The sequence below is a fragment of the Odocoileus virginianus genome, chromosome 10 (genome assembly GCF_023699985.2).
Source record: "Odocoileus virginianus isolate 20LAN1187 ecotype Illinois chromosome 10, Ovbor_1.2, whole genome shotgun sequence".
NCBI lineage: Eukaryota > Metazoa > Chordata > Mammalia > Artiodactyla > Cervidae > Odocoileus > Odocoileus virginianus.
Window position 1 is genome coordinate 47,050,231 of NC_069683.1, and position 1,143,489 is coordinate 48,193,719.

General features: G+C 47.8%; 19 protein-coding genes, 4 long non-coding RNA genes, 4 other non-coding genes and 5 pseudogenes across 58 annotated transcripts; 18 read left to right on the plus strand and 14 right to left on the minus strand.

Annotated features, from left to right (window-relative positions):
- The first annotated feature begins 6,498 nt into the window (after nt 1-6,498).
- LOC139037167 (endogenous retrovirus group PABLB member 1 Env polyprotein-like) lies at nt 6,499-11,571 on the plus strand (annotated as a pseudogene).
- Nucleotides 11,572-15,125: 3,554 nt separating this feature from the next.
- LOC139037303 (U6 spliceosomal RNA) lies at nt 15,126-15,229 on the minus strand. Its single transcript, XR_011490124.1, has one exon. It is a non-coding gene; the product is annotated as a U6 spliceosomal RNA (small nuclear RNA).
- Nucleotides 15,230-24,611: 9,382 nt separating this feature from the next.
- Nucleotides 24,612-40,174, minus strand: LOC139037168 (uncharacterized). The gene is made up of 2 exons (XR_011490004.1): nt 40,087-40,174; nt 24,612-30,734 (listed from the first exon to the last, which is right to left on the minus strand). It is a non-coding gene; the product is annotated as an uncharacterized lncRNA (long non-coding RNA).
- On the plus strand, nt 28,741-38,765 carry MPZL2 (myelin protein zero like 2). Of its 2 annotated transcripts, XM_070473520.1 has the most exons (7): nt 28,741-28,819; nt 29,776-29,942; nt 30,385-30,595; nt 32,912-33,059; nt 33,648-33,692; nt 35,651-35,726; nt 37,210-38,765. In XM_070473520.1, exons 1-6 carry the CDS (start codon nt 28,762-28,764, stop codon nt 35,712-35,714), a joined length of 693 nt encoding a protein of 230 aa, XP_070329621.1. In that variant the 5' UTR covers nt 28,741-28,761; the 3' UTR covers nt 35,715-35,726; nt 37,210-38,765. The 2 variants fall into 2 exon arrangements, with proteins under 2 accessions (XP_070329621.1, XP_020742372.1); XM_020886713.2 differs by lacking the exon at nt 33,648-33,692.
- MPZL3 (myelin protein zero like 3) lies at nt 40,134-68,156 on the plus strand. Its single transcript, XM_020886711.2, has 6 exons — nt 40,134-40,216; nt 54,586-54,752; nt 58,417-58,627; nt 60,960-61,125; nt 62,905-62,965; nt 65,178-68,156. The coding sequence occupies exons 1-6, from the start codon at nt 40,144-40,146 to the stop codon at nt 65,202-65,204; spliced, it is 705 nt and encodes a 234-aa protein (XP_020742370.2). The 5' UTR covers nt 40,134-40,143; the 3' UTR covers nt 65,205-68,156.
- JAML (junction adhesion molecule like) lies at nt 40,153-99,176 on the plus strand. 4 transcript variants are annotated; one of them, XM_020886706.2, is made up of 11 exons: nt 68,255-69,019; nt 69,130-69,270; nt 73,776-73,838; nt 77,334-77,488; nt 79,278-79,503; nt 85,196-85,308; nt 87,040-87,265; nt 90,522-90,660; nt 93,611-93,671; nt 95,302-95,388; nt 98,678-99,176. In XM_020886706.2, exons 3-11 carry the CDS (start codon nt 73,796-73,798, stop codon nt 98,768-98,770), a joined length of 1,143 nt encoding a protein of 380 aa, XP_020742365.1. In that variant the 5' UTR covers nt 68,255-69,019; nt 69,130-69,270; nt 73,776-73,795; the 3' UTR covers nt 98,771-99,176. The 4 variants fall into 4 exon arrangements, with proteins under 4 accessions (XP_020742366.1, XP_020742365.1, XP_020742364.1 ...); XM_020886707.2 differs by lacking the exons at nt 68,255-69,019; nt 69,130-69,270 and adding an exon at nt 40,153-40,216; XM_020886705.2 differs by having other exon boundaries at nt 68,255-69,270.
- LOC139037169 (uncharacterized) lies at nt 88,716-94,762 on the minus strand. Its single transcript, XR_011490005.1, has 2 exons — nt 94,582-94,762; nt 88,716-93,790 (listed from the first exon to the last, which is right to left on the minus strand). It is a non-coding gene; the product is annotated as an uncharacterized lncRNA (long non-coding RNA).
- Nucleotides 99,177-109,441: 10,265 nt separating the features above from the next.
- On the plus strand, nt 109,442-126,860 carry SCN2B (sodium voltage-gated channel beta subunit 2). The gene is made up of 4 exons (XM_020886759.2): nt 109,442-109,714; nt 118,537-118,703; nt 119,011-119,221; nt 123,075-126,860. Exons 1-4 carry the CDS (start codon nt 109,645-109,647, stop codon nt 123,269-123,271), a joined length of 645 nt encoding a protein of 214 aa, XP_020742418.1. The 5' UTR covers nt 109,442-109,644; the 3' UTR covers nt 123,272-126,860.
- A 10,163-nt stretch (nt 126,861-137,023) lies between these two features.
- SCN4B (sodium voltage-gated channel beta subunit 4) lies at nt 137,024-157,988 on the plus strand. Its single transcript, XM_020886714.2, has 5 exons — nt 137,024-137,492; nt 146,000-146,172; nt 147,620-147,848; nt 149,533-149,662; nt 154,366-157,988. Exons 1-5 carry the CDS (start codon nt 137,432-137,434, stop codon nt 154,457-154,459), a joined length of 687 nt encoding a protein of 228 aa, XP_020742373.2. The 5' UTR covers nt 137,024-137,431; the 3' UTR covers nt 154,460-157,988.
- A 19,739-nt stretch (nt 157,989-177,727) lies between these two features.
- On the minus strand, nt 177,728-197,945 carry TMPRSS4 (transmembrane serine protease 4). The gene is given in 12 exon segments (XM_070473521.1): nt 177,728-178,276; nt 179,201-179,350; nt 180,850-180,992; nt 181,179-181,277; nt 182,399-182,565; nt 183,845-184,004; nt 188,877-188,917; nt 190,208-190,312; nt 193,373-193,502; nt 194,997-195,149; nt 197,832-197,901; nt 197,904-197,945. Coding segments are annotated over 12 exon segments (1,272 nt in total). The 3' UTR covers nt 177,728-178,264.
- Nucleotides 197,946-238,594: 40,649 nt separating this feature from the next.
- Nucleotides 238,595-290,315, plus strand: SMIM35 (small integral membrane protein 35). The gene is made up of 6 exons (XM_070472805.1): nt 238,595-238,670; nt 240,731-240,878; nt 278,994-279,127; nt 280,379-280,412; nt 281,115-281,250; nt 282,105-290,315. The coding sequence occupies exons 1-5, from the start codon at nt 238,595-238,597 to the stop codon at nt 281,212-281,214; spliced, it is 492 nt and encodes a 163-aa protein (XP_070328906.1). The 3' UTR covers nt 281,215-281,250; nt 282,105-290,315.
- On the plus strand, nt 264,395-264,520 carry LOC139037261 (small nucleolar RNA SNORA40). The gene has a single exon (XR_011490091.1). It is a non-coding gene; the product is annotated as a small nucleolar RNA SNORA40 (small nucleolar RNA).
- A 1,919-nt stretch (nt 290,316-292,234) lies between the features above and the next one.
- Nucleotides 292,235-321,211, plus strand: LOC139037170 (uncharacterized). Of its 2 annotated transcripts, none has more exons than XR_011490007.1 (3): nt 292,235-292,361; nt 308,033-308,180; nt 321,103-321,211. It is a non-coding gene; the product is annotated as an uncharacterized lncRNA (long non-coding RNA). The 2 variants fall into 2 exon arrangements; XR_011490006.1 differs by lacking the exon at nt 292,235-292,361 and adding an exon at nt 306,262-306,466.
- IL10RA (interleukin 10 receptor subunit alpha) lies at nt 296,448-309,818 on the minus strand. The gene is made up of 7 exons (XM_020886717.2): nt 309,658-309,818; nt 307,054-307,168; nt 306,261-306,451; nt 305,198-305,367; nt 304,175-304,322; nt 301,994-302,115; nt 296,448-299,174 (listed from the first exon to the last, which is right to left on the minus strand). Exons 1-7 carry the CDS (start codon nt 309,722-309,724, stop codon nt 298,245-298,247), a joined length of 1,743 nt encoding a protein of 580 aa, XP_020742376.2. The 5' UTR covers nt 309,725-309,818; the 3' UTR covers nt 296,448-298,244.
- A 31,772-nt stretch (nt 321,212-352,983) lies between the features above and the next one.
- On the plus strand, nt 352,984-361,496 carry LOC139037026 (uncharacterized). The gene is made up of 3 exons (XR_011489807.1): nt 352,984-353,176; nt 355,756-355,786; nt 359,946-361,496. It is a non-coding gene; the product is annotated as an uncharacterized lncRNA (long non-coding RNA).
- A 154-nt stretch (nt 361,497-361,650) lies between these two features.
- Nucleotides 361,651-397,989, plus strand: TMPRSS13 (transmembrane serine protease 13). The gene is made up of 14 exons (XM_070473522.1): nt 361,651-362,865; nt 364,864-364,947; nt 376,605-376,839; nt 377,912-378,016; nt 380,798-380,920; nt 381,848-381,977; nt 383,738-383,830; nt 384,782-384,825; nt 386,067-386,229; nt 387,415-387,587; nt 392,983-393,081; nt 395,378-395,520; nt 395,673-395,825; nt 396,493-397,989. The coding sequence occupies exons 2-14, from the start codon at nt 364,927-364,929 to the stop codon at nt 396,517-396,519; spliced, it is 1,509 nt and encodes a 502-aa protein (XP_070329623.1). The 5' UTR covers nt 361,651-362,865; nt 364,864-364,926; the 3' UTR covers nt 396,520-397,989.
- A 6,436-nt stretch (nt 397,990-404,425) lies between these two features.
- Nucleotides 404,426-421,280, minus strand: LOC139036961 (bolA-like protein 3 pseudogene; annotated as a pseudogene).
- Nucleotides 421,281-426,292: 5,012 nt separating this feature from the next.
- FXYD6 (FXYD domain containing ion transport regulator 6) lies at nt 426,293-460,989 on the plus strand. 4 transcript variants are annotated; one of them, XM_020886724.2, is made up of 8 exons: nt 426,293-426,378; nt 455,041-455,103; nt 455,728-455,766; nt 455,889-455,963; nt 456,535-456,571; nt 457,286-457,335; nt 457,894-457,944; nt 459,806-460,989. In XM_020886724.2, the coding sequence occupies exons 2-7, from the start codon at nt 455,046-455,048 to the stop codon at nt 457,920-457,922; spliced, it is 288 nt and encodes a 95-aa protein (XP_020742383.1). In that variant the 5' UTR covers nt 426,293-426,378; nt 455,041-455,045; the 3' UTR covers nt 457,923-457,944; nt 459,806-460,989. The 4 variants fall into 4 exon arrangements, with proteins under 4 accessions (XP_020742383.1, XP_020742384.1, XP_070329624.1 ...); XM_020886725.2 differs by having other exon boundaries at nt 455,731-455,766; XM_070473523.1 differs by lacking the exon at nt 426,293-426,378 and adding an exon at nt 429,232-429,361.
- Nucleotides 460,990-471,009: 10,020 nt separating this feature from the next.
- FXYD2 (FXYD domain containing ion transport regulator 2) lies at nt 471,010-478,426 on the plus strand. Of its 2 annotated transcripts, none has more exons than XM_020886728.2 (6): nt 471,010-471,115; nt 475,526-475,564; nt 475,743-475,817; nt 477,393-477,429; nt 477,599-477,629; nt 478,243-478,426. In XM_020886728.2, exons 1-5 carry the CDS (start codon nt 471,097-471,099, stop codon nt 477,621-477,623), a joined length of 195 nt encoding a protein of 64 aa, XP_020742387.1. In that variant the 5' UTR covers nt 471,010-471,096; the 3' UTR covers nt 477,624-477,629; nt 478,243-478,426. The 2 variants fall into 2 exon arrangements, with proteins under 2 accessions (XP_020742387.1, XP_020742386.1); XM_020886727.2 differs by lacking the exon at nt 471,010-471,115 and adding an exon at nt 473,552-473,657.
- A 17,784-nt stretch (nt 478,427-496,210) lies between these two features.
- Nucleotides 496,211-853,133, plus strand: DSCAML1 (DS cell adhesion molecule like 1). Of its 2 annotated transcripts, none has more exons than XM_020886749.2 (33): nt 496,211-496,410; nt 513,372-513,689; nt 517,553-517,699; nt 755,854-756,000; nt 762,314-762,592; nt 766,089-766,364; nt 767,568-767,864; nt 769,521-769,793; nt 778,824-779,102; nt 779,512-779,631; nt 780,544-780,720; nt 801,761-801,960; nt 802,534-802,630; nt 803,242-803,370; nt 810,422-810,589; nt 811,814-811,884; nt 816,135-816,375; nt 819,642-819,788; nt 822,551-822,706; nt 830,348-830,487; nt 837,629-837,782; nt 839,956-840,073; nt 840,452-840,615; nt 841,005-841,103; nt 841,803-841,991; nt 842,375-842,662; nt 844,309-844,464; nt 846,496-846,526; nt 846,675-846,793; nt 847,093-847,245; nt 847,826-848,020; nt 849,990-850,301; nt 852,099-853,133. In XM_020886749.2, exons 1-33 carry the CDS (start codon nt 496,365-496,367, stop codon nt 852,572-852,574), a joined length of 6,162 nt encoding a protein of 2,053 aa, XP_020742408.2. In that variant the 5' UTR covers nt 496,211-496,364; the 3' UTR covers nt 852,575-853,133. The 2 variants fall into 2 exon arrangements, with proteins under 2 accessions (XP_020742408.2, XP_070329625.1); XM_070473524.1 differs by lacking the exon at nt 496,211-496,410 and adding an exon at nt 498,437-498,495.
- Nucleotides 527,937-528,010, minus strand: TRNAG-UCC (transfer RNA glycine (anticodon UCC)). Its single transcript has one exon. It is a non-coding gene; the product is annotated as a tRNA-Gly (tRNA).
- LOC110133025 (triosephosphate isomerase pseudogene) lies at nt 577,104-578,376 on the plus strand (annotated as a pseudogene).
- Nucleotides 853,134-870,305: 17,172 nt separating the features above from the next.
- LOC110133047 (large ribosomal subunit protein bL9m pseudogene) lies at nt 870,306-871,509 on the minus strand (annotated as a pseudogene).
- Nucleotides 871,510-877,749: 6,240 nt separating this feature from the next.
- On the minus strand, nt 877,750-952,461 carry CEP164 (centrosomal protein 164). Of its 12 annotated transcripts, XM_070473526.1 has the most exons (35): nt 952,315-952,461; nt 949,126-949,258; nt 940,826-940,928; nt 937,005-937,116; nt 927,833-928,037; nt 923,669-925,324; nt 919,301-919,456; nt 918,780-918,914; nt 918,056-918,133; nt 908,690-909,058; nt 907,699-907,779; nt 905,485-905,568; nt 900,983-901,068; nt 899,854-900,021; nt 899,026-899,163; nt 897,083-897,220; nt 893,526-893,735; nt 889,813-889,944; nt 889,487-889,703; nt 888,454-888,531; nt 888,163-888,294; nt 887,704-887,826; nt 886,207-886,350; nt 885,689-885,772; nt 885,512-885,580; nt 885,012-885,187; nt 884,516-884,642; nt 884,047-884,075; nt 883,383-883,572; nt 882,324-882,431; nt 881,663-881,777; nt 880,920-881,264; nt 880,100-880,166; nt 879,294-879,416; nt 877,750-879,129 (listed from the first exon to the last, which is right to left on the minus strand). In XM_070473526.1, exons 3-35 carry the CDS (start codon nt 940,905-940,907, stop codon nt 879,033-879,035), a joined length of 6,054 nt encoding a protein of 2,017 aa, XP_070329627.1. In that variant the 5' UTR covers nt 940,908-940,928; nt 949,126-949,258; nt 952,315-952,461; the 3' UTR covers nt 877,750-879,032. The 12 variants fall into 12 exon arrangements, 11 of the variants coding, with proteins under 11 accessions (XP_070329627.1, XP_070329630.1, XP_070329626.1 ...); XM_070473529.1 differs by lacking the exons at nt 949,126-949,258; nt 952,315-952,461 and adding an exon at nt 948,958-949,087 and having other exon boundaries at nt 908,690-908,977; XM_070473525.1 differs by lacking the exons at nt 949,126-949,258; nt 952,315-952,461 and adding an exon at nt 948,958-949,087.
- A 3,450-nt stretch (nt 952,462-955,911) lies between these two features.
- On the plus strand, nt 955,912-979,011 carry BACE1 (beta-secretase 1). 3 transcript variants are annotated; one of them, XM_070473540.1, is made up of 9 exons: nt 955,912-956,690; nt 971,038-971,126; nt 972,465-972,702; nt 973,163-973,300; nt 973,998-974,132; nt 975,082-975,183; nt 975,520-975,669; nt 975,932-976,103; nt 976,740-979,011. In XM_070473540.1, the coding sequence occupies exons 1-9, from the start codon at nt 956,430-956,432 to the stop codon at nt 976,979-976,981; spliced, it is 1,527 nt and encodes a 508-aa protein (XP_070329641.1). In that variant the 5' UTR covers nt 955,912-956,429; the 3' UTR covers nt 976,982-979,011. The 3 variants fall into 3 exon arrangements, with proteins under 3 accessions (XP_070329641.1, XP_020742392.1, XP_070329642.1); XM_020886733.2 differs by having other exon boundaries at nt 955,914-956,690; nt 972,486-972,702; XM_070473541.1 differs by lacking the exon at nt 955,912-956,690 and adding an exon at nt 970,711-970,870.
- A 1,945-nt stretch (nt 979,012-980,956) lies between these two features.
- RNF214 (ring finger protein 214) lies at nt 980,957-1,025,808 on the minus strand. Of its 4 annotated transcripts, none has more exons than XM_070473539.1 (15): nt 1,025,719-1,025,808; nt 1,024,027-1,024,142; nt 1,021,648-1,021,693; nt 1,020,445-1,020,504; nt 1,017,200-1,017,340; nt 1,014,030-1,014,169; nt 985,303-985,399; nt 985,025-985,113; nt 984,381-984,471; nt 984,079-984,177; nt 983,517-983,893; nt 983,230-983,362; nt 982,912-983,016; nt 982,538-982,633; nt 980,957-981,621 (listed from the first exon to the last, which is right to left on the minus strand). In XM_070473539.1, exons 2-15 carry the CDS (start codon nt 1,024,137-1,024,139, stop codon nt 981,556-981,558), a joined length of 1,653 nt encoding a protein of 550 aa, XP_070329640.1. In that variant the 5' UTR covers nt 1,024,140-1,024,142; nt 1,025,719-1,025,808; the 3' UTR covers nt 980,957-981,555. The 4 variants fall into 4 exon arrangements, with proteins under 4 accessions (XP_070329640.1, XP_070329637.1, XP_070329638.1 ...); XM_070473536.1 differs by having other exon boundaries at nt 1,021,183-1,021,693; XM_070473537.1 differs by having other exon boundaries at nt 1,021,183-1,021,693; nt 1,025,671-1,025,770.
- Nucleotides 997,384-997,521, plus strand: LOC139037257 (small nucleolar RNA SNORA8). Its single transcript, XR_011490087.1, has one exon. It is a non-coding gene; the product is annotated as a small nucleolar RNA SNORA8 (small nucleolar RNA).
- Nucleotides 1,025,809-1,026,378: 570 nt separating the features above from the next.
- Nucleotides 1,026,379-1,051,613, plus strand: PCSK7 (proprotein convertase subtilisin/kexin type 7). 2 transcript variants are annotated; one of them, XM_020886734.2, is made up of 17 exons: nt 1,026,380-1,026,468; nt 1,028,215-1,028,336; nt 1,028,807-1,029,286; nt 1,030,409-1,030,543; nt 1,031,355-1,031,520; nt 1,032,893-1,032,983; nt 1,033,865-1,033,919; nt 1,034,348-1,034,486; nt 1,036,466-1,036,566; nt 1,039,296-1,039,463; nt 1,039,891-1,039,998; nt 1,040,412-1,040,514; nt 1,047,723-1,047,879; nt 1,048,528-1,048,622; nt 1,049,595-1,049,688; nt 1,049,886-1,050,003; nt 1,050,261-1,051,613. In XM_020886734.2, the coding sequence occupies exons 3-17, from the start codon at nt 1,028,819-1,028,821 to the stop codon at nt 1,050,621-1,050,623; spliced, it is 2,361 nt and encodes a 786-aa protein (XP_020742393.2). In that variant the 5' UTR covers nt 1,026,380-1,026,468; nt 1,028,215-1,028,336; nt 1,028,807-1,028,818; the 3' UTR covers nt 1,050,624-1,051,613. The 2 variants fall into 2 exon arrangements, with proteins under 2 accessions (XP_020742395.1, XP_020742393.2); XM_020886736.2 differs by lacking the exon at nt 1,039,891-1,039,998 and having other exon boundaries at nt 1,026,379-1,026,468.
- Nucleotides 1,051,614-1,051,834: 221 nt separating this feature from the next.
- TAGLN (transgelin) lies at nt 1,051,835-1,057,236 on the minus strand. 2 transcript variants are annotated; one of them, XM_020886737.2, is made up of 5 exons: nt 1,057,129-1,057,236; nt 1,053,434-1,053,636; nt 1,053,144-1,053,321; nt 1,052,766-1,052,868; nt 1,051,835-1,052,419 (listed from the first exon to the last, which is right to left on the minus strand). In XM_020886737.2, the coding sequence occupies exons 2-5, from the start codon at nt 1,053,611-1,053,613 to the stop codon at nt 1,052,275-1,052,277; spliced, it is 606 nt and encodes a 201-aa protein (XP_020742396.1). In that variant the 5' UTR covers nt 1,053,614-1,053,636; nt 1,057,129-1,057,236; the 3' UTR covers nt 1,051,835-1,052,274. The 2 variants fall into 2 exon arrangements, with proteins under 2 accessions (XP_020742396.1, XP_070329643.1); XM_070473542.1 differs by having other exon boundaries at nt 1,053,434-1,053,625; nt 1,057,129-1,057,211.
- Nucleotides 1,057,237-1,059,238: 2,002 nt separating this feature from the next.
- SIDT2 (SID1 transmembrane family member 2) lies at nt 1,059,239-1,075,514 on the minus strand. 2 transcript variants are annotated; one of them, XM_020886740.2, is made up of 26 exons: nt 1,074,754-1,075,512; nt 1,072,855-1,072,976; nt 1,072,398-1,072,562; nt 1,072,260-1,072,305; nt 1,071,739-1,071,840; nt 1,071,552-1,071,635; nt 1,070,723-1,070,822; nt 1,070,463-1,070,528; nt 1,069,461-1,069,554; nt 1,069,054-1,069,106; nt 1,068,260-1,068,331; nt 1,068,050-1,068,130; nt 1,066,916-1,067,022; nt 1,066,535-1,066,608; nt 1,066,381-1,066,447; nt 1,065,770-1,065,843; nt 1,065,499-1,065,622; nt 1,065,169-1,065,286; nt 1,064,244-1,064,380; nt 1,063,923-1,064,031; nt 1,063,617-1,063,693; nt 1,063,391-1,063,437; nt 1,063,011-1,063,116; nt 1,062,101-1,062,211; nt 1,060,763-1,060,876; nt 1,059,239-1,060,689 (listed from the first exon to the last, which is right to left on the minus strand). In XM_020886740.2, exons 1-26 carry the CDS (start codon nt 1,074,934-1,074,936, stop codon nt 1,060,627-1,060,629), a joined length of 2,496 nt encoding a protein of 831 aa, XP_020742399.2. In that variant the 5' UTR covers nt 1,074,937-1,075,512; the 3' UTR covers nt 1,059,239-1,060,626. The 2 variants fall into 2 exon arrangements, 1 of the variants encoding a protein (XP_020742399.2); XR_011490009.1 differs by lacking the exons at nt 1,059,239-1,060,689; nt 1,060,763-1,060,876 and having other exon boundaries at nt 1,064,207-1,064,380; nt 1,074,754-1,075,514.
- Nucleotides 1,075,515-1,087,668: 12,154 nt separating this feature from the next.
- On the minus strand, nt 1,087,669-1,116,250 carry PAFAH1B2 (platelet activating factor acetylhydrolase 1b catalytic subunit 2). 3 transcript variants are annotated; one of them, XM_070473543.1, is made up of 7 exons: nt 1,116,018-1,116,250; nt 1,104,846-1,104,933; nt 1,097,197-1,097,286; nt 1,096,298-1,096,414; nt 1,096,097-1,096,177; nt 1,094,787-1,094,909; nt 1,087,669-1,091,013 (listed from the first exon to the last, which is right to left on the minus strand). In XM_070473543.1, exons 2-7 carry the CDS (start codon nt 1,104,924-1,104,926, stop codon nt 1,090,735-1,090,737), a joined length of 771 nt encoding a protein of 256 aa, XP_070329644.1. In that variant the 5' UTR covers nt 1,104,927-1,104,933; nt 1,116,018-1,116,250; the 3' UTR covers nt 1,087,669-1,090,734. The 3 variants fall into 3 exon arrangements, with proteins under 3 accessions (XP_070329644.1, XP_070329645.1, XP_020742402.1); XM_070473544.1 differs by lacking the exon at nt 1,116,018-1,116,250 and adding an exon at nt 1,115,813-1,115,956; XM_020886743.2 differs by lacking the exons at nt 1,096,097-1,096,177; nt 1,116,018-1,116,250 and adding an exon at nt 1,115,813-1,115,959.
- LOC110133039 (zinc finger protein 37A pseudogene) lies at nt 1,110,042-1,110,644 on the minus strand (annotated as a pseudogene).
- Nucleotides 1,116,251-1,143,489: the final 27,239 nt, after the last annotated feature.

The window sequence follows — 1,143,489 nt, forward strand, 5'->3', positions numbered from 1 at the left end:
TGTAGACTTCTCAGGTGGCATTAGTGGCAAAGAACGCGGCTGTCAATGCAAGAGACATAAGAGATGGGTTCAATCCCTGGGTTGGAAAGATCCCCTGGAAGAGGGCATGGCAACCCAGTCCAGGATTCTTGTATGGAATCCCATGGACAGAGGAGCCTGGCGGGTTACAGTCCATAGGTCGCAAAGAGTTGGACATGACTGAAGCAACTTCAAACACACACACACACACACACACACACATGCACACACACGCACACACACACACTCTGTTGCAGGAACACAAGGGCAAGAATTCCAGGCTGCAGCTATAGCTTGCCAATTACCATGATAGGCAGCTATGGGTTCTACCTGCGTATCTTTTCACTCTCCTCTTTCACCTCATCAAGAGGTTCTTTAGTTCTTCTTCACTTTCTGCCATGGGAGTGGTATCATCTGCATAGCTGAGGTTGTTGATGTTTGTACATGCATGCTAAATTGCTTTGGTCATTTCTGACTCTTTGTGACCCCATGGACTGTAACCCGCCAGTCTCCTCTGTCCATAGGATTTTCCAGGCAAGAACACTGGAGTGGGTTGCTGTGCCTGCCTCCAGGGGATCTTCTTGACCCAGGGATCAAACCCCTGTCTCTCATGTCTCCTGAACTGGCTGGCGGGTTCTTTGCCACCAGTGCTACCTGGGAATGATGTTTGCAATGCATTGAATACGTTTAACGCCATGAGTTTATAATGACCTACAAACAAACACATACACAAAAATCTCTAAATGGTAACCATTGGATGATACTAGTGAACTAGCTCTTGTACTCAAAACTGGTCTTTTTCCTGTACGAATTATCCCAGTGGGTAGTCATTTTGTAGAGGAGGGAAATTCTCTTCCTAGAAGTAGCCAGGCTAGTAAATGAAGCAGAAATGTTAGAATTAGAACTCATTGTTTTGTAACACCTAATGAAGGAGTGGTTCTAGACACTGAGTCTCACAGACTGCTAACATCACCAAAAAAGGACAGGAAGAACACCGTGTCACCTATGAGGTAGAGTCGACTCTGAATCTGACTGAGGCTTGGTCAAGTCTACAGTGTGACTCTTAGGTGCGGTCAGCATCAGCTGACAACCTGTTAGAAATGTGAAATTTCAGGATTTACCTCAGACCAGAAACAGAAACTCTCAAGGTGAGGCCCAGCAATCTGTTTTGACAAACCATTCAGAAGAGACTCTGATGCCCACTAAAGGTTGAGAATCATTGCTCTAAATCCGATAGCAATTTATAGGAAATACAGAGGAATATATTATACAATATCATAGCAATGCAAGCAAAAATTCAGACTGTGGAAAAATCCAGAGACAAGTGACCCAGTTTCTTTAAATGTAACTTGCAAGGAAATAGAAAAAGGGATAAAGAGAAACATATAGATTAAAAGAGACTTAGGAAATATATAGATCAATTGCAAATTTTGCACATTATTTGGATCCTAATTCAAATATGTAAACTGAAGGGACTCCCCTGGTGGTCTAGTGGTTAAGACTCTGCACTTCCATTTGAGGGGCAGATTCGATTTTTGGATGGGGAATTAAGATCCCAGAAGCCATGTGGCACAGCCAAAAAAAAAAAAAAAGATAAGCTGTAAAAGCATTTAAAATATTTATGGTATAATTGGAAATTTTAACACTAGATATATAATACTTAGGAAATGTTCATTCTTTTTATGTGTGACAATGGCATTGAAATTACATTTAGGGGTGAAATGGTATGATTTCTTCAATTTGTTAAAAATAAGATTGGATGGGTGGGTCAAGGTATAAATGCGACAAAGTTGACCGTGGGTTGCTTATAATTGGAGCTGGGTGATAGGTACCTAGGGGTCGTTATACCATTTTGCCTACTGTTGTATGTGTTTGAAATTCTCTATAGTAAAAAGCTAGAAAAGAAATTGCCTTTGAGTCTGTGGGGCTTTGTGAGAAACCCATGGGAAAAGTTTTGGATTTAAATACAGAATTCCCAGACTGGGCCCTGATTCTTCCACATACTTTATAGGGAGACTGAGCTGGACAACTAGGCAAATCACTTCATATCACCATCCTCATTTTCTTCATCTGTTAAAAAGAATATTGAGAATTAAAGGATGCAATGTCTTCAAATGCTTTGCACAGTGCTTTGCAGATGGAAAGTTCTAGTATCAACTATCTGTGAATTTCTTAAAGCTGGCTAAGGCATCTTCTAATGTTTCTTCAGCCCAGTGTGGGACATATATCAGGTGATCCTTAAGCATAGATTCAATTTCTTTAATCAAATCATTATTTATTAAATAAATGAGTGAAATAGTACATTCCAAATTCTGTTTCAGAACTCTAGGTTGAATCATTCACTCAATAATTAAGACCTAGAATGAATGAATAAAAGTAGGAGACATAATCTGACAATTATAATTTATTACATTATACATTTTCAAATAGAATCTACTATATATTATAGACTATAGTTGCTCCCCTCCTTTCATGATAGCTCCTAGGCTGAAAACAGTGTAAGGTGGAAAACTGTTGATCAATGTGTAGTTTTCAGTCATGAAGATGATCTTTGTGTGGGTGTGTGCTCACCTCTATGGGACTCTATGGACTGTAGCCCATCAGGCCCTTCTGTCTAAGAGATTTCCCAGGGAGGAATACCGGAGTGGGTTGCCATTTCCTTCTCCAGGAGATCTTCCCGACCCAGGGATCTTTGTGTGCTAAGTCGCTTCAGTGGTGTCCGACTCTGAGACCCCATGGACTGTAGCCCACCAGGCTCCTCTGTCCATGGGATTCTCCAGGCAAGAATACTGGAGTGGGTTGCTATTTACTTCTCTAGGGGATCTTCCCGATCCAGGGATTGAACCGCATCTCTTGCATCTCCCGCATTGGCAGTCAGATTCCTTATGACTAGCGCCACCTGGGATCTTGACTGAGATACAAAAATAAGCAAAGTTAAAACTGGAACTGTTTCAGGTCTTTACCCTGGAGCTTCTTTGGGTTCCACCAGAGGGCGCTCCATATCGCGTGCCTTTGCTGAGATGTGGAGCCCACAGGAACCTATCCTGTAAATATGCAGTCACCCCTTTAAATGTACATTGAGCTTCTACCATGTGCCTAGAAGTTGTAGGTGCTGAAGATACAGAGGTGAAAAGACCTGGACCTGTCCTCAAGGGACTCAGACTAGAGTGGAGACTGACATGTAAACAAGAAATGATGGCACAGTGCAGCAAGGGCTATAATAAAGGTATTACAAGGTGTAAGGAACTATTAATTCTGGCTCCAGGAGTTAGGGAAGACTTCATAGAATGTGAGATTAAATTTGAAAGGCAAGTAAGAATTCATCAGGTGGACAAAGCAGACAGAATAGCAAGTACAGATACATGTGTGTGTCTATGTGTTAGTCGCTCACTGTGTCCGACTCTTCGCAACCCCATAGACTATCTCTCAGCCGGGGAATAGCCAGGCTCCTCTGTCCATGGGGTTTTCCAAGCAAGAATACTGGAGTGGGTTGCCAATTCCTTCTCCAGGGGGTCTTCTCTACCCAGAGATTGACCTTGTGTCTCTTGCATTGCAGATTCTTTACTGCCTGAGCCACCAGGAAAGCCCACAGATATATGTACATGAAAGTAAGGGCACACATATAGTTAGTTTGCCATGGCCAAGAATAAGTTTCAAGGAACTTGAAAAGTGGGGAGGTGGGGCTGGATGGTTGGTGAGGCCAGATCATAAAAGGCCTTATTCTGTGAAAAGGGAAGTGTCCCTTAACATTTTTTTTTTATTAAATTTTTTGGCCTTGTGCATGTAGCATGTGGGATCCTAAGTGCCCAACCAGGGATCAAACCTGCAGCCCCTCTATTTGAAGGGTGGAGTTCTAACCATTGGACCTCCAGGGAAGTCCTCCCCTTTACGGTCTATGTTCAGCTCAGTAACTATAGGGGCAATGTTAAACTCTAGAAGAGATGATCTCCTCATCATAGTTCTGCACAAAATGGTTCCAGAGTTTTTTGTCTTTGAAAGGATCCTTAGGGAGCACATACACTTCACAAGATCTTCATTCTCCCAATTTTATAATTAGCGGCATTTAGTTGCTCACTTTCTCATGATTTTTGGATTTGATTATGTGTCAGAGGATTAAACTAGCTCTCAAAAGTGTGATGATTTGCCATTATTCAGGATCTAAAAAAAATTGTGGTTCAAGATGCTAAGAATCCTTCTAGAAACATTGGAATAATGTTAGCATCCTTAGAGTAAGAGCATGCACTTGACAGTTTTAAATGGTCATTTTTTGCTATTTTTCTTTGAAAATCCCATTTCCTCTGGTTCCTGCTACTATAACTCAGCAGATGCTGACACTAGTTTAGTTTAGTTTAGTTTAGTTGCTCAGTCGTGTCCGACTCTTTGTGACCCCATGAACTCTAGCCTACCAGGCTCCTCTGTCCATTGGATTTTCCAGGCAAGAGTACTGGAGTGGGTTGCGATTTCCTTCTCCAACTGACACTGAGAGGGTGTAAACACAGGGACATTTGGGAAGAAAAAAACCAGGAACATTGCTGAGACTTTTCTCCAGTCTTCTGGGGGACGCTGGGGCTGGGTAGGGTGGGGTGGGGAATCCCCCAAGGGACTGGTCAGGTGTGCTTTCTCTCTTAGTCTCTTACTCAGCAGGGAAGACTCATATCCTGTTTGCCTGGACAAGCAGCAGGTCTGCCCTTTTTACCCAGAAATGCTTCTGAGCAGACAAGTCCAACCAGCTCGTTCCCTTGCAGGCATTAGACCTCCATGGGAAGTGGAGGGGGCGGGGCAGAGAGGCTGAACTGCCTTCACTAACTCAGCACCCTGGCCACTTCTCAGCATTCAGCAGATCTGTGATGGGAAAGAGTGGTTCTGAGACCTTGTGGCATCTGAGGTTTTCTGAGTAAGACTGAATTTCATGGATGAAGCACTTTAAATCAGAACAGTAGACTCTTCAAAGGTTAAGACTGGAAGGGTCAGGACTTCCCTGGTGGTCTAGTGGCTAAGACTCTAAACTTCCAATGCAGGGGGCTGGGATTCAACCCCTGGTCAGGAAACTAGATCCCGAATGCTGCAACTAAGACCTGAAGCAGCCAAAAAAAGAAAGAGGAGACTGGGAGGGTCCTTAAAAGTCACTTGTTCCAAACCCCTCATTTTATTAAGGTGGAAACTGAGGACATGAGAGTTTAAAACAGGGTAATACCACATTTCAGTGTCCCTGGAAAAGTCCTGGTGTATACCTGTTTTTCCAGTGAAAACATCAACCATGTCAGTTTTACTCTCAAAACTGTTCTGTTTGGACAATAAATTATATGATCACTCACATCCACCCTAAAAGAAAAGAAAGGGTGTGAATAGGTGAGAAGCAGCAGAGAAGAAATGTTAGAGGAAAGAAACAGTTTGAAAAAGGTATAGAGATGAACATAAGAATGAATCTAGTACAGCAGAGTTCTTTTTCAATTATTCTTCTAAATTACATTTTCTTTCATAGAGGTTTTGCTTCTCCAGGTAAAATTGAGAGGAATAAATATTAAAGTCTTGGTCATTTGCAGTTGCTTGTTTTTAGTGAAGAAGGAATTCATAGGGCCTGGACTCCATCTCAGGCTTGTCTGTGCTGATCGTGCTCGGCCACTTCTCCAGTGGACTCTGAACTCTCTGCTTAGTGCCCGTGGGAATGACAATGGAAGGATAAGACCCCCTCCGTACAGGGGAACCTTGGAGATCGTATCCAGGTTACTCATCACCTAAGAGAAAACATACTCTAGTCACCCCTGCCTCCGGACAGTATCTATCGGAATGTAACCACAGGCTTATCAGTTATTAACTGGGTGGAATGTAACCACGGGCTTATTGATTATTAACTGTTTGAACACATAACATGTGAATGATGGGGTTATTGTGATTGTATTTACCCTTCCTTTGTAAGCCTCAAGGGATTTGGGGTGGTGGGTTTGGACACATACACATGGGGTATAAAAGATTTTCACAAATGCTGGTCGGGGTCCTTGGCTAAGAGGAGACTCTGCCTTGGGCCCGCCGGTGTAATAAACTGCACTCCACTATCTGCATTGTCCTTCTGAGTGAGTTTGTTTCCCGGAAAGCGTGGCTAATAACATTTGGTGCAATGGCCGGGATACTCCTCCCTTTGAGGAGACAGGCTCATTTGAGGCCACCCCGAGGCTTTGTAGCTTGAATCTCCTAGAGGGGGGAAGGCGCCTCACCCCTCTGGAAGGATTCTGCTTCTCAACTCCCAGACCTTTCACATTAGCAGGTAGTGGACGGCAGCAGGGGAACTGAGCGCTCAGGTGAGGAGGAACCCACCCAAAAGGGTGGAAGAGGGGGCCTGATCACCCCCCCAGGAGGGACTAGAAGGATCGGGGGCCCACAGGAGCCTGGAATAGGCAGGTGGCGATTGCTTGGTACACAGGCCGACGAGCGTGCTAGGGTTTAGGAAGGAAATTTGTGAAGGTCATTTAGGAGGTGTGTCCACGACGTCTCGGGGAAAATTATTACCAAGCGATCGCCAGGGGATTTTTAGGATAGGAAACTGGTCCTTGTATGCTCGTATTCTGCCCTCCCCCAGGAGGTGTCCCGTCTGCTGTGAAATTCTTGACTCCCTCGGAATTGTCGGGCTAGAAGGAGGAGGATACATAACTGAGTATGAATTGGCTTTTCTGGAGATGGCCTGGGACAGGGGATGTTTAACCCATCTGTGTTTTCATCCGCACCTGATCAAGCCCAACAAGGCAGAATGGACTTTAAGGGAGAAACAGTCTTGGACCATGTGATGTTCTGGTTCAGCTGTGCTGACCGGCAGGTGAAGACATGCCGATCCCCCTTCTCCCTCTGGGATCTGGCAGGTAAGGCTCTTCTCACCCCAATTAGGAAGGAGGCAGAATGGCAATTTAAGTGTCACTGAGTGGAAATATCAGAAGTACATAGGGTATTGAGAACTTCGTAGACAGAACGAAAAGGAAAAGTAGAAGAAGGTCCGAGAAGGTAAGCAAGATGGGGGGAAGTGAATCTAAGGCAACTGTATTGGAGTGCCTGATTAAACATTTAAAGAAGCGATTAGGAGGAGACTATGGGGTGAAGATGAAGCCTAACCACCCCCACATACTCTGTGAGGTCGAATGGCCCCCTATGGGAGTAGGATGGCACCAGAGAACACCATGAACTCAAAAATAGTGGAAGCGTCTATACAGTGGTCACAGGAGAGCCAGGACACCTGGATCAATATCCATCTATTGACTCACGGCTAGGGTTAGCTTGAGACCCTCCTACTTGGACAAGGTTCTGTATCCAGAAGGGAAAGGGGAAAATATTAATGGCACAAAAATTGACTGATGATAAAAAAGGAAGTTCTACAGGATTTGGACGGGGATGACCTGACCCCTCCCGCATGCTGGATAATGACGCGCCTGCCTCCCAGGGCTCCACCAGGCCCGCCACCGCCGTAATGCCCCATCCAGGGCCAGGGGAAGTTCCTGCAGCACCCGCTGCTCCCCCGCCAGCTCTCCCGGAGGTGGTAGAGCCGCCGTTTGGGCAGGCTCCCATCCCGGTGACAGAAGCCTCTGGCCAACACTTCCAGGATCTGGCTCCAACCGAACCGCCCAAGCTATACCCGCCTCTCCCGGTGAGTACTGACAAGGGGAGGGAGACGTTGGAATTAAGCAGAGACTGCGCTCTGCCAGAGAGCCGGAGGGAAGGAAAGAGAACAAACAAGAGACTTACAGCGCTAGCTGCTGCTCTGGGAAAGTCTATCTCGGGCCCTCTGGAAAACCTCATCTGCCCCAGGGACAAGACAGTCCTTCAACCGGTCCCAAGGGAGGCCCCGGTCCCTGTTACAGCCAAACCAGTGTGCCCAGTGCAAGCTTTTGGCCACTGGAAGAATGAATGTCCTAAGGCAAGGAAGGAAGAGGAAGCTCCCGCAGTTGTGGGGCTTGCTGACTTGGAAATTAACTAGGGCTGCCAGGGCTCAGAGATATCACGTCCCCGAGAGCCCATGGTAACCGTAAAAGTGGGGGACCAAAACATTGACTTCATGGTGGATACAGGAGCAGAACTGTCGGTAGTAACAAAACCTGTGGCCCCACTGTCCAAAAAGACTACCGATGTAACTGGGGTATCAGGAGAAAAGATGACTGAATCATTTTGCCAGCCCAGAAAATGTCAGATGGTGGGGCACCAAGTGATTCATGAATTCCTCTACATTCCTGAGTGCCTAGTACCCCTGTTGGGAAGAGACTTGCTCTCCAAACTAGGAGCACAAGTGACTTTCTCCCCTGAGGAGAGGCCCACCTTCTGGATGGACTCTCTGTCAATACCACCCCAAGATGAGTGGAAGTTGCATGAGCCTCTGAAGGCAGAACCAGGTGGGCCGGAAGAGCATGAGAGAGCTAACTCAATTATTCCCTGAGGTCTGGGTGGAAGAAACCCCCCCTCCCCCCACGCTGGCTAAACATAACGCCCCAGTGATAATAGAACTCAAACCAGGCACCATCCCGGTTAGAAAGCGCCAGTACCTGCTACGGATAGAGGCCTGAGCCGGCATATTGCCCCATATCAATAGATTGAAACAAGCAGGCATTCTAGTAGAGTGCCAGTTGGCTTGGAATACGCCAATCCTGCCAGTCAAAAAGGAAGGAGGACAGGACTATAGGCCTGTACAAGATCTCAGCCTAGTCAACCAGGCTACTGTGACTCTACACCCCACTGTTCCAAACCCCTATACCTTACTTAGCCTCCCCTCACCGAGGACTAAAGTTTACACTTGCCTAGATCTCAAGGATGCCTTCTTCTGCATACAACTCGCCCCAGCATCACAGCCCATCTTTGCCTTTGAATGGGAAGATCCAGTAGGGAGCACCGAACAACAGCTCATCTGGACTCCCCGACAAGGGTTTAAGAACTCCCCAGCCATCTTTGGGGAAGTCTTGGCTTCTGATCTGGACTCATTCCATACTGAAGAGTATGGATGTTGGCTCCTACAATATGGGGATGACCTGCTGCTGGCTGCCTGAGGCCAAGGAATAATGCTGGAAAGGGACAAATGCACTGCTCCAGCTGTTGATGGAAGCAGGTTAGCGGGTGTCGAAGATGAAGGCACAGATCTACAAAGAGGAGGTAAGGTATCTGGGGTTTGTTTTAAAGAAGGGCTCAAGGTTCCAGACCCTAACTGGGTCCTATATACTGATGGCACTAGCCTGATAAAACAAGGACAACGGCTGTCAGGTTAGCCAAAGCGGAAGGGGCCATCAAGACTGAAAAGGGATGGTGGGAATTGCCAAGTGGCAAATTATTGGTACTGGAGGAGCTGGCACACACTCTGGTAAGCCAAACACACCAAGCGACCCACCTAGGCCATGCTGCCTGCTCACAGGTTAATGCTGCCTCTCGGGTATTCAGACAAAAACCTGCCCCTTGAATACCTGGGAGTGGACTTCACTGAAATGAAACCTCACCGACACTACCGTTACCTGCTGGTCATGGTATGTACGTTCTCGAGATGGGTAAAAGCTTTTCCTACCTGGACTGATGGTGCCTACTTAGGGAAATAGTTCCCAGATTTGGATTTCCTACCAGCATTGGATCAGGCAAGGGCCCGGCTTTTGTAGCTGATTTAGTACAACAAGTAAGCAAAACTTTAAACATCAAATGGAAATTGCACACTGCATATAGGCCCAGAGTTCTGAGATGGTGGAATGAACCAACCGGACACTTAAAGAGATTCTCCAAGTGGATCAGAGAGACTGACTTCTCCTGAGTGGACATGCTTCCGATGGCTCTGCTCAGACTCAGGATGACTCCACAGTCCCAAGGCTATTCTCCATACGAAATTGCGTATGGGAGGCCTCCTCCCATAATAAAACAGGTGTCAACAAATTTGCCTCAGGTAAAGGGGGATAGGATTTCACAGCAGACGGAACTGGGTAAGGTAATAAATTAGGTAACTAAGTTTGTACAAGAAAGGGTGCCGTTCCCCCTTGGGGAACAGATTCATGAGTTTACGATTGGTGACCAAGTATGGGTCAAAGATTGGAAACATGATTTGCTAGCCCTTTGGTGAAAGGGCCCTTATGTTATTCTAACTACCCCTACTGCAGTTAAAGTTGCAGGTATTGTCCCTTGATCCATCACACCAGAGTGAAGAAGGCATACCACGCTGACCCTGAGGACGCCGAATGGACCACCCAGAAGGACCCCACCGACCCACGGGAAACCAAGATCATTCTGAGGAGGAAGAAGAAAACGAGGTCCCGGATGAGCCCTCTACAAATGGAGCTGGGTAAAAGACTCCTGCTGCTCGGCCTCACCAATGCAATTCTGGACCTGACCACTGCTTCTGCACAGGACAACGTCTTCATCTCATGGGCACATTCTTACGCAAAATTCCACAACTCCTCCAACTGTTGGGTATGTGGGGCTATGCCCCTGTCAGTAATGGACAGACTCCCCTGGTGGGTATCGCCACTCCGTTCTTCTCTCTCACCAACCATAACCTTTCTTTGCTCTCCTGGTGTAAGAAGAAGCCATCAATGGGCCAGGGACATAGGGTTACATTTAATATGAACACTAGCCTTACGGAGATAACAAAGGCTTATACCTCATATATGAAAATTAAAGAGGAAAAGGGCTCCCTTACAAAAGGGGGACAGGCCTCCCAGTACCTTGAGCAATACTACCAGGTCTGGGATGAATATTTCTGGATGACTCCTGAAAAAGGACAGTTGATTGCCCCTGCTGCTATTTGCTGGGAACAAAAAGAACAGATAGTTGGATTTGGAGACCGTACAAATCTTGGAAGTTACCTATCACCCCAATCAGTCTGCTCAGTGGCCCGGTTCCGGCTGGAAATATAATCCTGGAATCCGCTGGGTAGCCCCCAGTGGGACTCAGTGGCTCTATGGGCTTAACTTATGGCCATGGTTACCAGTTGGCTGGGTGGGGCGTTGCACATTAGGATATGCTTTCGCCCATGGCAGTATTAAGCCTAGCCTACACCAGCCTCCAGTAAACCTGCCTTATCTGCATGCAAGATGGACACGATCCAGTGGTATGACTATCTTGCTGCCTTGTTTGTACCCTCTGTAGGGACAACGGATATCATGGTTAAGGTAGAGGCCTTAACTAATTTCACTAAACAGGCCCTCTTAGACAGTACTAAAGCCATTAAGGCTAAATACCGGCACAAGGCAAGGGAAAGTTGAAAAGAATTTTGAAGAGAGAGTTCAAGAGGGCGTGAAACCGTTAACGAAGAACAGATTCAGTAATTCAAAATAGGACTCACGGCAGCCCAAGGAGGGACTTGCGCCATAATTAAAGTCGAATATATGCAATGGAAATATTCTCTTTTGGACTTCAGTCCTCTCTGGGTGAAGGGAGATGGTGGAAAACCATGGTAACTGTTGCTATAGTAATCTTGGTCATACTGCTTTGCGGGCCCTGCTTCCCACAATGCCTTGTGAATTTTGTGACCCAGAGGTTGATAGCATTCTCTCATGTGGGTGGCAGGAGAGCTAAGGTACAATATATCTCAATAAATGATGCTCATTATGGAAACTAAGAGCATCAAGAGGGGGGAGTGAAGAAGGAATTCATAGGGCCTGGACTCCATCTCAGGCCTGTCCGTGCTGATCGTGCTAGGCCACCTCTCCAGTGGACTCTGAATTCTGTGCTTAGCGCCTGTGGGAACAACAATGGAAGGATAAGACCTCCTCCGGACAGGGGAACCTTGAAGAGAAAACAGACACTAATCACCCCTGCCTCCGGACAGTATCTATCGGAATGTAACCACAGGCTTATCGGTTATTAACTGGTTGTGATGTAACCACGGGCTTATTGATTATTAACTGTTTAAACACATAACACATGAATGATGGGGTTATTGTGATTGTATTTACCCTTCCTTTGTAAGCCTCAAGGGATTTGGGGTGGTGGGTTTGGACACGTACACATGGGGTATAAAAGATTTTCACAAATGCTGGTCGGGGTCCTTGGCTAAGAGGAGACTCTGCCTTGGGCCCACCGGTGTAATAAACTGCACGCCACTATCTGCATTGTCCTTCTGAGTGAGTTTGTTTCCCAGAAAGCATGGCTATAACACTTTTAATTTTTCCAGTTCCTTCTATCTGGCTCCCCTGGTTGGTAATCTTTAAAGTCATCCCTTTGCTACTGATCCTCATGACCTTGGACAAGTCACTTTATGTCTCTGGGTGTCAACACCCAGTGTGTACAACAGAGATCGGGCTTATCAGTGTTTCTTAAACCAGTGATCAGCAAACTCTACTGTGCAATCTATGTGTGATTCTGCTGCACGTGACTAGGACAAGGTGAACACCCTATGCCACTGCCCTGCAACCTGCAACACCCACACTGTTCTGTACCCTATACAACAAGCCCTCTGATCATGGCTTTGGATATTGTGGCCATCAGATTACTTATAATAGCTTTGAACAGTTTGTCTCCGGTTTTTGTTTGTTTGCGTGTTGTTTATCGCCTGGAGGATCTGTGGGAGTTTTAGGGATTCTGCAGATTGCACTTTGAGAAACACTGTCCCCAAGTTATTCAGTGAACAGAGTTCTAGAAAGATTAACAGATGATGTGTAAGAAAACTGGCTTCATGCATTTTAAAAGCCCTGAGAAATATTGTAGTGAAAACAAAAAATAAACAAGTATCTGTTTAGTTTAATTGATAATTTCCCCATGAGTACAGAATCTTCTTATCATTCAGTACCTACTCACATTGTGGGGAGTGGCCAGTTAAGGGGCATGTGGCTCAGTGGCAGAGAATCGACTTGCCAATGAGGGAGACGTGGGAGATGTGGGTTCGATCCCTGGGTTAGGAAGATCCTGTACAGAAGGAAATGGCAACCCACTCCAGCACTTTTGCCTGGAAAACTCCATGAACAGAGAAACCTGGAGGGCTACAGTCCATGGGGTCGCAAAGAGTCAGACACAACAGAGTGACTGCCTGCATGTGTGCAGAGTGTGACAGGTGTCCAGACTTCTTGCAGTTCTTAGAATTTGACCTTTGATCCTGCGTTCTCTTCTTGTCTACCTTTAACCCTAGGATCAGACCACTCCTTCCTATTGTCTCAGTTACAGATTCCAGACTTTTCCTGCTTATGACAGCACCACAAACCTAGTGTGACTGCAGCTCCTCTTTGTCTCTGAGATGGTTGCTGCTAAAAGAGTAAAGAGTAAGAGGTGGTGTTGCAATGTATCAGGGACTCTGGACAGAAACTTGCTAGCACTAAACAATAAGGTCTTACTATATAGCACAGAGAACTATATTCAAAATCCTGTGATAAACCATAATGGCAAAGATATAAAAAAGAATGTGTGTGTGTGTGTGCGTATATATATATGTATATATATATTATATATGTATATATTATATATATATACATATATATATATACATATATGTATAACTGAATCACTTTGCTATACAGCAGAAACTAACACAACACTATTTTTAAAAACAATCAAACTTTTTTTTTCAGTCGCTAAGTTGTATCCGACTCTTTGAGACTCCATGGACTGTAATCCACCAGGCTCCTCTGTCCATGGGATTTCCCAGGCAATAATACTGCAGTAGGTTGCCATTTCCTTCTCCAGGGGATTTTTCTGACGCTGGGATCCAACTTGTGTCTCCTGCATTGGCAGGTGGATTCCTTACCACTGAGCCACCAGGGAAGCCCGTATATCAACTATATTTCAATTAAAAACAAAAACAAAAACCCTGTAGAGGGAAAAACAGTTGTTGATACTGAGACCAGGGAACAGAATTGATGATTTGGATTATAAGTCACTTAAAATCAAAAGTTGCAAGTTTCTTTCGTTAGCATCTACATGCTGTTATTCTGTAAGCTGGCTAATTGCAAGGTCAGCTTCCTCCAAGAAGCTTAGGTCTCTTTCTAAAGTAAGTGCACAGTCTCAGTGATACTTATGGAGAAAAATATATGAAGCTGTTGGAAAAGGTGAAGCTTTTTCCCATCCTGCCTGGCACAGTGCTGCACATGTGGAGACTCCATCTTTTAATGAACAGATTATTTTCTTACTGTTATAATTCACTAAGTGTTTGATGCAACTACTTTATTTTATTTTTTTTCCATTTATTTTTATTAGTTGGAGGCTAATTACTTTACATCATTACAGTAGTTTTTGTCATACATTGAAATGAATTAGCCATGGATTTACATGTATTCCCCATCCCAGTCCCCCCTCCCACCTCCCTCTCCACCCGATCCCTCTGGGTCTTCCCAGTGCACCAGGCCCGAGCACTTGTCTCATGTACCCAACCTGGGCTGGTGATCTGTTTCACCCTAGATAATATACATGTTTCAATGCCGTTCTCTTGAAACATCCCACCCTCGCCTTCTCCCAGAGTCCACAAGTCTGTTCTATACATCTGAGTCTCTTTTTCTGTTTTGCATATAGGGTTCTCATTACCATCTTTCTAAAGTCCATATATGTGTGTTAGTATACTGTAATGGTCTTTATCTTTCTGGCTTACTTCACTCTGTATAATGGGCTCCAGTTTCATCCATCTCATTAGAACTGATTCAAATGAATTCTTTTTAATGGCTGAGTAATATTCCATGGTGTATATGTACCACAGCTTCCTCATCCATTCGTCTGCTGATGGGCATCTGGGTTGCTTCCATGTCCTGGCTATTATAAACAGTGCTGCAATGAACATTGGGGTGCACGTGTCTCTTTCAGATCTGGTTTCCTTGGTGTGTATGCCCAGAAGTGGGATTACTGGGTCATATGGCAGTTCTATCTCCAGCTTTTTAAGAAATCTCCACACTGTTTTCCATAGTGGCTGTACTAATTTGCATTCCCACCAACAGTGTAAGAGGGTTCCCTTTTCTCCACACCCTCTCCAGCATCTATTGCTTGTAGACTTTTGGATAGCAGCCATCCTGACTGGCGTATAATGGTACCTCATTGTGGTTTTGATGATGCAACTACTTTAAAAAAATTAATTTATTATTATTTTTTGCTTCAATTGTTTATTAACAGACCAGATTACAAAAATACTCCTGGTAGATACCTTAGTTCATCCTTCTAATAAGCCTGTTGATCTGGTCTTCCCTGTTGCCAACAAAAATATGGAACGCTTCACGAATTTGCGTGTCGTCCTTGCTCAGGGGCCATGCTAATCTCTGTATCGTTCCAATTTTAGTATATGTGCTGCCGAAGCAAGCACTAATTTATTTTTTAATTGAAGGATAAATGCTTTACAGATTTGTGTTGGTTTCTGCCAAGCATCAACATGAGTCAGCCATAGGTATACATATGTCCCCTCCTTCTTGAACTTCCCTCCCACCTCCCACCCCTCTAGATTGTTACAGAGCCTTGGTTTGAGTTTCCTGAGTCATACAACAAATTTCCATTGGCTATCTACTGTACATAGGGTAATGTAAGTTTCCATCTTACTTTCTCCATGCGTCCCACCCTCTCCTTCCTTCTCCCCACCCCTGGGTCCATAAGACTGTTCTCTGTGTCTGTGTCTCCCTGCAAATATTTCATCAGTACCATCATTCTAGATTCCATATATATGTGTTAGTATATATTTGTTTTTCTCTTTTTGACTTACTTCACTCTGTATAATAGGCTCTAGGTTCATCTGCCTCATTAGAACTGATGCAAATGCATTCCTTTTTATGGCTGAGTAAGAGTCCCTTGGACTGCAAGGAGATCCAACCAGTCCATCCTAAAGGAGATCAGTCCTGGGTGTTCATTGGAAGGACTGATGCTGAAGCTGAAACTCCTGTACTTGGGCCACCTCACGCGAAGAGTTGACTCATTGGAAAAGACCCGGATGCTGGGAGGGATTGGAGGCAGGTGGAGAAGGGGACGACAGAGGATGAGATGGCTGGATGACATCACCGACTCAATGGATATTAGTTTGTGTGGACTCCAGGAGTTGGTGATGAACAGGGAGGCCTGGCGTTCTGCGATTCATGGGGTGGCAAAGAGTTGGACATGACTGAGTAACTGAACTGAACTGAAATGAATATTCCATTGTGTATATGTATCACAACTTCTTTATCCATTCATCTGTTGATGGACATCTAGGTTGCTTCCATGTTCTAGCAATTGTAAATGGTGCTGCAATGAACATTGGGGTACATGTGTCCTTTTTGACTTTGATTTCCTCAGGGTATATGCCTTGTAGTGGGATTCTTGGGTCATATGGTGGTTTTATTCCTAGTTTTTAAAAGAATCTCCATACTGTCTTCCACAGTGGCTCTATCAATTTACATTCCCACCAACAGTGCAAGAGGGTTCCCTTTTCTCTACACTCTTTTGTGGAGATGCCATCTTTTAATTAACTAACAGATTATTCTCCATCCCACTTACTGTTATACTTCATGGAATGCTTGATGCAACTACTTTAAAAAATTATTTATTTATGGCAGTGCTGGGTCTTTGTTGCTGAGCAAGGGCTTTCTCTAGTTGCAGTGGGCAGGTGCTACTTTTCATTGTGGTGTATAGGCTTCTCATGGTGCCTTCTTTTATTGTAGAGCAGAGGCTCTAGGGTGAGCAGGCTTCAGTAGTTGTGACATACGGGCTTAGTTGCCCCACTATATGTGGAATCTTCCGGGACCAAGGATAGAACCTGTGTCCCCTGCATTGACTTCTCCTGCATTGGCAGGCAGATTCTTATCCACTGGACCACCAGCAAAGTCCATTACTTTGGATTATCTATGCTTAAGTCCTTAAATGTGTGTAAAACCCTTTAATGTCTTTACCTTTAGAAAAAAGTAAAACCTGTTTAGCATACTGTCAAGTTGCCATTGCCTTACTCTTTTAAAAGTTTCATTACTCATTAGAATCTCCTATACTTTATTAGAATTTAACTGAAAACCCTTGTAATACAATGCAAATGAAAGAATCTCACCTTCAAATAGCTCCTTTCCTGCTGTTCTCCCTTTTATTTTTCTAAACTTGTTTTATAGAGGGACAATCATAGAGTCCAGAGTTCAAGGCCAGCTGATACTGTTTCCTAGCTACATGATTTTGGGCAAGTTACTAATCTCCCAGCCTCATTTTACTCATCTGTATAATGGGGAGATTAATGAAGTACTTTCTAGGGTTGTTGTGGATGTGAAGATACTAAAACTAAGTTATGTAACAGATGGTGGTTATTATTAGTACTATGAGCAAGCTCCAGCATCCTACTTGGAGAGGACATGCTGGTCCACCCCTAACTCAAGGCCTTGGCCCAGAGTGTCTCCTCTTTTGCCAACTGGTCTTCCTCTTTCAGGATTCCTTATATATTTAACCCTTTCAGAAAAGGTTCCCTAGTGCTCCCAAGCAGAGTTTATGTTATTCTTGTGTTATCACTGGTACCTGGTATGTACTTCTGCATGGCTTGTCAGCCTGTATTGTGACTACCTTTTTTATTGTTATTAGCCTGATCATGCCTTGAGGGCTAGGATCTTATCTTTTTTTTTGTACCCTTGAGTTTCTGAGGACAGTGCCTGACACCTGGTAGTTGCTCAAAACTATTAAAGAAAAAAGGAGAATAAAAAGAAAACACCAAGAACAAACAAATGATTAACAAGATATAGAAGGAACAACATGGTGATATTTTGGCATAATCCAAACTGCATTTTGGACCAAATTTCCAAGTAATTTCCCACCAAATCTTTCCTTTTAGGAGAGATGCCAAGAAGAGGATGACTAATGTTTCTTTCATTTGCTTGTGCTTAGAAAGTCTTCCAGAATGGTGGTGATGGTTGTGATGGGGAGAGGAGAAAGGCACCCCTGTTCAGAGAGTGGCCTGAAGATACAGTAGAGAGCTGACAGTAGACATGCTAGATACATTCTAATGAGGAGGGGAGACTGGTATTGTAGAAAGAGCTTAAATTATCTCTGGAGTTGACTTGAGAGCTGGGCAGGCCTGGCTTTGAATTCTGACCATGTCACCAGTAGGTGACCTTGGAGATGCCACTTGACTTTGGCCAGTTTCTCCTCTCATTCCTGTCATAAACTGATGGAATCCATCTCTCTTTCTGGCTTCTGCTCCTCCCTCTGTAACAGCAGGGAAAAGGGCAGGGCACAATTTTTGAAAGAATGACATTGTTCATCACTTAATGGCAAATAGATGGGGAAACAATGAAAACAGTGAGAGACTTTATTTTCTTGGGCTTCAAAATCACTGCAGATGGTGACTGCAGTCATGAAATTAAAAGACACTTGCTCCTTGAAAGAAAAGCTATGACCAACCTAGACAGTGTATTAAAAAGCAGAGACATTACTTTGCCAACAAAGGTCCATATAGTCAAAGGGGTTTTTCCAGTAGTCATGTATAGATATGAGAGTTGGACCATAAAGAAAGCTGAGTGCTGAAGAATTGCTGCTTTTGAACTGTGGTGTTGGAGAAGACTCTTGAGAGTCCTTTGGACTGCAAGGAGGTCAAACAGTCAGTGTTAAAGGAAATCAGTCCTGACTGTACATTGGAAGGACTGATGCCGAAGCTGAAGCTCCAATACTTTGACCACCTGATGCAAAGAATTGACTCATTAGAAAAGACCCTGATGCTGGGAAAGATTGAGGGCAGGAGAAGGGGATGACAGAGAATGAGATGGTTGAATGGCATCACTTACTCGATGGACATGAGTTTAAGCAAGCTCTGGGAGTTGGTGATGGACAGGGAAGCTTGGGGTGCTGCAGTCCATTGGGTCACAAAGAATCGGACACAACTGAGCGAATGAACTGAACTGAAGGACACAACATAAGCCAGTTAGAACCAAATGGGACCAAGATTGCAGACAAGACCAGACTTTGATCCTCAATCAGCAAGTGAAATGACGGACCCAGAGGTGCCATGACAGTTCCATGCACTGTCAAAAGACCAAGGAGTGGGCGGTGTCCAAAACCCTGGAAATTTCCACACTTTCCCCAAAATAGTTGGAATAATCCTCCCATTCATTAGCATATGAAATTACCCAGCCTATAAAAACTAACCAGGCCACATTTCACGGCTGCCCTTGCCCTCTGCGATGGCCCACACTCTGTGGAGTGTGCTTCTCTCTGAATCTGAATAAATCCATTTCTTACCTACCACCTTGTTTCTCACTGAATTCTTTCTGTGATGAGACATTAAGAACCTGAGCTTTATTAGGCCCTGAAACCAGGTACCATGGGTTTTGGCTGGGTTCGAGTCCCAGCCATGTGGGTTCAAGTCCCAAACTGGGTTTTGACTGGGTTCAAGTCCCAGGCAGGGTTTTGGCTGACTTTGAATCTCAGCTACCAGGTTTGAGTCCCAAACTGGGTTTTGGCTGGGCTTGAGTCCCTATCTGAGATACATGGTTTCACATCTCCCTAGGACTGGGACATTTTTTCCCTAGTACACAAAGGAAGTAGAAACCAGTAGATGAGAACTCTCTCAGGAGGGGAAAAAAATTAAAAAAAACCCCCACACACAGATGAAAACTTCATTTTTGGGGGCCCAACTCTTTCACTTTCAACATTAGCGAAATCTGGACCCATCCTGGGCTTCTCCCTTGTCTAGATTGACCATAAAAATTATCTCCCACATTGTCACAGTGTGAAAAGTGTGAAAGAGGTACTGTTAACCATTACAGTGAGACAGCAGGTATAAACTGGGGCTGTCCTGAGCATTCCAAACATTCTTAACCTCTTGTTAATAATGAGGGAAGTACACTTTCTCCTGTTTACTGGCTCATTTTAACGTGTTGATACTTTACCTTCTTCAAACCAACAAATGAAATGAAGTGAAAATCACTCAGTCATGTCCAACTCCTTGCCAGAATACTGGAGTGGGTGGCCTTTCCCTTCTCCAGGGGATCTTCCTGACCCAGGAATCGAACCCAGGTCTCCTGCATTGCAAGGCAGATGCTTTACCAGCTGAGCCACAAGGGAAGCCCAAGAATACTGGAGTGGGTAGCCTATCCCTTCTCCAGTGGATCTTCCCGACCCAGGAATCCAACCAGGGCCTCCTGCATTGCATGCTAACACTTTACTTTCTTAAAACCAACAAATGAACCCAAAACTAAAAAACTTCTTTCTCTCTTCCAACTATGGGCTTCCCAGGGAAAAGGGAACATGGGTTCAATCACTGGTCAGGGAAGATCCCACATGCCTCAGGACAACTAAGTCCGTGCACAACCATTGAGTGCACATACTGCAGCTAGAGAGTAGCTCCCACTCGCTGCAACTAGGGAAAGCCTGCCCGCAGCAGTGAGCACCCAGCACAGTCAAAAATAAATAATAAATATTTAAAAAGTATTCAATAGATGACAAGACCAAACTTAGAAATGCAACGTTTGAGTCATTATTTTACATCACTCGAGTTTAGACATCATTTCTTAGAATGTTGGTCATATTTTAACAACTAAAAATTACCATTTATCAAGTGCCTACTATGCACCCAGCAATGCAGCAGGACATCAGAGATATTATTTCTGATTATCATAATTTCAAGAGAAGCAGATGTCTCCATCTTATAGTTGAGAAAATTGAGGCACAAAGAGACTCATTCATTCTAATACCTATTGAACCTATTCATTCTAATACCTAGTGGAGAGAAAAAGGGGAAAAGGAGAGTGAATGACCAGGGATGAGACTGAAACTCTAATCAGGGTCCAGACCCTAAAGATCCTTGATAAGGGTTAAAGAGTGTGGACTTTATCTAAAGGGCAATGGGGCAACATTGAAAACTTTTCAGGGGAAAGGGACTTGATCAGATTTGTGTATGTAAAAGAGCACAGGTATTTCCCTGGTGCTCCAGTGGCTGAGATGCCATGCTCTCAATGCAGGGGGCCCAAGTTCAATCCCTGGTTAGGGAATGAGATCCCACAGGCCACAAAGAAGATCCAGCCCAACCAGATAAAGAAAATAAATAAGTACTAAAAAAAATAAATATAAGAGCACACAAATACAATTTGGAGAAAGACAATAGGGTGAAATAAGGCCCGAAGCAAGAAGCTGCTTCTGGGAACAGTAATCCAGAGAGATGATTTGACCGGAACTGAAACAGTGACAGAGGGAATGGAGAGAAGTTAGGATCTGAGGAGCTATGCAGGAGGTAGAATGCAAGAAGACTGGTTTACCCCTGAGCCACCAGAGAAGCTGCTATTAAATACTTAATGCTAAGGAAACTTAGTAAACGAGGAAGCAGATTTTTGCCAACATTTTATTATGAAAATTTTCAAACACGCAGAAAAGTTGGAAGAATTTTATAGTGAACACCTATATTCCCTACCTAGGTTCTTCAGTTAACATTTTACTATGTACATGCTTTATTACATATCTATTCAATCCTTTTTTCATCCTTTTATCCACCTATCCATTAACATGTTATTTATTTAGTTTTTTGATGCATTTTAAAATTTCAGACAAGGGAGGTGGGAGGGAGGTTCAGGTTGCGGGCACACATGTAAACCAGTGGCTGATTCATGTTGACGTATGGCAAAAACCACCACAATATTGTAAAGTAATTAGCTTCCAATTAAAATTAATTAATTAATTAAAAAAATAAAATTGCAGACTGTGGGACACATCTCCCTGTATATTTCAGCATTAGTGAGAGTTCAATATTTGTTTACAATTCTTTTTAAGAATATACTGAAATAAAATTTGAATACAATGTAATACAGAAGACTTAAGCATATACATTCAAATAATTTTGGCAAATTCAAAGCCTGTGTAACCCAAACCTATATCAAGATGCAGAACATAAATATCACTATAGAAATTCCCCTCATGCCTGTCCGTCCAGTCAATCCCTTCCCCCACTTCCCCAAGGGAAACACTGTTAGGATATTTTTCCACCAAACATTAGTTTTGCCTGTTATAGAACTTCATATAAATAGAATCAAAGAGTAAGTATTACTTTATGTCTGGCTAATTTTGTTCAACATAATATATTTGAGATTCATCAATATGGCTGTATATATCAGTAGTTTATTTCTTTTTATTGTTGGAGAAGACTCTTGAGCGTCCCTTGGACTTCAAGGAGATCCAACCAGTCCATCCTAAAGGAAATCAGTCCTGAATATTCATTGGATGGACTGATGCTGAAGCTGAAGCTCCAATACTTTGGCCACCTGATGCAAAGAACTGACTCATTGGAAAAGACCCTGATGTTGGGAAAGATTGAAGGCAGGAAGAGACGGGGAGGACAGAGGATGAGATGGTTAGATGGCATCACCAACTTGATGGACATGAGTTTGAGCAGGCTCTGGGAGTTGGTGATGGACAGGGAAGCCTGGTGTGCTGCAGTCCATGGGGTCGCAAAGAGTTGGATGCTACTGAGCAACTGAACTGAACTGAACTGATTGTTGAGTAGTATCCCAAGGCACGAGTAGTCTACAGAGTATTTATCTGTTGATGGACCCTTGGGCTATTTCCAGTTTGGGGTTAATATGAATAAAGCTTCTTCAAATATTCTTACACAAGCCTTTTTGTGGGTATATAACTTCATCTCTCATGGATAAATACCTAGGAGTGGAATTGCTAAGGGGATTAGCTTTATATGAAGCTTAGCTTTATAAGAAACTGCTAGACCTTTTGAACTTCCCTAGTGGTCCATTGGTTAAGAATCTACCTGCCAATACAGGGGACATGAGTTCAATCCCTGGCCTGGGAAGATCCCACATGCCTTGGGACAACTAAGCCCCAGTGCCACAACTACTGAAGCCCATGCGCCTAGAGTCCCCGCTCTGCAACAAGAGAAGCCACTGCAATGAGAAGCCCGCACATCACAACTAGGAAGTAGCACCCACTTGCCATGGCTAGAGAAAGCATGCCTGCAGCAACAAGGACCCAGCATAGCCAAAAAACAAACAAAAAACTGCTACACCTTTTTTCAACATGGTCATGGGAACAGCTTTCAAAAGCCAACTAAGTATAACCATAAACAACTAAATTTACTGAGTGTAAATTTCTATGGGAACTGAACATAGAGCTTGACTTAAATGTATCATTTTACCTGATTCTTATACCAAGCATATTATTATTCTCATTTTTCAGGTAGGATAACTGAGGCACAGAGAATTAAATATCTGCCCAAGGTCACACAGCTAGTAAGTGGCCAAGGCCGGATCTGGACTCCAGTTCCTCTGCCTCATGTCTAGTATTTAATAGCAAAACAGAAAAAAAGAAGAAGGAAGTGGCTATTTCTTAAGGATAAAAATTGGTCCTGGTAAACAAGAGATACTGAATTCATCAATAAACACTATATAAATGTAAATTCTCCATTACTTAGATGTGGTGCATATGATAAACAGGGAGATAGGCAGATACATCCATTGAGGACTCTTTATCTTCCTGGGAGACTCTTCAAGTTTATCTTAAAGACACCCCATCTATCCAGCTCTGCGCAAATCCATCTAACGTCTCTTTAGAATATGAAGGGTTAAACTTCAGAGTCTCTTCCTTGGGCTGGTTAATTAGATTATGATGCTTCTTCTCTATAATTAAGAATAAAGAGTCTGAGGTTTTACTGGGCAAGTGTTCACATCAGCTGCCAAGAGACGAGAGATAGGAGCACATTCCTGCCCACAGTTTTACTAAGTAGAGCTCATTTTCAGATCCCAACTTGCCCTGGACCATCTGTAGGAAATTTGAGGCAAGGAGGAGGATCCAAGCGAACACATGTCTCCCTTGGGCTGAGAGCCCACCTCTCATCCAGGACTTAAGACATCCTCTCTCATCTTTGAAAGAGTCTGCCTGCAATGCAAGAGATGCGGGTTTGATCTCGGGATTGGGAAGAACCCCTGGAGAAGGAAATGGCAGCTCACTCCAGTATTCTTGCCTGGAGAATTCCAAGGAGAGAAGAGCCTGGCAGGCTACTGTCCATGGAGTTGCAAAAAGTAGGACATGACTGAGTGGCACGCGCACACACACACACACACACTCATCTTTGCAACTAACACAATGTTGCAAATTAACTATACTTGAGTTATTTTAATGGTTTTTAAAAAGTAAGAAGGCAAAGTTTTGAGTCATCAACCAGCACATATTCTACCAACTGTCTCATAGGCCCCTGGCCTAGGAGCCACAATGAAATTTAAACTTTTTACCTGTTTTCTGAAGACTCAGACTCCCAGCCTTCCCTAAACAACAATTCCAATCTACAGCTCCTTTTCCTTTTTTTTTTTAAACTCTTTCTGGTTTAAAAGGTCTTCTGCCTGCAATGCAGGAGTCTGAGTTGCAATCCCTAGGTCAGGAAGATCCCCTGGAGAAGGAATGGCAACCCACTCCAGTATTCTGGCCTGGGAAATCCCATGGACAGAGGAGCCTGGTGGGTTACAGTCCATGGGGTTGCAAAGACACAACTTAGTGACTATACATATACAACAACCCTGTGGATACCACATTCCACCCATTTGCTTCTCCTCTCTATTCATCCTTTTAGGGCTAGGTCAAAAGTCACAAAAATGGTGATTACTTGTTTACATCTACCTTCCACCTCCAAATCCTCTTCAGACTGATTCCTCCCTGCCCCAGCCTCAGGCAGAAATGTCTAATTCTATTTTGTATTTCTAGCCTAGCAACACAATAATAAAAATTTCATAAAGCTTTTCTAGTAAGAAAGACATATGGACCAAAAGTTTTGAGTAAATAAACACTTTATTTAAACCACCCTAAGAGCGAAGAGTTGATGCTTTTGAACTGTGGTGTTGGAAAAGACTCTTGAGAGTCCCTTGGACTGCAAGGAGATCCAACCAGTCCATCCTAAAGGAGATCAGTCCTGGGTGTTCATTGGAAGGACTGATGCTGAAGCTGAAACTCCTGTACTTGGGCCACCTCATGTGAAGAGTTGACTCTTTGGAAAGACCCTGATGCTGGGAGGGATTGGGGGCAGGAGGAGAAGGGCTCGACAGAGGATGAGATGGCTGGATGGCATCACCAATTCAATGGACATGAGTTTGAGTAATCTCCGGGAGTTGGTGATGGACAGGGAGGCCTGGCTTGCTGGATTCATGGGGTCGCAAATAGTCAGACATGACTGAGCGACTGAACTGAATTGAATTGAAGAGCTAAATTATCTGCTTTCTTTGCTTCACAGAGTGTTATTTTCATCTTGTAGTGAAAAAAAAAAAAACTTTTCTGCCTAGGATGCTAAGACAACAATTTTTACATGTATTGATATGGGTCAATTAACCTTTTTGTCTTCTGAGCCCCCAGTGAGCTTCCTACTGACCAAAGCCTAGGTATCCATTAGAAATATTTTTAGAAGGGAATTCCCTAGCAGTCCAGTGGCTGAGTCTGGGCTCCCAATGCAGGGGGCCTCGGTTTGACACCAGTTGGGGAACTAGATTCCACATGTCACAACTAAGACCCAGGTATCAGTTCAGTTCAGTTCAGTCGCTCAGTCGTGTCCAACTCTTTGCGACCCCATGAACCGCAGCATGCCAGGCCTCCCTATCCATCACCAACTCCCAGAGTTCCCCCAAACTCATGTCTATCGAGCCGGTGATGCCATCCAACCATCTCATCCTCTGTTGTCCCCTTCTCCTCCTGCCCTCAATCTTTCCCAGCATCAGGGTCTTTTCCAATGAGTAAGCTCTTTGCATCAGGTGGCCAAAGTATTGGAGTTTCAGCTTCAGCATCAGTCCTTCCAATGAATATTCAGGACTGATTTCCTTTAGGATGGACTGTTTGGATCTCCTTGCAGTCCAAGGGACTCTCAAGAGTCTTCTCCAACACCACAGTTCAAAAGACCCAGGTATAGCCAAATGAATATATAAGTAAGTGAAATTGGGGAAAAAAAATATTTTTAGGGAATGTGTAGGGGAAGGGATAGATGAGGTGGTTTCAAAACTTAGTACACTGTAAAATTTTAATGACAATCAGAATTTTTCTCTGGAAGAGTTTAAAGAGAAAAAGTGATGTCTCTGAGAACTTCACTTTTCTTCCTTTTTAATTTTCTTTTTTTTATTGGTTGCACTGGGTCTTGTTGCTGCACATGGGCTTTCTCTAGCTGTGGTGAGGGGGGGCTTCTTCTTGCAGTGATGCTTCTCTTGTGCGGAGCACAGGCTCTAGAGTGTGGGCTCAGTAGTTGTGGCATGCGGACTCAGTTACTCTGTGGCATGTGGAATCTTCCAGGATCAGGAATTGAACCCGTGTCCCCTGCATTAGCAGGCGGACTCCTATCCACTGTATCACCAGGGGAGTCCATTTCTCTTCCTTTCAATCTCCAGAAGCCCGCTTCTTTTTCTCTCACTTGCCCAGATACAAACTGGAACTAAGGCCTCACCCGGGTGCCTCCATCTCTGATCAGAGTCCTGCTGACCAGCGCCCTGGGGACTCTTAGGGACAAGCCTCCTTTTTCTTCAGTGTTTTCTCTGCTTAGCACGTCCAGCCCTTGGCCTCTCCCCTCCCCACCCAGGGAGGGGAACCGGCTCGCTCTCCTGGTAACTGGAAGGAACTGGGCGTTGTTGGGCACCCCGCCAGGAATTTGAACTCTGCTGAGGAGGAATGGGCTCTGGGCAGCGGCTGACTCCCAGAGCAGTGCTGTCTGCCTGCTCACAGGGCACCTGGCCACCTAGGGTGGCTGGGGAGGAAGAGTCTTCCCTCCTGACAACAATTTGTTCAGCTCTTCCTGCCCTGATTCCTCTCCTGCTGCTGTTTGCTGCATCCCCTGAGCCCTGTGGTAACTCTACCTCTCAGCAAAAATTTGCAGTTTGTGGTAGACTTCAAAACCTTAGGCTTCTCCTCCTCTCCTTCCTTTAGAGAGGCACTGGCCTGCGAGCTGAAAGCCAGCAGAGGCTCAAGTTTCCTCAACTCCTTTTCTTTCTGGCTCCTGGAGCTGAACTCTTTGGACCTGCATGCCAGAAAGGCTCTTTTATCAGATCACCATGCCAGAAAGGCTCTTTTATCAGATCACCATTTAAAATGTTTCCCCAGCATTCTGATTTGAGGTTGACTGCTGACTGCGTGTGTATGATTTCTGACCTAGAGGCTGACAAAGGAGCCAAACATCCTGTGTTCAGGAACACTCTTGTCAGGACACTCACGCTGGGACACCGTGCCTCTTCACGTGTGGAGCCCCTGGTTTCTCAGTCCTGATGGGGGCTATTTTGGTTGTTGTTAAACTTTTTTTATGACACATCTTTCTCCTGCTGCTTTTCTCTCTTTTGCTTTTCTTTTTCTTCTGTAATCTGCCTCTCTCTGTGGAACTTTCTCTTTGCTTCCCTCTTTATGTTGTTTTATTTTTTCTAGTCAGCCTGCCCCTTCCTCTTGGTCCTAGAAACGTCTTTGTTCTGTGGTTTCACTGGGAGATTTTATGAATCACTTGAGTTTCTAGATCGCTAATCCAGGGATAGCAATTTATTTCTCCTGTTCTGGGTTAGATTACTGGTCAAGACTGCTTCTTTTCTTTTTGGCCGTGCCACACGGCTTGTGGGATCTTAGTTCCCCCCTCAGGGATTAAACCCTGGACCCACGGCAGTGAGAGCTTACTTCTTAATTGCATGGGTAAACTTCATCCTCCTTCTACTGAGTTTCCATACAGCTTCACTAATTTTTAACAATTACTTGTCATCCTTCCAGACAAGGAGACACCTTGTCTCACTTCAAATCTTCAGCTCTTCAAATTTCTCAGACAGATGACTGCCCCCAAAAAGGCAAATAAAACCTGAGGTACAAAAAAGTTATTAGGAAAAGCTTTTCATTGAGGATCCTCTGTCTGATTGCTCACATGAACTATGATTTTTGTGGAAAGAGCACTAGACTGAGTTAAAAAAGAGAACTTCCCTGGTGGTCGAGTGGTTAACAGGCATATACTTCCACTGCAGGGGGGATGGGTTAGATTCCCTGGTGAACTAAGATCCCACATGCTGTGTGGCCAAAAAAAAAGAGTCAAAAAAAGTTCCAGTTCTGCTACCTATCGGCTGTGCAAATAAATCACCTCTGGGCTTTTCGTGTCTGTCTTCACTGGTGAAATGGGAACACTTCAGGGCAGTGTCCTGTCAATGAAAGCACTTTGCAAAGTGTCTTGAGATAGCACATGATTCCTCTTTAAATCCTTCAAACATTAAACACTGAGATTTATTTTGGTCAGTCTGTTTTAGATGGGGCGGGGGAGGGGGAAGGGGGTTTTCAGGGGAAATCTACCAGCTAGAAAAAGCACAGGGATCCCTGCGGTAACATTTGGTTAAAATCAAGTATACAAACTCTAGGACTTTTTGAATACAGAGGGTCCTAAGGAATTCTGATTATTTTGGAGGTGGTAATCCTGTTCAGGCTACTGTGACCTGAGGGCGGTGCTTTGATAAGTGAAATCACTGCAGGTATGTTCAACATTCACTTCTTAGGCAAGCCTAAAACCTGTTTTTAAAAAAATGTGTGCGTGTGGGCCAGACCCAAAGCAGCCTGGGACCTTTCAGACAGGCACCACCTCCTCTGGCTGTTTCTGAGGCCATCCAGAGGCCAGGGTCCAGATGAGCTGAAAAGACAGGACGGCAGAGTCTGGGACTTTGTGTAGATGTGTCTGTAGCGCGGGGGGTGGGAGGGAGGCAAGGAAGGAGGGGAGGAAGGCGTTGGGAGCTGAAGCCCCACCTTTCATTCCAGCAAAGTGCACCAGGAGAGCAGGAATGACTCACAGGCGCGGGTGCTCAGGTTCCCACAGGTGAGGCAACAGACTGCTTTCTCCCGGAAAGCGCCCAGGCGCTCTCTCTGCCAGGAGCGGCCTTGGCAGGGTGCTGGCGCGCTCCGTCTGCGCGGTCTGGTCTCTGGGGCCAGGCCTGGGTTTCCCTCATGTATGGCCAGAGCCCTACGCGTGCTGTGCTTTTTCTCCTTGGCGTACAGCTCACAGGTAAGAGCTCGCGGGCTTCTCTGAGCATTTCCTCCACTGCCTACCCTATAAAGTTAGCTCATTGTCGCAGAAGTTGCAAGAGTCTTTTATTGGAGCCTGAGCCACAGTGACATTTCGCTTTAGTGTTGACTTTAATGAAACTGAAGTGGGGGGTTGTTTTGGGGGAACTGCTTTTGGAAAAACAGGTTTCAGTGTGTTCTGGTTGCCAGTGATTGGGGCACAGAGCGGGTTTTCTAATCTCAGGTTACACTCCATTTTTTGGTGGCTGCTCTCCACCCCCCACTACAGGCAGAACCCGGCCCTTGGATTTCTGTGTGTGGGTCTTGTCTGAGACTCTGGGAAACTGGAGATGGTTAAGGAGAGAGACCCACTGTGGCTTGCTAACTGCCCCAACATGCACATACTAAATGTAAATATGCTAAAAAAATATGCTACATGGTATAAAGGTTCCAGGGTACAAGCAAGCTAAACTGTCTGGGGCTGATTAATTCCGTTTTTTGCAGAAGACTAGGAATAGTAGGAAATTCACTTAACAAGGACCCTTTCTGAAAAACTTACTGCTAGGGGCCCATTATACACATAAGGTATTATGATTAATCTGAATAGAGGTCTAATTAGTTTTAATTTTCTTGTTTCTGCCTTCAGTCTTATTTGCCAATGTTTATAGTTTGTTAGAGCAGTTTTGAAGGTACCATGAGGCTAGGGTATCCTGCTTTAGAGAAGGTGTGACTGCTAAGTAAAGTTTATGGTGTGCTATTTTTAGCTGTTAAATGAATGGGAGGGTCAAGGTTACATGTAGGTAGGAATATGTGGTGGGTGAAGCTGAGTTTGAGTGAGAGCTGGGGCATCTCAGATCTGTTTGATGCCCTACTCAGACCTTTATTTTGGTAGTGTCAGCAGAAATTCTCTTAAGACACATCTCCTGTTAACCCTTCATTGCCTTTTTTCCATTGCAGCTCTTTGGCCAGTAGCAGCTGTGGAAATTTACACTCCCCGGGTGCTGGAGGCTGTCAATGGGACAGATGTCCGGTTAAAATGCACTTTCTCCAGCTTTGCCCCAGTGGGTGATGCTCTCACGGTGACCTGGAATTTCCGTCCTCGAGATGGGGGCCCTGAGCAGTTTGTAAGTTTGGGGCCCTTGATTAGAAAAATAAGCCAGTCCATTTCTCCTGGCCCTTTTATATTTTTCTTAGCGATAAGTACAGGGTAAAGCTGGGGAACAATTCTTGGCACAGAGACAGAACTGAGAGGCTGGTGAAGGGGAAAGCCAGAGATTGTTGCAGGAGAAGTGCAGACCGGGCAGTCAGGCTTGCTGTTTCTCTTTTTAAGTTTTTTTTTTTTTTTTTTCACGTGGACCATTTTAAAAGTCTTTATTGGATATGCTCCAATATTGTTTCTGCCTTATTGTTTTGGTATTTTGGCCACAAGGCACGTGGGAACTTAGCTCCCTGACCAGGGATCAAATCCACAGCCTGTGCACTGGAAGGTGTTTCTCTTCTGCTCCTGCTGTCTCAGTCTCCCTGCCCAGGTACCGAATAAATCCTTTGGTCATGACTCCTCTCTAGGTTTTCTACTACCATGTGGATCCCTTCAAACCCATGAGTGGGCGTTTCAAGGACCGAGTGGTCTGGGATGGGAACCCTGAGCGGTATGATGTCTCCATCCTCCTCTGGAAGCTGCAGTTTGATGACAATGGGACATATACCTGTCAGGTGAAGAACCCACCTGATGTTGATGGACTGATCGGGGAGATCCAGCTCAGCGTCGTGCAGACTGGTAGGTGATGCAGAGACAAGTGTTTTTGAAAAGTATGAGAGCTTGTAGAAAACAGAGGGGCAAAGTTTTGTGATGGCTGAAAGAAGACAGGAAGACCAACTCTTTGGATCTGGAAATTGCAGAGGAAGAGTGAAGAGTCCTGGGGTAAAAAGAGAAAGGCTTTGTTTAGCTGTGGAAAGAAACAGAAAATAAGGCAAAGGGACCTAGGGAATCGGTTACAAAAATGGCATTGAGATCGTGAAAGGGAGAGGAAGCAACTCTCTGATAAAAGGCTAACAATAAGTCCATTCATCCACTCATTCAGTCACAAGATACTATTGAGTACCTACTCACTGTCCAAAGTGCTTGACATGTACTATCTCATTTAATTCTCACAATCACTGTTGGAAGTAGATGCCAATAATGGTAGTTATTGTTTATCGAGCCCTTCCCACATGCTAGGAGATTTATGTAACACATCTAATCTTTGTTGTTGTTCAGTGCTAAGTCATGTCCAACTCTTTTCCACCCCATGGACTGCAGCCTGCCAGGCTTCCCTGTCCTTCACTATCTCCTGGAGTTTGCTCAAACTTATGTCCATTGAGTTGGTGGTGCCATCCAACCATCTCATCCTCTGTCTAATCTTTACACATATCAATTTACTGTGCTCTTAGTGCTTCCCTCCCCCCTCGTTACTAATGAGGAAACCAATGCTCATACAGGTTAAGTCACTTGTCCAAAGTCATGGAGCAGATAAATGGAATCACTCAGAACTCAAACCCAAGCATCTCTGTCTCCAAAATTGTGCTCCATCTAATGCACTGTATTGCCTGCAGGCCTAGAAAGGACAACCTGGAAAACTGCCAGATAACAAAAAGAAAAGACCACAAAACTTAAGAGTTGTAAATTTGGGTCTGAGTCACTGCTACAGTTTATCAGCTGTAAATACATTTTTTTCTTCTGTAAAGTGAGAATAATAGAGCTAAGATTATGATGAGGATAAAAATGACATAATAAAAGTAAAAATCCCCAAAGTCTGAATTGTACTGAAAATTAGAATAGCTACCATATACTGAAAGTATTATGTGCAGGCACAGCGTGGAATAATTTAAATAAGCAATTTAATTTTTTATAAGAACTCAAGAAATGAGTATTGTTACCTTTACTTTATACATTGAAGAAACTGAGGCTCAAAAAAAAGTTAACTACCCAAGTCACATAGGAGCTGGTATTTTAACCTAGCTGTCTTTGGTGTATTCTCTTAACCAACACGTTACTATCCAAAACATAAAAGCCTGTAAAATGGTATGAATTCCCCCTTTCAGTCCTAGTATCATCCTTCAAGGTCCTATCAATAGAGAGCTGTGTGACCTTGGAGAAGTCATTTGAATGTTGAAAGAAGTAATGTAGTATCTTTGGATCTGTTTCTTCTTTGCAAAATGAACAGGTAGATAAGAACCCACGGGTCTTAAACATACTAGGATGACTACTCTGAGGACCTAATGAAAGCCATAACCCCTATTTACCACAAACAAGGCACACAATCTGACATGGATTTTGTGGGTTTGTTCTCCTTCACCACACTCCCCCTGCCCCCCCCTTCCTTTACAGACTCGAGGCTGGGGAACCCCTGGGCTAGATATTCGCTAATGTCTTTTCTAGCTCTGTAGGTTTTTTGAAATTTAAATAAGAAATCAACCTCAAAATCAAGAGACCCAGCCTTCACAGTCTCTAACCTTGTTTAGGGACCCTTCCCTCTGGGTTCTCTTACATCATCGATCCACTCGACTACAGTTACTTGTCTCTCCTTCCTGTGGGTATCAGTTCCTTGAAGGTAATGTCTTTTCTGGCTTTGTATTTCCACTAAAGTGCTAGAACATAATAAGCTCTTAATAAACCTGAATAAATGACTGACTGAATGACAGAAGTGAGGATTCAGGGAGAAATAAACACTGAATTTGATTAGGTCAGCAATAACCTTACCCCATTAGCTAGGTTACCTGCCCCAGTGATTCTCAAATTTTTTGCGTGCATCAGAATCACCTGGAGGACAAGTTAAAACAGATTGCTGGGCCCCACCTATAATTGGGTAGATCTGGGGTGGGGCCTGATGGAACTCGCCTTTCGAAGTTAAGTCATTCTGTAGCTGCTCCTCCTAGGACCATAGTTTGAGAACCACTGAAGTGTCTGTATGGCTTTCCTATTGCTACCAGAGTTTACACAGTTAATATGGTAGAAGAAAGGAATATTTCATTTGGTGAAAACACATCCCTATTATATCTTTAGATTTCATCACAGTCCTCTTCAGAATCCCAACTTGATCTTTTCTCCTTACAGTACGCTTCTCTGAGATCCACTTCCTGGCTCTGGCCATCGGCTCCGCCTGTGGACTTATGGTCATAATAGTAATTGTGGTGGTCCTCTTCCAGCATTTCCGGAAAAAGCGACGGGCTGAAAGAGCTCATAAAGTGGTGGAGATAAAATCGTAAGGCTGGGCAGTTCTGGAAAAGTCTTCTAACACTGTTTTATGGCAACTGTTGGTATTTTATAGCGGGGATAAATCATTCTTGAACAAATGTCCTTTCTTTTGGGTAGAATTCAAATCCACAGGATGGATAAATTAGGGTGTGAATCAGTAACTTTAGCCGTTTCTGTATAAAATACAGTTGATTTACACTGTGTTAGTTTCAGGTGTAAAGTGATTCAATTATTTACATATATACATATATTCTTTTTCAGACCCAATTCCCTTATAGGTTATTACAAAATAGTGAGTGTATTTCCCTGTGCTATACAGTAGGTCCTTGTTGGTTCACTATTTTATACATTATAGTGTGTATATGTTAGTCCCAAACTCCTAATTTACCCCTCCCCCACCCTGTCACCCTTGGTAGCTGTAAGTTTGTTTCCTCTGGGGTATTTAGTTTCTTAATTTTAGGAAAGATTTCATCATAGGCTTTCTTTACTATGTAGGATTTGATATACAAAAAGTTGCTTATGTAAAGCTTTTCTAGGATATTCCTTCCTTTAAATGTAAAGCATACATTTCTAAGAACCACTGGGCTGTCCGCAGGGCCTCTGAATCAGTGCCCAGGAAAGACAGCCATGCTGATGTGAGGTACATTATATATATATATATATATTTTTTTTTTAGATAAAATTTACATATAATAAAATTCATTATTTAATGTTCACAAAGTTGTGTAACCATTACCGCTAATTCCAGAATATTTGCATCACTTCCAAAAGGAACGCCATACCTTTGAGCCATCACTCCCCAGCTTCCTCTCCCACCTGCCCCTGACAACTACCAGTCAATCTGCTTTCTGTCTCTATGGATTCGCCTGTTCTGGACAGTTCATGTAAAGGGAATCATATAACATGTGACCTTTTAAAAAAGTTACATTTTTGTAATTTGAAAAAAAATTATTTTATTTTTTATTATTTTAAAAAATATGTGACCTTTTATGTCTGGCTTCTTTGACTTAGTATAAGGCTTTCAAGGTTCAACCATGTTATAGTATGTCATTCCTTTTTGTGGCTTCATTATATTCCATCGTATACATATACCATGTTTAAAAAAAGTATTTATTTTTTAATTTATTTGGCTGTGTCAGGTATTAGTTGTGGCACATAGGAACTTTGCTCACAGCATGAGAGGCTTCTCTAGTTGCAGGCACATAGGCTTAGTTGCCCCAGGGCATGGGGCATCTTAGTTCCCCAACCAGGGGTTGAACCCATGTCCCCTTCATTGGAAGGCAAATTCTTAACCACTGAGCCGCTAGGGAAGTCCCCACAATTTGTTATTTCATTCAATTGATGGACATTTAAAATTTCCCCACTTTTTGACTAGTAGGATTAATGCTACTATGAACATTCATCTACAAGTTTCTGTGTAGGCATATGTTTTCAATTTTCTGGAGTATATAAACAGGAGTGGAATTACTGGGATATATAGTAACTCTATCTTACCTTCTTGAGGAATTGCTGGACTATTTTCCAAAACAGCTGCACCATTTCATATTCCTGCCAGCAATGTATGAGGGTTCCAGTTTTTCTACACCCTCAACAATACTTGTATTGCCTGTCCTTTTGATTATAGCCATCTAGTGTGTGTGAAGTGGTATCTCATTAAGCTTTGAATTGTATTTTTCTAATGACTAATGATGTTGGGCATCTTTCCATGTGTTTACTGGCTATTTTAATATCTAATTTGGAAATATTCAAATATGTTACATATTTGAAGTTTTGAATATTTGAAACCATTTCCAAGTTAGGGTATTTGTCTTTTTATTGCTAAGTTTTTAAGGTCTTTATATTTTTTGGAGTATACAAAAGCACCTTGTTAGATTAAGGGTTTGCAATTATTTTCTCCCATTCTGTGGATTGCCTTTCCATTATCGTGACTGATGTCCTTTGCAGCACAAAAGTTCTTCTAAGAGTTTTACAGTTCTTATATTTAGGTCTTTGATTCTTTTTTTATTATTATTTTTGATTCATTTTTAATTAATGAATTTTTAATTCATTTAATTAATTCTTGTATATGGTGTGAAGTAGGAGCCCAAATTCATTCTCTCACAGTGTAATTTTTTTCAGCTGTCCCAGCATCATTTGTTTCTTTCCCTCAAGAAATATTTACAATAGTAAACAGAACTGATTTTTAAGGAGCTTAATGAACCCAACTCTGAGCTGATTTGAATAGAATACAATTGATAAACATGACTTCTAGGTCAGTCTTTGTTTTTGTTTGTTTTGGTTTTAATTTTATGCTTTTTACTTTTTTGAATCAGAAGTAGAATTAGAATACTAATGCTAAACTAAAGTGTCTGTTTTAAATACCGGGAGTTCCCAAATGATATTCCCCTCTAGAAATATTCTGAAAAGGGTCACGTGGAGGCATGAGTATTATTAGTTAGACAGTACTAGTGGTTTAGTGCTCTGTAAGCGTGATCTACTCCCAGGTGCATATACTTCCCCAAATTTGGGGGAATATATATAACCTGAAAGTTTGTATGATTTGCCTCCCTTGTTCCTTGTCTTGTTCTCCTGACATTGGTTTCTGCTTCTATGTTACAGAAAAGAAGAAGAAAAGCTCAACCAGGAAAAAAAGGCTTCTATTTCTTTAGAATACACAGACTAACATTCTCACATGGTAAGTTTCACAGTTGGTTGCTTTCTTTCCTTAGCTTACTTGCACGTTTAATCTCTACTGTAGATCTCCTAGATGATATGATTGTTAGGTGTTTCCTGTATGAAATGAGAGGAGCTGGGCAGAGAGATAAAAGTCTTTTCTTGTGTTATGGATGGCTTTCCCTTTGAGTGTGTTTTGTGCAAAGGACTAGAAAGCTAGAACCTCCTATCATTAAAGCTGAGAATTCTATGATTATTTGAAGCTTTGGGGTTATATTTACCACCCTTAAGAATAATAAATTAACTTTCAATATGTAAGTAAATTTTTTTTAATGAAAGAATTAATATTTGCTTTTTTCTTTTCTTTTCTTGTAAACTAATCATGGCAGTTAAGAGTGACTCAATAGATATGCTTGACATTTTGACAAGAGAACTTCTATATTCTTTGGAACTGATTTCAACTCCTCTCATTTAGTTATTGGGATTATGAACCCAATTTTAGTGGTGTGTAATTGTGTTTTTTCAGTTTTTAGGTTTATTAGGCTTAAAAGGTAGGTTGATTTAATATGATTATAATTTCTATTCCCTGAAGTTGATCCATTATTATCATTTGCAAAAAGAGCCACAGTTTTACACCCTAAAGCTCCAGTGAAAGTTCACAAGAATTTATACAAAAAGAATATGGAGAAAAATGATTCTATTGTAAACCTAGGGGAAAAAATTGGTATCACAGAGATTTTTACCAAGGGCTATTTTTAAAATTAAGCAGATTTTCTAAGTCAGGGGCATGGAAAATAAAGACAGAGGCTGTTTAAGATTCAAAGAAATTTAAGAGAGTGATACAATCAAGTGTAGTGTATGATCTCTGATTGGATGGATACTAGTCTGAATGAACTAGTTGTAAAAAGAGTTGGGGGTACAACTGGGAAAGTTTTAATATGAAAAATGTCAATATGGATAATATTAGAGAGTTATCATTAATTTTTATTAGGTATAATAAAGATATTGTGCTTACACAGGAAGACATCCGTATTTTAAAAATGCATATTGGAGTACTTATGGGTAAAATGTCAGTAATTTGTTTTAAAAACTCTAGCCCCCCCCCATATATATTATTTATAGCAGGTACAATTTATAGCTATACAATTAAGTGAGAGTGTATTCTACACACTGACTTCTTTGCTTTTCTGTATATTTGATTTTCTTTATTATAAAGGGGTTGGGAGGAGACAGAGAGAGAATGTATGTATGTGAGTAAGCAGATATTGATCATCCAAGGGTCTAGGGAAGGAAGGGACTATGAGTTAAGGACACTGACCCTGAGAACTATGTAATAAAGATCAGGAAATTTTTTAAAAAGTTAAATTAGGAGAGGACAAATATACTTAAGAATATTTTTCTTCACAATGGAAAATAGATCTAGTAATATATATGTAACATGTCAGGTACTCCTATTGCACTGTTGCTAAATGCATTATCCATTTAAATTCTGCTTTGTATTTCAGGAAGCTGAATATTTCCCAGAACAAGAACCCTATGATAAGCTGGAGTTAATGGAAGCTTTGCTTTGGCTTTTCCAGTTGTGACCTGTCTTCCAACCAGCGCTGCAGTATATAACCACCTAGATGAGCAACGTTCCTCTGAAGTCAGCATAGGGCCCTTCTTGAGCAGATGCTACCAGACTCACAAACAGCTCTGTTACTAAGGTTTTATTTAATTTCAGAGTGCAAATATTTTTCAAATGCTCACTAGGTTTTATATACTAAGAAGCTATATTTTTGCCCTTAAACACTCCTTGTGGATTATGATTTATATTCACATATATTGGCCTCAAATGAGATAAAAACCAAACTGTCTGTCACGTTTACTTTGATATATTAATTTTAGAGCAGTGTTCTAGCTACTAAAGTTAACATCTTTATTCTTTCCTTCTCACATGCTTGGTTAAAAGGTGAGCTAATTCTCTCAACAGTTTTGATTAATTAACAGAAAATCCTAAATTCAAACTGTTAAAGAATAGTTTGATTTCTTATGGCTCTCCTTAAGTATGAGACACATGTTATTTTATTGAATTTCTTTCAGTACCCTAGATGGCAGGTTTTTGTTTTTGTTTGTTTTTGGTCAGTTGACCCAAGGTTTACAGTAGCACAAGCCAAAACCACAGAATAACTAGGGAAGGTGACATAAATGCTAATAGATTGACAAATGCCACCTCAGGATGAAATGCTTGTCACCTTTTTTCTGTGCTCTGATAAGTGACCCATAGCTCTAATTTTTCACAAGCAGTGAATGACTGTTTAGCTTACTATATTTCCCACTTCCAATTCAATTATTTATAAGAACAGAGCAAAATCTATGCTCGTTTGTAGACTGGAATCATTAAGCAGTTAAATGGAAGGATTTTGAAGTAGTATATTACAATTTAAGAATTTAGGGCTAGTGAAAAAAAATCAACCCTAAATGGTAATAATTTTCTCTAGTGTTATACAAACTCTGAGAACTGGAAGAGATTAAATTGTTTCTTTTTTTTTTTTTTTGTTTCTTTCTTTTATATATTTTTTGTTCTAATACAGCTTGATACTTTGATTTCACAAACTAGGCTGAAAATGTTATTTCTGTTAACAAACTGGAGTTTCAAAACAGTTTATTTGTATTTAAAGATGATGAACTTTGATTTTTTTCCCCAATACTAAAAGAAACCCACACTGGTATAATTTACTTATGAACTTGAAATGCTTCTCATGCCTGTCTCATTTTGCCTTTTATACGATCTAAAAAAGTAGTTTCAGTACCCAGTTTTGAAACTAAAAATCAAATTTAAAGTCCATATTACCTTTCATTCACATTTTCTTTTTTTTCCCCTCTACATTAAACCTTTGAAAATATAGTAACTGGATATTTCTTCAAACAGATGGCCTGGATAAAATGTAGAGGTAGTTAAAAACTTATGGAAGGTGTTTCCAGCAAAACTTGTAGTTTCTGTGTCTTGGTTAAATGCTCAAGGGTTAATACAGCCCCATTGTTCAGTGTCTTCTACTTAAAGAGAACTTTTGTATTGTAATTTATTTTTTATTGTGCCTTAAACACTATGTAAATAACTCAGTAATAAAGCATTACAATTATACAAAAATCTAAAATTTTTACATAGCAGGTAACAGAAAACTGATGGGAATGTATTTTACCTCTATTGAAAAATTTTCTAAGGGGCAGCCTGGAAGTCAATAATAGAATTAGTTTCTACTGGATAAATAAAACTATATGAATTTCCACAGAATTTTCACATTGCTTTGCAACAGAATTGAGCACAACAAACTACTTAGTTTGGGGACTCTTTTGAAGGAACAGTAAGTATCATCTCTTCCATCTGATACTCTTACATTACCTTCTTAATAGGGAAAACTACCAGCTTTCAAGTCTAGTAAAGAAATGCGAGTTGAAAAATGTAAAGTTATTAACTATCCCAAAAGTTGAAGCATATTTTCGTTCCCTTGCTTTCATTAAACACACGTAGATTCCAGAAGAATAGACTAATAATTAAAGGACAGTACTATCCCATTTCTTTTTCAGAAGAATCAGACATCACCTCTTCATTTAAATTCAAGCACTGTGAAAACACTTTCTCGCTTTTCCAACCAAAAGAAGCATAAGTCTCAGCTCCTTTTTGTGATGATTGCATCATTGCCACTGTCAGCAGTAACTTAAGTGAAAGAAAGTGAAGTCGCTCAGTCGTTTCCGACTCTTTGCGACCCCATGGGCTGTAGCCTACCAGGCTCCACCGTCCATGGGATTTTCCAGGCAAGATTACTGGTGTGGGTTGCCATTTACTTCTCCAGGGGATCTTCCCGACCCAGGGATCGAACCTGAGTCTCCAGTAATTTAACACACACTTAATTTAAATTTAGGTATGTACTCAGATGGATGCTGTTATTAGCCACACACACACACACACACACACACACACAAGAATACAAATCAGTCTTGTACAAACTGCCCACGAAGGCCTAATACAAATTTATCTATTCACCGAATGACCCTGTATGCTCTCCAGGGTTCCTGTGAACTCTTAAATGCATAGAAATCTATTCTGAAAGCATTCAATAAAATAATCTGTAAGGAGTTAAAGGATTTCTGGCTTAGAGTCAGAGGATCAAGACGATAAAGTCCTGCAGAATTCCATCACAACAGTCAATTCTCCAAAGCCTGTCCGACTTCATTTCGAGTAAGAGAGAATACTGAACTCCTACTTGAGAGTTAAGCATCGCTGACTGGAAGTGAGCAAATCCAGGTGTGGCTCTGGAAAGAAGCCACGTTGCTATGGCAACTTGAATCGCCATTTTAGGTCTTCTCGCGGCCTCCCGCCCTCACGTCACTTCCGGTGTTACCTGTGTGGTTATCGGGAGCCGTAAACAAGGTGTGCAAACTTCTGGAGACCTGTCGGGATGCAGCAGAGCGGGGTTCCTGGAAGCCGTGGCTGCGCTCTGTGCCCACTGCTGGGTGTCCTGTTCTTCCAGGGTGAGTGAGCCGGCGGCGGGCTCAACTTACACTTCCGGCCGGGGGCTCAGGGAAGATGGTCGCTTTTCCGGTTCCGGTGGGGGGTCTTAGGAAAGCCCCCACTGAGCTTCTGGGAAGGAAGGAAGGAAGCGGGAGGCATTGGGGAGGATGTTCTCGTAATTACCACCCACTGAGCGGAGTTGGTGGCTTCTCGGTGTTTTCTCGAGCCCCTGAGAGCTCGACCACCTTGCGTGACTCTTGTATTGGGCGATGGCGCGACTTGATGGAAACACCGAGGGCCCTGACTTTGGGGGCACCTGGCATTATCTCGTGATGAGTTATCAACGATTGACTCGGCTGTGGTTTTGTGGGCCTTATCTCCTGCTTAGGAGAGAACAGTTCTAGTCTTCAGTAGTTTGTCCCAGTAATCTTGAGAAAGTAGATTCATGATTGTTGGCAATTTTATTTTTTCTAAGAGACAGTCAGGGCCTAGGAAGTAAAACATTTGTTAGCCGCAGAAAGAATGTTCTTTGATCGCGTGATAGTGATGCATTTGTTGAGGAAAAGCAACTGCTTTATTATTTTGATAACAGTTTCTTTTTTTTTTAATAGAAGGCAGGGAATGTCAATTCTGTAAAAATTGTAATCAGTTAAATAATATCAGTTAATATTCACTCTGACATAATCTTAAAATTTGGATAAGTTTTGCTTTCATGCAGTTTTCAAGTTTCATAAATTTCAGTCAACCTAATTACCTTCATCTAGGGTGCAATTATTTCCTGGATTTTTGTGTATGTATGTGTTTGTCTTCCCCAGGAAATCATATGTTAGTAGAGCTAGCATTAGAGTGAATTGTTAACTTTGTAAAAAATTTCCCTGTGGGAATTTCTGAAGAGGACCTTTGACATAAAAGCTTCAGGTGTTGTAAGTCTCAGCAGGTAGGGCTAGGGAGTTCTTATTTATTTGATGATGACTAGTGTTTATGCCGCCAGGACACTCCCTGATCCCTCCCAGCTTTTCAGCTAAATTATTTTGCAATATACTATTTAGTCTGAACTGCCGTCACTCTAAATAATCCTGGTTTCCTGTCTCCCTCTTTTTCTTTCTCACTCTCACACAAATGTTCAAATATTACCCTATTGAAAAAAAAAATCTAGAAATAATGGGTGATTTCACAAACTTGAAGTCATTTCACATTAAAAAACATCCATCAATTCAGCAGGCCAAAAAATCCAAGCTTTGAAAGTTGAGTTTATGATCTGTATATACTTGTTGATTTATCTTTTGCCTTAAGAAAAAAAAAACAAAACACCAAAACAGATTTATTGAGATATAGTTCATATGCCAAATGATTTACCTATTTAAAGCATACCATTCAGGGAATTTGGGGATGGTCCAGTGATTAGGATTCCTTGCTTCCACTGCAGGTGGCAGGGGTTTGGTGCCTGGTGGTGGTTCAGTGCTAAAGAATCTACCTCCAGTGCAGGAGGCGCAAGGCTCAAGTTCTGTCCCTTGGTTGGGAAGATCCCTTGGGGGAGGAAATGGCACCCCACTCCAGTATTCTTGTCTGGAAAATCCCATGGACAGAGGAGCCTGGTGGGCTAAAGTCCGTAGGATCACAAAGAGTCGGACATGACTGAGCATGAGCACAATAGGGAACTAAGATTCTGCATGCTATGCAGTGCAGCCAAAAAAAGAAAAATAAAGTGTACCATTTACAATTGTGCAATTATTACAACAATTTTAGAACATTTTCATCATCTCAAAGAGAAACTCTATAGTCATTAATAGTCATGTCTTATTCTTCGCACTCCTCTGGTCCTGGCAAACACCAGTTTACTTTCTACTGCTGTGTTTGCCTATTCTGGATATTTCGTAGAATTGGACTTGTACAGTATGTGTTCCTTTGTGACTAGTTTTCTTTTTTCACTTAGTGTTTTCAAGGTTCATCCATTTTTGGGAGGTCTTTTGTTTTGAGTCTATTGGGTAATAGACTTTGGTTTCATTCCAATTTATTTGCCTTGCCTTCTCATATTTTTGTTGCTGTTGATGTTTAGTCGCTCAGTTGTATTCGACTGTTTACGGCCCCATGGACTGTAATGGCTCCTCTGTCTATGGGATTCTCCAGGCAAGAGTACTGAAGTGGGTTGCCATTCCCTTCTCCAGGGGATCTTCTGGACCCAGAGACTGAACCGAAGTCTCCTGCTTAGCAGGCGGATTCTTTACTGTCTGAGCCACCAGGGAAGCCCAAATATGTAGAACCAGTAGATTAAGACTCCTAGTGCTTACGCTTTTCTGTTTTCCATCTAAGTGTACAATTTTATGAATCAAAGCTTGAGAGATTTTTGTTTTGGAAAATTGGGTGTATAAAATTGGGAATTTTATAATTTTCCCCCATTTCTTTCATGTATAAAATTCAGTTCAGTTCAGTTGCTCAGTTGTGTCCGACTCTTTGTGACCCCTTGAACCGCAGCACGCCAGGCCTCCCAATCCATCACCAACTCCCGGAGTCTACCCAAACCCATGTCCATCGAGTGGGTGATGCCATCCAACCATCTCATCCTCTGTCGTCCCCTTCTCCTCCTGCCCTCAATCTTTCCCAGCATCAGGGTCCTTTCAAATGAGTCAGCTCTTCACATCAGGTGGCCAAAGGATTGGAGTTTCAGCTTCAACATCAGTCCTTCCAATGAACACCCAGGACTGATCTTTAGGATGGACTGGTTGGGTCTCCTTGCAGTCCAAGGGACTCTCAAGAGTCTTCACCAATACCACAGTTCAAAAGCATCAATTCTTCGGCAGTTAGCTTTCTTTATAGTCCAACTCTCACATCCATACATGACCACTGGAAAAACCATAGCCTTGACTAGACGGACCTTTGTTGGCAAAGTTACGTCTCTGCTTTTTAATATGCTGTCTAGGTTGGTCATAACTTTTCTTCCAAGGAGTAAGGGTCTTTTAATTTCATGGCTGCAGTCACCATCTGCAGTGATTTTAGAACCCAGAAAAATAAAGTCAGCCATTGTTTCCACTGTTTCCCCATTTATTTGCCATGAAGTGATAGGAACAGATACCATGATCTTAGTTTTCTGAATGTTGAGCTTTAAGCCAACTTTTTCACTCTCCTCTTTCGCTTTCATCAAGAGGCTCTTTAGTTCTTCTTCACTTTCTGCCATAAGGGTGTCATCTGCATATCTGAGGTTATTGATATTTCTCCCAGCAATCTTGATTACAGCTTGTGCTTCCTCCAGCCCAGTGTTTCTCATGATGTACTCTGCATATAAGTTAAATAAGCAGGGTGACAATATACAGCCTTGATGTACTCCTTTTCCTATTTGGAACCAGTCTGTTGTTCCATGTATGATTTTCTTGTTTTCTTTCCAGATTAGAAATTTTTAAAAATTTATATATTACTTCTATTGTTGGCTAGTTTTACCTGGCAAAATGATTTTTCCCTCTACATATGTGCTAAGTCACTTCAGTTGTGTCTGAGTCTTTGGAATCCTATGGACTGTAGCATGCCGGGCTCCTCTCCATGGGATTCTCCAGGTAAAAATACTGGAGTTGATGGCTGTGCCTTCCTCCAGGGGATCTTCCCAACCTAGGGATTGAATCAGCATCTCATGTCTCCTGCACTGGCAGGCAATTTCTTTACCACTAGTACCACCTGGAAAACCCTTTTCTCTTTGAGACAAGATAAATATCCATTAACACATTAGGCCTAGGGTGAAAGTTTCTGAATGAATGTAACTTTGGATTGATGTTTTTCTCTCATTTTTTTTTGACTGGAAGAGACAAATTATTTTCTATCCAGTGATTTTAGAATACTTTTAATTTCAGTAAAACATATAGAGGAAAGTGCCCATATCATAAGTGTATAGCTTAGTGAATTTTGAGAAACTGAGCACATCTGAGTGACTAACCAGAGCCAAAATCAGGATGTAGGTTGTTACTGACTTTCCAGAAACTTTCCTCATGCCTCCTTTCAGGCCTTCTCCCTTCTCCTCCAGGGGAATGAATGTTAGTGTAGATTTGTTTAGTTCACCATGGATATTATGGTTACTTTTCTGTAACTATACATTGAAGACCTGCTTATCTAGTGTTTAAAGTTCAGTAAAGTGACTTTACATATTGATCGCTTTGTGGCAAAATTATGTTCATGAATATTGAATTTATATAAAGAAGAAAGACGTTTCTAGTAGGTAGTTTTATTGAAGGTGTGGTTACTATAATTTAGTAATCAAAATTTGCTCAGAATTTGTCATTTTTATGCTTACTTTATAGCAATTTTCATTTTGTAAAAGGAAACCCTTGGTTTTGTTCCATTGAATAAATATTACTGAGCATCCATAATATGCTAGGTTCCATTTGGATGAGTTCAGGGTCTATTGAAGAAGACAGACAAGTCAACATATTATTTTAGAATCTAGTACTAAGAGCAAAATGCACTAGAAACCATGACATCACAGAGGAGGTGCCCTTAATTTGTAAGAGGCTACTGGGAAGACTTCCTGGAGGTGTCTCTAAAATTAAATCTTGAAAGACGAATAAGAGTTAGATCTTGGAGAATAGAAAATGGAGCTTCCCTGGTGGCTCAAATGGTGAAGAATCTGCCTGCAATGCAGGAGACCCAGGTTCGCTCCCTGAGTTGGGAGATCCCCTGGAGAAAGGACTGGCTGCCCCATGGACAGAGGAGCCTGGTGAGCTACAGTCCATGGGATCACAAAGAGTCGGGCAGGACTGAGCTACTAACACAACAACAGAGAAAGGGAGTAAGGAAAATTCCAGACATAGAAACATAAACAAGGGATGGTGGTATTAAGTAATTTTCAAAACAAATTTGATTAGATTAACCTAAATCCTGTGTTAACCCCAGATATATCTCTATGGTCAGGAGGATGGTGTGCTGGATCTAGTTCCTATTGGCTTTCAAGAGTTGATCATGCACGTGTCTTCCTAACTCAGCATTCAGAGACTTTGCATTTGTAGCTTGAAAATGGCCATGGTGGGAGTATCTGTACCACAGGAATTGTCAAACCCTACACACTTGGGTTTTCTATTTTTAGTTTTTCACCAGCACACCTCTGGATGTAATGATTGGTTTAGGCCAGTCTGAGGCACCATCCAGAGCTGGGAGTAGGGTCTATTTATTCTTAATTTGCTCCTCTCTCACCAAATCCATTCACTTTTCTTCTCCGTTTTTCCTACTCCCCGGAAAGCTAACCTATAAACTGCATCATCCAGGCTCCCGTCCTCTGGCTTCCAATTAGGTTTGGTCAATGGGCGGCATTGGCAGGAGATTGGAAGGCAGGAGGAGAAAGACATTTTTATTCCCTGCTCCCTCCCTGTCATGGTGCCATGGTTGATAGTGGCTGTGTTCTACTGTGGCTACAGCTTCTGTCAAGTGGCCCACACATCCACCTCTTACCAGGCTGCAGTAACACCATTTCCTCCCTTCACCCCTCAGGACTGGAGTGGTAAAGACTTTGTGCCTTTGTTGGCTTCCCTGACCCTGAGAAAAGTCCCTCTGAGAAGTGGCCCATACACTTTTCAAAGTCTTAGCTGACTCTGCCTTCTGTTTCCTGCCCGGACCCTGACAGAAGCCTCCAGGCTCTTGGGCTATGTGGGAAAGGTGGATACCCCAAGAAAATCTGGGTATCGTGAGGAAAGGAGATGAGGGAAATGGGTATTGAGCTGGTAACAAATAAGAGTTCACTGCCTTCAGGTTAGAGTCCTGTGGTGGTGATAGTCAAGTGGGTATATCCTGTAATATTTGGACACTCAGAGGCAGGTCATGGCAAGCAACATACTTTGGGGAATCATTAGCCCATTGGTGGTTGTGAAATCTGTAAAAGTGGATAGGATTGTCTAAAGAGAACATGTTGAAAGAAGGACCATGGGCTCAGGGTGAACTCTGAGCAACACCAATATTTAAGGGATGGGGTAGGAAAAAAGGAACCTTAGAAAGAAATTTGATAGAAACTCTCAGAGAAGTGGAGTATGTACATGTGTATGTATATGTAACACAGTCAGTGTGGAGAGTTGGTTGGAGGGAGACTAGTGAGATTCTGATTTTATAGCTCTAATCCATACTTCTTCTTTGCTATAAACCAGGATTGGCAAACTTTTGTAAAGGGCCAGATAGTATTTTAGGCTTTATAGGCTACATAATCTCTGTTGCAGCTATTCAGTTTTGTTGGAGTAGCACAAAGGGATCCCTACACAATACATAAATAAATGGAGCTGGCTGTGTTTGAGTAAAACTTTCTCTATAAAAAGATGCTATGATACACACTACTATATATAAAATAGATAACTAATAAGGACCTCCTGGGTAGCACAGGGAACTCTTACTAAATACTCTGTAATGACCTATATGGGAAAAGAATCTAAAAAAGTAGATACCTGTATATGTATAACTGACTCACTTTACAGTACAGCAGAAACTAGCACAACATTGTAAACCAACAGTGAAAGTTTTTAAAAAAGAGTGTAGAGAATAGTATAGAATATAACCATTTTGTAATCCTAATAAATAAAGCAAATTGATGATTAAAAAAAGGATGATGTGGGCTAGATTTGGCCCATGGTCCATAGTTTGCTGACCCCTGTCCTAAATCAACTGCCTCACCCCCCCACCCACACCCCCGATATTATCCCTTGGATATCTCAGAGTCACCTTAAACTTATCCAAAATCAAACTCATTTTCTTTCCTGCCGAGCCTGGTACTTTTCTAGTCTTCCCTGAGTCAGTGAATGGTATCACCAAGATAGAAACTTGGGAGTTACCCTTGATATTCTCTTCCCCAAACATTCCACATATGACCTGTCACCAGCTCTTGCTGGTTTTACGTTGTAAGTACTGTTGTCTTCTGAGTTCTCTCCACCTCCACTGCTACCAAGTTAGTTCAAGTTTTCCTTATTTCCCCCTTTGACTATGAAGTAGCTTCTTAGATTATTTCTTTATATATACTCTTGGCTTACTCTACATGTCTTCCCTAGAGTGATGTTTTAAAAATGCAAACTTCGTCATGCCCCTTCTCACTCCGTCCCATACTTAAGTATTTTCCACTTACTTTGAAAGTGTGACTTCCTATTACTCTAAGAATAAGGACCCAAATCTCTAAAGTCCTGCCTAATCTGGTTTCTACTTACCTCCTAGTCACGTCTCATTCTTCTTTCTCGTGCTTTTGTGTTGCTGCCATTCTGCTTTTCTTTCTGTTCCCTTACTGACTATCCTCTTTCTGGCACAGGACCTTTGCATATGCAGGATTCTCTGCCCGAAATGCTCCCGGTCTCCTCACCTTGTTACCCTTCCTTCAGAACTCAACTCAAAAGTAACCTTTTCAGGGGAACTTTCATTAACCACTCCCTGCTCCCCTATCATAACTGATATAGTTCTCATAGCACTCTCTTTGTCTTTTCCATGTAGTGCTTATCAGTGTTTATAACTATACATTTGTCTTTATGATTGTTTGATTAGTATATTGAATTTCTGCTACATTTAAAAAAATATTTGTTTATTTGGCTATACTTGGTCTTAGTTGCGGCATGTGAGATCTTTAGTTGTAGCTCGTGGGATCTAGTTCCCTTATCAGGGATCAAACCCCTACCCTGAGAGTGTGGAGTTGTAGCCACTGGACCACCAGGGAAGTCCCCTTCTGCTGCATTTTAAGCTCCAAAGCAGGGAGTATATGTATTTTGCTCACATTTAGTCTCGAACTCAGAGGGTGGCACAAAACAGATGCTCAATAAATCTATGTTTGAAGAATGAGTGAATGAATGAGAGTATCACCCTGGAAACTTTGAGACAGAGACGGTCATGGAGCAAATGGTCCATGAAGAAGGTCATGGAGCAAGCTCCCTCCTTGCAGAGGGAGTCAGTAAAGTCAGGAGAGAAAAGTCAGTTTTGATCCCTTGGATTTTTCGGGTTTAAGACAATATTACCTTTTATTAGAAGTGGTAGTGGAGTCCAGATTGTGCTGTAGGGTTCCAGGAGTGGATAGGCAGGAAAGAGGGAGATGTTAGATGTAGACAACTCTTGCACTAACTTGGCTTAGGAAAGAGAGGGCAGTGGTTGGTAATGAGTAGTATGACAGGGTTAAGCAAAATTTGTTTTTGTTTTAATAACAAATTTTCCTTAACCTTGTCATACTGTAACTGTAATACTGTAACAATAGTTATATATTTGTTTTTATAGATGGAAGAGACTCCTGTGTTTTTAGAGGCTGAGGGAAGAGACAGCCCCTCTTGAAAAGGGTAAGCTGAAGATAATTGAGAGAGTTTTTGTTTTTGTTTGTTTTTTCTGGAGCAGGGCTTGGAAGGGCGGGATCCAGGGAGAGAAGAAGGGCTTGACCTTGCATAGAAAAAGGGACACCACACCTTTTCAGATTGGAGGTAAGCATGAGCACAGACACAGGAAGGTGTGTGACTAAGCAGTTTATATTGCTTCAAGTTTCTTGAAGAAGAGAAATGTTTTCTTTTGAGAATGAGGTGTTTATAGGTTGTACAGGGGGTAAAAGAGAATGGCAAAGTTTGAGGAGTCAGAAGAGCTGACCAAGGCTGGTTAAAGAGTCATCATAACTTGGAACTTCCCTGGTGGTCTAGTGGTTAAGACTCTGAGCAGGGAGTGTGTGTTTGATCCTTGGTCAAGGAACTAAGATCCCACATGCTCTGCAATGTGGAGGAAAAAAAAATCTAGATAATTTTAAAAAAATGTCATCTTGCCTCGTTAAAGGCTTAGCTGTGATGGAATTCATGAGTTTCTTATGGTAACTATTTGTGCAACGGTGTGATTTTTCTCCTTCAGTGGACACCAGCCATAGTCTAGCAGTGGTCATTTAGGCTGAGTTTTTCCTGAATCAGTGCAAAGGAAAGATAGGTGTCTAGGAGGCTTAAAAATGTTGAAAATACTATAAAAATGGGAAAGGAGGAAAGTGAGGGACTAATAAGCACACTTTGTTCCTATATGAGAACTTTGGTGACCTGTCCACCTCTTTCTCTCAGTCTCTCTTTGCCTGCTTCTCTTCCTCTGAATTTTGCTCTTAAGTTACTTCTATTTAATGGAGGAAATCATCTTTACAAATTGAGTACAAACAGTGGTATATGTGCTTGAGTAGCATTATATGCTAAATATTATGTGAAAATTGAAAAAAAATAATAAACTGCATCAGAGAATTTGGTAGGGCATTGTAGCTGATATTTGAGCTGAGTTTTGAAGGGTGTGAGTACTGGGGATGTGGTGTTGTGGGAACAACCCAGGCAGGTTTGGTAAGGATGGGGAGAGCATTCTAGACAAAGATATATTCAACGAAAGTCACAGTGGCATGTAGGATATAGTAAATTTGGGAAATGGTAGTACATTTTGGGAACTGAAGGGGATGGGATGGGTAGTGGGTAGAGTAGCAGAAGTTGGAGGCCAGATTGGCACTATTTAGATTTTATGTTATAGCCCAATAGAAAATTGCTGAAGGTTTTTGATTTTGTGGTGTTCATTTTAATGATAATAGCTAGCATTTATCAAAAGTTTCAATTTCAGGTTCTATGCTATACATTTTATGTGTTACCTTCTTTAATCTTATTAGATCCTCCCAGTGACTCAGTGAAGTAGGTCCTTTTTATTATTCCCCCTTCAAGTGAGGAAGTTGAGTCTGGAACAGGTTAGGTAACTATTATCAAGATTTCATAGGCAGAAAGTAGCTGGGCTAGAACTCAAGTTCAAGTCTGTCTAATTCTAAATCCAAACTTTAAAATCTCTCTGGTATTCTTATGTTTTAAGATAAAGATAGTGGGCTGATCAAAAAGTTGGTTTGGAAAAACTTCGAATAGCTAAAGTAATCTTGAGAAAGAAGAATGGAACTGGAGGAATCAACCTGCCTGACTTCAGACTATACTACAAAGCCACAGTCATCAAGACAGTATGGTACTGGCACAAAGACAGAAATATAGATCAATGGAACAGAATAGAAAGCCCAGAGATAAATCCCCGAACCTATGGACACCTTGTCTTTGACAAAGGAGGCAAGAATATACAATGGAAAAAAGACAACCTCTTTAACAAGTGGTGCTGGGAAAACTGGTCAACCACTTGTAAAAGAATGAAACTAGAATACTTTCTAACACCATACACAAAAATAAACTCAAAATGGGTTAAAGATCTAAATGTAAGACCAGAAACTATAAAACTCCTAGAGGAGAACATAGGCAAAACACTCTCTGACATAAATCACAGCAGGATCCTCTATGACCCACCTCCCAGAATATTGGAAATAAAAGCAAATAAACAAATGGGACCTAATTAAACTTAAAAGCTTTTGCACAACAAAGGAAACTATAAGCAAGGTGAAAAGACAGCCCTCAGATTGGGAGAAAATAATAGCAAACGAAGCAACAAAGGATTAATCTCAAAAATATACAAGCAACTCCTGCAGCTCAACTCCAGAAAAATAAATGACCCAATCAAAAAATGGACCAAAGACCTAAACAGACATTTCTCCAAAGAAGACATACAGATGGCTAACAAACATATGAAAAGATGCTCAACATCACTCATTATCAGAGAAATGCAAATCAAAACCACAATGAGGTACCATTACACACCAGTCAGGATGGCTGCTATCCAAAAGTCTACAAGCAATAAATGCTGGAGAGGGTGTGGAGAAAAGGGAACCCTCTTACACTGTTGGTGGGAATGCAGACTATTACAGCCACTATGAAGAACAGTGTGGAGATTTCTTAAAAAACTGGAAATAGAACTGCCATATGACCCAGCAATCCCACTTCTGGGCATACACACCCTGGAAACCAGATCTGAAAGAGACACATGCACCCCAGTGTTCATCACAGCACTGTTTATGATAGCCAGGACATGGAAGCAACCTAGATGCCCATCAGCAGACGAATGGATAAGGAAGCTGTGGTACATATACACCATGGAATATTACTCAGCCATTAAAAAGAATTCATTTGAATCAGTTCTAACGAGATGGATGAAACTGGAGCCCATTATACAGAGTGAAGTAAGCCAGAAAGATAAAGACCAATACAGTATACTAATGCATATATATGGAATTTAGAAAGATGGTAATGATAACCCTATATGCAAAACAGAAAAAGAGACACAGATGTACAGAACAGACTTTTGGACTCTGTGGGAGAAGGCGAGGGTGGGATGTTTCGAGAGAATAGCATCGAAACATGTATATTATCATGAGTGAAACAGATCACCAGCCCAGGTTGGATGCATGAGACAAGTGCTCGGGCCTGGTGCACTGGGAAGACCCAGAGGGATCGGGTGGAGAGGGAGGTGGCAGGGGGGGATCGGGATGGGGAATACATGTAAATCCATGGCTGATTCATGTCAATGTATGGCAAAAACCACTACAATACTGTAAAGTAATTAGCCTCCAACTAATAAATGGGGGGGAAAGAAAAGAAAAGTTGGTTTGGGTTTTTCCGTAAATTCTTATGTAAAACCTGAGTGACCTTTTTGGCCAATCCAAATATATAAAGGATATGAGGAAAGTGTAGATTATCCATTTATTATTTATTTCTGCTTTCCAGTTTTTAGAGCTGTATCTTTAGTACAGAGACCCTGTATCTTGGGTCAGGAGTGAGGGCTTAGGAGCAACTAGATTTTGAAGGATGAAGTCTTTCCAGGCAGAGGAGCAGCATATGCAAAGGCATGGGAGGAATGACAAGTTTAGCATGACAAAGTCAGGATGTTTTTGATGAACCAGAAATAGTCCTCATTTTGGGGATGGGCTTAGTCTTGGTCTTGTGAGCTTAGTCTTGGTCTCCTCCTTTTAAGAGGAATGTGAACAGACTGGATTATCCAGAAAGGAATGAGAATCACGATTAAAAGCAGCAGAGGTAAAGGCAGTGGAATGGATGACTCATAAGTATGTCTGTGATAAGAAAGGTTGAGAGTGTAAGTTCAGTTCAGTTCAGTTGCTAAGTTGTGTCTGATTCTTTGCAACCCCATGGACTGCAGCATGCCAAACTTCCCTGTCCTTCACCATCTCCTGGGGTTTGCTCAAACTCATGTCCATTGAGTTGTTGATGCCATCCAACCATCTCATTCTGTCACCCCCTTCTCCTCCTGCCCTCAGTCTTTCCCAGCACCAGGGTCTCATGCAATGAGTCAGCTCCTTGCATCAGGTGGCCAAAGTATTGGAGCTTCAGCATCAGTCCATCCAATGAATATTCAGGGTTGATTTCCTTTAGGATTGACTGGTTTGATATCCTTTACTGTCCAAGGGACTCTCAAGAGTCTTCTACAGAACCACAGTTCAAAAGCATCAACTCTTCGGTGCCCAGTCTTCTTTTTTTTTCTCTAGGCCTTCTTTTTGGTCCAACTCTCACATCCCTTCATGACTACTAGATAAACCATAGCGTTGACTCTATGGATTTTTGTTGCAAAGGGATGTTTCTGCTTTTTAGTACGCTCTCTGGGTTTGTCATAGCTTTTCTTCCAAGGAGCAGGTGTCTTTTAATTTCATGGCTGAAGTCACTGTCCTCAATGATTTTGGAACCCAAGAAAATAAAATCTGTCACTGTTTCCATTTTCCCCCCCATCTGTTTGCCATGAAGTGATGGGACCAAATGCCATGGTCTTAGTTTTTTGAATAGTTTTAAGTCATCCTTTTCACTCTTCTCTTTCAGCCTCATCAAGAGGCTCTTTAGTTCCTCTTCACTTTCTGGCATTAGGGTGGTATCTGCATTTCTGAGGTGGTTAAGGACAGAACTAAAGATGTGGCAGTAAGGATGGTGAAGCTAGCTAATGAGCATTGATCACTTACTCTGGGTTAGGTAGGCTTCTTGGTGTGGCACCTGTTTTAATCCAAATATTTCTCACAGTTAAGTACTAAGGTAAGTGTTATTATTCTCATTCCTACCAGAACGAGAAGCTGAAGAGATCAAGTACGAAGACCACAGAGTCAGCAATTGATAGGGCTGGGATTTGCGTACTGTCTCAACCAGAGGGACTGCTGGTTTTCAGGATGGTGTGTGGGTTTGCTCTCTTTTGAAACCTTGCTGCTCTTTTTGCCTTTGGCCTGCCAGACGAATCATAGCTCATTGTGGTGGAGAAGGTGGCAGGAAAAATGAACTGCTAGTGGCTTACTTTAAAAAAAAAGGCTCCCTAGTGGGAGAGAAATTTCTACTACTGTTCTCTGAAAATGGAATTGCCTAAAGAAAGTGCCAACTCCTTTAGGGGAGACAGGGTTTCAGAGTTGGATCTATGGGGGTGGATTTGGACAGAGGAAGTCTCTAGAGACTTTTAAAGTCATATCTTATTTTTACATTTTAAAATGCATTAAATTGCCTAGAGGCTGTCATGCAGAGTGAAGTAAGTCAGAAAGAGAAAAAAATATCATATATTAACATATATATATTTGGAATCTAGAAAAATGGTACTGATGAACAGATTTGCAGGGCAGAAATAGGGACGCAGAGAATGGACTTGTGGACACAGCCGGGGAAGGAGAGGGTGGGACAAACTGACAAGAGTGACACTGACATATATACGCTACCATGCGTAAAGTAAAGAGCTAGTGGGGAGCAGCTGTAAGCACAGAATACTAAGCTCTGTAATAACCTAGAGAGAGGAGATGGGGGATAGGGGATGGGGGTGGGAAGAGGCACAAGAGGGAGGGGATACCTGTATACTTACAGCTGCATCACTTGTTGTGCAGCAGAAATGAACACAACGTTGTAAAGCAATTATCCTCCAATTAAAAAAAAAATAAAAAGAACCTTACCAAGCAAAAAAAAAATGCATTAAATTGCAAAGTTAATAAACTTTTTCCTGCCTCTGATTTACTTTTAATGGATATGTGATTCATTAACTGGCTTTAAGAAAGGGAAAAACAAAACCAAACCAGATAGAACCTTGAGGTAGATATATAAAATTCTTTGAAAAAAATTCCAATTCTTATTTCTGCTGGTGGTTGGGGCAGTGATAGCTTCAGGTGAACAGCCGAGCTGTATTTGGGGTAAATCCCTCCGACACAATAGTTGTCACACTCCTGCAGTGTAAGTGTGTCAAGGGAGTGGGTGGCATTGCCTTTTAGCCTTCCGTGGGCTGACATGCTTCATTATAGTTAACTTCGCCACAAGTCTATTGGAAAAATGCTGGTATGACTATCTTTAAAATTTCTACCCAGACTTTCATTCTGTGACTTCATTTCATAAAATGACGAACCACCACCCCACTGTTAATTAATGTAGATATCCACTCCTTATCCTTTTGGGCCTGCCTGAGAAGATATTTATTCCCATGACTTTTTGATGAGCGACCTAAAAATGATACCTAGTGCTTCTGTGTTGTTCACTCACATCTATGTATTCCATCCAATGCACACATTTTAAAAGTTTGGGCTTGCTTTGATTAGGTGTTTATGTCGTCTTTACCCTGGAGATTAAAGTGGATGCCCATGTCCGGGGTTATGTTGGAGAAAATATCAAGTTGAGATGCACCTTCAAGTCATCCTCTTCTATCACAGACAAACTCACCATAGACTGGACATACCGGCCTCCGAGCAGCAGCCGCACGGAATCGGTAAGTGTGTACTTTAATTTCTACAACATTTATTTATCTGGCTGTGTTGACTCACATGGGCTCTTTAGTTCTGACACATGGTCTTAGTTGCCCCACAGCATGTGGGGTCTTAGTTTCCCAACCAGGGATAGAACCCATGTCCCCTGCGTTGCAAGGTTGATTCTTAACCACTAGACCACCAGGGAAATCCCAGTAAGTGTATACTTTTAAGGCTCTTTCCTTGAGCTTTCTGTGGTCAACAACTCTGGAACCCTTTTATTCTAAGTCACAGGCATACTTTAGGCCATCTCATTTTCAGATAGAAGATGAGCTTCTATTAAATAGAAGGAGATGAGCTTCTACTCTGTATGACAGCCATTTTTGGTCATGGAGGGCTTTTTCTTCTATGTAAGAATCTTGCAAATATGCTATAGGAAAAAACCAGTCAGAAACTCAGAGGAAATGTGGTTTAATTTTGTTTCCCCTTTGTTGTTTCATTTTGCTTGGCTTCATAGCTTGAGTTTCAGATTTGTTGTACTAAAAAGGGTACCTCCAGGCTGTTGGATAGAAAAATTCTATAGGTCCCAGTCTTAGACATCCTTTCGCTGAATACTTCTCATTTCCTATCATGTGAGGTCATCTCTGTGGGTGTATCTGTTTGCATATCAGTACTGTGTAGATTTATCTTGGCATCTTCTCCAGTGTATAAACATCTGCATTGATTTACACAGCTCCCTTTGAAGGAAGTGGTGGCACCTTATGTTGATGACAGACGCCGTTGGTGACAGATGGTCTTGAAATCTTAGAAGCAATATATTTTAATCACACATATAAAGCACATTTATGGCTCAGATCCATTGTGGATGTCTAATTGAAGATTGCAGTGCTATTAAAAAAATACTTTCTCCGTATGCTTCCAGCAACATCCTAGGTCAGGATACATTTTATCAAGAATGTGAATGTCATAGCAGCGTGTAAGATTGTGTCTTTGAAAGTATCCTTCATTTGTTATCCTGTTTTCTTCACTGGGAGTACTTTCTCTTTGATTTTAATGTGTAAGCTTTGGATTTTGTTTTAGGAGCCATTATTGAATGCCATGTAGCATCTCCCAGTAGCTACAGTAGGTGTTCCAGTAAGTTGTTCTAGTGGAGGTGGCTCCAGTGAGGGAAGCAAGGCTGTATTTGCAGTCCCTTTTTCTTTAGACTTAAAATAGGTCACTTTATTTTGAGTGGCCAGGAAACTATGGCTGGCTTTATATGACTCTTCTTCCTTGGTCGAAAGTAGGACAGAATAAACAATGGGGATTTTCTAGGGGTAGAAACCTGAAAGGCAAACTGCAGTTCTCATATGGTGCTGCTATTTGTGAGGCTAGTCAGGAAATCAGCAAACGCACCCAAGCTGGAATTATTGGATCCTTTAAGTTTGCATTATGCTATGTTGCAGTTATGTGGTCAGTCAGGATTCTATCAAACTAATCAGATAACAGGATTTGAGTATCACTAGTTTAACTTAGCAGCAGCAGCAGCAGTTTAACTTGAAATTTACAGGTTAGATCAATCCTGAAGATTCACAGCAGGCTTTGTTTTGTCAATCAGTTCAGTTCAGTCACTCAGTCGTGTCCAACGCTTTGCGACCCCATGGACTGCAGCACGTCAGGCCTTCCTGTACATCACCAACTCCTAGAGTTCACCCAAACTCATGTCCATTGAGTCGGTGATGCCATCCAACCATCTCATCCTCTGTTGTCTCCTTCTTCTCTTGCCTTCAATCTTTCCCAGCATCAGGGTCTTTTCAAATGAGTCAGCTCTTCACATCAGGTGGCCAAAGGATTGGAGTTTCAGCTTCAGCATTGGTCCTTCTAATGAACACCCAGGACTGATCTCCTTTAGGATGGACTGGTTGGATCTCCTTGCAGTCCAAGGGACTCTCAAGAGTCTTCTCCAACACCACAGTTCAAAAGCATCAATTCTTCAGTGCTCAGCTTTCTTTATAGTCCAACTTTCACATCCATACATGACTACTGGAAAAAACATAGCCTTGACTAGATGGATCTTTGTTGGCAAAGTAGTGTCTCTGCTTTTTAATACACTCTCTAGGTTTGTCATAACTTTTCTTCCAAGGATTAAGTGTCTTTTTATTTCATGGCTGCAGTCACCATCTGCAGTGATTTTGGAACCCCCCAAAATAATGCCTGCCACTGTTTTCACTGTTTCTCTATCTATTTGCCATGAAGTGATGGGACTGGATGCCATGATCTTTGTTTTCTGAACAAAAATTGTTTTGTCAATAAGAAATTTTAAACCCTTTTATGCTGATGCTGATAATCTGTGATAGGTATTCTTTACCTCCCTCTTTGGAACACTCAAAGAGTGTTCCAGCTGTGTAAATCAATTAGTAAACAGATATTGGTTACTAATATCTGTATTTCCCACTAACTGGTAAATTCCTGCCTGAATCCTACTGTATCATTTTGCTAAACCCAGTGACTAAGGGCATGTAGTAGGTGTGCAACAAGTATTCATTGAATGAATGCCTGAACCAGGAAGTGATTTAGTGTCTTCTCTGGGAAATTGCTTTTCAAAATTGGGCAATGCAGTGTTTGTAAAAGCCTGGGTTCCTAAGTGGGGAGGATACCAAGTAAGAAAAGAACGAGGAAAGGCTTGAGTCTTGCATAAGAGAGAAAGATGATATTGTATTGTAGTGCCTGCCCAACCTACCACCAGGTGTAATGAAGTGTTTTTTGGTGATTAGGTATCTGATCACCAATCTGAAGCAGCATTGTTTTAATTCAGTGTATATTCATTGAGTACCAATCACACATCTGACTTGGGGTTTTATTAATTTCCAAGATAGATGACTTGAGAGAGGCTTATGTTATAGCCTCTTGATGATTTTGAGGATAAATGAAAAATCTCCCCTTTCCCACTTATTCATTGGGTGCTTTTGAGTAACTCACTTAATTTTTTGTTTTTGGCCTTGTTTCCCTGTCTGCCCCATGGATAGTTCAGTGTTGTTGTGATGGTCAGATAAGTGAATGTGTAGAGGTTGATTGCACCCTATAAAGTACCATGTGATAGTAGATGCTGCTTTAGAATAGGATTTATTGACTTTGGCACTATTGGCATTTTGATCCAGATAATTCTTTGTTGTGGGGGGCTAGCCTATGCACTGTAGGATTTTCAGCAATATCCCCTGGCCTTTACCCTCCAGATACTAGTAATACAACAAAAAACATCTCCAGATGGTGCCAAATGTCTTGAGGGCAAAATTGCCTCTAGTTGAGACCTGCTACTTTAGTACATTGGGGAAAAGAGATTTGAGAATCAGAATCCTTGGATTCTTTTGTTAGGACTGTTTTGGGGACAAGTTTCATAAACCTATCTTTTTAACCTATAGTGCAGAAGTGAACAAAGCGTAAGAAAAAATTGTCCAACTGAGAAAACCCATTATACATTTGTATTTTATTTGTGACTTACTTAGCTTTATGTTGGAGAAGGAAATGGCAACCCACTCCAGTGTTCTTGCCTGGAGAATCTCAGGGACGGGGAGCCTGGTGGGCTGCCGTCTATGGGGTCGCACAGAGTCAGACACGACTGAAGTGACTTAGCAGCAGCAGCAGCAGCTTTACGTTTCATTGCATTTTCCATATTAACTCTTTTATTTTCTCATGGTGTTGCTTTCCTAGATTTTTCATTATCAGTCTTTCCAGTACCCAACCACAGCTGGCACTTTTCGGGATCGGATCTCCTGGGTTGGAGATGTATACAAAGGGGATGCATCCATAAGCATAAGCAATCCTACCATGAAGGACAATGGGACATTCAGCTGTGCTGTGAAAAACCCCCCGGACGTGCACCATAATATTCCGGCGACAGAGCTGACAGTCACAGAAAGGGGTAAGCTAACTGCCACCAACCTGTGCTGCAGTGAGTGCTCTGGGACTAATGTGGTGGTTTGTGGAGAGATCAGTGATAAGCAGAACTTAACTCATCTTTATCAGAACATTCTACCATCTTGAATTGTCTTTGAGGATGAGTTCTTTATTTTGGAAACTGAAGTTTTTTTTTTCCAAATATTGTCATAGTTTTGCCATGATTCTTCTTTAAATTTTCATTTCAGGTGACCAGAGTCTTGTGGAATGTAATGCAAACCCCTGAGTAAATAGAGGGTTGCTATCTGTGTGAAACAGATGTCATTCTGGTTTCCCTAATGTGTTCATACCCTCAGTTATGAGACTGTGTTTTTTCCTGAGTCTCGAAAGGGTACCTCCTTTAAATATAGAGGCTGCACATTTCTTTTCTGTTGCAAAGAGCAGCATTCGGTATGAAACATGAGTGGGATAAGGACTGACCTTTTTTCTCCCACCCTTCCCTGGTGACTGTTGAGTGGTCATTCTAGTCCTTATTTGGATTTGAACCAAAGATTTAAATATAGAGACCTGCATTATGGTTCATTATAGCTACCTTGTCATTTCTCAAATCTTTCTGTATGTCTCTCTGTCTCTTTCTCCCTTGCCTTTCTCTTTCTTTATTTTTTTAGGACGACTTATAGATTTCAAAGACATGGGCATATTCATACTGCTGGTGGGAGTAGAAACTGGTATAGTTTTTCTGGCAGACTGTTTGATAGTATAAATCAGATACCTTAAAATTGTATATCCTTTGATTCAGCAATTCCATTTTAAAATGTTTTAAAAAATAGAGCTAAGTATGAATGTTTATATGCAAGGATGATCATCATTACATAATTCATAGATTCAAAGAATTGGAAACAACTTTAATATCCAGCATTAGCAGATTGATGCAATAAATTATTCAATATGCAGAATACTATGCAGCCCTTAAAAAAAGTCACACCTGGACTGATGAACCTATTTGCAGAGCAGGAAAAGAGACAGACTTATTATTATTTTTTTCATATATTTTTATTAGTTGGAGGCTAACTACTTTACAATATTGTAGTGGTTTTTGCCATACATTGACATGAATCAGCCATGGATTTACATGTGTTCCCCATCCTGATCCCCCCTCCTACCTCCTTCCCCATCCCATCCCTCTGGGTCTTCCCAGTGCACCAGCCCTGAGCACTTGTCTTATGCAGCCAACCTGGACTGGCAATCTGTCTCACACTTGATAATATACATGTTTCAATGCTATTCTCTCAGCTCATCCCACCCTCGCCTTCTCCCACAGAGTCCAAAAGTCTGTTCTATACATCTGAGGAGACACAGACTTAGAGAACGGACTTGTGGACACAGCGGGAGAAGGAGAGGGTGGGGTGAATTGGAACAGTAGCATTGACATACATGCACACCACGGGTAAAATAGCTAGCTAGTGGGAAACTGCTGTAGAGTCCAGGGAGCTCAGCTTGGTGCTCTGTGATGACTTAGAGGCGTGGGAGGGAGGCTCAGGAGGAAAGGGATATATGAATACACATAGCTGATTCGAATTGTTGTATAGCGGAGACTAACACAACACTGTAAGGCAATTGTGTGTGTTAGTCACTCTTTGTGACCCCGTGGACTGCAGCCCGCCAGGCTCCTCTGTCCATGGGATTCTCCAGGCAAGAATACTCGAGTAGGTTGCCATTTCCTTCTCCAGGGGATCTTCCCGACCCAGGGATCGAACCCGAGTCTCCTGCATTGCAGGTGGACTCTTTACCACCTGAACCACCAAGGAAGCCACCAATTATACTCCAATTAAAAAAATAAATAAAATGGAAAAAAAAATCACACATGATGGAATATTTATGGAAAATATTTATATAGTAAATAAAAAAGAGGTTAGAAAAAGTCTGTAAAGTATGGTCTGCACTTCTGAACATATAGTCTCCTCCCTACATTCCCACTCATGCCCACATACTCCTGGGGACTTCCCTGGTGGTCCAGTGGTTAAGACTTCATCTTCTAACACTGGGGGTGTGTTTTCCATCCCTGTCAGGGGAGCTAAGATCCCACCTGCCTCGTGGCCAAAACCCCAAAACATAAAACAGAGACACAGACTCCTAGAAAGAAGAGTGAACAGGTAGATACTGACATGTTGATCCTAGGTATCCAGATTATGGGTTTTAATTTTAATTCTTTGTGTTTTTGTGTGTTTTCCGGTGTTTCTACCATGAATTTATTCCTTTTGTAATCAGAAGAAAACTGGAGCAAAAGTAAGACTATCTCATGTCATAGGAAGCACTTTGCACATCCCTCTCTTTTACCTTCTCTTTTCCTCCTTCAGGTTTTGGCACGATGCTGTCCTCTGTGGCCCTTCTTTCCATTCTTGTCTTCATTCCCTCAACTGTAGTGGTTATTCTGCTACTGATGAGAATGGGGAGGAAGTCTGCGGGGCTGAAGAAGAGGAGCAAGTCTGGCTATAAGAAGTCGTCTATTGAGGTTTCAGATGAGTAAGTCCAGCTGCAGTCCTGAGCCGTCCGCCTTCTTCCGAGCCATGCTTTGTGGACAGCACCAGACCTCGGCATCTGTGCCTTCCTTTCTTCCAGGCTGACCTCATTCTGCTGAAAGGGAAACTCCGTGGATATTAATTTGGAGAGAAAGAGACAGAGGAGTTAATAGCATGGTCCTAGTCTCTTTTTTTTGGAAATAAGTGTACAGTGCTGTGGTTCAGAGTGTAAATTCTGAAATGAATCTCTCATTCCTTCCAAATGAAGAGGAAATCCCCAAGTCAATTATTTTTTCCTTTTCCTTATTTTGGCCCCAAGCTGACAGAAATGCCTGAGCAGTGAGAGAGGCTTTAGAACAGCCATGGAGGGCAACATAATTTAAATAAGCAAGAACTATTCTTGGTCAGCAAGTGCTCCAAAGGGGTTAACTGGATTGTGATTATCAAAAGCAAGTGAGCAGGTGTGATCCAGTATCTTCCCTAAGAACAAATCCACTAAAAAAAAAAAAGGTAACAAAAGTCTACATAAAACTCTGTTGATTCTCCATTTTGTCTATTTCAGAGGCTTGGAACCTTGGAAGAGAAATCTTACTTTGAGAGAGTCTAAAATCTTTCTCTGTGTGTGTATGTGTGTGTATGCATGTACACATTTATCTAATGGGGGTAAGAGTCCCCTTTAAAGGAATCTGTGGCCTCCCACAAGGCAAAGAACTCTTGGTAAAAAATACTAAAATGTCTATTTCTAAGCATGGTCTAATAAGACCTCCTTATAATCTAAGCCTGAATTGCATTGTTTCTTGCTATTTCTTCTCATTGGTTCCAGTGAGCTGTTTCCTTCTCCAAACTGACTATACTCATTTAGATCTTAAAAAAAAAAATTATTTATTTGGTTGCTCTGGGTCTTTGTTGCTGTGTACAGGCTTTCTCTAGTTGCAGCCAGCGGGGGCTCCTCTCTAGTTATGGTGCATGGGCTTCTCACTGTGGTGGCTTCCGTTGTTGCAAAGCATAGGCTCTAGAGCGTAGGCTCAGTAGTTGTAGCACATGGGCCTAGTTGCCTCACAGCATGTGGGATCTTCCCAGACCAGGGACTGAACTGGTGTCCCTTGCATTTCAAGACAGATTCTTAATCACTAGATCACCAAGGAAGCCCTATTTAGATATTAAAAATTTTTTTTTCAATGTGCTTCCCTCTCACCTGGATTCCCCTCCCTCCTTCCCTTGTTTGCCTGGAAAACTCTTCTTTATCTTCCAAGACCCTGCTGCAGCTTCTCCTTCTCTTGAAGTTCCCTGACTCTTTCAGGGTAAACTAATCTCTCTCTCCCCTTTGCTGCCGCAGCAGTTTGACTTTAACTCTGAAAACATTTATCACATTGTATTGTGACATACTTGTTATGTTCTAATGGGTCTCTCACCTCAGGAAATCATGAGCTCAAGGGACAGTGCCCAGACATGGTTGATGCCGAGTATATTTCTAAATGAGCAGTTGCCATTAGCTCTTATTTATTGATCACTTACTATGTGCCAAGCACTGTGGTCCATGATTTTACGTGTGCTTATTTTGCACATACGCCTCACCACTATTCTTTCAGTGTAGATGGTAATACCTGCATTTTGTAGATGACGAAACAGGCTCCTGGAGCTCAAATAATTTGCCCAGTCACCCTGTTAGTAAGTGGCAGAACTGGAATTTAAAGCCACACCCGTCTGACCTCAGCACTTGTCCTCTTAAGGATTGCTACCGAGGATGATGACTGCCCGTGTTTGGTTTGTCCTCTTTCTACAGCACTGACCAGGAGGGGGGTGACTGCATGGCGAAGCTTTGTGTTCGTTGTGCTGAGTGTGTGGTAAGTCCGTGCCGCTTCACTGTTCACTCTTCATGCTTTATTTTCCTGCTTAATTAAGGTAAGCCCTTGTCCTCAGAGAAGCAAGGGGCATGCAGGTAGGTCTACAGCAAAGTATGAACCAAGGCCTTGGCCCAAAGCATTTTAGTCTCAGGGGACCCTGTCCAGTTCTAACCATCATTTTATTTTCTGTCTTGTGGGCACCGAGTGGTGTCCTTAGGTTAGGGAAGGGGGGACTGTGTAGGCAGCCTCTGCTGGCTGACCGGGCGCATCCTGAAAGAGGAGCGTCCTGTGTTGCTAAAGTCATACTGGGAGAGCTGGCTGAACTGGCTGAACCCAAAGCTGGTAGAACTGAGCTTTTCTGCTGAGCCTCAGTTTTTCCTAGGAAATAAGAGTGATATCACCGTTTAGGTGACTCAATTGTTTTGTCCATAAGAAATACCCATGTTGGAAGGCTTGAGTTTTGATTGAAATTGCGGAAAGCACTTGCTGTGACTGGTAGGCTTACGTGGCTGCCTCAGGATCCTACGAGGACAGGCTTTCTGATGTGGTACTGTTGAAAACAGGTCAAAAGCAACTCATGATCTAATGTGAAGCATACCTGTCATTTCAGGGTTTAAGCTTGAGCCTTCTTTGTACTTACTGCTGAGCTCAGCACTTGGCCAGATGACGGCAGCCCAGTTACTCATCACAGTGTTCTTTGTCTCTCTTTCTTTCTCTCATGTACTTGAGTATTCTAAGTGTCTTCTCTGATGAGAGAAAGGTGGATAGTGCCAGTGGATAGAATCTAATTAAAATCCTTTGGGATTTGAATATTTTGATAACACAAAATAAGCTAATGTCCTGAAACTAACACAATATTGTTAATTATATTCCAAGATAAAATAAAAACTAAAAAAAAAAAGAGGAAAAGAATAATTTTTCTGAAACTAATACAGCATTGTTAATCAACTATATTCCAATGTAAGATAAAAATTAAAAAGAAAAAATCACTTTGCTGTACACCTGAAACAACACAACATTGTTAGTTATGTCTCATCCTTCAGGACACAGTTGAAATGTTACCTTCTCTTAAGTTAGGGTACAAATAATAACTAACTATATCTTTTTAAAATTAGTAAGATATAGTGTTTCAGATAGTGCTTCATGCTATAGAGAAAAAATAAAATAGAAAAGGAGATGGAATGGCTAGATAAGGGGGTGTGATACTAAATAGGATGGTTGGGGGAATTCCCTAGCGGTCCAGTGGTTAGGATTAGATGCTTTCACTGTCGTGGACCAGGTTCAATCCCTGGTTGGAGAACTAAGATCCCATAACCCACATGGTGTGGCCATAAAAAAAAAATAGGATGGTTGGGGGGACCCTCATTGAGATGATATTTAAACAGACACCTAAAACAAGAAGCAAGAGGCATGGCTACCATGGAGGAGCATTATTCTAGACAGAGGAAGTGGTTGGTGCAAAGACCCTGGGGAGGGGCCATGATTGGCATGTTCTAGGAACAGCATGGAGGCCAATGTGGCAGGAATGAAGAGAGCAAGGCGAAGAATAGCATTTCTTCAGAGAGATGATGTCATATTTTATAGAACATTGCATGACTGTAATGACCTAAACTTTCAATCCTACTGAAACAGAATCCGCTGGAGGTTTTTGCAAAGAGAACACTGAACTGATTTAAGTGGTAAAAATGTCATTCTGGCTTCTGTGTTGAAAACAGGTGGTGAGGGACCGTGACAGAAACACAGTCCATTTAGGAGACTTTAGCAGTAATGGAGGTGAGGGAAAAGGGTGTTGATCTGGACCAAGATGGTGATAGTGGGGATGGTGAGAAGTGGTTGTTCTCTGGTTATAGTTTGTAGGTAAAGCCAGAAGGACTTCTTGATGAGTTGTATGTGTCTGTGAACAAATGAGAGGAGTTAAGGATAAATCCAAAGTTCTTGACCTGAGCAAATGGTAGAATAGAGTTGCCGTTTTCTAATATGTACAAGCCTGTGAGTGGAACATGTTTTAGGCAGAAGATCAGGAGCTGAGTCTGGATATATTAAATTTGAAATACTTAGTAAATTTAGGTGGATTGAGCTCATTCCATTTTACTGTTAATGAAGCCTCTAGCTGAGTTCCATCTGGGGGGCCCTACTGTGTGGTCTTTACCTGAATTCTGACTGTGGCATGTACTTCATATACACACTGCAACTACTATTCTTTCCTTTCCAGGATTCAGACTATGAAGAGACATATTGATGAAAGTTTGCATGATAGAAGAAGAGTCACCTGATAACAAGATGTTCTGTTCCACTGGCAGCTAAAGCCTCCCAGAGAAGTGGAGCTGGCTTGGACAATAATGGTGGAGAATCCTGGAAGTCATCAGTAAAGACTTTAGGAGTGACTTATTTATTGAAGAAATATTCTTTTTGTATTTATAAACTGTTAAGAAACTCTAAGAAGAGACTCATAACTACCCCTGTTAATAACTTATACTCTAATTGAATGAAGGAATTCTTTTCCTAAATAGAAAGATAACTTTTTGTTTAGTCTTTGCTCTTGAATGTATTACATGTTTTCTTCCAGTTTTTATGAGGGAGAATCCTAGATGTTGGCCACACTGCTGATGCATATATATATATGTATATGTATTTAATGAAATGGATCTTAGAGCTTCCTGATATGCTCCTGGACAAAATGTTTTTTGGGGATAGTTATTCTTTGTTTTTTGCTCCATGAATATTTTCAGCTGTCAGTTAGCATACAGCATATACTCATTGGTTTAATTATCTCATCATCAGTTGTGTTTGGGAGGCTTGGAGTGCATAACCCCGGTTTTTTAGAGTTGGTAGGATCAGGAGTCAGTGGTTTATTTGACTGTGCTTTTAAAGTATTAAACTGTCAACAATTTACAATTAAGAAATGCTGAGATAGAGGGGTTCCCTTCTTTTTCTCACTAGGTGCAATTTTTTATTTTACTTTCTTAACAGCTGAGTGATTTATGGTTTCCTTCTTGACTTTTCAAATCAGAGGCAAGAAAAACTCTTCATAGGGTTTTTAGTGGGGATAAATAGAATAACTTTACCTGTTATTTGCAATGAAAATAATCTTTTTTTTTCCATTTATTTTTATTAGTTGGAGGCTAATTACTTTACAATATTGTAGTGGTTTTTGCCATACATTGACATGAATCAGCCATGGATTTACATTTGTTCCCCATCCCGATCCCCCCGCCCATGAAATGATCTTTTAACCTATGCTGTTCTTCAAGATTTTCTTCTAAAATGCAGAAAATATGAGTGAAAGAAGGTATTTACAATCCCTTTTTTGCATAATATTTGAGATAAGGAAGTGAGGGTGTACACAACTTATACTTCCTTCTTCTGTCTCTTGATACTTTCTACCAACTTCCTTCATTCTACTGCACCAAATTATTTCAAATATTAATTTACGTGGGATTTTTCTATAAGCCATTAAGAAATATGTATGACATATCAGGAAGGGTTGACTGACTAGTCCTCTGTAATAGAGGGATAGAGTTCACTTCTTAATTATGAGAGACAAAAATGTCTCTCATAATTTGATTTTTTTAACAGGGTAGCCCCTTTCCATGATTCTTTGCTAGGTGACTCAGGAGGTTTCCATATTGTAGCACAAAACATTGTATGCTGTACAAAAATCACTTTTATATTTTTTTGCCAAGATCTATTTTTAAAAATTTAGGTTATTCCATCTCATAGATTTGGCCTGGCCTCTTATGTTAATCTAGTCCATTAATGAGAGAGTCTGATTAGTTAATAGATGTTATAATTTACCTCTGATCATATAAGAAAGAAGAGGCAGAAGCAAGATTGTCAGTCTGCATCTACAGTGGTTAAGTTTCACACTCTTGAGCTACTTGTTAAGTATGTGGTTGTCTGGGGCCAATCTAGTGAGACAGTCTAGTCTGACACCTCAATGCAGAAAGGAAAACAGTTTGAGAAACAGGAGTAGATAATTTGGGCTCTAGGACATTTGAAGATAGAGATCTAGTTGTGAGATAGACTTCTTGTGGGTCCTCATTCTTTGAGAAAGAGATGATGTTACAGGAACCCAGGTAAAGTTATATCCCATTGAATGAAGGACCAGTTTTGACTGAGTTTTCTGGCAATTTCCCTTCAGGCATGTTATAAGGATTCATCCAGTGGGATATGTTTATCACTTTAGGTAAATAGTACTGTGTGAATGCCTGGTCATGTTATTTTGTAGCCTTGATCAGGGTTTGAACCAGTCCCTTCCTTTTTAAGTGACTGAATGATGGAATCCTTCAGGGTAGGAGAGTAAGTTGACCACCTAGTCTGCTCCATGGGTTTGTGGTCACATCACAGTCTTAAGGTCGCTCTGTCTCCTTCTTCAGCCCTTTTATTGGGGTCTGAGTTACAGCCTTTTTTTTTCTTCAAAGAAGCACAAAGCAGTGTTTGGATATACCTGCCTTTTAAGACTTTTAAGGATGAAAGGAAGAAAAAGTGGTTTTTTTTTTTAAACTTACTGTTTTAATATTTTCTAAGGTGCTATTCTCTCTTTATTTTTTTCGTTTTACTTCTCTGTGAGTTCTTATCACACTTTATGGAGACCAGCCTTGTCTAGAAAGAGAATTGAATTCTGAACCTTCAGAGGGGGTTAAAAGCCTTTCAGAACTTTTCTTTGGCTGCTGAAGTCTTTACTTGTGGCTATGTTGCCTTATGAGTTTCATGCATTGAGTTTTTAATTCTGTTACCAAATGTGAACTTATAAAATGTTTTGTGTTTCCTATGTGACCTGGTACCTCAAGCTTCTTAGGGGGCACATTCTCTGCAGTCCTTAAACTGGGCTCTGTGCTTCACGAGGGAATGTTTCATGTCTTTGTTTAGAAAAAATTCTGGGGGCCAAATCCTGAGTCCGCATGTTCTTATGTGTCACTCACTTATGATTCCAAGAGGGGAGTTGTAAGAAGACCAATAGCGTGTGGCACAAGACTCTCATTTAATTGCACAATTTAAAACTTTGCTCCTAGAAGAGGCAACTCCATCCTTTTGACTCTAGTGTTGGACTGTTAATGCTGCATTTCACTTTGTTTCTTGTTTGTCAATTTTTGTAGGAGGATATGCACTATTGGGTCATATGCACAGACATTGTAACTCTTGAGATCTTTACCACATCATAGTTAATAAACTTCTTTGCACTTTCTTGCTACTTTTTGGTGTGTGTGTACATAACAAGACTAGAGTTGTCATGTGAAAGAGAAGGGAGGTGGCTTATGATTTTCAGCACCCAGTAACGATTCATCTCTGAGCCATACCCCAGCAAAAATCTGCATAGGTGTGCTGCAGAGATGTGCTGGAGCCAGCTCACACCTTAAGAGTTGATTGATAAATTTTTAGGAATTTTTAACAACTGTTAAAATGTTGGTAGTCTAAAATAGACCACATTGCTGGTATTTGCTCAATTGCTGGCTCACCAGCATACCCATTCTCAAGAACCATGCGACATAGTTCTGGAGAAGAGCAAGCATTCAACAACTTGTCAAATGATACAGAACAAGTTTCAAAAAACAAGTATGCCCATGTGTAGTCAAACCAGTGCAGGCAAGATTGAAGGTGTACGCACTGAAAACACTTATTTTGAAGTGGTGACTTGAAAGCAAAAGATACCTTGATCCAAAGAAGCTTTGAGTTTTTAATCTAGGATGTCCAAGTCACTTAAGGGATTCTCTGAGGAATAAAATGCTTCTTGTATGCTAGAAATGCTGATGTCATATGGTCAGGGAAGATTGACATGCCTCGGTGGTGAGCTGGAGGACGGGACAAGCATATCTTTGGAAACAGAGATTAGCTATATTGCCCCTGTACTGAGAGGAAAAATAAAGTTGCAAGATTGCTATATTTTAGATACAGAGCAAAATGTTTTGTGTTAATCTTAAATGTATTTTGTTTGCACAAAGCTGATTTCTCAGCTTGTTTACCTGGGACCATTCAACATCCCATCCTAGGAGGTTGTTGCCTACAAGAGGAGATGACACCTGCAGAGGTCTGAAGCATGAGGCTTGTCTCAGTAAGGTGAATTTATTACCTCATTTTAGAATGAAAGTGTAAATAAAAATTGAGTAATAGGCCAGCTGACTGAAACGAGAACCTTAATTTGGAGGTTCCTGTTTGTGTCGCTGCAGCCACCTCAGGATGCACGCATATGGTTTGATCTGAGCCTGACCTTCTGTGCAGGCAGAAGTGTCTTCAGTCGGACTTGGGAACTGCAGTGGTGGGAGAATTGAGTTGCTGGTATTGAGTTCTCCTGGTGTTCATCATCTTGGGTAAGCGCCTGCTTTGTATTTTTTTTTTTTTTTTTTTGCTTTGTATTTCTTAAGCAGTGACTTGAAATTTTCTCACTCGGAAGAAGGCTGGTTCTGAAGGTTTTCATTTAAAGGCCATCCTTTTGGGCTGTGGGGCAATCCCAGAAATGTGAGCCTCTGCAGGAGGACTGCCATAAGGTAGTCTAGTGGGTCCAGTTTTCCTTTCTGCAGTGTAACCTGTGTTAAGATCCTCAGAGAAAAAAACAGTAAGGTTTGCTCTTAATAAAAGAGTAAATTATGATGATGATGGTGATAGGCTTTAGCTTTTAAGTTGCCTGTGGCTTTAAGCACAGCTGTGGCTGGCTGTTCCTTGGACTCATGGCAGAACACTTCCTGAACTGTTTCTTTTCTCCCAATCCTACACAGGCCAATATTTAACCATAAGAAGTCAGGAACCTCAACCTCCCAAGAGAGCTAGGCTGTTGTTCATGCTTGCCTCACCATCTGCATAGCCGGATCTCAGGGACGATAAAGTAGGATGGTTGATAGAAGCTGGTCTAAAGGAGAGAGCAGGAGTAATGACTGCCTGATTGAGGGAAGGTGTGAGGTTGTGGGTGGGCTCAGTGGGCACTTGTCCGTACTAGGGGCAAACACTTGACTGAGAGAGAAAGCTCATCTCCCTTATTTTGTCCTGTAATATAATATTGAGGAGGTCATTTCCACATACTGTGTGATCATCTCTGCCATGAGCCTCTTTTCTGAAGATGTTTTTTTCTGTTAAAATTGTGTCAAAGACAACAATTCCCTTACATTTTTAATAATAGAAAAGGGGGTCCTGATAGTTACAACTCCCCAGGGGTGATAGAAGATACTTGCCAAGAGTTATATTGTGAAAGAACCATGAGCTCAGCTCCAAACATTTGACCAGCACATGAGATAACTTATTATGCAGAATTACCTCAAGAACATGCTGATGAGAAGATAAATTAGCATCTGGGAAGGAAGCTGGCAGAGTTGAAGATTCAGATGGAGTCCATCAAGGTGCTTAAGGTTCATCTGAGTGCTTTTGTTAGATTTTTTTTAGAGACTGAGATTCATATATGAATTCTAAATTATGTATCTGAATAACAAAATTCTGAACTATATATATATATATATATATATATAAAAGATTGTCTGTCTATTATTTATCTATCCATATTACATGGTAGGGATTTCTGAATATCTGCCAACTAACTAGGAAACTTGAAACTTGACTTGAGTCACATTCTTGGCCCATTTAAGTGTTTATTAATTCATCTGATCAGTGGTCCCTGGACTTTCACTCTGGGTCTTACTCTGTGCTGGTGCTGGAGATGCACTGGCCAATAAGCGTGGCTCTTACCCTCATGAAGCTTATAGTCTTGGGGGGTGAGGGTGGAGTACAAGCCTTTACTCAAACAAGCACTTAAGCAAATAGGTAATTAGAAATTGTGACAAATGCCCTAAAAGAAAGAGAAATAATAGTACTATTAAAACATGTGGCTAGGATGTGCCCTGGATAGGGTGTTTCAGGAGAGGTTTCCTTGATGAAATTACATTTGAGATCTGAAAGATGAACAGGAGTTAACTAGGGACAGGGGGTGTGAAGAACATTCAATCAGGGGGGTCAGATTAATCTTGTTTTGTTAAACGAAGTTCAGGGAAGCTTTGTTCTAAAACACTGATTACTTTCACATGCATGGAGGAGACATCCATAGTAGTAAGGACAGTCTCTGATCCAGAAGACCCCGGTTTGAATCCTGGCTCTGCCACTTGCTCTGTGTTGTTAGGCAGAGCATTTCACCAGTTTGTGCCTCAGTTTCCTCATGTGTAAAACATCATAGAGGGTTGTGAGAATTAAATTGGTTAATGTGCAGAGCACTCAGTGTGTGTCACATAGTCTTCTCTAGTTTAATGAGTGTCAGCTACTGACTCCTATGTGGTGCTAGAACTAGAGGGGAAAAGTCTGATCCTTTAATGTGAAGAAGGAGGCCCAGGAGATGGGGTGGTTTCCCAAATATCAAAGAATTAGTTAATGAATGTCTGATCTGGGAAGAGAACTTTTAAAAAACGTAATGCTTTTACTGTTAAGTCATTGCTTCTCTATTCATTCACACAGAGTTCTAAAGGTGTCTTTGAGTACTTAGGACTGAAAATGGGTATCTTCTATTTATCAGATTGTTGGTACATTTCTTAGAATTTGTTTGAAAAAGGTTTGGGTGTGGCTTGGTGAGTCTTGAGTTTGGTGACTAGATTCAGAATCTTTTTGGGGTCGCTTGTTTCCTCTTAGAATGGTGCATTTGCAGGATGTTGACGCTGATTTCAATTTGATGGGTATGTTGGCAGCTATCAGCACATATCCAGTATATGCCAGACACTTCACCAGTGCTATAGCACAGGCATGGGACAATCATAAATGAGATGTGTTTTGGTCCTGCCCTTGAGGGTGTAGGTAGGTCTACACTAATCAATGATTACTCCTTGGTGCAAATAGTGCACTGCTTTGGGGAATATAGGACAACTATTTGCTGGGGAATGAAGGGAGCGCAACCAACTTCCTGGAGAAAACTTTCATCCAGAATACAACAGGGATCTTAGTTGTCCCAGATATGATGAATTAAAGTTATACTATACAGGAAGCCCCTTTTCATGCTCAGCGATGTATGTGTGGGATAAGGTGGTTGTCTCTTACATAGAGCTGGAATAAAGCACGCTGTGGCTATCTTGAGAAATCTATATTTTCATTAGAAATACTTACATTTGGGAAAACTTAATGTGACTTTTGGTAGATCTGAGTCAGTGTAATTGTTATCTTCATTGTTGTAATGGATTCAAGAACCGAAACTTAAGAAGTTTCCAGTTCATTCTGATTCATCATTTGCCATTCTTGTAAAGGTAGATTCTCAGAGTCCAAAATCTCCTCTAAAGCTAATAACTCTATTTCCTATATTACTTTTAGGCTATAAAAAATAGGATCTTATATAGTAATGCTTTCTATTTTTTAAAGCACTGAAATCTACATTCTTACATCTGATTCTTGCGTCATTATCCCCATGTTATAGGTGAGGAAATTGAGGTTCATCAAGGTCAACTGACTTTCTGCATAAGCAAGACCTAGGTAGGGCTGCCTTGAAAAGCTTGACCCTGATTTTCCAGATGGAGAATTTTTTTTAGTGATTTTATTTATTTATGGCTGTGTTGTGTGTTCGTTGCTATGCACGGGCTTTCTCTAACTGTGGTGCGCTGACTTCTCATTGTTGTGGCTTCTCTGATGGAGCACGCACTCTGGGCATGCATGCTTCCGCAGCTGTGGCCCCCAGGTTCTGGAGCACAGAGTTGTGGCGTCTGGACTTAGCTGCCCTGCGGCACGTGGGGTCTTCCCAGATCAGGGATTGAACTCATGTCTCCTGCATTGGCAGGCAGATTCTTTACCACTGAGCCACCAGGGAAGACCCAGATGGAGAATTTTGTTGATTAAAATTCAGATAAGAAACCCTTAGGTAATCATTTTTTTACAAGTTGAAATGGCCACTATATATATGTGCTGGACTTCCAGCAGAGCTGGCTAGGGTAATATGATATTAATACACCAAAAAAACCTTTCCTTTCAGCAAATTCTGAGGTGGAATTACTCCAGGGTGTTAAGGGTTCAGAGATCATGGCTGAGGCCCACCACAGTGGTAGGTCGGAGCCTAAGGCTGGTTGAATTGTGACTCTTTGGAGTTAAGGTATTTGTTTTGTTAAGAAAACTGTGGGGCTTTGTGTAGAACAGTAAATCTATTCCCAGGAAATGGTGGATGCAGTGATATTTATACCACAGAGATAATAGAGATGCTTTTAAAGTACTTTTGCCCATGTACAGCCCAATTCTCCTTCTACTCACGCTATCCTGCCTGAAAAAGTGAAAAAATAAAATCTTGCCATGGACCTTTCAAGTGCCTTCTTTGTGTCATAGAACTTGGTGGATGCCTTAGCTGAGTTTAAAAATCTCCACCTTATTTGTGTATCTCCTTTCTTACATGTTCAGAATGTTTTTTATATATTTAAGGTAGTTGTTTTAATTTAGTTGGAGATATAGGTAAACATTTCAGGCTGAGTATCCTGTAATCTTTCATTTCTATGAAAAACCTCAGACTATAGATTGTTTAAGGTTGTCATCTCAAGGTTATCCTGGAAATATTTGCTTTTATTCTCTCGAAAAGCAACTTTCATATAATCTTCCCTTACAGCCAATCTGAGGCAGCCCCCAAGGGACTCTCCAAACACCACTCTGTTTTATCATAGCGGTTACCAGCATCTGCTGTTTCTTATTCATTCATTTGCTGCTTTTTTCTCTCCATTTCCCTAACACATGCAAACTGCGTGTGACCTAGGACCTTGTCTTCCTTGTTCCATGCTGCATCCTAGTGCTTCAGAGAAAGGCTGGCTCACAGAGGTACTCACTATTGATTGGTTAAATGAATGAACTCCTCCTAACACTATTTTCTGATTTTTTTTGTTTTAAGATTGAAAAATTGACAACAGCATGTTTTACCCACTGAAAGTCGTCCTGATGCCAGTGTTACTGGGTAAGTAGAAGCCAAGGGACCAAGGAGGGTATTTGATTTCTTTCTAGTCTCATGTGTGTTCAGAAGTCAATTTTATGTATTTTCATTTCCCCTTGCTTTGCTGAAAACGGAAACCCCAGCCTGGAACTTTATAGTTTTGTTGAAACAGTTGTTTTAGAAGCCAGGTGGCAGACTCTTTCTTGGAAAGCTGAATATTCCTCTGTTTCTATTAGAAACAGAATGCTTTTTGGTCCTGACTGGGTGTTCTACAACCTTCCTACAGAATATGAAGCAAGTTTCTTACTGGCATTCCTGCACTTTCAACTGTTATCTTTAAAACCACATCTTGTTGCAGATCAGGAAATGAAATCATCAAAGAGAGTCCTTAAGTCCCTGTAATTGTTTTCCTGCATTAGCCATGCCAGCCTTCTTGCAGTTCCTCAAATGCACTGAGCTCTTGCCCAATTTTTGACAGTTTCTTTTGTCTAGTACCTTCTCTCTCCACTTCACCCTAGCAAGACTGCCTAAGCCTTCAGTGTTCTCCGTAAGCTCTACTTCCCCTTTTTTTTTTCCCATTTATTTTTATTAGTTGGAGGCTAATTACTTTACAATATTGTAGTGGTTTTTGTCGTACATTTACATGAATTAGCCATGGATTTACATGTATTCCCCATCCTGATCCCCCCTCCCACCTCCCTCTCTACCCTATCCCTCTGGGTCTTCCCAGTGCACCGGGCACGAGCACTTGTCTCATGCATCCAACCTGGGCTGGTGATCTGTTTCACCCTAGATAATATACATGTTTCGATGCTGTTCTCTTGAAACATCCCACCCTCGCCTTCCTCTACTTCCCTTTAAAAAGCCTGCTCTGGTTGCCTCCTTGAACTGAGTTGGAGTCTCCTGTTCCTACAGTGCTCAAGCCTGCTGCTTCTTGCTCATCCATTGTCTTTTTATCCTTTAGCCCCCTTTCATCCTTTAGCCCCTTGTCTCTCTCTTTATCCCATGGACACGGCTCTGTCAGAAGAATAAATTAATTAGGTGCTTTACTCTCATGACTTTTAAATTGTTTTCTTAAAAAATTTTTTTTTGAATTTTATTTTAAAATTTATTCTATTTATTTGGCTTCATTGGGCCTGAATTGCAGCACTCGGGGTCTTTAGTTGTGGCATGTGGGATCCAGTTCCCTGTTGAGGGATTGAACCCAAGGTCCCTGCATTGGGAGCTCAGAGTCTTAGCCACTGGACCACTAGGGAAGTCCAAAACTTTTTATTTTGTTGAAGTATAGTTGATTTATAATGTTGTGTTAATTTCTGCTGTGTAGCAAAGCAATTCAGTTATACATATATACATACTTTTTCATATTCTTTTCTATTATGGTTTATCACAGGATATTGACTGTTGTTCCCTGTGCTATACAGTAAGACTTTGTTGTTTATCCATTCCATTTTTCTCTTTTTTATTAGCTTTTTGGACTTTGCATGGTGACCTAAAGAATGACTCAGCAAAGTGCACAAAAGAATGGTTTTTGCTTTAATTCCAGGCAACATAGCATTTGCACACACATGCAGTTAGACACATGCACATACAAGAAAATAGTCCATATTAGAGAAATTTTTTCACCATGGAATCAGGGTTATAATCATCTCAGGGGCTTCCCTGATAGCTCAGTTGGTAAAGAATCTGCCTGCAATGCAGGAGACCTGGGTTTGATCCCTGGGTTGGGAAGATCCCCTGGAGAAGGGAATGGCTAGCCCCTCCAGTATTCTGGCCTGGAGAATTCCATGGACTGTTTAGTCCATGGGGTTGTGAGCGACTTTCACTTTCACTTTCTTTTCTTTCCAGAGATGGGTGAAGCAGCCTGCAGCATTTTGCCCTTCCATCAGAGACTTAGCAATCTAACCCCCTGTGGAGTGCCCCTGGGCAGCCAGGATTGTACTTCCTGATGGAGAGGTTTTCCTCCTCTGTAGAAAAGTCTTGATTTCTTCAGCTATTTCTGTACAAAGACTACCTGTCAAGTCTAAGTTTCTCTCTGCTTTGCTTGCTGCTCTTACCATCTAGCAAGCTCATTTAATTCTACAGTCAGCACTCTTCATATCACATTAAATAGCTTCTTATCCCTTTAACCACACTTGAAGCTGCTCAGTTCTTCCTTACAGGAAAATTCCAAATCATTTTTGGAGGTACTTTTGATTTCTTTCAAAATAATTCCCTCCAGTGGGTGGCGAGTTCATGTTTTCTTGCCCCTCTTCCCCACTGTGTGTGCCTGCTGTTGGGCAGGAAGTTAACACTCTTCTCTTGGGACAACAGCTTGGATGGAAAGGCTGGTGCATTTTCTGTTTATACCCAAATCCATTCACTTGGCTCTTCTTTGATGGGAACTGGCCAACATCTGATTGTGTCTTGCTGTGGTTGTCTCTTTGCACAGAGCATGTCTTGTGAAAACAGAAAAAATCCATGTGATGGTTTTCTCTTTAGAAATGGTTTCTTTTTAAGTGAAAAGGGAAATTACTTGAACAAGGGACAGATATTGGAGGGGTATGATGTAGACTAACCCCTAGAGGCTGGAAAGCCAGACTGAGGGTAGAACTAGAGAGGGCAGGTGGGGAGAAAGCAGACAAAGGAAATTCAAGGGAGGAACCGTGCTCTGTATTGACCTAATTACAAAGATCTGCACTACAGCCAGAATCAGCCAGCACATTCAGAGATAAGCTTTTGTAGAGGAAGGAAAAAAGGAGAAAAACTGAGGGAAGCAAAGTTACCTGTGAACTGGCCTTTCAGTTAGGGGGCTGGTAGGAAACCAGGAGCCAGAGATATCACATTACCTGCTTATAGGTGTCTAAATTCATGACCTCAAGGGAGAGATTTCAGGGTTTCTCTTCTTTCTTCTTATTTTTATTTTGTTTTTTTAGCCTTGCTATGTGCCTTGTAGAATCTTAGTTCCCTGACCAGGGATTGAACCTGTGCCCTCAGCAGTGAAAGCACAGAGTCCTATCTACTGAATTGCCAAGGAATTCCCTCTCTTCTTTCTTTAGAAAGGAGATTTCAGGGATGAAGTCTAGAAAAGAGGGAGGGTCTAGCTAGGAGCATAGGACAGTATGTACAAGTCCTCTGACTTGAGCTACATGGGGGTAACCACAGGGTATTTTTCTTACCCTTGGGAATACCACACTGGGTTGAATTAAAGGCCTCTGAATACCTTGTTCACGTTGGGTCATCTGGAGAGGGAAGATGTTAGTCGCTTAGTTATGTCAGACTCTTTGTGACCCCATTGACTATAGCCCACCAGGCTCCTCTGTCCCTGGACTTCTCCAGGCAAGAATACTGGAGTGGGTAACCATTCCCTTCTCCAGGGGATTTTCTTGACTCAGGGATTGAACCCGGGAATCCTGCATTGCAGGCAGATTCTTTACCATCTGAGCCACCAGGAAAGTCTGCATCTACTTAGAGATTAATACTAGTTTTTGTTGTTGAGTGTGTTTGTCTGATGATGTCTCTCTTGCCTTTTGCCTTCTCTAGGTTATTCGTTGGGCCTGAATGACTTGACTATTTCTGCCATGGAGTTAACAGTCCACGTGGGTGACTCGGCCCTTCTGGGATGTGTTTCTCAGAGCACAGGAGAGAAACATGTGACCAAGGTAGACTGGCTGTTTTCATCAGGAGAGCATGTCAAGGTAACAAGGGGGACCGGGATGGGGAATACATGTAAATCCACGGCTAATTCATTTCAATGTATGACAAAAACCACTGCAATGTTGTAAAGTAATTAGCCTCCAACTAATAAAAATAAATGGAAAAAAAAAAAAAAGGTAACAAGGGGGAAACCCTGCTGTGTATTAGAAGCCCCTGGCCAATGCTGTCAGACTGTGGGGAGAGGGAGAATCGGGTCATCCCGTGCCATGAGGTGGGGTTTCAGGACTTGGGTTCTGGAGCTCACCAGAACTAAGCCTCCTTTTAGTTTGGTCTCTTGGCTGTACACAGCTGATTACAGTCAGCTGGGCAAGTTACACAACCTCTCTGAGCTTCATGTCCCCATCTGTGAATAATGGCAATGCTTACTTTTTAGGTCATTGAGAAGCTAATGGGAGACATACACATAAAGTTCTTTTAGTTTCTTTTCTTTCCTCTGTTTCTCCCATTTGTGGAGTAGCATAGGTGGGTGGGAGGGGTGAGAAGAATGAAAACACATTGGTCTAGACAGAAAGAGTTATGGCCCAGGCACAGGAATGATGTCACAGCAATCTTTGAGGAGGGTGAAGATTCTTTCGGCATTCTGCTGATCCATTTAAGTGCTGGGGAATCATCTCTTTCTCCTTCATGGCTGCTTAAACTGTTAGGATTGGCAGGTTCAGCATGGCTGAGTGAGGGAGCTCTTTGGATTAGCAAAAGTGTATGAAGCCTCATCTGAGATTCTGTGGAGATACTTGTGTATCGGGCTCATTTGTGAAATATACTCCAAGTAATGTATGACTAGCAATAAAGTCCTAAGGTTTTCAAATGAAATATTGTTCCAGTAGCTCAGAGCATGTTATTTCCATAATGTTAATGTCACTCAAATTTTTGTTACTATTTACTTTTTTCAAATAATTTTTTTTTTTTCCTGCGGACCATTTTTAAAATCTTTGTTGAATTTGTTACAATATTGCTTCTGTTTTATGTTTTGATTTTTTTGGCCCCAAGACATGTGGGATCTTAATCCCTGACCAGGGATTGAACCCGCCTCACCCTCTGCTTTGGAAGGTGAAGTTTTAACCACCTGACTGTTTATTGTTATAAGAGGGGTATACCCATGGCCTAAGTGAAAATAAGAATTCCCTATGGTTCCTCCCTCCAGTCTGTAAACCATTTCCTTTGGTGATTCCTTCTCATGCCTTACGATGTGCTGCCTGGAGGAGGGTGGAAAGGAGAGGGGTGCCAGCCAACATGGCGTGAATTCTTACAACAGCCAGTCTGTGGGATTGCATTTAGACGCCATCAAATCCAGGGGCCATGGCAGAACACAGGGAGGTACTTTTCAAAAGCTGTGAGTTTGTGGAATTCCCTGGAGGTCCTGTGGTTAGAACTCTGCACTCTCACTGCTTAGAGTCCAGGTGTGATCCCTGGTTGGAAAACTAAGATCCCACATGCTGTGCAGCATGGCCAAACAAACACTACAAGTGGTGAGTTTGAATCCCCGAAGTGATTTCAGAGCAGGTGTTACATTTTACCTTAAACTATAAGAAACAAAAATATATTCACCCTGTTTCTCCAATTGTCTTTGTCTAATAGAAACTACAGAGTCTTGTGTCAGTTAATGTATTGTCTGGCACATTCTTCTTCTTCTTAATTGGATACCAAATACTTTTTTGATCCCAATGGTGGTGATGACTATGCTGCCTCCATGGAGCAGGGGCTTTTGAACCCAGACTTCTGGGTCTGGTGCCATGGGCTTGAGATTTCCTCTGATGTTGTGTTTCCCTCCAGGATGAGTACGTGCTCTACTATTACTCCAACATCAGCGTGCCTTTGGGGCGCTTCCAGAATCGTGTGCACTTGGTGGGGGACATCTTACACCATGATGGTTCCCTCCTGCTCCAAAACGTGGAAGAGACCGACCAAGGAAACTTTACCTGTGAAATCCGCTTCCAGATGGAGAGCCTTGTGTTCAAAAAAGTGATTGTTCTGCATGTACTACCAGAGGAACCCAAAGGTAACATGAATGCTTACTCAGAGAAGGGCAAAGGGCAAGAGATTTGGTGTGCAAAGATGGATGTGAACTGATTTTGTTGAGCAAATGCCAGTCAGTGGGCTAGGTACTTACCACGAAGTGAGTCCTCAATAAATGGTGCTTGCTATTTATTATTAGTTTTTGAAGTAACCCATAGAGGATTAAAAAAATATTATCTATTTATTATTTTTGGCTGTGCTGGGTCTTTGTTGCTGCTCATGGCAGGGGCTACTCTCTACTTGTGGTGTGCAGACTCCTTGTTGAGGTGACTCCTCTTGTTGTGGACCATGAGCTCTAGTGCATGGCCTCAGTAGTTGTGGTGCATGGGCTTAGTTGCCCCATGGCATGTGGGATCTGAATTCCCAGACCAGGGATTGAACCTGTGTCCCCTGCATTGGCAGGCAGATTCTTAACCACTGGACCTCTAGGGAAGTCCCAGTGGTGCTCTTTAAATAAAAATTCTGATGATCATTATTTTATCATTACTTTAAACATATTTCATCCTTATGAAAATTCTGTGAAGGAAGTACTGTGTTCTCCTTTTCCTTTTATAGACGTGTTAACTGAGGCTTAGAGAGGTTAAGTGACTTGCCTGAGGAGATATATTTATTAAATGGCATATTCAATACTTGGACCCTGGTACCTCTGTCAACATAGTTCATGTTCTTTTCACTATACCCTGATACTCCCTATAAATTTTGAAGATTGATGTTGTCTCCATATTTAATAGGTAACTATGACTTCCCTGGTGGCTCAGATGGTAAAGCGTCTGTCTACAATGCAGGAGACATTGGGTTCTCTCCTTGGGTCGCGGAAGATTCCCTGGAGAAGGAAATGGCAACCCACTCCAGTACTCTTGTCTAGAAAATCCCATGGATGGAGGAGCCTGGAGCAGGCTACTGTCCATGGGGTCGCAAAGAGTTGGACATGACTGAGCGACTTCACTTTCACTTTTCTTTCACTTTATGTTAAGTGTTCTGGGGGATATAAAAGAAATGAGCAGGTTTCCCTAACTTCCTAGGACCTCATGTTCCTATTTATAAATAGCGTCAGTAGTTTGTTGGTTTTAAAAAACACGCTCTGTAGAACACTTAGGGTCCAAGGGAGCAGGTGTGCCACACAGGGTGAGAAGAAGGCATTTGCCAGGGCCTCAGGTCTCCACCTCCACTACAGCAGAGTCCTCTTCCTTTTTCCTGTTGTATTCTTGGACTGCCAGGTAAGATTTTGTTTGAAGAAAGAATTCTGCTCCTTTAAAAAGTTTGAAAATCACAGAATTAGGTATACTCTTTAAACGTGTGAAACGGGGACTTGGCTGGTGGTACAGTGGATAAGAATCCACCTCCAGTGCAGGGGACACGGGCTTGACTCCTGGTCCCAGAAGGTTTCACATGCTGCAGGGCAACTAAGTATGTGCGCCACAGCTACTGAGGCCTGTGCACCTTAGAGCCCATGCTCCGCAGCAAGAGAAGCCACAAGTGTGAGAAGCCTGCACAGTGCAAATAGAGGGCGGCTTCCGCTCGCCACAACTAGAATGAGGCTGCACACAGCAATGAAGACCCAGTGCGACCAAAAATAAAAAATTGAAAAAAAGAAAACAACAACAAAAAAGTGCGAAATGGAAGAACAGTCTATGGCCTCAGGAGAGCTTGCTGTCTAGTGCGGGAGCTAGGATTTAGACCCCACTCCCAGCCAGCTTGCTTAGGTCTGTCCTTTCAGTGAGCTCCTTTGAAGCACCCAGCTCTCTCTGGTGATGCACTCCTCACACCTGTTCAGGTGTGTCTCCCCTGTCCACCTGCATCTGTGTTCTTGTCCCATGGACCGCCCCAGGCACAGCACCTGACACAGAACGCAGTCAATAAACATTTGTCAAATGAATGAAATCCTTAAATTAGCATCTCTCACTTGAATCTGATTTCTAAAAAAACGAAGTGGTAGTAGGAATTGTGGAAAGTGGCCTCTGACGTCACTCCTACCTTCATATTAATACTTTTTATCAATTGCATTTTTTTTCTTTTGATTTCAAAGCTAGGGCTCTCCAGGAAGAAGAAATGAACCAGTTACCTGTGTCTCCCAAGGATTATCTTTGAGTTACTCCTTTCTTCTTTGTTCTCTGATGCTGGCCTTGAGAACATGCAAGCATGTCCTACAAAATGGTGCCTTTCCTGCTTAGAAGAGACACAGAGGGGACAAATCCAAAGGAGGAAATTTTAAGAGTTGAGTCCATGGGAGTAGGCTAGAGCAATGTTAGGGGAGGCAGATATTTCCCAGTAGCCAGTGGGGCAACTTGTATTTACTTTTTCCTTCCAGCCAGAGTGGGAATAGCTCTGAGTGTTAGCCATTTGCCTGGTGGCCATCTCCTCCCACGTGGAAACTCATGTACAGCTTCCTCCACGAAGTTTACTCTTCAGTTTGTAATTCTTCTGTCTTTCTACTACTTCAACTCTTTTACTCATAGTTCTTATTTTACAAGCTAGAGACAGTTTTCTTTTTCTTTTCTTTTCTCACTCTCTCTTTTTTTTTTTCAAAGAATTTGCTTCCTTGTATTCTGTGAAAGGATTTTAAGGCATCTGAATGTGTGTGTTCACAGATTATATAATTACACTGTATAGATATATAATAGTTAATGAGATGTATAAAGAGAACAAAAGTAATTGTTACTCAAGCATGTGCATATTATTTCAATCATATGATCTGTATTTTTAAGATTCAAAATGGTTTTCATAGCAGATGAATTGCCTGAACAATGTTTTGAGTTTGCTTTAGCATTTTGGAAAATACGTTGTTCAGGGAGAGAAAATACTCCTATTGAAGAGACTCATGCACGTGGCAGGTGGCACAGTAGGTGAGCTTTAGGTGACTTCTGGATCCTAACTTCATTCAGTTTGGTTCAGTTCAGTTCAGTCGCTCAGTCCTGTTTGACTCTTTGCGACCCCACGGACTGCAGCACACCACACCTCCCTGTCCATCACCAACTCCCGGAGTTTACTCAAACTCATGCCCATTGAGTCGGTGATGCCATCCAACCATCTCATCCTCTGTCATCCCCTTCTCCTCCCACCTTCAATCTTTCCTAGAATCAGGGCCTTTTCAAATGAGTCAGCTCTTCACATCAGGTGGCCAAAGTATTGGAGTTTCGGCTTCAACATCATTACTTCATTACTCTAGTTATTTTTATTCTATTCGGATCTCTTCTCAATGTATGAAGGCCTGTGATACTAGAAAGAGAGAAAGTGAAGGTGAAAGTGAAAGTCGCTCAGTCATGTACGACTCTTTGTGACCCCATGGACTATACAGTGCCTGGAATTGTCCAGGCCAGAATACTGAAGTGGGTAGCCTTTTCCTTCTCCAGGGGATCTTCCCAACCCAGGGATCAAACCCAGGTCTTCCACATTGCAGGTGGATTCTTTACCACCTGAGCCACAAGGGAAGCCCAAGAATACTGGAGTGGGTAGCCTATCCCTTCTCCAGCTGATCTTCCCAACCCAGGAATTGAACTGGGGTCTCCGGCATTGCAGGCAGATTCTTTATCAACTGAGCTATCAGGAAAGCCCCACGATACTAGAAAAAGCCCACAAAGGTCCACCTAGTCAAAGCTATGGTTTTTCCAGTAGTCATGTATGGATGTGAGAGTTGGACCATAAAGAAAGCTGAGTGCTAAAGAATTGATGCTTTTAAACTGTGTTGTTGGAGAAGACTCTTGAGAGTCCCTTGGACTGAAAGGAGATCAAATCTGTCAATCCTAAAGGAAATTAGTCCTGAATATTCATTGGAAGGACTGATGCTGAAGCTGAAACTCCAATACTTTGGCTACCTGATGCGAAGAACTGACTCAATGGAAAAGACCCTGTTGCTGGGAAAGATTGAAGGCAGGAGGAGAAGGGGACGACAGAGGATGAGATGGTTGGATGGCATCACTGACTCGATGGAATTGAATTTGAGCAAGCTCTGGGAGTTGGTGATGGACAGGGAAGCCTGGCATACTGCAGTCCATGGGGTTGCGAAGAGTCGGACACAACTGAGCAACTGAACTGAACTGATGATACTAGAAAGGAGGGAATATAATGAAATAATTAAAAGTCCATGTTTTAGAGTCACATCTGACAGGCTTTAAATTTTAATTTAGAGAAAGTTCCTAATATTTGAAAGACAAATTTCAGTTGTATAGACAGTTTTATTACAAATAAAAATAATGTTAACTTCCTGTACTTTTGCTCTAGAATCAGTCGTCTTTCCACTTCTGTGAGGTGGTAACAGTAAAGGGAGCGAGAACATGTGGGCTTTGTTTTCACTCAGGCCTGGGTGTGAGTTCTGCTCTGCCTTTTACTGGCCATGAAGCGCTGGGCTCATTCAGTTTCTTCCTCTGTGAAATGGGAGGATAATAATGCATATCTCAAAATATTGTAATGACTAGGTGATAACCTCGGCGTCTAGCACATGTCTGGTGTGTTGAAAGAATTCAGAATATTTAGTTCTTATTATTGCATTTAAAACATAGGGTTCAATTCTTGATATACTCATAGATTTAGAGGGCGTTTCCTTCGCTATTGATATTCTTTGGAGTTAATTTTTATTACTTCCAAAATAATTCCCTCCATAGAGCTCCAAGTTCATAATATTTTCTTTTGCTTTCCTCCCATTGTACATCTTTCCTGCTGAGCGGGAAGTTAGTGTTCTCCCAGGGACACAATTTGGATGAAAAAGTTAGCTGATGTACTGTTGCTTTGTGAGCTTTGCTCAATGCTCTTTTGAAGGAACTCTGTCCAAATAAGACCTAGACTTGTGTCTCCCTTAAATGCCATCCTGCCTTTCATTTCTTGACTGACTTTTCGGTTGATTTATATAGAGCACTGTTGAAAAATCCGAAGCATCTTTCTAATCGTTTTCTTTTTCAGAGACTTTTTAAAATAACATAAGCAGTAAACATATGATGAGATCAACTGTTTACACAAATAAGCAGGAGGAAGAGACTATGAGATGGGAAGCCAAGAATGAGGGGAAGGGGGAGCAGGTGTGGAAGGGGGAACAGGTGGGGAAGTGGGGGCAGGGAATAAGATAGAAAAGTCAAAAGGAAAACTGTCTGTTGTTTGCCCTAATTAGCAAGCAGTCCTGTGACCTGTAGTCTAGCCAGAATTGTCCTAAGCAAGTCCTAAGACAACTTGTAAAAGAATTAAGTTGAAGAGAGTCACCCATGATTCAGTTTTTCACCTGGGAAAGCCAGTGGGTTACTTATAAGAATGAGAGTTATTTCTACTTCCTGTTTCTGTGAAGCAGATGTGGGTACCCAAGTTGGTGAACAGAAAGTGGAGGGCTTCATGGTTTTCCATTCTTTGTTACAGGCTTGAAGTGAAGTTGGGGCTTGTGGGAGAAGTTCTAGAAAAGGAGAAGGAGAAAGGAATTAAAGAGAAGCCAGAAAGTGTTTATTGATGTCAGTGGGACCCTTCAGACTTGATGTGTGTTGGCAGCTAGAGGGTACTCTTTTATCCTTGGGGTATTGTGTTGGTTTGATGAGAGGCCTCTGAATATTCTGACCACACAGGGGGAAAGTGTGCAGTATGTGGTGGTGACATTGATGTTACTGCTGAGGATGTTTGGCTAAACATGATCTCCTCCAGAAGTTCTTTGGCTTCTAGAGATTATACTTTGAGTTTGACTTGATTTATCATTTTATCCCCAGAGCTCATGGTTCATGTGGGTGATTCGACTCAGATGGGATGTGTTTTCCATAGCACAGAAGAGAAGCACATGAGCAGGGTAGACTGGATGTTCTCATCAGGAGAGCCTGCCAAGGTAAGGAGGAGAAGCCTTTGTTGTGTAGAAGAAGCCCCTGGCCAATGGTGTCAGGACAGAGTGGGGACAGCAAGAACCTAGGCATCAGGTGCCACATGGTGGTCTCATGAGGGCTTGGACTTTGGAGTTTGTTAAAAAAAAAACTGGGCCTCTTAGCTTGGCTGGACAATTTCAGCTTCCAGTTGGGAAAAATGACTAATGAAGATGATGAAGAAGTAGATGTTGCTACTGCTCAACTTTTTGGGTTGTCAAGATGCATCTAGGACATGGTGATGTAGAACATTGGTTCATGACTTGGCTACTACATCTTGGTTTTATCCTTTCTCGCTCTTTTCCTTTTTATAGAATTCATGGAGTAACAAGAGGGAATGATTTTGGTGACCTAGCCAGGAAAGCAGTGGGTTAGGCATAAGAATGATTGTCTTATTTGGGTTATTTTTGTGAGTTTTCTTTTGCGCCCCTTCACCCCATTTATGTGATGGGATTTTCTTTGTCTTCATGAATGTGTTGAATGTTGGGATTAGTAGTCCTGGAGGCCAAGATGAGGAGGCTTCTTCACAGGAACTCTGAAGCAGTAATCAGCAGGTTAGTTCATTAGACCAGTAGATGTCAACTATGGCATGGTGATGTCCTGATGAGTCAAGCTGTGTCTTGAGAGACATCCCACATAACTTATTTTTAATAAAAGTTAAGGTACAAAGCTTAGAAAAGATTTAGCTTTTACAAATGAAGACATATTCTAGGTCATCCGTACAAAATGTCATTTATACTCAGTTGATTCCTACATGCTGTCTGAGTGGATCAGAAAGGATGGCTTCATGGGGTCTGAGAATTACATGTAGTTTCAGGTTCACCTCTGGGTACTCATTGTATATTTAAATGTCATCCACCAAACTGAGTCACTGCAGAACATAGGATGATAGTTGACATTTGTGAGTTATGAATTTGAATCACAAGAGACAACAGGTTAGGTGCAGGTCTTTTCATTCATATTTGCATCTGTATCCTCATTTCCTGTTCTTAAAAACTTCTAAAAAATAATGGTATTTATATACCTTTATGAAAAATTCTGACACTTTTTTATCTAACAAGTATTTTTAAAGCATCTGTTGTATGGTGAACACTCAAAGCTCCTGCCCTGGTGGGAGACTTAAAATCAAGATGGAGGGAGATACATAGAAAAATAATGAATAAATAGGAATTTCCCTGGTGGTCCAGTGGTTAAGAATTTGTCTTGCAATGCAGGGACACTGGTTTGATCCCTGGTCAGGGAACTAAGATCCCACATGCTGTGGGGCAACTAACACCCAATGCAGCCAAATAATAATAGTAATAATGAAGAAATATATACACCGTATGTCAGGTAACAGTAAGAGCTATGGAGAGCAAGAAAGTAGGCTTTTGTGATTGATATTTTATGTAGGTGGTCAGGGAGGCCTCACCAAAAAGGTAACATTTGAGTAGAGGTCTCGGGGAAGTGAAGGAGGCAACCATGTGTCTGTCTAGGTGGGAAGAGTGTTCCAGGCATAGGGAGCAGCAAGTGCAAAGGCCCTGAGGCCAGCACTCAAGGAGCAGCAAGGAGGTTGGTGTGGACACGTGTGTCCATGACTTTGTGTTTTCTGATACTTTCTGATGATACCTTTACTGCTTCTACACACAGGGCCTGTGAATCCCAAGAGCTCCCTCCAACCCCAGTTCTTTAGTCTCATACATTTTACCTTTCCCGTCTAGGAGGAGATTGTGTTGCGCTATCAACCCAAACTCAGGGCGCCCCAGAACTGGGGCCGCTTCCTGAACCGTGTAAACTTGGTGGGAGACACTTCCCGCAATGATGGCTCCATGATGCTCCACGGAGTGAAGGAGTCAGATGGAGGAAACTACACCTGCAGTATCTACCTGGGGAACCTGACATTCAGGAAAACCACTGTGCTGCAAGTGATCCTGAAAGAGTCCCGAAGTATGTAACATTTGGCCGGGCGGGGAGGAGGGACTGCATAGCTGGTAGGCAGGGCCAGTACTAGGGTGAAGCTGGAGAGGCTTCTGGGATGCAGAATTTAAGGAGGCACCACGCTCAGGTCCTGTACCTGCCTGCCCCTGATGAGCCTCGTACTTACCAAGCACTCTACCCTGTGCTGGCACGACCTTGAGAGTAATCCCTCCTTAAATGTGGTGCCCTGGGCACCTTGCCTGTCTCACCCTAGTGCTTCCCTGATGGTAGGTCAAGGGAAAAAAGGTAATACTGAGTGAACGCCAACCCCTCTGCCAAACCTCACCCATGGTTTCTGTAACATACCAATTTAAAGACACAGGAGCTCAGAGATGGATTGGGGTCGTCTTGACTTGGCTTCAAGGGAGATGCTCTGTGTTCTGTAGTAGAAGGGAAGATGCTCCTGAGCTGGTGAGAGACAACAAGAACAAAGGAAACAGGAGGGGAAAGAACCAAAAAGAGAGGGAGTTTCTGATCCAAGGTTCTTTATTCTGGTAAACAGTGTGTATTAAGGCCATTGGTGAGAGGAGAGTAAAGACTCAATTGTGTTTACAGAGAGGTTGATAAATGAGGGGTTAAAGTTAAACCAGAACCCAGTTAGCTGTCAGGATGTGGCCTGTGGACTTTGCCTTTTGCGAGGGCCCCAGGGGTTGGCTGTGGTTGGTTGGGGGCAGGGATGGGGTGAGGAAACACCTCTACCCTCAATACCTCTGGCCAGAGACTTAAGTCTATGGAGGCTCCTTCTTGTAAATTACGGAGGATCCCAGATGGAGAGGGAGGCAGGACAGATGGCTTTCTTCACTCTCAGAAGTCTTACCTCTGCTTCACAGGAAAGAGAAGCCATTAGTGGGAACTCAGGCAACTTCTGAGCCCTCCACACCCACAAACAGACCTACATCTACTCCATCCTCATCTTTCCCCTGCCATCCTGAGCTCCCTTCCCTTTGGGGGCTTATCTGAGCCCCTGTGCTCAGGTGGTGCCCTCCTCTCCTTCTCAGAACCCTCACAACATGCCTCTTTAAGCTCATACTTTCCATGGGCTTCTACCATTAAGCACATGCGTACCCTCAACTCTTCCCCTTACCTGTGTCCTTCTCTACTTTAGCTCTCACCCTACTCCATACCTTTTCTTTTTTCCCCTCTTTCACTTAAAATTTCTTTATTTATTTTAATTGGACGGTAATTACTTTACAATATTGTGGTGGCTTTTGCTACACATCAACATGAATCGGCCATAGGCATACATGTGTCCCGTCCCTCTTGAACTGCCCCCCACCTCCCTCCTTACACCACCCCTCCAGGAGACACAGACATAAAGAACAGACTTTTGGACTCAGTGGGAGGAGTTGAGAAGGTGGGATGATTGGAGAAAATAGCATTGAAACATATACATTACCATATGTAAAACAGATAGCCAGTGTTTTACCTTTTCTTGAAACAGCTTTATTGAGATACAACTCACATGCCACACAATTCACCCTTTTAAAATGTACAACTCAATGTTTTTAGAGTATTCTGAGTTGCACGACTTTCCTCATGATACATTATTCATTTCTTTCTAGACACAGTCAGATAGCTTGCTGAAGGACTGAACTCGGGGTCTCCTGTCTCATCTTCCATTAACTCAAAGCACTCTGCAAGCAGTCTTCTACTTCTCCCTCTCCCCCAGTGTAGATCACCAGTGGTACTCTAACTGTTCATCCTGGATCTTCCCTACCCCAGTGGTATTGAACACCACATTCTGTATACATTTAACATATTCTGTTACACACAACCTATCTATCTATCCATCCATCCATCTGTCTATCCGTCTGTCTCTGTATATGAACTCCATCCAGATTTTCCACAAATACTCACACACAAATAATCCAAATCCACCACTCACACCTGTCCCCTGCCCATCTCTCCAACCTCAGTTGATGCCACCGCTATCTACACAATTATCCAACTGGATGCCTGGGAGTTGTACTTGATTTTTCCCTTTCCCAGGACCCCCAGTCTAACAAGTCAACAAGTCCTGTCATTTCTACTACTGACTTTGGATCTGTCTTCTTTCTTATCTGGCACCATCCCCTTATTCTGACTGTCTGTCTGTCTTAGACTGTAGTCCTCTCACCAGTCTCTGCTTTCACTCTTAGTCACTACCCCTCATTCTCAGTGCCATCTTTCTCAATCACAAATCTGAACTTCCTACAGTCTTTCGATGTCTTCTCCATCACCTACAGAAAAAACAAAAAACCAAGCAAAACAAAAGATTGAAACAAATTCCTCATCAAGATAATTAAGGTGCTTCATGACTTAGATCCTATTATCTACCCAGCCTCATTCCCCGTCACACCCTCAAATGCAACCTTTGACCCAGAGCCATGGCCCTCTTGCTAGTTTCTCCAAGTACCATCCTGAAGCTAAAGGCCCCAGACCTTGGGTATAATGTCCCTACCTCCCCCACCCCCATCCTTCTCCTATTGTTTGCTAAAATCCTTGATAGTTCCTTTCGGACTCAAACTTTAAAACTTGCTGACAGATTCTCAGGTTCTGCCCCCATAGAATTGGGCACCCGTTTCTCAGTGCTTTGCCCCCATGTGGGCTGCTCTCCTAGCACCCAGAGCAGTCTGTGGTGTTCCGTGCACACTGTCGCCTCCCTGAGGGCACAGACCATGCATTATTGGTATTGGTATTATTACACCAACAATAATTGGTGTTATTTGTATCTTCTGTGCCTAGTACTATCTGGCACTCAGGAGATGTTTGATAAATGTGTTCAGAGTAAATTGAGGAAATGGGTGAAGGGTGCTATATAGATGGATGGAAATTTCGTGCTTGGTATCATGACTGTGGGGCTGTGTTGTAGCTTAGATACCTTTGAAAACAATCACTTCACCATAGAAAGGTCAGCAGCCTCTAAGATGTCTGTTATTTGTGTCATTTGGTGAACCACATTTTAAGATAGAATTGTTAATGTAAATGGAAACTCTACTGTAGGTCAGGTGATATTCTGTTTACCCACCCACCTTCATCTATATTTTAAGGGTAAAATGGGGTGGGCAGAGGCTGGTTCTCAATCTAAAGGGGTCAGCTGGAGTACCAGTGCTTCCATGTGGGGTGAAGTCTGGCCTTCTCCTCCTACTTCCTGACGTGGCTGTTGCTGCTTGGCATAGAACTGGTGAGGCTCCCAGCTCTTCTCTGGAATGTTGAGGCTCTGTCATTGCTCTTCTCCTTTCCCAAGCATTGGTGACCCCGGGAGCCCTCAGACCAGAGATCCTGGGTGGTAACCAGCTGGTGATCATCGTGGGGATTGTCTGCGCCACCATCCTGCTGCTTCCGGTTCTGATACTGATTGTGAAGAGGGCCTTCGGAAATAAGAGGTATGGGGCTGCTCCCATCTCTTGGATGGGGAGGCTGAGGTGCCTCTAGCCTGAAGTGGAAGAGAGTGATAAGACCCTATGTGTACCATTTTCACAGAAGGGTGTGTTTTATTTTATTTATTTTTAGAAAGAGTTGTTTATTTATTGTGGTGGGTCTTCTCTAGTTGCGACAAGTGGGCTTCTCATTGCAGCGGCCCCTCTTGTTGCTGAGCACGGGCTCTCCGCGCTCAGGCGTCAGTTGCTGCAGCGAGTGGGCTCCATAGCTGTGCACGGGCTTAATTGCTCCATGGCATGTGGGATCTTCCTGGACCAGGGAATCGAACCTGTGTCCCCTGCATTGGCCTGAGGATTTTTAACCAGCAAACCACCAGGGAAGCCCAGAAGGGAGTATTTTAAACTAGCCATCATCTGGGGTAATCATGTTAGATGTCATCGTGCAGTGACCCCACCCCCTTTGCTCCCTGTTCAGTCTCTAAGTCGTCTCTGACTCTTTTGCGACCCCATGGACTGTAGCCTGCCAGGCTCTTCTGTCCATGTGATTTCCCAGACAAGAATACTGGAATAGGTTGCCATTTCCTTCTCCAAGGGATCTTCCTGACCCGGGGATCAAACCCATATCTTCTGCACTGGCAGGTGGATTCTTTACCACTGAGCCACCAGCGAAGCCTCCTCTGTTCTTTGTTGTCCTGAAAGGCCTTACACATTCCCACATCACTGTCATTTTATAAGATTACAAAGACTTAAAATGTTTGTCCAAGTAGAACATAATTAAGAGTATAAATCTTATGCAAGAACCATAATGGTGCTATTCAATGCCTGAGAGAAATGATTTTTGGATTACCCATAGCACGTATACACTTTTTAGAGAAGCTCAGATTTTGAGGGTTGTCAGTGACATTATTTGAAGGACCACATTTTAATTATGAGAAGATACTTTTGAATGGACAGCCTCAGGTTCTAAATTATTTTTAGGGAATGTATATTTAAAGGCTTGAAGTTCTGTACATGCATGCTCAGAGTTGTGTCTGACTCTGCGACACCATGGACTATAGCCCTCCAGGCCCCTCTATCCATGGGATTTTCTGGACTGGGGTGCCATTTTCTCTACCAGGGGATCTTCCTGACCCAGGGATTGAACCTGCACCTGTTTGTTTCCTGCACTGAACAGGCAGATTCTTTACCAGCTGCACCACCTGAAGTTCTCCTAGTATCTCAGAAATTCGCAGATCCTCTGGCATGAGCACTAGCGTTTCACTGGTTTTGGCTGGGCCATATCCTTCTGTTTATCCAACTATTGATGAACTATGTTGCTAGGGCAAATTGACTCTCATTTTGAAATAGTGTCAAGGGGCAAGAACCCCCATTTAGAGTGAGTAGAGCTGACTTTTAGGTCTCCTTTCCCCATGGGATGTGGATCATACAGAAACTGCTGGTATCTGCTAGGTTTGCATTTGACTCCTCAGGGGCTTTCTGAGTTGGTTTTGAAATTGAAAGTCTTTGCTCTTGGCAGGTGGGCAACACAGAACGAAGAGTTAGACAATATGGCTTCCCTATCAGCTCACTTCCCTGATCTGGACCTCAGTGTCTCTCAAAATGAAGAACAGAACTCCCATGTCTATGTATCTGTTTATTCTAAGAAATAATCAGATGGATGTGTTGAGATTTGTGCATAAACATGGTTGCTGTAGGAAAGGTTATAATTAAAAACTGAAATCATTGTCAGTGCCTGTCAGAAAGGTAATGATCCAATGAACTGGTATTCCAGTCGATGAAATACTGCTCAACCCTGTATGTAATGATGGGGAAAGATGTCCAAGAAGTAATATACAATGTATAGTAGGATCTTATTTTAATAAAAAAGCAAATTATGTAATTCTCACTTCAGCAGCACATATACTAAATATATTCTATGTGAGTATACTTATGCATTGAAAGAAGTTTGGAAGGATAGTTTTAAAATACTAATAGTGCTATTTGGGAGAAAAGAAAAGGTGGGTCCTATGAGGGTAGGAGGTTTACTGGAACTTGAACTTCAGACTGTCTACATTTCTGTATTATTTGAATTATTTTACAATCAGAGCATACAACTTTATAATCAGGAAATATGATTAAAATATTTACACTTTGAGACAAAAAACCAGATTCCCTTCTAGCTTTAACCCTGGTTGTTGTTTTTAGCTGTACTTGAGGCCGAAGTAGAAAAATGGAAGGCTATGCAGTAGCAAAAGCAGAAGGCAGATGGTCAAGAGATCAAAGGCCAAGGGGCAAGGAAGGGGCCCGAGCTCCCAGCCCTGGGTGTTTGCTGGGTTAATTCTGCTTGTCCTCCCCCCAGGGAGAATCCCAGAGCCTTTAACTCTTGTCTTGCTGAGTTTCTGCTGCCCCCTGCTGGTCAAACTTCTTCTCCCTAGTCCTTGGAAGTGATGAAATCCAATCCCGTGGAGTCCCTCTCTTAATTCACTTACAATTGTTCTGGACAGGAAGTTATTAGGGTGACAGGAGACAGGCGGAGGGCTTCCCTTGTGGCTCAGCTGGTAAAGAATCCTCCTGCAATGCGGGAGACCTGGGTTCGATCTCTGGGTTGGGAAGATACCCTGGAGAAGGGAAAGGCTACCCACTCCAGTATTCTGGCCTAGAGAATTCTATGGATTGTATAGTCCATGCGGTTGCAAAGAGTCGGACACCACTGAGCAACTTTCACTCACAAGAGAGGCTGAAGCTGTCTTCCGCCCAGGCTTTCTCTCGATACTTCTCTGCTCTCCATTAAAAAGACGCATGCCTCAGATTCTAAGCTGAGCTGTTTAGTGCGGGCTGAAGGTGTCTAGAAGTGGGTCCTCCTCTGAGGTCTCTTTTTATAAAAGCTCTGTGTGGTCTTGTGTTGTCATCCTTGACTATACAATGCCAGGTGGTTAATTGCACGTGCTTTTCATGTTTCTCATGCTTTTCTTTGCAGTTCAGTCACTTCCACCACCCTGGTCAAAAGCCTGGAGAACACAGAGAAGCCTCGTGCAGAGGTAAGAGAAGAATTCTGTCATTTTGGGACCTCCCTGGTGGTCCAGTGGTTAAGACTCTGTGCCTCCAACGCAGAGGACATGGGTTCCATTCCTGGTCAGGGAACTAAGATTCCACATGCCTGCAGGACCAAATAAATAAATAAAATGGAAAAAAAAAAAAAAAAAGACAAACCAAAAGCCAGAATTATGCTGCTTTGCAGCTGTGCCCAGTGAGGACAAGGTGGAGACTGCTCCAGCACCCAGGTGGTGTCTTTATCATTCTCCTGGGAACTGTGTCTCATTCACTGTTATGTCTCAGCACCTCCAGTGCCTGGCCCAGAGCAGTGCTTAGGAGATCTCCATCACTCAGTAAGAGCCCAGGAGTAGTGAGGCGCGTGGGGCGGGCGGGGCCAGCCCAGCAGCCCAGCCCAGCCTTGGAGGGTCCGGGGAAAGCGCACTGGACTTGGAATCGGAAGCCAGTTCAAGCCCAGCTCTGCCACTCCCCGAGCCTCTGTTTTCTCATCCCCAAAATGAGGAGAAGGACAAACATATCTGCCCAGCTGTGAGGTTCAAATAGCGTGATGCTATGTGCAAGTGCTCTATAATCTCTGAGGCATTGTATCAATATGAGGGGTGATTATGATCCATTCTGGGGTTAAGTGAAAGAGTTAACAGTTCAGATTAAATATTCAGGAACCTTTAGAAAGAGAGAATCAAGAACTTTTTCTTGATCATATTAGTTTGTGATAGTTTATATAAATAATAAATAATTGCTACTAGGAACTGAGAAATGGATTAATTTCCTTGAACTTCCCCCCACTTTTTGTTCTTTCTTTTCTTCCCTCCTCCCTCCATCCCTCTTTCTTTCTTTCTTCCTGTTTTCCTCCTTCCCTCCTTCCTTTCTTTCTTTTGAAAAACTCTTCTTACATACCTTTTCATCTTTTGAGCTGTTTGTGACCCAAGAGTAGGATTTTCTCACATTATAGGGGACTTCAGAAGTCCAAGAATTTGTCACTGGATGATATCACTTCCCCAGATAGTGACAGGGACAGGAGTCACAAAGTACCCCTGACCTCACAGACATGAAGTTCAGTGAGGGCTGTTCCTGCCATTTAAGCTGTATGGGAGAGATGGTGACAATTAGGTGCTGATGAATTCTGTCCTGCCAAGACTCTAATTGTGAGGAAATAAGCACAAAATTAAAATCATTTGGCAAAATAAGAATTCTCTGCTGCTACCTCAATGCCCATCTAAAGAAAGATGTTGGACTTTTTTTTTTTTTTGGTCACACCATGTTGGGGAATCTTAGTTCCCCAACAAGGGATTGAACCCATGCCCCCTGCATTGGGAGTGTGGAGTCTTAACCACTGGACCACCAGCGAAGTCCCAGATGTTTGACTTTTGAACCAAAGAAGTTCGTTCTGAATGTAGTGCTCTTTGCTGATGAGTTAATTTTCAGGAAGTCTGAGGACTGAATTATTGTGACCTATGATCATTCTGTAGCTCTCAATAACCCTCAGAACTCACTGATTTTGGGGGTTGATGCCCTGTGAACATAGGGGATCATGAGAACATGGAAAAGATAGCCTTTTCTCTGGCATGTAAGATTTGTGGAGTTTTAAGACTATTTATATGATTGTCTCCCCTCTAGAAACACATTTACTCCTCAATAACCACACAAGAGGTGAACGATGAGGAAGAATCAGGTGGAAAATCGGAGGCCACCTACATGACCATGGTGAGGAGTGTTCTGGGTCTCGCTGAGCCCGGTGTCTGGAGGCAGGAAAAGGACTTGGGAAGGATATGGCAGACTCACGGGGGATGGATGTTGCTAAGGTTTCCTGGTGGGAGCAGGGGTGGGGGTGAGGTGGGGTGGTGGTGGGGTGGGGGGACACTCTGCTGAAGGCAGAGATTTTTCTAGGTAGTTGGAAATTGTAAGAAGCTGAAGCTCTGCTGGATAGAACAGTAGTAGCAAACTTGTCCTTATACCCAATTTCGAGTCTTCTGAGCATCTCTAGGGCTGGAGAGGGTTGATCTTAGAGGTAGAAGGAAGTGCTATCATGAGGTTAGACAAAGATCTCTTTCTCATCAGCACAATACTGGTTTAACACAATGTAGAAAAGAGGGACTAGATGATCCTGTACAAAAATCATGTCATGAGGAACTGTTTTCCTCCCTTTCAAAAGGTCCCTTCCAACTCTTAGATTTTTTTTTTTGCAGCATAAGGTCATTATTTGTACTTTATTAACTGAATGCAACACAAATTTGCCATGCCCATTAGATGCTCATATACACATGCCTGCAAGTCCAGCACCAATAACTTCCTAGTGCTGTGTTGTGCTAAGGAATTGCTATTTACAATTTAAGCCCTAGGTCCCTTAATGAATTACATGTCTTTCCCCAAGTCTTTTTATGCTAGTAGCATTCTTTATTTGATGCACCACTATGAGAACTCTACTGTTTATGCTATTTTACCCAGTGCTCCTTTATTCATAGCCTTTACAGTTTTCCTATGGTGTCGGGATATTTTATTGTTGTTTAGTCACTAAGTCATATCTGACTCTTTTGTGACTTCATGGACTGTAGCCCACCAGGCTCCTCTGTCCATGGGATTTCCAGGCAAGAATACTGGAGTAAGTTGCCATTTCCTCCTCTAGGGGATCTTCTTGACTCAGGGATCTAACCTGTGTCTCTTGCATTGGCAGTCAGGTTCTTTGCCACTGAGCCACCTGGAAGCCCACTGTGATATTTTGTATACTTGCTAATTGCTTTATCATGTTATTAAATTTTATTTTTTTACATTTCTGAGTATGACCTCTTCTCTGCACCTATCTTTTAGAATTCCTTAGATTACTAATGGTTCTATTTTTACACTGATTTCTAGTTGGCTCCAATTCTAGGTGGCCAACATATATTGAAATATACACGGTCTAGTATATCCTGGAGTGTTACATGTCTTCAGTGTTAGCTTGTGGGCTTCTCCTTCACTGGTATTTTCCTATAATTTACAACGTTTACTGAACTTACCTGTGTGTGCTCAGTCACATCCGACTCTTTGCGGTCCCAGGAACTGTAGCCCGCCAGACTCCTCTGTCCATGGGATTCTCCAGGCAAGAATACTGGAGTGAGTTGCCACTTCCTGCTCCAGGCAATCTTCCTGACCCAGGGATTGAATCCACATCTCCTGCATTGGCAAGCAGATTCTTTCCACGTTTGTTGTTGTTTAGTTGCTCAGTCATGTCCCCATGGGGACTCTTTATGACCCCTTGGACTGCAGCACATCAAGTTTCCCTGTCCTTCACTATCTCCTGGAGTTTGCTCAAACTCATGTCCATTTAGTCAAAACTCCACCTGGGAAGCTCTAAACTAAATTTACCCACCAGTTGCATTTAAAGTCAATATTTTTCAACTCTTAGATTTTTTAACTCTGTGACTTATTGTACCTTGACATAATCCAACTGCTGGAAGGCTGCATGCTGGATTTCATGTAATAATACAGAGTCTGATTCCTATGTTCTCTTTGTTCAACTCTGCAGGAAAGTCTAGCACCTAGAAAAGACACTGGCTGTGTAGTGAGTAGGCGTAAGGACAAAAGGAATGAGCTGGCGAGGGACATGATGCTATTTGTAGATAAATAATACTTGGTCAAGAATTTGCCTGCAGTGTGGGAGACCTGGGTTCTATCCCTGGGTTGGGAAGATCCCCTGGAGAAGGGAACGGCTATCCACTCCAGTATTCTGGCCTGGAGAATTCTGTGGACTGTGTACTCCATGGGGTCTCAGAGACTCGGACCCAACTGAAGGACTTTCGCAATAGGCACCCCAGCCATTGCAGGGAACAGTGTTCTACTGTGTTCAGGAAGGCTGGCCTCCTCTGTTTATAGGATGATGGCTTGTGTTTTTTTCCTGTTATACCAGCTCCAAGGACACATGACTCCCAGATGATTGCAACAGAGAAAGGTTATGCCAGGGAAGAGTGAGATCAGAATCTGGCGTTGCTCCACCAAGTGAAACACGAGCTCCCCTCTGAAGTTGAATATAGTCACTCCCCTTCCCCGCATCCTTCTCTCATCATTGCCATGTGATGCTACAGTAACTGCCAGAACCTTGTCTTAGAGACCTGCTGATAACGGTGCCTGCTGCTCTGTGTCCATCACCTGGGTGGTACCATTTGCAGACACTCTGTGGGACAGAGATGATGGAGAAGTGAGCCAGCTTCAGTGCCAGCGTCTCATGTTTAGTGCCAGGTGTTTGAGATTTAAACTCTGCAGAAAACAGCACCCATGTCCCCTTGAAACGGATCCAATAAAGGAAGTGTGATGGGAGACCAGGGCCACAAACTCAAAAGGCCTTCAGGGGCTCATCAAGTTATTCTAAAACACTGTCAAATTACACAAGGCTGTGGGTGAATTCTGGCCTGTGTACCATTTGTTTGAGACTTTAGCTAGGGGGCTGTTATCTGATAGAGAGCAGGGGTAACAAAGAAATTTTGCTTAAAAATTAAAAAAAAAAATTTTTGCTCATCATGGATTTTTTTTTACATTGATTTTTATTTTTGACTACACCTGCAGTGTGCAGGATTTTAAATCCCCAACCAGGGATTGAACCCTTCCCCCCGTACCTCCTTGGTGTTCTAACTACTGGACTGCCAGGGGAGTCCCAGAACCTTTGCCTTTTTATTAAGTTTACTTAAATGGAGGGGCACCATACCATGTCCTCTTTCTGAGGCTGTATGGCGCAATGGTTAAGATCCCTAGCTTTGGAGTTGGACACACCAGGGTCTACATCTTTACCCTGACTTAGAAGCTGGAGCATCTTGGGCAGGTAACTTGGCTTCTTGAGCTTCGGTTTCCTCATCCTTAATGGGGAAAATATTAATAAAACCTATCTCTCGGGTTGTGAGGAACAAATGAGATAGTGCATGTGAAATTCAGAACTAGCCCAGACAGATGGAAAGAGTTCAATGAATGGTAACTATTATGATTGAAATGCTTCTTACAAATATGCTTTTTTCCTCTCTCCCCACAGCACCCAGTCTGGCCTTCTCTGAGGTCAGCACCAACTAGCCCACCAGACAAAAGGTCAACTGGGGGAATGGCAAAAACAGAGCAAGCCTTCTGAGAAGAAGGGGTGGTCCTTTCACCCTTGGCTGAGGCAGAGACTCTCTTTGCTGTGTGTCCTGAGTCCATCCATATAGCAGTTGTTTCAGACCCACTGCCCTCCCAGTCCTCATCCTGCCTCACTGCTTGGGCAGAGGGATGATGGAGTTGGAGGGCTCGAAGCCCAGCAGAGACTGGACAGGCCTGGAGGAAGACAGGCTGATAAGGGGGAGCATGGATGTGGTCCCCCTGGAGTGAGACCCTGGTCAGCTGCTGCAGTGGCCTTGAGTGTCCCTTCAGGTCAGACCCTCTGCTTGGACGGTGCTCTCTGTGGAAGGTTCCAGAGAGGGATCACAGAGATAAAAACTACCCCAAATGATTGTTCCTTTGGCCAATGATCCCTAAATAAATGCAGTCTGTGGCAATCATCCTGTGTTTCTACCCTGGCTGAAGGGCATGTGGAGTGCTGGTGAAGAATCTATAGTTGGGAATTCCTGAAACAACTGAAGTGACTGGAAGAAAGCCCTGCTGTGACTCATACATTGGGGGCCAGTTTGAGGCTTGAGGAAGTTTGGGGGGCGTGAATGGGTTGGAAGTGGGGTATGAATACATCTCTTCGATGTAACTCAGTGCTTATTGATGCCGGCTGGATATCAGAGTGGCTGGTGGCTCTTGGCTGGGCCCCCACCAGAGGTCTGGATAGAATATATGGGTGGAGCTGGAGCACTTGTCTATTTCAGAAACGACACTCCTGGGTCACCAAAGTGGACAGCCACTGATTTAACTCTTGGTCTGAAATGTGAGATTCCTTCCTTTTTGGTTCCTTTAATGTTGTAAGATTTAATAAGGCTAGTTTTATTTATTTATTTTTTTAATCCTCTGGTTCTGAACTCCTGTTTCTAGTCTGGTCTCAGCTCAGATCTCTTTGTCTTTACTCCCATACGGCCTGCCTCATGTACTGTGTCCCATTTTCCCCTCTTAGCCATTTAGGGCCTGGATAAAGAGCAGATCTTTTGTGGGTCTCTGATTTCTGATCCAATCTCAAGTTGAGGTAATTTTTAATTTTTTTAAGCTGCACCCCACAGCACATGGGATCTTAGTTCCCTGACCAATGATTGAACCCATGCACCTTCCATTGGAAGTGTGGAGTCTTAACTGCTGGACCACCAGGGAAGTCCCAGAGCTACATTTTTGAGTGATTTCCCTAACTCTCCAGATTTCAAGGACCCTCCACAACACACTCATCATTAACTTTCTCTTTTACCAACTGTCCTCTGGTCTCCACTTGGAGGCTTGAAGCCTCTTTTTGTTCAGCCATGGCTAAGAGTCATGAAATGTTTCTTCCTCATTTTTAGCTCTCAATAAGGAGCATGTCAATAAGTTACAATATGTGGATTGAAGGCAATATCCTGTCCAAGACATACCAGAGAGGCGACACATGTTGACATGATGGGGGGACCTCTTTAATATACTAAGAGTTCAGGGGGAGGAAGTGGTTTCCTTTCTGACTTATTAGGCAACATGCTCTCCTGAGCTGAGGGGCCCTTTTCTACTTCCTCAAATATTGTTTTCATGTGACGACAACCTTCAGGATACCGAGTGAGGTGGATGGATGGTGATTGTACATCTGTTGTTCTGAGTAGAAGGGAATACTTGGGATAAGGGCTGAGTGGGCTGGGCAGCTTCTCCATGTGCTCCTCCCTGCAGAGGACGCTTTGCCCTGGCAAGTGTGCACATACCCCTCCAGGGTTTGACTTGCACACATCAAATTTGAATTCCATTCATTCAAGGTTAAGCTTTCATTCTGAGGAGGAAGAAGAGGAAGTCTTCCTCTCTCTCTCAACTCTGCCTCTCCACAAATCTTCCTCTTACACACAGGCATGGAGTCACTTACACACAGAGCGCAAGTCCACAGCTGTCAAATACAGTTTTGCCCCAAACCAAAATAGCCCTGCAGGGGCCCATGGGAAAGACCTGCCTGCCCCCTATGCCCTTTGCTTAGGGGTGGTTGTCTACTAAATCCAGGACCTTGAAGGCATATAGTGTAGGGAATGGCTTCTAGGTGAAACAAACCTGGTTTAAATCCTGGCTCTGCCTCTTACTCTCTGTTCAATATGACGAAGTTTATGTCAATTCTTTGAGGCTATTTGCCTGATAGAAAATAATCATGGGAACTAAATGAGGTTGGTTAGGGGCTAGAGCCTGGTCTGGATCCTCCATCCCCTTCCAGTATGTTTTCCCCAGTGGATTTGTCATCTGATGATTCAGTCCCCATCTCATTATTTTTTATTTCTATGGGCAGGAAGCCCTGCAACCCTAAATATAATAGCTAAGTCCTTCTTCTCATCCAAAGAAAGAGTTAGGAAGTCAAACTTGGGGAAGGGTTTTGCATAGCTCTGAGGGGTGACATTCTGAAGGGCAAGACGCCTGCTGGAGATGGAGCAAGCTGGATCTTGTAGATCCAAGCAGTTATGTTACTTGAATTTGCAGTATTTTAAGTCTCTAGAACACCAGATGCTCCAATATTCAAAGGCTTCCATAACCAAGCAAACTTTTGCCAACAGAAAGCAGCCTAAGGGTGGAGGGGGTGGGGCCACCCAGGAATAATGGAGAATCTGGCACCATCAGAGTTTGGCTACTGGAACTGAAAACAGTTCAGCCTGTCCCCTGAGGACCTGCAGAAGCTGTGCCTCCTTTAAAAGGCTTCTGCCTTCTGCCAGCGCTTCAGTCTTTGTTTCTCTTTGCCACCTCACTCTTTCTGCTCTTAGCTAGTCTGTGTGCTTACATGTCTACACTGGGAATTTTCTTTAATAAAACACCAGCTCTTTGTACGTGTGTGTGTGTGTGTGTGTGTGTGTGTGTGTGTGTGTGTGTGTGTGTTTGGAAGTGGTCATCCTGCCACTGATTTGGCTCAGTTACTTAGACCTAGAGAACCTTAGGTTGCAAGTTTTGTCCAACCCAGACCAGTTATCTTCTTAGAATAAACAAAGTTTCTCAGAACTCCTGACCTTCTGTCCTGGCCAGTTGGTTTGCAAATGTGGTACATTCTTCCTCAAGGGAGATCAGGTGATCCATTACCACTTCTATAACAACCAACTCTTTTTTTTTTTTTAAAGTCAACTCTTGAAACATCCCTTCTTCACCAAAAAATAAGGGAACTTGGAGTTTTCACAGAAAGCTAAACCCTTCCATATTTCCTAGATGGTGACAGCAACAGTAATTTACTTTGTCCCAGAACTCCCAGAACCCTTGTCTGAACTCCACACTGTATGCTCATGGCTTTCTGACATTGGGCACCATTTTGTCTACCCATCCACACCTCCGATTTTTTCCCCATGCTCCACATACCTTTGTCTTTTGTGCTTCTGAGCCTTCGCTCTTGGTGTTCCCCTGTCTAGAATTCCCTTTTTCTTCTTACCTGCCCAAATAAACATTTCTTCAAGGACCTGCTTGAGTCTCGCTCGGGTGATGGTCCATTTCTACTTGTCTCTACACTTACTGGATTTTATCATTTGATGTTTTCTAATTGTTTCATGGGTGTGGGCTTTATTTTCTCTGAGAGATCTTAAACTCTTTAGAGAATCTGCTTTAGGTCTTTTCTGTGAGCGTTGCAGTATCTGACTCTATGTGGGAAAATCCTTCATTGAATAGAATTCCTAGGGAATGGGGTGGCTGAACCTGGCTTCCAGACCTGGTTCCACCACACTTTGGCTGTGGAAGGTCAGGTTGATGGTGTTTCTGCTCTTTCCCAAGATGTGAAATAGATATTCATTCATGCATTCATTCTCATCTGCTCAGAGACTAATAGTGGCCTAACACAAACTAAGAAGAATAAGACAGAACCCCTGTCTTTAAGGAACAACAGTCTAGTTGGGGAGGTAAGATATATAAACAAAAAATGACAATACTCCCTGACTCAAGCAATCCCAGGGGGTACTGTAGATGAGAGTTGATACATTTACCTCCTTGTCTAGAAGGTAAACTCTCAAAGAGTGAGCTGTATCTCATCCACTTCTATGTCTCTACTTTCTAGCCTTGTGTCCGGCACATAGGGGACATTAGATATTCGAGTTTGTTGTATGAAGGAACTGATAAATGAGTGAGCGGACCCAGGGTCATAGCATCACAGAAAGAAGTATGTAGGTACAACAAGGAAGGGGTTACTTTGTATCATATTTAAAAAAAATATTTATTTTTTATTTGTTTATGGCTGCACTAGGTCTTCATTGCTGGGAGCTGGGTCAACTCTCTAGTCGTAACGCACGGGCTGCTCATTGTGGTGGCTTCTCTTGTTGCTGAGCACAGACTCTAGGGTGCATGGGCTTCAGTAGTTGTGGCATGCAGGCTCTACAGCACGTGTGATTCTGTGGTTGTGGCCCATGGGCTTAATTGCCCCACTGTGTGTGGGATCTTCCTGAACCAGGGGTCAAACCTGTGTCCCTTATATTTTTGGCAGGCAGATTGTTAATCACTGAACCACCAGAGAAGTCATTTAGTAGAGTTTTGAAGAAGGACTAGGAGCTAGCTCAGCAGACAAGGGAGGAAGGGCATTCCTGGAGGAGGAAACTTCAAAGGTCAAGACACCATGATGTGAAGCTCTTACACGGGGTCAGAGAAGCCTCGAACCTTGCCTGGTGCAGAATGGCTTGGGAAGGGTCAGGGCAGAGAAGAAAGGTGAGTGAAATTGTTATTCCTGGGCAGGCCACTTGGTGCTGTACACATTTAATCCTAAGCTTGTTCCTGCTTGCCAGCCCCTTCTTCCCAGCCTCCCATACCTGGCCTCTGCACTGCCTCTTGCTCCTGGGATGCAAACCTTTTAATATTCATTGAAGGCATTACTTCTTAAACTTTCATGTGCTCAAGAAACATCTAAAGATCTTGTTTAACATGCAGATTCTGATTCTTTGGGTCTGAGGTGGGACCTGTGACTCTGCATTTCTAAGAAGCTCCCAGGTGAGGCTGAGGATGCTGGTCCAGTAAGGCAGTGGTACCCAGGGAGGCTCTCTGTAGCCTCAACTAAGAATTCCAAAGGTAAAAGGAAACCATCTTCCTTTGGATTATTTGTAACGTTCTTCCACCAGCAGGATAGAAAATTGAGTGTTGTCTAATCCAGTCTTCAGGGATAAATGGCACTGGGTAGAAATGCTGAAAAGAGGGCCTCATTCCCCAGATAGCCCATCTCCAATAGTGGTGCCTTCATTTTGCAAACTATTGATTACCTCTTTGAGTTTCTGCTTCCCAGGCTTTTATTGGCTCCTGGGGGAAGGCACACCTTTTTGAAGCAGATGGGCATCTGGAAGCCTGACTGAGCTGTGGGAAGGCTCAAGGTCTGCTCTCCTCCCAACTCACCCTGCCAAGGTGCCTCTCCCCTGACCCAGTGCCTTCTGACTCTTGGTCCTGGAGAGCTGAATTGCACAAAGTCTATACTAAGTCAGAGGCTTGGCTGCTCCTAGCCAAATTCTGGATAGAGGCAAGGGAACTTCTGGATCTGTTTCTTAGGTGTCCCCCAAATAGAAGCTTTTGGACCCAGTGTGAGACCAAGGGAGCTGGGTAAGCAAGCAGCTTTCCTGGGCCTCATGGGCATGCTCAACAGCGTTAAGAAAAAGGAGGAGGCCGGCTACATCAAACTAAAACTCTCCGCCTGACATGTGCCTGCGGCAGCATGGTGCTGCAGACTGGTTCAGGGCTGAGGGGCTGGGGGTGGGAAGCTGGGGGCCCCCTGGGGGGAAGCTGGGGCCCCTGGGCCGATGCCGGTGTATCCCTGTGAGCGCGCCTGAGAGCCAGGCCAGGCTGATGGCAGAGGAGGCGTGGGGTCTGAGGGTTGTGGCCACCAGGAGACCCTTTTCTCCTAGGCTACCCCGTCTCTCCTCTGACTTCTCTTCCTTTGGGCTGTGAGCTCTGTGAACGAGCCAGCTAATGCCAGACTCTGGGGAAGTGAGAGAGGCACTTTGGTGACAGAGTCTCTGTAAGATCCAGGCACGGATAAGCTCAGAGGTCTTCTCTACACATCTCTGCCTTCAGCAACTGCCACCCAAATTTGACCCACTTCACTCCTCCTCAACCTAGGACAGCTTCAGTGGCCTGGGCTAGATCTCACTGCCTTCTTGATAATGTGGATGATGTCCCATCCCTCTCCAAATTCACTCATTCATTCATTCAGGGTATCCTGGGCAGCTAGGCAGCACCTGTGTCTGCTCTGAGCTGAGCACTGTGCTGGTCTCTCATTTGATTCCTTTGTGCCCTGTCTCTTTCTGCATTCTGTTACACACACACACACACACACACACACACACACACACACACAAAGAGGCATCTTGCTACATCTATTCTGGTTTTCTCTTCCCTGTGTCTCTAAACAGCCCAAGGGAAGTTCTCATGTCTCCTCCCCTTGGTAACAGGTGATGTGGATTACTGGATACATGTAGTGTTTCACACAGACCGCAGCTTGAGTCTTGACTCTGACCCTGCCCTTAACTATTAATATCATAGGTAACTTGAGTGGGCTCAAGTTGAAGATGGGCTAATAAAGGACAGAAATTGTATGGACCTAACAGAAGCAGAAGATATTAAGAAGAGGTGGCAAGAATACACAGAAGGACTGTACAAAAAAGATCTTCACCACCCAGATAATCACGACGGTGTGATCACTCACCTAGAGCCAGACATCCTGGAATGTGAAGTCAAGTGGGCCTTAAGAAGCATCACTATGAACAAAGCCAGTGGAGGTGATGGAATTCCAGTTGAGCTATTTCAAATCCTGAAAGATGATGCTGTGAAAGTGCTGCACTCAATATGCCAGCAAATTTGGAAAACGCAGCAGTGGCCACAGGACTGGAAAAGGTCAGTTTTCATTCCAAACCAAAGAAAGGCAATCACAAAGAATGCTCAAACTACTGCACAATTGCACTGATCTCACACGCTAGTAAAGTAATGCTCAAAATTCTCCAAGCCAGGCTTCAGCAATACGTGAACCATGAACTTCCAGATGTTCAAGCTGGTTTTAGAAAAGGCAGAGGAACCAGAGATCAAATTGCCAACATACACTGGATCACCGAAAAAGCAAGAGAGTTCCAGAAAAACATCTATTTCTGCTTTATTGACTATGCCAAAGCCTTTGACTGTGTGGATCACAATAAACTGTGGAAAATTCTGAAGGAGATGGGAATACCAGACCACCTGACCTGCCTCTTGAGAAACCTGTATGCAGGTGAGGAAGCAACAGTTAGAACTGGACATGGAACAACAGACTGGTTCCAAATAGGAAAAGGAGTACATCAAGGCTGTATATTGTCACCCTGCTTATTTAACTTATATGCAGAGTACATCATGAAAAATGCTGGGCTGGAAGAAGCTGAAGCTGAAATCAAGATTGCTGGGAGAAATATCAATAACCTCAGATATGCAGATGACATCACCCCTATGGCAGAAAGTGAAGAGGAAATAAAAAAGCTTCTTGATGAAAGTGAAAGAGGAGAGTGAAAAAGTTGGCTGAAAACTCAACCTTTGTAAATCTAAGATCATGGCATCTAGTCCCATCACTTCATGGGAAATAGATGGGGAAACGGTGGAAACAGTGTCAGACTTTAGTTTTTTGGGCTCCAAAATCACTGCAGATGGTGACTGAAGCCATGAAATTAAAAGACGCTTACTCCTTGGAAGGAAAGTTATGTCCAACCTAGACAGCATATCAAAAAGCAGAGACATCACTTTGTCAACAAAGGTCTGTCTAGTCAAGGCTATGGTTTTTCCAGCAGTCATGTATGGATGTGAGAGTTGGACTATAAAGAAAGCTAACTGCCGAAGAATTGATGCTTTTGAACTGTGGTATTGGTGAAGACTCTTGAGAGTCCCTTGGACTGCAAGGAGACCCAACCAGTCCATCCTAAAGATCAGTCCTGGGTGTTCATTGGAAGGACTGATGTTGAAGCTGAAACTCCAATCCTTTGGCCACCTGATGTGCAGAGCTGACTCATTTGAAAAGACCCTGATGCTGGGAAAGATTGAGGGCAGGAGGAGAAGGGGACGACAGAGGATGAGATGGTTGGATGGCCTCACCGACTCAATGGACATGAGTTTGGGTAAACTCCAGCAGTTGGTGATGGACAGAGAGGCCTGGTGTGCTGAGATTCATGGGGCTGCAAAGAGTCGGACATGACTGAGCGATTGAACTGAACTGAACTTGAGTGGGTTAGGCCCTGTCATCCTCTGTTTCCTCATCGCAATTAACAGAAAGAGAAAAGGATGAATTGAGAGAGTAGCATTGACACATATACACTACTTATCTCAGGTGGCCTCGACCTGCAATTGCTTGGAGGGAGGCTTGGGTTCCCAGCCACAGCGTGAGGCCAGGTTGTGGTGGTGATCCTGGCCATTAGACCAGTGGTCAGTGACAAGGGCCCTGGCCCTTTGGCTTTGCAGAAAAGAATTTCCAAAAAGACAGAAAGTAGTGAAGCAAGTATTTACTAAGAGGAAAAAGAGTACAGGACATGTGCATAGACACACGTGCAAACTCAGAGGGAAAGTCCTTGAATTGCGCTCCCGTGGCAGTTAAAATCAATTACATGGGGCATTTCTTCCTGTTTTCCTTTGGCCAATCATTTTTATTTGCCTCATTCACAGTTTATATCTGGTATATCTCAGGATCCATCCATGTGTGTACGGGCATCTCTTAGCCATGATGAATTCTACTGCAAAGGCTTGTGGGTAGAGCATCCCTTGACATCACTCCCCCTTTAACCTCCAAGGAGCCTTTCTGTGCACATGTGGTCGGGGAGTTCTCCTGACTTCAAGAATGAGAAATATGTGGTCTAGGCAGGGCCCAGCCTCCTCCCTTGATTGTCCTGCTCTTATATTAGGGCTTCCCTGGTGGCTCAGATGGTAAAGAATCTGCCTACAATGCAGGAGACCCAGGTTGGATCCCTGGGCTGAGAAGACTCCCTGGAAAAGGGAATGGCTACCCACTCCAGTATTCTTGCTTGGAGAACTCCATGAACTGAGTAATCTGGTGGGCTACAGTATTATATCATTTTTATTATTGTTGTAATTATTGAACAACAGCATGTGATTATAATTCATTCATATAATTATTCATATATACAATGAATATTATATGAATATATAATCATATATATTATTAATAGTTCATATAATTATTGAAAACAACAATTATTGTTGTTGTGTTAGTCACTCAGTCATGTCCAACCCTTTGCACCCCCATGGACTGTTGCCCACTAGACTCTTCTGTCCATGGGATTCTGTAGGTGAGAGTACTGGAGCGGGTAGCCATTCCCTTCTCCAGGGAATCTTCTCAACCCAGGGATCGAATCTGGGTCTCCTGCATTGCAGGCAGATTCTTTACTGTCTGAGCCACCAGGGAATTATATTATTAATATATATGTCTATATCATATTATTCCACAGGGAATGGATCTCCAACTGCGTTACCCTGGGGTGGGGAGCATCTGTCTCCTGTTTCACTACCATGTGTAGACCGGACAGCTAGTGGGAAGCTGCTGTATAACAGGGAGCTGAACTGGTCCTGTGACGACCGGGAGGGGTGGGATGGGAGGAGGGAGGGAGGCTCCGGGGGAGAGGACATTTGTGTGCACTGATTCATGTTGCTGTACGGCTGAAAGCAACACAACATTGTGAAGAAGTTATACTCCAGTTAAAAAATAAACTTAAAAAAGAGAGAAGAAATCACTTCTTCCAGCCTTACAATGAGGCAGAGACTTGCTCAGACTTGGTACAGTCAATGCTCCAAGATGCAAGTGTCTCCTCTTGATTCTTCAGTGGCCCATCACAAGTGCATGCAGTGGCTGCATGAGAATCTGTGTTCTCCTCAAATGTCTCCTTGGAAGACTGGGTACTACACCCCAAATTCTCTTACCATTTTAGCTTTTTTTCTTCTTCTTCCTTTTTCAAAGGAAGTATTTTCCAATATACACAACAAAAGAGTGAACATAAAGTAAACCTTTGCATCCATCACTAGTTTTGACAGTCAACAACTACTATGTCTCCTGTGTCACCGACCTCCACCCATGATTTTTTTTTCTTGGAATATTTTAAAGCAAATTTCGTCTATCCTATCTTTTCAACTATAAACATTCCAGTGCATATAACAGAAGAAATGTTAAAGAACATAACCACAGTTTTTTTTTATTACACCCCCCAAATGAAGTATTCTTCGTTAACGTAATCTAACACCCAGTTCATATTTGTTTTCTCCCCAGTGATTTCAACAATGTCTTTTTACTATTGATTTGATTGAATCAGGATTCCCCAAAAGTTCACATTACTTTTGATTATAAGGTCTCTTAGACATTTTTACACCAATCTGCTGTTCTGTTTTCAGTGGAAATGCTAGAAAAATGAGGAAGTTCTTACTTCCTGAAAATCTCCCAGCCTACTTCCTGAACCCATTCCAAGTAAACAAAAATTATCATCTCCTTTTTTAGGTGTTTTCAAATGACAAAAAAGAATTTACCCCGCAGCAGCTTTGAGATAAATGGGTTCCTCAAACAACTTTCAGACCCCAACAATCATTCCAGTGAAGAAGAAAGGCAGGCCATACTTTAGCGCTGCTGTTGGAGGGACATTTTTCTTCACAGAAAGACTTTTTTATGCCCTCCCACCTGCTTTTCGGAATCCACCAACCACAAAATTTACTCCATCCACTTTTTTCTCTCTCCCTTCCACACTCCCTCTCTCTTTTTAGCAGCAACATACAAGCCGGCCATATTAGAGAGATGGAAATAAAGCTTCCTTAATGTTGTATGTGTCTTTGAAGTACATCCGTGCATTTTTTTTTTAGCATCTAACCATTCCTCCCTCGTAGCCCTCGGCCCCTCAAATCGCCCTCTCCCCTAGCCCACCCGACTAACATCTCAGTCTGAAAATGCACAGAAATGCCTGGCTACCTCGCCCTGCCTTCAGTCTCACGGGGCTCACTCTCTTTTTCTCTTTGGGTAAGTCAGACTGCACATCTGCATGCTCCTGAGGGGTCCAGAAGTGCAGCTGCAGCAGGAGGAGGATGGGGGCCGGGGCAGGAAAGAAGACAGTGCTTGTGCTTCCCTTGGTGTCCTTGGGGAGAGCGGTGCTGGGACCGGGGGACTGCATAATGCTGGGGTGATCTGGTCACAGAAACGCTGGGTCAGGGGATCTGAGTGTCCCCTGGAGGTGTCAAGAAAGGTGATTTTTCTGTGGATTTCCCTGAAACGGACCTATGTGGGGGTGGGGGCAGGGGTTAGGTTGATCTGCAGAGCCTCTTCATGGATTTTTGCTTTCAGCTGCTACAGATGATCTGGGACTTAATGTCTGTGAATCTTCAGAATCTGGTGGATTTAGGGTATTGAAAAGAGTATTCGGTGGTGGAGTAAGGGGCAGAAAGTTGAGTCTGGGTCTGGCTTCCTGGAAATCTGTACCACTGATTTGTTGCTGTGTGTGTGGGTGTAGGTGGGAAGCAGGCTTGAGGAATGATCTCTTCATTGGGATGAGAACTGCTGAAGCAGGCACTGATGAAGAAGCTCTCTGGCTTGGGCCAGATGGAGTGGAGGAGGGGTCAGGTGAAGGGATCAGGAGAAAAAAAAAAGCAACTCATGGACTAAGCGTGGTTGTGGCCCTTTAGATCATGTCTCCAAACTGCCCAGCACTGCCCCCCCCCCCGCAGACTGTCAAGAGATCCAAACGCTAATTTCATACCTGGCCATTCATGGACTTCCTGGTGGGTAGGTGGGCAAGGGAGTTACTTGCAAACCTGCTTTCTAGGTAGTTTCACTCTTGCTTTTAAACTTACTCATTGCTGGCGTAGCAATTGAGGATCCAGTCCAAGGACTGTCAGTGGGAATATTCCCTGTCACAGTCTCTTTCTCACTCCCTCTCTTTAACCCTCTTTCTCTCTCCGTCTCTGGCATGCTGTGCTGGCTATTGGTGGTGCTAGTGGTAAAGAACCCTCCTGCCAATGCAGGAGACATGAGACTCGAGTTCAGTCCCTGGGTGGGGAAGATCCTCTGGAGGAGGGCATGGCAACCCACTCCAGTATTCTTGCCTGGAGAATCCCATGGGCAGAGGAAGCTGGCAGGCTACAGTCCATGGGGTCACGAAGAGTCGGACATGACTGAAGCGACTTAGCATACATGCTGGCTATTGGGCTGGAGTGCTAAACAGAGACAGCACAGGGCCCCTGGCAGCCTGCAGGATGAGGCAAATGAGCTTTGCTGAATTATTGGATGTATTAACAGAGCAGGAGTGTTACAGAAGCTCAGGTGGTAGAAAGAGCATGAGCTTTGGATTCCATCTGGGTTTAAAGCCACCTTTGTCATTTACTTCATACTATTGCCAAGTTACTCACCTCTTTCCTGGGTGAACTGAAGAATATCTACTGCCTGGGGTTTTTTGAGTCTGGCACATAGCAGGTGCTCAATGATAGTTAACCTTTATGAATGCTTTTCACATGCCCATGCACTGCGTATCTTGTTTAGTCCTGAGGCAATTGGTAATCATGTGAGGTAGATATGCTGTGATTCTCATGGTACAGATAAGGAAACAGGCACAGATAAGTAACTTGCCCAATAGGGTCACAGGAATAGTTTAAAGGGAGTTGAGATTTGAACCCTTGGTGGTCTGACTTCAGCCCATTCTTAACCACTGAACTCTACTGCCCCCCAATGTTTGAGAAATGGTACTGCTATGCTAAAAAGGGGCTTCTCTGTTAGCTCAGCTGGTAAAGAACCAGCCTGCAACGCACTAGACCCTGATTTGATCCCCGGGTCAGAGAGATCCTGTGGAGAAGGGATAGGCTATCCACTCCAGTGTTCTCGGGCCACCCTGCTGGTTCAGATGGTAAAGAGTCCGCCTGCAGTGCGGGAGACCTGAGTTCGATCGTGGGTTGGGAAGATCCCCTGGAGGAGGAAACGGCAACCTACTCCAGTATTCTTGTCTAGGAAAGTCCATAGACAGAGAAGCCTGGTGGGCTGCAGTCCATGGGATTGCACAGAGTCAGACACAACTGAGTGACTAAGCACAGCACAGGCTAACAATAATTTGGATTAAAGAATTTTAAGTATGGGCAAAAAGAGGGGAGCTGGGTGAGTGACCAGTGTATAAGGAGATGGGGAAGCAGGACAGGCGATCTCTTCAGGGAATTAGAGAGAGCTTCCGGTGGGCGGGAGAGCCTTCCCTAAGTGAAGAAAGGGAGGGTGTCTGGGGGACCTGAACCAGGGTGTGGCTTGGGGGAAGATAGAGCCTGGGGTGAAGAAGTCAGGGTGTGGGCTGTGAGGTGGTGGTGGGAGGAAGCTACAGCTTCTGCAAACCTGGATGGGGGGAGGATGCCAGAGTGAGGACCTTGAACTTGAACTTGGCTGGTGCTGTGATGAGGCACGCTCTGGCACTCCAAGGCCAAGGAGGCAGGTGGACAAGGAAACTTTGGCGGCTGTAGCAGCAACAGTCCCTGAGATGGGGGGGATGCCACACGTGATAAGGGTGGGGCTATGACAAGGGCTGGGTTTGTGAGGATGACTGTAGAGCTGACAAAGGGGCAGGGGACAGCTGGTCAACCTGCGGTACCCACGGCAGAAGCACGTGAGACTTGTCCTCAATTAGAAGCAATCCAACTTGATCTTTCCTAGAGTTTTCTCTAGACCCTTGGCTCCGTAGTCACTGGACTGGTCACCAAAGTCTGGATTATGTTGTCGTCATTGTTTAGTCACTAAATTGTGTCCAACTCTTCTGTGGACACTGTAGCCCACCAGTCTCCTCTGTCCATGAGATTTTCCCAGGCGAGAATACTGGAGCGGGGTGCCATTTCCTTCTCCAGTGGATGTTCCCGACCCAGGGATCGAACCTGTGCTTGGGAGGTGGATTCTTTAGCACTGAGCCACCTGGGAAGCCGCTGGGTCATGTTAGGCAAGGCCTAGAAAGTGGAGTCTGGTCCTCACTCAAGCCCACTGTACATGGACAAATGGGGGAAAAGGCCTTCCCTTCCCCCTACAGACTTTATTGAGTGTCCACTGTGTGTCATTCACTATTCTAGGACCAGGGATGTCAAGATGGATAAGAATCAGCTCCCCAGAGTCTCCTGAGGGATTCGGGAACATAAACAACAATGCCACATCACACATGCTATGAAACAACAGCAGTGGCGATAATAACAGCAGCTAACCTTTGGTGAGGCTGACCATGTACCAGGCACTGCCATGAGCTTTATGTTTTAGTATTTAATCCTCAAAACAGCCCTAGGAGGTAGGGCCTATTGTTGTCTCCCATTTTACAGATGAGGAAGCTGAGGTATTGGGAGGTGGACCATCTTGGCTAAGAGCAGAGCAGGGTACGAGAGCGCCAGTCTTGGCCATGATACTGCTCTGCCTCCTGGTCTGGAAGGCTGGGGAGAAGGCTCAGGCACTGGGGAAGTGGTGCCTTGTTAGCTGGGGGCTGCAGGATAAGCAGGAGAGCTCAGGTGCAGCAGGGTGAATGAGCATCCCAACCTGGAGCAAAAACTCGTGCAAAGGCATGGAGGAGTGGAAGAAAGTGGTGTTTTCAGAAAAGTAAGAATGCTGGAGAAGGGAATGGCAACCCACTCCAGTATTCTTGCCTGAAGCACCCCATGGACAGAGGAGCCCAGGAAGCTACAGTCCACAGGGTCGCAAGAATTGGATGTAACTTAGCGACTAAATCACCACAAGAACTCTGGAGTCACTGGAGTGGAGGAAGTGTGGAGGGTTGGGAGCTGGAAATGAGGCTGGGATGCTGGTTGGCCCCAGATGGTAAAGGGCTTAGAAGCCCAGGAGCCTGGACGAGATCCTGAAAGTACTGGGGAGCCAGCGGTGGTTGGGGGTGAGGGGTGATGAGGACAAGTGCTCTCATGGCTGCATGGGGGTGGCCTGGCCTGGGAGGGGAGCCCTGAGGTGATGGGTCTAAATGGTAAGGTAGCTCAGGAGATGGACTGCATGTCACACTCACCTGGGAGTCAGGGGCAGCAGGAGACCGTGTGCTCCAGAAGAAAGTGAAGTCGCTCAGTCGTGTCTGACTCTTTGCGACCCCATGGACTGTAGCTCACCAGGCTCCTCCGTCCATGGGATTTTCCAGGCAAGAATACTTGACTGGGTTGCCATTTCCTTCTCCAGGGGAGCTTCCTGCTCCAGAAGGGTGGGAGATAATTTCTCTGCTTAGACAAACCTTTTTTTTTTGTTTTAACCAAGAAAAAAATTAATCTACCTCATAGACTGGAAGGAGGCATGAGGACAATTAACTTCTAGTCTCTGTAGGAAAGTGTTTGACAGGTAATGAGCAAATGTTCATGATCTCTGCAAGATGGGCCATTGTATGACATAGGGCCTATGGTGCCCAGATGCGCCTAGGAGAAAATGAGGGGGCCTGGGCCCTGGTAATGTTTTGGAACTAAGCTCAAAAGCCACATCCTTACTCTACCCCTGTTGATCATGTCCTTTCTGTGAGCTGAAATTCAGGAGACCTAGGCTCCAGACCTGGTACCAAATGGGACAACCAGGAAGACGATGGGCTCCCCTTGTATGTTGCACATGTGCTAAGTTGCTTCAGTCCTATCAGACTCTTTGTGATCCTATAGCCCACCAGGCTCCTCTGTCCATGGGATTCTCCAGGCAAGAATACTGGAGTGGGTAGCCATGCCCTCCTCCAGGGGATCTTCCAAACCCAGGGATCGAACCCGCATCTCTTACATCTCCTGCATTGGCAGGGGGGTTCTTTACCACTAGTACCACCTGGGAAGCCCCCTAGTGAATGGAAGTTCATTTTAAATAAGACCAATCCCCTCTGGCCAGCCTGGGGCTGACAGTTATGGTGCAGGACCTGCCTTGCAGACAGCAGGAGGCCTGGTCTCTGGGACCCCTTGGAACAAAACCCACACCCTCATGCAATCTCCACCCCTCAACCCTCTCTGTCTGGAGCCTGGCAGTCTGGGTTCCAATCTAGCTTTGTCACTTACTAGCTGTGAACTTGGGCTATTCATTTAAGTTCCTTGTGCTCCATTTCTTCACCTGGAAAGTAGGGGGTGGTCATAGGGTGATATCTGTAGGGTGGTAAAACAGAGCCTGGTACATGGTAAGTGCCTTGTTGTTATTATTATGAAGTCCTTTTGTGGCCTGAGCTGTGGATTCTGCTACTTTCCTGAAGCAGCAGAGTTCATCAGGAGCCGGGAAGTTTGTTCAGAGCTCAGCCTGTGTTGCATGATGATTTACTCATCTTTAAAGGAGCGCCTGGATTGGTGAAAGGACGTCAAGACTTTGCCCTGAGCTGGGATCCTGGGAGACCTCAGGTGGAAGTAGGCGCTGGACAGGGAGTCAGGGACCACGACTCTGGCCCCGGCTTTTCCCTATCCGCTGTGTGTCTTTCTCAGGCCTCCCTTTCCTCGTTGGTAAAATGATGGAGCTGGATCTGTTGTGATACAATTCCTGAGTTTCCCTCTGCAGTTGGGAATTGACGGTTGACCTCTCTGACCGCTAGAGGGCACACGTGTCCGCCTGGTGCCTCCTGCCGGACGTGCGGCAGAGATGCAGCAGGGACCCGCATTGCACCTCTCTGGCTGCCTCCCTCCTGCGGGCCAGAAAAGGCCCTTCGCTCCCCAGGGTCCCGACCTCCCCGAAGAGTGCTAGCTTCTTCAAGATGGAGGGGGTTCCTGGTAGGGTTCAAGTTCTGTGTGTGGAGTGATGTAGTGGGCTGGGGCGGGACAGAGGCAGGGATGGGTCACCCAGATTCACCCGACCTACTTTCTAATGTCACTTGGAAGCTCCTTTGGCTCAGGAGCCCTGGGAAAGGGCAGACCCTTCCCAGGGAAGGTGCTAGAGAAGCAGGGTGTTCCCGGGATATGAGGTAAGCTCGGGACAAGGCCCTGCCAGGCTCCTTCCCTGCAGATTACTCCGCCTCTGCAGAGCGGGGGTGGAGATGGCATTTTCCGCACACCTCCTCCTAACCTGGCACCGTGCTCGGTGCTTTCATAACGCTGTGAGTGGGGAGGTAAGAACTGGGCTTTGTTCTTCTGGGCTCAGCCTCCCCAGTTTATATTCCCCTGACGTGCACCTCAGCACACCTAGCAGCCTGTCCTTGCAGGTGGGGCCGCCTGTCTGCCCCTCGCTGTCTACGGTTAGGTCCTGACCTCCAGGGCCAGGGTTTCAGAGCATCCCCTGTTCTTAAGTGCTGCCTACTGGGTCCTGGCCACTCATCCCGAGGGATGAGCTGAGCGGAAGGACTTTGCTATCCCTGCTTCCAGGCTGCAGTGCGGTTTGTGTCTGGGGTGGGGCCTCCGCAGCTTGGCACAAAAAACAGCTTCTGCAGAAGGAGTGCCCTGTGCCAAATCCCAGGCCAAGGGGCTGTCCCGAGGGGCCAGGCTCCAAGGCGCCCCTGCCAGAAGAGTGCTCTGGAAGCCCTTCCTTCTATGGGGCAGAATTTGAGGAGAATTTAAGGCTACCTTTTGCTTTATTTTTTAATTTTTTGGAGCCCATGCTGTGCAGCTTGCGGGATCTTAAGTTCCCCAACCAGGGGCTGAACCCCGAGCCACCTCAGTGAAGTGCGGGTCCTAAGCACTGGGCCGCCAGGGAATTCCTCTCCCCTTTGGTTTGTATGTTTTGTCTTATTTAATTGTTATAATAACCCCAGCAGGTAGGTATCATCGGTGCATTTTACACAGGAGGTGCCTGAGGCTCAGAAGGTGGAAGAACCTGCCCACGTTCTCCCAGCTGATAGAAGGCAGAGCTAGGATTGAATCGTGTCTAATGGGAGCTCCATGTCTCCTAGCTGCTCCCTGGGCACCCTCTAGTGGCTTCCTATCTCAAGAATGGCAGCCTGGTCCCTGCCTAAGTCTGGGACCTCAGCTCTCTCCACCTGCCCCTTTGATCACCTGCTGGGTTGTGCCCCAGACACTTGATGCTCATTCCAACCACTGGAACTTTCCTCTGGATGTTCTCCTGCCCCAGATTCCTTCAAAATTTGAAAACTTCTTACTCCCTCACTCGAGTCGGGGGTCACCTACAGGGCACCCCTTGGGGAAGCCTTCCCTGACTTTTGATGTCAAACAGCACCCTGCACGTTATATTACTTACAGCCCTTTCTATATATCACTAAAGTTACATTATTATCTTTTCCCTGTTAACATCTGTCCCCCTCCCTAGAATACAAACTCAGTTAGGGCATCTCTGCCTGCTTCCATCACAGCAATAACCCTGGGGCCTAGACTGAGTGTCTAGGGGGGCAGAGAAGGTGATTTAGAAATGTTTGGTAAATATTTGGTATATGGGTGAATGGATGATTGATACTTAGTATTACTGTTTCTCCTCTATGTTGTTGTTTAGTCACTCAGTCCTGTCTGACTCTTTGTGACCCCATGAACTGCAGCATGCCAGGCTTCCCTGTCCTTCACTATCTCTCAGAGTTTGCCCAAACTCATATCCATTGAATTGATGATGCCAGCCAACTATCTCATCCTGTCATCCTCTTCTCCTCCTGCCCTCAATCTTTCCCAGCATCAGGGTCTTTTACAATGAGTCAGCTCTTCACACCACGTGGCCAAAGGAATGAAGCTTCAGCCTCAGCATCAGTCCTTCCAATGACTGGTCAGGGTTGATTTCCTTTAGGATTGATTGGTTTGCTCTGCTTGCTGTCCAAGGGACTCTCAAGAATCTTCTCCAGCACCACAGTTCAAAAGCATCTGTTCTTTGGCACTTAGTTTTCTTTATGGTCCAACTCTCACATCCTTACATGACTATGGGAAAACCACAGCCTTAACTATATGGACCTTTGTGAGTAAAATGATGTCTCTGCTTTTTAATATGCTGTCTAGGTTTGTCATAGCTTTTCTTCCAAGGAGCAAGCTTTTTAAAAAAAAATTTCATGGCTGCAATCACTGTCCACAGTAATTCTGGAGCCCAAGAAAATATTATCTACCACTTTTCATTTTTTTCCCCATATTGTTTCCATGAAGTGATGGGATCATATGCCATGATCTGAGTTTTTTGAATGTTGAATTTTAAGCCAGCTTTTTCACTCTCCTCTTTCACCCTCATCAAGAGGCTCTTTAGTTCCTCTTCATTTTCTGCCATAAGTGTGGTGTCACCTGCATATCTGAAGTTGTTAATACTTCTCACAGCAGTCTTGATTCCAGTTTGATTCATCCAGTCCATTCATCCACTGGCATTTCACAGTCCAGGCCTGATGTCTCCAAAAGGGACTCCTGTCCTTGTAGACCCATCGGTTGATCCCTTTGAATTGTGCTTGTTCTTCTGTTGAGCTGCCATCCCCACCGGGACCCTGGGGAAGAGGAGGGAGCTGGGCTCTGCTGAGTGCACAGGCTTTCCTCAGCCCTGGGGTATGCAGGACAAGGCCTCTGCATCTGTCCTCCAGGCTGCCTGCCCCCGGAGACACTGCAGCTGCAGCTGGAAGGGCATGGGCTCTGCTGAGATGGTTGGAAGCGGTGGGAAGAAGGGGAAACCTAGGCCAGCACAATGCAGCGCCTTGTCCAAGGTCTTCAGCCATCAGGTGGCCATGACAATCCTTGGCGTCATGACAGCCAGGTAGAGGGAGGGCTTGAGGCCATTTGTCTGTCCCTGGCTTGACAGATGCTTTGATCTCTCTTCACCCCAGCTTTGTCCTGTCCCCCACTTCTCTCCAAGGGCCACATCAGGCACCCCTTATGAGTTTTGCCTCCCCACTCCACCCCACCCCCTGACAAATTGCAGCCACAAGGAAGCCAGCCAGCTGCCCGAGCTCTGCTCCCCTCCCCGGCAGCATCAGCCAGAATCCTCACAGGGTGTGACTCTGTCCACAGTGCCACCAGGGAGAAGCATGGAAGTCACAGTACCGAACACCCTCAACGTCCTCAACGGCTCTGATGCCCGCCTGCCCTGCACCTTCAACTCCTGCTACACCGTGAACCACAAACAGTTCTCCCTGAACTGGACTTACCAGGAGTGTAACAACTGCTCTGAGGAGATGGTGAGCCCTGGGATGGTGGCAGGGGATGGGGGAGGAGGCAGGAGCCCCACAGCATGAAGCCCCCTTGCCCACCACCTGTCCCTGCCTTGGACCAGGACTGCGGCATACCCTGGTGGGGTATACCCTGCTCCCCAGGGCATCGGCAGAGGTGTGTTGTCACACCTGGGTGGCCCTGGGAGGGTGGCAGAGATCTGGAGGTGACTGCCTCCCTACCAGGTAAGGGGGGGGAGGAGGGGGTCCTGCTGTCCTTGTAGCTCCTCACTCATCCAGCACCCCCCACCCCGTCCTGTCCTTCGCCCCCACTCAGTTCCTCCAGTTCCGCATGAAGATCATTAACCTGAAGCTGGAGCGGTTCCGAGACCGCGTGGAGTTCTCGGGGAACCCCAGCAAGTATGATGTGTCAGTCACCCTGAGAAAAGTGCAGCTGGAGGATGAGGGCACCTACAACTGCTACATCATGAACCCGCCCGACCGCCACCGCGGCCACGGCAAGATCTATCTGCAGGTCCTCATGGAAGGTGAGAGGTTGCTGGGGGTTCCTGCCGGTTCCCAGCCCACTACTCTCCAGCACGGCTAGTGGGCGCCTTGGGAGAGGCTGTGCCCTCCTGAGGGGTGGGAGCCACAGCGTGTGCTGGGTGGAAGGCATCTGTTTTACTCCTTCCAGTTCTTGAGGACTGTGTCTCTGAGAGTCCTGATGATGCTATCCATCATGATCATGACCTTAAGAATCCTTAGAACAGCTTTCATTTATTGGACACTTATTATGTCTCAGTTATAGGCACAGGTACACTCTGTACATGCATTATCTCATTTCATCTTCATACAACCCTTTCTCATCCCCATTTTACAGATGAGAAAACCAAGGCTATGTAAGGTACCTAAGGTCACACAATAAATAGTACAGTGACTTCCCTGGTGGTCCATGGTTAAGACTCTGTGCTCCCAGTCCAGAGGGCTTGGGTTCGGTCCCTAGTCAGGAAACTAGATCACACACGCTATAACTAAGACTTTGCATGCTGCAGCTAAAGATCTCACATGCCACAGCTAAGGATCCTACATGCAGCAATTGAGATTCGGTGCAAATAAATAATTAATTTAAAAAGAACTTTAAAAAATAGTGTGATCAGACATTGCTATATTTAAAATGGATAACCAGTGAGGACCTACTGTAGAGCCTATGGAACTCTGTTCCATGTTATGTGGCAGCCTGGAAGGGAGGGGAGTTTCAGGGAGAACAGATACATGTCCATGTATGGCTGAGTCCCTTCGATGTTCACTTGAAACTGTACAACTGTACAACACTGTTTATCGGCTATGCTCCAATATAGAATAAAAAGTTTATAAAACAAATTGGTAAATTTGTGTTGCCAAAATGTTACTAATTGGTCAAACTGTGAAGAGTATATGGGAGTGCTGCAGCTTTTCTATATTTTACTTTTTAAAAATTAAAATTTTTGTTAAGAGAAGTTTTTAATAAAAGAAATGTTACTCAGTTCAGTTCAATTCAGTTGCTCAGTCATGTCTGACTCTTTGCGACCCCATGAATCGCAGCACGCCAGGCCTCCCTGTCCATCACCAACTCCTGGATTTTACTCAAACTCATGTCCATTGATTTGGTGATGCCATCCAGCCATCTCATTCTCTGTCATTCCCTTCTCCTCCTGCCCCCAATCCCTCCCAGCGTCAGGGTCTTTTCCAATGAGTCAACTCTTCACATAAGGTGGCCAAAGTATTTGGAGTTTCAGCTTCAGCATCAGTCCTTCCAATGAACACCCAGGACTGATCTCCTTTAGGATGGATTGGTAGGATCTCCTTGCAGTCCAAGGGACTCTCAAGAGTCTTCTCCAACACCACAGTTCAAAAGCATCAATTTTTTGGTGCTCAAGTTGCTTCACAGTCCAAATCTCACAGATCCATACATGACCAATGGAAAAACCATAGCCCTGACTAGACAGACCTCTGTTGGCAATGTAATGTCTCTGCTTTTTAATATGCCATCTAGGTTGGTCATAACTTTCCTTCCAAGGAGTAAGCGTCTTTTAATTTCATGGATGCAATCACCATCTGCAGTGATTTTGGAGCCCCCAAAAATAAAAACTGACACTGTTTCCACTGTTTCCCCATCTATATCCTATGAAGTGATGGGACCAGATGCCATGATCTTAGTTTTATGAATGTGGAGCTTTAAGCCAACTTTTCCACTCTCCTCTTTCACTTTCATCAAGAGGCTTTTTAGTTCCTCTTCACTTTCTGCCATAAGGGTGATGTCATCTGCATATCTGAGGTTATTGATATTTCTCCCGGCAATCTTGATTCCAGCTTGTGCTTCTTCCAGCCCAGCGTTTCTCATGATGTACTCTGCACATAAGTTAAACAAGCAGGGTGACAATATACAGCCTTGACATACTCCTTTTCCTATTTGGAACCAGTCTATTGTTCCATGTCCAGTTCTAACTGTTGCTTCCTCACCTGCATACAGGTTTCTCAAGAGGCAGGTCAGGTGGTCTGGTATTCCCATCTCTTTCAGAATTTTCCACAGTTTATTGTGATCCACACAGTCAAAGGCTTTGGCATAGTCAATAAAGCAGAAATAGATGTTTTTCTGGAACTCTCTTGCTTTTTCGGTGATCCAGCAAATGTTGGCAATTTGACCTTTGGTTCCTCTGCCTTTTCTAAAACCAGCTTGAACATCTGGAAGTTCACGGTTCACGTATTGCTGAAGCCTGGCTTGGAGAATTTTGAGCATTACTTTACTAGCATGTGAGATCAGTGCAATTGTGCGGTAGTTTGAGCATTCTTTGGGATTGCCTTTCTTTGGGATTGGAATGAAAACTGACCTTTTCCAGTCCTGTGGCCACTGCTGCGTTTTCCAAATTTGCTGGCATATTGAGTGCAGCACTTTCACAGCATCATCTTTCAGGATTTGAAATAGCTCAACTGGAATTCCATCACCTTCACTGGCTTTGTTCATAGTGATGCTTCTTAAGGCCTACTTGACTTCACATTCCAGGATGTCTGGCTCTAGGTGAGTGATCACACCATTGTGATTATCTGGGTCGTGAAGATCTTTTTTGTACTGTCCTTCTGTGTATTCTTGCCACCTCTTCTTAATATCTTCTGCTTCTGTTAGGTCCATACCATTTCTGTCCTTTATCAAGCCCATCTTTGCATGAAATATTCCCTTGGTATCTCTAATTTTCTTGAAGAGATCTCTAGTCTTTCCCATTCTGTTGTTTTCCTCTAGTTCTTTGCATTGATCGCTGAGGAAGGCTTTCTTATCTCTCCTTGCTATTCTCTGGAACTCTGCATTCAAATGGGAATATCTTTCCTTTTCTCCTTTGCTTTTCGCTTCTCTTCTTTTCACAGCTATTTGTAAGGCCTCCTCAGACAACCATTTTGCCTTTTTGTATTTCTTTTCCATGGGGATGGTCTTGATGCTGTCTCCTGTGCAATGTCACGAACCTCCATCCATGGTTCATCAGGCACTCTGTCTATCAGATCTAGTCCCTTAAATCTATTTCTCACTTCCACTGTATAGTCATAAGGGATTTGATTTAGGTAATACCTGAATGGTCTAGTGGTTTTCCCCACTTTCTTCAATTTAAGTCTGAATTTGGCAATAAGGAGTTCATGATCTGAGCCACAGTCAGCTCCCAGTTTTGTTTTTGCTGACTGTATAGAGCTTCTCCATCTTTGGCTGCAAAGAATATAATCAATCTGATTTCGGTGTTGACCATCTGGTGATATCCATGTGTAGAGTCTTCTCTTGTGTTGTTGGAAGAGGGTGTTTGCTATGACCAGTGTGTTCTCTTGGCAAAACTCTATTAGCCTTTGCCCTGCACATTCTGTACTCCAAGGCCAAATTTGCCTGTTACTCCAGGTGTTTCTTGACTTCCTATTTTTGCATTCCCTGGTGGCTCAGGTGGTGAAGAATCCGCCTGCAGTGCAGGAGACCTGGGTTCGATCCCTGGGTTGGGAAGATCCCCTGGAGAAGGGAAAGGCTACCCACTCCAGTGTTCTAGCCTGGAGATTTCCATGGAGTGGTGTAGTCCATGAGGTCACAAAGAAATGTTACTAAAGAAGTGTTAAAAAAAAAAAAGGGAAAACAGTACAATCGAGACTCAGATTGGGTCCATTGGCCTCAAAGCCCATCCTCTTGGATACAGTATGGGGCCGCCCCCCTCTGGGGATTTCAGGTGCCCTGGGATTATGGGGTGGGAGGGCCGCTGAGAGGCTGGGTTGATTTTCGGCTTTCCCAGAGGAGAGTGAAGTCAGGACCACCCGCGCGCGCTGCAGGGAGCAAGGGCCAGCGGGCGGGGCTCCCTTCTCCAGCCCTAGCGCTCAGCGGGTCTGTCTCCCCTCCTTCTCCAGAGCCCCCCGAGCGCGATTCCACGGTGGCCGTGATCGTGGGCGCCTCCGTCGGAGGCTTTCTGGCTGTGATCATCTTGGTGCTGATGGTGGTGAAGTGCGTGAGGAGGAAAAAAGAGCAGAAGCTGAGCACGGATGACCTGAAGACGGAGGAGGAGGGCAAGACCGACGGGGAGGGCAACGCGGAGGACGCCAAGTAACGGCGGCGGCCCCCGCCCCCGCCCGCGCGCGCGCTCCCGCCCTCCGCCCCGCCCCGCCCGCCCTCTCTCGGTGTGCCTCCCCCGGGCCCGGACCCAGGGCCCGCCGGGGGCCTCCTCCTGAGCCCCTCCTCCCTGTCCCCTGCACCAAGAGCGACCCACCTCTCTGTGACTTGAGAAACCTGCCGGGCGTCTGGGAAGTGTGGGCCCTGGGTGGGGGGGCGGAGGGAAGGAAAAGCGGGGTGAAAACTGCCGGCCCCTGAGAGGAGCGGGAGGGGCGCGGAGAGAGGGCAGGGCGCCCGCTGTGCAGCCTGCCCAGGGCGTGGGCTGATCTGGCGGTGGCTTCAGGGGGCGCCTGAAGGCGGGACAGGGCCCTGGGGCTGTCCCTCCAAGGCGGGGGCGCGAGGCCCCGGGCGGCCTCGTCATGGGGGTGGTGACGGCTTCCTGGAACTTGGGGGCTTGTTGAAGGAAACCTATGCGTTTCCTGGGTGTGGAAGGAAGGGGAGCCGGGGCTGGAGGCAGCCAGAGACAAGCCTTGGCCGGGGGAGCTCTACTCCTCGCCCTTCCCCGCATGTCTGCTTCCACAGACGCCCCGGGTTTCCACTGGCTGCCAAGCGAGAGAGAAGTACCCAAGGGCTGCTGAGCGAGGCCGTGGGGCCGGAGTCGCGTCTGTCTGCTGGTGGCCCCTTTCCACCACAGTTACCCACTAACAGGAGATGAAGTTCAAAGTTAGCGGAGACAGACAAGGGGCTGGGGGCTCTGTTGTAGCGTGGAGTTCCAGGTCAACTGCCTTCTCGCCCAGGGGCCAGGAGCCGCCTCAGGTGTGGAGAGGAGGAGGGAGCGGGTGGGAGCCACGTCGGAGGAGCTGGTGTGCAGGGCGGAGGGCTTCTGCTCAAACATTCCTGTGACCCTCAGCAGGGTTTCATCTGGCTTTTGGCCCCAGGGAAGCCTCTGAGACCCTGTGGCCATGTCACTTCTGGAGCCATGTTACACCCTCCCCCGCCTGGACGACTCTCTTTGTGGAGAGCAGAGTAGCATTTGTGGGGAGCCAACTTTCACTGCCATTTTACTCACACGGAGAGGGAATTGCTTAAACCTCAGGAGAGGCTGAAAGAGAGAAACTGCCTTGGAAGGCCCTCGGAGATCAACTAGCCTAGTCACTCATACTACAGACCGAGAGACTGAGGGTCAGATTCACAGAAACCAGGGGCCCTGCTTCTCCTTGGGTTTCTCAGTTTCCAGTTTGAATCAACAGATCTACAGTTTGTGGAAGAGATGAGGAGAGGGAGTTGGGCTCCTGCAGCCCCGCTCCCCTCTTGGGAGCCCAGCCCTCGGGCTGTGACTGAGGCTGGGATGGGGTGATGGCAGTGGGAGGGCAGAGCTGCCGGAATGCCCCACCCTGCCCCAAGCGGACCTTCTGCAGTGCTTCCCAGTCTTTCTCGGAGCTCAGGCTCTGCTCAGGTTCAGGGAGTCAGTGCCCAGGGCCCCAGAACCCGAGTCTGGGTAAATGGGGAGGAGACAGGACTCCTGCAACCTCTGGGACCATTCTCTGCCTCTGCCCAGCAAAGGGGAGAGAGCAACAGAATATGGACGATTCACTTTAATTCACTTCAACTCATCATCCATTTATTGAGCATCTCCTATGTGCCAGGCACTGGGCCAGGTGCTGGGGATGTACACAAAGCCATAACAGAGCTGGGAACCGCTAGGTCAGCACTGTGGGGAACCAAGATTTTTTTTTTTTTTTTTTTTTTGGTGCATCTAATTCCACCTCTGCAGCTACTGCTTCCAGGGCTGGGGTAGGAGAAGAAGGAAGAGATTCCAGAATCTGGGCCCTGGGAAGGGAAGAAAGGAAGGATACAAGGAAGGAAAAAGGGAGGATACAATAGGGAAGAGGGTGAGAGGCCAGGCAGAGTGTGCACAGAGTGGGGGATGGGCCACAGCCTGAGCGCTCCAAGGTGGGATGGGTCCGGCTCATTTGGAAATTCTAAGTCATCAGTACCTAACTGCCAATCAACACACTGCCAATGGGGGGTGGGCTAAGCCCCCAGGCTGCCTGGGGTGGCTGGACATTGCCCATCCTTGAAGCCAACCAGCCGAGAGGGGAGAGGTGGGTGATGGGCACCTTGATCTCCAGCCGAGATCAAGGGTGGTTGTAATAACATGTCTGCCCCTTGCAGATTTCGCTTTTTTGGGCAACTTCTTAAGTGCTCTCCTCTTCCAGGATGAGGAAGGATCTGTGCAGATACTGGAACTCTTCTTTTTCATAACATTTAGGGGAATTATTTGTAAGATTCCCTAGGTTTATTCTAAGAAATTCTACTCTCTATAAAAGAAGCCTGAGACTTTCAGTTTCCTTCCTTTCTCTGCCCTGACCTGGAGGGTCCTAGGGAGAGCAATGCCTCTCCAGGGGCCTCAGACACCCGAGCCGATGGGGAGGGCCCAGGAACCACCTTTGTCCCAGGTGCCCATCTTCATATGCTCTTTCTTCCCAAGCCTCTTAAGAGTCTCTTCCAGAGGCCTCATGGAGCTACCTCCCGCAAGGCAATGAGGTTGGGAACAAAACGGGGCTTCTGTGAGTAGAGGTGGGAGACCGGTGAGATGTCCCCTTGGCACCCTGCTTTCTAGTGTGTACCTCCTCCTGCACCGTGGGGCTCAAGCCCTACTTCTGGCTGCACATTCCCATCACTGCACTCCGCTGCTTTTCTCAACTGCTCCTGCCTCTCCTGCTCTCTCGGAACCCCCTACCTGTCTCTTTCTCCTAATTAAGGGTCCCTGTAAAGAGAGATGGGCTGGTCAACCCATGGGATTTAGCTTATAAAGAACAGAGCACACTTTTTCAGGACTGAAATGCCTTGAGGTGCCTTGGAACTGGTTTTGGAAATAGCTGTCTGCCCCCTGGCTCCGGGCTAATCACAGTTTATTCTCGATTTATAAAAAGGAGAAGCTGGATCCATATTTCTCCTTGTGAATCTCCTTGGTGAGGCCGGGCTGGTAAGTATTTGCAAGGTCAGGTTAAGCAGATGGACAAATGAAAATACTGGCTAGGTCCAAAAAAGATAGTCCCAGGCCATAGGAATGGCTTGATGCATTTGGAACAGGTGATGAATCAAGAGATTTTTCTTCCTATCTGTGTCTTAAGGATAGACAGCCTGTGTCTTTTGCTGTGCCTCTTGCTGATGTTGTCCTTTATTGAAGCTTGCCGATGCATTTGTACATAGTCTATATATAGGTAGAGATATATTATATATACAAATATAGGACATCTCACTACATCCATCCCAAAAGTTACATTGGGTGGGGGCGGAAAACAATCATTTCTCAATGTTTTGAGTTGATTCACCAAAGGCAAATTATGGAATGTTCTCATGGCTGTTTGTGCACTTGGAGGGGAAAACACAGCTACTCATGCATTTTCTAGGACTGATATGCTATGTGGTGATGGAAGAGGTGGTGGGGAGAGAAACTCAGGTTGTCCTCTGTGACCCAACCTCTGTGAGGTGTCTGCTTTTGGGAGCAGACTGAGTTTCTTCTGCAGTGTGTCTCCTTGCTTGGATGTATTGGCTGCAATAAACAGACGGTCTCCCCTGAACCTCCCTCGAGTGTGACTTTTTTCAGGGGGTGGGGCAAGTTGAAGCAGTGCCAGGACCGTCACAGGGGCCCCTGTTACTCCTTTCCTGGTGACGTCACTGACGCTGCCAGGTCCCCATCAAGGATGAGGTCGTTCCGCTCCCCTTTTGTTGTCAGATGTTTCCTCTTTTCCCCTTGTGGCCTTCCCAGAATCCTGGCAGACTCCATCCACCTTGAAAGCACCCTGGGGACAGGGTGGCTAAACACCCACTTCTTAGAGGGCTCTTGGTTATTTCTGGATGACAACAACACTTCAAGCCCCCAAGGCTGACTGTCATGACGGTGCTGTCTACTCTTTCTGAGGGTGGATGGGCCATCCTTCCTGCTCCCTGTTGCTAAGCTGCATCTGACTAGGCAGACATCTTTCATCTGCTTCAGGCTCAAGGAAAATAAGACAACAGCTGGTGCAGAGTCTGCCCTCATGCAACTTCACGGATGAGGGTGGCTGTGGGGAGGAATCAGGTTGCTCATGTCCCACCTGCGAACTGCTGTATCCTAGTTATGTGTTGATGAGTCAGCCCTCAATTTAGGACCAAAAGCAACCGCCTGGCCCAGGGGTTCTGCTTCCCCTAGACACATACAGTCTTTTTCTCTCTTGCCTCCTGTTATTATGTTTCTCTTTGTATTTTTCTCTGTTACACACACACACACACACACACACACACACACACACACACACCCTTACCCTTGCCTAGGAAGCTCACCAAATAAGAAAAGCCTCAACTTTCTGAATGTCAAGGGAATGCTGAAGTGGTTGGTTCCTGTTTTTTTCTTGGTTTCTTCCTCATTTATGCCTGCTCCCCTGTAATCCAGAGACCTTCACCGGTGGTGAGTGGTCAGATGCATTTTAGAATATTCCAGGAGGAGCCTAACACTCATAGCCCTAATGCTGGCAGCTGCTCCCCAAGAAAGAAGCCAGATAGAAGGTGGCAGCCTTAAGCAGAGGTGTCTGGTATTTGACAGAACTGAAGCTACCTTAGTTTAAAAGGATGTCTGTCCTCGGAGACCCTGAGTCCTTCCAAGGACCTGATGTTAGACAGGATGCTTCTTTACCTAACAGGGAAACTGACGCAGGTGATGTGGACTCAGGAGTAGAAGGTGCTAGGGTTCTGGCTGGTTCCTTCTGGGTGGACACAGCATCTAACTCAGCCCAGGGCTTTTCCACCAGAGTCTTGGAGGACACCTCAGAGCTGGGCCTGGCTTGTGGGAATCTTCCCTTGTAGCTCAGCGGTAAAGAACCCGCCCACCAATGCAGAAGTGTGTTTGATCCCTGGGTCAGGAAGTTCCTCTGGAAGGGGAAATGGCAGCCCACTCCAGTGTTCTTGCCTGGAAAATCCCATGGACAGAGGAGCCTGGTGGGCTACAGTCCATGAGGTCACAAGGAGTTGGACATGACTTAGAGACTAAACAGTAACAACTGACTTCTGGGAGGGCTGGGTTTGGCTCAGGTGTCTGCCCTAAATTGATGTTTTGGGCCCTGTGGGGAGGTTTGTTTCTGATTGCTGAAGGCACTGCCGTGTCAGGGAAAGGCTAGCTCCCACCTGGGTGTTCAGAATTGCTCACCAGCCTCCCGTGGCCCCAAGCGGAGGTGTCTGTACAAGAGCCTCCCCGTCCCCACTGTTCCTTGGCCTCCCACCAGAGCCCCTGTGGGGCTCAGGCCATCAGCCTGCCCACAGCCAATTGCCATGGAACAGGAGTCTATGTGCTGGGCCTGAGTCTCTAGGACCAGTTTTAGAGGCCAGAAGAATGGCAGAGGTGGGGAGGGAGTAGATCTTTACATCAGACGGGTCCTAGGGACTGCTTGACCAAGTCTCCTGATTATCCTGAAGGGGAAACTGAGGACCAGATTGGGGAAGTGACTTGCTTAAGGCCACTTGATGAGTCCAGGACAATCCAGGATCTCCCAGCAGGCTCCAGGCTGCCTGTTCTTCCCACAGCCCACACCTCATCTGGGCCTAGTGCTTGGCACAGCTCAGCACAGCAGCCCACACCAGCCCAGGCGCCTGCCTGCCCCTCCCCAGAGGGCTTGAATTGCACAAGAGGCCCCATGCTTCTTGTCAGTGTGCAGTTTTTAAAGCTGAGTTTCAAAAAGTTTAAGTAATTCTCCCAAAGTCACACAGTAGGCTATTGACAGAGCTTGGCTTTAGTTGCCTTTCTGGGTCCTCTTCTACACCCCAGTAGAGTGACTTTCCTCAGGCTGGTGTGTGTCCAGTCCCTCTTAGACTGTATGTCTTCCTTCCATCTTGCAGGGTAGGGGTGGTATCTAGAAACCTTTCGGTGAGAGGAAGCAGGAGCAGGGCCTGGTGAAATGTGGGCTGGGCAGCCGGATGGAGGAGCATGGGCCCCCACTAGGTCTCCTGCCCTCCTCCTCCTTTGGCATTTCGGGGCCTCGGAAGGTCCATGCTGGCTGGGCTCTGCAGGCATGCTTCTCAGATGCCCTAGTGGCGCTGCCCTGCACAGACCTCACCCTGATGCCCGCCAGTTCCTAGTCACTCCTGCCTGCTACAATGCTGATGTGCAAGGCTCCAACCACCTTTTAGCCCAGGCTCCAGTCACCCAGTGATTGAGTGTTCCACAGGGTGATGGGGAAGGAAGCTCATCTTAGAACTAGATCCTGGCATCTTGACACGGCACATAAACTTGTGCCAAAACAGGTTAGTCTAGCCTTGAACCCCCTCCTCTCCTCTCTTTTCTGTCTAGGAAAGAGAGAAAGACTGTGGGATGGAGGTGGTGGGACTGGGTGAGTTGAGAGCTTCCACTAGGCTAGTAGTGGGAAGCCTCACAAAGCAGCTTCTTTTCTCTGGCCATCATGACCTTGAGGGTCCATGAGGTGCTAGGGAAGGGGGGCAAGTGGACGCTGGATGCTCTGCTTCCGTGGGAGGGACTTTCCCTTTTGCCTCATTGGCAAATCACCTTTGTCCTGACCGTAGCTGCCTCTGCTTCTCAGCCGTGACAAATTCCCTGTGAACAGGTGGCGTGAGGACTAAGAACTGTTTGCCTCAACAGATTGAGAGCCCCCTGTGGGCAAATGGGCAAATGAAGAGGGTGGGTTCCGCTCGCAGGAGAAGTGTACGTCACAGCTGACGGCCAAAAGTGGTCAGGGCTGTGGCCCCAGGGGAGAGGGATTAGCCTTGTCCTGTTCTGTCCCAGGGTGAAACATTAGAGCTGGTGGACAGAGGCGGGTACAGATCTAGCGTAAGTCAGAGTTGTGCAGAGGGTTGAGTTTCTTTGAGGTAATGAGATCGCCACCCCGGAAGGTCTTCAAGCCTAGCTTGGGGGTGTCGTCCAGAAGATGCATATATTAGGGCATACTTTTAGATGCTGTCTAAACTTACTGGCAATGACTCTCTGCCGCTGTCATCTTAGGATTCAAATGACAAATGTGGGATTAACTCTTGCTTGGCTGAAGATGAATAGGACACATGCGAGGGCAAATTCCTGTCTGGCTGCCGTGTTCCTCAATCACAGTCTACCCCAGGCTGCCTCTGCATCCTTCTACCTGCCTGCCCTGGTCATCTTTACTTGACTTAGCAATGGTGGGGAGAGGGCAGGTGGCAAACCCCTATTCACAGTGGGAAATAGGCTGGGAGAGGGTGGAAATTTGGAGCTAGGAACCCTCAGGAGCTTCCTTCCAAAGATCACACCAAGCCTAACTTGCATGCTTGGTCCTCCAGCAGGGGCAGAGCATCCCCTGTCCTTCAAGCAAAACTGCAGAAAATGGTAACAATCCTTTCCACCGCCTCCCTTTGCCCTCCCAACTTTGCTGAAGTCTTCAGCCTCCCCATCCTTGTCTCATAGCATGCTCAAATGCATACCATGTGGGCTCTCACAGGAGCTGATGCTGTTGGGAAGGGCTGTGGGCATGGGTGGGTTCAGGCATGCATGCTTAGTCACTCCAACTCTTTGCGACCCTATGGACTATAGCCCATCAGGCTCCTCTGTCCAGGGGATTCTCCAGGTAGGAATACTGGAGTGGGTTGCCATGACCTCTTCCAAGGGATCTTCCCAACCCAGGGATCAAACCTGCGTGCCTCCTGCATTACAGGCAGATTCTTTACCACTGAGCCACTGGAGAAGCCAGGGTGGGTTCATATCCAGCCTCAGAGGGCTTGGAGGGTGGGGCCAGGGTGGTTGGGGGATGAGTGACAGTTGGCTAGGCTAATGAGGATTATCACTTTGTACTGAGTAGCTACTCTGTGCCTGGCCCTGAGCTCAGCATTCTGTGTGCATCAGCTGACTTTATCCTCAGGACAACTCCCCCAGTATGCATTATTTTCTCACTTTTACAGATAAAAGAGACCAAGGTTCTGTTATACTAAGTATATGTACACTCAAGGTGACACAGCTGGAAAATACTAGCAAAGAATTCAAACCCAGGGTGGAGTGATGCCAAAGCCATCACATCAGACTATGAGAAAGGGCAGTGGACCAGCCTCTTGCAGCCCAGAGGCCTAGAAGTGGGTGGGGGAAGGGTGACTCGGAGCCAATCTCAAAATGACCGTGGATAACAAGAGGTGGGCAAAAGTGTTTGGAAGCAGAGGCAAAACCTTCCCACTGGGCCCCAAACATCCCACCCTGCCTGGCCTGGCCCTTGACCCCACAGCTCTGTGCAAACAGCCCTGGCCTTTGCCGGCCACCCTCTCCTCTCTTGGTTTCTGAAAACCTATAAAAACTCTTCTCCACCTGCTGACCAGTTTCTATCGCTACCCCACCTCCTTGGTCTGTGTCTCACTCCAACTTCCCCAGGTGACCCTTCCTCTCGGCCAAATCCTGACCTTCTGCCCCTGTCATAGCTCCTCTCCTACTCCACGTCCTCCTTCTCCCCTCACTTTACAAGATCCACTGCTCTTGCACTAAGATGTTCATAGCGGATGGGACCAGAACATCCAGGGAGGCTTGCGCTCTGTTCCATTTTATGCTTCTGGTTTGGTCAGTCTGTCCCAGTGCCCAGCTCAGTGGCAGGACCAGGTCTAGGGTTCTGGGAGGACATCTGGCCATTCAGTTGACAAGGCAGTCCCCCTGGGATCAATGACCACCTTCCCGATGCCTCCGACCCCCAGCCCTCCTGAGCCCCCATCCTCCCTTGATGGGAAGGCAGTGAGGAGGCATGGTAACCCATGAAGCAGAGAGGTAAACACAGCTCTGGGGTGCTGGGCAGGATGGCAGAGACCCTGCCGTGGGGCTTCACACCCCACCCCAAAGTGGCCCAGAATAAAGGGATGCCCAGGACTCACCCCATCTCTGAGTTGCAGTGAGGGAAGCAGAGCCTGGTCCTGGAAGGGGGCACACACCCCTGTCCAGCTTAGGACAGTCCGGTGAGCATCTCTCTGGTCAGGATATTTCAGCTTCCTCCTCTCTCTTCCCTCCTCCTCCCAATGAGCTCATCTGTCTGGGGCTCCCCGCCCCCCCCCTTTGCCTGAGAGGATATTTGGAAAGAACCTGGCAGAAAGCAGAAAAAGAGGAAGGGAGGGATGGAGGAGGTGGCTGCCTACCTGCCTGTACCCAGAACCCTTAGAAAGTGGAGATGCCTGAGGAGGGTTCAGGAAGTGTTTATCTCCACCCCAACTCAGATGCCTGGTGGGCTGGGGAGCAGCAGGCAAGGTGACCAGTACTGGTTCCTTGCTGGACTGCTGAGCCGTGTGCCTTCGGGTTGGTTAGGTACACGCTGTCGGGTTAACCCCCTCTGCACCTGCCAAACTTCAGCCTATGCTGAGACTGGCTGGGGCAAGCAGGCACCGAGCTGGGGGTGGGGGCAGGAATGGTGAGTACCGGTGGGCAGCAAATAGACTGAGGTACACTAGAAAGACGTTCCCAAACGTCTGTCCAGGTCACATCCGCACAATCCCAACCCCAGGGGCAGAAGAACTGGGGGGCGTTCAGCTTGAAGTTCATGCAGAGCTTCCTGGCTCCTGCAGTCCTGCGGTCCTGAGGTTGGGGCTCTGTTTATAACTGGGTTATAAGCTCTGGGGTGTTGATGCAAGTGGCCCATGGTTGGTGGGAGAGGCTGTGAGGTGGGGGGCTTGGGGGGCTCCCTGCAGAGCCCCTCTCCTCTGCCTCTAAGAGCCGAGTCAGCAGGGTTGCCCTCCGGCCCCGTTACCTGCAATGCCCGGACAGGAGCCGCGAGGGCTTGTGGGGGAGCGGGGGAGGCGGGCGGCAGGCAAGGGCGAGAGGGGAGCGGGTGGGGGGGGGGGGGCGCGGCTCCCTGCCAGGTTCGCCTTACTTAGAAGGAACTCCTCTTAAAATAGCTCTGGAGACCTCACCAGATCTCTCCCTTCCTCCCCTGCCGGGGTCTTGGCTCCCTTTCTGAGAACTGATAGGGGATGGAATCTTCCATCACCCCCCACAATGACACCCCCCCCAATACCCCCCACCCCCACCCCGCCACACCGTGGAAGGTGGGACTGCGCCCAGGGGTGCACGCCTTCCCGGGTAAGAGCATCTCCCTGGAAGGCTGTGAGCCAGAGCTCTGCCCCCATTCCTGCCTGGGCCACGTCCCCACCACATTCTGACACTCTGACCCTCATCTCATGCTTGCGCCCCTTCCTAGTGCCCATCTTGCTCCCGGAAAGGCCGGGGGTGGAGGCCCAGGGCCGGAACCGAGAGGCTCGCCTGTCTCAGAGAGGACTGTTGGACTAACTGCTTCAAAGAAAGGCTTGAACCCTCCCTCATCCCACCCCCACTCCCTAGGAAAAAAAAAATCCTTTCCCCTTAAATCTAGGCCCTATCTCCTCCCACCCGATAACAGCTCCCCGACAGCTCCTTGGCCCAGCGCCCAACCTCTCTATGCCTCCTTGAAAACTTGCTCTTCAGGGTGTTTCTGAGCCAGACGGCCCAAGACCCGAGTGTGCAGGAGCCCACCCTCAGGTATCCAGCCTGCTGGGTGCAGCTGGGGGCTGTGTCCCAACTGCCATCCCTCCCTCGAGGGACTTCCAACAGGAGGAGGAGGAGGAGGAGGAGGAGGAAGAGCCAAGGTACTGCCCATCCCCCTCCCCAAACCCAGACTGGGGCTCCTGAGTTGGATAAAGGGGGTTTATGTCAGGGAGGGCTCCGCAAAGAAGTAGTTTTCTAAAGGTGGGACAGAGGAGTTCTGACCTTTGTTTGCCCTCTCCCCTGGCATCCCTGGATGGATCAATCGATGGACTAGGGTTTTGAGAATTTTTGAGGAAAGTGCTCTTTAAATGTAGAATTCCTCTAGCCACTAATGCATCTTTCAAACACTTTTTCTGACCAGTTGTGGAGTCCTGCTGATGTTCTTTAGAGGAGAGCTGGGGGTGTGGAGGGAGGGAATCAAATAATGGGGTAGGTTCTAATTCTGACTTGAGGAGTCACTTTCTCTGTGACCTTGGCCCACACATCTTACCTCTCTGAGCCTGTTTTTTCATTTGGGAGGTGTATGGGTTTCCTAAGGACCCTTCTGCTCTAAGAATTGGTGAGCAGAGATGCAGCTAAGAAGGCGGAGGGCATGGAGGAAACTGGCACATTTTCGGGTCACCAGGATCTAGAGCTACCCAGGAAGCTCTGTCCCCTTCCATCCCCCTTCTCTGGGCAGGGGTCACGTTCCTTCCCTTTGGCTCACCTCCTGACTCACCTCAGGCTGCAGCTCCTGAGAAACATGACCCCTGCTGTAAAAATAAATTGAGCAGCGTCAATGCCTGGCCCTGTGGATCTAGTGTCTGGGACCTCCTGGCAAAGGAGGGGGTGAACGTGCAAACTTGGAGACAGAAAGAGGCTTAGACTTTTTAGGGACCCAGACCTCTTTGAGAATAACAAGAGCTAAAATGTACTGGGAGCTGACCCTATGCCGAGAGCTCTATTAGCACTTTTACATGTGTTAGTATCTCATCCAGGGCTTCCCTGGTGGCTCAGTGGTAAAGAATCCACCTGCCAAGCAGGAGATGCAGGTTCAATCCCTGGGTCAGGAAGATCCCTAGACGAGGAAATGGCAACCCACTTCAGTATTCTTGCCTGGGAAACCCTGGACAGAGGAGCCTGGTGGGCTATAGTCCATGGGGTTGCAGAAGAGTCAGTCACAACTTAGAGACTAAAGGATAAACAACAACATCTCATCCAGTCTCCATAGGTCTACATCTGACGTCTGTGATGCTTGGGGTGAGCACACAAATGGAAATTACATATATGTCTAAATATAAGTTACTGATCAAGATAACAAAGTGTGAAAACTTACCTATTATCTTTTGTCTCTGATGGATTTTTCTTAGTCTTAATTTTAAGGCCAGGCCCCAAAGCCATTCCCTGGCCCACTCTTCCCTAGTCCTTGGAGGACAGGGTCTCTGATGCGTGCCTGGATGTCAGGTTCCACCTGCATGTCAAATTCCATCCACTCCCACCCTCTGCAAACAGCTGCCCTTTGCCCTCTCCCCAGGCCTGTGGGTACACATTCTGCAGGGGCAGCTCCTGAGAGGATGGGCCCAGGGAAGTGGCCTGCTCAGAATTGGGTCATTTGAACAGAGAATTCCATGATCCCAGATGTCTGGAGCATGGTCTAGAAGATGAGGTGTATGGATTACTCTCCCCTCCTGTTCCAGGAACCACTTTTCCAGTGAGGAGGAGGGTGTGTGATCAAAGGAGGGCCAGAGTGAGACCCTCCAAACTCAGTAGCCCAGGGCTGAGGCCTCTGTTGCCCAGGTAGAAGGGTGGCATTGCCCTTAACAATTTCATGAGGTAAATATCATCACTTTCATCATATTACAGATGAGGCTTCTGCAGAAGATTGTATAACTTGCTCAAGGTCATCCAACAATAAACGCTGGAGCTGGGACTTGATTCCCCAGCGTCTAACTCCAGAGCCACTGTACCACTATCATAGCTATACCAAATCTTTCTCCCAGGAAAATAAGAAAAGGAAAAAAACACATAGACATCCAGCATTTCCCATACAACCTCAAGGGGTCCATGATCTCTGAATCCCACCAAGAACCCTCAAGTCAAGAAGGTGGGTGGTAGGGGGCTGTAGCAGGGGTCAGGCCATGAAGTGGAAGCAGGTTTCCAAGTGTGAACCAGTGTGCAGACAGGCAAAGGATGGAGGGGCAGGAATGCAGACAGGACCTGCGGTGGAGGGAGGGGGCTGGAATGGTTGGTAGGGGGCCTGAGGAGGAGAGCAGACATGAGTTACTAAACCACCGGGAATAGCACTGGGTGCATGCGTGGGAGAGTGTGCGCTCAGTCACCTCAGGACTCTTTGTGACCCCATGAACTGTAGCCCACCAGGCTCCTCTGTCCGTGGAATTCTCCAGGCAAGAATACTGGAGCGGGTTGTCATTTCCTACTCCAGGGGATCTTCCCGAATCAGGGATTGAACCTGTGTCTCTAGCGTCTCCTGAGTTGGCTGGTGGGTTCTTTACCAACTGAGGCTCGGGAGACAGGCTCCCTTGTAACTCCAGAGGTTCTGGGGAAAAGCCCTCTGACCTGGCTGTGACCACCCACCTCCTACCCCGGGCTAATCCACCCCCACTTCAAAACAGAGGTGAGCCTAGGGGAGTCATCCAGAATTCTGAAGGACACAGGAAACCCTTGGAAGGGGGGGGGGGGAAAGGGAGAGTCGGGGGTGGGAGGGGGTGGCCTAGGTGGAAAAAGGAAGTAGGGATGCCCGGGAGGGTGAATCAGGGCTTGGCCCTAGTGGTAGAGCCTGGCCGGATTCCGTAACCAGGAGCATCAAGATTTCTGAGGAGTCCATGAAGCAATGCGAGAGGTTGGTGTGCGGTGGCGGGGGCAGTTTGCAGTTGGAAGCCGGGTCCGTGGGACCCTTCACAGCTGGGCTTCAAGGCTGCACACACGCGCGTCGGCGGCCGCAGTGTACATACAAGCCCGCACACGCCCACCGGCTGCGGCAGTGCAGGCTGCGGGCGACCGAGCGGTCCCTTCGCGGCCCCGGGAGAGGGAGCCGTTATCCAAACTCGTGTACCCCAAAGCAGACATCGCAGCCTTCCAACACCCGAGAAGCTCCACCTCGACTCCTCCCCAAACTATCCTCCTAATTGGCAGCTCAGCGCACGGGATGCTGCGGGCGGCTGCGGACAGCCCTGCAGTGCCAAGCCGCAGCCGCCCAGCCCGAGACGGAGAGGAAGCAGGGGGGTGTGTGTGGTGGGGGTGGGGGGGAGGCGAGGGGGTTGCTGGGGGTGCGGCCGGCTCCCGGGGCTCCGGGACCTGGAGGCGGGGGCGCCCCGGGCTCCGCGGCGGCCACCGCCCCTCCTGCGGCTGGAGCGCTTCCAGAGCAGAGGCGCAGCGTCGCTCGCCCCGGTGCTAGCTCGGCGGTCCTTCTGGCCCTGCTCGCGTTCCTCCTCCTCGGGCTCCTCCTTCTCGCCGCGCCCCCGGCGGCCGCTCCAGCAGCCGGCTCCTCCTCTCCCTCCCTGCCTCCCCCTCCTCGCGCTCCCCGCGCTAACTTTCCCGAGCCCTGCCCGGCGGCGCAGAGCTCCCCGGCAGCCTCCGGCCCCACTGCAGACCGCGGGCTGCGAGCGCGGGTGTGCCCTGTATCCCGTCCCCGCGCCCCGGGGGCGCTCCGGAGAGAACAGAACGATGCCCGGGGCTCGGGACCAAGGCGCAGCCCGGGAGAGATGGCTGAGCATTGGGCTTTTGGGTAAGGCAGCCCCCGCTTGGTTTCTTCTACCTCTTCTCCCCAACCCTCCCCCCACCCCCCCCCCCCCGCCCCGGGGAGGGGACACTTAGAAGAACAGCACCTTGGACCAGATGGGCTTTGGAGCAGGGCCCCCAGTGAGCGGCTCCCGCTTCTTCCAGGACGCAGTTTGGACTGTTGAGCTGCCGGGGGACCTTGCACCGTCCTCCGCCCCATCCCGCCCGCCAGCCCGGCGATTAGTTCTTTGCTGTCTCTAGTGCTTTCAGCTTCTAGAGCTGGAGCTTGGGGCCGCAGAGGTTTAAGCCGGCTGGGGGAACGTGTCTGGGATCGGGTGTAGGAGATGCCCGGTGGGTTGCACGTGTGGTTGTTGGGATGCTGGTTTCTACCCCAGCCCAGAGCTCCTTGCAACTTGGATGCTTGGTGCCCGGCACTGGCGTGCACCAGTTCAAGGTGGGGGAGCCCCCCTTCCTCCTGTCCCTTTTCTGTTTGGCCTCTCTGCTGTCTACTTCCTCTAGTGCCCATTGCCTTCTCTGCAGACTGGATGGGGTTGGAGGGACTTGGAGGATGGTTCAAGCCCTCCTTTAAAATTTATCTATGTATTTATGGCTCGAGACTTGTGGGAATCTTAGTTCTCCGACTAGGGATTGAATCCATGCACTTGGCAGTGAAAGCACCAAATCTTAACCACTGGACTGCCAAGAAATTCCCCCTTTTAGGAAGGATCCTGTATCTCTTCTTAGGTCAAGAGTCCATGGGGTTGGGCGGTAGGACCTGTTTAACCTGCTCTTGGCTCTTTATTTTTGGGATGAGTATGAAGACTAAGGAGGCGCATCCGGAGAACACAGAAGGAACAGATGATTAGTGTCTATTTTATGCATGATACCTTTGAGCATCAAATTCCTAGAGATTCGGGAATGATATTTAGTAGTCCAGAATGTAGCCTCTCAGAAGTCAAAGCTGGATTTCAGTGTAAGCCGATTCCATCTCTGGCACCTGCACCTCTTCCTGTTTATATTTGTCAGATTTGGCTTTTGGCAGCTCCCCCACATCAGGTTGGGCACACGATGTAAGCATTTGGGCTGAAAACAGGAAGACAGAAGTCTTTAAGGGTGGCCGCTGCTGCTTCTGCCAATGTAAACCGTGTGCTGACCTGTCATGTTAGCACCTGGTGGTGGAGCGGGGATAAAGTATGTCCTTCACTCAGAAGCCACTGCTTTTGTTACATCCCTACAGCTGGTGTTCTCTCTTGGAGCTTGGGCACAGGTGTGCTGATTCCACGGTGACCCTAAGAAGTGGGTCTCTGCGAGTCCTGAGGCTTCTCTTCATGGGCAGGGCACAGAGGCCCTCTGCTCCCCCTCATCCCATCTCTGATCACTGTGGGCATGACAAGGGGAATGGGTCACTGGGGAATTCAAACTCACACCGCCATTAAACTAGCCTGCTTACCAACACCTCTGGCTTCCCTTTCTCCTATTGCCTGGTTGGCTGGTGGAATGCGAGTGCCAGAGTATTCATAGAACCTGTCTTCTGTGGGGAACCCCACCATAGGCCGTGTGTGTGTGTGTGTGTGTGTGTGTTGGGATTTCAGGCACAGATTCTTGGTACTTTTCTCCAGGTGGAAACCCCCACCTCCTCTAAGCACTCTTTGAGCTGAGAGACTAGGGAGGAACAGAGGCCCATTGGAACAGGTTTGGAAGATTCCCTGAGCTACCCTCTGGGTGCCCAGGAGAGAGCAGAGTGATTCGTAGGGGGAGACCAGCAGACCCTAGAACTGGCCCCAGCTGCTCTGCCCCTTGCCCTCTGGTCTGTTGAGGGAATACAACCTGAGTCCCTACCTGGACCTTGCCCAGGCAGCCACAGATAAGACCTCGCAGTGGCATTGCTTTGAGTTTGGCACGAAGACGCCATCCTTGCTCTTGGTCCAGGAGGGGAGATGCAGAGACGACTGGACAGCCAGGTAGAGCACCAGAGCTGGCAGGAGCTTTGGAAGCCACAGCACAGAGCTCCCCTCAGGATGAAGAAACCACGGTCCAGAGAGGGAAGGTGACTTGCTCACTGGTGTGTAGCCAGTTGATGGCCAGGCGGGCCAGAATCCAGGTCTCTGGGGCTTTGTCACACCAACTTGCCTCTCAGTTAACCAAAGTCTGCTGAAGGGGGAAGGTCAGCAGGGGTCGTGCTGATGGACTGAAGAAGCAATGAGCTCGGGAGCCTGGGTGTGGAAGGATAGAGGCTTGGGGGCCCAGAGCTGTTGTTCTCACAACTATGGAAACTGGGTACAGAGTTGTAAGCTCCCAGGAGTCGTCTACCCCTCCAGCTTCCTCTCTCCACATCAAACTCAATCTCCTAGGCCGAGATGAAACTGATTTTTGATCATCTGACCAGACGCTCCTTTCTTAAAGTGAGACACAGTTTTCAAGATGGCAGTATTGCAATTGAGGATAAAAGGGTGTCAGTCCCTTCCTAAGCTTGTAACTGGTAATATATCTGTCCTACCCACTCCTTCCTTATTGCCTGATTTGCTTAATTGCTGTGATCTCTGTGTAATTATCACTTGTGAGGGTGCTCTGTTGCCCAACCCTCTTTCCCTGGGTATGTATTTATTAAGGACTTGTTTAATGAGAAGGCAATTAAACAGAGGGTGCTTAGTCCCACTCAGAGGAAGGAAAAGGAAAAGGAAAGGGTAAGTAAGCAGTTCATGGCAAAGAGGATGGGAAAGCAGGGAAGAGGAGAAAGACCCCAGGTTCGAATCTGGAACTGGGGATTCATTCTTATTTTGGACATGCAGGCTTGTGGGGTCCCAAGTCATTATGGCTGCTGTGGCAGGTGGGACCAACATGCTAGGTAGACCGCAGGCACAGATTCTCCCACCTTGCCCTGCTGCTGAGGGTGTAAGGATCTCTGCAGAAGCCACACCCATTCCATGGCCTGCAAGAGGAGGGGTGGGCACACCACTTGGAATTGTTTGCAAAGCTGGTTTTGTTGAGCATCCAGCGCTGTCTCAGGGGCATGTTTCTATCCCTGCAAAGCTCCTGGGGGTGCGCAGGAAGCAGGCAGGTTGCCTAGGGAGAGGGAGCTGAAATCTTTCCTCTGTCTCTGGGCCCAGGGGCCTTGCCTGGCTCAGCCCTGCCTCCCACAGCCCGCAGGGCCTGCACCCCAGGAGGGGTCTTGTCCTGCTGGCCTCGGCCCACTTTCTCCCTCCGAGCTCTTACTTTGAACCTGACTCCCCTGGGGCCAGAGTGTTTCAGCTTCCCTATTAAAGTCAGCCGAGATTCTGCCTGCCTTGCCAGGCAAGACTGGGGAGCTAAACTTAGAGTGTGCTCCATGCTGGCCCTCTTTCCTCCTCTCGCCCTAAGTTGGGTGCCACTGTACCCGGATATGGGAAAAGGTGGCAGAACATTTCTGCCTTGGCATTTGCCTTGGAATGTCTGATGGTAGCCATGAGATCCCCCTTGGTGTATTTAATGATAAGATTTGCCTTTATAACATTTGCCTTAAAGTTTTTACTTTAAATGGGAGGCCTGAGTCAATCCTTAGACATAATCGCATGAGATGGGAGGGGGCCGATCAAAAAACAGCCAAGAAAATGGCTGTTCTGAGAATGGCTCAGTAGTTAGGGACTTTCAGTGAGCAAAGTTAGGGACTTTCAGTGAGCAAAGACAAGGCTTAGGATTGAATTCCACAGGATCAAGGATCAGAGGACTTGTTCCCACCCATCCCACGAAGCTGGAAAGGGACTCCCAATCTGAAACGCACACAAGATCAATTGAAATTCTAAAGAGTTTAGTTTGGGGCAAAGAAAGTCCTTCTTTATCTGAGGAAGTAACCACATGGAAATAATTACCTCCAGAAAGTAGTACAGGGTGAAAGTATAAAACAGTGCCTGAATGGCTTGGAGATCTTGTTGGCTGACACTGGTCCTTAACTCGAGTGACTTGGTTTCATCTAGACCTAGGCCAGCCCTGTCCCCTTGCCTCCTTTTAAACACTATGCACCTCTACCGGCAGAGAGTCCAGGCCAGAGGGATAAACTCACTGAAGCCCTTCTCATGTTTTATAAGCTCATGTTTTTTTAGCTTTATACCAAGCTTAGAAGGTAGGAAAGACAGGCATCCCTGGTTTGAGGATTTAGCACTTCCGATTTTCTCAAGGTCAGCCGGCCAGGTGGGGTTTGCCATGTGCCTGCTGACATATCATGGTCATCCTGCTGAAGTACCTCTCTGAGTCCTCCAGTGGATCTAGATCTGACCCTGCCCCCTTCTCTGCCCACAGCCCAGGCTCACAGGGAAGAAGGCACAGGAGCCAGGCCTCTGGGTTTCCCGCGCACGAGCCTCCCAGACACGGCTGACAAGACTTCTGCCTGCTGGGAGGGTGTGCAGTGGAGAAGCCAGGCTTGCTCCCCATCTCTGATGCTTTAATTCAGGCAGGACTCTGAACTTCACTGTGGAAACATCTCTGCTTTCCCTCTGTCCCTTCCAGGCTATGGTGGGAATGGTGATGCTTCACTCTGGGAGTCTGGGAGTCCTGAGACATTAGAATTAAGTCATCCACACAGGCGCACACTAATCAGGCGGAAATGCGCACTGTCATGAGTCAGACCTTAGAGAAGTACTTTTCTCCTCTGTCCTGGACTGGTTTTTTGTTTGTTTGTTTGTTTTTGCTTCTATTTAAAGCGATCAAAAAGATTTCACTTCTGATGTTGCTTGGATAGTCTATTCCAGTTGAGGTTGGGGGGGAGGTGTTTGGCTCCTGCTTTGGATCCCCCCATCTCCCCCAGGATCCCGGACACTAGAGGCTGGTGCTCCTCGGAACATGTGCTCAGGCTCCGAGGGAGCACTGTAGGCATCAGGAAGCTCCTTCTGCTGAGTGCTTTCCCATCACCACACTGCACTCTATTCTTTGGTTTGTGGAGGCGGTGGGGGGTGGTGAGAGGCAACGCTGAGGTCTCCCATCAGAAGGTTGTCTTCTTGGGACTTCCCAGGCAGTCCAGAAGCAAGCAAAACTCCTTGCTTCTACTGCGGGGGATGTGGGTTCAATCCCTAGTTAGGGAACCAAGATCCTGCATGCCATGCAGTGTGGCAAAAAAAAAAAAAAAAAGAAAACCAAAATTGAAGGCCATCTTTTAGGCAGGAGGGTGTAATCTCATGCAGACAGCTCCTGTCCATAGATCTCTGGGGCAAGGTGGTGAGGGAGGGGAGAAATGAAAAGAAAACCAGGAACTTTAAGGAGGGCTGGCCCTGACAGCATTGTTCTCTTGGAGAGGCACCGTCTCAGGGTGGTGGAAAGCAGAGCTCGGTCTGTACTCTGCTTATTCCACTCACCAGTTGTGTGGCCTTGAGCAAGTTAATCTCTCTGAGCCTGTTTCTTCATTTTGCATGTTAGGGATAAAAATAATAACTACCTCATTAGGATTATCATGAGGATTAAATGAGACAGTGCCTGTAAAATGCCCATCCTATTTTACAGTCAGTGCTCAATTCCAGATCCACCATTTATTATGTGACCCTGGGCAAGTGACTTAACCTCTCTGAGCCTCAATTGTATCATCTGTATAATGAGAAAAATGATACCCATCTTTTGGCATTCTAATCAGAGTTGAAGTTAATAGGTAGAAATCCTCTAGCACAGTGGGGCCCAAAGTGTCATCTCTGATTGCAGCATTTTCTGGGAACCTCTTAGAAATGCAAATTTTCAGGCTCCACTCTAGGTGCTGGATCTGAAACTGCTGGGGTGGGGCTGGCAGAGTGAGCTGTAATGGCCATCCCGTTGATTCTGACGCTTTGTGAAAGCCACTGCTCTAGAACAACTCCTGGCACAGAGGAGCTGATCAAAGATTGAAGGCTAGTGGAAATGACCCCTCAGCACTAATTGGAACTCTGGTGGGCAAAACCTGCTATTTTAGGATGTAAGGTAGGGCTTTCTTGCTTTGGGATGCTAGAAATGTCTCTTGTTGACCTTTGTGTGTGTGTGTGCTAAGTCGCTTCAGTCGTGTCCGACTTTGTGCCACCCTATGGACTGTGGCCTGCCAGGCTCCTCTGTCCATGGGATTCTCCATACAAGAATACTGGAGTGGGTTGCTTTGCCCTCCTCAAGGGGATCTTCCTGACCCAGGGATTGAACCTGAACCCATGTGTCTTACATCTGCATTGGCAGACGGGTTCTTTACCACTAGCACCATGTGGGAAGCCCCTCTGCTGACCTTAGGCAAGTCACCAAACCTGTCTATGTTCAGTTGCCATGTCTGTAATATGGAGCTATTACGGTACACCACTCAGGGCGTGGGTGTGGGGGTTATATGTAGCCATCATATAGTAAATGCTGAGCATACACCAGCAGTTGTTGACAGTGGCAGGGGATCCTGGACTATGGGCTGTCATTTCTGAGCTTTGTGTTAAGAGCAGTCCACTTTGCCTTCAGAAGTGAAGAGGGACATGAAGAAGCTGAGAGAGTCCTAAGAGCAGAGTTGGGCTTCCAGCTCTCCATGGAGCTCCTCTTACTTATTTATGGCTGCACCACATGGCAGGTGAGATCTTAGTTCCTCAACCAGGGATTGAACCTGAGCCCCCTGCGGTGGAAGTGCAGAGTCTTAACCATTGGACTGCCAGGGAGGTCTCCTCCTTCTAAGTTAAAAAATATTGCCCAAGTGGCGCTAGGCATACTTACCTCATGTATTCAAACCAAGAGGAAACTGGTTTATGATGTATCGATATGATGAGGACATTAAGCTTGATAAAAGAGGTCCTTCCCTGAGAATGAGGATGGGAGCAAGGTTGGCAACTTTAAACCAAAGACTGACCCTACCTGTCTTGGGAACAAGAACAGTTCTGGGAATTGCCTGCAGATTTGGGAGCTGACTGGCCTCAGAGGGGTTCTCAAGTGGCTCAGCCACTGAACCCAGTTAGTTCAGCCAAGTCTCCTCCCATTTTGGGTCTTGGTTGTCCCATCTCCAAAAGCAGGCAGTGGCAACTTAGTGTCTCTAACCTGAAACCACCTGGGTCCTTTAGCTCTGACACTGTGGGAACGCCAGGCTGACGGTCCAAGTAGTTGAGAGAAGCTACAGTCTGGGAAGAGGTGCCAGGGAAACTTTGGCATAGGAGGTGGTGCAGGCAGAGGTCTGCTCTCAACTGCCCACTAGCCCTGGAGTCACACTCCAGTTCACAGTTCAACTACCTCTTTAAGTTCTAGGACTTTGGCCTAGGCACAAGGCACTTTGCTCTTCTGATCCTTATTTTTCCCACCTGTAAAATGTGATTAATAAGACCCTCCTTCCAGGTGAGAGGTGAAGGTGCTATGAGATTGCTCACACGCAGCCTTAGCCAGCATCTCCGCTCAGGAAAAGGTCATTATTCTCAGCATCACTGGGAACCTGAGAAGGACTCTGTGTCCTCACCCAGGGTGACCCTGGTTCATTTAGGGGCAAGGACAGCTAGTCTCTAATTCTGACACCCCACCTCCTCATGACTTTGAGGTACAGCGGGGTTTCCTCAAGGACTCTGTAGGACTGGAGGGCCAGGTTCTCTTACAAGAACTCACGAACTCACAAGGCAGTGCCCAGAGACCGTGAGTGGAAATTCACAGCGATGAATTTCCACTGGCAGCGATGGCAGTGGACTGGAAGGTGTGGGAAAGAAGGGGGGTGGGGTGGGGATGTTCCCAGGATGAGGGGCTGCAGTGGGGCTGCAGGCAGTCGGGGGGCTACTCTGGGTCCAGAGGGGACCATGGGTGCAGTGCCCACTCTTGCCAGCATCCTGTTGCCCTGAGTCAGCCTCCATAAAGTGTCTTCCGCCCTCGCTTTCTCTGCGGTTATTGCTTTATTCCCTCTGATTTCGCGGCTGCTGACTGATGCCAAGACATCCCCGTTCCACCCCACCCTGAGGGATGCCCTCCCGGTCCGCCTTGTCTCTCTTTTCTTCTCGGGGTCCCTGTCGGTGGTGGAGCAAGGTCCAGCGGAGACAGCCCCCTTCCTCTCGGCCCCTTGGGGCAGGTGGGAGCTGCCAGGGTCCGTGATGAGCGGCAGAGGAGCCGGGTTCCTGTGTCTGCCGTTTTCCTTTTAGCCACCTCAGGAGACCCACTCAGTCTCCGAACCCCCCCGCCCCGCCAAATCTGGAAAATATCAAGAGGGGGTGGCGCACAGTCCCTGGGGAGACTCCCAGCGCCAACAGGAGGCGCAGGTTCTGCACTTGGAGGCTGCAGGGACCACATCCGCTGGTTAGGGGGCGCGGGCTCGCGGCACGGAGGCCGGGACCTGGTTTTCCTGGGTTGGGGTGACCCCTGGTGGTCACTTAGAGTGTCACAAGGGCTACTAACGCTCAGAAGTCCGTCCGGCTCAGGCCAAGAGGGAGAATGCATCACGGAGGTGGTCCAGGCAGAGTCGGTTAAAGTAAAGAGAACCATCTTCCTAATGTTGACACGGAGGGCAAAAGAGACTCCCTGCCGGACCATGCCACTCCTTCCAGGCCTGCAGCCTGGAGGTGCCGGTGGGTTGTACTCAGGGAGGTGGTGCCCCTCACGCAGGTCTCTTCCTGCTCCCGGTGTCCCTGTCGTTGGAGGTGTCTGTGGGAAAGGCCACCACCATCTACGCTGTCAACGGCACGGAGATCCTGCTACCCTGCACCTTCTCCAGCTGCTTTGGCTTCGAGAACCTACACTTCTGGTGGTCCTACAACAGCAGTGATACATACAAGATCGTAAGTAGACGGAGAAGGGATGGGACAGCTCAGATCCTCCTCCCGGGTTTGTCCCCTCACCCATGCCGCCCACCCCAGGCTATGGTCCTTTCTGGACTGACCCCTCGATGATGGCCCCCAGGGACCTTTTGATGCACCTTTTGTCACCCTCACCTTTTATTTATTTTAAAAATAAATGAATTTATTTATTTTGGCTGCACTGGGTCTTTGATGTTTTCTTTCGTTGCAGCTAGTGGAGGCTACCTTCTAGTTGTGGTGCACAGTCTTCTCACTGCAGTGGCTTCTCTGGTTGTGGAGCAGGGGCTGTGGGGCACGTGGGTTTAGTAGTTGTGGCGCATGGGGTTAGTTGCCCCATGGCATGTGGGATCTTCCCGGACCAGGGATTGAACCCATGGCCCCTGCATTGGCAGGCAGATTCTTAACCACTGGACAACTAGGGAAGTCTCTCTCCAAGTATTCTTTCCAGAGCCTGTCTAGACGGATCTATGTGGGAAGGATGCTTAGATTTTTGTTGCCAGAATTTGGGGTCTGTTGGAATTCCTGTCTAGAGTCCTCTGTCTGCTCTGATGAAATACCTGAAACTTGGTTAGCTTGTGTAAACATTAATAATTTAATTAAAAAAGGAGAAGAGACAAGACGTTTGGAAGACTTGGAGAGGGGGAATGAGAAGAGTCCAAACAGAAGAATGGCTGGGGAATGGGCCTTGGAAGGATGGAAGGGGATGCTGGAGAAGAGAAGGGTCCAGGGCTTTGACTGGGGGTGGGAATGGAGAGTCAGCAGGTGTTTTTTTTAAATGTTTCTTTATGTATTTGACTGCACCACATCTTAGTTGTGGCAAGCAGGATCTTTAGTTGTGGCATGTGGGATCTAGTTCCCTGACCAGGGATTGAACCCAGGCCACCCTGCATTGGGAGTGTGGAGTCTCAGACACCGGACCACCAAGGAAGTCCCAGCAGGTGTTTTTTGAGTACTCTGCAACCTAGTAGGGGACTGGAAGTCACAAGAGACCAACTCTGGATGTAATTAAACAGTGAACTCAGAGGGTGCCGACGCCCTGCCCTGTGGGATTGATCCACATCTTGATGGAGGGTCAGAATTCAGGCAGATAGGGGATGAAGTGTCAGCAAAAGCTGGAAGGAATGACAGAGGGAAGTGAGTGTGGTATTAACAGGCATTTATGTGGTATTAAAAGGTTTTTATGAAGAAAGCAGTAAAAGTCATGCTACTTCTAGGGAGACCTTAGTAACAGAAATTGGGTTGAGCCTGAAGCAAGTAAAATCCAGGTTAGACAGACAGAGCTATCGATAAGCGTGGGAAGCCAAGGGGAAGGGCTTTTCCTGGCCTGGGCAGGGAGGTGCCCAAGGAGTGGGGTGGAGTGATGTCATGACTCTAGAAAGGACTCAGATTTTTTTCTTGGCCACCTCTTTGCTCCCATCTTCCCACACAGCTCATAGATGGGACTGTGAAGAATGAGAAGTCGGACCCCAAGGTGAAAGCAAAAGATGATGACCGCATCACTCTGCAGGGCTCCACAAAGGAGAAAATGAACAATATTTCCATTTCGCTGAAGAACCTGGAGTTCAGCGACACGGGCAAATACACCTGCCATGTGAAGAACCCCAAGGAGAATGATTTTCAGCACCAGGCCACCATCTTCCTCCAAGTTGTTGATAAATGTATGCAATGGGTCTGGGACAAGGGCAGTGCAATTGGAAGGATGGGGTGGGGGTGGGTACCCAACTCAGGGTAATGGTGAAATGGCCCATGTTGGTGTTTTCTTTCACTTTATGCTTTTAAGGGCAACTGGAGTTACATCTGGAAACTTGAATAACTTAGTGTGAATACTTATTCTCTGTCACTGAATAGCTTATGATATACACTGAGGCCCTCTGAGCCTTGTTTTCCTTGTGTGAAGATCTGCTTTCTCTTCGGGTTGCTGTGAGAGTTCCAGAAGCTAAATGGAAGTGTGTTGTGAAGTTCTCCTTATGTGTTGATTATTACTACTCTTGTGTATTCTGTTTGCAACAGCTGATTGAATGCCATGTAGGACCAAAAAGTGCTATGAATGATACACAGTGTCCTTTCTCAAAGAACTGACAGGTCAGGGTAGGCCAGGAGACAAGTAAACACATAACTGAAAGGGGGCAAAGCATGCAAAGACAAGGCAACAGAGATTAAAAAAATATTTATCTATTTATTTGGCTGAGCCAGGTCTTAGTTGAGGCATGTGGGCTCTTAGTTGCCACATGTGGGATCTAGTTCCGTGACTAGGGATCGAACCAGGGCTCTCTTCATTGGGAGCTTGGAGTCTTAGCCACTAGACCACCAGGGAAGTTCCAGTAGAGATTGATACGAATGGTCTCTCCCCTCTGAAGCTTAAGTCCCGGTTGAGGGGATTCCAATCCAACAATGGTGGAACAATTAGACAATGAGGAAACACATGATGAGGGTGTCCCATGACCCCGACACTGGACGTGTTTAGAGAAGGGGCTGAAGGAGTTAAGACTGGGTGGGCATCATGGAGAGGGGAGCCTGGAAGGCTAGCGAGGCATGGAAGTTGAGAAAAAGGAAAGAAACTTGCTTAGGCATCCTGATTGTGTTGCGTTTCTTGTTTTCCTGGGCTCCACTGCTCTCCTGGATGATGTGGGATTCCTGCAGAGAAGATGCTCATGATTCTGTAATTTTTTGGAGTTAGGGCCATTAGGATTCTCAGGTGGGTTGGATATAGGGGTTTGAGAAAAAGAGAGGAGTCAAGGATGACTCCAGGGATTTTGGCCAGAGCAACTCAAAGGATGGTGTTTTCTCAGCAGAGATGGAGGAGATTGTGGGTGGAGCAGGTTTGGGAAGTGGGGAGTTCAGTTTTCAGATGAGGGAACTGAGGCTAGAAGGGTTAAGTGACCAGCTGTAGGTTACCAGCTAGTTAGTGACTGTGGACATCCTGTTGTTGAAATTCAGGTTACCTGGCTCCTGTGTCTTCTGGCCACATAAGAAATATTGCAGGGAGATTCTCAATTTTTTTTTCTGCATGGGTAAAAGGAAACCTAGAAGGAGGCAATGAAAGTTTCATGCTTGAGGGTCAAATCAAACCTGGATGCTGTGGTCCCCAAGTCTGAGTTATTCCAGGACTTGTGTGGGTGTCTGCGGGAGGGTGTATGTGTGGAGCACAGGGGGAGAGGGACGACTTCCTGTTATGTCTTAGCCTGATGGATACCATAGTCTAGCCTCTCCTGCCTCCTGCTGGGGTGGGCGTGTCCCAGAGGCCCAGGTTGGAGGCTGGGGAGCTGTGGGGCTGCCATGGTGCTCCAGGTGACTCCTGCTCTCCTTCTCCACCCCTCTTCTTTCCCTTCTCTGACCATGAAGTGGAAGAAGTGGACAACACCGTGACCCTCATCATCCTGGGTGTCGTGGGCGGGGTCATTGGGCTCCTCATCTTCATCCTGCTGGTTAAGAAGTTCATTGCCTTCATCATCAAGAAGACTCAGGAGAAGAAGTAAGTTGACTCCTGCCTTCCCACCAGCCCACCACCCATTCTCATCTCATGGGTGTTCCCAGCATCCTCTCATCCACCATCATATAGCCCCATCTGCCTTCATCCTTCCATCTATCTCCTAATCCCTCCTCTCTTCCTAATTCTTCTACTCTCTTTTTTATCCTTGCCCCACTCCTCTCATCTTTCAGCCTGATTCTTCATTTCACTCCTTTCTCCCCATCCGCTCAGGACATGTTTATTGAATACACTGACTTCACTGAGAACATACCTACAACTCATCTGCTCTTCCTCATTCCCCTGTCTTCTTGCCCATCCCGTTATTTGTACCACCTCAATCTAAAGTCCTACCAAAGGCTTTAAAATGTCTTTTTTTTTTTTAGATCAGGGGAAATATGAGATTCTGCATACAGAAACTCTAAAATGGGAAGATCCTTCTAGGGTGATAGGAGTCTTTTATTGTGAAATTCTGAAAATTCAAATGAAGGAGAGAAAAACAGTCTCAAAAGGCTGATATGACTACCCAGGAAGCCCTAGGATAAGTTCAGGTGTAAGGACAGATATCTGTAAGAGGAATGAGAAGAAAGATCGGGAGGTACAAAGGGTGCAGCCTACACTCAGAACTGCCAGAGCTGGCAGGTTCCACAATTGAAAAACCACAGCTGCAAAACCCAGAGCAGAACAAAGGCGTTTGAAAGTTGTGTTCTTGGCAAGAAAGATGAGATGAGGCAGGCCTGCCATTGAAGCAGAGAGGGTGAAAGTAAGTAGGAGAAGCAAGGGAGAAGCAGAAGACGGAAGGAGAAGCTCTGTTGGGCTTGGCTTCGTGCTGTTTTGTTGAGAAGAAATTAGGCTGAAAAGGGCAGAAATGCCACTGGTCAGAAAGGAAGGCAGCTGAAGGCCGGGAGAGAATTTTAGGGATTGGCATAGGGGAGGGAGAGCTGGGAGGACTGGTTGTGATGATGAACTCTTGGGCTATCTAGCATCATGGCTAGAGGCTGGGAGGATTTCAGAGATCTTGAGAGGGGCCTGGAGCATGGATTGGGACCAAATTGTGTTTTTAATCATCAGTCTTACTATTGCTGGTGAGAAAATTTGGAGAACACATTATTCAACATATGGTTTAAAAGCACTTGGGAAAGAAAGCAGTCATCCTTGGGAGCCACCATGAGTTCACTGAAAACAGGGCAGGCTAACATTTTCATGCTAGTGCACAGTTGGATCAGGAGGACGCTACATGTAATAGCACTCCCTGTCATTCACATGCCTCTACCATGTGTTAGATACTCCATCAGGCATTTAAAAAAATAAACCATGTATGATTTTATTTTGAAGTTGAGCAAAGTGAGGCTCAGAGTGGTTAAGTGACTTGCCCAGGGTCACACAGCTAATAAGTGATAGAGCTGGGATTTGAAGTCTGACTTGTTTGCTTCAAAACTTCAACTATTGCTGCTGTGCCCTACTGATTCACAGCGGGGTGGGATCTAGAGTTCAGTAAATCATTCTTTCGTTCGGTGGCTCTTTTTGAGATGCTGTGTGCAAAGTACTGTGCCAGGCACTGCAGGAAATTCTAGAAGGAATGAGATTCTGCCCCTAAGTAAAGAAGACATGTGCAGAAATCAGTGTAACAGGAGGTAGAGGAGTTAGGGCTGGCCTAACCCACTCCAGGATTCTTGCCCGGAGAATCCCATGGACAGAGGAGGCTGGCTGGCTGCAGTCCATAGGGTTGCACAGAGTTGGACATGACTGAAGTGAGCATGCATGCCCACACTCAGAGAGGTGTGAGAGAATGTTGAGGGGGTTCAGGACAGGGTGGAATAATAGTGAAGGATTTCTGGCCAAAGAGACATTTGTGGTCAGCCTTGCAAGATGGATATGAGTGAAGAGAAGGTTGTTCTGGAGGGGGAGCTGCTGAGAGCAAAGACAGACAGCCTGGGAAGCGAGCATGTTGTGGAGAACAGGCATTTGTGGTTGCTGTTGTTGAGAGAGTAGAGGTGGGGTCAGGAGGAAGGGGGGAAACCTACAAAGGAAGGGTGGGTTTTGTAACCCACCTACAGACCCTTGAGGACCCTTGAGGCTGAGATTGGCTTTTCTCTGACCACAGGGGAGCTGGGGAGGGCTTTCAGGGCCTGGTTCCATCAGAGGACCTGGAAGAAAGGGTCTGGCGTTGGTGGGCACAGGGAATGGGTAGGCAGAGGTTAGAGGTGGGAGACAGGCCAGGAGGAAGCCTGAGAGGGTCCTCTGAGCAGCGAGTTAGGCCTGCATAACAGTAAAGAAGAAGAAGAGAGGTGTGGGGCAGCATCTTCTGATCAGTTCTGGGCTTTCACATGTGAGGGTGTTCCCTCTGCCTAAAATGTCTCCTCCCTCTTTTCCTGCTCATCTTTCTTGGTCTCAGCTTGAACAACGCTTCCAAAGGGCCTTCCCTGACCCTATAAGGAGCCCCCCTAGGTTGAGTCCCTCCCTGGTATGCCCCACCCCCATCCTCTCATTTACTGCATTGTACTGCAGTTTCTTGTTTAATAGCACATTCCCTGGAAGACTGCAGGTTTTTGGAGTGCAGGCACCTTGTCAATTGGACACCTTTCTAGCCTGACACAGTGCCTGGTAGCCAGCAGGGTCTTTGGAAAGAAATATGGATGGTTAGGTGGATAGGAATTGGCTAGACTGACTATCCCTTAGGTTTAGAGATAGATAGGTAGATAGATAGATGATAGACTCATCTGAATAGAGGTCTCTAGTGGTATGTCACAGGGCTCTGTTTGTTCGTTGTTATTACTGATTTAAACTACACTAAGAATGACATGGGCTTCTCTGGTGGCTCAGGAGTAAAGAATCCACCTGCCAATGCATGAGACTCAGGTTTGATCCCTGGGTCAGGATGATCCCCTGGAAAAGGACATGGCACCCACTCCAGTATTCTTGTCTGGGAAATCCCATGGACAGAGCAGCCTGGTGGGCTACAGTCCATGGGGTCAAAAAGAGTTGGACATGACAACAACAGGAATGATACACTTATCAAATTTCCAGAAACCTAGCAACTGTGTTGGATGGAGAACAAAATTGGGATCTGGGAGGATCTTTTTTTTTTTTTTTTTAATTGAAGTATAGTTGATTTAGTGTTGTGTTGGTTTCCTGGAATCACAGCAAAGTGATTCAGTTGTACATACCTACATATTTATTCTTTTTCAGATTCTTTTCCATTGTGGCTTATTATAAGATATTGAATATAGTTCCCTGTGCTATACAGTAAGGCATTGTGGTTTATATATTTTATATATAGTAATTTGTATCTGTTAATCCCTAATTTATCCAAATTTATCCCTCCCCCTTTGGCAACTATAAGTTTTTTTCTATCTCTGTGATTTTCTGTTTACGCTTTGTAAAGAAGTTCATTTCAACCATACTTTAGATTCCACATGTAAGTGATATCAGATGGTGCTTGTCTCTCTGATCTACTTCACTTAGTATGATAATCTCTATGTCCATCCATGTTGCTGCAAATGGCATTATTTCATTATTTTTATGACTGAGTAATATTTCATTGTACACATGCACCACATTTTCTTTATTCATTCGTCTATGGATGGACATTTAGATTGTTTCCATGTCTTGGCTGTTGTAAATAGTGCTGCTATGACCTTTGGGGTGCATGTATCTTTTTGAATTAGAGTTTTCTCTGGATATAGGCCCAAGAGTGGGATTGTTGGATCATATGGCAACCTATTTTTAGTTTTAAAAAACTAAACCTTGAAACTGTTTTGCATAGTGGCTGCACCAACTTAACATGCTCACCAACAGTGTAGGAGAGTTCCCTTTTCCAGATTTAGGAGGATAGGCTGGAGGTATAGACTAAATCCTGCAAGATGAAATTGATGAAGATGAAATGTTAAATCTTTCCTGAAGGCCTCAAACTCAGCTACACAAGTCCAGGGTGAGGCTAAGATGTAGTTTAGTGGCAGAAGCCATGAAAAAGACTTGGAAGTTTTCATGAGCTGAAAGGTGGGAGTAATGTAGCAGTCAGGTCTTCTCTGGAGAACCTGTGCGGCCTGGCCACTGCTGTTGGGGGGTGTTGTACTTAAACTGGAACATGCCCAGCACAGGGTGGCTGGGGTGGTGACATTCTGGGGGGTATTCCCATCTAACCATCTCTCCTTCCTTCTGCCCCATCCCCCCACCCTCTGCCCACACCTGGCTGCCCCTTCCATCTCATTTTTCTATACCTAGTCACAGTGAGCTTTAGGAGGAAGGGCCTGCAGGGCCCTGGGTGAGGACCTATTTGCCCTGGGCATACTGCCTGCTGGCCTGGACCCTTCCCCTGGCTTGGCACAGCCTGACATCTACCTTTGTTTGGCCTCCCCTCATTACTGACCCCTGGGAGGAGTGACTGGTACCCTTGCTTTCTGCCATGTTGAGATGACCTGGTGATGCTAGCCTTACTGAGTACTTCCTGTGGCTCAGGCACTGTTCCAAGTGCTCCCTGCCTCCTCCCAGCAATCCCATGAAGAAGGGGCCATTGCAGCCATTTTTTAGATGAAGAAATGGAGGCGGAGAGTGGGCGACCTGGCCTCTGGCTACAGTGGCATACAGAAGGCCAGGGAGAGGCTCCAGGGCTGGAACCGGGGGCCACGGCCCCGCCTCCCACACACTTTTACCCATCCCCTGGCTCTTCCTCTCACCACTGCCTCCCCCCTCTCCTTTCTCTCTCTCAGGAAGGAGTGCCTCGTGAGTTCCTCAGGGAACGATAATACCGAGAATGGGTTGCCCGGCTCCAAGGCGGAAGAGAAAGCACCAACAAAAGTGTGAACCCTGCTTGGGGCCAAGCAGCTGCCGGGAGCCTCACTTTCCTGTGATGAAACCGATGCTTGAGCCGTGTCCGTGACCCCATGTGCCTGAGAACATCTGCTGCTTGGCTCAAACTGTAGTCTTCCCCGGGCGGGGAGAAACTGGGGTCCTGTCCCGCCTGCCTCATCCCCTACCTCCCACCAGGGCTCCCCAGGGACAAGGGCTGGCCGGGGAAAGGAACCTGCAGAAGGTTCTGGAAAGGAAAGGAGGGGCTGGGGCGGTGCGGATGGCCTGTTCCCCGACACCGGGGTAGATGGTCTTCAGCGCACCCCACCCTAGATGAGGAGCACCTTGGTTTTCCTCCTGATGTCTCTTTGTGAGAGACTTGGGGGGGTCGGCGAGGGCTGCCCCAGTAGTTGGACCCTGAGTATGGAGGACTAAGCCTTTTATGGTGGGAGCGGCCGGAGGACTCTCTACAGGCTCTGGGGGTGGGGGCCGCTGGAAGGATCCTGCAGGGACAGGCTTCGATGGACACCTGGTTCCCCGTGTCCCTCCCCCGACTCTGCCCCTGGGTGCCTGCTTGCCTTGGTTCCCCACACCCCCACCCCCATGCTGCTCGGAGGCTCTGAAGATTCCCAGCTAGGGCTGCCTCTTTGTCTGAGGGGGTCCTAGTCCACTTGGCCTGCTTTTCTAATCTCTGGGCTCCAAGGACTCATGAAGGGGTCCCTCAGTCCCAGAGCACTGGGCGCCACTTATTCCTTTCTGTTTGGGGCATCAGGGCTGCAGCGGTGGGCCTCGTGGCGGCAGAACGCCCACCACCGCTGGCTGCCCCTTCTCCTTGGCCTGGCAGGACCGTGGCCACTCGTGGGAACTCCCAACCGGCTCCACCCTGCTGCTCTTCCTCCGAAGCAGCAGGTGGCGCCGTCTTGCTTGAGGAGCTGCTCCCTCCTGTGTTCCTCTCGCTTCTCCCCGCCCAGGGTTGTTCACCTCCATCCCTGGGTCAAGGCTTGCCTTCACCTCAGGGACCCTCTTGCTTTGGATGAGAGGGCGCTTGGGTTTGCTGGCTGCTTCCTGCTCATCTGTCCCCTCCATCCGCAGTCTGGGGTCGGGGAGGGGCAGGTTGAGAGTGCCCACAGTTTTCCTCTGCTTTTCTGTGCACTGGTTTGCACACCCCTTGTGTGTGGGGCTAGACTGTGCCTTAGCTCCTGAGTCCTGGCTCATAGCGTCCTCTGCCCCCTCCTTCAGCCCACGTGGAACAGCCAACTCTGGTGGGGCCCTGGTGAGGGGTCCCCAGCCACCCACACTCAGGGTCAGGCAAGAGACCGGGGAGCTAATGCCCCCGGGCCAGTGGCTGAGTCCTGGAGGCCTCTGCCAAGTGCTCCTAGGGCCCTGCCATGTCATGGTGTTGGCCCTGTGGGTTGATGAAGTGGAGGATGGACGGGGTTGTGATCACGGAGGAATCCACCATCTGCTCCCACCCACCTCGACCTCTCATTAAATTTCTGACACTCCCTCCTTTGGGGCCCAGGGAGGAATGAGAGGGGATAGCCCCTTTTCCAAAGTGTGTGGGGACTGCCTAAGGGCTCTCCCTGCCAACAATCAGCAGTGAACGTCCCAGCAAGGGCCCATGCAGATCTGCCTCCGTCCCTGTGTCTTCCTTCTCCCATCCTAGGCTCAGGTTCAGGCTTTCCTGTCTTTAGGAGCAGACAGGCCAGAGCCACCAGTTATTCGGGAAACTTCTCCAGTTTCCTTCATGCAGAACCACTTTCTTTTCCTTTCCCAGCTTCAGCATTTGGACAGGCAGAGTGTCTTGGGCTCCTCTGACTTCCCTGAGAAGGAACCAAGGCATACAGAGTATGGGAGAGGGAGAGCATCATCCTCTCTACTTCTGGGTCTGCTGCTGACTCATAGGCAGATCATGTACCTTCTCTGGGCTCAACTTTCCCTATCTGTAAAATGGGTGTAATAATACCTACTCCACAGGACTGTAAGACTTGTCAAGTTTTGGTTTAAAAAAAAGTCTTTTTGGCTTGGAAAGGGATCTAGGAGTTCAGGTATCATAATTAGAGGGAGTGTTCCAAGTCCATCCTGTCCTCTGTGTCCTGTCCCTATAGTGCACACACTCACACACACATATACACACATTCTCACTCTCTTTTCTGTCTCTGTCTTCCCACCCCTCCCCCTTAGAATTATTTTAGCCTTTGTAATGTTAGAAACCTTGACTCTGATACTTAAAGCTTCTTGTCCATGGCTTTTGTTTGGTAGTTTTCCATAGAGGTGATTGGAACTCTAGAGAGGGACACTTTTGGTTGCTCCAAGGCCTGAGGGCTCATGGCTACTGGCATTTAATGAGTGTGAGGGCTAAGAATGTTCAACTCAGTCCCCACAACAAAGACTGTCCTGCCCCAAGGCTGATTATACCCATGGAGAAACTGGCATGAATTTGCAGTGGAAGATATGTGGGCAAAGCCATCTTCCCAAGCAGACCCTCAGCACATGCAGGTCTCTGAGAGTGATCTTCAGGGGCTGGTGAGGGTGTTTTCAGGGTGTGTGGGCTAGAGAGAGCATTCACAATGTTTAACTTGGGAGCGCAGGACACATGCAGTTTCGCTGATGCTAAAGTCAGGAGACCACAAGCAAAGTCTTTCTCACTTCCCCTTTCTTGACCCCCAAGTAGGACCTGAGCATTCCAGGCCTTGGGATTCTCCTGGTGTAGGAGCTGTGCAGAAGGCAGCCAGAATGAGCCTGGAGAGGTCTGGGAGGACAGCTGGTAGAGCTCAGACTTTCACATCTGGCTGGCTGCCCACAGCTGGATGCAAAGGGAAGGGTGTAAGAGCGAGCTCCTGAGATGGGAGCAGCTGAGGGTGTGTCTCTGTGGACTGAGCGTGTGGAAAAGCATGGCTGTGGGGTGGGTGGGCCGTTCAGGGGCGTGGGGATGTGTGGAGGTGTGTATAAAGACTGAGTGTGCCTGAGATGGGGGAGATTCTGTACATTTCAGAGCCCTCTTTCCTGGCCTGAACTCTACCTGTTGGGGCACCTGGAGTCTGAGAAAGGAGAAGAGACAGAGGGAGAGACCAGCTGTGCTCCTGGGCCCCATAACACCATGATGCCATCTCACTGTCACAGCTGCCGTCAGAGTGTGGTGGGGAGGGGGTGCTAGGAGAGGGGACTTCTCTGGGGGAAATCCTACAGCTTGCTTGACTACTGTGTCCCAGGGAGTCCCTACCCTCCCACCTCCCACCTGATACGCAGTGCTTTCGACTATCTTATGCATGGTTTATCCCTCTGGCTTGGATAACAACAATACTCATAGTCAATTTCCTGTATAACTATAGATCAAAACAATGCAGCACAAACGGGCCTTGGGGGGGGGGCCTCAGATCTGCGGGTGCCTCTGGGAGGCGCAGATGTGCACACACCAAGCACTTACTTGTGTTCAAGCACAGAATGAATGTGAGCTGACTGTCTTGCCTTGACAACATGTTTTGCTTTGTAGAATTTTATTTAGTTTTGCCTTGGATGAAATAAAAATTATGTTTAATAGAAACAGTTTGGGGTTTCTATTTTTGGCTAATTGGAAGTTGGGGTCCAGTTTCATTACTTGCCAGCTGAGCCTCAGTCTCCTTGTGTCTGAAACGTCCCCTGCCTTGGTGAGATACTAGATGTAAGAAGTCTAAGAATGTCTGGTGTGTTCATAGGCATTCAGGTTGTATTAGTGCTGACAGTGCATCTCCTTCCCCAAAGAAGGTGCAAAGATGGCCCTCTAATGCTGAAATCGTCACCAGGGCCTTCCCTGTACTGATGACCTCGGCAGTGATTCTGGTACCACTCAATGTCATCACATTCCCTTACCCAGGTCCCTCCACCCCAGGTTAACATGTATATCCAGGTGAAATCTGTTTCAATTTACAAGGCCAACCTTAAAGAGGAAAAGCACAGGGCTTCCCTGGTAGCTCAGTGGTAAAGAATCCCCCTGCCAATGCAGGCGACATGGGTTCAACCCCTGATCTGGGAAGATCCCACACGCCGTGAAGCAACTGAGCCTGCGCACCACAACTGCTGCGCCTGGGCTCTAGAGCCCAGGAGCACAACTCCTGAGCCCATGTGCGGAAACGCCTGACGCCCACGTGCGCTAGAACCTGTGCTCTGCAAGGGAAGCCGTTGCAACAAGAAGCCTGCGCACCACGGCTAGAGAAAAGCCAGTGAAGCAACGAAGATGGAGCACAGCCAAAAATAAATAAATGAATAAGAATTTAAAAATAGTCCACATTAAAAAAAAAAAACTAAAAAAGAGAGAAAGCACAAAACGACTCACTGATGTATATGGGCACAATGAGCCATGCTTGGTGGGTCATGCTGTCTAGAGGGATGGGAGAATGGGCATGGGATGGGGGTGGGGGAGGGAGGAAGTTTAGGCTTACATCCCAGGAAGGACTACCCATATGCATTTCATATTGTCCATCTTGAGTTATTTGAACATAGTTTAACCAAGCACTCAAGCCTCCTTTCCAGCTGCTGGGCATAAGGCAGGCTGGGAAGGAATTGGGAATGTGTGTGTGTGCTTGTATTTGTGGATTCTATCATTCCACATGTTTTCCCCATATCCCTCTCTTAAATGGATTCACCTAAGACTGCATCTCAAAGGGTTTCAAACACTAAGTCCTCAAGAGATCTTGTTAAAAGATTCTGCTTCCTCAATCAAGGATCCCAGCAAGGCAGAGGTCTATGAGGTCCTCAGTGTCAGCAGATGTCCTTGACATCTGCTGTTTTCTTCACCCTCAGCAATAGTAACTCCTCTGTGCACCCAGCCTGAATGGACTCATCACCTGGATCCATGTGCTCACCCGTCTTCAGCTCCTGCTTGTTGCCTGGGACCTCCTGCCACCTTCTCATCAGCTAGAGATCTTTTAGATATTGAAGTTTCCTGGTCCACATCTGAGTTTATAACACTCTTGGAATGCTGTGCATTGAACTTGCAGTTCCCCATGTAGGGATCAGTCCCAAGGCCTGGGTAGGTTCCCAACATTGCTGTTTCATCCCTATTTCCTTTCCACACTCAACTGTCATAATGTGTCAAAACCAAATTAGGAACTGGGACTGTCCTGGGTAAACCTGACATAGGATCACCCTGTGAAGGCCATACTGACTCGGCCAGGACAAAAATACACATAAATTGTTGTTTAGTCACTAAGTTGTGTCTGACTCTTTTGCGACTCCACGGACTCTAGTCCTCCAGGCTCCTCCGTCCATGGGATTTCTCAGGCAAGAATACTGGAGTGGTTGCCATTTCCTTCTCCAGGAGATCTTTCCAACCCAGGAATTGAACCCACATCTCCTGTGTTGGCAGGTGGATTCTTTACCACTGAGCCACCAGGGAAGCTCCTCCCCACCACACACATAAATTTAAGGGTTCTTAATTTGAGCTGCTGGCAGGCACACAGACTAGATGGACTATTCTGAACTAGATGCTCTGTTAGAAGCTAGTGTTACTAAAATGGGCTAACTACAAAGCATACTCTCAGGGAGCTTATAGTTTCTTGTGATTCAAACAGAAGACTTCTAACACAATGCAAGTTTGCTTCTCACTTGTGGATCTCCTGTCTAGGCTCTTTCCACATCTTGCTCAGGAGTGTGACATCTTACGTTGTGACTTTGCCCTCCTCTGGGTCCTTGGAGCCTTTCCCATGCAGTTGATGGACGGGGAAGGAGAGAATGAAGATGGTGTGTAGGGATTTTTACGGGCCAGGCTTGGAAAAGAACCACATCACTCTGTTCATGTGCTCCCCCACAGGGAAGCTGGGAGCCCAGGAGAAAGCGAAGTGTGTTCTGGGGATCACAAAGCAGCCCACGAGAGGACAGGGGTTCAGGTAACTGTAGGAGGTTCAACTGCAGCCGAAGCCCCAGTGGTGTGCTGGAGATGGGGAGGGAGGTCTGCAGGCAGCATAGGTGGGGCCCAATCCTGTGGGCTTGTAGGCCATGCCAGAAGGTTCAACCTGTATTTTGTAGGCAATGGAGAACCATTGGAAGACTTGGGAGAGACAGGGGAGAGAGAGGGTTGAATTGGGGAAGGCAAGACAGGAGACAGTGAGTATGGCAGGGCTGATGTGGTTGCCCAGGCAACAGATGAAGGCAGGAAGGGAATGGAGAGCAAGGGTTGAGACAATCAAGGGGATAGAATATACAGAGCTTGATTTGGGGGGGCTAGGAGAAGATGGTGCCAAGGATGGCTTGTAAGATCCCCCTGCAGATGATCAGGTATTTAGAGATAATTTTGCCCTGAAAGGGAGCAGAGGGGAGCTCTGGGCATGGGGAGAATATAAATGCATTTATAAAAATGTTCACTGTGCCTCCAGGATAATAGCAGGTAGTTGTAAAAAAGAGTCTAGAACTTAGGAGTAGTTCAAGTAGTGTGTTCAAATCATGGCAAAGGTGGGCTCATTTAGAGAGTCCTGGGCTCTGACACTCAGGGGCTGCTTGGTGGAGGGGAGGCCTAAGGGCAAGGTCAAGTGGTGTCTCTGAGGTCAAGGTGGCAAGGAGTGCTAAGAACTGAGTGGCCATCACCAAGTTAAGGCTCAATCCTTACCAAGGACATTGGTGATCCCCGTGAGCCCAGCACAGGAGAAGAGGGGGCCAGGTGGGAGAGGCAGAAGGAGCCTGATTCCAGGGTGTGGATGAGTCAGCAGAAGGGAGGAATGCGCTGGCACACAAGGTTATGAATTCAGGGAACTTGGGTTTGAAGGAAAGAAAAGGCATTGGCCCAGATAGGAAGGAGAATGGATGATTTTCTTCTTAAGATGGGAGAAATAAAATAAAATCAGGGTTAAATGTGGGTGGGGAAGAGTTAGTGGAGAGGGGAAGGCTGTCTTGGCTGATAGGCAGGCAAGAGTCCTTCGAGCAGACCTGAGTGGATGGGCCCCAAGGCTGGGAGGGTTTTATCTTGTCTAATTGGCTTTAGACAAGAGGGGAATCATCCCTCTGCTACTGCAACAGGGAAAGGAGGTCAAGTGGAAATTAAGGCTGCTAAGTCTGCAGGGGGTGTGGGGCAATTGACTGAGAGACTGCCTCATGGTCTTGGTTCCTACTAAGATAGCAGGTCACTTGCAGAGCAGACTTAAGACTGAAGCTGGAGACAGCTCAGTACCCCTCTCAATTCAGGACCCCAGGCATCTGGCCAGTTCTTTCCTGGCATTCCACTTGCATGTTGCACGCACTATAACAGGAACACACTAATGGCGGGAAGGAGAGGTGCTCACAGGTCGAGGCTTAGATAAAGTCCCCGAGGTGCTAACAGGTAAGACGAAGGGTCCCCTTCCACTGCCTGAGTCTAAGTATGGAAAAGAACAGTCCTGGATTTAGAATTCAGAGTTCAGGTTCAAGTTTTCACTCTATGATTGACCAGTAATGGCCTTGGGCATCATCTCACGGCTCTCAGTCTTAGTTCTGGTTCTATAACCTGCAAATAGAGATGGTTACACCCACCACTGGTGCTCTTGAGAGGATTAAAGGAGATAATAGTTGTGAAATACTTTAAAAACTACAAAGTGCTAGCCATAAATGTCAGTAGTTTCTAAGCCAGGTAACGGCTTCTGTGAGCATTTCTGTACTTGGAAGGGGCTGGCCGAGGCAGGGCTCTATCAAGGCATCTCCAGTGGGCTGGAAAGCAAGCCCGGGTGTGCCCAGGGCTGAGCACACCCTCGTGCTCCAGGTTAGGAGAGGCCGTCAGTGGAGTGGGGCAGACCTGGGAGGGAGGGATGTGTGTTGAGAAATGACTTCCTGGCAGAGAGGCTTATGTCAACTGTTCAAAACCAAATTCCTGGTCTTGTTTCATTCCAACCTTGCTCCTCCCAGTCTTCCCTGTTCACCCAGTTATTTAGGCTTCAAATAGTAGCGTCTACCATGACTCCTTATGATCTTTCACACGTGGATCAGTAAACCTCACTGGCTCTGCCTTCTGAACTCCGTTACCTCACCACCACCATCCCTGAAGTCGTGGGCCAGGGAACCGCTGGCTGTCCCCTGGATTACTGCAATTGTCCACTGGTCTTTCCACTGTTGCCCTTGCCCTTCCTTAGTCTGGTCTCCAGAGTGATCCTTTTAAGACAAAATTAGATGATGTCATCTCCGCTTCCCAGCCAAGATGGAGTCTTGGAGACCATTTACCCTTGTACTTCAAACAACTAAAAAACTGGGGGAAACACATAACATGGTGGTTTTCATCATAAATCATAAGACAAAGGGGAGTGGAGGATAGATGGTTTCTGAGAGTGAGAAACAAATGAGCCTTCCACTGGCCCAGTTTACTGCCTGGAGAGAATTTCCCGACCACAGAACAGGGAGGGGGACCCAGGCTAAGTCCATGTTGTCCCTGAGTTGACGACAGGCATTGAGACTCCGGGAGGACAAAGTCAATTAGAATTCCTGGGTCTTCCTGAGTCTTCAGCTGAGTATTGCTAGTTGGGTGTGTGAGAAAGCTATGTGAGGCTAAGGGAGAGAACCAGCAGAAAGGATTAGGGGGAATGCTTGCTGGAGCTGACACAAGGCAGCCTTTCATCTAGGGCTGATCTCACCCACTGGGCTTCCCAGGTGGCTCAGTGGTAAAGAATCTGCCTACCAATGGTGGAGACCCAAGAGGCACAGGTTTGATCCCAGGATCAGGAAGATCGCCTGGAGAAGGGAATGGCAACCTACTCCAGTATTCTTGCCTGGGACACCCCATGGACAGAGGAGCCTGGCAGGCTATAGTCCAAAGGATAACAAAGAGTTGGATATGACAGAGCAACTACATGCACTATCTCACTAACTACTGAGGCAACATCCTTTGAATTCTCTTCCTCATCTCCCAAGAATCATGACATTTTCCATTCTAGTTGGTGGTGATGATCCTCCTCCTGGGCCTGTGAGAGCTCTAGGGGTTGTTCTCACCAATCCTTCCTGGTGGTTCTTCCTCAGCCTTAGGTGGCTTCCTCACACACAGGGGTTGTTCAGAAGCCAAAGACCTGACGGGGCCCTTTGCAGCTCTCTGGAACCTTCTCTCTGGGAAGATCTCATCTTCAGGACTTTGCAAGGTGGAGGCCTCCCTGACTCCCACCTTCATCTCCTTGGTCGCCAGGCTCTGCCTGAGTCCCCCTCCCTTCACTCAGCATTTGTAGGGCTCCTTTCACTGGTTTCTTCTCTCTCAGATATCACTGTCCTGTGATGCCTGATGTCCTATGTCTGAAAACCATTTTGTATATTATTTTCCCCTAGGTTTTTAGTTGTTTCAGATAGGAGAGTAAATCCATTTCCTGTTACTCCATCTTTGTCAGAAGAAATTCATGAAAACTTACGATCACATGAAAACCTGTATATAGATGTTTGTAGGGATTTTATTTTGTCATTGTCATCAATAAGAAACAGTCTGACTGTCTTTCAACTGGTGAATGGATGAACAAACTACCACATCCATGTGTAATATCTAGAGTAACTACTAAGTAATACTAAATGAATGTATATATTAAAAACAACCTGGTGTTTTTTTAGTCATAATAGAAATGATAGGATACTGACCATGTGACATCAACAAAAGCCAGAAATCTTGCTCAATTTTAATCTTTGAATTTAGAAAATAAAAAGAATTTTTATATGCCAGTATGGATGAATCTCAAGTGCTTTATGCTAAGGGAAAGAATTCAGACTCAAGAGGGCATCTACTATAAAGTTTCCTCTAAATGACATCCTAGAAGAAGCAAAGGTATCAGGACAGAAAATGGGTCCGTGGTTGCCAATGGCAATAGGTGGGGATGGGAAAGGCTACAAAGGGCAAGGGAGATGATAGGGGGTGATAGAGCCATGATTGCTTGCTTGCACACATTTGTCAGAACTGGCAGAACTCTACACCAAAAATGGTGGTTTATGTAAATGACATCTTAAAAAATTACCAAAAAAAATAGATGATGTCACTCTTTTGTTCAGAACTTTCCAGTTTGTCTTACTCACTCCTCACAATTGCCCGGAAGGCCCTGTTGTTCTCACCGGTGCTGCCTCTTTGATATCTTCTTTTCCTGACACGCTCCTGCTGACTCATCCCTTGCTAGTCTCACTGTTCTCCTCGCTGTTCCCCCAAATATCAGTCTCCTTCTGTCTCAGGACCTTTGCACATGCAGTTCCCCAGATATCCACAGAGGTCATCCTCCTATTGCTTCCTCTTCTTTTTCATTTTGACAGTTCTGGGTCTTCATTGCTACTGGGTCTTTTCTTTATTTGCTGGGAGCAGGGACTGCTCTTGAGTTGTGGTGTGTGGTCTTCTGACATCCATGGCTTCTTTTGCTGAGGAGTTTGAGCTCTCGGTGTGTGGGCTTCAGTAGTTGCGGTTGCTGGGCTCTGGAGCACAGGGCTTCGTTGCTCCGCGAAAGTGGGATCTTCCTGGATCAGGGATTGGACTCACGTCTCCTGCATTGACAGGCAGATTCTTTACCACTGAGCCACCAGGGAAGACCCTCATCTTTCTTTTTACCTTTTTTTTTTTTTGGTGCTGTGTGGTTTGTGGAATCCTAGTTCCCTCAGGAATCACACCTAGGCCCCCACAGTGAGACTGCCAAGTCCTAATCACTGGACCACCAGGGAATTCCCTATTATTCTCCTATTTCAATCAGATCTCTGCTCACATGCCATCTCTCAGAGAAGATTCCCCTGGCTATTTTATCTACAATCACATCTTCCACACTCAGATGCTGTCTACTTATCCTGCTTTATTTTTTTCCAAAGCACTTCTGTCTAGCAGATGTATATTTGTTTACTTGTTTATTGTATATCTTCTCTAATTAGGATGTAAACTCCATGGGAGCAGAGGCTGTGTCTATCCTCTAAGGAGAATCTAGACTTTCCCTGCTTTCTCTGAAGGAATAGGATTCTCAGAGGCTTGGGTGTGCCCAGAGGGAGGGCAGCCCCTTGGGGTTCAGAATGGATTGTGAGGTCAGTTGTCTGGGTCCTTGACCTTGCCAGGCAGAGCGTTTGTCAATGTCTTTCAGTTGGGCCACAGGAAGGACGGGAGTCTAAGGCCCTGACTACTAAGAGTGTGGTCTGCAGACCTGCAGCATGAGTGTTGCCAGAGAGCTTGTTGGAGATGCAGAATTTCAGGCCTCATCCCCAAAGAATAGAATCAGAATTTGCACTGTAACAAGTTTCCCAGGAGATTTCTGTGCAAGTTCTAGTCCCTGACCCAAACTCCATCCTTTTCTTGGGCACGGTCTGCAGGAGGGTGAGAAAAGGCAGGGTTTGTCCTGCCCTTGATCTCCGCTTCTTTTGGGTGTAAGATGGCTTTAACCAGTGAGTGTGAAGACCTGTGGGAGCAAGCAAGGGAGACCCAGGCTCTGTGCAGTTATGACTGAGGCAAGTACTGATCCGGTTCCTGAGTTTCTAGTCCCCTTCCCGTAACATATTCACATCTCATTACAATCCTGAAAGGTAGATAGAATTAATTCCCTTTTACTCATGATAAAACCAAAGAACTGAGGAGGAAAAATAATTTTCCAAAGACATGTAATTATTAGCTGTGTGCCTACTCAGTCGCTCAGTCGTGTCTGACTCTTTGTGACCCCTGTGGACTTGTGGCCCTCTCGGCTTCTGTCCATGGAATTCTTCAGGTAAGAATACTGGAATGGGTTGCCATTCCCTTCCCCAGCGGATCTTCTCGACCCAGGGAATGAACCTGGGTCTCCTGCATTTCTTGCACCGCAGCTGGATTCTTTACAGCTGAGCCACCAGGGAAGCCCCAACCCTATGAAGGAAGAGCCATTACTACTAGTCCCATTTTACAGATGAGGAAATGGAGACACAGGTATGATTACTAACAATTGTATAGAAAGGAGTCTGAAAAGATACACATCCAGCTGAGATCAGTGGTTGTCTCTGATGAGGGGGATTGGGGATTAGGCTGGGAATGGAAGACAAAACTTTTTTTTTTTTTAAAGTAAAGCAACCATTCCCCAATAGAAATTTAAAAATATGCTATAAAATTATATTTTTATTGAAGTATAGTTGATTTGCAATGTTGTGGTACAGCGAAGTGATCCAGTTACATATATATGCACTCTTTTTTTAAAATTTATTTTTTAATTGAAGGGTAATTGCTTTACAGAATTTTGTTGTTTTCTGTCACACATCCACAAGAATCAGTCATCGGTACACCCATGTTCCCTCCCTCGTGAACCTCCCTCCCACCTCCCCTCCCCCATCCCTTTGAATTGTCACAGAGCCCCTGCTTGAGATCCCTGAGTCATACGTCAAATTCCCACTGGCTGTTTATTTTACACATGGTATTGTAAGTTTCCATATTACTCTCTTCATGCATCTCACCCTCTCCCTCCTCCGCTCCCCCCGTGTCCATAGGTCTGTTCTCTATATCTATTTCTCCATTGCTGCCCTGAAAATAAATTAATCAGTACCATTTTTCTAGATTCCATATATATATGTGTTAGGATATGATATTTATATTTCTCTTTCTGATTTACTTCACTCTGTATAATAGGCTCTAGTTTCATCCACCTCATTAGGATTGACTCAAATGCATTCCTTTTTATGGCTAAATAACATTCCATTGTATATATGTACCACAGCTTCTTTATCCGTTCATCTGTCGATGGACATCTAGGTTGCTTCCATGTCTAACTATTGTAAATGGTGCTGCAATGAACATTGGTGTACATGTGTCTTTTTCAATTTTGTTTTCCTCAGGGTATATGCTTAGTTGTGGGGCTGCTGGGTCATATGGTGATTTTATTCCTAGTATTTTAAGGAATCTCCATACCTTCTTCCACAGTGGCTGTATCAGTTTACATTCCCAACAGCAATGCAAGAGGGTTCCCTTTTCTCCACACCCTCTCCAGCATTTATTGTTTGTAGACTTTTTGATGATGGCCATTCTGACTGCTGTGAGGTGGTATCTCATTGTGGTTTTGATTATATATGCACTGTTTTTAATATTCTTTTCTGTGATGGTTTATCACAGGATATTGAATATAGTTGCCTGTGCTATACAGTAGGACTTTGTTGTTTATCTAGTCTATATATAATAGTTTGCATCTGCTAACCCCGACCTCCCACTCCATCCCTCCTCCACTCACCCCCCACCTCGGCAACCACAATTCTATTCCCTATGACTGTGTTTAACTCATTACTTTAAATCTTTGGTGTTGGAATTTTTATAACTATGTAATACATTCATAATAAACACACACATACACACAGAGTTTGGAGTCAGGTGTGCTTGCCCCTAAAATCCAGGTTCTTTTCTCTTCACTGTGGTGTCATCCCATGTCTCTCCTTTCTGCTTCCCATTCTGTCCCCTCTCACACTGTTCTCTACGCACAGGGCTTCTTCCTACCCTTTGCTTTGTCCTTGCTGTTCCCTCTAGCCACGCGCTCCTCCTGCTGTGGGCACAGCCTGTGGTCTCCAGCTCTATTTCAGACATCACTGTCCCATGGCATGTGTACACACTTGTGTTACAGCGTTTCCCACTCCATCCTTAAATTCTCCCCTGAGTCCCCTAGGGGGCTGGGCTGCCTCCTCACCCCCTCCCTCTGCCTTTCTAGTTCCTGACCCATGTTCACGTTCAGGGTTCCATCATGGTCTCTGTAATAGCTTGCTTTTAGGTGGGGACTTTCTAGTGTAGGTGGCCCTGGACAGAAGCTGAAAGCACCACGGAGTCAGGCTCATCTTTCTGGGGTTCAGCTCCCATCCTTCCTACTGGGAAGGGGACAGGTCTTTTCTCCACCAACCCCCTCACCACACCCTCCCTTCCAGAGATGGTGAGGGTCACCTTTGTGAGCCTCAGTGTTAGTCACTTTATAACTTTCTGTTTCTCTCTTGACTCCTCTCCCCTCTTCTAGCGGAATCACTGATAGTCCGAGTGTCAAGTGCAAAGATTGGTCCATCTCCAAACAAATCCAGATCAGTGTGAGCACAAGGACTTTCAGGTTAGCTGCTGAATGTCACTCTAAAACAATCTATGTATATGTGCTTGTGTCTGTATACATCTTTACATATATTCTATATCTTTCATTATCATTCTAAGTAAAGTTTTTCCTTATAATTTCTGCTTTGACCTATGAATTATTTAGAAGTGCTGTTAAACATCACATACATTTTATATTTAAAAATTGCTGCTTGCTGTTGTCATATAACTTAATGGGGTTGCAATCAGAGAGTTTAATTGGCTTGATAGTCAGACCAGGTTTCTTAGAAAACTTAAGCTGTATAAATTAAAGTTAATCTTAACACTTTTTTGTGGGGTTCAATCTCAGGGAAGCAGGATTTAGGGGGAAAGGACAGAGTGGCAGGTAAAGAGAGAAAGGAAACACAAGATGATGTAACCCTGAGCTGACACAGCTCTATCAGCAACATGCCGCTGGTTGCTGAATCACAGGACTGTCTCTGGAGAACTAGGGCTTCTCTGAATAGTTTCATTCTGGGCAAGAAGGTAGAATAATTAATCTTCTGGCTCCTTTCTGTCTCCTGTTTTCCATTAGACATTTATCCCATAGACAATACCTTCCATATTTTACCCAGTCTTTCCAGATAGCCTGGGGAAGCAGAACCTTGTGGGTATAGTCTGCTGGTGCTGAGCGCTGGTGGGTATGATGAAGACCCTTCAAGCCACAGCCCATCCCTGGCTCCAGGCGAGGTGGAGACCAATGTGGTTTTAGGAGAAGAGGTGGTGACAGTTGAAAGGGCTTTAGAACTAAGGGAATGAAAGGAACCAGAGCTGGGGCAGGCAGCCAGGCCAGGGACTTCATCCAAGTGGTGAGAGGATGGGGGATGCAGACAAGGCTGAGTAGAAATTGATGGATGTGGTGGGTGCCCACACTGCCTTTGAAACAGATTGAGACTTACTTTATGAACCAATATGGAATTAATTTTTTTTTTAACAAATGTGCTTGAGAAGGATGTTTACTTTCTAAGCATTGAGTGCAAGGTCCTACACATGTGTATTAATCAAGTATGCTAAGTATATTGTTTACACATCTCTGTGTGTGTGTGTGTGTGTGTGTGTGTGCGCGTGCGCACACACACCCAGTGGTGTCTGACTTTTTGCAACCCCATGGACTGTAGCTTGTCAGGTTCCTTTGTTCATGGGATTTCCCAGGCAAGAATACTGGAGCAGGTTGCCATTTCCTACTTTAGGGATCTTCCCGACCCAGGGATTGAACCCATGTTTCTTGCATCTCCTGCACTGGCAGGCAGATTCTTTACTACTGCGCCACCTGGGAAGCCCCTAAGCATCTATGCTTCACTAAGATTTTACCTGTTTGACCTAATAATCATTGAGAGAAGTATGCTTCAAGTTTCCTTTATGATGGTGGGTTTATCAGTATCTCCTTGAATTTCTTTCAGTTTTGAGATGGTTTTAAAACTATGCTTATATGTTTTTTAAAAAAATCTATTTACTGAGAAAAAATTCAGATATACAGAAAAGTAGGAAGAATAATAAATATCCATCACCTAGATTCCACACTTGTTGACACTTTTCTACCTTGTTTCAACTTTTTTTTAAAATGAATTACAGCTTTGTGTCATTTTATCCCAGACACTTCTGTATGAATCTCTAAAAATTAAAGATATTTTAAAGTAGAATATTATAATGAAATTAACAATTCCTTGTTATCATCCAATATCCAGGAAGTATTCATATTTCCCCAGTTAGCCCTTAGCTCAAATGTCTTTTGGGGTTCTCAGGTGGCTCAGTGGTAAAGAATCCACCTGCCAATGCAGGAGACGCAACGCAGGAGACGTGGGTTTGATCCTGTGTTGGGAAGATCCCCTGGAGGAGGGCATGGAAACCTACTCCAGTATTCTTGCCTGAAGAATCCCATGGACAGAGGAGTCTGGCGGACTGCAGTCCATAGGGTCACAAAGAGCTGGACACGACTGAGAGAGCGAACACACATGCAGGAAGGATCCAGTCAAAGTCCACACCCTATATTTGGTTGTTACTCCAAGTCATTTCTATTTTTTGAATTATTATTATTATTATTTTACTGTTTATATAGGCTGTGCTGGGTCTTCACTATGGTGCATGGGATCAGTAGTTGCAGTCCATGGGCTTAGTTGCAATACGTGGGATCTTAATTCCCTGACCAGGTCTCTTGGTCTTTAGAATGTCCCGCCTTCTGGATTTGTCTGTTAGCTCCCAAGGGTGTCATTTAACTTATTCCTCTAATTCTTATATTTCCTATAAACTGAAAATTAGATGTAAAGGTTTGACTTAAGGATATTTGATAAGTTACCTTTAGGTGACAAAACATGAGGTATACGTTATCTTCATGTTGGGAGGCATATAATATCTGGTTGTTCCACTGTTAGTGAGTATATGATGACAGTCTGATCCTTTGATTATATTTTAACATTTAAATTTGAAATCTTTTTCTGTTCAGAATTTTCTCATTTTTATTTTTTTGTTAATTTATATTTTATTTATTATTTTTTGGCTGTACTGTGTGGCTTGTGGGATCATTGTTCCCTGACCAGGGATTGAACCTGTGCGCCTTGCATTGGGAGCTTGGAGTCTTAACTACTGGACCACCTGGGAAGTCCCCTCTTGATTTTATAACTAGGTTTTCCTCTTGAGGTTAGCAAGGAATCTGTGAGAGTTATACTTGGGCTTTATGCAAATATCCTGTTCTCTGTCAACCTTTCATTTAGTGGTTTTAGCATCTGTTGATGATACTTGCCTGAACCAATTATTTTATTGACAATGTAAAAAATTATTTTCTATCATTCATCTATATCAATTTGCTATATTTTTTCTTTAAAGAAGAGCTTTCCCTCACTACCTTGAGTCATCTTATTAACTGCAAGTAGATTTTTATGGCAAAACAGAACAATGCTCACTTTTTTCTCTCTAAATACAATCTCCTAATAAAGACTTGGTGTGATAGCTAACTCCTGTGGTGACAAAGAGATGGCATTTTTTTCTTCTCTTTGTTTACAATTTTTTCTTTTTATTTTTTATTGAAGCATAATTGCTTTACAGAATTTTGTTGTTTTCAGTCAGACCTCAACATGAACCAGCCATAGGTGTGCATACATCCCCTCCCTTTTGAACCTCCCTCTCATCTCCTACCCCATCCCACCCCTCTAGGTAGACACAGATCCCCTGTTTGAGTTTCCTGAGCCATACAGCAAATTCCCGTGGCCATCTATTTTACACATGGTAATGAAAGTTTCCATGTTACTCTTTCCCTACATCTCACCCTCTCCTGCCCTCTTCCCAGGTCCATAAGTCTGTTCTCTATGTCTATTTCTTCATTGTTGCCCTATAAATAAATTCTTCAGTACCATTTTTCTAGATTCCATATATATACATTAAAATATGATATTTATCTTTCTCTTTCTGACTCACTTAACTATGTATAATAGGTTCTAGGCTCATTCACCTCATCAGAACTGACTCAAATGCATTCCTTTTTATGGCTGAGTAATATTTCATTGTGTATATGTACCATTACTTCTTTATCCATTCATCTGTCAATGAACATCTAGATTGCTTCCATGTTCTAGCTATTGTAAATAGTACTACAATGAAAAATGGGATACATGTGTCTTTTTCAATTTTGGGTTCCTCAGGGTATATGCCTAGGAGTGGGATTGCTGGGTCATATGGTGGTTTTATTCCTAGTTTAAAAAAAAACCTCCATACTGTCTTCCATAGTGGCTGTATCAGTTTACATTCCCATCAATAGTGCAAGAATGTTCCCTTTTCTCCACACCCTTTCCAGCATTTATTGTTTGTAGAATTTTTGATGATGGCCATTCTGACCAGTGTGAGGTGATATCTCATTGTAGTTTCGACTTGCATTTCTCTAATAATGAGCAATATTGAGCATCTTTTCACGTGTTTGTTAGCCATCTGTGTGTCTTCTTTGGAGAAATGTCTGTTTAGGTCTTTTTCCCACTTTTTGATTGGGTTGTTTGTTTTTCTGGCATTGAGTTGTATGAGCTGCTTGTATATTTTGGAAATGAATCCTTTGTCAGTTGTTTCATTTGCTATTATTGTCTCCTATTCTGAGGGTTGTCTTTTCACCTTGCTTATAGTTTCCTTTGCTGTGCCAGAGCTTTTAAGTTTAATCAGGTCCCCCTTGTTTACTTTTGTTTTTATTTCTGTTACTCTAGGAGGTCAGTCACAGAGGATCTTGCTTTGATTTGTGTCATCGAGTATTCTGCCTACTTTATACTTTCTGGTCTTATGTTTAGGTCTTTAATCCATTTTGAGTTCATCTTTGTGTATGGTGTTAGGAAGTGTTCTAATTTCATTCTTTTACATGTAGCTGTCCAGTTTTCCCAGCACCATTTATTGAAGAGGCTGTCTTTGCCCCATTGTATATTCTTGCCTCCTTTGTCAAAAATAAGGTTCCCATAGGTGCATGGGTTTATTTCTGGGCTTTCTATCTTGTTCCATTGGTCTATATTTCTGCTTTTGTGCCAGGACCATACTGTCTTGATGACTGTAGCTTTGTAGTATAGTCTGAGTCAGGAAGCTTGATTCCTCCAGCTCCATTCTTCTTTCTCAAGAATGCTTTGGCTATCCAGGGTCTTTTGTGTTTCCATATGAATTGTGAAATTTTTTATTCTAGTTCTGTGAAAAATGCCCTTGGTAATTTGATAGGGATCGCATTGAATCTGTAGGTTACATTTGGTAGCATAGTCATTTTCACAATATTGATTCTTTCTACCCAGGAACATGGAATATCTCTCCATCTGTTTATGCCACCCTTGATTTCTTTCATTAGTGTCTTATAATTTTCTGTGTACAGTCCTTTTGTCTCCCTAGGTAAGTTTATTCCTAGATATTTAATTCTTTTTGTTGCAATGGTGAATGGGATTGACTCCTTAATTTCTCTTTCTGATTTTTCATTGTTAGTATATAGAATTGCAAGTGATTTCTGTGTATTGATTTTGTATCCTGCAAGTTTGCTAAATTCACTGATTAGCTCTAGTAATTTTCTGATACTATCTTTAGGGTTTTCTATGTGCAGTATCATGTCATCTGCAAACAGGGAGAGCTTTACTTCTTTTTCTCCAATCTGGATTTCTTTTATTTCTTTTTCTTCTCTGATTGCTGTAACTAGGAATTCCAGAACTATGTTGAATAATAGTGGGGAAAGTGGACACACTTGTCTTGTTCCTGATCTTTGGGGGAATGCTTTCAGATTTTGACTATTGAGAATAATGTTTGCTATAGACATCATATATGTCCTTTACTATGTTGAGGTAGGTTCCTTCTATGCCCATTTTTTGAAGAGTTTTAATCATAAATGGGAGCTGAATTTTGTCAAAGGCTTTTTCTGCATCTATTGAGATTATCATATGGTTTTTATCTTTCAATTTGTTAATATGGTGTATCATTGATTGATTTGCATATATTGAAGAATCCTTGTATTCCTGGAATAAACCCAACTTGATCATGGTGTATGAGCTTTTTGATGTGTTGCTGAATTCTGTATGCTAAAATTTTGTTGAGGATTTTTGCATCTATGTTCATCAGTGATATTGGCCTGTAGCTTTCTTTTTTAGTGTTGTCTTTGTCTGGTTTTGGTATCAGGATGATGGTGGCCTTGTAGAATGAGTTTGGAAGTGTTCCTTCCTCTGCAGTTTTTGGAAAAAGTTTTAGAAGGATAGGCATTAGCTCTTCTCTAAATGTTTGCTAGAATTCTCCTGTGAAGCCATCTGGTCCTGGGATTTTGTATTTTGGGGGATTTTTGATCACAGCTTCAATTTCAGTGCTTGTAATTGGGTTGTTCATAATTTCTATTTCTTCCTGGTTCAGTCTTGGAAGATTGAACTTTTCTAAGAATCTGTCCATTTCTTCTGGTTATCCATTTTATTGCCCTATAGTTGTTCATAATACTCTCTTATAATCCTTTGTATTTCTGCATTGTCTTTTGTAACCTCTCCTTTTTCATTTCTAATTTTGTTGATTTGATTCTTCTCTCTCTTTCTTGATGAGTCTGACTAAAGGCTTGTCAATTTTGTTTGTCTTCTCAAAGAACCAGTGTTTAGTTTTATTGATCTTTATTATTGTTTCTTTCATTTCTTTTTCATTTATTCCTGCTTGGACCTTTATGATTTCTTTCCTTCTACTAATTTTGGGGTTTTTTTGTTCTTCCTTTTCCAGTTGTTTTAGGTGTAAAGTTAGGTTGTCTATTTGATGTTTTTCTTGTTTGTTGAGGTAAGATTGTATTGCTATAAACTCCCCTCTTAGAACTGCTTTTGCTGCATCCCATAGGTTTTGAGTTGTCATGTTTTCATTATCATTTGTTTCTAGAAACTTTTTGATTTCCCTTTTGATTTCTTCAGTAACCTGTTGATTATTTAGAAACATGTTGTTTAATCTCCATGTGTTTGTGTTTCTTACAGTTTTTTTCTTGTAATTGATATCTAGTCTCATAACATTGTGGTCAGAGAAGATGCTTGGTATGATTTCAATTTTCCTAAACTTACTGAGGTTTGATTTGTGACCCAAGATGTGATCTATCCTGGAGAATGTTCCATGTGCACTTGAGAAGAAGTGTATTCTTCTGCATCTGGATGCAGTGTCTGCTGATGATTTGGTTTGTATTTTTTTGTTTGTTGTTTAGATGAGGTGTCCTGCACAGGGTGCTACTGGTGTTAGGGTGATGTGGGTCTTGTTTTCAAGTGGTTTCCTTTGTGTGAGTTCTGACTGTTTGATACTCCCTAGGGTTAGTTCTCTGGTAGTCTAGGGTCTTGGAGTCAGTGCTCACGCTCCAAAGGCTCAGGGCTTGCTCTCTCTGCATCCAAGAGAAGACGAGGGAAGGCTGAAGTGAGTTAGAAGCTGTTTTCTGATGGAAGATGAGGAAAACCTGCAGTGACTTGGACATTCCTGGAAGCCCTCTGTGGGGCCATTTGGTTCCGGGACTGGAAGGAAAACAGCAGCCGCCGCTGTTACAAGTTTTAACTTACTGTGTCTTCCTGGTGAATTGAAGCATTTATGATTGTGTAGTGACTCTCTTTATCCCTAAGTATTTTTTCCTTTTTTGTCCTAAATCCCTATTTAAAAAAAAATTTAGCTTCTCCAGCTTGAAGTTTGTTATGTGCTTGCTTTCGGTACTTTGTTTCACCTCCTTGTTTTAACAGTCTGTAACCTAACATTCGGAGAAGGCAATGGCAACCCACTCCAGTGCTTTCGCCTGGAAGATGCCGTGGATGGAGGAGCCTGGTGGGCTGCAGTCCATGGGGTCGCGAAGAGTCGGACACGACTGAAGTGACTTAGCAGCAGCAGCAACTGAACATTCTGGTGTGTCTCTTATAAATAATACGTAGCTTAATTTTACATTTTTATCCATTTTGCCTATCTCTATGTATTAGTTGATGAATTTAACATTTATTGTAATTATTGATATTTTATCCTATCTTTGTGTATTTTATTTACTCCATTTTCTATACTTTTCTTACTTTTAGCTCTCATCCTTCTTTTGAGATTGCTTGATATTTAGTTTGCTTTTCCTTAATCTATTCCTTGTTTTTATTATTGTTTTGAAGTTAAAAACTTTATTACTCAAGCACTTAGAATATGTATGGCCCCTATATTGTGGTAGCTTGTAGCATGAACTCTGGAGTGAGCATGCTTATGTTCAACTTGACAGTATGCAACCTTGGCAAGGTACTTACTCTCATTATGCTTAGTTTTCTTATCTGTAAAATGGGGATAAGAATAGTACCAATTTCATAGGTTTGTGTGAGTATTAAGTGACTCCCTACACGATGAGGCCATTAGAGAGTAGTGTACATCACACAGACATACTCTATCGTATGATTTTATATATTATATATTTATACACACTCTATATCTATATATATAATAAAATATAACAATTATTATAATTATCTATAATTCTAACATCTAAAGTTCTTGAGGTTTTATTTTCTATTTTTGATGATTCCCCCAATTGTGGTTTTTATTTTTTAAACTCTTGGCCAATCTTTGACTGTGAGCTCATATTTGGAGGATCTCTCTCTGGAAATCCTGAGGCTCTAAATCTAATGGAGTCTTTCCTCCTCCATTAGATCTGCCACATGGGATCTACCCCATTCAGTTGTCTCTGTTTTATGTGGGAATCCCAGTTTCAGCTTCCCTGCCTGCAGTCGGTCTGGGGTTAGTTCTGATCTCAGGTTTCATGTGAGTCTTTGTCCAAGGGCAGCCCGAGACTTTAGTAAGCTATTGTTCCCAGATCTCCCCCATAGTTTCAGTTCATGATTCTGACGGCTTTGCTTTATTTTTTTTTTTTTTTTGCCTTTGAGGATTTCTATTATTTACTAAGACCCTAAGAAGACATTAACAAGTATATTTTATCAAGGATTTGACACAACTACAGCAAGAGGGTCCTCAAAACACCTGGGACTCCCTACAGCTGCCAGAAAAGTTCATGGGGCTTACTTCTCTGACCATTTTGAGTGCAGGAACTTATTCATATTACTATCCTCAGATTCCAGCTTGGAGACCATCTCATTCCTGTGCAGGATTGTGCTCAATTGCTCAATCGTGTCTGACTCTGTGGCCCCATGAACTGTAGCCCACCAGGCTCCTCTGCCCATGGGATTTTCCAGGCAAAAATACTGGAGTGGGGTGCCATTTCCTACTCCAGGGGATCTTCCAGACCCAGGGATCGAATCTGCATTTCCTGCATTGGCAGGAGGATTCTTTACCACTAGTGCCACCAGGGAAGCAGGTGATAAATGACTGTTTAAAACTGAATGATAGGGACTTCCCTGGTGGTCCAGTGGTTAAGATTCTGCACTTCTGTGCAGGGGTGTGGGTTTGATCCTGGTGGGGAACTAAGATCCCACATGCCACGTGGCTAAAAAAAAAAAAGAAAAAAAAGAATGGTTAAAAATCACACCTAGAGTTCTTCAGGTAGATGTTAGGACCTAGAGTTGCAATACCTTTTCCCAGCCTCTTGGAGAGCCGTGATTCAAAGTCAGCCTTGAAAGCCCAAATCCTCTTTCTCTGCTTGTGGCTGATATCAGGGCAGAGAGGAAGGGGAGGAAGGCAGTGGGACAAGTCCCCTGTGTAGAAAGCACACTTAATGACCCCTGGCTTCCCTGGTTGGCTGTTCACTGTTGCCCCCTAGGTGGGGTGCCGCCACCCATCAGCTCTGGTACCCATGTCTCCTTTTCTTCTACTTTGAGAATCAATCATTTCCCATAGATCTTTTCCTACCCAGGCCAAGGAACAAAGATCATAGTTTGGTAGTCTTTAGCTCAACCCTTTTCAAGCAGCCCCATCAGCCTATGTCAAAGACTTCACACACCAGGTTAATAAACAGTGGCCACAATAAAAACAACAGTAAGAAATGGTACTTGAGCCAAGAGCTGGACAGCACATTTTCCATTATAAACAGTTTTTTTTCAGGTGGGCTTGGGGATGGCTGGGGAGGCAGAGGGCTGGCTCAGCCCCTTTCCTCCCTCCACTCCAGCCCTTGGTGATCTGGGCTCTTAGAAGAGCATCTGTTTCCATTCAATAGAGTAGAAAGTTCTCAGCTTAGCAATGCCTTCTGAGACCTCAGCCTTGGAGGCTGGCTTGTATCTCTCCCTCCTTGGGATGCTGAGAGCATCATGGGCAGCTGAACTGGAGCTGATGACTTCCTGGGTGCCTGTGAGCTGCGGGATGGCTTACAGGATTGCAGGTCCTTTGCTGCACCTAGAAATGCTGAGAGTGTGGGCAGAGAGGTGTGCCCAAGGGGGGCTCTTGGTCTGTGTCTGACTTCTGGGGGATTCCCATGTGGGCAGGATAGGGGGAAACAGTTTCCAGCACTGCAGGGGGCAGGAGCATCATGGATCAGACTAGAATAAAAGAGACCAACAAATAAACTAGGTAATTTGAAATTGGACAAAATGGTGGCATGCAAAATTAATCTTCCTTTTCTGAAGCTCTTTGCTCCTCTCTCTACTCTCTAGAGGTCAGGAAGTCTCATAAGCCTTTCCATCCTCCTTTTTTTTTTTTAACTGGAGGATAATTGCTTTATAGCATCATGGCGGTCTCTGCTGCACATTAATGTCAATCAGTCGTAATTATATATATCCCCTCCCTCTAAAGCCTCCCTCCCTCCACCCTTTCCACCCCCTAGGTCATCACACAGCACCAGACTGAGCTCCCTGTGTTATATAGCAGCTTCCTGCCAATTATCTATTTTACACATGATAGTATATATATGTCAATGCTACTTTCTCAATTTGTCCTACCCTCTCCTTCTCCAAATGTGTCCACAAGTCTGTTCTCTATGTCTATGTCTCCATTTCTTCTCTGTAAATAGGTTCATCAGTACTATTTTTTTTCTAGATTCCATACATATGCATTAATATCTGATATTTGTTTTTCTCCTTCTGATTGACTTCATTCTGTATAAAAGGCTCTAGGTTCATCCACCTCACTAACTGACTCAAATTCATCCCTTTTTATGACTGAGTAATATTTCCTTCTTATCAGAATCTGGTCTCTGGAAAGTGTCTGATAGCTGCATTTGATCAGAAAACGAGAGAATGGTAAAGCTGGGTGTGTTCCATACTGTAAGGTATTTGCATTTAATGGGAGTCTCTGATTTAAGGAATTTCAGCCCTTAATGGTGGAATTCCAGGTTGTCACTAGCTGGGAATGAAGACTACTGGGGATTTAAAGGGGTATCTCAGAGTCGTTAAGTCACTAAGGGTGGTTTGGAACCCACAGAGGAGAGGAAGGGAGGGTTCAATAGAGAGGGCAAACACGCTTACCTTCCGGACACTGTAGATCCAGTTGAGATAGGCTGTGACCTTGGTGTAAACTCCTGGGGTAGTAGGCCCCCCACAGCCATGGCCCCAGCTCACGATGCCCACCACTTGCCACCGGTCAGAGTGGTACATCAGAGGGCCCCCACTGTCACCCTGTGAGAGGCCAGAGCAGAGGCTGCTGGGGAGGGCGGGCAGGGCTGCGGTGGAGAGGTGGGGTCCCCATCCTCCCCTCGCTGCACTGGCCCATCTGGTCCTGCTCTCCGGCGCCCTCTGCTGTTCCACTTTCACTGCCCCTGCTCATGCCGTTCCTGCAGCCTGGAATGCCCTTCCCTTTGGGGGCGAAAGGGTTCTGTCTGCGGTCGAGCGAGTTGTGGGTGTGCTGTTAGCCCTTTCTTGGAGATCTACAACTCACACTAGAACAGTGAGAGCTCTAAGGGGTCCTGCAGTAAGGAAGCCTGGTTATCTTGGCCTAACCTAGTTAGTGCTAAGTCACTTCAGTCATGTCCGGATCTGTGTCACCGTATGGACTGCAGCCCGCCAGGCTTCTCTGTCCGTGGGATTCTCCAAGCGAGAATACTGGAGTCGGTGGCCATTTCCTTCTCCAGAGGATCTTCCCGATCCAGGCATAGAACCTGTACTTCCTGCATTTCTGGCGGATTCTTTACCAACTGAGCCACCTGGGAAGCTCATCTAACCTAGTAGTTCCCAGGTTTATTGAACCATTACAGGAGGGCTTATTTCATGCCAGTCACTGTTCTAGACAACTGGGATCAATTAATGAAAAGAGAAAAGATCCTTGCCCTAAGGGAGCTTGGAATCAGATGGAGAGAGAGAGAGAGAGAACACGCAAACTACAAAATGACATTTTCTTGTATAAAAATTGTCAGATAGTGAAAAGTACACTTATTTGGGTGTCCTTCTTACCAGCTCTTGTAGCCTCTGGGGCTTCATCTCTCAGAACCCAGTAACTCTATAGCTGAACTGCCTGTGGAGTTATTCACCCCCACCCCCATTACTGTGAACTCCTGGGGGAAGACACTGGCCTCAAAGTTTAGCATCTATCTGGCATCAAGTCATCAAGAGATGACTAAGAGTGTCTCTTGAGTGAAGGAATTTAATGACTGAGAATGGGGGTGGGACAAGGGTTTGGGGTTTTAACGAAAATAGTTCAGAAGATCCTCTGGGGGGGAATGTGAGAATATATTCACGGACTGGCCAGTAGGATGGGGAGAGGGGTCAGTGCACTGGGGCTCATCCAGCATGAGATGGGTTTTCTCTAGTGTAGTTCAGCAGCTTGAGGACAGTTGTAGAGAAAATAGACTTGGGGTTCCTGCCTGCTAGGGGCTCATACTCTTTTAAATGAGTAAACTTTTAAAGTCTCTGGGTTTCTGGGAAGTAAGAGCAGGTGGGGAGGGAAACATCATCTTTGTATATAAAATATACATTTGAAATCTCTCTGCTTCTATCTATCTGTCTATCCATGCATCCATCCATCCTCATATCTTTCTCCCTCTCTCCCTTCCTCCCTTCATCACACAGTGAGTGCCCACAATATGCAAGGCTTCATGTGGGCATTCATCCTCTGAACTTTTTCATCTCTTCAGAGCAGACTTCCTCATCTCTAATTCCCTCACGATCCTTGGAGGCCGCACCTGGCAGGTGTCCACGCCACCCTCCGGGAGGCCTGCACACATCATCGTCTTGGTGACCTCCCCCTGGTACGCATCCTCGGCATTGCACCGCGTGCTGTTGATGACCTGGACGGATCCCTGCTGCAGTATGTCAGACATCTTCCCTGGGGGTTGAAAACACACTCGCATTCCCATTCTTGCCTTCAAACCCCAGCCCAGGACAATTCTCTGGGTTTCCTGGTACCTTGGTGCTTGGGCCTCCAGGATGGGTTTCTCTAAAGGATGGTCCTCCTTCCCATCACTTTTGGGAGCTGCTCACTTAGTCCTGTGATCTTGAGCCTGGCACTTACCTCCGTTCTCTTCTGTAAAGCCCCATCCGATGACCCAGAGTGGGGTGCCTGGAGTGAGCTCCTCGTCAGAGAAGGGCAGGCAGATGGGCCTGATTGTGCCTGCCAGGAGCAGAGAGGAAGAGGGGACCCAAAGTTCAGGAGAGCCCGGCAGCTAAACCCTCTGTAAGGGTTAACACCAGGGTTTCCATAGCACACGTTCCATGGGATGTTAATAGAAGTGGCATGGAAAGAAAAAAGATTCTGTGGTCAAATAAGTTTAGAAAATGTGTTGGATTTCCCTGGTGGTGTAGTGAATGAGAGTTCACCTGCCAATGCAGGAGACATGAGTTTGGTCCCTGGTCCGGGAAGATTCCACATGCCACAGAGCAACTAAGTCCATGAGACGCAACTACTGAGCCCATGTGCTGCAACTACTGAAGCCCGTGTGCCTAGAGCCCTTGCTCTGCAACAGGAGAAGCCACAGCAGTGAGAAGCCCGAGCGCCGCAAGGAAGGAGAGCCCCTGCTCGCCGCAACTGGAGAAAAGCCTATGCAGCAATGAAGACCCAGCACAGCCAAAAGTAAATAAAGACAGAAAATGTGAGCTAAACACAACAAAACAAATTGTTAAAAAAAAAAAAAAAACAAACCTCTCATGTCATTAATATACTAATGTGTTCCAGGAAAAGAGCTATGGTATAAAAATATTTTCCAAACTTATTTGAGAAAGGAACCCTCTTGTACCCAAGGGACCCGTGTTCTATGGAACCAACCATTGGAGATGCTGATCTAAATACGACCCAGTGTAAGCTTGAGTCATTGAACAGAGCTGGTCAAAGATGCTAACGGGCTGTCTTAACAGTAATGAGTTGCTGTCCCTGGAGGAGAGCAAATGGGCCCCATGACCCTTTGGCAGGGAGAGTGTACAGGCTTTTGCATTGGTTGGGGTGGAGGATGGGCCAGGAGATCTTTTAGGTCCCTTGCAACTCCAAGATTGGATGAATCTGTGATTCTCACTGGGGGTGCTCTATGTAGAGAAAACAGATCTCAGAAGAATCTGGCAGGGGTAGGGTGTCAGCGAGAGCTGGAGGAGGCCTCATGGCTTTCGTGACAATAGGCTGATATACTTGCCGGAAACAATGGGCCAACTGAGGTCTTGAGAGGAGTAGTGATGTGCCCAAGGCCACTTAGGGAAAGAGCTAGTGGCAGAATGGGAGTTCTGTCCCCAGGTGTCGGCTCTCACCAGAGTATGTGAGCGGGAGCTGCAGCTTCACGAGGGCAATGTCGTGCTCTCTGGGGTGCGTGGTGTTAGGCTCAAGGATGAAGATCTTGGCCACAGGCAGGGATGGGAAGCTGCCCAGTCTGTCTGAGCCAGCCCTCACCTTCCAGTTGGGCACATCGAGGTGCTTCCTGGGGGCAGAGACAGTGCAGTTCAGGTCTGAGCCAAGCATAAGGAGGCTTTGCCAAAGGCTGGGTCTCCGGGGCCCTGGGGAGTGGGGTGCTGTATGTCCCTGCCTTGGAGGGTGATGATGGTGAGGGCAGGGGTGCTGGAGAAGAGACCATCTGAGGAATCACCTACTGCAGGTCAGATTCTAAAGGGGGATTTGATTCTTTTCCCTGGTGAAACCTGCCAGAAGAAACTTTTAACTGGAGGGCTGGGGAATGGGCTATGCCCAGTGCTTGAGCTCTGGGTCCTGATACTCTGTCCTCTAGTGCATTTTACTGGCCTTGTTACTCGTGTGGTACTTGCATTGTGGTCAGTTCCATTGTATACTAAGTCTCCCACATATGAACCTTCAAGTTGCAGACTTTCCAAGATGGGAATGTGTGTTTGCATGTCTAATCACGTAAATTAGTCAATGTGTCTGGCATTATTTGTAAAAGTTGGGTACCTCAGGCTAACTTAGTTGAAGTTAATGAACAAACTGGACTTACAAGTGTATTCTTGGAATGGAACACATTCCTATGTAGGGGACTTAGTGTATTCGTCTTTTTCTTGATACCAGACACAGCTGAGTGTGCAGGGGAAAGATTTATAGCTTTTATCAGATTCTCCAAAAAGGTTAAAAATCACTGGCTTACATTGTGTGCTCCTCTGAGGCAGTGATGGCATCTACAGCATGAAGGTACCTAGTAGGTACTCATAGATGGTGAATAAATGAACAGATGAATGAATGAAGGTGAAGAGGACCTGGAATGGTCCTTTTCCAGACATATGTCAGGCCTCTCTCTGCAGGCTGGTAACAGAAAACTTTTTTTCTTAACTTCTGGATATAGTGAAAGAGTGGCATGGACCCGGGATTTGGAACCACTTCTTGAAAGACTGGCAGAAAGGGAGAGAGTTCTCAAGACTCCCTTGGAGTCCTCAGAGGCAGATGGGAAGTGCTTTTGTGCAGTGAGTGATGTAAGGGAGAGTGAGGACACTGGGTATTTGATGGCTTCCCCCCGAAAGGGGGGGGACTTCTGACTTCTTAGTCAGGCCTGGTGACCGGCACCCTCGGCTAAGACCCCCAAAGCCTAACAAAGGATGTCACGGCCAGTGTCTCATTGGGTAGCCACATCCTGGTACATGGTCTTTAGGGTGAATGGAGGGAGTGGAGGGCATCAGACAAAAAATTGGAGACAGGGGACCCAGGCGCTCAGGTTCCTCCGTGTCTCTGACCCCAGGGGCTCCCCACATGCACCTTACCAGAAGCAGTGGGCAGCTGTGAGGATCCAGTGTGGGTCTAGGATGCTCCCTCCACAGATGTGTTGTTTGTTGTACTGGATGCTGACCTGCCAAGGCCAAGAATCCACAGAGGCCTCCTTCCCACCCACCACCCGAGGGGCCTTCACGCTCTGTCCGCAGGCTGCACTCAGAGGGAAGGAGGAAGAAAGAAAGAGTTAGGCTCTCGGGGACTGGGGTTGTCCCCCTTAGAGCCCCCAGCCTATCCTGAGCAGGGTCCTTGGACTAGGAACAGGGGTGACGGGTAGATGACCAGGCCAATTTTGAATTAGTCATCAGGAGATGCTGAGTGTCCCAGACTTTCCCCCAATCTCCATCTCCTTTTTTTAGCTTCAGATGGAGTTTATACTGTGAATATAGGTGTGTCCATTCTGCAGGAATTCATGACCTTGAAATTAAATATGGATGCAGAATTATGAAAGTCCTGCCCCGGGGAGTGTCCCCAGCTGCTCCCACTGAGTAACAGTGAACAGACGCCCACAGGCTGTTTTGGGATTGGAGAGTGGGAAGAAAGTTCCAGAAATGGATCTTCCCATCCTGAACTCACCTTTCTCCAAGTCCCTTCCCCCTGCTCAGAGAGTCTCAATTTGACATCCTGTTCCTTCTTTCACATCCCACTCTCCTGGCTCTCACGTCTGACTTGCGAACTCTTGTAAAAACTCTCTGGTTACACCTCTCTGTCCTGTTTCCAGCCTCCCCAATCCTTCTGGCAGTCACTGCCACAGTGACGGTTCTAAGGGGGAAAGGCCACCACCCTCTCTGGGTTTGTGCCTGGAAGGGGCTTGTGAAACACTTTCTAATTCCAAACACTGCTTTCTACACATCCCTCACTCCCCCACTCAAAGCTCCTTAGCATCCCTCTCCGTCTGTAGGGGAAGAGTTTAAACTCCCGCTCCTGGCAGCCTCCTGATGTAAAATTGCTGTCTAGCCAAATCGATCTTCTGGTAGCTCCCTGAAAAGTCTTTCTGTTTTTGCTCCAGGAAGTCCCTGTCCCTGAGATGCCGTCTCCTCTCATGTTTATCTAAATCACTGTTCATTCCGCTGGGAAGAGGGCACTGGCCAAGACAAAGTGACAGACTGGTCCCTGCCCCCCTAGAGCCTACAGTTCCTTCTGAGATGTTTAGCCTGAGCATTTTCTCCAGGTTGCCTGACCCCTGGGGATTTTCCTCTCCTGGCATTTTCGCAGCCTGCCTGGATGTTGGCCAGCTTTCCTTGTTGTCGTAGTTCAGTCTTCTCAACGAGACTGAAGCCTCCTCTAGGGAGGATCTGTGGCTTAAGCCTCTTTCTGACTCCAGTGCTGCTTAGCTCAGCACATCAGGAGCTCAGACCCCATCGGTATCTTGGGATCACATGATAATGGGTAAAAGTCTTAACATCCAACAGGGATGCATCAGTCAGTTCAGTTGCTCAGTCATGTCCGATTTTACCCCGTGGACTGCAGCACGCCAGGCTTCGCTGTCCATCACCAACTCCTGGAGCTTACTCAGACTCATGTCCATTGAGTCGGTGATGCCATCCCACCATCTCATCCTCTGTCGTCCCCTTCTCCTCCTGTCTTTAGTTTTTCCCAGCATCAGGGTCTTTTCCAATGAGTCAGTTCTTCGCATCAGGTGGCTAAAGTACTGGAGTTCCAGCTTCAGCATCAGTCCTTCCAATGAATATTCAGGACTGATTTCATTTAGGATAGACTTGTTGGATCTCCTTGCAGCCCTCAAGACTCTCAAGAGTCTTCTCCAACAACACAGTTCAAAAGCATCAATTCTTTGGCACTCAGCTTTCCAACTCTCAAATCCATACATGACTACTGGAAAAACCATAGCTTTGACTAGATGGACCTTTGTTGGCAAAGTAATTTCTCTGCTTTTACGGACAAAGAATTAATCTCAAAAATATGCAAGCAACTCCTGCAGTTCAATTCCAGAAAAATAGACCCAATCAAAAAGTGGGCCAAAGAACTAAACAGACATTTCTCCAAAGAAGACATACAGATGGCTAACAAACACGTGAAAAAATGCTCAACATCACTCATTATCAGATAAATGCAAATCAAAGCCACAATGAGGTACCATTACATGCCAGTCAGAATGGCTGCTATCCAAAAGGCTACAAGCAATAAATGCTGGAGAGGGTGTGGAGAAAAGGGAACCCTCTTAGACTGTGGGTGGGAATGCAAACTAGTACAGCCACTATGGAGAACAGTGTGGAGATTCCTTAAAAAACTGGAAATAGAAATGCCATATGACCCAGCAATCCCGCTGCTGGGCATGCATACCAAGGAAACCAGAACTGAAGGAGACACGTGTACCCCAATGTTCATCTCAGCACTGTTTATAATAGCCAGGACATGGAAGCAACCTAGATGTCCATCAGCAGACAAATGGATAAGAAAACTGTGGTACATATACACAATGGAATATTACTCAGCCATTAAAAAGAATACATTTGAATCAGTTTTAATGAGGTGGATGAAACTGGAGCCCATTATACAGAGTGAAGTAAGTCAGAAAGAAAAACACCAATAGAGTATACTAATGCATATATATGGAATTTAGAAAGATGGTAACGATGACCCTGTATGCAAGACAGAAAAAGAGACACAGATATATAGAACAATCTTTTGGACTCTGTGGGAGAAGTTGAGGGCTGGATGATATGGGAGAATGGCATTGAAACATGTAAATTATTGTTTCATATGTGAAACGAATCGTCAGTCCAGGTTCAATGCATGATACAGGATGCTTGGGGCTGGTGCACTGGGATGACCCAGAGGGATCGGATGGGGAGGGAGGTGGGAGGGGGGTTCAGGATGGGGAACACAGGTACAGCCATGGCGGATTCAAGTCAATGTATGGCAAAACCAATACAATGTTGTAAACTAAAATTAATTAATTAATTTAAAAAAAGAAAAATAATCAGATTGAAGAGCCAAAAAGAAAAAAAAAGTAATGTCCCTGCTTTTTAATATGCTGTCTAGGTTTGTCATAACTTTTCTTCTAAGGAGCAAGAATCTTCCAATTGCATGGCTGCAGTCACCATCTGGAGTGATTTTGGAACCCAAGAAAATAAAGTCTATCACAGTTTCCATTATTTCCCCATCTATTTGCCATGAAGTGATAGGACTGAATGCATGATTTTGGTTTTTTGAAGGTTGAGTTTTAAGCCAGCTTTTTCACTCTCCTCTTTCACTTTCATCAAGAGGCTCTTTAGTTCTTCTTCACTTTCTGCCATAAGGATGGTGTCATCTGCATATCTGAGGTTATTGATATTTCTCCAGGCAATCTTGATTCCAGCTTGTGCTTCATCCAGCCCAGCATTTCTCATGATGTACACTGCATATAAGTTAAATAAGCAGGGTGACAATATACAGCCTTGACGAACTCCTTTCCCAATTTGGAACCAGTCCATGTTCCATGCATACACACTGCTAAACTGCAAAGACAGCGAGGATGACCTTCCTCCTCTCAGGTGATCCAGTTTCTTTTGCCATCTGTCAGGCTCAATTTGGTTCTCCCATGAGGCTGGTGGGATGAGTGGGACCTCAGCGCTTGTTTTTCCTTCTGAACTCCTCTCAGAACTAGGGAGTGTCCCAGGATCCTGTTGGGCAGTTGGACTAAAGATGAACTTCAGAGAGATCAAGTGAATTACCCAAGGTCACATTGGAAGCCAGTGGGACGGGTGTTGCCCAGGTCTCCTGACGACCCCCCCACCCCCCGCCGCCCCACTTACTCCCCCAGCCCCATGCGGCTCTCTCTGGAGCATGTTAATCGGGACTGCTGCTCAGTGGGGAGGTCGGGACTCCTGCATGTGGCCTTACACCTCTCTCTTTGCTCAGTCATTAGCTCCTAAGACAGAGGCCAATTTTCTTGCTTGTCTGGCATCTTCTACTTCCAGCTAGCATCCGACAGTGATGACGCATCTTAACCGTTTCATGACTCTTTGCTAAACGGAATAAGCAGATAAGATTACGTGGGCCCTGGCCAGGGGTGGGAGCAGGTAGAGGCTTGGTCTTGCCCATTCTGGTTTTCCTACTCTCTCTTGGATCTCTGCCCACAGCAATTGTGGAGATATGGGTGGACAGTGGGAGGGAGTTCTTTATTTTATTTATTTATTTATTTTTTACTATTTGTGTTATTTTTATTTTATTTTTTCATTTATTTTTATTAGTTGGAGGCTAATTACTTTACAATATTATAGTGGTTTTTGCCATACATTGACATGAATCAGCCATGGATTTACATGTGTTCCCCATCCCGCTCCCACCTCCCTTCCCATCCCATCCCTCTGGGTCTTCCCAGTGCACCAGCCCTGAGCACTTGTCTTATGCATCCAACCTGGGCTGGTGGTCTGTTTCACCCTTGATAGTATACTTGTTTCAATGCTGTTCTCTCAGAACATCCCACCCTCGCCTTCTCCCACAGAGTCTAAAAGTCTGTTCTGTACATCTGTGTCTCTTTTTCTGTTTTGCATATAGGGTTATCGTTACCATCTTTCTAAGTTCCATATATATGCGTTAGTATACTGTATTGGTCTTTATCTTTCTGGCTTACTTCACTCTATATAATGGGCTCCAGTTTCATCCATCTCATTAGAACTGATTCAAATGAATTCTTTTAATGGCTGAGTAATATTCCATTGTGTATATGTACCACAGCCTCCTTATCCATTCGTCTGCTGATGGGCATCTAGGTTGCCTCCATCTCCTGGCTATTATAAACAGTGCTGTGATGAACATTGGGGTGCACGTGTCTCTTTCGGATCTAGTTTCCTCGGTGTGTATGCCCAGGAGTGGGATTGCTGGGTCATATGGCAGGGAGGGAGTTCTTAACATCAACTACTTGAAGGAGTGTTCACCTACAAGCCCAAGGTCCAAGTAGTAACGTCTGGACAGAATAGAGTGACACTTGGAGTCTGAGTGATTTAAGAATGAGGATGAAGGTCTTCTTTCCTGCATATTGCTGGCTCAGGACCCAAACCCTCAGAGATGGAGTGTACTCACCATGGCACTGCAGGGAAACCAGGGAGCCTGAGAGACAGGGGCTGGAAAGGAGACATAGGCATCCTGTGGTTTTTGCTTATCTCTTGGCTGGGAGGCAGGGACTCGGGTCTCCTGGCACTGTTGATTCCAGTCCCCTCCCAGCACCCGGGAAATATGAAGCCTTGCCTGGTGGGGGCTGTACAGACACTGTGCTGTGCTGCCCTTGGTTATTCAATCATGTCTGACTCTTTGTGACCCCATGGTCTATAGCCCTCCAGTCTCCTCTGTCCATGGGATTCTCCAGGCAAGAACACTGGGGTGGGTTGCCTTGTCCTCCTCCAGGGGATCTTCCCGACCCAGGGATTGAACACAAGTCTCCTGCATTGCAGGTGGATTCTTTACCGTCTGAGCCACCAGAGAAGCCCAAGGATACTGGAGTGGGGAGCCTATCCCTTCTCCAGGGGATTTTCCTGACCCAGGAATCTCACCAGGGTCTCCTGCATTGCAGGCAGATTCTTCACCAGATGAGCCACCAGGGAAGCCCCATATAGACACCGTACTTCCACCCAACTCCGTGCAATTGAATGCAATTGGATTTCACACCCCTGCTGATAAGCATCTGCTATATGCTGGGCCCTGCCTGAGTCACAGCCCACCCTGGGGCTCTTGGCAGCCTGAGATGAAAGAGAGCAGAGGTTGGACCAGCGTCTGTGGCACCGCGGGCTCAAACAGAAGAGGAATGGGATTTTAGTGAAACTCCAGGCAAACAATCATTCTGCTCCTAGTCCTCTCCTTTTCAAGATTTACTCTTTGATGAAAAAGCAGCTCTCAGCAATCTCCCTGATGCTAAGGAGACATCATTCTCTCCGTGGGGTGACAGTGTTCCTGTAGATGCCGGGCTCTGGCATGGTGGTGGGCATGAGAACAGACGTTGACAGTGGCCATACAGCAGCTCCTCTGGAGAGTTAGAAATGCAGGGGAGGGCCTACTCTGGCCTGGGTGAGTGGCAGAAGGACAAAGTGGCCTTTGGAATCTTGCCTCTGGGGCTCAAAGCGGCATAAGGCCATAGGAAACCAATTTGGTTTTCTTATCTGACTGATGAAAGGCTGCCAGTGTGTGGACAGCACACTTTGTCCAGCTGCCCCTTGTATTAAGCCAAAGAGTCAACACAGAAAACCGCTCAGAAATGTGATGCTCTGGCTTTTGATATTGGACAGTCTGCCTGGCCAGGAGTTCTTCTTGTTGTCTGGCTTATGTTCCCCTTGCTGCATCCATTCAGGGCGGGCTGGCTGCAGCCCTGACAGCAGCAAGCATGGGTGATATTTGTGGGCCAGAGGCGTCCTCTCACTTACCCACTTGAGTTTTGCACCTGAAGCTCCTGCAGGTTCTCTGTGATTTTGACAATGTCCAGATCTTGGGCTGGGCCAACGTCCACAGCCTTGAAGGTGGGTTTGCTGCTCGTGTTGGGAGGGAAAGGGAGAGAGTGAGAGACGTGAGCTGGAGCAGGAGCTCAGACCAAGATGGTGGGAGTAGCCCCCACTCTCAGGAGAGGGGTCAGCCGAGGATGCTGGGTGGGGTGTGGTAGGGGAGTGGAGGTGGCCTTGGTCAGGGAGGGTAGTGCCTGCTTTGCTAGATGACAAGGGATGTTTCTTGACATCCAGGATTCAGCCCTGAGCACAGTGCTGACGTGGACTTGCTTTCTTGGGCAGGGAAGACTGGTTCTGAGCCCAGAGCTCTGAAGAAATGTTATGGATGCCCCTTTGTAACTCCCAGCTCTGTCCTGATTCCAAATGTCCCAGCTGTTTCTCCTGGTTCAAAGTGAGGGGAACAGGGAGGCAAAGAAAACAAGTTAGCACCCATCCCTACCTTAGAAGGAACTAGATGTGGACATTTTGGTTTTCCAAACAAGGCATCTGGTCTGAACTTGGTAGTGGGGTACATTTATGGTCCCTTTGGAGGTAGGACAGGGCAAGATCAGGCTTCACATGCACTCAGACAAACATCTCTCTCATTTGGACTGCTATCCCTCTTTCTCTCCACAAATCCATGTTTGTCTTCTTTCAAACCTTGAGTATAAGTCTTCCCTCCTCCAGGAAGTCTTCCCTGATTAATCTCATCTTTTTGATTGTTACTGTACTGAATGTACCTCTTTTCCATCTCTCCTGTTCCTCCCCATCCTTTATACCAGTCATGCTAGCATCAGCTCTGTATGCAGGTTTGGATCACCCTAAAACACTGGCTGACTGGCACATTCTCACATGTCTACCTAGGAATCTGGCACTGCCTGGATGACCCAGCCATGGCACCTGAAAGGCTGGAGTCTAGCAGTGCTGGGTTTTGTGCTGAGAGCCCTCAAGCCTGAGGCCTTTGTTCTGGCTCTGACACTAGCTTGATGTGTGACCCTTGGCAGGTCGCATTTTCTCTCTGGGTCTCTCTAAGCCTCAGTTTTCCCCTCTATAAATGATGGGTGGACCAGATGATCTCCAGAGTCCTTCCCATCTTGAGCCATCTAGAGTTTTGTGGTCCTGGGACAAGAAGGCCCTCCTAGCCAGGGAAATCTGAGATACAGAAAGAGGGATCATGGTGGAAGTGGACATTTCCAAGAGAACTAGCCTCTGTTCACCAGTTACATCATGATGAATAATTCTGATCAGCTTTGATCTTGCAGAGCCCAAGAGCGACATGGCTTGTTGCCTTAAAGAGCTTAGAAGGACAGAGAATCTAGGAGCCTTTTACCTTAAGAACCCCTGGAGACACCCTGATTTCATAATCAAGCTGCAGCCTGCTCTGCTAGTACAGCTGACACTGCAGTTGGCTGGACTGCAGTTGGAAGGGGGAGGGGCTGCAGCCAGGAGGCCAGGCTGGGGGTGCTGCTGGGGGAGGGTTGATGCAGGGGCAGGGCTTGCCTTCCTAGCCCTCCTTGGAAATGAAGGGTGCAGGGTGTCCTCTCCGGAGGGTCCTGGAAGTTGCACATCGTGGAGGGCAGAGAGCAGGAGTAACCTGACAACCAGAGGGCAGAAGGCGCAAATAGTTCTGATGGATCTGCGATGGCTGTCTAGAGTACTTATTGAAAAATGAGCTTGAGACTGCTCTAGGGTTTCATGGAAGAGGGTTCTGTGATTGACTGATGGACGATGTCTGCCTAGGATGTATTGTTTCCACCTAGTCTCTGGGTCCATTTCTTAGAATCCTAAAATTTGGGGCCTGCCAGGAAGAGATTATTCCCTGTGCAGCTGAATGCATGGGTCCTTTTCTATCTCTCCAGTTAGGCTCTGAGTGATCAACTGTCTCCCCTCCCCTCCCTTTATAGGCGAAACCTCCACAGAACAGAGAATTACCCAACCTAGAAACAGATATGCTTCAGATACCCAGGAATTTTAGGGGGTCTTGGGCACACCTTCCAGCCCTCTTGCTCCCAGCTACTATTTGATCAACTTATTCACCTTCTTTGAACCTACCATAGAACAGATAGAATAATAACTACCTTTGTGGTTTTTGCCAAGATCAAATGAATATAAATATGCAGTGCTAATTACCCTTCTTATAACTGTATGCTTTTTCACCCACTGAAGATTTAAAACTGCTTTTGAAATTTGCGGAGAGAGCTGAGATTGCTGATGAAAACCCAGTGAAATCAGGTTCATTTAAACTAAATTTTAACCAATAGGACTTTGAATAAATAAAGAGGATTTTTTGTATTCTGGGGCAGGGACGGCATCTTGCCAAATCAAGAAGTGAGGGTTGAGAAGTAAAGGAAAGGAGGGGATTATAAAGGAGCCTGAACTGTGTGGGGGGTGGGGATGCGGCTGAAGGTGGGGGAGGAGTGGGGCAGATATTCTCTCTCTGGCCCCTCATAACCATCCTATGAGGTTGGCATTGCTTCTCCCATTAATTCTTTTTAAAAATTAATTAATTAATTTGACTGTAGGCTTCCCAGGTGGCTCAGTGGTAAAAGAATCTGCCTGCCAATGCAGGAGACATGGGTTCAATCCTTGAGTTGGGAATATCCCCTGGAGGAGGAAATGGCAACCCACTCCAGTATTCTTGCCTAGGAAATCCCATGGACAAAGGAGCCTGGTGGGCTATCCATGGGGGTCACAAAAGGGTCGGACATGACTGAGCGACTAAACAACAACAGCCAGCTCTTAGCTGTGGCAAGCAGGACTTTCAGTCTTCATTATGGCATGCAGGACCTAGTTCACCCACCAGAGATCAAACCTGGGCCTCTGCATTGGGAGCGCAGAGTCTTAGCCACTGGACCACCAGGGAAGACCCCCCCCCCACACACACACACAGCTCTCCATTAACTCTTGAACAAACTGAGGCTTACAAGATTTAACTTCATGCTGCTTGTAAGGGAGTGTTTCAAAAGCAGTTGTCTGACTCCAATACCTACAATTTTTAGGAAAGAGAGAGGAAGGAGGAAGGAAAGAGGGAAAGGGGGAAAGAGGAAGGAAGAAAGAGAGGGAGAGAGGTCATGGGGTGAGGTGACAGCCACTGGACCTTGGGCTGGGTACCTGTCATAGCCCATCTGCCGACAGGCGGTCTTGGCCAGAGCTTCTGTGAAGTTGTCAAAACAAGCGGAGGCCCAGTTCTTCGTGGCAGGGTCCAGCACCTGCAAGGTGGATCGGTCCCTGGAGAGGCGGACTGGGAAGGAAGGAACCCGGGTCAGCTCAGGGCAGGGGCTCATCTGGCTCATCTCCCACAGAATGCATCATGTGACCAGCCCAAACCGCTTGTCCAAACCCTACCAGGAACTGGAGAGCCTCACAGAACACCAACAATTTCCACCTCAAGGGGAGTTTTTCCTTTTGACTTTGCCTGATTGAGCCTTGCTCTGACAGGACCTAGGGTGACCAGATGTCCTGGAAATAATCTCCCATTTTGATTTTTGCCCTGGCAAAATTATTAATAGCTCCCCTTTCACTTTTGGGCTTCCCCTGTGGCTCAGCTCAGCTGGTAAAGAATCTGCCTGCAATGTGGGAAACCTGAGTTCAATCCCTGGGTTGGGAAGATCCCCTGGAGAAGGGAAAGGCTACCCACTCCAGTATTCTGGCCTGGAGAATTTCCTGGACTGTATAGTCCATGGGGTTCCAAAGAGTCGAACACAACTGAGTGACTTTCACTTTTTAGATGTATTTGCATATATGTATTTGATGGTTGTATTACAAGGCCTTCCTACCCGTGGTTCACACAAGTTCTCTAGTCTGGGAAAATTTCTCAAAGAGGAACCTTGCTGTTTTTTCCATGTAAGGTCAGAGAGGGGTAGGCGAGTGAGAATTGCTCTTGGCAGTAGGGTGGCAAGGCTCACAGACATTTGATTTCTGATTTAAAAAAAAAGGAGCAAATACACAGGATGTCACTCAGCCTTGCCCTACAAAAGCCCCCATCACCCGTGTCCTGGGCTGTCTTTTCTTTGCAGAGCCCAAGTACTAAGTGGATCAAGCTGGATTAACCCAATCCAAGGAAGAACATGGGTTTTTATGTTCAAACCATCCTTTGAAGGACCTAGCTCAGTCTTGTTCCATAACATGTTACAATAAACACTTCTATAATGAATAGCCACCCCTGGTGGCTCAGACGGTAAATAAACTGTCTGTAATTCAAGAGGCCTGGGTTCGATCGATCCCTGGGTCGGGAAGATTCCCTTGGAGAAGGAAATGGCAACCCACTCCAGTATTCTTGCCCAGAGAATCCCATGGACAGAGGAGCCTGGCGAACCACAGTCCACGGGGTTTGCAAAGAGTCAGACATGATTGAGCAACTAAGCACATACGCAAAATAAATAGAAGAATTAATAGCTGGCTAGTGGCTGTATGGTCTCTTTGTAGTCCCCTTGAAATAATAGGTGTCAGAGAAAAGAGGGAACTCCCCAAGGTCATTCAATTCAGCATCCAGGTGCAGCAGGAATAGGGCAGGCTCAGTTACACCTTCCTGTCCCCTCTGGTCCACAATTGTTCATCAAAATGTACTGAGTGTTTGCTACATGTTGAGTATCAGGGATCCAGTAGATAAGACATGATCCTGTTTTTAAGATTCTTACAATAGGGAAGGAAGCTGACTAGTCAGGTGGCAGGTGCTATGCAGTGGACCAAGAGGAGCTGAGCTGACTTCCTGCTCTGCCCACTCCCCTGGGCTCACCTGACACTGGAGGTCCATTGGGGAGTTTCTTGACGCAGTACTGCTCATCCTCCCCCGAGGCACAGTCCTGGTGGCCGTCACACACCTGCTCCCTTGGGATGAAGAGGAGGGGCTGCCCACAGAGGAAGAAGTAATTGTCCAGAATCACCTTGACTGGAAGGCAAGGGCAGGGAAGGGCAGAGAGGGCTGATGGTCAGGCAGGCAGCCCAGGGGCAGGAGAGGCTGTGTTTCCCTGAAAACCTGCTGGGCCTGGAGACAGGCAGATGTGGGTTCCAGGCCCACTTCTGCCACCTAATTGCTGGTGTCCTCAGTCTTCTCATCAGTAAAATGGAGAGAATAACACCTGTCCCATCCCTAAAGAGGGCTGAGGAGTCTATCAGATCACGTATGAGGAGCAACTCCGAAATAGCCCCCACTCGCTTCTCAACCCCAAGTGCTGGCCCAGGGCCTCTGGGGACAGAGGAGTCAGCACTGGGCCCAGAGTCTAAGATCTGAGCCCTGGCTCTGCCAACTCCTGGGTGACTTTAAACCAATCCCTTGCCCTTTCTGAGCTTCACAGGGTTGTGGAGAATGAACGCTTGGTGGGCTGGTGGTTGTGAAAGTGTCTCATCGCTATCAAGCACAGTTCTAGGACAAGGTATTTTTACCTGGGGTTGAAAGACCATTACGAGGTTGACATTTTGTTTGTTTTGTCTTCTGCCTCCTGCCTTCAGAATCCATTGTTCCTTCTTTGTCTTGGATGATGGGAAGGAGTCTAGTGTTTTCAAGTCCTCAAGACACAGATATTTCCATACTTTTCCAAACTCTCCCAGCTCCTCCTGTCTAACTGAACTCTCCTTTGTCCTGAAGCTCCCCTGGAGAGCCTAGCATTACCCTTGAGTGGCCCTCAGAGTGATGGAAACAAGTGTCATGATGGGCCTGCTTATTGCTGCTAACAGCTTTCCAGGCGTTGTTACCCGGAGTCCTGACAACTTTAGGAGGTAGGTGCTATCATTAACTCACATTACAAACAATGAGATGGAAGTTTAGAGAGTTAGGGTTTATTTCCCAAGCCATATGCACTTAGGTGGTGGAGCCAGGATTTCAATTAGTCTGTCTAGCTCCAAAGCTCTTTGCTACTTCTCGCAGCCTTCCCTCCTGGAGCTTAAAATGTGACTTCTTGGTCCTGATGCTCCTGCTTTGAGAATAAGGGAGAAGGAGCAGGTCAGATATTTCCTCGACTTTCAGGGTTTGGTTCATGGTCAGGAGCCAGGGTGAGAAAGGGTCAGTCCTGCCTCCTGGGGGAAGCCAGGATACAGTGTCACCAGCTGAGCCCCCAGAAACCAAATGTTGATGGAGCCCAGCCCAGGAGAGAAGTTCAGGTTACTGCTTCTAGCTGCAGACCCTGGGGGCCCCGGGCTGGAATCACTCAGGATCGTCTGGGACAAGGAAAGCCCGACTCTAAGTCATGTATTAGTACCTGCCCTGGCTCACTCTGAACCTGGTCCGTCTGCTCTCTCCACTGTGTCGGGGCACCTGGTCAGAGAAGGTAAGCTCATCTTACTGTTAGTTTGAGTCAAATAGACTTAGGACAACAAATCTGCTGATGCCCACCACCACTCTTGGGCCAGCCAAGGTCAAAAGGGTTTAGGTTTATCTGCATTTCATGTCCCAGTGGGGCACTCAGGATGGGTGATGTTTATGTTTTGGATCTGTATTTCCACCGCCACGAGGTGGAAATGGACCTACTCAGTTGGGGGCCTGATTGTCCCGGCCCCTCGACTGCCACATCCCTCTTCTCTCTCAGTGCCCAAGTGGAGACTGAGGGGTTGGACCAGATGAGCTCTGAGTGTCCTCCGATGAGGCGGAGGCTGCCCTAGGCTCCTGGAAAGCCCTCCTGGCCTGGTGAGCAAACACATGGCCTTGGCCTCAGCCCTACACACTGTGTGATGACCTCCACTTTTGCACAGCCTAGTTTTTAATCCAAGTACTTTACACACATTACCTCATTGGTTCTCTGATATTGCTATGATGAAGATAGGATATTTTACAGGCGAGGCAACTGAGGTTAAGAGAGGTTGGGAGACTTACTCAAGGTCACACAGCACCAAGAAGGAGCAGCACTGGGATCCCCATCCCACGTGTCTTGAGTCCTAGTCAGGTCCTCTTGGCCCTACTTCCTGGGTGAAATCTGTGGTCAGTAGCCTGCTTGGCTATGGTGGGGGGTGGAGGTGAGGGCTCAGTCATAGGATGGGGTGTGGGGGAGGTTGAGAGGGACAGGCTCTGGGAAACAGGGCTTGCTCGACTCATTCATCTTTTGCCCCAGAGTGGCCTGCCTGGGTCACACTGGGTCTTAGGCTCCAGCCATGGTGAAGCCAGAGCTCAAGGCGGGGGAAGGCGCTGCCCTCCTGGGCATCTTCCCTAAAGCCTCTTCCTTCTCCCCCTCCTCTCAAGCAGACGTGCTCTGCTCCTCCAGGCCCAGAGCTGCCAGAATTCATTCAGCTCTCAGTCTGCAGACCCGGGAAGGAGGAGGCTGGGGGCACGGCTGCTGTGCAAATTGCCTGAGTGGGTTTGTAACTGGTGCAAAGTGTGCTTTCCCGGCAGAAGGAATCATCTGGGACAGAATCCATCTGGGATAGATGGGGGTGGAGTTCATCTCCCCTCCACTCGGAGAGGAAGGCTTCTTTTAAAGCAGGGGTGGATTCCAACCTATATGCACATCACCTCCCCTTGACTCTGCTGGGGTGGGGTGGGGGGAAGGGTGAGCAGCGCTGGGAGGTGAGGGCAGGGGAGGGGTGGGTGGGAGCTACCCCTTGCTGGGGTGAGGTTGGAGGCTGGGTGGGGGCTGGGACTTACTGAGGATGGCCACCACGATGATGGTTGCCAGGCTCAGCACTGCTGCGATGATTGGGATCCTCATTTTTTTGAAGGTCTCCAGCGGGGTGCGGGATTTGCGCAGGGGGGTGACATCTGCAGAGAGAGGGGAAGAGCAGTCAACCTTCGGAGGCGGCCCCTGCCAAGGCCTACAGCCTCCCCACCCTCTGGCCCCGGGAAAACTTTGGGGACAGTTTTGTTTGGCGCTGGGGTTATTCTCCCAGACTAGGCTCAGCTTCCTCACTGCGTGGACCCCCACCTCCTTTCACTTACCTGGGCTTGTCCATCTCTCCCAGGGCTCCTCCCGCCTGGCGCCTTCCCTTTGTCATGACAGCCTGTCCTAGGATGTTTTACCCTGTCCAGTCTGACCTGCGTCTGCCCCAGGAGAGGCCCATCCCCTTTCCTTTTCCTGTCATGTGACCTCTTTCCTGGGCTTCCCAAGTGGTTCCAGTGGTAAAGAACCTGCCTGTCAATGCAGGAGACGTTAAGAGATGGGGTTCCATCCCTGAGTTGGGAAGATTCCCTGGAGAAGGGCATGGCAACCCACTCCAGTATTCTTGCCTGGAGAATCCCATGGACAGAGGAGCCTGGCGGGTGTCCACAGGGTTGTAGAGTCGGACATGACTGAGCACATGTGCAGGCAGCCTCTTTCCTGAGACTCTAAGCCCCAGGTGTGCGGGGCTGCCAGCACAGCACGCGCTTGTCCAGTCCAGTGCGCTTACTGGCTCAGTCGTGTCCAAGTCTTTGTGACGCTATGGACTGTAGCCTGCCAGGCTCCTCTGTCCGTGGGATTGCTCAGGCAGGAATACTGGAGTAGGTTGCCAAGCCCTCCTCCAGGGGATCTTCTTGACCCAGGGATTGAACTCGCGTCTCATAATGCCTCCTGCATAGGCAGGCGGATTCTTTACCACTAATGCCACCTGGCAACAGAGTAGGTTATTAATAATGTTAGTGGGTATTGTTTATCAAGTTCCAGCAGTGAGTGTTCAAAACTGTCCTCTTTCCTGTGGCCGTGGACATGGAGACATTTTGTTTCTTCATTCATGTGCAATTTCTTCATTGAGCACTTACCTCTGGGGATACAAGGTTGGCTGGTTTTCCCAGAAGTGAATGACTTATTGGGAATTCTTTGATGAGTACCCTTGTCCAGGACCCAGTGTCTCTGCCTCCCTGATGTTCTCATGGGGAACATCATCATGAAGGGAAGGGTTTTCCTGGTTTATTGTCTATAAAGTTTACTATTTATAAAATTAACCAACCCACTGACCTATGAACAGCCTCCCTGCCTGCCTGAGTTCCTTCCTTCAGCCTGTTCGGCCATCTGCTGCTAGACAGAGCTTCCCAATACTTTGCTTTCATCCTATCATGTCCTTCTCCAGAACCCACAAAGGCTCCCCACAACTTCCATAAGTGGACCACACTCTTCTCTGGGCTTTCAAATCCAGTGTAATTTGGCCTCCCTCTCCCAGTTAGTCAGATGGATTCCCATTGCTAGTCCTCGCCAGATCCCATTCCACATAAGCAGGTTCACTCCCTGGTCCTTGCACAACCTGTTATCATTCTTAACCTCGGAATCTTTATTTGGCACTGATTTCTCCCTCCCGGCTCCCTTAATCGTTTTCTGGTTTAGCAGTTCCCAGGCTTACTCAGGTGATGGAGCACTTGTATGTCTGGTGTTCTTTGGGGATACCATGGAATATTGGAATGTTAAATTGCAAAGTAGGAATTAGGCATCATTTTACCTGCTGAAGATTGTATTGTTTGTGATCTTTATTAACCTATGACCCTGAAATAATAAGCTGTCAAAGTAAGTGGGTTTGGTCATTTCCTTATGAACCTGTCATATTAATATTTGTTCTCTGCTCACTTTTTTTTGCTGATCCAGGCTATTAGGCATAGGTATCAATAATTTAAGAAAATGGAACAAGAGGGAAAAAAAAATCCCTCCATATTTGGGAAGACTTCATCTATTAACTCCTATTTTTCTGCTGTAAGTCAGGCAAATACTGCTATTTTCATTTTATGCTATTTTTTGCTTTTATTTTACTTTTTACAATTTAATTAAAAATTTTTTTGGCTGCACTGTATGGCATGCGGGATCTTAGTTCCCAGACCAGGGATCAAACTGGCATCCCCTGCAGTGGAAGTGTGGAGATTTAACCACTGGACCGCCAGGGAAGTCCCTCCCATTTTCTATCTTACTAGTGAAAACACTTTTGTTCAGGTTGCTCCTCGGCAGCATGGTCAGACTGTAAACTTCATGAGGGCAGGGACATTAGCTGTGTATTTACACTGTAGCTCAGTGTCCAGTCCAGGGCCTGGCCCATGCAGGCTCTCACAGTATTGTTGAAGGAATGAGAGAATGAGGAACTGAATGAGTGAATTAGAGAATCAGTGCCACTGGGGTTTTAGGTTTGTTGGTCCTGTTTCCTCAGAGACTGTGCCTCCTACTATGTTAATAGAATGAATCCTGGAGATTGCACTTGCTCAATAAATGTTTGTTGAATGATGGATGGGTGTCTCTCATAGCATTTAGCACTTGGAGGTGGTGGTGAGGGTCCTGCAAGAGGGGTTTAGTATCTACTTGGTAGCTGACTGAGGCTGAGGTAGACAAAGGAAGGCCAGACCTGAGCTTACCGAGGCTGTTCAGGGGTTCATTGATCTCAGGGTCCTGTAATTGAAGGAAAAACAGTGAGTTAAGCGAGGGAGCCTCTTAGTCTGGGGCTATGAGCTGAGGGAAGGGCTTTTAGCTACATTCTCTTTTCCCATTTAAGTCTAAGTTGGAGGGCTCCATGATATCTAAATAATCGGTTCAAAATATAAACATCAGTTATGTATTCAAATGACCTGGTACAGCAGGTTTACTATTTGTAGCAACTAGTTATCAATTATAGAAGCAACTGGCTGCTGGGCTATTGTGTGTTTTACTGAGTTTCTAAGATGATTTTGCTTTCTTCTATGTTTTTGTCAATCATTTGTCTACTTTTATGGATGATATGATTCTATAGAAACTTGAACAAACACTTCACAAAAGGAGATACTTCCATGGCCAATTAAGTGCCAAAAGATGCTTGATATCATCACTCATCAGCCTAATGTAAATTATTATTAATAATAATATAATTATTATTATATTATTAATAATAATCCCCATGCCACACGGCTTGTGGGATCTTAGTCCTCTGACCGGGAGTTGAACCTAGGCCCTTGGCACTGAAAGTGTAGAGTACTAACCACTGGGCAGCCAGGGAATTCCAGGCCAATGTAAACTCAAACCATAACGATCCATGTCTACACAGACACCAGAGTGGCTAAAATTAAAAAGCCTGACAATAACAAATGTTGATGAGAATGTGGAGCAGTTGGAAATCTCACACACTGCTGCCGTGAGTGTAAGTTGGTACAAATATCTTGGGAAAAGGTTTAGTTGAGTTTACTAAAGCTAAACAAATGACTCTTCTATGATTCTATGACCAAGAATTAGGGCCAAGAGAAATGAGTACATCTGTTCAGCAAAATACCTGTATATGTCTTTATACTATACCCAAAAATCAATCTCTGGTGGAATAGATATGTAAATTGTGGTATATTCATATAATGGAATATAATTCAGCAATAGACAAGAATAAATTAGTGCAAAATGCAATGACACATGGAGTAATCTCAAAGACATAATAATAATAAAAAAAGAAACTATAGACACAAAAGAGTATTATTTCATATATATGATTATAAGCTAAAGGTAATCCATGGTGATAGAAATCATAATAGTGATTATAATGAGGGTTATTGGAAGGGGCACAATGGAGCCTTTTGGAACGTTGGAAAACTGGATCTTGATCTAAGCGTTGGTTACATTGGGGTATATTGTTGTTCAGCCACTAAGTTGTGTCCAACTCTTTTGCAACCCCATGGACTGTAGCCTGCCAGGCTCTCTGTCCATGGGATTTCACAGGCAAGAATACTGGAGTTGGGTTGCCAGTTTCTTTTCCAGGGCATCTTTCTGACCCAGAGACTGAACGTGAGTCTCTTGCACAGCAGGTGAATTCTTTACCACTGACCCCTCATGGGTCAAAATTCATTGAATTGTACATTTTAGATTTGAGTAGTTTACTGAACATATATTATACTCAATAGAATAAACAGACAGAAACAAAAAGCAACCAGGACACTATTTTTTCGAGTGTAGTCTTGTCAACACACATATAAAAATACATACACAAAGACTCTCATGCAAAGTACTTGCACCCTTTCCTGTAAGGCAGAGGCTAGGGGAGGGTGCTGCCTAAGTTCATGTGCGTCCTGTGAATTCTCTTTTCTTTCTTCCTTTTCCTTGTCCAGCACATGACCTGGAGTCCCTGGGTGGGGTGAGATCTAGGTCTCCACCTTCAGGCTCACCTGCCCACTGGCTGAGGTCACAGCCATTCCAGAGCAGGTGGGAAAGCTGCAGGTCCCTGGACATTTCCAGCTGGAATTTCCCGAGTCCCACTGGGGATTGAGAGGAACTCTTCTAATGCCTGGGTGGGTGATCTAGATTAGAAATTGTGGGGTCCCTGGGAGCTGCCTGCTCCCACATCAGACACAGTCATTGGGAGAAGGAGCTTATTCCTTTCTTCCTCAACTCTGTGGTCTGCTGTGGGGACTGTGCCTGGCTTTGCCCTGTGGGGGCACTAGGCCATGGGCAGCTGGGGGATGCAGCAGAGATGGTCAAGGCTCTGCAGGGACCAAGTTGGAACAGGGGCCCTGCCTCCTATTAACTCTGAGCCTTTGGGCAGGATACTTAACCTCTCTGAGCTTCAGGCGTCCCCTTGGTAGAGTGGGGAAAATGATACCTGCGTCAAAGTGCTGCTGTGAGACATCCAGTGGGAAGTGCCTGGTTCACAGAGCGGCTTCCTTCCTGGCCCTTCCACCCTGTGCCTCCGGACGCTTGGCTCAGGACTCTACCCTGGGAACTCTCCAGTCGGGTGGTCTCTATTTTTTATCGCCTTTGAGCCCTCAGTGCTTTGCATCTGGCTTGTACCTAGTAGAGGCCCAGTAAATGACTGCTAAATTTCTGGGCTCTGTACTGTAGTTCCTTCTGGGCCATCTCTCCTCCACCATCACCAGGGCTTGCATCAGTAACTACATTCCAGGATGAAGATGAGAACAAATCTGGTGACTCCCTCAGTTTTGGTAGCTACAGAGTCAGGTGATGTTACCAACAGTAATCTACACACAATCAGCAAGTAATGGTCTACAAAATTCCTTTGTCTAATTCAGTCAAATACAAAGGTGAATAGAAACAACACTTGTCTGATAACCAGAGTGGTTCAATACCTAAGTATTAAACAAATATTTGTTGAGGGCCTGTGCACTGCTCTGGGAGCTGCAGATTTAAAGACAAATGAGAAATCATTACAGCAAGGATGGGAGAAGTACCAAACAAGATATGCGGGGCCCTGCTCTTGAGAAGCTTGTATCCTGGGGTGAGGAGGAGGTGGGGGAGTCGGGGGAGAGTAGGGGAGGGGAGGGGAGAGCTGACCATCAACAGATAAACCCAGAGAGAGCCGGGTGCTATGTGGAGAGTAATGTGGGTGATGGGAGACAGTGCCCGGCTGTGTGCTGAGAATGGGAGATCTAGGGAAGTGATCAGCTTAGGGAGGGCCTCTGGTCTGAGGCTTGAATGACCGGAAGTTGCCAGGCAGGCAGGAATAAGCTTGGTGCTGGAGGAGGAGAATGGAGATCAGTGTGGCTACAGCAAGGAGGGATAAATAGATGGTTGGTGAAAGATCCAACTGTGCTTCGAAGATAAAGGCAACGTGTGTGTGTGTTCAGTCGCTCCGTCAAGTCTGACTTTTTGCAACCCCCTGGACTGTAGCCCTGTCAGGTTCCACTGTACCCCAGTGGAAGTATTCAGTATTCAGTATTCCAGGCAGGAATACTGGAGTGGGTTGCAATGTCCTCCTCCAGGGGCTCTTCCTGACCCAGGGATTGATCCCGAGTTGACCTGAGTTTCTTGTGTCTCCTGTGTTGGCAGGCGGATTCTTTACCACTGCGCCACCTGGGAGGCCCCTGAAGGCAATGTGTGTTTGGTCGCTCACTCATGTCTGACTCTTTGAGACCTCATGGCCTGTATCCCACCAGGCTCCTCTGTCCATGGGGATTCTCCAGGCAAGAATATGGAGTGGATTGCCATGCCCTTCTCCAGGGCCTAAGGCAATAGGCCTTACTAATAGATTGCATGCTTTTGGGTTTTTAGTGAACAGGTAAGAGGGTATATGCTGAGACGTGGAAGGCTATGGGAGGGGCAGTTTGGAGGAGTATCAAGAACATCCAGTTAGTGGCCAGTCCCCTGTCAATTCCTTCTTTTTCACGGAGTCTGCCTGCACATAAATGTCGGCGTTGGTTGAAGTAGGTAGGTCGAGTCTCTTTTGTTTATTATTTCAACAAATATTGACTGTTTGCCTTTGGTGGGTCCAGAATTGTGCTAGAAGCTGAGAGAGAGAACGAACAAAAGAGGCTTTCAGTCTGTACTTGCTGGGACCTTGAATTCCTCATCTCTGAACTGAAGTGACCTCAGTACTCCTGGCTAATATGCTTTCTGTCGCTATCAACTGAATAGTGGTCATTATACAAAAAAAGCCATACCTTTTAGAAAACAAAGAAAAATAGGGAGAAAAGTCTGCAAACTAGAATGAGAGAGGCCGTGGTTGTTTTGGTCATGACTGCACCCATGGTGTCTCCTACAATGCCTGACACATTGTGGGTATTTAATAAATCTTTGCTGAATGAAAAAATTAAGGAAAAGATTGCAGTTTCAGGGCTCAGTCCCAAGCTAGCCTTGAAGAAGCTGACTGTTAACTCACACAATAGAATATTATGCTGCCGTCAAAACACACAAACTATAGTGCCACAAAGTAATACCAATGGCTTGAGCCATTTCACATTAAAGGAAAAATTAACTCCCAGAATATTTCATAGAACACAGAATCTTTTCCAAAAAAAGCAAGGAAATTATGAACATGGGATTCAGGTTGATTCTAGCACCCTTTCTGGCCTATCAAAGATGTACAACTAAGATTTGTTGAATTAATAAACAAAAGAGACTTGCTCACCTACCTCAGCAAGGAGATCTCCTGGTTAGATGAGGGTTATTGCTAAATAGCTTTTGTTTTGAGTGGTAGGTTTATGCAGACTTATTATGTTACTGAAACTAGGCTGTGAGCTGTGTACAGTGAGCCCTGCATGGGCCAACAGTAAAAAATACCCTCAATCAAGCATTATGATTTATCCAGGGCTGAGTACCCAAGAAAAATGCAGCCACCTGGCTCTGCTGAGGGGTTTAAGGTGTTAAACTCCCATCCTCCTGATGTTCTGCTCTGATTCCCTTTTTTTTTTTTTAAGATTTTTTTTTTTGATGTGGATCATTTTTAAAGTCTTTATTGAATTTGTTACAATATTGCATCTGTTTTATGTTTTGGTTTTTTGGCCCCAAGGCATGTGGGATCTTAACTCCCTGACTAGGGATCGAACCTGCACCCTCTGCATTGGAAGGTGAAGTCCTAACCACTGGACCGCCTGGGAAGTCCCTGCTACTCTTATGCTGCCAGAGTTCTTCAGTTAGTGGCTCAATCTCTGGTTTTACTTGAAGCCTCTCTGGCAAACATCTCCAGCACAGAGATCAGAGATGATGGATTACTAAACTTCTGGCAAGGGCAACTGCTGAAGGTCAAGGGCGTTGGGGAGAGTGGGTAGGAAGGTAGGTGCATTTTAGGCCTATGAATGGCAGCTGAGGAAAATCAATGCCAACCACTTTCCCGAGCAGGATAAAGATGGGGACTCAGTAGCTGCATTGCCTTTTCGTCCAAAATCAATCCTGAGTGGAGGGAAGCGGGGAGGGGGGAGCTGAGAGATGTGGGGACCAGATTAGATCCTGGGATCTGGCCTGCCCCCAACATTGTGGTGGATCCCCGCATGATCACAGTGTACACGGCTGAAAGGGTCTCTGGACACCATCTCAGGTGACTCCCTTGTTTTCCAAGGAGAAACCCTCCGGGCAGGGGGAGCGCATTGCCTTGGAGTTGACAGAGGGAAGGGGGCTGGGAGGTCACCAAAGCCCAGCTGCGCCTCCTTCCGCTTTGCTGGAGGCGTCTCTGTTTATCCTCAGCTTGAACTCAGCCTCTGGCCACAACTGCCACAACCCAGGCCCAGCCCTGCGCGTGCAAAGGCGTTGGCCTTCCTCTGTTGGTTGCGGCTGCTGGCGGGGTCACCCGCCTTATTGACTTAGTCTGCCAGTAGGCCCTGACTCACGGGGCCAGCCCAGCTGGTGTCTGACCCAGGGCTCATCCTGGAATAAGGCTTCTGCCGTCTGGAGTGAAACAAAAGGGCAAGAATCCCCAGGGCCCCAGAGACCAGAGGGCATGAGCTGGAGGGAGGTGGGGGTGGGTGGAAGTTATTTGACTGGAAAACGTTACGTTACTGCCTACTGCCTGATTCTCTCAGAGAATCTTCTTACCTTGTTTCTCAACTGGTCTCAGAAAGACATTAACCCAAGACCCGAATATGGAGGCAGAACAACTTATTCTGCAGTTGGATATTGTTACATGTTTTTCATAAATGCCACGAGGATTAAATACTCTCACAACAACCCTGAGAAGTTATCCCCACTTTATACAAGAGAAAACCCAGACTCCTGTAGATTGAGTGGTCACTATGGCCCCAGAGCAAGTAACAGATCCAGCCCTTGAGGCCAGCCTCTTGGACTTGGTGGACTGTTGTTTTCATTTCCCCACTGTTTCAGGAACCTGTTTGGTTGTTGTCAACCGGTACTGGATCCTTCTGATTCTCTACTCCCGTGCATTGAGGTCTAGTTGCGTATAATTAGCATGCAATCAACATGTAGAACTTACTCCCAGCATCTCCCCAACCCTTCCTCAGTCTGGAGGCAAACCCACCTCTGCATGGTTCTTGACTCTGCTCAATTATCCATGAACAGGGGTGAGAAAACCTTCCTCCCAGACTGAGTTAAGGAAAGGGCCTACTGCAGTGCTTGGCACCTAGCAGGAGCTTTATTGATTTACTACCCCTTCTTCCCTCTGTTCTTTTAGCTTTGCACCTTTATCACCTGCTCTCCTTCCTTTATTTACCTTTATTTTATTTCCTTTCTTTCCTTTACCTCAGCCACTGCTGTTTTATTATTTTTCTAACTTTTAGTCTTCCGCTGGGGTACAGCCGATAAACAATGTTGTGATAGTTTCAGGCGGACAGCAAAGGGACTCAGTCATTCATATACGTGTATCCATCCTCTCCCATCCAGGCTGCCACATAACATTGAGCAGAGTTTCCTGTGCTAGACGGTAGGTCCTTGTTGGTTATCTGTTTTAAATACAGCAGTGTGTGCATGTCCATCCCAAACTCCCTAATTATCCCTTCTCCTCAAGTCCCTGCTGTTTTAGATCCCAAGAAACTCCTGGTTGTATTTAGCTCAGCTCCAAATCACAGATAACTATCTCAGCTGTTTCCCCTCCAGCACAGACATGATGAATCAAACATAAGGCAGCTCTTGTTTTTAAATGGGGGCGAGGATTAAGTGTACTGTAGGAAAGACAAAGACCCAGTTGGGGGAGTATGAGTTCTCATCTTGCCCTGTCTTCTGACTTGCTGGGTGAGCTTGGGCATTCTCCTCAACCTCTCTGAACCTCAAGATCCCTTCAGTAATTGGGAGCCCTCTTTCAGAGATGATGAAGCAGAGAAGAGGGTACCTAACTGCACAATGAAATGGGCACCACCAGGCTAATAATGAAGCAAAGAGGAAGCAACTGCTCACAGAGGCCAGAAAGCCTGGTCAGCTCCTTGGTGTGCTTTCTCTGCCAAGCAGCCTGCCCTTGGACCTCATTTCTCTCTTCTTTTCTGTAATGCTATCTCTTCATTCCTTATTCCGGAAAGAAGTTGGTAGGGGCAGAGCTGGCTGACTGGGGTGTGGAAGAAGGGAGAAAAGCAGGGGTCTACAGAAAGGAGCTTTCTGGCCCTGATCTGATCTGTGGCAGCTTCAGGCTCCCACGGGGTCTGAAGCCCTGGCTTCCCATGGTCTCCCTGGGAAAACTTAGAGCAGGGATGCCGCTGTTGCTAGGTGATGGGATATACAGGTCCTCTGGGACTCTGGCAGGTGGCAGCTAGGTTGCTAAGGCTGGTGATACAGTAGGGAGGCGGGACCCCCAGGGGAGTTGGGGGGAGGTTCTCTGGGTGAGCCAGGGGACCCAGAGGCTGCTCCCAGTCATCCTGCAGAGTGGGGCTCGGCCATCGGCTGGCTCAGGGGCTGCTCTGAGGGGCCTCACACAGTTCTGACCCATGAACCTGCATCTCACTCCCAACCTGACGGCAAGCAGTTACATACTGTCCATCCGCGGTCTGATGCCTTTGGCAGGCTGAAGCGAGTACCCTCTCTCTTGGGTTCCTCAGCCATGACAGGTAAGGTAAGGAGGGTGGCCGTGAGTGGGGCTGAGGGATCACGAGTCAAGAGACGAGGGTGTGAGTGTCCTGAGACGAGCCTGGCTGGGAAGCGGCAGCCCCGAGTACATGGATGGTTCTCAGAGATGACAGATCGTGCTGGCTTTCAAGTAGCTTCTGAACTGTGAGAGCCCGTGTCCAGGCAGAGCCCCCCAGCCCTGGCCACGCACAGGTGGGTATCCCCTGGCAAGGAGGGGCCTCTGGATAAACCCTTGCTTGCTCTGCCTTGGGCAGAGATGTCCTTATGGCAGCACGCTTTCCTTTGGACCAACCTCAGTCTCAGTTGCTACATTCAAAAGCATTTTGTCTTGTTCTAAGCCACATAGATGCTGCACCTTGGCCCCATCCCAGAGTATAATGGCTCTAGGGATAAGGGAGGTGTCGGGTGACTTGCCATTATCCTGTGGCCAGCCTGCTGCTCACTGCCATCAATTAAGAGTCAGCCTTTGTGTTCAGGCACAGCTCTCAACTCCAGGTAGGGCCAGGGGAGAGGGCAAAGGTGTGACAATTCCTGGCTTACAAGTGAGGAAACTGAGGTACACAGGCACTGTGCTGCTCGCCCCAGGTTACATGGCTGGACATTGTAAAGGGCTGGCGTGAGGTATTAGTGCACGCCTGTTGAGTTGAGTCGAACTGAAGGAAGCTGGGGTTCCCCAATGCAGAGCCCTTGCCTCCAGCCGATGTTGCTGTTACCTGTCGCGCCTACAAATCCCACCTGAGGGCCATCCTTCGGCCTCAGGAGGAGCAGCCCCTTCTCGGCAGCCTCTCTGAGTTCTCTTAGCAATTCTACTTTATTCAGTTTGCTTTCTGATAGTGGCTCCATCCAGCCCACTTTCCCTTCCCTGCAGGGTGTGATGGGAAGGAAGGTGTCCCCACCTTTGCACACCTGAGTGCAATGCCTGCGCAGAGGCTGAAGGGGACAGGAGAGCCGTCAGGAGGCAGGCCACTCAGACTGACAGGGACCCTTAGGGGTTTGCCTTTGGGAAGAGCTGATGGATCTCAAAGCTTGGCAGGGTTCTGTAAACCTTGTAATTTACCTGAACTAAGGAACGGCCATCCGTGATGCAGGCTGAGGTTGATACAAGAACCCCACAAAGTTTATATGGCCTTTGAAAAATCATACTCCCTTTGCTTGTCCTGAATTGTCCTTTAAACTTTAACATGGAGAGAAATGGTAGGGAGGGTCGAGGGACTTTGGTGTTATAAAATCTGACTCTTCTATTTACCTGCGGAGCTCTTTTTTTAGCTACTATTTACCTTAGGTAAATCATTTAACATCTTCTGGACCAAGTTTCTTCCTTTGGAACTCAGGTGTGATAAAACTTACTCTGATAAAACCTGACAGTGAGGAAGTTTCCATCAGGTGCTTTACCTGCCAGTTTCGACACACCTTTTCAAGCTCATAGGAACCCCCATCTGGTCTTCTCACGGTCATACAGACTTGCTCACGGTCCCCCTCACTTGGTGTTTGTGGTCTGAGGAGGGGTGTCTCTGCTCTTGTACCCTCTGAACTCTGAGTCAGGAGCACTGGCCTGAATCTAGTTCTGCCCCTTACCGACCATGTGATCCTGAGCAAGTTACTCAGTCCTTCTGTTTCCTCACCTGTAAAATGGGGAGAATACGATCTATTTCACAGGGTTGTTGGTGAGGATGAACTGAGATGATGTGCACAGTGCTTTGATGTGCAGAGAAACTGTTGTTGTTCAGTCACTCATTCATGTGTGACTCCTTGCAATGCCATGGACTGTAACCCACCAGGCTTCTCTGTCCATGGGATTCTCCAGGCAGGAATACTGGAGTGGGTAGTCCTTCCCTTCTTCAGGGGATCTTCCTGACGTGAAAATTCACCCCTCCAACATACCCTGGAGGCTTGGGGAGCAGGACTCCCCACAGCATTGGAGGAAGGGCTGGAGGTGGCTCTGCACGGGGAAAACCAGCTTCTAGTGGGCCGGTTTGGCTGCTGCAGCAAAGAGCTGCCACCTCCTGGCTGAAGTCTGTAGTGATTCTGGGATCTCTGCCTGAGCTCGCGATCCTGTAAACGGCGCTTCAGCGCTGCTTCCGTTGCTGCTCCGCATCTATTACTTTGCAGTTGTGCAACGTGAAGCTCCTTTCCTGCATTTCCATTGTTATTGTTCACTCAGTGGTGTCTGACTTTCTTGTGGCCCCATGGACTGCAGCCCGCCAGGCTCCTCTGTCCGTGAGATTCCCCAGGCAAGAACCCTGGAGTGGGTTATCATTTCCTTCTCCAGGGGATCTTCCTGACTCAGAGATTGAATCCAAGTCTCCTGCATTAGCAGGCGGATTCTTTACCACTGAACCACCAAGGAAGCCCCCTGCTTTCCTGCCCACTCAGGTGACACTGGGAGCGCTTGGTGAAGTTTCTCCTTTCTGGGCTGCCGTTTTCTAGGGGAGACTGTTTCATACTGGATGGATGGAGCACGGGCCTCAATCAAGTTATTTAACCCCTCGGGGCCTCAAGGATGTGTGTGTGTGTGTGTGTGTGTGTGTGTGAGAGAGAGAGAGAGTGAGAGACAGAGACATAGATAGAGATAGAGATTCGGTGTCTTCCTCTTAATGAGGCCAAAATATGCATAGCATATAGCACATTGTCTATTACACAGTAGGAAAGCAATAAATATTAATAATAACAATAACAATAACAACAACAATAATACTTTGTCCATTCAGTAAGACACTGTTCTGGGACTAGAGATATAGCAATGAACAATAGGCAAAATCCTTGTGCCCATGGAGTATATATCGTATTACTTAAATTAATAATTCACAATATTAATATAGAACCTAGGAAGGGCTTGACATAACAGATACTAAAATATCACTAATTATTAATGAGAAAGCCTAGTAGAGGGTCTAGCATGTGTTTAATAGGAGAGGAGCAAATGGTAGCTATTTTATGGTTTCATCAGGTCAACGGTTCTGACTTCAGGAAAAGAATTGAAGGATGAGGGTGCCCTGGGGATAGAATGACCAGGGCAGTTAGGGGACCTGAAGTGATGTCATGGGACATATGTGATTTTTCCATGAACAAAGATTGGAGGATGCAGGAGCCAGAGAGTGAAGATTTCGGGTAGCACAGATGTGGTCCTTTAAAATATGTAGGGCTGGACTTCCGCAGTGGCTAAGAATCATCCTGCCAATGCAGGGGACACTAATTTGATCCTTGGTCTGGGAAGATTCCACATGCCATAGGGAAACTAAGCCTGTGTTTCTCTATTGAACCTGTGCTCTAGAGCTCAAGAGCTGCAACTATTGAAGCCTGTGTACCCTGAGCCCATGCTCTGCAACAAGAGAAGCCACCGCACTGAGAAGCTCATCTACCACAACTAGAGAGTAGCCCCTGCTCACCACAACTAGAGAAAGCCTGCACAATCAAGACCCAGTGCAGCCAAAAATAAAAAATAAATAAAAGTTTAAAAAATGTGTAGGACCATCTCAAAGTAGAGGCAAAAAGGATGCTGAGGACAAATGGGGAGAGTTATGTAAAGATGGCTTTCTCCTGGCAAAGGGAAGATTGTTATGAACCACAGAAGGACTATGAGTAGAAGCTGAATCATGAAGGAAATTTCCGTTCTAGACAAAGGCAAGGCCAGTGAAGCACTCTGTGGAATCCTGGGGGGATTTGGTGGAGCCCCCAGAGGTTGCTGCAGCAGGAGAGAGGCAGGGGAGGAGCGGATGGGGGTCATAGTTCTTTCAAATACTGCAGCTCTGGTTTTTTCTGTTTTCCACATGGGGTTCTATATTAGATTTCGGAGGGGCCAAGGGCTCTGAGGCTGAACCAAATTTGGAGAAAAAACTTATATGGAAGACCTCTAAAATCCTGTGATTAGGGCCTGTGATTCTGAAGAGTTTGCTGTTAATAAGGAACTTCCGTTACCTCCTTGCCAGATAACACTAGTTCTAGTGCTGATTTATTCATAACATCCTCTCTTTAAGTCAATTTTCTGTCCTTAGTGATCTCATAGTAACTTGCTTTTCTTCTAGGTAGCATCAGGCATGAAACCTGTTCTAGGCCTTCTTGAACGTCTAAGTTAATTATGCCCACTGGTTTCTTGTGTCCATGTGTTTTCTTTCTTCCTTAGTAACCTTTAGTAGCTTAGCAAGGAATGCAGTCTCCTTGCAGAAATGACATTGTCTTTATTCCATTTGATGGTACTAGCTGATGCAGTCTTCCCTAAATGCATACTTTATTATAAAATTTATCAGCTTCTAGATAGGAAACTGGGGCCCTCTGATCTTACAATTTCTAGTTTAAGTTCAGGTCTTATGGGTCCACATCTTTGAGGAGATGGGACGGCAGGAAGGAAAAGCAGGGCACTGGATCCCAAACTCCCAGAGTTTAGAGTCCCAGCCCTGACTCCTAATTGGCTAAGTGATCCTGCTCAAGCTACCTGAGCTCTTTGAGCCTCGGTCTCCTCATCTGTACAAGGAGGATCACTACATTTCAGAGAGCCGGGGTAAGAGGCAGAGAGATTCTTGGGACTTTCCTGGTGATCCAGTGGCTAAGACTCCATTTTGATTCCTGGTCAGGGAACCAGAGCCCACATGCTACAACTGAGAATTCACATGTTGCAACTAAGCCCCAGTGCAGCCAAATAAATACATATTAAAAAAAGGATTCAGGGAGATTCTGGATATGAATGTGCTTCTCAAGCCACAAAATGCTGCTCTTGCTGTGTTCAAGTGGAGATGAGATGCAGCTGCTATTGTTACTATTCTCTTTAGAGCATCAGTGATTCTTGCTCACCAGGGTCGGTCCTCCAGCACCCTGGCAGGACCCTCTTCTCTGGGGATCCGAGGCATGATCATGCATGTAGTCCCCAGTGTCAGGGTGGGAATGGAATGAAGGTAAGGTGGGGTGACCTCAGCTATGTTGTTCCCTTTCTGTTTCACATCCGTGGGTGAACAGATGCCCTGCTCTGCCTGAGATGGGGGGAAGTAGTTTTCCCTGCCTCTAGGAGAAGGAGATGGCAACCCACTCCAGTATTCTTGCCTGGAGAATCCCAGGGACAGAAGAGCCTGGTGGGCTGCCATCTATGGGGTGGCACAGAGTCAGACATGACTGAAGCGACTTAGTAGCAGCAGCATTCCATCCATAGAGAGCATATGGAGCATATGAGCTTAGATTTTGGATATTCTTCTCTGAATCTCCCACCGTGTCTTGCCTTTGCATAGTACATACTGTATGCTCAAGGAAGCACATGCTGAATGCATGCATGCGTGTTATACAGGAAGAAATTGACTGCAGGAAATGCCTAAAGCATCAGCCACACCAGCAGGCAGAGCACCTGGCAGACCAGTGTGCTGTACATTTTGTGACGGAAGATACTGCTGACACCCCTGGACGTGTGCCCACCCCTGAATGGGTGCCATCGCAGCCTCTTGCCCTCTTCCTCAAGTGTTTCTTTCTCCTGCTACCCTGTGAGAGTTTCCAGTTGCATGTGGATTATGCCAGGAAACTGGAAGCTGCTCTGGGAGCGAGAAGTGGAGAGAGGTGTTTCGGTTTTGAGTCTTAAATCTTGTTTACGAATTTCTCTGCTGTGATCGTGACAGAGCTGCAGGCTGTGAGGTGCAGTTATCATGTCGCAGTGGGATTGCCACATCGGCTTTGCTCAAACTCTCTCTTTCTTATCACTGGGATTTCCAGGTGGGCTCAGGCCTCACCCCAGCCCCATCTGGGATGAAAACAGCTGGGGAACACCTCTGGTGGCATCTGGGATCTTTTCTATTCAGACTTGGCTAATCTTGTTTTCAGTGTCAGATAAATCAAACTGCTAGTTACAGGGGTTCCAGTTTTTGGTCATTTATTTGTCCTTCGTTAACAAACATATATCAGGTGCCTATTCTGTGCTAGGTCCTGTGCTAGGTTTGGGGCTAAAAAGATGGAAAAGACACAGACCCAGGCTTCTTTACACTGATAAAGAATCCACTTGCCAATGCAGGAGACAAGGCAGGATTGATCCCTGGCCCAGGAAGACCCCACACGCTGTGGAGCAACTAATCCCATGCACCACAACTATGAAGCCTGTGCTCTGGAGCCTGGGAGTAGCAACGACTGAGCCCACGGGCCGCAGTTACTGAAGCCTGTGAGCCCTAGAGCCTGTGCTCCGCAGTAAGAAAAGCAACGAGAAGCCTGTGCACCACAACTAGAGAGTAGCCCCTGCTTGCTATAACTAGAGAAAAGCCCGTGCAGCAGTGAAGACCCAGCACAGCCAAAAATAAAGAAAAATAATAATAGAGACACAGACCCTCCTCTCAAAGCTCACAGTCTAGTAGTAACTCTGATGTTTGTAAAATAATGTGGCAGATGAATGCATTTCAGGTTTTGGGGAATCACTGCTGGGGTGGATCACTGCTCTGGCATTTGAGGTGCTTTATAGAGGCAGATGTTTTTATCTGAGCAAGAAGGAAGAGTGAGGGGTGGTAAGCTGAGGAATTCTGAGAGGCCTGCCAAGATTTTCAGGCCTGAGAACATCTGTCTCCGGCTATCCTGGGTTAGTTCTGGGCTTCAGAAAAGTTTGTCCAGAATTCTAGAGCCCTGTTTTTGGTTTCTTCCATGTTCCCCCTCTGTCCTGAACTAGTCTCTCCTCACTTCCCACGTTTAGCTTCTCAGAGTTTCTCAGACTTTGTCAAGGGCACAGGCTGGAAGTGAAGGGTGTTTGCTGCAGATGACCGCTGGGGGTCTCAGTGGCACAGAGCGGGGTCAGAGAGGGTGAGGGAGAGGCCGGGGGTACGAACCAGGCCTGGCTTCTAAACCACTTCTCCACATCCTGGTACCCAGGCACAGAGCTCTACCCCCAGGGCTGGAGACAGAAGAGGGCCTGGGGCTATACGTCCACCTTCGAGCCCACTGTTCCCTCCACCTGGCATGGTCGATCTCCCCACATCCCAGCTTCTATGCAGCCCTTGGCCTCCGCTGACCTCTCGCCAGGCCCACGCCCTGGTCTGGCTCTGACAGCTCCCGTGTGTCTCATCACATCCTGTGATACTCAGTTGTCAGTGAAACAGGCGTTGGTGAGATTGTTGATAACCATCACCCCCTTCCTGCCCTGCACGTGCTCTAGATGCTGAGCTCCGTGAGCGCGGGGCCCACCTCTGCTCTGTCACCAGTGAAGCGTGGGCACAGAGAAGGCACGCACCCACTTCTTGGAACGAGGCAGGGCTGTTCCAGGTTCTGGGGGTGGCTCAACCTGAAGCATGAGCCCCCAGCCATTGCTGGGACGTCACCCTGGCCCAGCCCCCCCGAGCTCCAGGGCAGGGTGGGCACCCTGAACCTGATCTCCATGGAGAGCCTGCATGACACCGCGAGGGGCCCAGACCCCAGCTTCGGCCTCTGTGCTCACTGCGCCTGCGCACTTTGCTCAAGCCACCGCCCCGCCCCCTTGCCTCGCACTGCCTCGCTTTCTGCTATTCACATGCACTTCCTCCTGCCTGGAGAAAGCCTGCTTCAAGGTCAAGTGCAAGTATCTCTTCTGGGACGACTCCCGGCCACTCCTAGAGAGAATCTGCTGCCTTCTCTGCTCCACCGGTACCTCGCACCTCCTCTGGTTCTTGGATTGCTCACACTGCCTTAGGATCCTTTGCTTAAGGAGCCGCCCTTCCTCTGGATTCGAGCACCTCCAGGCCAGAACCCAGGCGTTGTACCCTCTTGCCCCACTTCCAGCCGTCTGGAGGCTGGCTGGTAGGAGGGGCTGATTAAATGGCAGTTGAAAGGGTGTAGCTACTTTAGGGGCCACAGCAGGTGGGGGGCCTGGAGAACAGGAGGGCGCCTGGCCCTTCTTTTCCTGTCTTGCTCTCTTGGGTCTTTGCATGGCCCACCTCTTCTGTCTACCAGCCAGGAAGGCACCACGAGGACTGAGTGGGCTCCTGGACTCAGCCTCTCTTTGAAGTGGACTCCACCCATGCTCCCTGACCCCTGCTGCCAGCAGGCTGCCCACTGACTGGCCACTTTCCTGAGTCCCACCAAGCCCAGCAACCTCTGGGCCTGTACCAGTGGCAAGTCAAGGAGGAGAGGCAAGGAAGACCTGCTTTCTCCAGGGCAGCCCGAGGGTTGAACTGACCTCAAGTGTTGAGCCCTCTACTCCTGTGACTTATGGTGTACTGGGGCCTCATGGGCAGTAACCAGTTAAGACCAGGTCAGCTAGTCCCCCATCCCAGGCTTCCCTCCAGCGCTCTGCTGTAGGTATCAGATACCAAGGGATATGCTCCCCTTGAGGGCCGAGGCTCAGACCTCTGCCCTGGGCCCTCTCCCTAGCTCCTGTCTCGCTGGCATACGCACACCTGGTTGAATAGGTTTGAGGGAGCACCATTATGAAGACAAAGCCGCAGTGCAGGACCTGGCCCAGGGAGTGGCCCTGGGGTGTGGGACGAGGAGGGAAGGCTGTCTCATCTCTCCCAGGGCTGGGAGCTATAGCTATCTGGGCCTCATTAGAGGAAATAACAGGTTATGAGGCACGGTGGTTTAATGGTTAGCTCAGGGACTGGAAGCTCTCTGGGTGCCATCCTGGACTATGGCCTCACTGTTGCCTGGCCTTTGGGGCCCCAGGCTTGGCACCTCCTTCCCAGTGTGTTCACCTGCCCCAGCTTGTTCACACAGCAGTGAGCACCCAGCTCCTGCCCAGGGAAGCGGAGGGTCAGTGATGGCCATGCCCCCCAATCTGCCATTCCCTGGAGCAAGTTCTATTTAGTGATAAAGTCCTGACTTCTGCACAGGGGTCCCTGGTTTACTGAGGCTATTCTCATATTCCCCTAGGCTAACCCTGTGTGTATGCCTAGGGGGTAGTGTGGATAATATTTCTGTTTTATAGAAGGAGACAGTGAGCCTCAAAGTCTCGAGACTGATAAGCTCCCAAAGGAGCTGGCCATGTGACCTTTGACCCTACGGGTAGTGCCCCAGCAATCTGCCATCAAAACTGCCTCCTGGGACTTTCCTGGTGGCTCAGTGGTAAAGAATCCACCTGCCAGTGCAGGTTTGATCCCTGGTCTGGGACAATCCCACATGCCGTGAAGCAACTAAGCCTGTGTGCCACAACTGTTGAACTTGTGCTCTAGAGCCTGGGAACCGCAACTTCTGAGCCCATGTGCCCACATTCCACAAGAGAAGCCAATGCATTGAGAAACCCATGCGTGGCAATGAAGAGTAGATCCCGCTCCCCATAAGTAGAAAAAAGCCCAAGCATCAATGAAGACCTGGCGCAGCCAAAGTTAATAAATAAAACTATAAAACAAAAAACTGCCTCCTTCTGTGTAGCTCCAAATGACACCAAGAAGCTGCCGACACTCAGACAGGTTGGTACCGCTCCCTCCTCCATTCTGAGAGCCCCGGCAGGATGGAGCTTCTCTGCATGCAGGCTGGGCGTCTAGGGATGGGACACAGGAGGGTGTGCTTCGATCCTGGCTGAATTACAGAGTAAAGTGGTGAGGTGCTTCAAGCCCTTCCTGGCCCTGGCCACCCCAGCCCTGGGGCCAGAGTGTTGCCAGACAGTCCAGAGGAGTGTCATGGAAAGTGCTCGAGAGTCAGGAGAGCAGCACCTGAGGGGCCCCAGCAGGTCACCCCTTTCTCCCCAGACATAGTGCTCCCCCTTCCCCTCCCCTTCGTTTTCATGCTGGTTGTTGGCAACTGCGGCATCTTGTCCAACAATCGGAGGAGGAAGATTCCCTGGGTTCCACCTCCTCCCCTCCCAGTCCTCAGTTATCCTCCCTGAAAAATGGGATTGATACTCTTCACCCCAAGACCGTGGAGAAGCTCTCAGTGTTCAGAGGAGGAGGAGAGCAGGCAGAGCCAAAAAAAGAGACAAGTAGATCTCCACAGCACCCTAGATTGTTCTAAGGCACCCTACTGTTTTCTTTAACAAGAAATGAGTCAGTTTCCCCAGAGAAGAGGCAGAGGGCCACCCTTGTGTCAAAACAGTCCCTTGCCGTTGGAAAGGTGGTGCCAGTCTCCAGCCAGGAGACCTTGTGTGGGAGAGAGGCAGGATTTAGGAGGGCAGAGCTGAAAGGATAGCCCTGGCTTGGCTGTTGGAGGGAGGGGAGGGCAGGGGGGGACCAGGATGACTTAGGTGGGACCTCTTTTTTCACCTGGAAGGTGTTGCAAAATTGTGAGCTGATGACCTCTTAGGTTGCCTGAAGAGGGGAGACCCTCCCTCCCCCAGTCCTTGGAGCCCCCACACTTACCACCCTGGCTCTTCGATCTTCTGAATTCTCCATGGCTTGGAGCTGAGGTCGCCAGCCCAAGTCAGGATGAGGGTCTCCCAGGACCGGGCCCTGGCTGGCGAGCAGGTCAGTGATCCCCAGGCAACATTGGCTGGAGGAGCCCTAAGTGCAGGGCAGGGCTCGGTGGTTCCCGGCATCCAGCATCTCTATCCCCTGGAGTAGCTGGCGCGAGCCTCCCACTGCTGTCTTCAGGAGTGATTTGGGGAGTGTGGGGCAGGTCGATTAAAGCAATCCTACAGGTGAAGTTGCCAAACTGGAATGATTATGTTTTGTAACCCGACACTCGTCTTAGGGGCTGGAACAACACCTGGAGTCATTCCTGGGCCCTTTAGCCTCAGAACAGGTGACACACCTAGATGTCGTAAAGGCGTTCCTGCCTGAATGGCTTCCACCCGACTGGGTGTTGGCTTTCGGTGATGTTAGAAGGCCCTCTCTCTCCCTCTATCTCTTCTAGATGACTGACTTCTCCCTGCGTGGGTGCTGTGTTTGCGATTGCGGGGAGTGGGATGACAGAGTTTACTGCTCAGTGGAACCAGATTGTTGCCATGAGTGGAGCGACAGGATTGGAAAGTCCACGGAGAAGAGGTTCCCTCCTCTTTCCCTGGACCGTGGGGTGAAGCTGTCCTGGGCAGGCTTATATATGGGGTTCCAGTCAGCAGCCCTTCTAAGCATTTCTTAGCCCCACCAAACCAGTTACTACTTTTGGGTTGGCCAAAAGGGTTTTTTTTTGGTTGTTGTTGTTGTTTGTTTGTTTTTTCTGTAACATCCTGTGGAAAAACCCAAAGGAACATTTCAGCCAACTCAATATCTTGGCTATATCACTCTTGGTGCTCTGGCTTGAACGCAGGTCCCGCTCCTCACAGGGTCCCTGCTGATTCACACCTTGCCGGATTCTCAGGGATGGAGCCACCCCTTGGCCAGCGGGGTGTGCAAAGAGAGACCTTGGGGCCACAGAACCACACAGCTGGAAGGGACTTGCGCAACTGTCATCTCCCATCGCTTTTATGGATCAGGAAACTAAGTTCCAAGTACCCAAGGTCACGCAGTAAATTAGTGTCGATTTCTCAACAAATATAGATCTTCGACCATTTCTCAGCCTTGACCCTTCTCAGAGACCAGCCCAGGTTAGATATGTGTATTGGCCCATCCACTGATAATGTGCATTTATGTATCATCTCTTTAGTTCTCACCACAACCCTGTCAAAACTCCCACTTGACGTTGAGGAAATAGTAGCACATGGAGCCAAGGGACTGGCCCCCAAGTCGTACTGAGCTCTTGGCAGTTTTGAGTCTGGCTCAGGATTGAATGTAGCACAAGTGTCTGGAAGCCCTGGGTAATGGCCTGGGGAGATATGGCCCAAGGAAGACCCTGGTGAGCTCTGAGCAGGAGGAGGAGTATCAGCTAGATTGAATCCTTTACTGGCCTAATTTTGGCTGCTCCATGAGGTATGGCCTTGGACTTGTCTCTGAGCAGCAGAGATCTGAGCTGGTCTGAAGTGTCTCTTGAGCCAACCACCTTCTCCCAGTCGAGGGTGGTGCCTTTAGAACCAGAAGTTTTGGGCAATGTGACAGCCCATGATCTCAGAACAGGAGACATCAAGGGACAGGCTGTGAAGACACAGGCAGGCCCGTCCCTTTCAAGGAGGACCCAGCAGTCAGGCAGTGGGAGGCCAGTGGGTTACCCTGAACCAAGCTTTTCATGGCCTTGCTTCTTCTATGTATTGAGCTAAACATTGGGCCCCAGGCTTGCATCTCCTCGCCGGGTTCTCAGGTGATGAACCAGGAAAGAGGTAGCTGCCTGGGCAAGAATGCTGCTGGGCGAGACTGGCTGGAGGGCTGATTACTCAGGCCTCCTGGCTCCAGCTCTAGGGTCAGCTCCCAGGTGGGTCTGAGAGCCCGAGGAGAGGTCAGGGAAGGAGATACGTGGGCAGGATGAGGCAGGGTCCTTGTAGGGAGGAGGCTGCACAGTGTGCAGGTGGAGGTGTAATGGCCTGGAGAGAGAAGAGGGTCCATCCTTCCAGGTGCCTGGGGCTGGGGTGGGGGACCAGCTGGCTGGATGTTCCCCGCTCCCCCACCTCCGTTCATCCAGAGGCAGCTTCATCTCCCCCTCAATGCCTTCCTGTCTGCTCTTTCTGTTTTCCAACCATCTCTTTATGTGTGTGTGTGTGTATGCGCGCGCTCAGTCATGTGCTACTCTGCTACCCCATGGACTGCAGCCCACCAGGCTCCCTAGTCTATGGGATTTTCCAGGCTAGAATACTGGAGTGGGTTGCCGTTTCCTTTTCCAGGGGATCTACCCAACCCAGGGATCAAACTTGCATCTCTTATGTCTCCTGCATTGGCAGATAGTTTCTTTACCACTGTGCCACCTGGGAAAAGATGTACATATACATATATATCAGTTCAGTTCAGTTGCTCAGTTGTGTCCAGCGACCCCATGCAGCATGCCAGGCTTCCCTGTCCATCACCAACTCCCAGAGCTCACTCAAACTCATGTCCATTGAACCGGTGATGCCATCCAACCATCTCTTCCCCTGTTGTCCCCTTCTCCTCCTGCTTTCAGTCTTTCCTAGCATCAGGGTCTTTTTCAATGAATCAGTTCTTTGAATCATTTGGCCAAAGTATTGGAGTTTCAGCTTCAGCATCAGTCCTTCCAATGAATATTCAGGACTGATTTCCTTTAGGATTGACTGGTTGGATCTCCTTGCAGTCCAAGGGACTCTCAAGAGTCTTCTCCAACACCACAGTTCAAAAGCATCAATTCTTCAGCACTTAGCTTTCTTTATAGTCCAACTCTCACATCCATACATGACTACTGGAAAAACCATAGCTTTGACTAGACAGACCTTTGTGGGCAAAGTAACGTCTCTGCTTTTTTAATAGGCTATCTAGGTTTGCCATAGCTTTTCTTCCAAGGAGCAAGTGTCTTTTAATTTCATGGCTGCAATCACCATCTGCAGTGATTTTGGAACCCTCACTGTTTCCAGTCTTCTCACTGTTTCCATTGTTTCCCCATCTATTTGCCATGAAGTGATGGGACCAGATATATATAGTGTTTATTTATTTTTGACTGTGCTCTTTGTTGCTGTGCAAAGACTTCTTATTGCAGTGGCTTCTTTTGTGCGGCTCTAGAGCATAGGCTCTGTAGTTGTGACACTCCAGTTTCTCCACAGCATGCGGGATCTTCCTGGACCAGGGATCGAACCAGCATCTCCTGCACTGGCATGTGGATTCTTCACCACTGAGAAGCCAGGGAAGTCCTCCAACCATCTATTTATTGTCCCCTCCTTTTCCCGTCTTCCTCCCTTTCCTTTTGTTCTGCTTTTATCGCTTCATCTCTTTTTCTGACATTTTCCTCTCTTCCTTCTTCCTGTTGCTTTTGGTTCCAGTCCGTGGGTCAAGATCAGAGGACGTTTTGCCATGGCACTAGTGTGGTCCAAGCCGCAGAGTCCCTCCCGCATGGCCGCTGTAAGGAGCCCTGTCTCGGTTCTGTGTTCACATGGTCATACTATTCTGTAAATTTTGCAGCAGATTTTTGGGGGTATTCTTTTCCTTAAAGCGAGTCCTTCAAAATATATCAGCTTCAGGCCTTACAAAACCTGGCAATGGGCTCTGGTCCAACTGCTGATTGTGTAGACTATGGGCATTTAATTTAATCCTGCTACGTTTCGCCTTCCTCATCTGTAAAGTGTGGATAATCAGACTGGCTTCGTAAGACTGTTACAGGATTAAATGAGATATCCATGTCTGGTACCTAAAAAGGATTTTGTGAGTGGAGCTATTATCACTATTCATTTCACAAAATGTATATTTACAGAGTTCCTGCTAGAGCCAGGCACTGGGGATTAGGAGATAAAAGATGCAGCCTTGCATGCACACACCTCATAGTTTACGGGAGGGGATGTGACACATCCATAAATCATTCTAAGTTAGTAAGATGTTCCAGTAGAGGCATAAAGAAAACTCTTTGGGGGTTTAGAGAGTTTTTCCTGTTTCACTGCCTTCTTCCCTTTCCCCTCTCCTTCCTTCTCTCTTCCCCTCCCTTCCTTCCTCCCATCCTTCTTCCTTCCTTCTCCCTTCCCCCATTTTCCCCCAGGACTATTTTGCCTAGATATATAATAGGTAAATACATATGTAAATATGTAATAGTATAGTCTATCACTTTGTTTCTTTCTATAGTTCCTTTTGGAGAAGGAAATAGCAACCCACTCCAGTGTTCTTGCCTGGAGAGTCCCATGGACAGAGGGGCCTGGTGGGCTACAGTCTACGGGGTTGCAAGGAGTCAGACATGACTGAGTAACTCACACACACACACATAGTCTATCAATTGCTGGTTTTTTCTGACTGATTTGATTTTCACATCAGCATCCATCCACCCATCCATTCACATGTGCCCACCCAATCATACAACCATCCAACAAATATTTTCTATGGTTACAGGTTATGATATTAGAGGTACTGTGATGTGAGACCATGTGACTGGAGAAAATGAAAAGCTCTTGCCCTGGAGGGCTCAGCCTGACCACAGACTGCACTTCCCCCACTAAAACAGGAGCTTTGAGGGCACCAAGGTGTCTTGGTCGATCTACTGAGTCAAAATCTGCATTGCAAGAATCCTGGGTGGTTTGAATGTTCCCTTAAGTTTGAGAAATGCTGGGCTAGATCTCTTCTCACACTGGAGAGTGGGTTCTTGTGTTGTTTAGTTGCTAAGTCAGGTCTGACTCTTTTGCGACCCTATGGGCTGTCAGTCACCAGGCTCCTCTGTCTATGAGATTTCCCAGGCAAAAATATACTGGAGTAGGTTGCCATTTTCTTCTCCAGGGGATCTTCCTGACTCAGGGATTAAACCTACATCTTTGCATCTCCTGTATTGGCAGGTGGATTCTTTACCACTAGTGCCACCAGGGAAGCACTGGGGAGTGGGTAGAGGCTGTTATTTCTGGAGCAAGCTGAATTCAGAGACTGAGGCTTGACATCCATGAGTCCTTGGGGTTTCTTCCAAGTAGCAGAGTCTATGATTCCCTCCTCTCAGCCCAAGTAATCTGAGATCAGTGTCAGCAGCAGACCCTTTTGTTTGAGCCTTTCCTAGGAAGTTAAGTGAGGAAGGGTGCAGCCCGTGGGCACGTGCTGGCAGCGACTCCTGTCACCGGAGCCCAGTGACTCTGAAATACAGCAAGCGGGGAATGCAGTGCCTGTACCCTGGGGACAGCAATGTGACAGCAAGGGGCAGCCCGGCTCGTTGTGAGGGATGCTTCAAGTGTGGCTCTCTGTTGAATCTCTCTGCAGAGAGGAAATGTCTCTTTTCACTGCTTGCCAACCCTTCTTCCAAGACCTGGGTTAGGCCCCAAGGCTGTAGAATTGAGTCTTAAATATCTGCACCAAAGAAGCACTGGGGAAACCCTGGCTGATCTCTGATGGGTGGGAGCTGACCTTTCTCTTGCCAGGATGATCTTCCCTGGGTGGGGGACTAAGGTTGGGGGCGGGAGTGGGGAAATGACAGGACACATTTGCTCCACAAAAGGGAAAAAAAACAGCACATAAATTGTGCTCTCATGTGCCAGGCTTTTTCACCTGTGCAAAGAAAGGACCTCATCTTAGTTAGTCCCTGTGGCCACCATAAGACGTGGATGCTACTTTTCCTCTATTTTACAAAGAAGGAGATGCAGGCTCAGATCGGGTTGGGATCCAGGTCTGTGTAACCTGGGACACCCAGGTCTTTTCCACTGCATTGTGCATGGGTAGGCCTTCCATGGGTCAGGGAGAGGATCTGCAATGGTCTCTGCTGTCCTCCAGGGACCTCTGGAAAGCCACTTGGGCCCCCAAAGCAAGCTACCAGGTGAGCCTGCCTGGGTCCCAGGGGGCAGTTTCTACATTGCCAGTGTAATTTGAAATCAGTTTCAGAAAAAACATTTTCATTCAGCCCTCTCCCCCCACAGTAGGCAAAGAATAAGTTTCAGATCATTTCAGAGGCAGCCTCTTTCTTTTCATCTGTCTCTAGAGGCTACTCACAGCTTCACCCTGGAGGAGCCAAGTGGTATAAAAGAAGGGGGAGCAGTAGGGCTGGGAGCTGCTGCTTTTCCTCTGAACTGTGTTGTAGATTTGAGACTCTGAACATACAGTACTTTGATAACTTTTTAAAAAAAGGAATCTGGTTAGAAACTAAATAGTATAGATGGAAACTTCATTACAGTTATTTTCTCAGGGTCAAATAATGAACAGCTTCTACATGGAATTAACTCCATGCACACCTTTACTCTCTGTGCCTCACTTTCCTCATCTGTAAAATGGATTGTTACAGAGTCCAAGCTCCCTCTGCTCACAGCATGACAAGCCAATGAATCAGAGACAAGGCGTTGAGACAAGGAATATGACTTTATTTGGAGAGCCAGCTGACTGAGAAGATGGCAGAATAATGTCTTGAAATAACTATCTTATCAGAGTCTGGGTCTTTCATAGAGCAGAGATTGGGGGAGGTGATGCATGTGCATGTACGTGCTTAGTTGTGTCTGACTCTTTGTGACCCGGTGGACTGTAGCTCACCAGGTTCCTCTGTACATGGGATTCTCCAGGCAAGAATACTGGAGTGGGTTGCCATTTCTTACTCCAGGGGATCTTACCAAGCCAGGGATCAAACCCACATCTCTTGTGTATCCTGCATTGGCAGGTGGATTCTTTACCACTGCACCAGCAGGGAAGCCAGGAAACAAAATAAAAAGGCTATTAATCTTGCAAATATCTCTTAGAATGGAAAGTCTCAAGCAGGGGATGTGTTAATTCCTTCCTTCTTGTCATGTGGACCAAGTTCTGAACAAAGGCACTTTAACATTCAGGCAAAGGTGCAGGATAGTCTCAGAGGCAGGCCGTTATGTATGATTATAATAACAAAAGCAATGAAAAGCAAGTCAAAGAAACTGTTCCAACATAGAGTCAGAATTGGCTTTTCCCTGTAACAGGATGACAATAATATCTACCATCTACGGTTGTTGTGGGGATTAGGTGACTTAATATTTGTAAAGTGCTTGCAAAGTTGCCATAAAAATATTGTCAGTGATTATTGTTTTAGCCACAGGTTAAATAAATCATCACCTTTGGAATGTGTGTGTGTGTGTGTGTGTGTGTGTGTGTTTTGACTCCCCCATGGAGTACACGGCATGTCGGATCCTAGTTCTTGAACTGAGGCAGGAGATAGGTGGGACCCAGGCAAGGCATTTACAACTGGCATCCCGTTTATGTTTCTTGGGGCAAGAAAAATATGGGCTTCATGTCAGAACTAGCCTGTTTGCATTTCCTGACACCGGGGATAGGTGGGTTCCAGGTTAGATGTTTATAACCAGCCTCCTTGTGTTTGCTCTCCAAAATGGCAGGAACAACTGAAACAGGGTAAATAGTTGGGATTTGTTTCCCGTGGACACCACAAGATGACAGTCACAGCAGGAACAGAGAGAGGCTAAACCTTGTTTGAGCAAAGGATCAGGAAGTCATGTATTTCCCATCCTTGGGGCAAGGGAGATATTTCACGTGTGCAGAAAGGCTCCTCTGGGGTCAAAAAAGAGGAGACACCACCCCGTAATATATGATGCTAATATGTGATCCCATAGGCCTCTGGGCTGGAATCCATCTTGGAAAAAGTTGTGCACGCATGTTGGGGAGGGTCCCAGGGTAGGTCAGGTGAGGAAAAAACTAGATAATTAGCCAAAGGTAAACAAAGACCTGAACGAACTGTCCTATGTAAATGATTTAACTGCTTTTTGCTGCTCTCTTTCTCACAAGGGGAGATGCCCCCACCCTTTCTTTCTGGGTGTGCATCTCTGCCTTGCTTTCCCACTTGTTGCTGTGCTGTGTGTCTGATAATAACTTCATATGTGTTTTTATAGTTTTTACCCCCTTGAGGAATGCATTTTTCAGTGGGGGCAAGATCCAGGGAAAATTTGCTTCTAGCCTCTAGCCCTTGCTGGTCTGGTAGTTAGGATTCCTGGTTTTCATCCAGGCTATCCAAGTTCAATTCCTGGGCAGGGAATTAAGATCTTGCTTCATGCTCATGGTTGCCTCTTCGAGACCACAACCAGGGATCAAACCCGTGTTCCCTGTAGGGGAAGCACATGGAGTCTTAACCACTGGCCCACCAGGAAAGTCCCAGAATGTGTGTTTTGATTACTGTGTGTTGAGTAGTCTACACCCCATTAGTTTTTTTTACTGCTTCATCAACAATGCATGTTTTTTATTCAGATTCCAGCCCCATCTTTTGCCAGTTGTGGGGGTGAGGGCAGGACACTTACTTCTTGGCCTCAGTTACCTGTGGGGTTAAAATAGCTACACAGTCTGGTATATGATGTTGTGACAGTGGGAGGGGAGGACATTGGTGTAAGGTCTTCACCCGCTGTGCAGGACCTGTCAGTGTAAGGAACCCATTTACTACAGATGTGGTACTTGCGAGAACTTTGAAGGCCCTGGTGAGGTCCATGTACCTGCTCCGGGAAGGGCTGGACCGTTCCGCAGATTGTCATGTGCTTGGCTCATCCTGCATCTCCTTGCCTTGTCTCTTTTCCCAACTCTGAGTTTCACACAGGGATGGAATTGTAAACAGATCGCTGAAGAGTTAGGAAAGCCCAGTGCTGGTTGCAATGAAGAGCCTGGACCAGAGGAGGCAGCTGGTTGGTTAAGGGCTTAATAGGACAATACTGTTTCTTTTACTTTAACCCCTTGCTTCCTGTTGCTTTTGTTCACTAACAGGATATTGTCTAGACATAATTGCCTGCCTGGGGGAACCCTACACCTCTGCTAGAATGTTAATACATCCCTCCCTCAAGGCTGACCATTCTAGGAAATACTTGCAAGATTAATCAGTTCAATTCAGTTTGTGACCTCATGGACTGCAGCACGCCAGGCTTCCCTGTCCATCACCAACTCCTGAAATTTACTCAAACTCATGTCCATCGAGTCGGTGATACATCCAACCATTTCATCCTCTGTCGTCCCCTTCTCCTCCCACCTTTAATCTTTCCCAGCATCATGGTTTTTTCCAATGAGTCAGTTCTTCACATCAGGTGGCCAAAGTATTGGAGTTTCAGCTTCAGCATCAGTCCTTCCAATGAATATTCAGGACTGATTTCCTTTAGGATAGACTTGTTGGATCTCCTTGCAGCCCTCAAGACTCTCAAGAGTCTTCTCCAACACCACAGTTCAAAAGCATCAATTCTTGGTGCTCAGCTTTCTTTATGATCCAACTCTCACATCTGTACATGACTACTGGAAAAATCATAGCTTTGACTAGATGGACCTTTGTTGGCAAAGTAATGTCTCTGCTTTTTAATATGTTCTCTAGGTTTGTTATAACTTTTCTTCCAAGGAGCAAGCATCTTTTAATTTCATGGCTGCAGTCACCATCTGCAGTGATTTTGGAGCCCCCAAAAATAAAGTCTCTCACTGTTTCCCCATCTATTTGCCATGAAGTTATGGGTCCAGATGCCATGATCTTAGTTTTATGAAGGTTGAGTTTTAAGCCAACTTCTTCACTCTCCTCTTTCACTTTCATCAAGAGGCTCTTTAGTTCTTTGCTTTCTTCCATAAGGATGGTGTTATCTGCATATCTGAGGTTATTGATATTTCTTCCAGCAATCTTGATTCCAGCTTGTGCTTCATTCAGCTCAGCATTTCTCATGATGTACTCAGCATAGAACTTAAATAAGCAGTGTGACAATATACAGCCTTGATGTACTCCTTTTTCTATTTGGAAACAGTCTTGTTACATGTTCAGTTCTAACCCTTGCTTCCTAACCTGCCTACAGATTTCTCAAGAGGTAGGTCAGGTGGTCTGGTATTCCTGTCTCTTTAAGAATTTTCCACAGTTTTTTGTGATCCACACAGTCAAATGCTTTGGCATAGTCAATAAAGCAGAAATAGATGTTTCCTGGAATTCTTTGGCTTTTTCGATGATCCAACAGATGTTGGCAATTTGATCTCTGGTTCCTCTGCCTTTTCTAAATTCAGCTTGAACATCTGGAAATTCATAGTTCACATACTGTTGAAGCCTGGCTTGGAGAATTTTCAGCATTACTTTACTAGCGTGTGAGATGAGTACAATTGTGCGATAGTTTGAGCATTCTTGGCATTGCCTTTCTTTGGGATTGGAATGAAAACTGACCTTTTCCAGTCCTGTGGCCACTGCTAAGTTTTCCAAATTGCTGGCATATTGACTGCAGCACTTTCACAGCATCATTTTTTAGGATTTGAAATAGCTCAACTGGAATTCTATCACCTCCACTAGCTTTGTTTGTAGTGATGCTTCCTAAGGCCCACTTGACTTCATATTCCAGGATGTCCGGCTCTTGGTGAGTGATCATACCATTGTGATTATCTGGGTTGTGAAGGTCTTTTTTTGTGTAGTTCTTCTGTGTATTCTTGCCACCTCTTCTTAATATCTTCTGTTTCTCTTAGGTTCATAGCATGTCCTTTATTGAGCCAATCTTTGCATGAAATGTTCCCTTGGTATCTCTAATTTCTTGAAGAGATCTCTAGTCTTTCCCATTCTATTGTTTTCTTCTATTTCTTTGCATTGATCACTGAGGAAGTCTTTCTTATCTTTCTTTGCTATTCTTTGGAACTCTGCATTCAGATGGGTATATCTTTCCTTTTCTCCTTTGCCTTTCACTTCTTTTCACAGCTGTTTGTAAGGCCTCTTCAGACAACCGTTTTGGCCCTTTGGCATTTCTTTTTCTTGCAGATGGTCTTGATCCCTTCCTCCTGTACAGTGTCATGAACCTCAGTCCATAGTTCTTCAGGCACTCTGTCTGTCTGCTCTAACCTCTTGAATCTATTTGTCACCTCCATTGTATAATCAATAGGGATTTGATTTAGGTCATATCTGAATGCTCTAGTGGTTTTCCCTACTTTCTTTAATTTCAGTCTGAATTTGGCAATAAGGAGTTCATGATCTGAGCCATAGTCAGCTCCTGGTCTTGTTTTTGCTGACTGTATAGAGCTTCTCCATCTTTGGCTGTGAAGAATATAATCAATCTGATTTCAGTATTGACCATCTGGTGATGTCCATGTGTAGAGTCGTCTCTTGTGTTGTTGGAAGAGGGTGTTTACATTCTCTTGGCAAAACTGTATTAGCCTTTGCCCTGCTTCTTTCTGTACTCCAAGGCCAAATTTGCCTGTTATTCCAGGTATCTCTTGACTTCCTACTTTTGTATTCCAGTCTCCTATAATGAAAAGGAAATATTTTTTGGGTGTTAATTATAGAAGGTCTTATAGGTCTTCATAGAACTGTTCAACTTCAGCTTCTTCAGCATTACTGGTCAGGGCATAGACTTGGATTACTTTAATATTGAATGGTTTGCCTTGGAAAAGAACAGAGATCATTCTTTCATTTTTGAGATTGCATCCAATCCAATCCAATGAGATTGCATTTTGGAGTCTTTTGTTGACTATGATGGCTTCTCCACTTCTTCTAAGGGATTCTTGCCCACAGTAGTAGATATAATGGTCATCTGAGTTAAATTCACCCATTCCAGTCCATTTTAGTTCACTGATTCCTAAAAATGTCGATGATCACTCTTGCCATCTCCTGTTTGACCACTTTGAATTTGCCCTGATTTATGGACCTAACATTCCAGGTTCCTATGCAATATTGCTCTTTTCAGCATTGGACTTTACTTCCATTACCAGTCACATCCACTGCTGGGTGTTATTTTTGCTTTAGCTCCATCTCTTCATTCTTTCTGAAGTTATTTCTCCAGTGATCTCCAGTAGCATATTGGGCATCTACTGACCTGGGGAGGTCATCTTTCAGTGTCCTATCTTTTCACCTTTTCATACTGTTCATGGGGTTCTCAAGGCAAGAATGCTGAAGTGGTTTGCCATTCCCTTCTCCAGTGGACCACGTTTTGTCAGAACTCTCCACCATGACCCGTCTGTCTTGGGTGGCCCTACACAGCATGGCTCATAATTTCATTGAGTTAGACAAGGCTGTGGTCCATGGGATCAGAATGGTTAGTTTTCTGTGACTGTGGGTTTCATTCTGTCTGCCCTCTGATGGAGAAGGATAAGAGGCTTATGGAAGCTTCCTGTTGGGAGAGACTGAGGGGGAAACTGGGTCTTGTTCTGATGGGCAGGGCCATGCTCAGTAAATCTTTAATCCAATTTTCTGTTGATGGGTGGGGCTGTGTTCCCTCTCTGTTATTTGCCTGGGGCCAAACTATGGTGGAGGTAATGAAGACAATGGTGAGTCCCATGCACCTACTGGTACACTCAGTGCCACTAACCCTGCAGCAGGCCACCGCCAACCCATGCCTCTGCTGGAGTCTCCTGGACACTCGTGGGCAAGTCTGAGTGTCACTGCACCTCTCTTCTGGGTCCTGGTGCACACAGGGTTCTAGGGTTCTGTTTGTGCCCTCCTAGAGTCTGTTTCCCAGTCCTGTGTAAGTTCTGGTGGCTCTATGGTGGGGTTAATGACAACCTCCTCCAAGAGAGCTTTTGCCATACCCAAGTCTGCTGCACCCAGAGCCCCTGCCCCTGTGGCAGTCCACTGCTGACATGTACTCCACAAGAGGCACTCAAACACAGTTTTGTCTTAGTCTGTGCGGGGTCTCCAGGTCCTGGTGCATACAAGGTTTGTTCTAGTCCCCTGAGCATCTCTGGCAGGTATGGGGCTTGATTCTAAATGTGAATTCGCCCCTCCTATCATCTTTCTGGGACTTCTCCTTTGCCCTTGGATGTGGGGTATCTCCTCACAGTCACTCCAGCAAGTGACAAGATTAATGGCCTTTTGCTTTACTTGCTCATCTCCTCCCCCTCTGTGTTCTATAAAAGAAACTGACATCCAGGCCCTGATAAGATGGTTATTTTGGGACATTAGTCTGCCATGTGCAGAAAAGTCTGCAGGATTTTCAAATAAAGTCATGATTCCTTGCCTGTACACTTGACTAATTGGCCTGGCATAGTGAGCTTGGACTCACTAACACAGTTACTAAAGGATGCCCTCCGGAAGTCCCAAATCATAAAATGATCTAGCTTTGACTTTTTTTCAGAGACACCTTAGCAAATGTTTGCTGATAAGATCAGGATAGCTAGCAGTTCATTCAAGAAACCAACTTGTGTTCACAGGCACAGTGGAGTATTCTGGCAGAAGCACTGAATCCAGAAAAGAGGGAGTGAGAATGTTAATGTCTTCTCAGGCATTGTTGAGAGAAAAGGTGCATGAATTGGTGAATAAATATCACATGTGTCTGTGTGGGCTTTACAGAGCAACAAAGCATCTTTTCTTATTTGACCTTCAAAACAATCCTGTGCTGTCAACCAGAGAACTGAGGCTCAGAGAATTTGAGCAGCTTTTCCAGGACTATACCTACTAAGATTTCCACCTGGAACAGACCTGTCCCAAATCCTTTAACATGGTCCTTTCTTCTAACTTTTATTAGCAACTTGGCAGTATATCCTCCTGCTGGATTGTAGATGCTATACTGGGTTGCATAGTATCTCCCTGAGACAGACTGGGGCCTGGGACCCTTCGCTGCAGTGCTTGCATCTGGACAAACATCTGCTAGTGCAAAAGAATACAAAGAAACTATAAGGGACTAAAAATAACTGTACACATGTGCAGATGGGACAAAACAGAAACAAGTAAGATACAAAAAGGCCACAAACCAACAGCCATTTCTAAGTTACCAGGAGTAAAAGCAGGGTACTATGAATCATCCCTGTACACAACACCACCAAGGGGGTGGGCATACCACCTAAGCCACCCCTCCAGCCTAACTCAGTGGGCTGATCTGCCCCTACCCTCCTCCATTTAAGAAACCACCTTGTTTTGGCTCCCTTGAGGTGCAGCAGAAATACCAATTCCAGAATTCCTTGTCTGGCCTCTTATCAATTTAAACTGCTTAAAGAATTTGAGGACCTGAGTTGGTAACACCTCAAGACTTCATGTTCACTCAGATCCTCAGCATGTGACCTTATTTGGAAAGAGGGTCATTGTAGATGTAATCGGTTAAGACTGGGTAGTGCTTGAGAAGGGATGATGGCTAATTGAAGATGGAGGCAGAGATTAGAGTGATGCTGCTATAGGCCAAGGGTCACTTGGGGCCACCAGAAGCCAGAAGAGGCCATGCATAATCCTCCCCTAGAGGTTTCAGAGGGAGCACGGCCCTGCCAACACCCTGATTTCAGACTTCTGGTTGAATGGTGAGACAGTAGTTTCTTGTTTTTGCTGCCTAGTTTATGGTACGTTACTGTTCAGTGATAAGGACAGGGATTGTGTCCTATTCTTCCTTGTGCTTCTGTTTCCTCTAGTCTTGCTGTGTCCTTTTCCCTACTGGATGGTTATACACAAACAGCAGCTAAGTCCTGGCAACTCATGCCCTCCATAGACATGGAGTTTAGATTCCTTGACCTGGATTATATTTAGCACAGCAAATTCACCTGTCTAATCCTATTTGGCTCTGGCTTTTATTCAGCATAACTTCTGCTGTCTCAGCTACTCTGAGAGTGTGCCTGTCTATGTTCGTAGGCGTGATGGTGTCTGGGAGGGGAGGTAGGAGGCGATGTGGCCATCACGCCCTGGGGAACAGGCTTTTGTCTGGCAGACCCTGAGAGTCCATCCGTCTGGGGCTGGAGGTCTCAAGCTGGGGCTGAGGGCTCATGCTGGATCTTGTTCTTGGCCTTCGACTGAGGGCTGGACCAGTGCTGCCCGAGCATCTTATCTTGTTTAGGCTGCCACGTAAAGGAAAATATCGAGAAAGGAGTTGACCACCCAACCCCCATCAAGAGAGGCATTTCCCCCCCTAGAGCCATTGAGCCAGGTTCTTACAGATATTTGAGTCATAATCTTTGCCTGTTTACTGTTTCTGTTACCATGTCTAGACAGTGTCTTTATGCTGGAACTTTCTGCTACTTGTCTTTGTGATGAGTGCTTTCCCGGTGGCTCAGTGGCTCCTGCCTGCAGTGCAGAAATACAGGAGATGCAGGTTTGATCCCTGCATTGGGAAGATCCCCTGGAGAAGGGCATGGCAGCACACTCCTGTATTCTTGCCTGGAGAATCCCATGCACAGAGGAGCCTGGTGGGCTATGGCCTATAGGGTCGCAAAGAGTCAGATGTGACTGAAACGACAGGGCCCACATGCATGCACACATACACATCTTTGTGATGAAAGTGGCTGGGGGAAAGGGAGGAAGGAAGGCAGGTGAGGGTGATGGAGATCAGGGGTAAATCAGAAAGAACATGGGTTCAGTGTCCTTGGGTTCGAGTCCCTGTTTAATGACCTCCTACCTGAAAAAGTCATAAGTATTTATGGAACCCTGTGCTGGGCTCCCTGTGAGAGAGCTCATTTATTTTTATATCTGTAGCACCAGTGCAATGCCTGGCACACAACGTGCTTAAGTGTTGCTTGAGTAAATTTAGTTTAAAATGTACCTCTTGCCACAGAGGAAGGTACTTCAGGCAGCCGGGTAGGACAGCAGTGGGGAGACCAGGTGAGAGGCCGTTGCAATATTTCAGGCAAAAATGGAGAAGGTCTAGAGATGATGAAGAAAAGGAAAGGCTCTTTATTAATTTTCTACTCTGTCTTGTGCCCTATCCTATGTGCTATATCTAAGTTATTTTGTCCTAATAACCTTGCAGACTCACCCTCATAAAATGTTCCCATTTTCTGGCTGAGGGGACTGAAGTCACTGACCCAGCACACTCAGCTCATACTTGGCAGGGGAACGCAGAGCACAAGATCGGCACAGATGCTGGTTTGCCAGGATTTAGAAACATTGCTGACGCAGACTAAAGGACTGGCTGTGGGAGGAATTGGGGATGACTCTGAGGTTTCTCTGTGGGTGATGGAGTTATGGTGGGCCATTAACAATTGGGTTCAATGGGTTGACCCTGTTGGAAGAGGAAATGCTTTTAGCTGGTCTATGTCCAGGCCTTCCCAAATCCCGCAGATGAGCACTTATTGACAATGCTGGTACCAGCCTTTGGCTTGACTGAGTGCTTCTGGCCTCAGAGTGGTACTTGGGGAGAGGCTGCCTGGCTCCTAGAAGCCTCTCTGCCTCCTAGAAGCCTCTCTGCCTCCCTAGGATTGGCCAGTGCTGACAGCGCTGCCAGGTGGTGGAAGCTCGCTCCCTCACCCCAGGGTCCCTGTTTCTTATTTAAGTAGATTCATCTCCCACCTGAAAGGCCATCAGTGAGGGGTCCTCCTGAGGTTCAACATGCAGACACGGTCCTGGACGCCCCTCACACAATTTCCCTTGGCCCTCATCCTCTCCCTGTCCGTTACCCAGAGAACCTGAAAGTCTCTGGCCCAGACTGCCCCTTGACCTCACCCCAGGCTCTGTGGGATTCTCTCACTCATCAGCCATTTACTGAGCAACTGCAGTCTGGGGACGTGGTGAATCAGGCAACTTCCCAGCCTCCCCAGAAGAGGTAACATTTGTGCTGAGCTTATGAGGATGAGCAGGATGTGGTCAGGTGGAAGAGTGGGAGCCAGAGGGGAGGAGAGCATTCACAGCACAGAGGGGAGGCTGTGTGTCTGGAGAAGGAGCTCTTAATTCCACAAATATTTACAGAGCACCTTGTCCATGCCAGCCTTCAACTGGGGCTGGGAAGCTGCATAATATATGGCCCCAGTGAAACTCACAAGATATCTTCTTTTGCAGAACCTGTGCACGAAATGAGGAATTTGGACACAGGCCCATGTACTAGTCTTAGAAGTTCCCAAACAAGGGTTCTTGAACCTGGGGATTATGCAAGAGGATCCACTGGGATAGGAGGAAAAAAATATCGAAACTTTAATATTGAAAAATAATGAAATTGTTATGTGTGTTTTAAAATGAAAATCAAAGAAAGAATTTGAGTTTTTCTAATATTTTCTGTGTGAGTTGACCCTGGTGCCTGCACTTAGCCCCTGTGTCATGAATGTTGTGTGTATCTGAGGGGGTCTGAAGGAAACAGGGGATGGGGAGTTCCATGACAATGGGCAGAAGGGCCCTTCCACCTTCATTCCCTTTTAGCATCTTGCAACACACTTACACATGCTCACAAAGTAGATTTATGGGTGAGTTGACTTCCCTGGTGGCTCAGATGGTAAGGCGTCTGCCTACAATGCAGGAGACCCGGGTTCAATCCCTGGGTCAGGAAGATCTCCTGGAGAAGGAAATGGCAACCCACTCCAGTATTCTTGCCTGGAAAATCCCTTGGACGGAGGAACCTGGTAGGCTACAGTCCATGGGGTTGCAAAGAGTCGGACACGACTTCACTTTCACTTTCATTTAGTTAAAAAAAAAAAAAGTTTCCCTGATGGTTCAGATATTAAAGAATCCGCCTGCAATGTAGGAGACTCAGGTTCGATCCCTGGGTCAGGAAGTTCCCCTGGAGAAGGAAATGGCAACCCACTCCAGTATTCTTGCCTGGGGTATCCCATGGACAGAGGAGTCCTGTGGGCTACAGTCTATGGGATCGCAAAGAGTCAGACATGACTGAGTGACTAACAATTTCATCTAGTTTTAACTAAATTGACCCAGATGCAATGGACAATAGCAAGTTTCCTGAAAAGATGGTGGGGGTTGAAGAGAAAGCCAGTGGTCCAAGCAGATGGCAACCCACTCTTCAAATAGGCTGCTTGTTACTTTTTTGTCTTGAGTTAAAAACTGTAACAATCTAATCATTATTAATGGAGGCTGGTTAGAACTGTTAAAAATCATCAGGATTATTTGAAATATAGACTTAAATCTCTTGGTGTTGGTAATACTCTTTTTCTAAAGGTTGGTTGTCCTTTAGATATTGGCTAATGATGGTAGAACATGGAAATACAATTTTTATGTAAAGAAATATACCTATATTAGAGGTGGGTGCCAAAATTATTTTGGTATTAACAAGCATCAAAGAGGCTTGGAGACCAGCTCTAGGCAGTAAGGAGCCAGTAGAAGTTATTCAAGTAGGGATGAATTTTTCTCTTTGTTTTATTAATTTTGGAAGACTCACCACCCAGCAGCAGCATGGAGTGACACATAAGGGTAGAGACACTTGTAGGGAACTGTTGGCAGAAGTCCAAGTGGGAGGATGGAACCAGAAGAGCAGAGAGAAATTTTACATGTGACCGGAGTTGATGACTAATTAGATTTGGAGAACAAGGCAGGTGGAAGGTGTAAGGAGAGTCTAAATTCTCCGAGCGATTGGGCAAATGGAGGTACCATATACCAAGGGGGCAAACACAAGGGAGGAGTGGATTTAGGGAGGAAGATAAAGAATCTGAACAGGTTAAATCATACCTGCCAGAGAGAAGCCTGGCTGGAGCTATCCCACTTGGTTAGGCTTCTGGAGGTCTTGGGGCCACAGACACCCCTTGCCCAGGCATGGCCCAAGTGAGTGATGATGATGATAGCGCTCGAAGGACACGAAAAGGGTCAGTCAGGCAGTCCACTCTGCTGGGTTTTAGTCTGGCCACTGGGCCCCATGTCCCAGGGATCACACCTAGACCACTCCTCATGTTTCACTTCTGGGAACCACCCAGATTGTAGGTACCCTGGTTTTCCTCCTCCTCTGACTCGTCTTAGGTAGTGACCATGGCTACTACCCATCGAACTTCAGCCAATTATTGAGAAAGTCTGATTAGGTTGGGTGTGTCCTTGCTATCATTTTCGGGTGCTAAGATAAGCAAAATAGAGGGCAGGGATGGAGTTGGGTAAGGCAGGGTAGGGTGTGGATGTCCTGCAGTTGCCCAGGCAGGACTGGTGTGGGACCACTGAGAAGGGACCCACTGGGTTGGGGGGGTGGGTTATGTTTTAAATAGATGTATTTCATTCTGTCCTGGTCTGACCATTCCTGAATTGGTATATCAGGGCTGCCCCAGTTTAATGGGCTTGCGGTCCTCCTGGAGCTCAATGTGGAGGTTAGCAGTTTTATCAGTGATGACTCTGAGGATGGGGCCCGGAACTACCAGCCTGAACTGCTGGCAGAATCTTGGGGTCTGGATGTGTGGGGGTGGGGTGGGTGGTGGGTGTGTTGTCGATGGAAGGTAGGTGAGTATCTCCCACATCAGTATTTTTCTTGGAAGGGAAAAGTAGGGAGATATAGATAACAAAAAGACTGAGTAATTAACAGTGAAGATGAGAGATGAGGGAGGCAGGAGAGACAAAACAGGAAGGAGAGCAGAAAGGTATATAGAAGATTACCATCTGGAAGAAGAGAAAGAAGAGTAGGATTAAGAGAGAGGGAGGGAACGTCCCTGATGATCCATAAGCTAAGACTCCGTGCGTCCAGTGCTCGGAAGGCACACATGCTCCCAGTGCTCTCAGGGTGCCAGGGTTCAATCTAGCTCAGGGAGCTAGATCTCACATGCTGCAACTGAGGGTCTGCATGCTGCAACTAAAGATCCCACATGCCACAAGTAAAGATCTCACATGCCACAACAAAGATCAAAGATCCTGAATGCCACAACTAAGACCCAATGCAGCTAAATAAATAAATATAAATAAAAAATAATAAAAAAAGAAAAAAAGACAGAGGGAAGACAAGAAAGTGAAGGAGACAAACAAGGACACAAATGGAGGTTGATGTGGCAGAAAACTCAAAGACATGGAGGAGACAGGGGTCAAGAGACATGGAGGGCAGGGGTCAGTCATGTGGAAGGAGGGATGGAGAGAGAGAGAGAGTCCTGCTTGGATGAAGCCCTTGCCCTCTGCCTTCCTTTCTTCCCTACCCAGCTGTCTGCTTCTCAATCACAAAGTCAAAAGAGCCAGAGCCCCTGTGAATGGCTGTTTTTACTCCTGACACCCAGCTGCGCTGCAGGGAGAGGTGAGAGGCAGCCTTCACCTTTGCTTCTGCTGGGCTGGGGCCCTCCAGCAGGGTCTGACCCGGGGCTGACCTGGGGAGGAGATGTCCAATTTGATGTTTTAGCTCCGGGTGCTTCCCCAGACTTGCTTTTTCTTTGTGATGGAACAGATTTATACATCCATGTGATGAAACTGTTCAGAGCAGAGACTGAGTTGCAGGAAGCTTGGCTCAGATAGTGCGTAGGGCAGAAGCACTTGGTGACAGACATGCCCTATGCGTGGGGACTGGCATCGCTACTTGTGCGCCATCAGCCAGGCTGTGGGCTGTGAAGGAGGGAAGTCCCTGAGCGGTGAGGGCCGCTTTTATGAAGACAGCTCATAAGGAGAAGAGAAACACCATCTTGGTGGCCCAGGGTACCGAGGTGACTCCTGGGGTACGGAGGGTCCCAGCCAGCCCAGGTCGGGGGACGGGGCCTGGGAGTGAGCGGGCACTAGCAGGTTCTACTTACAGAGGGGAATCCTCTGTGGAGGCTACTGGTGCCTGTGGGGCCTTCCCAGGGCACAGGTGAAAGTCCCCCCCACCCATCCCCCACTCTTCCACTTCCTTTGATTTGATTGTGTTCATCTGATAGTTACTGTTTCTGCTTCCCTGGCACGTTGATGCCAGGAAGAAGATAACCTGAGGGGTGGAGTCTCACCACATAAGTCCCTGAAATCATTTGCTAATTGAAAAAAATATATCTTTCATTGGCATCATAGTAGCAAGAAATGCCTCTTATTGAGCAAGCACTTACCAGGCTCTGCTGAATGCTTTACCTGACTCCTTCACCCTATGCTGCCATTAATGGTGAGAAGTGGGCATCATTGCTTCCATCATATAGATGGGAAAATGGGTCTAGATCTGAGGTTTGCAGCCGCCTCCCAGCGACCAAAGTCTAGTCTCTTGACCTCTCCTTCCTTGGAGGAGCTGGGGAAGCGGGTGATGCTGGCTCAGAGCCCTGGCCCTCTCCAGCCCCTTTGTCACCTGCACTGAGCTGGGAGTGGGGTACAGTGGGCAGGCGAGTCTGTCATTGAGCTGGTGATGCAGGCAGTCCCATCTCTGGACAAGCGAGTATGTGAACGAGTGATTCAGCAGAAGTGGTGGCTCTGGGAGGCTCTGCTGGCCCTGGGGTCTCTGCATTGGAGCCCCCCAAACCTGTAACCAGGACTATTCTGATGGGAGGTCACAGAGCTGGAAGAGCAGCGTGGAGGCACTTTCTCTGTTGCTCCCTCTTGGATCAATAAAGGGAGAATAAATGTAGGCCAGTGTGGATGTCTGCCTGCGAGGCTATGTGTCTATCCTCAGGGCCAAAAAGAGATTTGCAAGCCAGAATGGAGTCACATTCCAGCCCACTTGGAGCTGGCAGGGAACTAGAGGAAGAGAAGGGAGAAGGCGATCACTAGGGGCAAAGAAAAGAGGAACCCCTCTAAGTTCCAACTCTATACAGGGGACTCAAGTCAACCAATGGCAGCTGTTTTCTCCCCACCTGCGACCCAAAGGCTCACAGGACCCGATGCTTGGAAGGAAAAGGAGGTCAAGGATAATCCCTTAGGGAAGCAGGTCAGCCACCTCTGGCTTTCCACCACGAAAGCTTCCCAGGGCTGCCTACGCCCCCGTCCACCCTCCTCTGCCAGCTGGGGACAGCAGATTGGTTATAACATTTGCTGCAGCAAAACAGAGCTGTAACAAAAGTCTGACTCATGTTTTCCAAAGCCAGAAGATCTTATTTTAGGATCTCCCAGCTCTCTCATCAGCACTGAGTTCATCGCAAGAGGGCTGCTGGGGGTGGAGGGTGGTGAGAGGATGTTAACAATCAGAGATGGAGAAGCCTGGAACTCTCGTTGGTGGAGGAAGCCCTCAGCCTTTCTCCACATCCCTGATGCCCAGGGAGGGTGTGAGCTGGGTTGGCTGGGCTCTGGGTGGAAGCTCCAGGCAGGCTTCCCGGGGGCGAGGCGTGAGAGGGAAGGTAAATTGGGAGAGCCCTGGAGCGTGGGAATTGGGTCGGTGGCTCGAGGCCCTGGCTGCCTTCCAATCAAGGTGGGTCTGCAGGTTTGTCTGCCAGGGCAGGGCCGCCTCCACCTCTCCTGACAGGCTCCCAAGCTCAGGGTGAAGAGATAAAATGTTAATGGAACTCTTCTCGACCCTGAAGTTTGCTTTGGCTATCATACTCCAGTAACCTTGCCTGGAATAATCCCATGGACAGAAGAGCCCAGCCGGCTACAGTCCATGGGGTCGTAAACAGTCGGACATGACTGAGCGACTAAATAGCAATAACAATTTGTTTTACAATTTGTAAAGCGACTCTGTGCCCGCAGGTTCTTAGCTTGTCTTGGTTCAGTGAGAATTCTCCTTCCATTGTCCCTGTCACAGAAGGAGTAGGGGGCCGCAAACCCCAGCAGGGCCTCGCTGCTCTGGGTGGAACCACAGTTTTATTCCAGCTTACCCAGCAGAAGCTGAGAACCTGTACCCTGGATCTGGGCACTCCTAATGATCCTCCAAGGCTTCTTCTGGGCCCAGAGTGAGTGTGGGGGAGCCCTGAATGCTGTCGCAGGGGGAGCAGCAAAGGAATGGAGATGCATCCAGAGGGCCAGGAGGGCCAGAGGGCCCCGGTGCACCCCAAAATTTGGCGTCAGTTTGCTCTTCTTGGTAATGGAGCTCGCGTGATGTATTTTTGTATTTTCAACAAAGGCGGCAAACATTCTTTCACACATTTTCTCATTTACATCTTAAGGCAATCCAGGAGATAGGTCCTACAAGGCTGTTCATTGTTTCAAAACAGGGAGGTGACCCCTTAGTAAGTGACTGAGCCGGGACCTGAATGGGTCTGAGGGTACCACTCTGGGGATGTTTCCCTTCCTCCAACACACTTTTTTTTTTTTAAAGAAGGCTTAAAAATTTTTTTTTTTTTTATAAATGCTGGAGAGGGTGTGGAGAAAAGGGAACCCTCTTACACTGTTGGTGGGAATGCAAATTAGTACAGCCACTATGGAAAACAGTGTGGAGATTTCTTAAAAAGCTGGAAATAGAACTGCCATATGACCCAGCAATCCCACTTCTGGGCATACACACCAAGGAAACCAGATCTGAAAGAGACACGTGCACCCCAATGTTCATCGCAGCACTGTTTATAATAGCCAGGACATGGAAGCAACCCAGATGCCCATCAGCAGACGAATGGATGAGGAAGCTGTGGTACATATACACCATGGAAGAATTCATTTGAATCAGTTCTAATGAGATGGATGAAACTGGAGCCCATTATACAGAGTGAAGTAAGCCAGAAAGATAAAGACCATTACAGTATACAGTACACATATATATGGAATATAGAAAGATGGTAACGATAACCCTATATGCAAAACAGAAAAAGAGACTCAGATGTATAGAACAGACTTGTGGACTCTGGGAGAAGGAGAGGGTGGGATGTTTCAAGAGAACAGCATTGAAACATGTATATTATCTAGGGTGAAACAGATCACCAGCCCAGGTTGGGTGCATGAGACAAGTGCTCGGGCCTGGTGCGCTGGGAAGACCCAGAGGGATCGGGTGGAGAGGGAGGTGGGAGGGGGGACCGGGATGGGGAATACATGTAAATCCATGGCTAATTCATTTCAATGTATGACAAAAACTACTGTAATGATGTAAAGTAATTAGCCTCCAACTAAAAAAAAAAATAAAAAAAAAAAGAAATTAAAAAAAAAATTTTTTTTTTTAAAAATTATTTATTTTGGGCTGCACTGGACCTTCATTACTGCCTGTGGGCTTTCTCTAGTTGTGTCAAGCAGAAGCTGCTCTCTAGTTGCGGTACATGGGCTTCTCATTGGGGTGGCTTCTCATGTTGAGGGACGCAGGCTCTAGAGCATGAAGCCTCAGTAGTTATGGCACACAGGCTTGGTTGCCCTGTGGTATGTGGGATCTTCCCTGACCAGGAATTGAACATGTGTCCCCTGCATAGGCAGGTGAATTTTTAACCACTGGACCCCCAGGAAAGCCCCCTCCAGCACATTTGATAGAAAACATCCCTCCCCTCCCCAGACCGAGGCTCACCGTGCTCCTGTCCTGGGCTTCACAGGTGACAGGGCTTCATGTTCATGTCCTCCTCACTCCTCACATGGTCTCCGTGTGATGGGAGACTAACGTTGAAAGAGTCCCGGGGCCCTTTTGGTTTCTCACAACTTTACCGGATGGCCAGGATCTCCCAGAGGTTTCAGTGCCCCAGCCAGTGCCCAGAAACACCGGCTCGGGATGGACACCAGTGTGGTGGAGCCCCAAGGACCCCGCCTCTCCAGATAAGAACCCCACCCCATGAGAGAAGTGGGTAGAGGCCCCGGGCCAGGAGTGAGGCCTCACCCCAGCTATGCTGGGGCTCTGGTGACATTTCTGCTCAACTTGTGACTTGCCCTAACTTGTGATTTGTCCTAACTTGACCTCTCTCCTGGTTCCCTTTAGTTTCCAGCAAAACCTCAGAAGCACAGTGCTCTATTTTAGGGCCAGGAAAAGTGTGTGTGTGTGGGTGCTCGGAACCTGCTGCTGCCTCCTCTGCCTTCCCCCATTGCTTCCCCAGGTCCCCGAAGTTGAGGTCATGGTCAAATTCTGGAGAATCTGGAGGCAGGACACACTCAGTACTCCAGGCTTCGAGTGATGGGTAGCCCCAGTCAAGGGCTCCACTCACTCTTGGTTCCCCAACTTGTTTTAATGCAGAGGTACCCACCCCAGAGTTTCCTCATGTTCTGAATTTTCTTCTGTTTTTACAAGTGGGTTTCTGGTTTGGTCCCTAACTTAGCTCTTGTTCCAGAATTCTGCACTCAGGCTGCCCTGACCCCTGGCACTTGCTTCTCACCTACTTGTTGGGCCTCCATCCCGATGTCCATCATTTCTCTTGGTACCCAGGCCATGGCTGCCTGTCGGACCCCTGCCCACAGCTGTCCCAGTGGCCCACGCCTGTCCCCACCTCTCCTTGGGTCCATTTCCAGCTCCAGTCCCTCCTCCACTAGCCTGACCCTGGTGTGAATCCTTAACCTGAGACTGGGCTTGGAGGAGAGGAAACTCAAAAGAAGGAGGGGTGGACCGAGGAATCAGGGACAGTGGATCACCTGGGGGCTGCAGGAAAGTCCTGAGGGGGACTTAGCCGCCAAAGCGAGTAAGCCCAGGAGAGGTACCCCTCTGCTTCAGAGACACTGCTCTCCTGGCCTCTAGCATGACAGCCCCCTGTATGGAGTGGCCTGTCAATGGTGTGGGTGCCTGAGATATTTTTGTAAAACAATTACAAAATTGTTCTAATTAGGGATGATCAACTTCCAGCTAGGTCACAAGGTCAATAGAGTTTAATCCCCTACCTGTTGTTACTCTGCTTTTGTGGCCAGGTGTCAAATGATAGGCTTAGATCAACTGAAGATGGAAATGTAATGATTTATTTTTAAGCTGTTCACGTTTAATCCCACAAAAATCACACCATGCAGCAGACATTATGGGGGATTACTTGGGAAGAGGAAAAGAGGCATGACGTGGGTCTGCTTTTATTTGACTCATGTTCCACAGGTGGACCCGTCCAATGGGACACTGGTTTCCATGCTTATGGTTTCCACACTGACATTTTCCTACTCTCGTAGGCCTTGCCTTTAAGATGTGGATACCGCAGGTCTCTGCGCTCGGGGGCAAGTACAAGTCAGGTGTGAGCCTTTGTCCTGTGCTTGGCTACAGTGAATGCTCATTACCTTTTCCTATTATCATTAATCGTCTTAATGATAGAACCCCCTCAGACTGCTGGGAGGGAAGGAGGTGGGAGAAGTTGGTGTCAAGCAGATTTAGTATCGTGTGTGTGCTTGTGCATGTGCAATTACATGTGGCATATCCTCCCAAAGCACTTCCTAGTAATACAGCTCCTCTACCCTCCTGGTCTTGGGCTATAAATCTTATTTCCATATGCTTGGACTGTTTGTCAAAACTATGGTACATGATTATTGAACAGATAAGTCAAAGAGGACTTCCTAGAAGAGGCAATTTTTAAGTACATTTTGTAGGTAGACAGGAAATGGTGTGAAAAGGAGGCTGTGAATGAACTGTATAGAGCGGGAGTCTCTAACTTAGATCCTTCAGGACCTAAGAGAAACTGGGAGGAATGATGGCAGATGGTCCCTAACTTACAATGGTTCAACTTAAGATGTTTCAACTTTATGATGGTGCAGAAACAATGCTTATTCAGTAGAAGCTTCGAATTTTGACCTTTTCCTGGCTAGTGATGAGCTGTACCACAATACTCTCTTATGATGTTGTTCAGCAGTGGCAACCACAGCTCCCAGTCAGCCACGTGATCTGGACGTAAACAACTAGTACACTTACAACCACTCTGTACCCAAGTAACCAGTGTATTTTTCCCTTTCGGTATAGTATTTAGTAGGTTATATGATATGTTCAACACTTCATCATATGCTAAGCTTTGTGTTAGATGATTCTGCCTGGTTATAGGCTAATTTAAGCATTGTGAGCATGTTTTAGATAGGTTAGGCTAAGCTGTGACGTTCGGTAGTGAGAAATGGAATATTTCCTGCCATACCAGTAAATAAGGATGCTATAGTCACTAGCAATTGCAGCCACCATGGATGGTGAGCTGGTGAGCTCTGAGGGAACTCAGGAAGGAAAGAATACCTGCCATCTCACAGCCATCAGACTGCAGCCACTCCCTATAGTGAGCCCTGAGGAACTTAGGATGTGAAAACACGGGATATTGGCCCCACACAGCTGAGATACGTATCAAAGGAATGATTTTAATAAGCCCAGACTCTTGCATCTTCCTATGCATAGAAAAGCACTAAAGTCCTTAACGTGAGATATCTGGTTTCTTTAATTAACAAAAATCTTTTGATGTTCCCAACTACCTGCCCTTTATCGCAAAACAAATGTTCTAGCGCCTCCCCTTACCTCCTCAGAGCAGTTTCTCAGAACTATCTGAAATGCTGTCTCCTGGGCCGCATTCCTGTTGGCCCCAAATAAAACTTAGCTCGCAACTCTCATGTTGTCCAAAGAAATGTTTAACAGTAGGCTAGGTGTATTAAATGCATTTTGAAGTAAATGCACTTTTGACTTATGATATTTTCAACTTAAGATGGGCTTATCAGGACATAAGCTCACTGTTGAGGAAGATCTGTACATGTATTTAACAGAGGGCAGGAGACACCAGCAGAAGGCATGTCTCATTGAAAGGCATCACATTCCGCTATGAATACACCAATGCACAGGCTGAGCAAGGCATAGTGGTCCACTGTCCCTGATTCCAGGTGGCAGCACTGCAGTGGTGGCAAGACTGTGTGGTCCAGAGTGAGGAAGCCTGTTGGAATAAAGTAGCTGGCGAGTTTCTTTGGAAGCCAGGAAGCAGGGCCTGACTTTGCTAGGCTGACTCTGTGGGATGGGGTCCCACAGCTCAGCCTGGCTCTAGCACACATTCCAGGTATCTTGGAGGGCCTTGGAAGGGACAGGCAAGAATGTAAGACCAGACACACAGGAAGCAGGATGGCCTTCCTTTCTCTGAGATCTCCTGGACGGGTATGGAGGCCACCATGACTCAAGGGAACTGGGTCCAGGGTGGGGCTTGGGGGACTGCAGGTGAGAGGAGTCCTTATAGCCCCTTATAGACCAAGCAATTACAGAAATTGTAGGACGTGAGCCTCCACGTGAGTAAGACCGTGGTGAACGTATTGCTCTTGAGGGTGGAGGTGAGGTGTGTAAAGCATCTGTGCAGGTCGTCCAAGGATTGGGCTCCACCTGGGCTTCCCGGTGGCTCAGATGTCTCAGATGGAAAAGAATCCACCTGCAATGTGGGAGACCTGGCTTCAATCCCTGGGCTGGGAAGATCCCCTGGAGCAGGGAACAGCTACCCAATCCAGTATTCTGGCCTGGAGAATTCCTTGGACTGTATAGTCCCTGGGTTTGCAGAGAGTCATGGCTGAGCGACTTTTAACTTTGATACTTTCACTTGCTGCCTCTATTCAGCCACCAGGGGGCAAACAGGCTCCAGGAATGATTTTTTCCTGGTTCAGCTTGCCTGGAGGAGAGTGATAAGGTATCAGGAGGGGGTGGCTGGAGCAGGAGAGCAAAGACTGAAGCTGGGTCCCAGCACTGAACTTGACCTTTTAAAATCACTCTGTTATTGTCCCCAGCACTAGCGTTACTCATCGATTCATTTATTCAAGAAACATTTGCCCAGCACTTGGGAGGGGCCAGTTCTGAGCTGGTGGGCTCTGGAGACCCAAATCAGATAGACTTGCTTGGACCCTGGCAGAGAGGCGGACCCTCAAAACTGAAGTCTCCCTGGGATGGATTTGTGCTGTGACAGAGGGACCCGCTGAGGGCAGTGGGGACACCTAGGAGTGCGGGGTGAATTTGCCCGAGACTTGGGAGAAATCTTCCTACTGTTGGTAGTGTTTGCTGTGGGGCACAGTCCACAACAACAGTCCAACAGGCTGAAATGTTAGGGAAAACGTAGTCCTGGCTGGAGAATGCCAAATCGTGGAGGCCTGTTGGAGCTGGCTAGACAGGTGGACATCCAGGGGAGGAGGCCGGCTGGTGGAGTCTACCAGGCTGGGGAATGATGGATACTTGTCTCTGAGGAGAGAAGAGTCCTATTTGGGAGCCAGAGCAGACCCATGCTTTCTGGGGGCCTGAAGTTTCAATGGTTTTGCAGCCTTTCTTAAAGCAAGAATACAGAAATAAATCCAAAATTAGGTAGAGTGGCTTGGAGAGGTCCTTGCAGGTGAGGGACCTGACATTTAAGCTTATTAGCTTTGTGTAAAAACTTGCCAGTAAATTGCTTTTGCTCTCTTTCCTTTCTCTCTTCCTCTGGGGAGCCCTGAACCCCTGAGCAGCTAGTTAAGACTGGATTCAGGAAACCCGAGTCTTTGGTCTCCTCTGGAGACCGAGCTGCTCTGTCAGGGTAAGAGGAGGTCAGTGGGGGGTGACTTTTCATACTGAGTCTATGCAAGTAGTGCCCTGAAATTGTTCCAAGGGGTGGCCTTGAATCTGACCACGATGCCTGTTAATGCTTTAAGTAATGCACAGGTGGGGCTTCCTTGGTGGCTCAGTGGTAAAGAATCTGCCTGGCAGTGCTGGAGACCCGGGTTTGAGCCCTGGGTTGGGAAGATCCCCTGGGGAAGGAAATGGCAACCTGCTTCAGTATTCTTGCCCGGAGAACCCCATGGACAGAGGAGCCTGGTGGGCTACAGTCCCTGGGGTCACAAAAGAGTCGGACACAACTGAGCGACTAAACAATAACAACAACATTGCACAGGTATGGAGGCTTTTCACATTGGCCATAACGCTTTCATCTTTGTGTTGTTCTCACCCCATCCTGGTGAGGCAGGTAAACGGTTCCCTCCACCAAGGCTCACGACTGGGCCTGAAGACACCTGGCTGAACCCCCGGCGAGTTGGGACCTCACACCCTACTTGCCCCTGGTGCTTCTCAGTCACTACTGGTTCAACGATATTTAAACCCAAGCTTGCCCTCTTGGCCCCCTGAACAGAGGACTGATTCACCATCGTAGTGAAACCACAGATGACTCGGCTGGCTTTGGTAGTCCCCCGCCCCTTCCTGCATGGGTTTGGGTGGTAAGGGCAGGCACAGGTGGGGTGGAGCTGACAGCTTTTTTCCTTCACCCTGTCTCTCTGTACTGTGGTGAGAGAGGGTTCTCACTTCACCCCCTTCCTGGGCTGCTGGGAGAGCTCACACCTGGGTAAAACCTTGATCTCAAGGCTCCACCCAGGCCATGGATCTCTGAGACTGAACACTGATTTGCCGAGGGGTCCGAAGCCCGTGTTTAAGTCCCAGCTGGGGCAGGTAGGGGAGAGAGATGCCTGCTAATTCCAGTAGCTTTAATCAAGCTGTGCTGAGCATCCGCTGTGTTGGACACAGTGCTAGCCCCAGAAGGATAGAGCCAAATCAGCCATGCCCTTGTCCCCATGGCTCCCTTCAGCATCTACCTGTGCCAGGTACTGAGCTGGGCGGGGAGACAAGGAGATGAATGAGCAGCTGTGAACCTGGGCATGGGAAGCTCACAGTCCAATTCAGGGTCTCAGCAGAGAACGGTAAAAGGCAGAACATAGTCTGTTCAAAACTGGGAAGGATACTTTCTCTGCTTTTGTACCCCAAGCTGGAGTGGGAGGCAGTGCCTTGACCTCAACTGGTTTTTTCCCTTGGCCCTGGATGTGGCATCGATAAGCCAACTTCCACCTCCTTCAAGCATCTCCTTCAAAATGCGTAGCAGAACCCAAGCTTCTGCTTTCCAAAATGGCAAGAGTCAGAAATGGGAGAATGGAATGAGTCAAAGCATGTTCCTGCTCCCAGGAAAGTGCTTTTGCAGGGATTTAGAGGAAATGGGAATGAACTGGATGAGCCAGTGAAACAATTTCCTCTGAATGGTGCAGGAAGGATTGGGAGGCTCTTGTCTGGGGTTCAGTTCAGTACCCATCAGGGTGACAAGAGGAAAAGAGAGGTGGGAGTCATCCAAGTATTCAGATGTTTCTAGATGCTTCCAGGCCAGATCCAGAGAACTCCCAAAGCCTCTGTACTTGTAACCACACACAGCAGCTCTGGCTTATCCTATTTTCTGCAACCTGCATGAATCCGCTTGTGGTTGTGACCAGGAAGCAGAGGGGGAGAGGGTTTGAGGGGGCTCTGAGGCAGAAGGACACCTGGGTGCTCAGAACGAGTTCCTGCCCCTGTGCGCATGTTAGCTGTCTCCTCTCCTTCCTGCAGAGGTCTGGCAGAGATCAACACAAAGACTCAAAATGTAACAGCAAACTTGACCTTGAAATTTCCCAGCAGCTGCAGGAGCCCGGAGACAACAGGGGTGGCTGATGGTTGGTGTGGGCGGCTGGGTGCTGGGTCACCTGGGCTGTGTGTGACTTCTGGCTCATCTGCAGAGACCTGGTTTTGTTTGGGCAGGGGCCTTGGCACAAGTTCCTCTGGCTGACCTGGTAGCACCCCTTCCTGACAGGCTTTGGAGCTTGGGAACCTCTGGGATACTCCTCGGGAGAAGGAATATGCTCTGTGATTCCCCAAAGCCTCATGTGAGCCTTGCATAGATGGTGTGAGGTGCATACCACTCATGAGTTCTTCATTTCATAGAAGACAAGCTTAAAGTTGAGAGTGGTCACCCAAGATGGCACAGCTGATGTGTACTAGGGTTTGGGGCTGCTCCCTGGAGGGTCTCTCTGAAGGCAAACCCTGCAGTCTTTCCAGGACTCTCAGTTTTACAAAGCCTTTCCCGTTTCTGCTCCTCCCAAGGAGCCTGGGCCCCTGGGAACCCTCCAGGCCCCAGAGATGCTTCTACAGTATAAACTTGTTTGAACTCAGTGGTACCGGTTCCCACACCCCAAACTCCGCAAACCTCCTCCCTCAGCATCTAGTGGAGGAGGTACAGTTTACATAGAGGAAGTGTTGACAGCAATTAACACTTAGTGAGTAAAGTAGGAGTATAAAGTAACCAAACTTTTGGATCCTGCCTCCTCAGTTCATTTCAGTTCAGTCACTCAGTCGTGTCTGACCCTTTGTGACCCCATAGACTGCAGCAGGCCAGGCCTCCCTGTCCATCACCAACTCTCAAAGTTTACTCAAATTCATGTTCATTGAGTCAGTAATGCCATCCAACCATCTCGTCCTCTATCGTCCCCTTCTCCTCCCACCTTCAATCTTTCCCAGCATCAGGGTCTTTTTCAATGAGTCAGTTCTTCGCATCAGGTGGCCAAAGTATTGGAGTTTCAGCTTCAGCATCAGTCCTTCCAATGAACACCCAGGACTGATCTCCTTTAGGATGGACTGGTTGGATCTCCTTGCAGTCCAAGGGACTTTCAAGGGTCTTCTCTTGACACCACAGTTCAAAAGCATCAGTTCTTCGGCGCTCAGCTTTCTTTATGATCCAACTCTCACATCCAAACATGACTACTGGAAAAACCATAGCCTTGACTAGATAGACCTTTGTTGACAAAGTAATGTCTCTGCTTTTTAATATGCTGTCTAGGTTGGTCATAACTCCTGCCTCCTAGCCATAAACAATTGTCAGTGTTTACGAGGGTATTTATGTCTTTACAAATTGTATTTTTACTCATACTCTGGTATATGGTGGTGGTTTAGTCACTAAGTTGTGTCTTGTGTCCCCATGAACTGCAGTCTGCCAGGCTCCTCTGCCCAAGGGATTTCCCAGGGAAAAATACTGGAGTGGGCTGCAGTTTTCTTCTCTAGGGGATATTCTGGACCCAGGGATCGAATCTGGATCGAATCCTGCATTGCAGGTAGATTGTTTACCAACTGAGCCACCAGGGAAGCCCACTCTAGTATATATGAACATTATAAAATATAAATTAAAAATAAGAGAAAAGGAAAAACACATACAAGAATTACAGCTTCCAGATGTAGAGAATGGACTTGTAGACATGAAGTTGGGGGAAAGGGAGGGTGAGACAGATTGGGGGAGTTGCACTGACATATATACACTCCCCTGTGTGAAATAGACAGCTCGTGGGAAGCTGCTGCAGAGCCCAGTGGGCTCAGCTCGGCGTTCTGTGATGACCCAGAGGGGTGGGATGGGGGAGGTGGGAGGGAGGTTGGCAGGAGGGGATATATGTATACTTATAGCTTATTCACTTTGTTGTACAGCAGAAACTAACTCAACAGTATAAAGCAATTATACTCTAATGAAAAATAAATACAAGATTGACGGCGTTGCAGATTCACTGTTTGGACCCCGGCACCCTTGGCCACCTCTTGGCAGAGCTGTTCCCCTCCGCTGGCTCATCATGCCATTGCCCCCTGTTGCTGCTAGAGTCATGGCCGTGGCTGCTCTGCTGAGACTGGTGAAGGGCCCTCCTGCCCGCAGCTGTCTGATGTCCAGGGCCTGTGCTCGGCATGGAAGGGCCATTTCCTGTTGCTGCTACAGCTCATGCTTGCAATGTCGCATGGGAAGTTTAGTGAAATAACGCTTTTTGGAGTTAATAAATGTATTGTTGGTTACCAAAGTGATGCATTATGTCTCTTTCTCTCTGTTGTCAGACACCTGTTGGATCATTTTTCTCTGATCACCATGTTAGGAGTGGGGGCTGAACCTCAGCTGTCCATTTACTTCCAAGGCTCGGTTATTAGAAACGAGGCTGACTTCTACTTTTCTTATTGACTGTATCTTTGAAAAAATTATTAATTAGTTAAGCTGTGGCCTGGTCTTATTGAGGCATGCAGGATCTTTAGTTGTGGTATGGGACCTCTCAGTTATGGTATGTGGGATCTGGTTCAATAAGCAAGGTCGAACCTGGGCCCCCTGCGTTAGGAGCATGGACTCTGCCACTGGACCACCAGGGAAGTCCCTCATTGACTTTATCTTGCTCAGGAAGCACTAAAACTAAGTGTTCTTGGGACTGGCATCTACCAAGAAATCTGAAGTGTTTATTTATCTTAAACTCTTACTCAAAACAATAGATTTCCAAACCCAAATATCTTTGTGTTTAACCTTAAGTATATTCAATATGACTCTCACCTTCCTCCTCTTCAATGTGAGATAACCAGAACTATTTTCTTTGGGAAACTCCCTATACTGACTCTCCTATGATAGACATTGACAGATCCAGTCCCCTGATCTTCAGACCCAAATGGTGGCAGCCTGGCTTCAAGAGAATCCCCTGGGGGAACTTACTGAAAATGACAGATTCCTAGGTTTTGTCTCTGCAGAGGTGGACTGGACAGATCTGGAGTAGCTCCACTCTTTGGAAGATCCTTGGTGGATCCTTAAGCATTTGGGAACACCTGCTCTGCACCTGCCTTGACTTGTCTAAATCATGGGGGAAGCTTGGCTCCATCTCCAGCTGAGGTCCAAGATACACAGGGGCATGTTGAGGCTCAGGGCTGCGTAGGCAGAGAACCACCTGACTTTAGACTGCTCTTCTGCATGGGCGGGAACCAGCACTTAGAATTTCTCGAGGTCACCTCCTGGTTCTTCATACGCTCTACCGTCGGTACAGAAGGTGATGCTTATCTTCCTGTGTGCCTCAACAGATACCACACAGCCATCTAATCTAAAAGTAATATCTGGTCATGTCACATCACTTAAAGAGAAAGGGGCCCAGCACTCAGCTCCATTTGGTATTGATGGAGATGGTGATCTCTCAGGAGACTGTTTCTGCCCACCTTCATTCTTGTGTTAGGGTTCAAAAGTAGACTTTTGAGCAACTTCAGTAAGTGACAATCTGTGTGGATCATGTGGCTTGGTGTCAGTTGATTTCTGTCCTGGGGGTCAGAGGCAGTTGTTAAACAGATGCAAAGCTGCCAACACTCTAATGCTGTCCTAGAAATATCCATCTTCAGAGAATGAAAGTAACATTGAGTGTATACTGTGTCAGAAACTGTACTATTCCCCTCTTTGCACACACATCTCACTTTTTCTTCACAGTAACCATGCAAAGGTAAAATTTTTATCTCCATGTTGACAAAGATGAGGATTGAAACTTGATCTTGTCCAAAGTAAAAAAATTTCACCCTCTAGGTGGCTCGACTCCAAGTCTCATTCCATGATCTCATACCACTAAAGCCGGCAGTCTTGTGGCCAAGAAGAGTTGGGAAGATCTACCTGAAATTCTCTATCTGGTCATTCATGAAATTGGATTGAAAGACAGGGGAAAATCAGGTTAAGATTTGTGAGGGGAGGGCAGTAAGCAAACCAGTCTAGTTTATTTTTAATTGAGAATTTACTTTTAGAGAAGTTTAGGTTTACAGCAAAATTGAAGGGAAGGTACAGAAATTTCCTATATTCCCCCTGACTCCATAATGCATAGCCTCCCTCATTATCAACATCACCCACCAGAAGGGGACACTTCCTGTAACTGATGAACTTACGTTGACTCATCAGCATCATCCAAGGTCTACAATCTACATTAGGGCTCACTTTGGGTGTTGTACATTTTGTGGTTTGATAGATATATCAATGGCATGGATTCAATATTATAGGGTCATACAGCATATTTTCACTGCCCCCAAAATGCTCTGGTTTTTCCAGTAGTCATGTATGGATGTGAGAGTTGGACCATAAAGAAAGCTGAGCGCTGAAGAATTGGTGCTTTTAAACTGTGGTGTTGGAGAAGAACCTTGAGAGTCCCTTGGACTGCAAGGAGATCCAACCAGTCTATCCTAAAGGAAATTAGTCCTGAATATTCATTAGAAGGACTGATGCTGAAGCTGAAACTCCAATACTTTGGCCACCTGTTGTGAAGAACTGACTCATTGGAAAAGACCCTGTTGCTGAGAAACATTGAAGGTGGGAGAAGGGGACGACAGAGAATGAGATGGTTGGATGGCATTACTGACTCAATGGACATAAGTTTGAGTAAGCTCCAGGAGTTGGTGATGGACAGGGAGGCCTGGTGTGCTGCAGTCCATGGAGTCACAAAGAGTCAGACACAACTGAGCGACTGAACTGAACTGAACTGCCTCACTCTCACACAATTTGGAACTTAAAGTTGATTTTAGAACCTCTCCCCCCAAAAACGCTTTAGCTATAAACCCCCTTCCCTTCCACCTCCCACCCTAAAGCAGGCAAAAATCTACTTTCGGTTTCTATATATTTTTTTACTTAAACTTTCAAATGAATGGAATCATATAATATGTGACTGGCTTCTTTCACTTAGCATAAGGTTTTCAAGGTTCATCCAAGCTGTAGCATGTATTAGTACTTCATTCTTTTTTTTGACCAAATAACATTTTCTTTTTTTTTCAAATAACATTTTCTTGTATGGACATACCACATTTCGTTTATCCATTTGTCTATTGACTGATATTGGGGTTTTCCTACTTTTCAGTTAGGATGAGTGATGCTCCTAAAAAACGTTCATATCTGAGTTTTTGTGTGGGTGCACTTTTCATTTCTTTGTGGCGTATACCCAGGAGTGGAATTGCTGGAACATGTGACGACACAATGTTTGAGAAATGGCCAGATATCTTCCAAACTGGCTACACCGTCTTACATTCCCAACAGCTCTCTATGAGGGTTCTGATTTCTCTACATTCTCATCAACACTTACTATCTGACTTTCGGAATCTAGCCATCCTAGTGGATGTGACATGGTATCTCATCGTGGTTTTTGTTTGCATTTCCCTAATGACTAATAATGTTGAGAGTGTCTTTTTGTGTGCTCATTGGCCATGACTTCCTTATGCATGTACACGCGGTCATTTGCCCAGTTGTGTCTGACTATTTATCACCCCATGAACAGTAGCCTGTAAGGCTCCTCTGTCCATGGAATTTTTCAGGCAAGAATACTGGAGTGGGTTGCCGTTTATCCTTCTCTAGGGAATCTTCCCGACCTAGGGATCGAAACTGTCTCTTGTGCATCTCTTGCATTGACAGGCAGATTCTTTACCACTAATACCATCTGGTAAGCTCATAGAAACATCTATTCAGATCCTTTGCTCCTTTTAAAGTTATTTTTTTAAATTATGAAGTCATAAGAGTTATTATCAGATACATAATTTGCAAATATTTTTCCCCATTCTATGTGGGGCATTTTTCACTTTATTCATGCTGTCTTTCGAAGCACCAAAGTTTTGAATTTTCATGAAGTTCAATTTATCTATTTTTCTTTCACTGCTTATGCTTTGGGTGTCTTATCTAAGAATTATTTGCCAAATTCAAGGTAATAAAAATTTTCCTCTATATTTTGTTCTAAAAGTTTTATAGTTTTAGTTGTTACATTTAGGTCTTTGACCCATTTGAGTTAATTTTGGTATATGGTGTGAGTTAAGCTTCATTCTTTCTCATGTGGCCATCCAGTTGTCTCGGAATCATTGTTGAAAAGACCATTCTTTCTTCATTGAATAGCTTTGGCATTTTTGTAAAAAAAAAAAAAAATAATCAACTGATTATATATGCATGAGTTTATTCCTGGATTCTCAATTCTGTTCCACAGATCTATGTGTTTATCCCTGTGTAGGACCACACTGTCTTGATTACCATTGGTTTGTAGTAAGTTTTGAAATTGGGAGGTTTGAATCCCTCTACTTTTCTATTATTTTTCAGGTCTGTTTCAACCATTCCAAGTCCCTTTCAATTCTGTGTAAATTTTAGAGTCAGCTTGTGGATTTCTTTAAGGAGGTCTTTGGGATTCTGTTTGGATGCACTGAATCTGTAGGTCACTTTGAGGGATACTGCCAACTTAATGTTAAGTGTTCTGATTCATGAACAAGGGATGGTTTCCCTTTTATTTAGATCTTTATCTTTTTCCCAACAATGACTTGTAATACTCAGAGTATAAGTTTTACACTTATTTCATTAAATTTGTTTCTAAGCATTTTATTTTTTGATGTTATTGTGAATTAGTATTTTCTTAATTTCATTTTTGAATTTTTCGTTGCAAATGTATGAGATGACAGCAGTCTTGTATATTGATCTTCTATCCTGCAATCTTGTTGAACTTGCTTATTAGTTCTAGTGGGCTTTTTAGTGGATTTCTTAGTTTTTTTATGTATAAGATATAATCTGTGGCTAGAGACAGCTTCATTTCTTCCCTTCCAATGTGGATGCCACTAATTTCTTTTTATTACCTTAATTGCCCTGGCTAGAACCTCCAGTACAATGTTGAATAGAAGTGGCAAGAATGGGCATCTTTGTTTTATTCTTAATCTCAGGAGGAAATTATCCAGTGTTTTTACCATTATATCTAGTATTAGCTGTGGATTTCTGATAAAGGTCTTTTATCAAATTTGGGGAAGTTTCTTCCTAGTTTGTTGAGTGTTTTTATCATGAAAGGGTGTTAGATTTTGTCAGATGCTTTTTATGCATCTATTGAGACATATATTGTCACCTTGATCATTTAACTTAAATGCAGAGTACAGTATACCAAATGCCGGCTGGATGAAGTGCAAGCTGGAATCGAGATTGCCAGGAGAAATATTGATAACTTCAGCTATGCAGGTCACACCACTCTAATGGCAGAAAATAAAGAGGAACTAAAGAGTTTCTTGATGAAGGTGAAAGAGGAGAGTGAAAAAGCTTTCTTAAAACTCAACATTCAAAAAACTAAGATCATGGCATCCAGTTCCATTACTTCATGGCAAACAGATGGGGAAAAATGGAAACAGTGAGAGACTATTTTCTTGGTCTCCAAAATCACTGCAGATGGTGACTGCAGCCATGAAATTAAAGGACAGTTGCTCCTTGGAAGAAAAGCTATGACCAACCTAGACAACGTATTGAAAAGCAGAGACATCACGTTGCCTACAAAGGTTCATCTAGTCAAAGCTTTGGTTTTTCCAGTAGTCATGTGCAGATGTGAGAGTTGGCCCATAAAGAAGGCTGAACATGGAAGAACTGATGCTCTCAAACTGTGGTGCTGGAGAAGACTCTTGAAAATCCCTTGGACAGCAAGGAGATCAAACCAGTCAATCCTAAAGGAAATCAATCCTGAATATTCACTGGAAGGACTGATGCTGAAGTTGAAGTTCCAATACTTTGGGCACCTGATGTGAAGAGCCTACTCACTGGGAAAGACCCTGATGCTGGGAAATGTTGAGGACAGGAGGAAAAGGGGATGACAAAGGATGAAATGGTTGGATGGCATCACTGACTCAATGGACATGAATTTGAGCAAACTCCAGGAAATAGTGAAGGACAGGGAAGCCTGGCATGCTGCAGTCCATGGGGTTGGCAACTGAACAATAACAATCTCTATTGCTCTAGTGATTCAAGTCCTTTAATTTTTTTTTTACCAGTTAAAATATGTTGAACCCTTCTGAAGAATTTTTTATTTCACTTACTGTATTTTTCAACTCCAGAATTTCAATTTGTTTTTTTTTAAAAGCAATTTTCATTGGTTTATTGATATCCTTCCTTTGCTGAGACATTGTTATCATATCTTTCTTTACTTCTTTAACATGTTTTTTCTTTAGTTATCTGAACATTCCTTCTTTTAAAATTTTTATTTATTTATTTATTTATTTTTGGCTGCATCAGGTCTTAGTTTCGGCACATGCGGGATCATTTATTGTGGTACCTGGGCCTTTCCTGTTGCGGAGCTTGGGCTCCAGAGCAAGTGGGCTCTGTAGTTGTGGCACGTGGGCTTAGTCGCCCTACAGCATGTGGGATCTTAGTTCCCTGACCAGGGATTGAATCCATATCCCCTGCATTGGAAGGTGGATTTTTAATTACCTGGTTTTAGTGAAGTGATGCTTTTAGTGAAGTCTATTTTTCTGTATCAGTATTCGGCCTTTGATGCTGTTCCTTGGGGAGATGTAGCTTTGAGTGTGCCCGCAATTCCTTGGATGATGGTATTTGTAGAACTTTCTTGCTTATCTTGACTATACCCAGCTGTTAAATTCCACAAACTGCTGGTTAATAGCTCTAATGTTTTCAGTAGTGCGCTGCAGCGCAAACTGCTATATAAATGAACCCAATCAAACTGTGACTCTTTTGAAGGACTAGTTTTTGAAGTATGTGTTTGAGATTTGTTCTGACCTCAGTGGGTTCCTCTTAGCTGTTTTATTTCCTGATTCTCTCCTACAAACTATCCAGCCTGTATTCTGGGTTATATCCTCATTAAATCCATTAAATCTCTCTATTTTCTTTCCTCTATAACCTCCACTGTCTTGAGAGCAAACATTAGGTTTGAACTTTTCCATGCTCTTTTGCAAAGAGAATCAGTTCTTTTGGGAAGACCTGATGAGCTATCTGTTTTATGATCTGCTTTCCTCTCAGGAAAATCTCTGGAGCTGTGCAGCTGGGGATGGAAACAATGGCAAATCTCTCTCTGAGTGATAATACTCTAGGAACTGAATAATCACTAGATGGGGGCAAGCAGTCTGAGATCCTCTTGGCTTGCCTCTCCTCATGTGAAGCCACTATTTCATGAATTAAATCAAGGGCAGTTAAGGCTCCAATTGTCTCAGCGTGCCATACCCAAGCTAGAGCCTCCATTTCATGGGACGGAAGTCGGTGGAAGAGGGAGACCCACCTCTTCTCAACTGGACTTGCCTGCAACTTAGCCTTAGCAATAGTAGTTGGGGAAGGGATGAGAAATGCCAAAGTCCTGTTCCTCCTAGGAAGAAAGTCCTCTAATTGGTTATCATGGGGAGAGGAAGTCCTGTGTTCATGAAAGCAGTAGCCTGGAGTGGAGTTTCTGTCTTGCTGAGCTGAGTGAAAGGAGGGAGGCCCAGTCCTTGGTTCAGATACCACAACTTCTTGCTTTTCTTACCAAATTTTCATAGATTTCCTTGAATGGATGTTTCTTCACATGCTAAACAGTAATTGAACCCTTAGAACAGCTTACAGAGTTCTTTTTAAAAATTATTATTCTTTTTATTTTTGGCTGCGCTGGGTCTTCATTGCTGTGCATGGCTTTCTCTGCAACAAGTGCACACACTGCTCCTTGTGGTGGGTTTTCTTTTTGCAGATCACAGGCTTTAGAGCTTGGGCTTCAGTAGCTGTGGTCACGGGCTTAGTTGTCCCTCGGCATGTGGGATCTTCCTGGGCCAGGGATCAAACCTGTGTCCCCTACATTGGCAGGTGGATTCTTAACCACTGGACAACCAGGGAAGACCTTAGAGAGTTTTAAATGATTGTTTGTTCAAGATATTTTTCACTAGTTTCAATGGGTGTGGGTCAGTAGATCTTGTGCTAGAATTTTACCTCTCTGGCTCTGTTATTCTTGAGCAAACCTAAAGAGGTTGCCCTGTAGCTCCTGGACTAAGGCAATAAAATCATGCTTTGATCCAACCTAGTTTCTTAACTAACTGATTGTGAGCCTAAGACTATTTCCACCAAAGCTAACTGTTCAGATGTCTGGATGTTTAGATTACTTATTCTATGTGTTGCTAGGCTGAGATAATAATTACCTAAGTTCTCTTGCCACCCAACCGATCAACCTGGTGTCTGTTTTTGCTCTCCTCTAATTTATTCTACACATGGCAGTCAGGGCGAGTGGTTTTTAGCAAGAGCTCATTTTGGCATAATATAATACCACTTAACTGCTTGAGTGATTTTCCATTGTTCTTACAATAAAGTATGAAAGTCCTTAACAGGGTCTCCAAGACCCCATTTTTCTCTTTCACTTCTTCTCATGTCTCATTCAATCTGAGCCCCACTTCCTGTTCCACCTCGCCCCTCTGCCTTTCACCAGCATATTCTCTAGTCTCACACTAGTCTTGTGAATTTTTATTGTGCATTTAACATACTCTCTCCTATTTCAGGCCCATTGCACATGTTCTCTGCCTTACATGCTGTTCTTCTTTCCTGATTCAGATCTTACCTAAATGTCAGCTCCTCTAGGAAACTTTTCCTAACCTCCCAGAATAGTTCAGATATTCCTGTTCTAATGATACCCCGACACCTTCTACTTCTTCACAGAATGTTTTTTTTTTAATGTTTATTTATTTATTTGACTGCAATGGATCTTACTTGTGGCATGTGAGATCTAGTTCCTAGACCCCCTGCAGTGGAAGTGTGGGCTGTTAATCACTGGACTGCCAGGGAAGTCCCCAGAATGTGTGTTTTGGATCAACTGATTAATAGGATGATTATCTGTTTAGAAAACCCCTCGGGATTCCTTGGTGGCTTAGATGGTAAAGAATCTATCTGCAATGCAGAAGAACTGGTTCAATCCCTGGGTTGGGAAGATCCCCTGGAGAAGGGAATGGCTACCCACTCCAGTACTCTTGCCTGGAGAATTCTGTGGACAGAGGGGCCTGGTGGCTACAGTCCATGAGGTTGCAAAGAGTCAGACCTTCAATTTCCCCATAGCATATTAGCTTATGAAGGCAGGGTTTCTATCTGCCTTAACCCAGTGTTTAGCATAGGACCTGAGACAGAGTAGGGACTCCACAAACACTTGTTGAGTGTGGGAACAATGTTCTTTAGAGCATTGAATGCCAGAGTTGTGAGGGTGGTCCCTGGGGGGTCTACATAGAGCTGATATGGAAACAGTGGGAAAGTTGTAAATTTAAAAAGAAAACTCACCACTTAAATTTATATTTATAAAACCTGATCTTAGTAATGAGCAGACTGGTGGACACTTATTCCAAAGGAAGTTTCACTAACATCTCTATCTTTGGGCTAGTGTTGTGATAATGTGGCTGGCCTCTCTTTCTTCTTAAGATTTTTGTGATGATTATCATGGCACATATGAAAAATGGCCTTTTACTCTTGACACTGTGGTCAGAGTCTGTTTTAACCATATATGAGCTCATGATATTGAGAATATAGACTGAGAAAGCAGTTATTTTTTAAAAGTAATCAACAGCCACAACAATACTTACTACTGTTAGTACTGATTAAGTTTTTTTTTGTAGATTATATTTTTCTTTGTTATAGATTATATTATTTCAAAAAAATTCTATAATAATTTCATAGAGTAGATAATTTTATTTCCATTTTCTAGATAAATAAACCGAGTTTTGGAAAGATTAAGTTCCTTGCTCAAGGACACATTGTAAGTAAATGTTAAGCTGAGGCTCAAACTCATGTGTTTTTGGCACCAGCACCCAAACCCTTGATCTCCGTTTTTTAAATTGAAGTACAGACTCACAGGTGTAGAGAACAGACTTGTGGTTGCCAAGGTCGGGCGGGGGAGGGACAGCCTGGGAGTTTGGTGTTAACAGATGTTAACTATTACATGTAGAACAGATTAAACAACAAGTTTCTACCGTATAGCACACGGAACTATATTCAACATTCTCTGATAAACAATAAGGGAAAAGAGTATGAAAAAGAATGGATATATATATTCATATATACTGAAAAAAGTAGTGAAAGTGTTAGTTGCTCAGTTGTATCTGACTCCCTGTGACCCCATGGACAGTATCCTGCCAGGTTTCTCTGTTCATGGGATTCTCCAAGCAAGAATACTGGAATGGATAGTCATGCTCTTCTCCAGGGGATCTCCCCAACCCAGGGAAGGTACTACTTGCTCAGTTGTGGCTGACTCTTTGCAACCCCATGGACTCTATGTAGCCTGCCAGGCTTCTCTGTCCATAGGATTCTCTAAGTAAGACTAGTGGAGTGGGCTACCCCATTCCAGTATATATATAGATATACTGGTGGCTCAGATGGTAAAGCATCTGTCTGTAATAGAGGAGACCCAGATTTGATTCCTGGGTTGGGGAGATCCCCTGGAGAAGGGAATGGCTATATATATATATATATACACGTTCCTTTTCATATTCTTTTCCCTTATGGTTTATTGCAGGATATTGAATATAATTCCCTGTTGTGCAGTAGGATCTTGTTGTCTGTCCATCCTAAATGTAATAGTTTGCATCTGTTAACCCCAAACTCCCAGCCGTCCCTCCCCCGACCCCCTTGTCAACCACAAGTCTGTTCTCTACATCTGTGAGTCTGGTTCTGTTTTGTAGATAGGTTCATTTGTGCATGCTTTAGAGTCTACATATAAGTGCTTTCATATGGCATTTGTCTTTCTCTTCTTAATCTCTGCTCGATATTACAAAGTGATTCTAGAATTCTGCAAGCGATTTCTAGCTGACAGTCTTCTGAAACTTCATGTAAACTTTCCTCTGAGGTGCCTTTTGAAAACTTTCATCTTTAAGTGCCTTGAGAGAGGCAGGCTTCTCACTTCATCTCTTATCAAGAGATCACCAAAAACTAAAGTCTGTTTTAACCATTCCATGTTTGAGTAAATGTGAGTCTTGCTCCAGAGTTTTTTGATTTTACATGGACATTATCAGGAAATCAAAACAGCAGTGATAATAACAATAATGGGAAAAGCCCCTTGACTGTGTTAATAAGACAGCACATGGAGGGATATGGATGAAAACACACAGGAGTTTATCAAATCTAAATCCTATTTAAACTTATTACCACCCAAATCACTGGAGTATGCTTGTCAAGCAAGAGAGTAGATTTTAAAACATATCCCACAGAGTGAGGTTTTGGTGAGTGAAGTAATTGAAGGTATGGATCTAAATTAATAAATGAGAAAATGCTTTTCTTATAGTTCTGAGATAACTGCCTTGAAGTCTATGTGTTCTAGAATCCTTGCTAACTGGATAGCTAAGACATGGAAATAACCTAAATGTCCATTGACAGGTGAGCAGATAAAGAAGATATGGTGGGATATACACAAGGGAATACCATTCAGTCACAAAAAGGAATGAAATAATGCCAATTGTAGCAACATGGATGGACTTAGCAATCATCATACTGATTGAAGTAAGTCAGAACTAGAAAGACAAATACTGTATGACATTACATGCATGAAATCCAAAATAAAACAAAAATGAACTTATTTGTGAAACAGAGATAGACTCACAGATATAGAAAACAAACTCATGTTTACCAGAGGAGAAAGAGGTTGGTGGAGAGACAAATTAGGAGTTTGGGGTTAGCAGGTAGGAACTACTATATATAAAATAGTTAAAGCAAGGTCTTACTTATAGCACAGAAAACTATATTCAATATCCTATAATAAGCCATGATGGAAAAAATATAAAAGAATATGTATATTTGTATAGCTGAATCACTTTACTATACACCAAAAACTAACACAACATTGTAAATAAACTAAACTTCAATAAAAAATAGATGCAATCCTTGCTATTCAGTAACCAAGGACAATTCTTCATACAGATCTTTAAATTAAAAAGCTTAATTAAATAAAACTCTAGGTAAAGACTTTCTCCCACCAAAATTATTCAAAATGGCTTAATTGATGATGCTATCTGATCCTTGTTAACCTTTTACCCTAATTATAAACAGAAAAGAATTTATAATGTGTGTACCTCCAAATGTTTATATAGTATGTATTAAGTTTTGATTTTGTAAGAATATAAAGAAAAACAAAAATGGAACATAATCTCACCTTCCAGAAAACTCCTGTTGTTTTTTTAAAAAAATTAGACTAATACATGTACCTGGTTGTTGTTGTTCAGTTGCTTAGCTGTGTCTGACTGTTTGTGACCCCAAGGGCTGCAACACATCAGGCTTCCCTGTCCTTCACTATCTCCTGGAGTTTGCTCAAACTCATGTCCATTGAGCTGGTGATGGCATCCAACCATCTCATGCTCTGTCTCCCCTTTCTCCTCATGCTTTCAATCTTTCCTAGCATCAGGGACTTTTTCAATGAGTCAGTTCTGGTACCTGGTAATGTACCTGGTACCTGTAGTAAAAATCTAAATCATGCAGGAAGATATAAAATGAAAAATAAAAGCTCCTTCCCGCTACCACCCCCTTCCAGATCATCACAAAATCTTTCCTCTGCATTTTTCAAAAAAATTATATATATACATATAATGAAATACAAATATATATATTTGAAAAGTATACCAAAAGACATTATACTATATCCACTTAAACTTTGCTTTTTCATTTATAAAATGTCTTAGAGATTTGTAAATCAGTAAATAGAGACCAATTGCATATAAAAATTATCAAATTTTATTTTGAAATGATAAATTTACAGAAAAGTTGGAACTATATTTTAAAATAGTAAACCAAAACTTTTTCTCCCTGAATGATTTTAATTGTAAGTTTTGGACCTAATGCCCCATTACACCTGAATACTCTAGAGTCTGTTCCCTACAAAGACATTCCCTGCATAGCCACGATGCGATGATCAAAATCAGAAAATTAAATCAAATATATTACTTCTATCTAATCCAATTCTTTGTGACCCCATGGACTGTAGCCTGCCAGATTCCTCTGTCCACGGAATTTTCCAAGCAGGAATACTGAAGCAGGTTGCCATTTCCTACTCAAAGGGATCTTCCCAACCCAGGGATCAAACCCACATCTCTTGTGTCTCCTTCATTGGCAGGTGGATTCTTTACCACCGCACCACCTGGGAAGAAATATGAGCATCAGATGGCCAAAGTCCCCTTCCCCAGAGGTCTGAGGTTCTCTTCCAAGCTACATATCAATACTTTTGGATTCTTTCTTTTGCTTTCCCAGTCCTAGTGGCAGTAGCTCTTCTTGCAATTGCTACTTCCATGATACCCATCTGCCTTTTCAGTTATCTAGTTAGCAATTCTCTATAATAAATTCTCTCTGTTAAAACACCTAGTAATAGCACTTGTGTTTGTTTTTGTTAAGCTGTGAGCAAAGACTTATAGACAAGTACAAAAATAAACCCTCTTTTGCAACCCAGAACTCATTGTTTAGTATGAGTTTTGATACATGTAAGAAGGAACATGATAGCTAAAACAGATTCAAATCATAAGAGTGTATTGATGAACCTAAAGATTGCTTCCAGGACTATAGTTGTGGTTGTTCAGTCACTAAGTGATGTGTGTCTCTTTTTGACCCCACGGACTGCAGTATGCAAGGCTTCCCTGTCCTTCATCATCTCTCGGAGTTTGCTCAAACTCATGTCCACTGAGTCAGTGATGCCATCCAACCATTTCATCCTCTGTCACGACTGAGCACTAAACTGCATGGTTTTTCCAGTAGTCATGTATGGATGTGAGAGTTGGGCCATAAAGAAGGCTGAGTGCTGCATCTTCTCCTCCTAGTGATGCTTTCAAACTGGGGTGCTGGAGAAGACTCTTAAGAGTCCCTTGGACTGCAAGATCAAACCAGTCAATCCTAAAGGAAATCAGTCCTGAATATTCACTGGAAGGACTGATGCTGAAGCTGAAGCTCTGATACTTTGGTCACATGATGCAAAGAGCTGATTCACTGGAAAAGAGCTCGATACTTTGTTCTAGGCAGAGATCTTTGCCTCTCTTTTGCATACGGTTTTATTTATATACTCATGCTACACTTTGGTTGCTATGCCATTTAGTTATGTGGTTGCTATGCCATTTATATTCTATTTGACATATTGATTGGCTATATTCTTCTGCATTTTGATTCTATTTTCAAAAAGGGAAATTACTATTTTCACCCCAAACTACATGTTCACTAATTAGTTTTTCTTCTCAATTCCCTCCTCTTCCTTCTCTTTCCCCACCGCCTAGTTTTACATTTTTGCACTACTTTGTTCTCAGTCTTCTTTTCCTTTTTCATCATATCCTCTTTTCTTCTTCATTATTCTAAGTAAATTTTATTCCAATTTCTTCGTTACAAACTACAAACCTGAGTCTCCTCAGTTAGTATTTTATATAAGGACAAGCTAAGGGTTCTTTGTAAAATCAGTATGTACAGGTGTTTTTAAAAAGGGGGTACTGATGGAATTAAGATGATATTTTGGTTGTCTCCGGGAATGCTGAAATCCTACAGAAAATCTCTGGGGGAGATTATCTATCTATCCATCCATCTAGATACAGACATACAGAAACAAGAGACAATCCAATGTTTAAAATGAAGTAACATTATAACAGAGATCTTGTGCCTCAAATTCACACACACATGTCTTGCAAACTTGACTGAAGCAAAGACCAAGGCTGAAGACCCTTGGGGCATTTTTTTCTCCTTCTTAGTCCCAATCCAAATGCTGAAACTTACCAGCTCTGGCATGAAAGGGCGGGAAACTGTCATAATGAGAGTACCTGGGCATGAATGAGAAAAGCATGATGGCTAGACTGGATGCCTGCCCCTCCAAATGTCTAGAGGAAGGAAGAGGAATAGAAAGTGTCACAACTATGACTCACTAGTGGGCTACCGAACTTGGGCCAATCAGCACGGCTCAGGGATGCTGGTAAAGCAGGAAGGGAAAGGGGAGGGAAGGGTTGTCTTGAATATATCTCTTCTCCCAGAGCCTGATGGTCCTTTGTGGGACCAGAACTCATGAAGGATCACAATTGTACTGACTCTTATTTTAGCCTTTGACTACATGGCTACTGACTTCTAATTAGATTTGCATCTCAACAGTAACAGTGGAGGTTAAGAGATATGCCCCAGTTCAGTTCAGTTCAGTCGCTCAGTCATGTCTGACTCTTTGCGACCCCATAAATCGCAGCACACCAGGCCTCCCTGTCCATCACCAACTCCCAGAGTTTATCCAAACTCATGTCCACTGAGTTGGTGATGCCATTCAGCCATCTTATCTTCTGTCGTCCCCTTCTCCTCCTGCCCCCAATCCCTTCCAGCATCAGGGTCTTTTCCAATGAGTCAACTCTTCGCATGAGGTGGCCAAAGTATTGGAGTTTCAGCTTCAGCATCAGTCCTTCTAATGTACACCCAGGACTGATCTCCTTTAGGATGGACTGGTTGGATCTCCTTGCAGACCAAGGGACTCTCAAGAGTCTTCTCCAACACCACAGTTCAAAAGCATCAATTCTTCAGTGCTCAGCTTTCTTCACAGTCCAACTCTCACATCCATACATGACCACTGGAAAAACCATAGCCTTGACTAGATGGACCTTTGCTGGCAAAGTAATGTCTCTGCTTTTTAATATGCTATCTAGGTTGGTCATAACTTTCCTTCCAAGGAGTAAACGTCTCCACCCTTGAACAAATAATGACTATGAGGAGTACAAACCAGGACTCCCATTTTGAATAATCTCATTTTAAACAAACATCCTCGTGATCTGAAACTGCTTTTGGATATGAATGCATACCTCCCTGCTGTAGATAATGGAGGTATGAGTCCTCTTGCAAGCTGATGCTAATGGGTGTTTTGAATTAGGGTTAGTTTAAATAATCAGTTAATTCTATAGTAATTAAATCTAACTACTGATATAAAGAAACTTAATATAAACTATTTCAAAGGTGATATAGTTTTGGAGATGTCATCTACATTTATTCAGTTTCGAACTAATAACTTAAACTTAGAAGCAGATCTTTTTTGTATAGTTCTTCTGTGTATTCTTGCCACCTCTTCTTAATATCTTCTGCTTCTGTTAGGTCCATACTGTTTCTGTCCTTTATTGTGCCCATCTTTGCATGAAATGTTCCCGTGGTATCTCTAATTTTCTGGAAGAGATCTCTAATCTTTCCCATTCTATTGTTCTCCTCTGTTTCTTTGCATGGATCCCTAAAGGAGGCTTTCTTTTCTCTTCTTGCTATTCTTTGGAACTCTGCATTCAAATGGGTATATCTTTCCTTTTCTCCTTTGCCTTTAGCTTCTCTTCTTCTCTCAGCTATTTGTAAGGCCTTCTTAGACAACAATTTTACCTTTCTGCATTTTTTTTTCCTTGGGAATGGTCTTCATCACTGCCTCCTGTACAATGTCACAAACCTCTGTTCATGGTTCTTCAGGCACTCTATCAGATATAATCCCTTGAATCTATTTGTCACTTCCACTGTATAATCATCCAGAAAAACATCTATTTCTGCTTTACTGGCTATGCCAAAACCTTGGCTGTGTGGATCACCACAAACTGAGGAAAATTCTTAAAAGGATGGGAATACCAGACCACTTGACCTGTCTCTTGAGAAATCTGTATGCAGGTCAGAAAGCAATAGTTAGAACTGGACATGGAACAACAGACTGGTTCCAAATAGGGCAAGGAGTACGTCAAGGCTGTATATTGTCACCCTGCTTAAGTTCTATGCAGAGTACATCATGAGAAATGCTGGGTTGGATGAAGCCCAAGCTGGAATCAAGATTGCTGGGAGAAATATCAGTAACCTCAGATATGCAGATGACATCATCCTTATGGCAGAAAGTGAAGAAGAACTAAGTGAAGAAGAGTCTCTTGATGAAGGTGAAAGAGGAGAGTGGAAAAGTTGGCTTAAAATTCAGCATTCAGAAAACTAAGATCATGGCATCTTGTCCCATCACTTCATGGCAAATAGATGGGGAAACAGTGAAAACAGTGACAGACTATTTTTGGGGGCTCCAAAATCACTGCAGATCGTGACTGCAGCCTTGAAATTAAAAGACGCTTACTCCTTGGAAGAAAAATTATGACCAACATAGACAGCATTTTAAAAAGCAGAGACATTACTTTGCCAACAAAGGTCTGTCTAGTCAAAGCTATGGTTTTTCCAGGAGTATGTATGGATGTGAGAGTTGGACTATATAGAAAGCTGAGTGCCGAAGAATTGATGCTTTTGAACTGTGGTGTTGGAGAAGACTCTTGAGAGTCTCTTGGACAGCAAGGAGATCCATCCAGTCCATCCTAAAGGAAATGAGTCGTGAATATTCATTAGAAGGACTGATGCTGAAGATGAAACTCCAATACTTTGGCTACCTGATGCGAAGAACTGACTCAATTGAAAAGACCCCGATTCTGGGAAAGATTGAAGGCAGGAGGAGAAGGGGATGGCAGGGGATGAGATGGTAGGATGGCAGCACCAACTCAATGGACATGAGTTTGAGTAAACTCCGGGAGATGGTGATGGACAGGGAGGCCTGGCATGCTGCCATCCATGGAGTCGAAAAGTGTCGGACATGACTGAGTGACTGAACTGAAGTGAATTGTATAATCATAAGGGATTCGATTTAGGTCATACCTGAATGGTCTAGTGGTTTTCCCTGTTTTCTCCAATTTAAGCCTGAGTTTGGCAATAAAGAGTTCATGATCTGAGCCACAGTCAGCTCCCAGTCTTGTTTTTGCTGACTGTATAGAGCTTCTCCATCTTTGGCTGCAAAGAATATAATCAATCTGATTTTGGTATTGACCATCTGGTGATGTCCATGTGTAGAGTCATCTCTTGTGTTGTTGGAAGAGGGTGTTTGCTATGACCAGTGCCTTCTCTTGGCAAAACTCTGTTAGCCTTTGCCCTGCTCCATTTTGTACTCCAAGGCCAAATTTGCCTATTACTCCGGGTATCTCTTCACTTACCTACTTTTGCATTCCAGTCCCCTATAACAAAAAGGATATCTTTGGGGGGTGTTAGTTCTAGAAGGTCTTGTAGGTCTTCATAGAACTGTTCAACTTCAGCTTCTTCAGCATCACTGCTCGGGGCATAGACTTGGATTACTGTGATATTGAATAGTTTGCCTTGGAAATGAAGAGAGATCATTCTGTCATTTTTGAGATTGCATCCGAGTACTGCATTTTGGACTCTTTTGTTGACTATGATGGCTACTCCATTTCTTCTAAGGGACTTTTGCCCACAGTAGTAGATATTATGGTCATTGAATTAAATTCACCCATTCCAGTCCATTTTAGTTGGCTGATTCCTAAAATGTTGATGTTCACTCTTGCCATCTCCTGTTTGACCACTTTGAATTCATGGACCTAATATTCCAGGTCCCTATGCAACATTGCTCTTTATAGCTTTGGACTTTATTTCCATCACCAGTCACATACACAACTGGGTGTTGTTTTTGCTTTAGCTCTGTCTCTTCATTCTTTCTGAAGTTATTTCTCCAGTGATCTCCAGTAGTATATTGGGCATCTACCGACCTGGGGAGTTCATCTTTCAGTGTCCTATCTTTTCACCTTTTCATACTGTTCATGGGGTTCTCAAGGCAAGAATACTGAAGTGGTTTGCCATTCCCTTCTCCAGTGGATCACGTTTTGTCAGAACTCTCCACCATGACCCGTCTGTCTTGGGTGGCCCTACACAGCATGGCTCATAATTTCATTGAGTTAGACAAGGCTGTGGTCCATGGGATCAGAATGGTTAGTTTTCTGTGACTGTGGGTTTCATTCTGTCTGCCCTCTGATGGAGAAGGATAAGAGGCTTATGGAAGCTTCCTGTTGGGAGAGACTGAGGGGGAAACTGGGTCTTGTTCTGATGGGCAGGGCCATGCTCAGCAAATCTTTAATCCAATTTTCTGTTGATGGGTGGGGCTGTGTTCCCTCTCTGTTATTTGCCTGGGGCCAAACTATGGTGGAGGTAATGAAGACAATGGTGACCTCCTTCCAAAGGTCCCATGCACCTACTGGTACACTCAGTGCCCCCAACCCTGCACCAGGCCACCACTGACCCACGCCTCCGCCAGAGACTCCTGGACACTCATGGGCAAGTCTGGGTCATTCTCTTGTGGGGTCACCGCTCCTTTCTCTTGGGTCCTGGTGTGCATAAGCTTTTGTTTGTGCCCTCCAAGGGTCTGTTTCCCAGTCCTGTGTAAGTTCTGGTGGCTCTACGGTGGGGTTAAAGGTGACCTCCTCCAGGAGGTCTTATGCTATACCCAGGTCTACTGCACCCAGAGCCCCTGCTCCTGCAGCAGTCCACTGCTGACCTGTACCTCTGCAGAAGACCCTTAGACACAGCATAGTTTAGGCTTTAGCATAGTTTAGGCTTTCCTTAATATAATGAAAAAGAAAATTGATTATGATATCAACCATGGGTACTATAACTCCTTTTAGGGAAGAAAGTGTATCATTTGAATAAATAATTTGAAGGGCTTTTCAAGCTTGGAAAATTTTTGGTCATATCTCTTCAAATATTTTTTCAGTTCTCCTTTTTGCCTTTGAGGACTCTAATTACACATGCATGAGGTTGCTCAAAGTTGTCCTACATTTCACTGGTGCTGTTTTCATTTTTTTAATTCTTTTTATCCCCTGTGCTTCATTTTGCATAGTTTCTGTTGCTATGTCTTCAAGTGCATTATTTTTTCCTTTCTAATAACTGATCTGCTGTTAATCACATTTCATATTTACATACCAAATATTTTTGGTATTTTTATATCTTGAATGACTCTGCCTATATTTTGAACAAGTGAAATATAATTGTAATGTCTTTGTTTGCCAATTCTAACATCCTTGTCAGTTCTGGGTGGGTTTCAATTGATTACTTACCTTCTTCATTATGAGTCAGATTTCTCTGCTCCTCTGTAAGTCTGGAAATCCTTGATTGGGTTCCAGACATTGTAAATTTTACCCTGCTGAGCGCAGATAGTTTTGTTTTTCTATAAATATTCTGGGAAGCAGTTAAGTTTCTTGGAAAAAGTTTGGTCCCTTCTGGTCTTGCTGTGGTGATGTGTTAGGTGAGTCCAGAACAGTGCTCAGTATGGGGCTAATTATTTCCCATTACTGAGGTAAGACCTTCCTGAGTTCTCTAGTCAATGCCCTGTGAATTATGAGCTTTGCCAGTCTAGGTTATGGGAACAGACACAGCTGTTGATAACAGCCCCATTTGAATTCTGAACACTGTTCCTGCTACTCTTTTTAGATGACTCTCTCTCCAGCTTCAGGTAGTTTGTTCACACACATGATTGATCCATGCCTTAGTGAATACTTTAGGGGGATCCTCTGTGCAGCGCTTACCTTCATCCTGTGAACTCCACTGTCTTGATCTTTCTAGACTGTCTCCTCAATCCACAATTTTTGATATGTTGTGTTTTCACTCCTATTTAGTTCTAAGTATTTTCGGTTTTCTCTTGTGATATCTTCTTTTACCCATGAGATACGTAGATGTGTGTTGTTTAATTTCCAAATATTGAGGAACTTTCCAGGTTTTTTTTAGACTTTCATTTCCACACAATTCTATGGTCAGTGAATATACTCCATATGATTTTAATCTTTTAGAATTTATTAAAATTGTGTATAGTTTAGTACATGATCTATTTTGATGAATGTTTCATGTATACTTGAAAAAAATATATTCTAACAGATTTTGGATGTTGTGTTCTATAAATGTCTACTGGATCAAGTTGGTTGATAGTGTTGTTTGTGTCTTCAATATGCTTACTGATTTCATGTTCCATTAATTACTGAGAGAGGAGAGTTGGATTCTTTAATGACAATTAAGGATTTGTCTAGTTTTTCTTTTAGTTGTCCATTTTTTTTCTCTGTGTTTTAAAGCTGTATAATAAAGATGCATGCGCATTTGGGATTCCATTTTGATGAGTCAGTCTTTGTATTATTATGAAATGTCTTCTTTTATCCTTATTCAGCTTTCTTTTGATTATTTTTTGCATGATATATCTTTATCATTTACTTTTACCTTATATGTGACTGTGATCAGTTATAAGCCTTAGGACACCCAATATAAAATAAATGAAAGTGGTATAGCAAATAAATGACTTGATGGAAAAATTGACAAATAATTAAAAATTATAAAAATAAGTCAAAATTTTGGAGATGAAAAGTACAATAACTGAAATTAGGAACACAAAAGATGGTTTAAGAGCCAGTTAGACACAGCTTAAGAGAGAATTAGTCAAGTACAAAATAGGTGAGAAAAAATATCCAAGACTGAAGCACAGAATAAAAAAATATGAAAAATTCAAAAACAACTTTATCATTGACATTAAACTCTTAAACCAAATTTTCAATAACATTCATGACAGTCTCAGGCATTTTACCTTATACAAAATGAACTTCTAAAAGCTTTACTTTGACTTCATGAATTAGATGGAAATATTGAGCCATTATCGAAATTAATTTAATTTTAATTAACTTAAATTAATTTCTTACAGAATATCAGCCATAATGCTATAACCAACATCTATCAAAATAAACAGTAAAAAGACAAAGACCTCATTCCATATATTTAGAAACTAAAAAGTCACTGCCAAAGAATTCATGGATTAAAGAGAAAAATTCCAGTTGAAATGACAGAACATCTGAATTAGACACAGGTAAAAATGTTACATATCAAATCTGACAGAATGAAGCTAACGTGGTACTTAGAAATAAATTTAGAGCATTAAATGTTGTTGTTGTTCAGTCGCTCAGTCGTGTCCAGCTCTTTGTGACCCCATGGACTGTAGCATGCCAAGTTTCCCTGTCTTTCACAATCTCCCAGAGTTTCCTCAAACTCATGTCCATTGAATTAGTAATACCATCCAACCAGCTCATCCTCTGTCATCTCCTTCTTCTGCCTTCAGTCTTTCTGAGCAGCCAGGTCTTTTCAGTGAGTCGGCTCTTCACTCAGATAGCCAAAGTTGGAGCTTCAGCTTCAGCATCAGTCTTTCCAGTGAATATTCAGGGTTTCATCTCCTTGCAGTCCAAGGGACTCTCAAGAGTCTTCTCCAGCAGCACAGTCCGAAAGCATCAATTCTTGGTGCTCTGTCTTCTTTATGGTCTTTATTATCTCCCTTGGCAGGACCCAAGACTCTCTTTGGGTCACAACCCTCTGTACTGTGAGTTGGAAACCCACCACATGCAATAAGCTCAACAATCATGGATCACACCTCATTTCATTTCCTTCTTTCAGACATCACTGTCTTGTACTACACTACCTTTCTCTGCTATTTTACATATTTATTTGGGTTTCTAGTTATCTAAGATCAGAGAGTAAATCTGGCCTCCTTTATTCCATGGCAGCTGAAAGTAGAAGTAATCTGTCATTTTTATAAAGTTTGAAAACATGCAAAACAATACCACATATATATCCCCCCTTTCTTTATATAAATAAATATGTATTGATATAGACATAGCTTGGGGAAAATGAACTAATAGTATAAAAACCATGCATAGGGAAGCTGAACACCAAATTTGGGAGAAAAGTTACTTAGAGGGAGAGGTAGGAGAAAACTACCCTGAAATTGAGATAATGAGCAAGAATGGCAAATTTTTAGAATTCTTTGAAGATTAGTAGTAGGCACAGGGACATTCACCATGTTTTTCTATATACTTCTTGGGTGCATGAAATATTTTATAATAAAAATTTAAAGGTATGCAAAAGGGAGAATAAGTAAAGAGTATTAGTTAAAGGAGTATTCTAGAAAGATAACGAGGTAAAATAGGATAGTAATTAAATGTGTCTGTAAGCTACTTCTAAGCCAGATGGCACTGTTGGGGGTGGGGACCAAATGGTAGCAAACAGAAATAATACATCTTCTCTCACCAGCCAGGTCTCAGCAGGCTGTGATTTACCTACTGGTGCTTTCCTATGGGTACTTTCTACTCCTGGGCAAAATTCTTTGATCAGTTCAGTTCAGTTGCTCAGTCGCGTCCAACTCTTTGCGACCCCATGGACTGCAGCATGCCAGGCTTCGCTGTCCATCACCAACTCCCAGAGCCTACTCAAACTCACGTTCATCCTGTTGGTGATACCATCCAACCATCTTATTCTCTGTTCTCTCCTTCTCCTCCTGCCTTCAATCTTTCCCAGCATCAGGGTCTTTTCCAATGAGTCAGTTCTTCGCATCAGGTGGCCAAAATATTGGAGTTTCGGCTACAGCATCAGTCCTTCCAATGGTTATTCAGGACTGGTTTTCTTTAGGATAGGCTGGTTGGATCTCCTTGCAGTCCTAGAGACTCTCAAGAGTCTTATCCAACACCACAGTTCAAAAGCATCAATTCTTCAGCGCTCAGCTTTTTTCATAGTCCAACTCTCACATCCATATATGACTACTGGAAAAGCCATAGCTTTGACTTTGTTAGCAAATAATGTCTCTGCTTTTTAATATGCTGTCTAGGTTGCTTATAACTTTTCTTCCAAGGAGCAAGTGTCTTTTAATTTCATGGCTGCAGTCACCATCTGCAGTGATTTTGGAGCCCCCCAAAATAAAGTCTCTCACTGTTTCCATTTTTCCCCATCTATTTGCCATGAAGTGATGGGACTGGATGCCATGATCTTAGTTTTCTGAATGTTGAGTTTTAAGCCAACTTTTCCACTCTCCTCTTTCACTTTCATCAAGAGGCTCTTTAGTTCTTCTTCACTTTCTGCCATAAGGATGGTGTCATCTGCATATCTGAGGTTATTGATATTTCTCTTTGATGGAACCCTTCAAATCCCCAGCTTCCATAAACACCACAATGTTACTACCATGCCTTGTTGAGTTATCTGTCCACCTGCCTCTGGACTTGAGCTCTTGGGTCACTGTCGTGCTCTCTCTTATCCACATAGATGATCTCTCTCTGACTTCGGCCTCTCAGCATCTTGGTGGTGGTGGTGGTGCTGCTGCTGCTAAGTCACTTCAGTCGTGTCCAACTCTATGCGACCCCATAGACGGCAGCCCACCAGGCTCCCCCGTCCCTGGGATTCTCCAGGCAAGAATACTTGAGTGGGTTGCCATTTCCTTCTCCAATGCATGAAAGTGAAAACTAAAAGTGAAGTCACTCAGTCTTGGTGCTACTTCTCTTCAGTGGTCATCTCTTGCTCGGATCTTTCCAATAGCCTCCTGACTTGTCTCTCTTCATCATTATCCCCTGCTGCATCTACCCTTAACATGGTCGCTGATGGAGTGGTCCTCTGAAAACCTCGGATTATGTCACTTCTCTGCTGAAAATACTCTGTCTTGCTCAGAGGAAAAACCAAACTCCCCTATTGCCTTCAAACCACTGCAGTAATCTGGCTCCTTCCACCCCATCTCTTGCTGCTCTCCCCCATCCCTGTCCCTACCAATCACTTGGGACTCCCCGATGTGTCTGGCACCTGCTTACTGTGATCCTGCCTCAATTCCACCTGCTGCTCCCTCTTAGAAAGTTTTTACCTGATTATCTACCTGGCTTGTTCTTTCTCTCACCAAAGGTGTGGTTTTTCTCAATTGTCACATTTTATAGGTCTTTCCGATCCCTTTATTTAAAGCTGCTCTCATTTTCATGATGCATTCCATTTCTTCCTCTGCTTATCTCTTTCTCCCTAGTATATGTGGTCTTCCAATATACTATAAAATTTATTTCTTAATTTTTTTATTGACTGTCTCCCTCCACTGGAATATAATCTTCATGAAGACAGGGATTTTTTTGTTTTATTTATTGCTGTAATACAAACACCTGGAACAAGTGCCTGGCACAGAGAACATGCCATCAGTAGTTTTGAGGAGCTCTGTTTCCTCATTTGCTCAGAGACTTAAGGAGTGAGGGAGAGGGGTATAGCCTGTTGTACCAGCCGTTCACCTGACACCATGTGATGGCAGTCCCTTGCACTGGGCTTTGAGCGTCAGCTAGGCAGGGTGCCACAGAGGTGTTCCTAGGTCCCACATGCTTAATTCCTTCAGGTCTGGAGAGCCCCTCTGTGACTTTCCCGCCTCTTCTCACTCAGTCACGTCTGACTCTTTGCGACCCCATGGACTGTAGCCTACCAGTCTCCTCTGTCCATGGGGTTTTCCAGGCAAGGGTACTGGCGTGGGTTGCCATTTCCTTCTCCAGAGGATCTTCCCAACACAGGGATCGAACCCGGGTCTCCCATATTGCAGGCATACGCTTTACCGTCTGTCACCAGGGAAGAAATCATTTGACTGCTCCCATGCATGAAGGCAAAAGAAGGAGGTGGCAGAGGATGAGATGGTTAGATAGCATCACTGACTCAGTGGACATGAATTTGAGAAAACTCTGAGAGATAATGGAGGACAGAGAAGCCTGGTTGCTGTGGTCCATGGGGTTGCAGAGTCGGACACAATCGAGTGAATGAACAACAGTAACAAAAGCATAAGAGGGCACAGCAGCTCTTCAAGGCTGTCCAAGGCTCCGTCTGCCCAGGAGCTTGCTGGCACTCTCCTTACTGGGCTCTCGCTGTCTTTCTGGGACTCGGCCCAGCTCTCAGATCCCACAACTGTAAGAATTCCGTTGCCTCCCTGGGGCTCCACTTCAGATCAGGGAATAAGGACTTTCTCTATGGAGTCCACCGACATCTTTTCAATGCTCCGCCCCCACCCCACCGCTCCATCTCTCACCTTACTTCACTTTCTCTCTTCCCCTCCCCTAGGCTGGAAATTTTTCATTAGTATAACAAGAATGCTAATCTTGCTTCTGTTCATCTCTCGTCTGTGTTGTGAATCCTTCCCATTTTTCTAAGGGCCTGGGCTTTTGGAATCTAAAAATAGGAGGAGAGACACTATCTATCTGCATTTGGCTGCCAAACTCTCTCAGAGGATAACTTGAATGCTGTAACGGAAGAAGGGTCAGGGGCATGGGAGAGGGAAAGAGAGGGAAAGGCTTGGGTGGGGGGAACTGTGAAATACTTATAGAAGATGTGGTATATATACACAGTGGAATATTACTCAGCCATTAAAAGAATGAAATAAGGCTATTTGCAGCCACATGGATGGACCTGGAGAGTGTCATACTGAGTGAAGTAAGTCAGAGAAGGAGAAATATTATATGACATCCCTTATATGTGGAATCTAAAAAGAAATGAACTTACTTACAAAACAGAGAGAGACTCACAGACTTAGAAAATGAATTCATGGTTGCTGGGTGAGGGGGAAGGGATAGTTAAGGACTTTGGGAAGATCATGTACACACTGCTGTATTTAAAATGGATAACCAACAGACATCTATTGTATAGCACTCTGCTCAATGTTATGTGCCAGCCTCGATGGGAAGGGTGTTTGGGGGAGAACGAATACATTATATGCACCACTGAGTCCCTTCACCCTTCACCTGAAACTATCATGACATTGTTAATCGGCTGTACCCCAATACAAAAGGTTTTGGCGTTAAAAATAAATAAATAAAATTTTAAAAAGGAAGAAAAAACAAAAACAGCCTCATCACTTGGTAGTAATGACAACAACAATAATGATGGTGGCGCTAGTGGTAAAGAATCTGCCTGTCGATGCAGAAGACATAAGAGACATGAGTTCGATCCCTGTGTCAGGAAGATCCCCTGGAGAAGGATTTGGCAACCCACTGCAGTATTCTTGCCTGGAAAATTCCTTGGACAGAGGAGTCTGGTGGGCTACAGTGCAAGGGGCCACAAGGAGTCAGACACGACTGAGCGCACACAACATTCACTGAGCACTGCCTGCACGTCAGGCCTCTCCCAAGCGCTCTGCATGCAGCATCTCCATTAATCACCACCGCAACTCCATGTGGGCTTATGATTATGGTAGTTTTTCATCAGAGCAGATAGCAGTCTAGTGAGGGAGAGGGATTGACTCAGGTCCCACATTTTACAAATGACGGGTGTGGGCTTCGGACACACGCGTGGTGTACACCAAAGGCTGTACCTTCTGGCTTCATAGAGCCTGAGGATACCAGGCCCTGTAGGTGGGGAATTCGTCCATTTTTCCACACTCCCGGCCCCTGCCCAGCAAGAGTGCGCTGTCCTTCCTCTTCCTGCTGTGCCCTGGGAAGGGCTGAATCATCCCCGTTTGCCCCCATGGTCAGCCTCTCCCTGCAAATCTGGCTTCCTATTCTGCTTCTGCTTCAGTAGGTTTCCAATCTCTCTGTCTTCTTCCTTCTCTTTGTGTCTTTCTCTGTGTGGCTTTACAAATAAAATATAAATTTAGCTGAGAGCTCATACCACAAAAAGGGAAGAAGTGATAAGTATAAGCAGCAAACAGAACCCAGGGGGTTAACACCCTGCTACCACACATGAAGGTTTTGTGGGGAGAGGACCGAGGATCTGTGTGTCTCTGCTCTCAGGGGTGTTCAGGCTGCCTTTCCTGCTTCCTGCAGAGATGTCCTGGGCTCCTCCCCAAAGAGCAGTGTCTTTATCAACAGGTAGAAAGCTGCAGCTTCGGGAAGGTGTCCCAGCTCCAAATTATCTCTACTGTCAGAGGACTGCTACTTTGGAACAACAAGCTAACTCTAAAAAAAATAACAAAAAAACCCAAATATCAGCCATTGACATCTTGGTATAGCTGAGCTGAACTGGCTAGCCCAGATCCAGAGTCTTTTTTTTTTAAGATACAAGTACCTCAATGTGCAAAGCAGCACTGTTTTTTTTTCCGTTTTTGATTTTTTGGATGTAGACCATTTTTACTGTCTTTATTGAAATTGTTAGAGTATTACTTCATTTGTTTCTGTTCTTGTTTTCTGGCCATGAGGCATGTGGGAATCTTAGCTCCCTGACCAGGAATTGAACCCGCACCCCTGCATTGGAAGGCAATGTTCTAGCCACTGGACCGCCAGGGAAGTCCCCAAGATCCAGATTCTTAGGGGACAGTCATTTTGATGGCAGTGAGGTGGGAGAAGAGGAAACTTGGAACAGGGTGCAATCAGTTGAGTCCAGGGCTGCGAGAGGGCTCTGGGCAGCTGGGTGAAGGCTGTGTGTCTCTGCAGGTGACGACTCCATCAGCACCTTGGGCCTGATCCTCTGCGTGGGGCTGTCGCTGCTGCTCGTGTCCATCCTGGGCTACAGCCTGGCCAAGTGGTACCAGCGCGGCTACTGCTGGGAGGGTGAGTGAGCGCCGGACCTTGTTGCCCCAGATCAGCCCAGCCCCTCCTCTTCTGTGGCATTTGGCCAGGCCAGATGGGGCAGCAAACTCTTAAGAGTGGTGTCATGCAAAAATATTTCCTGTGGTGGCAGCAGTGGTTGAAGACTTGGGTGGGGTGGCTGAGCCCTTGAGACGGCGGGGGTAGGGTACTGGGGCCTTTATTGAATGGGGGGCTCTTCCCACACCCAGCAAGCAGTCAGCTTCCTCCTCCCTCAGAACTCACAGGAGTCTATCTCCCAGGCCTGTGTGAGCCCCAAGGCCAAGGGCGATGGGCTAGACTGGCCAAGCTCCAGGTGTCTTTTCTACCCCTGGGTCCTTGTCCTCTCCTCCCCTGCCTGTGTGTCTCGGGGCCTTCTCCTAAGCTTGCTGATGCTTCAGCCCACTGGACCTCTCCTGGAATTTGCTGGGGGTGCCCCCAACTCTGATTCACATCTGCACTTCCCATAGGACCCAGGAGAGCTGGGAGGGCATACTAGAGTCCTGGGGGCTTACCAGGTGGTGCTGGTGGTAAAGAACCTGCCTGCCAATGCAGGAGACATAAGAAACATGGGTTCCATCCCTGGGTCAGGAAGATCCCTGGAGGAGGACACAGTGACCATTTCCAGTATTATGGCCTGGAGAATCCTGTAGACAGAGGAGCCTGGTGGGCTACAGTCCATAGGGTCGCAAAGAGTCGGACACAGTTGAAATGACTTAGCATGCACTAGAGTCCCAAGAAGCAGAGAACATTTCCTGAATCTCCAGTTAAATTCAACAGCTTCCACGGATGTTTGTTGAGCACTTACTATGTGCCAATATACTTGTGCCTAATATGATTTAAAAAAAAAATTCTATGTGAAGATGAAATTCTTAGTCTCTGTGTTTTCTTTTAACAGAAGATATGAGGCTAGAGCCACAGAGTTGGAAAGTGGTGGAGTCTGGATTCCAGCCTCCTTCCCAGAGTCATTAGTGCCCTTGATGGAGAGATCCCCAGTGGTAGGATCTATCCTCAAAGAGCTGGTGTTTCTGTCTAGAAAGAAGGGAATGTACCCATGAGTTTGGAGCAGGAAGACGACACTGAAGGAGCCTGGGAACCTTCCATGACATCCTGAGGCCCAGCCTAGCCATCCCACACCTCCCAGACAGGTGTGAGGGAGGAACACATGCTCCCAGGAGAGTGGTGGGTCACTCTCCCTGGAGGTACCAATCCTTTCTTTTCCGATTGTCTTTCTAGGACCTAATTTTGTCTTCAACTTGTACCAAATCCGGTGAGTAGATTCAGGACAGATTGGGGTGGGATGGGGGTGGGAAGCTATGTAGGCTTGAGAAAGAATCAAAGATGGAGCTGCTCAAACTTATTACTTCCCTTCCCTGTCTCCTCCCCATGTCTCTGAGCAAGCAAGAGAAAATGATGGAGCAGGGTCCGTGTAGAAATTTCCATGACAGAAAACTTGAACACAGATAGGACATGGAAGATCCTAATGACAGTGATCTACTTAGCATTCACCCCTGGGCAGGCATCATCCATTCATTTATTCACTCACCCACCATTTATTCAGTAAAGATTCTATTGCAGTAGGTATTGTGGCATTAGTTTCTAAGGGTACAAAGATAACTGGGCATAGTATCTGTCTTTAAGCTGCCCATGGTGGACACCTGCCTGGTTACAGATATAATCTCAGACATAACATGCTGTCCAAAGAGAGGAGCAAATGAAGACAATCGGGGATTAAGGGAGTGTCCTGAGTTATTGCAAGAAGATTCAGAAAGTCTTCCTGTGGTAAGTCATCTCATCTGGTCTCTGCCACACAGCAGGCTCGCTTCTCATCTGGCCCGAGGGTTGGGTAATTCTCATTCTGGAAAATAAGTCAGCGAGTCAGTGAGTCACTGCCAGAAGTTCTTCCCATGCTCTGGTTCCAGAGAGAGGTCTGGTTCTCAGCCCCAGTAACTTGTTGGATGGTCTTTCTTAGGAACCTGAAGGATCTGGAGATGGGTCCTCCCTTCACCATCAGTGGCCACATTAGCAGTTCAGATGGAGGCTACATGAAGTTCTCAGACAGGCTGGTCTGATGAGGGGAGTGTCAACTTTCTGGAGCCCCCAGAGAGGTGAGTGGAACATTGGTGAGTTCCTGATGTCCCAGTGAGTCTGATGTCCTAGTGTGTTCCTCCAGTGGTCCAGGCACCCAAGCCTAGCACCAAAGATGGCTTGGAACCCACAGATGATTTGGTTCATCCTCAGGAGTGAGTGCTGTAGGAGATGATCTTGGGAGCAAAGACCCGGGATCATGCTGTCCCTGCCTCTTGCTCCTTTTACTCTTGTTCACCTGATCCATGCTTTTCTTTCCTTTCTAATCAGATAGAAGTTGTTAGAATGGAGCTTTCTATCTCAACCCCTTGCTCTGAGATGAAGGCTTCAGATGGCCACCCTCTCCAAGAAGCATCACTGTAGAACTTCTGAACTTGCTGAACTTTCTAAGCCTAGGAGCTGTCCCTGCTTCCTGGCTGGTGGACTGCATGATCACACCTTTCCTCGCCTGCCTTCAAGCCCATCCCTCTTCGTATCACAGTTGCTTTCTCCCATCTAAACATTTTCTCCTTCCAGCAGTCCCTCATGGACCCTCAGTTTGGTTTCTCTCTCATCTCCACATAGGACCCCACACTCAGCTTCTCTATATGTTTCTCCCTCTGCCCAGATGTGATGGTTCAGAGCAGCAGTCCCCAATCTATTTGACATTAGGGACCAGTTTAGTGGAAGATGATTTTTCCACAGATGGACATGGGGGACGGTTTCGAGATGATTCAAACATATTACATTTATTGTGCAATTTATCTCTACTATTAGTACATCAGTTTCAACTTAGATCATCAGGCTTTAAATTCTGGAAGTTAGGGAGCCCTGGTTTAGAGGAATCCTTTCCAAGACTCATTTCTTTGTCGTGTTCCCTTATCTTTTTCTGCAGGAGGAGGTTCCTGGCTCAGAATCCGCCCCTCTTGGGCTCCCCTGCCTTCAACCCCTGGATCTTCAAGGCCTGGCCTGGCCCCTCTTGTGAACACTGAGGAGTCTTCTCCTGGGACACCCCAGCCTGCAGCATGAGAGTCGCCGGGAGAGTCAGATTTCTGGGAACAGAGTCTGTGAAGTCACAGCGGCTTTCTCCAAGAAACCAAGAGATGGCCATTTCCTGAGGAGGAGGGGCCGGTTCCTGAGGGGCCCCCGAGTCTGTGCCCACAGGTTCCAGGTGCCCTGGAGGGCATAGCCCTCCCAGCTGGGCGGCGTGGGTGGGGCTCGGAGATCCAGAGGGGAGCTCTCCTTTGGTCATCCCCGGTCACTTCCCCTGGGGGACTGACACCAGGCTCAGAAAACCTGTCATATCCTCCACAGGCAAAATCATGTGGGAGGAAGGGTCATCCCAGACGCTTGTAAGCCTTCCTACCAGAAGCCAGCTTCCCCTGAGAGCTATGCACTGAGCTTAGGCCTTGACTCTGCCCTGCCCCCTCTGCCCTTTGTTCTGGCACTTCCCGCAAGTCCCCCCACCTCACTCCACAATCCCTCATGCCCTCCCACTCATCTGTCCACCACCTGTGTCTGTTTCCCTTGCTACTGACCAGCCTCTGTGCCTCCCAGACAATTTTGAGGGCAGTGCTGAGAACAGTCTAGAAACACATTCTTATTTTTAGGTTCCTGTGATGGGGAGGGCCTGGTGTAGATAGCTGTCTCTCCCATGTACTCCATTTCCTGTGCCAGGTCTGCCTGGTAATGTGGAAAGTGAACCAGAAATGGTGAGAATGGGGGAAGAGGAACCTGGATTAGCCTGAAATAAACCAGATAATGCACATGGAAAATCAACAACCAAGTATAGCTTAGTAGACAGGAGAACAGTTTGTTCATGAGTCATTACTCCTTCCTCCAGTCTATACCCTACTGGACCTGAGGTGGGGCCCAAACTAGGAAGTCAGCTTGCATGCTAAGCTGTTTCAGTTGTGTCTGACTCTGTGCGATCCATGGACTGTAGCCTGCCAGGATCCTGTCCATGGGATTCTCCAGGCAAGAATACTGGAGTGGGTTGCTGTTTCCTTCTCTTCTTTACCACTAGCACCACCTGGGAAGCCCCAGGATGACAATTTAGTAGGTACTTTATGCAGCGTTGTTCAGTCCAGAGGGACTGAATTCCTGGGGCAGCTGTGGATGGAGCAGGGTCTAATGGGGGCCCTGCCACTGCTGAAAACAGCAGTTAGAGCTACCAACCACTGGTCTCCCTGACGATGTCCCAGAACAAGGCTAACAATATACAGAGGCCCAGGACCGTAATAGGTGAGGAGAACAGTCACATTTGTCCTCCTGTCCTCTCTTTTCTGAAGCCTGGTTTCTTTCTTGCTTTGGATTCTAACAGATTGACTTGCCAGGGCCTGGGGGCCATTCTCCCGACAGAGCCAGACTGTGACTTAATAAGCCAAGTCTCTGCCTTTGGAGGTCTTCGGCCGGGCCCCAACTCCTCTATTCCTGGTTAGGTGGAGGTGGGGAGGGGCCCCCTAGACTCTGGATCCCTCCCTTCCTCGAAGGCCCATTGGGAGAGGTGGGGGAGGGGCTACGGGCTGACATGGTGTCCTTTCTCCTTGCACTTCAGTTCTGAGGGCTGAGCCACATTGCTTAACCGACGGGGGTGTCCAGTCTCAACAAACGCTCAGCTGTGCCCTGCTCAGTGTGGATCCTGGGTCTGCAGCCCCAGGAGGGCCTCCCTAGCCCCTGAAAGTGCCCAGAACTCAGCGACCTGGGGAAACCTCAAAGGCTAGGGTCCAGGGCTCAAGTGGTCTTGGCCCCAGGTTTGATGGCTTCAGGTAGGGAGACAGCGACAGCTGCCAAAGGCTGGGAGAATGGAGGGTATTTCCTATCCTGGGGAGCGGAACTGAGACTGGGCCACTTCCTCTTTTTGGGCCATCTGACGTGTTCCCTGTCCTCTCTGCCTCCCCCTCGTTTTCCTGACTTCCGTCGTCTGACTGGCTAGTGCAGCTTTCTTTACCCTGGACTCTACATGTTTCTATTGGGGGCAGATTCTGGCCCATTCAGAAATGGCGAGGGAGCTGATGTCTAGAAATGTGGCTCCAAGTCTGGTTATTTGCTGGGCACCCGACCCATGGCAATGCCAGCACTGCCCCCGCCACCCAGGCCCTCCCCTTCCTCGTAACTATTCTTCACCTCCCTGGCCCCAGGAGCCAGTCATGGAGAACCTGCAGTTCCGTGGACTGGCCGTTCCCAGGCCACTGACCGCCACCCTGTTCCTCTTTGGAGTCTTTGCCAAGGCTGTTCTCCTGCCTAGAATGCCTTCTCCCCCAGACCCCCACCCCCGGCCACATCCAGTCTCCATGGTTGGCTCAAGTCTCATCTTTCCTATAGCTTCCCTTGGACTCTAGACTTGATGCCACCCAAGCAGGCAAGGTTATGTGCCACAGGTTTTTAGTAACTGTTAAAAGTAGAGTCGATAGGAGGTGCTTATAAATGCCAGCTGAGTGGAAGGAAACACCCACTGTGGCCACAGAAGCCTGTCTGGTGCTAGAGAAAGATGCCCAGGCGACATGAGGAAGAGAAGAAACTGCTTATACAGTGTGGAGTCTGCAGAGTGCAGTGCACTTCCACACACGCTACTGTGTCTTGAGCCTGGTGGCAATCTTGTGACATGGAGATGATTATTGGCCCCATTTTACAAACAGAGATTGATGCTCAGAGAGTTGGTATTCTTTGCCTAAGGCTGCACAGCCAGCACCTGACAGAGTCGAGGCATCACGGATACAGCCCGACCTCAGGGCTTGGGGGGAGGAACGCTGTAGAACAGGGTCTGGTGTAGAACCTGTCCTGCCATGCTGTGTGGTCATGGGCTGTCACTTCACCATCCTGGGATTAAATTTCAGCATCTGGCATTTGAGGGACTACTTCTTCAAGACTCCTCTCTTTTACTTGAAGCAGAAAAAGAGTCCTATCTTTCTTCTTCTTTTTTTTTTTTTCCAAATCTCAGGGCTCTCTGAGAACTGGGCCGTAAAGTAGGCAGAATGCCGAAGAATTGATGCCTTTAAACTGTGGTGCTGAAGGAGACTCTTGAGAGTTCCTTGGACAGCAAGGAGATCACACCAGTCAATCTTAAAGGAAACCCTGAATATTCATTGGAAGGACTGATGCTGAAGGTGAAGCTCCAATACTTTGGCCACCTGATGCGAACAGCGACTCATTGGAAAAGACCCTGAGGCTGGGAAAGACTGAGGGCAGGAGGAGAAGGGGGCAACAGAGGATGAGAGGGCTGGATGGCATCACTGATGCAATGGACATGAACTTGGGCAAGCTCTGGGAGATGGTGAGGGACAGGAAAGCCTGGCGTGCTGCAGTCCATGGGGTCATGAAGAGTCAGACGTGACTGGGTGACTGAATGACGACTCTGTGTTTAGTGCCACAGGAGCTGGTACTTAGCAGGCACACCATAATCTGAGCAGCTGCCTGTAGCAGAAAAGAGAAGAGAAAACTCCCTGGGGCTCTCCATTGTCTTCTCTGGGAGTGACAGCGCTGCTTTCCCAGTTTAATCCCAGCTCCTCTGTGATTGGCTGAGGACTGCAGTGAGCATTGCTTATCTATTGGAGCCTTCTGCCAGGAAGAGCCAATTGCGTGTGGCCCTGGTGCCTGGCCACTCCCATCCAAGCTGGATTCTCCAGAGGCGAGCTTTTGCGCTCTCCTTAGTGGGTTCTGACTTCCTGTATCTGACGAGCCTGGGCAGTACTATATCTCATGACCACTGACCGAAAATGCCCTGCAGGCTCATTTCACACGCAGCTTCTCACCAGCAAGAGCTTACTCAGGTGTTCAGGCATCCGGATCCATTGTGAACTTTGAAAAAGGAAAAAGATGGAAAATCATCGGCATTACCATAAACTGTGCTTCCAACTAAATGAATGTGTCCTTTTATAGCATGTGCAGAGTCAAGGAAAATTATATTCCTTCTTCTCTGGTGGCTCAATGGTAGAAGAACCCGAGTCAGGAAGATCCCCTGGAGTAGGAAATGGCAACCCACTCCAGTATTCTTGCCTGGAGAATCCCAAGGACAGAGGAGCCTGGCGAGCTACAGTCCATGGGGTCATAAAGAGTTGAATACGACTTAACAACTAAACCATCACAGTTTAGTGCATTTCACATACAAAGAGGCATGTACAAAGTGTAGTGATGACTCTCTAACTCAGGAGATGGTAGGTGAAAGGTGATGGCTGCAGTTCCCTTTGACCCTGGTAGTTTAGGATCCTAAATATTACTCCGTCTTTCCTTTGACCCTGGCTAAGACCGAAGAGCGCTGAAGACTGGACCATTTCCAACCTATCCCTTCTTGAGCAGGAAGGTGAAACACTAACATGTGCCTCGAATCATTGAAGACAGGGACTTCAATGCACTGTCTCATTTCATCCTCCCTGTCTCTCAAGTGAGGGAACAGAGGCTCAGGGTCGGTGAAATGATTTGCTTAAGACCAAGCAAGACTGTATTTTTTCTGTAACTCTTCCTCACTTTTAGCCTCTGCCCAAGCTAGCAGCTCTCCGAGATCCCTGACCCCCAAGGAAGCAGGCCCCACCTTCTGGTCTCTCATCTCTTTTCCAGCCCCCTGGTGTGCTGAGAAGGGCTTCTCAGAACCCGGGGCTCTCCAGACCCTGTCCTCAGCTCTGAGCTTCTCATCAGCCCATTCCTCAATCTTTCTTTCATTTTTTATACCCCCTCTCACCTCCAAATCATCAAATTCTGCTCACTTTTTTTTAACTTTAAAGCAAGATTTTTAAAAAATATAATTTTATTTATTTATTCTTGGCTCTTTGTTGCTGTGTGGGCGTTTCTCTAGTTTTGGGGAGAGGAGGCTACTCCGTAGTTGCGGTGTGTGGGCTTCTCCGTGGTGGCTGCTGTTATTGTGGAGCACAAGCTCTGGGGCGTGCGGGCTACAGTAATTGCAGCTCATGAATTCTAGAGCACAGGCTTAAAAGTTGTGGCTCACGGGCTTAGCTGCTCCATGCCATGTGGGATCTTCCTGGACCAGGAATGGAACCCACGTCTCCTGCATTGGCAGGCGGAATCTTTACCACTGAGCCACCAGGGAAGCCTAATTCTGCCCATTCTTTATGTCAGCTCAATTTTCACTTCTCCAGAGAAACTCCTTCAAGACCTATGGCTCTCCTTGTCTTTTAGTTCTTAATTCCAGATCCTCTCCTGTAACCTAATTATTGATCATTCCCTTGTATTCATTTATTCTTGCAACTTCTATAACAGGTCAAGAACTGTGCTAGGCACCATGAGGGAATACATTCCCTCTTGAGATTAACCTCACTCTCCCCTATTTGATGGGTATTTCTTGCCAGCAAAATTCAGATCTTATGCCTTTTCTGAGTTCTTTATGGTGTCTTGTACAGCTCTGGCCATAGCCAGTGACTCCTCAGGAAATTATGTTGAAGGAATCTCCAGTCTCCACAGGGAATCTCGGTTGTTGCTTCATCGCTGGTCCAATCCTGGGTGCTCTGAAAAACCAGAACGTTTGCTTTTGTCTTCCCAACCTCAACCCTTTGATCATCCACCGACACAGATCTGGAGAAGGTGTAGATCTTCTATTTGAGTTTTTCTATTTGAGGGTTAAACTAAGGGATGGCCAAACCCATGAAGAAACTGGGCAGGTGAGGAGGGGGCTCTGAACTGCTGTAGCTTCCTTTTCAGTTATAAAGACTTGCTCCATGCTAGTGTCTCTGGTGCCCCTCTCTCTGGCCCAGGGTTCTGAGAACCTTGAAGTAGGAGCAGATGGGTCTCTCATTACTGTATTTTTAAAAGTGCTTAGTGATCAAAAAACCATCTAGAAGCAGTGATATTCAAGCAGTTCTAGTACAAAACAGGAAGCCAGTGGCCTGGTGAATTCTCACACTTAGGGACCAGAAGTGAAAATATTCTGCCTGCCCAGGGCAACAGCAGGTCAACAAAATAACAGGTGTGGTGGCCTTGGAGGCCCTGCCAGACTCCCTGCCTCCTAGGTTGTCCCTGCAGAGCCTTGGGGGCTGCCTCCCCTTCTCCAAAGCCTAGGAGGAGGTTTCTCATACACAGGCAGGGGGCCATGGGGAGGGAGAGGAGTGGAAAATGTAAGAAGCCTCATCTTCGGGTCTGGCCCCAGTAGCTGGTAGGCCCCAGGTGCCTCGTTCGTAATAAGGTTGCCGTTGGACTTGAGGATTCTGAGTTCCCCTCCAGCTGCAAGGCTGTTTCAGAGTGTGGGTGACTTTAGTTGCATGGGCCTGGAGGAGGGGGGCAGGGGAGGAGGTAGGCAGAGACATCTGAATGATTTATATATGTGTGCTTGCGTGTGTGTGCTGCAGAGGTGAGCCAAGGAAGAGAGGGATCCTGTCTTGTTGCCTGCTGCATTCCCAGAAAGCCTGCCCATGACTAGTGCTCAATGAATGTTTGCTGAAGGGGTGAATGGCTGCCTGCTCAATGTTTTCACAGTCCCCTACCTTGCTTCCTGACCACATCCCCTTGCTCTAGGCTTCCTGTTTAGTCTGTAGACCTGAGTACCTTCAATACCTAAGAGCTATAGGGTGAAAATAGCAGGGAAGGGAATAATCATGGTATAATGTGACTAAAACAAGAAGATGATAAGCCTGAAAATAAAATCAAATTTATGTACTGCCTGCTTTCTTTTTGGTGCTGTCTAACGTCTGCCAAGTATCCATTCGGCCCCAGGCTACTGTTACCACCATTACTATCTCATGTTTGGATATAATATTTCTTTGACATCTTTCACATGCGTTTCTCTGTGAAGAAATCATTTGTTCAGGTGTTCAGTTATTCATCAAAAATGTGTTGAGCACCTAGGCTATATATTAGCCACTGGTTTAGCATGAAGGATACAGAGATAAACCAAGAGGAGTCTCTGTCTCCAAGAGCTCATGCTGAAATGAGTACTGAATGTTGTTTGTACAATGAGAGCAGTGTGCCCAGTGCATACATGAGAGGAGTCAGATTGAAGAATATTCTCTCTATTTGGCAGATGAGAAGACTGGGGCCCAGAGTTAACAAGATAAGATTAAGCTAGGGCTTCCCTGGTGGCTTAGACGGTAAAGAGTCTGCCTGCAGTGCGGAGACCCAGCTTCGATTCCTGGGTCAGGAAGATCCCCTGGAGAAGGAAACAGCAACCCACTCCAGTATTCTTGCCTGGAAAATCCCATGGATGGAGAAGCCTGGAAGGCTGCAGTCCATGGGGTCGCAAAGAGTCGAATGTGAAAGAATGACTTCACTTTCAGGTTCAGGTGAGGGTAGAACCCAGGTCTCCTGAGTCCGTTCCATTCGTAAGCACTCTTTACACTCCCTGGGTTATTGTCTCTTCCCTTTTACCCTTGGGGCATCTCTAGACCAACCACCTTGCCTTGGAAGCCTGTCCATGCAGCCTGAGGGGACAGATGGACACTTCTGCCATGTGAGTGTCTTGCTTTCTTCACTCTGTTACATCATGCTGCAGCACTTGTTCTGCTACATGTGTGGTCTGTTTGTCCCCCGTTTGAATTGTGGGCTCAGATCTTACAATATTTCAAGTTTTGGGAGAGTCTCCCAACCTCACTTAACATCATCTAATAAACCGTGTATTTTACTCCTTTCAATTCAGTCCAGCAAATGTGCATTGAACACTCTAGCTGGACCGAATGCCCCTGCCATGACCCCCATGCATACCTCCATCACGGCAGGTTCAGCTGATGCCTCTTATGACCCCGTACATCTTCTTGGCTCCACCCCTAATTCTGGCCAGTTCTGAATGGACTCCAACTGACTTTGTGCTGATAAGTCTCTTCTCCAGTGGCCACTGCACATCACTTGCTTCCTGCACTGGCTCCTTCTGTTCTGGCGAAGCCCACACAGCACCTTGCACAGGAGCCTGAGAATGCAGAGGAGTCAACATCTCTGCCGGGACCTCAAGCACGGGAATTTAGGAGCTGATGGATCAGGACTTCTGTCAGTTCTCAGGGGATGGTTGGAAGAGGACTCTATATCTGCTCCAATTCACATTCCGGTGGGATCAAGGTCCAATTGCTCCCAGCATGACCAGCTTGATAAAATACTCTTGTTTTGGCTTTTTCTTCTCCTGGTCCCTTGCTCTTGTTCCCTGTGCTCAACTTCTAAATAAACTACCTGCCCACAAGTCCTTGAATCAGGCTCTTCTTCTGAATGGAGAAGTCTAGGCTGCCAGCAATGACCTCCTTATATTGTAAACCTGTCTGTATTCATTTATGTACTTGCTCGCTCATTCATTCCATCCCCAAGTACTAACTGAGTGTCTACATTCTAGGTTTGGGAATGTAGGAATGAAAGTGATAAAGTCCCTGCTTTCACATATCTTATATTTTCTTGGGAGTGACAGGCTATGAGTAAATAAACATATAAATAGATCATATCATTTTAGATAATGATAAGTGCTCTGAAGGCAAAAAGCTGGAGATGGAGGGATAGAACAGAGTTGGGGAGGATACTTGGATATCCTCCCCACTTGGATAGGGTGGTCAGTGAAGACTTCTCCAAGGAGGCTCCACTTGAGGAGACACTTGAATAAAATGAGGAGGGCATTCAGGAGAAGACCTGGGAGGAACAAAGGCAAATGACCTGAGACAGACATTAGATTGAAGCAGAGTAGGCAGGGGGAGATTGCAGGAGGTATGTTGGGAGAGTGGGCAGAAACCAGCTCATCTGGACTTTACCTCTCATTTGGGGCAAGATCAAAGGAGAGGGCTTCCAGCAGAGGAATAAGATGACCTGAGTCATATGTTATGAAGATCATGTAGGTTACTGTACTAGATTAAGTATACTGTATAAATTACACTGGATTAGACTAAGGGAGCAGGAGTGGAAACAAAGGGGCAGGAAGGGGATGAACAGTGGTCCAGGTGAGACAAGACAATGGATTTGACCAGGATAATCCTGTAGGGTGGTGATAAGTGGTTGGATTCACCTATTTGGAAGGTAGAACTGATTAGGACCTACCTGGTGGATCAGATGAGGGTTGTGAAGGAATGACTCCTGATTTTTTGCTATGAACAACTAGGTAAATGATGGTGCCATTTTTAGGGGAAGACTTGGGGAGAAATGAGTGTGTGAGTCCTGTTTTAGGCATAGTTTTGAGATGCGTGCTAGATATCTAAATGGAGCTGCTCAGAGGGCAGTAGAATTAAGAAGTCCTGCTCAGACATTTGGAAGTCATCAGCACCCAGATAGTATTTAAATTTATGGACTGGGAGATATCCTCTAGGAGTAGTGAGGAGAGAAGGGTTGAGTTTAACAGAACAGGCAGCAAGTCATCAAGCTGTTCTCCAAAGGAGTGACTCTCAGACTTTGGTGTGTATGTGAATCACCTGAAACTTGATTATTTGTAACTTACTGACTAAGCAGGTCCCTGGGAACTAGCCTTAGAAAATTGGAACCTTGGAGAGAAGCTTAGGAAGACATGTAGCCCCAGGTGGTTCAAATGTAGGTTATACTTTGAGAAACTGTTCTGAGGGATAGGTAGAGGATGGGAAGGGGAGGACAAAGAATAGTGCTAGCATTGGGGTGTGGAGAAGGCAATGGCACCCCACTCCAGTACTCTCGCCTGGAAAATCCCATGGATGGAGGAGCCTGGCAGGCAGCAGTCCATGGGGTCGCTAAGAGTCGGACACGACTGAGCGACTTTACTTTCACTTTTCACTTTCATGCATTGGAGAAGGAAATGGCAACCCACTCCAGTGTTCTTGCCTGGAGAATCCCAGGGACGGGGGAGCCTGGTGGGCTGCCATCTATGGGGTCACACAGAGTCAGACACAATTGAAGCGACTTAGCAGCAGCAGCAGCAGCAGCAGCATTGGGGTGACTAGGTAGCAGGATTCTAAAGAATGTTTCTGTTCTCTCAGGGCCATCATGAAGACTTACCCTCCACCAGCCCCTCCTTCTTTGTACAGGTAGAGGTACACAGTGTGGCACTCATACCCGGACCTCTGGCAGTCACATGTCAGTCTTTACGAGGCCCCGCCTCATGTCTACCCCAGAGCTAACCAGCCCTACAGAGCAGCTGAGTTACTAAAAGCCCTTGACTTCACCCTTGTGATGGGCTGTCATTGTCCAAGGAACAACAGGGCACCAATGACACTGGGATCTGCAAGTCAGGTGCCCAGCGCAGGTGTCACTAAGAGTGGAGGGATGGCAGCCCAGTTTTCTCAAGGTGAGTGATCATCAGATGAGTATTCTAACTGCAGGGGGGGCTTGATGGGCTTCTCCACACCTTTGGATGTGGATGCAAGCTAAGCGTATCATAGCACTAAAGTTTTCACATCTGAATCCTCAGCTCCGAGCCCTCATCCAGTGTCAGGTCTGCCTTGCCAACGGCTGGAGGAACTTTCCCTTGGCTGACTTGTCATATCGACTCCAGAACTCACCATCTCCCCTCTATCGCCTGCCCACATATCTCCCTTCCATGGCCACACTTCACTTTTTTCTTTACCATCCACATTGAAGTATGTGTGCTTAGTCACTCAGTCGTGTCCGACTCTTTGCGACCTCAAGGACTGTAGCCCTCCAGGCTCCTCTGTCCATGGGGAGCCTCCAGGCAAAAATGCTGGAGTGGGTTGCCATGCCCTCCTCCAGGGGATCTTCCCAACCCAGGCATCAAACCCAGGTCTCCGGCATTGCAGGCGGATTCTTTTTTTTTTTTTTTTTCCATTTATTCTTATTAGTTGGAGTGCAGGCGGATTCTTTACCGTCTGAGCCACCAGGGAAACCCATACTGAAGTATGATTAGTATCAATACCTCTGGTTCCTGTTTCTCTCACTCCAGCCAAATCAAGTCCTGCCAATTCTCCCTTCAAAAATGTCTTTAAAATCTGTCATTTCCTTTCCATTTCCACGGTCCCTGCTCATTCGATTGGATTATCATTTAAGCCTCTGGTGTGGAATGAATGTTTGTGGTCCTGCCATTCATCTGTTGATGTCCTAACCCCTGAAGTGCTGGTATTAGAAGGCAGAACCTTTGGGATGTGCTTAGGGTTAGATGAGGTTGTGAGAATGGAGCCCTCACAATGGAAAAAAGGGTCCTTGTAAGAAGAGGAAGAGAAACCAGAGCTCTCTGCCACCCCTCCTCCATCCCATCCCACTCAGTAAGGAGAAGGAGAAGCACCCATCATGAATCTTTAGCCTCATCTGCAAGTCAGGAAGAGAGCCTTCACTAAGAACTGAATCTGCCAACAGCTTGGTCTTGGATGTCCCAGCCTCCAGCACAATGGAAAATAATTTTGTGTTGTTGAAGCCACCCAGCCTTACAGTATTTTGTTGTAGCAGCTTGAGCCAATACATCTCCCGTTCCGTTTCTCTGCCTCTTGCCTTCATCTGCTGTGTGGATAGTAGTGTTTTTCATGATGCTTCTCAGTGATTTTAGTAACATATACTTGTTGTTGAGTAGCTTGGTGGTTACCTTCATAACCAGAAGGTGCCCTCCATGAAGCTGTGCATCTTTTGTTCACCACTCTTGACCCAGGGCTGAGTACCACGTTGGGCACATAGTAGAGGTTACTAATATACTTCTTGAAGAAATGAAATGCTGGTAAAGAATGCCTCCAACCAGTTCTCTCAGCTTTCTACCTCGTCCCTTCTGACTCACGCCTCGGGGGCTGACCAGGGTTATCTTTCTGAAACACAAATTTCACTGCACCCAACCCTTCTTTTGTCAGTGTTTACTGGACCCTGTCAGTGTTTACCAGCACCCTTTCTGAATGTTTATGGGAGTGATAACAAAGTTAAGATCAAGCTGATAGTGAGGAAAGGTGTGGTGGATCAGTAATAAAAATGATCATAAGTGATTAATACAAATGTTTAAATTGTGGATTTGCTTTAAAAGAAACCCCAAGCCCATAAGCACCACAGGAAATGATGAGTCATGCGTTCCAAGTATCTAGTGTCCTCTAGATTGGGGCTTGATAAAATCAGCCCTAACTGCTAGAACTACCTCGCTCGGTTACCAGCGTACTGTCCCAGGTGGGCACCATGCTAGCGCCCCCTTCTCTGCTGTTTGCAGGTGGGGCTCAGAGACACATCCCCCTCCCCCGCAACCCGCGCTGCCCTGGGGACTCCATTAGGTGAAATGGGTGGGACTATCTCAGGAGTCGTGCGTGCTCTGTGACCCTGTGTACATTGGGAATGGGGTGGAGAGAAATGGAAATCTTCGGGGAAGACAAGGGAGACCCTTTGACCATAGCTATTTACAAACTCAGGAAAGCACAGTTCAATAGAATTTCCTCTTCAGTAGAGTTGACCCATTTCCCCTCTCCTTACTAAGAGGAAGTTCCATTAGCTCATAGACACGCAGAATCTCCTATTCCTCAGCTTGGAAAAGCCCTCACAGGAGGTTTTCTCAGTGTCAGAACAGACCAGGCTGTTTCTTGGGGACTTTATTCCAAACTCCTGAGAAGTCTGGCAGCATCTCACCACTGTTTGGAGGAGCTCTCTCAGATTCTCCCATGGCCCTGGCTGTGCTGGGTGTTCTGAGCTGAAAAGGGGAGGAGATCCAGCCCAAATTCCCACTCATTCCACATCCTCGGACCCCCTCTCTCCTGAATCTTCATATTCAACGACTTGGCCAGCCCTCATCCAACCTGCCCCAGGGGCCTTTCCATTTCCAACACTCAGTTCCAGGAGAAAGTGACCAATCTCACACTTCTTACCAATCTGACAAGAAGACCTTTGGGGCAAAAGTCTGAGCAGGTCCCAAACAGTGTGAGATAAGTCAAGTTCTGTGAAGGCGATAGGATCAGTGCTTCCCCAGAACTGGTTAGTTTCTCAGATTAAAAGGGGAGAGGTGTGGTTGGAGACGACACAGTGGAGCAGAGACGTGGTATCCCTGGCCACCTCCTGGAGGATCCAGGATGTGACAAAGGGCAAAGCATACCCAGACTCAGGCCTTGAGCCCTGGGTCTGCTCCACCTGCTGGGCTGAGCTTGGGGAGAGCCTCAAACCCACATGTGGCTTTTCGGGGAAGGAGGAGGCTGCTTTTAGAATTGAATGCAGATGGCTTCCGCACTTATGAGAAGTACCTCTGGGACACACTTCCAGGCTAGGGGGAGCAGTTGGAGGGTTCCAGGGACACCGGGTTTGCTCTCTTCTTAGAAGGGAGGGGCCATCGGGGTCTCCTTTCAAGTTGTCAGAATTCACATCCAAAACACAGTGTTCTCTGTCCCCACGGTTTCCTTTTCAATCCTCCTAAAGAACCGACTCACTGGAAAAGACCCCGATGCTCGGAAAGATTGAGGGTAGGAGGAGAAGGGGGTGACAGAGTATGAGATGGTTGGATGGCATCACCAACTCAATGGACTTGAGTTTGAGCAAACTCTGAGAGAGAGTGAAGGACAGGGAAGCCTGGCGTGCTGCAGTTCATCAGGTCACAAAGAGTTGGACATGACTTAGTGACTGGACAATTACAACAACAAAGAACCTCTGCATACTCCCTTCATTTACATCCATTTTCATTATCTCTCATTATATTACACAATCTTTACATTATACTATACTATCATTCTTTTTTCTTTTTTTTGGTGGCACCCAGTGACTTATGGGATCTTGGTTCCCTGACCAGGGATCAAACTCGGGCCCTTGTCGCTGAAAGCTCAGGGTCCTAACCACTGGACTGCCAGGGAATTCCTTCACTATCTTTGCTTACATTCTCTTTCAACAATTTTGTCATAATTTAATATACATTTTTAAAGATCTCTTTCATTTTCACCAGTTTCCAAGAAAAACTGTTCATTTCCCTTTACAGTTTTAAAAGTCAATGACGTACAGCAGAAACCAACACAACACTGTAAAGCAATTATCCTCCAATTAAAAATTTAAAAAAAGAAAACCAAAGGCAATGACAGCTACCTTTGCCTGGAATACCACACACCTGGTACATGTTAAACTCTTTATGTATGATCTCATTTAAACCTCCCAACATCCCCATGAGGAATTATTATTCCCATTTTATAGATGAGGAAACAGGGACTTAGTAAGGAATTTGCCCAAGGTTACAGGCAATAAATGGTAACATGAGGAATTAGACCGGATTTGAGTGTGAGTCCTCAGTCTTGCTGCCTTAAAGGAACATCACACATCTTATTAATTTTCATCCTTGATCATCAATAACTTGACACTTCTACCAGCCACTGTGTCATCGAAATCTGACTGATGTCACACATCCTATTCATTATCATCCTTGATCATCAATAACGTCACGCCTCTACCAGCCACTGTGTCATCAGAAATCTGACTGGTTTTCCCGAGATTCCTGTGATCCCAACAATTTATTGGAAGAAAAAACATACATCAACTCATTAACAGGGCCTTGTGTTTCAAGCCACATTTGCACTCATGTTCTCAGTGGAACCTTATAAACAAAACAAGTCAGGCAACATTTCCTGGTTTCATAGATGAGGAAAGGTGACTTTCCAAGGTCACAAGGCTAGGAACAGTGAAGTCAGAATGAGAACTCCTAGGCTCTCGAAATGCCCAGAACTCTTTCTCTGGACCACGCTGCCTTTTCAATAAATAAATAAATAAACCTTCCAAGGAAATGCTGAGAAGCCCTCCCTCAGACCTATTTCTCAAGGGAATTATTATTGGACTGGCATCTATGAGCTTCCTGGCAGAGTGGAGGAGCTCTGACTGGATTCATTGGGCCTGATGTTTATTCCAAGAGTACCACGGAGAAGGCAGGGCCAAGGATGACCTGGGGGGCATACAGCTTCCCTCCTCACAGGTACAGACAGATCCCAAACTGACTGTGGGGAAGCAGGGCCCACACCTGCCCCCTCCCTAGGCCCAGGGTCTGGTCACTGTCTCAGCACAATGCCATCCACTCCTGCTACACAGATGAGCCCTCAGCGTGGGGCTGTCCCTCGGCCCTCAGCTCTGTGTGGACACGGCTTCCTCCCAGCCCAGCATCACGTGGGGTTGGAGGGGTCACCCCAGAAGCTAGGTTGGCCAACATCCCAGCATGAGACTGAGTCTTTATTTTACAAATGGAATAACCATGGCCCTTTGATAAGTGGCTCAGATGGTAAAAAATCTGCCTGTCATGCAGGAAACACAGATTCGATCCCTGGGTCGGGACGATCCCTTGGAGAAGGGAATGACTACTCTGTCTAATATTTTTGCTTGGAGAATCCCATGGACAGAGGAGCCTGGCAGTTTATAGTCTCCATGGGGTTGCACAGAGTCGGATACGACTGAGCAATGTCCAATTCTGAGAAGTGACTGGTCCAAGCTCATCACATCTGATCACTGGGAGGACAGAGGTCCCAGCCCAGTGCCCTGTCCTGTAGCTGGACATCAGCAGTAACACAAGTGCAGGTCCTAACTCTGACCCTCCTGGGCAGATAAGGTGGTATTCAAGCCCAGAGAGTGACTGAAGGGCTGTGTTTGGACCAGGACAAACATCCATGGTTTCCCTGGTTCTGTCAGCAAGGTGGCGGGAGCAGCAGGATGAGGGCAGTGTGTGACCTGGCTACTCCAAGTGCCCCAGGGGGCTGCTGCTCTATTTGCTCGAAAGAGGGTACTGTCTGCAGATGGACACAAGACATCCCCAGGGTTCTGAGTCAGAAGCCCCCTTTTGGATCTCAGCTCCCTTTGGCTCCTGTTTCCTCCCTCCTCCTCAGGGCCCCTGCATTGGCGGCCCTGATGCCTTCATCTTCCCAGCCCTCCATCCGGCTGGAGGCTCTCCTGACACATGGACGGCCTAAGCGGGGAGGCCTGGCTCACTGAGCTGACTTCAGCCTGGTGGCCTCATGATCCCCCTGAGCAAAGAGTCCTTTAAAGCACAGGATGTGTTCCAAGGAGAGGGGAGGTCTCTGCCCTGCTCTTCTCAGCTCTGCCGGAGTCTGCAGGGCCCTGTCTGCAGAGCAGGCCAATGCCACCTATGTATCCTGTTAATCTAGCTTCCTCCTGCCCTGAACACCTACTGGGCCTGCTGGGCTTGCAGCAAAGTGCTGGGCTTGCAGCAAGTGTGCTTCACTTCTGGGCCCTGGATCCTCTGGGTCCAGGCAGTGTGCAGCTGAAATCAAAAGCAAGTCCTTAGCCTGCCTCACTCATTTGACTGCAGGCTGGTGATCAGTGGCAGGGTGACCAGGTCTGAGTCAAAACTGCCCAGGAGACCGCCTGGGGCCGGCACACAATCCAGAGGTGCAAGATCATGGGCAAAGCTCCAGTCAGATGTGCCGAGGTTGCCACAGCTGGTCAAGCCCAGGAGTGACCAGTCCTCAGTTGGTCGATCCCACTGTCCTGCAGGGGTCTGCGAAGGAGCAAGAGTCATTTCAGGGGGGTCCTGTTGCACATAGCCCTTGGCCAGGGCTGGTAGAGGCCAGCCCGCCTCAGTATCCAGGCACGTCCTGAACTGGGGGTCAAGGCACTCTGTTGAGGAAGACTCTTCTTCCAGGCCACCTGCCTGGGCTGCCTTCTCCTCTGGACACTGCGTCTGTTTCAGGTAGCCCTGGAAGGCCCCTGCCCCTGGGTCTTCTTCTGCAGGCTCCTCAGGTCCCAGGGGACTCACATGGCCCGAAGCTGAGTTACCCTGAGCATGCTCAGGCTGTCCCCTAGAGTTCTGGACCAGGCCAATGCCACTGTCCTCCCGGTCCCGGCTGTCGCTCCCCACCTGCAGCTCCCAGCTGGGCTCCGCGCCAGGACATAGGCGGGGATCTGGCAAGCAGATCCCACTGTCTGCACTGCTGCTGCTGCCTCCACTACCGCAGCTGTTCTCCAACTCCTGGGGCATCCCCTTTTTCAGAGTCCCCCCGGCCTGGGGGTCGGAGGCAGGGAGGAGGAACTGGGGCTCATCAGTCTGCAGTGATGGCTTGGCACTGTCGAAGCCACTGTCAGTGCTGCCGTGCACATCTGAGTTCCTCAGCTCTGGAGTCACCTTGGGGAAGGCCTCCTCGTCCAGGGTGTGGATGGTATCTTGGGTCTCTGGGTGGGAAAACTGGCTGATGAGGCTGAAGGGACTGGGCTTCTTGAAGACCTGGAGAGGAGAGTCCAGAGTGAGAGGGGCGGAAGGGTCACCGGCAGGAACCCACCCCAGTGCAGCCAGGAGAGGCGAGGGGTTCAGGAGAGACTGCTCCAACAGATGGGGCGCAGCAGAGCCTGCAGGACAGGTTGCTTGTCCTTTTGGCTTTGTTTCAGAATCGAGTTTTCCTCCTGTGCAATTCTCTGTTTGACTCAGGCCAGCTACCTAAGAAGCCTGTGTTCTCAGAGCTCAGACAGAATGACAGACAGAATGGGAGGCTGCAAGGAAGGTGAACATTCTCAGGCAGCTCCATCAGCAGTGCTTTTCAAACCCGAGAGCTGGCTGGACCCACTGAGATCTAGAAATGTGTTTCAGACCTTTTTTTCCCCCAGTAGGACCTTGAGTAAGAAACATGTTACATAATAATGTTACATAAGATATAAATAGCGCACAAATATATTATTCATATACTGAAATCAATTTCACAAAATAATACTTATTGTTACTGCCTGTGCATTGTGATCTATTGTATTCTGTCCCATCCTATTCCACGCTATTTATTTCATCTTTTAAAATGCTGGAGGTGAGATACCAAGATCATTTCTCCACTCCCTGAGTGTTACTCTCATAAACACAGCCTGGCTTCAGTGTGGGTCAGTGAACAAGCACAGAACTAGCAGTTGAGGAGGCCCTGCTGCTGCTGCTGCTAAGTCGCTTCAGTTGTGTCCAACTCTGTGCGACCCCATAGACAGCAGCCCACCAGCCTCCCCCGTCCCCGAGATTCTCCAGGCAGGAACAACTGGAGTGGGTTGCCATTTCCCTAACCAATGCATGAAAGTAAAAAGTGAAAGTGAAGTTGCTCAGTCCCCATTAATTGCTAATAGTCCCAGGAAGTCACTTAACCCTTTTCCCCCTAGCTCTTCTGCCCAGTTGCTCTGGAGTTCCTTCTGCTCCAGACAGTGCTGCCTCAGGGCCTTTGGACAGGCTACTCCCGCTTGGAATAGTCTTCCCCAAACATTTTGTATGACTGTATCCTTCTTATCATTCAGGTCTTGGCTCAGATGTCATCTCCTCAGAGAGGCTTTCCTGATCTCCCCTCTTCCTATCAACCTTGTTTATTTATTCCTAGCACTTAGTTTCTGGAGTTATTTTTTGTTTTCTGTGCTCCCACATGTATATACACAGATATGCTCACTCCCTATACCCAACAAAATACTCACAAGCTCCTGAGGGTGGGAGTTGTCTGTTCTTATTGGCCACTCTATTCCCAGAGCTGCTTAAACTGAGCTGGCACACAGCAGGCACTCCTAAGGTTTACAGACTGACTTATTGACTCACTGATGCACGTCTAGACCCCTCTGTATGTGATGACTCTAATGCAACTCTTACTGGTTGGATCCCTATTAATATCACATAGCTTGGTGACTAAGGATGTACATTCTGGAGCCAGACTTTCCGGGTTCAAATTCCAGCTTTGCCTCTTATCAGCCATGTCATCTAGGCCAAGGTTTGTATTAAAATTAATAGTTGATTTAATTCTCTGATCCAAATGTTCAGAAGGAACAAAAAAACTACAGATTGCTTGTCATCTCCTTTGGCATTTTTGCATCTACATCTATGTCTATTTCACTGGTTTCCATTAAAGTTAATATTTGATTCATTGGCTGTCCCTCCAGACCTAATCAAGCCTCTTGGGCCCACTTACTCAGTTGCTTTCCGTACAACACTTTGCGTGTTGTAGATGCTTGGTAACTGTAGTTCCGTTGCCCACTCTCCTACTAGATGTCTTTCCTCAAGCTCAACTGAGACACTTCTATCCAGTGGTCCTCTCCCACTGCTCTGCTTTCCAGTTACCCATCCCTGAGGGCAGGCCCCACGGTGCACTCACCAGGCAGCTTCACCCCGCTTCTCCCCGCTCCATGCCCATCCAGGAATTCTTCCTCAAAATCATTTCAGAGGGCCTTTGCCACTTGCCTTATTTTCCCTAGAGATCCTGGGAACCCTGTGGAAGGCTACCTTCCATCTGTGAGCTTCCCTGGGCTCCTGTCTCCCTGACAGAGCCCACCCTTCTAGCTGAGTCCTTGACCATCCCAATAATGTCAGTTGTGGGGACCACCTTTGGTCCACTCTGAATCCCAGGCCAGAGAAGGACTGAGGTCTGGAGACGCTGCTCAGTGGGACAAGTTGAATTTCAGAGGCTGACTGACTACAAATCAGCATCTGTCAGCACTGTGCAGTCAGAGGAGACCCGCCCCCACCCCCACCCCTCCCAAGAAGGGCTGGAGATGCTGCTTCCTCCAGGAAGCCCTCCTCTCAGCATCCTCTCCATGCCGCTCTCTCCACCCTGACCACAGCCCCTTGTCGTTCTCTTCCAGAGCCCTCAGCACAGCCTCTAGGGATGGGCAAGCCTGGGCTCTGGCCTTGACTCTTGCTGGCTGTGGGGCTCTCTGCATGTAATGATCTCTTTCTGCCTCAGTTTCCTCTGTTGTAAAGTGAGTCTTGTAACTGCCTGTCTCCGAGGTACTAATGCCAACGGGCTGGTCTGCGGCCAGTTATTAGCAAATAGTAACAAAATGACGTGAGGCGGGTTGGGATTACTGTGTTTTTTCTGGGCCACTACAAGGCAACATTCTCTGTACTGGGCTTGGCATTCAAGTTCTCCCTCTGACCCCATGGTGCTTGATGAAGGTGCCTCTGATAACATCAGGGCTGAGGGTATGGACTGCCTGGGAGGCTGTGCCCTGCCTCTAGGAGTCCTGGGAGGACTCCTAGGGAAGCTGGGAAGGTGGGGCTGGGAAGGAAGGATGGGGTGGTGGCCTCTGTGCAAGACTTACCAGGACAGCAGGCAGCTTCCCCCGGCGCCGCAGATATAACTGGAAGGTCAGACAGAAGGCCAAGGCTCCATAGAGTAGCACGACGAAGGTGAAAAAGATGCTGAGGTTGGTCACTGTGAAATCTGCAGGGTCCAGAGAGATGGGTTTGTAGGCCATGGGATGTGGAGGGGCGGTCCCCACGGCCCCTCTCAGGAGCCTCTCAGTGAGTGGCCGAGTAACCACCTCCCAACCCCTTAGGCTACCTCAAGGCCACAACTCTGGAGGCCACCACTACATTCTTTTTTTTTTTCAATTGTGGCATGCAGAGCCTAGTTTCCTGACCAGGGATTGAACCTAAACCCCTGTACCACCAGGGAAGTCCCTGGATTCTTGGGAATCCCTGCCTGACTTTCCAACCTCCACCCTGAAGGATCCCTCACTAGACACATGGGCTCTGCCACCAGTCTTTGCACAGAACTCACATGACGGCAGACAGCTGTGGCGCAGGCTGGCACAGCAGGTAAGAAGGGAGGCTTTGGGAGCAGCCAGACCTGGGTTCTAATCCCAGGTCTACCACTTACTAGCTGTGAGGCTGTAGACAAATTACTCAGTCTTTCTGAGCCTTAGTTTTACCATCTACAAAATGGTCACAATAATAGTGCCTACCTCACATGTGGCTGTGAAGTACACAGCATTTATCATCTACCAAGCCCTTTAAAACAGCCCCCCGCCCCAATCTGCAGTTTCAGTTACCTGTGGTCCAAAAACATTACATGGGCGATTTCCAGAAATCAATCATTGATAAGTTAAATCATGTGCCATTCTGAGTAACTTGAAATCTCATGCTGTCCCACTCTATCACTGTCCCACCTGGGACACGAATCCTCCCTTTGTCCAGAAGATCCTGCCTGTAAGTCACCTAGGGGCTGCCTCAGATGGGCAGTTGTGGTATTCAGTGTTTTTGTCCAAGTAACCCTTATTTTACTCAATCATGGCCCCAAAGTGCAAGGGGAATGATGCTGGCAATTTGGACATTCTCTTAACTTAAAATTATCTTTAATTTAATTGATAAACTAAACTCTGTCATATGTATGTATGCACAAGAAAAAACAGTATATATCCATGATTGCAGGGCCGCCACTGGGAGTCTTGGAACGTATGCCCTGGGAATAAGGGGGGACTACAATACTTATGTGATCCGATTCTTGGTCTTACCTTAAGAGGTAAATACTATTACCGCCCTTATTTTTATAGACTAGCACCCTGAGGCCCAGAGAGGTTAAGTAAGTTGTCCAAGGTGATATATTGCATAAGTGGTGAGGCTGAGATTTGAACCCAGACCTGTACACAAAACTATTTCTGTATTAGTGAGCAGATGCTGAAAAAGTGTGTAAGACCACCTGGCACAGAGATAGTGCCTTGCTCTGCTTCAGTGAGAGTGAGGCTTAAATAACAACCAGCTTGTAAGTGTCTGCCATAAATTGATATGTGCTGTAGAAAAGCAAGGAGTCCCTCTGGTCATTGCTGGACGCTGCCCCCACTGGACCAGGCACCCTCCCAGTCCACTGACTGTGACGTCACCTGCCAGGCACTCGACATACACTGTCCTAAGTAGCTAGATGCGGCCTCCTCTTGCCAGGCCCTGTCTTCCTAGGCAGACTGTAAGATCCTTGCGGGCAAAACCATGACCTTCACACCCCATACTCCCTTGCCCACCACCCCCGCCCCCACCCCACCCAGCACTTGGTTGGGAGCCTGAAACAGTGTCTGCTGACTTTTGTAACTGCAGAGAAGAGCCAGCTCAGTTCTGCTTCCTCGGGGGGGGGGGGGAGCAGGGAAAGTTCTGAGAAGCCCTTGGGGTCCCCGGCTCCATTCAGCTGAGGACTGTGACAAACAGGAACCATCACAGCTGACTGAGTGGGGCTGGGAAGGGCTCCTGGGAGCTTAGCTGGGCTCCAGTGGAAGCACCCGCACAGCCGGGAGACCTGGCGCTGTGACCACAGCCTGGAAGTCACTTACAGGTACTGAGCCTCAGTTCCCGTATCTTTAAAATCGGGACAACAGGAGCTCTTTCACCGGGGCTGGGTGAGGATGGAGGGCTGTGTTGGCGGGTGGGGGGCCAGCACAGTGCCCCTCGGCGGCAGCCTTGCCTCCTTCCCTCCTGCCTCCCTCCTGCCCAGACAGCAGCCCCAGCCAACTCACACTGCGGGGTGAGCAAGATGCACTCTTCCTTGGACCAGACCTCCTTGTTCACTCGGGAGCTGACAGACGGTTTCACCCTGACACAGAACTCTCCCACCCCTCTAGGGACTGGGAGTTTGAAGCTTTCATTTTTGACCTTGCCATGGGCCTGAAATGAAAACAACCAGAGCAACAAACATGATATCCTTGTTCCATGGCACATGGGAGCCAGAGGGGCCTTTAGAGATACTCTAAAGCACTGGAAGTCAACCTCCTTCAGTTTTCTTTTTCTAAGCTGACAAACCCTGCTTTATCAATGCAGCCCAAGATCTCTGTGATTACCATGATTTATTTTGTACTAAAAGAGAAAAGGAAGTGTTTTATAGATACTGAGGACTTTCCCAGAAGGGGCTGGAGTCAACTGTGGTGGAAACGGATGCATGCATGCATGCATGCTAAGTTGATTTAGTCATGTCTGACTCTTTGTGATCCCATGGACTATAGGCCACCAGGCTTCTCTATCCATGGGACTCTCCAGGCAAGAATACTGGAGTGGTTTGCGGTGCCCTCCTCCAGGGGATCTTCCCAAACCAGGGATCAAACATGTGTCTCTTACATCTCCTGCATTGGCAGGAGGGTTATTTATGACTGGGCACCACCTGGGAAGCCCGTGGTAGACAGGTAAGAAGATGGATTTTGTGGTTCCAGGTCTCTCCCTTATGGGAGTGTGCTTAGAGGGCCTCCTGGAGCCTCATTTCCCCAGCTATAAAAGAAAATAAAGTCTCCACATACAAGAGGTTTGGAAACCATAGCTATACAATGCCCCCCCACCCCTGTAGTCATACAATGTCCCACAGACACCTAGAAGGCACTGTCTTCCCTGCGACCTGGCAGAAGCACATACTTGAGGACTGAGGCCATCTCAACCCTCCCTCCCCATCCACCTCCGCCACGCAACCTCCCTGGACTCTGCAGGTGAAGTTCCCCAAAAAGGGACTTCCGGCCCCAGGTGACAGGGGAGCCTGACCGGGGAGAATCTCATACCTCGTAGTGTCCTGGCACCTTGCGAACCTCAATCTGGTACTCCCGGAAGTTGTGGAAGATGTTTTCATACGTGTCACCTTCAGGGGCCACCTCGGGCCTGGGGAGCTGGATGGCCCCCACGATGTTACCGTTGTGCACCTCCAGCTTCACGCTGGCAACCGTCAGAGTCACTGGGTGGGAGACAGAACCATGAGGCCGCTGGGCCGGGGAGGGCCCGGGCACCCCATCCATTCCTGCCTCCAAGGTCAAGCCCTTCCCACTCTAAAACCTCTATTACAGGTCTCCCAACCTGGCAGCACATAAGGAATTTTTGGGGTAGAGTGCTAAAAACAGATGCCTGGACCCACTCAAGACACAGTGCATCTGAATTTTGGAAGCGGGGCCCTGGCAACATCTATTTTAAACACACTCCTTAGTCATGTTTCTGCAGCTAGTGAAGTACCGCCCTGTGAACAGGCATTTGGGAGACAATGACCTCCTAGAGCATCATTCTGACTTCTGCAGAGCAGGCTTGCCATACACATAAGAGCATAGTCGGTCCCAATCTGCAGAATGAAAGAATCCTATCACATTTGGGGCTTATTATCCTTTTCACTACTCTCTGCAGAGAGAAACTCCCAACTTGGTTTCAGTAGCACTTCACTGCTTCAAAGCCCCACACCCTGATCTCAGGGAGCTCTTCACTAAAGGCAGCAGGACCAGATTCAAATTCTGCCTATTGCTTGTGGCCCAATGCTGAGTGCTTATGGATTCACTTCCTCTCCCAGAACCCTACAAGTATACCAATCTGGCCCTCATGATTCAGCTGTTCCAACTCACCCCAAGACTTCTCTTCTGTAGGATAAACAACTTCAGTTCCCTTTTAAATCTTGAACAACTTGGCTATTTTCATCTAAACTTTCTCCAAAGTCCTGACTCAGGTTTCTTTGAGCAACTAAATCCCTCACTAGAAAGCCAGGTGGATGTGGCAAGCTATGGGAACAGACAGCAAAGGTCTAGACTAGAGTTTCTGGCTGGAAAGGAGCCTGAAAGCCATGCTCCATGCCCAGGGGAGGAGAAGCACCTTCATCCACGGAGAAGCGGGTTTCAGGAAAGGTCCAGTTGGAATGCTGGCTTCCGTCCACTGCCCGGACTCTGGCTCGGTAACCGTTGCTGCGGTACAGGTCCAGGGTCTCCATGGTGACATCACAGGACATCACCAGCATCTGGCTACAGCTCAGGATGCGCTTCCAGGAGGTGGGCTCTACTCCATACCTGCGAGAGAGCAGGGTAGGCATGGGGAGAGGAACTTGTGCTTCAACCTACCTCCTTTAGGAGGGAAGCAAGGGGCCAGGGGAGAGCTCGAATGACAATACAGCCCTCAGGGTATTCCCTCTAGTATGGGGCATCCAGTTGCAAGTGGATCTCCCTTGGTTCTGGGGCTCTGAGTCAGTTTCTCTGTGGTCCAGAAGACTCTCAGATTGGAATATGAGTAGCTCAAATGCCAACTCCTTCAGGAAGACTTGCTACTACTCTCTGCAACACAGCCCACTTCCTTCCTTCTCCCAATTTCATCTGCAGTCCTTGGGGCTTCCTTGTTCTCCAACTGTCTTATGGACACTTTTCCTGTTTTTCCAACAAGATGGAAAAGTCTTGAGGGTAAAGGCTTGGCTTTCTCATCCCAAGCTCCCAGTATACTGCTCGGCACACATGAGACTTGATCAGTACTTGTCAACTGATGGATATGTGCCAGGGTCCCTCCTGGTGTCATTTCAGTAACAAGGCAGGTATCTTCCCATGCTAGCGGGGTGGAAGGGGATGCAGTCTTCCACTTCCTCACTCATCTAACTCCTTTCTCCACCCTCCTTTTTGCTTACCTCAGGAGCTCCACTTCATAATAGGTACTTTCAGACGGATTTGGGATGGGTGTCCAGTAGAGGACATGGTGGAAAAACTCTGCTTCAAACCACACAGAAGGAGGTCTGGGCAGTTCTGTCCAAAGAGAGGAGAGTGTCAGTACTAGAGGTAGCAGAGCCTCCCCTGACCCACCCCGGGGAAGAGATGCTGCTGCTGATGGCTGCAAGCATTCTGCCTGCCTGCGAAGTCGCTTCAGTCGTGTCCGACTCTTTGGGACTCTATGGGCTGTATCCTGCCAGGCTCCTCTGTCCATGGGATTCTCTAGGCAAGAATACTGGAGTTGGTTGCTATGCCCTCCTCCAGGGGATCTTCCCAACCCAGGGATTGAATCCATGTCTCTTAAGTCTCCTGCATTGCAGGAGGATTCTTTACCACTGAGCCCCCAGGGAAGCCCAAGCATTCTAACACCTCCCATTTATTGAGCACTCAGCTAAGTACTTTACATATACTGTGTCTCATTTAATAACCACAGTAGTCACACAAGGTAGGCATCTATTACCCCAAGTTTACTAGAGAAGCAATGAAGGTTCAGAGATTTTAAGTGACTTGCCCAAGGTCAGTGGGGATAGTAAGGGGTAGAATGGGCCCTTGAATCCAGATGGATCTTATCCCAGAGATAATGTGTCCTTAAATCACCATCCTGAGCTATCTGGGATCAAAAGCAGAAGTGAGAAGAGACAAGCTGGGTGTGATGCATTCCAGGCAAGAAGGTAGGGGCAGAGGGTTAATCTCTGCCCACAATGAGCTCTCAGATGAGCTGGTCCCTGGCTGTGCCCAATCCCTGCACCTGCTTCAGCCGCATCCCAAGGTCTGCTTCCCATCCCCACATCAGGTTCCCACTCTGGCCCCAGTTCTGGCCTTAACCCAAGGCCCCCCTCTCTGGAGTTCTTTGGTACACAGATATCCTCCTCATTGGCATCTACCTGTTTCTCTTCACAGAAGCCCAAGTTGAGTAGTTGCCCCATTCCCCAGCTTCCAGGAGAGCTTTACTGCAGCCAGATATCCAGGCTCAGCCTGAGTACAACAGTCCTGATCCTAGACTGGGCTGAGGACGTTTCCACAAAGAACTGGCACCCTTGGCTCCAAGGTGAGATGTGTGTGTGTGTGTTAGTCATTCAGCTGTGTCAGACTCTTTGAGACCCCATGGACTGTAGCTTGCCAGGTTCCTCTGTCCATGGAATTCTCCAGGCAAGAATACTGGAGTGGGTTGCCATTTCCTCCTCCAAGGGATCTTCCTGACCCACGGATTGAACCCTCATCTCCTGCATTGCAGGCAGATTCTTTACCACCTGAGCCACCAGGGAAGATACTAAATACCAAAGCCTCTCTCCACCTCCTGTCTTCCCCCCCCTCCTCCACACACCATTCATCAAGGAAAATTAACTTCAAGAGCTGCAAACTAGCACTTGCTAGTGTGACTTGGGCAAATCATTTAACCTAGCAGAAATCTTCTCATTTGTAAGAATGCGATAAATACAACTACTTTAAGAATCTTGCAATGAAGATTTGCCCTTTAAGTGCAATGAAGCATGTCAAGGCCAGTGTCAACACCCAGTTCCTCTTCTCTCCCCAATCCCTTAATGTCTCTGCATCTGACAGAGACTCCCAAGCTGCCCTGGTTCTCCAACTTATCATATCTCTAATAATGCTTCTTTTTTTTTTCTGACTGTCGTTCTCACTTAGAAAGCACATCTTGCTTTCTTTCTTATACTGTCTTCGGTCCTCAAGTCTGTTTCTCAATTTCAGAACAGTATATGGAAAGTGAAAAGTACAGTGGGTCTCTGTGGTGTTTGGGCTACACATCCCCAGCTCAGCTCTCGATCACATGACCGGTGACCTCACGTTTTACTTCATATTCTGGCTGTCTCCCTGCTCTCTCTGCCTCTGTTCCTGGGACTCCCCGCCCTTTCATTCTCTCCCTTCAGGATTTAGCCTTTTCAATTGCAGAAACTTTCCAGGACATCTGGCTGGGTTAGGAGAGCTAAAGGGTAACAGTAGGGAGGAGAATGCAGGTGGCAGTGGGAATGCTTTGGGGGCTAAAGGAGGAGAACGGATGATAAGATGGGGGTGACAGGTGATGGTGGAGGAAAAGAGTTGAGGGGTGACATGGCCCGGGGGAAGAAACAGGTTAATCGGAGAACTAAGGAAAAGTAGTTAGACTGAGATCAAAGTAATTTCCCAGAGGGACCACCAGTCCCATAATTTGAACTAGAACAACAAAAGGGTCAGGGCTGAATTTATGACTCACCGGGACGTGGGTGGGCTGTGAGTTGAAGCGGGGGTGGGGTGGGGTGGGGTGGTCATTTAACTTCTCTATCCACACTTCCCCACTACCCCACTCAATCTCAGCCTGTTAGACGTCTACAACGTGTGAGCCTGAGACTCAGGCTTGCCAGAACGCAGGAGATTCGGGGACGGGGGAGATAATGGGCGGCTGTCTCCACAGAGGGCCGGTCAGTCAGACGGGGTTCTCCGTGGGAGGCAGAACTTTAATGCACAGTTGACAACCGGTGGAAGAGGGAGCGGGATGGGCGCGGAGGGCGAGGCTAGACCCAGATCCTTACCGTGCGCGCGGGAGCCGAGGAGCAGGCTGAGGAGCGCCGCCAGCTTCACTATCTGGCGCGGCAGCATCCTGGGCGCACCGCATTCTCCCGTGTCGGGGCCAAAGCCGGAGCCGAGAAGCTGGCCTCCGGCAGCGGCTCTACTCGGCTGCGACTGAAACCTCAGCCTGGCGAGTCCGCTCACGCCCCGAGAGGCTGACGTCAGAAGGGCGGGGCCTCGAGACGCCCCGCCCACACGCCGCGGCGTCACGGAGTCGAGCCTGCCGCCCTGTGCGCCGACTGCCCGAGCTCGTGGAGAGGAAGCTGGGCAGCGCCAGGGCGGGGTCTTGCTGTCCCCGGCCGGGACCGGGTTTGGTCAGCTCTCACCTTCCTCACCTTCCGGGGCCTCTAGTGCAATCGAGTGAAAGCAATCTGGGTAGCCTGGAGGGGGGTGTGTGTTTGTGTGTGTTTTGGGGCACAGGTTCGGGCAAGGGGGTAGATTGCCCACAGGGGCAAGGCGAGGGACAGCCTTGCCCCGTGGGCGCGGAAGGTGAGGTGAGGGTGTCAGAGCAAATTGTACGGAGGTACGAGTTGGGGAAGGAGATTGTGCCCAGGGAATGTGTGAGAGGACAGTATGTGTGAGCCTTGGCATTGCCAAGTACCTTGGTGTAGGGCTCGGAGCTAAACTTAACAGTAAAATAGGCAGTCTCCTACCTGCTTAATGTTTTCGAAGCGGTACTCATGACGTCTTCCAGACTTTTTTGGTTTCCCTCACCTGCCTGAAATCTCGTGTTACCACCCCCACACCTCCACACACACTCCAAAATCACTGCAGATGGTGACTGCAGCCATGAAGTTAAAAGATGCTTGCTCCTTGGAAGGAAAGCTATGACACACCTAGACTGTATTAAAAAGCAGAGACATCATTTTGCTAACAAAGGTCTGTATACTCAAAGCTATGGTTTTTCCAGTAGTCATGTGCAGATGTGAGAGTTGGATCATAAAGAAGGCCAAGCGTGGAAGAATTGATGCTTTCAAACTTTGGTGCTGAAGAAGACTCTTGAGAGTCCCTGGGACAGCAAGGAGATCAAACCAGTCAATCCTAAAGGAAATCAACCCTGAATATGCTGAAGCTGAAGCTCCGATCCTTTGGCCAGCTGATATGAAGAGCTGATTCATTGGAAAAGACCCTGATGCTGGGAAAGATTGAAGGCCAAAGGAGAAGGGGGCAGCAGAGGATGAGAACCTGGTTTGATAGCATAACTGACTTAATGGGCATGAATTTGAGCAAACTCCGGGAGATATAGACAGGGAAGCCTAGCATGCTGCAGTCCATGGGGTCACAAAGAGTCAGACACAACTTGGTGATTGAACAACGGTGCTCTGGGAGAACTGGGTAAACATCGTCAGTCACTCATATCTCTGTCACTTGGCTCATCTGAGACTTTGCTCTAGGTGCATAGAAGATAATCAGAGTATGGGGGGACAAACTGTCTGCTTCACCTCTGTGGTTCAGACTGTGCGTGGAGGGGGGGGGGGAGCATGGAAGTACAGTCCTGCATCTAAGGGTCTACCTTGGGACTAGAAAGACATCATTTTTTGATAGTGGTCATTGAAGGTCAGGGATGCACCAGCCACATAGATAGTGGAGAGTGATATATACAAGCCCAGTAGGACATATGGTCAGTCAAGTTCACCTTAAGTGGCCAGCTCTTGTTGTTACACTTTCGCATCAGCACAGAGGATAAGAGTCCCAGAGTTTTTAATGCATGAGGATATTTTTTGCATCCTCTGCTGCTCAACTGAGATATTGAAAGATGTCCAGTTGCTCACAAGTACCAAGGCATGACCCAAGGGTGTGGCTACTGTCTGAAATGACGTATTAGTTCCCAGTGACCTTTATAAGGCGGCATATGCTATACAGTGTCTTTCTAAACTTGTCTTTACTTTTAGTTTTGTGTTGAGTTGTAAGAGTTTCCAAGTCTGTACTCCCCTCACCAGTTTAAGAAGGATCAGGATTCTTAATTTATTATTTTTTTTCTTAGTGCATTCTTATGACATACATTTACTGCAAATCATTATGTGCCTGGGGATATTGTGTGCCTGCACATTGTTGAGGCTGAGGATAAAATGGTGATGAAAACAAGGTCCCTTCCCCCAAGAAATGAACACTCAACTAGAGACAGAGAGTAAACAGAGATTTTTAACATGCTGTGGTAAGTGTTCTGGGAAGGGAAGTACAGCTCACATGGGGACACAGGAAACAGACACTCGACCATGACTGTGGTTGAGGATAAGGAAGGCTTCCTGGAGGAGGTGACATCTACACTGAGGCCTGAGGAATCAGTAGGAGGTGGCTGGGTGAAGAAGAGACAAGAGTTTTCAGACAGAGGGAAGCATTTGCTTAGGTAAGAGGGAATGTGGCATTTTTAAAAAGCATCCTGTAAAGTGGGTAAATTAGCATCCCTAATTTTAAAAAAGGAAACCACCATAACTGATATAATTTAATGATTTGCTTGGGGCAGAGTCAGCAGTTGAATGTAGACTATTCCAGTGTATCCTGGTGCCTCAAAGAAAGCACCTAGAACAGGAATTGTGTCAGATGTATGATTGCCATATCATTTTCTTTTAAGAAATTCAGTGTTTATTCTGGTTTGTATTCAGTTTTCAATCTCAATGTTGTGAAAAGTCCAGCTGAGTTTCAGTGATTTCTGGTATTCATATCAGTACCAATAGAAAGTAATTATATCTTTTATGTACTGAGGTCTTACTGTGTATCAGTCCTTCTGCTAAATACTTAATGTATCTGAGACTGGCTAGATGGTTAGCAATCCCATTTCCTCTTTCTGGATACACATGACAACTAAATCTCCTAGCTTGCCTTGCAATTAGGTGGAACATGTGACTGGGATTTAACTAATGTAGAGTTGAATTGATGGGAGCTATTTCCTGGCCTGGCTTCTTCACTCTGTCTTTGCTATTCTGTCAGCCAGTGGAGAGGGCTGATTGGAGGACTTCAAGGGAATGGAAGGAACTTGGGTCCTTGAACTTGGGTTCAACTTGGGAACTTGGGTCCTCTCACCTCTTGGGGGAGAGCTATACAGGAAAGACACCCAATGTACATTAGCCTGTGACTTGAGTGAGTCGTGACCTCTTACTGTATCTAGTCACAAGATTTTGGAATTTTTGTTATAGCAGCTAACGTTAACTACCCTGATTGAGGCTCAAATATTGTCTCATTTGATCCTTATTACTACCCTGCCAGGTTGACATAATTACTAATGTTTCACAGGTGGGGAAGGATGCATCCCTTGTCTGCATCACTAAGCCAGCGAGTGGCAGAGCTAAGATTACAGCCCAGGTCTGTTTGACTCCAGTGGTTATGCTTTTAACACTATATAAACAATGCCCTTCCTAATTTTGGAAGAGTTCTTGGAAAAGATAAGTGTCTAGTGAATTAAGAGAGAGAGAGAGAAAAGAGGATGAGTGTGGGAAAGAAGAAGAGCTCAGGGCCAAGTGTGGTGGGAAGAGGGAATGTGACGAGCCCCAGAGAACATGTGGGCAGAGCTGGGTAGAGACCTTGCCCCCATGGTCACACAGGGAAAATTTTAGGACAAGTGTTGATCTCTGGATGCTTCTGTTGTCTCATTTTTACTCTACTTCATCTTGGTCTTCCAGTTAGTGCTTCTTAATGGGCACCACTGCAGGGTAGTGAAACAGGAGGGAAGGGGGTAGGGCACAACCTTTGAAAGAATGACATAGCCCAAGGGCACGACATAAACAGACTAAAACCAAAAGAGTACAAGATGGTGGAGAAGCCGACTTGCACTAGACCTTGTGCTTCATTATACACTCATTGTAACACATCAGCATAACTTTCATGGGGTTCTCAAGGCAAGAATACTGAAGGGGTTTGCCATTCCCTTCTCTGGTGGACCACGTTTTGTCAGAACTCTCCATCATGACCCATCCATCTTGGGTGGCCCTACATGGCATGGCTCATAGTTTCCTTGAGTTAGACAAGACTGTGATCCCTGTGATCAGTTTGGTTAGTTTTCTGTGATTGTGGTTTTCATTCTGTCTGCCCTCTGATGGGTGAGGATAAGAGGCTTGTGGAAGCTTCCTGATGGGAGCGACTGGCTATGGGGAAAACTGGGTCTTGCTCTGGCAAGGAAGGCCATGCTCAGTGAGTCTTTAATCCAATTTTCTGCTGATGGGTGGGGCTATGTTCCCTCCCTGTAGATTGGCCTGAGGCCAAACTATGGTAGGGGTAATGGCAGTAATGGTGACCTCCTTCGAAAGGACTTATGCCAGCACACTGTGGTTCCCAGGACTGTTTTGGTCAGTGCCCCTGATCCTGCAGCAGGCCACTGTCAACTCATGCCTCTGCTGGATACTCCAGGACACTCACAGGCAAGTCTGGCTCAGGCTTTTGTGGGGTCACTTCTCCTTTCTCCTGGGTCCTGTGTGCACAAGATTTTGTTGTGCCCTCCAAGAGTCACTATTGCATAGGAACCTGGAATGTTAGGTCCATAAATCAAAGTAAATTGTAAGTGGTCAAACTGGAGATGGCAAGAATGACCATCAACATTTTAGGAATCAGTGAACTAAAATGGACTGGAATGGGTGAATTTAACTCAGATGACCATTATATCTACTACTGTGGGAAAGAATCCCTTCGAAGAAATCGAGTAGCCCTTGTAGTCAACAGAAGAGTCCAAAATGCAGTACATGGGTGCAATCTCAAAAACAACAGAAAAATCTCTGTTCTTTTCCAAGGCAAACTATTCAATATCACAGTAATCCAAGTCTATGCCCCGAGCAGTAATGCTGAAGAAGCTGAAGTTGAACGGTTCTACGAAGACCTACAAGACCTTCTAGAACTAACACCCATAAAAGATGTCCTTTTCATTACAGGGGACTGGATACAAAAGTAGGAAGTCAAGAGATACCTGGAGTAACAGGCAAATTTGCCCTTGGAGTACAAAATGAAGCAGGGCAAAGGCTAACAGAGTTTTGCCAAGAGAACACACTGGTCATAACAAACACAACAAAAAGACTCTACACATGGACATCACCAGATGGTCAATATCGAAATCACATTGATTATATTCTTTGCAGCCAAAGATGGAGGAGCTCTATATAGTCAGCAAAAACAAGACTGGGAGCTGACTGTGGCTCAGATCATGAACTCCTTATTGCCAAATTCAGACTGAAATTGAAGAAAGTAGGGAAAACCACTAGACCATTCAGGTACGACCTAAATCAGATCCCTTATGATTATATAGTAGAAGTGACAAATACATTCAAGGGATTAGATCTAACAGACAGAGTGCCTGAAGAACTATGGACAGAGGTTCGTGACACTCTACAGGAAGCAGTGGTCAAAACCATCTCTAAGAAAAACAAATGCAAAAAGGCAAAATGGTTGTCTGAGGAGGCCTTACAAGTTTCTGTGGAAAGAAGAGAAGCAAAAGGCAAAAGAGGAAAGGAAAGATATGCCCGTCTGAATGCAGAGTTCCAAAGAATAGCAAGGAGAGATAAGAAAGCCTTCCTCAGTGATGAATGCAAAGAAATTGAGGAAAACAATGGAATGGGAAAGACTAGAGATCTCATCAAGAAAATTAGAGATACCAAGGGAACTTTTCATGCAAAGATGGGCACAATAAAGGACAGAATGGTATGGACCTAACAGAAGCAGAAGATATTAAGAAGAGGTGGCAAGAATACACAGGAGAACTATATAAAAAAGATCTTCATGACCCAGGTAACCACGATGATGTGATCACTCACTTCGAGCCAAACATCTTGGAGTGTGAAGTAAAGTGGGCCTTAGGAAGCATGACTACGAACAAAGGTAGTGGAGGTGATGGAATTCCAGTTGAGCTATTTCAAATCCTAAAAGATGATGCTGTGAACATGCTGCACTCAATATGCCAGCAAATTTGGAAAATTCAATAGTGGCCACAGGACTGGAAAAGGTCAATTTTCATTCCAATCCCAAAGAAAGGCAATGCCAAAATATGCTCAAAGTGCTGTACAATTGTACTCGTTTCACATGCTAGCAAAGTAATGCTCAAAATTCCCCAAGCAAGGCTTCAACAGTATGTGAACTGAGAACTTCAGATGTTCAAGCTGGATTTAGAAAAGGCAGAGGAACCAGAGATCAAATTGCCAACATCTGTTGGACAATAGAAAAAACATGAGAATTCCAGAAAAATCTACTTCTGCTTCATTGACTATGCTAAAGTCTTTGACTGTGCAGATCACAACAAACTGTGGAAAATTCTTAAAGAGATAGGAATAGCAGACCACCTGATCTGACTCCTGAGAAATCTGTATGCAGGTCAAGAAGCTACAGTTAGAACTGGACATGGAGCAACAGATTGGTTCCAAATTGGGAAAGGAGTATGTCAAGGCTGTATATTGTCACCCTGCTTATTTAACTTATATGCAGAGTATATTATGCAAAATGCCAGGCTGGATGAAACACAAGCTGAAATCAAGATTTCTGGGAGAAATATCAGTAACCTCAGATATGCAGGTGACACCACCCTTATGGCAGAAAGCAAAGAGGAACTAAAGAGCCTTTTAATGAAAGTGAGAGAGGAGAGTGAAAAAGCTGGCTTAAAACTCAACATTCAGAAAACTAAGATCATGGTACTGGGTCCCATCACTTCATGGTAAATAGATGGGGAAACACTGGAAACAGTGAGAGACTTTATTTTCTTGGGCTCCAAAATCACTGCAGATGGTGACTGCAGCCATGAAATTAAAAGATGCTTGCTCCTTGTTGGAAAAACTATGACCAACCTAGACAGCATATTAAAAAGCAAAGACATTACTTTGCCAACAAAGGTCCGTCTAGTCAAAGCTATGCTTTTTCCAGTAGTCATGTATAGATGTGAAAGTTGGACCATAAAGAAGGCTGACCATCAAAGAATTGATGCTTTTTTACTGTGGTGTTGGAGAAGATTCTTGAGAGTCTCTTGGACTTCAAGGTGGTCCAACCAGTCCATCCTAAAGGAAATCAGTCCTGAATATTCATTGGAAGGACTGATGCTGAAGCTGAAGCTCTAATACTTTGGCTCCCTAATGCAAAGAGCCGACTCATTAGAAAAGACCCTCATGCTGGGAAAGATTGAGGGCAGGGGAGAAGGGGATGACAGAGGATGAGATGGTTGGATGGCATCACTGACTCAATGGAAATAACTTTGAGCAAGCTCTAGGAGATGGTGAAGGATAGTGAGGCCTGGCATGCTTCCTGGGGTCTCAAAGAGTTGGACACGACTGAGCGATTGCACAACAACACATCAGCAAGCAAAATGACATACCCACAGGCACCAGGACAGTTCCAAGGCTGACCATCAATGACCAAAAAGTAGGTGGTGGCCCAGTTCCTGGAAATCTCCGCCCCTTCCCCAAAATAGTTGGAATAATCTTCCCATTCATTAGCCTATGAAATTATCCAGCCTATAAAAGCTAACCATACCATGATTTGAGGCCACTCTCACCTTCTGAGATGGCCCACAGTCTGTCTGTGGAGTGTGTTTCTCTCTAAATCCTGTCACTTTGTCTCTCAATGAATTCTTTCTGAGACTAGACATAAAGAACCTGAGCTTCATTAAGTCCTGAAACCAGATGTGTGACCTCGGTTGGAAGACCATGGGGTTTTGGCCAGGGTTGTGTCCTGGCCGTATGGGTTTGAATCCCAAAACAAGGGTTCAAGCCCCAATCTGAGGTGAACTGTTTCAGCAGGGTGGGCATCTGAGCTTGAATGTGGTAGCAGACACAGCTCCCACTTTCTGTCCCTGGGCTGGTGATTAGGGAAGATCCAGGCCTGTGATCCCTGTGTCAAGAGCTACACGTAACAGGGAGAGAGATCTCAAAAGAACCAACCCTGAGAATAAATCAAAGAAAAGGAAGCTGCCTGGGGATACTTGGTAGTCATTGTGTCAAGTAGAATGACAGATGTGAGGGGGAAGGGACCACCAAAGGCCAGCCCAACCCCAGGAGAAGCCTTCTTGCTGTTGGTTACAAAACGTAATTAACGGGTATATTACTTCATGGTCTGCCCAACTCTTCTGGCTGAGAATACAACAGATAAGAAGGGACAGAACCCCCTTTTGATTGTCCCTTATTCTGTTCAGATGGTGGCTCAGACCTGAATGGGGGAGTTGCTTGAATTTTAGTTGGATGGGTGATAGTCCTCCCTAAAGGGTTTTGGGCTGGAGAGAGACATGCCAGATTTGCATTTTAATTAGAAGAGGAAACCCAGAGCCCAGAGATAATGAACTAAGGTGACTCAGCTAGTTAGTGGCAGAGTCTAAACCCTGGTCTCTTTGCCTGACATGCCCCAGAAACTAAGCTTGTGGAACTATAAAGACCATGTGAGTGTCATGTCTTGTGCCTATTAACAAAGAGAAAAGAGGAAGAAATACTGGTCTCCCAGGTAAGGGACCTCCCCTGCTAATTCCCTTGAATCAGCAGAGCTGGGGCCAAGAGCTGTGTCAATTCTGTAGTCTACCCCAGGGATATCATTCTAGATCAGTGGTCAAGACTCACAAGGCTGCTGGGAGGAGACTGTGGGCCTCAGAAACAGAGACCTCGTTCTCACTTCAGCTTGGACACTGCCAGGTATGTGCCCTTGGACCAGTCTCTTTACCTCTATTAGCTGATGACAAGATTGGAAGAACTGTAACCTTTCTGGGATCTTGTAAAGCCAGATGCAGAAGTGTTCTGACAACTAAGAAAGGCTTCCCAAATAAATGGCTAGTAGAAATGTTCAGCAGAAAGGCCTCATATAGGCTAGAGGGAGCCAGTGCCCTTTCTGATTGTCCTCATTCACTTGTCCTTTCTCCTGACTGTATTCATTCTGAGCCCTGCCCACCCCAGTATGAGTGGGGCCTTTGGCCACACTTGGACTCCTTCCCACTTCCAACCATCTTATCAGGAAGGGTGAGGACCTTGTCCATTGGCATTGCTCTCAGGAACCTGGATTTGAGAGGTTAAGAACATTGACCAAAAAAAAAAAAAAAAAAAAAAATATATATATCGCCTTCACTTCAAGAAACAGATGTGTTCTTCTGGAGTCTTGATGACTTTGACTTCTCCAGTTTTTAGGGGTTTTATTTCCCTTTAATTCTAAACTTAGCAGCAGTCTGAGCTTCCATCCTATACATGGGGGAAATTCATCTGCTCTTGGGTTTCCATTCCCAGAGGACTTGTGGGGTGCTCCTGAGAAGCTTCCCATGCCCAGGGCTGTCCCGGCAGCCTCACGCCTCACCTCCTAGGGTCTCTGGGCTGCAGCTGCTCACTTCAAGAGTGGACACAGGGCCTATCACATTTTGACTTTCTGTTGGAGGCTTGCAAATAGCAGAAGTACCAAAGAGATCATTTTCAACTAATTCAAGAATTAGCCACTCAGAGCTCCCACCAACTTTCCTTAGGCTTCTAGCAGTCATTGTGGCAGAAGAAATCAGCTAGCTTCCCATGTGTGGAAATTTCCAGGCCTTTCTGAACAACTTTCTTGCCCCCAGAGAGAGGAGAGGACTTCTTTCTGCTGCTCAAAGTCCACTTCTTCTTTTTTGCTTTAAGATGATTCACAGGAAGAACCTCAGTATCCTTCAAGGGAAATTCCTAGCCCTGCCTCCAAGGTAATAGCCTGGTTCCATTGGCCCACAAAATGGCTAGCTGCTGGCAAGTTTCCTTAAGTCTGCCTTGGCCTTAGATAACAGGGCAGGTGGCACAGCAGCTGGGAGGCCCAGACATTGGCACGTCAAGCCCCATCCAGGGCTTGCACAGCTGTTCCTCCATGAGGGGAAGAGACCAAGTCTGCCTGCTCCTCCTGCATGTAGCTGGGTTCCTGGCCTTCTATGAGAAAGACCAGGACAAAGAACAGTGATTTTCCGGTGTGGGATGTGACAGCCTAAATTCAGCCTGGGGGAAACATTTCTCTAACTTCTCCAGGAGATCTACTAAGGAGATGTTCAGTTGACATTGCGAAATAAAACCTCTAGACCTTGGTCTGAGGCATCTGCCTGGGGTCCACCACTGATGTCCAGGGCCTTGCCCAAAATAATGGCATGTGCTTGCTTTCTACTGGCATGAGTAAGAAGGCTCGCCCAGGGACAGAGGGAGGTTTCCACCTAAAGACAAATCCCAAGTGCTACTCTCTGATGTAGAAATTGCTTGTAACCCTTTGAATTATGGTTTTTCAGTTTCAAGTATTTAAAGGTTTTTATTCTGCTGTACCTCCAGTGGCAGCTGGAGTGCTGGGTGGGAAGACCTGAGACTGGGGTTCCAGCCCCAGGTTGTCAGTCACCATCTGTGACTTTGGACAGGTCACAAATTCCCCAGGTCTCAGGTTTCTTAGCTATCAAATGAAGACGATACCTCTTCTTGCAGCCTATTAGAGTTGTCAAGAGGTTTATCGCAAGCAAACATTTGTTAAGTACCCTTAACTAGATAATGTGGGATACAAAAATTAGTCAGACACTGGCCTGATCAGGAACATGTACTTTCAGTACATGCTTACTTTAATAAACCACTTATCAGAAGGACCAGCTTAGGTGTAAAGTGTTTTGTAAACCCTAAGATATAATGTATATGCAGGGCTTCCCTGGTGGCTCAATGGTACAGAATCTGCCTGTTAGGAAGGAGATGTGGTTTTGATCCCTGGGTTGGGAAGATCCACTGGAGAAGGAAATGGTAACCCACTCTAATATTCTTGCCTGGAGAATCCCATGGACAGAGAAGCCTGGCGGGCTACAATCCATGGAGTCACAGTCAGATATGACTGAGTGACTAAACAACAAGGGTATTAGTACTGCTGGTAATTTTCCTATGGGTTGGGTCTCCTTTCTGGTCAATGCCAGGCCAAGCATATCTTGCCCAGGTCACAACCCCAACCTGTACGCCCCATCACTTATGGCTCCAGAAGATCTTGCCATCCTGTGGAATCCTGGAGTCCTTATGTGAAGGTCAAATCATCTGTGCCCCTGATTCTCTTCTAGCACTTTCCCCAGGACATATTGGAAATAAGGCCTTTCCTCTTTCACAGAATTAATGACAAGTACAGGAAATGATAACTGGATGCCAGCTGGGCATGGTGTGTAGAAAGCACGCACATGTGCCCAGCGGATGGGTACATGGGAGGGGGGCACGGAAGAGGGAAGCTCTACAGTTCGAGGGTGCAGTTGAATATAATTTATAGGAAAATGAAAGTCAGAAAAGAGGAGCTCAGTTAGATAAAGGCAAGTTCACACCTCACCCCCAGATTGATTCTGTGGCCATCTGACCTTTGGGGACAAAAGAACGAATAAGTTATTGCCCTTCTCACCTTCTTCCAAACTCTTTTTCACAAGCCAGTAGCTGGGTAACTCATACTGGGAAGTCCTGCTGGTTTCTCTTGTGGCCAGTAGCCCCTCCTTTCTGCCTGCACTAACTTACCCTTTTCTCTTCCCCCAGCACCTCTTCCCAGGACACCAAAATAACCCAAGTGTAAAATTCTCAGGCCACATGAGAGAAAAATGAGCATTTTTTCCTGAAGCTTTTTAGAGTTATTGCATACGGTGAGTTGTTTTTTTTTTTTTTACACTTCTTAAAACTTTGGTTAGGGACTTCCCTGGTGGTCCAGTGGTTAAGACTCTGTGCTTCCACTGCAGGGGGTGCACGTTTGCAGCCTGGTGAGGGAAGTGAGATCCTGAATGCCACACAGGACCACCAAAAACAAAACAGAACAAAAACCCACAAAACTTTGGTAAATACATTTTTTAACGCATAAAAATTCTTTGATTAAGTAATAAGTGTCCAGGAATATATACCATTTATCAACTCTTTGGGCTTCCCTGGTGGCGCAGCTGGTAAAGAATCCGCCTGCAATGTGGGAGACTGGGGTTCGATCCCTGGGTTGGAAAGATCCCCTGGAGAAGGGAAAGGCTACCCACTCCAGTATTCTGGCCTGGTGAATTCCATGGACTGTGTAGTCCATGGCGTTACAAAGAGTCAGACACAACTGAGCAACTTCCACTTCACTTTGTATCAACACTTTGATGCATGGCTGTTATTGTTTAGTCGCTCAGTTGTGTCTGACTCTCTTGAGACCCCATGGACTATAGCCCGCCAGGCTCCTCTCTCCACGGGCTTCTCTAGGCAAGAATACTGAAGTGAGTTGCCATGCCCTCCTCCAGGGGATCTTCCCAGTCCAGGGATCATCCAACCCTAGTCTCCTGAATTGCAGGTGAATTCTTTACCACTGAGCCCCTGCAACCAGTTGTAGAAATTCTAAGCCTAATTTCAGAAAGCTGAAGTAAATAGTAATAGATACTCTGAGATTCAAGATATTTTCGTAAGTGGTCATGACTTGTGTCCACAGTTATAAATTAACCAGAGAGTTTCCACGAGATGCTTGTCCATCCATTGCTCCCAGGAGATGCTCCCTGTACAGCCATATATGAAATACTTTTTCTGGCTCCTCTGTTTATTACACATATTTTCTTGTGAATATATTTATTACACATATATTCTTGAGCTCAGAACTCAATTCTTTCCCCTTCTCCATTTAATTTTCCTCCCTACACCAACTCTGGTCATCACATACTAAAGCATAAGTCAGTAACTCAGCTCCTCTGAGGATCCGCTTTGATGACAAAGTCCATATTGCCACATCTTCCTCATGACCCTTCTCCCTCTTAGGTCAACAACTCAAAACTGCTAATATTCATTGAGCAATTGCATTCATCTCACACGCTAGCAAAGTAATGCTCAAAAGTCTCCAAGCCAGGCTTCAACAGTATGTGAACCATGAACTTCCAGATGTTCAAGCTGGATTTAGAAAAGGAAGAGAAACCAGAGATCAAATTGCCCACATCTGTTGGGCCATAGAAAAAGCAAGAGAGTTCCAGAAAAACATCTACTTCTGCTTTATTGACAGTGTCAAAGCATTTGACTGTGTGGATCACAACAAACTGTGGAAAATTCTTCAAGAGATGGAAATACCAGACCACCTGACCTGCCTCTTGAAAAATCTATATGCAGGTCAAGAAGCAACAGTTAGAACTGAACATGGAACAACAGATTGGTTCCAAATCAGGAAAGGAGTATGTCAAGGCTGTATATTGTCACCCTGCTTATTTAACTTATATGCAGGGTGCTGCTAAGTCGCTTCAGTTGTCTCCGACTCTATGCGACCCCATAGATGGCAGCCCACCAGGCTCCCCCATCCCTGGGATTCTCCAGGTAAGAATACTGGAGTGGGTTGCCATTTCCTTCTCCAATGCATGAAAATGAGAAGTGAAAGTGAAGTTGCTCAGTCGTGTCTGACTCTTCGCGACCCCATGGACCGCAGCCTACCAGGCTCCTCCGTCCATGGGATTTTTCAGGCAAGAGTACTGGAGTGGGGTGCCATTGCCTTCTCTGATATGCAGAGTACATCATGAGAAATGCTGGACTGGATGAGCACAAGCTGGAATCAAGATTGCTGGGAGAAATATCAATAACCTCAGCTATGCAGATGACACCATCCTTGTGGCAGAAAGTGAAGAAGGACTAAAGAGCCTCTTGATGAAAGTGAAAGAGGAGAGTGAAAAAGTTGGCTTAAAAAACAACATTCAGAAAACTAAGATCATGGCATCTGGTCCCATCACTTCATGGCAAATAGATGGGGAAACAGTAGAAACAGTGACAGACTTTAATTTTTTGGGCTCCAAAATCACTGCAGATGGTGACTGCAGCCATGAAATTAAAAGAAACTTGCTCCTTGGAAGAAAAGCTATGACCAATCTAGAGAGCATATTAAAAAGCAGAGATATTACTTTGCCAACAAAGGTCCATCTAGTCAAAGCTATGGTTTTTCCAGTAGTCATGTATGGATGTAAGAGTTGGACTATAAAGAAAGCTGAGCATCAAAGAATCGATTCTTTTGAGCTGTGGTGTTGGAGAAGACTCTCGAGAGTCCCTTGGACTGCAAGGAGATCCAACCAGTCCATCCTAAAGGAAATCAGTCCTGAATATTCATTGGAAGGACTGATGCTGAAGCTAAAGCTCCAATACTTTGGCCACGTGATGCAAAGAGCTGACTCATTTGAAAAGACCCTGATGCTGGGAAAGATTGAAGGCAAGAGGACAAGGGGACAACAGAGGATGAGATGGTTGGATGGCTTCACTTACTCAATAGACATGAGTTTGAGTAAACTTTGGGAGTTGGTGATGGACAGAGAGGCCTGGCATGCTGCAGTTCCTGGGGTCGCAAAGAGTCGGACATGACTGAGCTACTGAACTGAACTGAATTGCCCTGTATCAGCCACTGTGATTAGCACCAGGAGACAAAAATGAAAAGGAGACTGTGTTTGCCTTGGAGGATCTTTAGTTTAAAAGTAAGGGGAAATTTTTGGAAACCTAGCATTCATTACTGTGCTGGGTAACGTGCTATCACTGGGCTTCCCTGGTGGCTCAGTGGTAAAAAATCTGCCTGCCAATTCAGGAGACCTGGATTTGATCCCTGGGTCGGGAAGAATGTGTGGAGAAGGAAATGGCAACCCATTGCAGTAGTCTTGCCTGGGAAATTCCGTGAGCAGAGGAGCCTGGCTTGCTTCATGCAGTTCATGGGGTCTCAAGGAGTCAGACATGACTTAGCAACTAAACAACAACAACAACAAAATGTGCTGTTATTACTTCAGCTGATCCTATTTGAGATATTCTTTCCTTATTTTACAGACAAGGAAGCTGAGAGGTTATATGCCTTTCCCAGGGTTGCTCAGAAAATGGTTCAGTCCTGGTCTGTATGACCACACCCACACCCCACGTTCCTCTTCTTGACACCTATTCCCACCAGCCACACACAAAAGGAAGCAGATGGGACATTCCAGCTGTAGGCCAGGTGGAGTCTGCCACACAAATAACTATGTTGAGATCTGTTGTAGGTGTTTGGGTACAACTGGGAGAGACCCAGAACTCAAGGCAGTCAGGGTGAAGTGTGTGGGTCAAAGCTCCCTCTTTATTTACAAAAATTTCTCAGGAACCTAAATATGAATGCATGTAGGACTTATTCTGATGACCCTTAATTTAATTACATCTGGAAAGATTCTGTTTCCATACAAGGGACCATTCACAGGTTCCAGGGATCAGGACATGAATAGCTTCTGGGGAGCCATTTTCATCCTACCAGAGTGATCAGTTTCAACATTCATTTCCATATTCATTCAATCATACCTGGGCTATATATAAATATATATATATATATATATATATATATTGTTGTTGTTTTTCTGTCTCTCAGTCATGTCCAATTCTGTGACCTCATAGACTGCAGCATGCCAGGCTTCCATGTCCTTCACCATCCTTCACTATATATATATGGTGTCCTTCATCATATATGTGGGGCTTCCCTTATGGTTCAGCTGGTAAAGAATCGGCCTGCAATGAGGGAGACCTGGGTTCAATCTGTGTTGGGAGGATCCCCTGGAGAAGGGAAAGGCTACCCACTCCAGTATTCTGGCCTGGAGAATTCCATGGACTGTATAGTGCATGGGGTCACAAATAGTCAGACATGACTGAGTGATTTTTCACTTTCACCGTATATATAGGCCTTCCCAGGTGGTGCTAGTGGGAAGAAACTGCCAGCCAATGGAGGAGACGTGAGAGACATGGGTTTGATCCCTGGTTCAAGAAGATCCCCTGGAGGAGGGCACAGCCATCCACTCCAGCATTCTTGCCTGAAGAATCTTATAGACAGAGGAGCCTGGTATAGTGCATAGGTTGCAGAGTCAGACACAACTTAGTATGTATATATAATATTGAGCATTTACTCAATACCGGACCCTGCAGGTCACTGGAAGACATGGTAAGAAAATCAGAACTCTGTCAGAGTTTAGAGTTTATTTATCATTTATTAATGTATGAACACATTTTTAAAAAGTCTTTATTGAATTTGTTACAGGATTGTTATATTCTGGTTTTTGGCAGAGAGGCGTGCAGGATCTTGGCCCCCCGATAAGGGATCGATCCTGCTCCCCCTGTATTGGAAGGCAAAATCTTAACCACCAGACCACCAGGGAAGTCCCAAGCTTATTGTTTAGAAGGAGAGATGGGCGTTAATCAAAGAATCACCCAAATAATATGCAAAATTGCAAGCATGATAAGAGCTAGGAGAGTCTGTAATTGAGACTTGACTTGGTGAGAAAGCCCCAAGAGAGCTTCCAAGAGGAGGTGCAGGTTTGGTAATCTGAGGGGCGAGTTGGGGTCACCAGGTTAAGAGGGGAGGAAGAGTGTTGCAGGAACAGGGAACAGAGGGCAGAACCAGGCCATGACCAGCACCAGCAGGATGTGCAGGGCTTGGTGTGGGCCCCTGGGGAGAGGGGTGTGGGCTTCAGGGACTCTGTGGGGGTCAGTCTGTTGCGCCTCCTCCCTGGCCTTTACCCCTAATCCTAACTAGTGGCTGCTGCCTTGTATCCTGGGACCTTTCCTCCCTGTTCCACCCTTAGGCCTCATCCTTTCACTTCCTGCCCAGTGTGTTATGTGGTTTAGCAAGGAAACCCCCCTGTGCAGTGTTAAGGGCAGACCTCTAAGCTTTGATCAACAAAAATTTCAAGTGCCTACTGTGGGGCAGACACTGTGTTGGGAGTTACAGAGATTAAGACAAGAAAGTGACATTTTTCTGGCCCTTGAGGAGAGAGACTGAAGGGTGGAGGGGAAAGCAAGAGGGTTGAGTGCTGAACAGGCTGTTGCCCTGCATTGAATCTCATTCCTGCTACTTACTGCTGTGTGATCTTAGGAGACTGACTTCACCTCTCTGTGCCTCAGTCCCTTTAAGGAGCATTTAAGCCAACCAACTATTACTGTGGCCCCTCTCTGCTCTAGGCAGTAGGCCAAGTGCTGGCAACCCTCAGAGACCTGTCTGACTGGGAGCAGAACACTGGGGCTGATTACTTCCTTTTCTGGGACTTCAGCTCTGGTTCTGCTGCCTGCAGCACTTGAACCAAATGGGTTTCCAGGGCAGATCTCACCAACTGGCATAGTGGCCACTTTGCCCACACCAGGCATAGTGCTCCAGATGTGGCCCGCGATGACCAGGCCAAGGGGGGTGAGTGTTCTAGGAGTGTGGACCCACCTTTCTGCTTCCCCTTCCCTCCTTCTGCAGGATACTGTCTACAGAGAGCCCTGCTTGAAGAACACTAGTCTTTCTAATGACCCCCAACTTTGCAGAGTACTCTTCTGGCCAACAACTTTCATCTACATCTTTGTTTATTGGCCACGATGACCAGGTGCCTCTGCTTGAATTTTTGGTAATGATACTGGCCCTACTTTCCATCAAACCATCTGTGTGGAAAGGCCGAGATGGGGTCAGACAACCTGCCAACTCTACTGAGTTTGGCTTCTCTGATGGCTCAGTGGTAAAGCTAGTATTACAGACACAGGTTCGATCCCTGGTCTGGGAAGACCCCTGGAGAGAAAAATAGCAACCCACTCCAGTATTCTTGCCTGGAGAACCCCATGAACAGAGGAGCCTGGCGGGCTACAGTCCATGGGGTTGCAAAAGAGTCAGACATGACTTAGTAACCAAATAACAACAACAACTGAGTCTGGCAAATGGCTTTATGTCTCGAAGCCTCCAATACTGTGAATATCAAATGATATCCTGCCCCTGCGTCCTGTTTTCACTCCATTGTGGTCCCCAAGATAAGATTTAGGGTGGAGTGAAGAAGAGCAAAACCTTGAGCATCAAGTGGTTGAACTCTCTAAACCTGGCTGAGCCTTTCTGTTTACTGATACTCACGGTTGCTCCTCCAAGGACTGTTGTGGGGGCAGGTGGCTTAACCGCCTAGAAATTTTCTCGTTGGGTTTCTTTTCCAACCATAGTGCCTTTTGCATCTTCCTCTCCCTCCCTGCTCTCTCACCTTTTAACATCTAGGTGGGGGATTTTGTTCAGAGTGTGAAACTGTCTTCTAGATCGTTCAGGTCTTCAGAGGTGTGAGGAGTTGTTTTTGTCCTTTGGCAGGGAGGGCATTTTCTGTGTAAGCAGAGGCGTGGGGCTGTGACCCCTCATACTCTGGGCCTACTGTGGTAGCCAGGGTCTGGCCTGAGAGTCCAGGGAAACTCGGAACTGGATTCTAGGGTGGGTTCTGGGGCAAGCTGCAGAGCCAGCCTGGCTGCTACATAGCCAGGCCCAGCAAGGAAGGGAGGATAGGCCGTCTCAGAGATAGGCTGAGAGATGTGTGAAGAGAGGGGCCAGAGCAGGGTCTACCCCGCAGCACAAAATCTGGGTGGACAAAGAATCTATGGAAATTCACTCCAAGTTTTAGGGTGTGGTGTGCAAGGCATAGCCAAGAATATCATGGAGTTCGCAAATAGAGTAACTATGAGTCTGTTTCTTTCTCATTGAAATGGGGATAATAGCAGTTATTGCATAAGGCTTTTGCAAGGATTAAATTAATTAGATACATAAAAAAATCTTTAGTACAGTGCATGGTGCATACAGTATACATATATTATGTATATATATATATACACACTATGTATATGTATATATATACCACAATTTCTTCATTCATTGTTGTTGAACATTTAGGTTATTATTTTCATTTTTGAATATTGTAAATAGTTGTGCAGTGAATATGGGGTGTGCAGATATCTCTTCAACATAGTGATTTTGTTTTCTTTGGATGTATGCCTGAAGTGGAATTGCTGGATTAGATGGTAGTTCTGTTTTTAATTTTTTGAGAGATCACCAAACTGCTTTCCACAGTGACTATACCAATTTTCAGTCTCACCAGCAATGCACAAGGAAGGGTCCCTTTCTTCCACATCCTTGCCAGTATTTGTCTCTTACTTTTTTTAAGTAATAGCCATTCTGATAGGTACGAGATGATATCTCACTGTGCTTTTGATTTGCATTTCTTTAGTGGTTAGGGATGTTGAGCACCTTTTCGGGTACCTGTTGGCCATTTGAATATCTTCTTTGGGAAAATGTCTATCCAGGCCCTTTGCCCATTTTTAAATTGGATTATTTGTTTTTCTGCTATTGAGTATGTTATTTATATACTTTGGATATTAATCTCTTATCAGATGTGTGATCTAAAAATATTTTCTCCCATTCTGTAGGTTGCCTTTCATTTTGTTGATTGCTTCTTTGGCTGTGTAGAAGCCTTTTAGTTGGATATGGCCATATTTATTTATAGGGCTACATATATATAGCCCTATATATTTAATTTGTTGCCTTTGCTTTTGGTGTCATATCAAAAAATTGTGGTCAGGCCCATTTCAAATAATTTTTTCCCTCTGGTTTCTTTTAGGAGTTTTATGATTTCAGGTCTTAAGTCTGCTATACAATTTTAGTCAATTTTTGTGAGTAGTGTAAGATAGAGATCTAGTTTTATTTTTCTACATGTGAACATCCAATTTCCCCAGCATCATTTGTTGAAGAGACTGTCTTTTCTTCATTGAGTATTCTTGGCTTTCTTGTCAAATATTAGTTGACCTGTATGTGCATGGCTTTATTTCTGGGCTCTTGGATTTGCTCTGTTGGTCGATGTGTCTGTTTTTATGACACAACCATACTGTTTTGATTATTAAAGTTTTATAATATAGCTTGATATAAGGAAATGTGATCCCTTCCACTTTGTTCTTTCTCAGGAAAGAATGCTTTGACTATTCAGAATCTTTTGTGGTGTCATATAAATATTAGAATTGAGTTTTCTACTTCTATAAAAAATGCCACTGGAATCCTGACAGGAATTACATTGAATCTATAGGTGGCTTTGAGTAGTACAGTCATTTTAATAATATTAATTCCTCCAGTCCATGAAAACAGGATAACTTTCCATTGATTTGTGTCTTATTTGATTTCTTTCATCAGTGTCTTACAGATTTCAGTGTAGAAAATTTTCCTCTCCGTGGTTAAATTTATTCCTAGATATTCTATTGTTTTTGATGTTGTTGTAAGATTCTTGTCTTCATTTTTTGGATAATTTATTGATAGTATATAGAAGCACAGCTGATTTTTGTATATTAATTTTATGTCCAACAACTTACTGAATTCACCTATTAGATGTAACATATGGGTGTGTGTGTGTGGGTGTGTGTCTGGAGTCTTTAGGATTTTCTATACATAAAATCATGTCACCTGCAAGTAGAGACCATTTTACTTCTTCCTTTCCAATTTGAATGTTGTTTATTTCTTTTTCTTGCCTGACTGCTCTGGCTAGGACTTCCAGTACTATGTTGAACAGGGGTGGTGAGTGTGGGCAACCTTGTTTCTGATCTTAGAGGAAAAACTTTCAGAATTTTAACATTGAGTATGATGTTAGCTTAGTATATATGGCCTTTATTTTTGGCGAGGTATGTTTCTCCCGTATCTAATTTATTGACAGTTTTTGTAATGAACAGATGTTGAATTTTGTCAATACTTTTTCTGCTATCAAGATGATTGTGTGATTTATTCTATTCTATTAATGCTATATATTGCATTTATTGATTTGCATATGTTGAACTATTCTTGCATCCAGGGATAAATCCCACTTGATCATGGTAAATAATCTTTTTAGTGTGCTGCTGAATCCAGTTGCTAGTATTTTATTGAGAATTTTTGCACTTATATTCATCAGGGATATTGGCTTGTATTTTCTTTTCTTTCAGTGTCCATGTCTGGCTTTGATTTTTGGCTGGCTTCATCAAATGAGTTTGGGAGTATTCCCTCCGCTTTGATTTTTGGAAGAATTTCAGAAGGGTCGGCATTAATTCTTATTTAAATATTTGGTAAAATTCACCAGTGAGGGCATCTGGATGTGGACTTTTCTTTGTTGGGAGATATTTGATTACTGAATCAATCTCCTTCCTAGGAACTGATCTGTTCAGACTTTCAATTTCAATTTCAATTTCATGATTCAGTCTTGGTAGGTTGTATGTTTCCAAAAATGTATCTGTTTCTTCTAGCTTGTCCAGTTTGTTAATATATAATTGTTAACAGAAGCTTGCTTTGATCCTTTGTATTTCAGGGGTATCAGTTACAATGTCTCCTCTTTCATTAACAATTTAGTTGATTTAAGTCTTCCCTCTTTTTTTCCTTGGTTAGTCAAGCTGAAGTTTTGTCAATTTTGTTTGTCTTTTCAAAGAACCAACTCTCAACGTTGTTAATCTTTTCTACTGTTTTCCTATTCTCTATTTCATTTATTTCTGCTCTATTTTTTTTTCTCCAAATGAACATTTTATTAGTTTAATCTTTATTATTTCCTTCTTTCTGCCAATTGTGGGATTCGTTTGTTCTTTTTTAGTTTCCTACAGTGTAAAATGATTGGGTTGTTTATTTGAGATCTTTCCTTTTTCTTAATGTATGCATTTATAACTATAAACTTCCTTCATAGAATTGTTTTTGTTGTATCACATAAGTTTTGGCATGTTGTGTTTCTGTTTTCATTTGTCCTAAGATATTTTTCTATTTCCACCTTAGTTTCTTCTTTCATCCATTGGTTGTTCAGGAGAGTGTTGTTTAATTTCCATATATTTTTTATTTTTCCAGTTTTTCTCCTGTTATTGATTTCTTGTTTCATACCACTGTAGTCAGATAAAATATTTGGTATGATTTCAATCTTGAATTTGCTAAGACTTGTTTTGTGATCATACATGTGGTATATCCTAGAAAATGTTTTGTCTGCACTTAAGAAGAATATATATTCTGCTATTGTTAGACAGAATGCGCTGTATGAGACTATCAGGTACATTAGGTCTAGTCAGTCAGTCAGTTCAGTTGTTCAGTCGTGTCCGACTCTTTGCGACCCCATGGATCGCAGCACACCAGGCCTCCCTGTCCATCACCAACTCCCGGAGTTTACTCAAACTCATGTCCGTCGAGTCGGTGATGCCATCCAGCCATCTCATCCTCTGTCGTCCCCTTCTCCTACTGCCCCCAATCCCTCCTAGCATCAGGGTCTTTTCCAATGAGTCAACTCTTCGCATGAGGTGGCCAAAGTACTGGAGTTTCAGCTTCAGCATCAGTCCTTCCAATGAACACCCAGGACTGATCTCCTTTAGATGGACTGGTTGGATCTCCTTGCAGTCCAAGGGACTCTCAAGAGTCTTCTCCAACACCACAGTTCAAAAGCATCAATTTTTCAGCACTCAGCTTTCTTCACAGTCCAACTCTCACGTCCATACATGACCACAGAGCATTCTTCAAATCTGCTGTTTCATTATTGTTTCTTTGGATAATCTATTTGTTGAGAGTGGGATATTAAAGTCTCCAACTATTATTGTATTGCCGTTTATTTCTCCTTTTAGTTCTGTTAGTATTTGCTTTGTATATTTAGGTGCATAAATGTTTGGTACATAAATATTTATAATCATTGTATCTTCTTTATAAATTGACCCCTTTATCATTATATAATGACTTTTTTGTCTCCTTTTACCATTTTTAGTTTAAAGTCTATTTTTTATGATGTAAGTATAGCTACCTTCTACTCTTTTTTGTTTTTGGTTTTGTTTTGTTACCATTTGCTTATAATATCTTTTTCCATCACTTCATTATCAGTCTACATGTGTCTTTATTAAAGCTAGTCTTTTGTAGACAGCATATTGTTGGATCTTGTTTTCTCTCCTTTTTTTAAAAAACTATTCAGCCATTCTATGTCTTTTGATTGGAGAATTTATTTACATTTAAAATAATTATTGATAGGTTAACTACCTATGCCATTTTGTTAATTGTTTTCTGACTGTTTTATAGATCCACAGTTCCTTGTTTTTTATCCTACTACCTTATTTTGTGATTTGATGCCTTGTGGTATCAGAATGCTTTGACTTCTTTATTAAGTTCTTTTGTGTAATGAGTACATGTTTTCCCCCTGTGGTTACCATGTGCTTGCATCCTTAGTTGCTCACTTGTGTCCGACTCTGAGACCTCATGGACTATATAGCTTGCCAGGCACCTCTGTCTGTGAAGTTTTCCAGGCAAGAGTACTGGAGTGGGTTGCCATTTCCTACTCTGCTTTGGGAATCTTCCCAACCCAGAGACCAAACCCATGTTTCTTGCATCTTCTGCATTGGCAGGCAGATTCTTTACCACTGTTCCACCTGGGAAACCTGTGGTTGCCTGGAGGCTTACATGCGTGTGTACATGATCAGTTGCTCAGTCATGTCCAACTCTTTGTGACGCCATGGACTGTAGCCCACCAGGCTCCTCTGTCCATGGAATTCTACAGGCAAAAATAGTGGAGTGGAGCCATTTCCTTCTTCAGGGGATCTTCCTGACCCAGGGACTGAACCCAGGTACCCTGCGTTGCAGGCAGATTCTTTACTGTCTGAGCCACCAGGGGAGCCCAAGGCTTACATAAAATATCTTAAAATTTTAATGTCCTATTTTAAACTGATATCTCAGCTTCAGTAGCATTCCTGAACTTTGCATTTTTATCTCTCTTCCCTGTCGCATTTTATGTTATTGATGTTACAGTTTACAAAATTTTTTTATTTATTTTTTAATTGGAGGAAAATTGCTTTACAATGTTATATTGGTTTCTGCCATACAACAATGCAAATCAGCCATAATGATGCATATATCCTTTCCCTCTTGAGTCTCCCTCCCCCAACTCCCTCACTCCACTCCTCTAGGTCATCACAGAGCACCAGGCTCGGTCCCTGTGTTAACAAATTTTTAATACTGTGTATCCACTAACAGATTATTGTAGCTACAGTTATTTTTCAATACATTTACTTTTAAACTCTAAAACTAGAGTTATATTAATAAGTGAATTACAGACCACCATTACCACAATAGAAAACTGACTTTGACTATGTATTTACCATTACCAGTGATTTTTACACTACTTTCATATGTTTTTATGATGTTAATTAGCATCCTTTTACTTCCATTCAAAGAACTTCCTTTACCATTTCTTATAAAGCAGGTTTAGTGGTGATGACACCCTCGGCTTTTATTTATTTGGGAACATCTTTATCTTGCCTTTATTTCTGAAGGACAGCTTTGCCAGGTATAGTATTTGTGGCTGACAGCTCTTTTCTTTCAATATTTTGAATATATCATCCCAGGTATCCTGGCCTAAAAAGTTTCTGTTGAGAAATCTGCCAATTATCCTGTGGGGGATCCTTTGTATATGACTTGCTGTCTTTTTTTCTTGCTATCTTCAGAATTCTTTCTTTGTCTTTGACTTATGACAGTTTAATTATAATGTGTCTTGGTGTCGCCCTACTTGGGTTCAGCTTATTGGGAGTTCTTTAGGCCTCGTGGATCTGATATTCATTTCTCCCAGTTTTGGGAAGTTTTCTGCCATTATTGCTTTAAATATATTTCATGCCTTTTTTCTTTGTCTTCTACTGGGATTCCCATAATGCAGATATTGTTTCAATAGTGTCCCATAAGTCCTATAGGTTTTATTAATTCTTTTTCATTTTTTTTCCTTTTTGCTCCTCTGATTGGATAATTTCAATTGTCCTGCCTTCAAGGTCACTGATTCTTTCTTCCACATGATTGAATCTGCTGTTGGGGTTCTCTATTGAATTATTCAGTTCAGTCAGTTTAGTCATTTTGTTTGTCAACGCTAGGATTTCTGTTTTTTTCTTTTTGTGTGTGATGTATTCTTTGTGGAACTTTTCATTTTGTTCATATATTGTTTTGCTAATTTATTTAGTTGTCTATTTGTGTGTTCTTGTAGCTTTTGAACTACTTTAAGAGGATTATTCTGAATTCTTTGTCTGACAGTTCATAGATCTTCATTTCCCCAGGGTTGGTTATTAGATCTTTATTAGTTCCTTTGGTAGTGTCATGTGTACTTGATTTTCATGATCTTTGCTTTCTTACATTGGTATTCACACATTTCAGTAAGCAGTCTTCTTTTCCATGCCTTATAGTTTCACTTTGGCAAAAACAGTGGTTCACTAGACCTCTCAGGTAGGAGATCTAGATGTGTCAGCTGGTAACATCCTTGGAGAGGTGAAACTTACTATCCGGATCTGTTTTTGGATGAGGCCACTGCCCAAGCTCTGACGTTGGGAAACTCCATTGTCTGAGGACAATTAGATAGGACTGCTGGCTTGGTTCCCTGCACATGCAAGGCTATAGGATGTGTTCTGTGGTTGTCTGGGTTCTCTGACCAGGCTTCCTAGATTGTTGGTACTGGGTACCATACTCAGCAGTAGATGGGGATATTATTAGCTTCCTTGCGCTGGCAGAGCCTGCATGACTTGTTATTTGGGGACCCAAATCAGACAAGAAAGCGCACTGGCTTTCCTGGCAGATGGGTGAACTGGTTTTGCCCTGCAGACAGGAAAAGCTATGGGATGTGCTCTCTGAATGCCACTGGAAGGAGGGTTATAGGATGGGCTACACAGCTTCCTATTTGCTCTGGTTAGGTTCCCTGACTGGACGGGCTGAAGGCTGTCTTCAGCAGTGAGTGGGGCTCTGAGTTAGGTTCCCTGTTGGGGTAGGTCCTAAGAGCTATTATTTAGGGATCAAACTTCCCTAGCCTGATGAACCACCATCACAGTTCTGCAGACGGGTAGGGCCACTGGCCAGGTTCTTCACTCAAGTGGTTCTCTAACCAGAGTTGCGAGATAGCTCTGTTTAGGTTTCTTGTTCAGGTGAGCCCAGGGTCTGTGCCAAGCTTTGGGCAGGGGTGTAAATTAGTTTCCCTGCCAGTCAGGGCTGCAGAACAGGCCTCAGGGCTGGCAAGGTTCTTTGTTGGGTGATCAACTCAGACAGACCTGCATGCTAAACTCCCTGGACAGACATGGTCACTGAGTGGGCTTTGTAGATTCAGAGCCACTGGCTGGGTTCTCCAGTCAAGCGCCACTGTAATCAGAGCTGTGGGGTGGGCTCCTGAGATTCCCAGGAGTTCCATTTAGGTTTGCTGGCTAGCAGTAGTTAGGGTTGTGAGTTGGCTTTCCTGTCTGGGTGGAGAGCCAGACCAGGCTCTAGAACTGACAAGGCCTTTTGTTTGAGGTTCCAAATTGGGCAGGCTTGTACCCTGCCTTGTTCCCTGATCAGACTGCACCATCTTTGCTCTATAAATGAGTAAAGTTCCTGATTGAGGCTACCACTTAAGTGCAGCTAGTAGGAACTTGGCTTGCCAAAATCCAAGCTCTGGTTTCTATGAGCCCTCCTCTCTTCTCCATCCAATCTGATTCCCAGTGGTCGAGCCCCACAGATTCCCCTGTGATCCCCCTGTGGCAAAACCAGAGTAGGACTCCCAAGACATTGGGGGAGCTGGATGTTCACACTTGCTCCCCTTTCCCTCTGGAGGTACCATCGGCTCAGGGACAACCTCTCGGTGTGGGGCTGTGCCAACCTAGGGGAAGGGCAATGTGGTCAGAGTATAGCTCTTCTTCATAACCGCCTAATATTGTCTGCGGGGTCTCTTTGGTACAGGAGGTGTTTCATCCTCACCTCCATGTTCTTGGATTTTTACAATGAATGTTTTGTCCATGAGTAGTTGTTCATTGCTCTTGTGAAGTGGGGTGAAGTCAATGACCTATGTCATCATTTTGGTGACATCACTGCATCCTTTTCTCTGTATAATGCAAAGGTTAAACATTAAAATATATATATGGTTTTAATCATATTGCAGATACAATTTTCTATTTGGCTTTTATATTTCTTGTTGTATCATGTGTATATATGATATATGTATGATATGTGTATATATGATTATGTCTATGTATATGATGCATATGTATATCATATGTGTTATATATCATACATATTTTTCATATTATCAAGTTATTACTAACATTTACTGAGCAGTTACAAAGTGTTGAGCATTGTGTTGATTTTTTTTCATTAATCATCTTGCTTAATCTCACAACAATACTATGATGTGAAAACTATCAGTATCCTCACTTTATGGATAGGTAGTTGAGACTTAGAAAAGGAATTGGTGAAACTGGTATTTCCAACCCAGATCCATTTGAGGCCAGAATACACGCTTTTACCACTACCCTATCCCACAATACTTTAAAAAAGTGTGATATAATTACATACAGTAAAATCCACAGATCTTAAGTGTATAAACTGGTGAGTCTTGACAAATGTATATAGATGTAATCACAATCCTTTAAAAAATTATATTTATTTATTTGGCTGTGCCAGGTCTTAGTTGCAAGACGCAGGTTCTTAGATCTTTGTTGCGTATGTAGGATCTTTTAGCATGAGAACGCTTAGTTGTGGCATGTGGGGTCTAGTTCCCCAACCAGGGCTCGAACCTGGGACCCCTGCATTAGGAACTTGGAGTCTCAGCTGCTGGACCACCAGGGAAGTTCCCACAATCATTTTAATGACTTCATTACTCTCCTGGATCTAATCTGAATGTTTAGTTTAGTAAGTAAGAGGATAGCCAATGGTCCCTGCCCTGTCTTCCCTTCCAGGCTGCCCTGGATACCCCTCCCCAGTCTTTTCACAGTCTGGCAACTAGGAGCCTGGCATGCTAGGGGCCTTCAGAACCTTTATTTGTACTGGTTGTTTAAGGTTTGGGCTATTATTTCCTACCTAGCCAATTCCTCTCTTGTGTAACATTAGACTAAAAAATTTTACTTAACACACTGCAGTGAACAAACTGTACACCTCACACTCTTTGTGTGACTCCATTATTATTTCCTTAGAATAGATTTCTGGAAGTGAAATTACTAGATTAAAGGGCATGGACTTTTTTTTAAAACATCTTTTGATCTATCAGTTTTGCTTGTAAAGGTTTTCTCTTTTTAAAATCATTTCCTTAGAGGAAATGTCAAGAACTGGGATTATTAGGGCATAAATATACCAAAGGTCTTTGATGTGCATTCAGGCAAGAGTTTTGCACCCTGATCAGGCTTCACTCCCTAGCTCACCTAGTGAATTTGAGTTTTGCTGAAGGTTAACTTCCCTTGGGCCATGTCTTTTCCATGGCCAACCCTGTGTGGGGATGAATGGGTCTCAGTGGGCCACTCTCCAACCTCTGAATGTGTAGGAAAAGATTATGTGGGGAAGGCAAGGTACTCATATTTCTGGGAAGCCATCTTGCCTCTCTGATTTTTCTTCTGTCTCGTAGTGAGTTGTTACCTGCCTCCTCCAGCAACTGGAGGGCATCTTGTAGAAAGGCAGCTCGCTGAATTCATCTTCATGCCTCCAAAGCTAGCACAGATCCTGGTTCACACTGAAAACGAAAGTTGCTCAGTCATGTCCGACTCTTTGTGACCCCATGGACTCTACAGTCCATGGAATTCTCCAGGCCAGAATACTGGAGTATTTCCCTGGAGAAGGTAGCCGTTCCCTTCTCCAGGGCATCTTTCCAACCCAGCGATCAAACCCAGGTCTACCTTCTCCAGGGGATCTTTCCAACCCAGGGGTCAAACCCAGGTCTCCCACATTGCAGGCAGATTCTTTACCAGCTGAACCACCAGGGAAGCCCACCTGGTTCAATCTGGTTTCTGATAGATAGTGGTTAAATAAATATAGTCAGTCACTATGAAGGAGGTTCTGCTCTGTTTGGTTCACTTACAGTATCAAAATTTGCTTTATTTTTATTTATTTAAATTTTTAAATTTTATTTATGTTCTTTTTTTCTAAAAGCTTATTTTTAATTGGAGAATGATTTCTTTATAATGTTCTGTTGGTTTCTGCCATACAACAACGTGAATCCACCACAAGTATACATATGTCCCCTCCCTCCTGAGCCTCCCTCCCACCTCCCACCCTCTAAGTTGTCACAGATCACCAGCCTGAGCTCCCTTATTATATAGCAACTTCCCACTAGCTAGCTATTTTACATATGGTAATATACATGTTTCTAATAAAGTAGCATTGTAGCAGCATCCAATTTAATGGATCCCAACAGATTGGCTTCTTTGTCTCTATTTATAGATGAGTAAATTGCTCAAAGAGGAAAAAAACTTGCCTGAAATCACACAGCTAATAAGTCTAAAAGTTAACAGATTTGACTCCAGACATGGTATTTCTTTCCACTGTCTTTGGAATGTAATATGTGAGTCACACTGTTTTTATTTTTATTTTCTAAAAGACACTTTCGACGTGGACCATTTTTATTTTGTTTGTTTATCTTTACTCTGGCTATGCTGGGTCTTCGTTGTGGTACATGGGGGCTTCTCTAACTGTGTCACGGAGGCTTGTCTAGTTGCAGCGCGTGGGCTTGTTTGCCCTGCGGCATGTGGGATCTTGCCCCATGGTATGTGAGATCTTGGTTCCCTGACCAGGGATCAAACCCGTGTCTCCTGCATTGGAAGGAGGATTCTCGACCACTGGACCACCAGGGAAGTCTCACACCATTTAAAAATAACTGTGAAGGGCGCTGGCTGTGCTCAGGTTGGAGGCTGACACTGAGTTTCCAAGGAGAGGACCGTGGGTCAGAGACTCAGGGAGCAGAAAGGCTCTCTCCCCTCTGCTCCCTCACTCTCACCATCACTGTCCCTAGCTTTGCGTCTGTAGATATCAGTGAACTGCAAAGAGAATTGCCACCTCACATTAATAGGGTTTCTCAGAGTGGGCTGCAGACCACAGGGCATAAGAATCTCCTGTGGCATGCAGATTCCTGGGTATCTTCACAGCTATTCAATCAGACGTACAGAGTCAAACCCAGTCAAATCTGCAGTGTAACTATTTCAGCAGGTGAATCTCATAAGCACACCCTCAAGTCTGAGAACCACTGCCTTAGAAAGAAGTGTCCACAGCTGGAGCTGCAAATCTGGCAGGAGGGGTCATTGTCAGGGACAAGCATTCTCTGCTCAAACTTGAGTGGCCAAGGCGCCCTGCGACCGTCCTGCATGCCTGAGGGAAGGCCCTGGGCTGGTCCCGTGTGGGCGTGTCACGCCTCTGACACACGCAGCTGTGATGTGACCAAATCAACGGTCCCATCTCAACTGACATCTGATACAATTAAGATGTCATGTCGATTACTGACCAGACTGTCCCTGGACAGTGGAACAGAGCACTGTTGCCTTGAAGCATAAGTCTGTTTTTTTGTTTTTTTGTTTTTTTTTTGCTTTTTCTTCGTTTTCTTAGGAATGTTCTTTGACCTTCACTTTGCTTCTCTTCAGGGGCCAGAGACTTCAAAGGCCAACAGGGGTGTGGAGCGGGGAGAGGCATTTTAGAAAATAAAGAGAGGAACTAGGTGGGGCCTCAAGTTTTATTGAGAAACCACCAGTCTTTTCTGGGTAGAAAAGACTCTGGGGTTAATTGATTACTTTCTTCCAATGTTTCTGTATTTTTAGATTTTCTTTAATAAACATGGAACAATAATACCTACTATTATGATACCAAGTGCTAGACACTGTTCTAAGCACTTACGTGAGTTACCTCATTTCATCCTCACAGCTAGCCCATGGTGGAGGGCCTATTTTTACCCCCCTTCTACAGATGAGTAAATTGAGGCCCAGAGATGCTAAGTAACTTTCCCAAAGCTTCACAGCTGGTAAGTGGCAGAGGGAGGATCTAACCTGGGCAATTTGACTTCAGACACTATGGGTTTAGCTGCTATCCTGTATGTTGTGTTTATAACATAAGAAGATGGGAATCAAAAAAAGATCTTGACACAAAATTACTCAGAGGCTGCTTGTGTGCTGTCTATTTCAAGTGGTAAAGTAACAACACCAACATTTACCCGGCACTTACTTGGGACTGACTAATTTATTTCCATCAACTCATTTAATTTTTTCTAACTTCCTAGAACTGCACTGCCCAGTGTGGTAGCTACCCCTTTATGTGAGGCCACTGGATACCTGAAACCTGGTTAGTCTTAATTGAGATGTGCTGTGGATGTAAAAATACATGTTAGGTTTCAAAGACTTAACATTAAAAAAATTAATTGGGTTAAATAAAATATGTGAAGATCAATTTCGTCTGTTTCTTTTTACTCTATATCGTATAGGTTGTTGTTGTTGAGTCGCTAAGTCATGTCCGACTCTTGGCAACCACATGGGACTGCAGCACACCAGGTGTCCCTGTCCTTCACCATCTCCCAGAGTTTGCTCAAATTCATGTCCAATGATTGAGTCAGTGATGCCCTCCAACCATCTCGTCCTCTGTTGTCCGCTTCTCCTCCTGCCCTCAATCTGGTCACAGAGTCAGACACGACTGAAGTGACTTCGCAGCAGCAGCAACTCTTCACATCAGGTCATCAAAGTATTGGGGCTTCTCTTTGTCATATAGGCATTAACTTTTTAAAAACTGCATCTGAGTGGTTGCATGTTTGGCTCGCCTTTTCTCCTGGCTAGTGCTGGTCTGAAGGGAGGTGTGTGTTGCCGCTGCCTCATTGTCCAGACAAAGAAACTGACGTGTTAAGGAGCCACCGGGATGATCCCGGAGGAGGCAGGATTGACATCCAGGCCTGGGGCTCCACCTTGCCTGTTGCACGGCACTGCTTTCCTCTCTGGCTTCCCAGAGTCTGTAATCCACACTGATCAGACAATCATGTGTGCCTGAAATCAGTAGTGAGCAAGGAGTTCCACCAGATTCCCCGAGTCACAAACACGTGCTGGGCACAGGTCACGTGAGAAGCGTGGTGCCACCGCCCTCGCTGGATCCTGTACAAGGTGGCAGCTATGATCATTGCTGGTGCTCCTTGAGTGGTCCTCTGCCAGGCACTGTGCCAGGCACTTCATCCCTATCCCCTCATTTCGTCCTCACACCTCCCCATGAGATGGCCCTTTGTAACCCTGACTTTACAGATGAGAGGACTGAGATTTGGCCAAGTTAAAACCATCATCCAGGGTCACACAGTCAGGGTGGGCTGCATCTGGGACTCAGTCTCGACTTTGCCCACATTGAGAGTTTGCACTGTTGAACTTGCCAACCGCAGACTAGGGGTCGGGAGGTAACACACTTACCCAGGGGGCTGTTACAGTGCGGGAAGTGACAGGGCAGCCAGCAGAGAGCAGCAGGGCAGGCCCAGGGGCCCCGTGAACTGGCACTGGTGAACGAGGGACGCGAGAGAGCCTTTTGAGGGCTGAGCTGGAAAAGCAACACATCCCACATCAGATCAAGATACTTCTTTGCTACTGGCTAAGAAAGACTCACTACAACCTAGACAACGTGTCTGCAGGAGAAAGACATGTGGGTGAGAAGGGAGGCTGGCAGAGGAATCCAGGTCTCCCTAGGACTCAGAAGCTTGAAGGTCATCTGTACTCAGGACTAGAATCTTTCTGGAAGGGTCTAGCTTGATCAGTCCTGGAGTAAGGAAGGCGCTTTCAAAAGAGACCATCAAGTTCATTCCTCTGGGAATTGTCTCCAAATTGAATGAGTAGTTGATTTTCTGAGGGTTTGCTTCTGGGGAGAATTTATTTCTGGGTCGGTGAGAAAATGCTGGACTGTGTTTAAACCCTTTAATTTCTCTGTGGTCAATTAGTGAGCACAACTTTGGAGAATGCACTGGTCTTATTGGGGTGATGTTTCCCTTTGGCTTTCTGCTTGTGGATCTCAGACTGTCTCCAAGTCTGGATCTTTCTAGAAGGGCTGCTTCTGGCACCTGTCCCCAGGTACCAGTGGAGCAGCCCTGGATGAGTGGTGCCCAGCTGTGGGTATGTGCCCAGGGCTCTTCCTGCCCTGCCTGCTGGGGAAAAAGTGCTGATGCCCCAGGACTTTAATGAACTTGAGGCTTTCTTTCACTTTCCTCCTCTGGTTTTTCTAGGCTTTAGTGCAATAGCATCTATGAATAAGGGGGAGAGTTCTTGTTTTAGTTTGGTTTGGGGGGTCCACCTTCAAAAATTTATTTTTTTTAATTTATTTTTTAACTGGAGGAAAATTGCTTTCTGCTGAACAACGCCAATCAGCCGCAATTGCACATATATCACCTCCCTCTTGAGCATTCTTCGCCTTCCCCCAACTCTGCCCCTCTAGGTCATCACAGAGCACCAGGCTGAGCTCCCTGTGTTATATAGCAACTTCTCACCAGCTGTCTATTTTACACATGGTCGTGTATATACTGGAGAAGGAAATGGCAATCCACTCCAGTATTCTTGCCTGGGAAATCCCATGGACAGAGGAGACTGGCAGACTACCATCCATGGGTAATAGAATCAGACACGACTGAGTGACTGAACCAGCGAACCACCACCACCATCACTAGCAGTGTCTAGATATCGATGCTACTTTCTCTGCTCATCCCACCCTTTCCTTCCCCCTCTGTGTCCACAAGTCCATTTGGCTTGAGATGCATCATTTCTTTAGGACCTTAGCATCTCAGAGAGTTCATAACGCCTAGGTTCTGGGTTTTGTTAGCTGAGAAAGAGCTCCTGACTGAGGTCAAGTCATCAAGATAATGTCAAGTTGACCGGCTAGTGGCTTTCTTTGATGACATTTTCCACATCAGAGTCTCTCAACCTCAGTATGAGTGACATTTTGGTCTGAATAATGCTTTGTTGTGGGTCCATGCATTGCAGGGTGTTTAGCAGCATCATGGCCTCTACCCATGAGGTGCACGCCACCACCAAAAATGTCTCCAGACAATGCCAGGCGTCCCTGGGTGAGAACAACCATTCTGTACAGTCAAGGTCTCTTTCACATTTCAGCAGACCAGCTACTGTGGGGGAGCCAAAGGAATGAGGGATTGATTGTGTGTGTGGGTGTTTGAGTGTTGGGGTGAGACGGAAGGAGAAATACTCATTAAAAAATTCATCTGTTAATGCCATCTGTGGGCTTCCCCAGTGGTAAAGAATCTGCCTGCCAAAGCAAGAGACTTGGGTTTGATCCCTGGGTCAGGCAGATACCCTGGAGAAGGGAATGGCAACCTACTCCAGTATCCTTGCCTGGAGAATTCCATGGACAGAGGAGTCTGGTGGGCTATGTCCATGGGGCTGCGAAGAGTGGGACATGACTTACTGACTAAACAGCAATGATGATGGCATCTGTAGAGCCTGACTCAGGGCCCAAGATTAGAGTCAGACTTGAATTCTAATCTTCCACTTATGAGTTATGTCATCTTCAGCAAGTTACTTAACCTCTCTTACCTTAACTTCCACACCTGTCATGTGGAAATAACAGTGGTACCTAGGAGCAAGGCTAAAATGAGATACTGGGAAAAGTACAACTATGCAATAAGCATTGCAAATTCTTTCCCTGTTCCTTGGGATCTAAGATGGGTTTGAACTCCAAGTCTCAGTCTGGCTGTGCTCTGAAGCCTGCTCAAGAGGAATTCCCAGGGTGACCTGTGAGCTCACGCTTGTCTTTTCTGTGTGTTTCTGTTTCCACATCATGTTTTCTCTTCTGTTCCATGGTGATGATCGCACTTCTTCCCTTGATTTCCACCAAAACCAAAACAGAAACAAAAGTAAAAACTCCCTTGTTAAAAAAAAAAAAAAAAAAATCCATGAGTGTGATCAATTTACTGAAAATGGGTGACCACTTTCAGTGAATGCAGAATTTTGAATTTGTGTGTTGAAATTCCTGTCCTTTAAATTCACATTGGTTACCTAGCTTTGGGGAGCCCTCTCTGACCCTTCAGCTCAAAGCTGAAAGGCTATTACTCTGACTCCTTTCTCCCTCTCTTCCTTACAGTTTGCTCTTTCCCTCCCCCTTGCTCTGTCTCCTCACCATTCAGATCCTAGCTCGCCTCTCACCTTCTTGGAGAAGTCATCCCTGACATCATTTTCAGGCAGCTCCCTCCCTTCTCTCCCACCAATCACTCCTTATCACCTTGTTTTCTTTGTTACACTTACTACTATGGAAGTCATCTAGTCATTTACTAGTCCAGCTGCTTTTTGCCCATCTCTCTCCACTAGGATGTGAGCTTCATGAAGGCAAGGCCATCATCTGCGCACGCAGAACTCCTGTCCAGACTGACCTGAGCTATCTTGGAGACTCTCTTCCCACAATGAGGTTAGGTCTGTAAGTTGCATCATTTGACCTTAGCCTCCCTCCCCGTCTCTCACCCAGTGTTGAGTTATTTGACAATGCAGCTCATGCTTGAACATGCTCTTTGGACTCTATACCTTCTAGAAAATGTGCTGCATCCACAGCCTTTGATTGGTGGCACTATGGGGAGCAAAGCAACTAGGGTGTTTTCTGGTAGGGTGTTTTCTGGTAGGGTATTTGGTGCAGAAAAAGAGGAGTGTTGAATAGGATGTAAAACCCAGAGCAGTGAGCAGAAGTTCCAGCACCCGCAGAAGAAGGGATGCGGATCTAAAGGAAACTCTGGGAAACAGGAGTCCCACTCCATCATCCTTGGAGGTGTGGGGAGTGACCCTGGCTCACCACGTGTGTGGGCTGGGGAACAGGGGGTAAAATCTTCAGATGACTGGAGTGTGTTCAGTTCAGTTCAGTCACTTAGTCGTGTCTGACTCTTTGCGACCCCATGAATCGCAGCACACCAGGCCTCCCTGTCCATCACCAACTCCCGGAGTTTACTCAAACTCATGTCCATCGAGTCGGTGATGCCATCCAGCCATCTCATCCTCTGTTGTCCCCTTCTCCTCCTGCCCCAATCCCTCCTAGCATCAGGGTCTTTTCCAGTGAGTCAACTCTTCCCATGAGGTGGCCAAAATATTGGAGTTTCAGCTTCAGCATCAGTCCTTCCAATGAACACCCAGGACTGATCTCCTTTAGGATGGACTGGTTGGATCTCCTTGCAGTCCAAGGGACTCTCAAGAGTCTTCTCCAACACCACAGTTCAAAAGCATCAATTCTTCAGCGCTCAGCTTTCTTCACAGTCCAACACTCACATCCACACATGACCACTGGAAAAACCATAGCCTTGACTAGACAGACCTTTGTTGGCAAAGTAATATCTCTGCTTTTTAATATGCTATCTAGGTTGGTCATAACTTTCCTTTCAAAGAGTAAGTTCCTTTTTAATTTCATGGCTGCAATCACCACTGCAGTGATTTTGGAGCCCCCCAAAATAAAAACTGACACTGTTTCTGTTGTTTCCCCATCTATATCCCATGACGTGATGGGACCAGATGCCATGATCTTAGTTTTCTTTTTTTTTTTTCCATTTATTTTTATTAGTTGAAGGCTAATTACTTTACAACATTGCAGTGGTTTTTGTCATACCTTGAAATGAATTAGCCATGGATTTACATGTATTCCCCATCCCGGTCCCCCCTCCCAGATCTTAGTTTTCTGAATGTTGAGCTTTAAGCCAACTTTTTCACTCTCCTCTTTCACTTTCATCAAGAGGCTTTTTAGTTCCTCTTCACTCTCTGCCATAAGGGTGGTGTCATCTGCATATCTGAGGTTATTGATATTTCTCCTGGCAATCTTGATTCCAGCTTGTTCATCTTCCAGCCCAGCGTTTCTCATGATGTACTCTGCATAGAAGTTAAATAAGCAGGGTGACAATATACAGCCTTGACGTACTCCTTTTCCTATTTGGAACCAGTCTGTTGTTCCATGTCCAGTTCTAACTGTTGCTTCCTGACCTGATATAGGTTTCTCAAGAGACAGGTCAAGTGGTCTGGTATGCCCATCTCTTTCAGAATTTTCCAGTTTGTTGTGAGCCACACAGTCAAAAGCTTTGGCATAGTCAATAAAGCAGAAATAGATGTTTTTCTGGAATTCTCTTGCTTTTTTAATGATCCAGCGGTTGTTGGCAATTTGATCTCTGGTTCCTCTGCCTTTTCTAAAACCAGCTTGAACATCTGGCAGTTCACGGTTCACGTATTGCTGAAGCCTGGCTTGGAGAATTTTGAGCATTACTTTACTAGCATGTGAGATCAGTGCAATTGTGCGGTAGTTTGAGCATTCTTTGGCATTGCCTTTCTTTGGGATTGGAATGAAAACTGACCTTTTCCAATCCTGTGGCCACTGCTGAGTTTTCCAAATTTGCTGACATATTGAGCGTAGCACTTTCACACCATCATCTTTCAGGATTTGAAATAGCTCAACTGGAATTCCATCACCTCCACTAGCTTTGTTCGTAGTGATGCTTTCTAAGGTCCACATGACTTCGCATTCCAGGATGTTTGGCTCTAGGTTAGTGATCACACCATTGTGATTATCTGGGTTGTGAAGATCTTTTTTGTACAGTTCTTCTGTGTTAGGAATGTGTTAGGGACATATAAAAAACTGATATACTGGGGACATTTTCCCTTAAGAGGATGATCAAGACCAAGGCCACACACGAGGATTATACGAGAAGTCTTGGAAGAGTTGATTCTGTTCTTCTGGTATCCTATAGTTCCTAGCCTGGAGGACTCTGAGGCTGGCCCAGCTGGGTATGGAGGTGGTGACCTGGAGAGCCTTTCCTAGAAGTGTCAGCAGGTGGCGCCCTAAGCCAAGCATGTCCGGTAAGGCTCAGCGAGCAAAGTTCTCCAGGCCCCTTGCCAGGAAATGACTCACCAGAATGACTTCATCAGTGGGCTGTTCATCACTAGGTTCAGTGGGGTGAAACCAGGAGGACTGCATCACCTCGTTATATCTGAGGTGAGGGTGCAGCTGGGGGTTCCCTCCTTGACTTACTCATTCATTTGACATTCATCAACATTCTAATGAGTGCTGGGTCTAGAGGGACACAGCAACCATTTCCACAAAGATACCTCTGTCCTGCTTCCTTTTGAGTTTGGGAAGTGGAGTGGAGGATGGGGGAGTTAAAGCCAAAGACTGGTGTCTGAACATGGAAAATGGGGGGTGTGAATGACAAAAGCCCAACCCACGGTTCTTTCTTACGCCCTCCCTCCTTTAAAACTGTGCACGACTTCTTGACTGTACTACGTCTCTGGCACTTATTGCAAACTGCCCTAGAGTCTGATAAGCTTTTTCTAAGTACATATCTTATCTCTCCAACCAGCTGAATGGTAAAAGATGCTAGGTCAGGAATTACGTCTTATGCGTTAATACTATCTTACTAACTCCCACTCCAGCTACCTCTTTGCCAGAATTCAGAACAGTGACTAGAACATAAGGATGGATGTTCAATAAAGATATGATAATAATGATAATGGTGATGATGTTGATGATAAATCCGTGGGCCATCTGTATTAACGTACTAGGAATGCTACAGAGGCCCTGCTGAAGCAAGCCCTGAATGTCACAGATACTAATAAAGATGTCAAAGGTTACTGAGGCAGGGTGGTGCATGGTTTGGACTTGAGGCTAACCAGCAACTCTGATTTTGGAAGTAGTCATGTCTCAGGAAGCAGATAGCGAAGATAGCACACCCTTCATTATCATCCTGAATATTTCAGCTGTTGATGAATTACATTTATCATAACAGTGTAGGACCCACTAGGCAAGCACTTAACCCTTAGCTCCTACTGGTTTGAAACCTCCCAGTGATAGAAGGATGTGGGGCAGTGTTACTTCCTGGGCACAATTATAGGTAGTGATATTCATGATTCATTCATTCATCTGTGCCTGCATTTACTCATTTCTTGAGCACCCACTATGTGCCAGATACTGCTCTAGATGCTGAGATGCAATAATGAGCTGAAACAGACATGGCCCCTGTCCTCAATGAATTTAAAATCTTGACAATGAATTTAAAATCTTGGAGGTCCATCCAATTGTCACACAAATACAGAATGATGACTGTGATAAGCACACGTGCACACAGTGTGATACAGAGGAGAGGAGCATGGCGAAATGAAAGCTTGTTTTAGGAGAATTTAACCAGGAAAGGAGTCCCTTGGTCATCCCCAGGCAGGAAACCAGCATGGTAACATGTCTGAGCAAAGCTAGATGTGGCTTCTACTGAGATCCCCTGACTTCCATCCTCTCAGAGGCTAATTGACTGCTTTGTATTTGAGTTTCAGGGATGTCATGTCCTGAGGGGCAGCTAGAAACTAAAACTCTGCCACATTAGGGGTTTGATCAAACAGCAAGACACCCAGTTGGTTGTCAGGATTCACCGATCATCTAATCTATCGTTTCAAGTGGAAAGAGCTACTGAAAATAGGGAGGTACACATTTTAGTTCAGATGATCAACTCATCCTGGTTAACTGGGGGCTTACCCAGTTTGGGCATTGAAAGTCCCGCATTCTGGGATTGTCCTGGTTTTAGAGCTGAAAGCACCATATCCTGGGAACCCCCAGAGTCCAGGACAAACCAAGATGGTCAGTTATTCTAGTTCAAGCCTTCACTCAACTCTGCCTCTTGGTTTCCTCTTCTGTAAGATAAAGCAGCTGGATGAGAACAGGGGTTCTCAGCCCTGGCTGCTCATTAGAATTACTAGGGAAGCGTCTCAAAAATACAAGTGACCAGCTTATCTTCCATAGCTTTGACTGGGGTGAGACCCAGGTGTCAGTGATGCAGTAATGCATCCCCAGGCTCAAGTGCTGGCCCATGTGGCCACTGTTGTTTGTTCCCCTCTCCCCGACTTCTCCATCTCCCTTTGTGGCTCTCGTGGTCTTTCTACCTTGAACGCGTAGGTTCCTAATGCTAATTCTACCTAGCTATGCCTACTAGGCCTAGATCAATCAACAACATCCCTTCTACTGTCCCTCCTCTGTCTTGGCCTTCCCCTTCTCTAGCCTCTCTCACTGCTCACTAGAGAAGCTGAAAGAGATCTCTAAGTTCAGATGTCCCCTCTGCTGGGACCAGAGCCAGGCACTGTCTCCTGGGAGTCTTTCCCTTTTCCTTTTCACAGTGGAGAACAATCCCTTTGTGTGCCTCCTCCCAGGTGGGTCCTGGGCATCCCTCAGCCCATGGATCATGTGGCTACCCTAATTTCACTCGTACTCTGGGGTCAGAGACTGATATCTAGCTCCCTGCTTCAGACACTAATGTGCTCTGTGGATACAGAAATAGACCAACATATATATGGTCAGTTGAATTTTTGGCAAAGATACCAAGATAACTCAATAGGGGAAAGATAGTTTTGTCAATAAAGGCTACTGGAATAACTGGATGTTCAAAATGAAAAAAAAAAGATGGATCTTGACCTTTACCTCACACTACACAAAAATTTTAACTTGAAAAGGATTATAGATCTAAATGTAAATGCTGAAACCTTAAAACTTCTAGAGAAAAATAGGAGAAAAATCCCTTGGGTTAGGAAATAATTTTTATTTACTTTTTTATTAAAAAAAATTTTTTTGGTCATGTTGTGGCTTGTGGGATCTTGGTTCCCAACAAGGAATTGAATCAGGGCCTGGTCATGAAAGTGCCGAGTTCTAACCACTTGATTGCCAGGGAATTCCCCAAGAAATGACTTTTAGATAAGTCATGAGAAACACAAACTATGAAGGAAAAATTGGTATGTTGAATTCCATCAAATATAAAAACTTCTCTTTAAAAGACACTGTTAAGAAAATAAAAAGATAAGCTACAGAATGGAGAAAATATATGAAAACATATATACAGAGAGTGCAAAACATATTTAGAATATAAGGAGAACTCTTATAGCTCAATAATAAAGAGAGAAACAACTAGATAAAAAGGGGAGGGGTCAAAAAAGATCTGAATAAACACTTAAGTAAAGGAGATATCAGTTCAGTTCAATTCAATTGCTTAGTGGTGTTCTACTCTTTGTGACCCCATGGACTGCAGCACGCCAGGCTTCCCTGTCCATCACCAACTCCCGGAGCTTGCTCAAACTCATGTCCTTCAAGTTGGTAATGCCTTCCAACCATCTCATCCTCCGTCATCCCCTTCTCCTCCTGCCTTCAATCTTGCCCAGCAACAGGGTCTTTTCCAATGGGTCAGTTGTTCACATCAGGTGGCCAAAGTATTGGAGCTTCAGCTTCAGCCCAAGAATACTGGAGTGGGTAGCCTATCCCTTCTCCAGCAGATCTTCATGACCCAGGAATATAACCTGGGTCTCCCTCATTGCAGGCAGATTCTTTACCAGCTGAGCTACCAGGCAAGCCCAAAGAAGATATGGAGATGACCAATAAGCACAAGGGCTTCCCTGGTGGCTCAGATGGTAAAGAGTCTGCATGCAAAGTGGGAGACCCAGGTTCGATCCATGGTTGGGAAGTTCCCCTGGAGAAGGAAATGGCAATCCACTCCAGTATTCTTCCCTGGAGAATCCCATGGACGGAAGAGCCTGGCATTCTACAGTCCATGGGGTCGCAAGGAGTTGGACATGACTGAGCAACTTCACTTACTTACCTTATCTTAATAAGCACAAGAAAGAATGCTCAATGTCATTAGGTATCAGAGAAACGCACACTGAAACCACGTTGAAATACTATTATATACTCATTGGAATAGCTGAAATTTAAAAGACCGACAATAGCAAGCATGAGTGAGGACGCAGAGCATCCAGAACTCTCATATGTTGCTAGTGGGGGTGCAAAAATGGTACAACCACTTTGGAAAGCAATTCAGTTTTTCTTACAAAGCTAAGCATAAACTTACCATATGACCCAGAAATTCCACTCCTAGATATTTTATACTAAAGAGAAATGAAAACATGTCCATACAAAGATGTACATGAATATTCATAGAAGCTTTATTTATAATTTCCAAATTGGAAGCAATCCAAATGTCAACCAACTTGTAAAGGGCCAAATTGCAGCATATCTGTATAATGGAATAGCACTAGTGGTTAAAAAAAACAAAAACAAAAAAACAGACTGCTGCTATATGCCAAAATATTATGCTGACTGAAAGAAGTCACACATTTAAAGAGTGCATACTTATGATGACAATTTATATGACATTCTAAAAAGGCACAAAAAGTGAATCCATGGTTTTCAGGGCCTGGGAGTGTGGACAGAAGATTGATTGAGAAAAGGCAGAATAGAAACTTTTGGGAAGATGGAAATAATTGTTTATTTTGAATGCAGCAGCTGCTATGCAATTATAATATTTTTCAAACTCATCAAATTTCATACTTTAGAAAGTTGAAGTTTATGGTACATAAATTATTCTTCACAACATTTGATTTTTAAAAAATGAATCAGATCATGCCACTACACTCCCCCTACCCACTCCACCTACTTAAAAGAACACGATGGCTTTTCGTTATTCTTGGGATAAAATTTAGACCCCAGTCTGTGGCCTATGGTACTCCAGGACCACACTTTTCCTTGTTCTTTCTGCTTCCACGATGCTGCTCTCTTTTCCACGAAGCTCTTCCTTCTACCTAGAGCACCGCCTCTGATTCGTTCTCATTATCCAGGGCCTTCTCTGACTCCATCACCCAAAGCAACCCCTTCATTCTGCTCCATTTCATCAATTCTCTTTCCATTGCTACATGAAATGATTATACTTGTTTACGTTTTCTTGCTTACTGTTTGTCTTCCTTTTTAGAACTTGAGCTCTGTAAGGACAAGAACCTCATTTGTTTTCTTCACTAGAATTTGTTCAGATTTTTTCACCAGACTTGTTCAGAACCGTCAGCACCCAGCCCAGGCCTAACACACAGGAAGCTCTCAAAATTATTTGTGAAAAAGAGTTATCATATGACTCACCAATTCCCATCTTGGGTATATACCTGAGAGAATTGTAAACATGGGTGTCCGTACAAAAACTTGTATATAAATGTTTGTAGTAGCATTATTCATAATAGCCACAAAGTAGAAATAACCCAAAAGCCCATCAACTGATGAATGGATCATTTAAAGGTGAAATAAACTTGCAACAGAATATTGCATGTGTGCGTTCCAAGTTGCTTCAGTCATGTCCAACCCTTGGCAACCCTATGGACTGTAGCCCACCGGGCTCCTCTGTCCATGGGATTCTCCAGATAAGAATACTGGAGTGGGTTGCCATGCCCTCCTCCAGGGCATCTTCCCCACCCAGGGATTGAGCCTGCATCTCCTGTGGTCCTTCATTGCAGGTGAATTCTTAACCTCTGAGCAACTGAGGAAGCCCTGCAACTGAATATCATTTCACAATAAAAAGGAATAAAGTATTGATACAAGCTACAGCATGAATGAACCTTGAAAATATTACGATGAATGAAAGAAGCCAGTCACAGAAGATCACATGCTGTGTGATTCCATTTATATGAAAAGTCCAGAACAGACAAATCTGTTGAGACAGAAAGGAGATTAGTGGTCACCTATGGGGTAGGTAAGCTGAGGAGAAATAGAGAGTGACTGCTAATGGATGGGATGTTATTTTCAGAGGCGATGAGTGTTCTAGAATTCATTGTGGTGATAGTTGCATAACTCTATACACTGAAAGCAGGCAAATTATAAGGGATATGAATTCTATCTCAAAGCTGCAATTTTGTGTGTGTGGTGAGGCAGGGGGATGAATTCATGAATCTGCTTCTTCTGATCACTTCCTGGCTCTTAGGGGAGACAAATCAATTAAGACATGCCCCCACGAGCTGGTCTATGTGCGTGTGTGTGCTAAGTCACTTCAGTCACGTCTGACTTTTTGCGATCCTATTGACCGCAGCCCACTAGGCTCCCTTGTCCATGGGATTCTCCAGGCAAGAATACTGGAGTGGGTTGCCGTGCCCTCCTCCAGGGGAACTTCCTGACCAAGGAGTCAAACCTGTGTCTCTCATATCTCTTGCATTGGCAGGTGATTCTTTACCCACACCACCTGGGAAGCCCATGAGCTGGTCTACTCTGCTCTATCCTGGAAACGCACAGTGACGCAAGAAACGTCCACACACATGTCCCGTCCCCCTCTGGGATTCCATCCCCATGGAGCATCCTTGGATGCTACGGGAGACCTCTTGGAAAGGGTGTCCTGGAGGACCGCACAGGATCCAGGCCCAGGTGAGACTGCAGGAATTTTCTCTCCAGTTCTCCAGCTAGAGCAAAGCATGCTCTTAGTCACCGGGCTCTGTCACCCCGCCCGGGGTTAATTGCCCCTCAGCCTCTGTGTGTGTGTGTCATCCACACATGTGGATGATTATACTAAACCTGGGGCTGATGACTTGGGCCACGTTGCATCACACCAGTCTTGGCCCAGTGAAGACTGGGAGAACTGGCTCTCCCAGGGGCTCAGTGTGAGTGGAAAGCCAGGGCACTCAGCACTAAGAGGGAGAGAGGACAGTGGTGACACAAGAGGGCTCTCTGGTCCTCACTCCTCACCCCAAAACTGGAACCCAGAGTGGCTGGAGCCGTGGAGGTTCAGGCTAGAGCTGAGGATGGCTGGCTGGTTGGCCTTGTATTTGGCCTTGAAGTATTGAACTTAGTATAGGAGCGTCTATGGTTTGGTGTTGAACCAAAGAAGCCTTGGGCAGCCTTCAGGCTCCAAGATGTGGGCAGAGGCCTGGGAAGAAAGGTCAAAGATAGGAAGTAGGTCTTTAGAATCCTAGTCTCTCAAAGCTCTGCCGTAAGATGTTAGAGAGTTACCCTGCAGTCAGTAGTTTAAGAGAATGATTCAGAAAAGAGGATCCGAGGTTCTTTCAGTTCGGACATTCTGAAAGCCTGGTTGTGAACATTCACTGGGCACTTAGTCTGTGCCATGGCTGTATATGCCCTGTCTTCATTCATCTTCACATAACCCTATGAGGTGTAGCCTATTCACAGTGATTTTTCTTTGTGATAGGGAGATCAGTGGAGGAAATTTAGTTATTAAGCAACTCCTGATAGACACATAGTAGAAAATCAATAAGGACTTGTTGGGACTTAGAGAACAAACTTATGGTTGCTGGGGGAAAGGACGGGGGAAGGGAGTTACGGAGGATGGACATGTACACGTTGCTGTATTTAAAATGCATAACCATCAAGGATCTACTGTTAAGCACAGGGAATTCTGCTCAATGTTGTATGGTAGTCTGGATGGGAAGGGAGTTTGGGGGAGAATGAATACAAGTATATGGGTGGCTGAGTCCCTTCTCTGTCCACCTGAAACTATCACAACTTTGTCTGTTAATTAGCTATACCCCCATACAAAATCTGGAGAAGGAAATGGCAACCCACTCCAGTATTCTTGCCTGAAGAATTCCATGGACAGAGGAGCCAGGCAGGCTCCAATCCATGGGGTCACAAAGAGTCGGACACGATTGAGTGACTCTCACTCAATAATATCACTCAATAAAAAGTTTTCTTTAAAAAATAAAGACTTGACTGACTGACTGGTTGCTTAGATTTGTGCAAGACATTGTGAGGGGATGCAAAAGAATTACATGTCAATTAGTGAGTACTTATTGTATGTATTCTTCTGAAAAGTATTGTCCAGTCTTGGAAGAGAGACCAAACTTCTACGGGTTTTTTCATGTTGGCAATTAATTCAGGTAAAAGTAATACTGTCCAAATTCAAGAAAATATACTGTGAAATGAGAAGAAATATTTGTATTGGTCTCTGCTCCCTCCAATTCCTATCATAGGGCTTCTGCATCCCTTGTGAATAGAATGTTAGGAGAATCTTTTGTTTTAGTATTTTAGTCTTTGACCCTGGTTCTTGACTCAGGGTTCCTAAAGTTCTTTTAATCTCCTGGGTGATACGAGTGTCTTTTGTTCTAATGAGGCAACTCTGCCTGGGCCCTTGAGCCTTCCTGGATGGGGGCTGGCCACCAGAAAGATTGAGTCATGATAAGAAACTTGGACATTTCAGCCCCACCTCCTCATTCCCTAGAAAGGGCAGAGGGGCTGGAAATGGGGTTGACAATTGATCATGCCTACCTGAGGCAGCCACCATAAAATCCCAATAGTATGGGGCATGGGGAGCTTCCAGGTTGGTGAACACTGGGAGGATGAACGTGGAGACAGAAACTCCTACCCTTCCAGACCTCACCCGTGTACCTTTTCATCTGGCTGCTCATCTGTGTCCTTTATCATATCCTTTAAAAAGGTGTAAGTAAATGTTGCCCTGAGTTTGGTGACTTGTTTTAGTCAGTAATTGAATCCAAGGGGGAGGAGGTCATGAGATCCTCCAGTTTGCAGTTTAAGTTAAACGAAAATTGTAGGTAAGCGGAGACCTTATTACTTGCAATGGTATCTGAAATTGGGAGCAGTCTCATGGGACTGAACCCTTAACCCGTGGGATGTGTCAGAACTGAACTAAATCATAGCACATTCATCTCATGTCACAGAATTGCTTGGTGTGGGAAAGAAACCCACCTTCTGGTGTCAGTGTTGTGGGTAAGGTAGGAATGGGGAAACACGAGAGGAGCACTGAGTTTTTCCATCACAAACATCTCAATCCAACTAGAGACAAGCTAGTTTTAAGTATTTGTTTTAGATTTTCTAAATATGGTGAAAAGTTCCAATATTCAAGGTTATTGAAAAAGTTGTGTTTGAGAGGAAAGTTGAATGATAACATATACTACCATTGTATTGAGTGTTGTCTCATTTAATCTTTGGAACTCCATGGGATAGTAATGGGGTATTATTTTTCTCTTTTGCAGATAGAGAAACTGAGATCCAGATAGTAAACTTGTAAGTAATATAACCAGAATTTCACTTTAGGGTATGTATTTTTTAAACCATAGTCTAGTTTACATCCTTAACCATTATAGATAAAATAGTAGCCTCACTCAGAAAGCCAACTATAGAGAAAATTAGAAACTTCTCTGTACAAAGAATTGTCAAGTCACAGTTGTTTTCAAACACATTTCCAGCACTTATTAGTTATGTGTTCCTGGGCAAATTACTTATCCTTTTGGAACCTTGATTGTATCTTCATCTGTAAAATGGGGATAAAAGTATCCATTCATAAGTTTGATGTGGCAATTGACTGAGACACTGCCTATAAAGAGGATTCAATACACATTAGCTACTCTTCTGGTAGCAAAGTCCTGAGATGAGGAGTGTGAGGATGCAGGAGAATGAGGTTTCCATGGAAGGGTAAGTGTCATGAGGACAGACACCACGCTGGGCTGCTCCTGCTGTTTTAGTGGCCAGAGCAGTATTTGGCACATGATAGGTGACAGCAAATTATTGTTTTCAGATGTATAATAGTTAAGCAAGATTTCAGGGGCTGAGTGGTAAATGGAAGGGAACAGATTTCAGCAAGATGATCCAGGCACTGGGATCAAACCAGTCAATCCTGAAGGAAATCAATCCTGAACATTCATTACAAGGACTGATGCTGAAGCTGAAGTTCCAATACTTTGGTCACCTGATGTGAAGAGCCAACTCATTGAAAAAGACCCTGATGCTGGGAAAGATTGACATCAGGAGGAGAAGGGGGCAACAGAGGATGAGATGGTTGGATGGCATCACTTATTCAACGAACAGGGGTTTGAGCAAACTCCAGGAGATTGTGAAGGATAGGGAAGCCTGGTGTACTGTAGTCCATGGGGTCGCAAGGAGTAGGACACAACTTAGCAACCAAGCAGCAACAACAGGGACAATTACCTTCAAGGTCGTGGGTCCTGAGCCTTCTGTTCTGACTCAAGAAAGGGAAGCTAAATGTTCTACAAATAGTTTTGGATACTGCCTACTAGTGGGTGGTTCAAAGGGCAGTCACAGCACCAAAGGTCCATCGGATCTGGCTGTTTTGGGGGAGAATTTGGAAACTAGCTGGAAATGTGGTCTTACTCTGTGTAATGCCCACCATTCAGCACTTCAAGGGTCTCCATCAGGAGCCCCTAAACCCCTTTAGTTTTCCCTCAGTGTGGGAAAATTAAAGCTAAAAAGAAAACCCCAGTATGAATTTATAGAACTTGGAAGGCTGAACTGAATTCTGGGCACATTTTAGCGTCAAAAGCATTGAGTGAAGACAAATTGTAGGCAGGTGTGTTTATACATAGTTTCAAGCAGATGGTAATAATATCTTATGTCCTAAAAGTTTACTTCAGTGTTTCCCATGAGCTATCTCACACTATCACTTGATCTCAAAGGGGCAGGCAGAGAAGACCTTATCTTTGCTAGGTGACAGGTGAGAGAACTAAAGTGCAGTGATTTGGCCAAGTTTCCACTTCTGGGGAAGGAACCAAGCCAGGGCTGGACCTGGGTCAAGGTGCGCTGTCCCTAAGCAGTGTTCTAGGTTGGCTATAAAGACACTTTCAAGGGAAGTTTTGCCTTCAGGAACTTTGATGTTGATCATAGTTACTAGGGGCCCATGTTTGGGGTGTCCCATGAATATCAAGTGCACAGCCTTGCAGGCACTTCGGCTGCAGCCAGGCTCAGCCAAGACACCCGCCTGGGGACATAGAGACTCTCTGGGCTTCCTGAGGTTGTTACCTGTCCCATCCACGTAGGAGTGCTGTCCTAAGGGCTAGAGGAGAAGAGCAGAAAGTGCTTTGCAAATGTGGTTTTTAATGTCTTAATATCCATGAGGAATAATATCCATAATAATATCCATAGAGGAAAAACTCATATTCCTATAGATTAATTTGATCTAAACTGAGAAGTCTTTTGAAAGCCAAGAAAGCAGAAAGGCTCATGCTTTCTTTCCAAACTCCGAATAACCGATTGGAGAAAAGGAATAACATAGTTGCCTGCTCGGATATCTAAAGTTCCTCAAAGACATAGATAACAAATTTATGTTTACAAAAGGGGAAAGGAAGGGAGGGAATAGTTAAATTAGGAGTTTGGGATTAGCAGATACAAACTACTATGTATAATAGATAAACAATGAAGATTTAATGTGTAGCACAGAGAACTGTTTTTAGTATCTTGTAGTAAACTATAACGGAAAAAAATCTGAAAAGTATATATATACACATATATATAAAACTCCGTCACTTTCTATACACCAGAAACTAACACAACACTGTAAACTAACTATACCCCACTCCCCCCAAAATATCTAAAGTTTCTCATGTTATCTAGATTTAAAGTCTGGATAACTTTGTATCTTTTAAAAAATAGTCAAAAAGCCAAAAGTTCAAAATGCACAATGTTTCCTTTCACTGGGGAAACAATATAAATATCTATCTTTTGGTGACAGTTGGCAAAACATAGCGTGATTAATCTGGGGACCAGCAGGGTTTCACCTTCCATGACTTCACACTTTTCATCTGCTCTGATAAAAACACGTCTGAAGCAGCTGAAAAAATGAAGCTAGGAGAAGAGTTATTTACATCCAAATGAAGTCGTCCTTTTAAAATAATGAATTGTAAAGAATAAAGGTTCTAACAAGAATGTACATATATTAATACTTTAAACTTTATTATCAAAACAGCATCTTGATACTTAGGAAAATTTAAAAATATGATGACCCATTACACCGGTCTATTACAACTGACACTATCATGGCAAGAACATAGATGTGAGGCAGAAAATCTGGATTTGAGCATTAGCTCCATCCTGCATAAACTATTGACAGTGGCAAGGTTATTTCCTTGACTCTGCTTCCTTGTTGCAAAATGAAATTGTGTTCTGAGGACAGAATGAAATAATATTCATGCAAGTGCTTTGCAAATGTGAGTTATTATTTCTTGGTGCTTCTTTTATATTTAACCATGAAATATATATGTGTGTGTGTCTGTCTGTCTGTATGTATATATATATATATAATTTTCTCTTCAAATTCTTATTTACTGCACATTGCACCTGTTTTTCTTTCTCTCTGGGTTCTGATCACCCTTCTGTTCTTGTCTTTCTGGGCAAACTTTAGCGGCATTTTCTTCTTTCTTGAACTATGATTCTATTTCTCTCTGTCAGATCTTCTGTTCCTCAGCTCTTCTGCAACAATCTCCACACTGCCTGGTCCCCTTCACTGACTCTCTTCTCTTGTGCCCAATCTCTCTGCGTAAAGATTAGGTTCTCCAGAGTTGAAAAGGACCTCACTTTTTAGAGGTAAGGAAGCCAAGACTCGGGGCACCTGGGAAGAAGTTGCTTAAGAGTAACAGAGCAGCAACAAAAGCCCAGTCCTGAGTCTCAGCCCAGGGCTTCCCTCCACCACCCTGCCAGCAAGGGATCCTTCTCTCGGGCTTCGGATTCAAAGCATGGACCTTAACCCTCTTTACACCTGCTCAAAGCAGTATTTGCTGTTCAACCAAACTTAGAAATTATATTATATCACAATGGCTACTATTTATTGGTGGGTACTATGTACCAAGCCCTGTGTCAAGTGTTTTATAACAAATGATTTCAGTGAGGGGACATAAATACTTATTTGAGAGGAACCATTATCCCCATCTGAGGAAACAGAGGCTCTGAGATGAGGAGTAACTTGCCCAAGGACAGAGGTGGTACCCGAAGAGCTGAGATTCTATTCTATGTTGTGTCTGACTCTTTGCAGCCCCATGGACTGCAGCACACTGGCCTTCCCCGTCCTTCACTATCTCTTGGAGTTTGCTTAAATTCAAGTCCATTGAGTTGGTGATGCCATCCAACCATCTCATCCTTTGTCATTCCCTTCTTCTGTTTTCAATAGTTCCCAGCATCAGGGTCTTTTCCAGTGAGTCGCCTCTTCACATCAAGTGGCCAAAGTATTGGAGCATCAACTTCAGCATCAGTCCCTCCAATGAATGTTCAGGTTGATTTCTTTTAGGATTGACTGCTTTGATATCTTTGTAGTCCAAGGGACTCTCAGGAGTCTTCTCCAGCACCACGGTTTGAAAGCATCAATTCTTTGCTTCTATGCCAGATTTCAAAGTCTGTTGTACAAACCACTCAACACTCCCTGCTCTGAATGTTCCTTTAGGCCTCTCACAGCCCCCCTGGCAGCCCCAGAGTGCCAGCCTGTCTTACTGCCTGTCTCTCACACCTCCTGGAATCTCACCTCCACCTCCAGAAAGCCTTCTCAGATGGATGAGAGGAGTAGAGATGTTGCTGTCTGAATGTGGGAGTCTCGTGGTCACAGCAGTGTCTCATTTGCCCTCGCACTCTGTAAGTATTTGACTGGCTGTGCCCAGGTGGACCCGCCTGCCTCTGCAGGGCATAACCTCCAGCTGTCTGTCAGCACCACCGGTCTGTTGCAGGTACTTCCGTCCTGTGGAAAAATTAGCAGCGTCGGTGGGTGGTCCTGGTGAACCACTGTGTGTGCTGTCGCCCAGTCATGTCCCACTCTTTCTGACCCCATGGACTGTAGCCCACCAGGCTCCTCTGTCCAGGGGATGCTCCAGGCAAGAATACTGGAGCGGGTAGCCATTCCCTACCCCAGGCATTGAACCCGGGTCTCCTGCATTGCCGGCGGATTCTTTACCACCTGTGCCACCTGATTTTATCTCAAGGAGGAGCCCATGTAAATATGACTATGGGGGCCCTGGCTCTGGGCCCACATTTCAGGGGGGCCATAGCAGCCATGGGCCCAATTTTGGAGAAATTCGTGGAGGGAAGAAGACCTTGACATCCTCTCACACCGGGAGCAAGCGAAGGAACGGGGGTGTGTTCAGGTGGGCAGAGTGCCAACTCAGAGGGTCGCCAAACCATTCCCTCGAGTGTGAGAGGGGCTGTCGTGCTGAAGCCGGACTTGACTTTTGCAGGGAGGGGGACTGGGAATTTGGAAAGACGGGTGTGGGCAAATCACAAGGAAGAGCAGCTGCGCCAAATCCTTCTTTGGAAACAGGCGCCACTTAGGACTGTCTCCAGATGGTGCATCTTCCTCTCCCATCTGGGCACAGCTGTGTGGCTTCCAGGGAGGGGCATCACAGAGGGCCCATCTGAGAAGTCTTGGCTGCTGTGGCTGGGACATCCTGGAGGATAGACCCAGCCTTTCTCACTGCCCACTGTTAGAGGGGGCGGGGGCCAGAATGTGCCAAGGTAGCCCAGGGTTCTGCCAGAGGCTTCTTACCTAGTTTATCCCATCTAATGGTGGGTTTGGGGTGATGCTAAGCACCCCAGTGATGGGAGCTGTGATGGTCACGGGGAGAAGACCCATGGGACCTCTGCCTCCTGTTGATCCTATACCAGACACAAGGGGTAGCAAACTCCATGACTAAGGGGAACGCTGGCTCCTGGGTTGAGGGTTCCGGACCCTCTGAGGCACTCAGCTGGGGGGTCACCATGTGGTCCTTTGGCCACGCTCAGGCTTCCGGCCCACCTTTCTTTTCTAGGTATGCCTGGCCTCGTCCCTCTGCTCTCCCCATTACTTAAGCCAAGAGGCCTCTTATCTGCTGGACGTGGCAAGCCTCAGCCATGCCCCACCAGCCAAGCCCCCTCCAGTCTTCCTCAGGCGGCCCGAGGGGCCAGCTGGGACCAGGGACATCATTTAGGCACATGGGTTGTTTCTTCTTGGTTTGAAAAAAAAAACAAACACCACTCTACCCAGCCTCCCCTTATACTATCTGGGAGCATCCTTAGCCAAGTTCCTGGTGTGGACCCAGGCCAGTGGCCCTGCTGGTCTGGACTCAGGGAGAGTGCTGGACTGGGGGCTGGGGGTGGGGAGCAGTGGCTGCGGGGGAAGTACAGAGGGGTGGAGCAGGTGTCTTGGCCCAAGGGGTTTCTCCTGGGGACTTACTCCCTTGAGGGTCGGCTTGGTGTGTCCTCTCTGCCTGGCCTCTAAGTATGTGGTCTGTGTGTTCTGGCTTCCCTTAGACTTGAAGGGAAACCCCTCAGTGGAGCTCTGAGTGATGGAAAAGCTCAGAAGCTGGGGTGCCTAGGAGGCAGGGCACTCAGAGTTTCCACGGAGGAAGCGAGGAAGAAATTCGGGAGTGAGGGTGATGAAGGATTCAGGAGCCAGGACCATTGGCAACCAGGTGCAAATAGAATGGCTAAGAGCCTCGATTCCCAGTCTGTAACCCTAGGAAGGAGCTCGCAAGGACCTGGGTAGTGGCAGCTGGAACAGCCGTGAAAGCGGAGCACTAAGAGTTTAGTCTCAAAATAGTAGTGAGGTTTCTGTCACTCTTCACCCTCTTGCGGTTGCCTTGAGGCACTTGCTTGTTTGCATGGATGATATATTTTATGTGAAACTCCCTCCACCCTGAAGGAAAATGACCCAGAGGCAGGAAAGGACGAGGCTATGGATGGCCTGGGGTCCCACTGCAGAGGAGATGAAACACAGAGCAAATGAACACCTAGGTCCAGGGCACTGCTTGCCTCTGGATGGGAAGTGGTCAAGGTCAGGTCCCTGGGCAGACGGAACTGAGGATGGTGTGACCAGGTGTCTTCCTTCTATAGAGACAATAAAGTGCAGAAGCCGAGGGCAGAGGTAGGTCTTCCCAAGTTCAGTTCTGTTGGGGGAGAGTCCAGACATTAGGCCAGCCCAGCACCTACCCCTCAAAACTACCAGCAAAGAATTTCAAGTCTCAGTGTCCCTCAGCCCCACCTTGCAGCCCCAACACATATACTGCGTGTTCCCCTCGACCTCGGGCAGGATCCCTGCCCTTCTATTCTTTGCCACTCTCACCCCAGCAGCAGGGCCTGATGCTAAGCCGTCAGCACTGATTGAACTGAACCAATGGCTGGTGGCGATTTCCACGTGGGTGAGAAGGCTTGGTCAGCAAGGACGCTGAGACAACCTGTGTCTCTGATGGATCCAAAGAACAGAGCAAGAAATACAACCGACATCTCTTCAGAGCCTCACAGTGCTGGACATATTATCTGGGGGTGGACGTGTCACCACCATCTTCCAGAGAGTGAATCTGAAGACCTCCAAGTTCACGTAGCTGGCCTTTATCTCTGAGGTGGGGTTCCCATCCCCCCAGGCTGGCCTGGAACCCCAATCCTGAGCTCTTGCCAGAGGCCGGTGGAACCTTCAGGGAATGACATGAACCTAAGGGTGACCCTAGGAGGCCAGTGGTCTGCCTGGGGGACAGAGTGGGGGGTCCTCAAGTCTGGTGCATGGAAGGAAAGGCCCAATGCCAGTCTCCAGCCTTAGTCCCTGGTGGCCTGAGTTGGGGTGGGTGCCTCCCTAGGAAAGAGGGAAGACTAGGCACAATTTGGCATCTCCTAGGAACTGGACAGCCACATGGGAGGAGTCCCTCTGCCATGGCAGGCTGGTGGAGGGAGGAAGAAGGGGATGGGGCTAAAGCTGAGTTCTTCTGGAGAGCCAGGGCAGTGACACCCCTAATCACCCAAATCTGGAGATCCCTGGGGTCTCTGCCTGGGCCCTCCAGGATGCCCCTCCTCCATCCTTCTGCCTTGGGATTCTATTTCCCTCAAAGCACCTTTGGAGCCAATGGTTTCCCATCTGATCTAGAACTTTCCATTTTCCTGTCTGTAAATGGAGAGAATAGTAGTCACATCCCTTGTTGTTGCTTGAGTGTCTCCTGAGTGAGGCCCTCCTGACTCTCCTCTGAATTGTAATTCTGCCTCCCCAGCCCTCCCAATCTCCTTCCCTGCCTTGTTTTGCTCTATGACCCTCTCCCCTTTCTAACACACTGTATCTTCTGTCTATCACCATCTTTGTTATCTATCTGTTTATTTTTTAAATTATTTCTGTCTGCCCCACCCCCCAAACACTAGTGCCATAGGGCAGGGGTCTTCACTTATTTTGTTTACTGCGTCCCCAGCACTTAAAATTGTGCCAGGAACATAAGAAGCCCTTAACACATACTTGTTCAATGAATGAGCAAAGGATGGGTGAATAGAATTGTTGTAGGGATTAAACGCATCGCTGTAGGTGAAGCATTTGGTAGGATACCCAGCAGCTTATTATTATTTCTGCTGTTGCTATTGTTTGTTAGATGTGACTTGTACAGATTCCTCAGGCTCTTGGCTCTCCGGCTGTCCATCTATAAAATGAGGAGATTGACTCACTAGATGAACTCTCAGCTTCCTTCAGGCTCTAAAAGGTCTGCAGTTCTATGATCTTGGTGCTCCAAATACTCAGAGTCTGGAAGGTTCTTACTGAAGCTCACCTTCTGCTGTTCTCAGCTGCTCAGCTGGGTGTGGAGGTGCTAGGTAACCCTTCACGGCTCCTCTTGCTCTGCCTCTTTAGACACTATTTCTTTTGACAGTATAGGGCAGAGGTGTGGAACCATGAGTCAGCCTGGTATTTCTTGGAACCTTTTCCCTTCAAAACATTTGTATGTTTTATTTGTACTGGTTTTGATGTCTTGTGTCATAACATTTTATCACTTTCAATAGGGGCAATTCATTATGTGCACAATCAGAAGCCATTTGATTTTAATTTCCTTAAGTGTTTTTATAGAAATAAGCAAAAAAAAATTCTTTTTGCCAGACCACACGTCCTGACTTGAGGTGTGGACTTGTGGTCCATGGAGACGAAGGTTCACACTGTCCTGCCGTGGGTGGGCCTCTGAGCTTGACCGATCCCCGTGGGGACAGGATCATACCTCAGAGGGCTCAGAAGCACCGGCTTTAGGAGCCCAGGTTGGCAGGGATAAGATCATCCTCACAGGCGCTGTGAGGACATTTTGGGCCATTATGTCTCCCCAGAATCCCCTTCTGAAAGAGGCAATCTGGAACCCCTGTTCTCCCCCACAGCTGACTTTGTGGGGGCAGCTTTAGGAATAAAGGTAGCTTCATCCTCTGGGTATCTGGCATTTGCTGAGTAACTGGGGAGGCCTGGGGGAGGGGCAGGGGACAGGTCTGGCTAGTTCTGCGCTGTTGTTCATACATGGGATTACTTCACATGTCCCAACCAGCTTCCCCGCCCAGCTGCGGGGGGGCGGCCCTCAATTCCAGCCCCCTTTTTCCCTACATGCCTGGGACGCCAGAGGCCAACATGGAGCTTCCCTTCGACACCAGCTGAGTCCGGAGGCTTCAGCCCTTGGGAGACCATGGAAAGGGACAGTCGCCGGGTGAGTGCATCTGGGGACCTCGGGCCAGAACCTCCTAGCACTGGGAAAGCAGGGACAGGTCTGGCAGCCAGCTGTGGCACGGGCACCCGCGTGCGCCTTGGGTTCCAGAGGAAATTGAAGGTGCCTTTTCTAGGAGCTACTTGCCAGCTACTCGGGCAACCTGCTTTATCACAATTCCTAGAAGGGGCCTCATGGGAGGAGAAGCTGATGGGATCTGGAGACTGGTCAGGAAGCACCTCTGGGCTCTGTGGCTGGATCCCGGGTTCCCACTCTGTGGTCCCTGAGAATCCCAGCCAGTGTGTGTGCTCTTGGGAAGTCTTTGCTGGTTTGAGAATCACAAAAAATTATTAATAGCATTCTAACCAAGTTCAAGTTTATCTCGGGTAACTCCCTCACTAAACCATCCTGGAAAAGGTGACTTTCTATGTGCATTTAAGATCTTCAACGGGTTTTTTCAGCTTCCCTTGGTCATTATTTTGAGCCTCAATAATTGTCACACTTGGAAAGTGCTTCCTATGTCTAACCATGATTCCTTCTGCTATAACCAAGGTGACTTTCCTCTTCTGCTTTTGGTGGTAGAGAGCAGCCAACTGTCCTCTGTGGAAAAGCCAGCCATGTACATCTGAAGGCTTCCAGAGATTTTGTTCAAGAATTCCTCAGCTTTCTTTTCTCAAGGGACATGCCTCTTGTGCTCTAACTTCTCCTCGGTCTTATTTTCTGCTCATCTCCACCTTCTTCTGTTCTCTGCTGATGTACAATCTAGGACTTGGGGAAGGATGGGCCACCTTGGGAACTGAAGCCTATGTTCTGGTTGGTAGTGGGCTTGTGGTCCATTTTGAACCCCAGACGTGTTTCTGCAAGCTTTACCATCATCTCTCTTGCCATTTTTTTCTAGCTCCTTCTTAACTTTTCTGTCCCAGGTTTTCTCTCCTGCCTTCTGCTTTGGACTACTTGGCTCATGTCTCTGCCTCACCAAGGTCATTTGACCCTAGGCTTCTGGGGGGGTCACTGGAGCCTCTGGTGAGAAGTAAGGGTAAAGCAGAGGGAGTTTTTTCTGAGGTATGGGGAAAGTGAACCCGTAGTCTCAGCCATGGGTCATGTTCCTCGGTAACTTGCTGGGAACCTAAACTTCATGGTTCCTAGACATGAGGGGTGAGAACAGAAGCTATCTGAAGGGTCACTCCCTGGGGCAGGGTGATGGGGGGTGATACCTGCTAGGATGCTCACCTCTCCAGAGTTAGGGACCAACATGGAAGGTCACTGGAGGGGCATAGGTTGGAGTGCAGGCTTTTCATTATTGATGGAATAAATGACACGTGTATGGCAGGTGCCATGTTCACTCTGGGAGGCCATACTAACTTACCTTGGAATGAAAGAACTGAATAATTGCTTCCTTAATTAGGTTCTTAGATTTGTCCCCTTATTTAAAGTGGAACCTCCAAGATTGTGAGCCTGAGGTGGGAACAGAGAGAGCTTCCTGAGGATTTTAATCTTATCTGCAGTGGGTTTCTTAATACAAATGAAATTGAATAAGAGCAAAGTGGGAGTAATTGATCATCCAAGGCTGTGTCTTCTGCCTGAGGACTCTGTTGTAGAAGGATATGTTGTACTTTTTGACCATCAGCTCCATAGAGTAATGAGAAAGATGGGGGCAAGTGCTCAGGGCTGGTGCACTGGGAAGACCCAGAGGGATGGGATGGGATGGGGAGGGAGGTGGGAGCCGGGATCAGGATAGGGAACACATGTAAATCCATGGCTGATTCATGTCAATGTATGGCAAAAACCACTACAATATTGTAAAGTAATTAGCCTCCAACTAATAAAAATAAATGAAAAAAAAAAAAAAAGATGGTGGCCAATGGACTTAAGCCTGATGAAGCTTCTCTGTGAGCTGGTTGGGACTCCAGGAGAATCTTGGAAAGAAGGTGGAGAAAGATCAGAGCTTCTTTGTATTTAAAAGAGAAGCTGTAGGGTGTGGTGGACAGAACACTGACCAAGTTCCAGGTCAGCTGTGACTTTGAACCAATTCTTAACCTTTCTGCACCTTAGTTTCTTCATCTGTGAAATGCAGCAAATGTAGTATCTACTTCAAGGAGCCTTAGAATAGTATCTTTCACATAATAAGGCTCTTTGAGGAGAATATCTAGCATAGTTAGATAGGTATAGAGGTAGACATATAGTCATAGCTAAGATTTATTGTCATCATCATCATTATCTAGGGTCTAGTCCTAGTTCCTCTAAATTTGGACAAACATCTTCTGTTCTCTGTTCCTCAGTTTCCCCACTTACAAAACGAGAGGGTTGGACAAATTGCCCCGAGGTCTCTTCCTGGTTCCATGACAGTCTCTGGAATCACATAGGGTGGAGTTACAGATGTGCCACAATGGAGATGCACATTTATTCTTAAAAAATAGTGTGTATTTTGTGTTTTTTCATAAGGCACCACATTCTTAATCCTTAAAGAAGTGTCACATTTATTAAAGAAAGACAGAAATACACCCACTGATAAAGCAACAATTCTCTGTAGAGTGGATTTTCCCCTCCTGGGTCTACTTGAAGTGGAGAAGGTTTTCCAAGCCACAGATGCAGTGGACTTGAGAACGGCTGGAGATCCCAAGTCTGGTCCAGGATGAGGCCGCCTCTCTCCAGGGGGCTTGTCAGGTTCCCACGCTGGCAGACAACAGGCTCAGGTGACTCTGCCGTCCCCTAGACCCTGAAGTGTAGGCACCCCCTAGGACCCCAGCACCTGCCCGTCGTCCCTGCAGGTATGCAGCCCTCACCTGAGACATCTGCTGGTCTCACGTTGGTCCCATGTTGGCACTGGTGCTGAGCGGCCTTCCACCAAGCCCATCCTGCCTTGCCTCCCCCTGTGTTGTCACTGTGATCTACCAAATGTGAGCATGAATGTGGGGCTGTGTATGTACGGGGCTCCAGGCTGGGTGCTGGGCAGGAAGACCGACTGATGTAACAATAGCCGCTTAGCTTAAGTGTCTTGGGTAAGTGTTTTGGCAAAACAGCTTCCTCTTGGTACGGCAACAAGGGGGTGGACGGTGCCCAGCCAGGCAGGGAGGGTGCTGGGTTGGGGCATGAGGGAAGCTGGCTGGCACAGGGAACCCTGGGCTTTGTCAGCCAAGTGGAGGCCTTAGTAATGCCAGGTGGAGTCTGTGATAGGGTAGCAATGCCCAGGACTGCCCACAGGGCTCCCATTCATACCAACCTTGAACTGTGTCAACACCCCAGCATTGGCAGAGAGGGGATGTAAGGAGAAACTGAGGACCAAGTTCCTGGGAAACCAAACATTGTTTGCTTGGCAATAGGGGGTACTCAATACTCTTTGAACTATTTGATTAATGATTGAATGAATAGGAAGGTGTTTTCATTCTAGTCTAATAGGGATCCCCAGCTTTTGCACATGTATAAGAGGCATCGTAAACTAGGAGGAACCTTAGCTCCCAATCAGGCTGGCAATTTTCAAGTTCTTTGTAGCAGCAGCCTCTTTCATTCAGATGAAATCTTATCTGGAACTCATTGTACCAGACTGAAAAGTTAATCTGCTCTGTTTGAAGTGGGATAAATATAGGACTTGAAGACTTACTTACTAAGCTGGATTCCAAGGCATCTCCACCGAACTTCGAATGCTCTGGAGAAACTTGTCTGAAATTGCTGGGTTTTTTTTTTAATTTATTTTTAAATTTTTTATTTTGTATTGGGGTATACCAGCCCAGTAACAAACAACACTGTGAAAATTTCAGATGAACAGGGAAGGGACTCAGCCATACATACACATGTATCCATTCTTCCTCGAACTGCCATCCCATCCAGGCTGCCACATAACAATGAGTATAGTTCCTTGTGCTAGACAGTAGGTCCTTATTGGTTATCCATTTAAAATATGGCAGTGTGTGCATGTCCATCCCAAACTCCCTGACTATCCCTTCCTGTCCTCCCCCCACCCCACACGCCCCAGCAACCAAAAGCTCGGTCTCAGTCTGTGAGTCTGTCTCTGGAAAAGAGCTGATTGTTCAATCCCTTCATTGTGTAAAGTTGCCAGCTCCAGAAAGGAATGCCGTTATCCCTCAGGTCACAGAGCTGGTTCAGAGCAGAAGCAAGATTCCCTGGTGCCTTCGGTGCATGCGGCGAGGGGCACCTCACAGCTCCAGCTCCTTATTCTGGAGCCCAGTTTAATTCCAGGCTGCCTCGGGCCCCTGAGGCTAACATTACTTGTGTGTTGGGGGGGTGGGGGTGGGGGAGGCGTGCTGGGGGCTGGGTGGGAGGAGATGCTGGGGAATCTGCCTGTGTTCTGAGGGCCCTGAATCTGTGGGGTTTCTCCGGGTCCAGGGAAGGGAGGGGAGGAGTCAGCCCTGTGTACTGGACATGCGACGAAGCCTGGCTTGGGCAGTGGGGTTGGAAAGAAGCCGGAACCTCTCTGATCCAGTCCAGTTCATGCTGGAGGGTGTTCAGGCTTCCCTGCCGTGGCCCAGAGGCTCCCCAGGCTCCCAACAAGCCAGGGCGCTTTTCAGGTGCTGTTAAAGGGGCTCCTGATCTTTCTTGGTACACCAGCTTCTGCAGGGGTTGGGGCCCACCTCTTCCTGCCTAGCTTGGAGTGCTGGGGTGCCCACCCCTCGAACCTGCTTGATGCTCAGGATCCCTGGAAGAGAGACACTGCCACAGGTCCTCAAGCTAGTGAAGAGTCCGTCCTTTTCTGAGCTTGTTAAGGGGCTGGCATTGGAGGGAGCCTGGAGGTGGGCAGCAGCCTGAGGACAGGAGTCAGAAGGTCCGGATTCTGGTCCTGGAGCTGCCCCCACTTCGGCAAGTCACACTGCCTTTCTGGGCCTTAATGACCTCAGCAGTAGGAAAATGGGTTGGACGAGGGGGTTTTCAAGATGCTTCTAGTCTGTAGACAGCCTAGAACACAGCCCAGGGCTGAGGAGGGAGGCCCAGTCAGTCCAGGCTAGACTTGAAGGGCCCTGATGGACCTGCCCTTGGCCATGAAGACATGTTCAAGTTGCTGTAGGTGGACCTTCTTTTATTTTTTTTAATTAAAAAAAATTAAATTTAGTTTTAAAAATTGGAGTAAAATTGCTTTACAACGTTGTGTTAGTTTCTGCTGTAAAACAATGTGAGTCAGCTCTGTGTGAACATATATCCCCCCTCCACCCACCCCCGGCGTGCTGCAGTCCACGGGGTCGCAAAGAGTCAGACAGGACTGGGCAACTGAACAACAACAACAAATCCCCTCCTTCTCAAGCCTCTCTGCCAGCCCTACTCCCACCCCTCTAGGTCATCGCAGACCACCTGGCTGAGCTCCCTGTGTTATGCACACGGTTGTGTATATATGTCAGGGCTGCCCTCTCAGGGCTTCTCAGGCAGCACTAGTGGTAAAGAACCCACCTGCCAACCCAGGAGACGTGAGAGATGCAGGTCAGGAGGGTCCTCTGGAGGAGGGCATGGCAACCCACTCCAGTATCCTTGCCTGAAGAATCCTATGGACAGAGGGGCCTGTGGGCTACAGTCCATGAGGTCACAAAGAGTCGGATATGACCGAAGCGACTTAGCACCGACAACGCAACTCTCTCAGTTCGTCCCACCCTCTTCTTCCCCTCCTGTGTCCACAGTCCGTTCTCTATGTCGGCATTTCTATTGCAAGTGGACATTCTATAGTCTAGCATGAGACGTTATTAAAGGGTACTTTTCCCTGTGCTGCCTGGGGCTCTGAGTGACGCACAGACTGCAGGCTGCCATCTGTGGGTAAATAACTGTCTCTGCGGAAAGCCCAGGGCACAGTCCATGGCGGCAGCCACATAACTGCGGAGATGAAGCAATCTGAGAGTGCCTGTTACACCACTCAGCATGGCCAGAGGCCCCCTCCTCCCCGGCACCTCTGGCTGCAGAGAGGCCAAGGGTAGGACACACCCGGGGCTTGTTAGCTCACTGCCATCCCCCACCAGGTAAGGGGCCAAGGCAGAGTCACAGCAGGAAACCACAACCCTGACCCAGGAGCCAAGGTGACTCTACCCCGGACGCTGTTGGTGCAGAGGGCAGGTCTCTGGTTTTAGCCCCTGTTCTGCAATTAAACAAGATGTACCTGAGCAACTTTGAGCAAAGCACAAAAGTAATTAGGGCCTCTACTTTCTCATCTGTAAAATGGGCATAATAATCCTCAGCAACTCCTGGCCAGGAAAGAGCTTGGAAAGAGCCCCAGGGCCCAGGGCCAGGCCTGCTCTTGTCAGCCCTCTCCCTGGCCCATCCCCCGCTGCCTTCCTGTGGACCCCGGCCCCACCTCCCTCCTCCTGCCCCAGAACATCTCTAGGGGACTGGATGAGTTTTGAGTAGGGGTCCCTGGGAGCTGCAGAGACACAGGCAGGTGGTAGTAGCGGCCACCTGGGGTGTAGGGCTGGTCCACAAGAGGGTGAGTGTTCACAGCTTTATTTGCCAAGGGGGTAAACCCAGAGAACACGCCAGGGGTGGATGGGTTAGATAGGAAGAAACAGACCGGCAATGCTAAGCCAGGGAAATGGTCCTGAGTCACCCAGGCTTCGGGTCTGCCCTGTCCCCCGGCCTCGGCTCTGCCCTGTCCCCCGGCCTCCCACGGAAGGCCGAGGAGCCTCTGGTCTGCAGGCAGGTTGTGGAGAGCCTGGGCCTTGGTCCTCTGAGTTCCATTCCTGGGTCTGCTGCTCACAGGCCAAGGCCAGGGGTCAGGCCAGTTCTGGCCCAGGCTCTGCTCCTGGTTCTGGGACCTGGGGCAGGAAGTCTCCTCCCCACCCTGTTCCCACCTGCTCAAGGCATCTGCTCTGAGGGTGAGGTCAGGCCTCCAGGAGGGACGCTGGAATCTCAGCAACTGCTCTCCAAGAATGGAAGAAAGGAAATGAGTTACTGCTCTAGTAGGCTAGACATCAGGAAGGACTTCTCGGAAGGTGGGGTGGCAGGCTGTGAACGGCCATGGAACCTCCTATTCTGGGGGTCCTGGAAAATGAGAATACCTAGCATGTCCTGTGATGGTTTGGAGTCAGGAAGATGGAGTCAATGGCCTCATTCTGACGCTGTGTTCCTCTGGTCTTGGGGCCGCCCTTCCACTCTGCTGTCCCCACTAGGGGGACACACTTGGGTGGCTTCCCACATGGGCCGCTCTGTCTGGCATCTGGAGGTCCAGGACTATTCTCTTGCCCTGGTCCACGGGCTTAGAAACTCTCCACCCGCCTCCACCCTGTCTGACACTAGAGGGCTCGCTCTCCTGAGGCCGGGGCCTCTGGGGCCCCCAGGCCCTTCTGGGGTATCACTCTTTCTCCCCTCCCCCAAGCTTCTCCTCCACCCCCATCCCCCACTTCCCAACCCTGGGAAGATTTTGTGACTGGAGATGACTCATCCTTCCACCTGGCTCCTTGGGCACCGAGCCCCCGGGTTGGTTCCATCTTACAGTTCCCACCTCCCTCTAGACTCAGAGAAGAGGGACCCAGGTGGGTCTCCTGCTAGGACCCCAGAGCTCAGCTCATCTCTGCTTCCTGCTGGTCAAGGCCTTAGAGTGGGCAAGTTGGGACCTACCTGTGAGTGAAGCCAGCATCAGGGACAGGGACCCTGCCTCCCTAGCTGCTCTTGGCCTCCTGCTCTGCCTGCCCGCCCCCTGTTCCCTTCAGCCTCCTCCAGGTACACCCACCCCCATCTTCCTCTGGGCCTTCGCCACTGCAGGGCTCTCAGCCCTTTCTCTCTTACGTGGCCCCTGCCCGTCATGATGGGGTAACAGGACCAGAAGCTTGTGATCAAGTCCCAAGACCACTAATCCCTTTAGAGGTTTTAGGCATGCTCTTGAGTGCCTCTGAACCTGTTTCCTCATGTATAAACTAGAGATAAAGTTTTCTGTCCAGCTTGTTAACTAAGAGCCTTGTGAAAAATAGAATAAAGGGTATAAAAGCTCTTTGAAAATTGTAAACCCTAAAGAAATGCAGGAAGTTACTGTGGGCTTTCTTGATACTCTGGGGCCAGATTCTACTTGCTCTGAGGGGGCCTGGTGAGAATCCAAGCCCATCAATGAACTGAGATGTGAATTTGGGCATATTCTCAACCACTTTGGAGCTCAGTTTCAAAGTCTATAAAATGGAGTTAATAATATCAACCATGAAAAGGTTGAAATGGGATCAAGCAAGACATCTGGTGTGCTGTTACATTTGTTATAGCGATGAGCATTTATAAACTGGGCTCTGTCATATTGATTCCTTGCTTATCTGGGGGAAGGAGACAAGATCAGTCCCATTTTGCACGTGGGGAGACAGATTCTGAAGGGTTAACTCACCTGCCTGAGCCAGTTAGGCATGGATGTCATCAGATTTGAATACAGATTTTTCCATTTGAAGCCCAGTGTCTTTAACAAACAAGCAAATAGACACCTACCCACCCGCTGTCACCAAGCATGATGGTCACCGAGCGCTTACTCTACAGAATCACCCATCACTGCAATGCTGTGAGGCAGGGTGACCAGCTCACTGTACAGATGAGGAAACCAAGATGCACAGAGGTTAAGTCACTTTCCCAGAATTACCACCTGGCTTCGAGAGTAATGGAGGGCTCTTGACCACCAGGTTCCACCCAATCCTGACAGGCCACTAGGACCAACCCTGCTTCCCACCAGAAAGTTCCACAAGGTCAAGATCCCTGTAGGAACCCCCGGCCCCACTCCCAGATCCTCTCTGATGCTCCCGGCCCTGCAAGGCCCCAGGCCTAATTCTCAGGCCACATCACAGATGCAGAACAAGCAGCCCATGCACAGAGAAAAGATGTGCCAGGAGCCTCTGGCTGTTGACTCAAGGAGGCAGGGGACTCAGATGCATGCAGGTTTATGGCAGTTCTGGACTATGGGGTTCTGGGCAATCTGTGCTCTGAGCCTCGGATTCCTCATCTACAAAATGAGCTTCTAGATGTGTCAACCTCCCAGGGATACAGCGAGGACCCCAGGAGGCCACAGATATGCAGGTTTATGGTAAACTCTAAAGTACCACACACTGGGAGCTATTATCATATTATTGTCTTGAGTTATGGGAATTTCCCCTGAGGTGGGGATAAACTTATGAGCATCACAGAAGGAGGCCTGGTAGGTCAGTGGGGATGCCACCATGCCAAGGTCCCCAGGCAGGCGCTGAGGCTTGGGTGACTGGTGGGAAGGAAGGACAGGACTCTACCCAGTCTGAGCTTGTCCCTCTCAAGGCAGGACCTTGGTCTGGTCTTTGTCCAGCTCCCTCTTTCTCTAAAGATGAGCTCACACCACCTTATAGCCCTCTGGTCATGCCCCAGGGCTGTTAAACCTCAGCAGGGTGGGTGCTGGGTACGCCAGTGCAAAGCAGGAGAGGAATGACCGTTTCCTACTGGACACAGGCCAGAGAGGTCCTATTTTATGTCATTGAATCCTCAGGATGATTAGTCCTATTCTACAGATTAAGAAAAAGGAAAGTTGAGTGGCTTGTCCAAAGTCACACTTTGGGTGAGACCTAGGATTGGGGCCCAGGTCTGCCTGACACCAAAGCCAGTGCTGTGAACAGAGGCATTGTACATTTCCACATATTCTCACTTCCTCTCCCTGCTCCGACTCCTATCCTGTTGCCCTTGAGGCTTCCGGGGGCATAGCCTATCTTTGTTCTGTGGAGCTCTAGCCTCTAGGCAGCGGGGGTAGGAGGGAAATTTGAGCTCCGGTTCACCTGGGTCAGCAGCTGCTGCAGGTGCTCCTCACGCCCCGAAACACACACGCGTGTGTCCCTACTCTGCTGGCCGGGCCTCTGGACCATGTGTATTTACCCACACCTGTCGGTGAACCCCAGTGACTAGTGACTTCTGGGATAGTCACTCCAGGTCCCTGCCCCTGGCAAGCTGAGAGTGGTCAGGGATGTGTCATTCCTTCTTGGATTCATCTCACAGCCTCCAGAAAAACAAAGAAGTAACTAAATCTGTTACCTCTGACTCTTAGAAGGTGGAGTTAAAGAAAAAGCCAACCCTGTCTGGTAGGCTTGATAGTGTTGACTTGAGTCTGATGTTCTAATAAGCAGGACTTTTTAGTAACTGGGCTGCTTACTAATAATGTCAAATGCATTTAAACACAGTGGTAGGTAACAGATGAAAAGGAGGTGCCTGAGGTCCAGAGCCCATCCCCTCCTCACAGCCCTGCTGACTGTACCCCCAGCGCAGGGACCCTGAGCACAGGTCCCGGCTCCCCCGCTTCCTGCTGCTCCCCCATTGCCCTCCTTGGTGTTCAGTCAACCTTCAGCAAAATGAGAATGAGGGGCAGATGTGACCCCCTAGGCCAGGCTAGTCCCTAGCTCCCCCTGCTGTGCTGGGGACTCCTATAGGGGCTTAGAAGGCAGAGGTGGTGCGAGGGAGGGCAGAGACCTCTGTAAGGGGCCAGGGAGAGGAGAGAGGAGGCCTAATCTGGTGACAGGGCCTGGGGGTCCTACAGACCAGGGCATGGCTGCCACCAGAGGCTGCTTGAAGACTTTCCATCAGCCCTGACTGCTCATCAATTCCCAGTCCCAGAATGTGTGCACCCAAAGTCTTAGGCTCTTCACGGAGGAACAGCGCTGGTGTTTGTGGATCGCCCGCTCTGGCCACAGCTGTTTCAACTCTCACCTCCCTCCTCAGAGAGGCCGCAAAGCCTCCTGGTTGAACATAACCTTCAGAGCCCAACTTTCTGGGCTCACATCCTGGCTCTGCCACTCTCACATGAGAGTTTGATCAAGTTTGATCAATCTCTCTGCCTCTGTTTCCCTGGCTGCACAATAGGGATAATCAGAGTTCCTCTTCATAGGGTTGTTTCTCAAGATCAAGTGAGTAGATACATATAAAGCATGTTAAGTCCTCTGAAACTACAGATTAAAGTGCTAAATCTAAATGAATGAGTCACTTCTCCTATAGCTGAATAAGGTTAAGGTCCTTGGTCACCTTCTTCCCCTGCATTCTACCTTTTCCTGTTGTATTGTTGTGTGTGTGTATGTGTGTTTGTATGTGTGAGTGTGCATGAGTTCCCTTGTTACTGAGAAGAGGGGAGAACAAGGCAGGCCAGGGCTTTTCTTAAGCAGTGCTTCTCACACTTTTTGATGACAGCTCAAAGAATGATGTTTTATAATCTAACACACATACACAGAAAGATGGGGTGCCAGGGAGTGAAGAGGGAAGAAAGGGTAGGGAGTGAAGAGGGAAGAAAGGGTGGTAACTCCCAGCTCAGCGTGAGGTCTGGTCCAGCAGCCTCTTTTTTGAGGGTCCATAGACACATGTAGCCCCTGGAGGAGGGCATGGCAACTCACTCCAGTATTCTTGTCTGGAGAATCCCAAGGACAGAGGAGCCTAGCGGGCTACAGTCCATGGGTCACACAGAGTTGGACTGAAGTGACTTAGCACAGCACAGCACAGCACAGATACATACAGCCAAAGCAGATGCCCCATGCTCTAGGCAGATGGCCCAGTGCCCTCTGCCCACCTCTCTGTATGGGGAGAGACCACAGGGAGTTGGGGACAGCAGGCTCTGAGTTTTCATTCCATCCTCAGACACTCTCTTCCCTGTTTGGGGGCTCTGCTCACCCCTTAGCCACCTGCCCCAGGACCTCTGTTTCCTGGGTCAGCGGGGCTGACCGCTGGATGAGTTAATAGAGGAGCAGCCTGAGGGACAGCCTTCGATCTGCTTTCAGAATGCCTCCCCAGCAAGGACGCCTCCAGCCCGGGCATCCCCGAGCCGAGCACCCCCAGCCCGAGCATCACCTTCCAGGTCATCGTCTGGCAGGTCTTCGTCTACCATGTCAGCATTCACGACATCATCTCCAACTCGAGTGTACCTTGTCAGAGCCACGCCAGTGGGGACTGTCCCTGTCCATGCATCTCCTGCCAGGGCCACACCAGCTGCCAGGGCCGCTGGGGAGAGCCCAGGTAAGGGGACTCCTGCAGGGAAGGCAAGAGGAACAGGGAAGCCGTCCGAAGGCGGAGGGGGTGTGGTGGGGGTGAATCTCCAAGTTGGGCACTCACTGCTTCTCCTCTAGTTCTTGGATGACAATGTCTGGGAAGGAGGGGGGATGGTCTGGATGGGCAGTGGGGGACCTGGGGAGGTGGGGGCAGAAAGGAACCATGACACACAAACCCAAGACCGTGGGAAATTGGGGCAAATGCGGTAAAGCATAAGAAATCAGGACCAACAAAGCAGGTATGACTTTGGAGGCTGCACAGTCTGGGTCAAGGTGCAGATTTTGAGAGCCAGAGCTCCTGGTTAGAAACCAGACCGCTTTCCTAGGGCTGCCCTGGAGGGTCTGCTGGAGAAGCTGGAGTCTACATGGGAGTACAGCGATGATCAGGGGCCTATCTGTGGGTGGAGGAGCAAAGGGAGAGATTCTAATCAGACAGGCACACCCCACCCCCAACTTCCCAAGCTGGCCATTATGATTCAGCTCATATGGAGAGATGCCAAATGGGCCTCAGGGACTGGCTCTGCCCTTAATGAAGCAGCCTTTTGCCCCCATCCCAACTTTGCCCTCCTCTTGCCCTCGAATTCAGGCTGCCCCAGTACAAACAGGCCTGGAGAAGGATCTCAGATTTGGGGCCTGTCTTGCCCTCTGAAGAGTCAATGAGGCACTTTGGTGTAGAGATCTTTGGCATCAAACACATTTCATCTGAATCCCTGTTCTGCCACTCACTAGCCAAGTAACCCTGAGCAAGTAATTTAACTTCCACGAACTTCAGCTTCCCCATCTATAAAATGGGTATAATAATGTCCAGTTCACACAGTTGCTGTCAGAATTAAATAAGATACCACACACAAATGCCTAACTGGCCCATAATAGATCCTTAGTAAAAGGGAACTTGGTATCAGGCAGGGATGGTACCATATTCTGGGTGGAGAGGGCCTAACTGGGCCCTCCTGGACCAGCCTTCTTTCCCTACCCCTTCTCCACTGTGCCGGACTCCCCTCTCACAGTCTCACTCTCCCCTGCTGCTGGCCTGCTCCTAGGTATCACCTTGCCCAAGTTCACCTGGCAGGAGAGCCAGAAGCGGCTGCCGCTCATTGGATGTGTCCTTCTTCTCATCGCCCTTGTGGTGTCGCTCATCATCCTATGTGAGTTTAACAGAGGGAGCAAGGCCGGCCCCTGGTCATTGCAGGGTGGAGTGGGATTGGGGGATGGGGGCACTCAGCAGGGAGACAAGAGTGGGGAACACACACCGGCTGCTGTGTCCACAGAGGGACGCTCCTGCAAGCGGCCTTGAACCCTGGCACCTCCAGGCCCCTTGGAGGTGGGTGGGTTGAGAGGGTGGGAAGTCAGAGGAACCGGGAGTGGGTCCCTTCTGTAGAAGTTCACCAGTCTGAACTCAGTTTCTGTGTCTTCAAATGGGATTAAATCCATTCATTCATTCAAGTTAACATGTGCTTAGTAAAATATCCTGAAGATTTCGCTGGGTTATGAGGAATAAAGGAGCTAATGGCACAGTGCCTGACACAAAATCCCACTCTAAAAATCTGAGTTATTTAAAAAACAAGCATTAAAAACATTGATGAGGTAAAGGCCACTTGGGCATTTTTGGTCAATGGGATCAAGTGTTCAGGGGTCCAATCTCCCTGAAATCCACACCCTCTTCTAGAAAAGACTCTCAGGACCTATCCCAGGGCTCCCTGAGGGGGTGTCTGCTCTGAGCCCAGCACGGTGGGATACCTTAGCGGGAAGCAAAGGGGAGTACCCACTGTACCTCTCAGTCCTCAGGGCGAGTACAGTCCCCTGGGGGACAGAGATGGAAATGATTAAGGCCAAGTGGATTTGGGTATTATCATCAGGAAGAAAGGACAGCTGTGTGGGTACGGAGGCAGGGGACAGCTCCTGAAGGCTGGAGGGCCAGATGAGGACCTAGAAGATGGCAGGGAGGGGAGGATCTCCTGGGCAGGGCATCTAAGTGGGGCGAGCAGCTGCAGGAAGTGTGTGGGGGGCAAATGGGCAAGTTGGCATGGGGAGGGACCCGATTCACCAGGGTGAATACTCATGCAGGGACCTGCAGGCTGTCCTTCGGTTGGGCACGGCTGGGCCATGATGTAGAGAGCTTGAAGTGCCAGGCCGAGGGGTGAGGATTCTGTTACAGAGGCCACACTGGGCGGTGACGGGTGGGCTGGGTGCCCATAGGGAAATCCCCAGCAGGCAGGGCTGTTTGAGGAAGAGAATCGCGGGGAAAGAAGTATCTGGTTACAAGGGCAGTTTTAGGACCAGACAGACCCGCTGAAGCATCTCGGCTCAGCCACTTAAGTTAATGAACTTCCTGAGCCTCAGTCTCCCCGCCTTCCTGACAATGCCCGTGAAGGTGTCAGCACAGAGCCTGCCTCGTGGCCCCCATGTGAAGCTCCCACCAGGATGCTCGACCCTGTTCCCTCCCTTCCCCGCACAGGGCACACGCTCCAGGGGAGGCCCCTGGCAGTGCACAGAGAGCAGCAGGAAATAACCCAGGGGGGAGGTGAGAGGGCAGCCTGGGCAGCGGGGCTCTCAACATGATTTCACAGCACTTCCTGAAGTCCCCTGACCTCCGGACTTCCCGGGGAGGCGGTCACTGTGCAGCTCGGCAATGTGGTCAGGACTAGAGCCCCCGCCTCCTGAGAGCTCTATGCTACACAGCAAGGCGATCCCAGGAGCCTCGGTGCCTGGGGTCGGGGTGGGGGTAGAAAGACCAGGGCCCAGGAGGAGGGGAGGTCCAACAGGTTAGGGGGACTGGTGTCTGGACCAGGAAGAAGCAGTCACGCAGGGGGACCTCCAGCTGGTGACAGCACAGTGGGACCAGAGACAGAGGCGGGGGTCAGGGCTGAGAAACAGGTTGCAGACAAGAGGCAGGGTGAGGGGTCAGACCCCGGGCTTCCTCAGGCATCCAAGGTGAGGAGTTTCCAGGCAGGAGGCATGACAACTCCCGGTATGGAAAGAGCTCTTAGGAGAAGTTGTGGAGCTGATGCTCACATATGGTTTGTAAAGCTGTTGGCTTTTCAACCCAACTTGTGCATTTGGGAATCAGCTACCTCAAGTTGCTCGCTGAGTGGGAAGACACTTATTTATTTATTTTTGGCTGCGCTGGGTCTTCATTTCCGTGTGCAGGCTTTCTCTAGTTGCGGCAAGCGGCAGACTACCCTCTGGCTGCAGTGCAGAGGCATCTCATTGCCGTGGCTTCTCTTGTTTTGGAGCCCAGGCTCTAGGGTATGCAGGCTCAGTAGTTGTGGCTCACAGGCTTACTACCCTGAGACATGTGGGATCTTCCTGGACCAGGGATCAAACCTATGTCCCTGCATTGGCAGGTGGATTCCAACCACTGGACCACCAGGGAAGTCCCTGGGAAGACAGTTAAAGGCCTTGAGACAAGCCATGGGGCAAGAACTGAGCCTAGGGAATAGCTCTTGTTTAGAGAAGAGGGAGGTGGAAGAAAATCTAGGAGTTTTCGAGGCTGGAAGGATGACCTCTGAGAAGACGGGACAGGCAGAGATGGTGAGGATGCTGGACTGGGTCTGAGAAGGGGCCTCTGGGATACTGAAAAGGAAGATTTCTCTGAATAACACTCTGGCCAGCACGTAGGGCAGGAGAGCTTCCGGAGTATTACTCATCTCCATACCTCCCTCCCTTACACTCTCTCTCTCTCTGAGTGGCTGCTTTTGAGTTTGCCTGGTGCTGTCCTGCTTGCAGGAGCTTTCTGGAACATTCCAGAGCATTCCTGAGCAGACTTTCTCTCCATACAGATGGGGGACGAGAACCCCAGAGCCCAAGAGGCATTGCAGGTCGGTGTCTCAGAACCCCCAGGGCCTTGGGCTGCATCATCTCATGTCTCTCTGGGGCTGGCAATGACCCAGCTTCTGCTTCATGGTTTTGTTTTTTTTTTTTTTCAGTTTACTTCTGGCGGGGCCACACAGGGGTCAATTACAAGGAGCCGAGAGAGAGCTGCCCTAGTCACGCTGTGCGCTGTGATGGGGTCGAGGACTGTAAGCTGAAGAGTGATGAGCTGGGCTGTGGTAAGGAGGTTGGATGTGTGCGTGTGTTCGTGTGTGTATTCTGGAGGCTGTAAACTGGGTATCAGCTCAAACGGGAGGTGATGGACGGAGACCTGGAGGATCTGGGTTCTGGTCATAATAGACTGGGGTCTGGAACCTGGCTTTGAGTGTGACTTGGGCGAATCACTTACCTTCTCTGGGCTTCAGTTTCTTAATTTGCAAAATGTGTGGATTGGACAAGATAAGTGCTTCTCAAATAAAATCTGGCAGCTCCCAGCAAAGCAGAGCTGCCCTGCAGCTGGAGACAAGTGTGGGTTCCGAAGCCCTGTCCGTGTACCCCTTCTCTTTGCCCAGCAGGTAACCTCTGACCTGCCACCTCTGTGGTTTCATGAAGGTCAGTTTGTAAATAAAGCCACAGATGAGACGAAGACCTCTTTAAGTGCTGTCTTCAGTGGTTTTTACAGGCATTGTCTATGTACAGCCCTGATGTGGGTGTCTGTGGGTACATAACCTACCCCTTCCACCTGTGTGCATATGTGTGTCCTTGCCCATGACCACATCCATCTGTGACTGTGCAGGTCGAGTGAGCACTCAGTTGGATCAAGGTTCCCCTTGTCACACTCTTATTTGGGCCTGTCACTGCCCTCTTGGGGTGATGCCTCCTGGCAGTGCTCACCCCTCCTCCCAGCAAAGACTCCTGGGTCCTGTTGGACAGAGTGCTTTCTGCTCTGCTCCAGCCCCTTGCCTTGGCTCTGCCCTCACTGAGCATCTTGAGCTCTGAGCACTGGCTGATGACCATCCTGTCCCCGGCCAAGCTCCCAGATGTTTGCAAGGCCTCAGCGAGAAGCCTGGGGACAGGAGCATCTCAGAGCCTCACTCGGTTCATTGCTCAAGAGCTTGGAGCCTCCTGGTGTTGAGGACCTGCCTTGCCCTTTTCTTGACCGGCAGTGAGGTTTGACTGGGACAAGTCTCTGCTTAAAGTCTACTCTGGATCCTCCCATCAGTGGCTTCCGGTCTGCAGTGACAGCTGGAATGACTCCTACTCAAAGAAGACCTGCCAGCAGCTGGGTTTCGAAAGGTAAACCTTCCCCTCCAGGCCCTGCTTCAGGGACATCTCAGACTCTCCACAAGGGCATCTCAGGCTCACTGAGGGTCACTCATACCAAGAAGACCCTTGGGGACCAGGGCTGAGGTCACGAGCTCATAGTGCCTTCGACTTATTAAAAGGAACAGTAGCCTCTGGAGCCCAGGTCTGGGGGCAAGCTGTTTCCAGGAGGCCAAAGTACTTATTTGCAGATTTGCAGCAGGATGGCGCTCCTATACAGTTCTTTGCATCAAACACCCTCGTGCCCACGATCACGTTCAGTGGTCGCGGTGGCCCTGTGAGGTGGGTGTGCCTTTGGGCAGGTCTTGTCTTCTCTTCACATCTGATAACTGGCAGCTCAGGCTGGGCAAACCCTTCAGTGGACTCTGAGCAGCTGCAGCTTGAGCTAGGATTCATCAAACGAAGAGTGAGATGGGCAGATGTGGCCAGGTAAAGTCCTTAGCATCTTTGGCTCTAAAGATCTGAAACAGGAAGCTGGTACCAGTGGGTGGAGTAGGGAATGGGATTTACCATGACCTTCCAGCTTGAAGAAACCCTCTATTTCTGGCCACATAGTCACCTCCATACTCCCTCTTGGTCTGGGTTTCAAACCAAGTAGTTTGGGGGGTTCACTAATGTGTGTGAAGTTCTGGGGAGAGGGTTTATTAAGGATCTCACTGTGGGTTCTCTGTAGAAGAAGCACCCGGAAAACTGGGCTTGGGCACTAGGACTGAGAACCAGTTCTCTGACCTGGGTGATCTAGTTGGAAGATGACGGACACAGTTTATCATTGCGTTGTGTGACCTTATGCAAATATGAACTTCCGTTGGACTTCAATAGATAGCGTCATTTATTCAAAGAATATTCATCGAGTTTTTATTATGTGCCAGACACCCAGACAAGATCCCTGTCGTTGGACAATCTCTGGTATGGTGTGGGCGAGAGAGGCTTTAACCAATAATCACAGCGCTGTGTGATGTGTAATGGAAAGAATACGTGGGAAGCATATGTACACACAACAGAGAGGGTGCCTGATTGCACTTGAAGGTCAGCACAGCAATGGAGGAAGAGCGCCCACAAAGGCAAGCTTGCATGTAAGGGCGTCCCACATCCTAGAAACACACTGAAGTGCCACACAGATAGTAGTCCATGGATCACCCACAGCAGAATCACCTGGGGTGTTTGTTGAAATGCACCCTGAAATCAGAATCTCTGGGATTAGGATTTCAAACCCTTAGCAACATCCCAGGGTGGTTCTTAGGCACACTCTGGTCTAAGGAGCCAAACGGTTCTCAGGCTTTAATGTGGAAACCCATAACATGGAGATCATTAAAATGCAGAGCATGGCTCAGCAGGTCTTGGGGGGATGCTGCTGCTGTGGGTCCATGGATCACAGTTTGGATAGGAAAGGGCTCAGTCGGTGTTTCTCAAACTCCAGAGTGCAGCAGGATCACCTGGAGAGCCTGTTAAAATGCAGAACCAGAACTGTTGATTCAGCAGGTCTGAAATAGGGCTCCCAGATTTGCATTTGTAACAAATTCCCAGGCAGTGCTAATATTGTCCCCTGAGATGGGACCATATGTTCAAAACTACTGGGCTAGTGTGTAAGGCTAGTCGGGGGAGTGGTGGAACATGTGGGTGGGGTCTGAGACAGTTGGATTTTAACTGCCTCTGGCCTCTGCAGCAGGGCTGGCTGGGACTCTCGTGGGCGCTGTCTCAAGGTGGTTCATTCCTCTCCCCTCTCCTCCTTGCAGTGCTTACTGGACAACCAAGGTGGCTGATAGGAATGTTGACAGCAGTTTCTCAGTCTCCGAATTTAACTCCACCATCCAGGAGAGCACCTACACGTACGTGGGGTGGGCCCGGCTGTCTGCTGCCAGCAGGGGTGTAAAGGACTGCTTTGAGTCCCTTGGCCTTTCTGGGACCCCCACCTCCAGGAGTCCTTCGTGAATGTCCAGAGCATTTCAGAAACAGCTCTCATTCACTACCTGCCTCCTAACTTGGAAGTTATTAAAACTCGGTGCAGAGCACCTCGAAGTCATGAGGACCCAAGAATTTACCTGGCTGCCAAAGACAATAAATAAACTTTGGGGCCACTGATCAGCCTGATGTTAGGACTGAAAGCCGCTGCAGGGAGGGCACTTGGGGTGGAGAGGGAGAAACATCCCTGGGGTGGCAGCGGGGAGGGGGAGTGCCAGGTGCAGGCAGTCAGGGGCAGGGAGGCCCATCTGGGGAGCACCGCCATCTGTCACTCTGCACTGCAGCTGCTCTTGTCCCAACCCACTGGTTGGGAGGGGTGGCGGGTGCTCCACCAGCTAGCACTGTTTACCCTGGGGACAGCAGAGAAGAAACCAGGCTGTGAGAGAAACAGATGTGGGGAGGGCAGGAAGGCAAATGAGCTGGCTCCTGGATTCCTGCTTTGTGCTGGGTGGTTCACGTGCTGCACTGCTGGTAGAGTGTTGGGCAAGTGTCAGAGGAGAGTTGGGCCACCTGTTTAGCTGCGGAAAGATGCTGGGACAGTGAAGTCATGAGTTCAGAAGACATGACCTAGCCAATATGTGCAACCTGCCACAGAAAAACTGGGAGATGGGGAAGGTGGGGCTGGTTTGCACTAAGCCACCCCTGTTTCTAGAGAAGGCACGGGAAGGGTCTGTCCCGCTGGGAGGGAGAAAGATCAGAATCTCCATCTTCTTGTGCAAAGGGGACAGGACAGAACTTAGCAGGAGCCAATCATGGAAGGCTTCCAGGAGGTGGCAGCTGATGTGCCCTTTTCTCAACTTTTGTATCTCCTCCTGCAGGTCTGATTGCCCTTCCCGGCAGTATGTTTCTCTACAGTGTTCCCGTAAGAAGACACTCTTTCTCATGGATTGTGGCCGGTGTGGGGTGGGAGTCAGGGGACAGAGGGATGGGGTCCTTTTGAGGAAGAGGGCCAACCCTGGGGGTCGGAGCCAGGAAGAGGGGCTTGAGCAGCAGGCCTGTTTCAGGGCCAGGGTGCCTGTCAGTCACCTGGATAGACATTCTCAGGGCAGCATATCCCCTTCTGACTCTGCCCAGCAACCTCACCATTCAAGTGTCCTGGATTCTGGGCAGGGGACAGAGGATTGGGAGGGCATGTCAGAGCCACCTTAAAGCTCCAGCTTAAATCTCCATATCAGTAGACATGGAGCTAGATCCAGAGCCCAGATTTGTGGAGAGCATTGGTTGCTGAGGCACTACGGCTTTGTAAATATGATTGCATTGAATTCTCATGAGGAAGGTGCCATTATTGTCCACTTACTGAAAAGAGACTGAAATGCTTGCCTTACTTAAGCTAAGACCTCTGGTAGGTGAACAGCTGGTATTGAATCGTGGATCTGATCACAGGGCCCAAACCATTAATCAGTCCAAGAGTGCTGTGTTCTCATGATGACCAGGTGGGGTGCCCCCCTGAGCAAGTGGGCATAGTGCTACGGACAGAGCCCCCTCAGACCACCGCTGGCTCTTCATTCTCTCCTCCTTCAAAGGAAAAAGGAAACTTTGTGCATGATTTCAGGGGATGACTCACTCTAGAACATGTTTGGAAATGTTCCCTTGGGGCACAGGGTCCCCAACAGCACTAAATGACCCCCTGAGAAACCATGTGGGCACCAACTACTTGTGCAACATGGGAAGGACTTTTCTCCTTCGTTTTGAAACAATCCAAATCACATTGCTCATCAATTCAGAGTTGTGTTAGACTTGGTCTGCTTTCCAAAGCTCCTGACAGCAGCCCTGGGGTTCACCATTGTGACCCTAACACTTGGCACATCACCCAAAGCAGGGGGTACTTAGGATGCATTTGTTGATTACTGGAACAATAAATGAGTGGGAGGAAAGAGGATATTTCCTAGGATCAGACTTCCTACTGGATGATCCCAGAAAGCTAACCCACCATGTGGGAGCTCTGTGTTGGCAGGAAATAGCTGTGCCAAATCAGATTAAGTGGGCAAAGCGGCCTCCGTAGGTGGGTGGTGCCCTCATCCCTGAGCCTCCCTTGGCCTGGGAGCATGGTCGCAGCTCTAAGAAAAGCAGACTTCATAGTTCATCTCTTCTGCTTCTCCCCAGACTGTGGACTGAGGGCCATGACCGGGCGGATCGTGGGAGGGGCGCTGGCCCCAGAAAGCAAGTGGCCATGGCAAGTTAGCCTGCAGTTTTCCCGCACCCACATTTGTGGGGGCACGCTGATCGACGCCCAGTGGATTCTCACCGCCGCCCACTGCTTCTTTATGTAAGTGCCCGAGGGAGCCGTGATGTGACGAGGCTGAGGGTCGGGGCCGCCAGGAAGGGCTGAGGGCAGACTGACTTCTCTCTGTGGAGGAGGACTTTGGTTGTAAGCCTGGCCCCGAGGGCAGCACATGTGTGATGAGGACCATGATTTGGTCCTGGGAGTGTGAGTTGGGGTTACTTATCCTGAGCCAGTGCAGAGTGAGAAAATACCATTAGTGGCTTCAAGGGAGAGAGAGGGGAAGGTAGACAGGAGGAATTTGGGGCTTGTAGCTGCTTTCAAAACCTGGAAGTCACAGGAGAGGAGCTGGAGACATCGGGAATGCTGTCCCAGGAACTGAGGGATTGGGGCTGCAGGCAGGGCAGGGCAGTGCAGTCAGCTTTTGACAGTCACCAGCCAGGCTTGTCCTTCGAGTTGGTGACAGGAAAGGGCTGGGAGATGAGGCCTCAAAGGCACTGGCTTCCCCAGCAGTGAGTCTTCAGTGGGTCACTTTGACCTATTGAAAGCCCCATTTCTGCTGAGAATACTACCACTGAAATGTGTCCCATCCGCCTCATTGGATCCTTGGTGGCATCCAGAGGAGACAGTGGGGCCAGTGGTCCCAGAAGTCTTACTCATCTCCTCCCATTTTCTATTTTTAAAATTTTATTTATTTATTCATTTATGGCTCCGCTGGGTCTTCACTGCTGCATGGGGGCTTTCCCTAGTTTCAGCAAGCCGGGCCTACTCTTTAGTTGCGATGCACGGGCTTCTCATTGAGGCGGATTCTCTTGTTGCAGAGCAGTGTTGGGGCTTCAATACTTGGGGTGCATGGAGTTGTGGCTCCCAGGCTCCAAAGCATAGGCTCAACAGATACGGCACATGGGTTTTGGTGCTCCTCAGCATGTGGGATCTTCCCAGACCAGGGATCGAACCTGTGTCTCCTGCCTTGGTGGCTTTACCACTGAGCCTCCAAGGAAGCCCCCATTTTCTATTGTAAGGTACAGAACTGCCAGTTCAGAGCAGTTTTTTGAAAGTAGAGGATTGTTCTAGACCCCTGGGCTAACATAGAGTGCCTCCTCCAGAGGTCATTTCATCCATCCTTCTGCCTCCAAGCTGGTGCTCTGGCTGAAGCTCCTGGTGTGCAGCAGATGTTGCCAGGACCTCTGCCAGGTGGTAACTGGCCCGTGCTCTCTGTGGCTTTGGCAGTACCCGGGAGAAGATCCTGGAGGGCTGGAAGGTGTACGTGGGCACCAACGACCTGCACCACCTGCCCGAGTCAGCCTCTGTCGCCCAGATCATCATCAACAGCAACTACTCGGATGACCAGGATGACTATGACATCGCCCTCATGCGGCTCTCCAAGCCCCTGACCCTGTCCGGTGAGTGAGCCGCCCTGCTCAGCCAGCACCCCTTGGTGCTTAACCTTTGCTCTTAGTAGCATCCACAAACCCATCCCAGGGTCCAGAGCTTCAGCAAGGCAGATGTCAGTCTTTGAGATCATTTGGTGGAACTCTGTCTTACAATTGGGAGAACTGAGACCCAGAGGTTGGAAATAAACTCGCCCCAGTGACCCCTCTTCTCTTGCAAATTGGTGACAGAGCCAGGGTTTAGGTTCTAGGCTTCATTAAGATAAACAGATCGAGTTGTTTCACTCGTATATTCAGCACTTAACAGAGGCCAGACACCATGGTAAGTGTTTTACATCTACAATTTCATATACTCTTCACCACCGGATCCTGTGAAGGTACTATTATTAGCTTCATTTTCCCTTTGAGGAGAAGACCTTTAGAGAGAGATAATTCCCTGAGGCCATGAAGCAATAAGGAGCAGCTTCAGGACTGGGTCCAGGTGGGTCTGCCTCGCAGGCAACGTTCTCCCCACGCTGCTCTGTGCTGGCAAATTGTTAACACTGAAAGTTAAGAACACAAGCAAAATACCTATGCAACCAAACAGCCAACTGCTGCAAGGGTGAGCTGAGACGTTGAGAACGAAATGGGGCTACAGAAAGGAAATACTACCGAAATTCTCAGGAGATCAGTTTTCGTTCAGTACTTCATCCGCCCATTTGTTCACCTATCAAATACAGTGTATCTACTACCTAGCGGCTCTGCAGTTCCCCAGCAAAGAGAACAAGACTGATGTCCCGCACAAACAGCCGCTTAGAAGCTAGTGATGTGATGTCAGGGGGCCGGGGGGAGGAGGGCACGGTGGCACAGATGTGGGCACCTAATCAGTCTTGGCAGGCTACAGAGGCTTTCGGAGGCCTTGGAGGGCTTTTTGGTTAGTCCAGCCTTTCTGGCGCTCTGTGCCTGTGAGCTGGCCTTTCCTGGCACATTATTTGCGGAGGTGGGGTTGGTCCTGAGTCAGAGCAGTTAGCTCATCAGAGTGGTGTCGGGAGGAAGAGTCCAATTCCCAGCACAAGATTCGGTTGGGTGGGGCCAACCCAGAGCCACGCCCACCTCCGGCCACGCCCACGCTGCGAGCCATCTCTGCCCTCCGCCTGCCCCTCCCCGCCATTCTTACCTGTGGAGCCTGGGACTGTGAGCGGAGGGGTGCCCTACTGCCCCTGCCTTGCCCCTAATGCACACCTAAAAGGGGGCAGGCAGTCTGTAGGACCAAAACAGGCCTTCCCGACCTTGTCAAACACAGACTCCATTTGGCTAACCATCCGGACCTCATTTGCCATCAACTCAAACCCCCATTAATGTTATCCGAAATTCCAAATCTAATTAAATAATTTGTAAAATGAAATTAAAGTTATTATAGCATTACATATGCTTTTCAGACTACAGCAGTCCCTCCCTAGATTCTGATAGCCACCCCTCCCCACCCCCCACTTCTGCTCAAGCAGCATCTTTGTAGCATCATAAATCACAGCTAGGATTTATGTAGTCCTGTGGTCAGACCATGTGCCCTGATTTTTGGTTTAGAAATCAGAGCAGATTTTCTTAAACTACCTGGTAGGCTGAGCACTTTGAAGTCACTGTACTAGCTGAGAAAGCTTGTGAAAACTCACTGATAAATTTAATTACCCCATAAAAAACGCAAGTAGATATATACTAGTGTTACATGTTTTTAAGACTGTGTGTCTCAAAAATAGGTATAGACTAATTTTTTTTTGCTATACAGTAGGTTCTTGTTTATTTTAAAATTTTATTTATTTTCTAATTGAAGGATAATTGCTTTATAGAATTTTGTTGTTTTCTGTCAAACCTCAACATGAATCAGCTATAAGTATACATCTATCCCCGCCCTTTTGAACCTCCCTCCCATCATCCTCCACATCCCACCCCTCTAGGTTGATACAGAGCCCCTGTTTGAGTTACCTTAGCCATACAGCAAATTCCCGTTGGCTGTCTATTTTACATATGGTAATTTAAGTTTCCATGTTACTCTTTCCACACATCTCACCCTCTCCTCTGCTCTCCCCATGTCCATAAGTCTATTCTCTATGTCTGTTTCTCCATTGCTGCCCTGTTAGTAAATTCTTCAGTACCATTTTTCTAGATTCTGTATATATGTGTTAGAATATGATATTTATCTTTCTCTTTCTGACTCACTTCAATCTGTATAATAGATTCAAAGTTCATCCATCTCATTAGAACTGACTCAAAGTCATTCCTTTTTATGGCTGAGTAATATTCCATTGTGTATATATACCACAACTTCTTTATCCATTCACCTGTTGATGGACATCTAGGTTGCTTCCATGTTCTAGCTATTGTAAATAGTGCTGTAGTGAACAATGGGATACATATGTCTTTTTCAATTTTGGTTTCCTCAGGGTATATGCCTAGGAGTGGGATTGTTGAGTCATATGGTGGTTTTATTCCCAGTTTTTTAAGGAATCTCCATACTGTCTTCCATAGTGGCTGTATCAATGTACATTACCATCAACAGTGCAAGAGCATTCCCTTTTCTCCACACTCTCTCCAGCATTTATTGTTTGTAGACTTTTTGATGATGGCCATTCTGACCAGTGTGAGGTGATATCTCTTTGTAGTTTTGATTTGCATTCACTCGAAGGACTGATGCTGAAGCTGAAACTCCAGTACTTTGGCTACCTCATGCGAAGAGTTGACGCGTTGGAAAAGACCCTGATGCTGGGAGGGATTGGGGGCAGCAGGAGAAGGGGATGACAGAGGATGAGATGGCTGGTTGGCATCACCAACTTAATGGGCATGAGTTTAAGTAAACTCTGGGAGTTTGTGATGAACAGGGAGGCCTGGCATGCTGCGATTCATGGGGTCGCAAAGAGTCGGACACGACTGAGCGACTGAACTGAACTGAATAATGAGTGATGTTGAGCATCTTTTCATGTGTTTGTTAGCCATCTGTATGTTTTCCTTGGAGAAATGTCTATTTAGGTCTTTTCCCCACTTTTTGATTGGGTTGTTTGTTTTTCTGGTATTGAGTTGTATGAGCTGCTTGTATATTTTGGAAATTAACCCTTTGTCAGTTGTTTCATTTGCTATTATTTTCTCCCATTCTGAGGGTTGTCTTTTCACCTTGCTTATAGTTTCCTTTGCTGTGCAAAAGCTTTTAAGTTAATCAGGTCCCACTTGTTTACTTTTATTTTTATTTCCATTACTCTAGGAGGTGAGTCATAGAGGATCTTGCTTTGATTTATGTCATTGAGTGTTTTGCCTATGTTTTCCTTTAGAGTTTTATAGTTTCTGGTCTTACATTTAGGTATTTAATCCATTTTGAGTTTATCTTTGTGTATAGTGTTAGGAAGTGTTCTAATTTCATTCTTTTACATGTAGCTGTCCAGTTTTCCCAGCACCATTTGTTGAAGAGGCTGTCTTCACCCCATTGTACATTCTTGCCTCCTTTGTCAAAAATAAGGTACCCATAGGTGCATGGGTTTATTTCTGGGCTTTCTATCTTGTTCCATTGGTCTATATTTCTGTTTTTGTGCTAGTACCATACAGTCTTGATGACTGTAGCTTTATAGTATAATCTGAAGTCAGGAAGGTTGATTCCTCCAGCTCCATTCTTCTTTCTCAAGACTGCTTTGGCTATTCGGGGTCTTTTGTGTTTCCATATGAATTGTGAAATTTTTTATTCTAGTTCTGTGAAAAATGCCATTGGTAATTTGATAGGGATTGCATTGAATCTGTAGGTTGCATTTGGTAGCATAGTCATTTTCACAATATTGATTCTTCCTACCCAGGACCATGAAATATCTCTCCATCTGTTTATGTCATCTTTGATTTCTTCCATTAGTGTCTTATAATTTTCTCTGTACAGTTCTTTCATCTCCTTGGGTAAGTTTATTCCTAGATATTTAATTCTCTTTGTTGCAATGGTGAATGGGATTGACTCCTTAATTTCTCTTTCTGATTTTTCATTGTTAGTATATAGAAATGCAAGTGATTTCTGTGTATTGATTTTGTATCCTGCAAGTTTGCTAATTTCACTGATTAGCTCTAGTAACTTTCTGATACTATCTTTAGGGTTTTCTATGTACAGTATCATGTCATCTGCAAACAGTGAAAGATTTACTTTTTCTTTTCTGATCTGGGTTCCTTTTATTTCTTTTCTTTCTCTGATTGTTGTAGCTAGGACTTCCAGAACTATGTTGAATAATAGTGGGGAAAATGGACATCCTTGTCTTGTTCCTGATCTTAGAGGGAATGCTTTCAGAGGCATAGACTCTTTTAAGTCATATTTTGTGGTTTTGGTTAGTAATTGGTGCCATGCCTTCGTTTACTTTTTATTCGTTTACACTCTAGCAGATAAATGTGTTAGACTCCCAATTTATAGGGAAAAAATTTTACATTTATCCCCCCTCCCTCCCTCTCTGCCCCTCTCCTTCCCTTCCTTTCTGCCTAGGAGCACAATTCTAGGTACAGGAAGCTGCAGCATCCATAACACTGTGAATATCCTCTCTAGGGCTTCCCCAGTGGCTCAGGGGTAAAGAATCTGCCTGTAATGCAGGAGACTTAGGTTTGACCCCTAGGTTGGGAAAATCCCCTGGAGAAGGAAATGGCAACCCACTCCAGTATTCTTGTTTGGGAAATCGCTTGGACACAGGAGCCTGGCAGGCTCCATATGGTCACAAAAGAGTCAGACTAAGTGACTAAACAACAACAGCAAATATCCTTTCTATCAACTCTTTTCCTCTTGAAAACTGGTCAGTGCTCTAGTCCACAGGGGAACATTAGTCCTCACAGGGAACTTACGAACGATGCACAATAGCACCTTCTATACGATTCTGAGTGTGGTAGCGAGTGAGCAGCAGTTTAGTGGGCTGTGCCTCTAGGGATGCACTCTTCCCACTTGGAGAGGTTGTCTCACCCTGGAGGGAGAGTTTTAGGCCCTGGCTAGCCAGGGGTGCCCTCTCCAGACCAAGCAGGACCCACCACTGACACATCATGGCAATAATACCTGGCATTTAGCCGGTGCTGCATCTTGCTCTGGGGGACAGGTGTGGAAGAGACTCAGCGAGGACAGCTGCTCTTGGAGTGGAGACACCCTCAGCCACCCAGTATCACCTTGGCACAGGGGAGCTCCAAGGCACATGCATATGCCCACATGGCACCCACTGAAAAATCAGAATGTCTGGGGGACCCTGAGAGTACCCTGAAGACTGGAGGGTCAAGATTAAGTGATTGAATTTCTTGCCTGGTCAATTGAAGCCTTGAAAGATTCAGGAGCACTCTAGGGGGAAGGAGGATGTCCTAGGATGTTGGTACTCCTGTCCCTCCATGCACCCCTCCAAAACCTCCAGCCTCTTCCCTTCACTGATGTCTTAAGGTCTTGTCACAGCTCATGTCCACCCTGCCTGCCTCCCCATGCATGGACAGACCTTCGGCCTCAATGAGATCTGCTGGATCACAGGCTTTGGCAAGACCAAGGAGACAGATGGTGAGAGGCAGATGCTAGACTCTGTGTGTGTGTGTGTGTGTGTGTGTGTGTGTGTGACTGTATACATGTGTTTCTTTTCTTTCTTTTTTTATTTGTATTTTTTTGTGGCATTTATTCTCAGGCCATAAGTTTTGTTTCTTCAGTATCTTCTGGGGGTATCTTTTTCTTCTGTGCAATCTCCTCTTCTGGTTTAGGAAAATCTGCCCTTTTTTAGTAAGGATCATCTCCATGTGGCAGGGAGAGCTCATGTATGGGTTGATTCAACCATGAGCTCTGGAAGTCCTGTGCTCCATCTTGGGGGCTTTGCTCATTTGGGTGTGCTCAATGACCAGAGAATCTGTATCTAAGCCCTTAAGTTCAGCATTACTCTCTGTATTTTTGAGCATGTGCAATAAAAACTCAGCAGTCTTCTTGGGCCACCGATCCTTTCCAGCCCCACTGTTTGACCTGAGCACACATATCAGCTCCACTATTGTGACGACGGAATGGAACACACTGCTTTTTCAAAGTGACACCCTTCAGATGCTTGGTGGCTTTTCAGATATGCATACCCTTAATGGCCTGGGCAGTTTCACGAATGTTCTTAGAGTGAACATGAAGATTTGAACCTCTTGATTTGCACAATTTTGTGGCATTTTCTGGATAAAGTGAATAGTGAACCATTTTTAGAGGTCACCTCAGGTTGCTTATCAGAAAAACTATACATGTGTTTCTGTGTATGGGATGATATGTAGGGGTATAGAAATGAGGGTCTACTTAGATGAGGGTTTGGGTATATAGATTCATGGGCCTGGATGTGAATGTGTGTATATATACACATGCATATACATCAAAGCCAGGCTTCCCTGGTGGCCAGTGGTAAAGAATCTGCTGGCAATGCAGCACACACAGGTTCAATCCCTGGGTTGGGAACATCCCCTGGAGGAGGGCCTGGCCACCCACTCCAGTATTCTTGCTGGGAATTCTTGCATGGACAGAGGAGCCTGGCGGGCTACAGTCCACAGGGTTGTAAAGAGTTGGACATGACTGAAGTGATAGCACGCATGCAAGTGTGTTACAGGGGAACACTGGGTTGGACATTTTGGCCTAATTTGGGGTCCGTGTGCCTGCTGGTGATGATCAGGGGGGCTTTTGGCAGTGGTTACAATGGGACTTAATCAGTTTTGGTGGTGGCCTTGGTTCTGGGCTCCTTGTCTGTGGCCTTGGTGCAAAGCCTCGCACCTGTGATCTTGGGATAGGACTCCACAGATATCTTAATAACCTCATCTAGAAAGAGTCAATAGACTAAGCCTAAACCTATAGATGATGAAGAAGTGAAAAAGCAGCAACCACTCATTCTGGCTGGAAGAGGGGGCCCTTTGGTCCTTTTGTGATGTGACCTACTTTGTTTGTGGCTGTGCTGAAACAAGGTTAGAAAGTGGTTTGGTCTTCCCTCATTTCAACATGATTACCGGGTGGCCTTGTCTGGTGTCAGTTCTGTTGGATTGTTGATACTGGGCAGGAAAGCACAGCAGTCAGCTGGCCTTGCTGTCAGGCTCGTGAGTCTGGCCACTGCAGGTGTCAAGACATTGCTCGTGGGATGGAGAAGTGACTGGCTGGGGGCAGCCTTGTTCTGACCTCAGCTCTCTAACTGACTAGCTGGGTGACTGTACATGCCTACTCAGTCACTTCAGTCATGTCTGACTCTCTGCAACCCTATGGACTGTAGCCCACCAGGCTCCTCTGTCCATGGGATTCTCCAGGCAAGAATACTGGAGTGGGTTGCCGTGCCCTCCTCCAGGGGATCTTCCCAACCCAGGGATCAAACCTGCGTCTCTTATGCCTCCTGCATTGGCAGGTGGGTTCTTTACCACTAGTGCCACCTGTGGCTGTGGGCAAGTCCTTCTTCAGCCCTAAATTTCTTCTTCTGTAAGTGGATTCATCACACCTGCTCTCCTTAAAGCACATCATTACCAAAAGCAATGAAGCGATCTATTGGGTTGACTGAAAAGTTCTTTCGGGTTTTCCATTCTATCTTTTCTGCTTTGAATACAGAAAAGCATTGTGCGTGTGTCAGGCAGCCTGATAGGCTTGTGGGTTTGTCTCTGCATGTGTGTCTCTGTTATGTGTAGTGATTTGTGTCTGGTGTGAGGCTGTATGTGCCCCTGTGTCCTGGGTGGCCCACCATGGGAATGGTACCCTCCACGCCTGGGAGGTTGCCAGTCTGGAGCCTGGTGTGGGCAGCTGGAAGCCTCCAAGATGCCCGGAGTCTCACTCCCTTCCTACCCTTTCTCTTCTCCACCCCACCGCACTGAAGAGAGGACTTCCCCCTTTCTCCGGGAGGTGCAGGTCAACCTCATTGACTTTAAGAAGTGCAACGACTACTTAGTCTATGACAGCTACCTTACCCCGAGGATGATGTGTGCGGGGGACCTGCGAGGAGGCAGAGACTCATGCCAGGTGGGCTTGCTTCTGCGTGGGGCTCAGGTCCTGGGGCCCAGAGGGAAGGGAGGAAAGTTGGGGTGCTGTGGTTGTAGGGAGAGTCGGGGGCCCGCCGTTTCCTGCTCAAGGACCACCTTTCCCACCCTGCTGACGTGCATGCTCCCTCGCAGGGAGACAGCGGGGGGCCTCTGGTCTGTGAGCAGAATGGCCGCTGGTACCTGGCAGGAGTGACCAGCTGGGGCACGGGCTGCGGCCAGAGGAACAAACCTGGCGTGTACACCAAGGTGACCGAAGTGCTCCCCTGGATATACAGCAAGATGGAGGTGAGAGCCCTGCCGGAGGCGTGGGACCCCCAAGGTGGGGTGCCTGGAAGTGGGCCTGGCCTTTCCCTAGGGTCTCAGCTGGGTCTCCGCACCCCCCTGCCTTTGGGGGTGTTGAGAAGTTGCCAGGAGAGAACAGGACAGGTGTCAAATGTTGGCCAACCCCAGCTGCCTGGACTTCTTCCCCTCCTTTTCCTCCCGCAAAACACAGCTCAGAGGGCTGAAAAGGGGTGGGGGCTAGGCTTGGGGCCAGCCCCCAGTACCCCTCTCCTCTCCCCCGCGATGATGGAGTTGGGGAGGCCTCCCCTCCTTGGCAGGAGGCTGGTCTCCCAGGAAACTGGGCATCGGGAAGGGGAGGTCTGCCCCACCTCTGCTGACCCAGCCCAGCCCAGCCCCTGCCTCCCCTGGACCCCCATCCTTCCTGTAGCTGTGCCGGCCCTTTCCTTTTCCACCCAGGCAGTGAGAGCTCCGGTAAGGGTGGGGAAGGCCGCTCTGCAAATCCAGGGTGGCGGGTCTCTCAGAAACCGCTTCCATCTTGTCCCCTTGGCCGCCCCTCTTCCCTGAGGGACAGTGCCCGGTGACGGCTGGGCTGATTTTAGGCTCTGAGCCCGCACCACCTCTGTACACACCCAGCCCAGCTTCACCCTGTTCTCTCTCCTCTCTTCCTCAGAGGGAGGTGCGCTTCCGGAAATCGTAAGCAGCTGTCCTGTACCATCTCAGAGTCCGCCATGAAGACTCTGGCCAAAGGGACTGAGCCATTTGCAACCTCCTCCGGGCTAAAGGCCGCCAGACACCATCGTTACTGCCACCCCCACTGTCGCTGCCTCTGTGAATGCACACGTGTGTGTGCATGTGTGTATGTTTACGTGTGTGTGTCGCTGCTCTCCCAAGGTCCTCAGAAATCAGGAGAGCTGTCAGCTCTTCCCAAACCTCAGGCTGGAAGTCACCTGAAGACAACCGTTGGGCCCCATGAGGGGTTCCCCAACATGGAAGTGTCCATTACGGATGGAGGAGGTGGAGCCCAGGGATGATCTGGAAGGCCACATCAGGAACTTTTGTTTCCCTGACCCTCACTGGAGACTAGTCCAGAACAGGCAGCCCCCTGTGGCCCAGTCATCACTGCCAGCAAGGGACAGTATCAGATTTCACGGAGTGCCTGGACCACCTCTAGTGGGAAGACATTCCCGTTGACCTTTGGCCCATCCCGCCCCCTCTCAGCCCTCTCGCTGGATGCTGGATGCGGAGAGGGGCTGCGCCCTGGCTGTGCATGCTGACTACTCAGCACAGGGCTTACTGCTTCTTTCCGTCACAGGCTGTCGGAGGCAAACTTCATTTCATTTTTATATTCAAGTAATGGAAGTAAATGTATTATTTAAAGATTCTCCCAAAATTCCAGGAGCCAAGAGAGCTAGCCACTCAATCGCCCCAAGAACTCTGAGGGACCCCTGGCAGCTGTGTCCCCCTGGCATCCTGTGGAATGCTCTCGGCCTCAAGGGGCCAGATGAAGGGGCCCTTTGAGATACTCAGGGAAGCAGATCCATCACCAAGACTGCCACACTGCTGCTGCACCCGAGGGCTACAGGAGCACGAGGGAAGCGAGGCTGCTTCTCTGTTGGCCCCAGAGCCTGGGACAGTCCAGGCAGATGGGCATCTCTGGTACACAGGGATGTCCTGGGACTTTGGAATTTCGTCTCAGCTTTCCCCATCTTTCAGCTTCTCAGGGACACAGTGTTGCCGTGAAAACTGCCTCAGAGAGAAAGCTGACTCTGTCCCCAGGCTGCCTGCAAACTGCTTTTCCAAAGGATCCGAGTTGCCCCTCCTGTGGGGCATCAGTGAGTCTGACCCCTGAGTCAGCTGAAGTCCCGGATCTTCTGCATCCTTTTCTCTGGGGGCACTTGGTTCTCCCACTGTCTCCTAACTTCCTTGGGTCTATCTGGTGTTGCCATGACTCCTAGAAGCGGGGTCCAAGCAGATCAGCCCAGCCCAGCTAAGGCAGGTGGCAGCTTGGGGGATAGACTGTTCTGGAGAGCAGCTGGGATTGGCTAGCATGGCTCAGAAGGTTCTGAGGGGGCTGGTGATGTGTTATCAAGGCTGGGGTTGGGAACAGCAGTGTTCATGTCCACAGCACCCCAGCAGTGATCTTCAATAAAAACTATGTGACCTGAAAGATTTGTCATTGAATATTTCAATGGTACCCTGGGTAGAAAACTGAGGCTGCCTACCCAGATGCTCAGGCATCCTCAGTTTGGTTCTTAGTTTTGGTTCCTCAGCTTTGGGTTCTGCTCATTTAATCATACGATTTGTTTGTTTATTCATTTACCCACCATACTGGTGCCTGCCCTGTACCAGGAACTTGTACCAGGCCCAGGAGGTACAAAAACAACAGTGGTCCTCAGGAACTCAAGGTCATGACCCAGTGTGATGGAAGCTGTGATTCAGTGTGGATACTGTGCTTGGAACACAGCCAGCAGCCTCACCTAGAGAGGTCAGGGAAGGCTTCCCAGAGGAGGTGAGGTTTGAAATAAGTCTTAAAGAGTATGTGAGTCTCCACCAAGCAGATGGGTGGGGGAAGAGCAGTCCAGCAGTCCTTTTTGCCTCCTTCCTCTTTCTCTACCTCTGACTTTGCCAGCTCAGCAAAAGGCATGTTTACGAAGGAGCCCCAGTGCTTAACTGTTTCCAAGAGAATTGGTTGGGTGGTTCCATTGGCCTCTTCTGAAAGATCTAGTCCTTCTTGCTCCATACTTACTTTTCCTACATTTAATATATTGATCTCTTTCATATTGTTGACCTCATTTAATACTATGTTCCCACGATGCATGCCCAGCATGCACACCACCCCCACTATACACAGTTGTGCCCCTAGCCATGAGCACAGAATTCTCCAGGCCTGCCCCTATGGGCCTGGCCTTTGGACACCTCCAGAGTGTTTAATTCCCTTCTCCCCAACCCCCATCAATGCCAGGGCAAATCCTTCCTCCAATTATTTTCTTGCTCCATCTACATGACAAAACACGAGGAGGGGGCATGTGCCAGGCTCACTTGATGAGCAGTGGGGGTAACACAACTGCTGTCACAGAGCCCACAATCTCCCATGATCTCCTTGGCTTGACCCAATCAAAGTTTATGTCTCATCTTTCAAAGGGTCCAATGAGGAAGTCTAGTCAACAGGAGACTTGCTTCCATGTGATTTTTCAGGGATTCAGACGTTTTTCAGCCTAGTGACTTTGTCATCTGCTTCCAGTGAGAGGGCAGAGGAAAGAAAACATGAAGGCAGATCCATTTCTTAAATGCTCTGACTCAGAAGTGATCCATAGCACTTCACTCATGTTTTATGGCTGTCCACATGCCATTGGCACCAACTAGATCAACTGGGAAAGGCCCTAAGAAAAGCGGTCCTGGGCAGTTCCCAGGCAGGAGCAAACACTTGTTTTGGAGGAAAACCAGCCACCTCTGTCTCCCAGAGGAAGCTGGTCAGATCCCAAAAGCCAGGCCTTGGGGCAGAGAGCTAGGGCTTAGACCATTTCTGTTCCTGTTTCCTAAGGAACCAGACCCTTTCCTTCCTCTCTTGGCTTCCTAGGGCAGAAATTGATTTGCAGGGGTGCAGGTGTATGTGAAAAGACCCTGACGCTGGGTTGAAGGCAGCAAGAGACTGAGGGCAGGAGGAGAAGGGGACAACAGAGGATGAGATGGTTGGATGGCATCACCTGACTCAATGGACATGAGTTTGAGCAAGCTCCGGGAGATGGTGATGGACGGGGAAGCCTGGCGTGCTGCAGTCCATGGGGTCACAAAGAATCGGACACGAATGAGCAACTGAACAACAAGGCATGTGCATGTTTGGAGGAGGTAGGAGAAAAAGCAATCTCTAGATGGGAAAAATAAAAGTATGCCTTAGGCCCAGGACATCTATAAAGGCTATAAAAATCATAAGGACTTCCCTTGTGGTGCAGTGGATAGGAACCTGCCTGCCAATGCAGGGGACACAGGTTTGATCCCTGGTCCAGGAAGATTCCACATGCTGCAGAGCAACCAAGCCCGAGCACCACAACTGCTGAGCCCAAGTGCTGCAACTGCTGAAGCTCTCTAACCTAGAGCCTGTGCTCCGCATCAAGAGAAGCCAGCGCACCGCGACAAAGAGGAGCGCCCGCTCACTGCAACTAGAGAAAACCTGTGTGCCGCAACGGAGTCCCAGTGCAACAAAAAATAACAGTAAAGAATTAAGGAAGAGGCTGGGAGAGCCTCAGAATTTCCCAGCTAGACTAAGATACCTTAGCCATGTCGTGCTGTGTGCTAAGTCGCTTCAGTTGTGTCCGACCCTTTGTGAGCCCGTGGACTGGAGCCCTCCAGACTCCTCTGTTGACGGAATTTTCCAGGCAAGAACACTGGAGTGGGTTGCCATGCCCTCCTCCAAGGGATCTTCCCAACCCAAGGACTGAACCCATGTCTCTTAAGTCTCCTGCATTGGCAGGTGGGTTCTTTACCACTAGTGCCACCTGGGAAGCCAAAGTACCTTAGATATATATATATATATATATATATATATATATATATATATAAAAGAAAGAAAAAACTCATGGAGGGTGGGTGATGGGACTTCCCAAATTGATCCAGAATTTCCAGTGAGATGGGTGTGTGTACTAAGGGGAGGGTTTGCTGGCAACACTGTCCTATGTTCACTGGGTCCCAGGCATTCTCCAGGCACCAGTAAAACTCTCTGGCTTTGTCAGCTTTGTTGACGACTGAATTTCCCTGAAATTTCCCTGCGGAGAGGGGCAGGGTCAAGTGAATGTGTTGGGAATGGGGCAGATGAAGATGACACTTTGGAGGAGGAGCCAGTTACAGCCTCGCTGCCCATCCAGCTGCCTCTGGGGTTTGGTTAGGTTCCCAAGAGCTATTGTTGCCCATAATTGCTCAGCCAATGTTCTGATGAAATTGGAAGGATGTTGGGAGACGCGCATGGAGAGCTCCTCGTAATGATAATGATGAGGATAATGACAATAACAGCTAGCCTTTGCTGAATGTCTGCTATGTGCCAGATGCTGTGCAACACTTGGTGTGTATTATCTTCTGTGAGCTTGGAGCAGGCATTTTATGGCCTCTGTTTTACGGATGAGGAAACAGGGCCAAGAGAAGTGAAATAAGCTTCCCCCAGACTAACAGCTACTAAGTGGCAGAGCTGGACTTTGAATCCAGGCTGTCTGATGTTAAAAGCTGTTTTAAAAAATAGGTGGAGTCTTCCTAGCTGCCCCCTCCTGGGGTCTGCCATCTGGCTCTGCAGATCTTTCTGTTCTCCACCAGGCTTCTGTAGTGTGAGGGGCAGGGTGGGCAATACCCCAGGAGGATGGGCACATCCCTCAGAGGGCCACATGACCAGAACTTAGGGAAGGCAGTTTCTAGAACTCAGGACAAGTGATTCATGGATGGGTGGAGGCCCCCTGGCACCTCCCACACCCCCAGTCCCCAAGGGGATGGTTTCCCTCTGATTCCATGACACGCCACAGCTCCAGGATGCCTCCACGTCTCCTCGATGTGTGTGGGTGACTCCAAGAAGCACGAGCCACTCATTCCCTACCTCCTCTGCTCTGGCTCAGGCTTCCTGTTCCCTGACACTGCCACTCATCCAGGGAGCAAGCTCCATACTGGTCCTACAGCGGACCCACCCAGGGAACACGGAGGGCCACGCTCTGGAGATAAGCAGCTGGGATGGCTGCTTTATTAGATGAGTCCTTTGAGAAAGGAGGAGCACGCTTGGCCTTTGGTTCTCCATACTCAGTTCCTGCCAGCGAGATCAGTGGATATGACAAACAGTCTCCTCTGTCTAAGCCCCAAGTCCCAGAAGTTCTTCACTTTTCATATGAGGAAGGAGCTGGGAATCCTCTTTGAATGTTGTTGCTGTTGTTGTTTAGTCGCTAAGTCATGTCTGACTCTTTTGCCACCTCATGGAGTGTAGCCCGCCAGGCTCCTCTGTCCATGGGATTTCTCAGGCACGAACACTGGAGTGGGTTGCCATTTCCTCCTACAGCGGATCTTCCTAACTCAGAGATTGAACCCACATCTCCTACATTGGCAGGAGGATTCTTTACCACTGAGCCACCAGGAAAGCCCCTTCTTGGAATAATTCCTCCTAATTATGCTATGTTGAAGTGGAGAGAACCTTGGAGCTGGAAACCAAACACCTGGAGGTACAAATCCCTCCAGGTACCTCCAGGCTCGGCCACTTGTTTGGCTCTGGTCTTGGGCAAGCCGATTTCTGTTTCCTCATATGTGAGATGGGTGTATCCAGCCCACACGTTGGTGCAGGATGAAGTGGGAGGATGCATGTAAACACACAGGGCAAAGTGATTGGCATATTATGATCTCTCAACAAATGTCAAATTTGAAACAAAAAGGACAGATCTTTCACCTCATATCCCTCCACCCAACAAGTGTCATGCTGCTGCTGCTGCTAAGTCGCTTCAGTCGTGTCTGACTCTGTGTGACCCCACAGACGGCAGCCCACCAGGCTCCCTTGTCCCTGGGACTCTCCAGGCAAGAACACTGGAGTGGGTTGTCATTTCCTTCTCCAGTGCATGAAAGTGAAAAATGAAAGTGAAGTGGCTCAGTCGTGTCCGACTCTTAGCAACCCCATGGACTGCAGCCTGCCGGGCTCCTCCGTCCATGGGATTTTCCAGGCAAGGGTACTGGAGTCAGAGGAGAGAGAAATTTGACTCTGTCTTCAGGGTTTAGGAACTTTCCTCTTAGTCTCCTAACAACGGCCTGATCTTCCAAGCAGATGACATTACCACCTGGGGTAGATGCCCTCCCCTACTGGTGGCTTCTCTAAGCCATGGCAACTCACTGAATTGGGCTCACCCAGCTCTCTCATTCACTGATGGAACCAGGATGGCTTCCTGTCCCTGGCCCTGCCCTGGTGGCATCTGACTGCTCAGCCAAAGAAGCTGACAATTCAGGGGCGTGAGGGGACACACATCTTTGTTCCTGGTGGACTGATCCATCCACGGCCATCTGGCTCCTACCCCGTCACGTCTGTGAATCCCCACGTTGCCAAATCTGATGGAAACTTTTTCAGTCCTCATCTTACCGGAGCTCTGAAGCTGCAGCATTTCCCTCTCGAGGACTTCCTACTTTGTGAAATTGCTGCAGCTTCTGCAGTATCAAGCTCTCCCAGTTCCCCTCCTGACCCTCTGGCTGCCCCTTCTGTCTTCCAAAAACTGTATTAATGGTGTCCCTAGGACACCAGCTCTCTTCTCGGGGTATATACTCACCCTGGATTTTCTAACCAATATCAGTGGAGCCAGTAGGAATTTGTTCCACATCATTAAAGTACAAGAAATGTCATCTTTCTTTTTAAAACCAGATTAAAATCTGACTTTGAACTGCCTTATCCTGGCTGGAAAGCATCTCTCATCATGTCCTTCCCCCGGAAGCTCAGCCCCAGGAGAGCCTGTCCACTGTGCTCGTGGTGGGGTGCCCAGTCTGCAGCCATCACAGGTCCCCTTAGGGGATTTCAGGCAAAAGGAGTAGCTCACAAACCCACTGCCCTCTGTACCCCTAGGCTCAGGAGCCCCACTCTCCCAGGGTCAATCTCAGGCTGCTCTCCACTCTTCAACCCCCAAAGCCCTTCTCTCCTTGCAGACAGCTCAGACCCATCTCTATCACTTTAAAAAAAAAAATCATTTTTGGCTGTGCTGGATGGGCTTTATCTAGTTGTGATGAGTGGACTACCCTCCAGTTGTGGTGTGCGGGCTTCTCATTGCTGTGGTTTCTCTTTGCGGAGCACAGGCTCTAGACACAGGCCTCAGAATTTGCGGCACACAGACGCTAGAGCACAGTCTCAGTAGTTGTGGTTGCCCCAAGGTAGTTAGTTGCCCCAAGGCATGTGGGATCTTCCTGGACCAGGAATCAAGCTCATGTTCCCTGCTTTGGTAGGCGGATTCTTAACCACTGGACCACAAGGGAAGTCCAGGCCTGTCTCTTTTATGTACACCACCAGTGTGTCGGAATTTTTTGACCTATGACAAAGGCAAATAATTTCTCTCTAGGGGAAAAGCCATTCTTTCTTGATGAGATCATGGCAGAAATCAAGATCACCACAGATCTCAATGGTGGTATACAGATTATCATGTGAACCTAAGTTTTCATTCTCTAGGATAAATTACCCTAGGTGACATCATGGTTGCACGCATGCATGCATGCCAAGTCGCTTCAGTCTTGTCTGGCTCTTTGCAACCTTACAGACTGTAGCCTGCCAGGCTCCTCTGTCCACGGGATTCTCTAGCCAAGAATACTGGAGTAGGCTGCCTTGTCTTCCTCCAGGAGATCTTCCTGAACTAGGGATCGAACTTGCATCTCTTATGTCTCCTGCATTGGCAGGTGGGTTCTTTACCACGAGCGCCCCCTGGGAAGCCTGACATTATGGTTATCTTTTATTTGTTGTTGTTGTTGCCTTTAATTTAATATCTAAATAGATACCATATTCTTCTATAATTACAATATGGAAATGTCTATGAACAAAATAAACTTTTTGTCATACGTTGAGGAAAGAACGGTGGTAGTAAGATTCATCCATAGTTTTAGCAGCAGCATCAACGCAGCCGGAGTATGGTCAGTATTTGGGGACAGAGGTAAATATCCGCAATCTGTGCATTCCTTTGATTTCTTCTTTTAGTGCCTGATTAACCATCTGGTGCTGCTGAACAGTTCTCTTCTCTTTAAATTCTTCTGATTGAATTTTAATTTCATACATTGCCCCACAGCCTCCTGAAATGTCAGTGACTTTGATAGCTGTAGCTCAAGGAAACTTTTCTTTGTGAATTTGGGTCACTGTGAGCTCCCCCTCAGTCTGTGAGGCAAAAATGCGCTGGGCCCAGTGGCGGGTTCCGCGAAGCAGCGGCACTGCCGCGGCCGGGCTCCACGCAGCCCTGCCCGGCCGATGCGGTCCGCTGTCCGAGGTCGCCGCCCATTATGGTTATTACATGTTTAACTCTGTAAGAAACTACCAGGCTGTTTTCAGAGGGGCTGTACCTTTTTACATTCCCACCTGCTGCATAAGAGTTCTGGCTGCTCCATGTATAAAATAGGTAACTAACGAGAATCTACTGTATAACACGGGGAACTCCACCCAGTGCTCTGCGGTGACCTAAAAGGGGGGAAATCCAAGGAAGAAGGGACGTATGCATATATGTGGTTCATTCACTTCATTGTGCAGCCTAAACTAACACAACACTGTAAAGCAGTTATGCTCCAATAAAAAAGAGAGAGTTCTAGTTTCTCTGTGTCCTCTCCAGTTCTTGGTATTGTCAGTATTTTTTATTGCAGCTCTTGTAATAGATGTGCAATGGCATCTCATTGTGGTTTTAACTTGCCTTTCTCTGATGACTAATGATATTGAGCATGTTTTTATGTATTATTTGTCATCTACCTATCATCTTCAGTGAAATTCCTGTTCAGATTCTTTGCCTGTTTGTTGGTTTGTTTCTTATTGTTGAGTTTTGAGAGTTCTTTTCTTTTTAAAGATTTATGTATTTATCTTTATTTTTTGGACATGCCAGGCAGCATGTGGGATCTTAGTTCCCTGACCAGGGATCAAACCCGCATCCCCTGGACAGGCAGCTCAGAGTCTTAAGCATTGGGCTACTAGGGAAGTCCTGAGCGTTCTTTACATAGTTCAAACACTAGTCTTTGCTGAATATATGATCTGTAAATATTTTCTCCACACATGACCAGCCTTTTTGTTCTCTTAATTGTGTTGTTACAGAACAAGTTTTTAATTTGGTGAATTCCAATTTATCAGGGTTTTTTTTTTAATAGGACTGTACTAAGAACTCTGCCAAATCCAAGTGCAAGAAGATCTTTTTCTGATATTTTCTCTTAAGAATTTTATTGTTTGAAATTTTACACTTGAACCCGAGAAGCATTTGGAGTTACTTTTTGGATACCATTGAGTTATAGATTGAGGTCTAATTTTTGTTTGTTTGTTTCTTTGTTTGCAAATGAATGCCAGGTTGTTCTAGCATTTTTTGTTGAAAAGACTGTACTTTTCCTATCCAATTGTCTTTGCATTTTGTCAAAAATCAATTGAGCATGTTTGTGCAGGTATATTTCTAGACTCTATTCTGTTCTGTTGATCTATGTGTCTGAAAGTGAAAGTGAAAGTCACTCCGTTGTGTCTGACTCTTTGCGACCCCATGGACAATACCGTCCATGGAATTCTCCAGGCTAGACTACTGGAGTGGGTAGCCTATCCCTTCTCCAGCGTATCTTCCCGACCTAGGAATTGAACCAGGGTCTGCTGCATTGCAGGTGGATTCTTTACCAACTGAACTATCAGGGAAGCCCCCATCTATGTGTCTATCCTTGACCAGTGCCAACCTGTCTTATAGTATGTCTTGGGCTTCCCAGGTGGCTCAGTGGTAAGGAATCTGCCTGCTAATGAAGGAGACATGGGTTCCATCCCTGGGTCAGGAAGACCCTCTGGAGAAGGAAATGGCAATCCACTCCAGTATTCTTGTCTGGAAAATCCCATGGACTGGCCAGCTACAGTCCATGGGATCATGAAAGAGTCAGACACAACTGAGTGACTAAACAGCAGGAACATAGTATGTCTTAAAGCTGGAAGGATGAGTCTTCCAAGTCTGTTCTTTTTCAACATCATTTTGGTTATTCTAGCTCTTTACATTTCCATAGATGTTTTAGAACCAGTTTGCTTAGATCTATAAAGAAGCCTGTTGGAATTTTGATTGTGATTGTGTAAATCTACAATCAACTGGGAGAGAATTAACATGTTAACCATTGAGTCTTCCAAATCATGACCATGATGTGTCTATCCATTTATTTAGATTTTCTTTGATTTCCTTCATCTAGATTTTTGTAGTTTTTAGCATATAGATCCTGTTCCCATTTCATTATATTTATAACTAAGTAATTAAATATTAACAAAAACAAAGTTTTCACTGAAATAATATTTTTAAACAAAAGAGAGGGAGATGAGTGACATTGTTTTACATTTTTGCAACTGTTTTTAATGTCTGGCTTAACGAAAGAGCTGGGTTCTCATTTTTCCTTCAGTGTTCAGTCTGTTGTGATATGCTGTTTTGGTTGAAATACACAAAGAAAATTCAATATTATACCAATACAGAGTTGGAAAATGGAAATATATTGTTTTAGCCTTTCGGATAATTATGAATACTTTTTTTGATACTTAGTGTACTCAGACTTGACAAGTGGCAGTTTCTCAAAGGTCATCTGCAATGTGGAATCGAAAAACCTGTCAATGAACTTTTTTACTCAGTTACTTTAAAATCTCTGGTCTATGTTGCACTCTGAATGGGTCTTTTGTTGTTGTTTAGTCACTCAGTTGTGTCCAACTCTTTGTGACCCCATGGACTGTAGCCCACCAGGCTCTTCTCTCCATGTAATTCTCCAGGCAAGAATATTGGAGTGGATTGCCATTTCCCAGGGGATCTTCTTGACCCAGGGATTGAACCCGTGTTTCCTGCTTGACAGGTGCATTCTTTAACACTGAGCCACCTGGGAAGCCCTGAATGGATCTTTGACCCATGTCTAATTTTGTAACATAATGAATTTGTCATTTGGAAAATATTGATTCTGAGTTATGAACATCTTCCAAAAGCTGACATATTTCATTATACAATACCAAAAATAATTTGTGTTAATATCACTACTGCTCTCATTAGAAGAGTATTTAAGGGTTGGAAATCAGTCAAGCCCATGGGGAAGGATGCACATTTTCCAAAATTCTAATTTTCAATTGAGCATTTAAGTTCTGTCCCTAGCAACAAATATTGTCTGTATTGTCTGCTCTTTTCCTTGCTGTGACAAGCTCGTTTTGTTCATTTTTGAGAGAGTGATTGCCAACTATCAAGTCTAAATAACCATCTGTCTGTTAGTTTTCATTCAAGGAAAAATGATATTTCATGAAAAAAGTGGGTAGTTCAGCTTGCAGCTCAAAAATGCAAATGTTTTTCCTCAAGACAACTTAGCACTTTGGGATGCACCTCAAGTGCCTTGTTCACACTTAAATTTTTCACACTGAGTACTAAAAAGACATGTATTCAGGATTGAGACTAAATAATGAATACTTTTAAATAACTAATAATTTCTATCATTTCGTTGAGGGGCTTCCCTGGTGGCTCAGCAGTAAGGAATCTGCCTGCCAATGCAGAAGGTAGAAGAGACACTGGTTCAGTTCCTGGGTTGGGAAGATCCCCTGGAGAAGGAAATGGCAACCCACTCCGGTATTCTTGCCTGGACCTGGAGAATCCCATGGACAGAGGAACTTGGTGGGCTCCAGTCCATGGGGTCGTAAAGAGTCGGACATGACTCAGCAGGCACACTACTACTACCACTTCATCAAAGACGCGCTTAAAATCTGGCAAGTGTGAGCTGGTGAAGGACACAGTGACTATGCACACAGTTTGGTATACGCAGTTTGGTTCTGTGGCCTCAATTCGTGGTAAGCAGCCTTAATTCGTGATAGTTTTGCTTACCATTAGTTTCATATCATTGGTGCCAAGTCAACACAGTGAAAAAGGCAAATGGCATCACAGCATTATTATGAAAATAGTTTTGACACTGCTGACCCCCTGAAAAGTCTCAGGACACCTTCTGGGGTCCTCAGCAACCACACGTTGAGGACAACTGCATTAGACCATGGGAGTTCCTAGGTGGCGCTAGTGGTAAAGAACCTGCCTAGGAATGCAGGATGCCTAAGAGACGGGGGTTTGATCCCTGGTTCAGGAAGGTCCCCTGAAGGAGGGCATGACAATCCACTCCAGTGTTCTTACCTGGGGAGTCCCATGGACACAGGAGCCTGGCGGGCTACAGAGCAGGCAGCTGCAGAGTCGGACACGACTGAAGAGACTTAGCACACGTGTACAGACTAGACCATACAGCAAGACGAAAAAGGGACATCCGCGGGTACTGGTTTTGGATAGGCACTTCCTGGGAATTCTACCGGAGCCACATCTTGATCTCACCCTCCCCGCTGACCCTCTGGAAAAGGTGAACAATCTCAGCTGTGTAGAGGGCTAAGGCTGTCAGCTTTATGTGGTGATGCTGGGTTTCGTTGAAGAAGAGGGATGCTAATTTAATTGCAGTTTAATGAAGAGCTCAGTGGGTGGGAGAAAGAAGAGTGATTGGGAATTTGCATTTCTTAACATCCTGGGCTTGATGTTATCCCCAGCCAGAGCTCTATTTCTCCTAAGAAACACATGGATCATTCTGCCTGGGATTGGGGAAGCATGGCCAAGAGTTTCAATATTAGAGACGAAATCTGGGTGGGGTCTGCTTTGAGGTTGAAACTAGAGATCAGAACTCCAGCAAGTTCTTCTCTGATAATCCTTCTAACAGGATTAATAGATGCCCCAAATTCTGCTGGATTCAACACATTGTCACCAGCACTCACTAGTCCAAGGACTGCATTGAATGCTGGGAGCAGGACTTGTGGTTGGGGTGGGGAACACACACCCGCATCAAGGCATCCGCTCCCGCCCCTTTCTACTCTGGCCTCTTTCTTTTAAAGCTTGATTGTGTTTGTAACTTTGTAATTTAATTCTCACTGTGTGCTGTGCTGTGCTTAGTCTCTCAGTCGTGTCTGACTCTTGAGACCCCATGGACTGCAGCTCGCCAGGCTCCTCTGTCCATGGGGATTCTCCACACAAGAATACTGGAGAGGGTTGCCATGCCCTCCTACAGGGATTTCTCACTATAGGAGCATTTATTAAAAAAATCCAAACAATCCTAAAAACTATAAAATAATATATATATATAAGGTACCGTTTATTTGTCAAGAAAACTCTCCACATCATCAGTTTATGATCTCATTTAATTACTCAACAACTATTATAATGGTGGGTACTATTGCAAAGAAGAAAGTAGAAATCACTTTAAATCTCACCATCCAGAAGTATATATTTTTGGCATTTTGGTAAAATCTTTCTAGAACATTCTCTATGCATTCATAATGAGAGGTCTACAATTTTTTTATGAGTGGGGTCATATTTTACAGATTATTTTGTATCTTTGTTCCTTTTTTTCTCAAAAATAAGAGATATACATTTTCCCCAAGGGGGTGGATATTATCATCTATAATAATTGTAGAATACTCCATAGTATGTGTGTATGTGTGTGTGCTTAGTCGTGTGTGACTGTTTGCATCCTCATGGATTGTAGCCCTCCAGATCCCTTTGCCGATGGAATCATCCAGGCAAGAATACTGGAGTGGAGTGGCCAGGCCCTCCTCCAGGCGATCTTCCCAACCCAGGGATTGAATCTGAGTCTCATGTCATCTGCTTGGCAGGTGGGTTCTTTACCACTAGTGCCGCCTGGGAAGTCCCCATAGTATCCATGTACCAATTTAATTAGGTGATGTTTAAACAGGATAGTTAGTTGGTTTTCAGATTTTGATATTACAAACACTAACGTCATAAATTTCTTTGTGCGTGCTTCATTCTGAAGCAATGATCTCCTAAAGGTACATTCCTGTAAGTAGGGCTGTCTATATATTTATTGAAAATGCTATGCTGTTTTTCAGAAGAGTTTGTTTAACTTCTACACCTCCACAGTGTCTAAGTCTGTTATTCCAGAACTTTACCAATTTACTCTGTATGGAAAGATGCAAGAGTTTAGCTTAATGAAATCGTTCCTTTGGGAACATACCCGGTGGTCCAGTGGTTAAGACTCTGTGCCTCCACTGCAGGGGGGATGGGTTCCATTCCTGATCAGGGAACTAATACCTCACATGACGAAGATCCTGCATGCCAAGCAGCAAAAAGGAAAAAAAAAGATCATTCCTTTGATATGTACCTTATATATATTACATAGGGTCAGTATCCTGTTCTTTTCCATCCTGAATCCCCTCAGAGTCAGCTGGGAGCAGCTACAGAGGCTGATGGCTTGACGGCCGGCAGCCAGTTTGTCTCCATCCTGAGTTCCCTCAGGGCACACCAGCAGGGTGGCTGCAGTGGCTTCCTGGCCATAACATCCTCTGTTTGCTGATAGGCAGGAAGCATCTTTTTTCTACACTTGCCCACACCACACAGGAGCATTTCTGCCTCGATTGGTTGCTCTCCTATCTTTTTCCTCCTGAGGTAGGAGGAGCAGGACTTGAAGAATGCAGAGAAGGCTGGAGAAGCTGAAGCCCAAAGACTGCAAGGGAGAGTGGGGCCAGAGGATGCTGAAGAGGTATTAAGTTATGAGCAAGTTATGTCTGTGCATGTACATGCATTGAGACACATGTGTGGGTACCTCAGTGCTATTGGTACATGCGTTGTTAGTGCAATGGTTCTCAGAGTGCAGTCCCCTGGGGGTGGAGTGCAGTGCTCTGTTTTAACAAAGCTGGTTAAAAGCTTGCTTACACTCTTGAACTCCTCCTATAGGATGAGTTTATCTGAACACATCTGTGTGCACCAGGCTTTGGGATATTTGACTTGCAGGTGGAGATTTGCATGTAGGCATCCTGGCAGCAGGAAGCTCACTCCATCTCTCTTGACTTTGTCCTCTCTGAGTACTCCCAAGTCTAGGGCAGGCACTCTGGGGCACTCAGCAGATCTCAAATGATGACAATAATAACAGCAGCCAAATGCATCTACAGCCAAGTGCCTATTTCTTACCAGTCTCTGGATAGAACAGCCACAAGCCACTCTTCTTTGATCACAGACAGAAATCTAATCTCAACAGTGCAGGAAGCAGGAAGTTCGCAATGGGAGAGCCAGAGAGATGGCCTGTTTGGAGTGGAAAAAAGCCTCTCAGTACTTCCCCTAAACAGGTTGCTGGGACAAAGAAAGCAATTTCCTGCCTATCCCTGGCTAATGACTGTGTGTGCAGAGAGTGACAGAAAGGGCTGGGGGTGGGGGGGGTGGGGGGCAGGGCCTCAATCCAATACAGGGCAGGGGTTGGGGGTGGGTGGCTGGTGGTTGTGAGAAGGTGTCCTTCTGTCATGGATAAAGCATTGTGGGAGACCTGGGGAGCCGGGTCTCCTCATGGGGAGAAGCGGCCAAGAGTGTAGAACCCCTGAAGGCTATGAGCTAAGGTTTCATCTTCACCAAACAAACCCCAAACGAATATCTGCTTTGCACCTGGATTTGGGTCCTGGCTCTGTGACTGATCAACTGAGCAACTTTGGGAATGTTGCTTCATTCTTTAGGTTCAGTTTCCTTGTCTGAGAAACGGTGACAGAAAAAGGATCTGTATTGCAAGGCTGTTGTGCCGATTAAATGAGGGTGAGAGAGGAGAGAGATGGGCTCCAGGCTAGACGTTTCCAATAGCACCCTGTTCACACTTCTTGAGGAAGAAAGGGATAGGCTCCAGGTTGGACACTTACTACCAGCCTCCTGTTTACCTTTCCTGAGGCAAGAGACAAGTGGGCTCCACGCTCCATATTTATGACCAGTCTCCTGACTGCACTCTGCTGCAAAAACAACTGGAATAGGCTAAAGAGCCTGACCCTGGACACTTTCTGGCAGGAACAGAGAGGGACTAAGCCCTGTTTAAAACATGTAGAGGTCACATATTTCCCATCCTTGGGGCAAGAGACACTATACCTGTGCAGAAAAACTCCATGGGGTCAAAAAGGCTGGGGGTGCCAGACCATAGTGAAGGAGGAAACAGACAGAGCTGGACTCCATCTAAGGCCAGGCTGAGAACATTAGGTACACGCATGGTCACCCTCCCAATGGACTCTGAACTGTGCCCGGTGTCTATAGAAATGGCATACCAATGGAAAACCAGACCCCTTAGATAAAAGAGCCTCAGGACTTATACTTGAACTCTCCATTGCCTAAAAGAATATGCTAATTATCTCTGTAACAGAACAAAGTCATAAATTCCATCATGTTTATCGGAATATGACCACAGGCCTATTGATAAACGTCCACTGTTTAACTATCTAGGCTTATGACACATGAATCATGGGTTAACTTTGATCATATCTTTCTTTTACCTTGTCCAGACTAGTTTCAAGGAGTTTGGGAAGGTGGGTTTGAGCAAGTACACTTAGGGTATATAAGGTTTTCATAAAAACTGGTCAGGGTCCTTGGCTAAGAGGAGACTCTGCCTAGGGCCCACCGGTGTAATAAACTGAACTCCACTGCCTTCATTGTCCTTCTGAGTGAGTTTGTTTCCCGGAACGCATGTCTACAATAATAGTAAGTCTCGCCATCCCCCTCTACACACCCAGACACCCTTGCACTGAAATCCATCATGGCTGAGGATACGTGCACACCCAGCAGAGGGTCCTGAGACAAATTAGCTATGGGGCAAAGAAAGACAGTTGGCCAAGAGGAAAACATAGACCTGGAAGACTGCCCTCTAATAAAGGATTTAAACTTCCCAAAGGTGTGACTCTCTGTACTCTCTTGCTGAGTTCGCCCACGTGTCTTTCTGTACGTACTGTGCTTTTCTAATAAACACTTTCCTTTCCTTTATACCTTCTATATCCTTGTTAGGTTTTTCCTCTCAAGGCAGATGAGGACTGGGGATGTAGACTCTAACTGTTGGTCCCTGGTATAGTGGTTAGGATTCCAGGTTTCCACCCAGGTGTCCAGAGTTCAATTCCTGGTCAGGGAACTAAGTTCTCGCTTTCAGCTGCCGCTCACCCCTGCATGTGTCAGAAATGAAGAGGACGTATGCAAACTCATCAGTGCTGTGCTAGGCCTGTGGCACAGGTTCAGTTAACATTGGCTGTTGGTATTTGTATTACCTCCCGAAGGCTCTCCAGAGACCAGGAAAAGGCATTCAGTTCTCTCGGTCACTCCCCAAACCACCTTGATGAGTTACATTGGATGGATCAGTGGTCCTCCAGATAGGGGTGGGGTCATCCCTCCTGGAACACCCAGTTTCCTGGCGATCTGCAGAGGCACACGGGTCAGAGCAGTACGCATCCCTCCGACCCTGAAGTCACTGCTGTCTTGCCTCTTTGCATCTGCTAGGACTTTTTGGCTCAGTGATCTGCTACAGGGTAGAGTTCACTGCAAAGAGGGTCAGGGTAAAATGGGGATCAGTAACCCCTGGCACTCGAGGCTGTTGTGTGGGGAGGAGTAGGACGTGCCTAGTTACCTGCCTGGTACACCCCGGGTCCAAGGGAGGTGTCAGTTAAGGTTGTCTGTTAGAGCTGGTCGAAGTGTTCGTGGTCAGTACAGGAAAGTCAAGAGACAAATGTTTATTGAGCAGTTGTCATCACCAGGCACTGCGGTAGGTATTTTATACATATTTTCCCTACCAATCTTCATAATAACCCCACAGGATAGAGACCATCAATAATACATCTTCAGGGACTTCTCTGGTGGTCCAATGGTTAAGACTTCGCCTTCCAGTGCGGGGGATGTGGGCCTGATCCCTGGTTGGGAAGCTATGATCCCACATACCTTCGTGGCCAAAAAGCATAACAAAAAACAAAGCGATATGGTAACCAATTCAATAAAGATTTTTTAAATGATCCACATTTTTAAAAAAATCTTAAAAAAAAAAATACCCTCACAAGTGAGGAAATTGGTGCTTGGAGAAGTTAACAAGCTTGCTTAAGACTGATAACAGCACTCAATTCTAATTAGTGACTATCCATGCTTATTCTGCAAGCAGTTCATGGTCTTCCAGAAGAACCTGTTCTTCGGTATGGAAACTGCAGACAGCATTATGGATCTCCCTGCTGAGCAGGAATTATTTGCCAAGGAAGTAAATTTACCAGTCTTGCTCTTTTGCTCACTCTGATCCCAGGGGAGTTCATCCCTCTACCTGACACTGACCTCTTCTGCATGCGTGTGTGTGCTGTTACTTCAGTTGTGTCCGACTCTTCTTGACCCCTACAGACCGTAGCCCGCCAGGGGGCTCCTCTGTCCATGGGATTCTCCAGGCAAGAATACTGGAGTGGGTTGCCATGCCCTCCTCCAGGGAAATCTTCCTGGCCCAGGGATCAAACCCAAGTTTCCTGCATTGCAGGGGGATTCTTTACCGCTAGCTTCACCTGGAAAGCCCTGACCTGTCCTACTATGGGTAAAATCCCTTCTCTTGTTAAATCCTGGCCAAGGGCAGTGGGGAACATTTAAATTGTGTTCTCCATGCCCAGCAGTTCTTAGGAAAGAATGGGAAACTGAAAAGAAACATCAGTTGGGTGATGTCTCTGAGCCTCCCCTAATGATGAAGGTTGGGGAGGGTGGCTGGACTTTCAGTGGAGAAAGGGGCTGAAAACGGACGCCTGACACCAAATTCAGAAGCCCTCAGCCTCACTGATTCAGCTTCTGGAGCTGGTCCTCTCCCAGGCCCTGCTCAATTTTCTTATCAGCACAGCCGGGCCAGGCTGGGGGCTCGTGAAGTCTGTGTCCAGTCCTCCAGCTTGGGCACCAGCCAGTCACTCCTCTCTCTCCTCTGCTTGTGGAGGAACCAGATAAGAAAAACAGGCTCCACATGGAAACTTACAAACCCCTGCACCTTCCTGGCAGGACTCCTGAATCTGCCAAGTGCATCTGTCTGCACCGCCCTCACATCTCTTTTTCAACCTCTGAGCCTCAGCCTCCTGTTTTCCCACCCAACTCCACACCAGTCCTTTCAGCAAGACATCCTTGATTAGTTCCGCTTCTTCCTCTGATCCTTCTCTTGGAGGATTTTGGTATTTCCACTTTAACTGGGATGTTAATAATTGGCACTCATAAATACACAGCTTAGTTAATATTTTTAAATAGTTTCCTTGTCTTTAGGAAAGTGTGAGTTTTCTCATCTCCTCGGGACCCTGGAACCCCTAGAGATGGGTTGGGCAAGGGAAGAAGGATATGCCGGTACTCAGGAGACCTCACTCTGGTCCCCACTAGACCACTAACAAGCTCTGTGACTTTGAGTCAGTCAGTTCTCCTCTCTGGGCCTTTGGGTCCCAATTTACAAAATGTTCTCTGAGGTCTCATCCCACTCAAATATTCCATGGCCTTGCTTCCTTTGACTCTCCTCCTGTGTCGAGTTCAGGGTTGTCCACAGGGAAATCCCTTATGCCCTGTTTCCTCAAGACTCTGCCTTTCTAAGGCTGTCTGATCTCTCTCACCCTGTGTCTTTGGCCTGGCTTCCTGAAGCTTCGACCCACTGAGTCTGTGAGTCATGGATGAAGTGCCACGGGAGGAGTTAGGGGGAGACCCAGCTCTCTTTCTCAGTGCCAGGGAGGGTCTGTAAAGATGCTGAGTTCCAGGTCGCAGCCCTGGAGAATCTGATCCATGGGTTTGGGGTCGGGACCAGTCATCTTGTTTTAGTCATCCATGGCTGCAAAACAAAATGCTTCCAAATTTTCTGTGCGCTTGCTTGTTTATTGTTATTTTAATACCTGGAAGACCCACATTTCCTGAACCGAGAACCAGCATGTTGGGCATCAGTGTTTTCTGCAACGGTTGTGACCTGAAACTTTATTTAAAGAACCACCAACCTTTCGGAGAAGCATTTCTGAATTGTCCATCACCAGCCACTTCTTCTTGAATACCATCATGAAACACCTGTTTGCCAATTGGAGCTGTCCTTTAATTTGATGCACCTTTGGATCCGGATGAAATATTAAATTGCCTTCCTTCTCCATCAAGGTTATGGTTTTTACACTATCATCGGGATTGCAAATCTTCTGAAAACAATACAGCAGTATGTGCACCAAATTTTCTGTTTCAGACAACAACGATTTCATTTACTCATCTGAGGAGCAGGAATTCTGGCAGGGCCCCCACTCAGAGGTCTGTGGTCAGTGTCACTCAAGGGGCTGCTTGCAGCTGGGAGCTCAGCTAGGCTAGGCATGTCCACGTGGTGTCTCTCTCTCCCTTCTGGGGAGTCTGACTTCTTCCAAGACAGTAGGCTTCTAAGAGGTGGCATTCTAAATATTTAAGGCAGAAGCTGAAGATCTCTTAAGGCCCAGTCTAGAAAGTTACATGATGTAGTTCTGCCTCTTCCTATTGCTCACACCAAACCACAGAGCCAGCCCAGATTGAAAGGGGGGAGAAAAGAAACCCCACTTCTCAGTGGGAGGAGTAACAAAAGTTTACTGCGGATGAGCCTGTGGAAGGGAGAGGCCATCTTTGGAAACACAATTTACCATAATTTAAAAAATAGTCTCCAGATGAATTTGCTGGGCCAAACATCTGTGAACTGTGTCTCAGGGAGCCTGCTTTTGTCTCTCCTTTTCTCCTTGCTGTCAGACCAGAAACAACTTCAGACTGCCTCACAGCACCTACATGGGGACTAATTATTGCTGTGTAGTGGTTTTCTCTGTCAATTTCATTCCCATCTTTTGCATTCAACAAGTACCTATTATACAGCAATTATAGGGGTTCTCAGGTGGCACGGTGGTAAAGAATCCACCTGCCAATGCAGGAGATGCAAGAGATGTGAGTTCAATCCCTGGGTCAGGAAGATCCCCTGGAGAAGGAAATGGCAACAGACTCCAGTATTCTTGCCTGGGAAATCATATGGACAGAGAAGCTGGGTGGGCTACAGTCCAAGGGGCTGCGAAGAGTCAGACATGATTAAGCATACACATGCACACACACACACACCCCAATTATATTGGCTAGTTGGGGAGAGGGTTAAAAATGTAGGCACCGCGTAAGAGTAAACAACTTAGATTATTCCCTGGGTGAAATCATTGCAACCCTTCTTCTGATTCTGAAAGAAAGTTCTGAGTTAAACTTAGGAAGACAGTTGTGGATTCTCTTTTTAACAAGGTGCCGGGAAGGAGTTGTGTGCCAAGGGCTATATAAATGTTTACTGTTAGAATAAACGGTCAGAATGGGGAACATTTTATACCCATCACCTCCCACTAAGTACATCTAAGCTTCCATACCAGGCCTGACAAATGAAAATCAATAGAGATAATGCTTTAAAAGGTAGACATCAAACACGCCTCTGGTCTGAGAGGCAATTACACGAACAGCGTCATCAAAGAGACAAGTGAATTACAGGAGGGTTGACAGGGGAGCTTTCGATGGACACAGAGTCCATCATAAACTGACCGAGAGGCAGCGGCTCCATGACCACAAGTGGCCAGGATGCCAGGCCTCTGGCTACTGCTGGGTCCTCTTTGGGAGACTGTAGGTTGCTGACTGGCGCCCGAGTTTGCCCTGTATGGAAGCGCCTCTGCCCTCGTGGCAGTCAATCTTCAGGCTTCATGTGAAACTTCTTTGCACAGAAGTGCAACAATCTGCCAGCTCTAAATCACTTTTATTTTTTTTTCCCTAAACTCCAGCTCAGGCTTTGGGGTGGAGGTGACGTTGGGGCTGCACAAAATAATAAATGGATTCAGAACAGTCTTACTTGCCTGGCAGAGTGTCTGGGCTAGTGGGTTATTGCCTATTTGCAAAGCTGGTTTATAGACTGAATGGAGATGCCTGCTGGGTCCCTAGGGTTCTTCCTGGCCCCCAAACTCAGCTGCAGCCTCTATTCCAAGCCTGGATCCAGTGGGTTGGAAGAAAGTGTATGATGATAAACAAGTGTCTCGCCTGAAAGCTGGCTTCAGGAACTCAGGGAGGGGCAGGGAGTTCAGATGCTTGCTTACGCTAACAGGCTGTCAGTTCCTCTGTGCATGGGGAACACAGAAACACGAAGCTATTCTGGTCTTGTCTAGGGAGCCATTATGTACTGAATTTCCGACATCATTATATCCAAAGGGCAACATCACTCAGTTTTCTCCCATTTCCATTCACTAGGAAAGGACAAATGGGTGCATATTTGCAGAGTGGAAAGGCTGGGGGGTGGGAAGGAGTGATCATGTGCTACAATTTGAATAACCAGCAGCTCTGGAAGAAGTGTGCTCATAATTAGAAATCAGCACCTTACGGTGACGTTACATGCTTACAAGACAAGTTTAAGTTAATCAGGCAGCAGTTTAAGTTTTCCAGACTAATGGGATTGGGATGAATTTTTCACTTAGAAATAAATCTCATCCATGCTTTGGCATGCCTTGTTTCCTGACATATGTCATAGTTTTCCTGTGGGAAGAGAGGGAGAGATTTTATTTCAGACTTCCCCCGCCCTGACTGCCTTTGCTTTCTTCCCTTTCCAAAAATCAAGATCTGGATAAAGATAGCAAAGGAAAGGGACCATGCAGGATCCACTCCAAGAAGAGAGATGCTGAGATTTGTGTTTCTGATGTGCTAGCACGTGTCAGGTACGTGCCTGTGGGGTTGTGAGTGGCAGGCAGAGGTCTTCTAGGGCAGGAAGGCTTGTGCTGAATTTCTGCTCTCTCGTGATTAAAGGCTGCTCTCCCCACTTGTATCCCTTAGGATTGTGTTGGCTGCATGGAACAGAAAACCAGTAACAGTCAATGTATGTACTTGGGGCAGGGTAGGGGTGTCAGCCGGTGCCACCTCTAATAGAGGTGAGGAGAGCTGCTGACAGCCTCCAGCAGTCCCACCCTTTAAAGGCTCTAGCCTAGGGCCAGGGAGGGCCAGAGCTTACAGAAGGAGGGGAGGCCTGGCCTGTACAAACTTCCCCCCACCCCCATCCTCCTGTCCTCATCTTTAAAAAAAACTCAGTCTGGAAAAAAAAAATTTATGTATTAGAAGCTGAGTTTTCTCATATAACAGGAACTTTGGAATTAGGTTATTCAGATGTTGCTGATGGCCCCTTCTAGCTTCCTTTCTTTCTAGTCTGCTATCCTGAGTTTGAGACTTTTTTCTTCATGGCTGCAAGATGACTGCTTCACCTCCAGGCATCACACTCATGTTTCTGACCCAAAAAGGACAAGATATAGAAAACAAACTTATAGTTACCAAAGGTAAAAGCAGGAGAGGGGTAAATTAGGAGTTTGAGATTAACAGATACACATTTTGTTGTTCAGTCGCTCAGTTGTGTCTGACTCTTTGTGACCCTATGGACTGTAGCATGCCAGGCTTCCCTGTCCTTCACCATCTCCTGGAGCTTTCTCAAACTCATGTCCATTGAGTCGGTAATACCATCCAACCAACTCGTCCTCTGTCGTCCCCTTCTCCTCCTGCCTTCAATCTTTCCCAGAATCAGGGTCTTTTCTAATGGGTTGGGTCTCCCCATCAGGTGGTCAAAGTATTGCAGCATCAATCCTCTACTATATATAAAACAGATAAACCACAAAGTGCTACTGATAGCACAGAGAACTATATTCAATATCTTGTAATAAATTATAATGGACAAGAATCTGAAAAAGAATATATATGTATATATATGCATGTATATATGTGTGTATATATATATATACACAGACACACACACACACACACACAGACACACACACACACACACACACTTGCATGCTCAGTTGCTTCAGTCATGTCTGAGTCTTTTTGACCTATGGACTATAGCTCACCAGGCTCATCTGTCCATGGGTTTCTCTAGGCAAGAATACTGGAGTGGGTTGCTGTGCCCTCCCCCTCCTCCAGGGGATCTTCCTGACCCAAGAATCGAACCCATATCTCCTGCGGTTCCTGCATTGCAGGCCAGGTTCTTTACCCACTGAGCCACCCGGGAAGCCACGTATATATATATACATATACATATGTGTATATGTACATATATATGTATGACTGAATCACTTTGCTGTATGCCAGAAATTAACACAATATTATAAATCAACTATAGTCTAATTTAGAAAAAAGAAAGAGGAGGGGAAGAAGGAGCAGGAAGATGAGGAAGAAGAAAGGGAACAGAAGAAGGAACAAACAGAAAAGAGCAAAGGGCAAAGGGACATATTACTGTGTCTTTCTTAGAATTCTTCCTCAGTATAATTCTGTTCCCATCTCCTTGGCCAAAACTGGATCATGTGAATGCCCTTAGTTATTGAAAAATCAGCAGTTTAAACTGAACAAGGACTTTCCTGGTGGTGCAGCGGATTAACAGTCTGCCTGCCAACGCAGGGGACCTGGGTTTGATCCCTGGTCCAGGAGGAGTCCATATGCTGTGGAGCAACTAGAGCCATGTGCCGCAACTCTGCTGAGCCCACGCTCCAGGGCCTGTGAGCCCCAGTTACTGAGCCTGCATGCTGCAACTACTGAGGCCTGCCCACCCGGAGCCGGTGTTCTGCAGCCAGAGAAGCCACCACAACAGAGTGGGCCCCACTCGCTGCAACTGAAGAAAGCCTGTGTAAAGCAGCAAGATCCAATACAGCCAAAAATAATAAATAAAAAACAAACCAAACCTCTTGGACCTGATTTAGAAAAAAGTTCTTATAGAAGGGAAAAAGAAGACATGGACAGAGGAGCCTGGCAGGCTATAGTCCATAGGGTCACAAGGAGTCAGACACGACTGAAGTGACTTAGCAGCAGCAGCAGACCTGGTCTGGAAAACCAGTGGTGTCTCCCATCCTCGGCAGTTTCTATGGCTCCATCCACAGTCAGTGAAGTCCTGCTTTTCAACCCCAATGTCATGTCAGGGTTACCTGTTCCTCCTCTCCCGGCAGTCTGGCCTCCTCTCCTCTGCCTGGGGCCTCACCAGCACTAGCTTCCTTACCCCCTTCATCTTGGGACGAGAGAAAAAAGCAAATGCATCTCACAGGTGTGGTCTGAGCCCAGGGTACCAGTGCTCAGGGAACCAGTTCTGAGGACCCTTTGGTTAAGCTGAAAGGTTGCTGCCTGGAGAGAGATCACAGAAGAAAGTGTTCAAAATGCATCTGGAGAGGGGGGCTAGGGTAGGATCATGTAGGATCTTGTGAGCTGTGATTCACTTAAATTTATTATAAGTGGGTCACCATGCAAGACAGTGGGGTGTATAAATGGAGTAAGATGGCTGGCTGATCTCAAGGAGTTCCCATTCTACTAGGGTCTCATGCGTGTGTGTTCAGTCGTGTCTGACTCTGCAACCCCATGGACTATAGCCTTTCAGGCTCCTCTCTCCGTGAGATTTTCCGGCAAGAATACTGGAGTAGGTTGCCATATTCTCCTCCAGGGGATCTTCCTGACCCAGGGATCAAACTGCTCTCTCCTTATTGGTAGGTGGCACACATGAAATTAAACACAGAAAAATTCAGACTATGGTATGTACATGCATAGATGCAGAGACAATGCAGTCCATGACCTCATGGACAAGACAGCTTTAATTTCAGTAAGGTGATATTTGAATTTCACTTTGCATGGTAGATGCAGTTCATTTAAGTAGAGAAGGGAGGGACAGGATGTCTTAAGCAGAGAAGATTATATGAACAAAAGCTTAGGGGCAGGCAAGCAGCAGGGTATTCGAATAATTGTGAGTGGCCGTGTTGGTCTGGGGAACAGCATTTGCCAGGAGTGAGGGACCAGAGTGATAAGAGGGGGAAGGCAGGGCAGAGAATGGGTCAACAGACGAAGCAGAAAAGGTAGGTGGGTGTCGGGTGGTAAAGACTGAATGCTGGATTTTAAGCAGTTGGATTTTAACTTGTAGAGAATCGGAGCCTAAGAAGGTTTGAGTCACATCAGTGTTGTAGAAACTAATTTCCAAACGAGAGTTAGCATACGGTGGGGAGACTGAGGCAGAGGCACCAATGGGAGGCTGGCACCATGGAGCCTGACCTAGAAGAGAAGCAGTGGAGGAGAGGCATAAGGATGGTACACACTTTTCCAGATGATAACGGTGTTGGAGCAGTACCATTTCCAAAGTCAAGGAAAAGCAGGGAAGGAGAGTCAGCTCTGGCGGGGGGAGGGGGGGTGGGGGGCAGCGGGGGCAGGGGGGATGCGGGGTCAGATGATGGATCCAGTGTGAGTACCACTGAGCCCCTGGAGATAACTCCTCCAGGTTTCTGGGGTAAGGACCAGGCTGAGAGAGGGGGTCATTAGCCCCAAGTGCGTGGCAAAATCATGATTGTGGATTGGACTGTCCCGGAACAATGCAGAGCAGAGGACATAGAGCCCAGCACAGCTGCTTGAGGGAGAAGCTGAAGAGTTGGGGAAAGATCAGGAAAGGAGGAAGGGAGCATGACCAAGGAGTGCTTTTGAAGTGAGCAGAACTCTTTCAGCAAGGAGTTAGGAAATAGTTCTGTCTTAGGATCTGGGGGCTTAGCATTTGGCTGAGGTCTGGGATAGCATGCCTTCAAATTCCTACAAAGCAGAAGGAGTACAAATGGATCCAGAGTAAACAACTGGTGGGCAGGGTGTATTTGGGTCCTGCAGTCTTCACCCCAGGATGAAACAGCACCCAAAGGGACCTGCTAGGAAGGTCAGGGATCTCCTTGGATGGCTTCTGGTCTTGCTCTTTTAATTTTCCCTGCAGGCCCTCTGCTTCCTGTCCATGGCCATGTGACCGGGGTTGTGACATGCTGAAGGTCTGTGTCTGCCACAGGACAAGGCAACTGGGGGCAAGTGCTATCTACACGGGGTCTTAGCGGCACTACTGCAAAGTACTTCGCTTAGCTTTAAAGCATAGGTGAGTCTGTAAGCTCGAAACGGTTACACTACCCTTCCAAACCTTAAGTCTCAGCATGGCTCTTATTCTGGAGGGGTGGGGGTGGGGAGGGTTTTAGAGACGGTTTCTGTTCTTTCTCGTCCTCCTGTCACTGTGGCTGGGCACCCCCGCCCAGCTCTTTCCTTGTTCCCTGGCCTCTGGAGATGCAGGGTTCCCTTCGTTGGGGTGCAGGCCCATCTCCCAGCTTCACATGAGCCCTGCTCTCCGGACAGTTCCTCACCTTTGACTGTGGGATCCCCCACACTGCAGAGTCTGCCACTCCCCAATTCTTGCTTGCAACAGCTCTCTTAAGGCCCTTCAGAGGTTTCCCATTGTCCTAAGAATAAGAGTTGGATTCACCCAGGAACCACCAGGCCTGCCTGGACTGGCGTCTGCATCCTTCTCCAGCCTGTCTCTTCTGTTCCAGAGCCACGGCGGCTCCTTTCATGCATGTGCCTTCTGCCTCAGGGCCTTTGCACGTGTGACTTCTGTTCCCCTGTCAGAATCATCATTTCCCATCCCCACCTGTCACTCCAATTCTTGGCTCCTTCACCTCATCTCCATAACACCTCCTGACCATGCTTGCTTCTCAAATGCTACCTCTTCAGGGCCTAAAACCATTTTAATGACACATTTATCCATGGGGTTATTTGATAAATCTCTACCTCACCCATTGGTTCTAGTGTGTATTAGTCTCTCAGTTGTGTCCAACTTTTTGTGAACCCATGGATTGTAGCCCACTGGGCTGTTCTGTCCATGGAATTCTCCAGGCGAGAAGACTGGAGTGGTAGCCATTGCCTTCTCCAGGGGATCTCCCTGACCCAGGAATCAAACCCAGGGCTCCTACACTGCAGGCAGATTCTTTACTGGCTGAGCCACCAGAGAAGCCCCATGGCTCCAAGGGACCATGACTTTTCTTTCACTGTGCAGCCTGGAGCTTGGCCCGGGGCTCAATGCCCAGTAGCTCCTCATACCATAAATGTGTGGAAAGAATGAGGCAGTTGGTGACCTTTTTCACTGACATCCGCATGTGTCATAGGGGCTAGATGTGTTTCTTCCTCTCCTAGAAGGGAGCCAGGACTCCTGCAAGAACAAGCTTGTGTGTGACTCCATAGCTGTGTCACCCCAAACTCTCTCACTGTGGCCCTGGATGGACTGGGGAGAAGCACATTTTCAGCCCTTCCACATATGATGCAGCTCCTACTGTTCCTCTGTGGCTCTTTGCTGCCCTGAGGCACCTGAGTAATTTGGCCAAACACCATGGCATTCTCTGGTAAGAAAAGGGCTGGTATTAACAGGTGGCATGGCTTTGGAGTTCCGCTCCCCTGGCCTGTCCTTTCCCAAACAGACTTGCAGAGTCGGGGTCTGATGTGTTCTCACCAGGAGAAACTCTGAAAAACAACACAGTGAGGTGGCAGCTGGTAGCACTCAAGCGCGTCTGCGAAGGACACGGGCCTCGTGAGTGATGTGGCTTCATCTCTCAGAGCAGAGCAAAAAGAAGAGGGAGAAGGGCAGTTGGAACCAAGTGCTCATATGTAGAGCAACAGACAGGGGCAAATCCGTGTAAACTCACACGGATCTGAGAGATCTGAGCCAGGTTTTGATGAAAGAGCTTTGATTTTCACGGGCACCCAAGGAACTTTGGGGACTGGGCCAGAGTGAGGCGTCCACTCTGTCCAAGGTCCAGTGCTCATGGAGGCATCTTGTCTTCTCGAGCATTCCCTACTCTTTCTCAGTAGCCACTCATGGCTTCCACATCTGGGCAAAGCCTTCTGGAACCCATGTTTATTTCCTGCCTTGGGGTTTTGCGACTGGACCATTTCTCAAGATAATTCAGCCACAGAGGGTCCATCTGGAAGGTGGTTCTGGATTATCAAGTCCCTCTCCTTCACATCACAAATGAGAAAACTGAGGGCCAGGACTGGGAGTGTTGAGGTAAGGCTGGCAGTATCCGTGGTTCTAGGGTACAGGGTCTGTGAGGAAGCCCCTGTGGCCCCTCTACGGCTTGGACAGCTTCTCCCAGGAATTCCCGGCTCCATCCTGCCCGGTCCCCCTCCAGGCTCGTCTGGGCAGCTTCATGGCCGGCAGCGTGGCTTCCTGGCTACCAACCGAGTGGCCAGCCCTTGCTGTATCCGCGGTTTCTGCCAGCGCCTGGCCTGGAGCCCTTCCTACAGGCCCTGCTCCTCAGAGCAGCTGCCTGCTCGCTGGGCGCCCACTCTGCGCCCGGGCTCAGCCCCAGGGGTCAGTGCTCTCACCGCCATTTCACGAGGAAGGAAACTGAGGCTCCAGAGCGCCCTTCAGCGCTGTGCTCAAGGTCGCATCACGGGCGGAGTGGCCGAGCTAAGAGTTAAATCTCCTCTTTAAGGTTTGTGGTTCTCGAATTTGGACCTGAGAAGTGGACTGGGGACGGGGGCAGTACTGTGACCCTGCAGGGCAGGACGAGGGGCCCCGATGAGGAGGATCTGGGCTGCAAATCTGTGGTTCCGGCGACCCCCCGCCTCCAGCAACCCACCGGGCTCTCGCTGAAAATGACAACTCCAGCCGGAGCCGGCGCGCGCGCCTACGACACAGCCATTCATGCTTTAGGTGCGCCTTCCCCTTAACTGCCAAGCCTCCCAGTGAACGTGGGTTGCAGTGTCTGGTGCTGGGTTATTTTCTCGTATTTTTCCGTCCCCCTCCCCGCCTCCCCCCCCACCCCCCACCCCGCCCGAGTTTACTATTTCGGAGAGACACTAGCTGTGTCATCGTGTTTGTCTTTCTCCCTGCCCACCTCAGCCGAGGAAAACCAAAAAGCAACAGCTGGCGGCGGATGCGCGCGCGCTGGCCCGTCCCCGCGGCGGCCGTCTCCTGTTGCTTCTCCAAGCGGCCCGCCCTTTGAATCCCGCCCGCACCCAGGAGCTGCGGCGGCGCGCTCGAGGGGCGGGCAGCACCGGGCTGAGAAGGGGGTCCGCGCGCCGACGCTGCCCGGAGGCCGGCGGATGGTGACACCGCGGTCCCCGGAGCCCAGCCCCGGCCGAGCCCCCGCCCACCACTCCCCACCCCTGCCGGACCCGCCGCTCCAGCCCGCCCCCACCCTTCCCAGCAGGGGAGGCGGGAAAAACAGCGAAAGCCTCGCCCACCGCCCTCCCCCAGCCTCGCCACTCCCAGGCTCCTCCGGACTCGACTCATCCTCCTGGGATTGTCTCGGAGGGGACTCGCCGCGCAGGTAAGCGGCTGCAGAGGTGGCGAAGTTGGGTTCCTCTAACGAGGAGGGAGAGGGGCTGGGGTGGGGACCGATCGCGCGGCGCCAGGATGCTGCCAGGGTAGGTTTGTTTCGGAGGGTGTGAGCGGTTCTCGCCAGGCACACCGCTAGGGCAGCGGAGACCCGGTAGGAGATGGAAACCCAAAGGGGAGGTGGGCGTCGGAAGAGAAGAGGGGCCGTCGAGGGGGGAGACAGGACGTGGCGGTGGGGGTGAAGCTGTTCGGACAAGGCGTTTGCTGCTGCCCCGAGCTTGGGGCTGTGGTTTAGGGAGAGGGGGAAAGGGCTGCTCTCCTCGTACCAGGGCGGGTGGGGGCTAGTTTTCCCTTTGTTACTTGGAAGCTGTGGACACTTGAGTGTGGGGTTGTGAAGACGGGGGGAGGTGGCTGGCTGTGAGTGTGCACACACGAGCCATGCGAAATGGGACTTGCTGATTTGGCGCTTGGGGGACGGGGAGCTGGGGCTGGGCAGTGGGCACCGGGAGGAGGGGCAGGTAAAAAAAGGATTGGCGTTCCAGGGCATGGATTCATGAGAGTGTCTGCATCAGTGTTCCGCTCCTCTTGTCTAACCCGTCCTGGCTTCTTCCAGGGGGGCCCTAGTCCCCCCGCCCCATCCCCTCCTTTCCTGGTACCCTGCCCTCTTTCCCCAGCAGGGCTGGCCCTGGCACAGCCTTCCCCATTGTGTCTCTTGGGCTTCCTTGCTGAGTTGGAAGGGGCTCCTGGCACTTGCTTCTGGTCACTTACAAGTGGTGGCTGGTGGAAGAAGCACCCGAGGGTGGGAGCCAGGAGCAGGCATGCTTGGAGAATGGGTCTGGCTAGGCCCCCCGCTGCCCACATCCAGCCTCAGGGGTTGTGGCTTCCAGGGCTTCTCCCCGCCAGTGTGGCCTCTGTCTCCACTTCCTTTGTCTTCTTGGCATCAAGTGCTCTACCTAGGCCCAGATTTCCAGGTTTGGAGATGGATCAGTGGGCAGCTATGTCTTCCGTGGAAGGGCCCCCACTCTGGGGTCCCAGGGCCCTCATCGTGTATATGTGCTGATGTCTATATCTGTTTCTGCCTTGGCCTTTCTCACGTGACCTGCCCAGTAGTTGCCATGGAAACCCCTTTTCAATTCTCAGCCTCCCTCCTTTTCTGCCCATTCCTCACCTCCATATCTCCTCCCCTCCCCCCAACATGGTTGCCTAGATACTGATTATCCCTGACTTCTCTGGGTAAGAGACCCTGAAATGCTAGCTCCCACCTCACACTGATGTTGCCCCTAGCCACTCCAGCTCCCCCAACACACAGTACACATCACAAACACACCCCAAACATGCACGCTTGCCACACCACCCACACACTCAGACACATACCTACTTGCCACACACACTGCATAAACACACAGCACACACATATATCATATCACCTGTACACCATGTACACGCCAAATACACCGTGCATATATCAAACCACAGCACACAACCCACAAGGCTACACATACACCTGTCATTGAACTGTGTGTGTTTTCACACAGACCAGCAATAACTTATACCATTGCTTCCCTTCACACACACACACACACACACACACACACACACACACACACACACACACACACACACACACACACACACTACTTCTTCTGAACAGGTCTCCCGCTGGAGGAGAGAGCGCGGTTTCCTGCTTCATCCAGCCCTGTGAGGAGCGTGTAGGGGAAGGCTCAAAAAGGCTAGGAGGAAACATTGCCCTGAGAACTCTGCAGAAGATGGGGGGAGATGCACTTCCAGACTCCCTCAAAGGGGAGCCCCTCTCCTTCGTGCTAGATGCAAGAGGCTGGGCATGAACCAGAATTTAAATCTCTCCACACTGCTTCCTACCTGCCTGGACCCTAAGAAAGCCTGAGGCTCCTGGCCCCTCCTAGGAACCTCAGTTCTGCCCCTGAGGCTCCTGCCTAACAAGGGATCAGGCAGCTCCAAGACAAGCTGAGGCTCTGAGCCTCTTCAAAGGAAGGAGGAAAGGTGTGACTGTGTTAGGAGAGCAGGGAGGGCAGGGAGAGGAGACAAAGCCTGGAGGAGGGTTGGGAGGAGGAGGAGCAGGCAAGAGAGGAGCCAGGTGTATTTAGAAAGTATGGTAGGGTGATGGTGGGTGGGGAAGGAGTGTCCAGGCTGCCCTCTATCCCCCAGGGACACTTTCCTGCTTTCTCCTTGGCTCCTGCAAGCACATCTGTGTGTCTTGGTCAGGAAGCCAGTTTGCCAAGGGCTCCTGGATTGCTAGAGCTTTCCCAAGACATGTAGCTTCTCTCCGGGTCTGGTGGTAGACTCTGGAGGCCAGGGTCTCCTTTCTGGCCACCTTGTGATCTTTGGACTGACTTGGGCCCCACTTCATTCAATTATTCAGTGAATTGCTTTAAGTACCTACTATGTGTTCATTGCCAGGATCATGAGGAAGACACAGTCCCTGACCTCAGAATCCTAGATTACTCAGAGCCGGAAGGGGGATATCCAGTTGGGACATCATGCAAATGGGAAAACTGAGGCTCGGAGGTCACGCACTCCACTGTGGCTGAGGCCTCTGACTCTTCAGCCAGGATTTGTTGCACATCACTTGCCTTTTTTCCTTTGTTGCCAGCAATCATCTGGGGACTACCATGTCCCTTTCAAAGTGTGGGTGCCTTAGTGGATGGGGAGCCTGCTTCATTCTGTTTTCTTGAAGAATGTGGCCAGGAGAGGAGGGAGCAGAAGCAGTTCTCTAGACCCTGGAAACTCCCCGCAGCCATAGAGAAGCCAGAGCATCAGATCCCCGTAAGTCAGAGCCTGGCCCTGTCGGACCTCGCTGGCAGCCATCTGGATGGCAGACTGTGCCAGGCAGCCCCCAGGACTCACTATCTAACAAATCACTCACCAGCTTCTGCCTGAACACCTGAGGATGCAGACCAGTTCTGAGAGGCTCTTCCCCTGCCTGCCACATAAAGGAGGTGAGCCTGGGGGTGCAGACCCAGGTGTAGTCCTGGCTGTGCTCCAAGGGAAAGTGCGTTCATATCACAGATATCCCTTTTAGATGCAAACTGGGTTTCTGGTGATAGTCAGGAATGGCTTAGACTGATCTCCAGCAACTGAAAGCCTCCACGATTTTATTATTTTTTTAGTTTTTGGCCACACCACGCAGCATGCTGGATCTTAGTTCCCCGACCACAGATAGAACCCGAAAGCCTCCATGATTTTATTTTATTTTTTTAGTTTTGGCCACACCACGCAGCATGCTAGATCTCAGTTCCCTGACCACAGATCGAACCCCAAAGCCTCCAGGATTTTAGACCTCTGTTTTCTCATCTGCCAGTAGAGGGGTCAGATTTCATGATTTCTAAGGCATTTGTTTTCCTCCCAGTTTTCGTAGATTATACAGTCTTGAAAAAGATCCCTTTTCTCTCCAGGTGCCAGACTGTGCTTATAATTTTATAACACAGGGTTGTAGCTGAGCAGAGCAGGAAAGGGGCTGGTCTCTGGTCACCCCTGAGAAGGCTCCCCTTTCACCCTGTGAGACAGGAAATGCTCAAGAATCCGAGACCGAGTTCTTTTCTCCCAGGCTGCAGCCCCTGGCCCCTCCTGGACACCATGTCCTCTTGGTCTGTTTTGTCAGGATGACAGCCGGGGCCTGGTGGAGCCTTGGGAGATGTGGTCTCTGGAGGGACGAGGCCAGATTCACTTGGGCCTATGAATCCTCTGGACAGACAGCCTTGGGGCAGCCGGAGAGCGTGACAGGAGGCACTGGTCAGGGCTGTCTGTCTCTGATGAGACGCAGAATATCTCTGGCCGAGACAAAACCTTGGATCCCATTTGGCAGCATCTTCTCCGCCCTGGAATGGGAAGGGGGAGGGGAGACTCTGACCTGGAAAGTATGAAGTCAGCCTGGAGCCCACACAGGAACACACTTGTTACAAAGATGCCGGGGGAGCCGGAGGCTCGGGAGGGGGGCTGGGGCCCAGGGGCCCAGGGGACCAGGCTGCGGCTGTGGGAATGTGGCTGCTGCAGCTCAGAAGCTCTGATTTGGGGCCAGAGATGAGGGAGGAGCTAGTTAAAATGACAGTGACCCTCACGTGGCTGGAGGGCAAAGCCAGTCCTCGGGAGGGGACCAGAAGCAAGGTCTTAAGGTCACACGTACATCCCTTTAACAGTTGTTAACTGAGTCCCTCTCCTATGCCAGGTCCTGTGGGCTTTCCAGGACCCAGAGCCCTCTGAGATGATGGTTTCATTCCTCTGAGCGCTTCTGCCCAGTCCCTCCCTTTCTCCCCAGCTGACCTCACCCCACCTCCCACCCAGAAGGACCCCCTAACTTCCTTCTTCAACAAGCAGGGCCCCCGCACTCGCTCATGTGTGGCTCACACTTGCAGTCTCTCTCCCCTTCTCACTCATGCATAATATCCGTACCTGACACTCAGGCGTGAGCTCACGGGTTCCCTGCACCCTCTCACCTCGCCCAGCTGCAGTCTCTCACCCAGACCATGGTGATGGGCTGTCTCTCCTTCCACTTTCTCAGCCCTCATGCTGTTAATTACCACTGATCCTGTGGGCCAGTATTCCAACCTCTCCATGCCTGTTGGTGAGGACAGGTGCCTGGCACTGGCCCTTGAAGCTCTCTGGGTCCTGGCCGCAGCTATTGCACCAGGCACCTTCTCCATGTGATCATCCCGAGCCTTGGACTTCGCCTCTGCCTCTGCTCAGGCCCTAGCAGGAATGAACCCTTACTTCGGCCTGCAGAGCGGGGGATGGTTGCCTTTGGAGACGCACAGACTTGGGGTCTAATCGGGCTGCTGACACTTCCTAGTTTGCTTAACTCTTCTAAGCCTCAGTTTCCTTATCTGTCAAATGGGCCTGAGGATTGAGAAGGGCTAAGTTATGTCAAGTGCTTCTTTGTGCCTAGCGTATAGAACACGCTTGCTAGATATTAACTGCTATAATAATAATAATAACAATAATAATGACATATTGTTATTATTATTAGAATTTCTTTCAATTTTTTAGGACTTCTCAGGCGGTGCTAGTGGTTAAGAACCCATCTACCAGTGTAGGAGACATAAGAGATGAGGGTTCGATGCCTGGGTCAGGAAGGTCCCCTGGAGAAAGAAATGGCTACCCACTCCAGTATTCTTGCCGGGAGAACCCAATGGACAGAGGAGCCTGGTTGAGGCTATAGTAGTCCGTAGGGTCTCAGAGGGTTGGACACAACTGAAGAGACTTAGCACTCATTATTGTTACAGTGTCCTTTGAGGCCCCTCTCCAGTGCTCATTCTTTAAGATAGCTTTTCCTATTTCTTAGTAAGGGCTTCCCTGGTAGCTCAGAGGGTAAAGCGCCTGGCTTCCCTGGTAGCTCAGAGGGTAAAGCGCCTGCCTGCAATGTGGGAGACCTGGGTTCGATCCACCGGTCCAGGAGATCCCCTGGAGAAGGAAATGGCAACCCACTCCAGTACTCTTGCCTAGAAAATTCCATGGACAGAGGAGCCTGGTAAACTACAGTCCATGCGATTGCAAAGAGTCTGCACATTTCTTAGTAAACAGACAAACATTCCTTTTCCTGGTACCCCTGAAATACTCTGTTGCTTTTTCCCTTAGAGGACTTAGCTACTTTTGTCCATGCCTACTCCCCACACCCCCTCCTGCTTCTTTAAAGGCAAGGTCCATTTTTTCCCCAGACAGGGTGGTGCATGGTGTCAGACATGAAGCCCAGTGAGCATCTGTGAATTGAACATATATGGGAGAAAGTCCTCACCCACCAGAACATGTTGAAAGCCCACTTGCCCCTCCAAGCTGTCTCCTGCCTATCACTTATCCCCAGCTGCACACCACACACACCTAAAGTGGACATGCTTTTTGCCTATGTGACATCTTAGTCCGTCTGTTCCTTTGGTAGAGCTTGAAAACTAGGAATTTGACCTCATTGGAGGTCTGGGTGGGGGGGGGGGGAGGGCTTCCCAGGTGGCACTAGTGGTGAAGAATCCTCTTACTAATTCAGGAGATGCGAGAGATGCAGATTCAATCCCTGTGTTGGGAAGACCTCCTGGAGGAGGCCATGGCAACCCACTGCAGTATTCTTGCCTGGAAAATTCCGTGGGCAGAGGAGCCTGGCGGGCTACAGTCCATGCGCCCGCAGAGTCGGACAAGACTGAGGGACTGCGCACAGCTCAGGAGGTCTGGGAAGTGCTTAAGGATCGAAGGCAATGCAGGGAAGCTGATTCATCGTAGTGTTTTGGTGACTGGGATTTGATGGAGACCTGGAGAGTGGGCAGCAGGAAATGGGGGGAGGGGAGCACTGAGAAAGTTTAAAAATTCCTCTAAAATTCCACACAGATCCTCGAGTTGTTTTGAGCTTAGCTTGGATTTGACTTAAAAGGATAATGGTGCCGAACGTCTGATCCTTCAGTCATCGGCATTAACTGAGCAGCCACTCTGCAAAGTGTTGGAGATTCAGAGAATGCCTAGAAGGTGCCTCCCTTCTACGGAGCTCATAGTCTAATGGGGGACCCTGGAGAGAGGCGTGGGCCTTGGCTCTGTGGGGACTGGGGCAATGAGGCATATAACAGGAAGGAGGAGACAGTATGTTTCCTGAAGCTGAGACAAACAAGTAAGGTAAACCTCCACGCAGGCAAGTGACCAGGTTCAGTGTGTTTCCGAGTATACGGGTCCGTAGGTCAGGGATCATCCCATGTCATTTCCACCACCAGGCAAGTCAGCGTGAGCACAGAGTGCCCTATGGGCTCAACTGCCCACCCAGAGCTGTGCTTTCAAGCAATGGGCTGTTGGGCAGAGAGAGCGGAAGGGGCCAGTCAAGCTGCCTCGTACTGCGGTCTGCCTGTGGGCAGGGTCTCATGGGCCTGGCCCCTGGGCCTCTGGTCCTGGCAGCTGCTCTGAGTTTCTGTTTCTGCTGCTGGGACTGTTTGTCTGGCCTCTCCTGAATGGTCCTTTGTCAGCAGGCGTGGGGAGGGGATCCCATGGCTGGCCTGACTCACTCACTCACTCATACCCGCCCAAGCCTGCCCAGGGCCCTGGCCTAGGGCTTCTGTGCACCGCGGCCCACCATTCTGACTCCCTGGAACTGGACTGAGGTCCCCCTGGGGGCATAGGCGTGGGCCCCAGGCTGGCAGGTGGCAGGCCTGGTCCCGCCCCCTGGCTCCAGACAGCTCGTGTCCTGGGCCTGTGGCGGGGTCAGCCGCACAATGCTGCCCTGTGTCCCCGCCTCTGGGGGCTGTCAGGGGAAGCCACGGGTGACGGCTGGCCTGGCGCTGCCAAGACTGTCATATTCGGCGGTGATGGGGGGCTGGGGGTAGCAGCAAGGCCCTGCGACCCTGCTGGTGGGCCAGCTTGGGGTCTTTCCAAGGGAGTCTTTTTAGAAACCAGGCCTGTGTTTGTGATTTGTGAGTCTGGTGTGTTGCTTCTAAGAGAGGGCTTTATTTCTTTTTGTGGTCAGTTCTTTTCCTTTTCCTCAGAAGTAATTCCACATTAAAGACAAAGGTGCCTCCTTGTTCAAACAGTAAGTTCTCTGTGCTTGATGAAGGGGTTCTGTCCCTCTCACTCCCCCTTGTGCAGCTGGGCTGGATTGGGCCTGGGCTTGAGGACTGGGAAGAACTCTGCGTCATGGAGACCAGTAGGCCCACCCCGCAGCCTCCCAGCTGTTGGCGGGGGGGTGCCCTCCTCCATGAAGGAAGGATGGTGGGGCAGACCCAGAGGTGGGGCTTCTCAAGGAGACCCTGTCAGGCCTGATGGGAAGAAGGGGCCACCCTGGTGGGTGTCAGCTGCAGCGATCTGGGCCAGAGACCCCTGGCTTGCTTGTCCGCAGTCCAGCCGCCTCAGGGCAGTGCAGGAATTCAGTGAAGCGACTACAGCCACCGGGAGCCCCTCAGCCTGTTATAATGTCACCGCTCTCTGCTGTCTCCTCTGTCCCAGGCTTTGACTTCTCCATGCTCTCCAGCCCTTCTCTGGAACTTTGTAGTTAATTTTGATGCTATTAAACAGAATGCTTGATGTTTAATGCTTATTTGATGAGAATTTAACATGCAAATCAAGGGAAGACGTTGCATTTTCCTCTGAAGCCCACAGATCCATCCATGACCTGTAGTTGGACCCAAAGCACTTGTTTTAAAAGGCAGCTTTAGAAGCTGTTGCTGGGTTTTTGGCTCTGTGGTTCTGAACCGTAGAAGCCCAGCCCCTGTTACAGAAGCATCGGACATCACCAGCAGGGCATAGGGCTCCAAGCTGCTTGCCAGGAAGGTGACCAGACATGGGCTTGATGGGGTTGGGGAGCTGTTCTGTTTTTTTTTTAATGGGATTAAAAATTTCTTAAATTGTTTTTTAATAGACTTTTTAAAGAAAAATTTTAGATTTATAGAAAAACTGAACAGCTAGTACAGAGAATTCCAATACAACCCTCCTGCAGTTTTCCTGATTACTGTCTTAGTGTGGTATATTTGTTACAATTGGTGAAATAATGTTGATATAGTAAGTAAAGACCATCTTTATTCAGATTGCTTTAGTTTTCCCCTAATGTCCTTTTTCTATTCCAGAATCCCATTCAGATAACCACATTCCATTTAGTTATGTCTGCTCAGGCTCTTCTTGGCTGTGACCCTTTCTTAGACTTGCCTGGTTTTTGATGACCTTAAGAGTTTTGAGGAGGACTGGTCAGATATATTGTAGATATACCCTTCAGTGGGGACTTTGATGTTTTTCTTGGCTTACGGGTTTGGCGGAGGAAGATCACAGAGGTAACGTGTGATTTTCACCACACCAAATCAAGGGTGTGTTGTACCATCAGCATGATTTATCCCTGATGATACTGACAGGGAGGGCTAGGCTTCCAGTCCCTTTCTGCACCCCCACTTCTGCACAGTTCCAAAGCCTGGCAATAGGAGCTGTGCTCTTTCTCCTCCTCAAGACAAACATCAGTCTGTCAGCAGCACTCAGCGGCTGTCTGCACCACCCCAGCTCTTACAAGTCATGGGGTAACAGAGACCTTCCAGCCAGGAGAACCTTGTTAAAAAGAGAGCGTAAACCAGAATGTGTTGTGTGGCAAGTCAGTGCTAATGACAGATCACAGGTGCTCTTTGAGTCTGGAGAAAGAAGCCTGCAGTTCCGTCCATGGGCTGGAGTGGCAGTTGGACAAGGACAGCGTTTATCAGCCTCGGCTGCACACTGGAACGAGTGCGTGTGTTGCATGCTCAGCCATTTCAGTCGTGTCCAACTCCTTGTGACCCTGTGGACTGTTGCCTGCCAGCCTCCTCAGTCCATGGGATTCTCCAGGCAAGAATACTGGAGTGGGGAGACATGCCCTCCTAGGGGGGCTCTGCCCGATGCAGGGACCAAACCCAAGTCTCCTGCATTGCAGGCGGATTCTTTACCACTGAGCCACTGGGGAAGCCCTAGAATGACTGAGGGATTCTAAAAGTGACTGATGCCTTGGTCACACCTCCAGAGTTTAGAACTTGGTGGGACTTAGTTGATCCCCATTATTATTATGCAGAAGCTCTCCATGTGATCCTAAGATGCAGGATTGAGAACTGGACTACACAGGGAAGGGAAGGCCGTGCTCAGTGGAGGGAAGAGAATACTCAGTGGCTTGGAGCTCGATACACCTGTGGTGGGGGATGGAAGTAGATCATCTTAGCTGAAAGTACTGGGAGGAAACACTAGAAGGGTAGAAAAGATATAGAGGTATATATGCCAGGCTTAAAAGTTTTGATTTTTTAAAAAGTAAGTAGGGTATGGAAACACCGTGAATACACTTGAGTTTGATAGAGAAGTGATTAGCATACACGTTAGGTGTATTAAATCAGTCCAATTAATGTCCAAGACAGATTATAGGGAGAGAGTGAAAGATAGGTGCAGCTACTACAGTGTTGGGCTTCCCAGGTGGCGCTAGTGGTAAAGAATCCTCCTGCCAATAGAGGAGACCTAAGAGATGTGTGTTTGAAACCTGGGTCAGGAAGATCCCTTGGAGGAGGGCATGGCAACCCACTCCAGTATTCTTGCCTGGAGAATCCCATGGACAGAGGATCCTGGTGGGCTACAGGCCACGGGGTCACAAAGAGTCGGACACAACTGAGCAACTGAGCACGTAGGCACTACCGTATTACGTAAGGCACCACAGCAGCCCAGGGGAGCAGGGATGAGGGTCTGAACTACAGCGAGCAGTGGAAGAGAACTTACAGAGATCCTGCAGGAGTAGGCACGGCTAGGACTTTGCCACAGATAGGACGTGGTGTTCTGGAGGTGGGGAGCAAACCCTGGGAGCTCAGTGAGACTATAAGCTCCACGAGGCAGGGACTCTGTTGCTGCAGCTCCCCCAGTGATGACTGAGGTCCTGGACAACAGGAGGCCATCCGTACGTGTTGTTAATTTGGTTCCTGGAAGAATAATTATACCATTCTTTCCAAAATTATTCCTCGTTCCAAAATTATCCTCCTTTTCTCTACCAATTTCTCCACCTAAATGCAGGCAGGTCTTAGCTGTTTGGAAATCAATCTAATTCAATAACTTGGGCCAAGATGTAAATAACTGTTAGGATTGGAAGTATTTACCTTTCAAACAAAACATTTGGTGGAAATAAGAACCCTCTCCTTGGGATAATGTTGTGGGTATGGATATATTTTTGAGTAGGGATCGTCTTTATTTCAATTCTACACCTCAATCTAATTTTGAGCCAGACCAGGAAAAAAAAAAAAAAATGGGAGTGGGTTCTGCAGTGGCAACCTGCTCTGAAAGGCTGTCAGTTGCTGGGCTGGTAGTTCTGTTGGCATGCCCTGTGAGCCTGGTTCCAATGGCCAGGACCTCCTACAACCCGTCTGGGATACTGTCTTGCTTCCCGCATAGATGCAGATGTTCTGCTGGGCAGAGAGCAGCAGGGTGCCCAGCAGGTACTGAGGGGAGGCTTGGGAGGGAAAGAAGACAGCCCATGCTGGTGTGAAGCTCAGCTGAGAGTGAGTGATAGGAAGACATGTGAACAGCTGGGGTCCAGTGATGGCTGACGGATGAACCAGCCCTCCCGCCTCCTAAGGAGCTCTGGGGTCCCAGCCTTCACGTCAGTCATAGTGGACAGAACAGAGCTGGTCGGGAAACCATGAAAGGGGAAGAAAATGACATCATTGGTGTCAATGTTAAAGCTGTTGAATTTTACCTGGGTTATTCTCTTGTCCTGTTTTTTCTCCCCTGGACTGGGTCAGACCACTTCCATCCAATGAGCCCTGCTTGGTCTCAAGTCAAGGTCAGCATTTTTATTTCCCTATCGCCCATGCATTGCTGCATTTGCCAGGGAGGCAGCAAGGAAGAGTGGAAAAAACCTAGCATGCGGCATCCACAGAATTAGGGGCCGATGCCAGCTGTGCCATTGTTAGCTGTGGGGCCTTGGACAAGTGATGTAACTCTGAGCCTCACCTTCTCAAGTCTGTAAAATGGCCCTGATATCCAACATCTCCTGCAGCTGTGATGATCCTTTGAGCTGATGCTTGTGAAGTTGTTTGGTAAGTCAGGCATCTTACAGATATTTGGTGTTAGAGGCATCACCACCATCATTGTGATCATCCCCTCAGCCATCATGGGCAGGGACCAGGGTGGGTGGATCATACATAACACGGTTGGTCCCCCTTTGTCTTACGACAGCCACAGTTACACTCGAGGGTCTGAGGCTGAAGGACAGAGTCTCTGGTCCGATAGACCTTACTCCAATCTCCCTTAAACCCAGGAGGCAGGAGGACCAGGGCGTCCTGGACACAGCATCCCAGTCTTGCAGAAGTTCGCTTCCCCCACCAGCCCCCTGCAACCCCGGGAGTCTCAAGAGCCCAGGCCTCCTAGGGAGACACCCTGAAGGGGCCCCTTGCGGGAGGCAGTGGCTTCTCCTGTGAGGCCTCTGGGTTAGGAAGAAGACTAGGCGTGCTGACCGCGGGGTGGGGCACCTGAGCTCCACCAGGGCTAAGCCTCAGGCCCCTGGCCGCTGCCCAGCAGGCTGCTGGGACAGCAGAGACCCTGTGTCTCCTGTGGGGCAGCCGCCCTGCAGGCAGAGTGGGATGTGAACTGGCTTCTCCCAGGAGTTGCAGCTGTCTGTTGACCCTTCTCTCCACACCACGCCCGGGCACATTTTCCTTTCACTGCTCTTCGGAGCACTGGTGTGACTGGGGCAGGCAGGGCCTGGTGAAGGCTCGGGGGGAGCCAAGGATGGAGGCCCAGCTGGGGGCTCATGGGGAGGAAGACAGCGTGGAGCCTTGCTTGATGTTTCTCCAAAGTAGATTTCTTTTCTCAGTAGTCTCCAGCCTCTTCTTGCTTTGCCACCTAGTCCATCCCTTGTTCGGTTTCCATCAGGAGCGCCTTTTCTTTGTTGTTCAGTCGCTAAGTCGTGTCTGACTCTGTGACCCCATGGACTGCAGCACGCCAGGCTTCCCTGTCCTTCACTATCTCCTGGAGTTTGCTCAAGTTCTTGTCCATTGAGTCCGGGATGCCATCCTACCGTCGTATCTTATGTTGCTCCTCTTATTGGCCAGCCTCCATTCTATTCCGGAGCCTCTTCCTTTTCACTTTGCCTGCCCCTCTTGCACTTCTCTTTGGGCCCCCTCCCCTGGTCAGCTTCTCTTCTCTGGGATTTCTTTCCTTTTCTGTCTCACGTCCTCTGTCTAGCTTCTGGGTCTCTGGGTGGGGGCTCCCGCACTTGGGGTTGGGAGGCTACGTCACCCGCCTCAGCTGCGACAGGCAGATCTGCGCGCCTCACGCCTCCTGTCGGCGGCCCTGGGTAATGCAGCCTGTTTTTCTGGAGGAAGAAGAGGGCAGTGGCCCCCGGAGGCCTTTGGATTCTGTTGAGCCCGGGTCTGCCTGCTTCTGCTGTGGATCGAGGCCTGTCCCCGTTCCTGTTGTGAGGACGCTGGAGCCTTCCAGGGGTGGAGGGAAGTGAAAGGAGGCCACTGGGGCCTTTCCCCAGCTCTGTTCTCTGTTTCTGTTCCCCATTTCCCAAGAGAAGCTAGAAAATCAAGGCGGAAGCTGAGGAAGGAGGGGGGAATAATGATATTAATAGTATCAGCAGTTGATACTTTAAAAGCACTTGCTATTTACCAGTCAGAGACTTCCTGCTGTGACATGATACCCCTTCCTTGCAAATGATCCAAACCATGCATCTGGTTGAGGCAAGACAGGGAGCCTGTGGGGCCGGCCAGAGCACACCTGGCGGGGACCCTCTCCCCATCTCTTCTCCCTGCTTCTCTTTCCTGCCAGCTCCTTCCTGGTGAGATGCTGCCTGACTTCTCCGCACCAGATTCCCCCACCCCCACATCTCACACCTTGGCTGCTGTGAACCCTCTTCTATTGCTTCAGACTGTGTGACAACCCGTGAGGGACACTGAAGTTTCAAACCCAGTCCTTTCAGCACCAAGGGAGGGGCTGTGATTGGCAGCCTCCAGTAGAGCTTCAAGGTTGGAGCTGGGGAGGAGCTGTCTACTCTCCAAAAGGAGATACCAAAGGGATGGATGTGGACGAATGATAACTGCTTATGCACAGAGGCTAGTTCACCTAATCCTCACAGCTCCTGAGATTCCTGTTTTACAGTTTCAGAAGCAAAGACTCCAAGAGGTAGAGTGACTAGTTCAAGACCCCAAAGCCACTGAGTAGCAGAGAGGCAGGATGGTGGAGAGATTCAGAGCAAGTACTTGGGAGCCAGATTGATTGGGTCTAAATCCAGGCTCTGCTACCTTCTGGCTCTAGGACTTTAGACAAGTTGCTTATCCTTTCTGGTTTCAGTTTTTCCATCTGTATAATGAGGAAAATCATAAATGGAGCCATTTCCTAGAACTACCGTAAGGATTGAATGAATTAGTACATATAAACCACTTAGAACAGTACTTGGCATGCCATGAATGCCTAATAGCTGTTAGGTATTGTTATCACAGAGCTTTACAGTTTAAAGGACCTTCACGTATATTACCTCATTTGACTTTTATAATAGCCTTGGAAAGTGGGCAGCGGGGTTGGCTGAACTTCCAGATCCCTCCATGCTATGCTGTCAACTCTGACCTAAGCAGCTGCACAAATTCCATACTCTCTTACCAAAAAAAACACCCTCTCCAGTGAACAACTCTCTATCCACAAGGGGATAGAAATTCTCTCTTGGGGGTGAGCTGGCAGACACTGTGAATCCCACTGTCTTTCTCTCAGGGGTTCGTATGAGGCCAGCGACGCTAGGACTTGGTTGGTAAATGATTACCCAGAGGCAGGAGTCCCCTCTTTACAGAGTTCATCTGATTCTCTCCGGGCCCGAGCCTTGCAGCCTAAGCCCACCGGATTGGGACAGCAGCAAGGACTAGAGTGGCAGCTGCCAGGGACGTGAGCCCTCTGCGAGCAGCAGTGCAGGTGGCCCGGTGTGGCCTTTGTCCCTGAGTGGGTGTGAACCCTCCCCTGGGGTGTGGGGCTGGGGGCGCTGGATTCCTGGGCTCACAGCAGGAAGATTACCCTTCCTCCCTCAGCAGGGAGGCAGGCTGAGCTGGGCGCAAGTATGGAATCCAGGTCTCATCCATCAAGGGACCATTCTTTCTCTGCCTCAGTTTGTTTCCCTTTAAAATAGGTTTGATGGTAACATATATTTTTCAGGCTATTTTTAAGATTCAATGAGAATGAATATTTAAAATAGTAAGAATAGTACCTGACCAATATTCTGTTTATCATGATTATTATCATTTCTTATATCCAATCCTGGCCCCAGACTGGGCTGTAACTATGGGCTTCTCATCCCAGCATTCTCCTTTCCTTCTATAGAGTCCATAGAATGATTCCAATGCTCCCAGAAGGGCTCGGTCCCATTGACTCCCAAACTGCCAGTCGCCAGCACCTTGCTTATTCCTACAGCCAAGCTCACAGCTGGACGACTCACCTAGAAGACTAACCTGTCTTGGTTCCACATCTGCTTTCACACTGTGGTCCAGGCTTCTGCTTCCAGAAGTATGCAGTCTGAGTGGGGCAGGGCTTGTGTACCTGCAGGAGCTCCAGCCATCAATGTCCCTGAGGTTCATGCCATTGGCTCGAGTTCTGCCTCAAGTGGATGGGCCTGTGGGAAGCATTGTATGGAGGCTTCTACGGTCAAGAAAGCTGCAGCTGTATCTTGCAGCTATATGAGGAAAGGGGGTTTTGAGCCTTCTGTTGCTGTTTAGTTGCTAAGTCACATCTGACTCTTTTGTGACCCCATGGAGGTCCTCTGTCCATGGGATTTCCCAGGCAAGAATACTGGAGTAGGTTGCCCCTTCCTCATCCAGGGGATCTTCTTTTACCACTGAACCACTAGAGAGGCCCCCTTGAACCTTCCCAAAGGGGCCAAAGATAGAGAAGAATCACCTTGCATTTTACAAAAACAGATGATGAAACTTGGTGATAGCTGATTTCTGAGAGCTTCAAGGTCCAAGAGTGTAGGGCACACTGTGGGGGTTTGAGGCCATGGTGTGGTCCCTACCTCTGTTCTAGGCCACTTGTTACCTGGGACATGAGGTGAGGGACAGACACTCCCCATCCTGAAAGCAGCTTGGTACAGAGAAGATGGAGAGGAGTGCTGAGCTCAGTCAGGAAGGACCCCGAAAAACCCTCAGGAGTGCTTCCAGACAGCAGTCATATAGGTGATGACTGTCCTTTAGTTTGATTTCTTTTTCTCCTTACATAAAATCCCAAGAGAGCTTTGAATCAAAGCATCTAAGTTGGGAAGCAGAAGGTGATGAGCAGTTTAGAGAGAAGGGCAGCTGCATGTGAGTGGAAGTGATGCTTTGCTTGAGTGCAGAGGACACCTGGCTGCCTCAGCGGGGATGGGGAGTGGGGAGACCAGGGGGGCAGAAGGGGTGCCCGAGAAGATCAAAGACAATATTCCAGCCTGTGTGGCCTGGAGGCATTATGTCACCCACATTCTCATAAAAGCACAGTGCACCTCAAAGCCAGGCCGGGAGTTGGGCCTCATCCACCAGATTATACTGACCATATACCCTAGCCTCATTTGTGAGCACTTATGATTGAGGACCAAAGGTACCATTCATGGAGGGCGTGCATGACCCTTTCATAGAAACAGATGCTAAGGAGGCTTGAAAGGGCTGCTGGAGCCAGGCCCCTGACTCCAAAGAGATCAGACTTCTTGCCTTCTATAATATTTTCCTCCCAAACTGTAAGACTTACTAAGGTCTTAGGAATGTAAAGCATCCATCTTTTCCCCTATAAATCAGACCAGTTTGTCTGTGATAATTTTTAGTCTCTGCTTTCAGCCGTTAGCCCGGCCTTAGATCATTCAGATCTATGCTACAGTTCACGTCCAACTCTTTGCGTCCCCATCTACTGTAGCCCTCCAGGCTCCTCTGTCCGTGGGATTTTTCCAGGCAAGAATACTGGAGTGGGTTCATCAGGGGATCTTCCTGATTCAGGGATTGAACCCAGGTCTCCTGCATTGCAGGCAGATTCTTTACCAACTCACTCACACAGCGCAGCAGAATAATCAGAAAGGACTGTTCTGATCATCTCTTTGCCTCCTGTTGAGAGAGTGAGGCATTGGCCCCCAAGCCTTCTGAAGACGCTTTGTGGACGTGGTTCCATCAGGCACCTTCCCAGAAGCCAGCACGGCCCCCTTGACATCTGACCAGCCAAAGGCGGTCTTTATCTTTTTGGACAAGCCACACAGCATGTGGGATCATAGTTCCCCAACCAGAAATTGAACCCGTGCCCCCTGCAGTGTAAGTGCAGAGTCCTAACCACTGGACCGCCAAAGAATTCCCTAAAGATGATCTTCTAATGCGGAGCCAGGAGCCTGTCAGTGCTTCTCCTCCCTCCTCACTGCCTCGGTCACCACATTCCTGTAGGTGCCTTGTCTTCTTTCCTGGCTCCAGCCAGGCTGCTGGAGCGCACTCAGGCATTGCCCGGCCTGCTTGTTTCGCTCATGGTACTCCTCTCCTCCAGCCCTGGCCTGCCCGGCGCCCAGTGCCAGCATATCAGAGCTGCAGGCAGGAGCTGGGGGTGTGAGTTCTGGGTAGATGCATTGGCTACATCACTTCTCTGTTGGCACTTCAGATTCCTCAAATAAAGAGCTTTCATCTCAATCATTCCAACTCACTGGCATTCAGTGGTTCTAAGTCCATCTGGTATACCTCACATCGTGCTTATATCCTATTTATACACAGCAAAATCTTCTTTAAACAGACTTCTTTGTTCCAAAGATTTGGATATATCATAGGCTAAATCTTGTCCTCTGGCATGCAATAACAGTCTAGGGTAACCAGTTAGCCTCAACAATGAGCCCAGGTATTCTTAGGGCTTCCCTGGTGGCCCAGATGGTTAAGAATCCGCCTGCAATGCAGGAGACCCAGGTTCGATCCCTGGGTCAGGAAGCTGCCCTGGAGAAGAGAATGGCAACCCACTCCAGTATTCTTACCTGGAAAATCCCATGGACAGAGGAGCCTGGTGGGCTACAGTCCATAGGGTCACAAAGAGTCAGACACGACTGAGCGACTAACACTTTCACTTTTCCAGGCATTCTGTGATCCCATAAAGGTCCCCTTCTGGCATGTCCTTTCTAGGGAGGGGGCCTTATCTTTCTTTGGGGATCCTGCCAGGACCCAGGCCTTGGTGATCCCTCTGGGCACATTTTTGATGGGCTGAACCCTAGGGAAGGCAGGCAGGTGGAATGCCAGGGAAGGGAAGTGAGGCCTTGGGGGCTGAGTGAGACAGAGATGAGGATGAGATGAGAATGTTTCCCTGTAATTTGGAGCTTGTGCATTTTAAAGGAGGTTGTTTCTGAGTTATTTTCACAATAGAACTGGGTATTCTGATCTACCTCACTGCTTCGTGGAAGCAAAAATAATATAGCGTGATGCTATATCATCAGCTCGTGGCTTCTCTTTCTGAGCAGCTTTTACCCGGCAATTATGTGAAATTATGTGACTCAGTATGGAAAGATAATCACCAGAGAAACTCTTCTGATTGCTGTCTCCTGCACATGCAGAAAAGCAACTGTGCAGACGGCAGAGAGATCAGGGAGGGAAATTAACATGGACAGGCTGTTGCCACCGGAAGTGTCAGCTGTTCACCAGTGTCGAGATAAATGAGAGCGTGGAACGGAGCAGGAAAATGAGTGGAAACTGAATTCTTTCTCTGAAGATGCTTCAGAGGAAGCACAAGGTGGCTGGTTCCGTTTTCCAGATGGGGAGGACAGTCTGAAAGATCTAGAGTTCCAGAGGTTCCCCACCTCCGTCTAAAAGTGAGGACTTTGCCAGATCCCCATCCCAGGGGGCCAAGTCCACAGGCTTTCCCAGGTACGGGGTCCATGATCTCATATGTGCAGGTGGCTAATGTGATGTTCCTGAACCCCCTCTCCTAGCTCCATCCAGCTCTGCCTTGCTTTTTCGTCTTCCAAAGATCCCCCTCTACCATTTCATCTACTGCTTAGACTCTGTGGCCTGGAAATGGGGTTTACCACTCCTACCACCTCTTAACCTCCCCCTCCCCTCCGCCAGCTCTGAGCAGCCTCGCCTCCTTTCTGGGAGAAAGGAATGTGTGGTGTAGGACGAAGAGGGGGCAGTTGTGTGGGAGGGAGAGGAGAAAGAGATAGAGTTCCTCGGTGCAGGCACACTCTGTCTGCGTCCTTGGCCACTCGACTCAGGGGCAGTGCCAGAGGGACCAGCGAGATTTTAAAAAATGAGTGTGGGGGCCAAGAGGTCCCCCGAGGAGGCTTATGCTGAGGTGTGGCTGGTGTAGTCCTGGCCTGGGCAGCAGCTTGAAGGAGGAGAGTTGGTCTCTTTCCAAATCTGTAACAGTATTTCTTTCAGCTCACTGTAACTTGATCAGAAGTGTTTTCTTTAGAATACAAAGACAGGTCTTTACTCTTTAGCCTGGCATGCAAGATCCTCTAGAGGCTGACTCCAGCTCTCTTATCAGAATTCTCACCACCCACACTCTCATGCTTTACACAACTCGATTATTCACTGTTTTGGAAGGTATCTTACTCTCAAAATGGCAAATACTTGGCAGATGGCTGTCACGGCCCCTCCTGCGCTGTGCAGACATCACAGATGGATGAAGGCCCTCACATCTACCTGCCCTCATTCAGAATCCTTCTGAGGAGCCACTTTAGGTGGCCACTCCTGAATGAAGTACCTTGAGGTGCAACTTGAACTGAACTTGAAATTGAATACTGTTTGTGATCCCCGTTTTCCCATCTCACTGCCTTTGCTCATGCCGTTTCCTCTACCAGAATGCCTTTCCTTTTCCCTTGTCTTACCCCAGTCCCTCAGAGTCCCATCCCGCTTTCAAGGTTCAGCTGGAATGTCAGCTCCTCCGTGGAAACCCCCCAGGTGCCCTGTCGTATTCCCTGCTCCCTTTTCTGTGCCTGCCACGCTGGCTACTCCTCAAGTGTAGTCTCCGCCTCTTGTGAAGCTCTCCTCACATTTGCTGAAATATCTTGAGTCCTCTGCTTCCAGACACTGCCCCCCGTCTTGTTCTCCTGTTTATCCCTTGCAGAACCTGGAATTGTATAACTCCGTTTAGGAATTCAGTGTGTATGTGTGTGTGTTGGGGTGGGGGGGTTTCCTTGAATCTCAGCATCTATGGAGGTAATTGGGTGGAGCTGTGGAGAGCTGTGGCAATGACTAGTGGCCTGGGACCTTGACCTCTGTCCTTCCTCTTCCCTGGAGGGGCCTTGCTTGCCTCATAACCCCTCTGCTGGCTGGAAGCAGTCCCAGCTGCTGCCCCTGTTCAGGGGAGGGAATTAGACAAAGGCTTGAATACTAGAAGGTTGGAATTACTGGGCAATGTTAGATCTGCCCCCCAGAAGGGTGAGATGATAAAGAAAAACGTGAGTTTACAGCTAGTAGGTCTTCATTAAAGAAAATTCTAAGATGTTCTCCAGGAATAAAGAAAATGGCTTGATGGATGCCCGAGATTCGAAAGGAATCATAAACAAGGGGGTTAGTAAATACATGCCATGAGTTATCTGCCGCAACATAAAAGTCACTTGAAACAACAGATGTTTACTGTCTCACACAGTTTCTGAGGGTCAGCAGTCAGGAGTGGAGCTTGAGTGGTTGTGCTCTGAGCCTTTGATGAGCTTGCAGTCAAACGGGCGCCAGGGTGATGGTCGGTGAAGGCCGGATGATCAAGCTCGGTTAGTGGTTCATGGGAGCCTTAACTTCCTTGTGGGCCTTTGAACCGAGCTCCTCGGTTCTTTGCCATGTGAGCCTCTCCACAGGGATGCCTGAGCATGCTTAAAACATGGCAGGTAACTTTCCCTAGAGCAAGCAATCCTTGAGAGAGAAAGCAAGAAAAGAAAGCTGTGGTGCCTTTTATAATCTGATACTGGAAGTAGCATATCAATTCTGCCCTGTTTTTACTGGTCACCCAGACTAGCCCTGGTGCACTGTGAAAGGAGCCTGTACAGAGGTGTGGATGCCAGGAGGTATTGGGGGCTCTCTTGAAGGCTGGCCACTATACACACAGGTGAATCTATAGACAAGTGTTTCTTTCCAAGAAATACAAACACTAATACCTACTTCATATAATTAAGAACAGAACTGAAATTTTGTACAATAATAGCATATGTGTCAGGAAGGGAGTGTATTTTTCAAGAATATTTTACCTTTTAACTATTACACATTTTGGCTTCCCTGACAGCTTAGTTGGTAAAGAATCTGCCTGCAATGCAGGAATCCCCAGTTTGATTCCTGGATAGGGAAGATCCACTGGAGAAGGGATAAGCTATCCACTCCAGTATTCTTGGGCTTCCCTGTGGCTCAGCTGGTAAAGAATCCACCTGCAATGTGGGAGACCTGAGTTGGATCCCTGAGTTGGGAAGATCCCCTGGAGGAGGGTATGGTTACCCACTCTAGTATTCTTGTCTGGAGAATCCCATGGACAGAGGAGCCTGGTGGGCTACATACAGCCCATAGAGTTGCAAGGAGTCGGACATGATTGAAGCAGCTGAGCACGCATGCATGCCTAGTGGATAATACTCCGTGCTTTCACTGCCATGGGCCTACATTCGATCCCTGGTTGGGGAACTAAGATCCCACAAGCCATGTGGCACAACCAAAAAAATAAATTAAATCTTTGTGAAATTGAATACTGTTTTGGTCTGTTCAGAGGCTAGGTGGCTTATAAACAATAGATGTTTATTTCTCATAGATCTGGAGGCTGGAAAGTCCAAGATCCAGGTGCCAGCAGATTCAGTGTCTGAGAATAGACAGACACTTTTTCCTGGCTGATAGACAGCCATCTCCTCATTGACCCCTCACATGGCAGAGGGGCAAGAGGGTTCTGTGGGGTCTCTTTTATAAAAGAGCACTAATCCCATCATGAGGGCTCCCCCAGCTCATGATCTAATTACCTCCCAAAGGCCTACCTCCAAATACCGTCTCATTGAGAGTTAGGTTTCAACTCATGAATTTTGGGGACACAAACATTCAGTCTATAGAAAATACAAATGGTCAAATTCCAAAGGTAACTACTAAAAGACTAGAAATAACTTGGATAATTTCTTAAGCAGTAGAGGGAGAAAATAAATTAGAAAAAAAAATCAAAAGAGAAACACATATAAGAAAAGCGGGGGGAAAAACAGGTGGTAGAAATCAGACCAAATATGTCAGTAATCACAGAAAAGTTAAATGGAGTAAACTTGACAGTTAATAATCAGGTTGAATTTTTTTATCTAGCTGTTTACTGTAAGATGATAAGATACACACAATGCATAAAGAAAAGTAGAAAGTAAAGTTGAATTTAAGAAGGGATTCATTTGTAATCCTAAAAGAGCCAACTCACAGGACAATATAACAATTTTAAACTTACTGTTATAATATTATAAGAAATTTGGGGATAAGTTTATAAATCCTTCCTCACAGTGGTAGATTTTAAGGCAACTTTCTCAAATTGGTCACACAGTCAAAATATGAGAAAACATATAGAAATTTCAACAATATGGTTGTTGAATGGCATACAGGGGCTTTCCTGGGAGCTCAGACAGTAAAGAATCTGCCTACAATACAGACCTGGGTTCAGCTCCTGGGTTGGGAAGATCCCCTGGAGAAGGGAATGGCAACACACTTGAGTATTCTTGTCTGGATAATCTCACAAACAGTGGAGCCTGGTGGGCTACAGTCCATGGGGTCACAAAGAGTCAGACACGACTGAATCAACTTAGCATGCACACACGCAATGGCATATAGAACTTTTTTCCCAACAATAAAATAATTTGTAATTTAATACATGGAATATAGTTTTTGAAGTGAATAACCATATACTAGATCATAAAGCAAGTCTCAATAAATTTCAGGATGTCTGAATCCTACAGAGCACATTCTCTGACCACAGTGCACTTAAGTTAGAAGTTAGTAACAAAAGTAAATTTAAAATCACTATACATTTGAACATTTAAAAAAATGCTTCTTAATGCACAGGTCAGATAAATTATAGCACAAGTCTAAAATACTAAGAACTAAACAATAATCAAAAAGTCACATTTCAAAGCTTATATTTGGAACAAAAGTGGCACTTAGAAGGTTATAGTCTTAAATGCTAATATTAGAAAACAAGAAAGGCTAAACATTAATGAACTAAACATACAATAAAAGAAGACAAATCTAAAGAGAAAACAGTGGAATAAACCCAAAGAATGTATAAGGGTAGTAGAATTAAGAATAATTTAAAACACTGTAAAGAGGATCAACAAAATTAAGAGTTGGTTCTTTGAGAAGACTAATAAAGCAGTTAAATCTCTAGTGAGTCAAATCAAGACAGAAGGGAGTCATCACAACTAAACAAAATTAACAATGTTAAAAAACATAATTCAGATCCAACAAATTAATGATTTCTAATGATAGCTAGAAAATACTACAAACAACATTATGGCAATAAATTTGAATAGAAAAGGGAACATTTCTATAAAAATTATAACTCACTATATTCAGGGAAGTTCCCCTGGAGGAGGAAATGGCAACCCACTCCGGTATTCTTGGCTGGGAAATCCCATGGACAGAGGAGCCTGGTGGCCTGCAGTCCATCAAGAAAAAGGTAGAAATTTTGAGTGGTGAGTGTGTGGGTGTGTCTGTGTGGGTGTGTGTGTGCACGCTCAGTCCCTTCAGGTGTGTCTGATTCTTTTGCAAATCCCCTGGACTGTAGCCCACCATCCTCCTCTGGCCGTGGAATTCTCCAGGCAAGAGCACTGGAGTGGGTTGCCATTTCCTTCTCCAGGGGATCTTCCCGACCCAGATTGAACCTGCGTCTTCTGTGTCCCCTGCATTGTTAGGTAGATCCTTTTACCAGTGCACCATCTGGGAAGCCTAAGAGTGTCATAACAATTAACTCATTGAATAGACAAAATACTAAGTCAGGTGATTTGATAGTTTAGTTTTACCAAAAGTTCAAAGAACATACTATTTATTTATACCATATTTATTCCAATCTTCTGCAATCTCTTCCAGGGAATAGCAAGAGAGGAGATACTTGTTCTGTTGGGCCAGTACTGCCATGATACCAAAACTAGGCAAGGTCAATACAATAAAATAAAAATTGCAGCCCAGTCTCACTCATGCACATAAATGCATTTAAAATACATTGGTTTCATCCCACAAATACAAAGATGATTTAATGTTAGATAATTACATTCACTTTATTTAACTGATAGATTAAAGGTTAAAAAACATAGATGTAGAGTGCTCGTTCATAGTTAATGTAAAACAGAAACATGTTGGAAAACCAGGATTAGAGGGGAGCTTCTAAAATGTTAGAAGAAATCTATTTAAAATCAGTAATGTCCTTTTTTATAACTACATAAAATCCCAATGCAGGAGATGCCTGCCGTGCAGGAGGTGCAGGTTCAGTCTCTGGGTCGGGAAGATGCCTTGGAGAAGGAAATGGCAGTCTGTTCCAGTATTTGTGCCTGGGAAATCCCATGGACAGAGGAGCCTCGTGGGCTACAGTCCATGGGGTTGCAAAGAGTGGGACCCAACTGAGAGTGTAAGCACGCACACACACACACACACACACACACACACATAAATACATTTACCACATTTTCGTTATCCAGTCTCGACACACACAAACAAATGGTAGTCATGTGAGGTGATGGAAGTATTAACAAACCTTATGGTGTAATTGTACACCTTAAACCATGTTATAATGTCATGTCACAGTGAAGTTGGGGGAAAATTAAAAATAAACATACAAATTAAAAAATTAGTAGTAAGACTATATGTGTGTATCTCTTTTATCACTGATTTTATTCTACATTTTCCTATAAGTCCTAGCAGTACAGTATGACAGGAAATATAAATAAACAGTATATTCTATTAGAATAAAAGAAGCAGTCTTGTATCATTTATAGATATGTCCACATATCTATAATTTACATAGGTAAATTATTAAAATTAGTAAGAGAGTTTAGCAAGATTATTGGATTTAAGATCAATGTATACAAATCAATTATCTTTCTCCATACCAGCAAAAATTAGAAAACACAAGAGATAGTATTTTAAATAACAACAAAATAATAAGGTACCTAGCAATATATCTAACAGAAGATGTGTTCAAGACCTATATGAAATCCTTTATAAAACTTTAGTAAAATACACTGAAGGACTTCCCTGCCAGTCCAGTGGTTAAGACTCTGCACTTCCACTGGGGGCACGGGTTCAATCCCTGGTCAGGGAACTAAAATTCCAATGCCCTGTGGCAGAGCCAAAAAAAGAAGCATTGAAAAGGATCTAAACAAATGAAAAGACTTATAGATAGGGGACTCAATATCACAAAAATGTTAATTGTCCCCACGTTCTATGAAGTGAAGTGAAAGTTGATCAGTCTTGTCTGACTCTTTGCAACTCCGTGGACTTCTCTAGGAGAAGTCCATAGAATTCTCTAGGCCAGAATACTGGAGTGGGTAGCCTTTCCCTTCTCCAGGGGATCTTCCCAACACAGGGACTGAACCCAGGTCTCCTACATCGCAGGCAGATTCTTTACCAGCTGAGCCACAAGGGAATAGGTGAATTGTGATTCCAATGAAAATCCCAACCAGTCTGAATGAATTTGACAGACTGATTCTAAAATTTATATATAAGAGCAGAAGACCAAGAATAGCAGAGACATTCCTGAAGGAAGAGGCAAGAGAGGCAGAGAAGAGAGGAGAAAAAGAAGAGAAGGCTTCTCCCACCTCTTGGGAAGATTACCATAAAGCTATAGTAACTGAAACAGTGATCTTGATGCAGGAACAGACAAACTGACCAATAGATCCAAACAGAAAGGCCAGAAACAGACCCACACCCGAAAAGAAACCAGATACATGACAAGAGTGGCCATGCGCATCGTGAGGGAAGATACTGACAGATGGTGCTATCCAGGACATCTGATTGTCAGGTGGAAAAAGCAAGAATTGGATCCCAACCTCATGCCTTCCATAGACATTCATTCTGGATGGAATACAGACTTAAATGTAAAAGACAAAACTTTAAGATATTTAGAAGAAAAAAATTTTTTTTTAGGATTTATTTATTTGGCTGCACTGAGGCTTAGTTACGGCGTGAAGGATCTTCAGTTTCAGCATGTGGGACCTTTTAGTTGCCGTGTGTGAAATCTTTAGTTTCGGCCTGTGGGATCTAGTTCCTTGACCAGGATGGAACCTGGCCCCCTGCATAGAGAGTGCAGAGTCTTAACTGCTGGACCACCAGGGAAGTCCTGCAAATTCTTTCTGACTCAGGGTGACAAGGAATATCTTTAAACAAGACAGAAAGATCATTGCATTCAGTCACATTGGAATTAAGAAATTGTATTCATTGAGAGACAATAAAAATGTAAAAAGGCAAGTATACTTAGTGACAAAACTTTAGTATCCAGAATAAGAAGTGAATAATAGTGATGTCAACCCACTGGAAAACTGAGCAGAAGACATGAAGGCCCATCACTGATGAAGAAACAGGCATGGCAAATAACAATCAAAAGCTAGACTCCGTTTCTAAGGAATCCAATTGAGACCATAGTTTATACCTCTAGATTGGCAGAAATTAAGCAGTCTAGTAATAGCAAGTATTGATAAGGATGCGGAGTAATAGGGACAGTCATATGCAGTGGTGGGACTTTAAAGTGGGGACGGTCACTTGGAAAATAGTTTGAAAATTTTCTATAAAGTTGATAATTTGTACAACCCAATGACTTAACTCCTAAGCTTATCGAATATAATTTTTCAAACTGAGGAGTGACCCACTAATTAATTTATGGGTCTAGCCATTAATTGGCCTAGCCATTTTTTCTTTTAGAGAAACAGAATAGAATATATCAGAGGGCATCATCCTTTTTAAGGCTAAGTATTATTTAGCAATATTGTTATTTCTGGTTTGCATGTATGTATATTTGTACTGGGTTCCAATGTAAAAAATATTTCCTGTGGAAGTGGTAGTCAAAGATTTGAAAAACAGTGCCCTTGTGTGCTTGGCAACAAACTCAAAATACATTTAAAAACTACACTGTAATAGCACATAATTGGGGGGGACTCTATTGATAGAACGGACCAATACACAATAATATTTACCTGCACAGTGGAGTGTTACATAACACTGAAAAATGAATGAACTGTGTTTATGAATGAGTCTTAGAAGTGTTGAACAACAGCAAAAAAGCAGTCTCAGAAGATGAAACAAAGTGATACGTTTATAAAGCTCAAGGAAGCCCCACTGATGTATTCTTTAGATTTGTGTAAGTGATAAATATTCTTTAAAAAGAGCAAGATATATATATATGTATGTGTGTGTGTGTGTGTGTGTGTATATATGTATATCCATACAATGGAATATTATTCAGCCATAAAAAGTACTGATACATGCTACAGTATGGATGAACCTTGAAAGCTTTATGCCAAGTGAAGAAACCAGATGCAAAAGGCTATGTATTTCATGATACGTTTATATAAAAGACCCAGAATAGGCAAATCCATAGACAGAAAGTAGATAGATTAGTAATTGTCAGGGACTGTGAGAAAGGGAAAATGAGAAATGACTGCCAGTGGGTACCAGCTTTCTTTTGGGATGGTGAATGTTTCTTAGAGATGATAGTTGCACAATTTTGTGAATATACTAAACCTCATTGAATTGTACATTTTAAAATGAATTTTGTGGTATGTGAATTGTATCTTAATTTTTAAACTTTTTTTTTTTTTAAGAAAAGCAAGGAATGATTAAACATCTATGTTCCGGGTACTGTTTACCTTTGGGAGTAAGGCAAGGGGGGTGGGTTGGAGGAAATAGAGACAAATGTAGCAGTGTGTACAAAGTGCCAGCTCTTAAGCTACTTTATGGGTGTTTCTTTTACTGTTTCATTCTGTGTATTACATGTGTTTTTATACATATGAAATGTAATGTGAACTTTAAAAGAAATACAAATATTAAATGAAGTAACATTAAAAGCAAATGACTGCCTTATGAGAAATGCTTCTTGAATTCCAAGTCCAGGGTCACCGCCTTGGTTTGATTGCAGATGGAGCTATCCTGACCTCTGCTGGCCTGGGGGTGAAGGGCCGCTGGGGGCTGCGGGCTGCTGGGCCAGGAGAGGAATGAACCCTCCGAGCACGTGTGGTCCTGGCTGCTAGAGAGTGTGCAGGGGGTCAGACGGCGGCCAGTCTCACCCCACTAAGAAAGAGCAAGCAGCTTTGGTCTTTTCTGGCCTGGGTTTCTTTCCCGTTACCTCTCTAGCTCTCTAGTGCCCTCCTTTAAGCCCAGGAGTGAGGCATGTGTAATTGCACCGAAATCCATCCCTGGAGGGACCAGCTGCCCTGCTCTCGGCCTCCATGCAGATGGCCCATCCAGGGACCACTGACCCTAGAGACCAGGGGCTCGAGCAGACGTCTCATGCACCTGCTGGGGAAGGGGAGGCTGGGCATTGATGCTCTGAGAACCTGTCTCCACGATCCCTTTGTTTAATCACACCAGCTTTCAGAGGTATATGAACTAGAGTCTATGAGAGGAGCTGACTTGGGCACTTTGGAGGTGAGAGGGTGTGGGGGCGCCTTGAGGGAGAGCTGTCAGCCCTTCAGGGTTTACTATACAGAGTCCAGGAAACAGCAGGCCTCCCACCGTCATCCCTGGCTAGACACGGGGGACATTGGTCTCCCTGCCCCCATTTAATCTGATAGAAAGAACTTCCACCAGTGGGTCTCGCTTGTAGAGGACGAGGGCAGAAGTCCCAGGCATCTCAGTGAGCTAGAGATGGCCATGTCTCTGGGTAGACTGGGGAGGAGGACTCAGATGAGATGATCTCCCCAAACCCTGGGGGTTTTGTGACTTTGGCACCGGAGAGGCGGCCTAGTAGAGGCATTCCTGAGCTGGGTTAGGATCCAAGCTCTGCTGCTTGCTACCATGAGCGTTATTCACCTCCTTTAAGCTCAGGCTCTTCACCTGCAAAACGGGTTATTAGTCACAGCGCCTGCTGGTTGAACTGATTCCATTGTAATTGAATTCATGCTTGCAGAGCCCTCTGTAAGGAGTCTGTCAGTGGCAGCTGCTTCGGCTTTCAAACCATCTGAGCGGAGATCTTGGAGTCAGGGTGGGAGTCCAACTGGGGCCCTGGCCGGGCTGAGGGTTAGAGTGGGGAGTCTCCTACCCAGAGAATCCGTTCCCTCCTACCCAGAGAATCCGTTCACTCCCTCTGTCCCCAGACGCCATGGAAGTGGTGCTGCTCCTTCTGTGTGGCCTCCTGGCCCCAGCGGTCCTGGCCAGTGGTGAGTACCCCTCAGGACCTGGTTCAACAGGGTGGCAGCCACAGCCCTTTCTCATGGAAGGTCCTGGCCCTGGGGGACACTCGGGGTGGGGGGCTCTGAGAGTCTACATGTCTGATCAGCTTCCCCGCCTTTAGTCTGCACAGAAAGTCCTGGAAGGCAGCAGCTAACTCAGCCCCCAATCCACCCTGCCCACCTCTCCCCACTGGTTCCTGCCCTCAAGCCCACCAGGTCCCTGTAGACTCAGCCTGAGTCCTGGGAGCCAGATTTGCACATCAGTCTAGATTGTGCGAGTCACGTGTCCTCCCTTGGTTTCAGCCTCCCCACCTGTCACACGAAGAAAATCCCCCTGCCTTTTGGGGATGATGTAAGATTCAGAAGGGGCAGTACGTGCGGCTCCTGTGAACACAGACTCTGACCGGGCTCTGAGCTGCACCTGCCTTTGGCCCCCGCAGTGACCCTGGCAGGCTGGCCCACCCTTCCATGCTTCTCTGAGCATCTCTGCTTCCTGGGCCCTGCTTTCCAGGGATCCCTTTGTGGGGAGTGAGGCCTGTGAGACAAGGTGGGAGACTTGGGAATCAGGATGTGAGCTGTCTTCCTCTTGACCACACCTGTTTGTTTTTCCAGCAGCTGAGCAGGAGAAAGAAAAGGACCCTTTTCACTATGGTGAGTGGTGATGGTAACCCTGGGTGATGGTGAGGGGAGGTACAACCACATCCAGGGGAGGGACCGACATGCTCTCCCTGGCCCTTCCCCGCTTCTGTCTCTCACTCCTCTTGCTTTTGCAGACTACCAGACCCTGAGAATTGGGGGGTTGGTGTTTGCCGTGGTCCTCTTTTCGGTGGGGATCCTGCTTATCCTCAGTAAGTATGTTTGTTCCTCTGTTCACTCGCTAAGGGCAATGTCTGTGGCTGTGAAGCAGGTGGCATACGGTGTAAAAGGCTGGCAGTTCTCTTTCCTGGAGAGGGAAGGAGCCCATCTGTCTTCCTAGTTATCTCCAGGACCTAATACACTGCTGGGCACATAATAGGTGCTCAGTGAAACAGTGAAGCGTGAACAAAATAAGTATTCAATGAAAACAGTACAGATAACAAAGGGGCGGGGTGGCTGGATCCATCAGGGCGCAAGTGGGGACGCCACAGGGGAGGGGAGACATGGGCTGTCCTTAGAGGGCTCCGAGGCGTGCCCCCTGCATTTGTTTCCCCTCATAAGCCTGGGCTGCTTGCAGCTGTCAGCGCTTTTGTGGTCAAGCAGACAAACGCGTTGAACCGTGACATCAGAAGAGCCCTCCTCCAACCAAGGATCGCTGTGTACAGCTGTGCAAGGCGTGCACTGTGCAGGATCCCAGGCTCCTAGTCACAGTCCCACAGGCTCAGTGCAGCCCTGCTCTGGCCAAGCCAGACACTGACCTGGGATGGTTTCGTTGCCTTTCAGGTCGCCGATGCAAGTGCAGTTTCAATCAGAAGCCGCGGTAAGGATACCATTGCTGTGGCACCCGGGGTGACGCTGGGAGGGGACAGGGAGGGGCCCGTGGTGTGTGACCCCAAATGAATGTATTTCTGGATTCTTGTCTCAGAGACAGGCCATGTGCGTTGGGGTAGTAGGGGTAGAAGTTTTGAGGGTTGCCAGGTAGCCTTGGGGCAAAGGAGAGGTCAAAACGTCAAGGGTCAGCCTGCCCTTCATTTTCTGATGTATGTGTGGGGTGGGGGAGGGGGAGGAAGGAGATGCTGGATCCTTGTCTGGAGGCCCTTGAGACAGTTGGGCTTGGCCTCAGGGTCTCTCTTGAGGTCTGTCTCCTCTTCCAGGACCTGTGAGGCTGCTATGCGGGTCACTTGTTCATGAAGCTCTTTGAATTTTGTGGAAATTTGGGCTTCCTCTTGCTCACCCTTTAGCCCCTACATTAGGGCACACTCATTAGTCCCCATGGTAACCATGGACCTCAGAAGTCCCAAGTCAATGGTAGGACACGCCCCTTCCCAGCACTTACCCCCCTGGGGTGCCAACATCGAAGGGGGCCCATAAATTCTTCTGACCTCCCCCAACCCCATGAGTCCCATAATGGAGAATGATCCACCTTGACCTGGAGGAGATGACTCCCTGGGCCCTGCCCCAGCAAGGAGAGTGGTGATGCTGTCTGGGTTTGCCCCGAAGACCTCTGACGGGCTTGCATCTCGTCCGCCTGCAGGGCTCCTGGGGATGAGGAGGCTCAGGTGGAGAACCTCGTCACTGCAAATGGTAAGTGTCAAGACCACCTGCCCAGGTGGGACAGGAAACGGACAAGGGTCCTTGTACAGCTTGGGGTGAGGGATGGTTGCCAGGTGCTGTGGCTGCTTGAGAGCTGGCTGGCCAGGCATGTTTCCAGGTGCCAGAGGGGGGTCCCCAGGTCCTCTGCCCCATGTCACCCCTCACCTCCACTAGACAGGCTGCTGCTCCTGACGACCGCTGTTTACAGGGGCTCTGCTTAGTGCTGGGCATGGCGCAGAGTTCTTCACTTCTCAGTAGTGGGCACACCGCCCCAGGAGGTAGGCATCACTCTCCACATTTTACAACAGAGGGACTCAAAAAGTTCAGGAACATGCCACGTCCTCTAACAGGTGAATAGCAGACAGGGATCTGCCCAGGTCTGTCTGACTCACAGTCTGCATGAACCTGCATGAATCTGCTCTACAGGTCAGACTCCCCCCAACCCCCGAGAGAGGCGTAGCTGCTGCAGGGGGGGTGGTCCACTGGGGTGAGGAGTTCATTCACAGCCCTCCATACATTCACTGTGCTTGATCCTGGTTCTTTTTCCAGCCACGGAGCCCCAGAAAGCAGAGAACTGAAGTGCAGCCCCCAGGCACAAAGGTAAGATGCTGTCTGCCCGTATCCTCCTGTCACCATCACTGTTCTGACTGGAGTCTGGCCTAGGAGTCATCAGGGAAGAATTGGGCTAGCTTTTGCAATGTGCACAGCTTTTATTAGGAACTGTGCTCTGCAGAAACTCACATCTGAAGGGTGACGAGACAGATAGACTAAAACCTCCCAGTACCACACGCACACACACAGAATATGCAGTTGGGAAACAGAGCTTCCTTACAACCCAGCAGTCAAGTTGCTCGGGCATCATCCTAGCTGCCACGTGGGCATGACTTGGGAGGGAATTAACATTCGTGAAATGCTCCTGATATCAAAGGAGTATAAAGACAGTGGCTTCCGGTGATGATTCAGCAAGTTCCTCAGGCCATCCTTTGAAGTTAACATTTTATTTTGAAACTTGCCAACCTACACAGAAGTAGGAAGAATAGTATAAGGCCCTGAATCCCCACTCCCAATGCCATACCAGCATGATCAGTTCTTGACGTTTTGCGGCATTAAGTTACTGTTTAGTATCCATTTCCATTGTTCATTATAGTAATGCAGGAAAGCAATAATCTAAATTGCTGCCACATACACAAACTCACTCAAGCCTGCCAGAAAAAGTAAGTAGGACAGGTGGGGTTTAGCCCCATTTTATGGATGGATAAATTGAGGTCAGAGAGAAGAGCCATTCAGATGGTAAGTAGCAGACTGGAACCTGGGCTCAAGGACTTTGTACTGATAGTTGGCTGGATTTCACCATGCCCCTCTGCGCCTGCCTGTCTCCCTTTGTGGCATGCCCTGCAATATACTGGGATGTAGCAGGGGTCAGTCTTCTATTAGCTCACTCTACCTGTTTTGTCATACAAATAAGGGATATGTTGTGGTTTAGTTGCTAAGTAGTGTCAACTCTTTGCAACCCCGTGGACTGTAGCCCTCAAGGCTCCTTCTGTCCATGGGACTTCTTATCCATGGGATACTAGAATTCTTCCTGGTATTCCCAGGCAGGAATACTGGAGTGGGTTGCCATTTCCTTCTTCAGGAGATCTTCCCAGCCCTGGGATTGAACCTGCGTCTCCTCATCAGCAGACAGGTTGTTTACTGACCCAGCAGGGAAGCCCCAAATAAAGGATATACTTTATCCTAAACTGTGAGTTGAAAGAAATTTCTGGATGTAGAATGCCGGTACACCGGCTCTTACCGTGATGGTAATAAACACGGGGAACCTGTGGAGCATTTGAATTCACTCCTAAGTGCTTTTCTATCCTCATGACAGCTCCGTGGGTGGGCAGAGTGAGGCTCTTTACCTCCATTTTCTAGCTGGGCCCTGGGGAGGTCAAGGATGCCTCAGCTTGACGTGGCTATAGATCAAGTCCAGGTGGCAGGTGTCCCAACTGTGGCTCAGTGTTCTGTCCACGTCACGGCAGCTGGTGGTTCCAAACCTGGGGAGCCGTGTGGGGAGGTGCCAGGGAGGGGACCTTGAGCCAACAATTGTCTTTTTTAAAAAAAACAACTAGAACTTCCTCGGAAAACCTGTTCTCCTGAGTCTTAGGACTGTGAACAATTCTTTAGGCTGTCCTGATCAAGAAACGTGGGTTTAATGGCCATGTCTTCATCTGCCAGCTTCCATCCCCCTGAGAGCGCCCCTCCTCTGAGCTCCATGCCCTCCTCCGCCTTCTCCTGGTCCTGCTTCTCAGACTCATCCTCCTTGGTTTACTGGGAACAAGGCACTTGGAGTGGGTCTCATCTTAGGAGTTTCCATGGGCAGAGGGGCTGTCCTAAGGAATGGCTGGGAGACGTGTGGATGCGAGGTTTGAAAGGAAGCCAGGGGTTTGTTTTAATTTGAATTCTCTTCTGCTTCAACCTCCAGAACCTGAAGGCAGCTGCTTGAACCTTTAGATGCAAATGCTGATGCTTAAGAAAACCGGCCACTTCAGCAACAGGTCTTTCCCCAGGAGAAGCCAAGAACTTATGTGTCCCCAGCCCTTCAACACCTGTCCTCAACTTAATAATGCAACCCTGCCTCCCCTACTTGGAGCCTGTGGTCTCATCCACCTCCTGTGACGTGTGTGTCTGTGTGTGTGTGTCTGATGACTGTGGTCTTTGTGGTTGCTTGTTTGTGAATGATGTTGTGTTTTAGTGAACCCGAACCCACTTTCCTGGGCCGGAGCTGAGCCACGTGGCTCTCAGCTCCTCTCTCTCTCCGTGGCCCCATCACCTCCCACTTTTGGGAGGCTGCTTTTTCTCTGACAGACCAGTCCCTTCTCTTGATTTCAGGGTGGATATGGGGGTCTGGTGGGAATCTCCAGTTGGCTTGGGACTTGGGAAGGTTTACATCACCTTCATGATCCTTCTGCATGGCCATTTTTCACTCTTTTTGTAAGAACCTTGCTTCCATCCTTGTCCCTGGACCAAATCTGTGCTGAGGTCTCTTGGCAGCGGGAGGTTCCAGCAAGGAGCTGATGAGTCCACCTTGCCCTCAGGTGGCTGAACCCCGTCCCTGGTGCCCATATGCCCCGCCTCATCCTGCCCCCGGGGAAATGTGCCCCTTGCATATCTTCTCAGCAATAACCCCCCGGGCTCTGGAACCATACACCCTTCTCCAGCCTTCCCTGCTCCAGAGACTCCCATCTATAGCCAGCTTGCCTGGACCCAGACTCTCATCCCTGAACTGGGGCTCTGGCAGGTGATGGCTGAATGGATGCATTTGGCTGGGGCCCGTGCGCTGGGGAGGGGCAGCATGGAGAAAGAGCAGGGGTCCTCTGCTTCGCTGTCTGCGCCCTGCTGGCCAGGCAGCAGCGCCGGCTCCCGCCCCCTCTGCTAGCCTGGCACCAGGTTAGGGAGTGGGTAGGGCTCCGGGCAGCCCCGCTGCAGGGGGAGCAGCAGGAGGTCCCAGGTGGTGAAGAGAGTGGAAAGGCAGGCCCCGCCCCTCCCGTCCCTCGTGTTCTTGTGGAAACTGACCAAACCGTGCCGCTGTGAGCAGGACTGCCGTTCTCTGTGTCGTGATCTCTCCTCAACAAAGACAAAAAGGAATAAAATACCACTTGTTTCCTAGTGGCTCTGTGGTGCTTTCATTTTTGTGCAGGAATCTGCATGTCTGTAGGACCTGTGGTGCTCGAAGGGCTAAAGGGAGGGTGTCCTTGGTCAGAGGGAGGAAGTGACGCCGCAGAGCAGCCAGGTGCTCTTTATTTCAGCTTCCTGACCCCTTAGCTCCTCCCTGCTTCTTCTCCGGCCACCCTTCCCCTCCCCTCCTTTGCCGCACCCCCTCCTCCTCCTGCTTCCACCCCAGGTAATGGGGTTCGGGCTCCACCCCATAGCCTGACCCGTGCCTCCTACATGTCCGGGAGAGAGGGGAGTCCTGAGGGCTTGCTGGCCTGGAATAAGAGGTTCTAACCTGTCCCTCTGGTCAGTTCTGGAGCCAATACCTAAGAACTTGACAGAGAGAGGTGTGGCTGAGTTACTTGGGTTATGATCAAAGCCCTTACCCTTTCATCTCTCTCTAAACCCTAATACCCCCTCCTCTGGGAAGCCTTCTTGGACTTAAGGTAGATAAGTCCCTTCTTCTCTGTGCACGTAGTCACACTGGCTCCTGTCTTTATATCTTTGTGTTTAATACTCTATGCCTTGGATCCGTACTGTAGAGACCAGGGGGATAATGTCCATTTTGGCAGTGACACAAGAGATGGGGCATAGGGCCATGGGGTCACCTAGAGTGTCCTCCCAAAGACATTCCAATTCAGTTTTTAAAAAAGGACTGTTGGCCAAACAAACGCAGCTGTTGGGCTGTTTTCCTTGGAGGTCATCCATGTGTGGCCCCCACCTCTAAGTGTTTGTGTGTCTTTATTGTGAGACCCAGTTCCTAGGGGGCAAGGACTATGTCTCCTTCAGACATAAGAATGCCTGGAACTCTTTACAGTCTCCGAAAGTCTTCATAGAGTCTGTCTAGATTCTATGAGTTGTTTGGAGCTGCAGAATCACAAGGCACGGGGTCCTGAGGCACTGCAGGGTTCAGCCACGCCTGGTCACCCCTGGGACCTGTGTGATGCCTGTGCTTCTGCACTGCTTTACCCTCAGTCCCCCAGGCCCTTGAAAAGACTGAGGCTTATAGTTGAGATCGCACTCAACACTGTCAACCCAGAGATGGTGGTGGTTGAAACAGCTCTGGTCACACTTTGTATACATAAGCTCACAACCACCAATCTTGGAACTCTTGACTGTGGGTCACGGAGTTTGTAGGCTTTGCAGTGGTTGCAGAGAAAGGCCGAATGAAGATCCTTAGAGGCCCCAGATGCACAAAAGTTGGTGAGGGACTTCCTGGCTGGTCCAGTGGTTAAGAAGCCACCTGTTAATGTAAGGGACATGGATTTGATCCCTAGTCCAGGAAGATTTCACATGCTGTGGGGGAACTAAGTCTGTGCCAGAACTACTAAAGCCTGCACGCTCTAGAGCCCAAGCTCCGCAACAAAAGAAGCCACCACAAAGAGAAGCCTGCGCATCGCCGCTGGAGAGGAGACCCCGCTCACCGCCACTCAGAAAGCCTCTGTGTGCAGCCACAAAGACCCAGTGCCACCATAAACAAATAAATAAATAAGATTAATTTTTTTATAAGTTGGTGGTTTTCTCCACACATTCATTACTGAAATGAAAACATGAAACAATAAAAACCAGTGTAAGTCCAATGGGGAGGTTCTGATTTTTCTCATAATAATTATGTTAACAATAGAAAACAGTAGTTCTCATCTCTAGCATAAACCATAAGATGGTTCTCTCTACTCTGCCAGACTCCTGAGCACCTACCTGTTTTTCCTCCTGGTTATCTGGCATGATCTCTGAGCTAGATATTCACATTTTATGGCCTCTCTGATAAATCTGTGATAGGTCTAGGGCCATATGACTGGTAGATGGAGGAGCTAGGCATTGGGTGCAGGCTGGCTGTTTCCAAAGTTCTTCACAGCACACACATGGCCTGGCTTCCTTCTTCAGGAGGCTGGCATCTAGATGGAGGAAGAGGATCGTCTGGGCTGGTAAGACTGCAGCTGGAACCTGGTGATCCCTTCGGGGCATCAACTAGCTGAACCCTCTGAGGAGGGTCCTGTGGGAAGTGAGTGGTCTGGAAGCAAGACCCATAAAGAACAAAGAAACTGATGATCAAAACAGTAATAATGAATGATTGAATGAAGGCAGCTAATATTTACCATGCACTTATGTGCCAATCCCTGGGCTGAGGGCTTCATGGGTTCCAACTGGTTTAGAACTCACAGCTGTATATGATGGCATCCCTATTTTACAGATGAGGAAACAGGCTCAGTGGGACCTACCTGAGTTTGCACCACTGCTGGTAAAGCCAAGGTCTAGGCCAGGCCCATGCAGCTCTAAGGCAGTGTGACCCTGTGCTTCAGGGGAACGGACTCAGGGCCATCAGCTGGATGTGAGCAGGAGGCAAAACTTGGCCTAATGTGAGTGAGTCCTTAGTTCCCAGGCTATGATGATCCAAGATTGGAGTAAGCTCCGTGTCACTGGAAGTGTTCAAGGTGAAGGAAAAGGACCAACAGGTAGAATCCTCTGGGCAAGATGGGCTCCGAGAACCTACCCAGAATGACCTAAGTGTCTAGGCCTGAATTGAGGACCCCTCATGCCCCAACCAATGGATAGATGAGCCAGTCTAGCTGGAGGGTGTGGGCCAGGGGAGAGGAATCCAGAGTCCAGGCATGTCTTCCTTCTGGACCCGTACTCCATGCAGGCAGGACCTCGTCTGTCCACTCAGCCTCTAGGGCACATGGCTTATATTTGTGACTTGGCTGAATATAACAAAGAAGGAACCGGAAAGCTGGACTGAATAGGAAAGCTGCCGTGATGTGCCATTTGCCAGAAGGGTCTCAGGCAGAAATCTTAGTTGTCCTACACCTTCCACCTCCCAGCCGCTCCCCCTGCTCCCCACCTCCTGCTGAATTCCACTCCAACAATTTTCAAGTCTGTTTGCATGCGCTGTTTATGCTACTTAGCACCACATAAAAATAGGTCAACCTGCCTGCTCCCCACCCCCACCCTGGGCTGTGTCCCTCCCCTATCACTTTTTTTTTTTTTGCAGGTTGTGGATTGGAAGTTGCCAAGTTGTTCTTGGAAGAGAGTCAGAGGCAGAGTGCAAGCAGCAGGGAGAGAGGGGTGGGTGAGGGGGTCTCCAGGCTGAAGCACAGCCCAAGGTCACCGGGCACCTTCTCTTCCCGTGGGGAGGAGAGTTCTGCCCTCCCCGGGATCCGAGGTTGGCAGGGGTGGCTGGCAGAACTGAGGGGTAAGAGAGCTGTCCAGCTCCGTCTGGTTCACCCCACCTTGTCCCTGGCTATTCTGCCTCACCCTGGGCCTGGAGAGAGCGTGAGAGAGACTGGGGGTGAGGGGGCGGGAAGGGGGGGTGCAGGGAGGTCAGGTGTGTTTGCCCGAGCCCGGGGAGGAGCCTTGGAAATACCTGTCTCCAGGCCACGGAGAGAAAGAACAGCTACCTCTCACCATTAGCCTGATTCATTGCTGTCACAGTTGAACTCCAGGGGGGCAGAATCAGCCAGATCAAGCCAACCGGCTGTTGATTTAATGGAGCCAGCCCCAGCCCCGTGCCTGGTTGCACAATAGTGGGGCATCGGCCAAGGCAGCGATGGCAGAGCAGGTGATGCTGCGATCGGGTGAAGGACTCACGGTGGTAGGGGCTGCCGGGCGGTGGGCCCCCTGCTCCATCCACAAGAGTGGGTTCCTGCCTCCCAGCCAGTGCCTGCTGGAACTGAAAAAGGCTCAGGACACTCCTTGTGTTCCCTCCAGCTGTGTGATTTGGGCCAGACCCCAGCATCTTTGTCAGTTTCTGTCTCTGCAAAATGAAGTCCTTCCTAGTCATGGGGTAAGCTGGGCTCCTGTGTAGTCTTGGGAGCCTTGGTTTCCTCAGCTGCACAGTGGGACCATCAGTATCTTTCCTGTTACCTCACAGGGTCAAAGTGAGACAATGGACATAAAGATACTGAAAATTTTACATGTAGATATAATGTTATTGTCAACTGAAAAAAGCATACAAGCTAAAAGTTAAGGCTTATGTTTTATTTGGGGATATTATTGAGGACTATTAAAAAGCCATCATTTTGCCAACAAAGGTCCATATAGTCAAAGCTATGGTTTTTCTAGTAATGTACAGATGTGAGACTTGGACCATAAAGTAGGCTGAGCCCCAGAGAATTGATGTTTTCGAACTGCGGTGCTGGAGAAGACTTTTGAGAGTCCTTTGGACAGCAAGATCAAACCAGTCAATCCTAAAGGAAATCAACCGTGAATATTCATTGGAAGGACTGATGCTGAAGCTCCAATCCTTGGGCCACCTGATGCAAAGAGCCGATTCATTGGAAAAGACCCTGATGTCAGGAAAGATTGAGGGCAGGAGGAGAAGAGGGAGACAGAGGATGAGATGGTTGGATGGCATCACTGACTCAATGGACATGAATTTGAGCAAACTCCAGGAGATAGGGAAGGACAGGGAAGCCTGATGTGCTGTAGTCCATGGGGTCACAAAGATTCAGACACAACTTAGCTACTGAACAACAATGAAAAATTACTGAGGACTGTAGTCTGGGAGGGAGAAGACAATGGCACCCCACTCCAATTCTCTTGCCTGGAAAATCCTATGGACGGAGGAGCCTTGTAGGCTGCAGTCCATGGGGTCACTAAGAGCCAGACATGACTGAGCAACTTCACTTTCACTTTTCACTTTCATCCATTGGAGAAGGAAATGGCAACCCACTACAGTATTCTTGCCTGGAGAATCTCAGGGATGGGGGAGCCTGGTGGGCTGCGGTCTATGGGGTCTCACAGAGTTGGACATGACTAAAGCGACTTAGCAGCAGCAGCAGTAGTCTGGGAGATGGCCTCTCAGGTAGTGAGGAACTGTTCCCAATAGGTAAGGGAGAAACCAGGATATATAGGAGTTTCTACTGGAAAAAAAAAAGTAGCTAAGCATGAAAAGATTACTGCTAATCATAAAAATCAGGCATCCCAAGTTAAGGATCTTAGTGCCTTTCTCTGTATGGGAAGATGCAAGATTCTGGGCTTATTGAAATTATTCCTTTGATGTGCATTTTAGCTATCTAGGTCCAATGCCCTGTTTTTCTCCACCCTGAATTCCCCTAGGGTGCACTCTCATCAGCAGTGGCTGCTGGTTTGAAGGAGGGCAACATTCTTTACTGAAATGGCAGGCAACATTTCTTTTGGCCCACATTATTAATATTTGTATTACCATTCAGGTCCTTTGTGCTCTTTTTGTGATCGCAGGGTTCCCTTTCTGTCCTGTAGACTGGGGTTCAGGTTCTAACTTACCTACATACAGTGAGAGTCTCCTTCTCCAGGAGCCTCACAAAACCTGCTTGGATGAGTGGGATGAATGAAACAAAGAGGCAACAGTCCTTCAGAACTGTTGAGAAGGATAAAATGGATGGAATCGCTACCAAGTGAGCAGAGATGGGGCCAGACTCCAGACCTTGTAATCTGTGTGCGCGAAGAAGCCAGGACAGACTTGGTAGCCTCTGAAGTCAAAGACAAAGATGATTACAAAGCCGGATGTGAGCTATTTGGGCCACGGCAGCAGAATCCAGAAGGTCATGGAGGAAGGGTAGGAACAGCAGGGGGTGGGTCTGCTCCTGGTGGTCTTCCTGGAGGTGGTGAGCTTGGAGCTACTTTTCAGAGATAAGGACGAATGTGGTTACTGGAAGGAGAATGTCTGCCACTGGAGAGAAACAGCCTCTGTTCTAGTTCAAGCCCAGACGCGAGTACTTAGAAAAGTCAAGAATGCATTTCTCTCCAGGGTATTCACGGCAGGAGAGGTGGGTCAAACGGGTTTGCCCTTGTCACCAGCTGTGGAAACAGAAAAGGACGTCCCAGCTCCTGCCTGCTCGGGGAGCAGAAAGGCCTGGGTGACCTTGACTCTGAGTACATTGCCCCTTGGCAGCTCCCAGGACCTGTGTGCCGCACAGCTCAGGCCATCTTGATGCCAACTGTTAAGGAATGGACCCTCCAGGGCCCACCTCCTCCCAGCCCTGCCTTATAAGACCCCAGTCACCCTGGCATCCACAGCCACAGTAGGAGACAGCGTTCCCTGGGGTTTGGGACCTCTGGGCAGCACAGTTGTGGCCCGAGAGCCACCACATTCCTTGCCAGGTGACCACGCATGCCACACAGCTGAGGATGGACCTGAGCCAGGTATCGGACTTTCTAGGGACTCCTGGCTTCTCTCCAACTGCAGGCCACCACCAGGAGGACTGGTGGGCTTGGAGTCCAAGGCTGTGCCCACTGCCATGCAGCCTGCAGGTCCAGGGCTGGTGGATCTGGAGGAGCCCATCTCAGGGAGGCTGGCAATGAGGGCCTTTCCCTCAATGCTGGAGAGAAGGCTCAGGCGATGTCCCAGCCTCTCAACTCTTCACCCACCAGCCCAACCCTGACCACCCCAGTCGGCTGCCCGAGGCTGAGGAGTCGGGGGACGAAGGAGGCCTGCCAGGGAGGCCAGGGCAGGCTGAGGCACACCAGCTGAGGACACTGTCCCTTTGGACGGGCTAGTGCTGAAGGCGGGCTCTGGGAGTTGGGACCACATCTCAACATCTCCTTGATTTCTGGGTCTTGGGGAAAACAGCAGAGCGTGCCCCTCTTTGGCTCCAGCCTGGAACAACAGACAAGAGAAGAGGGGTTGGGGGGAGGTCTTTGCATTGTAGTCTTTGGATGAAAGGATTGTATTCCCATCTCAGTTGCTCCCATATCCCAGAAGAGACTGGAAGAACAAGGAAAGGGGCCAGATGCCAGCAGGGAACAGCCATGTTGTGCAGGATGTCGGGGGAGGAAGGGAAGTTTTGGGGTGTGGGATGGGTGGTCAGCTGGCAGAGATCATGCTGAGGGTCATGGGCAGAAATGTGGCCCAAGAGCCCACTTTAAAGATCACCCTGCTGGGGACAGTCTGGGGAAGAGATTAACTTTGAGTGTCCTTGTCTCCTGGCGGCCCGGTTAGGGTGAAGGTAGTGAAGGTGGCACTTATTAGGAACCTCTTGGCCAGGCCTTCCACCTACATCACCTCTATTCCTGCGACAGCCCTGCAAGGTAGGTGCTATCATCCCATTTTTACAGATGGGAGAAGGATACACAGGATTTAAGTGTGGGTGCATGTGCTTGCACGGACCCTTGACCTTCTTGAAGAGACAAATATGGGGAGAGGCTCCCCTGGGCTTCTCTCTGGGGGAGTGGTGGGCCATGGTCCAGGTTGAAGGAGCCAACACCTCCCTGGAAGAATGTAGGGTGTCTCAGTGTCAGCTAGGCTGATGAGTTCAGTCAGGACAAGGAAGGGCTGGGTGTGAGTGAGGGGAGAGGGGCAGGACCCCCTTAACTTATAACCTCTGGCTTCCCCTGAATGCACAAGGTGAATACTTTTATGAAAATTTCTGCAGGGCTCCAAGTGAAGTGCAGGAGGGGAGTTGAGGGGCAGGGTTGGGGCACTCCCCAGGAAGGATTCTAGGGGAGCTATTGACAGGGGATGGGGGAGCTGCCACCCACTGTCTCTCTGTGGGGACAAACTAGTTCTTGCTACTTATCAGAGAGCAGGTAAGTCATGAGAAGAGGTTGCATTAGGCACACTGTGAGTCTGCCTGTGTCACTGGCAAAATTATTTCACTTCTGGAACCAATTCATTCATTTAACAAAACTGGGGGTACACCCAGAGCCAGGCCCTGTTCTGGCACTGGAGATCTAGGAATGAGCCAGCAAACAAAAATCCCTGCTCTCCTGGAATTTAGTTTTAGTTGAGAGAGAAGTGAGAAGCAACTTAAGGAAAATAAAGAATTTATCTGCTGTAATAAGTGCTATAAAAATATAAGGCTAAGAAGTGATTTGAAATATTACAGAGTAAGTGTGTAAATTATAGGCTAGGATGCAAGGAAGGGACATTGCCTGAACAAGTTCAGCCAAGGAGTTTTCTGGAAGAAGTGTCTTCAGGAAGAGAGAATAGCAGGTGCAAAGGTCCTGAGGCAGGAGTGTGTCTGAAGGGTCAGAGGACCAGTATGGCTGGAACAGAGAGAGGGGGCAGGGAAGTCATTAGAGACAAGGTTGGAGGGGGTCACCGGGGTCAGATGCAGAAGGACTTCTATAATACAAGTAGGGTTTTGGCTTTTACTTAAGGGTCCTCCAATGGGTCAGCGGTAAAGAATCACCTGCAATGCAAGAGACACAGAATACATGGGTTCAGCCTCTGGGTTGGGAAGATCCCCTGGAGGAGGAAATGGCAACCTACTCCAGTATTCTTGCCTGGAAAATTCCATGGACAGAGGAGCCTGGCAGGCTACAGTCCAGGGGGTCGCAATGAGTTGGACACGACTGGGTAACTGAGCATGCACAGTCCTCAGAGGGTGTGAGCAGGAGAGTGAGCCCTTGGTAAAATGAGGGAGTTGGGTGGGATGACCTTGGACGCTCTTTCTGGTTAATCAGTGACACGGGGCCCAGGGTCTCCACTTGGGATGGAGATGCCTTTCTTCACAGTGTTTGTGTCTGGGAGTGTGTGTGAGACAGAGAGTGTGTGTGGAGGGGTGGTGGGAGTGGTCCTGGCTGACATCTCTCCTTTCTTTCAGGGCCACTGATAAATCTGCACCAGGCAACCTCTAAAGGCCTATCTGGTCCTGAGATTCAGGAGTTTCTCCAAGTTCCCAGCCTGGGGGATGTCTGCTCTGTTGCTCTGGGCTGTGAGCTTGCAGGTTTCCACTGGCAGCATGTGACCAGGGTGGGGTGGTGGCGGGGGGTTGGGGGGGACATCTGGTGAGCAGCTGGGCCCCTGGGCAGCCTTCTGGGTGGTGGGGAAAAGGGGAAGGAGCCCAGAGGCAGGGCTGCCTGCTGGGGCGGGTGTGGCTCCCCAGGACAGATCTCATACCAGCCAGACAGCTCCCCCCAGGTTCCAGCCTGGGTGGCTCTCTGGGGGTAGATCATTCATCCCCTTGAGGCAGGAAGTGTTGCTAAGGAGGGACAGAGCGGTGGGTGTCATCTGACCAGAGCCCAGGCCAGACCCACACCTCTCTGACCCTGCTGTCCAGAGGAGCCCGTAGGAGCCCTGGTCCCCAGTGAACCTCACAGACTGCTTGCTGCAGCCTCCCTCCAGGCCCGGACAAGGGCCCCAGTGGCCAGAGAACAGGCCTCACTGAGCCAGGGGTGGGGGGACACGGCTTGCCCTCCGGTTCCCCCAGGTGGCTCCTGGCTCCAGATGGGACATGGGCCCTCCCACTAAAAGTGCTGTCTTCTGGCCGCCCTCACCCTGCGGCACCAACCGGCATCCCTCCGGGGCCTCCTTAAGCCGCTGGTGTCTCCGGACAGACAGGTGCGTCTGACCTCACAGCCTGAGCTCAGACCCTGGGGGCCAAGTGAGGGGCCCCAGCCAAGGAAGCCCAGGTTCCACACCTGCTTCCTCCTTGCAGCCCCAGCTTCTCCCCATCTCTGCCCAGCTCCCGGGGAGACACAGAAGGCTGCAGACAGTGTCCTGGGCCCAGCGCCATGGCCAGAAAGCACTCCCTCCCACCCGGGGCAGCTTCCAAGGGGCTGCCCACCATCCCGTCCGGTCTCAGGAGACTCCGGGCTCCAGAACAGGTCCTTGAGGCCGCATACATCAGGGCCAAGGCCACCTGAGCTGGAGGAAGAAGGTGTCACTGGGTAAAGGTTTGGGGGGACCCCCGCGTGGCCCTGAGTGTCTCTCTCAGATGCCCCCAGCCTAGGGACAGGGGAAAATCAGGGACTCTGATTCCATGGGCTGTGGCCCCGGCCAGTGACTTCCTGGCTCCTGGTGACCTTTGCAGGCGCCCCGGGGCTACACGGAGGCATCTCACCCCAGTGTGGGGGCTGTGGTTTGTTTGTGGACACTCACAGCTCCCCCCTTCCTCAGGTGCTCTTGGAGGTCAGAGAATCTGCCCCCCCTCACGTGGAGCCCAGCCCAGCCCGCCCCGGCGGGCCGGCAGGCAGGCACGAGGTGAGGGCTGCATTGCCAACCCCTCCTCCCTGCCTTTGTCTCTGCCTGCCCATGGGCTCGGCTGGGCTGTGGAGAGAGGAAGGGAAGCTCTTTGCATTCGGGCCCTGGGTCACTAGCACCTCACGACTCTTCCTCTGAAGACACAGCCAGCTGCTCCTGCTATGGACCGGTGGTACCTGGGTGAGTGCCCTGAACCCCGCCTGCCCCCACCATCCTGGACTCAAGTGTCCACCCCATCACTTTCAAGAGCACCCGCAGCTCCCCAGGAGGATAGGGAAAGCAGCAATGGGGAGAGGCAGGATTTCTAGACTAGCGCATCTCCTTCTGGGGTCCTGGGTGTGCTGTCCTCTCTGCTCCCAGCATCTCTGAGCCGTCAGGAGCTGGGAAGGCAACTTGTCCCACAGCCCTCATTCTGTTGGTCATCTGTCTGTCCAGCTGTAGGAACTCTGAAGCTGGACTGCTAGCTTCAGAGCTGGGTTCTCCCACTTCCTAGCTGCCTGATCTCTGGGAAGTTATTTGACTTCTCTGTGCCTTCATCTACAAAATGGGGGTGATAATAATGCCTTCCTTGCCTCATCAAGTTGTTGTGATGATTTTAAATGGGTTGGTTTTTGTAAAGTCTTTAGGACAGTGTCATGCACACATAGTTAAAAATGTAACTATTGTAGATGTAGCTATTGATTTGCTGTTGTGGCTATTGATGTGCTCCCTATTTCTCTTTTATCTCTTACCCCTCTATCTACCTATCCTCTATCAAAACCATTGATCTATTTATCTATCTATGAACTTTCCACCTATTTTTATACTCCAGAAAGAATCCACGGTAGCTTACAAAGATAGACAAAATGTACTAAGGGAGCAAGATAATGTATAATAACGGGGCATCAGTGTCTGTGTGGAGAGCCCTGGGAGTTTGGGGAGCACAGTCATGGGGGTCTGGCTTTCTAGCCCTGGATTTGTCCCTGATTGGGTGTTTCAGGCAAGTCGCCCAATCTCCCTGCTCAATCTTCCTGGGCTGTCCAGTGGGGATCAAGGCACTGCCTGGGAGACCTCCAGGGGTCCTTGTGGGGACAATGACCAGATCAGTTTCTTTACCCATGGAATGGAGCAAACATGGAATTAACAGGACAGTGTGTGCAAGAGCCTGACACATGCTCAGCACCTACCAAATGTGAGCTCTGTTGTGTTTTCATGAATTTCCATCATTTGACCTTGGAAGCCAAAGAGATGAATGGGTGTCTCAGCTTCTGGTCTGCAGGCCATGACAGTCTATCTTTCCATCTCACTCCCATGTTCATTTTGCTGGAAAGTGGGTGACTTTCTTGGTATGACAGTGTATAACAGTAACAATAATGACACTTACTGTGTACCAGGCCCCCCACCATGCCCTTCGCTGCATTATCTCACTTTATCCTCACAACCACCCATTTTACAGATGAGGAAACTGAGGCACACAGAGATTAAATAACTTGACAGGGGCCACATACTTAGCAAGTGGAGGAGCCAGGAAGTGAACTCAAACCTTGATCCCCTGTCACTGCTCCAAGCGGATTAATAGATGGAGTCCTTTTGAAGGACTAACCTGCCCTTGGTGGACAATGGCCTCTGACCTTGGCCTTTTGGCTACAGTTGAGCATGAAAGCCAATCTGATTGATTAGAACTCAGCCAGGAATATGAGCATCCATGGGGGACCTAGCACTGGGGTCCGAAGCATGAACGGGGCCACAGTAGAGGGAGGAGTCCCTGCCCCCCAAAGCGAGGGACTGGCTGTGGGTCTTCACCTTGCCTCTCAGCTGTGTGCCCTTGAGCCAGGGCCCTACCCTCTCTGTGCCTCAGGTGCCTCGTGTATAAAATGGGGAAATAACACAAAGTACCAGGAAATAAGTTAGAAACATGCTTTTCAAATCATAAAAGCAAGGCTTTCTCTCCGTGGTCTGGCTTGGCCCCTTCCCAAAGGAGCCTGTGGCATAACATGGGGACTGGCACGGAAGCTGGGCTTCACGGCTGGAGAAGGACGTGCCAGAGGCTACAGGGACAGAGGGATTAGTGAGGGATGACTGAAGCCCTTCTGACCGAGGTGTGAGCTGTTAGATGTGGCCTGGATGGAGGAAAAAGGTACCAAGGAAAGGGTGTTCCTGGGCATGAAGGCCTGGAAGCATGCACAGTGCAGTGGCTGGGGGGGTGGGGGCTCAGGTGGGCTCTGAGGGGCCAGGCACCCTGGGATCACCTCAAGAAAGCCCTGAATGCCAGGCACCAGCTGAACCGCCTGCACAGTGGTGGGAGACGTGGGCAGCTGCTAGGGTCGAGGGCCTCCGTGGGACCCCCGACCTTGCCCCCTGAAGCCGTAGTACACTCTGAATCCATTTCAAAACCCCCGCTTCCCCGCTGTCACGGCCCCAGCTGTGGCTCCTCCACCTGCGGGGTGGACCCCATGGCCCTTCTCTCTGGAAATTTCCTTTGGGAGGGTTTGGAAAGACAGCCAGCTCCTCCCTGCCCCCACTGCCCCTGCACCTCCTCACGCTCAGCGGGAGACCCACTGTCCACACCCGGGCTTTTCTTGTGACCAGGGTAAATATTACCTGGCACTGTTAATGTTTAATGCCCCCACCCCATCTCCAGCCACCCCACAGCCGGGCAGTCTCCCCGAAGCAGAGGCAGCAGAAAGAGGGCAGCGGGGACGGGCCTGGTCTGTGGGGGAAATGGCAGAGTTGACAGATGACGGTGAGTGTGTGTGCATGTGTGTGCGTGTGTGTGCGTGCGTGGGTGTGCATGCATGTGTGTGAAGCAGGAGGTGCTTGGACCGTCTTTGGATGGTGAGCAAGACCCTCTCTTCCGTCTCCTGGCACCCCTGCCTTCCAGAGCACCCAGCACCCCTCTCTCATACCGTGCCAGCCTCCTATTTAAGAAAATGTGCTTTTAAAAGAGGACCTCACCTTAACGCCAAAGCAATCTAGCTTGAATGCTGGAAGCTTGGATGTCAAGAAGGAGGTGCTGGGGCACAGAGGGTGGTGAGCATGCATCTTCTGGACTAAACTGAGAGCAGGAGGCAGATGGAGGTGAGGCAGGGCAGCAGTGGGCCCCCCCGGTCAGCCTGCTCAGGCTGGCTTTGGGGCGAGAGCCCCCACTTGCAGGACACAATGCCTAGAAGGCATCCTGCAAATGAGGGCGATTGGGTCTGGAATCTAGTGAGCCCGCTGTGGACTGCAGTGGTCTCTGAGCCAGATTTAGAAACGATGAGGTCTTTGGGTGGGGTGGGCTCTCCCAATGTCTCAAGATGAGGTGGTCAGGGAGGAGACAGTTTCCTGGAGTGGCGAGGGGAGTGGTGAGTCCCGTCATGGCTCTGACACTGACACCCGTGTGACCTTGAGCAAGACTTGAACTGAAACTGGGGAGACAACCTCAGAGGCCTTCTGCGTGGGGACAGGTGCCCGGGGCCCCCTCAGACCCTTCAGTGGACTCCTCCTCGCCCGAACTCCCCTGGCCACCCACCCAGGCTGGACCCCACCGCCCAGGGCCCAGTCCAGCACAGCCTGGGAGGTGAGAACTTGTGTGTTCCTTTGACCTTGGGCACCGCTTCCCTAGCACCAAGAAGGGGCTCAGCAGGGCAGAGAAGAGGGGCCGCCACGAGACATGACAGAAGAGCTCTGGCCGGGCGCCCTCCAGCTGCCCAACAGCAAGTGCGCTCAGGTTATAGGGTGGAAGGGCAGAGCCATGACCTCTGCGGGGGGCTGGAGCCTGGATGGGACCTCCTGGTCTTGAAATGTCTCCTTCCTCCTGACCATGTGAGAGGCAGCGCAGCAAAGGGGTGAAGCACCTCGATTTTTAACCACCAATGGCCTGGGTTCATTCCCAACTCTGCCCTTTTCTAGCTGTTTGACTCTGAGTGAGTTGCTTAACCCCGCTGTGCCTCCATCGTCTCATGGATGATACTGGAATAATATCAATGCCTCACAGGATGGTTACGATGGTTAAATGAGCTACTGCTTCGTTAGCCTCAGTCTGCCACATGCCAATACACTGTTTCTGAAATAAATTTGCTTTCCCCTAAGGATAGCAATGTAGGAGAGAAGGATCTAGAAACAGGGGTCCAAGACTCATTTCTGCCTCCAACTTTTACTGGAACTTTAGAGAAGTCTTCAGGCTGGGCCTTGGTTGCCTCCCGTTTGGTGAATATTAAGCTTCTATTTATTTATTCATTGGTTCACTTCACAAATATTCACCAAGTATTGGTTGCCCAAAAAGTTCGTTTGGATTTTTCTGTAAGATGTTATGGAAAAACCCAATACCTTGTGGTTGATTAGTCAAATGGAGGGAGGTTGCTGCTGAGGCTTATGGAAGATGCTTCTGTGGCCTCCCAGAAGTGCCAGCCCCACCCCACCGCCAGGCACGGTGGGTCTCTGCTGACCGAGGGGAGCCACTGAGGGCAGATACTGTCTCCACCGGCAGTGGCGTGGTCAGGCCCTGCTCCTGGAGTGTCCCTCCAGCAGCTTCCCCTGGCCCCCCTGGACCTCTGGGGGTGCTGGGACTGGAAGCGCGGGAGTCCCCCTGTTTCTGCGGCTCATCTCCACCCCCTCTGGCTCTCTCCTCAGGTGGCAGCCCCAAGGAGAACGTGGACCCATTCTACTACGGTGACTCTGGGGGGCCCCCCTCCCACCCTTCCTGAGTGACCCCCCCCACCAGGCACCCACTGTTCCTGGCCTCCCCCAGCCCTGCGTCATGTGCCCCCATCTTCCCGAGTTATTACGGTGGGGCTGGGGGGAGGGTCTGGGGTCACCCACCCCACCTCCCCGTCCTCTCCTTCCCCAGACTACGAGACCGTCCGCAATGGGGGCCTGATCTTCGCCGCCCTGGCCTTCATCGTGGGGCTCGTCATCATCCTCAGTAAGTGGGGACTTCCTGTAGAAGGGGGTGCTGAGCAGGGCCCAGCTCCTCAAAGCCACTGAGCACACTGGCTTCCCAGGTGGGGAGGGGAGAGCCCTCTCACCCGCCTCCCGGGTGCCCTCGCCTCTCCCACGGAGGCTGTGAGAACAGACGGACACCCTGATGCAGACCGGCTCGTGGTCCGCAGACCCCCCAGGAGGTGCCCGTTTCCTCGAGTGCGCCCTCTAGTGGACCCGAGGGGTGCCACCGAGATGGCGAACCGGCTCCTGCTGGCCGGGGAGGCTCCAGTGCCCTTGGGGCAGGGGAAGGGAGGGAGCCAGCCTCCACTGGACACTCCCTCCCCCCAAACTGAGGGCTTTCTTGGCCCATTTAATCCTCTGAACAAACTGAGGGATGGCCGCCACTGTCGCCGCTTTCCAAATGAAAAACCAGACCCGCAGTGGTAGGTGCAGCAACCTGCCCGAGGTTCCGCAGCCAGATCGGAAGCAGAGTGGGTTCCATAGCACCTCACCCCAACCCCGGCCTGCTGCGGGAAGGCAAGCACCCCTGGCAGTCCAAGGCCTTAGGCTCCCTGCTAGTTTACCGTGGATCCCTTACTCCCTGGGCCTTCGTTTGCTCATCTGTTAAATGGGGATGATCCCACTTGTCTCACAAGCTTAGGGCTGGCAGTCAAAGACGCGGCAGCCAAGGGAGTCCTTAGAAGGAATCAGTGTAGGTGTGGGGTGTTCTAGGGGAGAGACAGCTCCTTGCCTTACCCCGGCCCCAAAAGGCACACAGCAGGGGCTTAATAAATGCTCGCGGACTGGTGCAACCGGGAGAAAAATACTCAGAAACACGCCGCCGGTGAGAAGATGGAGAACGTAGTACTGCCACTTTCAAGTCCTGGGATTCTAATGGGCGTGTTAGATGGTGCCCCGCTCACCCCGCCCCGATGGCTCCAGTCTGCAGACAGGGCCAGCCTCCCCATTCCCCTGGAGGTTCCCTGAGGGCCCCGCTGTATTGTGGCTGAGCACGCAGTGACGGAGGTGGATGGGCATGAGCAAGACTCTTGGCCCTGGACTTCCTGCCGTTCTTCTGGAGCAGCTTCTGCACGCCCACAACCTTTCCTATTGTGCTCACCGTCTACCACGGACTTCCCTGTAGCTCAAAAGGCAAAGAGTCCGCCCGCAATGCAGGAGACCAGGGTTCGATCCCTGGGTTGGGAAGCTCCTCTGGAAAAATGGCAACCCACTCCAGTATTCTTGCCTGGAGAATTCCATGGACAGAGGCCCCTGGTGGGCTACAGCCTGTGGGGTCGCAAAGAGTCAGACACGCCTGAGCGACCAACACAGACACACACACACACAGTCCACCATGGAGCCGCCGCCACAATAATGTTTGCTGACTGCCCAGCTGGCTGACTTGTCCTTCTGGACGCTTATGGTCCAGCCCATATATAAAGAGAGACAGACAGTTTTGGTCTCTGAGGTGGACACAGGGCAGCGCCTCAGAATGGAGGGAGGAGGGGCTACGGAGTTGAGGCCTCCAGGATAGAGAGGGTCTCCTTGGCAAACTCACCTCGTTTCTCTCTTTAAGGCAAAAGATTCCGCTGTGGGGCCAAGAAGAAGCACCGGTGAGTGCCGGCCTGGGTGACTGATGGAGGTGGGCAGGGAGGGGTGGGAGGGGCTGGCGGAGGGTTTGGTCTCTCAGGCTTGTGAGGAGGGTCCCCCATCAGGAGCCCTGAATCCCTGCCCCCTCCACCCCACTACCTTTTCTTACCTGTCTGCTTTCTTCCATCCCAGGCAAATTCCTGAAGATGGGCTCTAAGGAGAGGTAAGTTTGCGAGGAGCAGGCAATGGCTCTGGATAATAAGGAAAAGTTAAGGACTGGAAAAATTTCAAGGTCTTTCCTCCATCAGTCAGGTGTCTGTCACACTCATGTGGTTCTTTTCCTTGTTGGTTAAAAAAAATTTATTTATTAGAGTATAATTGCTTTACAATATGTTAGTTTCTGTACACCAGCATGAATCAGCCATAAGTATACATTCACCCCCCCCACCTCTTGAGACTCCCTCCCACCCCCACCCCCATCCCGCCCCTCCGGGTGATCCCGGAGCCCCGAATGAGCTCCTGGTGCTCTGCAGCAGCTTCCTGCTATCTTCCTACTTTGCACATGGTACTGTGTATATGTCAACCCTACTCTCTCGGCTCGTCCCGCCCCCTCCGTCCCACTTGTGTCCCCATCTCTGTTCTCTATGTCTGGGTCTCTCTTCCCACCTTTTTAAAGTGATGGCCAAAAAAAACCAGAAAAAAATATGCCGTAGTATGTGTGACCAAGGGAGGCTGCCGAGATGCACCAGAGGAAGGTAAGGTGAAAAAGGGATGAAATGGAAGTCCTAGTTTCTGCAGCCCTGCTCACAGCCCCCATCCTGCCTTTCTGTTTGCAGAGCCAGCCGTGCCCACCCTTGCACCGGGGCTGCTTGGAAGTCTTTCCTGAGCTGTAGACCTCTGTCCCAGCACTGCCAAGCCCTGGGGCTGAAGGAAGCTTCGGGCTCCACATGACCCCTGGGTGGGCATCACCTCCTTCTGCCCCGTGTTAATAATAAAGCTGGCCTTGGAGGCGGCTCCTTCCCTGGCCTCCTCCCTTGCTCCTTCTCTCCTGTAACGGCCACCATCCGCTCCTCCAAGCTGGAGTCAATACAGCCTGGTCTCTGGCTTTTCCATTATTCGCTCACATGCCCACGCCTGTGAGGCCTGTAGGCCTCCACCCTACCGGAATGGACAGGGGGACAACTTCAACCTGAGATGGGGTCACGCTGGCCCCTCCCACCAGTCCCTGACTTCCTGATGCCCGTGGCCCCCAGACAGCACTGCATGCTGCCGCCTCGGGCAGTTTCTGCCTTCTGGAAGGAGCCTGCCTTCCCTTTCCCTCCCCTCCCTCTGTGAGAAGCGGAGAGGCGAGGCGGCTCTGAGGCTGGATGGGATGGTGGGATCATGGCACCACCTACTGTCCATTTCCTCATCTGAGTTTTTGAGCGTCCAAGGGAAGGGGGGGAGATTGGCCTGGGAGACCAAGACAACAGCAAGTCCGCAGAGTTTGAAATGAACGAGGAGGGCACCGGAGGCAGTGTGGGCCGCACTCGGCTTGAGAATTGAGTTCTTTGTCTTAATCCACTGTCCCCAGGACCACCACCCCTCACAGACTCACAGAAGGCTTGGGGACTGAAGGCCAAAATAGGGAGCAAAATAGACAATCCTTAATTTTCAGAAAGAGAGACTGATGTCCTGAGAAAGTCAGCGACGTGTCCAGGTGTCAGAGCCAGGTGTCTGGCTCCATTTCAGAGTCCTTCTCACTGACCCCGTGTTGGGAGGAGACACTCCAGGGAAACACAGAGTGGAAAACTTGGCTCTTGCAACTCAGGGCCAAGGTCTTTGTGACACCCTGCTCTGAATTTGGGCTCACGGATGACAAATAAAACCTGACAGGCCAAACCCCTAAATAGAATTCAGGATTTCCAAGACACTGGAGCTGTCCACGACAGTGAGAGAAATGAATGGAATGGGGCAGGTCCAGCCATGGGGGGTTTCAGGAGAGGGGGGGAGAAAAGGGAACGGGGAGCTCCTGAAACTTCTCGGATATAGCAGCAAGGCAAACAGGAAGAAGGGTATTCCAGGCCTGCAGCTTGCCTGAGAAGAGCCGTGGAAAGGTGTCGTGTTTCTAGAAGGTTCCATACACAGGCCCTGAGCCTGCCAACCCAGCTGCCTTGGAGGGGGCTGGTCCTGGGTGAGTCTCTTCAGCCTCTGCCCCTGCTGTAAGCCCTCCGTCCCCGTGAACCGTGAGGCTTCTCTGAATCCCAGGCTGTCACACTGGAGCACCTGGGGTGCTGTGCAGACTACCCAGTGTCCCCTCCAGAACTGTCAAATATTAACCTTGGGGCGGGCCCATGCCAGCTGTTACTTAACCAGCTCCCAGGAGAGCAGCTGCTGCTGAAAACCACAGATCCAGGTAACATTCAGTGCCCTCATGAACACTCTCCCCCTCCCTCTCCATGAAGGTCACAAGGACTGGGAGCTACTGAACGTTCACTTCACTTTGGGATTTTCCACAATTCATACACAAATTAAGTCACAAATAAACACCAAGACTGGGAAGTGATTGAATGAATTACTTTTAATCCCACAACAGTGACAATGACCGCCTTAGTCTGAGGGAATGCAATTCCGTTTGTCACCACCAGAGGGAGGATGTGTCTTACTCCAAATCCTTTTCAAACTGTTTTCAACTCAGTCTAAGGGCTGGGAGAAGAGGGAGATAGAGAACCAGGTGGTTGGATGGCATCACCGACTTAATGGTCGTGAGTTTGAGCAAGCTCTGGGAGATGGTGAAGGACAGGGAAGCCTGCAGGACTGGCGTGCTGCAGTCCATGGGGTCGCAAAGAATCAAACACGACATAGCGACTGTGCTGGGAGTCCTTTCTGGAAGAAGAGGCCCCCGGGTCTACCAGATGCCCCGATTTCCCAGGACCGCCTTGAGCTCTTTCCATTCTGTCTGCACATCCCTCCGGTGTAATTTGCCCTGCTCTGGTGTCTTGAGCCCTCACTCCTCCTGTAAGGGAGAGACCCTCTGTGATCTACACGTATTCCTCAGCTTGGGGTAATTATGTAGCCTCCAACCACATAGTCTGAGTTAATCAGCATATGAGCAGGACCTGGAGAGAGGCGGGCAAGAAAGGGGAGTCCCCAGGAGCCCACCCTGAGCATCCCCACTGGTCCTAACCTGTCCTAGGGAGTGGGTTCCCTGGGCTGATAGGGATGGGGTGGGGTTGTGGGTGCTGAGCTGAAGAGGGGTCCAGGGCAGAGGGGACTGTTGAGGCCCCCGCCTTGGGCCCTCCTCTCACTCACCCCTGCTGGAGAGATTAATGGCCTCCCTGTTGATCCTCAGCTCCAGGCAGCTGAGGTCTGAACTGCAATTCTGCAGGGCTCTGCGCGGTGGTGACCTGCTCCTTGCCAGGCGCTCATTCTTCATCGTCTGCCTGACAAACACATGGGGTGGGGGTGGGTGGTGGAGATCAGAGGCCAATGCCACAGCCGCCTGGCCTTGTCCTGTCATCACAGCGAGCCTCTGGCTGGGAAGATGGATCAGGCCTGGGCCTTGGAGCCAGGGCCACAGCAGCCTCGGCCCAGGGCCTTGAGAGGGGAATCACGGAGCCAGGGACTGGGCTGAGATAGCCAGGGAGGTGGCTGAGTGACCCAGCCTTAGGAGAAACCCTCAACTTGGCCTTGGTGTTCCCCGCGCCCACTGGGGACACTCAATGTCCTCTGCAGTTGAGTGGCTGAGAGCATGGGAAAAAAACCTATTTAGAACTTGAGACCTTGGGGTCCATGACCTCAGCTGGGGGGCCCGGGGGTGGGGGGGCGCCTAGGGAGGTCACCACAGGAAGCCAGGTGGGGGCTTTTCCCCAGGGGTGGATGGGCCTCATGCCGGGACAGCACTGGAACCAGCTGTACCCGGGGTGGTGGCCCCCCAGGCTCTGATTCGGTAACTTATTTAGGCGGGAATTTCAGGCTGCCTGCTCTGAACCTACATGACCTCCCCACTCCCCCGGAGGCCTCGGGGCACTCCTGGCTGCTGTTGGCCTCCGGAGTTCTTAAACTTGGTTCCCTTTTCAAGAAATTCGTGCTGTTGCTTCCCCAAAGGGCTTCCTTGGTATCACCAGGAGGAATTTCCCAGGTGAGGTGGCCAAGGAGAGGTTAGACGAGGGGAAGTTTCAGGCTGGGCCAGCAGTTTCAGGCCCCAGAACCTCATTGGCGGCCCAGTGCCGTCCATGCTGGGGACGCTGGTCTCACTGCCAGCTTTGGCCTCCGCCTGCTGTGTGACCCTGAAACGCCCTCGTCTGTCTCTGGACTTGGCTTTGGAAAAAGCAAACACAAGACCAAAGTTGCAGGTGTTGGCTTCAGAGTCAAGGGGCTCTAGGAAGGTCCCCTTGTTACCCCCAGCCCCTAGATGAATAGTGCCCAGGGAGGCTGGGAGTGCGCGCGCGCGCACACACACACACAGACACAAATACACGCTCACTCCCTCCTAGCAGTTAAAACAGAGGTACCAGCAAGTGATGAAGGCAGACAAAAAAGACACACTTGACAAAGCAAGGAGATGAGGCTGGCTTGGCCCAGAGCCAGGAGCCTGTTGTATTCTCTCGTGGTCTTTGTTTCCTGAAAGGCCTATCAATCAGTAACAGAGTCGTGCCAAACCCAGCTGCCTGGAGCCGAGTGGCCCCCGCCCTGAAGCAAATAATATTTCAGGTCTCCTGTCCATGGACCATCTGCTCCTGAAGCAGTGAGTCACATCACTGGGGAGTGGCCTCAGCCCTCAGTCGCCCGCCCTGAGCAGGAGGCGATGGGCCCCGCGGGGTCTCAGCGACCCCCAGACCCTTCCTGAACCCTGCTCCCAGGGGACCTGCTGGAGACGCTGCATCTCTTGAGACTCTGACCATTCCTTCATGTCTGTCTGCCTCATGGTCTGCAAACCGTATGAGGGTGGGGGCAGCATCTAATGGTTTACCCACCAATCCCCAGTGCTGCACCCATCAGAGGCCTGTAGTAGGTGCTCAGTAAATGTTTGTTGACTGAGCTCGTAACTGGCTGACCAGAGGAATGAATGAGTGATCACCCGCAGCTGTACCTGTTGCTTCCCAGCTTCTCAGGGGGCAGGGAGAGCTCCTGGGCATTGCGGTCTGGTCAGCTGGCTGGTGGTGTGTCTGTCTGCACCCCTGGAGCCTGAACCGGGAAGGGGCTAGTAGGGGCCTGTCCTAGTGACAGCCAGCATTTTGTCCCTAATGAGACAGTTAAGGTCAAAGGCTCTGGAATCAACCTGCCTGGATTTGAGCCCTGGCCTGACCAATTGTGAATTATGGGATGGTGGCTATGTCCCCGCCCACCCCCAACCTCAGTTTCCCCCAGATGGAGAAACAACGTCTGACTCGAGGAGTTTGGGCTCCAGACTGGTCCTCGATGACCAGCGGCTGCTTTGTTTATACTCTCGAAGATTCTCCCAATGTGGCCACCTGGTGCTCCTGCACTCTGCAAGCACCCCAGCCCTTGTCCTTAATGCCTGATGGCCAGTGCATTCTTCTAGGACACTATTCAGGGCCAGGAGGCAGAGGCCCTGAGTCCATGCTCAGCCCGACACCCGTGAGCACGATTTGGGCCACAGCGTGGACGTGGCCTGACCCGTCCTGGGAGGCCCCACCACCTGGACCCTCTGCCAGCTTGGCTGGGCTCACCAGCTTCCCTGAGACCAGTGGAAGGTGGTCTATGGCTGCTGCATGGGGACCAGGGAGGGTTTGTGGAAAAACTGTGTGTGCGTTGGGGGTGCGAGTACGTATATGTGTACATGCCTGTGTGCCTGTATGTTAGAACTGGGGAGAAGCCAGACAGGCCAGGCGGTGGGGGGCCTTCGTGGACACAAGAGGCTGCACCCAGCATCTGGGGCCTGGGGAACAGGAGTCTCCGCCTTGCCGCCCACTCTCTGGACCATGACCCCTCAGCTGAGCATGAGGGCTGGGTCGGAGGTCACGATCATCATTCCCAGTAGTCCTTAGAGGACACGCATACAGCTAGGTAGGGGGGTGAGTGTGGATCCCAGCTTCACTGTGAGGCAGGGCTTGGGGTGAGGGGTGGCCTGTCTGGTGGAGAACCCGAGCCTGCCCCGTCCCCTCTTGTGGTGCTAGGGGGAGGCAGGTAACCAGATTCCCCATGCAGTGGCTGGGAATGGAGGTGTCCATGGGGAACTGGAGACTGACTACAGTGCCAAGACAGTGGGATGTCCCCTCCAGAGCCACACAACTGCCAGGGCCCAGGCAAAGGGAGGGGGAGGCGGGCTCCTGTGCTTCAAACTGCTGTGTCCTCCTCTAGATCTGATGTTTTTCCTCCTCTCAAACCACGCAGTGAAAACAATCAGAAAAGGGATACTGCAGTGGAAGAGGTGGGGGGGGGGGAGCGTGATGGAGCACAGACTTGGGTCTTGAGCCTGGCTCTGTCACTGACTAGCTAGGCAGCACTGGGCCCACCCACCCACCCCTTAGTGTCTCTGAATCTCAGTTTTCTCATCTGCAAAATGGGTATCACAATGCCCAACTCATTAAAGAGATTGAGCGAGATCTTGTGTGTAAACAAGATCGGGGACTTCATTGGTGGCTCAGTGGTAAAGAATCCACCCGTCGATGCAGGAAACATGGGTTCAATCCCTGATCCTGGAATATCCCACGTACCACAGAGCAACTGAGCCCCTGTACCAAAACTATTGGGGGGGCACAGCTTCCGAAGCCCGTGCACCCCAGAGCCTGTGCTCTGTGACGGGAGAAGCCACAGCAGTGAGAAGCCCAGGGCACCACAACTAGAGAAAGCCTATCTGCAGCAACAAAGTCCCAGGGAAGCCAAAAATTAAATAAATAGATAAAAATTATATTTAAAAAACCAAGATTGGTAAGCCATAGAGCACTACCGAAGTGCAATGTGGGTTTTAATTGCAGTGTGAAGCAATATCAATCAAGGTTTTCACTGGGTTGGGTGATTAGTTGCATTTCAATATAATTCAGCAAAATATGTATTGGATATTTGAATATCAAGTATGTGCCAGGCACCATGTTAGGTATTTTAATAAGCTTAAGTGGAAGTTGTTTATGAAACTGCAGAACACAAACCCATAGATCTGCCTGTCTGGTGTTTCCTAAATGCCAGTCCTAATACCTATGCTGAGCAGCTGGGGTTCAAACCCCTGGGAAATGTAGACTACAGCTCCCTGCTTATGTAGTCTTGGATCTCTCTTCCTCTCTGTTTCCATGGTTGTGTGTGTGTGTGTGTGTGTGTGTGTGGTTGATTAGTTGAATTTAGGAACCACTGATCTAGTTCAGTCTTTGCTGAGCAGTGAAATCTGAGCCTCAAAGAGGGAGACACTCTCAGAGGACAGCAGTCACAGGACAGGGATCCGGGAGTACCTGTACCTTGTCCACTTTTCCAGCCAGTCCCAGGTCCCCTCAAAGGCTTGGCCTCTGAGGAGGTGTCTCAGCAGAGCACCTAGCATAGGGAAGCAGGAGACTTGAACTGGAGTCTGAGCTCTGTATTTAGTGGCTGCTTAACCTTTAGCAGGTCACGTGCTTCTTGCAGCCTCAATTTCCTCATCTGTAAAATGGGAGTATTGATCCCTGCCTCACTGGAGTCTTCCCATAAGCATGCTTTGAGGGCTGCCCAGCTCCACTTTTTAACTCTAGATAGAGCCAGACTCTTCCAAGGAGAAATCCCACAGACCAAACTGTCATCCACTTCCTGGAAGTTCAACCAGATCTAATAAGGAAAGACAATCCCCTCAATGGAGCAGCAGCCATCCCACCTCACCCTGCCCCAGTCCAAGGCTTTGGGTGCTAGTGTTTGGGTGACACCTGCTGGCCATGTCAGGTACTGCACTATCCTGTCACCAAACAACCGTGGGGAAAGACTGTCATGGCCACCCCACGGGATAGGTGTTACGCTCCCATTTTACAGGTGAGGAAAGTGAGTTCATGCTAGGCACAGTGAACCTCTGATTGCAGGTGCTTTCTTCAGCTCCATCTCCTCCTTACCTCTTGCTCTTAGACTGAGCAGGGTGGGCAGGAGAGCACCCTAAATCACCTCGAATAGGACCTGAGATTAGGGGCATGGCCTGAGTGAGGGGGCCAGGTCCAGGCTGGTCTAGACTGTTGTCCTTGTGGCAACAACTCTGCCAGGCAGAAGACCTGGTCCCCAGAGAAGCTAGACCGATGGCAGGGGCTACAGCTGCAGTGAGACCCTCTGAGGAGGCTCAGGGAGGCTGTTTGGCCGGCTGTGAGCTGAGGGCTTTGGAACAGACAGCTGTGAGCTCAGTTGTTCTGGGCAGCGGCTGGCCTGAAGTCCAGTGTGTATGTGTGTGTGTGTGTCTGTGTGCGTGGTCTAAGCTACTTCTCAGTCAGGACCACGTCAAGTGTAGCGATTCAGAATGAGGATTCAGCCTTATCTCTTAGAGAGGCACACTGAAGGATCTGCAGATGAACTTATATAATGCATGAGATTTGCTTAAAAATATCCTTGGTGATGGGAAGTGAGGGTGGAGGGGGAATACAGATAAGACAAGATTGGCCACGAGTCAACAACTGTTGGCCCTAGAGGATGGGCACATGGCAATTCATTACACTCTTCTCTCTACTTGTGATACGTTTGAAAAGTTCCATATTAAAACCTTTCTGAAAGCCTGACAGCAGAGACACTACCAACCACCATGAATGGCAATAAAGAGAGAGAAGACCCTGTGGCCAGTCCAGCTCAAGGCTTGGGCCTCTGACACTTACTAGCTGTGTGAATTTCCCTATCAGTTTTGCTATCTGTAAAATGGGGATAATCATAATTATATCAGCCTTATAGGCTGTTTAGAGGGTTAACTGAGCTTATGCATCTAAAGTACTTAGCATAATGCTGGTCCATAATAGGGTTTAATGATAATAATCATTATTAGGTCTGGTTACAATTTGCCAAAAGAAAAGGCTACTTTGGCTGATTCAGACAAACTGGCCAGTTCAGTTCATGTCCTGACCAATGAATCATGGAAGGCTCAGCCTTAAACCACCTCGTGCCAGGTGTGTGGGAATCTCATGCACCCATATCTCAGACGGGCAAACACACACCACAGAGCCAGGTTCATGAAACCCCCACAGGGAGTTTGAGATGTCCCAACTCCTGGTACATCTATTTCTATCCAGCTTTTACTCTCCAGGCTCTTCCCATCACAAAGCCCACTCACATCCTGCCTTGATTTTTCCTAACCACTCCTTTCTCTGAGCTGAAGCATCTGTCTTCACAGTCTCATTGAATCTCAGCCCTAGGTAGAATCTTAAATGTCTTCTAACTGAACACTATGGCTTCGGAGGATAGAGTGGCAGGCAGGGCTACCCAGCTGACGGGCGGGAGACAGAGGACAATACAACCTGGGTCATGAATGCCTCGGGAGATGGAGAGCAGGCCTAGGGGTCAGGAGTCCTGCCTCCAAGCACTGCCACTGACCCTCAGGCCACGTGGCCTGGATGTTCTTCACCTGCACGGCCAGTTTCCTCCTCTGTGACACAGAGGTGTCATCTAAGGTGCTCCCAATAGATGGCCTCCAGACCACTTCCCGCCCTGACCTTTAGGGTCAGCGTGCAGACCTCTGCATGCTGACCTCTCTGTCTCCTTCCCCACTGGGTAGGGACCCACCTTGGGGTTTTCAGGGACACTGAGGGCTCCTTGCACAGGGCCAGGCAAAAACTTGCTGAAAGTGCAAATAAACTGATAACACGTGCTTCCTCTGAGTTGAGGGTGAGCAGTGGCCAGTGAAAGGACAGAGACTTCAGACTAGGAGAAATGGGAAACCTCCCCAAATACTTCACACTGTATCCACAACTTGGAGGCTCCCAATACCTCCTACAGTGTTCTAATGGTTCTGGGAAGTCCTTGCAGTAAAAGAAACCTATTTGCCTTGGTTGTGCCAGTGTTTTCCAAACCTATTTGACCAGAACTCAGTTTTTGCATATCACCTATTTCCTGTTCATGAAACTCTTGGGAAATGAGGTATAAGATCATTCTGCCTTGTCATCTGGTTTGTTTAAGTATGATCACATGTGATAGAGATGCTATACTTTCAACGCCACGTGGTCTGAGACTGGGCCTCCCGCTCCTCACGCCTACATTCTCAGCTGAGCCTGCGACCCACACTGGACTGGGCTGGGCCTTCAGTGGTTGTTCAGAGTCTTACCGGGGCTTCCCAGGTGGTGTTACTGGTAAAGAACCCGCCTACCAATGCAGGAAACTTAAGAGATACAGGTTCGATCCCTGCATTGGGAAGATCTCCTAGAGGAAGGTATGGCAACCCACTCCAGTATTCTTGCTTGGAGCATCCCATGGACAGAGGAGCCTGGAGGGCTCCAGCCCACAGGGTCGCACAGAGTCAGACACGACTGAAGCGGCTTAGCACACACACAGTCAGACACTTACCTGGTGTGTGTAAATGATGCCATTTGACCTAGGCGGTATTTCCTCTCCCAACATTCTGCAAGAGATGTGTCTAGTCATGCCCCCCAACCCCCGATAACCCACACCAGGGTCACAGGGCAGCAGCAGTTCAGAGGAAAGAGGCCCAGCATCATTGGTGTGTTAGCCCCAAAGAGCCAATCAAATCTTGGGCAACAGAGAAGGTCCAGTACCTATCTAGGGAGTCTCAATTCCTGTCCTCAGAACTGCTCAGACCTCATCCAGAGTATTGGGGCCATTCTGTTCTTAAGGGAGATGCAGGGGTAGTTAGGGGCTTCCCAGGTGGTGCTAGTGGTAAAGAATCTGCCTACAGTGCAGGAGGCCCAGGAACTGTGGGTTCCATCCCTGGCTCAGAAAGATCCCCTGGAGGAGGGCATGTCAACCCACTCCAGTATTCTTGCCTGGAGAATCCCATGGACACAGGAGCCTGGCAGGCTACAGTCCATAGGGTCACAAAGAGTCGGACACAACTGAAATGACTTAGCTCGCATGCAGGGATAGTTAGGGAGTTTGGGATAGACATGCACACACTGCTATATTTAAAGTAGATAACCAATAAGGACCTACTATATAGCACAGGGAACTCTGCTAAATGTTACATGGCAGCCTGGAGGGGAGGGGAGCTTGGGGAGAATGGATACATGTATATGTATGGCAGAGTCTCTTTGCTGTCTGCCTGAAACTATCACAACACAGTTTGTTAATCACCTATACCCCAATACAAAATAAAAAGTTTTTTTAAAAAGAGAGATGTTTTGAAAGTTGAATATGTGCAAAGGGGAAGAAGACCAGAGAGAGAAAGTTCTGGAAATTACGCTGGAACAGGAGAGGTGGACAGAACTGCGATATTTAGCCTGGCAAAAGTCAGGCTTGGGGTGAGGAGAGCGCTGTGGAGGCTCTTCTCAAATATTTGCAAAACTGTCATCTGGCCGATCCTTTGAACTCCAGAGGGCTAAGGCAGAGCGGGCCCCATAAAGAAAAGAGTGAGTGTGTGATCACAGAGGGTAAGGTTAGAATGAACTTCTTTGTGGGTAGGGAGCCCCTCGTCCTGGAAGAATTTAACCAGACTGTCAGCACCTGTCTAGTGGTGTAGAGAGAGCACATGGGTGTGAAGTGGGGTTGCTCAGGGGGGGCTCGGGTTCTTGCCGAGTCCATGGCTGTTGGGCTGGTACCCTCTACCCTTCTCACTGCTCCCACAATGTTGCCGTTTCCCCTGGCAAACCCCAAACAGCATTTACCCACTGCTACAGCACTCCAGCTCTGTGACTTTGCCCGCCAGCACGTGGACTTTCTGTGCTCAGCAAGGCTGGAGGGGCTTCCTGGTGTCTTCCATGACCCTTAGGCTTTGAGGAACACCTCAGTCTTCCATGCTGGTGGCCCTACCCCAGGGGTGGGAGGGGTGTTGTCCCCCAGAGAGGGTGCAGAGGGGACTCTAAGCTGCCTTCTACCCCTGAGATCCTCAGGTCTGAGACTGAAATGGCCAGATTTCCTAGGAAGAGGGCTTAGAGCGTCCAAGTCAAGGCCAGTTCCACGGCTGGGACCTTGACCTCCCCTGCAGAGTGGAGGACAATCTCTTCAGGGCCTGTGGCCTTTAAAAGTATCCTCTGTGTGTGTAGCACTGGACAAACACATATATTACATGGTTTGTGACATCTCTGAGGCAAGGGACTGTGATGGGAATCTATTCCTGGATTCCTGCGCCAGAATTCAGAAAACCTGGTTCTTGGCTCATCTCAGACTCCATGGTGTGACCCATCCCCTAAGATGGACTCAGGCTCTATAGGACCTGAACCTTAGACCATTTGGAGGGCCCTCCTTTGGGAAAATAATACACAGCTATGAATACAAAATGAGGGACAAACACGATTATTTAGGATGCTAAAAAGAAATTGCTGAAAATTACAAATTCTGAAACAGCTGACAAATACCACAGACATCACACAATCTGGGCAAATAACAATATTTGTGTGAACTCACTACCTGACACACCTCTATAATGCCTTAAAAACATTTTTCTTAAACATTTCTTCTGCTCACAATTTTACCAACCAGCTCCTGGCTCCATACATTTCTGACCTGGCTTCTCTTCCATGACACACATCTCTAGTACAGACGTCTTAGGCCATGCCATGCTGTGATTAGACTCGGGCCCTGAAACTTTGTGTCACAAAGCCAAGTAAGTTGGTGCAGTGGGTGGTCGTATTCCTACAGCCATTCCTTATGCTGGGATGGCTGCAAAAAAACATACCTCACCAATCCCAAATCTAATGAGTGAGCTATAGATTCATCTCTCACTTGCTTTGGAGGATCCTGAGTCAGATCTCCAAATGCACACCAGAACCCCAAATGCACACCAGAGTGGAAAAGAGCAGAAGCCATAACTGATTGCAGATCAACTGTAGTATTCTACCAAATTACCAATACCATCTGACTATGTGAGCTCATTGCTGAGACCCTATGAAACTCTGGGACATCAGTTGTATTAGATTCATGGTAGCTCTGCCTCTGGGCACATCACAAACCTCTCGGAGTTTCCGTTTCTTCATCTGTAAAGTGAACAAGACCCTTCTGGCCTCACCTGGTCTGCTTTGGACAAGGATCTGAAATGAAAGAAAATGTGAAGCCTTTGTGATCCCCCAAAGTCCTGCGTGATGATGAACATGAGAAAGACCACGGTGAGGCTGGATGCATGGGGATCTGCTGAGACCTGGCTTTAGGGTCAGAGTTCCTGAATCTCTGGTGCTCACTTGTCCAGCTAAGAAACTCTCATCTGATAAGGGGAAAGCTTAAGCCTTTGATTCCAGTTAAAGGACACACTGCTGGAAGGCATGACCTGTGAAGTTGTAATTGGGTATTTGCAGCCCTGTAAGAATGAGCTTGTCCGGTCATGAAATTAGTGCAAGGAAGCATCAGGCTCTGCAGATACAAACCAAACAGGTTCAGAGCCTAGTATTTGGAAGAGGAGACAAGTCAGATGTGTACATAAGTAGTAGCCACAATGCGGGAGGAAGGGGTAAGAGCCACAGGCCAAGGAGATGTCTGGGGCAAGCAGAGTCCAGAGAAAGGCTGGTCTGTGCTGGTTGGGGAAAGCTGGGGGTGCCTGACCAGGCCTTGCTGCTAAGGGAGACTCACACAGGTGGAGAATGGGCACCGGGTACTTGAGGAAGAAGGAGTAAATAACATTGCACTCAGGCTTTCCAGGAGAGAAGATGTTCACTTACAATTTGATGAACACATTTGTGAGTGCCTGGTGGGTCAGGAGAACTGCAGAATAACCTGGGAAGTTAGCAAAATGAGCTCCAACTCGTGGAATTTTCCTGTTTTTCTTTCTCACTTCGTTTGAATTCCTCCCACCTTCCCCCGCCCCCACCCCTCAAGAGAGAGCTGGCAATGAGCTTCAGCTGCACAGAATTTGGGCTTCATAATACCTCTCTGGGTTCACTTCTCAGCCAGTTTCAGTGTGGGGAGCAGAGAGTGGACTATGGTGAAGAGGCTGCAGTTATTGAGGGGGTTTCTGTACCCCCTGACCAACCCTCCTGAGACAGTGACCTGTACACGGTCTGTGGGCCCCCAGAGATGCCTTCTGTGGGGGAGGAGCCTCAAAGATTGGGGCCCTTTGTTCAGAGAGCTTAGGACCATGATACTAGAATCCAAGATGTGAAGAGGGTAAGTGACAAAATGTATCTAGACATCCTCAGAGTTAAGCATACAGAACTTTGGTTTAAGAAATGCCCAGATAATTTAATGACAGTACTGCCTTTTTATACAGGCATCATAGTCTATGAATTGCAATGATTCACCTTGTCTCAAGACCCTGATGCTGGGAAAGATTGAGGGCAAAAGGAGAAGGGGGAGACAGAGGATGAGATGGTTGGATGGGCATCATCGAGTCAATGACATGAGTTTGAGCAAACTCTGGGAGATGGTGAAGGACAGGGAAGCCTGGCATGCTGCAGCTCATGGGGTTGCAAGGAGTTGGACAGACTTAGCAACTGCATAATAATAACAAGCTTGTCTCAAGAAGACAGAAGTATTTTAGATGCACATGCATGCATTTTCAGCAAAAATGGTTTACTTTGTGTGGTTTGCTTCTGCGTATCTGTGTGTGAAAATACATATTTCTGCCTCTGCCTACATTGGAGAATGTGCAGAGGTGAAGAACCTGAGGCCCATAAAGACAGTGACTTGTCCAAGATCACAGATGACTACAGCGACAAAAATAAGACTAGAACCCAGAACTCCTCATATAACATTAAAATCAATTACACATTGGAGAGAAGAAAAAAAAAGGCAAGGAAATCCTTATTTGTATTTTTCTCCTCCAACCAATGAATAAGGTCTAAGAAGGTCAATCCTGAATTAGCTATATAACCCCAAATGTCAAGTTTGTACCACTGACCTGGTTCAGTATTGATTCCTTGTATGAAAACCATGATCATACTGAGCTGTTAAAGAATTTCAGAGCACATAGGAAGGCTCTACTAAAATAATTATATGCCTTTGTTTTCGAAGAAAAGTATCCAAAATATATAAGCTGTTGTTTGAGTTAAACAATAAAAACATCTGTGGTTTCTCATTATGGCTCCAGTCCTAATATAACATGGCAAAATAATACCCCCCAAAATATACATGATTAACCTGAATTGGACAGGGTTCACCTCCCAGTGTCTTCATATAGCTGCTTCAACTGGCATTGGTAAAACACACACACAGACACACACACACACACACACCAGCTACTTCATCACCCACCATTCTAATGCAATAAAATATTGAAATTAATCACTGGTTTTAAATGAACGGTGTGTCTCTACTGGCAATGAATCCCACAAATTAGGGCATATGCATAGGTGTCAATGCAGGATTTTTGGATTGTATTCAAATCGCCTCTGAGCACAGGTGTGCCTGTCATTAAGTGTTTATGTTTACCTGTACAGATGGATGTTTGCCTGGGCAACTGTGTTTGTTCTCACGCCGGTGAGCATATATTTCTGTGGGGGTGTGAGGGCTCCTTTCCAAGTCGGGACTCTAAAGGAATTGTCCCTCCTATCAAAATTAAGAAAGAGTCCCTCCAAAGTGTCAGCTGTGGGAGGAAAGCATCAGCGTTTGGCGTGGGCAGAGGTGAAGCACGAATCCCACTCTCTTTCCTGGAGACTCGCTTTTCCCTGGGGGTTCCCTTGCTGGGATTCTTGCTGACTCTGCCAGGCTACTCCCCACCTCCATCTCCTGTTAAGGGGGGACTTCGGAACATCGCAGAGCCAGACTGTCACTTTCAAGGATGTTTTCCTAAATAGTAAGGAGGGGCAAAACCTAGGAAATGGAAAATACAAAAAGCAGAAGACTGTCTGCTTTCAGGTCCTGTCCTTGAGGACGATCACGCCATGCTTTTCCAGCCTCAAGTGCACCGTCCTTCCGTGTTTCTGTGGCTGCTTCCTGGATTCCCAACGCCTGAACTCTGGCCTCGCTGCCATATGGACCGCAGAATGTCATCCCGGTATCCTCTCCCATCCAGCTCTTCCCTCCCCTCCCCCGCACAGTTCAAGGTCCTCTGAGCAAAGCCAATAACATTAGCGATAGACTTATTTACTGTGCTTGCTACATGCCAGCCACCGGGCTCATCTTATTTAATCCTCACAATAGCTCTCTAAGGCGGATGCTGCGGCTGTCCCCACGTTACAGGTGAGGGAACAGGGGCTTAGTGCCCATGAATTCCCCAAAGGTGTACAGCTTGTGAAGGGCAGAGTTGGGCTGAGATCTTAGCTCTGGCTTCAAAACCACTCTCTTAACCATCACATTATATATAGAGAGAGCTTCCTTGTGCTAGAGGGAGTCTGCCCTCCTCACCTGCCCACCCCCACTCCCCATATCCACGCAGCCTCTTCAGGAGACAGTCAGCAAACGACCTCACCCTTCAGGTCACACCTGACTCTCTCCACACGGTCCTGTGGTCCCTGAAAGGCCCTCAGGTGTAACCAGCATAAAAGAGGACACTCAGGTTAGAGGAGGTACTTCAGGTAAATGGAGAGAAGGGGGTCCCCCTCTCTCTTTCCAGCATGTGGGGCCCGAGCAGCTGTGCTGACCCCCAGGCCCCACTCAGAGTCCGCCCCTCCCGACAGACAGCAGCCCCTTTCATCCTATCTGACTTAGCAGTTTATTTTAGGCACGGCCTGACCAGGTGCTCTGGGTCAATAGGCTTAGTTTTAAATAACTGGATTCCTGTCGGCAACGGTCTCCTTCAGAAGGGGAGGACCAGGGCGGACGAACGAGCCCAGCAGGCTGGCAGCGCTGAGGGAAGCTCTCTGCCAGCAGACTGGAGGTTGCTGTGCGCTGTGGCTGCCTGCCTGACCCCCGGCAGGGCCCTGCTGCCTTGCTCCGGGTCTCAGCTTCCTCACCTGTAAAGCGGAGGGCGGGCTGTGTCATCTCAAACACCTGTTGCAGTCTGCCCCTCATCTCTGATCTATACCTGTGTGCATGTTCAGTCACTCAGTCTTGTCCGACTCTTTGTGACCTCATGGACTGTGGCCTGCCATCCCCCTCTGTCCATGGGATTCTCCAGGCAAGAATACTGGAGTAGGTTGCCATTTCCTCCTCCAGGGGATCTTCCCAACCCAGGAATGGAACCTGTGTCTCTTGGGTCTCCTGCATTGACAGGCAGATTCTTTACCATTAGCACCACCTGGGAAGCCCATACTCGTGTTTCCAGAGGGCAAAACACCTAGTGAAAAAGCATCTTCTGTGGAGTGGTGACTTGGTGTCACGGAGTTGGGCCACCAGGGGAGGCAGCCCCGCGCAGAGCAAGCACTACTGCCCCAGAGTCAGGAGACCTGGGTTCCGGTCTTGCTTGCGATACAAACTGGGTGACCTTGAACACGCCAAGCCTCATTTTTCTCATCTGTTTTAAAAGGGAGCGATAGAGCTTCAAAGAATATTGTGAGGACGGCAATCGCAGGTGAGAGCCCTTTAAACTCTGAAAGCACTTTAAACTCTCTGAAAGGAGAAAAGTAAATGCACCTGTCCCTCAAAAAGTTAAAGATAGAATTACCATAGGATCCAGCAATTACCACTCCCCAAAAAGTTGAAAGCAGAGTCTCAAAGAGATACTTTTACACCTATGTTCAAGGCAGCATTGTTCATCATCGCCAAAGGGTGGGAGCAACACAAGTGTCCACTGACAAATGAATAAACAAAATGCGGTCTATATATACTATGGAATATTATTCAGCTATGAAAAGGAATACAATTCTGACATGTTACAACATGGATGAAACTTAAAGACATTATGCTAAGAGAAAGAAGATACAAAGTTGTACGATTCCACCTATATGCAAAGTCATAGAGACGGAAAAGTAGATTAGTGCTTACCAGGAGCTGGGGAATACAGAGTTATCATTTAATGGGTACCTTTCTGTTTGGATGGTGAAAAGTTCTGGAAATGAGTAGTGGTGATGGTATTACAACACTGCAAATGTACTGAATGCCACGTAGAAACAAAATGGTAACTTTTATATCATGTAAATGTTAATGTATTTTTAAAAGTAAATGCCTTGGGCCCTAGTGCCTAACCCACTGCCTGGCACACAGCAGGTAGTCAACATTCATTTTGTAACTGAGAGGATACCCTTACTCAAGCCCTAGTCAATTCCATGCCAACTTGAAGCAGATTGCTCTAAGGAATAAACCAGTTTCTGCTTAGGGACAAAGCTGTGGGGTAGCGGAGATAGAGGAAGATAAAGGAGGAAGATACAGGAGATACAGCTGACATGAAAACTATTCATTGCAAATAATGTCTGAGTAATCACAATGTGCGTGGTTGGAGGAATATTCCCAGAGCGCTGGGGTGTCTGGGCTCACCTGGGGCTTCCCATGAGGCAGGCTTGCAGAGGGAACTAGGGGTTGGAAGGGCATGCCGTTTCAGCTCTGAGATGGGCAGTCATCCGGGGCGGCACCAAAGGGTCTGGCTTTTACTCCCAGGCTCCCCTACCCAGGTGGTAAACTGAGTCGGAAGGAAGCACGAAGCCTTGGCCCCAGGTGACCGGGCCGGGGAGACCCGGGGCGCCCTTGGCCCGAGCAGGGCGGGCTCTCACTTAGCACACGTATGGCACACGCCTGTGCGCGACCGCAGGCTGGGAGCCGGTGGGTGGCAGGGACCCCTCGCCTCTCAGACTGCGAACCCTGGCCCGGGTCGTGGGGTCCGGGCCCTCGCCCCTGTGCCTGGGCTTGTGGGACTGGGTGGGGGGCGTCTGGGCTCGGGGCTCGCGCGGCGCTCCCCAGCGGGGTACCGCGGGGGGGGCGGGGAGAGCGGCCGCCTAGCCCAGCCCCGCGGATGACAGGAGCGAGGGAGCCGAGGAGGGAGGAGCCGCCGCCGCCGAGCGCTGGGCTGAGGAGCGGAGAGAGCGGGGCGCGGAGTGCGGGCGGCTGGGAGCGCGCTGAGCGGGGGAGAGGCGCTGCCGCACGGCCGGCCACAGGACCACCTCCCCGGAGAATAGGGCCTCTTTATGGCATGTGGCTGGTAACTTTCCTCCTGCTCCTGGACTCTTTACACAAAGGTGAGACCCGAGCGGGCTGCAGGGCGGCGGAGGCGGCGGGGCTGGGGTGCGCGAGGCTGGCGGCGAGGCGGGGTGCCCGGGGGTGGGTGGGAGGCCTCCAGGTACTCGGGGCGGGGGGACGCACTCCGGCGACCTGCCCCGGGTGGGTTGCACCCGGGGCGGGGCAGGCACCCGGAGAGCGGCCAGGTGAGAGTCCGCCCTGGACCGCTTGGCCAGCCACCCGCGCCTGCCGTTTTGGGGGCGCGCCCGGCGGGGTGATGGTGAGAGAACCCCTCATCTCCCCGCTCCTTGCTGGGCCGCTGTTCTGCCCGGACCCCTCCCCCAGTCCCTTGCCCGCTGCCTGCGGCTGGGTGGCGCTGGGACCCCGGGGTGCCCTCCGAGTCGAGGGGTCCTCCGGCCGTGACGGTTCACCTGGAAGTCCTGGTGGAACCGGGCTGCGGCTTACTTCCCCTCTGCCGCCGCGCGCCCCTCCGCCGCCCCAGACCCCCTGCACCGCACCGCATGGCGCTTATCCTTGCCCTGGCTGGATGCAGAGCGAGGAGAGCAAGGGGTCCCGAGACGGGGTCCCTCGAATACCAAGTTTCTTCTCCAAACCTAGAGGTCGCCTTCTCCCAGCCCCATCTCACCCCCCACCCCTGCCCCAGGGCACCAGCCTCGGCTTCTTCGTTAAGCCACCTGGCCACCTCGGGCAGCGCGCCCCAAGGTGCGAGATTCTACGCTTCGGCGCCTGGTCAGCCGACCTGGGACAAATCTTGGGGTGGGGGGGCGTGTCGCTTTCCCCGGAGAGAAGGCGTTGCTAGGGGTGGGTCCAGGTGTCCGGCGTGTCCAGACCTGCTGCTGGGGCGCTGCGCACCTGATCCTCGAGGCGGCCGGGGTTGGGGGTTGGAAGTGGTCACACATCTTCGACCAGAGCCACCTGGGCACCAAGTCGGCATCAGGCCGTCCCCGGCACTCGGACTTCCAGGCGTTCGCAGAGGACGTGCCCCCAGGCGCGCGGATGGCGGGAGAGGAGGCGGCCGAACTCCGCGCCCTTGCGCGGTGGAGCACACACGCTCGCTCTTCCGAGCTCAGCTTTACCTGTTCAGCCCTCCAACTTTTCTCCTCCGCGCCCTGGGGGACGCCCTCTCCCCCACTTTGCCCAGGCGGCTGCCCTGGCCCCCCTGCAACTCTTGACCCCTAGGCGATGGGGGAAGGGCAATCCAGCCCAGGGTTGGCGCTCCCCGAGGGGTCTCTATTCCTTCGTTGCCCGCTCCCCAGGGGTCTGGAGTCTGCAACCTACGGGAACTGACTAATATCTTGTGGCTTTGCGGGAGAAAGGTGACCCTTATCTTATTTGTAAACACCGCCGGATCAAAGCCAGATTGAAGGCCGAGATGCTGCTGAGGTTTGCCTGGAGACCGGGTTGCGGGGCGAGGGGCAGCCTCTGAACCATGGACAAAGTAGTTGAGTTTCTCTGACCCAGTGGGGTCCACGGGGTGACACACCAAGGCTGGTCTAGATTGATTAACCCCTTGCCCCCTGCACAGCACCCTCTCACATCACCTCAATGGAGTCAGAAGCCCGCCTCTGGTTCAACCGCGCCCCCCACCCCCCAGTCTCCCTCTCCCCAGGCTCTTCCTGCCTTCCTCCACCCCCGCAGGCTGGCTCGGCTCGCAGCTTTAATTACATTAATATTAAAAATACATAAGGTGAGGAGCAGCAGCTTTCTCTCTCTCGGTCTCTCTCCATCCGCTACCCCTTTCCATTTTGTCAGACGAGAAAGCACAGGCCGGAGCCGCTACCACACTCTTGGCCAGCGGTCCACACACGCCCCCGGGCCCCCGCCGCTTCTGGAGACCTCTTCCCGCGTAGCCCATCCGCGGGAGGCGAGGCCCTTAGCGAATACCTGATGGCCTCTCCCCTCCCCCCTTCAGAAGGCGGGCATTAATAAATGAAGCCCAAGCTATTTGATAGGGAAAGGGGCAGATGGGGGTGGGGGTGGAGAGAGGCCCAGGAGGCGGCAGGACAGCCCGAGGGGCAAAATCTTTTCCCGGCGGAGAAGGAAGTCGCTCTGGCCTTGGGCCGGTGGGAGGCTGGAGGTGCCAGGTGAGGCGACACCTAAGTGGCCTGTGGGTCTGCACAGCCCCGGGTGCCCGTGCCATTCAGAGGCTCCAGCGTCTGTGTTGGGCGCCAGGGCGACTTGCCAGACAGGCCTTTCTTTTCCTTCGTGCCTTAATTGGATCTTGGGTGCCAGGCTGGTCCCGGGGGGCCTGTTCTGCTTGGGGTGGCATTGGTAGTGGGGGTGGCGGAGGCGGCTGGGGGAGATGTTGACGTGGCGAGAGCAGCGAAGATGGGGTTTGGTGTATTTTTCTCTCCCGTTGCCAGTCACCCCCGCGGCACCAAGGAAAATGTAAATGTGAATGTTCGAGCCTGTTACAGAAAACAATATCCTCTTGCAATAATTTGTACGTCCATCTGTGAGGAGCGGGAGGAGGCAGAGAGAGAGAGGAGAAAACAAGATGAGATGAAGCATCCTCTGGATGGAATTAAGCAGTTATTGAATGTGTTTTAAGCTTCTGTTATTTCCATTCCTCTCAAAATACCTTTTTTTTTTTTTTTGATGAAGCCTGAGCTTCAGACTGATTCCTCAGAACTAAAGTGGGAAGGTGTTTTAATAATCGGTTATCAAGTCTCCAATAACTACCTTATTATTGCCAAACGCATCCAGGTTTGGGCAGCCAGATGAACCCCAGTGAGGCTCTCTCTGTTGTTCCATCCAGCGTGCCAGCATCTGTGTTGCCTGCATTTGCATTTTTACTGTGCAAAAGAACAAGCTTCCCCGGCACTAAAATTCCTGTTTTCTAAAACCCAAAATAATGGGTTGCATTGATTTTTTCATTTCCCACCCCAACCTCTTGGATGGGGACTCATGGTTCCTCTCTCTTGAGAAGACCAAATTAAAAGCCTTCGTCAAACCATTAAGAAAAATCTCTAACACTCTGTTCAGAGTCTAATTAAAGGTTGGGGGGGGGGGTGGCGGCGGGCGCTTAGCGAGTGTGTTTTTAAATTCTCGACCCGGCAAACACAACTTCGGGGAAGCAGGTGAAGGACCCGTGAGCACTGGGGAGAGGGTAGGTAGGCAGAGAAGCCCTGGGTGCCTGGATAACATGGGAGAATGGGGTTGTCATGATGCCTGACAAACCTTTCAGATGTTTCGTATTTCTGGGCATCAAAGTCAGCTGCCTTGAATGTATTTCTGCAGCAGGCTGGGGAGCTCAATTAGAAACAAAAAGCAAGTAAGCAGTTGACCCAAAGGCAGTGCTTAAGTTGAGCAGATCCCAGGAGACTGGCTGAAGAGGCTTATTTTTCTCAGATTGAGGAATGAAGAGGAGGTGGGCAAGCAAATGGCGGCAGGGGTGGGGGTTGGCCCAGCGATGCTTTGCTAAAGAAGCAAGCCCATCCCCACCAACAGGCTGGCTAGGAGTGTCCAGACACAGGGTAACTCTGTTGGCTTTTAACAGAGGGGTGCAGACCTCGTGGCCCCCTTGCCTTCTCCTGGTCTTCGGAGATTCCATCCTTGTGACTTGCTTGGTCCCCTGCTCAGCCTGATGAAGGATGATTTTATTTATGGATGAGTTGAAGGGAGGGTGGATGTTCAGAGAGCTTTCTTTTTTTTTTTTTTTCCAGGGGAATGGGTACCAGGCTGGGAGAGATTCTCCCCTCCCACGTGATCCTGGAGGAGATGTTTCTTGGGGGCACTGGAAGCAGTCAAGAAGAAAAGCCCCCCACTTTCCAAATGCTTCCTCAGGCCCTAGCTCAGTAGATTCTAGCCGGCACCCAGGTGCCTGAATGGGGTGAGCCACAGGCAGCAGACGTGGCAGGGTGCCAGGGACCCAAGGGCAGGCCCTGGATTTGCATGTAATTTGCATACAGATTTGCATGCTCACCTAGCCAGGCCAGGAGCCTCGGGTAGCATCTTGATAGCGTCTTGATCTCGGCCTCAGTAGCAGCCAGGCAGTGACTCTTTTCCTTGGGTGGAGTGGGGGTGGGGCAAGGGTGTAGAGAAGGAGGGTGTTTTCAGGGGTGTTTCTTTCTTCCGAGTTTTAGCCCCCCAGGGGTTTAGCATTGAGTCTTCCTCCTGGCAAGGCAGACCCTCGAGCTTGCAACAGGGATGGAATGTGTGACAGTGGCAGAGATGCCTGAAGGCGGACCAGACTTGGGGTGTGGGTTGTCCCACCTGTGCTGCAGAAAGGAGAGAGGGGCACACCAGCCGTGGGGCTCCAGGGCCAACATTCACCTTCTGGTGTGTGCGCCCTCAGGTTGGAGGCGGCTTAGGGCTGTGGTCAGTAGGTGGAGAAGCTGCCGCTGATGGGAAGGGGATATCAAGTGAGACAAAATGCCCTTTCACCCTCTTGGTTCGTCAGTGTCCAGTCTGGGAGGGGGTTGTGGCCTCTGAGAGGAAGAGGCCTCAGCTGCTGCTTCTCCCATCGTTAAGGTGCCTTCTGTCACATGCAGTGGTTGGAGCAGGGGGCAGTAGGAAGACAGGTGCTGTGGTCAGAGAACTGATGGATAAAGAGCTGGGAGTAATGCTTGAAGGGCCAACAGTTTGGGGCAACTGCTGTGCTCCTTCCCAGAGAGCCAGCTGGGATGTCCGTGGTGGGAAAGCCACCTCGAGAATGATTTTGTCTGCACTTCCAGGGCCCTGGGCAAATCTCACCCTGGCAGGTGCAGCTCCAAGGGCTCCCAGAGTGCTTTTCTGCACACCTAATGATCTGGGACGGGCTTCCCAGGTGGCTCAATGGTAAAGAATGCACCTGCCAATGCAGGAGATGTGGGTTCTATTCCTGGGTCGGGAAGATCCCCTGGAGGAGGAGATGGCAACCCACTCCAGTTTCTTGCCTGGAGAATCCTATGAACAGAGGGGCCTGGCAAGCTGCAGTCGTGAGGTTGCAAAGAGTCGGACGCTGGCAGTGATCTGGGAGGGCTCTGGTCCCGCAGACATTTCTGAAGAAGGCGGGGGTGGAGCCCTAAGCTGTTGGGTAGAGCCTAAGTGTATGGCTGGAGGGAGAGAAGGCCAGTGGACAGAGCTTCAAGCTCCCCTCCCTTAATTCTTCCAACCAGAGCATTTTGTATACTAGAATTGTAAAGACAAATGAGATTGCAACTTAATGGTGCAGTGGATATTCTGAATCCAGGCAAACCCTTCATTCATGTCCTGGTTCTGCCCTTAATAGGGGACATTAGGTCTCTCTGAGCCTCACTTTCTCCAGCTCTGAAATGGGATTAAAGGAGATGATGTATACAGCATACCTAGAATATAGTTGGTTTTCAACAAACCTTAGACCTCTTCTCCTTTCCTGCAGTACTCTCACCCCCACCCTACCACTGCCACTATTTAGTCACTAAGTCGAGTTTGACTCTTCTGGAGGCTGCCAGGCTCCTCTGTCCATGAGATTTCCCAGGTAAGAATACTAGAGTGGGTTGCCATTTCCTTCTCCAGGGGATCTGGGTATCTTCCCCACCCAGGGATCAAACCCACATCTCCTGCTTGATTATTGGGTTCTGTCAGTTGTACGAATGAGCCACAGTTTTGGCCAAGCCAGCTGATGGAGACTTTGTAGTAGTAAGAAGACTGAACGGTGGCCCCAGCAGGGAACATCACAGCTTCCTTCTGTCATCTGTCAGTTGGGTAGCCGGCAGGATCCATCCTCAGCCAGGTAGCTGGGGCCATGCAGGCACCTGGGTTTCCCTGGGAAAGGGGTGTCCAGCACACTCCCATTCCGCAGCCAGTTGCTGGTGGCAGCTGTGGCAAAGGTGAGGGCACAGGTGGGCTCCAGACTTGGATTTGAGGGTGAGGCAAAGGCCAGTCTCATACTTGCCTGAGGAAGGCTGGGGTTGGCTGGTAAATCTCGACTGTGATTGGACAGAGTAAGAACTAGCCTGGATTTAATGCCGTAAGCCTGTGTAAATGTGCTGCTCAGGGTGAGCCCCCCACGCACCTGGATGGATTGCTGTGTCTTCCCCTGCCAGGCTGCATTTTGCTGTTTTTCAGGTAGTTTCATGTATAGAGAACACTCCTGACAGCCCTAGACCTTGGGGAGCCCCAGACCACTTCTCTCTCAATAACCCAGCCAGTCACAGGAAAGCGGCCAATGACCCAGAGGTCAAGTGCTGCTCATGGCAGGTTGTGGCCCATGGGTTGTGTGAGTGGGGGGTGGTGCTGTGGCACAGCAGCGTGCCCTGTTTAACAGATGTTGGTCCCACGCTGCTTTACCGTGAACAGCACTAGCCTTGGGCACCACCCCTGCCATTCAGCTGCTCTTCCTGCATCCGTTCAGCCACCTCCTGCCCCACTTCCCCATGCCCTTGCTCTCCTTGATGCTTGTGTTGACGGTTTCCAAGGTCACCATCTTCATTAAGAACAGTTATTCATAGGCTAGTTGCATCTCCGTTAAACTCTGTGTGTGTCCATGAAGAAGCATTATTCATAGACCAAGGAAATTAAGCTCAGCTTGATTTAGGCACGTGGCCTAATAGTTCATGTGCCTCTACTTCCTAATCTGTAAAGTGGGTAAAATAATCCCAGTCCTGATCATCCCCTGGGGTTGGTTGTTATTGCCTGGTCACAAGAAGGATGAAAGCCATACAATTATAGAGTGTGTGACAATGCCCTGTAAGATGAAGAGGGCCACATATAAACACACACGTGTGAAAAACCCACAGCAGACCAGTTTTAGCCTTATAAATGCTCTGCTGAAATGTGAGGTATAATTACTGTCATCTCATCATACAGAAACAGTGAAGGTCTCACAGCTGTGTGTGGCTGTCTCCCCCGTCCTGGGTCCCCCATATATGGAGAATTTTCTACCCTTTTCATCAGTGAGGGGAACAGCCAATGAGACCCAGCAGGGCTGGCAACTATCTTCATGGAGCAGACTTGGCAGATTCCCTGTGGCCCCCGTGCCCGGGGGGTGTGGAAGGAGCTTACCTCTGCTCCATCCCTGGGCGCTTAGATGTCTGTTTACTCCATAGTCCTCTGGACGTTCCCTTGAGGGTATTTTCCCTGCTGGGAATCCACACTTTGTGTGTGTGGTAAGGGCAGTAGGCACAGGGTCCCATCATGTGTGACCTTGTTTAAGGTCATGGCAATTACTGGAATCCAGGCCCTGAGCTGACTCATTGGAAAAGACTGATGCTGGGAAAGATTGAGGGCAGGAGGAGAAAGGGGTGACAGAGGATGAGATGGTTGGATGGCATCACTGACTCAATGGACATGAGTTTGAGCAAACTCCAGGAGATAGTAGACAGGGAAGCCTGGCATGCTGCTGTCCACGGGGACACAAAGCGTTGGATACGACTGAGCGACTGAACAGCATCAGGCCCTGAGAATGCAGCTGAGTCAGGGTCACGGTCACCTTGTATCTGGTATCTGGAGTGGCCTCCCAGAGCCATGGGTGAGGAGAAGGACAGGGGACCTGCTTTGAAGGTGTGACTGCCGTGGGTCCAAGTCTTCCAGGTTGGAAGTCACATTCAGGGACACTGAATTCATCCCCTCATCAGCTGCCTGACCCCCTCTGCACTTTCCTCCCAGTGGTGTTCTTCCTCTGCTCCAGCACGTCCAGTCACAGGAAACTCCTTCCTTTCAAGGCACCCCATTCCCCGCCAGACACCTCTGACCATCCGGAGCTCACCCTTGTGATCAGCCGGTTCTGTCTTGGTCCTGACCTCCTACTCACTGACCCCTGCTCCCACCTTCAGGCCACATGGAGGCAGGATCCATGGACCCTCTTCTGCTTGGTGACACTGACCATTGGCACACAGATGTCCCGCCCACCTGAGCCCTCTCCTCTAGGCAGCCGAGCAGCAGCCCTGGCCCCTCTGATGCTCGTTCCTGTGCTGTGGCTTCCTTTCTCCATGATGCCCTCCATGCCTGGGTTGCTGGAGCAGCCAGAACTGCACGGTTGGTGGGGACAGGGCTTGGGTCCCAGCCAGGACGCTGGCCAGCCGTGTACCTGGGAGTGTATGGCTCTCTAGGCCTCACTCTCCCCATCTGTAAATGGAGGAGATTGGACAAAATAATCTCTTAAGTCCCTCCAGCGTGAACAATCTAAATCTAGGAATCTCTGGGGACAACTGTGCTGTCTGAGCTGACTCCCGGGAAAGACCTTTCTGGCCATAAGGGGCCTTCTTTTGACAGGCCCTGTCTGGGAGGGGCTGGAAGATTAGAGTCTGTTTGACTGTCAGCTGTTGCTCATAACTCCTCCTGGAGCTGATGGTGAGGGGCCTTATAGGTTGAAGGATCTTTACTGGATCTCAGAGGTTTCTGATTGCTGGTTATAGGACCTATGTTTGTGCTAAGAATCCTAAGGGAGAAAGAAAAAACCCCGTGTTTCTGATGGACAGAGGTGGCCACATGGGCCCTGGGGCATTGCTTCTCATTGGGGTGGTACTGCTTTCTTAGGACTGTTTGGAAGTTGGGGGAGATACTTTGGGGTTGTTATAGTGACGAGGGTAGGGAATATATAGTGGGGGGTAGGGAGGGATGATTAGGGATGAAATGTCTGATGCCTGGGGCTGTCCCAAATAATTCAGAATTTTCATCCCCCAAATGGCTGTCTTTCATCAGAAAACCCCCATGTAAGGATGGTCACATCTTGGAGACTTTCTGAGAGTAGAATGCAGTGCTCCCGTTGAGAAACACAGCCAGTATAAGGTAGTTCGAAATGCTGCTCTGCCAGCCCTGGCTGTGCTACTGAGGAAATTACTTGATCTCTCAATGATCCTGTTGTCTCAGCTGTAAAATGGGGTCTTGGGCAGTAGCTCCATTAGAGGTTGCTTATAGCAATTAAATGCACCATAATGCAAGGAAGCGGCTTCTGACAGTGCCTGGCACACAATAAATGCTAAAAAAAAAAAAGCAATGGTGACCATAATGATGGTGAGGATAGAGATGAAGCAGGTATGCCAAGTTTGGGGACAGAAGGTATAGGACTTTGTCCCAGCTGCACCATCCTGTCCCAGAAAAGTATCAATGCTCGGATGCTGTCTGGGGAGACTGGCCCTTCTCCGCCTCAGGGTCTAGGCTCGGGTTGTCTCCAAGGTGTGAATACAGCATGCGGGGTTTTCTGATGGCAGGCCAGACCTCCTCTCCCTGGTCCTTACCTGAGTTTTGGATATACCTGGTGGTTGAGCCGAGGCCCTGCTGGTTGGTCCTCTCTGAGATCTGTTTTTTCCAACTATGGAACAAGAACAGAATGAAGACAAATAATATATCTCTTTTATGAAAACCTTTGTGTGGAGATGTAGTGGAGTAATCAACCTTGCAAATTAATCCAAGAAACCTCACGGGGCCACATCTTCATTAAAACAACAGCTCTGTGTGAGGTGGGGAGAGTTGTGGTTGATGTGGGTATGACAATGGTCTGTCTGTTGATCACACCATTGTTATTTTATTAACTTGATTGCCAAATTAAAGAAATTAATGCAGTGCTAAGGTCCTGTCAGCCAAGCCCAGGAGAGCAGTCTGTTGTTGGGAGAGTGGGTTGAAATCCACTATGGCAGATCTATTCTTCTCTATGGAACGTTATTGTGAGTGTAGACAGAGGACCACTTGCTTCAGAAATGGAGTTCCCTGGCCCTTTAACAGATGTGGTGGATCTGTTGTGCATGTATCTAAGGATGTGGATGTGTAACAAGCTCTCCAGGTGGTTCTGACACATAATAATGTTGGAGATACTGTCTGAAGTTGTCATCGTCATCATCATTGTTGGTGAGAGGTAAGTATTTGCTGAGGGATATTTATTCCATAAGTACTTCCTGTCTGCTCACTCTCGTGATAATACTTACAACAGCAATGAACACTTAGGTGGTTACCTATACCACTTACGTATACCGGAAGGTGCTGTATATATTAACTCGTCTAATTCTAACAACCCCTGAAGTAGATATGGTCACCCCCATTTTATAGATGAGAAAACCAAGGTGCAGAGAGAGGTGAGGTCATCTTGCTTGAGGTTACATTGCTGGTAAGGGGGAAGAGCAAAGGGCATCAGAGTCTGGGCGTTTAGCCTCCGTGCTACATGCCTAGTGCTGTGTTCGGCCCAGGGGACAGTGGTGACCAAGACAGCTCACGTCCTGCAGGGAAGCCCTGCCCGCTCCTCCTCCCCCTGCTTGTGTCCAGCTCCACTGCCCTGCCTGTGCCCTGGTCTGGATACCCCTTGGGGGTGCTTGTCCGTCTCTGGGGGTGGGCGGTGGCAGGTGGCAGGGGCCCCAGCATTGGCAGATGCTCCTGGATGAAATATGCAGTGAAAGAGATGGGTAAATATTGTAAAGGAAGAGAAAAAAAAAATGACTCACTTCTCCCGGTGGAGGTGGTGAGGCGTTAATATGTCAGTCTCTTCGGGTTGTCATTTATGATGACTGGAGACGATGACATGGGGACCCATAAGTGTGCAGGAGGAAGCCTCAGTTGGCCAGACACCTCCATCCCAAGTCAGGCAGGTGGGTGGGGGGCCCCTGGGTGTCGACAGCGTGGGTGTCGAGTTTCCTTTGCCAAACTAATCCCAATGGCCAGACAGCACAGGGTGGGCGGACAAGTTGATACAATGGATATTTAGGTTTCAGGGGTGACCCTGGGGCAGCCCAAATGCCTGGGGGCGATTTCTGGTTTAAAAATATTGCTGTGCTATTTCTACACTTCTAATCTCCCAGCCATTTGGAGCCTGTTTTATGAAACGCGGCATCGGGGTGGTGCTCAATGTTAACCGGCGGAGAAGATTAAATGGGTTTAAGTCTGGGCGTCTGTCACATCACAACCAAGCCCATAACTTCCATTTTCTATTAAAAATCCATTTCCCCCTTTGACCAGAAGAAGCTTTGCTGTTGATCTGATCTCTCTCTCTTTATTTATGAAGTGTTTCCCCCTCCTCTCGTTCTCTCTGTAAATCTGCCTGGTTCTGTCTGCAGAGGAAAGAAAGAGCTGGGGGAGATGGCTGAGATTTAAGGGGAAAGTCGGAGTTTCCTGTCCAAGGATTTGCTTTCCAAATTAGGACTGGCTTGCAGAGTAGAAATGAAAGAGAGAATTCTCATAAGGCCTCGAACTTTGAACTCTTCAGCGTCATGTTGGAAAAAAAATCTCAGGCTTGGGAGCCAGGCAGACCTTGACTGAGGGTTGGCTTGGTGGCCACCTGGCTCTACCATCTTTTTCCTCACTTGTAGGATGAGACCTGGGTTTTCCAGGTGGCTCAGTGGTAAAGAACCCGCCTGCCAGTGCATGAGATGGGGATTCGATCCCTGGGTCAGGAAGAGCCCCTGGAGGAGGAAATGGCAACCTGCTCCAGGATTCTTGCCTGGGAAATCCCATGGACAGAGGAACCTGGCGGGCTCCAGTCTTGGGGTTGCAAAGAGTTGGACATGATTGAGTGACAGTGCACACAGGAGATGAGACCCACAGGGCCCACCCTGCACCTCTGCAAGGGGATTCCGTGAGAAAGTGCCTCTGAAGCACACAGTAGGCACTCGGTCAGTGTTAGTCTCCTTTAGAGAACTCTGAACCATCAGCCGGAGGGAGCCTTCAGGGGATAGGTGTACAGTCAAAATGAAATTAGACAAAGGGCTATGAGCCCTTCTACAGACTCTGCCCTGGGTAGTGGGTTAACCCTTCCCTGCTTCCTGCATCCTCTGGATGCTCCTGAATGGTGTGGGGAGGGGGCGGGAATGTTCTCTGGCGTTTGATGCTTTTCACCACACGTAGGGTACTGTTGAGCACATGGCTGGTGCTGGGTAAAGACCTCCTGAAGGAGTGTTTCCTGGCCCCGAGTCAGGAAGGACCTGGGAGAGGAGAGTGTTGGAGGGCGCAGGAGTCACCCGCAAATGCAGAGCTGCAGAGGGGAGCTGGGCCCTGGCCACCCTTTACTGTATTTTTCATCCCCATGGTCTTCTCGGAGAATCTCTGGGACTCGAAGCTAATAACAATCTCATCCCTCCTAGTCCTGCATCCTCATTATGCGGAACCATTACTTTCACATTCTGTCTTACCTGGAGGACAGGTAAGATGGTACAGTCCTCCCCTTTTGTGAATGAGGACATGGAGGCTCAGAAAGGCTAAGTGGTTTACCTGAGGTCACACAGCACTTCAGGAATGAGCCCCAGGAGTGAAGACTTGTCCCAGGTCTCTGACTATTGTCCCATACTTCTGTGCTCCCCAGAGCTGGCTGGGGCTCCGTCACTGCTCTGAAGATTCAAACAGGAGCCTCAAAAGGAAGGGAAGCCACCACCATCAAATCCTCTCCAGACTCCGTGAGGTGGGGTCAAGGCCCCCGGGCCCTCACTACTCCCCTTCCCATGGCTGGTGACTGAGTGTGCTCATTGCTGCCGTAGCTGCTCACTGTGCCCGCCACTATCTGGGCACGTGGTGGAGACTTGAGGGAGTTTGTGCCTCAGTTTCCCCGTTATAGATTTGTTTACTCCTTTCTCTTGGCAGATGGGGTGAGGCTGAATTAATGATTATTTAAGGGCTTCTGCATTCCGGGCTGACAGGTGCCTTGTGATGGTAAAATATGAACCCAATGTAAGTGCAAAATGCTATTGTTTTACACCTGAGGGTGATGCTTCATAATGGCAATGCACTGTCAGAGCCATAAGCAGAAATGAATGGTTTGTCTAATCCTCCCCAGCTCCCCCAAACTCGGAAGACAGTGGCTCACATCCCAGGGTGGGAGAAATATGAAGCTACTCACCTTTTGCTATCAATCTGCTGTTTCTTCAGCCCTGACAGGTGGCTGGACAATCCCAGTCCATTCATCAATTACATCTACCCATTTGTAGTTCCTGAGAACCCCCACGTCCTTGGCTCTGGCAGGATCCAAGTCCCAGAGGGCAGGAAGGCTGTTGCTATTGTGGCTGATGGTCCTTCCAGAAGCCTGGAGCCAAGGGAAGCCTGGGCCAAGTGTTGTCTCTGCAGGGAGGGATTGGGGGGGGGGGGGTGGATTTCCAGCCAGGAGAGGAGAAGACTAGGAAAGTGTATTTAGGGTAGGTTTTGGAGGGAAGAAAGGATGGGGAGGGATACCCAACCTGGAAAACCAGATTCTGTGGCTTGATTCCTCTTATCTTCAGCATGTTTCATACAATAGAGCAGTTTCATTCCCGGGCTCTGATGTCAGGCAAAGTTGGGTCCCAGCCCACCTCCAACACTTATACTCTGGGTTACACTGGGTGGGTTAGTTAACTTCTCAGAGTCTTAATTTCCTTATCTGTGCAGTGGGACTGCTTCCCAGGTGGCACAGGGGTAAAGAATCCGCCTGCCAATGCAGGAGATGCAGGTTTGACCCCTGGGTGGGGAGGATCCCCTGGAGAAGGGAATGGCAACTCCCTCCAGTATTCTTGCCTGTGAAATCCCATGGACAGAGGAGACTGGCAGGCTACAGTCCATGTGGTCACAAAGAGTCAGACACTACTTAGCAACTAAACAATATTGGTGGGAATTATAACATCATCTAGAGAGTCATGAAGTTAAGTGAGAGAACACCTATAATGGATCTAGCACCCAGCCTGGCCTACAGTTAGTGAAATCCGTGGTTGCTAGTATTATTGCAGTTGGTCTTATCACTGAGGGCTGCATCATACAGCTCCTTAAATATTTTCTTACCCGGCCCCTTGAATCAGACAGTTCCTGAGTTCCTCTCTGTCAGAGATCTTTCTCAACTTCCTAAGTCCATTTGTCAGGCATAATGTAGAGTCTTTCTGTTTCTTGATGGATTTTGGCTTCCAAAATCCATAAAGCTGCCATGGTGAGTGTGTCTGATTAACTAGGTTGTCTCAGGAAGTACCCAGAACCCCAGAGTAATGTTCCTGCTCCCGCAGGCTGAGCGTTGTCTGAAGTGTTGAGTCTGACAGGGGCCCTGCTCCCAGGGTGCATGTGCCTGTCTGCACACAGGTGTGCAAATGTATAAATCTTGTTTGTGGTCAGCTGAATAGGGAAGTTGGTGGCCAGGAGGTGGTATTTTTTTCGGGATGGTATAAGCCCCCTCTTTACTGTTGCACTGGTTACCATCATCTGAGGGTTAAGAAATCAGACTCTGGACTCACTCAGATTGCCTGCATCTGGAGCCCTTGGTTACCAGTCGTGTGGTCTTGGGAAAGTCACTTTGATCTCTCAGTGCCTTAGTTTCTTCATCTGTGAACTGGAATAATGATAGTATCTCCCTCATAGAGTTGTTGGGAGGATGAAAAGTGGTCATACAAGTAAAGGGCCTACAACAGGGCCTGGCAGGAAGAAGATGCTTAATGAATAATTGTTGATTGAATGTCAGTAAAGAAACCTTTGGAAGGTGAGCAGGCTCCTGGGAATCTGGGGAGAGTGGATCGGAGAAGAAACTTCCTAAGTCTTAGCCCACTTATTTGTGAATGGTATGGTTTCATGGCCTTGGAGAACACACAAGCGCCTGTGAACTGGACAGGCTTCTGAGGGTCACTTTCCTCTTCCACAGAGCACCCTTGCTCAGCCACCACCCCCAGGACTGTTACAGTGGAGGCAGTGTGAGGATGTGGGTAGGAAAGCTGCGCTTCCCAGTTCCCCCCTCATCCCTTTGCTCCCCTTTAGCCAATAAGGGTGCAGTGCTGGGTGGGGACAGCAAATGCATTTGGTGCTAAGAGGATGCCCCTGACACCGCAGCAAGGAGCCCAGGGATGTGTTTTCCAGCTCTGCTGCTAATGGCTTCATCACGGCTTTTCATGAGCTGATGTGAATTGCTCTGACCAATGAGCCTTAATGGCCTTCCTCAACGAGCTGCCCGGTATATTCTCCCTGGAGGCTCAGCTCAGAGTTAAGCTGAGAATATTAATATGGTCTGGATGCAGGCCCTCCCCCTCCTGATAAAGTTGTGGAAATTGAGGTCAAGTTGGGTCCCCCACAACGTTCTTTAAACAAGCAGCAGAATCATTTGTTTGCTCCTTGATCTTCCTGGTAGAGAGGGAGTGGCTTCCAGCTGGAGACCTGGGACCAGGCCCCTCTTCCTCTGGGTTTGCCTCCACCTGCTGAAAGGTGACCCTTCCTAAGAAGGCAGGCTCCTTGGTAGGGAGGGAAAGTTCCTGATTCCATCATGTGGGGCTGTTTCCATAACGGCAGGCAAGACCGAGGTCCCATGCTGGGCTGAGAGTTGCAGAGAGCTGTCCTCCTTGTCAGGTGGCCTTGACGTTGTCAGGTAGCTGCATTGTGAGCATGTTCACCTGTGTGATCGAGTGTTACAATGGCGATATGTCAGAGACTCATGGGGTCTTTGCAGTCTCATGGATCCTCCCTCCATTTTATGAGTGAAGGAATGGATGGTCAGAGGGGGGAAGGGAATTCCATAGTCGGTCAGTGTCAGGGGTGGTTTTAGAACCTGAGGAGGGCAGTGATGTCTCTTGTTCCTGAGTTTGGATGGATCTACTCATGGTGCCACCAGTCGTCATCCCATCCCTTGGGACAAAACATTTTCAAATTGATCTCTCGAGGGGAAAGACGGCTCCCAGGGTCTTCTGCAGCCTTCTCTCGTCTGGGGCAGCATCCCACTTTGTGAGCCCTTCCTCTTAGAGCATGGTCTCAGACCTTTTACCTTTTGGCTCTGGTGTGTTAGAAAGTGTGCTAAGATCCTATTTAGAGCACTGGGTTCAGATTCTGATCCTGTAGCTTATTAGCTGTGTCATCTCAGGCACATCATGTAACTGTGCTTAACCTCCAAAAGGGAAGGATAAAAAAGAGGCCATATGTTTTACCAAAAGTTTTACTTTATTTTAGGTTTGAAGGATTTGTTAACAAAAGAAACCACTCATTACATACAAATACTCAATTTCAATATTTAATAGGGAATTATTTAACTTAATTTCAATATACAATCATTAAAAGGAAAGAGAAACAATAGAGAAGAGGAACAGCGCATACAGGCTTCCCTGGTGGCTCAGTGTTAAAGAACCCACCTGCAACGCAGGAGACACAGGTTCCATCCCTGGGTCAGGAAGATTCCCCTGGAGAAGGAAACGGCCACACACTCTAGTATTCTTGCCTGGGAAATGCCATAGACAGAGGAGCCTGGTGGCTGTAGTCCATGAGGTTGCAAAGAGTCAACACGATTTAGCAGCTAAGCAGCAATGACAGCAGCAGCCCATACACCACCCATCGGGCCGACCAACATTCAGACTTAAACGGCACGCTGGGAAGTCCCAAGGAACAGCAGTCTGGAGTCTCAGTTAGGAAAAGGTCCTGGGAAATGCGTCCACTGCACAGGTGAGACTGCAAATTGCCATTTTGGGGGGGTTCCTGCTTATAATCCTGGGCCACAAACTGATATCATCAGTTTGCACAAAGATGCAGCTCTGGTTTTCCTTTAACCTTTTTACAATACTGTTTGTTTCACATTGTGAGTCATAAGATTTTGTTAGACCCCAAGGGGTTGGCCTGCCTTCCAAGTGCTCAAGATTTCCAAGACCCACACCGTTTCTTATCTAAAATGTTGCCTGACTAGTCGTGTTTCCAGGCAGGTCAGAGGCCTGCTCTCCTCCTTCTGAAGCCTGAACAAGACTTCCTCCGTTTTAATTTCTCTAACACCATGCCATCCCCTCTCAGGATTATAAACATGGACTGGGGGGCCGGGTGTGAACATCTTTGCGTCTAATAGGTGCTCAATAAACATCCGTTATCTAAGCAGTGTCAGTGTGTCTCTTATACTGTGGATGCCTAGAGTGAACTACGGCTTTGGACTTGGCTTGGCGCCGTTTCAAGATTTTGCCATTTCTGTGCTGGGCTGGAAGCATCTGCAGGGTGGGAACTCTCTTACTCATCCTTGCCAATGCCTGGTGTAGAGTCAGTGCTCAACAGTACTTATTGAATGGCCGGTGCTCCAACGTCTTAGGAACGAGTGCGGGAGTTGCGGGGTTGGGACCCTGAGGGTATCATTAGCTTCACTAACCAACCTCTCTGCTCTCCTCCCCTCTCCCCTCCGCTGCAGCCCGCCCTGAAGATGTTGGCACCAGCCTCTACTTTGTAAATGACTCCTTGCAGCAGGTGACCTTCTCCAGCTCCGTGGGGGTGGTGGTGCCCTGCCCGGCCGCGGGCTCCCCCAGCGCGGCCCTTCGATGGTACCTGGCCACGGGGGACGACATCTACGACGTGCCGCACATCCGGCATGTCCACGCCAACGGGACGCTGCAGCTCTACCCCTTCTCCCCCTCCGCCTTCAATAGCTTTATCCACGACAATGACTACTTCTGCACCGCGGAGAACGCTGCCGGCAAGATCCGGAGCCCCAACATCCGCGTCAAAGCAGGTAAACGACCAGACACGGGCTCCCCTACGGGGCAGGAATGGGGAGCAGGCAGTGCCCATTCTGAGGACGAGTGCAACACAGAAGAAGGCAGCCCTTCAAGGAGGGTTGTGTTGTTTAGCTCTGCCACTTCTTGTGTGTTCTTAAGGCTTCCTACGTGGCTCAGTGATCAAGAATCCCCTTGCAGTGCGGGAGCCACAGGAGACACGGGTTTGATCCCTGGGTCTGGAAGATCCCCTGGAGGAGGAAATGACAACCCACTCCAGTTATTCTTGCCTGGAGAATCCCATGGGCACAGGAGTCTGGCGGGCTACAGACCATGGCATTGCAAAGAGTCAGAAGTGACTGAGCAACTGAGTACTATGTGTCCTTAGGCAGAGAACACACCTTTCTGAGCCTCAGCGTCCTCATCTGCAAAGCTGATACAAGCATCTCCCCATTCATCACTATGCGTGATGGTTCAATGCGATAACGCCTGTTTAAATTAAGTCATGTATTCATTTTAGTACTTGATTCATGAAAAACATTCAGTGACTTTCTGTTTTTTTAAAAAACCCCATTATTGAAATAGAATATATATAAAGAAATGTGCATAAGTATATAGATTGATGAATTTTCACAAAGTTTAATATCCAGATGAAGGTATCAGCATTTCAGAGGCCTGTTCATGCTTTTATTCAGTCACTCCACCCTTTGGGGAAACCACTGTCCTGACTTCTAACAAGATAGATGTTTGCTATTGCTGTGCTTTATCTAAATGGAGTCCTATAGTACACATTCTCCTGAGTCTTTTGCCCACTGTTGTTTGTAGGGTTTAGCCCTACTGCTGTGCAAAGTTACTGGCTCATTTTCATTGCCATGGAGTCTCGTCTGACCATCCTACACTTTATTTATCCATCCCACCGTTGATGGACATCTGGGTATAAGGCATCTCGTGAGGACAGACATTTAGGTAAAATCCATGATGGAAAACTCTTAGCAGTGAAGGATTTTGGTCTTGGGAAGAGTTGATGGAGGCAAGGAAGTGAGGGCTTTTCAACTGGTCTCTTTACAGAAACTACAAAGTCTCATTTCTCTTTGTTAGGCCTGGAGGCAAGACAGTGGCTTAGATCAGCCAGTCTTTACCAGGATGTCATGATATGCTGCTGTGTTCTAGTCCATTGTGCAGTGTGCCTGAAATATTAATAAAACACTGAGGTTTGGGGAATGATTTTCTTAAGCATTTTGGGTGGAAGAAGACAGGTAGTGTTCTAGCTAGCCCACTGTGATGGCACCCAGCCTTGGGTGCACCATCTTTCCTGGTGATTGTTTTGGGTAGAGGAGAGTGGTTTCCAGGGAAGCCTCCTGGACCTGCCTGTCTATGATGGATCCTGCTCTGACTTCCTGGCCTAGCAAAGAGTCAGCCCCTCAAGGAAAGTTGTTTTGTTCTTGGGAATCTTAGCAACTTACCTCAGGTGCAGAACACAGCTTTCTGAGCCTCAGTTGCCTCCTCTGCAAAGCTGATTGCTAGTACCTACCCCATTCATCACTGTGTGATGGTCCAGTGAGATAATTCTCAGTTGCATTTAGGTCCTTCTGCCTTATGGCAGCCTTTCACATGTACAAGGTTCCAAGTAGTAGGGAATGGGTGTATATAGGGGGTGAGCTGGGTTGACAGTTTTTAACTAAAAAGCTGATCTTTAGCCCATTGGTCTTCCCAAGTGGCTGAGTGGTAAAGAATCTGCCTGCCAATGCAGGAGATGTAAAAGATGCAGGTTCTATCCCTGGATTGGGAAGATGATCCCCTGGAGGAGGAAATGGCAGTCCACACCAGTATTCTTGCCTGGAAAATTCCATGGACAGAGGAGCCTGGTGGGCTACAGTCCATGAGGCCACAAAGAGTCAGATACGACTAAGCAACTGAGTGTGGACTTCATCCTGCTGGTTTGCTTAGAGGGAGAGTCTGAGCTCTCAGCACCCCAGGGCAATGCTTAGCTCTCTCCTCTGGGGCTCCACGTGGACCCTATCTTTGGGAGCAGCACTCTTCCCCTGAGAGGACCCAGGTGCTGGACTGGGAGCCCCGAGGCCATGGTTTGGAGGCCAGTTCTGGCCTCCACAGCCTGGAGAATTGAGCTAAGAGCAAGCGATGCCCTATTTCCTATTACCTGCATGTTACTGGGTTAGGTGTCAGTTTTCACAATAATCCTGCCTGGTGTTTCTTACAGTGAGGTGACTAAGACAAAGGTTAAGCCACTTGCCCAAGGTCACCTCGCCAGTTGACCCCAGAGGTGTAGCTGTAATGACAAGCAGCACTGCTTTAGTATTTTCCATGTGCCAGGCCTGCTCCATGCTGCTGCTATTGTTTCCTCTTATGAGTGAGGCAACTGAGGCTTCAGAATGTTCATTAGCTCTGGTCCAGCGTTACAGCGCTGCTCAGGAGGAGGCAGGGGCGGCTTGATTGATGCTGCTAGCCGAGGGCCCCTGCTGGCCCTGAGGGGCTGTCCCAGCCCTTTCCCCTCTCCTCCCTCTCTTTAGTCTCCTCTGTGCTCTCCTCGCATCTGCAGACAGTGCCACGTCCAGCCCACAGAAGGGCGGGGAGACCACAGCCCCGCAGAGCCGGGGGTGCCTCCCTGCATGCCTCTCTCCTCCATCTCAACCATGCATCTTCCCGTCTGAGCCTCGACACCGGGAGGGGAAGAAGAAAGGCCAGGAGAGGACTGGACGGGGCTGGCCTGATGGGAAACCAGCCAGTTAAGAAGCTCTGGATGAAGCCAGAGGGGCTGCAGGTGCACACCAAGAGGGGTCGCCGGGCCTGAGCATCACCCTGGCAACCGTGGCAGGGAGAGCAGGAGGGCACGCTGCCCAGGTGCCTGCTGAGGGACAAGGTCGGGAGGCAGTGGGGCTCTTGCTGCACCAGCTCTGGTTGGCAGAGAAGAGATGGAAGGATGGAGAAGGGCCCTGGGGAGAGGCCAAGCAGGGTAGGATCAGAGAGAGACAGAGGCGGGCCCCTCAGCTCTACCCCAAGGCTGGCCCAGCCTACCCGGGGGCCCGGACAGGCAGAGCGTCTGCAGGTGACAGTGCCCAGAAACCAGCCCTGGGGCCGAGGCAGGAGGCCCTCACTTTGAAGCAGGGGTCATCTGGGGGCAGGACCAGGATTGGAGGTCAGGCTGTAGATGGTGTCAGGTCAGGAGAGAGAGCAGCAAGGGTGCTTCGTTTGGGAGAATCTTGGAGATTGCCCTTGTCGCTGGTGTTCCGCATTTTCAGAGATCTTCACTGTTTCAAATATTCTCTCTCATTGTTCTTGTAAACCCCTGAGCCCTGCAGAAAGTTCTGTATGTCAACTACATTTTCCCAGGCTGCCTTTCACTTTGAAGTGGCATACAAAAATATCTATTGTTAGATCTTGTCTCATGGTTTTTCTTTTGGCAAGTGATGGTCACCGTGCCCCAAACCGTTACCACCCTGGGCCCAGGAATAATGTAGGAAATTGAGTGTGGTTTCCTTAGAGGCATTCTGGTACTTTTCCTTATAAAGCACACATCCCCTTATTGAAATGATCTCATTGCAGGGTGGAGGTGCTGCCCTCCAGGCCTGTACAACTAATGCACTTTGTTAAAACTCACCAAAACTGGAAGGGCTAGAAGGTGGACTTACAGTCTTGTAGAGGGAGGCTGGGTGTTTCTGAGGAAGAGTGGGGAGTGAAGGAGGTTGCTGGACAAGGCAGGAATGAGTTCCCTGGCAGGAACTCTTGGGTGGGCCAGGTGGGATGTGGGAGAAGTGATGGCGGGTGAGGCCTGGGGTGCTGAGAAGTGGCTTCTTGGGCTCCCCACCATGTCCCAGCCCAGCCTGTGACACCCTCTTCTTTCTGCCCTGCAATCTGTCTGCAGTTTTCAGGGAACCCTACACCGTCCGGGTGGAGGATCAAAGGTCGATGCGTGGTAGCGTGGCCGTCTTCAAGTGCCTCATCCCCTCTTCAGTACAGGAATATGTTAGCGTTGTGTCCTGGGAGAAAGACACAGTCGCCATCATCCCAGGTAAGAAAGGACCGTGGCTCTGCACAGGCAGGGCCATGGGGGTGGGGCGCAAAATCAGAGGAGCCGAGCTGGTGGCTGAGCTCACCCAGCTCTTGAGGTTGGTTCTGGTGAGCAGTTTTTATTGTTCTGGTGATGCTTCGGCAAAAAAGTGTCTTCAGTCTTGGCTTGATGCGTCTCCGTGTGAGGTATTGAAAACCCATGTGCCAGCGGCCTGCATGTGCGAAGGTCCCATCAGACACAGGCTGGTCCTACTCCCCCGAAGGAGTGGGCTCACCTTCTTTCCTGACCACTTTGATGGGTCTGTGATGGCCCACGGCCTTAGGGATGGGAGGCAAGGCTGAAAGACCTTACCTATGGGGAGAGGAAGGATGAGAGGCTGGTACATGGTCCATGTTCCCGGGATTCTCGGGGGACCAGACTTGAGTGAGCATGTGTGTAGGACTCCTGTTTCACAAGCTGCCTAGACATCCCTTCAGAATTCTAGCTGGCCTCACGCTGTGCCAGGAGTTGGAAAAAAGAGCTTAATACCATGTTGTAGGGTCTCTTTATTAGAGGCACTGTGATTGTAGTCCTTTCGTTGCTGGTTCCTTTTCCCTCTGCAGAGTTGTCCCTTCCATAGGAAAACAGGTCTGGAAACCCCAAGAGAGGACCTCAGATCCTCAGAATACCTCCAGACCTCCAGTTACAAAACCATGGGGTTTTTCCATCGCTCCAGCATTTCTCCCTGCATTGCTGTACATTGCAGAGGCCCTGCCACTTTTTCCTTCCTTTCTGCATCAAAGGCCTTGGTTTTCCTTCCTGTAGAATGGAGGCACTTGGCCAGTTTGCTCCCTGAGTGCCCCTCCAGCACTGATGGCCTGTTGCTGGGGTATAGGAAATAGTTCTAGTTGCTTGAGTTCTGCAGCTTAGTTGGAGAAGACAGACTTCTGTTCATGACACCTGTAAAGTGGGGGTTCCTAATCTTGCTACACAGCTGAAGTCCAGGGGAGCTCTTTGAAAAAACACCAGTGCCTGGGCCCCATCCCAAATCAGAATCTCTAGGGGTAGAACCTGGACATGAGCAGTTTTAAACCTTCTTCTCCTAGTATGGCTCCAAGGCGGAGCTGGGAGACCAGTGCTTCAGCATCTTGACAGCCAAGGTGGTGTGATACCTTTTAGAGACATTAATTTTTATTTTGCTTTTGGAACTTTTTCCTGCTCTCAGTCCCAAGCCGATAGCCAGGCCATTGTATCTCCTGGTCTCAGAGCTTGTACAGGAATCAGAAACTACTTGACGATACTGACTCTTCCTGCCTTTTGTAAAACCATAAGTGAACAGCAAAGATTAGGATGGGTGTTCTGGCTGGGGAGGAGAGCCTCTGAGGGCAGTGAACAAGCAGGAGACAAACGGATGCCAGAGGCAGGGTGGTGCTGTGGGCTGCTCAGTGGGTATGGCTGGAGGAAGTGATCAGACTTCACAGGGTCTGCTGAGGGTGGCTCCCTGGGGTCTGGGACTGAGGACAGGGTTCTTATATTCAAATGAGGCATAAAGTACACAGCCTGTGACCCAGAATGATCATGCAGGCAGGGACAACAGGCTGGTGAGGACCAGAAAGACCCTGGACCTTGGTGCCTCCTGGGGGGAAGCCCCAGTAAGGATGGAGATTGAATGTCTGTCTCTCCAGCAGAGTCACATGGAAAGATGATTTAAAGAATGTAAAGAAATGTGGTATTTTCTTATAGAAATGAATTTATAGACCAAGAATTAAATTCATTAAAATAATAATGATAATTTTTGAGTGTTTACTATATGCCCAGCACTGGACTAAGAAACTTTTATATCTGACCTCATTTTATCCACAAAAGGTCTGTAAGTGTATCTTTTTTTCCCTTCACTTTTCTGAAGAGGAAACTGAGGTTCCAAGAAGTAAAGAGACTTTGGGTCACATATCTTATCATGCAGAGGGCAGGGCTGAACCCAGGGCTGCTTTTTTTAGCCTGTGCCCTGAATCCCACATGGACCTGGCACCGGTACAAATGTATCCAAGAAGAGTTACTCTGAGTACAACATAGGCTTGTGTGCTGTAAACGAGGGGGACCCTGGCCTCAGGAAGGTGAAAAAGTCAGTGCTGGTATTTGGGAAAGCTTCATAGAACTGAGTCAAGTGTAATGACTAAGAGCCCAGAACCTGGGATCAGACTGCCAGGGCTTGAAACTCAACCCTCTGGGTAACTTTTACCTCCATGGCGACTCATTTTCCCCAACGATAATAGAATGGGGGTGGTGATTGACCTACTTCACAGGGATCAAGTAAGAATGAAACTAGTTCATGTGTCAGATGTTTCAAACCCCGCCTGCCACACTCTGAGGAAGGGCTGGGACTGTGATGATAATGATAAGGGGACGAGAGCATTCTCCTCTTTGTCCCGCTGTTTGCTGTTGTGGCACGTGTGTTTCTGTGTATCAGGGTCTGTGTGCCCTACCAGACTGTTTCCCAAGGATGGAACCTGGTTGTTTTCGTGCACACACCCCTCTGGCTCCTAACACACCACCTTGCACCATAGGACAAATGCTCACCAAATGTCCCATAGATATGTGAATGGATGATTGGAAGAGTTCTGAAAGAATGTGGGAACTGCGTGCACAGAGGCATTGCGATAGGCTGAGCGTGGGGGGCGTGAGGTAGTTAGAAGCTCATCTCAGACAAGAGAGACGAAGGTTAACCTGGTTCTTGTGTGGGAGCTGGAGGCAGTGAGCTTCCCCCAGGCTCACTGTTGCTGGTGCTTCAGGGCTGTCTTTGATGTCAAGTCTGGGCTGGTGGCCCCAGTGGGCATAATTATCAGGGAAGTGGGCTAGACGCTAATCTGCTGGGCTCTGGTACACATCGGTTCTATAGACCTCTTCCTTGCCTTGAGCCTCAGAGAATTTTCCTCCCCTGCCCGGTCTTCAACTCCATCCAGCATCATTCTAGATCCTCTGTAGCTACGTTTTAGATCCAGGGATGGACTTCCCAAAGCACATGAAGCCAATTATAACAGCCTCACAGAGGAATTCATGGGAACCAGAAGGAGTAGAGTTTTGCATCCTCCAGGCTCTGTAGATAAAGGGCCAGAACTTGGGTCTACCTGCCCCAGGCTTTAATTTTGGAAAATGCAAATTGATTATTGATTTTTTTCATAAAAACAGGATACTTTGCTATCCATACCACACTGGTGTTTGTATGTGTGTGTGTATGTGTGTGCTTCAGCTGTGATGTTGGATAGTGGCTTTTCATGGTGGTTGGGGGAGCTATAATGATGGGGTTGCCTTGAGGTTAAGGAAGCACTTCTTAGGAACTCGAGTGACTTTCCTCTGATACTTTGGGGCTGCTTCTGGAGCAGGGAGAATGGTGTTGACTTTGATCTCTGGGTCTGCAGGGCTGGGCTCAGATCCTTCACCAGCCACAGGGCGGCCAGCAGGTACAGGCGATGGAGCAGGAGGAGGAACAAGAGGCTCGTGTGGGCCATTCAGGGCCCAGGAGACATCCCCCTGAGGAGGATGGGTGCTCCAGGAGGAAGGGGTGGTTGCAGGCCCCTATAAATGAGGAGTGGGCCCTCCAATGCCTCTCTGAGGGTGGTTGAAGGAATCAGAGGCTGGGGGCCTAAGCAAGCCCTATGGGTTGGGTATTGGCTCATGGGTTGGCCTTTCTAGTTGTACCCATTGGGAGGGGCAGGTAAGCTTCCTGGAGCCGCAGCTGAAACTCTGAGCTGCTTCAGGGCTGTATTTTGCACAGGGTAGCTAGAGGCTAGAGAGACAGCCCAAAGTGCTACCTTCCCCAGAGCGACCTACCACCCCTGCCCCTCTCTTCCTCCTCCTTCCTGACCCCCGAGCTGGTCGACTTCCTCCCATCGGGCTCTTCAGTGATGTATGTATAACAGCACAGAGCCTCTCACCTAGGAGCTGGCAGAGTGCTACCTCTTACTTCTCTCCCGGGAGACTTGGCCTGGAGTAAACTGGCTCTACAGAGTGTGTGGGGGTGGGGGGTAATAGGGCAAGAGGCTGTGTGTAAACGTAAATTAAAATTAAGACCTCCAGTGAAGCCGAGATGTGGTTTAATTTCCCATCTGCATGATCACCATTACAATGCATGTTATTGGATATAAAGATAAATCCGGCCCTGTTCCTAATAGCTTTTAATATCCACCAGACCTGATTATATTGATGCGGGCTCCTTGTGGGAGTTTCCCAGCATCCTCTTTCCCAGCATCCTGACTGGTTATCTGGGCCCCAGTGGGGAGCTTTGGCCACTGCTCCGATGTGGACCAGTTGTATCTTCCTGGGTGTGGAAGACAAGCCTGGAGCAAGCTCCCTGGTCCAAGTGGGCGGGGGTCTCAGCTGCTGGGTCGTCATCAGGGCTTGGCCGAGGCAGGAGTGCACGATGGACCCTGTATGTTAGGGGAAGGGAGAAGCAGGAGCAAGCCGAAATAGCTAGAGGGTTCTTTTGGAGAATGGGCAGTATTCCCAGATCACAGGTGGGAGTCAGTGAGCCCAGCACCACCCATTGCCACCTTCCTAATTGTCCCATGTTCCAAGCTGCTCATCGGTTTTCATACCTATTTGTATTTGGTCCTTTACATTCTTTGCCTGTCTGCACTGATCCCCTCTTCTTTATTATTGACACTGCACTCTTCTTGTGTCCTTTAAACTCATTCACATGTGTTCCCTTCCACGAAACTTAACATCAGCCTGTAGCAGACCTATGGCTCCTCTGGTTCCATTCCTGGAACACTTAGTTCACTGTGTCTCACAGGAGAGGAGATTGTTTCTGTCTGTCTGCTGCAGGAGAGTGGACAACTCCATCTTTCTCATCTCTTTATCTTCTGGGCCCTCACAGCATCTGTTACAATGTAATAATAATAAGATTAATGATAATATTCATTATATATTGAGACTTCCTTTGTGTTAGGCATTCTATGTATATTATCTCTAATCCACACAATAACCCTTTAAGAAAGATAGTTTTTTGTTTTTCTATCCCCCCCCCCCCAATTTTATATAAATGAGGACAGTGGAGGCCCAGGGAAGTTAAGCAACTTCCCCAAGACCACACAGCTAATAAGTGGCCTGGGTCTGAGCTGGGTTTCTCCAGTTGCTCTATTTCCTGCTGCCTCTCGGGAGCAGACTCCTCTTTAGGAATGGCCTGTCCTCAGATTCCAGCATAGGAAGAGGGCTCATCCCTGTTTCCTGCACTTGCTTGGGGGCCAAAACACGTCCCCAGCACTTGCTCTGGCTTCTGGCTCTGTGCGCAGTGACCAGAGGCTTTGGTTTTTCTCAACGGCAACAGCTCTCCAGCTGCAAGATCAGTGAACAACCATTCTAACAAGGAGGCTTTATCAGGCCCTGGCTCTGTTTGGGGCCCAGTGGGAGACACAAATTTGGTCCTGATCCGGGAAGTTAGGATTCTGTTCATGTCATCAGCTCTGATGGACAAGGATGGATAATCCCAGCGCAATAAACAATCAGATATGATCTTGCTTGGCTTTGGAATGCAGGGTTAGCATATTGATTGCATTTTGCTCCAGCTGATGCTAAAGCTACTTGGATCCCATGAATCTCCACCAACTTGGACAGGGGGTGGCACAGATGAGAGCGCCCAGGTGGTGCTTGGAAAACTGTTGGGCACATGTAGGCTACAAATGGACAGAGTCACTTACTGTAGGGCCTTTAAGGTCATGTGGTCCAGCCTCTTCATTTACTGATAAAGAAATGGAGGCCCAGACCAATGCCCTCTTCTGTCTCTTCCCTCTTGCTCATTCTCAGAGCATAACATCTTAACTACTCGTGGGATGCTTTTCTTTTACTATCAGACTTCTTTCCTTCTTTGTCTGTCTAACCTACCCATCTTTCAAAGTCTAGTTCAAATACCCCTTTTCCCCCCATGATGTCTTTCCTGATTTCTGCTAAGAATGGATTTAAAAATCATCCAGATTAACCTCCTTCCAGGGGATCCTTTTCTGAACTCCATCCGAAATTTCTCAGTTCCTTGCTCAAGACACTAATCGTATTTTGTCCTATAATATTTTAAAATCTGTGTTATCCCCACTATGAGAATGTCTAATCAGCAAAAGCGGGAACTGTGTTTCATTCAGACCCCTATCCCCTCCAGTATTCAGAGAAGATGATTAATGATGGTGATGAAATGACAGATTCTGTCTCTCCCCTGCTGGACCGCCCTGTGGCAGGCAGGAAGAAAGGAGACCTGTCTAAGGTCACATGGAAAGATGATACTTTACAAAATCTAGGTTTGGTGGCATTTGATCTCTATTACACTGAGCTGTTTCAGAGCTACACTGAGAGAGACCACTTCTGTGGATTCCTTCTGTGACACTCTGTTGCTTAGGTGCAAAATTGGGGATCTCAGCTCTTGACTACTTAAGGGCTTGGAGAAAATGGGCTGGGATTGTCAGCCTGTACTAATATGAAATAGATGGTGTGCTCAAGGTAATTTAACAAATGGGTGCTAGGCAGAGTCTCATGCCTTACGGAGGAATTAAGCTTGACCATGACCTGTTTCTTGCCTTCAGCAGCTCCTATCTAGGGGTTTTAGTATCTTTCCAAGAAGAGATGATGTATCAGAGACGGGGATTCTTTCTGATGATGTCTGCTCAGAAAGGCTCTTGAAGGAGAGGGAGGCCTTGGAGCAGAAATAGCACATTGGGTGAGGTCACAGTGTGGGGAAAGACAAGGAGAGGATGGGGTGACCTGGGGATGTGGCTGGAGGGTAAATAGAAGTGGTGAGAGAGAAGTCTGGAAAGGATACTGGAAGTCTGGAAAAGACATCTAACTCATAAAGGTTCTATCTAGTTCTAGAAAAAAATGGCAACCTGATAATAATGACTAACGTTTATGGAGCACTTACTAAGTTTCCAGGCTCTGTTCTAAATATTTTATATGCTTAGCTCATTTAACCCTCACAGAAATCTGAAGCTGAGTAGATGAGCAGTCCCCATTTTATAGATGAACAAACTAAGGTACAAGGAAGCTAATTAAATTGCCAAGTTAGTCAGCAATAGAGCCACAATTTAAACTTTTGCATCCAGACTCCATTATTTGTGCTTCTGAATACTTTACTGTGTTGTCTCATAAAAAATAAATATACAGAATATATATATTTTTAAAAAACTGCTGCAAATCAACAAGAAAAAGGCAACGCAATAAAAAATAGGGTGACAGATACCAGCAGACAATTTACCCAAGTGGGAGAGGTAGGGGAATGTGGCAGAAAGAAATCAGGCTGTGGAGTCTGCTAGTTATAATCCGTGACCTGGAGCAACTTACTTACAAAGCTTCAGTTATTTCACCTATGAAATGGGGACCATGAAACCTACTGTATATGGAATCCTTTAGATGAACATTAGGCCTCTGACAAGACTTGGATTCTCAGATGGCAAAAGACTGGACTAAGCTCAGAAGGGAAATTGCCTACCCAGCTTCATGATGTGGTCCGACCCTGGGCCATGCTACCTTCTCTGGGTACTGGGCTGCAGACAGGACACGGGGCAGCCAGGGATGCAGCCTCCCAGAGGATCTGTGATGCTGGGATCACTGGAGAAGGGTTTTCCCTAAACATGATCTTGAGAAAGCTGTAAATAGCTGGGGCCAGGTGGATGACCACTGCAGTGCTTTTAACTCAAATAGGCCATCATGATATCTGGGCAGAATGAGAGATACAAAACAGCTGTTTTATTAATCTCTTTATTTGCTTATGCCTTGCATGGTGCTGGATCAGAATGATGTTGAGGAAAGAAGGAAGGTGTGTGGTTTGGTATCAGCACAGCAAAGATCAGCTCCACAAACTACATGGGTCTCATCCACTCAGTCTCAAACCCTGGCTCAATAATAGCACTAAGCAGTTTATAAGGTGCTTTTACATGATCTCATTGACTCTTCAAAGGAACCCGCATTCCTTTCTCCCTTTTACAGATGAGGAAAGAGATGCAGTGAAGTTTTGGGACTTGTGTAATTAGAAGAAAAGTCAGGAGGAGGAGATAAACATGTATTAAGATATACTTTTATGCAGGGCCCTGTGGCATGTACCTGGATGTCAGTCACCTCATTTAATTCTCCTCTTAACCCTGCGAGGGAGGCGTGCTACCCCCATTCTTAAGGACAAAGAAATGAGATTCAGAGAGGCCAAGCAGTTTGCTCCAGGGCACACAGCTTCTCAGTGGCAGAGCCTATGCTTGAACCCAGAGCGTTTGTCCCCAAAGCCCAAGCTCCATGTTGGTAACATACTTCAGTGACTTCACCCTGAAGGCTGACCCAGGGACTCATGACAATTACTCTTTCTCATCAAAGCAGTTGTAGAAAGGAAAAGGCAACTGATCCTTAATTTTGTTGTTGTTGCTTATTGTTTGCTTTTATGGGGAAGGGAACACCCGATTCAGACTCCCTCATCTTTCTCTTCTGAGGGCAGAGAGAAAAATCCACCTTCAATGCCTACTGCAGTCCCCAACCTTTTTGGCAACAGGGACTGTTTTTACAGAAGACAGTTTTTCCACAGACTGGCAGTATAGGGGGCATGGTTTCGGGATAATTCAAGTGTACTACATTTATCATGCACTTTATTCCTATTATTATTATGTCAGCTCCACCTCAGATCATCAGGCATTAGATCTCAGAGGTTGGGGGACCCTGCCTTAACAGACCCTTTGAAGGTTAGAGATTACAGGGAACCATTTTGAAGCAGCCAAGGAATACTCTCCTAAGTCAGATGGCCTAAGGTGAAATGATAATCACAGTGATAGTACTAGTAAGAAAATGAGTGATCAGTGATGGAGATCTTGTGTGATAAGTGCTTTTCATGAGTCATTCACTTCATCTTCATAAGTCATTCATTTCATCTTCATACGTGTCCTATGTAGGAGGTGGCATGATTAGCTCCATTTTACAGATGAGCAGTCTGAGGCAGAGAAGCCAGTCCCCTGCCCAAGGCCATAGAGGGCATAGTAGGGCAGGATCTGAGCCCAGATGGTTTGATTTCAGCTCTTGGAGGTGACCTGGGTCACCTTGCACTGGGCCCTGACATCTGTGTCATCTTTCACTTATATAGTACTCTCAGGTTTATAAAGCCAGTTCACAGGCAGCATCTTACTGAATCCTTCCAACCCATCTGTGGGAGACACGTTCTTAACCTCACTTAAGAAACCACGCTTGGGGAGAGGGGAGGGGCCCCTCCCAAGGTTACACAGCCAGTAATGGGTGTACCAGATCTCTGGTTTGATGCTCACATCCCAGGAGCTTTTGAGGCCCCCACCTGGAGCGCATGCCCGCAGCTCCCCAGCACCCCCTTCCTGTCTCCCGGCAGGCAGGCTGCTCTGCGTTTGCATGCCAGTTGGTTGGTTCCAGAACCATCAGCCGCAGCTCCTCAGTCAAGCATAAATGTCTGTGTTCACAGGTGCCTCTGGCGGCGTGTGCATGTGTCGTGTTTTGCTTTTCCATTTAGTTCATGGCAGGTGCTGCATTTCCCAAGCACCCACTGGGTGAATTTCAGGAGATTTAAGACAATTGCAGATGAACACTCTGCCCTGGGATCACGCCGTGGCAGTGGACACAGAACAAGCAGCATTGTTTGCTTAAGTTGGCACCTCTGTAAGTTACCCTGAAATCAGAGCAGAATTCTTTATAGAAGGTTATCCTACACATAAATCATCATTAGACTACCTCATTTTTGTTTAATGCCTACCTAACTGTGCTGGAGTCTAAAAATGTGTGTTTAGTGAAGTCAAGGGTTGCAGGGAAATTATAGGGTTTTCAAAAACCCATTTGCTTTGCTGGTGCTCACATCAGAATCAATCTTGCCTTTAGTTCTCAATCTCATTGCAAACATGCAGTATGGCTCGCCGAATTCTGGCATTTAATGTAGGGTAGCATTTATTCAGAAGAAGCCAACGGTGCTTACAGAATGGTAGAGCTATGTATAGATGGCACTTCCTGCCAAGCCTGTGATTTTGAACTCTGTTGCGTATCAATGAGACTTCGCTGCCAGAGCTGGAGCCACGTGGGATGGGCCGGAGCAGAGGCCGGTGGTGGTGGGGAGCTGGCATTCATCACCCTACAAGCCTCACTGCACGAGCACATAGTAAGTGCTCAGACAATGACTATTGAGTACCTGGAGAATGTTTAACCAGGAAGGTGACTGACCTTTGGATTAGGTTGTAAATGAAATGGGTTTTTTGTGTTTTTTTTTGGCCACACTGCATACCATGTGGGATCTTAGTTCCCCAACCAGGGATTGAACCTGTGCCCCCCTGCAGTGGAAGTACAGAGTCTTAACCACTGGACCACCAGGGAAGTCCCTGAGATAGATTTAAATGATGGGAAAGATGTGGTCCTGTGGCTGCTAGAATAAAGCCTTCATTGGCTCCTGGGATGCCTGACATCTGCCAGACCTACTTGCAGCCCCTTTGTGGTGCAGTGATGCTGTGTGGCAAAGCTGAAAGGGTGTGGGCTCTGGCCTCCGAGATACTTGGGCTCAGATCCTGTCTTGCTCCTTGCTTGCCATGTGACCTTAGTTAGGCCCTTTAACCTCTCTGAACTTCAGTGTCCTCACATGAGAGCAAAAGAAATTGTGCACTTTTTCTATATAGGGAAAACAACACATTTTCCATGTATAGTTTATAGTTTTCTATATAGACCTACTTCCTATGTATAGATCCTTTCTCTATATGTAAGTTTTCCATTTTTCCTGGTTCTGAGCAGGCACGAGATTAACTGTACCAGAATTAGTCATCTTCTTGAGACCCGGAAGATCTCTGTGAGGAATGAGATTCCAGGAGTGAGCATCCAGGTGTGAGCATCGTCTCGTGTGTATACAAAAGCGAGCAGCCCGGGGTGAGCAGACGAGGTTGAACAGCCAGGAATAAGTATGCAGAAGGATGGTCTTGGCCCTCATTACCCTGGAGGTCACTTGGCCTTCAGGGTGAAGGGCACAAGATTAGAAAGTCAGGAGATAACTCTCACATGGGGCGGAGGCAGGGTGAGTCCTGCGTGTTACCACACATGGCTGATGCCTGCTCCCTAACATTTAACCTTGGTTTTTGTAGTCTGCGCTTCCCTTGTGGCTCAGCTGGTAAAGAATATGCCTGCAATGTGGGAGACCTGGGTTCCATCCCTGGGTTGGGAAGATCCCCTGGAGAAGGGAAATGTTACCCACTCCAGTATTCTGGCCTGGAGAATCCCATGGACTGTACAGTCCATTGGGTCGCAAAGAGTTGGACATGACTGCATGACTTTCACTTTCATTTTGTAGTCTACCTGGCATCATGCTGTGCACAGAATCTTCAGGAGTTTAGGCATGTGTCTTTTGGGGCTGCCAAGCCTGCCTTTTAATGCAATTCAAAGCCAGTCAGAAGCAGGAACAATCTTCTGCCTTCTAGTACGTGGGGCAGGGGGTGCCCAGAGGCTTCCTGTAAATTGGGAATGTTTTCCTCTCACACATGGAGACTCCCCTCTTCCATTTCAAGGCCAGGGCTTATCTTTAGGGACCTGGGATCCCCAAGAATCCGGACAGTCAGCTGGGAAACAGATGAGAATGGGAGACAGAAGCCTGTGATAGTGGCAGTGTGCAGCCAGGCGTCGGATAACCTCTGTCCTCTGTGCCGTGTTCCATTGGGCTCTTGGACTTTGTGAAGCAAAGGAATCCCTTCTGAGAGCGTGTGGCAGGGCTCCCTCTTCACTGCCTTTCAGAATGGGACACAGAAAAGGAAAGGGCTTCTATCTGGAATATTCCAGAGCCTTCCGTCCTGACACAGGCTGAGGGACGCAGCAGTGAGAAGCTCGAGGGACTATAGTCGTCCCCGTCAGGTCTCCGCCCAGGAAGAGGCCCAGACTCCACTGGACGGCTCCTGGTGGTGTCAGGTCCTACACTGACTTCACTCCCTGCATCTCTCTAGGTGGCTGTGTTGGCATCAGCAACAGTCAGGTGGTTAAATTTTCAGTTCATCATTTAATCCAGCAAATGTTTTTTGAGCACTTCCTGTGAGCAAGATGTCGTGTTATATAGACAATGATTCCCAAGGGTCTTTGCTTGAGGATCTCAGGGGATGTGGAGAAATTCCTCTTCCTGCACGCCAAAGAAACTCATATTAATTAAAATAAATATGTGTGTGTGTATACAAATAATATGCATGGTGTAACTTGTATACGTCAGCTGTGCACACACATGTACTCACACACTCATACTCACTTTTCCTTGCCTATGTAAAGGGCTGAGAGATTCACCTGTATAGACCAGAAGCACCCCAGAGCAGGGGCCAGGGCAGACACCTTGGCCCACTGTCTATAGGAAAGCGCATTGCCACAGGAGCATAAAGGTCAGAAGTATGTCTGAGCCTTTTCTCCTGAACAAAGAAAGCAAATCCTTATTCCCTCCTCAACTCATTCAGTTCACAGGCTTCTGGGTTGGGCTGGGGGTGGCCCACGTGTTCTGAATTTCATGGACAGTTTTGGATGGATCATAATTTAATGAGGCCTGTTTGGTCCAGGGAGGGTAAACGGAAGCCTGGAGGATGTGGGGCATGATCTGCTTATCTGCAGAGGACTTGCTTTCTAACAGGTGGGATGAACTGGGGACACAGGTGAGCCTACCACGAGGCAGAGTGTCATGCGCAGACGCATGGCCTCTGGGGGTTCAGAGGCGGGCGCCCTGTCTTCCGTGATTAGCACAGGCGCCGTGCAGGGCGGCAGTTCCCATGGGTCGTGGAGGATGGATGTTTTGGCAGGCAGAGCTCCTGCGGGGGAGACTGTTCTAGACCTGTCAGCTCTCAACTTTAGAGTCGCCGGGGGAGATTTAAAAAAAAAAACAAAAACAAACACCAATGACCAGCCCAACCCCAAACAATTAAGTCAGGATCCTTGGGGGAAGCCCCTGGCACCTGTATTTGTGAAAGCCCCCTGGGTGAATCTAGTGAGCAGCTGGGTTGCAAACCTCTGTTTAGGAGACCATGGTGTGGCGAGTGGATGTAAAATCCAGAAGCATCAAGAACAAGGCTGTACTCTTTGTGGGGAGAAGCCTGGTTTGGCCAGAGCTCAGGATTCATGTAAGTGTAGGGTGTCGTTGACGCTGCATTGAGTTGTGTATAATTGAAGGGCAATGGGGAGCCACTGAGGATTTTGACTAGGGAATATTCTGGAAGGACTTTTGGGAGTTGGTCTTCTATGATTAAGGATGTTCCTAGAGACATGGCGGTCATCCTTGCTCAGCCTTCTGGAACCGAGGTCAGCCCTTGAATTTCCTGGGAACGATCACTGAGCCTCCTTCAGGCTGAGGAGCTGCCCCTCACCCCATACGCTCCCTCTTTTTCCTGCTGCTCCCCAGGCAGCTGTCCCATAACCTAGGGTACTGGAAGGTGGACGCGGGAGCTTGCCAGTGAGGCCGGTGGGAGGAAACGCCCCGTGGTGTCACACCCAGAGTTTAAGCAGGATGGAGATCTGAGGCAGGCTCGACATTCTCTTTATAATACGTGTGAATAAATGTATATTATGCTTTTAGAGTTTACAGCACACTTTATGTATGTTCCACTTTGACTCATCACAGTTCTGTGTAAAACAGATACCCCAACTTACAGATAAGTAAACAGAGGCTCAGAGACTTTCAGGAGCCTTTCTCTGCTGCCTCTCTGATTTCCCCTGTACGTGGGAGAAGAAAACCTTTGGGACAGAGTAAGGAGCCCTTCGGGCCAGCATTTGCTCAGCCACTGGACTGCGGGCCGGACACTGTGCCAGGCACTGTCACAGCGGTGACCTCATGTTTTAAAGACAGAATATCTTTTCTGTTTCCTCATGGTCTGTGGCCCAAGAAGATTGGGAAGATACTTAGCTTCACTAGCAGTGATACAACTGGATAAATAAAACCACAGGACCACTACTCCAGGTCTGTTTGGGGAGTGTACTCATCAAGATCCTTTGTGTTATCTCATTTTATTCTTGTGAGAGATGGTATCACCCTCACTTTCAAACGAGGAAACTGAGGCTCAGAGAAACACCTTTCTCTGGCCAGGTAGCAGAGTCAGATGGCAAGGAAGGCCAGGCTGTGTGGAGTGCATTGAGGCTGCACTGACTCCTTGTATGGAGTTGGGGGGATAGGAAACACACAGCACCTGCCTTGCCACTGTGAAGAGCGGCATGGAGGGTCCTTAAAAAACTAAAAATAGAGCTATCCCATGATCCGACAATCCCACTCCTGGGCATATCCGGAGAAAAATTAGAGTTCTAATTGGAAAAGATACATGTACCTCAATGATCATAGCACCACCGTCATGATAGTCAAGACATGGAAACAACTTAAATGCCCATCGAGAGATGATTGGTTTAAGACGATTGTTGTATGTATCACACACACACACACACACACACACAGGAATATTACTCAGCCATAAAAAAGAATGAAATAATGCCATTTGCAACAACATGGATGGACCTAGAGATTATCGTACTAAGTGAAGTAAGTCAGACAGAGGAAGACAAGTATTATATGACATCATTTATATGTGGAATCTAAAAAATAATACAAATAAACTTGTATACAAAACAGAAATACACTCACAGACATAGAAGACAAACTTAAGGTTACTGAAGGGAGGATAAGTTAGTATGGGATTAATAGACACAAATTACCAAATATCAAATAGATAAACCACAAGGATTTACTGGAAAACACAGGGAACAATATTCAATATCTTATAATAACCTACAATGGAAAATAATCTGAAAAATATGACTGTATCACTTTATTGTACACCTGAAACTATTACAATATCAAAAACAACTATACTTCAATTAAAAAATATTCATATAGCATCTGCTGTGTGCTAGGCACTATTCCAATTGTGCCTATCCAATTCAAATTATTCAATTTGTATAAACTAACTTATTTAGTCCTCCCAACATCATGTTACAGTAGATAGAATGATCATCCCCATTTTAAAGTTGAAGGAAATGAGGCATGTAGAGGTGAAGTAACAGGAGGTGGAATGACAGGACAGCTATGACAAAGCTAGACAGCGTGCTAAAAAGCAAAGCTCACTTTGCCGACAAAGGTCCATATAGTCAAGGCTATATGTATAGTTGTGTATGGTTGTGAGAGCTGGACCATAAAGAAGGCAAAGTGCTGAAGAATTGATGCTTTCAAACTGTGGTGCTGGAGAAGACTCTTGAGAGTCCGTTGGACTGCAAGGAGATCAGTCCATCCTAAAGGAAATCAACCCTGAATATTCATGGGAAGGACTGATGCTAAAGTTCTAATACTTTGGCCACCTGCTGCAAGCAGCCAACTCATTGGAAAAGACCCTGATGCTGGGAAAGATCGAAGGCAACAGGGGAAGAGGGTGACAGAGGATAAGATGGTTGGATGGCATCACTGATACAATGGACATGAACTTGGGCAAACTCCAGGAGATGGTAAGGGACATAGAAGCCTGGCGTGCTGCAGTCCTTGGGGTCGCAAAGAGTCGGACACGACTAGGCAACTGAACAACAATAACAACTCACCTAAGGCCACACAACTATTAAAAGGTGGAGTGGAAAGTCCATTCCGAGCCACCTGGCTCCAGAGCCCACTCTTCACTATTCAACGATGCCATCCAGGTCTCCTGCTTTTCTGTTCCAGGCTGTTCCCCTGGACTGGGTTAGGAGTCGGGAGGGAAAGCATAAAAGGCAAGCTCCAATCTGGGCCCTGGGTGTGCAGTTTCGAGGCGACCTCATCTGGAGGGAGCATGTTCAGGTGTGAGGACTACATCTGGAGGCCAGGTGTCCAGATGTGACTCCTTTAAGGACCATTCTGCTCTCTGCCTCTTCCCTCTTTTTTTCGGATCGTTTGTGTAATGGTCATCAGCTCCCCCAGAGTCTGATAAGGATCAGGCTGGAAAGATGGGGAGGGGCCTAGGGTTTCAGTTCCAGCTCTCTCACAAAATGAGCTCCCTTACTGGATGTCATTTTCCTCACCTATAAGTGAAGGAGCTAAAACAGATGATCCCATAGACCCCTTCCAGGTCAGTTCAATTTAACAAATTCTACTGAGCTCCACGTGCCCTCCATCAAACAGTGACAGGTCTGTGTCCTCCTGGGGAGACAGGCATGTTAAGAAATGAGCTCCAACACGTATATTCCTTAAAGAAATTCTTACACAGGTGCAAGACAGGAATTGTCACGGCAGCCGTGTTTGTGATAGCAAAACAACGGAAACCAATATGGATAAATTAAATCTGTTATATTCCAACAATGAAATACTATACTGCAGGGGAAACGCATGAACCAGAGCTTTACAAATCAACCTGGACATGTCATTGAAATATGCTGAATGGAAAAAGCACAGTGCAGAAGGATGCGTACATTATGGTACCATTTGCATAAAGTTTGAAAACATGCAGAACAGTATCCTGTGTTGTTTCTGGCTACATGCATATGTAGCAAAAGTACCAAAACATGCAGGAGAATGATAAACACCATATTTAGGGCAGCGCTTACCTCTGACGAAGGAGGCAATGGGCTCACGGAGAGAAACATAACTGCTTTCAGAATGTCTTAGTTCTTAAAATGTTTCTTCTAAAACAGATCACAAGAAAATATAGTCAAAGTAAGCTTGGATATTTTCATATTATTTCTTTCCTTTTTCTACAGGCATGATATATTTCATTAGAGAAGTACCCATTTCGACATCACAGGCAAAATGCCAGGAAAGGGATGAGGTTACAGGCTGGGTGCCTCTGTGATAGTCTAGGGCTGAGGGATTGGGAGCAGAGAGCAGAGGTTGGTGGTGAAAGTGAGATTTGGGGGCTGATCCTGGGGGCCCTGAGGTGGTGGGATTAGGGGGTGGCGAGTACACAGCCAGCATCTCAGCTATGGCCTCTGCAACCTGGTTCCTGCCATCTCTGCCTGGGCCACCTTGGCCAGGCTTGGTGCTCAGCAGCTATTAAATAACAACAATGAAACGGTGTACATATAAGAGGGGGAGAGATGTGTCTGCCTCGGGATCCCACTGTAATCCATTTCCCGATTTAATGAGAGTCTGGAGACCCAGCATGAGGCCACTAAAAATTAAGAATACCGGGAGTATTCACAGGGCTGTGAGACCCCCTTACTCTCTGATTTCTGAAGCTGGGAACCAGGGAGCATCCTGGCAGTCTTCCCTCTGTCCTGAAGGGCAGCTGATCAATGTCAGAGGCCAGCTGGGCAGGGACAAGTGACTTGGGGGTGGAGGAGGGAAGTGCTCAGATAATTACCCATTTTGAGAAGTTTACTCCCAATTACAGCTCAAATTACAAGAGAAGGCTGGGAGCCCAGGTCATATCAACAGGGACACCCGAGAGAGAAAGGTGATCTCCCGGTGCTCCCGGGGCCTGGAGAACCCAGGGTGTGCTGTGGAGAGGGCAGGCAGGGATCACCAGATGCTGCCTTCTAGAACACTTAGTTCTCTTCCAGTTTGCCTGGAAACAATGATTTCCCCTGTCCTGCCTTTCCTCTGCTTCCCGACCCTCTCACATACCCAAGGTCCCAGGTGGCACATGCAGATGGTAGAACTGATTTGTCAGGGCTGGAAGGGGCCTTGGAAGCCCTGGAGCCCAGTCCCCTGCTCGATATAGATGCCCTTGGTAGTCTTGAAGGAGCTGCGACCCAGTCCTCAAGAAGCATCCCACTGCAGGATGAGGGCAGATGTCATCCTCAACAAGGTGGATCTGGGGTGAGATTCCCCAAGGTCTGGGAGGGTTGTGAGATGGTCTAGCGTGTGTGTGTATCAGGGTGTGTGCACAGGACAGCGTCTGTACCTTGTTTATCATAAGCAGGCAGATAACAGACGTGTTCCTGAAAAGTGAGGTCTCAATTCTCATCTGAATACGGAGGAGTGCTCTTTTTAGGAAAAACCTTGAGGTGATGTTGGCAAGCAAGGGAAGAGTTGGGCAGGCTCTGCTGATAGGAGGAGACACCGGGACAGCCTTTCTGGGAAGCAATTTGGCAGTAGGTAGCTGAGGCCGTAAATGTCCATATCCGTTGGGCTCTATCCTTGAAAAGTAACCAAAGATGGCAATGAAGATTTCTGTTAACCGCTGTGTTATTTACAAAAGTGGAAAAAAAAAAAATCCTACATATCCAGTGATAGGAGAATGATTAAATAATTAATCATACAATAATAGAAGTGAAATATTCTAATACATTTTCAATTACATGAAAAAAGATCATAATATGATCTTAAGTTGCAAACACATTATATACGTATGACAGGATCCCAACTGGTTAAAAAATACACACACACATTCACGCTTATATCTTAGATGGATATCTTGACCTACTTCAAAGCTGTTAGTGATTGCTATGGCTCTTTCTGGGTGGTGAGATTAGGAGTGATTTCTGTTTTCTCTTTTATAGTTTTCTACACTTTGCAAGTACATTTTGAGAAGATTAAATGTGAAGTGGTTTTGAAAACCATATTTAAGTATAGGTACCTTGCAAAGTGGCTGCTGCTCTTGCTAATTTAGGAAGTTCCTCCTTTATAAGTTCCTTCTTAGGTTGGGCTAAAATCTTCTTTCATGAAATTCATCCCTTAGGTCCGCACCCAATCTCTTGCCCACCCCCAAACTTCCACAGAATTGCATAGTTTCCTTCTCTCTCTGTAGTACCCTCTGTAACAGGACAGCTGCCACCCTCTCCTGTCCATCCCCCGTTCCCCCAGTGTCCCATCCTCCCGGCTCATGCAGCCTATTTCTGCAGCAGGCCCTTGTATATTTGATCTGATTTCATCGCATCCTGGGTACCACCTCTGGTCAAACTCCAATTTGTCAATGTCTTTCTCAAAACCCAGACTCAGAGTGAGTGCCCTGCACCACAGATGGTAGGAACAGAGGGTTCAATGACACCCTCGCCCCCTCCTTGGTTGGAACATGCTGTCTCCACTAGTACAGCCTGGGATCTGCTTTTTTATTATGCACTCATGATGTTGGCTGCTTCTGAGCCTCCTGGCCCTCAATAGCCCTGGGCCCTTTAACCTGAATTTCTCAACTTCCTCATTTCTAACGTAGGAATAATAATATTACTTCATAACCCAGATATCATTCCGATGGTCCCTCCGATGGTCCCTCTGAAACTTGTCTCTAATTTTAATTCCACATCCTTGGGAATGTCCTGTATCCTTCCAAGAAATTCTAGGAAGGTTTATGGTCTCAGCATCACTGACTCCTGCTTCCCAACTATTCTGAATCCCCGTTCTTTGCCCTGTGTTTCAGGGATACTCTCTCTGTCCTGCTGCTGACCAGATGTGAACTCAACTTCCTTCCTAATTTTCACAAAAGTCCCACTCTCACATACGTCCACATATATCTTGCAGACCTTTCCATGAGCTTTTGGGTGGCGTGGACTGCAGAAATGTACCACAGTCCCTAAGAGCTCATTGGGCACCTGCCATGTTGAGCAGCCTTCCTCCTGTCCCCAGCTCTGAACCTCCAGTCCCATCTCTGAGAGGAGCTCAGCATCACTTTTCCCTTTTCAACTTCCTAAATTAATCTTCTAACAGGGAGGATTCAGAGGGTCACTAGGATCTTTCACATGATTTCAGGGAGTATGTTGATATTGATGTGTATTAATACCTTTTTATTGTTTTAGTCGCTAATTCATGTCCGACTCTTTGCAACCCCAGAGGAACTCTTTGCATAGGGTTCCTCTGTCCATAGCATTCTCCAGGCAGGAATATTGGAGTGGGTTGGCATTTCTTTCTCCAGGGGATCTTCCTGACCCAGGAATTAAATCCGTGTCTCCTGCATTTCAGGTGGATTCTTTACCGCTGGGCCATGAGAGAAGCCCCATATTAATACCTTTAAAAGTGAGAAAACCCAGGAGAGCTGACTTACTTCCTCTTCCCTCCTCTGATGCTTTACCAAAGAGCAGGGCTCTCCTGCTCCCAGGACAAAGGGCCTTTCCCCCAGGTGGCAGGGGGGATGACAGAGACTCCAGACATACTGGTGGCTGTGGTTTTGGTGAGAACCGTACAGGTGCTATGTCTCATCTTAATGACGGGTGGCCAACAGGCTGTCAGTCCGCAACCAGGTGCTCCTTTGTTACCATGGTTTCAGCCCCAACACTCAGAGTCTTCCTACCCTACCTTGGGCAGGGAAAAATTTACAATCTGATTTTGTGACTTAATGAAAAGGGAATGTCAGAATTCCTCAAGAATGTTAAAAAAACAAAATCAAGAACTCTTTAAAACGGCTCATTTTGCGTTTCTGACTTGACTCTGCAATCTGATTGTAGTCAAGAGGAGACTTTGTCTAGTTGGCATTCCTGAGCGAGTGGGACTCTTCCAAAGTCAGGAAGCTCTGATAGAGGGGAGAGAGGATACGCTGGAGGAAGCAGGAAGGAGACTGGGCCTGGGTCTCAAATGGGTCTCACTTTGGTCAATTACTTACCTCTTGGAACTTCCTCATCTATTGGGTTGGCCAAAAAGTTCATTCAAGTTTTTGTGTAATATTGAATGAAAAAATCCAAATGGACGTTTTTATCAACCCATATAAAATGTTAATGGGAGTTATTACTTTACTGGTGTTATTTCCTTGGCTATACCTACCTGATGCTGGAAAGATTGAAGGCAAAAGGAGAAGGGGACAGAAGAGGATGAGGTGGTTAGATAGCATCACTGGCTCAATGCACATGAATTTGAGCAAACTCTGGGAAATAGTGGAGGACAGAGGAGCCTGGTGTGCTACAGTCCAGAGGTTCGCAAAGAGTCAGATATGACTTAGTGACTGAATAATACCTACCTTAGCCAGGAGCCCCAGTCAGCTGCTAACACTTCCCTGGGGGATCTGCCTCCTTCCTTTAGGGCAGTTCTTCCTTAAATCTCTCTTCTGTCATAAATTAGCATTCACAAAATCCATGTTCCCTCTCCCTGGTCTTATGAGTGTTATAGTTTTCCTTACCAGCCCCGGACAAATCTTTTGGGATTGCGTAGAGAAAGAGGAATTAAACTCAAGTCCTGTCTAGTGACTTACAATAGAAGTTACTGAAGGCTTCTGAGGCTTTGTTTCCTTGGATGGACAGATCACAGAGTTTGGAGCCCTAGGGCAGTGCTTCCCAACTGTTTTCACTTTTCATCATGAGCAGAACAAAGATAATATCGACCTGGCATACTGGGGCAAAAGAATAAGGTTGCCTACAATGAGAGTGACTGGTTCCCACGACTAGTGCTGAGGCTCTGCCTGCCTGGGACCCGCCCTGACTCATTTGAGCTGAAGGAGCTCTGCACACAGGTTAGTCACCTGTGAAGTCAGGAGGAGACCGTGGGGGAACATAGTGGGTAGGTAGGAAGGTACCTGTAGGTGGAGGTGGGGGGTCAGTTTGGAAGCTGTGATGTTCAGTGGGCAAGAAAGGGCCGTGACAGTGCAGAGCAGCCGTGGTAGCTTCCCCCTGGCCTCTTCTTCTTTTCTTCTTCCTCTGTCTCTACATGGCTCCTCCCAAAGGGACTTTAATTATAAAGTCAATGTTTTCAAGCATAGCTGAAAGGAGGTGAGCCAGCGAGCTGTTGCTGGCAGCTTTCAAATCCTTGTTTCTTCCGCCAGTGGTGGAGAAGGAACCATCCTGGCCCATGGTCCTTCCTTCACCTGCTTTCTAGGAAGGTGTATGTGTGTTGATCCATCCACCCGCCCACCCATCCATCTCCACTGCACCCTCTGGATCCGGGCCTGGGTCCTGGCCCTCAATATAGTCATAGCTCAGGTGACAGTCAGGGGAAGCTTCCCTCCTCAAGGAGAACTTTCGACATGAAGGTGGGGAAGATCAAGGAGCAGTGGCTGTTGAGGGGAAAGGGTGACGGAGACAGAGTGACGGCAGTGAGCTGAATTAATTCCCTGGTGTCAGATTTAATGAAGGGCTGCCTTCTGTGCTGCCTCAGAAAGGCACATCATGGAGTGATCGGTGCTGGATGCACGCACAGCTCCAATTAAGAGTTTCTGCATCTCGCAGGGCCTGGTGTGCCTTTGAATTTCTAGACTAGGGGGCTTTTGTCCCCCTCCCCCTTCCAGGCATGCACAGCCCTCGTCCAAAAGTCAGGGATCTTTGCTTCTCTTAAAGGGAAAGGACTCCAGAATCTCTTTTAGCTGTGCACATATGTCTCTGGTGACCCTTTCCTTCTCTCATCTCCCTGAGTTGTCCTTAGGTGAGGCCCCAGTTTGCAAACAGTGCCTATTCACTTGGCCTCCAGTGACTGAATCCTACAATCACAGAGGCTTGGCACTGGGAGGGGACCTGGCAGAGTCCCATAATCAGTGATAGTTGGGATTTAGAAGCAGGCTCTCTGGGGCCATCTCCCTGGCTTCCATCTCTTCTAGCAGCACGCAGAGTGAGCCACAGCTGCAAATAAGCCCCACTAAGTCACAGGTCCCAGCCGCCAATTCAAAGTGATGCCCACAACCATGGTAACTTAGCCACATATCACGCTTGACAATCAACAAAAGTGTACACTCCCCATCTTATGTTGTACGTGCTTCATTGAAAGCCAGGAAGACACTCTTACTCTTGGGTTTGAGTCCCAACTCAGCCACTAACTAATATGTGACCTTGGGCAGCTTGCAGTGCTTATCTTCTCAAAGCCTCCTTGTCTCGTTTGAAAATCAAGAATAACAACACTTATTGCACAAGTTCACGACAGAGTAGACTCTCCTTTTGTGGATAAAGAATAAGGATCTGAGATGAAGTGGCATGCCCCCAACAGAGTGGCAGTGAATGGCAAAGTGGGAACCAGAGCACAGGGCTCCTCTGCGCTGTGTTTGCACCACCTTTTGCTACAGTGATGCTGCCATCCTCTTCCTCCTCCTCCAGCATCCTCATCGTCATCTCAGCAACCATGTGTTGGGACTTTGCTTTGGTCCAAACCCTCTGCTGAGTGCTTTATAGATTTCATACCATTCAAATCTGACAACAAGAGGGAGATAGGTTTTAAATGTATTCCCCTTTCACAGTTGAGGAAGCAGAGGCTGGGAATGGCTGCATGGCCAGGGGTGAAGAGCTATTGAGTGCTCTCTGCAAGATTTGCAACCAGGCTTGCTGGACTCCCCACCCATGCCATCACTCCTTGTGTCCCCACCCCTCCTGCCACCATCTTGGGGTCACAGCTCTCCTGGGACAGCTGTGGGCTGAGTGACAGGACAGGCTTAGGGACTGGCTCTCGCTGGCTCATGTATCAGGCTCTGCGCTCACCCAGGCTGGAGAGGTTGGGAGGGGGAACTGCCCGGTCCTCCCAGTGTCCTTGCTTCTCCTCTGGCCCCACATGACAATACCATTCCTGACTTCAGAACTTGCAGCATTTCCCAATAGGGACAGAAATAGGCATCGTCTTCCCTCTTAGGCCCAGAGGAGAAACAGCAGGCTCACACAGAGCCTCTAGCAAACCCCAACCTGCGGACCGCCAGACCCCACCATCTCCCCAGGCCGCCCTGCTGGAGAGTCCTGGTCCTGGTGAGCAACCCCAAAAGACACATTCTCTGCCTAATACTCACAGAAATCTTTGTCCCAGCGACCTGCCTGTGGTGTACTTCTTCGACATGTCCTGGCCCCTTGGGATGAAGCCCCTTGAGAGAGCTGGCATCCTTTCCTACCATCCCCCGCCCCCAACCAGGGTTCACTCTCCTAACACTTCATCAGGTAAAATGCTGCTGTGAGATAACACTCAAAATTATGTGCCCCAATGCCTTTTTCTTTATCGAAGGGACTGCTAATGAGACCCTAACGTGAGCCACTGGAGTAGACGAACACAAATCATTGTCCCGCCCTGTAGGTTTGGACTGAAGAAGCTTTCCCCTTCTTGCTCAGCTGTGGTTTTGATGATGAACTTATCTTAGCTTTTATGGGTGTGAGTTCAGGCCCCTGAGGATTCAGTGAAAGAGGTCTCCAGGAATCAGAGCTCCTGTCTCCTCTACCCTGAAACTCAGACTTTTGATCAAAATGAGAAAGCTTATGCTAGAAAGGGAGACTCTGCCTTCTGTAATACACGCTGGATCCTTTAAGTCACACGTGTGCACACACACACAGAGAAGAGGTTCTTAAACTGGTGGTGTTAAATACAACTAGGTCAATAATGCCCTTTGCAAAAACCTTTTAATAAACTACATCCATTGATAATTAGCCCCTGTGAGAATCTTAGTCTGGGAAAGCCATGATGGAAATTGGATCCAGACACAGACCCAGTTCTGGGAGTTGAGACTCTGCTTTCCCAGGAAAACCTTTCCCTGTTCAGCTCTACTTGGGAAGGACAGAGTCACAGCCCTGGGTCAATTTCTGCAACTCCTTTTGCCTTGACCTTGAACATGGATGCTATCTCTCCCCTGTTTGGGTCTCCATTTTTCTCCCCAGGTGGCTTCAGGGATGGCCGGGGAAGCTGTGAATTGAGGACCTGTTTCTGGCTCTGTGGCTGAGGGCAGAGTTTGGCACCAAGAGAATCTCTGAAAGAGGAGTGCTTTCTGCCACTTGTCCAGGGCTTCCCAAAGAGGTGGTGCCTTCTCTTCTTGCTGCTCTTCTGCCCAAGCCCAGAGATGGTGCCCAGGCATGTTACAGAGAGAAGTAGCTTGAGAGGGGTGAGAAACTGTCTGAAATAATTCCATCCTTCCCTGGAGACTTGGCGTGAATTTTATCTAATCACCATGGCAACAGATAAAAAAAAAAAAAGAAAAAAGGTGTGAGCATATCGCCTTTGCTGTGATAATTCAGATTTATATATTCAGATCAGATTGGAGTTGGAGATTTTTTTTTTAAGGGAGCAGATGCAGCAGAAGGTGTGACTGCAAATAATGTAGCACAAATGTTTGATGATCCTGCCCTTTAAGAAGTGGAACGCAGTTTCCTGCAGTTTTTCCAGAATATAATTATTCCATCAAACCCATTGCAATGAGGACTCATTACGGGCCTGGATAATGCAGAGTCACGTCCGTGCCAACAACACGCCTGCGCACACACAAACACACACAAACACGCATGCATGGGTAGCCCCAGCCCCCACCCCCAGTTGCTGGCCTCCCCCAAACAGAAACCTCGGAAGGCACCCAAAAAAGGCACGAGGTCTCAGTAAGGGAAGGCTGTAACCGAAGGGCCGGGCAGGACAGCTCAGATTCCACCCCGGAAGAGAACAGAGTCCCAGCTGATGCAGGGTGAAGGGTCCCCCTTCTCCTGTCATCCCACCCACGTGAGCCTCCTGCCATTTTATAGCATGTAAACCCTTGGGGGGGCAGGCACTGGGGCTGGATGATCTTGCTGTACAATGTCTGTCCAACCTGGGGGGTTAATTCGGGTATTTTCATAAAGTACATGGTTCTGCACATTCATTCAAAGTCCCATCTGGTCTGAACGGGCCTGCTGACTCCTGGGCCAGGCACTTTTCTGGTAAAGGCTTCATCTGGGGATTAGAATCATCTCTTGCCTGGGAAATCCCACGGCCAGAGGAGCCTGGCGGGCTGCAGTGCATGGACATGACTGAGTGATTAAACCATCACCACCAAGACCTACACTTTTCTTTCATCCTCGCCTTGCTCACTCTGGGGAAGACAGGCATGCATGCAGTAGCTCGTGTGCTTGGCAGCATAGACACACCCAGGAGACGTGTCACCAGTGTTTACTGGGCGTTATCTACCCCTTCTTTGCCTGACGCATGTACCCGCAGCTACCACCTTTCAGCGGCCAACAGTTTCTCTAGGTCTTATGGTCTCGAGCCATTGGAAGTTCCACTAATGGGATCACCTTCATAATCCACTGCCCTCATGGAGACTCAGTCTTCCTCCCATTCTGCCGGAGGAGTAGAGATACCACCACCCCCAGCCGCGCCCACCCCAGGCCCCACAAAGACACAGACGTCTACTTGCCCAGACCAGCCCTTGCCAGCTGCCCCCAGGAAAGAGTCAGCACAGTGCTAGGGCAGGCAGCAGGATGGGAGGAGGGAGACGGAGCCCCTTCTGGTTTATTGGGGACCCCCATCTCTGCTCCCACTTCCTGTAGGGGGATGCATCCTCCATCCTTCTCTCCTCCCCTGAACCGACACGTCCCAAATGAGAAACCCAGGCCCCAAAGGGTCACGGGGCTCTTTGGGGGCAAAGCGAGATACAGACACAGGTGCTCCAGTTTCTAAGCTGTCACTCCCCAGCGCCTCTTGCCAGCCACATCAAACCCCATGTGTTAGACGGTGGCCAGACACAGGCTTGTCACCCTGTCTGCCTTGTGCCCCCTTAGGGTCCCTGCTGGCCTGGTGTCTGCCGTGTGAAGCCCACCAGAACTCAAGCTCGCATAGCCCCTTGGGGCTGTCTTTTCTAACACCTCCCGTTTAGCCGTCCTTCTTGGGGTGTAGCCTCAAGTCTCCCGACTGGAAGGTGGGTTCTCTCCATCATCTGCTGCAGGCCATATGCCCTTCATGCCCAGGGAGAGCTCCCAGCAGACCTGTCCTTCCTGCGATGCACCTTAGCCTGAGTTCCGGCCCGTTCAGAAACCCCAGGAGTAGACCGGGTTCATCTGTGTCTGGGCCTCAGCATCTTGCCAGGAAGGGTCCAGGTCGCCTGTTGTTGCCTCCCCAGCAGATGGGCTGGTTCTTCAGGCCACAGTCTGCTGCCCTCTCAGCAGACCACTCAGAAAGTTCCTTTTCCTATAATTTACCTGAGATGTCCAGGCGACAGGATGCAGAGTGCTCTAGACGTGGGGCCAGTCCCTGCCCCCACCCCTCACAAGGAAATAAAGCTGCTTCTCAGGGATGGCTCACTACCCCCGTGCATGCCACCCTCTGAATGGGAAGAGGCAGGCAGCAGATTGTTTGTGTTCGGTGTGTAATTTATTTACCTGGGAAGGCACAGTTCCGCGGCAGCATCTGGTTTCCAGCATGTTTCTAGGCTCTCATCCTGGCTCACGCCCCATCTGGCTCAGAGGAGACCAGGGATACAAGGTGGGGGGTCTGGAAGAGGAACCCTTAGTTTTAGGCTTAATCTTTCCCCATCCTGCATCCTTGGGCTGTGGGTCCCCTCTGGGAATGTCCATGTTCCACCTGCCTAGGGCGTGGCTGAGGAAGACCACAGAGCCCTCCCTCAGAGCCCCGCAGGACCCCCCAGAGCATCTGTGCGGGTTGGTCCTGGGCTACGAGAACACAGAGCCAACTGGAGCCAGATCTGACCTGCTCCTGAGCATAAGCGGCTGGGCATACGCAGTGGGGCCCTGAGCAGTTACTGCCCGCAGCACCCCTGCCTCTCCTGCTGCCCCCCACAGTGGTGGGTGATGGTTTGAGATGGACTGGGAAGGTGCAGATGATGCAGGCGTTTCTCAGCCTCCCTATGTGGCTGAGTCTCCCTCAAAGGGGTTCAGAGGGGAGTCCAAGTCTCAGATCCTGGACACAGTAGTTGGGGTGGACTCCAAGCAACACCACCAGCCTGGATGGAGTCCCAGCCCTCCTCTCCTCCAAGCCCCATCCATCGATAAAGTAAACTGCAGACCAGAGAGGACCTGGGCCCTGTGTTCTACACCAGCTGGATCCTGTCCTCTGTTCTGAGCTACTCCAGGAGTGTGTTGATGGCTGGTGACCAGGGAGAATCGGGTCTTGTGAAAAAGCTGGTGGAATCAGACTGTGTGGGTGGAGACAAGACTTTGAAGGACATGCTTCCAGCCTTCCCTCTAATGAGAGGTGTGATCAGGAGGGAAGGGGGAGCAAGCCTACCTCACTTATATGGCAGGACCAGTGGGCAGGGATCATGGGGAGGACAGAGGTGCTTCAGTACCAACATGGTTTTTCTAACAAAGTGCTCAAGCAGTGGGTTGGATTCCCTGGTAAGACAGTGAGCTCACCACTACTGAGTGAGTCTAAAGCAGAGCCGGTGGTAGTGTCAGTCACCATTTACTGAGTGCCTGCTACGTGCCAGGTGTTCCTGTTCTGTATTCACTTTCTCCAAATAACACGCTAGAGGTATCATTGTCCCCATAAGGCACTGGTGGCAGTAAGCTCAGAGAGGCTAAGTAATCTGCCCAAGATCACACAGCTTATAAATACGCAGAGCAGACCTGTCCTGCTGAGCCTGCGCTCTTCCTGGCACTTTACGGGGCTTGTGGAAGGGAAGCCTATGGTGTGGGTGGTGGGGGAAGGGGTCACCAGATGACCTCTAAGAACCTTCTTATTAAAGATGTGGTGGCTGACTTCACAGGGGAGTCATCTTTGCTTAACCCTTTGCCTCTGGTCACCTGGCATTAAGTCTGACCTCAACACTGAGGCTCTCCTGGACCTTCAGGGCATGGCTACAGCAGCTAGTAAGACTCTCTCCCACAGGGCACTGCATTCCAGACTCACTGCAGTGGCGTGAGTCGGGCCTCATCCCTCTCCCACGTTACCTGAGGTCCGGGGATCTGGGTGGTATGTCTTAGATCCTGAGGCCCCAGTTTCATGACTAGGAAGACCCCTGCCTTCTCGAGAGTTCAGTTTGCCCTCTGGCTGCCCTGGGGTGCCCGGCTCTCCTTCCTCGGGCTGTTTTTATTCATTCAGGTATTTCTTTCTGATAGGATGGGTTTTTGTGGAGCCACCTGGACCTCCAGCCCTGCCCTTGGCGTCTGTGCTGATGGCGGGCTGAGGGGCGGGGAGTGGGCAGTCAGTGCTTATTGATCGACTGACCCCTGGGCACCCAGGTCACTGAAGTCCCCAGGCTGCTTGGCAGGGGTCTGTAAGTACACCCTGGCCAGGATTACATCAAGAAGTACCTAAAATCTGAGGAAACCCACTCCCGGGGCTGAGGGTTTGGGACTGATGAAAAGAGAAAAACTTTACTGTGTCTCAGTTGTTATGGGGAGGACTCTAGGTCAGGAAGGTCGGGGTCTAGAGCGGGGGCTGCAGGAGGGAATAAGAGCCAACACAGGCTGTGGGGGTGGGAGGGAGGGAGATGGGCAGAGAAGGTGACAGGGAGGCAGGGGGCCTGGCGTCGGGGCCCCGGGGTGTGCAGTGTGGCCTGGTGGCCCTTGCATCGGGTTGGTTTGTTCACACATCTGTCACTCACTGTGCGCTCTCGGGAGCCACCACCCAGAGGGGAGACGCACCTAGCAGACCCACGGACTCTAAGCCAGTGTCATGCGCCGAGTTGGAGGCATGTGCAGGGGCTTAGGGGGCCCCGACGAGAGAGAATGAGGGGACCAGGCCTGGTTCCAGGAAAGGCCTGACTTTCTGCTGAGCCCTGAGGCAGGAGCAGGAGTTTGTCTGGTGAGGAGGAGACAGGACGGGTGCAGGCTGTGGGAAGCACTGTGCAAGGGGCTGTAGGCAGAGGAGAGCGCCCTGTGGCCCCAGGTTGCCAACAGCACACTCAGAGCTGCCCGGGGATCTGAGGAGGAGGCAGCATGATCAGGCGTCTGTTTCAGAAAGACGCCCTGACGGCAGCGGGAGGGTGGCTTGGATCTGAGGAAATCGACCCCACTCCTGCGGGCTCCCCGCACCTCTCTGGGTACCCCTGTGCCTCCCTAAACCTCCCGGCTCCCTGTGACAGGGCTGGGGGCACAGACAGGGAGCCCCAGAGCCCTCTGCCAGGGCACTTCTTCTCAGCCACACCACCAGCACGGGACCCCGGTCCCCCTGGCCGCCTGACCTCTGGGCTGCTCCTGAAGGCCCGCATTTGCGGTGCCTAACACGTCTGCAAAATGCTGCAGTATGATAGCACAGATCCACTTCCGTAGTCCTTACTATGGACCTGGCACTGTTCTCAGCACTTCACATATATTAATTAAATCGTCAGAGTTATGGTATGAGGATGGTGCTCTTTTTATTTTGGCTGTGCCATGCAGCTTGCAGCATCTTCCCCAACCAGCGTTGGAACTTGTACCCTCTGCATTAGGCGTGTGGAGTTTTAACCACTGGACCACTAGGAAAGTCTGAAGAAGGTGCTCTTATTATCCTCACCTTACAGATGAAGACCCCTGAGGCACAGAGATGTTAAAGGGCTGCCTGGGTCGCAGAGCAGTAAGTGGTACAGTGGGGACCTGCCTCCAGGCAGTGGAACCCAGAGTCTGCTTGCTTCGTTGACTTAGTATCATGAAACAGAAGATGAGCTCTTTAAAAACTAGCCTGTTGAAAGGAGAGGGAGATGCTGGGCGCCTGTCTTGCACGGGTCACATGAGTCTCTCTGGGGGCCGATGTCCTCGACCACCAGCCCTGGTGAACGGGGTGCCCTCTGGCTCGTGGGAGTGAAAGGGATACAGGCTCAGGGCACCCAGGAAGGCTCCACCTGGTCAGTGCCGGTCCACCTCCACGTGAAGGACAGAGCGTGGCAGTGTTCCCACTACCCCGTCCCTGTTCCCACATCCCACCCCGCCTTGTCCTTCAGGGAAGGAAGCCTCCCTGGGGTGGAGCAGCCCAGACTCCCTTGGTAGCCTGCCCTAGTTCTGTTTTCTTTTGTTTTTGTTTAGCAGCTAGGTTGGGTTTTTTTTTTGTTTTGTTTTAATTGCCTCTTAAATGAAGTATGACATACATACAGAAAAGCACACAGACCTTAAGTGTACAGGTCAATGAATCCTTACAAAGTGAACACACCTGTGTAGCCAGCCTCTAGATGCACCTCCCCAGCACCCCAGAAGCCTCTCGTGTGTCTCTACAACTGGTCCCTCCACCCCCAAGGTGACCACCCTCCTGACACCTGTCACCGTGGATCAGCGTTGTGTGATCTTGAACTTCTACGAAGGGAAGCACATGTGTTCTCAGCCTGGCCTCTTGGACTCAGCATGCCGTCTGGGAGGTTCACCTGAGAATTGCGTTGTCGTCCTGGTCTTTCATCACCCCGGCTGGCAGGCAGCCCCTGGTCTTGCCCACCTGTACCTCCTCTGGCTCCTCCGCCCTCCATGGGGCGGGCAGATGAGGTCGGGCACAGGACCTGTTTGTCTCAGAGATGACCTGCATTGTTTCTGTGACGTCCTTTATTCTCATCTGTAGTTCTGAGGCCTTGGTCTGACTTTTCTAATAGGAAACCACCGTCTAGGATCAAAGCCAGGCCTTGGAGGCTGAGACCCCATCTCTCAGCCTCTGAGATTCAGGCTCAGGCCTGAATGGGAGGCACAGGCCAGGCCTCGGGTGAGGTCGGTGTGGACTTTGTCTCCCTGGGGCCCTGGTTACCAGGGTGACTCGTGGCTAGCTCTAGTTGGAGAGTGGAGGGAATGCCCACTAGCCAACACCTGGTGGGATGCTGAGGGGAACTGGGGGATTGCAAAGGTCCCTTCCAGCTCAGAAATTCCAGGGATCCAGGTTTCTTGTAAAGACTATCTTTCTACAGAAGGAAAGATGCTAGTATGTATCCTGAGGCCTCACCTGGCATCCCTGGGGCTTGTCAAAATGCGGAATCTCAGGCCCCACGTGCCCTGCAGCATCAGCATCTGCCTCTAACATGACTGGTTGCTTTAGCACATTGAGGTGTGAGAAGTCTTGCTTTAAGCAGCGCATTGAGTTGGTCAAGAACTTGGACTCTGCAGCCAGGCTGTCTGGGTTTGGATCCTGGCTCAGCCACTTATTGTGTGACATTAGAGAAGTTGCTTAACCTCTCTGAGCTCTATAAAATGAGGATAATGATAGTACATACCTCAAGAGATTGTTACGAGATTTCACTGAGATAACCCATATGCAACACTAAGCCGTTTGTAACACATGATTAGCCACATATATTATCTAGAGAAGCCAGGGCACTATTCACGAATCATCTATCCTAACTCACACAACAGCCTTAGAGTAAGCAGTGTGATTATGTTCATTTTCCAGATGAGGAAACTGAGGCTGAGGAGCTGCCCTGTCCAGGAGGCAGAAGGAGCCAAAGTTTGAAAGAGGAGTTCTCTTCTCGGGTGGGGTAGAGTGGAGGGGTGGCCAGTAGCCGCTTCCTGCTCACGTAGGTTAGGGATGGGATTGACACATGTAGGCCAGGAACAGACTGCTGGTGTACTGATGGGTAGTAAATTCTGCCTGTTAATCGTGAAGGATTAATTGTTAAGGATAAACACAAGGTGTTTCTTTCCCTACAAGCTCTAAATTAAATGAGAAAGGGGGAGGCCGGTTGGAAAAAGAGAGAGAGGATGCTCAGAGGATCTGGATTTCAGAAAGGACCTGCTCTCCCAGGGAACCAGGCCAGGGGTCAAGCGTGTGGTTACGCCAAAGAACAGGAGATGAGGTGGCCCAGGGGTACTGGGCTCCACTCAGCGTCATGCATCTCAGGGGACTGGTGGGCCCATGGGCCCATGAGCAGCTGGCTCCCTGGGGAGCCTGAGATGACCGAGGGCCCTGATTGCACACAGGTGTGGTTGGAGATGTCCAGGGCTCAGGGATCTCTGTGGGGTGCAGGTGCAGACAGGTCACCACCAGGCTCTGTGTCTGTTCCCACTCACGTGTGTGCATGCCTGTGGTCCTCCTGCCCAGCACTGGTCTCCTGCCCAGCACCCCTCCTCCTAGCCCCCGTCTCTGGGCCTGGCTGTCTCCTGCCGCTCCCTCCCAGCCTCCATCTGCCTTCTATTCTTTCTCACCACCTTCTCCCAGATCTGCTCCTCGGCTGCGCTACCTGAGGCTGTGTTGTGTTGCCTTGCTTGTCTGTCTCTTCTGCTGACTGTGAGTGCCTTGGGGGCAAGAGCCTGTGTCTTATTTTCCTCTATATTCCCTCATCCTGGCACAAGGCTTGGCACAAGGCAAGCTTTTTTATGCTGGCTGGCTGGATAGAAGGAGGAGTAGAGAGAGCATTCCCGTAGATGCCCTCCTAGAAGGGACACTCAGAGACCAGGAGAGGCCACCTGCGGCCCCAGCTCCCTGGTATTCATCACTATCATCTGACTTGGGTCCCTTGGTGTGCCAAGGGCAGATTCTAGACAGCAGTTCTCGGAGATAAGACCAGCCCCTGCCCTCCCCCGAGTGGCCTTCTTCTCTAGATGTATTTCTCTGATCCAAATATATTAGCTCTATAAACATAGAATAGGAGCTGAGGGGATAAAACCAGCCCAAATACCACATGCATTTGTTGGTAAATGGAGTAACTGGGAACTCCGTTTACTGGGCGAATACTGGACATAACTGGATGTGTGCACAGTGCAGGGGCCCTCCGGGCTTCCAGCTGCAGGGCCTCCCCTTGGTTCCAACATGGAGTGGCTAGGCTCACCCCGGGCACACTCCACCTGGACACCTCTGCTCCCCACAAGCCCAGGGTGTCACCAGGTGGATGGGATCCCACTGCTTTTCAGAGCATTTGAGATTCAGTGTTTGTGAGCAGGAGTGTGCCACAGCCAGACTTGAGGTGGGAACCCCACCATCCTCAGATGAGCCTCTGCCATGGCCTGGATCCTCAGCTCTGTTGATGAATCAGCTCCATGTTTATTCCATTGTCCTCAGATTTGGGGTCAGGAGTTTAGGTTTGAATCTGGGCTTTCCCTTGAATGTAATATATGACCTCGGGTTAGGGCATTCTGTTGGGTTTTATAATTCCTCATCCACGCATCTCTGAGACCCCCTTAGGTCCACATGAACACAGTATGAGAGGATGCCCTGTCACCTCATAGGGGGCCAGGGGACCCTCCAAAGGCCCATTGTCAGGGAACCAGAGCCCAGGAGAGATGATGCCTTGTTTTGCTTCCTCCAGAGTAACCCCTTTGCAGTGTGGAAGCAGACGGTGACCATCCAGTAGGGATAAAACCCACTGGATGCCAGAGTGAACCCTGCCTCACCTTTCCACTCCTGTCCCCCTGTCCCATTGTGAAGGTGATACAGGTCAGCCCAGACTTTGCCTGAGATGTGGAGGCAGGTGTCAGGAATGAGCTTCTCCCAGGATGCAGCGTACAGCTGGACAGAGGTTTTCAGCATCAGCAATGCGATCCACAGACTGTGGCTGGAGCTAGAGAACTCTCAGTGTTAGGCAGGGTGACCACTTATTCTGGTTCACCCTGGATAAGTGAACCCACATTTCCTGGTTTAGCACTGAAGGCTCTGTGTCCCAGGAGCCATGCCTGAGACAGTTGGTCACCCTAGTGTTGAACAGCCCAAGTCTAAATTCCGACTATGGTATTTAGTGGTTGTACAACCTAGGGCAAGTGCTGTATGCTATCATACAGTTTCCTTGTGGATTGCACAGATCCATCTCCATGACTGGGCTTTCCTGGTGGCTCAGATGGTAAAGAATCCACCTAACATTCAGGAGACTGGGTTTGATTCCTGGGTGGGGAAGATCCCCTGGAGAAAGAAATGGCAACTCATTCCAGGGTTCTTGCCTGGATAATCCCATGCACAGAGGAGCCTGGTGGGCCACAGTCCATGGGATCACAAAGAGTAGGACATGACTGAGCAACTAACACTTTTACTTTCATTTCCATGACTAGATAAAATAGTCTATGAAAGGAGCCTGATCCTCCCTTGCCATGGGTATTAATAATTGTCCAGTTTCTTTCTGAATCTTCCCTGTGCCCAGGCAGCCTGTTCTCTCTTCACTTGGCTCTCTGTTTAAAAAAAAAAAAAAAAATCCCTTTCAGGAATCTCTACTGATTCTTCTGAACTGGTCCACATCACATGATCGTGTGCCCTATTGTGAGAACAGATGAATCAGTGTAGGGGTTGAGATGTACCATCTCTCAGGGGACTGGCGCTGGGTTTGTGGTGGGGGCCCAGGGCCTCTAGAATTAGAAAAAATGACTCTCATGTGTGATGACATGGATCCCACCTTCTCATCCTGTTTTTGGGATTCCCTGGTGGCTCAGCTGGTAAAGAATCCACCTGCAACATGGGAGACCTGGGTTCGATCCCTGGGTTGGGAAGATCCCCTGGAGAATGGAACGGCAACCCACTCCAGTATTCTACCCTGGAGAATTTCATGGACCATACAGTCCACACGGCCGCAAAGACTCGGACACAACTGAGCACCTTTCACTTTCACTTATCATCCTGTTTCTGGTCACTCTGTCTTGCTCATTGCCACCACCACGTGAGACCAGCAGCGTGGCCACCGCACATGGCTATGCAGCACAGCTCCGAGGGCACTGTTCCTTCTGAGTTGTGCAGTGCACAACCTGAACGACCGTACACAGTGTCCAATACATGCTGGAGGTATAGTGGGAACTAAGGTTGACTTCAGTGAGAGAACCTGCACTCTGTACAGTTGAACTAATTCCTCCCAGGCATTTTCTATTGACACACAGGCTTTGTGGGATTAAAATCCTTTTGTCTGTGTTATCATGTTACCCATCTCCAGGTCCCAGGAGAGTGTTCTCAAACTTTTGTGTGCATCCCCTTTGGCTGGAGAGCTTGTTAAAACACAGAGTGGTGGATCCCAGCCCCAGAATATCTGATTCAGTGGCTCTGGGGTGACGCTTCTATCACTAGCTCAGGGGATGCTGGTGCTGCCAGTTGCGGACTGCCTTTGAGAACCACCATCCTGGGCTGACATTTCATAATAACCTGTGTGATGGGAGACAGGACTCTAGGGTTCATATCTCTTTACTGCCTCCTCTTAGTGGCAGCAGTTGAAGCCTGTCACCTCACCTTGCTGTGCTCTAGTGCTTTGATCAGTTGGGAGAAGAAATGCCTGCCTTCGGTACCCTGTGGTGGTGGCTGGAGGATCAGATGGGACAACATGTGTTCAAGAGCTGCGAGCCGTTTGCTAGCTGCCTAGTGTGGTTTTCAGCTGGGCTGCAGGTGTTTCCCCTGTCTTCTGGTGGAATCTTCTAGCCACCCCCTTTTAGGATGTAACAGCTTACCTCTTCATCGCTTGTCATAGAAGTTACCAAGATGTGGAATAAGGGACTGGTGGCATAGAGTGGCTGCATCCCTGTAGCCATCCAAGTCACTTTCCCTAAACAGAGATATGATTATGTTGGTGGAAACCTTCAGGCAGCACCTGTGTGGGGCTGCTGCAGGTCATGAAGGTTAGTCTTCAGGAGATGTGTCCTAAACTTCTCCTCTGGGGACCTTGAAAATCCTTGTAGAGCCAGGGAGAAACACCCAGGAAACCCAAGCCATTGGACCTGGCATCTCAATGGAGAAATTGATAGACCATATTTTTATGAATACACAGGTAAGTACATTTTGTAGAGAGATTCTGAGCAGAGTACGAGGGACTAAATGTACACAGACACGTGATAGCCAGTGAGGATGAAGTGTGATTGACGTTGACGTGGTAGGACTAATACTGACGTCAGCCAGAGGGCTCTGGCTGCTGCTGGCATCCAGGGGAAGACTTGAAAAGTAGTGAGGTAATTACTGCTAGACTCACAAAATTCTTCCTAGGGAGGAAATGACCTGAAATGCAAAACAGGTTTCATCCTGTTTGGAAAACTGGGAAGATTCTAGCGAGAAAAGTACTGACGGGGCAGGAATTGCTGGGGTGCCGGCAGAAGGTGAGGAAGGAGTTCAGAGTGTGTGGGTGGTGAAGAAATGAATAGAACCTATTTGAAATCATCCTGTTCTAGAACAATGCATAACATGTCCCTGTATATAGCTGTATAGTGACACGCAATCATTCACTGTAAACAGCTATTGAGTAACCTACATTTGGCAGGTTTCAGGCAGCCATCATCTTTCACCCATGCAACCTGCAGTCACTTCCTAACTGATTTCAGTGCCTCTGATTTCTTTCCACTTCTATCTGAAATAGAGATCTGATCATATCACTGCCTGATTTTAAACCTTTCATGACTCCTGGCTGTCTAGGTAATAAGTATCTCCACCCACTGGACTTTTCCCACTCCCTGGAACTGACCATACCATCTCATGCCTCCCTGGACACCCTCTACTTGTTCCTGTTGCCTGGACAGCTTCTTGATGTGAGAAGCCCAATACATCCTTCATAAATCCCTCTTTGCATGCATCTCTCAGTGAAGCCTTCCCAGGGGCCAGCAAATGAATTTGTTACAGTTTCTGGATTGTAGAATGTCATTGATTCTGAGCTGGGCTACCATCCTTTTCATCATAATAAGTAGCACCTTATATGTATCCATCATGGTTCCATGTATCCCAGATTCTAGAACTTCCTCATGTGGACTAGCAGGCCTCCTAGAATGGTAGTTTTCTGTGCTGTCGGCTCGAAGTTGCTTGTTCTAGTCGCAGAAAGCATCATCCTGTGATCTGCTTTGGGAGTGGCTGACTTGCCTAGTGCCTGGCACATAGTGGGCGCTCAGTGTATCCTTGCTGACACACCTCTATGGGGACGTAAAATGAAGCACACACAGAGCTTGGCCCTTGTTCCCTGTGCCCCACCTTGAAATCCTGAAAGGCTTTTTACACCTATTCTTTCTTTTTCTTCATAGCATCACTGGAAAGGAAAAAATAACAGAAAATGATTTTTTTTTCTAACTTATAACTGGGGGACTTGAAGCCCAGGAAAGTTTAAAGCAACTCACCTGAAGCCAAGAGCAGAGGTTGAGCTTCTTGATTCAGAAGAGAGTGTTCTTTCTCAGCTGGCCAGGGTCATTCCCTTAAAGCAGTGGATATTATAGAAACAGCACATGTCTAGCAGGAGTCCAGTAACTATGCCATGTACAGTGGTTTACGGGTCCTTACCATGTGCCAGGGGCTCAACACACAGGATCTCGTTTATCCCTCACAACAGCTCTGCGAGCTAGGTCTTTTGCCTCCATTTCCCAGATCAGGAACCTCAAGGGGAAGGAGACGAGTAACTTGTCCACGTTTTCGAAAGCTCAGTGAGGTGGGCTGCGCACCTGAGCAGCTGTGGTTGTGGTTGTTCTGCACCCCCCCGCCCATGTTATAGGTGTCCTCTGCTTTACTGCCAAGCCATGTGCTCACTGGTAAAATACAGGGATGAAGCCAGTGGTCTTGTGATGCTTTGGAAATATGGGAGTTGGGAGGAGGGGGGAAGTAGGAAAGGGAAAAGGGAGATGTTTGAGCTGCAGTATGACTGGCCCTGGAGAAAGTTACTGGCTTTCAGAGGAGGGGGTGGGCAGGGATGCCCAACCTGGTATAGAACTGACTCAGACCAAATACTGCAGCCTTCCCACGGTAGCCAGCCTCCGGGGTGGCCCCCAAGCCCTCCCCTCCCTGTATCCACACCCTTGTGTCATGCCCTGCCACTTTGTACCTGGGTGGGCCTGTGTGACTGGCAACATGTGACAAGAGTGATGGGGTCCCTTCCAAGGTTGTTGTTGTTTTGTTTCTTTTTTGCTGTACTGGGTCTTCACTGGGCCATGTGGGCTCTAGTTCCCTGACCAGGGATCAAACCTGGATCCCCTGCGTTGGGAGCTTGGATTCTTAATCACTGGACTGCTAGGGAAGTCCTGTCATGCAGCAGTGGGTACCTAATACAGCCCTGTTAAGAGAGATGGCCAGTCTGTGATTTCTGGGAGGATTCCGAGTAACAATAGTGATGTTACTGGAGTGTGAGCCCCTGATTGCTCACAGTAGAGCTGTGTTTGCTCCCGCGTAGCTGGTCTCTGGGCCTCCTGGCTCCTCCCTCGGTCTTGCCCGAGTGTGTCCTTCTGTATGCCCCTCCCCGGGAGCTCCGGAGTTGGAGAGAAGCCTGGGTGCGGGAACAACCCGGCTGCTGTCTCCTCGGTGGTGACAGTGACAGGACACGCTGGGCACAGCTCCGCTGCCAGCACAGTCTATGCTTTATTACAGCCCCTCTTGTTTTTCAGAACCTCTTTCATTTTGTATGAGGGGACAGATGTGAGGGCCTTGCAGGCTCACACAGGCTGCCGTTCTGGGAAAAGGAAAAAGAGAGTTTGTGTTCCCCTCTCTTCCTATGGAGGTCCAGCCTTCTTCTTGCTTTATTTTTTTCATGTGTTTTTTAAAGGGGTGATTGTTCCCCTCTTGGACACAGACGTACACACACAGCCACCACTCTCTCCAGGGACAGGTGTCTTGGATCTGCCCCTTTCACTTGTGTGACCTTGAGTAAATGTTGCATCTTCTCTGAGCTTTAATTTTCTCATCTATAAAATGAGGATAGTCCTACATGCCCTGTGAGCTTCAGAATAAAATCATGAATGCGGAGGTCTTCTAGAAACTACTGTAGTGGCTCTTGGGCTTCCGCAGTGGCTCAGACAGTAAAGCATCTGCCTGCAATGCAGGAGACCCATGTTTGATCCCTGGGTTGGGAAGATCCCCTGGATCTTCCACTGGTAGATCTTCCACTGGTACTACCCACTCCAGTACCCTTGCCTGGAAAATCCCATGGACGGAGGAGCCTGGTAAGCTACAGTCCACGGGGTTGCAAAGAGTTGGACACAACTGAGTGACTTCACTTTCTTTCTTTCATAGTGGTTCTGCTTCTGGTGTTCTCACAACCTGAACACAGCACTTGGCGCATCCAGGCAGAGTTCTCTTGGTTGGCCTCCTTCCTCCCTGGCCTCTGGTGGGAGCAGTGGGTGGGAGCTCTTGGGAGGGGACACGCTGTGGGACCCAGACAGTCCATCTCCTCCACCCTCTGCCTCCCCAGATATGCATTGTGGTCCTGGACCCTTGGGAGGAGCCCCCTGTGTGGAGTGCGGAGGGGTGGTGAGTGTTTTAGCAACATGACCTGATTCCCATTAAATAACCAAGGCCCCTGGCTTTCTTATGCAAAGGTGACCCAGAAAGGCCACAGCAGCAGCTCCACCAGGCTTTGGAGATTGGCGTGTCTGAGTCCCTACCTGCCAGAACTCAGCCCTAGCCTTGCTCTCCTCCGCCGTGTTCTCTCACACACAGATCATTTACTCACAAATATTTATAGAACAATACAGTCATGTGCCTGCCCTCACAGAGCTTACAGGAGAGAACAGGAAATGGATGCTAACTAAAGGTGGCTCAGATGGTAAAGAATCCCCCTGAGTGTTGAAGACCTGGGTCCCAACCCTGTATCAGGAAGATCTCCTGCAGACAGGAATGGCAACCCTCTCTAGTATTCTTGCCTGGAGAATTTCACGCACAGAGGAGCCTGACAGGCTACAGTTCATGGGGTTGCAAAGAGTTGGACACATCTTAGCAACTAACTTTTAACTTTCACTTTTTCAAACACAAGCCCTGAGTAGAAAGAGTTCACGGGGAAAGGAGTGGAGGGATGGGGGTCCCAGGAGACTTTTCTGTAGAACTGCTCTTGAGGCAGAGGCTTCAAAGACGAGTAGGAGTTGGCCAGACAGAATGAGAGGAAGAGTCCAAGGTTGGCCCAGGTCCACTGAGAGCTTGGTACTGGCTAGGAATGGCTGAGCCAGGGCTACAGAGGTGAGAGCAACCAGGGTGAGGGGGAGAGGCAAGCAAGACTTTCTGGAGATCTCAGGTATTTCAGAGATTTAGGGGGATCCCACCTGGCCTTTTCTCCCTGCATACCTTTTCCTGCTGTGTTCCCCATCCCTCACATGGTGCTGCTTCTATCAACTGAAAAAAGATGTACAACTTGAGAGTTGCGAGTTAAGTTTATTTGGGGCAAGATGAGGACTACAGCCCTGGAGACAGCGTCTCAGATAGCTCTGAGACTGCTCCAAAGCGGCAGTGGGGGGAAGTCAATATATAAGGTTCTGGTGAAGGGGGAATTCAATACCATGAAGCACTCATTTTGCAAAAGGGTTTTTTCTGTTAGTCATGAGGATCTGATGTCACCATGAAGGGATTTAGTGCTTCTCTAGATATGAGGCGGTGCAAGGACTGAGATCATAAAATCTGTTCCTAAAAACATCCACCTATCTAAAGACCTGTCCACCAGATTCCCTGGAGCAGAGTGCCTCACTCCACCCTGCATTCCCTCAGGGATTGTTGAAGGTCAACAGCTATAGCAGCATGGGGTTCAGTCTCTGTAGAGGCAGGTGGGAAATGCCTTTGTTGTTCAGTTGTTGGCAATGCTCTTGGAAAGTGCCAATTTGTAGTTGACACGGCCCCCTTGTGGTCATAAATCTGACCATACTTTGGGGGGCATTTCATGACCATTTTGTCCTGTGTTGCTGGAAAGGCTCGTTCCCAGATCTGAAGAAGGATTTTGTTGATAGGCCACTCAATGTGCTGTTACTGGACTAGGTCTTAATAGTCAAAGATCTTTGGTCTTTTAGTTATGGTCCAGGAAAGTATTCCCTTTAATTGCATCTTCCCATACCTAGAGTTACACTATTGCAATCATTGATCGTACATCAAGCTATACATTTGATCAACTGCTTCAAATCTAGTCATTACTATTTTCACTGGAGGCTCAGTCATGCATTTGGTAATACAAGAAATAATAATCTTGTGAAACAAGCAAAATACAAATGGTATAGTTAATAACATTAGTGGAATTAAAAGTAAATATTTTAGCCATGAGCCTCCCACACCAAACCAGTTTTTAAAAGATCGTCAAGACTAGGGGATGGGTCACTTAAAGCAGAAGTCTGGTTTTTCATATGGTTCATCAAATATGTTACATTAAAGGATTTATCAGGTATGAAAATATAGCATTCACTTTGAATTACAGCACAGATATTTCCCTGAGATGCTTTAAGGTGTCAAGGACCTTGCAGTTGTGTAGCACTGCCTTTCTCATCATAGAGATTTCAGAATTCAATAGGTTAAATAGCCCGGTTAATATCATTTAAAGCTTATGAAAGTTGTTAAGGCTTTAATATGGCCAATTATATCCTCTAACCCCATTGATGGCGTGCACACACACACATGCACACACACACACACACAAGCTGCTAAATGGTCATACCAGTAGAATACAGATCCTTGACCCACTGGGATCATATCAGTGGTAGATTGGTTGGGGTTACCTCTAATTTGTTAACATGTATGACCTTAAATGCATGGGAATCCCAGGCTACACCTTCGTATCCATCCCTGTAGATGTGAAGGCTATAAATTAGTACCACAAATCCACTGAGTTCCATACCAATCACTCTCTGTAAGGTAATAATAGGCATAGTTCATAAAACACCCAGCCTTGTCTCATAATGACCAGTTTGATCATTTTTAGTATGATTTAACCCTTCCCAACATAGAAGAGCTTTTAAACTTAAATGACCATAACCTGATGTTAACTATGTAGATCCACCCCATAATTGTGGGAGTTTTGGGCTTCCCTGATAGCTCAGATGGTAAAGCATCTGCCTACAATGTGGGAGACCTGGGTTCAATCCCTAGTTTGGGAAGATCCCCTGCAGAAGGAAATGGCAACCCACTCCAGTGTTCTTGCCTGGAAAATCCCATGGACCAAGGATCCTGGTAGACTATAGTCCATGGGGTCGCAAAGAGTCAGACACAACAGAGCTACTTCACTTTCACTTTTCATTTCCCTTTTGATAGATGAGAGGTTAATTTTTTTTACTGAGATTAGCTTGTCACTCTGATTGAGTTTGAATGACCCTAAGAGAAAACTTAAATCTATGGCCAGCATCAGAGCAGGTATTATTAATTGGCCACGGGAGAGGATCTCATCTAGTAATCTCATGAATAGATAGAATAGAAAGGAACACTCATTTAAAATAAATTTCCTAGGGGATGTCCAATCAGAGTCCTAAAGAACAGAAACCCATCAAGGTAACCCAGAAGTACTAGGCACAAGTATTTGGCCACAACCCAACAATTGGATTGAGTTTTAAACTAGAATAGAATCCTGTCCATGATAGAAAACATTTGATTGATAGTCTTAGGTCCAAGGAATCAAGAAAACATTATAAATGATCATAAAAGTCAGATCAGCATCTTGGGCAAGCAGTCTACTTCTGATGTTGTCTTCTCATCCTCCTGTAGCATAGATTCCTCTGTTTGAGCATTGTTTTGAGGTGAGTTTGAGGTCAGCAGGCCCCTCTGTAGACCAGCCCAGCTTAGGCGCCTTTGGAAGTAGGAGTTAACATGAGTCAATTTCCCTTCAATGTCACTGGGCATGAGCTAGTTAAGAGTACCTGATAGAAAGGTCTTTCCATCCAGGTTGGAGGTTAACCATCTAACCATCCAGGTTAAGTTATGTCTTCTTCCAGTCTTGGTTGCAGGTCATGTGTGAGGCATCAGATCTTCATCTAGAAACAGATTACTGAGATAAGCTTCAGAAACAATCCTAGACTGTCCTTTAACAATTCAATTAAATTTTACATTAAAGCAAAGAGCTATCCAGGAAATGAGTCTTAGGTACAGACTTCCATTAACAAACTGGATTTAACATTCATTGAAACATCTTTTTCTCCCTAAAATCACTGTCATTTTTACCAAATAAAACCAAATTAAAACTGGTTTGTAATATAGATCTGGTCTCAATGAACTTGGCCTGATGATTTATATAACCATATACTTTTTTGCTTTGCTGAGACTTTTATAGAGTCTTAGACTGAACTTTTAAAATAAAACCTTTCAGGGCTAGGAAAGTCATCCCAAAGGCTTATCACAGATTTTGCCTAACAGATCTAAGTAAATTCTTCCCTTCTCAGGGTCTCCAAAATTCCTTGAGATTTCTGTACCTGTTAGTGAGATAACCTTCCTAACTTATCTGATAAAGTTACTGGAAACTAAGAGCTTCTGATAAATGTTTCAATTTGTTTATAAAATTTTACTGTCATAATTAGTTTGAGGGGAAGGTTTTTTTTTTTTTTCCTTACACCTGGACAGGTTCAAATCAGTAATTTTTTCAGATAGAAACCATAAAAGTTATAAGCATATTCACAAGTTCATTCAGTCCTTTTATTAACCTTTGTTAACAGGTTTTCCATTAGATTCCTTACCCAGTTCAGAAACTGGTATTTATACAAAAGTCCTTTTTATAAATCTTGAAGAGGAAGCATTTTTGCAAAACTTGGTTAGTGCTATGACAATATTTTGAGATAGTAACTAGAATTATGCCTGATAACAGTTTATCTAAAAAGGCAACCCACTCCAGTACTCTTGCCTGGAAAATCCCATGGACGGAGGAGTCTGGAAGGCCCCAATTCACGGGGTCGCAAAGAGTCTGACACAACTGAGTGACTTCACTACACTACTATCAAAATTTTAGGTACTCCATACAGTTTCTAGGATATCTGTATTAGTAACATCTACCATACAATATAGCCCGAGACTTATTACTCACTTGACCATACTCCTCATTTAATTCTATATACAAAATGAACCTAATTAATGTAATATCTCTTTTTGGGATATTTCAGGGGCCCTCTGAAGCATCCCAAAGTTAGCTAGAAATCATCTTCTTTAGAATGATCTAGGAAGTTTTGTCAACAAATATCAAAAAGGTTTAGGACACTCAGTCAGATAGGATTATAGGTTATCGGAAAACAATATTATCCACTTAGTCAAAGTAACAATAAAGGATTTCAGAACAGATCATTTAAGAAATCAACTTAAATCTATTATCAAAGGCAGTTCAATATCTGAAGAAAAGATGTCCTTTTAACAAAGAGAAAAGCTAAATTCAAATTTTTGCACCAGCTTACTTTATTCACAATGTAAACTTAATTAACTTTATTTTAAACTTAGTCCTAAGTTTAAACTTTAAACCATGTACCCTCATGGTTCACTTTTCACAAACCTTTTCACTTTCTGTACCCATTACTGTGTTCTTCTATCCTAAAACGCCACCTGTAAGTCAGGCTTACTTCCTTTTCCCTTCACAAAATGCAATTCCATTCCTCATACCTTCTTTACCGAAAACATACTTCCTACTTTCCTTAAGCAACCAAGAACTGACTTTTATTATTAGCATTTTATAGATTGGTAAGCATAAATACCAGTGATAATTTCTAAACCTTTGCTTTCTTAGAACATTTTAGGATGGCACCAAACATCATTAATTTTTAATCTCAAGCCTCTTTAGTTTCTCTGTAAGAGGAAATTAGTGTTCAGTAGTAAATGCTGCAAAATGTTATTTTACTTGGTGATGACTTAGCTACTCAATAGACTTCCAACACTTAGTTTAGTACAACCCTTAGAAATTCAAGTTACCCCAATCTGGAGAGACTATTTTAGACAGATATTCCTAAAGCATAATTATTCTTAATAGTTTATCTAAAAGCTCATATCTCATTTACATTTTTTTTAGAAGTTTCTTTACTCGAGGTAATTTCCTTGCCGACAAACTTGTAACAGATATAATAATATTTAACTTATATTAAGCCTAGGTACAATGTAAATATTCTTCTTAATGTTAATTACTCTTAGACATGTCTACATTAGTTAGATCAACAAACAAACATTAATATCAGGTATTTAATACTGAATATTTCCCAGTTCATGTGAACCTGAAATTCATTTAGGTTAATTTCTCTTGTATTTACAATTATTTGATTTGTAAGTGCTTAAGCTTTTTTTTTTTTTGAAGGCCCACTAGATTAGAGCTCATTTACAAACTGATCTCAGCAATCAACAATATTATCCAAAAAAACAAAGACACTGAGACATACATATATCCAAATAGACAGAGATCCTTTAGCTTTGTTTTCAAACTTAGTTATGAATACTAGTTGTAAAAAATGGTTGGAATAAGATTTTAAAAGGCTTTTTTCCCCTTTTGGTTTCAGGAATAAGTGATCCAGAGAGCTCTTGTCTGAAGTATAGGAGGTATTTCCTCAGGGCAGGAATTCTTAAAGAGATTAATTTTTTTCTTCAAGCTTTCTCTGGAGTCTAAAGAATATTGTGACCACATTGTCAAAAATATTTTTCTGTGACCATAGTTTTATAGCCAAAATTTAGACCAGATAATGCTCAAGTTGGCCCTGATAACAAGGGCAGATTGGTCCCAGCAGGGATTGTTCCTCTGGGGAAGTGGGGGTCTTAGTTTGATCAGACCCAGGCTGTTGATTACAGGAGGAAGTCCTGGACATAAGGGAACTTCAGTCCATTTTCCTATCCTATGTCAATAAAGATCTAATCTTTTTAGGCCATTTTTCTTGTCATTGGGTCATAGCTATAGATTGACCAGTTTAAAAAAAAATTTTTTTCCCTAGGGGTTCCCAAGTGGAGTGTGGAATTAGAGTAAGCAATTCCCATATTAACTTGAGAGGTTTGTACCAGACGTCTATCCACTGAAACCAAACCAACAAACGGAACCAGAACTTCACCAGCCAGGAGGCACACTCCAAATGAAACAAAAGGCAAAGAGATGCCCAGAAATCAAAAGCCTAGGGGGCAAGAGTTCCCCCAAAAGATGGTAAAGTGATACCCAGAAATCAAAAGCCAAATGGCATAAATGCCAAATGTAACTTCCCAGTTCCAGTAGATCTGTGACCTGGCAAGGTCAATGCTAGTAGCCTTTCTTAGTTCTGATATAGTTTCAAGCAATTTCCTGTTGGTTTCCTGCGAAGAAGTTACTCTATCATTTTCTGTTTTAGAAGCTCTAGATACCAGTCCAAATAAGCATGGCAGGCCTTTTCTAATTGTGCACTCAAAAAAGTCAATTTTGGAATATCAAAAGAACCCCAATTTGGCCATTTTAGGTCGAGATCTCTTTTAGTATAATTTCTCCAATTAACTAGGTACTTGCAAGTATGAGCTCCATATGTATTGTACATGAATCTGGCTGGAGTGTTAGTCAGAGACTGGCTTTCTGACACCCCTTTGTTTCTGGATTCTGCTTCCCATTTTAAGCTGAATTTGTCAGGGATAAAAATCACTAGTGAACTTGTGAAGTGGGTCCATATGCTGCCTGTAAGCTTGACTCCTCCAAGAGTCACCCCAGAGTCGTTTCAGCTGGTCTTAAGTGTCTCGGATTCTGCCTCCGGCAATCTAAGACCACTGCGGCTGCTCAGGTTGCTGAATGGCCAGTTCTTATGTGCGACCCCCAGATGAACAAGTATCTTAATTAATAGTGGGTTTCCCTGTGGCACCACTGCACGGTGTGAGGACTATGTCTCTCCACCACTCCCGTAAATTTCTCAGTCATCTGAGAAAACAAACTGGCCAGGAGGAGTCTTGTCCTTTTTCTTCAGAACAAAGCTCTCATATATTTTCCTCTCTTTTATCCTGACAAATTCTATAATGGCAGTCAAACTGAGGAAAAGGTTCAGATCAGCCTCTTAACCACTCAGCCAAGACCATTCAGTCCCCTACAACGGAGCATCCATGGCATCTTTCAGCTGAGCCTGGGGTTTTCCTCGATTTTTTTCCCCAGTCAAGCGCCCCTACCCAGTACCTTTCTACTGGATGAGCAATTCTCCTGGCATCACCTCAGGACCAAGCAAACCTGGGTGACAGCCTGTGCCTTTTGGGGATGTCCCAGCAGCTGCAAGGACTGTCTGGGTAGCAGCTCGAGGAGGCAGGAGAAGAGGTGACTTTTCCAGTTGGTCCCCCAAAAGGGAAGCCTCATACTCCAGAATCACGAGACCTAGGGCGGCTCTCTGCCTACCCCCTCCCCAACTCCATATTTCCTTCTGTGACTTGTTGAGGGACCCGGTGCCAAACTGCTTTGCCCTGAAGATCATTTGACTAGGATTAGGGCAACAGTCACTGGCAGTTTATCTATAATCCTTTGGTATTTGGATGGCCAAAAAGTTCATTCAGGTTTTTCCATAGGTGCCATATGGAAAAACATGAACAAAATTTTGGGCCAACCCTATAGTCAGCCAAACAGCCTGCTGCCACCTGAGTGCCACCTGGGTGCTCAGAGGGATGAAGCAGTCCTTTGCAGGGAGCAGAGACGCCCCACCCGGGACCTCTAAGCCAGGGCGGGGGTCCAGACCTCTGCTTCCTTTCCCATTCAGCAGTGATGTGTAGGAAGCCTACCTCGGCCGGCACTGCACAGGTCTAGTCAGGGAGCATTTTTCAATATGTTCAACCAGAGTTTCACAACATAGAGCTGGATAAGGCTCGCTGCTCTGATTGCCTGGACTTTGCAAGGCCATGGAATTACTCCCCATTCCCTATCCACTCCCTTTGAATTTCCCAGGGGCGTGGCCTTTGAGCCTCCGGCAAGTCAGCTGCTCCCTCCCCTCCGCACCCACCCCAGCCTGGCTGTCCCTGGGTCCCTACTCCTCCTTCCTGCCCCCACCTCTGCCACAGCCCTTCCTGTCCTCTCTTGCCAGTTCACCCCCAACCATGAGATTCCTACTTAAAAATAAATTGCCTCAGTCTTTAATTGCAGACTAAATAATTGCTTCATTTTATTTAAATGTGGCTCTTGGAGTCTCTGGGAACAATTAGAAGAAAACATAGGGCAGTGCTGGGTGCAGGTTTTCAAGCATATAATTATTTTTTTTATTATTATCATACTGATGTTTGCAGGATCTGGAAAAAGAAAATGTGCCCCTCCTTCTGTGTTAGTCATACACAATTTACACGCAATAATAGCAATAATAGCAATAATAATGATAATAATAATAATTCCTGGCTTTTCCCGGATTTCATACTTGGCTCCCAAGGAAACGGAGAAGTCACTCTGCACTTTCCAGAAGCAGAGAGATGAGAGCAGCTCCAGCCGCCCCCCACAGACCCCAAGAAGGAACCCAGGTCCTGGCCCTTCCTGTTGGGGTACTGGGTTTGACGTGGGCTGGGCTGACCTAACACATAATGTTCTGAGAAGTTCTGGGCAAGTTCAGTACTCTATCCTCAGGGCCCTTCACTGTGTCTAAAATTCTCCCATTCATTCTACAGTCAGCATTAAGAACTGGATGGGGCCCTAGAGGTCATCTACAGTCCTCTTTTTATGATGGAGGAAACTGGGGCCCTCAAATCACAAAGCTTATTAATAACAGAACCAAAAAGGGGCCTTTGTGTGTGAAATAGGAGAGCAGGGTCCTTAGGACCAGGCAGACCTAGAATTGAATTCCTGTCCTGCTTATCATGATACGTACAATCCTGGGCACATTTCTTTTTTTAAATTAGTTAAGAATGTTGGGTTGGTGTCAAAATGGCTAAAGTTAAAAGAATTTTAATTTATGTTAAAATTCAAATTGGTTCAAGTAGTTTGAGGATTTCTTTTATTTTTTAAATTTATTTTTAAAGTTTTATATAATTTTTAAAGGTTGCACTCCATAATATGGAGTGTATAACTCACAAAATGTTGGCTGTATTCCTCATATTGTATAATACATCCTTATGCTGTGCTGTGCTTAGTCGCTCGGTCATGTCCAACTCTTTATAACCCCATGGACTGTAGCCTGTCATGCTCCTCTGTCTATGAGGATTCTCCAGGCAGGAGAACTGGAGTGCTTTGCCATGCCCTCCTCCAATAGCCTGTCTTACCCAGTAGTTTGTATCTCACACTCCCCCACCCCTAGATTGCCACCCCCACCCCCACTGGCAACTGTGCAGATTTCTTAATCTGGAAAAAATGAAAAATAATAATGCTTGCTTATTTTGAGGAATGAAGAATATAGTCTATGTGAAGGTTTCCAGCACAAGCCCTGCACATAGGAGATGCTTGATTAATGTTTGCCTTCTTTTCTCTTCTTTCCAGTATTCTTCAGTCTTTGAGTCAGTCAGCTGGACCAAGTATGTAACGATCCCTGGGAGGGTCAGTGGCTTTGACATTGGGGCTAGATGACAGTGAGGAGGAGAAAGAGGCCATTGAGCATGGAGGGTACCTACTGAGAGGAAGAAGAGGATGACACTCCATCCGGGCCTTGTGTGGGCTGTGTAGAGACCCCCTGTTTTCCTCCCCAAGTCCTGATGCTTTACCTTCCTCACTGCTGCGTGTCCCGGCTGGGTCTTCCCACCTCTAGGCTGGAAAAATGGCCTGTCAGGCTGTTTGATCCACATTAGTGAGCACCTGCTGTGTGCCAGACACTATAGATGCTAATAGTACAAAAGCAAGTAAGAGGTAGCTTTTACTTTCAAGGAACTTGGAGGCTGCATTGACAGAGACAGGGTCCGGTTATGTTTACTGTGATGTTAAATGATCTGAAGAGGATCTTCAAGGAGGGGAGCCTGGACAAACTGCCCAGACTCTGGGGTTCAGAAAAGCCATTTAGGGAAGCCTCACCTGAGTGGGGTCTTAAAGGATGTGCAAGAGTTGGGTAAAGCAGGTTTACAGGGAGAAAGGGCAGGCTGGATGATCTTGATGGTTCAGAATTATGCCTTGTGTTCTGTGAGGCTGGAACAGCAGGAAACAAGGCTGGCCGGGTGAACATGGCTCTTGGTGGCTGGTTTTCCAGTGTCCACGTTGGGGACATTGGGCCATGGGAAGGCAACACCTACCCTTCTCTGGAATCACAACTCAGGTAAAACAGAGGGCTGCATGTTACTCTACTGGACTTGGTTTGCTAAAGTGGATATAAGAGGCCTTTCCATGTCCCTAGGGTAGGACAAGGTAGGCAGTCTTTTTTTCTTTTTTTAATAAGTGCTTTATTGAGATGAGGGGCTTCTCTGGTGGGTCAGACAGTAAAGAATCTGCCTGCAATGCAGGAGTCTCCTGATCCCTGGGTCAGGAAGGTCCCCTGGAGGAGGAAATAGCCACCCACTCCAGTATTCTTGCCTGGAGAATTCCATGGACAAAGAAGCCTGGTGGGCTAAACTCCATGGGGTCACAAAGAGTTGGCCACAACTGAGAGGCTAATACTTTCATACTTTATTATGTAATTCACATATCATACAATTTATGATTGTAAGGTGTACATTTAAATATATACATTAAATATACTGTATATTCACAGATTTGTACAGCTGTCACCATCATCCATTTTATAACATTTTCATCACTCTAAAAAGAAACACCTTCCCTGTTATTAATTATTCCCCATTCTTCCTCCCACTCACACCCTGACTTCCACAAATCCTATTCTGTGCCTATATAGATTTGCCTATTCTGGACATTTCACACAAATGGAATCATATAGTGTGTGGCCTTTTGCATCTGGCTCTTTTCACTGAGCATTTTTTTGAAGTTCACCTATGATGTAGGTGTTTTCTTGACCCATTCATCCATTGATGGACATTTGATTTGTTTCTGCTTTTTGGCTGCCATGAATACTGCTGTGAACGTTTATATACAATTTTTTACGTGGGTGTAGGTTTTCATTCCTCTTGATAGATACCTGGGAGTGGAATTGCTGGGTCAAACAGTGATCCTTTGTTTACCTCTTGAGAAACTGCCATACCATTCTCCAAAGTAGCCGTACCATTTTATACTCCCACCAGCAGTGTCTGAAGGTTCCAATTTCTCCACAGCCTTGCCAACTCTTGTTATTATCTGACTTTTTTTATTATAGCTGTCTTGGTATCCTATTGCTGCTGTAACAAATTACCAGCAACCTAGTGACTTAAAAAAACACACATTTATTATCTTACAGTTTTGGAGGCCAGAGGCCTGAAATGGATTTCATGGGTCTAAAATCAAGATGTTGGCAGGGCTGTATTTCTTTCTGGAGACTTTAGGGGAGAATCTGTCTCCTATCCCTTTCCAGCTTTTAGAGATCGTCTTATGTTTCTGAGTTCATGCCCCTGTCTGACTTCAAAGCCAGCGGTGGCATCACTTAGACCTCTGTTTTTGTTATCACATCTTGTTTTCTGACTCCAGCCCTCTTGCCTCTTTTACACTTAAAGGAATTCTTGTGATGGCACTGGGTGCTTGTGGATAATCCAAGCTCCTTTCCCATCACAAGATCCTTGAGTTAATTGCATCTGCAATACTCCTTTTGCCATCTAAGGTGACGTATTCACAGGTTGCAGGGATTAAGATGACGGACATGTTTGGAAGACCATTATTCTGTCTAACCCCGATAATGGGTGTGAAGTGGTATCTCATGGTTTTGATTTCTATTTCCCTCCTGTAAAATGATGTTGGGCATCTTTTTATGTGCTTATTGGTCATTTGTATATTTTCTTTGGAGAAATTAGGCACTGGTTTCTTAGATATGACACCCAAAGCACAAACAACAAAAGGAGAAACAGATAAACCAGATTTCATAAAATTAAAATATTTTATGCTTCAAAGGACACTATCGAAAAGGAAAAAGACAACAAATAGAATGGGAGAAAATATTTGCAAATCATGCACTGAAAAGTGACTCATATCTAGAATATATAAAGAATTCTTGCAACTGAATAATAAAAAGATAAATAACCCAATTAAAATATGGGCAAAGGATCATGAAGTTTTATCTCTATGTTTCCTTCTAGGAGTTTTATATTTTTAGATCTTATGTTTAGATCTTTGATCTGAGTCAGTTTTTTTTGTATACGCTATAAGGTAGGGGTCCAACTCCATTCTTTTGCATGTGGATATCCAGTTGTCCTAGCACCATTTGTTGACAAGACTATTCTTTCCCCAAATTGACTGATCTTGACTCCCTTACCAAAAATCAATTGACCCTAATTGTAAGAGATTATAGAGACTATTTTATAGAGTCCTGTTTCTTTTCCACTCATCTAAATTTCTATACTTATGCCACTACTACACTATCTTGTTTCCTGTAGCTTTGTGGTAAATTTTGAAATCAGGAAATGTGAATCCTCCAGCTTTGTTCTTTTTCAAGATTGTTTTGGTTAATCTGAGTTCCTCCCAATTCATTATTAATTCTAAGATCAACTTGTGAATTTCTACAAAAAAATGGATTTTCTACAAAAAAAAAGAATTCTGATATGGACTGTGTTGAATATGTAGAGCAATTTGGGGAATATTGTCTTGTTAACAGTATTAAGTATTTCAGTCTAGTAACAGTGGTATCTTTCAATTTAGTTAGATCTTCTTTAATTTCTTTCAATAATGTTTTGTACTTTTCAGAGTATACATTTGGTACATCTTTTGTTAAATTTATTCCTAAGTATTTTATTCTTTCTGATGCTATTGTTTATAGATAGTCTATGGAAATACAATGGGCTTTTGTGTATTGATCTTTTACCCTGCAACCTTGTTGAATTCATTTATTAGTTCTGATAATATTCAGTAGAAACCTTAGGATTTTCTCTGTATAGAATCATGTCATCTACACATAGAAGGTGTGTTGTGTGTTCAGTTGCTCAGTTGTGTCCGACTCTTCCCAGCCCCATGAACTGTAGCCCACCAAGCTCCTCTGTCCATGGAATTTTCCAGGCAAGAATACTGGAGGAGGTAGCCATTTCCTACTCCAGGGGATCTTCCCAACCCAGGGATTGAACCCGCATGTCTTATGTCTCCTGCATTGGCAGGTGGATTCTAGCACCATTAGTGCTGCCTGGGAAGCCCTAGTAGCAAATAGAAGGAAGATGGTTTTATTTCTTCCTTCCCAATACAGATGCCCTTTATCTTTTATCTTGCTTAGTTGCCCTGGCTAGAACCTCTAGTACAATGTTGATAGAAGTGGTGAGAGATGACATCTTTGTCTTGTTCCTAATCTTAAGGGAAAGCATCTACTCTTTCACCATTAATTATGAGGTTAACTAGATATTTTGTAGATGCTGTTTATCAGACTGAGGAAATTTCCTTCTATTTTTAGTTGGTTGAGTGCTTTTATCATGAAGGGATGTTGAATTTTGTCAAATGCTTTTTATGTCAATTGAGATGATCATGTGGGTTTTGTCCTTTATTTGATTGATGTGGTGTATTACATTAATTGATTTTCTAATGTTAAACCAGTCTTGCATTCCTGGGATAAATCCCACCTGGTCATGATATACAATCAACTCTTACATCTTTCTGGACTCATTTTGCTAGTATTAAGTAACTATTCTGATGTCAGAGTTCTCTGGGGGAATCCTACTGTCTGCTCCCTCTTCCCAGACCATCCTACAAAATCATCCTCAAGAATCCTCCTTCCCTTGGCTTCATCTTTATTGTTTTAGCCCATGGGCTGTTAACTGATGACAATGGGAATGATAATCTCCTGAGTCCACCATCTTTTAAGTGTTGGCTCAGATATTACCTTGGGTAGGAAGCCTTCGCAGTGGCTCCCCACCTCCCATCCCAGTAAGACTGCTAGCCCTCCTGCCTCACCTGTGCTCTCGCCCTTCATCATTCTTTACATGTAACTTGCTGCAGGACAAGCCAGGACCAACTTCTCCAAGTGGACCAGGCTCTGCTTCTGATATGGACCGTGTCTAGACATGCTTGAAGGGACATTTGATCCCTGCCAATGTTTGCCTGGCTATAATCCCTTACCTCACTGGGTTCTGATGTGCTACCATTAGAGGTAGAATTCCTTTGACTTAAGAATTTATCCCAAGTTAAAATGCAGATGCATCAGGAGAAGTACACTAAATCTCCCACATATGAATGAGTTCTGTTCGAAAGCACATTCCTAAGTCCAATTTGTTTGTAAGTCCTACAAAGTTAGCCTGAGTACCCAACTGACACAATTGGCTATTTAGTACTGTACTGTAGATTTATAATACTTTTTACACAAATAATATATAAAAAACACAAAAATAAACAGTTTTAATCTTACAGTACCTGGAAAATTGGAGCTTCCCTGGTGCCTAGGATGGTAAAGAATCTGCCTGTAATTGCAGGAGACCCAAGTTCAATTCTTGGCTCAGGAAGATCCCCTAGGGAAGGGCATGGCAACCCACTCCAGTATTCTTGCCTGAAGAATTCCATGGACAGAGGAGCCTGGTGGACTACAGTTCATGGGGTCACAAAGCATGGGACATGACTGAGCGACTAGCACTTTCACTTTCCACCTTGAGAAGTACGGTAGTACAGTACAACGGCTGGTATACAGGGGCTGGCATCGAGTGAACAGGCAAGAAGAGTTACTCACTGGGGGAAGAGGAGGAGGGGAGAGATGGTAGAGCTGAAGGATGGTCAGCAACAGGAGATGCTGACACTGGTGGTGGAATAGGTCACTCCACTGCCCGCTTCCCTCCCTAAGTCTGGTGTTGTGGCTTGGGAGTCCTGTCCTGCCATCACAGCTTTTGCAGTGCTGCCCTAGCTCGCTGAACAGATGGCTTTCACTTTGGACCTTACAGACAAAGAGAGCTGAAGTCCCGGTCTTCTCCCTCCCAGAAGGCCCCTGTGTTCCTCCTCTGTGTGCCCACCTTTCCACAGTCTGTATATCTGTAGAGGGGCAGCCATTCTCATACTCAGAGCAAACTTCCTGAGGAACCGTTTGCTTGGGTCAGGTGCATCCCACGGCCTTCTATTAATAAATACAAAATATAATATGAAATAAAATGTAAATAAGCCATCTAAGGGATTTTTCTATCCTAACAACAGCAAATTGCCCTCAAGGTAATGCACCTCCTCTCCCTTCCCCCACACAGAAGAATTGGCTTATTAGTTTAAATACCATCTCCTAAAGCACCCAGGGATGCCTGAGTTCATCTAATCCTCCCAACAGTGGTTATTGTTACCCTTCTAACAGATAAGGAAGCTGAGGCTCAAAGAAACCGAGGAGTTTGCCAGGCTTTTGGCCCCAGAGCTCTGGATCCGCACACTGTCCTACCCTCACGGAGGCTAGTTTGTGGGCTACAGTTCCTTCCAGGGGTGATGCATCCAGGGAGGGTGGCCAGCCTGGCTGCAGGAGCTCAGGCTGAGGATGGCAGGCCTGGCTGGGTTTCTTCTGTTCCCTCAGTGTGGGCCCAGGGGCAGGGCAGTGAAGGTGTGGGGTGGTGGGTCAGGCCCAGACGGAGCAGCTCTGGGGCCACAAGGCACCCTGGGGCAGAGAGAAGCCTGGATGGTATGAAGCCCTGGGAGCTGGGACTGCTTCAAGGTGAGGTCTAATGTCTCCTGCCAGCTACCACCTACGGCCTTGTTTGAACTTTTAGCCTGTGGCCTGTTCCCTCTGAAAAGGCTCCAAAAGCCTTGACATTCCACCTCCCACCCTCTGAACCTGGGGTCTGGTGCCAGCTCACTCTCAGGGAGGGTCTCCCCGACGTCTGCGGACCTCCCTACCCCACGGCAGCAGGAGGGGTGTGCTTTCTGACTCCGCCACCGCTGATCAGAACGCATGATCTGTTTTCACTCTGGTGTGTGCAACAGTGCGGATCGGACAGGGAGCGGAAACGGGAAAGATAAGTGGGAAATAAATCACCCAACTTGATTTAGTCATAATAGTAAGGAGAGGGTGATTGCTGAGCCGCGATCAGGGTTGTGATCAGCGCTCCAGGGGCCGGAGATGGAGCTCTCTCTGCTCCCCACTGACCTTCTGAGTGCCCCACAGGAGGGGCTGCGGACTCAGAGGTGGGGCAGGGGGCTGTCCTGGGCACGCTCGGCGCTTGCTGGGAGCCCCATAGCACAGACAGAGGCCTGCTCTGCCCAATAAGCCTCTGCCCTCCAAGGGGGCAGACAAAGGGAACCCAGCCATGTGAGGACCCAGCCCCAGTCCGCCTCCTGTCCATGAAGACCTCTGCCCAGCTCTGCTGGGGAGGCACTCTGCCTATTGAATTTCCCGGTGGGGGGCAGTCAGAGTTGGTGGGAGGGCAGAGCAAGTGCTGGTGGGATCTGATTCCTCCTATGTTTAATGCTTTCCAGAACACAGCTTCCTATTTTTCCAGGCAGGACTGGGCCAACTCTTCCATCCTGGTCTTTGAGGCCGTCCAGGAAGGAGAAGTCACCCTGTCTCTCTGCCTCTTCACACCCTCCCTCCACCACATCCCCATCCTGGAGTCTCGCCTCTTGGGATGAGCCCAGATCTAACCCGGAGCCCTCCCACTGCATTTCCAGGCCATGTCCCCTCTGTCTGCGTGGCTGCCACGTTCCAGGGAGACAAGCCCTGTGTTCTCCCACATTCCCTGCATGGCCCTGGAGGAGCCCAGTATCAAGGGCCTGGGGAGGAGGGCAGTGATTCTAGAGGCCTGGGTGTTAGAAGACAGCCGAGGTGACGCAGGAATATCTATTCCAATTCGCTAAGGGATATCTGCTCTGGCAAGTTATAAAATACTATTTCCACCGAGGCTGTGGAATTACTTACAGGAGCCACAATGAAACCAGACAACCTTTCAATCAAGCTGCCTGTTGTTCCTGCTTCAAGGCTGGCAAAATAAATACTGAGCAAATAAAGTTAGTCGGCATCTGAGCATTTTAATGAATAAAGAGTAGCAGGCGGGCCTGGGGAGCGGGGAGCTGCTGCACATTCCCGGCCTGCAGACAGATGAGGTGCACGCACCGGGCTGCGCCCCTCCCGCCCTCAGTGGTGATGCCTGTGGACGGGCCAGCGGGACCAGGGTTCAGATAACCAGCCCCATGACCTCGGCACCATATATCCAGCCTCTGAGAGATTCACACTTTCAACAGGCTAGAAGGAGTCTTTGGAGTCTGCCTATTGCACTCCATAAGGCAAGGGTCAAGCAGGCTGAACTGCAGGTGAGGTGCGGTGGGAGGGAAAAATGAGAGTAGGGCCTTAAGAAGGGACTTGCAGAGTGGCTTTTGTAGCAAGGACGAGCTGCAGATGGGGGAAGATGGTGTGGCATTCATGGGGGTCGGAGGGCAGGTAGCCCTGTCTGAGTGGAATGGCTGGGCTGGGAAAGAAGGACCTGGCCTGAGAGAACCCAAGGTGGCACAGAGCCCTAAGCAGGTCACCCGGTGGGCACTGGGGAGAGATGCTCAGGTGAGCTTGCTGACTCACCGCAGACCTCCCAGGGGACCCGCAGAGACTTGGAGAGGGCCATAAGGGGAGAAAGAATAAGGTTTTGCTTTTCAAGGGAGAAGGCAGGAGAGGGTGGCAGATGGTCCACAGAGGGGCTCAACAGCAGCCCCGGGCAAGCTTCTTGCACAGATGGGGTGCGGATGACTGTGGACTCGAAGCAAATGAGGAGTGGGCTGACTGAAGACTGTCTGTGCCAGACAGACAGACCTCTATCTTTTGCGAAGTATGGGTAGGTCAAAAGAATGCCCTGGACCTAGGATGAGGATTTCAGTGTGGCACTTGTCATAACCTTTCATGGCACCCCCTGTGGACAGGCTGGACGGTATCCAGTGAGGAGCTTGCGAACCAGGACCGAGACCATGGCGGATGGATCTCTAGTGGTTGAGATCAGTCTGGAGAGAAAGCTCTGAAGACGTGGGGACCAGGATGTGTTTTCCATGTCCCCTCTGTCTGCGTGGCTGCCACATTCAGGGAGACAAGCCCTGTGTTCACCCACATTCCCCACATGGCTCTGGGGGAGCCCGGTGTTGAAGAGCTGGGGAGGACGGTAGTGGTTCTAGAGGCCTGGGCATTACAGAGAGACAGCTGAGGTGATGCAGGAATATCTCTTCCAGTTCACTAAGGGATATCAGCTCTGGCAAGTTATAAAATGACATTTCCACTGAGGCTGTGGAGTTATTTACAGGAGCCACAATGAAGCTAGACAACCTTTCATGTGTTCTAAAATGTGTTTTCTGTTACTTTGGTGAAGTTGTGGAGGACATACTAACTAAGATTTGTGGGGACGTCCCTGATGGTCAGTAGTTAAGAATCCGCCTTGCAATGCAGGGGACATGGGTTCAATCCCTGGTCAAGGAACGAAGATTCCACATGTTGAGGACCAGCTAAGCCTGAGCACTGCAGCTAGAGTGGCAGTTTAACCACACGCCACAACAAAAGATCCCGTGCGCCACAATTAAGACCTGAGGCAGCCAAATAAATAAATATTTTTAAGAAAGATTTGTGAATGAGATAAAGCTACAAGAGGGTAACAAATACCTTGTATAATAGTAATAAAAAATAATAGCTCATACTATAGCACTTACTGTGTGCCAGGCTTTGTTCTAAACAGATTGAATGTGTTAACATTTAATTTTTGCTGCATCCCAGTGAGGTAGGTCATAGCATTATTACCATTTTACAGATAAGCAAACTGAGGATGAAAATTAAGGTAACCGGTTGCAGAACCAGGATTTATTCCCAGGCTGTCTGACCTCAGACCCTATGCTCTTAACTCCTTGCTAAGATAGAAACATGATACAAAGCAATTTCAGTGGACTAAAATTATTGGCAGAACATGAGATGAAATCTAATAGGAAAACATGGGAAGTACTGTTTCTAGAAGCAAAGGGTATTAAGACAGAATGAGGTGTCAGGTTTGTCACCAGCATGTCTGAAAAACTCTTAGGAAGAGGTTTGGTTGGCTGCATCTCAACCTAAATCAACAAGGCGACAAGGCTCCCAAGAGATACCTGGGCAGTGACAGGCCAGTCAGTCCATAGCCATGCACTCCAGCCTTGTGTTTTTAAAAGGACATTGAGAAAATGAGTCAGGTCGTGGCCCAAACAGGCCATGGCAGAAAGGTAGGGGGTCAGGAGAGTACAGATAGCTCTGACTATAATAACTAACTGAATAAGTAATGTCAGCCATTGAGGGATGGTTAGAGTAACTGGAGACAAGTTACTCCAGTAACAGGGCTGGACTGGCTGCCCATCTCCAAAGGGAAGCACCAGGACCCACAGCACATGATGAGGAGGAGCGTTTCGGCTCAGGGCAAAGAAGCACTTGCCAGCTCTTGCATTGTCTGGGGGAATAGCACCCACCTTGCTTAACACAGTGCTTGATGCATTATAAGTGTGCAAAAAGTGGTGGCAGTGATTGTGGTTATGATGTTTAACTTCAGCATGAGAATCCAGAATCTACTGCCGATTGGGTGTATGGTTCCAGGCACACCCTTTCACTTCCGAGCCTCAGTCTCCTCATCTGTAAAATGGGGGTGATAAAGCCTTCATTTGGCTTTTGTTGAGGATTGTTGAGGATAATTGTTGAGGATGAAAATTCAGGCGCTGCTTCTGACCTTCAGCGTGCCTGCTTCTCAGCCATGGCGCTCTCCAGGAAGTTCTTCTTGGGGGTGGGGGGGACCTGGAAGATGAACGGGAGGAAGAACAACCTGGGGGAACTCATCAACACTCTGAACGCGGCCAAGGTGCCGGCCGACACCGAGGTGGTTTGCGCACCCCCCACTGCCTACATTGACTTCACCAGGCAGAAGCTAGATCCCAAGATTGCAGTGGCTGCACAGAACTGTTACAAAGTGGCCAATGGGGCCTTTACAGGGGAGATTAGCCCTGGCATGATCAAAGATCTTGGAGCCACGTGGGTAGTCCTGGGGCACTCTGAGAGAAGGCACGTCTTTGGGGAGTCAGATGAGCTGATTGGACAGAAAGTGGCCCATGCCCTGGCAGAGGGACTTGGAGTGATCGCCTGCATTGGGGAGAAGTTAGATGAGAGGGAAGCTGGCATCACTGAGCAGGTCGTTTTCGAGCAAACCAAGGTCATCGCAGATAATGTGAAGGATTGGAGCAAGGTTGTCTTGACCTACAAGCCTGTGTGGGCCATTGGTACTGGCAAGACGGCGACACCCCAACAGGCCCAGGAAGTACACGAAAAGCTCTGGGGATGGCTTAAGTCCAACGTCTCTGATGCAGTGGCTCAGCGCGCCCGCATCATTTATGGGGGTTCTGTGACTGGGGCAACCTGCAAGGAGCTGGCAAGCCAGCCTGATGTGGACGGCTTCCTTGTGGGTGGTGCTTCCCTCAAACCTGAGTTCATCGACATCATCAATGCCAAACAATAAGCCCTGTCCATCTCCACCACCCTTCCTGCCGAGCCAGGGACTAGGTAGCTCGGAAGCCCAGTAACTGTACTGCCCCCGACCTCCACACATGCTTCTTGTGATGTCGCCTGACCCCTCTCATGGCCGAATCCAAAGTATCTCTTCCTTTATCGTTTACACCCTACCTTGTCATGGTTGGGACCAGAACAATCCCGCCTCCACTTACTGTACCCGTTGGAACTAAACCTGTCGCCAAGGTGGCTTCTTCTTGGCTGAGAGGTGGGAGGGTGGTTTGCTCGTGGGTCCCCTCAGTCCCCAGTGAAGACAGGAGAGAGAACCGGTCCTGTCCCGTCTCCTGCCATGAGGCCAAGGGCTGAGAGAAAGCCCTGTCCTCCGCTGAGGCCAGGGCGCTGCTCCCTCCCACGGTGCCAACGCCTGTGTGTGTTGTGTCTGAGCAGTCCCGCGTGTGGGGGAATAAACACCTGGCACTGAGAAAAAAAAAAGAAAATTCAATGAGTCTGTCTCGGGAGCCTAATTAAAAGTCTAATGTATATAATAGGTGGGCTTCCCTGGCGGCTCAGATGGTAAAGAATCTGCCTGCAATGAAGAAGACCTAGGTTCGATCCTTGGGTCAGGAAGACCCCCTGGAGGAGGGCATGGCAACCTACTCTAGTATTCGTGCCTGGAGAATCCCCATGGACAGAAGAGCCTGGGGGGCTACAGTCTGTGGGGTCGAAAAGGGTCAGTCACGACTGAGCGACTAAGGACAGCACTCCTATAACAGGTGCTAGTGACTGTAAATTCGAGGAACAGTAACTATAATAGGGGCCATTTCTTTCTTAAGCACTTACTCTGTGTCAGGAGCCCTGCTAAATGGGTGGAAAGCACTCTCTCCTTTGATCCTCACAACCCCAACTCACAATGTAAGTGAGGAAACTGGAATTCAGATGAAAGGAGAGCCTAAATTTGAATCTAGGTCTGGCCAATTCAAGTGCATGACATCAACACCACTCTGCTGCCTCCCTGGGACTCAGTGAATTACTCGGCACATGAGACGGAGGCAGAGTGGAGTTTGAAGGTTCAGGGGATCTGCCCCAGGTTTCCCTCTTTATTCAAGCACTTTATTCTGCTTTATTCGAGCAGAGCCCTGGCACAGGGAGCTCAGCCCACCTCCTGACTCAGCCCCTGGCTCCCCGCCCCTCCTCTGCCAGCCCCACTGAGGGGAGTTCCTCTTTCAGCCTGTCTGACTCCATCTATCCAGGCACTTTGTCCTGCTAATTCTGAGAGTGGAGGGCGTGTGCACTCTTGATGCCGTTCAGCCCTAATTAGAAGTTCCTAACAGCTTGTTTGGGGCCCTGTCAGGCTCTCTGACTGGCCTTGCACCAATAAGTAAAAAGGAAAATTGCTATCTGCTCCGCACCTGGATGCCTGGGTGTCATTCTGAGCAGCGTGTGCAGGCAGCGGGCGCTCACTGGTCGCTCCTCTTCTGGGACTCCTATTCCGTGCTGACTCTGCGTCAGCAGCCCAGGCGGGGCCTCTGTCCCTCCAGGGTCCACCCGAGGCTCCAGTGCCTGGACCAGGAGGGACCAATTGATTGAGACTTGATACAGCCTTGAAGGGGAGCGAGGCAGACTGCTGGGACTTTTGTATCCAGATTTTAAGTCCTTTGTGCCTTGGAAACTCCATGGGAGTTTAGGGCCAGAAGGACACAGAGCACAGGAGGCCTTTTTTAAAAGAAAACTTATTTTATTTTATTTTTATTTTTATTGGAGTATAATTGTTGCACAGTGTTGTGTTAGTTTCTGCCCTACAACGTGACTCATCTCTAAGTACACCTATATCCCCTCCCTCTTGAGACTCTCTTCCACTCCCCATATAGATCATCACCCTCTAGGTCATCACAGAGCACGAGCTGGGCTCCTGTGCTATGTAGCAGCTTCCTACAAGCTGAGTATTTTACACATAGTAATGTGTGTGTGACTTAGCAGTAGCAATGTGCATGCGTGTGTGTGTGTGTGTGTGTATATATAGACACTACTTTCTGAATTCATCCCACCCTCTCCTCCTCCTCTGTGTCCACAAGTTCATTTGTAGTGATGATGATGAACCTAGTCTGTCATACAGACTGAAATAAGGCAGGAAGAGAAAAACAAGTATTGTATATGGATGCATATATACAAAATCTAGAAAAATAGTACTGATTAACCTATCTGCAGGGCAGGAACAGAGATGCAGATGTAGATGATGGATGTTAGACATTGTAGCAATGGACTTGTAACACAGGAGGCTTTTTTTCCTCCAGACCTATTATAGGTGGGCACAGTGGAAGGCAGGGTTGGATGTTAATTTTTTTCAGCTGTGAGAGAATGATATAGCAGAGACCTAAACCCTTGGACTTTTCTGCTCATTGACCTGCCTTGAAGAATGCCTTAAGAGTTAAACAGTTATCACGCAAGGCTATGAAACTGGACAACCTGACTTCAAATCTCTAATAAAATGTGTGCCTTTGAGCAAGTCATTTCGCCCCTCTGGACTTAGTTTCATCATCTGTAAAATGGGAATAATAATAGAGTTGGAAGGATTAAATTAAAAACTTCAGAATAGTATCTGATTCCTAGCAGGCATTCTTCAGATGTCAGCTAGGAGTATGATTATTTTTACAATATAATGAAGTAGTTTGAATTCCAGCCATACTGCATATTAAATTTATGATCTTGGGCAAGAAATCTAACTCTGATCCCGAATTTATTCTAAAAATGAGTATAAAAACAGCACCTATCTCCTAGAGTTATTGTGAAGATTAAATGAGATTATATCCCTAAAACAATTAGCACAGCCCTCAAAATAGGAGGACCTAAGGTCTGTGGACCTAATTAGGCCCATCACCTGGCACATAAACCTTTTGTCTGAACACAGCCATGCTCCTTCCTGTAAGGACTGTCTCTGCTGCTTTTGGGCTGCAACGGTAGAAACTGAATATATTTCTTACCCTGCCCCATTATAGAACAGGCTTACCAATCCCTGGCCTAGAATTTAGTAAGTGCTCATCAGTGCTAGCTGTTGTTATTAACAGGTAATTGTCATTGTAATCCTCGTGTTTACACGAGGATCCTCTTACTCTAAGATTTTCTAACCAGAGAAAGTTGTTTCCCCCAAAGGTCTTACAAGGTAGAGGGGAAATTTTTGTTTGTTTGTTTTTGGCTGGGCTGGCTCTCTGTTGCTGCGTGCAGGCTTTCTGTAGTTGAAATATGTGGGCTTCTCTCTCTGCAGTGTCTTCTCTTGTTGTGGAGCACAGGCTCTAGGTGCTGGGGCTTGAGTAGTTGTGTACAGGTTTAGTTGCTCTGCGAGGCGTGAACTCTTCCCGGACCAGGTATTGAACCTGTGTCCCCTGCATTGGCAGGCGGATTCTTAACCACTGGACCACCAGGGAAGTCCTAAGGATTTTTTTTTTTTCCCTAAGGATTTTTTTTAACGTTTATCTGACTTGCATTTTTAGAAAGGAAAACTGGGTGTGATATTTAGGGTAGCTATATACCTTCCCCCTGAGTCATGGATTTTCCGTTTTAAGGGATATCAGTAATTTGGGAGTACTTTGAGATTAATCAATTAATCTCATTGATGAATTCTATCAATGAGGGGTCCCAAGAAATCACTGGTCCCGAGAAAGCCCATGCTAGTTTTCAGATAGCCAAAGCTGTCTGGATGATCCAAGGCCACTGCCTCTGGGCTTAGAACTTGGTTCATGGTCCCCGCTACACAATTTGTCCTTCCAGTGTGGGGGCTTGTGGGGGGTCCTGGCAGCTGCCTCAGATTCAGGCTGGGAGAATCCTGCCCAGTCACTGCAGTTCAGCGGACTCAAGGAGGGTCCCGGGGGTGTGGGTGTCTGGGGAGAGGCTGGGGCCAGCGCTGACCTCACACACGGCCAGACTATTATCACTCAATTTTTACACGGTGTTCGGGACACTGCGCTGCCTGCCAGCGGAGTGCGGCCGTTAAAATATTAATGTTTGGCATGTAGCAAACATGTAAAAAATGCTAAGACGGGGGAGCTGCTGAGCCGGGCCTTGTTGACACACTGCCTTACCTGGGTGCTGTTTGCTAAGTAAATACCAAGGATTCTTCCCCGAAGTTGGAAACTGCACTGTGTCCTGGCCTCCTCCTTCCTCCCCCGGCCCGAGTGGTGAGGCGGGTTTGTTTTCTGCCCCAGCAGTGCCTCCTGGGCGGCTCTTTGAGAACAAACCACATAGGCGTGTTTTAGTGCCAGTTTCCAGGAGACTTTTGGAAGGGCTGGTGTCAGGGTGCTGTCGCTGGCAGCTCCCCGTGGTGGGGTGGGGCAGTGGGGTGCCCTGAGACCAGCTCTGGACCAGGCACAGTGGGAGGTGGACACGGCCACTGCCTGCCAGGAACTCCGAGTTCATGAGGGGGTTGACACCAGGCCCCAAAGCCCAGCCCACAGCAGAGCCAGGAAGGCAAGAGGCCCACAGTGGGGTCTGAGCCTCCTTTGAGCAGAGCGGCCATCACTGGCTCATCAGAACGGCCTGTTTAGCTGATCTCCAAGCAACTCCACATTCCTTACCCCACAGGAGGCCACCTGCAGTCAGTCGGAAATGCCTGGCGTGAAACTAATTTGCTGTCTTCGGTGGAGGAAAGAGGTGATAGCAGGGAAGTTCTGATGAAGTGCCGGAAGGGCTCCGAAGGGGACAGAGCCCCTGGGAGGGGGAAAGACAAGGCTTCCTGGAGGAGGTGACTTTTGGGGTGGGGAAGGACAGCGCAGGTGGAAGGTACATTTGGCAAAGGCTCAGAGGAAGGACTGTGCAGCGTGAGAGCAGAATTGGGATGCAGTGTCCTTGGCTCTACCACAAGGCAGGGGCCAGCCTGCCCAACCATCCCAGTAGTGGAAGCTCAGGGCTGTCTCTCATCTCTGGCTTTTCCCAAAGGGTTTCTTTCACTGATCAAAGCCCTTTCTTCCTGCTTGGAGTTGAGTCTCCATCCAAACCAAACAGAAAAAGCAAATGACACAAACTCAGACTCTGGCACGTCTAGGATGGAGACGTCTGGCCTCGCCAATCATCTACCCAAGGGTTGGCAGGCTTTTTCTGTAAAGGATCAGAGGGTGAATATTTCAGGCTTTGCAGGCCATAAGGTCTGTGTCACAACTCTTCACCTCTGCTGTGTGGAGCAAAAACAGCTGAAGACAACCCATGAACCAGCAAGTGTGGCCAGGTGCCCAAAAAAACTTCATTTATGAACACCAAAATTTAATAATGTAACATTTAGAATTTTTATGTATTTATTTTTCTGGCTGTGCTGGGTGTTCACTACGGCGTGTGGGTTTTCTCTAGTGTGGCTACTTTCTAGCTGTGGAGCACAGGCTTCTCATTGTGGTGACTTCTCTTGTTGCAGAGTGCAGGCTCTAGGGCCAGTGGGCTTCAGTAGAGGAGCGCAGGCTTCATTGCCCCATGGCATGTGGGATCTTCCCAGACCAGGGATTGAATCTGTGTCTCCTACATTGGCAGGCAGATTCTTAACCACTGGACCACAAGGGAAGTCCAATAAGGTAATATTTGTGTGTGATGGAATATTATTCTTCTTTTGACTATTTTTTCCCCCCAACCATTTGAGCCACATAAAAACCATTTTAGCTCCCAGGTTACAACTGGGAGTACAACTTGGTTACAACTTGGACTCCTGATGTGGTTGGACCGTCTTATCTGAAACTTGATTGGCACTCTGCCTTCTGGCTCCCCTGGGCTGCCCACCCCCCACTCTTGTTCCTGTGCTCACCTGTTCCCACAGGAGGGCTGGTTTTGCAGAGCTCCTGCCCTAATGTGGGGTAGGGAGGCTAGAGTAGAGTTGGCCAGGTTAAGCGTTTAAAAAGCAAAAGCCAGAGCCCTTGTCGGGGGACAACTCTCCAAGCTAGCAGTGTCCTTTCCTAAGACCTCATTGGTCACAGGGGTGGGTCAAAGATGAGGAGATGAAGGCCCAGAGACGGGAAGTGATTTGCTCAAGGTTGCTCAGCTGGCTCACAGCACAGCAGGGACAGGACCCCTCCCCTCCAAGACTGGATTCTTTCCACTTGACACGAGGTAAAAGAGTCTCCAGGTTAAGCATCCTCTTGTCCCCCAACTCTAGACTGTCAGGAAGTGGCCCTGGCCTTTGCTATCATGATCACTCATGCCCGCTTCATCTTTCTGAGAAAAGTAAGGCCACAACCAATGAGCCCCGGTGTCGGTGGTAAAGGGAGATGTAAACCATGATAAATTGCTACTAATGCTGCTGGGTGACTGAGATAAAGGCTTGATTGTTTGGGCAGCATAAATCAACACTCCGAGCTGGATGGGAAATAAAGCAATAATTTAAATCTATTTTCAGGGTCTTGTAGGCTGAGTGACTGACCAGGAATTGATATCTGAGGATAGAATAATAGATAGGGGAGGGTTATAGATGGTTAAACCACACCAAGTGGATATCTCCGTACTCCCCCGGCTTGTCACAAGCTCTGTGGGTGGGCTCCAGGCAGAACCATAACTCCTGTCCCTGCTCTGTAAAGACATCCCTCTGTAATCAGCCCACCTGCCTTCGTCCCCTGCCAGCCCACCCACAGAAAGCCTCTGCTCCTCTTCCAGGCATCCCTTCCTCATTACCCTTCATGCAGGGACTCTTGGTGAGCCCCTGTGCTGGGCACAGATTCAAAGATGTCCAAGACAAAATTAACATTACAAGACTGTAAGTTCCCTGAGATCAAGGGCCGTGGCTGTCTAGTCCACCACCATATCTGCCCTGCCTGGGACTGTGCCTGGCATGTAGTAGATGCTCAATATATTTTTTGGTGACTAAGAGACTGGTCAAGCTGTGCCCCCAAAGTCGCAATGAAGTACATTAACTGCTCTACAGAGAATGCACTGTTGCAGGGGAGCCGAGAGGTGGTGAGGATACTGTTATTTCTGGGAAATCTCGGGAGGGGAGGGAAAGCTGAAAGTGGTGAAATCTGGGTTGAGTCTTGAGATAGGAGTGGAGGTGGTCAGGGGACCAGGGATGGGAGGAGGGCCCTCCAGGTGGAGGGAACAGCCTGTGCAAAAGCCTGAAGAAGGTATCGTTGCTGATTCCGAAACCAAACAGCATTGGGATCTTGAAGAAAGGTGATGCTAAGCCAGCGGGTTACAGTTTCCAATTCATATTTCCCTACACAACTTTCTTTTCACCAACCACTCATCCTGTGGTTTTCTTAGTTTGCTTAATCCAAGTGGGTGCAGGGCAGACACAGTTGCAAGGTGTGGTGTAATAGAAGGACGCTTGGACTGGTCAGGTCCCTAGGGTTCTAGTCCAGAGGCCCTATTATGTAGCTCTTTGGCCTTGGGCATGTCCCTTTGAACCTCTCTGGTTCTTCTTTCCCTCCTGTGGAAAATGGTAAGATCTGAAGTGTTCTATTAGATCGCCTTCTAGGTTCTTGCTGATGCTTTAAATTATTTCTGGGCAGGCACCACCTGCCGAGGCTAAGATGCTCTTTCAACCCCTAACTAAAGGTTAGGCACTTGGTAGACTTTAATAAATACCCAATGATGGCTTACTTAGGGCAGATTTCCCTGCCTTTCCAAAAAGGTAGAAAGATGAAGTTCCCCAAGATATACTGAAGCTATAGATGGTCTCTAGTCTTTATACAAACTGCAGTGATAATAAGGCCAAAATAAATACAGGTAACATTGCAGTGTACCATGCACCAGGCACTAGTCAAAGACCCTTAGATGCATTAGGTCAGTTAATCCCAATAAGAACCCCAGGAGATAGTTGCTATCATCATTATCCCCACTTCACAGCCCTAGGCAGATGGGCTCACTTGTCCAACACCATGAAGTTAGTAAGTGGTGAAGCCAAGTTTGGACCAGGCCGTCAGGCCTGAGAGGCCGATCTGCAGCCTGGTTGCTGTGGCCATGCTAACCTGAAATGGTGTTGCCCCATGACTGAGGGAGTTATTGTTCAGCCACTAAGTCGTGTCCGACTCTTTGCCACCCCATAAACTGCAGCACACAAGGCTTCCCTGTCCTTCACCATCTCCCAGAGCTTGCTCAAACTCATGTCCATTGAGTCAGTGACACCATCCGACCATCTCATCCTCTGTGGCCCCCTTCTCCTCCTGCCCTCAGTCTTTCCCAGCATCAGGGTCTTTTCCAGTGAATAGGCTCTTTACATCAGGTGACCAAAGTATTTTGAGCTTCCGCTTCATCATCAGTCCTTCCAGTGAGTATTGAGGGTTGATTTCCCTTAAAGCTGACTGGTTTGATCTCCTTGCTGTCCAATGGACTGCCAGAGAGACAGGTGCAAAGATGAGCCACCTGGAATGCGGCTCTAGGTACTGTCGTCAGCAGCAGAGTCTGAGGCGCTGGGAGATTCCACCTCCACCGCCTCTGCATGGGCACAGGCCGCTGATTCCACGAACAGTGGAGATGGATGGGCCCTACAAGATCTGTCAAGGCCCAACAAGGGGACACATCTGAACCGGTGCCGGAGGTTGTAAATTTTTATGTTCATTATGTTTGTTTTGTTTGGTGTAATTAATGGATCTATTAAGCTTAATCAAGCTCTGACCTCTTTTATAACCATTATAAATCACCTCAAATAGCTCTGGGAGGGGAGGTTGGTGTCATTTTGCAGGCCTCCCTGGGCAGGAGTGGTCATTCTCTGGAGTGAGGTCTCAGAAAGGGGGTACTGGGGAGGGAGGAGTCTGGCATGGGTCTCCCAGAGACTGATTAGGGATGGGGTCAGACTATCAGCAGGGCATTGGGAGCAGAAGGGAAAGGAACCATGGGGAGACTGAGGCAGGGGGACTTGTGTGAGCCCTGCTCTAGGGAGGCATCACCATTCATGTTTCTGGGTCAGGTGTTTGCTGCAGAAAGGGATGTAAGCAACAGAATCTCTCATATTTAACCTCTTCATCCTACAAATGACTCCCTGAGTGATGAACATACTCCACACAAGATGGAGGCTGGGTACAGGGAGGGGCGAGGCAGGGAGAAGACAGGAGGAACCTGAGGAGGAATTGGAGGTACTGAGCCGCCAGCCCAGAGCATGGAGCCATGATCACAGTGTCTCTCGTTCCATCTCTTCTCTGGTTTGGTGAGCAGAGTGATTGAGCGTGATTGAGCAGAGTGGCAGAAGCTCATTCTTGGCTATTAGGATGAATGGATCCCTGGGATACCAGCAAGGACTCTATGGGTCTGCATGTGCTTTAATAATAATAATAAAGAAACTAAGAAAATACCACTCTCCATCATTAAAATGCAGAAGCAGATAAAGAGCAGCTCCTGTGTAATTACCAAAAATTCTTATTTCCATAAGAAACCAGCACTTCATAAATGTTCCAACCTGAGCCCTTCTCTCCAGGGAAACTGGATTTCTATGAATATAGAAATTTGGTAATTGCCCCTGAAACTGCTTTTCTCTGTTAATGAATAGCAGGAGCTTGCTTTTGCTTACAGCCCCAAATGGACCAGTTTCCTTCCCATCACTGGGTCACTGAGCACCCACCCCACCCCCTCCTCCATCCCGTCCCCCACCATCACACTCATCACACCCGTTAGGGCCTCAGGGCTTGGGTTTCAGGAGAAGTGATTTTTTTTTTTTTCCTCCAGGGAAAGAAGGGAGTGGGAGAGGGCCTGCTAGTCAGGAGCCTAGTTCTGCATTTTCCCAATTGCATTTGTATTTTTCCATACCATAGGTATACATTTTATTTCAGTGCAACATGCTTTCAAAAAATGAAATAAAATAAATGCACTATTAGATTAAAAATGTACAGCATTATATAGCTCATAATGCCATGGTAGATTTTAAACCTCTAAAAGCATATGCATTAAAGCAATTTTCTAAACTAACATAGCGAGAAGTCCACAAAAGCACAACATTTGATAATAGTTGCCATCTTCAGTTGAGGATAATGATGTTAACAAATGTAATGGGAGTAATGAGTGGAGATTCAAAAAGCTGCTTTTGTTTAATTTTTTGTAATGCAAATTAGTTTGGGAATGAAAGAGGGGGGGATGGGGAGGGAAAAAACCCTCTTATTTGAAATGAATCTTAATCCTAGCTAATGATAGGCCAGTAGTAAGCAGAAGCAGCTTCAATGTGGAATTGAACAATCCGGAGACGCAATTGTTAAGGTGATGGAGATGAAATTAAAAAAAAAAAAATAAAAAACTGCAGAATCGAATCTTCTTTCCTGAGCCTGGAATTGCAGATGTTTGAATTTAGAAGCCTCCAGATTACATGGGTGTTGTCCCTGGAGTTGTCTGTGGCAGAGATTGGAGACCTGTTCCTGGTGGATAGAAGGGTGTGTGTGTGTGTGTGTGTGCGCTCAGTCGCTAAGTCATGTCTGACTCTTTGCCACCATGTGGACTGTAGCCTGTCAGGCTCCTCTGTTCTTGGGATTTCCCAGGCAAGAATACTGGAATGGATTGCTGTTTCCTTTTCTCGACCCAGGGATCAAACTAGTGTCTCCTACGTCTCCATTGGCAGGTGGACTCTTTACCACTCTACCACCTGGGAATCCCTGGATAGAAAGGAGGGGACTTCTAAACCTGGTTTTAGGAGAAACTGGGGCAGGGAGAAAGGGGTGATGAGTACAAGAACTGTCCTGGACCTTCACCCAGGCTGGCTTGCTCTGTGAGATCCTGAGTTATTTTAGCAAGCTCCACACTGGTCCCATTCAGGGACTTGAGTAAGCTATTCTGCCCATCAGTTTTTCTCTTCTGTGAAATGGGTGCAGCAATGGGTACTCAGAGCACGTTTTTGAGGGTTGTGGGATTCACATCTTAATTTCAAAAAGAAAGGAGGGTGGCACCGAGCAGAGCAACCATAACTTCTTCCAACATCATTTTTCTTTGCCTTTCATTGAGCTCAGCCTGCCCCACAAGGCAGAAATCATAACCATGACTTTGATACACAAAGAAAAAAGTCTATTCAAGAATGCCATCCTGAAGGGCTCCTCTGAAGTCAGTCAAGGGTGCACTCAATTTTCCTAGTTTTCTCTAGAGAAGGCAGGAGCAGCAAAGCTGGAGCCCCTGGATACGCTTCTCCAAGAATCTGTGCATCTTGGGAGCAGGGGTGGATGTAGATGGAGATCAGCCCTCACTTGACCTTGAGCTAGTGACAGAGACCATGTAGGTCAGGACTTGGCTTGCTCTTTTGAGTATGTTCCATTCCCATTGGATTGTCAACTTGTAGAGGCCAAGGGTGCTACTGTATCAATGGTGGTGTTCACGGGGGCCCATCCAGCTACTGGGCTCAGCCGACACTAACAGTGACCATTTACTGAACTTCTAAGTGCTTTACAAAATGTATTTCATAATTATCCCCATTTGACAGGTGGGGAAACTGAGTCACAGAGAGGTTAAGTCTCACAGCTTGGAAAGGGCAGAGCTGGACTTGAAACCAGGAGTCTGCTTCACTGGTCTAGTCTCTATGGATTGTGCTGGATGCATTTTGGGTTGCTAATGTTGGGGGAAGGGGTTCTTTGCCCCAAAAGTGTGTCATATCCCACTGCTGACAGCTAAGAAGCCTTGACTGGAGAATCGCCCAGTCCAAGGAAGGCTGCTTTCTGGCTAGAGGAAGATTTGGGGGAATAAAATTACTTTTAGGGAGAGTATCATAAAATGATATGATTTTTGAGAGGGTGCAGAGAAGTGGGGAATATGACTTACAGTCACTTGCCTGGTTTACAGCTTTAATTAATCTGAAATTACAGCATAGATTTTTGTGATTAGCAGGGACATCTCAGTGAGCAGAGAAGGAATCTTTAACGGTGATCCCAGGATGAATCCGGGAGATGTAATATCCACGTAGTAAACAAGGCAGTGTTAGAGGAAGCAAAGTAAATGCAGATCCCATGCCATCAGAACAGTCATCTGTCAGCAGGGTGTGGCCTTCTCCATTCTGTCCATTGTAGAAGGGATGGCCGTCCGTGCACCAAGGGCAGAACTGCACTGAGGCTGGGTCAAGTCCAGTTATTTATTCTCTGTATGTATTACCAAGAAGGCCTGGCCAGGGAGCAGCGACACTGAGCCAGCTGCCTGCTCCTTTGGTCTGGGTCTGTCATTGTCACCTTCAGGGATTGACTCATTGGGGTCCCGTGCCTGGACCAGCTCATTTGAGGGTCTCACCTTTCTCACAACTGCTGCTGAAGCTGAGGGATCAAGAAACACTTGTTGCTTGAAGATGGTGACCTACTGGCTTCTCCTTTATGAAGCCTTACTCCAGAGCCAGTGAACTGAGAAAGAAGAGGCTAGTGGGAAGGGAGTAGCCACTGTGATCAGGCAGCCATCTCCTTCTCCATGAAGTTTGTTGAAATAAACAGCCACTTAAAAACCCCTTCTGATTAGTTTTTTGGACTGAATGTTCCCCTCCCCCTCCCCACCAAATTCATATATTGAAGCTCTGCATACACTCCCTCCCTGTGACTGTATTTGGAGAGGGAACCTCTAAGGAAATAATCAAGGTTAAATGAGGTCATAAGGGTGGGGCCCTCCTTCAGTAGGATTAGTGACCTTATAAGAAGAGGCCCAGAAAATTGCTCACTCCTCCCTCTGCCCCATGAGGAAGAAAGCATCCATTCCCTTGATTTCCATCAGCCCAGGAAGACCACCCTCACCAGACCCTGAGCCTGCTGGCACGGAGATCTTGAACTCCAGTCTCCAAAACTGTGAGAAAACAAATTTCTGAGATTTAGACCACCCAACCTGTGGTATTTTGTTATGGTAGCCCAAGTAGATTAAGACAGGTAGCATCTGTTTTACAATGGTTAATAGCAGACTGGATTGCAGATCAATACGAGGCTGTATCTGAAGTCGTTTAGTAAGGTACCAAGTTTGGCATAATGCAAGTACCTCATTTCAGTTTATTCTGGAATGAAAAGTCCATGAGCTTTAGTCAATATCCTCATTTCACAAAGGAGGAAACTGAAGCTCAGAGAGTTTAGACTTCCTGCCCATATCAAACAGCTAGTGAGTGTACTTGAAGGAGCTTCTTCAACTCTGATAGGCTGATTTTGGGCTAGGACTCTGACTTGAACAAAATCAGGATGATTTACTGGTTGGTGCTTTCTAGGAGCCTGCACCCCTACCCTCACCCAACTCATACTCTGCTAGATGTCTAGGTCCCTGTAGTGAGAAGGAAGATAAAACCTGGGAAAGGGTAGAGGGGTGTGTTCCTTGGGGGCTCTCCAGGCCTTCAACAGGGCCCACTGAACCTTGGGGCCCTGATGGACCAGTATTGCTCTGGCTGATGCCATGTGCCACCTCTGACACACACCCATCCCACGTCTCCTGAGTGCCTGAGAACACCAACTCTCGAGACAGTGTGTATCCCTTCTGAAAATGAAAATACCGGAATTGACTTAGGTGCAAAGGAATATATCAATTCCTCAAAAGCAAAATATTAACCTGTAACATTTTTTGAAGGTTTACTGTGTGCCAGGCACTGTATATTTACTATTTCATGTGAGTCATATGAAACAGTCACCATAGCAGTCCTTTGAATTAAGTATTACTATTATCCCCACTTTACAGAAAGGGAAAGTGAAGCTGAGAGAAGCTTAAGAAACCTGCCCAAAGTAAAACAGAATTTAATTGGTTTGAGAATCTTACCCAACTAAGATAGTTTGAGATTTGACATCAAGCCCACTTTACAGCAGGGCTCCCCAAAGCGTTTTGGTGTCTTTGCAAGTAGTGAGTTTCTTGTCCCTACAGGTAGTCCAGCAAAGGGAGACACTTCCCTTACGGGGATGGGGATGACATGACAGAGCTGTAGCTTTATGTGTTGGGATTAAATTGGACAGGTTTGAAGTCCCTTCCAACTGTGGGTCTCATTGATTCTGCACAGTTAGTGTGGAAAACTGGGCGTCACAGTGTCCTATGCATGGGAGCAAGAAGTGGAGGGCACAGAGCTGGGGGAAGATACATTGTAGACATAGTTTGTCCTGTGTAGCTCGCAGTTCTCGAATTCACTATCACCTGATCCGTTCTGTGTCTTCACCTCTTGGTAAGTCTACTCAAGTTAAGTCTATTCAAGTCTCTGCTTGAATCTCTCAGGGATGGAGAGGGTACTCAAGCCCACTCCTCAAGACTGGAAAGACGGCCTCATGATACTGCTTTAGAAACATCTGAACTCCCTGCCTTTAGACAGCTCAGACATCTGCTTCCACCTGCATTTTGATGTGCCTGGAAAAGGCCTGAGTGTGCTGGCTTGGGAAGGCAACTGGAAGACTGGCTTGGGAGGCAGTTCCTTTGGGAGGAGGATGGAGGAACAGAGAGGAGAGAAAGCCAAGAGAACCTCCAAGGTCATTCGCTTTCTCCTCTTTTCTTTCCTCTAGAAGCTGGAAATCTGGTTCCACCATTTTCCTAGCTTTCAAAAGGTGGTGTTTAATCACTTGAGATTTCAGCTGACTCTGGGCAGGGAAGTGACTGCCCCTAAATAGTGTTCTCCATCACAAGCTTCCACTTGCCTATTATCACACACCTGCTAGGCTGAGGGTCAATCATGTTGTGGACCTGGAACCTTGACACCCACGAAGTACAGGCTTTATAGGTAACTTCAAACCCCCCCAGTCACCACTGGAAGCCCAGCCAAAGCCAAGCAAGACTACATGTTGGAGCAAGAAGAGAACTAGATTCTGTTTGCACCCATGAACATGTGCACCCATGCATGCATGAATCCAGGTCCATTTGCAATGATATATTTCCACATGTGAGTTGCTCAAAGAGGCATGTGGCTTCAGACTTGGAACACTGGCCTCATGATGTTGCTTCAGAAGGCCTTTCATTTCCCCCTTTATTTTGAAAAGGAAAGAACAAAAGTTAAGAACCAGGACTGTCAGCCAGTGGTTCATGAACTCCTTGAGATACTGTGGGATTTGATTCTAGTCAGTAATTCTGTGAAGACTCCAAGAATCCACACTTTAAAGTAACGGACCCAAGTGGTATTTATAGTTGAGAGAGTTTGGGAAAACTGAATTAAGGGATTCCCAGGCTTCCCAAGTGGCACAGCAGTAAAGAATCCTCCTGCTAATGCAGGAGATGCAGGAAATGCAGATCTCTGGGCCGGGAAGATCCCCTGGAGAAGAGAATGGCAACCCACTCCAGTATTCTTGCCTGGGAAATCCCATGGACAAAGGAGCCTGGCAGGCTAAGTCCATGGGGTTATAAAGAGTTGGACCCAACTGAGCATGCATGCAAAGTACCAGTGGTCAAAGTGGGGCCAGACACAAGGTCTCCTGCCTCCAGTCACACTACTTGTGTGTATGCAGAGGAGAGAGTTTGCTCAGACACACAAGCGTTTGCACAAATGCATCTGCCTCCGTGGACAGCTGCCCCCCTCCTGGCTCGCAGTTCACCAGGAAAAGTCAGTCTGGCCCAGAATGTGTGTGATAAAGGGATTCGCCATGCGGAGGGTCTTCCTGCTTATACCTCTGTTCTAGCCCTTAATCCTGCTGGATTATCTAAACTAAACACTGAGCTTTCCTCTCTGGGAATAGGCCCACATTGAGTTGTAGGAGAGTTAGCAGTGATCTGAACTCTGATCTCTATCTGCCTGTAAACTTCAGTTTCTCCCAGTGTGGAGGCTGATTTGAAACCAACAAATAAAATTAAAACCCAGGCAAACATCCCACTAGCAGAGGCTGCTCCCATGTTGGTTGGAAGATAAAAGGTGAGCCTGCTGAAGAAGGGTGATTTTGGTGTCCATAGCCAGCAGAGAGAAGTCTGGATCCTTATGAGGAAAGGGGGATTCAGTGGTTGACGGAGGATCCTTCATTCCTAGTAGCCTCTCCAAATAATATTTACTGGGCCAGGAGACCCTCATGTTTCCAACTCTATCAGGACCAGTGAGATGGAGGAAGGAGCATACATTCTGAGGTCACTCTGCCTACTCAAGTTCACTAGCAGAGGGTGAGGGTAAGTTGCACTCATAAGCACAACTCTTCCATGCCAGGCAGAGTACTAAGCACATCACCCTGCATGGGACATATTCCATCCCCATTGTACAGCTGAGAAAGTTGAGGCTGAGAGAGATTAAGCACTGAACTAAGGTCATGCTTCCCTATTTTGCCTGCTTCCCACCTCCTCCACTACTGAACACATGGGAATTTAGAATTCCCAACTTCACTACTAATGAGACGAAACATTCTGAGAGTCTGGGAGGAGGTGGGTGGAAGTAATAAGACACTCACCTGTGTGGGATTATTTAGTTATCATTCTGATTAAAGACAGGTGGATGGATAAGCCATGTGGTTGAGGCGATCTGGATCCTTACCTGGCTCTTTGAGTCTCCATTTTTCCACTCCTAACTGGAGATAATTCCAGGCTGCTCCCAGGATGACTTAGAGCCATGAAGAAGTCCCGTGTTTATCACAGAGGGTATCACTGTACAGAACATATGTTAATCATGATAGAGGGTCGCGGTGAGAAGAGGAATTTTTAGCAGAGAAAAAATTTATCATTCCAAAATTTAGAGGAATTTTAACATGTCTCTGGAGGGTAGAAGTGTCTAGTTTCTAACAAAACTTAAGTATTTGAAATAATCTTAAAAGGAAAACAACATGGCTACTTAGAGGGAATTGCCTTTGGATTAGGAGTGCCCAAGACCAATTTAGACTCTCAGGTTGGATTTACCTGCAACCCTGCCCCCTCCCAAGCACAAACCTAATCCCTGGCGGTAAAGAACGTGCCTGCCAATGCAGGAAACCTGAGTTCAATCCCTGGGTCGGGAAGATCCCCTTGAGAAGGAAATGGTGACCCACTCCAGTATCCTTGCCTGGAGAATTCCAAGGACAGAGGAGACTGGCCGGCCACAGTCCATAGCGTTGCAAAGAGTTGGACACAACTTAGCCACCAAAAGGGAAAAAAAGAAACCCCAGCACAAACCTGGCTTCTGTTACCATCTTCTCTGAGAATGCAAACTCATTTTAATAACAGCTGAAGCAAAATAAAATGAGAAAGATGATTCTGCTGCGGGGGGAACTCATAGACTGCCAGTCAAAGGCAAACGCACACTATTTTTAGGTTATGCATTGTAGGGGGTTATCTGCATTCTCCACCTCTCCCCCGCCCCCAGACTTCCCTCCCATGGTGTGGGTACGGAGGCTGGCACGCCGCACACACATCCGGGGTGCGCAGACAGACCTCGACAGCACTCTACTTAGCTCACTGCCTTCACCACCCACCTAATGCACACGGGGAGACGGAAGCGCTTTCCCAACGTTCCCCTGAATGAAGAGCTCTCTGTTAGTCACCAGCAGCCTGGCTCGGCCGCCGGTACCATCCCCACAGTGAGGTACCAAAATAAATGGCTTTTGAGGCATCGCAGAGGAATATGCTGAGGCTCGCATACAATTAAAACAGTTATTAATACTCGTGTTGTTCCTGGGGTGTGGGTGTGTGTGACATCTACCTTTTCCCTTTGGCTGGAGCGAAACAAGAGAACATATGTTCTCATCGCCGGGACTCCCAGCCCAGGCACCGGCAGGAAGAAAAAGTATAAGAAAGCCCAGCCCCTCCTCCAGCTCTTGGGGTCTCTGCCAAGCTGCCTGGCCTGGCCAGTGACGTCTGGGCTGGGAATGTCTGAGTTTTAACCATAAGATTTTTCCGGACATTGATTTTGCATCAGTCTAAACAGATTTTTTTTAAGTGTGTGTATGATGGGGGAGGGGGTGAAGGTAGGGATGGAGGCCTAAGAGGATGAAAGGAGCAGAGAGACTGGCAGATACTCTGGCCCACCTTGTTGGGTTGTAGGAAGAAAAAGGAAGAGATGTGAGGGTGCTTTGAGGTTTTCATGGAGTAGGTCTGAGGAATGATAATTAAGTCTTTATCTCTCTCTTTTTTTTTTTTAGTAAACTTCATTATCATCATCTTGTCTGGTTTGCTTCAGGTCAGCCTATTTAGAAATCCTTCCTTCCTCCCCCCTTCCTTTCTCCCTCACTTCCTTTTTCTATCCTTTCTTTTTTCTCCCTCTTCCTCTCATTTTCTCTTTCTTTGTAGTAGTAAGGAACAAGAAGCTTGAGGTCTGCTGTGTGGTCCTAGACAAGTTATTTAACCTCCTAAATTTCCTCATCTATAAATTGGCATAGTAATTCTTGTAAAAATTCACTCAGGTAATACAAGTGAAGAATTTAGCACAGGGGAAGCCTGACGTGTTGCAGTCCAAGGGATGGCAGAGTCCAAAACGACTCGACAGAGCAACTGAACTGAACCAGCACCTAACATGTGCTCTATAATGTGGGGAAGGGATGGGGGTGGGGGTAGTGGTAACAGTTGTTATTATCATCATCGTCGCCATCATCATTTCTCTTTACCCCCATCATTGGACTGCCTCTAGGTATAGATTCCAGGCCAGGCCTATAGACCATCCAGTAAAGTCACTGTCTTCAGGGCACCCACCATCTTCTAAGGTAACAGGTTGGCTCCCACTTCCACTCAGCTGCCTTTAGAGCGAGAAGATTCTGGATGGAGTAAGGCTGGTGACCAAAGAAGAAACCTTGATTTCCAGGGATTGGAAAAGGTCAGGAGTAGAACAGAGATTTATGTTTTGTGTTTTGGTGGTAGGCTTGCTAATGGGCCTAAAATGTAGTAGTCCCTTGGGAACCGAGGTTTCCTGGGACCAGAAAACTAGCAACCACAGAAGCGGAGTTGCTTTCAGTGTCAATATTTGCCACCAGGGGTGAGTAAACAAAGTCTCTCAGGTCAAAATCCAGTGTCTGGGAAGGAGAGATGGCTGCAGGCAGGGATCACAGTGTAGAACAGGCGGCTCTCTGAATTGCAGACGAAAGGATCCAATGGAATGGAGCACAAGAAATATCTTTGCAGTTCCCCGTTTGAGCATTAGGTAGGTGGTGAAGGCAGCCAGGCTCATCTCGAGATGAAATAGCCCTGGGGTGATAGAGAGTTGGAGGCCTGAGCTCCAAGCTATATTCCTTCAAAATCGCTGGTTTGCATAAGGGGGTTGCTGAGCAGCCCTGAATTCTCTGCAGGCTCCCGCCTCCTTTCCCCACCCTTCGCACCCTCACCACTGGCTGCTGCACCATCTCTGAGCCCCCTTATCTGCGTCTTTATGGGATGAGCCACAGATGCAGTCACATTTTCCAGGAAACTGCAAGTTGCCTCTGCTAATTTAAGGAAACCTCCGAATTCATATTCACCAGGTAGATAAATTAGGAGGTGGTTATGTGCATTCCAGAAAAATCTTCTATTTTACATTGGCACTTAACTGCAAGCATCCTTTAACTATCAGTATCTACTAGATGGTTCTGGGCTTGAGTTATCCCTGACAGAGGTTTTGGGGAAGATACATAAAGAGTTAGAGCCACTGTTGGTATCTCAACAATTGGAAGTGAAAATAAAGCACTTCTGATATTAATAATGAAGCTCAGTGGGAAACACTGTTTGAGTCACAAAAACTTGATGATTACACAGTTTTTATAAAGTTGCATTAAATATTTGTTCATCCATTCATGCAATAAACATAGCACCTACTTATGTGCCAGGAAGTATGATGTGAATAAGATATAATCCTTGTTTTTGAGAAAGCTTCAAGGGACAATAAGTCAGTCTTGATGGTGTGGAATGGGAATTACTGTGAAGAGGATAAGTAAACACAGTGGACTCGTGAGGATCTGAATCAAACTGGAGGAGAAGCAGTCAGGGAAGGCTTCCTGGAGGAGGTGAAGATTCAGCTATAGAGAGTTGGTGTTTGCTAGCTGAAGAAGAGGGGAAAGGGCAATTCTGGCAGAGGGACGATCCCACAGGAAGAGAGCATGTTCTAGGAGGAGACCCCAGTGGCCAGTACATGGAGGGCGATTAGGTTATGAAGGAGGGCAGAGGCCAGCCAAGGTCAGGAGAGATGTTCCATGACTGACCAAAGGCTCTGAACTTTTCCTAAAATACAGTGGGGGCTGTTGAATTATTTCAAGTGAGGGCACTGAGATGATCCTATTGGTATTTTAGAAAGATCATTCTGGCAGCAGCATGGAGGGTCGACTGGGGAGCCAGACAGAAAAGTAGTTGGCAAAGAAGTGGCAAGGGCCTGCCCGAGGTGGAGAAGCAGGCTCTGGGACAGAGGAGGTGGCCGAGACCTTGGCCCTGCGTCACTGGAGGGTGTGGACATGAGGGAGGGGAAGACCGGTACAGGAACCATGGAGCAGTAATCACAGCTGCGAGGCATGGTCTGTTTACCCTGCCCGGTGCCACGCTGTTTGCCTTGCAGACGGCTGGCGTGCGGTGAATGCCCTGGGAGTTAGGAGGCAGGGGCCCCGTGACATTTCCAGGACGTTCAGGCCTCAGGGTAGGGGGTGAAGACCTGAGCCCGGAGCTGAAGCCACAGAGTCGTCATAGAGCGGGAAGGCAGACCTCTGTGTCCAGATGGCAGGAGTGGGCGCCTGAGGTGGCATTTTTGTTTAAAGATGCAGGAACAAGCATTTGGAAGCCAGAAGGCTGGAGAAGCAGGCTGCCCATCCCCCACCCCCTCTGGCTTTGCTGACGGGTCCCTTTTTCAACAGTCCCGGGGCGGGGGGTGGGGGGGCGGCTTCCCCAGAGAGCAGCCATCTCTTCCTCCTCCTCGCCTCCCACCTGCCACCGGAGGCACCTCATCCTGAGTTCAGTGGCAAATATTGAACTGCTTTTCAGAAGTGTTAATTGGGATTTTTAATTGACCATAAGCAGGTTATCAAAGCCTGTTTGTCTCTGGCGGTTGTTTATTCTCCAGGGGACGATCCCACCCAGAGTGGTGTTACCGCTCCACGAGCACTTGTTCCCTACCCCCCAGTCGCTTCTCTCGTCTTCGTTTTGTCTCACTTAACAGTAAAACGAAAGCCAACCCTGCTGCGTCTCAGAAGGCAGGACCTGATGCGGTTTAAGTACTGGCGGTGAACGCTGAATGGCTCTGTCCCTGATGGCGATCTGGGCCGCACCGTTTGGTGAGAAGGTTGTAGAAAGGGCTGCTCTGCCTCTGGCCGGCTGGAGGGGGGAGCCCTGGCTCCGACAGGCACTGCTCAGGTGGGACCAAGTCTGGCAGGAATTCACCTCGATCACGTGCCAACCCTGCTGGGGAGTGTGCGCTCCTTGCTTCTCCACACTGACCAACGCCCTTCAGATACATCTTAGGCATCTGGTTTGTCATAAGTGAGGTGTTAGATACTGATGGTGTACAACAGATCAGCCAATTGCTAGTTGGCCTCACACACCATATTTTGGACCTCATTCTGGCCTTGTGCTCTGAGCCACTGCTTCTCTGGGTGTGCGTTGGAATTGGCTGGGATGTTACAAGGGGGAGGGGGAGCCAGGGCTATGCATTGCTGTCTGGGGGGCTCTGGACCAAAGTGTTTTCTGGGCATCAAGGAGGAACAGGAAGTAGGGTGGTCTAATCTAATAGAAAGCACCTCGAGGCTGTGGTCCACTTCCTCAACTTCTCTGGGCCTCAGTTTAGCATCTTCAAGATAGTCTTTGCCCAGCGTAGAAAATGAAATGAGGGATTTCATTTGGGGAAGATCTGAGGAAATTTTAGAGCACTCTTATGATGAGTAAACTCATTCATTCTTTATCTATTGAGCAGAAGCCAGCCACTGTCCAAGGCCCTGTGGGTTCAGAGTTGAATACAGTCAGGTTTCTGAATTACCCTCCGCCCAACTCATGAGTTCCCAGCAGGAGAAGGACACCACCCAAGTGGGAGGTCTCATTATTACGTGCCGTCCTGCTCACTGAAGAATGAATGACGTGGTCCGCACACGCCTTTGTACCTTCTGTTGCTAGCTGTCTGCCATCTGTAAACTAAGGCCACCTTTGTTTTGACTACCATTCAGCCTCTAGAAGTGATGGTGAGATCAAGCCCAGAAGGGAAGTGTGTTTTACAGTAAGTCCCCTGTATATGAATCTTCAAGTTGTGAACTTTCAAAGATGTAGACATGCATTAGCATGTCCAGTTTCATAAGTTAGTCCACATATCTGGTGTACATTGTCATGTGTGTGCATCCTCTCCAAGTGGTTATGCTTATGTGTAATTTACTGTACAACGCTGTTTAGAGTATAATAGTACAGTGTCTTTATTTCAAGCCCAGGATGTCCAGGAGCCAGGGTAAAAGTGGCGGTGATGTAGCTGGTACTATTGTACTTTTCAAGGTACTGTACTGTAAGAATAAAAATGTTTTCTTCATTTCTTGTGTTTGTTTTTTTATGTGTTATTTGCTTGGAAAGTATTATAAACCTATTACAGTACAGTATGATATAGCCGATTGTGTTAGTTGGGTACCTAGGCTAACTTTGTTGGACTTACAAACAAATTGGACTTATACCTGTTCTCAGAACAGAACTCGTTTGTATGTAGGGGATTTACTGTTTCGGAAAACCAGGTGGGGCGTATATGTGTGTGGAGTATGGGGGTGGGGCGGGGTGTTTGCTGGCTTCTGCATCAGTTTGCATCGTCCAAGAAGCAGATGTCAGATGGAATTAGATGTACAGCCAATGTACCAGGAGAAAGACTGTGAAATACCAAGAGGAGTGGGAGCAGAGGTCCGTAGGGAGAGCCTTCAGTCCAGAAGCAGGTGAGAAGCCAGTGAGAGGAGAGAGGGACAGTGAGGAACATTGAGGGGAGTGGGCACAAGGGCCCTCGAGGGCACAACAGCTTGAGAAACCTGCAGCCGTGGAGGGGACTGTTTCTCCTTCATGCTCAAGCGAATCTCCCCTGTTCCAGCCAAGGTCCCCTCTTGCAGCCAGGAGTCCTGTGTTTGGGTGGGAATGGCCCATCTCTAGAACCTGGACTGAGATCCTTTGCTGGTTAATAGCAGCCTGGAGAGAGATGTTGGCGTGGAAGCAGGGCTGGGTGTGAAGGCGCAGCAGCTGGAGGCTCCTTGGCACTTTTCTTGCAAAGGAAGGTCCAAGCGGCATCCTCCAGGGCTACAACATCTTGTTTTCCCACACCCTCTCCCTTCTGGCTTCTGACTCCTCCCCTTTTACTGCAACTCCCTAACTCCGTGCTCTGGGATGAAGACAAAAGTTCCCATAGAGAGGTGGGAGGGATGTTCAAGAAGGAGGGGACATATGTATACTTGGGACCGACTCACACTGGTGTATGGCAGAAACCAACACAACACTGTAAAGCAAGTTTCCGCCAATTTAAAAAAGAAAATTCTCATACACTCACCTGGACCGAAGGTCTTATCCCTAAGCCCATCCTTACCTTCCTCTTCCCATTTGAGACAGAGCCTGTGTTCCTGCCTGCTCCCTGCATAGTAATCCCTCACAAACACCCTGCTCCCCAAGGCGGGGGCTGCCCCCGAAGTCTGCTGCCCCGCCGCCTTGGCTGACTCCTGCGCTGTTTGCTCAGACACTTTCTGTCTGGTCCCCCTCCTTTATTCACCACATCTTTGCACCAGGACCTGCCTTCAACCTGTCAGGAACTGTCTGTCCGGTGGCCGTCTCCTTGATGGATGACCAGGTAGCTACACAGGTTAAAGAATCTAAGCTAGAGTGTTAATGAGTCATAGTGACTTGATAAATTATCTCTTCTGGGTAACGTTCATACACTGACAGACCTTTTCAATGCTTTAGTCCAAAGGAGTGCAGTGTTATACATTAATGTTCTGTGCTGACATACCTAGTCGGATGGGGTGGGGCAGAGGAATTCCTTTTTAGTCCCTCAGAGCACTGCCAATGAACCATCCTGGGAATGTGTGTAGAGATACAGAGGGCAGCGGGTCAGGAATCTTTTTTATGTTATGGTTTAAAGCAACCAGATTTAAAAATGAGTTGAATAGACATATCTCCAAAGGAGATGTGAAAGTGGTCAGTAAGCAAGTGAAAAGACGCTCAACATCATTAATCATTAGGGAAATGCAAATCAAAACCACCATGAGATATACGACTTCATACCCATTAGAACGGCGGCTGTCAACAAAACAGAAAACAAGTATTGGTGAGGAGGCAGAGAAATAAGAACCCTTGTGCATCAGTGGTGGGAATATAAACTGTGCAGCTGTTGTGAAAAGCAGTCCTGTGGTTCATCCAGAAGTTAAACATAGAATCACCGTATGACCCAGGAGTTCCACTTCAGGGTATATACCCAGAAGAATTAAAAACAAGGTCTTGAAGAGATGTTTGTACACCAGTGTTCACGGCAGCATTATTCACTGTAGGCATAAGATGAAGGCAACTCAAATGCCCAACAACAGATGAATGGATAAAGAAAAAGGTGATGTATCCATGCAATGGAGTATTATTCAGCACCCCCAAAAGAAGGAACTTCTGACACATACTACAATATGGATGAATCTTGAAGACATTATGCCCAGTGAAATAAGCCAGTCACAAAAGGACAAATACAGTGTGATTTCACATATAAGAGATACTTCCAGTAGTCAAGTCCAGGGAGACAGAAAGTAAAATGGTAATTGCCAGAAGTTGGGGAGTGCGGTAGGGAATTATTGTTCCATAAAGTATGGAGTTTCAGTTTGGGAAGATGAGAAGGTTCTAGAGATGGATGGTGGTAACAGTTGTATAACAATGTAAACATACCAATACCACTAAACTGTACACTTAAAATAGTTAAGATGGTACATTTTATGTATATTTTTACCACAATAAAAATTTTTGGAAAAGAAGTCATGATTTATCATAAGAGAAGAAAGATAAATAGATTAGCCCAGATTTGGGTGAGGAGCTCTACTCTGTATCTTGCAATCAGGGTATATGACAAAGCAGGATCAAAGTCCTGACCCCAGGTTAGAAACCAGGAAGGATGCCAGAGGTCATCCTTGTAGACGATGGGCTACACCGGGGCAGGCAGCTGGGTACGAGAGGAACCAGTCAGCCAAACCAGAGTTGGATCTCTGTGCTGCCAACCCAGTGCTGTGTGGCTTTGGACACGTGATCATGCCCCTCTGAGCCTGTGTTTCTGTATAGCACTGGTAAAATAGGGCAACAACGCTAACAACACTGGAGCCGATGGCAAGCTAAGTGCAGTCTGTCTGTGGGGTGGGTACATAAGGAGGTCCCTAGCAAATAGAAGGCTCTTGTTAAATGTTAGCTCCCGTATTAGTCCCTCAAGTTTCTGCGGAGGAGGTAGGGTTTTCAGGCTGTTTAAATGCCAGCGGCTGCCTCAGATGACAGGGGAGGTTGTACTATTAATGGGCGAGCATGTGAGATGTCCTTTTGCATGGTGTTGAGCAGAAATCTAACATGTTGGAAGTGAGCTGAATAGCGAAGATTACGCTTGTGGCTCTACTGTAGGAGATGCGCACTTGTAGTCTGCATGTGAATCCTGGTGACTTTGAAAGGAAAGGAATCACATAAAGCCTCGGAAGCTTCTGCTCTGTGCTGAGGGAGGGGGCACAGATGGGAGGAGATGGGTCCTGCACCAGCCCCCCCCCCGCCCCCCACCACCAGCTGCTCCCAGGCTAGGCAGTGGGGGCAGTGTGAGATGGAGGAGTCAATAGCCACCCTGGGGGGCTTTGAGAAAACAGACGCAGCCTCTTCTGCATCTGATGTCATTGATGGGTGATCTAAACCAAAATGGCAGAACTCTCTCACTTCTATTTCTCCTTAGTAAATAATCTTCAAAGAACATGTTATAAATGTATGGTTTACAGTCTGAGCTGCGCCCCCAGTGCTCCTTGCAATTCTTATCTTCAATCCCTACTTCATTCTTCTCAGCCCCATTCCAGGCCTTTCCCTCTCTCAGTAACCCCAAGCCAGCTCTGCGTGCATGCTTGTCTGACTCTGCGACCCCATGGACTGTAGCCCACCAGTCTCTTCTGTCCATGGAATTTTCCAGGCAAGAATACTGGAGTGGGTTGCCATTTCCTTCTCCAAGGATCGAACCTGCGTCTCTTGCATCTCATGCGTTGGTGGGCAGACTCTTTACCACTGTGCCACCTGCAAAGTCCTCCAAGCCAGCTGTACCCACAGTGAAAACACACGTTCACTGACATGAGGAAGCCCCCCAAGTGTGGACCAGCTCAACTCCTGTCTGCGCTCACCAAGGAAACTTCTGTTTGTCTGAAAAAGAGAAATGGTCATCCCTTGGGCTAAACTTCCTGCTTCCATCTTTCTGTTTCATCTAGGACCTTCCTTTATTATTACAGATTACCTCTCTAGCCTGGCCAGCCTCACTTTCCCTTTCCCCCTGTTTTCAGCCATGTTTAAAACCTCTCATTGAAAGAAATATTTTTAGTCTTTTTTTTAAGCTGTTCTTCTGTTACCCTTTTCACTAAACCTCCAAATTTCTGAATTTTTGGCTAATACTTATTGAACATCTATTGTATATTCTAAGTGCTTTACCTCTATTATATTTAACCCTAACAGCAACGTATGACATAAATCTTGTTATTATCCCCATTCTATAGTTGATGAAACTGAGGCTCAGTGAATTCACTGCTTGCCCAGGGTGACATGGCTGGTAAGTGGTGAAGCCAGGATTGTCACCTGAGTTCATTACAGCTGCCCAGTCCTCCAGCCATGAAAGAAGTCTGTCACACCCCCAGCAATGCTTCCAGTGTCTCCTCTTGTGGTTCTGGTCGTCTGCAGCTCTGTGATGTTGTTCAATCGCCCAGTCCTGTCTGACTCTTTGTGGCCCCATGGACCTCCCTGTCCCTCACCATCTCCTGGAGTCTGCCCCAGTTCATGTTCGTTGCATCAGTGATCCGAGGCTCTGTAACCCCTCAGTAAGTAGCACTGGAGATTTGCTCCTTTGTGTCCCAGATACCACTCTCCTGGCTCCCTCTGCACAATGCCTTGTGTATCTGTAGCAGCTCTTCTTCCCTTGTCCCTCCCCTCCACATCAGTCTCTGCCCAGGCTCTGTCCCTAGCCTCTTGTATTGTTCTGCACCTGCCCTCTGGGAGAGTTTATCCACCCTTGATTTTAACCCTGCCCTGTATCTGCAGCCCCACTGTGCTCAGAGTCTCAGAAGGAACTCATGACCTCCCTCACTTTGAATCTGTTCTTGCTCCTTCCTTTCTGAGATTGGTTAGCAAAACCATTTAAGCTAGAAATCATGGAAAACGTCACCGATGATACCTTGCTCTCATCTCTAACCCTCATGGATAACCAAGTCCTCCTGAGTCTATTGTCTAAGCAGCTGTAGGCCCTCTTTCTTTCTCTCTATTCCTGCTCTTGTCACCACCCTGATTTAAGACCTTATATTTCCCTTGACTGCTTATTGTCTTGCTTCTGCCATTGCCCCTCTAGTCCATCTGCCACACAGCTGCCAGGAGCTTTCTAAAATGAGGTCTGTCATTCTGCTCTGGTCTGACATGCCCTCTCTTCTGATCATCTAGAGGCTCAAGTTCAAGTCCTGACAGGCATTCAAGGCTGCTTACCACCCGGCTCCTGTGTGCTGGTCTCATCTTCCACAACACACCCCACCTGCCACCCACCTGCACCTTTAGCCTTCATTCACATTAGCTCCTCATAGAAGGAAAACATATATCCGTGCCAGCATCACAGAGCAGGCAATTCAAGATCTATCTGTTGCAACGTTCTTTCTTCAACTGTAATGGATGGCTCCCTCCTCCTCAACTTAGTTCAAACCACCACCAAGACACCTCACACACCATTTTTATGGCGAGTTGTTCAAGCGCACCTGTCCTTGGCTACATAGGACAGGGACCTTGCAGGGACCTCCCCAGGGACCAGTTCTGCTGTGAAAGTAGGTGGCATGGGCGTGTAGCACATCTTAGGCACCCTCTAAATGTTCGTTTCCTTTTGTTTTGACACATAAATGGAACAGGTGCCAGGAGATTCTAGATAGAATCATAGAATAATTTTCAAAAACTGGGAAAAGATAGAGACTAAAAATGACAGTGTGGGGGAGGGAAGCCCCTCCCTTCCACACTAAGCCACACTGCCTTTAGAGAAGAACCAGCTTGTGTTCAGTCAAAACAAATAGTCATGTCAAAAAAAAAAACCTCATCTCCTGTTTGCATAAGGAAACTGGACTGGTAGGAGAAGAAAACTTTGGAACCACAAGAAACCTTGGTTTGAATAAGGCCTTTTGCCAGAATCTTTCACTACTCCTTGTGGGCAAGGCTGAGAAGCATGGTTGCAGCATAGTCATTGATCCATTAAGGTGCTGGATTGGAAGAGAACTTGCAGCCATCCGATCTAATCCTCTCACATTGCAGATGAAGAAACTGAGACCCTCAAAGGCTCATTTTTCTAAAGAAAACCAGCTTATTAGCAGCAGAACAGGGCCCATAGTCTATTTCTTCCATTTCCAGCGCCTCTGCTCACACTAGACTTTTCCCAGCGTCTGCTGGTTTGTGGCCCTCTGAGCAATCATGCCCAAAGAAAGCTTCCTCACTGGCTGAAGTCTGCCTGATGGGAGATGTCAGATGGTATGCTGTCTGCCCATTCAGTAATTTATCAGGCTTTGGAGTGTAACCCTGAAGGCGTGTTTTGCAAGTAAGTGAAGGAGGGACATCCCTGGTGGTCCAGTGACTTAAGACTCTGCACTCCCAATACAGGGTGCCTGGGTTCAGTCCCTGGTCAGGGAACTAGATCCCACCTGCCTCAGGTAAGAGTTTGCATGCCCCAACTAAAAACGATCCCCCATTCCACAAGGGAGATTGAAGATTTCGAGTGCCACAACTAAGACCCAGCACAACCAACTAAACAAGTAAATAAAAATAAAAATTAAAAAAAAATGAGTGACACAGATGCAGAAGGGCTGGCTGATATGTGGGACTGCAGAATTGGGATCCGAAATACCTTTCAGATTGGAATGATGGGCTGAAAGTAAGGAGTCAAAACTTAACAGGAATAAATGGGAAGTCTTGCTCTGAGGTTTCCAAAAAAATCAATTCCATAAGAACAGGCTGGGGAAAACTCGACTTGATGTAGGTTCAGGAGTAAAGACGTATGTGTCTGAGTTGAGTACAAGAGGATCTTAGGGCATCTTAACTGCTAAAATAGCCACAGCAAGGTGCCGAAGACTATTCTTGTTATGAAACAACGAAGGTGAGATTCCAAAACAGAGGCTGTAGCGCTTCTACTTCAGTTTGTCAAAATTCCTCTGTAAGTGTGATGCTCAGAACTGGAGCCCTGGCTCTGTGAGCTCCAGAGGGCAGAACTTGGGAGCTGGAGGCTCGCAGATTTTAGTCCCACTCGGGGAAAACGTTTCAACTGGATCTCCATGTCCAGCAATATATTCATACAAATCATGAGCTCTGTGGTCTGGTGGCATGACCCTCTATCAGGGAAGCAGAGAAGAGTCACCTTGGGGGCGGGGGGTGGGGGGGAAGCTAGACTTGAAAAAATAATTCTTCTCTTTCTCAGCCCAGCACCATTCTCCAGGCTAACTGGTAGTTTTAGTTTCAAATTCCAACCAACATTTAGTCACAGAGCACGTCCTATGGAGAGAATCCTAAGTGTCCACCTACTGTGGACAGAGTCCTAGGTGCGTGGGCTTCAGTAGTGTGTGCTTGTGGGCTCAGTGGTTGTAGCTCTCCGGCTTTACAGCTCTGGCTCAAGAGTTGTGCATGGGCTTAGTTGAGTCCTGGCATGTGGGATCTTCCCGGACCAGGGATCAAATCCATGTCCCCTTCATTGGCAGGCAAATTCTTAACCACTAGACCACAGGGAAACGCTGAATGAAGTTACTTTAGTAGATGACTTAGAAATGAGGGAAGGAAACAATGTGTTCTAGGCACACTACACCATTTATACCTATAGCCTCCTTCCTTCTATTGATCCTTTATTAAAAAAAAAAAAAACACCTTATTGAGATATGATTGACAAACAAAAAGCTGTACATGTTTGTAATATGTATGACTTAATGAGTTTGGAGATACATATACTCCTGAGAAACCATCACCACAGTTCATGCCGAACATATCCATCCTCTCTGAAAGTTTCCTCCTCTCAGTGTTCCCCTAAGGAGGAGGGAAATACAGGAGAAACAGCCTGCACCCTCCTGTACCCCAGAATAAGGGATGAGAGGGTGGGAGCGGTGGATGCGATGGGCAGAAGGGGGGCAGCGGCAGTCACAGTAAGCAGGCATTAGATAGAGGGGGCTGGTTTAGCGAAGGGAAGAGAAGGCTGAGAAAGGGGGGCAGGGAGGTGCCCCAAGCTGCAGGGATGAGAAGGAGGCGAGGCTGAGAGAGTGGTGCCTGAGGACTGTATCGTTAGGAACCTTGCCCCAGGATGCGGAGAGCATTTGGGTCCCGCTGCAACACAGCTTAAAGACTTCACACCCCCTCAGGCCCAGCTCTCCAGCCGAAATGGACTTATTTATTTTTAATAGAGCCCATTTGAGGTAGTTGTGTTTTCAAAGGCTGATGTCCTCGTAAGTACTTTTCATTCTCACAAGTTGAAAAAAAAGACAAATCCTTTCATGCTGAGCCGGGGGGCTGGGTGGAGGGAGGTACCCCGAAGCCTGCTACAGCCTGACTCACTGAGGGGGGCGTCTCACGCCCACCACACAACGCCAGGGATGGTGGAAAGGAAAGTTGTGACTAAAGCAGCAGGGAAAGGAGGTGGATGAGGGGAGGGAAGGGGGGAGGTCAGGCCTGGCCGCCCCTCCCCCATCCTTTTCCCTGAACATGGAGTGTCGATGTAGTCATGGCTTTTAAACAACATTACACACACTTGTCGTCCGAGATAAAATGTTATTAAGATTAAATGCTGAGCAGGGAACGGAATCCGACTTCCCACTGTCATATTTCAGCTCCGGTGAGTGATTGCCTTTCCGTAGCCCCAGCTCCTAAGCCGGGAAACGGCATTATTATCATTAATAAGCCCATAATGGGGAAGAGAAATTATAAACATTTCTGCAACAAGCGGCCCTCCAGTGTTAATATTTTATGAGCACACAGAGAAGCTGGCAACTGAATGTAAATGGCAGAATTATACGTAACTGTAATGTAAACACGCATAATTAGGTGGAGGTGGTGGGAGGAGAGGAGGCTGGGGGCAGTGGGCAGAGGGTGGCACTCAGGGTGCTGGGTGTGGCCCCAAAGACAGTCGGAAGCCCCAGGGCTTCTGTCACCAGTCTCTCCCCTTCCTGCCGCTGTATGTTTTCAGGCAAGTCTATGTCTCTGGGACCCCCATGTGCAGGGAGGCTGCCATTGACCCCACGCCGTACGTAGCATCCTTTGGCACTGGGTAGCTTTAGACTTTAAGTACTCTGGGGATGGACAATTACGAGGCTAAATGCTGCTTCCTGGGGCTTTTAAATCTGTTCACGTGTGTGTTTCCTCCCACTTAAGGTAGTGTATGTATTTGAAGGATGGAGAGCCTGTCTTCTATGACTGTGTACTTGCCAAGTACATGACATATATGCTACAGGAACCCTATATCAATACATACGTGTGTGTGTGTGTGTTGTTGTGTAGCCACTCAGTTGTGTCCCAACTCTTTGTGACCCCAGGAACTGTAGCCCGCCAGGCTGCTCCGTCCATGGGGTTTTTCCAGGCAAGAATACTGCAGTGGATTGCCATTTCCTTCTCCAGGGGGTCTTCCCAACCCAGGGATCAAACTCATGTCTCCTGCATTGCAGGTGAATTCTTTACCATGTATATGTATATATATTTGGTTAATTGTTTTAGTTTGGGTTTTCAGCCATGGGACCTTTGGTTCAAGCCAATCGTTTCATGGGAGGCCAGTGGACAAGAGAGTTGCTCTGACTAAATCAGGGGAGGTGCCGAGAGCCCCCCCATCCAGCCCCTCCTCTTCCAGAAGCCCCCAGAATCACCTCGGTGGAGCACAGTGCGGGGGACTACTGAAAGATTCCCCCTCTCTGTTTCCAGATGACAGAACTGATTTCCAGAGAGAGGTGACCTGCCTGTCCCTGGACTAGAACCCAGGTCCCCCACTTTCTAGGGGGGACAACTTGGTCAAGGAGGGGGACCCAGCAGGACCCTCCAGCTCTGCTATTACCTGACTGATGGCCTGAACAAATCTTATCGCCTCTCTGAACCTCCCTTTCCCATCTGTAGAATGAACAAGACAGTAAGATGACCTCTCATGTTCCTTTCCAACTCTGAGAGTTAAGCAATGTACAGACTTGCAGGAAATTTACATTTTCCAGTGCAACATCCAACGCTACAGGTGTTGAGGCCGGCAAGGGATAACCTGGAGACCTGTTGATACCTCCACACCTTGTGAGGCCGTCAGTCACTTGCCAGAGTTCTGCCCTTGGACTTTAAGCCTCCCTGGCTGGGACTTTGATTGCCGCCCCCAACCCCCACATTGTGGTGTTTGCCCACAGCAGGCTCAGCCCAGGGGGGCAGGGGCTACGGTGCCCAGCATAGTGCCTGACAGAGAGCAGGTGCCTAATAGAATCTTGCACAAATGATCGGCTGGACTAATGAATTGGTTAATAGATTAGTTAATGAACTGAGCTGCTCTCTCTACTTTGTTGTTGCTTAATTTAGTCTGTGATTTCATGAACTATTTATTGAATGCCTACTATGTGCCAGCGCCATGCGACTGACTTTACAAAAAGACAAAAATGCCTCTGGCTGGAAGTGGTCTCTTTTCCTTCCCCTTCCTCCATCCCCTGCCTCCTAGATTTTCCCTTTCCCTCTGCTCCTATTCATTATTTCTTTCTGCAGTTATGTTATTATTGGCCTTGGCAAAGAGTTTCAGGGGTGTCGTTTGTCTGAGCAACATTATGCAGAATTAAGTTCCAGGGTAATTTCAGATGCAAATACCTGTCCTCCAGGAGAGTGTGAATTAAGCCTGCTAGTCTCAGCTCCGCAGAAGCGGCTGCATTCGAATCCAGGTCTCTAGCAGTCAGGAAAGCTGGCTTGAGGGGTGTGTGAAACCCCTCCCAGAGCCTCCTCAGGAGCCTCAGATGTGGTTCCCAAGGGTGGGAGGCAGCCTTGAGCAGTCATCACAATCATCCCTCATCGCTCAACTGAGCATCTAGAAAGCTGAGGATCTCTGCCCTGGCCTCTTCCCTCCCCTCCATAAGCATATTTTATAACCAGCTGGCAGGAAATTTTTCTTTGCAGTTAACCTGATCTTTCTTGTGATGTGCTACTCTCCTTTAAATACATACTTCTCAGATTGCAATCTGCCTCCAAAGTACTGGAGGATCTTGTTAAAAAAAACAGATTCTGGGGTAAGGCCTGAGATTCTGCATTTCCAACCAGCTCTGGGGTGATGCTGTTCTGCAAAGCATGCTCCAAGTAGCAAGGTTTTAAAAATTAGATGGGCAAAAAGACAGAAGGCAAAACAAACATAAAAGCAAATAGCCTTGCTGATTTGAGTTTATTTGTATGGTCCCTTAAGCATTTCCATTTCTGCTGAAAACTCTTTGCCAACTCCTTAGCCTCTGTGGGTCTTGGTTTCCTCATTAGTGAAACAGTGAAGCAACTCTCTCCAGAGATGTGATGAGGGTTAAGGCTTGGTACCTGGCCCAGTTGAAGAACTCGGCACCCGCTGATGGTACCTGTTGAAACAGAAGCCGCTAGAAGGAGGGAGGAGGAGAGTAGCTATGCCACTTCCTGGGGTTATTAGGTAAGAAAGGGATCCATGCAACCCTGAGTCTATCCTTCCCATGGACCAGTCCTCAATGATACCTGGTAACCAGGTGCTGAAAAGGTTACTCAGCTTCCATAGGGAGTTTGGAGGGTACCAATCTGCTTAGGCTGGCCTTGATTTAAAAGGAAAAAAAAGGACTATTTGTGTAGCTTAGAGTATCTTAATAGTACTTAACAGATTTGAAGACAATGCTGGTGATTAGATTGTACATTCATTTGGGGTTTTTATTCTTTTCAAAGTTTTTTCCCATGCCTTCTCTTCGCAGCCCTTTAAGGCAGGTAACACAGATGTTAATCATTCCCACCCTGCGTGTGACACAAGATATGGATGGGTTCAGGGACACACCCAAGGTCAGATGGGTTGTCTTTGATGAAGCCTAGCCCAGACCCCTGCCTCCTGTTTCAGCGTTCTTCCTGCTGCCCTGAAAGACGAGGGCTGCCTGTGTATGATGGGAAGAGGCAAGGAAAAGGGTAGCTCTTTGCTCTGACTTTGACCAAGGGCAGCCCCTCCCCTCCCCAGCATTTCCTGACTCTTGTCCGGCTGGGACTCAGGACACATGTTGGGGTACTCAGGCCTGGATTGGGCCCGGCTCAGGGAGCAGAGCCCCCACACTCCCCTGCCTGGAAATGAGAGGAGATCATGGGCTGCCAGTCCCACATGAACCCAGAGGCCATCTGCAGTGGTTCATGAGCTCAGTCAGCCATGGTCCTCCCACTCAGCCCCCTGGGGTTGACACCTCCGTGGCACATCTCCGCTCCAAACTCTCTGAGTCATTATCTTCCCAGACACCATTCTTTTCTTCCTTGATGTTGCTGCTGCTAAGAATTCATCCCTCTGCCCCCCTTCTCCCAGCACTGGCCTTCTTCCCTCTGGGGGTAGGGGGTGTCCAAATGAGTTTCTCCTTCCTCCGACAGCTGGCAAGGAGAAGGGGCATTGGGTAGCCTGTGCCTCTTCTGGACCTGGGTTCTGTCTCAGGGCTTCCCCGAGACCCCCTTGTGGCTGGAATGCCAGGGCCTACCAGGCCACAGGACAGCTCTGGTCAGATCCGGGTCCAGGCTACACAGCTGTCTTTTTCCTGAGGTCCCTGGACACCTTCGTGTGGGAGTGCAGGCCACCTGCCTCTCTAAGCTTCCCTTAATAGTTTTGCTAATTTTTCAGAGTTATGATTCCTTCCCTTGCAACCTAGAGAGACCACTCTTCTAGGCTTTGTTTCCTTCACTTTTCAAACCACTTTTCAAAATGGTAGTATTAACCTCCCAGGGTCTGAGGGAGTGTTCCGTGTACCATACGCTGCTAGGCACACAATGGATGCTCGTGTAACAAAATACTGCAGAAGAATTAGGGATTCAAATTCAGATTGGTTCCCTAATCCAAGTAGCCCTTGACCTCTCCCTCCTCCATTCATGTCTTCAACTGTGAGCTCTATGGTTTCCTCCTCCTGCAGTCGCTTCTCCTTTCTCTCCACTTCCTATACATCTTCCACATCCGGTCCTGAGCCTTCTTCTCACTGGTCCATGTTCTGCATAACTTCTGCTTCCCTGTGCCTGCAGCCTCTGGAGAGAGAGGGTCAATAAGAGATGGTTCCTAACCAGCAAGCTCCTCACAGTCACAGACTCCTAAAGAGTGGAAGACACATCTGATGTGTCACTGTCCACTTTTCTACCCTGTACCTGAATCATGTGTTTCTGGAGCCAACTTATGAAGACTTTGAAAAGACAGAGCTAAATCAGTGGGGGGTCTCCATGACCGTCATGTGAATCATCGTTCCCAGGTTGGTGGAGGGTGGTTGTTGCCACTGTGGTTAAATTTCAGAGGTCCTGGGGTCCTGGTGACCACACTGCTTCTTCTTCCATCCCTAGGTATATGCATGTGGTTGTTTAGTCACTAAGTGATGTCTGACTCTTTTGCAACCCTGTGGACTGTGACCCACCAGGCTCCTCTGTCCATGGGATTTTCCAGGCAATACTGGAGTGGGTTCCCATTTCCTTTTCCAAGGTATATGTCTGCCTCATCCTTAAAACTCTGAATTCACTGTACACCCGTGTGCTCCCAGGAGAGGCTACTGGAAGACTCTACAGTCATTTACCCCTGAGGAATTCTGAACTGGCCACAAGCAGTGGGGGGAGAACCTGGCTTAGAAAGGAGACACCAAGTTTCAGAGGAGCTCATAATGGGTCCCCTGCAGAGGGAGGCAGGGACCCGAGGTGCAGAGACTGGGGAACAGCCCTGAACTAGGCTCTGTTCTTGGCCCCGTCAGCAGCATAATCACACCCAGTTACTCTTTTCCCAAAAGGCAGGGTTGAACCCAGTCCATGCCATGCTATGCTCTATAAGCTGCTCATGCCTGATCCTCACGAAGGGCTGTTGAGCCCTTTTACTGCACCTCTGCCAACATGAGGGCACAGGGGATTTCCTCCAGCTCCTGGAGTAAGCCAACTACTCCCCCTCCCCCTGCTCTCCCCCATCCCAGGCTGCCTTTCAGAGTCAGGCTCGGTTCTGCCTGCCTTGCAAGCCTCAGGCCAGGAGCTGGCACCCCTGTGGTGGGGGGAAGGGGGCCTGGAGCCTTGATTCTGGGTCTCAGCTTCTCCCTAGCCCTGTCTCAGCAATCTATTGCCTCTGAACGTGCTCGTTGGCCAGCAGGACAGGTACAGCTGCAGAAAGAGAATCTGCCAGTGGAAAAATCCCTCCCGGTCTCAAGGAAAGAGGTCATAGCACATCTTCAGGGGATTGGCTCTCCCTAGGTCCTGCTTTCCCAAAGTAAAACTTGAGATGAGGTGATTTCAAAGGGTACAGGCTCACTGCCCATGGGGTGCTCGTCATACCACTGCTAGCCATCAGCATGTCCCTTCATCATGACCCGGCCATGCAACTTTCAAGACTGTCCCACTCACAGCTACCTTGTTACAACCTGGGCAGCAGGGCAGATAAGGGGAGGCTTAGAGAGGCGGAGTTGCTACCCAAGTGGGAATGCTTTGCATCTCCTCTTGGGGAGCTCAGAGCTCACAACGGCTCCGAGAATACTGGAGTAGGTTGCCATTTCCTTGTCCAGAGCATCTGTAGGTGCCCATCCAGAAATCTCACCCCCTCGGCCAGCAGGCCTTGCATCCTACCACAGGCCCTGTTAACTGGAGGTGATGGGGCCTCAGAACTACCCCTGGAGTCATGAACGCCCCATCGCTCTGCCTGAACTCAACTCTGCATGCCTTGCCCATGACCCTGGTATTCACTGACCTGACCAGAAAAGGTGGGGATGAGAGAGAGGTGGGGTGATGAAAAGAGCAGCTGCCTGGGCACCAGAAGGCCTGGATTCTACCTTTGGCTGTTAATTTCCTGAGTGACCTTGTCTAAGTCATACAACCTCTCTGAGCTTCACTTTCCTCATTAGAAAATGGCCAGACTGAATGATCCCTAAGTTTCCTTCAAACTCTGAAATCCGGATGCCTTTAATTTCTTCCACAGTTATATCACCCACTATGTGACCTGACATCAGTTAATGTTGGGAGATTGAAGGAAGCCTCTTGAAGATCCCTATGTACCTCCCTTCTGATGGGGAAACCAGTTCCGTTGCCATGTTTCCCGTGACATACTCTGGGTGCTGGCTGGACTGGTCCTGACCTCTGGGAGTGAATTTTTGAGCCTTCTTCCCTCCCCTGAAGAATTGCAATTAGGCAAGCAAATTTCAGTCCCACCCTTTGGCTAAAGATCTGAGCGCTCAGCAAGTCCCAGCAATATATAAAGAGAGGGTTACTCACTCAACGCCGAGTTCTGTATTTGTTCTCAAGCTCTCACACAAATACCCTTCAATTTCACATTATTGACTAAAAGTGTTTAACATTCAGTAATACATTTTAAATTACACAGACACATCTTATCAGCGTAGAAAAACCAGCACAAAGACAGAATGGGCCACCCTCTTCCGAACCTGGTCTTTTCTTAATGAAACTCCATCCCTCCCCTCCACCCTGCTCCTGGTTAACGCCGAGACTCCGTGTATAATTTAGTTAAATGGATTTGATATGCTGGCATTGTCACCCCACACACCCCCTTTCTCTTTTTTCCGTTAATGAAATGTGTGAACAGTTCGTTCCCAGCTGAAAGCAAGTTCCGTTGGGCTTCGTACCTTTCTGTGTAGGAGGGAGGCAGATCCTGATGGAGTGGCTGGCAGCGGGGGAGGCAGGGGGACGGTCAGTGCAGAGCTTCGGGTGTGGTGTGTCCACTTGAATGCTCCCCACGTCCGAGCTCTGCCGTGGGCACAGGGGCTGGGAGAGGGCCCACCCCTTTCAGAAACAAATCACCACATCCATGACTCAGGAGAAAGGGACTGACATTGGGATGGCGTTCATGCGAAGAAAAGTCCTTCTAAGGGTGTGTTCCCTGTTGTCCATTCCTTGGGAGAGAAGGCAAGGATGGATAAGTAAGTTCTTATTGTCTGGCTCAAGGGTGCCAGCAGCATATATATATCTGTGTGCATTGGTGTCCACCCTCCTGTGTCCTTCTTTGAAGCCCCTATTGGGACTTTGATGGGGGTAATGGACAGGCGATAGCCAGCTGTGTGATCAGATAATAGAAGCTAACATTTTTCTGATTCCTCATGTCAGCCAGGAGTCTTCAAAAGTGCAGTGCTCACTTCTGAGAGGTACCTTATTTCCCCCCATTTTCTGTATGGGGAAATAGAGAGGTTGAGTAACTTCCCTAAAGTCACACAGCTTTTAAGTAGTGGATCCAGGACATGAACTCGGGTAGTTTGGCCCTGGTGTCCACATGCTTAACTCCTGCACTCTACAGGAAAGGGCCTGAAGCCAGATGCCTCTGTAGCCTGTCGGCTGTGTGGCCTTAGGCTGGTCACTTATCTCTCTGACCTTCCATTCCTTACTGGGTGATTAGGAGACTCAAAGACAGAAGTGCACGTCAATGCGCTTTGCTGATTTTGAAGGGATGTTGATGACTTCTGAATAACTGAGCCCAGGCTTTCATCACTATGTTCCAAAGGGATCCACATACTTGATGTATGCTTTGTACAGTAGGCCTGTCACTTTTTCACTTAGAAAACAACAGTCCAGCTTCCACTGATCTTTAGGAGCAATCTAGGCCTGAATGTCCTGGGGACCAGCCATGCTCTGGCATCTGTGCAACTGTCCTGGCCATTCAAAAGGTCAGCATCCCCTCATTTCATACCTCATCCATCGTCATGTCATCAGCGGTCATGATAGTATAGGTGTCTTTGTAAGCTGCTTCTAATTCTTATTGGAGCAGGATAAGCTACAAATTGGTCAAACAAATAACATAGCTGGTGGTCAATAAATACATCTTAACTGATAGAATGAAGGAGTGAATAATGGAGGGAGACTGAATGAATGAGTTGGTGAGTGAATCATCCAGGAAAGGGGGCACGTCCTCTCCAAGGACAGAGTCATTGGGGCATGATGGGGAGTGAGTAAGTATGGGTCTGATTTCCGTTTCAGCCATTTAATAACAATGGGATCTTGGACAAGTTGCCTTCTGCTTTGAGCCTCAGTATCCTCATCTGAGGAACAGAGGAGACAGTGGGGAAGGACAGAGAAGGCTGCTCAGGGAGCTGTCTCCCCTCCCGCTTCCCTCCATGGCTACTCCAGGCAGCCTTGAGCCTTCAGACTCGTCCTGGGAGAGGCACATGCCTGTTGCAAACCCATCTGTCACCCCCAGTCTCTGGGACATGGATCAGACTTGCTCCAGAACTCTGCAGCGCCTGGGGGCTTTCTGGTGTTGGCTGGGGTTAGGGGCTGCGGTAAGGGGTGCATTCTCCTTGTTGCCCCCATAGGGAAAGAGGACACTGAAGAGCTCATACCAGCCATCACTCTCTTGAAAGAAACTGTTTCCAGCCTTGACATGTGAACTGGAGGTGGGCTTTGGGTCAGGGTTACTGCGTACATCCTGTCTGCCTCCTTGCAAGGAGGTCTGCAGAGCAATCTCATTAGGATGTGGGAGTTCTCAGCTGAAATTCACACGCACTGAAAAGTCCTGCTTGACCAGGGGCATGAGAGGCCGCGTTTGTGTGGGATCTTGAAGGAGGAAGAAAAAGGAACCCATCAAAGTGAGGCTGAGAGGGAGGGTGGAGGGGCTTTCAGGGGAGCGGGAGGGAGTGGTTCCTGTGAGGGAATCTTCAGGTTCAGGCTCATGGCTGGAGCAGGTGGGAAAGCAGGAAGGCAGCAGAGGTGGGGGGCAGACAAAAGTCTTGGGGGGACTAGACTAGACTAGACTGGAAAGACAGAGAAGGACAGGCCGGTCAGCAACCTCCTCTCACACCTTTCTCCATGGGGCACCACTAGCATTTGAGGGGTGATCCTTAACACCCAGACAACCAAAACAGCACAGTTTGCAAACCCTGCCCAAGGGGAAAGGGCTCACACTCACTGAGACCCACTCTGTAGGTGATGAGGGGCCCCTGGAGGATGAAGCGTTGGCCTTCAAAAGCTCAGAGTGGTGCCCGAGTGGGGATGGTGGAAGCCAGGTGGCCAGTTAGGAGCTTAAATAATTCTATGAATGTGTGGTGATATTAATAGAAGAGGCTCCTGTGAGCCAAAGGGTTTTATGTGGGTGTTTGTGGTTCTGGCTGGTGCCTTAGGAGAATTCCCAAGGAGGCGGTAAAGGAAAAGCCCAAGAATTCGTTTATTAAATTAATTAAAGAAATGATATCCATTCATAAATTCCTCACGTGGGTTTTCTGTTTTCTTTTTAGAGGGAAAGAGGGGAGGATGCTGAGGGTGGGGTGGGGGAGAAACTGAAGGAGAAGGCAGTCTCCGATCAGCCATCACAACGCTGCAAATTAAAAAAAAAAAAAAAAGAAGAAATTCAATAACAGCCCAGCAAGTCAAGAGATTTTTTTTTCGCCCCTCAGCTTGAAATCCTCTCACGCATCCAGGGGGCCTGGCTTGGTACAGTCTGCGAAAGGGAAGGGGATGCTTGCTTTCCTAGGATCTGCAGGACCTCACTGTTTTGTGGTCCAGCCAGGGGGGTCTTCAAACTGGGGAAGCCTATGTGCCTACAGTTCAGCAAGGCTCCCGGAACTTCAGTGCACCTGGGGAGGATCATGCAGATGCTGGTCGTTTGCTTTCCCGGGAGAGGCCTGAGGTTCTGTGTTTCTAACGAGCTTCCCAGATGCAGCAGGTCCAGGGACCACACTTTTGTGTGACAAGACCCCAAAGCCTCGATGATTCCATTTGCAGAGGGGTTGCTGGGTGTTAGCAAAGATTGAAGGTCCTGGGAGGGAAAGAGAAGGGCAGGTCTGAATCTGTGTGGGTTTTTCGCCTCTGGTCTAGAAAATGTCGAACGAGAAACTAGGCTCAGAAGGAGGATGGAAGAGAAAGCAGAGAGCAGAGCCCCCTGCTAGAGGCTCAGCTCTGGGACAGTGCCCCCTCCCCATGCCACCCTGAGGACTTCATCTTCCTCGCCTCTGTGCTCCCGGATCTGGTCAGTTCCTGAGAAGGAATAAGGTCTCCTGACCATTCTCAAGCTGATGCAAGCCCGGCCCATGCTCCTTTGGAGGGGAGGGGCCCCAAAGGACCCCCAGCTGGGCTGTCTTAGCTGTGAGACCCTCTCAAGGTGCCCTTCTTGATCTTCCCCCTTTTCGGGTGGATTTGCAAAGCACAAGGGAGGGATGGAGGACATCTCTGGTGATCCCACAGGGAGATGGAGGCGTGTAACCACGGACAGCAGCCTGGCCACACGGTGAGGCTGGCAGGGTTGAGCACAAGGCAGTCAGCTGCCTTGTTATAGACTCTGGCCTGAGGCACCACTCACACATCCCAGACAACTCCCAACAGTAAACCAGAGAGCCCCTTTCAACCCTGGGGCCCTGCTTCTGTGACTTGGTGGGAAGAACTTTCTAGATCCCTGGAAGGCTTCTGCAGCTCTCTGAGCACCCCCTCCAGGAAGACTTCTGCACTTTGTGCTCACTGAGGGGGTCTGAGGGGACCTTGTGTGGAAAGTGGCAGGTGGGGGCCCCCCAGGTGGGGGCCAACCAGGCTCGGGGGTTAGACGCTGGTTCTGGTTCTTGCTGGCGGTGTGGTCTGGGATGAGTCATTTGGGTTTTCTGGTTCGGATCTCATTTGCACAATATGCCCTTTTAGTTCAGGAAGATGGTGGGAGAAAGAACGGCAGGTGGTAGAGCTGGGCCAGCGCCCGAGTGCTCACGTGGTCAGAGTCCCGCCTCCAGCCTTAAGATGGTGGCATGTTCACCAGCAGGATGAGCGAGGGATGAGGGAGGCCCAGACGGGTTACCTGAGATGCTGAGAGTGAAGAGATGGCGTCCAGCACTGAAAGCTCTTGCTGAGTGAGGACTGTCCATATCCAGGGGGTTATGAGATATGACTTGCAAGCCTCACCATCACCTGCACGTCTGTGTCACGGAGAGGAGGGACTCTGATCCAACTTCAAATCCTTTGCAAGCATTGGTGGGAACAGTCTTCACTGTGAGCATCTGATAACCATTCTCCCTGGAGAAGTTGGTGAAGCTTAGCTTCCCTCTGCAGAATGAGCTGGCGAGTCCATAGGCCTCCGCCATTCTCCTTGGATCCAGGAGAACTCGGGCAGGTTTTTGGTAGATTGCGTTCAGTAGATTACGGTAGAATGGGCTTTGGGCCCAGACAATAGAGAAGGTGAAGGTGTTGAGCACAGAGACCCAGGATCCCCATAAGGACCACTAGAGAGGGAGGAGTCCCTGGGGTAGATGGGACTTTGGGGGTGAGGGGCATGGCCAAGGTCATGGGGGCATGGCTGCTCATCAAGGTCCAGAAAAAGTACCCATCACCCACCAGCAGCAAGATTTCAGAACAGCTGTTGGGTAGTTACCAGTCTTTTTCTTATCAATATATATATATATTTTTTTTAACTGAAGTACAGTTGACTTACAATGTTGTATTAATTTCTAATGTACAGCAAAATGATTTATTGTATGTACATATCCATACTTCCTTTTTTTAATGTGGCCCAATCTCAAGGCATTCTCAAGTGTTCCTCCTCTTGGAGGTTTTCCCTGATCCTCTCGGGGAGGAAGGTGACTGCTCTTTCCTGCTGCCCACAGCTGAGGCCCCTCCTGTAGCTCTGACCCCTGATACCTTTGCTAGAGGCTGGAACCTGGTTCGTGAATCCTGGTGTCTGCCAGGGCCCTGTCCCTGCCGCCTCAGGTCTAACAACGCCTGGAGCTGTCCCTCTGCTCCTGCCTAGCCTTGAGCAACAAACAGCAGCCAGACCCCACGTCAGCGGTGGGGTGGCAGTGACCGTGTTTCTACCCTGGTGCAGACCCAGAAGCAGTCCTTCCATCCATCTGAAAGTCTTGCAGCCTCCAAGACCCAAAGCTCTCCCATGCATGTTAGCTTTGGCCGCAGGTGACCTTGGCTTGAATCCTGCACTTCGTGTCTCTGAGTCTCACTCTGCTCATCTGTAAAATGGGAGGGGGGTAGCTATCCCCCACTTCTCAGTGTTATAATTCAGTGAGACAGTAAGTGTAAATACTCAATACACCGCCTGGTACAATGAAGTGTTCAGTAAAGATTTGCTGAAAAGCCTTCTCAGAACCACATCAATCAGTGCTAACATCTCCACTTTATTGAACAGGCTGGACTCAGAGTGTAGTCAGGAAATCGCTTGATTTTCTTTCCCCACCTCTGCCCTTCCAACCTGCTCTGTTACATTTTCCTTCTCTGCACGACATCTCAGCCGCTCCTGCAGCATTTCTGTTCTCTAGCTTTCTAGTATTAAAATCTCCAGCTGCTCCCACACTTAAAACCCTCTAACGCTCCCGTCTCATTTGGAGTCGAAGTCCTTGCCTGTGGACCCCAGCCCTGCTCTGTCTGACCTCCCTTATCCGCTCCCACCCTCCCCACCCCCTGACCCAGCACCGTAGCCCCTCGCTGTGTCTGACATGGGGTTCACGCTGGCCTCTGGCCCTTCTTCCGCCAGATACCCCCAAGCCTCAATCCCTCACTGCCTTTGGGACTCTCTAAAATATCAGGAGTTGTTAGAAATGCCTTCTCTCACCCCTCTATAAAGTAACAACCCCTCCCCACCCACACTTTCCTTGCCCAGCCCTTGCGCCACCCTCGTGCTAAACTCCATCCAACACACAGAGTATTTACTCATTCATTTACTTTTTGCACTCCCTCCCCCAGATGGTAAGCCCCAAGAGGACAGAGATATTGTCCACTTGCCTTACTGCTGTAGGGCCTGAGAGAGTTTCTACACACAGTAGATGCTCAATGAATATTTGTTCATGAGTCTCAATCAAAACTTCACTGTGTCATTCATCAAAGCGTCGCCTCCTTCTGCCCTGAAGCCTGGGTCTCACCTGGACCAGGCAACCCACAAGGAAAAGGTGGGATGAGTTGTTTTTGCACACTCCTGGCTTCACTGAGGGAGGGAGGCAAGGAATGGGCTGACGGGTCCTGTCACTTACTGGGCTGCTGCTGGAGCCTCTGCATTGCCCCCTCCCTTGCAGATGACTCAGTGAATTCTCTGGGGACAGTTCTCTGGAGCCACTGACACCTCGTCCTTCCCCCATGCAGGTGGTGACCTTTAAGGTTGATGTCTCCTGCCTCCTCTTTAGCGCTTGTTCTAGACGTGCCATGCAGCCTTTTTCTTTGACCCCGGCTGGCAGTTCTGGGGAGCAGTTTGCCTTAAGCCAGTTCCTCAGAGGAGCAGAGCAGCAGGGAGGGTACCAACAGGGCTCCTTAGCAAGGATGCCTGGGTTCTCACACCAGCCAGATGCTTAGTCCTTCAGTGACCTTAGGCAAGTCTCTGCACCTGTCTGAGCCTCAGTTACCTTATCTGTAAAATGGACTTAATAGCAGTATCTTCTTAGTGTGATGTTTAAGTGAGATTCTGTGTGTAAGGTTCTTGAAACAGAGCCTGACCCATAGGAGGTACTTGATAAAAATGGTTCCTTGTGCCCTCTATAGTCTCTAAAGTGAAAGTGAAGTCGCTCAGTTGTGTCCGACTCTTTGCGACCCCATGGACTGTAGCCCACCAGGCTCCTCTGTCCATGGGATTCTCCAGGCAAGAATACTGGAGTGGGTTGCCAGTTTCTTCTCCAGGGAATCTTCCCAACCCAGGGACTGAACCCAGGTCTCCCGCATTGCGGGCAGGTGCTTTAACCTCTGAGCCACCAGGGAAGTAGGACCCCTCAATAAGCAGAAGCCCCGTGCCCCCACTGCAGCCCTCCAGAACCTTCTCTGCTGCCTCTGCCCTGGGCCAGGATCATCACCAGCCCCTGCCTGCAGCCCTAGAATTCATGTCTAGGTCACCTTGAATTCCCCACCTCCCCATCTACCCCCGGATTTCCAGGGCTGCATGGATTCACAAACCCCTCACTCAGACCATGGGTGAGATGTATTCTTCAGACACATGCAGAGACCCATGGAGTGCTCCACTTTCTTCACAGAGACCCCCATTCTGTCATCTCATCAGAAGTTTGTGCTACTTCCCCAGGCAGGAGCAATGAGGATCCCAAAGCCTCATGGCCAGCTCCCCCCACCCCTAAGCAAGCCCCTCATGGAGAGCCTAGGACCTCTCCTTAGAATGCCCTTGTCCTGTGATGCTCAGCTCTGGGCTTTGCAGGCAATTATGAGACCATGGGAAGCATCCTGTTTCTGTTATCCTGCTCCTGCTCAGTTGCTCAGTTGTGTCTGACTCTTTGAGATCCTGTGGATTGTAGCCCTCCAGGTTCCTCTATCCATGGGTTTTTCCAGGCAAGAATTCTGGAATGGGTTGCCATTTCCTCCTCCAGGGGATCTTCCGTACTCAGGGATGGAACCCGTATCTCCCATGTCTCCTGCCTTGCAGGTGGATTCTTTACTACTGACCCACTGGAGTGTGGTAATGCATTTGGGTTGTTAGAGCAGAAAGGAGACTTGATGTTCAAGTTCAGACCTTCCTGGTAGATGTGAAGAAACCAAGACCTGGAAAGATGAAATGATGGAGCCAAGAGTACTCCACCGGTCAGTGCTTTGCAAACTGCCTCTCAAGCAGAATGGGCCAACCCTGTCCTCACAAATGGCCCTCCTTTAGATAGGAGAGTCCCTGGGGCTTGTCCCACCCCTCGAGATGGAACGTCGGCAGGGGACTGACCGGACTGGGCAGAGCTCACAGCCCACCCACATGCCTCTGCTTCCCGGTGACTGGCCTTGGGCCTCCTGGAAAGCCTGTGGCCCTGGGTGCTACCCTGTGGGGAAACTAGTTCTGCCCAAGTGAACCCCCAACTTGGGCTGCTCATTTGACAGGATGTCTGCTGAGCAGATTTTGGTCCCTCCAGACAGCTCCAGGCCCTCCCGGGCACCCATGATGGAGGCTGCCTGGGGGGGAGCAGCAACTGAGCCAGCACAGAAAGGCAGATCTTGGGAACAGCCCCCATCTGAACAACTGTGGAAATGCAACCCTTGGGCCCTTTGAGGGAGAGGGGCCCAGACTATGAACAGCAGGTTTGGGGGCATGTTGTGCCTGGGGCCATGGGACCAGAAAAAAAGACCCATTTGGTGCCCTACAGTTGTTGGAGGTACTTGCATTTGACATGCAGGGTTAAGATATTGACCAGCAGAAGAGTTTCCCTAACCCTGGTCCAACCTCTTCCCTAGACCCTTTTGTAAGGTTTGATTCATAAAACTCTACTATCTAGTGGTGTAATGGTGTCACTTTTTTCTCCGTTCTTCCCTTACGATAGATTTTTTTTTCTCGTAATCAAAACTATTAATAGCAGTGATTTTTTATTTTATTTTTTTTGCCAACTTGCAATACTATTGCCAGTCCTTCCCTTGGCTCTCTGCTCTATTTTATCGTTTCAATCATCATGAACTTTTTTATGAGAAAATCTGGTGAGTTTGGAACCCATTAGCAGAATCGCAACTCAAAAACCCTATTTCCTCCTCTACTTCCTGCTCTGCCCCTCAGACCCCTAGCCCTCCACTCATAAAGTGATGTCCCTGGAGCGGGGATCACTCAGCATGGAGACAGAATCATAATCAGGAGACTCAACCGTTTGATACAGTTTCCATTTTACTGGGAGGAAGTATTGATAAGACAGAGGCTGAACTGGGCAACTGAGAGTCTGTGGGTTACTTTGGGGGCTGCTGGTTGGGGAGGGATGAGAGCAGATGTCGATAGCTGACCTTTACACCAATTGAGGAGCGATGCCCGGGTCCTCCAGCTTCCTGCTGGGGAGTGAGGGGGGACTGGTACTTAGAAAACCAGCCCCATGGCCAGGCGCATCCGTTTAGTGATCACATCCAGGAAAGGTTTCTTCCCACAAGTCTGACTGCAGACTGGGAGCCAGGCTGAACAAAAAAGGCGGCCCCTGCCTGGCCGGGGGTACGGAGTTCAACTCTGATATTCTGTGTTATGTTTAGCCATGTCCAGAGCCCTGCCATTCTGTGTGTGTGTGTTTGGAGAGCAGCGCGGTGAGGAGATGGGCTGTCCGCGTGGGTAATTACAAAAGCTAACACTGATACAGACCCTGCTCTGTGTCCTTCATGTCTAACAGCCCATCAAATCTGCAGCCTTGGGAGGAATGTGGCTCTTATTATCTTCATTGTACAAAAGTGAAGTGTGAGGCACAGAATGGGCAAAAGCTTACCTAAGACCACACAGCTGGGCAATAACACTGCCAGGACCAGAGCCCAGGCAGCTGGCTCTGGCATCTGTTCTCTTAACCATTCCGCTGTCCACCCGATGAGATACTTGACATTCCACAAATCTATACGCGCATCATCTCCTCTGGTCCTAAATATCCGCCTAGGGCAAGCAGCCAGGGCCGATTTACTCCATTTTCCAAGTGTAGAAATACAGGTTCAGTGAGATCATCTAATTTGCCCAAAAGTCACATGGCAGGCAGCAGCTGAGGAGATCAGAGGACACAGACAGGAGAGATTTAAAGTGCCATTTCTTTGTGGGCTTTGAGAATATTGTTTCTCTGGTGCTAGCCGCTCAGCCCTCTGTAGGTATAATCACCCCTCTTCACTGCACTCAAAAGAAAGCGGGGCCTGGCAGGGAGGCCCTGCGGAGGTGGGGCTCCTGGATCTGGATGGGGGTATCTGGGTTGCAGTAACATGCGGAGGCACTACCTTGATGAATATCCCATTAATATCCAAGAGAGGGAGACTTCCCTGGTGGTTCAGTGGCTAAGACTCTGGGCTCCCAATGGAGGGGGTCTGGGGTTTGATCCCTGGTTGGGGAGCTAGATCCTGCATGCCACAACTAAGAGCTCACATGCCATAACTAAAGATTCTGCATGCCACCACTGAACAAAAAAGTATGTATCCAAGAGAGGCTTAGCACACGGACCAAGCAGCAGAAAGCATGAAGACAAGGTATCCTTGCCATTTTGGGGGCCCAGTTCACTGAGACAACCATATCAGCTCTATCTGGTCCATCAGAGATGCCAGTACGTGTAATCCTCTTACCTTGTCACCTAGTGGGGGTATGATTTCCACCTCTCCCACCTTGAGAACCTAAAATATCCTGTAGTCAGGAATAACTGCACCCCTCTGCACCCCTCTGCCAACCTCGGAGCCCCCATCCGTAGAGACAGGCTTGGCTGGGAAGCCTCAGGAGGGAGCCCCGGCTTTGTGCCGGGCACCATCCACAGCCTTGCACACACGTGGGGTGTGGGTGGGGCAGACTGGCGTCCACACAGAAAATTGACAAAGTAAATTGCCCTGGATGAAAGTGCCATCCTTGCTTCTTTCCGTGGAGAACCTCCTATTTAGGACTGGCAAGGTGAGGGGGTTGAGGGAAATCCACCCCATGGGTGAGACTCAAGGAAAGGAAGGAGTTTAAGGGAAGAAAGTGGAGTATACGCTTCCAGTTGAATCCGTTTCTTGGCACCGCCTTCCCAGTCCTGGTCTAACTTTGTAAAAGTGCACAGAAATAGGAGATAAATAAATGGAAACACCGAGTTCCAGGGCAGCCTAAAAGGTTGGGGAATGAATCGATGCTCTCCCCAGGCAGCTGTCCGAATGAAGTGTAATAGTTAATAAAGGCTGATTGTACACACACAGCTGGGCTAGCAAACGGAGCAAGCTGAGGCCCGGAAGGCTCATCCTTTTCTCCAACCACCCCCTCCCCCCAGTGGTGATCACAGGCTGATTAAATCAGACTTCTTCTCCGCAGCGGATCCAATTAGTGGGGAGTGGGAGCTTGGATGTTACCAATGGCTGCACAGACCATGTCCAGTAATCCTTCATCTCTCTGATTTGCTACCCTGGGCATGGGGGGCAGGGGTGGATTTGGTGGGGGGGAGGGGGGGGCAGAAAGGATGAAGGTAGGGACAGACTCCAGAGGAAAATAGGGCATCTGGCCATCCACACTTGAGGTATGCCCTGGTGCAAACACTCTCAAGCACTACGGGGAGAAAGGCAGAGGAAGAGGCAGGATTCCTGCCCAGGGGGAGCCGCCCAGCTTCTGGTCCGAGAATCCTACACAGAGGATGTCTCAGGAAGGCGCTTAACATAAACAGAAACACCAGCACAGATCTTACAAAAGCAGAGGGTGATTCACAAATCATTGATAGTTGGCTTTGGAACGTATTGATTTTCCTCCCAGAAGATTTACCTACCTAATTCCGCTCAGCTTAAGCAAGTAATAAAAATGTGTTTGCCTTTCTTGATCACATTTAGACTGGCAGCAAGGGGCAAGGGGGCTCCGAATCCTGCTGGCTGGCTGGAGAAAGGTACTTTGGGTTTACAGCTTGCCCATTGAGAGCCATAAAAACAGGCAATGAAAACTGCCTGGGGAGATAGATGAGCACAGTGAGCACAAGTGGTCGGGAGAGATGGGACCCTGGTGGGTGGAAGTCCAGGGTGGCTTCCTGGAGGAGTTTCTACTTACCTGTGGGAACAAACACAGAAACTCACTGTTCACCCAGATGTCCCCCTCCTCCACTTCCACTTCCTATCTCTAGATGTAGGTAAACCAAATGGCATTCGACACCTTGCCTTGCATGCAGACTGCCCATCTGGCATGGATGATCGCCTTTAAGCGTGTCACATCACACCTTCAAGTTTTTAAATCAGTTCAACAAGTGTTCCAGGCCCATGATGGTACTCACTCTAAGGGCTACAGGGGAAGCATCACATAGAACCCTGATGGGGAAAGACATGGGCTGTAGGAGAAAATGAGACACCTTTGACAAACAGCAGAGTGCGTCCATCCATGTGCGTTGTCCACTCGTAGGATTGCCCTGGGTGCCAGTGGGCTTGTTCTGAAGTTGCTGCAATTGCTCCCACAGAAACTGTGTCATGCTCATGTGCTTAACTGTTGAATTTCCTGAGTGGTGGCAAACCCTCGTTCGGGGAGCATTTTTCCTTCCAACTTTGCCAAAAGAAGGGCATTGGTATACAAGGTGCCCCCATGAATCTCTGTGTTAATGGACAAGTCATGCGTTTGGGGTGAGGGGAAAATGGCCACTTGGAAATCTCTTGAATGCCCCCAAGGGAAGAGCTGCTGGAAAGGCATTGATGTTGCCTCCACACTCTGAACTGTACAACGAGGTCTGCCTGCCCTTCTCTTAAGCGGCACTTGGCTGGGAGGCAGGTGGTCTGGATCTGGTCCTTGCTTTGACACAAAAGGGCTGGTTCCCTTGGGCACAACCTTGACCTCTGAGAACCCTGTTTCCTCATCTCCAAAATGAAGGAATCAGATTGAATGATCCTCAAAGTTTCTTTTGTCTCTGAAGACCTGCGATGCTGTGAAATAAAGTCCCCCAACCTCCACCCCTCCTCTCTCTGACTTTCTGATACTCTGCCCACGGGCCTTCTATTTTTATTTCCTTTCATGTTCCAGGATCTGAGTATCACTTTTGACTGACTGTAGGTGTAATAGAATTTGTATGTTCTCAAAATTTAATTACTAGCAGTAAACGATCAATCAATCCATTGATTAACTACTTATTGATCCCCCCACCCCCTCGCCGACGTGGCCCTGAGACAGGCAGGCTGCATTTGGAGTACAATCCTTTGGTAATTGGCTTATCCTGCCGGGTGCACGGCCTCTGTTAGAAGGCATTTGGGTCTTGGTAAATGGCTTTTTATTTAAGTATTTATTTCTCAGATCCCAGGACTGCTGTTGGGAGGCATTTTATGTGTGCACTGGGTTTAGCAGGTAAGCCCTGAAATATAAACATAGACTCCACACGACTGCCTGACATTCAGTGCAAGAGATTCAGACCCTTTTCAACTGAGGGTCTCAGGATAAGTCATTTCGGTTCAGTGTGCCTCTGGTTGTTGTTGTTGTTGTTTAGTTGCTAAGCTGTGTCTGACTCTCTTGTGACCCTATGGACTGGAGCCCGCCAGGCTCCTCTGTCCATGGGATTTTCCAGGCAAGAATACCGGAATGGGTTGCCCTTTCCTTCTCCAGGGGATCTTCCTGATGCAGGCATTGAACTCATGTCTCCTGCATTGGCAGGTGGATTCCTTAGTGCTGAGCCACCAGGAAAGCCCTGCCTCTGACAGCAGTCTGTAGCAAGTTTACAAAATGAGTATGTGGGTGTGTGGGGCTCCGTGATGTCTAAAGGCTCAGATTGCTTAACTCTGATTCTAACTCTTTGTTTCACAAACAGCCTAACTTAAAGAGATGGGGATTTGCATATCAAATGCTGCTGCTGGCATAGGTTACCTAGTCTTTATCCCTCTTGGGGAAGATGTGGACTCAGTTGGTGCTTTGAAGTGTGAGTATTAAGTGCATTCCTTATGCCAGGCACAGGCCACAGGGAATTGGCCCCACAGTTTTCAAATGTGTACCACTTCCTAGGTACAGCTAGCTCTTAGTTATCCACGTAGACACAAGCATGGAGGAAGGAATTGCAGGTAGACTTCCTCTACCCATGTCCTCTGGGCTCCTCCCCCTCTGTCTAGTCCTTTGTGTGCCCAGGAGGACAAATTCATTTCATCGTCAACACTCGCAAAACGACACTACAGGACAAGTCTGTCCCTTCTTCCTCTGTGCCTCTTCCTAAACCTTGAGTGGATTCTAAAGTCAAGAAGAGATGCCCTTGGATTATCTGTTGGATTGCAATATCAGATTAGTGCATATGAGAGACGGGAATACACTAGAAGTTAGGAACAGAACATCACCCTAGCACAGTTGCGAAGCTTTCATTCTGTCCCCAGAGTTGGCAAACACCTCAAGGAGGAATTGCTGCCAATCATCGTGGCCTTTGACTGTAGCCTTGGTGAACCCATGTAGTACACACCTCAGACTGGGACTCGAACCCACAATCTTCTAACCACACTCCTTTGGTTGGGGCTCAAACCCAGGCACACTTCAGATGGGACTTGAGCCCATAATCTCTGGCTTGGGAGGGGATGTTAATTCACAACCTCCCAGCTGAAACTGCACACCTGGTCACAGGAATTCATCAAGAGGCAAAATGATAGATAAGAAGTAGATTTATTAATACAGTAGTCTTGTAAAGTATACAGGCAGGCAGGCAAGTGGGGTCTGCCCCAAGAATTAGGAGGGAAAACAGGTTTATTTAGGGAGGTACACACTTCATAGACAGAGTGTTGGCCATCTCAGAGGCAAGAGGCTCTGAAAAACAGGATGATTTGTTTTTATGGGCTGGGTAATTTCATACGCTGATAGGTAGAAGGATTATTCCAATTATTTCAAGGAAGAGATGGGGATTTCTAGGAATTGAACCACCACCCGCTTTTTGGCCTTTTATGGTCAGCCTTGGAATTGTCATGGCACCTGTGGGTGTATCATTTGGCATATGCTAATGTATTACAGTGAGCAAATAATAAGGCTCAAAGTCTACTGGAAGTCAAATTTTCCACCATCTTGGACCTAATCAGTTCTAACCAGTTTTTATCATATCCTGAATAGCTCATGTCATTCTTTTGAAGGCTATACCCTGCCCCCTTCCTTCCTGTGTCACTTCCACACTGCAGCCAGAACCTCCTTGTGTAGTTCACACTCGAAGACATCACTTCCCTCATTTTAAAACCTTTGTTCAAAGGATCGCCAGGGTTCAGAATCAAGTTCAGGCTCCCTGACATGACACCCAAGGCCTATCCGGCTGAACTTGCCACTTGCCTCGTGTCCACCTATCTGTCTACCCTGCACTTAGTGGGTATTCAGTACTTACTGGAGGGAATAAAACCGTGAATGAGAGGGTTTGGTCTTAAATGATAACAAGAAGGTTAAGGCACATAGAACATACCTAAGATTATGGTGACATGCATCACAACTGCTGTCTTAATTTCCTTTCTGAAAGGTAAGCAAAGGTCCCTGAAGACCTAGGGGCCAGAAAGTTTCCCTCCGCTAAAGCAGGTCTAGCATCACAGGCTTGGTCGAGCCATCAGCCCAAGTTTGACAGTTCCATTGTTAAATCCAGATGTCTCTCTGGGGTCCAGGGCCCCCATGGTCTGGCCCTTGCTCTGACCCCATCTTGTGCCACAGTTCTCCTGGTTCATTGAGCGATATCCACATCTATCTCTTAGTTTCTCAGTCAAACCAGGGTGTTTCATCAACCCCAGGGCCTATGCATAGACTTCTGCCTGGAAAGCCCTTCCCCTACACACTTCCCCACTGGCTCCATCTCACCTCTGTCTGTCTTGGGCACTAGTATTTCCTCATGGTCTAGAACAGTGCTTGGCCCCAAGAATGTCCTTTTAAAAGTTGTTGAATGAACAAACAAGCCAATATAGACAGCTTGGACCAGGAGAAGCCATGTTGGCCCCCCGGCCTGCCTCCATCTCTCATCCTCACCCAGCTCAGGCAGATGGGGACCCTAAAGTTCTCCCAGGACCAGATGCCACAGCCAGCCACGTGCAGCAGGGTTTTCTCAGAGCCTGCCCAGGGGTCCTGCCCAGCCATATGCCCACCCAGGCCAGTACTGCCAGGGCCATTGCGGCTACACTTCAGGGAAGAGGCTTGCTTTGAGGGCTGTTCTCCCTAGTGGGGAGCCCTCTGGCTCTCTCCTTTTATGGGGAATCTTTGTCGCTGGTTTGGCTGTAATTGTCGGATTTGCATTTGGCACACCTGCAGCGAGAGGCCCTGGGGGCACCTAGGCCTTTGGAAATCAATAGGAATAAACAAACAAACATATTCATAGACTGGGACCTGGAGAGGAGGGGTGGCTGGAAAGGAGGAGAGGAAACAAATCAAAGTCCCCACCCCCCCATCCCCACCGCCCCCACCAGACCCAATGCGGAGCTCCTTGCTCAAGTACCCGCCTTCTATCCCCACAGTGAAACTGAGACTGTAATTTCAGTGCTAACCTGAATGGGTTCGTTTCCTTTTATTAACTCCAACGTTGGGGTTTTAGGCAACTTGGCTATTGTTCGAGCCACACTCCTCTCCTCTCTACTCCCCATACTTTGAAGCAGCAGGAACAGCCAGAAGGAGATGGCATTAAGCTGTAGAAGTGGCTGGTGTGAGCCCAGGTCGCCCTGCAGTCAGATGGAAACCAGTAGCGGAGCAGTGGAGGGGAGGCCACGGAGGGCCAGCTCTTTCTGCCCAGAGCCCAGTGTTGCTCAGGGTCCGGCCCGGGTGCCTTCCTGGGTGCACCTGCTCGGGCCCCACATTTGGAAGGGGACTTGGCCAGCCTTGTAAGGACCCACTGGGCTCCAGCATCATGAGGCGGAAAACAACGGCACAGTGTGCTCTATGGCTTACAAGACGCTTTTACACATCTGTGTGTGTGAGCCAGTTCCTGCCGAGAGCTTGCCCAGACTCCTGAGATGTCCAGCTGCTGGGTGCTGGGGTGGGGGGCTGGGGGGATGCGCTCTGGCATGAACTGGCCCCATGGGATTTGTAGGCTGTAAAGCACCCTGCAGAGAGGTGCCAGCCTTTCCTCCTCTGGCCCGTGAGCTCCCAGGAGGACAGCTGTCTTATCATCACTGTACTCCTGCTTCCATTTCCGGCCTGTCATAGACTTTGTAAAGGGATGAATACATGAAAAATGAAGCAAAGAAAATAGGGATAATAATATCTACCTCCCAGGATTGCTGTAGGGATAATAATATCCACCTCCCAGGATTGGTGTAGGAATAAATGAGATAATGTGTCTAAAGCTCTTCACACAGAATAAATGCTAATGGTGTTTGGTGGTTAGCTTGTTCCCAGAGGATTAAGTTACTTGTGCCAATGTCATACGCCTAGTGAACAGTGGGTCTTCTGATGCTGGGTCCTGTATCCCTTCTTATCCAGGAAGGCAGTCATAAAAATAAATGTGGCTTTAACTGTGTTTGAATACAGGTGGCTCCTAGACGAGAACAAGCACTGGGAAAAGCTTTGGGGGAAGAAATGGTTGGGAGTCAGTACCTCCTCCGTCAAGCGTGAGGGATCAGTCAAGGCAGAAAAGGTGAGGGGAGTCCCTAGGGCACTGAGTGACCCATAGAAGCTGTGGCTCTGAAGGTGCGCAGCAAACTGCAGCCAGGAGGGGACGTGTTAAGCTGCTGGCTCAGCTAAAGTGAGGCCAGGATGCTTGGGGATGCAAAACTCCACTCTCATGGATCTGTGGGCTTACGCTGTTTTTTTATTATTATTGGAGTATAGACAGCTAACAATGTAGTGATAGTTTCAGATGAACTGCAAAGGGGCTCAGCTGTACATATACAGGCATCCATTCTTCCCCAAACTCCCCCTTTTCTTTCAAAGAGAGTGGAAACCTTTGAGAATATCAACTCTCCCACAGGGCTTGGTGTATTCTCATTAGCCAGTATACCAAGCCGTTGGGAAATGGTTCTGCCGAACCTGTGAGTATTCACAATGTCTGCCAACCAGAAGGCCACTGGACTATCTTTCTGGCATGTCCACTAGCTGCCAGGCATTGTGCCGGGTACTTGGTTTTGTTAATTAAGGTGACATTCACCTAAAGTGCTAGGTACTTTTTCGACATGAACCCAAAATTCCAAAACAGCAACACCAAGTGGGTATGGGTATCCTTATTTATGCAGAAAGGGAAACTGAACCTCAGAGCCATGGTGTGACTTGCCCCAAGTCACACAGCAGGGAGGTATCCAAAGAGGCATGGGAGCATAGATTTGTCCAAAATTCACACCCTTTCCACCCCACCACAGTGTATAAATGTACGGATTTGTATAAATTGTGAGATAACTGAAATACCTACTTATGGAGCCGGTGTGCTTCCCTGAGTGCCATTGTTGATTTATATCAATGTGCCACAGGCCCCTCGTGAGTCCAGGTCTCTGGTTCTCTACAATCCTGGCTTCCCGGAGAACCCACCCTCTCAGCCTCTCTCTTCCCAGGCCCTGCCCCTCTGCCCCTGGTCTCCTGGATGCTGTGAGCCACAGCACTTTCCAGGGTGCACCGTTGTGTATCAAATGCTCGCTGTACTTGTTACAGCTCAGTGGAAACACTGTGCTCTTTGGGAGAGCAGGGGAGGAATAAATGTTTCAGTCACGCTATAAATAATGTAGCAAGGAAAGATGTTGTGAAAGTGGTGCTCTGGGTTTTGCCAGGAGGTATGTTTTCCTTCTTTCTTTCTTTCTTTCTTTTTTTTTCCCTTTTCCCTTCCTCCCCCAGCACCCCCCCCCCCCAACCCCCGCCCCGCCTTTATTCAGTCTGATACAGAATGCCTCCCATCAGGGATCAGAGGAAAACAGCCCTACTCCAAGGGAAGGAGAAGATTAAACTGTTGAAACTAAACAAATCAATCCCTGTAGAGAAAAGGCAGAGGGGAGGGGAGGTCTGGCCCAGCCAGACCCTTGGCAGTGATTTGGGGACAAGAGAGAATCTCCCGGACAAGGCCCAGTGTCATTCATGCTGGCAGGGGGGGTGGGAGTAGAGAGGAAGTACCACTGGCAGAGAGAGCTGCCTGAAAAAGGAGGGTGGGGATGAGATTCTAGACCTTTCATCTTTCTTTCTCAGCCCAGCAAGTGGGAGAGCTCTCAGGGGGAGGCTGGCTGGGTTCTGCTTGCAGGACTGGAGCAAAAAATGGAAAAGGAAGTGATGGGGGGCAGCCCCAAAGGTGTAGGGGCTGGGTAGCCAAGGCGATGGAGCCAGAAATAGAGCCCAGATCACGGGAAAGATGGGAGCCAAAGACAGAACCCCGGTAGGAGAGCCAGGTGGAGCCTTGGATGGGACGGTATGCAAGGCCAGAAGCATCCAGGAGACTGGTGAGCTCTCAGGACCAAGTCTCTGATGTGGCAGGGTATGGGAGGCCAGCTTTTCTCTGACAGCAGATGTGTTGTTTGGGGCAGGTCTCGTTCCGAAAGATGCCTTTATGTTCTGGCTACTTCCCCTCGGAGTTTCCTGGGGTTCAATCAGATGAGGTGGGGATCTCTTCCAGCTGCAGGGACAATTGGATGTGGAAATTCAAAGGCAATAGTGGCTCTGATGATGCTGATATCAGGGAACCAGAAGGACCCAGGGCTTTTTCGTGTAGGTCTGCATTTCTTTAAGTGCAGGCTGGCAATCCCAGGCATAGAAATCATCTGGAGCTTATTTTAAAATACAGATTTCTTTTTCCCATTTGAGATCTACTGAATCCAAATTTGGGATGGGGCCCAAGAATCTGCACTTTAAATAAATATATACATAACTCCTATTTATTTGGATTTCGATAACCCTTCTTAGGAGCTACATTCATTTCCTTTGACCAGAAAGTGGTTTGCTGGAGAAGGTCTTTACCCTCTACTTGAAAGCTGATTTCCTGTGAAATATAATATTATCTATCTGACAGTCTGGAAATATTGAATACTTACTTGTGTACAAGGTGCTATGTCAGGGGATTTTGCCTGGGGTCAAATATAGAGTCTTAGGGTGGTTATTGTTGTTCAGTTGCTAAGTCCAGTCTGAGTCTTTGGGACCTCCATGGACTATACAGCACACCAGGCTTCCCTGTCCTTCATTATCCCAGAGTCTGCTCAACTCTTGTCCATTGAGTCAGTGATGCCATCCTACCATCTCATCCTCTGTTGCCCCCTTCTCCTCCTGCCCTCAATCTTTCCCAGCATCAGGGTCCCTTAGAGTAGAAGGGACCTCAAAACCCATCTGCCACCAGAGAGAGCATTCTCTATGGCCTTTCTGAAGATTGGCCATCCATGAACTCACCACTTGATGAGGCGGCCAAGCCCACGGTTGGTTGACTTGCAGGTCTCGAGTCTGCCTCCAGGCACAGAGGCCAAATCTGCTCCCTCATACACAACAGCCAGCTGTCATGTTCCCCTGGAATCTTTTTTCCAGGCTAGAAACTACCAGTTCCCTTAAAGGAGGAATTTGTCCAGACCTCTGACCTTCTGGCTGCCCTTCTTTGGGTCCTTGGGGTTGTGGCTGACCTTCTCCAATGGAGGCACCTTGCTCCTGGAGGTAGGCTCACCAACAGAAGGGAAGGACTGAGACCAGCCCTCTCCCCCTTTTCTGGGGTACAGACCAGCCTTTCCCCAGAAAGTCGCCATTAGAAGAGGGAGGCTGTTTCCCCCTAGGATGACTTTTAGGGGGTAGAAGGACTTAGGAGAAAGTGAAACCAGACCACTCCAAGCCTTTCTCTCTCCCAGAAACTCACTGGCCTAGAGTTTCTGTAACAGCATCCAGACTTTGAGAAGCCATTTGCCTCCTCAAACAGCTTCCCCAAAAGGAGATGGCTTCTGTGGTGGCTCAGACAGGAAAGAATCTGCCTGCAGTAGAGGAGACCCGGGTTCAATCCCTGGGTCAGGAAGATCCCCTGGAGAAGGGCATGGCAACCCACTCCAGTATTCTTGCCTGGAGAATCCCATGGACAGGGGAGTCTGGAGGGATGCAGTCCACGGGGTCACCAAGAGTTGGACACGACTGAGCAACTAACACATGCACGTGCACATTTCCCAGCTCCAGCCAGCAGGTGGGCCGCACCCCGAGGCTGGGCTGGCAGGCGCTGACTCCCTGGTCTGTCTCCAGCCCCTCTTCTTCATAGACTCAGTCTCCACAGCTCTGTTCATCACCATTTGACATCTAGTTCTTGCCCTCTACCGAGGCTACACCAGGAGAAAGCTGCTTGTTAGCCAGGAAAGAAAAAGGGAGAAAAGTACCTTTTGATGGAGACAAGCCTCAGAAAGGACTGTGCCCTGGATTGTGCTGTCACCTTGGCCTTGGACAAGGGGTGCGGGAGAGGAGACCTAGGAGGACCAGGTGGCGGATGAGGAAAGTGATTTGAGCAGTGGGTTTGGGACTGATTGGAGGGGAGAAAGTCTGGGGCTGGGGAAGGTTCATTATAATAATTGTATCCTTCCCCTGTAGTTAAGACCTTGCAAAATGTAACTTGATGTTTGTAATGAGCCATAATTAGACAATCACCAAAAGTTACAGTGAGTAGAATGAATGGAAAAGCCAACCAGCAGTGGAATTCACTGTTCCCAAGCACCTGTTGTGTTCTTATTTTCCTCCGCCCTGTGGTAGAAGCCCCAGGGGGAGGCCCTCCATGGCCATGGTTACCTCCTCTGCTGGCTGCTTTTCACTTGGCCAGGGTCTGCGGTCCTGTGAGGCACCTCCCTTTGGTTTCCAGCCCTTGGATTTCCTCCTGCCACTCGGGTTAAGTCACAAAGATCATCAACCCAGAGAAGGCTGAGCACAAGCCTAGGATTCTTGGTCCCAAGAGAGAGAGTCCAGGGACCAGGCCATTATAGCACCCCTCATCCCTAGAGAAAGTGTTAGTCGCTCAGTCGTGTCTGACTCTTTGCAACCCCATGGACTGTAGCTTGGTACCAGACTCCCCTGTCCATGGGATTCTCAGGCAAGAATACTGGAGTGGTTTGCCATTCCCTTCTCCAGGGAATCTTCCCGACGCAGGGATCAAACCTGGGTCTCCTGCATTGCAGGCAGATTCTTTACCGACTGAGCCACTTAGAGAAGAGGCCTAAGCATCTTCATCACTTTTTCAAGGAAAAAATAGGACCTGTGCCCAAGACTGCACAGCTAGAAAGTGACCAGTAACAAAACATGTTACCTCTTCTGCACTATTTATCTAATAGGATCATCATCCCTAACTCAAAGGAACCCCTAGTGATAAGATTTTATATAAAAATGTATGTATAAAATATGTATAGATGTGTACACGATGGGATGGAAAGATATTTGGGAACCAGGGCTCTTTTTCAAAATCAAGCCTCAAAATCACCTCTAGATTCAGCTTACTAGAGGACACCCTGTCTGCTTGCATGGGTATTCCATGCACTCGAGATCCCTAATAGAATTTTGCATCATCAACTATACAGGCAACTATATGCTATGCTTATAATGGCAAATAATGCCCTGACCCCTCTTGGCAGCTAGGCCCCAGCTCCCAGGGTGGAGTGAGTTTGAATGTTTACAACATTTACATTTTAATTAAAACCCTTCTGGACTGTCCAGAGTTTCCATGAATCTATTAGTCCCTGCTACAGCCTCCCCTTTATAGCAAAGTCATTTCAGAGGATGGAATTTATACTAAGGCTTTCCTCTCACTGCTTATCAAATGAGTCCTCACAGAGACTCAGGGAACAGGAAGAAATTCAGAGATTATAGGATCCAATCTGTCAGTTTTAAGACTGAAGCCTGGATGCGGGTGTGTAAGTCACTTCCTTCATGTCCAACTCTTTGCAGCCCCTTGGACTGCAACACACCAGGCTTCCCTGTCCTTCACTGTCTCCCAAAGTTTGCTCAAAATCGTGTTCATCGAGTTGGTGATGCCATCCAACTATCTCATCCTCTGTTGTCCCCTTCTCCTCCTGCCTTCAGTCTTTCCCAGCATCAGGGTCTTTTCCAATGAGTCAGCTCTTCACATCAGGTGGCCAGCGTAATGGAGCTTCAGCTTCAGCATCAGTTCTGAATAGGGAAAGCCATTTGCCTGAGGACGCATGGACTGTGGCTGACCTGGGCTTTCAGTTCAGACCTGGCTCCTCGCTGGTGCTTAAACATTTGACTGTAACACCAGCTCCTTGCCAAAGTGGAGGGACTGGGAAGGGGCAGGCCCTTGGGGGCTTTAGTCTACGGTTCTTGGAGCTTTGAATTCAGAGCTTCTGTGGGGCTGGAGCCCTGGGAGGGGACTTGGGCTCTGAATCAGGAGGCTCTGCTTTTGTAGTGAGGCTGTTTCCTACAGCCTGTGTCAGGGAGGAGATACAGAGAGAAGCAGGAAATGAAGATGGGAACAGAGAGAAATGCTTCTGGATGGTGAGTAAGGACAAAGGTGTGGGGCAGAGGATGGAGTGCCAGGGGAGTGGGGAGACTCAGGAGCTGAGATGCTCTGGCCCAGGGCAGAGCCAAGCTCAGTGGCCTCCTCGGCCTCTGGCTCCCTGCGGGTGTGCTTAGGGAAGCTGACTTGTTCCACCAACTGCGGCCTTTGGACCTCAGAAGGGCCAGTGCTTAAACAATAAAAAGGTCTTGGCAAGAGGCTAGATTGGCCAAGCTGATCTGGAAGACAATCTGATTTTGCCCAAGAGACAGGAAATCAGATTTTTGGTCCCGACTTCAGCCTTTACCAGGTGGCCTCTATCAAGGTCTTTAACCTTTTGTGGCCCTGGTTTCCTATGGCTAAATGAGAATAATATTATTGACTTCATATTCTGTGGTCAGATTTATATTAGATACATGTGAGAATGCTTCATAAACTAAAAAGCAACATAATAATATCCAAGGGCTGGATATAATTATCTCCACCAGTGAGCCTCCCCTGTGACCTTTACCTCCAGATGCCAAGGATCATAAACTAGGCACAAAGAAGAAACAGCCTTTCAAATACTGGTCTCTTGTTACCGCAGGACTACACTGAACTAAGCTCTCCTAACTCCCAACCACTGACCCCTCCAGGAACTCTGAAATAGCATCAGTGCTTACCCCAGACTAGGAGGAGAGCATGGTGCCCGTCACCTGAGCAGGCTGCCTGGGAGCAGAAAGGAAGTGTGGGTCGGTGGGCTGCTGTATCTAGAAGCCAGAGCTACACCCAGCCTGGTCCTGGGGACAGACAGGTTGGCTGGAGAAGCTAGAGTTCCCATCTTTGCCTAATGGCCAAGTTAACTTGTGTTTGCTTGAACACTAGTAAGAAGTATCTGGACATTGGGATGCTGGGGAAAATGTGCAGTTTGTTTCATTACACTTTGGTTTATGCGCTTATTAGTTCCTGGCCAAGCAACCCAGTTGACCTAAAGGAGAATCTGTGCCACTTGAAAATGTGTCTGTCCTAAACCTGAACTGTTAATTGTCTCTCCCTCTGGCTGGAATGGTTTGTCTGAGCTTCTGTCACTCTCTTCTGAGATGTTAACCCTTTGTTCAGTCCAGGTCATAGTTGTTGACTTTGGCTTTCACAAGCATGGCCGTGAGCTATACCTTCTACCTGCAGTTACTACCCTGATGATGCCCAGTGTAAGACTCCAGGCAATCTCAGACCTCACTCTGCAGACATGAACTTTAGTTCTTTCTGTGGCAGTGAGTTGACCATGTGATCTTGGGCAAGTTATAACTTTTCTGGACATCAGCTTGGTAACCTGTAAAATGAAGGGATTGAACTTCATCGCCCTTAATCCACTTCTCAGTGGAGTAGGAAAGCCCCTTTGACACCAGAAGGTGACAGAGAGGGGGCAGCTGATCACGTGGGCCTGGTTGGCAAACCTCTCAAGCTGAGACCATCATCTGATACTGAGCCTCAAGTGAACATGTGGCATTAGCTCCAAAGACTAAGGCTACTGAAGGGACACCATGGTGGTTTCCATTTATGGTTAAACATGGATCCTCACAGAGCCTGGCTTCCCATTCTGTGCTCATTGGAAAGACAGCCCGGTGACTCCACAGTCCCCGCCAAGCCTTTGTTGCCCATTAGCAGGCAGTTGCATTGTGGAAGGACCATTGTTCTCAAGTAGTCAGCTCGCTTCTCCTCGTGCCAGCTGGCATCCGGTGACCAAGCCCAGCTCCAGGGCCATAAGGTGATGCCGGCAAGAGCAGGTGTGCATTCATTGTGCTGCACCAGCCACACACCAGAGTCAATCACTCCTTGACATTCCAGAAGCATGCATCCTTTTCCAGGAGGCAAAGCTAGAGGTTTGGCTTTTTTTGTGTGTGGAAGACGAGTGTGGCAGACTGTTGAGCCCAGTCCCAGAATCTCAGAGTGAAAACAGGGTCTTAAAAGGCCACCCATCCAGTTCCCTTTTGATGCGAAAATCTCCCTCTCTGGTCCAGCGGCCATCTATGATGTGTGTCCTACCAGTTTCCAGAAAGGACAAGCGAGACCACTGACAGTTACAAAGAAAGTCAGAAAGGAGATCCCACTTCGATGAAAGGTTGGGGTGAGGAGGCGCTCACACTGCCAGGGATCTGCGATTAGATGGTTACTGACAGTGAGCATTAAAGTCAAATCTGAGCTCTTCTGGCAGCAGGGGCGAAAATGGAAATATGATTGTTATATGGGTGTCTGACAAAAGGACTCGTGGCAGGAGAGACATTCTTTTCCCTGGTACTAAATTTTAAAGCAAGCCACAGTCATTTACTGGCCAGGGAAGGTGACCCTGGAGGTTGGGATTTAGTTTCTGTTTCCCTTTTCCTACTCCATTGCTGTATGTTCCGAGATTCTATACAACTTCCCAAGGCTTGCTCTGATCAGTTCGTTTTTCTCCATTTCTTCTTTCAAGAGCCGGTTGAGTTATGTGCCAACATGAAGTCCTGGGGAGTCAGGTCCCCTTTGGAAATTCCAAGGGTTTTTGAAGCTCTGGGAGGAACCGCTTGACTAGGGATGTTGATGCTGATAGACAGGGTGGGGTGGGCGCATCACCTGCAAGGACCAGCTGCCCTGAAGCCTGGGAACCCTGGGTGACATGCAGCGTTCCTGGCAGTGCAGCCCACAGACCTACCCAGCCTGGGGGTTCTGCCAGCCTCCAGTGGCTGATGTAAAGACCCCTTGTATGAGTCAACAGTTAAGCTGTTTAATTTGTTTTCTCTTAGAGTAATAAATACATTTCTAGTTCTTCCTTAGTCAGTGGCTGCATCCAGGTGACGTGACTCTGGCACCTCCTGGTAAGCCTCCAGTTCCTTGGGGTGGCCTGGGATGTTTGAGGACCATGTACTGTCCCTACTATAGTGGGGGAGGGTACTGGGCATGCTCTGGGCACCACGGCTAGACCCTCTATGTGTCATCTTCAGAGGTCACACAATTGGTGACGAAGACCACAGACTATAGTCAGTCTACATAGGGCTCACATCCAAGTACCCCCACTGACTAGGTCCTGTGTCCTGGGTTAACCCTTCTGAGCCTCAAATTTTCATCTATAAAAGGGGAAGAATAAGAATATCTTTCTGGGTGGTTGAGAAGTTAAATTGATAGGTACACAGGCAGATAGGTAGATATTTCGGCAGTTATTTAGAACAGTTGTTGCTGGCACACAGTAAATGTTATATAAACCTACAATCATCCTCTTCCTCTTCCTCAGAACATCTCAGAGGTGTCGGCATTATTAGCCCCATTTTACAGCTGAGCAAACTGAGGCCGAGAAGAGCTAAGTTCCTTGTTGAAGGCAACACCACTAAGTGTGGAGCCAGGATGGGCATCTGGCCCTGCCTTACTCCGGACCCCAAGCCTGTGGCCCGACAGCACACTGCCTGCTCTGACCCAGCGCCTGGACCAGAGCGCAGGTCCACTCAGTAAGGTATTATTTTTCTTCCCCTTTTATAGATGAAAAATTGAGGCTCAGAAGGGTTAACCCAGAACACAGGATGGCAAGGCCAAGGTGGTCTCAGCAGGTGTGACAGGAACAGAGGGACAGGGCTAGGGGCGGGCAAGGCTCTGGCTGAATCCAGGTTTGCTTTCCAGGCTCAGCCCTGCAAAGTATACCTCTGCTCCCCTGTGTCTGCATCCATTAAACGAAAATCCCCTCTTGGCACTTGACAAATGTGGTTTGAAACTGGACCCAACTCGTGCAGGGGCTGAGACAGAGGTGAGATGGCCCTCCCCTGAGCTTTCTGTCGCTAGGGCTCCTGGTAGAAGACCTGAAGGGCCTAGGGTGTAGATTAGACTTTTCTACCAATTTTGCGTCAGACAGACCTAGTTTTAAATCCTGTGTCTATTGTATGTTAGCTATTTGAGTTTGGGCAAGATTCTTAACCTCTCTGAGCCTCACTTTCCTCATCTATAAAATGAAGATGATAATATGTTCCTCATAGGCTTCTTTGTAAGTCCTGAATAGTAATACATGAAAGTCTAAGCCTATAATAAAATAGAAACTATTTATTATTTTTTCATTAGTATGCTCATTATCATTATTATATGCTGCTGCCCCAGAATGCAAACCCTGGGGTAGCCAACTGTCTTCTGCCTCTACAATGAACCTACCACTGTTCTAAACTAGGGTACACTCAGATCCCTTTGATACACAGGCCCCAGCAGGAGTGGATCCCCCTGCAAGCGGACCCCAGTATCAGGATATCAAGATGGCAGCTGGGACTTCAGGCCTGGAGCTGGGTCCAGGGGTGGTAGGAAGGCTCACGTCACAGCTCAGCCCTGGGCTGTGCATTTAGGGTTTGGAAGAAGGGCATGCTGGCAGCTGTCGCAACATCTGGACACCTGGCCCTGGGGCTGGGAGGCATGCGTGGGAGGAGGGTTTTCTCTTTCAGGGAGCTTGTTGCTTCTAATTCTATGTTTTACATCCTGGGGTTGAAATGGGAAGAAATGATCTTCCAGGTGCCCCCCCCAGAGTACCCTAAGAAAAAGCATTGCCATTCCTTCCTCCCACTTCTCCATCGGCTCAGTTCCCCCCTGACCCATGCTTCAGATAAACATTTGTGGATGGTGATGGGGGTGGGGCGGCGCATGTACCTGGACAAAAACAGGACCAGCCCAGCTGTGTTCCTGATGGCTCTCTAAGGTCCTGCAACTTAATGTTCTGTAGGGCTCAGAGCTCGTAACTCAAGGACACAGCGGCTTCCTCGAGCAGTGACAGCTCGGCAGTAAATCTTGCCCATTTAAATAATGCCTCTGTTCCTGTTCCACTTGCCAGTGTCCCTGCCATCCCCTGATTCCTGCCAATGCGCCTCAGAGGCAGGCATTAGTCTCTCCTGTCTCGCAGATGGGCCAGTGGGGCTCAGAGAAGTCAAAGGCTTTCCCAGGGTCACAGAGCAAACTGGTGGAGTGTCTAGAATGTCAGCCTGTGCCTCCTGGTTCCAGTTGGATGTTCTAATTTTTTTTTCATTTTTTTATACCAGTTTTATTGAGATATGATACACATACTTCACAATTCACCCATTGAAAATACATGATTCAATGAGTGAATTTAATACACAGCTTTTAGTATGTTCACAGATATGTACAGCTGTGACTACAATTTGAGAACATCTTCATCACCTCGAAAAGAAAGCCCTGCCACTTTAGACAGCACCCCAATCCCCGCCCCCCCAATCTGCCCAAGCCCTAAGCAGCAAGCAATCTATTTTCTATCTCTATGGGTTTGCCTATTTTGGACATTTCATGTAAATGGAATCCTGTAATATGTGGCCTTTTGTGACTGGCTTCATTCACTTAGTATAATGCTTTCAAGATTCATCCACATAGTAATATGTGTCAATACTTCATTCCTTTTTATTGCTGAATAATATTCCCTTCTGTGGATATACTACATATTATTTATTTATCAGTTAATGGACATTTGGGCTATTTCCATCTTTTGGCAATTATGAATAATGTAGCTATAAACATTCCTGTATAGGTTTTTGTGTAGACATATGTTTTCATTTCTTTTGGGTATCTACCCAGGATCGGAACTGCTAGATCAATGGCAACTTGATGTTTAGCCATTTGAGGAACTGCCAGACTGTTTCCCAAAGTGGCTGGTATTTACATCCCACAAGCAGTGTATGAAGGTTACAATTTCTCCACATCTGCAATTTCTCTAAATCTTGCCAATATCAATGTTCTCTTAAATCTTTATCTGGCTTACAAGCAAGCTAGGGAATCTTTGGGGAGGTGAGGATGAAATGAGACAAGGCTGATTTAGGCCAAGTGATAGATGAATGAGCTGGGGGGGGAGGGAGTAGGAATCTCTTCTAGAGAGCTCTGTGTCCAGCCTTCCAGAAGGCATCCTCTTATCAGGCTTGACCAAGGATTAGTGATGGTCTCCATGGAGATCATCTCAAGTACTGAAGCCAGAATATTGGATTCACTTAGCAGCTGGGAAAAAATCACAAGAAAGGTGACTGTAGTTTCCTGTATAGCTGATGGCTTCAGGATTATAGATTTTGTGTGCAAACTGGCCACTTGGTCCCCAGACAGGCCTGGCGGGGGACCTGAGTGAGTTGGAAAAACCCTGCTTCTAGTTCGGGTAATTCAAAACTTTCCAGCAAGGCCAGGGAGCTGGCCAGTTGTCCCAAGCAGTGGTGGGGGTGGGGTGCCATAGGGAAGCAACAGCTCCACCTTTATGCACTTCTTCTCCCATCACCATTTAGATGCCAGGGTCATACGTCATTACCTCAGAGTTAAGCAAAGCCAGACACTGAACTCTAAAGAACCAGGATGTAGGCTAGTGTTGGAGAGAGAAAAAGAAAAATCATACTGAATCCAAAAAATGGAGTGAGAGGGAGAAGCATCATGGTAGAAAAAATGGCCCCAAGCTTCCTATGGCTGTGAAAAGATGTGCTGAATCTGTTCATGCCTTCAGTGGGGTTGGGGGAACGGTAACAAGAGAACACCCTGCTTCCTACCACCTCCCCTAGCACACGGGTTATAAATGTGATGGTATTTTATGCCTGTTCTAGTCCTTCGTCTGCTAATCCAGATGCTTCTGGAGGGAAAAGCAAGGGTCTCATGGTTTTCTGAAGCTGAGCATGTAGGTTCAGACTTGCATGGGTCCCCATCTCTCCACCACCCCGTCTAGCCACCCTGGGTGAGACCAGAGCCATGGCTGCCGTGAGTGTGAGCATCTCTTCTATAAAAATGGGAGCTCAGTGGAGCGAGAGCAGCCTCAGGGGCCTCCTCGCCCGTGCCCTCAGTCACCGATTGGGAGGGAGGAGCTGGGAGGGGATAGCAGTGGTGGGACAGGAACTCTGGAGGAGTGGGCAAGTGTCCCCGCTCCATCTCCTTTCCCGTGTAAGGGGATCAGCACAGCCGCCTTTCGTGGCCCAGGAGTAACCTCCTGGCAGTCTCTAGTTACATTTCCGCAGCCCAGGTGACCTCTGAGAACTGAGAGGAAGCCCTCAATAGGCAGCACACCTGAGACTCATCCCACCGATGCTGTCTCCCCGAAAATAGCACCCTACTGAGTATCTGTTTCAAAGTCGGGGGCTTCCCTGCTGGAGTCCACCCTGGTCCAAGTGTTCACGTTCAGCCTTAATAATATGAGGGCTCTGATGAGGAAGAAGATTCAAGGAGGCACCAGAGCCAGAAGCCCAGGTCTTGCTGGTCTAGAGGAACTACTCTGAAGACAGACAGGGGCAAGCCTGGGTTGCCCTGGGTGATAAGAGGTGGTGATGACCGTGCCTAGCACACAGTGTAGACACTGGCATCCCTGATGACTCTCTGGGCCACGTGAGGGAATGAGAACATCTGTCTTAAAGGGATGCTATGACTCTAAAACCAGATCATGTCAAGAAAGCACTTGAAACTCTGAGGGACAACAACATTTTAAGGGTCCAATTCTTCTTACTTTGCTCAAGTGCAATGCAGGGCTCAGGCGGCTGAGCAAAGAATCCATGAGCTTTGGAGCTGGGCAAATGGGGGCCCCGGGACAGACGTGCTGCTGCTGCAGCCTCTGCCAGAGTCGCATCATCCATTTCTCTTCCTGGTCCCCTCCCCGGGCTGAGACCAGAGCCGTGGGACACCGGTCCAGCAGCTGTGACAGGCTATAAGGGCAAAGCACTTTGGACTGAGGCTTTAGTCAAAATGTGGTCTTCATCCGCACCCTGGAGTTCTGGGACACGACCCACAAACCGGGCTGTTTCTCTTTGCCCACAGTCATGGGGTTGACCTCCAGTGTCCCTCACCCTCACCCACTCACTGGAGACATTCCTGCTGGCGCCCTGGAGGCCCCTGGGGACTCCTCGCTGCCTGGACTTTCTTGGAGCCGGTCCGGGCTGATGTAGAGAAGCCACTGTGAGCCCACACTGCAGGTTCCCTTGGGGTTCCAGCCCCTGACTACAGCCATGGGGGGAAGCTGAGCAATTAGCTGCCTCACCTGAGCGGCCCTCCACCAGTCCCCTAATCCTGGTAATCCTAGCAGGCCATCCACCTGGAGCTCTAAGCCTCACCCCTACCACCCACCCACCCAACCCCCCTCCCCACACACACACACACACACACACACTTTACACAGGGTGATTCAGACCAGCTCTGAGGACAGCCTCTGATGCACAGTTCAGTGCCATTACCTTCCTTTAGGTGTGTGTTCAGGCTGTCAGAGGCCCCAGCAGCCCCTTTTGCATGAGGTTGTGTATCATCCTTTCTGGCTTTCTACTTGATTATCCTGAAAAAACTGGAGGGGAGGGTTTCTAAAGAGTTACATGCCCTCTTCAGGGCATTATTCATTCATTCATTCAACTAACATTTATTGAACATCTGAATTCCACAACTAGGCCTTGTGAGCCTGCAGTAAAGACACAGGTCCCATCCTCTTGAATGTGCAATCTGCAAAAGCTATCTATACTAAACCAATCCATATTAACAGGTTCTCTAGTTCAGGGACTCCCCAAATTGGCTATGACTCAATCTCATTTGGGAAGTGTTCTCAGATTCCTGGGTCCCACCCTGCAGACCAGACTCTGAAGGCCCAGGGTGGGGCCTGGAAATCTGGGCTTTCTGGAATTTTCCAGATGATGCCAGAGGGAACCATCTCCAGATACCCCTGATGGCGTCCATCTCCTGATTCCTCAAATCAGGAAACTGAGACACAGAAAGGATTTATTGTCTTGCCCAGTTAGAGGCACAAACCCCTCATCAGTGCCATTTCCAGGATGTCCTGCCAACCAAAGGAAGGACAGGATGAACCAAGCAAGTGACTCTGGCAAGAGACCATCTAAAACAGGGGTCCCCACCCCCTCACCCAGCGCCACAAACCAGTACCAGTCCATGGCCTGTTAAGAACCAGGCCACACAGCAGGAGGTGAGCAGCGGCAGGCAAAACTGAAACCATCCCCCCCATCTGCAGAAAAATTGTCTTCCGTGAAACTGGTCCCTGGTGCCCAAAAGGTTGGGGACTGCCAATCTAAAAGGTTTCCCAAGGGACAGTGCTTGGAAGGGCTGTACTTCAGAGAGAGGAAGGAGGAAGGACTTTTCAGGCTCAGGGGACATGTAGGGGGCAAAAGTCTCAAGGCAAGAATTCCCTGGGAATTTGGGGCAGGGTGAGAGTGTAAGAACTAGGAGATAGGTCCAGAAAAGTAGATTGGGGCAAACTTGGGACCAGGGAACTCATCCATTATTTGGGAGATATTGGGAAGGTTATTTTAGTGGTATTTTTGAAACAATTATGCTCAGAACAAAGTGAGCACTTAATTCAAGGGGAGCCAGTTGAGAGCAGGGAGATCAGAGCAGAGGGAACCCAAGTCCGACCTCTGGGTGGGGGAGTGGGGGCTGCAGTGGGCCAGGGAGCCAGGCCCAGAGACCAAAGGTGACGGTGGGTCAAAGATGTGATGGTGTGAACCTTTTGTGTCTGGAAATATGACAGGTGGAGCTGGGGGGCCTATCTGGAGTGAGAGATGGATTTTAAGGGAAAGACTTCTCCTTTGGGTGTTCAGCTGAGGTGATATAAGTAAAGCATGAGGCACAATTCCCGGCCCGAGCAAATGCTCAAGAATTTGCTGTTGGTCGTTGTTCTACCGCCAGCTCAAGTCTGAGCCTGTGGGACTCTCACATTCCCCACCTTGGTTGGTTCGCTCTCGCTGGCAGATTCACCTTCCCGGGAACCACCAGGCCTTTGACTTTGCAGAGGTTTTACCCCATCTCTGGAGGAGGCCGCCTGGAGTTGAGGACACCTGGGATTGTCCAAGCCTGGAAGGAGCCAGAGAGCAGGGGTGAGGCCTGTTTATTGAGCGGCTCCAGGGAGTGAGTCTGCCCCAGGCCTATGCTGGGTGTCATCTCTCTCTCCCACTCCACGCATCCCCCGGCCAGGGGTCACCATTGTCCCCATCCTGCCGAGAAGTGTCACACCTGGGTCACACTGTGACCAGAGATAAGGACGCACACCCAGTGTCTGCTGACTCCAGAGCCCATCCCACCTCCCTCACTGGGGCCACGGCTCCCCCCATTGTCCTTGCTTCTCTTCCTTGCTCACATTTGATTTCTTCTGACAGACAAGGAACTGAACTCAGCTTCTGAGTGACAGGTGGCCGGCGGAGGTGAGCCACAGGGAGGCCTGTCTCGTCTGTGTTCTGCCCTCTTCAGGAAGGGCTCTGGGACTTGGGCCGTGGCTGCCAACTCAGCCTTGAGCCTGCCCCTCGGGGGAGCCCAGGAGCACCCCCTCACACCCCTGCCCCATCCTTCCCTTCGGTTTCCAGCATGGAACTAATTCACCCCAGGGACACAAAGCTGGGCAGAAAAACCTGCCCTCCTGTTTTCCAGGTCACAGCGGCTCCTGCTGCAGAGGGTGAGGGTATGAAGCTGGGCACAGATGGTCCTGGTGGGAGAAGGGTGCGGAGGGCTGGGGATGGGGGAGGGCTGGGCAGCACCCCCGTGCAGGGCTGGGTGGCCTGGCCTTCTGGGATGCTTCTGGGCCCTGGCATCTGTCGGGGCACCTCTCTGAGCTAGTGCGTGGACCGCTGGAATGGAAGCCCCAACAGGCAAGCCACTAGGGCACAGGACCACCCACGCTGCCGTGGGGGAGGGGAGGGCGTCCGAGAAGAGGCCAGGTCAAGAAAGGCTCTTTGGTACAAGCCCCCCACCCCATACTCCCTCCCCTCTTTCTCTCCGGGACTCCCTCAGTCTCTCCTGCTCCATCCTCCTCCACCTTCTCTGCTCTGCTTTGCTCTCTCATCTTTGCTTTCTATGGGGTTGGCCACAAAGTCCATTCAGGTTTTTCCCGTAACATCATCATCATCTTACAGAAAAACCTGAATGAACTTTGTGGCCAACCGGTACCAACCAGAGGGCTCTTCTCTCCCCATCTCCCTTCCCCTTTTTAAGTTGTCCTCCTTCTCCCGCCTCCTATCCCCACTCCCTTTCTTTCTCCCTTTCTCTTCGCTTTTATCTAAGCATCTGCCTCTTAGTCCTGGGCACCACGCTCACACCCTAATGACGTGAAAACCCGGGGTGGCACTGGTTTGCTTGCTCTCATGTCCCTCTACCTCTTGGCTCACACCTCAGTCTGGGGAGCTGACCCCTGCTCGACACTGCCCACCTGCCTTGTTAGCCTCAGTCCATTCAGGAGTTTGCTGAGCACCTACTGGCCCTTTCCTGGGAAAACAGAGAGAGAGCAAAGCGACAGGAAGTGCTCAGTGCCCCGTCATTCCCATCTTGATGTCTTTTCTGATGCCTCTTGGGCTCTCCCTCAGGGAACTTCATCCTTATCTCCAGCAGCAGAGCAGGTTAGGGAAGAGGCATCCGATGTGGTGTAAAATGTATTTGGAAAGGATTTTGTGCATTGTGAGACCCCCTGTGACATTAGTGAGCTTTGTGACCTTGGGCAAGTCACATTGCCTCTCTGGATTTAATTTTGTTTCCTAGCATGAGAGGCTTGGACGAGATAACTTCTAGGAACCTGTCTAGCCACAAAATACTAAGCTGTGGATGCTTTGCTGAGGTAAAATGCCTCTATCTCATATCTGGAATTCAACCATTTGTGATTCATTCCTTTGGCTATGCGATGTTTTACAAATGCAAGTATTCTTGGACCAGTTAATGCCACTGGTGTACTGGCAAATGGTGAACAACCAGCTCTCAGGGAGAGGAGAAGCCTCAACGTGTAGTGTTTCCAGATTGGTTTTCACAAGTTAGATATCCCTATGGTGGCCAGTTGCAAGCTACCCATATGATATCACTGAATGAGGAGTTGGGAAGAGAGACAAAATAGACTCTCTGAGCCAGTGTGAGCGTCCCCAGCACCTGCAGTTAATGATGTGTGGGCACCTTGACAGGTGCGCAGAGAAGATGCTAAATAAGGGCTGTAAGGTAAGAAACAGCTGACAGTAGCCAGGAGCACAGCCTTCCCAGGTGGTGCTAGTGGTGAAATTAGAACCCGCCTGCCAATGCAGGAGATATGAGAGACACAGGTTCAGTCCCTGGGTTGGGAAGATCCCCTGGAGGAGGGGCGCAGCAACCTGCTCTAGTGTTCTTGCCTGGAGAATCCCATGGACGGAGGAGCCTGGCGGGCTACGGCCCGCAGGGTCGCACAGAGTCGGACGTGACTGAAGCGGCTTCGCATGCACGCACACAGCCGGGGGTACAGCCTGCAAGAGGCGGTGCAGGGGAGAGTAATGCGGGGGCAGTAAGGGAAGAGGAGGGAGTCTGGCAGGACAGGGAACCTGGTGGAGTTCCCCCGAGATTGGACTTTCTACCCCGTCTCCCTTTCTCTCAAACTCCTCGCCGGTCATCAGTCATGCTGGGTGGGGGTCCATCTTGAAAGCTCGAAAGACAACATTTCTCTCGGGTTCCACCTCTCGAGTCTGGGGAATCTGTTGCAACTTCCCTCCCTTTCAGTCATGCCGGACCACAACCTCAGAGACAGTCTTTCCAACAACAGCAGCAGAAAAAAAAAAAAAAAAAAAAAAAATCAGGACCCTAGTCTGACAGGGAGTTTTCCCCACCCCTGATTTTGACTTTTTAAGTGATGTCTTCCAGGGTCAAAAATTAAATCCTGGTTATGCATTTAATGAAATGCCTTTATTAAAAAGAATACAATTATTTTACATTCAAATAGAGCTATAAAAATTCAGCTAACCATATAGCAGCTAATACCATATTTGAAAATATAGAAATTGCTCAAGTTATTAGGATTTGTTAATACTGGGTAGTGGGTACACAGATATGGGTTATGTAATTCTTGATGCTCTTCTGTACATTAGAGATAGTTCATAAGCAAAAATAAATTACTCAAGAAGCTTGACTCTCCTAATTTTAGTCCCAATCCTCCCAGGAATTTCTCTTCCCACCCCCTTTAAATCACATGGTGGGGAGGGGGAGACTAGCCTCAGTTGTCCTGGTCCTCCAATAAAGGGGCACGGAAGGGACCCTGGGTCCCAGTAGGTGAAAAGGTGGGTCCTATTGGATGGGTAGGTGGGGGACCCCAAGCAAACCCCTTCTCTCTCTGGCACTCATTGTCCTCAGTCATCAAGTCGGGAAGGGAGTTTCTAGGGCATCTGGGTCCTTTGAGGTCCTTTGGGGCTGTGGCTGCTGTCTCCTCAACTCCTTCCTTGGGCCAGGTGAGCCCTGCAGACTTCTGTGAAAAGTGCTTCCGTGCTCCAAGGTGAACCACCAAGGGGAGGGATCTCTCAAACCATGTTCCTGTCTGGCTAAGCCAGGACAGCCCGCATGGGGGCATGATGGTCCCGCACCCAGGGCTCCCAGCTCCCCGTCTGTGACACCAAGGTGGCTCCTTGGGGTCTGGGACAGGGTGGCATTGTATTTGCTCTTCGCTGTGCCGTTCGAGGTGGGGTCCGGTGCGTAGGAGGTGGGTGACCTGCTGGGTGGGCTCCATCCCTGACCGGCCAGCCCTGGCTGAGTTTCCTTAACCCCCTCCCCCCCTCCATAATCTCCAGTGTCAAGCGCATTAGACCTTATGGTGCCCCTTTAGCTCTGCCTGTTACGGAGAAACATATGTAGGGTGATCCCCGACCCAGAGGTTGTGATGCTGGCTGCACGGCTGAGAGAGCTCCCAGCCTCCCCCTCGGCTTCCCTGTGACAGCTACAAATAGGCTCTTGAACGGATTTAATAAACCCGGGGAAGGAGTCGTGGCCGTCTTGCCTCTGCTGGGGAAAGTGATGGATGTCTTCAGTGGGGAGAGGAAAGAAAACTTTCTAAATGGGCTCAATTTAAGGAAGGAAAGCGGTCTGGAGGGAGTTTTTTGGGTGTGAGCACGTACGCGTGAATGTGCAGTGAAGGATAAGCATCTTTGGAGCCCTGGCCAGAGCTGGAAACTCCTGGGAGCCATAGTCTATGCTTATCTGTGCTTACCTCTGCGTCCAGGATAAGTGAGCAGTACCTGGGGAACCAGGCAGGCCCTGGAAAATTCTTCTCCACACAGGACTTTAAAGTGAGGGTCAGGGGCTCCCTGGTGGTCCAGTAATTAAGAATCCATCTGCCAATGCAGAGGACACAGGTTCGATCCTGTGTCCACATGCCATGGGGCAACTAAGCCCATGCGCCGCAACTACTGGAGCCCTTGAGACACAAGAGAAGGCACCACGGTGAGAAGCCCACGCACCACTATTATAGTAGCCCCCGCTCACCACAACCAGCGAAAGCCCTCACACAGCAACTAAGACCTAGTGCAGCCAAAAACAAATGAATTTATTAAAAAAAATAAAGGATGATGCCTGGTACTTGGGGATTCTAAAATCACCCCCTTTTTTCCCAAGAGGAGGCTTTGCATCTTGTACTGGAACCTTGCAGAAGATGTAGGAGATGTGACTGCCAAGTATGTTTCTCTTAGAAGAGAAGAAGCATGCAAGAGGGGTCAGAAGGTCTATGTGACCGTGAGCCTAGGATATGCCCATGGGCCCTCAACTGGGCCTGTCTTTGCAGACTTCCTTCAAGAGCTGTGACCCAGAAGAAAGGAAAATTCTTTGGGTAGGAACTGGGAGAACCAGGCAGGTATCCAATCAGCTTCTTTGTTGTTCAGTTGGTAAGTCATGTCCAACTCTTTGCAATCCCATGGACTGCAGCATGCCAGGCTTCCCTGTCCTCCACTATCTCCTGGAGTTTGCTCAAGTTCATGTCCACTGAGTTGGTGATACTATCCAACCATCTCATTCTCTGTTGCCCTCTTCTCCTCCTCCCTTCAATCTTTCCCAGCATCAAGGTCTTTTCCAATGAGCTGGTCTTTCACATCAGGTACCCAAAGTATTAGAGCTTCAGCCTCAGCATTAGGCCTTCCAGTGAATATTCAGCGTTGCTTTCCTTTAGGATTGACTGGTTTGATCTCCTTGCAAGGGACTCTCAAGAGTCTTCTCCAGCATCACAGTTCAAAAGCTCTACCCCAACATTAGTGTCATAGCCCAACTCTCCACGCCTCCCACCTACACAGGTTTGTACATAACATTTCACTCTGTCCTCTGCCCACCTTCTGCCTGTGGACTGGCCTTGCTACTTTTCAAACCACTTTCCGCACCTGTGGAATGCAAATAACAGTTGTCTATATTACCCCATGGGACAGGAGGGAGGATCATAGGAACCGAGGTCTTTGGAGGCACTGAGCCTGCTGCAGGCTGATGAATGTAGATGTTGGCAGGTGTATGAATAGCCACCCAAGCATTTGTTTCTATGGAGTGGGGACGCCATCAGTGCCCTCCCCTGCAGACAGTGAGCATCTGAGTCAGTCCAGAGGCTTAGGCTGGGCCACCCAACTCACTATAAAATGGACAGACCTAGGCAGGTGATTCAGCAACTTTTCTTGGATGAGTGAAAGACTACAGAGAAGAATCCTCACCCTCTGGAAGATTAAAAGGAAAACTTGCAGAAGTCTTTTAAGAGATCAGTCTTGAATTTTCCTCCCCAACCAGCCTCAAAGAGTAGGAATGTGGACCAAACTAAAGATGTGGGAATATTTATTGGAGGTGATGGGAAGGACTCCCCCACCACAGACATGCACAAGCTCACAATCAGATACACAGGCCATCACTTTGGTCTTCTTCAATTATCCTTCATTGTCCGACATCCATGAAATAAGCTCAACCCTTTCAGAAACCATATTTTCAGCTTGTCCCACCTCTAGGGGCTAAATGATCCCTAAGTTTACAAGCTTCTGTATGAAGTCACCCTTTCTCTCTCAATCTTAAACTAGCCCCCATAAAATCTTCAAAGGGAACTCTATGGAAACAAGCAGATATAAAGAGAACGTGGGGTGGGTACATTTGGACTCAGAAGCAGGCAACAAGCCCACCAGGAGTGAAGTCTGAAATCCCTGCAGTTGAGGGTTGAGGGTTGAATGGAGAGTTTAGCACGGGCAAATCAGAGGAGTTTTGTGTTTCTGGAGAGCAAGGCTGGGAGAACTGTCCTGCCTTGTCCTCCCGTTGGTCCTCAAAGGCAACCTGGAGGAGGCAACATTTCCTAAGCTGCGAGAACACGGAGTGGCTCTGGCAGCCTGGCCTGGGAAGAGTGTTCTAGACAGAGAGTTAGAGGTGGAAGGAGGAAGATGGAATCCGAGAACAGGATGGGTGTTGCCATGGGCAGGATAGGTATTTCTCGGCCCCTCCACTCTGATGGCCTCATCCTAGCGGCAGCAAGAGCTGGGATCATGATGACCCTTTGGCCCACAAAGGAAGCAGGACCTGCAGAACCAGCTCTGGACCACCAGCGCCGTGGCCCCCAGGTGCTCCCTCCCATCCACAGGGACACAACTCTCCTTGTCTCAGTCACTCCTTTCCAAAGCACCACCTGGAGCCGTGGTGCTCCTGCTCTCCCAGCAGCCGCCTGTGTGACCTTGTGAACCTGAGGTCCCACCAGACAGCTTGGCCTGGGGGCCAGATTTGTCCTCTGTTTGCCCCCCGAGGCTGCACCCAGGGACTGCGGCCAGTGGGGGCAAGGCTTGTGCACAGACCCATATAAAAATGCAGATCCTCACAGACACTTCCAGAGCTCAGAAAAGACCAAAGGAGAAAGAGAGCTCAGAACTGGACAGATGGAGATAGTCATGCTGTTCACCCACTGGGGACTGGGGGGATTAAAGAGAGGATGCACTTTCAGAGCTTAGCACAGGGGCTAGCCTGTAATCAGTGCCTAGTGAATGGCAGCCAGTAGCTTGGAGCCCTGGAGGAGTCACCTGGCTTCAGTCATGTGACCAACTGAGGCGGGATTTCTGTACTTAACAGAGCTCAGCTACTTCTTGTTTGATTTCTGCTACTGGGGGCTGTCAAAGGTGGGCTTTCTCCTAAGGGAAGGAAGCTCAGTCTCTGGGGAGCATGGAAAAGGAGAAATACAAAGTGGAAAATGATTTAGTGAGCACTTCACATGTGCCAGGCTTCCCAGGTGGTTCAGTTGCAAAGAATCTACCTGCCAGTGCAGGAAATGCAAGAGACGTGGGTTCGATCTCTGGGTGGGGAAGATCCCCTGGGGGAGAAAATGGCAACTCACTCCAGTATTCTTAGCTGGAAAATCCCAGGGACAGAGGAGCCTAGCGGGCTACACTCCATTGTGTCTCAAAGAGTCTATCACGAGCACGCGAGCATCGCGCATGTGCCAGGACAAAGTCCTCGATGCTTTTAGCATCACCTTTTTTCTTGCATGTATTATTTTTGCCTTTTTTGGGTATTGTAATTATGAAAAAATTTTTCAAATATACACAGAAGTATAGAGGTTAGCCAATGAATGCCCTTATGCCCATCACCCAGTTTTAACAATTACTGAAATTTTACCATCTGTGTTCATTTCCACCTCTCACTTAGCCCTTGCCATCACCCTTGAGCTGTTTCTGGTTTGTAAGCCCCACTCTCAAGCCCACTGGATCATAAGCTCCTAAAAGGCAGAAACCATGGACTTGGGATCCTATCGTATCTGAGTCTTAGGTCAGTTCCTGGTAAGTTCCCTGATCAGGGATCGAACTCTGGGCCCCCTGCATTGGGAACACAGAGTCTTAGCCACTGGATCACCAGGGAAGTCCACATTCCCCCAACTTGAAACACGTTGCTCTTTATCCCATCACCTCCCTGTTAAGTCAGGATGCTTGCTCCCAGTGAACTGTGAGTCAGAAAGGTTACGTACTGTGCCAGGTCCCCACCCACCAGGAACCAGTCAAGCCCTGTTGGTGTGTGCCTTGCCCACGTGCTCCCCCGATGCCAGGCTGGGGGTGGAATGGCATGGGAAATAAGGGCAGAATCTGGTTGACGTCCCGCCCTGACACGTGCGTGTGCTGGCCCTGGTTCGCTCTGGTGGTCACCATAAGCCTTACCTGATAGCTGTTTATAAAGCCCAGAATCTGCGTAGTCAACAGCAGTATGGTGTCCAGAGCATCCTAAGACTCAGATACGACAGGATCCCGAGTCCATGGTGTCTGCCTTTCAGGAGCTTATGATCCAGTGGGGTTGAGAGTGGGGTTTCCAAACCAGAAACAGCTCAAGGATGATGGCAAGGGCTAAGTGAGAGAGAGTAGGAAATGAACACAGTGGGAGGTGCAGAGGAGGGACCTGGGGAGTGGGACCTGGGGAGTGGGGAAAGCTGCTGGGGAGAGAGAGGCAGTCTGGTATGGCAGGAGAGCACAGGCTCGGTGGCCAAAGACATTAGCTGGAATCCAAGTTCTTCTGCTTACCAGCTATCAGGCTCTCAAGCCTCAGTTTACCTCACTGGTAAAATGGACGCAGTTATCACAGTTATACCTCTTCAGGGCACATGAAGGGCTGAGCTGTGAATGATAAGCATAATTGCTTGTTTCCTTCTGTGTTCCAGTGGGGGCGGGGATTGCAAGCCCTGGGATGAGGCAGAGGGCTGATGGCAGTGCAAGGTCACACCCTCGGCCTCAATTCCCTCTGTGTCCTGGGGCAGGAATCAGCAATCAGTGATGCTGCAGGCATTGCCTTCAGTCTCCGTCTCTGCTCTCCCTTCCAAGTCCACGTCTCTCTTCTGAGTCAGGACTCTCCCATCTGGGAGCTGGAGGAGGTTCTGGGCTGTCACTCTGGAGCTGATGCTGACCCGACCTCCTCCTTTCCTCCCTAGACAATTAAAAAGCCTCCACATCGGTCCCCCCTGGTGGGGTCACATGGGAAGGCTGCTGCAGTCACAGACAGCTGTGTGCAGAGGCAGAGTGGGTGTCTGCTGGGGGGGCTGGGTGTACGCATATGTGAGACACCAGGGAGGTCATTATAGGCTTGTCTTGGATGCAGACAACTAACCGTAAGAGGCATTCTCGCGCTAATGTGCTCACAGAGGATGCTGAAATTAGACTTGAAAGATAAAGAGCTGAGACTAGGGTTGCCCCCTCCCCAGCAGCCCCGCAGCCTTCGGAGTGATCAGCCTCCATTGTTAGGGTTGGGAAAGAAGGTGGCACTTAACCATCTATGTCACAAGTGATCTCTATTCGGGACCCTTGGGTCAACTAGCTCCCAGTCCTGGCATCCGATCAGACCAGAATTACTTGGCAGGATGGCAGGAGGGACTGAGATGCGGCCTCACCCCGACTGGAAACGCACAATCTCATCTTGCCAGTTGGAGTGGTTCTAACCTGATTAGCTACAGAACGTGATGTGTGTATTCCCCTCTCTCTATTATAAAAAATAAAGTAAGGGTGGAATAAATAAGCTTTTGATAAAAGTATGGCTATGTGCCTGGGTTTTGTATTCTTTTGGTTGAAGCCAGAACACATCTGTGTTCATGGACACACATGTGCCCTCGCACGCACACACATACACACACACACACACACACACACACAGCAGGACACGGATCTCAGTTCTGTTATGTGACACATCTCAGCGAGTTGCAGCTCTGGGCCTGCACTGTGCAGGGGAGATGGAGGGTGGAAAGGAAACCGAAACAGACACAGAGGAGGAGGCCAGGAAGGGGCGCAGGCAGACGTGGGGGAGGTCTGTGTACGAGAAAATGAACGTTGGTTTGGGGGATGAGACGTGATCATATTCAAGAGGTATTTTGAAGGCAGGATGAGGAAGGTTTTCTGATGGGTGAGATGGTCCAAGTATTAATGCTCAAGTTTTTGGAAGTGTATGAATGGACCAGAACCCAGAGGCTGGCTTTGAGCCCTAACCATGGCACTTGCCCTGAAGGATTCAGAGGCATTCATTGAAATAAATTTAAGCCTGTCTGTAAAGTAAGAGCAGCCGCCTTGCATTGCCTTTGGGTGGGAAAGCCGTATCTTAACGTGTGGTCCTGGTGAGATCTCAAAGTTGCTTACGTGTAAAATGGTCATTTCCATTGCCACTTTTCCCTCCTCTTTTTTCTCTAGTTGTATGTCATTTTCTCCCATTTCTGTCATATATCTGTTTTTGAGCATCTACTCTGTACAGTGACATGGGCCTGTATTCATGCTCGAGGTCTGGATGCTCTAAGACTTGGACCCTGCTTTGAGGGAGGGCATGGTCTCAGAGGAGGTTTCCAGACCCTCACACAGACATTATGGATGCTCTGGGAGAAGCTCTGGAACTGTAGTGACCCAGAAACCTGGGTGTAACCGCAGCAGGCCTCCATGCCTGACAGGGAAGGCTTCTCCAAGGAAGTGACTTTCAAATCCAGAGTTGACGGATGAGCAGGAGTTAACCAGGCAAAGCGGTAGAGATACAGCGGTAGAAAGTGGGTTCCCAGTTGGGGAGCATCATGTGCAAAGTCCAGGAAGTAAGAGGAAGTGTGACCCGCCCACTGTAATGGTTACTTGGAGAGATTCCTGTGCTCATGACACAGGATGTGTTTTATCAGAAACTCCTGGAAGTGGTTCCTCTATCTTGTCTATGAATAAAATAAGACTAGGTAATAGTAATAATAGTAATAGATAACAACCCTGATTTACTTTTCAATATTTTGTAAAGTTATTTATTTGGCCTCACCGGGTCTGAGCTGTGGCATGCAGCATCTTTTTCAGTTGTACCATGCAGACTCCTAGTTGTGACATATGGGGGCAGGGATTGAACCCAGGCACTCTGAGTTGGAAGAGCAGAGTCCTAGCCACTCGACCACCAGGGAAGTCCCAGCTCTGATCCACTTCCTAACTACCACTTAGGCACTGTACTAATTTATTTTCATAAAGTGAAAGTTGCTCAGTTGTGTCCAACTCTTTGCAATCCCATGGGCTATACAGTCCATGGAATTCTCCAAGCCAGAATACTGGAGTGGGTTGCCTTTCCCTTCTCCAGGACATCTTCCCAACTTAGGGATCCAACCCAGGTCTGCCGCATTGCAGGTGGATTCTTTACAAGCAGCTGAGCCACAATTTCTTTTCATTTGTAAGTTCTAATCCTTTCAGCAGCCCTACAAAGAGGATATAAAATCCACATTTAAAGTTACGAAATTAGAGCCCAGGAGAAATCAAGGAATCACCTAGAGTCACACATCTAAGAAGTGCGGACAGTGGATTTTAAGCCCACAACTACCCCATTCTAATGCCAGTGTCTTGCCATCAGTGCTTTGAGTAGGAAGCTTTGGAGGTATCAACACATTTTGGAGAGACATGGCTTCTACCAGGGACTTCGCAGGTGGTGCTACTGGTAAAGAATGTGCCTGCCAATGCAAGAGGCCTAAGAGACTTGGGTTTGATCCCTGGGTTGGGCAGGTCCCCTGGACAAGGGAACGGCAACCCACTCCAGTATTCTTGCCTGGAGAATCCCATGGACAGAGGAGCCTGGTGGGCTACAGTCTATAGGGTCGCAAAGAGTCGGACACGACTGAAGCTACTTAGCACGCGCACACACGGCTTCCTGCCATGTCCCTTAGAGAGAGGGAAGCATGGAACGCCAATCCTGACCCTCCCGGGATGGACGGAGGGAGCCTGCTGGAAGCCGTTTCCTTGGCTGGGAGGGGAGGGGCAGGTGTAGAGACAATTTCTGAGGAAAATATGTCTGGTTTGTGTGTTCCTACATGCTGAGTTACTGGGTCTCAGGTGCTGGTTTTTGCTAATCCCAATACATTGGGAATTGTTTAATAGGATTTTTCCTTTTAATTAAAATATGATAATGAAACCTACTGCTTCACTCTTAAAAAGGAATGCTTGAAAATACTCACCTATTCCCCAGATGTCTGGCCAGGAGAAACATGGGTGTAATTTTATTCACTGTAGCCATAATGCCGCCAAAGGGCTCAGCTCCTGCTCAGACAGGCTGCCCCCCATCAGTGTCACAGGAACCAGTTCTGATTCCTCCCCCACCTGCCAGGACAAGGCCCCTGGCTTCGGGAAGCAGGCCACTGGCTATGATTTGGGTGTGCACAGAAGAGAAATTACAAAAGCCCCTGCATCGGAATACAATTTGGTTGGCCACTCTTTGGAGGGGGTAGGAATGAAAGGAAGGAAAGACGGGGAGCCCAGAGAAGGGGGTCAATCCTTGAACAAGTTGTTTGAATCAGAGGTCCCCAACCCCCAGGATCTAATGCCTGATGATCTGAGGTAGAGCTGATGTGATAGTAATAGAAATAAATACACAATAAATGTGATGCCCTTGAATCAACCCAAAACCATCCCCCTCAATCCCGGTCCGTGGAAAAACTGTCTTCTACGAAACCAGTCCCTGGTGCCAAAAGGGTTGGGGAGCACTGGTTTAAATGATCTGAGCTTCCACTGTCTCCCCTGCTCCCCGGAGTAGGTTTCCATGATTTTAACCCAGTTTCGGCTAAAGTGACCTTTTCCAGTCAACATCACGACTTTGCTATATCATCACCTCCTCTCTTGTGTGTCGTAAAGGATGGATTCTTCTTTTTCCCATTTCTTCTGTTAGATTCTCTGCTCTTCTCCTCTCCCACCTCCATCCATCTCCTTCGTCCCTTCTCTTTTCCTCCCCATCTTCTTCTGGGCCCCTCTGTCCTCCCTTTCCCTCTTTTCCTTCCCTTCCCTCTCCCAGACACAGCGATCCTTGTTCCTTCCCCTGAGCCCCCAGGGCATTCTGGCAAAGGGAAATTGACATGTGAGTCATAGGATTTTTTTTTTAAAAAGCTGTTGGGAAGTTCTGCATTTAAAGCCATAAAACCCAACCACCGGCACCACTTCCCTCATATACCCGTGATTCGGGCGCTGTGGAAAACAACCCACAGCTTGCTGCATTCCTGACCAGCCAGGGATGAAATGGTAAAGCCGAATTTGCCCGGAAAGCACGGGCAGACGGAGCTGGGCTGGCTCTCCCCCTCCCCCAGCCCTCCCCCCGCCCTCCCCTCCCCTTCTTGTGCACCAAACCGAATGTGATTGTTTGCTGCTGCAGAACATCAAAGAGCAGAAGAATTGCTTAAGAAGAAAATATTGGGGTTATGCATTCGAGAGCAGCCTGAGCTTCCAGTAACCTTAGGGACCGCATATCCATCTTTAATCAGCCCCCATAAGGGTGATTTGCTCACTGTTGAACAGCCTTTTGGGAGCTCGGTGGGTGGCAGGCATGGCCTTGCCAGCCACGGGAGGAGAGGGTTTATGGCTTGGCCACATTGCTGCCTGTACCTAGTTACAGTCCAGACGAAATCCAACTTCAAAGTCGCTTTACAGCCAGAGGCCTTGCTTGGCTCTCCAGAGGTACCCCACTGCAGCTCCCTCGGGGACCAGGAGAGGAAGGCCCAGCTCCTGTAACTAGCCAGGCTCAGGAACCACCCAACTCTGATCTGTGACAAAGATCAGCCTTGAGGGGCAGGCGGCCACCTTGCAGAGGAGCCCAGATGTTGGTGGGAGTGGAGCCGTTGGGAAGGGCTGGCAAGAGGGAAGAGGATTTACAAGTGGAGGTGGCTTTGGGGCCCAGCTGATCGGCCACGGCCACGAGAGCATTAAGGAGAAATCACTAATGCAAATTCCAGGCAGCGCAGACTCTGGGCTGTCTCCCGGGCCCTGAGCAACTTGGATGAAGCCCGCAGGCCCGCAGCATCTTATATAGTTCGTTACCTTTTCCTGACCTTCTAAATAAAGCCTCATATAGGAGCTGGAAGGAGCCTCCAAGATGGCCTGTTCTACCAAGCCAGGCAGAAAGGAGTGCCAGGGCAGTGTGATGCCACAGCATGGAAGCAGAGGCTGAGAAGGGTGTAGTGACATCTGAGTGTCACACAGTTAGTGACAGTCAGACCCGGAATGGGTCTGCCTGAGTCCCTCTGGCCCGCTTCCTGTTTAGTATGGGACAGCCTTTGCGACCTCCAGGGCACCGGCCCATAAGAATCACACCCATCCATGTCTCCCACGCCTCCAGGAAGCCTTGTACGAGAGCATAACTATCTTCTTTCTCTGTCCCTTGCTGCTGTTAGAGCCCTTGCCCTGATCCACCCCATTTCAGGATTCTCTAGATACATAACTGCCTTCCCTGCTCGACTGTAATTTCCCCAAGTCAAGGTTCAGACTTTATTCATCATTGCATCATTCACAATGCCCAGCACAGTGCACGGCACACCATAGGCTACTGGTAGATGTTCACTGAACTTGAATTTGAACCTGTCCCATTGCTTCCCTGCCTCCATGGTACCCCTCCAAGCACAGGTCAACGTCAACCTGTGCCAAAGTGTCTGACCCTCCCTCCTATCCACAGAGCCCCACTTAGCGAGCGTGAGAGTCTGGAGGACAAGAAGGGTCAATGCCGGTGATCAGCCAGGTGGCTCTATACCTTCCCTTCGCCCTCTAGGAGGACGAGCTTCCGTTTGCCGTGTTGAATTTTGAAGAGACAAGTGTCTTCCCCAACCCTTCAATCCCAAGGAGGGATTTGCACTTTGATTATTTTTGAAAACAGGTTTGTGTAAAATTTGATTTGAGAAAACATTCTTCTCCCACACGCTGAAGGATTGAGGGTCTGTAATCCCTCTCAAATCACCCAGACGAGGTTGGTATTGCAATGTCGGCATCAGAGCTAACAAAGGGGGATTAGCAAGGAAAATTCTACGTGAAAACCTGCCACGTGCTGGAGGCTTTCAGTGCAAAGCAGATAAGATAGGTACAGCCAAGCCATTTTTAACCCAGTTTTTAGAGCACTCAGCGCCCTCCTTCTGCGCTGACAGGGAGCAAAGGCTGGATTTAGTCGCGTCTGTCTCTTCCCTGCCCCTCTGGCCCTCTCAGCTTGGAGACCTGTTTTTATTGGGAAGACAAGGGTCTCCTTCTCTGAAGAGTGGCTGGATCTCGGGCTGGCTGAGATGTCTCCTGCCGGACCTCTTAGCCAATTGATACCTGGGTTCCCACAGGCCACCAGGTGATACTGACTGTTCCCAGAAGCCTACCCTTCTTGGTACAGTTGTCATCCCAAATTCCAGATGTTAAGGAGACCTTGCTTTGTGTTGTGATCAGGAGGCTGAAGGACCCGGTGAGGTTAAGATACTTAGTACCCACCTGGACCAGCCTGCTCCTGAGCGTGGTAGGAAATCTGGCTTTGAAGTAGACACTCACCATTAGAGTAAATGTAGGCAAGTTAATCTGTATAAGCTTCCTTTTTAACTTTTTATTTTATATTGGAGTATAGTCCATTAACACTATTGTGATTGTTTCAGGCAGACAGCAAAGGGATTCAACCATATGTATACATGCCTCCATTCTCCCCCAAGCCCCCCCCACCCCGATCCAAGCTGCCACATAACATTGAGCAGAATTCCCTGTGCTCTAGAGTAGCTCCTTGTTGGTTTTCCATTTTAAATATTTAGCTTCCTTTTCTTTCGTAGATAGTGTCTGCCTCTGACTTTGTTGGGCAAATTAAATGAGATGATACATGTAGAGCCCTTTTCATGGTGCCTGGCACATAATGCTTACTAAATGCTTACTAAATAGGTAGTGATGGTTACTCTGAATTAGTGACTGCTTTTACATATGGAGAAATTGAAGGGAGAGAGATTCATGTTAGCCTAAATTTTTTGAAAATTCTTGGTCTCATTCCCTTCAACAAAATCAAACTATAGGCCACATGCTGGACCTGTGTCATGAAACTCAATGTAAGTGTTGGCCACCTCCAGAGTGACTTTGTGAGCCCTTGTCTTTTGACCAAATTGCCTGGTGGCATGTCAGCTCTCAGAACCAATCCCTTTGATGACCTGCTCCCCGCTAGGATAAGGGGGTTCAGGCTGCTAAGCGGATGGAAAGGTTTAGAAGAGAAGGCTTTGAGGAAACACAGTGCCTACCTTCAGCTGCCTAAAGGCCCAGGAGGAAGCAGGACCAGTGCCGAGGGGTGGGAGTTGGAGACACCCGATTGTTTACTATAACCTGACAACTCAAGTGGCCTGAGAATACAGTGACCTCTCTGGAGAGGTGGTGAGCTTCCCATCCTTGGGAGCATCTCAGACCACACATGGCTAGCCACTGATAACCAGGCTGTAGAAGGCATCACTCTCTGGAGTAGAGGCTGCAGCAAGCTTACTTCTAGTGTCCCTCCAACAGTCCATCATGCCCCAGGGCTGTGACCTCTCTAGGCTACAAATGAGACACTTTGGTGCCCCAGCATGGTTCCCTCCTGCTCCAGCTGGGATAAGCCTGTGACTCAGCCAGCTTCTCTGTCTATAGACCCTCCCCTCTGCTTAGCGGGCTTCTCCCCAGGGTCAGGGACCAGGTCGCTGTCCTCTGTCACCCCAGAGCTTAGCTCAGGGACTGGCCACAGGAAAAGGCTCAAAAGTGGAGGTTGTTAGTCTAGATTCGATGCATGAAGCAGGGTGCTCAGGGCTGGTGCACTGGGATGACCCTGAGGGATGGGATGGGGAGGGAGGTGGGAGGGGGGTTCAGGATGGGGAAACACATGTACACTCATGGCTGATTCATGTGAATGTATGGCAAAAACCATCATAATACTGTAAAGTAATTAGCCTCCAATTAAAATAAATTTAAAAAAAATTTTTTAAAGTGGAGGTTGTTGGAGGTTAGATGGACAGATGTTTGTCTTAAGGACACTGAACACACAGTCACACACATATATCTGTACACACACATACATGCATACATGTTTACACATGCACACACAAACACACACATGCATGCACAGAATCTCACTAAAATAGTTGCCTGCCCCTGATGTCTGATATTCTAATATATTCTTTCCTGATAAACAATGTTCTCTTCCTTTGGGCTTCTTTCAACATACAAATGTCCCCAGAGACTGCCCTTTAGGCTGAACTGACTGCCTTTTTCTGGTCTCTGAGCATCCTGGGGTCCAGGACTGGGCCATGAAATAATAGCCTGGGCATGATGATTGTTTCTAGTGAACACTGGCTGGGCTGCAGCTCTGGGGGTCTCCTCCCGGGCTTCCCAGGGAGCACAGGGTATAGCAGCAGGTGAGGTCCTGCTTCCAGAAGCCCTGCTGGAGCCCCCACCCGTGGTCCCGCAGGGCAGGTGTCTGCAGGAGTGCTCTCAGATGGGTCCATCCTCTCCGCTGAGCGAGGATAAATGGGGCAGCAGCAGGAGGCCTGGGAACCCAGAGCGGGGGCTCCTCCTGGATGGACCTCCAGCCAGAGGACTCTGGGGTGGGCAGGGTGTCTTTCCAAAGGTTCCTTTCTTGCCCGTCACCCACCCCGCCCCACCTCAGACACCGGTGCTCTCCTGCCTGTAAGATATAAATGGCTCTCGTTTCCTGAGTGCCTGTGATGTGCCAGCCACCCTTCTGAGCACGTTATGTGCCCTATTTCATTTAGTCATCTCAACCCTGGGACTTCAGTGCTGGCTTCCCAGTTTTATAGATGAGAAAACTAAGGCCCACAGTAGTCATATGACCTGCTCAAGTTTGTATATCTGGGAAGCGTATCAGAGCCAGAATTTGAACCAGACACTCTTCGTCTGACTGTGCTCTAGTCACACCCTAAAGCATTCAAATATGGACAATGTGTAGGACAAACTCATTCTTTCTCCCAGGGCATAGAATCTGGAGTCCAGATGCCTGTTTTCAGATGCTGGCCCCACCCTCTGCCCGCTCTCTAAGCTTGGGCAGTGTAGTTGCCCCTCTCTGCCTCAGTCTTTGAATCTGTAAATTGGGGGCAGCACCGTTCTTATTTCTCAGGGCTGCTGCAAGCCTTGGTGCAGCGGGGCCATCAGCTTCTGCCAGACCCACTGAGCGTGTGGTCACATGGGTTAGTAGTGGCAGAGACGTAGCCCAGACCTCCCTTAGCCCCTGGGGGAGGCCGCTTGGCAGGGTGGGCTGTGTGCCTCCTACCCCCCAGACCCCTTCACCCCCACCCACCCCAGTGCGTTCTGCCAAGCCTTCACCTGGAATGGCAGGACTCGCCGCGGGGTCTTAAGAGTGGAGATCTGCATGGCTCCAAGGCCTCTGAGCTGAGCAGATGTGTGTTTTGTTTGTTAGGCCAATTAGCAGCAGGCCTATTAAGTGCATTCAATGACCCATCCACAGGCCATGTGGCCGGGACCCCTTTGGCCTGTCTTGCTGTCTCTTTCTCTCTTTCCAGCAAGCTTGGGGACTGAGAAGGAGGACGGAGGGGCCCCGGGGTGGGAGACATCACCTGCTTGCCCTGCCGCAGTGCCGAGGGGGTGGGGGTGCAGTCTGGCCACTGTTCCATCCCACTCTGAGTGACTCTCTGCAGTCTGCTATCCCCCGGGGTCCTCTTTCTCGCTTCCCTCCCCTCCCCCACGCTTCAGAGTCTCTGCTCTCTCTCTGTCTCTCCCACTGTCTGTGTCTGTCACTTGCCGTTTTCCGCGGCTCCCTCTGCCTGTCTAGGCTCCTCTGGCTGCTGCCTCCTGGATGGGGAGAGCACTGTCTTCTGTCCCTAGGGCTCCCTGGGGGCTGTCCCAGATCCCAGAGCCAGTCTCCCACTGGCACGTGGCCACCCACACACCCAGCCCGGGGCTCAGCCTGGCAGCCATCAGCTGTGCAGTCCCCTGGCTCAGGGAGGAGTAACCTTGGAGCTTCCTGGCCCAGTCTGCCCGGCAGTCATGCAGACCTCTTAGAAAAGACCCAGAGGGATAACTGGGGGCGCTGGGGTCTCGGCACCAGGGAAGCTGCCTGGCCAGAGGCACTTGGCTATCAGCATTGCTGAGCCTCCAAACCAGACCTCACACCCCCAGGGTACCCAGCACAGACACATCCCCCTCCCCACTTCCAGAGTATGACCTATATCAGTGAAAACCCCTAGACCTCCTCTCTGTGAGCAGATTTACTCTTGAAGTAGAGCTGATTCTTCTTCATCTTTTTTTTAAATCTCGAGGTCTATTTTTTTTGTTGTTTTTTTAAGCCTCATTAGCACTGATCAATCTGCCATTTCTAATTTCCATCTGAGCCTAGAAAGTGCATGTTCCATGTGGGTTTGCCATGCTCGGGGCCAGGCTGGGGCCACTCTGGAGGGACTTGGAGGGACTTTAGCAGATGGAGCAGGAGCAGGACTGATGTGATAGCCACACAGGTATATGTGACTAAAGGGAAGAGGCAGAAGCACTGCCTGGGAAACCAAGTAGTGACCTAGGTAGACAGATCAGACCTGAACTCAGAAAGTAGAAGAAAAGAAAGGTAGATGGATGGATGGGCAAGGCTTTGTGGAGGTATGCGCATCCTGGGAAGGCCAGGTGAGCAGGCTGGGAGAACCTCTGCAAGGAGGTGGCCGGGGGGATGCCAGGCTGTGTAGGCAGTCAGGTCCCATCTGGGAGCAGGAGACCTGGAAGAAGCAAGCCAGGAACCAAGGATAGAGGAGTAAATGGTCAAAGAAAGGAAGAAGTGGGTGGAAGAAGGTCTGTGCAGGGCACATGTGGGGTCTCGTGTCAGGAGCCTAGCTGTTCTTCAAGGAATCTGGCCCTGGTGCTGGAGATACATGGCCATGTGAGGAGCCCCTCCAGGCCAGTTGAGGTATGCTTAGAAGTTGGCAACTGATCAGTTGTTGAGGGCAAGAGAGAGGAAAAATCAAAGCAAGCCAGAATAATAAAAGCTGACATCAATTGAGTGCTCACTACATGAAGGACACCAACACGATGTTGGTATCATCATCCCCATTTTACAGATGAGGAAAATAACCCTGAGATGGTCAGTGTATTGCTCAAGGATTTGCATCTGGGAAGCAGGGGCTGGGATGTGAACAGGAAGACTCACATCAGAGTCCAGGCTCATAGTCATGACATCTAAGTTAGTCTGAGGTCTGAAATCCAAGAAACACAATAAGAAGTTTATACTGATGAAATGCAAAGTCTGGCCTTCAAGCATTGTATGATCTAGCCACCTCACCCGCACCCCCACCCCAATCCTGGTTCACGCGGCTCCAGTCTCGCTGGCTGCAGCCTCAGGGCCCTTGAACTTGCTGGTTTTCCATTGGGAACACCTTCCTCCCAGCCATCCACGTGGCTCACTCCAAACTGCCTTCCAGTGTCACCTTAGAACAGAGGCTGTCCCTGACCCCCTGTATGAAATAGCAGCCCCCCATCATTCTCCTTCCCTCTTTGCTCCCTTTATTTCCCTTCATAGCACTTATCAACTGCTTGACCTACAGTGTCAATTTCCTTATGTGTCGATTGTCTGTCTTCTCCAACTAGAATGTAAGCTTCATGAGAGCAAGATTGTTTCCTCTACTTTATTCACTGTCATGTCTCCGCAACCTGGAAGAGTCCCTGGCACATAATAGGCACACAATAAAGGTTTTTTAAAATAGTGGTAAAATATACACAACATAGAATTTACCATCTTAACCATCCTAAGTGTACAGTTCCGTGGCATTAAGCACATTTGCCTTGTTGTACAATCATCACCACCACCATCTCCAGAACTTTTTCATCATCCCAAAGTGAAACTCTGAACCTTTTATTCAGTAACTCCCCTTTCCCTGCTCCTCCAGCACCTGGCAACCACCATTCTACTTGCCATGTCTATGAATTTGACTACTCTCAGCGTCTTATGTAGGTGGCCTCATATCATAGACTTTCGTGTTCAGCTTATTTCACTTAACATAGTGCTTCGAGGTGCATCCATGTTGTAGCATGCAGTCAGAATTTTTTCCTTTTTAAGGCTGAATAATATTCCTTTGTGTTTATATGCCATATTCGGCTTATCTAAGTGTCGGTGGACACTTCAGTTGCTTCCACCTTTTGGCCATTGCAAATAATGCTGCTGTGAACATGAGTGTACAAGTATCTGTTTGAGTCAATGTGGACTTTTTTGAATGAATGAGCAAATGAGTTAATGAAACCTCAAGGAGGAGCTGTGAGGAGTAGGGAGAGATATATTTAAGGGACAGGCTGAAGCTCAGGGGAAAGGCTGGCACTAGATTCAGGTTGAGGGCCCAACTGTCCAGTGGTGATAACTGAAGTGGGTGAGTGTGTGCGAGATGGGGAGGCTTGTCCTGCTCTGAAACCAGTGGTTCTAACTGTACCAGGAAGGTGGACAGGGCGTGCAAGGCCCCCAGGGACTCAGGCTCCTGCTGCTCCCTCCTGAACTCAGAGGATACAGGGAACATATGCTCTCATGCCCCAGGAAAGGCCCTGAGCAGAGGCTGCCCCTGTGGGTTTGTTCATGCCATCCTGTCCTCAGTTCCATAAGCTGGCATTGTGGCAGGGTTATCTTGGGACAGAGTGCAGATCTGATTCTAGTTCTGTCTGTATGTCCACCCAGCTATGTCCTCCTGGGTGCCTCTGTCTCTTATCCTTAGAATTGGAATAACGATATAAGGATGTCTCCTTCACAGGTATGTTGTAGGGTTCTAATGCAATATGGGGTAGTTGTGGTTTAGTCACTGAGTTGTATCCGACTCTTACAACCACAGGGACTGTAGCCTGCCAGGCTCCTCTGTCCATGGGATTCTCCAGGCAAGAATACTGGAGTGGGTTGCCATTTCATTCTCCAGGGAATCTTCCCAACCCAGGAATCGAACCTGGGTCTCCTGAATTGCAGGCAGATTCTTTACTGATTGAGCTACGAGGGAAACTCCCATATGGGGTGGACAGGCTTTATATTATAAAACATGTGTTTGCGTACTTGGTCATGTCCGATTCTTTGTGAACTTGTGGACTGTAGCCCACCAGGTTCCTCTGTCCATGGAATTTTCCAAGCAAGAATACTGGAGTGCCTTGCCATTTCCTCCTCCTCAGTATCTTCCTGACCCAGGAATTGAACTCTTGCGTCTCTTGCATTGGCAGGCAGATTCTTTATCACTGCGCTACCTGGGAAGCCCTTATAAAACATAAATCCCTTTAAAATGTCAAGATAACAAGTATACTCCAATAAAAATTAATTTTAAAAAATATATCAGGATAACAACTGAGAAATCCCAGGTGTCCAGCCCATGATGGTCTCTATGGAAATCTGGGACAATGGAATATACAGAGGCGGCACTTACGGTTCCCTTGGAGAAAAAGAGTGGTTCTGACCGGAGCTAAGGGAGTTTGGAAAATGAAACACTCAGGTGTGAGGGGGACATGCATGCGTGCTCAGTTGTATCCGACTCTTTGACCCTATGGACTATAGCCCACCAGGCTCCTCTGCCCATACAATTCTCCAGGCAAGAATACTGGAGTGGGTTACCATTTTCTCCTGCAGGGGATCTTTCTGACCCAGGGATCAAACCCGTGTCTTCTGCGTCTGCTGCATTGGCAGGTGGATTCTTTACCACTGCACCACCCAGAGGAACACAAGGATCCTAATTCCTGATAAAAAGAGAGGAATGTCAACCATGGGGTCAAGGGAGCAAGAGAAAGTACATGAGCTCTAAGCCAGATGCCTGTCTAACTTGGCCGCATCCCCAGGTGCTTGATCTGAACAAGGCACTTAACTTTCTTGAGCCTTAGTTTTCTCAGCTCCAAAATAAGGATATGGAAACCTCCTTCAAAAATTTAATGAAGTAACATGTGCAATGTGCCTGGGGCGGGAGTTGCCCACATTCCCTGTTGGGTGCCGCACGGGTACACTCATGCACAGAGTTATGGTTATTGAGCTGAAAGCAAGAGGAGCCATGGTCCCAGACGGGGTTTAATAGAAAGGGGTGCCTGAGCATCCAGATGGTAGGGAACATGAGCGCTGTGGCTCAGAGGTGGGAGTGTGTGTGGTGATGGGGGCCTGGCTGGCTGTAGCCGATTCTCCCCCATGAAGGGCATGAGACAGGCCTTCAGTCAGAGCTTTGAAGATCAACACCAGCCCATGTGCCTGAGGCCTCGGGAAAACTGGGCAGAGCTAAGGAAAACCATCCCCAGATGGTGGCAAGGAAAGAGCTCTTGCATGAGAACAAAGTTTCTTTGGGAGAGGAGAGCTGGGAGCCCCTGGGCCCCCAGGGAGCCTCTTGGTGGGACAGGGGCTGGAGGAAAGCTTGCCTTCCTATCTCAGGATGACGAGACAAGCCCTGTCCTATCTGCCCAGGAAGAAAAGGGATAAATTATGTTTCTCTTGTAATATGTGGCCACCTAAAAAAAAAAAGAATTAGAAAATTAATTATCTGCTGTAATTAGTGTAATGACCTACACCATTAGAGGTTATTTACCACAGAAATAAAACTTCCCACCGTAAATGTCAGCTCATCTTCCTACATATAAAGTCTCGCAGGAACCATTGCTGACAGGCCTGGCTGATATCTTTTGAAGATTTTTTTTCCCCTCTATCTTTCTTCCTAGGAAATGAAGGTGTCCTCACGGGCAGGCAGCAGGCACCATGGAGTACGTATGAGAGCTGCCCTACTGTGTGTCTGCTGCTTATTGCCAGGCCCTCTGGATGCTGCCTCAGATGGGCAAGGTGTGGGAGACAGTCCTTGGGACAGCAGGCCAGGGGAGCTAGGACCTGCCAGGCCCAAGGTATGCAGGCATGGGCCCTGGAAACAGAGGGGCACTGACTGCCTAGAAAGGTGACAGGAAAATGAGTACCCTCAGCAAGCAGGCATGCATGCTAAGTTACTCAGTTGTGTCCGATTCTTTGCGACCCCATGGACTGTAGCCCACCAGGCCCCTCTGTCCGTAGGATTCTCCAGGCAAGAATACTGGAGCGGGTTGCCATGCTCTCCTCCAGGTACCCCCTGCACAGAGGGACTTTTTTGCGTAGAGCTTTAGAGTCCGCCACATACTTTCACACACTCTGCCTCATTTGATGCTCACTGTGATGGGGTAAGCAGCTGGTGGTTGTTATTGTTTAGTCGCTATGTTATATCCAACTCTTTGCAACCCCATAGACTGTAGCCCGCCAGGCTCCTCTGTCCATGGGATTTCCCAGGCAAGAATACTACTGGAGTGGGTTGCTATTTCTTCCTCCAGGGGATCTTCCTGACCCTGGGATTGAACCCATGTCTCCTGTGTCTCCTGCTTGGCAGGTGGGTTCTTTACCACTGAGCCATCAGGGAGGGAGCTGGACCACCCTCTTTATGGATGAGGAAACTGAGGCTCAAGAGGATACAGGAAACCCAGTGAAAAAATAGCCCTGGACGCTTTACCTGGTAATGGCCTGTCAATCTAACCTCACCTCACTGTCAAATCAAGAAACCTTGATTTGAAGGAGAGGGATAAGCTCCCTGGATTAAGGGGCAAGTGGTACCCACAGTGGGCAACCAGGCAACGGCATGAGTGCCCAAATTCACCACTCAGTGTCCTCTCTGATCAAGAAAGGGCAGCCCTCCCAGCAAGCCCTTAGCTCTATGTGGCATCCACAGGGGACCAGGGCTGCTTGGGCTGAGCAGGGGGCAGATGGTTATTTGGTCTGACTCTTTGTCTAGGTCTATGGACAGAGAAGCCTGGCAGGTTACAGTCCATAGGGTTGCAAAGAGTTGGACACAACTGAAGCAACTTAGCAAGCAAGCGAGCAAAGCCAGAAGAGCAGAGGGTCCCAGCAGGAGCAGGCTATGTTGAACGCCATCCAGGGGACATTTTTACCCTCTGACCTGAAGCTGCTGTGGGGGCATCTCCAGCCTCCTGTGTACCCAGGGCTTAACTCCAGATAACGGGGCAGAGTGGCAGCTGTGGGAAACCCCGCTGCTTGGGCATGGGGCACACAGTGCCCGTGGAGCCTCCCTGGGGGTAGTTGCTTCCTGTGCCAACGTCACGGCTGAGCTCGCAATGTGCGACCAGTGTTGCTATAATGGGTTTGGGGGAAGAAGGGCCTCAGAAGCCACTGCAGCCCAGGGATTAATAATGTTTCTCGGGATTTCCCTGGTGGTCTGGTGGTTAAGATACTGTGCTTTCACTGCAGAGGGCATGGGTTTGATCCCTGGTTGGGGAACTAAGATCCTGTATGCCACGTGGCATGGCAAAAAATAGAAAAAAGAAAAAATAGTGTTTCCAAGGGGACACTGATGGCCCTTGGGGCTGGACCACTCTTCCTTGGGCAGCCCTGGCCCATGCATCACAGGGTATTTAGTGTCTCTGGGCCCCGCTCATCAATGCCAGCAACACCCATAGACATTGCTGTTCTGTGTGCTGTGCTAAGTCGCTTCAGTCGTATCCGACTCTCTGCGACCCTGTGGACCATAGCCTGCCAGGCTCCTCTGTCCATGGGATTCTCCAGCAAGAATACTGGAGTGTATCCAGGGTATCTTCCTAACACAGGGATCAAACCCATGTCTCTTACGTCTCCTCTCATGTCCACTGCATTGGCAGGAGTGTTCTTTACCACTGGCGCCATCTGGGAAGCACATTGTTGACAGTCCAAAAATGCCCCTATATACTTCTGAACAGTTTTGGGGGCAGCATGGTGTCTCATACAAAGATCCATTATGGACACCTATGGGATGCGCCTTCATTCTTCACAGTCAACGCCAGCCCCTCACTGGGGCTGTGTCGAAAGTGAAAAGGGTCTCCTCTGCCCCCAGGCTCTATGGCCAACCTGCTGGACAGATGGCTTTGGCGGGATCACAGCACACCCCTGGGACCCTGCTTCCTCATTTCTAAAATAAGGGACCCCCCCTCCAGCTGTCCTGTTTTCACAGACAGGCGGCATGGCTGAGCCTCCCATCTCCCTCCTCATCAGGCCTGTGGAGCTTAGCATGAATTGGAGTCACTCTTTCTTCTCCCAGGGGCGTTGCTGTTCTAAGCCTTCACTCTCACTATGGAATAAAGAGCTTTGTCACAGCGAAGGGAGCTGCAGGTGTCAGGGAGTAGGTGGAAGAGGTATTTTAAAAGCCAGAGGGCACTTTGCCAGGGCCCTGAAATCCCTTTCTTAGACTCTGCCTTCTCAGAAAGCAGTCGTGCTGAGCCGGACGCCCCCAGCCTAGCAACCTGTGAGACCCCCGCAGAGATGAACCGTGTGCTTGCGGTGGGAAAGGTGGAGTCTGGGTATGCATAGAGCTCCTTCTCCCAGGGATTCCTGGATCGACTGCATGTTGGAATCCCCCAGAGGAGTGGGTTAAAACATCCAAAGCCGGAGCTACAAGGAGACTAATGACAATACAGTGTGTGGGATGAGTCTGGGTGCCAGGGGGGTGATTCCAATTGCAGACAAGTTTGGAAACCACTGACCTTGACCCGAAAGCCAAGCCTGCCTCCCAAACTTTTTCTCTGTCATCTGCCAGGCCACACATTCATCCATGCCCCTGCCAGAGAAAGCCTTCCTAGAAGGTTTCTCTGCCTCACAAGCCAGCTCCCAAAGCTGTGATTCCAGCCAAGGTTTGCTTTGAACCTGAGGGTTATGATGCTTCTCCATGAGAAGTGGATGTGGGTGCCCCCTGGACCCGCCTGGGGAGTGAAGGAGTTACAGGGCCGAGGAAGGGCTGCAGGCTGTATTCTGGGCCACCAGAGTACCTGTAGATGTCTATCACGATAAAGGATTATCTCATCCAGATATGAACAAACCATGAATAAAAAGGCCAGAATATAGAACGAAAAGGGCAAGGCCCAGGTGCCCCTGATGCATTCTTTTGATCTCATAATGGACTTACTTTCTACTGTCTCTCTCGAGGTCCATTTACAGATCAGCTCGGAACCTCCAGATCCCCTTTGATTTGCAGGTTAAGACCACCTTACTATTCATCCTCCTGTCAAGGGCCACAAGGTCAAGAATGGCTGCAGTCATTCTCTGGGGGTTCAGGCAGAGGCACCTCCTCTTCCCAGGCCTCGCTGAAGGGCCCCCCTCTGGCTCTTTGTCGCTCACCAAGCCTCTGCTCCTGACCTTTCTCAGCCTTCTCTGTGAGCACCCGTGAGGCTGTCACTCCAAGCCAGCTCACTTCAATCAAGCCGAAGCTGGTGGGTGGCTCTGCAAGTTGGCTAGACTTGCTTTAATTTAGAATCAACAAACGGTGAAAAGTTCATCATTTAATAAGCTGCTCTGTCTCTTCACTCTGCCTTCTGTCCAGAGAGCTCTCTCCCCTGCCCTTGGTGGCACCTGAATGCCCACCGTCCTGCTCTGGGGGGGACCCTGGAGCTACGGCTTCATGCACAGGAATGGTGGGCATTGTCACTAGTGTGCCCACACTGGTCTCCATGTCAGAGACCTGGATTCGGATCCCAGGCGTGTATCTTGGCAAGATACCTAGCTGCTTTTTTTCTGAATTGAAGTATAGTTGATTTACAGTGCTGTTAGTTTCTGGTGTACAATATATATACATATGCATACATATTTATCAGATTATTTTTCCTTGTAGTTTATTACAAAATATGGAGTGTAGTTCCCTGTGCTGTACCGTAGGTCCTTATTGGTTATCTTCTTCTTTCATTTTTATTGGAATATACTTGTTTACAGTGTTGTGTTAGTTCTCCTGCACAGCAAAGTAAATCAGCTATATATATATACACATCCCCCTTTTTTGGATCTCCTTCCCATGTAAGTCACCACAGAGCATTGCATAGCTTCTCTGAGTTATATGGGGGTTCTCATTAGCTATTTTATACATAGTAGTGTATATATGTCAATCCCAATATCCCAATTCAGCCTACACCCCTCTTTCCCCTTTGCTATTATCTCTTTTGTATATAGTATTGTGTGTATGTTAACCTCAAACTTCTAATTTGTCCCTCCTTAAGTTACTTAACTTCTTGAGCCTATGCTTCCTCTTCTGTTAGGAGTTTCATTAACAACAGCTAAGATTTGTTGAACATTTATCGTGTTCCAGGCACTGAGTTAAGTGTTTTAGAGGCATTTGTCTTACTTAATCTTCACAGCAATTCAATGAGATTGGTATTAAGAGTATCCCCATTTTAGAGGCGAAGAAACTGACTCTCAGATTATTTAACTTCCTCAAGACCCCAAAACTGGTGAGTGATGGAGCTGAGAGGAACTGACTCAGGTCCCATGCTAAGGCATCTTTCACTGAAAGAGTTTAGCATTTTAGATGAGCAAATACACTTTAACATCATGAGGGTTTCCAACTGTCGTTAGCTGATGAAAAGCAGGGTTTTCACGTCCTTTAAGAGTAAGGAGGGGTGGAACTAGAGCTTCAGGCTATTAAATGACATGCCTGAGGCCACATGGCTAGTAAGGGTAGAACCAGGATGTAAGCTCATACTAGCCTACTATCAAGTCAGTGCTCATGATTACACTGTTTTTCCCAGCAGTAGAGCTTGTGTGTGTGTGTGTGTGTGTGTGTGTGTGTGTGTGTGTGTGCCCAGCTTTCAGGGTCTGATACACAGAATGGACTCTGAATATTATCATTCTCTATAATTATATATTATTTACTGACTCTGTTACCCATAGGATCCCATAGAATGCAGCCTAGGAAGCATCATGCATGCTGAGTGCCTTAGGAGTATGAGGAGCACCAAAGTATATGTCGTTAAGTTGAACTTGATTTTGCTAAAAGCCCTGGGCCCTAGCATCACCATGGAGATACACACCCTCTTTGGCATGAGACAATGAAGCTGAGAAGCCACCACCTATAAGATGTGGATTTTGATTTGTCGTCCAGGAGCAGGGACAGGTTATACAAAGTTGCTCTCCCTTATTTCTTATTTTCTCCTGTGATGGCTGGGGCACTGGTAGGAGGGAGCTGGCTGGCAGTGGTGGTGAGCCTGACAGACTAATAGGTCATATGTAGATCAGACATGCATTCAGCTCAGGTTTTGGGGAACACTGTCCTAACCAACCCAGCCACTATTCCCTCCATCCTCACCTGGAATATTTTCATGTGTGGGTTCTGGAATTTCACTCCACTGCCCAGTCCTGGATGAAGCTTCCTATTTCATGTCTGGTTTGTCCTACTATATTCAGTTCTGAATGACCAGAGTCCTAACCCACAAGGGATGAGGGGATGCCAGGACCCAGGGCTTTTAGCAAAATCAAGTTCATCTTGTCTACAGAACTTCCAGGTTGCTGGGCCTTTGGCTTGGGCAAAACTGAACATGGATCTAATGGGAAAAACCAGTCTGGTAGCAGTCTGGTCAAACCTCTTCTCTTTCTAAGGAAGTCCTTATTTTGGCAAACATCAGAGCCTAAACTAGGCAAATGAGTTCTCAATCTGCTCTTCATTCATCCAGCAGAAATGGAATGAGGGTCAGGACTTCCCTGGTGATCCGGTGGTTGAGAATCTGCCTTCCAACGCAAGGGACATGGGTTCAATCCCTGGTCAGGGAGCTGGGGGCCCACAGGCTGTGGGGCAGCTAGGCTGGTGTGCTGCAACCTCTGAGCCCGCCACCACAGCTGGAAAGAACCTCCAAAGTCACCACAGTGCACACCGCAGTGGAAGATCCCTCAAAATTACACAGCTAATAAACAGTGGAGATGGAATTGTGACTCAGTCTATCCAACTCCAAGCCCACTCCATCTAGCTGCCACACTGACTCTTAATTCTGTGTATTTGGTCTCCACTTATCCTGTGGGGGTGGGTACCCAATCTTGCCCGTCTGAACCTAAGATGGGTTTAAAAAGGAAAGGGTGTTTCCTCTGTGACAAGGAGGAGGGAAAGGAGGAGGTGTGGCAAAGTGGGAGGTGGGGTGGCCTGATCCAAACTGCTGGCAAGCAGACAAGCCTGTCTGCGCAATGGCTTGGAAATCTCCCCCTCTGGAGTTAATTTCAGTCACAGTGTCTTTCCTATTAAATGGAGCAGTTGGTTGGCTGTAGGTGTCAGAATGGACTTATAAAACTGGAATCCAATCTAATCTTAGGGGGAGGGGAGCATGTGTGTGTGAGAGAGAGAAGAGGTGGGAAGGAGAGGGGAGGGAAAGGGAAAGGGGAGGGAGCTGGCAGGGTGTGCATGTACCGGTGGAGTAAAGAGAGCAGTTTGTTAGTTCTCCGCTGTTGGTGGCTGATGAAATTCAGACCTAGTTCTGGTGTGTACAGGGAAGCTGGATCATGTCCCCACATCTGCTGGTATGAGCTGCTTCCTCATCTACGTTCAGAGCTGTTGCCAGGCTTTACCTGCTATTCAGGGGAAGCTAGGACACTGTTTTGGGACCATTGACATTTGGGACCTCGGAGTCACGTGGCTGTATTTGACCAGGCTAGTCTTCATTCAAGCAGTGATTTATTGTTTCCAGTGAGTTAAGCACTGTGCTGAGTGTGTGACCAAATTGGTTTTAACTAATTCTGTCGCCGAATGTATACGGGATTGAAATTATTATCCCTATTTTACAGCTGGGAAACTGAGGCTCTGAGAAGTTGCCCAGGATCACAAAGATAATAAATACTCAGGTTCTGAAAATTATTTCCCCTGCATCATGCTATTTAGTACCCTGCCAAAAGAATTTGCTAAGGGTGGGGGGCAAGAAAATTAAATGCCCTATGACCTGCGGTGGATGTGTGAAAACATACGAAGATGTATCTATAAACTACTTCACTAGCAAAAAAAAAAAAAAAGTAAGATAAAATAAGGGAAGCTTTGCATTTCCCAAAATGTAGCCATGTTTTTCAAATCTTCATTTATACCCTGTAAGTATACCAACATGAACATTTTGGAATCAAAATATGTTATCCATAATCCACTTTTAAGTTCTTTAGCTAAAAAGGAACTACAGATTTGCAAAGGGCACAAAAAAAGATTAAACATCTTTTCCCTTATCCTCCAAATCTAAATTTTTCTGGAAAGGATCTCCACCCTGTGGTCTATAAATTCATAATGAGTAAGACTCTCCAGCCCAGGAAGGTCTTAATCTTTTGTGCTTCTCCGAGGACTTGGGTCCTGACCAGGGGCAGCTCCTGAAGAAGTCTGGCCTAGATGCCCATCCGGTGTCCTCAGTCAATAGCCATGGCCCTGCCACACCACCGCCGCATCGAGGCCCGGCCCCGACGCAGCAGCCAGGCTGTTTCCTAGCGACCAGGTTGAGCAGGAAGGCCTCAGACCCGCTGCCCAGGCTGGAGTAGAGTCACTGAGCACTGGGCCTGACTTGGCAACCCTTGCGGGCAGCATATGGGGCTGAACAGATGGGCTGGCACGGGCACCCCCAAGCTTGAAACATAAAGTCAGGAGTGGAACTGGGGAGGGGACAGAGAGAAAGGCAGAGAGGACGGGTCAGGAGTTGGCTCCCTGAGCCAGCCTGGGCGAGCCACTTTGGGGCAGGCTTGATGCTAGGATGGTGCAGGCAGAAGACACAGTCTCTGTATTACTCAACAGTAAGAGAGTCCTGCTTTCCCAGGGACACCCTCCCCAGCGATTGGTAGTGGCACTCCAGGCCATCCCAAGTGAGGGACATGCCTGCAGGTACCAGGCAGTCTTGGGCTGCCTACAGCAGCCTTAGTAGCAAGAGGTCCCATTTCTCAATCCCACGCCCTCCTTTGCCCCATTGATATGCCTCTCTGCTCCCTGCTGTTCATTTTCTCCAGCCCAAATGCAAGCATCTCTGCCTGCAAAGACTGGGTCATTATTTATTTATTTATTTTTTTTGGTTACGCCACACAGCATGTGGGATCTTAGTTCCCTGACCAGGGATCAAACCCACACCCCCCTGCGCTGAAGTGCAGAGTCTTAACCGCTGGACCACCAGGGAAGTTTATTTTTTAAGCAAATAAAACCTATAAAAGAGAGGTTGACAGTCACATGAACATTTTAAAACTACGGACCTATTTTGCTTTTGGGCTAGACTTTGTTTATATTTAGATGAATGAGTTTCTGAAGTTGGCTTGGAATGGAAGGAAAAGTTATAAGAATAGGGGATCACCAGACTGCAGAAGGAAAGACTTGGGGTGTTTGGGGGGGAAGTAGCACTCATAGGTAATGAAAAACTGAAGAGCTTTCATATGAAAAAAATGAATTCACTTAGTCTCCAAGGAGTAGAACCACCAGGTGGAAGTTCCAGGGAGATAAATTTAAGTTCCATTATATGGAATTTTGTTCTCATAATTAAAGCTACCTTGAGATGGAATGATGCCTTTAGAAGGTAGCAAACTCCCTATTGATGGAGGTACTCTAGCAAAGACTAAGCAACTACCTGCTAGAATGTTGGAGAAGCCATCCAACCATTGAATGAGATTAAGACCCTTCCAACCCTGCACGTTTTTAATGGTATGAAAGGAGCTATATTGAATAGCTCAAAAATATGATTCAAGAAGTGTTGAATTCTACATATGTCAGCAATTGTCCTTTTTGAATGAGACATCATCCTGAAAAAAGTATTGTTGAGATCAAAGCTAACATGAGAGAGAATGAAAGAAGAGGGGGAGAGAGAGGGAGAGGCAGAGGTGATTTCACTATGATAGACCTGGTTTATTAAGAGTCCTGCCAGTCACCCCAGGAACCCTGTCCCTCACGGTCCCCTGGGCACGGATAGACAATGTGTCCTTCAACAAGTGTCAGCACGACTTGGCCTTGCAACCCCTCTTCCTAGCTAGGTGGGGTGGGGGAAGGGAGGTGCAAGGAGTGTGCTGAAATGTGGCAGGGGCCATTTCTTTTCTGGTATCTCAGAGAATCCCCACCATCGTGTATGCTGGAAATGGGGACTACTTCTGGGTCACAGGACTGCAGGGAGCATATGAGTGTGTGTGTGCGCCTGTATGTTGTCTTGTGACCGTATGTGGTAGGTTGTTTTTTTTTTTTTCCCCAAATGGCTCTTAATACGCCAATGTTTGTGGAGCATCCTTGGAATCAAAGTGTCTTTGGCGTAATTATTGTTAATTGCTTAGACTATTCTATAAACTCATCCAATTAAGAGAAAGTTATTAACTTTATAAAATATCGCAGGCATCCCACAGTGCCATGTGTAGATGGAATAACAGTTTGAGAGGCAGAGTCAGCGTGAAATATCATGCAAATGAGGAGGCTTATTTACTTCTTTTTAAAAATACAGCAACATCCACACTGTGGGGGTGTTTCCTCTCAGCTGACCAGAAACACTTGGGCCAGTGGCTGGGCCTGGAGGGCTTCCCAACATGACCCAGCTTCCCCAGAACTTACCTGAAGGTACTTTTGCTTGAGGTATCCAGGAGCTCGGACAGTGTTCCCAGCAGCCTTATCAGCTCCACCACTTAGCAGCTGTGTGACCTTTGAGTGCCTCCCTAACCTCTCTGAGCCTCCATTTCCTTCTCTGCAAGAGGGGAATACTGACATCCTACCATTATCTGGAGGACTCAATGAATTAATATGCAGAAAACATTTGGAGTAATACCTGACATGTGGTAGTAGTGGTAATGTTAGTCACTCAATCGTGTCTGACTGTGACCCACAGACTGTCACCTGCCAGGGTCCTCTGTCCATGGAGTTCTCCAGGCAAGAGTACTGGAGTGGGTTGCCATTCCCTTCTCCAGAGGATCTTCCCGACCCAGGAATCAAACCTGGGTCTCCTGCGTTGCAGGTCGATTCTTTATCATCTGAGCTATGACATGTAATAGTCAACAACTTTCAGTGAATAAGGGTATCTTTGTAATTGCTGGACTTTTCACTATAATTCTGTGAAAGGGTCAATGTTTCCCATAAAGTTTTCATCTGTTGTACCACAATAAGAAATTATAAAGTTCCATTATACTGGTCATTATAGTATTATTATTGTAAGATCAATCATGGTTGAGCTGAATTTTTTTTAATCTTTTTTCCAGGTTTATTGAGATGTATTTAACACATAAGATTGAATGAGTTTAAGATGTGCAATGTGATGATTTTAGGCATGCAAAATGATTACCACAATCAAGGTAGTTAACACATCCTTCACTTCACATAAATACCATTTTTTGTTTTGTTATGGCGAGAACATTTAAGATCTACATATACAACACAGTATTTTTAACTATAGTCTTCAGTTTATGTGTTAGATTCCCAAATTTTATAATCTTTTAACTGAAAGCTTGTAACCTTTGGCCAGTACCTCCTCATTTTCCTCACTGTCCAAGCCTTAGCAACGACAAATCTATTTCTATGTTTGTGACATTTTTTAGATTCCACATATAAGTTAGATCATATGATATTTTTCTCTCTCTTATTTTAAGTAGCATAATTTTGTCGAGGTCATCTTTGTCACAAAAAGCAGCATTTTATTCTCTCTGATGGCTGAATAGTATTCCATTCATCTTTTATCCATGGATGGACATTTAGATTGTTTCCATGTTTTGGCTATTGTTACTAATGCACACAGAGATGCAGATTATCAATGTAAGATGGTGATTTCAATTCCTTCAGATAAACACCCACCAGTGGTATTGCTGGATCATAATTTTATTCTATTATGAATAGTTTGAGGAACTTCCATAGTGTTTTCCAAAGCATCTGTACCAATTTCCATTCCCACCAACATTGCACAGGGTTCCCCTTTCTCCACATCCTCCAGAGCAGTTGTTATCTTTTGTCTTTTTCAGGGTAGCCATTCTCGTGGGTGTGAAGTGCAGGTGTTTGCTCAGTGTAGTTTTGTTTTGTTTATTTTGGCCCCGAGACGTGTGGGATCTTAGTTCTCCCATCAGAGATCGAAACTGCATCCCCAGCCTTGGAAGCACAGGGTCTTAATCACTGGACCCAGGGAAGTTCCCCCTGAATGTGGTTTTGATTTGTGATTCCCCGATTAGTAATGTTGAGGATCTTTTCATGTGCCTGTTGACAACTTCTTCTTTGAAAAAATGTCTATTCAGTTACTTTGCCCATTTTGTAATTATATTATCTCTGGCTTTGCTGTTGAGTTCTCTGAGTTTCTTGTATTTTGGAATATTAATCCCCTATCAGTATGTAGTTTGCAAATATTTTCTTCCATTTGTAAGTTTCCTTTTCATTTTGTTGACTATTCCTTTTGCTCTGCAGAAGCTTTTTAGTTTGATGTACTGGTGTAACATACATGTGTCAAAGGACATAGGTTGTAGATGTGTGGCTTGATGGTTTTTCACAAAGTAAACATATCTGTATAATCACTGTTACTCAAGAAATAGAGCATCACCAGCACCCCAGATACCCTTTGTGTTCTCCTTCCAGTTACTAACTTCCCCCTTCCTGAAAAAAAAGCACACACATTATGCAAAGTATATTCTTTTGAGGGGTCTGACTTCCTTTGCTCAAACTTATATTTGTGATTTACATTCATATGAGATTCATTCATTCAGACTGGAACAAACTCCAAGATCCATCAGCAATAGAATAACCTGTTCTATATTGATGCAATGAAATACTGCACAACAATGGAAAGCAATAAACTTACGTACACCAGCAGCAGTGCAGCCTTCCCACTGAGGACTTGAGGACTATTTGTCAACACTGAGGCTGACCAGAGATCACTGAAATTCTTGGAGCACCAGCTGTGGCCACCTTCCTGAGCCCCAGTGGCAGCTTCCAGCAGCAGGGTCAGTTTCTCAAGTTTCATCTCTCCTGGTGACTTTTCAAATTGCTGAGAGTGCCACACCATGCTCCAATCCAATAAGACAATCAGTAGTGAATTGGAGTGGAAAACTTGGTAGGTGATGAGCACCCCATCACTAGAGGCATGTAAGTAGATACTAGAAACCTGCTTGCAAAGAGACATTAAAACCCCAAGGGCTAAAAAGGGCAAAAAGCCTAGCAGTAAGACAATCTCAGGGCTACTTGGATTAGATAAAAATGATATTTGCTAGCTGGTTGCCAGTCCCAGCTGCATCCAAGTGACCATAGCTTTCTAGCAAGAATCTGTATGTCCCTCCTTTGCTGGGACTGTCCATGCTGCTCCCACCCCTGGTCGTGGGAGCAATGCTCAGTGAAAGAACACTCAGCAATGAATGACCTAAGGGTCATGGATGAGGACGCTTTATCCAGTAGCCACTTGGTCAGCTGGCCCAGTCACGTGCAGAAAGTTGCATTTGTGAGGATTTCCTTCCCAGGAAGAGGAGCTGCCTTCCCACCCACCAACAGCACCTGCTTGGGACTTAATGAGGTCCACTGCCCAGGTGTACTTCCTTCTCTGTCTCCCGGCCAGCCACATGGCCTCAGTGAGGATGGAGAACATCTGGGGAACTGCCACCCTGACAGTGAGAGACCTGCCTGCACCTCTCCCCAAGACTGACCTTGGAGACCAACAGGTTCAGGTCATTGGACTTCACCCCACCCAGTCCCCTATAAACATGCCTGTTTCCGTGAAATCTTCCCCAGGTTTGAGATGGTCTGAAGCTCATGCTGGTCTGAAGTTCACACATGGTGTGAATAGGTTACAAATAGGATGAGCTGGCTTCTCTGGCAGACCTGTCGTCCCAGACTTCAGGGTGCGATGGGGGTCAGGAAAAGGAGGCAGAGGCCAACAGCCCTTCCCCAGGATGAAGGGCACAGAGAAGCGTCTTCTTTCCATTTCAGCATCTTTGTCACTGTTTTCACCATTGCAGTGGCCCATCCAGAGGGCATTTTTGTCCGCATTCCCCAGAGCAGGAAAACAGTGCTGCTGGGGACCTGTTACTTCCCCTCAATGGACAGATCTTCCTGCCACTTGAACTGGAGGCAGCCTGGGATGGGCTGTTCCACTGTTGGTTCTTTGCTAACTTTCTCCTGGGCACGGTTATGTGACCACAAACTGCTCCCTCTGTCTGTTGGCCCCAGACCCACCCTCTTGCCCCAGACTAGCCTCCAGCCTGATGCTGCCCCAGGCCGGGCTTCCTGCTGAGCCAGTGCCTGCTGTGAAAGGACAGATGCTGAGTCTTAGGTGGCTTCTCCTTGGCCACCTAGGTGTCTCTTTCCCTGACTCCAAGAAATGAGCTGCATTCTGTTGCAGGTCAACTCCCTGAGTGTCCCGACCCTCTTACAATGTCCACTGGAAGAGCAGCCTGGGCTGGGCACTGCCAGGCCCCGGGCCTCCGTCCCAGCACCATCGTCCACCTACTGTGCAAACTTAAGCAAGTCACTCAGCTCTTTTGAGCCTGGGTTCCCCTTAAGTCCCACAGGAATAATGATCCCTGCTCTACCTACCTCAGGGGATTGTTTTAAGACTCAACAAGAGGGCATTAAAATGGGGGTGAGGAGGAGCCCAGAATCAGCTGAGGGAAGGAAAGCTTTTTCGTTAGATAACGTGACTTCGCTTTAGAATCACCCGGGGAGCCTTTTAAATGCCAGATGCTCATGTCATATCCCAGACCAGTCAGAATCCAGGCATCCAGGTGGCTCCGTTGAACACCAGGGAGGTGAGAACCAGTGGTGTCAAGTCTTCTGCCCACCTGAGCGGTGTTGGCAAGACTGGCATTTCATCTGTTAATCCGCTCACCGCAGACCTCCCCACACCCAGCACTCTACTAGAAGCTAGGGGTGGGTAAAGAGCAGGCACAGAGCTCTTGTTCTTAAACAGCCCTAGTGTATGGAGAAAGCAGACATCAGATGGGTAACCATCCACACGGATGCAGGGCTCCCGATGGAGAGCAGGCTCTGTGGGAAAGGCTTGCAGAGACCTACAAATCTCGGGGGTCTTTTCTTCCCTGTGGCATCTTCCCTCTGCTCTTTCCAGGGAAACACGCAGGACAAGTGATCCTAAATATCCAGAGAACCCCTAAACTTCCCCAAAGCCCTGCCCACCCAAGCATCCGGATCAGGACGAAGCCAATAGAACTCAGTGGTCCCCCCTCTCGACTCCCCACATTTGGTTAAGGGAAGGGGTGGCCGGGGGACTGCCTGCAGGCCAAACCTCAATACTCTGTCAGGCCTGCTCCCACCCTCCGCTGGTCCCCTCCCCTGGCTCCAGCAGGAGGCAGCTGGGAAAAGCAGCCTTAGTCCCATACCCCCTGGGGCCAGTTATATTTGGATGTTAAAAGTAATGACACGTCTCCAAAAAGTCCTCCCTCCTTCCTGCCTAACACGGTGAAGTCTCCTGGCAGGGAGGGGGCTGGCTTATATTTAGGTCTGGCGTTCCCTGGTAGGCATCCTGTTCTGAAATGGAAATTCTTTTAATAGCCAGCCAGCCCCGAGCATTTAATGAGCTGGTGTTTGACTTTTTGATTTCTTGTTCTTGGTGGAGGACTGTGAGCTGCCTCAGCTAATTAGGGGTCCCCCCCCCTTCCAAAGCATCCTATTTTTTGAACATGGGGAAGAGGAGAGTGTATTATTTCTCATGTCCCCTTTTCCTTTTAGATTTCAGCCTCACCTGCCAACTTTGCTTTCTGGGAGAAATTCACCTCTTCCAAGAAGTCTTCCCAGATATACCCACTTACCTCCAGCCATCTCCTTACTGTGACTCTAAAAGTACCCTTGAGTCTTTTGCTAAGGTGCCTGCTATGTGTCCCCAGCAGCAGCCCAAGAATGCCTGTCTCCTCTTTGGAATCAAAGCACGTTAGGGCTGACTTGACCATCTAGGGTCAAGGATCCTTTTAAAGGCTGGTGTGTGGGGTGGCGGGGATGCGGGGTGTTGATGACAGGGAACATGGACCCTATACCCAGAAAAAAATATGCATATGCACAAAATGTTAATACAATTTCAGGGGTACTTGGACCCTCAAAACCCCATCCATGGACCCTAGGTGATCTAGTCCAACCTTCTTGACTCATGGTAGAAGGTGTGATCAGATTAGAGATGGAAAGTGATTTGCTCAAGGTCACACAGCCAGTGGGTGGCAGATCTGGGACTTGAACCCTGGCTTGCTTCTCTGCCCCTCAGCCCACTGGGAGGCTTCTGTCAGCACCACCAGTAGTGCCTTTTTATGGGCTCCTGAACCCCCACCCCCCAGACCATCAACCCACAAGGCCCTGCTGCCCTAGCAGGCTGTGCATTCAAAGGGTGCTCACCTCTTGATGAAGACAATGATTTCTCTGTGAGGAGAGACAGGCTGGCTTGGTCCTGGGCTCCATGAGCCTCTGCAGATGCCCAGGGCGTGGAAGAAGGCGGGCATGGCATTGTGGGACGGGGCGGGCTGTGCAGCGTGGTTCTGGTGGTGGACACTGGCCCGGTCGCTCCTGGGCATTCCTGAGTAACCAGTATTGATCTCTCTATTACCTCCTGGAAGGGCAGCTTCATTTGTCAAGCACAACTACCTTTGAATCTGCAGCACAGGAATTGATCCACAATGGGGCTAGCAGTTGGCATGTTAGGGGTGGGAGTGGGGAGGCAGGAGAAGGAAGCAAGCTGGAGAAGAGATTGATAGCATGATGCTGATGTGGAAAATGAAAATAGAAACCTTCCAGACTTGATGGGAAACATCTGCCTTGTCTGATGATATTTCCTGAGTTCTGGGATGGGGATAATGCAGTTTGAAAGTTGGCAAGCCATGGGGTTTGGCGTGCCTGTGCTGAGGAATAGGGGAAGGAGGAAAGGGGCTCTCTCAGCCTGGCCTGGGAGCTCTTTCTGGAAAGCCTCCCCAAACAGGCAAGAAGCCAAGATTGGCCCTTGTTGTTTAAGCATCACTCCTTTTGAGTCTATCCAGAGTTTATTGAACACCTACTGTGTACAGAGTGCTTGCTGTACCTGGGGCTGAGGGGCATTCGGAAATGAACAAGGATGGCTCCTGGCTCCCCAAAACCCCACACCCAGTGGAGGGATAGGGAAATTCATAAACCACTTCAAAATTCAGCCAAGGGAAAGGTCTTTCAGAGAGACGGTGTTGTGGGACCATGTGATGTGTGTGCTAAGTCACTTCAGTTGTGTCCGACTCTTTGTGACCCTATAGACTGCTGACCACCAGGCTCCTCTGTCTATGGATTCTCCAGGCAGAAATAACTGGGTTGCTATTCCCTTCTCTGGATCAAACCAGGGTCTCCTGCATTGCATTCTTTACCGTCTGAGCCACTGTGGGGCTGTGGGCGAGGTTAAATTCAAGTTAGCAATTTCTTAGAAAGGCTGCAGTGTGTCTCGAAGACTGAATAGGATTTCATCAGTTAAAGGGAGGAGGAGAGGGCACTTCAGGGATGAAATGGCTTAAGTAAAAACTTAGAAAGGAAAGAGGAGTTTCTACAGCCATGTGAAACTATTTGACAAAGAAAACGAAAGCATGTCTCACCAAGGAACTGATGAGTCTCATCAAGGGTACTGATCTTTACCCAGAAAAATGAGCACAGGTTGAGAAATGTAGCAAAGGGAAATGATAAGTTAGTTTGACTTCCTGTTCAGTCATCCAGGAAACACGTTGGTCTCTCCTGTAGACCAGTTACTGCATCCCGCTCACGAAATACTATGGTGATCAGACATGGTGTCTGTACGCATGCAGTTTAGAGTCCAGCCAAGATACAGACATTTATCAAATAATCCCCCAAACCACAGTATGGGGCACTGTGCTCCAAGAGCTCAGGGGTTCAGGAACTCGCTAAAGAAATAATGGGTGGCTGAGAGCTGAAGGATTCGTAAAAGACAGAGAGGAGCATTCCGGGGAAGCGGATAGTGTATGCAAAGGCCATGGCCAGCAAGGAAGGAGGGAAGGGAGAGGGGTCACCCTGAGGATATTGAGAAGAGGCAGATGGGGGCCAGACCTGGGAGATGTTTCACGGGCCATGTTGAGAGTTGTGTCTGATTGTGCTGGCTGGTGTGGGCAGAAGGTCTCTCGTGCAGCTAGTGGGAAAGGGGGTAAACCGGCACATGCTCCCTGTAGGGGGGTGGAGTGTGCAACTTGCCAGGAGACAGAAATATTGGGAATGTGCCCTTTGACTCAGCCTTTCTGCTTCTAGGAATCCCCCCTACAGAGATGTTAAGTATCCATTAGCACATGTGCAAGGAGATCTATAAGTCTTCCCAGGTGGTTACAGTGGTAAAGAATCTGGCTGCCAATGGAGGAGACAGGGGTTCGATCCCTGGGTCAGGAAGATCCCCTAGAGAAGAGCATAGCAACTCACTCCAGTATTCTTGCCTGAAAATCCCATGGACAGAGGAGCCTGGTGGGCTATAGTCCACGGGGTTGCAAAGAGTGGGCCATGACTGAGCAAACACAGCTCAAAAGAGATTTATGTAAGTTTGTTTGGGTTTGGGGTTTTTTGTGTTTTGGTTTTTTGTTTTTTGTTTTTGCAGTATTATTTGTAGTTGCAGAAACCTAGAAGCAACTTCAATTCTCCAGAATAGAGAACTGGTTAAATAAATGGATATAACTGTGTGTCATTAAATCATTAAATACTGGGCAACCATTACAAAGAATAGAGTGACTCACTGCATGCCTATAAGAAATAACTCCCCCAAGATATTTTACTTGGGAAAAGAAAGGCAGAAAAGAGGAGGCAAAAGGTACAGTGGACTCCTCTGGGAGGTTCATGGTGAAGACCACACCTCCATCACCCCTTCCTTCCAAGTCTGTCCTTCCTGCTTGTCCCCAGCAGCCCTGGCTCCTGTTCACTGATGCATATTGTTGTTGTTGTCCAGTAGCTCAGTCATGTCTGACTCTTTGTGACCCCATGGACTGCAGCACACCAGGCTTCCCTGTCCTTCACCAGTTCCCAGAGTTTGCTCAAAACTCATGTCCATTGATTTGATGATACCATCCAACCATTTCATCCTCTGTCATCCCTTTCTCCTCCTGCCCTCAATCTTTCCCAGCATCAGGGTCTTTTCCAGTGAGTTGGCTCTTTGCATCAGATGGCCAAAGTACTGGAGTTTCAGCTTCAGCATCAGTCGTTCCAATGAATATTCAGGGTTGATTTCCTTTAGGATTGACTGGTTTGATCTCCTTGCAGTCCAAGGGACTCTCAAGAGTCTCCTCCAGCACCACAATTCGAAAGCATCAATTCTTCGGCACTTCTTCATGGTGTCACTACATTTAGGGTTGGGGAGAGGAGAGGTCACCCCCAGAAACTAACTAGAGATGCTTGTTGACAAGTTTTCTGTTGACTCATCCATCCCTTAGAGGGTCAGGAAAGAGCTTCTACCACCTTCCCAACACTTTACATCTAAGGGGTGAGGAGGTGTGCATGTAATATAGCTGGCAGGAGAAGGAAGAAGATGTGACCAGAAAATACAGCTGTAGCAACAAAAAGGGGTGGGGGAGTTCCTTGTGGACTCCACAGGAAAGGAGTGGAGTGATCAAGTATCTTGGCATGAAGAATGTACCCAGTGCATGGGAACTAGCCATAATTTCTGTCCCCAAGCCATTGACTGGGAACTGTTTGACAGTCCAGTTACAAACTGGTGCTTCATTGAGTAGGCAGGATGCATTGTTGGGTGTGTTAAGGGTTCATTCCTCTTTTAGGGGGTGGTGGGAATGGGGTGGTTTTCAGGACAAGAGTGATCACTGGGGTACCCTCAGAAATTCTTATAGGGAAGTTCATCAGGGCTTGAGGATCACAAGGGGACCATGTCAGATCCATACAGCTCTCTCTGCACTGTCCCATCACCGCCACAGGAGAAGGTCAGAGTACAAAGACAGTCTTCCAGACTCTTAAACATTACATCTGCCACTTCATTTCATCCAACATGTACTGTATATGAAGTTAAAAGGCAAACTACAAATCAAAAAAATTATCTGGAACAAATATAGCAATGGTAAAAATTGTTGTTCTTCAGTTGGTAAGTTGTATTCGGCTCTTTGTGACCCCATAAAATCCTTCAAATATAGTACTCTTCTAGATCATTAAGAAAACACTAACATCTGAAAAGAAAAAGGAGCAAAGAACATGACAGAGATTCACCAAGAAATAAAAACAGTTGATACAAATATATTTTAAAAATCAACCTCACTAGTAATCAAAAATGCAAATTAAAGCAAGCTGCCATTTTTGCCCTTTCAGTGTAGCACATCTTTTTAAATATATATTGCTCAGTGTTGGCAAAGGTCAGAAGGACTCTTCAGTAAACTGCAAATGATAGCAAAAGTTGGTACAATATTTACAGTGATATGTGTCAACACTTATGGCAATATTTGTCAAAGAGCCTTAAAAATAATGTCTCCTGTAGATCTAATAATGATTTCATTTCTAGGAATCTATCCTAAGAAAATAAACAGAAAAATATAGATAAGTATTTTTAATAATGAAAAATCAGGATAAAGAAAAATCTAAATATCAACACGGATTGTTTAAATATATCACAGTATATCAGTATAATGGACTGTCACCTGGGCAAGAAACATACTATTAATAGTTTATAAAGACTGTTTAAAGCTATTAAAATTAAGAAAAAAATAATGATAAAATGTTCTCAGTTGAATCTGAAGAAAAATAAGCAGGAAATATGACTATGTACACTCTGATCTCAGCTATACTGAAACGTGTGTATATGTGGCTATGTGTTTGTTTAAAACCTATATAAAAGTTTAAAATGATATTAAGGAAATTCACTGAACCATTATTAGGGAAAGTTGGATTGTGGATTTCAATTCTTTTTTTATATTTTTCAATATGTTTCCATTTTTTTATAGTAAGTATGCTTTCTTTTTATGATCAGAAAAAAATGACTCAATAAAAGTTACATCTATTTGCAAGGCTGTGTTAACCATACCAGATCATTAAGTACTGATGTCATCCCTCCATTGTGAAATTGCTATATTCCACAATCTCACTGCTGCTAAACTTTTCATTTATTCATGCATGTTTCCCACCCAGATTTCCCCTGAGGTCTCATCCACCTGCCTCAGCCACAGTCTTTGCTCAGTGTCCTTACACAGGAGGCCTCAAAGCACATGTCGTGGGGTCAAATGTATACACCACAATGCTGACGAGACTTCTGCTAGTTTCCACGAGTGACCTCATTTCTCAAGATCTGCTTTCCTTCCAATGTAAATGGAGAGAGGAAGTTTTTTTTTTTTTAATTTCAGTTATTTTTATTGAAGTATAGTTAATTAGGAATGTTGTGTTAGTTTCAAGTGTACATTAAAGTATTCAGTTATACGTACATATATACATTCTTTTTCAGATTTCTTCTTCATTATAGGTTTTTAAAAGATATTGAGTATAGTTCCCTGTGCTGTACTGTAGGACCTTGTTGTTTGTCTATTTTATTTATAGCAGAGTGTATATGTTAATCCCAAACTCCTTATTTACCCCTACCCCCTTTCCCCTTTGGTAACCATAGGTTTATTTTCCTTGTCTGTGACTGTATTTCTGTCTTGTAAATAAGTTCATTTGTATCCAATGAACTTATTGGAGTTTTTAGATTCCACATATAGTAAGTAAGGTTTGTCTCTGTCTGATTTACTTCACTTAATATGATCATCTCCAGGTCCATCCATGTTGCTGCATATGACATTATTTCATTCTTTTTTATGGCTGAGTAATATTCCATCCTGTAAATATTACAGCTGTAAAGAATCTGCCTGCAATGCAGGAGTCACAGGAGATGCAGGTTCCATCCTGGGTTGGGAAGATCCTCTGGAGGAGTGTCAGGGGATGTTCACCTTTAAGGGATCCAATATGTTTTCTTCCTTTGTGTGCCATTTCTTAAGGACTCTCTGTTCCTTATCAGTTCCTGGAAAACAGGAATGAGCAGAACTGCATGCAGTTCTCAGGACTGAGATCATGGGAAAGAGCACCTGCTTGGACTCGCTTCCGTGACTCCCTTCAGTGACCTTTTAGGACTATCCATTTTGTTGCGGCTGGTGGAATTTCATTCTTTTTATTGGCTGAGTGATCATTTTATTGAAGATACATAAGCATGCGTTTCTGCAAATAAAGTACCCTTGTTTCACTCGGACTTGGATCCCCTGTGTCCCTCTTCTTATCGACTCCAGTCCCCAGGTCCTGGTCTACGAAGACTGTGACAGAGGAGGGCATGGCAACCCACTCCAGTATTCTTGCCTGGAGAATCCCATGGACAGAGGAGCCTGGCGGGCTATCATCCATAGGGTTGCACGGAGTAGGACACAACTTAGCACTCACGTACAATATTCTGTTCTGTAAATATGCCACATTTTCTCTATCCATTCATCTATTGATGGACGTTTAGGTTGCTTCCATAGAGGAAGTTTTAAACTCACCACTTAAAGAGACTGCAGTCTCTTCCAGTTTAAAATAGTCTGTTGGGACTTAATGAGTAAATCTTCTTATGAGTTCCCATTCTTTGTCAGGAATCTTTCCCCCCTACTAATGTGGTCTCTGTATTCATCCTATCCGAGATGGCTTCTGGGTGCAGGGAAACGTCCACCCTTCTGGCATTTGGAATTGATCCCTCCGGGTCCTACGCTGCCCTCTTGCTATGAAGTCCTGTCATCACCACCTGTTCTGCTAAGGTCTTCACAGCTGGTGTGACCCAAAGTGCATTCTCTCAACAAAGATAAGGCGTGGGGGGACTTCCCTGGTGGTCCAGAGAAAGGGGGATTCTGACGTACAGATTATCTGTGGAACCAGAGTGGGGTTGGGATGGTGGGATGAATGGAACCTGTGTTAATTAAGAATGACTTCTTGTAAGAGTATATTTGGCTTCCCTGGTGGTTCAACAGTAAAGAATCTGCCTGCCATTGCAGGAGATGCAGGAGGCGGATCAGGAGGGTCCCCTGGGGGAGGAGATGGCAGCCCACTCCAGTATGCTTGCCTGGAAAATCCCATGGACACAGGAGCCTGGTGGACCCCAGTCCATAGAGTCACAAAAGAGTTGGACACGACTTAGCAGCTGACAACAAGAAGTATGTTGTATCTAAGGGTGGAGAGACTATAGCTGTCTCCACCACTTGAAGGGGTATCGTATGGAAAACAGATTACACTTATTTCAAGTTATAGCTACTGGCAGTGGGTAAACATTTAGGGAAGGGGAGTTGTTTGATTCCCAGAGCTGTTCCCAAGTGGAACAGGCAGGCTGGAGGCAGGGTTTGAACAAAGGCTGAGTGATGTTCTCCAGGAATACTGAAGGCTCCTTCTGGAGGCCAAAGAGACCCAGAAAGGAAGAGAAGGTACTCCTATCCCCTGGTTTCCTCTCTGCTCCTCATTATCCACTCAGGAGGAAGGAAATCAGGGGAATCTCAGGAGGAAGGAAAGAGTAGCCCCCAGCAGACCTGAGAGTTCAATGAGCAGGAATCATCACTGCTCCAAGAGTGGTTCCCCACATCGCCCACAGAAGAGCCTGCCTTGCTCCCCCCAATACACAGAGGGGAAGGCTGAGACTAGAGAGTGGAAAGGATAATAAACCACTGCTATATTCTGAGCACTTACCAGGCAATGCCTGGGCCAGGCAATGTGTATATACAGCCACTGACCCACGTAACTGCCTACGGGGAGGCCGGCATTTGCCCTGTTGACAGATGAGGAAACCAAGGCTCGAGGAGATTAAGTGTCTGCCCCACCCTGATGGCACGGCAGGAAAGAACCCACACCAGGGTTCCAATCCAGGTCAGGTCTGCCTGGTTCCAGCCCATCACAGTGCCCCCTGGGGCAGGAGGGCCTCACCTAGACAGCTTGAACTAAAGCCAGACCCTCCTTCCACACCCTCTCATCTCTCTCCATCACCCCAACCTCCCTGCCATTTGTCCAACCCTCCCTCCCAAGCACCTTCCTCCTGCAGGCCACCCTGACCTACCGTGGAAATCTAGTCCAACAAAGACAGACTCCGTGCGCCCAGAACTAAAAGAAGCCAGGTGGCAGAGTAAATGAAAGTTGGCTGAGAGCCTCTGCTTAAGTGCTTTTCCATTCTGCCTCGTCTCCGCGTTCTGGGCTGTGCTGGCTGCATGTGACTCCACGGGCAGGGAGACAGTGCCATGCTTGCCACAGGGGGAAGCTCTCTGAGCTGTGATGGGATTGGTACAAGGATGTGGGAGGCCTGAGCTGAGCTCCGGGAGACGAGGGCAAGGTCAGCCCCAGCTTTCCCAGCCTAATTAGTGTCACTGGGAAGTGTTGGTCAGACCAGCTCAGCCCTGGGGTAGGGTAGGGAATACACGCATGGAGAAAGGTCATGCTGATCTAAAATCCAGGAGGGTGAGCGAGGCAGAGCAGAAGGAAGAGGATGCTCTTCAGCTGCTGTGGTCCCCAGAGCACCTGCCTCATGTCCCCGTGGCAGGGCGCCCTGGATCCCAGACAGGCCTGGTTGCCAGGAGGGCAGGGCAGGCAGACTGGCATGGGAAGAGGTCTCCTTCCATTTCCATCTCTGACTCCTCCATCCTGGACTCCCAGGACGATCAAGCTCCATGGCTCCCTACCCGATCCTCCACTGGGGCCCTCGGAGAGAAGCTAGAAGTGGAAGGAAAGAGGGTGGAGAGCAGGATTCGATGAGGAGAAAGCTGTCTGTGAACGGGCTTGGCCTACCCCATTTGAGCATGAATAAATAAACAACTGCAATAATGAGGCAGCCGCCTTGCCACGCAGCTCCACAGCCAAGAGAGAATTCCTTCAAAAGAACGGAGCTGGTGCGGGTTCATTATTCATGAGTAGCACTCTCCAAGGTGGGGGCCCCTGTTGTTTGTTGCAATTTAACACAGGCCTTGGTGGAGAGGGCAGGCGGGGAACACAGGCAGGGAGGTAGATCTCTGTGCGGCAGCCAAACGCCTTAAGGGGCCAAGTTCACAGAAGCAGCCCCATAGCCAAGTTCACAGTCAGTGCAGTTTGTCCTCTTCTCTGACAATGGCAGGGGAGCTGTGGCCCTGTTGGATCACTCACAGCACCTCTCTCTCCACCCCCTGGTACATGAACTAGTTTATGCCACCAAATGTTCAATTCATTGTCATGTACTGAACACCTGCCATGGCCAGACACTGTGCAGACATGCAGGGCTCCTGAAGACAAGTGAGATGCCTGCATTACCTGCAAGGAGCTTATGCTCTAGGGCTACCAGGGTGTGGATGGCAGTCTGCTTAGGAGAAAGACCAGGCTTTGATTCAGGCGGGCTTGGGTTTGAACACCAGCTCTACCAGTGCGCCAGCCACGGCACCTGCTCATCAGAGCTTCCTTGTTAATTAAATGGGGATAAGCCTGCCTCCTTTGAAATATCATTTTAAGGATTATATTAATAAATAATGTTTGGCACAATTCCTGACACCTGATAGATGCTCAGTATATCAGAGCTGCTGATGGTAGTAAAAGAATTTGACCTTCCCACAAATATCTTTTTTTTGGCCATGCCGCACAGAATCTTAGTTCTCTGATCGGGGATCAAACTGGTACCCTTGGCAATGAAAGTGTGGAGTCCTAACCATTAGACTGCCAGGGAAGTCCCCCAATATCTCGATCTTCAAGATCATTCAGGAAATTGTCTAATGCTTTCTGTTTCTATCCAAAGGTTTGACATTTCTCAGAGTAGCCCTCCTTACCCCGAACTATTCCACTCTCGCACCTCGTTGGAGGAGAGGAGTGCTTCTGACTTCTTTGAGTGTAGAAGTCTTCCTGCAGGATGGATCCTGCTGTATGAGCTTACGACATGCGCCTCAGGCTTTAGGAAATGATACAAGTAAATCGCTAACATTTACTGAGTGCTCGCTATGTGTCAGGCACTAAGCTAAGTTTCTGATGTCCGTTACCTTGCTTAATCTTTACGGCAAGCTCTGACACAGGTAGCACTCTGTCATCATTTTACAGATGATGAAACTGAGGCCCAGAGAGGTTCACTTGCCCACAGTCACACGGCAAGTGACAGAGCGAAGGTTCAGGTACACCTGGCCCTGAGCGCTCACCACCAGGCTGTTGACATGTGGCTTTCCTTCAGCTCGGTAGTTATGAATAGCATGTGATGCCTTGGGACAACACTGATGGACAAAATTCGGACCAAGTTTTGTAGCAGTTTTAGGGTGAGTGTTTTAGCATGCTGAGAACTCCCAGGCCAGGAGGTGGAAGATTCCCCCTCCATAGGCAGGTCGGTAGACTGTCTGCTCCCTCTCCTGTGGGGCCTCTCTGCTCTCTCTGTCTTAGCTGTGTGTGACATACTTGCCTTGCTGAAACCTATGAGTTACTCAAAGTCAGGGACTGGCAACCAACAACCAGCATTTATTTATTTATTTAATATGGCCACACCGGGTTTTAGTTGCAGCATGTGGGATCTTTAGTTGCAGCATGGGAACTCTTCGTTTTGGTATGTGGGATCTAGTTCCCTGACCAGGGATTGAACCTGGGGCCCCTGCAGGCATGGAGTCTTAGCCACTGGACCAACAAGGAAGTCCCAAAACTATCACTTATTAGGCACCAGCTATGTGCCTTGCCTTATGCTGAGTGCTGCAGAGTTTAAAGAGAGGGGCCTTGCCTTCGAGGAATCACAGGTAGAGAAAGAACAGACATACGTGCATGCGTGCCAGGACACCAGGCCACCTGTGCCCAGGGCCTGATGTGGAGCAGAGGGAGCACTCTTGCCCAGCACCAGATTAACTGTCTGCCTATATCTGGGGGCACAAAGTGAAGTTCCTGTTTTTGGGCATCACCTAAAGGCAGCGCCTCTGGGCATGCCCCCACTAGAGATGCCAGTTGTGAGGTGGGAACAGACACAGGAAATGCAGTGGTCCTTTTGATAAATCCATGCCTTTAAAAGAGAAATGAGCTGGGGCTTCGTTGGTGGGTGGCCTCATCACAGAAGCAGGAAATGCAGTGAGACTAAAAAGCAGTCCTTCCAGCACTTGTCTGTCCAGGGATTGAACCCAGGGCCGCACTGTCCTGGGAAACCTAAACTCAGAGAGGACATTCAGCTGAGTTGGCCTGAACCCCAGTGTGCCCAGGTCTCGCCACCCAGGAACCAATGAATCAGAACTGGCTCTGGGAAAAAATATGAGGGCCTTTCGCACACAGATTCCTCACTCTTCATTTTCCCTTTGGCTGGTGAAAGCTGTTTCCACCCATTCAAGGATAGAAGACTCTTGTGTCCTTCTTCCTTCGTTTATAATTGGTTCTTACTCTCAGAAAAGGCTGGAGGAATTTATCCTTCCTAAAGAGTAAATAACTGAATACATTTTATCATGTTGTCTCTCTTGGGGGTATTTGCGTTGAAACCAGGATCAAGGATTTAAGTGAAAGGAATAAAACACAGACAGTGGGATTTTAGATCGTAGTGGATACTGAACAGCGTTTTGGAGGGTGGAGTGCTTCTGGATCTTTCTTAATGGTCCCACCTGCTCTAAGCATCTCAGATGGGCCTCGGAAGGTTAAAGTAGGTCTCCCTGCCAAAGAGTTTCTGTCCCTTCCCCGCACCAGCCATAGGAATCTGACCTTTGGACCTCAGTCTCCTGTTCTGCTGTGAAGGGTTTATGATCAGGGTGGGGGCATCAGTGTGAGATTGTCAGCCTTTAGGTCTTTTTTGTTTCTATGTTTCCTAAACCAGAAATGCTGGACCAGCATAACTAGACATCGTAGCCTTTGGATCGCACTTTGGTTTATTTAGAGCTGGAGATGGGGGAGGGACAGAGGGGAGAATTAGTGGGTGGGAGGGGTGGGGGAAGGGAACAGCTGCGACAGAGCCTGCTCTCTGGATATACAGCAAAATTGTGGCTTTTAATACTTTTCAGGGATAATCGTGTTCAATAAATTCCAGCTGAGGGGGTGGGGACTACCCTTAGATGATTCCTGCCCTCCCTCCATCCCCCTCACCGTGGCCTGCCAAGACCCCCGCCGGCCCCCAAGCAGTTGGGCCTATGGGGACCTATCACCTTATCTCTGCCCCCTCCTCCTCCTCCAGCCCTGGCTCCCAGCCTCCTGCAGGGGCCACCTAGGGTGGGAGGAAAGGTCCTTGGTCCTTCATCAATCACCTCTCCCTGGCTGGCAGTACCCAGGGAAAGGAGTCGCCATCTCCACGGCCACGTGGCACAGTTACCAGCAATGCCAGGAGATAATGACAGGTTGAGTGTTCTCTGCCTGGTGAGGAGTTGCATGCAAATGACTCGGCTCTGAATGAATTTAATTGTCACTGCCTAATGTGGTGGCTCAGACCACCCCTCCTCCCTCCCCTGGTTGGGGGGAGGAGACAGCGGGGAGCAAAGGGGATCCTGTGGTTTGGAGAGGGATGGCTCAGAATGATCAGCAGGCCCCAGAGCCCGAGGGGAAGAGAAGCTGGCATTTCCCCTCTGTGGGGCCAGCCTGCTCGTCACAGCTGTGAGCAGGGAGCGGGGATTCACCCCCAGACTCGATCCAAAGTGAGATGTAGCTCCACAACCATAAATCCCTCCACGCATCGCAGCTCAGCCGCGAGAGGCTGTCATGTGCCTGCAAGACATTCCCGCTTGGCCAGCCAAGCCCTGGAAGGAAGGGGAGGGGCTGCAGAGAGCAAGTAATAAACGCCCTGCCTGTGTCCCGAGCAGGCAGCCCTGCCCCAGCCCCCGCCCCCCCCCCGGACTGTGGCGCGGGTGCTGGCAGAACGGGGCACAAAGACCAGATAGGGAAAATGTAAGAGTGATCAGCAATAGAGACAGCCGATTCTTATGGCCTGCTTCCTTCATTTTAGGCATTTTGCTAAACCAACGCTTATTCTCAGAATAAACTCACCCACTTGTCACCATATTTCTATAATGTTGGATCTGTCACTAGCACCCACCGTGTTTGCAGGTAAGTAAAATGAGGCATAGAGAAGTTAAGTACAGTCATCCCTCGGTATCTCTGGGACATTAGCTCCAGGGGCCCCGCTCCAAAACCTATGGATACAGAGGACCAAGTGTAACTTGCTCCAGATCACACACTGTGGCAGAGACGATTCAAATACAGAACCTGACCCTACACTTTGCACCCTGCCAGTCCCCTCCATATAGTAAAGCCTCCCCTCCCCCCTACCCCTGGCTCTGCAGGAGTTATTGATCAGTCCTGGATGCTACTGTGGTGTCTGTCTCTGAGGACACATCATTGTTTGTCTGATGTTTGTACATCTGTGTGTTCTGTGCCCATCTTCAGACCCAGCTGAAAGTCGTCTGACCCAACCTCGAGCCAGGGTCCTGCAGCCTTTACTGTGTAGGATCCTGAATTGGAGTTCGAAGTTCACCTTGATAAAGAAAGCACAGGGTGGTAGCAGTTGTCTGTGTTCAGGGGAAAAGCCTGGAGAAGTCAGTGAACATGTTCACATGGAATGGAGGGGTTAGGGGTGATGCTAGGAAGAGAGAACTCTGAACCCCTAACAGGGGCCTTATCCAGAGCACTGCCTTTTTCACTCATTCTATACCTTGGGGTTCTATGTAGAATTTCATTTGGAGAAAAGCATCCATACCCCCAGAGAAAAGTATCCAACACTAGAGGGTTTCTGAGAACCTATTCCTTAATTCTAGAGTCTAAGTAATAAGGACTCACTGAAGACTATTGATTAGGCAAAATCATTTGGAAATCTCCTTCCAGTCACTAGTATCCCAAGGTTAGGAAAGAGTATGGACCAGAACTAAAGTTGGACATCCAGTGGCCAAGGGCTGGAAACCTGCAAAACCAGAAACCACCCCCAAAGTTTACCCCAAGCTGCAACAAAATATTTTATGTTAGGTAGTCAGATGTTCTCTCACCACTGAAAAGAAACTGGTGAGGAGATCCATATCGCTGTGATAATTCTGTGACTCCACCATGTTAGTGTTGTTTAAGGTCACTGAGTGATTACTCCCCAGGTGTTTAAATTCTTAATGTATTTATCCTTTCAAATCTTTGGGCACCAATGTCAAATAAAAAAGACACACCAGAGACCCTACTCCAAAAATGGGATAGTCAGAGGCCTTCCTCAGAACTCTCAGAGCTCTTGATCAGTTCAAACCAAAGCAGTTCAGCCCTGATTTTGAGATGATGACAAACATACCTTGGGTTCTGTATAATTACACCCCCAGGATGCTGTAATGAAAGTTGGCACTGCTCCTCCTCACCAAGAAAAGTGCTCCACTTGCCCCTTCTTCAAGTCCTATCCCCCACCCCCACCCCAAACCATGAAATGATATAGACAAGGGCAAAGAAACATTTGGAGCTTACATTTGGGGAGTAAGAGATCATCGGTTTTGATGATCCTGAATGTAAATAGAGATTAAAAGCCCTGAGTTTCTTTAGAGTCAGGAGCTTCTAAAGTGAGCAGAAAGCATAATGGAGCCCAAACCAAGTTCGGCCTAGTTTCCAGTGCTGCACATTGACTAGCTGCCACCTCCTAAGTCACCATAGACACCCATGACATTGCAGGAGGTATCTGGGATTGGGATAATCGGAAACCTGAGTCCTATTCCTTCCTTTGCTCTTCAGTCTGGGGCCAATTGCTGAACTAATTCCTACTCTTCAGCTAAGTGGGGTAGTAAGTTCTACCTTTAGAATATGGGGAAACATTAAGGTTCTATGAAGTCTATCATTGTTTTTTATTTTTGTGTTGCAAAAATGCATTACACCAAAAGGTAACTGTCGCTCCAGATCTTTTTTGCATAGACAGTGGGAGAAAGGAGAGATGGAGAGAATGTTTGAAAGTGTTATATTCTGCTTTCTGTCATAAGCAGCAACCATCCACCCTGTTAAGAGAATATTCTTTAAGAACTAAGTGACCGAGAAACTTATCAACTATATATTAATCGTATTCCTCCTGCAGCACCCAACCTAAGTTTATGGATAGGGCTCAGTGTGCCCATACACTCAATAGACTTAATGTATCTTTGGTTGAATTTTTTTTTCTTCTTATTTTAAATAATGATGATATTCCCAAAGGTGCAAAAAAAAAAGTGAGTTTATGGATGATGATTCTGGAGTTGGCAGTTTTCTTTTCATATTAGAGAAGGCACGTTTAAGCTGCTGAAAGAGGAGGTCAGCAGAAGGCAGCACCCTAATGAAAAATCAGAAGTAGTCCATGGCAGTTCCATCTCCCAAGCTGACAAAAGCCCTGGCCTTGAACTCAGCTTGGGTCTTAACTGCTCAGGGCACTGTTGACATACACCTCCCTTCACTTTCCTTCTTGCAGAGGTCTTTCTGGCAAGTAAGGTGACCACGGTCCTTCTGGCGCTGTCCCAGGTTCTGAAATGTCACGGGTTCTCGGCTTGGTGATTAAAGTGGCTCCAGAGCGCTCCCCTCCAGTCAGCTCTTGTGTGGAAACTAATTTCCATATAATAACATTTTGTTATTTGTAATAAATCATACCCACAGTAAGGTGACTGGGTTATGTCATTATTTGCAAACCTACAGAATGTAATTATAATATGTCTGAAAACCTCCATGCAGAACAGTGCAGTTGCAGCCACAGCGCCGTCCAATAATAATAAAAATTTATATTGTGCTTTATGTGACCGCTCATCACATAACTGTTCTATGCCAAGGGAAAAGAAAGCCCACAGCAGTGACAAATTCACGGACGTGGAAACCTTGCAAATGCCAAACTAGTTGATTCCAAAGCGAAAGCTAGCTCCTGGGTTTCCTCCTTTTTCCTATGAACCTTTTATAGTAACAGACTGGGTGTCCAGGTTTGCCTCTGCATTCAAAACAAGGAGCTCCTCTTGGAGTTTCCTTTTTATGTGTTAAATGCACGTGCATTCACCTCGGCTGATGTTGGTTCATAGGGATTAGCTTTTTGAAGAGTGTACCTATGTGTTTCCCTTTCACATCTTTGTCCCTGTGTCCTTGTCTCCCATCTCCCATGCCTCATCTTACTTTTCTAGAATGTACTGTTTCATTGCTTTCTGTGAGCATAGTAAAGCATGTTCCATGGGCAGTAGCTGAGACACATACTGTTATTCATCTTGCATGTTTCCAGCATTTTCTCTTGTTGAATTTCACTCAAGCATAAAAATACATTATTGCACATAGCAGTGGGCTCTCCAATACCGCTGTATCTCCTCACAATCTGCTATTTCCCAGGCCTTTGGCACATCCTGAGATTTTTTTTTTTTTTCCTGAGAATTGCAAATCTTACTGATTAGAAGATACTCTGAGCTTCCAGGGAGGTTGTGTCTCCTGGTAGCAATCCTCTTTGGCGTAGAGCTTATACTGAGTTGATCAAAAAATTTGTTCAGGTTTGTCCATAAGATGGTATGAAAAACCCAAACTTTGGGGTCAACCAATAGTTTTTAAAAATCTGGACTTAAGAGTGGCACACTTCACCATTTAGTACCTTGAGATCTTTTATAATGTCCCCCCATTTTAGCTGAGGTGGTCTTACTTTTAGTACATGTGTGGTGGTAGCAGGTCACTAGAGTAATTTTGCTTAGGGCTGTGAAATTTACCTTCAAGCCCAAAATTGAATTCAATCTACTGTTTTCAGCAGGAGCTATGGGCTTGTATATACATCTCTTTTCCAGGTATGTCTGCACTTATTGATGCTGAGTGTGGTCATTTATCACAGACAATACAGAACCAAAAAGAATTTATTGTTAAGTTTCTTGCTCCCATGTGATTTGTCTTAGCACTTAAGACGTGACATTTTGTTCCTTACGCACTTTTGTTTGCATATTTCCATATCTGCCTCCTTTTATCCCTTCACTTCAGGAAATTTTTTGTTGTTGAGAAAAGTTGGTCTTACATCAGTTGTCATGCTTCAAAAGATTGTTTTTGTTACCACACATGGGGCTGACAAAAATCCATCTCAGGGTGGCCTACACAAGGGTAGAGATGGACACTGCCAAACTCTTTATGACTGTGAAGTGAGGAGGGAGAATACATCACCGGGAGAGGAGTTCATCCTTTGTCTCATGAGGTTATTGTGGAAGTGTTAGGTAGGGTCAGTCCTAACATCTTAGGGTTCTGGGATACCTGGAAGGTTTATCACAGCCTATCCATAGAAAGGAATATTATGTAGTCCTTAAAATGGGGGTTTTGAAGATAATTTAGTGATACAGAATAAAAGCTCTTACTCTAAAAGGAAAAAGCAACATATAAAATTGTATATGCAGCCTGATCTTGACCCATCTCCTTCCCCTGTGCAAAAAAAAAAAAAAATTACTGGAAGGAAATGTACCAAATGCACCCAAAAAATCAACTTTCTATCTCATGTTGGTGGGACTACAAATGATTTTTATTTTCTTATTTCTGCTTTTCTAAATCTTCCAGATTTCTTACACTGAATTTGTATATTTTAATGGGGGGGAGTAGATATTTTTAAAAGCACTTTAGAGACAGCGGCTCCACTGACTTCCTTGATTCCTATGCTAATGAGTTGCTCCCCAATCCTCCCCCAGCCCCACTTGGAAGAAAACCTCTCTCATTAAAGCCCCCCTACAGCCTTCCCTTGCCCTCATGTCTTCAGAGAAGTATCTTAAGGAAATATCAAAGGATGTGCGCGTGCACTGTGTGTGTGTGTTGTATGTATGTGTGTGCATGTCTGTGTGAGTGAAAGAGAAAGACAGAGTAATCATTATATAAGGAAGGGAGAAACTTGCCATAGAAATGCAAAACAGAGCAATTGAAGAGAAAGGCTATGGGTGAACTACAGAGGAGTCCCACCTTGACACAGATAACAATGCGGAGTCAAAATCCCACCAAAGAAACTGTCAGAAGGCAAGGGATGACAGGAGAACTGAATAATAGAGAAGGTCTATCCAGAGGGGAAAGGGACACGCCCTCTACCCTTCCCTGGCCTGCTTCCTTCTTTAGGCTCCAACCGCGTAGGACTAAGGATAAGACTCTTGGGAGTAGAAGGAGGATGCCAGGGAGGGGCCTGGGGAAGCCAAACAGAGAGAGGACCAAAAAGCTGGAGTCAGAGAAGGAGCTGGGGCTTCAGGACCTTAGGTGGTGGTCATCTGACTCGCTGGGGACACCTAGAGTTAGGGTGAGGGTTAGACAGATGTCAAAGCCACAGCACAGCCTCCTGTTTAGTGGAAGAAGCTGATGCTTAGAGGGAAAATGTGACTATTCCTGGAGCCTTAGGACAAGAGACCCAAGCAGATATGCCTGCCCTGCTAAGAACACTACGAGTCGGATGGGCTTCTCCACCAAGAGTAGCATCACTCACCCCCATACCCCCAACCCACATGGGTGTTTGAACAGGATGGGGGTGGAACAGGCAACACATCTTATTGTCCCAAATGACTGAAGGTGCTCCCCAGGTTTAGTGCATGAAGATGGGGTAGATTCACAATGGAAGGTGCCTGCCCCAAATGCCAATATCATACCATATTAGGAATGGGAAATTTAGCACTAAAATGGATTTGAAAGGGGACCCAGCATCTGTGCACCTCTCCTGCAGATCCTTGAGGTTTACCTTTAGAGCCCTTGTCCCTTTTTTCTCCTGTGGCAAGGATGAGAAAGGCTGGAGTCTCACCTCCCCGGACAACCATGCCAGGGGAGGCTGGGCTGCCTATTTAAAGGTCACTTAGAAATACAGCTGATACAATACAGTGCTGTGAGGAGTATGGGAGCCCCATGTCTCTGTGATGAGCAAAAAGAGGAGGCGCCCCACTTTGCTTCTGTGAGGACCTCAGACCCAACCCTGGGCCTTTACCTAATAAACGAGGTTCTAGTACTGGCCTGGCATGAGACCTCTGGGACTAGGGGTGGTAAGAAGCCCATGAACCAACCAGGGTGATAGTCAGCCTGACGCTCCCACTGCAGGGATCCTGGGAGCCTCTTCCACTCTCCCATTTTGCCTGTCATGTTCTAATTAAGGGGCCCGCATGGCAGCCCTGGGGTGCACCTGAGCCAGGCCCACAGCTCCAGTGAGGCACGTGGAGAGGCAGCTTCGTGGCTGCCCGGGGAATCTGCCTTTTTAGGGAAGGTGTGCAAGAGACAGGTGTGGGGGTGGAGCAGACAGCTGTGCTGGAGGGCACGGGACGGCTGTTTCACTCGGTTCCGAGGCCGGAGTTTGCCCACCACTGGGCATCTCCTCTGTGTAGAACAATTTGGCCAGATACTGCCAAGGGTGGAACAGAGAAACACATGACTTTTGACCCCCTATCAATGGATTGGGAAGCTGGGCCCCTCCCGCCACTGTCCCTTCTCCCCTCAGAAGTGACTCAGGAGTGCCAGGTCCTGTGCTGGACACTTTGGACACCTAAGTTCATGTCATCTTCATGCATCCCCTGAGGTGGGTGCTCTCGGCCATTTGTAGGAGAGAACGCTGAGCCTGGAGGAAGTGACCACACGAGCTGACGATGTCAGAGTTCAGGCCCCGAGCTGCTGGATGCCTGAGCCCTTCCTCCTGAGCCTATCAGGTTGCTGCAGCAGCCAGAGCTTGGGCTCTGGGACCAGGCTGCCTGGGTTCAAATCCTGCTTCTCCATGTGTTAGCTGTGTGACCCTTAGGCATGAAACCAACCTCTTTATACCTCAGTTTCCCCATCTGAAAAATGGGCTAATAATAATACCTACCTCACAGGGTTATTGAAGGGACTGTATCATCAAATACTGTAAAGCACTTAGAACACTGCTCAACACACAGGGGGTGCTGCCTAACTATTAGCTATTAATACAGTGACTGCAGTCCATTAGGGAGCCCAAGCTTCCTTATCCAGTCTCCGATAGTGAGAGACCTTCACAGCTAGATGTTGGGGTGGAGGGGTCTTTGTGGATGTGTGACAGACTCAGGGAAGATATAGGGTAGGAAAAGACACAGACTCAGTTCTCTGGGGGCTTTCAGGAAAATGAAAGACCGTGGACATGCATGCCAGCACACACACACACACACACTCAGAGTGCTGAGGACACTAAATGATGATAGTCTGAGCTCTGGGTGTGCCTGCTGGACAACTTCACTCCAGGAGCCATGGAGCCGTGACTCCATCCAGGCTGGCTGGCACTCTCAGCTGACATAGCGTCCAGGAGGAGGGGCACTGTGAGTTAGGGAGCAGAGGGATGATAGGCTAGGGCTTAGGAGAGAGTGTGAGATAACAAAACCAGCAGCCCAGAGCTGTGGAGAACCTGGTCTGGGATGCTGGGCCCCCAATGACTGGTGTCTGAGGCCCTGGCCCTCACAATTGGCACAGTTCCCACCCTGGCCCAGGGGTCCTCCGCCTGCCCCCCTGGTGGAGATGACCAGCTCAGATCAGGAGCCTGGGCCCAACCTGGCCCAGGGTATCTGAGCCGAGGCCTGTGGCCCAACCCCCAAGCTGTAGCCTCTCCTGCCAGGTCCTTGTGGGATGCCCCCTTGACCCAGCCCTGCCTCCCTTTTGTCTGGACCTAGAGAAACCCACTTGGAACCGAGATCTAAGACCTAACAGCCCGTAGTCTCTGATTAGGAGCGTTCGGCGTGGAGGTGGACCCCGGGAACAGGGCTACACCAGGAGGCAGAGTTCTAGGGAAAGAAGAAATTCATGGAGCCGCCTCCCTGGCAAGCACTCCTCCCTCTTTCCAGAATGTGCAGTGAGCAGGACTCCCCGAGGCTTCAGTGACACAAGAACCTGAAGGAGAGAAGTTAGACTCCAGCACCAGAGTCCACTGAAAGCCCGTCAGAAAGCAGAGGTAATTTACGAGCAGGATGCTGAAGCAATGCAGGCAGAACAGGGGAGGCAGAGGGAACGCAGCCCAGACACATAAATATCAAAAACAGAAGCGTGGGCTCCCACCTCTGCACGTCCCCAGACATATAATATTACCGATCGCGGCTTGCATGGCGCTCGCATATTCCTGCAGCTCGGATACGATACAGTAAATGCATTGTGACAGTAGCTGAGTGGATTCTACGTGCTGAACAGATGTCTCCTAGCAGACGAGGTTTCTGTGACTGTATCACATTGTGCTTTCATCAATTATACATCACTCCTCATTACAGAGGCAGGCGCTCATGATGGCGTGCAGTGGCTAGGTGAGACACCCAGCCAGACTGAGGAGTGGAGGGCAAACTCTGGGGGAGCCAGGATGCCCACTGGGTCCTGGGGGTGCTGGGACCACCTCCTCTCCACAAAGACCCCGCGTCACTCCTCCTCCCTGATGCCTCTTTCTAAGTCTTAATACCCTGTTTCCTACACTAGCTGAGCTAGGGTTGTTTTACTCCACTCAAAAAATAATTATTATAAAGCATTTCAAAGGGTGTAAACAAGTGAATTGCAGATGCCCATCACCCCATCACTCAGATTCAACAACTGCCAAGATGTGTCTACCTTGGCTTCTTGCCTCTCCCCAACTTCATGCTCAAGTGTTTGAAAGTTACCCCCAGGCCTCCTATGATTTTGCTTCTATGTAACTCACTGTGAATCTTTTAAATATGGCCGTTTCCCATAGAACCATGGGTTTCCCAGGCAAAGAATCCACCCACAATGCATGAGATGCAGGTTCACTCCCTGGGTCAGAAAGATCCCATGGAGGAGGGCATGGCAACCAACTCCGGTATTCTTGCCTGGAGAATCCCATGGATAGAGGAGCCTGGTGGGCTATGGACCATAGGGTCACAGAGAGTCGAACACAACTGAAGTGACTGAGCAAACACGCATAGAACCATGTGGTCATTATCACTGCTTATAAAATCAACAATACTTCATCATCTTCATGCAGTAGTCAGTCTGAATTTGAGGGTCTTTGGGATTTATGGCCTCGTGTCTCCTAACCATTGCTCTGTGACTTCCCCAAACTTGGCCCCCCACCCCGCCAACTGCACTCTCCTATGAGAGTGAGATCTTTCTAGAGCGGCTCTTAACTCTCCGATTCCCAGACCCACCAGGAACTCAGATAATATTCTGCCTTCAGCCTCATGCCCTTCCTCTAGGCTATGGCAGGGTGATAGGTGTGAAAAGGACCTACTGCTGACCCCTGGGAAGACTTCTGTGGAAGGAATGATCTTTCCTGGCAGATGTTAGGGCAGGGAAGTCAGTTAATGACAGCTGAGATATGCCAGGCTACTGCTTTGGGGTATAAGTCAGTGCTTCCCCAAATGTGGTACACACGGGCAATTCTACGGGATAGATAAGCATTAACAACAACAACAAAAGAACTAATGTATTTATTCTAATCTTCATTTTGAAATGTCAGAATTGTACGTCAAGCCCATGGTTTCGTAGATATCATTACAGTGAATGAAGCCAGGCAAAAATATTTGGCAATTTTAAGGTTGATTTAGAAAAAAATTGTTAAATAATCATACAGAGGTATTTAGAAAAGGCAAAAAAACTCCTAGTGTGACCCAGTCCCTGAAGTCTAAGAGCCCTGGTACAATGGAAGGAGAGGAGGTTTAAACCAAGGTCATGTTAGTCCAGTCTTTACCTAAGACCCCTGCTTAATTATTAGCCAACAAGCAAATCACTTCTCCTCTTGTAGCCTCACTCTTTCACTTGTACAATGGGCCTATGCCTGTGTGACTTGTTGATGTCAACCTCAAAAAGGACAATTAAGGCAAAGGCAAGTTTTAAAAATATGCTAGGAACTCCCCTGATTTAAGCCTTCTGTACCTCCTGTCACTTACCCCGCTCCCAGGGGTCTATGCAACACAAAACTTGGATCCATCCACTCCCAGCAGCTCTAAGTGCTTCAGGTCGTTAAGCCTGGCCATTGTAATAAGCATCGATTACCATTAGCAACATTATTTTATTTACCCAAGATCCCTGGTGCATACGGAAATGCAGAGGGCTCTCCCGCATCTTCTGCTTTACAAGAACGATTTGCCGTGTCTAAAAACCATTTCTAGAATTAATTTGCCTACTGCAAACAATTTATATTAATGAAAACACATTGAGTTGGGGGAGGTTGGCGGGGGGGTGTTCTGCCTGCAGAATATGTTTGCTTTGTTCACCTAGAATAAAAAGAGTTTGCGTGCATGTTTGTTTTGAATAAATGGATAGCTGGGTGACGGGAGGAAGGTCTGTCCATGCATCTGATCCAACTTGGTCTAGCAGTCCTCTCCAGGGCGGATGGGGACGTGGGCAGGAGACAGGGCTGGTTGCTTGCATTTTAATACGCGATGATGTCTGACATCTGCTTCTCTCTATTTACAACCCCCTCATGCTTGCATTTGATCGTGGTGGAGGAGGAAGCTGCCACCCCCTTCCCAAGTCACATCCAAGGCTTGGAGTCAGCCCAAGTGTCAGCCCTCTGAGTCCATAACCCCAGCCCTCCCTGCACGAATCTCCGAAAACTGTGCCCTGTTCTTTGCAGCAGCCACTCTCCCCCTGTGTGTGCTTATTTTATTTATTTGGGTCGATGAGGCTCATTCTCCTCTCTACAGATGGCAGCAGGGTCCCCTGATCCTGCATGATGTTCCCCAATTGTCAGAGCAGGAGGGAGATGGGAGGAAGGAGAGGGGGAGAAGGATCCAAGGGGGTCGGGGGCTGTGAGGATGGGGACAGGAACCCCAAGCCAACCTCACACACCCGCTTCCCATCCTGGGCATGTCAGCATTTGGGTCGCAGCCTCCCCTGCCCCGGCCCGCCCCACTGGATTCTTCTGTTTGGATACAAGCGTCTCGGATGTTTCCTGCTCGACAGTCCCTTGGTGACAATGTACTTCAGAGCTTTCTCCAGCAGCTGAGCTGAGGCTGTGGGGTGTGAAGGCTCTGGTTCTGCCTCGCTGGCATCCAGGGTGCATGTGTGTTTGCATAATAACCTACAAAATGCTTCTTGCCCCTCTATGTGCCTGCTCAGGGTCCTCGAGGAGGAGGGCTTTGTCAACACGGCTTTGTGTGGGAGCTGCAGCCTGTGTTAGCCTGGATTAATGCCCCTGCAGTTTGCACGGGCTACCTAAGGTCAGAAATGAAACCAGAAGTGACGAGAATGAGCCTTCCCGTGACCAGGGGGCACTTGGACCTCAGTGAATGCACCCCTCTGTCCCAGAGAAGGGAGGGCTGCAATACCAGCACACAACGCCCTCCCAGGAGGAGCCGCTGACAAAGACAGCAGCCTCAGGGGTGTCCAGACCCCAGTGTCAGACGACCCCGGGCCACTCCTAGGCCTGCCAGCTTCTGGCTCTGTCACCTTAGTGCCTCAGCATCCTCAGTCTCAAAACAAGGGTGGCAGTGGGAACCTGGCCCAGAGGCTTGTCGTGGGATTAAATGAATTCATATCACCAGTGTGCTTAGAATGGCACCTGCCACGTTGAAGTGCAATGTTAGTGTTTGTGAAGTAAATATAATGTACTGTGTCACCCCCGGTGGTGGAAGGTTACTCCGAGGTTTAGAACGATAATGTCACCAAGTCCCAGAGGTCAGACCTCAAGATCTGAATCCTGGATAAAGAAGGGCAGGGACCTTCAGGCCCAGTGAGGCTCTGCACAGCCCTCCCGCTGACCCCTACCCCACCAAGGAGGGAGCCCTCAAAAGGCCCCCATTGGTGCAGGCTTGCTCTGCGTCTGACTCTCGGTCAGGGTGGGAATAAGGGACACAGAGGCAGTGTGAAGAGCAGGAAGGGCTCTAATCCTGAAAACCAAGGGAAGCTTTTTTAAAATTTGCAATTCCTTCCCTTTCAAACTCTGCTCCCAGAAGAGTAACTGCTCCGATTCTGTCCCCTGCCCCGTTCGCTCATCATCTTGGTGACGGCTCTGCAGGACAGCCAGGGCTCCAGGCTGCAGAGAGACATGGAGAACGTTGGTCTGACTCAGCTCTGACAGGCAGCTCCTCCATCTGGGGTCCCAGGCTCCCTGGAGGAGGCGGGGTGGGGGGGTTGACAGGGAGATGTCATCAGCACTCAGAGCCGGGACCAGGCTGACGGCACTTTTTACATCCCTCAGACCAGCAGTGGGGCTGGGGAGCAGAGCAGGTGCTGGGAGGCAAATCACAGGGTCACAGAGAAGCAAGGTGGTGGCAGGGGAAGGGAGAGTGGAGGAGGGTAGCATGATGGGGAGGTTGGAAGGGGTATGGATCTGAGTGTCAAGAGCCTGCCTCGCGGGAACCCTGGCTTCAGCATCTCCTAACTGGCTGACTTTGAGCAAGTTACTCACCTCCTTCACTCTCAATTTCTGCAACTATTAAATAGAGATAATAATAGTGTCTGTATCACAGGATTTTTTTTTTGAGAGAGAGAATTAAATGAGATGCTCGTAGCACTGATTCATTGCCTGGCACGTCCGCTATCTGTTACCCAGACAAGTGAAGGCAGTGGTGACAAGTCTTGGCCTCAAAAGGCATCCCCAGGGATGGCAGCAATAGGAATGACTCCTGGAAAAAGTTGAGTGGATGCCACAGCATGTGGCCACCTGCCCAAAGAACTTGTCCAGGAAAGGGCTACCCTGACTGTATGTCTGTCCTGGAGGATATCAGATAGGACTGTAGGAGGCTATTGGCTAGTACCCCAAGGGGCCTCACACCTTTTGATAATCACTGTGCTCCAGAAAGGTGAGCTTGGCCTTGGCACTGGGCAGTCTTTACCCCCCAAATCCAAGGTGCCAGATGCCAGATCACTGAAACCCTGGGAGATGTCATCCTAGGTCCAGAAAATGGTTTCCCCTCCAGGAATCAACCTCAGTCAATGTCCTTTAGTGGATAAGAAAGCACTGTATCACCCAGCTCATGGAAAGGCTACATTCTGAAGCCGCCTCCCTGCCCTTAGAAACCTGTCACAGAAGCATGGGCCAATATGACTAGCTGAAGAGAGGGAAGCCTGCCTCTCTGGAAAGTTCTGGCTGGCTCCCTAGATCCAAAAAGCCTTGCAGGAGACCTTCCCCCAATTGTCTTGATTGAGCACGTTGGGCCCCTTCCCTCCAGCATTTCCCCTCTAGCCAAAGAGAAGTGAGGTCAAAGACTAGGGAGCTGGAAGGGACCGGCATCAAGGGTAAGTCCCTCTGCAGTTGCCAGGATACCCCTGGAGGAGGAGAGAGGCAGGAAGGCCTGTCAGGAAAGAACCCTGGGGAGAGTTCTGCCTACCCTGGGCTGTCAGCCCCCTCCCCAGCACCATTGAGACCCGAGCTGTTGCTCCAGGAAGGGAAATGGGGACTGGAGAGAACAAGGTTCAATCCAGTGCCGCTATGGACTCTCTGATCTGCCAAAAAGGTTCAAGACTTAGATTTTGTGTCTCATGGCAAGCTTCAGCCTGCCCAAAGGACCAGTGGGATGTGTATTTGGAGCATGGGCAATAGGGTGTCTGGGAAGAGAACACTGGAAAAAGAGGGTGTCTTTGCCAGGACTGACTTGGGGGAAGGGGAAGAGGTGAGATGCATTCTTAACCCAGGGTGAGCTTTATTAGAAGTGGTACCCTACTTTGGTGGGGGTTAAAGGTCAGGCTGCCCTAAACCTAGGGGCTGGGAAGTTAAGGACAAATGTTGGTCTTCCCACTGGGATGTTGCAAGGGGGTAGGGGGCCCTCACTCATATGGCTACCTTGTGGGGTCACAATGGGAGATATGAAGGAATGCCTGTGTCCTGTACCTTGGGGGTGGGGTCCCCAGTTTCCCCATCCATCCTCCCATTAGAGCCCAGATCATGCTCTAATGTCCACAGATGGAAGAACGGGTAAGGTAGGAACAGGCAGCTGCAAGGTGCAGAGATCAGAGCTCCAGGTCCAGAGTCAAGAGCCCTGCATTCTCATCCTAGCTCTGCCACCAACTGTGTGACCTTGCGGATGTCCCTTCCCCTCCCTGAAAGAGAAATGAAAGTGAAGTCGCTCAGTCATGTCTGACTCTTTGAGACCCCGTGGACTGTAGCCCACCAGGCTCCTCCGTCCAAGGGATTTTCCAAGGCAAGAATACTGGAGTAGGTTGCCATTTCCTTCTCCAGGCTCCCTAGTTTCCGTAAAAGGAGGAGGTTGGTCCAACTGGCTCTCAAGTCTCTCCTCCTGGATTCTAAGCTTCTAAAAGTGGCCAGTCACACCAAAGGCATTCATGCCTTTATCAGCAAACATTTACTGAGAGGTTCTCCTGCTCCAGGCATGGTGCTGGATACTCCGAACACCCGGATAAATCAGAGAGCATCCTGCCCTCAGGGTGCTCGAGGGGACAGACCCATGGTATAAACGCAAATGCTATGAGAACATAGAAAGGTGTTATTCATTCTGACAGGAAATTGGCCAAGAAGGTTTCACAGAGGAAGTGACATTTCAGCTCAGCCTCCAGGAATGAGTGGGGGTCCCTTGCCCTGTGACTCACACTCCCTGAACTCCTCGACAGAATGCACCAGTTTTGCCACCAGTCTTGTCCTGCTGCACCTCCTATGGCACAGCTCGGTGAAGACCAACAGGGGGTGCTATTGGAAGTCAGCTGTATGACCCCAGAGTCCCAATGACACCCCCAAAATACCAGTGCCACTCTGTTTATATACTCGTACCGATGCATTTGTAGAAACTATGAAACCACTCATTTGGGGCAACAGATGACTCCCCCAAAATCATCTCCACTTGATTTGAAATGCCCTTTAGGGGGTCAAAAATATGAATACCTAATTCTCTTTTGCTGAGCATCAGAATGAGATGAGTCATGTGGAAACATTGAATGACTGTGAAAAGAGGAAGCCCAGAATAATCCCGGGGTAGAGTATTGGCAGAAATTATCTGGATGGTATCATCAAAATGAAACAGTAGCAAATAGTCAGGCCATCCATTACTGACTTATAATTTTTGCTCTGGCTCTAAGTCACGTTATAATAACAAGAACTAACATTTTCTTCGGACCGGCCCTGTGCCTCATCCTCCCATCAACTCAGTGAGGTCGGTCCTGCTGTCAAACCTTCTACAGAGGAGGAAACCGAGCACATTGACCTGAGCCCACGCTCTTTTCCTCTGCATTACACGCGAATGTGCCATACCCTCTTTGTTCACTGGGGACAATATGCATATTGATTTTTCCTGACTTAGAACACGGGACAAATAGTAGACATGCCAGGAGCCACCCAGACCCTGAGAATGTTGCTCTGAGGACCCTGAAATGTGGAGACAGAAGTGATCTAGTTTCACCCTAAGCAAGTCTTATTGATCCACCAGGTGTCCAAGAGGCACTCTCTGGATCTGGGCAAACCTGGTCCCAGGTGATTCCTTGATACAGGTCCAATGGCAGACAGATACCTTGCTTTCCAGTTCAGCTTTGAAATTGGTTTGTGAAAAAGAAAGTGAAATTGTTAGTTGCTCAGTCCTGTCCAACTCTTTGTGACCTGTGGACTGTAGCACACCAGGCTCCTCTGTCCATGAAAGTCTCTAGAATAGGGCAAGTATAGGGCAATAGTATTCACAAGAATATTGGAGTGGGTAACCATTGCCTTCTCCAGGGGATCTTTCTGACCCAGGGATCAGACCTGAGTCTTCTGCTTTACAGGCAGATTCTTTACCATCTGAGCCACCAAATACCCCATCTCGGTGTTGAGTTTGCCTCCCCTCCCCCTGTTCCACACCCTCCAAGAGCTGGTGAGACTCTTCACCTGGTGGGGTGGGAGTGGGGGTGTAGGGCAGGTGATGAATTAGACTGATATCCTGGCATCTGAGTCTCCATGTAGAAATGGAGCTAGAACAAAGCCAGGATCCCTGCGCCTCAGGGTTAGAGCCCAAAGTTAGAGACGAGGGAGATGAGGCCAGCATGAATCAGTCATCTGAATGCAAGAGGACAGAAGCAGAAAAGAATTTAAATGTGTTTCTATTTTCTTAGTTCCCTGAGGGTCCCTTAATGTTGCGTGGGGAGGCAGAGGAAGAGAAGGTGGGGAGTAGAATAATCTCCACAAAGCAGGCTTGGCCCTTGGTCATGAGGAGATGACCTCCCACCGGGCACCAGGAAGCCCCCACCGCCACCCCAAAACAACAGAACTTCTTTCCTTTCCTGAAAGGAAAACACCTGTTAAAATGCAAATTCTTGGAGAAGAGCCATGCTAGACCACCAGTCCTTTTTGTCCACTGTCTGAAGGGGTCCAGCATCCCTCACCAATCATAGGGAACATGGGGTTGGAAAGGAGCTGTAAGATCTCTGGGTTCAGGCCCCTCCCGTGTAGTGGAGGATGATGTGGAGAGGGCATGACCTGTCACAAGGAAGTGGGGTTAAGGGAAGTCTGGTGCTGCGCTGTCAGATGCTTCCCGAAGGACTCACGGGCTAATCAGGGAGGGGAGAGGCAGACAGGGACTTGGAGCAGGGTGGCTAACAATGCAAGGCTGAGGGTAATGGCGCTGTGACGGGATAAGGGAGAGAGTGGTGTGGGCTAGGACCATCAGGAAAGTCACCCAAAGAGCTGGGGCTGCAGCTGAGCCTTGAAGGGTGGCAGGTATTCGGATTGAGATGGGTAGGGGGGTTACATAGGGGTGAGATGGATCAGGCCGTGGAGGCTGAACAAGCATGCTTACACTTTAGAGAGCATCCCTTAGAGAAAGGGGAGCAGAGGACTCTTAAGTAGAGGGGTGCTAAGGTGGGAGCAGTGTTGAGAAGACATGTGTGACAGAAGGGTAAGCAGAAGAAACTGGAAAGGGACACAGAGGCGAGGAGACTGAGATGTGAACAGTCTGGTGATGGAAGAGGCACTGATAGGGAAGAAGAAATGAGGGGCAAGGGTCCCAAAACTGTCCAGACCCCCCCAGAGCAATGTGGGGAAGGAAAAGGCCATGGTTTCACAAGTCAGAAAACCACCTAGTCACTGGGTGACCATGAATCACTCGCTTCATCTTACTGGGCCTCGGTGTTCTCATCTGTAAAATGGGAATGACTCTGCTAATAATATCCCTGCCTCCTGTGCAAAGTTGTAAGAACGAAATGAGATCATGATGTGAATGGATTCTGGAAAGAGTGAAGGGCTGGGAACATCTTCTGGTCCCCTTTCCCTCTTGAAAATCAGTACTGAAAAGCCACGCTCACACCCGAAGCTTCAGCACATTCAAACTTATTTACTTCAAAGCACAAATAGAACCTCTTTTTTTTTTTCCCCCAGCACATTGGAATAAGCTAACCAGACTCCTGGTGGCCAGAAGTTGCTAGTCAGGGCTTTTAGGGGCCCACCCCACTGTGCAGGCCCCACCCAGCGGCACTTGGGCCCATGGGAATCCACTTCCAGGCTCAGACATGATCCACTAGCCAGGGATCAGCCAGCCCCAGAAACGGAGGGTCCTGGCACTGAGGCTGGGCCCTGTGGCTTCCTTCCTCTCTGTTAGAGTCTGGTCCTCTCTGGTTTTCACTCAGTAGGCTTGCGGGCCCCTCATTCTCCATCCAACCATGAGCAACCCTCCCCCTTCCTCCCCACATGCTTGCCCAGGCATCCTTAGGCAAAACCATTTAATTTATTTATATTTATGAAACCTCCAACTAGGTCAATGCACTTTCATGCACATCTTAATAATTGTTGATATAGTGGGAGGGGTGGGTAGAGAAAAGGGTCACGTGGGCTATGGAAACCAGCTCATCCCTCTCTCCACCAGCGAGGTCATCAGGGACCCAAGTGCAAGGAAAATGCCTTTGTTGGTGTACTAATTGCTGAGTCCGTATCAACGCTGCCTTCCACAGCCCCCGTCAGCACTTCTCCAGAGAAATGGAGAAGGGTTTTGTGGTTTCAAACCACATTGCACCCCCAGATCCCATTGGACTTGTAAATGGATGCAGAGCCCCAAATCAACAAAGCAGCAGCTGAGATGAATTTAGACACTGAGTCCAAAAGAAAGCAGGCTGTGATTCTCCCAAGAAGGGGAACTTAACCTTTCTCTTCTGCAAGCCCCTGATGCCTTTCTTGTCCCCTGCACTCACCCTGTCTTCTCAAAATGAGCTTGCTCTCACTTGATCCAGAGACCTCCTTGAGAACTGTGGTGTGTCTTACAGGAAGTTGTAACCTAGGGGTCAGGTGTGGGTCTCTAATTCATATACAAGAAGTGAATTTTGAGGCAATAGGAATGAACTCAGAGAACAAGAAGGGCCTCTGGAAAAAGAGAGCAGGATCAATTCAAACAATGAACCACGTCTGCTATGTTGGTTTCTAGAAAGACCATACCTTGCTCTGCTGAGGGAGTGTCACAATGATTAAATCCATGGGCTTTGAGATCAAAAATCTGAGTTGAAATCCTGGTTCCAGTTAACTTACGAGCTGAGTGACCTTCATCAAGTTAACTAACATTCCTAAGCCTCAATTTCTGCATCTATAAAATGGGAATAAGAATAGCACGTAATTCAGAATTGTCTTGAGGATGAAAAGAGATAACGCGTGCATGTAAAATTCTCAGTGTGTGGATTTTACATGCATTAATCTCAATGCATTATGCTCAGATGCATTGTACTTGGTGAAAGAAGTCAGTCTCGAAAGGCTACCTGCTGTATAATTCCATTTATGTGACATTCCAGAAAGGGCAAGACTACAAGGACAGAAAACAGATCAGTGGCTCCCGGGAGCTGGTGGTGGGGATGACAACAAGGGGATTGAAGGAGTTTGGCAGGTGACGAAATTCTTCTGTATCTTGATTATGGTGGTTAGTCCAGATTTTTAGAACTGCACCCTGAAAGGGTGAGTTATATCAAATGTAGATTATACCCCGATAAACCTGACTCCTCCAAAAAAAAGCAGAGGATGCGTTCATGTAAAATCCTAGATGCATGTTGTTTACTAGAAAACTACACTTTCATGGATAATAGGCAATATATGGTGACTCTTCTAATGATCACTCTGGTGAGGAGTCCCTTCCTGCCTCAAAGCCCACAGGCACCGCACGTTCTTCAAAGGGGCTGAAGGGCCAAGTTCTCCGAGGAGACAGCCTTGATTCAGCCACCTTCGATGGCCCCTTCCAGTCTGTGACATTTGCTAAAGGTACTCCACCTCCTTGGCTCACCACACAATCTTGCGTGTGAATGACTGCGAGTTTTTTGTTCTGGTTTGAAGACCTTGGCAGGCTGGCAGACCTGGGGCCCCAGCCTCAGAGCTTAATAGCCACTTTCTCAACTCCTGTCATTGTTCTGTAATCTGTATAATTTTAGGACCCTGTACGGCGCCTTCGCTAAGCTCATGGTTCCCATTAATAATCATGATCAGCACTTACCTAGGTGCTTTTCATTTTCAAAGCCCATTAATTAACACTAATTAATCCACACAGCAGTGCTGGAAGGAAGGGGAGCTATCATTATCTTGGTTGTAAAAAAAAAAAAAAAGCAGAGACGAGGAAGGCTCCAGGTGACTTGCCTGTGGCTGCAAAGGGTAGGAAGGGACAAGGAAATTCTAGGCAGAGGATCCTGGGACTCAGGTCCCAGTTCAAGGCTGCAACTCTCAGTAATGATTAAAATGGCCGACATTTATTGAGCAACTACTGTGTTCAGGGTACCCCACAAAGATCTTTAAGTGCACTTTCTCAGTTCATCATCACGGGGATCCCGTGAGCACCTCTGACTTTGAATCATTCCTTTTTATGAAGAAAGAAATGGAGACACGGAGAGATGAACACCTGCCCAAGGTCACAGAGTGCACACATAGTCCAGACTTAACCGCTCATTGGTCTCACTCTGCCTCCTGGCCAGACCGCCCCTGAGAGCTAACGTTGACCTCTAGTTCCTGGAGGAGGCACCCAAGTGGAACGGGTGCTGGGGACTTCGCACTGTTCTCACTACATACAAGGAAGGAGGGAAAGGAGCTTTGGAAGCAACCAACCCAGAAAGTAGAGAACAGAGCTGACCCAGAGGCCCAACCGAGTGCCCAGAGCATCCCCCCGCCTCCTCATCACATTCCTTCCTCCTTCTCCTCCAGTTTCTTCCTTAGCCCAGGAGAAGACTATCCATTCATGCTCTTCACCAACATCTGTGGAGCTCAGCACAACCCTGAGCTCTGGAAGCATCTAAAAATGAGTAAGACCTAGTCCCTGTTTTCATGGAATTCACCGTGTCTCCTAGAAGCAGAGCTTTGATGCCGGAAACATCCAGAAAGCTCAGTGGCTACAGGAAGCAGTGAAACTCTTCCCCAGTTACTCTATATTCAAAGCCACATTATTGCGCTCCACAAAACTTGTACACGGAATAACATAATTAATTATTCAATATTCTTTTTTTGGATAGAGAACGTTCAGTTTTAATTTTTTTAACTTGTTACACAAATTGAAAAAATAATCTTAGTGGGGTTTTGAGTATTTTTTTAATATTCCTTTATTTGACTCAATTTTGAAATTTATTTGGCTGCGCTGGGTCTTATAGCACACAAGATCTTTCACTGTTGCAGCATGCAGCAATACACTTGGAGAGAAGTAGGTGGATCTGGGATACATTTGTTGATCAAGTCAACAAGACTTGCCAATGACTGGATAAGGGCAGGAAGAAAAAATGCTAATGCTATATTTTTGGATTAGCATCTGACTAGATTAAGATGGAGATAGAGTAGATTTATGGAGATGAGGAAGGCCGGAAGAAACAGGTTGGATTGCTAGGTTCTGTCATGGACATGTTACTTTGAAATGATTGTTCGACATCCAGGTAGAGGTGAAAAGTAGGCAGTTCTTTTCTTTGGGATGATTAGGGCTGCCGATTCAGACCTGGGAAGTCATTGGCAAATGGGTGGGATTTAAAGCAATGAAAGTAGATACAGAAACCAAGGGAGAGAGTCTAGCTAGAGAAGGAGGTTTCGGACATTGCGGTGTACCCCTATTTGGATGTAGAGCAGAAGAAAGGAATCAGGGAAGGAGAGGGAGAAGGTGTGGCAACGGGGAGCGGGGTCGGAATCAGAATAAAATGCCATCATGGAAGCCAAGAGAAGTAAGGGTCTCAGTAAGGAGGGGTAAAAGCCTCCAATGGGACAAGTAGGATAAGAAGATCTTCCCTGGCCCCACAGTTCCCAAGCATGAAAATTACTGTGGGTTTTTCTTTTAACATATTGATGCTCAGGCCCTACCAAGAGCTGTTGAATTAGGCAATCTAAAGGCAGGACCAGAATATCAGTACTTTGTAAAACATCCTCCAGGTGATTTTGGTCCAGCCAGGCCATGGACCAGGACAAGAGAACACTACTCCAGGTCCAGTTCCTGGGCCAGAGACCAGAGAGACTCAGTAACCCTGGGTGATACCTGTACTAGGAGACTCTAGGATTAGACCACGCTGCCTATTAATGTAATTTGGTGCTCTGTCCATTTCAGAGCTGTGGATTTGAGACGGTGGGGAATAGAGTTTACTGTATAGAGAAATAAGTTGTAAGATAAATTTAAATCAGGGACTCAATTTTGAAATGAAGTCACAGCCATGTGTAAAGTGTATTGCCTCTGTGTAAGATGCCTAGAATATTCAAGTCAACGGCAATTAGCCTTTGAAGGCGATCGTTGCTGTGCCTGCAACCCAGTTCTCAATTACCTGCACTTGGATTATCCACTTGCAGTGATGAAAATGTTGACTCTGCAGCTGATTGTTTCCTGACACTCAGAACACAGCAGGATCCTTCTCTCCATTATCTCCTGCCTGATCACGAACTGAAAGCAAGAAGGGTTTAGGGTACAGAGAGAAAAGAGCTCATTGAGAACAGTCAGGCTTCACTTGTGTTGTATGAGGCTTTGGGAAGGGATGGTGGGGAGGTTTCCTTCTCTAACCACGTCTCATGTGCCAGTCACTGTGCTAGGAGCTTCCTGCATACTCTTCCTTAATAAGCACAGTATCTTAGTGCTCTAATTCATTTCTATTAACTAAAGACTCTGGAAGTTGGAGAGTGATAAAAAAAAAAATGTTGGTAGTAAAATGAGGAGGGATGAAGTAGAAAGCATCCAAGTAAATGTGAGTAGGGTCCAGTGCTGAGAAAGTCACCCGCTCGCTCGTAGGGTGGGGAAGGGCAAGGCTGCACCCGCTGGGTGAGCCAGGTCAGTGATTGTGCTCCACGGTGGCCGCCCCTTCACACCCTGGAAAGATGGTGAGCCTTCCCCGTGGATGAAAACCCCCTCGTGGACCAATGTGGAGTTAGCAGAGCCGAGAATGAGGCCCCCACCCCCAGCAGGCCAACTGCCCTCCTGCGGCAACTTGCCCACAGGCCCTGTTGTTAAGTGGAAGCAGGTGGTCCCGGAGGATTTGGGTGAAGGGCCCGGGTGCCTCATCACTGGAGTCATCACAGGGAGCCTGTGGGATCCAGCTTGGAGCCACGCTCTGCTGACGAAGGACAGGACAGGAGCATCTCTGGAGACAGGCTGGCCTTCACGGAGGCAGAGTCTGGGAATTCCAGGCCTCTGTGCATCCTACCCAGAGCCCAGGCAAGGACCCAGCCAGGGACCAGACAAGAACCCTGGGACCAACCACCCTCTCTCTGTTCTACAGTCTAGGCCTCTCTCCCTAGCCGTGTGGACCCAGACTTTACTTTCTGAAAGCCGCCCTACAGCACTCCACCGTGTGTGGAGAGAAGAGCCCCGCCTGCTATAGAGACCACGAATCACAACACCTTGATCGGGGGAGGGAGGCCAGGTACAAGCCCCTCAGCCCCAGCTGTGCACCAAGACCCCACCCCAGCCTACAAACCCAAACTTCACAGGTAGAGCCGAGGCTTCTGAACTTTGAAAAGTGACCCTAATGTGCAAAGATTGAGAACCATTAGATCCATCATTTTAAGACAATTTACTTATTTTTGGCTGTGCTGGGTCTTTGTTGCTGTGACGGCGTGTCTCTAGCTGCGGCAAGCAGGGGCTATTATCTGGTTGTGGCCGCGGGCTTCTCACTACGGTGGCTTCTCCGGCTGTGGAGCGCAGGCTCTGGGGCACACAGGCTTCCGTGGTTGCAGCACGTGGGCTCAGCAGTTGCAGTCCCTGGACTCTGGAGCACACGTTCAATAGTTGCAGTAAACAGACCTGGTTGCTCCCCGACATGTGGGATCTTCTCGGACCAGGGATTGAACCCATGTCTCCTACCTTGGCAGATGGATTCAGCACTGGGCCACCAGGGAAGCCCCAGGAACTACTGATTTAAAGTCCATCATCAGGTCCCCTGCAAGCCTTTCCCCTTCCAGGCAACTCATCATCACTGGGCTTCCCTTGAAACCCCATCGGCTCACATGGACCTGGGCCCCTGCGGTTTCATGCGGCCAGGTCTCCCGGGCCAGGCCTCCCCTTCCAGGCCTGTGCAGTGGACTCTGTTGTTGCTTCACGTGGTATGGTTGATGCTGGTGCCCAAGGGGGTCCCAGCTTTGCCGTGGGCCCCAAGGCAGCTGAGGGCCCAGAGGACCTGATGCCCCAGTGCCCACCTGATCTAGGGCCTCGACCTCTGTCCTTGGGGGGTGGCAGGGAGCCAGGCTCAGGGGCCCGCGTGCCTGGAACTGTCCTCAGAGGAGAGAGGAAGCAGAGACGCAGCGGAGAGGATACGGGTTCCTGGGGTTCACATCTGAGGGCTGATGCTGAAGAGCCCACGAGTCAGGGCACAGGCCCCCCGCAGCGGTCTGGCAGAGGCTTGTCTGAGACAGAGGGCAGGAGCAGACACAACAGCTCAGCTTCCAGGTAATTATAGCAGGCAGCCCGTCCTGAGCCCACCACCAGCCGCCCCCCGCCTCATCTTCTCCTCTCAGTGGAGGGGTCTACAGGATCTTCTGAGAGCATCACAGACACCCCCCCTCCCCCCACCAGGGCACAGGCCTCTGGGGACCAGCCAGGGAATCATAACGTGCTCTTCCTTCCCCCCCTAATGACACAGTGCCCCCTGGTCCTGCTGTGGAGCTGGGTCCCACAGGGGATACAACTGAGACCCAGGGGCCAGAAAGAGGCCTGCCCAGGGTGGCCTGGGAGTTGAGGTCAGAGGTCAGGTGGGTGCTCTAAACCTCCCTCCCATCCACACAACTCCTGGAACAAGGGGTTTGGCCCTCCTTCCTAGCTCCAGAAAACTATGGGATTTTAGAGCTAGAGGGACCCAGGAGGGAGAAGGGGACCAACACAAGTCCACCTTAGAGCAGCTTTGGAGCCAGCCCTCCACTCCAGGGATAGATGGATTTCCCCCAGAAAGCCTGGGTCTGGAGGAGCTCTTGGAGTGAACCGGCTCCTCACTGATCTCATGCCACTGTGGCCCTGGGCACCCAGGGGGACGGCTGTCCTGGAGGGATAGGAAGGACCCAGGACCCCAAGAGATGTGTGAGGTTGAAGCCCAAGACACCCTGGCTCCCAGCTTCCACTCTGCCTCCAGCCACAGCAGCCTCACCCCCGAAGCATGTCCTGCATGAAGGCCAGAAGGAGGACATATCGCAACAGCCTGGGGGCTTCAGCTGATCCAAAGAACCCCTGGAATGCACGTGTCTACAGACAAGCCTTTATTCCACTGCCCTTCCATCCAGGAAGGCCTACCCCCTCCACTCTGTTAACCAAATCCTCCCTGTCCTTAAAGCCTGAGCACCTGATATTCAGCAGAATCAGAGATGCCTTCCCTAAGTCAGTAGACCTACTCGTTTCAATCACGCTTAGTGGAGCCTGGCTAAACACCTGTCACCCGGGTCAGCCTCATCTCTCCAACAGTATTGTATCCTCCTTGAGAGCAGGGGCTGTTAAATATGCAGCTTTACATCATTTTCTCCCCCTTGCCCTAAATGTACAAAACATACAAGATTAAATACATCGTGTGTGTGTGTGTGTGTGTGTGTGTGTATGTGTGTGTGTGTGTGCGCGCGCACGCGAGCACGCACAACAGAGTGGGCCAGGCTATGGATCTTCAAAGTTATATTGGCTCAAACGCAGTAGAGGTTTATGTCCAAGATGATGGCCTGGTCTAGGTGACTCTAGGCGCCCAGGCCCTCTCCCATCTTATGGTTCCCCACCACTGGGGTCTCACATTGGCTGCATTCCACCACAGAAGGGGAACTAGAAGTTGGATAGCCACAGCTTTGGAGAAGTCTTGGTCCCAGAACAGCTCAGAGACATCTGGGAAGTGAGTTCTATCTAATGCCCAGTAAGCAGGAAGGATGCTACTGAATCCTGGACAAGATGCCAAGCCCGAGCGATCAGTTAAAGTTCAGGGCTGAGGGAACCCAGTAGGTTCCTCCCTTTGGCCTTCAGTTTCTTTGCAAATAAGTGAACATAAAGCACGTGGCTTCCCCACAAACAGGATAGTGATGGGACCCAAATGATGGAACAGTTCCTACGAGAGTTTCATACTTGACAAGTGCGAGGGCTGTTGTGCTGTTATTGACACTGATGGGTCCTGCCTCCTCTTTGGCTCCTGGTCTCCAACAGCATTTGCCTCTCGAATGTTCCACCAAGTATGAGGGACCATACATCAGAGGAAGGCGGTCGTAGCTGGCAGGCGCTGGGCCTTCTCCTTCTACTATACCAGGGATTCCAGAAGGATGTGATAGGCTGGGTCAGAGGGAAGAAGTCAGTGTTCTCCTTCATTGGGAAAGGGGTGGCTGCCTTCCCTCCTCCAAAAGTCTCCCTGGGATGTTGCCCTTGGCTTCCCCCTGAGAAGGTACAGGGGAGAACTCGGCCTAAGGGAGAACCTAGCACTGCAAGGGGGTCTGAGCCACTCACATGGAGCTGGCGTGATGGGCAGCAGAAGCCGAAGGGAAAAGAGGTTGCTGGCTTCCCTGGGAGCTGCAATCTCTGCAGAGCCCCTGGGCGTTGGGACTCCAGGATTCCCACTGAGGGGGATCAGCTGCGGCTGATGGAGCACAGGCGTGCCATTCTCTGGGGCCAGGGATGAAGGGCTCAGGGGAAGGCTCTCAGGAATGGAAGGTAGACTCTGCCTCCTTACTGATGCCAGGAGCTCAGGAATAGTCTTGAGAGATTCCTCCGGACTGGAATCTGATTGGTCAGCATCAGTACCCGTCAATGAGGACCCCTGGAGGCCAGACACAGGCTTGCAGAGAGCAGATGGATGGACAGCTCTGGGCATGACCCTCATGGTAGCAGATTGGGTTTGGATGTTCAGACCACTTCCGTCTGCTCCAGGATCTGTGTGTGAGCTTTGGGTGCTGGCTGGAGCCCCTTAGCAGTAGCAGCAGTGGGACCCTGAACGTGTCCCCTGACTTCATCTCCCCATTTGGGGAAGGAGATGCTGAAACAGTAGTTCTTTCATGTGCTAAGAACAGTAACACAGTAGAACAGAATACAGTAACACAGAAGAACAGCTAAGACAGTATCAGTGAAGGTGCTGGGGTTCCAAACTGTTAGCTGACCTACCGTAGTCACCACTGTGACCATGAAGGCTGGAAGAGACCAACATGGGGAGGTCTCTTTTCCCCTCCCTTTGCCCGGGGCAAAACCTAGTTGACCCAGAGGTTGTGAGAACAGGGACTCTGAGGCCCTCCTGCAGGGTCTGGTTATACCTGCACTTGAATGAACCAAGGGGAGCTTGAGCAATGATCTCTTATCTGATGAAAGAGGTACAGCAGATAACCCGACTTTATTTCCCCTTCAGAGGGCTTGCTTGCCTTCACTCGACTGAATTTTGAGGACCAGCTCTTTGCAAGGCCCATTCCCCCAGACAGCGGCCTTCATATAATTCACCTGCAGGCACTTACTGACCACCTTCTAAAGGCCCAGCATTGATGTTAGATTGGAAATAGGGCCAACATGACCTGAGCACACACCCCAGGACAAAATGGGGGTAGGGCAGGAAGGCCCTGGCAGGGGACCCAGGGGTGGGGAGGGGAGGTCCCCAAGGACCATACCTCACAGCTGGAAATCCACGCTAACAATGTCAACTGGGAAATGCCAGTTATAACATCAGGAATCTGAATTTTCCTCCTGGCTTCTTCGCCACCAGCTGACTGACCTGGGACCACTTGCGGCCCCCTCAGCGCCACTCACCTCGCCTCCCAGGACTAGGCTGGGAGGCCAACGAGGCCTCAGCTGAGGGAGCCCTCGTGGAAACCGCAATGCGCTTCTGCTGTGTGAGAACTTCTTTGATTCGAAGAGCAAGGCCAGTGCGCACAGCTGGAACTGGGGGAGCACAATGTGAGGCGGGCTCTTCCTCCGCCATCCTCTCACTGAGCTGTTCTGAGCAGGAGAGCAGAGGACTCGCCGGGCCCCAGGGCCGAGGCTTTGCCCGGGAAGGCCTGGATCGCACGAGCCCAGAAGGGCAGGCTCTGGGGCTCCAGGAAGCCAGAGAGTGGAGGGAAGAGCACTGGGCAGAGAGTCCAGGACTGGGTTCCTCCTTCAAGCCTGGCCGTCACTCACTCCAGAATCTTGGGCAAATCTCTCTCTTTCTTCCTCCCTTTCTCCCTTCCCTGCCTCCCCCCGCCCCCAAATGTGTTTCAGTGGCAACATCTGTCAAGTAAGGACATCAATCCCTACCTCTACGATGTTGAAAGGACTCTTGTCAATGTCTGGTGCATAGTAGCTGCTCAATAAATGATAGGTAGCAGTGACTGCGGTGATGAGGGTGCTCTACAAAACCCCTTCCTGCTCTGCGGTCCCTCCAAACTGAGCTGGGTACAGCCACTTTTCCTCCCTCTGGAGCTCTGGTTTCCCCGAACCTTCCCCAGGGCTCAGGTCGCTGGGCCCTGCTGCTTCCCCTGATGAAGCTTGGATTTCATTATCTCATTTGCCTGGGCTCCTAGTGCCCAGCAGAAGATCATTTGACTCGGAAGCTGGGTCCTGCCCAAGGCTGGCATTAATCCTCAGAGCTTAGCCTCTCCCCTCAGCTGCCACGTGTGGAAAGCTGGCCTTGCAGCTGGCGTGGAGCCAGGCTGGCGGGGAGCAGACCTAATCCCACTTTGAGCTCTTCAGGGACGAAGGCCCCAGCCTCAGCACCAGCTTCCAGCTGGCTTCCAGGGACATCTCTATATTTTAGCTGAACCTCCCCACCCCCAACACATGAAGGGTCATGGCCCTCAGTGGTCCCTGGGGTCGGTAGGCAGTCAGCAAAGAACTCCACCATCTGCCACTGGCCACTAGAACAGCATTTCCAAAGTGTGATAGTCAGGGAAATTGTAATTGCTCTCACACACACAGTGAACCCATTCTTTACGCAGGACTTCTCAGAGCCTTTAATCGCTCAGTCGCCAAAAATGTAATGAGCACCTGCCAAGTGCCGGGTATGCGACTAGCTGTTGGGAATGGGTGGCGAATAAGACAGACAAGTTTTGTGCTCTCGTGGGGCTTATATTCTAGTGGAAGGAGATAGAAGATAAGCAAATGAGAGCTTTAAATAGTGGCGAGCGCTATGAAGCAGGTAAACCAATAAAGGCTAGAAACGGATTGATGTGTTAGTGTGTGTTGTGAGCCCCCATGGGCAGGAAGGACTGAATTTTCTATGAACAGTCCTTAAGACCGGGATTGCTTGGAAAGGTCTTGAGGAAACAAGCGCTAGAATGATCTTTCTAAAACTCAGATTAAACATGTCAGTCTTTACCGTTAAACCCCCTGAGTCCCCTGCCACCTCCAAAACAGCATTCAAGGTCTTCTCTTGGTTGGCCCCCACCATTCTGGCTCATTTCTCTCCTTCTGTCTCTAAAGGTTGCTGGTTTGACATGCTCCCTCACATTCCCAAGTTTGCCCAGGGTGGTCTCACTTCTCAGAAAGTCCTCTCCACTTTCTTTGCCTTTGCAAACACATCCTCATCCTTCAGGGCTCTAATAGAAGGTAAGCAATCTGCTGTAATAAACAGCTCCAAGATCTCAATGACTTAGTACCTTACAAGTTTATTTCTCACATCACATCCCTATCAGTCATTGGAGGCCAAGCTCTTCTCCTGGGGTCTCAGAGCCTTCCACTGGAAGCCAGGTATGTGGCCAATAAGTAAAGAAGAGGAGGTGAGTGTGGAGGAACATGCGGCAGCTCTTGGGAGCCAGGCCTGGAGTGGGTGCATCTTTTCAGCCCGCATCCAATTGTTCAGTCATATAGGCTTACCTGGCTGCAGGGAAGGCTGGGAAATATAGTTTTCTCTCGGCCTACAAGGAAAGGAAACTTGGCCAATAACAATTATCCAAGCCACCAAGACCCAGTTCAAATGTCACCACCTCCATGAAGCCTTTCTGACTTCTCCTTAGCAAAAATTAGTATAGAATAAACTAAGGGTGGTAGTTTGGTGTGATGGAAGGCAGGATGGGAATTAAGAGGCCTGGGTTCATGTTCTGTCTCTGCAATTTGTGAGCAGGAGTGGAGGGTAACCTACCTTGTGACAGCTTCACTTGACGAGCTCTCTAACTTTGCACAAATTACTCTGTAGGTCTCCATTCCCTAAAAAAAAAAAAAAATCATATAAAATAGATGATGATGATGATAAAAATTACCTGGAAGGATAGAGTAACTCAATCTACATGAAGTGCCTGAGCCATAGTGAGCATTCCAAAATATTATCTGTGACTAGCATAAACTCTGAAAACTGGGTCAGGTCATCAGATCCTCAGGTGTGGGAAACAGTTCTCCAAGAGACATCTGTCCATCTCACAGATGAACTGACTCTTCTGCAGCTTTGAGCTCCTACACATGGGGTGGGGGTGAGGTGAGGGGTCTCCCTCATCCCTGATCTGGCCCTACCCCCAACTCAGTCTTCTGGCTGCCTTTTTCACATCTTGTGTGGTTTATTCTCTGCCCTCAGTATGGTCCTTTCTGTCACACAGTTCATCTCGTGGGGAAGCAGGGCAACATTTGTCATTTTCTCTCAGCTTCTCATTTTTCAGATTCTCCCCACGTCAGTACCCGTGCTAATAGTTTTCCTCTTCTGCCCAGCACTTAATAACACTTGCTGCTTTTACATTTTCCAAACAAGAAGGAGTTAATGTAATGGTGGTGAAATGCCTCAAAACTGAGCACGAACAGCCAACGTGAGGGACACACACGCCGCCGTGACAGAGGAGGCCCAGATGACACGGGAGGGCGTTAAGGACCTCGGGGCAGCCGAGGAGACTCAATTTCCCTCTGGCGCGGGGCTTTGTTCACGTCTGTGAAAGTTTGGAGGTAGGAAGTTCACAAGGAGAGGAGCTTTTATCAGCTGTTTTTAAAATGCAGCTGGCCCCCGAACCCTCCTTCCCAGCCCTGCCTGCTTTCCGCCACAGCCGGGGTTCAGTATTTAACAAGCTTCTAGAGCTGGAGGCTTGGGGCTGAGGGGTAAGCTGGGCTGCCTGCACCGTGGATCCTGCAGCGCCGTCTACCTTGTATGATGCTGGTTTGTTCTTTGGGTGTGCTTTTCCTCTCTTTCCTTTATCCTCATTTTCCTGAATCTCTTTTAACTTTCCTTCTATGTGCAAGAAATAAGCACATAGCAGCTAGTTGCCCCCCAGGACTGGCATTGGGGTGGATGGCACACCCCCAGGAAGTGGGTTTGGTGCTCCAGGGATGGTTTTTGACATTCATCTCATGTCAGGAAGCAGTTGTCTGGGATGGGAGGTGTGGGTGGGGCACACTGATGAATAGCAATAATTTTATCTATTTATTTTGGGCTGCACTGGGTCTTCGTTGCTGCATGCAGCTTCTCACTGCAGTGGCTTTTGTTGTGAGTGTAGGCTCTAGAGTGCAGGCTCAGTAGTTGTGGCACATGGATTTAGCTGCCCCGTGGCCTATGGGATCTTCCTGGACCAGGGATCAAACCTGTGTCCCCTGCATTGGCAGGCAGATTCTTAACCATTGGACCGTCAGGGAAGTCCTGATGGGTAGCAATAATAGTAGCCCTTTATTTTCTACATTGGACCTTTCTACACAGTATCTGTCAGCCTTACAACATTCCTATAATATGGGAAAGAAGGAACTTGAGTCCTGAAAAGTGAAGCACCTTCACTCATTCATTCATTCATTTATTCTCAAAGTGTCTACTCTGTTTCAGCTACTGGCAGAGAACTAACATTCAGCCCAACTCTGTTGGTTTCCACTGATTGATGCTTCCTTGGCCTTGGGCCTCAGAGAACTTACCTTCCGCCAAGGACACCCACATGTCAACATTTCAGTGCAACTCACGGTAATGTTAAACACATGCCATGAAGTATGAGGGCTCAGAGCGAGAAACAGTTCTAAGGAGACCTGAGAAGCACACAGAGGTAGCATTCCCAGAGGGATTGCATGGAGTCCAGGCTCAAGGGGAGAAGGGCTGTGATGTGTTCAAGGAGATGCGTGCCCTAGGTGGGGAGCATATGTGGGGCTCAAGGGGCTGCCTGGGGACTCAGGATGTGTTACTGATGAGAACTTGAGCCCTTCAGCCCATCCTGGAAGGACGGCACCTTAGAGGGCCATGTCCGTACTCTGTCAAACCCACAGACCCAGAACGCCTGCCTCTCTGAACCAAGGCTGAAGGCGGAAGGGCTTGCATCATCAGCCATCTATGATAGCCCATTCTCTTCCAGCACTGTCTCTCCAGCAGAGGCTGTGAGACTTTTCTGGCTGCTTCACCACCCCCTTCCTTCCCTCACCCCCCATCCTTGCCCTGAAACGTGTTCCTCCTGGGCTTCTGTGCCCATGGAATCATTGCATGCAATCATCTATTCATTCCACATCCGCCAAGCCACACTGTACAAGGCACTGGGGATAAGCTAGTGCTTACCCCATCCTCAGGGAGCACATGCTTGAACAGGGAAATGTGTCAAAGGCAAATGCACACGGCAGTGCGCAAGGAGCCCAGGGGCTCTGCTGCGTGTACAGGGGGCATCCAGCCTGTCCCAAGTGGTTCCTGCAGGGTGTTCAGTGGAAGTGAAAGCTGAGCTATGACTGAAGACAGGAAGTTAGTGGAGGGGGCAGATGGGGTGGGAGTCAGAGGCCCCGACCTTCACCGGTGGGTGGGGGAAGGGGGCTTCCTGGGCAGAGAGCCCAAGGAGAAGGAGAGAACTGGGGAAGGATATGTGGTTCTGAGCAGATGGACTAAGGTGAGTGGCAAGGGACAGCTGGACATGTGGGCAGTTCCCTCATCAGGAAAAGGCTCACGGAAGTTACAAAGGAGTTCAGCTTTCATCCCAACGGCAGCACAAAGCCACAGTGGGGTTTAAGAGAAAGGGTGGTGACATCAGAGTGCCCCAACTGGGTGAGGTCTAAAAACTCATCTGGCCAAGTCCTCATTCTGCACAAGGAAGCCAGAGCTGGGAGATGGGAAGCAAGGGTCCAGGATCTCTTGGCTGGAGTGGTCAGGACACAGCCTCCTGATGTAGAGTTCAGCGCTCGCTGCCTTGGGTGCAGTCTAACTTCCTGTTAGGGGGTGATCTGAAGGACATCTGTCCACCTTGCACTGCTCAGGTGAGAGGAGGGCCCTGTTCCCCAGGGTAGAGGGGGCGCCATCCCACACAGCACACATGCCCAGTTTGGTACGTGTTCCCTAGTGATCCCTCTGCTCCAATCGCCTGGAGCATGTGCTTCTGCAACCTGAGCTGTCCTACTCACTGGTGGCTGTGCCCAGGAGCCCTGGTACCCACCCTCCAAGCTCTGTCCCTGGGCAGCCCCGGAGCCCAGGCTTTGGGACAGCTCCTGGTCCAGGCCAGCCGGGACTGGGGAGTTTACGCTTTGTTAAGCATTTCCTGTCACTGCCTCATGAATTATTTAGTAAATGAAGATTAATTTTGCAATAATAAGGAAAGCCTCGAGGGGATGGGCAGTGGGGGAGAAGCAGTACTGGCATGCCCAAGATGAAAGCCCATGCCCCAGAGGCCAGGATGGCTGGGCAGGATCTTACGCCAATGTGCTCTGAGCCCACAGGCCTCTCCCAGGCCTGGTCCAGGGAGCTGGTGGGGTTGGCTCTGGCAAGTTGCACAGGAGCTAGATGCAATACCCCTGTCGTGAAGAGGCAGAGGCAAAAGTGGGGCAGGAATGCTTGCCCTCTCCAAGTTCTAGAGAGTTCTGGAAATAGCCTCAGTAGGAGTCAACAGGTTGAGTTGTGGTTCTGGCTTTCCCACTAGTAAACTGGGTGTCCTCGTTTTCTTCAAAGTAAAGAGGATTAGTGGTCCTTGCCCTGCCTGCTTCACGGGGCCATGTGCGTATCAGATGAGAGGACCAATATAAGGTATTGAGAGGATGTGACAGTAGAGACAGGGACTGCGATGACGACAAGGCTGCTTCTCACCAGCTTGGACCATCACTTCACCCCTCTGGGCTTCTTTGTGTACTGCACAGAGTTATCATGTTGATTAAATGAGATACTTCATTAAAACGTCTACCACTGTGCCTGGCACAAAGCAGATGCTCAATGGCCAGCAGCTGTGTTAGAACTATTAGAATTTCCATCATCAGTGTCATCCTCATCGCTAATAGAATGCAGTCTTCTCCAGCCCCTGACTTCTTCAATATGTCCCTGGTCAGAGTGGTCCCTCCTCCCTTCCAAGAAGAGGCTGACCTCAGCCCCTCCTCTGCTCATTCTGCCTGCCCCCCAGCAACAGCCAGGCCTGTTCACTTGGGGAACTGGCCTCAGGAGCTCTGACCCGGCTGCAGCTTCCTTGAGCTTGGGGCAGACCCTTCCCCGACCCCAACCCTACACCCCAGCTCCTGCTAACCTGGCCCTGACTCACCCCGGTCAACCCGTACATCTCTGCACCTGAACAGCACCTTTCATGTGGCCTCTGACCTTGCTCAGGTCTGTAGGCTGGTCCTACCTCTCTCTGCCCCTCTTCAGTCCGGCCTCCTTACCGTGCACTTCTCCAGGGCAGCAGGACCTGGTGTAGTGGGTTCTGATGGCAGCTTCTCAGCTTGTGCACAGCTGAATGGCCACTGCTCCTTCTGTTGACCCCATAGCACCCAGCACTGCCCTGAGTCTGAGACACTGATTAGAGCTGACTCCCCATCCCCCTCCTCCCTGCTTTATTTTCCCCCCTCTTTCCTCTGATTCCACCCAACAAGATCTTCTCAACCTCATCACTGTTGACATCTTAAACCTGATCATCCTTTGTTGAGGGGCTGCCCTGTGCTTATGGGATATTTAGTAGCATCCCTGGCCTCTACCTACCAGATGCCAATGACAACTGCCCCTACCTGGTTGTGACAACCGAAAATGTCTCCCAACACTGCTCCTGTCCCCTGAGGGGCAAAGTCACCACCACCACCACCCCCCCACCACCATGGGAACCACCATCCTAGGCCTTTCCTCCCTTGGTCCCTAATGCTGTCTCCCTGGGCATTGTCCCCTCTGGCCTTCTCCTCATCTCAGAGCCATGCCCCCTCCCCTCCCACTACCACCAACACTTTACACCCCAGACTAGACTAAACACTTTCTCTAGCTAGAGCCACCGCTCTTTCCTCCAGTTGCCTAAAACCAGGCCACCCAAGATAGAGACAGAAGATGCAGATGGCACATAGAAAAATGCTTTGTTGGAGCCTGGGGCCTATCCCTTGTTTTTTGCTCAGACGAAAGCTCAGATGGACTGGGGCTCTGGGAAGCTGAAGCTCCACTCCCTCCCAACTTCCACTGCACCCAACCCCTCTGTTGACACTGGGGCCTGAAATTGAGGGGAGGGGTGGCAGGGGGGAGCAGGGAGTAGGACTGGGACTACAAGCCCAAAGGGGCCTGGTTTCCTCCAGGACAGGAACCCTAGGCCAGTTCCATGTTCTGCAGAGGTACAGAAGGCAGGTGGGAGCAAGGTTAAGCCTTTTCCCCAGAAGCCATGTATCGTGAGTCCATCTCTGTCCCAGGGAAGCAGGCTGCAATGGCAAGAGCACTTGTAGCCTCATCCAGGAGGTTCCTTCTGTCTCCTATCAGAGCCTCCTCTGCCAAACTCAGTCTCTGCACTTGCTTCCCCAGGTCCCCATGCACTTGACCTCCCATCTGTGACACTTGACCCTCACTAGAGTTTCTAGGGAACATTTTCGCTTCCTTCAGTATTACCATGAAGGCCTCCAAAGAAATCTTCATGCCTGTTTCAAAGGATCCCTCATCCAAGGTCTAGTCTAGCTTCTAGCTCACCTGGTCCTGTCTAGACTGGCCCTTCCCTGCATCCATGTGCAGGAAAGACAATGCTCCCCTCTTACTGGGGAGATGCCAACATGTCACCTCTTTATCAGCACTCTCTTCCCCACAAAACCAATTTAATCCAACAAAAGTGGATCAGCATCACAGCTTAGAAGATGCAGGTAAATGGACTGTTAAGTTCTAGGTGGATGGCTGCAAAATGATGCCAACACTTCCTCCAGTGCATGTAAATCCTGCTGGACAAGTTGATTTCTCAGAGCACTTGACCTTCACTGGGAGGCGGAGGATATGAGCACATCCATCTCTTCAGCTCCCGGCCTTCACACGGACACATGGGCGGTATGGCTGCAGCGCCAGGCAGAGTACCTGCTACCTGGGCTCTGGAGTCAAGCAGGATCTCATGTAGGGCATGTTGACAGGATCTGGTTGTCTGTAGCTTTTCCCTATGTCCCCTCTACCTACTTCCTCTTGGACCCACTAGTATGGCCAAGTCGGAGGATGGGAGAGAATGGGCAGGACTTAGATTGATGACTGTGAGTCTGGAAAGGAAAAAGTCTGGTTCTCTCTCACTCACCTCCCAGTCCCCAGCCTCTCTGTCTCTCTCTCTCTCTCTCTCTCTCCCCCTCCCTCTCTCCTTCTCTCTCTCTCCCCTGCCCTCCTTCTCACTCCCTCTCCTTCTCCCTCTCTCTCTCCTCTGTAGACACAGCCCAATTCATCCTTCTAAAGCACTCTTCCCATCCTACACACCACCATCCAGAAACCTTCAGATGAGCCCAGACTCCTTGCCCTGGTCTTCAAAGGCTCTGCCTTCCAACCCTCCCCTGTCAACCCCCTGGACTTCCTGTAGCCCCCAATTTATCCCTGAGTTCCATACACGGATTTTACTGTCCTTAAACATCCCACAGGAGCTGAGGACGATCCCATTACCCCAGCTTCCTTCAGGGTCACTGAGCACTGGCTGTGTGCCTGGCCGTGTGCTTACCACTTGTAACCTTTAGCCTCGTGTAATTGGCATGACGTGCCTCTGAGATGGGTCCCACAATGAACCCTCTTGGGCTCATGTGGAAGCTAGCACAAAGGCCTTGGAAACTGGCCTAAGTGACATCAGTAAGGGACAGAGTCAGGTCTTGGCCCTAGACTGCAGTCTCCTCTCTCTGCAGCGGACCCCACCCTCCTCCCCCTCCTCTCTTTTCTCCCTCTTCCCCCCTCACCCCCACCTTCTGTCAGGCACCAGGACTCCTGCAAAGACTCATGCTAGCTTCCTGCTGCCGCCCTCTCCGGGTTCCCCGCTGCTGTCCTCCACGCTTTTGCCGGAGAGCTTTTCATGAATCAGAGTGGATTGTGGTGGTTAAGCTGATAGGTGTGCAGCGCTGACTGTGTGCCTGGCTCCTGAGCCCCCAGCCATAACGACACTCTCTCCTAAGCAGCCCCTCCATGCAGAGGCTCTTGACATTCTGGCCCCATCATGTCATTGCCCCCCAAAACCCTGCTCTGCCCTGATTCCCAGAGACCACCCCTGTCATGCCTTATGCCTTCACCCCCACACTGGGAAGCAGGAACACCCACACCAGGAGACAGACACCCCAACTCCAACAGGTGTCCTTCAGACCCCAGCTCCACGGTGACCTCGTCTCTGACAGAGCGGTCACTTGGTCCTCTGGGTTCCCTGAAGCCTCAGGCTACCCCTCTCAAGGAACCGTTTCTGTGGGTCGGAATCCTCCTCATCCAGTTGTGAGCCCCTGGAAATCACGAAGGTGCTGGTCCACACATCTTACCCAGCACCTGCCTCAAAAGACTAGGGGTCCTGAATAGATCTAGCCCTTCAAGGAGCTCACTGTCTAAAGGGGAGAGAACACGAAAATAGCCACTCTTGAGAAAAGTGATAAATCCCATGAGAGAGCTGGGCATGGAGTACTAGGGCAGTCTGGACAAAAGGTAACTCACCCATCCATGGCACTGCCCACCCTGAATGCAGAAGGCCATGGAGGATGCCTTTGGGCCAATAAAGGGAGGCCGCTCAGAAGGAAGGGCTTGCAGAGGGCCTGAGGGGCCAAAGGCCCAGGGCCAGACGTCTCCAGGAGATACAGGGTCCCATCGTGTCAGAGAAGCTGGAGCAGGAAGACATAGAACAAGAGGCTAGAGGGGTGGAAGCAGCCAGAGGCAATGAGCTTCAGAAACTGTCTCTGTTAGGATGGCATCTGGCTGCATGTAACAAGAAGTCATCAGCAATGGCTCAGCCAAGTTGGAGAGTTCTTGCTTTTCTCATATACCAGAGTCTGGGAGCAGGCAGCTCAGGGCTGGCCCAGTTGCTAAGAAACCAGACCCCTTTTCCCTTCCTGCTTTGCCACCCTCATGACTACCAGACAGCCTCTGTGCTTCTGAGCCACATATCCATCTTTTCCACGGGAAAAAAACGAGGAAGGGCAAAGGCTAAAAGGTTTGTACCAGTAGAATCTGCCCTTCTGTTATTATTTTTCATTATGCTAGAATACACATAACATAAAATTTGCCATCTTCATCATTTGTAAGTGTATAGTGCAGTGGCATTAAGTACATTCACATGTTGTGCATTCATCTTCTAAACAGTAATGTTTAAGTTCAGTTTCAGTTTGCAAAGCTGAAATTCTATAACCGTTAAGCAACAACTCCCCATTTTCCTCTGCCCTTGCAGTCCAGGGGACTCTCAAGAGTCTTCTCCAGCACCACAGTTCAAAAGCATCAGTTCTTCAGCACTCAGCCTTCTTTACGGTCCAACTCTCACATCCAGACATGACCACTGGGAAAAACCATAGCCTTGACTGGACGGACCTTTGTCAGCATCTTTGTATCTGTCCCTGATTTATCACAGCACCAGGTGTGTAATAAGTGCTCCATAAATGTTGGATGTTCCCCTGACTCCTCTTTATCTATCCACACCCCACACATCCTTTATCACCCACTGAGAGTCCCGAGTCCTCCAGGAAGCCCTCCCCCTTCCATGACTCTCTGCCTGGCCCTTCTTGCTGCACCCTTGGGTCTTCGTGGGAATGAGGGAGACGCCCCGACATGAATTGCTTTCATTGCTCCGTGGATGTGACTCCCCCTCCTCACCTGCATGCCGAGCTTTTGAAGGATCAGGGCTCTGTCCTTGACCCCAACTCTCTGTTTCCCCAGGCCAGCCCGGAAGAATTCTGAGCGTGTCATAGGCACAGATACTCAATACTTAATACACAGATACTAAGTTTGTGCCAAATGAAGTCCCTTGTGATTGTCTAGTCAAAGACAAGGTCGTGGAGTGATCTGGCAGCAGAAATGACTGCATTTGAAACTAAAGTTTCAAGCCCCGGCTTCCTACTTGCACCTCCTTTCCTCCAGTAAGACACTTAACCTTGTTATCTTGACTTCAGAATGACCCTAACAGTCACCTATGTTCATGTAAATGGTTCACAGATTGCGAGGTCCTCTTGCCCACTTTGTCCTTTCTAATCCTGACAAGGACCCTGTGAAGCAGGTAGGGCAGGGTTTATCTAATCTCTATTCTCAAGATGAGAAAATGATTGCTCAGAGAGGTTAAGTGATTTGCCCAAAACCCTAAGCTATTCAGGGCCAGCAGGGACCCACTGAGCTCTGAGCCCTATAGTTCCCTCTCTTCCTCTCTCACAGGGGCAGAATGGGGGAGAGAAGTGAGAAGCTGCACAGAAACATGCTTGGCAAACCCAGGGTGTCCTTTGCTTGGTCAGCAGCTGCGTAGACAGGGATGGTCCTCTCTGACCCCTGGGAGATGCAGCGAGATGGGGATCTGGTCAGAGAAAGAGGACGGAGAGCCTGCTTTTCTCCAGGCACCTGTTGTTGTTGTTATTGTTCGGTCACTCAGTCGTGTCCAGCTCTTTGCAACCCCATGGATACAGCACACCAGGCTTCCCTGCCCTTCACTCTCTCCCGAAGTTTGCTCAAACTCATGTCCATTGAATTGGTGATGCCATCCAACCATCTCGTCCTCTGTCGTCCCCTTCTCCTCCCACCTTCAATCTTTCCCAGCATCAGGGTCTTTTCCAATGAGTCAGCTTTTCATATCAGGTGGCCAAACTATTGGGCACTTATGGGTTCAGACAACTGGCAGGGCAGGGAGGGTGTTCCCAGCAAGGACTTAGCTGTCAGGGAGGGGGTTGCCCCTGGCCCCCAGGGCAGGGACGGAGCAGAGTTCTCTTTTCCCGGATGCCTGCCTCTCACACGCCTCCTTCCCCAGGAACCTGCCATCTCTGTAACCACAGCTCTCCTTCCTTCTCCAGGGCTCAGCCCCCACACACTCTCCCCCTACCTCCCCTTCCCCTTCTTGCTCCCTCCTTTGGAAAAGCATAATGAGTTTGATAAGAAATTGTCTTGTTAACAGGATTAGCCACGGAAATCTCTCGTCCCCTCCCATTCATTCTGTAATGCTCCTGTCCTGTAATTTTCTGCTGGTATCAGAGGCCCCGGACCACCTCAGGAATATTCATTCCTACTTGTTCTTTGATCGTGTGACTGCTGATATGCCAGGACACCCCCCACAGCCGCTGGGCCGCCGAGGCCTTGTGAAATTACACCGAGGCCCTCACTGGCTCACTCCCTCCAGAGCCAGCGGCTTTCAGATTTTCTGCTTCTGTGACCAACCCTCTCCCACCCCAACTCCTTCCCACCTCAGCTGCCAGTTCGGGGTCACAATTACCTTTAGCTTAAAGCCCAAGGAGGCAGATGTTATACTAAAGCTTGTTTGGTTTGTTTTAGTTGCCAAGTCATGTCCGACTCTTTTGCAACCTGTAGCCCACCAGGCTCCTCTGTCCGTGGGATTTCCCAGGCAAGAATACAGGATTCCATTCCCTTCTCCAGGGGACCTTCCTGACCTAGAGATCGAATCCAGTCTCCTGCATTGACAGGCAGGTTCTTTACCACTGAGCCAAAAGCCCATGCTGGAGCTTACCTGGCAGAAGGGTGCTAGATGAATGCCCCACCCCCATCTCCTCCTTTCTACCCCTACACGTACCCCTCAGAAGACCCTACAGAAGGAGAATACAGAAGTGTTTGGTACAGTGGATGACAGTGTCAAGCTTTGAACCTGGATTCATGTCCTGGGTCTGTGGCACCGACAGTTTCCCCAGCCTCCCTGAGCCTCAGTTTTCTCATCTGTACACTGGGAATGATGATGCTCATCTGTGACGCACAGAATGTAGTACCTGACACATAGTAGGAACTCAATTCATGCTCTTTTCCTTCCCTGCTCTTTCAAGACAGGAATGCCACTGAGGGTGGGGCATACTTGGGATTCACTGAGGAATTATTGTTTCAGCTTTGACTCATATCCCCAGACTCTTTCCTAGTACCAATTCCTTCTGACCTTTGTCCTCCCAAACTTCTTTCTCTTTGCACACTTTTAGGGACTTGTGCAGAGGAATCTTGATGGCCCCTTCAACCCAAAACATTAATTAAAAGAAAGTGCAGCATATAAGGTGAATCCCAAGAAAAGGTAGCAGGAGAAGAAAGGAATTGCCTGTCCTGTGCCCCTAAACCATGGTTGAGGGCAAAGCAGAGGGTCACGCTAGGCAGAAAGACAGCCTCTGGATCAGTAAGCGATTTGCAGGAAGAGGCAGAGGCACAGGGGGGCGGTGCCTGGAGGATGTAACCTACCCAGGAGGTAGATAGGAAATCACTGGAGTTGGAAGAGGAGTGACTAGAGCTAAATCTAGGTTAATTTGGAAACAATTTTGTGATTGATTACACAGAAAGTGCCAGAGAGCGAGAGGTGGGAAATTGCACCTATCTGGTGAATGAGCTCAGAATTCCAATTGTGTGGGGAAGCCAGGGAGTTGGTGCCACTCTGGGCAAGGTGGGTGTAGCAGTGCATGCCTGGGGGAGCTGGCGGGGCCAGAACTTGCTGAGAGGCCTTGGGTGCAGCCAGAGCCAGTGTCACACTCGGAACACACACACCAGGAGCGTAACCCTCACTGTGTGCCTGGCCAAGGGGGAAGCGTTTACCTTGTTTATTTCTCATTTCTCATTTGATGTTTGTATGTCCCTGAAAGATGGCTATGGTCAGCAGCTCATATCAGTAACAGACCTACCAGGCCAGACCCATGGAAATCCCATAGCGGGATCTGTGGTGTCTGTCCTCGAGGAGCTGTGTAGTCAGACAAGCTGGGTTCAAATCCCGATTATGTTGTTTTCCAGCTGAGTGACTTGGACAAGTTTCTGCATCTCTATGAGCCCGCTTTCCTCATCTGTAAAATGGGAATGCTACTGCTGCTCTTGGGATTAAACTAGAGCCCTGCATGTGAACTATCTAACCCTCTGGCTTGGCACCTAATGGTCCTTAAATGAGAAGTACTCCCTATCCCCCTCCCCTTTTCCTCCCCGCTGTGTGCTGCCACCAAGGAAGACGCCACTGATGCATTATTTAAATCAACCACAAAAAGCAAGTGTCTGATGAAAGCTGGGTAAGGGGTACAGATCTTACAAGTTAGAGGAGGAAGAGATGAGAGAGGGCTAGATGGGGGAGAGGAGGTTCCTGGGCACATAGGATGTAATTTAGAGCCCAAAGCTGCAGAGATTTCATGGCTTTGGGGGAAAGTGAATGTCCCAGTAGAGTTGGGGCAAGTGCTTTTGTGTTAACATCACTTTTTTGAGACAGACTTATTTTGAGAACTGATGAGATACAAATGTGGATGGGACTGTGAGCATTTCTACCTTTCCTGATAAGCTGGCATCATTGGTGTGTCATAAAGTCACGCTGATTAGCCTGTAAATAATAAAAACAGATGTTCAAAAGAGCAAAACTGCCTCGGGAACAATCTAGAACCACCAACATGAGTGGTCACTCCAAGCTCCCAAGTGGGTTGAAGTAGACGTTAGATGGATCTCCCTTCCCTGGAAGCTGGGTAGTCATAGCAATGAGAGCTGTTGCTTATTTGAACTTTCATCATGCGGGCACCAGTCAGGTGCTTTAATTCTTGCAACAACTCCAACTCTGTGTGATTGGAACTATCATTGGCAGAATCTTAGAGAAGAAGAAATGGAATCAGAGGGGTTAGGTATGTTGTGAAGATCACACAGATGGAGCCAAAGTCTGGCTGACTTCAGAGCCTAAATACTTACCAGGGGGAAAAAAGGCTGAGGCTCGTGTGTTCACTCCATTCATCATTCATTCATTCAATAGGTCTTTTTTGAGCATCACTACATGCAAGTTGTTGTACACAAAACTGAGCAGTCCCTGCCTTCATGGAGGTCATGGTCTCATTCATGAACACACCCTGGGCCAGGCCTGGGCAGTGCTAGGCACTGGAAGGCAGAGGTGGACATCCTGCCAGCTGCCCTCGGCCTTGGGGGCTCCGACCGCTCATCATGGGAGCATCGTCTCTGCATTGTGTGGACACTGAAGGCCTCTGAACCAGGCCTGGGGGCAGGAAGGTGGTGGGTCTGGAGGCAAACACAGGAAGGACAGAGGGATGGTCTCCACTGCCATGGCAGGGCCCCTGGAACCACATCAGATGGCTTCAAGAGGCCATGGTACTGTGTCCCTTTTAGCCATACCCGCTCTGGGACACAGTCATACCAGCTTTCTCATCCCTATTGTCACCAAACAGAGCCCCGAGGAAGGAACAGGACAAGAGGAGACAAGAGCTTCTCTGGGGCACCGTGTCTGCTGCAGACCAGAGGCCTCACAGGGCCCCTGTGCCATCAGCACCACCTTCTGGATGAGGGGCCGGGGCTCAGAGGGCTCCTCTCTGGGCCCTGCAGACACTGTGGCAGAGCAGCTCTCCCGCCTGCAGATCGAGGCTCTGTCGGTTGTGTATTTGCAGCCCTGGCCCAAAGGTACTGGGGGTTCAGAAGAGTGATGTATGTGCTCTTTAAGGCACCTGCAATCTACTGGGGATATAAGAATGATCCTGTGGAACAGGTGGGAACATCCAAATGGTAAACTAGAGGCCCTTCCAGGTCCCAGCTTGCAGCCCCAGAATCTGAGTCTGCAGAAGGGGGGGAGGGTCGGCACTAGCTGGACTCTCCAAGGGGCCTTCTAGAAGAAGGAGGGCTTGAGAAGGACCTCGCTGAGTGCAGGGGAGTGGGTGGCCCTCCATTTGGGAAGGGACCAGTGGGAATGCCTGTGGTACCAGGAAGCATCAGAGCAAAAGCACAGCTTTGGGTTCAGATAGCTCCAGCTTTGTGACTTGGGGCTAGTTGCTTTGAACCATCTGATTCTCAGTGTCTTCATCTTTTAGAGAAGAAAAATCCTCTGCCACAATAAGGTGAGATGAAAGGAGAAAGCCCCCAGCACATGCCTGGTTTCCTTCCCATTGTTTTGAGTCTTTACTCCAGAGCCGGATGGGACCACAGCAGCAGCCAGAACCCACCCTGCCCTGCCCTCAGCGGGCTTGCAGTCTAGGGACAGTGCCAGGTCTTGAGTGACAAGTGTTCAGCGAAGAGGGCAGAAGACAGGTGGGAGGGTCTTCTCGAGAAAGGGAGTGTGAGCTGAGCTCTGGGGGATGGGGTCAGCGGAAACTTTGGGAAGGAGGTGAGAGAAGTGTTCGGAGTAGCAGAAAGGCGTGGGGAGAAGGCCAAAGCTGGGCACTGTGGGGGACAGAGGAAGGCTGTGGTGGCTGGAGCTGGGGCCAGGGCCAGAGATGGAGCTAAGGAGGGCCAGGGGAAGGATGGCAGGCTTTGGCCGCCCTGTTAAGCATTTGTGTCTTCATCCTAAGAAAGATAGGAAGCCACAGGCTGGTTTTCGGTGAGATCAGATGTCCATTTTAAGAGAATCTGGCTCTAGTGAAGGGGAATAAATTAGATGAGACCACCAGTAGGTATGGACACCTAGTAGGCAGGCCCTTGATCCATAGTAGGCCATTTATGGTACACCCAGTGTGTGTGCTGTGGGGAGAGTCCGTGCTCTGGGGAGGGGGTGGGGAGCAGGGAGCTAGGCCCTGGGGTCAGAATGGATCTCTTGTGTCTGACACTTCAGAGCCAACCAGGGTAAAAGAAAAATGCCAGCTACTCAGCAGCCCAAGGGGATTCTGGGTGTGGGTGGTCATTCAGAGGGATGGACAGCGGGGTGAGGACCTTAAAGACGAGCATGGAGGTTGGTGGAGGGGGGGAGACGGTGACCATCCCTCCCCGCTCCTGCAGGCAACAGCCTGGCTACTGGGGTTCTGTCGAAGCAAGGCAGTCTTCCCAAATTGTAATAACAGTTATTTCTATTACACCATGAGCATCTGCCACAGGGCGCAAGGAGCTATGGAACCCCCCCAGTGGGCACCATAAAAGTGGGGGTGGGGGCTCCGGGGGGGAGGGTTGGAGGCCGCCGCTCCCCGGCTGGGCTCCAGCATGTGCGGCAGGAGGAGGACTGAGAAGAAAGAGGCTTATTTCAGCACCCTGTTATTATGGCATCTTGTTTTCATAGTTTGTTCAACAAACCTCTCTCCCTCTCCGTCTCCCCCCACCGCTCGCCTCTTTTTTTTTTCATCTTCCTCTCTCAGCAAATCCATTTAAATGCAATTCTATTCTTAAAGCGCCCCTCTCATGCATGTCTAATGAATGTCAGGGAAATGCTGTTACAATGGGGCCGGGGAGGATCCGACCGGCAGTGTGTGCCCAAGTCATTTGAAAGGAAGCCTGGGAGCGCTCCAGTTTTATTACAGCGTAATTAGAAATAAAATCTTGTTGCAATAGGAGAATGAGAGATGTGTGCTAATCCTGTGGTGCAGGGAGATGGAGCTGTGTTTAGAGGAAAGGACTCGGGCGGAGGGAGAAGCTAGCCCCTGGCCCTCTCCAGGATCCCCTCCCCCAGACCCTCCATCCGCGCTCCCGCTGTGGGGACCTGGGGGCTGCTCCAGACACAGCACGGACCCCTTCTAGATCTCCGCTGCCCAGAGCGGTCAGTTGGCAGGTTCCTGGGGAGCTGAGCCTGGTCTTCCTGGAAATTTACATCCTCCCACCTATGAGAGGCCAGTTGTGGGCGGTTGGAAGGTGGTGGGAATGGTGGGTTGGAGGCTGAGACCTCAATCAAGTTCTGAGTCCGCCTCCCCTTATAAGAGTTATAAGTTCATTTATTCATTCAATCGTTCAGACCTTCAGTAGCCACTAACCCACTACCTTTTGTGTGCCAGGTACCATGCTGGGTACGTTCATTGACGTATTTCACTCTCCTAGGAAACAGGTTCAGAGAGGTTCAGTGACTCATCCAGCATCATTCAGCTTGAGAGAGGATCACAGTTCCAACCCCGCCGTCTCACTCTGGCCAGACTTTCTCTGCTCCATCATGCTGTCAGCTTGCCGGGTCCTCCCGAGACTTCAGACACCTGTCCCCTCAGGAATCCCACCTCCTGTAGAGCCCCAAAGGCAGAGCTGAAGCTGGGGGATCTGGCTAATCCCTCTTCCTCCTCCTCATTTTGCTCAGTCATGTCTGACTCTTTGCAACTCCGTGGACTGTAGCCTGCCAGGCTCCTCTGTCCATGGGATTCTCCAAGCAAGAATACTGGAGTGGGTGACATTTCCTTCTCCGGCTGATCCCTTACGGGGCAGAAATGGGCATCGCCCCCTGGTTCCACATCTTCTTCCCTGACCGCTCACCGTCTCATCTCAGAGGTGGTGGTGGGAGAGGAGGGGCAGAGGCCGTTCCCACAGACCCCTGGGGGCATGTGTGGTAGGTGGTGCCACCCACTTGGAGCTTGTCACGCTAGCCCCATGCCCAGCATGGCATCACGCTTTGAAGCTGAATACAAGATCATGGTGTCTTCCCAAGCACCTGATCGCCCCTGTGCCAGAAAGCAGATGATGGACCTGTCACCTGCCCCTCAGACCTTGTTAACTTGCATACCCAAGGCCCCACCCTCCATCCATCCAGGCTCCCTATGACCCAGATATGTTTTCTCTGCCTGATTTCAGTTCTGCGGGGAAAGAGCAGTGGGTCCGGAGACAGGAAACCTCTCCTGACAGCTCCACTCCAACCCAGGCTGGCTGTGTGACGCTCTCTCAGTTCCCTCGGATGCCCCATGCAGCAGTGGGTCAGACTGAATGGTTGATGCCGAGTGTGGACGAGGCTCACTGAGTGATCAGAGGCCCATTCCCTGCTCTGGCGACCCGCCCATCTCATCCCTCCCTCTGCTCTGGGCGCCCACGAGGGGTCTGGGGACCAGTCTCTCCCCACCCCTCACGCTCTCATTCTCTGACCCAGCCTGTGAGGTCCATCTGATGCCCGTCAGGACCAGCTCGTCCCTGTCCTCCTCCCCATTCCTGCCCTCCAGTCCTCACCCCGGTGTCTTATGGAGCAAGACCCAACTCCACAATCTTAACACTGAGGGTCCTCAGGAAATAGCATGTCAGGAGGAGGAGTACATTCATCTTCTAGGGTTTCCATGACAAAATACCAGACCAGGTGGCCGAAACAACAGAAATGTAGTTCTCATAGCTCTGGATGCTGGAAGTCCAGCTTCGCAATACTGGGCCCTCCCTCCTTGGCTTTGAGAGGGCCACCCTCTCCCACATGGTCTGCCCTCTGTGCCTCACATCCCTGGCATCTCTTCTTCTTCCTATCAGGACACCTGTCATATTGTATTAGGGACCCTCATGACGGCATTTAAACTCAGTTACCTCTTTAAAGGCCCAGTCTCCCAAAACAGTCCCACTGTGGGGTAAGGCTTCAACAGGGGAATTTTGCAGGGAAACAAATCAGTCCATAACTGGGAGGATCTAGGACTTAAAGCCAGGCAAGCCAGAGTCGGGACTTGACTCCAGATTCCCCCATAGCATCTCCACAATGCTGTAGCTCTCTCCCTGGCATCTCGGGTGATGCGATTACAATCCTGGAGTCCAGAGTCCAAGGAAAGCAGAGAAGCCAGAACCGGGCCTTGGCTTCCTTTGGGCTTTGCAAACCCAGGCTGGCAGTTTCCCCCAGGGCCCTCACCATCAGCAGGAATCACAAAGGAGTGAGAGGAGGGTGCTCCTCAGAGTCGGCCTGAAATAGGTCCCTGTAGGCTGCCCTGGTGCTGCCTAGCCCAGAAGATCTGAGCACCCCCACCCACCTGACCTGGGAGGAGAGAGCAGTCCTGCCACTGGGGTGAGTCATCTCATTAGTCTCAAGAACCACCCACAGGCTCCAAGCAGCAGGAGGACCCCACTGTTTTTGTAAATCTCTATTGGATGGAGCAGGAACTGGTAACCTGTATTGACTCCAGTTTTTTGGGGGGGCGGTGGTGGGGAATTGGGAGTTCCCTGGGGGCCAAACGAGGCATCCTGAGGCCACCCTGGGAAACTTTGGGCTTGACAGATTATCTCTTCTTGCATGAGAGGACCAAAGAGACCAAAGCCTGATCTTCATGCAACGCTTCATACATTCCTCCAGCCTCTCTTCCCCTACTCCACACCTCCTGTTGCTTCCTGGGACCTTCCTTGTCAGCTTCTCTCTACTGCCAGGATTTATTCATTCAACACAATGCCTACACCCCACATACACATTATAGACACGTATGCCCTTGTGCTTTTACATGCTTCATATTATGCAATAACATGAAGTTATTATGTTATTACGTAATAACCTCTCCTTACATGTGATCAGTGCAGTACAGGTCACAAAGCCCGTTCGTGGTCATCATCACGTGGACACTACAAAAGAAGCCTGTGAGCCCAGAAAAACCAGGGGTTTTTGGAGATAAGAGATCAGAATCCCAGAAAGGTTAAGGGATTTTCCTAAATCCACACAGTCTATAGGTTGGGAGGTCTCAAGTCTCCCACTTCTGACTCCAAATACAGTGCTCCATACCCCCACTGTAGCACAGGCCCCTCCTGAGCTGCTGCATGGGGCGCCCCTTGTGGCTCCCACCTGCAAATGCAGAAGCCGCGGGGTCGATCCCTGGGGAAGATCCCCTGGAGGAGGAAATGGCAGCCCACTTTAGTACTCTTGCCTGGGAAATCCCGTGGATAGAGGGACCTGGCGGGCTACAGTCCATGGGGGTCACAAAGGGTCGGACATGACTTACTGACTGAGCAACAACAAGCTGCTACAGGTCGCTGGACACAGGTCTCCTTTCTCAAAGACCCAACTCTGGAAACCTCTAAGATGCAGCGGTCTGAACTCACCCCAAGGCAGGCTGAGACGGAACCACTCAGGGCAGTTCAGTCCTTGAGCTCGCCTGTTTGCCGAGGGGCGGGGTACCACGCTGCCACTGTGGGGTATTACATTTCCTCATCTGATTGTTGGCTCCTGGGACCCTCATGGGGTTCCATCCTGGAACAGTGAGCTCTGTTAGTGGGCGAGGGTAGCAGTTCTGCTCCAGTCTCCTAAGGAAGAGGCAGGTCTTGATCAGGGAATGATAATGGGGCCGGCTGGAGAAGAGGTGTCCTTGTCCCTCCCTCTCCCTGGGCCCAGCCTCCATGGGTCTCCATGTGTTCTAGGAACTCCTGGGCAGTGTAGGATCACCCCCTGGGTGGGGGGCTCTCTCTGAAGATGAGTCAGCCAGGGTGTACACTCCAGATTGCCCAGCTCTGGTCACTGTCTGTTTACCTCCTTTTTCTTTTTTTTTTTTTAGCTCAGTCTGGTTTTAGTGTCTCAGCCTGGACCTAGGGGACTGAGACAAGGATCAGTGGCCTCATGGGGGAGCAGCGACCCAAATTATTGCAGTGTGGCAGCAGGGGTTAGAGGGGGAAGAGACCCCAGGGTGGGAGGGACCTCAGCGCAGGTCCCAGGCCTGGGGTGCAGCAGTCTCAGCCCGTTGGAGGTGACTGCTCTCCTGCAGGATTCATTCCGTCAGCACGTGTTAACTGAGCATCTAGTGAGCCAGTCACGTCCTGGAGTTGGGATGCTAAAATAACTCCTTCTCTCAACACCATGTGTTCTGAAGACAAAAATTTTGATAAAGGGGTCAGGCAAGGCCTCTCCAAGGAGCTGGCATTTCAGCTGAGACTGAACGAGACCGGGTGTGAGTCAAGAAAAGAGCATGCCATTTCTACCCCAAAAGGCCTGGGGGTAGAAATGAGCACATGCACACTGATTTGACTTGAAAACCACTGTAACAGATGATGTTCACGAGGTCTTGCTACTCTGCTTTCTTTCAGCTAAGAATTTTTAAATTGTTAGGAGGAAGGAACCTTAAAGAGTATGAGTTTATTTCCCTCACTTAATACTTAAATCTTCTATGCAGTATCTCAGTGCTTCTTCAGCCTCTACTGAATTACCTCTGGTGACAGGAAACTCACTACCTCACAAAGACACTCATTCCAGTTCTTCATAATCTTGACTATTAACATTTTAATTGTGGTAAAATACATATAATGTAAAATTTTCCATCTTAACCATTTTAGGTGTTCAGTTGAGTAGCGTTTTAGCTTAAAGTTCACTAATGTTTAACATCATTGATGAGATGGTTGGATGGTGTCACCGATGCAATGGACATGAACTTGGGCAAACTCCAGGAGTTGGTGAGGGACAGGGAGGCCTGGTGTGCTGCAATCCATGGGGTTACAAAGAGTTGGACACGGCTTGGTGACTGAACAACAACAATAAACACATTAAACAACTCCTCATCCTACCCTCCCTCTAGCCCTTGGCAACCACCATCCTCCTTGTTTCCAGGAATCTCACTATTCTAGGTACCTCTGATAAGTAAAGTCATACTGTGTTTGGCCCTTTGTGTCTGGTTTATTTCACTTAGCATCTTGTTCTCAAGGTCCGTTCATATTACAGCAATGTGACAGAATTTCCTTCCTTTTAAAGGCTGAGTAATATTCCATTGTATGTATAGATCACATTTTCTTTATCCATTCATCCATCAATGGACACTTGTGTTGCTTCCTTCTCTTGGTTATTGTGAGTAATGCTGCTATGAACAGGGGTAAACAGGTATCTTTTCAACACCCTGCTTTCAATTCTTTTGGATATATTCCCAGAAGTGGAATTACTGGATCATATAGTAATTCTATTTTTAATTTTTTAAGAAACTACCATACTATTAAATCTTGACTTTTGAATGTTCAAAAATAGTTATTTTTGAAGGTCTAATTAGTAGAGTAGGGGAAATGATTAGCAGTGGCAAGAGGTTTGCCAGACATAGAAACACTCAGAAATGGGAGTGGGTTAATCTGGGAAGGCTTCCTAGAGGAGGCAAATTTAGAGCTGGGAGCTGGTTTTTCCTGAGTTGCACATGAGGATTAAACAATGGTAGAATTTGGGGAAGTTTCTTTCATTTATTCATTCATGTATTTATTCATTTCATTCTGGAGATATTTATCAAGGGTCTATTTTGCAACCAGCACTGCTTTTGCATTGAATGAAATGGGCAACTATTGGAGGGTTTTAAGCGAAGGAGCTGCGTGAATCTGACTTAGGCTTTAAAGCATCACTCTGGCTGCCTGCTGGGAACAGATGGAGTGGGAGCCGAATGGGTGGGAGCAGAAACAGGGAGGCCAGTAAGGAAGCTGCTGTCCTGCTCCATCCATAATTCCCCTCCTTTGCTCTAGAGGCTGGGTGGGATCTGTCCAGTTCACACCTTCCAGCAAACCCTCACCACCCCCACTCCTCTGCCCAAGACCTTCTCCCCACCAACTCATGCCTCCTGAGAGCAGGGAGAGAGAGGGGCCCACCATTGCAGAGGGCAGATTTTTCTCCCCCAGCCTTCAAGGGCCACCAGGAGCCCTAAGGTTTCTGACCATTACCTTTCTGTGATTACTACAGCTCCAGGGAGTCTCCAAGGCCCAGCTCTCTGACCTCTTGGAAAAAGACAGAAAAGTTGCTGTCAGCTCAGTTATCACTTGTGTCCACGGCCTCTGAATTGCCAAGGAGGGCCTCCTTTATTTCCAGGTTCCTGAGAGGAAGGGAGAGACTGCAAGAAACCTGGCCATGGGACAGGGCAGAGAGCCCCCCAGTAGCAGCCCGCCTTCCATCTCTTGAGATGGAGCCACTTGTGCTGACATTTAACGAGTACCACACAAGTGCTGGAGATGGTCCCATGCAGTAACTCATCTTTCATCTAGTTCTTCCAATACTTCCAACAACTGTGTGACCTAAGTCCTATTTATTATCTGCTTTTTCCTGAAGCAGAAATGGGACTCAGAGAAGTCTGGTGTGATTACAGAGACATCCACTGTCAGAGTGAAGGGCCTTACAGTTTAGTTAATCCAGTGGTTCTCTGCCCTGGCTTCACATTACATCACCCAAAAAGCTTTTTAAAAATACCAATTTCCAGGCCACACCTCCAGAGATCCTGAGTTTAATTTTAAAAGCTCCTTAGATGATTCTAATGTACAAACATAGTTAAAAACACATATCTCCTCCACCTCTTCCCTCTTTGTACGGGTGGGGAAGTTGAGGGCCTGAGAGAGGACTGGACTGCCCTCAGGTCACCCTGCATCCATTTCCCAGGACTGCCTTAGCAAATGACCACAAACGGGTGGCTTAAAGCCACAGAGATTCACTGTGTCACAATTCTGGAGGCCAAAAGTCCAAAATCAAGGTGTGGGCAGGGCCCTGCTCCCTCTGCAGGCTCGCAGAGGTGGGGGTGGTGGGGCGGTGAGGAATCTTTTCTTGCCTCTTGCCTGGTTTCTGGGGTCACTGGCAATCCTTGGCTTTTTTTTTTTTTTTTTTTTTTGACCATACCACCCAACATATGGGATCTTAGTTCCCCAACCATATATCAAACCCATGCATTGAAAGCATGGATGCTCAACCACTGGACCACCAGGGAAGTCCGGTCCTTGGTTCTCTCTGCTCATAGTTACATCACTGCAATCTCCACCTCCATCTTCACAGGCCTTCTCCCTGTGTGTCCCTGCCTGTATCCAAATTTCCCTCTTCTTATAAGGACATCAGTCACACTGGATTTGGGATAGACGTTATTCCATTATGGTCTCATTTTAACTTGATTCTATTTGTGTGCACGAGCTCTGTATGGACACTTTTGTGGGGGACGCTATGCCACCCAGGATATGCCTCCTCATTAGTGGCAGAGCTAGGGTGCCAATTCAATCTCCTAAGTCTCAGTCCTGGGCTTGTCCCCAATGCTGGGTGGCTTGGCCCCATTTTATCTTCCTCTTCTCACTAATGGCTTCCATTGAGCCCCCTCCACACCCTTTACCAGCCCCCATTACTAAAGGCTCAAGCTTCCCTGGTAGAAGAACATTCTTCTAACTGTGGAATCCCAGAGGGCAGAGGCCAAATTCAGGACTTCCCCATGGAGCCCAGTTGAGTACACAGGGTTGCTCCATGAAGATTTGATAAATGGAGCCAAACTGAATCGAATGGATAAGTGTGCCTTTGTGAGGAAGTGAAGACCCCTCCAATAGAAGCAATCAAGCAGAGGCTGGGTAAATGTATGTTTCTATAAGAGGTGCTGTTATTCTAGGAGAGTCAGCATAGCACAGAGCTTTAGAGGAATGTAGCAAGTAGACTAATGGTCTAGGTCCTACCCCTTATTTGCTGTGTGACTGTGGGTGGTTTATTTAACCTCTGTGCTTTGGTTAGTAACAGCAATAATATCCATTTCAAAGGAGTATGGGGATTAAATGAGATAATGTTCATAAAGCCCTTGGCCTAACATGTAATGGGTGCTCCATAAACCAGATCACCAGGAGAAAGGACAGTAGAGTATTCCAGTAATAAAAAGAAAAGGATTCATTAACCTCGCACAGCACTCCCCTGGTCTTGGGTGTGTTCACAGATGATACTGCAGACTTTGAGATGTAACAGGCAGGCAGCGCCAATGCCAGAGTCCACACTGAAGCACAGTTCCATGTCCTCGTCCTGGAGCCTAAGGGAAAATGACCCTCCATGGGCACACTCTTGGCATTTAGAGTAGAGCAGTTGTTGTCACTCTGACTTGACCACTAAATGTCACTAGTACACCCCTAAGTTTCGGTAACAACCAAAAATGGTCTCAGACACACATTTCCAAGTGGCCTCAGGGCGGAGGCCAGACATGGTGGTCTCGTCTGCCACTCCATCCTTCCTCCAGCTGGACGCAGCCTACCCCAAGGAGGAGAAACCAAGACATTGGGATGATAATGGCTCCTCTCCCCAGTACAAGGACAGGTGGTCCCACTGGGGTGCAGAGGATGAGCTGCCAGACTGCCAGAGCAGCCCCCTGGAGCCAGTCTCAGAAGCTAGCCAAGTTTGGAGTCCTGGACCCTCTGAACCACCCCCCAGCAGACGATGCCTCCTCGTCCTCCATGCCGAATGCCTCTCACTCCACAGGCCCCCTTCTCCATCCTTCCCCAGCAGGGCCCATCATGTAATTCTCATCAAACATGCAGAACTGATGTCGCACACGTCCCCCCAGTGGGGATTAACATAATACCCCTGATTTCTCCTTCCCCTCTTGCTCGCCATGTATCCCCCTGACTGCAGCCTGCCTTTGTTTCAGGAGGAGCGATACACTGTATCTGGAAATGTTACTGCAATTAAATATGCACAAGGAGGGGGGAAGGGAGGGGGGAAATGAGGACAATGAAGGATGTGAAACATCAGATGCAGCAGCTGCTTGTTGCTATAGAAACCCCAGCTCCCCACCACCATCACCACAGCACCCCTCCCCAGCTTAAAATTCCTCAGGGCCAAGTGCACCATTGCTGGTGTCGATCTGAGGATAACAGGGTCCTGACTGTTCAGGCTGGAGCACCTGTGGGCCGCTAGGGCTGATTTTCGGGTGTTTCCTGTTTTTCCTCATCCCACCACCTCCAACCCTCATACTTCTGATTGGCAGCAACACCCTCCAGTCGTCCTGCATTCCAGCCGCAGTTACATAATAAATTATGAGAGAGCTTCCGCGTTTGACTTTGGGATGTCACAACATGGAGACAAAGCAGCAGGTGCAGAGTCTGGGTGGGGAGCCTGGCTTCCTCTGTGCTCCCTGCAGGTCTTCTGACTGCCGGCAGCGGAGCCGGGCTCCTTCCTGCCTCGTTTTCTTCTTCTACCCACAGCACTGAGTGGGGGTCCACAGGGCGTGGTCTTCGTGTTGGAGGGGGCAGGGTGGGGGTCCGCAAGCTCCACGCAGCCTGCCCGCTGGCCAAGCATTCCTCTAAGGAGATCCAACAAGATGCTACTCAGTGGGGATCTGCATGAAGTCCCGGACCCAGACCCACTTAGCCAAAGGTGTCCAAGAGTGGAGAGGAGGAAGGTAGCCTAGGAATAGCTTGTGGACACATGACAAGGACCTTTAAATCAGAGTATGAAGCAGTAGTAAAATTGATCTGCCCCCTCATCCCGACTCAATCCCCCCTGAAAAGTCAATGCAGCTTAGGTGGGTGGTTGGTAGTCCTGCTCTACTCTGCCCCACTCAGATAAGCTGTTTGTTAGATCCCCACCCTCAGCAAAATGCCTGGCACCTAGCAGGTCTGCTGCTCAGTTGCTAAATCATGTCTGACTCTTTGTGACCCCTTGGACCGTAGCTCATCAGGCTCTTCTGTCTGTGTTATTTCCCAGCAAGAATACTGGAGTGGGCTGCCATTTCCTTCTTCGGGAGACCTAGTCATGTACAAAGATATATGGGAGGGAGAAGGGAAGAGAAGGGGGGAAGTGGGAAAGAGGGAGGAAAAATTAAGAGATTTGTAGATAAACCAAAGTTTATTAAGAAGCCAGAGACCAACTAGATTGAAGAAGCTATTTGAAACCCTACTACATAACAATTAAAAAAATATAATCCTTAAGACTCATAAAAAGTCAAAGAGCCTGATTGCTGCCTTCCAGTGTGTGAGGGAGTGTGTCAGTCATATGAGTTTAGGCTGCTTCTGTAGGGCTCCAAGGAGTAGAAACCAGGATCCATGGAGGCCAGTTGTGACCAAGGAAGATCTTTCTCAAAGTCTCAAAGCACTGTCAACTTCGGAATGGGTCACTAAATAAGGTAGTGAGTTCCCCATCCCTGGAGGTATTCAAATGAAAGCCAGAGAAGCTTTGTGAAAGATGCAGTCAAATACATTCAGCTTTTCAACCCTGGAGTTCTACAGGTTTCACTGTTGGAAAATGTCCTTTCAGGAGGTCCCTGTCCATGGTGCTGAGATCTTGGGCTTGTGCTTGGCAGGATGAGACACCACAGAATACTCCTAAGCAGAGAGTGTCCAAGCTCTTGACTGAGAAGTTTCACTCAGCCCCTATGTGGAAGGAAGCAGACCTCAAATAATAGGATTTGAAGCAGATGGGGCTCCCCAAAATGTTTCCTTGTGAAAGCCTGGCAGTCTGGTGTTAGCAAGTCCTTTGTCTGAGGTCAGCACTACCCTCTCTCCAGCAGCTTTCTTATAAGTCATCATCACTATCCTGATTCTGATGCCCCCTCTGGTGGAAATGGAAGCCTGGGCTCTTCTCTGCCTGCCTGGGGAAGCAGCTACGCCCTCAGAGAGCAAGGCTGGGGGACCCTAGGTTAGCTTCTCCATCTCAATCTGGCTGGATCTTGGGTGGAAGACCATAAACTTAGAGAGTCCCAAAGCCAAATACAAGCCTTTCCCCAGCCTTGGAGTCCATATCCTCCCCATTTAAAAATCAACCCTAAAAAAAAATAAAAGAGCCCTGACTAGCTCAAGTTCAGGGGTTGCCTTAGGATCTTGGACGAGGAAATCCACTGTACCTTGGAGTGGAGTCTTATCTTATAATCAGCCAAATGGTGAAACTACTCTGTCCTTTCCACTTCTCAGCCAAGTCATGGCAGTGAGACTAGAGAGAGGGCAGGGAAAGTAAAATATAGGACACTGCCTTTGCCTTGCATGAAATGGTGTCAAGAACTGCATGATGGAGACTTCCCTGGTGGTCCACTGGCTAAGACTCTGTTCCCAGTGCAAGGGGCCTGGGTTCGATCCTTGGTTAGGGAACTGGATCCCCCATGCCACAACTAAGACCTGGCACAGCCAAATAAGCTAAATAAATAAATAAATAAATAAATTTTTTAAAGAACTGCATGATGAATTAGCATTGTAGATCTGCATCTCCACTTCCCCACTCTTCGTATAACTTAGTTGCAGTAATTGTTTCTTGCGTGAATAAATGACTGACATTGAAAGAAAAGAATTTAGGCTTGTTTGGCTCAGTGCAGAGGGAGAGCTAGGAGCCGGTGGAAGGCCTGAGTTCTGATCCACTTACTGCCTGTGTGATTTTAAAATGGAGATGACACCTCAAACAGTTGTAAGAACAAAGAGCAATGATTGTTAAAGCTTTGCAAACTCTCGCCAAGAGATAAGAAAGAGGAGGACTGATACTCCATAAGTGAGCACTTGCTGAGTGCCAGACACTGTATTATTTTTGTCATCATTATATCCACTCCATGAAGTATTGTTTGAGCTCTGTTGTGCAGATAAGACTCAGAGAGGTTAATTAACTTTCCCAAGGTCACACAGCTAATAAGTGGAAGAGTCAGATTGGAACCCAGATCTTGACTCCAAAGCCCAACATCTTCCTGAGAAAAGCTGAAGCATCTACACTTAAAGGAATAATTATCGTGATTTCTCTTTGTTTACACATAGAAAATCCTCATCTGTGAGAGATGCTCTCCTCATAGATTCAGCCCCTTTTGCCCATCATCTCCCATCCCCTGGGCAACAGGGCAACCTGGCCGAGCAGAAGTCCAGCTCCAGGCCCAATTTGCTTCTGGTGGCAGGTCTGGCCAGAGGAGTAATCAACTGTGTCCTGATTATGTCTCCAGAGAACAGGTTTTTTATCACTTCCCACGGCGGGCTGTACATCTCCGACGTGCAGAAGGAGGACGCCCTCTCCACCTACCGCTGCATCACCAAGCACAAGTATAGCGGGGAGACCCGGCAGAGCAACGGGGCCCGCCTCTCCGTGACAGGTAGGCCAGGGGGCCGGAGAGGAAGGGAGGGTGCCAGCCCGACCCCAAACCGGGGGGCATGTTGACACCACGGACCAGGGAGTCTGCCGTGTAATGGGCGCATTCAAGAGAAGCAGATTCAAGAACACGGATATAGAAACCAGCGGGCAGACCTTGTCTGGTTTGATCTGGGATGTTCTTCATATTTTAAGAACTCTACAGTTCAATTCCTTTCAGGAGTCTACCTGAGAAAGCTGAATGCGCCTGAAGAACTGTTTGTTGTTTTTGTTTCGTCACTCAGTCATGTCCAATTCTTTGTAACCCCATGGACAGTAGCCTGCAAGTCTCCTCTGTCCATAGAATTTTCCAGACAAGAATACTGAAGTGGGTTGCCATTTCCTTCTCCAGGGGATCTTTCTGACCCAGGGATCAAACCCGAGTCTCCTGCATTGACAAGCAGATTCTTTACCACTGTTCCTCTTTCCTTTTTTGCCTTTGCCACCAGGAAGCTCATAGATATAATCTATTGCTCCAGTGTAGTAATGATTGGATTGGATTGGATTAGGGAGATTTTGTATTTCCTTGTGTCTCTATTTTTTTTTAAGATTCTAGTAGTTTATTTATTTTTGAATACATATATATCTTTCGTTAGGGGCTTCCCCAGTGGCTCAGTGGTTAAGAATCAGTCTGCAATGCAGTGGCTTCAGGAGACACAGGTCTGATCCCTAGGTGGAGAATATCCAGTGGAGAAGGGCATGGCAACCCACTCCAGTATTCTCTCCTGGAGAATCCCATAGACAAAGGAGCCTGGCAAGCTATAGTCCATAGCATCACGGAGTCAGATACGACTGAAGTGACTGAGCACACTTGCACATATCTTTTATTAGAACCTACCTCACAACATTTGAAAGTAGGCAAACACAAGGTAAAAAAAAAAATCTCTAAATTAAATAAAGGATCTTTATTCTGGAATGATTATAACTTCTTACAGAAGGATGGAAGGTGCTATTTCCTGAATCCCCGTGTGCCAGAAATTTCATTTAGGTACTGTCTCTTAGGCACTATCATAGCTTGGTGAGGTGTGCACTGTGCTCCGTATTTCTACAGGTAAGAAAATCAGACCTTAGGGAAGCCAAGCCACTTGTCCCAACTGTTTAACCAGTGGCAGGCACAGCCAGAATTCACATCCTCCAGCCACAGGTCCCCATTGAAGGGGCCAATCAAACACCATGCAGATGCCCCAGTTACAGAGGAAAGAAGGTCACTTGGCATTCTTCAAGGGAGGCCTCCTGGAATAGCGCTTTTCAGACTCTTGACAGTGATCCTCAGACATCATCACCAATGCCATGCATGCTGGTGTTTCCTACCACATGCATTGTGACGCACTCTGATATTTTCTATTCTACTCTATCCTGTCTCAGTTTATCTAAATGCTGGTCACCACTCACCACATGGATTCCATCACTTCCTAACCGTGTGTGACCTGCAATTTGAAGATCCCTACCCTTGTGGAAGTGGGGTCAGAGTAGCTTCTGGAAGGAAGATGAACTGATAGAACACCTGGTTTGGGGACTAGTACCACCAAATTGCTCAACCCCTTTGGGTCTCTGTAAAAATGAGCTAGATTTGGTGACTTCTCAAATTCCTTTTTTTCTTTTTTTTTTTGGAGTATAGTTGCTTTGGGCTTCCTGGTGGCTCAGAAGGTAGAGAATATACCTGCTATGCAGGAGACCCAGGTTCGATCCCTGGGTCTGGAACATCCCCTGGAGGAGAAAATGGCACCCCACTCTAGTATTCTTGCCTGGAGAATCCCATGGACAGAGGAGCCTGGCAGGCTGCCGTAGATGGGGTCGCAGAGAGTCGGCCACGACTGAGCGACTAGCACACAGCTCACAGCTGCTTTACAGAGCTATGTTAGTTTCCACTGGACAGCAAAGAGAATTGGCCACATGGATACACATGACCCCACTTTGTTTGGATCTCTTTCCCATTTAGGTCACCTCCAAGCACTGAGTAGTTTCCTCTGCTACACAGTCGGTTCTCATGAGTTGTCTGTTTTATCCATAGTAGTGTATATATGCTGCTCCCAGTCTCCCAATCCGTCCCACTCTCCTTCCCCTCTTGGTGTCCATATGTTTGCTCTCTGTGTCTGTGAGGTGACTTCTTGGATTCTGTCTCCCTCTCCCCTGTGATTTGGGAGGATTACCCTGACCAGCAGGTGACTGTGTCAAGGGCCCCCTCTTAGTTGCCTGTTGCATTTTGGGGGCAAGACCAGAAGCCAGGAGAGCAAGGATCAGGCTCTTTTTTTCTCCCTTGCGTCTCCAAAGCTTGGACCCATGCCTGGCACATAGTAGGTGCTAAGTCAGTATTTGTGGTTAAAATCGACCAATGCCAAGGGAAACTGCGCCGTCACGTGGGGAGGAGATGGGACTGCGCAGTGTGGCCCCATCTTCGTGGCTAGACCTTACCGTCTGCAGCCTAGTTCCCAAGCATGCCGGTGGTCCCCTTCCAAATTATAGGCACTTGTTTGTGTGCTGGTTTGCATCTCATTTGCATGCCTCTCATACAGCACAGAATCCCCCACCCTTCTGGTCTGCTGCTTTCCCTTGCATGAATATTTAGCCCCTTCATCCTACTAATCTTACTTCTACTCTTGTCCCTCCAAAAAGACACCCTTTAGACTAGAGGAGGGACTTCCTGCTGGTCCAGTGGTTAAGACTCCGCACTTCTCCTGCAGGGGGTGCAGGTTCAATCCCTGGTAGGGGAATAAAGATCCCATGCCACGTGGTGCAGCCAAATAATGGAGGAAAAAACCCTGGAGGATATGCCAACCCTTCTTCCTCTGGGGGGCTGTGGCAAATGCCTCCCAGCTGGGGCTGGGGGTGTGGAGAGTGGGAGATGGCACTCAGAGACTCGGAGATAAAGCCCAGAGAAGCAGAGAAGCAAAGACAGGGAGGCACCCGGATGACAAAAGGGGAGAGACGTGGCCACAGAGGGAGCAAGACGGGACAGAGGAAAACAGAAACCTAACAGAGAGATGAGGGTAGACAAGACGATAGTGACAGGGTGAAAGAGAGACGGAGGAAGGCGCTGGGAGCGGAGGGGAGCCCAGGGGAAGGGGCCCTAGGAGTGACGCGGGCCCTGATGTGATGTGATGTGACAAGGAAATCTATAAGCTGCTTGTCTTGGCAGAAATGCGACTGATACCCAGGCAAGGCAGCACAGAGGGGAACTCGTGCCAGGGGGTGGTCAGGCCACAGCCCCCCAACCTCCAATCTCAGATCCATTCCCTGAGTTGAGGGTAGGGATCAGCTTTCACCTGAGGGGAGGCAGATGCAAGGGAAGTCTGAGCCCCCTCAAATAAGGCCTAATAACCATTCGACACATTGAGGTGCTTTTTAGACTTTTTCACCCAGTGCTGTCATGAGCATCTTCTCTGTGGAGTAGGCACCTTCATCTGCATTCATAAAGGAGGGGACCAGCGACCAGAGAGGCTGAGAGGCTACACCCAGGTTCCCCAGTTCATGGGATGCCGAGCCGGATGCAGAAGACATGTTCCAGGGCGGCATTGTTCAGCCAGCTGGGGGAGGTCCCAGCAGCATTCCCCCAACTCTGGAGCACCCTGACCCCCTCACACCAGTCCCGCCTCGGCCCCAGAGATTTCTCAGGGCCGGGCCATCTGTCTCCCCCAGCCCTGCACCGGCCCTGGCAGCACCCGATCCCCCCAGGCTGTCGTCGTACACGCCACGGCATTTTACTTCTGCTCCCGAGTAATGAAAGAGGTTTCTTTCCTTCAGAATTTAATTTCACGCCTGAGACTCGGTGATTAATTCCCTCCCACCCCCCCCCCACCACCACCGCCCCTTCCTCCACCGCCCCATCGGCCCCTCCGCTTGTAAATTCTGCGGTGTGCCACGGAATTTGTGTATTTTGCATCAATTAAGTGTCACATTGAGTAATTCTTCCCTGGCACCAGGTTTGTTTATCCCAACCGTTCCCACAGGGTTGTAGGGGAAGAGGCCGCAGAAGCTGGCGGGGAGGGCGGGCGGGCACAGAATAGTAATCGCCCAGCACATCTGCGTGGCGGCTCAGTCAGCCTGGCTCTTTGACATACGTTGTGCTTTGTTGCCCACCACAGTCTGGGGAGATCTGGAGACGGCAGTGTCACCTCTGCGTGCGGGAAACTCAGACTCTGGGAGATCGTAAGACACCCCCCCCCACCCACCCAAGGTCACCCAGCCCAGCAGTGACCCAGGCCACTGGCATCAGGGTCGCCTGATTCCCACTCCCTGGCTCCTCGTGAGAAGCCCTGGAGGGTGGGAAGAGAGCAGAGAGTCTTCTAGAAAATCTTTCCCCAGGGAGGAGACTTCCAAGCACAGCCCCTCTCCAAGGGGGTGGGGTGGGGGCAGTCACAGGATGAGCCGAGAACAGAGGACATTTCCCATTTCATCAAGGAGGGGCCAGAGGGGTGTCAGTGCTCTCACCATTCACCCCAGAGCCGGACCCAGTGTTAGAGTCTTCCATCTCAGACCGCACTTACTGAACAAGCGTGGGGAGACCGGTTTTAGATCCTGGCTCTGCAGTGGGATCCTGGGCAGGTCACTGCACCTCTCTGGTCTCAGGATCCCCATTGGTGTGTGCCCTCTAAGCCCCTAAGGACCTTCCCTAGTGGCTCAGAGGGTAAGGAGTCTGCCTGCAATGCAGGAGACCCAGGTTCAATCCCTGGGTTGGGAAGATCCCCTGAAGAAGGAAACGGCAACCCACGCCAGTGTTCTTGCCTGGAGAATCCCATGGACAGCAGAGCCTGGTGGGCTATAGTCCATGGGGTCACAAAGAGTCAGACACGACTGAGCAACTTCACTTTCACTTTCCAAGTCCAAAAGTCAGCTACTGTTCCATGAGCCTGTGAAGTTCCGTGATGTGGAAAAGGCAGACTGCTGGCCCACCCCTTGCCCGCATGCCCCCATTCACCCTTCCTCGGATGTCTATGGCTTGGGCAGCCCTGCTCTGTGCTAGGCACGTGGGCATGCCACAGGGGATCAGCATTGCCTCAAGGAGCTTCCAGGGAAACTGGATACATGGCCTGGTGCAGACAGCTGCTGGCAAGGGCCGTCGTGGAGGCGGCAACGGTGGTTGCCTCTGGGAGGGAAATGGGGCGACTGGAGGTGGAGTGAGGGGACTCCCTTTTCACTATATGATCTTGTCTACTTTCAGAAGTTTTGCCATGTGTGTGTACTGTGGGGTTTTTTTTTTTTCTTTTAAAAAGAAAAGGTTGCTTGAAAATAAAATGAAAGGAAAAGAAAACTCTATGGGCATCCAGTGAGGGTGGCCTGGGGGAGATGTCCAGAAAGGGTGAGATTGAAGCTGCTTTCTGGAAGATCATTAGGAGCTGGCCAAGTAGAGTGGGCTGGCGGGGCATCCAGGTGGCAGACAGTGTGCTGACAACATGCCCAGCGCGGGGAAGTGGTGACATCAGAAGGTCAGGGAGGCAGGCCAGGCCAGGGGACCTGGTTGGAGTGAGATCACAGATCACAGAGGCCTAACTCAGGATAAGAAGCGGGGATTGTAATACGTAGGTAAAGGGAACCTGTGGGGTTTACATCAGGGGAAGGTCCCAGTGGGCAGAACACCCAGACAGGCCCTTCAGGATGAGAACTAGACTGAGGTAGCATCCAGAAAGTTGCTCAGATGGCAGGGGTATCGCACACAGAATCCCACCAATAAGCACCTGGTTTCCTGTAGTGTAGGGCCACAGGCCCACAGTCACTGCTTGCTTATGGTTTGGGAATGCAAAGGAGAGGAGCATTGCTGGATGGCAGGTGTGTTTTGCAGAAGGCTTAACTTCTGAATCCTTCTGGGCCTGGAGAGAAAAACACTACCCCCTCTGAGCCCACCCAGATTGCAGGTGGGAGCAGACAGGACAGAACAGAGGTGCCCATCCTTGACAGACCCAGACCAAGATGGACCAGAATTTTAGTCCCAAGAGGTCCTGATTCTCATGCCATGGGGACTGTTTGTATGAACGTCTCTCCCTCCCTCTTGTGGTTTCGCTTTCTCCCTCTGTTTGTCTGTCATTCTAACTTAGTCTGCCCACCACATCCTCTCCTCCCTCAGCCCCTGCTCCCAGCCATGCTTCCCAGGGCCTCCATCTGGCTGAGTAGGAGAGTTTGGGCCAGAGTCTGGGGCCCCAGGGGATCCAGTGAGCCATCCCACTGGGTATCACTCACTCCAGGCACCAGTGGGCAGCAAGTTCTGGGTGCCTGCCTTCCCACCCCAACCCCCACCCCACCCCTCTCAGGACTGCCCAGGACCACTCATGCTCTCTGCCTTCCAGACCCTGCCGAGTCGATCCCTACCATCCTGGACGGCTTCCACTCCCAGGAAGTGTGGGCCGGCCACACGACGGAGCTGCCCTGCACTGCCTCCGGTTACCCCATCCCTGCCATCCGCTGGCTCAAGGATGGCCGACCCCTCCCAGCCGACAGCCGCTGGACCAAGCGCATCACGGGGCTGACCATCAGTGACCTGCGGACCGAGGACAGCGGCACCTACATTTGTGAGGTCACCAACACCTTTGGCTCGGCAGAGGTCACAGGCACCCTCACGGTCATCGGTGAGTGGGGGAGCACCTTTTGCAGCCCCAGTAACCTTTGAGAGCACTGCCTCTGGTGGGGAGGGACATGAGGGCATCCCCATGCCTCTGGCCAGCCCCAGAGATGATCCTCTGGTTGGGGAAGGCAGGTTGGTGCCCTGAGAAAAGCACTGGGTTTGAAATCAGAAGACCTGCCTTTTGGTTCTGATGTCATCAGATAGTAACTGACCTGGGGGAAATCATATAACCATGAGTATCACCTCTGTGCCCTTTTCTGTCAAAGAGGATAATGACCCTGCCCCTCCAACCTCCTAGAGGTCACAAGGGTCATAGGGAACAATGATGGTGATGTGACGAGCTCATGGGGCTTCTCAGCTTCTTGGGAGGAGGCAGTATCTATACTAAAGGAAACGACGCTGATGTGAATCTAGTAGAAGACATAACGAACCCATCAGAGGTGACACTCAGAGTATTTAGGTATAACTTCTAGGGAGACACTGGGGGTAAACACCCAGGGCAGCCTTTCCAGGACCTGCCAGTTGGGCGTGAACTCTGGTCCTTCCTGTTACTCCCCTGTCCCAGAGCCGCAGGGTCCAGGGAGCACACGTGGAGAGCAGGAGGCCTTCACAGACCCCTGCTGATGCTGAGCCCCTGGAAGCGGGGGAAAAGCCCCTTGACGGGGAGTGGTGAGACCGGGAACATTCTTCCCCCACCCCACCTCATCTCTTTCTCGGGTTCCCTGCTCTTGGGGCTGCAGGGAAGGTGTTGGCAGCAGAGGGTTGAGACTTGGAGACCCTATGGGATCTCAGTCCTGTGGGGCAGCAGGAGCCTGAGTCCATGAACTTTGAACCTGATGACATCATGGGGGCATCAACCTGGGCAGTGGAAAGAGGCTGTCCAGAGATGGTCCTGTCCCCATCCCCCCGCTCTGCTGTTGAGATTGACCAAAAAGACTCTCTGCCCAGGTCACCCTCTGTCTCATGAGCACAGACTGCAGGTCTGCAGGCCCTCGGCTAGGCCAGAGGACCACGCAGAGCCTACCTCCTCTGGGCTGACCTTCTGGGCCTGGCATCCTGTCACCCTCAGCCCAGATATGGGCCCAGTCTCCTCCCCATAACCGCAGGGATCTTGACAGTTGGGGCATGTTTATCTGCAAGGTGGGGAGGAGACCCTCCCCGTGTGAATTCACTGTGTAGCTGGAAGAGCAGAAAGAGCCCCCAAGAAATGCTCTGGGAGCAACAGTTTGTGATACAAACACTTAGGTTAAAATGCTGGAAGCCTGGGGGTGAAAGGGAGGTCCTCTCATACAACCAAGACGTGGACCACAGGGTAGGCAGATAGGAGGACCAGGATCCATACCCTCTTCTAAGCACCATCCAAAATTGTTTGGCCTGCAGTGCTGGAGACCTGGGTTTTCTCCCCAGGTTGGGAAGATCCCCTAGAGGAGGGCATGGCAACCCACTCTTGCCTGGAGAATCCCCATGGACAGAGGAGTCTGGTGGGCTACAGTCTGTGGGGTCGCACAGAGTCAGACACAACTGACTGACTAAGCACACAGTATTACCTTCTCCTCCTTTAACCTCTCCTGCTACACACTCACACACACTCACACTCACATTCATACACTCACACTGTCTCAGGGAACAGGTCAGGAGGGCTGCATACCCCCGTCCTTGGAAAATTAGCACACTTCACTCTGAGTTAATTTTATGTTCCAAGCTCCAGCTTCAGTACAGACGGGCAAGCAAGTACTTACACACACACGTACAGGCAGATGTGTTGAAAGTTCACATGCCCACTTCCCTGTACACACATGTAGACATATGTGGTGTCTGTGCACACCCACAGATACACACTCTCATCCTAGAGCACACGGACACACAATAAGTAACTGCCTAGAGCGGTGCGCACGCCCTGCCCCTGTGGGCACGGATACTCCTGACTCTCTGAGATGCAGAGCTCCCCACCCTCCCCCTCACTGGGCTGGACTGGATAACCAGGTTCAAGGGGAAGTGACATGGTTTTCTCTGTCTTCCTTCCCCTCTGATAGCCCCTCTCTGCCAGGTCCACGGAGAGGAAAGCAATGTTTTCATATTTCCCTCATTCTGCCACCCAACCTCCCACCCATCCTCCATGAGGCCCCATGCAGAGACAATGAGGGGAGAGCTGCTGACTGGCACGTCCTGGGAGCCCTGGCTGGTGCCTGGGGCAAGTGGAATGCCACCTACGGCATGGTGCATTGATGTTCCCTGGATAGCGGGCAGAGGATCTGGGAGTGAACAGGCTAAGCAGAGTGTGAGCAGACTCCTGCATGCTTTGACTGCCCACCCAGGCAGGCCTGCCACACCCCCCTCTCCTGCAGGCTCCATTATTGGGGGTCCGAGGCTCCTGTAGGTCTCCAGCTCCTGAAACCCCCAAACCATGGAGATCAAGGAAGAGAGGCCAGCTTGGGGCTGGTAACCAGCCAGTCAATCAATAAACATGACTCAGACAGCAGTTGTGATATAAAGATGAGAGACGCTGCCCTGCTTTCAAGTGGCTCATAGTCCAGAGGGAGAGAGAGAAACGTGGTGATTGGAAGACGGTGAGCTTGGTGTTCTGTTAGTTACACACAGGGAGCCTCAGAAGATGAATCCTTAACCCAGTCTGGGAGGGGACTAGTATCCAGGAAGGCTTCTTGGAAGAGGTGACACCTGAGTTTGGTGTGAAGGATGAGTAGGAAATAGGCAAAGAGGGCCAAGAGCACCCTGGGTGTGCAGGAACCACAGGCAGGATGCTGCTCTAGAGACAGCATAGCTGAGAAGGGGGCCAGGTCTCAAAGGCCTCCATGGACGTGGATGCCAAGCTGACAGTTGTTGAGTGCCATGAAAGTTATGAGCAGGGCAGTGGCTGGCTGCAGTGAGGAGGACCGATGGAAGGACACGAGGAAAAAGGAGGAATGGAGAAGAGCGTACTGCATGGGTCCAGGCCTGGGGCTCTGGGCCTGCAACTGGATAGGGGCAGTGGAGGTGAAGAGCAGGGGGTCGACTGACGCGTATAAAAGAAGTCAGACCAGCAGAAGGTAGCTATTGGTTATTGGATAAGCACAGGAGACAGGTGGTGGGCCATGGGGGCCTCCCTGGTTTCTAGGGTGAGTGACAGTGAGAACGATGAGCCAGCCAAGCTTCCATCCTCCTCATGAGCCAAAGGGCGCTTTCCAACCCTGCCCGGGCAAGGACCCCACATGAGGACAACACAAGCCATCAGAACAACAGGTGCTGAGACAGTCTCTGGCCTGACCCTGCCATTTCACAGATGGGTAAACTGAGCCCTAGAGAGAGGAAACCACTCAGCCTGGTTCCCACCCACGCCCCTCCCAACACACACACACACACACACGCAAGACATCTTGGAGACAGAACCAGGGTCTCCAGACTCCCAGGGCCTTTTCTGATCGCCGCCTACCCCCAGCCACACTCCACTGACAGTGAGTCCTTTTGCTTTGCTTTTCCTCCCCGTTTCCCCTGGTCCGGCCCAGACCCCCTTCACGTGACCCTGACACCAAAGAACCTGAAGACCGGCATCGGCAGCACGGTCATCCTCTCCTGCACCCTCCTGGGCTCCCCGGAGTTCACCATCCGCTGGTACCGCAACACCCAGCTGGTGCTGCCCAGCGAGGCCATTTCCATCCGCGGGCTCAGCAACGAGACGCTGCTCATCACCTCGGCCCAGAAGAGGCACTCAGGGGCCTACCAGTGCTTCGCCACCCGCAAGACCCAGACGGCCCAGGACTTCGCCATCATCGTCCTGGAAGGCGAGTGGGGCGCGGGGGGCAGCTGGGCGGGTCCAGGATTCCCACAGCCAGGCCAGGAGGTACCCCGCCCTCCCGACAGGAAGCGGTCATCTGCGCTCACTACACACCAAGGAGGTGCCAAGGCCCTGCTTGGAGGTTTTTTGAGTTTTTTTAAATAATATCTATTTTGCAATTGAGGAAACTGAGGCTTTGGTCCGTTGCCTAGGTTCCACAGTTCTGCCAAGGAGCTGGGTTTGAACTCAGGCCTCCTAAACAGCACACTCCATTGCCTCTACAAAATTACTAGAACTGCACTATTAGAGGGTTTCCCAGGTGACGCTGCTGGTAAAGAATCCACCTGATAATGCAGGAGACGCAGGTTCGATTCCTGGGTTGGAAAGATTCCCTGGAGAAGGGAATGGCAACGCACTCCAGTGTTCTAGCCTGGAGAATCCCATGGACAAACAAGTCTGGTGGGCTATAGTCCATGGGGTCGCAAAGAGTCGGGCACAACTTAGCGACTAAACCACCACCAATTCTTTATAGCATTCCTGCGTGGAAGGATGCCCAGTGTTAATGATTACATACCCCATGATCCATGGAGAAAGTGGGGGCCTGGGGGTCCAGTCTTCTGTTAACTAAGACTTAAGCCCCGTCACAGACACCTCCCCACACCACGACAGCCTCTGGACAGCCTGCATCTTAAGCCTCAAACTTTTGACTTTTTTACACCACCACTCCCACTGAAATGAGCTGGAATTAGATTCTTCAGGTCCAGTTCCTTCAAGTCCTGGTTCCACACATAGTTAACCTCTGAGCCTCTATGTCTTTATTAATAAAGTTAGAAGAAAGAGGTGGAAAAGGAAAAGTTGAGAGGATCTAACATTTATTAAGCACTTACAAAGTGCTGTGAAAGCATCTTTAATGCATTAGTTCATTTATTCCTCACATCCGTACAAGGAGGATATCATCATTACCCCCATGATCTCCATCATCCACGGAGGGAAGATGGAAAGATTCAGAGATGTTAAGTAACTTGCCCAAAGACACACAGCTAACAAGTGACTGAGACTGGATTCAAATCCAAGGGTCTTCATTCATATGCAATAGTAATAGGGCACCCAACAGGGTTTTATGGATAACATGTAATGAGGTGGGGTGGCCTGGGGGGCACTGTCGCTCCGTGACTCGGTGACCCTGAAGGGGGCTCCTCGCTCCCTGCAGATGGCACGCCCCGCATCGTCTCATCCTTCAGTGAGAAGGTGGTCAACCCCGGGGAGCAGTTCTCACTGATGTGCGCGGCCAAGGGCGCCCCGCCCCCCACCGTCACCTGGGCCCTGGACGACGAGCCCATCATTCGGGACGGAAGCCACCGCACCAACCAGTACACCATGTCCGACGGCACCACCATCAGCCACATGAACGTCACAGGGCCCCAGATCCGTGACGGGGGCGTGTACCGGTGCACGGCGCGGAACTCGGTGGGCAGTGCTGAATATCAGGCGCGAATAAACGTAAGAGGTGCCTGTCTACATTTAAATATCAGAATAGGCTTTTAAGTTCCTTTGCCATCTCTGTGGTTACCATTATTCTTGTGGTGATTAGTACTTATTATTAATCGTCATTTTGATTTTAGTAGAGGTCTCTCTCCTGTCCCCCTCTCCCTGCCCCCTGCAAATCCCATCATCCATTCTTGTGTGTGTGTGTGTGTGTGTGTCTGGTACAGTTTACCCCTTTGCATTCCCATTCTCCTCCTCCTTTCACCCTTCCCACAATCCTGCCCCCCAGCCCATCCCTCCCCATCAATCTCTCCGGCTCCAGGTATATTAAGCACTCCACTGGCATCTACGTCCCACTGGGCCTTGCAAGGGCAGGGACAAGGCAGGGGAAGTGGTCCAGGCTTGCCCTTTGATAGAGATGTCCACCAAAGCTTTATCCCCATGTCCTCCCACAGAGCCACCCCTGAGATGCTCCAGGAGCTGTGAGCAGCCAGGAGCCAGGGAACCATCTTCTCTCAATCCACCATCTCCCAGCTAGGGGGTTCGGCCTGGATGAGGGTGCCCCAAGGCAGGCATCTCTGAGAGTGGAGGAAGGAGTCCTCACGGTGACCTTCCCCGTGCCTCAGGTCTCCGACCTGCTGTGGTGAGCACAGAGGCTCCTCTGAAGAGCTCTGCGGCCACATGGGGTCATACTAGTCCTCATCCAACCCTACCAGTGAGCCCTGACCCAAGAGCAGAAGAGGCGCGGGGGAGCGGGAGGGCCCTGGTCCAGGGGCTCTGGTGGCTGCGGTGTAAACAGGGAACGGGAGAGGCAAGGTCATGCTGAATCCACCTCTGCCGGGTCTCTGACCCCAACATGAGAAATGTGATCTCCCTTTGACCACCCTCCTGCCCTCTCTGAACTGGAAGGGGACAGAGCTGCCCAGTCGTGGGAGATGCCTTGGTCCAGCCCCTCATCTGCTGGGTGAGTGGGGAACTGGAAGCCCAGAGTTTCATATACCTGCTCCAGCACTAACCCTGCGTGGTAACCTCTGAGCCCCCTTTGCAATTCCCATATAGCCATCTGCCCACTGACCCAGCCTACGACCCTCCCCCCTTCCGCCAGTGTGATCAGAGCCCCTCTTTGTAGCCCCTTCCCAGGGGTACACAGAACACATTTATTTACTTGTTGAAAGAAAAGCATCCAAGGAAGACCTTCTTGTTGTCCTTTAAATAGTTAATATACATGAGATCCTTTTCGGTCTAAGACCATCATGAGCAAATCGAATGAAAATAACAGCATCTCAACATTTCCATTTTAACCCCCAAATCTTAATCTCCTCCTAAATGAGGACTCACCCTCCCAGATACCCATCACTTCTTGGTGAGGCTTCGGTTTGCTCATCTAGCTCATCCCAGTAGGGGACTGGATTCTTGCCCCAGGGCATGAATGAACCGTCTCTGTTTGCAACTGTTTGAAGCTAGTAACAGTGAATCCTGGAGAGACCCCGGTGCCCCCAGTTCCAGCCTCTGCCTCGTAAAAAAAAAAAAAAAGCCTCCCCTCCCCCTGCCGAATTTCCATCCCCTAAGAGTTTCCAAGGCCAAACAACTGAGGAGAGCATCACAGGGCGATGCCTGCTGTCCCTGGCTAACCGCACCATCACCCGTCCTCTCCTCCTCCCTCCCGCCTCCTGCCCAGGCCCCCCCAGCATCCGGGCGATGAGGAACATCACGGCTGTGGCTGGGCGGGACACCCTTATCAACTGCAGGGTCATCGGCTACCCCTACTACTCCATCAAGTGGTATAAAGATGCCCTCCTGCTGCCCGACAACCACCGCCAAGTGGTGTTCGAGAACGGGACCCTCAAGCTGACGGATGTGCAGAAGGGCATGGACGAGGGGGAGTACCTATGCAGTGTCCTCATCCAGCCGCAGCTTTCCATCAGCCAGAGCGTCCACGTGGCCGTCAAAGGTAGGCTTCCCCCCACTGCCACCCTGAACCGGAGCACCACCCTGGTCACCCAGGATTGCAGGCTCCTCTCCGCAGCCGCTCAGCCAGCAGCAGGCAGTCCTGAGTGGAAAGCCAAGGAAGAGAAGGCTCTGGCCTGGAGTTTGGAAAAAGTGGGGCAGGGAGATTGCACAGGGCAGGGGGCACAAGAAGGCCATGGTACCTCTACATCCAGTTCCGGCTGTGGGCTGCAGGTCAAGGCAGCGCTGGCCCCAGGGGCATGAGAGCTCAGTGACACACAAGAGCAGTCGGGTGACCTGGGCAAGAGGCCCAGGTCAGAGGCGATCGGCTATATTGTTCCCCTGTGTCAGCATGGAGCCACCCAGAACTCAGCAGGGCCCATCAGAGACCAGCAGGTATGCGAGGGACAGGACTCAGAACGGAAGCAGCAGGAGGCAGAGTGGAAGGTGCAGATGCTTGGTGCCCTGACTCCTTTCCGAGGTTCAGACAGGCGAGGCTGCTTTGCCATAATTGACAAGGACATTTCAACTGCTAAGGGCTTTGCTGGTGACTCATATGGTAAAGAATCTGCCCGCAATGCAGGAGACACAAGTTCAATCTCTGGGTCAGGAAGATCCGCAGAAGGAAATAGCAACCCACTCCAGTATCCTTGCCTGGGAAATCCCATGGACAGAGGAGCCTGGGGGACTACAAGTCCGTGAGGTCCCTAGGAGTCAGACACAACTGAGCGACTAACACTTTCAGCTGCTAATGCCGCTGGAGGCCTGGAACCTAAAACCCTCATCCCTCCCAGTCCCTCCATGCTCACCTGGGCGAGGTCTGTGTTCTGTTCAGGCACCTGACACTGTACCTGGTACATGGTAGCCGTTCAGTAAATGTTTGTGGATTGAAGGAATGAAGGCATATAAACGAGCAAATAAATGAATGCCTGACTGAGCGACAGAGGTCCCCTGGGGTCAGGGGCTGTGTGGCGCTGTGAAGCTCTCTCTCAAACACATTCTTTGAAACTGACAGGCCTGGAGATTGTCTGGATGGTAGGTGAGAGCTGAGTGGCCCAGTTCCTGGTTTCCCAGGGGGCAGGGTGGAGAGGTGGGGCCTGCCTCTTGGCTGAGGAGAGGTCCCTGAAAGCCAGGCAGCTGGGGTGCAGGGTCTTTGGGCCAGTGGTGGCTGTGATGGGTAAGGGCTTCTGTCCCTTTCTCAAGAGCCAGGGCAGGCTCCAGCATATACCCAAAGGGGAAACCTGAACCCAGAGAGGAAACCAGCCTGGGCCCTCAAGCCCACAGGAAGGAGAAAGCTGAGGGCTCCGGGCTTGGAAAGCAGCTCTAACACAGGGGGAGGGTCCAGGGGGCCCAGATTCCTGAAGCAAGACGGTGTGGAGGCCTTGTGGACAGGAAGGGGGTGTCTCAGGGGAGTCTGGGCCTTGTGGACAGGAAGAGGGGACTCGGGGGCATCTGGGCCTTGTGGACAGGAAGAGAGGAGTCTAGGGGAAGGACTGGTTTGGGGAGACAGATGCTGCCTCTGGTTTGGACCCCTTCACGCGTTCGGTGAAAATGGGCCATCCGGGGGGAAGTGTCAGGAGAACAGCTGGGGAAACGGAAGGTGCAGCAAAGGGCGCCATCAGGGCTTCGCTCCTCCACTGCCTATCACCCGGGCTTTCTCATCGGCGCACCGGGGCCGTGTCACATGCCCCCTCCTGCACCCACCACCTGTCGCAGTGACAGACAGTGTGTGCTGCTTGAGCTGAAACTGAGACTTTAGTCTGGGTTGCAGTGACTTTCTGGGAAGCCTGGCTCTGAGCCCTAGAACTGGAGGAGGGGCCATCCTGGTGGCCATCTCAGGCTTGGAGACGAGAGATGAGACCTTAACAGCATCCGCCTCCTGCCTCCTCACTGCTGCACCCCAGGCAGGCAGATGGCCATTCTGGCCCCTTTTTCAGCCTGAAACCTCTGCCCAGCCCAGCATTCTCATATCAGCAGGAACCTCCCAACCCCCGGGCCCATCCCCAGCCTGGCTCCTGGCATCACAGGATGACCTGCCTGTATCCATTGCTGTTACACGCAGTGGACTGAGAGTTCATAGTGTAAACATCACATATTAAAACATCTAACCTTTGCTCTATTCCCTTCGCCCAGCCGCACCAGCGAGCATTCGGCTGGATTTGTTGACTTAAAAAAAAAAAATAACAGGGCTCCAGTGAGCCTCGTAGTACGCAGAACATCCTGAAAGCTGCTTCTGCTCATCAATTATTCAACCCCATTCAGGGAGCGATCAGCCCTAATGAATTGAATCTGATGCATTCCGTCTCAGCGACTCGCTGGGCCTGTTGTGATTGTGCTGAGCGACAGTGTCTCCGGGCCCAGGGCAAGGGAAGGGCGCGCGCGCGCGCGCGTGTGTGTGTGTGTGTGTGTGTGTGATCCCAGAGCTCAGAGCCCCTGCACAGAGCACATGTGGCTCCCAGCATGCAGCAGGAGCTTGGCATTCACAAGCAGAGATGTGATGTGTGTACAGTGCACAGGTGTGTGTGCACAAGTGGCCCCTTCCCTGCCCGCAGGGTCTGCAAATCCAGCCACAGAAGGGATACAGTCCCCCGTTTTCTCTCCAGACCAGTGCGGGTGCTCTGCGACCCCATGCCCCTGCCCATCTGAAAGCTTAAATCCATCCTCGCGCTTCCTTTCCAGACTCCCTCTCCCCACCTCATTAGAATGCGCTTTTGCAGAAGAATCCATCAGAGCTGATTATGAGCATGCTGCTTGATTAGCTGATGTGTTGTTCAAAGAGCTACTCGAGGAGGAGGAGGGCGGAGGAGGCGCCCCTGGGCATGGAAAGGGGACCTGACTCTTAGGGAGGGAGGGGACCCAAGGGCAGACCTCTAGACCCACTCCCGCCTGCCTACCTGGGATGTGCGTCCCACCCAGAGGATCAGAGCAGAGACCTGGAGTGTAGGGACGGGCGCATGGGGGTGAGAATGGGCCCTGGAAGCTTGGGATCAGTTGGAAGTCCTACCCCCTCATCTCTCTGTAGGGCCAAGTGCCAGCGGGCAGGGCAGGGCATGGCAGGGCAAAAACCTACAGTACTCCGTGAGCTAGTAAAACCCCTGCTGACTCCATTCCTTCTGGGACTGCTTGTGTTCTGATGAATTTTCCAAACACTGAGATGAGGCAAGCAGAACACGCCAGACACACATGCATGCACACACATGTGCAGAGACCTGTGTGCATAGGTCCACATGCATGGACATACTGTATGCTTTGTATGCATGTGCCTGCAACAGATAGACACACGTTAGCCTGTCCACACTTCACACATACCACTCGCAGTGGTATATACTCAAAAGGTTCCCTCTGTCCACATCCTCCTGTGAAGTGACATTCCTGAGCCACAGATGGTAGCTGCAGGTGCTACCATAGAGATCCCGCAAGTGAGCCTGCTGTGACCAGCAAGGCAGAGAGGGTGAGGGTGCTTCCACGGCTGCCTGGACTTGGGTGCATGTGACCCTGATTGGCAGGGGAGAGCCAGGCTGTGAGAAAGGCAAGCTTTGTCTCTGGGCATCCAGAGAGAGTCTTAGTAGGATGCTGAGAGGAAGGCATGGAGATTCAACCTAGATTTGGTGTCTTTAGGGCCCCCTGTAGCTGAAAAATAATGTGGCATAAAAGCATCTCTGGGTATGCAGGCTGAATGTTTAATTAACTAAGAAGGCAGGGCTGTAACAGGAGCTCCTTGGCTTTGGCCCAGCATAGGAACATCTCCATCCCCACACCTGAGCCTCCGGATGCCCTTCAAAACAAGGGCGTGAGTTGCTCTCTGCCCATTCTCAGTAAGGCCAGGGCCCGGAGGTAGTGCCAGGTCCCTCTGGGTAGCATAGAACACACACATGCAGATGCACACTCTCCCACGTGCACACACTCCTCACCAAAACTCCTTCCCTCGCTGCTCAGCCAGTCCCTGCTGTGTGCTTGGGGGCTCCTCCTTCCCCCCTCTCATCCTAGAGAATAGGGGTCTCTATGGTTGTGGGGCTTAAGAGACAGCTGGTTCCCTGGCCAAATGCCTGCCATTGGCACAGATGGAGATTTAGAAGGAACCCACTGGAATCCACAGGAAGGGAGCACGACGGGTTCCTAGGGGCAGGTTGCCCACCACACGGGGGGAGGGACACTGAGGATGCTGCTGCCCATAGCCCTGTTTCTCAGCAGACGAAGCCAGGGGCACCGGAGCAAGCATGCTCCTTCCTGGACAAGCAGGGCTCACGTGACGGCAGTGCTGCGGATGAAGCAGCATCTGTCCATTCAGAGACATTGACCATGCACCCACCCTCTTCCAGACACTATTCTATGAACACTGCTGTGCTCAAGACAGGCAAAATTCCTGCCCTTGGGGAACGTACCTTCTAGAGGGGGAAATGGTTAATGTGTGCAATAGGTAGAAGATGTTTCATGTTAAACAGGGAGTGGGGAGCATGGGTCATGGAGAGTGGCTTACAGTTTTAAATAGGGTGGTCAGGGAAGGCCTTCTGGAGAAGAGGGGGCTGTGTTTAAAAAAAAAAACCTGAGGTGACAATATTCCTAAAATATGAGACTTGTTACAACTGGAAGATCAGTGTCAGGCTTTAGCGACTGTTGAATCCAACTCCCCCATTTTGCAGATGAGGAAACTGAGGCTCGGGGGCAGAGCAGGGTGGTGGTGGGAGGGCAGCATGCCCACATTGCTCTTGGATAACAGAGTCTTTCCCCATCTCCATGCTGCACAAGCAGGGAAGCTCCAGCTTTGCATGGTGCCCATTCTCTGCCAAATAGTGTAATAAATAAAAAGATTCAGTCTCTAAGAGGGCTCATGAGAGACACCATAAAGTGTTTATGGGCTGAGCTGGTGGTCAGCGTGGCCTCCTCTGCACAGCGCCCCCAAACAAGCGGCCATAACAGTTTTATGGTGGCCGGGGACCACAGGGACTGCCACGACTGCTCTCGTCTCAGCCACTTGGGCCTCTGACTTTGCCATCACAACAGCTTGCTCCAACCCTGCCTCCCACACAGCTGAGAGTTGCCCTCTCACCAAAGATGACTGTGGCCAGAGCAGGGCTTCCAGAGAGAAATCCCTTCATTACATGGCATTCATGCCCCCTACCTTCAGACTGTGTGCTGGGGAGATGCTGGGAGTCAGGGCAGGAGGGTCCCTGTGGCCTGCTGGTAACATTGAAGAAATTCCTGGGCATCACCACCCTGGAGGTGATCCAGTCCTCAACTTCTTCCTCAGATGTGGAGGTGGACACACACACACCCCACACACACTCAAGGAGCCCATGTCCACCTCTGAGTGCTGGGGAGACACCACTGCCTCCCAGTTTACCACGCAGCCCCCTATCCACATTGCAGGGCCCCCTGCCCTGCTTCTCAGAACCTCCCACTCACAGCCTCCTCTGGGTGTTTGGTGAGCCCGTGAAGGAGCCAGGGTCCCTAGGCTTTCTTCTCCTCCAGGCAGTCCTCGTGTGCCTGGACTTATGGGGTTGTGGGAATGCCAGCCTGGAGCCGAGGAATTCTGTGAGCAGCTCTGCCCTCTACCACCCTGTCCAAGGAGCTTCTAAGGAGACATTTATCCCCCACAATACCTTACCTGCCCATCAACTGCAGCAGGGGGCAGTGGGGAGGAGAGTAAGGAACCTTACTCTTTGGACCCCCCGGGGGTTGTCTGGTCATCTGCCTCCTGCAGGACAGCAGGGCAGGAGAGCTCTGGCCACCCTAGGTGACTGTCTAACCCCCAGGATGGATATTGACTGCTCTCTCCTTCAGTGGATGCTCATATTGCTGTCAACATTATTCTGGAAGACCAGAAGAGAATGACAGCCTGTGGTTGGCCTCTGCCTCTCGGCTCAGCCTTCTCCTGCATTCTCACTCATATATTTTGTAAAGCACATGTGTCCTTTAACTCTCTGTCCAAATGCCACCTCCTCCATACAGCTGCAGTCACCCGACCAGATGACATGCTCTCTGCTCTGAGTTCAGCATCTGTGTTTTCGGGTGGAGCTTGTTCAGTAACCACCAAGGGAGATGTCTTACCTTCCCAAGCAAATGCTAAGCTTCCGGAGGTTCTATCCACAATTCAAAGCATGTTCCTACTTTCCCCAGCCCACAAGGAGCATAATGCCTTCACAGTGCAGGCATTTCATAAATATTCGATGAATTAGTTAATTAATGAATTAACCTGCCTTAGTAACTTGTTCCGTTATCTAAATCCCTTTTTACTGAGAGAGACGATCTTCCCCCTGCCTGAGCTAAATCTTCGTGCCTCATTGCAATCTCCCATTTGCTCTGTTCTCGATGGAAATGGAGTGCTTGGCCATCCATCCTGAGGCACAGCCCTCTCCTCCTAGGTAGAGCCACCTGCCACATGCCTTGCTTGCCCCACAGACTCGTCTCGTGACTGTCTGACTCTCCTCTCATCCATGGAGCCAGCTCTTATTCTAGGACAGCAAGGGCCTGACCCCCTGGGGAAGAACTAAGGGAGCATCTCCTAGCTCCCAAATTATGTTGCATAAATACAGCATCTTGAGACAAATGGTAGAGCTCCCTCTTTTCTGGACCAACCCTCATCCTGTGCTTTCCCCACCCCTTGCCCACATCTAAGGTCCATGCAGGAAATGATAGCCAGACATATATTTACTCATCTGACAGCACTTATTGGGCTCTTTCAATTTGCCAGGTATAATAAATACCGCCCTTAGGAGCTCCCAGACCTCCCAGAGAAGGTTGTACTGCGAACAGTTACCTCACTGGTGTGTGATCAGGGGCATGATCAAGTGTGAACCAAGTGCTGCAGGGTTGTGCAGGAAGAGAGCCGGCTTCACCGAGGAGGTGGTGCTGGAGCCAGGTCTGAAAGGATGAAAAGGAGTTTCCCATGAGGCCTCCTAGACTCTAGCTTTGAGCCTTTGTGGGAAGGAAGGCTGGACCAGAACTGGTTCTGCTAAGCCAAAGGAGACACACTGGCAGATCTGTGTCTGTGCAACAATTCCATCAAAAAGTCCACGGTGGCCAGAGGATCAACCTGATCTAAGTTCCCAGTGAAGGGGAGGGTGGGAGGGTCAGCGGAACCCAATGAGGAATCTCTGGGAAACTTCAGCAATGAGCATTGGGCCATTTCTAGAGTCAGGGATCCAGAGACATCTCACTGAAGATATGCAAGGCCCAAACCACTCAGAATATGGGGATAAGGCCCCAACCCAGAGAGCAGCTGCAGCCAGAGGTTGGGATGCAGAGATGTGAACCATGACCAGAGTCCCAGAAAAGCTGGCTAGACTGAGGACCTGGATTGGGGCTCATGGTGGAGCCCACATGATAGTTATTTCCACCCAGTGCCCACCCATGTTCACTAGACCTGGGCTGAGATTCGGAGCTGTGGGTTTCGTGGTGAACTGATGGAGCCCCCATGGCCAGAGAGAAGGGTATGGTGGGAGGTGACGTTGAGAAGGTCAGGTGAGTTAAGGCCCCTGCTTCATCCCATAGGCCTTGGGGATAATGTCCCTCCTCAGTGTCACTTCCTCTGGACCTAGAACTCTTGACCAGAAGCTTTCCCAAAGGTCCAAAGGGCTGCCAAGGGTTTTGCCACACCTGACTGCTTCTCAGGGGCTGCTCCCTACTGAACCCTGAAAATCCTTGGGGTGCAGGCAGAGCCTAGGACATGCACATGATGTTGCCATCCCTTTGCCCTCGAGGTTCATCACCCCACCCTCACCTGCTGTGTCCGCTCTGTGTGGGGAGAATAGCAGGCTTCCAGGAGGGATGGGGCTGGTGCCTGGGAGGAGGCCGGAGGACTGTGGACGGCTTGGTAATTTAATTATTTGACTGCAGAAAGGAGATCTCATCTACTGGGTACTCATCCTTGTTAAGCTAATTGTCTGTCTCCTTCTCTCTGTTCTCCCCCCACTTGCCGGGGAAGTCGCTGTGGCCTAATTGAGTTATCATAAAGATAATGGCTGATGCTCCAGCCAGGGCTGAGAAAGGAGGATCCCTCTTATAGCAGCTCAGGCTCCAGACAGGCCCCCACTCCCACCCAGGAGCTGAGATGTGGGCAGGAGGAGGAGGAGGGTGTGGGGAGGCTATGTGGATGATGCTTAGCCAGGTGAGTCTACTCATAGACGGCAGGGCTCCCCCTCTGCTCTTTTCTGCCACCCAAGGAGAGCTTGTGTGTGAGACAAGAGTCTCTGATCTGGGCATGTTTGGGGCTTTCTCAACAAGGCAACAAGGTAGTATAAGGAAGAGGTTTCGGACTTGGAGAACAGAGAGATCAGGTTTTAAATCCCACAGTCCCCTCTTATAAGCTGGGTGATAGGAAGCAAATGATTGCTCTGAACTCGGTTCTCTCATCTGTGAAGTGGAGACAGCTCAGCTCACATCACATTCTTGGTGGGAGGATTCAACAAGAAGGTGTGGATAAAGCAGCTGAAACAATCAGTGACAGGAGCTTCCACCCGCCTGGTCCTAACACATGATGACGAGGGAAAGGGATGGGCTGGGTGACAGGGCCTCCGCAGGAGGAGGCGAGGACACAGCAGCCTGGCTGGGGGACAGCCCGAACATCTGGGGCACATCATCTCTATCCACGCTAGGCCCCCAGACAGCTGGAGATGCAGCTCTGGGATACCACGGGGAGCGCAGGTGTGCCGAGGGATGGCACCGAAGTCAGGGTAAAAGCTGAGCAGTGCGTCAGCAAGCCAACAGGAGTCAGGAAGCACATGAGTCGTCACCATTCAAGTTCCAGCACAAATCTGAAGGTCATGATGCATGCAGGCCAGCCCAGGCCCTGGAGAGAGAGCAGATCCCAGGCCCGGGTAGGCAAGGGGATGGAAGCCAGGGGATGACGTCAGAGCACCCAAGAGATTCTGCATATATATACATATATAGGAGAACAGGCACCAGTGCCCAGGGGACTCTGTTTGCAGCCCACGCAGGGTTGGGAGGAGCCAGAAAGCCAGGCAGGGGCGGGCGTGCTGCCAGCCAGGCTGGGGCACATGGGGGCCTGACCGAAGCACCCCGCTTGCCTTCCCAGTGCCCCCTCTCATCCAGCCCTTCGAGTTCCCGCCTGCCTCCATTGGCCAGCTGCTCTACATCCCCTGTGTGGTATCCTCGGGGGACATGCCCATCCGCATCACGTGGAGGAAAGACGGGCAGGTGATCATCTCGGGCTCGGGCGTGACCATCGAGAGCAAGGAGTTCATGAGCTCCCTGCAGATCTCCAGCGTCTCCCTCAAGCACAATGGCAACTATACGTGCATCGCCAGCAACGCAGCGGCCACCGTGAGCAGGGAGCGCCAGCTCATTGTGCGTGGTGAGTGGGACAGACCAGCCCCGTTGGGGGAGCAGGGGCCCAGCTCTGCTGTGGCTGGACATAGGCTCTCTAAATTTCCAGTCTGAATCACAGGCTCAGAGAAAGTTGACTCCAGCGGGGACCTTAAGGGTCAAGAGGTTCAAACCTCTTACTCTCCGGGAAACTGAGGTCTTGCAAGGGGAAGACTCGGTTGGTCACTGGTGATGTCAGAATTGGCGCTCAGAATTCCCAACGTCCAACCTGATATGACTGGCAAAAGCTCTCAACATCTTAGGTTTCAGAGGTGCTTGCTCCCCAACTTTGTAATGGTCCAGGCAGGGCTGACATTGGCTAGAAGGTGCCCAGAGCCCCAGGAAACCTATCAGAGACCAAGTTGATCTGTTCCTCCCCTACCCCCGTCTTTCTGCAGTGCCCCCGCGATTCGTGGTGCAGCCCAACAACCAGGATGGCATCTATGGGAAAGCCGGTGTGCTCAACTGTTCCGTGGATGGCTACCCCCCACCCAAGGTCATGTGGAAGCATGCCAAGGGTAAGCCCCTGGCCAGCCAGCATCTCTGACACAGCCAGGCGGAGAAGGGAGGATGCTAATGCAACTGAAGCCTAGTCCCCTACGCAGGACTCCTAGTCCTAGGTTCTGAGCTCTCAGGGGACCCCAGGCTATACCTGAACAGGAGATCTTCCTCAGCCACCCACAAGATCTATGGACGAAGAACAGCTGGGGTCATGCTAATTCTGAATTTCCTCTTGTCCCCATAGACTGACCTCAGCCGTCTTCTCTCCAGCTCTAGCACTCAATACAATCCACTTTCCCTATCCCTCCCCAAGTCTCCCCAGCCCACCTTGGGGTCCCAGAGCCTCATTGACCCCTGCTCCTCACTTGTCAAACCTATTCTGGGATCTCAGTCCTTCTTGGAACCCAACTTCAACCCAAGGATGCATTTGGTATCTGACTAAGTCCCACGCCAACCTCTTATCCTTACTGTGTCCATGGCTGACTCTGGGGGAAGGGGAGGAGAGATCTGAAGCCCCACCTTGGGGGTTGGCTAGCCTCTTTCCCAGGCCTGACTGCCTAAGACCAGGCAAGTACCACGTGAGGGCTCAGTCTTCCCTTTGCCAATTGCCAAGTGGCCCAAAGATAACTCTTTCCTCCTCTCCAAGGAATTCAACCCAAAGGAAGCTCAGTGCCAAGGTGGGCATCAAGCTGAAGCCCCCGACTCCATCTCCACTCCTCAGACCTGGGGCAGGCTCAGACCTCTGTGAGGGTCTTTCCTGTTTCCCAGGAAACAGGAACTGTGTGAGCTCCCAGCCTTTTGGGGATGCTTCAAAATGGCCCTAAATCAGCTTTGCTCAAGGAAGGCCATTCCCTGAGGCACTCTGACCCCCGCCCCCCGGCTCGCTCCCCGGCTCGGCCACCAGCCCTGCTCTCTTCTGCTCCTTGCAGGGAGCGGGAACCCCCAGCAATACCACCCGGTGCCCCTCACCGGCCGCATCCAGATCCTACCCAACAGCTCGCTGCTGATCCGCCACGTCCTGGAAGAGGACATCGGCTACTACCTCTGCCAGGCCAGCAACGGCGTGGGCACCGACATCAGCAAGTCCATGTTCCTCACCGTTAAGAGTGAGTTTTGCCCCTGTGAGACCCTCGCAGCCCTCCCTGATCACAGGCCAAGGCCCGTCTCTGCACTCACCCTGCCTCTCCACCTGGTTTCCATTGCTCCTTCTGGGAGAGGGAGGCAGGAAGGATTCCTAGGCAGAGGTGGGCTTAGGAAGTCTGAGGAGGGATTCAAAATCACTCTCATCTGAGACAGTGGCCTCTCTGTGAATGGCCCCAGCTCACTCTGCTCTTATCATGATAAACAGGTTAAGTTAAGTCACTAAGTCATGTCTGGCTCTTTGTGACCCCATGGACTGTAGCCCACCAGGCTCCTCGGTCCATGGGATTTCCCAGGCAAGAATAGTGAAGTGGGCTGCCATGCCCTTCTCCAGGGGATCTTCCCAACCCAGGGATCAAACTTGGGTCTCCTGCATTGCAGGCAGACTCTCTGCTGACTGAGCCTCTAGGGAAGCATTTGCTATACCAAAGTATCATGTGACATCCCATTTATTTTGCTCTGTAGGTTGGCAATTCCATCTGAGTAGTCATATCGAACAATTTTTTCCCTGTTATTTAATGTATGCCTGCTTGTGTATAACCTGTTAGTGGCTTAGAAAAGAAGAGATCATATACACAGTATAGGCGAAAGGCCTGTGGGATCTGGGTTCTGATTCCAGGTCCACCTTTTGATCTTCCTGGCTTTGGGCAAGAGACTTCACATCTTTGGGTTCCTTTCCTCACCTGCGCTGGAGGTTCATTCCCAGCCCACTAGGCTCACAAAATCACTGTGCTTAACACAGGAAATGATCATGGAAAAGGGAAGACAATTCAGAAAGGGCAAAAGAGCAGTAAAACTCACCTTAGCTCGGTGCCATACCTCTGGCTTCTAAATCCCCAGAACTAGAGTTGGAATCAGTCGCCCTGAAGTCTGGAATAGCCTTGAGTTCTGTTAAGTCACCCACAGACATTCCTACTGGGCAAGCCTATCCCTTCATGCTGTTAGGGGTCTATATAGTAGGCCCCTAAGAGTCATGTCAGGACAGTGTCTGAAATAGACCGCAGGCCACAGAGAAGAGCAGTTAAACCCTGAGTTTTAGGGTTTAGTTTTAGCACTGACCAAGCCAGCTGTGAGTCCGGGCATACTCACTGTGACCTCTCTGGGTTTTCTTGGGCTCTGTATCTCATGTTCCTGCCGTACATAAATGAGTCATGAGAGCACCTTACTTGTTATGTTCTATGTCAAGAGTAAGTCAGATGACATGTATAACGCAACAGGATGGTACCTGGCACGCAGTAGGCCATCAGGGATTCAGCCCCCACCCAGCTTCGATTTTAGTGGGAGACCCTCCAGGGTACGTGTAGGAAAGGCTGATGAGAGCAGCGCCCAGTATGCGGTCTGCCCAGCGTCTCCCTGGAGGCCCCGCCTTTAAGAGTCATAGTTTCTTTATCGCTTGCCAAACCCTGTTCAGCTCCACACAAGACGGGGAAGCCCCAGCCATCGATCGATGCTCAGGGAGCTCCGGGCGCCGGAATCCCCGCCCTGGGGAGCTGCTTCCCTCACACTATCAAAAAGCACTTTGTCCTTAATAAAACCAGGCAATCAATCTACATCCCTCAGCCAGGGAGAGGAGAACACTGCTAATTCTGCCTGCGTGAGGCGAGAGGAATAGTAGGCACCTCGTGGAACTAGCCTGGCTGTTTGATCCTTATCTCCCCACTGTCAGCAGGAAAAAAAAAAGAGCTCAAATGCTCAGCTATTTTTTTTTTTTTGGTTTTTGCTCTTTTCCTCTGAGTTAAAGGATTACACTGGGCAAGCGTGGCTGTGTCTTTGGGCCCGTGGTTCCTCTGTGTCAATGAGGCAGACGTGGGTGACTGGGGATGCGGTGATCAGGAGGTGGGCGGTATGCGAGGAGACCCAGTGCACATCAGGCTGTCCCTGATGTCCTGGGGGTCCTGGGCGAGTCACCTCCCCCTCGTCCCCCAGACCTGCGCTGTCCATCCTCACTTCACAGCCTAGGCAGGAGCTATGAAAGCATGTTTTATAAATCCAGGGCAGCCTCATGAACACGTCCAGCAGCAGATCACACACTCAGCCACCCACATTCACAGGAGTGTCCACCTCTGGTGACCACCTCTGGCCCCTCTCCCCAAGGGATGACGGCCGCTCCGCATCCCTTGTCACTTGTGGGCAGAATCTGGCCCTTGATCCTCCTGCCCCACCCCCACCCCCACCCCGGTCCTGTTTCAGCCGCTTTGTCACTTCGCTCTGCCTCCTTCCATAGTAAGGCACACTCACAGGGCTTTCCCTAGGTCTGTGTCTGCACCGTCCCACAAACTCCTCTGGGTCTTTCCCACTCCCTGCGCCTCCTTCATCTGCCACCTGCGACACAGTCTCCGCACTGCTCATCCAGCCCTCTGCCCTCTCCTCCTCCAGCCTCCCCCACAGGCTGCTGCCCAGCTGTGCCCCCACGCCCTCTGCACACCCGGGGTCCCCAGGCCGTCACCCACAGGTGCTGCCTCGGATGGCCCTTTCTTCACACCCTGTCTCCATCACAGATGCGTCCTTCTGTTTCCACCCTGCTCTCCCAGTGACCTGCTAGCCACTCTAAAGGCCCCTACAGCACCCCAAAAGCCAGCAGGAGACGGGGAAGCAGGGGCTGGGGCGTTTGAGGTCCAAGGGCAGCCAGTGTGGAGGGCTGAGTGTGGCCAGCGCCTCTGCTGGGAGTTGGAGGTCTGACTGCTTTTCAGTTGTGGCCTGAATCATTCACACAGCACCCGGCTGCCAGAAGAGGCTTCTATGACCATGGGGCACTGCTGGGGGTCGGAGGGGATGGGGAAGGGGCCAGGGGCTCCCAACCTTCTTTGGGAACTTCCGCTGTGCCTCCTGCTGCTTTCCGTGGGCACATTGCTCCAGGTAACCCACGCTCATCTCCTCCCCGAGAACATCCTTCCCTCCCACCCCCACCTCCTCTGCCCTCTTCCTCCTTCCTTGTCCTTCAACCTCTCCCACCTCCCCACAGGACGCAGGTGGATGGGGAAAAACCCACAGGATACAAGTGTGTGGGTCACAGAAGGGCTTGCCAGGGCAAAGCCCTTCCTGGTCATCCCTTAGTCCATCTCAGACAGTCTGCACCAACGCTCCCCCACTCACCTGCAGGCCAGCTACGGAAAAGCTTGCCATTTGCAAAGTCAAGGGCATGGCTTTCCTTGATGCCTCTAACACTCTCAGGAAAATGTTGACCCTATAACGGCTCCACATTGTCAGACCTCACTCTTGTGTGACCTGTCAGAGGGCAAACTGAACTTCATCCCCACATTAGCCAAGAAAGTAATATATCAAAGGGACATACATCATAAAAAGCATTCAAGGGTCAAACTGGACATTTGTGGTTGGCTTCTGTTGGAAAGTGTCCTCACCATTGACGCCATGGTTTCCAATGATAACAGAGGCTCTCTGGGCCGTCACTAAATAATTCATAAAACTCTGTGGATTAGAGCACAGACTTTAGAACCAGACAAACCAGGGTTCAAACCCCAACTCTGCCACTTGATAGTTGTGGGATCTTGGACAAGAAATGATCTCTGTAAGCCCCAGTTTCCTCCTCTGTAAGTTTGAAGCTATAATGCCATTTACTCATTGGTGAATTTCAAGTGAGACACGCACTTACAACATTAACACAGTACCTGGCACAAAACTCACATCCAATAATCATTAGCAATCATTAGTTTTAGGTGCTGAAAATCTAGTGATGGATAAAATGGAGTTGCTCTCCTCAGGGAATTTAGAATCTTAAAGAGGACATAGACATATACCCAAAATAACTATAGTACACGAAGGGATATGAAAGTGTGAAAGTGTTAGTCGCTCAGTCATGTCTGACTCTTTACGACCCCTTGGACTGTAGTCCACCAGGCTCCTTTGTCCGTGGAATTCTCCAGGCAAGATTACTGTAGTGGGTAGCTATTCACTTCACCAGGGGATCTTCCCAACCCGGGATCAAACCTGGGTCTCCCACATTGCAGGCAGATTCTTTACCATCTGAGCCACCGGGAAAGCCCATAAGTGCCTTAAAAAGCTACAAACAAGGAGATACAAAGAGAATCAGGGATGCAGTGATCAATTTTAACTTGGGTAGCCATTAAGGTAATATTAAGAAAAGTTCCACAAAAGGAGTAGTTGCTAAGTAGGACTTGAAGGATGAGAAGGATGCTGATAAGAACCAATTGGAGCAAAGGTCATTCCGTTCCAGAATGAGGACAAAGTATAGCAAGAGTGTGGAGGCTGGCAAGTCTGTGCATTCCAGGTGGAACTTAGGGCTGCTGGTGGAGAGTGAAGGGAGGCTGGGCAGGGAGAAAAAACATGAGATGCTTGTGGATTTTGGAAGCAAAATGTTTTCTTTCTATGCAGTGTTGACTCTGGATATCAGGCACCAAATAAGAGTTGCAGGAGCCCAGGGGTCTGGTGCAAGTTGGGATTCCAGAGCTGGTTCTTGGAGAATTTCTTTCGTCAAGGCCCCAGATTTCCAAGAATTTGTTAGAGGAAGCAAAAGTTTTCCTAGTCCCTGGACACGCTTGTTGGCAACCATCCAGGCCCAGCTGGTCCCCAGTCCTCCCTGACCCCCAGAATGTGGGTGCTGCTGAGGCCATGAGTACCTGAGCATACAGCCCAGCCTTAGCACTGTCACAGCACAGCACTTGACAGTTTACAAAGCCCATACCCAGCCTGTGATGTTGGCAGACAGTAATTCCTTCTTGGGGAAGGAAAGATCCTGGACCAAAGTGATTGAGTGATATAATCCCAGCTGAGATAGGTGCTTGCCTCTGTCTGCCTCTGACTCATGTTTTGGTAGAGAGAGCGCAGACCAAGAGATGGAAGACTGGTTGCTGGTCCCAGCTCTGTGAACTCACTGGCTGTGTATCCATGAGCCATCCTTCCTCTTCTCTGGGCCTCAGTTTCCTCATCTGTACAGTGAGGCCTGCACTAGAATCTAGTGCATAGCTGATCCCAGGGTCCCTGTCAGCTCAGACAGTCTATGATTCCAGCTATGCGCATGGTCCTTTTAGGGCACCAGACCACCTCCCAGAACTTGGTTGAAAAATAAATGTAGTTAACAGATGAAAATACTGCATCCACGGTGCTACCTTTCATCTCCCTGTTAAAATGTAAAATGAAACAAGAAAGATAATGACCAAAAGGAATAGGAGGCAGTCCCCCCTCCATCTGACAGTGGGGCAAAAGTAAAGCATCTTCAGAGAGAATGCTTCACCTAGAGGCAGGTACAAAGAAATGCCGCTTCGTCTGAGGTGTAAGAGCTGGCTGTGTTTTGATGCCACTGCTGCATGGGACTCAGCTGTCCCTTTGTGCCACAGGTTACCTGACTGGACAGGTTCTGTTACACCTTGAGACTCCTTTCCACTCTGTGAAGGCTCCAGTGATGGGCCCAAGGCAAAGCCCACAGCCAATTAAACCTATAAGTGCTCTTTGTTTGGTGTGGGTTTTGATTTGTTTGTTGAGCAAAATGTCAGACCAATTAAAGCCAGATCCAAGAGCCCTCCAGAGCTCACAGGCAGCTGCAGAGGAACAGAATTCAGGAGGGAGGAGAGCAGGAGCCAAGTGGGCAGTAGCGGGAGTGGAGGGGGCGGCGGGCCGCCCTGGTGGAAGGAAGCCCCGGGCCTGGGTAGACCAGGTCACCTACCAGCAGTTGACCATTGGTACAGAGGCTGGGATGCAAAACCTTGGAAAGACAATTGTGTATCCGATGGCCTGAGATGGTCCTAATTTCACATTTGCCCAAAGGAATCTCCTTCCGTTGGGCAGAAGCAGCCCCTCCCTTAGACCTGGTGGCCAGGACTCCTGCTCTAGAGCTTCTTCTGCCCTCCTCAGCCCCCACCCTTCCCACGGGGCAAGGAAACTATGACCAAGGAACACAGCCTCCCAGAACCCACTCTTCCCTTTCTAGACCGTGCTCTAAGCACCCAGGCTGGACACATTCCGTCACCAGGCCAGGCTCCCGCCTGCGGGCCCCACTGAACCCTGGTCAGGAGGCCCCAGCCTGAGCCCACCCAGCCTATGCAGGACCCAGGGAGGCCAAAATGAGTAGCTGTAGCTTAGCAGACAGGAAGATCCTGACCAGGGAGACAAGAGTCCCGATTTCCTGTCCCCATGTGCACCCACTGCTTCCGGACAAACTGGGGTGAGTCCCTCTCTCTCCCTGAGACTCCGTTCGCTCCTCTGTTCAGAGCAGTCGTGACCTTTCTTGCCCTTTGCCTCAGCCCCTGAGGCATTAACAGAGCTCAACAAGTGAGTGGTACTTGCTGAGCCAGTGGAGACCTGATGGGGCCTCTGAGCGCAGTTCCAGAACCTACCTTGCAGAAGCTGGGGCCCTTGGTGTTTCAGGGCAGCAGTCACCAACTTTTTTGGCCCCAGGGACCAGTTTCATGGAAGATAGTTTTTCCATGGAGTGGGGTGAGGGGTGGTTTCAGAATGATTCAAGCATACTATATTTATTGTACACTTTATTTCCATCATTATTATATCAGCTCCAACTCAGGTCAGCTGGTCTTAGATCCCAGGGGTTACATGCTCAGTTGTGTCCTACAACTCTTGCAGCCCCATGGACTGTAGCCCCGACTCTTTGCATTCTCTGCCCCCTGCCCCCCGCCCCCGCCAGTCCTCAGGACGCCATCAGGCTCCCGTCTGGGCCTCTCAGGCCTATGGAGACTTGAGACCTGCAAAGTCAAGATTCTGAGAAAACTTCCTCCTGCTCGTGTGATTCACGCCCAGGCCTGCCACTGCCCACGGGCAGTGGGTGCCCAGCCCAGGGCCAGGTGCTGGGGTGGGAGGTGTGGGGTAGCACACTGTGGCCTGGCCACACTCCTATTCCTGCTGCTCACCTAGGCCAGCCTGTCCACAGCGCTGAGGGTGTAACAGGGGTGAGCTCCCCGCAGAGCAAGGGCGGTAAAGCCCACAACCTCCCACTGTAGGCAGTCCCTCCAGCTCCACGGGGGCCGGCTGTGACTGTCCTCCTGGAAACTCAGCGTGGGGAATTTCTGTCACACACTGGAACCTTGTATTTGCTCCCTAGAGCCGCTGTAACAGAGTTCCACAAACCAGGTAGCTTAAAAGAACAGAACTATATTCTCCCACAGTTCTGGAAGGCTAGAAATTCCAAATCAGGGTGCCGGCAAGGCTGTGCTTTCTCTGCAGGCTCTAAGGGAACATGTTTTTCTTGCCTCTGCCAGTGGCTGCCAGCCATCCTTGGCATCCCTCCCTCAGATTGGAGTCTCTGCCTGCATCTCCCTGGGTGTCTTCACGCCAGCTTCCCTATGTGTGTGTCTCCCCCTCCTTCTTATAAGGACACCAGCCGTAGTGGACTAAGGGCCCTTCCTATTCCAGGAAGACATCTCTTTAAAGGATATTTATTTATGTGTATTTACTTGACTGCACGGGGTCTTAGCTGCGGCACACAGGGTCTTCTATCTTTGTTATGGTACACGGGATCTTTAGTTGCAGCATGTGGGGTATAGTTCCCTGACCAGGGATTGAACCCAGGGCCCCCTGCAGTGTGGGAGCCTGCAGTGTGGGAGCCACTGGACCGCCAGGGAAGTCCCAAGACATTACTAATAGTTGATATCCACAAAGATCCTATTTCCAAATAAGGCCATGTTCACAGGCACCAGTATCGAGGACTTGAGACATCTTTTGGGGGAACACGAGTCAAACCACAACAACCCCCAGGCCCGGTGATTTAGTGTTCGCAGCCGCCTGCTTCCCAGAACTCTGGAAGCAGAAGTGCCCTCCTTTTCAGGACGCCACCACTGCCCTTGTCTGAATACGTGCAGCCTCCTCACCGAAGCTCTTTCTTGGTCGGAAGCTGACGAGCCCAGCCTCCCCTGTGCATTAACCCTAGAGCAGGGGTCAGCAAACAGCCGAGGGCCGTATCTGGCCAGCTGCCCCTTTTGCTGGAGCACTGCCACGCCCATCCTTCAGACCCTATTACCTGTAGCTGCTTTCAGACCTATAGCCACTGAACTGAGTCACTGAAACACACACCTGTGGCCTGCAGGGCTTAGCATATGTATATGTACTGTGGGTCTTTTGCAGGAAAGGTATAGGGTATTTGCAGCAATGACCCCGCAATACTTCCTTCCAAGTAATTAAAGAAAGATGGGGCAGTGTCTCCTTTTGCCTCTGAAAGGATTCTGAGGTTCAGGATCCTTTCAGAGTTGAGTGTTTTCTCATCTTTAAGGTGGGGATAAAAGTACTACCCACCCTCTTGGGTTGGAGCGGATGGATTTAATGAAATAATTCAAATAGAGCATTAACCAAGGTGCATGGCACATAATGAACATTCAGTAAACATCAGCTATTTTCATTATTGCTATCATTTTTCTGTTATTCTGGGGAGTGTAGAAGACCAGAGGTGAGGGAAAACCAGGTCTCACCCTCACGTGAGAAAACTACCCCCCACCTCCTGAACCCTGACCCTGTGCCTCTGCTTCTCGGCAAGCAGCCAAGAAAGGAACTGATTGATCCATTTTCTGGCTGGAGAAAGCGAGGCCTGGTGAGTTTGAAGGCCTTGGCCGGCCCACCAGGCAGCAGAAACAGGGCTGCAGTCCAAATGTCAAAGGCTCCACGGTTCTCCATGACCCGCACCCCACCCCCTTCAGACACACACACTGTCAGTTCTGTTCCCCATGCACACGGGCAGTGGATGGCTAGGGTCCCCCCGGCACCTCCCCACCAGCTCTTGGAGCCAAGGCTGATTGCTTCCATGCAATTTGAATTAATCTCATGCTTCAGGTGGAGCTTGGCTAATCAGGGGAGACAAGAAGCCGAAGTGGGTGCAATCAAATTAACAACGCTAGGCCCTGGCTCTTTAAGAAGGAAAAAACAAAGCAGGCACCAGAAGGCACCTCCCCCACCCAGCCAGCCCCTCCCTGGGGAAGCCTGGCAAGGCTGCCGGGCGGCACAGAGCTCCTCCCACCCACCCCACCCTGGGCCGACCACCCCACGTGCCAACAATGCCCCTTTGTGGCAGCTTATCTCACGCCGCCAAACAGCCTGTGGTTCTTGTCGGGATCTTGTTAACAAGGAGCAGAGACACAAGCATGTGCGGGGAGGGCCGGGAGTGGGCTGAGTTGCGGGGAAGGAGGGGCCCACTTACCTCGAATGGGTGAATGGGTGCCTGTAATCCTTTCAGAAACAAAAGGAGACATGAGCCTCCCAGCTGGGCAGCTCCCTTCTCCCCTGGAGAGGAGGGCCTGCAGAACTCTCTTGAGCCTTCAGGGCATGTGCTGTCCCCTGGAGAAGGAGTCCATCCAGGAAAGCACGTTAACATGCCAAAGAGTACATCCTTTTTAGCAAAAAAAAAAAAAAAAAAAAAACTACAGGACTCCTGGAGAGATTTAGGTTAGACTATCAGAAGGACTTCCTGAGACAGTCAAGTCGGGTCCTTGGGGTCGGTGAAGAATACTGTGACTTTGCTGCTTTTCCAAACTTCCTGGCCTTGAGGTCGTCCTCCCTGAGGAGAGGAGGGTCCAGAGGGGCATCCACTTGAATGGGGAGGGGAGAACCGTCCAGCCCTGTGGTTCTTCCCTCAATCCCCTCTCCCAGGCCACCCACCGGGAAGAGCAGAACAGCCTAACCCCTGGGTGTCCCGGCTCCCAGACCCATCTGCTTCGGCCCCAGTTTGGCTGCATTTCTCTTCAGGGAAGCAGGGGTCTTTGCACCCCCCTTCTGCTCCCCTGCCTCCTGCCCTTCTCCGACCAGTGTCACATCCGGGTAAAACCACAGGTTGCCCTGAATCCTGGCTCTACTGCTCACTAGCCTTGTGGCCTTGGGCAATTTACTTCTCTAAGCCTCAGTTTGCTCATCTGTAAGTGAAAGTGTCAGTTGCTCAGTTGTGTCTGACTCTTTGCAACCCCGTGGACTGCAGCCCGCCAGGCTGTTCTGTCCCTGGAATTCTCCAGGCAAGAATACTGAAGGGCATTGCCATTCCCTTCTCCAGGGGATCTTCCCAACCCAGGGATCGAACCGGGGTCTCCTGCATTGCGGGCAGATTCTTTACCTCTGAGTAAAGTGGGAGTAAAAACAGGGTTGTTGTTGTTGTGAGGATTAAATGAGTTAATGCATTTAAAGGAATGCAGAATAGTGTCTAGCAAATAGTAAGCCCTCGATAATGTAAACTTCTAGGGTTATCCTGTACTGGTGCCCCAAGCTTCCTTTGGTTTGTTTGTTTATCTTTAAATACGTATTTATTTTCTTTATTATTTGGCTGCGACGGGTCTTAGTTGTACCATGCTGGGATCTAATTCCCCCACCCTTGGGCCCCTTGCATTGGAAGTGTGGAGTCTTAGCCACTGGACCACCTGGGAAGTCCCCCAAGCTTCCTTTTGAAGCACAGCATTCCACACCTCTTCCCCAGTTTATCAGGCCTCTCCCAGCAGCTGGTGGCATCCGCGTCCTTTTTCTTTCACGTCCTCCTTCCCGCACGCACTGCTCTTCTCCCCTGGGTATTGGGAACTGAATCTTCCCTCCCTGCTGACTCGGGGACTGTCAGAAACACCAGCTGAGCTCCAGTCACCAGGCAGAAGAGAGGGAGGGGCACAGAGACAGAGAAGGCCAGCTCATCGCCTCCCTAACTCCTGCCCCGAGGCCCAGCCAGCCCCGGACTGAGCCCCTGGCTCCCTGGCCCCCTGGCCCAGCCCTCCTCCAGTTCTCAGCTTCCTGCTTTCCCTTTAGAATTCCTCCATGTCACGTCACTGCCACACAGCTTCCCACTTCTGGGACAAAGCCCAGGATGGGAGAACAGCCCAGCAGGGCAGAAGAAGTCTGGATGAAACCAGAGGAAGGGATGCTGGTGAGCTGTCAGGGTACTTGGGGCATCTTCTTGGCACTCCCCAGCTGTGTGACTTTAGACAAAGCTTCCATTGCCTCACTGGTACTCTCGGGGCTAAAAACCCCCAGGCCACCTTCTTAACAGGAACGAAGCCCCTGATAGAGGATGTTCCAGTGCTCTTAAACTGCAAAGATCAGCCCAACCCAGCTTATGCATGGGACCCCAGAGAAGGGGGAAGCTGGAGGGGTCAGGGAGAGTCCAAGTAGGTGCTGAGTTTATAATCCTCCTTGCAGGGTCTGGGGGCCCTAGGACTCCATCCCCAAACCTGAGGGGCTGGTCAGAAAGTCTATGGATGCCGGGGGTGAGAGGAAGCGGAGCTGTCTCCTGGTGTTTTAAAAATCTATCAGCCTCTCACATCAAATTAAAATGTAAATAGCAGCTGGTCTGGGCAGGACCTGGGGGTGACAGGAGCCGGCCTGCGAGTAATTTCACAGACGGGAAGCGGTTACATCGGATTCTGACAACTGTCTTGTTTCTGAAATTGATTTCCTCTCCCCTGCCTTGCTGCCCCAGGAGGGCCCTGGAGCGCGGGGAGGGGGTTGAGTCCGCTACAGTGGGGCGGGCCGGCCAGTACCTTGCTCCTGTCTGTGGCTCCTGTCTGTAAAACCTCGTCAGGCCCAGGAGGAGGAAATCTGGGAGTTCTGCAAGGCTCTAAGGCCACAGGAGAGGCGCCTAGGGCCTGGGATCCTGCATCCTTCCCGCAAGTACGTGCTAGGTCCTGAGCAGGATGCTTGTGCCCTAGAGAGTCTCACAGTCAGAGACAAGGACACGGCACTGACATGCGCTCGGTGCCCACAGGAGGGGGTGACATGGGGTGTCTGGGGAGGGCCCTGGGAGTCATCAGGAAGCCCCTTTGGATTCTACCAGGGTTTGTCCCAATCTGGCCATGTGCAGTGCTGGAGGTTGGCGCCAGGGTTGTAAAGCTCTAATCAGATGCCCAGCTCCCCCCAGGACCTCCCACAGGACCCCAGGGAAGAACCCACCCTCCCCACCTAGAGGGTTCGTGTATTCAGGGGCAGCTCACCCACTTGGGTCTCCCTGATGCCCTCAAGCCCAGCCTCTCCCTGTTGCCCAGGCCCCAGAGAATCTCCCGCCGCACCCTTCTTTGTATGAAGAAATTAGGTTTCCTTGGCTGTTAATTGAATTACACTGCAGGAAAGCAGAGAAGTTGTATCTCATGAAAGCCTCCTGTGTCCTCCGGGGGCTCTGTGTTGCTTCTGTGGCTGCTATTAGTGCTCGTCTCGGAGAACTCAGCCCTGAGTGTACAGCCCTCCCCCTCCCCCACTCTGCTGCCTGACTCTCGCTTGGAAAGCACGGCTGGCAAGTCTCACTTCTCATGGTCATTGGTGGTGGCGGCCACTGAGCAATGAACCAAGAGGCCAGAACATCCATCAGATAGCCTGCTCCATCAGGGGTACTGTGGGTGTAGGGAGGCCATGGCGCTTGGTCAAGAAATACATTGATTGTAAATCCATGGCTGATTCATGTCAATGTATGGCAAAAACCATGACAGTATTGTAAAGTAATTAGCCTCCAACTAATACAAATAATTGGGGGAAGAAAGATATTTTTAAATTTATTTAAAAAAGAAAGAAAGAAAGAAATACATTGAGACCCGGGCTTTGGAACTGGGGAATAATAACAGTACCAACCCCAGATGACTTAATTCATGTAAAGTACTAGAATACTGCCAGCACGTAGTACAAGGACGTTCTCAGTAAAAGGCAGCCATAAAAGTGTGTGTGTGTGTGTGTGTGCGTGTGTGTGTGTGTGTGTGTGTGTGTGTGTGTGAGGGTACACTTTTGTAATGCAGCGCTGTGGGTAGATATGTTAGACAATTACATCAGGCTGTTGACGTGCAACTGATAACCACATCTGGTTACATTGTGTCACACAACCTGTGAGCATGCAGTAGGAGCATCAGAGTGTAGGCTGTGAGGGTGACTGTGTTTGTGACGGTCTGTTGGGGGTGTGTTTTTGACACTGTCTGTATGCGATGCGCACATTGCATATATGTGCTCCTCCAGCTGACTACACCTGAACATCTTTCGGGAATTCTCAGGGTCCGCCTTCAACCCAGAAAGCACTCTGGGGCACAGCCGGATCTCACTGCAGTGAGGGTTCAATTGTGTTTACCAGTGCGATTCAGTGGAGCAGAGAGACCTTGTGACCCAGCAAGGGGGAGACCAGGGGACAAGAGAGCAGATGGGGCGGGGCAACGGCTGCCCTGGGCTCCCCTCTCTTTGGGGCTGCCTCGTTAAGTGCAGCAGCCAGGAGGGCCCCCAGGACCTGGGAGACCTGGCCAGGGCCTGGGAGGAGGGGCACAGCGGCACAGTCCTCTGCCTGTTGTCCACAGGAAGGAAAGAGGAGGCAGGTCCTCTGCTTCTTGCCCAGAGCAAGGGGCTGCAGACCCTTGTCTGCAGAAGAGCTTGCCCAGCAAGCCGGACTGCCCACCACCTTTCATCTCTCCTGAGACCCGGACATCCACAGGGGCCCAAAGACATGAGCATCTATCCAGGCCTCACTGGAATCTTCTCTGCACTGCCTAGGCTGTATAGTGTGGGGAGCTCACAGCCTCTACTGCAGCCCTTTCCCTCAATAGTAAACACCACTGGAAAATTGCTTCTGAGGCCAAACAGGAGGCCTGCCTCCTCCCTTTGTAAAGAGCTGTTGTGCCTTGTCCACCACCCAGTGCAGTCACACACTCCCACTTCTCCCTCCAAACAGCATGAAGTCTGTCCATCTTCCTGGTCACACTCCAGCTGGTCAATGTCCTCCGTCAAGTAGAGAGCCCAGAACAAGACATGATGCTTCACAAGTGATCTGGAGCTTGTCATGCTATGTTCTGAAGACCTGAACACTAGTTTTCTTGGCAGCAGCTCACCTTCCACCATTAGTATTAGAGCTTCATGTGTTAAGATTCACCTCTTCCCTACTAATTCTAATAGTAGAGATTGAAAGTGAAAGTGAAAGTCGCTCAGTCATGTCCAGCTCTTTGCAACCCCATGGACTACATGGACTTCTCCAGGCCAGAATACTGGAGTGGGTAGCCTTTTCCTTCTCCAGGGGATCTTCCCAACCCAGGGATGGAACCTAGGTCTCCTGCATTGCAGGCAGATTCTTTACCAACTGATCTATGAGGGAATCCCTGTGTAGTAGGGATTATACCCTACTAATCTACTATACAGATGAGTAGACTATAATAACTAATACTGTTTATTAGTATGACCAGGGGCAAACTGCTTTCTGTGCAACTTCAGTTTCTTCATTTGTAAAAGGAAGGGTCTGTGCTCAGTTTGGTTCAGTTGCTCAGTCATGTCCGACTCTTTGCAACCCCATGAACTACAGCACACCAGGCTTCCCTATCCCATCACTAGCTCCAGGAATTTACTGAAACTCATGTCCGTCACGTCAGTGGTGCCATCCAACCATCTCATCCTCTGTCGTCCCCTTCTCCTCTCACCTTCAATCTTTTCCAGTGAGTCAGTTCTTCCCATCAGGTGGCCAAAGTATTGGAGTTTCAGCTTCAGCATCAGTCCTTCCAGTGAATATTCAGGACTGATTTCCTTTATGATTGATAGGTTGGATCTCCTTGCAGTCCAAGGGACTCTCAGAAGTCTTCTCCAAAACCAGAGTTCAAAAGCATCAATTCTTTGGCTCAGTTTTCTTTATAGTCCAAATCTTACATCCATACATGACTACTGGAAAATCTTTGACCAGATGGACCTTTGTTAATAAAATAATGTGTCTGCTTTTTAATATGCTGTCTAGGTTGGTCATAGCTTTTCTTCCAAGGAGCAGGCATCCTTTAATTTCATGGTTGTAATCACCATCTGCAGTGATTTTGGAGCCTAAGAAAATAAATTCTCTCACTGTTTCCATTGTTTCCCCATCTATTTGCCATGAAGTGATGGGACCAGATGCTATGATCTTAGTTTTCTGAATGTTGAGTTTTAAGCCAACTTTTTTCCTCTCCTCTTTCACTTTAAACAAGAGGCTCTTTAGTTCTTCGCTTTCTGCCATAAGGGTGGTGTCATCTGCATATCTGAGGTTATTGATATTTCTCCTGGAAATCTTGATTCCAGCTTGGGCTTCATCCAGCCCAGCATTTCACATGATGTACTCTGCGTGTAAGTTAAATAAGCAGGGTGACAGCCTTGACTTATTCCTTTCCCAATTTGCAACCAGTCTATTGTTCCATGTCCAGTTCTAACTGTTGCTTCTTGACCTGCATACAGATTTCTCAGGAGGCAGGTCAGGTGGTTTGGTATTCCCATCTCTTGAAGAATTTTCCACAGTTTGTTGTGATCCACACAGTCAAAGGCTTTGGCACAGTCAATAAGGCAAAAGTAGATGTTTTTCTGGAATTCTTTTGTTTTTTTGGTGATCCACTGGATGTTGGCAATTTGATCTCTAGTTCCTCTGCCTTTCCTAAATCCAGCTTGAACATCTGGAAGTTCACGGTTCACGTACTGTTGAAGCCTGGCTTGGAGAATTTTGAGCATTACTTTGCTAGTGTGTGAGATGAGTGCAATTGTGTGGTAGTTTGAACATTCTTTGGCATTGCCTTTCTTTGGGATTGAAATGAAAATTGACTTTTTCCAGTCCTGTGGCCACTGCTGAGTTTTCCAAATTTGCTGGCATATTGAGTGCAGCACTTTCACAGCATCATCTTTTAGGATTTGAAAGAGCTCAACTGGAATTTCATCACCTCCACTACCTTTGTTCATAGTGATGAAGGCCATTCCTCAGACCCACTCAACTTCGAATTCCAGGATGTCTGGCTCTAAGTGGGTGATCACACCATCTTGGTTGTCTGGGTCATGAAGATCTTTTTTGTATAGTTCTTCTGTGTATTCCTGCCACCTCTTCTTAGTATCTTCTGCTTCTGTTAGGTCCATACCATTTCTGTCCTTTATTGTGCTCGTCTTTGCATGAAATGTTCCCTTGGTATCTCTAATTTTCTTGAAGAGATCTCTAGTCTTTCCCATTCTATTGTTTTCCTCTATTTCTTTGCATTGATCACTAAGAAAGACTTTCTTATCTCTCCTTGCTATTCTTTGGAATTCTGCGTTCAAATGAGTGTATCTTTCCTTTTCTCCTTTGCCTTTAGCTCAGTTTCTTCATTTGTAAAAGGAAGGGTCTGTGTAGATCATCTGTGTGCTTAGTCGCTCAGTCGTGTCCAACTCTGCAACCCCAGGGACTGTAGCCCCTAGGCTCCTCTGTGCATGGGAATTCTCTAGCCAAGAATACTGGAGTGGGTTGCCATTCCCTTCTCCGGGGGATTTCCCAACCCAGGGATCAAATCCACATCTCCTGCATTGCAGGGGCATTCTTTACCATCTGAGCTACTAGGGAAGCCCATGGATCATCTATACCCATGCCCTTCAATAGAAACAAAATGCAAGCTGGCTATATAATTTAAAATCCTCCAGTCGTCACATGTTCAAAAAAGTAAAAAAAAAAAAAGCAGGTGAGAGTCACTGTAATCGTATATTTTATGTAACCCAGTATATCTAAAATATTAACATGTGATCAATATAAAATTCTTAAGGAGCTGTTTTACATTCTTTTTCTTTCCTTCCTGTGTTTTTGATATCCAGGACACACTTTACATCACAGCACAACCTTCTTTGGACCGGCCGTGTTTCTCTTGGCCAAGAGCCACGTGTGGCTAGTGGCTGCTATAATGTCTACTCCCTGGCTTCTGCAATTCTAAGACTCTGTGGTTCTGTAAAATAGCTGGCAAGTAACGTCTTAAGGTTTGCATGTATTTATCTGATGCCTTTCTCAGAACAGGAGAGGGACATGAGACCCTAAGGGTGGGAATAGTACCCGGGTTTCTTGAGGAGCTACTACATGGCAAGCACGTCATATATACAGACCCCAATTGCCCCCATAACAGCTCTGCGGGATTAACAGCCATGGCTTCACATCACAGATGGTGGGCTTGAGGCTCAGAGAAGTCAAGTTGCCTGTGTTAAAGACTTCATGTGCCAAGTCGCTCAGTGGTGTCCGACTCTTTGCAACCCTCTGGACTGTAGCCCACTGGGCTTCTCTGTCCATGAGTTTCTCCAGGCAATAATACTGGAGTGGGTTGCCATTTCCTTCTCCAGAAAATACCTCATAGCTTGGTAGAAATACATCCACCTGGCCCCCAAGCTCTTTAAGCTGGGGGAGTCCACAGAAGCAGTTTCCTCTTCCTCACAGGTGGGCTCCCCTGAACCTGCCCTGAGCTGTGGGGCTATGAGAACATTGGGTTCTGCTGTGTGCCGCTCTTTGCCATAACAATGGTGAAGGGAGCCCACCCCTGAGCCCAGGTGTGGTTAAAGCTCAGGGCTGAAGGACCACTTAGGCTCTTGAGGTCTTGTTGTCTCTGATTGCCTCTATGGCTGTCTCTTTTAACAAGGCTGCATGGAAAGACTCTGTGAGGTAGGACTGGCATGTATGGATGCACAGGTTGTACACTGCTTAAAGGTACATAGCCTAAGGGGCAGGTAGAGTCTGGAACCCAGTTCCTACCCTACTGGCCAAGCTGTGGCTCCTGGCACCATGGGGCAACCTGCCAGAGGAATGCCTTTGTAATTCACACACAGGCCCTGGACAGGCTGGTGCAGCCCTACCTGGAGAGCAAAACAGGGAGGAACTGCCAGCTTCTCACCCTGGGACAGATCCTTGAAGTCCTCCTACCAAAGGAAGACTCATCCTTTCCCCTTCTACCTTGGGCCTGTGGCCTATGCTGAGGCTTGACCCTGCCCCCACCCCCTTCACACACACACACACACACACACACACACACACACACCCACACACACAAACACACACACACACACACACACACACACACACACACACACACACACACACACACACACACACACACACACACACACACACACACACACACACACACACACACACACACACACACACACACACACACACACACACACACACACACACACACACCCCTTGTCATGAATAGCCCCTGGCCTCCTCTCCGGCTTCAGCAGCAACCTCTTGATAGCAGGGACTCCTCTTGCCTAGGGGCTAGGCCCTCTTGCCTGAAGAGCTGAGCCTGTCAGGGCTCAGGCCTCCCAGGGGTGCCAGCTCACAGACTCTGACCATTCACGTCTGAGAAGCAGAAACTGCCCCAAGGCCCCTCCCCACCCCCACATCCCGGTACTTCAGTCCTTCAGGAAAAATGGAGGCTCTGCAATGCAAGGCCCGACTTGTTGATGTAAAATCTTACTCTATATTCCACCCAGGTTTATACGAGTGAATTATGCAAATCTTTGATGGAAAAATATTCCTCCGCACATCCTTGAGAGTGTAAAACCTTAGTCAATAATTCATACTCGCATGTCTCTGACTGCAGGCTTTTTCTTCATTATAACTTGCACCTCGTTATTTGTCTTCTGAGTTTTATTGTATATCTTGGTGTAATGCCGTGCATTATAAAATTTATCTGCTTCATTATTTGATGAGCCAGGGCTGGGGATTGTGCTAAGATGTTGGTGTAGGAGCCGGGGGACCAGGACTGCCTGGATCCTGAAGGATCCAGCCCCATGTGACAGAAGGTAGAGGAGGCGGCTGACCGCATGGTGACTTCAGGGGATGCCAGAAACCACCCTTCACCCCCCACACCAGTTCCAGATGTCCCCTCATGCACTAACTGGCATCCCAGGTCACACCATTACAGCGCCTTGCCTTCATCCCTTTCTCCAAAGGTCTGTTTGTCCTTAGAAGTCAGATGACCCTGGAGAGTTTTCTTGGAAGAATGTTGTCTGAGTAGGTGTTTAAAGCTGGAGGAAAAGGAATTTCCTGAGGGTCCAGTGGTTAGGACTCTGAGCTTCCACTGCAGGGGTCCTGGGTTCAATCCCTCATCAGAGAACTAAGATCCCACATGCCCTGCACAGCACAGCCAAAACAAAAAAACTGGAGGGCAGAGAATTCCTAAGGATACTAGGAGGGAAAGAAAGGGGCAGCCACTGAAATGGATCAGGGGTGCAGTACCCAGAGGGGGGTCCACAGGGTGGGGAGCATAAAGAGAGAGAAGACAGAGTTTCCTCTTGTGCCGTAACCCAAGCAGGCCAGTGAGGAGAGGATGATCAGTGTGAGCAGAGGTCCTCCCCTAACAGGGGTGGAGAATGCTGTCCAGTTCTTTCACTCAACCACAGCGCACCCTGATGTGTCTACTCTAGCATGGCTCGTGGATCCTCCTGGGACAAGAGTCCTGGGAACCTGTACTCTTAAGAGGCAAGGTCTCCTGGGAAATTGATGAGGAAATGGCAAGGACAAGGATGGTCTTCCAGCTATATTGGGTCTCTTACCTCTCTGGGAACTGCCCTGCACATTGCTGCCTCTGAGCCTTTGTTCCAGCAGTTTCCCTGCCTGAGAGGTTCCCTTGCCTCTGCTCTCCCCATTTGTATCACTCCACATCAGATGGTGAGCAGTTCTCCTAGCACAGTGCTTAGCAATCTTTCCTGGAACTGCTGTTGTGCTGTCTGTTCTCACCACTGCAGTGAAGCTCCCAGAGGTCGGGTTTGTCCTGCTCACTCATGGCTCCAGAACCCAGCATAGCCCTGGTGCCTAGTAGGTGCACATTAGTGCTTGTGGAATGGCTGGATGATGCCCTTGTAAACGCTACTCTGCCAAAATCAATTTCTCCTAATACCTCCCTGAATAACTCAGATTTTCTTCATTTTCATGTTGCTTAAGCAGGTCTCTACCTCACCCTCCCCTTACCCCCTCGTCCCAGGAGACAAGGACCCTGGGGCCAAAACTGTCTTTCCCTCTGCCTCACCTTCCTCCTGCAGCTGGCTGTGGTGCTCAGGCCCAGAGGAGGGTCAAGACTGAGATGCCTCTGCCCACGGCAGTGGGAGGCTCTCCTGATGGCCAGCCAGGGCCTTGGTTGTTTCATGATGATTTTTTTCAGGTCAGTAGTGAGGGGTGGAGTGGGGAAACCTATTAACACACTTGTAGGATTTAATTATGATGCTGCTGGCCAGGGTTTTCTGTGGCATTTTGTTGGGAAGAACTGGGGAGTTTCTCAGCTGCCTGGGAGGGCCCTGCTGTCTAGAAGCAGGGGGAAAACTAGCTGACCTCTGTGAGAGCTTGAGCCATGGACACAAGGCAGAGACCTCAGGCATATCATCTGGGGTCCACAGACCTTTCTGTCGAAGGTTCATGGATCCACTTCAAGGGATCCATGAATTGGGGCTGGGGTAAATCTGCATCCTTTTTTTCACTAACTTCTAACTGAAATTTTGTACTTCCATTCTGAACCATAAGCAACAAACCTCAGTGGTAGCAGCACCTGTGACTGTGATCAATAGGTATTTTCACGTCACAGCTGTGGCACATATCTGAAAATATCATTTATACTCATCACTATTACAAAATTTTTCTAATATAACTCAGCACTAGATCTTATTTCATAAAGAATAGTGAAGAATATATATTATGTGATGAACTATGTCAAAAGTTTGCTATTGAGCGTGATTTGTATAACTGTACTTTGGTATATCTGGTTTCCTTTGTCATTTTATGTATGTTATGCATTTCAAAGGATTCTGTTTATTGCCTTAAAGTAAATGAATGAACAGATAGACTGATTCTGAAAAGGGGTCCATGGAATATCAGAACCCCTGAGGAAGACAGAGGTTGCCCAGGTCATGGGTGGGCGGAGAGAAAGGGAAAGGCAGTGAGGTTTTCTGTACCCACCTCCAGCCATTATTAGACCCTCTCCCTAGGGCAGATGGGGCTTCTTTAGTGGATCAGTGGTAAAGAATCCAGCCGCCAACACAAGAGACTCTGGTTCCATCTCTGGGTTGGAAAGATCCCTTGGAGAAGGAAATGGCAACCCACTGCAGTATTCTTGCCTGGGAAATCCCATGGACAGATGAGCCAGGCGGGCTACAGTTCGCGAGGGCGCAGAACAGTCAGACACCACTGAGCAACTGAACAAAAACCATTGGACGGAGGTGCTCCGGGGAGAGGGGCAGCCACGGGGCGGGGCAGCCACGGGGCGGGGCAGCCAGGGGCGGGACATCCGGGGCGGGGCCTCTGCCCTGGGTAAGTGCCCTCCGTTCTGGGCAAATGCCCTACATGTGCTGGCTTTCCGCACTCACTGGGACGGCCTACACCTCCTTCTTCCCCAGTCCCAGCCATGATCACCTCCCACCCCAACACCACCATCGCCATCAAGGGCCACGCCAAGGAGCTCAACTGCACGGCGCGAGGCGAGCGGCCCATCATTATACGCTGGGAGAAAGGGGACACGGTCATCGACCCTGACCGCGTCATGCGGTATGCCATCGCCACCAAGGACAACGGCGATGAGGTTGTCTCCACGCTGAAGGTAAGCCCCCGTGCCCATCTCAGGGGGAACCCCACTCTCAGAAAGTGGGGAGCCCACAGCTATTGCATCTGAATCCAGAAGAGGTAAACAGGAGTCTGGGAGCCCCACCCCGAAAAGTACCTCTCCTTTCCTACCTATTTCCCTCCTTCACACATCAGCCTATGTCTTGAGCCTCATTTTGTCTCCTTTCTGACAACTCTACACTTTAAATGTATGGGATCCTCAGCCACGCCCTCCCTCCCCCCTCCCTCCTGGACCCCTCGGATCCTCCCTCCATCCTGGGACCCCTCAGCCCCACCTCTGTCGTGGACCCCCAGCCCCTCCCCCCAAGCCCTCCAGCCCCTCCCTCTTTTAGACCCCCTCAGCCGGTTCCCTGCACAGACTCTTCCACGCTTCCATCCATTGAACTTTCTGGGAAGGGGAATTCTTGACAAACCCTGGGTGGGTCCCCTCCCAGAAGAAGGTGGTCTTGCTGGTCCCCACTAGATGGGCCCCCTTCAGCAGATGGGGTCTAAAAGGCTCTCCCCATTCCTTCCTCTCTCTGTGCCCTCTGCCCCTTGGACTGCCTCCCAGCTCAAGCCTGCTGACCGTGGGGACTCTGTGTTCTTCAGCTGCCATGCCATCAACTCATATGGGGAGGACCGGGGTTTGATCCAACTCACCGTACAAGGTACCTCACCTGCCCCACGTCCCCAGCCCCTTCTTCCGGGCTCTGGTGCTCACTGCCAACTCCCCTCAGGAGTGGGGGACACTCCACACCCAGGGGAGGTGGCAGGAAACAGCTCTGGGGAAAAGCCTCAGTCCACTCTCCCTCCTGCCCAGAGTGGTGTGATAGGATCTTTCCAGGCCACTGCAGACAGCAAGGTCTGTGATGGCAGAAGCCCCTGTGGAGCACACTGTTGCCCCCAGAAGTGGGGGACCTGGATCTGTGGGCCCAGACCCTGGGGAAGGTGTGAGGAAGGGAAGTAAAGATGGAAAACCTGGGAGCTCTGCATGGAGGGAAGTGGGCCATCAGCTGTGAGGGGTCCCTCCAAAAGGGGCTGAGGAAGAGAGGGGGACAGAGCAGGGACCCAACGCTCCCGCCTCTGCCTCTGAGCCCTGCTCCAGGCTCCTCCATCCGCATGCTGCCTTGCCGGAACTCTAGGGCTCAGGGCCCTCAGAGAGACCCTTGTGCCACCAGTCCGCCCAGCACAGATCCCTTGATCTCTGCAGAGGGTCAGCAGGAGGCCAAGCTCTCTGCTGCCATCCTCACCCCTGCCCCCTTCCCCTGCCACTGCCCAGAGCCCCCTGACCCCCCAGAACTGGAAATCCGAGAGGTGAAGTCACGGAGCATGAACCTGCGCTGGACCCAGCGATTCGACGGAAACAGCATCATCACTGGCTTTGACATTGAGTACAAGAACAAAACAGGTAGGTGAGGGCTTGGCCCACCGTGGCGCCTTGTATCACTTGCCTGGACAGCGTTCCTCCGGCGGGACAGCCCTCGGCTGTCAGGGCTGCCCATCTAAGACAGACACACAAGCCCTCGTGTCTTCCAAAGGGAGGGACGTTAGTCAGGTTAGGAACCCAGGGGGCAGATGGAAGAATCCCCTCAGTTGATTGGGAGGAAATGTCAGTCCCTTCTTCCCAGGACTGACCCTGGGCAGGTCCATAGGGCATTCTGATTTAAAGCAACTTAAAAGGCCCTGAGCCAGGAACTACTGGCTGTATCTGTGGGGTCAGAGACATCACAGTTTAACTGGGTCATCTAGGCAGTCCGGATTTGAGATGATGGGGTTGCTTGGAAGTCAGAGAAACCGATCCTTCCCAAGAATGAGTCTCTGGGGAAGTAGGAGTCCCTGGAAAGTTTAGATCTAAGTTTCTTCTTCTTAGAAGCCCTCCAAGACCCCTCCCTTGGGACTCTACTAATAGCTTCTAAGAGGTAGACTTCTACTGTGAAGCCACTTAGAGCAGAGTGAACAATGGACCCCTCTGTCTCTGGGGAAACCAGGGACCCACAATCAAGTGACAGGGATGGCAAGGAGGGGACATGACCTGGACAAAAGGCCAAGCCAAGAAAGAGCTGTATGTGATCATGTTTGTATCCGCGTGACTATTTCTAAAAGGTACAGGTGACAGGGGGCTGCCCCTGAGAGGGCCCCGGGTGGGTTCAGTGCAGGTGAGAGAAGGAGAAACATACCCCTCCTCTTGGGTCCTTTCATGCTTTCGGAATTCAAGACCATAAGCCCATATAAGCCTTTTAAAAATACTTTTTAAAATAAAACACAGAAAGCAAGTCTGGAAAACTGAAGCCTCCCCAACCGCCCTTCTCCCACCAACTCCAACTCATCTTCCAGTCCTCAGCATAGATCCAAGGTTTTGTTTCCTCAAAAGCCTTCCAGACCCTTCCTCTCTTCCTTAGCACAGCACATAGTCATTGGCTGTCTGACTATCTGCTCCCCCAAAGTGTCAGCCCCAGGATAGCATCCACAGCTGTGTTTACCTCTTGAGAAGCCACTCTGTCCAGGACACTGGGTTCATCATTCCTGATGCAGGTTTTTACAGGGAGGAGCCCTGCCCTCAGAAGCTTGCAGTCTAATTGGGGAGAAAAGTCAGCTCATAGCCAGACCTCCCGAGGTCACTGCCAGGGCAGAAGAAGGGCCACAGAGAGAAGGGGGTGCTGCACAGACAGGGGTCCTCAGAGCAGTACCTCTCCTGTCCTTGCAGATGCTGCCTTAAGTTGGGAGAAGATGGGAAGCTAACGGGGCCTATATTCAGGGAGAGGGAAAGGGCCGAACCCCGGCAAGGTGCAGTGCACTCCGGGGAGTGGCATGTCTAGCAGAGGGTTCACAGACCCAGCGGTGCTAGTGGTAAGGAATCTGCCTGCCAGTGCAGGAGATGTGGGTTCGATCCCTGGGTCGGGAAGATCCCCTGGAGGAGGAAATGGCAACCCACTCTAGTATTCTTGCCTGAAGAATCCTATGGACCGAAGAGCCTGGCGGGCTACAGTCCAAAGGGGCACAGAGAGTTGGACATGCCTAAATGACTAAGCACACAGACCCAGTTTCTGGGCAGTAAGACTAATAAGTGCTCTGGGCTCCAGGTTGGGAGGGAGCCTCTGGACTGAGCTTTTATTTCCTTGGGGAAGGCCATTGAAAGCCACTAGCCATGTCTAAGATTCTAGTGAGAGACTTAAGCAACATGGCACCTTGGTAGGGGTCATCAGGCGTCACTGGGGAGGAGGGGTGTCCAAGAAGCGAGTGACCAGGCTGCCGCAGTCTGTAGCTGAAACAGGTGATGAGCAGGGGCTGGGCAGTGGTGGAGGCAGAGGGCACAGAGAGGAGAGGAAGCCCACTGGGTCCATCTCACATCTCAGGGCTTCCCAAGGCTGGGCACAAGCTTCCTAGGAGCCAGACAAGAAGGGACGGGTCTGTCCACAGCCAGCATCTCCCTGCCTGCTTGATGTAGCTGGCAGGGCTCCATTCCTGTTGGGGATGGGGAGTGGATGCCTGGGCTGTCCCTTGGGTTCCTCCCCTACTGCTCATTGGGACTGCCTCCCTGCCCTCCTCCCCCATAATGCCCCATTGCCCACTATCCCCCTCCTCCACTGACCACCTTCTAATGTGTGGAAACCTTTCCTGGGGCGCTGCTCAGCCAGGCGAAGCTGAGAACATCACACATCTGGAGAGCTGTGGAGGAAGAGAGATGGGCAGGGAAGATGCTATTTTCAGAGCTCATCCACATCTTCCCCCAACCCTGTCTGGCTCTCCTGAAAGATGAGGAACCATCATACCCACTCCAGCTCCGGGGTACCAGGATGGACGGAAGGGGGAGGAAAGGGTAATGAAACCCAACCTCAGACTCTCCCATCCACAGGATCTTTGCACCTGTTAAAAAAAAAAAAAAAAAAAGGTCACAGGATCAAGAGCCCAGAGAAGCTGGGCTGGTCCTTTTTCCGGTCTTCCAGTAGGCCTCTCCGGGCCATGCCACTCAGACAGGCATCTGTGCTGGCATTTAGGAAAAGGAGTCCCATGGGAGCTGAGGAGAGTTACCACTGGAGTCAGGCAGAGGCTGTGAACACAGCATCACTTCCTCATCTGTGAGGTAGAAATAGTAATGCCTGTCTTGTGGGAGTGTTTTGAGGACTGAAGAGAAAGCAGCTATCATGGGGCCGTAGTTCCTCTCCTCCTTCTAACTGAAATAGCTCGTGTGGCAGCTTACAGTCCTGTGGGACTTGCAGGCTGAAATGTGTGTGTCAGTCAGCAGCATGTACTGAGTGCCAATCATTTTGTTGCAGAGTCATGCATCACCCATGTGGTAGAAAAGAGAAAGAATGAGGAGACAGAGCGCTGCCCTTGGAGCCGATAATGCAGTTGCAGTGAGAATATACAAAGATGTACACACTTGAGCGTGCACACACACACACATGCACACACTCAGGTACTTTCAGGACCATTACAAAGCACTCTCCAATCACATGTAATGTACCACAAACTGAATTATGTGACAACTGAAAAAGGTATCCTAGGGAACGGATGGGTGACTCAAAGAACGGAGGGGCATGTGTGTGCATGTGCGTGTGTGTGTGTGTGTGTCTAAGTAGATCTTCTGCCTGCATGGAGAATACTAGAACAAGAACAAGTTTCAAAGCAGAAGACTTGGGTTGACCAAGTGTCAGGGTTGCGTGATCTTTAGCAAGCTACTTAAGGTCTTTGAGCATCTCTATCTGTCAGTACAGACAATGGCACATAATCCAAGGTGGCTGCAAGGAATACATGAACGTGAAGATTTATGTGCCCGTGCCTAGCACAGAGCCTGGCACATGGTCTGCATGCTGTGGCTCCTGTCCCTTCCCACTTCCTCCTGCCGCAGACCGCACCCTCCTGTGGTTGGAACATCTGTCCCTGACCCCCTTCTTTGTCACAAGTGTGCCTTTGCCAGGTTTTCTGCCATGTTGCTCATCATGCTAATTTTCCCAGGGAAATTACCACGTCTGCCCTTTCTAAGCCATCGTGCTCACGCTGACTTCTCCTGGCCCCAGGCAGCAGAGTAATAATACATGAATGCTGAATGATAAATAGCACCGTCCACACAAATCTATCAGACAGCGCTGCACAGATTTAAAAATGCAGACACCACATTTCGACCCTGTTTTCCAAGCAAGGAGCAGGGATGAGTTCTTTGAGGATGGCCCAGAAGGCAGCCTCGTGGTAGGAGCCATCAGCCATCATGGGCTGAGCCAGCCCCATGCGGCTTGGCGCTGTGTGGGTGTGGGGCTGCCAGAGGGTCGGGTGTTAGGACGTGGTGAGTGGTCGCGGTGATCCAGGAAAGCCCTTCTCAGTGCAGTGGAGATCACCGTGGGGGGCTCAGAGCTGTGATGCAACGAGGAAATCAAAGATGCAGGATGGACTTGTTTCCCCTGCACAGGCAGCTGAATGCTCCAGATGTGGCTTTTGTCCAAATGCTCCCCCTTCTACAGTGAATGTGTCTCCTGAAATACCAAAGCCCCCAGGTCCCCTCCCAGCAAGCAGCCCACTGAGTAGAAGGCACTGACATCTCCCCAGCCGCTTCCTTATTTTTTAAGAAGAATATTTTGCATCATAAACCCTTTGATGAAGAAAGGGAGAGAGAGCCCTTAATGAAATATGTTAATCTGGGTAAGCCAGGCTCATATGAAAGGGAATATTAAAAGAGACAATATTCACCAAAGCCAGCTCAGTACTCTGCGAGCTGAAAAGGAAAGGGAAAAAAATAGGGCCACTGATTTCAGCTATTCAGGTCAGAGAGATGGCAGCGATCAAGTTTGGAAAATCAGAATGAGACCTCCAAATTTGACTCTGATGCATGAGCCTGCAGGGGCTGTGGGGAGAGAACAGTTGTGCCAACATCAAAGGTGATTTGGGAACACAAGGACAAATCCACCTGCAAATGACTGGCAATAGCAGAAAAAAGGGGGCCACTCTCTGGGATCCCCCAGTCTTCCTATGATCGGCAGCTAGGGAGGAGGCAAGCAAGGGAAAAGCAAAGGGTATTTACTGTGACTGCAAAATGTGGAGGAACCACAAGTCCAACATCCAAGACCACAAAGTGGGCTCTGATCTAAGACCAACAGTGGGTTTTAAGTGCCCAGCATGTGCCAAGTGGTACAGATGGGCAAAGTTGTAGATATGGTTCCCTTCAGGGAGCTTCTCTGTGTATAGATGGAAATAGAATCCAGGGATGGAAAAAATGTATGGAGTGAGAGGAGAGCATAGGATGGATCCTTGAAGAACTTGAACCATAAGGTAAGAAAGATGTACCTGCAAAGTGAAGAGATAACCCAAGAGATTAGGAAAAGCTAGAAAGTGAAAGTTGCTCAGTTGTGTGTGATTCTTTGTGGCCCCATGGATGGGGTCCTCCAGGCCAGAATACTAGAGTGGGTAGCCGTTCTCTTCTCCAGTGGATTTTTCCAACCCAGGAATCGAACCAAGGTCTCCTGCATTTCAGGTGGATTCTTTACCAGCTGAGCTGCCAGGGACTCCCTAGGAAAAGCTAGAGACTATTTTAATAGGCATCCCAAGAGAAGAGTGTTTGGGGAAGGGACAGGTTTAAGTGTTGCACATACCTGGAAGGCCAAGTGAGAAATCAGACTTGATGACATGCACGTCCCCTGTACAGTGGAGATATGGTGCTAATGTCATAGAAAGGTATGAGGAGTAAATGGTGTCCATCACTGCACTTGGCACGTCACAAGTGCTTGGTAAATATTAGCACCTCTTTTTTTTTAGCCCCTTAGTTTTCAGACACATCATTTGGGTCTCCTTCCTCTGCCTGCACTCATCAAAAATGAATGCACTGACTCATGATCGCTGTCCCTCTCCTATAAACATGGGCAAATCAAATATGATGTGTGAGTTGGCACCAGTTCCCAGGATGCCACAGAGAGAAGTGAACACCTGCCTCCGCATTGCCAGCCCATTTCCTCCTGAACTAAAGTGGTACCCTTGGCAGGAGGAGCCTGCGTGTTTGCAACTCTGCCTTAACCTCCCAGCCCCAGTGACTTTTGGGCAGTTGGGGTGTTTTGAAAAAACAAGGAGAATATACTGTTTTTCTGAGCATCCATAGTCTGCCATTTGTGACGTTGGCTCATGAAACCAAAGAATTAAATGCAAAACTGCAGATGAGGAACCGGGCCAGTGCCCTTCACAGATGCCAAGCTGGTGTGGCTAAAAGAGGTGTTTTGAAAAGCATCAAGACCTCAGTTAGCCAGAACCTGGGAGATGGGATAGTCTCTTTGGGTGAACCAATCCTCCTGATTTACCAGGCATTAGCTTAAAAAGAGTCTTCCTAAAAAATTCTAGAATATGCCATCCTCCCTCCCTGATTCAGGGATTAAACTGTAGTGAATATATTTTAATCTTTTCTGCTGACAGTTCTCAGGATCCTCTACTGTGGATTTAAAAGACATGGAAAATTAGACTGAATAGTCACATCAGGACGTGCCCTGGGAAGATGTTTAAGCCACACTATCAGCCAGTTCCTTGTGCTTTGCCTTTTTTTGTCTTTTCAAAGCAAAATGCCAATAACGTAATCTGGTTATGAATTCTGAGTTTGGAGGGTACTAGCTGAGGCATTGCTGTAACTGCAACCCCTTCCATTTCTCTCTGGAATCCCCTAGTAGGTGCACAGGAAAAAATACATTGAATGAATGACTGGGTTCCTCTGGAGATGCAAAATGTTTACTGTCACAGTATCCCTGAGAGGTATTTATCAGGTATCTTTCACATTCTACAATTTTGCTAAACATTAGCCCTGGAATGGGCTGCCAGTCCCCCTGGATGAATTGGAAACATGCTCATTGCTTTGTTGGCTTCTGACGCTAAAGATTCAGAGACCGTTCTCTTGCTGGTGAGAGAGGAAAGGGTTTGCCTAGGGACTCTGGCACTTGGTTTATTCCGCCCCCACCCCCCACCCCAACAGCCTAGGAAACATTCAGACCACCACCACACAAATGCACAGGAAAAAGAAATACAGAAGCACACACAGAGGAGGAGAAAGGGGGATAAGACTTGGCTTCCCCATTTGCACTGGAATCTTGGGTGGAGGGGGTGCCTCACAGTTACAACACAGCGCTGGTGTGGTGTGAGAGACCAGGAACAAGGGCACTGGCCAATGAGACCCTAAGAGATAGCAAGCATTGGTGATCTTGGAAGGGGCCATAGGAAACATCTGAGGTTTGGGTTTACCAGGCGGCCCTGGGTAGAGAAGGGGTTAAGCTTCCTGATTCTCCAAGCAGTGGACTTGTTCCCATGCTCAGGCATCCCTTGATCTCTTGAACTTCATGGAACAGAACAGTTTTCTCTGAAATTCTCTTGCTGCAGTCTCTGTAAGCAGGACCTCTTCTGGGCATCTAGGTTGAGTTTGGGATGTGCTGCTGCTTGAGGCTGGAGAGAGGTCCTGGAGTTTGCCTGGCTATGGTTAGAAGTGGGTGTCCTCTCTCCAGATTCCTGGGACTTCAAGCAGTCCACACGCAACATCTCCCCGACCATCAACCAGGCCAACATTGTGGACTTGCACCCGGCCTCTGTGTACAGCATCCGCATGTACTCCTTCAACAAGATTGGCCGCAGCGAGCCGAGCAAGGAACTCACCATCAGCACTGAGGAGGCTGGTGAGCATCTCGCCCTGTCACCCCTGCCCATGGGCTCTGAAATTCTGCCCCAGGGGCATCTGGGGCCCTCACCCACCCTGTCCACTGGCAGTGGGTTTGCAATTAGAAGGGGTAAGGGGGGAGATTCCAAGGTGTGTGTTTGTGTCTGCCTCTGGATCATCGGAGACTCTTCTGCCTGACCTTTTCCAAACGGGGTTCTAGATGCAATGCTTTCAGGAGCTGTCCATGGTTCTGCTCCCACTCCACTGGCCCCAGCCTATCTGGAAAGGACAGATAGGCTAGATCTGCAAAAGCTAGGGGTACTACTGCCCTGGATTATCTCTTGTGACTTTTGTCATGAAGTTTTCCTGAAAATTTAAGCAAGATTTCCCTTATTGTATTTTCTCTTACTGTCATTGCAAAATAGAAATTAATACCAAAAAGTACAAATACATGTGCAGTTTTACACATAGTAATAATAATAAAGCAAAAACTAGTATAACCAACACTCATTATCACTTCCCAGAGGTCCTTTATATACCCCTTCTCAACCATAACCCCTCCTTCCCCCTGAAGTAACAAGTATCCCAGCTTCCTTGTTTTCTTTTTCATACATGTCACTGGTATGTGTACACATAACCATACAGTTTAGTTTCACCTGTTCTTCTAATGGAATGCATGCATGAAATAATACTTCATATATTCTCTTGTATCCCCCTTGTTGTGGTCTATATTCTTTTTGTGAGCTTCAGTATAGCTGTATAATTTGTCTATTTTTATTCCCCATCCAAGGAATATAAACAGTTGCAGAATTACAGACTCATCAGATGGACAAACTTTGCTCTTTAACTGAAAAAGAAAAAAGAAAAAAAATGCCAAAATGTTTTCCAAAGGGTTGTACCAACTTGCTCTCCCACGGTTAGCATATAAAAGTTCCTGCCACTTCATATTTTGGTCTGCACTTTGTACTATCAAACTTTTAAAAAAATTTTGCCAACCTGCTGGATGTGGAGTCATATTTAATAGTCATTGTTTGCTATGTTTTCAGCAAATTATGGAGAATGAATAGGAAATTTAAACCCTATGATCATTTCAAGAGGGACTCAAACAGAGGTTCTTTGCTGCTTTAGACAAGTTTTTCCTTTCTCTGCAGCAGCCCTCCAGCTCAAGGATGGGACTGAGGGCATAGGGCTCTTTTCTTCCAAGACATGACTCATAATGTTGTTTCTCCTGACCCCACCCCAGCTCCTGATGGGCCTCCCATGGATGTAACCTTGCAGCCAGTGACCTCACAGAGCATCCAAGTGACCTGGAAGGTAAGCAAAGTCAAAAGCATTTCCCCTGAAATGTCTCCCTCCCTTTCCCATCCTTAATCTTCAAATGAAGCCCCAACAGACTTGTTAGTGTCTGGTGTCTTCCAGTACCCACGCCTACTTATTACTAAATACATGAGGTTGGAGGGGTAGAAAGAGAGGAGGATAGAGGAACTGGTCCCCCCACCGATCCCAACTCCCTTCTCCACCATGGCTTCCTGATGGAGGCCTCTGCTTCGAGTAGGATAAAGAATTTGTCAGTGCCAAGGAGAGAAGATGATTCTTTTACATGCTGGTCTGTCCTACAAACCCCACAGATTGTAATATATCTAGAGCTGGAATTGATTTTGTGTACATTTCAAAGGGACTCTATGGATAACAGGAGATGAAATGACAGGGTCTCACCCTTGTCTTGGCCCTGTGACTAGAGCTGAGAAGTAGGGTGAAACCATCCCCTGTGTTCTCATGGTCAAGACTTCAACAGGGAGCTTTGTCTTTTCTTGATTTCCTCCTCTGTAAAATCAGAATGAAAAAATAACTGCCCTCCCTAGCTCTGGGGGAGGGGGAGCTTCAGAGAAAACAAACCAGTATGTGCTGCAGCCATTTCTAAGGGGAAGAAACTTGTAGATCTAGAAGGCATCTGAAGACTCTGTCTCTGATGGGAAATCTTAGAGGTAATTCCACAGCAGGGCAGAGAAACAGCATAATCTTGAGCATGACTGAGGAATGCTTTCCTGGGAAACTCTAGCCTCATCACCACATCCCTGGCATGGGCACAGAAGGGCTGCCCATTCTGATGGCTTCCTGCTGCATTTTCCAGTGTTTGAGTATTTTCTTGCACTAACTTCTCTGTTCCTGTGGAATGGACAGAAGAGATATTTCTCCTTCCTATCAGAGGAGGCCATGGTATAGAGATGTAAGGTGACTTCCATGGTCATTCAAGTCATGACAGGTGCAGAACTTCACTGCACACAGTCTGAAGCCAATACCCAGTCTCCCCACTGAAGCCCACTGTCTGGAGGTCAGGAACAGAGAGTTTCCTAAGGCCTATTCCTGTTCTTCTTCTTGGATTTCTCCAGCCCCACCAGTAGGGCTTGGGGGGTTACCTCCTCTGCATCTGGGCTTTGAGTCCAGGGTCATTTTCTGACTCTAACCCCTGGTGGAAAAACTCCAGGCACTTTAGTCGTCCTTCTAGTCCCTTCATAAAGGTAGACTTGAGAATTGGAGAGATTCAAAAGGGTCTAGTAATATTTTCCCTAAAAATAAGACTATGTGTTTGGGACCTCCTTGGTGATCCAGTGGTTAAGACTTCACACTTTCCCTGCAAGGGATCCAGGTTCAGTCCATGATCAGGGAACTAAGATCCCACATGCTGTGTGATGTGGCCAAAAAATAAAACAATTCTTTAAAAAACCAAAGGAAAAAAGACTATATGTCTTGGCATGCACGCGCGCACGCACACACACACACACACACACACACACACACAAGGCAGCAGAGCCTGGTTCCTTCCCGCCCCAGAGAAATGACCAGGACAAAAGTGGGACAGAGGCTGGGCAGTTGGCCCTCCCTGGGTACCAGTCCTCCAAGTAGATAGATACCTGGAGCCCTGGTTCCCTCCAGGTTCAGATCTGGTTGCCAGAGCTTCCCTCAGAAACTGGGAGTGAAGCCTGGAGTCTAGACCCCAAGTCTTATCGGCATCCTGACTCTGCATCCACTTCCTAAGAATACTCCAAGGAAGCCTGGAGGTGGGGGCGGGAATGAATAAGTATGTAAACCTCTGAGACATTTGGCTACAAAGCTCCTGGAGGTCGATAAAAATTTAGAATCAGATTTACTTCTCCAAAGTCTCATAATGAAAAATAAAATTGATTAGAAAGTTAGAACTTCAGAATGAACCAGCCTATCAATAAATTTTGGGGCTGACTTCTCAAGGGAATTTTTTTTAACACCAAGAAACAGATTAATGAAAAATAAAGATTCACTTGAAAGATAAGTCACTTCATTTTAAGACTCTTTCCTTGAGATGGATCACCACTGCTTTATGACATAAATTTGCAATCAGCTCTATTGATTTCTTAATGCTTCAGAGAAATATTGTTAAGATTGATTTAAATCCTGAGTGTGCCTGTTTAAGGAGGTGGGGCTTTACAGGGAGAAGGAAGAGAGAGGAAGGGGTGAAGATATGTCAAAATTTGTAAAAATGTGTGAATATCTATATGTATGTAGCAAGGTATGCCTGAATGCCTACCCAAGGCCTGAGCCAGTGTATGCTGATGTGAAGGACAGCGGTGTGGTGCTATGTATATCACACATAGATAAGTGTATATGGTGGTGCAGGCGGCTCTAAGTATGTAGATGTGTGTGTCATTGTGCAATGATGTATATATCAGTGTATTTCAATGTGGGCACAGATATGTAATAGAGTATATGTCAGTGTGAGGACAAGGGCACCCTGAAGATATGTTTGTGTCTATAGTAAGTGTCTGAATGTGTGAGTGTGTAAATTATTTGTTGTTTAGTCTGACTTCAGTCGTGTCTGACTTTGTGAGCCAATGGACTGTAGCCTGCCAGGCTCTTCTGTCCATGGGATGCTGACAAGAATGCTGGAGTGGGTTGTCATTGCCTTCTCCAGGGGATCTTCCCCACCCAGGGATTGAACCCTCCTCTCTTGCATTGGCAAGCGGATTCTTTACCACTTAGCCACCTGGGAAACCTGAGTGTGCAGATACAACACCCACATTCAGAAATTCTCCCTCTTACCAACTAGCAAACAGGACTGTCTAAGTGCAGAGAGAAAGATTATTCAGGCATCAACAGAAAGTCAAGTCAATTAAATACACACACACACCTAGTTAGTGAGTTCAAAATAATTATGTTAAATTAAAAACTTAATTTTATTAAGTTAACGGTGAGCTTAAAAATGCAGTTCATTTGAAACATTCATTGAGTTTAAAAAATGAGCTGTTTTACTAACTTAATTGTTTTTGATCACACTATTTTTTAGTACAGTAAAAGGTGGGCTTTTAAATTAACTGCCTCATCTTCAAAACCCTGATTCAAGCTGTTTTTCTATGTACTGGTGTGTGTGCATGCTCTCTCAATATATAGATGGGCACGTCCCCTCATTAAAGGAGCCAGTTTCTATTTGTGAGTCTGTATGTTTCTGGCCATGGGTAGGTGTGTATTGGGATGTTTGCTTTGATGGGTCTGGGTGTGTGTGTTCATGGTTCCAGATGTAAGGAACCATGTAAGGTTCCAGATGTAAGGCGTATCAAGATCCTCTGTGTGTGTGTGTGTATATGTGAGATCACATACAAGAATGTCTGTGTCAGTGTTTCCCGGTTGATGGTTTCTCTCTCAGAACACCTGTGTGCGTGGCTGGTTGTGTATCAGGGTTCCTGCTGAGGGTAAGAATGTATTTTCCACCCCAAGACTAATGCCAGTGGAGTCTTCTCCCTTGGCCTGCCCACCTGGGGTCAGCCCTTCATTCCCGCCAGCCCAGACAGAGCTCTGTGGTCCCCTCTGTCACCTACCTGTCACCCCCATCTCTGTCCCTCCGTCCAAAAGCCAGCTTCAGGCCTGGGCTCTCCACGCACCCCAGTCGCTGGCCAGGATGTCAAGGGCAGTCCAGCTCCAAGAGGGGCTGGGCTCGCATCAAAGTCAAGGACTCTTTTTTTTTTTAACTTGTGGTACCATACCATTTTATGTACATAAAACTGATCATTTTAACCATGTTCATAGGTAGAGGTCAGTGAAAATGTACATTAACAGTGTTGAGCAGCCGTCACCACTATCCATCTCTAGAACTTTCTCATGATCCCAAACAGAAACTCTGCGGACCCAGCCATCCTAGCCTCCAGTAACCTCTGTCCTACTTTCTGTTTCTGTAAATTTGGGGATTCTAGTCACCTCAGAGACGCATCATACAATATTACTCCTTTTGTGTCTGGTTTATCTCACTTAATGTATTTTCTAGGTTTGTCTATGCTGTAGAGGTTATCAAAGTTTCATTCCTTTTTAAGGCTGAATAATATTTCATTGCATGTATGGACCATATCATCTTTATCTATTCACCTGTCTGTGCACACTTGGGTTGCTTTTATTTTGGCCTAGACTCTGGGTGAGATGGGAGCCTTACAAGGCTTGGGAGCAAGGGAGTGACATGATCTGCCTTTGGTTTTAAGAGCATCCTCTCAGAATGTCACCGTGTCTTTGTCTCCCCCCACCACCCTACCACCCCATACTCACAGGCGCCCAAGAGGGAGCTGCAGAATGGCGTCATCCGTGGCTATCAGATCGGCTACCGAGAGAACAGCCCGGGCAGCAATGGGCAGTACAGCATCGTGGAGATGAAGGCCACTGGGGACAGTGAGGTCTACACCCTGGACAACCTCAAGAAGTTTGCCCAATATGGCGTGGTGGTCCAGGCCTTCAATCGGGCTGGCACAGGGCCCTCATCCAGCGAGATCAATGCCACCACCCTGGAGGATGGTGAGGGCACCAGTAGAGGGTAATGGGTACAGATCTCAGCTGTGGGCAGAGCCACAGGGGTGCCAGGGTGCTGGGGGCCCTTCCCTGCTCCTGGGCCCCATCATCGCCCTGTGGTACACACAGCCTCCCTGGATCCCTCCATCTCCTCTCACCCATCAGCTTCTCAAGGGATGCTTGGTCCGTTTAAGCCTCAGGGCCTCTCCATCCATTGGCTGGCTCTCTATCCATCACTTTCTAATGCTTTGCCCATCGGTCTCTCTATTGAGCTACTGATGTGTCTGAGTGCCTATCTGTGCATCTGTCTGACTCTGCATTCATCTTCTCCCTCTGCCTTTTCCTCCTCCCTCATTCTGGCCCCTCACCACCTCTCTCCCCAAGCTCTTTCCTCTACACTCTGGGTCCTATTTCCCCTCCTTTAGGCCCTCCAGGTTGGAAAAAGGGCAGGAGCCAAGTTACCTGTGCACTTCTGAGCTAGAACCTGTCCACCATCTGTTTTAGGGACCTGAGATGAGACTGTGGAGTTACAAAATCCCAAGGTCCATGGACAGAGGATTTGAAGCCCAGTTTTTAAAACTGAATTCTTTGAGGATTGGAGAGGACTCCAACTTTGAATGAATGATGGGGTTTCTCAGGCAGAGAGGGTTAAGAGGCAGCAGGAGCATGCCGCTCTCCAAGCACAGAGAAGAGCCCACTGTTACCCGAGCTTGTGCTAGGAAACGAAAGGAGACATGACCCTTGATACCCACCCCAAGAGATGGAGCCAGGCTGGTCACAGCCCCGCAAAAAGCAGAATAAATAGAGCTTCCTTCTTGATATTCCAGCCTAAGACCAAGATATGAGATTGAAACCTGTCACTGAGTCTGAGCCTTCCCCCAGTAAAAGGAGGGAACTGACTGCCCTGGAAACATAATGCCATTGCCCCATGGCCATCAAGATATCCAGGATTCTACCATTAGAGATTCATTCCTTTTGCTAAGCAATGTCATCTTCTTATCTCATTCTTTCTGAAAATGCAGACACCCTTGGGAGGGAGGACGCCATCAGGTCAGAAACACCAGAAAGTAGATTAACTCATGCCAGTTGTTCTTAATTTTGGCTATAAGTTGGAATTATCTGGGGAGTTTAAAAATCCTAACGCCTGGCCTCATCCCCAGAGATTTCCATTTAATTGCTCTGGGGCTCAAGCTAGGCTTTGAGAGGGAGCAGATGTCAGTGCACTGAGCCCCCGGGGAAGAGGGAGAACACAGAAGGAGGGAAAGGTGCATAGAGTGCAGAGGTCCAGAGAAGCACCCGAGCTATACTACCACCAGCTCCCTCACCCCCTCCACCATCCCACACCCTCACCAGCCCATCAGTCACCGCCCATCCCCCACCGCCCCAATGCTGGCCACAGGCCTGGCTGGATAGAGGAAGACCAGCTTGTCACCGTTACGTACCAGTGGTGCCATCCCAAGCAGTATTCTGACACAGTGCTTCTCAAACCTGAGCACACATCAGAGGGTTGTAAACAGATTGCTGGGCCCTCCCCCAGAGTTCTGCTTGAGCAGGTCTGGGGTAGGAGCCAAAAATGTGCATGTCTAATAAACTCCCAGGTGATGCTGATGCTGCTGGTGCAGGGAGCACCTGTGAGAACCCGAGCACTAACGGCCAGGTCACTGCCCATAAAAGGACCCAAGGCTCACGGGGGTTATGAACCTGTCTAGAATTGCCCATCTGGTGAAGAAGAGCCCAGGTCAAAATCCAGGCCTGACCCTGAATCCCATGCACTTTCTATTCATCCTGTTGTTACCCTCTTGCTTGGGAGCAAGGCCGGATGCAGGACCAAACGACGTGGATGCAGGATGCTCAGGGAAGCCACCTGCAGGACGAAGAGTTGCCCCAAGTCCATATCAGCACACCTGACCAAACACTAAACTCCATCCTCCAGGGCCATGCCAGGAAACAGCCTGGCCAGGCCCACCCTTGTCTTCCATCCCACGTCCCTTGCTTTTGAGGGGGCTACAGTGGGGGCTGGGATTACCAACAGGGAGGGATCAGCATGGGCTGTGGAGACATTTTCCAAACAAAGGAGAGAGGGGAAGAAAGTTTCCAGCAGCATTTGCTCAGCAGTTTTTCATACTTAATTAAGGCCCTCGTTAGCCTGTCAGATCCTGATCGTTTCCTGGCAATATTAGCACTCCTCCTGGGGTATTCAAGGGCCCCTGCCTTAGCAATAGTGTCTTTTCCATAATTATATTACCTTCATTTTGTTCGAACGGGCGATCTGTATTAGTTTATTACACTGGGTCCCTAATTACATGGTGCTTATATTTTTACACCTAAGTAATATGAAACAATAATCATTCTCAGAGAGGATCGTTAGGATGATGTATTATCATTTAAATGCTCATAAAAATTAGAGTTGCCTCTTGTGGGGCAATGGGATCTAATTACCTTCCATCCAGCCTGCGCCTCCTTTCTCCCACTCAGAGCTAAGCAGACGTGGCCTTCCCCTTTGCCCCCAGCTCCTCGGAAACTAGGGCAAGTGCCACCAAAGTTGTCCCTGGCCAAGGTGGCTCCTTGGGGCCTGGTGTCGCCCCTGTCTCTCATCTCAGATGGGCGAGCCACAGCTGGGCCACCCCCAGAGGCTGGGACTTAGGTTAGGTTCTCAGATGGAGAGGGTTAAAGGCAGGGTGGGCCACCCAGGCTGGTCCTGGTATTTTTCCCTCACCCAATGCATTTTGGTGTGTTGGGTGCAGGGACAAGGAACAAAGTATAATGATTCCAGAAGCCCTAAAGGTGTCTGAGGGACCTCTTCTCCCCTGCCCCAGGGTTATTTGAGAGCCTCTTTCCTTCTTTTCCTTCCCTTCAGCTTGGCACAGGAGCAGGGACACATACGGCTGGCAGCCATCAGATAAGAGCATCAGTTGCATCTCCCCACAGGGCTGGCTTGGTCTTCCACATTCTATTACATTCGGCGGAGGTGGACCCCCAGGAGCTCATGCCCGGAGTGCATCACCTTCTTCCCTGAACCCTTACCCAGAATCAGGAACATGCCAGCCAGAGTCTAGGAACCAAGCTGGAAAGATCTCTATTCACCCAAATCTCCAGGGAAGGAGACTGGCTTCCCTTCCCAGCCAGCAGCCCAAACTCTCGAGACTCACTGAGTCAGGAGGGCCTCCCACTTGTGTAACCCAAGGTCCCTCTGGCCGGGCAGCAGGGTCTGCCTGCATGTAGATGTTGTCCTGTACCTTCCTAACCAGGCCCTTTGGCTCTCCCCTCCGCAGTGCCCAGCCAGCCCCCTGAGAACGTCCGGGCCCTGTCCATCACTTCCGACGTGGCCGTCATCTCCTGGTCGGAGCCCCCACGCAGCACCCTCAATGGCGTCCTCAAAGGCTATCGGGTCATCTTCTGGTCCCTCTACGTTGATGGGGGTGAGTCTGCTGGGGGTGGTGGCCAGCTCATGGGGTGAGAGGCAAGGGGTTGGTGGAGGCCCACACTTAGAGCTGAGCATCTTCCCATGGGATGTCGAGCAGAAGTCCAGCCTCTCCCCTGCACCTGTTATCCCATGCCAGAGCCAGGGGCCAGAGTGAGAGGTGGTGTCCATGGTTACCTTCCCGGTGGGGACAGACATCAGCTGCCCCTGTTCAGCAGTATGTTGGGCAGTGGCTTAAGGGGTGAGATGGACACATTGCCTTTTTTGATGGAATGTGTTGATATAAGGACTCTGTGGCCATGTCAGTCAGGAAACAGGTGTTAAACTCAAGCGGGGCAATTGAGACTTTAATGAAGGCGCTGCGTTTGGAGGAGTGTGGAGGGATGTTGGGGCCCCAGGGACTAGCACCAGCAGGAAGCCGTCACCGCCTAGGACGGAGGGGCAAGAGGAGGAAGCAGGGTCCCTTGGCCAGACGGATGGCGAGGCCTATGTTCTGTGCAGATGAGCTGCCCAGGACCTGGAGAAGAGTGGAGAAGGGTGAACAGTGGAGCTGGGGGTAAGGATGGCAGAGGGAGGAGAGCCAAGACAGTGGCCCAACCCTTTGGGCGCCTTCCTTCCCACGGGACAGGCTAGTGTAGCCCCACAAACACAGCAGCCCCTGCCCAGTGGTGCAGCAGAGCCCTGGACCAGGAATTCATGCCAGCCAGAGGCCCAGCATCCCAAACCGTGGGCCTGAGTTTGCCTCGCCATATCCTGAGCCTTCTGCCACTGGTTGCCTGGCCCGTTCCTTCTCTCCTGGAGGACCTGGGACTCCAGCTCACAGCCAGCCCTCTGTGCCAGCTGCCCTCCCTGCCCCTCACCTGGGTTCTGGTGTGCCCAGAGGCACTGCTGACAGGAATTCTCTCTCCTGGTCACACCTCCACCTTCTCCTCCAAGAGTGCAGAGGCCTGCAGGTCTCCCAGGGCCTTATGCAATGAGATAGCCTCACCTATCTGTGCTAATCCACAAAAGGGAAGGGCCCTCATTTTCCAGAGCTTGTTCCCCCTTTTCGAACCCTGTGGCTCCCCAGCTCAGCCCTCTGGTGGGGAAGGCATCAGCCTCGCTAGTCTCCAAAGGTCACTTAATTAATTGATGGCCAGGCTGCCCTCCTCCTGGGTCTTTCTCTGACTCTAGTCCTGGACAGGTCCCTCCTGGTTTCTGACCTCCTGGAAAAGGAAAGTTCCACTTCTTGGGCCTCCGAGGGCCAAGAGTCCCCTGAGGCTGGGTCTGGAGTCCTCACCCTCTGGACCCTGGCAGACTATGGCCGGTCCCTGGCTAGGCCCGAGACCAGGCCTCTGCCTGTGCCGGGTCCCTGGCGAGGCGCCAGGGTGGGTTTGCTGGCACTTGTCTTCCGCACAGCCTGTCCTCAGCTGGTGTCTGGGGCTGTTTTCTAAGAAAACCCAGTAGTCTCAGGGGGCGGGTTGTCAGCTCAGAAGCCTCTTTCCTCCTCCTGAGACCCTGGCTGTCCCATGGGACGCTCTCCCTAAGCTCTTCTTCAGCGTCTACAGCAAGTTCTTGGCAGATTCAGGGTGACGGGTCCTCACTGAGCCCGAGGAAGGCCTGGCCCTCCCGGCCGTGGCTGTCACTCCAGCAGCCTTGCCCATGTCTGCAAGGACATCTTTGCAGACAAGATGTCCTTGATGTTTGAGGAAGGGAATGGGGACTTAACCCCTTATCCTCTCGAGAGTTCAGGGTGCCAGTCCAGGAGCGGTCAGGTGCAGGGCAGGCAACCCCAGCCTGTCCCAGGTCATGCCACCTGGATCCATCGCCTGTGAGAGCTGAGAGCCCAAGGAGGTGTCAACTTCAAGAGCGGTCACAACCTGAAAGTTGAGAGTTATTAATAATTCGAGTGGGAATTTTTAGGACTTCAATCTGGGAGACAGCATCTCAAGTAGCCCTGAGAGAACTGCTCCAAGGAGGTGGGGGGAGATTATAAAGAAGTTTCACCACAAAGACCAGGTAGTCTGAAAGTCAAAAGTATTTTTGTGAATGAAAGAAAGCCGGATATTCCAAGTTAAGGAATTTAGCCCTTTTCCGTGTATGGGAAGACATAAGAGTCTGGACTCAAGGAAATCATTCCTTTCATATGCAACTCACTATCCTGCATTTTTTTGCATCCTGAGTTCCTCAGTGTTTACTGTAGGGAGTGACTGCAACCTGAGATCTGCCATATCACCTAGGTATTCTCTTTCCTAAGTGCCTTTAGGGCTCAGGGATTCAGTTTTGGAGGGCTAGAATGGTGATTGTGAAATCCTTGTTTACTGATATGGTAGGAAATACTCCATTTCTCAGAGGTGCTGGGCAGCCAAGAGAAACAGCTGCCAACTGTCCACCTGGCCGAGGCTCCTTCTGGGTCCAAGTCACTCCTGGGGTCCCTCACATGGAAAGAGGGGTGGGTGGAGGACAGGGAAGTGAGGTTTGGAGAGATAGAGAGGTAACTATTTTATAGGGGGAGTATTAAGTTGAATTTGGTACAGCGTTGACTAGGGGCTGAGGCCCGGCTGGCATTTGTGGGTCACCCTGGTTGGGCCACTTGAGGAGAGACACGGCCTGGGAGCAGTGTCGCAAGTCTGCAACCATGACCTTGAGGTGAAAGGTCCCCCTTGTTGCCACCACCATGGAGTCAAGGTCCAAGCCCAGGCTGGTAGAGGGGCAGTGGCTGGGGGACTGTGGCCTGGCCTGGCTGGCCTGGGCCGCACTCAGGATGCGCGTGTCTGGCAGAGTGGGGTGAGATGCAGAACATCACCACGACGCGGGAGCGGGTGGAGCTGCGAGGCATGGAGAAGTTCACCAACTACAGCGTGCAGGTGCTGGCCTACACCCAGGCCGGGGATGGCGTGCGTAGCAGCGTGCTCTACATCCAGACCAAGGAGGACGGTGAGTGCACACCTCCCACCTGGCCTGGCCTCAGCACTCGGGGCCAGCTCCCAGGGCTTGTTGCTCCAGCCTTCCACTGCTCACCCACCCACAGTTAAGGGGGAGAGCAGAGCCCCATCCTTTCTCCTATCCCTTCATTCTCTGTGAGAGTGACTCATTGGAAAAGACCCTGATCCTGGGAAAGACTGAAGGCAAAAGAAGAGAGTGGCAGAGGATGAGATGGTTAAATAGCATCACCAGCTCAGTGGACATGAACTTGAGCAAACTCTGGGAGATAGTAAAAGACAGGGAAGCCTGGCGTGCTACAGTCCATGGCATTTCAAAGCATCAGACATGACTTAGCAACAGAACAACAGGGTGACTTTGAGAATTCTGGGAGCGCTGCTTTGGAATAATATAGCTTACCACAGGTGGTGGTGAAGTGCCCCAGGACTCATGTGTAAACATACAAGCCACCATAACCCCCTCCCCTGCATCACTGGGGTCAGAGGCCAGATACAGCCTCTCTTCCCACCCCCCATCCCAAGAGCATCCTCTTTGTGGCATCTGCTCCCCTGCAGGGTTCAGCCTGGTCTCCTCCGGATACAGATGGTTGGGGATGCCGGGAACGGGAACATCACCCAGGTTAGGGACTTGGCAATCCCGCTGCAGAGGCCCCAGAATGAATGGGCCAGGCCCTAGACTCTGGTGGGTGTGTAGTGGGGGGACAGTCTCAGGACTGGGATGTGCCTGCTTTTGGATCTGTGATCTCAAAGCCCTGTCCCCTGAGGGCAGAACTGGAAGAAAGGGGAGATAAGGAGCCAAACCTCCAGGGTAGAGTGATGCAGTCAGATGGGAGAGGCTGGAAGCTGAGTCAGCCCAGGAGCGATCAGGTGCAGACAAGGGTCAGACTTCCCACCCAGGTCAGAGCTGTACCCCTCAAGGGGCCTCACTGGGGACAGGAGGTACCATATGTGACCCTTTGCTGCTCTGGGCCCCTCTTCCACTTCCTTACTCACCCCACCAACCCCAACACTTAGTCGATTCTAATTCTCCTCAGCCACATGCACTGTGGTTAGAGAGTCAATTGATATGACATGCCTTGCATCCAGTGCGTGCTTCATAAACAGTAACCAAGGTTGGCATTTTGGCCTCTTTCCAACTCAGCCTTGGTTTTTCCAAAGGATACAGAGACCTCCGGTCTAGGTTCTACCCAGACAATTTGGCAGAAGGAGCTGGAGTGGTGAGAGGAGTTACAATGGGGCAACTCAGGCTGGGAGTGATAGTGGACTTCTCCCAGTGCAGACCAGCTTGGTGACTTGACGACGGGACTAACTGTGATTAATGCTCCCCACTCTCCCTAAGCCCCTCCCTTTCCATCAGATCAGCCCCTTCCCCCCACTTAAGCTCTTAGCAATTAAATATTTACCAACCTGCCTGCCCTACTTTTCCTGTCATTAATCCCCGCATCAAGGTTTCCTGGGACAGCTCCAGGCAGAGCCACCTGCTCTTGTGTGGAGACCTACCGGGGATGGTGCTCGGAGCCTGGCCCCTTTCAGGGCCTCAGGAACACACATACACACTGGCACCTTCCTGGCCTCTAGAAATTAACCACCCAGACCTCCAGACTTTCTTGCATCCTATTCTGATACAATGGGCTGCCCAGGAGGCTCAGTGCAAAAAGAACCCACCTGCCAGTCAAGAGACTTGGTTTCAATCCCTGGGTCAGGAAGATCCCCCGGAGAAGGAAATAGCAACCCACTCTAGTATTCTCGCTTGGGAAATTCCATGGACAGAGGAGCCTGGTGGGCTATGGTTCATGGGGTCGCAGAAGAATTGAACATGACTTTGTGACTAAACAACCACAACAATTCCAAAGGCCTGAGTTATAAGCATCTCCACATGTTTGACTGACCAAGGTGAGACCCATGAGGGAACCCAAAGTCGAGAAGCACAACCCTCCCCCCAGGAAGCTGACCCCACCCTAGAGCTGCCCGTGGAGCCACAGAGGCACACACAGCAGGGGCCAGGGCCCTAAGGTGGCGGCTTCACGGGGTGGGAGGAGCAGATATGGATGCCCCAGCCCTGCCACTCACTCACCGCTCTGCCCCTCAGTTTCCTCATGATAAAACGGGGACAGCGCCTCATCTAGGTGTTGTAAGAAACAGCCTAACCATAGAATCTTTTCTAAAATGTCAAGTGCTGGCAAATGGTAGTTGGTTTACAGCTGCCCAGAGCTGGCAATGAAATGACTGCTTCTGGTGGACCCAGGTGCCCTTGGGGGAAGCCTAAGCCAAAAGGAACCCACTGTCAGATGAGATCTCATCCAGAACAATGGTCATAACTTGACAGGTGTGTGATGTGCCATCATAAGCGTGGTTTAACCTTCAGTACCTGGCTTCCCAGGTGGTAAAGAATGGTAATAGTAAAGAATTTGCCTCCCAGTGCAAGAGTCGCAGGTTTGATTCCTGGATTGGGAAGATCCCCTGGAGGAGGAAATGGTATCCCACTCCAGTATTCTTGCCAGGAGAATCCCATGGACAGAGGAGCCTGGTGGGCTACAGTCATAGAGTCATGAAGAGTCAGACATGACTCGCATCTGAGCAGCAGCAGCAAGCTTCCAATAGCCCTTTGGCGAGGGTATTATTTCCATTTTAGAGATGAGAAAACGGAGGCCTCAAGAGCTAAAACAACTTGCTGCAGGTCACAAAACTGATGGGTGGCAAATGAGAGATTTCCTGCCTCCCCAACCTCTATACTTTTCATCACACCATTTGTGTCAGTTAGGAAGCTTTTGGTTGTGAGTAATGCAACTAAAAAAAGATTGAAGCAATAAGCACATTTATTATCACACGTAACAAGAAGTCTTGAGTAGGGCAGCTCCAGGGTTGGGTAACTCACTGGTTCCCATCTTTTCTGCTCTGCCATCCTCAGCCTGTCAGCTGTTCCTCCCATGATTTCAAGATGCCTGCAGCTCCAGGCATCACGCCAGACACGACAGAGTTCAGCGTGAGAGAAGCAGTCTCTTCCTATGGGCGTGAGTCTCTTGGGAGTAAAAGAAACCTTTCCCAGAAACCCCCTCAGCAGACTTATGTTCATTTCCCATCAACAACAGCAGGGCAATATGCCTCTCACGAAGCCAGTCACTGAGAGGAGAATGGAATTATCATGGCTGACTTACTCTAAGCTTGATAAATCCTCTGGTGTAGGTGATGGAGACAGCTTTCTCTGAAGGGTGGAGGAGCACGGGTCACCCAAGCAAGAGTGAGACTCTGTTTGCAAGGAACATGGAGGAATGATGGCAGAGGGGTAGGCAGACAAGCATGCCCACCCCACCCTTACTGCTCCGCCGCCACCAGGTTCTGCAATTTTTAGGTAGCAGTCATTACAGTTATCACTCAACTGACTTGGAAAGCTGACAGATCCACATTCTAGTTCCATCTCTGCCATGGCACCTTGGACAAATATCCTGATCGGAAGACACTGCCACTTCCTACACACCGCCCCCACCAGGCCCCCTCAGGATTTTGCCAAAGGAAAAAAAATTGACAGAGAATTTAGAGAAAAGCAAGATAAAATGCAAGCATATCAATTCAAGCTCACTTCTAAAGTCCAGATCTCTCGGTCTGAGCTTGGTTTCAGGCTGGCTTGGCTATACTCAGTTCATTAGCTCGAAACCTCTTGCCTGCTGCTCATCTGCTCTGTGACTACCAGACCTATCTATATGGCCTCAGAATGCAAAGTTGGGCTGGACTTTAGACCACTTTAAAGGTTTTTAACTGAGGAAGAGGCATGAACTAGATGATAACTCTTGTAGAAGCCTGGAGGATTGGTCATAGGAAGGGAATAGGGGATAAGGACTGGAGTGGGAAAGGCCTCTTAGAACCTGTGGGCCTCTAGGCAGAGAAAAGGAAGGTGTGTGGAAGGGCAGCAGCAATGAGGATGAAGGGAGGAGGAGGGACGGGTTTAGGGAAACATATCAAAGGGATTCCACTTCCAGGAATGGTAGCGAGTGTAATTCCAATCCACTCTCCTCCTTGCTGAGGACACTAGGAAATCAGAATAAAACATTTTTAAATACTTGCTTGAAGGTAATCAGAGGGTTGGCAGGAAAGTGAAGAGTTACTGGGCCAGGATCCAAGGGAGAATAGAGGCCCAGGAGGTGATCCTGTTATTTGGGGCAGCTCTTCCCCTGGGGGATGTTTGCTGAGTCTAGAGGCAGTGACTGAGAAACTGAGCAGGTCCAGAAAGACATGAATTGGGGGCTAGGGCCTGCTACGGTGTGTGGGTCTGTCTGGTGAACCCTCCTCTGCTCCCCACCTCAGCCTACTTTGAGTTGAGATTATGAAGGGCAGAACTCTAAGATTAAAAGTGGACCAAAAGTAAACAGCTCAGTCTCAGATCATCTCAGTCCTGGAAATTAAATTGAGGTGACCTCAGGTTGCTAGTGTCCCAGATTGCAGGTGCCTGTTGGAAGCAAACATGAATTCTCTCTTTAGGACAATTATATCATCTGAGACCTCAAATTATTTCCGCAAACAATTTTGCAAACAATGTGTCTGGCATACAATAAAAACAATGGGGACAATGTGAACAAAAGGCAGCAGAAAAAGACAAAAGAGGCAGCTCTGCAAGAGTTCCAAATGGGTTTCATCAAATATAGACTTTAAAATAACTATTCTTAACAATATAAATTTTAAGAGCATTGGAAGCTATGAAATAAAAAATCTAGAAACAAAAACTACTAATATCTGAACTTAAGAACTCACTAGATGGGCTTAATAACAAATTAGACACAGCTGAAGAGACAACTAGTGAACTAGAAGATAGGTCAGAAGATAATATCAAAGGAAGCACAAAAAGACGAATGAATGGAAAATAAAAAAGCAAATACGACATAGAGCAATGATTTTCAAACTTTACTGTGCATACAAATCACTTGGGGAATCATGTTAAAATTTAGATTCTGATTTAGTAGGTCTAGGTTGCAACCTGAGATTTTGCATTTCTAACATGCTCCCAGGTGACATTGCTGCTAATCCATGGACCACATTCTGAATATCAAGGACATGAAAGATGTGAGAAGATATCCCAAAGAACAGGATAAAGAGAATGGAGCAGAAGATAAAACATCTGAAAACTTTTCAAAGCTGTGAAAGATATCAAGCCCAAATGCAAGACGCTCTACAGCCTTCACGAGGAATAACTTAAAGTCCACACCTAGGCTTATCATAATAAAGCTACTGAAAAATAAACAGATAGAGAAAAGTCTTAAAAGCAACCAGAGGATGAAAAAACTAGTTACCTTCAAAGGAGCAGAAATAAGACTGTCAGCTAACTTATCAGAAACAGTGGAAGCCAGAAAACAATACAATGGTATATTTAAAGTATGTATGAAAAAAAAAAGTTATCAACCTGTAACTTTATACCTTTCAAAAATATTTTTCAAGATTAAGATGAAATAAAGACATTTTCAGACAAACAAAAACTGAGAAAACTTATCACCAATATAGCTGCCCTGAAAGAAATACTAAAGGGTATTCTTTAACTGGAAGGAAAAGGATCCCAGATAGAAGCCCAATGATGTGGGAAGAAATGAAAGAAGAGCAATTAATGGTGAATATATGGGTAAATTGAAATCAATATTGATTGCATAAAATGATGATGATGTAATCACCTTGAAAGGGGTGTCTAAATATTTACAGAAATAAAATATATAACAATGGCATGTAAATTGAGAGATAGTAAATGGAAATTCTAAGTCCTTGCATTATCTGAGAAGAAAAGTGGCAGTTATTAGACCTTGGTAAGTCAAAGACTCACATTATAATCTAAAAGTTATGAAAGAGTGCATAATAACAAAACTAATAGAAGGGGGAAACAGAGTTTCTTTTAATACACAATCCAAAGGAGGGCACAAAGAAAAATAGAAAGTAAAACAATAGGTGGGACAAATAGAAAATATTCAGTAAGGTGGGATAGTTAAACACAAATGTATCAGTAGTGAGAAAAATTGGCTAAATTCTCCAGTTAAAAGATAAAGATTGCCAGACTGGCTAGCAGTGAAACAAAACTCAAATCTGTGCTGTTTATAGGAGACATCAAAAACATAAAGGTGTAGAAAAGTTAAGCATGGAAAAAGATAAAAGTTATACCATACAAAACTAAGAGAAAACTGGAATATTAATATCAGACATAGTATGCTTTAAGGCAAAAATCATTCCTAGAAGGACACTTTTGTTATGATAAAAGACTTAATTTACCAGGCAAATAAAACAGTTCTAAATTTTTATGAACCTAATAACATAACCTCAAAATACACAAAAACAAAAACCAACAGAACAACAAGGATAAATAGATAAATCTACAATCATGGTGGGAGATTTCAACATATTTCTCTTAATAACTGGTAAGAAAAAAGTGTTCAAGGACAGAGAAGACTTGAACACTGCAGTTGCCCCAGTGACACCCACCCCCTGCATCCCAGAACAGCAGAGACCTCTAGCAGAAGTAAATGGCAAGGCTGTAGTAATGAGGAAGGGCAGAGTCAGGGATGACTGCCAGCTTCTGGGCTCAGGCCCCTGGATGGGTGATGATACTGTTTCTAATTATTTTATTTAACCTAGCATTGTTGACCACTTATTAGATTTTTAAAAATTGAGGTAGGTGCTGAAAGCTGAGAGCCCAGGAAGGGAGTGCAAAAGTACTAATTGTTACAATTTATGGAGTGTCTTTTGTGTTAGGCACCATGTCAGGTGCTTTATCTTAATTAGCACTGATTCTCACTGCAAACCTTTAATGTGGTTGTTATGTCCATATAAATGGGGAAACTGAGGCTCAGAGAGATAAAATAAGTTGAATAAGACACCATCACCATTTTCAAAGACACATAAAAGCTCTCAGGAGAGAAGACAAGTCACAGCAATACAAGGAAAAAATGAAGAAAGGAGAATATGGGCTGGAAACAGGATGCTGCTAGCCTCCAGGCCCTGGGGTCCTAGCCAGGCCAGACAGGCCCAGACATGGGAGCAAGGGGAGGTCACAGTCCATATGGCTCAGATCCAATTGAGATGGGTTTCTCAGCCAATTCTAAAGTAGACTTTCCCTCCTGAAAAGAGAAAGAGCCTCGCCAGCACCCCAAGGGCAGTACCCTGAGTCCCTGGCAGGAAACACAGTCACCACTGGCTGACCCCTGACCTTTGACACTCAGGAGGAGGCCGGCTCTGTGAGTCTCTAGAGTCCCCAGCCTCAAGAAGTTCACAGGCCAAAAAGAGCAAAGTGACCAGTGTATTTGGCCTAAATACAAGCTTAGTAGAGCATTGGCTCGGGGATTAGGTTAGGATCACTGGGATTAAGATGAACTCCTTATGGGTTCTGTTTCTTTCCTGTGTATCTTAAGTTCTTGGTTCTGGCCAAAGAATTCTGTACCTGGCCACTCACAAGGCCTTCATTTCAGAGATTTTGTTCCAAGCCCCTAATGATCGCCCTTATCCTCTTACCTGTTTGCCAAGGCTAGAAGCTTCTTCTTTAAACCAGAGTTCAAAGATGCCTCCTTCAGGAAGCTCTCCCAGATTAATCTGCCTTAGTCTCTCCACCCTGTCATTGTTTCCTAAAGGCTTTGTTCCTCCATTCTCTAAATTGACCCCACCTTCCCCTGCTCAGTTCCAGGTCCCCCCGCTGGCATCAAAGCTGTTCCTTCATCCGCCAGCAGTGTGGTCGTGTCATGGCTCCCCCCAACCAAGCCCAACGGGGTGATCCGCAAGTACACCATCTTCTGCTCCAGCCCCGGGTCTGGCCAGCCGGTAAGTGGGCCCAGGGCTGAATGTTGAGCAGGACAGGAGGAAAGGAAAGTACCCCATAGATCAGCTGCTTCTGGGCCAAATCCTGGGGCTGCTTATATCTGTGTTTCTACTTGATTCATGGACAAGTATGGGTACCAGTCACCCAAAAGTGGTTGAAGCCTTACCCAAGTCCATCTTGCGTCAGTCCTCCGTTCCAGGGCCTGCAAGATTATCACAAGCCCTGGAGGCTTATTTGAGTAGGGGTCTCCTTCAAGCAGGTGGGAGAGGGAGGACAGGGCCTCGGCTCTTCTGGTCTGGCTGACCAAGGAAGCTCCTAGCAGATCCCAGAGCTCTGGACTGAGCACTTGCTAGCCCATGGCTTTTGGAGTTGAATCAGCTTTTCAGCATGGTCAGTCTGGGCTTAGAGGGCTGCTGGAGCTCTGCCCCAAGAGGCCCTCTCGGCATGCATCCAGTTTAAGAGGGGAAAAGATGGCAGACAGTTGGGGGAAGGCCAGGGCATCTCTCTCTGGGCACTGCCTGTGCAAACCTGGGAGTATAAAGTAAGGAGCCCCCTGGCACTGGGGCACAGCTGGGGGGGGGGTGGGGGGCTGGCCCCTGCCCTCCACCATGGGCTGCTAAGAGGGAGGAAAGGATGAGGGCAGGTACTGGGGGCTATGCACCCACATCCATAACAGGCATCCTCCCCTCTGCCCCTTTGCTTACCTCCAGCCACTCGGTCACAGAGTTCTGCTGGGTGGCTGATCTGTAGTATACCTGTTCTAGTTGTGAGAGCAGGTGCAAAGAAACATGTGCCCTTGGGATGCTTCCAGGCTAATGAGGGGGGCAGAGGGGGTGCTTCCGGGGTGGGGGCGTGAGTACTGTTGAGAGATGCGCTCAGGATGGGGGAGATCAGGGAGCAGGAGAAGGCCGGCTTCTCCCTCCATCAGCAACTAGTGATGTGACAGCAGCCCCAGCATCTGCAGATGAGCTTCTGACAGCCTAGAAAGCTGCCCTGAAATTGCTCGGTAATTGTGTCATCATCTCATCCCCCGCTCTCCGCTTTCCTGTGGTCTTTCTGAATTACCCTCTGAGCCATAGGCAGCCCCGCTCCTCGCCAGTGAGGCCATAGTTTTATTCCCAGAGGAGAAGCCCAGTAATGTCTTTTTCAGTGACTCCGCCTCCTCCTCTCCATCCTCACCGTCACTGTCTCACACGCAGGAAAGTACACATATGATAACTATACAACTCCATGAATTTTCATAGCACTTCCAGGCACTGAGTGGGAGGATTCCCAGAGCAGGAAACAGGGCAACACGCCAGGTCACCACCCTCCCCCTACGGGTGTGACCATCATCCTGACTTCAGATTAATACTATATAAATTACAAATACACAACATATATGGGCTTCCCTGTTGGCTTAGTGGATAAAGAATCTGCCTGCAATGCAGGAGAGTCGGGTTCAATCCCTGGGTTGGGAAGATCCCCTGGAGCAGGGCATGGAAACCCACTCCAATATTCTTGCCTGGAGTATCCCATGGACAGAGGAGCCTGACAGGCTACAATCCATGGGGTCTCAAAATGTTGGACATGACTGAAGTGACTGACCACACATGCGTGCATGCATTTTATATCTCTGTATGTATATATATATATATATATGTATGTATGTATGTATGCATTTTATGTATGTATACATGCATGCATTTTATATATATATATATAATTTGCCTGGCTTCTTTGACCCAACATTAGTTTGAGTTTGTGAATTTCATCCATATTGTTGTGTGTGGTTAGAGATTATTCACTCTCACTTCTGTATAGTTTTCAATTACGTGTATATATCACAATTTATTTATAATTATCCATTGACAGGCATTTGAATAGTTTTCCGTTTGGGGCTATTGCAGTTGGTGCTATTGTGAACTCCATGTCTCTTGGTGCTCTTGTGTATATATTCCCGTTGGGCCTGTGAAAGGAACTGCTGGGTCATGGGGTCTGCAGATGTTAGGTTGAGAACTCTGTCATTGTTGGGGGGGTGTGGGCCAATTTTCCAATTAAGGTGTTCAGCTGTGTCTTCTGCCCCTCTTCCCCGCCCCCTCCTGCCCCTCCCCACACACACCTTTCGGGCTCTTTTTACATTCGGCTGGTCACCATTCTGGACACCTGCTCTGCCTTTCACACCCTTGCACCTCTGCCCTACTGATCCTACCACCCACGGCATGTTCTTCATCCTCTAGCACACGCTGAATGCATTAAACGGCAGTTACCTGCTCACTCACCTGTCTCCCACACTGGTCTGTGGGGCCCTGTGAGGACAAGGGCGGCATCTTTTCATCTTCAGGTCCCCAGCTGTAGAACACTGTACCTGGAACATCCTTGTCCCAGGACATACATTTGATGAATGAATTGCTAGCAGCCTGGCAATTGTGAAATCTTAGACATTGGGCAAGTTTCCCTTCATAAACTGATGAGAGGGTGGAAACTCCTTCTCCAGCTTGGGTCTGTACGCTCATTACCTCCTCTGATAATGAAGTCTTTCAAAGAGATTGGTGTCTGGGAGCTGAGTATCCTCATTAACTCAGTCTGCAAGAGCCCCAACCCAAGGGTAGTGGACACCTCTCCCAGGCTCCAGAGCAGAGCTCCTGGTCCCCATGCCCTCCTCCTGCTACTGCAGACCCGGGGACCCTCCCTCCTTCCTCTTCACGTCCTGAGCATGGAGGAACCACCTCTCTCCTGGGGGTTGGGGGAGCAGATGTGCTGGTGTGATGAAAACTCACTTCAGCCATGTTGCAAAGCAGGGACTGAGCTGAACAAGGGGCCGGGGGACCTAACCACCACTTGCAGTTATGGGATGCGATAGTTTTGCAGAAATATACTCCAGGTCCCATGCAACTGCATCACAAATCCATTTATGAAAGAGCTCCAGGATTGACGGCACACTTGTGTACATGAGATGAGGCAAAACCGTGGGAATGAGTGTGGGCTGAGGCCGATGCACATGTGTCTGAGTCTGAGTGTGTGCATACATACTGGAGTGCATGACCTTGTGTGTGCAGAATTCTCAGAATAGATGTGCGAAACTGCATTAGGTGCAGGATACCAGGAATGGAATTACACCCTGGGGCTGGCCAGGGCTGGCCAGAGCTGCATTGAGTCCTGTTAGATGTGTTTCCAATTTAATACATTTGCTGATTTTCTCTGATTATCAAAATAATACAACTTTATTGTAGAAAATTCTCTAAATATACAAAAGAATAGAGAAGAAAGTAAAAATTACTTGCATTCTCACTCTCTAAAGATAACCACTGGTAATGTGTTGATGTATAATCTTCCAGTCTTTGACCTGCACATACACTATGGTTTTGGTTTGGTTTTTTACAAAATTAAAATAAAAATTTACAAAGTATTATATAATCTGCATTTTTAAAATTTTATTTTTTAATTTAAATTATTTATTTATTTTACTTTACAACATTGTATTGGTTTTGCCATACATTGACTTGAATCTGCCATGGGTGTACATGTGTTCCCCATCCTGAACCCCCCTCTCACCTCCCTCCCCATCCCATCCTTCTGGGTCATCCCAGTGCACCAGCCCCGAGCATCCTGTATCATGCATCGAACCTGGACCGGCAATTCATTTCACATATGATAATTTACATGTTTCAATGCCATTCTCCCATATCATCCCGCCTCGCCCTCTCCCACAGAGTCCAAAAGACTGTTCAATACATCTGTGTCTCTCTTGCTGTCTCACATACAGGGTTATCATTACCATCTTTCTAAATTCCGTATATGTGCTTTAGTATACTGTATTGGTGTTTTTCTTTCTGGCTTACTTCACTCTGTATCTGAAACTTCACTCCAGTTTCATCCACCTCATTAGTACTGATTCAAATGTATTCTCTTTAATGGCTGAGTAATATTCCATGGTGTATATGTACCACAGCTTTCTTATCCATTCATCTGCTGATGGGCATCTAGGTTGCTCCATGTCTTAGCTATTATAAACAGTGTTGTGATGAACATTGGGGTACACATGTCTCTTTCAATTCTGGTTGCCTCAGTGTGTATGCCCAGCAGTGGGATTGCTAGGTCATATGGCATTTCTATTTCCAGTTTTTTAAAGAATCTCCACACTGTTCTCCATAGTGGCTGTACTGGTTTGCATTCCCACCAACAGTGTAAGATGGTTCCCTTTTCTCCACACCCTCTCCAGCATTTATTGCTTGTAGACTTTTAGATATCAGCCATTCTGACTGGCATGTAATGGTACCTCATTGTGGTTTTGATTTTCATTTTTCTGATAATGAGTGATGTTGAGCATCTTTTCATATGTTTGTTAGCCATCTGTATGTCTTCTTTGGAGAAATGTCTGTTTAGTTCTTTGGCCCACATAATCTGCATTTTTTATGTAGTATTTGTAGGCACTTTTCTACACCATCAAATATTCTTTTTATTGAAATAGATTGACATCAAATACTCTTTTAAAATATTATCTTGAGTGCCTGTATATACATAATCTATTTAACCAGTCCCTGAATTGTTCTATATTTAATCTATTTTCCATTTTTTACCATTATAAATAATGTTCTTGGAGAATTCTTCATAAAAGTCTTTATGCACATTGTTTTATTATTTTCTTAGGATAAATTTTTATAGGAATCCATGGATCGCAAAAAGTATAAATATTTTTGAGGTTTGCATGCACATTTGCAAACTACTCTTCAGAAAGTTTGTACCAACTTACTCTTCCACCAGCATTATGAGTAACATATACTTTTTCCTTGTGCACATGCTAATCTAAGATATTATATATTTTTCATTTTTTGTCAGTTGGATTCTAAACTAGTTAGGCTGATTATTGTTTTGTGTTATGTGATTTTTGGCTTTTTTCATCTTTGGATCATTGTCAATTCATGTCCTTTCTACATTTTTTATTTGGGTAGATCATGGTTTTCTTCTTATTGATTTGTAAGTGCTCTTTACATATTAAAGATAACCATTTTTGCTCTTATAGGTTGCAGATGTTTGCCAGTTCATTACTTCCCTTTTTATTCTAGTTTTTATTATACCATAGGTTTTCTTTTCATATAATTCAAATTTATAAATCAATTCTAGTTATGACTTTTCTTTTTGTGATTTTCTATTTTTTTATTTTTTGATTAGAAACATAGAAAAAAAATAGGTAAATAAATAACCTGTAGTTTCTCCTTTCATAGTTTTACCTTTTTTTAACCTTTGATTACTGTGATTTTATTTTGGAGTGTAGTTGTATGTTTTTGAAAGTGATTTCAGGAGATGGGGGGAGTCCAGGTTAAAAGGAAGGCACCCAGGACCTGGGTAAGATGCTAATACCTTCAAGGGGAAGCCAAAGCTTTTCTGCCCTGTGTAGACATAAATGTACAGTCAGGTACATGCTGACAGACACAAGAAAATATACTTAACTTTTCTCTACACATGCACACACACACTTCCACCTTCACAGAACACATACCCCCATTTACAAAGGAGAAGAATACGTCCCCGTTTACAAAGGACTTGCACACCCCTTGCCTCTTGTGTCCTCGCTGTAACCAGTCAGGGCAGGCAGATCTGGATTGCTTTCTTAGTTTGCAAGAGAGAAAACGGAGGCCCCAGGCACCATGAGGGACACTGTGGTCCATACAGTAAGAAAGGCAGGCGTAGGCAGGTGTCAAAGCCACTTTATTGCCCTGCTTCGTGCTCAGATATGACCTGCAGATACCCACACGATCCCCGAGCACAGCACCCTGAAAGGACTTCCCAGCTACCAGGGCTCAAGGTGGCTTTCAGGGAGCTCCTGGGCCCAAGGCCAACTCCCCACAAGGGAGGCAGCAGGAGGGGGTTGCCAGGGAGCTGTGTGTGTGTGGTGGGGACACCTGTACCTTCTCCTGAGCATCTTCCTACAGATGGTCTGGGACCAGAAAGGATGTTTTCTCCTGTTACAAGTCACTGGGCCCCTCCGCCCTCCCATGGGTGGCAGAGAATGTCCCTCTGTGACCCCATGTTTGTCCAGAGATCTGTCCCTCAGAATGTGCATGAATGTGTCTCCACGTCCGTGTGCATGAGAGCGTGTGCATAGGGACATGTGTGTGCAACATCCCCTGACTGCAACGATAACTAATTATTAGCTCCCTCTGGCCTCGGGGCCCCCCATCTGTTCCGGGGGCTGCTCCCCCTCCCTAGACTTCCGCCCTGATTTCAAAGAGGCCCTGGTGCTGTCCTGCTTTCCCTTCCCCGCGGCTGACCAAAAAATAAAATGAAATGAAAGTCAGCCCCATCCCGCCTGCACCAGGGAAGGGGCTGACAGGAGGTCTGCAAACTAGCGCTTATCAAAAGCTCCTTCTCAAATTCATTTCAATATCTGAGCCTCTGGTTTCCAAGGCAACATAATCTTTTCATCAAAGCAACTGGTAAAACCACTGGGATCCGATATTGTTTTGTTGGCAACTTGTCAAAACTGTCATTTGGTTAAAAAAATTTTTATAGATTTATATAACCTACAAATATATACGGTGATCTATACCACTAATAATCATTAATAAAGTGCTGCCCTGTGAAGCTCTCGTAGTTCCCTCTCCCTCCCCTTCCTCCCCCAGAATGGGAGGGGTGGGCGGGAACAGGTGGTAGGAATGAAGGAGACTTTAGGCAGTAGGGCTGGGAGGTGACTCTGAGTGGGGACAGGCTGGGAGAGCCTGTCTACAACATTAATAAGGCAAATGCAGTCATTTGGCTTCTTCTCAGAGACTCCCTTTTCTCAGGGTTTTCCTGGGACACCCCCCCCCACCAACCCGCCACAACCTCCATTCTCCCTTCTCCTGTCTCCTGCCATCTCTCACCCACCTGAAACACTCACATTTGCTGGCCTGAAGCCACTGCAACCAGCGCCTGGATCAGTTCAAGAGGTAAACTGAGACTGACCCAGCAAACCGCCAGAGCCAGCCCATCAGTGCCCAGGGCCAAGTCCAAGGCAAGCTGTTCAGTGTTGCTCCAAAACCAGAAAGGGTCAACTAGGCAGGATCCTGTCTCCGCCGCCCCCCACCCTGGCCATCACCCCCACTGAGCCCAGAGCCCCAGGAAGGGTGGAGGTGGAGACCCAGGGGCCTTGGCTCTTAGTGCGCCTTCGTCTCCGCCCTGCAGGCGCCCAGCGAGTATGAGACGAGTCCGGAGCAGCTCTTCTACCGGATCGCCCACCTAAACCGCGGGCAGCAGTACCTGCTGTGGGTAGCCGCCGTCACCTCCGCCGGCCGGGGCAACAGCAGCGAGAAGGTGACCATTGAGCCTGCTGGCAAGGGTGAGCAGCCTGGGGTGGGGGCTGAGGGCAGAAACCGCCAGGAGGCCCCTTCCAGAACGGCGGTTCTCCCCAACACAAGCTGTCTCCCTCCACCCCGTCTGTGGCCTGGCTGTGAGGGGCCGGCTGGCCGCTCGCCTCCCTCCTGCACCCACCAAGACTGGGTCTCTGCTGCCCCCTGACTCCCAGAAAGGCTCATGACAGGCTCGAGGCCACGCCACTAGTCGGGGCGCCGGCAGAATGCACCCGGTCCCCCACTCCAGATGCTTCTCTGGGGCTGAAAGAAAGGGGTGTTAGCCCCACCCCCAGCCCAGCTCCTCCAGAGGGGATGGAGGTGGGGTACGCTGCTTCCATGGAGCAGAGGGCTGCAAAGACAGCCCCCTCGTTCCAAAACCTGGTCATGTCCGGCTGACATGATCCCACTGATCACAGACGTTACAGAGTGCACGCCTCAAAGGAGGCTGTGGGCTGAGTGGGGCACATGGGGTGAATAAGAACATGATTGCTTTCAAGGGTGCCCCTCTGAACCCCTGACCTGGGCATAAGTGTGGCGTGGGGGCATGTGTACCCCAACTTTATAGGCAGTGACAGTTCTGAGGCCTCAACCCAAGACCAAGACAGAGGCCACCTCACAGAGCTGCCAGGCTCCCCCATGCCAACCCCGGGGCCCGGGGTTTGCCCGCACAAGCCTGAGACTTCCGGCTTCTACCTTGGCTCTGGGCCTCCCTGGGCCCTCCCTCCTGGCCCTGCCTCCTCCCACAGCCACCTGTGTCTACAACCCTGAGGCCCCAGGCCCAGGACTCAGACGACTGGTGCCTGCCTCGGCCCAGCCCCACTCCTGGGGTAAACAGCTTCCTTTGGTTGAGATCCAAGAGGCGTCAGCCCTCCCCGCCTCAGGCTCGGAGTCAGTGGGCACTGAATGGAGGCCTGCAGCTGCCCTGCCGTGAGGGTTGTCATCCCACTTTCCAGGAGACACTGAGGTGGGGTGGCACGGCCCGCAAACACAGCTGAGTGGGCCAGCCCTTCTGGCTCCAATTCGGGGGCTCTTTCTACAAAGCCTCAAGTTTCCTCCCTCCCCTGACCCCGCCTCCCAGTGGTGCTGCCAACCCCTTCTCCTGAACTTATCTCCTTCCAGGAGGGAAAGGACCCGGGACCCCACACACACATAGAGACACACATAGACAGACAGATGGACACACACAGACACAGACACACACACCCCACTGAGAGGTCCCAGGAGCCAACCCCAGCCACAGGGCAGAACTGGCTCTAGAACAGTGTCTCTCGAGCTCCATCAAACATCCTTGGCAGGCAGCTGGGGGTTCCTCTAACACTCCACTTTGAGCATATCACTACTTCCTTGTGAGCTGCCTCATGACGTCAGGAGGAAGCCCAGCCTCCTCGAGGGGCCAGCAGCACCCTGGAAGCCTCTCCTCCCACTCACTGCTCCGATCCCTACGCTGCTGCCCTCTCTTGACTCACTCTGGGCTTGGGTCACCCCAGAGGCTGGAGCCCCTCCACTCACCACGGGTTTCAGGCCCCCATGCCTCTCTCAGTACTGTTGCCCCTTCTGACACACCTTCCTTCTCTGCTTACAGTCCATTAACAATGTTGTGATAGGTTCAGGTGGACAGTAAAGTGACCCAGCCAAATATATACACGTATCCGTTTCCCACCAAACCCCCCTACCATCCAGCCTGCCACATAACGTTGACCAGAGTTCCATACTATACAGTAGGTCCTTGTTGGTTATCCATTTTAAATATAGCAGTGTGTACATGTTGATCCCTAACTCCCTGACTATCCCTTCCCCCCATTCTTATCCCCTCGTAGTTTGTGAATTCCTTCTTTGCCTTCAGAATTCAAGTCAGAGCTTCCAATTGCAGAAGTCGCCCCCGGCCTTCACCTCCCCCATTCCTCCTTCCTGCTCCCAGGGCCATTGTACCTCCCCCCACCATAGTATTTTTCACTCTAGTGATCTGAAGTGTCTGTCTCCCTTTTGGATGGTGAGCAACTTGAAGACAGGGACTAGATTGTCCTCATTCTGTGGCTCCTCAGAGCCTCCTGTGTTACCTGGTCCAAACAGGTATCTGATAAATGTCTGTTGAATGAATGATTTCCCCTCTGAAACTGAAAATGAAAACATGGGGTCCTTCTCAACCTCTCTTCCCTCTAGCCCCAGCAAAGATCATTTCTTTCGGGGGCACCGTGACAACACCCTGGATGAGAGATGTGCGGCTGCCTTGCAATTCAGTAGGAGACCCAGCCCCTGCAGTGAAGTGGACCAAGGACAGGTATGTGCGGGACCCTTCAAGGATGGGTGACCCCCAGAGACAGGCATCGCAGAAGAGCTATAAAGAGAACTGTTGTCCCTCCCTTCCGGCTGACTTAGCCACCTCCAGCCCTGGGGAGGCCCTTGCTGGGTACACGGCTACCCCCTCACATGCTGGCCTGGCCTCCCTGGCTACCCCTGTCTGCTGCCACAGATCTCCCTTCCCTGCGTGGTTAAAGAGGCATGGTTACTAGATAACCCCAGGAAGCGCCAAGTGAAAACCCAAGAATCTAGGGTCCTGGAGCCAGCGCCTTACTGCTCCCAGCTCTAACTGCCTGCAGCACCTGGGGGAGGCTCTGGGAGGGGATGCCTGCCATAAGCCGTCCCTACCACCCCACAGTGAGGATTCAGCCATCCCCGTGTCCATGGACGGGCACCGGCTCATCCACACCAATGGCACGTTGCTGCTGCGCGCGGTAAAGGCTGAGGACTCAGGCTATTACACCTGCACGGCCACCAACACTGGCGGCTTCGACACCATCATTGTCAACCTTCTGGTGCAAGGTGAGACCCTGCGAGGTGGGCGGGACTTGAGAGGTGAGACCCTGCGAGGTGGGCGGGACTTGAGAGGTGAGACCCTGCGAGGTGGGTGGGACTTCAGAGGTGAGACCCTGCGAGGTGGGCGGGGCTCTGGTGGGAACAGGGAGGGCTAAGCGGGAGGAATTCCATCAAGAGACAGAAAGAAAAAGAAAGACAGAGGGGTTGTCAAATAAAAACGACCAGCCACCAGGGAGACAGACCCTCCGTGGATCAGAGGGGCCACGTGGGAGAGGAGGCAGGAGGGGTAGAGAGGAGAATGAGCAGGAGTGGGGGAGGCAGCAAGAGGGCACCCCTGTCCCCCATCATCAGAGGTTAACCCTTTGTGATGTGGGCTGCTGACTCTCCCCTCACAGTTCCCCCAGACCAGCCGCGTCTCACTGTCTCCAAAACCTCGGCTTCGTCCATCACTCTGACCTGGATTCCGGGTGACAATGGGGGCAGCTCCATCCGAGGTGAGGGGGCCTGGATGAGGAGTGGGGAGAATTCTGGGCCAGGGGCAGAGGAAGTGCTTCACTTACTCCCACCACTTGTCCTCATAATGCTTCTGAAGTGATGGGAGGAGGGGTGGTTTGGACCACAGGGGAGTTACCCAAGCGCCATAGAAAATATACCAGCTTAGACGTCTGGGCTTTAGCTCACCACATTGCCAGTGGTGAGCTGTGTGAACCTGAGGAAGTCTGTTTTCTTCTCTGGGTCTTAGTTTCCAAATCTATAAAATCAACAAATGTTCTAGATACTGCTTCTTGAACTTAAATATGCATATGAATCACCAGGGGATCTTGTAAGAACACAGATTCTGATTCAGGGGAGCTGAGAATCTGCATGTCTAACAAGCTCCCAAGTGATGCTTTGGGGCCAGGGGACTGTACATGGAGTAGCAGGGTCTCAATAGGACCCCTTTGAAGTCTCACAGCTCTGGTTTCTGCTCCCCTCCCCACCCTGGCTTCTAAACCCTAACACAGGAGCCAATGGGAGAGAGCCCCACAACTCACCTAAGATCCTTCCAGTTTTGCATCCAATTGGCACCCACCCTGTCCTAATGGCCAGAAGTTCCCCCTGCTGGCCCCCTGCAGAGCCCAGTCCCATTACAGCGGTGGGGGACCCCAGGCCCCACCCTGCCCCTCCTGAGCCAGGCTAAACCTCCCGGCCAGGCTTCGTGCTGCAGTACTCGGTGGACAACAGTGAGGAGTGGAAGGATGTGTTCGTCAGCTCGAGCGAGCGGTCCTTCAGGCTGGATAGCCTCAAGTGCGGCACGTGGTACAAGGTGAAGCTGGCGGCCAAGAACAGCGTGGGCTCTGGGCGCATCAGTGAGATCATCGAGGCCAAGACCCATGGGCGGGGTGAGGCCCGGGACAGGGTGGCAAGTTCTGGGATGGGGCAGAAGGGCACAGGGAAGCACGGAGACTCCAGGGAGACACCATCTAGTTCCATCGCTGCAGCATCTGGACAAATCGCAGTAGGAAAAACTGGCCCCACTTCCCTGCAGGGGGTGGCAGACAGATGGCTCACCTCTTCCTTTTTCCTGCCTCCATCTTCCTCCTGGACCAGGCCTTGCTCTCCTCGTCCCTCTCCCTCTCCTTTTCTTCCTCCCTCTCTGTCCCCTGGAGCATCCCTACTCCCATACACACCTCCCACCGATCCCCTGGAACCACTGCAACCCCAGCCACCCCAGGGAAATCCTTCCCAGTCTCTCTAACCTCTGTCTCTCCCTCTGGCCCCCCAGAGCCCTCCTTCAGCAAAGACCAGCATCTCTTCACCCACATCAACTCCACGCATGCTCGGCTTAACCTGCAGGGCTGGAACAACGGGGGCTGCCCCATCACCGCCATCATGCTGGAGTACCGGCCCAAGGGCACCTGGGCCTGGCAGGGCCTGCGCGCCAACAGCTCTGGGGAGGTGTTTCTGACTGAGCTGCGGGAGGCCACGTGGTACGAGCTGCGCATGAGGGCTTGCAACAGCGCTGGCTGCGGCAACGAGACCACTCAGTTCGCCACCCTGGACTACGATGGCAGTGAGTCAGCAAGGGCGGGTGGGGGTGCTGCCTGGGAAGCTGGCCGAGAGGCAGACACGTACAGCGCTAGATAAGCAAATAGAAAAGAGGCAGGACTCTAGTCAGGGACAAAGACTGATGGCTGAGTAAGCAAGCAAAGGACAGGCAAAAGGAGCAGCAGACAGGTAGACCGGTAAGTGGGTAGATGCACCTGTGACCACACAGATGGAGAGGCAGGCAAGCAGGTCAGTAACACTGAAGACAGAGGGTCTTTGGGACTTCCCTGGTGGTCCAGTGGCTAAGACTCCACGCTCCCAATGCAAGGGGACGGGGCCAGGTTCTATCCTGGTCAGAGAACTAGATCCCACATGCTGTAACTAAGAGTTACATGCCACAAATAAGACCCAGCACGCCAAATAAATTAAAAAATTGAAGAAAAAAAAAAAAGATAGAGGGTCTTTGAAGGTGCAACCCTTGCTCTCCATTGCTTTAAAGAGATGAGAGGAGGCAGAGATGTAGTTGATGTCCTGCTCTATAAGAACACTCTGCTAAAATGGTACATTAGCCAGGATGGGGTTGCCTATGCTACAGTAACAAACACTAAAAGCTTCATGGCTTGATCCAATAAAAATTTCTCACTCTCATACATCTTTTGAGGGTTGGCTAGCACCATCATTTAGCCCTGTTAGCTATACCATCTTGAACATGCAGCCTCCAAGGTAACCAGCAAAAGAGAGACAGAAAAGACACAGCAGTTCCTAACTGCCCTGGCCAGGGGTGATAGATACTCATCATTTCTATTCACATTCTGTTATCTGTAACTAGTAACATGGCTCTAACCTAACTGCCAGGAAGTCTGGGGAATGTAGCTGAGCACATGGATGTTTTGGTGAGCCCCAACTGGTGTCTGCCACATGTGGATACCTCACACTCATGCACACACATGTTTAAGGCACATAGAAGGCTGAATTCATAGGGACCAGCTGTCACAAGCTTAACTGCATCTACCTGTGTGTTAAGGAAACAATAAAAGTGGCATCTTCCGGGGATTTGCTCAAAGAAGGAAGACTTCATGAAGAAGATGATTCTTAGCTGAGGTTTTGAAACAAGTAAACATCAGGACTTGGCAGAAGGCTCTATCAGCGGGAGAACTCATCATATCTCCTAGCAGCTCCCAGGGTTAGATATCACCCATGGGGGAGAGGGGGCAGGGAGAGACTGCAGGGTGTTGAGTGGCTTTTGCCCCCATCTAGGGAAGAGAACACAGGATCCCACTGCCCTGACTTCTGTCTCCTGTGATCCTCATCATCACCACCCCCCAACCTTACCAGCTGGATGTAGGAATCTAAGCCCATCAGCTACCCTCTAGAAATGAACACTGAGCTCCAACAGGCAGGAGACCATCTCAGAAAGGATTCAGGATGATTCTAAAACAGGCCTAGGAGTCTTTAATATCATATGCAGTATAAAAACTACACAACCATTCATGGCTGTCCTGATAGGACCAGAACTTGGGGGGAGCAGAGGGGAGAGTTGGGGCTCTGAACTGGGAAGTAGAGATTGGAGTGAGAGGGAGCAAGAGAGGTCCAAGGGCTATGCTGCCCATGAGACTCTGCATAACGCTCAACTCCTAGGGACATCTGACTCCCTTCTTCACCCCCATTCAGGCACCATCCCGCCCATCAAGTCTGCACAAGGCGAGGGGGATGACGTGAAGAAGCTGTTCACCATCGGCTGCCCGGTCATCCTGGCCACACTGGGGGTGGCACTGCTCTTCATCGTTCGCAAGAAGAGGAAAGAAAAGCGGCTGAAGCGGCTCCGAGGTGGGCGAGTTTCTATGTGCTTCCTGAGAAGGAATGACCCTCAGCTGCGCTAGCCTCTTTCCATTGGCCTGGAGCTGTCTGGATGAGAGAGGGTTGTCCATGTCCACTTGAAGGGAGCACTGTCACTCCAGCCTTCTGAAACCTCCTTAGTTGTTCACTGCTTCTTCCTCTGTGTCCCCAAGACTTTGTGCCTGCCCTCACCAGGCTGACTTTTAGCGGTCCACCCTGGTAAAACCATGTTGCTGGTTAAGACGTTTGAACAATTCCATAGTTGGTAAATACGTGTTGTTCCCTTCTACCCTGGATGCTCCATTCTTTCATATAGGACCTCTGCAACTTTCCAAGGGCCCAGCCACTAAAGACATGCAAGTGGTCTCTAAGACCTTGCTCAGCTTTGACTGAGCTGTTCCCATGCCTTGTCCGGTATTAAATATTGTTAATATCTCCCCCTGTCCTAACACCTGATACCATAGTCTGGCATGAATGGACTTGATTTATCCACGACCAACTAGTTTCTAAATAAATGTCTGTTCACATATTTGGAAAACATTTATTGAGTATCTGCTGTATTGTAGATACTGCCAGACATTAGAGATATAAAAATGAATGAGAAGGAGCAGCCCATGCCCTCATAGAGGTCACAGCCAAGGCACAATAAGAGCACAAAAGAGGAATAACTAAGGCTGCCTAGGGTATTTAGGAGTCGGGTAGATAAACGGATGGTTCAGTGGGTGGTTGATAGTTGTCAAGTGGTTGGATGGACGAATGATTGGATGTCTGATGGATTGACAGTTGAATCACTAGATGGTTGGCTCGATGGATGGATAGATGGATATTTGAAGAACAGACGGATGATAAAATAGATAGATGATTTTATGGTTGTATGAATGGGATGATTGGATGAATGGTTGAATAGATGAATGGATAATTAGGTGAATGGTTGGATAGAGGCTTGGATGGGTTGAAGTTTGAATGGACGAATGGTTGGCATTCATTGGGAAGCCCATCAAATATCCAATCATCCATCCATCCAACCATTTAACAACCATCAACCACCCACTGAAACATCCGTTTTTCTACCCAACTCCTGGTGGGTGGATCACTGGATGAATGGATCAATAGTGGCTAGATCAATAATAAATGGATGGATGGGTGGGTGGATAGATGGTTGAATATATTCATGAAGCTAGATTCACTCTAACCAGTCATTCTCAGTTATCAGAGGTCTAGTGAATTACCCATGTCCTTTGCTTCTCCTCTCTTGTTAATTCCTGACCTGAGAGTCCTAAATTTACTCAGGGTCCCTATGAGATAAAACAGGCTCCCTGAGTGGCTCAGTGATAAAGAACCCACCTGCCAGTGTAGGAGACATAAGAGATACCAGTTCGATCCCTGGGTCAGGAAAATCCGCTGGATAAGGGCATGGCAACCCATTCCAATATTCTTGCCTGGAGAATCCCATGGACTGAGGAGCCTGCAGGCTGTGGTTCATAGGGTTGCAGAGAGTCCAACACAACTGAAGCAACTTAGCACATGCATGCATGAGATAAAATAGTGACCTTCAAATCCATCCATGGACTTTTGGAGACAGATGCCCCGAGAGAAGGAAGTAAAACTTCTTGGTTGAAGTCATCTGGAGGAGCCCACTGACCACTTGTACTTCATCCCTGACTCTCTCCTCTCTCCAACAGATAACTGAGGATAGATCTACCACGGATGCCTATTTCCAACCTGCTATGATGTCTTGTTTGATTAGAGTCAATTCAGGAAGCAGATAAAATACTTTATATACTGTCTCCCTGTTAGATAAAATTCTGAGGAAAGGAAAATAGACCTGAGTCAAATTCTGAATTGGGAGCAATGAGACCTTATCATGTTTGGGACTGTCTCCAGGGTCCTTACATTTCTTCCCAGGAGACCAGCCCTAGCCCCGCTTTAGGGAATTCTCTCACCTTGCTCCCCATGCCTCTTCCAATTCTGATCCTGCTGAGACCCATTCTCATTCAGTGCCCTCTCTCTACTGTTTTGCAGATGCAAAGAGTTTGGCAGAAATGTTGATAAGGTGGGTGTCACATCGCTGCTTCCTCTCTCCTCCCACTTCCCTCCCCTCACCCAGGGTACAGGCTTCTAAGACCCCACTATCCTGCAAAACCTCTCCCCCAACCCCTTGTGACTGCCTTGTCACCCACCTCCAGCCCTTCTCCCCACAGCAAGAACAACCGAAGCTTTGACACCCCCGTGAAGGGGCCACCCCAGGGCCCACGGCTACACATTGACATCCCCAGGGTCCAGCTGCTCATCGAGGACAAGGAGGGCATCAAGCAGCTGGGTGAGTGACAGGTGCCATGAGCTCTCTGTCCTGCTGAGGGGGCTTCCCCACGCCACATCCCATGAAGGGCAACCACCAGTCCTCAGACAGTGCCCGAGGTTCTAGAAGCAGCCCCATCAACAACTCCACAACCCCAGAACTCACTGCAGCCTCTCTCCAGGACTGGGTTTCCTCTGTTAATGGGGAGACCTGACCTGACCTTTCTTGGGTTCAATGTCAGAGAAAGACAAAGAGAAATCTGGGGAGCAAAGCTGGTCCCCTAAGGGAAGGACTCCTGCTGATTGTGCTGCTTCCTCCAGGAGATGACAAGGCCACCATCCCTGTGACCGATGCTGAATTCAGCCAGGCTGTCAATCCTCAGAGTTTCTGCACCGGTGTCTCCTTGCACCACCCAGCCCTCATCCAGAGCTCAGGACCCCTGATCGACATGTCTGACATCCGGCCTGGCACTAGTAAGCACCATCTGCTGGGAGACAGCCCTCCTCCCAGATGGGGTTTCTTGGGCACAATATAATGCAGAAGTGACTTTTTTTTTTTAAAGGAGGGAGGAGCAGCATGGAAGAATGGAAAGAGCACTGGAATTAGAGTCTAGAGGCCCTGATTACAGACCCACTAGCTGTGGCCTTATGCATACCATTCACCTTATCTCTCTGGGCCTCACTTTCTTTCCCTAGAAATTTTGAGAGGGTTAGTTGTTCTTTCTCTCCAAGGGCCTCTGCATCTTCCACTGAGACTCTGGACGTAAGGACAGAATACATCCAGGACTGTAGGGCATCATAATCATGAGGCAGCAGGAGAGGAGGTGGCTGTAGAAAAGATGGGGTGGCCGGGGAGGACTAGGATGCGCCCACTGCCCGAGTGCCTGACACTGCTGCCCTCCTCCTCTGTGGATAGCTGTGTGTTCACTCAGCTTTCCCAAGGGAGCTTCTGCAGCTGCTCCTTTGGTCCCTACCCCCCTTTCTGGTAAATGCCAGCTGCCCAAGCCTGAGTGGCCGCAGCTGGAGGGTGCTAGCTCTTGCTTCCTCTGTGCAGATCCAGTGTCCAGAAAGAATGTGAAGTCAGCCCACAGCACCCGGAACCGGTACTCAAGCCAGTGGACTCTGACCAAATGTCAGGCCTCCACGCCCGCCCGCACTCTCACCTCTGACTGGCGCACTGTGGGCTCCCAGCATGGTGTTACTGTCACCGAGAGTGACAGCTACAGTGCCAGCCTCTCCCAGGACACAGGTAAGCCCAAGGACCTGGTTCCTGCTCACTCTCCTCAGGCTCCCCCATCCCCATCTTCTATTTTCCCCACTCCTACCCACTCCACTCACGGAGTCCAAGGCCCCAGTCAGTTTCATTTCCAGCTGGTCACAAAACACTTGACCTAACTGAGCTCTTCTTGTCAAGGATTTCATTTTCCTCTCCCAAAAGATGATGGAGAAAATGATGCACATGATGTTTGTTGGAGAAGAGGTTAAGGGTTGCTCAGAGGGTGATGCTTATTATCAAGAATGAAAGCTGTGGGTTTCCATGGTGGCTCAGTCGTAAAGAATCCACCTGTCAATGCAGGAGACACGGGTTCCATCCCTGATCTGGGAAGATCCCACATGCTGCAGAGCAACAGAGTCCATGTGCCACAGCTATTGAGCCTGTCCTCTAGGCCCCAGGAGCCACAACTACTGAGCCCATGTGTTGCAACTACTGAAGCCGGGGTACCCTAGAGCCTGTGTTCCACAACAAGAGAAGCCACCACAATGAGAAGTCCACACATCGCAACTAGAGAATAGCCCCCACTTGCCCACACAGCAACAAAGACCCAGCACAGCCATAAACAAATAGATTTCAGAAAGAATGAAAGATGTTTTGCATTTCGTTAGTCAACGATCCCACTTTTGAAATTAATGAATTTGGGACTTCCCTGGCGGTCCAGTGGTTAAGACTCCAAGCTTCCAATGGAGGGCATGCAGGTTCAATTCCCGGTCAGGAATCTGAGATCCCACATGCCGTGTGGCACGGCCAAAAAAATAAATAAATAAATAAAGTGAAATTAATGAATGAATTTTAATTGGAGGTTAATTACTTTACAATATTGTGGTGGTTTTTGCCATGTATTAATATGCATCAATATCAGTTGATTGGCCATGGGTGCACATGTGTCCCCCATCCTGAACCCCCCCCCCCACCTCCTTTCATCCCTCCGGGTTGTCCCAGAGCACCGGCTTTGAGTGCCCTGCTTCATGCACCAAACTTGCACTGGTCATCTGTTCTACATATGGTAATGTACATGTTTCAATGCTATTCTCTCAAATCATTCTGCCCTCACCTTCTCCCACATAGTCCAAAAGTCTATATTTTATTATCCCACTTTTGCCACCACCACTACCTTCAGAGAGAGAACAGGGTCTTGTGAGCCTCGTCCACTCCGTAGTCAGGCTTTCAGATGGCTACTGGGGTTATGGTTAAGGTAACTGCTCAATCTGGTCTCATCTACACCCTCTCCTCATAAGTCCACTTTATTTTTCATTGAGCTATAACTTATATATAACATTTAGTTTCAGGTGTACAACATAATGATCCAATATTTGTATACATTGCAAAATGATCGCCACAGTAAGTGTAGTTAACATCCTTCACCACATATAATTATAGTTTTTTTTCTTATAATGAGAACTTGAAAGAACTACTCTCTTAGTAACTTTCAAATATTCAGTAGTGTTATATAACTATAACTATAGCTATCATGCTGTACCTTATATTCCCATGACTTACTTATTTTATAACTAGACGTTTGTACCTTTTGACCACCTTCACCCATTTCGCCCAACTCCCATCCCCCACCTCTGACAACCACCAATCTATTCTCTGTATCTGTGAGCTTGGGGGTTTTGTTTGCTATTGTTTTGGGGTATTTTTAGAATCCACGTATAAGTGATACCATGCTGTGTTTGTCTTTCTTTGGTTTATTTCACTTAGCATGATGCCCTTGAGGTCCATGCATATCTTCCCAAGTGGCAAGATTTCCTTTTTTATGACTGCACAATATCTCACTCTGTGTGTGTGTGTGTGTGTGTGTGTGTGTGTGTCTTTTTAATCTGTTCATCCTCTGACAGACATACAGGTGCCTCCATGTCTTGGCTCTTGTAAATAATGCTGCAATGAATATGGGGGTGCCACTCATTTCCTTTTAACTCTGTGCCTTCCATCTCCCAAGACAAAGGACGGAACAGCATGGTGTCCACGGAGAGTGCCTCTTCCACCTACGAGGAGCTGGCCCGGGCCTACGAGCACGCCAAGCTGGAGGAGCAACTGCAGCATGCCAAGTTTGAGATCACCGAATGCTTCATCTCTGACAGCTCCTCTGACCAGATGACCACGGGCACCAACGAGAATGCGGACAGCATGACGTCCATGAGCACACCCTCAGAGCCTGGCATCTGCCGCTTCACCGCCTCCCCACCCAAGCCCCAGGATGCTGACCGGGGGAAGAACGTGGCTGTGCCCATCCCTCACCGGGCCAACAAGAGTGAGTGCTCAGACCGCCTCCCTTGCTGTGTCCCTGCCTTCCAACCCCCTGAGCCCAGGCTAGGACCTAGCCCCGCCTGCACCCTACCCGCCCACCCAGCACGGCTCCTTGGCAGTGGGGTGTAGTGCAGAGAGCAAGGACTTGGGAGCAAGCAGATCTGGGTTCCCATCCTGTCTAAATGCTTAATACCTCTATGACCTCAAGCAAGTCATGGAACCTCTCTGGCCTTAATTTTCTTGTTTTTAAAATGTAAATGAGAGCATATACTTTGCATTGTTGTAATAAGCATTAAAAATGATGTATGTGCCTGGCACGGAGTTAAGGAGTAATCCTGGCAGCTAGGTCCATGGTGGTCCAACCTCATGGTGGGCAGTGACCCAGCCTGACTAGGACATCTGACTCCACGGCCCTGGCCAGAGTATATGCCCTTTGAGGTCAGCAGGGCAGGTCTAGGATAACCAGGGGAGGGAAGCAAGAGTGCCCACCAGTGGACATCAGGGCCACCATATGCAAGGCATAGGCTGTCAAACCAGGCAGTCTGGTCTGCTCAGCACTGGCCTTGCTAAGGGGCCGTGCTGACCTAGGGGTTCAGGGTCATCTAGAGAACAGCACGGGTTAACAAAAAGAACAGAGATCTAGGAGCCCAGCAGCCCCTTACGACTCCCCCTCCCCATGCAGCTCTGTGAATTTGGGTAAGTTACTTAATCTCTCTGAACCTCAGTTTCCTCATTTGCAAAATCCAAGCAGGTATTAATCTATCCAGGGGTCTGTAGGGTCTAAATGAGATGACCTAAAGAGTCCCTGGCATAGTGGACAGGAGAGAGGCCTGTGCACACGTGATCACAGGGCAGATCAGGATGTGGGTCCTGGAAGCGTGTCCTGTGGAGGCACTGTGAGAAAGGAGGAACATTCTGCCTGGAGAAGAGAGGACGGGGGAGAGGGATGCGGAAATGAAGCTGACTCAGATGTCTGAAAGGCGGCTTGGGAAAAGGGGGAGGCCTGCCCTGGTGGTCCTCAGAGGATAGAATCAGGCTGAATGTGGGGAATTGACAAGGAGTGACATTTCTTTCCTTCTCAGGGTATAGAAAAGCTTTCTAACAGAGCTTTTAGGATGACCATGTTTAGCAGTGAGCCCACCACCAGCTGAAGCTGATCAGTTATAGTAAACAGTTAACAATAGGGATCAATCTATTGAGCAATGCTGTGCCTTTTCCCTGTGCGTGTGTGTGTTAGTCGCTCAGTCGTATCCAACTCTTTGCGACCCCCATGGACTGACTATAGCTCTCCAGGCTCCTCTATCCATGGAATTCTCCAGGCAAGAATACTGGAGTGGGTTGCCATTCTCTTCTCCAGGGCAGCTTCCTGACCCAGGGATCGAACCTGGGTCTTCCGCACTGCAGACAGATTCTTTACCGTCTGGGCCACCAGGGAAGCCCAACACGGGAAATTTCACTCAACACAGGAAACCTCACCCGACCCCAACATGGGCAGGACTGATTGACTGACAGTTCTTCCTGGATTCCGTGGGGGGTGGTGCATGGCCGTTCTTGGTGGAGCGATTTTCCTGGTTAATTCCGATAAGGAGCTTTTTCCCTCCTCACAGAATTACTGTCGGGAAATGAGATTACCCCCATCTCACAGATGAGGAAACTAAGGCTCAGAGAGGCCCAGTGACTGATCTTTCCCTGACTGGTTACTGCGCGTGGGTGGAGGGCCTGACCGAGGGCTGGGGGCGGGGGAAACAGGCTGGTTCCGAGGGGCGTCTGCCGCTGACACCGCGCGCTTCCCCCCTTGCAGGTGACTACTGTAACCTGCCCCTGTACGCCAAGTCCGAGGCCTTCTTCCGAAAGGCGGAGGGGCGTGAGCCCTGCCCCGTGGTCCCGCCCCGCGAGGCCTCCATCAGGAACGTGACTCGAACCTACCACCCCCAGGCTCGCCACCTGACCCTGGACCCTGCCAGCAAGCCCTTGGGCCTTCCGCACCCCGGGGCCCCCACGGCCGCCTCCACCGCCACCTTACCTCAGAGGACTCTGGCCATGCCGGCACCCCCCGCCGGCCCGGCCCCCGCAGCCCCCGGTCCCGCCCCCGCCGAGCCCCCGGCGGCCCCCAGCACCGCCCCTCCGGCCCCCAGCACCGAGCCTCCGCGGGCCGGGGGCCCACACACCAAAATGGGGGGCTCCAGGGACTCGCTTCTCGAGATGAGCACGTCGGGGGTGGGGAGGTCTCAGAAGCAGGGGGCCGGGGCCTACTCCAAGTCCTACACCCTGGTGTAGGGGCGCAGCCGGAGGCCGCGAGCCTGGACCTGTGTGCACCTGCGGCCCGCACACACCAACTTGGCTGATTTCCTGCATTATTTATATCAAACTGACAGGCAAAAACCCACCCACAAGGAAGAAAACAACCCCCCGAGTCATGAACGCCTGTACATAGAACTCTTTTGTACAAATGAAACTATTTTCTTCTTCTCCATGAAGCCAGGGCACAAAGAATTTGACAGTACACGTCAAATCCCCCACCCCACAAAATCTGTGTGGAGAGATATATACCTATATAGAGAGAGAGGAGCACAGCGAAGAGCTATATATCTATATATTTCTCTCACCTTATTTTGAGACAGAGGCACAAAGACTCAGCAATTTTTCCCTCCTACTCACCCTCCCTCCAATCTAGGTGGTTTTGACAAAGACCAGGATCCCAACTCAGAGACACTGCATGCGATTTTACTGTTCCAAAAAAAACCAGGAGTTGCTTCAATTTGCAGATGCTTATGTGTTAATACCTTTTTCTATGAAAAAAGACCCAGCGCCGTGTGCAATAAAGGTTATGTTTCTACGTGGTGGCTTTTTTCCCATCTGGCAAGGGTCAGTAAGGAGGCAGGGACAAGAGGCCCCTCTACCAGGCCGTCGGTCTCTGGGGGAGAGACTTTCAGAAGCCCAGCTTTAGCTCAGCACGTTAAACTTTTTAAAAGGCTTTCCATTAGCCAAGCTGCCTCCTTGGGCATGTGTTCCATTCTCTGTTCTGTGCTGGGCCCTACAAGGGACCAGCTGTGTGTCTTTAAGCAACCTCCTAAACCTCTCTGAACCACAGTTCACTTGTCAGTGAAATGAGGCAACCTCGGTGAGAGCACTGAAGAGCCGAGATGGGGGTGGGGGGCTGTCTACTGGCTTCTGCCCTTTGGGAGAATGCAGTGTAGCTAGGTGAACAAAGCTCCTCTTAACAGCTAGTGGGCTGTTAAGTTGTGTAAACGGGTGCCTCTAAACAGGGAGGGAGAGATTATGTTATCCTGGCGTGGGCCAGCCAAAGCTTGAAGTTCTCAGCTAACTCCTGTTAGGGCAAGATGAGCCCAAAGCGGGAAGGAGTGAGGTCATCAGAGGTCCGAGAGGTGAAAAGGGCTCACAAGGAGAGGAAGAGGGTTCAGCCAGAGAGAATGAGGCCAGTGAGCCCACCAGGCACCATGCCTAGTATCAGAGGAGCTACATATAGTTACATTCAGGTGGAAGAAATATCACCCACGTGCAGACACGCAAAGAAGCCTGTTCTCACGAGAGGGTCAAAGAGCATGTAAGCTGGGCCAGAGGACATAAGAGTTTGGCTAGGCAGTGGGGAGAGGATAGACCCAGGAGATGCCAAAGCCTCCGGAAGGGGTGCTCGCAGTCTCCCTCCATGGTGGCCAGGCCCCCCTGGGTGAGAAGGAAGTGCCCTTCAGAAGTACACAGAGAGGTCCTGCACTCAGCACCCCAAGTCAAGGCTGACTTGTGGACCCCGAATCTGGAAGGAAAGTGAGTCTGGGCCCTGCTGGTCCCACTGCGCCTCCCTCGAGAGAAGGAAGTGGGAAGGGGACCCCAGGGGTGGGTGGGGAGGGAGGAAGGGAAGGTTTGTGCAGGATAGGAGTGGTATCCATCAGTCTGGGCTACCGGTGAGCCTTCCCTGGGATGCATGACCTTGAATAGAAGCGCTTTTCAAAAAGCAGCTCTTTCCATAAACGTTTCCTGAGCCCTCGCAAGTGCAGACACAGGAGCTCCGGCCCTGGGTAACTACCTGTCAGGTTAAGGGCTGTCGGCATGAAAGAGGGGAGAAGGTGAAGGTTATGTGTTCCTGGGTGGCTTCTAGACCCTTGGGGAGACTCTGTTTCAGGCCTCCCAGATCCACCCAAGAGGTGGGGGAAACCAGCTGACGGCATTTGTGAGAAAAGGCCCTCTAGGCTCCTTGCATGATTGGAGGACAGGCCGCCTCCCAGGGCTGCACACGCCATCTGCAGGTCGCCTCCCAAACTGTAGGCACAGTGGTCAAGCCCCGAGGTCTGACTGAGGACTGGCTAATATAGATTCACGGCAGGTTACGGAAGTAGGCATCACAATCTCCATCGGGCAGGCGAGAAAGCTGGAGCCCTGCAGAGCTGAGTAAGTTATCCAAAGTCAGAGGAGCAGGAAGAGATGGAGATGAGGCTCAAACTCAGGAGTGTCTGATTCCTTAACCAGTGAGCTATGCTGCCCTGCATTCCACTGTTCAGAGACTGAGTTTCAGTTCTACCCTGAGGATGATGCCAGGTCCAGGTCCAGCTTACTGGCAGGAAAGTGGCCAGTGTGGAACTGTTCATGAGCCATTCAGAGAAGAGAACCAATACAACACACTGGGTGGGCCGGAGTGAAGGAGCGCCTCTGATGGACTGACTCTGGCAGGGGACAGCAATAGGAGGGGAGAGATTTGGCTCTGGGGGGTCTGTTGGAGAAGGCCTGGGACCAGAGGTGGACCATGTAGAAGGAAAAGGACTTGAAGAGGCATGAGAGCAATGAAGCACGTGCCAGCTTCAGTTGTGCTCAGTTGAGTTGGGCCCCTTACTAAGAAACACAAGTCCTGGAAATTCAGACAGACTTGGGCAAAATCCACACAATTTTGTATGCTGATGATTTCTAACCTTGATGGGTTTTTCAGCTAAACCACAAGGTTGCCTGTTAGGATGGGTAAGCAGGAGCTAGTTCACTCATCAGCTCACCTCCTGCTCACACATCCCCAGTTCAACATCACTGAACTCTGTCTGGAGCAGCTGTCCTAAATATTTCTAGTTCCTTTTCAGTTCTCCATGTTGTCTACCACAGACAAGGCCACAATGTGTCTCTAGAATCTAGATACTCAAATTGTGGTCCACAGACCAGCAGCATCACCTAGGAGCTTGTTAGAAATGTGAAATGTCAGGCCCCGCCCTTGAACCACTGGACCAGGATGCAGTTTAGCAAAATCCCTAGAGGATTCATACGTGCCCTAGAATTCAAAAAGCCCTCCTCTAGAAGGGCTTCTGAGAGAGCATGCCCCTGCTCTCTCCCTTCTAAAAACCAAAGCTAGACCTGTGGATCTTAGTTGCACATCAGATTCACCTGAGAAGCTTGTTTAAAAAAAAAAGTGATCCAGATCTCACCAATTCCAACTGAATCACAATTTGTGGACATGCAACCCAGGCATTTGTATTTTTTGTATGTGTGGGAAAAGATACAACCTAACATTTACCATTTTAACCATTTAAAATTTTTTTTATTTTATATGAGAGTATAGTTTATTTATGGGGTCACAAAGAGTCAGACACGACTGAGCGACTGAACTGAATAGTTGATTTACAATGTTGTGTTTCAGGTGAACAGCAAAGTGATTCAGATGTACATATATTCATCCTTTTTTAGATTATTTTCCCATATAGGTTATTACAAAATATTGAGTAGAGTTCCCTTTGCTATACAGTGTGATGGTGATTTACTCACTCAATCATGTCTGACTCTTGCAACCCCAAGGACTGTGGTCTGCTAGGCTCCTTTGTCCATGGGATTCTCCAGGCAAGAATGCTGGAGTGGGTTGCCCTTTCCTTCTCCAGGGGATCTTCCCAAACCAGGAATCGAACCTGGGTGTCCTGCATTGCAGGCATATTCTTTACCAACTGAGGTATGAGGGAAATGTTCTACAGTAGGTCCTCATTGATTATTTTATATATAGTGGTGTGCATATGTTAATCCCAAACTCCTAATTTATCCCTCCATCTACCTTTTCTCTTTGATAACCATCATTTTGTTTTCAAAGTCTGTAAGTCTTCCTGTTTTATAAATGAATTCATTTGTACAGTTTTTTTTTTATTCCACATATAGATGATATCATATTTGTTTTTGATGTCACTTAGTGTAATAATCTCTAGGTCAACTCATGTTTCTGCAAACATTATTTCCTTCTTATTTGTGACTGAGTAATATTCCATTGCATATATGTACCACATCTTTATCTATTCCTCTGACGATGGACATTTAGGTTGCTTCTGTGTCTTGGCTACTGTAAATAGTGCTGCAGTGAACACCGGGGTGCATGTATCCTTTCAGATTATGGTTTTCTCTGGTTATATGCCCAAGAGTGGGATTGCTGGATCACATGGTAGCTCTGTTTTTTAAGGAACCTCTACACTGTTCTCCATAGTGACTCTCAATTTATATTCCCACCAACAGTGTGGGTGGGCTCCCCTTTCTCCACACCCACTCCAGCATTTATTGTACCTTGACTTTCTGATGACCATTATGATCAGTGTGAGGTAATAACCTTATTGTAGTTTTAATTTGCATTTCTTGAATATTTAGTGATGTTGAGCATCTTGTTTTTTGACCATCTATATGTCTTGTTTGGAGAAATGTCTATTTAGGTCTTCTGCCCATTTTTTGATTGAGTTTTTTTTTTTAATATCGAGCTACATGAACTGTTTGTATATTTTAGAGATCAATCCCTTGTCAGTCATTTCATTTGCAAGTATTTTCTCCTATGGGTTGTCTTTTTGTTTATGGCTTCCTTTGCTGTGCAGAAGTTTTTAAGTTTAATTAGGTCCTGTTTGTTTATATTTGTTTTCATTACTCTTGAAGGTGGATCTGAAAAGATTTTGCTATGATTTATGTCAGAATTGTTCTTTCTATGTTTTCCTCTAAGAGTTTTATACTATTCAATCTTATATTTAGGTCTTTAATCCATTTTGGGTTTATTTTTGTGTATGGTGTTAGAGAATGTTCTAATTTCATTCTTTTACATGTAGTTTTTTAGTTTTTCCAGCACCACTTATTGAAGAGATTGCCTTTTCCCAACTGTATTCTTGCCTCCTGTGTCATAGATTAACCATATATGTGTGGGTTTATTTCTGGACTTTATACCTTGTTCCATTGATCTATATTTCTGTTTTTATGCCAATATCATACTGTTTTGATTACTGTAGCTTTGTAGTATAGTCTGATGTCAAGGAGTCTGACTCCCTCAGCTCCATTTTTCTTTCTCAGAATTGCTTTGGCTATTCAGGGTCTTTTGAGTTTCCATACAAATTTAAAAGTGTTTTATTCTAGTTCTGTGAAAAATGCCATTGGTAATTTGATAGGAATTTCATTGAATGTGTAGATTGCCTTGAGTAGTATATTTTGACAATATTTTTTCTTCCAGTCCAGGAACATGTTATATCTTTCCATCTGTTTATGTGTTCTTCTATTTCCTTTATCAGCATCTTATACTTTTTCAGAGTACAGGTCTTTTGCCTCCTTAGGTGGGTTATTTGTAGATATTTCATTCTTTTTGAATGCAATGGTAAATGAGATTGCTTCCTTACCATTTTAAGCATTTTGAAGTGCACAATTCAGTAACATTAAGTATACTCACCTTGTGACCATCATTATTATTCACTCCAGAACTTTTTCGTCTTCCCAAACAAAAACCCTGTACCTATTAAACACTAATTCGTCATTTCCCCTGCCCACCCTAGCCCCTGGCAACCACCATTCTACTATCTACTATTAATAATTTGACTACTCTAGATGCCTCATGTCAGTGATATCACACAGTGTTTTTTCTTTCAACTGGCTTATTTCACTCACTCATCACATTTTCAAGGTTCATTCATTCCTTTTGGACTTCCTTGGCAGTGTAGCGGTTAAGACTCCATGCTTCCAGTGCAGGGGAGTGCAGGTTCAATCCCTAGTCAGAGAAGTTCTTCATGCTGTGCAGAGCAGCCAAAAAGAAGAAAAAACATTCACTCATTTTTAAGACTGAATAACATTCCATTGCATGTACATATCACATTTTTATCCCATTCACTTACTGATGGACACTTGGATTGTTTCCTTTTGTGAATACTGCTGCTGTAAGATTGGTGTATAAGTACTTGTTTGGCTGCTGCTGCTGCTAAGTCACATCAGTCATGTCCGACTCTGTGCGACCCATAGACGGCAGCCCACCAGGCTCCCCTGTCCCTGGGATTCTCCAGGCAAGAACACTGGAGTGGGTTGCTATTTTCTGTTCCAATTTGTGAAAGTGAAAAATGAAAGTGAAATCGCTCAGTTGTGTCCGACTCTTAGCGACCCCATGGACTGCAGCCTACCAGGCTCCTCCGTCCATGGGATTTTCCAGGCAAGAGTACTGGAGTGGGGTGCCATTGCCTTCTTCGACTTCTTTGGCTCCCTGCTTTCAATTCTTCCAGATATATAACTAGGAGTGGAATTGCTGGATCAAATGGTAATTCCATGCTTAACTTTTTTTTTTCATGCTTAACTTTTTAAAGTGAAGAATATATTTATTTTTAGTTGACATATAATATTGTATGTATATGATTTGATATTTGTATACATTGAAATGATCACCACAATAAGTCTAGTTAATATCTGTCTCAATACAGAGTTACCAGTTTTTTTTCTTGTGACTTTTAAGATCTACTCTTTCAGCTTTCAAACATGTGATACAGTATTATTAGCTATAGTTATCATGCTGTACATTATATCCCCATGACCTACTTATTTTATAACTGAAGTTTGTTACCTTTTTGACCCCCTTTCATCCACTTAGCCCACTCCACCATCCATCTCCCCAATCACCACCTCTGGCAACCATTATTCTGTTCTCTGTCTCTATGAGCTTGGAGTTTTAAGGCTTTGTTGTTGTTGCTTTAATAGTCCATGTATAAGTGAAATCATACAGTATTTGTCTTCCTCTGATTGACCTATTTCGCTTTCCATAATACCCTCAAGATCCACTCATATCATCACAAATAGCAAGGTTTTATGCTTTTTATTGAATATTGAATGATATTGAATGATATGCTTGATATTGAATAGTATTCCATTGTGTGTATGTTGCATCTTCTTTATTTAGCATTAGTGGACACTTGGGTTGCTTTCATGTCCTAGCTACTGTAAATAATGCTGCAATGAGCATGGGGATGTAGATGTATTTTCAAATTAGTGTTTTCCAGTTTCTTTGGATAAATACATCTTCCCTGGCAGCTCAGAGGTAAGGCCTCTGCCTGTAATGCAGGAGACCTGGGTTTGATCCCTGGGTCAGGAAAATCTCCTGGAGAAGGAAATGGCAACCCACTCCAGTACTCTTGCCTGGAAAATTCCATGGGCTACAATCCATGGGGTCGCAAAGAGTCGGACACGACTGAGCAACTTCGCTTTTGGATAAATACATAGAGATAGACTTGCTGGATTGTGTGATAGTTTAATTTTGAGTTTTTTTGAGGAAACTCTACTGTTTTCCATAGTGGCTATACCAATTTAGAGTCCCGTTAATAGTGTACAAGAGTATACTTTTTTCCATATCCTTACCAATACTTGTTATTTCTTTTGGATAATAGCCATTCTGACAGGTGTGCTGTGCTATCTTATTGTGATTTTGATTTGTATTTCTCTCATTAATGATGCTGAGCATATTTTCATGTACCTGTTGGCCATCTATGTGTGTTCTTTAGAAAGATATTCAGATTTTCCTGCCCATTTTTTAAAACTTTATATTAGAGTATAGGTGATTAACAATGTTGTGATAGTTTCAAGTGGACAACAAAGTGACTCAGCGATGCATATACATGTATCCATTCTCCTTCAAATTCCCTTCCTGTCCAGGCTGCCACATAACATTGAATCCAGCCCATTTTAAGTCAGATATTTTTCATTTAATATGTATGAGTTCTCTATTTTGGATATTAACACCTTATCAGATATATGATTTGCAAGTATTTCCTCCCACTTAGTAGGTTGCTTTTTCATTCTGTGAAGGTTCCCTTTGTTGTGTAGCAAACTTTTACTTTGATGTAATCCCACTTTTTAGTTTGATGTAATCTGAAAAGCCCTGAAGTTGGAAAAAATTGAAGGGAGGAGGAGAAGGTAATGACAGAGGGTGAGATGGTTGGGTGGCATCACGGACTCAATAGACATGAGTTTGAGCAAGCTCCAGGAGATGGTGATGGACAGGGAAGCCTGGCATGCTGCAGTCCATGGGGTTGCAAAGAGTTGGACATGACTGAGTGACTTAACAACACAATCCCACTTTTTAATTTTTGCTTTTATTGCCTTCCCTTTTGAAGTCAGATCCAAACCAATTTTCACCACAAATGAAATCAAGGAGCTTGATGCCTATGCTTTCTTGTAGGAGTTTTATGGTTTCAAGTCTTCCATTCAAGTCTTTAATCCATTTAGAGTTCATTTTTTGTGTATGGTGTAAGACAGTGGTCAAGGCTCATTCTGTTGCATGTGGCTGTCCAGTTCTCCCAACATTTATTGATGAGACTGTCATTTTCCCATCATATGTTCTTGGTGCCTTTGTCATAAATTAATTGAGCATATCTGTGTGGGCTTATTTCTGGGCTCTCTATTCTGGCCCATTGATCAACGTGTCTATTTTTATGCCATACTGTTTTTATTACTATAGCTTTGTAATATAACTTGACATCAGGGAGGATGTTGCCTCCAGCTTTGTTGTTATTTCTCAAGATTGATTTGACTCTTGGGTGTCTTTTGTGATTCTACACAAATGTTAGGGTTGGTTGTTCTATTTTTGTGAAAAATGCCACTGGAATTTTGATAGGGATTGCATTAAATGTTTAAGTCTCTTTGGATAGTATTAACATTTTAACAGTATTCTTCCAATCCATATTCCAAATAGAATATCTTTCCAATTACATCTTCAATTTCTTTCATCAATGTCTTGTAGTTTCCAGAGTATAGGACTTTCACCTCCTTGGTTAAATTTATTCCTAGTATTTTATTATTTTTGATGCAATTGTAAATGAGGTTGCCTTATAATTTCTCTGATAGTTTGTTAATAGTGTATGTAAACCTAACAGATTTTGTATATTGATTATATCCTGAAACTTTACTGAACTGTTTATTCTAACAGGTTTTATTTTGGTGGAGTTTTTAGGGTTTTCTATATATGATATCATGTCATCTACAAAAAGGGACAATTTTACTTCTTCCTTTCCAATTTGGGTGTCTTTTATTTCTTTTTCTTGCCTAATTGCTCTGCCTAGGACTTCCACACTAAATTGAATAAAAGTGGAGAGAATGGGCATCCTTGTCTTGTACCTTAACTTAGAGGAAAAGCTTTCAACTTTTTACTATTTGATGTTAATTGTGGGTTTGTCATATATGGCCTTTACTGTGTTGTGGTATATTCCCTGTATACCCACTTTACTGAGAGTTTTTATCATAAATGAATGGGTGATGCCATTCAACCATCTCATCCTCTATCACCCCCTTCTTCTCTTGTCCTCAATCTTTCCCAGCATCAGGGTCTTTTCCAATGAGACAGCTCTTCATATCAGGTGGCCAAAGTACTGGAGCTTCAGCATCAGTCCTTCTAATAAATATTTATGGGTGATTTCCTTTAGGATTGACTGGTTTGATCTCCTTGCTATCCAAGGGATCCTCAAGAGTCTTATCCAACACCACAGTTTGAAAGCCACAATTCTTCAGCACTCAGCCTTGTCATTCAGCTCTCATATCTGTACACAACTACTGGAAAAATCATAGCTTTGACTATACAGACCATTGTCAGTCAAGTGATATCTGCTTTTTAATACACTGTCTAGGTTTGTCACAGCTTTTCTTCCAAGGGGCAAATGTCTTTTAATTTCATGACTGCAGTCACCATCTGCAGTGATTTTGGAGCCCAAGAAAATAAAATCTGCCACTGTTTTCATTTTTTCCCCACCTATATGCCTTGAAGTGATGGGACCAGATGCCATGATCTTGGTTTTTTCAATGTTGAGTTTTAAGCCAGCTTTTTCACTCACCTATTTCACCTTCATCAAGAGGCTCTTTAGTTTCTCTTTGCTTTCTGCCATTAGGGTGGTATCATTTAATTCCTGACTCAATCTCCTTTCTAGTAATTGGTCTATTCAAATTTTGTTTCTTCATGATTCAGCCATGAAAGCTTGTATTTGTATTTGTTTCTAAGAATATATTTTGTCTTGGTTGCCCAATTTGGCATGTAATTGTTCATATTGGTCTCTTAAGATCCTATGTATTTCTCTGGCATCAGTTGTAATGCCTCCTCATTCATTCCTGATTGTCTTTATTTTTAGCCCTTCCTTGTTTTCTGAATGAGTCTAGTTAGTTATATCAATTTTCTTCTCAGGGAACCATATCTTTCCTATTGTCTTTTTGTCTCTATTTTATTTACTTCTATTTTGATCTTTATTTCCTTCCTTCCACTAAATTTGGTCTTCATTTGTTCATTTTCTAGTTCCTTTAGGTGTAAATTTATGTTGTTTTGAGATTTTTCTTGTTTCTTGAGGTAGGCATTTATCTCTATTAACTTTTCTCTTAGAACTGCTTTTGCTGCATTCTATAAATTTGGGTATATTTCCATTTTATTTGCCTCAAGGCATTTTTTAATTTCTCATTTGATTTCTTCATTGACCCATTTGTTGCTCAGCATGTTGTTTAATCTTCACATATCTGTGAGTTGTCCAGCTCTCTTCTTGTAACTGATCATTTTAACTACCTTTAGGTGTACAATTCAGTGGCATTAAGTACACTTATAATGTTGTGCATCACCACTATCTATTTCCAGAACTTTTTCATCTTCCCAAAGAAAAACTCTATACCTGTTAAGCACTACTTCCCCTTTTCCCTTCACCCAGCCTCTGGTAACCACCATTCTATGTTTATTTCTATTAATGAGACTAATCTAGAAAACGCATATAAGTAGAATCAGAGTGTTGTCTTTTTGTCTATGTTCTTTTTCTCAGCACAACATTTTCATGGTTCCCCCTTGTCAAAGCATGTATCAAAATTTCATTCCTTTTTAAGGCTAAATAATATTCCATTGTATATATCTTACACTTTTTTTCCCTTTCACTTATTGATGGACACGAGTTGTTTCCGTTTGTAAACTGAATACTGCTGCTATGAACATTGGTGTATAAGTGATTGTTTAAATCCCTGTTTTCAATTCTTTTTGGTATACAACTAAGTAGAATTGCTGGATCAAATGGTAATTCTATGTTTCATTTTTGAGGAACTGCCCAATGGTTTTCTGCCAGCCATCTGATAGCAGTATTTGTAGCCAGAAAAATGATAGTCAAACATTTATTCATTCACCAAATACCCTGAAACCCTTATGCCCAACCACTGAGCTAAGCACTGGGGGTGCAAAGGGCCAGTGGATCAGTTCTAATGTTCAAAGTGCTCTCTGTCTGCTGTGTGTCCAAACTGGCAGAGTCCTGAAAATGGAAGCCTGGGGGAAGAGAATATATCAGAGACAACTAGTTGCCTGCCAAAGCCTCATGCTTGCCCCACTATACACACACACTCACACACTCACATTTTACATAGGTGCTGGGAAGTGGCTGCCCTGCTAGTGACTACAGTTTCTAGTTCCCTGACTTCTGGATAGGGCCCTAAGACTAAGTTCTGTCCAGTGGAATGTGGTATAAGTGATGCATGCTATTTTCAGGCCTGACTTAGCCACCCATCACTTTCTCCAACTGGATGTCAATGCAAGCTCAAAAGCCACTTACTATGGATGGCAGAGCCTCAGTCAGCCTGGGTTCCTATAAATCTATGCAAATCTGTGCCCCACCCCCACCCCCATCAATGCCAACTGGACTTTCTGTGAGCAAAACAACCGACTTTTGTTAAGTCACTGAGATTTTGGCACTTACCTTTACAACAGCTAGCACCTTCTTAACCTATGCGGAAGATGAGGAGGAACTTGACCCCTCCATAGAAACCTTCCCTCCATAACTCAGATTCAGGACATCTCCACAAATGCCATCTCTGCTTCACCCACACCTATGCAGGCGAAGTGCTGGGGAACAGCAGCTGAGGAGTTCAGAAAGGAGAGGGTAACTGTGTAGGATGAGGGTGAGGGAACCAATCAAGGCTCTGTCCCTCCTCCCAGAATCCATATCATCTGGGCAGTGGCAGCAAGGCTCTTAGGAAGAAAGGGCAACAGCTGTCAGATGTGTGTTACCCTGGAGGTGATCCATGTTTGGTTTTAGTGTCTCTAAGAATCAGTGACTCTCAGGATTCAAAAATGCCTTAAAGGTTACCTAGTCCAGACTTCCATCCAAACCTTGAACCTCTTCTGCAATAAGTAGGGATTACCTGGCCTTCACATGCTTTACCTTCTGATAGAGAATGCATCTCTTCCCAAGCCAGCACGTTTCACCTTTGGACAGCTCTGCTAGCATTGCCCTGTTTACAGTAAGCCTAGTCTGCCTCTCTGACTAGGTCACCCAAAGTCTCGGTACCACCAATAGCAGAGAATGGCCCTATCCCTTCCCAGTTAACCAGGACAGTGCTTGACTTAACAGAAGTGCATAACATGTTAGATGGATGGATGGCAAGTAAAGAGTGGGAGAAATGATCATGGAAGACCAGTGAAGACTGAGGTCTCATGTTGGTTCTCTCAGCATAGAGTGCTAAGACATGAGAAAATAATCCAGTGTAACACAATAATAACTGCTGCTTTATTGGAGAGTCTACTGGGTTAGGCACTCTGTTCATCAAGTATCATGGACACCTTCATATATTTACAGCTGCCTTTAAGAAAATATAACCCTATAAAGACAAAAACGTGTGGCTCAGCCTCAAAGCAATGATGCTGGTCAGAGAACCCCAGTCCAACAACCAAACAAAATTTTTTTGTTTTAGTTTGTTATTTTTAGATCCCACATATAAGTGAGATCATACAATATTTGTCTTTCTCTGTCTTCCTTAGCATAAGGCCTTGAAGGTCCTTGAAGACAAGGACAACCATGTTGTCTTTGTCGATTTCCTCAATTTTTAAGGTTAAATAGTATCCTATTGTGTATATATGTACCATAACTTCTTTATGCATTTGTCCAAAAGTTAGGTTTGATCCCTGGTTGGGGAACTAAGATCCCACATGCTGTGGAGCAACCAAGCCTGTGCTGCACGTAGGGAAGCCCGCACATTGCAGCCACAGAGCCCAGTTTGTCTAGAGCCAGCGCTCCACAGCTAGAGAAGCCCAAAGGCCACAGCGGGCAGCCTTTGTGCCACCGGCTTCTCCATGTGGCATCTTAGTTCCCCAACCAGGGGTCAAACCCGCATCCCTGCATCAGAAGACGGACTCTTAATCCCTGGACCACCAGGGAAGCCCCCGAGTATACTGTTTTCCACAGTGGCCATACCAATTTACAGCCCCACAAACAATGCACAAGATTTCCCTTTTCTCCACGTTCTTGCCAGCAGTTATCTCTCCTCGTTTTGATGACAGCCATTCTAACAAAGAGCTGAACATGGCTAAGCAACCAACACTTTCATTCTAACAGGCATGAGGTGATACCTATTTGTGGGTCTGACTTGCACGTCCCTATGACTAGTGATGCTGACCATCTTTTCATGTACCTGTTAGCTGGAAAAGATGTCTCTTCAGGATTTTGCTCATTTTTAACTGGATTATTGGGAGTTTTACTATTGAGGTATATAAATTCTTTATATATTTTAGATATTAACCCCTTATCAGATATACAGCTTACAAATATCTTTCCCCATTCCACAGGTTATCTTTTCACTTTGTTTCTTTTGCTGTGCAGAAAATTTTTAGCTTTTTGTAGTCCCACTTGTTTTTTATTTTGTAGCTCTGTTTTAGGTGTCATATCCAAAAAATCATTGCCAAGGCCCACATCAAGGAGCTTTTTTCCTAGGTTCTCTTCTGGAAGTTTCATGATTTCAGGTCTTACATTTAATTTTTGAATCCATTTCAAGTAAATTTTTGTGAGTGGTGTAAGACAGGGGTCTAGTTTCATGCTTTTACATGTGAATATCCAATTTTCCCAGCTTCATTTATCAAAGAGATTGTGTTTCCTCCATTAAGTATTCTTTTTTTTTTTCATTTATTTTTATTAGTTGGAGGCTAATTACTTTACAATATTGTAGTGGTTTTTGTCATACATTGACATGAATTAGCCATGGAGTTATATGTGTTCCCCATCCGGATCCCCCCTCCCACCTCCCTCTCCACCCAATCCCTCTGGGTCTTCCCAGTGCACCAGGCCCGGGCACTTGTCTCATGCATCCAACCTGGGCTGGTGATCTGTTTCACCCTTGATAATATACATGTTTTGATGCTGTTCTCTTGAAACATCCCACCCTCGCCTTCTCCCACAGAGTCCAAAAGTCTGTTCTATACATCTGTGTCTCTTTTTCTGTTTTGCATATAGGGTTATCGTTACCATCTTTCTAAATTCCAGATATATGTGTTAGTATACTGTAATGGTCTTTGTCTGTCTGGCTTACTTCACTCTGTATAATGGGCTCCAGTTTCATCCATCTCATTAGAACTGATTCAAATGAATTCTTTTTAATGGCTGAGTAATATTCCATGGTGTATATGTACCACAGCTTCCTCATCCATTCGTCTGCTGATGGGCATCTAGGTTGCTTCCATGTCCTGGCTATTATAAACAGTGCTGCGATGAACATTGGTGTGCACGTGTCTCTTTCAGATCTGGTTTCCTCAGTGTGTATGCCCAGAAGTGGGATTGCTGGGTCATATGGCAGTTCTATTTCCAGCTTTTTAAGAAATCTCCACACTGTTTTCCATAGCGGCTGTACTAGTTTGCATTCCCACCAACAGTGTAAGAGGGTTCCCTTTTCTCCACACCCTGTCCAGCATTTATTGCTTGTAGACTTTTGGATAGCAGCCATCCTGACTGGCGTGTAATGGTACCTCATTGTGGTTTTGATTTGCATTTCTCTGATAATGAGTGATGTTGAGCATCTTTTCATGTGTTTTTTTAGCATTCTTGACTCTCTTATCAAATATTATCAAATATCTCTTATCAAATATCGACTATACTTGGGGCTTCCCAGGTGATGCTAGTGGTAAAGAACCCACGTGCCAATGTAGGAGACATAAGAGATGTGGGTTCCATCTCAGGGTCAGGAAGATCCCCTGGAGGAAGACATGGCAACCCACTCCAATATTTTTTCCTGGAAAATCCCAAGGGCAGAGGAGCCTGGTGAACTTCAGTCCATAGGGTTGCAAAGAGTCAGACATGACTGAAGCAACTTAGCACACACATATATACTTGGGTTTATTTCTAGGGCCTCAATTCTGTTCCATTGGTCTATTTGTCTATTTTATTCCAGTATCATACTGTTTTGATTACTACAGCTTTGTAATACAGTTTGAAAGGAGGGAATATCACACCTCCAGCTTAGTAGTTCTTTCTCAGGGTTGTCTTGGTTATTCAGGGTTTCTATGGTTCCACATAAACTTTAATGTTTTTCTACTTCTATTAAAAAATAGTCATTGAAATCTTGATAGTGATGGCATTGAATCTATAGCTTTGATTAGTATTGACATTCTAACTATATTCTTCCAATTTATGAATATTTATCTTATTTCTTTCGCAATATCTTTCATCAATAAGCATCCTGTAGTTTTCAGAAGAGATCTTATACCTCTTTAATATATCTTAGTATTTTATTGGTTTTGATGCTATTGTAAATGGATTTTTTATTTCATTTTCAGATAATTAGCTGTTAGCATATAGAAACACTACTGATTTTGTATGTTAATTTTGTATCCTACAATTTACTGAAGTCATGATCTAGTATTTTTTTGGTGGAGTCTTTATGATTTTCTGAATATAAAATCATGTTATCTACAAATAGAGACAATATTACATCTTACTTTATAATTCTGATGCCTTATATTTCTTTTCTCATCTAATCACCTCTGTTGAATAGGAGTGGTGAGAGTAGGAACCTTTGTCTTAATCTTAGAAAAAAAGCTTTCAACATTTCATCACTGAGTATGAAATTAGCTGTGGGCTTATCATAAATGGCCTTTATTATGTTGAAGTACATTCCTAGTATTCCTAATTTGTCTAGAGTTTTTATCATGAATAAATACTGAATTTTGTCAAATGCTTTTCATGAGTCTATTGAGATCACATGGTTTTTTCTTTTATTCTATTAATGTGATATGTCACATTTATTGATTTACATATGTCAAACCATTCTTGCACCCCACATATAAATCCCAGTTGATCATGGTGAATGATCCTTTTAATGTGCTGCTGAATTCACTTTGCTAGTATTTTATTGAAATTTTTGCATCTCTATTCATCAGGGTCTTATTTTCTGGTAGCTCCCTTTCTGGCTTTGATATTAGGGTAACAATGACCTTGTAAAATAAGTTTGGGAGTGTTTTCAGCTCATAATTTTTAGAAAGAGTTTGAGAAGGATTATTAATTTGTTAAATGTTGAGTAAAATTCACCAGTGAAGCCATCTTGTCCTGGACTTCTCTTCACTGAGAGATATTTTTACTACTGATTCAATCTCATCACTAGTAATTGGTCTATCCAGACTTTTTATTTCTTCCTGATCCAGTCTTGGTAGTTTGTATGTTTCAAAGAGTCCTTCCATTTCTTCTAGGTCGTCCAGTTTTCTTGTGTATGGTTGTTCATATTAGCCTCTTAGGATACTTTGTGGGGTATCAGTTGTAATGACTCCTTTTTTGTTTATAGTTTTGATTTGGGTCCTTCTTTTTTTCCCTGGTTAGTGTAGCTAAAGGTTTGTTAATTTTGTTTATCTTTTTAAAGAATCAGCTTAGTTTGGTTGATCTTTTCTATTGTTTTCCTGTTTTCTATTTATTCCTACTCTAATCTTTACTGGCTTTCCAGGTGGTTCAGTGGTAAAGAATCTGCCTGCCAAAGCAGATGTGGGTTCAATCCCTGAGTCAGGAAGATCCCCTGGAGTAGGAAATGGCAACTCACTCCAATATGCTTGCCTGGAAAATCCCATGGACAGAGGAGTCTGGTGGGCTGCAGTCCATGGGGGTCACAAAAAGTCAGACACAACTGAGCAACTGAACACACACACATACAATCTTTACTAATTCTTCCTTCTGCTAACCTTGGGCTCAATTTCTTTTTTTCCCCTCAAGCTCATTATGGCATAAAGTTGTTTCTTTGGACTTTTTTTTTTTTTATGAATTTCCTCCTTAGAGTTGCTTTTGTTGCATTGCATAAGTTTTGATACATTGTGTTTCTATTTTCATTTGTTTCAAGGTACTCTTATTTCCCTTTTAATTTCTTCTTTGATCCATAGTTGTTCATAAGAGTGTTGGCAAATTTCCATGTTTGTGAATTTTCCATTTTCCTCCTTTTACTGATTTCTAGTTTCATACCATTGTTATCAGTGAAGATACTTGGTATGATTTCAGTCTTCATGAATTTTAGGAGGCTTGTTTTGTGACCTAATACGTGGTCTATCCTAGAAAATTTTCATGTGCACTTGAGAAGGATGTATATTCTATTGTCCAATAGAACATCTATATATGTTTGTTAGGTTCATTTGGTCTAGTCTTATTCAAATTCACTGTTATTAATTCTCTGTCTAGATGATCTATCCATTGTTGAGAGTGGGGTATTAAAGACCTCAATTATTACTGTATTGCTGTTTATTTCTCCTTTTAGCTCTTAACTTTTGCTTTATGTGTTTATGTGCTCCAATGTTGGGCACATAAATATTTACAATTACTTTATCTTCTTGATATATTGGCCCCCTGATCATTATATAATGATTTTGTCTCTTTATCACTTTTAAAGTCTGTTTTGTCTGATGTAAGTATAGTTACCCCGCTTTGTTATTGTTCTTACAATTTGTTTGAAACATTTTTCCATCCCTTTACTCTTAGTCTATATGGCTTTAAAGCTAAAATGATTCTTCTGAAGGCAGCACATCTTCGGATTTTTTTTAAGAACACAAGCTTTTTATTTTTTCTTAGATACAATGTTCAGTTTGGATGATGAGAATAAGCTAGCTAGCTCTACCATTTATTGCAATGAATTCCAATGAAGGAAGAGGCTAAATAGGATCTAGACACTTTTGGTCTATTACCATTTAGCTTATCAAATCCACAGCCTGTACTTCTGGAGCAGGCATCCCCAGTAAGGCCAAACGTGATAACCGTTGAAGATGGCAAATATGGACGATTCAACACATACATACAGTCCGGTCTGCTGTTGCTGCCTCCATACGCTCTCTAAAATCCCGTGTTTGGTCAGAGCTAGGAGCAGGATCACAGTGCTGGTTCATCTTTGCTCCACTGTTCCTCCGTTTCTGCTTCGCTGCTTTCGAGGGAGAACAGGTTCAGGTCTTCTGGAAGCTGGTGGAGGCCATTCCCTGGGCAGCTTGCTGGGCTAACCAGTACTTGTATCTTTTGGCTTTGGGCCTCTCAAAGTTCATCACGGACATAGGTACCTTCACAGTGTCAAGTCCATTTACCATCACCTCGCACCAGTACTCACCCCTCTGGGTGATGGGCTCTTCGGGCAACTTTAATGCATGTGGGGCACCCACAACGCCAAGATTTCTGAGAAAGTGGCGGGCAACTATTTCAAGGTTTAGCTCCCATTTGACATTGTTCTTCATTCCTACCTCCAGGTGACAACGCCTCAGAAATTTCACTGTCGCCTCACCTGCCTTGGTCTGAATCTTGTCTAGTTTTCCTTCTTGTCTCAGCACTGTCTCCTCTTCAAACAGCTTCTTGTTTTCAGGAGATGCATACACAGCCAGTCCTTCAGGAAGTAGTCGATTACGGCCCACAGATTTTTTCACCGAGACCAGGTCACCTCAGGCTCCAAGTTCGTCCACCGACTGGGTGAGGACGAGCTACAGGCTGCCTTTGGGCCGGTGTTCCGTATCTTCCACGAGCTTGTAGACGCGGTGTCGCTGGTGCAGGCGCGGTTTCCGGCCTTCTCCCGCTAGCGGCACCCTGCACCAGCGCTCTACAAAGGCCGTCCCCGACTGAGACAGGCTGAAGTCGTGCTCCAAGCCGGGGGTGCTCCCTAAAGGTCGCGGCCCCTCCTCGCAGCAGCCGCTCTGCGAACACCCGCAGCTGAATTCCCCGCGGGAGCGCGATAGCGGCTGCCGCCATGTTCTCGGGCGCAGAGCTCTTTGGATCTTTTTTTTCCCCATTCAGTCATTCTGTGTCTTCTAATTGAAGAGTTTAATCTGTTTACATTTAAGGTAATTGATGATAAATAAGGACTGCTGCCATTTCATTTTCTAGATCTATTGTTCATTGTTTCTTATCCTGTTGTCTTTTTGTGTGTTTTGATGTCTTGTGGTATCAAAATGTTTTGACTTGTTTATCACGTTCTTGCGTATAATTACTACAGGTTTTCCCCAGTGGTTACCATGAGGCTTAAATAAAATATCTTAAAATCGTAATTCCCTATTTCTTTAAATTTTTATATTAAAGTATAGATGATTAACAATGTTTTAATTTCAGGTATACAGCAAGGTGATTCAGTGATACATATACATGTATTTATTTTTCAAATTCTTTTCCCATTTAGATTATTAAAGTGTATTGAGCAGCATTCCCTGTGCTATACAGTAGGTCCTTGTTGGTTATCTATTTTAAATACAGCAGTGGTAACACTATTTTAAACTGATAACTTCAATAGAATTTCAAAGCTTGCCACTTTTACTTCTTCCCCTCATATTTTAGAGTATTAATGTTACAATTTGCATGTTTCTACATTGTATAACTAAAAGAATATTGTTAAAATGTTATTTTTAACTACATTTGTTTTCTAACTTTTAATCTAGAGTTGTGAATTACACACTACTATTACTGAATCTGACTGTATATTTACTATTAGCAAGTTTTACACTGCCGTAAGTTTTTATGATGCTAACTAGAGTCCTTTTATTTCCACACGAAGAATTCCTTTTAACTTTTCTTATAGGGCAGGGCTAATGGTGAATTCCCTCAGCTTTTGATTGTTCAGGAAAGTCTTTATCCCTCCATTTCTGAAGGACAGTTTCATCTAATATAGTACTCTTGGTTGACAGGTTTTTTTTTTTCTTTCTTTCAATATTTTAAATATATTATCTCATTCTTTTCTGACCTAAAAAAATTATGTTGAGAAATTTGCAAACAGTTTCCCCTTATACCTAACTTTTCTCTTGCTGCTTTAAAAATTCTTTGACTTTTGACAATTTAATTATAATGTGTCTCACTTTAGCCCTATTCAGGTTCAACCTATTTGAGGTTCTCTTGGATCTGGATATCTATTTCTATCCCCAGGTTTGGGAAGTTTTCAGCCATTATTGCTTAAAATATAACTTCTATCCATTTCTTTTTATCATTCCAGAATTCCCATTATGTGAATATTGTTTCTTTTTAATGTGTCCCATAAGTTCCGTAGGCTTTCTTCACTTTCTTTTTCCTTTCTTTTTGCTTCTCTGACTGTACAGTTTCAAATTTCTTATCTTCCAGGTTACTGATTCTTCTGAATGCTGAGTCTGCTTTCCTTTTTTTTTTTTAACTCTATATTGAATTCTTCCATTATATTTTTCAGCTCTAGGATTCCTTTGTTTTTGATGGTTTCTATTTCTTTGCTGAACTTGTTGAGATCATGCATTGTTTTCCTAATTCCATTTAGTCATCTTATATTCTTGTAGCTCACTAAACTCCTTTAAGAGCATTATTCTGAATTCTTTGACAGAATATAGATCTCCATTTCTCTATAGTCAGTTTTTAGAACTTTACTAGTTTCCTTTGGTCTTATACTTATCTGACTATTCATGATCCTTGATTATTTTTGTTGGTATCTTCCCACATGAGTAAGGGTTTCCCAGTCTTTGCAGGTTTGCTTTGGCAGAGACAATTCACCTGTCAGCTCAGTTTAGCTCTGGATATATCTGTTAGTAATGTCCTTGGGCAGGTGGGGCCTACTAATAGGATCTATTCCTGTTTGAAGCAGTTGTTTAAGCTCTGAAGTTTGGAAGCGAGGTGCCACTGGCTAAGAACTGTTGGATAAGACTGCTGGCATGGTCCTCTAGCCAAAGCAGGCTGTAGGATAGGCTCTGCGGTTGCCTGAATTCTCTGGTCAGGCTTCCTACACAGTGGGGCTGGGTACTATACTTAACAGTTGATGGGGCTATGGATTAGTTTCCCTTGCCCTCATGGGACAGAGGAATGGGACCCAGGGCCTGCATGGCTCCTTGTTTGGGAACCCAAATCAGGCAAAAGTTGTGCACTGGATATCCTCATCAGGTAAGGCCAGCAGCTTTGCTCTAAAGACAGGGAAAGCCATGGGCTGTGCTCTCTGCCCAAGTGACACTGTAAGCAGGACTGTTGGATGGGCTATATGCAGCCTCTCTCTCAGAAGATTCCCTGGTCAGGTGGGCTAAGGGCTGCATTTAGCAATAAGTGGAGCTATGAATTCGTTTCTCTGCCCAGCTGTTCTTGGGAGGACAGCTCCAAGGCCAGTAAGGCTCTTTGTGGTCTTGACTCAAGCCAACCTGTGCCCCAAGTTCCCTGGACTGACCAGGGCTACTGCACTTGCTCTAGGGGTGATCAGCTCTGCCCACCTGCCTCTGGGCTCAAGCATTGCTGGATTACACAGGACTTTTCAGGTGTTCTCAAGCAGCCCTTCCTCTTAATCGGCCAAAAACCAAATTGGCAGCAGGTAAGGCTATGTCTGTTCTCCAGCCTGGGTGGGACTGGGAGGCCCACTTCAGACAATTCCCAGATTTTTCCTGAGTAGGCTTTCTGGCTGGGAGAAGCTGAGAGGCATGCCACAGCTGGTAGGACTGTATAACTCAACTCTTCCACCTTGAAGTGAGCTGACCAGGCTCTGGGGCTGGTGTAACTCCTCGTTTGAGGACCTGAGTCATGCAGACCTGCACTCTGCCAAGTTCCCTGGCCATGCGGCACCATTGACTTGCTCTGCAGATGAGCAAAGCCACAGATTGGGACTATAATTGGGCTCTGCAGGTACAAATTTGGTCTGCCAAGACCCAGTGCTGGAAGCCCCTCCCCTTCTCCATCAGATTCCCAGTGGCTGAGCCTTGCAGTCTCCTGTGATCCCAGTGGGGTGACACCACAGCAAGGGCTCCTGTGAACTGACCCACAATGCTGGGGGTGCTGGATGTCACCCCCAGGCTCTTTCCCTCTGGAGAAGCACAGTCTCAGGGGAGACCTCTCTGTGTGGGGCTGTGCCAGCTTGGGGGAGGGGCAATGTGGTCCATGTGCAGCTGTTCCTCTTACCCCCTCTAAGGCAGTATGTCTGGGTCTCTGTGGTACAGAGGGTGCTTCAGCCTTGCTCCCAGGTTCTAGGATTCTCTCAGTGGTGTCTTATCCATGAATAGTTGATAGTTGCTATTGTGAATGGGGGAAAGTCAGGAATACCCTATGTCACCATCTTGGTGACATCATTCCCCTTACTATGTGTTGAACACTGTTCTAAGAACTTTACATGGATTAACTTTGTTAATCCTTGTAACAACTTTATGGGCTAGATACTCCTATTTTTAAATATTTTTTATTTTTAAATTGTAATAGTTGATTTACAATGTTAATTTCTGCTATCCAGCAAAGTGACTGAGCTATATATTTCTTTCTCAAATTCTTTTCTGTTATGGTTTAAGACAGAATATTGAATATAGTTCCCTGTGCTATATAGTAGGACCCTGCTATTTATCCATCCTATATATACTCATTTGCATCTGTAATCCCGAACTCCCAATCCCACAAATCTGTTCTCTATAGATCTGTGAGTCTGTTTCTGTTTCAGATAAGTTCATCTATGTCATATTTTAGATTCCACATATAAGTGATATCATATGGTATTTGTCTTTACTTCATTTAGTATGACAATCTCTAGATCTATTCATGTTGCTGCAAATGGCATTATTCCACTGTTTTTATGGCTGAGTAGGATTACATTGTATGTATGTACCATATCTTCTTTATCCATTCATCTGTTGATGGATATTCAGGTTGTTTCCATGTCTTGGCTATTGTGAATAGTGCTGCTATGAACATATGGGTACGTGTATCTTTTTGAATTATAGTTTCGTCTGGATATATGCCCAGGAGTGGGATTGCTGGATCATACAGCAACTCTATTTTTAGTTTTTTTGAGGAACCTCCGTACTATTTTCCATACTGACTGCACCAGTTTACATTCCCACCAACAGTGTAGGAGTGTTCCTTTTTCTCCATACCCCCTCCAGCATTTGTTGTTTGTAGACTTTTTAGTGAGGGCCATTCTGACTGATGTGAGGTGGCACCTCATTGTAGATTTGGTTTGCATTTCTCTTAATACTTAGTGATAATGAGCATCTCTGTTTGTCTTTGGAGAAATGTCTATTTAGGTCTTCTGCCCGTTTTTCAACTGGGTTATTTAGTGTTTTGTTGTTGTTCAGTTTGGCTAGATTTTGCTATTAACCCCATTTTAAAGATGTGAGAATCAAGCCACAGAGAGGATAAAGTGGGAACCTTTGATTCACACTTGGCACTGCATTTAAACCTGAGCAGGACCCCTCAAGAGCAGGTGCACCTCTCCTCCATAATGAAAAGTGGCGTTACACTGCCCTTCCCTGGGCCCTCTGTGTATGTACCTGCTGGAGGTGGCCAAGTCAATCCGGGAGGCAGGAGAGGAAGATTGGAGATGCGGGTCCAAAGGAGGAATGAGGAGGTGTTCCAGCTCATCAGCACTGCTGAGGGGCAGGTGCTCCGTTTTTTTAAACCATCACTTCCCTGCCTTCCCCGAAGAAGCTGCTGGAGGGACAGGCAACAACAGCTGCCAGCACCCCTCCCTACCCCAGCCCTGCGTTAGGCCACTGGATGAGGCAGCTCCCCACCCAGGGCAGACCTCTCAGTCACCAAATCTGAGACAGTCACCCTGCTTCATCCCTGGACTGTGGATTCGGGTTTCAAGCTCTTGACCAGGAAAAACGCAGGCCCAGAAAGGACCTGTTCAGGTCACAGAGCTTGTAAATGTCAGAGCAAAAAGTAAACCAGGTGTCCAAAGGCCAGGATTATTTCCCCACTCTCCATACAGCTATTCTGTGTGGAAGCTTCCATGGTAGAGGGGCTATAATCATGCCCAATGCGTCTCCCTTAAGAAAAAGAGGAAATAAACATATCACAGAAGAGCTCTGGGAAACTGATCCCCACAGTAGGAATGGCCCTTATCCCATCTGTAAAAGGGAGTCAGAACAGTTTCCCTTTTTTTTTTTTTTTGGTATTTGCATAAAATCTCCAGAAAGAAGTGGTATATTTGTTAACTTCAAGATGGCCTATGGATGCACTGACTTTTGTACTAGTTAAATATGAAGCCATGTGAATGCAGAGCCTGTTCAAAATAAGTATCTTTTTAAAAATACTCTTTCCTTAAGCCCCAGTCAGGACTGTTCAGGTCTGGTCTCACCTCTGCTGCACCGACTGTACCTTTGGCCTCTCCCAGAATCTCTCTGGGCCACCTCCTCCGCTGTGAGTGGGCTGAACCAAGTCATCTGCAGGCTCCTCTCAGTACCTTCCTCCCTCCCATCCTCAGAGCATCTCAGACTCAAAAGTCTAGGTACCTTTGTCTGTCTGTCTTTTAGGTTGGTTTTCTTTTGCAAGTCCATGAAATGCAACCTTCTCAGCTGGTTCTTCTGGCAATTTTGTTGCTATAAATCTAAGACCACACAGGCTATTCACACCACTGGAGCAGGAAAAAAAGCCAGGTGACTTTGCCAGCTTAGAACTTCATGGAGCTCACCTCTGTCTGCGTGAAGAGACAGGGTCGAGTAGCCCCTGGGAAATGGCATGGTGAGTCTCCACCTGGTAGGTGGAGCTAGGGGGTGATGAGGGAGAACAGCACTGCTCCAGCGGGACAGGGTGCTCTGAGGACACACACATGAGGTGTGAGGCTCCATGCTTGTAGGGAGCTTCAGGCATTTAAAAGTCCTCTGAGCCCTGATTTTCTCACTCACAGAAATGGAGCTGAAACTAACTACATCACAGGTTTGTTGTGATTAGATTCGATACTGAGGTATTCTTTTTGAAAAATATTCTATGCGTGTCTTTGCTGCTGCACGTGGGCTTTCTCCAGTTGCAATGCATGGGCTTCTCATTGCGGTGACTTCTCTTGTTGCAGAGCATGGGCTCTAGAGCACAGGCTCGGTAGTTGCAGTTGTGGTTCACAGGCTTAGCTGCTCCGCAGCACATGGGATCTTCCTAGACCAGGGATCCAACCTGTGTCTCCTGCACTGGCAGGCAGATTCTTTTTCACTGAGCCACCAGGGGAGCCCTAGCTGTTCTGTGACTATTCATTTCCTTCCCTCTATTCTTAAGCAGAAGGAAGCAAAGGCCTTCAAAAAGGAGAAGACACATTCACGCAGCTACTGTGTGGCAAATGGACCTGCAGAGATTTAATTGATGTAGAAAACACAGGATTGTCACCAAAGTTGGTTGTAGCACATGAGCTATTCCCAAAGCACACAGAATGAACAAAATGGACATCCTATGTGGCAGACTGATGCCAAAAAAGGACCTGCAGGTAAACAAGCCAATGGCATCTTAATTCCTTATAGAAAGAAACAAGGGGTGGGATGGTGGAGAGGTGGTTTCTAGGCATTGGAGAGGAACCCCCACAGCTTTCAAGATAAGAAAAATGGGGGCATTTAAACAATGGGGCAGATGTTGAACACCCCAGCATGTCCCCTCAAGGGGCCCGCTGACATGGGAAGGGTGGCAGGGTGCTGTGCCAGACAGCAGGCACAGGCCCAGCCCCTCACCTCCTTCAGAACAAGTCCCCAGGCTCTGAGAAGGGGCGGCAGGGGTGGCACAGGCAGAAAAGACAGATGGAAACAACACACATATATACCCGAGGTGATCCAGGAAGACAAAACCAAGGGAAGCCCTCCTGGTCTCTCCCTATGGCTCACTGGCTTCCTGGAAGCTGGGTGCTTGAGACCTGAGAATGTAGCTGGGGTGCTCTGGGGAGGAGCCCCAGGGCGGGGGGAAGGAAGTGCCCCTGAGGAAAGCCCAGGACGAGCAGAAGGAAGACCGGTGGCAAGACTTCTGGGGCCAGTGTCCAGCCACCGCCCACAGGGCTCTGGGCCCAATCCTGAGATAAGTCAAAAGGTGAGACAGAGTGCTCAGGAAAGGGGACAGTTTAAAAAAAAAAAAAAAGCTTGATCTCTACAGGGCTGAGGTATTAGAGAGGTGGGCCCTGGTCCCAGAGTACAAACATGCCGGAGGGGGCTTTGTTCTGGGGAGTGAGGGACCACACATGTGACCCTGGGAGCTCCAAGCGGGCCCCACGGGTCCAAGAGACTGACTCCACTCCCAGGGAGTCCCCTGGCCTCTGAAGCAGGAGCTCCGCCAGCACCACCTCTGTCTCCTGAAGGCGCCCCTGTCCCAGCTGCCCCACGTCAGTGTCGCCAGGTTCATGCAGAAGTCACACAGGGTGGCCTGAGATGTTACAGTCTAGGGGTGGCTTACTGTTCCCAGTCACACCATCCGTTTCCCCTGGTCCCCCATGGTTCCTCTAAGTTCCAAGTGAGGCAAGCAGCACAGAGTGGGGCCCGGGAGAATGCTTTATCAGAGGGAGTAAAGTGCAGGCAGCAAGTAGGGCACATGGTCTGGGTGCAAGAGAGGCCAGGCTGCCCCCCCGGCTCAGCGCCTCAGTAGTGATAGATCTTCAGTCTGTTGCTCTCATCCAGGTCCAGCTGCAGGAGGCTGGAACCAGCCGCTGGCTTGGGCACCGAGGAGAAGAGAGGTCTGGCCACTAGATGAAGGAGAACTCTGCAGTCAGCTGAGCATGGCTGGGGAGCAGTCACGGGCCAGACGGGACCCTCCTGGGACCCCCACCCCCACCCCCCTAGGGCCCACCTGCACGGCAGAGCGCGAAGGGATCAGGGTTTGGGAGGCAGCTAAAAGGATACAACTTGGGGTCGTTCTTGTAATGCTCTAGCCACTTTTGGTTAGCCGCGGTCGTGTCCTGCAAGTTGGAGATGCCCACCTCGGGGACTCGGGAATAGGGACGCTGCAGGAGGCGGAGCTGCTCACTGCAGGGAGGGGAAAGGAGGCAGGAGCCTGGCAAGAGTGCCCCTCTGGGGTGAGGAGCATCCATTTCCAAAAGGGAGGAGGGTGGAGCCCCCACCCTGGGTGAATGTGCCGGACTTCAGGGTTCCCACGTCAGCCTGTGGCCAGCCAATCTCATCAGCAAACACTTTCCTCTCTGTCAACTCAAATACCATCCCAGCATTAGCTCCCAAGCTGGCCAAAGGGTAAGAAGGGCTGTGCTTATGGTTGGGGGCCTGCAGGGACACATCAAGGGGGGTACATTTGGCAAGGAATAAGATGAAGGGGAAATTAATAACAGGTTTCAATAATTGCCCATCTGTCTCCCCTATAGGGAGCGCCCCCTCCCTCCAGATGTTGCTCAGCAGGTCTGGGGGAAGAAGGGAGCCGTGCGCAGCAGACAAAGAGCTCAGGGCAGAGACGAAGGCCTCACTCCATGGCCAGATCCTATTTCTCCCCAGGGTGCCACCGGGTAGCTTCCTCATGGGGCTGGCTCAGGTAAGGCCAGCCTGGCCCCAAGGGGACCTCAGTGGCTTCATGGCCTGGGGGACCTGCCTAATGTCTGGGTGCCGTGACAGGGCCTTCTGGTCCCTTTACCAGGTCCCACCTTCCCTGGGAGCTGCAGCTGAACGGCATGGCCCCACCCTGAGCCCACAGGGAGGCTTACCTGGCAGACACATAGCCCAGCCTGTTTTCCAAGGGGGCAGGGCCACTGCTCAGGAACGGGATGCCAGCTGGCAAAGTGTGAGGGAGGCATTCAGAAATGAGCAGCAGTTTAGCCAAGCCAGCCCCCTCTCGCCTCCCCCCACCCAGAAACTGCAAAGGCAGTGCCCTAAACCAAAAACCGGAAAAGCTTCTGAGGTTGGAGGTGAGAGACCGATGGTACCCAGTAACTGTCCTACTTATTTCTAAAACTGAAATTACTTTTCCGTTTGGGTCACGACAGGAACATAGAACCTTTTCCTTCAATAACTGTTTTTATGGATTTTCACATTCCTCAGCAGGGCCATGAGACCAGAGGAAGCCACATACAGCCAAAGGGCTACAAATCCCGAAGTCACAGACACGGGGTCAATTGCTCACTCCCTGGGTCCCCTGTAGAATATTACTTAACCTCTGAGTCTGTTTCCTCACCTGTAAAATGGGGATAAATAGTGTGGAATAACCTCAGAGGATTATTATAAGGACTCAATGAAAAACCATACATAAAATGCCTGGCCCATAATATATAACACACAAGATGGCAGCGACCACAGCTCTGACAAATGACCTCCTTAGGTTCAGCTGAGCTCTAAAATCCATCATCAAGGCCCCATCAGGTAACCCGTGCTTGACCCAGAGGGCCTCCAGCCACAGGGCAAGCAGCAAGGTCCTCCCAGGGACCCTCAGTGTCCGGGGGCCATGCCAAAGCTGGGAGTGAGGGGCAGGCAGAGGAGGGAGGTGGGGAGGCGGAGCCAGAACTGCACACAGCCCAGAGGGAAGCTTACTTGGAAAGTACTTGCGCCACTTTTCCACCAGGAAGTCGTCCACAGTCTGAGCCACAGAGGAAGAGAGCCTGGGGCCCAGCCCCGGGTCCCAGGTCCACGGGGCAGACGTGGACTGAGCCAGGGACGAGACTGAGCCCCGGGCCTGGGAGGGGTGGGAGGGAGCTGGGGCGCTCCTGGAGGCCTGGGTGGGGGGCAGCACGGGCATGGAGGTGAAGAGCGGTGGCGGCTGGGTGTTGAGGCTGCCCAGGACGCCGAGCACCCCATTGAGCTGGCTGCTGATACTCTGCAGGGAGCTGCTCAGATAGTGGATCTTGTTGGGGATGGTGGGGCTCGGGGTCAGGTTGCCTGAAAAGGGAAGAGGCAGAGGGTGGAGAACGGCCTGCCCGCTTCCCTGTTCCTCTCAACAAAAGCCTCACGGCTTCAGTGTTCCAGAGCGGCTCCAGGAAGAGGCCCTCCGCCCCTGTGCAGGTCAGAGCGGCAGAGGGAGAAGAGACTCCCAGGCAGCAGCAGGGGAGGGAAAGGCCAAGAAGGATGCTTCTCTCGCTGCACGCCCCCTGTGCACTCAAAAGGCCGCCTCTGAGCCTCGGGGCCCTGCACACCCAGCCGGCTCACTCCGGCCAGGTCAGTTGCTGACCATTTGCTCCAGACCGGCATGGCAGGGGGGGCCCTCTCTTGCAGGGCTGTGGGGAGGGGCTGCATCTCTGGTCCCCGTGGACATCCCAGTCCTCCCCCCACCAACTCACGGCGAGGCAGGGGACAGGAGTCGGAACTGTCACTACTCCCATCTTCCAGGTCGCTGAGGTCAAAGGTTACCACCTTCTTCAGGGGGGGTCCTCTCAAAGTGTCCTCATCTGAAGCCTGGTGGGAAGACGCAGCAGATGAGGATGGCACCTGCCCTGTTTTTCTGCCCTCGTGACAGCTGAGGACTTGGGTCCCAAGTTCTGGGAGAGACACAGGCTGCCCTGCAGATATAGGCAGTAAGCTCACCAGAGTCAGGCAGGCCCCCACCCTCACCCCAGTAAACACTCCCCACGGTGTCTTTCCAGCTCCTGCTGCGTCCCCGTCTCAGGCATCCAGAGGAAAGCCTACAAGGCCCAGAGAAGGGAGCGAAACCGAGGAGCCTCTATTCCTGGCCCTCAAGGCACACCTCTCCTCGGGCACCAGGGCAGGGCCAGTCCTCTCCTGAGAACCTTCAGCAAAAAGATCCAAGTATGCTCAGGACGTCTCGGCACAGATACCCAAACCCCTAAATGTGCTTGACAGTCAAAGCTGAAGCCACGGCCACTTTCAGAAGCCCCAAGCCTACTGCCAATCCTGGGCCTAAGCTGCCCCGACATGGGACCCAAGAACCCCCACCGAATCCCAGGAACAGAAGAGGGAAGCTGGGGCCAGGCTGGGCTGCACCTCTTCCCGGAGAGAGGACTCCAGCTGATGCAGCTTCTCCTCCTCCTCCTTCAGCAGGTCATGGCCTTTCCGCATGGCCAACTTCATCTCATCCAGGTGCCTGGTCTCCTGCAGCCAGGGAGGAAGGGGAGGAGAAAGATGGTGACTAACCACAGGGGCACATGCAGGAGTTCCTGCTCTGCCGTTTGTTGGCTGGGTGATCTGAATGAGTTTAAGCAAATTCCTGAACTCTGGATGTTCATTAAAAAAAAAAAAACCTTTTCATAGGGTCTTGAAGATTAGATGAGATAACGTATGCTATGCACCCTCCACTGTGCCCACACCTAATAAATTCTCAAAACAGTTACTATTAAACAAATGGTTATTATCATCATCACTGTTCTACCATTACTACCCCCATCCTCAACAGCAGGGATTCAGCAGAGCAATTCCAGGCCCTGGGGGTGGAATGCAGATGCCCCTGGAAGGCTACCCCTCCATAAGAACTGACCTCTGACCCTCTGCTGCTCCCCAGTCAGACTTAGGGGCCACAGGGCCCAGAGTCCCTCACCAGCTCTGAGCACCATCGGAACTCTAAGGGACCAGACAAGCTGCCAAGATCCTCACGTGGCAAAGATGTGTGATTCCACTAATAATAACCATGAAGTTGTCTCCTTTTCATTACAAATTAGGGTCTCAGAGAAGGAAAATGGGGAACTCAGGCTTATGCTGAGTGTGCTCAAAAGATTTTCACTTATGAGCAAAGTCTGGAGTGTGATAGAATGGCCAAGCAATGTGGAACTTCTAGAAAATGGGAACACCACTACAACCCCGTACATCGTCTCTGGTTCTGTGAGGCCCAAGTGACTTCCTCGTAGAGAAAGCATTCTGCACTGCCAGGTGAGTGCAAGGAGCTTCCATCCTTGTGGTCATCCATAACCTCCATCTCCTGTCTGGTCTCCCTAGACTTGTCCAGTGACCCTGGGCCTACCTGACCACTCAAGGGGAGCCCAAAGGGAGGGCCAGCTTCCTGCCCCCGGCCTCCCCCACGTGGCTGAGTTCCCCCCTGGGGCTCCTGACCTCCTCCAGGTCCTTGCACACGTCCTCCAGGGCCGTGGTGCCTGGTAGGTCTTTGGCCACCTCCTGGCGCCAGTGCTGCTGGGCAGCCTTCAGAGCTGTCTGCCGCCTCCGCATGGAGCGCGACTGTCGCACCAGGAAGTCTTTGGCGTTGCGGAGAGCCACCCCCTCAGCAGAGACGTAGTGCCGAGCACTGCAAGAGGACAGGGCAGGGGGTGGAGTGGGGACACACGCTCTGTGAACAACTGCTGTGGGTCACGAGCACTGTCCCAGCAGATGTCCAGCCTGAGCACAGACCACAGGGCTAGGAGAGCATGGGGATGCCGCTGCTTGATACCCACAGTGTGCAGCACGTGGGATGAGCACTCCAGTCCTCCCACCCTGACCCAGACAGGGACCAAGCCTGAGGCCTCCTGAGATGGCCAGACTCTCCTATCAGCCTGAAACCTCAAGCAAGGGTCAGTACATGCTAGCATGTTGTGTCAGTGATCACCTTGGGCACCTTCCTGGGTTGTCACAGAAGACTCCTCAGTGCCCCAGCCCCTATCCTTGAACCAAGCCCCACTGGAGACCATGGGCCCACATCAGTCCCTGCCCCTGAGGCATGTCCTCAACTCAATGATTCCTGGATCCTCAACCCAAAATAGGACAGGTTATTGGAACGCACCTGTCCAAGGATAAGGCAGTCTCCTTGCTCTGGGAAGAGAGAGAAGGATACCTCTTTAGTCTGGTTGTAAGACACACAAATGAGCAACTGAACTGAACTGAAGACACACGCAGTAGAAAACGCCCAATGAATGTAACAACATCAGATAACTACAGGCTCAATGGATCCCGAAGTCCCTCCTAGTGGCCCAGACAATGGTTCTGCCAGCCACTGAGCACCAGTCACTTACGGATTTAATTTGACTGATGGAGAAGTAGGGCTAGAAATGATAAGAATAGGAGACTAAAATCCTAGGCAGAATAGTCAGAACCCCCTTCCTGGAGCCCCCACCCCCTCCTGGAGCCCCTCTCCTACCCACTTTCCCCTGCTGGAGCCCCATCCCTCCTGGACCTCAACCCCTCCTAGAGCCCTGCCCCCCGTGGAGCCCTGCCCTATTCCAGCCACCCTGACCCTTCCAAGAGAAGCTCACCGTCCAGGGGGATCTCCTCAGGTCCTCGAGGTGGAGATCGGGCTCCAAATGTGGGGAAGCATTACTGTCCTTTACCTCCAGCTCTTTCAACAAGTCCTGCTGCTTCTGAACTTTGACCTCCAGGTCACTGTGATGGGAAATTGGGGGGGGGGGGAGAGTTGGTGAGGCAGGGTCACATGCTGAAGCAGGCCTGGCAGCACCTTTCAGGACTCCTAGCGGGGAGGGGACAGAGCCATCTCCATTCTTTCAATCCTGCCAAAGATGCTGAGGCAGGGCTGGGGCAGGGACAGTAGAACTAGGGGACCCAGGCTAGTCACAGCCTCTTAATCCACCCTCCCACCCCACCCCCGCGCCAAGTCCCTACAAATCTCAGCCACTCCGCCTGGCTCCACCTCCGCTTGCTAACTGGACCACGAGGAGACACAGCTCCCGAGCAGCAGAGGTCAGAGGGCAGGCGGGAGGCACAGGGGTGGCGGGGCGCAGGGGTTCAGACCACCTGACATGCTTCTGCAGCCTCTGACTCTGGGCTTGCAGCAGCTCCACCTGGGACTCCAGCTCCAGCTTGCGGGCCTGAAGCTCCTCGAAGATTCTTCGGAGCTTCTGGTTTGACTCCAGCAGGTGGGTGTGCTCCTTCTTGGCCTCCTCCAGGTGCTGATGTGTGGCTGTGGCTTCCTGGGGGCAGAAGGAAAGACAGAAGGACCTGGAGACGTGGGAGGGAGTCGACGGGGTAGGTACAGAGCAGACAGCAGCAGACACCCGGGAGCACTCGTCGAGAGGCTGGACCCCTCCCCTCCCCCTCCGCGCGCACATGGCAGATACAGGCCCTGCCCCTTCATGGCCCCGCCCCCCGGTTGCCGAGCTGATCCCGCACAGAGAGGCAATCTGTGGGATGCTAGCCAACAGAGTTTGGAATCCAATTCCCCGGATAGACCAGGGGAATGAAGGGGTTGGGGAAGGAAGTGCAATGAGGGAGGACAGGAGGAGAGGCAGACGCACCTCGCTCTCCAGCACGACCTGCCTCTGCACGTCGAGGAGCTGTTGCTTCTCTTTCCGGGCCACCTCCTCCTGCAGGGCACAGAAGGTCTGGCCATCTGGCCAACTCTGGGCCTCTCCTGGGGGAGACTTCCAGGTCAAGGGTACCTGAGAGCCTGTCCTCTGCCCCTACTCCCGCACCTGGACATCCAGCTGAGCCAATCGGGCCTTGACATCCTTGGTTCTGGTTTCAAGTTCCGCCTCTAAATCTTGGAGCTTCTTTTCCTGCATGGAATGTAGGTGGCGAGAGAAATGGGAGTGCAGCCAGCGCCCAGGCCCGAGCTGAGGGCCTGAAGGAGTTCACGACCCTGTGCCCCACACCACGTGCTCCAAGCTGGGCTGGGCTCCCCCAGCAGAGCATCACCCCTTACTTATTTGGGGGGGGGGTGGGGGTGGAGGTGAGCAGAGGCAAAGACACCAATCCCAAGGCCCGTGGTGCACTGACCTCCATTTCTAGTCCTGGGGATGCTCCTTGGCCCAGAAAGCAAAAGAGCAAGGATGCCCCAGCTTGGGGATGGGCAGCGAGAGACCTCCTCACCCATGAAGCCGTTAGGCCCCACCCCGCCGTGGTGGCAGTGCCGGGCCCCCAGTACTCTTCTGCCCTGGGTAGAGGGGTCGGGGAGGGCGGGCCCCAAGCGACTGTCAGCAAAGAGGCCCACCTGCTCCCGGTGCCGCCGCCGCAGGTCCTCCAGCTGCCGGTCCTGTTCCTGCCTCACCGACTCCAGCTCTCGCTCATGGGCCCTGCGCAGGCGCTCCAGCTCTCCCGTCAGGTGCCGCAGGAGCTCAGCCCGCTGCTTCCTCTCCTGACGGAGGGTGGGGCCATCAGTGGGAAACCACGGTGGCCCCTCCCAACCCTTCGACCAGAGCCGCCCCCTACCCCCTGCCCTGCCACCTCAGGTCAGTAAGATCAGGGATCCCACCAGGCCTCTGAGGCCGACTCTTGGAGAGAGAGGGCCCGGGACCGTGTGGTCTCGCCCCCCAGAAACCCTGCACCCCCTCTGCTGCTGCTGAAACAACACTGGACAGATGTCCTGAAAAATCCCTGGTGTGGACCCCTGCCTCTCTTACCACCCCCAACACACACAGCCTTCCTTCCTTAAGGGAAGGGGTCTTTACTAAAATGTCACTATTCTTCAACAAGGGCAGAATTGGTTTAGGAAAGGAGTCAACTACATTTTCCTCTGGGCTGCTATTTCTGCCCTGGTGCAGAGTCTGGGATACTGGTTCACGTTTCTGGAGGCATAGCCTAGAAAATGGGGACAGAAGCCCACCCAGCTCTGGGCTAAAGTCAGCCACCAACCCTCCCTGTCGTTCGCCCCAATGTGAGCACGCCAGCGTGGGTCCACTTAGTCATGTACTCTCCCCTCCAAGCCAGAGGCTGAAGAAGGGCAGGTAATATCTAAATATTGGTGGCTCAGACAGGAAAAGCATCTGCCTACAATGCGGGAGACCTGGATTCGATCCCTGGGTCAGGAAGATCCCCTGGAGGAGGAGATGGCAACCCACTCCAGTACTCTTGCCTGAAAAATCCCATAGACGGAGGAGCATGGTAAGCCACAGTCCATGGGGTTGCAAAGAGTCGGACACAACTGAGCAACTTCCCTACTTTCCTTCCCTTGCCAACCTATTTCCTGCAGTCCTGGAATTTCTATTAGGCCTGGAGGCACAGGGTTGGCGGTTAAACCAATCGCATCAGAAGGCTCTGGAGTCAGACAGTCTTGGCTTGAATCCTAGCTCCTCTCCTTCTCAGCCAGGGAGGCTTAGGGGAGTTGCTTATGCTCAAGTCTGTTTCCTGTTTTTAAAATGGAGAGACCAGTAGTATGGACACCCCCGCCTGAGGGTACTGTGAAGACTAAATGAGGTTAACAGGCAAAGAGCTCAGGATGCACCTGGCACATCATATAAGCTCAATACACCTTGGCTGTTATTAACAGGAGAGCAAAGTGCAGCCTGATGGCAGGGAGGCTTTAGTACAAAGGCAAAACCAGATTTCACCACTGCCGGGGGCAAGTAAAGAACGCTTCCACGACCCCTGACCCCTTCTGAGGCCCTCAGGACATCTGGGAAGGACCCCGAGGGGTGGGTGGGGATGGGTGGGTGTGTGTGTGCACGCGCACACACACACACATGTGCACCAGGGGATGGGGCCAAGTCACCTCGGCCTCGTACTGCTGCCTGGCCTCAGCCACCACCTGCTGGTGCTCCTCCTTCATCCTGTCCATCTTCCGCTCATGCTCCCGCTCCACCTCCTGGCGCTTCTCTCTCAGGAGGCCGCTGAGCTGCCGGGCAGGAGGCAGGGATGCGACATGCAGGACTGAGGCTGGAGCAGCACCCAGGGACTGAAGCACTTGAAGGACTCACACAAGTGTGCAACACACGCCCACCTCCCCCAATGTCCCCACATACACACACGGCCACACCCAGCACCGCCTCCCACTCCACTCACGTACAGGGCACAGGGTGGAGAAGGACTTGGCCTCCAGGGAACTAAGGCATGAAAACAGAGCCCCAGCTGAGCCGTCCAAAGCAAAGCAGAGGACCCTCAGGCCAGAATGGCTCGGCCGGCCGGCCGTGACAACGGGCCTCCAGAGCGGAAGGGGTAGACCGGCACGCACCTCCTGCTCGTACTCCAGCACCTGGTATGCTTTGCGATGGGCTCGCTGCTCCGCCCACCCAAGGCTCTCCTGCAGCTGGGCCTCCTCTCTCTGGTGAGCTTCCTCCATCTTCTTCTGGAGGCTGGAGACCACCTGAGGAGGCGCCCGCAGCGGGCAGTGTGACCCTCAGAGAGCCCGACAGAGTAGCCGCGGGTGACTCGCTTCCCAGGGACCCAGCCCCCAGGGCTGCAGGAGAGGGAGGCTAGTGGCAGGTCCAGGCTCTGCCCGGCAGGCAGGGCCGCCGCCCCTCACCTCCCGGTGCTTGGCCTCCAGCGAGGAGGAGAGCCGCTCCAGCTCCTCTCTGTGCTCCCTCTCCAGCGCTGCCACCGCCTGGGGTGCAACACAGGGCCCGTGAGGACCAGGCAGGCTGGCCAGGCTCTGACCCTGGGCCGAGCAAGAGCCAGGAAGACCATCCCCAGTGCCCCCTGAGCTAAGGGGCTGAGGGGAACCGCAGGCACTCTGTGTTCCTCCAAAACAGCTGTCCCTCAAGTCTGCAAGCAAATGGGGACATGGAGGCCAGAGTGGAGGGAACCTTTCAGTGAGGCTTGGCCATGGCCCTTCCACCCTCGGGCCTCTGGGCCAAACCACAGTACCCAGGCCACACTCCTGCCTGTGAATAAGGGCCAGGAGGCCTGGAGGCTCAGCACCGTCTCCCTGAGCACGTGCAGCACAGTGACATCCTCCACAGGTTCCCTAGGCCTGGGAACTGACACTCCACCCAGAACCAAAATAAAACGCCAGTTCCACTTGACCTACTACCTACTTCAGCCTCTTACCTAGAGACAGACCACTGGATGGGAGGGACAGGGAGTAAGGACAAAGGAGAACAAACCCCTCTGAGTGAGCCGGCCTCTCGCTCTGAGGCAGGGGAGGGAAGGAGAGAGATGAGAGGTCATCACAGCTGCCCCTCAGGGACGAGGACGGGGACGCTGCACCTTCGTCCCAAGACCTGTGGTCTGGTTTCAGATCTTTCAGTCATGGAGTCTTTCCAAACCCCCGGGTCCTTTCCCTTCAAACTTCTTCTCTGCTGCTGACAACTCCCAGCAGGCCCTGGAGGGGGGCCTCTGGACCCCACTGTGCCCTCTGTCTGCTGTGGAGACCAGGGCAGCATCTGCTCTGAGACGAGTGGGCTCCACATGGGCCCAGACAGCCGGACCAATATCTCCGTGCCCTTTCTCACAGACCCCCGCGCTACTGGCTCCCCTGGGCACCAAGGCTGGCTCTTGTTCTTCCTCAGCACCCAGCCCCTCCCCAGGGACACAAGGGGGTGGATGGGGGCACTCACTTCTTTCCTCTCCCCTTCCAGCTGCTCCCTCAGCTGCTCCAAGGCCCTCTCCTTCTCCACGTTCAGGGCAGCCTGCTCTCTCTTCTCCGAAGCATCCATCTCTTCCCTGAGCTGCTCCAGCATCTGCCTGCTCCTCTCTTCCAAGCTGGCCCTCTCGGCCTTCTGCAGAGACTCCAGCTCTTCTCGAAGCCTCTGCAGGGAAGCCTCTTGCTCGGCCCTGGGCAGAAAAAGAGGTGGGGGTGGGTCTGGGCACTTATGCTGGGGGGTGTGGGTGCAGAGAGGGGAGAGCCTCCGGGGAGGCCGGGCCGCCGACAGCCCACACTCACCTGATTTGGTCCTCATCAGCCTCTGAGCTGGACTGCACCTGGGCGCGAAGCCGGGACAGCCTCTGGCTCTCCTGCTCTCTCATCTGGGTCTCCTCCTCCTCGGTGGCTCTCTGCAGCTGCTCCTTCAGGGAACTGCAAAGCAAAGGCAAGTTTGTTGGCGGGACCACAAGGCCTTCTCCCTTCTACACCTAACCCCTGGCTCTCAGCCTCCAAAAGCCTAGAGCCTGCTTGTGAAGCTTCCTACATCTTAAGAACAAGCCTAACCTCAGCCTCTGGCTCCTGCTGCCTTTAATACCTCCCAGGGCGAGAGGGGCTATGAACTCCACCTGCCCTTTGCCACAGGAAGCAGATTACAGGCTCCGTGATCCCAGAACAGCATTTCTGCCAAAGGTTCTCCTCTGCCTCCAGGTGGGAGGCATTTACTCAAGCTTGGATCCAGTCTGACCCCAACCTACCTCTGGCCACATCATATGAGCCAGCACCTCCAAACCCCACCACACTCCTCCCTGCCTCCTGGCCTTTGTTCAAGCCAGTTCTCTCATTGAGAATGCCCTTTCCTACCTGACAAACCCGTGTTCCTTGTTCAACACCCATCTCCCTCCTCTCAAAGCCTTTCCAACTCTCCCCAAGCTCACCAATCCTCTTTCAGCTCCCATCACGCTTTATATGGAGACCTTTCTTATCCATGCCGCTCTGTGCCATGCATAACATCACACCAGAATTCAGCCTTTGTACGTGTGTTTTCTTTACAAGTGTGGGAGCGTCTCGAGAGAAGGAATCTTGCCTTAAAATCTGCTATCTCCCAAGTGCCAAGCACAGTAACAGAAATGGAAGTAGGGACTCCATGAATGCTGGCTGAATTTGGGCAGTATCACCCAGGCCCAAACTATAAGCAAGTTCTGATTATCTGTGAGGAGTCCCTTATTCACAGACCAACGAGATGGTGACCATCTCATCCCAACCAGACAACCCTTGCGCGGCCCGCACGTGACCAGGGGCTGTCATGTGACCAGTGCTGCACACTCAGGGAGTTCAAGCCTGAGAAAAACATGATTCAGAAGACAATCTCTCGGAAAAGCTTCTGCAGTGAATTCCAGAGCCAGAAAAGACCGGATCATTCTCTATTTTCAGCTATCAACACCACTGCTCTCTTCCGTAATGATAGAAAATTTAAAAGATTCTTCCTGCTAGATTCCCCAGAAACCCTTTCTCTTTGTCCCAAGGCTAAATTTTACACATATCACCACAGAATGGAAGGTCTTTAACAGTTAAGTCCTGCATTTTACAACACTCTCCTCTCTTCATCTTACAACTAAACTCAGTCTGTTTCATAACTTAAGAAACTAAGCGTCAGCCTGCCTGCCTGCCTTCTCATTCAAGAAATATTTGCTACAAGGTCTGCTGTGGTTTCCAGAAATTTCCACCAAGTGGTAATTTCCCAGGAGAGAGGAGACCCTAGCCCTCAGAAAGGCTCATGTGTAAATAGAAACAGGGTTCTCATGACAAACTACTTTGAAGAAAGCCAGGCAAGGCGCTGCCCACAGAGAAATCACTTAGTCAAGACCACCAACAGTGTACTGATTTCAGCTGAAAATATAACCAAGAGCCAGCTTTTACTGAGCAACTATCATGCTTTAGGCCCTGAGTCAGATACTTTTCAACAGGCTGGTTTTCACTATAATTTAGGAGGGCTCTGGGAGGCCCCTCTGAAGTTGGGGAGCTAGGGAAGGGACAGAGAGCAGTCAGCACAGCCCAGGGTGTCCAGGGAAAGAGAGGAGCCTGGTGGGGAGATCCCACCAGTATTTCTTCCCAGGCACTGCCTCTCAAGGTAAGCTGAGTCACACTCTATTTGGGGGCCCCCTCCCCAAGTTCCAGGTGGCTAGAAGAGGAGGATGCCTGGGACCATCTATACTTTGGGGTGCTCTCTGGCAGGGGGACCCAGGAAGGGTGACACAGGATGGACCCTGGTCAGCAGAGCCTGTGTTGGGCTAATGAGAGAGACTGTCCCCAAGCCTCCGGGCAGTTGGGTGCTGGTTTTCTGTTAGTTTCTCTAAATTAAGCATAAATATTTTATACAGTCTTTGCCATGTATGATATAAAAATAGTAAGTCTACAGCACTTTGGGATCTTCTGTCCAAGAGGACAAGATTCAGCCTTTAGCTTAACTGCCAAGTAAGTGAAACATATTAACATCTTTTCGTAGCACTTTCCCCATCCTGGGACTGTGACAAAGATGGTTTATGACCCTCTCAATATCCATTCTCCCACTATTCTTTACTAAGAGAACCCTAATTTTATTTTCTCAGGCTCAGAGACCAGCTAGAGGACTACATTCCCCAGTCAACTTTGCACCCTTTGCAAGCAGGAGTGGCCAGTGAGATATAAACAGAAATTATTGGGTAAAGTTCCCATGAAAGTGCCTTTGAAGGGACTGAATGAGCTAGAAGGGGCCCCCTATACTTCCTGCCTGGAACACATACGCTGGCTGGAGATCCAGCAGCTACACTGGACTGTAAAGAGAGCTTGAGAGTAAAAGTCAGCACTAACGATGACAGAGGGATTAAAGGACACCTGGTGACGCTTTACTGTGGAGCTGTCATGCCAGCCCTCAACTGCCTTTTCCTATAAAAACCAGAACTCCAGCACAGAAACACACAATCCTACACACACAAGCCCAGCTTAAGCTTATGTGCTGCATTTGTCGAGGGCCTGCCAGTCACCTATTCAAAGAGTAGGAACCCAAACAGAAACTTCTGGGTCCTGGGCAAGAGCACCTCACACCCTATCACATGGTCCCTACCAATCTCACTGGGTCCCCACAGGGCCCTGACTCCCAGGAGAGAGGATGTCATAGTCATTAGGAAAACAGGTCTGGGACTTCCCTGGTGGCACAGTGAGTAAGAATCCAACTGCCAATGCAGGGGACACTGGTTCAATCCCTGATCAGGGAAGATCCCACACATCAAGGAGCAACTAAGCCATGTGCCTTAACTACTGAGCCCATGCCCTAGAGCTTAGGAACCACAACTACTGAAGCCTATATGCCCTAGACCCTGCGCTCCGCTGCAATAAGAGAGCAGCCCCCACTCACCGCAACTAGAGAAAGCCTGTGCAAAATGATGACAACCCAGTGCAGCCAAAAATAAAATACATAAAAATTATTTAAAAACAAAAACAGGGGACTTCCCTGGCAGTCCAGTAGCTAAGACTCTGAGCTCCCACTGCAGTGGGCACAGGTTCAATCCCTGGTCAGGGAACTAAACTCCTCCATGCTGCATGGTGCAGCCAAAATAAAAAAAAAAAAGAATGGTGTTTGAAAAAAAAAAAAGAAACAGGCCCTGGAGACAAACCACCTGGACTGTTAATCCAGGCTCTGCTGCTTATGAGGCTCCATACCTTGGACAATCTTCCAAGAGAGGGTAGCCTTAACCTTCCTGTGCTTCAGCTTCTTCATCTATATTATAAATTCTACAAAATAGACGATGACAACACCTCATAAGGGCCATTCCAAGGACTGAACGCGTTAGCAGACATAAAGCACATGGATCAGAGTAATCTCTCAAAACATACCAGCCATCCCCATTACTATCATGCCTCTCAAGTCCCTTCCCAAAAAAAGGAAAGGCACGGGTCTTGGCCAGGGAGGAGTCGTCCTGGAGGGGCCCAGGCATCCCCGCGGCGGCCAGCATGGCTGGGCCAGGGGGCGGAGGTACCTGAGCGCCCTCTCTTTCTGCTGGTGAAGCTGCAGGGCCTCCGCCTCCTCCTCCCGCCACAGCTTCTCCCGCAGCCGCTGCATCTTCTCTCGCTTGGACTCCAGGAGCCGTGTCTGCTCGTGCTCGAGCTCTCGGGCCACCGCCTCTTCCGTGGCCTCAAGCGCGGCCTCTGAGAGCTGCTCCCGGGGAGCCACGGGCTCTGCAGATCGCCTGCCAAGGGCGGGAGCAGCGTCTCACTTGGTTTACTGTTCACCCACCTTCTGGCACCAGGGTTTATACAGATACCGAACAGTCCACACGGAGCCCTAACGGAGGGCCTCCGGTCAGGAGTCGTATGTGCATGTCAGGTCGCCTGAGGGCGAGCAGCAAGGCTACCCTCTCGAACACAAGGGCAGCATCTGTTCCAGAGGAGCGGCCCCCAACCTTTCTGGCCAACCTTTCTGGAACTGGTTTAATGCAAGACAATTTTTCACAAACCAGGGGTTGGGGGGTGGTTTGGGGATGATTCACGTGCATTACATTTACTGTGCACTTTATTTCTATTATTACCATATCAGCTCCACCTCAGGTCATCAGGCATTAGATCCTGGAGGCTGGAGACCCCTATTCTATACGATAAGCTCCACTGTGGCTGTGTGAGGGAGGGCCTGAGTGCCTAAGGGGTGGGTGATGCATAGGAGGCTCTCAGGCGACTGGGTAGGTTGTGGCCGGAGTGAACACCCCGAGACATGGCTGAGGAGCTGGCGGCAGGAGAAGAGGGCAAACTTCTGTCCCTCATGGACTCCCCCCAAGTGGGTTCGTGGCCCCAGTTCCATCTCCTACCAGGGCTCTCCCTGTTACGTGAGGCTCATGCCAGCAGTTTGGGGAATCCCCAGAGGCTGCTCCCTGACTCTCAAAACTGAACAGCGGTCAACGCTTATGAGCCAGCAGGAGAAGCAGCAGCATGTCTCCTAGCCCTGAGGCCCAGAATAGTCCATGGAGGACCAGGAGTGCCCAACCTCTTTCCACAGTGCCAAGAGAGCCAGGCAGGAGACCCTTCCCTAAGCCAGAGAGAGTAGCAGAGGCACATCCGAAATGCCAGGCTCCGTATCTCCTTAACAGTGCCACAACTTCATCTGCTTAGAGTGAATTCACCGTGTGGAAATAGGTAAAAGGAATTCTGACTGGGATGCAAAAGGCAGGTGGTTAGATAAGGAACAATGGAGTTGGTTAAAGAGATGTCTACAAAGTCATGAAGGTTGTTCTGCTGCACATATTTTGGCTCTTGAAGGAAACAGCCAAAGAGAAACCCCAAGAACATTTTAAGCAATGGAAACATAAGTGGGATAAAGTATTTTGCCTCCCAGAGTGGCTTTCCTAAAGGCAAGGACGCGTGTGCAGTCCCAGGTCCTTAAATCTTACATTAGAAATTGGTCTGGCCACGCAAGCACCACCTTCTCCCGCGATGATCAGCCTGTGGCAGGGCCTGGCACCATGGCCGAGTGGACCACAGCAGCATGCAGGCAGGGTCTGAATCAAGGAGGGGTGGAGACAGGGTCCAAGAAGGGAAGCAGCCTGCCCGGGATGCAGAAGCCCCTCCGCCCTCAGCTCCCGCTTTGCAGCAGATGGAAGGCGGCGGGTGGGATCAGACTAGCACAGCAGAAGGAAAGGAGGGCTCTGGAATTCCCTTCCAGCCCCTTAAGGCCAGAGACAGAAGAAACACACAAAAGGCTACCCAAGTCTCTGAAAAATTGAGATCCTTCCTAAAATCGTGACTCAGACCAGAAATGGTCCTGAGCTCTGTCTTCAGCTCCCTTCTGCTCCCAAGCCCGTTTCCCTCCTTCCAATTCCTGCTTCCTCTCAGTCCCCTGACGCAGCCCAGACTGAGGCAGATGTAAGATGTAGCCACCATCTCCTCTGAGAATCCTGCCCTGGAAAGAGCCTCCCCCCAACCCCGCCACCGCCGCAGCTCTCCGCCTCATCAACCCTCCAACTCATTTCCAACCTGAGCTGAAAACATCTTTTTTTCCCTGAGATAGTACCTTTTAATGTCTCCCTTCCCTGCGGGCTGCGGAGCTATGTGGGGCCCTAGGGACAGATGCTGCGAAGAGACAGAGCACCAGCCGGCGTGACCGCGTGCACCCAGGCTGCACGCACCGGTGAGCCTGCCTGCACGCCTGGCATGCAGGCAGATCGGGGCTGCTTTGCCAGCGGGCCTCTTCGCTGTGTCCCTGTTTTCAAGACTGAGTATCCCAAACTCCCAGCTTAGGTCCAACGCGGTCAATAGTGAGCCTGAAAGATCTATGACACGCCTGGGAAGTCAAAGCCTCCAGGGGAAGAGGCAGGTCCGATTTCTAGGCCACTCCTCAAGTATCACCATCAGTGAGACCCAGTTTCCAACAGCGAGTGGCTGAGAGGAGGCTCAGCAGAATGTCGTTTCAGGCTGCCAGCCGAGTTACTCTGAGACATTCGAGGGAAAGCGAGGAGGGACGGGCAGGGAGGGAGGAGAGGGTGGAGGGCTGTGGTACCCAGAGTCCTGACGCAGCCGTGCCACCACTGAAACTCGGATCGCTATCAGGGATTCTGTCTCCACTCATTTTCAACCCAGTGGTTTTTGTTTGTTTTTTAACTTTTTATTTTATACTGAAGTATTAGTTAGTCCCTCAGTTAGTCCCTCTTTGCAACCCCATAGACTGTGCCGACCAGGTTCTTCTATTCTCCAGGCAAGAATACTGGAGAATATTCCCTTCTCCAGGGGATCTTCCTGACCCAGGGATCAAACCCGGGTCTCCTGCATTGCTGACAGATTCTTCACCATCTGAGCCACAAGGGAAGCCCATTTTATTTGTGGTATAATCAATTAACAGTGCTGTGACAGTTTCAGGTGGAGAGCCAAAGGACTCAGCCATACTCCCCTAAACCCCCCTCTCATCCAGGCTGCCATATAACACTGCATAGGTCCTTGTTGGTTATCCATTGTAGATACAGCAGCATGTACCTGTCCATCCCAAGCTCTCTTAGCTATCCCTTCCCTGCAACCGTAAGTTCATTCTCTAAGTCTGCAAGTCTCTTTCTCCAGCCCAGTGGTTTTAATGCATTTGCCTTCTCTCTCTACAAACACCTGATGAAGGATGCTGGGAAGACAGAGGGAAGGATACGCTTATTTCCCAGACCCAGGCCTCCCAGCCATAAAGCACACACAGCAGCGGCTGCTTGCTGGCCCCACCTGCACTCTGACCTCCCTGTGCTCCTAACCCCTCCTGATTCTGCTTGACAACATCCATGCAGGTGACAGACTCTCCTAATCATGTTTTTTATTCTCTATATTTTACAGTGTTACAATATCTGAAGAAGTTGGCTGGTCAAGGAGAGGGTGCCCCTCCCCAGACCAGGCAATCTTTATAGACAGCAAAGGGAATATGTCTTTCCTAAGCAAACCACCCCTATCGTCTCTTAATCTATTTCCCATGCCCCAGATCACCCAGGGCCGGGCCCCAGGCAACCAGAGACCATGCCCAGAGCCCAAAGCCATCCAAAATTATTCAAACTTCCCCCTCTACAGTCACTTGAGTACTCACCCCGCCTCACCCACTGCTTCCCAAGAAAACCCCAATAAGAGCTTCGGGTCTTGCTCTTCCTTCTCACTTCTTTCCCCTCCTGACCAACTCTGGTCCTTCTCCACGTGGCCCCGCCTGGCAGGGCATGCCCTCTTCTCTCTGGAAACATAAGGAATAAATTCTTCTTTCAGTGGCATCGGCCCCTCTGTGTTGTCACTCAGTCACCTCTGCAAATTAAAATTCCATGGATACAAATGAAGCACAGAGTCACTTCCCCGTGAAACCCAGAGAACAAATCCATTCTGAAGCCAGCTGTAAAGGTCAATAGCAAGGAAGTTCTAGAGCCTGAGAAGACTCCAGGAAAGGAGCAGAAGACATCTCCTAAGAGTACCGTGTAAACTGAACCTGTGGGGTCAAGGGGAGGGTGGCCCAGCAAGGACAGCCTCGCAGGGACAGGAGGAGAAACACAGGGAAGAGGACTTGTCAGCCCGGGTGGCCGGGAGGAGCCTCACCGCCCAACTTCTCTCCCAGAAGCCCTGCGAAAACGCCCTCTGACCCCTGACCTCTGCCCAGAGGGTCCTGTTTCTGAAGCCCGCTCACCTCCTGTCCTCATCATAAGCACCCTGATCTGGCTGTCCACAGCCAAGGAGACCAGGGAAAGCCATGTCACTCCCCAGGGGCAGCGCTGTCACCCGCGCTGGATGGGCTGGATCACCACCTGAAAAGGGGGCCGGCCCTTCCCTACATCACTCCCTCAGCACGACAGAGTGCTACAGGAGAACGTGCCTTCTCGGTCCCGCCAGCCCTCGGCGACACTTACTGTGAGCAATCAGTGCGTGAACCTGTCTGCTCAACAGTCAGCCCCAATCCTGAGGACTCTTAATCCTTTACTACTGCTCAGCTCACAGGCGGGAAAAACTGTATCACCCTGAAACCCCGGCACCACGCAGGGAAAAGACACAGTGGCTGCAGACCAAGAGACAGAAGTCAAGGGCTCCAGAGACTAGAATCTAGATCTAATTCTGCGATCGACTAGCAATGTGACCTTGGGCAAATCCCTTTGCCCCTCTGAACCTCAGTTTCCTCATCTGTAAAAGGGGTGAGAGAGGGGGAGAAGAGCTAAAGGGTTTCCAAGTTTTAGAAGTGCAACAGTGTAGGTGAGCTGTGAACCCAGGCACAAAAGATCTATATTGTGTACTGGATAATTCCATTCAAATGAAGTCGGGGAACAGGAAAAATGAATCTATGGGACAGAAGCCAGAAGAGTAGTGATCTGGGGTGGGTGGACTGAAAGGAGAGGAGCCCGAGGAAGCTTACAGGAGGGACAGAAATGTTCTAAAAGATCTGGGAGGTTGTGACACGGTGTGTAAAAAGTGTGAGTCACTCAGTCAGGTCCGACTCTTTGCGACCCATGGACTGCAGCCCACCAGGCTCCTCTGTCCATGGAATTCTACAGGCAAGGATATTGGAGTGGGTAGCCATTCCCTTCCCCAGGGGATCTGTCCGACCCAGGGGTTGAACCCAGGTCTCTGCATTGTAGGCAGATTCTTTACTGTCTTGAGCTACCAGGGAAGCCTGTGATATGGTCCACATGTATATAAACATTCATTGACTTGTACAATTCACGTGTACATACAACCAGGTACATAAATACCTCAATAATTTTTTAAAGGAAAACAATGCTTGATAGAGCAGAAAATGTGGTTGACCAGGTTTCTGCTAAGGACCCAGCAGGTGCTCTGCCCCCTCGCTTCCAGCCTCATACCCTAGGTGCTGACGAGGGGAGCCCTGAGGGCTGCTTAGGGGTCAAGGCTGCACACAGAACCAAGGGTACACTCACTTTCCCCCCACTCCACTCCTTGAGCCAGGGCCAGAGCACCCTCTCCCCACCACCCAAGACGGGATAGGCACTAAAGCAACCCACACAATGGAGGACAGGGACAGACATGGAAACTGGCCCTTACACCTCTGGAGAGCCTGGCGGGGTGGGGCTGACCGCCACCTTCTCCACGGGCTCTTCCTGCCCAGGGCCCGGCCCCTCGGCCTGGGGATGCCGTTCCTCGCCCCTCTCGTGGGTGGCAGGTAGGCTTGGGAGCGCCTCCCTTGACAGCAACAAGGAAGGAACTGCGTTAAAACCAGCGGAAAGTGAGAGGCTCCCAGGTGTACCCCGCTTGGGGCCAAGGGAGGAGGCAGCCCCAGCAAGACGTGCGGTCTCAGGCCCCAGGCCTCAGCTCCGCTGCCCACTGCCCCACGCAGCAGGGGCTCCGTGGGTGCTGCTGCTCTGCCTTCACAGTGATTCATTCCAGCCGAGTGAGCTCTCAGGCCAGCGCCTTTCTCATTCTGGGGAAGCCTGGGGCACCGCACCTCCCTGACCTGGGGCCCAGCACTAGCAGGGCTCCATCCACCCCCGGGGCTTGCTGAATGACTAGCGGTGGGATGATCAAGGGGAAGAAGGGGGCTGGCAGGTGGGGACCAGGAGACATGGCCGCCCCCCTAAGCAGGAACTGTCCAGCCCGGGTGACAGCAGACTCTGCCCCACCCCCTGGCAGGGGGCAGCTGGGTCAGAAGAGATACTTCCTTGTGCCAGAGTTTCTAAGCTCCCCTAACCAGTCTGTGCACCCCGATTGTAGCTGCAGGCTGCAGACTAGAAAGAGGGAGATTTCCTCCCTCCTCAGTTTATATGAAGCACTAACCAGAAACCTCCATTGCTGCTGCTTAGGCTGCAAACCCGCCCCCTGCTCTCCCCACCTCTCCAGACCCACTGCCCTGAGAGGCTTCCGGCCGGCCCTTACCTCTGCAGGGAAACAGAGGGTGGGGGGCTGCCCAGAGAGCCCTCCTCAGGCTCTGCTGCCTCCTTCCGCTCAGGCTGCCCCTCTGGGGCCTGCGGAGGCCCTTCGTCGGTGGCCTGGCTGTGAAGGAGACTCTGGAGCCGCTCCTCACGCAGAAGAGGGGGAGATAACCTGAGCAGAGAGCAGAGTCAGGGCCTCCACTCGCACAGCAGCAGGAGAACTGCAGAGTGGAGTATGTGGACCCAGGTCCATGCTGCCTCCAGGCTGGACCCCAGTCCTGGCCCCACCTCCATGGAGAGCCCATGGAGGGCAACACAGCCAAAAAAGCAGGACGGACAAGCTCCCTACTGAGCTCACCCTCTGCCTGGACTGGACTCAGCCCTCCCAGGTCCATAGGCTGCATTTGCATGGCCCAGGAGTGACATCTGGGTGTATCTATCCCCACCATCCCTGGGGTCTGGGAGTGGGGGGAGTGATGGAAGAATTAAGCAGGAAAGAGGAAGAAAAATAGAAGCCAGGCTCAAATGGTCACTCTATAGAAAATACATGAAGCTGCAGCTTTGAGGAAGTAAAAATGCTGATAGCTTTTCAAGGTTCAAAAAGTAGAATGACCACCCCCTTCCCCTGCCAGGGTGGCAACCCTTCTCTTTCGTGGGCCCAGGCCTGAGAAGCTGGAAGCCCCTGTCTCTCAGTCTCTCTCACTCATATACACACACACAGCTGCAGCCATTTCTGATGTGGCTAGGCCTGGCTCAGAGCTCTGAGCTGCAGCACCGATCCTCTAGCATGGTCCCCCAGACCTCTAGCAGACTATCCAGCCCTGACCCATGACCAGGGACACACGAGGTTGCATTCAATTGGGTGAAGAGGACAGAGCCCTGGCCCCACAATAATGCTGTGGCCACAAAGTCCACCAAACACTGCAGCAGTACCTCCCACTTCTGTCTTGGTTTGCCTGTGCATGTGCGCGCACGCACACACACATGCGCGCGCACACACACACAAACTCTGCAAGGCCATCCAGTGAGTTCATCACTGGAGCACACTGAGGCATGTAGGCCAAAGGCAGGAATTCTGGCCCCAAGTCCACGCCATCCCAAAGTCCCCAAGGGCCACCTCCCACGCACAGTACCTCTCTGAGCCTCCAGACTGCTTGCTCTGCAGCTCCTCTTGGCTGGACTGGCTGGCATCCTTGTCTTCTCTTCCAAACCTCTGGGCCTGCAGACAAGCAGCAGTGGAAAGTGTACACTGGGGTAGGGGTCTGCATCAGGTCCTTTAATCCTCCAGTCGACGCCCATGCCAGGAGGCGGCACTGAGAGGTGGCTCTTGGTGGGAGAGGACCACTCGGGATGCAGAAGAGAAGGCCTGTCTACTGTACAAGGAAGCCCCTGCGGCTCGGGCTAAGCCCCCAGGCTCACAGCTGCTTCCAGAGCCGGCCTTGCTGCCCTGCGGAGGATGAGTCCGACACCACAGCCACTGCAGGCAGAGTCAGCAGCCACAGGCTGAAGGAGGACACACAAGAAAAAGAAAATCCTGCCTCCTGCAGGTGGAAACATTCACTGCCAGCTGCAGAGAGAAAGCAGAGACGTCCGTGAACACCCCAAATCCACAGGCCCCCAACCGCCAGAGCCACTGATCATCCGGAATGCTGAAATTCAGTGAGCAGGACTGGGGACGGCAGACAAAGTGCATCAAAGAGGAAATCTGGAGAGGTGGAGACGTGGTGAAACGAGAGACAGATGAGAAGGGCACCGTGAGGGCAACCGGAAGGGAGGAAGACGGAGCGCTCCTTTGCACCATTCTGAGATGCCCCGACACCCAGGTGCCATCAGGAGACAGTGACACCCCCTTCCTAATCAGGAATTATACCTGCCAGACAGTGCAAAGAAGCAACGAAAAGAGTCAGGCCCAAACCTCATTTTAAAGTTTGGGTGTCTGGGCAAAGTTAGCAAGCTGGTGAAAAGGACTATTCTTAATACATTCACCAATTTTCTGCAGGGGTGAGGTGACAGGGGTATAGCAGTGCAGTCAGCCTGGACTTAACCCTTAGTTCCAGCACCTCCTCCACTACAAAATGGGATCGCAGGGCTTCCCCTGGGCTTCCCCGGTGGCTCCATGGTAAAGAATTCGCCTGCAATGGAGGAGACGCAGGAGACACAGGTTCAATCCCCAGGTCGGGTGGCTCAGTGCAGGAGACACAGGTTCCGTCCCTGAACTGGGAAGATCCCACACGCCCACAGCAACTAAGCCTGTGCGCCACACTATTAAGACTGTGCTCTAGGGCCCAGGAGCCGCAACCACTGAAGCCCCCACACCCTGGAGCCGGTGCTACATTCAACAAGAGAAGTCACCAGTCACCGCAATGAGAAGCCCACGTGCTACAGCTAGAGAGGGGCCCCTCTTGCCACAACGAGAGAAAAGCCCACGCAGCAATGAAGACCCAGCACAGCCAAAGATAAATAAATAAAATTATTTTGTGAAAAATGAGATAGTGAACCACAGTGTACAGGGCTTTTAGTGGGGATTAAATGAGATCATATACTTTAAAGCCCAACTCAGGCCCAAAAAAGGCATGCTACAAACAAGAGCTCTCCTCACACTCCTCCTCCTCTCCCCCAGCCTGGGGGGAAAAAAAAAAAAAACAAAAGAAACCCAGCTTCGTCAGTGCCAGTCCCCATCCTAGGACCTACACTCCTTCTGTCACACTCACGGGGGCCCCATCTGTTCCGGCACACAAGGGTTAACAGGAGAGGTGAGGCTGGAGACAGCCCACTCCATCTTCTCCGGCGGGGTTCTGGCCGCGCTGGCACACCTCTGTGTCCCCAGCCCCATGCCCGCAGCCCCCCACGTCTCTCCACTGGCAGCCTGAGCCCCAGCAGCTGTGGCCGACTCTGCCATCTGGATGGGTGAGGAAGGGCAGGGTCTGAACTAAAAGCCAGCTCCCCCCAAATTACATTAAAAATAGAAACGCTGCCTGGGAGTGCCTCCCGGTGCCCGCAGCAGAAGGGCTCCCTGCCAGCGCTGCCATTCCTGATCGCATCAGCCGGGCAGAGCCCACAGACAATGGCAGGGCGGGCGTCCTTCTCCCACCCCGCCTCCTCCCCTTCCAGGACTCAACTTGCAACTTGTCTTCCCTACAGATCACACCATGCTTAGCAGAGAGCTGCCCTCCCACAGGCCAATCTATTTCACAAACTAAAATATAAGATGGGTAACAAGGTTCAGTGATCATAATAAATATTGGGGGGCTGAGAATCAGAAAGGATGAGCTGCAGACAATGTCTGTTTCCTTCCTGATTCACCTTTCTGCTAGAAACTCAGGAGCCAGAGAAAAGGGCACACCTTGGGCAAGTACCCACACAGAGGCCCTTTGAGCAGAGTTTTACTTGCTCCCTAGAACTTTTTGCCCCAGAAAGGGAGTCAAAGGAACCAGGCAAGGCCATCAGGCACATCAGCACTCTTCAGAACGAGGAAACGCATGCCTGTTCTAAGCCTCTGGCCTAAGATTGCTCAAGACACCTCTTCCCCAACCTAAACTCAGCTCTGGGGTTTTGTTTTTGTTCACAATTCAGTCTTCACTTAAGTAAATCACAGGGACTTCCCTGGTGGTCCACTTTTTAAAAACCCTCCAAGGAAATCTGTCTGTTTAAAAGCCCCACAAGGGCTTCCCTTGTGCTCGGCTGGTAAAGAATCCGCTTGCAATGAGGGAGACCTAGGTTCGATCCCAGGAAGATATCCTGGAGAAGGGAAAGGCTACCCACTCCAGTATTCTGGCCTGGAGAATTCCATGGACTGTATAGTCCATGGGGTCGCAAAGAGTCGGACACAACTGAGCGACTTTCGCTTTCTTTCACTTAAAGATTCTAATATTGGCCAGATTTTGGAGTCAGAGCAGTGGAAAATCACCTTGCCTAGCCAACTCGGTAACTTTCCCACTTACCTGCTGCCAAAGACCTCACCAATCACCTGCTCCAAACCCTTCCTTACGAACACCACCTGGCCTTGTCTGTGCCTTTACAGACCTCCAGTGCTGCAAACGGTGGGCAGGCAGTAAGGGGGAGAGATCCACTGTCCAGCAGGGACCCAGTGGCTAAGCAGTGGCCCAGGAAGGCTTATCAGCCAGAGCTGAGAGGAACATGTCAGGCTCCAATCAACCGGACTCACAACTCTACCCTGACTCAGGACTGGCTTCAATAAGGGCTCCCAGGCTTGATTCACATTAAATACCTTGTTTTACCCAAACGAAATGCTCCCTCAAACCTGCAGAGACCACATGTCAGAACCTCTCTCCTCTCAATAATCCCACAGAGGAGGCAAAAAGATCTTGGCATTTATTTTTTACAGATTTTTTTAAAAGGATGGCCATTCCAGATGGTCTAAAGGGATACCTCATTGTAGTTTTGATTTGCATTTCTCTAATAATTAATGATACCGAGTACCTTTTAATATATTTGTTGACCATCTGTCTTTTTGTTTGTTTCAAAATTGGTGTTTATTTAAAATAAGTGGTAATGTTTTTTCGTTTGTTTCAAAATTGGTATTTATTTAAAATAAGTGGAAATGTTTTTTGTTTTTTTTTTTGTCTGTCTTCTTTGAAGAAATGTCTGTTTAGGTCTTCTGCCCATTTTTGGATTGGGTTGTTTGATTTTTTGGTTATTGAGCTATATGAGCTGTTTATATATTTTAGAGATTAATCCCTTGTCAGTTTTGTTTGCAAATATTTGCTAGTGTTTCACCAAGATATTGATGCTTGTTTTGAGAAAAAAATCATTTTAATCATGTTAAATAAATGGCTTCCTTAAAGCTATTATTTTTAGAAATCAATGTTAAATTTTTATCAGATACCTTTTGATCTCAAAGTGATCAGGTTTTACCCTCTGATTCACAGATATCATGAAATATAGTTAGAAGATTCATCATATTAAACCATCCTTCAATACTAAAAGAGAAAATGAAAAAATAACCTTGGCTTCAAGCTCCTTGCAGATAGGATCTGTGTCTGAGTCACCTTTATCCCCTACTCTGGGTTCAACGACACCCATGCCTGCCCAGAGCTTACATCTGGCCAGGGAGATAGAGAACCAGAAAAGAAAAGCAGCAGCGCTAAGGGAAGCAGAGGGGAGGACCGATCCATCGGGCACGCAGGAGGTGACATCAGAGATGGGCCTCCAAGACCAAGAAGGAGCTCTCAGGGCACAAGGGGAGGCGGCCGGCAGGCAGGGTGGTGAGGCGGTGGACGGTGTGGCCCAGGGGAATGGCAAGTGGTGGGCACAGCCAGGGCATGGCAGGTGGGCTGAGGATGTGGCAGCAGAGGTTGAATGGGCCAGGTGAGGAAGTGCCCTGAAATCCACAAGCTGCACAGTGCTTTTTTGCACAGGCACAAATGGTCGGCCCTCAGATGCTAAATGAATGGATGAAGAGACAAAAACAGGGAGGACGGGGGGCAGGGAAGGCCCTTAATTCACAGCAGCAACAGAGCATGAACGTTGGAAGCTCCATCACAGGCACAGTCAGGGCCTTGCCTTGATGAACCAGACGGGAGAGAACTCTCAGAAATGCACCCTGGGATGGGCAGGCCTCAGCTCTTGATTATCACCAAAAATGAGGCCCCAGCCCAGCCCCAGAGAGACTTACCTCCCAGCGGGCGCCACCCAGGACAGAGGAGTGCACATCCACATCCAGCAGGCGCTCTGAGATCTGGCTGCGGAAACCGAAGTCCTGGAGATGGTGGAGACGGGGAGGTCAGCTCTCCCCCGATCATGGTCAATGCCCACCAGAGATCAGGGCCTCTCCTCCACTCCCACCTTCCAGAAAGACGCCTACTACGTGCCAGACACTGTGCCAAGCATTCCAATACCTACTCATTAATCTCATCTTTAAAATAACACTGGGCTTCCCTGCTGGCTCAGACAGTAGAGAGTCTACCTGCAATGCAGGAGACCCGGGTTCGATCTGTGGGTCAGGAAGATCCCCTGGAGTAGAAAATGACAACCCACTCCAGCATTCTTGTCTGGAGAATCTTATAGACAGAGGAGCCTGAGGGGGCTACAGTCCATGGAGTCGCAAAGAGCAGGACATGGCGGAGTGACTAACACTTTCGCTTTTCTTCAAAATAACTGCGACTAGATGGAAAGATATGTGGTAAAGCAACTATGGTATGCTGCAAACTGCAGACTCTAGGGGGTGAGTATGTAGATATTCTCTATAAAATTCTTTTAATTTTTCCATTCGGTTGAAATTTTTCATAATCAAATTACAGGGGAAGAAAGTAACCCTATGAGACTGTCCTCTTTATTTTTATCTCACAGAGCAGGAAGCCGTTTGAGAGCCCATGTAACTTGCCCAAGGTCACGCATCTGTTAAGCAGCAGGGCTGGGGGTCAGATGTGTCCTGGGCCGACTCCAGTGCCCAAGCTCTTTGCCTGACATGTGCTGCAAAGCATGTCACTTTCCAGCTGTCTCTCCCTGCTGGTGCCCAACAGGAGGCCTAAGTGCCCAGAAGATCTGTGGGCAGGTAGGAAACAGGGCTTGCCAGGCTCCTCCCAGCTGGTTTCCCCTTCCCATACAGGTGCCCCACAGGACAATGGGGATGAATCAGCACCATTTTCTCCACTGGCTTCTCTTTAGGACGGGCAGCAAGGACCCACGCAGGTGCCAGCTCCCCGCTGCCCTCTGACTGCCACAGAGCCAGGACACCTCCCCCTCTGAACCCAGGAGCCCCACTGGGCTAGGTGATGGATTGCTATCCGACAGCACGCTAACAGGGACAGTTCTGTCATCAGCCCTGATGAATGGCGGGATGCCCAGCCAAGGTCTGGTCCTGCTGGCCATGGCTTCCTCCACCCACTCCCGTAAAGAAGAAAAATGCTGACGGACACACTTCTCCACAGGGCGACTCCCTGAGAAGGGCCAGGGCCCTTGCTTCAGAGAGCTCTGTGGCACGGTGACTCTTCATGATGGTTTCTGCCAACAGTGACTTTGCCTCCCCTTCCTGGCTTGTGGGTTTTCTTTGTGGATGACATTTTCCTTTCAGCGTGAGTTCTACTCCACTCAATGCAGCTGCCATCTGGCTGCTTAAGCCCATGGCTCAGCAAGGGGCTTGAGCACACAGCCTCCTAATTCCTCTGCACCCCCTCGTATCACTACTGCTCATCCCTGACCCTCTCCCACTAATCCCTTCTCTTTGATCTGCCTCCTCCAAACAGATGGAGTATGGTTTCTGAAAGAAATGCTCTGCCAAAAAGCACCCCAGACTACTCCCCTTAGATACAAACCCGGCAAGTGAAGCCAGGATTCGGGAAGCTCAGCAGAAAGTGGAAGAGCTGGAACAAAGACACCATGGATGCAGGCATTCCAGAGCAGTCTTCACTTTGGAAATGACCACACCACAACACACTTCTTGTTCAGAGCCTGAGGACTGGTCCTTCCTTGCCACAGTTCAGTGATCCCATAAACACATACACACACAGTCTCTACTCTCTTACACTCATACAATGCTCTTGTTAAGAGCCCAGAGCCATGATCTCATATGATCTCACAGGCAGTTCAAGGAGTAGTAGTAGTAATAACAGCTATGCTTGTTTAATAGTCATATGCTAATGATGTATATACGCTTTACACCACTTTCTTCTCACAAGAAACCTAAAAAGTAGGTAGTGCTATCCTTGGTAGGGCGAGCTGAGGAAACAGAGTTAGACAGGACCCAAGTTTGAGCCCTAACTTCCCCACTTACAAGCTGTGAGATGCTTGGCAAAGTTATTTAACCACAGTAACCTGCATAGCCATGCTCTTTATCACTACTCTGCTGCCCACGACACCCCCCCCACCCCCATCTCAGACTGACACTCACCAAGCCAAGGAAAGACTTGGGGTCAGAAGCAGCGGAGTCTGAGAGCTGTAGCTGCTTCACGTGTTCACTGATCTCCGACTCCTGGGGAGACAGACATAGAGAAGTCACCGGAGCAGAAGACAGAGGGTCGTTATCAGTCTCCATGGCGCCCACACAGGGCTGAACCCAAACCGAAATCCACCTCCTCTGGAAAACCTGAAAGAAGCCTGTAGACCCTCCCATTCCCAGCCCCCAGCCCACTCAGGCTGGGCAGCCCACGGGCAACACTCTGCACGTGGAGGGACAGCCAAGCGAAGCGGAGTGGGAGGTGGTTAGAAAGTCAGCAGTGGAGAAGTTTGATGTTCTCCTAGAAAAACATAACGAGAGCATCTTTTCCAGGAAGCAGTGAAAAGCTCTTTAATGAATTCCCTCACCATCCCCCTAGAGGAGGAGCAGGACTGAGGGCTGGAAAATGAAGACGCCAAATGCTCTCGCCCCTGGCTCCTACATCTGTCCATCCGGGTCACTGGACCATCTTGCCAAGCAAGACTTCCTGTAACCTGACTGACCAGTGCTGGGGCAGGACACTCCCAAATGTGCCTCCCCCCACCTCTCTCAATGCTTCCTCTCTTTATAGGAACATAGGATGCAACCAGGAATAACCCAAAACTGATGTCAAGAAGTAGGAGGGGGAGGTAGGAAGTGGCGAGAGGAAGTAAGTGGGAGCCCAGAAGAGCATGAATATCCCAGGAGGGTGCCCGTGGAAAAGCAAATGTCTGCTCTGAATTTCTAGTGCCAGCAGGTATGGAGTTTCATTCAGGATTTTACTGCCTGCTGGGTCTGGCATATTTGTCACAATTAAGGGTTCTGGCTGATGCTGACAGCCCATTGCAGGGTCTGCAAATGAAGCTTCTGACTCAGTAATAAAGATGAAAAGAGGGAAACGTGCTCCGGGCTCAAGAGAGCAGAGAGGGCTGGAGCCAGCAACTGCCCGAGGGACCTAGTGACTTACTTCACTGGCCTCTGATCTGCTCTCTTTCGGGACAGAGGCCTCCTTCTTTGGCTCCTCAGCTGCCTCTTCCTTCCTGGAACCCTCCTCTCCTGCATCCACTAGGTCCTCTGGTGCCTCTTTTTTAGTGGCGTTGGCAGGCTGATCATCTCCGGCGTCCACCACACTTCTGGATGTCCCAGGATCATTCTTCTCATTCTTTCCTTTTTCTGGGAACCAACTTGCCTCTCTTCGCTGTTGCTCTTCGCCATCAGCACTGCTCAGGCTGCTGTCTGCACCTTGGCTGAAGGGCTTGCCAGAAGTAAGGGGGCCAGCAATATCAGAATCAAGAGAAACGTCCTTCTCCTCTGGCTGGCTTGCTCTTGGAGACTCCTAGGGAGCAGCCAACCGCGTCAGAAGGGAAGACATCAGGAATTAATGCAAGGAGTTTGGAGACTTGATAAGACAGAACTGCCATTGTTCCTTGATGCCTGCAGTTCTGAAACCAATGGTTATCCCATACCTGAAAAGCTTTTAAAAACAGACTCCTGGCTCCAGCCCAGATCCACTGACTCTGAACTTCATGTTGACCTGGATATAACCAACCTGACGCCCGTCCACTGAAGGGCTTGGAATCCAGTGCCCTGGACAGTGCCTGACTCTGCAACCACCCATCACATCCTCAAGTAATAAATCTGTCTTGTTCCAGTCCCACTGGCCAAACCGTAAGACCGCAGGCTCAGAAGTCAATGTTTGTTTCTGATAATGAGGACAGAGAACCACACGAGAGAAAGGTCCTGAACCTGTTTTTCATTTTTAAAAGGCGGCAGGAAAATGAATAAATAAATAAAAGGCAGCAGGGAAGAAACATCGAGAGGGTGCCCCTCCTCCATAGCCACAAGGGTAGCTCTCTCCCTAAAGCACCCACCCACCCCCACCAGGAGGCTACACAAGCAGCCCAGGGGCCAGGCTCCTCTGTCGGACTGTCCAGTGAGTGTTGTGGGCACGAGGTGCTAGATGGGGTGAGGGTAGGAGACTGACGAGGGAGATGCCCACAGAGGGCACGGGAGGTGGGGAGAGGCCTGGGAACACAGGTCTGTGATCTGGGGCAGGAGAAAGGGAAGGCGGGGGCCCGAGTCTGAGAGGGCCTCCAGGCCTGGGGAGAGTCCCGCAGTCATCAGGCAGAAATGGCCCTGCTCTGGGGCCTGCTGCACCACCAGCAGCTCCTTCAACAAGCCGAGCCTTGGCACGAGCCGGGGCAGATCAATGGTTCAGGAGCTGTAGGCCGTCAATCCACCAAGGGCCCCTCTGCGGGGGTCTCTTCAAAGGACACGGGAGCAGCACCCCTCTACAGCTGCCCACCCTGCTTCTCACTCACAAACCCCATGGGAGAGACCTAGAGACCTAGGGAAACGTTTAGAGCTGCCACAAGAAGAAAAGGAACCCCCGCCCTTGGAAACACAGCCAGCGATCTCTTCTGGGCTCAGGCAAAGAAGACCTTCTCCCAGAAAACATCTGGCCTGACACTTGAGCCATCAGTGTGAACAGCGACTTTTGAGACCTCCTGACCCCCAACTCTGGAGACTCCAACAAGAAGCCCGATGACCAGAGTCCAGAGGGCCAAGGAGAAGCCCCAAATCCAGCATTCACCCATGCCGTCTGTCTGTAAAAGGATCCACTGAACCCAAACCTGTGACCACCCACTGTGAGTCTGGCAGTCGACCAACAAGCCCACTCAAACTTTCCAAGGATGGTTAAGAGAGAGAAGAAGCAGGGTGCTTTCAGAGCCCGGCTTCAGAGACAGAACACCCAGGTTTCAAATCTTGGCTCCATGCTTCCGGGACCTCGTGCAAACTAAATTTTCTGTGCCTCAGTTTCTTCCCCTAAAATGAGGAGTATCATAAAGCCTATCTCATAGGGTTGTTGGGAAGATTAAATGAGTTAACGCTCATTAAGTGAGTAAAGAGCAGAGAACTGTACCTGGACACTGCAAGCGCTCCATAAATGCTAACTCATTTTTTCGTGTGCTTATTTGGCTGTACCAATCTTATGTGGCAGGCAGGATCTTTGATCTTCATTGTGGCATGCAAGATCTTTTTCAATTTTTTTTAATTGCAGCATGTAAACTCTTAGCTGCGGCAAGTGGGATCTTAGTTCCCTGACCAGGGAAGGAACCCATGCCCCCTGCATTGGGAACACATGGAGTCTTAGCCACTAGACCACCAGGGAGCTCCTGATACCTCATGTTCTATGATGAGGCCCACATGTTCAGTCACTGAGCACCTTCTCAGCCCTGCCGTGGGGACCCAAATATGAAGACCGATCCTGCCCTCAAGGAATTCAGCTGGGTCTGGAGAAAAGTGAAATGTCCCCGGTGGCCCTGGCTATGAGCCTTGACTGCCGGAAGCAAAGGATATGGGACACAGTGATGATGCTGTCATCAGCCCCCAGCCTGCGCCCAGGGAGGGAAGCGGAGGCTGAACAGAGAAGGGGTGGGCTTCCCTCACACCCTGGCAGCACCAAAGCACAGTGCCCTCCAGTGCTGTCCACCCTCCCGACACCCCAACTGCAGCGTGGAGGAAATCTGCACAGTCAGCTCCTCCCTCCTTTGAGAGGCCTCTCCAGGGCAAGGCCAGGCCTGCTCACCTCCGTGTCCCCACAGCGGCAGGCTCTCAGCAGTGGCCAGCACGCAGTGACTGGTCGGGGGCTCACAGAGGATGTGGGTAAAGAAGATATAGCACATGTATACAACGGACTCTTTATTACTCAGCCATAAAAAGGAATGAAACTGCGCCATTTGCAGAGACATGGATGGACCCAGAGACTGTTATACAGAGTAAAGTAAGTCAGAAAGAGAAAAACGAATAGTGTATATTAACGCATATATGTAGAATCTAGAAAAAGGGTATAAGTAATCTTATTTGCAAAGCAGAAAGAGAGGCAGACACAGAGAACAAATGTATGGATACCAAGGGGGGAGTGGGGGTTGAGACTGACATATATACTCTGTTGATACTACGTAAAAACCAGGTAACTAACGAGAACCTGCCGTACAACACACGGAACCGCAGCGTGCCGCCCAGCACAGCTTGGGGCTCTCAGGGACCTGAATGGGACGCAAATCCAGAGGGAGGGAACCCATGTAAACACAGAGCTGATTCACTTTGCCGTATGGTGGAAACGAACACAACATCGCAAAGCAACTATAATCCAACAAAAATTCATGAAAAATCTTACGGAGAAGAAGAATGTGGGGGTGTCTTGTGGGGAGTGAAAGGTGTCTGACTCAGTGAGCAGGACCAATCCGCCCTGGCCATGCTCATCTCCTGATTAAAGACAGGCAACAGACCTCTGACTGGAGGACAGAGAGGGTATCGGACCGAAAGTTCACATCTCCTCGCACGGCTCACAGCCCTTCTCACCCAGCCCTGCCTGTTCCTCTGAGGTCATCTCCAGTCACACACATCCTGCCTGCGAACAAACATCACGCTATTTCCCTGCTCTGCTGTGCGTATCCTTAACATACACACACAGAATCTACCCTGACAAGCTCCCACTGGTCCTGACAGCATCACCTCTTCCAGGAAGCCTTCCTGAAATCAGCCTGCCCCATCCTTTTGCACAACCACTACTGTATTATAAAGGCTGACTTCCTTGTCTGTCACCCCCACCATATCAGCTCCCTAATATCCTCAGTGCCTTCTGGCACATACAAGATGCTCAGTCAATGTTTGGGACGCGATTTTTAAAAATGATTAAGTGCATCAACACAGAGAGAGGAGTTCCTACCCTGTAAAGTGATATCTACTTTACAAAGCTACAGAGAGATCATATTATATTTGTCACGGTGGTTATGAGATGGAAAATAGCTAAACAAAAGTCAACTATGGATATTTAGGATGATGGAAAAACAAGTATGCTATCTAAAATCAGAGGACACCAGATCCACATGGAGATTCCCATTCTTACACATGAGAGAATACGGCCAGACGGCAAGAATGTCAGGCCCAGGCTATGCCACTCTCAAGCCTTCAAAAGAAGAGTGTTCCATGACAGAGCTGAACCTATTCTGTCTATCTAAATAGTAAAATATTAAAACATAGCTAACATTAAAATAAATGAACTTGCATTCCCCGTGCCCACGTCAACTAACTGCAATGACAGGGCGGGCAGAGGGACATCTTGCGGAGTAAGACAGTAGAGGCAGAGGTATCTGTTGTGGATTATCCACAAATGGATGAACGGGAGCTAAGTGTCTGGAAAACCCAGCCGACTCCATTCTCCTCTCCACCGCTGCTCCTCATCCTATCTCGGGGCTCACGGCCTGAGGCCCCCACCCAGGACACACGCCCAGGCCCCTGTACATGGCCCCCTGCACCAGCGTCCTACGGGGTACCCGGGAGAGAATAGGAATACACTTCCAGCACAGCCCTACTTCCAGCTCAACCATGCTCTTGCTCCTTCTGTCTCCTCCTGTCACAACCCCTGGTCCTTGAGTGTCTCAAGGCACATTCCTGCTGTTTATTCCAAAAAGATCTTGCCATCTGCATGAAAGGGGGTGGGGGAGGGTGCAGGAGAGTGCCTATAAGAATCGGTTCATGAATATTGAACATACCCCCCAAAAGCTCTGAGGTCTTCCATGCCGCAGTCCCACTCCTGTGGCCCAGAACACAAAGGCAGGGGGCCCTACGATCCACACGGGGGCTCAGGGGTGGGGAACGGGGGAGCTGAACACAATGTCCTTGCACTGATCCCGTGCTGGGGAGACCCCCACCAAGCCAAACGTCAGTCTGGTTTCTTTCCCACGTCTCATTCCCACCCAGTCCGTCTCAGCTCTTTGCATTGCTCCCTGGTGATGTGGTTAGCACTTTCCAATCACACTGACATCATCCTGTTATTTCTAAGCGTAGCTCCCTCCCTCCCCTTTGATCTGCTGATGGGCTTTTCACCAGCTCCACAAGGCCACCTGCTGCCTGCTCGCCTACCCTTCAGCCTTCCCTCTTTCACTCCCTTCCATTCTTAGTGTCTGTTCCAGGAAACTAGTGCTTTTGATTCTGTAATAGACTAGAAATGGGTTTAAGCTGAAGGCAGGAGAGGAGGGGGAAGGAGAGAGAGAGGCATTCTTGCCATCCTACTGCCCTCTCATGGAATCATGAGCAAAGTGACTGTTCACAGCGAGACAGGGTAGAACAAACCATAGGATCAGCTCTCCATCTCGGGCAGCCCGAGATGCCAGAGAGCCGGAAGAGGTAGGCAGTTCAGAGGACCCAAGGTCTACACTACTGCTGTTCAGTCACTAAGTCGTGTCTGACTCTTTGCAACCCCATGGAGCGTAGCCTGCCCAGCTCCTCTGTCCGTGGGATTCTCCAGGTAAGAATACTGCAGTGGGTTGCCATTTCATTCTCCACGGGATCTTCCTGACCCAGGGATCAAACCTGAGTCTCCTGCACTGCAGGCAGATCCTTTGCCATCTAAGCCCTACCAATAAACTGGGACAAAAGCCATTTTAAAGGGTATGGCAATCAGAGACAGCTTGTCTGTCCTGAAACTCCCATTCATCCCCAACATGAACCTTCCCCACCACAAAAAGCCCCAGTTCCTGCCTGAGGCTAGAACACAGGACTCCAACACTCCATGTGGCAAAAAGAACGAAATCTGCTGGGACGCTAGAGACAGAGGTGGGGAGTGTATTTAACACCTCCCACTCCAGACATTTTCCCCCCATCACACTGAGTTGCCTATTTATATTAAAGAGGTTATAAAAAAAATGCGCTTAAAAACTCCCACTCCTTCAAAGAAACACATAAAGATCAGAAGGGAAGTGTCTGAAAATCCAGGACATGTCAAAGAAGAAAATCCCTTTTTTTGTTGACATTTATAATCAATTATAAAGTAAAAATAAACTCTTCCAAGTCATAGTACATTATGATTGGTCCATATGGGGATTTTCAATTCACCAGCTGAAGCAGGGACCAAGTATCTACTCTAGTTAGGACCTGGGAAAACCCAGGAAAGAAAGAAGCACAATGAGACCTGACAGCATATCCTCCAGTCCCAGCGTGGCTCACTCACTCACTCACCTATTCATCCTCTCAAGAGAAAGTGAAAGTCACTCAGTTGTGTCCGACTCTTTGCGACCCCGTGGACTCAGCCACAAGGCTCCTCTGTCCATGGAATTCTCCAGGCCAGAATACTGGAGTGAGTAGCCATTTCCTTCTCCAAGGGATCTTCCTAACCCAGGGATCAAACCCAAGTCTCCTGCACTGCAGGTGGATTCTTTACCATCTAAGCCCCCAGGGAAGCCCAAGAATACTGGAGTGGGTAGCCTATCCCTTCTCCAGTGGATCTTCCCAACCCCAGGATCGAACTGGGGTATCCTGCATTGCAGGGGATTCTTCGCCAGTTCAGCTTCCAGGGAAGCCCTTCATCCTCTCAACTGCTCAGCAAAATATACCCATGCACTTCCTAAGTTCCACAGCAAGCCAGGTGATGGACACAAAGACATGAACAGGCCAGAATCTTTACTCTCAGTTTGCTCAGTCTTGGGGAGACTGCCCTTTCTCCAAAAGCCAGTTGAGTCCTCCTGACACCCTATTCCTACTCATGGTCATCCTTCCAGGCTCAGAACCTGAGCTACTGATTCCAACAGCATCGTAACATCTTAATGGCAGATGATAACAAATAAAGTTATCATTTCAAAAGCACCAAAGAGACAGAAGGCTATGGATTTAATGCCAACAGACCATGCCCCACTTGAAAGGAAGAGTTTAAAGTATACCCAAATTAGGTTGATGACACTCAGAAAAAAGTGTCACATGTGACAGAAAGTGTCAAAGTCACAATCAAAGCATACATGATTGAGCAGAGCCAAAAACGGAGACAGTTTCTGAGGCAACAGAGACAGCTCAGGGACTCCTCAGGTGGCCCAGGGGTTAAGAATCTGCCTTCCAATGCAGGGGACATGGGTTCGAATCCTGGTTGGGGAACTAAGATCCCACATGTGTGGGGCAACTATAAGCCTGCAGGCCACAACTAAAGAAACCCCTGCACACTGCAAAGAAGACCCAGCACAGCCAAAAGTAACTTTAAAAAATAAAACTAGACAGCCTAAGTATAAAATGGGACCCACCTAACGGCTAGAGTGGGATCAGCTGAAAAAGCCCACCTACATCTCAGGATGTGAGCTTGAGCAACCTCCGGAAGATGGTGAAGGACAGTGAAGCCTGGCAAGCTGCAGTCCATGGGGGCAAAGAGTCAAACACAACTGAGAGACTAAACAGCACCTCAGGGGTCAGCAAGCGTCCTCAACCTCAGCCAGCCTGGGATGTTCCCCTGGCTCTCGAAGAGAGCTGAAGACCATGAAGCAAAAGTCAGAAACAATAAGGACGTGGAAAGGGATAAGGATATAATAATAGAAGATAATAAGGTAATAAGATAATAAGGAAACAGTGAAATCCATGTTTCATTGGTCAGTTTTATGAGTATTCTAATAAATGTGAGTGATCTCTTCATTTGAAAGTGTTTAAAGTCTTTAAGAGAATTTTCTACTTTATGGAAAGTTTAACTGACCTGGCAATCGATATCTCAATGTTTGGAGAAATCTGAGTTGCTGACTTCATGATGTACTGGTTGTTTGAATACTTTGGGCACCCTTAGAGAAAGCTTAATTGTCAAAAAATTACTAAATTAGACACTAGGCCAAGAACAAACAGTAGGCAATGTGCCTTTTTCAGTAGAAAAATGCATTGGAGGTTTTAGCTATTACAATGACCTGATGAGTTTTCGGTTCTGTCTGTTCATTTTAAAGAACATTCTCGTGGGAGTGGAGGACAGACCGGGGAAAGAGATGAGAAGCAACACAACTACCGGGGGCACAGTCTGGAAGCTGCTCCCATCCACATTCTGTGGTTCCCAAGCCTTGTGTCTTTGTTCAAGCTGTTCACTTGCCTAAAACATCCCTTCCACTCCCACGTCTAAAACTTAACTATTTCTCTTCAAGATCCAGGTCAAATGCCATCTCTTCCAAGTTCTCCCTGATCTCTCAGCAGGTAATTTCTCTCCCCTCTAAGGACTTCCCTGATGGTCTGGTGGCTAAGACTCTGCTCTCCCAATGCAGGGGCCCCCATTCAATCTCTGGTCAGGGAACTAGATTCTGCATGCCTCAACTAAAAGATTCCATGTGCCACAACTAAGACCTGGTGCAACCAAATAGATAAATAAATTCTGAACAGTGTAGCAGTGCTAGAGCTCTTTATACACCCTCCCTGCTTTAAAACTTCCTAAATATTCATTTATTCAACATATACTGAAAGCTCACCAGAGGACCCAGCAACCTTCCTCTCTGACCGCACACTCCTGGAGGCCACCCTGGGCCACACCTTACCAGTGTTCGGACCGCCCACAGGGTCCAGCACATGGCTGTCCCACAGCCAGCACTCAACAGATGTTAAGAATCTGGATGGCGGGACTTTCCTGGCTGTCCAGTGGCTAAGACTCCGCATTCCCAATTCAGGGAGACCGGGTTTGATCCCTGGTTGGGAATTACATCCCATGTGCTGAAACTAAAGAGCCTGCATGCCACAATGAAGATCGAAGATCCTGAGTGCCACAACTAAGACCCAACACAGCAAAAAAAAAATTTTTTTAATTAAAAAAAAGAAAAAGAACCTGGATGGCATTACATTTTCATTCACACCCTCTGATGGCTCCCAACACCTGTGTAATTCAGTCCCAACTTCTCAGTCAGCACTCAGGTCTTCCATGACCCAGCCCAACCCGCCTCCACAGCCCCACCTCCAATCCTCTCCCACACGTGCCCGAGCTCCAGGTGAAGGACTGGCCCTCGTCCTCCCCTCCTGCCTCTGCCCATTCAGTACCCTGCAGCTGGCTCTCTCCCTCACCGCTCGCCTCTGCACATGCAGTCATGCTACCGTTCTTCCTGGCTCACCCCAGGTGTCAGATTCTCACTGAAGCCTTCCCAAACAGACGGGACACCCCCGGATTCTGCCCGCCCCCCACCCACAGCACTGCGGTTTACTGTCTGGACAGCCTCCCTGCATTCTACTCTTGTGTTCTGATTACAGGGGTCCCTCTTTTATGAGATTATAAACTCTTCGAGGGCGGGAATCGCAGCTAACTGAGGCTTATACGGCTGAGAGTGAAGTGCCTCACACAGAAGGAGTTGATAAATGGCGGTTATTTGATAAATGAGTGAATGGATGAATTCCTTTCCCGGCTTGTACTTCCACCAACCCCAGGAACCCCATGTGGACAGGACTGGGACAAAAGAGTTCTCTTTCCAAATACGTATCCCTGAGAAGAAAGGCTCAGGAAGGAAGGGGGGAACCTGCCAGGCTGAGACAACTGTCTGCAGGTGCTTCAGGCTCTTACCTCATACTCAAAGTCACCCCCCAGCGCCCCGATGTCCAGGTGCAGGTTCCTAAGAAGCTCACTTGAGCTGCGAACACTCTGAAAATGAAAATGATGGCAAGCAAACTGGTCAGCCCCGGGTGCAGGTCCAGAAGCTCCTCACAGGTCCAAGAGCTGGGTCAGACCCAGCAGGGATACAGACTGGGCAAACAATGAAGCTGTGGGCTGGAAAACTGCTTTCACTTATATTCAAAGTAGCACAGAGATTAAACCAGAAGGTGAAAACAGCTCAAGTACCCACCAACAGATGAACAACTGAATGGAATGTGGTAATTTCATACAATGAAATACTATCCAGTCACACGTGCTACAAAACACTATGCTACATGAAAGAAGCCAGACACACAAGAGGACAAAGACAGTATGATTCCACGTATATAAAATATCTAGAACAGGCAAATTCACAGAGACAGAGAATAGACCAGGGACTGGGGAGAGGGGAGGATACAGAGTTATTGTTTAATGGGTACAGAGAGTCTCTGGGATTATTAACAAGCTTTGGAGACAGATGGTGATGAAGACTGTATAACACTGTGAAGGTATTTAAGGCCATTGAATTGTACACTTAAAACTGGTTAAAATGGTAACTTTCATGGTGTATATATTTGACCACAATTTTTTTAAAAAAAATTGTTTTTTTAATGGCCCAGAGGATTCTCAGGCCAAGAAAAGGATTCATTCTTACCTGGTTGTCACTGTCTGCCTCATCCTCCTCGTTGGTCTCCTGCCCTAAAGCCAAGAGGCTGAGAGCATTCTTGTCCTCATGGATGGAGCCCAGGAGACCTTTTGTACAAGCAGAAGGCTTGAGACCCTGTGCCGGCTCCAAAAAGAAGGAAGATCAAGGCACTTAGTAGGAAGACCCTCAGCATAAGTTCGCCTCTCTCTGTCAAGATAGCGCCTACAGCGAGGCCACCATATTCGAGAAGCTGACCCAGCAGCTCCAGCTCACAGTGGTCCCTCCCTGTCCAACTCCTACTGCCCTGATCACAGGGACCGGGAAATGAGCCCTGAGTCTCTCTGACCATCCTCCACAGCCCACCCACGTTCGGCATCACCCAGGTGTGACTCACCTTCTTCCACACCATATAATGTGTGTTGAGGAATCAGCCTGTGCCCTGTATTTCTCCATGGGCCACAGCTCCTAGCATGGAACACAGAGGCCCCACGGCAACTAACTATACTGTATACAAGAAAAAAAGCATTTACCAGTAAGTGTTCTCCAAGCTGACCAGACTCCACTGAGCTCCCCAGGCTCACACTCTGAGGTCCACGAAGAGCAGAGGGCGGGGCGTCCACCAGGCCCCTTAACGGGGCCAGGCCCCCGAGAGGAACATGGAGGGGGGCTAACGAGGTACCCACGGCCTGGGCAACAGAAAATATCCTGTTAGAAACCCAAGCAACCACAGGGCTCTAAGAGTGTGGAGACGGATATAAAAATAAAACATCTAAATCCTGCCCGCTCAAATTTAAACCACCTCCGTTCAGAGGCTGCTAATGAAACACAACATCCAGAAGTCGGCACTGTGCCAACCATGTGAGAATCATGGGCTTGTTTCCCGATTCTCGTAACTCTGCTGCTATCTCCCAGCAGACGGCTCTTTCACGTCTGGAGAAGCTGCAGAGGGCCCTGCTCTCCCTCCTGAAGCCACAGAGGAAGCTGGGGAGGGGGTGAGGAGCAGAGACAAAAGCCTCATCTCCCAGCATGAGAAGACTCAATACATAAAGCTGAAAACTGATGAATCAAGAAAAAGCAGCCTAAGCATGTTATTTACAATATGGAAGCAGACACCAGAATAAAGGCATTGCCGTGGTAGAGGTAGGAGGGGTACCCACACTGGAGAACTGCTATATTTTGTTCTGCACCTTTTGGCTTGTCTCGGCATTGTCTAATATGGGCATGTATTACTTTGATTAAAATAAATATTCACTCTGAAAAACACCCATGAGGGTAATTCCCTGGCGGTCCAGTGGTTAGGGCCCCATGCTTCTACTGCAGGTGGCATGGGTTCAATTCCTGCTTGGGAAACTAAGGTCCCACATGCCATACTGCATGGCCAAAGAAAGTAAAAGAAAAAAGACACGTGAGCAACAGAAGAACTCTCTTTCTGCTCTCCACTGAGGAGCGAAGGGGCTGTAGAGAGCTCAGCCGAGGACTACAGCGGCCGCTCCTCTTTCGTGTTCTCAGGATGGCGGGCTTCATGCAGGTGAGGACTGGGGAGAGACAGCAGAGAGATGGCAGAATGTGAGACTTGGGCCACTCACAGAATCTTGGATTCTCGGTTTACTCATCTGCAAGTCAGAGATGATATGTGCAAGCTACTTAAGGTCTGCTGAGAAGTTCAAATGAGATACTGAATGTAAGAAGCATGCGTGCATGGCCCAGACGACCCCAGTGCATGTGTGTGTGGTCCGGGCTACTCCAGGCACGTGTGTGCGTGGCACGGGCTATCCCAGGGCACGTGTGCATGGTCCAGGTTATCCCAGTGCATGTGTGCGTGGCGCGGGCTATCCCAGCACATGTGTGCATGGCGCAGGCTATCCCAGGGCACATGTGTGTGTGGCCCAGGTTATCCCAGCGCATGTGTGTGTGGCGCGGGCTATCCCAGCACATGTGTGCGTGGCGCGGGCTATCCCAGGGCATGTGTGCATGGTGCGGGCTATCCCTGCGTGGCCCAGTTATCCCAGCGCATGTGTGCATGGTGCGGGCTATCCCAGTGCATGTGTGCGTGGCGCGGGCTATCCCAGTGCATGTGTGCGTGGCGCGGGCTATCCCAGTGCATGTGTGCGTGGCGCGGGCTATCCCAGTGCATGTGTGCGTGGTCCAGGCTATCCCAGGGCATGTGTGCGTGGTCCAGGTTATCCCAGGGCATGTGTGCGTGGCGCGGGCTATCCCAGTGCATGTGTGCGTGGCGCGGGCTATCCCAGCACATGTGTGCATGGCGCAGGCTATCCCAGGGCATGTGTGCGTGGCCCAAGTTATCCCAGCGCATGTGTGCATGGTGCGGGCTATCCCAGTGCATGTGTGCGTGGCGCAGGCTATCCCAGTGCATGTGTGCGTGGCGCGGGCTATCCCAGTGCATGTGTGCGTGGCGCGGGCTATCCCAGCACATGTGTGCATGGCGCAGGCTATCCCAGGGCATGTGTGCGTGGCCCAAGTTATCCCAGCGCATGTGTGCATGGTGCGGGCTATCCCAGTGCATGTGTGCGTGGCGCGGGCTATCCCAGTGCATGTGTGCATGGCGCAGGCTATCCCAGCGCATGAGTGCGTGGCGCGGACTATCCCAGCGCATGTGTGTGTGGTCCAGGTTACCCTAGTGCATCTGTGTGGCCTGGGCTACCCCAGTGCTATGGCATTGCTATCATGACAGATTCGCATCACAATGGTCTGGGCTCAGAAACTGAGGCAGGAGAGCATTTTGGTGACAGTTTACAATGAGCTCCTCAAAATCCATTTCTCAAAGTTAAAATGTGTATAAAACAAAAATTCCATTCCTAATCCCACAGTGACTGAAAAGAGAAAGGGGAACCCGAGGGGGTCAAGATGAGAGGTTCAGGTGGCCTGTCTTCTTACCTGCGGCCAGGCCTGAGGCCAGACCATTGGGTGGGTTCCAAACACAACCTGTTTCTGCCCAAGAAGGGAGTTAGACTCTCAGCTGAAAGGTGACATGAGACTGCCCACTGCCCACCACCCCCTCAACCCCAAGCCTTTGTATTGGGTTAGCTAAAAGTTCATTTGGGTTTTTCTGTATCATCTTATGGAAAAAAGCCCAAACAAACTTTTTGGCCAACCTAAAGAGATTCCCAGTCACCTAGCCTGTTGCAGGGTACCTTCTCAAGGCAGAAAAGGAGCTGAAAATAATAAAACTGGCCAACACTGCCTGAGTCCTGGGCTCCTAGGTAAAAGCACCTGTCTCATTCTGCTCTCAGAACCATTGAGGCCCCAGTCCCCACAAAAGCAAATGGAGATTGGTGAGGTCAAGACCTCTGCCTGCCCCAAATCGCGGGGCCAGCAACCACAGGAGTAGATATGAGAGGCAGGGCAGTGTCTAAGCCACTATCTCACACTGGCTGTGGCAAAAAAGGAGCCCGGGAGAGCTGCTCTGCGGTGCACTCTGAGCAAACCTGGCCGGCTCCTCCCAGCCGCCTAGCCCACCCAGCAGATCAGTGAGCAAAATTCTTCCCACACTGTATTGATGGAAAATTACAGACTCCTGACATGGCTAATTTGCTAACATGCTGGGGGCCTGAGGGAGGGAGATGGGCCCGCTCAGGGCTTTGTTCTCCCAGGCCTTGACCACATCAGCAGTTAGTAGAGAAATCATACATCCCTGGCTCCTAGCTGATCAGCTTCTATAGATGGCCATTAACTCTGGCTAAGAGCTGTGCATGGCATTGTCCTTCAGAGCGGATAAACTTGCCACCATTGGGCTAATTAAAACTTTGCAGGATAATCTGCAGCTTATCTGATGTTTATAGTGCTACAGGGGTTATTAGAGCTAACGGAGAACCCAGGCATGCCAGCAATTAGGAACTGAGGTAACAACTGGGTAAAGCCACAGCTGGGCAATAGCAAAAGCAGCCAGGGAATGCAGATAAATCACATGGTCTGTGATCCTATTTGACTTCTGAATGAAGAAGGTGGCAATTCTTTAAAGGGACAAAGGGCCCCGAATGACAGGGCAAGCCCACTCTTTGGTAGATCCCACTAGGGGAGGATGTGGTCTGTGCAAGCCTGACACAGGCTATTCACATGGTTCTGCAAACCCTGGGAAAGGAAGGAGCAGAAGCAGCCACAGAGCAGAAGAGAGTCCGGGCTTCAGCCTCTCCTCTCAGGTGGCGCTAGCGGTAAAGAACCTGCCTGTCAGTGCAGGAGATGTGAGAAGCTCAAGTTCGATCCCCGGGTCAGGAGTAGAGAATGGCAACCCACTCCAGTATTCTTGCCAGGAAAATTCCACAGACAGAGGAGTCTGGCGGGCTACAGCCCATGGGATCGCCAAGAGTCGGGACACAAGGAAGCAACTGGGCACATCATACCGCAGGACAGTACTAACTCTCGGTGCTAAGTCACTTCAGTCGTGTCTGAGTCTCTGTGACCCTCGGCACGGCAACTCACTAATTCTGAGTGATTCCGAGAAGGGGCTAAGTTCAGAAGCTGGGGGCAGGGTGTCTTCTTGGGAGGACCTCTCTACACTATCAGCTCATGCGGAAGGCGTCCAAAGCCTGGAACAGTACCTATGTTGTGCAGGAACGCCATGATCTGTGCCACCTTACTCACCCTCAAAACGGATCATCTTCAGAGCACATAAAGCACCTGTGAAGTATGGTCAGATCAAGGGAAAGGAAGTCCAGACACCCTCCGCCCCCATCTTGTAGGTGATGAGGTAGAAGAAATAGGAAATGCATGTTATCCCACAGGATGGCCATCCCGGGTGGCTAAGGGCTCCCTGGTCACCGAGGGAGGACAGACAACAGGAAAGCTGACCTGATGGCTGGGTTCAGACTGTCAGCACAACCTGCTCCCTCCCTGCCAAGTTCACTGAGCCTGAAGGTCACGATGCTCTCTGAGAGGCCTACCTGGTCGAGAAGCTGCATCTTGCCTGGCTCTGCCACAAGCCCTCTGCTGGAACTCAGCTCGACCAGCCCCTGCCTGAGGGGGCTGCTGCCAGGCTGCAAATGAGAGACCTCCTGCGCGGCCGGGGCAACGTCCACTTCTGGAGGACGCTCCCGTGACTCCGGCCCCCAAGGCAGAAGCCCAGAGTCCGTGGCTCTGATGGCCTCGTGCTCAGCCTCGCCAGACAGCCTGGAAGACTCGGCAGCCAGGCAGCAGATCATGCTGGCCAGATCTTGGCCTGGCATCTCCTGAGTGCTCTCGGGCAGCCCCAGGCCCTCCAGCCGCCGGGAGATCTTGACCATCTGCAGGATGTGCTGGTAGAACCTCTGGTCCTCAGAGTAGTCTTCGCTCTCTGACTGCTCCTCAGCGGAGCTCTGCATGGGGAGCAGCTGGGGCGCCAAGAAGGCGCTGGGGTGCTGCTCTATGGGCCCGGGGCCTGACTCACCCACGCCCCACTCAGACCCCCGTGGGCTCTGCAGGTCCCACAGGAAGTTGGTCACCTCCCCCAGGACTTCCGAGCCAAGGCGAGAGGCCAGGCTGCTGCTGCTCTCCAAGTCGGGCTCACACCCGCTCGGCCTCCTGTCCTCTTTGGGGGGCTCTGGAGAGCCTGGGGATGGGTTCTCCTCAGTGGCAGGAGGCCCCCCAGGAGCACTCCCTGCAGGGGCGCTCTGGACCGGTTCTGAGGCTAGGGTATCAGGGGGTATTAGCAACAGCCCCTGGGGTGGACCTCCAGCTGAGGCCCCTGGAGCCTCAGGGTCATCAGGCTCGGTTTCCTTGCCACCCCTGGAGGCGTCCCTGTGGACAAGCTTGGAGACCTGCCCCATCCACAGTCCTGGGGGCTCTCTTCTACTCCTGCCTCTGCCCACGCTCCCCGCTTCCCCAGAAACGCTCTGCCAGCTCTGGTCTTCAGCTGGGTTGCTGTCTAACAAGAACAACTTGCTCTTCCTGGTGAGCAGCATGGGGTCAGAAGAACAAGGGGACAGCGAGGGGGCCTCCTCGGGGGATGGTGAGGGAATGGGGCTCTGGCCTTTGTCCCCCCCAGGGCCAGTGGAGCTCCGTTTGGCCACGTCATGCCTGTGCTCCTCCCTTCTCAGCTGCGGGCCCTTGAGGGTCTCCAAAAGCTTCGCATGGACAGAGGCCTGTGTGTTGCTCTCTAATGCATCCTGCCTGTTCTGGAAGGGCCCGGTGTCGTCAGGGCCCAGAGCGCCAGGTTTCAGCTGTCTGCTCCTCATCTCCAGCTCTTCTATTTCAGGGTCTGAAAACCCCACGTAGATTTTCTCTGTCAGCGGCTGGGGTTTCTCCAGACCCTGCTGGTCACCTAATTCTGTCCTGCAGTGGGCTGGGGCCCTGCCTAAGATTTTCTCCACGTCGGCAAAGATCTGGTGGGTTCGGGAAGCTTGGCCTTTGAAGAGCGGCTGCAACTTGCTGGGCAGAGAGCCCGTGAGAGGCCTGGGGGTGTCAGCCAGCACACACGGGTTCTTCCCTTTCTTAAAGGAGCCCTCAGTTCTAGCCTGCATCTCTCGGTCTAGGTCCAGATCAGCCGGGCCAGGCGCTGGGGGAGGGGATGGGCCACGGAGAAAGGAGGAAGAAGGCAGAAGGCCCTGCTCAGGCTGTGTTTCCTAGACGGGTATGTAAACAGGCAGAGAAAACGAAGACAAAGCGCTGCTGACTTCTGCTGGCTACCGGAGCTGCTGGCAAACCCTTAGCAGAAACCCACCCTCCATTCAGAGTGAAAACAGAAACCAAAGAGGGAAGAAAAGCTAAAAAACTCCCTTGGGCTTTGTTGTTTTCCAGGCTCTACTTTCCTCATCTACAAAGAGACTTGACTAGATCCATGGGCTCAGGACCCTTGCTCCCCATGGCACCTTGGGGCCACCATAGTGGGTATGTCGTGGGGAAGGAGCATCGCCCAGACCCCCATTCCCAGGTTCAACCAGAGCAGCTCCGCTGCTTTATAGACACTGGTCTTCCACAGAAGAACTTATGTGAAGATGGCATCACTACTAACAAAAAGTCTGAAAATCTCCAACTAGGTTATCCTGGAGAGACCATCAAGCTCTCAAATCTGTGACTGGTAATTTCATAAAAATCCACCATTCTTATCAAGGACTATCAGAAATAATCTAAGAAGGGAGGGAAGAGGGGAAACATGAGCAGCGAGCTGAGCCTTGAACACTCAGACTAGGTCTTCTACCAAATGAGCCGGTGCTGCTCAAGAGAGGTCCACACAGCCAGGGAATCTTGGGGTTACAAAAAAATAAAAAGTCCCCAGGGACTTCCCTGATGGTCCAGTGGTTAAGAAGCCGCCTGCCAATGTAGGGGACGTGGGTTCAATCCCTGGTCCAGGAAGTTCCCACATGGCGCAGAGCAACTAAGCCCGGACGCCGCCAACTACTGAGCCTGCACGCCACAACAAGAGACGCCACCACAGCGAGAAGCTTATACACTGTGACGAAGAGAAGAGGAGCCCCCGAGAACGCCCACATCCAGCAACGAAGACCTAGTGCAGCCATGAAGAAAGAAAGGAAGAAAAATTCCTAATAGATCACCTACGTCTCCTCCAGGGAACCCAAACTAGCTGAGCCCAGATCACCCACCTGGTCAGGTCTGCCCCCAAACAAACTCAGCTTTCAGGCACCTGTCCTGAGCCCTAAGATCCAGACTGACAGCCCAGGCCTGTCCACCTGCCCTAAGATCCTGAACCACAGGAGGAATCCTTTGTAACAGGGAGCTCCAGGAACTCAGTCAAATACCCAGAACTAGGTCTATCACCCAACTCTCCAACACAGAATCCTCACTTCATTCCCTCTCTCACCTTCAGTCACATCAGAGACTACCCAGATGCCGACTGTCATCTAAAATAGGCCCCGGCAGGAATTCCCCAGTGGTCCAGTGGTTAAGACTCCACACTTTCAGTGCAAGGACAGTGGGTTCCATTCCTGGTCAGAGGAACTAAGATCCCACATGCCTCATGACCAAAAAAAAGAAACTAAAATAGTCTGGGATTAGTGAAAAGTCCATTATCCATCTTCTACCTTGCAAATACATGCCATTAGAAAATTCAACCTCTTTGGAAATGACTTGTCCTCTTTTCTCCAACAGAAGAAATGGGTTTGCTATCTTATTTCTTAGAACCATGACTAGTAATATGGGGTGGGGGTGGGGACACGGGGGAGGCCTATCGGTAGAGCTTGAAAATGATAAAAAGGATAAATTTATCAGCAACCATCCAACATCAGAACTGACACCTTGGGAAGGAAGGCAAATGGAGGAATTTTTGCTGAGAAGTAAGCACCAGGCACCGGTGGGAAATAAAGACCATAAATAAGAGAGCAAATCAACTCGACCATTGAGAGGATTGAGAAGGTATTCCCAGGGCTTTCCACCAGGCCGAACCGGGTTCCCAAGCCCCTCCCTTTCCTCAACGTGGCCCACCGGCCTCTCACCTGGAGGAGAGACACAAAACAACAATGGGAAAGAGCACCTTCAACTCTCGAGTGAAAAAGCTGCTTGGGGAACAAGGTGAGGGCATTGCACTCAAACGTCGGTTTCCGCCACGAACCAAGGACACCGGCAGCAAAGACCACCCTCGGGAGCAGATAAAAAAGCCTCAAACTTCTCTTTTTGGATCTTGAAGGCACTGGTGTTCTGACAACCGAATTATGGCCCATCAGACATCCAGGAATTCGCACCACTGAAACACATGATGAATCCACTCGGGGCAGGCTTGGCTTCGAAAGGAAAGGGGAGGCATACGCTCCTCTAGGCTCTCTGGCCTCCGCCAACTGCTCCCTGTGACCCGACTCTCCACAGAGGCAGACGGCATCAGTTCTCGGACCACTGCAAACCCTGTCCCCAGTCGGGCACTTGCTCACTAACCTTATTATGTTACATATGCCTCCCAACAGGGAGGAGGGCAGAAATTGCTTAGTGATAGTAAGCACGAGTCCTAGAAGCTAAAAGGAAAATCTGCCAGAAAACAGGTACAATTCAGATGATATACTATCACAAAATTACTATATTATTCTTGTTGGTCTTAATCTCCCAGCTGTAAACAGCCAGAGGTTCCCAATACCCCCTCAGGTTTCAGGCCTGGTCTCCCTGGGAGCTGGCACCCACTAACTCACCAGGGGACTCTTGGAGGTCTCCTTATCCTTCTTGTCTTTCTTTTCCTTTTTCTTTTTCTTTTCTTTCTTCTTAGTGGCCCCAGGAGTTGACAGCTTGCCCCGTTCTTGGATCACCAAGTTCCGATAGTGTTCATCACAGGGGTGGTCCCACGTGGACTGGCCGTTGGCAAAGTTGAAATAGTAAATGTCACCTGTGATGTCCTGGCTGGGGGATGAGCAGAGGTCACACGTTAGTTCCTGCTCAGGTCCAAAGTTACGTAGGAAAAAAAGAAAAATGGCAAGGAAGCAGAGAAGAAGAAAGAATTGTGGGGATAGGGAAAGAGGGAGAGAGGAGGAGGAAGAGAAGAAAGAGCTAACACAAAATTGGCTAGATTTGGCTAAGAATAAGGAGTTAGGTCAGACAGAGACAAACAATTAGGATATTAAGGATTTCTCATATCGAGATGTTTAATCATTTGGGTTCCTGAGAATTCATGCTAAACTAGAGTAGGGATAAACTTAGTTTTAGATGGATAAATACAAACGCTATGATGTCTTAGAGGTAAATTCTAGGATACACCTTGCTTAATATTTTCATAAATGATCTAAAGAAAAAAGATATGTTGTGAAAGCTCTGATTTTGCAAAAGATTCTAAACATGTAAGAGGCAACAATCCAAGTTAGTTAGTAGAAAATAAAGTAGAAGGTGGGCCTCAAGAATCTGTTTCATTATGGCTGAAATAAGTCTAAAATAAGTCACTCATCCCATCCACCATTATCAGTAATCCATTAGGACAGCTAATAGGAAAAAACCCATCACAATAACAATGTGAAAGATAAAATACCCAGGAATAAACACAGCGTGTGCCAGACCTTCATAAAGTTTTACTGAAAATTCAGGGGAGGAAAAAAACAATTGGTGAGACACCCTGTGTTCCTAATAGGATTCAAGTCTGTAAACATGACAATAATCCTCAAATAAATATATAAATCCAATACAATCCTAATCAGGCTCCTTATGAAACTCGACCTTGTCTTGGCCAAGAAGCACATGAGAAGATGCTCAGCATCACTCAACATTAGGGAAATGAAAATTAAAACCACCATGAAATGCCACTTCACACCCATTAACACAACTATTATCAAAGAGCAGAAATTAACAAGTGCTGGCCAGGATGTAGAGAAACTGGAACTCTGGTACGCTACTGGTGGGAACATAAAATGGTATAGCCAAGGTGAACAACAGCGTGACAGTTCCAACAATGTAACAGAAAAGTTAGAATTACCGAATCTCCCTGGTGGTCCAGTGGTTAAGAATCTGCCTGCCAGTGCAGGGGACATGGGTTCAATCCCTGGTCCAGGAAGATCTCGAATGCCACAGAACAACCAAGCCCGTGTGCCACACCTACTGAAGCCCCTGCACCCTAAAGCCCGTGCTCCGCAACAAGAGAAGCCACCACAATGAGAAGCCCGCGCACCACAACTAGAATAGCCCCTGCTCTCCTCAACCAAAGAATGCCTGCGCACAGCAACGAAGACCCAGCAGAGTCAAAAATAAAAATAAATTTCAAATTTTAAAGATACAGCACTATATTAAAAATCTGAATTACCATATATAAACCAGCAATTCTACCTCTGGGTATACACCCAAAAAACACTGAAAGCAGGAATTCAAACAGGTTATTTGTACACCAATGTTCACAGCAGCATTATTCACATAGCCAACAGAAAGAGAAATTCTCAGAGGTCAGAAACAGAAAGAAAGCATGAAATCTGAGTAATAACTGCATGAACTGACAGGTCAAGGTCGGGATCTGACCTCGATATAGGCCCACCGAACCTGAGTTTAAGTGCCAACCTAGAACAAAATGTGGCCTTAGGGCATCATAAGTTTGGAAACTAAAACTGAGACCCTAGATATATCTGGGGTTCTTCAGGCTGTTCTCTCCATGAATAAAAGGACCCAGTGGGCCACAGAAGTAGCAAGGAAGCACATCACCCACTCCAGGTTCTAGGTGAGGAAAATAAAATTTAATGAAAAACTGAAACCCCAAGACATATGTAGATAGAGTCCAAAATGTGGTAAGAAAATGCCAGATCTGGGAAATTAACGTAAAAATTGAATCCTAAAGCACTAAAAAAATCCTTGACAGAAACCACTGTAAGGCTACTCAACAACCCAGGAATGAAACACTCGCAGAAAATAACCTCTGCAGAAAATGAATTCACAAAATGCACAATAAATAATTGCAAACCATGTGAGGAAACACTTAACCATGAAGGAAAATCAGTAACACAATGAAAAGAACAACTGAGAGTAGAACAATCAAAAGAAGACTAAAAATAACGATATTTTAAATTATTGGAGGGATAAAGGAAGAGAATCCATAATGAAAGAACAGAACTCTTTAAAAATAAATAAATAAACCTACGCATATTGAAAAGAACATAAGGGGACTTCCCTGGTGGTCCAGTGGTTAAGACTCCATGCTCCTAATGCAGGGGGCCTGGGCTCAATCCCTGGCCAGGGAACTAAGATCCCACATGCCACAACTAAGCCCACATACCACAACTAGAGAAGCTAGCATGCCACAACAAAGACCCACTGCAGCCAAAATGAAAAATAAAATTAAAAAAAGAACATAAGAGAACTTGTAGGAATTAGTAGTCATTAAATTCAAAACAAACAAATCAAAAAAAAGAACACATTGATTAAGCAGCAGATTTGACACAGAAGAAACAAACAGTGGACTGGGAAATATATATGCTAAAGAAAATTATAAAGTCATTTTTAAAATATGAAACGGAAGTTAAAAGCCATGGTGGATAAAAATAATTAGGTCTAATATATTTATGGTAAGAGTTCAGAAAAGAAAGTGATAATGGTTGAGAAGTTTTCAAAATTGAAGAGAGACATGAGTCCTCAGTAAGAAAGCATTTCAATTCCTAGACACAGTAAATAAAAGTGAATCCACACTTAGATACATTGTAGTGAAATTACAGGACACCAAAGATTAAAAACAAAACGATGAAAACAACCAGAGGGGGGAAAAATTGATTACCTACAGAGGAACAACTAATAAAACCAAAAAACATGTCTTATTAGCGAACCCAGCAGACAGAAGATAAAGGTATACAATTTACAATATTATCAAAGGGCTGTTTGACAAATCTGTATGCAACTAAACCATTATTCAAGAGTGAGACCAGGAAATTCCCTTGTGGTCCAGTGGGGAGAACTCAGCACTTTCACAGTCAGGGCCCCGGATCAACCCCTGGGTGGGGAAGAGCAAGACCAGACAACAATTGCTCAGGACACAGGAAGATCAACACATTTGGCATGCCTGGTGAAAAGGACATTTAAGAAACAGAAAGAGACTCACAGATGTAGAAAACAAGCTTGTGTTTACCAAAGCGGGTGGGGAAGGACACATTAGGAGTTTGGTGTTAACAGATACAACAAGGTCCTGCTGTTAGCTCAAGGAACTGTGTTCAACATTCTTGAGTAAACCATAATGGAAAAGAACATAAAAAAAATTATACATATACATATATATACACATACACACACACACGTATATAACTGAATCACTTTGCTGTATACCAAAGACTAACACAAAACTGTAAATCACTATACTTCAATCTAAAAAAATGAGAGACCACATTCTTATCAAGCACATATAAAACACTTAGACAAGCAGGAACAATTACTGAACCAGAATTCTGTAACAGCATGTAACAAAGAATAGATATATTGAACAAATAAAATTGGAAATCAATAATTTAAAAAATACCCAACTCTATCTCATCTCCTTCAAGCTATTATTTTGGAGAAAAGATACTTAATAAAATTTTAATAAATGAAATCCAATAATATGTAACCATTATCAAGCAGTTTACCCCAAGAAAGTAAGGTCAGTCTAACAACTGGAAGCCAATCAATATAACTGACCGTATTAACAGACCAATGTAGAAAAATCATGATTCTTTGGTATATGCAGATGCATATATAGATGTAGGAAAAAATATTTAACAAAATTCAATATCCATTTCAGATTTAAACTCTCAGCAACCTAGGAATACAAGGCAACTTCTTCATCCTGACACAGGACAGTTAGAAAACCCTACAGTTAACCTGGCTAAAATCACACTTAATGGTGAAAGACTTAAGGGGAATGCTTCCCCTTAAGATTAGAAATAAGCCTAAAATGTTCATCGTCACCATTTCTGTTCAACTTTATTAAAGGTTCCAGTCAGTGCAATAAGGCAAGAAATAGAAATATAAGATATCCATGTTAGAAAAGAAGATGAAAAAAAGTCTTCATTCCCAGAAGACATATTATCTATGTAGAAAATTCTATAGAATCTACAAAAAAAAGCTATTAGAACTAACGTAAGTTTAGCAAGGTTGCAGGCTAGAAGATCAGTATACAAAAACCAATTTTATTTTATATGAATGCAACCAACACTTGGAAATTGACATTTTAAAAAATAACATTTATAAACATAATGGAAAAGCATATGAAAAAGAATGGATGTATATTTATAACTGAATCACTTTGCTGTGCAGAATTAATACATCATAAATCAACTATACTTCGATAGCAAAAATAAACACAAGATACCAGAAGCATCAAAAAAGGAGATAAATCTGACAAAATATGGGCAAGATGTGTAAACTAAAAACTATAAAATATTTCTTAGCAATATTAAAGAAAGCCTAAATAAATGGAAACAGACTGTGTTCATAAGTTGGAAGACTCAATGTTGTTTAAAATGTCAGTCCTCTCAAACTGATTTATAGATTCAGTGCAATTTCAGTCAAAACCCTAAACAGGATTTTTTATAGAAATTGACAAGCTGATTCTAAAATTCATACAGAAATGCAAGGGACCTAGAATACAACTTTGAAAATGGAGAACAAAGTTGCAGGATTTACTCTAAATGATATTAAGATTTATAATAAAGCTACAGTAACCCTGACAGCATGGTATTTGTGTAAGGTAAACAAATAGACCAATGGAAGACAACAGAGAATCCAGACCTGGAAGGAATTCCCCAAGTGACAGCAGTTACTCACGGGATTGGGTGTAACGGTGAAAGAGGACACATGTACATAGGCTTCTTTTTAAGTAGGAAGTAGAAATAAGTTTATAGAAATGAGATAATTTTTTCAGTACACAGCATGATGATTTGATAAACTTCTTTACTATGAAATGATTACCACAGCAGGGTTAGTTAACGCCTCCACTATCTCCATAATCACCATTTCTGTGGTGAGAATATTTCAGATCTGGGACTTCCCTGGTGGTCCACTGGCTAAGACTCCATGCTCCCAGTGCAGGGGGCCTGGGTTCGATTCCTGGTCAGGGAACTAGATCCCACATGCCACAAGTAAGAGTTCGCATGTAGCAATAAAGACCCACGTGCTGCAACTAAGACCCAGCACAGCCAAATAAATATATGAAAAAAAAAAGAAAAAGAATAAAGAGATTAATGATGAGGCAAATGTGGCTAACACGATGGATACTGGAGGCCAACAGAAACCACTACCTACAAACACAACCATGAAGCCTCAGCACCTGGAATACCATGCACAGTGCTGGTGGCTTTCCTGCAAGAAAGATGTCATGAACTGGAGAAGGTCCAAGGAAAAGTGGCCAAAAAGGTCCAGAGAACAGGGAACCTGCCAAGCAAGAAGAACTGGAGGATTAGGCCTCTGAGGAGTGATGAGTGAGGCTACAACTGCAGTCATTTTGAAGCATGGCCAATGCATCCAGTGGTTCAGGAAAGAAGAGAATAATCACACCTTGTACACACAACTGCACAATCCCAGCAGAAGACACGACACCCCCCTCCCCCGCCGACATCTGAGGGCTAGTGTGGGACAAACAGGAAATCCCATTCTTTGGTACAAAACTCGGGTCACTTACTGTAGGGAGGCGGCGTGGAGAGAGCTCTGTGTACGTGAGGAAGACAGAGCTGCGTCTCCAAGAGTGAAAATCCTGGTGGCGGGGGGGCAGAGGTGGATGGCAGCGGCTGCCCCACCTCAGCCAGTCTGATCCTCACCATCAGCCTCTGCTCACCCGAGATGACCTGAGCGAATGCCTGCTCCTCACAGTTCAGAGCTCAAACTGAAACTGGAAACACGGACCCATTCATGAACCGGTCACACAAGTTCAGGGCTGGGCTGTGCAGGGAGAGAAACCGCTGCCGGTCCATGTCATCGCACGCGAACCTCTCCAGCGCCAGCATCCACTCTGGACACGCGGAGGAGGTCCCAGTGCTGTCCTCTCCATCTCAGTCTGCAAAGAACAACAACACCTCCTCCGTGTGCCTGAAGCAGATGATGGCGCTCGAGAGCTTGATGCAGGGCAGCAGCTGAGATCCTGGGGCCCTCCGGGGACCAGAAAGCTAACCTGGTTGCTGTTGTCAGTTGCTCAGTTGTGTCCGACTCTGCAACTCTGTGGACTGGAGCACACAGGGCTTCCCTGTCCCTCACCATCTCTCAGAGTTTGCTGAAACTCATGTCCATTGAACCGGTGATGCCATCCAGCCATCTCATTCTCTGCTGCCCCTTCTTCTCTGGCCTTCGAGCTTTCCCAGCATCAGGGTCTTTTCTAATGAGTCCGTTCTTTACATCAGGTGGCCAGAGTACTAGAGCTCCAGCATCAGTCCTTCCAGTGAATATTCAAAGTTGATTTCCTTTAGGACTGACTGGTTTGATCTCCTTGCAGTCCATGGGACTCTCCAACATCACAGTTCTTCTCCAACGTTACAGTTCGAAAGCGTCAATTCTTCAGCGCTCAGCCTTCTTTATGATCCAACTCTCACATCTACATGACTACTGGAAAAACCAAAGCTTTGACTATATGGACCTTTGTCAGCAAAGTAATGTCTCTTCTTTTTAACATGCTGTTGAGATTTGGCATAGCTTTTCTTCCAAGGGGCAAGCGTCTTTTAATTTCAAGGCTACAGTCACCATCTGCAGTGATTTTGGAACCCAAGAAAATAAAGTCTGTCACTGTTCCCATTGTTTCTTCATCTACTTACCATGAAGTGATGGGACTGGCATGTGCTGGATCATCAAAAAAGCAAGAGAGCTCCAGAAAAACATCTACTTTTGCTTTATTGACTACACCAAAGCCTTTGACTATGTGGATCACAATAAACTGTGGAAAATTCTTCAAGAGATGGGAATACCAGACCACCTGACCTACCTCCTGAGAAATCTGTATGCAGGTCAAGAAGCAACAGTTAGAACTGGACATGGAAAGGAGTACGTCAAGGCTGTATATTATCACCCTGCTTATTTAACTTGTATGCAGAGTACATCATTTGAAATGCCAGGCTGAATAAAGCACAAGCTGGAATCAAGATTGCTGGGAGAATTATCAATAACCTCAGATACACAGATGACACCACCCTTATGGCAGAAAGCGAAGCATAACTAAACAGCCTCTTGATGAAAGTGAAAGAGGAGAGTGAAAAAGTTGGCTTAAAACTCAACATTCAGAAAACTAAGATCATGGCATCTGGTCCCATCACTTCATGGCAAACAGATGGGGAAACAATGGAAACAGTGAGAGACTTTTTTTGGCTCCAAAAAACACCATCACTGCAGACAATGATTACAGCCATGAAATTAAAAGACACTTGCTCCTTGGAAGAAAAACTATGACTAACCTACAAAGCATATTAAAACGCAGAGATGTTACTCTGCCAGCAAAGGTCTGTCTAGTCAAAACTATGGTTTTTCCAGTGGTTATGTATGGATGTGAGAATTGGACTATAAAGAAAGCTGAGTGCTGAAGAATTGATTCTTTTGAACTGTGGTGTTGAGAGTCCCGTGGACTGCACGGAGATCAAACCAGTCAGTCCAAAAGGAAATCAGTCATGAATATTTATTGGAAGGACTGATGCTGAAGCTCCAATACTTTGGTCACCTGATGCGAAGACGTGATTCATTGGAAAAGACCCTGATGCTGGGAAAGATTGAAAGCGGGAGGAAAAGGAGGACAACAGAAGATGAGATGGTTGGATGGCATCACCAATGCGATAGATATGAGTTTGAGTAAACTCCGGGAGTTGGTGATGGACAGGAAGGACTGGCATGCTGCAGTCCACGGGATTGCAGAGTCACACACGACTGAGCGACTGAACTGAACTGATGGGACCAGATGCCATGATCTTCTTTTTTTGAATGTTGAATTTCAAGCCAGCTTTTTCACTCTCCTCTTTCATGTTCATCAAAAGGATCTTTAGTTCCTCTTCACTTTCTGCCATAAGAGTGCTATCATCTGCATATCTGAGGTTATGGATATTTCTCCCAGCAATCTTGATTCCAGCTTGTGCTTCATCCAGCCCAGCATTTTGCATGACGTACTCCGCATGTAAGTTAAAATAAGCAGGGTGACAATATACAGCCTTGATGTACTCCCTTTCCAATTCAGAACCAGTCCATATTCCCATGTCCAGTTCTAACTGTTGCTTCTTGAACTGCTACAGGTTTTTCAGGAGGCTGATAAGGTGGTCTGATATTCCCATCTCTTTAAGAATTTTCCACAGCTTTTTTCGTGATCCAAACAGTCAAAGGTTTTAGTGTAACAATCAACGAAGCAGATGTTTTTCCTGGAATTCCCTTGCCTTTTCTATGATCCAACAGCTGTTGGCAATTTGATCTCTGGTTCCTCTTTTTCTAAATCCAGTTTGAACATGTGAAAGTTCTTGGTTCATGTACTGTTGAAGCCTAGCTTGGAGAATTTTGAGCATTATTTTGCTAGCATATGAAATGAGTGTAATTGTGCAGTAGTTTGAACATTCTTTGGCATTGCCTCTCTTTGGGAAAAAAAGAAAGGTGACCTGGACTCTGGCCCAAAGAGGCCAGAGGGATGGCCCACTGCTGTTCTCAATTCTATGCAGGACAGGCTTCAAAAGGTGGCCAAAGGATTTCCCTGGTAGTCCAGTGGCTAAGACTCCATGCTCCCAATGCAGGGGGCCCAGGTTCAATCCCTGGTCAAGGAACCAGATACCACATGCCACAACTAAAATCAAAGACTCATAACTAAGACCTGATACAGTCAAATAAATAAATAAAAATGAATATTAAAAAAAAAAAGGTGACCAGTTAAAGCTGATCTCCTCCCTCCGCCACACAGGCCAAGCCAGAGGGCTGCACCCATGCTGAACTCACCATGGTTTCCACTCCACAGGCAATGGGGCCACAATGCCCTCCCGCGCCAGCCACATCAGCTCTGGTTCCTTTATGGGATCAATACCAATCTCTCTGGCAAATTCAAGAATTTCTGCAAGGAGGAGCAAGGGGGTGGCAAGGTGAGAGAGGTAAGAATGGGAGGGGGTGGATACAAAGAAGGAAAAATCACAATCAGTCTTGAGAGATAATGAAAGAGATATATTGGTCTCTGCCCCTGTTCCAGCTAATATTTGGTCTTTGGCCCCAGCTCCTACATCTTGTGGAATTTCCTGAGGGATGGGAGGGTTTTCCGTCCCAATGAGGCGACTCTGGGTGGGCTCCTGGGTGTGATCTGGTCACCAGAAAGACCAGTCATGATTAGAAGCTTGGAACTTTCAGCCTCACTGCCCGCATTCTCTAGAGAGGGGCTATAAAATGAGTTAGTAGGTGATCATACCTACATGACGAAGACTCCATAAAAATCCCTAAACTCGGGTTCAGATATCTCCCGACACTTTCACATGCCGAAGAGTGGCACATCTCAGCTCCATCGGGACAGGAGCTCCGGCACTTGGGACCCTCTCAGGTCTTGCCCTATGTATCTCTTCATCTGGCTGTTCACCTTTACCCTTTATCCTATCCTTTTGGGGCTTCCCTGCTAGCTCAGCTGGTAAAGAATCCGCCTTCAATGCAGGAGACCCCAGTTTGATTCCTGGGTTGGGAAGATCCCCTGGAAAAGGGATAGGCTACCCACTCCAGTATTCTTAGACTTCCCTTGTGGCTCAGCTGGTAAAGAATCTGCCTGCAATGAGGGAGACCTGGGTTCAATCCCTGGGTTGGAAAGAGAAGAGAAGTGCCACTCCAGTATTCTGGCCTGGAGAACTTCATGGACTGTATAGTCCATGGGGTCGCAAAGAGTCAGACATGACTGAGCGACTTTATGGGTCATCTCAGCAGAAGATTTTGGAGGCTGACATAGCCAGGGACTAGAAAAGGCAAAAGGGACCAGCTGAAATGTTGCTAGCCAAGGACTATGTGTTCAATGATTTCACAAATATCTTCTGAGTACCTTCTATGTGCCAGTCACCATGTGCCAAGACTACAAGAAAAATGGCCTCTGTCCTTATGGAGCTTACATGCTGGTAAAAGAAACAGCCAATAATGACATCAACAGATAAATATACAAGGAAGTAAAGCTTCTGATAAACATAATGAAGGCAGTAAGTGGGGTGCGAGACTGAGACTGTCGAGGTAGAGGGACACTCCTTTAGAATGAGTGGTCCAAAAATTTCCCAGAATGGTGACGCTTAACTAATTCTGTGGGAAACAGAGGAGCCAGGCATGCAAGACACTGAGCAAAGAGCTCTTAGGCAGAAGAGCAGATGCAAAGGGCCTGCGACACATAGCAGGCTGGCCTGTCTGGGGATGGCCAGAAAGGCCGTGTGCCTAGTACAGGGAGAGACAGGCGCTGAGTCAGCCAGGCCAGGTGGCAGGGCCGGCTCATACAGAGTCCTGCACATCCCACTGAGGGCGCTGTGCTGAGAACAGTGCAAGATCATATGGAAGATTATGAAAAGCAGAGCCCTGACGGGATCCGCTTCACACTGCGAGCTCATTCTGGCGCTAAGTGGAGCACAGACTGCAGGCGGAGGAGGAGAAGCAGGGAGGCAGACTGGGAAGCGGCTGCGAGCCCAGGAACAGAAAATGGGGGCTCAAACTCAGGATGTCTGCACAGGACTGAGCAGAAGAGAGGTTTTTTAATAAAAATCCTGAAAAAAAGTTAGACCCCCTTCACAACAGCAAACCAAAAAGAATAAAATATTTAAGAAATAAGCTGAGGGGACTTCCCTGATGGATCAGTGGTTAAGACTCCACATTTTCAAAGCAGGAGATGTGGGTTCAATCCCTGGTTGAGGAACTAAGATCCCACATGTCACATAGCACAGCCAAAAAAAAAAAAAAAAAAAGAAACAAACAAACTGAGTAAGAGGTGTGCAAAATCAAAATGAAGAAAACTTCCAGTTACCCCTGAAGAAAACAAAAAAAGATGCAAACGGAAAGGAATAGATGTTCTTTGATAGGAACCCCCAGGTTGACCTGGATGCATAACTTAACTAACTGCACAGAGATGGCAATCCTCCGCAGGCTCATTCATAAATTTAACACAGTTTTCTCTAATTTTTTTCTACTAACAGTTCCCCCAATACACAACCCTCCCCAGAAAGACAGGGAGATTATAAAGTCCATGGGGAGATAAAGCAGACAAGATAACCAAGAAAACTTTGAAAAAAGAAGGGCATTTTGGCCTTACTAGATACTGGAAGGCTTATAACTTGAGCCTCAGTAATTCAGAGCATAGCTCTGTATGAACAGCCTCCCTCAAAGAATAGAAGAGAAAGCAGACCCTCATGCACAAATGTGGCACTCAACCAGTGGGTGAAGGATGAGCCATTCAGTGAGCAGTGTGGAGACAAACCTAAGGAAAACCTGAGAGCAGGGGAGCTTCACATGATCAAAATTCAGGGGCCATATGAGAACTGACTTATAAATTTAACACAAAGATTAAAAATTTCTACATAGCGAGACTCCCCTGGTGGTCCTGTGGTTAAGGCTTTGTGCTTCCATTGCAGGGGGTGCAGGTTTGGTCCTTGGTTGGGAACAAAGATCCCACGTGCCACACAGAGTGGCCAAAAAAATTTTTTTTTCAATTTGAATTTCTTCATGGCAAGCAAACAATAATCCTATGCTATATAACAAATCCTATCCTATCCTATCAGATCCACAGACACAACAGTTCTTCCCCCAAACTGGCTCACAAACCATCTGAACTATAAGCAAAATCTGTGTGTCCAGGTCTGCAACTCAGGTGAAATTCAAAGAAATCTTCACCCATCAAAATAGCATGGTGTTTCACAGTGAAGGCCCTGGAACTTGAAGACCTGGGTGTGGATCCTCACTGCCCTGTAGTAAACTGTATGACTATTAGGAAGTGACTTAACCTTTTGGTGCCTTGGTTTCCTCATCTGTAAAATGGGATAATAATAGTGCCTCAATCATGGAGTTGCTATGAGGGTTGAAAAGGAAATAACATGTAAAGTTCTTTTGTAGAGAGACTGGCACATGGTAGCACTCAATAAATTGTGTTGTTATTTTTACTAATAATGCTATTGTTGTTTTAAAAAAACACAACCACTTCCTGGTGGCTCAGACTGTAAAGAGTCCACCTGCAATGTAGGAGACCTAGGTTCAATCCTTGGGTTGGGAAGATCTCCTGGAGGAAGGCATGGCAACCCACTCCAATATTCTTGCCTAGAAAGTTTCAGGACAGAGGAGCCTGGAGGGCTACAGTCCATAGGTTGCAAAGAACTGGACAGACTGAGCGACTAACACATTTTAAGAAACTGAGTTTCCCCTAGCCTCAGGGCATACTGTATTTTATGATATCCTCCACCATATTTTCATTTAAAATTAATCACTGATCCGACCCAAGGTCACCAAATTTTTTCCATAAAAAGTAAGTATTTTAGGCTCTGTGGGCTGTACAGTCTCTTGTCACAATGACTCAATACTGCCCCTACAGTGTGAAAGCGGCCATAAACAACACATAAACAGGTAAGTGTGGCTGTTTTCTAATAAAACTTTTTACAAAAGCAAGCTACAGGCCAGGTGAGGCCCATGGGCTATAGTTTGCCAGCCCTGGATGTAACCCAAAGATACCGAAAAGCCCCGTGCACGTTCCCGCCTCTACATTAGAAGAACGAAAATTAAATCAGCAACAACTGCCCTCACAGAACCATCACGACACCCCCGGGGCCTCTTACCATGCTCGCTGGGGATGTAGTTCTCATCATAGTCTTCCTCCAGAACCAGCTGGTCTCCTATGCGGATAGGTCTGCCGGCCATGATCGGTCTGGGCTCCAACGCCTAGATCCCCGACCCAGAAAGAAAAATCAGTGCCCCAGCTTAGAAGCGGAGAAGCTAGAGCTGGTCTTGGGGCACCTGGGCAGCCCAGCTCCTGCAGGCCAGCTGGGCCAGAAAGGAGGTTTTTCCAGACACTGGGGAGAGTGGAACAGGGAACCAACAGCTCAGAACTTACAGGCCTTTTAGGCTCTGTACCTGGGAAAGTTCCTGGAGACACACCTCCCCCAAAGCCTTGCTGAAGACTCCATGGACCACAAAAGTTCTGGAAACCCAGCTCTCTCAAGGGTTTGATGTCATACACTTGCCCACAAAGATGAGTAAGAACAAACAGCCTTGACCCCTGCTAGAAAACCCTAGTGAGACACCAAAATAACTAGCAGCACACGCACCCCCATACACCAATGTCCCCCAGTGCACTCAGGCTGTCTCAACATGTGGCCCTATTTGCACATCCCTACTGACATTCAGCGAAGCCCTCAGGGAGCTTACACTCCAGTGGAGGCAGGCACACAGCTTCACCAGCAGTAGAAGGCAGAAGAGAAAAAACACATGCTCTGGGGAGCATTAAGAAAGAGGTCACACACTCCCAGTGCAGGGATGAAGGCAGACTTTGTTAAGGAACCGGGTGCAGAAGGCTGACAAGAGTTCTGAGAGCAGAGAGAAGAACCCAGGCAGAGGGAACAGCCTTTGAGGCAAGGCATTATGCAGCGCCAACGCCAGTGTGCATGGCAGGGACCACAGGGAAGCCAGGCCCGGTCACGGAGAGCTTGGTGGATGATGCTGAAAGGCCTCGACTCTGCCCTGTAGCAGAGGGGAGTCACTGAGGGCTTTGGTGGAAGAAAGTAACACAGAGTGGCCTTTTTTTCCAAGATGAGAACTTTGGCAGGAGTGGCCTGGCCGGATTGGAGAAATGAGAGACTAGCGTCAGGAAAATCACTAAAGAGGCTACGGTTCCCAGGAAAGATGATGAGGGCTTCAGCTAGGGCAGAAGCAGTTGGAATGGAGAAAAAGGGATAGATACAAGGGACGATGTGATGCTCGGTTTAACAATGACAGAGTCAATTCCTAGGCAGGTTGATAGGAAGCCCGGGATTCCTGAGGAGGAGAGGCGGGTCTGGGGCTCTGGAATTCTCGAGATAGGGGTCTGGAATTCTCAAGGAGGAGGAAAGGACAAATACCTTTTATTCTCTACATTCCTTAGTCTTAGGCACCTAAAACACTTTTTTCTCTTTAAGCCTGGAACTGATGATTACACAGCAAACAACTCAGTTTAAACTTTGTAATAAGGATAATATCACAACAATGTATCCTGCTTGAGGACAGCTTCTCCTTACTGAAAACCTTCTGACTAATCCTGTTATCTTAAAATGTACATTATGGGAGTGGGTCTAGTAAGATCTTTACAACTTCGACACATTCTTTTGATTTATTGCAATAACTAATTTAAAAAGTATACAACTCCCTTGCTCAGACTAGCAAGAGGGGCATTCTCCATTCCCCTTCTGATGTCTATGTCAGAAGCTTTTGAAGTCCCTTTTCACTTGAATAAAACTCTGCTACACAAAAGTTCTTGAGTGATCAAGCCTGGTCCCTGGTCCCCAAGTTAAATCTTCTTCAGAGATCACGAATCCCACACCGTTCACCTAAGCTATCAATCAGACCAGGATGGGGGTGGGGCGGGGGCAGGAAGAGTGGAAAGGAACCCAACCTGAATGCAAGGTTTCTAGCTCAAGGACGGGGCAGTACCACATTCTTCAACTGACAGGCTGGTGTGCTTCCAGACCTGTTCCTCCCTTCGCATCCCTGCTCCTTCAACAACCTCAGGACCCCAGGTCACAGCACCAGTCCCCTGTGGGAGCTCGCACACTGAAGCCTGACGATGTCGGGACAAGTCAGCCTGTAGCATGTGCAGACAGCCCCACTGAGGCAATGTCAGCCATCCCATTGTGACCAAAGGGAGCCTGGAGGAACTTTCTGACATCTCCTGCAGCCGCCTCTTCAGAAGCAGGCAGTGTTCACCTGGGGCGGCGAGCATGACACAGCCCTCGCAACAGGGGAGTGAGCAGACAGACCTAATCTTCAGAAAGGAGGCCGGGATACAGCTCATAAAGAATGGTCAGGAAATGGCCAGGTCAGTGACTCTGAATCTGCTCCAAGATTTCTGGAGGAGGGTCCCTGATAAACGCAAAGGACCTCTGAAGGACCATTCCGTAGCCCTTGCTGCGCCCTGGCAGGTGAGAGATGGACAAGGGAGGTGTCTTGCCTTAGGACTCAAAGAAGATGGTTCCCAGACTTCCCTGGTGGTACAGTGAAGAATCATCGACCTGCCAATGCCAGGGATACAGGTTCGACCCCTGTTTTGGCAAGATCCCAGATGCCACGGGGCAACTGAGCCCAAGTGCCGCAACCACTGACGACCGCATGCCTAGAGCCCGTGCGCCGCAACAGGAGAAGCCACCGCAATGGGAAGCCCATGCACTGCAGCTAGAGAGCAGCCCCTGTTCATCACAACTAGAGAAAGCCCAGGTGTAGCAACGAAGACCCAGCACAGCCAAAAATAAGCAAAAACGCTTTTTAAAAAAGATGTTTCCCTGTGTCTGTCACTGGACCCAATGGAGCGACCATTCTCACCATGACACCTCCAAGCAGTAACTCAGGGCCTCAGGAAGAAAGGTTAAAGAAAGCAGCATTCTTCCTGGCAGTACTTAAGCCCAAGTGAGATGCTCTCTCCCTCCCCTAAGAACACATAACACCTGTGGATGTAATGCTTGTAATGCCCCCCCATGCAGTCTACCATAAGTAGGGCCCCGATGTGGAAAAAGCAAAGCAAGAAAGTACTGAGAACCAGGGCAGCAGAACGTGGTCCACAGGCTGGTGGCTTAAAGAGATCTCAGAATCTTTAATCCTGAGTCAGAGAGGAGAGGGAAAGGAAAGAAGAAAGGATCTCTATGGGTGGAGGAATCACAGTGGCCTGAACATCAGGCTGTACCTTATTCAATTCAACAGGCAGTGATCTATACAAGGCACTGCACCAACTAACTCAGGGAACCTGAGAAGTTCTGCCTTTCACAGACTTCCCTATCCCTAGACACGTGCCATCTCCAGAAAGAGGGGGCAGGTAAAATCTCTTGTCTTCCTGGCAAAACGCCTCATTAGCTACTTACAGAACTGTCTGTGTTTAACTATTTATAAAGTTCGGGAAGAATGTGGAAAATCTAAATTCCTGAATCACTCAAATGTCAAACAAATCTTCTGCCGGAAAAAAAATTAAAATGTGAGAGGTCTATTTCCTAGCTTCAGGAAAGAGGTAGGCAAGGACAGGGTGAAAAGAACAGGGATTGCAGGATTGAGGAAGGTAGTGGAAGAGAAACCATATTCGTTTAATGGCAGCTGGAGATACTTATTCATTCAAGAAATACTGGGTTGGCCCAAAAGGTGCATTTGGATTTTCCCTTAATACCCTACAGAAAAACCCAAATGAACTTTTTGGCCAATCCAATATTTATTTATTGCTGGGCACTGGAGAGGCGATTAAAAACAGATTCAGTGGCTACTCCCCTGGAACTGGTCTAGTGAGGCAAGGAGACAAACCAGTCATGGAAAAGTGTATAATTTTAACTGGGGAAGAGCTCTAAAGGAAATGTGCCTGATTTAGATGAAGCCCGTGCTGAGAAGTGAAGAGTGAATAGGTAGTCACCAGACAAAGAGAGGAGATAAAGGTGTTCTAACAAAGCAGCAGCAAGTGCAAAGGCCCTCCAACAGGAAAGAACCCTAAGTGAGGAGAAGGGCTGTCGGAGACGACCTGGGTAGGTGGGTTGCAGCCAAGCCACGCCAAGAACTTGGCTTGGAAGGTCCAGAGAGCTGGAAGTCAGGAAAGGGTTTTCCAGATACACATTTTGAAAGACCCTACTCCAGGAGCCACTGGAAATACAGACAGAAACGGAGGCCAGGTTGGAAAGAAGAAAATCAGAGTAGCTGCAGAGTGATTAGGGAGGAAACCATAAGCCAATCTAGATGAGACAGCGCTGTCAACCTTGGCACCCCCGACAAGGCTTCAGGACTGTCGACACTGCACTCCATGCAGCCCTTACCAACCGGGCAAATGAAACCTGATGACATGGGCATGCCACCAGGCCTGACACTCACTGAGCCACAGAGCTTCGGGGGAGGGTCACCCAGCTGTCCTCACCCATCCCTGCCAATCCCAGAATCTAGCAAAAAAAATAAGAATGGCTCATATACCTCCTCCAGGAAGCCCTCCCTGACTAACCTCAGCCTCTCCTGTCAACTTACAACCACTCCAGGACAAAGCACACAGGTTTTCTTGTGTTCATAGGCATATAATTTTCCACATGACCTCTTCCATGGGGATGTGTTCTACCTCTCCTGTTAAACCACAGACTTCTGAGGCCATGCCTCTGCCTCCTTCTGCATTTTGCAACCAAGCCTAAAATAAGCTATGTAAAGGTAGGAGCCCAGTCACTGCTCTAAACCACTAACAGACAACCGAGGAATCTCAAAAGCCAGAAGAAAATCACAGGAGCTTTGGTCCAACTGTGCTTCCCACGCCAAGGTTCTCCTCTGTGCTTTGTGGCAGGCAGCATTAATGGTCGAAGCACCAGTTTGGGGGCCAGAAACAGGCGAATTAAATCCCATCTCCCTTGCTTACTAGCTGTTTGACCTTAGGCAAGGTACTTCTCTAAGCCTCAACAACCTCATGCACATAACTCAAACAGCCATGATAATCTACCTCAAAAGGCTGTTTGAAGATGAAACAATACTTGTACCGAGCGCAGTTTCTGATACACAAAATATGTTAATAAATTTAGCAGTATTACTGATATTACTGCCAATTCCACAGTTAAATCATTCTTAACTATTAAACGGTCTTTCTCACGTTAAGCCAAAAATCTGTTTCTAAGAAACTTCCTCCCATTTGTCCGGTTCCACCCTTTGGACCCACAGAGAGCACCCAAGGCATCTCTACTCCAAGTCAAGTTTTCCCACCTCCCTTCCCTTCATCACATGCCATTGGTTCCCAGTCTCCCCACGTTGTGGTTACCTTCTATGCATGTGGTCTAATTTAACAGGCACAGCCAAAGAGTTCTGCACACCGGCATACTCACCGAGCATACACACGCACATGCATACTTAAGGTTCCCTGAGTATTATTTCTTCCACCCTGCTCAAACAATTATTAAGGAAAGTTCACTACCAGAAAAGAGAAGATTTACTGGAGAAGCCATTAGAGTTGATTAGGTAGTGGTAATGAGCACAGGCTTGGGAACATTCTTGGCTTTGAATCCAGCTCTATCACTTACCACCTGGGCAAGTTGCCTCAGTTTCCTCTCCTGTAAAACAGGGATAACAACAATGTCTATCTAAAGGGTTATGAGGATTAAATGACTCAATACATGTAAAATACTCAAAACATAGTAAAATCTCAATAAATGTTAGCTGTTATTATTGTTGTTCAGTCAGTAAGTCGTGTCCGACTCTTTGCAACCCTATGAATTACAGCACGCCAGGCTGCCCTGTCCTTCACCACCTCCTAGAGTGTTCAAACTCATGTCCATTGAGTCAGTGATGCCATCCAACCATCTCACCATTCACTTATTTAAAGGGCATAGTCTACATTGCTCCAGAGGACAGATCTAGTACCGGGGAATATAAATTAAGGCCATTCAGACATCCAATAACCACTTATTGAATGGTCAGGCACTGTGCTGTCAGGGCTACAAAGCTGATACCAATTCAGCTCAGGCTAACTATGAAGCCAAATATGAAAACACACGATTATGCAGTGTGTTAAGTGCATTAAGGGAAGTAACAGAAAATAGAACAGAATACAAAGGCAAGGGCAACCTATCCTACTTTGGGAGATCAGGGAAAACACTGCAGAGGAAAGGACCATCGAGATGGCTTTTGAAAGTTAAGAAGGAGCTCATCAGGATGAGGGACTAAGGTTATTTGGAGGCAAAAGACAAAGCTTGTAACAAAGGCAAAGAGGCAGAACAGAGTATACGGCAAGTGCAGAGAATTAATGAAGACAACAAAAGCTTATATTCACTGAATATTTTCTATGTTCCAAGAACTGTACTAGTGCTGTATATAAATCATCTCACCGCATCCTCTCTGCTAAACAGAGGTTTTTATAATCTCTTATTTTTCAAAAAATTAATCTGAGGCTCAGCAAATTTAAAAAAAAACTTTAATTTGCTCAAGGTTTCACAGCTAGTAAATGGCACAGAAGAACATGCATGCATCCATGTCTATCTGAATCCAAAGCCTTAAGCTCTTAAAAAACATCCTTTTAGATCTAGTTATTATCCCCATTTTACAGATGAGGGAAGTGAGGCAACTTGCCCCGCTGGTAAGTGGCAGGGCTGGGATTCAAAGCCAAAGATGTTCCCAAATCTGTGCTCATTTGTTGTTTTTGTTTAGTCACTAAGTTGTGTGACTGTTTTGTGATCCCATAGACTGTAGCCCGCCAGGTTCCTCTCTCCATGGTATTTCCCAGGCAAGAAAATTGGAGTGGGCTGCCATTTCCTTCTCCAGGGAATCTTCCGGACCGAGGGATCAAACCCACAACTGCATTAGCAGACCGATTCTTTACCACTGAGGTATTAAGAGAAGCCTCTGTGCTCATCACCACTACATAATCAACTCTAATGTCTTCCACGTTCTCCTCAGGGCCTTCTCCAGGAAATATTTTCTTTTCCGGTGCTGAACTTTCTTTATAATAGTTCAAGCACGGTGACCAGCACACAAGGGACAATGGCAGGAGAAAGACGTACCATGGAAGGCAAGGGACACATGATAAATGGCTTGGGAGGATTGTGGCTGCATCTTGACATAACAAGGAGCCATCACAGGATTTCACAAAGGAGACCAGCCTGATCAGATCTGTAGTTTAGAGAGATGATTCTGACAGCTGTGTAAAACTAATTGGAGGAGGGCAAGAACAGAAGCAGAGAGAGCACTTAGAAAGTTATCCTGAAACACAGGCAAGAAATGATAAACGAAGTCAGTGGCTGTGAGAATGAAAAGGGCCAGATTCTACGTGTTGAATAGTAGAGGTAGAATAATAGTATCTGATGCCTGCAGTAAGTGAGGGAGAAACAAGAGGACAATCAGAGCACTTACGCCAGTATATTGTGATCATCTGTTCACTGCTATGCCTTGCCCAATAGCCCCACCTAGCATACTGCCTAGATATAGGAAATGCCCAACAAATATTTGCAGCATATTTTAGATGAATGAATTACAAGTGCAGACGTGGCTAAGTGAGTGAAGGGATGAAGTCCTTCACTGGGACAGAAGCTACAAAGAAGGAACAGATCTGGGGGACCAGGAAGGTTAGGTCAGGATTCAGCTGGGGATGATCAGTAAGCAAGTGGACCTCAAGAAAAGAGGTCTAGATGGGAGCCAATTGGGGAGAAACCGTTAAATACATAGTAACTGAAACTCTGGGTGAAATAGCCCCAAGACGGAATGTGGTGGGTAGAAAGGAGGGGCTTGTGAAGGCTGAAGGGGGGAGTGGGGGCTGGGACTAGAAAAGCAGAGACTGAGGAGTGAGGAGGGCACTTCCAGACCGAGAAGGTGGATTTTTTAATGCAAGGAAAGAAAAACACAAAATACTTACTATCTTCCCCAGCTGACCAAAAGACGGCAGAAGGTTGGGCCTGCCCGGATTCGGACACCGGGGAAGCTTCCCCAAGAGAGAAGTATTCAAGTAAGGTTTAGAAGGCCGGCCTTACACACTTAACTCCGAACAGGACAAACAAGCTAGAGCCCCCGCCAGCCCACTCGTGGCCCAGGGCCCACTCTCACTGCCCCGCCAGCACTCCAGCCCAGGCCCTTCGCCACTCAGATTTTGGATACAGCCGCACTGAGCGCTCCATCTTCACTTCTTCCTTCAGTTCCCGCCCACACTCGTGCACATCCCGCTGGAAGGCACAGGAATGTACCTCGATTCTCCCGCTTCCCTCCCTTCCCCGCCACCCAACCTCTCCCTCGAGGGCGTTCTCACCTGTCCCCCACCCCCGGGAGGCCCAGGGCGCTAGCTCCCGGCTCTACGCGGCTTCCCCAGCACCACCCCGGCTCCCGCTTCCAGGGACGCCGGGGTGTTGCCCTGCAGCGGCCCAACAACCACTTCCGGAAAGGGTACCAGCCTAGCAACTGAGGGTACCGCCTCTACCTGGAGTCAATAGGTCTCCGAATGAGAGCCTGGCATCGGATTGGTTAAAGGTCCCGTCGAATCACGGAGGCGTTCTGCGCGTTTCCCGTTGTATGATGGGAAATGTAGTCCAATGTAGTAGATGGGTTTCCGCCTGAGGTTAAAAGAGGGTTCCGAATTTAGACATGGGGGCAATTTCTTCCCAGGCAGAAAAGGATCTTTCACAGTATCGACAGTAACGTGTATTAACTAAGGTAATTTTTTGTCATCATTTTTAGTAGTATAATTAACATCAGGTGAATAATACACTGATCCTCAATAATCAACCTACAGGCTTTAATAAACAAAAGACTCTCACGTGCCATTCAGGAGTTAAGAGACCACTACTTATCTTTTTACTGGAGCGCAGGGCTCAGTTTGCATCTCTGCAAGAAGAGGATAATAATATCTGTCTTAACTATTTAAAATAGTCTGTTTAAGAAGAAGTAGCACAGTGTGCTGGGAGGGATTGGGGGCAGGAGGAGAAGAGAACGACAGGATGAGATGGCTGGATGGCATCCCCAACTTGATGGGCATGAGTCTGAGTAAACTCCAGGAGTTGGTGATGGACTGGGAGGCCTGGTGTGCTGCGATTCATGGGGTCGCAAAGAGTCAGACACGACTGAGCGACTGAACTGAACTGAACTGAGCACAGTGTGTAGCCTTGCCACACACCCTTTCTAGCAGAAGGGTTATTAATAATATAATTTCAAAGGCTTTAGTTCTGTTTTCACAAGGGCAAATCTTCCTTTCTCTTACATGTCCTTAACCTCCCGAGGAAGTTTAGGACAATCCCAGCTCTGGCCACTATATTAATGGTGTAGGAAAAGAACAATTGGCCAGGTAGCAGTGGTCAGGCTCTCTCATCCCACTCCACTCATGTCCTACAGCTGAGGTCATGTGTGGTACTGCATTGTGGTGTGCGTGCTTGGCTGTCCTATATAAGCACCACCTGTGACACTCTTGTGGGAGAGTTGAGTTGTCGCTGCTGAATCAGCCATTAGAGAGTAAAGCATGTCTGCCTTGCCACTGTGAATAAAGAATGTCTGCGGTTCCTATGGATCCTTTTATCTTCTTCCAGCTTTGCCTTGGCTACCCTGGGTTCAATGATCAGCAAGACAAATAGGAAAACCAGGGAGCGAAAAAGTGAAGTTACGTGTTTGCAGAGAAAGATGGATCATCTGGAGCAGCTCCTGACAGGCTTCATGAGGGAGATGCCTCTGGCTCCTGCTAAGCCCAGAAACTAGTCCCAGCACCACTCAGGGCCTGATCCCAGAAGGAGGAACTCAGACCAGTGTTCCTGTGGATCCCAAAGCGGATATCTAGAATGTATTCCTCGTGTTTAACTTCAAGTCTTTCCTGTGGCAGTCCTGCCTGTACTCCTTTTTTTTCTCTCTCTGTAGATGACAAATCATGGCCCCCTCTTCTTCTCCACACTCCTTAGAAGTCTCACAACCACTGAAGCCCACTCTAGAGCCCAGCGCTCTGCAACAAGAGAAGTCACCACAATGAGAAGCCCCTATACACAACTAGAGAATAGCCTCTGCTCACTGAAATTAGAGAAAGCCAGAGCACCACAATGAAGACTGAGTACAGCCCCCCCCCCAAAAAGTCTCATAGAGGGGCCAAGGGACAGATTGGGAAGAGACTCTGAGAACTCACCAGTTCATCTACCACAGTCCTTGCACAAAACTGGGGTTCAATAAATCATTCATAGATTTGGTCCCTCCATCCAAAAACTTGCAATTCATCTGGCTGACATTAATTGCTATCAAAATTCTTAGCTTTTATTCCTTAGTTTGTGTCCCTTGCTCTCTCATGGGGAAAGCTAATAAAATAAGGGTTACTATAGGATTAATGAGGTTACGCCACACAGATAAGCAATTTGCATTCTATCAGGTTTCCCTGTAGATTTGTACTCAGAAATGCAAACTAATTTCTAACTGCCCGTAGGCAAACATAATTAACAAAGCAAGTCTTTGGGGGGAAATAACAAAAATGACACATCAATTGATATGCCAGTACAGTAAGTCCCCTACATATGAAAGAGTTCTGAGAGCCCATTCTTAAGTCCAATTTGTTCTGAAGTCCAACAAAATTAGCCTAAGTACCTAACTAACACAATCAGCTATATAGTACTGTAATATAGCATTGTAATGGGTTTATGATACTTTTCACACAAATAATATGCACATAAAAAGACAAACAAAAAATAAAACATTTTTAGTGTCATAGCACCTTGAAAAAGTACAGTAGTACAATACAACAGCTGGCATATAGGAGCTGGCATCGAGTGAACTAGCAAGAAGAGCTACTGACTGGAGGAGAGAGAAGAGGTGGGAGATGGTAGAGCTAAAGGATCATCAGCAATAGGGGACAGAGGGCAAGCTGCAATTTGATTCACACCTGACATTGATGTCACAGGTTCTGGTTCCTTGCTGAATTCAATTCTATCTACTCTCTTGAAAAAACAATCCAGTAATGTCTAGATAGTTGTTGTTCAGTCACTCAGTTGTGTCCAGCTTTTTGCGACCCCATGGACTGCAGCTTCCCTGTCTTTCACTATCTCCCACAGTTCACTCAAACTCATGTCCATTGATTTGGTGATGCCATCCAACCATCTCATCCTCTGTTGTCTCCTTCTCCTCCCACCTTCAATCTTTCCCAGCATCAGGGCCTTTGCTAATGAGTTGGCTCTTCACATCAGGTAGCCAGAATACTGGAGCTTCAGCTTCAGCATCAGTCCTTCCAGTGAATATTCAGGGTTGATTTCCTTTAGGGTTGACTGGTTTGATCTCCCTGCTGTCCAAGGGACTTTCAAGAGTCTTCCAACACCACAGTTAGAAAGCATCAATTCTTCAGTACTGAACCTTCTTTTTGGTCCAACTCTCACATCTGTACATGACTACTGGAAAAACCATAGCTTTGACCATACAGTTCTTTGTCGGCAAAGTAATGTCTCTGCTTTTTAATACACTGTCTAGGTTTGTTGTAGATTTTCTTCTGAGAAGCAAGCATCTGGGTAGTAGCTCCTTTTTTTTCTCATCACAGATAACATGGTGGCACCGGATTGCATTCTGAATGACTGCTATAAACTTTGTGTACCATTCTACATTTAGATCTGGTGCCTCAAAAACCAAGTGCCTCCTCAAATAAACAAAATTCTCTTACCATTTCCTGTGTCATGAATCTCTTTGGTTCTTCTTCATCCTGTCTCTCTTCATCCTTTCTCCTGGCCTCCAATTCCATCAGGTCTTCACATTCTCATCTTTGAAAGTTCACAACTCGGAGGTTCACATGTAGAGGACTTACTATATAATATATCCAGTGAGTGAGGAAGCAAAACAGAATTTCACACATTGTAGATTATCCTTTGCAGTCAGGAATGAACATTTAGGAGTGATTTTTTTTTTTTTTTTTATAGATGGGGGAGAAAAAAACAAATTATTCTCAAGTGTTATGCCACATTCCCAAGTCAGAAACTCCACTGTTAGAACTTTTTCTTCTCTTTTCATACTGTTTATTGTAATATACAGAAAACCATCTTTATAATAAGAAGAACATTCAATCCCACTTTTTTTTTTTCAAAAAATATGTAGAGATGTGAAATGTTTCCTCTACACTTTTGATCCACCTTACTTAAAGTTGCAAACTGGGGGGACTTCCCTGGTGGCCTAGTGGCTAAGATTCCATCCTCCCAGTGCAGGGGACTTGGGTTCAATCCCCTGTCAGGGAACTAGATCCCATATGCCCCTACCAAAGATCCTGCCTGTTGCAACTAAGATGGTGCCACCAAATAAATAAAATTTTTTAAAGAAATAAATAACATTACAAACTGGAGACTTCCCTGGTGATCCAATGGTTAAGACTCCATGCTTCCACTGTGGGGGGTGTGGGTTCAATCCCTGGTCAAGGAAGTAAGATCCTGCATGCTGTGGGGCCAATAAATAAAGTAATAACCTTAAAAAAAATAAAATTTCAAACTGCCTTTCCATCATCCTTCTCTGCTTTATTTATCTTCAAAGCGCATATCACCATCTGAAATGCTATAATTTTTATTTCTTTATTGTCTGTCTTCCTACCTTAGAATGCATAAGCTACATGAAGATAGGGATTCTGTCCATTTTATTTATTGTGTCCACAGTGCCTAAAACACTGCTTAGCATGTAGTAGGCATTAAACAAATTTGCTGAATGAACGAATGAGCAAAAGAAGGAAGGAAAGAACCCCACACTTCAGACAGAGGAAATCGCTGCTGACATTTCAGTCCCCACCTTTGCTGAAGACTTTTTAATGTCTATGCAGATGTAAATTTATGTGCAAACATGTATATGTACATGTGCATACATTCTAATTTTTACAGAAATGAGATCAAAGGTACATATTATTCTACAATGTCAAACAACTGAACATGTCATAACATTCGAGGGTGAGCTCATAGAATTACTCCACTCCTTATAACGGTTATATAAGATTCCATTGATTGAATGTCTCATGTCCCTATTGATAATCATTTTTTTGCTTCCAAAGTTTTGATGTTGTACATAATGTTGAAATACTGTTGGATTTTTGTTGGATAGGATCCTAGAAGTGACACTGCTCAGAGTTTACACTTTTTATGTTTTTACAAACATTGCCACATTTCTCTCTAAAAATGGAGTAATTTACAGTCCCAACCAATACCTTCACCAACATCAAATATTACCAATGTGAGAGGCAAAAAAAAATTAATGATGGTTATCTAAATATTATTTTGTGTGCTTTCACTATTAATGAAGTTGAACGTTCTTTCGTGTTTAGTGGCCATCTGAATTTCTTCTATCAAATATCTGTTCACATTCTTTGTTCATTTTTCCCAGGTTGTTGGGGGTTTTATAGACTTATATAAGCTCTTTGTATATTATAGACATTTACCATTCATCTCTTTATTGTGTGACAAATACATTGTGTGACCAGGGCTCAAACCCATGCTCCTGTGATTGCTTACCAGGTGATTTCTCTGGTGGCTCAGTCAGTAAAGAGTCTTCCTGCAAGGCGAGAGACCTGGGTTCGATCCCTGAGTCAGGGAAGATCCCCTAAAGGAAATGGCAAGCCACTCCAGTATTGTTGCCTGGAGAATTCCATGGGCAGAGGAGCCTGGTGACCTATAGTCCATGGTGTCACAAAGAGACGGACACGACTGAGTGACTTTCACTTTCACCCTTAGTCTCTTTATTGTGTGACAAATACATTGTGTAACCAGGGATCAAACCCATTGCCCCTGTAGTGGAAGTGCGGAGTCTTAACCACTGGATTACCAGGGAAGTCCCTGTAGTTTTGTTTTTTTAATGTTGAGCTCTTTGATCTATCTTCGATTTGTTTTTAGATGAGATAGGGATTTAGTTTTCTTTCCTCCCAAAAGGCAGCCAATTGTCCCAACAACAGTTATTAGTAAATGTATCCATTTCCCTTCAGTATGAGTGTCTTCTTTATTATATACAAGGTTCCCCCATATATATATATATATTTGTATATTGATTTTTCTTTAACCTGTGTCTAATCACCTTATTGGTTAGGATTTCTCTATCCATATTATGTGATTTGTAAATAATGATCCTTTGCTTTCTAACATTTGTTCCATTTTCTCATCTTACCAAATTAGCTAGACTAATCTAATCTGAGATAAGAGTGGTGATAATGATCTTCTCTTTCCTAAAGTGAAGTCACTCAGTCGTGTCCAACTCTTTGCCACCCCATGGACTGTAGCCTGTCAGGCTCCTCCATCCATGGGATTTTCCAAGCTAGAATACTGGAGTGGGTTGCCATTTCCTTCTCCAGGAGATCTTCCCAGGTCTCGCTCACACCAGGCAGACTCTACATCTGAGCCACCAGGGGGAATCACTTTAGCCTGTTACTGTTATGTTTTCCATGCTCTTCTATTATCTTGTTTAAGAAGCTTCTCTTTGGCTTTAATCAAGACTTCTGAATTTTGACAATAGCTTTCACATTTGATAATGTTTTAATATAATCATATGACTTTTCTCCTTTAAGCAATTTTAGCACTAAAGCTTTTTGTTTTAGCTCTTACCAATTAACATAAAGATACTTCTTGAGAAGGTAACACTTTAGAGCTGAGCATGGCCATAACCTTCAGCTCACTGACATCACAGAAATCAGTAGGGGCTTGAAGATTCACCTCAGTGGGGGTGGAAGTGAAGGCAGGTAGAGCCCCAAAGACACAAAAGGATTCAGCTGAGAGAAGCCCCAGGGGGCTCTCACCTGCCTGCAGGTTGCAGGCTCCAGTGAAGGCAGAACACTCTCTGCATTTCCCCTTTGACCTTGCTCTTTCCTTTGGCTGCTAAGAATACGCTTCTAAATCCCTTAGTCTTGCTATCCAAATCTCTGCTCTTAGAAAATCCACCCATTCTTTAAGGTTCAAATTATATATCACTTCCTCCCAGTGAGTCTTCCCAGGGACCCTCCCCACCCCCAAACCCCTACTCCTTAAAGTCCCATCATTCTGTGTGCTGAATGTGCATTTTATTTCTCTCTGTGGCCCCAGGGCCTGGCAGAGTGCCCGGCATACAGTGGGTGCTCCAGAATTGCCCAGTGAAGGACTAAAGGAATGAGAGACATCAGCCACCACTCCATCTCCACGGCCCTTCCCGCGCTGCCAGGGTCCTGCAGGGTGGACTCCGGCTCGGCAGAGGGCATCCCAGACCCCTCACCAACCCCGGAAGCCGGGCTGCCTGCCGTGGGAGGACTACACTTCCCAGCGATCCCAGGGAAAAGAGAAAACCCTTTGGCTTTGACAGCCACCACCACAAGTCTTTCCGCCTCCCCGGGCTGCCTGGGAGCTGGGAGCTGGGAGCTGGGAGCTGGGAGCTGGGATTATGGTGGCCTGAACAGCAAACGCAGCCACAGGAGCCTGGAGCCCCTGACCTTTCCCCTGCCGCCACCCCGCCAGAAAAACCAAGGAAGCAGCCTCGGACCTGCCATGCCCGCCCCGCCCAGCCCCCCGGGGGGCCCGAGCCGGCCTCTCCCGGACCACCGCTGAGGCTGGACCACCAGCCAGATGTAGCCGGGCTCCGGAGCCGTCTCCTCCCCTCCTGTCTCTGAGGATCTTTCCTGCCCGATCCCCACCTCCTGGCCCAGGGGCCGACCGAGGGGCCTGCAGGCTCTGGAGCCCTGATGCCTTCCTGCTCACTCTCCTGAGAAGCCACCTCTAGCACCCAGAGTTGGGGGCAGGCCCCAGGGACGGACGTGGGCCAAAGTGAGCCCAGAGTGCCCCAAGGCCAGGGCCCACCATGGCCCAAGCGCTGCCCTGGCTACTTCTGTGGATGGGCTCCGGGGTGCTGCCTGCCCACGGCTCCCAGCCTGGCATCCGGCTGCCCTTGCGAAGCGGGCTGGGGGGTGCCCCCCTGGGGCTGCGGCTGCCCCGGGAGACTGACGAGGAGTCCGAGGAGCCCGGCCAGAGGGGCAGCTTTGTGGAGATGGTGGACAACCTGAGGGGCAAGTCCGGCCAGGGCTACTACGTGGAGATGACCGTGGGCAGCCCCCCACAGACGGTAAGGTCGCCGGGCCAGCCCTACCCTCCCTCCTCATGAGCTGAGGAAGAGAGGCTGGGGGTGCAGCATGCGGGGAGCTCCTGCTAAAACAGGGGCTGCATGGTGCGGGCTGGGGGGATCCCCTCCCAAACATGTCCTCTGGGATCATAGTGGCAGCAGTCAGCCCCAAAGCCCCACTCCCCACTTCCCTTCCCCTCACAGGCTTTGACTGTCCTCCCCTCACTGCTAGTCTTATACACACGCCCCTCAGGAAGGATTTGGGGGCAAGAAAAACACGTGGATGGGGGAGGCCTGACCTGGGGAAGTCCAAACCATAGGGGCTGTGAACAGGTGTCAGCCCACACCATGCCTGAGTCTCCCCACCCCTTTGCTCTGGATCTTGATCGCCCAATCTCAGCATCTAGGGTTCTGACCAAGGGATCCTGGCACGAGTTGGATCAGCCCTTTTCTCCCTCTGTCTGGGTGGCCACAGGGCAGCGAAGCGAGGTTTCTTGTGACCTCCACTCTAGCCAGAAGCCGGGAGCTGAGTGTGGCCTTCCCCAGTCCCTCCTTCCTCCCCACCCCTTTGCAGCCTGCCCTCCAGCCCCTCCCCCACCCGATGCCTCCCTGAGCACTGGCCAGAGGGAACTGAACTGAGCCTGGGGAAAGGACAGATCATAAACTGCATAGAGAAAAGGAGCCAGAGCCCCCGTCTAAGCATGAGACTCTTTCCATGAGCAGATAGATGCTTGGGGGTGGCAGCGATGGAGAAAACACTGCCTGCCAGGTCCCCATGCCCCATGCTTCCTGACAGTCCTCCAAGGAACCTCCTAGGTGGCCATGGAGGGTGCAACCTTTGCGCCTCTGCCCGGGTAGGAGTTGGCTACGAGCAGCCCTCCGCGGGGATGCTGTGGCTGACCTCTGTGAGCATTTGCTTCCTCGGTGGGGGAGCCTGGACACGGGTTGCAGGATGGCTGAGTGTGTGCTGGTGAGTGTCACCTTGAATCTGAGCCTGCACATCTCTGAGGCACCCCCCTCCCCCGGATCTGTGTCTGGGAGGCTTGTCCTTGGGAGGGTCTGTGAAGGTGGGAGTGTGTCTATGGGCAGAGGGAACTGCCATACTGTCCAGGGAACACTCCCTGGACTTCTCAACAGCACTTACGCCAAATCTGGGGGAGAAGCGCACCCCGCTCCCCAGTTACCTGTTGGAAGCGAGCCTTCCGAGGTCCAGGCCACCGAGGCCTATCTCCCACTGCCCCCCACCAGCAGATCCAAGGCTCTGGGCTCCCCCACTTACCCCTCCTCTTGTCTGTGCACTATCAACAGACTTGAGTCAGTGAAAGGACAGCCTGAATCCAGGCCTCTAGCAGCCTGAGCCAACCAGAGGCCAGGTGTTGTGAGGGAGCAGGAAGCTGTGGGACCTGGTTCCTACTCCCGTTTCTGCTACAGATGTGCCATGCAAATTGGGCACAGACCCTGTGACATGGACACAGGACAGGCTGTGGGACCAACAAGAGCTTTGGGGTCAGACAGACCCAGAATGCCAGCTCCACAACCCACAGCCTTTCCTTTTCCCAGCTGTGTGGCCTTGGGAAAATTATATAACCTCTCGGAGCCTCTTGCTGTGTCTTTAAAATTGGTGATATGAGATCTCCTTTGCAAGGTGATAGGATTAATGGAGACTTTGTAGGTGAAAGCACCTAACACAATGCACCTGGACACATACTTCACCTCCAGTAAATGTGAAATCACTTTCTTCTAACTTGCCTGGCCACTTCTACCTCTTCTGTGTTCTGCAAGGAAGCATAAAAACTTGAGTGTTCTGAGCCTCCACATTTTACATGTAGAACATGTAAATGGGGGGCCTATTAACCATACTTCCTTGGACCCTTGAGATAAAGTGTACACCCCCCCAGCCCAGGAACTGACACAGAGCAATTTCCCAATAAGTGTCAGTTCCCTCCCCCTCCTTCCCAGGAGAAGGGGAAAGTGGGCTTAAAGTTCAAAACCAGCCCAAGGAGCCCGTGGCAGATGGGGCAACTCTATGGGTTGTCTTACGGCTCCTAAGCCAACGCCAGCCAGTCTGTGCTCTTCTGTGACTTCAGTTCTCCCTCCAGCAGTCTGGGAGAAGGATGCCCTTTTTCCTGACCCTGGGGTTTTTAAGCACCAAATGAGAATGTGAAAGGCCCAGTGCCCTGAACAAGTACCAGTGAAACTTGGGGTGCACTTTCTGTGTGCCAGGGAATTAACTGCGGGGTTTGGGAGACTGATCCACAAAGAGACAGGAAATATATTTTCTGCCTCAAAGAGCTTTAGTGTGGAAATGAAAATTTAAGTCCCTGGAGGAGGAAATGGCAACCCACTCCAGTATTCTTGCCTGGAGAATCCCATGGACTGCAAAGCCTGGTGGGCTATGGTCCATAGAGTCACAAAAGTCAGACATGACTGAAGCAACTTCGCACCCTGCATCCATACCTAAGTCAGAATCTCAGGTTTGAAAATTACTGATCTGTAATACAGTGAGTGGATGCTGTAGATGTTTTTTGCTTTTGTTTTTTTATTTAAATTTTTTCCATCTATACTCTTTTGAGGGAGGGGTTCTTTTCTTCACTTTATTTATTTACTTTGGCCAAATTATATGGCATGCAGGATGTTAGTTCCCCAACCAGGGATTGAACCCATGCCCACTGCAGTGGAAGAGTGGAGTCCTAACCACTGAACCACCAGGGAAATCCCTATAGATGTCCTGGAGGAGGTAAGAATCAGGCAAGTTCTCACGAAGATGTGCTGTGAGCATTTGTGAGCATGGTCTTGAAGGCTGGATAGGAGGGGCAAGACCATTTCAGTGAAGAAAGTTCCCCCCGAACTGTGTGCTTCACTTGTGTATCCACTTCTTCCCACCATCTCCCCCTGAGACCAAGTGAGGACACAGTGAATGAGAGAACGAGTTATGTGTGTTTGGGTTTATGCATGTTTGTTCAGGAGACAGTGAGAAACCTAGGCCGGACTTTGGTCTGCTAAAGTGAGGGGAAAATTGAATTTGTGCAGCAGAATGACAAAAGAAGCAATCTTTTAGAAAGAGACATCTGAATTTTAGAAAGAATGGGACTGAGGGATGCAGGTAGCGGGAGGCTCTATCACAAAGGTCCAAGTGTGGAGGGCTGCGACAAGGATGGCGTGAGGCTGTAAGCAGGGGAAATGGGAGGGAGACCAGGCTGCAAGGAACGGTGTGAGGCAGATAGACCAGACTTGGTAACACTGGTGTGAGGGTGAGGAAGAAGGTGTCAAAGACGATTTCAAGATTCCCATCTGGGATGAATTAGAAAATGACAAGACCATTTGTGAGAAAGTTGGCAGCAGGGGATGGTTTAGGAGTGCGGATATACAAATATATCTTTGTATTTATGGATACAGTTTATAAAAGTTTTAAAATAAACTCTATATAGATTGTTTTGTTCTTTCCAGTAATTCCTGCATTATATAAAAAGGTCTTAACCATTTGAAGATTCTAGCAGAAGAAATGGGGACTGAAAAATAACTGGCCAGTTGGCTGGTCAATAAACTGGACCCTGTCTCACCCTTGACTTCCCTCTCAGCCTTGCATATGTGCTGTGCCAAGTCGCTTCAGTCGTGTCCAACTCTTTGCAGCCCTATGGACTGTAGCCCGCCAGGCTCCTCTGTCCATGGGATTCTCCAGGCAAGAATACTGGAGTGGGTTGTCATGCCCTCCTCCAGGGGTATCTTCCCGACCAAGGATCAAACCCACATCTTTTATGTCTCTTGCATTGGCAGATGGGTTCTTTACCATTAGTGACACCTGGGAAAGCCCTATTGAGCCTTACTACCTACCTATTTGTGTATCTTGAAGAAGAAGAGAGTTTATTAGAGATCCTGCTTCCATTTTCTCATCTCCCTTACTGTATTTATCAGCATATGTCACTGTTTTTGTGACATAAAAACTTCATAAAACACCAAGCTCTTGAGGACAATGTCCTTTTTAATTGATTATTTTTTTGCAGGGTTTCATTTCTCCTTAGCTAATATCTATGATAGCATCAGGCTCAGAAAAGGCACCTAAAAAGTGTTCAGTGAATGAATAAATAAAATGTAAGACCTCTAAGTAGAACTGTTGATGAGCCATTGTAAGTGCAGGACTGGAGCCCTTGGAGAAAGCATTTTCATTCTCTTCGCTTCAATGAAAGAATGTCATCTCATTGGAAAGGTATGTGTATCACTATCCAAACACAGGCTCATAATTTAACTGTTAGGGTTGAAATCTGGCGGTGGTCAATTTTCAGTTTAACAAATATTTGTTGAGCATCTACCATGTACAAAAGAGAAGGATATGTCAGTCTTACTCCTTGGAGTGCTCATGATTTGGTGTAAGATACAGATATGTAAGCACCTAAATATCACATAAGACCAAGTGCAATTGGTACAGAAAGAAGAACAGTGAGAAGTTAGTTCCCTGGTGGTCCAGTGGTTAAAACTCCGCACTTCCATTGCAGGAGGCGTGGATTTGCTCCCTGGTTGGGAATTCTACATGCTGCAAGGCCAAAAAAGAAAAAAGAAAAAAGAAAAACAGAACAGTGAGTCTTAGAAGTATACAGCAGCTACTTCTGACAGTGTTAGGAAAGGCTTGCTAGAAAAGGTAGCATTTGAATATGGCCTAGAAAGATGAGAGAGCTTTGCTATTTGGAGAGTGGTTGGGGAGAAAAACTTCAAAAAGAGAGACATGAGCTATGCTAAGAAGCTGGAAGTTGTGATAAGGATGCTGTGAGGCTGACTGGGGGTTGGGCTTCATTCTAGAGGCAGCAGAGAGATGGTCTAGTGAATTTTGGTTCCAGGAAAAGTTCCAGGCTGGAGGATAACTTGGATGGTCTAGAGTTTAAGAAGAGGATCTCAATTAGGACACATGGGTCTGAAAGAAGATGTGAAGGAGGAGAGGTCTTCAGAGAGATGGCATCACCTGTCAGGTCAACAGGGTGTTCCCTGCCCCTGGTAGGGGAGAGGAAAGAGAGGTCCACTTCCTTGGAACTTCTCTGACCGTGTTTGTGTCAGGATAGACAACAAAAGGAACAAGTTTTCAAAGCACAATGTGCTTCCCTGGTGGCTTAACAGTAAACAATCTGCTTGTAATGCAGGAAATGTGGGAGACACATTTCAATCCCTGGGTAGGGAAGATCCCTTTGAGGAGAAAGTGGCAACCCACTCCAGTATGCTTGTCTGGAAGATCCCATGAACAGAGGAGCCTGGCAGGCTATAGTTCATGAAGTTGCAAAAGAGTCAGACACGACTGAGCAATTGAGCACGTTTAAAGCACAGTACAGTTTAGCAAAATTCCATGTTTATTATTCTGCTTTCATTACACAGGCAAGGTATTAGCATGTCTCTTTTGGGGAAGAGGAAACTGAGGCTCAGAGAGATTAAATGGTTTGCTCCAAGTTATTCAGATATAGAAGAACAGAGCTGGATTCAAATCCTGATCTTTGGATTCCAAGTCTACACACTTGGCTCTTTCCAGCACTCTATAGTCTGGGACATGTTGGTTGACTTTGAGATGCCAATGGACAATTCTTGTGGATGCAATCAGCTGAGAATGAAAGTCAAAGTGAAAGTGTTAGTCATTCAGTCATTTCTGACTCTTTGTGACCCCATGGACTGTAGCCCACCAGTCTCCTCTGTCCATGGGATTCTCCAGGCAAGAATACTGGAATGAGTTGCCATTCCCTTCTCCAGGGGATCTTCCCGACCCAGGGATCGGACCCAGGTCTCCTGAAATGCAGGCAGATTCTTTACCATCTGAGCCATCGGGGAAGCCCTCAGCTGTGAATGGGGATCTGGATGCCAGGAGAGAAGTTGGGACCAGACAGGAAGATTTGAGAATCACCTGCAGAGGTAGCTATGGAAGTCAAATTAGCAGACTTATTCTTTGAGAGAATGGAGAGAGAACAGAGAAATGATTAGGGGAAGAATATTGGGTACAGAGGTCAAGAGAGCAAAGAAAAGTAATCAGAAAAATAGAAAACTACAAGTGGGACTTCCCTAATGGTCCAGTGACCAAGACTCCATGCTCCCAACGCAGGGGACCCATTTTCGATCACTGTCAGGGAACTAGGTCCCACATGCAGTAATGAAGACTGAAGATCCTGAGTGTTGCAAAGACCAGCATAGCCAAATAAATAAATATTTTAAAAAATAAAGAAAACTATATTCAGGATCTCAAAACCCATGAAGGGACTTCCCTGGTGGTCCAGTGGCTAAGACTCCATGCTCCCAATGCAGGGGGTCAGGGTTCAATCCCTGGTGAAGGAACTAGGTCCCACATGCTGCAACTAAGACCCAGTGCAGACAAATAATTTTTTTTTTTTAATCAAAAAACCATGAAGACATAAAGTGGTTTTCCTGACCCCTCCCTAGAATGATTTTCAAACTGTGATTTGTGGGATTTGGTAACAGGACCTCAAGGAAGAGGGAGAGGTTAGGAGACAGGTAAGCAGGCAGACTCTGTGTCTTCCACCTTTCCACTCACCAGGCGCCCCCTCCCCTGTCCCACCTGCCTCCAAGTCTCCCAGCATAGGTCAGTTTTGTTTTTAAACAGTGGAATTCCAGGTTTGGTTGATTGGCCTGCATATTGAGTTTCAGTAATTAAAAGGTTGAAAAGCTTTGAACTCAAAGAACCACCCTCTAAGTTAGACAACCCTGAAGCCCAACAACCCCAGACAGTGTTGGCCTCAGTACTGGGAAGAGACTTCTAGATTGGGGTTTAGGCTTCAGCTGTACATAAGGCTCTGCTAGGGCTCTCAGGCTGTCCTTTCACCCCTGTCTCCTCCTTCACCTCCCCAGGTCTGGAAGGAAAGAGTTCAGAGCTGGGAGTGGGGGGCACTGAGAAAGACTCTGTCCTCTCACTAAGGTAGGCAGTCAGGAGCCCTTCTTGGGTATCTCTGGTAAAGAGCTAAGCAGAAAACTGTGGTTAAAAATCCAGGAAGAGAAACATCCCCCAGGAAAGCTTCCTCCCTGACAACTAACTTCTCTGTCTGCTGGGAGCCACCTGGCTTGGGGGCCTGGGCAGGGAGGAGTTCTGGAAACAGATCACGTTCCTGGTCCTAGAGTTCCCTGGGCTTCCCCTGGCAGGATGGGCCCAGTGGCTACCCTGTCTGCTGATCACTGTAACCCCACCACGTACAGGCTGGACTTCTCTGTCGGCTTCTCGGGGTTGGTGAACACTACCAATTGTTCGACTCCAGCACCTGTGGAGTTTTCCCCAGATAGCCTAAGGCCTGAACCCTGGCATCTCCTTATGGCTCGAGCAAACAGACCTATGTAGGGACCACAACTGGGCACCATGGGGGAAAGTGGGTATATGCCAGAGATCAGCTTCATTCTCACCTGACAGACTCAGATGAGTACAGCCCCTGCAAGCTGTGGATGGGATGAGGTTAGACAACAGGAAGAACATACCCTCTGACAACAATCAGGCAGCAGTGCTGTGTACCCTCAGAGCAGGGTTTCCTAAGTGGGTTCCGTGGAGACTGAAGGTGCTAAAGAGACACTTAGAGGCAAGGAGAGGATGGAGTTACAGGAAGTAAAACTTCTCTCAAGCACAGCATTTCTGCTTTTTTCTCTTTGATACACTGGAATACTGCATGAGATTGGAAAAAGCTGCTGTTGCTTAAAAAAAATTTGAAAACCATTGTCTTAGATCTGTTGTTTCAGAATAGTAGGCATGTGTGTTTTTTTTGACCATTTACGTCTATCATTGCATTTGAATAGGAAGCACTGATAAATATTAGTTGAGCTGGGTTTGAGCCTGGGGGAAACGGAGCAGCCTGTCTAAAGTGGGAAGGGTACCCCTGATAGGGTTTGGGGTGACCTGGCCTCCTTGGGATTCCTTTGAAAAAAAAGAAAAAACAGCCCAGGACCAAGGAGTCTGCTTGCTCCCAGGTATCGATTGCCAGCTTCAGCCTGGAAAGCGAAGTGGAAGCAGAGGATGTCTGGAAAAGGAGTCCGTTTCTATCGGGTCAGCTGACTTCATCAAGGTGGGAGGCGCCTGGATGGGACAAAACTGCTGGACTCAGTTTGAGGCAGGAGCTGTGTGCTGTGCTGGCCCTCTGCCATGCCCAGCTGCTGACTTGCTCCTTGTGTCCTTCCTTGCCTCTCTCTCTCAGCCGTGGGCAAACTCAGGTCTGGGGATATCCACTTAGGGAAGCAGGCGAGGCTGACTCAGAAGCCTCTGGGACCAGCCAGTTCTGAAGTCACTCCAATTGCTCTAAGAACCTGGGTGTCTACTCTGTCAGTTTCAGTGGTGGGCATCCACTGTCATCATCACCATACACCGTTCCGACTGGAAATCCCCCCTAAAAGGACCCTAGGGCTGAGAACTAAGAGCGAGAATCTACAGTTACAGAAACCTGCGGCAAATGAGGCAATTATGGTTACAATTACAGTTTAAGAAAAATCGTTACGGAGCACCTACGGAGGGCTAGGTAAGAACTAGATAATAAGCTCAGAAATGGGCTCCCTGCCCTTGTGGAGCTTGCCATGTGTGGGACACACAGACACTGAATAATGGTTTCAAGTTGGATGAGGGGGTAGACGAAGCGGCACAAGTGTTCTTGAGGACCTGTGAGAGTCCAGGCTGGGCTGGGGCGTCAGGGCAAGACCTTTGAGGAAAAGGAAGTTTAAATGGTGACTTGGAAGTTGTGCAGAAGTTTGACAAAACAGGGAGAGAACATTTCAGGCAAAGGGAAGAGCCTATGCACAGGTGACAGATGGTGTGCTACTGTGAAACTTGAGAAATATGATGAGAGAGGGGGAAAGAGACAAGAGATGGTATTTGGAGTTGACCTATGAGTGGTTAGGTGCCCCCAAAGTCAAGGATCTCAGGATTTAATTCAGGAAGTTTTTTATCAGTTATCTGATACAATGTAACAAAGTAAAACAAGTCATCGGCTCTCAGGATTCTGTGGGTTGGTTGTGGTTCTCCAGAAGGGCTTACCTGGGCTCATCAAGTGGCTGGTGGGTCAGTTGGGGGTCAGATGAAGCTGGGCCAGCTGGACCTCTTTCTCCATGAAGTCTTTCAACTTCAAGGAGGCAAGACAGAGCCTCCTCACACACAATTTCAGGGCCACACCCCAGGAGGCCAGTGCCCTCCCCACCCAGTGCACACACACTATACCTCCACTTTCCTCCTTTGTTTATGTCCCACTGGTCAAATCAAGTAATGTGGCCAAGTCTGGCATCAAAGTTACAGGGGATCACACAAGGGCATAGACACAGCGGGTGTGATTCACTAGTGAAACAATCTGCCTTTCCTTTCCAAATGAGAGAGACAGGAATGTCAAGGAGACGAAAGAGCAGACTTTCACGGATGGGCAGAACCAAACTACCCAAGCTTTGTGGCCTGTGTGTGTGGTCAGTCGCTTCAGTCATGTCTGACTGTGCAACGCTATGGACTGTAGCCCGCCAGACTCCTCTGTCCATGGGATTCTCCAAACAAGAGTCTCCACAGAAGAATACTGGAGTGGATTGCCATGCCCTCCTCCAGGGGAACTTCCTGTTGCAGGGATCGAACCCATGTCCCTTATGTCTCCTGCATTGGCAGGTGGGCTCTTCACCACGTAGTGCCACCTGGGAAGGCTCGTGTGCAACAGGGGTCAAATCCTTACTTACCCTTGATCTCAGTTTTCTCCTCTGTGAAATGGAAGAAAGGTTCCTACATCTCAACCAAGAAGCTTGTGATATGAGAATATAAGGGCTCTTCCCCATAAACTCTGAGGCCGACACAGAAGGAAACAGACTTTCCTTTGGCAGAAAGAATCAGAGTTACAGCCCCCTCCCAGAGGTACGCAAAAGTGGTAAGACCCTAACATAGGCTGCCAAGAAAAGTTGTTTGTTTGGCCAAAACAATAACTCTTAATAACTGGAGAACTCTCAGAATGAGAGCAAGCTCCCATCTCTCCAGGCAAATAGACACATGACTCCTGAAGGTTCTTTCCATCCAGAAGAATGGAAGCAACTCCCATCTGCTAGTGAGAGCAGGGGCCAAGACAGGTGGGATTTGGGGGACAAGGAGTTTACCCTGAACTCACCGGCTGCATGCCTGTCTCATCATCCAAGGCCTACTGCTGCAAACCCCTCTTGGGGAGCCTTGCCAGGAGAGCAGAATGGGCAGGCGTGCTGGTCCCTGTGGGGCTTGTTAGCACTTCCCTGGGAAGCCAGCAGCCCTCAAAGGCCCCCAGGGGCATGCTTGTTTGTTAAGTGATTGGCACTGACCTAGTCCTGACCCCACGCTGCAGCCCTCTGGGCATCTCAAGGCCAGAGCTACAGAGACTTCTGAGCTGACCTGGCCCCAAGGGATGAGAAAGACATAAGATGATTCAAGGACTCCAGGCTGCTGGTCAAGCCAGTGGACCTGGTGAGAGGCAGGCAGGTCTGAGCTAGAGCCACATCTATAATCTAAAAACACCCACAGTTCGGGGGCCACTGAGAGATCCCTCCCTCATCCTGAAAATAGGGTAGATTAGCTCTTTCCCTTTTTTCCTCTAACCATTCATTAATTCAAGGAATACTTATGAGAATTCCCCTGGTGGTTCAGTAGCTGACTCTGCACTCCCAATGCAGGGGACCTGGGTTTGATCCTTGGTCAGGGAACTAGATCCTGCATGCCACAACTAAGACCCAGCACAGCCAATAAATAAATAAGATATACTTATTGCCAGGCACTGTGATATCCACTGGGGACACAATGGACTTTTTTTTTTTTTAATTAGATTTACAAGGAAAGGTGAGATTCAGTGGCAAGTCCTATGGAAGCATTTTAACAAGAGAATGTGACCTGGTTTTTCTCTCCAAGGAAGTCCCTTCTGAACTCAGACTGAAGGATGATGAGTAGACAGAACCACAAGTGGAAAGGAGGATGGTCTACGTAGAGTGAATGACCCATGCAACCGTATTTGGGGAGGGACCATGGCTGATTGGAGGACCTGAAATGAGGCCAGTGTGGCTGGTGGGCAGAGGACTTGGGGAAGTATGGGTCAAGCTAGGCTGGCTACAAGTAGGCAGGGTTGGACCATGAAGGGCTCTATATGAAACATTAAAGCTTTAAATCTTTATTATGATAGCAAAAGGAAAACATGGGGGGTGGGGTGACTTGGTCACATCTACACTCTGGAAAGAACATCTAGCCACAGTACAGAAACAAGTTGGCGAGATCAAGGGTGGATGTACCAAGACCAGTTGAGAAGCTATTGTGATATTCTAGGATGAGATGATGAGAGCTCTGCCAGGGGTGGCAAAAGAGTTGGCAGAGAATACTTTCAGAGGCCTTTACGCTTAACTGGACAGGACTCGTTGATGCCTTGGATAGAGATGTGAAGAGGAAGGTGTTAGGATATCTCTGAAGTTACTGACTTACGGAACAGATGGATGGTGACTGACAGAGGAAACTTTGGAGAAAAGACAGATGGGCAGGACCAGGTAAGGTCAACCCTGGCCATGCTAAATTTGAGGTGTCTTTGAGGCAGTTCAACAAAGAGGAAGAACCTAGAGCTGTAAGTTCAGGAGTCAGAGGGATATAGGTGGTAATTGCAGCTGCTGCCATGGGTGAGATGGCCTGGGGACAGAGCAGAGTGGGAGAGGAAGCGGACCAAGCCCAAGCCTTGAAGTGAGCCTGCAGAGTAGACAGAAGAGCCATCAGAGAGGTGGGAGGAAAGTACACAACAGGGTGACAGGGATGAGTGTTTCCAGCGGGGAGGGGTCCTTCCCTGGTGGTCCAGTGGCTAAGACTCCAAGCTCCCATTGCAGGGGGCCCAGGTTCGATCCCCAGTTGGGGAACTAGATCCCACATGCCACAACCAAGACTGGCACAGTCAAATAAAAAATAACTATTAAGGAGGGAGGGGTCAGCAGCATTGAATGTTCTGGAGAAGTCAAGTGAGATGACGATTGATTTGAAAAGTCTTTTGTATTTGGTGACGTGAAATCCTTGGTAACCGTAGTAAGGGCTGTGCTAGAGCGGAGGAAGGGATAGAGGCGAGACTCAGTTTGAGGATGGGTTGCGGAATGAGTAGGAGGTGGAGAAATGAAGACAGCTTGTCCGATAACTTTGGTTGTGAAGGGAGAGGAGAGAGAAGAGTGACTGGAGGCGGGTGTGAGAGTAGTTTTTTTTTTTTTTAATGAAGGGACAAGCATTTATAAATGCCAATAGGAAGAATCCAAGATTTGGGGGTGAGGGTGGGGTGGCATGAGAGTTGAATCCTCCTGAGCTAGGAGGAGGGTCCGCTGAGAGGTAGGACACCGCACAGCAAGGACAAGTGGGAATGATAGTCGTGGGGGATGGGGGGTCCATCCGGAGGCCCCCATTTGGTGAAATAAAAGGGGAGGGCATCAGCTAAGATCTGCCTGCATGTAAACCCTCCCCTTTCAGGCTGCCCAGGGGACTCATGATAGAGATGTGGGAAGGACCGAACCAAAATCACTTCTCTCAGAAGCAGGATCACAGTGCAAAGGGCAAACTGGCAGAAGGATATTTGCTCGGGAGGAAATGGCAACTGTTTATTTTGGTTTCCCCTTTTTTTGTGGAGGGTGCAGATGGGGAGGCAGAGAGAGCAGCGGGAGCCTGAATTCCTGGTGTGGGGGGTTGTTAGAGGGATGGGGAAGTAGTGGAGGGGGTCTTGCCTCCCTGGGCAGAGCAGGGAGACCTTCCTCAGGTGAGGCGAAAGGCTGGGACTGGAAGGGCACCAGGAGAGACAGGGGTGGGGTTGGGGACGGCTCCAGGCTAGAAAAGGAGGGACCAGCAGAGAGGGCTCTTCTCCCTACAGGAGAGAGAGGAGGAGTGGGGAGGCCTGAAGCCCCCAGATAAGGCTGCCATTCCAGGGTCAAGGGTGGTCAGATTCCCTAGGGCCAGCCAGGATCCCATACTCCACCCCAACCCCCCACCCAGCCACGGGCACCAGCGTGTGGAGGAGACCCTCCTTCTTTGGGGTCCAGTGGTAACAGGGGTCCCTGTAAACCTGAGGCCAGCCCCTGGGGTGGGGGAGGGCGTCCTGAGGAGTGGGGGGTGAAGCAGCCTTTTGAATCATTAACCTGGTTGACTGAAATCTGAACTGCTGTGCCTCCCGCTTTATTGATTCTCTGAAAGCGCAGCATCTGGGGCTGGTGGCTGCTAAGAGACCAGGGAGAGGGGCAAGGGGAGAGGTAGGGGCTGGGGAGAAAGGGGAGCCGGGCCAGGAGTGGGGGCTGGGGATGGGGGAGGAGGTGGGGTCCGAGGGCTGGGCAAGTGGGTGCTGGGGGAGGTGTAGTCAGCAGAGCCCCAGAGGACCACTGAGAGCAGGAAGGAGCCAAAGAACCGGATGGTGGGGGGAAACACAGTGACCTGCCCAGGGTGACAAGGTTAGAGCCTGCACCACAGCCAAGGTCAGCTGACTTCACTGCACTGAGGAGAAGCGATACAGAAATGGAGGGCCCCAAGGTCAGGGGAGAAGCTGAGGTGAAGGACACGGTAAGTCGGCAAGAGAGGATTCACTTGACAGATCACTGTGCTCCTGAGGACCGGGGCCTTTCCTTTTGCCTGTGAGGATGGAGGAGGCATCAAAAAATGGCTGACCGCCTGAGGAGGGGTCGGGCCACCTCAGGAGGAAGAAGGACGAGGTACAACAGGTGAAGAGGAGCCGCAGAGTGAGCAATGGCAGGACGACAGATGTCTGTCTTCGCTGAGCCAACACCAGGGCTTCACACGGGGCTCCTGGCTCCCCACTACCTCTGACAGTGGGACTCCTACATCTGGGTCACCTCTGAGACAGAGGGGAGCCCTTTGTGAGGAGCTCCATTCTGGCAGGCAGGGTCAGAAACATGTGGTCTCCCTGTGCCATCCTGGTACCCACAGCGCCCCTGGCCAGTGCCAGCTCCGAGAATAGCTGGTCTCTAAGCCAGGAGGGGGATGAGCCAGGCTGCCTGCTGGTGACATGTCCCCTAGAACCAGAGGTGAGGGGAAGGGGTGAGCTCTGCAGACAGGCTGGGCCAGAACCCAGGGTGAGGAAGGGCATCTGATGGCAGAAACAGGAATGGAAACATGCACGCGCCAACGCCATGGCTCTGATGACACAGAAAATATTCCAGTTCTGCAGAGAAGACAGCAGCAGACACAGGCTTCTGAGGCCGTGCGGAGGCTGTCACAGGATGCCTCTGTGTCTGTGGTCCTGGTACTAACAGGGCCCAGTCTGTACAGTCCTGCATCTGGGAGCTTCACCCTGGACACTCCAAAGGGAGACCACGTGGCCGGGGTGGGAGGCGGGTACAGGATAGAGCAACGAAGGGAGTGAGTCCAGGCCTCCTGTCCTAACATCTTTCTTTCCCTTTTCTCTGACAGCTCAACATCCTGGTGGACACAGGCAGCAGTAACTTTGCAGTAGGGGCCGCCCCTCACCCTTTCCTGCACCGCTACTACCAGAGGCAGCTGTGAGTACCAGGGAGAGCAAGCGGGGCGGGCCCTTTCCCAAAGACCCGGGGCCAAGGACCGTCTGGGCAGGGAGGAGCTGCAGGGAGAAGGACCAGCTCCCCAGACAGTGACCCAGTGACAGGAGGAAGAAAGGCTAGGTGGAAGGGGAAGTTAAGGGACGGCCAGGACATGCTTCAGTTCTGAGACAGGGCAACTTCCTGGGGGAGGGAGGGAGGAGAGCAGCCCCAAAACTCACAGTACAATCTCGGGGTCCCCTGTCTCTCTGCCTTAACCGCAAGGTGCAGGGGCTCCATCCCACAGACCTCAGTGGCTCTCGTTTTCTGACACCCATCTAAGTCGAGGCTGAGCACGCTGCAGCGACAGCTCCCTTTACTGTGTCCTCACCTGACAGTGCAAGGAAGCGAAGGACAGGCCTTCCACAATCCCACTGCCTGACCTGGTCATCAGGGACTGAAAGCTAAATGCTTCCCTGTGCATCCCCGGAGTTGCAGCTGGACTTGACTGTGTGGGAGTGACAGTAGAAGTGGGCTTTTAAGGTATGAGGGGCAGTGAAGGGTGATCTGGGAGCCCCTTTAACAGAAGAGCAGGAAGAGGTGTATCTGTGTGTGAAAACGTGTGAGTGGAGGCTGACATCCCATCCCTGGACTTGTAGGCAGATGCCAATGCCACCTTCTCAGGCCCCTCCCCTTTAACTTTCCAACCTCAAGAAAGCAGTCAGGGAAGGGGGCGTGGTCAGGAGGAGGGAAAGAGCATTCATTCCCTATCTGTGTCCCCTCACTGCCCCATCACTCACACACCAGCCCTGGTTGGTGTGATCCCACACAGGCGGGGAGACACATGGTGATGAGCATGTTTCCTACAAGGGCTGTGCCTTGCCTACCCACCCTGCTGAGGTGCCTGTGCAAACCCTGTCCTTGGACCAACTTGCTGAAGAGACTTCACACTCACCCTGCCTGGTACTTTCTCTACCACTCAGATGGTACCACCAGGTCCTAAGGCAGCAAGAATCAACGGCGCCTTTTCTTTAGGAGCGAGATAAGGTCGGGGGGTGAGAGGTGGGAGATGCTTGCTAGCTGTCCCTTCAGCAGCAGCAGGCACAATACACAAAGCCTAGGCTTGTTCTGGCAGGGCCTGAGCTCCAGATCTAGAAATATGAGCTGTGGACACAGGACAGCAAGCCCAAGCAAGGTCACTTGACATTCTGTTCTGAGTGAATCATCTACGGATGCTCCGTGGAGCAGAATGACAGCAGGGTGGAGATACCTGGGATGAAATTAGGCACCAGGGAGTAGGGAGGATGCCAGATCCCTGTACTGGTTGTGGTTATGCACCCACAGATCTCTGCCTCCTTTGCACAGGTCCAGCACGTATCGGGACCTCCGGAAGGGCGTGTATGTGCCCTACACCCAGGGCAAGTGGGAGGGGGAGCTGGGCACCGACCTGGTGAGCATCCCCCACGGCCCCAATGTCACTGTGCGTGCCAACATTGCTGCCATCACGGAATCAGACAAGTTCTTCATCAATGGCTCCAACTGGGAGGGCATCCTGGGGCTAGCCTACGCGGAGATCGCCCGGGTGAGAGGAACAAGGCACTCTGTCTGCACGCTGCACAGGGGTGCAGTTGGAGGAGAGGAGGGGTGGGAGGGAACTGAACAAGGGAGGGAAACAAATCAGCTTAAAGAATTGCTTGACAAGTGGACAGGGTGGCAGTCTGAATTTCATCCATACAGGGGGCTGAACTATGCTGACAGGTAGAGGAACAGGCTGTTTTTTCTACTGACTCTCAGATCTTTAAGAATAAGAGGCCCCCATAACTCAGACAGGTTAAGCCGATGGGAATCAACAATCCTGTAGATCTTTTCTGTGTGCACTGCCAGTGTGTCTTGCTGCCCGTCTCACCACCAAATCTCAGTACCTTAAGATGGTCTTTCCCCAGGAACATCCTCCCAAGTTTTGCTTTTGCCCCCCCGCCCTGTTCCTCTTTCCACTGGGGCCCTCTGAGCCAGGACTCACTCCTTGTCTCTTTCTGCCACAGCCCGATGACTCCCTGGAGCCGTTCTTTGACTCCCTGGTGAAGCAGACCCACGTGCCCAATCTCTTCTCCCTGCAGCTCTGCGGCGCTGGCTTCCCCCTCAACCAGTCGGAAGCGCTGGCCTCAGTTGGAGGGAGTATGGTGAGTAGGTCCTAGGAGAGAGGAGCCCCCCTGCTTCCCACCCTCTGAGGCTCCACCACAGTCTTGGGCTCCACTACTGAGAATCAAGAGAAACCTCTGTCTAGTCCCCACCTCCACTTTTCTTCTTCTGCCCTTGTCTTCTCTGCATTATTCCAGAAAGGATTTGAGGCACCTATGGTAAACTGGGAAAGGAGGAAAGAGGATTAGGAAAATTTCAAAGGAAGTGGAAATAAGGCCTCTCAAATCAAGATGATTCAGTCTGATGATCAGAAGGCAGAGATGTAAGGAGTTTAAAAGTCTATTTATTAATTAATTAGGACAACTGGTGAATGGTTCTCTATCTCCAACAAGCAGAGAAAATAAAACTTGTAATAGAAGCAAGTTATCATTCACTCCACATTTATTGTGCCAGTTTAGGTTTAAATAACTTTATATCAAGGGTTGTGTGATTCTGAAACAAGTAATTAAAAATCCTGGAAAGCCTCCTCCCCTGAACACATCCTTGATACACTGAAGGAAGTATTGATCGCTTTAGGACGGGGTCTGATTAGATGCAGGAAAATGAGAAAGCGGATGTGCAGAGGGCTTTGCCCCGCTGCTCCCCCCAACCCCGAAATGGCCGCTCCTACTGCAGGCACTCTGGGTGACTTGCTGTCCTTCTGTGTCGCCTCACGGGTACTGCCTTTTTTTCCCCTAGATCATTGGGGGTATCGACCACTCACTGTACACGGGCAGCCTCTGGTACACTCCCATCAGGCGGGAGTGGTATTATGAGGTGATCATTGTCCGGGTGGAGATCAATGGACAGGATCTGAAAATGGACTGCAAGGAGGTAACAAAACCCAGGGGGAAGCAGGGAGAGGCAAGGGGGAGGAACAGAGCCTGAGGCCGGACCCTGAGTTATGAGGCTGGGAGGGTGCCGCAGAGGGGCAGGACCTGCAGGAGGGCTGGGGGCTGAGCGCGGGACTGCCAGGAGCCTAATGGTCACAGCAGGGCCAGAGGTCTGGGGCTAGGCACTGGCAGTGTACTTCCCCAGGGCCCACGTGGGTTAATGTCTGGTAAGGAAAAAGCACGTCTTGCTCTGTGGCCCTGGGCAAGTCGTCCAAGAGGCAAAGTGACAGGATGCAGTAGAAGGTTCTGGCTTCAGAGTCAGAGAGCCTTGGTTTCTAGCTCTGTTCTAGCTACATGCCCTCAGGCAAGTTACTATTCTGTGTTTCAGTTTCCTTATCTGCAAAATGGAAGTAAAAACAGCTTTTCCAAAGATTGTGGTGAAAACAGAGAAAATGAATAAAGTGTTTATCCCAGTGTTTCACACAGGGCAGGACTCAGCAGTTGAACTATTTGGGCATTCCTTACCTAGATTCTTAATGTACGTTAAGTTAGAACAGATACAAATGTATTATGAAAAGTTAAAAGTATTATACAAGATGTTTTTTTTATTTTCAAGATTTGGAGAATGTCTACCCATCCAAGAAAATACAAGTTAACGTTTACTGACTGCTTCCTATGTGCTGGGCACAATTCTCAGCACTTCAAATATATTAATTTATTTAATGCTTATAACTCTTTGAGGTAGGTACTATTATTCTCCTCATGTTACAGATGAGGAAACTGAGGCACATATGTTCAGTAACTTGCCCAAAGAGATCCACCAAAGAAGTGGCAAAGCCAGGATGCCAACTCAGGAAGGACCCCCAGCAGTCAGACTCACCCCTCCGATTCTGGCCAACGCCTGGCATCACAAACCCTTTTGATGTGCTAACCTCTCTTCTCCCTCTCAGTACAACTATGACAAGAGCATCGTTGACAGTGGCACCACCAACCTTCGTTTACCCAAGAAAGTGTTCGAAGCTGCTGTCAAATCCATCAAGGCAGCCTCCTCGGTCAGTGGGACTAAGGACAGGGACACAAGAGATGACAGTGTCACGGGAAGTCACGAGGGGCACAGTCCTCCACAAGAGCCAAGATGCCTATGCTCAGACCCCTCTACTTAGATCACTTAAAAGGGGTTCTCTGCTATGGGCCTCAGTCTGTTGGCACACAGTCTCTCTGGTCAGTTTTAGCCTTCACTCTTGCTCTCTTCCTCTAGTCCTTGGGTTTTGGCTTAGCGTCCCTTGGTTTAGATATTTCACAGAAAAGCACGTACAGGGCCCAGTAAGTGTGATCTGAAAATAGGAGGGGCGAAGTGGTCTCATTGTTATCCTTTCTTGCCAACACAGACGGAGAAGTTCCCAGATGGTTTCTGGCTAGGGGAGCAGCTGGTGTGCTGGCAAGCAGGCACCACCCCGTGGAACATTTTCCCAGTCATCTCACTCTACCTAATGGGTGAGGTCACCAACCAGTCCTTCCGCATCACCATCCTTCCACAGGTATGTCCCTAGCCTCAATCAGTGGGATCCCAGGACAAGAACAAAGTATATACTAAGAGATGGTGAGCAGGCCTGGCTTCCTGGAACTTGGAAGACAAAACAGATGAGGGCCCAGTGGGAAAGGGCTCTGGGGGAAACCAAACCGGTGGAGCTCAGGGCTGGCAAAGGAAAACGCAGCCTAAGGGCATCGACACCAAGGAGGCAGAGATGGGGTGGGAGAGAGTAAAATACGAACTCTTACTCTGTGACTGCTTATCCTTAGCAATACCTGCGGCCAGTGGAAGACGTGGCTACCTCCCAAGACGACTGTTACAAGTTCGCCATTTCACAGTCATCCACTGGCACTGTCATGGGAGCGGTCATCATGGAGGGCTTCTACGTTGTCTTTGATCGGGCCCGGAAACGAATTGGCTTTGCTGTCAGTGCTTGCCATGGTGAGAGCACCAGGGAGGAGGGTGTGGGGTCAGTCTATTCTCCCTGTCCAGCGGTGAGGGCACCAGACCCCTGTCAGTCTGGGAGGGAGGGACCTCAAGCCAGAGTCCACACATTGTGTAAAAGCTAGTGTCAGTGCTTGCGCTTTCCTTGTGGTCGCTTGGCATGGTGACCCCTGCCTGGACTGGCAACCTCTGCTGGAGACTCGGAGCAGTCACACTTGCTTCGGCACCCCAGAAAGCTCTAGATCCATAGGCAGCAGGCTGGGCCATCGGTGACCCTGTCAGCTGCCATATGCCAGAGCTGAACACGACTAGCATGGGCTTGCCACTGAATTTCAGCAGGAGCACAAGTTTACTAGGTATACATGAGGCTGGCCTTTTGGCCAACTTAGAATGACTGGATTTGAGGTATCATTCCTACTGGACAGGTAGACAGGAAAGGGTTGCTGCCCCCAGTGACCTGGAGTGGGGAGAGCCGGGCCTCCACTAGCAATGGCTGTCTGTCCTGCACCTAAGCATCACCCAGAAGGGAGATTCTACAGCCTCCTCAAGGGCTGGTTTCAAGGCCTGTCCCAGGAAGCTAGTTTTGCTGTGTAATCCTAGCTGCTCTGTGACTCACATATGCCCTTTCCCCAGTGCATGATGAGTTCAGGACAGCGGCGGTGGAAGGCCCTTTCGTCACCCCCGACATGGAAGACTGTGGCTACAACATCCCACAGACAGATGAGTCGACCCTCATGACCATAGCCTACGTAATGGCCGCCATCTGTGCTCTCTTCATGCTGCCCCTCTGCCTGATGGTGTGCCAGTGGCGCTGCCTCCGCTGCCTGCGCCATCAGCATGACGACTTTGCTGATGACATCTCCCTGCTGAAGTGAGGAGGTCTGCAGGAAGGAGAGAGAGATATCCCCAAACCACATCTGGTGGTTCACTTTCGTCACAAGGAGGAGACACGGACGGTACCTGTGGCCAGTGCACCTCAAGAGCCTCACCCACCCACAAATGCCTCTGTCTTGACAGAGAAGAAGGAAACGCTGGCAAGGTGGGTTGCAGGGACTGCACCTGTAGGAACCAGGACAGGGAAGAAAGAAGTACTCTGCCAGCGGGAATCCTCTTGGTCACCTCAAACTTGAGTTGGGAAATCCTGCTGCTTGAAACTTCAGCCCTGAACCTTTGACCACCATCCCTTTATAGAGTCTCCAACCCAAAGTATTCTCCTTTTCTTACTTCTGGAAGTAAGGTGACCCCCCCACAAGTGTCTCTGCAGTACCCTGGCAGAGCAAGGGCCAATATTGTTTCCCTGCTGGCCAGTCAGTGGGAGTGGATGGATGCACAGTTTGCTATTTGCTTTAGAGATAGGGACTGTATAGACAAACCTAACCTTGGTGCAAAGACTGCCTCTTGAATTAAAAAATAATTAAAAAACAATTTGTACAAATAATTTGTACAAATGGGGGTGGCTGGATGAGGAGAAAGAGAGGGAGTGCAAAGACAGGGAACAGCTGGGATCAATGCTAGGCAAGGTTAGAAAGTGACTGCTTGCCAGGCCGTTTTAGACAGCATCTCCAAGATAAAACCCGTCTTCTAAGATGGGTGTTGCTTCCCAGTGTCTTCTGTTCTGTGGTTGCAGCCTGACCAAAAGTGCGATGAGAAAAAGGGCTTCTCAAGCCAAAAAACTCTTTTTAGCTCTCTTAAAGGAAAAGTGCCCACTAAAAAGTTCCATCTGACAAATGAGTTTCTACCTTATTAATTCCTTGTCCCTACCTGAACCCTCTAGTCTACATGTGATAGGTGGCACTGAAAAATCCTCAACCCCAGGAGCCCCAGATGCCCTGCGGGGAATCAGCTAGAAGAGAGCAAATACAATAGGGCTGCACTTTGTCTTCCTGGCTGGCTGCCTGTTCACCCCCCAAGCCCCATTCCTCCAGAGCTTCGCAGCTGAGGTGCTAAGAGCAGATAGGAGTTCTCTCCTCTCTAATCCTTGAAAGCAGAATCCTGGAGATTCATTCAACAGGTACAGAGTTGATGCTCTGTACCCTTGCCTGGATTTCTTTCTGTTCAGCTGTTAAGTGGTAATAAGATCTTGACATAATCAGAGCAGCTTCACTGCCTTCTCACCCTCTCAAGGGCGCCCTCATTTATTTGGCTAAAGCATCCCACAGTGGCACGAGTATTATGCCAAGAGTATCAGGAACGCAGGGCTTTCTGGCTCCAGCAGCATCACCTTCAGGATCAAGGCTGCGTGGAAAAAGGATGGCAGCCCCCAGGCTTTCTGATTCCCTTCACCACAAGAGTCCCTTGATGGAGGCCATCCTTTGCCCCATCCTGCTCTCTCCTTCCCACTCCTCACACGACTTGGGCACCCAGGCTGGTTCTTGGGCTAGGCAGTGGGGACCAAGTTCATTTCCTCCCTATCAGTTCTAAGCCAGTCGACTAGACCAGTGTTAGTGGGAAGAGCTGATTTCTCTGACTGTTCCACTGGATCCTATTCCTATCCGGTCAACACTGCTTCCAGGTATGGAACCTGCAGAGAGTGGAAATACCTGCAGAAGAGGCAGAGGGAAACACAAGGAGGGCCTCGGGAGATCCTGGCCACAGTCAGCTGCCCACAAGCCATAAACCAATAAAACAAGAATACTGAGTCACAGTTTTTATCCGAGTCCTCTTCATTCCCACTGCACTTGATGCTGCTCTGACTGGCTGGGAACACCCCATGACCACAGAGACTGACAGGAAGATTGGAGACTGTCCACTTCCGGTTCTGAACTTACTGTGTAAATAAACTTCCAGAATTGCTTCTATGAAATGAAAATGCCACGTTCTGCTTTATAATTTTTGACCCATGTTGGGGAAAACTGGCTTTCCCCAGCTCTTTCCAGGGCATAAACCTCAACCCCTTCATTAGTAAGACTCATTGTCTGATTTTTTTTCTTTTAAAAGAGAAAACTTGTACTTATTTTTCTTTTCACAGTTTCTTCCTTTCTTACCCTGAAACCATGAACTCTGAAGTGTAAAAAAAATCTTGACCACAGCTTCTTGCTTGTAAAAATATGTATGATATATTTCTATTTTTAAATCTATGCCAGAAAAATGACTGTGCCATCTCCACTCACTCCATCAGGGGCCTTCCCCATGGGTCTGCGTGGCTTGTACCAATGCAGGCCAGGGAACAGAGGGAAAAGGGAGAACAACGGTGGCCAAAACCTAAGTGTTGTTTTTGGATGGATCCTGAACAAGAAAGAGCAGAGAGTGAAGGGGCCCGGCTCCATGCACACCTTCCACCACACTGTCCCCCTGTGGCGCTGGCTTTCCAGGGGCTTTCACTAGGAAGCAGTTAAGCCCCCAACCCCCTCCTTTTTTCTCTTTACTCCTTTGGTGTCAAGGATTTGTGGAAAAGAAACAATATTCTTTATACCCATTTCTAATTTCTAAATTTTCATGGGATATTGAAAAATACAGCAAGTGGCCCAAAGGCTGCTGCAAAGTTGAGGGGAGATAAAATCTGGAGATTACAAGATAAAAAATGAATCCCTCCCCCAAGTGAAAAAAACAAAGGAACTGGTCTTCCACATTGCCACCTTCCCAGTTCATGATAGCTACCAAACGGGAGACATTAATATGTCATTAACCAAAGAAAGTGGGTCATCTGACCTCTACAGTGGGGAGTGTTCGGGTCATTTCAATCACCCTACAAGATGCCAAGGAGATCCCGGGAAATCCAGCTCCTTATATTCATGCCAGTCAGTAGACCTGGGCAAGTGAGACGAGAGGAGAAAGAATATGTTCATGACCTGACAGGCCAGGGTGAAAGACAAAGTAGGAAGAGTCACATAAACACAGAGGAGAAAACTATTTGCTCTGACAGGAAAAGTCTTTGCTACCCTCATAAGTACTGCCAGTGCCAGTAAGCATTTCCAGGTCCAAGAATGGGAAAAGGTCAGCTGTTGGTAACATAATAATATCCTTTCCCTGGAGCTAAGTTTTTATTAATGCTTAATTTTTACATGGGCTTTCCTGGTAGCTCAGCTGGTAAAGAATCCGCCTGCAATGCAGGAGACCCTGGGTCGGGAAGATCCCCTGGAGAAGGGATAGGCTACCCACTCCAGTATTCTTGAACTTCTCTGGTATTCTGAGCTGAGCCAGTTTTCTTGGCTCAGCTGGTAAAGAATCCACCTGAAGTCATTTCCTTTAAGAGTAAAGATAAAAGGATAGGAGAAGATTCAAAGCTCTAATAGAAACTCAGCTTTCCCAAGTATAAACCTAGGAACTGGAAGTGCTCAGTAAAGAGGTGGAAAAATGACTCAGTTCCAACTAGCTATCCACAGAACAAATGACTTATAAACTTGAAATCTAACCTCCCTTCTTCGTATTACTTTGGTCTCCATTTTCTCCCTGACAGGACACATGTCCCCATAGCTTTCTGGCTTCAAAAATTCAAACCTATATCCCATGATCATTCTGGAAGTAATTTTGCACAGACATCTCCTCACCCCAGTGCCTGCCTGGAACTCACTCAAGGTCACCAAACAACTTGGTTGTGAACCAACTGCCTTAACCTTCAGGGGGAAGAGGGAATAGCTAGACCAGGACACCGGAGTGAAGGGGAAGAGGTGAGGACTTCACAGGTTTGGTCTGTGAGAGCTTGACCAGAAGCCAAGGCAGTGGTGGAAACAGAGGGCGTGGCCCAGAACAGACCTGTGGGCTGTGTGCTAGTTTCTAAAAGAGATGACTACCCAGGAGGCAGAGTGGTCAGAAGTCTGTTGGAGGCATGGGGGCAATGGGACCTGGTTACACTATTATTCTTGGACTGTGAATTTTGCTGATGTAAAACAGACTATCTTGTAAACCTAATGTCATGTACAAATAATGAGTGTTAATACAGTAAAACATTCAAAATGAAAAGTCAAACTGTCAGGGTTACATCTTGTTTTCCTCAATCAATCTCATCTTCTCCACTTGGAGGAGAGGGGCTGAACAGCACTGAGGCTTCTGGAGGCTTTCAGTGAGCAAGGCATCTGGCTGAACAGCAGGTGAGCACCAGGGTTCAAATCTGCATACAGGAGCCTTAAGAAAATGGACTAGAGGCTGAGCCAAACCAAAGCAGGGTGACCGTACAGCAAGAGCAGCTTCCTAGCTGGTTTTTACATGTATCTGAAAACAGCCCTAGGCAGGAATATCGTTAATTTCAAGGCCAAATGAAACATCACCTTACCTACAACCTGCTTCCCCCAGAGGAACTGCAAGGTGAGGGGGACAGACCATTTCTGCATAATATACATACTTTCATTTACGAACATTTGAATACAGACTTTCTATACACACATTACCTATATAATAAAAATGTACATGGCATGAGTATATGTCACTGTATAAATATAGAGTTTTAGAAATCTGGAACCCGCGCATCCTGTTCACATCAGTTTCTCCTCTTCATCCTCCCCAGTCAGGTCCGTCATTTAAGAGTTGGACAAAAGGGACAAGTGTCATTTGTGTTGGTCTGGGCCCAGAATTTGATACACTGGAAAGAAAGAAAGACATACCTCAGGTTGATCTGGAAAGATGGAGAGGAGTGGAAAGAGTGTGCTTAAGGTTTTCAAAAGATGTAGGGAATGCTAACTAAGTCAGAAAAGCTCACAGGGGGACCTAAAGGGCTGGCTTTTACCCACTGGCTTTTACCTCCAGAAGAGTCTTCAGAGCAGGTGAACCTGATTTTTTTATAGGAAACACTAAAAACCAGCTCATAATAGTGTGAAGCTGCTTTCTGTTGACTGACTAGGCTTACTTCTTCTTACAATCCATTTAGGCTGAGATGAGCTTCCATCTCCTAATATGCATTGCCCTCAAATCTTATTCAGGGTTTTCCCTTCCTAAGAATTTAGATGTATATTTAGTTTCTACCTCTCAGAAAAATAAAATGAACAAAACAAAATAGTAAAAAGGAAATCATCCCGGGTGTAAGAGACTTAACTCTGTCTGGTAACATAATAAGAGATAGGAATAACTTGTCAGTTTGTGAAGATAATCTGTAACAGGTGAGTCTTCAAACTATTTTATTAATGGAGTTACTTATTTCATATTCAGGTTCCCTATCCCATTCCTGTCGCCTAAGCAAAATTTCTTGGCAATGGTACATCTGAAACAATGACTAGATACATACATCTTTTTGTCAATTTTCCAAGACAGTGATTCTCAGTATTCTAGTATGAACTGTTTATCCAGTCCAGTCCCCTCCAGGGAATGGGGTAGAAGGAAGCTGGGAGAGCCTAGCTGCCGGTATTCTGAACTCTGCTGATGTTTTAAGCCACGATTTACTGAAAACCTTATGTTTAGATATTAATGATGAGCATCAACACTGTAAAAGATTCAAGAAAATTAAGATGATCACAGCTGTCAAAAAGGAAGAGCGGAAAAAGAGGGAGGGCTGCAGCACCCACCTCCTTGTGCAGCACGTGGGTACATGCCATCGGATGCAGCTCGCTGGGCTGGACGAGTTTCTGGCACATTAGACACAGTTTACAGGTGGCTGGAGCCTGCACAGCAGAGGAGGGACCGTCAAAAGAGGGAGGAACCTCTGGGTCTCCTTGCCTTTTATGCCCATGATTCCATCTACAATTTCCACGTAGCAAAAAGATTTTACACCAAAGAAAGAAAAGTTCAAATACAGAATACTTGCATTTTCCCAGCCGGGGCTACCAACAACCCAGCTGAGGAGATAATGGTTTCTTCCTGCACTCAACCTATAAATCCACTCCCTCCTCGCCACCCCCAGCTTCTCCAACGTCACAGTTTTCAAAGAAAAGAGTCTTACATGTGAAGACCTCCCAGGATATGAAACTTGGGCAGAAGGCAAGAACATTGGGGTACTGATTTGGGCCAGTGGAGCAGGGTACAGGGCCCGGATCCGACCAAGTGGCTGTGGGCAGAAACGTTGTCAGAGTGAGGGAGGAACGTCTGAGTAACAGGGCGTTAACAAAAGGAAATCATTCATTTCTCAGCCCAGCAAAGGGAGAAAGCAGGCCAGATACCCCTGGCTGCAATGCGGCTTCTCATCCCAAACTTTTCTGAAATCTGCCTCTTGCCTCAACATCTCAGTAGGTCTGAGCTCCCCCCAAGCAGCTCCTCTTACCTGAGCACTTGCTGCCACCCGCTCATGCTCTGCCAGTCGTGCAGCTACCAGCTGGATCAGCTCCTCCATGGTCAGACCTGCCATGGTCGTACGTGCTGTCTTGATTTGCTGAAGAATGTTGGTCATCTGGGCCCTAAGAAAGAGAGATGTTGAGGCGGAGAAATTTTGTGCTACCCTCATGGGGAGTATCTATGAAACCTCTCCTATTTTAACCCACAGATATTTCTCTGGAAAACACTTTTTTTTTTTTGGAAAACACTTTTTAAATTAATCATAAAGATACTTACTTATTGCATTGTGGGAACCGAGTCAGCAACTTCTCCAGAATCTTCTCCAGTTTGTCTACTGGTTGGGGCCGGGGAGTTTCAGTAGAAGCCTTAACACCACCCAAGCCTGGGGGAGGCGGGATGGAGGCGGCAGGGGGCATGTGCGGACCATGGGGGCCCACAAGGGAACCCAGGCTGGGGCTACTTCTCCCATGGGAGCCAGGAAGGGGTGGGGAAGGCTGGTTGGGCTGGGAAAGGGCAGGGTTCAGGATTGGGAAAGACAAGGACCGGGGATCTGCACTGGGCATAACCATGGGCATTGTGACCTGCCCGATGGAGAAGGGCATCCGAGGAGCCAGAGAGGGACTGGGCTGAAACACCTGAAGCATGAAGTCTGTCTGCAGAAGGGAAGAGGTGGAAGATGAGAGGGAGAGACAGAAAACAGAAATTTAGGAAACTGAAATCAGTGAGCAACTCTTTCTTGTACCAAATAAGGACACCCAATACCTTCATAAAAACAAGTGAGATTCCAGGCTCCTCCACCAACATGAAAAAGTAGACTCGCCAAAGAGAGCGTGCTTACCTCTGATGGGGGTGGAGGCAGGGTGGGGGTAGGGATCTGAGGAAGGCTGCTCAGCTTGGCTCCATTCCTCACGAGCTGGATGTGATTGTTAAATTGGTCCTAGAAAAGAGAGAAGAGCAAGCATTATCCTTTACTGCTGAGCAGAGTGAGGCTCTCTATAAAGAGACCAGCATCCTGTATCAGGAAGACAAGAGGAGTGGTAGAACAGGCCCTAAGGGCACTGCAAGTGGTCCTGCCCTATGGCCAGGAGCATGCGAGCACAAATGAACTCCAGCTGAATGATCACCCATCACTACACTTACCCGAACATTCTTTTTCATTATCCGAACTCCATTCAGTCTTGTCTCCCACTCCTGTTTGGAACGAACTGTCTCTAGTGTTGGGGGAGTTGACCTTTCAAGAAACCAACAGTGATTTATAGAATTAAAGAGAGTCCCACTCCTGACTCTCTCAGATAGCAGAAGAATAGCTAGAGAGAGGGGCCTGCAGAGAAGAGGTTGGAGCAGGTACAGAAGGACGTGGTCCTAAGCTGTTTGCCTCACTTTTAATTCCAGCATCATGGACGCCAAGTGCTGAATAAAGACGGCTCTCATCTGGCTGAAAATGCCACAGGGGTCTCCAGACTTCATGGCAGAAAGAGGATAAATGACTGTATAAGAAATATCTCTAAAGACATTTGTTATGCTTGCCAGAGTAAGAGATACTGTTTATCCAATTCAAAATAATACAAGAAAAAGGACAAAACTATAAAACTGTAGAAAGAGAAGAGCCAGAGAGTGTGGAAGTTTAGAGTATGGAAAGAGAAATCACTGAACAAAATACTGTCACACAAAGATGATTTGCTGTGAAGATAGTATATGTGCCAGACTAGCTGACCCTAAAAAGAAATTCCCCCCAAACCCAAAACTGCAGGGCCATTAAAACCCTAGAAACAGGAGGTACTTACTTGAGGTAAGTAAGGTGTAGCTCTGCCTCTTTTTCTGCTTCTTCTAGTTTCAATACCAGCAGCTCTTTTCGACTCTCTAATGATAAGATCTAAGGAAATCACACACACACACATGCTTTATTAATTTTACACACACAAAGCTACCCCTAGATAGTTAAAACAATGTTTAATGGCTCTATGGTAGGATACTTACATGGCTCGGTGTATAATACCATACTAAAAGTATGTACCACCTGGAAGCCCCAAATCCAGACCTTCAACACACTGGCTCTTCTCACCTCTGCCTTCCAGGCCCGTTCTGTCTCTTCCATAATGTTCCGATTTATTTCACCATCTTGATTCTTGAGTCTATCCAGTTCCATTTCCCACACTTCTCTGTAAGATAAGAAACAAATGGAGATGTGAACATTTCTACTTTCAAATATAGGGTGTTCATACAATTTCAGACCACTTTAAACATTATTTGTATTTATCTATAGTTAACTTAGACTGATAAAGTCAACTCGTGTAATAGATACAACTAAGAGGGCATATTCTTCCTTAATCTATATGTGCTGTCCTCCCCAAGTAAACTTCCTGCCAGAGGAAGAATTCTCTAATAGTTAGACAACGGTTTATAGTTAGATGTATTCTCCTAATATAGCTAATATTCTTCAAGTGAAAAAATAAATGAAGAGTCAGAATCCTCTTACCATAAGAAAATGTAGAATATGTTGTGGGGTCAATCAAGTATCTATTTAGCCTACTAGATACTCTTTGACAATGGGATAATTGTAGGAAAACATGTCAACTGCCTTCTGTGAATGACGTTATTCTGAAAGATTACAAGTGTTCATCCAATACCTCTAACTTTCACTAAATCATTTGTCAACTACGGTAACACTTATATTAGAAAAAGTCTCTTACTATGTCAATGGGGGGCATCCCACAAATCCACACACAAAAATCTTTTCTTTGGGGCATGTGGCAACATTATCTCATTGGGATCCAGTAAGACAAAAAGAACTACTAGCAACCACAACAAAAATGGTTAAGGAATTCTTCAACAGTCACAAAAATGGTCAGCCTTATCATACGGTCACAAGCCTGTAAGATATGTATCTGATTTCATTTCACTAAGGGGTACTAGCTGCAACCCATGCTAGGGGAAAAAAAATCAGTTGGCCATAACAGATGGTCAAAAAATTCCTCGGTAGAATAGAAACCAATGAGTATGTTTTAACTCTTTAAATGCTTGGTTTAATTTCTCTCAAGTCCCATGCTGCTATTATTTTGCATAACCAGTTTAAGGAAGCAATGGTTCAAATGAATAAATCCTACCAGATCATACAAGTCTGACTTGTTGCAGGTCCCAAGATGTTTGCAATTTGCATAATTTAAAATTTTAATTTTGCTTTTGGTCATGTAAATAATACAGATTATAAAAAGTTAAGAAAATACAAAATGGAGTCTACTGATTCAAGAAGATAACATGTGCCCCAAAGTTCAGAGCAGCACTATTTACAACAGCCAAGACACCGATGCAACCTAAGTGTCCACTGACACAGATGGATGGATAAAGAAGATATGGTTATATATACAAAGGAATATTATTCAGTCATAAAGAAGAATGAAATAATGTTATCTGCAGCAACATGGATGGACCTAGAGGTTATCATACTAAGTGAAGTAAGTCAGACAGAGAAATGATAGGGCTTATATGTGGAATCTAAAAAAATGATAAAAATGAACTTATTTACAAAACAGAAACAGACTCACAGAGACAGAAAACAAACATGGCTATCAAAGGGGAAGGGGTAGGGACTGATAAATTAGGAGACCAAGATTAACAGGAACATACTACTTTATACAAAATAAATAAACAAGGTCCTACTATATAGCAAAGGGAACTGTATTCAATATCTTATAATCATCTATAATGGAAAAGAACCTGAAAAGAATATACATACGTATATATATAAAACTGAATCACTTTGCTGTACACCAGAAACTAACACATTACAAATCAACTATACTTCAATTAAAAAGCAGAGAGTCTCAGAGACTTCATGAACAAGCTTATAGTTGTCTGGGGGGAAGGGACAGTTGGGGAGTTTGGGATGAACTGTACAAGCAGCTACACTTAAAATGTATGACTAACAAGAGCCCACTGTATAGCACAGGGAATTCTGCTCAATGTTATGTGGTAGCCTGGATGGGAAGGGAGTCTGGGGAAGAATGGATATATGCAGATGTAAGACTAAGTCCCTTTGCTATTCACCTGAAACTATCATAACATTATTTGTTAATTGGTTATATCCCAATACAACATAAAAAGTTAAAAAAAAAAGAGTGTCTAATACAGATGTCCCAACTCTTCTACTCACTGCTTGAATGACCCGTAATAAGTTACTTAATCTATCTAAGGCTCAGTTTCTTCATCTGAAAAATGAGTAGAATCTACGTCACGGGACTGATGGGAGAGCTCGCTGAGGAAGCACACATGAAGAATTTAACAGGGTGCTCAGCACACGGGAGACATCCAACAAACTGCTCTACAACTGCACCTGCTCTACTCACAAAAAATCACTATTACACTTCTTTCCAGTCTTTTAAAATAAACATTGTGTGCATATCTATGTATGTATGCTGTTGTTTAGTTGCTAAGTTGTGTCTGACTCTTGCAACCCCATAGACTGTAGCCCGCCAGATTCCTCTGCCCATGGGGTTTCCCAGGCAAGAATACTAGAGTGGGTTGCCATTTCCTTCTCCAGAGGATCTTCCCAATTCAGGGACAGAATCTCCTGCATTGGCAGGTGGATTCTTTACTGCTAAGCCACCAGGAAAGCTTATATATATGGATATGCAACATATAAATCCATTACATATGTTTTTCAAACAAAACCTATGATTTTATGTTACTTTTTCATTCTAATATATTTTTCCATATCATTAAAATATCCTTCAAAAATGTGATTTTAAAATAACTATCCATTATACACATATCTCATTATTTAGGTATTCTCTCAAGTTATTTTTAATTTCACAATTATAAATATTATAACGTGCATCTGTACGTGTGTACTAACATAGGTTGATGATAAAAGTAATATATTTAGATTTGTGAGGGAGTTTCTTAGAGCAGTTAAGAGCATAGCTCACAGCTGAAACCCAGACCCTATCACTATGTATGCAACCTCTGGCAAGTTACTTAATCTTTCTGTGTCTTATTTTCCTTGAGTAAAATGGAGATAATAAAATCATCTACCTTCCACATAGGGCTATTATGCAGATTAAATGAGTTAATACATGTAAAACGGAACAGTTTCTGACATATAGTAAGAACTTAATAAATGTTAGTTATCATTGGGATGTTAGAACATCTTCCTTCAAAGAAACTAAAATATATGAATAACATATTTTCCACCACAAGTGGAGAGAAGCAGATGCTAAGTGTCTTAATAAATAAAATAACATAGAGACAGAACTAAAAATTAAGATCTTGAGTCCTCAGCCCAAATACCCTCCTTTCAGAATGTATTATACTCCAAACAAAGCAAAAGGAAACAAAACAAACACTGGTGGATGAGTTAATACAGACAGGAGTTGGTTGTCCTGAATTTGAGGTAGGTTATGAAGTCCTTTTCTCTGAACTGAAGCTATTGAGTTGGCCAAGAAGTTCATTCAAGTTTTTCCATACAATCATACAGAAAAACCTAAACAAACTTTTCAGCCAATCCAATAACCCAAACCAATATAGAATGAATGGGATCAGACAAAAACAGAAAAAAACTTCACCCTGAGATGTAATGCAAACTTGTTTATGAGACTAGAATTCTTATGTGATTCAATTTAACTTAACATCTGCTAAGCAGCCTACAAAGTGCTAGGGAAGTGAAAAGAAAGTGTGAGTCACTCAGTTATGTCTGACTCTGTGACTCCATGAATTTCTGCTAAAAGCTGGGGATATAAGTGGTCATGTATGGTTGTGAGAGTTGGACTGTGAAAAAAGCTGAACACCGAAGAATTGATGCTTTTGAACTGTGGTGTTGGAGAAGACTCTTCAGAGTCCCTTGGACTGCAAGGAGATCCAACCAGTCCATCCTAAAGCAGATCAGTCCTGGGTGCTCATTGGAAGGACTGATGCTGAAGCTGAAACTCCAATACTCTGGCCACCTCATGCAAAGAGTTGACTCATTGGAAAAGACCCTGATGCTGGGAGGGATTGCGGGCAGGAGGAGAAGGGGACGACAGAGGATGAGATGGCTGGATGGCATCACCGACTCGATGGACATGTGTTTGAGTAAACTCTGGGAGTTTGTGATGGACAGGGAGGCCTGGCATGCTGCGATTCACGGGGTCGCAAAGAGTCGGACATGACTGAGCGACTGAACTGAACCGAGTTCCTGCCCTCAAGCAGCTCACAATTCAGTAATTATCCAAGTGAACAAAAGGAACAGGAAATTCTAGACAGATCAAATGCATGTGCAAAGGCCAAAGAGAACGAGAGCACCAAGCTGAGGAAAGAGTCCAGGTAGGCAAGCAGTATTTAAGTAGTCCAGGCTGTGATACAGATGAGAGTGTCACTGGCACAGAGATGGCAGTATGAGCCCTAAATAAGGAAGAAGTAACCTGCAACAGCAGTTTGAAAAACACAGTCCACAGCCCCCAAAACCCTTGGAGGGCCTGGTCTACAAAGCAAAATTAATTTCATGATAACACTAAGTTTATTTGCCTTTTTCACTCTCACTCTTTCATGAGTCTACAGTGGAGTTGTCCTGATGCTATACAGCATGTAATGATATCATCACTCTAGTGGTTAGTGGAGTATATGTTTCTGTAGTCTAATGTTTTCTAGCATTTTCTAAGGTACTAGGCTTAGGGTATAATTCAAGTTTTTTTCCTTCGTAGTACTTCTGTTTAGGCTCTTAAAATTATCTTCAGTTATATATGATGTAACCTCATTATTATCCAATAAATAATTACTGTAAAATTTCAAAGTTCTCCACACACCAGGTAGGAACAAATATTTTTTATTTTGCTTTGCAATAATACTTTTTAAATTTGGGGGAAACTCTCCTTAATTTTTCAGTTCAGTTTAGTTCATTTGTTCAGTTGTGTCTGACTCTTTGCAACCCCAAGGACTGCAGCACGCCAGGCTTCCCTCTCCATCTCCAGGAGCCTGCTCAAACTCATATCCAACGAGTCGGTGATGCCATCCAACCATCTCATCCTCTGTCATCCCCTTCACCTCCTGCCTTCAATCTTTCCCAGCATCAGGGTCTTTTCTGACGAGCCAGTTCTTCACATCAGATGGCCAAAGTATTGGAGCTTCAGCGTCAGCATCAGTCCTTCCAATGAATATTGAGGATTGATTTCCTTTAGGATGGACTGGTTGGATCTCCTTGCAGTCCATGGGACTCTCGAGAGTCTTCTCCAACACCACAGTTCAAAAGCATCAATTCTTCACTGCTCAGCTTTCTTTATGGTCCAACTCTCACATCCATACATGACTATCGGAAAAACCACAGCTTTGACTATATGGACATTTATTGGCAAAGTAATGTCTTTGCTTTTTAATACACCATCTAGGTTTGTCATAGCTTTTCTTCCAAGAAGCAAGCATCTTTTAATTTCATGGCTGCAGTCACCATCTGCAGGGATTTTGGAGCCCCCCAAAATAAATTCTGTCACTGTTTCCATTGTTTCTCCATGTATTTGCCATGAAGTGACAGGACTGGATGCCATGATCTTAGCTTTTTGATTGTTGAGTTTTAAGCCAGCTTTTTCACACTCCTCTTTCACTTTCATCAAGAGGCTCTTTAGTTCCTCTTTGCTTTCTGCCATAAGTGAGTGAAAGTCGCTCAGTCGTGTCCGACTCTTTGCAACCCCAGGAACTGTATAGTCCATGGAATTCTCCAGGCCAGAATAATGGAGTGGGTGGCCTTTACCTCTTCCAGGGGATTTTCTCAACCCAGGGATCGAACCCAGGTCTCCCACATAGCAGGTGCACTCTTTGCCAGCTGAGCCATAAGGGAATCCCAAGAATTCTGGAGTGGGCAGACTATCCCTTCTCCAGCAGATCTCTTGACCCAGGAATTGAACCAGGGTCTCCTGCATTGCAGGCGGATTCTTTACCAATTAAGCTATCAGGGAAGCTCTTCTGACATAAGGGTGGCAGAAATTTTTAAATTATATCTAATGTGTATTATTTTAGAATTTATTTTTTCTAAAATAAAAGAAAATTTATTTGTAATTTTTCATTTATATTTAAGAATGAATCATTGACTCTGGAATTCCCCGGCAATCCAGTGATTAGGACTCTGCACTTTGACTGCTGAGGGCATGGCTTCAATCCCTGGTTGGGAAACTAAGATTCTGCAAGCTGTCTGGTGTAGCCGAAAAATTAAAAAAGAAAAAAAAAATCATGGACTCAAAACAGGGAGATTAGAAGACTTACTTTCTCAACCCACAGCTGCAATACATACATTTAAAGATTGCTAAAATAGATGTAACTGGCCTAGAGTCTCTGACTCATGGAAAGGAAGAATCTACTCCAAAAAAAACTGGGCAAAATTATATATAAGAAACCACAGCATGACAAGAGCCATTTTTCTTTCTCTTGACTTTATAGATGTTAATAATTTAGCTAACTGTATCTTAAGCAACAGAACATTTTCTAATTATATTATGCCAGTTAAGTTACAGTGACATTTTGAGATCATTTGGAATTTAAAGTAGTTGAATATTTTAAATGCAGATGTGATGAATCTTTACAATTCTTAAAGATTGTTAACACCTTTCAATCTAGAAATGAAAAAGTCATTGAACTACCTTAGGGTAAGTGACTGAACTTCCTTAACTGGAGAAGCACAACTTGGTACAGCTGACATTGCTACATGCCTGCTGAATGAAGTCAGTACAATAAATCATGGCAATGTCTCTCTTTTAATGATATACTTTTAATTCACCAAATTAAAGATTCTGCTGCAAATCTGAAGACTTGATTACTATCTCATCAGCAGAACTAGAATTTTACTTTACAAACAGATGAATCCATAGACAAGATTAGACCTGCTATTTTGTTTATATTCATCTAGCACTGGCACCAGTTAATCACTGACAATGATGTCGTGTGTGAATTCTTAGTAACAAACACAAGTGATGTTGACATAATCCAAGATGAATATCTTTTGAATCTCATGGTTTATCTTAGAACAATTCTGTAGACACTTACTTTGCACTTACTAGTATGAAAATTACAGTGGATACAAACATTGGCACCATACACAAATGAAGTCAGTGGCATCAAACTACACTACTAGTCATTGTATTCTTTGCTGCCACACATGTAGTTGGGGGAGGGGCAGTTTTACTTCAGGATGCCTTGACAAAGCCATCAAAAGTAATAATTTTATTAAATCTCAACCCTTAAACACATATATTTTTAATATTCTGTTTATGAAATGCTACATGCTAAAATACTACAGTTGTCTTGAGGAAAAGCATGTGTGAGCTTGTTTGAGTTGAACCAGCCTCTTTTTTCATGTAAAATCATTTTTACTTCAAAGAACAACTGACATGCTCTTGAAAGTGCAAAACTATTGTTATTTCAAAGGAAACAACTTACAGTGTTTGTGGCCAACAATAACATTTGAGCTTTCAGGCAAAATTTAAAATTTTTGGAAAGTCTACATGGGCCACCAGGCTTCCATTACTTATTCTGATGAGATCAAAAGAGACATAAACAAATGTGATTCTTTAAACACTGTATAATAAAATGTATTAATACTTGAGCTACATACCTTTGAACCAGTATTTTCCAAACTATCAATGTATTTTTCACCAATTCAACTGTAGGACCCACCTGGAACCCCAGAGTTGGTATAAAGATTATTTTCAGCTGAAGACATTTAAGGTTCAACAGAGGCAGAAAAAAGCCTCCTCAGAGCTTTCTCTAGCTAACAGCAGCAACTTTTGGGAAATAAGGCTGTCATAAATTCCTCTTCAAGGCAGATCTACTCCCAGAAGAAAGAATGCAAATAAAATCTACCCATATCCCTTCTCTGGTGGAATTTTATGGCCCTGAAGGAGATGGAAAAACCATTCATTCCTATATATATTATCACAAATTTAGAACTACCGCTTGCTCTCCTGAAAACCCATTTATCTTTCCCAAAGTCCAAAAGCTGTCCTTTCTCCCCACTTTTAGGAAGTCTTTTGTTTTCCCATAAGCACCAGATTCTAACCATTCCTTTGAGCTAGTCATCACTGAGTTCTTCTACTGTATGCATGCTGCATGTATAAACTGGGTTTTTTCCTCCTGTTACTCTGTCTTTTGTCAGTTTAATTCAAGGTCCTCAGAAACTGAACCTACTAGAGGATAAGAAAAAGGTTTTCCTCCCCAAGTCAAAATAGATAAAGATCCATTCAAAGTGCAAGTAAAGACAGTGAATTTTAATATAACTGTACAAAATCACTGACGTGCTTTCAGATTCCACAATGCAACGAAACTCTAAGAAACTATCAGCTGTCAAGCTATTGAGCACTATCAAAGAATAGCCACAATTATTTAAAAGGGCTATTGGGGCTTCTCTGATGGTCCACTGGTTAAGACTGCACTCTGGTAAAAAAAAAAAAAAAAAAAAAAAAGAGAGAGAGAGACTGCATTCTGGTCCAGGTTTGATTCTGGTCGGGGAACTAGATCCAACATACCACAACTGAAAAAAAAAAAGATCCTGCATGCATCAACTAAAAAGAAAAATACCACATGCTTTAATAAAGATCCCACATGCTATCTAGTGCAAACAAACAATAAAAATAAACATTAAAAAGACTATTACAATATTCCTTGCTTTTCCAACTGCACACCTGTGTATCACCAGACTTTCTTCCTAGACTTTAACCAAAACAACATATTGCAATAGAGAAGTAGATAGGATTAAAGAGGCTTACAAAAATATAAACAATGTCATTCTTCTAACTAAAGGGTTAGACATAGATTTCTTGGAACATAAAACACAGGAACCACAAAAGAAAAAAAAAAAAGGTAACCTGGACTTCATCAAAATTTAAACTTTTGGAAATAAAAGGAATCCAAACTGGAAAGGAAGGAGATAAAACTGTCACTGTTGGCTGATAACATGACACTATACACAGAAAAGGCTTTCCTGGTGGCTCAGATGGTAAAGCATCTGCCTGCAATGCAGGAGATCCAGGTTCGATCCCTGGGTTGGGAAGACCCCCTGGAGAAGGAAATGGCAACCCAATCCAGTACCCTTGCCTGGAAAATCCCATGGACAGAGGAGCCTGGTAGGCTACAGTCCACGGGGTCGCAAAGAGTCAGACACAACTGAGCAACTTCACTCACTCACTCATACACAGAAAATCCTAAGGACACCACCAAAAAACTACTAGAGCTCATCAATGAATTTGGTAAAGTTGCAGGATACAAAATTAATATACAGAAATCTGTTGCATTTCTATACACTAACAAGGAACTATCAAAAAGAGAAATTAAGGAAACAATCCCATTTATTACCATTAAATCAAAAAGCTAAAATACCAAGGAATAGGCCTACCTGCGGAGGGAAAAGACCTGTACTCTGAAAACGATAAGACACTGATGAAAGAAACTGAAGACAACACAGATGGAAAGATATACTGTGTTCTTGGACTGGAAGAATCAGTATTGTTAAAAATGACCATGATATCCAAGGCAATCTATAGATTCAATGTAATCTCTATCAAAATACCTAAAGGCATTTTTCACAGAACTAGGACAAAAATTTTAAACTTTGTACAGAAACTCAAAATACATCAAATAGCCAAAACAATTTTGAGAAAGAAGGTTAGAGCTGGAGGAATCACACTACCTGACCTCAGATTATACTGCAAAGCTACAGTAATTAAAATATTAAGGCACTGGCACAAAAACAGACACCTAGATCAGTGGAATAGGATAGAGAGCCCAGAAATAAACTCAGGCACCTATGGCCAATTAATCAAAAAAGAAGGTAAGAATATACAATGAAGAAGACAGTCTCCTCAATAAGTAGTGCTGGGAAAACTGGAGAGCTACATGTAAAAGAATGAAATAAGAACTTTCTCTAACACGATATACACAAAAATCAACTCCAAGTGGATTAGAGATCTAAATGTAAGACTGGATACTATAAAACTCCTGGAGGAAAACATAGGCAGAACACTGTATGACAAATTGTAGCAATATTTCTCTGGATCCATGTACTAAGTAAAGGAAATAAAAATAGAAATAAACAAATGGGACCTAATTAAATTTCAAAGCTTCTGCACAGCAAAGGAAAGCACCAACAAAATGAAAAGATATCTACTGAATGGAGAAAATATCTGCAAATGATATAACTGGTAAAGGATTAATATATCCAACACACATAAACAGCTCATACAACTCAACATCAAAACAAACTGATTAAAAGAAGGTCAAAAGAATAGACAATTTTCCTAAAAGAAAATGCAATATGGCCAACATGCACATGAAAAGATGTTCAACATTGCTAATCATAAGAGAAATGCAAATGAAAACAACAATGAGATATTACTTCACACCTGTGAGAATGGCTATCATCGAAAAGAATACAAATAACGGGATGTGAAGAAAAGGGAACTCTCATACACTGTTAGCGGGAATGTAAATTGGTGCGGCCACTGTGGAAAACGGTATAGAAATTTCTCAAAAAACTAAAAACACAACTATCATATGGTCCAACAATTCTGCTTCTGTGTATATAACCAAAAAAAACAAAAACAAAAACACAAAACCAAATAACCCCAAAAATTCAAAAAGATATGTGCACCTCAATGTTCAAGGCAGCATTATTTACAACTGCCAAGATATGGAAGCAACCTAAGTGTCCACTGACAGATAAATGGATAGAGAAGATGTGGTGTATATACACAATGAATACATTCAGCCATAAAGAAGAAAGAGATCTTGCCATTTGAAGCAACATGTATGGGCCTGGAGGATACTATGCTAAGTGAAGGGTACTATGCTAAGTGAAGTCAGATAGAGACAGACGAATACAGTACAATATGTGGAATCTAAAAAATACAACAAACTAATGAATATAACAAAGTTAGAAGACTCACAGATATAGGGAACAAACTAGTGATTACCAGTGGGGGGTAGCAATACAAGGATGGGGAAGTGAGAGGTACCAACTACTGAGTGTAAGATAAGCTAGGAGGATGTATTAAACAACACAAGGAATATAGACAATATTTTGTAGTAACTGTAAATGAAGGAAAATTATATAAAAATATTTTTTTAATTAAATTTTTGCATTTCAAAAGATACTGTTACAAAACGCAAAGGCAAGTTATATACTGGGTGAAAATATTTGCAAAACACAGATAAAAGGACTTGTACTAAGAATACTCAATAAGAAAACATGTCTTTTGGGTTTTTTATAGAAAACATGTTTTTAAATGGGTAAAATATTCAAAGACTTCTTCTCCAAAAAAGAACAACAAATGGCAGATACAGACATGAAAAGATGTTCATATCAATAGTCATTAGGAAAATGCAAAATAAAACCACAACAAGATACTATTAAACATTTATCAGAATGGCTAGAACTAAAAAGACTGATAACACCAAGTACTGGTGAGGATACGAAGTAACTAGAACACTTAAGCGTTGCTTGTGGGCATGCAAAACAGTAAAGCAACTTTAGAAAACCATTTGCCAGTTTCTTATACAGTCAAGCCAACACACGATCCAGCAATCCCACTCCTAACTATTTACTTAAGAGAAAACAAGTTCACATAAAGACTTGCACTTGAATATTCAGAGCAGCTTTTTATTCAACTTTTTTTTTTTGGCCACACTATATGGCATGCAGGATCTTAGTTCCCCAACCAGAGATCAAACTTGTGCCTCCTGCAGTGGAAACATGGAGTCGTAATCACTGGGCCACCAGTTTTATTTATAATAGACAAAAAATGGATATAACCCAAATGTCCATCAAGTAGTAAATAAATAAACTTAGTATATAATCTTAGTATATAAGTAAATACTATTCAGCAATAAAAAGGAATTAAACTACTGATGTATGCAACAACATGAATAAATTACAAAAGCTTTTATCCTCAATAAGAGACAGAAAAGGCTATATATTGTATGACTCTATTTACATGAAGTTCTAGAAAAGGCAAACTACACTGAGAGAAGCAGACCAGTGACTGCCAGTGACTCAGGGTAGTGGGGGCAAATGATTCCCAAGAGATATGAAGGAACTTTCTGGAGTGATGGAAATATGTTATACCATGATTGTGGTGGTAGTTATATGATAGCATACATTCTTCAAAATTCATCATTTAAAACTGGTGAATTTTATTGCACTGCATGGTATCTGCGTTCAGCAGTTAATTCTTGCTGGGTGTTCAAAGAACAGTGCTTATATAAATTTACTACCTGGCATCATTGTTTTTCTTGGCTTTGTGCATGTTAGGCCAGTATTTTTACTGACACAGTACCCTGAAGTTTCTCATACTGTTCAATTTGGCATAATCTTCAATAGGAACTAATACTTCTCTTTCTCTAGGGTGTCTAAAATTCAGAACCAGGCAGATCCATCTCCTCTGACCCTAAACATGGTCCTAATGTAATTGCTTGAGAAAACTGGATTCCAAAGATTACTGGTGGGAAATTTTAAGATTTTTTCTTTTTTATGAGGATGACTTTTTAAAGTCTTTATTGAATTTGCTACAATATTGCTTCCATTTATATTTTTTGCTTGTTTTGGCTGAGAGGCATGTGGGATCTTAGCTCACCAACCAGGAATCAAACTTGTACCCCCTGCATTGGAAAGTGAAGTCTTAACCACTGGACCACCAGGGAAGTCCCCAGTGGGGAATTTTTGAAGTATGTTCATATTTCACTGGAGATCAAAGAAATCCAATTAAAGAATTGTGGCAAGACTGCTTGACATGATAACTGTGGATTGAGCAAAATTCTTTTTGAAAGGACCACCTTGAAGATTATGTTCCAGACACTGGAGGAACTAAGGTGACTGGCAGTGGATGGAAACAGAATATGTGAAATTTCTTAAAAACATACTGACTTACATAATTTTGCCTATGTTACATATAAAGGAAACCCTTTACACTTGGTAGGGAAAACAGGGGTTACTTTTATAGAAACTGTATCTCCTTAAAACTGTATTTAAAACAAAAGTTAACAGCCTCCACCCTCAAGGCCACTGTCCTAAATCTGCTCTACTTCCTTTATTCATCATCTCTGCCATTTCAGCCACCTGTCACTACTCCTCTTCTCCCTCTAACAACCAACAAATCTCAACAACCCTACCTCAGAACACCCCTCCTTTCTCTTTTTCTTCCACTGAGATTAGGCCCTCATTTTATCTTTTCAAAACTCTGTCTTCCTGACATAAATTTATCTTCACTTTAGCACATCTAACTTAATGAAGCCACAACTGTCCCTCTAAAAATTAAATCTGTAGAGCTTCCACTTCCAGTAAAAGTAGTTGTTGTTTTGTTGTTTAGTCGCTAAGTTGTGTCTCACTCTTTGTGACCTCATGGACTGCAGCACACCAGGTTTCCCTGTCCTTCACTATCTCCTGGAATTTGATCAAACTCATGTCCATTGAGTCGGTGATGCCATCCAACCATCTCATCCTCTGCTGTCCCTTTTCTTCTTGCCCTCAATCTTTCCCAGCAACAGGGTCTTCTGCGATGAGTTGACTCTTCACATCAGGTAGCCAAAGTATTGGAACTTCAGCTTCAGCATCAGTCCTTCCAATGAATATTCAGGGTTGATTTCCTTTAGGACTGACTGGTTGGATCCCCTTGCAGTCCAGGGGACTCTCAAGAGTCTTCTCCAACCACAGTTCAGAAGCATCAGTTCTTCAGCACTTAGCTTTCTTTATGGTCCAACTCTCACATCCAGACACAGCTACCAGAAAAACCATAGCTTTGGCTAGACAGACCTTTTTTTGGCAGTGACGTGTCTGCTTTGTAATATGCTATCTAGCTTTGTCATAGCTTTCCTTCCAAGTAGCAAGTGTCTTTTAATTTCCTGGCTGCAGTAACCATCCGCAGTGATTTTGGAGCCCAGGAAAATAAAATCTGTCACAGTTTTTACTTTTTTCCCATCTATTTGTCATGAAGTGATGGGACCAGATGCCATGATCTTAATTTTTTGAATGCTGAGTTTTAAGACAGCTTTTTCACTCTCCTCCTTCACCCTCAACAAGAGGTTCTTTAATTCCTCTTCATTTTCTGTCACCAGAGTGGTATTATATGCATATCTGAGATTGTTGATACTTCTTCCAGCAATCTTGATTCCAGCCTGGGATTCATTCAGCCTGTCAGAGTTGCTCCTAATAGACCAACAATTTCTGCAGGTAAAAAACCATAAGTTCTACACAAAATGTAAAACAGCACCTATCTAAAGATACTAAAGAACAAACAAAAACCAGGAGAAGACCTGACAACTGGAGGAAGTGAACATCACTGTTGTTTTCTGTTTTTTATGGCTAGTTATCATTCATCTAAAGACAAACCCCAGATGGCTCTGTGCTGAGAACTAAAGCTGAGATAGGAATTTTGAAGCCTTACCAGTTCAAGAACAGAAAGGGTAAAACTGCGAGCTGCCACAACAGCTGGAAAGTGAAGGAGAAACCCCCGAAAGATAAACGTCATGGACAGGGAGGCCCCAATTCTGCATGTAAATCGAGTTAATCTCTGGATGATCCCTGAACCACCCATGCACAGAGGAGACTCCAAGGAACTCATCTACAGATACATGAACTGAACAGGGACCACAGTTGCTGCCTACCAAGCAGGTATGTACGATGTTTAAGCCCAGGAAATAGCCTGATGAAATAAATTTTTAAAAAAGAAACAAACCACAAGATTCTATGGAAGAATGCAACAGAATCGAGAGTTTCGGCAACATATTATTCACATACTCAGGACTCAACCCTCAATTACCAATATATAAAGAAATGGGAAACATGATCCATACTCAAAAGTAGGGTCTGCAAACTATGGTCTGTAGATCAAATTCTGGCTGCTACCTGGTTTTGCAAATAAACTTTTAATGGAACCAGCCATACTCATTTTATTTACATATTGTCTATGGCTGCTTTCATGCTACAACAGCAGAGTTGAGTAGTTGTGACAGAGACTGTGTGGTCTGCAAAACCTTACATATTTACTACATGGTTGCCAATCCCTTCCCTCCACCCTGAGCTACTGACAACCAGTGATCTGCTTTCTCTCACTATAGTTTTGTCTGTTCTAGAACTTCACAAAAGCAGAATCATACAGTGCATACCTCTTGTGTCTAGTTTCTTATTTAGAATAATACTTTGATTCTGAATCCTGGTCAAGAAAAACAAGCAGTCAATGGAAAGGACTCCAAGGAGACCAAGATGCAAGAATTAGCTGGCAAAGTTTTAAAGCACTTATTTTAACTATGCAGAAAAACATAAAAATATGCTCACAAGGAGTGAATAGGTAAGAATAGTTTTGTGGAGAAAGAGAAACCATTAAAAAAAAAAAAAAGAGCTAAATGGAAATGAAAGAACTGAAAAACACAATATTGGAAATATAAAATTCAATGCATGGGCTTAACAGCAGACTGGAAACTGGAAATGATATAATAAAAAGTAGGATTTCTCAGGTGCTCCAGGGGTTAAGACTCAGCAATTCCAATGCAGGTGGCACAGATTTGATTCCTGGTCAAGGGACTAAGATCCCACATGCCGTGTGGCATGGCCAAAAAAAAAAGTAAACTTGAAGATACATAAATGGAAATTATCCAATATGATGAACAGTAAAAAAGAACTAGAAAGAAATAAAAGAGCTTCCATAAGCTACAGGACAATATCAAAAGTTCTAACATATGTGAAAGTGGAGTCCCAGAAGCAAAGGAAGGAGTGAGGCAGGAAAAATATTTGAAAATTATGTCAAAATTTCACAAATATGGTGAAACATATAACTTTATAGAATAAGCAGTTGAGAAAACTTAAAACAGGAATGAAAGGAAGAAAGCCATACCTGGGAAAATCAAAGTCAAGCTGCTGAAAACCAAAGATAAAATATTGAAAGAAACCATAGGAAAAAAATGACATAACACACAGAAGAAACAAAACAATCGTTACTGCGTTCTCATCAGAAACATCAGAAGAGGGTGGATGAATTCAGAGAGCAGCATTTAAACATATATGTCACCATACGTAAAACTGATAGCCCGTGGAAAGCTGCTGCACAACACCAAGAGCTTAACCTGTGCTCTGTGACAACCAAGAAGGGTGGGATGGGGGAGGGCGGCGGGACATGTGTATACTTATGGCTGATTCACATTATTCTGTGGCAGAAACCAACACAACACTGTAAAGCAATCATCATCCAATTAAAAATTAAAAAAAAATTATAGGAGACAGTTAATATTAAAACAACATTTTCAACTGAATAAAAAAATTGCTAGATACTCACACAATGGACTATATTCAGAATTAAAAAGAAATGAACACCTATATCTATTTTTTAAATTGACTTAATAATTAATAACCTTCTAAAACAGAAAATACCAGGCCTAGATGGGTTCACTGGTGAATTCTACTACATATTTAAGGAAAATATTAAACCAATTCTCTGCAATCTTACCCTAATACCAATACCAGACAAAAATAATAGAAGAGAAAAAACTACAGACCAAAATCTCTCCTGAACAGAAACACAAAAGTCCTTAACAAAATACTAGTAAATCAAATACAAAAAAAGTATAAGAAGGATTTTGACCAGGTGGGATTTATCCCAGGTATGCAAGCCTAGTTCAACATTAAGAAAATCAACTAAAATTATCCATCATAAGACTAAGAAAAGAATCAAATGATCATGTCAATATATGTAGAAAAAGCATTTGACAAAATCCAGCACCCATTAATGATAAAAACTCAGTAAACTAGGAATAGGGAGAACTCTCAACTTGGCAAAGATTATCTACAATCTACAGTTAACATCATACTCAAGAGTGAGAAATTGGAAGCTTTTCCAAGATCAGGTACAAGCTAAAGATGTCCCCTCGCACCATCTCTTTTCAATATCATACTAGAAGTTCTCGCTAATTTAATAAAGCAAGGAAAGGAAACCAAAGGTATACAAATTGGAAAGTAAGACATAAAACTGTCTGTGTTTGCACATGACATGATCGTCTATGTAGAAAATCAGAAAGAATAGACAAAAAAACCTTTGAACTAACAGGTGGTTAAAGCAAACTTGCAGGACATGAAGTTAATATACAAAAGTCAGTTGCTTTTCTAAAACGATGAGAGTAGCCCTCATTTGGCACAACTATAGAAAGATCATGAATAGTAACAAAGACCCAGCACAGCCAAAAAAAAGTCAATTCTTCCCAAATTGATCTATAGTCAGTGTAATCCCAATCAATTCCCAGCAAGTTATTGTATGGATATCAACAAATTGATTCTAAAGTTTATAAGAAGAGGCAAAAGACCACAATATTGAAGGAGAAGGACAAAATTGGGAGACTGATGCTACTTGACTTCCGGACGTACTATAAAGCTATAGAATCAAGACAGTGTGGTATTCGTGAGAGATAAATGGAACAGATCAGAGGGCCTAGAACTCCATAAATACAGTCAAATGATCTTTAACAAAGGAGTGATGGCAATAAAATGGAGCAAAGAGTCTCTTCAACAAATAGTTAGATGTGGACATGTTAAGTGGCCTCAGTTCTGTCCAACTCTTTGTGACCCTATGGACTGTAGCCCGCCAGGCTCCCCTGTCCATGGGATTCTCCAGGCCAGAACACTGGAGTGGGTTGCCATACTCTCCTGCAGGGGATCTTCCTGACCCAGGGATCGAACCTGCATCTCTTATGTCTCCTGCACTGTTAGGCAGGTTCTTTACCACTGGAGCCATCTGGGAAGCCTGTTAGAAGAGGACATCAACATGCAAAAAAATGGATCTAAACACAGACCTTACACCTTTCACAAAGATTAACAGAAGTTGGACCATGGACCTAAACATAAAACACAAAATTGTAAAACTCCTAGAAGATAACATCAGAGAAAACTAAATGAATTTGATGTAACACCAAAGATGTCCATGACCCCATGAAATACCTGATAAATAAGGCTTCATTAAAATTAAAAACTTTTATTCTGCAAAAGACAGTATCAAGAATAACAGAAGACAAGGCACAGACTGAGAGAAAATATTCGTAAAAGACACATCTGACAAAGGAATGTTATCCAAAAAATACAAAGAGCTCTTAAAATTCAACAATAAAACAAACAATAGGGGAGTTCCCTGCTGGTCTGTTCCCTGTTGGGACTCCGGGCTTTCACTGTTGTGGCCTAGGTTTAATCCCTGGTTGCGGAACTTAGATCCTACAGGCCATGTGGCACAGCCAAAAATATAAGAATACAATTAAATTAAAAATATAATCTCTCAGTTAAAAAAAAATAAGATTTGAAAAAATGGGCCAAAGACTTTGACAGACAGCTCACCAAAAAAGATATACTGATAGCAAATGAAAATGTGAAAAGATGTTCCACATCACTTGTTGTCTGGAAAATGCAAATTAAAACACCAATGAGATACCACTATATACCAAGTAGAATGGCCAAAATCTAGAACACTGACAACAACAACTGCTGGCAAGGATGTGGAGCAACAGGAACTCTCATTTGCTTCTGCTGGGAAAGCAAAGTGGTACAGCCACTTTGGAAGACAATTTGGCAGTTTCTTATAAACTAATCTTATTCTTACCATACAATCCAACCATCGCACTTCTTGGTACCTACCTAAAGGAGCTGAAAACTTATGTCCATACAAAAACTTGCACATGGATATTTATAGCACCTTTATTCATAACTGCCGAAACTTGGAAGCAACCAAATTATCCTGCAGTAGATGAATAAAGAAAAAACTATCGTACATTCAAACAATGGAATATTCTTTGATGCTAAAGAGAAATGAGCTATCAAACCATGAAAACGCATACTTTCAAATGCATATTACGAAGTGAAAGAAGCCAATCTGAAAGGCTACATATTGTATGATTTAACTATATAGCATTCTGGAAAAGGCAAAACTACAGAGACAATAAAAAAATCAGTGGGGGAGTGTGGGATGAACCGGTAGAGGACAGAGGATGGGCAGTGAAAAATACTCTGTATAATGATGGATATATGTCATTATACATCTATAAATCATAGGGTGTATAATACCAAGAGTGAACCCTAAGGTAAACTATGGACTTTGGGTGATTATGACGTGTCACTGCAGGTTCACCTTTGGTAAAAAATGTGCCACTCTAGTGAGTGACACTGATAAAGGGAAGGTTGTGCATGTGTGAGGGCAGGGGGCATATGCCCTCTTTACTTCCTTCTCAATTTTGTTGTAAACTTCAAACTACAATAAAAAAAATAAAGTCTCTTTTTAAAAAAAGTAATGAACTGTTAATATAGTTCACATTCATCACAACATCATAGATGAATCTCAAAAATGTGGTAAGTGACGAGACTTCTCTGGTGATCCAGTGGCTAAGACTCTGTGCTCCCAATGCAGGGGGCCAGGCTTTGAACACTGGGCAGAGAACTAGATCCCACGTGCCACAAATAAGAGTTTGAATGCCACAACCAAAGATCCTGAGTACTACAACTGGGACCCGGTGCAGTCAAATAAATAATTTATGTCTAGAAAAGATAAGTATAATATAGTAACAGTGAAGGAAAGTGTTCATCTGGGAATGGAGGGGAGGAAGCAGAGTGATTAAGAAGAAATACAGGGAATATTTCAGGGTAATGGTATGTGCTATACCTTGACTGTGTTAGTGTTAACATGTGTGATTAATCTGTCAAAACTCAACAAAATATAACTTAAAATAAGGGTATTTTATTATAAGTAAATTATATGCAAAAATTTTTTTTAATTTAAAGAAAAATTCTAAGTTTCAGCAATTAAGACTATGAAAATTTTCCAAATATTTTATCCAATAAAATTATAAATCTTTCTAATATGGCATAATCACCAGGCACATAATTTGTGTTTATGATGCATTTTGACAGTGAATTAAATAGATGTGTACTCAGGGTGAAAAAGGCCAAATTAAAATAGAATTCTACAGAATAGTCAATGAATTAATATTTAATTTACACAGTAAAGAGTGGACCTAAATCTAATCATATCACTAGCTGTATTAAATGCAAATATACTAAAAGCCTATAAAAGGAATCTTATCAGAATAGATTAAAAAAAAACCAATTATATGTTGATAGGTTGAAGGTAAAATATGGAAAAATATATACTATGTAAAAAATAAGCATATCTAATTGCAATATTTATATTAATATTATATAAAATAAATACTAAGATTATAACCAAGATAAAGACATTTTATAAAGATAAAATGTCAATATCAATGATGAAGACAATTTATCAAGAACACATAATAATAATAATTGTATATGTATCTAACAACACAGCTTCAAAATATAAGAACAAAAATTGACAGGATTAAAAGGAAAAAGAGAAAAATTTATAATCACATAGATTTTAACACTGCCCCCTCAGCAAATGATATAACTAAATATTTTAGAATAAAAATATAGAGAAACTTTATTCTACATAAATTATATCTAAAATTTCATTTTTTAAATTTAAAGGATAATTCTAAGTTTCAACAATTAAGACCATAAAAGTTTCAATTAACACAGACATAAAAAGCCTTTTCAAATACCAGTGAGTCAAATTCAACAATACATAAAAACAATAATATATCTTGCTGAATTTGGTTGCATCCCAAGAATGGAGAAATGGTTTAACATTTGAAAATAATTCAATGTAATTCACTATATTAATAGAATACAGGAGAAAAAACATTTGATAATTTTAATAGATACAGAAAAACCATTTGAAAAATTATGCATCCATTCATATTAAGAACTCTCAGAAAATCAGGTGTTTTTATAGAAACTGATAAGCTGCGTCATATATATATATACATATATACGCACCCACACATATACACACACACACACATATGTAAATGCAAACAACCTAAAATATCCAAAGTAATCTTGAACAAAAAGCAGAAGATTTTGCATACTCTGCTCCCATGACTTACTATAAGTCTATAATAATCACAATGCTATGGTTTGACATTAAGATAGGCAAATATATCAGTGCAATGGATTAGTACTGTACCCAGAATAAACCCACTATTTATATAAATGACTCATGGTGCCATTTGGTTTTTGGCAAAGGTGTCAAGCAACGCAATGAAGAAAGAAACGTTTCTCAACAAATGGTACCAAAACAACTGGATATTAACATGAGGAAAAATTAACTTCAACTCCTACTCATCACCAATCACAAAAATTAATTTGAGATGGATCACAGACATAAATATTAAAGCTAAAATGATAAAAAAAAATCCCATGAAAAAACAGAGAACATCTTTGCTACTTCAGAGTAGGCAAAGGTTTCTTAGGACAGAAAATACAATAACTATAAATGAAAACTTAACAAATTAGATATCACTGAAATTAAATTTTCTGGCCACCAAAAGATGCAATTTTAAAATGAATAGATAAATCAGAGTAGAAGAAAATTTTCACAGAACATGTAACTGACAAAAGACTTATATTCGGAATATGTAACAAGATTCTACTACACAGTTACAAAAAGCCAAAACCTCAACCTCTGCCCTGCAAAAAGGGAGTGATGGGGAAATATTTGACAGAACACTTCACAAAAACAGATAAATGAATGGCCAATAAGCACATGGAAACAGTGGTCAACATCATTAGTCACTGCTGTTGTTGCTGTTTAGTCGCTTCAGTCGTGTCCAACTCTGTGTAACCCCATGGACTGTAGCCCGCCAGGCTCCTCTGTCCATGGGATTCTCCAGGCAAGAGTACTGGAGTGGGTTACCATGCCTTCCTCCAGGAGATCTTCTCGACCCTGGGATTGAACCCAGGTCTCCTGCACTGCAGGCAGATTCTTTACCACTGACCCACCAGGGAACCCTAATGACTAATGGGAAATGCAAATTAAGCCACAATGAACTACTTATTGCACAATCATCTGAATGGCAGGGATATGAAGCAACCAGAATTCTCAAACATTGTAATAGAGTATAAAATGTCATATAAACTTTGAAATATGTCTGGCCTTTTCTTAGAAAACTAAACATATACCTACTACCCTACAACCCGATAATTCTATTCCAAGGAATATACTGAAGAAAAATAAAAATCATATGATCACACAAAGACCTGTACATGAATATTCATAGCAGCTTTATTCATAATTGTAAAAAATCTGGAAACTGCTACTTGCCATCAATGGGAGAAAGGATAAACTGGTATATTAACAAGAGGAATACTACACAAGCATAAAAAAAGACAACATGAAAAATTCCAAAAGCACTATGCTAAATGAAAGAAGTCTTATACAAAAGAGTACAATGTTGTATGATTTCATTTACATGACATTCCAGAACATGCAAATAGTCTTCAAAGAAAAAATTCATGAGTGGTTACCTTTGGAAGCATAAAGACAGGGAATGACAGAGAAGGTGCATGAGGAATTACCTGATTTAATGACAGTATTCTCTGTACCTTGATGGGATTTGGATTATACAGGGATATACTGACTGTCAAAACTGACTGACTGGGGCTTCCCTGGTGGCTCAGTCAGTGGTAAAGAATCTGCCTGCCAATGCAGGAGGCACAGGTGCAAATCCCTGATCCGGGAAGATCCCATATGCCTCAGAGCAACTACGCCCATGAGCTACAACTATTCAGCCTGTGCTCTAGAGCCCAGGAGCCACAACTAATGAGCCCACATGCCCTAACTCTGAGGCCCATGTGCCTCAGGGCCTGTGGTCTGCACAAGAGAAGCCACCGCAATGAGAAGCCTGCGGACCAAAACTAGAGAGTAGCCCCCACTCACCACAACTAGAGAAAGCCTGTGCGGAAGTGAAGATGCAGCAGAGCCAAAAATAAATAATAAATAAATAAATTTTTTAACTTAATGAATGGTGTACTTAATATTTATATATTTAACTGCATATATGATTTATTACCACAAAAAAACGAAGCACAAATTATATAAATGAGACACATTTATGAGTTTAGAGATGAAATTATTGATGACTACATCTTACTCTAATATGCATAAACAAATAACATGGACTAATGGACAGAGGGAAAGACTGTTAAAACAAATTTAACAGAATGTTAACTGCTGTTGTTAATCTAGGTCATGAGAGTTAATGTACAATAGTTGCAGTTTCTATGAATGAAAATTTTCACAATAAAATATTAGGGGAGGAAATAAATCCAATAACCTAATTCCCCTGCCTAAAAATCCCTATTTACATTTAATATTTATCAATAGCCTTTACTGAGACCTGGTTCTCATTTATACCCTACAGTTTCTGACACTGTTAACTACCTTCTCCCTTTGAAACCTTATACTACTTACTATTCTAAACAGTTTCCTTGTCTTTCTCCGGTAATTCTTTTTGCCTTCTTTTCCTCTTTCTACTCCCAAACTGCAAAGTTCAGAACTGAGCCCTACTCTATACTTTTTCCCACAGAAAATTCACTTCCATTATTTTAATTGTTGCTTATATGCAACTCCAAATGAAGATATAGCATCTTCTCTGTATTCAAGTCTCCCATTTCAAATTGTCTACTAAGTATTTAAACCTGTGCATCCCAAATCATCAAAAATGTTACTTTATCCTCAAAATTTAGAACTGGTATTCTACTTCCCAGTTACTGTCCATGGTGGTACAGTTACCCAGGGTAAAACAATGTAGTTATTTTTGACTTCTCCCTCCATCCTAATCCTTAAAATAATTGGATACCAAGTCCTCCTAAATCCAATTTTCCCTTTTCATTCAGCCACTATTAATCTTATAATAATTCTTGGAAACTCACTTTATTCTAAGAGTTTACTGGCTCATGTCCTAGCCTTTGTTTCTTCACATATTTCTAAAACATCTTCAGTTATGTTACTCCTGTTTTTTTTTTTTTTCCATTTATTTTTATTAGTTGGAGGCTAATTACTTTACATCATTACAGTAGTTTTTGTCATACATTGAAATGAATTAGCCATGGATTTACATGTATTCCCCATCCCGGTCCCCCCTCCCACCTCCCTCTCCACCCGATCCCTCTGGGTCTTCCCAGTGTACCAGGCCCGAGCACTTGTCTCATGCACCCAACCTGGGCTGGTGATCTGTTTCACCCTAGATAATATACATGTTTCAATGCTGTTCTCTTGAAACATCCCACCCTCGCCTTCTCCCAGAGTCCACAAGTCAGTTCTATACACCTGAGTCTCTTTTTCTGTTTTGCATATAGGGTTATCGTTGCCATCTTTCTAAATTCCATATATATGTGTTAGTATACTGTAATGGTCTTTATCTTTCTGGCTTACTTCGCTCTGTATAATGGGCTCCAGTTTCATCCATCTCATTAGAACTGATTCTGTTTTTATATAACTTCTATGATTTCCCAGATGGCTCAGTGATAAAGAATCTACCTGCCAATGCAGGAGCCACAGGAGCCGCGGGTTCAATCCCTGGGTTGAGAAGAGCCTTTGAAGGAGGAAATGGCACTCCACTCCAGTATTCTTGCCTGGAGAATCCCATGGACAGAGAAGCCTGACAGGCCACAGTCCATTGGGTTGCAAAGAGTCAGACACGACTGAGAGCAACTGAGCATGCATGTGATTTTCCATACCTAGATAATACTGCCGAGCAGAAAAAGTTAAACAAGATGTGTTACTTGCCGCGGTAGCAAATCTCCAGGAACGGAGTCTTCCCAATGAACCAGGCCTCCTCCTCACAGTCCCCTCCCACACTGAATCTGGGCTGGCCCTATCACTCACGTTAACCAACAAAATGCCACAGGAGTAGTGCTGTGCCAGTTCCAAGTTTATGCCTTAAGAAATTCTGGACTTCTGCACGCTTGGAAGCCCTGAGCCGCCAAGTAAGAAACCTGACCCCTTTGCAGGAAAGACCACCTGGAGAGGACAGAGTCCTGAGACAACATGGAAAGAGAGAGAGAGAGAAAATCCTAGACATCCCAGGGTCCCACCTGAGCCCAGCTTTTCAGGTGGCCCTGCCAAGGCAGCAGAAATATGAATGAGGTCATCTTGGACATTTCAGCCCCAGGTGCCATGAAACTAAAGCTACAAGAATGTCTCCAAAGGGGACTAGAAAAACCATCCATCTGAGAATCAACCCAAAGAATTGAGCGCTTTTTTTAAAAAAAAGAAAGCAACAGATAATTGAAATACTTGCTCTCAAAAAGCTAACTATATAATGTGGGGAAACATTCCAGGAAACAAGAAGGACCATCAGAGGTCAATGTTATGAAAGGAATATACACACCATGCTAGATGAATACAGAAGAGAATCATCTAAATTAAATGGGCACAGTGTGTGAAGGGGTGTATAAGGGGTGCAGCTGGGGAAGTTTTCTAGAGCAGCTGATACAGGCTGAGTTTTAAGAGAGCGCAGGATACTACATGCAGCAGTTGGGTACAAACCAGTGTGGTGGTCTGTGCTATGTGCTCAGTTGCTCAGCCATGTCCCACTCTTGGCGACCCCATGGACTGCAGCCCGCCAGGCTCCTCTGTCCAAGGGATTCTCCAGGCAAGAATACTGGAGTGGGTTCCCTTTCTCTTCTCCAATGGTGGTTTGGGGGAGTGCTAAAAAGTATATCAGGTTTCCCTAGTGGCTCAGTGGTAAAGAATCCGCCTGCCAATGCAGGAGACACGGGATGGATCCCTGGGTCAGGAAGATCCCCTGGAAAAGGAGGAAAATGGCAACCCCCTCCAGTATTCCTGCCTGGGAAATCCCTCAGACAGAGGAACTAGCAGGCTACAGTCCATGGGGTCACAAAAGACACAAGACTGAGCAACTAAGCCACCACCACCAAAAGATAAGCTGGGGGCATAAACAGGAACTAGATAATTAAGGGCTTCTTACACTAAATACAGAGCTTAAACTTTATCCTAGGAATTATGAAGGATTTTAAGCAGGGAAATGACATTTCCAGATCCATACCTTAGAAAGATTTCTATGGTAGCTGTGTACTAGACAGACGAGAATGGAGGCAAAGAAAGGTCAGTAGCCTGCTTCAGATCTAGAAGAAGGGATAGAAACCTAAAGTAAGAGTGGCAGAGCGAATGGAGAGGGATCCCTAATGTTCAGAATCTACAGGACATGGTAAAGCACATGTGGTGGAGAGGGGCTAAGAGAGAGGAATGACTCGTTTCTCCCGCTGAGGCCTTGGAAGAGGATGTAGTGCCACTTACGGAAAATTGGGAGAAACAAGAGGCAACAGGATTCACACACAAGTAGGAAGTTTAGACTCAGATACAAGAACAGGAAGAAAGTATGGATGCGTCTGCTGATAGGAAACAGAAGGAAGCTTTACTCAGTGGCCCCTATTTTTTCAGTGAAATAAAAGACAAGCTCACATGCTAAAACTAATGAGAGAAATGGTGGAAATGGAAAGTTTAGAAAGAGAAGTAATAGACAGGGACAGCCCTCAGAGGAAGAGGGAGCCCTGAGGATCTATCTGGGTGTCTAAAAGTCAAACTCATTCTGGCCTCAAGATGCACAGTGGTAAGATTTCCTCCAGCAAACTCAGCGGCCCAACTATAAGAAAAGAGATGTCAGGTGGCTAACTTGGGCCAAGACTGGAGTACTATGAAAAAAATTAAAAGAAAGGAACAAGTTTCAGCAGAATTGATGGCAATGGTAAAAAAGTAATTCCAGTAATGGACTTTGAGTCTCAGTGGGCTAGGGAAAGAATCGCTTCCAGGGAGCTGGAGGACTAGTGGAAAATGTAATGAGGTCAACAAACAAGAAAAAGGATCTGATGTGGTCAAAGTGTACATTTACTGGGAATAAGACAGAAAGCTGGAAGGACTGAAGGCTGTGGTCAAAATATAGGATGGTGCAACAGTCTGGCTCACTGCTTTGCACCTAAGAAATACTCACAGAACTTACTGACGGCCAGACAGGCTATTAGGACTTCAAAGCCTATCAGTTAAACAAACTAGCATTTGGTAAGGAATTTCCAAAAGGAATCCTCATGCACACTGTCAATTCAATATAGTATAAACTCTTATATCACATCCAAAGTAATGCTTCCAACATTAACTCCCCTGATCTGCTATTTACCTATCACAAGCTCGTCAGGCAAGCTCAAAGCATTTAAAAAAAAAAAAAAAGGATCTTGCTTGATACTGCAATTTTTCTGCTACTTGTCCCAAGCTACCTCTGAATCAACTGACGTCTTTTTTTTTTTTTGACGTTGTCTTTTAAAATGTAAGCTCACCATCTTTATTCAAGAAGAGCCCTATTTGCTGTTATTCTTGATGAGTCACTATTCAAGGCAGGGAGCTTGAAAAGAAATTTGGAGCTAGAAAAGAACTAGCTTGGCAGCCACACCTTTCTAATATACCAGCAATAATCTCGAAGCTGGGGTCTAGACAGGGTCCCCTCAAAAGCAAGGCAACGTCATTGTAAAGCAGTCAGGTGTCAAGGAGAACAGAAATCAAATTTATGACCAAACTGAATATTTGGTCCTTTACTTTTCTGTCAACTCATGGTGTCTTTGTTAAAATTTTTTAATTATATTTATAAAACAGTGACTACCTTCAAATAGTACAAAGCACTTAGCAGATTTCTATTAAGTAAACTCATCTTTATATAATATCAATGAGAAACTATCTTAATTTCCTATCCAGTAATTCAAATTCTTCAGTCTATCAGGGAAAAATCTCAAACTCCTTAACAAAGTATATAAGCCTTTGTGATCTGACTTCTGACTTCTCTACTAGCCTCATTCCTGTATACTTAATCTCAGTTGTTATTCTCTCTCCTCTGTAGGTCCCCTGCCTGCAATGTCTTTTTCCTTACTCACTGCCTGGCTAATTCCTCCCTATATCTACCCTGCAGCTTTTTCTTTGAAAATTTCAAACCAAAAAAATAAATAATAAAAAAAAAGAAAAATTCAAACCAACATAAAAGTTAATAGAAGAGTACAATAAACATATCTCCTAAAAATAAATAAATATATGTCCTTCATCTGGATCCACCAGCTGTTATACTTTTTGCCACGTTTACTTTACCTCTCTCTCTGAACTATCTGAAAGTTACAGACATTATGACACTTAACCACTAAAACTTCAGCAAGTATCTCTTATACTTCTATGTAATCACATACCATAATCATCCAAAATATTTACCACTGATACAGTATTACCTAATATGTAGTTCAAACTCAAATTTCCCCAGATATTCTAAAATGTTCTTTCATAGTTACCATCTCTCATACTTGAAAAATGATTTGGCAAATGAACCTGCTACTTTCCACTTAGCTCTCTGACAAATTAGCAAGCTAAGAATTTCTTGATAAATAAAAACTCATTTCAGCTATTTTTATTTCCAAACAGGTCACAAGAAGAAACCTGGAAATTTGAAACTATGCCTGAATTTTATGTCCACCTTAGTCCTGCTGCAGTACCCTGAAAAGGACACAGATTCATTAAATGGCTTTCCAAACCGCTTACAAGGCTACTTTTGAAATTTGCTTTTGGTGTTGAACAAAAATATAATCAAAGTAGTCTCATCATCTAAACTGTAAAATATCAGATAAAGCAAGTGAAACAGGTGCTAGATATATACCAAAATCTTGATCATACCTGGGACCAAGCAATTCACTACTATCATTCCAATGCATTAATGAATTCCTGAGACACTTTTTGCTAAATTTAACACAGGGTGCTGAAAAAGCTAAAATTACTAGAGGATATTAATTTGTGCACTTGTTTTTCAAATAAAAATTAAGACGGAAAGAAAAGGAACTAGAAACACAAACAGAACCGGCCTCTTATATACAAACACACACATTCACACAGCGTTTTTATTCTTAACAGTATCATTTACCTTCTGCCCTTCTCACAAAGCTTCTCAATTTCAGCTTTTAGATCCTGCTCCTTCTGCAGAAATTCCTTCTTTTCTTTCTCTATTTTCTTCTTCGTTTCTTCTCGCTTTATTGTTACGTCTTGGATAGCCTTTAATATCTCCTGAGTCCCACACAATTATAGTCACACACAAAGAAGGAAATGAATTAATTCTTTTGGTCTGAAGGTTACTTTCAACTATCACAAATTAACACTGACTTTAGTGAATTTAGAGTGAACTGAAGGAATCTAGTTCATGAGTAGTCCCAAAAGCCAGTACTTAGATATAAGGGAGTAAATAATAATGCAGATATCAATTCAACAGAAGAAAGAATTTCTAAGAATCACAACTGTTCAAAAATGGAATTTGCTGCCTTGTGAAGCAATAATCTCTCTATTACTGGTGCTCAAATAAAGGCTGAATGAACACCTATCAAGACTGCTGAGAAAGGCATTCTTGTACAGGGTGGGAGTTTGTTACTTCCAACAAATATGGTCTTGCTTTGTTTTGTTATGGTTCTACTTTATTATGTGTAGGGATTAACTGTTCTTTTTAAATTATCTGACTATATGTATAATAAGTCAAAAATTAAAAAGTGATAAATTTAAGTCATCTCTTATTCAGTCGCTCAGTTGTGTCCAACTCTTTGAGACCCCAGGGACTGCAGCACGCCAGGCTTCCCTGTCCTTCACCATCTCCCAGAGCTTGCTCAAACTCATGTCCATTCAATCGGTGATGCCATTCAACTATCTTGTCGCCTGTCATCCCTTTCTCCTCCTGTCTTCAATCTTCCCCAGCATCAAGGTCTTTTCTAGTGATCAGTTGTTTGTACCAGGTGGCCAAAGTCATCTCTAATTCACATCAATTCCACCCATAAAGTAATCAATGTGTTAAAGTGTTTTGTACTATGCTTTCGCAACTTTCTCCATCCTCACACCAACATGTGTACTTACATATGTATTTCTTTGCTTTTCTGTTTTTTTATAATGAGGTAATTTTATATACATTATTCTGCATCTTGCTTTGTTCTCCTGACATGAGCATACTTGCAGCAAGTATACACCAAACTAAAAAACAGCTGCATAACACGACATGACAGATGTATTTAGCCAATTGAGCCACTCTGTTAAAAGCGTCCATCAGGTTTATCCCAGTTTTCTTGTACTACAATAAACATTCTATGTCTATACTTTCATACAAAAACCTTTTATTTCTGTTGAGTAGACTTCTAATAATGAGGAGTCTAGGTCAAGATGTATATACATTTTAAAATATAACTAACAATTCCCAGTTCTTTTCTTAAAAAAAAATTGTTAACAATTCACACTCCTACCAATGTCTAAGAAGAGTTCATTTTTTCTTACCCTTGACAGCTTATTTTGTTTTGCCCAATCTCATGGGAAAGAGGGAGGAAAGGTATCTAGTAATTTTAATGAGCATTTTACCACCTCCTATTCTTTTACTGTTTTCATTGTCTGTCTCCTCCAACTAGAATAAACATCCAATGAAGACAAAGACTATGTTTTGTTTACCACTAAATCTTCAGGGACTAGATGAGGAACTCAAAAAATATTTGTTGTATGAATGAATCAACACTAGTAAGGCTGAGTTTATTTTCATATATTTATTCCCCATTTGCTTTTCCTCTTCTGTGAATTACTGTTTATAATTGTCAGCAAAATAATAGCCCCTGCCTCACAAAAATGTCTGTGTTCTACCCCTTGGAACCTCTGTTACCTTCCTTAACAAAAAGATAGAGAATCCTGGATTACCTGGGTGGGTCCAATCTAATCACAAATAGTTCTATAAAATAGAGAAACTTCCCCTGTCCTGAGCAAAGGAAGATGTGATTAGGGAAGAATGGTTACAGAAATGCAACATGGCTGACTTTGAAGAGGGAGAAGGGGTCACAGGTCAAGGAATGCAAGCAGCCTCTAGAAGCCAGGAAGGCAAGGGAATGTCTTCTCCCTTGAAGTCCCCAGAAAGGAAGGCCGCCATTCCAATACCTTGATTTTAGCCCAGTGACACCCATGTCCGGCTTCTGACCTACAGAACTGATACAATAAACGTGTTGTTTTAAGCTCTAAATTCAGGACAATCTGCTACAGTAGCAATAGGAAACTATTACAATAGAAAAGTAATACAATAAGCTTTCCTGGTGTTTCTTTAGACTATTTGGCTTTTACTACGAATTTGTAGGAATCTCAGAGTGTCTCGGATCTTAAATCCTTCATCAGATCTGCTAGAAATATTTTCTCTCAATCTAATATTGATCTTTTGACTGTTTTCTGTATCATTTACCATATCAAAAATTTTAATTATATATAATTAAATTAATTTAAAAAATCTTCTGGGTTTTCTGCCTGGATTAAGAGGACTTCTTGCAACTTAAGGTACATACATATTCTCCTAAATTTTTCTTTATCTTAAAATTTTTTTCCAGTTTTCAATGTATATTTTTAATCCACTTAGAATTGTATTTTTAAATACAGTATGAGATAAAAATCTAATCAAATGACTTTCCAGGTAGGCAACCAATTACATCAACAAAATACATTAAATATATTCTGAATTAAAATAGAAGTGAGAATTTGGACAAGATGCCCTCAAAGTTCTTGTTTACACTTAAAATTCTATGATAACGATTAAAAAGTTACTTGCAGATTGCCTTTGGGGGATGTGATTTGTGATGCTCATGTCCACAGCTCACCTGTGCAATGAAATTTGTTTACTCCACCTTTTGTTCCTAGGGACTGTTTTAATTTTTAATTCAAATACGTTGTTATCCTTTAGTCAAAGGACATGTGAGTATGTTTTAGGTCATTTTAACCTAGCCTCGCTAGGGCTTCCCTGGTGGCTCAGATGGTAAAGAATTTGCCTGCAGTGCAAGAGACCTGGGTTCGCTCCCTTGGTTGGGAAAATCCCCTGGAGAAGGAAAGGAATGGCAACCTACTCCAGTATTCTTCCCCATAGAATTCCAAGGACAGAGGAGCCTGGCCGGGATAGTACATGGGGTAGCAGAGTCAGACAAGACTGAACGACTTAACACACACACACACTGCTTTTTTATTTCTATTAATTTGAAAACAAGGTTAAAGTCTAATTAGGGACTATAGCTTTACTTGTTGCCAATTTTAATATAAGCAGGATACCTGGTGATTCTTCATTTCTTCTTCTCTCCTTTGCTGTAGTTGCTTTAATTGCACTTGGAGCTGATTCTCCACTTGCCTCTGCTTGTCCAAGACCTCCTGGTAACGCTCCTTCAACAGGGTTCTCTCTGTCATCATTTTATCCTATGGGTAACAACAGAAAAGGAGTTGAATTCATCAATTTAGCTGCAAGAAACATTCACCATAGGCTTGTTCAAGGCATCATGCAGAGCTCTTAAGCTGCAGGGTACAATACTGGAGCTACTAGCCATGCTGTCTGTTATGTAAATTTAAAGTAATTAGAATAAGAAAATGTAAACAGCCGGCTCTTCAGTCACCTTGCCACACTCCTAGTGCTTGGTAGCTTTGTGTGAGTAGTGGCTACTATGCTAGACTGCACACATAAAGAACACTTCCATCGTGAAAGGAAATTCTGCTGTACAACATTGCCCTAAGATGTGGGTGGCAACCATGGCCTATGGGCCAAATCCAGCCATCGTCTGATTTTATAAGTAAATGTTTTCCAGGAACGTCGCCATACCCAACGGTTTACTGGCTGCTTTCACACTACAACAGCAGAGGGGAGCAGTTACAAAAGAGCCCAGCTCACCTAGAAAGCCTAAGATCTCTACTAACTGATTCTTACATAAACTATTCCTCTGCTCTAGGAAATAAGAGAAATAAGGTATTTTATCATCTATTAAGAAGAAGAATGAGCAAAAACAAAGAACTCAAAATGCATCCAGAAACTGGATTCCTTACTGGTCAATAGCACTAAAAACTGACAAAAACCCACCAGTGCTCTGGGGGACTTGTGATTCAGACTGGACAAATTGGCAAGTTCTTACATAAAGTAGGAGCAGGAGTAAAGCTTTTATGGGCCACAGTTCAGCTCTGCCTTCCTGACATTAGTAAATCAAGAAAAGTAATGGTTAGCTTTCAAAGGGACACGAAAACTTACAGGGTCAATTTAAAACACATCTGGTACAAGATAGCCCATGTAAAACTTAAACAGAGCATTAAACTGAATTCATTCACTAGATGATAACTATTTTCAAAGAAAAGAAAGGTTTTAGAAGTGAATGGGGGAAAACTTATCACCCTATGACCAAAAAAAAAAAAAAAAACAGAAGTTCTCAAGATGGGACTTTAGCTTTGGGATAAGCTAGTCCTTAGTCCAGATACTGAAATGTGACTAAGGCTCCCTAAACAGATGACTCCTTAGCATCATAACTTTAAAGGTTTTCTGAATCTAAGATCTATGCATAGGTGTGTACAAAATTTTTTGAGGAGAATTCAGTTTTCAAAAGATTCTGAAAGATCTTAACCCAAGAAAAGTTAAAAAAAAAAAAAAAGTTAAGAACCAACTGATGAAACTAGTAAATAAGAGCATTCTTTTCTTCTCTATTTTCTTACGGAAACTTTTTTGTCCATAATGCATCTTTATATATAACACAGGATGCAGAAAAAAAAAAAAACTCAAGTCTTCACAGAAGGAAGTTTCAAGGACACACCATTAGTACAGGCAAATTGATGACTCAGAGGTGTATAGGAAATTACTTGATCCACTTCTTCTCCAAGCCAAAGGGTTACACACTGCTACTTTGTTTCACTGGTGGCTAATTGGTTCTGAGAGCCCAGAGGCCCAATTTGAAATGCAGGCAGTGGGCAATTATTGTAAGTGCATGAAGAGGGTAGCAAATAAAACAACAGCAAAGTTCCCTGCACTGCCATCCAGCTACATACCTGACTAGTTCCACTGCCTTTCTTAAAGCATGTGGCCCACATCACCACCTATAAAAACATAGCCAAAGAGACCACAACCCTGGGCCTCCTTCAGTCCAGTGGCTTGCAAGTCTCTACCCATTTCAGACTGATGCTAAAGCTTATCTGCAACTTCTTAAGTTGGCCTCTTCAACTGCTATATAGTCATCCCAACTCCACCTTACAACTGTGGGGACCAAATAAATACTACGTGTAAAGTGTCTAGAGTAAGTGCTCAAGAAAAGACAACTTCTCCTCCTCCCCTTGGAGGTTCTTGTCTAGCCTCGTTCTCAGCTTGCACATGGCCATCAGGTCTCTCATCTCTGGTATCTTTTTACTTGCCTGTTATAAATAACTCCTGAGTTGCTACTCTCTATTTAAAAGTTTTTATTGGCTTCATGTGGTTAACACACTCCAATAACTGACTTCTTTCTGCCCCTCAATTTCTTTGACTTGTGCCAAATATCTACTTTATTTCCTCTTATATACTTTTCCTCAACAGTACCTACTGTTCTAAAAAATTCAAAAACAAACAACAACAAAATATTAACTGGTTTTCCTCCTTATTTCCACTCAACTAACATATCTTATCCTAAAGACCTCTTCCTGAACCAAGGGTGCCTTTCTGCACATTATCCTTCCTCTTAAAAATAAATGCTCAGATATTCACACACATACAAGGTAGAAGTTTTTGCCACAAAATGCCAGGGACAGATCAAGGGGACCACTTTAACAAAAATAAATGTGAAGCTCTCTAAGTTTTAAAAACCAATTACCTAGTAGTAAAATAGGAAGACACAACTAAACAATACATGAGAAAAAGACATGATGGAGTTTGAGTGAAAGCTCAACAGTGTGACGAGACGGCCAAAACAAGCTGCTGTCAGCTTAAGAAATGGTGTCTAGAATGAGAGAGAGAACAAGGGTCCCATTGTATTGTGAAGTAATTATACTGTATGTGCATTACTATGTTTAGCTCTTAAGATCACATTTTAAAAGAAACATTGAGAAGATGAAACCTCTCGAGGTGGAAAAGAAGTCAGGATGATGAAAAACTGAAAAATACACGAAGAAGAATGTTAAAAACATCTGGGGACATTTCACCTGGAAAGGTTCAGACCTGAGAGGTAAGAGCAAAAGGCACTAAAAAAAAAACCACCACTTTGACTATATTGGGGGCTAACAAGTAAAACGTTTTAGATATACTCTATGTAGCTCAGGAGAGAACTATAACAAGAAGCTTTAGTGGTTCTGTTCTCACCCCATAATAAGATCTAACAGTAAGATCTATTTTCTAAATGCGGTATGTTGCTTTGTGAGTAGTAAGCATCCCATCTCTGGAAGTAATCAAGCAGAAGTTAGCTGACCATCTCTCAGGAATTTTATAAAGGAGATTCCTGCACCTTTTCCAATTGGGATGATGTGACTCTAGATCTTCCGCATTAACAGTTTCATAGACCAGTAACGACAGTTTAACTACTCACCAGATTCTTTTCAATATCTTGATCTGTGTTTACCTCTGAATCAGTTGTCTTAAAGTCAGTCTATAAAGAAAGAAACAATTATATTCAGAACTGTTCAGAGACATTTTAAAAGGCAGAATTATATAGTCCTTTCACTGAGAAATCTGTCACAAGTAACTGAGAAATTAACTTTTTGTTCTTTCAGCTTCACAGAAAAAGAACTGTAGTTCTGGCAAATGCCCTCTGACATCCAGGCTGCATTAAGCACTTATCCCACAAAATAACCTGAATGAGACCCAACAACTGATGGAGAGACAACCCCAAGGCTGAAACAGGAATTTTGGCCCCCTACAACTTATTCTGCCCATTCTTCTTTCTACGACAAAGCATATTAGTCACTAGAAGGCAGGAGACACTGTACTTCTTAAGATGTAGGTCAGAGAATTAACAAGGATTCCTCCTGCAAGTGCGAATATGGGAAATATGAATGCTAATGACCTACGCTCATCAATTACTCGGTGCAAGCAATTGTATGTAGGTCATGAAGTTCCTAGTTGCCATGATTAGACACTGGCTGTTACTTGTGGAACACCAGTTATCACAGAGCACCGTATGAGAGTGGTATGAGAGTTGCCAGTAAAAAAAGAGAGACAGAGCCGTTCTCCACCAACTATGAAGTTATCTCCTGCCCTCCAAAAAAAAAAAAAATTAAATTAAAAGCCCAAATTCCATGTTAGTAGTAGAAACTTGATACTTGACCTGGACAGCAATGTTCTGAGAAAGCTTCAGGGAAGAGCTATCCTGATCATCATCCTGATCCACTCTGACTCCTTCAACCCCATTTGCTGGAGGCACCACAGGTGGGAACTCCAAGCCTGGGTCCCTGCTCCCTTCCTTTAGGATGGAGGCTTGTGGGGCCTTCTCTTCAGGACAATTCCCGGAGGCAAGCTGCTTTGTATGGCACCCTGCCTTAAGAGACCGAGTGGCGGGGTGGAGGCTCTCCTGAAGGCACGTGTCCCCCTCCTCTCCTGCCGTGCTGGCCACGTCCTTCAGATCAGACTGGGACCCACCGCCAGACAGACCAAGGGCCGTGGCTATCAAGTTTTCTCCTAAAACCGCCCGGTGCGCTGCTGAAGTGTCACCTGCTGATGAGCCAGGATTCTGCTCTGGGTGTTCCAAATGGGCATTTCTGTTATTCTCCTTGGTTATCGTTTGGTTACTTACACTCGACAGAGGCGAGTTCTTATGCTTCTGTGCAGGGTCTTTGGGGCTATGAAAACAGAAGATAAAAAGTTTCTCTCCATCCAATCTTAAGGAGGGTGAAACATATAATACTTCCAATACAACCACTAGAAGAACAAGACTGACTATATAAGCCCCTCCAAATTATCAGGATGAAAAGGAACTTAGGTTCCATTCAGTAATTTTGATCACACACACAAAGAATATAGCACGGTGGTGAAGAATCTGGGTTCTGGAGACAGTCCACAATAAAGAATCACACATGAATGACTCTGGGGACCCAGAAATTGGGGGGTGTCAAATTTAATAATTTGGGGGAATGCAGATGAAATAGCCTATTGTTAAGACTATTTCACTTAGGTCCATGTACTATTTTTGTTACACATAATATTTTTAATAAATATTAATTTGGAAACTGTTTTTATTCCACTCTTGTTTCACAAAATAATTCACACTCAAATTCCCTAGACAGATCTTTGACCAGAACCACTTTTTAGGTCCTTCAACAGCTTTCTAGAGCATAACATCACTACCTCATGTTGCCTGAAGTACAGACAATTTTGAATCCAAAATTGAAGCGGTCAGTAGAAATTTTATCCCAGATGACACATGTATAACACTGGAAAAACTGTTTTATCATTTGCCACAACCATTAACATACTGCTTTTAAGAGAAATCTTCAAAACCTATTTATAAGGACATCCAACATTCACAACTCTTTCACCCAATAATAATGACTAGACCTGTGTCAAATTCCTTTGCCATTAAAAAAATTAAAACGGATTCTCTCCACCAATACCCTTAAGGACTCCAAACCAGCACTGACTGAGGCTTTAGGTCATTATGCCTTTCTTTCCTCAAGTACCTACTTTTCTAGAAAATTCAAAAACAAACAAATAACAAGAACAAAATAGTACCTACTGTTCAAAATAAAACAACAGGGAGCATCTTGTGACATGAAAATCTTTATAAATGCTCTTTGCTGACTCCTTGCTGGGATCAAGTGGGGTACGGGGACACAAATTATAAATTTGGACAGACACAGTACCTAAATGTGAATCCTGGAAATGGAAACCCACTCCAGTATTCTTGCCTGGAGAATCCCATGGATGGAGAAACCTGGTAGGCTACAGTCCACGGGGTCGCAAAGAGTCGGACACGACTGAGCGACTTCACTCACTTCACTAACTCTGGGCAAGTTATTTAACTCCATTTGTAAAACAAAAATAATATTACCTACCTAATAGGTTTACTGTGAGGATTACATGAAATAAAGCATCTGAAGTATTTAGTTCTGGCATACAGTAAACACTCAATAAACCTTGGCTACTATTATTATTACTAGTAGTATGTGCCTGTTTTGGGGGGGTTTTAAGCTGCACCATGGAGCATGTGGGACCAGGTATTGAAACCATGCCCCCTGTATTGGAAGGGCAGAGTCTTATTAACCCCTGGACCACCAGGGAAGTGCACTATTTATAAATGAAGATGCAAGTTTATGGTGAGGTTTTACTTAACTCCTGTCCCCATTACAATAACAAACCTCTCTTCTTCATTTAAACAGATATTTATTAAGTACACTGGAATCAGACAAGCCTGAGTTTAAATCCTGACTCCAACACAGCATGGTAACCTTGGGCAATTTACTAACCTCTCTGTCTTAGTTTCCTCACCTGTTAATGGGAATAACAGTATTAGCACCTACCTCCTGGGACTGTTAGGAGAATTAAATGTATTAACATATACAGAGCTGCTAGGACACTGTTATCTATTGCAATAGGTCCTACATACTCTACAAAAGTGTTGAGGTAGCCAACCTAGTACAACATCATACATAACAATGGTTTAATCACTATAAAATGCAAGGCTGGGTAATCATAATTCCAGTCCTCAAGAGTTTAGATGGAAGGCAAACTACACAAGTAGTAAGTCATACTAACAAAGCTATCTATTTATCTGTAGATACAGATATAGATCCATGTACATATACAAAGCATACATATATACTAAGTGTGTATATATACATATATATGTATATATACACACAGGTACAATATATAAACATATAGTTAAATAAACAGTCCATGTAGGAGAAGTTGGGAAATATTTGCATTTTCAAATAGTTTGACCAGCTGTATTCTAATCTATTTTCTCAACAAACAATTAGCATGCCTGCTGAGTGTTGGATACTGTGTGGGGTACCAAATATACAAATATAAATCAGGCAGTCCCTACCTTTAAAAAAGTTTCATCTAGGGCAATGCCACTAGAGCCAAAAAGGAGAAAGACCTTCTGTAAGAAGCCCATCTCCAAAGCCCTTCACCCAAACGAAATCTACCCAGTCAGGAGTCCACACATTACCTTAGACCATCTGGGGGACCTTCATCTGTTTTGGAAGCACAAACACTAGAAGAGGATTCTGCAGGATTCGGAGCAGTGGCCACCACGCCAGCTACCTCAGATGCTGCCATCATGCTCTGCACATTCAGAAACAAATTACAGCTACAAGTTCCAGGATCTCACAACAAAAGTATCTTTCCCCATCAGAATGTCCATACAGCAGAATCATATCAGGAAAGAAACACAAAGAAAAAGCTGGGCTCCAAGAGAAAATATTTAAGAGTATTCTTCAGTAGGATATAAAAAGAGCCATGACACACAATAGGTCCCAAGGGACATCAATCCTCAAACATCATTATATATATCATTACATATATTACACACATATGTATGTGTGTGTGAACAACACTATATATGCCTGTGCAAAGCTTTTTCAGTTTAGGAGAAATGCAGTCTCACAGAATGTGAGAATCCTCCAAATGATCCACATACCTACCTTGCCTAATACATTTACAAAAGATGTGACTTGGGGCCTAATATCAATGGTATCGTTTGTTTTAAAATCATTTTATGCCTGTCATATTAAAAGCATTCTCCATTAATATAAGTAAAGTTTTCTGGAAGTATTCTTGTGGGAGAGAAAAAATAGCATTTAATTGGGCAATCCAAGTATCTTTTACTCTGTGTTCCCCAAAGATGGGAAAAGTTTGACAACCACTGACTGTGGAAAGTACACTCTTCAGTTACTGGAGGTGCAAAAGAGTAGGAGAATCTCAGTTACTCCAGCATGAAAATGAGAAGCTGAAAAACAGTAATCTAAGTAAGGGAAGTGGGACACAGGCCTTTTTTAAATCAAAAGGTCATCCTTTATGTTGCAGGACAAATTCATGGCCTTCTATGGTGAAAAGATAAAAAAGAATATGGGAGGAGGGAGGTGTAACATAAGGCTAGCTTAAATTCTCGTTTTTATTTTAATAGCATCCCAGGTACATCCCTGACCCGCGAAGAAAGCATAGGGCAGGCACGGAGGCTGGCCTGTGTCAACACTTAAGTCCCAGGCTATCTTCCCCCTGTGCCTCAGTTTTCCCCATCATACAAGGCTCCCAGGAGAAAAACGGGCCCCAGATCGCCATTACTGTTCGCACAGGTGCAAAACGTCCTGCCCCATCGGAGCCCGGGCCGGGGCTTCCCGGCGCCCGGTCAACAAAACCACAGGTCACGGGTCCTACGTGCAACTCGGTGGCTGAGAGCCGCAGAGGGGAAGGGGACGGGGACATCTGGCAGGAGGCTGCGGCCGGAGCGGGGGGCGTTAGGTCGAAGAGACCAAGGGGAGCCTCGCACCGCAACCCGGCGGCGACCAGACGGCGACGCCGAGAGCGACGGGTCACTGGGGGAGATCCGGGGACGGTCGCGAAAGGGACAATGGGGAGAAGCGACGCCGAGTGGTCCCGGCCGCCCTCCACAGGGGGGCTAGCCCCGCCGGCCGCAGCCCCCTTCGCACCGTGTCCTCGGCCCCCCGGTCAGGCTGCCAACCCCCCGTCCCACTTCTAGACCGGGACCCCCGTGCCCGTTCCCGCAACTCCCTCCACGCGCCCCCCCACCCGCAACCTCGACCCCCGCCCCTCGCGCCGCAGCCCCTCGCCCGCGCGCCCGCCCCTCACACACCTCCCGCGCCGCGCCCCCGGGAGCGAACGGGGGAGGGACGGGACGCACCTGAGCGGGCGGAGCGGGGGGGAGGGGGCGGCCGAACCTGGGGGGGGGGAGGGGTCGAGCGCCGGCCCGCGCGCGCGACACCTCCCACTTCCGGCGGCACGAGCGGCGGGGGGCAAGCCTCGGGCCCGGAGAGGAGAGGCCGCGGTGGCACCCGCGCCGCCCCCGATGGCGCCCTCTGGCGGCCGGAGCCGGCTCGGTCTGGGCCGGGGGTGGGGAGCGGGGTTGTGGGGGGCGAAGCGGACTTGGCGGAAACCGCCCTCCGCGCTAAGATGCTAGTAGATTCCGCCCGGGCGCAGGGACTTGAGAGATGGAGACCGCGAGAAGGACTTGAGATCTGGCGGAGGGAGAAGCCCTCTTTAGGAAGGTTATGAGGCAAGAGTCAGGGTCATGGCGGTCAGAGAAAGAAGAGGAAAAAGTGTTGTTTTAAAGGTCTCAACCAAGATGCCTTATCCAGAGGACGCCATGAGACAGAGGACCGGCCTTATGGAGAGGGTAGCTTCTGAAGATGCCCCGAGGATTCAGGGCGGCGGGTCAGCCGCCGCACACGCCGCTTCCTCAGCGGAGGACGCCCAGAGGAACCGCCCCGCCCCCACAACGTCGCCGGCGGCTCCTGGCCACTCGGCCCGGCCGGGGGCCCCGCCGCTGATTGGCTGCGCCGCCGGGCGGAAGTGATGCTGCTGTCACCGGCTTCTCGGGCTCCCGCGGAGCCGCGAGTTTCCGCAGGGGGCGGCGGCGGCGGCTGCCGGGCCGGTGAGTTGGGAACTCGGTGGGGGCGGGGCATTGGAAGTCCGGGTGCTCTAGAACTGGGGGGCGCGGGGGCGTGGGGGGGGGTGTGCAGCCGCTGTCTGAGGGTGAGTGAGCTGCCAGAGGCTGCCTTCATTCCCCGCGTGCGCGAGCCCAGCGAGAAGGGGCCACGGCGTCCAGGATTCCAAGATCGTGCGAATCCTCTGAGGAGAGGGGGGCCCTTTGCACCGGGCATTGGAGGCCAGCGATCGATGAAACTGGCCTCTGGCAGGCAGCCTGATCTCTAGGAACGGGTTGTAGTGGTTCCCAAGAGGAAGAGAAGGAGGACAGCCTCTTGGGAACAGGAACCTTGGACTCGGGCTGCCCTCCTTGGCACATAAGAGCTGTAGAGACACGCCTAGTTAGTTGGGGCGAAGTTGAGATCCGCTTTCAGAGGATATCTAAGGTTCCTTTCCCAGAAGCCGAGGGTGGAGGTGAGGTGCTGGGTAAAGTCCTACCTTGCCAGAAGGACTGGAGGATGTGGTGGTCAGGTATCTCCTGTCTTCCGGAAACCTGTGGGCTCCACTGAGACGGAAGGAGCCTTGCCCAGTTGGGTCGCTGTCAAGTTATCTCACAAGAATTTGGTTTTGCTTCACTAATGCCTGCAGACTGGGAAGGACACCTGAATGTCTTGGGACAGTGAAGGCTGCCGGAGAGCAGCGGGGTATTTTCCTGGGAACCTAAGAGAGAAAGAGATACATGGATCTGGTGAGGGAAATGTTAGGTGGCGGAAATGTTAGGTCTCTCCTTTCCAAAGAGACTTGTGTACAATACCCATATTTTCAGACTGATCCACTTGAGTATGTGTGGGGGTACTAAGCCCTGCCTCAAGGTGACCCCCACCCCAGCCCACTAGACAGCAGATGCTTCTGAAGGAACTCAGCCACCAATAGGGACACACTTGTTCCACTGCCCATTCGCCTGCCCCTGTCCCTACATTTGCCCACTGATTTGGCCCTTCTGTCAAGCCATGGGTGGTGGTCACAGGTTTAGAACACTTCACAACTTGCTGAGCTAGTGACTAAGGGAAGCCCTGTAGTGGTGCTTTCCAATCCCCACCCCACCCACTTGCCTCTTATTCCTGTTCAGTTTTGTTTGTATTCTGGGCTTTTCCCCATTTCCGTACCCCCCCCCCCACCTCCTCCTACTCTTACTTCCCCTGGCATCCTTCACAGGTACAGAAACCAGGAACTGAGCTACGACCCAGACTTCTAAGAAGCAGTACTACCTACTTTTTTGTTCTTTTTATTATTATTATTATTTATTTATCTATTATTTATCTTGGCTGCACTGGGTCTTAGTTATGGCATGCTGGATCTTTAGTTGCTGCTTGTGGAATCTAGTTCCCTGACTAGGGATCGAACCCAGGCCCCCTGCATTGGGAGCGCAGAGTCATAGCCAGTGGACCACCAGGGAAGTCCCCTATCTACTTTTTCAAGAGGAGTTTTGGGTAAGAGTTCAAGCCCTCTTCTAGGCATCTAGGAAAAGAAGAGAAGAGGATGGCCTGATGTTTAGGATGAGAAGTAGGGTTTCTGGGTTTTGTACCCATCTGGCCTTACTGTACCACTTTGGTTCCAGTCTGTGACCTATTTGAGATTCCTGCAGGTGATCGCTGGCAGTTTCTTTGGTCACAGATCCAAGGTTCCTGGCTAGCCTCTACCTGCTCCACTGGGTTTGGGAGGACACCATTTCTTGTTTTCTTGGGGCCTACAGGTCTGCGGTCTGTGCTGAGAGTCACCGCTACTCACAGCGGAAGGAATGCCTTTTCTCCATTTGCACAAAATGAGCGTGAGGTGGTTAACCAGACCAGGAGCTCAGCCTCACTCTGAGTCCAGGTGGGAACGGGGCCCCACTGCAGGAAGTTAGCCCTCAAGACCACGGATGGGTCTGAGAAGTCAGTTGGGAGAAGATTTCTGTCCCCTCTAAAGAAGGGAGGAAGGTCTCTTCTAAAGAAAAATGGAGCTGCCAGGAATTGGCAGGAGTGATACAACTTCTGAGCTCAAGATGGCAACAGTGGGGAAGAGCAGTGTGGTGCCTTTTAGCAGCTGGACCTCCTGCTTGATTGTCTTGTGATAATCATGTCATGGAAGGACCCACTAGGCTTAGTGCTGGCTCCCACTCCCCCCAGGGGCTTATCCCTGTTGGTCAGAGATCAATGTGAATCAAAAGAGAGGATCACACGTTTAATGATTTAAAAAGCATGGGTTAGGAGTCTCCGGGTGTGATACATTGGTGTTCAGTTGCCCCCTGAGATTCCTGCCATTATCAGCTCTCTTACCTCTGATGTCCTTCTCTTTGTCCGCAGCCTACTGCTCTGATGCCGAAAGGGAGGCAGAGAGGGCCACACTCGGATGCCCCCCTGGGCCTGCCCACAGGCCTCTGGCTGGAGTTAGCTGGGCTCTTCCTACTGCTTCCCTGGGTTATGGGCCTGGTGGGGGCAGGTGGGCTCAGGACCCAGGGCCCAGGGGGGCTAAGCTGGGCAGTGTGTCTGGACGGTCCGGAAGGCAAGGGGGCAGAGGAGTCATTGGAGCGGCGGGCAGAGGCTCTGGCCCAGGCGACGGGGCTGATGAACGCGGGGCGCATCGGGGAGCTTCAGGGGCACTACCTCTTGGTCCAGCCGGTGGGGCGTCGCCAGGCCCGGCAGGCCGAGGTCATCCGGCAGCAGGTGGAAGCCGTGCTGGCTGGGCACGAGGCTGTGCGCTGGCACGCAGAGCAGAGACTGCTCAAGCGGACCAAGCGCAGCGTCCACTTCAACGACCCCAAGTACCCGCAGCAGTGGCACCTGGTGAGTCCAGCCTGGCCGCTTCCAGCTTCACACAGCCAGGGCGGGGGTACCCGGTGCTCTAGTGGCTGTTGGGGTTAACTCTTCAGGGGCCTCCCATCCACAGAGACATTTCCGTGGGCTTTGATGGTGGGCTTCATCCTCAGGCTCCACGTGCCCTGTGCTCACTCGCAGAGAGCTAGAGGACTGCGGTGCCTGGCGCTGCCTGCCGCTCACTAGCTTGTGCCTTTGAGTGCACTGTTTAACCTCTCTGTTAACGGAGACGGTTACAGTTAAGTGAACTAATGTATGTGTGCCGGACACATGGGAAACACTTTACAAGAGTTAGCTAGTAACGTTATAGTATACAATGTTAGTATAATGTATATCATGCCTGTGCTGGGGTTAACTAGTAATGTTATATTATACAATGTTAATATAATGTATATCATGCCTGTGAGGGGGTTAGCTAGTAACATTATATTATACAATGTTAATATAATGTATATCATGCCTGTGTGGGGTTAGCTAGTAATGTTATATTATACAATGTTAATATAATGTATATCATGCCTGTGTGGGGTTAGCTAGTAATGTTATATTATACAATGTTAATATAATGTATATCATGCATGCAGTGGGTACTAAGTCACTTCCCTCACATCCTACTCTGTGACCCCATGGACTGTAGCCACCAGGCTCCTCTGTCCATGGGACTCTTCAGGCAAGAATACTGGAGTGGGTTGCCATGCCCTTCTCCAGGGGATCTTCACAACCTAGGGATTGAACCTGCATCTCTTACGTCTCCTGCATTAGCAGGCAGGTTCTTTACCACTAGTGCCATCTGGGAAGTCCCAATGTATATCATATGGCATATTAATCCCCAATCCTTAACCCTAGTCACTGTTTCACCCTTGTTGCCCATGAGTGATGCCAAGCACACCTGTGCTGTGGCAGAGCTCTCACAGGTCCCCTCCTTGGCCCCATCCCACCTACCCCTGTTTGTCCACCCCTCTCTCTGGCTCCCTGAGAGCAGCCAGGAGTGAGAAGGGGCTGCTCACTGTACTTGTCTCACTATGGGCCGTGCTGCACATCTCAGGACTCCCAAGGCCCAGAGAGCAGTTCCTGACCCCGTGTCTCCCCCAGAATAACCGGCGGAGCCCTGGCAGGGACATCAATGTGACAGGTGTCTGGGAGCGCAACGTCACCGGGCGTGGGGTGACCGTGGTGGTTGTGGACGACGGCGTGGAGCACACCATCCAGGACATTGCACCCAACTACGTGAGTGACCCTGGTATCAGTCCCACCCCCAGGCCTTACCTGATTCTTGATGTTGTCTCAGGCCTGTTCGCTTTCCCAGTGACCTCTTTCTGGGCCAGAGGAAAGGGCCTGGGAGGTAGGATGTTGTTCTTCATCTGCTCCTCTCCCCGAGGTGGCCTTGTGGCCTGGCAGCTAGGACACAGGCTCCAGCTCAGCAGAGAGATACTTCCTGGATCCTGCTGCCACTCCCTGCCCTGGGGAGTAAGGAGTGGCCCTGGGCAACTTCCCTCTCCACTCAAGTCCCAGTGCCTCCCCCTCTGTAAAGCCTGCCCTTTAAGTAGCCGGAAGCCTCTTTTATCTCAGGCTTCCCACCATGGAAGCAGCTCTTGGGCATGTTTCTATAATAACAAGAGAGAAGTTTGCCTAGAGCTATAGCATGTCTCTTAGCACTAGTAATAAAGAGCCTGCCTGCCAATGCAGGAGGCTTAAGAGACAAAGGTTCAATCCCTGGGTCAGGAAGATCCCCTGGAGAAGGAAATGGCAAACTCCTCCAGCATTCTTGCTTGGAGAATCCCATGGACAGAGGAACCTGGTGGGCTACAGTCCATGGGGTCGCAAAGAGTCAGACATGACTGAAACAACTTGGCACAGCACAGCACACAGCACTTCTCAGCGTTGCCCGTGGTGTCCTGTCCTTATGCAGAGATGGGCCCTCAGTGTTGGCTCAGAGCCCCAAACCCCCAGTTCTCCTCTCTCCCTGAGCTCCAAGACCTGACCGGTCGGAACTAGTGAGTGACCACATCTCCCCCTTTCCTCCCCCGCCACGTTTCAGAGCCCTGAAGGCAGCTATGACCTCAACTCTAACGACCCTGACCCCATGCCCCACCCGGACGTGGAGAATGGCAATCACCATGGCACGCGCTGCGCGGGCGAGATTGCCGCTGTGCCCAACAACAGCTTCTGTGCCGTGGGAGTGGCGTTCGGGAGCCGCATAGCAGGTACCTCCGGTCCAGCCTCGGTACGCCCACCCGTGACTGCTGTCTTCATCCTCTGTCCCTCTGTCTTGAATTCCAACACGACTTTATTACCCCTTCAACACACAGCAGAAAGCAAAAGGTACACTTATAAATAGGTATCAGCAGGGCAGATCAGCTCATTGATTTTTTTCTCAGTGCTTTGGTGTTTCTAACATGTTTTTAGCAGCAAACCCCACTTTAAAAAGGGCTTCCCAGGTGGCTCAGTGGTAAAGAATTCACTTGTCAATCAATGTAAGAGACACAAGAGATGTGGGTTTAATCCCTGGGTCAGGAAGATCCCCTGGAGTAAAAAATGGCAACCCACTCCAGTATTTTTGCCTAGAAAATTCCATGGACAGAGGACCCTGGCGGGGTCCGTGGGGTCACAAAGAATCGGACACGACTGAGCATGCACAACTATATAAAACAGCTGAGAGTGTGAAAATGAGCTGGATGAGAGATGGAGACCCAAGCCCACCTGCTCAGACTCCACTTTCCTTTTTCTGATCATGGTTATGCCCCATCAGTGCTCAGCTCACTGTAATGATAGCTCCTTTTACTTATCCACATTTTTGTATTTTCACGGTTTACCAATGGCCTCCTCATCTCCCCCTCTTTCTTGATCCTGTGTGTCTGTGGAGGCCTCTCTCCCATCTCCCAGCTCTTTAGCTCCTTGCCCCTGTTGACGGTCACTGTCTGTTCCCCATCTTTTCAAGAGAGCTGAGTGGCCCTGGTCCATACTGGGGTGGTTCTATGGCTCCTCGGCCTCTTGGTCTTTGTCCATCAAGGCAGAGGGTGAAGGGAAATTCGGATGCAGACGCCCTTCTGGTGATTTCTCATAAACGCTTGGATCCTGCACTTACGAGGCTGGACCAGATTGGCTGCATTCCTCTTATAGTCCAGCAGGGGTCAGCAGCCCTCTCTGTAAGTGAGACTATAGAGGGAGGGAGCCCAGGTCCCTTCTGAGAGCTGCACCAGGATGTGACCTGCCCTATCTTAGAAAGTGAGACTAGACCTCCATGGGAGGAGCAATGGGCTGAGAACCATGTGTTGAATACCCTCTTGTGTGTCAAGCAGTGTTTTACGTGATAAAGGATGCATGAAAAAAGGGAGCTTTGGATTCCCTACTTTCTAGCCTATGCCTCTGCCCACCAGACCCCAGGATCCATAAAGTCTAAGATTTAGCATTATGTTAGAAAGTATTTCTGGCCAGGTACATGCACATGGTATAAAAATTAAAAAGATCCTAGAGCACTTAGAAAAGTAAGTCTCCACAGGGGGCCCCCACCACCACCCGGCTCCCCATCTAGGAGACCTGCCTTACTGAGGCGCTGGTGTGGCCTACACTGCCTAGGTATCCGGGTGCTGGATGGACCCCTGACAGACAGCATGGAGGCCGTGGCATTCAACAAGCACTATCAGATCAACGACATCTACAGCTGCAGGTGAGGTACAGCCAGGGAAAGGGGCCAGGGGCGGGGGCACCGGGCAAATCCCCCAACCAGAGAACAGCGGTGTGGGGGTGGGGGGCCTCTCCCTTGGGGTACAACCTGTGAGTCCACAGCCCTCATTTCTCCAGACCCCCAGCTTCTGGGTTCTCCATCGTAAGCCCCAAGTCACCCAATGATCAGGTTGCCACACAAGGAGGGTTCCATCCCGCCTCGTGTTTATTTGTTTAATAAACTTGTAATGCTCTGGGAGAAATTGAGGATTCCTGTCCTACCACAGCTGGGCTGAATACCCAGCGCAAAGCCCCTCTGCCCCCACCCAGGGACGCACCGGCAGCTCCGGGTTGTGGATCTGGTAGGAAGGGGGCGGATGAATCAGGAGGAGCTGAGGTTGGGCTGCTCGCGCTGCGTTGACAGCAGCCTGTTCTTCTCCGGCCAGCATCTCCTGTAGATACATGACATGCTCCACACTTAGAGAAAGGACAGAGATCTCCTAGACAGCTTACACAGGTTGTCTGCTTCTTTTCCAGGTGCTCTGCCATCAGGCCTAGAATTAGCTCCTTCGGTGGGGAAGGGGTGGCCTCTCGTCCCTTTCCGCCACCCTGTACTCCCTGGGGACCTGAGAAGGGGTTTGTAGGAGTAGGTTAGAGTAGTCCTGAACTGGGAAGGTTTCCAAGGACAAGAACGTTAGCATGTCCTTCTGTTTTCCACTTTGGAGTGAGGGCTGGACTCTTAACATCCTTTCATCTCGCAAGTCCTGGGCTGGAGCCCTTGGGAGGAGGGGAAGCGTGGGGCAGAGGCACAGCCCGCTGAGGCTGGGCTGGGTGGGCAGCCACGGCCTGGCCCTGGCTCTTCCCACATTGGGTGTCTCTCCACAGCTGGGGACCAGACGATGACGGGAAGACGGTGGACGGCCCCCACCAGCTGGGGAAGGTAGCTGGGAACCGTGGAGACTTTGGGGACCAAGTTCGCCCTCTTCATTCTGTTCCCGGAACTGCTCCCGCCCTCCCCCAGACCTGCCCTGTAGCCCCAACCCCTCCTTTGGGAACAGCACTCCTGCCCCAGGGTGAAGGGGTGAGGGGGACATTCTTAGAATGAAGTGGTGCTTTGCTCTGATTTTGCGCTGGCTCCCCATTTCTGGCCCCACCTTCTCTGAGAAGCAGAGCACATCCATCAAGCAGTTGTTCCACTAATAGCCCCCTTACCCTCTTAAGTCCGTCTTTAAGTCTCTTTCTCCCTTGTCCAATGCCCTTGTGGTTTTTTTTCTTCTCCTTCTAGAAGGGGACAGGAGAGTGAGTGGCGTGCGGGGTAGGGTCTTCCTGTGAGTTCCTCACAGCTGACCTGGGTGTTTTGCTCCTCAGGCTGCCTTGCAGCATGGGGTGATCGCTGGCCGCCAGGGCTTTGGGAGCATCTTTGTGGTGGCCAGTGGCAATGGGGGCCAGCACAACGACAACTGCAACTACGATGGCTACGCCAACTCCATCTACACCGTCACCATAGGTAGTGGGCCCAGTGGTCCCACAGTGCATGGGTGCACGTGTGTGTGTGTGCGAGAGAGAGAGACGCAGCAGTGAGGAGACTTGTAACTGGGTAGGGGGGTGTCAGAGGTAGGGGACCATGTATCTCAGTGTGTGATTGTGTGTGTCACTCGGGGGTGAGGAGACCATGTATCTCAGTGGGTGTGATTGTGTGTGTCACTCAGGGGTGAGGGGACCATGTATCTCAGTGTGTGTGATTGTGTGTGTCACTCGGGGGTGAGGGGACCATGTATCTCAGTGTGTGTGATTGTGTGTGTCACTCGGGGGTGAGGGGACCATGTATCTCAGTGGGTGTGATTGTGTGTGTCACTCGGGGGTGAGGGGACCATGTATCTCAGAGTGTGTGATTGTGTGTGTCACTCGGGGGGTGAGGGGACCATGTGTCTCAGTGTGTGTGATTGTGTGTGTCACTCAGGGGTGAGGGGACCATGTATCTCAGAGTGTGTGATTGTGTGTGTCACTCAGGGGTGAGGGGACCATGTGTCTCAGAGTGTGTGATGGTGTGTGTCACTCAGGGGTGGGGGTGAGGGGACCATGTGTCTCAGTGTGTGTGATTGTGTGTGTCACTCGGGGGGTGAGGGGACCATGTATCTCAGTGTGTGTGATTGTGTGTGTCACTCGGGGGTGAGGGGACCATGTATCTCAGTGTGTGTGATTGTGTGTGTCACTCGGGGGTGAGGGGACCATGTATCTCAGTGGGTGTGATTGTGTGTGTCACTCGGGGGTGAGGGGACCATGTATCTCAGTGTGTGTGATTGTGTGTGTCACTCGGGGGTGAGGGGACCATGTATCTCAGTGGGTGTGATTGTGTGTGTCACTCGGGGGGTGAGGGGACCATGTATCTCAGTGGGTGTGATTGTGTGTGTCACTCGGGGGTGAGGGGACCATGTATCTCAGTGGGTGTGATTGTGTGTGTCACTCAGGGGTGAGGGGTGGGAGGACCATGTGTCTCAGTGTATGTGATGGTGTGTGTCACTCAGGGGTGAAGGGACTGTATATCTGGGTGTGTGTGAGGGGTGAGGGGACCATGTGTCTCAGAGTGTGTGATGGTGTGTGTCACTCAGGGGTGAGGGGTGGGGGGACCATGTGTCTCAGTGTGTGTGATGGTGTGTGTCACTCAGGGGTGAAGGGACTGTATATCTGGGTGTGTGTGAGGGGTGAGGGGACCATGTGTCTCAGAGTGTGTGATTGTGTGTGTCACTCGGGGGTGAGGGGACCATGGATCTGGGTGTGCCCCCAGCTTTCATGTTTCTGTCTGAATGTGTGTGCAGTCTTCTCTTCAGACTCTGATAGAGAGGAGAAACCAGCCCTGCTCTTAGGGGAGGTCAGGACTTCCTTATGAGTTATACCCAGGAGCACTTTCTACCCATCATCTGAGATAAACCCCTCTGCGCCCCCAGCCCCCACATCCACCACCATAGCTGGTTAGGCCTCTGCTCCAACCTCTCTTCCCACAGGTCACTTCCCTCCTTGAAACCTTCCCTGACCTCCCCGCCACACCAGCCTAAATTAACTGCCTTGCTCCCTACTGTAGGCATTTACCATCCCAGCTGTGTTTACTTCTCTGACCTCCCCCCTGACTATGGGCTCCCTGAGATCAGGTCTGTGGCCCTTCCCCACAGCCCCCGTCACTCATACAGTGTGTGACTTGCCGTAGATAACCCATAAGTAACTGATTATCGCATGTGCGAATGAATGAGTGTGTCGAGTGGGCCACCCCCTACAGTCTGCTGAAAGAATGGTCTCCGCACAGACTACCCTCTGCCATTTGAGACCACTTTTCCGGGAGTGGGGGCGGGGCATGTGGGTACTTGAAGGACTTGGACCACTGAGATCATTTTTTAAGCCCAGGACCAACCCCTCGATGATAACTAAGATCAGAGCTAAGTCTGATGTTCTCAGACCCTCACCTCCGCTCCCATTTCCCTGCTCCTCCCCCAGGCGCTGTGGATGAGGAGGGCCGAATGCCTTTCTATGCCGAGGAGTGTGCCTCCATGCTGGCAGTCACCTTCAGCGGAGGGGACAAGATGCTCCGGAGCATCGTGAGTGCCCTGTCCCCCACACCCGCCCTCTGCTCCCCAGCCTGGCTCTTGGGATCCTCTTCCCTAGCAGATCTGTTTCCCTAAGAGTCTGCCCCTGTTGGCAGAATGGAGTTGAGGACTCTAAATGTATCTGTGTAAAGGGATTTTAATCTTTAAATTGTTTAAAATCTTCTTTATTTATGTATGGCTGTGCTGATCTTCCTTGCTTCAGGGGCTTATCCCTAGTTTCGGCAAGTGGGGGGCTCTGTTGTTACACTGTCTGGACTTGTCACTGGGGGGCTTCTCTTGCTGCAGAGCACGAGCTCTGGGACACATGGGCTCAGTAGTTTCAGCTCCCAGGCTCCAGAGCGCGTATGGGCTTAGTAGTTGTGCTGCAAGGGCTTAGTTAACCTGAGGCATGTGGAATCTTCCTAGCCCAGGGATTGAACCTGTGTCTCCTGCATTAGCAGTCAGATTCTTTACCACTGAGCCAGGAGGGAAGCTCCTTCATCTTTAAATTTTTAACTTAACAAATATGCATATCTTTATAGAAATCACTCTGAGCACACATTGATGAAAGAACCTTTGATATGTCTTCCTTTGATAGAATACAGGCTTTGGCTAATTTCTGTGGGCTTGAAAAAAAAATCATCATTGCATTGCTATGCAGTCCTTATGTAAATACTGCGAGTTTTGATCCTGTTCATCCTCAGGAGTAAAGCTAGTGGTTGTCTGCACTGCATGGATGGGAAAAGGAGTCTGGAATGTCCCCATCAGCCCCAGAGACAGCTCTTTCCTTGGAGCTGGGCTTGGAGTCACAGCAAACAAGAGGTTGGAGCAAGGAAGTGGAGTTTCTCAAGCTGTGGGAACCTGTGAAGGAATTCAGAGTGCAGTGCCTACCCGCAGCTGGCTCAGCTCCAGCCCGTCATCCTAGAGTTCCCTGCCCATCCCGATGCCCGTAACAGAGTGACTCGGGGACGGGGGGCTCTCGGGCAGGGCTGGGCTGCAGTCAGCCGGTGTCACATTTCTCCAGTCGCTCGCGCTTGGGAGGACTCTCTGGGGCCGTTGGGAATTGGGCTGCTGCCTCTGGGTCAAATTCTCTTTCCCAAACTAAAATTCTGTTTTTGCCGCTCAATGACTTCTGGTCAATACAATGTTCCAAGGCTCTGGGCCAGGTGACCCCAGCTCTGTCCCCCACCCTGGGAGAAGAAAAAAGGGAGTGAGCTAAAGTAAGTGGGCAGGAGATTTTGCTTAACAGACAGGGGTCTGGGTGCAGAGAGGCACCACCTACCTCCAGCCCGGGCCAGGCTGGAGGGGGAGGAACAGCAGGAACATCCTGGCAGAACTCTTGCTCACCCCAGCCACAGTCGGGGGCCAAGAAGTTACCGGACATACTAGTTTCTCCTCCAGAGTCAACTCTGCTTCACCCCCACCACTTTCCATCTGAACTGTAATTTGTCCAGAAATGCAAAGAGAGTTTGTTCAGCCAACCTCCCATCTTTGGGTTGTTCGTGTCTTGGAAACCAGTTGCCAGTTTCTGTTCAATGACCAGCTCGATGGGGCTGCCTCCCCAAGGGCAGGCACGGAGGCACACGCCACCCCGCCGTCTGCTGCCCGGGGCTCCTGCCATCGGAGGCAAGTTCACGGGCCTCCCGGCTCCAGACTGGACTGTCACTGTGAGGCTGTTTCCTTAACAGGAAAAAATTAATCTGCTCCCTGGCACAGACCAGGCTTCCCACCCTCACTGAGACTTCCACTTGGAGAGTTTTCCCTTCTCTTCTGTAAGAGTGTGACTTCTGAGTGGAAATGACATGTCTTGGCAGCTGCTATAACAGCTGGAAGGCAAGAAGTGAGGACAGTGGAGAAAGGGCAGTTCTTGGCAGAAGACAGCACCTTGGTATCCGACCCAGGAGAGAAGCCTGGAAGGAAAAGATGTTCTAGTGTTAGCATGGGCACCACGTGCTAGATCCAGAGGGCCATGGGCTGGAGTGGATTCAGGCAGGGCCTTCCCTGGCTCCACCCTCTGTGGCTCCAGGGAGGATGAGAACGTGGAAAGAACTGGATACCAAACAGGTGCCATGTCCCTCCCCCTCAACCCCCACCCCCACTCTCACCTCCCACCTTAGAGCTGCAGGTAGAGAAGGGGGACCTGAGGCACTTGGCCCCAAGCAGGGATGTGGCCTGGCCCGTCGATCGCCACTGGCCAGGGTGGGCAGCAGTGCAGATGTTCCACCCCTGCTGAGCCCACCATTGGGTGAGGGGTACGGTGTCCTCTCCCTGGGACACACTCCCTTTGTTCACACTGACATCAGGCCAGCCCCGTCTCTGAGCCGCCAAGCTGGAGTTCCTCGCCTGGTGCCGTCACTGTTGTCCCAGCTCCAGCTGGGGGCCCCGGAGCTCCCAGCCACTCCTCTGTCTCCACGGCGCAGGGGTAGGGGCGGGTGGGGGGGGGGGGATTGGGGAAGGGGTCATCAGCTGAGCAGGAATCAGGACCCATGAGGCCTCTCCCCTCTCCACCTCCTTTCTGCGCTACTGCAGCCAAGACCCTCAGAGTAACTGGTTTTCCTCAGCTTTCCAGAGATTCTCCTGTAAGGCCCAAGAGGATGAAGAATCTCCTTCATCCTGACTTGCCAAACAGAACGGTCACCGGGAGACTTGCTCGCTCCGAGGCCCCACCCCGCCCCCTCCCCCAACTGCCCCTGGGAACTCAGGCCCTAACCAGCCCCCATCCCCCCCATTCTGCTCCCCAGGTGACCACTGACTGGGACCTTCAGAAGGGCACCGGCTGCACGGAGGGCCACACGGGGACCTCGGCCGCCGCACCCCTGGCGGCTGGCATGATAGCCCTGATGCTGCAGGTGCGGCCCTGCCTCACGTGGCGCGACGTCCAGCACATCATTGTCTTCACGGCCACCCGGGTGAGCCCTTCGCAGGCAGATGCATGGCCTGGCCCAGCCCACCTCAGAGTTTTGGTCCCAAGGGCTTGAAGGTATCAGGAGGTTCGGATTCTAACGTCCCAGGCGTTAGGTGCCAGTGTCTCCCAGAGTTGCGTTCCTATGGAAGCAGTGTGGAGACCCTGCCGAGACCGTAGACCTAAGTTCACTTGTCCCTGTCCTGCTGCTGCCATGTCACCTGCAAAGGGGCATTCTGGGCAGGCTCCCAGGTCCCTCTCTGTAAGCAGGCCATTGGGCTGGAGACATCACAGGGCTTTGCCCTTTTGTCCCAGCTTTCCTCGGGGAGTCCCTTCCTAGCAGCCTTGGTGGGAGAGTCTGGGCTGCATCAGCCATCAGGGCAAGTCAGGCAACCTAAAATCTGCAAGGCTCACCAGGACTCCTGTGCTGTCAGTACGAGGACCACCACGCGGACTGGATCACCAACGAGGCTGGCTTCAGCCACAGCCACCAGCATGGATTCGGCCTGCTCAATGCTTGGAGACTCGTGAACGCCGCCAAGGTGAATGGCTGTCCTGCACGGAGGGGCCGAGGGGCCGGGCCAAATGCCTGAAACACTGCCTGGCACGTCGTAGGTGCTCAATAGATGTTCATTCACCCGAGACCCATTTTACCCATGAAGAAGCAGGCTCAACACTCTATAAAGTTTCTTAAACTGACAGGAGAGTAAATGAGACTTCAGTGTCTCATGGAGCCCTCAGGGTGCTCAGCTCCCCATCTGCTGCCCTGGACACAGCATGTCCCCCACTTCCGTGTTGTGATGCCGTAGGGAGCAGTCCAGGGTGTCTGCAGAATGAGAGACAATGATGATTAAGGGAGAAATAAAAAGAGTGCAGCCCTAAGGGTCAGGTAGGTGAGGTTGGGTGTACGAGGCCTGTCCATTTGTTCATTCACCGCCCCCTCTGTCTTTCACAGGTCTGGACATCTGTCCCTTACTTAGCTTCCTACGTCAGCCCTGTATTGAAAGAGAACAAGGCGATCCCGCTGTCCGCCCGCCCCCTGGAGGTTCTGTGGAATGGTAAGCAGTCAGCAGAAAGGGGGTTAATCCTGGACCAGAGGCTCAGGGCGGGGTGATGGAGAAGTTAAACTCGTCCTCCTGCTGGTCCTACCCCTTCCTTTAGGAGCTGAGCTCCAGCCAGATCTGCGGCGTTCTCTTTGACCATTTTAGGACATGTTGCTGCTTCTGAGTTGGCTGGCCCCGGGCTGCTTGAGAGACCTTTCTCCAGAGTTACGGGTGGTGGGAGGGAGCTGCTAAGCAAGCCTTTAGGAAGGCTGGCAGGAGGGCTGGACCCGGGACCTGGGGAGACAGGCACAAGTCGAAAGACGTTCCTTTGACTTCCATGCTAGGAACTTGCCAGATGATCTTCTGCAGCCCAGTGGGCTTTAGATGAAGTGAAGGAGCTGGGAATGTCTCCCTTTTGATTCTCAGGCTTGTCTAATTACAGAGTCAGCTGGGACCTGTCAGGGGGAGGACAGAGGAGTCCCCAGAGGGCTCTCTAGACTAGAGTGGCCCTCCCTCTGCCTCCGCCTCCATCCCACCGGGCCACGGGACTGTCCGAAGGGGTGAGGGCTGTCTGTGCACAGTCTGAGACGTAGTCTTGTGTTGAGCCCAGAGGTTGAACCCCTTCCCAGAGAAGAGTGCGGAGTGCGGGTGGGCTGGGGAACTGTGCTAAAGGATCATCTCTCTGTGGACTTCCCAGAGTTGCCACTGGAGAGTTTTCTGTACCTCCAGTTTTGGGGGGATTTTTTTTTCTCAAGGAATTTTAACAGGCAGTTATCCACTGTGTTTTGTAAAGTCGGAAGCATGTCATGCTTTGTACCCAGGTGGAGCTTTGTCCTTGCTGTTCTCATCCTCCTAGGAAGTGATCAGACCATCCAGTGGCCACGAGGAGGGATGGCCAAAGATGGGAGCGTGGAAGGGAGGGTTGGGGCTGCTCCCCTGGCTGGGAAGAGTTCCGTTGTCTCTCTCTCCCTAACCACGTCCAGCACTTGCCCAGTTTCCCCTCTACGTGGAAGGAAATCCATGGGCCCGGTTCATTGCATTTTCCGTAAAAGGAATGCTATCTTGGAAAGGGCATAAAGCATCAGCCAAGTCAGAGGAGTGCAGGAACATTCCCAGGAATGCAGTTCAAATAGGAACCTCTGGGCTTTTTACTCACATGTCTTGGAGACAGTACATCTTTTAACTTTTATTACGTCCTATCCAGAGCTGCTGCCTCTCATTTAAGTAACAGTAACCCACAGTCACATCCATCAAGTGAGAGGGTCAGCTTAGAAGCAGGTTAGGGTCCTTTTCAACTTCATCATCCTCTGCCTCCCACTAACCAGGGACATTCCCCCGGCATGTCTGACAAACTTCCCTTGGTACAGAGGCATCTGGAAACTGCTTGTTTGTCACGAAGAAGCAGGAGGAAGAAGGACAGATTGTCCTGGGAGGAGGAAAGCAGGAGCTGGAGTAGGAGAGAGAAAGACGGAGAGAAGGGAGGTGGACCCAGTGAGTTTTGCTGATGGAGCCCTTCACTGGTTTGGAGGGCGGCCAGCAGTCTGCTGATCTCCAGGGTCGGCAAAGATGTCTTCCCCTCTGTTGTTGTGACTCCAGACAGAACTGAAGGTCCAGACTCGTGGGGATTCTTGGAAGCTGGAGGAAGTCAGTCCAATTCATGTAGAGCTAAGCAACTCAGTCCTGGACAGTCAGCAAACCTCTCCCCCTATGGCCAGGTGATAGTCTTTCCCACCAACACCTGGGCAAGTCAGTGTCCAAGGGCTGGCAGGTGAACTTTTTTGTAAGATAGAAGGAAATGAATATTCCTGAGATGGAAAAGGAGGTGAAATGCCAAGACTCTAGAGCAGTGGTGACCAAGAGAACTTTCTATGATGGTGGAAATGTTCTCCATTTGTGCTGCTAAGCTGCTCCGTGGCACAAGGGATCTTAGTTCCTCGAGCAGAGATTGAACCCATGTCCCCTTCATTGCAAGGCAAATTCTTAACCACTAGACCACCAAGGAAGTCCCTGTAATTGATTTTAAATAGCCATATGTGACAGGTGCCACCTTCTTAGGCCAGGCAGCTCTAGAGCAAGACAGGTTGTCATTTCTGCCCATTGGCAGGAGGGCCCCTCGGTTCTTTAGCTCTGACTCTGGGTCTGAAATGTCTTTGGAGGGCGGGAGGGAGGGTGGGGCTTGGGAAGTGTATCTCAAACACAAGGGAGCCTGTGTGTATTTACAGAAGATTCCTGAACACCTCTTGCAAATACCCTTTTATTTCGCAGCCCCAGCTGGCTACCACCACCCGCTGCCAGCCGTGTTTCAGTCCTGCTCCTTCCTGGCTCCAGGTCTTCCTCTCCTGCCCAGTCTTTCCCTCCCCATTGATTCCTCCTTCTGCCGTCCAACACCCTCAGCACATCTGTTAGGAAACACCTTTAAGTCCCTGACTGCCTCCAGCCAGTAGTAACCTTTTCAAATGAACTGACCAAAGCAACTGCTCACCTTTATCACCATCCCTCCACTGCTGAAGACTTACTTCATCCCTCTGAGGTGCCCCTCTCAGGCTCAGACCTGGGGCCAGCTCACAGCTCATCCTGGTCGATGATGCTCAGCCCTGTTGTCGAACCAGATTAGCGAGGCCTGTGTGGCAGCCTTCCACCTCCTCCAACTCCTCCTCCCTGCTTCTCCTGTGGCTCCGGTGACCTCCTTTGCTCCATTTTCCTCTTCTGGCTTCTCTGCCTGAGGAACTTGGTTTTCTCTTCACTCACCTCACTACTTCCAAACCATGAGTTTCTTCTGAGACTCAGGCCATGTTCTTGACCCTCCATCTATGTCTTCGTCCTCGATGGCCCAGTTGTACTTAAGGTTTTAGCTGCCACCTCTCCACAAATGATTACTAGATTGACATCTCTTATTCTGATCCCTGAACAAGGATAGTGACAAGGATAGAGATTTTTCTAGCTTTGTAAGATGATGGGCAAATAAAGCCCTGGGATCTTCTCAGTGGTGGTTGAACAAGATCCTGTGTTGCTAAAGGTAAAATAATAATATGATCATCATCATCAACTAAGATGAGTGCCTCTGGGACTTCCCTGGTGGTCCAGTGGTTAAGACTCCACACTTCTACTGCAGGGGGTACGGGCTTCACCCCTGGTCAGGGAACTAAGATCCTGCATGCCATGCAGCGCAGCCAAAAAAAAAAAAGATAATGCCTTTTATGTGCCAAGCACTGGCCTAAGGGTTAACTCATTTAACATACTAGCTCAATTCTAATAAAATACATCTCATGTTCTCACATGCATGACCACCCAAGTCCGTGTACACACCAATAAGTAAATGCACGTGGGCCACTATGTACACAGGCTGACACAGACAGGCACTCAGGTCTCTTTTAGGATTCTGTTCCGTTCTGTTATGCTCTGTAATGTGTCACTTGGTGACTCAGACGGTAAAGAATCTGCCTGCAATTCAGGAGACCCAGGTTCGATCCCTGGGTCAATAAGATACACTAGAGAAGGGAATGGCAACCCACTCCAGTATTCTTACCTAAAAAATTCCATGGACAGAGGAGCCTGATGGGGTACAGTCCATGGGGTCGCAAAGAGTTGGACACAACTGAGTGACTAAGCACACCTACAAGCATAGTAAAAATTTATATGTATGTAAATTTCACATATATAAATGTACATATGTACAGCCTCACCAAAGTAAGACTAAAGGAATTAAAGTGGAATGAGCACAAGGACAAAGAGAATGAGAGAAGAGATCACAGCAAAGTAGAGATTGCAGTACATTTTTGGAAGATAGGAAATGAATGGTGAAGTAAGCAGGGCTAAGAAAATTCTGCAGGAGTGATCCTAGGCAACAAGCTCGTTCACACTACAGAATCTCCAAAGACTCGGGGCTGGGAATTCCTTGCAGTCCAGTGGTTAGAACTCTGAGCTTTTATTGCCAGGGCCCAGGTTCGTTCATTGGTATGGGAACTAAGATTCCACAAGCCATGCGATGTGGCCAAAAAAAGGGCTCAGGACTTGGAGGCCCCATGTACTACAGAGGACAAAGGTGAGGTATGAGAGTAGAACTAGGTGTCAGTTAAAAGGTAGATGCCCGGGTGACTTCTCCCCTGCTTAGCAGCCAGGTGGTGGCCCCTTTCTCATCGAGGCAGGAGTTGGGAAGTTTATTCTCCAGAGCCCGGAGCCCCCAGGTACAGCAGAAAACAGGAGACAGAGGCTGTATCTTAAAATGACTAACCATGAACTATATAAAGGGGACATGTTACAGATAAGGAAACTAATTCTCATAGCTAGTAAATGGCTGACCTGGAATTTGAACCCAGGCTGGGTGGCTCCAGAGCCCAGGCTCTTAGCACTAGTAGGCACAGGTGATGAGTTGAGAAAGGGTTTGTTTTTCCTTTGTATTGGGAAAGGCGTAAGCAAGAAAATCCAGCCAAGAGACTGTATAATTGGTCTGATCCGGTGTTGGCCTTTTGCCAGATAGTTACTGTGAAAGGAAAAGAAAACAAGGGAATGTAAATAAGAATGTGTTGGCGAGATGAGCTGTGGGATCTTAGGCGGTTAGGGAAGAAGAGCTTGATGGATCTCTTGAGGGGCAAGAAAATGAAGGAATCAAGAAGGCAGTGGAGGGACTTTCCTGGTTGATGATCCAGTGGTTAAGACTCCACACTTCCACTGCAGGGGGTGCAGAAGAAAGAAGGTAGTGGAGAAAGCGGAGGGACAGCTGGCTGCTTTCTGGGAAGGCGGAACACTGGCTTCCATGAGTTGCGAGGGTGCAAGACAAGACACGTGGGCACACAGACAAATGCAGTGAGAAGGCTCAGTGGGTATTTACCAACATGGCATCAAGAATTGCAGGACCTTTTTTGTTCTCATTTTTGCTCAATTGCTGTTCTAATTTGTGTTGTTTATGTAATAAATCCCACAAGGGAAGTTACTAACCATTCAGAAGTGAAGCAGTGCCAGATAAGGACGAGGCCCGGGGTCTGGCCGTGGAAGTCTGTGCTGACGTGGGGTGGAGAAAGGTCTGTGGAGTCAAGGAAGGAGAGGGATGTGAAGAGATGGCATCGGACAGGTAGACCGTGAACACTGGTGTCATCGGGTAATGGCTGGTGGCCCTCCTCCCTGACGTGAGCCCAGTGAGAGGCAGACTGAGTGGAAGGCCTAGACGAACAGGAAGAATGGATGGGCCACAGGAAGCCCTGAGCCTTTTCTTCCCCCTCTCTTCTTTTTCACCTTGGCTGTGCCTCAAGGCTTTTGGGATCTTAGTTCCCTGACCAGGGATTGAACCCAGGTCCTCGGCATGAAAACTCGGATTCCTAACCACTGGACCATCAGGGAACTCCCCGCTCTTCTTTGACCAGTTATCCACACCCACACTGCCTCACCTCTAGACTAGAATCAGACATTGTAGCTGGCCTTCCTGTCACCTGTTTCTTCTTTCTACTCCAATTCAGCCTACCCACAGCTGTTAGGAGTAACCTCCCCTAACACTTTTTTTAAAAACTCCATCTTTGCATGGTAATCTCTAATAGTTCTCGGTTGTGTGTTTAAAATAAAAATGTTAAAGCCCTTCCTACCCTAGGTCCCATGCCCATCGTCTCTCACCTCCTCTCTGAGCTTCTTCGTCTGTTAAATTGGGTGTTGCTCTCTGCTTTGCCTGTTGGCCTGAATTAATGGAAGAAAAGTTGTCTTGGAAAGAGGCATTTCTTATTGCAGCTTAATTTCTTAATATTCTTCAACTGAGTCTTCTACTTCACTAGTTTGGTTTTTTAACTTTTTTTTTGTTTTGTTATTTTAACTTTTTATTTTGAAATAATTGTAGATTGACAGGAGGGTGCAAAGAACTATTCAGGGAAGTCCTATACACTCTTCTCCTGATGTTAAATGTCTTAAAATAGGACAATAGGAAAACCAAGAAAATTATATTGGTCCAACTCACAGAACTTACTCAGATTTTACTGGTTAGATATAGATTCTCTATGTATGTGTATGTGTGTGAGTGTGTTTATGCAATTTTACCACATGTGTAGTCTTGTGTAACCACCACCACAATCAGGATCGAGAGCCAGCCCATCCCAGGACTCCTCTGTCACCCCTTAGGGCCACACCCAACCCCTCTGCCCCATCCCTAGCACTTGGCAACCACTCATCTGTCCATCTTCACAGTCAACGTTATTCATGAATATTATGTAAATGAAATTGTGCACTATGTGTCCTTTCTATATTGGCTTTTTTCCCTTCAGTACAATTTCCTTGAAATTTGTTCACTTCACTAGTTTTGGTGGTTTTTTTGTTTGTTTGTTTAAATGCATAGCTCATCTTTTTATTTATTTATTTTTGGCTCTATTGGGTCTTCATTCCTGTGTGCCAGCGTTTCCCTAGTTGTGGCAAGCAGGGCCACTCTCTGCTGCAGTGCACAGGTTTCTCATTGCAGTGGCTTCCCTTGTTGCAGGGCACGGGCCCCAGGTGCGTGGGCTTCAGTGGTTTTAGTGCTTGGGCTCACTATTTGTGGCACACAGGCTTAGTTGCACCATGGAATGTGGAATCTTCCTGGACCAGGGATCGAACCTGTGTCCCCTGCATTGGCAGATGGATTCTTAACCAATGGACCACCAAGGAAGGCCATCACTTCAGTAGTTTTTTGATTTTTGTTTTTTTTCAAAGAACTTGTCTTTCCTTTAAAAGAAACTTGTTCATTTCTACCTCTGCCTTTATATGTGTCATTTCCCCTCCTAGAATAACCTCTACCAACACTCTCTACCAATCTGTATTCACTTCCTTCCTCAGAGTGTGTCTCACAACTGAGTGCCTAAACCTGTCTGCCTCATCTCTGCTCTGGCATCAGTTATGTGGACCTCATACGACATCATTTTCCACTTGCAGGTAGAAGGCAGAGGCCATAGCCAACTTACCTTTACGTTCCCAGCGTCTAGTACGGCGCCTGAGATGTAGGAGGTACTCAGGAAATTACTTTTTGGATGAATGAATGTTGGGAACGGCTCCATTTCTTTCTTGTCTTGTGTCTTGGTTACGTGTTGTCGTCCCAACTAGACTCTAAACTAAATTATGAGCTTGAAATGAGCACGCGCACTTCCTTTCCTACTGTTCACAAGGTTCAGTCGGGGTTGCCAAAGATACTCGTATATGCCTTTGTGTCTGGTGGGTGAAGTGAGGGCGTAAGTATCTGTGGGGCTGGTTTCCCAGCTGCCCAGCCTGACTTCCCACAGTCAGCAGGACGGACCTGGACATGTCGGGGCTGAAGACCCTGGAGCACGTGGCTGTGACAGTCTCCATCACCCACCCACGACGCGGCAGCTTGGAACTGAAGCTCTTTTGCCCCAGTGGCATGATGTCCCTTATCGGCGCCCCCCGCAGCTTGGACTCGTACGTACTCGTGCCCCTACCTTCTGAGCTCTCTCTGCAGCGAGGGCCTTGTCCAGGAAGAGATCCGGGCTGAGTGGACACTCGCCCTGCCCTAAACTCCCCTGGCGCTGGCTTTGTGACCTGCCTTGTTCAAGTGCTCACAGCGTGCTCGGCACTGCACTTTACATATGTTTTCTTCAATCCTTGTGAGAACGATGAGAGGGACTTCCCTGGCAGTCCAGTGGCTAAGACTCTGCGCTCCCAGTGCAGGGCCTGGGTTCAATTCCTGGCCAAAGAACTAGATCCCGCCTACCACTCTGCATGACCAAAAAAAAGACGATGGAGAGTCGGCTTTTTAACCTCCTTTTACAAATGAGGAAACAAGGCATAGACCTAGTAAGCGCCCCAGAGAGTAACAGTAAGCCTAGATCTATGGGACTCCCAAGCCTGTGTTCTCTCCACGTTTGCTTTTTCCACTTCACCATGTTGACACAAGCCCCTCAGCTCCTGAGATCAGGGCAAGGGCCTGCACTTGAAGGCCCCTCATGGCACCCTCCTGTTGGCTGTGGCTCAGACCACAGCTGCCACTACAGTAAGAAAGTGCCCCTGGGCGAAAGGGGTCGGTTCCCTGCTCCATACCTTCCTCTGTCTCCTGTGTTCTTGCCCCAGGGATCCCAACGGCTTCAATGACTGGACCTTCTCCACCGTGAGGTGCTGGGGGGAGAGGGCAAAAGGGACCTACAGACTCGTCATCAGGGATGTAGGTAAGCCTGCCTGCCTCCCAGCCAGGGCCATGCCTTTCACGAGTGTCGTCTGTTCCTCTGGATCTCAGAGTCCCCACAGAAATTGTCCCAGGTGGAACACCTGGGGTGCCATCGGACCAAAGGGTAGCTGCCAAGAAGTATGCCCCATCCACAGAATGGGCATTGAGACCTGTTCATTAATTGTTCATTAATACTACCTCTCATCTTCCTTGGCAAAGTGACTGATCCATTTTTCCTCAGGATAGCAACACAAATTCCTTGTTGAAACCACATTTCAAGTTCTTTCACATATAACCATCCTGCGGCCAGCCCTGGTAGGCAGGTAAGGGCAGGACTAATTTTCACCATTTTTTTTTTTAACTGAGGCCCACCCAGAGGTTTGAAGTGACATGTGGAAGTCATACAGTATTTCAAAGAGAAAATTGGAAATTGAACCCAACCCTTCCAATTTCCCCCAAATTAGGTATAGGCTTCCCTCATAGCTCAGTTGGTAAAGAATCCTCCTGCAATGCAGGAGACCTTGGTTCGATTTCCTGGGTTCAGAAGATCCCCTGGAGAAGAGAACAGCTACCCACTCCAGTGTTCTGGCCTGGGGAATTCCCTGGACTGTGTGGTCCATGGGGTCGCAAAGAGTCTTTCACTTTCAGGTATACCTCACCAGACCGGTGGTTTTCAGACCTTTCTTTAATTTAGCAGGACTTTTTTTTTTTTAAGAAAAATCCCAGCTGAAACCCTAAAATATGAAAGAGGAGAAACTTCTTAGCTTTGGAGTGCTCCCTTTCACCCTCCCCTTTCCATTCCTAAGACCACCCGAGAGGTAGGTCTGCAGAACCCCAGGGTCAGTGGGACACAGTTAGACGACTGGCCGCCCACTCATGTGGTGAGTCCCTCCGGGTGGCGGGGCAGGCGGGCCTTCTGCCGTCTGACCAGCTGCGAGGCTCGGCTCACGGACCGCCCTGCTCGCCGCCTCAGGAGACGAGATGCCCCAGGCCGGCGTCCTCCAGCAATGGCAGCTCAGCCTGTATGGCTCTGTATGGAGTCCAGTAGACATCAGAGACAGACAGAGGTAGGTGTAGACACGGGCGTCAGAGGGCTGGGGATTTGGGGGTGGGGGTGGGGAGGCCACCTAGGGAGCTCCACATCCTGCCTCCCCTGTTTGCTGTGCGACCTCGCCCTGTCCAGCTGTCAGGAGGATGGGCAAGGCAGGCGGGTAGAGGAACCAGGCTGAGAGGGGCATCCTCGTCTCCTCTCTGCTCCCCACAGGCTACTAGAAAGTGCCATGAGTGGAAAATACCTGCACGACGGCTTCACGCTGCCCTGCCCGCCCGGGCTGAACATCCCCGAGGAAGACGGTTACACCATCACCCCCAACACTCTCAAGGTGCAGACAGGCAGGGGTGTCCTGGGGTATTGTCCTCAGTGGGAGACTCAAGGCAACTTGGGAGTGATGGATTGGGCAGACCTGGGTCCCCAGGCTCCAGACTAACTCTTGTCGGTGGGGGGAACAGAGGGTGTGGCCTGGGGTGGGAGAGGCAGCCTCCAGAAGGAGAGAGACTCTCTGAGCTCACTGTCCTGGGCTGAGAAAGGCTGCAGGCTTCTGGGAGAGCAGCCTTACATAGGTGCTTGCCTTTCCCCCAGACCCTGGTGCTGATTGGCTGCTTCACAGTCTTCTGGACCATTTACTACATGCTGGAAGTATACTTGAGCCAGAGGAACGTGGCCTTTCGCCCGATTTGTCGAGGTGGACCGTGCCACTGGCCCCAGCGAAGCCAGAAAGCCAAGGAGGAGGGGACAGAACTAGAATCAGTTCCCCTTTGCAGCAGCCAGGATCCAGGCAGAGCGGGGCTGGAGAGCGAGGGCGCTCCCGCCACCTCAGGGCTCCACGCTCCGGACCTGCTGGACCAGGGGGACTGGAGCCTGTCCCAGAGCAGGGGTGCCCTGGATGTCCCTCAGCTCCTGCCCCCAGACCTGCTGCAGGGGAAGGAGGCGCAGATGTGCTGACCTAGGGCTTGACAGCCACCGTGGGACAGGCTCTCACTTCCTACGACTGGAGGAGTGTGGAAAGCTGCTTCCTAGTCCTGGGAGCTCTGGGCAGAAAGCAGTCCAGGTGCTTCCAGCTGGGACCAGAGGCCTGCAGACGCCTTCTGGCTAAAGACCACGCTCAGGGAGGGCACGGGCCTACAAAAGGTCCAGTCAGTAGAGCAGCGATGCCAGAGAACAGGCTGGCAACAGCCGTGGAGCCTTCCTCCAACGGAGTAGGAGCTTTTGGTGAGAAGGTCTCGGATGACGGACTAGGGCTTCCACTGGGCTGGCCTCCATCCTTGCTTCTCTAGGACAGGCCAGCGGCGTGGGTCACCCAGACCCTCAGCACGCGTGGCCAGAAGAGCATCTCAGCAGAAGCGTCACTGGGCTCCCTGGGGAAGAGGCTTAGGGATGGAAGCTGGGAAGAGCCCCCCGATATGCCTGTCCTTTTAATGACCCCAGGGCCAGAAACGGCAGCCCTTCCCTCTCTGCCCCTCACCATCCAGCCTCAGCCTTGGGCTTGGCCATGTTGGTTTGGCAGTCAGCCCCCAACACAGCACACGTGACCTGAAAGCAGCTGCCTGCATCAGCCCTGGTCAGCAGAAGCCCACCTTGAGCACACCCCTGACCCCTTTGTCCTAAAGGACCGGTACGATGCGCCTGGTGGGGCTGTGGGTGGGCACAGCCTCCAGGCCCAGGCTGCTCCACTGGGGCGTCTCCAGCAGACTGCCGCCACCCCGTCTTCCTCTGCAAAGTACTCAGGGAAACGGCCGTGCCCACCCGAGGCCGGCCAGCTGCCTGGCGGGCTGCGACTTCCTCCCACTCTTGGCCTCCTCCCCTCTTCTGAGCGAGTTGGTTGATTGGAACTTTTTTTAATGCTTATGATTTGGTTTTCTCTTTCCACAGCAACATTTTGTTGAATTTTTTCTGCACAGCTTTTCCAAAATAAAAACCTTCCACACAGTGTCACCCTCTGCCCACTCCTTTCGCCCACCTCCCCAAAGCTAACACAAGTCGCCATGCTGCCCCTCTTTCCCTTCAGAACTGTCATCCATGCCCCTCTTTCACCCCCTGAAATTGTGGAACACGAGGAACACACGAGAACCCGAGCTGCCTGCCTATCCTCCACTCAGACTTCCTGCAACCAGGACCAAAGCGACTAGGGCAAATCAGACTCTGGCAGCCAGGCCTGAGAAAAAAATTTATGTATATATTTTTTTTCTTTTTGAATTTCAACCCCCCCAAATATTCCAGCAAAAAAAAAAAATCAAGGGAGGTTGGGCTGGGTCTCCTTCTATGAGCATCTGCTTCCAAGGAGGACAGTGGACTTGCTCACGCCCAGGCTACTGCCAGCCCACGTCTCCCCTGCTCAGCCCAGGATGGGGACATGGCAGAGCTGGTGGGGGAGCTGGGAGGCAGGCCGGGGGAGCAGTGCTTTGGGGTCAGGAGTTGGGCTGAGGCTGAGGGGTGGGGGCGAGCTGCCCAAGTGCAGTCACCTTTGCTCAGTGACAGAGCCTCGAAGCTTGGCCGGGGCTGAAGGAACTACACAGCTGTGTGTGAGGCAGGCGAGGCAGGATGCTGTGGCCAGCGAGCTGGGCAAAGGCGGGGCTGGGCACCAGCCCTCGCCCTCTTAACTGATGATCTGCCGGGGCCGCCCGTAGCCCGTCATGCCAGCCTGCGAGGCCCCTCTGTTGCTGCCCATCTGTAGGCCAATGACATGCTTGCCCTCTTGCAGCTGGCTCTCCGTGAATTCCCTCTTGTGCTCCTGGGCTTTCCTGGGAGAGGAGGAACCAGGACAAAGGCTTGCCGGGACTGTGTGTTTTCCACCTGCCTTTGGTTTCCTCTGTTACTTCCTAGCCCGATGCCATCCCCTCCTGCGTTTCACTGCTCTCATTTCCTTATTGTAGCTGCCCCGCAGCACAGGCTGGAAAGACTGGCTCAGATAGGAGGGTAGAAAGGGAGGAGCCAAGATGTACCATGGACCCACTTCCCCCCACCCTAGACCTTCAACTGTGTCCCTTTCCTGGCTTTCTGCTTCCTGTAATCGCTGCACTAACTGGCTAGCCCACCTCCTGTAGAGACCCAAGCTTAGGGCGCAGGGAACCCCTGGTGGTCACATACTTCATGAACCAGTTGGGATCTCCACGGTAGTGTCCATCATTCTTGGTCACTGCCAAGCTGCCCAGGGCCATCAAGGTCCTCTGCACCGCTGCCAGGTCTTTGCCTGTGAGTAGGAGGAGGGGAGGGGGGACAGCCTTTAGGACTGTGTAAACAGAACCCAAGGCAGAGCCAGCCTGTGCCCCCCAGAGAGATGGCCAACCGGGGGCAAAGGTGGTCCTGAAATCGAAGGAGGCACAGAGATCCCACCGTGGGTGTGGGATTCTCCTGGTGTGTGCCACTCCTGCTGTGCAGACCCGTCATCATGGCAGGCTTGATCATCCCTCATCCCTGCCTCCGCCCACTGTCCACCTGCCTCGTCCACCCCTCTTCTCTCTCTACCTTCAAAGAGGTCAACGGTCTGGAACATGTCAGTCTTGGTGACGCCATAATCCTCAGCGGCCTTCAGGAACTGAGCCACCTGCTCCATCTGCTTGAAGACCATGGAGGGCGGGTTCTCGGGCACCTTCACTGGCTTGGAGCCATCAGGATACAGGCTGTTGACCAGCTTGCTCAGAATCTGCCAGGCGAAGAAGGCAGCTGGGCACTCAGCTGGGGGTGGGGGTGGGGGTGGGGGGCCCTGCCCCCTGACGCCGGCACAGTGGCACGACCCTGGCCCCGGTGTCACTCACCACGCCGTTCTTCAGCCAGACCTGGAAGCCCAGGCGCCCGCGGTCGGGGCGCCCCACGTCGGGGCCGCACTGCACAACGATCCACTCCACCAGCCGCTCCTCCAGCTCCTCGTCGTACTTCTTCTCGATCTTCGATTGCACTTCCCGGCTCATGCCATAGGAAGGACCCTTATTGGCCATGCTGGCGGGGAGCTGAAGCAACACTGGCAGAAGAGGGAGGGGGTCAGGGAGTCAGAGAACAGCTCCGCCATCACCAGTGCCTGGCAGGTCTTGTCGTCCAGCTCTGAGGGTCGGGGGAGTGGGGAGGCCACCCTAGCTCTTTCTCTGCCTCCCCTTGCTTCCTGGTTTTGTCTCCACGGCACTCACCTGGGCTAGCTCATCCCCTCAGTCCAGGAAACCTCTCTGAACTTGGAGACTAGATCTTTGGCACTCTAGAGCAGGAGTTAGAAAACTATTTTGGTAAATAACCAGATAGTCATTTGACTGACAGTCATATTTTAGGCTTTGCAGACCATAAAGTCCTGCCATTGTAGCATCGAAGCAGCTTTGGGCAGTATGTAAACAAGTGAGCATAGGTGGGTTCAAATAAAACTTTATTTACACAAACAGATGACAGGCTGCATTTATGGGTTTGACAATCCCTGGTCTAGAGCACCCTTTCTTTGCTAAGATTGGTGACAGAGGCACTGGAGAGGTCTTTTGGAAGAGACCACGTTGACCCTCAAAATGAAGCCAGCAGATGTCTTTGTCCAGTGAGGTGTGAGGTGGTTTGGTGCCTCTGCCTGAAGCTATGGGGGTCCCTCCAACTCTCAGTTCTCCCAGAAGCAGGAACCCCAAAACTCCAGCTCTTTGCCAGCTCAGCTCAGCCTCCAGCCGACAGCTACAGAGGCTGAAGCTTCCCCACCCCTGGTAAGGGCTAGGAAGCCAGCAAAGCCCAGGAGCTTTTGGCCAAGAAGTTGCATTTCCCCAGGGGAGCCAGATGCATCGGGGCCACCAGCTGGTACCCCCACCACCCTGCCTGGTGACCTCAGGCTCTCACCACTGTGGGAGCTTACGTAACCACGAAGCCAGAGTTCTCCGGGGACGTGAGCCCAGCATCTGCCAAGCAGAGCAGGAAAGCCCTCCCCAACCTGTGACCCTAGGGCCTGGGACTGGCCCCACTCAGGAGCGCCCACAAGTGGCAGGGAGCAGGCCAAGCAGGGAGGCTGCTGGGCAGGCTTGGGTGTGGCCGGTCAGGAGACACCTGAGCTGGTGTCAGGTACCACGTGGCGCTAGAACTCACCAGAAGAGTCCTTTGAAAGAGGAATCAAATGAGGCCAGCCCATCCCCTGGCCTCCGAGAGGTCAGAGGTTGGGAGGAAGAGAAAGGTCTGAGGATGGAGGCGTCAGTACCGTGTGCTCCCAACTCCCTCTCCTGTCAGAGCTGAGCCCTTCTTCCTCCCCACTCCCATGGGAGGCAGTGGACATCACTTCACAAGGGCCCAGGTAAGTTGCCAAAACCCACTTGCCCGGCCCTTCCTTCTCCATGGCTGACGGCTTTCCTGAGCTCTCATGCCCTGTCTGTGCAGGGAGGATAATGTATCTACCCCAGAGAACTGGGAACTTTCCAGGAGGCCCTGTCTGTGACAACCCAACACATGGCCTGTCCCTCAGCGGAGCTCCTCAAAATGTTAGTCTTTACGACCCAACACATGGCCTGTCCCTCAGCGGAGCTCCTCAAAATGTTAGTCTTTTGCCCCCAGAGCCGTTCTCCTGGTAGTGACCCAAGAAAGCCAGCCCCTGACCAAGTGGTAAAAACAGAATTTCTCCTGCTCCAGCCTCCACCCCTCTTCATAATCATATTCCCTGAGGGGAATGCAAAGTTTGAGAGAAGAAAACAAGAGAAAAACTCCTCTAACTTCCAGCCACTTGGCCCCTCACTTCTCCCTGAGTCTGCTTCCTTATTTGTAAAGCGCAGGCTGGACCACCTCTGAGGATGTGGTTCTCAGAGCATCCCAGCCAGCGATGCCAAAGAACACAAAGGCCAAGCCCCTCCCTTCCCCACCCCGCTGTGTCTCATCCCTGCTTCCCAAGGACTCCTGGGCGAAGAACTAGGGTCAAGACACACCCGCAGCTGGGGCCAGGGGATTTAAGCCCATATCCTTCATCCAGGCCTCCCACCCTCCCTCCTCCTCTCAGCTTTCCCCGCACCATCCCAGGCAGACAGGAGGCACCCCCACGGTCCAGGCCCCACCTCCCACCTCCCAAGTCCTGTCTTTCCCTCCCCTCTTCCCCCCCTTTCTGCCCCTCCCCACCCCCCAGACTTCACACTGGGCCCATGAGGCACAGGGGCCAAGCAGAGTGCATCTCCAACCCCCAGCTTCCAGACTCTGGAGATTCGGGACAGTCAAGGTGGCAAGGTCACAGGGACAAGAACACAAACTTGCAGTCCCAAGATCTAGAGACAACATGCATGATTTTGATCAGAACCAGGAAGGGGGATGAGAGACACCCCACCCCCACCCTCCTCCCTCCTGGTGGAGAGTCTGAAAGTGGAGGGTTCCAAGAAGAATCCTGCCGGGCCTCAGACAAAAGCCTCTCCAGGCCCACCTTGGAGCTGCTGGGGAGGGGAGGGGTGAGGAGAGAGAGCGGCCCACCCAGGGTCTTTCTAAGCAAAGGCTCCTAGGACAGGATGAACAGGGAGCCTGGGGCTCGGCCTCGACCCCCCACCCCGGCCCTGTGGCTCCATCAGCCTACCCTCCCCGGAGAAAAAAAAGAAGCCCAGCTGCCAAGAGGCGGGGCAGCTCCTCCCAGCCGGAACCCGGAAAACCAGGGTTCTCTGCAGGACAGCTGTGCCCCTCAGTCTTCAGAAAAAACAAAACACAGTACCCAGGACAAGCCCAGGAGCGGTGGCTTGACTAAATTCTGGGGTCAGGGGAGACCTGTCCTACCCACCTACCCTTTGAAAAACCACTAAAGGAAACAAACGCCAGACCTCAGGGGAAGGCCCTGCCTGGCCCTGTCTGCACCACCCAGGCCATCACGCCAAGGCTCTCGGCAGGCCACCTCACCCTCTGCTGGTGGGTGACCTCCCCCCCAGGGCATGGAGGCAGCTGCGTGCCTGGAGAGGCGGGTCTCTTACTGTCCCCGCATCCTGCCACCCGGCCAGTTCCAGAAGACAAGAGCTTTGTGGTCCTTCCCACTTCCTCCGTGGCTACCCAGGGCCTCTCCTAGGCTGCTCAGGACCTGGGGACCCAACAGAGGGACACTGCGCTCCAGCCCTGGCGTACCACACACCCCTCACCTCCTCCAACATCGTCCTGACCTGGCTGGATAGCAGACAAGCCTTGGGTCTAAACCGACTCCACCTTTGAGCCCATCACACCACACATAAGATGACTATGGCTGAAAATGGGGTGCCTCCCTGACCCCAGTTTCCCAGGTTTCCACCATCAATCCTTCTGCACCAGCCAAGTCTCCCCGGGCATCTCAACTGGGTTCAAGGCTGCCCAGGCTAAGAGGTATGGGACTCTGGTGACCCCCTCCCACCCAGCAAGCCAGGACCACCTCTACAGCTGGAGGTGGGGAGTGCACACTCAAGAGGGTGGGCTTCCCAGCCTGGGAGCCTGAGAGTCCTGCCTGCGATACACCCACCGCGACCGCCAACTGCCGAGCCCCAGCTCAACTCCCCTCCAGTCCCGGGACAAATGCACTTACAGGGGTTCCTCGGGGCTCTCGGGAAGGCGTGAGCTCTGTCTGGACTTGGACAGACAGGATGGGGCGCTGGCTGGGTGAGGGGTTTAAAGGGCTGCCACGGCGGTGATGTCAGCCTCCCCCCCGCTGACTCGCCCCGGCCCCCTCCTGGCCAGAGGAAACCGGCTCCTTCCCCACCCCCGGCTCCCCCAGTGACTCCACACAGGCTCCATATTTGGGGAAAGACACCAAGTTGGAGCAGTCTACCGGGGGCTGCCCGAGACATTCTCTGCGTGCTTTGGGGATGGAGCCGGCGGGGGCGGGGCCGCGCTGCCGGCGGGGAACCGCCGGGAAAAGCCTTTTATGGACAGGACCACGAAGGCTTTCCCTGCCGTCTGGACTTAGGGTTGCTCCTCTGACACTGTTCCCTGCCTCCGGGTTTGCGGGGAGGGGGAAATTCAAGAGAGGCTGTCCAGTGAAAGAGGTTGGGGGACCCCTCCCTGAGGCTTGTGGGGGACTAACCAGCCACTCTCTCCTCCTGGGGCTTTCAGCTCTAGCGGGAGACAGGAGCTCACCTTTCCCGAGGACCAGGCTACGTGCCAGGCATTTTGCAAACGCGCTCATTTGATACTCACAGCTGCATCATGACAGCATAATTACTCTCCCATTTTACAAATGAGGAGACAAAGGTTCGGAGGGCGTCTTACCCAAGGCCACGTGGTGAGTCTTGAAAGGCAGAGCCTGGACATCCCTGCCGACCCCCCAGCCATGCGGGAGCCAGAGAGGCTGGCAGACCCACCTTTCCAGCTGCACCTGCTCAGGTTGAGTTCGCAGTTGGGGTGGGTCTTAAATCACACGCTTTAGCTGGGGGGTGGGACTGGAGGGCTCAGCAACAGCTCAGTCCCAACCAGAGGGTCTGCAGGGCCTGAGGCACCAACATTGGGGTTGGAGGCTCAAAGACTTCTATCATCCCTCCCGCCTTTTTCTTTTTTTTTTTTTTTAATGTATTTGTTTATGTATTTATTTATGGCCAAGTGCTGCTCGGCATGTGGCATCTTAATTGCATGTGGCACGTTAATTCCCCAACAGGGATCGAACTTGCACCCCCGGCAGTGGAAGATCAGAGTCTTAACCACTGGACCACCAGGGAAGCGCCCCCACCCCCTACTCCTTTTCAAATAGCCTCTACCTCCTCTGGAAAACAGATGACCCCATCACCCAAGGAAGGAGATCCGCTCCAATCTCGCTTCAGCGAAGGATAGGGAGTGAAGAAAGGTAAGGGGCACCCGGTGGGGGCTCTGGGCTGCCTGCTGTGGCACCATTCCATCCTTGGGCGGCCTGGCAGGGAGGAGCTAATACTCCATCACACACTGCACACCCACCACCCGGCACCACCAGAAAAGGCCTTTCCTCACAACCAACTTCGGACGTGAGCCTAGCAGTGCAGAAGTACAGTGCCCCCCAGTGGCCTCTGCGGGGAAGAGCAGGGAGAGGAGCTAGGGAGCAGCTAAAGAGGAGCAACTCTAGACTTTCAGGCGTGTCCTTAATTCACCAGCTTCCTCATCGAAAGCCCGCCCCACCCCGCCCCGCTCCTCATCTTGTCCTCCTTAGGCTGCCGAAATTTAAATAGCCTTCCAGGGTCATCTCGAAGGTTCCTCCTCTTGGAGCTTGCGCGGTGCCCACTCCCCAACCATCCGCTCCATCTCATGTTCCCTAAGCACCACCTGTCCATTCAAGTCAGGTGGGGGAGCATTGCCCTGTGCCTGCAGCCTGCTGAGCCAGGAGGGGCTCAGATAAGAAGTGAAGCTGGCCTGACTGGTGCCTGCGAACCAGGTGGGCAGAGGCTACCCCCATTTGCCAGGTGAGATGGCATAGCTACGGCTTTCTCCCTACAAGATCCTCTCCACACTCATGGCGCCTGGCATAGAGCAGGCCTCTGGTAAAGGCTGACTGAACTGATGCCATTGCTCAAAGGAGAGAAAAAACATGAAGCTGTCAAGGGACTGCTATTCCCAACAGGACTGGGGCTTGGAAGAGAAGGGCACACCAGACCTGGGAAATGGAGGAGCCTGGCCCCAGCCCTCGTTCTCAACATTTCCATCCAGAAAGAGGGAGCAGAGACAGGCCCAAGGACTGCATCTGGTTGTTTCTTTAATTGAATGCAAACTCATTCATAGAAAACAGAAATGCAACCATAGCATGGAAACAGACATTCAACGGAGCTCTGAAAAAAGATCCAGACCCTCCGCCTCTCCCCAGCCCAAGGGAGAGCTATGAAAACAAGTTGAGGAGAATAAAACACATTCCCATCCCCAAGGCAGAGGCCTGACCTGATCTCCCCAACCTTGGCATCTGGAACAGACCAGGCAGGGCGAAAGAGCAGCCAGGGGAACCAGTTAGGGCAACTCAGTGTAAACTCAAGGTTTCATACGTGTGCATGTGTATGTGTAACACAGAACTTGGCTGAAGACTGGACGGAAACTTAGAAGCCAGCCCTGTGTCCCAGAGTGAGGTTGGACCAGGGACACAGAGGGGAAGGGCATGTCCCTTCCCTGAGCCCCTAAGATAGGCACTGGGGCTCCTGTGGCCGTGGAGGAGCTGTGCTCTCTGTAATGCCCCTCCTTCGCCTCTGGACATTCTCGGGCAGTGTCAAATGGCACTGAAAGGCCCACAAATGGGGCTTGGCAGGACTAAGGGCCTAGAAAGAGAAAGAAAGGAAAGGAGTGAGTTGCTTTTTCCTTCCAATCCTGGTTGCCAACATCAGTCACTGGGTGCCATCGTCAGTCTGGGGGCTGACGGCATATGAAAGACCTCCGAATTCAGCTCTTCAATCACAGGCGGTTCCCACGCTGCGGGCTTTGTCCCTCATTGCTAAAGAACCAGCCCTGAGCGCAGGTCAGAGAGAGGCGGCAGCGCTGCCCAGGATCTCTTGCAGGCCTTAGCACCAAAAGCCCAGCACCAGCCAGCCAGCCCCCAGATTCGACAGCCGCATCCATCCTGGCTGACCAGAGAGGGCAGTGATGGCAGGCAGGCGCAGACCCAGGAGAAGTGGAGTGAACTCTGGTGCAGGACAGAGAATCGGGCCCCAGACCGGGGGCCCTGGAGTGGAAGCTCGGGCAAGAAGGGTAGGCTTTGGGTCCAGGCCAGGAGGGAAGGGGAAGGACGGCCAGACGCAAGCTGTGAAATGGGCAGGCAACGCTTCCCTCCTTCCTCCTGCAGAACAACAATCGGAGAGCTGATGGACAGGGACCCGTGGAAGGCCCCAACACTGAGAATAAAGCAGCAGTTTGGCCAACATTTGGGGCTGAAGGGGCACAGGCCTCATCCCTGGCAGAGGGCAGGAGCGAGGCTCAAGGTCACCCTGTGACTGTCCCAGGCCAAGCCTGGGCTGGACCTCGCTGTCCCACCGCCTCTGGCACTGGGCGGCAGGGCTGGGACTCAGGCCCCTGGCACTATGGAACCTCCGGGCGGTGAGGCAGAGGAGCTCAGGGCTCCATGAGAGAAGCAAGGGGCCCAGCTCCCCTAGAAGACATAGATCTTGTCCCGTTGCACGGTGTCCAGGTCGTCATCCAGCGTCAGCAACACCTGGGGGGGTGGACGCGGAGTCATGGAGGGGATGGGAGGCCACCTCTGCCCCTTCTCCAGTCCCCCCACCTACCAGGAACGACCCAAACATGGCGATGGAGGAGAGAAAGTGCCAGATGTCATGGTCGTCAAAGAAGTCGAGGAGGATGCAGTCCCGGTTGTGCTCCCGCGACTCTGCGGGGGTTTTCTGGAGAGGAACAGGGAGAGCTGTTTGCTGACACCACCAGGGCGAGGCCGAGCCAGACCTGCGCCCATCCGCTGGAGGGCACCTCTGATGCCAGCCCCAGCCTCAGGCCAGAAAGCACCCTCTTCGGGCTCACCCCTAGCGTTATCTCCCACATCTAAGAATTGGCCTTCAGATGCCAACTTCTCCCTAAGGGCACTGGTCCTGATTCCCTTGCAAAGGCTCCTAACTGGTTCCCTGCCTTAGACCTCGCCCCCTGCACCAATCAGTCCTCCAGGGCTTCTTCCAGCTCACTTTTTCTCCAAAACACTCCAGTGAGGTCAGACAAACCTGCCCGAGGACCACAGTAGCCATCACCTGCACCTCATGGTCCTCCATGCTCTCCCCAATCTCTCTCCAGCCAACACTGGCTGGACTGTGTCTGAGGGCGGTCTGTGCCACACACTGAAGCTGCAGATGACCAAGAAAGACCTGGTCTGTCCTCAAGGAGCTCACCATCTCCACGCGCTCCCAAGCGAATGCATCATTGACCCCAAAGCTGTCTCCGTCTCATTACTCAAGTCATAGTGCCTCTGGGCCACAGAGTCTATAAGGCCAAGAGCAAGGTCCACCTCCTCTAAGAAGTTTTCCTGGACCTCCTCACTCACAGAAGACTTTCTGTTCTCTGCCTCCTGCACATCCCCTCACTTGTCCTGTTACCCTTCATCTTGTGCATCATATTGCAGAGAAAAGCCAGGAACTGACAGTCTCTCTGTCCCTGGAACTACATTTTAAGTGTTTCAAAGGGGACTTCCCTGGCGGTCTAGTAGTTAGGACTCTGCACACTCATTGCCTAGAACCTGGGTTCAATCCCTGGTCAGGGAACTAAAATCCCACAAGCTGTGCCATGCAGCCAAAAAAAATAAAATTGCTTCAAAGGCAGAGACCCTGCCAGATTTAGTTCTGATCACAGCAGGTGCCCTATGAGCAGAGGGAAGAACCTGACATCTTGGCTTCAAACCCCAGCGGTGCCACTATTGGCTGTGTGACCCTGGGCAGGTCACTTGTCTGTCTGAGACCCGGCTGCTGCATCAGTAAAATGGGGATACCTCCACACCGGCATGGTCAATGTCAGGAGGATTAAACGTGAAACTGGCTGTGAAAGGGCACGGGTGATGCTCATAAACAGGTTTGAAAAGAGACCTGTTTGTGGGCTCATGATGAGACTGTAGCAGAAGGACTACTCACCTGCCAGGTGCTGAGTCCCTGGAAGAAGAAAAAGAGGGCGAAGCCCCAGACCACCGAAGTACAGACGATGCAGAGCAGGGGGATGAGCTTGATCCTCTCCCCGCTCCGGAGCTGGGGGAACACGGGGGAGACCGGCCTGAGGCCCCGCCCCACTGGGGGAGCAGGGGGGAGACCAGCCTGAGGCCCAGCCCCACTGGGGAGCAGGGGGAAGAACAGCCTGAGGCCCCGCCCCACTGGGGGAGCAGGGGGAAGAACAGCCTGAGGCCCCACCCCACTGGGGGAGCAGGGGGGGACACCGGCCTGAGGCCCCGCCCCACTTCCTGCCTGCCCTTCAAGCCGCTTCCCAGGCATTCAGGATGGACCCTTTAGGAAGCCTTCTCAGATCCATCCCATCACCCCAGAGCCTCACCTCACCTGTCCCCATACTGGCAGCCAGGTGTCCTCACCCTGAGGTCCACCCTGGAGGGGTCTCTGTGTGCCCTGTGCTGCTGGGGGGGCGGTACGCTGGGGGGCTCCTCTCACAATGGATGACATAAAGGCCCTGGGGAAGACCCTGGCTCTCCGAGGCCCAAGCCCGCCGCAGTCTCAGCGAGCCCCACCTCCTCAACCTTTTCTGTGCGGAACGGGACTCTTGCCAGCTGTGTCCTGAAGTGCTACCAGTTTCGTGGGACTGAGACTACAGAAGGGGCTCAGGAAACAGTCTGAGGATGTGGCGGGCATCCAGGGAGTACGTGGAAGGGACTAGCCTCTCCCCTCCTCAAAACTCAGTGGATGGAGAGGGACAGATGGAGACGGACAGAAAGATTCCCCTCCCTCCCGGTGCTCCCCCAGGCAGGCTGTGTCCGTTTCCCTCCATTCCAAGCAGAGCGCTGGCCTGGCTGGCCAAGGCGGCTCAGCCCTGCCGGCTCACCTTCATGATAATGTAGAAGGCAAAGTAAAGAAGCAGGTTGCAGATGCCAATGGCCAACAAGTAGGAGGCGAAATCATTGGGACGCATGATGAGCCCATAGGCTGCCCTGGCAGGAGGGAGGACCAGCTGGTGAAGCAGGGGACGGCCAAGAGCAAGGAAGGGGCTTCCCCCCCAACCCTCCGCCCTTTCCCTGTGTTTAATGAGGATGTGGGGCAGGGTTCAGAGGCCCACAGAAGATTCTAGAACCCCAGGGGCCAACACCTGTCTCCTGGGCCCCCATTTCTCGTGCCCATATTTGTCCACGGCTCCCAAAGGAGCCAGCGGCTGGAAGTCCACAGCTGCCCACCCAGCCTGGGGACACAGATGATGGCTGGACTCACAGCGACCAGTTGATGATGTTGCCCATGACCAGCAGCACCATGCGGTCCTGGAGGGAAGCAGAGACACAGGGACTGAGAGATGGAGGAGAAGGGGAGGGAGGCCTGGGTCAGCGGGTCCCCTCCCCTCCCCACCCCGGGGCTCTCAGCTTCGCTCCGCCCACCCCCAACCCCCAGTGGAGGAAGGAGTGCAGACAGAGGAGGAGGGGCCCGGGAGCTGGGCAGGTACCACGTAGAGAGGCCCACTGCACTGCCGGATGCAGTCCGTGTAGAGCACGTGGAGGATGCGACGGCAGATCCCTGAGTCTGCGAGAAGGGAAGGTGCTCAAAGGCCCAGGCACCCATTTGTCCTGGACCCTGCTCTGCGCCAGCCGAGAGGGCCCAGGGCCTTCAGGGGCACAGCTGTGCCAAGGCCTCATGAATTCCATGCCCAGTGATTCTTCCGGGGTCTCCGTGAGAGGGCAGAGCCCCAAAGTCTCCTATGAGGCCAGGTCCCCGAGGCCCCAACCCCGGCAGGCCCTGGGCAAGCCCTCACCCAGCTTCCAGCGGCCCATGTAATAGAGCTGTGTGCTGAGCAGCAGGGTGGCAGTGATATGGATGATCGAGAAGATGATCCAGAATGCTGTGTTCCCCTTGCCGAAGACCTGTGGGGGCCCCCGAGGGCAGGGGTGAGGCGGCGCCGGGGAAAGCACCCTCCCTCCGCCCCGGCCTGCCCTCCTTCTGGAGAAGCTGTGCCTGTGCTAGGCTGGGAGGGCCTGGGAGGGAGCAGGGGTCTCTCCAGCAGGGGCGGCGGGTGGGGGTGTGTGCACACGCGTGCACCTGTCCTCTGGGTGAGCAGAGTGGGCCAGGGCCTCACCACGCCCAGCACGGAGAAGAAGATGACGATGGCCAAGCAGGCGTAGGCGCTGTAGGCACTGGCGTTGATGTCTGGGTGCCGCTTCTGGTAGAGCTTCAGCATGCAGAGCCCCGCGATCATGTACATGAACGACGTGTCTAGGCAGAGGGATGGATGAGGCCGTGAGCCGTGGAAACCTCCACTGAGCCCCGGAGTGGAACCCCAGCCCCCACACCTGTCATGGCCACAGAGCAAGCTGGTGGCAGCCTGGCACTTGAACTCTGGCTCCTTAATTGTCCCTGCCACGCCATGCTGCTGGCCCTCTGGCTGTCACCCACAGTCTGACTTCCCCTGATGACAAGGACAACTCAGTCCAAGCACCCTGAGATTAGGGACTGTGTCTCAGTTATCTTTTTCTCCACAGAAAAGACTTGACAGATGCATGAAACAGCACTCAGATGCCTATTTTCTACAAGCTAAGCTGCAAGGAGATCAAACCAGTCAATCCCAAAGGAAATCAACCCTGAATATTCTCTGGAAGGACTGATGCTGAAGCCAAAGTGCTAATACTTTGGCCACCTGATACGAAGAACCAACTCATTGGAAAAGATCCTGATGCTAGGAAAGATTGAAGGCAGGAGGAGAAGGGGGTGACAGAGGATGAGATGGTTGGATGGCATCACCAACTCAATGGACATGAGTTTTGAGCAAACTCCAGGAAACAGTGATGGACAGGGAAGCCTGGCGTGCTGCAGTCCATGGGGTTGCAGAGCAGACAAGATTTAGTAAGCAACAACAAGGTGTAGGTTCACACAAGTCCTCCAGCCCTGGAATCTCCCACACAGCTGCATCTTGGGGATCTCAATCCTTGCAGGTAAGTAGCGAGGGCAAAGTCAGGCAGGTCCCTGTTCTAGGTTCAGCCAGCGAAGAGGGAGCCCCCACTCACCAAACTGGAAATTGGTGTAGTTGGGGCAGACGTGATAGCAAGCGCTAAGCAGTCCCTCCATCATCAGGGCTGTGCCCATGGCGTAGAAGAGGCCAAAGTGTTTGGGGATCCCACATTCCTGTTGGGGAGAGAGAAGCAAAGGGAGAGAGAAGGTAAGGCAGTGAGGTGGGAAAGAAGGAAGGAAGGGGCCCTGAAGAGAGAGATCACGAGAGAGGAGTAGAAAGGGTTAGAGTGATTTAGGAAGGGCTGGGCTTTGATGGGCAGGGCAGGGCTGGGCAGGGCCACGCCTGCTGGCAAGGGTCTGGAGTGAGGCCGGGGCAGGCTGCTCACCAGAGCACAGAGGTCGTTGCGCAGCAGGGCCCGGTTGTGGTTGATCTCCCGTTGCAAGATGATAAGCAGGAAGAGCAGCCCCAGCAGGATGTACCCCAGGTTGCTGAGGATGTTGTTGAAGGCGCTGGAAAGGGTGACATGGGGCGCACTGTCTCGACCTCAGGCCCGGAGCCCCCTTCCCCACCCGAGAGTTGGGCATTCCCAGAGCCCCTGCCCCTTGCACCGGTTCACTGAGAGACGGGAAAAGGGGGCCTCGCAAGACGGTTCCCACCTGAGGTTGCCCAGCGGGTGGGCACAGAGGAAGTTGTAGTAGCAGATGTCCTGGTTCCCTGTGACATTCACCACCTGCAGTGAGTGAGAACAGGGGGATGGGGAGCTGCTAACTCACCTGACTCAGCCCACAGCCTGTGCCACCACCCATCCCATTCTCCAAATGATGGGGGCTGCCACCTCGGCCAGCACACGCGTGCACACGACACCAGCAAGCCCCACTTCCAGCACAGTCACTGCCCTCCTCAGTAGGTGTGGCTGAAAACTCGCGAGGCATGACCATGACTGAGGTTCTTGCCCCACGGCACAGAGAAGAGGGAAGGGAAACTAAGACTGACTTTCTTACCACTTCCGTTTCATAAAATCCCTACAAACTGGGGGAGGTGCCATCAGAGCTAGCATGCTACCCCCCATTTGTCAGATGAACCGACTGAGGCTCAGGGAGGTTGAGGGACTTGCTCAAGGCCACCCAGCTGGAAAGGCAGAGCTGGGACTGGAACCCTAGGACCTGGGCTTGCTCCAGAGCCTCAGGCTGGGAGGCTCTGCCTGGGCAACGCCCCAGAGTCTGTGGCAGCTGCTCAGAGGCACTTAGCATGGGCCTCGCCCGCTCACCGTCTGGTAGGTGATCACCAGCTGCACCACGGGAAGTGCATAGAAGACGGCAATGGTGGCGATGTTCCTGGGGAGTGGGAGGGTGCTGGTGAGCTGGCAGCACCCAGAAAGAGAGCCCGAGACCCCACCACCCTGTCCCACCCCACCCGCTCACCAGAAGTAGATCTGGTACTTCTTCCGCAGGACACGTTTGTCCTTGCGCGCCAGGTCAGCCACGTAGAGGTATTGCTATGTGGCGAGAAGCTGGAGTGAGCCCCCTGCCCCACCGCCCTGGAAGGCCTCTTGTCCCGGTAAAGGAGGACAGGGGGGCCTCCCTCCCACTGGCCAGAGTTTTGGCGGGCAGAGTTTCGGATGGTCCAGAGGCCTGGGAGCCGAGTCAGTTTCCCCGGAAGCTATGCTGCCCTAACAGAGCTCTCTCCATTTGCTTTCCTAACATGCCACGGGCAGGGGCAGGGGTGGTGGGGGGCGCATATGTGGGGCCGGACATAGAATCTCGCTTCCTTGTTAACCAGGGCCAACCCTCCTGGGCTCACACCTTGGTGCGAATGACATTCTTGTCTGAATCGATGTCGGCCAGAGTGTCATAGTCATCTTCCTCCACGGAGCTCATGGAGTCCAGTCGTGGTCGAGTGCCCACGGGGTCTGGGGAAGAAAGTTGGAAAGGGTTACCAGGTGGGCACTGAACCCAAGGTCTGGGGCAATTGTCACAATTTCTAGGTAGTGGGAGGAGGCAAACTGTGGGCTCAGAGTGGGGGTGGAGGTGGTCTCAGGCCTGGGGAGGAGGCATCAGGTGCTCCCGAGTCCTGGAGGGGAGCCAGGATGGGCTCTGCAAACAGTCCACCCACCAGGGACCGCTTGAGCCTTGCCCCTCACTGGGCTAGGGCTTCCAGGCCAGGACACTGAGCAGACCTCAGGCCCCAGACACGAGCAGCAGGACTTAATCAGCAGAAGTCATGCTGATTAGAAGATGCCCAGCCGTGTGGGTTCTGAGAAGACACTGCCATGGCCCCCGCTGGGAAAAGACCCAGTGGGCCCTGGGGTGCAGGCAAGGGTGACAGGCTGCCTCTAAGAAGAGCACCAGCTACTTCATCCTGTTCTTTTCTCACGTCATCAGAAGTTTCCTCCCACAACCTTGCTGACCAAAGCCCCCATGACATAACACCCTTGCCCACAAGCCCCAGCAGGCCAGCAAGAGAGGCGCTGGAAACCACAACAGCTGACCGACATCTGGCCTGGGCATAGCGGGGGTGCCAGCCCACCAGCGTCAGGGGCCAGTGCCTGCCTATTTCAAAAGACACACGAACTAGCAATTATCGGCATTAGACAGGCAAGCCATGCACAAAGCATCTTTCTGGTCCTCGAGCCTCCTGGCTCCAGTCAACCGCCCTGGCAGGAGCTGATTGGCAGAGCAGCGCCCACCCTCCCCACATCTACCCATGGCAATGCACAGCTGCCGCATCTCGCCAAAGGGGAGGCGTCGCTTGAACTGGTTGTGCCCTTCAAAGGAAAGGGAGAGTTATCGGGGAAGCAGGGCCAAGGAGGAAGGGACGAGGGAGGAGGAGGGAGGGAGACAGCAAGCCCTTCCCTGGTTCCAGCAGCTGGCAGAAGAGGCAACAGCAGCTAGCACCAGCCCGGCATCACACGGCCCTCCCCGGCTTGGCCCACTCACCCTGGTAATTGTAGGATAGGTCCCCGGGGCCCGCACTGTCAACCAGACCGTCAGTGGAGCCGGTGGAGCCAGAACCGTTCTCTGCGGGGGAATCATAAGTGGTGAGGCCGGTAGCAGAGACCTCAGGGCAGGTGGCCCTGGACCTGACGCCAGGGGGCGCTGAGGAGGCCACTGGGGTGGAGACCAGCGAGCTTGGGCGCTGACACCTACCAAAGGAGCCGTAGTTGTAGCCGTCATAGGGGGAGCCGCCAGGAAAGGAGTCGGCCAGGACCCGGGGATGACCTGCAGGGAGAAGTCAGGGACCCTTAGCCTTGGAAGCAGAGAGAGGCTGAAAGCCAAGAAGAGGGCAGGAGGACTCCAGAGAAGAGAGATGCCGAGGACCAGGGTGGCAACAAAGAACAAGCCGCTATCATTCCAGTAAACACAGCGCACTCCCACCACTGCCACCACCTGCCCCAGTGGAAACATTCGCCCCCTCTGTCCTCCCTAGAGAGACTGCAACGTCAAGGAACTGACCATCTAAGTTACCAGCAGCAAGGACAGACCCGCATCACCGGCCTGGGTCCCACACAGACCCCCCCGAGAAACTTCCCTTTCCCGCCCACTCTGGATGCCAGCTCCTCTGACCACAGCGCCTGGAGCTTACCAAGAAGAGAAGCTGAGAGAGAAGGTCCCAAGCAGGAGGGAGGATAGAGAGAGTGGGATAGAAGAAAGGGAAAGAGAACAAAAGGTTAGTAATCCCAGACATGGTGAGCTGCATTATCTGAAGCGGCAGACCAGGTACATAGACCCAGGCACTGAGTGAATCAAGTGATGGCCTTTAAAACGGGCGTGTTAGAGACCAACAGGCACTCTGTCCCAGCCCCATTTCCACCTGCACTGTTACTCCCTGTCTGAACATCCCAAAACCCCTGCCTCCTCCAGCCCCCACGGGAACCATCCAGCGCTATCCCCTCCACACCACAAAGCAGACAGCCCTCCCCACCCAGACCCTCTGTAGGTACCGCTTTCTGGGCAGGCTCGGTCCCCGGCCACCAGAAGGCTCTTCTTCCTTTGCCTGCAGGGACAGAATCCAGAGGCAAACCAGAGGGCAGGAGGAGGCGCTGTCCTCTGCTGGGCCGGCCCGCCTTCCACCCACTCCAACCCACAGCCCTGGCCTCCCTCCACAACCCCAGGGGTCCTCCCAGGCTGGGAAGCAACGTGGGGTCTCCCTGCTGGGGAAGAAGGTTGAGGAGGAGGAGTTGGTCTCTAGAGGAGAGGCCCAGGGACCTGAGACCCTCACAGGGACCCGCCTTCCTCTGCCCCATGGAGGGAGCTTACCCAGGGGGCTCAGATCTGGCCAGGCCATGTCCCCGACATCCCCTGCCTGACCCACCCCAGAGCAGGGGAGGATCCAGCAGTTCCACTTTACCTCCAGTTTTCCCAACAGGCCAGGAGCACAGTAAGCAGGTAGAAGGAGAGAAATATGCCCAGGCAGAAGAGCATACCGCCAACGTAGGCCTCCGCTGTGGGGAAGGGAGCAGGCAGGAAAACAGACCAACGCTTTCCAAGCCTGCCCTTCCGGCACACGGGGCCCAGCTTCATCTCTCCCACATCTCCCCGCAGTGGAACGGCCCAGCCGGTGCAGACGATACACCAGACATGGCTCCTGTCTGCTCATGCACCTCCCTCTGCTAGAACTTTCTCTTCTCGCTCTTTCTCCTTAATCTTTAAAGCACAGCTGAGGCACTGCATCCCCTAGGAGACCTTCTCCGCCCAGACCTCCCACAGAGACCGTCCTGGGATCCTCACAGCCCTTGGCAACCTACAGGGCAGCAGGCTCTAGGCAGGGGCGCCCTAAAGACCACAGGTGGAGCACCAGCAGTGGGCAGACAGAAGGGGCTTGAGACCAACGTGCTGAGTAAGGACTCTGTATCGGAGAGGCAGCTTCTTTCCCCTTCCGTCACAATCTTTTATGTTTATCTTATACGTTCCACTTTACAAAGGGCTCTATTCAGTCACTCAGTAAATATTTATTGAGCCTGACTAAAGGACCGGGAAGTTTCCTACCAATTTTGTATGACCGACCAATTTTGCTGAACCGACTTAGTGAGACTAACAGAGGCTAACAGATTCTAGTACTCCTGTTACAGAGATGGGGAAACTGAGGCTCAGTGAGATTACCCTGCCTATAAAGGCAGACACAGATCTAGAACTCAGTCCTGCAATCTCTTCACTCATGGATGCTCTGAAGTGCATTACACTGGCACTCACTGCGCTCCCATCATGAAGTCTGCCAAGAACACTCCTTCCTACCCTGTCAGCCTGCTCGGGTAGGTCCTCCTCACCCATCCCATTCAGAAAACACTCCCTACCCCAGGCCTGAAAGAGGAGCCAGAGCCCAGGCCATCCCCACTCAGCCACCCACACTCACACGTGACTGCTCTCGAGACCAGCACGGACAGGGTTTTCTGGCGGTGCCCTTGATCGACCGGTTCATCTGGAAGTAAAATGGCAAAATGGCAAACAAGCGTCTGCCTGGAGCTTGGGTAGAGTTGGTGGGATCAGGCCTGGACGAGTCTAGGGCCAAAAACCTATATCCCATCAGATCCACCAGCCATGCAGGCTCTAATGCTTCCCAGGAAGAGCCCAAGCCCTCTCCACCCCCAGCCAGGCCCAGGGCACAAAATGTACCTTCTATAAAGGGGTAGAAAGGCAGGGAGCCCCCACAGGCCTGGTCTTCAGTTTTCACCACCACCACCACGTAAAAGCTGTTGCTGGGGAAGTCCTTACGCTGCAGGATGATGACGGTGATGATGGTGACAATGGTGACGACGATGGTGGTATGATGACGACTGTTGTCATCACATCACAATCACCATTTGTCATCACCATCCCCACCCTCTTCTGAACAGACGCTATGCTAAACACTTGGCATATATATTATTTTACTTAATCCTCACAAGTAGGTACTATCATCATCCCTGTTGGACTTTTACCTTGGAGTCACACTGCCTTTAAGTGATACAGCCAGGATCATCTGACTTCAGAGCCCAAACCCTGCACCTACACTATTGCCAGGTGAGCAAATGTGGGTATGCCCACCATCGTGGAAGCCATGGGGGCCCTATTACAGTTTGAGCATCAGTCAGGAGAAAAAGTGGAGGGATCACGGTGCCTCCATCAGCGGCATGACTGGATGTCATGAGGTGAACATATGCCTCTCCCTCCCTGGCTCCAGCACAGGTTTTAGCCTTTGCCAAGAGCAGCCCTCATCACCAGCTAGTTGCGGGGAACGGGGCAGACATGGTAGCCAAAAAGGGTACTCTGCTCTTTCCTGTCCCCAAAGGCAACCGGCATTGAGATTCAATGCTTGCAAATACCAGGGGACCCAAAGTCTTGGGGACTGGCTCACCAAGTCTCAGTTCTGTGGCAGGTTAGGAATGGGCAGGGGCAAAGCAGCAAGGTTGAGGAAGGCTAATCACCTGGCCACATCCTCCAAGGGGCCACGTGCATTTCCTACCTGCACGGTGATGGCCGCCTTCTTGGTCATCGTCTGATACATGCCGATGAAGGCTACGTTGTTGTCCAGGTCATACACAGGACACTGCGGGGGAGGAAGGCAGAGACGGATGGACAGGGTCCTGGGCCCCGTCCCCTCTCTTCAGCAGCCCGGCCAATGGCGGGGCGTGAAAGGGCCACTCACTCACCAGCACATCCTGGATGGAGATCACTGAGCAGGGGAAGGCCGTGTTGGAGGCCACCTTGACAATGACCGAGTCCACTCCTTCTGGGAACTCATACTTGAAGTACTGAGGGCACAGGTGGGGCGGGGAAAGCCCCATCCTGTGAGGATGCTTTCTCTGCCCCTCTAGAAGGGAAGGGTGTGAATCCTCCCGGGGTCGGGCAGTGGAGACTCTCTGGAGAGAGAAGCCCTGACCACAAGTGGCAGCCCCATTTCCCACACACTGCTCCGCTCAACCTCAGCTGGGCGTGCAGGACAGTGCCCAAGAGGCCAGTAGGAGAGATGGCCGCCCAACCCTATGTCTCTGCGCTCCCCAGGCCATCTGTTCTCCACCACCTTGGGGCCAGGGCTCCCGTCTCTGTAGAGTTCTCCATGGAGAGTACAGCCAACCTGAAACTCCTGGCAAAGACTGCTGGCCGCCCCCACCCCCCGAGTTTAAGCCTCCCCATTTCTCCCCTTGAGAGGCAGTAGACGGGGAGGTCTTACCTGGGGCTGCGCTGCTGTGGTGTTGAAGCTGAACGGCTCCCCGGTCCTGTGGGGCAGAGAAGAGCCCCCCAATACCATCACTCCCAGAGCCTGGGAAGGAGGACAGTCCCACACGCCCCCTTCCTCTCCCCTGCAGACCTGAGCACGAAGTCATCCATTCGGCTGACGCGGAGCTGGTACGTGGTGTTAACTGGTGACAGGGTGGACACATCCACATAGAAGAACTGGACCTCGGACTCATTCTTGGTCGGGGGCTGACACAGCGTTCGCTCCACCTTTTGGTAGAGGTACTTGCGCTGGAACCTGTGGCCCGAGGCAGAGTCAGGACGTGACTGCGGCCCTGCCGCTCCAGGGGAGCAGCGCCCTCGATTCCTCCACCCTGGTCCCACTGCCTCCCTACCCCACCCCCGCTCCCGGTCGGCTGGCTTGGCCCTCTTGCTGTTGACCAGCCTCCTGTCTTAGGGGATTGGGAGGAGAAACAGAGGGGTGCTGGGGTGGTCAGAGGCCCTGGACAAGGGTCCGGGGGAGGTTCTGATCAAGGCCTGGCCTGAGAGACCCACCCCCACCCCCCACCCCGTGCCCAGGTCCTACTCACATCCCTCGGAGGATCAGGGGCACCTGGAAGGACACCACCGCCTCCTTCTGGCGGACCACAAACAGCAAAGGAGCGCCCTTCTGCTTGTTCAGGACATTCACGGACACTCTCACACCTTCTGTCTACAGGAGGACATGGAAATGCCCCTTGGTCAAGCCCATGGTGGCTCTAATTCTGTCACGGAGAACATATGGCTCCAGAGACCATGAGCTCTGCCCTCGCTTCCGCAGACCACTCTGCTTTCCCATCCAGGTTGGGCTGGGGAGATACCTAATGGCACCCCACTCCAGTATTCTTACCTGGAGAATCCCATGGACAGAGGAGCCTGGTGCACTACAGTCCACAAGGTCGCAAAGAGTTGGACACGACTGAGCAACTAACACACACACACACACACACACACACACACACACACACTGCTTCTGCCAGAGCAGCCCCCAGGGTCCAGGAGGGACTTAGAAGAGAAGACAGGAATCACAATGGAGATCTGGGGTATCCCCCAGGAGACCCCACTTCTGTAAAAGTTCACAGCATGCACATGCACCTGCACACACATGCGTGTACACACAGATGTGCATTTGGAGGGACACAGGAGAGCAAGAGTACTCTGCAGCCTCCTCCCTTGTGAGTCAGGAAAACTGCTAGTCCACAACTCATCTGGTGGCCAGAAGCCACACATAGGGAGGTGGGGAAACAGGACTTGTTGAAAGCCAAGAAGGCCAACTTCTATCCTCAGCTCCGACCAAGGGTTGGGGCTGTGGAAAAGTCACTTCACATCTCTGAGCCTCACCTTACCCCCTCTATAAAATGAAGACATTGCCACTCCTGGCACTATGAAGGAAAGGATATAGGACACTCAGAGCTTAAAGAAAAAGAATAAAATTAAATGAATCTTGGGAATGCTTGTTATTGGGTTGCTGAAACCCAAATTCAGGGCAGCACTCCCCTGAAGGGTAGAGGACACAGCCCTCAGGGTAACCCCACATATGGGTAACCTCACATATGGGGGAAAACAGAGACAAGATTCCAAGCTGGATGAGATCAAACTTCAGAGAACCAAGCACTGAAGGCAGATCCTGGCCTGCCATCGAAACCTAATATCTCCCTATTCTGGAAAAAAAACCAGATTCCCATTCTGAACTCCACTACTTCTTGGTAAATTCAGTCCTGGTGAGAGCTGAGTCGGAGACCATCAGCCAGGCTGGGGCAAGAGTTCTCCCAATTTCAACCCCACCATGGGTCTGAACTTCCCAGACCCAGCTATGCCCCGTGCTCAGCTCACAGGTGGGGAGGAAATGAAAGAGAAAGCAGAGTGGGGAAGTTTCTCCACGGTAGGCAAACTCCCTCTCCCCTCCCACCCACCCTGGGGTTGGCTGTATCCCCACCACCTTCAACTTTCAAGGCCATCTGGCTTTCCAAGGGAAGATGAAGGCTGGGAAGGTCCAGCAGTTACAGCAGCCTGGAAAGTCCTGCATTCATTTCCCCCGGGAGCCTCAGCCATAAGCAACCCCCAATCCCTGGGCAGAGCATTTCAGCTTGGGCCACTCTCATCCTCCTGGGGTTTTCTGGGCCAAGCCCAGTAGCATATCTGCTTCCTTGCTCCCAGACCCACAACGTCAAGATTCTGGGTGTTGGGTAGGGAGCAAGGCCAGTCCTGTTTAGACTACAGCTGATGGAAAGGAAGTGATCAAAAAGAGAAGGGGGGAATGAGGCAACTTCAGAGACCCGTCAAGGGGTAGCTTCAGAACAAACATCTCCAGCACAGGAGGAAACTACTGGCAAAGGGTCCAGTGTGGTTCTGGAAAACCCAGGGGGGCAGCTGTTCTTGGGAACTGACAGAGCCTGGTCGGCTGGCTCGCCCCACTCGCCACCAGCCCGGAGCCCAGCCCCTTCCCTCACCCGGTTGCGGGTCACGGTATGGTTGAAGGTGTAGATGTTGACCAGCTCGCTGTTGACCTCATCCACGTAGGTGCGCTCAAACTCCGCGTCTTTCTGCGAGACGTTCTTAGGCCCCAGAACTCCCAGATGGCTCTCGACCGAGGCCACCAAGAGAGCCAAGAAGGGCAAGCCCAGGGCGAACATGGCCCCGGCAGGGTGGCAGTGGCGGCGGCAGCGGCGGCGGCGGCGGCAAGCGACAGGACACCTCCAGGGCGGGTTGGGGCTTGGGCCGCAGCTTCCAGCATCTCACCAGGACCAGAACTTTAACCCCGGCCTGAGATTAGGAAGCGTCCCCTCCCTGGAGCCGCAGAAGCGCTCTCAGGGACCAGGGAGGGGACGGGGCGGCCGGGGGCGGGAGGGCCGGGGGAAGGGTGACGGGCCTCAGGAAGGGGCCCCAGTTCGCCAGGGGCCGAGCACGGCCGGGAGACTTGGTGGGAGCCCGCCGGGGATGTGACAGCCGGGAGGCGGCTGGTTGCTGGGAGCCTGGAGACGCCGCAGGGGAAAGGGGGAAGCGAGGGAGGGAGGGGGAGCCGGTGGCCTGGCCGGCTGCGAAGGGGCGGAGAGTCTGAGGGTGAGGGGCGTGATAGGAGGTAGCGACCCGACGCCGCGCGGCGCCGCCAGTTCTCCCGGGCACCGGCCCTTTAAGGGCGGGCAGACGCGGCGGCTTGGGCGGGCAGACGCGGCGGCTTCGGCGCTCAGAACTCCGGGGAGTGAGCGACGCCGCGGGGCGGTAAACAGCAGGACTGCCGGCCCGCCCGCTGACGTCAGGGGAAACTGACACGGATTTAAAGGGCCAGGCCTCGAATTGGGTTTTAAAGGGGCCGCCGCTTTTCAGCTGGAGGCCTTCTCCCGCTCCTTTCCTGTTGCCGCCTCCTCCTTCATTATCTTTCCCGTCTCTGAAAGGTCACTTTGGATTAGATGGATGGCTCCGTGAAGGATCTCCAAGAATTGAATTCTCGCTGACAAATGCTCTTTCTCAAACATAAAGATTACCCTCACCCCTTCAACGCTGCCATTACCAGTAACACTCCTGGGTCTTTTTTTTTCTCCCAATGATCCTAAGAAAATAAAAATTTCTAAGAACTAGGAAAGTGCCCGCGGAGGGGGAGTCCAGACCAAACCGCTAGAGGAACCCTCTCGCCTCCCTGCAGAGGCCACATAGATTCAAGGATGCTTTCAAAGCTAGCCTTTCTCTCTGATGAAGCAGCTACAAAGATCATTGAAAAGACAGTGACTTTGTAAATTAGTGAAACCTTTTCTACAAATTATTTTTGCACCATATCTTAAGCTTAAAGAGCTTTACACTCTTTGACCCAGTAATTCCACTTCTGGGGCACTATTCTAAGGAAATAAGAAATACAGATTAAAAAAATTGTGTGGGCAAATATGCTTATCACTGTGATACTTACATAGAGCATAAAGGAAACCGCTTAAATGTCCACAGTGAGGGAGTGGTTAAGTGTACTATTATCATGAAGCCATGGAAAGTGACGCCTAAGACTTTTAGGAATATGCAAGCAAAGTGAGTTAACTCAGGGTATGACACTATATAAGCAGTAAGTTTTCCAAATACATAGAAAAACATTGACAAATGCATGAAATTTAGTAATGAGTATCTTTGAATTACAGGCTTCTCAGGTAGCTCACATGGTAAAGAATTTGCCCGCAGTGTGGGAGATCCGAGTTTGATCTCCAGATTGAAAAAATCCCCTGGAGAAGGGAATGGCAACCCACTCCAGTTTTATTGCCAGAGAATTCCAGACAGAGAAGCTTGGCTGGCTATAGTCTATGGGTCACAAAGAGTCAGACACGACTGAGCAATTCACACACACATCTCTGAACTGCAGGTGGCCTTTTAAATAACATATCATTTCCCTCTAATTCCAGCATATAGACAAGTACCAAAAAGAAAGAGGGAAGGAAAAAAATGAGAAATGGAATATTTACTGTCATGTCAGTAAACAAGGATGCCATAGTCATCAGCAATTCAGGACCTCCAAAAGTTAATTCCTGAGCCATAAGGGCACTCAAGAAAAAGAATCCCTGTACAATCTGGCAGCCCTCAGGCTGCAGCCACTCTCCACAGTGAGCACTGAGTAATTTCAGTCAGTTCAGTTGCTCAATCATATCTGACTCTTTGCAACCCCATGGACTGCAGCATGCCAGGCTTCCCTGTCCATTACTGACTCCCAGAGATTGCTCAAACTCATGTTCATCGAGTCAGTGATGCCATCCAACCATCTCATCCTCCTCCTGCCTTCAATCTTTCCCAGCATCAGGGTCTTTTCCAGTGAGTCAGTTCTTTGCTTCAGGTGGCCAAAGTATTGGAGTTTCAGCTTCAGCATCAGTCCTGCCAGTGAATATTCAGGACTGATTTCCTTTAGGATGGACTGGTTGGATCTCCTTGCAGTCCAAGGGACTCTCAAGAGTCTTCTCCAACACCACAATTCAAAAGCATCCTGAGGAATCGAGGATGTGAAAAATTCAGGATACTGGCCCCAGATAGCTGAGATGCATATGAAAGCAATGAGCCCAAAGATGTGCATGCATCTTCCCACACACAGAAAAGCACTGAATTCCTTAACTCAGGATGTCTGGTTTTCTTTAATTAACAATAATCTAGCAAATTAAAATAAATAAGTAAAAATAATCTTTTGATGTTCAGACTACCTACCCTTTGTTGCAAAGCTTCTATATAACCTGGCTCCTCCGCTCGCCTCCTTGAAGCAGTTCTCTCAGGATTACTTGAGGTACTGCCTCCCTGGTTTAAGTCCTAAAAATTTCCTCCAAATAAAACATAACTCTCAACTTTTAGGTTGTGACTATTTTTTAAGTCAATAGAAAGGTGGACTTCCCTGGTGGTCCACTGGTTAAGAATCTGCCTACCAATGCAGGGGTTACAGGTTCAATCCCTGGTCCGGGAAGATTATACATGCCTCAGGGCAATTAGCCCGTGCATCATACCTACTGAGCCCCACACTCTAGAGCCCCACACTCTAGAGCCTGGGAGCTGCAACTATCGCAGCCCATGTGCTCCCATGCCCTTCAACGAGAAGCCACCACAATGAAAAGCCTAGGCACTGCAACTAAAGAGTAGCTCCTGGCTACTTGCTGTTCACAGCCCAGTGTGGAGAGTCAGTGTAGATTTCCTATCCCAACCAGGCTTCACCTATCCTCTCATTGTAACCCCCCTGGCCCCCCAGGAAATCTGGGACTCTAAGAAATACTTTCACCCTGAGCTTGAGCTCCCCACTGAGCCTGATGTGACTTAACTGGTCTACCTATGCTAGGAAATTTCCTGGGTGCTGTGAGGATCACAAGTTGAGGACCAGAGCATCTTTGCCACCGGCTGGTTGGTGCTGTAGCTGTATTGAATAAGCCCAGGCTGTGCTTGGGGAAACAGTGACAGACATTTCTCGGGCTCCAAAAACACTACGGATGGTGACTGCAGCCATGAAATTAAAAGACACTTGCTCCTTGGAAGAAAAGCTATGACCAACCTAGACAGCGTGTTAAAAAGCAGAGACATCACTTTGCAGACAAAGGTCCGTCTAGTCAAAGCTATGGTTTTTCCAGTAGTTATGTATGGATGTGAGAGTTGGGTGATAAAGAAAACTGAGCACCGACTAATTGATGCTTTTGAACTGTGGTGTTGGAGAAGAAAGACTCTTGAGAGTCCCTTGGACTGCAAGGAGATCAAACTAGCCCATCTTAAAGGAAATCAGTCCTGAATATTCATTGGAAGGACTGATGCTGAAGCTGAAACTCCAATACTTTGGACACCTGAAGCAAAGAACTGACTCACTGGAAAAGACCCTGATGCTGGGAAAGATTGAAGGCGGGAAGAGAAGGGAATGACAGAGGATGAGATGGTTGGATGGCATCACCGACTCAATGGACATGAGTTGAGCAATCTCTGGGAGTTGGTGATGGACAGGGAAGCCTGGCATGCTGCAGTCCATGGGGTTGCCAACAGTCAGACAGGATTGAGCAACTGAACTGAACTGAACTGTGCTTGGGATGGGGAGAAATGTCCCAACTCTGCCTCAGGTTTGGGGGCACAATGAGCCCCTCCACCTTTTAAAATGCACACGGAGACCCTACATAGTTGTTTTTTTTTTTTTTATATTTATTTGGCTGTGCCAAGTCTTAGTTGCAGCATGTGGGATCTTCAGTCTTCACTGCAGCGTACAGGATCTTTTAGTTGCAGTACGTGGGATCTAGTTTCCAGACCAGGGCTCAAACCCAGGCCTCCTGCATTATGAGCGCAGTCTTAGCCACTAGACCACCAGGGAAGTCCCTACATACACTTCTTGAGTCCCAGCTTCTAGAGGTGAAGGATAGTAGGAGAAGGGGGCGATAGAGGATGAGATGGTTGGATGGCATCACTGACTCAATGGACATGAGTTTGAGCAAACTCCAGGAGATAGTGAAGGACAGGGAAACATGAAGTGCTGCAGTCCATGGGGTCGCAAAGAGACAAGGCTGAGTGACTGAACAACAGCAAGAGATGGAACTCAGGAATGTGCATTTTAAGCAGCACTCCAGAAGTTTGCTATGCACAACAAATTTTGAGAACTACTGCCCTGGGGGCCAAACAACCTTGGCCAATCAACATTCCTGTTTGCTCCCTTTCTCTGGGCAACATCTTGGGAGAAATCTATTCAAATAAACCCAGAAGGGAGTCTTCCCTTTTTCAAGGTCTCCAGGGCTTGAACGTTGAGACAGGGTTGGGGGTGGAGGCGGGGAGCAGCCCTGTATTTTCTTGCTGTTCTCAGGTCTGCAGAACTTTCCTCAGCGCTTCTGCCCCACCCACGGCTGGTAGGAGGCTTGGAGGTGGGGGTGGGGGAGAGTCAGCACAAGCTTGTTATGAATAGGTCCTTTCTGACGTCTGGCGGCCCTGAGTGGAGAGAAGACTTTTTTTTCTGTTGGCTGCAGCAGTCACCATAAAAGAAGGGCAGTACTGGGTCTCAAAGCCAGACTTCGGAGGGCAAAGAGACATCAAGTCCTGAGGGCAAGACCCCCTGACCTTCTGTATAGGTCCAGCCACTGCATTCTCTGCCATGTTTTATAAAAAACCCAACCCCAGCCCTGGTGATGAAGGGAGGCAGGGTAGGGTCACATGGCTGGAAGACTTTCATTTCCCTGTGGGCCATCCTTCTCAGCCTGAATGTAGAAAGGACCTGGGAAATGGGACCATTCCCAGCTGGTCAGGCAGCTGACCAGGTCCCCAGCTTTCCACGAGTCCAGTTCCATTCTCTGTCACAGGATTTTCAAAGTTTGGAGCAAGAGGACAGGGAGGAAACTTCGGCTGGCTCAAAGGTATTGTTAAAACGACCTTAAGATTCACCAAGAGCAGGATGCTGTAGGAAGCCCAATAAATGGATCAGCTGAATTCGATCAAATAATTGAGGAATCTAGAGGTAGGTGGTGGCCGTCCCTGTGGGCAGGTGGCAGAATCACATCAGACTTTAGAATAAAGTAATGGTATAACTTTAACTCAGAAGAAAAAGTTGCAAAACCAACCCTCCTGAAGGAAACGAACTTGAGTTTCCCTATTTCCATTGTGACTATAGAAAGGGCTCAGTTTATCTACTCAGAACTCTGACAGAATCATCCTGGATACAGGCAGTCCTAGAAACAAGAGTGTATAGCTCGTCTTCCTATCAGGTTTCCCTGGTGGCTCAGACAGTAAAGAATCTGCCTGCAATGCAGGAGACCTGGGTTTGATCCCTGGGTTGGGAAGATCCCCCAGAGAAGGGAAAGGCTACCCACTCCAGTATCCTTGCCTGGAGAATCCCATGGACGAAGGAGCCTGGTGGGCTACAGTCCATGGGGTCACAAACAGTCAGACACAACTGAACGACTTTCACTATCATGCAATTTCTGTTCTTTCCCAGGGCTGCCTTCCTGTCTGTTTCTCTTTCAAGGACTATAATAAAAAGACAGTGCACATCAGATTAGGAATCAGGTAAAAACACAGTATTAACTTTGTGCTGGGGATAAGGTCTCAGACCTGTCCCACGGCTTCATGGTGTTGTGGGAAAAGCAAGGACTTTGATGATATAAAGTTCTATGTTTAATTCCCTGCATTGTCCATCTTAGACAAATTACACTCTCTGAGCCTTCAGTATCTACCTCTCGTCTCTATCATGCACAAACACCACACAGTGGAGCTGGGCTTGACTGCATTCATCATCCTAAACTATTGTCTAAAGAGTAGGAGGAGAGTTAAGGAGGAGAGTCAAGGGAAAGCAGCTTTGATGGTGTGAGCAGGGCTTTCTGCCAGAGACACATCAGCCTCTTTGCATTTCCTAAACCTGGGCTTTCACCATTCTGATGGGGAAATGTGCACAATGAGTTCAGGCCCTGCATCTGGTTCCCTGTGACCACGTGATGGAATGAAACCTCAGGGCTTTCCTTCCAGGAAATGAGTCTGGTCATCAGGTTGCTGAAAACAAGCAGATGAATAATTGACCAACTCAAATCCGTGTCTCCAAAGATCACCGATAAAATTGAGCCAGCCGTCACCCTATTTCAAGAAAGCTTGGGTCTCTGGCTAAGAAATCAGAAAATGCAACTAAAGAACATTTCACTTCTGTCTGTATCTGAAGATTGCATGCAGCTCCCAAATTGTTCTTCATAGGACGGATTCTCTCTCTTTACATTCTGGCTGGGATCCCATAGCTGCTTCTGTTATTTCATTGGTCCCTGGAGCCTTCACAAAAGTGATTTTCTCATTCATGATACCTTTGTTCCTCTGAACCAATCTACCTTTTTCTTCTAGTTTCATTTTTCCTATAAAAACAATCTTTATTGAGACATCCCTGTTGGTCCAGTGGCTAAGACTCCGTACTTCTGCTGCAGGGAGCACGAGTTCAATCCCTTGTAGGGGAACTAAGATCCCACATGTTGTGTGGCATAGTCAGAAGGAAAAAAAAATGTATCAATTCCATTTAGGTTTTTTTTTTAATTTTTCATTGAAGTGTGGTTGTATTATACTGATATACAATATTATATGATACTGAAGCTGAAGCTCCAATACTTTGGCAAGCTGATACAAAGAGGTGAATCATTGGAAAAGACCTTGATGCTGGGAAAGATTGAAGGCAAAAGGAAAAGGGGGTGGAAGAGGATGAGATGGTTAGATAGCATCATGACAAAGGACATGAATTTGACCAAACTCCAGGAGACAGTGGAGGACAGAGGAGCCTGGCGTGCTGCAGTCCATGAGTTCACAGAGTCAGACATGACTTAGAGACTGAATAACAATGAAAATACGATGTGTTACAGGTGTCCAATATAGTGATTCACAATTTTTAGCATACTCCATTTATAATTATAAAATATTAGCTATATTTCCCATGTTGTACAATATATCCTTGTAGCTTATTTTACACATAATAGTTTGTACCTCTAAATTCCCTAGCCCTGCATTGCCCCCCTTCCTTCTCCCCACTAATAACCATTAATTTGTTCTCTATATCTGTGAATCTGCTTTTACTTTTTGTTATATTCACCAGTTGTATTTTTTAGATTTCACATATAAGTGATACACAATATTTGCCTTTCTCTGACTTAATTCACTTAGCATGATACTCTCCAAGTCCATCCATATTGCTGCAAATGGCAAAATTTCATTCCTTTTTTAGGACTGAGTGGTATTTCATTGTATATATAATACCACATCTTCTTCTTCTTTTTTTTTTTTTCTTCCATTTATTTTTATTTGTTGGAGGCTAATTACTTTACAACATTGCAGTGGTTTTTGTCATACATTGAAATGAATTAGCCATGGATTTACATGTATTCCCCATCCCGGTCCCCCCTCCCACCTCCCTCTCCACCCCATCCCTCTGGGTCTTCCCAGTGCACCAGGCCTGAGCACTTGTCTCATGCATCCAACCTGGGCTGGTGATCTGTTTCACCCTAGATATACATGTTTCGATGCTGTTCTCTTGAAACATCCCGCCCTCGCCTTCTCCCACAGACTCCACAAGTCTGTTCTATACATCTGAGTCTCTTTTTCTTTTTTTGCATATAAGGTTATCGTTACCATCTTCCTAAATTCCATATATATGTGTTACTATACTGTAATGGTCTTTATCTTTCTGGCTTACTTCGCTCTGTATAATGGGTTCCAGTTTCACCCATCTCATTAGAACTGATTCAAATGAATTCTTTTTGATGGCTGAGTAATATTCCATGGTGTATATGTACCACAGCTTCCTCATCCATTCGTCTGCTGATGGGCATCTAGGTTGCTTCCATGACCTGGCTATTATAAACAGTGCTGCGATGAACATTGGGGTGCACGTGTCTCTTTCAGATCTGGTTTCCTCAGTGTGTATGCCTAGAAGTGGTATTGCTGGGTCATATGGCAGATCTATTTCCAGCTTTTTAAGGAATCTCCACACTGTTTTCCATAGTGGCTGTACTAATTTGCATTCCCACCAACAGTGTAAGAGGGTTCCCTTTTCTCCACACCCTCTCCAGCATTTATTGCTTGTAGACTTTTGGATAGCAGCCATCCTGACTGGTGTATAATGGTACCTCATTGTGGTTTTGATTTGCATTTCTCTGATAATGAGTGATAATTTCATTCCTTTTTTAGGACTGAGTGGTATTTCATTGTATATATAATACCACATCTTCTTTATCTATTCATTTGTTGCTTCCACATCTTGGCAACTGTAAATGATGCTGCTATGAATATTGGAGTCCATATATCTTTTCACAATTCCATCTAGCTATAATCAAACAACTCCAGAAAATGTCTCAAGATTTACTGTAATAGGTAGTGTATACCTCTTTCTGTTTTTATATGCCTCTTTCTCTTTTTGTTTTTTGTTTGTTTGCTTTTGTTGTTCTTAAGTGAATTTATTTATCACTAGCTGGAATAATGTCTATTGTTTCTTTTTTTTTCCTATTGTTTCTTAAAAGCAGCAGTAAGATACTATTGAAAGAACAGGAAATGAAGTTAAAAGATTTGTATTCCAGTTTTAATTCTGGTTGTTACTGGTTTGATGATCATGAAGAAATCACTCAATCTCCTATTCATTCATTCAGTGCCTAATTTGTACTAGTCACTAAGCTAGGTGCTGTGAACACAAAGATACTTAAAACACATTTTCTGTTCATAAGGAATTCATATCTAGCAGTGTAGACAAGTGGTAAATGCAATGATAAAAGATTTATAAAACATATTATGAGAATTCAGAGATGAGACACATAATACAGATGGGAGCTGGAAATAGAAGAAATCATATACATTACAGGAATCTCAGGGATTTTTAAAAGATGAGTAGGAGCTAGCCGGGAGCTTTCCTAGTGGCTCAGCAGTAAAGACTCTGTGTGCCAATGCAGGTGATGTGGGTTTGATTCCTGGGTCAGGAAGATCCCCTGGAGGGGGAATGGCAACCCCCTCTAGTATGCTTGCCTGAAAAATCCCATGGGCAAAGGAGCCTGCCTGGTGGGCTACAGTCCATGGGGTTGTAAAGAGCCAGACATGATTTAGCAACTAAACCACAAGGAGCTAGCTTAGCAAAAGGGGCAGGAGCATATTCCAGACAGAGGGTCTCAACTTTGGGCAAAGGCATAGACTCAAAAGTTCAATGCTATTGACTTAAAAGTTCAAAGTGGTGGGAGGACATGAACTGAAGAGGACTGGATCATGAAGCACATTGGATGTTACATTTAATAACTGGGACTATTAGTGCTTATCAAAGAACATGCTGCAGTACACTGATGTGTCATTTACTTTTGACAGGGGTGCTGTCAAAGCTTTATCAGTGTATAAAATGTTTTTTTGATACATACATATTTTTTATGTCATTAGTTAAGCTAAAATAAGTCAGCAAATAAGCAAGAGGCAAAGCATAAAATGAGGTCAAAGACAGACTATGTGTTTAGCAAACATTTAAGGTCTTTGTGGCTATGTAGCTGGACTTCTCTGGTGGCACAGGGGGTAAGAAAGAATCCACCGGTCAATTCAGGTTGTGCAGATTCAATCCCTGTTCTGGGAAGATCCCACATGCTGTGGAGCAACTAACCCCATGTACCGCAATTGAGCCTGTGCTCTAGTGCCCGAGCGCCACCACTACTGAGCCTGCGAGCGGCAACAGGGGAAGCCTCCGCGCCTAGAGCCTGTGCTCTGCAACAACAGACACCATCGCAATGAGAAGACCGTGCACCGCAACCAACCAAGCACAACTACAGAAAGCAATGAGGGCCCAGCAGAGCCAAAAATAAAATGGTTCAGTGGTTAAGAAATCTGCCTGCCAATGCGGGGACAGGATTCCACAAGATTCCACATGCCTTGAGGCAGCTATGCCGTGGCTGGAGGAAAACAAGGATGGATTCCCTTGCTGGCTCCTTTCCCAAGTACATGCTGGTGAGGGAGCTTCCCCTTCCACCACACTACCCTCTCTCCCACTTCTGGGCCACTGAAGAGGTTCACTGGGGTCGTTATGACACCATCAACAAAGCCTCAGGCCTCCAGTGGCTTTCACTGCTGTGATTTAAGAGGAACCTGTAAGCAACTCTAGGGGGTGGTTGGAGAGGAAGGTGGTTTGATTAGATGGTGATGGGGGAGACAAAGGAGAAAAAAACACCTCAGCTTAGTATCTCCATACTTATCCCTTTATAGGAGTAAATCATTTCAATATTGTAGCCTCACCGTGGTTAGAGGTGACAAAGTGAATGTTACAAAAAACATAGAAACTTTTAGTTGCTGAGAAACACCATATTGGCTTATCAGTTTGCTGTAATCAACCCCTGTTCTGGTCACACAGCTCTTAAGAGGTAGTGCTTGGGGCAGACGTGTTAGCAGGTAGTACCTGGGGAGGCGAGGGTGATGAAGAACTGTGTCCAAGCCACCCTGCCACTCAGCAGCCACCCTGTTAGACAGGCCATTCACCCAGTCAGGAGAGGTGGTCCACAGCCCACACCCGCACTATACCAGCTCAACAGTGGACTTCAAGGGAGGCAGCTGCGCTTTCTGGTCTCATATGAACTCTCATTCTGTATCTTCACCTGCAATTGTGGTCCCCACCCCTATCCCTCAGCATGTGGAAGCTGGCAACTCCTATTGTATTACTTATTAAAACAATTTTTTGGGGGGGCCATGCCGGGCAGCATGAGATCTTACTTCCCCAAACAGGGATGAACCTGTGCCCTCTCCAATGGAAGCACGATGTCTTAGCCACTGGACCACCAGGAAACTCATCATTCTGCCATTTATCATGGGCTGTACTTTACTTTTGTATCCTGTAGAATTTTTAATGAACTTATTCATTGACTGTGCTGGGCCTAAGTTGCAGCGAGAGGGCTTTCTCTAGTTGAGGAGAGTGGAGGGCCACTCTCCAGTTGTGCTTCTCATTGTGGTGGCTCCTCTCGTGGAACATGGGCCCCAGGGCACCTGAACTTCTGTAGTTGCGGCCCCCAGGTACTAGAACATGGGTTCAGTAGTCGTGGCGCACGGGCATAGCTGCCTCAAGGCATGGGAGATCTTCCCGACCCTGGGAATCTGTGCCCCCTGCATTGGCAGGCAGATTCTTAACCACTGGACCACAAGGGAAGGCCTCCTTTAAATTTTTCCAAAAATATGTATTTATTGGCTGTGCTGGGTCTTCGTTGCTGCGCCTGAGTTTTCTCTAGTTTTGGCAAGTGCGGTGGGAGGGCTTCACCTTGTGGTGGTTTCTCTTGTTGCGGAGCACAGGCTCTAAGGCTAATGGGCTTCAGCAGGCATTGGGGCTCAGCTGGCTCCCGTGCTCTAGAACATGGGCTCGGTAGTTGAGGGGCACAGGTTTAGTAGCTTTGAGGCATGTGGGATCTTCCTGGACCAGGGATCGAGCCAGTGTCTTGTGCATTACAAGACAGATTCTTAACCACTGGACTACCAGGGACCCTTTTCTTTAGATTTTAAATCTTATTTCACTTAACTCCTCCAAGTAATATCCTCCTGCCAATCTGAACTTACTGACATGTTCATAGAGTAGCCAGGTAGTCTTTAAACCCCTTCATGTGGACCACTAGAAATGCTCAGCTCCATAAACACAATTTAAATCTACTGTTGGTTTTTAAGCTGGGAAACAAGATAGCCAGGGAATGCACTTAAACTAGGAATCTATCTGTCATGAACTGTGAATCAGACTCTAGAGCTAAAAAGATACCCCAGGTTGAATGAGCAATCCAAGGGCAAGGACTTTGAAGTCAGGCAAAGTGGGGTTCAAAGCCCAGCTCAACCACCTAGATGACTCATCTCTGACAGGACAGAAAACTCTCCCAGGCCAAACAGTAAAGTGGGAATGCACCTACCTAAAGTGCTTAGGTGATTAATATATGGGAAATATTATCTAGAAGCTTTTCTCCCTAGATGACACAGAAACTCAGAATAGTTCAATCAATCTGAAACACTTAAGTTCAGGCTGGGGGCAACAATAAAGCAATATGCCAAAGTGTAAGAAAGAACAACTGGTGATTATCAGCGGGAGGGAAGGAGAAACCGTGGAAGCTGGGGCAGTTAACATGAATAAAATTCTAAAGAATGAAATCAGAAAAAGCATCAAGAGGTCAATTTAATAATTTTTAGAGTTAATTGTTTTTAACTACCAGATAGTACTAACAAATCTGAAACATTTTGACAGTTATTTCCATTTATCTACTTAAGATTCCTTCTATCTGCTCATCCCACCCCGCTGACCATTCTACACCCCCGAGGAGATAGGTGATGAGGGTCAGCTTGGTACATTCAGTTCCACAGAAAAGAAACAAGATGACCGAAGTATCTAATTGCTTGTGATTAGGAAAAAAAACCATCCCTTCTTCTTGACACTGGAATTCAAGCTATGATAAAGGAGACCGAAAGACAGTGAGTTCGAGTGAAATGTTTACATTTATATTGAAATATGCACTAAAACAGAATGAGTTCTACTAGTTAATGAAACTTTGCCAAAGCGGAATCACAAAACTTCCATTGGGGAGGTCCAGTCAGCTAGCAGCAGTGATCCCCAAGCAGGAACACCAAGGAGAAGCCTGGGTGACCCCACCCCCAAAAGCCTCCTTTGAAGAGACCGCAATTCACTTCTCCCACATGCACCCACACAGATTTAGGAGCATAGCCATGCTCCTCATTTTCATAAATCTTTAGTTTCTTTTTTGCTGCAATAAATATAAAATTGGCAATGCTCATACACCACAGCACAGACAATATCTCAGGCTTTAGCATACAACTGTAAACAGTGACTAGGTTAAACAAATAAAAAAGGAAAAGAAAGTTGAACATTACTTTTAAATGACGACAGAATTCCTAAGAGCAAGATATGAGCTACTCAAGATTTGTTTCGGTGGGTTAAGGTTACTGACACAAAATTCAGCTTTAGTCATGTCTGGACTTGAGGTGGTAGCCAGTACACTGCCTGTAGGGAGCAGTCTAGAAATGTGTGGGGAGCAAAATACACCCCAGCTCACCTCTGGCAGTACATTTCCAGCCTGCCACACTCAAGACAGGACTGCAGAAACCTTCACGGTGGCATCACCAGCTGCCATCTAGTATAGTAGGAATGGGTGGGCAAAGGAATGGGAATGTGCTAGGAGACCAACAGAAAAACACCTCGCTGGCTGCCTGCAAAACCGGCTCCTTAGTTACGAGGACAATTAGGACATTTCACTTGGACAGTTCATTAAACTTCATATATATATATATATGTGTGTGTGTGTGTGTGTGTGTGTGTATTTTATATATATATATATGAAATCTAAAGATTAGGCATTAAGTTCTGTCACTGCAGCAAAGTGGGGTGTCAAATGAAGAGAAACAGATGAACACTTTTTGCCTAAAGCAGCACAAAGAAAGCTGCAAGAAATGACAGTGGACTCAGTATCTGCACTGTTAGCAATGGGGCTGACTTTTATTTCAAAGACTAGTGGTTCAAATACTATTGCTCGAATAGCTCTGGTAATTATAAAATGTAGTAACATCCGAGGTTTATACACAGAAGCAAAGCGCTGAAGGTCAGCTGACAAAGGGATATGTGACTCTTAGTCAAGAGAGAAGCTAAAAGTACATGCTGCAGGAGTGACCTAATGGGTTTGCACTGTACTCCCATCTCTGACAACAGAAAAAGACCTGGAGAGGAAACAGTTTTTCACACATAAAACTGTGGCTTAATTAATTCTCCTCCCTAGAATTATACCTCAGCTAAGAAAAAAAATCTGTCCTGAAAAACTCAAGAGCCTGGGCTACTAAAAATAAAAAGGAAAATTTAATATACTAAACAAGTTTAGTAAACATCACATATATTTTCAGTTGTTAATGCAGACATGATACATTCATGTTTAAAAAGTTGTTTTTAAAGACCAAAAAAAAAAAAAAAAAAAAGACCCCACAAAATATCTAGAAAAAGCCTTGACAAGAAAAAAAATCAGCCGAAGTTCTATCTCTTTCAATCAGATGTAGCTTTTAGCACAAACCACAAATCCCCCTCCAACACACAACAGCAATGCCATGTACCTTGCAAGCCAAATATGAAATGTATGCCTTAGTTACTGAACTTGAAAGTTAAGCTGAATCTCTGCAGAGCCCATCTGGATGGGTTACTTCAATATCCACCTGGTCCAGTTTAAAGTATTCATTTGTAGATCCAGTTTGTATATATTCCATTGGTATATTAAATAATAAACCACCTGCTCCTATTATTTTTTAAATGGCAGTTCTCATAGCTCATCAAACCATTAAGATTACAAAGAGCTCTCTTGAAAGAAATTCACAGGTGAAGACATATTAAGGAGAAATCCTGAAGGTTACACAAACCTAGTTCTTTTTTTTTTTTTTTAACTAAAACAGGGGTGATCAAATAGAATGTTTATTCTGAAGAGCAGTTTCACTGTTTCCCCATGAGAAGAGGCCAGATTTTTCTGGACTGATAATTTAAAAACTAAGCCAAGAAAAAAAGTCAGGTCTTATGGAGTTGGAAACAGAGTTCCAATTTTTTCCCCCTAAAAGAAGGAAAACTGTTAACAGGTTTTAAGGGAGAAACAAACCAACCAATCAGAACTCTGAACATGGACAGCACTACACAGACTCTATAGCACAGAACACCGCACAAGAATGAGTTACACGTCAGTAATATCATCGTGAGAGTGACTGGCTGGGGGCTTCTACTTCCAGCAACAGAGCTCCTAGGTTAAAAATGTGTTAAAAGCTTGTAATGTCAACAAGGACCTCCCCAAAAAAGAGAGGGGATGAGGGGGAATAGAGGAAAGGCTGCATGCATGGGTCTATTCCAGACATGATATTCAGCAGCATAAAAATAATAGCCTCAACAGAGTCCCCCAGATGGGGCCAAACCTATTTTTCACTGCTGAGCATGAGAAGGATTAAGAGTGGAACAAATTCACTAGTGACTATAGCATCTCCCATATCTGAATGACAAGCACGTTCAATCTGATGCTATATGTTGCTACAACACTGAGAATATGTATGAGTAAAGCAAAATAAAAAAGACTAAATAATGAACTTTAACAACTGGAAAAACATCTGTTTTAAAGCCAAGTAGGTGTGATTCTAATCATTATTATATATGACATAATCCACACAAAGAAAGGCCAAGCATCTTCATTTTGTTCAGTACTTAGGCTTGATGTTGTCCTAGGAAAAACAGTGATAATTCAATGACTGTGTCACACATATAACTAAAAAGTCCCCTTCTGGTTTCAAATGAATTTAAACAACCATCTTCCTTGGCTAACTTTTCTCCTGTGTAAAACAAACCTTCTATGTACAGGACCAGTTTAAATCCCTCCTCCCCTTCAAACACTAGATAGGAACATTCAAGAACATTCGACAATGCAAAGTGCCTTAAGAAAGAGAAGGATTCTGTAGTGCCAGTGACAGAACTGATCTGAGGAGGCTGGGATGCTAGTAACACTGATGGGAGCCAGTCAGGCAATGGTGGTTTGTTTTTCCTCAGGTGTTTCCTCCAACAACTGCATGATCAGTTCATGGAGGGGTTTGCAGATCTTTGCATAGCCACCTCCTGTGAGATGCAGAAAATCAAACATGTCGTGGCAGGAGATGGCACCGTCCGAGTGCACGAAGCCCCCATCTGTATCCAAGAGCTGAACATTGGCAAGCTTCGGCAGGGAAACCTTGAGGAGCTGGTTCACCTTGGCATTCTTTTGCCTCAAAGGGTTGGGCTTCTCACCTCGAGGTAACAAACCCTGGGGAAGAGCAGAGAAGAATATGAGAAGACTCACTGTTTTTCTCTACTTACTTGTGACTTCAAATATCCCTGAACTCTCCATGTAGCATTTTTTATACCTTTGATTTCTCAAACACTGGACTAGGCCCATCTTAATAAAAAGTTCTCTGACTATGCCTCCTTGGTTTCTTCCCGGCTTCCTTTTCCTCCTCCTGTTTCTTAATTGCTGGTATTCCTCAAGGTCTTGTTTTTGGGCCAGTACTCTTCCCATTCTACATACTTTAGCCCAGATCACTTCCACAGCTTCAGAACTCCTATTGAATGTCCAGGTATAGAACCAAACTTGAATGTCTCTCAGGCACTCCCAACTCAACAAGTCCAAAAACCATTTATCATCTCCCCTAGACTAAGTTCCTTCCACATTCTCTATGGCAACTGTCCTTTCAACATCCCTGAGTCTCTCATCCCATAAATCGTGTCTATTTATTGTTAAATCACTCAGCTTTTACATCCTAAATATTTTTCCAATCCATTCTCTCTTTCTGATTATAAACAACATTGTTATTTATCACTACTCATCTCAATTAATGTAAAAATCCGACTGACCCTCCTCCCTTCAGTAGTATCTTCCTTCAATTCATTCTCCAAACAGTCCACCATACAGCTAGAACATCTGAATCAAACACACATCTATTCATCACTGTCATCTGAAACCTCACTAGCACAGATGAGAAATGGAGCTGGAACAAGTGCTGTCTTGATGAATCATCTGGTAGTATGAAAAGAGATGTGGCAGGTACAAGATGAGTTTGGAATATCCTGAATGACAGAAAGTAAAGAAGTATCCCCCCAAAAACGATGGGGCATGGTCACAAGCATACAGCAGCCAGGTAAAAGGGACTTTCAAATGGCCAGATCCAAGATAATTTGAAGTGTGCTGTAAGTATAAAACACATACAAGATTTCAAATGTTCAGTACTCTCCCACCAAAATATACATATTAGGGAACTCTGCTCAATGGTATGTGGCAGCCTGGATGGAAGGAGAGTTTGGGGGAGAATGGATACAAGTATATGTGTGGCTGAGTTTCTTCACATTCACCTGAAACTATCGTAACACTGTTAATCGGCTACATTCCAATACAAAACAAAAAGTTCCAAACAATAAACAAAAGAGAGATGTGTCCTCAATATGTTTTTAACTTGTTAATGATCTAATATATTTTACAGCTAAATCAGGTGTCTGTCCTTCTCCTCTACTAAATAAAAGCTGACTCTTATATGGTAAGAGAAGGTTTTATCATCTCAAACTAGAAATGGCCTTTATAGATAATCGATTCTATTATAAAACTGTCAGAAATCCCCCAACCAACCTTTTAGCTGGTTTACAGCTCATGATGCCACAACAACAAGTTGCTATTTAGGGAAAAATGTTGCCACTTATTTCTCCTACTTGATAAGAGGTCTTATTTCATAAAAATGGGTTTTCTGTAGGCATTCTACTAAAAGAACAAAAAAAGTTTTATGCCTAGAGGAAGTACTTACTCATGTCTACTTTAAAATTTTTCAGCAAGATGCTGGGCTTTGATTTTCAATTTGCTGTGTGACTGTACAGTTCCAAAGAGAGCGACAGAACTATGAATATGATTCGCCAATCCATCTCCTTCTATCCCTGTTAAGTGCAAATGAGGTCAATCCCAAATCCTAGTTTATATGACTGTTAAAAGTGTAAGGTTCTGCATGTAACAGTTAATAAAGAAAAGCAGCCCTCACTGCTGGCACATCAAAGCTTGGCTGAGATATAATGAGCAACTAGGAAGGATGGTCAGCGACCAACAAACACATATGCTGTTCTGATTTTCAGAGAATGTCACAGCAGTTGAAGCCATAAAAACGTTAAGCCGCAAAAGCAGAGCGCCATCCCTACTGGGACTGTCAAGCAAGGATGAGAAAAGTCATTTATGTTTTGTGGAACATTTTCCTTAATGTATCAAGGGTATGCCATGTGATCTGTGATTTTTCTCTGTAGTAAGTGGTAATTGCTAATGTTAAAGGAGACAAAAAATTAGAATCCTAATTCCTTTACCATGTAACAATAATTTTAAATTCATTTCCTTTTCTAACTTGCATATTCACTCTCAAGCAATTCCAAATATAATATATATTCTGTTTAGCATTCAGACTTTTCGCTTAAATAATACTGTAAATTTTGTTTGCACCCAGACCATGTAATTGTCACATGATTAGTGCTATTATATTCAATGACTTGTGTAATCTTTCTCCCATGGAGTTGATTATTTAGGTTATTTCCAATGTTTTAGTATTGCAGATGACACCACTGTATATCAAACTCAAAAGCCTGGCTGAAACAAAGAATATTTATGGAGGATTTATCCAGCAACATTCAGGCAACAAGTATGTCCTAAGCAACTACAATGTACCAGCCACTGTACTTCAGAGATGGGACTCTTAACCACAATGTAATCCTTTCTTGAATAAGGCAAGATCTAAACAAGTAAGTTTAAATACCATGTAATAAAAAAACAAGACCTGGCTCCCCAGAACTCTGTTATAATATCCAAACTCCTACAATGGGAACTGTGGCCTCTTTCTCCTAACTATCCAAGTATCCAACTATCCTAACTATCTCTAAGACCTGAACTTTATTCCATGATAACCTTCAATTCTTACAGTACCCTCCTCCTTCATTCACCCAACAAACACATACATGAAGAAGTCTTTGATCATTTCCTTACTTTCTTCCTTCCTCTTCCTCTTCTCTGTAATACTTTCTCTTCTTTAATTTCTCTGTTTGTCTGGAGACCAATGAATTTTTTGAAACTAAACTCAGATGACAACTTTTACGTATTTATCCTGCTATGTCCATCCACCAGCTCCTTGAGAGAGACTATGTCTAACTCATCTCTATACGCTCAGGACCTAGGAGAGTGCCTCGTACATAGTGATTCTCACACTTTTTTTGAACAAATGACTACCTTAATAACATTTATCTCATTAAAAAACGGAATATATACCAGCTGTCTCAAAAACATCTTTTTAGCTGGCTAAGAATGTCTACAGGTAAACTTTAACACTGAAATAGACAGCTGTTTACCCCTGAGATCATAAAGACAATGCTTTTAATTCTACGAAGGGTAGCGTTTCCTGGAGGGGTAAGGTTATGAAGTACCTATTTTCTTCCTGATGGAATCTCTGACATATTTTAAAGAATTCAGAGATCCTGATAAATACACCATCTCTACTATATTAACAATGGAATAAAACAACAGATCTAGGCTAATCTAAACTCAGGTCTAATGAAAAGAGAACTCAGGGGACTTCCCTGGTGGTCCAGTGGCTAAGACTCCACGCTCCTGATGCAGGGGACCTGGGTTTGATCCCTGGTGAGGAAATTAGATCCCATATACTTGCAACTTACAAAAAAAAAAAAAGATCCCTCAGGCTGCAACGAAGATTGAAGATTCTGAATGCCGTAACTAAGATTCCGTGCAATCAAATAAAGAAACAGTAATAACTAAGACTACCTTAGGCAACAAAGAGGACTTACAATTCTAAATAAGGATGAGCAGAAAAAAGATAATCCCCACAGCTGTTCTAGGAAATAATGAGACCCATAAGACAAAGGCCCATATCAGACAAGAGCTTCTCAGGAGCATCATAAGCTGCTTCCAACCTAAAGATTCTCTATATTCATGACTGATCCCATTGCTAAGAAGGCACCTCACCTTTACTTTAAGATACCGAGGCCCCCACCCACCCGAAGCCCTCATACCAACACAATGATTTTGGCCTGTGGCTGCCGGGTGTTGATAAGCTGGACAATGGCCTCGATTCCACCGGCTACTTCCTCTGCTGTGTTTTCATGGTTGTTTGTTCCTACCCAGACAACGATGACCTGTGATTGACAGAAGGAAGAAAAGATACTCAGGAGTAAAGGAATGTCCACCAGTTAGCTGAAAATCTTATTTCAAAATCAAAGAAGGAAAGATGAACTTCTCAAGTGGTTAACTTCAACAGGGCAGGCATCTTAAACAGTAATGTAGGCCTCATATATATTAATATCAGAATAAATTTCAAACAGAGCAATACTTAAGTGTTTGTGATAGGAAGAGATGGGAAAATTTCTTTATCATTGTGGAGTTGGTAGTTAACCTCTTAAAATCCAGAAACTATACAAAAAAAAAAATTAACTGTATAAAAATAAAACCACTGCATGTCAAAAAACAAAGTGAAATAAGAAACATGGGAGAAAATATAAGTAACATTAAAAGACTCTAGCAGATGTAACCTTCTAGAAAAAACAAAAATAAAAGTACCCAAGGGAGGGTATTAGGTACAAATACACAGTTCTACTTAAGGTAAAGTCAGTGGCATGGAGGCTGGATATAGTTTTCTGAAGTTTTTCTGCTTTAACAAAAAATTTTTATATGGTGACTATCATCTATGGACACACATCTTACTATGTAACCCAACAAAGTAATTTCCACCTAGCACAAAAAGAATATGCATGAGTTTTTCTATTAGAAAGGCAAAAATAAAATACTTTCTACTACAGCCAATTGTTATCAGTGCCTCAGCTTTTTTCTCTTTTTGTTGTTTGGGGTTAGAAAAACTTATATGCAGCATGCCAACTCAGGACACTGATCATTTGATAAGGCACTGGGTACATGTTTGTGCTGAACATTTGTTCACATGTGCTTCAAATTTCTTTTAGAAGAACTTGGAGGCCGTGATTACCAATCTGTTTGTGTGTTAAATGAATCCAAAATTACTTTCTCAAGCGAATCATAGACCTGCTCCAATGGTTCACCTCTGAGCACTTTCCTCCCCTTACTGCCTCAGGTCCACAGAATAGCAAACCTCATTAGCATCAAATCTCTTCCAACTCCAGACCAGGATAATTATAACAATAACAATTTCAAGTATGAACAAAACAAGCAATACACTGACCCGTAATTAATCATGTATTTGGAATGTTCTTAAACAATGATAAAACCATCTATCTTAAAGAGGCACAAAGCCAAGAACAATGAAATAATGGTTTAAAGAAGTAATTGAAAAAAAAAATTTTTAACACTTAACTTTTTTATTTATTTGGCTGAGCCAGGTCTTAGTTGTGGCATGTGGGATCCAGTTCCCTGACCAGGGATCAAACTCATGCCCCTGCATTGGGAGCATGAAATCTTAACCACTGGACCACCAGCGAAGTTTCTGACAATTTAACTCTCTGCAAAAGACTTAAGGATAAGGTATTTTTTTTTTTTTTTTAAAGCTTCATTTCACCTTAGGTTTAATATTCTCCAGTTCGCCATTCTTTAGTCTCCATAAAACATGTCTTGTTGTATCTCCCCCAATTCCAAAATTCAGTGCATGAAGTGGGGAAAAAAGCTCTCGCCATATCTAAAAAGAGAAAAATTCATTTATTTAAGCTAAAATTATTGGGAAATAAAATCCCTCAACTGCAATGTATTGTGAGGCATTTGAAATAACAGCTTCCTTCTTCTGTATTCAAAAATTAACATCCCAAGTGGCATGCTCCCAACTGCGGAAAGCGCTTTGTAACTCAGTTCTCAGTGTAGCATTAGGCCTCAGGTCAAGACCTGAGTCACAACGCAGAGGTTGTGACCACTTACGAGATACCAACATTTATAATTAAGCAGTCAACTCAATAAATTCATCTTTTCCTTTATTAAATCATGTAAAAGAAATGAGGTGAAGTAGAAACATGTGATGAAAAGACTTAAAGAGTGCTAAAGACAAAAAGAAACCTATCTTTTCTTTTAAATTTCCCTTGGGAGAATGCCCAAACAGATTCAAAAGTTCACCCCAAAAATACATAAAATTTTTAAATGGTAAAACACAAATAGTAAGAATTGAGAATCACAGCTAGGCCAAACAAAAATGAGCAAACACAAGCAAAGAAAGAGTAAAATGCAAATAAGAATTGAAAGTCATGACTAGGACAAATATAATGTGAGGCTTCTTGGAAGCCAACGCAAAAGAGGAGTGTACTAATAAACAATGCTACATTTTCTGTCTCATGCTTGATGGCACCAAGAATCCCATCAAGTAGGTTTGATTTCCCTTCTAACTCTGAATTAGAGTGGAATGGATCAAAGTCTGTTATTGACGGATGTGCTGACATTAGCAGCCAAGGACCACCGTCGCGCCCTTCACTTTACCTCATACTGCTGCATCAACTGTACCATGAAGTCCCCCACAAACAGGACATCCGGTTCCTTGTCTTTGCAGTCCAGGACAAATCTGTTGTGCTGGTGTGAAGAAGAAAGAACAGTCAGAAGATGGCATTTCTTTCCCTGTGAGGTTTTCTGGTTTAGTCGGAGCAGTTGTCCAACCAGTTACTCTCACTAAACATTCTCTTTGGTCTGTCCCTAAAGCTGATTCCTCTCAGCTGCAATTAACTGCTGGGTCCTATTGGACTGATCATTCTCCTGTGCTCAGGAAAATTGGAACGCTGCAGAAACAGGAACAGAAAAATGCAGTCACATTTTTTTTAAAAATAAAGCTTATCTTTTCCTCCAACTCTTATGAAGAACACTTCAGACATATGAAAAGCTGAAGTAATACAATAACTACCTGTACACACTCCACCTACATTCAACATTTTCCCATATTTGCTTTATCTGTGTGTGTTTGCTGAATCATCTGAGGGTAAGCTGCAAATACTCTCATTCTTCACCTTTAAATATTCCACATGCTAGGAATTCCCTGGTGGTCCAGTGGCTAAGAATCTGTGCTCCCAATGCAGGGGGTCCAGGTTCGATTCCTGTTCATGGAACTAGATTCCACATGCTGCAACTAAGAGCTCACATGCCACAACGATGATTGAAGAACCCACACGCCACATCTAAGACCTGGCGTAGATAAACACATTTAAAAAAAAAAAAAAATATTCCACAAGCATCTCCTAAGCATAAGGGTAGTCTACCGTAAAGCCACAGAACTACTATCAATACATCTAAGAAAATGAACAATAATCCCACAACTAATATTCAATCTTTACAATGGTTCCAAGAACTGGATAAAGTATTTTATATGTATCTATTTTTTAAGCTAGGATCCAATCAAAAGGCATGCATTTTCTTTGAATGATTTTAATATGGTCTTTGACAGTGTCTGCTAACCTCTCAATGTGAGTTGGTAGTAAACTCAGAGTTAGGCTTTTTCAGTCTAATCCAAGTTTCTAGGCTGGGCTGACCTAGACCAGGCATGCTCCTCTCTGCTCTCAAGGTAAAAAGATTTTATTCATTGATGTTAAACCAAAGGACACAGTTTAAGTTTTTATATTCATCCCTGAAACAAATTAACACAACGCTTTAGCAGGTCTCTAACCCAGTTCTATAGAAAGGTCCAAATGCGGTTTCTTTTTCTCAAACGCTACATTCAATTATGCTGCCCCTAGGAATTAAGGTGGAGATGCTACATAAGTATTTCTGTTGATAATACAAGTGGATATGACACTGTGCTGAAACTGAGATATTCCACTGAGACTGGTAAAAATACAAAAACATTTCTGGAAATAATTTGACAATTAAGACATCTCTTAATTTAACAGGATTTGGGATAGCTTTTTCTTTCCTGTGTAAAAGATTTTTTTTTTTGCATATGTGCTGCCAAAGCAAGCACTTTAGAGTGTTTTTTTTTTTTTTTTTTGGCTGCACAGTGTGGTGGGATCTTAGATCCCCAACCAGGGTTCAACCATTTTTAAAATCTTACTATTATTTCAATAGTGTTTTTAAACTTAAGGGATAAGATGAGCAAAAATAAAACTTTAATTTCACTGAGTAGTGCTCTTTCACATCATGTCATCTCTCTGCGGGTACTCAGGTATCAACTACTTCTCAATACCAACAAAACAGCTCATGTTTAAAGAATATCATGGAATCTAAGCTCTGCTGTTCTAATGGTTTCAGTCCTTTACATTTTCTTTTTAAATAGTTGCAATGAGCTTCGAAAAACAGAAAAGATCAAAGCAAAATACCTACAGCTCTACCATCTTAACCCAGTACCTATTAATGTTTTGGGGTATCTTTTCTCATCATTTTTTCACACGTTCCCCATTCCTCCCCTGCCTTAAAATAGTTGAAACATATGCACGTCTCCTTCTGGCAACACAGCTTTGGGGACAGAAAAACCCATGTGCAAATTCTAGCTTAACTATTTTCTGGTCAGTGACCTTAAGCAAGTACATAACCCAAGTTTTCCACATCTGCTGACAACTGTTTTAGAGTTGTAAAGATGAGAGTTCCATAAAAGGGACCCAGCTTTTTGCTAGCACTCAACAGGTATTCAATAAATAGGGCCATTACAATTGCATATAACATTAAAAATATTTTTCTATGTGGCTACATGATTTCCATAATCATAATTTTTTAAAAATTTTATCACATAAATTAAAAAAAATTATTCATTTACTTATTTGGTGAGGCCACACAGTTTGTGGAACTTTAGTTCCCTGATCAGGGATTGAATGCAGGCCCTTTGCAGTGACAGCATGGAGTCCTAACCACTGAACCGCCAGGGAATTCCCTATAACCATAGTTTCTAACACTACTTAATATCCTACCGATGCATCCAGTGAGATATGCGTATTTTTTTTTTTTTAGCTCTTTTCCTAATGAAAGATTTGCCAGGACCCTCCTATTGACTGAGATGAAGAAATTTACATGCTTTGTTTTGTTTTTTTTTTACATGTTGGTAAGTTTTAGGTCAAAGATTCACACTTTTATGGATCTTGGAGATATTTCCAAATTCTTAACAAAATGGCTATTGGTTTATCTATACTGACTCCAGCATGTATAAGAACTCATTTTACATTGTCACACCTGTACTGGTCATTAACATTTTCCTCTCCCTCCTCCTTCTCATTGTTTTAATCTGTACCTTTTGGAAACAAAAAGTTAAACAGTTCTTGCCATGCTCATTGAGACACTTATCTAGTATATCTGAGGATATTTTTTACTGATAATACAACAAAAAACATCAGTGCATCATCTGTAATATTTATTGCAAATACTTCTGTCAGTCTGCTGCTAAGCCTTCTTTAGCTTGTTGCTGTTTTGATATGATTTGCTATAAAATTTGTCTACAGTCAAGTCTTTTATTATCACCCTGAAAAACAAACCTTTTACTATGGAAAATGTTAAGCATACAGGAAAGCAGAGAGGACCACACAATGGATCTCCATATATCCATCACCAATTACAGCAATCATCTAACTATGGCCATTATTAATTCAACATTCCAGAAACTACTGCCCCACCTCATTCTCAGGTTACTTTGAAGCAAACCAAAGATGGAGCATTTCATGTATAAAAATTTCAATATGTAATTCTTAAAAGATTTAAAAAAATTCACTACAAAAATACCAGTTCTACTCTTCTAAAATTAATAGCAATTCTTTAATATCAACAAAATAGCTAGTGTTCAAACTCAATGTTACAAAATTTTATGTTTTTTAAAATCAGGATCCAGATAATTTGTCTCTTAAAATTCCTTTTAATGTACAGGTCCCACCTCCCTCAGTCACCTCCTTCCAAACTTATTTTTTAAGGAATATGACTGTCTGACCTATAGAATTTTAGGTCATAGCATAATCTCCATAGTCTGGACTCTGTTGACTACATTCCTGTGGTGGTGGAGGACATGTTCATTGGTTCCAGCTACTTCTTTGATATGTGGTACTTAAGTCTAGATTAGGGATGGACAGTTTGGCAATACTCCATGAGTATCACTCTTTTTTTTTTTTTGAGTTTTAATCATGATTATTTTTTAATTTGTTTTGAAATAATTTTAGATCTACAGAAGATTTGCAATGATTGTACAGTATTTGTACATAAGCATAGTATATCTGTCAAACATAAGACATTTACATTAGGAAATACTAGCAAACAAAATAAACTGCAATCACAACTCACTAATTTTTCCACTAATGCCCATTTCCTGAATCAATCTGGGATATTATGCTGTATTTAATCTCCATATCTCTTTTAGTCTATCCCAATATGGGACAGTCTCTTGCTTTTTCCTTTTCTTTCATAACCTCAACACATTCAGCTGTGCTCAGGTGTTCTGCAGATGGTCCTTCAATTTGGGTCTGTCTGATGTCTTACCATGAACAGACTGAGGTTATGGGTTTCTGGGGAATACGATGACAGAGATAATGTGCCCCTGTTTATCACATCAGTGGGTCCATGATACCAACATGACCTACTACTGGTGATGTTAACACTGATCACTTAGGTAAGGTGCTGTTTGCCAGTTTTCTCCACTATCAAGTCACTATTTTCTGTTCCACACTGTTAGAAGAAAAACACTAAATTCAGCACTAGTTCCTACAGGGAAGGGTATCAAAAGATGTGCAGTCATATGTTAAAGCTACCAAAGTAATTTACAAGGAGATACTACACAAATCCATTGTTTCTCCTTAAAGCTGTGTTCACCAATGTTAGTATTCCTCAGTGGATCTTGCCTACAGTACTGAAGTGTCCTATCCATGGTTTTCTTTTTCCTCCTTCCTTCTATATTTATTTAAATTATTCTGTAAAGAAGATTTTGCCCTCCTCTATTTATTCATCCATTCACTTACTTACAGGGAATGGATTAATGAATACTTATTCATAGTTATAAACCAGTATTATCAATTATTCTCTTGCTCAAGTTGTTCAGCACTGCACTTTGGGTGCTTGTTCAGGTCTGCTCCAGGTGGTCGAAGTTAATGCCATCAATGAGAGAACCAACATGGTGTGTGTTCTGCGTGCTGCACTGCGGACCCAGCACTTCAGCGGTATTTCTACTGTCCATCTTTCTCCCCCTTCCCTTTTCTTTCTTGACTAGTTCCTTGTTTTCTTGCACTGTAAGATGGTCCAGGCCCATCTTTTTATTTTCTTTGCCTCGGCTATAAAATCAATGATTTCTCCAAAGAGCCCTGGTTCCTTTCACTGGAGAACTGTATTTAAAAGCCAAGATCTAGGTGCACAATATATTTTAATACAACTAGTCCTTCCATATTATACAAGCTTTTTTTAAAAAAAATTAATGAATCAGTTCTAATGAACTGAAGCCCATTCTACAGAGTGAAGTAAGCCAGAAAGATAAAGATCGATACAGTATACTAACACATATATATGGAATTTAAAAAGATGGTAACGATAACCCTATATGCAAAACAGAAAAAGAGACACAGATGTACAAAACAGACTTTGGGACTCTGTGGGAGAAGGTGAGGGTGGGATGATCTGAGAGAACAGCACTGAAACAAGTATACTATCAAGGGTGAAACAGATCACCAGCCCAGGTTGGATGCATGAGACAAGTGCTCGGGGCTGGTGCACTGGGAAGACCCAGAGGGATGGGATGGGGCGGGAGGGGGGATAGGGATGGGGAACACATGTAAATCCATGGCTGATTCATGTCAATGTATGGCAAAAACCACCACAATATTGTAAAGTAATTAGCCTCTAACTAATAAAAATAAATGAAAAAAAAAAAATTTTAAGTCATGTTCTTCTTTCAACTATTTTTTTTCCCAGTCAGTGCTAATTATTTAACGTCTCCTAAATTTATGCCAGAAACTACACACACACACACACAAAATAAATAAATCTAGGTTTATCACTACTTTTCAGCAAACTTATAAATGACCTAAGTGCCCATCAATGAGAAAATGAACAACCAACCCACTGTGGTATAAAGCAACAAAATACTAAAGAGGGGAAAAAAATGAATCAATTATAGCTATACTTTTAACCTGTATGATATACTGCAGAGAAAACACATTCAGAAAGATACTGAAAGATAAATAAAAAGACACTATTTACATAGTTTAAAAACATGCAAAAATACTAAATACATTGTTTAGAGATTATATATGTAGTGTTCAAATAAGTGAAAAAAATTCAGGATACTTGGGAGGCAGGAAAGAGAAAGAAATGTGATCAATGAGGCACATATGGGAACACAATTCTTTCAGCAATGCTGTATTTTTTTAGAGTGAGAAGCAAACACACAGATGCTCAAAATATTTCATAATACCTTTAAAAAATGTATGTATCTATTTGGCTAAACTGGGTCTTAGTTGCAGCATGTGGGATCTAGTTCCCTGATTAGGGATCAAACCTAAGCCCCCTGCTTTGGGAGCACAGAGTCTTAACTACTGGACCACCAGGGAAGTCCCCATAATACTTTCTGAAAGATATAAACAAATGAGAAAGATTAAGAAAGAATAACCAAGTAATTGACCCATAGGAGAACACTCAAAATAAAAAACTACCACTCAAAATATAATAGCTAAAGGCTGATTTTTAAGCCCAAGAAGACAAAAACAGAAAGAGAATACAACTATGAAGAGTACAAAAAGAATCATGAAATACTAAAACAGGAAACTTTGGAGACTTCAAATCATATAGAACTTGTTAGTTCAAAAGATAATATGGTTCAAAATAGATAAAGGGTAAATATACTTAAGTGATAACACTTTATTAAAAGTAAGCTACAAATATTGAAAAAAGAAAAGGTGCTAAAAAAAAACCCAGTGGGACAAAAAAAGGGGGGAAAAAAAGCCCAAAAAACAAAATAATAGGACATATTAAGAAGGCAACAGCACCAGAGATTGAAGGGATTCCCACTTACTAAACCTGGGATAACCTGACTTTCAAAATTACAGTGGATTAAAACCCACTTGAATAAAGTAAGAACCTACGAATCTGTATTATAACAAATTAGGACTGGTTTACGGCAACACTATCTTAACCAAGTGATCGAAGTTAGTATCACCAATGAGACAAGCCAACGTCAAAATGCCTTCTATGTGATGCACAGAAGGCATTACTTCCCTGATATTCCTGCCAAAAAAGGATAATCTGAACCCTGATTACAAGAAAAGAAGACAAACTCAAACTGAGGGACACACCACAAAATAAACAGCCTATACAAATGGTCAAGTCATGAAAAACAAATGCTAAGAAATGTTTCTGATTAAAGGGGAATAAAGAGATATGTGACCATCAAACGCAATGTGTGATCCGAGATTGGGAAGAAAACTGATATAAACAACAGACAACTGAAGAAATATGAATATGGTCTTTGCATTTGTTAACAGTATGGTGGTTTAGTCGCTAAGTTGTGTCCGACTCTTGCAACCCCATGGAGCCCGTCAGGCTCCTTTGTCCATGGGATTCTCCAGGCAAGAATATTGTAGTGGACTGCCATGTCCTTCTCCAGAGGGAACAGTATGCTGTCAGTGTAAAATTTCTTGATTTTAATAACTATACTGCAGTTATGCAAGAGAATGTTCTTTTTCTTAGAAAACACTCAAATATTTAGGGGTAAAGGAGCATCATGAACACTGCAACATAGTTTCAAATGATTCAGAAAAAATAGTAAGTTGGTAAATAGTATAAACAGATTCCAACAGAATAATTATGCAGACACAGCAAAATGTTAACTGGCAAATCCAGATGAAGGATATAGGAAGTTCTTTCTAAACTGTTTGTAATACTTGTTGCATATGCATATATATATGCATATAAGCATATATATACTTATGAACTTTGAAATTTAAAAAAGCTTAAAAAAAAAAAAGAAACATCACTATCTACTAAAATTAACAAAGGGCAATGAACATGCTTTAAAATATTCCTCAGTTCCAACATCAGATGGTGATCAGAATGACATCTCTAACATAAAAAATTTTTATTTACAGTAATCAGTTCTTGTTGACCATTAAAAACACCCTTTTGTAGCTTTGGTCAATACTCTAAAAATCAAAGAAATTCATCTATGTGAATAATAACACGTGCACCTCCCTTACCTGAGACATCCATCTGTCGTCTCCTTGAATGTCTTCTGCTGCATGTGGAATGGCTGCTGGGTTTGAGTCTCCTTGGCTCATTCTACACCTAAGGGAAAAAAGGTCTATGTCATGTTTTGTTCACTGACAGGAAAGTCTGTTACTGCTTATTTAAATATTACATGTCAGGTTTTAAATAAGGATTAAATAAATTTCATTGTGGTTTTGCCTAGAAATGATGCAACTGGAGTTTATTTCCAGAAGATTGAGTTCCAGGACATGACTGCACAAGTTCCATAGATATTCCAGCACCACTAGACTTCCAGAAAGGTCTGAATACCATTCAGGAACAGTGCATTACATTTTAAAAGTCTGCTCCAAGTATATACCTTATACTTACATTCACTTTTCATGAATACGTGTTATTTAACAACCAAATGACAAGGAGTTAAGCTCTTATGGTTCAAAGATATCTTAGATAAATATATTAGATACCTATATCATTATAGACATATAATAACATATCTATATCAGTTCAGACATTCAGTCGTGTCCAACTCTTTTGAGACCCCATGAACCGCAGCACGCCAGGCCTCCCTGTCTATCACCAACTCCCAGAGTTCACCCAAACCCATGTCCATTGAGTCAGTGATGCCAGCCAACCATCTCAACCTCTGTCGTCCCCTTCTCCTCCTGCCCCCAATCCCTCCCAGCATCACGGTCTTTTCCAATGAGTCAGCTCTTCGCATCAGGTGGCCAAAGCATTGGAGTTTCAGTTTCAGCTTCACCATCAGTCCTTCCAATAAACACCCACAACTGATCTCCTTCAGGATGGACTGATTTGATCTCCTTGCGGTACAAGGGACTCTCGAGTCTTCTCCAACATCACAGTTCAAAAGCATCAATTCTTCGGCGCTAAGCTTTCTTTATCAACTCTCACATCCATACATGACCACTGGAAAAACCATAGCCTTGACCAGACGGACCTTTGTTGGCAAAGTAATGTCTCTGCTTTTTAATATGCTGTTTAGGTTGGTCATAACTTTCCTTCCAAGGAGTAAGCGGCTACAATCACCATCTGCAGTCATTTTGGAGCCCAGAAAAATAAAGACAGCCACTGTTTCTCCACCTATCTGCCATGAAGTGATGGGACCAGATGCCATGATCTTAGCTTTCTGAATGTTGAGCTTTAATCCAACTTTCTCACTCTCCTCTTTCACTTTCATCAGGAGGCCCTGTAGTTCTTTTTCACTTCCTGCCATAAGGGTGGTGTCATCTGCATATCTGAGGTTATTCATATTTCTCCCAGCAATCTTGATTCCAGCTTGTGCTTCCTCCAGCCCCGCGTTTCTCATGATGTACTCTGCATATAAGTTAAATAAGCAGGGTGACAATATACAGCCTTGATGTACTCTTTTTCCTATTTGGAACCAGTCTGTTTTTCCATGTCCAGTTCTAACTGTTGCTTCCTGACCTGCATACACGTTTCTCAAGAGGAAGGTCAGGTGGTCTGGTATTCCCATCTCTTTCAGAATTTTCCACAGTTCATTGTGATCCACACAAAGGCTTTTGGCATAGTCAAAAAAGCAGAAATAGATGTTTTTCTGGAACTCTCTTGCTTTTATGATGATCCAGCAGATGTTGGCAATTTGATCTCTGGTTCCCCTGCCTTTTCTAAAACCAGCTTGAACATCTGGAAATTCATGGTTCACTTATTGTTGAAGGCTGGCTTGGAGAATTTTGAGCATTACTTCACTAGCGTGTGAGATGAGTGCAATTGTGCGACAGTATGAGCATTCTTTGGCATTGCCTTTCTTTGGGACTGGAATGAAAACTGACCTTTTCCAGTCCGGTGGCCACTGTTGAGTTTTCCATATTTGCTGGCATCTTGAGTGTAGCACTTTCATAGCATCATCTTTTAGGATTTGAAATAGCTCCACTGGAATTCTATCACCTCCACTAGCTTTGTTCGTAGTGATGCATCCTAAGGTCCACTTGACTTTGCATTCCAGGATGTCTGGCTCTAGGTGAGTGATCACACCATCGTGATTATCTGGGTCATGAAGATCTTTTTTGTACAGTTCTTCTGTGTATTCTTGCCACCTCTTCTTAATATCTTCTGCTTCTGTTAGGTTCATGCCATTTCTGTCCTTTATTGAGCCCATCTTTGCATGAAATGTTCCTTTGGTATCTCTAATTTTCTTGAAGAGATCCCTAGTTTTTCCCATTCTATTGGTTTCTTCTATTTCTTTGCACTGATTGCTGAGGAAGGCTTTCTTATCTCTCCTTGCTATTCTTTGGAACTCTGCATTCAAATGGGAATATCTTTCCTTTTCTCTTCTTTTCACAGCTATTTGTAAGGCCTCCTCAGAGAGCCATTTTGCTTTTTTGCATTTCTTTTTCTTGGGGGTGGTCTTGATTCCTATCTCTTGTATAATGTCACGAACCTCCGTCCATAGTTCATCAGGCACTCTTGTCTATCAGATCTAGTCCCTTAAATCTATTTCTTACTTCCACTGTATAGTCATAAAGGATTTGATTTAGGTCATACCTGAATGGTCGAGTGGTTTACCCCGCTTTCTTCAATTTCAGTCTGAAGTTGGCAATAAGGAGTTCATGATCTGAGCCACAGCCAGCTCCCGGTCTTGTTTTTGCTGACTGTATAGAGCTTCTCCATCTTTGGCTGCAAAAATTATAGTCAAGCTGATTTCGGTGTTGACCATCTGGTGATGTCCATGTGCAGAGTCTTCTCTTGTGTTGTTGGAAGAGGGCGTTTGCTATGACCAGCACGTACTCTTGGCAAAACTCTACCAGCCTTTGCCCTGCTTCATTCTGTACTCCAAGGCCAAATTTGCCTGTTACTCCAGGTGTTTCTTGACTTCCTACTTTTGCATTCCAGTCCCCTATAATGAAAAGGACATCTTTTTCGGGTGTTAGTTCTAGAAGGTCTTGTAGGTCTTCATAAAACCATTCAACTTCAGCTTCTTCAGCGCTACTGGTTGGGGCATAGGCTTGGATTACCGTGATATTGAATGGTTTGCCGTGGAAACAAACAGAGATCATTCTGTCATTTTTGAGATTGTATCCAAGTACTGCATTTCAGACTCTTTTGTTGACTATGATGGCTACTCCATTTCTTCTAAGGGATTCCTGCCCACAATAGCAGATATAATGGTCATCTGAGTTAAATTCACCCACTCCAGTCCATCTTGGCTCAATGATTCCTAGAATGTTGATGTTCATTCTTGGCATCTCCTTCCTGTTTGACCACTTCTAATTTGCCTTGATTCATGGACCTAACATTCCAGATTCCTATGCAATATTGCTCTTTACTGCATCGAACCTTGCTTCTATTACCAGTCCCATGCACAATTGGGTGTTGCTTTTGCTTTGGCTCCATCTCTTCATTCTTTTTGGAGTTATTTCTCCACTGATGTCCAGTAGCACATTGGGTACCTACCAACCTGTGGAGTTCATCTGTCAGTGTCCTATCTTTTCGCCTTTTCATACTGTTCATGGAGTTCTCAAGGCAAGAATACTGAAGTGGTTTGCCATTCCCTTCTCCAGTGGACCACATATCTATATATTAATATATATATTAGATATCTGCTAGGCATCTATATTAGAGAACTAGAGTCATACACTTAAAAATTACTACAGCAATGATTAGACTCCATTGATTACTAAACAGATTATAATATACTATACTATCTAACCTATAATACAGTATATACCTGTACTACAGATTATAATAAAATTAGTTGTGGGCTTTGGCACTGATTTTTGACAAATGTTTACTGCTGCTAAGTTACCTCAGTCGTGTCTGACTCTGTGCGACCCCAGACGGCAGCCCACCAGGCACCCCATCCCTGGGATTCTCCAGGCAAGAACACTGGAGTGGGTTGCTACTTCCTTCTCCAATGCATGAAAGTGAAAAATGAAAGTGAAGTCGCTCAGTCGTGTCCGACTCTTAGCGACCCCATGGACTGCAGCCTACCAGGCTCCTCCATCCATGGGATTTTCCAGGCAAGAATACTGGAGTGGGGTGCCATTGCCTTCTCCGAAAACGTTTACTAGGTACTTTTATTTTTGACAGGTATCCACTGATATATGATTAACGATGAGCCTAAATATGGCATCTGATAGTAGAGGAGACCCTGGAGGAGGGCGTGGCAACCCACTCTAGTATTCTTTCCTGGACAACCCCATGGACCCAGGATACTGGCGGGTTACAGTCCACAAGGTCGCAAAGTCAGACATGACTGAAGTGACTTAGCACCTCACAGCACAGTGCAGAAGGATGAATAATTTAAATTCAGAAAAATTAGAAATGCTACTCTTTAAGAAAGACAAATAAGAAACCAGATTGTCTTCAACCAACTCTGGAGAATATATAATACATACTAGAGATATTAGGCTTAAGAGGTCTCTGGGCAAATGCAAAGGATGATGAAAGAAAAAAGGCTGGGTTTTGCAGCTTAAAGAAAAAGAGGCCATACTCTCTATTTCCTTCCTTTGCATCCTCAAATAAAACTAAACTGTCTCAGAAAGAGGACTGAGTTATAGCTTTTCAGTAAGTATGCACTGAGTAAATAAAATACCCTGGATTGCCAAGGTAGCAGCTTTTGAGGATCAGAAAGTAACAAGCCCTAAACATGAAAGCAAACTTTTATTCATAAAAAAAAAAAATTACAGAAGCAAACAATTTTAACACTAATTATGCAACCAAACTCCCTCAGCTCGAAACAACCCTAGGTCTAAAAACAACTGGGCTCAGGGTTTAGCCCATATCTGACTAAAATGTAAAATATCATTCACAACCTGTATTTCTTCAGATTACTCAACTATGCAACTATTGAAAACAATAGAAAGACTAGCATCAATGCTACGCCTTCTACATACGGCCTCCAATCCTCATAAAAGTACTGCAAGATGAAGAAAATGAGGATCAGATAATTTAGGTAATTTGTGCAGTAAGTAACGGAAAAGAGGTTTGCCTGACCCCAATTACACCACATTTGGCCCACTGATCAAAAACCAGTTCATGCTGACTCCCTAAAGGGGACCTATATCATTTCAAGAATAAGGAAGAACTACAAGAAGAAACTGTATAGATCTAATCAGACTATGATATTTGTTTGGGGGTTTCACTGTCTAAGAAAAGTATAGAAAAATTAAAAATACATTAAAAAAAAGATTACAAGGTTAAAACAGCTATATAAAAATGTTTATTTTTGAGGTTCTCCTTTTGTTTTTAACCAATAAAACATTTTATTTTATTTTTTTTTCAGAGGTCATTCTTATTTTTATTATATTCATAAGACGTCTCTCCATAATGAATTCTTTCATGCTTGTCATCATGGAACCATTTTCTACTTTTGTTAAACTCAAACTTCTTTCTTGAATAGTTTCTGCTGCTGTTAATTAATTCTGGGACACTCTGCCTTGAGTACTCTTCCTCTAATATCCATGGCTCCTCTCCTTGCTCCAATTTGAGGATCACTTCTGGCTTAGGGATACAGTACCCCACTGAGATGAGGTGGCTGTAGTTCTCCAGCATCACGTCCCTGTACAGCATCCTCTGAGCTGGGTCCAGGTGTTGCCACTCCTCCTGAGTGAAGCCCACAGTCACATCCCTGAATGACAATGATCCCTGCGATGTGATCATTTTCTGTTGCTTATAAAACATTTTAAATCTTCCATATTCGTTTCTTGTGGGGGGGGTGTCTACATTCTTGATTTAAGTCTGGTTATTCAAGTGAAATCTGATATGGCACTTAATAATTGTTTTAATTTTAAAAATAACTTTTCTTTCCTGATAGTCAAAAAGCACTACTGCTCTTGAGACTGACAAGGAGCAATTTCATTTTCTGGATTTCAAAATTGGATACAGAGGACTTCCCTAGTGGTGCAGTGGGTAAGAATCTGCCTGCTAAAAAAAAAAAAAGAAAAGAATCTGCCTGCTAATGCAGGGGACATAGGTTCAATCCCTGGTTCACAAAGATTCCAAATGCTTCGGAGCAACTAAGTCCATGCACCACAACTGCTGGAGTCTGAGCACTCTAGGGCCCATGAGCCACAGCTACTGAGCCTCCGTGTTACAACCACTGAAGCCTGTGTGTTTAGAGCCTGTGCTCCACAACAGAGCCCATGCACTGCAACAGAGTAGCCCCACAGCTAGAGAAAGCCTGCACGCAGCAATGAAGGCCAAGTGCAACCAAAATTAAATAAATTTTAAAAAAATTAGATATACAATGTAAAGAAATATAGCAACAGAACAGCTCCATTTTCCACTAATTGAAATAATCTACTGCCTAACTTTTATATAGATTAAAACACCCCACTATTTCTCATTATTTCCCCACCTGGAGCATGTTAGGTATTTCTGAGGCAAAACTTAACGGACACAGGGTTAACTGAAAGATCACTACTAAAATGGAGAAAAATAATTTGTTCTACTTGAATGGGAAAGACTAGAGATCTCTTCAAGAAAACTGGAGATACCAGGGGAACACTTCGTGCAAAGATAGGCACAATAAAGGAGAGAAACAGCAAGGACCTAACACAAGCAGAAGATATTAAGACGTGGCAAGAATACACAGAACTATACAAAAAAAGTCTTAATGACTCGGATAACCACAAAGGTTTGGCCACTAACCTAGAGCCAAATATCCTGGAATGTGAAGTCAAGTGGGCCTTAGGAAGCATTACTACGAACAAAGGTAGTGGAGGTGATGGAATTCCAGTTGAGCTATTTCAAATCTAAAAGATGATGCTGTGAAAGAGCTGCACTCAATATGCCAGCAAATTTGGAAAACAGCAGTGGCCACAGGACTGGAAAAGCTCAGTTTTCATTCCAATCCCAAAGAAAGGAAATGCCAAAGAATGTTCAATCTACCATACAATTGTGCTCATTTCACATGCTAGCAAGGTAATGCTCAAAACCCTTCAAGTTAGGCTTCAACAGTACGTAACTGAGCAAACTTCCAGCTGTTCAAGCTCAATTTAGAAAAGGCAGAGGAACCAGAGATCAAATTGCCAACATTCGTTTGGATAGTAGAAAAAGCAAGAGAATTCCAGAAAAACATCTACTTCTGCTTCAATGACTATGCTAAAGCCTTTAACTGTGTGGATCACAACAAACTGTGGAAAAATCTAAAGAGACACAAATACCAGATCACCTTACCTGTCTGCTGATAAATCTATATGCAGGTCAAGAAACAATAGTTAGGACAGCAAGTGAAACAATGGACTGATTCAAAATTGGTAAAGGAGTACATCAAGGCTATATATTATCATCCTGCTTATTTAACTTATACGCCAAGTACATCAAGCAAAATGTCGGGCTGGATGAATCACAAGCTGGAATCAAGGTTGCCCGGACAAATATCAATAACCTCAGATATGGAGATGATACCACCCTTATGGCAGAAAGTGAAGAAGAAAGAACCAAAGAGCCTCTGGATGAAAGTGAAAGAGGAGAGTGAAAAAGCTGGCTTGAACCTCAACATTCAAAAAAACTAAGATCATGGCATCCAGTCCCATCACTTCATGTCAAATAGATGGGGAAAAAATGGAAACAGTGATGACAGACTTTACTTTCTTGGGTGCCAAAATCACTGTGGACAGTGACTGCAGCCAGGAAATTAAAAGATACTTGCTTCTTGAAAGAAAAGCTATGACAAACCTAGAAAGCGTGTTAAAAAGCAGAGGCAACAAAAAACAAACAAACAAACGCAGAGGCATCACTTTGCCAACAAAGGTCCGTTAGTCAAAGCTATGGTTTTTCTATTGGAAAAACATACATTTCACATGTATGGATGTAAGAGTTGGACCATAAAGAAGGTTGAGCGGAACTGATGTTTTTGAATTGTGGTGCTGTAGAAGACTTGAGAGTCTTTCGGATTGTGAGGAGGTCAAACCAGTCAATCCTAAAGTAAATTAACCCTGAATATTTGTTGGAGGGACTGACGCTGAAGCTCCAATACTTTGGTCACCTTTTGTGACTAGCCGATTCACTGGAAAAGACCCTGATGCTGGGAAAGACTTGAGGACAAGAGGAGAAAGGGGTGGCAGAGGCTGAGATGGCTAGACAGTATCACAGCTTCAACGGACGTGAGTTTGAGCAAACTCTGGGAGATAATAAAGGACAGGGAATCTTGGAGTGCTGCAGGTTCATGGGGAATGCAGTCAGACACAATTTAGCAACTGAACAAGAGCAAACACTCTATGATTACATAATTGAAACCATTTTCCGAGGGATCGTTAAAAAAACAAGGATGACAAACTGTGCATACGAGGTGCCTCCCTAATAAAACATATCTAAATACATCCTTCATCACTTAAAAACACAATGCAGGCACTTCAACTACATTTCAGTTCTTGGGATACCATGTTCAGATCTTGTTAAGAACTTTAATTAAAAGAATTTTTTTTTGACAAACCAGGTGTCTCAAGGAAAGGAGCCAAGGACAAATTAAAAAACCTATCATATCAGAAATAGTTGAAAGAAATAGGTATGTTTATAATCTGTAGAACAACTGGTTGGGGAAGAGATCACAAAACAAATGGTTGTCAAAATACTTGAAGATTACTAGGAAGGGACTTAAGGCTTACTCTACAGTATCTCCAAATAGGAAGACAAGGCCAGTGGATATCGTGTACACACAAATTTCTAACACACAGAACTGCAAATGACATCATCTGTCTCTCAAAACAGATTCCTCCAAAGGCAACTCAGAGATGAGGTGAACATCTATTAGAAAAGCATAAAGCATATGAGTAAAGACTGGCCCAGATTAGTGGGGTTCCAACCTTTTTTTTAAGGTTTTAGAATCTTTTTGAAATGCTCCTTAATATATGGATATTTATAAATCAGTTGTGAATTGCTGTTAACCTGTATATTAAATATTAGTAAAGGTAATAAAAACTTCATTCCTAAAAAATGCATGTAGAAAGAGGTTCTAAATTTTTTCCTATATTCTAATGGTCACCTTATGCAACCCAGGGCAGTGCATGGAAGTATTTTGAAAGCTGTAATTAGTAACAATAGAAAAAAACACCACCAGAGAGGGATCTGACTCCCATCTCACTACACTGATTGGTAATTAATTGCCCTCATGGAGCAAGTCATTAGCTTCTGTGATCACAAACAGCAGGTTCAGTTACAAAAACCCAGCAGAATGGAGATAAAGGTCCGAGGAAATTAACTTATCAGTAGACTATTCCAGGCAAACTTTAACTGTCCATTAAAATGAGTTCTCTGAAAAAAAAAAAAAAAAAAAAAAGAGTTCTCTGGGAAGATGAGGAGTGACTTGCACTGCATTTCCCAATTTTCCTGCATTTTCTGTCCTCTCTACTTGACACAGACTATGAAAATATAGTACCAGAATTTCCAAATGCTTGTACCAGAGTAGTGTAGTATGTCTAGCTAGTATGCCTAGCTCCAACAACAAAGAATTATAAACCCTCAAGCTAAGCTGGATGCTTCATGAGTCAAGAAACAGATGGAGAGGGAAAGTCGCACTAAAAATTAAAAAGATTTAGAATGTTTCCACTCTGATCTAAGACTCCTCATTTTCAGAGAGAGCTGGCAGGCTTACTCTAAAGGAGAAGAGAGGCCTCATCCCGAGTACCCTGCCTCAGTGGAGGGGTGGATGGGTCCCCGGGTTCCAGCAATCCATAATTCATTATCAAATGCCCAAGCCAGCACATTAAAGCAAGATGATTTCATACTCCTCCCCTGCTCCCCCACAAGGAGGCAACCTTTATATCAGAACAATGTGCCCAGGAGAAGAATCTGAAGACACAAGGCATATCCCAGGCAAGGCATATTGGAACGCTTAGGGGCACAATACCCTGTTCTCTCCACACGTCTACTAGTCCCCCCACCTCGCCCCCCCCATTACACCCCCCAATTAAGGCTGAACCATGAGATCTCATGGTGGGTCCAGGCGGTCTTCCCTTTCTCCGTGGGTAAGCTCTAAAGAGGCCGAAGCTCTATGTGTTTGGTTTCCTCAATGTCTGTATACACATTATGAAAAGCAACGCTGGCTTGGGAGTCATGGAAAGCAAAATAGTGAGTCACTCACTGTGCAACGGGTACATCATAAACCTGAAGGCCAGAAGAGCCTGATCTGGTACATGGACCCAGACCAGGTAAAAAGCATCTAAGAAAACCTGTCCACCGCTAGGTTTACCTAAGTTGGTCGACCTTGGACAAATCACCAGCCTCGCTGGGCCTCATCTTTAAAATGAGGTGATGATGGACTGGACAGCCCTCTAAGAAATAAGCTCTTCTGAGTCGCGGCAGTCTATTTTTGAATTTATTAAAGCAAGCAACGAGGAAGTTTCTGCACAGTTGAAATTTTTCATAAAAAGGTCTGGGGGGAAAAAGTGCTCCGCCTAAAAGCAAGAGCAACTGGTCTGGGTCCGCACCAATGGCCTCTCAGACAGAGGAAAGGGGAGAAAAGGGTCGGAGACTCAAGCTCGGGGACGGAGGGAAAGGTAGCGGCCGAGACCCCGGGGCAAAAGTGTGGCTGGAAACGGGGCTGGCGGCAGCGAGCCCGGGGAGCGGCGGAGAACGCAGGGCGACCTCCTCCGGGGGGCTGGTCAGGGCCGGGCCCGGCGGCGCGCCCCGCCAAGGGGCCCGGCCGCGGGAAGCGGCGGGGAGGCGGGGCGGCCGAGGAAGTGGCAGGCCTGGGGGTGGGGCGCTGGGGCAGGGCTCCGAGGAGCGCGGCGAGCGGCCCGGCGGCCCGGGGGCCTGGATGGGCGGGAGGGCGGCAGGCGAACGGCCGCCGGGCCCGCCGAGACTGCGCGTGCGCGCGAGGGCCCCCCGAGGGTCGGGGGCGAGGGGGAGGCGCGGGGGGAGGGGCCCGGCGGGGTGGGGGAGGGGACGCGAGGTCGGGGCCTCGCACAATAACAAACCGCAGCCCTTTCCGACCCCCGCCTCTCAGCGGCCCGTTTCCCGCGCCTCGAGATGCACTCACTCAGGCACAGGGTCCGTGCGGGCCCCCAGCGGCTGCGGCGTTGGCGGGTGGCGCGTCTGTCGCTCGCTCAGTCCCGGCGGCCCCGCTCCGGCGCGTCCCTCCTCCGGCCCCAGCACCCGCTGCAGCGCCCCCACTTCCGGTTCCCCTGCCACTCAGGCAAATGGATTCCGGAAGTCCCGCCCCATCCTGCCCGGCCTCCACTTGCCTCTCTCGCTCTCTCTTTCTGCGGGTGCTTGGTGCTAGCCCCCAGCTGTCCTGCCGGGCCCCTCCGAGTTCCGCGCTTTGTTCTCTATCCTGCCCTTGGTTTGCATGTAGTCTGCGCGACTTGGGCCTCTATCTTTCCTTCTGCTGCATCCCTCAATCCTGCGTTCATATCACCGCAGCGTCGAGATGGCATTCAGGACAATGTGCGGTGACCTCACGCTGACGCCATTCCTTTCCCACCCCGCCAACCTGGCTTCCTTCTCCACCCCGTGGAATAAACCAAATTGCTGCCAGAGGGAGGGAAATAGGGCCCCGAGGTTAATGAGGCAGTGCCTCACATTCATGGGTGGAATTTCTGTTTCTATGATGAATGTACGGATTTTGGATGACCTCTTAAGCTGATACCATAGCAGGGGTATGGAGAGCCAGCGTCTTTTTCTTTTAGAGATCCATCCAGTTTCAGGGAAGACGTGTGTGTGTGCTCGCGCGCGTACAGTCAATATGAAAAGACGATGTGCTAAATGCTATATAAATGCGGGATCTGTAACAGCAAAGAGGTGGGGCAAAAGATGAACGCAGGCTATAGTTGGCAAAACGTTTGGTTGAGCAACATCCAGAGCCGGCCCTTTAAAAATGAATGGGATCCATTCAGATCCTTGTCTGAATTGGTAGAGCCTTCCAGAGCTCTGAAAATGATCAGGGGGCTTGTTTTTGCAGACAAAACCCGTTAAGGATTGCTGTGAAAATCTGGAAGCCTAAAGTTTCAAGGTATATCAAATTGTTCTTCAGATGACCTGTGCTGTCAAATGATTTGTCAGGCATATAGAATCCAAAATAATTTGTCCTCCTATAAAATGCTAAGTTACCTTAGAATTCTCTTTCAGACGTTCACACAATATATAGCACCCCAGTAGGTAAATTGTTGATGTAAATGTTTTATTGAAAAGAATTTGTAAAAAAAAAAAAAAAGAAGAAGAAGAAGAAAAGAATTTGTGTTTGGGGAACTCAAATGATGGTGTCAGGTAGAATAGAAAAAGGAGCCCAAGATGGCAGAAACAACGGGTCGGGTGGGGTCCCATAAAACGGGAAGTGGAGGACCAGAGTCAGAACCTACCGTCCTGGGCGTGACCAGTCAGGCTCCAGGAGGAGGAGACAGCATAAGAAGGGAAGCCAAGAGGAATGGGGCTTCTTCAGGGCCTGCCCTCTTTTGGGTCTTGGGAGCTTACTGCTCTTTTCCCTCTTGAGCTGTGACATCTGTAGCTACTTTCTTAGGAATACTGCCTGCTTAATAAAATCTGATCTGTTTGAGCTATAGGTGGCTGGTCATTGCATATCTTTGCTATGTGAAGACAAGAACCAAGGGGGAGGGGTATACAATCTGACAATGGTATAAAAAGCAATCTGGAAATGTATTAATAACAGAAGACAGAGCTTGACTTATTCTCCAGGGATAAATCCGTGGAATCCTGAATTTCCTCAATTTTATTTATTTATTTTAATTTGTTAATTGTTTATTTATTGAGAGACTATTTCTCACCCCAGATAGTCATAGTTTCATAGTTCAGGAACACAGGAAAGTGACATACTTCCATGGAACTCAACCCAAAGAAATTCTTTATATTCCAAATCACTTTGCACTCTGAAAGATACCAGCCTTCCTCATCTCCTCAAAATCTTTCATGGAATCATAATTTCTGTAGAAATCTGCATATGCCTTCTTTCTTTGTTCAGCCACAACAAACTTACAGAAAGTTGCAAACCCCAGGGAGGCCATGAATGCTCCAGCAATATGAAATCACAGACATGTGGCCAGGAGGCCACACATCTGAGGTTTTGCCAAAACAGTGGACACGGTAGTTTTTCTTCTCAATGGCTCAACTGCGACATCCTTCTGAATTTCCTCAATTTTAACACTCAACACACTATAATGTAATTACTACTTTAGTATACTGTCTCCCCTGCTACATTCTAAGCTCTGAGGGAGCAGATACCTTGTGTGGATTCCCGGTACCTGGCATGATGCCCAGTGAATAGCAGATACTCATTAAATGTTGGTCAACCAGGAATAAATGATCAAGGGTTGAATTTGTACCTATGTGGTAGCTATGACCTATCTGTATATTTTCTTGTCTTCAATTTTTTAATTAAGAAATACAAACAAGGGAAATGTGCCCCCAGGGAACACTAGTTAAACTAGTCTCTGCAAATATTTGAAGACCTCTATGGCTCAGACAGGCTTCCCACCTGTCACTAGTAGTAAAGAACCTGCCTGGCAGTGCAGAACACATAAGAGATGCAGGTTGGATCGCTGGGTCAGGAAGATCTCTTGGAAGAGGGCATGGCAACCCACTCAAGTATACTTGCCTGGAGAGTCCTATGTACAGGGGAGCCTGGCCAGCTACAGTTAATGGGGTTGCAAAGAGTTGGACACGACTGAAGCAACTTAGCATACACGCATGGTTCAGGCAGTTTTTAGTGTTTAATAAGGCAAACATCTCAATGTCACCGAACCCTGAAATTTATGAAGAGGTTGTCTCCTAATAGGTCTGTTTTGGCTTTCTAAATAATGACTTTTTAAAAAATGTATTTATTTATTTATTTGGCTGCACCAGGTCTTAGTTGTGGTATGTGGGATCTAGTTCCCTGACCAGGGATCAAACCTGGACCCCCTGCATTGGGAGCATGGAGTCTTAACCACTGGACCACCAGGGAAGTCCCCCTAAATAATGATTTTTAAAAATGCAGGTGGTAGCGTGAAAAGGACCATAAATTAGGCTTCAGAATACCCTGGATTCTTGTCTGAAGGTTACTGCTCACTTTCCTTTCTTGAACCTTTGTTTCTTAGTCTGTAAGATGAGAAGGATATACTAGGTCATTGCAAAATTCTTTTTAGCTCTAAGCCGCCACTGTCCCCTCAGTCCCCCGCAGGAACATAACTCTGGGGTATACAACCCTATCTCACTTCTCCTCACTTCCCACACACAACCTCCCCTTCCCCTGGGCCCCATTCAGGATCTGTGTTTTCCATAATTTTCTGTATCACCATACAATTGGTGATAGGTAAAAATAGCTGTTTTCGACTCTGAAACAAATTGACTGAAAGCTATCAGGAGAGCTTGCCCTTCAAGTTGTTTTTCCATTAATGACGATAGGTTTAATGAATCTACCTGGATTCTTTCGTCTGGTTTCCCACAGCTGAATGCCAGCCCAAAGGGAGAAAATATAGAAACCCTGACAAAAGGTTTGTGGGCTGACTGTTGCTGTTTAGCTGCTAAGTCATGTCTGGCTCTTTTGAGACCCCCATGTCACATCCTCTGCCCATGGGATTTCCCAGGCAAGAATCCTAGAATTGGTTGCATTTCCTTCTCCAGGGGATCTTCCCTACCCAAGGATCGAACTTGCATCTCCTGCATTGGCAAGTGGATTCTTTACCACTGAGCCATCAGGGGACTGATTTGAGTATCATAAACATAATCAAATGTAAACCTAGGACTTTAAGAATGAGATGTGTCAAAATACCACCCAAGTGGCCTGAATTTAGGAGACTACTTGACATTTCATCACTTAGAGTAATTAAACTGGGAGACTTCTGGGGACCCTGGCGTTTCAGATATTAAAGGAAAGAAGGAAAGCTATGTGGTCTGAGAATGGACTCACAGTGTGAATCCAGGGAATTTCTGTGGGTAGAACGCAAGGTCAGATGGTTTACAGAAATGTTTCCAAGTTATATTTATTGTTGAAACAACATTAAGAAATATTTTAACAGAAAAAAAATTTTACTCCCATTCTCATGAATTAACACATTTTCATTAACACATTCGTCTCAATTTCTTTCCATCAGTAGCCATAATGTCAATATATATTTTAATTCTCAGTTTTAAGATCTTTGTGAACAAGTCAAGATACTGTTAGAAATAATGTAAAGAACATATTATATCAGCATTTTTGTCTTCCCAACTGAAAGTTGTTAGTTTGTCACATTTTTATATATATATTTTTAACAATGTGTATGTATATGGTTTAATATCATTATAAATGCACAAATTGAAACACATATGATGTTTCATTCATTACAATCATTACACTGACTGATAACTAGATTGTTCCCAAGTGATCCTATTTAAGTTGGCTCCTGAGTAATTTTGACATAACCAAACATTGATCTGTTTTCTGTCACTTTAGTTTTGTTCTTTCTTCAATTTCAATAAGTAGTATCAACCTTTGTTTCTGGCTTCTTCTGTTTGATATGATACATTAAGATTCATTCACATCGTGTGTCAGAAGTTCACTCCTTTTTATTTTCTGGTAATATGCTGTTGATGTATATTCTACAGTTTGTTAATCCAGTCAATAGTTAATGATCATTTGGGTTGTTTCTGGTTTTGCTTATTATAAATAAAATGAAGATAAAAGTTCCTGTTATAAATCTTTGCATGGATATATGTTTTCCTTTCTGTTGGATCTCTTGGATCTAGGAATGGAAATACTGAGTCATATGGTAAGTGTATGTTTAGCGTTATAGTAAACAGCCCATCTGTTTTCCAAAGGGGTTGATCATTTTACACCCCCATCAGCAGTGTGAGGGTTCCAGTTGCTCCGAATCCTTGACAATGCATAATATTATCAGTTTAAAAAATTGGTGAAAGTCTCTCAGTCATGTCTGACTCTTTGCAATCCCATGGACAGTAGTCCATAGAATTCTCCAGGCCAGAATACTGGAGTGAGTAGCCTTTCCATTCTCCAGGGGATCTTTCCAACCCAGGGATCAAACCCAGGTCTCCCGCATTGCAGACAGATTCTTTACCAGCTGAGCCACATAGCCATTCTAGTTGTTCTGTAATGATATCTCATGGTGGTTTAAATTTGCATTTCCCTGATGATATTAAGCTTCTTTTCATATTCTTTTAGGCCATTTATATATCTTCTTTTTCAAAGTGCCTGTTCAACTCTTTTTAGAAAAATATTAGACTGTCTTATTACTGAATTGTAAAAGTTCCTTTATATTTATAATAAAAGTCCTTAGTTAATATATGTACTTCGAACATTTCCCCCCCAATCTGTGGCTTGTGCTTTCATTTTCTTAACAGTATCTTTCAAAGAACAGAGATTTTTAAACTTTGGTATGTGTGTTAGTCATGTTAGTCGCTCAGTCGTGTCCGACTCTTTGCGACCCCATGGACTGTAACCCACCAGGCTCCTTTGTCGGTGGGATTCTCCAGGCAAGACTACTGGAGTGGGCTGCCATTTCCTTAGACAGTCTTACTTTGGTAAGGTACAGTTTATCATTCTTTAATTTACAGTGTGTGATTTTTGTGTTCTATTTAAGAAATCTTTATCTACTATTAATTACAATAGAGTTTCTCCTATGTTTTTAAATTTTATAGCTCCAAGTTTTACATTTCAGTTAGTAATCCTATTTAAGGTAATTTTGGTGTGTGGTGTGAAGTAAAGAGCAAAGTCAATTTATTTGCATATGGATATCCAATTTTCCCTGCACTGTTTGTTCAAGAGGTTTTTCTTTTTTCCATTGAATTACTGTGGCCACTTTATTTAAATACAATTGACACAATTTCAGACTTATATACTGTTCCATTTATCTTTATGTCTATCTTTACAGCAATACCAGACAATCTTAATTACTGTAACTACATAGTAACTCTTAAAATCAGTCAGTCTAAGTCTTCTAGCTATCGTCTTTTTCAAAATTGTTTTGACAACCTAGATAATTTGTATTTCCATATAAATTGTATTTATTTATTTATTGGTTGTGCCTCATGGCTTGCAGGATCTTAGTTCCCAGATGAGGGACTGAATCCAGGCCCTGGCAGTGAAAACACCAAGTCCTAACCACTGGACCACCAGATAATTCCCTCCAGGTAAATTTTAGGATGAAGCTCTTGATTTCCTTAAAAAGCTTTTTACAATTTTGATTAAGATGCACTGCATACATGTTTAAGGAGAAATGACAACAACACTGAGTCTTCTGATTCATGAATAGTGTTTACTGTCCCATTACTTTATCTTTTTTGGCCTTGCCATGTGGTATGCGAGATCTTAGTTCCCCAACCAGGGATTGAACCCATGCCCCTGAAGTGGAAGCACAGAGACTTTTTTTTCTTTTTTTTTTTAGTTGGAGGATAATTGCTTTACAATGTTTTGCTAGTTTCTGCTGTACAACAATGTGAATCAGTTATAAGTATACATATATCCCCTTGCTCTTGAACCACCCTCTTACCCTCCCCAGCCACCCCTCTAGGCTGTCCACAGAGCAGCCTAGCTCCCTGTGGGGCCTGAGCTCCCTGCGTCTTGCAGTAACTTCCCACTGCTGCTGCTGCTGCTAAGTCACTTCAGTCGTGTCCGACTCTGTGAGACCCCATAGATGGCAGCCCACCAGGCTCCCCTGTCCCTGGGATTCTCCAGGCAAGAACACTGGAGTGGGTTGCCATTTCCTTCTCCAGTGCATGAAAGTGAAAAGTGAAAGTGAAGTCGCTCAGTCATGTCTGACTCTTAGCGATCCCATGGACTGCAGCCTACTAGGCTCCTCTGTCCATGGGATTTTCCAGGCGAGAGTACTGGAGTGGGGTGCCATTGCCTTCTCCGAACTTCCCACTAGCTAGCTATTTTACGTGTGGCAATGTATATGTTTCAATGCTACTCTCAATTCGTTTCACCCTCTCCTTCCTAAGTTGTGTCTGTCCTTTATGTCTTTGTTTCTATTCCTGCCCTGCAAATAGATTCATCAGTACCATTTTTCTAGATTCTGTATATAGGTTGTTAATATACGATACTTGTTTTCTGATTTACTTCACTCTGTATAACAGACTCTAGGTTCATCCACCTTAGTTTTCTTTTTTTTTTATTAGTTGGAGGCTAATTACTTTACAATATTGTAGTGGTTTTTGTCAAACATTGACATGAATCAGCCATGGATTTACATGTATTCCCCATCCCGATCCCCCCTCCCACCTCCCTCTCCACCCAGTCCTTCTGGGTTTTCCCAGTGCACCAGGCCCAAGCACTTGCCTCATGCATCCAACCTGGGCTGGATCCACCTCAGTTTAACTGACTCAAATTCATTCCTTTTTGTGGCTAATATTCCATTGCATATATGTACCACATTTTTATCCATTGATCTGTTGGTGGGTGTCTAGGTTGCTTCAAGTCCTGACTATTATAAATAGTGTTGCAATGAACATTAACGTATGTGTGTCTTTTTGAATTTTGGTTTTCTCAGGGTGTATGTCCAGAAGTGGGATTGCTGAGTCATACAGTAGTTTTATTCCTAGTGTTTTAAGAAATCTCCATACTGTTCTACAGCGCAAGAGGGTTCCCTTTTCTCCAGCATTTATTGTTTGTAGATTTTTTGATGATGGCTATTCTGACCATGTGAGGTGATACCTCACTGTAGTTTTGATTTGCATTTCTCTAACGATGAGTAATGTTGAGGATTTTTCCTGTGTTTATTGGCCATCTGTATGTCTTCTTTGGCAAAAGAAGACCTGTTTAAGTCTTCTGCCCACTTTGTGATCATGTTGTTTGTTTTTCTGATATTGAGCTGCATGAGCTGTGGAAGCACAAAGTCTTAACTCCTGGACTACTAGGGAAGTCCCCTGCCATCATTTTAGATCATCTTTAAACGTTACTCTGGAACTTTCATTGTAAAGGTCTATATATTTAATAAATTTACCTTTAAGTATATATAATATATTCTTCACATTCATAAGAACATTTTCTTGAGGTTGTAACAAACACCCCATTTTTGGGAAACCCACAGTAAAATGTTTAATTTCTGATTAATGTGCCCGAAAAATTTAAATAATCTACGTCATGTCTTTATTAAGTGTGACAATGTGCTTGAGGAATTGAGAACCTCAATGCTAGGCCTAAATACACACCCAGTCTAGATATCTAACTCACTGGCTAAGTGCTCTGCTTTCGTTGCTCACCAACTTTGAAGACTGTTGTTGTTCAGTTGCTTAGTTGTGTCCAACTCTTTGCAACCCAATGAACTGCAGCTTGTCAGGCTTCCTGTCCTTTACTATCTCCCAGAGCTTAAGTCCTTCCAATGAATATTCAGGGTTGATTTCATTTAGGATCGACTGGTTTGATCTCCTTGCTATCCGAGAGACTCTCAAGAGTTTTCTCCAGCGCCACAGTTTGAAAGCACCAATTCTTCAATGCTCAGCCCTCTTTCTGGTCTGACTCTCACATCCATACATGACAACTGGAAAAACCACAGCTTTGACTATATGAACCTTTGTCGGCAAAGTAATGTCTCTGTCTGGGTTTCTCATAGCTTTTCATCCAAGGAGCAAGTGTCTTTTAATTTCATGGCGGTAGTTACCGTACATAGTGATTTTGGAGCCCAAGAAAATAGTCTTACAGAAAATAAAGATGGATGAATAGTCAAGGTTAATTTTCAGGTCTCAAGAAAGAAAACCATGAAACCAGAGGAGAGCAGATGCTGGAACCAGCCAAGAATAGGAATCAGCAACCAGAATCCTAAGAGGCTGCTATGCAGTGGGAAGTTGGAACTCAGGAGGTAACTTGACATCATCCACATTAGTTTTGGCAGACAATTTCTTGCATCTTCTTGTATGCCTTAAAAAGCTGAGTATTCCTAAAGGCAATATCTAAATAAGTAATTGACAAAGTGATCTTAGTCCCATTGAGTTTCTTTTCATTTCTGTTTATTTATTTCATTTTAATTTCATTTATTTAATTCTTACTATGAGCCAGGTGCTCTGCTAATCGATGGTGAGAAAAGATGAGTAAGTAACATTTCTCTCCTCAAGGAACTCGCTATCTAGTAATAGATATGGACACAAGGACCATATATATTCTGATAAAATATACAACAATAGAGGAAAACATTGCATGGTCTAAGAAATGAAAGGAGGAGGTGGGGTGATTAGATAGGGTTTCTAGGAGAAAATGATGCCTCATCTGAATCTTTAAAAAAAAAAAAACAACTTTTAAAGAGCAGTTTTACGTTCCCAGCAACATGAGAAGAAGGTATAGAGATTTCCCATACCCCTCTTGCCCACCCACATGGACAGCCTCATCCCTATTGTAACAGAATGGCACCTTTGTTATAATTGATGAACCTACATTGACATATCATAATTACCCATAATTACTTTTATTAGGGTTTACTCTTGGCATTGTACATTCTGTGGGTTTGGAAAAATGTACAATGATTTGTATCCATCATTATAATATCACACAATATTTTCACTGCCCTAACAATTCACTATGTTCCACCTATTCCTCCCTCCCCTTCCCTCTCCAAACCCTGGCAGTCACTGATTTTGTTAATGCTGCCATAATTTTGCCTTCTCCAAATGTCATGTGGTTGGAATCATACAGTATATGGTCTTTTCAGATTAACTTCTTTTACTTAGTAACATGCATTCAAGATTCCTCCATGTCTTTTTGTAGCTTGATAGATCATTGCTTTTCACTGCTAAGCAATATTCTATTGAATGGATATACCATTCACCTCTTAAAGAATATCTTGGTTGCTTCCAAGTTCTGGCAGTTATAAATGAAGTTGTCTTAAACATACATGTACAGGTTTTCATGTGGACCAAAGTTTTCAACTCATCTGAGTAAATACCAAGAAACTTGATTTCTGGATTATATGATAAAAGTATGCTTACTTTTGCAAGAAAACACTAGACTGTATTCCAAAGTGGCTAAACCATTTAGTGTTCCCACCAGCCTATGGCACATCCTTATCAGCACTTGCTGGATTTTGACTATTCTAATAGGTGTGTAGTGATATCTCATTTTTGTTTTATTTGCAGTTCCCTAGTGATATATGATGTGGAGCATTTTTCATATGCATATTTGCCATCTGTATATTTTCTTGGGTAAGGAGTCTATTAAACTCTTCAGCCCATTTTAAAAATAAGGCTGTTTTCTTATTGAGTTAAGAGTTCTTTGTATGTTTAAGATGACAGTCCTTTATCAGGTGGGTCTTTTGCAAATATTTACTGCCTTGTCTTTTTATTTTCTCGACATTATCTTTTGGGTACAAAAGGTTTTTTTTATTTTTAATGGAGTCCAGTTTATCAATTATTTCCTTCATGGAGTGTGACTTTGGTGCTGTGTCTTTGACATACCCAAGATATTTTCATCTATGTGATTTTCCAGAAGTTTTATTCTTTTGCATTTTCCTTTGTTTTTGGTTTTCTATAGTTTTAAAGTGATATACCTAGGGTTTTTTTACATTTATCCTTCTTGTTGTCCTCTCATCATAATAGATCTATGATTTTGTGTCTGACTTAATTTTTAGAAATTCCCAGTCATTATTGTTACAAAATTTCTCTTGTTCCTTTCTCTTTGTCTTCTCTTTTTGTATTTCTGTTTTGCATATCTTACATCTTTTGTAGTTGCTCCACAATCCTTGGGTATTCCACTCTATTCTTTTCAGTCTTTATTCCCTTTGCTCTTTGGTTTTGGAAATTTCTATTGATATATCCCCAAACTCAGAGAGTCTTTCCTCAGTCATGACCAGTCTACTAATAAGCCATGAAAGACATTCTTCATTCCTGTTACAGTGTTTTTGATCTCTAGCATATAGTTTTGATTCTTTCTTAGAATTTTCAACTCTTTTCTTACATCACCCATCCATTCTTGTATGATGTCTCCTTTATCCCTTAGAGCCCTTAGCATATTAATCACAGTTGTTCTAAATTCCTGGTATGATCATTCTAATAACTCTAGTTAGATATCTGTTTCTGGTGCTTGCACTGTCTCTTCAAATTATGGATTTTTTTTTGCTTTTTAATATGGCTTACACTTTTTCTTAATTGCTGAACATGATGTACAAGGTAAAAGGAACTGTTATATACAGGCCTTTAGTAACGTGATTGTAAGATGTGTGTTGGGGTGGAAGCATTCTGTACCTCAACTGTCTTAAAGAGTAAATAAGAGTTGCCAGGTATAAAGCAGAGAGGGCAGAGGAGAGAGGTAAGGGGATAGCCAGATTAAAGGCTTGAAGCAGAAGGGCATCAGGAGCAAAACCTCCTTTGCTTAATATCTCTCAGGGTAGAATACCATGGTGATAACTTCATATTAGCTGTCTCCCTCACCAGTTTGGGATCATGCCCAAATCAGCTTTATATTCTTCACATTGACTGACACAGAGCATGGATTCTGTGTACAATGCACTGTAAAACTAATAAATAATAATTTCCCAATGACAAGAGACCTTTCTGCTGTCAGAGAATCACCCTGGACAAGCATAAGTCCAGCCTCATTGTTACACTGGTGAGTAAATTAGAACTGCCTCAAATTCTATTCTATTACCACCATTCTTTCTATATCACAACTACCACAACATATAGATAGATGGTAGTTTATATATACTATATATACACATATATATGGTAGTTAATTTTTTTTATTTTTTATTTTTTTTATATGGTAGTTTATATATAATATATATGGATGGTATTTTATATATAGTATATATGCTGCTTGTATCGATCCCTGGGTCAGGAAGATGCCCTGGATAAGGGCATGGGGACCCACTTCAGTGTTCTGGCCTGGAGAATCCCATGAACAGAGGGGCCTGGCAGGCTACACTCCATAGGGTGGCACAGGGTTGGCCACAACTGAAGCAACTTAACACTCAGGTATGCATACTGCTTGTAAATAAATATATTATAATGTCATAAATATATAGCTTATGTACACACATATATAATAAGTGGGCTTCCCAGGTGGCACTAGTGTTAAGGAACCTGCCTGCCAATGAAGGAGACTTAAGAGATACAGGTTTGATTCCTGGGTCGGTAAGATTCCCTGGAGGAGGGCATGGCAACTCACTTCATTATTCTTGCCTGGAGAATCCCATGAAAAGAGGAGCCTGGCAGGCTAGAGTCCATGGGGTCACAGAGTGTTGGACACAACTGAAGTAGCTGAGCACACATGCACAGTCCTCAAAAAACACATCATCATCATCATCATCATCATCATCACTTCACAATAAAATTAAAGCTGAAAGAAGTCGGGTAACTTACCAAAGGCCCCACAGCAAGTGGTGGATCTGGAATTCAGAGCCATTTCCCTATAAATCCAGCTCTTATGTTATTTAAACTTCAAACCACTGAAGTAGAGCAGGCATGGCCTCTGTGTGGGATGAGAAAAGTTTTTCAAAAGTGCTGGGAACAAAAAGAGAGAGTAGGATCAAAGTAAGCAGGGCCTTGCAAAGAGGAAAGTGTTAACTTAGATAGGCAATAAAGAACCTTTTTAGGTGCTTAAGTGTAAGGAGTAACATAACCATTATTAGGGAACTTGAAAGTTAGAAGTCGTCTCAGGTGAGAAGTCTGTAGAAACCTGTTTATATTAAGTAGCACAACTTATATTTACTCAAATTCTTTTTTTTTCTTTTAGATTTTTTTTGATGTGGATCATTTTAAAAGCCTTACTGAATTTATTACAATATTGCTTCTGTTTTATATTTTGGTTTTTTGATTGGGAGGCATGTGGGACCTTAGCTCTCCCACCAGGGACTGAACCCATACCTCTTGCACTGGAAGTCAAAGTTTTAACCACTGACCACGAGGGAAGTCCCTTAAATTCTGACTTAAGTAATCACTTGGCAGGGAACTTACTTCTTCTAAGGCCAGCGTTTTTCTCCCTAGCCCTAATTATTGATAGCTCTCGGGTATGTATAATTTGTATTTCTTCAGCCAAAGAACAAAACAGCACAGGACCAAGGTGGAAGCTTTGTATTATCTCAGTGCTGGAGACCTTCTAGGTTAAAACAAAACCAATAATCCATTTATTTGCATCCATTCATTCTTTCATAATACTAATCCAGTATTCCCACATGGTCACTTTCTATCAGTTTGGGATACAGACATTTCTGCCCTTTTGGAACTTCACTCTGCTGGGTGTGTGTGTGTGTGTGTGTGTGTGTGTGTGTCACTCAGTCATGTCTGTCTCTTTGCAATCCCATAGCCTGCCAGGCTCCTCTGTCCATGGAATCCTCCAGGCAAGAATACTGGAATGGGTTGCCATTCCCTTCTCCATGGGCTCTTCCTGACCCAGGGATTGAACCCTGGTCTCCTGCACTGGAGGCAGATTTTTTACTGTCTGAGCTACCAGGGAAGGCTGCCCTCTCATCTCTGCCCTTATTAGAGGCCTCTGGGATCCCTCGCACCCTTACTTTTTTTTTTTTCCATTTATTTTTATTAGTTGGAGGCTAATTTTTTACATCATTGCAGTGGTTTTTGTCATACATTGAAATGAATTAGCCATGGATTTACATGTATTCCCCATCCCGGTCCCCCCACCCACCACCCTCTCCACCCGATCCCTCTGGGTCTTCCCAGTGCACCAGGCCCGAGCACTTGTCTCATGCACCCAACCTGGGCTGGTGATCTGTTTCACCCTAGATAATATACATGTTTCGATGCTGTTCTCTTGAAACATCCACCCTTGCCTTCTCCCAGAGTCCACAAGTCTGTTCTATACATCTGTGTCTCTTTTTCTGTTTTGCGTATAGGGTTATTGTTACCATCTTTCTAAATTCCAGATATATGTGTTAGTATACTGTAATGGTCTTTATCTTTCTGGCTTACTTCACTCTGTATAATGGGCTCCAGTTTCATCCATCTCATTAGAACTGATTCAAATGAATTCTTTTTAATGGCTGAGTAATATTCCATGGTGTATATGTACCACAGCTTCCTCATCCATTCGTCTGCTGATGGGCATCTAGGTTGCTTCCATGTCCTGGCTATTATAAACAGTGCTGCGATGAACACTGGGGTGCACGTGTCTCTTTCAGATCTGGTTTCCTCGGTGTGTATGCCCAGAAGTGGGATTGCTGGGTCATATGGCAGTTCTATTTCCAGTTTTTTAAGAAATCTCCACACTGTTCTCCATAGTGGCTGTACTAGTTTGCATTCCCACCAACAGTGTAAGAGGGTTCCCTTTTCTCCACACCCTCTCCAGCATTTATTGCTTGTAGACTTTTGGATAGCAGCCATCCTGACTGGCGTATAATGGTACCTCATTGTGGTTTTGATTTGCATTTCTCTGATAATGAGTGATGTTGAGCATCTTTTCATGTGTTTTTTTGCCATCTGTATGTCTTCCTTGGAGAAATGTCTGTTGAGTTCTTTGGCCCATTTTTTGATTGGGTCATTTATTTTTCTGGAGTTGAGCTGGAGGAGTTGCTTGTATATTTTTGAGATTAATCCTTTGTCTGTTGCTTCCTTTGCTATTATTTTCTCCCAGTCTGAGGGCTGTCTTTTCACCTTGCTTATCGTTTCCTTTGTTGTGCAAAAGCTTTTAAGTTTCATTAGGTCCCATTTGTTTATTTTTGCTTTTATTTCTGAAATTTTGGGATGTGGGTCATAGAGGATCCTGCTGTGATTTATGTTGGAGAGTGTTTTGCCTATGTTCTCCTCTAGGAGTTTTATAGTTTCTGGCCTTACATTTAGATCTTTAATCCACTTTGAGTTTATTTTAGTGTATGGTGTTAGAAAGTGTTCTAGTTTCATTCTTTTACAGGTGGTTGACCAGTTTTCCCAGCACCACTTGTTAAAGAGATTGTCTTTTTTCCATTGTATATCCTTGCCTCCTTTGTCGAAGATAAGGTGACCATAGGTTCGTGGATTTATCTCTGGGCTTTCTATTCTGTTCCATTGATCTATATTTCTGTCTTTGTGCCAGTACCATACTGTCTTGATGACTGTGGCTTTGTAGTAGAGTCTGAAGTCAGGCAGGTTGATTCCTCCAGTTCCATTCTTCTTTCTCAAGATTACTTTGGCTATTCGAGGTTTTTTGTATTTCCATACAAAATGTGAAATTATTTGTTCTAGTTCTGTGAAAAATACCATTGGTAGTTTAATAGGGATTGCATTGAATCTATAGATTGTTTTGGGTAGTATAGCCATTTTGACAATATTGATTCTTCCAATCCATGAACACGGTATGTTTCTCCATCTGTTTGTGTCCTCTTTGATTTCTTTCATCAGTGTTTTATAGTTTTCTATGTATAGGTCTTTTGTTTCTTTAGGTAGATATACTCCTAAGTATTTTATTCTTTTTGTTGCAATGGTGAATGGTATTGTTTCCTTAATTTCTCTTTCTGTTTTCCCATTGTTAGTGTATAGGAATGCAAGAGATTTCTGTGTGTTAATTTTATATCCTGCAACTTTACTATTTTTGTTGATTAGCTCTAGCAATTTTCTGGTAGAGTCTTTAGGGTTTTCTATGTAGAGAATCATGTCATCTGCAAACAGAGAGAGTTTCACTCCTTCTTTTCCTATCTGGATTCCTTTTACTTCTTTTTCTGCCCTGATTGCTGTGGCCAACACTTCCAAAACTATGTTGAATAGTAGTGGTGAGAGTGGGCACCCTTGTCTTGTTCCTGATTTCAGGGGAAATGCTTTCAATTTTTCACCATTGAGGGTGATGCTTGCTGTGGGTTTGTCATATATAGCTTTTATTATGTTGAGGTATGTTCCTTCTATTTCTGCTTTCTGGAGTTTTAATCATAAATGGATGTTGAATTTTGTCAAAGGCTTTTTCTGCATCTATTGAGATAATCATATGGTTTTTATCTTTCAATTTGTTAATGTGGTGTATTACATTGATTGATTTGTGGATATTAAAGAATCCTTGCATTCCTGGGATAAAGCCCACTTGGTCATGGTGTATGATTTTCTTAATATGTTGTTGGATTCTGTTTGCTAGAATTTTGTTAAGGATTTTTGCATCTATGTTCATCAGTGATATTGGCCTGTAGTTTTCTTTTTTTGTGGCATCTTTGTCTGGTTTTGGAATTAGGGTGATGGTGGCCTCATACAATGAGTTTGGAAGTTTACCTTCTTCTGCAATTTTCTGGAAGAGTTTGTGTAAGATAGGTGTTAGCTCTTCTCTAAATTTTTGGTAGAATTCAGCTGTGAAGCCATCTGGTCCTGGGCTTTTGTTTGCTGGAAGATTTCTGACTACAGTTTCGATTTTCTTGCTTGTGATGGGTTTGTTAAGATCTTCTATTTCTTCCTGGTTCAGTTTTGGAAAGTTATACTTCTCTAAGAACTTGTCCATTTCTTCCAAGTTGTCCATTTTATTGGCATAGAGCTGCTGGTAGTAGTCTCTTACGATCCTTTGTATTTCAGTGTTGTCTGTTGTGATCTCTCCATTTTCGTTTCTAATTTTGTTAATTTGGTTCTTCTCCCTTTGTTTCTTAATGAGTCTTGCTAATGGTTTGTCAATTTTGTTTATTTTTTCAAAAAACCAGCTTTTAGCTTTGTTGATTTTTGCTATGGTCTCTTTAGTTTCTTTTGCATTTATTTCTGCCCTAATTTTTAAGATTTCTTTCCTTCTACTAACCCTGGGGTTCTTCATTTCTTCCTCCTCTAGTTGCTTTAGGTGTAGAGTTAGGTTATTTATTTGACTTTTTTCTTGTTTCTTGAGGTAGGCCTGTAATGCTATGAATCTTCCCCTTAGCACTGCTTTTACAGTGTCCCATAGGTTTTGGGTTGTTGTGTTTTCATTTTCATTCATTTCTATGCATATTTTGATTTCTTTTTTGATTTCTTCTATGATTTGTTGGTTATTCAGAAGCGTGTTGTTTAGCCTCCATATGTTTGAATTTTTAATAATTTTTTTCCTGTAATTGAGATCTAATCTTACTGCACTGTGGTCAGAAAAGATGACTGGAATGATTTCAATCTTTTTTAATTTACCAAGACTAGATTTATGGCCCAGGATGTGATCTATTCTGGAGAAGGTTCCGTGTGCACTTGAGAAAAAGGTGAAGTTGATTGTTTTGGGGTGAAACATCCTATAGATGTCAATTAGGTCTAGCCGGTCCATTGTGTCCTTTAAAGTTTGTGTTTCCTTGTTAATTTTCTGTTTAGTTGATCTATCCATAGTTGTGAGTGGGGTATTAAAGTCTCCTACTATTATTGTGTTACTATTAATTTCCTCTTTCATACTCGTTAGCATTTGCCTTACATATTGCGGTGCTCCTATGTTGGGTGCATATATATTTATAATTGTTATATCTTCTTCTTGGATTGATCCTTTGATCATTATGTAGTGTCCATCTTTGTCTCTTTTCACAGCCTTTATTTGAAAGTCTATTTTATCTGATATGAGTATTGCGACTCCTGCTTTCTTTCGGTCTCCGTTTGCGTGGAATATTTTTTTCCAGCCCTTCACTTTTAGTCTGTATGTGTCCCTTGTTTTGAGGTGGGTCTCTTGTAGACAGCATATATAGGGGTCTTGCTTTTGTATCCATTCAGCCAGCCTTTGTCTTTTGGTTGGGGCATTCAACCCATTTACATTTAAGGTAATTATTGATAGGTATGGTCCCGTTGCCATTTATTTTGTTGTTTGGGGTTCACGTTTACACCACCTTTCTGTGTTTCCTGTCTAGAGAAGATCCTTTAGTATTTGTTGAAGAGCTGGTTTGGTGGTGCTGAATTCTCTCAGCTTTTGCTTGTCTGTAAAGCTTTTGAGTTCTCCTTCATATCTGAATGAGATCCTTGCTGGGTAGAGTAATCTAGGTTGTAGGTTATTCTCTTTCATTACTTGAAGTATGTCCTGCCATTCCCTTCTGGCCTGAAGGGTTTCTATTGATAGATCAGCTGTTATCCTTATGGGAATCCCTTTGTGTGTTATTTGTTGTTTCTCCCTTGCTGCTTTTAATATTTGTTCTTTGTGTTTGATCTTTGTTAATTTGATTAATATGTGTCTTGGGGTGTTTCGCCTTGGGTTTATCCTGTTTGGGACTCTCTGGGTTTCTTGGACTTGGGTGGCTATTTCCTTCCCCACTTTAGGGAAGTTTTCAGCTATTATCTCCTCAAGTAACTTCTCATGGCCTTTCTTTTTGTCTTCTTCTTCTGGGACTCCTATGATTCAAATGTTGGGGCGTTTCACATTGTCCCGGAGGTCCCTGAGGTTGTCCTCATTTCTTTTGATTCCTTTTTCTTTTTTCCTCTCTGCTTCATTTATTTCCACCATTTTATCTTCTAACTCACTTATCCTCTCTTCTGTCTCTGTTATTCTACTCATGGTTCCCTCCAGAGTGTTTTTGATCTCATTTATTTCATTATTAATTTTTAATTGACTTTTTTAAATTTCTTCTAGGTCCTTGTTAAACATTTCTTGCATCTTCTCAATCTTTGTCTCCAGGCTATTTATTTGTAACTCCATTTTGTTTTCAAGATTTTGGATCATTTTTATTATCATTATTCTAAATTCTTTTTCAGGTAGATTCCCTATTTCCTCCTCTTTTGTTTGATTTGGTGGGCTTTTTTCATGTTCCTTTAGCTGTTGGGTATTTCTCTGCCTTTTCATCTTGTTTAGATTGCTGTGTCTGGAGTGGGCTTTCTGTATTCTTGTGGTCTGAGGTTCCTTTTTATTGTGGAGGTTTCACCCAGTGGGTGGGGTTGGACGATTGGTTTGTCAAGGTTTCCTGGTTAGGGAAGCTTGTGTCAGCGTTCTGGTGAGCGGAATTGGATTTCTTCTCTCTGGAGTGCAATGGAGTGTCCAGTAATGAGTTTTGCGATGGGTCTATGTGTTAGGTGTGACTTTGGACAGCCTGTATGTTGACACTCAGGTCTATGTTCCTGCGTTGCTAAAGAATTTGCGTGGTACGTCTTGTACTGGAGCTTATTGGCTCTTGGGTGGTGGTTGGTTTCGGTGTAGGTATGGAGGCTTTTGGATGGTATCTTATTCCTTAATGTTCCGTGTAGTCAGGAGTTTTCTGGTTTTCTCAGGATTTGGGCTTAAGTCTCCTGCCTCTGGATTTCAGTTTTATTCTTCCAATAGTCTCAAGACTTCTCCAACTATACAGCACTGATAATAAGACTTCTAGGTTAATGGTGAAAAGATTCTCCACCGTGAGAGACAACCAGAGAGGTTCACAGAGTTACATGAAGAATAGGAGAGGGAGGAAGGAGATAGAGGTGAGCAGGAGAAGAAAAAGGGGACTCAAGAGGAGAGAGACAGATCTACGCAGTTATTTGTTCCCAAAGTGTTCTCCGTAGCCCAGACACCCACAAAGATTCACAGAGTTGGATTGGGAAGAGAAGGGGAAAGGAGGAAATAGAGGTGTTCTGAGGTAGAAAACAGAGTCAAAAGTGGGAGAGTAATCACCACACTCCTGAATAGAAATGGGAACTGAATATTAGATTCTTAAATGTCCAAAATTTATATCACATACTGAAAAACAAAGATTAAAAATCTAGTGTAGAGGTTAGACTCTTTGAAATACAATATTTAAAAACAAAAACACACACAAAAAATTAGAAATGTATATGAAGTTCGGTTTAAAAAATAGGGTTTCTCTCTTTTTTTTTTTTTTGGCAAGGTTATAGTGAAATGAAAATAAAAATTAAGGAATAATAGAGGAGTATTAGAGGACTTTAAAAGGAAATAGGAGAGAAAAACAAGAAAAAGAAAAAAAAAGAAAAAAAAATTTTTTCCCTAATTAAAAAAATCATAAAAATATATGAAAATGAAATTTGAGGAGTAATGGGGGAGTAATAGGGAGTTTTAAAAGAAAATAAAAGAGAAAAAATTAAAAAAAAAGGAAAGAAAAAAAAATTTTTTTTAATTAAAAAAATATATATGCATATATATCTAGGAATTTCTCTGGAGTTGCGGTCAGTGTAGGTTCAGTTCAATTTCAGATAGCTCCTCTTTCTAGCTTACACTTCTCGATAACTGTAGGCCCCTTCCGGTGTAGTTGGTGTTACCTTCAGGGATTTTAATCTGTTGCACTGGTCCTTTCTGAAACAGTTCCCTTTGTTTATTTGGCTTCTGTTTGCTGTCTCTTTGGTGTCTAATTTCCGCCCTGACACAGGCAGGCAGAGGTGATCTCTTATTTAGGTTCGCTAGTTCAGTTCAGTCCTGCTACGGGGAGGGCGGGGCGCTGCAGACAGATACCGCTCTGTGTGGATAGCACTCACCGTGTTCCGGCCACACTGGGTTTGCCCCGCTCACGGGTGTCAGTGCTTTCGCCGTCTACACTTGCTCAGGCTCCCGGCTGCTCTACATGGAGCGGGCCCTGCGTTGAGTGCGGTTCCAGTTTTCGGGTACTCCACAAAAGCGCGGGTTGCGCCTGCGTTTTGTGCCTTCCCTGGCCTGAGCGGTTCAGGCAGCCAGGGGCTTGGGCGCACTCTCCCCGGGTGCAGCGCGCCTTTTCCCTCCGCGGCGAGCGGCCCAGGCAGCCAGAGGCTTGGGCGCACTCTCCCCGGGTGCAGCGCGCCTTTTCCCTCCGCGGCGAGCGGCCCAGGCAGCCAGAGGCTTGGGCGCACTCTCCCCGGGTACTGGCGCGCTTTTTCCCTCCGCAGCCCCAGCGCGCGCCGCCAGTCGGGTCTCAGGAATTCTTTAGATAGGAACCGGGGGCCTGTTTGCAGTGTGGGAGGGGGTGGCTTCTCAGGGGCTTAGTTTGCCCTTTTCCCCTCCCCCCGCCTCCTACCCCCAGCGGGGATGGGCCGGCTCTTCTCTGGAGATTCTCAGTCCCTTTGTTTTGCGAACCGCCAGCAGTGTGTTTGGGTCAGTTAATTTTGACCCTTGCTATCCCACAGTTCAAAAAAGCTCCCTCCGATTGCTCTCAGGGTCTTCGGGCCGGTCCTCACCCTAAGCAATGCCGCCCGCTCCTCTCCGTTCCACCCCGCTTGTTGCTGGCGGGTGCGGGCTTCTGGGGTACTTTTCTGCTGGGAGTTGCTTTTAGGCACGTAATCTGTGGGCCTTGTTTAATTTTTCCTCCCAGTTAGATTGCTGAAAACTTCCCCCAGTCCCGCCAGTGCGAGGGTTTCCTGGTGATTGGAAACTTCCTCTATTAAGGCTCCCTTCCCGGGACGGTCTCTGTCCGTAGCTCTTTTGACGCCCTTTTTATCTTTTATATTTTGTCCTACCTCCCTTCGAGGACAGTGGGCGCCTGATGTCCTCTGCTAGCGATCAGAAGTTGTTTTGTGAAATTTGCTCAGCGTTCAAATGTTCTTTCGATGAATTTGTAGGGGAGAAAGTGGTCTCCCCGTCCTATTCCTCCGCCATCTTGGCTCCTCCCTCCCACCTTTACTTTTTTCATTAAAGTTTCCTGATTCCAAGTTCAAACTACACTCTTTTTAAAAATTTTTTATTTTATTGAAGTATAGTTGATAAACAATGTTGTGTTATAGTTCTGCTTACAGCAGAGTGATTCAGTCGTATATACATACATTCTTTTTCATATGCTTTTCTATTATGGTTTATCACAAGATATCTAATATAGTTCCCTGTGCAGTTACACTCTTTAGAGTTCATCCAACAGTATCACAGTTGTTTAACATCTGTCTCTTGTCCTTTGCTCTTTTTTTCTTTTTCTTTTTTATGGGAGTATAATTGCTTTACAATGTTGTCTTAGTTCGTGCCGTATAACAAAGTGAATCAGCTCTAGGCATATATACATATATCCCCTCCCTTTTGAGCCTCCCACCACCCCCATCCCACCCCTCTGGGTCATCACAGAGCGCCGAGCTGAGCTTCCTATGTTCTGCAGCAGCTTCCCACTAGCTGTCTATTTCACACAGGGTATTGTACCTAGGTCCTTGCTCCTCTCAGTTCCTCCCCGGTCCCTGTCTCTCAATCTCCCCATCTGAGCACAGGCCAGGAAGAGACCTTCCTCTTTCTTTGCCATCTTTCTGTCTTCCCCATCCTAAGTCCCCACATGCTCAGGTGCCAGGCACTTGGCCCATGATGGAGTCCTTGCCCTTTCCACCAGAAACTCCTGCTGTTCCTTGATTCTGTTTCTACACTGCAGTGACTTACCCTCTTTGTCTCTTAAAGTCCAGTTTCCTTATCGTGGCTCTGAATTCCCTCCTTCCTTTTAGGTCCTCAACTGCCTCCCCCACTTCATCTCCCACCCCTCCAGTGCACACTCCATTACTCCACACCTCCATCTACCTAACGTTCCCCAGGCATTTTTCCTTGTCTCTGCCCTGGCTGTCCTCTGCCTTCAGTGTCCTTTTTACAGTCCTTGACCTGTGGACATTCTATTACTTCTTAAAGCTTTGCAGAGTTCTAACAGCCATTCCTCTGTAAAGCATCCCCATTTTTCCCCAGTTAGAACAAGTCAGAAGTGACTGCAGTTTCCCATTCTGCTTTTCTTCCCAGTGCTACCTGCCCAGGGTCTCTTTCTTCTTGAAGAAGTTATCATGTTATGTAGTTAAGAACCAGATTGTCAGCAAGATGTCACACTGGAAAGCAATTTGCTGAAATATGTGATCTCAGGGGTTAATTAGCTGATAAAGTTTAACTTACAAATACAGGAGGCAGGGGGTTACAAGACACAGACTTTATCATTGAAAGTCAGACCTCAGTTCTGACTTCTCCCTTTTCCCTCCCTTCCTTCCCAAAATGAGGCTGGCAAAGTACACATTAATCAGATAATGTAGGGCCTTGGAGTCCATGGTAAGTGTAAGCAGAGATCATTAAAAGATCATGGACTTCCCTGGTGGCGGAGTGGATGAGAATCTGCCTGCCAGTGTAGGGGACCCAGGTTCAATCCCTGGTCTGGGAAGATTCCACATGCTGGGGAGCATGTGGGCCTGCACACCACAACTACCGAAGCCCGTCCAACAAGAGCCTGTGTCCTGCAACAGGGGACAGCTGAGAAGCCCATGCACCACAGCTAGGGAGCTGCCCACCCCGCACCCCTGATCTCCACAGCTGGAGAAAGCCCATGTGCAGAAACGAAGACCCAGTGTAACCAAAAATGAATAAATAAAATAAAGCAGTGTGCACATGTCTAAAAAATTTCATTAAAAGAACTTAAGGAGTGGATTGAGAAGATCCAATTTCTGTCTGGGAGGGGGCTTTTTGGTTTGCTTGTTTTTGTAAAAAAGCTTAACATATACTGTTTTAATCATTTTCATGGGTACAGTTCAGTGGCATTAACTCCATTCACATTGTTGTGAACCTATCAACACTATCCATCTCCAGAACTTTTTCATCTTAAACTGAAATTTCAGTCAACCATTTTGCTTTTTTGCGTCCCTTTTTCTTGGGGATGGTCTTGATCACTGCCTCCTGTACAATGTCACGAACCTCTGTCTATAGTTCTTCAGGCACTTTGTCTATCAGACTTAATCTCTTGAATCTATTTGTCATTTCCACTGTATAATCGTAAGGGATTTGATTTAGGTCAAACCTGAATGGTCTAGTGGTTTTCCCTACTTTCTTCAATTTAAGTCTGAAGTTGGCAATAAGGAGTTCATGATCTGAGCCACAGTCAGTTCCCGGTCTTGTTTTTGCTGACAGTATAGAGCTTCTATATCTTCGACTACAATGAATATAATCAATCTGATTTCGATGTTGACCATCTGGTGATATCTATGTGTAGAGTCCTCTCTTGTATTATTGGAAGAGTGTGTTTGCTATGACCAGTGTGTTCTCTTGGCAAAACTCTGTTAGCCTTTGCCCTGCTTCATTTCGTACTCCAAAGCCAAAATTGCCTGTTATTCCAGCTATCTCTTGACTTCCTACTTTTGCATTCCAGTCACCTATCATGAAAAGGACATCTTTTTTTGGTGTTAATTCTAGAAGGTCTTGTAGGTCATCATAAAACCATTCACCTTCAGCTTCTTCAGCATTAGTGGTTGGGGCATATAGACTTGGATTACTGTGATATTGAATGGTTTGCCTTGGAAACAAACAGAGATCATTATGTCACTTTTTAGATTGCACCCAAGTACTGCATTTTGGACTCTTTGGTTGACTATGAGGGCCACTCCATTTCTTCTAAGGGATTCTTGCCCACAGTAGTAGATATAATGGTCATCTGAATTAAATTCACCCATTCCAGTCCATTTTAGTTCACTGACTCCTAAAATGCTGTGTTCACTCTTGCCATCTCCTGTTTGGTTGGCAAAATGGTTGTCTGAGGAGGCCTTACAAATAGCTGAGAAAACAAGAGAAGAGAAAGGCAAAGGAGAAAAGGAAATTATACCCATCGGAATGCAGAGTTCCAAAGGATATCAAGGAGAGATAAGAAAGCCTTCCTCAGTGATCAATGCAAAGGATTAGAAGAAAACAATAGAATGGGAAAAACTAAGATCTCTTCAAGAAAATTAGAGATACCAAGGGAACATTTCATTCAAAGTTGGGCTCAATAAAGGACAGAAATGGTATGGATCTAACAGAAGCAGAAGATATTAAGAAGAGGTGGCAAGAATACACAGAAGAATACAAAAAAGAATACAAAAAAGATCTTCACAACCCAGGTAATCACAATGGTGTGATCACTCACCTAGAGCCAGACATCCTGGAATGTGAAGTCAAGTGGGCCCTAGAAAGCATCACTACGAACAAAGCTAGTGGAGGTGATGGAATTCCAGTTGAGCTATTTCAAATCCTAAAAGATGATGCTGTGAAAGTGCTGCACTCAATATGCCAGCAAATTTGGAAAACTCAGCAGTGGCCAAAGGACTGGAAAAAGTCAGTTTTCATTCCAACCCCAAAGAAAGGCAATGCCAAAGAATGTTCAAACTACAGCACAATTGCACTCATCTCACATGCTAGCAAAGTAATGCTCAAAATTCTCCAAGCCAGGCTTCAATAGTATGTGAACCGAGAGCTTCCAAATGTTCAAGCTGGATTTAGAAAAGGCAGAAGAACCAGAGATCAAATTGCCACCATCCGTTAGATCACAGAAAAAGCAAGAGAGTTCCAGAAAAATATCTATGTTTGCTTTATTGACTATGCCAGAGCCTTTGACTGTGTGGATCGCAACAAACTGTGGAAAATTCTTAAAGAGATGGGAATATCAGACCACCTTACCTGCCTCCTGAGAAATCTGTATGCAGGTCAAGAAGCAACAGTTAGAACTGTACATGGAACAACAGACTGGTTCCAACTGGGAAAGGAGTATGTCAAGGCTGTATATTGTCACCCTGCTTATTTAACTTATATGCAGAGTACATCATGCCGGGCTCTACGGAGCACAAGCTGGAATCAAGATTGCCGAGAGAAATATCAATAACCTCAGATATGCAGATGACACCATCCTTTTGGCAAAAAGCAAAGAGGAACTGAAGTCTCTTGATGAAAGTGAAAGAGGAGAGTGAAAAAGTTGGTATAAAACTCACATTCAAAAAATTAAGATCATGGCATACAGTCCCATCATTTTATGGCAAATAGATGAGAAAACAATGGAAACAGTGAGAGACTTTGTTTTCTTGGGCTCAAAAATCACTGTAGATGGTGACTGAAGCCATGAAATTAAAAGATGCTTTCTCTTTGGAAGAAAAGCTACGACAAACCCAGATAGCATATTAAAAAGCAGATATTACTTTGCTGACAAAGATCCATCTAGTTAAAGCTATGGGTTTTTCAGTAGCTATGTATGGGTGTGAGAGTTGGACCATAAAGAAAGCTCAGTGCTAAATAATTGATGCTTTTGAACTGTGGTGTTGGAGAAGACCCTTGAGAGTCTCTTGGACTCTAAGGATATCAAACCAGTCAATCTAAAGGAAATCAGTCCTCAATATTCACTGAAAGGACTGATGCTGAAGCTGAAGCTGCAATATTTGGCCACCTGATGCGAAGAACTGACTCATTGGAAAAGACCCTGATGCTGGGAAAGATTGAAGGAGGGAGGAGAAGGGAACAACAGAGGATGAGATGGTTGGATGGCATCACTGACTCAATAGGCATGAGTTTGAGCAATCTCTGGGAGTTGGTGATGGACAGGGAGGCCTGGTGTGTTGCAGTCTCTGGGGTCGCAAAGAGTCAGACACAGCTGAGCAACTGAACTGAACTGAGACTGAAATTTAACATCTGTTAAAAAATAGCTCTGCATTCTCTTCCCCCACCTCCTGGTCACCCCATTTTATTTTCTGTCTCTATGAATTTGACTGTTCTAGGTCCCTCACATGAGTGGAATCATACAACATTTGTCCTTTTGTGTTTGGCTTATTTCACTCAGCCTAATATAATGTCTAAGTTTCATCACTTTGTAACATGTGGTAGAATCCTTCATTTTTTAAGCTGAATAATATTCTATTGCATATGTATACATAAAACTCATGTTTTGTTTATCTATTCAAGAAATCAATGGATATTTGGCTATTGTGAATAATGCTGCCATGAATTTGCAAATGTCTGAGTCTTTGCTTTCAGTTCTTTTGAATATATGCTGATAGGTAGAATTGTTGGATTGTACAGTCATTCTTTAATTTTTTGAGGGACTTCCATGCTGTTTTTCACAGTGGCTGCACCTTTTCCCTTTCCCATCAGCTATGCACACACATGGGTTTCAATTTCGCCACATCTTTGTTAACACTTGCTATTTTCTGTTCTTGTTTCTTCCTTCCTTCCTTCCTTTTTCTTTCCATCTCTCCCTTTCTTCCTCTCTCCTCTTTCCCTACTCTTTCACTTCCTTCCTTCCCTTTTTCTTTTCTATTCTTTTTCTCTCTCTTGTCTCTTTCTCTTTCTTTCTTTCATCATCCTAATGAATATGAAGTATTATCTCATTGTGGTTTTGACTTACATTTCCTTAATTATTAGTGATTTGAGCATCTTTTCATGTGCTTATTGACTATCTGGATGTTTTCTTTGGAGAAAAGTGCATTCAAATCCTCTACTTGTTTTTAATTGATTTGTTTGTTTTCCTGTTGATGAGTGACAGAAGTTATTTGTATTTTGGGTATTAATCCCTTATCAGATATTTGCAAATATTTTCTCCCACTTCATAGGTTGCCTTTTCACTCTGTTGATAATGTCCTTTGATGCATAAAGTGTTTTTAATTTTGATGAAGTCCAATTTACTTATTTTTTCTTTTGTTGCCTATAGTTTTGGTGTTGTACCCAAGAAATCTTTGCCAAATCCACAATTATAAAGCTTTTCTTTTATGTTTTATTTGACGAGATTTATAATTTTAGCCTCTACATTCAGATCTTTCATCCATTTTGAGTTAATTTTTGTGTAGGGTGAATGGTAAGAGTCCAGGTTCCTTCTTTTGTATGTGGATATCCAGCACCATAACCCACTCCAGCATTCTTGCCTGAGGAGTCCCATGGACAGAGGTTCCTGGTGGGCTGCAGTCCATGGGGTCACACAGGGCTGGACACGACTGAAGCGACTACACATGCACACATGCGCATCCAGCACCATTTGTTAAAAATCCACTTTCTGTTTTTGAGGCTGCACTGTGGGAGGTAAACGTAGAAGCAGGGAGAAGAGTCAGAGGGTTTCACAGTAGTCCAGGTGAGAGATGATGGTATAAAGATGATCATTATGTAGAAATATGGTGGATAAAATAACCAGAAGTAGACATGGAGAAGAGAAAATGGATTTAGGACTATCTTGAAGGTAGAACTGATAGAATCTTCTCCTGACTTTAATATAAGATGCAGGGAAAGAGACTCAAGAATTGCTTTAATCTTTGACTTAAGTTTGAAGAGGGATGGAGGCGACTGTGTGAACTTGATTAAGTCACTTCAGCTGT

Excerpts from the sequence above, each read along its gene's own strand:
- MPZL2 (XM_070473520.1), top strand. The coding sequence starts at position 28,762 with ATGTATGGCCAGAGCCCTACGCGTGCTGTGCTTTTTCTCCTTGGCGTA. Across the intron at positions 29,943-30,384 it reads ATGGGGGCCCTGAGCAGTTT|GTTTTCTACTACCATGTGGA; the intron begins GTAAGTTTGGGG and ends ACTCCTCTCTAG. Across the intron at positions 33,693-35,650 it reads GACAGCCATGCTGATGTGAG|AAAAGAAGAAGAAAAGCTCA; the intron begins GTACATTATATA and ends TCTATGTTACAG.
- MPZL3 (XM_020886711.2), top strand. The coding sequence starts at position 40,144 with ATGCAGCAGAGCGGGGTTCCTGGAAGCCGTGGCTGCGCTCTGTGCCCA. Across the intron at positions 40,217-54,585 it reads GGGTGTCCTGTTCTTCCAGG|GTGTTTATGTCGTCTTTACC; the intron begins GTGAGTGAGCCG and ends TGCTTTGATTAG. Across the intron at positions 61,126-62,904 it reads TCTATTGAGGTTTCAGATGA|CACTGACCAGGAGGGGGGTG; the intron begins GTAAGTCCAGCT and ends CTCTTTCTACAG.
- JAML (XM_020886707.2), top strand. The coding sequence starts at position 73,796 with ATGTTTTACCCACTGAAAGTCGTCCTGATGCCAGTGTTACTGG. Across the intron at positions 77,489-79,277 it reads CATCAGGAGAGCATGTCAAG|GATGAGTACGTGCTCTACTA; the intron begins GTAACAAGGGGG and ends GTTTCCCTCCAG. Across the intron at positions 93,672-95,301 it reads CAGAGAAGCCTCGTGCAGAG|AAACACATTTACTCCTCAAT; the intron begins GTAAGAGAAGAA and ends TCTCCCCTCTAG.
- SCN2B (XM_020886759.2), top strand. The coding sequence starts at position 109,645 with ATGCACAGAAATGCCTGGCTACCTCGCCCTGCCTTCAGTCTCACGGGG. Across the intron at positions 109,715-118,536 it reads CACTCTCTTTTTCTCTTTGG|TGCCACCAGGGAGAAGCATG; the intron begins GTAAGTCAGACT and ends CTCTGTCCACAG. Across the intron at positions 119,222-123,074 it reads TCTGCAGGTCCTCATGGAAG|AGCCCCCCGAGCGCGATTCC; the intron begins GTGAGAGGTTGC and ends CTCCTTCTCCAG.
- SCN4B (XM_020886714.2), top strand. The coding sequence starts at position 137,432 with ATGCCCGGGGCTCGGGACCAAGGCGCAGCCCGGGAGAGATGGCTGAGC. Across the intron at positions 137,493-145,999 it reads GCTGAGCATTGGGCTTTTGG|GTCTCTTCCTGCTCCCGGTG; the intron begins GTAAGGCAGCCC and ends CCCCTCACGCAG. Across the intron at positions 146,173-147,619 it reads GCAGTGATACATACAAGATC|CTCATAGATGGGACTGTGAA; the intron begins GTAAGTAGACGG and ends CTTCCCACACAG.
- SMIM35 (XM_070472805.1), top strand. The coding sequence starts at position 238,595 with ATGCGTGGGGACTGGCATCGCTACTTGTGCGCCATCAGCCAGGCTGTG. Across the intron at positions 240,879-278,993 it reads AGGCTTCTTCTGGGCCCAGA|GCTGTGTGTCTCTGCAGGTG; the intron begins GTGAGTGTGGGG and ends AGCTGGGTGAAG. Across the intron at positions 280,413-281,114 it reads TTCAACTTGTACCAAATCCG|GAACCTGAAGGATCTGGAGA; the intron begins GTGAGTAGATTC and ends GGTCTTTCTTAG.
- IL10RA (XM_020886717.2), bottom strand. The coding sequence starts at position 309,724 with ATGCTGCCGCGCCAGATAGTGAAGCTGGCGGCGCTCCTCAGCCTGCTC. Across the intron at positions 306,452-307,053 it reads TATGAAGTGGAGCTCCTGAG|GTATGGAGTAGAGCCCACCT; the intron begins GTAAGCAAAAAG and ends GCTCTCTCGCAG. Across the intron at positions 305,368-306,260 it reads CCGCTTCTCCGTGGATGAAG|TGACTCTGACGGTTGCCAGC; the intron begins GTGCTTCTCCTC and ends TCTCCCACCCAG.
- TMPRSS13 (XM_070473522.1), top strand. The coding sequence starts at position 364,927 with ATGGAAAGGGACAGTCGCCGG. Across the intron at positions 384,826-386,066 it reads TGTTTCTCTACAGTGTTCCC|ACTGTGGACTGAGGGCCATG; the intron begins GTAAGAAGACAC and ends GCTTCTCCCCAG. Across the intron at positions 395,826-396,492 it reads GGATATACAGCAAGATGGAG|AGGGAGGTGCGCTTCCGGAA; the intron begins GTGAGAGCCCTG and ends TCTCTTCCTCAG.
- FXYD6 (XM_070473523.1), top strand. The coding sequence starts at position 429,313 with ATGCAGACCAGTTCTGAGAGGCTCTTCCCCTGCCTGCCACATAAAGGA. Across the intron at positions 455,767-455,888 it reads AAAGGACCCTTTTCACTATG|ACTACCAGACCCTGAGAATT; the intron begins GTGAGTGGTGAT and ends TTGCTTTTGCAG. Across the intron at positions 457,336-457,893 it reads GAACCTCGTCACTGCAAATG|CCACGGAGCCCCAGAAAGCA; the intron begins GTAAGTGTCAAG and ends TTCTTTTTCCAG.
- FXYD2 (XM_020886727.2), top strand. The coding sequence starts at position 473,636 with ATGGCAGAGTTGACAGATGACG. Across the intron at positions 473,658-475,525 it reads GGCAGAGTTGACAGATGACG|GTGGCAGCCCCAAGGAGAAC; the intron begins GTGAGTGTGTGT and ends CTCTCTCCTCAG. Across the intron at positions 475,818-477,392 it reads GGGGCTCGTCATCATCCTCA|GCAAAAGATTCCGCTGTGGG; the intron begins GTAAGTGGGGAC and ends TCTCTCTTTAAG.
- DSCAML1 (XM_020886749.2), top strand. The coding sequence starts at position 496,365 with ATGTGGCTGGTAACTTTCCTCCTGCTCCTGGACTCTTTACACAAAG. Across the intron at positions 842,663-844,308 it reads CACCCTGGACTACGATGGCA|GCACCATCCCGCCCATCAAG; the intron begins GTGAGTCAGCAA and ends ACCCCCATTCAG. Across the intron at positions 850,302-852,098 it reads CCCTCACCGGGCCAACAAGA|GTGACTACTGTAACCTGCCC; the intron begins GTGAGTGCTCAG and ends CCCCCCTTGCAG.
- CEP164 (XM_070473526.1), bottom strand. The coding sequence starts at position 940,907 with ATGGCCGGCAGACCTATCCGCATAGGAGACCAGCTGGTTCTGGAGGAA. Across the intron at positions 918,134-918,779 it reads AGGCAGACAGTGACAACCAG|AGTGTTCGCAGCTCAAGTGA; the intron begins GTAAGAATGAAT and ends TTTCATTTTCAG. Across the intron at positions 897,221-899,025 it reads CCGCCAGGCTCTCCAGAGGT|AGAGAAGAGGGCATGCCCTG; the intron begins GTAAGGGCCAGT and ends TTATGTTTCCAG.
- BACE1 (XM_070473540.1), top strand. The coding sequence starts at position 956,430 with ATGGCCCAAGCGCTGCCCTGGCTACTTCTGTGGATGGGCTCCGGGGTG. Across the intron at positions 956,691-971,037 it reads TGGGCAGCCCCCCACAGACG|CTCAACATCCTGGTGGACAC; the intron begins GTAAGGTCGCCG and ends TTTCTCTGACAG. Across the intron at positions 976,104-976,739 it reads TGCTGTCAGTGCTTGCCATG|TGCATGATGAGTTCAGGACA; the intron begins GTGAGAGCACCA and ends CCCTTTCCCCAG.
- RNF214 (XM_070473536.1), bottom strand. The coding sequence starts at position 1,024,139 with ATGATGGCAGCATCTGAGGTAGCTGGCGTGGTGGCCACTGCTCCGAAT. Across the intron at positions 1,017,341-1,020,444 it reads AAGATATTGAAAAGAATCTG|GATAAAATGATGACAGAGAG; the intron begins GTGAGTAGTTAA and ends TGTTACCCATAG. Across the intron at positions 984,178-984,380 it reads TAATGAAAAAGAATGTTCGG|GACCAATTTAACAATCACAT; the intron begins GTAAGTGTAGTG and ends TCTCTTTTCTAG.
- PCSK7 (XM_020886734.2), top strand. The coding sequence starts at position 1,028,819 with ATGCCGAAAGGGAGGCAGAGAGGGCCACACTCGGATGCCCCCCTGGGC. Across the intron at positions 1,048,623-1,049,594 it reads ACTCGTCATCAGGGATGTAG|GAGACGAGATGCCCCAGGCC; the intron begins GTAAGCCTGCCT and ends TCGCCGCCTCAG. Across the intron at positions 1,050,004-1,050,260 it reads TCACCCCCAACACTCTCAAG|ACCCTGGTGCTGATTGGCTG; the intron begins GTGCAGACAGGC and ends CCTTTCCCCCAG.
- TAGLN (XM_020886737.2), bottom strand. The coding sequence starts at position 1,053,613 with ATGGCCAATAAGGGTCCTTCCTATGGCATGAGCCGGGAAGTGCAATCG. Across the intron at positions 1,053,322-1,053,433 it reads TCTGGCTGAAGAACGGCGTG|ATTCTGAGCAAGCTGGTCAA; the intron begins GTGAGTGACACC and ends TTCGCCTGGCAG. Across the intron at positions 1,052,869-1,053,143 it reads GACCGTTGACCTCTTTGAAG|GCAAAGACCTGGCAGCGGTG; the intron begins GTAGAGAGAGAA and ends TCCTACTCACAG.
- SIDT2 (XM_020886740.2), bottom strand. The coding sequence starts at position 1,074,936 with ATGTTCGCCCTGGGCTTGCCCTTCTTGGCTCTCTTGGTGGCCTCGGTC. Across the intron at positions 1,070,823-1,071,551 it reads AGGCGGCCATCACCGTGCAG|CGTAAGGACTTCCCCAGCAA; the intron begins GTAGGAAATGCA and ends ATCATCCTGCAG. Across the intron at positions 1,063,438-1,063,616 it reads GCAGTGGGCCTCTCTACGTG|GACCGCATGGTGCTGCTGGT; the intron begins GTACCTGCCCAG and ends GCTTCCCTCCAG.
- PAFAH1B2 (XM_070473543.1), bottom strand. The coding sequence starts at position 1,104,926 with ATGAGCCAAGGAGACTCAAACCCAGCAGCCATTCCACATGCAGCAGAA. Across the intron at positions 1,096,415-1,097,196 it reads AGTTGATGCAGCAGTATGAG|ATATGGCGAGAGCTTTTTTC; the intron begins GTAAAGTGAAGG and ends TTCTCTTTTTAG. Across the intron at positions 1,096,178-1,096,297 it reads TGGAGAATATTAAACCTAAG|GGGCATGAGTTTGATCCCTG; the intron begins GTGAAATGAAGC and ends CTCCCAATGCAG.